At 44.9% G+C, this 1072521-nt stretch overlaps 3 protein-coding genes and 1 long non-coding RNA gene across 4 annotated transcripts; 2 read left to right on the top strand and 2 right to left on the bottom strand.

The window, feature by feature from the left end:
• Positions 1 to 177387: 177387 nt before the first annotated feature.
• Positions 177388 to 179500, bottom strand: LOC125964428 (uncharacterized). The gene is made up of 3 exons (XR_007477409.1): positions 179364 to 179500; positions 178252 to 178366; positions 177388 to 177479 (listed from the first exon to the last, which is right to left on the bottom strand). It is a non-coding gene; the product is annotated as an uncharacterized LOC125964428 (long non-coding RNA).
• Positions 179501 to 244910: 65410 nt separating this feature from the next.
• Positions 244911 to 900397, top strand: CLSTN2 (calsyntenin 2). The gene is made up of 17 exons (XM_004278975.3): positions 244911 to 245212; positions 492491 to 492613; positions 739932 to 740127; positions 740870 to 741078; positions 748124 to 748273; positions 780236 to 780421; positions 791362 to 791610; positions 798921 to 799042; positions 848815 to 848977; positions 869295 to 869461; positions 876532 to 876680; positions 880649 to 880866; positions 884867 to 885037; positions 885532 to 885677; positions 885808 to 885931; positions 886710 to 886894; positions 888810 to 900397. The coding sequence occupies exons 1-17, from the start codon at positions 245101 to 245103 to the stop codon at positions 888990 to 888992; spliced, it is 2853 nt and encodes a 950-aa protein (XP_004279023.1). The 5' UTR covers positions 244911 to 245100; the 3' UTR covers positions 888993 to 900397.
• A 66119-nt stretch (positions 900398 to 966516) lies between these two features.
• On the top strand, positions 966517 to 996138 carry TRIM42 (tripartite motif containing 42). Its single transcript, XM_004278976.3, has 5 exons — positions 966517 to 966938; positions 971981 to 972678; positions 977065 to 977888; positions 980954 to 981178; positions 995893 to 996138. The coding sequence occupies exons 1-5, from the start codon at positions 966601 to 966603 to the stop codon at positions 995977 to 995979; spliced, it is 2172 nt and encodes a 723-aa protein (XP_004279024.2). The 5' UTR covers positions 966517 to 966600; the 3' UTR covers positions 995980 to 996138.
• Positions 996139 to 1070922: 74784 nt separating this feature from the next.
• On the bottom strand, positions 1070923 to 1071809 carry LOC101280161 (eukaryotic translation initiation factor 3 subunit J-like). The gene is given in 2 exon segments (XM_033402816.2): positions 1070923 to 1071614; positions 1071616 to 1071809. Coding segments are annotated over 2 exon segments (747 nt in total). The 5' UTR covers positions 1071778 to 1071809; the 3' UTR covers positions 1070923 to 1071029.
• Positions 1071810 to 1072521: the final 712 nt, after the last annotated feature.

Below are 1072521 nucleotides of genomic sequence, written 5' to 3'. Positions count from 1 at the left end.
GAGTTATCTGTTGACTTTCTGCCATGTTCGATGAGGATTTACTCTCTTCCTGCGGCCCTGCCTTCCCTCTCCTGACAAGTTTACACCTCTGTTCTCAAGTCCTGCCCTGGTGAGCTCTGAGACCTCAAATCAGGAGTGGATGAAGGCTTTCTGGGGCCTGAAGCGTATACAATTGTGGGGGGAGGGGAGTAGGAGGGCTGTTTTAGAAAGCCCTACAGAATCAAGCCTTGCAAATGAAAATTTATTTAGAATGGGAAAATGCAATCACAACAAAATGCTGGGGCCTTGGAGATTCAGGTCCGTATCCTCTGAGATCTTCGCAGGTAATTTATTTCCTGAATTTGCTTCCCCAGTGTGGCCTGGCCTCCTCTGCCCACCCAGAACCCTCCATAACTTCCAGTCCTTACAGGGGCGGTGAAGGTAAAGATGCATCAGTTTCTGCCAATAGGATTTCCTAATGGAGTGAACTGAAGTGTGCAAAAAAAAAGAGATGTCAAGGGTGATGTCAAGGTTTTGTGACTGCTGCACACCTCATTCCCAGCTTTTCCTAGCATCCGTGACAGGTTCTTAGTACGGAGTGTTTTGTAAAGCTGGCTCTGGGCCCCTGCAGGATCACCAGATTCTCACAGTGCTCCCATGACCTTGGCTGGACAGGCATACCGTCTCTACTTTTAGGAGGGCCCTTCCTTGTCCCCTCCTGAATCAGCACAGGGGACACACAGCTAGCATCCAATAAGTGCACAGGTGAAGGGGCTGGTCCACCTCTGCTTACTCAGACTCAAGAAGTGGTGTCCACACCCTCCCTGACACCCCTTCTCTCCTGAGAGTTCAGTCCTTCCCCTTCCTCCGCTCTGCCCCGCGTCTCTCCTGCTTCCTCTCCTTCCTCCCTTGTCCAGCTCCCAATAATCAGAAGTGACTCCCTTACAGTGTGAAATGTGCCTTAACAAGGTGACCTTGGGCAAAGTCACTTTACCTCTCCAAAGCCTCAGGATCCTTCTGCGAAATTGGAGGCAACAACTTTTGGGGGAGGATTAAGTGGCTTCATAGGTATACGCATGAAGATTTTTTTTTTTTCCTTTTTTACAGCCCTATTTTTTTTTTTAACAACTCAGAAATTTTAAACAGTGGTCAAATTTATTGCTCTTTTCTTATTATTGCTTCTGGATTTTGTATCATACTTAGAAAGGCCATTCCTACTCTGAGATTTTAAAAAATTCAAGGATAATGATCTTTGGATGGTCTCTTATTGATAACACGGTTTGTCTCCCAGCAGGGTGGGAGACTTGTGAAAAAGGTAAGGGACTTAAAATCTGTGTGTAGCATTGGTACCACAGGTTGGGTTCAAATCAAGGACTAAATCATTCTGAGTCAGGGCCCTGACCCAGGGAAGGAGAGGCTGGACACAGAGAGCAAGAGGGGGATGGGCAATGACTTCTCCATGCAAGGGATGCTTCTTTCCCTGGGATAGTGAAGATTAAGGCTTGGTTTAGGAGGAAGCCTAGCTTCCCGGGTGTGAAGTGGTGTCTCCTAGTGGTGGGAGGTAAGAACTTCACATAATAACCATAATAACTTCACTTATCCCAAATCAAGGAGGGGCAAAATGCTGTGGTTGAGAAATCCATTCAGGGGAGACAGCTAGCTCCTAATACTCTAGATAAGGGACTATCTACATGAGAGTCATGCCCTTTGCTTGAGGGCACACAGGGCTACTGGATCATGGGTATAACAGGGATAATTTTTTTTTACCTTTTTTATATGGGTAAGTTTTATTTCTCCTGAATCTTATCTGCCATTAGAGTCAAGGAAGTGGCCAGGTAATGCTGCCTCAGGAGGGAGGAGGATTTTACATCTCAGTTTGGGTCCCTTTCAAGCAGAGCCTGAGACAAGGATTCAAGTGCAAGTGTTTTATTTGGGAGTCCAATAAAAGATGCATTACTAAGGCAGCTACTGTTACAAATAATTGGAGCTTGATCCTGCAGGAAAATTCTAGAAAGCAAAGAACATGTAAAGAACGTGGCTCAGAATTATGCAACCCAAGAAAGAGCTGAAGGAGGGAGGTCTCTAAAGGGAAAAACTGGAACTGACAGGTTAGCTCATTTTGAACATTTTACAAATTAGTTCTAGGCATATAAATGTGGTAACCAAAGGAGATCAAGCTATAACTATTCTGCAGCTTCCTTCTGTCACCTAATGGTGTCCTGATGAAGCGCCTTCTGCATACTGTCTCAGGCCTACAAGTGTGACCTGAGGACATTCTGGAAGACTTGCTTTTGGACAGATCATGATGGGACTGCAGGCTGGGTCAGCCTCTGTGGTTGGATGAGACCATAACCTTGCCTTCTGAGCTCTCAGAAAGGTCAGGTTTTGGCTGGTGAAAGTAAAATGTAAAAAAAAGGAGACGGGTGGACTTTTAAAACGATCAGAGAGGACAACCTTTCCAATCCCTTTAAGGACTTCAAAAGGTGATGTTTTCTCGTAGGCAATGAACAGATAATGCCAATGTGAAGTCTTTCCTACTCGGCCGTTGAAGCAGGCCTCCACGAGAAACCACCATTCGGTCAACCTGGCTCCACTGGCCAGAGTTACTACTGAGTTCAAGTGATCCTTTTGAAATATGAATCAGTCCACAGCACTCCCCTGCTCAGAAGTCCTCAGCCGCTTCCACCACAATTAGCATAAAACACCAAGTTCTCCCCAGTGGCCTCCAAGGCCCTCACAAGATCTGCTGTGACAAGCTCTCCATGACGTCTTCTGACAGTGACCACTCCTCACCTCCAGTCTCCTTGGCTTTGCTGCTGTCCCTTGAACACACTGGGCCTGTTTGCACCACAGAGCCACTGCACTGCTGTTCTCGCTGACGGAAATGGTATACTCGCCCAGCTCCCAAGGTAATTTGCCCAATTCCTTAGCTTTCTAACAGGCCACCTACCTCAGACATAAACAACTAGCACTCCCATACCACCCTGTTCATAGCACTTATTATCTGTCATTGGAATCTTTATCTCTTTCTTATTGGTCTCCCTCACTTAAGTGCAAGGTCCCCAAAGGGCTGAGTCTTTATATATTTTGTTCCTTGATATATCCCCACATTTTTTTTCCTTTGGCTGTACCATGTGGTATGCAGGATCTTAGTTACCCGACCAGGGATGGAACCCGTGCCCCCTGCAGTGGAAACAGCACGGAGTCCCAACCACTGGACTGTCAAGGACCACCCTATCCCCACGCTTAGAACGATGCCTAGCACTTAGTAGGTAGTCAAGAAATATTTGTCAAATGAATGAATGCATTGAACCAATGCAAAATAGAAACAAAATCAGTAAACATACAGTTTGAAAATATTTTAGAATGCAGACTTTCAACTCATCCAGATTGGATTCCTCTCAAGTTGGGAAGAATTGTGGGTGCAGAGAGAGAAAAAATAAAGTGAAGTGGTTGAGATGCATCATCTAATCTGATTCATAATTACAGATGAGTATTAGACTGAGAACTTTGGTTCTTTTACATTTCACCCAATCCTGTGTAAATATTTACGCAAAGGTTAGCTTGAAAGGCTACATGCTCATTTAAAAGGACTAAGAAGAAAAAAGTTTCCCCTGGTTACTTTAATAATTCAGAATGGTGCTCTGTGGCTTCTGCTGGCATCTGAGGGCCCAAGATGGTAACTGCTTACCTGGAAATAGAGGCCTTGATCAAATATTTAAGATCTCACTAATTTTTATTTTCTGCCAATTTTTTATGCCTGCTTCCCACTTTTTTTTTTTTTTTTACCCATTTTGCAGCCACACAATTCACACAGAAATGTTTCATGGATTATTAAATGCAGCTAAGCAATGAGCTTTTGCTAGAACATAAGGCCAAACTCGGGCCACTGTTCTAACAAAGTAATTTTTCCTTGAATGTACGGACTACGATTTTACAGAGTCCTCTGTCCTATGTCCTGAAGTTTTGTAAGGCAGATGCATGTCTGCTGCAGAAAGGACTTTAAGGTGCAAACAAAGACTCCCTGAAAAACAGGTTTTACAGTGGTGCAGTGAAGCACTCTTGGAATCAAGAACAGTTGAAACCATACAATTGGTAAGTGGGTCCTTGACAACATGGCAAGATGATACCAAATGGTGCCTGTTTGCTAATGAAAACATTGCACACTGGTGCCACTAGCAGTGGAGTGGTTTTGGTGAGCACCTACCTAGGCTTAATTGTCTAAGGAATGTTCCAGTTGCAGCACCTCAGTGCTGTAAATTAGCTTTCCTGATGGAGCTTTTATATTCTACCCTTGTTGCTAAAACTCTAATCCTGCTGTCCATCGGGGCCCACTTGATACAAAGCAGGCCTTCTGAAAGAGGTCAAAGTCACAATTCATCGTTCACGTCGGAAAGCACTTTAGTAATGACCCATTGTTTTTTGATGAGGAGAGAGGACCCAAAGAGGTTAGGTGGTTTTTTCAAGATCACATGTAGCTGGTCAGAGATGGGGTCAGGGTATCAGTCAGAAATTGTTGTTGCTGTTGTTAAACAAGCAACAGAAACAGTCTCTGCTGAGTAGAAGGGAGTTTATTGGTAGGATCGCGCCTTCAGAATTTATAGGAAGGTTGAAAATCCAGGCTTAGAAAGGGGCAGGAAGAAAGCCGTTCTGAAAACCTAGAAAGTGAAAACCCTAGGAATGATCTCTTAGCAGAAATGGTCTAGTGAGGATGTCATTGCAGGGATAGATGAGTAAATTTTAGCCACTTTTTCTCTCTTTCACTCATGCAGGAGCCAAGGTTCTGGGAGGGACCCTCTCATTGGCCAAGATTAGGACACACTCCCCTGACATTCTGAGGTCGTGCTGGCAAACCCCTTCCACTTTGGTCACTGAGAGTAAGACACCTGAATTTACTTCTCCGCTAAGCCTCTCATGGTGGAGAGAGGCAAATCCCTCAAAGGACCCCCCAGAGATGGTGTTAGGAGGAAGCCAGGGATGCAGGGAAGCCAGGATACAATGAAACATGGATTTAGTTTAAAGTGGGAGACTTCTGTGCAGCTAGGAACGGCCATGAGAAGCAAACAGGAGTTTGCGTGGGATTAGTAGGAAGGTTTTGCTTTCCAACCACAGGAGCTCCTCGCCCCTGTCCTCCTTCCTTCTTCTGTCTTAGAATGTGAATATGAGCCTGGAGGCCAAGCAGCCAGCTTGCGTCTATGAGGTGACAAGCATGACGTCCAAAGTCACTTGCTAAGACTATTTAGCCACTGGCCGAGGAGACGAATAGGAGTCTGATATGTAAAAATACACCATGAGGCTGCTACACCAGCTCTGAACTGCCTACCTGCAGACTTCTTCTTTGTAAGAAAATTAAAAACCTATTTGGCCAGCCCACTATAGCTGGGTATCAGAAACACACAGCTTTGCCCAATCTGATAATAAAAATTGGTCCCAGAACTCTGGTCTCTCCATTCCTTATGCGGCACCTTTCCTGTTCTACTTACAGAGACACAATTCCTGCGTTCAAGAAGCTGATGGCCAAATTGAGATTAAAATAATCCTCTTGGGCTTCCCTGGTGGCGCAGTGGTTGAGAGTCCGCCTGCCGATGCAGGGTACACGGGTTCGTGCCCCGGTCCGGGAAGATCCCACACGCCGCGGAGCGGCTGGGCCCGTGAGCCATGGCCGCTGAACCTGCGCGTCCGGAGCCTGTGCTCCGCAACGGGAGAGGCCACGGCAGTGAGAGGTCCGCGTACCGAAAAAAAAATAATAATAATCCTCTTAAGCAAGTAGACAGCAAGACCTGTGATGTATAATATACTCTGAGCAGTGAGGAACAGATAACAATGGCAAAGACAGAGTTCAAAGGCCAGCCCTTCTGCCCATGTCCTCGTGCCACCCTCCTGCCCCACAGGGCTCTGATTACTGCCATGCTTTTCTGTCTTTTCACCTTTGCCTCCTCTCTGCTCCTTTGTCTTAGCTTATAAGAGCCTCAGGTCTCTCCTGTCCTAAAAAGAATCCACCGTTTACCCAATGGCCTCTCTAACAAACAATCTGTCGCCTTCTCTTCTTATCCAAACTTCTCAAAAGAGTGGTCTGTCCACAACTTCTCTCCTCCCATTGAATCCTCAACCCAGAGCATCCAGCTTCTGTCCCTGCCTCCACACTGAAACCATTCTGCTGATTGCTAATTCCTGTGGGTAAACCTTTGTCCTCTTTGGACTGGCCCTGTGTGCTGCCTTTGATAATGTTCACCACCGCCTTTGTAGAAACTTCTCCCTTGGCTCTGTGAGCTCACGTTCTCCTGGATCTCTTCTTACCTCTTGGATGGTGCATCCTGCCTTGCCAGGCCTACTGATCAAGGCATCAGATCATACCTTAGCTACAGGGAGGATACTCTGCCTCTCCCTAGAAACTGAATAGCGAGCAGAGAAACTAAGACAACTAAAAATGGTGGCATTCTTCCATTTTCACAGCAGTGCCCTGGTAGAATTGCTGAAGAGCTCATGCTATATGGGACCCTAGAGCTGCCAGGTTTCTTTCTGCCTCCTGCCTGGTTCTTTAGCTCTCCTGTGGCCTCCCTGCAAATCCTTTACATTATCCAGTGTCAATTTCTGTTGCTGGCAGCCAAAGAGGCCTGAGTGATACCCTGCTCTTGCTCTGATTTCTAAACACATGTGTGCAGAACAGGCCATGGGCCCTGGTTTGTACCTGTGTCCTCAGGAAGCTTGCTCTTTAAGGCTCAGATCAAATATTCCTCCTCCTCCATGCAGCCCTCCATGATCCGTGCCCTGGCAGTCAAACCATGTTGCTCTTTCCACTTTACTGCCTCAGCAAGGCCCTGACCTCCAGTGGTCCCCGAGAGCCTGGAGTGCTCTGCGGCCCTTTCACAGTCAACGCTAACACTCACATTCAGAGTAGTCTGTCCAGTGCCAGTGTGCCCAGCTGGTCTGTAGGGCCACAGGGCTAAGTCCTGGCCTTCCCCACTAACCTAGTGTCTCCTAAATGGTGACAGCTTTAGAAAGAGATGACAGGGCTCCTTATGGAGTGTCAACTCTCAACTTTGATCTGTCTTCTGAGAAGGAGCTGGCAAGAAACGCTGCGCGGTCTCAGACCAGAGAGCTCCTGGTGTGAGAGGAACCCGTGCTTTCTTCCCTCCCTTCCATGTTTCCTCTTCTGTGCCAGTGTGGTTTTCCACAAAGCAGACACTGAGATGGAGTTAAAGGTGCAAAAGTTTTACAGGAGAATGACACCTGTGAAAGAGAAGAGGCAGGAGGTGGATTGGCAGGGGCAGTCGGCAGACCACGATGCAGACCCAACAATCTTTGCCTGCTGGTGGAGCTCTGGAGCTCAGATCGCCCACTAGAGGTGACCTGTTTGGGTACAGACCCCTGAACCCCCACTTAGTCATTGGCTAGTGTTTGCCCTGAGAGTAACTCGACCTTGTCTTGAAAACTGGGGCCACCAGCGGGAGGCTGTCAGGAAGCCACGCCCCTCCCACTAGGGAAGCCAATCTTTTCTGAAGGCGGATCTGGGCAATGGATCTCCGTGTCTGTCCCACCTTCCACCAACCAGTCTTTGTCTACGGGAGCTCATGGACTGGTCTAGGTCCCCACACAGTTCACGGCTCTGTGGCACAGTGAGGCAGGGGTTAGGGCTGTGTCTGTAGCGAGAGAGAGGTTTTATTCCTATCTCAGACTCTGAAATAATAGCTCAAACTGAAATCCTCCCCACTGAGTTCTTGTACCTGAGGAACAAAAGCTCAGCTGTGAATCTTGGCTCTGCGTCCTTCCCTCCCCTGCTGGACCCTGCCCGCACCTCCTCTGTCCACCGGTCAGGCTGCTAACGTCTGGAGCAGTGCCGTACTCAGAGGTCTCCCTGGCTGAATGAATGAATGAAAGAGTGAATGAATTATGACACGAGGAAGGAAAGAATGATGGTTCAGATAAAAGAATGCAGGAATGATGAAACAGCCAGAGAGAAGAACAAATTGAGTAAAGATACTTCAGCAACAAAACTACCAACTGAGTCACTTAGGGGTGAGATGATCACCTCCATCCCCCCAGGGATTCTTTGAAAAATCAGTTGACTGCTTCATCCTGGGGCAGCAGTAGTGTCTTCTCTCTCTCCTGCCTGTTCCTCAGCAATGACAGCAATTCTTTCTCCTCTGAACCTTCAGCTTTTGGATTAAGTCTCCATTCTTCCCTCCAAGGCAGCTTTGCTAAAGTCATGGAGAACAGGTTGCCAGTGAAGGCTGTGTGCTCTCGTATCTCAGACCAAAAGTGATCATTGAGTGCACCACCCCGAGCCTTCCCTCCGTCCATCTTTATTGCTCCCTGTTTGCCCAGATGGCACCTGAGCCTCAAGCCTCCGGTTGCGGCTGCAGTCAGTGGACACTCAGTTCTCCTCGAAGGGAGAAGGGTGGGCAGAATGCTGCCTTCCACGTCCACGTGGTCCCCTAAGACTTAGAGCCATGCGCTAATTGGCCTGGGTCTGCTTGGGCAGTTTCAGAGCCTGTAATTGGGACTAATTCTGACAGTCTGTCCCCATCAGGAGGATGTGCTGAAGAAATACACCCTAGGGGAGGAGATTATTTTCCCAAGATCATTTTTGAAAAGGACAAGTGGAACTTTACACTAATGCTTTGGGAAAGACTCCCCCTATTTTTAGCTTCCAAGAGGAGGAAGCATGAAACATATTAGTGACCCCCTACGCATTTGAAGTTTTGCATATACGGAGTTAGTCAGCTTTAGGCTAAGCTGTGCTGTGGTAACAAACACCCACATCTCAATGGCTTACAAAAACAACCATCTATTTCTTGTTCTGTCTACATGTCCATCATGGGTCAACTACAGCTCTGCTCTGTGTTTACACACGGACATTCCTGGGGATGTTGCCTTGGGGCAGAGGGGAGAAAGACACAGAGAACCATACGCTGGCTCTTACTGCTTTGGTGCAGAAGTGACATGGCCTTTCCATTCATGTTTTATTAACCTGAGCAGGTCATATGCCACTTTCAAGTTCAACAGGCTCAGGATGTACAGTCCTCCCACAGGTCGCAGGCCTGATGTGGGAAAGTAGACTCCTCCCCCCGGGGAAGGCTAATAGTTTGAATCATAACGTACAGAACCACTTGCATTTACAGTGAGGACTCGAGCAAGGCAGCTCAGATGATCTAGTGAGATTTCAGGTGTGGGAAAGCCTGCACCTGCAGGTGAAGCAGAGGATGGGCCTCTCCAAGCAGCACGATTTAGTGGCTGAGGGCCTAACGTCTAGATGGATATCCACCTCTGCTTGTGTGACCTTGAGCAAATTGCCTGACCTTTCTGAACCTCTAAACGGGCATATTAACATCCACTTATTAAGGCTGTTGTGAAGATTAAATCAGGTATCTGGCAGGTGCATAATACATGGGAGATTTTATCATGTTAAAGTAGTTCAGGCTGGTCTTGGACAAGTTGGAAAACTCAGAAAAAATAGGAAGAAATAAATAACACTAAAGCATTTCTTGCTACTCAAAGACAGCCAGTGTTAAATTTTTGGCATATTTCCTTCAAAAGATGAAAGCAAGGTATTTTTAAAGCTGACGCTGTTTTTGCGTTTGGGCAGAAGGGCAAGGAAGACATTTGTTTGGGAAGACACCTCAATGGGCTTTTTAGTTTCCCTCCCTTGTCCTCCCTGGCTAGTCTGGATGGGAAACATTGAAAGAAAAGTTTTCTGAATGCTCTGCATGTTAATCAGACAGAAGTCTTTTCATCCTCTCTTGAAAGCAGAGAGGAAGGGGTTCCGTTTGGGGGGCTCTGGAAAGAAAGGATGTGAACAGGTCAGAAACCTATGAGGTTATCTGAGACAGAGATACACGTAGGGAGAAAGTGAGGGACACCCAGAGAGAGAGAAAGACAACGAGGGATGGAAAGAAGAACAGGGGATGCAGAAGACACAGAGGGGGACACACAGAAAACCAGAGAGGAACAGGAATACACACACACTGGCAGAACGTGAAACCCAGTGACACCAGCATCAGCCTGCTCTGTCAGACAAGAAGCCAAGCTGATTTTGTTTGGTCGGGGCCCAGCACATCCAGTGAACTTCAGAGACTAAAGCCATTTTTAGCTCTCAGCATCTTCCCGCCCTCTGCCGTACAGCATTCCACCCCCAAGCCCGCACCTGCCACTGCCCCATCCTCAACTTTTGGAGTAAAGGTCTGTTTCACAAAACAACGTGATGCTGCTGGTGCCTTAGGGAACACAGACGATGTGTCCTTGTCCTGAGAGGGATGAAGGGGCTTAGGGAGAGGAGCAGGGTCCAGTGGAACCGTGCTGAGACCCCTCGAGGGGATTGACAACGGAGCCAGAGGAGGGTTTGCAATAGCGGGTGAAGGGCAACCCCTAAAAAAATGAAGCCCCCCCTTTCTCAGGAGATCCTTGACATCTCAAGGAGGAGGCTTTGGATCACTGCCTTTCTGTGGGATTGAGTTATATTTGGATATTAAAAGAATCTGGTGATTGGCATGTATTAAATATCAAATATTGTCAAATATCATAAAGATAGCTACATATTGAGATATAGATATTTCACATAGTTGAAATCATACTGTCCACGTATTGTATATCCTGCTTTTTCTCCTAAGCATCATATTTCAAACAGTCTCCCACGTCATTAAAAACTCTCCATAAACATTATTTTAAGGCATTCACTTTTTTTTTTAACATCTTTATTGGAGTATAATTGCTTTACAATGGTGTGTTAGTTTCTGCTTTATAACAAAGTAAATCAGCCATAGATATACATATATCCCCACATCTCCTCCCTCTTGTGTCTCCCTCCCACCCTCCCTATCCCATCCCTCTAAGTGGACACAAAGCACCGAGCTGATCTCCCTGTGCTATGCGGCTGCTTCCCACTAGCTATCTACCTTACGTTTGGTAGTGTATATATGTCCATGCCGCTCTCTCACTTTGTCACAGCTTACCCTTCCCCCTCCCCATATCCTCAAGTCCATTCTCTAGTAGGTCTGTGTCTTTATTCCCATCTTACCCCTAGGTTCTTCATGACGTTTTTTTTTCTTAGATTCCATATATATGTGTTAGCATACGGTATTTGTTTTTCTCTTTCTGACTTACTTCACTCTGTATGACAGACTCTAGGTCCATCCACCTCATTACAAATAGTTCAATTTCATTACTTTTTATGGCTGAGTAATATTCCATTGTATATATGTGCCACATCTTCTTTATCCATTCATCTGTTGATGGGCACTTAGGTTGTTTCCATCTCAGGGCTATTGTAAATAGAGCTGCAGTGAACATTTTGGTACATGACTCTTTCTGAATTATGGTTTTCTCAGGGTATATGCCCAGTAGTGGGATTGCTGGGTCATATGGTAGTTCTATTTGTAGTTTTTTAAGGAACCTCCATACTGTTCTCCATAGTGGCTGTATCAATTTACATTCCTACCAACAGTGCAAGAGGGTTCCCTTTTCTCCACACCCTTTCCAGCATTTATTGTTTGTAGATTTTTTGATGATGGCCATTCTGACCAGTGTGAGATGATATCTCATTGTAGTTTTGATTTGCATTTCTCTAATGATTAATGATGTTGAGCATTCTTTCATGTGTTTGTTGGCATTCACTTTTTAACAGCTATTGTGTTGCCCTCCCTTTTGCTCACCCTCCCTGGACCTCCTCCCAACTCCTGCTGTCCACCTGCTGTCCACCTGCTTTGTTTTGTGAATTCTTCTTGGCTGAGCTAGAGGAGGTGCCTCTGACAGCGTCCGTGGTGGGCTCAGTTATGGAAAACATGGCCTGAGTCACGAGATGAATGATTGCCATGTCCCTCCCGCCTGTTATGGGAGCCGTCACGAAGATGCTTCCTGAGCGCACACACAATTTTGTTATTTGCCATTGTGGTTACTGAAAAGATGAAATTAGAGCTTATGAGCACAACATGTAGGCAGCACCATAATTAGCCCTTTGGAAGGTGAAGGATCCACTTTAAAATAAAAGAAAATAGATTTACTCCCACAATGAAATGGCTGTAATTTTCCAGCTAATGCAGAGCCTGCAGTATTTCTGTAATTATGTCCCCTAGGTCTTCTATTCACAGTAATTTCTTCCTTTTTTTTTTTTCTTCCAGTATGTGGGCCTCTCACTGTTGTGGCCTCTCCCGTTGCGGAGCACAGGCTCCGGACGCGCAGGCTCAGCGGCCATGGCTCACGGGCCCAGCCGCTCCATAGCATGTGGGATCTTCCCGGACCGGGGCACGAACCCGTGTCCCGTGCATCAGCAGGCGGACTCTCAACCACTGCACCACCAGAGAAGCCCACCTTTCTTTTTCTCTCTCTTCCCTCTTTTTTTTCCTTCTAAATGAATTCCCTTTGGTACCAAGAAGACTAAATAATATTATTTGCAAACAGGAGGAAAAAGCTCTTCCCCCACGTGATGAATGCATTTTATTTTGAAGGGTAAAAAATAAAAGGCCAAATAATTAAGTTCTTAACCTAGTAGAGCTGTGGTGTCTAAGACTTGGTCTTATTTCTTCATCTAAGGGCAGGTGTCCCGAACAAAGAAAGGTGGTTTCCTGGAGGTGACTGACAGCTGTGACAATCACAGGCAGCATGAGGCAGCGAGGGTGCTGGAGCCAGGCGACCTGGCCCCTGCCCCAGACCAGATCTTGAGACCCTCGCCTCGCATCTCTGTGCCTCAATTTCATCACCTGTAAGATGCCTAAAAACCCTGCCTTGCAGGCCTGTGGCGAGCATGTGAAAGTGCCTAGCACAGTGCCTGAATCGCAGTCGGGACCCAACAATAGTACTGATTCCTTTTAGCCTGTGGCCGTTGAGTGAATGAACATTTAACACAGAGAGAGCCTGAGCCGGTGATGACTCACCGCCTTTAGAAGACTTACTGCTCCGGGAGTCTAGAAGATGGCCCAAGTGGAAATCTTTTGATTTTCTCAAAGCAGCATTTTGAGGAGTTTTGCAGCGAGCAATCTTGCAAGACAGGTGCCGTTTTACACTTGAGAAGACGGAGGCTCAGCAACTTGCCCAAGGCCACACACATCTTGTAAGTGGCGGAACCAAGACATCGATCCCATTCTATCTGACTCCAGAGCCTAGGCTCATTTCTCTGCAGCTTTGCTCAGATCCTGTCCTGGTTCTACTGGGTACTAATTATTCATCTGCAAAATGGGCACGCTGCTCGTGAAAGCGGTCAAGCATGGCCTTTGTTATCAGACAGACCTGAATTCAAGCTCCAGACCTCCCATCTCACAGCTGTATGACTTTAGGAAAGAAACTTAACGTTCCTGGGTTCCATCTGTAATATAAGAACCCTAACAGAACCTGGCTCCTAATGCTGAGGACATAAATGAGGTAGTGCTTTTAAAGCAAGTGTGTGCAGGGGCCTGGCTTACACATCTTGTAAGCATCCAGCAAAATAATAGGTTTAATGATCTCTCCTCCTATGTTGTTGTAAAGGTTCAATGAGGTCACACACACACGAAAGACTTTATAACTTGGGAAGCCTAGCTCCACACTGGCCCCTGTTACAAATTTATTTCACTAACTTCCATGCCCTTCCTGATAATAATGGCCCTGATAACCCAGTATGAGAAAACTATGCCTACAACTCAGCGCTCTCAGCTCTGAACTATCCCTGGAACTGAGGGAACAGTTACCATACAAAGTTGTTTGCAGGAGGCTCAGCAGCCAGTGCAGAGGCTTAAGCAACAATCCTCCTTCCTGATTAGTTTCGCTGCAGATCCTTGGCAAACAGAGTCCCCGGTCCCTCAGCACACGCAGCACTGAGACTTGTAGGGGCAGGGGGAGGGGGAGGGGGAGTGGCTGATCTGTGATTAAAAACTCACTGCGGATCACCAGACAACAAATCGTGCCCTTTGGGAAGACTAAACATTGCCCCATCCTGGGAATATGTCCCCTGATCTGGGGACAGAGAAATCAGTGACTTCGTTGGATCTGAGAGTCAGGTGGTATTGGGAGGTCAGACCAGGTAGGGCTGGAAGGGAGGTATGACAGACCTGTGGGGGCCAGGATTCCTTCCTTCCCCCCCTTCCTTCCTTCCTTCCCTCCCACAAATAATTCTTGAGTCCCAGTTGAGCCAGGTCATGGTCTAGGCTCTGAGCCAGAGAATGAATCTGACCCAGCTTTGGCCTCAAGGACACAGAAGTCCAGGACAATGACACTGACGGGTCAGCCACGAAAGAGGTAAGCACAGGTGCCATGGGACTCCAGAGCGAGCTCAGCCTTGGTGATGGGGTAGGGGGATTGGGGGTATCCAGGGTGTATTCTTCCAGAAGAAACGGCATCTGAACTGAGCTTTGAGGAGTGTTGGAGAGACTAAGGTGGAACTTAGAAGAGCCTGGCACTGGCCCAGGGGCACTTGGGGGACACAAATAATTCAGGGAGAGCAAGAATGGAGGTGAGGCTGGAGAGGCAGGCTGGGCACGAAGCATCCTATAAGCCGGGCTGCAGCGAGAAGAGTGAATCAGACGGACCCGTGGTATGTCTGATGGTCTCAAATCCTAATTCTGCCATTTAGCAACTAGTATAGCTATGGGCCAATTTCTCATGCTCAGGGCAGTTTTTCATCTATGTAAATGGGAATTCTAACACCTACCTCATAGGGGTAGATCTCCAAGTCAGTGTCTGGCCCATCTGGACAGTCAGCAGATGGTACCTTATTCTTTTCCCCAAGTGTGGGGATTAGAGAGAATATGTGGCAGGAAACCAGACAGGCCAGGGTCTGGCAGGTAACCCTTTCCTCTCTGGTAGAGTCACCTATTACCAAGCCCCTTGAAACTCATACTGTAGCCAGAACCCTAGAACCCAGAGTCTGTTGGTGGGCTCCAGGTTCTAGCCTCTCTGTTGGGGTGTGAGGTTGCAGGGTAGCTCCTCTGTGTTCGTGCAGCCTGGGGGCAGTGACAGTCATCAGCTAATGGGTGTGTGTGCCACGTGGTTGAGGGCCTTGCCTTAGGTAGAATGGATGCTTACAGGCTGAGTGAACGTATGTGGGTTTTCTTTGTATCCTCTTACTAGAGCAGAAGATCTTTGAAGAGGCAAACGGGAGTGCACTACAGCATCCAGCAGGACCTGGCACAAAGCCCAGTACATGTTTGTTGAATGAATGCACAAGCTCTCTGCTTCACCTCCTTTACTCTCCCTCCGCCCCCCAGTCATGCCTGCCCCACTCGGTACTGCAGGAAGCCCCAGGTCATGGGATCCAGGGAAGTTATCCTGGGAAGGAGGTTTCCCCTTGCCCTTCAATGCCCTACTTCCATCTGTACCCACAGAAGATGACAGGCTTGGCCAAGTGTGTAGGAGTTTGTTCCATCTTCTGGGAAGGGCCCCTTTCCATGCTCTGGGCAGCATCTTGTTATACCACTGAGACCCGGGACAGACAGGTGGTAGGATGGGGCTTCCTAGAGCCATCAGAGGTCACATCATACAGCTATGGCTCCTAATGTCTAAAAACCATCTTTACTTTGATGCTTCCAACCAGTTCCACTTCCTCTTCAGGAAGACTGCCCTGGGCCTCTTTCCCACTTTTTTTTTTCTTTAATTTTTATTGGAGTATAGTTGCTTTACAATGTTGTGTTAGCCTCCACTTCATAACAAAATGAATCAGCCATACACATACAGATATCCCCTCCCTTTTGGACTTCCCTCCCATTTAGGTTACCACAGTGCATTAGGTAGAGTTCCCTGTGCTATACAGTATGTTCCCATCAGTTGTCTGCTTTATACATAGTATCAATAATGTATGTGTGTCAATCCCAGTCTCCTAATTCCTCCCTCCTCACCCTTTTCCCCCTTGGTATCCATACATTTGTTCTCTACCTCTATGTCTCTATTTCTGCTTTGCAAATAAGATCATCTATACCTTTTTTCTAGATTCCACATATATGCATTTTTATACGATATTTGCTTTTCTCTTTCTGACTTACCTCACTCTGTATGACAGACTCTAGGTCCATCCATGTCTCTACAAACGACACAATTTCATTCCATTTTATGGCTGAGTAATATTCCATTGTATATATGTACAACATCTTCTTTATCCACTCATCTGTTGATGGACACTTAGGTTGCTTCCATGTCCTGGCTACTGTAAATAGTGCTGCTATGAACACTGAGGTGCATGTGTTTTTTAGAATTATGGTTTTCTCAGGGTATGTGCTCAGTAGTGGGATTGCTGGGTCCTATGGTAGTTCTATTTTTAGTTTTGTAAAGAACCTCCATACTGTTCTCCATAGTGGCTGTATCAGTTTACTTTCCCACCAACAGTGCAGGAGGGTTCCCTTTTCTCCACACCCTCTCCAGCATGTATTGCTTGTAGATTTTTTGATGGTGGCCATTCTGACCAGTATGAGATGATACCTCATTGTAGTTTTGATTTGCATTTCTCTAATAATTAGTGATGTTGAGCATCCTTTCATGTGTTTGTTGGCCGTCTGTATGTCTTCTATGGAGAAATGTCTATTTAGGTCTTCTGCCCATTTCTGGATTGGGTTGTTTGTTTTTTTGATATTGAGCTGCATGAGCTGCTTGTATATTTTGGAGATTACTCCTTTGTCAGTTGCTTCGTTTGCAAATATTTTCTCCCGTTCTGAGAGTTGTCTTTTCATCTTGTTTATGGTCTCCTTTGCTGTGCAAAAGCTTTTAAGTTTCATTAGGTCCCATTCATTTACTTTTGTTTTAATTTCCATTGCTCTAGGAGGTGGGTCAAAAAAGATGTTGCATGATTTATGTCATAGAGTGTTCTGCCTATGTTTTCCTCTAAGAGTTTTATAGTGTCCGGTCTTACATTTCGGTCTTTAGTACATTTTGAGTTTATTTCTGTGTATGGTGTTAGGGAGTGTTCTAATTTCATTCCTTTACAGGTAGCTGTCCAGTTTTCCCAGCACCACTTATTGAAGAGACTGTCTTTTCTCCATTGTTTATCCTTGCCTCCTTTGACATAGATTAGGTGACCATAGGTGGGAGGGTTTATCTCTGGGCTTTCTATCTTGTTCCATTGATCTATATTTCTGTTTTTTTGTGCCAGGACCATACTGTCTTCTTTCCCACTTTTTAACAGCATGGTTTCCGGACCACACTTACACTGGGACTTTGTGTAATCTAGAAGTCAGAACTGCAGACCAAAGCTATATCAGAGCATGTCCCTGCCCCAGACCTTGGCCCTCCATCATCCCACCTCAACCACCTAAGTCACCTGTGTGAGCACACCCTTCCTGCAAGGTGGTGGGGTGCCATGAGGCAATGCTTGCCGGCCCCATTATACACGTGGGCAAATGGCCTCTGAGAGGCTAAGTTAAGCTGCCAAGTTCCCACAGCCACCAGGAGACACAGCTGGCAGTCCTGCTTCTCCACGCCTCCTCTCTGCACCATAATACAATACTCAGCTTTCTATTCCATTTGGATTGTGGGAGGAAAGGACTCTATAGTTATATTTTATTATTTCTTTAAGTTTGATCACAATGCTATGCACATTCTAGAGTCTGAATGAAGGAATTCATGGCAAGAAAGATCAAAAGACTTTGGTCATTAATGATACAATCACATGTTGCATTTTTATTTCATGCGAGGCAGTAAACACAGTGATTTAGTGCATAGACTATGTCACCAGATGGCCTGTGTACTGAGCTTGGTTCCACTACTGGCTGTGCGACTTTCAGCAAATTGTTAACCTCTCTGTGCCTCAGTTTCCATATTTGTAATTTGTAATTTTTTGTAATTTTGAGATAATTACCTTATATGATTATTGTAATTTTGAGATAATATTTGTAATTTTGAGATAATTACCTTATATGATTATGGTAATTAAATAAGTTAAAAGGTACAAACACAACAGAGCCTGCATTTGAGTAAGCACTCTATAAGTTTAAGTTGTTACTATAGCTAAAAATATTAGGGGCTCATTCTCTAGCCAGACTATTCTGGAAAAGGATAATAAAGGGAAAACAGTAGATGGGTCCTGTTCATTCAAGAGGCTTTGAGGTCTGGGCAATGGTTTTGAGGGTATTTTAACAACTCTGCTGATTAATGAAAAAAAGAATTGATCAGCAGGCCAAACTTTTCCAGTCTTGGCCCAGGTTCAGACTTGACTCTAACTGCAGCTTAAATCACAGGCTTTGACTGCCTCAGGGAGCCCAGGTTGTCCTCAGAACCCTGGGCCATGCTGGTGCACAGGCCTGCCCTGAAGTCAACAAAATAGAACAAGCTGAAGCAATGAGGATGGTAGAGAAAGTCAGGCAATATTTTTCCTCCCCTGAGATTAACAGAAGAGTAGAGTCCCTTAATGGAATATATAAATTTAACCGTCCATTACTTTAGGACAACCACTAAAAAAAAAAAAAATAGATCTCACATGCCCAAGCAATGGAAATTCCATGGATTAAAGCAAGCTACAACAAGAATGCAATCCTAACATCAAAGGCTGTGGATGGGTTTTTTTAAATAAATGGATAATTTTATGAAACAATATGCTAGCTGTCACATCATATACCCAGCTTTCACAAAAGACTAAAAAGAAATATTTCTCCTATACTAGAATACCATTTCACGGCTGAGCAGAAGCAACCAGGCCTTCTCTTGCTGGAGGGCACTTGCACTTCAGCCAGTGTTCTGCTTCTGGTACAAAAATAGCCGAGATAATTGCAATGGATAAGAACAGTTTTGGGATAAGTTCCCCTCCTCCTTTTAAATCTCTGGCATTCATGCCCTGCCAACCCCGATCAGTGTCTGAGCCCAGACACAGAGCTGGTCCTTCCCGGGAAAGAGCCCTGCAGGATGGTGTGCCCATTTCATCACAGAATTACACCCTGTGCTGTTTGTGATGCTGGTCAAATTCATAAATCCCAATCCATAAAAGCAAGGCAGAAATTCTCTAGGAGCGAGCAGGGATTTTCTTTCCACTACAGAGAAGTCCGGACGTATACATTTGCTAAGACTTTGCTTCCACAACGAACACGTCTCAGCCCGATTTCCAACTGGGTAGCTCCCTGGCCTTAATGGGCTGTAAGGGCCTTCATTTTCGTTAATTTCGCAGACGACACTCTCTTCCCCGGTTTAAGCGGCCTGCAGACTGTAATTTGTTAGTCCTCATTAGAAGGGAAGAGGTGTAGTCCCGCACTTGGTGGCTTTCATAAATCACATTTTCAGGTGGCTTTAGCATGCTAGAACATTTGTGAGCACAGGGCCTGACAGGAATAATCCCAAGGATGTGGCTCTGTGTTGGGCAGCGGCACTCGAAGCGCTTCTACGATCCCATCTGTGATTCACCGAACATTCGTGACAAGGCACAGACAAAGGTGAATTAGTTCCAGACAAAAATGCATCAATGCTCTATTGAATAGTCAATGATTAAACACATAATGGAATCTGTGGTTAGCAAGGCATGCTGAAGATGTGTCATGTTTGCACAATCTTTAACAGGAAAGGAAGGCTGGCTTCTAGTTTTCGAAAAATGAAACAGTTCAGTGTCATTTAAGGTAAAATTGAGAACACACATCTTTCCTCAGAGGTGTGTGTGAGATTTGTGTTTATTATTCACATTTTCTTCCATTTCTCCCTTTAATTAGACCTCATGGCAGTCAACTGTTAAAACTCAACAGTCAGCGGTTCTGGAGGGGATGAGTGAGGGTGGGTATTCCAAAGTGGTTTACCATCCAACAGTCTTTGCATTTTGGGTTTGTTTTGTCCTTTATTCCACTTACAAGTGAATAGGGATGTGTGTGTTCTGAAACGCACAGGGCTTCAAGCAAAATAGTGAATTGTGCGGTGTGCCTTCCTACCCTGCATCCTGGATATCAAATTCTCAAATGGATGAGACGCACCGTCTAAGAGCTCTTCTCTTCCATCTAGGCTGCCTTCCACACTGCCTCAGGCCGTCCTGGGACACGAGAGGCTATTCAGTGCTTTGGATCCAGAGCGCTGCCCTTGTAGCCCAAGCCTGATGATTAAGGACGAAACCAGACACAGGCACTTCCTTTAACACGGTCAGGAGTCAGTGCTGCCAGGTTCTCTAGGTTCTGCTGCCAACTCTATGTCTTTGAACACACCACCTCCCCTCTCTGGATTTACTCATCTGTAAAATGGGTGGGATGACTTAAAGAAATCTTTGGTTGCTCATATACACATTGAAATCAGATGCCAACTTTTGGATGCATGGGATGGTTCACTGAATAGTCTTATCTAACTTGGGGTAGAAACATGAGATGATTTCATCTTTCTCTAATCATTGCCTTCCACTGGGTATGTTGACTCTTTTCTCTCTCTAGCAACACTGTGGGCAGATTCTGTCACTTTTCTGTCACTTTCCACTATCAGAAGTTGAGTTCAGTTTAAAGTTTCAATCTGAAACTCCATTTAGAGCTCCTCCCCTCTCCTCCCCCAGGGAAGACATTACCCATGTGCTATGGTTTGGATACTCACGCCCCACCCCCCAGTTCATATGCTGAAGTCCTAACCCCCAAAAGTGATGGTATTAGGAGGTTGGGCTTTGGCAGGTGCTGACATCATGAGGGTGAAGCTTTCATGGATGGAATTAGTTCCTTATAAAAGAGACCCCACGGAGCTCTCTCACCCCTTCCACCATGTGAGGATACAACAAGTCTGCAACCAGAAGAGAGCCCTCACACGACCAGCCCTGCGATCTCACACTTCTGGCCTCCAGAGCTGTGAAAAATAAACTCCTGTTGTGTATAAGCTACCCAGTCAGTGGTACTCTGTTGTAGCAGCCTAGACGGACAAAGACACTGGGACTCCAGGACTTGCAGAAAGGAGGGAGGTATGGTTTGCTCCCCTGCCTGACACCTTAGAGTTGGGGGTTGTGGAGTTTGTCATGTAGACACCTGCTCTTCTCCATCCTTGGATCTAGGGTCCAGGGCAAAGAGGAGAAAAAGAGGGAGCAGAAGTCTTCCCTCACCCCTGATAACTGGCCAGTGGAGGGAAGCAGGTGTTGCTGGCCTCGCTGAGGTTTGGTGCGGAGGCAGCTCTGTCTGGAGGCTGATGTGGAGGGTCCCCATATCAACGGTGATCATGGGCTTCGGGGGCAGGGCTCAGCTTCCCCATAGCTGAGGACTTCTCCAGAAAGGGAGAAACAGTATTTCCTTTATTTTATCCATAGTCCGTTTTTCTAATGCCGCTTTCCACGTGAGACATGGATCATGGTCTCACGTAGGCCACCTGGAGAGCCTAAAGCTTCTGTGTGCTCCTCTAACCTCAGCGCTCCTCTTGGGGGTCAAGGGGAGAAGAGGTCCTCTCCTGCACCAGCCACAGGTCTCCCGTTCACAGATGGTGGTGGTGGGCTATTGACACCATAATCCTGACTTACTCTGCTGGTGTGGGCTGCCAGCCTCCCGCCTTCAGAAATTTCTAGCAGAGAAGCAGGCTGTAACCTCAGTTTAAATATATACCTTAAACTACAGGGAACACATGTCGAGCTTTCCCCCAAATTCATCACCAGCCTTCCCTCCATCCAGCATCACACTAGAGGGGCCTGTGAGGACCATGCCTACCAAGCCACTCAGGGGTGCGTGAGGCCAGCTCTCCTGAGGGGCTCTCTTGCAGGCTCCTCGGTCATCTCTTGGAGCCTCGTGTGCCTGCCTTCTGCAATGGCATGTGACCCTCTTCTCTGCTGACCTCCATTCTCCTTGGGATGCTCCTCCTGGGCAACTGGCCCCTAGAGTCAAGCTGGTGCTGGCCTGAGTCTGCCCTGCCCCTGATCCCTGCAACCTGCATAAGGATGTATCCCCCTTTTCTTAGGGCACACCAAGGAGCCCCTGCAGCCAAGGGGTCCCTCTATCTGCAGGGTGGGCCTGCCCGGCAAACTCTCTCCACTCATCAAACTCAGGCCTGTGATGTTATTAATAAAACTCGATTCAAAAAAAGCATAGATAGACTGGCAAAGGGCAGGGTGGCCGGGGGCCGGAGGTAGCAGGCCTTGTTCTGCCATTTCCCCCAAGCCCTGGGGAGGGGGCATCTGGCTCTAATTGCTTTGGGCTCACTTTAGCATGTAGTGTACACGTGACTCTCTTCCCCCAGTGTGGGGCTTTGCAGACAATCCTGAATCCACTGGGAAAATCCACACTCAACGTTTTGTTACTACTATGTGTGTTTTTCTGATTGCATCAGATCCTCAACAGGGTCACATGACCCCCTCCCCAATATTAAGAGCTATTGAAATATAGGATGTCTAAGGGACTTTGCATTCTCAAAGTTTGTGCTTTTAGTTGTAACTGAGGTGTGCTTGTGTTTCAACATGAATTGGGAAGGTTGGTAAGACGAGGCCATCCTTCCTGCACCTGTTTTGGCAGAGACCAAAGGCTGGTGAGGTTGGGTGATGTGCAGTTCTCTAAGGAAGTCCTAAAAGGAGGTCCCACGTGAAGGGGAGACCCATGCCTCTGAGGAGGGGTGGGGTCTCTGTAGTCAGGGAGACCGTGGCTAATGTGTCCCCTTGAGACAGGTGAGGCGGGAATGTGCCCCCATGAGACTGGGTCCGACAGACGGCAGGCTGAGAGATGCACCGTGGGGCGTCCTCATGGCAGGCACAGGAGACAGAGGAAGACACCCTGGGGCTGACTCCACGTAGAAGATAAGACAGTAACATCTGGTGAGGTGAACTCTCAGTATTTCCAATCCTGCCCCTTGTTGACTCTCCCCAGAATGCTTGATGAAGCCTGACCCAGCGGCCCATTTCTGGTCTCAGCTCTCCCTCCAGGCTCGAGGGAAGGGCCTTTGTATCTGAGCAGCCGTCTCTCACCACCTCATCACCATATACCTCCCTGGACACCCATGTAGGAGCCGCAGCCCTTCTTAGTTCAAGCTTCTCAGTCAGGGCAGGTTAGGCTATACTGTGGTAACAGATAAATCCCCAAATCTCAGTGGCTTAGCACAGGAGTTCATTCCTCACTTAGATAAAGTCTATACGGGTCAGTGAGGGCTAGCCTCCACCTGGTGACTCAGGCCCCCGACTCCCGCCATTTGGGGATGCCACCATGTTCACGCATGTCCTGAGATCTCAGGAAGGGAGGTCTCTTCCTGCATCAACCTTGGATGCCCTGGACTTTAGTTTCCTGGTTGAATGCTGCATTTCTTCACAGGCACTCTAGACATTTGCCATGGGCAAAGGACATTTCTATCTGCACCGTAGATTATTGTAATGTACTTGCCCTATAACGTTACAATGAATTAGTACCAGACTTGTCTGAGCCACACTAGATCCAGGAATGACACTGTGCATTTATATAGTCCTTTTATTTTCCAAGAGCTTTCAAATTTACCATCTCATTTCATTCCTTCAATATCTTTCTGAAAAGTGAAGGCCCACTTCCTCCCTGCACTGTCCAGGTGGAGAGGCCAAGTTCAACACCACTCGATGCCTCACTTGTGTCCCATAGGTGTGGCTGGACCACCCAATGGTCCAACGGCACAGTGAAATTAGGGTGTCAGCAGAAGGATGGAATCCTTACGTCCCTCTTGACCCTCCCTCTCCTTTCTCTATCCCACCTCCTGTCCAGGCTGCCCCAAGATGTCTTCCTTCCCCTCTTGTCTGGAACCTGTCCTTCTGTGCTCACTGACACCACCCCTAGATCTTGCAGGGACCTGAGTCTCTACTTTAATAATGGAATAATAATTCAGTCAACTCCCACTGACTACTTGATGACTGGATCCTAAGTAGAGCATACAGAGTTCGAACTGGGGCGGATATAGCATTTCTTGAAATTCCCAGAAGTTTTTAAGGCTCTTGAAAATATGTTAGAACTGTCAAAATTAAGAAATTTTGCAATTTAAATTGTGAAACACAAATCACAGTTCTGTTTGGTAGGAAACAATATAAAATTGTGATTTTTGAAACAGAAGAAGAAATAAAAGTAGAGACTTGGAGTTAAACAGGATAGTTTGCACACATGCATTTATCCCTACTCCCCCTTGAGACACTAATACAATGGTAGAAAAAAGGAAAGAAAATGGTATAAATCTGCCAAGAAGAAGAGATTAGGAGCAAAGAAGACAGTGGGGAAGAGAGAGCAACGGGGTTGGGAAGATGGGGTGCTGGTTGTGGTGATGCTTCAATGCATGGGGCTGCAGCAGGGACGCCTCTGAGAACCTGACGATTCCCACCCAGAGCCAGAAGGTTCAGGGATGGGGAGGCCCGCGTAGCTCTGAACACAAGGGTAAGACTCGAGACAGGCAGACAGGAGTCTGTGGAAGGAGCGGGTAGACCCCCAGACCTCCTCTTCTTTAGCTGGTGATGGGGGATGGGGGAATCTTATCATCCACATGCAGAAGTCAGGAAAAATATTCCAGGGTGGAGGAAAGAAAGAAAGAGAGAAAGAAGGAAAAAAAAGAAGGAAGGAAGGAAGAAGGGAGGGAAGGAGGGAAGGAAGGAAGGAAGAAAGAAAGAAAAAGAAAGAAAAGAAAGAAAAAGAAAATTATGGATTCCATCTACAAGATCTAAATCTAACTAATAGGCATTCTATAAAGGGAGAGCAGAAAAGTCTGGTGGAGGAAATTATCGAAGACATCATAAAAGTGCATTTCTCAGACTGAAGGACTTGAGTTTCAGAGACAAAAGTCCTGTCACATGCCCAGCACAGTGGGTGAAAAATGACTTGCACCAAGGCCAGAGTACCAGAGATGGAGCAAAGATCCTAAAAATGTTCAGAGAGAGAGAGAGGAAGGGAGGGAGGGAGGGAGAGAGAGAGAGAAAGAATCATACAAAAATAAGTGGGACTCAAAACGGCATCAGACTTCTTAACAGCAACCCAGGATGCTGGCAGATAAAGAGCAATTCTTCAAAATTCTTAGGGGAAATGTTTTCTAGTCTAGAATTCTCTGCATGGCCAAACTGTCAAGAATAAAACAATAACCTCTCGTGCACACAGTTTGTAGAAGGATGTGCTCCACAAAAAAGGAGTCCACAAAAACAGAACAAAACAAGACCCAAGGAATCTAGGAGATGGAGGAACCAGCACAGGGAGAGGTGAAGGGATTTTCCAGCTGATGACAAAGGATGACAGCTGTGCGGCAGCTCTAGACAACGACTCTTCAGACTGGAGCAAGAGGGTGGAGGGGCCCAGAAGTGGTGTCACCAGAGAAACAAAAAGTGGAATGTAGAGATTATCTCATATATTTAACTGTCATGAGAGTTGTTTTACAACTGAGTCCAAGTTTAGCATGAATTAGTGACTGATGCCCAGAAAACAAGCAAGCGAAAATGTAAGGCAATTTCAACTTCAGGAAAAATGAAAACAAGTAGAAGAAAATAACTGTAGTTACAGTACACTATTTGGCTCAGTCGTGAACCATATTTATATGGTTCTAGGAATATACACTCTACAGTAATCCTTCCGAAAATTGTGATGTGATGCAATTGGGCGGATGGGGAGGAAAGGTTGTGGGATGGCAGGGGAAAGGGAGGGATGGTGGGAGGGGGAGAGGGCTCCCTCCTTACCTTTTATAATAGAAGATGATGGACAATGCCTAAAACAGAGCAAGGACTGGCCTCATAAGTGTCTTATTTAGCAAGATGAAGATACATACCAGAGAAAAACACGCAGATGAGTTGGAATGTTTTTCCTCTGAGAAGCAAGACTGAGGTATAAGTGATGTCGAGGAGGTCAGATTGGGGACAGATCCAGGTGTTGTGGTGCCTGAAACTTACACAATTTGGGGAACCTCTCAGACAAAGAATGACAAATACACAATTAGGGGCAAAGATTTAGGAGGGGTTTGTCAGAACGAGGGACTCTGGAGATCGAGCATCAATCGCTTCAGGGTGCGGTGACCTCTGAAGTCAGGAGATGATGCTTCGTCATCGTAAACTTTACAGCATTGTTTATTGCTTGATTCCACGCATTGTATTATTTTATATGCATTAAAAAAAGAAAAAGAATGAACACATTGCTAAAACCCAACGAATGATGTCACTTGAGTTAAACCATTTCTACTTGGCTTTACCTGGTGCCGTGGAGACCGAACCAATTTGTGCACATGGATACTTGCTCACCTCCTTGAATTGCTTCGTGCTCCCTCTTCCATTTGAGAAGTTTTAAAGTGAATTGTCTCATAAAGCTTTGTGCTTGTTTGGCCAAGAGCCCTAGTGCTAATATGTTAAAAAAAAAATCTGTCCACCTTCTCTCACCTGCCTCTGTGCCTAAGTTTCAGTCCTGCAAGGCACCTTGACAGAAAGACAGCTCCCTCAGCCTAGACAACCGTCACAGCTGTTGGGCCAGTACCCCTGAGGAGCGGAAACCCTTGTTTCAGGGGAGAGCTCAATTGGCACCTTAGATGCCCCCTCTCAGTTGGCAGAGCTCAGCCCAGAACTCAGGGTAGGGGCAGGAAGGAGGCCTCAGATGGCTGCCCATTTTGGAGAGACAGAGCCTCTCCAGAGCATTCTTAGTTTCTGCCCCAAAATCATCTAAAAAGAAGGCCATCATTCTGTCAAAATGGTATGGTTGTATTTGATTTTTCAAAATATTTCAGCTGCATTCAATAGCCATGCATTGAATGTCAATTGTATACAGGCACTGTGCAAGGCTCTGTGTGGGTGGGACCCTGAAATGAGTATTGGAGGGACCCCCAGATGAGTAACACCCAGCCCTGCCCTTAAAGAATCCATGACCCTGGGCCCAGGCTTGCCCTGCTCAGCTCAGCCTAGAAGCTGTCCTGCAGCTTCCAGGGCTAATAGTTCCCTTTCTTTGCGTCACGCTCTGCTCTCAGAGCAGGGGATTCAGACACAGATAGAAAAGATGCAGCGTCTGGCCTCTGGGAGGTTTCTGTCTTGTCCCTCCTAAATGGTCCCTGCTTCTGAGAAAGCTATAGTCCATCTGTGAACATAAAGCACATCTGTTGAAATTTGGAGTTGGATGCGATGGAATTCAGAGAAGGCAAAGAAAGTGCTTGTAATTGGATTTCTTGTAGATAGGGATTTTGTCCTTTTTCTTTGACCAAGATTTATTAAATTTACAAACAAATGAAGAAAAAATATCAAGAGTACAGACGTTCACTTACTCTGAGCATTATCGATCAAATAAGCTTGAACTTGCAGTCATAGCAATTTTCGCTCCTTCTGGGGTATTAGACTGGCTGTGTCCTGAGCCAGGGATTCCTGAATGACTTCTATTAAATCATTAAGATTTAATGTTCGAGGAAGCCTCCCAGGACATCCAGGTTGAGCCAAGTCCTCTCTCTGTGTTCCTAAACCTCACTCAATAAAAGTGTGGATCACGCGGCACAGAAACTGCCTCTTTCCCCACCAGAGTGTGATGAAATAAGGTCAGGGAACGCTTTGCTGAAGGCTGTGATGCCCGGTCCAGAACCGGGCACATGGTACATGCTCAGAGGAGGCGTATCACGGTGAACAGGACACAGTCTGTGATCTGTGCTTGGGTACATCACTGACCTCCTTCAGGCTAGCTGGGTGACTGTGTGGGGTTAGGGAATAGGTGGGTGGGTGCATGACTGGGGGCCACAGTCTGAGAGAGAGAGAGAGAGAGAGAAAGAGAGAGAGAGAGAAAGAGAGAATGTTTGGGTGTTTGGGTGGGAGCTGTTCATACCTCTCCAGTCCTTGTAAAGCTGATAGGCGAGTGGATGGGGAGGGAGAAGTGGGCTGTGAAGAATGGAAGGACATGCATTTTCATTCCAGCTCAGCTAATACCTGACCTGCGGCGTGGGTTCTGGGACTCAGCTGCCCACCTGTGAAAGAAGGGGCTGGAGTTTCGGTCTCAGAGATGCCTTGGGGCCTGAACACCATGTGATTAAGTCTAGGGGAAAGATCCTGATTGGGGTCTGGAATATTAGCTCTGCCACAAGGTTTCAAGGGTTTAAATCGCATTCCCTCTCCAGGCTATCAGTTTCCCACGTGTACTAATTTGGGTTGGGTTCTGAGGACTCATTGCCTTCTTGCATCAGTGCGCCTCCACGTGGGAGCCCCTAGGTCACATCCTTGGGCACTTGTTCTGGTGGTGGTCACACGTGCTTGAGTCGAGGATGCCCAGGGGTGGCTCTTTTCTGTCTCCCCAATCCCAATTTGAGTTTTCACTTTCTCTCTGGACAAAAGAAGAAAAGACAAAAAGACAGGGCAGTGTGATTAGAGCATACAGAGGAGTCGGAGGAAGGGGATGTGAGAGGAGGGCGATGTGGAGGAAAAGGAGGAAGGGGAGGGGAAAAGGGAGGAGGAAGAGAAAGCCCCAGTGGCCAGGGGAAGAGAGGCGTAGAGCAGAGTGTCTGGAATTTGCAGCAGCATCTGATGAGGCATTCGAGGAGAGTCAGGGGCAATAACAAGCATAAGGTTGTGGATCTCAGTCAGCTACCCTTGGAGCCCTTTGGGTTGGTGTCACGGCAGTAGGCAGTGACTACTCTGGGATCCTGGCTGCAAGCAGGTCCCTGTCATTCTCCCTAGAATGGTTTTGTGTGCACCCACTTACCCCACCCCTACAGGTCTCATCTCCTGCTGATACCATAATAACAGCAATCACTACCATATTTTCCGCATCAAGCCCTGCAATTACTTACCTTCTCCCTAAGAGGTAATTATTATGATCTCCACTTTACAGATGGGGAACCAAAGTGCACAGAGACTAGGACAGCGCCCAGGAGCCTCTGCCTCTGCAGAACCCGATGCTTCCACCCCGCGAAGCTGCGCTGCAGTGACAGGGTCTGGGCTCTTCCCTCTTTGCACAACCCCTTCCTCCCACCAGACCCACCACTTGTGTACGAAGGCACTCAGCCTATATCCACTGACATTTTGAGTTTGACCTGGACTTGGTCCTGAAGTGACAAGGCTCCAGAAAGAATGGGCCTGGGTTGTGTCCCCGATGGGTCACACCCAGGGTCTCCTTCACTGCTTCCAGCAGAGGGGTGACCTTTGCGGGAGGAGCAACCTCTCATTGACTGAATCTGCCTTGAGCTCCTGGGAATGTGTCAGCTTCAGGAGGGAGACATCTAGGGCTTTAGTGTCCAACCAGTACCATATTCCCAAGTGGTCCTCTTAAGTCAGTGTCCCTGCTGCCACCAGACACATTCCCCCTTCCCACCCCGGGAGGGGACTCTAGTCACTGGCCATTTGGCCGAGGACAGGTCAGATTTCACACATGCTGACTCTCCATGGTTACATTCTCTGGTATCCAGAATGGAGTCTGTCAAAATGCTTGTTAAGACTATTTTTAAAAGTCCCATTTAACATTGAAGTGATGCCAGAAATGCAGCCTATAAAGAAAGATGACAAATGATCACTTCCTCTTCCAATTCTGTCCCAAGCCTGAAGCTGCAAGACTTATGCAGAATCTATTCTTGGACATTCAAGACAGAAGTTTCTTTTATTACTATTATTCTTAAAAATGCCAATCAAAATGCAATGTTATTAACACTCTTTGGGAGTCCGTGGATACTGTGTGAGCCAATGAGGGAGATTATGATCAACAGAAGAATTGTCATTATGGAGATAAAGGCAGAGTGTTCTGCTAATATATATGTATCTGTGTAGAGGAACGTCAATCTCTTGCTGAATGCCACCTTGCAACAGTGTTTCTAGAGCAGCTCTGGCATGGGAGAGAAGCCCCACAGGCAGTGTAGTATGAAGACCCCAGACAATAACAGCAAACATTCTGCAGCACTAATACTGAGCCAGACACTGTTTTAAGTAGTACTTTACATATTTATATCATTTAATCACACAATATTACCTCCGTTTTACAGATAAGGAAACAAAGTCTCAGAGAGGTTAAGTAACTAGCCCAAGGTCACACAGCTAGTACATGATAGTGCTGGGATTCAAAACTCAGGCAGCCAGGCTTCAAAGTCTGGGCTCCCAACCCCTGCACTGACTGCCTCTCAGATGCTTAGATGATGCTGGCAGGGTCAGAGGAGGCTTCCTGGAGGTGGTAGATGGAGTCAGGTTTGGCACTTGAAAGGGGGCTTCCTGGGCCTCCTCTGACCAGTCCCCCATTGGGGTCCCCACTGAGCCATGTGCTGTCTCTTACTATTTTGCCGACCACTCTGAGTTAGTTCCTAGTCTCTGTGACTCGTCTCTCCCCTCACTAGCTCTGAGAGCAGAAGCTCTGCCTTTGTCCTCTCTGGCCTGGTCCCGGGCCAGGAGCTTAATGAACTAGGGCTGAATGGAGTTGCTGATGAGAGGGGGCAAGGAGTGAGAGGGCATCTCAGGATGGGCAAAAGTGTGTCTGTGGGGATGAAAGGGGAGGTCTGCAGAGGGTCCTTGCGTCCGTGGTGCAGAGGGGGTCCTGGTCAAAAAGGCAAGATCGTGGAGGGTCTTGAAGGCAAGGTAGGAATAACATTCAACCAAACAGTTACTCTTGGACAAGTAGGCTGCAGACAGGGAAGAGTTTTGGAAATCTAAAGTGACCCTGGGGGACACTGCAGGTGTCTAGGTCAGGGACCATCAAATGCAGGACAAGAGCCCTGGGAAGATTTCTCATATCTGTGATGGGGGGCGGGTTGGAGGGGGCACTGGCAGGACAAATCAGCAGAACCAGAACAAACTCTAAATCAATTAAAAGCCAAAATGGATGGGAACTTGCCCTGTTGTGAAAGTCACCAGCTGACTGTGTCCTGCTGGACCCCATCAGCCCCATACCGTGTTTCTCATCACAGTCATCATTCCCAGCACACTGGCGGAGCCAGCAACCCTTCATCTTTTCTCCAAGGCTGAAGTTTCAGACATAGTTCCCTCTCGTGCAAGAAACCAAACTCTTTTATCCCACTCCATCATACTGGAGTGGGAGAAAAGAATTGCTCCCCCTCAGCAAATGCCAACTCTGGTTTGAAAACAGCCCCTTCATTGGGAAGCTGAGTTTCTCTCTTATGAGCTCCTCTTGAGTTCCCAAGGGAAGCCAAATAGTCATTTATAAGAATAATACAATCATTTTTGAGATCTGACAGTGCCTACTTTCCAGCATGTTCAGCTATGAAGCAGGTGCTGATTCCCAGCGATCTGCTTGGCTAACAGACCCCCTCCTTTAAGTTCTGGGGTCTTTCAGCACTGGAAGCCCACCACACACCCGTAGCTAGTAACTAGAGTGGAACAAGTGGCTCCTTGTTGGCGTTACACACACTATTCCCTCCTCTTTTGGTCTTTGCTAGGGCGTTCTCACCTAATACAGAAGAAGGTCCCCTCTTTCCCCCACTGGCACAAGTAATAGTACCAATTATTTACAAAGCACTTTTTATGTGCTAGGAGATTTCTGCTCGTTAGCACATTTCACGCTCACAACAACTTCGTGGGGATGCTATTTTTATCTGTATTTGTGGATGAAGACAGTAAGACAGAGAGCTTAAGGAAGGTGGTGAGTGCAGATCCAGGACAGGAAACCAGGTAGGTCTCTGACCCCAGAGCCATTCCCTTCCTATTCTCCTGTCCAGCTCTCAGCAGCATTGCCCAGGTCTTGTCTGATACAAAAGACATAGTGGAGGTCACTGAGGTTTCTAGGGTAGCTGTGACAATGTCCGGGGTAGAACGAACAGCCTGCCAGTAAAACGAAACGATCCGTGCAATGGCTGATTAAAAGACCCTGTGCATGTCCTCATTGTCATGTCACCTTAGGCTTTTAAAGTACACGGCAGAATTGATGTAGAAACAAACATGGCTACTGTCCACACAGCCTGCACTACTTATGGGTGCTGGGCATGGATGCCGCCTAACCATTCGTTCAAAAGATCCTTTGATGCAGGTACTGAAAGCATTTCCATCTTACAGCTGAAGAGACAGAGGCAGAGTCCGGGGAAATAACTAGCTCCAGGCCAAGTCTATCAAGTAGTGGAACCAGGATGAGAAGCCAGGCAGTTTACTCCAGGGCCATTGCTGGGGAAACGGTTCTCTTGCTCCTGTGCTTTCTCTCCCATGTTCTTTCTTCCTCTGCTTGGGCCTCGGCAGCTCCTCATACCCTTTGGCTCATGCCTCACCATCACCATCCATCCATGCGCGGCCCCTCTCCAGAGCTATTTGTTTGTTTACTGTCTATTCGTTTATTTCCCCCATCTCTGATATCCACCCCCATCTCCCCTAACTCCCCATAAGCTCTTACTCTAACGTGTTTTATGTAAAAATCTTAAAGATGCATGTCACCTTGTAAAATATCTGAAGTCGTTTTATGCGCGCTTAACTTTAATTGATTTAAAGAGTATTGTGCCTTAAAACCATCCTGGTTCTGACTTTTCCCATTCAAATATATGCTTTTAAGATCTATCCATGTTGATTTATGTGCTTCTAGAAGTCCACAACTCCTCACTGCTGCCTGGTATTTTATTCTCCAGCACATTTCACTTAATTATCCCTCTAGTGATGGCCCAAGTTTAACTTCTCGCTATCAGAAATAACAACACGATTGACAAACATCCTCGTACTGGTTCTCATATTAGATCTGTGGGAAAATCTCCGGGTTGTACAAACAAGAGCGGAATTGCCAGTTCATAGGACATAAATACCCATAATTGTACTAAATTCTGTTAAATTGCTTTCCAAAACAGCTGTACCGACTTAAAACTCCCAGCAAGCAGGGCACAAGTGTTCCTATCTCCTCACTTCTTCGCCTGGACCTGAATTACCCACTTTTCTAATTTCTGCTAGTCTGATGGCTGTGCAACACTGTTTCATTTGTGATTTAATTTGCATATCTTTGATTACTAGAGAGAGAGAACATCAACTTGTTATTCATTTTCTGTTCAATTCATCTATTTACATCCTTGATTCTTATCCTTGCCCCTTAAAAAATAATTGGATTTCCTGTCCTTTTCCTTGATGACCTGAAGTTCCCAGTAGAGTCTAGAGTAGATACTAATCCATTATTGGCATTAGACATTGCAATAGCTTCTTCCAGTCTGTCATTGATCTGTTAATTTTGTCTATGGTGCTCTTGTTAAACCCCACGACTACAAGTTTTGATATCTACCTATTTTTGTTTTTTTAGCCTTATGGTTTGTGCTTTGGGGTATTTGATAATAGATATCCATCTATATTTTCTTCTGTGAAGTTTATAGTTCTACTTTCGACGCTTATGTGTTTATTCTACCCAGAATCTTCGGCATAAAGTGACAACGTGGCTTTCTTTTTTTCCTCATGACAAGCCAGTTTCCAAACACCACTGACTAAACAATCTTTCCTTCTCCCATTGTCTGTGGTACCACCTAGATCATCTGTAAAATTCTGATATATACACGGCAGGAGCTTTCCCTTTGTGGAGGGTGCCCTTCCTGATGCTGACAGGCATTTTTGTGTCCCGTCCAGGGCATTCAGGAGGGATCTGGACACTGATGGATGCCATGCTTAGGAAGAGTTGCTCAAAGGATTGCTGACCTCCAGACTGTTGTAATACACAGCAGGATGCTAATAAGGATCCCAGGATGGCCTTAGTCTCTGGCTCAAACCTGGCCTCAGAGGAGCAATCTATACTACATGTATGAGTGTGTGTAGAGCTGGACTTAGATCACAATGGTTTGAGTTTGAAGCCCAGGTGCATCTCCTGTAAGCTGGGTGAACTTGGCAAATCACTTCATTTCTCTGAACCTTAGTTTTATCACCTGTCAAGGGGTGGCTAAGAATACCTATTTCATGGTAGTTCACAGAAGATGAACTGAGCTACCTTGCACATTTACTGGCACATGGCAAGTCTTAATAAATGACAGCCACCCAGTGGGACCAAGAGAAAAAGCTTCATAGAAAAGGTGATGCTTGAAAGATGAGTAGATGTTTGCTGGGCAGCCACGCTGGCAGGGCTTCTGGCTGGGAGAGAGCGTCAGCACGGAGCCCCCGAGGTGTGAAATAGCCTGACATTTCAGGAAGCTATAAGTGGTTTCGTTTGGCTGGAGCATAATGTAGGGGAGAGGAGGGACGTGCTTGTCTGCAACATACACATAGACAATTATAGCTGTTCTTCCGTGGTTCTCTAATTGCTTTGCACGTGTGTCTGGTCATCTGGAGAAGAGGACTGTTTCCTTGCGGTTGGGGGCTCCTGTCTGGTGCTCTGTTTGGCAGCAGGACGAGGCTGGACACCACTGACACGGGCTTCCTCTTCAGATTCTGGGTTCAGCCACTGGCACAGGGAGTCACGGCTGGGCTGGCAGGGAGGCTCTGGAAGTCTTGGTCCGGTGTAATCCCTGAATCCCTGACTCTGAGGGACTCCAGCCCACTCCCGTCTAGAGGCCTCTGCTGTCTTTCTACAGGCTGGAGTCAGGTTGCATGTTGGGACACCCCTTGATCCCACTACTTCTTTAGCTACTGCCATCCACTTCCAAAGCCAATACCTCTTGTTTTCATTTTCTTTTACAGCATCATCCCACTTCTACTACCAATTTCTGTATTAGGGCTTAGGGAAGTGGAGCCACTGTGCCATAGAATAAGGGGTTTATGACAAGAAAGAGACTTCCCACAATTGTGGGAGGAGCAGGGAAGAGATGGTCTATGTTATGGGCTGAACTTACGTCCTTTGCCCCAAATGCATATGTTGAAGCCCTACGCCTACTACCTCAAACTATGACTGAGTTTGGAGATAGGGTCTTTAAGGAGATAATTAAAATTAAATGAGGCCACTAGAGTGGGCCCTGATCCAATATAACTGGTGTCCTTATACGAAGAGGAGATTAGGATACAGACATACACAGGGGAAGACCATATGAGGACAAAGAGGAAAGTCACCATCTACACGCCAAGGAGAGAGGCCTCAGAAGAAACCAGACTGGTTGACACGTTGAACTTAGATTTCCAATTTCTAGAACTGTGAGATGATAAATTCCTGATAAGTCATCCAGCTTGCGGTACTTGGTTACAGCAGCCCAAGCAAACTAATACACTCTGGAAGGGGAAGCTAAAGGATCATGAATAATCACTACGCATCTTCCTACAGATCTGATGTGGATGGAAAGTTGGCTCTCTCAGGGAAGATCTGAGAATCCAGGCAGGTCGGGGCTGCAGACATGGAAATGGGAAGGGGGAACCCATGGAGAGGTCTATGGGAAGCTGCTGCACAGCTGCCATCTCTGTGGTTGCCAAGAATCTAGTGGTAAACCAGTGACCACTCTTGGTGATTAGGACTACAAACCGGGAAGAAGAGCTAGGCTCAGAGTGATAGAAAACAGCAAGTCGGAATCCATCAGGCTCCTCTCTGTCTGTCTGTCACCTCCTCTGACCTCAGAAACCTTCAGAAGGAAATGGTTACTGCTTCATTTCTACTTTTCAGATCTCATTCAAGTTCTACTTTTAGCCAACTTGAACTTGGGACCCTAGAGAGGAGGAGATTCTGTGAAACATAGCTTCCAACTTGACCCAGTTGACCAAAGAATTAACCCTTTGAGATGCCCTGGAAATAAAAGAAAGGGAATCTGAGATCTAACAGGCTATAGAAGCACCACAAAGTACAATCCTCATCATTTGCACATTAAAGGGTCTTCTTAGAAGTCTCACTGAAAAGAAACCCATTTAATTTTTTTTTTTTTTTTTTTGCGGTATGCGGGCCTTTCACTGCTGTGGCCTCTCCTGTTGTGGAGCACAGGCTCCGGACGCACAGGCTCAGCGGCCATGGCTCATGGGCCCAGCCGCTCCGCGGCATGTGGGATCTTCCTGGACCGGGGCACGAACCCGTGTCCCCTGCATCGGCAGGCAGACCCCCAACCACTGCGCCACCAGGGAAGCCCAACCCATTTAATTTTGATCAAACATTTCCCAAACTTCTTTGGTCACTGAAACCTTCTTTCTCCTGGGCATAGCAACTATTGACAACCTGGTGACCACATCCACTCTCCTGCTTAGTCCCCTTCCTGGAGTGCCCACCTTCCGGACAGCAGTTCCTTCCTCCTCTGCCTCCTCTTGCCAGTTCCTGCCCTGCCCTGGGGCCATAGCTTCTACCCTGAATGTTGAGCCTACCATGCTCTTTTCCCAGCTACCACCAGCATGCAGAAAGGGCCAGAGGTGAGCAGTACTAACCTCAAGCTGAAGGGCAGACCTGGTGGATGACGTGTGGGAAGGGACCCCGGAGGAACTTGGCTGGTGGGTTCCTGCTGCTCAAGATTCAACAGTCTGTCCCTAACAATCATTATTTGTGAAAGACTCACTTTTGAGCAGATTTCTTGCTAATCCTCATAACAGCATCATGCTCACTCCCTTGCACAGCAAGATGCTTCCTTGAGTGGTGACGATGGCAATGGCTTGCAGTGGAGTCTGGAAGGGAATCATGCAAGGTCCAGGGAAGCCCCTGGGAATGTGGCACTCACGTGACTCTCAGCCATCATGTGGTCCAAGTGCATACAATAGGAAGCCCAGCTTCTTTAGCAAATGATAGGGATTATTACTCGGATAACATTGTAAACAATCAACCAGATGTTTCCAAATCTATTGCCTCAGAGTCCAGGCTATTACGATGTTTACACTTTGTCCTACCAGGTTCTGTGGATCTGAACAAATAGGTTCTTTAATACTGAAGGTGCTGGAAAAGCTGGCCCAGACAGAAATCAGAGCAGAGGCAAGCTCTGCACTGTGAATTGATGCTCCTACGTTCTTCATCATTCCAAACATCCATTAAGGACTTTAAAGCTAAGTTTTACCTAAATCCAATCTTGGAATTGGAAAGATGGAAATAAAAAGACAGACGTCCTTCTGACAAGATTGCAGCAATTGGTTAGCTTGACAGGGCTTTAAATAGTTGTTACTGGAATAGAGCTGAAGAGTCTAAAATGAGTGCATTCTGTTTCTCGCCTCTGTGCCCCCCGCTCCCAGGGGTCAGTGGCCAAAAGAGCTATAATTACACTTCAAGTGGTTCTAATGACACCGGAGGGAATTCTGAAGCCCTATGTCCTCAGAATTCCTGAGGGGCAAGATTCCCTGGAGTGGGCCCAGAGATAGAAATAGATGCATTTATTTTAAGCAGCTTGTAATCTTGGCCTCCAAGGCCACCTCTTCTCTACGCTTCAAGTCTGGGTAAATTAGGGCTTGGAAGACAGTGGAATTTGGATGGTTTTCCATACTCTTGGGGAAAACTATTCTGTGAGCGAAATTCCCAGTCTCTCCCTGAGGAACCAGTGTCATCAGAAACACGTGTGTCCTCCCCTCCCGGGAGCCTGTGCAGCCCGCCACTGCCAGGGTCCCGTGATCCAGGGACAACTTCCCCGGGAGAACGCACGGCGCGCCTCAGGCTGGTGCAACATCACGCCGGCCTCTGCCGCCGCACGCTCGCACCATACCCCTCCCTCCCCCCGGCCTGAGTGAGCCAGAGCCCCCGAATCAGCTGCTCCTTTAACCCCGTCCTGTCTGAGCGAAGAACAGACGCCCTCAGGGGACCTACACGCAGAGGCGGGGTCAAATCCAAAGCTGAACCCCGGGAGCTGTGCGAACAAAGAAGAGAAAGGGAAATCTCTCCCAGCAGCCTCAGGAGCAGTGGATTAAATCTCCACAATCAACTTGATGTACCCTGTATCTGTGGAATACCTGAAGAGACAACGAATCCTCCCAAATTGAGGAGGTGGACTTTGAGAGCAAGATATATTATATTTTCCCCATTTCCTCTTTTTGTGACTGTGTATGTGTTTGCGTCTGTGTGACATTTTGTCAGTATAGCTTTGCTTTCACCATTTGTCCTAGGGTTCTGTCCGTCCGTTTTTTGGGTTTTTTTACTTAAAATTTTTTTTTCTTAATAATTATTTTTTATTTTAATAACTTTCTTTTGTTTTCTTTTATTCCCTCCCTTTCTTTCTTTCTTTCTTTCTTTCTTTCTTTCTTTCTTTCTTTCTTTCTTTCTTTCTTTCTTTCTTTCTTTCTTTCTTTCTTTTCTTTTCTCCCTTTATTCTGAGTCATGTGGATGAAAGGCTCTTGGTGCTGCAGCCAGGAGTCAGTGCTGTGCCTCTGAGGTGGGAGAGTCAGCTTCAGGACACTGGTCCACAGAAGACCTCCCAGCTCAATGTAATATCAAATGGGGAAAATCTCCCAGAGATCTCCATCTCAACACCAAAACCCAGCTTCACTCAACGACCAGTAAGCTATAGTGCTGGACACCCTATGCCAAACAACTAGCAAGATAGGAACACAACCCCACCCATTAGCAGAGAGGCTGCCTAAAATCATAATAAAGCCACAGACACCCCAAAACACACCACCAGATGTGGGCCTGCCCACCAGGAAGACAAGATCCAGCCTCATCCACCAGAACACAGGCACTAGTCCCCTCCACCAGGAAGCCTACACAACCCACTAAACCAACTTAAGCCACTGGGGACAGACACCAAAAACAACAGGAACTACGAACCTGCAGCCTGCAAAAAGGAAACCCCAAACACAGTAAGATAAGCAAAATAAGAAGACAGAAAAACACACAGCAGATGAAGAGCAAGATAAAAACCCACCAGACCTCACAAATGAAGAGGAAATAGGCAGTCAACCTGAAAAAGAATTCAGAATAATGATAGTAAAGATGATCCAAAATCTTGGAAATAGAATAGAGAAAATGCAAGAAACATTTAAAAAGGACCTAGAAGAATGAAAGAGGAAACAAGCAACAATAAACAACACAATAAATGAAATTAAAAATACTCTAGATGGGATCAATAGCAGAATAACTGAGACAGAAGAATGGATAAGTGACTTGGAAGATAAAATAGTGGAAATAACTACTGCAGAGCAGAATAAAAAAAAATAATGAAAAGAACTGAGGACAGTCTCAGAGACCTCTGGGACAACATTAAATGCACCAACATTCGAATTATACGGGTCCCAGAGGAAGAAGAGAAAAAAAAACGGACTGAGAAAATATTTGAAAAGATTATAGTTGAAAACTTCCTTAATATGGGAAAAGAAATAGCTAATCAAGTCCAGGAAGCACAGAGGGTCCCATACAGGATAACTCCAAGGAAAAACATGCCAAGACACATATTAATCAAACTATCAAAAATTAAATACAAAGAAAACATATTAAGAGCAGCAAGGGAGGGCTTCCCTGGTGGCGCAGTGGTTGAGAGTCCGCCTGCCGATGTAGGGGACATGGGTTCGTTCCCCGGTCCGGGAAAATCCCACATGCCGTGGAGCAGCTAGGCTCGTGAGCCATGGCCGCTGAGCCTGCGTGTCCAGAGCCTGTGCTCTGCAACAGGAGAGGCCACAACAGTGAGAGGCCTGCATACAGCAAAAAAAAAAAAAAAAAAAAAAAAAAAAAAGCAGCAAGGGAAAAACAACAAATAACACACAAGGGAATCCCCATAAGGTTAACAGCTGATCTTTCAGCAGAAACTCTGCAAGCCAGAAGGGACTGGCAGGACATATTTAAAGTGATGAAGGAGAAAAACCTACAACCAAGATTACCCTACTCAGCAAGGATCTCATTCAGATTTGATGGAGAAATTAAAACCTTTACAGACAAGCAAAAGCTGAGAGAGTTCAGCACCACCAAACTAGCTTTACAACAAATGCTAAAGGACCTTCTCTAGGCAAGAAACACAAGAGAAGGAAAAGACCTACAATAACAAACCCAAAACAATTAAGAAAATGGGTATAGGAACATACATATCGATAATTACCTTAAATGTAAATGGATTAAATGCTCCCACCAAAAGACACAGACTGGCTGAATGGATACAAAAACAAGACCCATATATATGCTGTCTACAAGAGACCCACTTCAGAACTAGGGACACATACAGACTGAAAGTGAGGGGATGGAAAAAGATATTCCATGCAAATGGAAACCAAAAGAAAGCTGGAGTAGCAATTCTCATATCAGACAAAATAGACTTTAAAATAAAGACTATTAGAAGAGACAAAGAAGGAAATTACATAATGATCAAGGGATCGATCCAAGAAGAAGATATAACAATTGTAAATATTTATGCACCCAACATAGGAGCACCTCAATACACAAGGCAAATACTAACAGCCATAAAAGGGGAAATTGACAATAACACATTCATAGTAGGGGACTTTAACACCCCACTTTCACCAATGGACAGATCATCCAAAATGAAAATAAATAAGGAAACACAAGCTTTAAATGATACATTAAACAAGATGGACTTAATTAATATTTATAGGACATTCCATCCAAAAACAACAGAATACACATTTTTCTCAAGTGCTCATGGAACATTCTCCAGGATAGATCACATCTTGGGTCACAAATCAAGCCTTGGTAAATTTAAGAAAATTGAAATTGTATCAAGTATCTTTTCCAACCACAACACTATGAGACTAGATATCAATTACAGGAAAAGATCTGTAAAATGTTCAAACACATGGAGGCTAAACAATACACTACTTAATAACGAAGTGATCACTGAAGAAATCAAAGAGGAAATCAAAAACTACCCAGAAACAAATGACAATGGAGACACGATGACCCAAAACCTATGGGATGCAGAAAAAGCAGTTCTAAGAGGGAAGTTTATAGCAATAGAATCCTACCTTAAGAAAAAGGAAACATCTCGAATAAACAACCTAACCTTGCACCTAAAGCAATTAGAGAAAGAAGAGCAAAGAACCCCAAAGTTAGCAGAAGGAAAGAAATCATAAAAATCAGATCAGAAATACATGAAAAAGAAATGAAGGAAACAATAGCAAAGATCAATAAAACTAAAAGCTGGTTCTTTGAGAAGATAAACAAAATTGATAAACCATTAGCCAGACTCATCAAGAAAAAAAGGGAGAAGACTCAAATCAATAGAATTAGAAATGAAAAAGGAGAAGCAACAAGTGACACTGCAGAAATACAAAAGATCATGAGAGATTACTACAAGCAACTCTATGCCAATAAAATGGACAACCTGGAAGAAATGGACAAATTCATAGAAATGCACAACCTGCCAAGACTGAATCAGGAAGAAATAGAAAATATAAACAGACCAATCACAAGCACTGAAATTGAAACTGATTAAAAATCTTCCAACAAACAAAAGCCCAGGACCAGATGGCTTCACAGGCGAATTTTATCAAACATTTAGAGAAGAGCTAACACCCATCCTGCTCAAACTCTTCCTAAATATAGCAGAAGGAGGAACACTCCCAAACTCATTCTACGAGGCCACCATCACCCTGATACCAAAACCAGACAAAGATGTCACAAAGAAAGAAAACTACAGGCCAATATCACTGATGAACATAGATGCAAAAAATCCTCAACAAAATACTAGCAAACAGAATCCAACAGCACATTAAAAGGATCATACACCATGATCAAGTGGGGCTTATTCCAGGAATGCAAGGATTTTTCAACATATGCAAATCAATCAACATGATACACCATATTAACAAATTGAAGGAGAAAAACCATATGATCCTCTCAACAGATGCAGAGAAAGCTTTCAACAAAATTCAACACCCATTTATGATAAAAACCCTGCAGAAAGTAGGCATAGAGGGAACTTACCTCAACATAATAAAGGCCATATATGACAAACCCACAGCCAACATCGTCCTCAATCATCAAAAACTGAAACCATTTCCACTAAGATCAGGAATAAGACAAGGTTGCCCACTCACCACTCTTATTCAACATAGTTTTGGAAGTTTTAGCTGCAGCAATCAGAGAAGAAAAGGAAATAAAACGAATCGAAATCGGAAAAGAAGAAGTAAAGCTGTCACTGCTTGCAGATGACATCATACTATACATAGAGAATCCTAACGATGGTACCAGAAAACTACTGGAGCTAATCAATGAATTTGGTAAAGTAACAGGATACAAAATTAATACACAGGAATCTCTGGCATTCCTATACACTAATGATGAAAAATCTGAAAGTGAATTTAAGAAAACACTCCCACTTACCATTGCAACCAAAAGAATAAAATATCTAGGAATAAACCTACCTAAGGAGACAAAAGACCTGTATGCAGAAAATTATAAGACACTGATGAAAGAAATTAAAGATGATACAAATAGATGGAGAGATATACCATGTTCTTGGATTGGAAGAATCAACATTGTGAAAATGACTCTACTACCCAAAGCAATCTACAGATTCAATGCAATCCCTATCAAACTACCAATGGCATTTTTCACAGAACTAGAACACAAAATTTCACAATTTGTATGGAAACACAAAAGACTCCAAATAGCCAAAGCAATCTTGAGAACAAAACACGGAGCTGGAGGAATCAGGCTCCCTGACTTCAGACTATACTACAAAGCTACAGTAATCAAGACAATATGGTACTGGCACAAAAACAGAAAGATAGATCAATGGAATAGAAAGCCCAGAGATAAACCCACACACAAATGGTCAACTTATCTTTGATAAAGGAGGCAGGAATGTACAGTGGAGAAAGGACAGCCTCTTCAATAAGTGGTGCTGGGAAACCTGGACAGGTATATGTAAAAATATTAGATTAGAACACTCCCTAACACCATACACAAAAATAAACTCAAAATCGATTAAAGACCTAAATGTAAGGTCAGAAACTATCAAACTCTTAGAGGAAAACATAGGCAGAACACTCTATGTCATAAATCACAGCAAGATCCTTTTTGACCCACCTCCTAGAGAAATGGAAATAAAAACAAAAATAAACAAATGGGACCTAATGAAACTTCAAAGCTTTTGCACAGCAAAGGACACCATAAACAAGACCAAAAGACAACCCTCAGAATGGGAGAAAATATTTGCAAATGAAGCAACTGACAAAGGATTAATCTCCAAAATTTACAAGCAGCTCATGCAGCTCAATAACAAAAAAACAAACAACCCAATCCAAAAATGGGCAGAAGACCTAAATAGACATTTCTTCAAAGAAGATATACAGATTGCCAACAAACACATGAAAGAATGCTCAACATCATGAATCATTAGAGAAATGCAAATCAAAACTACAATGAGATATCATCTCACACCAGTCAGAATGGCCATCATCAAAAAAATCTAGAAACAACAAATGCTGGAGAGGGTGTGGAGAAAAGGGAACCCTCTTGCACTGTTGGTGGGAATGTAAATTGATACAGCCACTGTGGAGAACAGTATGGAGGTTCCTTAAAAAACTACAAATAGAACTACCATATGACCCAGCAATCCCACTACTGGGCATATACCCTGAGAAAACCATAATTCAAAAAGAGTCATGTACCAAAATGCTCATTGCAGCTCTATTTACAATAGCCAGGACATGGAAGCAACCTAAGTGTCCATTGACAGATGAATGGATAAAGAAGATGTGGCACATATATACAATGGAATATTACTCAGCTGTAAAAAGAAACGAAATTGAGTTATTTGTAGTGAGGTGGATGGACCTAGAGTCTGTCATACAGAGTGAAGTAAGTCAGAAAGAGAAAGACAATTACCATTTCCTAACACATATATATGGAATCTAAGAAAAAAAAAACGTCATGAAGAACCTAGGGGTAAGACAGGAATAAAGACACAGACCTACTAGAGAATGGACTTGAGGATATGGGGAGGGGGAAGGGTAAGCTGTGACAAAGTGAGAGAGTGGCATGGACATATATACACTACCAAATGTAAAATAGATAGCTAGTGGGAAGCAGCCCCATAGCACAGGGAGATCAGCTCGGTGCTTTGTGACCACCTAGAGGGGTGGGATGGGGAGGGTGGGAGGAAGGGAGACGCAAGAGGGAAGAGATATGGGAACATATGTATATGTATAACTGATTCACTTTGTTATAAAGCAGAAACTAACACACCATTGTAAAGCAATTATACTCCAATAAAGATGTCAAAAATAAAAAAAAAGAAACGTGTGTGTGCGTGTGTGTGTGAATGTGTGTGTGTGTGTGTGTTGGGGGACAGAGAGGATGACAAAATGATCACCTGGCTGAAGGTCACAGTCCCTCTTCCCTTGGCGTCCTGGCTTTCCTGCCATGAAGCTGGTTGGGAGATCCGTGATAGGCCCTCCGCGGACTCCAGGGAAAAGATGGGAAAGGAGGATGACACGTGAAAGGAGCTTTCTAGCATGGAGTACCCTGGCTGCGGCCAGTTCAGTCCTGAGCATAGATCCTGGCCAAGCAGATGTATTTTCCAAAGAACCAGCAGAGGGAGCTTAGAGAGGAAGCCAGCAGCCTCCAAAGACCTCAGACCGGAGCATCAGCCCTTCTGATTTCCATCTGTTTCTCTCTTGTTTTGACACCAAACACATAACAAAGGACCCCTCCTTGAAGTTGCAGGTGGATTTCTGTTCCTCTGCTGATCAGAGGCGCCGTCCCACTTTGGGCACCGGCTTCCCAGGAGGGAGCTGGACGGCCTGAAGGAGAGCAGCCCGCTCCCTTGCTCCACGCTAGTGAGTCCCGCCCAAGCGCGCGTGCGTGGAATCGTGAGGCGTGGGACCCGTTGTCCCCACAGTGGAGGGACATGGCTGACATGACCAGACGCCAAGTGACAAGGTGGCCTCTTAGGAAAGTGGCCATTCCAGTAGATATGTTTTCCTGGACCAATTTGAACAGAGCCAGAAGGGGGAGGCTTAGCCCTGCGTGGGAAGGATGACAACTTAGATAACAGGATGGACTTCCTGGCCAACGAGGGTGGGTCAGAGCAGGGGCAAGTTGGGAAAACTTTATGAGAGGTTTATTTGTTTTGTTATTACATCTTTTTTTCTTTTTTAGTTGAGATGTATTGTATTATAATATACACATCATAAAATGGATTGAATGCACTAATCTTTTTTTTTTTTTTTTTTGCGATACGCGGGCCTCTCACCGTTGTGGCCTCTCCCGTTGCGGAGCACAGGCTCCGGACGCGCAGGCTCAGCGGCCATGGCTCACGGGCGCAGCCGCTCCGCGGCATGTGGGATCTTTCCGGACCGGGGCACGAACCCGCGTCCCCTGCATCGGCAGGAGGACTCTCAACCACTGCGCCACCAGGGAAGCCCGAATGCACTAATCTTGAGGGCACAGCTTGATTTGTTGCCTACGTAGACGCCCACGTGACACCATCCAGATGAGGGTATTGAACACTTCGAGCACCCAAGAAGTTTCCTTTGTGCCCCTTCCCACTCAGTACCTACCCTCCCACGGTAAGGAGTACTTTGACTTCTGTCACTATTGATAAATTTTGCCAGTTGCTGAATACATACAGTATATTTACTTTTGTGTCTGAACTTTTTAAAAATCCAATATGACTGACATCTGTGTGATTTGCCCATGTTGTGTTGGGCACAAGTAGTTGTTTTTTTTAATTATTTTTTTTTTACATCTTTATTGGAGTATAATTGCTTTACAATGGTATGTTAGTTTCTGCTTTATAACAAAGTGAATCAGTTATAGATATACATATGTTCCCGTATCTCTTCCCTCTTGTGTATCCCTCCCTCCCACCCTCCACATCCCACCCCTCCAGGTGGTCACAAAGCACCGAGCTGATCTCCCTGGGGCACAAGCAGTTTATTCTTTCTTAATTCCGGGTGGTATTCCATTGCATGAATATACCATGATTTGTTACCCATTCTTCTAATGATGGACATTTTTGTGGTTATCATTTTTTGACATAAATAAAGCTGCTATGAACATACATTCATGTGCAAGTCTTTGTGTGGACATATGCAATCATTTCTGTTGGGTATATATTGAGAAATGGAATTGCTGATTATAGGGTGTGTTCATGTTTATCTCCAGTCAATACTGCCTAACGGTTCTGTAAAGTGTTGGACCAATTCACACTCTTGCAGTGAGGGCAGTTTTACTGGAGAGCTTTTAAACCAAGATTGTCACAGCCACACCTCTAGCTTGGCTCTCTACTGTTTTTCTGTTTCTCCTGCAATCTACACTTAGGCCAACACCCTGCCCTGCTCATGACTAGAGCCATAACTAGGGAGTTACTTGGACAGGATTTAGGAGTACAGTGAGTTCAAGGTCAGGGTCAGTCTTGGTCAGTGTTAGGAATCAGCCTGTGACCAAGGAGAGAAAAAGACCATCTTCTGATGCAGCCACTAGGCAGCCTTTAGGCTGACACTTGCCTTTTTGACACTCGGTGCTCTTCACTTGCTGTGATGTCGGTAACCGGGATGCTGGTGTCTGTGAGTACCACTTACTGAGCCTCTAGCATGGACCACTGTCTCCTCTAGTCCTCATGATAATCTGATGTGGAAGATAACATTATCCATGCCTAGAAACTGAGGAAACGAAAGCTCAGCGAGGTTGAACAGCCCACCCCAGGTATACAGCTTGTAGGTAGAAGGGCTGAGACTCACACCCTCATACAAAACCCCTGCTTTTCTTTCCTTTTGTAAAGTTACTTATTCTTTGCAAATACGCATTTGGCACACATTCAAAAGGATACAAATAGGAAACACAAAAAAGAGTAAGCCATCCTTTTACCTCCTCTTCCACGCAGTTTTTGTCCCAGATCTGATCACCATTACCAGCTCCGTGTGTGTTCTTCTGGGGACTGTGCATTTACAAACACAGACAGATATTCTGAATAATATTCCCACACACACACTTTGCCGTGCATCTTGCTTTCTTAATTTAACAAAGCATACTGGATTGCTTTTGATTTAGGTATCCATCATGCCTTTTATTTCGCAGCTGTACTATAATCTATTTAACCATCCTCTTTTGATGTACGTGTAGGTTGTTTCCAATTATTTGCTACCACAATGTTGCACAAATATGCCTGCCTATGTACCACCTTGCACACATGTAAGTGTATCTGTATGATAAATATCTAGAAGTGGGGTTGTTACGTCAAGGGTGTACGCATCTGCCCTCCATAATGCAAAACCAGTGGACAAACCCCAGAGAATTTAGGGGACATCTTGACACACCGTGTCTGCCAAATGTGTGAGTGAAAGAACCACTCCCCTTGGTCAGACATTGGATAGGTTGTTGTGGCAGCTGTCAGCCGCCAGGCACCAAGGCTGTTCCTTCCCTTCTCCCTGATGGCTTTACCCTTGTGGGGTTGCTTCCCAGATTAGATAAGAAGATCTAAGGACAGGAACCTCTTTTTTCATCTTCATCCATTACATTTCAGCTGTGACAGTTTGAGGCTAGGGTTTCTGAATGAGTGTGTGACTGTAAATTAATTATTGAATTAGTACCACCTAAAACAGACCAATTCATTAGGTTCTCCAAAGAATGCAAAAATTCCTGGAAATTTTTCTACTCCCCACTCAACCTTCTTAAATTCTCCCAGAGTAAGAACAGGATTAGTTTCAAAGGTAGGGCTAGGAGTGAACCTTGAGAGAGGAGCCAGATGTGGGTAGGCATGAATTGAGCCCCTACTAGTGGGATTTCAGGAGCTGTATCAGATGAACGGCAGAGATGCAAGGGGGATGGGGGCTTCTCAGGACCCTTCAAACCTCATCTGCAGGTAGCTCTCTATACATACGCCCAGCAGTCTCATCCTCCATCCTGAGCCCCTCCCCCAAACAGCAGGCTGCAGTGGGAAGAGATGTCTCCATTTCCAGGACAACAGGCTCCTGTCAACCACTGTCTTCATTTACGTTGTGTTGACTTATTAAAGTGAGATCCAAATGTTTCATTGCTCTCAATTACATTTATTAATGGAAGCTAAAACTTCTGAGGGTGAAGCTTATTGGAACATACGGTCAACCTTCCACTCTGAGAGCCTGGGGCTAAGGAGCACAGAGAGACAAGGGACTGGGATTTTAAAAACTATTTGGTTTTTTCTGATCTCCCCTTCCCCAAATAATTAAATAAAATGATCTCTCCTTCTTACTTTAATAGGAAGAATTAGACAATTTAAATCAAGAGAAAGCTAGGAGATCTACTCAAATAATATTAAGAACGTCTATGGATATAGACTGCAGAGTTATTTCTCAAACTTTGCCCTATTTCTCCATAGTTTTAATACTTGATTGGAGAAAGTTGGTGAATTTGGGGCTGCATAAAAGACTCCATCAATGCCTGCCTCACAGATGAGGGAACTGAGTCTCAGAAAGAGAAGCATTCTGCCCAAAGTGACCATGTGCAGAGAAAGAGAAATAGACAGTGGCTGATGGATTGGAGTCATCAGGAAAGCTTTTGGGAGGAGGTAGGTTTGGGTTTGGGTTTGAAGGATGGAGAGAATTTGGTTATGTGAAAAGAAGGGAGGAGGAACCAAGGTAGGGGACATGGATTGAGCAAATGTACAGAAACGAGACTAGCTAAGATGTGCTTTGTAGACAATGAACATGACAGTGTGGTTTGAAAGAAAAGTTCATGTAGGGTGGTGGGAAATTAAGTTACAAGTGGAGGTTGGGACTTTGGGAGAGATGGCTGAGATTTTATCTTTGAGCAATCTTTGGGGGTTAGTGCCTGTGAGAGTATTGGAATGGATGATCTGATAGTTCAGCAAGGTGTGGATTTCAAGCTGGTCCAACAAACATTCATTTGGCACCCACCATGTGCCAGGCATTGCAATTGATACTGAAGACACATAGAGGAAAATACCAAGCCCTGGCAGTGAGGGACCCACAGTTTGCTCTGGGGTGGGAACCGAGGAAGATAAATTAGGGATAGACGAAGGTCTCAGGTGGGAAGAGATGTGAGATTTCATCAGGATCTTTGTGGCAGTTATGGGGTGAAGAACAGATGAGGGGAGGATTTTGAACAAGGGAGCTAGAGGACAAGGAATTGATGGGATTTTGATAATGAGGTGGGGAGAGGGTGACATGTATCAAGTGCTTCATAATAACCCTGTGAGCAGGGTTTCTCAATCTCTGTGCTGTCGACAGTTCGGGCTGGATAATTCTCTGTTATGGAAGCTGTCCTGTGGGATGTCCTGTAGGATGTTTAGCAGCATCTGGCCTCTATCTTCTAGATACCGATAGCACTCGCCACCAATCCTGACAATCAAAAATGTCTCCAGACACTCAAATGTCCCCTGGAGGCAAAATTGCTCCCAGCTGAGAACAATTGCCCTGTGAGGTAGGTGAATTATAATCTCCACTTTATAAGTGAGGAAACTGAGTCTCAGGAAAGTTAAGCGACTTCTCCAGGATCCTTCAGCTAGAAAGGGTAGAAAACAGGTTTTGGACCCAAGCAGTCTGGCTGCAGAGCCTGCATTCACTGCAGTGAGGTGGGTTGAGAGGGGGATAGAGGAGTGATTCCAGCTAGGAGGAATTTATTTTTTAAGACAATAAAATGTTTAATGAGCAAATTCGGCCTTATCAAATATGAAACTGGAGAAATCGTGCTGAGCCTGGTGCCTCCAGGAAGTCATGCCCTATCGGCGTTCTTGGAATGGGGCTGGATAGCTGGATGGGCTCAGCCCAGCACAGTACGATGTAGTAACTGGTCAACCGCAATTCTCCCAAGTCAAGAACTCTCTGAATATTAAAAAGTCAAAGAGAGAAACATTTATCTTTCCATAAAGCTGAGCTCCCAGGCTCCCAGGGATCTGTTACTGGTACGTTGCAATATTTCAGAAGCGATTACCCAGGCTGCTTTGGATTAAAATGCTTTTTGTAGTTAAAATGTTGATAGGCTAAAAAAAAAAAAAAAACTTCTCAATCTGGAGATGACGTTTGCTTCTCCCCAAATCTAATTTAAACCTCACACTGCCACTATAAAATCTATTGATCTGCCAGTTGGTCTCACACTGGAATAATGTAAAGCAAATTTATAAACTCAAACACCTGGTGAATCACTTAAAAACCACATGGCTTCTCAGAGCATCTTCCCTGCCTCTTCCAGCCTACGCAAGCTGCTTTTAGCATTCAGTTATTTAGTTTAACAAATGTGATAGTGTGGATTTAATAGCATTAAGTTTGAGCTAGGGATATATAGATCAGATACAGTTTCTGCCCTCAGGGAGTTCACAGTCTGTTGATCAGTCTGGAGCAGGATGTGCATTTGTAGAAGGAGTGTAAGGCAGCCCAGGTAGCGGACACAGCACGTGCAAAGAGCTTAGAGTTTTAGAGGAATTCATGTCGTTTAATTTGGCTGCAAGGCAGAGTGAGAATTCCAGGCAAGGTGCATTCCACAGGGACCTTGTTCCTTTCCATTCTGTTCTTTGTTTCTATTTTGTGGTTCCCCAGTCTAGTTCCAACACTTTTCCACCTTGCTAGCGTCAAGTCCCCTCTCCACAAAGCCTTCCTAAGTACTGCCATGTTCCCTGAACCTTCTCTGACTCCTCACATCCCTCAGGGTCCATACCCTAGATCGAGGTACTTTGAGGGCAGGAGTTGTGTCTTTTGATTCTCTGGTTCCTCAGCAGACTTTCCAGAAAAGCCTGGTACTCAGGGAACATTCCACTCTATACTTCTTTGGGAAGTTTAGAACTTGAAGAGCTGGTGTTGTTCATTCTGGGCAAATTTAACTGAAATCCTACTTCTGGGGATTCTGGCACACCTGACATCACTCTGTCCTGGGTCTCCTCCCACTTCTTTGGTTGGTCCTTCTTGGTCTCCCATGAGACCCTCTCTGCTTCATTGTAGGCTGGCTTCCCCAAGTTTCTGGCCTTGGATCTGTGACGTCTTCACTGTCAACCTGCTGCCCGGCCAAGCTCCCACCCCTTGATTTTAACTACCATCCACTTGCTGACAACTCTCAGTCCGGCCAAGAACTCTGCCTGCATCCCAAACCTATCTCCACCAAGGACTGCTCCTGCCCCCAGGGCCTCCAAACTTACCATATGCCCAACAGAATTCATCATCTTCACCATCCCACCTCCCCAAGCTCGTTCCTTCTCCTTCTGTATTCAATAGTCTTATAAATGGCACCAATGTCAGCTCGAGATGCCAATCCAGGAATCTAGATAACATTCTAGAATTCCCCTCCCTTCCCTAAGCCTATCAGACAAGAGTCTCCCATCAAATTACTTCTGGAAACTGCACCTTCCTCTCCATCTCTTTTCCCATTAGTTTAGAATTTATTCCCTTTTGCTGAGATACCTGCCCTTAATTGCTCTTTCTGTCTCCATGGGAGCCCCACTATCTTTCAAAAAACCAAGACTGATCTTTCTATTCTTCTATTTAACTGTTTCAGGCAAATTTTAAGGATGATATTTAAAGTCCTTGGTGGAAAGCTCAAGATACATCATAACATTACTTCTGCCACCTTTTCCAGAGAGTTACTGGATGGTAGAGACCACGGAATGCAGGGAGTCCACAGTGTTTGTGGAATGAATAAACATGTTTTGAGTCTCTTGGATGTGATGTGACTGTGTTCTTAGCCTGGGGTTGGGTAGCATAACCTCCTGCCCAGCTTCACCTCTGGGCCTTGTTGTTCAGATTAACAGGCTCAGAACTACAACCCCTCTGCTTGTTCTGACCCCTCATTATCTGTCCCAGAGAAGGTGAATTTCCTCCTGTCATTAGGTCATTGTCAGATGTCCTGCCTTATCACTTGAGATACATCAGGGATGAGTGTTCTTCCAAAGGGAGCTGCCTTCTTTTTATTAACAGGCTTGGCTGATTCCATAAAAAGAGGACTTAGAGCTTTACTCTAGCATTTGTGAGAGAATCAGAACCTAAGAGATTTTTATTTGGCAGGAATAAATCTGTCTAACATGGCACTGCGTGCTTCACTATTTATTACTCTACTAGTAATAACAATATCTTATGTGTTATTGCTTCCGTGATACCAAAGTGCTTTCTCCTGCAGTATCTCATTTTTATTTTTGATCATTGTGAGGTTGGAATGGAAGGTATCACTATCTGAGGAGCAGATCTGGGATTTGGACTAGAGTTCAGTGAACTCCCCATCCGGTGCACATTAGACTGGGGCCACAGTGTCCTCTTAGGAAAAATGACCTGCCTTTTGAACTCTGCAATTTCCAAAGCAGTCTCGTGTATGTTTTTTTCTAGCTTATTTTATTTAAGGAAAATCTTTCACTTTCTGCCTTTATCTCTTTGATTTCTATCTCATCTTCAACACTGATAAGATAGTTGAATAAAATAGTGGCTAAGGGTCTTTGTCTGTTCTAGCATTTTCTGATGATTCACAGAGACACTACTGCTCTGGTATTAGTATTTTAGGACCTTGGACAGTGCCCAAACCACTGCTTGGGTTTCAAGTCCCTGTCTTCAAATTCATACCCGAATTTCAGTCATGGTAGATTAAAAATTTCTAAAGATCTGCTGTACAATGTGCCTATAGTGACCAATACTGTATTGTACACTTAAAAATTGATTAAGAAGGTAGATTTCATGTTATGTGCGGCTTTTTTCCACAGTAAAAAATTCTTATCTGAGCACTTAAAGATATCCTTGCCACGTTTGGGTACCAAAAAGCCATTGCAACCCAGAGAACCAGGAGAGACAACTAAGATAGCTCCAGAAGACAAACCTGCACCTTCAGATAGTGAGAGCGAGTTCTCCTGGAGAGCTCACAAAGCAAGGGACAGGTTGCATGGATGGTGGACATATCTGGTCCCACAGGACTTGAGTTCCTAGGGCTTTGAAATACAGGCATCACCAGGCAGTGATAAAGGAAACAGGGCTTGGTGCACAGAGCTAAGGAGGATACCAGAGTGACTGCTCAGTCTGGTGATTCACTTTCTCTGACCTCCAGCTCTGCTGACCGACCTTTTACTCTTCAGAACTCAGCTCTGATGTCATCTCCTCTGGGAGCTCTTTCATCCTTTATCCTAGAGTGAATCTCTCCTGCCTAGGTGATCCCATAGCCCTTTGTACACTTTTTGGTTCTGTCTCTTAGAAAGAGGCAGTGCAGTGTAAGGTCAAAATCTTAGACTCTCCAATCATACTATAGGTTTGAATTCCAACTCTACTACTCACTAGCTGGGTGAACTCGGGTGAGTTATTCCACTTCTCTACTTTATTTATGAAATGAGCACAACGGTGCTGATGATGCAGAGGATAATGATGATGATGATGATACTACCTACCACACAGAGTGGTTGCAACAAACAACATGCAGAGCGCCCTGTGACTGCCATTGCTAAGATCAGTAGAGTTTGGCCAGATTAGCATCACCTACTTGAATCCCACTGCACTGAGCACATAATTGGTTTAATTGGTATTTGTTGAGTCCCAGACTTTACATCATAGGTGCTCAATAGGCATTCGTGGAATCGTTTATTGAATTGAAATTAGTCAAGACTTAGACAGGAAAACAACATGGAATCAGCCAACCAGTCAATGAAAATTTTATGTGCTGACTAAGGCACTAGCCTGTGTGAAGACTTATTGGTCTCAGTGTAGTATAAAGCATAGTACTCTATAATGTAACATTGGTGTTTACTCTAATTATAATCAATAAATTTCAAACCCAACAGTCTAGCATAGAGCAGGGTACTTAGTAGATAGTTTTGCAAATGTCTAGTGAATCAAATTTCCTTCCTGGAGTTTAAATCAAAAGGATCAGTTTACAAAAAATCCTAGATCACTCAAACCCTTTCAGGAAACTGTTTCCTAGGGCAAGTGGTGACAGCCCCTTCACATCACGTGCCATTCACCAAGCAGCCTAGAATGCACTCTTCAAAACTTAGTGTCGGGCTTCCCTGGTGGCGCAGTGGTTGAGAGTCCGCCTGCCGATCCAGAGGACACGGTTCGTTCCCCGGTCATGCCGCGGAGCAGCTGGGCCCGTGAGCCACGGCCGCTGAGCCTGCGTGTCCGGAGCCTGTGCAAAAAACTCAGTGTCTCCCTTTGAATTTTTTTTAACTTAATAATCACAGATTGAAAGGAAAGCAGTCCAGAGAGGTCCTGCATCCCCTTCACTCAATTTCTCCCAATAGCTACATTTTATGTCATAGTAGTATAATATAAAAACCAAGAAAAAGACATTGGTACAATGTGTGTGTGTGTGTGTGTGTGTGTGTGTGTGTGTGTGTGTGTAGTTCTTCCTTTGAACTGTAAGTTTATTTTACCAGAGAAAGGAGTGGGAAAGGCTTCATTGGAGATAGTCCAAAGGCCCCGTCATAGGCGCTGGGGTAAGGTGCCTCAGCCCATCACATCCACAGGAGGCCCCTGCAGGGGGAGTGTGAGGAAGCTTCCAGATCGTCCAGACAAGCAGATATGCAGGTGTAAAAGGAGGAAGGACATTTCAGACCTTGAGATTTATGTGCTGGTTTTCCTAAACTCTCAGTTTGCTCTTCACCTCCGTTCAGAGATTACACGGAGGTTGCACCAGGACATAATTCTTTAATGGATCCTCAATCCTAGGCCGGGCTTGGTGCCCTCTGCCAGGCTCATACACACAGCGTTTCAAGGGTCTGATCCACATTTACGAGAAGGAACCGAGGTAGAGCCAGGTGCAGCTGAGACACCCACAACTCACCCTGTTTATGAAGTTGCAAAGAACCTGCTCTCCGGGGTGTTGGCGATGGTATGTTACAGGGGTTTAGAGCAACTCATAATGGACTTTTATTCAGCACGCTTAATTTTAAGTAGATCCCTAAATTGTAGGGCATCTAAATGCCAGTGTTCTCTGAATATTTATATACCTTCTTCGAAGAGGAAAACAGGACAAATGGCCAAGACAAAGGGAAAGCCCAGGCTGCCATCCCCAGCTGCTTCAAATGGCAAGGTCTGGAAATGATGGGAGGGAGTTTTTTCTCTTATTAGCGGGGCTTCAAGAGAGATGCGGCAATTAAGAGCCAGGGAGAAACGGTAGAGAAACCTCATCTGGCAAAGAACATCGCAGCTGGGGGTGAGCAGGACCCACAGAATGTCACAGAATACACGTTACTGTGAAAGAGCCAGCATGTGATAAGGGACTACTATGTACCAGGTTCATTTCAGGACTTTATTTCATCCTCATTGCAACCAAATTAGGCAGAGGCTTTCATTTCCTCTTCAGAGAGGACCAAAGTAAGGCTCAATACCGTGTGGCCAGTAAGCAGTAGACCCAGAATGCAGTTTCTGTTGGCCTCGGGGACTCACTCCCCAAGCTTCCTTTATTGCAAAAGAGGATGAGAAGAAAAGCAACAACCTATGTAAGAATCAAATGAAATCATCACCATAAGCAGAGCCCAGTGCCAAGTATATAATGCGTGTTTGATCAATATGAACTTCCATCATTATTTTATTTAACAAACACTTATTATGTGCTAGGTACTCTTACATGTCTCAAGTCATTCCATCATCAGGACAACCCTATGAGGTGGGATCCTTATCGTCTTACAGATGGGAGTGGAGGTACAGAGAGGTTAACTGAGTCACCCAAGGTCACACAGCTAGGCAAGTAACAGAGATGGGTCTCACTGCTTCTGTTGTGGGTTTCCTGTTCTCTGGGATCACTGTGAGAGTTCGTGGTCTACACACACTGCTAGCTAGACCAGAGCTTCTGCCATCACCTTGAGGGCTCATTGCAGTGCGGATTGCTGGGTCCCACCCTCGAGTTTCTGATTCACTGAACCTGTGGTGAGACCTGAGCGTGTCCATTTCTAACAAGTTCCCAGGTGATGCTGATACTGCTTGGCTGGGGACCACACTGTGAGAACCATGGGTACAGAACAAAGGGCGGGCTCTTCCTCTCCTGTGTCCAGCATGGGATGGGCTGTGATAGCCCCTCTCCTCCCCTCTGCCTGGTCACGTCTCCCCAGGTTTCCCCTCCTCCTGGTGTTCATCCTGATAACCCATTTCCCCCCCTGCTCTTCTTTTCTTGACTCTCTAGAGACCCCATGGTTACTGACCCTCCATCTAACCCAGGACCAGCTTCATGGGTGCACAGCCAGTGCAGTCACACAGGGCCCTGCATTTAGAAGGGTCCCACACCTGGGGTTTAATGCTCTGTGGTCGCTGTCTTGAAATTCATAATAATCGACCTTTGAACTTGTGTTCTGTAAGTGAAGCACATGGGTACAAGGGACAATGAAGCTTGGAGCCAAGGCTGACCCTCAGCTCATTCATGGTCCCACCTCCTGCTGCCTCCTTGCTTCACTGGGACAGGCCTTCAGCCGCCTGCTCCTTTCCTCCTAGTGTCCCAGGCCCTGCCTGGCCTCCTCTTCCCACCCCTGCCCTGCTCAGGGTGGCGACCAGCTTGCATTGCTCGGAGGAGTCCCGTGATGTGCTGTCACCCTTTGCCCCCCAGATGGGCCTGGATGCGGCCACAGGGAGGCTCAGATGGGTGAGTGCCCCACAGCATCTCAGGGTGGGTCAAGGGGAAGCTGCAGCGTCACAGCATATCCAGTGGGGACTTGCAAGTGTCCTCCATCCCCTTCAGTGTGGGTGCCAATCCATGTCTCCATGTGGAGGTGGAGGAAGTACAGGGAGTTTGGCTTGCCGGTGAAGGAGCTGCACAAGGGCCGGGACAGAGGAGGCTTATGGACCTCCTCCCATGAAGGCTGAGCTTGTGCAGACCGGCATTGATGAGCAAGGCAGGGAACTCCATCCTATTTTCTGTAAAAGTCGCTCCACAAGGGTCAGAATTTACGAGTGTTTGCAGCCTAGGAAGGGTCCACATCATGGCCACGTGTCAGTCACGTGGCCACACGTCTCCTCAAGAGAGGGTGGGAGACACGGGCCAGCCATGTGCCCAGGGCAGCCATCTGCCAGCCTCCACCAGGGACGCGCACGCCACGCGAGGTGAGCAGAGCTGTAGCACAGGAACACTGTTCAAGAGGAAGCAGATAGCCTTTTGAGTAGAAAGTCTGGAAACTCCAAGAGCATGTCAGGTATTGTAACGAGGAGAAAGGGATGTGTCACTCTGGGGAAAACATGTTGTAGTTCTTGCTGCCCTTTGCACTTATAGCCTTTGTCACCCACTAGTTAGTTCATTTTAAAACAATGTAGAGGCACAAACTATTAAGATGAGCTCAGAGATGTACTGCACAACACGGGGAATAGAGCCAATATTTTGTAATAACTGTAAAGGGGAAGTAGCCTTTAAACATTGTATAAAAATTAAACAAAAAATTAAAGTTAAAAAATAAAAATAAGAAATGAAACAGTACAGTGATCACCTACAGGTGTGTCTGTGCATCTTACAAGTGCCAGGGACACTGGCAAACTGTGAGCTCTTCCCCACCTGCAGAGCTCCTGGTCCAGTGGGGCGACAGAGACAAAGGGCTGTGCCGCATTTCAGGTGCTCAGCTCGGTGTCTGCCTGGAGAGGTGGTGGGGAGGGAGACAGAGAATCTTCTGGCAGGGTAAACGGGAGTCAGGGCCTCGGAGAGGAGGGGAACTGAATCCTGAGAGATGAGAGTGTGGTATAGAAGCATCAAGTTTTTAAAATCATAGAGTTTGTGGTGAAAGAGGTCTTAGGTCAAAATCCTAGTTCTGTTACTTGCTAGCTGAGTAACCATGGACAAGTCACTCAACGTTTCTGTACCTCAGTGTCTTCATCTGTAGAATGGGTACAATAAACCATACTTGGCAGGAATATAACAACAGTTCTCAATATGTGGTATCACAGACGATCCCATATGGGGCAGAGCAGGAAAGGCACTCCAGGTTTGGGAAGAAGCAAGAGCACCAGTGGGCAGTACCGCAACAGCCAGTGCTCCAGGATCGCGGGGGAGCTGGGTGTGGAGGTGAGTTTAGGGCAGGGCTGGAAGGCAATGGATCTGGATGAAGGGTGCTTCTGAAGGACCCTGCAGGACAGAGGGCTCTTTGAGGGGTTTTAAACAAAGGAGTGGCAGAGTCACATGAAGCACTGCCACCTGTGTGTGCTGAAAGGCCCCTAAAAACATCCTTTTGGGGACCCTGTGTCCTGGCAACTGTGATTGTGGAGAGAGGCTGAAGTGAGGGAAAGCGCGATATCTTGTCCTCTCTGCTGCTGTTGACTTGGCATCCCCCGCTCTGGGTGGTACGTTGGTCGGCACATCCCTGGAAGGGCAAATGGTATCATAGCATTGATGCACATCCCAGGAAAAGCCTCTAATGGAACCATTCAGTTAGAAGTGAGCCAGGAGCTGGCACAGAGAGAGAAGTCAAGCCCAGTTCACTAATTGTACTAACTTCAAAACAAACAGAAGATACGGACTCAGCACACAGCGTGGGGAAACATCAACATGCATAAACAGGAAGGCATGGGAGCCATATGTTGGCCACGCTCCACCCACGCAGCTTCTCCAGAAGCCGACCGCTCATCCAGTGCCGTCCGCGGATGACTGGCAGGGAAGCACATATATGCACCAGAAACGAGCAGGCGTGTCAACTCTACAGCAACTGCCTTCACAGGGGCTCCACCTCTGCTGTCTGGGCGTCCTTGGGCGGTGGTGCACATGGCAGCCTCTTGGCCAGGTGGGAAGGCTGACCCATTCTGGGGACACCTGTTGGCTTCTCTCTTGGCAATCTTAGGGTCTGAAGAGTGCCAACCCTGGGATCAGGAGTTGTGGGTTCTGCCTTTCACTGGAAGGGGAACCTTGGACAGTTCAATTAATTTCTCTGACCCAATTTCCCTTAACTAAACGGAAAAAATAATACCCACCTGACAAGTAAGTATGAGTCACTCACTCTTTCAGCACTTACTCTTGTCCAGATTATGGGCTGGGCCCAGGAGATGGGGGATAAGGAAGACAGGCCCTCAAGGAATACCCAGTCTAGCAGGAAAGGCAGCCACATAAGCAGGTGTTCATGCTTTTCACGGCAGCCAGCAGTGAATGTCTAACTCGGCTTGCGAGGCTACAAAGGAAGCTTCCTAGGAAGTCTCCATTTCTGTGTGAAGCAGGACACACAGGTCATGTGCTGAGAGCAAAGGGCATGAGGAGATGGTAGGAACTTAAAGAATAAGGGAAGGGTGTGGAATGACTGACGAGTTGAGTATGAGAAGCCATTGATCAGGGGTGGCTAAGAGGATCAATGGGACAATTGAAGGAAGCCGTGCATGTGAGAGCAGGTGATAAACATCTAAGCGCTGTCAGTGTGTGCTGATAGCTGTATTGGCACTTAGTAACACTTCTCTTTTTTTCTATTTTAAAAAACTTAATTTAATTTTATTATTATTTTTTAATTTCATTGAAGTATAGTTGATTTACAATGTCATGTTAGTTTCAGGTGTACAGCACAGTGATTCAGTTATACATATTCTTTTTCAGATTCTTCTCCATTATAGGTTATTACAAGACATTGAGTACAGTTCTCTGAGCTTACAGTAAGTCCTTGTTGGTTATCTATTTTATACACACACACACACACACACACACACACATACTCTTCTATAGGGAACCTCCACTTGGTGTATTTGTTGACTAACTTCCCACTCTGTGTTCCCTGATGCACCCATGTGTATTCCTGCCCTGTCCTCTTGCTCATATGCTCCTGTTCCTTCCTTTCCATTCAGATAAACCTTATCCTTTAAGGCTCTGTTCCATGCCTTCCTCCTCCAGGAAGCCACCTGGGATGTCGCTGTTGCTGTATCTACCGTGTGAGTACCTTCCCTGCCACCTGGGGGTGCAAGAGCGCCGGCTGACAAGGCCTCACACTGGGCTGCTTTCCTAGTCCCTTGGGTCTCTCTTAGGTGGCCTCCTGACTCCGAGGACACTCATGGCCCCACTCTGAGAAGAACTGATGGGAGGGCCTGCCCTCAGAGAGCTGAGCCATGAGGTGGGAGACAGACCATCTCAAAGGCCCTCATGTCTGAGCCATCAGGATGCTCCAGGTCCTGCAGGGCCAGGGACCACTCCCTACCCGTCTCTGGATCCCAGATCCTGGCACACACAAGGAACTCTGCTTCCTCCTTTCTTTTCCTTTCTTTCCCCTTTACTTCCCCGAGCCTTTGCAGGCACAGACGCTATGCAAGGACCAGAGGACGCAGAGTTGAAAAGATATTGTTCTCAAAATCCCACAGTCTTTGCTCCCCTAGTTCCTGGCGTATGGTAGCCACTCCCTAAATATTTGTCAATCTGAATTGAGGTTTCTGCCGAAGAGACACTTCTGACCTCCTAAGGGGTGAATCCCACACGCCTCTTCATTTCCGTCATCACTTGGTTCACAGAAACCGTGGAGCTTCTATTCTGCGCTCCGGGACCTCTGCCCTCAGAGCTAAGTGGCCAGGGGGAGATGGAGTGAGGACACCTGAACCCCCGAGGGTCAAGATGTGGGCAATTTTCCCAAAGCACAGATGCTTCTAAAATGCCTGAGTTGCTCCACCATGACTACATTTTTTGCTCTCCGTGCTCTAATCTACAGGGTATGAGCCTATCGCTGAGTTGTGGGACTGGGGGCGGGGCTGACTATCTTCTAGCCGTTTGGGGAGAAAGAAAGCAGGAGGGTTTAAAGTGGGGAGACAGAGAGCAGCAGAGACTCTAACCCCAACACAGCAGTATGCAGGGGTAAGGACCTGTTTTCCTGCAGGAAGGATAGACCCCAAACTCCCCTAAGGGCAGAGAGATTCAGGTGGGACGGGTATCTTGGTCAGTGAAAAGGCATTACCCGGTGCTTCCCGGGCACCGGCAGTGTGTGCTAGGAACGCCCTTACTGATCATTTTGCTGCCCTTCGAGGGAGGCACCCATGTAGTGCAGGAAAGGGGGAGATGGAGCTTGGAGAAGTGAGGGCTGGTGAGTGATGGAGCCTGGATTCAAGCCTGGGTCAGCCTCAATCTCTCTCTCATGTTCTTAAAAACCAGCAGCAAATGGAAAAGGACTTAAAGCACTGCTGGAATCCATGGGACTTACTTGGTCAGGTTGGCAAGTCCATCAAAGAGTCACATTTTGTTTATTACAGATTTGCCATCTGCCACCTAAGTGCCCAATGCTGAGCAGGGATGGGGGATGGGTAGGGCAGGGACCAGGACAGAAGGAGAAGAAGGCCCAGTCAGTAGACGGTCTGGGGCACCCACCACGGCCCCAGTTACATCAAGGAGGGCCTCTAGGGCACGCTGAGGAGTGAAGACTCCATCCTGGGGACAGGAGGGCTGTTGCAGGGTTTACAGAAGGGCCAGGCAGGTAAACTGATAATTTTAGAAAGACCGCTGGATGGGAGAGGTGATGAGTCTGGAGGCTATCAGTTAGGACTATATTCTGTGGAAGGTTCTGTGCCAGGAGCTGTAGGGAAAGAGGCTGGGAATATCTTGGTCCTGCCCTTATGGAGCTGGGGACCAGGCCTGGGCAAATCCCTAGTACATGTTCTAATGTTGTAGGTGAGATAGGCCAGGGCAGGGGGCAGAAGAGACCTCCAGGATCAGAGTAGAGAGAGAGGCTGTGCAAGCAGGGAGGCTTCCTGAAGGAGGGGGCATTCAAGCTGAGTTCTAAAAGAAGGAGATGGTTCTGATAGGTCAATACTGCTAAGCTGAAGTGGCCAGGATAAGGCACCCGGAAGGACAAGGCCTGGGGCACAAGATGTCAGTTAAGACTGAGAAGGCTTTCTCTTTGGCCAGAGGAGGGCAGGAGAGGAAGCTGGAGGGAGAGTGGGGGTCTGGGACCTGCCAAGGAGCCTGGGTCTTTGTGAGAACTGAGAGCCTCAGGAGGGCTCAGCACATCAGAGGATGGGCTGGCAGAAGTGGCCAAGGTGGGTGCACAGTAGGTCAGACAGTCTGACGGGGAAAGCGAGGTCACACCACGCAGTTCGGTGGAGCAAACTGGATACGGTTACACCACTGGCAGCAGTGGCAGCTGCAGGTGCTGGTGAGGTAGGGGTGGGGACAAAGGGAAGAGGCTTGCCAGCGCGTGATAGGGCTGCATGGGTGCTGGAACCACAGAGACTATGGCTGGCCGTGCCCCCGAAGCAGAGAGAGCGGGGGATAAACACGCCGGCTTCTCTCTTCCCCCTCTTCCTCATTGGCTGAGCCAGGTGGAAGCGAGCCGATCTTGGAGCTTGGGAAATAACAGCCTCAAGGGGTCGACCCCTCTGTCCTGCAAAGCAGAGTCGCGGAAGTAATGGACCTGGGGGAAACCAGTCCCAGGACCAGCAAGACCAGCGTGGGCCTGTTTTGTGACCACCGCCCACCCCAGTCCAAGGCTGTTCATATGACAGGTCCTCCATGGATACGCTGCCGTGGAGTGATGGGTATACTGACTCGTGCTCTGGTCCTTGGGTGTCATCTTTGGGGGTCCTGGAGGCTGGTGGTAACAGAGGACATGGAGCATGACCCCAGGGACAGGACGATCAATGAGGGCCCACTTGTGGGCTCCAGGCATCACCTCCCCACCACCTCCGGACTCCCCACTGCCCACACCCCTCACTCCCTTTTGCCCAGTTGGCATTTCCCTGCCTCTTCACAGTAATCACCATTGATAGCTATTAACTGGTGATGATAGGGCTGAAATCTGAAGGTGAGGGAGTGAGCAATTTCCTTATGTCTGTCTGTGCTGCCCCAGATACAGCAAGGCCAGGTGTCCATCTCTTGTCTGAGTGCAAAAGCTCAGCTAGCGTTCCCTCATCCCCCATTTCTCCTCCTTCCAAAGGGAACATTTTTGAGCTCTAGGTAAAGATCACCTCCTCCAGAAAGGCTTCCTTGACTTCTCTAGCCCACAGTGGCTTTTTCCGCTCAAGTCAGACATCAGGTGCGCTTGGCATCAACCCTTTAATGCCAGGACTAGGATATCTTAGAGCAGAGGTTCCCAAACTTGGTGCGTGTCACATCTCCCGGAGGGCGTGTTGAACCACAGCCTGCTGGGCCCCCAACCCAACGATTCTGATTCAGTAGGTCTGACACGGGGCTGAAGAATTTGCATTTCTAACAAGTTCCCAGATACTGCTAACGCTTCTGGTCTAAAGTGATCATTACTGCTCATTGGGCCCATGCCATTTCCTTTATGACCCAGTAAGAGCCTATGGGGGGAAGGGACCCTTTTTACAAGGAGCATTGCCTAGTGCTCTTTTGGTAAAAGTAGGTGCTTAAGAAGTCATTGCTCATGTGTTAGCCATAAAAGATTTTTTTTTTCCTTGTGAGTGGCAGCGGAAGGAAAGAGAGGAGAGTTTAAGATTATTGGCTGAATTTTATGATACTGTAAAATCTTGAAATTTACCCTATAAAATGGCTCTTTCTCCTGCTGTTAAATGAGTTAATATGTGAAGTGTTTACCATAATATCTGCAGCATGTTAAGTGCTATAGAAATGCTTATAATTATTATTGTTGTTGGTGGGGTGGGCATTGGAATTCTGCCGAACCCCTTGACTTGGGTGTATCAGGACACGTGTGGAGACAGCGAGGGCTGCCTAAGGCCTTGGACTATTTAAGATTTTCTCTTTTCCTGGGGTGAATTATGCCCAAATGTCAGCAGCACCTACCTTTCCAGGGGTGGATTATGAATGAGTTTTATTTCCTTCTCTACACTTGTCTGTGCTTCCCTAATTTTCTACTGCGAGCATGTATTATTATTATCATTTAAGCAGAAAAATGCTATTTACAAAACCCTGGGCATCTCTAACACAACAGTACACGAGACACAATTTCAGTGCACTGGACTGAACTATCACTTCCCCACCAGCATGGACATCATTCTCTCTGGGGCTGGGGGGTACTAATTATTCATTCTTTCATTTATTTATTCATTTATTTTCTTAAAATGTTGATTGGGTATTTAGCATGTGCTACCTCTGTTTTAGGATTCAAAGGTACAAAGGCAGGGTAGCAAGAGGTTAAGGGCATGGCGTTAGCATCAGTGACACTGGGGTCTATCTGTAGCTCTGCCACCCACTCGTTGGGTGACTGGACAATTTACTTCCCTTCCATGAAGCCCATGCCCAGCATGCAGCCGGACTTGCTGAATGCTGGTTGTTGTTACCAGGGTCCTTGGTCCGAGAGCGGGCTGACCCGAGAGATCACGGTTTTGCGGTGACATCAGCGATCCCAGGACACACGCTCGGATGGGTTTCTCTGCTCCCACAGCCCTAGGTTTGGGGGGGATTATCACCCTCGTCTTTGAGATGCGGACTGTGAGGTCTGCAGGAGGAAGGGACTGACTGTGAGTGCCACACAAACCTCCTAACTCCTGCCCTGATGGTAGCTCTGTGTCACATCACTGGGCAGGGAGGGTGACACAGAATCACCAACCTTGCTTTTCACTCTGCATCAGGAGCTGAGTCAGTTTGGCTGCCTTTGCTGCAAATTCTTCAGCTCCAATGTCCACTAAACTAAGGGAAGCCTTTCCTTCCATGGAGTGAAGGCCAGAGGAGGGATTCTAACTCAGGGCACGTGGCATCTCACACCGGCCACCACAGAAACGAGACCCCACGGCACTGCGTTCAGTGTGTTGAGCTGCAACAAGCCTCCTTAGGAGCTGACAGCTGCCACCTGCAAGTAAGTATTCTATCTAACGAGCACATGAAGCCTCAAACACTAATGAAAACATCCTTCAACATTAATAGTGAGATTAGATGAAATTGCACAGCGATGGCATGCTGAATGTAAAAGGGGGTGTCCTGGGAATGGGAGAGTCAACAGACTGTGGGAGGTTTGCTTGCTTCAGGCAGGATGTGTCATTTTGGAGAGCAGGGTGTCACCTCTCCAAGGGAGAGACCTGCTGGGTCCATCAAAGGCCTCTGGTGTCCTTCCCAGAGAGGAGCCAGCGTGGAGAGGGGGAAACCCAACCTCTCTGCAGGGGAGGTGAGCCCTGGTCTGTGATCCCAGTTCCCGCCCTGACCAGCTATGTGGCCTTGGATGTCATTTAACATCTCTGAAACTCAGCATTCTCATCTGTGAAATAAGAGGAACGATGATGTCTTCATAGAGATGTTGGGAACATAAAATTAGAGAATGTGTGGAGAAGTCACTCAAGACCTAGGGAGTGATGTATATATACATGTATGTGTATATATATACATACATATATATGGCATTTTTATAATAAATAAAAATTTGGTAAAGCTCCATTTATGGAAGTTGTTCAGGGGTAAAGTCTTCCCCAAATGAAATTTTTCAGATAGGTGGAACTTCTGTGGGTTTTCTGGTCCCTTCTTTTATTGAGAAGACTCTTTACAGTCTATTCCATGCCTCTGTCTTCTTAGACACTGCCTGCTAGTTGTTGCTTTTTTGTCGTTTTATTTATCTTTTTGTTTCTCTTCACTATAAGGCTGTCAGTTGCTTTTTTTCTTGTATTTCTCATTATGGAAAATTTCAAACATATGCAAAAGTAGAGAACATAGTATAATGAGCTCCCATTTATCCATCATCCAGCTTCAATCGGCATCAATTCATAGCTAGTCTTTTTTCCTTTATACTCTCTACGTCCTTCCCACCCCACTCCAGGTTATTGTAGAGTGAATTCCAACTATTGTATCATTTCATTGCTAACTATTTCAGGTTATATCTCTGTAAGATAAGGACTCTTCAAACAATCATAGACACAATACCATTATCACATCAAAAAAATCAGGAATAATTTCTTAACATCAAATAACCAATCTGTGCTCAGATTTCCCTGAATGCTTCATACATATTTTTAATAGTTTATTTGAATCGTGGTATAAATAAGGTACGTACATTGTGATGGTCCGATATAACTCCTACGTCTCTTTTCGTTTACAGTTTTCCTTATACTTTTTCCCTTGCGATTTCTTTGTTAGAAGAGGCTGGTCTGGGTCATTTGTCCTGGAAAGTTTATCACACTGTGGATTTTGCTGATTGTACTCGTGTGGTACAGTTGAATGGTTCCTCTGTTGCCTGGATTTCTTGTTCATTGGTAGTTAAATCTAGAGGCTTGATATATTCAGGCTCAGCTTTTATGACCACTTCACAGGTGGTGCTGTGTATTTCCATCAGGAGGCACACAGTGCCTGTCTGTCTCTCTTTGTGACGGCGATGCTCACTGCCGACACCGTCAACTCGTTGGCAGTGGCGAAACGTCGACACCCCAATTCTGTGATGCCGTCTTGCTTTATTAGCTGGAGCTGTCTATAAATGGATGCTTCTCTTCGTCAACTCTGCAGTTACCCTGAAGGACAGTTGGTTTAGGAAATGCAAGTTCGTGCTCGACTCTTTCCCCTTCTCCTCACCAGTTTTTAAGATAATTAGTTGTTCATTTGTGTCTTCCTGGGATGACTAGGAACTCGTGGATTGAAACCTATCTGACGTCTTTGAATCTATTCTAGTTATTATCATTATTGAAGTTCAAATTGCCTCCCCTTGGCCAGTGGGAGACTTTTTGCGTGTGCTCCTGAATCCTTTTGACCTGACCCTGCAGGACTTTGATAGTTTCCCTGCAAGACGTCCTAGACTCATCTTATGAAATCCCTGCCCCAGACCTTTAATCAAACATTTCTCCAAGGATTCTTAGTTTCATTTACTGGGAAATGGGCATGAGGGGTGCTCCATGTTGCTAGTTTAGTCCCTATTTCTGGGGCTTTTTAGTGGACAGAGAAAGGAAAAAAAATGTATATGTATTTAAGATAAAATATACTGGGAGTCAATACTGCTGCTACCAATTCAGGTTTAGGACTATAGAATTTTACTTAACCTATTGATCTTACGTCTACATGGTTATTTTTCTATCATATTGCAAATATTTCTCAATGTCAGCAGATAATTACTCATCTGCTCTGCTGCACAACATATACACAATAGTCTGAGAATAACAATACAAATACCACCTTGAACATTATGATTTAAACATTAAATGTGAGTTTAAGAATTTTTTGCAGTTTTTTTTTTTTGTCCTTAAGATATATTCCACTAGGGATGGATGTAAAGTCAAATTGCTGTGTTTTAAAATCACATGGAATAATCCCTCTCTGTGGTTATGCTATCAACTGAGTACAGAGTTAGATTCACTTATTTCATTTTGCTTTTGATTTTAAGGGATTACTTTTCTAAAATTCAATTTTATTTTATACTTAGATAAAATATTTACATGGTTCCAAAATTAAATCTGTAACACAAGGTATATTTAAAGAAAGTTATCTCTCATTTACTTTTAATGTAACCAACAATGTTTCACACATTTATAAATCCTCCTTTTGTAGGTAATTGGAGGCATACTCTACATTTTCTCTACCTTGCCTTTTGCACTTAACATATGCTAGAGATTTCTCCATAGTAGTATATGGACTTATTCCTCCTTCCTTTTTATGTATGAAACCATTTCTTGTCAGTATCACTCTGCCTGTCTCTAGCAATCGACCTTCTACCTTAAAGTGATGAGTCTGTGCCTTGGAGTGCAGATCTCCCAGATTGTGTGTTAAGCAAGAGTTAATATGATCTGAGTAAGGGCCCATGGAGCTGGAGCTCTACAGTAAGGAATGGGTCTGGTCTTTCTGGTAGGTACGGTGGCCGCTGAGCCTTCAGCACATTTGTTGCTCAATAAAAAGTAGTTGAATTGTTTCAAAATGTTTTAGATACCTTTACAAGGAGCAGTCACGGTAACAATAAGTGGTTCTTACTGTTCTTTACTCTTCACATCAGACTTATAGCATTTGGTCCCTTTGGCTGGCAAAGACATTGGTATTTGAAAATCATTATTTTGTTACTAGAATTTCTTCTGGAAAACCTATTGTTTCTGGGGACCATGCAGGTTTAAGGATAAAAGACATCATTTGGCAAGACTCACTTTAATAAAAGATTGTTCTGTAAACCAGGAAGGGGCTCATTGTCTTTCTTCCTTAGCATTATTTGATTGATTGATTGATTGATTCATCTATTCACGTGGTCACTTCATTTATAAAAGCTTTTTGTGCATCTGCTACATCCAGCCACCATGTTGGAAGCTGGAACTGAGGGGGTTTCCCTTCGTCCTCTGAGCCCATGGACGTCTTTCCTCATTTTCCTGAAACATTCCTATATGACTGGTCCAGTCTCAGGCTCAGATGTTGATTTCTCCTTTGATAAGGGCTTGTTGAAACCCTGGAGGTGGGGAGGACTGCTAGTGTCTGCAAACACTTGTTCTGATGTAAGGAGAATATTGGATGCCTTCGGTCATGTGTCCTCAGTTCATCCCGCTGAAAGCATCTTTACATCTCATAGTTAAATCTTGAATGGACACAGGTCAATTATATTCAGGTCTTCATAAAATACTTGGGCATTTTTTTAAATGAAACCTTTTATTGGTTAAGCATTAATAATACAGCTGTTTGTGGCCTGGAAATAATCGGCCCTTTTCTAAGTATGAAACTCTTCTCTGTCTTCTCCCAGCTGACAGGGTCTTCAGTTCTGGGCCACAGCTTGCCTTGGCCTCCGCAGAACCTGCTCTTTTTTCGACAACATATGAACGGATTAGGCATAGTACTGCCATTAAAATGCTAAAGTCTTCTGCCTAAAACAATTTGCTTTGAAAGTCTGTCACAAATTGCTGCACACACACCTCAGGATGCATTTTTTTTTTTTAGTTTATTTGATTGAAGTATAGTTGATTTACAATGTTGTGTTAATTTCTACTGTACGGCAAAGTGATTCAGTTATACATATACATACTTTCTTTTTCATATTCTTTTCCATTATCGTTTATCACAGGATATCGAATATAGTTCCCTGTGCTATGCAGTAGGACCTCGTTGTTTATCCATCCCATATATACTAGTTTGCGTCTGCTAATCCCAAACTCTCACTCCATCCCTCCCCCACCCCCTTTCCCCTTTGGTGACATAAATTTGTTCTCTATGTCTGTGAGTCTGTTTCTGTTTTGTAGATAAGTTCATGTGTATCATATTTCAGATTCCATATATAAGTGATATCATATGATATTTGTCTTTCTCTGTCTTACTTCACTTAGTATGATAATCTCCAGGTCCATCCATGTTGCTGCAAATGGCATTATTTCATTCTTTTTTATGACTGAATAACATTCCATTGTATATATGTACCACATCTTCTTTATCCATTCATCTGTTGATGGACATTTAGGTTGTTTCCATGTCTTTCAGCCTGCGTTATTGAACTGCCTCTTGGGATTACTGTGAGAACAGTGCCAAGGAGATAACGCAAAGACCAGCAGGGGGCAAGAGCATTATGAGAGGGTGAAAGGCAGGACACCTGAAAACCGGTACCCATACACGTGCCCCAGCACACACATTCACATGCATGCTCACATGCACACACACGCTCTCTCATGTGCACACACACGCTCTCTCATGTGTGCACACACATAAACGTTCTTTACCTGCCCACACTCACACACTTGTACACACACACGCACACACATCTGAACACACTCACGCTCATATACACACTCACATCCCTAATAATACATGTATACACAGACACACACACTCACACACATTCACCCACTCACATCCATACTCTCACAAACTCATGCACACTCACCATAAACACTCATGAAACACACACTCATATACACACTTGCACACTCCCACCTAGGTTCAAATATACACATGCACTTATATCATTCTTCATCATTATGGAAGTTTGCAATGGTCATCTGAGATGGAAGCTCTTCTGTTTTCCCACTGCTACTCTCTCCACTGTGTTCAGAAATTGGACATCTGGATGGAAAGTCACCTATTGCCACTACCTAGGTCCTGAGCAGCCTACTGGGCAGCAGGCTCTCTAATGGCTCCAACCCAAGGGACCAGTTTTATAGCAAACTCTAGGCCCAGAACCAGTGCCTGAGAACCAAGGGGCAAGTATGATACTCTCGGCTCCCCTGCTGGGAAAAGTGAGGCAGGAAAAGGGTCTGGGAGTTGCCCAAGGTCATCCAGGAAGGTCACAGGTGACTAAGCAGAGCTCAGAAGCCAGTTCCCCTGAAACCTTGGCCCGTCAGGCTTTGAGTTGATGTGACTTTGCTCAACGCTCCCAGGACGAGATGCTTGTCTTCAGTTTCTAAACATTCTCTACCATTAATGAATCCTTTAATCAGACTCATTAGTTGTGGTTTGCATTATGTAAAATGACCCCCGGATTAAGGCCCCTTACCATGTTCAGAGGAAGTAGCTGTATATTTTGCATCTCATTTATCAACCTTTTATAAGTAGCAATTATATGCATGCTTCAGGGGCCAGGCACGCTCTGAAATAGCTGCGAATGTAATTTTTCTGAGCACTATTTCATTGCTGCCTCTCTGAGTGATAGAAAAAGAAGCTGATGGTACAAGGGAGACTCTGCCTTCAGAGGAGAAATTAAAGAACGGCTTGCTTCACTCAGATCCTCTCCCTGGAAGAACAGAGTTACACTGATGTTTTCCTCTGGACAAAGGGGGTCTAAAATTCAGAACTTCACATCCCACAGGGACCCCTCCCTCTGTCATGCCATGGGGAGCCGTGAGTGAACCATGGCCAAATCAGACCTGCCCTGACCGGCCATCCATCACTCAGCGCCTCTCTTTCAGTCTCTCCTTCTCATGGGTTTTGAAGGAGCTGGAGAGATAAAGTTTCTTTTCATCGACAATCACTTTGCATTTCTCTGGCACCCCTGGGGGTCTCCTGTGTCAAGCCCCCGCCAACTACTGTTCTGTGAACTTTTTTGAGAACCCATTTCCCTTCCTTTCCTCTGACCAGTGGTCCTCCATGTGTGGTCCCTCAATGACCAGTAGCATCAGCATCCTCTGGGAATTTTTAGAAATGCAAATTCTCAGGCCCCAGTCCAAGACACACTGAATCAGAAACTGTTTAAAATCAATAACTAATGAGAACCTACTGTTCAGCACAGGGAACTCTATTCAGTGATCTGTGGTGACCTAAATGGGAAGGAAATCTAAAAAGGAGAGGATATATGTATATGTATAACTGATTCACTTTGCTGTACAGCAGAAACTAACACAACATGGCAAAGCAACTGTACTCCAATAAAAATTAAAAAAAGAAACTCTAGCAGGTAGGGGACAGGAATCTGGGTTTAACAAGCCCTCCAGGGGATTCTGATGTTTGTTCAAGTTTGAAAACCATGTTCCAGAAAAGAGGGGAGAAAGAGACATATATGTCAGCCCAGTGAGCATTTTTTCAGAGCTGGTCTCGGCTCAGTGATGAGGGAGAAAACTGTTGTGAGCAGCCTTCCTGGGCAAGAGGGAAAAGAACTGACCAGCTGGATCACACTGGGGCCCCGGGAGGGGGCGGAGGGGTAGGGAGGCAGGGATGCGTCCCCTGCCCTCTGCACTGTATGAGGGGCTCGCGGATAGCAACTCCTGACCCAGTGGGTCTCCAACTTTGCCACATGATGGAATCGCCTGGGGACCTTTAAAAACTACTGATGCCTGACTCCTACCTCCAGACATTCTGATTTAATTGATAAGGTGTGTGACCTGAGGACTGGGAGTTTTAAAACTCCCCAGGTGCTTCTAATGTGCAGCAAAGCTTGGGAGCCAGGGATTTAACCTGGAAGTCCCGGTGCCCTGGTGGCAGGGTTTCAGATGGTGGGGAAGGCAGGTGCGGGAGGCATTTAGCTGTCTTTCTCATGCCTCGTGCATTTGTACAAAGTTTAGGAGGTCACCTACTCTGCCTATAAAAGCTCGTCTTGATCGTAGGGGTTGCCCAAGACAAATGCACAGGGCACCCCAGAGACAAGGTTGCAGACAAGTCATGACTTTTCCGAGGCAGAAAACACACTGCTGCTCTCCTGGTTCATTAGGTCATAAAAGTGCCACGCCCAGGCTGACCAGATCCCACTGGCAGCACACCTGTACTGCCCACACCCTGAGAGCAGGACCGCTACAGTCCCCACGTGTCCCCAGTTACTTGCTGTTCCCCTGTCAGCCCTTCCCGGTGGCAGGACTCCTGAGAAGAATGAAGGCTCTGGGGTCCCCCTGTGTTGGCGTGTGCCCTGCTGCTTCACTTCTCCTGCTCTGGACCCCTCATTGCGGACCTGAGGGTGATGATGCCCCCTCCTGTGTGTGGGGTGGAGAGGAAGTTCAACTACATCACTATGACACCTGGCCAGTTCCTCCACAGCTGTGTGCTGTCCCCTTGCTCTCAGACTGGGCTGACCCGAGAAGCTAATCCCCACCAAGCTGTGGGTGGAGAGGTTCTCACCTGAGCCCACACTGAAAACACCTAGGGAGTTAAAACCTTCATGCCTGAGTGCCTGTCCAGAGGTGCTGATATAATTGGCCTGGTGTGGTCTGGGTTCTGGATTTTAAGAAACTCCTTAGGTGTTTCTGCTGTGCAGTCAGGGCGAGGCATCACTGTTTTACCAGAATAAATAATGGCTTCCCACGGTCATTATGTCTGATGTCTGAATGAGGACCCAGGGAGCCCTAGCCCAGAGGGGCATGTCAGGGCAGTTTGGGGCTCTGAGGCAGGCCGGAGAGACTGTTGTTTGGTAAGAGGGGGCCCCATGGCACCCCTACCCCGCCTCTTCTGCCTTCCCAGAAGGCCAGCCTTGGCCGAGGCACTGAGCCTGGTCTGATGCCCGCCTCCCCACGCACTCTCACATTCCTCAGCTATCTCCCGGCAGCCTCAGCAGCCAGCTTTTCCCAGGGACTGATCCTGGAGGGTGGGAGGTGCTCACACACCTATAGCCACCAGTTTCCCCGGCCCTGCCGAGTCTCCCCTTCTCAGCCGCCTGTCCTCACCGAGGCGCTACTTCCTCTGTTTCTCCATTTCAGACTTAACTGTGTTGCTTCATTTCTGGTTCTCAGAGAACCGAGGCTGTTTAGACCAGGTGACCCAAAGCCACGGGTGACCTGAAGAAGGACCGTGTTTTAGACACCTCCCAATAGTAAGATGACTCGGCTAGGCCGCACCATGGGATACCACATATACCTTGTGGGTTGTGGAGATCTGTGGCAGCTTAAAATGTGAACGAGCTGTTGTGAAGCAAGAAGAAGCTTGGAAAATATTCTTAGCACTGGGTGTTGGACGGGCCACAGGTGTCAAGCAAGCCCTTGTCCAAACCTGACAGAGAGAGAGAGAGAGAGAGAGGGACAGAGAGAGAGAGAGAGAGAGAGAGCATTTCATCAAACTGGCTGCTTCTCCCCCACTTACCATCCTCCCAGCATAACAACAGCTCAGCTCAAACCACCTGTGTCATGACCAGGGAGAGGGGGGAAATATCATGGCGGGCTGGATACATGACCTTGCTTTAGAATGAAAGTTCTTGCCTGTCCCTTGGGTGAGGCTCAAATGTTAACATGTTTCAACCTTTGAAATTCCACAGAGGTCGTGTCCACAGGTCTTGGTGCCCACAGGACAAACACCCCGCTATGAGCTGGATGGTGCGTGCCAGATGACCTATCTGTCCTGCTGTGCCCAGAACCTGGTCTGGGCCTGGCACACAGCAGACATTTGAAGGAGGAACGCTCCAGCCATGCAAGAACAGTAGCGAAATGGCAAGGCCCCTGGCCAGACGATTGTTATCGGGTTCCTGCCTTGTGCCGGGCACCGGGCTAAGACAGTGAACAAAAACAGACCATATTGACACCTTACAGCCCAGCGGGGAAGGTGGGCAGTAGGCGATCATCACACAGTGTAGTTTTTCGCGGTGGGTCAAGTCTGGTACGGGCAAGGGGTGTTAGGGAAGCTCCGAAGACGGGACTTTTGAAATGAGTTATGAAGTGGGAATTAACTGGGTTGCGAGTGGGGTCCGAGTTTTTCCTGCAGTTTCTGTGAAGACTCTGAGGTGGGAAGAAGTACGGTTCATTTCCATTCCTTGTGGCTGGAACACAGACAGCGGAAGAGAGAGTGGGGCGGGATGCCATCAGAGAGTGGGGACCGTACGTACATGGAATGGTGTGGAAGGCCAGGGGTTCGGAGCTGGGACTTTAGCAGTTCTGTCGTGGAGACCTTCTTGTGCAGGGCTGGACTGCTTGCTCTCACTGCAGCCCCTGTCTCCTTGTAAAGAGGCCTGAGAGTTGATTTGTAAAATGACCTGCCCCCCGGTGATTCTTCTGTGCTCTCAAGTTTTAGAACCATGGATTTAATAAACGTAAGCTTGCAAAGTTAACATAATTGAGTGAATTAATTCCTCTTAGACTCCATCCACGGGACAGTGGCGCACCATCTCCAGGCGGGTGGGGCTGTAGCCTCCTGGACTGAGCTGAGGGCAGTTCTCTACAGAGAGGGTTGGCCTGAGCCATTAGTTGTCCACACTCACCGCACGGGGGATGGGTGCATCCTCTCACCGCCTAAGCTGATTTCAACCCCACATTATAGGGCCAGATGGAGTCGTCTTTTCTTTCATATTCCATACTCCTATCCCCTCAGAAAGGAGGGACCCCTTCCTTTGTGGGACCACAACCGTCACTCAAGGTGGTCCTGTCATCCCTCAGGAAGGGACCTTGGTGGTTTCTGAGAACTGCCCTGGGACAGGTCAGGATCTGGGTTTCTGTGAAGGAAGAATTCCAGTGCAGCAGGAAAGTAAATCATCCCAGGGAGACCTAGGGCTCCCAACACATGGTACACACTGAAGAGAGCCCAGTGCCTCCACCCAGTGCCAGGGAAACACCGGGATGGGGAGACAGGGCCTTGGGCTCTAGTATGGGCCCTCCATTTTTTTCCCCTAACATCTTTATTAGAGTATAATCGCTTTACAATGGTGTGTTAGTTTCTGCCGTATAACAAAGTGAATCAGCTATATGTATACATATATCCCCATATCCCCTCCCTCTTGTGTCTCCCTCCCACTCTCCCCATCCCAACCCTCTAGGTGGTCACAAAGCACTGAGCTGATCTCCCTGTGCTATGCAGCTGCTTCCCACTAGCTAGCTATTATATGTTTGGTAGTGTATATATGTCAGTGCCACTCTCTCACTTCGGCCCAGCTTACCCTTCCCCCTCCCCGTGTCCTCAAGACCATTCTCCACGTGTGTGTCTTTATACCTGTCCTGCCCCTAGGTTCATCAGAGCCATTTTTTTTAGATTCCCTATATATGTGTTAGCATATGATATTTGTTTTTTTGTTTTTTTCTTTCTGACTTACTTCACTCTGTATGACAGACTCTAGGTCCATCCACCTCACTCCAAATAACTCAGTTTCCTTTCCTTTTATGGCTGAGTAATATTCCACTGTATATATGTGCCACATCTTCTTTATCCATTCATCTGTCGATGGACACTTAGGCTGCTTCCATGTCCTTGACTCTTTTTGAATTATGGTTTTCTCAGGGTATATGCCCAGCAGCGGGATTGCTAGGTTGTATGGTAGTTCTGTTTTAGTTTTTTAATGGACCTCCATATTGTTCTCCATGGTGGCTGTATCAATTTACATTCCCACCAACAGTGCAAGAGGGTTCCCTTTTCTCCACACCCTCTCCAGCATTTGTTGTTTGTAGATTTTTTGATGATGGCCATTCTGACTGGTATGAGGTGATACCTCTTGTAGCTTTGATTTGCATTTCTCTAATGATTAGTGATGCTGAGCATTCTTTCATGTGTTTGTTGGCAATCTGCATATCTTCTTTGGAGAAATGTCTATTTAGGTCTTCTGCTCATTTTTGGATTGGGTTGTTTGTTTTTTTGATATTGAGCTACATGAGCTGCTTATATACTTTGGAGATTAATCCTTTGTCAGTTACTTGAGTTGCAAATATTTTCTCCTATTCTGAGGGTTGTCTTTTTGTCTTGTTTATGGTTTCCTTTTCTGTGCAAAACTTTTAAGTTTCATTAGGTCCCATTTGTTTATTTTTGTTTTATTTCCATTTCTCTAGGAGGTGGATCAAAAAGGATCTTGCTGTGATTTACATCAGAGTGTTCTCCCTATGTTTTCCTCTAAGAGTTTTAAAGTGTCTGGCCTTACATTTAGGTCTTTAATCCATTTTGAGCTTATATTTGTGTATGGTGTTAGGAAGTGTTCTAATTTCATTCTTTTATATGTAGCTGTCCAGTTTTCCCAGCACCATTATTGAAGAGGCTGTCTTCTCTGCATTGTATATTCTGGCCTCCTTTATCAGAGACAAGGTGACCATATGTGTGTGGATTTATCTCTGGGCTTTCTATCCTGTTCCATTGATTGATATTTCTGTTTTGTGCCAGTACCATACTCTCTTGATTACTGTAGCTTTGTAGTATAGTCTGAAGTCCGGGAACCTGATTCCTCCAGCTCCATTTTTCTTTCTCAAGATTGATTTGGCTATTCAGGGTCTTTTGTGTCTCCATACAAATTGTGAAATTTTTTTGCTCTAGTTCTGTGAAAAATGCCATTGGTAGTTTGATAGGGATTGCATTGAATCTGTAGATTGCCTTGGGTAGTATAGTCATTTTCACGTTGATTCTTCCAATCCAAGAACATGGTATATCTCTCCATCTGTCTGTATCCTCTTTAATTTCTTTCATCAGTGTCTTATAGTTTTCTGCATACAGGTCTTTTGTCTCCTTAGGTAGGTTTATCCCTAGGTATTTTATTCTTTATGTTGCAGTGGTAAATGGGAATGTTTCCTTAATTTCTCTTTCAGATTTTTTATCATTAGTGTATAGGAATGCCAAAGATTTCTGTGCATTAATTTTGTATCCTGCTACTTTACCAAATTCATTGATTAGCTCTAGTAGTTTTCTGGTAGCATCTTTAGGATTCTCTTTGTATAGTATCATGTCATCTGCAAACAGTGACAGTTTCACTTCTTCTTTTCTGATTTCGATTCCTTTTGTTTCTTTTTAGTCTCTGTTTGCTGTGGCTAAATTTCCAAAACTATGTTGAGTAATAGTGGTGAGAGTGGGCAACCTTGTCTTGTTCCTGATCTTAGAGGAAATGGTTTCAGTTTTTCACCATTGAGAATGATGCTGGCTGTGGGTTTGTCATATATGACCTTTATTATGTTGAGGTAATTTCCTTCTATACCTACCTTCTGGAGAGTTGTTATCATAAATGTGTGTTGAATTTTGTGAAAAGCTTTTTCTGTATCTATTGAGATGATCATATGGTTTTTCTCCTTCATTTTGTTAATATGGTGTATCACATTGATTGATTTGTGTATACTGAAGAATCCTTGCATTCCTGGGATAAACCCCACTTGATCATAGTATATGGCCCTTTTAATATGCTGTTGGATTCTGTTTGCTCGTATTTTGTTGAGGATTTTTGCATCTATGTTCATCAGTGATATTGGCCTGTAGTTTTCATTTTTGCGACATCTTTGTCTGGTTTTGGTATCAGGGTGATGGTGGCCTCGTAGAATGAGTTTGGGGGTGTTCCTCCCTTTGTTATATTTTGGAAGAGTTTGAGCAGGATAGGTGTTAGCTCTTCTCTAAGTGTTTGCTAGAATTCGCCTATGAAGCCATCTGGTCCTGGGTTTTTGTTTGTTGGAAGATTTTTAATCACATTTTAAATTTCAGTGCTTGTGAGTGGTCTGTTTTTATTTTCTATTTCTTCCTGGTTCAGTCTCTGAAGGTTGTGCTTTCCTAAGATTTTGTCCTTTCTTCCAGACTGTCCATTTTATTGGCATATCATTGCTTGTAGTAATCTCTCATGATCCTTTGTATTTCTGCAGTTTCAGTTGTTATGTCTCCTTTTTCATTTATAATTCAGTTGATTTGAGTCTTCTGCCTTTTTTCCTGATGAGTCTGGCTAATGGTTTATCAATTTTATTTATCTTCTCAAAGAACCAGCTTTTAGTTTTATTGATCTTTGCTATCATTTCCTTCATTTCTTTTTCATTTATTTCTGATCTGATGTTTATGATTTCTTTCCTTCTGCTAACTTTGAGTGTTTTTTGTTCTTCTTTCTCTGATTGCTTTAGGTATAAGTTTAGGTTGTTTATTTGAGATTTTTCTTGTTTCTTGAGGTAGGATTGTATTGTTATAAACTTCCCTCTTAGAACTGTTTTGCTGCATTCCATAGGTTTTGGGCCATTGTGTTTTCATTGTCATTTGTTTCTAGGTATTTTTTGATTTCCTCTTTGATTTTTTCTTTGATCTCTTGGTTATTAAATAGCGTATTGTTTAGCCCCCATGTATTTGTATTTTTTACTGTTTTTTTTTTCCTGTAATTGATATCTAGAGTCATAGAGTTGTGGTTGGAAAAGATGCTTGATGCTATTTCAATTTTCTTAAATTTACCAAGGCTTGATTTGTGACCCAAGATATGGTCTATCCTGGAGAATGTTCATGAGCACTTGAGAAGAAAGTGTATTCTACTGTTTTTGGATGGAATGTCCTATAAATATCAAATAAATCTATCTGGTCTATTGTGTCATTTAAAGCTTCTGTTTCCTTATTTATTTTCATTTTGGATGATCTGTCCATTGGTGAAAGTGGGGTGTTAAAGTTCCCTACTATGATTGTGTTATTGTCTATTTCCCCTTTTATGGCTATTAACATTTGCCTTATGTATTGAGGTGCTCCAATGTTAGGTGCATAAATATGTACAATTGTGATATCTTCTTCTTGGATTGATCCCTTGATCATTATTTAGTGTCCTTCTTTGTCTCCTGTATAGTCTTTATTTTAAAGTCTATTTTGTCTAATACGAGAATTGTTACTCCAGCTTTCTTCTGAATTTCATTTACATGGAATATCTTTTTCCATCCCCTCATTTTCAGTCTGTATTTGTCCCTAGGTCAGTAGTGGGTGTTTTGTAGACAGCATATATACGGGTCTTGTTTTTGTGTTCATTTAGCCAGTCTATTTCTTTTGGTTGAAGCATTTAATCCATTTACATTTAAGGTAATTATCGATATGTATGTTCCTATTCCCATTTTCTTAACTGTTTTAGGTTTGTTATTGTAGGTCTTTTCCTTCTCATGTTTTTCCTGCCTAGAGAAGTTCTTATAAAGCTGGTTTGGTGGTGCTGAATTCTCCTAGCTTTTGCTTGTCTGTAAAGGTTTTAATTTCTCCATCAAATCTGAATGAGATCCTTGCTGGGTAGAGTAATCTTGGTTGTAGGTTTTCCCCTTTCATCACTTTAAATATGTCCTGCCACTCCCTTCTGGCTTGCAGAGTTTCTGCTGAAAGATCAGCTGTTAACCTTATGGGGATTCCCTTGTATGTTATTTGTTGCTTTTCTCTTGCTGCTTTTAATATTTTTTCTTTGTATTTAATTTTTGATAGTTTTGTTAATATGTATCTTGGTGTGTTTCTCCTTCGATATATCCTGTATGGGACTCTCTGAACTTCCTGGAGTTGGGTGACTATTTCCTTTCCCATGTTAGGGAAGTTTTCAACTATAATCTCTTCAAATATTTTGTCAGACCCTTTTTTTTAATCTTTTCCTTCTGGGACCCCTATAATTTGAATGTTGGTGCCTTTATTGTTGTCCCAGAAGTCTCTGAGACTGTCTGCAATTCTTTTCATTCTTTTTTCTTTATTCAGTTCTGCAGTAGTTATTTCCACTATTTTATCTTCCAGGTCACTTATCCATTCTTCTGCCTCAGTTATTCTGCTACTGATTACTTCTAGAGAACTTTTAATTTCATTTATTGTGTTGTTCATCATTATATGTTTGCTCTTTAGTCGTCTATGTCCTTGTTAAATGTTTCTTGTATTTTCTCCATTCTAGTTCCAAGATTTGGTTCATCTTTACCATCATTACTCTGAATTCTTTTTCAGGTAGGCTGCCTAGTTCCTCTTTATTTGTTTGGTCTGGTGGGTTTTTACCTTGCTCCTTCATCTGCTGTGTGTTTTTCTGTCTTCTCATTTTGCTTAACTTACTGTGTTTAGGGTCTCCTTTTTGCAGGCTGCAGGTTCGCAGTTCCCATTGTTTTTGGTGTCTGCCCCCAGTGAGTGAGGCTGGTTCAGTGGCTTGTGTAGGTTTCCTGGTGGAGGGGACTGGTGCTTGTGTTCTGGTGGGTGGAGCTGGATCTTGTCTTTCTGGTGGGCAGGGCCTCATCCCGTGGTGTGTTTTGGGGTGTCTGTGAACTTAATATGAATTTAGGCAGGGTCTCTGCTAATAGGTGGGTTTGTGTTCCTGTCTTGCTAGTCATTTGTCATGGGGTGTCCAGCACTGGCGCTTACTGGCCATTGAGTGGAGCTGGGTCTTAGCCTTGAGACGGAGTTCTCTGGGGGAGCTCTTGCCAATTGCTATTATGTGGGGCTGGGAGGTCTCTTGTGGTCCAATGTCCTGGACTTGGCTCTCTCACCTCAGAGGCTCAGGTCTGACACTAGGCCGGAGCACCAAGACCCTGTCAGCCACACAACCAGGTATGTGGGGAGTTTCTTGCCTTTGGGGAAGTCTGAGGTCTTCTGCCAGCATTCAGTAGGTGTTCTGTAGGAGTTGTTCCACATGTAGATGTATTTGTGGGAAGGAAGTTGATCTCCACGTCTTACTCCTCCGCCCTCTTGAAGCACTGCTTGCCATCCTAGGAGCGTGGCTTTCCCTTTCCCATCTCACTGGTTCCAGAGTTCTGGGCGCTCTTATTAACCCCCTGGGTGATCCCTTCGTCACGGGACTTGCCGTGCTATCTCCTCTGTTGTTGCTGGCAGTTTTCATTTTCTGTGGCGTTTCGGTTGGCTGGCTGTGCTTTCTTGAAGCGGTACACTTCTGGGTTCCACGGAAAAGCATCCCATGGTTGCTTAGTGGTGCTGCCATGGCTGATGGAGAAGTTCACGTCTAATAATTATATCCTTGAGTGCATGGTCTTGAAGATCTCCTCCAGCTCAGGCTTACAGAGAATTCTCCATGAAAAGTTCCCAGACTTGGCCCAAACACTTTCTTCTTCCCTTTCTTTCAGCTCAGGAAGTTTTTTGGTTTCGTTTTTTCTTTTGTATTCAGGCCCATGGGCAGGAATAAAATACTGTCTAGTGATAGTTATGTTTTTATTTGGATATATTATCAATAGATCATTTTCTTATCTAACCACTTGACTCCTTATATAGAAGATAAGCTCCTTAAGGACAAGTTCTCTGGTTGCCCTGTGTTCCCTAGCCCTAGGGGAACTTCCTACCCTAATCATCTTTAATGTAAGCCTGTTGAAGAGGATGTGGAAAGGCCTCTGATTTGATTTAGTTTTATCTGACTGTGGTTAATTGTGAAGCACTTGGCTTCAATTGGTCCTGGCCTGCAAACTTGATTTATAACTTGGACAGTTAGGATGGACGCTATCGGTACCCTGCCAAGCTCCCCTTCACCAGGCAGATACTAACCCTAACCCATCCCCCCAGCACTGCAAGTATTTGCTGTCCATGGATCACAGCTGCTGTTCTCTAGGGAATTGCTCTCAGCTGAAAGGGAACCACCCTGTCCAGGAGATCACACCAGGGACTGTCTACCAAAGACTGATGGACTCTGGTTTGGGGGCGTGGGTGTACAAAAGCCTGACCCCCTTGACTCAAGGAGGGACTGGCCTTGCTCCATGGGATCAGGCTGAAGCTGGGCTCCAGCTGGGACCACAGCTTGCTTGGCTCTTCTCCTGCCCTTTGTGTTTCCCTCATCTCCCTCCTGCTGAGAGCACAACCCAATAAAGACCCCATCTCGGGGCTCTGCTTCTAGGGCGCATGAGCCAAGACAACAATGATGTTTGCATTTTATTCTAATTTGATTCAATTTCATCCATCAGGGGAAAAGAAAAGATTTATTCAGTTAGCTTCCTGTATTGTTAGTTCTGGGCTGGGGTCTGTGGAAGATTTAATGAAAAGGCCTTGTCGACCCACATATGGGCCTTTCAGCAGCATCTCATTTTAGACAACTTGTACCATAGTATCTCTTCATTCTGGAGATGATCCAGGAAGTTCAATATTTCTGCGTCTTCCAAACTGAACCTCCCAGGGAGCCTCCTCTGTGTGGATCTCGCTCCCAAATTCTTAGGTTACCCTACTTACTTCCCCCAATATGGTCACTTTTGTGCATTCTCTGAGTTATAAATCAGGACTCATGGTAAAAATGGAGCAGAACGTTTTGAATCTGGACTTTCCGGGAAAATCCAGGGTGTGCTGTCATGATGACTTCTGTTCCTTAGCATGGATAAGCCATTGATGAGTGGGCTTAGGTGGGCATCCCCTAAAGAAGTGATGGATGTCCAGTTCGAGGGGGAAGGACCATGGGGCTGATTTCTGGGGGAGCTGGGTCCTTTGTGTCCCACTATCTGCAGGATCTAAAACCGGATTGCCTGTACTGAAGTTACAAGCTAGAAGAAAAGTGGGTTTGGAGCATGACAGTAGCGACGGCATGGGAGCCACCCTCAAGGAGGCTGTGTTAGATATGCAATCAGAGCCAGTTACTTAACCTTTTTGAGCTTTGGTTTCCTCATCTGTAAAAATGGGCATGATGATAGTGCCTAACTCAGTGGATAGCTGGGAAGATGAAATGTGATAATGTATGCAAATTATTGTACAGGAAACACCTAGGAGATGTTTCCCATTATTATAAGGCACACCCAGTTATGTTGAACTATCAGCGCTGCCACTTGGTAAAGGCCACACTGATGATTCTGGGAGCTTCGTTTGCCACCTACTTCTTATCATGGTCCATGTGAGGTTTGAACATGGAAATCTCAGATCTTAGGAAAACCTCAATACTATATATCAGACCATCACTACTGGCCTTTCCAAGGCTAGGCATGTCTTAGATAGTATAAGTAGGAATGGATAGAGGTGGGGAGCACCCCCAACCCAACTCAGGACCATAGACCTAGGAGCAGTCAGGTTTAGAAGATGAAAAGGGCCAGGGAAGGAGAGAAGATTGGCATCTTGGGGTAACCAATGGGGTCACACAGATCTGGGCCCAGATCCCAGCTCCATCCCTCTCACTAGCTCTGTAAACTTTGACAACTCACATACATTTTCTGAGACACAGTTTTCTACTCTAAGATGGGGTAACATGGACCCTGCAGATAAGAATCTGTGCTGTTGTAAATAAGATGCCTGGTGTATAGTAGGTCCTCAGTAGTCAGCCACTGCTATATTTCTGAGTCAAACCTTCTAAACTTGGCCATATACCTCCCTGTCCAGGCCCACACACTGCTGCAAAGCCCTTGATTCTGAATGACAAGGCTTGAGGTTCCTTCTATCCTGGGCTGGAGGATGAGGACCCAGCTTACAGAGAATGGGGCTTGTTTTGGTATCTCTGAAGCCAGTTCAGCCCAAGTGGCCCACTGCTCTGGGGTTCAAATTGCTGGCAGTCCTCGGATTCCCTGTGCATTCCCCAGTGGCCGGCCCAGGAGAGAAACGGCACAATGGAATGTGGGCAGACATTCAGCCCCGTTCTCCTGCCCTGGGGTCTGCAGCAGCTGCTCTCCAATTAAGCATCCTGGTTCAAACGAGGCCACTGACCTTCAGTGCACCTACATAAATATACTTCTCCAGGAATGCTGAGGACTTCACACAGGGCTCACGTGGCTTCCCTTGGGGCTTTTGAGTTACAGAGTCTTTCTATGATCCCACGGTGGCAGCACTGGGTTCTGGGGTATTGGCTATGCCCTCAGAGCTGGGAGGGCACACGGCGTTTCTCCATCAGCTGAACTATGGCGGACTGTGGGGGAAGCTTCCTCATCAGGGAGTAGGTTACCCTCTGGGGGATTGTCATGACATTGTCCTTTCCAACTTGCTTCTTCACACCTAATACCCTGAGGCCCTTTTCCCTGGTCTGAGTTGGCTTACACGAAGGGTCGGAAAATTATGTGGCCCACCACCTGGTTTTGTAAATAAAGTTTTATTAGAACACGGTGGTGCCCATTTGTTTACATATTGTCTATGGCTGCTTTCCTGCTATGACAGGAGAGCAGTCACAACAGATACCATATGGCTGTAAAACGGTCTAGCTCTTTACAGAGAAAGTTTGCCTACCTCTTCCCTATACCATCTAGGCAGAGATGTACCAGATGCCATGCTGGGACTTGGGTAGGGAGGGGATTGGTTCAGGGAGAGACTGAGCCAGAGCTTCCCTTCTGACAAGAAGCCCCTTCTCCTGGGAAACATCATAAACATCTGGCAGAGGCATCCCTGAAGCTGCAGAACTCAGGTTGTCCAAGGCATGTTCTGCAGACCCCTAGTCCTGTAAGATGCCCCCAGACAGAAGGTTTAGAGGTCAAAGATGTTTGAGAAAAACATTCCTTAACCTACTCTTTTTTTTTTTTATAATTTTATTTATTTACTTTTGGCTGTGTTGGGTCTTTGTTGCTGCATGCGGGCTTTCTCTAGTGGTGAGCGGGGGCTACTCTGCATTGCGTTGCACATACTTCTCATTGTGGTGGCTTCTTTTGTTGCGAAGCACAGGCCCTAGAGCGCATGGGCTTCAGTAGGTGTGGCACGCGGGCTCAGTGGTTGTGGCTCACAGCCTCTGGAGAGCAGGCTCAGTAGTTGTGACTCACGGGCTTAGTGGCTCCGCGGCATGTGGGATCTTCCCGGACCAGGGCTCGAACCCATGTCCCCTGCATTGGCAGGCGGATTCTTAACCACTGTGCCATCAGGGAAGTCCCTTAACCTCCTCTTGAAGAGGTACAATGTATTCTAGTATATGAAAGGCTCTGAGAGATCCTATGGGTGACAAATCCATTTACTTTGTTTCACAATGTTTCTCTAATGGAAACTGGTCACAGAATGTTTTTCTACATGTGTACCCCAATCATAGCCCACAGAATCTAGAAACAGATTTGGGAAATAATGGTCTAAGAGAAAAAGTCAGTTTCATGGATTTGAGAAATTATTTGTTAATTCCAACATCCTCTCACCTTGTTCTAGCAAAGGGTGGAAAAACTATTGGTGCAGCCTTTATTGGCACTAAACCACCTCTGTGGGTGTTTCAGAATCTGGGGTGCCCAGACTTCTCTTTCCTTCTCTTGATGACTTTTGGGGCAGCGAGACATGTTGTACAGGAGTTAGAGAGGGACATACACACTGACCTTATGGTTGGTGAGGCTGATGGCAGAGAGAGTTTATTTTGCATCTGAGATCATTTGGGACCTTCTTGCTCCTTTTCTCCCCCGAACTGGGCCAACGTCGGCACCAGCCACAGGGGAGAAGCCTCATACTCCCAGCTGTGGAGAAGGATGGGCATCAGAAGGACAGGCAGCCCCACCAGAGAGCCCAGAGCACAGCTTGAGCCACGCACATGCACAAACCCTTCTTGGCCATCTTTCCCAGCTCTCAAGTTGGCAGGAGTGACTAGGAATGGAGAAGGGATATACATGTCTATGTGGTACTTCTGGCCAGAGTTTGGGGTTGGACAATTCCTACTTTGGGCCAAGGATACGAGAGTCCCTCAAGGAGCTTACAGGCTAGTGGGAGAGGAAGACTCCTAAGCCATCATAGCACTCCATCCTGATTGCCAGACCTTGATGTGTGATGCTCTCCTGGAGGCCTCTTTAAGATCCTGAGTCAGTGAAAGAAGAAGCCAGACACAGCCACAAGAGAGTCGGACTAAGGTAGGAAGGTGAAAGGAACGTATGAAACATTTAAACAAGGGCTAGAGAAGGAATTTTAGTCCCGTTCACCACTGTGGACTGAGACCGTGTCTCTTAGGAGATTAGATGTAAGATACAGGTTTATGCAATGGAACACAAACAAACAACAAATCCACAAAGCAGAATTAAACCCACTCAGAAAATGAACAAAACACCTAACAAGTCATTCTAAAAATCTGAATGAAGCAGAATCCTGTTTGTCTGGATCAGAATAGCAAGACTTTTTAAAAGGAAAATAATGAAGTGATGCACAGGCTGTGGGAGCTTGGCCCTGTCCCACTCCGCTGATGGAAATGAACGACATTTCTGCAACATTTCTGTATGCCGCATGAGGCTTCAAACTGTTGCTACCTTTTGACCAGATGGCGTCAATTCTAGAAATCTGTCTAAGGGAATGATCAGAAGTGGAGAAGAAAAAGCTTTATGAACGGGGATGTTCGTGAAATACAGTTTATAATATTGAAACACTGGAAGCCATCTAAACGTTCAGCAATGGGGGAAATAGATTGACCCCTCACACAATGGAATATTTTACAGAATGTAAAATGATGCTTACAAAGGTGTTAGTGACATGAAATTCTTTTGACATAGCATTAAATGAAAAATGCAAAACTGTTTGTAGAGAATTACCTTCACCATTTACGTATATGTACGATGTGATAGATAACAAATGTTAAAAATACATATTTATGCATGGTGGGATTATGAGTAATTTTTTTTTTTTTTTTTTTTTTGCGGTACGCGGGCCTCTCACTGTTGTGGCCTCTCCCGTTGCGGAGCACAGGCTCTGGACGCGCAGGATTAGCGGCCATGGCTCACGGGCCCAGCCGCTCTGTGGCATGTGGGATCTTCCCGGACCGGGGCACGAACCCATGTCCCCTGCATCGGCAGGCGGACCCTCAACCACTGCGCCACCAGGGAAGCCCGGGATTATGAGTAATTTTAAGGTTTTTTCTTTTACGTAGTTTCCAAATTTTCTACATTGATCATACACCATGTTTTGCATATTTGAAGCATATTTGAGCAACTTCTTTAGCATCCCAGAGAAGGGAAAGAACGTTGGCCTGGAGTAATTGGAAGATGTTTCCTGAAAGAGATGAGAGTTGAGAAAGGCTCTCTGTAAAATGCCCAGCACCACTGCACAAGATAGATCAGGTGGGTTTACTCTTCCCACTTGACATCTGGGGAGCCTGAGACCTGTGGGTACGTGCATAGCTCAAGGCCACTCCTGGCATTAGCAGTCAGGATGAGAACCCACCTCCCAATTCCAGGCACGTGGGTTTTCATTAGGCCCAGCTGCCTGGCAACGGGAGGAGACTGTGGGCATCTGCTCGTTATCTCTCAGCCCTTGCCCTCTGATTGTTTATCTGGAGTGGATTGTTTATCTGGTGTGACTCTGCAGAAGTGAGCCTGGGACGCCTGCCCCTGGCTCGGCTGCCTTGTTCGCTTGCATCTCTGAATCACGAGGGCACTGCTTGGAGCTGACAGCATTTTGGAGTGCACTCCTCAGGGTTCACGGATACTAAGTCACAGTGAACCGGAGCAGTGAGCACAGAACAGGTAACGTGCTCCTCCTGTCAGCAGTGTCTCAAGCTAGGGAGACGCTGCAGCCCTGGGGTGCCATCCAAAAGCAGCTATTGTTTGAGCAGCACTTGATCAGAATGTGCATTCTGGGTTCTTTGCAGGTTTCCTGGGGGAAAGCAGCGGCAGAGCCTGGTACCCGGAAGCAGAATGTGGAGTGAAACAGCCCACAGAAAAATAGCGGGTGACTGGGTGTGAAGGACCGGAACTTTGGTGTCAGAAAGACTTGGGTTTGAGTCTTGCCACAGCCTCCTCCCAGATGAGATGCCTTGATTAGGTCACTGAATCTGAGCCTCAATTTTCCTCATCTGTCGAGTGGGCATGATGATACCAACCTCGCAGGGAGAATTAAACAATCGGACAACGCTGCTCCATAAATGTGATACTATGACTAATGACAAGGATGACTTTCAAATAAACTTCACTACTTACCTTTAAATATGATTGGGTAATATTTTATTGAGCTCTAAACACATTGTAACCAAATGATGCAATATGGATCATGGAGGACTGGTTTGGAGCAATTGGAGCTGTTTGTCTGAGAGACTGTGAGAAGGTTGAGCCCGTTGTAATGCTGGGAGGAGGACAGCGTTGCTATGTGGAGGGCAGTGCAAGTCCAAGGGCAGACTCTGCTGCAGGCCCCACAGCTTGGTCAACATTGAGAGAACTGGGAAGTGATCTGAGTTCGGCTTGGGTTGAGTCCTTGCTGCAGGAGGGAGACAGACCTCTTGGCCCCTTCACTCTGCCCCTGGGCCACACCACTCCATCCACATGCCTCTGCTCACTTCATTCCCAGCCTGAAGAGGCTTCTCAAACTCTCTGAGTCCCACTATCCTTGCAGATTTGCTCCAATCTTCTTTTCCTGCTCCCACCCCTGCCTCTCCATCCGGGAGTCACCAAGTGTGTCATCGTGGTTTTGTCCAGTCTCTGCCACTATCACTGTACCTTGTCTGAGGGACTTTAAAGAGGAGTGGGAAAAGCAGTGGGACCAGACAGAACCTGACAGTCTCTGCCACGTATTGGTTCCATGGCCAAGGGCAGGTTCTACAACTACTCTGGATATCAGTTGCATTATTTGAAAATGTGAATCATAATTATAATTACCAACTTTTGAGCACTTATTATGTGCCAGGCACTGTGCAGAGAGCTAGAAAGACATTAGTTTTTTAAGTCTCTGTGCATATGAAGTGGGCAGTAGCCTGCTGGTAAGTGATTAACAATTGGCTGTCTAAAAAAGAGCAAGCCTTATGATCCAGCAATCCCACTCCTAGGCATGTATTGGAGAAAATCCTAACTTGAAAAGATACATGCACCCTAATGTTCTTAGCAGCATTATATACAATAACCAAGACATGGAAGCAACCTAAGTGTCCATCGACAGATGAATGGATAAAAATGTGGTATATATACACAATGCAATGTTACTCAGCCATGAAAAGGGAATGAAATAATGCCATTTGCAGCAACATGGATGGACCTAGAGATTATCATACTAAGTAAAGTAAGTCAGTCAGAGAAAGACAAATATCATATGATATCACTTATATGTGGAATCTAAACTATGATACAAATGAGCTCATTTACAAAACAGACACAGAAACAAACTTACAGTAACCAAAGGGGAAAGGGGAGAAGAGGGGTAAATTAGGAGTTTGCAATTAACATATACACATTACTATATAGAAAATAGATAACCAACAAGAACCTATTGTATAGCACAAGGAACTATACTCAATGTCTTGTAATAACCTATAATGGAAAAGAATCTGAAAAATAATAGATTTATATATATATATAATATATGTAACTGAATCACTTTGCTGTACACCTGAAAGTAACAAAACATTGTAAATCAACTGTACTTCAATTTAAAAAAGACCAAAAAATGTGAAAAAAATAAACTAAAAGCAATCCTTGATGTGCAGTTTGCCAATTACTGTGGTGTAAATTTTCTCACCGTGGTTAATTTCAACCTGCCAACTTGTTGTAGTCACTGAACCGAGAGCTGGGAAGAAAGGTGCACAATCAGATCCCGTAAACTATGAGAGCCAGTTTCTAGCGTACCTTGGGAGGTAGGGAGGTGCCTTCATCCTGGTTCTACGGGCAAGGAAACTGAGTCTCAGAGGCTCCAGTGACCTGCCTAAGTTCCCCAAGGTGATAAAGGCAGGGCAGGAGCTCTAACTCAGGCTGTCTACCTCCATAGCCCGTGTTCTTTCTGCTTCACTCAACCGTAGCACTGTTACAGGATCAAGTATACCGAGGGCAATTTTGACGCAGCATGGCACCCAGTGCACACAGTAGGCGTTCAGAACTGATGACTGTGGTTGAAATCATTGTCAGTAAGCACATTTGAAAAATGCTGTCTCAGTTAAACAATGACCTCTGCAGCTGCCAGAGGACAGTTTGGTACTTCACACTATTTAACACAAAGTTTCATAAACACATTTAAGCTGGTCCATGTCTGTAAGAAAAGGAATGGTCAGAAATCGTTCTGGTCACTGTGGAAGTGGTAGAGGAGGAGAGAGCACGTGCTCCCTTGGTGGTCATCTGCAGAGACAGAAGCTTCCAGAGAAGCTGTGTGATTACCCCTTGGCCATTTAAAGAAGGACTCTCCCTAATCCAAGTACATGTGCATGCACACACGTACACCCGTACTCCCGGACGCTATGGAGTCAGGAGTGCTGATTGCATTATGAAGAGGAGTATCAATATGGGTATGCTTTGGGTATCGCTGAGGGAAATACTAGGAAACCATGTGTTTCCTCATATGGAGGCATAGGTGGAGGGACACAGCTTCCTTTGGGGTTGGGCCTGGAGGTGGGATCCTCCCAAGGGCACAGCCTCATCATGGAGATCAATCTTAGGTCACATGGCTCTGAGTCTCAGAGCCCAAGCAATGGTAAGAACAACAAAACACACCAGACACTTATCCCGTGAAGCATCTGCTTTAACCCTCCTGGCAACATGGTGGTGTAGGGGCTATGTTATCTCCCTACTTCCTGGCTGAGCAGACTAAAGCTTAGGGAGGTTAAATAACTTTCTCCAGGTCAGGCACTTGGCTAAGGATTTAATAAGTACAACATCTCATTTGATTGACCCAGCCCTTCATGCAGCTGGTGCTACTGGTTTTCCATTTGATAGAAACGTGGGCTCAGAGGTGTTAAGTAAATGACTCAGGGTCACAGGGCTAATAGTGATGGAGTGAATGGGCACATGGATGCCCCTGACTGTGGAGTCTGTACCCATAATGACTACCCTGTGGGCTCCCTTGGAAAATCTGAGATGGTTGAGCCCACCAAGTCCTGGCCTCCAGCCTGCCTTCAGGTAGCAGCTCTGGCCCTGCACCCCAGCATTCAGCCCATGTGTGACCTCTACAGGAGAAATGTGTTCTTATTCCTTGACGTTAGACCTGCAAATGCCTCCTCACTGCTTTCAGGTACTGCACGGGTTGCTTCTCTCTGTCTCTCCAAAGGAGGCCAAGTGGATAAGAACCATCTCTTCTTGGTTGGAAGTGTTGTTCCAGCCTGGCTAGAGGAAGGCTGTGCATTTCTTTGGTCTCTGAACGCTTTCACTCAGGTGACCTTGTTTTGTACTAGACCTGCAATGATCAACTCTGCTCCCCCAGCCCCTGTTGTTGGTCGGTGACCAGGGCTTTGGGGAGTGAGAAAAATGGGCAGTGCTTTGCCCAAGAGAAAGGTGGCCCTTCTGTTCTCATGGCCACTGCCCTGGTTCAAACCCTGCTATCTCTCCCCCAGGACTGGCTCCAGAGCTTGCAGGACCCACTGCTGAATGAAAATGCAGGGCCCCTTGTTCAAGCGTTATTAAGAATCTTGAGACGGGGAACAGCAGGGCAGTAAACCAAGCGTGGTCCTTTCTAAGTGCAGGGCCCTGTGTGACTGCACAGGCCACACGCCCACGAAGCCAGCCCTGCTCTCACCTGGGCTATGAAAACTGCCTCCTAACTGGTCTTCCTGCCCCGGCTCTCTTGTCTCATCTTCAAACCATTCTCTGCAGCCAGTGACTTTCCTTGGCAGCAACTCCATGTAACTCTACGCACTGATTCATAGCTGTACAGATTGAAAGCCAAGGTGAACACAGCAGTTACCCCAGAACTCTTCCCTCTAGACCCGCGTTTCTCATCCTCAGTGCTATTGACTCGTAGGGCCAAGTAACTGTTTGCTGTGGGAGGTTGTCCAATGCACTGTAGGATATTTAACAACATCTAAATATCTAGATATTTTGCCTCTACCTGCCAGGTGCCAGCAGCAGCCCCTTCCCTTCCCTTGCGTATCATGACAATCAAAAATGTCTCCAGACATCACTGAAGGTCTTGGGGTAAGGGAGGGGGAGCGAAATTATCCCCAGTAAGAACAACTGCTCTAGGCCCAGAGGTACCAAGCGGGGGCAGAGCCCACGGGATGCAGGGGCAGTAGGTGAGGAAGGAGCCACACACCGTTAGGTCCTAGAGGTCACCATTCAGGCTGTGTTTGGCTCTGGGGGGATTTTGAAGGGGCATGGTTGTCCCTCCTGACCTCTCTAACCTCTTCCATGATACCTAAACACACCCAGGTAAACATCAGATCCAAGTCACTAAAACTTTTAAAAACATCTGTTTCAGCTTTCAGCTTATGTCATCCTTTGCGTCTTTTAAGGGATTTTAGCGATTTCCCAGATAAGGCCAATCGCCTGTGTTATAGATGAGGAAACCAAGTCCCAGGGAGGCACAACGATCTGCCCAACACCATGGATTTCTGGTGCTTTTGCTGGCCTAGTTCCCATTCCCCTTTTATAAGGTAGCATTGCTATGAATTAAACCTTCCTGCTTTGGGGGTTATCACATGACCCCAAACTGGCCCGTCAGAATTAGTCCTGGAATTCATGCTGAAATTCTCAGGAGCAGGGCCCCTCTGATCTTCCAGGGCTGCTGGACTCATAGGATGGAAGCTTGGGGTTCTTGGGGGGTCACCTGGCAGGGAGTCTGAGTGAATGGCAGCTTGGAGAAAGGCTTTGCTGTGGGATGGGAGCCTGGGGCCTGCAGGCCTGGGCTGAGCTCCTGAGTCTGCTTGGGTCTGCAGGCAGACGTACCACTGGATTTTGCCATTTTGTGAGCCCATAAAGTCCTTTTTGTACTTCAGGCAGTTTGAGTTGGGTTCCTGACACTTGTATCCACAGGGATGGTGACACCAAAGGCCCATGTGCAGCCTTCCCGTGACTCCAAGTTCAGGGCTTATTTACAGCAAGATGCTGGTCACAAAGCCTTCTGCAAAAGCTTCGATGGTGCCGACTTTGTGATGATCTCAGGAATCAGCCCCTGCCCCTGGCAAGGGTCACAGTGAGATAGAACTCTGGTGGCCCCTACCTACCATGGCCGCGGTGAGGTTTCTCTGCTACTCGTTAATGCATTCTAAGGGAACATCTCTCCAGAGACACAGCAAGGAGTAGGCCTCATAAATCTTTTAAACTGACTTGAAAGAAAGGCTTTGATTTTTCCAAATCCAGAGTAGAAAGGGTAGCTTCTCTGTTTCAAAAATATTTATCTTTTAAGCATCTTCAGGACCAGAGTTCATCAAGAGAATCTTTCTTTTAGCCATTAAGGTGAACTGTTCGAAGCAGTCAGAAAGGAGGTCTATCTCTCTTTCATTTTGCTACCCCATGGCTCCAGCTTCTTCAATGGGGTCCCTTTGCGGTGAACCCAGACTGCTCTGGCCAGCCCTCTGGGCTTTGCACACTCTGGTCTGGTCCCAGAGCAGCTGCTATATGCTGGGGGAGACAAAGAGTAAATAGGAAATTGAAATAGAGGGGGCTAAGTGTGCCATAGCGGGGAGCATGGGGGCTGTGTGGGTATGTGGTGGGGTGCCCAGTCCAGCCTGGAGATCAAGGAAGACTTCCTGGCAGAGGTGACAGCTTACTTGAGTCTTGGAAGATGATAGGGATTACGTAGCTGGAAAAGAGGGGACATTCCAGGCAAAAGAAATGAATATGTGTCCAGTGGGAGCGGGGAAGGAGAGCTTTGCTTATTCAGCCCCTTACTGAAAATTCCCCATGTCCGACACCTTTGGAGCCCAGTGATGTCTATATCTTTGAAATGGACTCAGGCAAGCAGGGGTTATAGCCTCGGGCCCTGGCTGAGGTCGGAAATAGTAGGGCACAGTCTTGAAACAAATCTGATCGGGGTGAGTGTGCAGGCAAAATGGACAGGTGACAGCTGGCGCTGCTGGCGAGTGGCAGGTGATTCATTTGTTACCGCTGCCAGCCCACATTTGTCACTGTTTACTGTGAGCCAGGCCCTGGCTGGGCCCTGGGGACACAGAGACCCTGCCTTCGAGGAATTCACAGACCAGATGAGGGAACAGATGAGGCTGGTACTGTGTGATGGGGGCTCTGGAGATGCCAACACCTTATGATGGTATCTCTGCCTCTGGTAGAGATAGCACAAGGGGTTTGGGAGCCCCAAAGAGAGCAACATCATCTTCCTGGAGAAATCCCAGAAGGCTTCCTGGATGAAGTGGCATCTATGTGGAGTCCTGAAAGACAAATTGAAATCAGTCAAAGATTATACAGAGGGAGACTTACCAGGTGGAGTGGGTTCAGAGGGTGAAATCCTGGAGGGGAGAGAAAAACTCATGCCTTCAGGAAATTGAAAATGGCTCAGTGTAGCTAGAGGGCACGATTCTGGGGCAACAGTGGGTGGCAAGATGTGCCACTCAGGAGTAGACTGGGACAGATCATGAAGGGCAGTGTGAGACAGAGGCAGAGAGAAGGATGAGAAATGTTACACAGGTGGAATCTGCAGGACGAGGCATGGGGAGGGGGGTGTGGGAGGGAAAGCAGAGCCAGAGCGCTGTGCTTGGTAACCAGGAGGGGGACCCAGGAGGAGCGAGTCTGGGGAAGAGCTGGTGAATTCCGTTTACCATGTTGAGCTGCGAAGCCTGCGGGCTATCCCACGTTGTGGCTGGAAACGTGGCCCTGAAACTCCGTGGGGAAGCTGGGGTGGAGGGACAGGTGTGTGAGTCGTGGGTGAGCAGTGAGATTGAAGCCGTGGGGTCAGCTATGTCCACAGCGGGTAGAGGACAGGGGAGGGGGTCTCGGAGGAGAGCACTGCTGGGCTGGAAGCAGATCCCTGGGCACTAGCGAGAGTCTAGGACTGGCCAGAGAGGACCTACTGGAGAGAAGGAGAGAGAGAGGAGGAACCAGGATCAGGGGGACAGAGGGCCAAGGAGGGAGTGGTCTCCAGTGTCCACAACTACAGAGAAAGGGGTCATGGGGCCCAAGTGAGGTAGCACACTTCTGCTCGCCAGACAGGCTGGCACTAGAGGGTCTGGGTCAGGTAGAGGGGACCTAGGTCATAACATGGGGCTTGGTCATAGTGGGGAGCCTGGTTCTGAGCATGTGCAAAGATAGATGATGAGCTGATTTGGAGCTGAGTCACTGTATGACCTAGTGGGGGAGATATGGAATATTTTTTTGAGGGGGTGGTCATTGCTTTTTCACCCTTCCCATTGCCCTTCTCTCCCACATCATGGTATCCAGATGCAGTATCCAGGCTCTCTCTATACTTCATCCATTCACTGGATTCCGTACTTCATTCATTCATCGGATAATGCTTAGAGAGGCCTTAGAACAGTGCCTGGCACATAGTAAGAGCTCGATAAATGTTAGCTCTCTTTTTTTTTTTTTAATGATTTGTCATTTTGAGTTGTTGATTGTGACAGACCTCCCCAAGGTGACCCCCAGTATTCACCTGCTTCTAACTAGTAGAATATGTCAAAGGTGATGGGTTACATCAGGTTGGTTAGGTTACATTATATAGCAAACGTGTTGGGTTATGCCTCCCCTGGTCACATTATGTTATGTGAGACTCCTTCTTAGCTGGTAGGGTGTTGGGGAGAGAGAGAGACAGAGAGAGACAGAGAGAGAGATAGAGAGAGAGAGACATGCTCTCCTGCTGGTCATGAGGATGGGAGCCTCTATGATGCTAGCTACCTAACCTGGCAGGGACATGCATGCAGCCTCTAGGAGCTGAGGTCCTCAGTCCTACAATGACAGGAAGTGAATTCTGCCTGACCACATGAGCTTAGTGGAGGACCATGGCTCCAGATGGGAACAGAGCCAGGCTGATGCCTCGATTGCAGGCTGTGTGTCCCTGAACCGAGGATCCTTTGAAGCTGTGCCCAGGCTCCCGAGCCACAGACACCGTGAGGTAATGCATGTGTGTTGCTTCAAGTTGCTCAGATTGTAGTACTTTGTTAATGCAGCAATAGAAAACGGATACATCCATATTCACCCGTGTAAAAAGCGATTATTAAGGGAACGCCAGCTGGCACAAGGTCAGGTACCGTGTCGGGGAGTAGACACATAAATAAAATAGTGCTTCTTTTCAAGGGCTCTCAGTGGGTTCCTGAAATGGTGGGTTCCCAAAGCAAGGGCTTGCCTGTCAGCAGAGGACGAGGGGGTGAGGGAGGACTTCTAGGCAAAGGAAAGAGCTTGTAGCAGGCCCCACAGGCCTGAAGGTGCTGGAGCATCCTGGCTGGTGAGAGCCTCAGTGGAGGAAAACTTGGTACCTAGGGTAGACTGAGTGGGCGTCACGTCTCCTACGGCCTTGGCCGTCACACCAGGGAAGGTGCAGAAGCTCTCTGAGTAGAGAATGACCACGGGGAGTGGATGCTGGGTGGAGGGTAGGCACACCGGTCTTTGCTGTTGGTGCAAGACCAGCACGGCACTGATGTGCTTCTCCTGGGATGTGAGCTGTCATCTTCTCGGCCTCCCTGGAGCCTGCAGGGCAGGAGGTGGCTCCAGTCAGCTGGAGGTTGGAATACTACCTGTCGGGTTCTCGGAGCACCTGTGGAAGGTCTTTCCTCCCAGAGCTGTGGCTACAGCCAAGACATTCTGGGGTTTCTTTCTCCATCACTGGAGGAAATGCTTTTGCCCTGTGGACACAAAGGAGGAAGGAGATAATTCAAAGCAACCTAGAGGAGGTGACGGCGGCCCCTCACTCCAGCAGCAGAGGCCATGAAACCTCGCTGTCTCTCTCCCATCAGCTGTCCAGGAATGCAGACACGAGACATGGGTTTCCAAGCAGGTACACAGTTTAACTTCGGAACTCAACTTTTCTTCGCTACCCAGAGCCTCCCTGCTCAGAAGAAAGCCTGACACTGTGTCTTGTACGCACCACCTCTGATTTCTCCTACAAGGAAGCATTTTACTTCTTTTCAGGACAGGGATGGAGCAGGGGTGGTGCTTCATCCAGGGCGTTTTACTGGAAGGAGGTGAGTGTGGGCTCTGCACTGGGGTCAGATGCCTTTCTCCCTGCTCTCCTAGCTGGCAGCTGTGCCTGGCGGTGTTTGGAGGATCAGCCACCCCTGGAATGCACTCAGGAAGCTCTGGGAGAACAGCATGGTCTTGCAGGCCCTGAGACCGACACACATTGTTATCTTCCTTTGGGAGGCGACTGGCACCGCCTCCCATCTCAGCCTGAGCCTTGGGAGTCACAGCCTTGGTGACAGCTGTGTTGCTGTAGATATCCAGAAAACTGAGTGCTTTCTGGTCCTCAATTTAAGAAGTCATTGCTGGATGGTGCTAACTAAGAACAGTCATTATGCTTGAGAAAGCACCCTTCTGCCTCACTCCTTAATTAAGTGGGTGAGAGAAACAAAAAAGACAGGAATAAAGACACAGACCTACTGGAGAACGGACTTGAGGATATGGGGAGGGGGAAGGGTGAGCTGTGACAGGGCGAGAGAGAGGCATGGACATATATACAATAACAAACGTAGGGTAGATAGCTAGTGGGAAGCAGCCGCATGGCACAGGGATATCGGCTCCATGCTTTGTGACCGCCTGGAGGGGTGGGATAAGGAGGGTGGGAGGGAGGGAGACGCAAGAGGGAAGAGATATGGGAACATATGTATATGTATAACTGATTCACTTTGTTATATAGCAGAAACTAACATACCATTGTAAAGCAATTATACCCCAATAAAGATGTTAAAAAAAAAACCAAAACCAAAAACAAAACAAAACACCAGGTTTGGGAAGCCTCAGGTTTTGAATGGAAATGCCTAAGAGGGAGGAGACTCCGACATGGTCTGGCTGCAATTTCTCTTACACGTGGCTGGGTGAGGGGAGTGAGTGTGCATGCACATTCAGAGATCTGAACCCTGCATTACCTCCCAGCTGGAATCAAAAGGCAGGGCAGGATGGGAATGGGGAAAGATGTAAGTCAGGAAAGATGTAACTGTAAGCACTGAATTATGTTCCCTCAAAATTCATGCTGAAGCCCTAACCTCAAGTGTGACTGTATTTGGAGATAGGGCCTTTGAAGGGGCAATTAAGGTTGAGTGGGTTCGTGAAAGTGGGGCCCCAATCCCACAGGACTGGTGTCCTAATAATAAGAGGGAAAGACACCAGGGTGTGTGCACATGGAGGAAAGACCCTGTGAGGACACGGGGAAGATGGTAACCTACGAGCCAAGGAGGGAGGCCTCAGGAGAAACCAAAGCGGCCAACACCTTGATCTTGGACCTCCAGCCTCCAGAATTGTGAGAATAGACATTTCTGCCCTTGAAGCACCCAGCCTGTGGTATTTTGTTATGGCAGCTGGAGCTGACTGATACAGGGGGCTCCATCCCCTGAGATCAGAGCAGGCAGAGGGGAAGGAGAGCAAAGTTTAGAGGGTCAGACAGGCCCCAGAGGTCAAGGCCAGTGAGGCGCCCTCACTCCCTCACTCCAGCCAGAGGATGGTGGTAAGGACTTAGGTACCAGGGGTGGAGCTTTGCTGTGATGGACACAGGTTTTTAGAGCTCTGCTTAGCTTGAGGCATCTCTCTCTCTCTCTTTCTCCTCTCTCTCTCTCTCTCTCTCTCTCTAGGGCTTTCCCTTGGCTGCAGTAAGACCTCTTTTTGAAACTACCTTCCCTGGGCACTCTTCTTTGGTTTGGCTGGGTGGGTCAGAGGAGACCAGGGTCCCCTCTGCTTGGGAGTATGCACCTCTCTTTGCCTCCCTGTGGAAAGCCAGGGAGGCACCAACTCAAGGGTCACTCATGCAGGGGGCCCTGCAGTACCTGGTTTAGGGCAGTGGCCCCAGCTGGTGCGGAAGTAAGAAGGCCCTGCAGGTCAATACTGGGCTGTGGACCCAGGGAAAGGGGCTCTGAAGCTGCTGTGGTGGCTTTGTGTCAGATCAGCTTAGGCCAGCCTCTAACCCCAGCAAAAGGAATCCTCCAGCATGAGGCTGCCTGCACAGGGCTTGGGGCCGAGCTAGAGGGATGGTGTGATTGGGCTGGAGTAGCCCACCTTCCTAATCCTCAGTGACCTTTGGAAGTGGTGGGCAGCTGGGGGAGGACCCAGGCTGGGGTCCTAGCCATGGCTATTTCTATCTAACACAGAGCTGGACTCAGGGGTCTGGTGGGGGGTAGGGAGTGATTCAAACATTCCCTGGGGCTTCTAGGAAGCTTTTCATGTCCAGCGGTCTTTGCTCCATGGCTGAGGCACTAGTCAAGAAGATGCTGCCCATCTGCCTTAGCAGAGGGCCCCTGAAAGTGACCGGTTCCCTGGCAGGAAGATATTTATGACCTGAGGGCCTGACCTGGATCCACCAACGTTCCCAGATCCTCTGCCCCTCCTTCCCTGACCCCAGGCGTAGCCACTGAAGGCCTCCCTGAGACTGGACCTCTGACTCCTGCCTGCGCCCCTGGTGGGTCTCCATCTCTGCTTTAGGGGAGGGGAGAAGCACAAGATTAAACACCCTGGCCTGGCCCTGTGGTGGGGCCCGGCCCAAACCCCTGCTCATCTGATATGTGAGCCAACACAGACTGGTTTGAGAATAGCTTCTATCAGGTAGTGTCCTGACAAATACTGTGAATATGGACATTTTCTTCACTTTGTCTTGTCCTCAGTATGAGGATAATACAGTCTACCCAGGAGATGCAGCAGGGATTAAGCAAGCTGGAGTTGTGGACGGTCTGGAGTCAGCCCCCGGGGCCGATTTAAGCACTCAAGGAGCAATTCTAGCGTAATTATTAGTAATACGACAGCATCCTCAGTGTCACATGCCTGTTCAGCCCTTCTCTGTTTTCTCATCTCCCTGGTCTTTGTAATCAGCCTCTGCATCAGTTCTCCTTGAATCCACTTACTGCACCCTCATCCCCATGGCATCACCCACACAGAGGGGACAGGTGGGTTGCGGGGGGTTCTAGCCACTGCCCTGTCCCCTGTTCCACTGCCCACTTCTCTGTGTTCTCCCACTGCGTCTTGGAGGGACTGAGATGATTCCGCCTGATACCCATCCCATCCCTTAAAGACTTGACAGTTTAGATATTTGGGTATGTTCTTTCTGCAGAGAATGTGTGTAAAAAGATTCAGTGTTCTGTTTCAAATTGCATTGCATGGAAAGTTGTTAGGCAATAATCCGTGCACTGATGAACACAACATAACTAGCATGAAGTCTATCAGTGAGTTTCATGCTCCTGGAAAATAGGCTTTTGGTAAGACAATGTAAGTTTTTCAAAAAATTAATAGATATGTATCTGTTGGTGAAGTGTCCTAATGTCTGTGCCTTACTTTATTATCTTAAATTTATTTATATTTCAGGTGTACAGCATTTTAGTTTAGCATCTATACACTACAGAGTGATCACCAGCACAAGTCTAGTTACCATCCATCTCCAGACAGTTGACCCCCATTACTCATTTTGCCTACCTACAACCTCCTTTCCCTCTGGTAACAACTGATCTGCTTCTTATCTATGAGTTTGGTTTTTGTTTTTGTTTTATTTTGTTTGCTCTTCTCTACCTCCTCCTCCTTTTCTTTTAGATCCACATATGAGTGACATCATACGGTGTTTGTCTTTCTCTGTCTGACTTATCTCACTTAGCATAGTGCCCTCCAGGTCCATCCACGTTGTCACAAATGGCAGGATTTCATTCTTTTCTTTCTTTGGGTTATATTCATTTGTTTGTTTTATTTTTAGATTTCACATGCAAGTGAAAACATACAGTATTTGTCTTTCTCTTTCTGGCTTATTTCACTAAGCATAATTCCCTCCAGGTCCATCCATGTTTCTGCAAAGGGCAAAATTTCATTCTTTCTTATGGCTAAGTAGTATTCCATTGTGTATATTTACCACATCTTCTTTATCCATTCATCTATTAATGGGCACTTAGGTTGCTTCCATATCTTGGTTATTGTAAATAATGCTGCTATGAACATTGGGGTGCATGCAACTTTTCAAATTAGTGTTTTTGTTTTCTTTAGATACAGACCCAGGAATGGAACTGCTGGATCATATGGTAGTTCTATTTTTTATTTTTTGAGGGACCTCCATGTTGTTTTCCATAGTGGTTGCACCAATTTACATTCCCACCAACAGTGTACAAGGGTTCCCTTTACTTCCTCACCAACATTTGTTATTTGTTGTCTTTTTGATGATAGCTGTTCTGACAGGTGTGAGGTGATATCTCATTGTAGTTTTGATTCACATTTCCCTGATGATTAGTGACTTTGGGCATCTTTTCATGTTCCTGTTGGCCATCTGGATGTCTTCCTTGGAGAAATATCTATTCAGGTCTTCTGCCCATTAGAAAAATTATTTTAGGTTGAATTGTACAAACTGTTTATGTGTTTTGGGTTAACCCATGACCAGATATATCATTTGCAAATATTTTCTCCCATTCATAGGTTGTCTTAGCATTTTGTTGATGGTTTCCTTTGCTGTGCAAAGGCTTTTAGATATAATTATGTCCCATTTGTTTATTTTTGCTTTTGTTTCTCTTATCTGAGGAGACAGATCAAAAAAAATATTGCTAAGATTTATGTCAAAGAGTGTCCTGCTTATGTTTTCTTCTAGTTTTATGGTTTCTGGTTTTATGTTTAGGTCTTTAATCCATTTTGAGTTTATTTTTGCATATGGTATGAGAAAATGTTCTAATTTAATTCTTTTACATGTAGCTGTCCAATTCTCTGGGCACAGCTTATTGAAGAGACTGTCTTTTCCCCATTGTATATTTTTGTCTCCTTTGTCATAGATTAATTGAGTGTGTGGGTTTATTTCTGGGATCTGTATTTTTGCTCCATGGATCTATGTGTCCGTTTTGGGCCAGTACCATACTGTTTTGCTTACTGTAGATTTGTAGTATGTTCTGAAGTCAGGGAGTGTGACCTCCGGCTTTGTTCTGTTTTCCTCAGATTGATCTGGCTATTCATGGTCTTTGTGGTTCCATACAAACTTTAGAATCACTTATTCTAGTTCTGTGGAAAATGTCATGGGTATTTTGAGAGGAATTGCATTAAATCTGTAGACTGCTTTGGGTAGTGCAGACATTTTAACAATATTAATTCTTCCAATCCATGAACGCAAGATATCTCTCCATTTCTTTGTATGCTCTTCAATTTCCTTCATCAAGGTTTTATAGTTTTCAGAATATAGGTCTTTCACTTCCCTGGTTAAGTTTATTCCTAGTTATTTTATTCTTTTGATGTGATTATAAATGAGATCATTTTCTTGCTTTTTCTTTCTGATAGTTCATTATTAGTGTATAGGAAAGCACCAGATTTCTTTATATTAATTTTGTATTCAGCAACTTTACTAATTCATTATTAGTTCTAATAGTTTTTTGGTGGAGCCTATAAGGTTTTCTATATATCATATCATGTCATCTGTAAATAGTGACAGTTTTACTTCTTTCCTTCCAATTTGAATGCTTTTATTTCTTTCCCTTGTCTATTGCTATGGCTAGGACTTCTAGTACTATGTTAAATAGAAGCGGCAAGAATAAGCATCCTTGTCTTGTTCCTGATTTTAGAGGAAAGGCTTTCATTTATTCACCATTGAGTATGATGTTAGCTGTGGGTTTGACCTAAATTGTCTTTGTTATACTGAGATATGTTCCCTCTATACCAACTTTGATGAGAGGTTTCTTTTTATCATAAATTGATGTTGAATCTTGTCAAATGTTTTTCTGCATCTATTGAGATGATCATGTGATTTTTATCCTTCCTTTGTTAATGTAGTGTATCACATTGATTAATTTGTGGACATTGGACAATCTTTGCATCCCTGGAATAAATCCCACTTGACTGTAGTGTATGATCCTTTTTATATATTGTTAATTTGGTTTGCTAATACTTTGTTGAGGATTTTTGCAGCTATGCTTATTAGAGATACTGGCCTGTAATTTTCTTTTTTGTGTGTGGTGTCCTTGTCTGGTTTTGGTATCAATGATGGCTTCGTAAGATATGCTTAGAAGGTTTCCCTTCTCTTCAATTTTTGGAAGAGTTTGAGAAGGATAGGTATTAAATCTTCTTTGAATGTTTTGTAGAATTCACCAGTGAAACCATCTGGTCCTGGGGTTTTGTTTGTTGGGAGCTTTTTAAAATTACTGTTTCAGTCTCTTTATTAGTCTATTAAGATTTTTATTTTTTGTGATTCATTTTTGGATGATTGTATGTTTCTAGAAATTTATTTCTTCTCGGTTGTCCAATTTATTGATGTATAATTGGTTTTAGTAGTCTCTTATGATCCTTTGTATTTCTGTGGCATCAGTTGTAACTTCTCCTCTTTCGTTTGTGATTTTATTTATTTGAGCCCTCTCTCTTTTTTTCTTGGTTAGTTTAGCTAATGTCTTGTCAATGTTGTTTATCTTTTCAAAGAACCAGCTTTTAGTTCCATTGATCTTTTTATTGTTTTACTATTTCATTTATTTATGTTCTGGTCTTTATTATTTCCTTCCTTCTGATAATTTTGGAGTTGTTCCTTTAGGTGTAAAGTTAGATTGTTTACTTGAAATTTTTCTTGTTTCTTGAAGTAGGAATGTATTGCTGTAAAATTCCCTCTCAGAACTGCTTTTGCTGAATCCCATAGATTTTGGTATGACATATTCTGTTCTCATTTGTTTCTAGGTATTTTTTTTTTATTTCACCCTTGATTTCTTTGATTACCCATTGGTTATTCAGTAGCATGTTGTTTAATCTCCATCTTTTTGTGTTGTTTTATTCCTTGGGGTTGATTTCTAGTTTTATACCATTGTGTTCAGAGAATATTCTTAACATGATTTTAATCTTCTTGAATTTACTGAGATGTGCTTTGTGACCTAACATGTAATCTATCCTTGGCAATGTTCTATATGCACCTGAGAAGAATGTGTATTCTGCTGCTTTTGGATGGAATGTTCTGTATATATCAATTAAGTTCATTCGATGTAAGTGGTGCATTAAAGTCCCCTAATATTATTGTATTGCTTTCAATTTCTCTCTTTAAGTTCAATAATATTTACTTTATATATCTTGGTGCTCTTATGTTGGGTGTATATACTTTTATAATTGTTATATCTTCTTCCTGGATTGACCCCTTTATCATTATGTACTGCCCTGCTTTGTCTTTTATTACAGTCTTTGTTTTAAAGTCTGTTTTGTCTGATATGAGTATAGGCATTCCAGTTTTGTTTTGTTTTTCCATTTTCATATGCATGGAATATCTTTTTCTATCCCTTAACTTTCAGTCTATGTGTGTCTTTATTTCTGAAGTGATTTCTTATTTCTCTTGTAGGCAGCACGTAGCTAGGTCTTGTTTTGTAATTCATTCAGCCACTCTATGTCTTTTGATTGGTGAATTTAGCCCATTTACATTTAAAGCAGTTATTGATAGGTATATAATTATCGCCATTTTGTTCATTATTTTCTGGCTCCTCTCTGTTCCTTTCTTCTTTTCTCTTTTCTTTTGTGTTTTGGTGGTTTTCTTTAGTGCTATGTTTAGATTTCCTTCTCATTTTCTTTTGAGTACTTACTCTAAGTTTTTTTCCTTGTGGTTACCCTGAGGTTCACATATAACATCCTGTGTAAATAGCAGTCTGTTTTAAGTTGATAGCAACTTAAGTTTGAACATGTTCCAAAGTTTTATCTTTTTACTCCTCTCCATGTTTTATACTTTGATGACACATTTTACATCTTTTTATTTTATGTATCTCTTAATTAATTATTGTAATTTAGGTAGCTTGTTCATCTCTGAACAATCTACCTAAATCTGAGGTTTTTGTGTTGTTTTTTTGATTGGAATATATTCCCGTGTCTCCTTATTTTAAGCCTAATTCTCTGTGCTTGTTTCTATATATTAGTTAAGTCAGCTACCTCTCCCAGTCTTGAGGAAGTGGCCTATGTAGATGTCTTGTGGGGCTCAGAAACACAATCCACCAGGCACTGGAGCCAGGCATTCAATTGGTGTCCCCTATGTGGGCTGCATGTACACTCTTGTTGTGGTGGGGGCCACTGCCGCTGCTTCAGTGTACTGCTGCTGCAGTGTACTGCTGTGGTGTGCTGGTGGGCAGGGCTGGTCCCTGGACAGCTGCTGGCCCAGTCATGGCTGCTGCCAGCTGCTAGTGGGTGTAGTTATCACCTGTCAAGCTGTGAGTCCAAGTGGAGGCACAGGGGTGATCAGGGCTCTCAGCAGCGTGCGCCCACTGGTACTAACAGGTTAGAGGGAATTCTGGAATGGTACCTGCCAGCACTTGCATTAGTATGGTAGCCTGAGATTGCAAAAATGGCTCCCACCAGTGTCTCAGTCCCCGGGAATTATCCTAACTGGTTCCTGCTCTCTGGCAGACACTTCAAGGTTAGCAAGTGGGTCCCCTTCTATAGTCTATGAGCCTTTCAATCTGGAGTTTTTGCACTGTTTTTCAGGTTGAGTGAGTCTGTGCACAAGCCCTTTAAGAGTAGGTTTTTCATTCCCTCCCTGTAGTTCTATAATTTTTCTGGACATATTCCCCATTGGTTTTCAAAGCCAGCTGTTTTGAGGGCTCATCTCTCCTGTACAGGATATAAGAGTTGGGGTGCCTGATGTGGTGCTCATGTCTCTCACTCCTCAGGGAAAAAGGCCATAACTTTGTGTTCCTTCCTGACTGTGGATTGTTGCGACTGGGGTGTGGTCTTTCCCTTGGTGAGTCTGTATCTCTGTTTCTTCTACCTATATTAATGCTGTTCTTTTACCCTTTGTTGTAGAGACTATTCATCCAGCTTTCAGGTACCTTTCAAAGGGATTTATTCCATATGTAGCAGTGGGTTTGTTTGGTCCATGAGAGGAGGTGAGTTCAGGATCTTCTTATGCCACCATCTCAAACCCTCCCTCTATGCCTTATTTTAAATAGTTTAGCTAAATAATTTAGCCAAACTATTGGAAAGAGTGGGTAAATGTGATGCACTTATGTGGCAAAAATATAACTTGATTATAGATGAAGGTTATATGGGTCTTCCTAATACAGTTTGTTTTATTTTCTTTAGATTAATATTTTCTAAGTAAAATGAGAAACAGAGAATGGTTAAAAGCCATCTGATGCTGTGCAAAGTACAAGTGGGAATGTTAATTGTCAATAAACATCCTAAATCAGATATATTTTGAAACTGACATTTTTATTAGGCACTTCAGGTATTTTTGTTGAACCATCTGGCATCTTGAGTCACGTTCTCAGCATTCATAGCTTTAGTTCTGAGCAGTTTGCCCCGACCTGTTTCTCACACCTGCTGTTTTCTACCTCCCCATACCCTTGGCTGTGATGTGGAAGTTCATTCTCCTCTTTCTACCATTTCCTTCCCTGGCATTGAAGGTGGGTCCTTGGGAGAACAGATCTAGCTCTTGGAGCTGACCATGCTGTGTCTGGTGGCCTTGGGTAAACACCCTCCTGATGATGGAAATTCTCCTATTCCCTGGGGGGTTCCTGATGCTCAGACAGAATTTGTATAAATGAAACCAAATTTTCCTGTGCTTACCTGTTATTGCAAAACATAAAAGTGGTAAGTTTGATTTAGACCAAGCTTAGGGAGTACATCTGGGATGGGCTGCCTTAAATTATAGGCCATGCGGCCTCTGTGAAAGCCTTGGGGGTCCTGGAGGGCACCTCAGGGCAGTATGCAGACTGCTCTACAACAGCTGAAATAATGTACAAGGAGAGACCCAGGGACTGCCAGCTGGAGGACACAAGGCCTGTCTATTAATACACTGTGGTCCCAGAAAGCAAACATAAGTTCCCAACATACACTCTCAAATAAGAAATCCCCAGTGTAGGTCTTTTCAGGTATACAGATTGATTTGTGACTGAGCTGCTTCCCACACAGGTAATGTCATGAAGCATGCTTCTGGGTGAGCAGCAGTAGGAGTTTCATTATTTAAAAACCATGGGCAGTCACAAGCAACTCAGGGCAGAAGCTAGAGAGAAAAGAGATGGTGAACCCAGACATCCTGCAGAACCTCCTCTCAAACAGTTCAGTTTTCATGCCCCAGCAGAGGTGCCCTTGTTCCCAGAAATCTATCCCTACCTTCCTGGCTGACTGGGAGCCATCCTCAGGGCTCTTTACCCCTCTTACTCCCTGTGGCCCTTCCCTGTGCTGTGTCTCGCCCAGAGTGACCATTCTGTGGTTTTCCATCAGTTTAGTGAGCTGCCCTGGTTGTCCAAGACAGGACCTTCACTTTACCCAACTTCAGGGAGTTCCATTCACATGGGAAAAAAATGTTGGGAGAAGAAAAGAGTGGCTAAAGTCCACATACAACATGGTAGCCCTGGACCTTGAGGTGTAACATCTCACTTCCTGAACATTATGAACGATACTGAAATCGTCTATTCCACCAGTGGAATTCTCTCATTGGTTGGCCGAAATGTCTTAGGATCTATCCATCAGCAAAGTCTAAACTAATTAGACAAGCACAACCTTCAAATGGACCCAGCACAAGGACAGCTCCCATTCAGAGGTCATGAAGCCTGGGCCTACAGTGCTCTGTCCTTTTTTCCGGGTTGTGGCTGACTGGGGCCCTGCTGCTCTGAGCCGCACCCTCCCGGAGACAGGCAGCCTTGTTCGAGACTCACCTGATGTCACGCTGAAGACTGTCCATCCACATGGGTGGGTACTCACTTCCTCCACCAGAGGTTCTATGATGAGAAAACACACAGGCTGGTGACTCTTTGGGAAGACGGTATAAATGGTGTCCAAGACTGGGATTTTTCTCTCAATAGCTACATTTCGGAGAAAACTATGAGCCCCTGCTTAGAAAGCAAGGCCTGGGTGAGGATTCTCTCCCTCCAGAATCTTTCATATTATAGAAGATTGATCTGACCCACCAAGACTTGTCATAAACTCTCCTGCATCTGCCCCCAGGAGTGACCCCTGCGTCCTTCCTTGAAGAGAAAGGTCTGAGAATGGACCCCTGTTCCTCACTTGCCCTTAGAAAAGCTAACTGGGACATTTCCTTATTAGGTGCTGTGTTAGTTTCTGGGACTGCTGAAGTAAATTACCACAAAGCAGGTGGTTTAAAGTTACAAAAACAGGATCCCCTTAAGGTCCTGAAATCAAGCCACAAAGCCACGCTTCCTCTGAGGGCTCTAGGGGAGAATCCTTCCTGGCCCTTCCTAACTTTTGGTGGCTCCAGATGTTCCTTGGCTTGTGCCACATGATTCCAATCTCTGCCTCCAAGGTCACATTGGCTTCTCCTCTGTGTCTTTTCCTTTTGTGTCTCTCTTATAAGAATGCATACTATTTTAACAAATATATATGGAATCTAAAAAAAAAATGGTTCTGAACAACCTAGGGGCAGGACAGGAATAAAGATGCAGACGTAGAGAATGGACTTGAGGACACAGGGAGGGGGAAGGGTAAGCTGTGACAAAGTGAGAGAGTGGCATGGACATATATACACTACCAAACGTAAAATAGATAGCTAGTGGGAAGCAGCCACATAGCACAGGGAGATCAGCTCGGTGCTTTGCGACCACCTAGAGGGGTGGGATAAGGAAGGTGGGAGGGAGACGCAAGAGGGAAGAGATATGGGAACATATGTATAACTGATTCACTTTGTTATACAGCAGAAACTAACACACCATTGTAAAGCAATTATACTCTAATAAAGATGTTAAAAAATAAAAAAAGAATGCATATGATTGAATTCAGGGTCCACCTAGATAATCCAGAATAATCCCCCCTCTAGAGACCCTTAATTTAATCACATCTTTGCCATATAAGTTAATAATAACAGGTTTCAGGGATCACAACACACATGTGTCTTTTTGGGGGCCCACCCTTCAGCCCACTACAGATGGTTAGCTACTGGAAGGGTCTGCATCCTATCCTGCCCTCCATGAATGAGCATGGGCCTGGCAGAGGGGAGTGCTCATCTGATGCTTGCAGAATGGTTGGATGAAATGCACACAGGGTGGCCATGAATCCTAAGAGGTGTCAGGGGCTGAAAGGAAGATGGTGTAAATTCTGCTCCCGTCCCTGTTCTTGACAGAGCCGCCTTCTTTCCTGGTCACAAGCTTTGAGACCAGACATGGCTTGAATCTCTCAGAGCCATGCTCAAGTAGGGCAGCTGTATTACATCCCCAAAGTCATAAATATTTGGAGAGTAAAATCAGTTCCTGCAGCAGTTCTGGAGAGATGGTAAGTTAGATGTTTGATTTTGATTCTGGCTCAACCAAGAGGTCATGCGTGTGTGGGAATGGGATGGTTTTGCTTCTCTTCCCAGCAGGGTAATTGCTGTAGGAGCCAACTACCTGTGACCACCTGAGATGGATTAAAGACTTCCCAGGAGGTGGGGCTGGATCTCTGTCCATTGGCCTCCTGAGATGGTGACAGAGGGGAGCCAGCATGAGCTATTGGTCCTCTGGCTCCTGCCAGCAGCTGCTGTCTGGGAAGACATCCCCAGGAATGAGTAGATATAGCCAGGAAAGCTGGGGTGATAGTGGGTGTCCTTGTGGTACTCTGGGAGTAGATTCAGTCTGAGGAGAAGTGAGTAGAACCACAGGTAGGATGGATATGGCTTGAGAACCAAGGCCAGTCGGGAGAAGCTGACAGGCACAGGAACAATTCCTCTGTGGCCCAGAAAATAGAGTCTGACTCCCTCCGTTGGCCATGCTGGGTCTCTTCTCTGCACACAGGCCCTGAGCACGGTTGGGAATGTTAATTCAGGCTCCCCACATGTGACCATTCTGAGCTGCTATTTGGAATTTATTGTGGGCTCCCCGGTTTGCTGGAGGACTTCCTGAGCCCCGAACAGGAAGCAGGACAAAAGCCCCTCTACGTTAGTTTCCCCTTCGCCTATGTACAATCCTCCACCACCAGGAGGGGAAATTCAGAACAGGCCTCTCACATCTGCTTCTTCTACCTGTTTCTCTTTCCCTTTCTCTTCTTCACTAAGGATGGGATTTCTACTTCCGGTTCCTGTTTAAAGGGAGTTTCCCATATGCCATTTCTGCTCCCTCCCTTTCTCCCACAATAATGGCTGGCTGGAGGCTGAGAAACATGCTTTATGCAGGAAAAGGTGAAAAGCACATTAATTTAGTGTTTTCAGAATTTTATCTTATTATATCTACGAGCATGGGTGACTATGTAGCACACATAGAACGGTGTCAACAATGTTTTCTTTCCTTGCGGGGCTCACCATTAACAAAAGAAGAAAGGACCTAAATATTTTTTAAAAACACCAAACCTGTAAGAAAAACTAAGAGCCAAAGCTAACCATTCTAATCAAGGAGGAGAGCAGAGCTCTGGAGGACCCTTCTCAGTTCTCTGGAGCATGGAATCTCCAGCATGGAATGGAGCTTGGAGATGAAGAATCAAAAAAGAAGAGTGGTTTCAGTGTCCTGGCTAAAGACCATATGTTTGCAATATTAAAGTAGCAAAACTGTTTATTGGGGTCTCCTTGATGTTCCATTGCCAAGGGGAATCCTTTCCCTCCCTTGCATTAGAATCATTATTGCTACTGTTTACTGTATATCGTATAATGTGTGCTATCTTGTCTTTCCTAGCAAAGATTCCAGTTCTGCCTGCATTTTCCTGTGGTTCAAAGTTTGAAGTCTCATTTAAGCTAATAAATGTCTGACCTACCCAATGGAAATAGATACAAAACTCTGACTTCCGAGTGTTGTGATCGTTTCTGCTGGAGACATGGATTGGTTCATCATCCCAACCTTGAACTCTTAGATCCTTATGGCACACCAGATTAACCGGTGTGCAGTTTATTCAGCCAGTTACATATTCTTCACAGGCAAGGGTTTAGCTTTTAATCTGGTGCCAGATCCAACTCATGCAGTTTTAAGATGGTCCAGTGATTTCACTACCTTAAAAGTTGCACACAATTTGATTAATAACCCCGAGCTCAAATGTTTCCAAAAGGAAAAGAAAAGTCATTTCACAAATCAATTTCCCACATCGTTCAATTTTTTTTTTGTCATAAGCTCTCAATTTAACCACTGGAACTGGATCATTAAAAAAAATCTATTCTCAGATCATAACATCTGAGAGACCAAGCGTATTCCTTAAGAATAAATGTCAAAAAGTCTCTTAATGTTTCCAATTATTTGCATTTATTTTAATAGGTTTTTCTGATCAAGAGCAATGCATGCACACTGTGGAAGAAATTTAGCTATAAAAGAGCACAAACAGTGAAAATCCTTTTGAAAGTGCCAATAAGACACCCACAGTGAGCATTTTGGTGTATAGCCATCAGATATTTTTTCCTGTTAGGTTGAACTACATGAAATTGCCAATATTCAACCAATCATTTTTGATTTACAAAATGGCAGTTTCAATGGTTCTACCTCATATAGATATGTGCATACAAGCCTCCATATTTATTTCAAAACTTGATTATATTTGCCTAATATCTCTGGAACAATTCCCATGTTGAAATATATCTTTTTTTTAATATATCAAGTATTTATTTCTCATTTATTGCAGACTACATTTTTGTTAATTACATGGATTAACACTAATGACACTTGATCAGTTTCTTGTTATTAGACATTGTTTCAAACACTCTCTATATTAAAAACAATAGGTAGATAAACATCTATATGTTGACATATTTAGGCACAACCATAATACATCCTAAAGATAAATTCTGAGGAGTGAACTTCTGGCTCAAAGAATGTGTAAAAGTTTAAGACTTTTGATGAGCACTGCCAAATTGCTCTCCTAAAAAAGGAGAGTATGAGGGTGTCCAGTTCCCTGTTTGGGCTATCTTCGCCTTAATCTTGACTTATATGATAGTTTGGAAAATGGTATCTAACTGTTTTAATTTGCATGTATTTGATTAACAGAGAAGTTTAACTTATTTTTCATTAGATCATCTCTTTTATTTTTTCATTGAAGTTGACTTACATTATATTATTTTCAGATGTACAACATACCAATTTGATATTTTTATAGATTATGCACCATACAAAATCATTACAATATTATTGACTGTATTTCTTATGCTATCCATTATATCTTTGTGACTTATTTATTTTATAACTGATAGCTTATACCTCTTCATCCCCTTCACCTGTTTCATCCATTCTAATTTTTAATGGGTCGCTTATATTTCTTCTTTTATAAAATGCCTTCTTATATGTCTTGTTTTGCTTGATATTTAGAATTTACATATTTATCTTTGTATTGATTTGATGAAGTCCTTAATATATGAAGGATACACTCAATGGTATTATATTGCAAATTTGTCATTTACTTTTAAAGCTTTCAAATTTTGAAACCCACAAACCCCTTTTCTTATCATTTTCCTAGAAATGTCTTCAGTTTTTCAGGCCTCTGATAGCCAAATATTTTTACCATGGAAATCATGGAGATAACACAAGATGTAGCTAGAAACCAAACATGGTTTTTTATCACATTCTTGCCACCTAATTACTGTGTGATCTCAGGAAGTAATTCAGCATCTCTGAGCTTCAGTTTCCTTATCTATGCTAGACAATTTCTAATATACTTTCTGGTTCTAAAATTTGGTGAGTCTATGAACTGGCAAATATTAAAGTTTACATTTGATGTGCATTTATATTTCAGAGGAGCATTTTTCCTCAATTTTAATAAAAATTGAAAAGGAATTTAATGGAGAGAAGAGCCTGCTAAAGCAAATGATTTATTCCAAAAAAGCCTTGTACTCAGCATAAAAATATAGTCAGTCTTAAAAGAATGCCCATTTGAAAGGTAGGTCTGGGAGCCTATCATCTGAGGGTAGATAAACATATCCTTAATGAAAGTATTACATGGATTTTATTAAATGAGTCCCACCATTTATTTAATTAGTTTTTTTGTTATTGGATGCTTGTGTTATTCCCTCTCCTCACTTTTAAAATTTGCTAGTGTAAATAAGACTGCAATAAACATTCTTATTCCCATCTGACTGTTTTCTAAGAACAGACTTTTAGAAGTAGATTTTCTGGGTTAAAAGAATTGAATGTTTTAAGTAATATCAATGGTGCAGACCAAAAAAGGGAGGGGTGGGTCTTGGAAAGAGATTAGACAGGGCTTTCCATATGCCTGGGTTTGAAACATGCCTCATCCAATAGCCTAACCTGTTTTTATCCTTTGGTGAATTGTGTTATATTGACCTTAAAGGGTTGATACAAAGATTAAGTAAGATATATTATACAAAGTGTCTGCTGTCTTCTTGACCTCTGGAAGAAGCTCAGAGGACATTAGCTCCATTCATACTAAGGCTACTTAACAAAGACCACGGTGATGTTTAGTCCAGAGAAATGTAACCTTTAATGATGGGACGTCAGGTTTTGTGGAGGCCAGTAGGGACCTAATACCTTTTCCTCTTCCTTCTTATTTTCAACTTCTTTCCTCCCAATTCCCAAATCCCAGAGTCTGTCTCTCTCTGCTGTAATTCTTGGGAGGCTAAAAGACTCTTTCCTAAATTCTCCACCTCTAACACGAGAAAAAGGAGCCAAGAAGCAGTTCAGTGTATGATTCACAGCACAGGGATGCCTGGGACCAAATCCCAACTCATCCACCTTGAAGCTTTGTGATCTCAGGCAGGTTAATTGACTGTTCTGAGCTCAGTTTCCCCTTCGTAAAGCAGAACAAGAAATAATAGTCCCTAGATGACCAGGAGAAGTTAACATAGGTAAAACACTTAGAGCAATGCCTGGCACATAGTTGCCATTCAATAAATATCACTTATTACCAGAAAGCAAGCTCTGGAAAGGCAGAGGTTTTGACTGCCTTGTTCACTGCCAATCCCCTGGTGTCTACAACAGTGCCTGGCATACAGCAGACCATCAGTCATTTGTTGAACAAATGAATGGTTCTCTGAACTCCTTCATTGCCAAAGCATGGCTGTAGATACTGTTTGTACCACTTTTGTTGTTGTTCATGATAGAGCCATTCTAGAGTTTGGTCCTGACTTCTTTCTCTGTGGGAGAAAAATGCTAGTTTCTCAGGCATAAGAATTTAATGTGACTTTAGCTGCAGAAACATGTTCCTTTAGTGCATTCAGAGTCCCTTCTGTGTCTGCATGATCAGGCAGGCACTTGCTCTATGCAACAAGTATTTATGTATCTGAATTACATAGCACAATAGCACGGGAGTATCACCGTGGATCATCACATCGAGAGTGATGTCCAGCCATCAGACACCTGGCACCAAGTAGAGCACACACACACACACACACACACACACACACACACTGCCCTGGTCCCCTCCCCTCAGCTGGGGCTCCAGTCTAGTGGGAGGCACTTCTTGCCATGAATCATGAATGGTACAGAGGATGATGAGAACAGGAAGAGAGCAGCAGAGAGAACTTATAGGAGGATGATGATGCTGAGTGACATCTCAGGTCAATTCAGCTCAACAGACTCTACTGAGCACTTGCCATACACCAGGCAGCAGCTGGACTCAGGAAAAAGATATGAATAAGACACAGGGAAAATAAGGAGACTATAAACCACTCAAGAGCAGGGACTCTCTCTCTTTTTTATCTTTGTATCCCAGGGTTGTCACACGGTCTAGCTCAGAGCAGTCAGTAAATGTGCCGATGGAAAATGAGTACTCAGCTGCCTCTGATTGCATGGGCTCAAGGTGTCTGAATAGAAGGAGCAGTTGTCTTTAAGGGGATAGGGTTTGAGCATGCCCATGAGATGCCAGCAATACAAGGCTCTAGAAGAAATGTGACCTTGGATTACAATGAGTCATTTTTCTGCACCAAAAATAATTGGGATGGATGTCTCCTGAGAATGGAAGAATTTGAACTGGGGCTGTGTGGGAATCAGAAAAATGGTCCCTCAAAATGTCCATGCCTTAATGACTGGAACCTGGGAATATTTTAGTTTATATCTGCAAAAGGAACTTTGCAGACGTGGTTTAGTTAAGGATCTTGATATGAGGAGATTATCCTGGATTATCTGGGTGGGATCAATGTAATCATAAGGGTGAGAAGAGGGAGGCAGTAAGATCAGAGTCAGAAAAAGTGATGTGATGACAGGAGCAGAGAGAAAGAGATTGGAAGATGCTATGCTTCTGGCTTTAAAGATAGAAGAAGGGGCCACAAGCCAAGGGATATACATGGCCACTAGAAACCAGAAAAAGCAAGGAAACTGATTCTCCCGTAGAGCCTCTGGGAGGAATGTAGCCCTAACAACACCTTGAATTTAGGAATTCTGACCTCCAGAACTGTAAGAGAAAAAAATTGAATTGTTTAATCCACTAAGTTTGTGGTAATTTGTTATAACTATAATAGACATAGGCAGAACACAGAGAAACATAGGCTCTGAAGCTCGAAGAAGGAGGGGAGGCTGGAGGTACAAGTTTGGGGGTTATCAGGGTATTGGGCAGAGGTGAGTGTTAAGGGGTGATTAGAAATGGGGAGCAGGAGAGTTGGGGGGAGAGATCAGTCCAACCAGACTACAGTGGTTCTGTCCCCGTGATCAGGGATTTGGGCTTCAATCCTACGCCATTGGAAGGTTAGAAACAACACCCCTCTGGATGCTGTGGGAAGAGCAGGGTGTGAGAGCAATGGCCAAGACCAGCAAGGAGGCTGCTGCAGAGACGCAAACCATGGGGGTGCAGAAAGGAAACCATTGGAGGGAGCAAAAAGAAGTGGTTTCCTTGCGGATTAGGAACCAAGATGGTTGAGTAGAAGGACGTGCTCTCACTCCTTCTTATGAGAACACCAGAATCACAACTAGCTGCTGGACAATCATTGACAGGAAGACACCGGAACTCACCAAAAAAGACACCCCACATCCAAATACAAAGGAGAAGCCACAATGAGATGGTACGAGGGGCGCAATCACAGTAAAATCAAATCTGATAACTGCTGGGTGGGTGACTCACAGACTGCAGAACACTTATACCACAGAAGTTCATCCACTGGAGTGAAGGTTCTGAGCCCGACGTCAGGTTCCCAACCTGGAGGTCTGGCAACGGGAGGAGGAATTCCTAGAGAATCAGACTTTGAAGGCTAGTGGGATTTGATTGCAAGACATTGACAGGACTGGGGGAAACAGAGACTCCACTCTTGGAGGGCACACAAAAAGTAGTGTGCGCATCGGGACCCAGGGGAAGGAGCAGTGACCCCAGGGGAGACTGAACCAGACCTACCTGTTAGTGTTGGAGGGTCTCCTGCAGAGACGGGCAGTGGCTGTGGCTCACCGTGGGGATGGGGACACTGGCAGCAGAAGTTCTGGGAAGTTCTCCTTGGCGTGAGCCCTCCCAGAGTCCCAGGTGGGCTCCCAGGTGGGCTCCAGTGTTGGGTTGCCTCAGGCCAAACAAGAACAGGGAGGGAACCCAGCCCAACCCATCAGCAGTCAAGCAGATTAAAGTTTTACTGAGCTCTGCCCACCAGAGACACAGTCAGCTCTACCCACCACCAGTCCCTCCCATCAGGAAACTTGCACAAGCCTCTTATAGCCTCATCCACCAGAGGGCAGATAGCAGAAGCAAGAAGAACTACAATCCTGCAGCCTGTGGGAAAAAAAACCACATTCACAGAAAGATAGACAAGATGAAAAGGCAGAGGGCTATGAACTAGATTAAGGAACAAGATAAAACCCCAGAAAAACAACTAAGTGAAGTGGAGATAGGCAACCTTCCAGAAAAAGAATTCAGAATAATGATAGTGAAGATGATCCAGGACCTTGGAAAAAGGATGGAGGCAAAGATTGAGAAGATGCAAGAAATGTTTAACAAAGACCTAGAAGAATTAAGGAACAAACAAACAGAGATGAACAATACAATAACTGAAATGAAAATTACACTAGAAGGAATCAATAGCAGAATAACTGAGGCAGAAGAACGGATAAGTGACCTGGAAGACAGAATGGTGGAATTCACTCCTGTGGAACAGAATAAAGAAAAAAGAATGAAAAGAAATGAAGACAGCCTAAGAGACCTCTGGGAAAACATTAAACACAACGACATTCGTGTTATAGGTGTTCAGAAGGAGAAGAGAGAGAGAAAGGACTGAGAAAATACTTGAAGAGATTATAGTCAAAAACTTCCCTAACTTGGGAAAGGAAATCGCCACCCAAGTCCAGGAAGGACAGAGAGTTCCATACAGGATAAACCCAAAGAAAAGCATGCCGAGACACATAGTAATGAAACTGAGAAAAATTAAAGGCAAAGAAAAATTATTGAAAGCAGCAAGGGAAAAATGACAAATAACATACAGGGGAACCCCCATAAGGTTAACAGCTGATTTCTCAGGAGAAACATTACAAGCAAGAAGGGAGTGGCATGATATACTTAAAGTGATGAAAAGGAAGAACCTACAACCATGATTACTCTACCGGGCAGGATCTCATTCAGATTCGATGGAGAAATCAAAAGTTTTACAGACAAGCAAAAGCTAAGAGAATTCAGCACCACCAAACAGCTCTACAACAAATGCTAAAGGAACTTCTCTAAGTGGGAAACACAAGAGAAGAAAAGGACTACAAAAACAAACTCCAAACAATTAAGAAAATTGTCATAGGAACATACAGATCGATAATGACCTTAAACGTGAATGGATTAAATGCTCCTACCAAAAGACACAGGCCTGCTGTATGGATACAAGAACAAGACCCATCTATATGCTGTCTACAAGAAACCCACTTCAGAACTAGGGACACATACAGACTGAAAGTGAGGGGATGGAAAAAGATATTCCATGCAAATGGAAATCAGAAGAAAGCTGGAGTAGCAATACTCATATCAGATAAAATAGACTTTAAAATAAAGAATGTTACAAGACACAAGGAAGGACACTCCATAATGATCAAGGTATCAATCCAAGAAGAAGATATAACAATTATAAATAAATATGCACCCAACATAGGAGCACCACAATACATAAGGCAACTGCTAATAGCCATAAAAGAGGAGATCGACAGTAACACAATAATAGTGGGGGACTTTCACACCTCACTTACACCAATGGACAGATCATCCAAAATGATAATAAATAAGGAAACAGAAGCTTTAAATGACACAATAGACCAGATAGATTTATTTGATATTTATAGGACATTCCATCCAAAAACAGCAGATCACACTTTCTTCTCAAGTGATCACGGAACATTCTCGAGGATAGATCACATCTTGGGTCACAAATCAAGCCACAGTAAATTTAAGAAAATTGAAATCATATCAAGTATCTTTTCTATCACAACACTATGAGATTAGAAATGAATTACAGGGAAAAAAAAGTAAAAAACACAAAAACAGGGAGGCTAAACAGTACATTACTAAATAACCAAGAGATCACTGAAGAATTCAAAGAGGAAATAAAAAAATACCTAGAGACAAATGACAATAAAAACATGGTGATCCAAAACCTATGGGATGCAGCAAAAGCAGTTCTAAGAGGGAAGTTTATAGCTATACAAGCCTACCTCAAGAAACAAGAAAAATCTCCAACAAAAAATCTAACCTTACACCTAAAGGAACTAGAGAAAGAACAAACAAAATCCAAAGTTAGCAGAAGGAAAGAAATCATAAAGATCAGAGCAGAAATAAATGAAATAGAAACAAAGAAAATAATAGCAAAGATCAATAAAACTTAAAGCTGGCTCTTTGAGGAGATAAACAAAATTGATAAACCATTAGCCAGATTCATCAAGAAAAAGAGGGCGAGGACTCAAATCAATAAAATTAGAAATGAAAAAGAAGTTACAACAGACACTGCAGAGATACAAAGCATCCTAAGAGACTACTACAAGCAACTCTATTCCAATAAAATGGACAACCTGGAAGAAATGGCCAAATTCTTAGAAAGGTATAACCATCCAAGACTGAACCAGGAAGAAACAGAAAATAAGAACAGACCAATCCCAAGTAATGAAATTGAAACTGTGATTTAAAATCTTCCAACAAACAAAAGTCCAGGACCAGATGGCTTCACGGGTAAATTCTATCAAACATTTAGAGAAGAGATAACACCCATCCTTCTCAAACTCTTCCAAAAAATTGTGGAGGAAGGAACACTCCCAAACTCATTCTATGAGGCCATCATCACCCTGATACCAAAACCATAAAAAAGATACTACAATAAAAGAAAATTACAGACCAATATCACTGATGAATATAGATGCAAAAATCCTCAACAGAATACTAGCAAACAGAATCCAACAACACATTGAAAGGATCACACACCATGATCAAGTGGGATTTATCCCAAGGATGCAAGGATCCTTCAGTATAGGGAAATCAATCAATGTGATAAACCATATTAACAAATTGAAGAATAAAAACCATATGATCATCTCAATAGATGCAGAAAAAGCTTTTCACAAAATTCAAAACCTATTTATGATAAAAACTCTCCAGAAAGTGGGCATAGAGGGAACCTACCTCAACATAATAGAGGCCATATGCGACAAACCCACAGCAAACATCATTCTCAATGGTGAAAAACTGAAAGCATTTCCTCTAAGATCAGGAACGAGACAAGGATGTCCACTCTCACCACTATTATTCAACATAGTTTTGGAGTCCTAGCCACGGCGATCAGAGAAGAAAAATTAAAAAAAGGAATCCAAATTGGAAAAGAAGAAGTAAAACTGTCACTGTTTGCAGATGACATGATACTATACATAGAGAATCCTAAAGATGCCACCGGAAAACTACTAGAGCTAATCAATGAATCTGGTAAAGTTGCAGGATACAAAATTAATGCACAGAAATCTCTTGAATTCCTATGCACTAATGATGAAAAATCTGAAAGAGAAATTAAGGAAACACTCTCATTTACCACTGCAACATAAAAGAATAAAATACCTAGGGATAAACCTACCTAAGGAGACAAAAGACCTGTATGCAGAAAACTATTAGACACTGATGAAAGAAATTAAAAATGATACAAACAGATGGAGAGATATACCATTTTCTTGGATTGGAAGAATCAACGTTGTGAAAATGACTATACTACCCAAAGCAATCTACAAATTCAGTGTGGAGAAAAGAGAACCCTCTTGCACTGTTGGTGGGAATGTAAATTGATACAGCCACTATGGAGAACAGTATGGAGTTTCTCCATAGAGAAACTAAAAAACTAAAAATAAAATTACCATATGATCCAGCAATCCCACTACTGGGCATATATCCAGAGAAAACCATAATTCAAAAAGACACATGCACCCCAAGATTCACTGCAGCACTCTTTACAATAGCCAGTTCATGGAATCAACCTAAATGCCCATTGACAGACGAATGGGTAAAGAAGATGAGGTACATATATACAATGGAATATTACTCAGCCATAAAAAGGAACGAAATTGGGTCATTTGTAGAGATGTGGATGGATCTAGAGACTCTCATACAGAGTGAAGTAAGTCAGAAAGAGAGAAACAAATATCGTATTAACACATATATGTGGAACCTAGAAAAATGGTACAGACGAACCACTTTGCAGGGGAGAAATTGAGACACAGATGTAGAGAATAAATGTATGGACACCAAGGTGGGGAAGCGGCAGGGGGGTGGGGATGGGGGTGGGATGAATTGGGAGATTGGGATTGATATGTATACACTGATGTGTATAAAATTGATGACTAATAATGACCTGCTGTATAAAATAATAAATAAAATTAAATTTAAAACATAAAATAAAGAAGTGGTTTCCTTTCTGATCCATCCTCCGGATGTATGAACACCCATTTTGAATAACCTCCCCATGAGCAATGTGATTAACAAGTCTTCCTAACTGATGCTGGCTAGTTGTCTCCACCAGTCAGGGGAGGATCAGACAGACCTAAGATCTGCTGGGTCTCCAGGACCTAAAGAGCAGCCAACATTGGGCTCTGCTCTGGATGCCTGTGTGGGACACTTGGGTTCCACCCTTCCAGAAAAGAGGGGTGAAGAAAGACGACATACACTGAAAACAACAACAACAACAAAACAGACAAACAAAAAACCTGTTAGAACTAATAACAGACTTCAGTAAAATAGTAGGATACAAAATCAATATACAGAAACCTGTTGTGTTTCTATACACTAATAATGAGCTATCAGAAAGAGAAAATAAGAAAGTAATGCCATTTACAATTGCATCAAACAGAATAAAATACCAAGGAATAAATTTTACCAAGGAGGGCTTCCCTCGTGGTAGAGTGGTTAAGAATCTGCCTGCCAATGCAGGGGACATGGGTTCGAGCCCTGATCCAGGAAGATCCCACATGCCACAGAGCAACTAAACCCATGCGCCACAACTACTGAGCCTGCTCTCTAGAGCCTGCAAGGCACAACTACTGAGCCTGCGCACCTAGAGCCTGTGCTCCGCAACAAGAGGAGCCACCGCAATGAGAAGCCTGTGCACCACAACAAAGATTAGCCCCCGCTCACCACAACTAAAGAAAGCCCGTGCACAGCAACAAAGACCCAGCGCAGCCAAAAATAAAATAAATAAATTTTATAAATAAATAAATAAATAAATTTAGCCAAGGAGATGAAAGACTTATAAACTAAAAACTATAAGATATTCATGAAAGAACCTGAAGAAGATACAAATAAATTGAAGATTTAGTCCAATTGATGGATTGGAAAAATTAACGTTGTTAAAATGTCCCTACTACCCAAAACAATCTACAGATTCAACGCAATCCCTATCAAAATACCAGTGGCATTTTTCACAGAAATAGAACAAACAACCCTAAAATTTATATGGAACTACAAAAGACCTCCGAATAGACAAAACAGTCTTGAGAAAAAAGAACAAAGCTGGAGGCATTAAGCTCTCTGATTTCAAATGATATGACAAAGTTATAGTAATTAAAACAGTATGGTATTGGCATAAAAACAGACACATAGATCAATGGAATAAACAGAGAGCTGGAAATAAACCCACATGTATATGGTCAATTAATTTATGACAAAGGAACCAAACATATACAATGGGGAAACGACAATAAATGGCTTTGGGAAAACTGGATAGCCACATGCAAAAAAAAAATGACACGACCACTATTCTATACCATTCACAAAAATTAACTCAAAATAGTTTAAAGACTTGATCATGAGACCTGAAACCATAAAACTCTTAGAAGAAAACAAAGGCAGTAAACCTCTTTAACATCAGTCTTAGTGATGATTTTTTTGGATTTGGATACCAAAAGCAAAAACAACAAAGGCAAAAATAAACAAGTGTACTACATCAAAATAAAGAGCTTCTGCATAGCAAAGGAAACCATCAACAAAATGAAAAGGCAACCTGTGAGAATGTGAGAAAATATTTGCAAACCATATTCCTGATAAGGGGTTAATTTCAAAAATAAAGAACTTACATAATTCAGTAGTAAAAAAACCCCCAAACAATCTGATTTAAAAATGAACAGAGGACCTGAATAGACATTTTTCCAAAGAAGACATACAGATGGGCAACAAGTACATGAAAAGATGCTCAGCATCACTAATCATCAGGGAAATGCAAACCAAAACCATAATGAGCTATCACTTCACATTTAACTATTATCAAAAAGACAAGAAATTACAAGTGTTGGTGAGGATGTGGAAAAAAAGGAACACTTGTGCACTGTTAGTGGAAAGTAAAGTGGTACAGCCACTATGGAAAACAATATAGAGGTTCCTCAAAAAATTAAGAATAGAACTACCATATGAATCAGCAATTCCACTTCTGGGGATTTATCTGAAGAAGATAAAAACACTAATTGGAAAAAATGTGTGTACCCACATGTTCATTGCAGCATTATTTATAATAGCCAAGCTACAGAAAAAACCTAGGTGTCCATCAATGGATGAATGGATAAAGAAGTTGTGTTATACACTGTTGTTCAGCCATAGAAAAGAATGAAATCTTGTCGTTTTGACAACATGGATGGACCTCCAGGGCATTACGCTAAGTGAAATGTCAGCCAGAGAAAGATGAATACCACATGACCTCACTTATATGTGGAATTTAAAAACAAAAAGAAAAAAAGACTAAAACAAACAAACAAACTCCCCAACCCAAAACCAATCTCAAAGACGCAGAGAACAGATTGGTGTTTGCCAGAGGTGTGGTGTGGAAGGGGATGAAATGGCTGAAGGGAATTAAAAGGTACAAACTTACAGTTAGAAGATAAATAAGTCCTGGGGATGTAATGTACATCATACTGACTACAATTAATAACATTATATTGCATATTTGAAATATATGCTCTCTCTCTCTCTCTCTCTCTATATATATATATATATATCTATATCTATATATATACACACACATACATATATATATGTATATATATACTTAGCCAAAGGCACATAAAATATTTTTTAATTTAAAAAGTAAATTATTTACAGTAGTACTTTGCTTGTGTCTTACCAACATGTAGCTGACAGTTGAAATTTCATGATATAGCTATAATACATAGGGGTATATAAGAGCTACAAGAAAAATCCACGAACCCCCAAAAACTGTTCAAATGTGAAAACAGAGAAAAGTTTTAACATTGAAGAATTTGCTGTGGTGAGCCCAAACAATATAATATAGAGTCTAGAAAAAAGGCTTAGGTGTTAAATAAATTGTGATTTCCTCTTGTTTAGAAAATGCCAGAGTACTGTAAAAGTCCTTAATGTGACTGGCACAGCCCATCATAGCTGCATATTTGAAATGAGAGTAGATCTTAAGAGTTATCACAAGAAAAGAAATTGTGACTAAGGTGACAGATGTTAACTAGACTTATTGTGGTGATATTTTTGCAACATATAAACATATCAAATCATTAAGTTGTACATCTGAAACTAATATAATGTCATATGTCAATTACACCTCAATTAAAAAAAAAAAACCCAAAACTCTACGATAGCATTGCACTCTGAAAAAAGAGGGAAAGAAAGAAAGAGAGAAAGAAAGAAGGAAAGAGAGAGAGAAAGGAAGGAAGGAAGGAAGAAAGAAAGGGAGAAAGGAAGGAAGGAAGGGAGGGAGGGAGGGAGGGAGGGAGGGAGAGAGAAAGAGATAGAGAGAGAGAGAGAGAGAGAGAGAGAGAAAGATGATGTAAGCACAAAATTAGAGATGCTTATAAAAGCCAGCAGGATTGGGGCTCAGATGGTCCTTCTAGTCTTCCTGCTTGCAGGTAGATCCATGCAGGCAGGACCACAACAGTGCTCCTGGGCATCCCTGGTTTCCACATCTGTGACTTAACAAGACTTACTGCCCACCCAGGGCAGGCTTAAGAGCAGGCAGGGAAGAGAGGAGTGTTGGGTCACAGAGCAGTGCACAAAAACCCAGCGACAGGATGATGTGTATCAGCTAGCTTTCGTGTATAACAAACCACCCCAAACTCGTTTATAAAATAAACGTTAATTCTCACTCACATAACTGAAGGTCAGCAGGGTGGTAGACTGGCTGATCTAGCGGGGCTCGGCCAGACTTGGCTCCAGGCTGCAGACGGTCTGGGTCAGTGTCACGTGTCTCTCCTCCTTGGATCAGTGGCCAGCCATGGCTTGTTTTTCTCACGGTGATGACAAAAGCACACCGAGACAATACCAACCACTCAAGCACATCGCCGGCTTCAAGTCTGCTAACATTCCTTTGACCAAAGCAAGCCACACAGCTCATCCCAGAGTGGAGGGTTGGGAAAGCACGCTGTCCCATCATGAGGCCACGGTGACAGTAAGGTTTAAAAGACTATTGCAGGGAAATGGAGAATCGGTGTTTGGATGTGCAGTGGAGTACCTGGCAGGGGAGGGGGCTCTTCTGATTAGAGTTACCCAGTTAACCTGAGCTGGCTTACTTAGGGTCTTCCTGGAATTCACAAGCTGTAAATGGAGTACATCAAGGGAGCATCAGAGAGCCCACCACGGAGAGCGGGCCAGTCTGCTCGGGACTGGAGAAGGTAACCCACTCCACAGCACTGTGTATGGAGACCATGGGGACAACACTGCTGCCTGCCATCCTACCATTAGTGCCTTATTCCTCTGAGCAACGTTTGGGTGACAGCAAGATGGAGATACACGGGAGGGCCTGCTGAGGCAGAATAGCAAACTGGAGGTGATGAGCAGGAAGTGGCGTGGCGTGCTGTGCTACGGAAGGATGGAGGTGAGGCTGGGGCCCTATTGCCCTGTGACAGCAGTAGTCTTGTTTATCAAATGGAGAAACTGAAGTGATTGATGAGGGAACAGGTCCTGGGCTCCCACTACATGCAGAACTGCCGCCAAGGGCTTCCTGACTCCTGGTTTAGAGATCATCCCACCCGGATGACGTCAGGGGAACTGTAGGTCCAACTTGGAGAACAGGCTGTCCAGAGCCTCTGTGCTTCTCACTCATCATCAGAGATGTCTCCGTGTTTCCGGAGCCAACAGCCCCTAGGTCAAAAACTCCAATGCCTAGGGGGGTCCAGCTGCTGGGGGCGGGTGAGACAAAACAGTGGGAGTGGGGAGCTCATACTCACCTGGGGAGGGTAGGTAATATAGGTCCAGTAGGCTACGCCATGTGGGAACGTGGGCTTGGCGTTGCTGGATCTTCCAGATTTTCATCACTATCTGGAAATCTGGATACTGAAGTGAAAAAAAAAAAAAAATTAGTTGCTAACACTGCAGGCAGGAGAAAACATGTCTGTGGACTTCACTGGGTCCTCAGACCACCAGCATGTCACCTCCACAAAGATCTTTTGGACCACATTATGTGCCAAGCAGCTCGATAACTCCTATAAAGTTAGGTTGTCCCTCAAGCCAGCGCCACCCTCTCTGGGGAGCTTTGGGGTGGTCCTGGCCGCTGTGCTTGGAGCCCTGGGGGCTGTTTCTGCTGGCTGCCTCTGATTTCACAGATCATATCAGGTTTTCTTCATTCAATCAATGTTTATTTAGCTGAGGTCAGCACAGGAGATACAATAGGAAATAGGACAGACACGATCTATGGTTTTAGGAGCTCAGAGTGCACTGGGAGGCATGCACAACGGACACCTAATCACATTAATAAATACAAGATAACTCACGATGCATGCCAAGAACGAAAGGCAGAGGTAGGAGACAGGAATGCAGTGGGCGTCAGAGTTAGCCTGAGAGAGTGGTCAGAGAAGGCCTGGGAGACCCAGGTGATGAGTAGGGAGAGACTTCTGGGTGGAAGAGCAGTGCGTACAGGGCTACACGAGGCTGAGGAACCTGAGGATGAAGTGAAGGACTGCACAGCAGCAGGCCGGGAGCCTGGGGAAAGATCAGGAGAGAAAACGACAGACCTGGGGGCAGGGACCTTGGTGGGGCGAGACAGGACTTCAGCGGGGAGAGGCCTGATCTGATTAATGTGCCTCCAATGTCCCCCTAATGCTGACTGTGGAGGACACGAGTGAATAAATGGGAGATGGTGACCATAAGCCAGATGAGAGAGGCTGGAGAAACGACAAGGGTGGGGCAGCGGAGAGAGATGAAAGCCGTCAGAAGGTATATTTGGAGGTAGAGCCAACTGGACACGATGATTACAGTATGTTTCCATTACGTACTGCTTGGGATACGCCAAGACATGCTGCTGCTGGAAGCAAAGTCCCTGGTGGAGAATGACATCTGCTCTTCCTTGCTTAAGCGCTGTGGATCACTCCCCTTTCCAGAGAGCAGCCTGCTGGCCCCGCTGCACCCACAAGCCTCGTCAAGTGAGGGCTCAGTGTCTGCAGGCCAACATTTGCTTTCTGGATTTGGTTTTAACCAACCAAGTGTTTTCCAAATACCTGACACCTGCTCCCCTTAGGCTGAGTACTGGGTGTGAGGGACACACCAGAGATTTTCCACTCAGGAGATTTGCCTCCCAGGAGAGTAGAGATAGTAGTCAGTTCATTAATTGCCTGGCACTGTTTCTGAGTGCTTTGCACATGGTTGATCAATTGAATCAGGTTAATTGTTATCCCCATTTTGCAGATGAGAAGACTGAAGTATATTTTCGGTCTAGGATGTCAACTGGCAATTGAACCCAGGCAATCCATTGCAAAGTCCGTAAGTCCTTAAGAAAGCCCTACTCTACATGTGTGAGCAAACACAGATGTCTTCAGACGGAGGGTTGCCGTGTGTAGCTTCATTCTGTGTTGATGTGAAAGACTCGTGAAGTGACTCTGCCTGCATTAGCCCCATCAGTGCAGCCAGCAATGCTATCAGAGGGGATTTGTCCTGGACATGCCCAGCTTGGTGCCTGCGTGGCCAGAGTCCTTCTTCAGCCAGTGGGGCTCTGCCTTACTCCTGGTGGAAGAAGCAATGTGGTGTTTCGCTTCCTGCTGCTGATTGGACCAGGGATCAGCCCTTGGTCCAGGAGGGATCTGTTTATAGGGTGCCAAGAGTCCAGAGGTGGCCAGAAATAATGGGCTGACCCAACAACGGGGATGGTTGTGAGCTGAGCCCATTAGCAGCTTCCCTGCAAAGCTTTGCCTGGAGGATGCAAATGCAATTGGCCCATAAGTGATGAGAAGCCACAGGGGAGGTGTGCAGCGTCTAGTGGGAAAGATGGACAAGATAGCAGGAATGGCAGCAGAGACACCATGGCCAGGCTTCCACACCTGAGTTTCCCTTCCCACACATTCCCTCTGAACAGCAATGCATTTTTCTGATAAAGAGGTTTCTTAGAAGGCTTAAATGCCTCCAGAAGCGTTTTCCTGATAAGGAAACTGTAGGGCAGCTAGGCTGTCTGGCAGATGATGGGGACTTGCCAGCTGCTCTCAATTTGCATTTCCAGGGAAGCTGGTGCAAATGAAACCCCAGACTCGCAGGCAGAAGAAACCCAACTCCCTGGTTACAGGCTCCTGTAACAGAAGCCTGTGTTTTGCTATTCCAAAAGAGCAGGGATAGTTGGGATACATGGCCCATGTCTTCAAGCTCCCCAAATGCCATCTTTCCAGGGGATCGCATGCTTTGCTTCCTTTTTCAGGTTCTTAAATTTACGAGATGCAACCTCCTGCAAGCCAGTCTAGGACAGTGTTTTCTGAAGTATGATCCACGGACATCTAGTCGCCTGACATTCCCCCCCTCTCCATTCTTAATCTCCACCTCCCCCTCGGTGTTCAAGTTTAAACAAGTCTGGGAGGCCCTGCTGCTGGTTTGTTCTTAGACATTCACAGGGCACATAAACATGTCATATAGTTCTCAGAATTCCACAACAAGGAAACTTCTTCAACATTGCCTTTTCCCAAATTTAACGGACCACAAAAACCTTTTTTTTCATATAACAGCTAGTAATAACCCCTGGAACCAGGATTCTGTGGAATATACTTTGGAAATTTTTAAACTAGGAGATCTCAGGCATGTTCATTCAGCATCTAACAGACTACCTGTAGCTGAACTCTGCCTCAGGCTTTGTGCCAGACACCGGAGCCACAAAAACGTCAGGCTCAGGTTCCATTCTTAGGGAGTTTGGCTGGGTGAGGGAGACAAGAAGGACACAGAGAGGGGCACCCAGGCCATCTTGAGGCAGTGAACGCTCCCTGGAGGAAGGGACACCTGAGATCAGTCTCTAAGAACAAGGGGTATCCCACCAGACAAAGACCCAAGGCCAGTAGGAGCCATGCTTGTCACAGAGTTTGTAATTAACACAAGTCATTTCAGAATGAACTAGGCACAATATTCAATTTAGTAAATGCGTAGCCGTCACTTTCTAGTTAAAGGAGGAAAACTATGGATTTTGGTTCTCAGCTAAAGCACCTTTAATGATTAAGATATAGACATCTTTCAGGCTCATTTCCTTTGTCATTGAGAAATTGGTGATTTGGAAGAGATATCTTGGACCCCTATGCAAAACCTACTGGCCTGTTTTTGACTTCACTGGAGCACATGGACTTGATGCTGCCAAGGGCAAGTTTAGATAAGACTGAGCTGAGAACCTGGCACAAACCTGTGTGCCCGCCTTTGCAGAAAGTCAGCAGATGGAGAGAGAGGCTTATGCTTTCTGAACAGTCATCAATAAGCCACTTAGAAACCATATCAATCCACTCTGCAGAGAAACAATGCCTTCCAAGTGTGCAGGGTAGAATGTAATATTTACGATACCTACTAGGCACCTAGCCTTGTGCTGGATGTTTTCATACCAGTTTTCTCATTTTGTCCTCCTATGATCCTGGAGGAAGGACGATATTGTGTTCATTTTACTTAGGAAAAAGCTGTGGTTTGGGGAACTAAAGTGACCTGCCAAGTGTGTGTGGCTAGGACACTGAGGAATGTTTGAGGCTAGATCCAAGTGCCCATCACACTGTTTCATAGCGTCTCCTCAAGAGATGGGGAAATAAAGGTTGTCAAAGATAAGCCTCTGACGCCTGCTTCCCCCAAGAGTTAGGCCAGGTGTACAATGCTCCTGCTTCTGGCCAACCATCCTGTGTCCTGGAAAGCCAGGGCTCAGACTCTGATCTCTCACCTACTCCTGTCTCCTATGACCAAGGAGAATTTGTCCTTTTCCCTCCTATGCTTTCTTGCATGGTGGGGGTAAACTTTCACCTTGACCTGTGATATGATTCTTTCAGCAAAAGTCCCCCCTTACCATCAAAAACTCATCATCCCCAGCTGTGGTTAATTGGCTGTATATTAGCATTTAGTAGAGAACACAGAAAATATTAGGGTCCCTCCCTCAGCTCTCTTTTCTTTGGTCATTTCCTGGAGGTGAGTGGTATACCTTTATATTTAGCATGCTATTAAGGATAATTGTACCTCTAAATCAAAGGAGATTGTTCAAATTAGATGGGAAATGATTTAAGTGTGGTGGGGTCTGATTTTCTAGTAAGATGGGGCCCCGAAGAAGCTTACATGTACACCTGGGATTTTCATCAACTGGGAAGATGCAGACACAGCGCTCACATGGGTGCGAGGTGTAGAGGATCTGAAGCTGGATTCTTTTTTTTTTAAAAACATCTTTATTGGACTATAATTGCTTTACAATGGTGGTGTGTTAGTTTCTTTATAACAAAGTGAATCAGTTATACATACACATATATTCCCATATCTCTTCCCTCTTGTGTGTCCCTCCCTCCCAACCTCCCTATCCCACCCCTCTAGGTGGTTACAAAGCACCGAGCTGATCTCCCTGTGCTATGCGGCTGCTTCCCACTAGCTATCTATTTTACGTTTGGTAGTGTACATATGTCCATGCCACTCTCTTACTTTGTCCCAACTTACCCTTACCCTTCCTCATATCTTCAAGTCCATTCTCTAGTAGGTCTGGGCTTTATTCCCGTCTTGCCCCTAGGTTCTTCAAGACCTTTTTTTTTTTTTTTTAGATTCCATATATATGTGTTAGCATACGGTATTTGTTTTTCTCTTTCTGACTTACTTCACTCTGTATGACAGATTCTAGGTCCATCCAACTGACTACAAATAACTCAGTTTCTTTTTATGGCTGAGTAATATTCCATTGTATATATGAGCCACATCTTCTTTAACCATTCATCTGTTGATGGACACTTAGGTTGCTTCCATGTCCTGGCTATTGTAAATAGAACTGCAATGAACATTGTGGTACATGACTATTTTTGAATTATGGTTTTCTCAGGGTATATGCCCAGTAGTGGGATTGCTGGGTCGTATGGTAGTTCTGTTTTTAGTTTTTTAAGGAACCTCCATACTGTTCTCCATAGTGGCTGTATCAATTTACATTCCCACCAACAGTGCAAGAGGGTTCCCTTTTCTCCACACCCTCTCCAGCATTTATTGTTTGTAGATTTTTTGATGATGGCCATTCTGACCGGTGTGAGATGATATCTCATTGTAGTTTTGATTTGCATTTCTCTAATGACTAATGATGTTGAGCAGTCTTTCATGTGTTTGTTGGCAATCTGTATATCTTCTTTGGAGAAAGGTCTATTTAGGTCTTCTGCCCATTTTTGGATTGGGTTGTTTATTTTTTTGAGATTGAGCTGCATGAGCTGCTTGTAAATTTTGGAGATTAATCCTTTGTCAGTTGCTTCATTTGCAAATATTTTCTCCCATTCTGAGGGTTGTCTTTTCGCCTTGTTTATGGCTTCCCTTGTTGTGTAAAAGCTTTTAAGTGTCATTAGGTCCTATTTGTTTATTTTTGTTTTTATTTCCATTTCTCTAGGAGGTGGGTCAAAAAGGATCTTGCTGTGATTTATGCCACAGAGTGTTCTGCCTATGTTTTCCTCTAAGAGTTTGATACTGTCTGGCCTTACATTTAGGTCTTTAATCTATTTTGAGTTTATTTTTGTGTATGGTGGTAGGGAGTGTTCTAATTTCATTCTTTTACATGTAGCTGTCCAGTTTCTCAGCACCACTTATTGAAGAGGCTGTCTTTTCTCCACTGTATATTCTTCCCTCCTTTATCAAAGATAAAGTGACCATATGTGCATGGGTTTATCTCTGGGCTTGCTATCCTGTTCCATTGGTCTATATTTCTGTTTTTGTGCCAGTACCATACTGTCTTGATTACTGTAGCTTTGTAGTATAGTCTGAAGTCAGGGAGCCTGATTCCTCCAGCTTGGTTTTTCTTTCTCAAGATTGCTTTGGCTATTCGGGTTCTTTTGTGTTTCCATAAAAATTGTGAAATTTTGTGTTCTAGTTCTGTGAAAAATGCCAGTGGTAGTTTGATAGGGATTGCATTGAATCTGTAGATTGCTTTGGGTAGTAGAGTCATTTTCACAATGTTGATTCTTCTAATCCAAGAACATGGATATCTCTCCATCTGTTTGTATCATCTTTAATTTCTTTCATCAGTGTCTCATAGTTTTCTGCATACAGGTCTTTTGTCTCCTTAGGTAGGTGTATTCCTAGGTAATTTATTCTTTTTGTTGCAATGGTAAATGGGAGTGTTATCTTAATTTCACTTTCAGACTTTTCATCATTAGTGTATAGGAATGCAAGAGATTTCTGTGCATTAATTTTGTATCCTGCTACTTTACCAAATTCATTGATTAGCTCTAGTAGTTTTCTGGTAGCATCTTTAGGATTCTCTATGTATAGTATCGTGTCATCAGCAAACAGTGACACCTTTACTTCTTCTTTTCCAATTTGGATTCCTTTTATTTCTTTTTCTTCTCTGATTGCTGTGGCTAAAACTTCTAAAACTATGTTGAATAATAGTGGTGAGAGTGGGCAACCTTGTCTTGTTCCTGATCTTAGTGGAAATGGTTTCAGGTTTTCACCATTGAGGATGATGTTGGTTGTGAGTTTGTCATATATGACCTTTATTATGTTGAGGAAAGTTGAAGCTGGATTCTCTTGCTGGGTCTCCCCTTGTGGTGAGAAGCCCAGAGCTGGCACTGTCCTTGGTGCTGATTTTTCTTCCCCCAGAGTGGTGAGGGAGGGCTCAGAAAACCATGTCATGGCTTAGCACCTTGGATAATTTGGGTCCTTATTTCTCTTCTAAAGTCACAGCTTCCCTCTGGAAAAAGAAATTAAATCAGTTCCTCCTGACCTCACTGCATTATTCCAGAACCCACCAGCATGGCTGAATGGCAGAAACAAGGAGACCCTTGCTGAGTCTGGGGCTCCATGGGACCTCTCCCTATCATAAACTACCTCTGTACTTCCAGTACGAACCCACAAGCTCATGAAGCCTGTTTCAAGTTAGTAGGCACAGACTCTGGTATATGGTTTGCTGGTTTAATGTCTTTTGATTTTTTTTAGATGCAGAATATTTGATTGAAAATCTTAAGTTGGTTCCCAAGATATACAATAGATTAAAATCCCCTGCCTTTGTTGAAGTGGAGGAAGTGTCTGAAACTCCGGTCACATGGTCCTACCCCCCAGGAAGGCCCTCAAAAGTCTATGTGGATGCCCTATGGGTCCAGGGTGCAAGCTTGAAAACCACTACTTTAAGGTGATTCTTTTCCTGGCCCTTCACTGTTTATTTAATTCCTTTTTATCATTTGAAACTAAGTTCAGGTCACCTCCTACTGGGAGCTTTCCCTGACCCCTGCGCTGAGTTAAGGGCTGTGCTCCCTGAGCTCTGTGATCCATTTTATCACTACACTGATCACTGCTCACAGAGTTGGGTAACTGTGTGTCTTCTTCCCTGGACCCAGAGGTCCTTGAGGGCCAGGATCATGCGCCCAGAACATGGTAGATGCACACTGCATACTAATAAGTTGATGTTAATTAGCCTCCCAGTCAAGGTAAAGCAGCTTTCCTGAGAAATAATTTCACAGCCCCTAATTCAACACCTCCAGGGATAGGAATTCACTCCAAACTGAGGTATCCCTTACCATATTAAGTCTACTGTGATGGTAAAAATCTTCTTTTTCATTTTGAACCCAAAGAATCTCCCTGTAGCTTCTACTTTCTAGGGCTATATAGAACAAGCCTCATCCCTCTTCTACAATTGGACCTTCAAGTACGTGAGGGGAGATACTACAGCCTTCAGTTCTGGGCTAAACTTAATCTATTCCTCATGGGACATTATGTTGAGTCCTTTTACCTGTTTGTTTGTTGTTTTCTTTTACACACTAAAAGAGTTTGTCTCTGTCCCTCCTAAAGTCTGGAGTTGGATTTTGACGGTTGTATATATATAAGCATCTCGCATCTACTGCTCTTAGCTCATTAAATTATTCTTTAGTTTTATCCCATTGCTCCAATTTTGCATCTCTCATAGGTTTTCTCCTCTATACTTTTAGGATCCTTTCTATCTCATATTGGAAAACTTTTAAAGTCAAAGGTAAGAAGATATCCTACAGCCCTTTAACTCTTCTTTTAGCAGAATGACTGTTGATGTGAAGACAGTGTTTCTTTTATATTAGGTCACTTTGGGTTAGAATGAACAAGCAGGATCCATGGGGCAGGGAGTTTTGTTCACTGCTGTATCCCCAGTATATGGAAGAATGTTTGGCATATCTTAGATGCTCAAGAAATATTTGAATAATTGAAACATGTAAGACTAGTGCCAGCATTTCCTGGACCTAGACACAGTGGAGATGATGCCAGAACCCATGTCAGAAGAATTAACTGACTATCATTCGAGGGTCCTCATGCTTCAATATACAATGTAAGATTCACTCCCATCCCTTGCTCATGTCTGCCGGTGAGGAGATGACTGGGACAGGGTTAGTTTATTTCCAGCAAATGGTACCTAACAACAGGAAAGCCAAATGGAGCCTGATAAGAAATAAAGAGTAGACATGTTGATAAAAATACCACTGATCTTTCATATTCATTGGGGTCTTCTTAGGTGCTTAGCTCTTCACATACATTTTCTCACTTGAATCCTCAAATCATGCCTACTATTTTAGAAGGACAACATAATTCACAAGCCCACTGCCTATCCATGGCATAGCTCCCTTCAGAGCTTGCCAAGCTGTGAGTTTCCTGAGGGCAGGACCTAACTCTGCCCTTGGCTAAGTTGTTACTGTGTCTATGCACAAAGCTGAGCTTACGGAAGATCCACTTGGCTGAGACGAAGGAGATGCGTGAGAGTAACGGCAGCTAGAGACAGGGAGCCCAGGGGAGAAGCTGTTCTTATTCCTGGCATTGGTGATGCTATGGTAACATGGCAACATGAGAAGAAAAAAATGTGTATATGTGAACATACATATGTACACATATGTGTATATATGCACATACATATATGTTTAATAATACATGTAAATGTGTCTTTTTAAAACTAGTTTTCAATAAATTGAAATTTAATCCTTTGAAAGCTAGGATTTTCTTTCTTTTTAAGTCAGTATTTTTTAGGTATAATTTAATACAGTGAAATCCACCCATTTTAAGTGTACAGCCCAATTTTGACAAATGTATACAGTCAGAACCACCACTGCTATCAATATATAGAACAACTCCATCACCCCAAAAAGATCCTGCATGCCTTTGTGCATCCAGTTTCCTCCTCCCACCTCCAGCCTCTGGATATCACTGATCTTATATCTCTCCCTATAATTTTGTCTTTTTCAGAATGTCATATAAATTGGATAATACACTATGAGGCCTTTTGTGCCTATTTTTTTCACTCAGCGAAATGCTTTTCAGATGCATCTGTTTTGTTGCATGTATCAGTAGTTTGTTCCTTTTTATTGCTGCCATTTCTATTTTCTGGAAGAATTTGTGTAATTGATATTATTTCTTCCTAAAACATCTGGTAGAATTCTCCAGTGAAGCCACCTGGGCCAGAACAGTATATTTTATTTTATTTTTATTCCTTACTCCATTTTTTAATATCCAGTTTGAAATAATACATCCCTGAAACCTGTATTCATTCTTTTTTTTTTTTGACATCTTTATTGGTGTATGATTGTTTTACAATGTTATGTTAGTTTCTACTGTATAACAAAGTGAATCAGTTATACATATACATATATTTCCATATCCCCTCCCTCTTGCGCCTCCCTCCCACCGTCCCTATCCCACCCCTCTAGGTGGTCACAAAGCACCAAGCTGATCTCCCTGTGCTATGCAGCTGCTTCCCACTAGCTAGGTATATTACATTTGGCAGTGTGTATATGTCAATGCTACTCTCTCACTTCATCCCAGCTTACCCTTCCCCCTCCCTGTGTCCTCAAGTCCATTCTCTATGTCTGTCTTTATTCCTGTGCTGCCCCAGGTTCATCAGAACTATTTTTTGTTTAGGTTCCATATATATGTGTTAGCATATGGTATTTGTTTTTCTCTTTCTGACTTCCTTCACTCTGTATGACAGACTCTGTGTCCATCCACCTCACTACAAATAACTCAATTTCATTTCTTTTTATGCCTAAGTAATATCCCATTGTATATATGTGCCACATCTTCTTTATCCATTCATCTGTTGATGGACACTTAGGTTGCTTCTATGTCCTGGCTATTGTAAATAGAGCTGCAATGAACCTTGTGGTACATGACTATTTTTGAATTATGGTTTTCTCAGGGTATATGCCCAGTAGTGGGATTGCTGGGTCATAATGGTAGTTCTATTTTTAGTTTTTTAAGGAACCTGCATATTGTTCTCCATAGTGGTTGTATCAGTTTACATTCCCTTTTCTCCACACCCTCTCCAGCATTTATTGTTCATAGATTTTTTGATGATGGCCATTCTGACTGGTATGAGGTGATACCTCATTGTGGTTTTTGACTTGCATTTCTCTAATGATTAGTGATGTTGAGCATCCTTTCATGTGTTTGTTGGCAATCTCTATATCTTCTTTGGAGAAATGTCTATTTAGGTCTTCCGCCTATTTTTAGATTGGGTTGTTTGTTTTTTTGATGTTGAGCTACATGAGCTGCTTGTATATTTTGGAGATAAATCATTATCGGTAGCTTCATTTGCAAATATTTTCTCCCATTCGGAGGGTTGTCTTTTCATCTTGTTTATGGTTTCCTTTGCTGTGCAAAAGCTTTTAAGTTTCATTAGGTCCCATTTGTTTATTTTTGTTTTAATTTCCATTTCTCTAGGAGATGGGTCAAAAAGGATCTTGCTGTGATTTATGTCATAGAGTCAGAATGGTATATTTTAGAAAACAGGAACACCCTGGATATTTTGAATACTTTGACCTTGGGTGCATGGTCACTTTGCCCTTTCTTCCCTCACCGAGGATGGACTGGGGTGTCCATATATCCCTGGGAGACCCCCCAGCTGCTGCTGGCTCGGCTGTAGATCAGAGTGTGCAGGGCGGGGGCAGGAGAAGAGAGAAGGATGAAGATTCATCAGTGACTGGGGGAAGAAACTGGTGGGAGGAGTGAAATGTCAGGGAAATGGCATTCAGGGATTCCAGAACATAGCACAGAAAACAGGAAAACAAAATGTCTCCAACCTCCTCATGGCCTGTTTATTGGGGAGAAAATCACATCATCAAGGTCACACTGTTGTTCGTTTTCTATTTTCATCCTCCCTAGAAAGAGAAAAAGCAAACTTTAGAAAGAGGCTGCTTCTCAGGAGATTTCCAACCTCATGTCCAGACCAAAGTGGTTTGGAAAAACTTTAGAGAAGTATCTGATTGCTTTTAAGGGTTTGGTGAGGCAAAGTGTCCAGATGCTTTGAAGTGTTCCTGATGCTCCATGAAACTTCTCAGTATTTAATCCCCCAGGCTCTTCCCAGTGGAAACAGTATTGATTTAATCAACCCTGGTCTCAGGTCCTAAGGACAAACCTCCACAGCTGCTTTCAGGTAAGTTTGCTGAGATTCAGACCCTTACAGATCCTTTCTCCAGCTAAAGCTTGAAAGGATATGGATTGAAAAGGGACACCCAGTCTGAGTACTCACAACAACACATATGACTGGTATAAAGCACGCTGTCACTGATGTTCTCATTAGAATGTACCACTCCAGGAGACAGGGGCTTTAAAAAATCTAAAGGTGGGCACTAGACCTAGACAAAGATAACCACTAGGGAAATGGGGTACAGAGGGGATTGGGGTGCCAGGACCAGATGTCCTTATACAGGGAGCTTGACCTCACCCTTTGTTCTTACCGTCATCCCTCACTTTGGTGCCCCACATTATACCTCCTGCCTTTAGCCTCCCACCCATTCTACTTTCCCAGCCCCACAGTAGAGTTTTCTGGGGTTTTTTGGGGGGAGTCACCTTCAAATAACTGCTTACCCTCTCACCCTTTAACAATTATTTATTGAGCAACTCCTATTTGTTTGATCCATGCTCAGTTAGGGGTCCTACCTCTGTGCTCCAATAGCATCATCAATTGATACCTAAGGCGTGACGTCTCCTAGTTGCATGTGCCTGGCTGAGGGGTGGTCTATTAATGATGAAAAAGCCATACACACTTCACACCCATTAGGTTGATTATTATATAACAAAACAAAATGCATGTTGGAGAGGATATGGAGAAATTGGAACACAAGCACTGTTGGTGGGAATGTAGAATGGTACAGCTACTGTGGAGTATAGTACGGCAGTTCTACAAAAAATTAAATGTAGAATTAGTTTATGACCCAGAAACTCCACTTAGGGGTATAAACACAAAAGACCTGAAAGCAGGCACTCAAACCGATATTTGTACACCCATGTTTATAGCAGCATTTTCAAATAGCCAAAAGGTGGAAACCAAGTGTCTATCAACAAATGAATAAACAAATGTGGCATATATGTACAATGGAATGTTATGCAGTCTTTGAAAGGAAGGAAATTCTGACATGTGATGCAACATTGATGGCCCTTGAAGACATTACGCTAAGTGGAAGCAGTCAGTCACAAAAGGACAAGTATCGTATGATTCCACTTATATGTGGTGCTTAGAGTAGTCAAATTCATAGAGGCGGAAAGTAGAGTGGTGGTTGCCAGAGGCTGGGGGCAAGGGCAAAGGGAAGTTTTACTTGAATGGGTACAGTGTCAGCTGGGAGATATGAAAGCCTTCTGGGGACGGATGGCGGTGATGGTTGCACAACAATGCAAATGTACTTAATGCCACTTCAAGATGGTCAAAATGTAAAGTTCATGTTATATATACCTCCCCACAATAAAAAAAAAACCCAAGAAACTCGATCATCCTTCCTCCTCAACACAAGACAGGGTAAAGACAGAGTCGCCAAGCTGCTTCTAGACGCTTGTTGGGAGGACACATGGCATAAGAGCTGTATCAGTTCTTTGACTTCAGGTGCTGTCCAGATGTAAGGAAATAATAAAATTTCCTGGGGGACAGGGCTCCGTATTAGTTAGGATATTTGGGGTTGCAATTAATGAAAAAGCCAACATAAACTGGATTATAAAAGGAAGGGGATCTCCTGCATCGCATAAGTAAAAACGTCCACTGGTAGGTGCAGTTCCTCAGGGCTCTGACTCAGTGTTTCTGTAGAATTTTCTTCCACTCTCATTCATTGTCGGCTTCTCCATCTTCTAGAGTACGCTCTTGTAGCTAAATGAGAGCTTTCTGAGAAACAGTGTCCCCCATGAGCTGAGAGAAGCAGAGAAGACGGATGGAGAAACAGCACTCTTGAACTCCTGCTGGTTTCCCATTGCTGGTTATAGAATTTCTGGTTTCCAGTTGCCTTCTGATCTTTGCGTGTTGTAAACTGACCCATACCCTTAAAATAAATTCTCATTTTCTGTTTAATGCAGCCTCAGCGAGTTTCCGTTACTCACAACCAAAGAGTCCTGATGAACACGGTAGAACTCCTCCTTTAATTTACACCTTGCCTTTTTTTTAGCCCTCTCTACCTAGGCTTCCAAGTGAGTTATCTCCACGGCAGGAACCAGACTCTTGAGTCAGGCTACACTCAGAGTTACTCACCAACTCTCCCCTAGCACCAGACCAGCTCATTATCCTGCACCCAAACTTGTGTGTTCTGCCGCATTTCCTAGGAGGCTTCCAGGTCCCTCATGTAAACGTGCCCCTGCTGAGCACAGCCCAACTGCCGTCCTGACTACTTTAAAGGGAGCACAGTTTAGGATCAAGGAGTGACCCTTACTAACCATGTCTCCCCAAATTTACAGTAAATCCAGAGAGTACAGGGGCTGGGTCAGCCACTTCCTGTCCCCTCCCAGGGCCCAGCACGAAGTTAAGCTCACACCTGAACTCTGAGATGGATTGATTGATTGATGGTGAAGAGATGGCCTTACATTTCCAATTTCTCACCAGCAACTGTCCTCCTTTACAAAATAGATCTCTTGACATGATAAGAATTTACATTAGTTTAAAGTAATTGCTTACACTGTCCAAATTGCTCTGCTTAATTGCTTCTAAAAGAGAATAAGACTCAAGAAGGGAAGAGCTGTAAACACTGAGCCTGTTCTCCAACTGGATCCTCTTATAAGCAGATATGAGTGACTTCTGGTTTATAAGAAGCTGAATGATTATCTAGAGCCACACGTACTTTCCATTTGGTCCCAAGGGTAATGGAAAAAAGGAGATGTCTGTTCTGAACCAAAGACAAACTTTTGGTCGCTTAGTCTCTTGTTATTAAACCAAATTGTAGAACACATTGGGGACCTCCTTCCCTCGGAAAACAAAACAAAAATTCAGAACAGAAAACAGGCCCACCAAGTTTCCCTGGTGGTGCAGTGGTTAAGAATCCTCCTGCCACTGCAGGGCACACGGGTTCGATCCCTGGTGCAGGACGATCCCACATGTCATGGAGGAACTAAGCCGGTGCACCACAACTACTGAGCCTGCGTTCTAGAGCCTGCGACTCACAGCTACTGAAGCCCGCGCACTTAGACCCCATGCTCCGCAACAAGAGCAGACACCGCAATGAGAAGCCCACTCATCGCAACAAAGAGTAGGTCCCGCTCGCCGCAACTAGAGAAAGCCTGCGTGCAGCAATGAAGACCCAACACAGCCAAAAAATAAACAAACAAATAAATAAATAAATAAAAATTTTAAAAAACCAGGCACACCCTGCTGTTGTTTTGTTGATTCCTTATATTCTCCAAGAGCTGGAATCTGGGGGAAAGTGGTCCTCATGAACATGATCGATCTATCTATCTATCTATCTATCTATCTATCTATCATCTATTTTTTAATGTTTAATCAGCTGAAGTGAATTAAGTACTTCCACTGAGCAGGTAAGGCATGGAGTTCTCTAGAAGGGGACAAGCATATGTATTAGAAAAAGAGTCTGATGAATTTTTGCGTGTTGAGTCCAAGAACTCTTGATCTCAAGATGTGATACAGAGGAGAGATGTGTCTAGGAGCACATGAGAAAATAATAATGAATTGGAAGGAGAGAGCTGAGGCAGAGAGAAGACCTCCCAGAAGTCAGCCTTTGTGGGTTTTCAATGTCATTACCTTGGGAGGATATTAAAATAATAGGTGGTGCTGATGGGGGAAGAGATGGGAAGGGGAGTGATGGGGAAAATCATGTTTTTGAGAAACATTAGGACAAGAAGAGCAATTTGCAGCCTTTTCTGCACAGTATGAATAACACCTCCTATTTTCTGTGCAAAATGATAAAAGACAAGATTCAGGAAGGAAAAGGCCCAACCAGCCTAAACTTAAGCAAAGGCTCTGGGCTGGTGATAAAAGATTCTGCAGTTGGAATTGGCTGAGGTGTCAGTCCAAGTCCTCTTCATTAAAGCCACCACACAGACGTTTGTTAGAAGAGGACAGATGACCATCTGCTGGTCATGGTCATGCTTTCCTACTTAGAGAAGAACTGGCCAGAACCAGTGTCCACTTCAGCTGATGAGGTAGCCGGAGTGTGTCTGCACTCACACACAGAAGCTCCAGGGGGGTTGTAACTTAGGGTGGGCCCAGCAACATGGGGGCTTGGAAGGGGATAGATGCCATCAAGAGCCTCCTGAAACATGAATGACAGTGTTGTGGGCTATAGGATCTTATGGGTTGACTCAGATCTCTTCTATTTCAGAATCAGCTATCCACTCCCGAATAAGAAATATTTCCAGAGAAAGACAGGATTTCAATTTTGAATGTGAGCCTCCGTTTGTATAATCTGGAATATCAGGGTAAAAAGGTGCTTACCTCATGGAGCTGACATGAGGAATAAATAAATCAATCTCAAGCCACAATGCTTGGCATGTGTAGGTACTAAATAAATTTTAGATTACTGTTGGTATTAATGGTAGTGTAAGTATCTAATAGTTTCTCCAAGATGCTACCTATCGGTCAGGAAAACAGAAACCACTCGAGATCTTTCAAATACAGGAATTTAACACAGGGAATTGGCCTTGCAAATAACAGAAGCGCTGAGAAGCCAAACCATGGGAAAGTGGGGAATCCCAGGGGTCAGCAACAACAGGAAACTGCTGTTAGTGAGGTCTTGTACAGTGAGAAATGAGACAATAAAGGAAGAGTCTGTGTCTCTGGAGCTGGGATCACAGGAAAAAAGCAGCCATTGCTGCTATCCCTTGCTGAGATACCACCAGAGATGATGCAAGACATTCTTCCCAGCCTCCAGTCTTCTGCTAGTGTCTCCCATTAGCTGAACCTACCTGGGAGTAGGTTGGCAAGGGAGCCTGGGACATGCAATTCTGTACATGCCGAGCAGAGAAGGCAAAGCGAAGGGAATGGATATTAGAGCAAACAAGCCAACGACCAACATTCTTCATGAAGGCTGAAGAGTTGACCTGCTATAGTTCTTGGGAGTTGATGAAGATGGTCTTTAGTTTTTCCAGCCTTTTTGCCCCTGGGCTTGTCCTCTGCTGATTCTTTCATGCTGTCTTGCTCATTTAAGCCTGCTCTCAGAGGATTTCTTTCCTCTAGATGTCCATGGTTGGCGATAGTTTCTTTAAACAGCCTCTCGGGGAATTTACACTGTAACGCGGACCAAGACCGTGAAATAAAGAAAAATGTTCTTATGGTGACATTTCAGGCTTTAGATGCATGAAGGTTTTTTGGTTTTGCTTTTGTTTGATTTTGTTTAACCCCAGGGCCTTCATTCCTAGAATCCTGAGAATTACAACACACAAGCTCGGTTTATATATACAGATTGTTTCGTTTGTCATCACAATCCTGTGATGTAGATGGACAGGAATTGATTTCCCTATTTTCCAAAGAAAGTTCAGAGAGTTGAAGAAATGTGTTCAATGTGATACAGCTTTAACTGGTGAGCAGGGATTCAAATCCAGGCTTTTCTGGCTCCCAAGCCAGGAGTCTCCACTGTATCCAATGCCTTTCTTAAGGGAAAAACAATGGGTTCAAGGCCAATGCCATTCATTGGAGTACTCCATTCATTCCGCTAGTGAAACACCTCCTTTATCACATGTAAAATATATATTGGGTGTGTTTCTGGAATATTTTTTTCTCCCCAATTTAATCTATTTATCTAATCCTGCATGAGTATCATGCTACTTTAATTAATTTAGCTATAATATAATAATATTATATGTTTTAATACATGGCAAAGAAGGTCCCCTCTCTCTCCTTCTCTTTTTCCTCCGTCTTTTTCTTAACATTTTTCTTGGTGGTTCGTGCATATTTTCTTTTCTGGGATAAACTTGAAATCTACTCATCAAATTCCAAAAAGAAATCTATTGGACTTTTGATTGGACTATACTGAATAGCAAATTAATTTGAGGAGAACTGTCATCTTTGCAGAGTGAATTTTTCTATGTAACAATTTGAGATATCTCTCCATTTACTCAATTCTTTTTCGTGTCCTTTGGTAAAGTTTTATGGCTTTCTTCAAGCAGGTCTTGCACATTTCTTGTTAGATTTATTCCTAGATGTACTACAGTTTTGGTTGTGGACATGAATAAGGTATTTCCTCCCATGACATTTGGTAACTCGCTATTACTGGAGTAGAGGAAGCTCCTGGTTGTTGTATGGTCTTGTATCCAATCACCTTCCCAAACTCACTTGGTTTTTATGGCTCTTCAGTGCACTAGCCTGAGTTTTCTAGGTAAGGAATAAGATTGTCTTCCCTACTATATTTAAGCTGTTCTCCCTTTTATGCATTTATTACCCCCCAAACACTCTATAATTTATCTCATTGCCTTTATAGCCTGTCTTGAATTATTGTAACGTCTGTATATTTCATTGCCTTTAGTAGATTGAGAGTAGAAATTGTCTTATTTATCTTTATGCCATCTCTCCCCATTCCCCCAAGAGCTTCACATATTACTTGGCATAAAGTATATAGTATATGCTCAATAAATGTTTCTGTAAGAATTAGTCATGCCTTGTAGTGTACTGAGTTATGCATATTAACTTCAGATTGGATCATGTGTTAAAATAACATATTGTTTTAACGAACTCTACCCTAACCTGACTTCCTTGTATCTTGAGGCTTTCTCCCCAGTTCAGGCAACCAAGTTGGAATCGCATTGCCCTGGGGAAGGAGGACCTCAGAGAACAACAGGAGATGTCAAATTCTTGGCTTTGGAATTCAAAATTCAGGCTCACACAAAAAGGCAAGCTTTGTGATTCCAAGAAGTTTCATTCCCCTTCCTATCCAGCCCAACACACACACACACACACACACACACACCCCCTAAAACTAGATGAAGATTCTGAAGGGGAAGCCCTGTGAAGCTACCCGCAAGTCAGCAAAAGACCCTCGAGCCTGGAGCCCTGTCTGAGCTGGGCCATCAGTGACCCCAGGGAAGCTATGGGGCTTTTTGTGAATGAACAGAGGACACTGCCCCAGCTGAAGAGCCCTGCTGGCTATCCTTTAAGATGCAGCCACAGAGATCACCCTTCAGTGTCGGCAGGTCAATGTTGGTGAACTAGCAGGAGTGATGCCCCCCTGGGCCCTGAGGCTTTGCTAAGTCTCCATCCCACCCACCCCATGCCAACACTCTGCTCTCCATGGGCCAGAGAGGAGAGAGGAGCTTGACACCTAGGGGGGCGGCAATGACCTGGAAAGAAAAGCCCCCTTCCTCTGTACCCACCCAGCCCTTGGCAAGCAGCCCTAGAAGAAACATGCTCCATGTTTTCCACCCGTTAGAGGCAGAGCAGAAATAATCATCTGTTTACAATTAATCTCTTGAGGGCAGAGGATGTCCACCTGCTAGGTGAAGGTGTGGAACAGAGCCTGCGGGCTGCTCCGGAGATGCAGGTAGTGATAGCGTAGAGCGGCAGGACCAGAGGAGGCCCCTTCCTCCCCACCTTCTCAGACCGACCACCTGCCCCCGACTCCCTCCTAGGAGGTACCAGTCGGGGGATGAGGCTCCCGGCTGTCTGCTGCAGCGGGCTTCCTGGGAGCCTGCTGCACTGATGGTTCTAGAACCTCAGTCTACCTAGCTCTTCTGCTGGTGGAGGAATGAGCCACAGGGACCTGGGCTTCGGATTCCAGGCAACGGAAATGCTTCAAAGCTGGATTTTGACGGTCCTGTGAGCCCCCTTCTGTGTGCTGTCACATCGGAATTCAGAACCGGTGGGGTGGGACGCAGCCCTGTGTGGTCTGGGGGAGTGAGATGGGCACCATTAGGGTGTTTCAAGCTGAACCACAGCCCTGACTACAGTAACTTTAGAAAACCAGAGAAGGTCTCAGTTGGGAGGGCTTCAGAGATGCTAAATCCAACTTGACCCTTGTACTGATGGGGCTTCAAGAGGGGTAGTGGCAGGCCTGTGTCCCACAGATGATCGATGTCACCCCCTCGTGCCACCCCCCAGCCACTATAAGTCTTCCCACCCCTCTGATCCACAGCTCTGGGCAGCAGCTTGGGGAGGGGATGGACATTCCTGGGGAAGCTTGAGGTCAGGCACAGGGCTTTCGGTGGACAGGAGAGCTGCGGGCATGGAAAAGGGGACCCAGAATCAGGAAAATGGGAGGGGGAAGGACAAGCCTCACCAACTTGATGGTGGCAAGAATGACAGCCTGAGCCATGGGGTCAGAAACTGGGAGGGTGAGAGCAGGCTGGAGGTGGCGGAGGGGCAGCGAGGCCAAGAGGAGAGAACTAACGCTGCTGGCGTTAGTGAGACAAGGTGTGCTCCTAAGGCGGTTCTGGAAGATGACACAGTGTAGGCAGGGTGCCTCGGTGACCCATTCGGGGTGACCCCGTCCCCCGTAGACCATGCCCCCCGCCCTGGGAGACGATCTGACTAACAGGGGTGCACGAAGGTGGCCATGCCTGGAACCAGCTTGCATGGGACCCTTCTCTCGACCGTCTACATTTCCTGAGGGATTTCAAGTTTAACAGGTAAGGAAAATGGTCATCTGGAGGATGAAACTCTCACTGGGGCGTATCAGGTGTCAGCCAGGAGTGCAGGAAGTATTAATCCCCACATATCCAGCCCCTGCACACCCCTCAGATCACACCAGGCAAGCTGCCAGCTTCCCAATCCACTTGTGAATAGGGCACGCCCATCTCTCCATCCGTCAGAATATCCTAATAATCAGAACATCTCATTTCCCAAACACACATTTTCTGTGTCGGGGGCCAGGGAGACATTACGTTTAAATGTAAATATTTTAAAATTGTTATTTATTCTATACCAATTCCCAGTAGGAATCTGAGGCAGCTTACCCAAGCATTAGGGCAGTTAAGACAAAGATTTTTAAAAGAGCTTGCTGGAAGTACATCAGAGAACGAAAGGAGGAAATTGCATCCGGCAACCAGAATAAGAGACAGTGATCTCTAAATTTAGCTCAAACTAGAAAAAAGGGAAGCGCATCTGTTTATTTAACTTTCTGCACCTGAAAAAAGCAAGCAGCTCAGAAGTAAACATCTCTGGAAGTGCAGTGGTGCTCCGTATCGGAGGGGACAAAAGGGCCTCAGAGGCACACAAAGGCCTAAGATCCAGGTGTGACATTGGACAAGATATTAGCTTCTTTGAGCATGAGGTTTCATATCTGGAAAATGAAGGCGATTATTGTAAGCAGGGTGCCTGGTTGGCACGTGCCCCATTCCTGCCTCATAATTCTAGGAGGAAATGTGTCATGAGTCCCTTACATTATATAAGAACCGGCGGGTAACAGAAGAGACAGTGCTATCTGGGCAATTCTGCCTCCTCTCTGGCCTCATGGCCCAACCATCTCTTGGAAGTACATTCCTCTCAAAGGAAAGGAAAACATCCCCCTGAGGCCTGGAAGTGGGAACGGAGAAGAGTTCTCTGCCCGGGGCCGCTGTTTCAGGCTCCTGGTGCTACCGAGGTGGGGTAATTCTGTCTGCATCTGCAGCTTGGCTGGGAGCAAACAGCTGGCAGCAGTGGAGGCCGCTGAAGGTGCCTCCGTTGCTTAGAAAGCCCAGGCGCGACTGCACACCTCTTCATCTGGCCATGCCTCTCTGGACCATCCCACCACCTTCTGTGGGATCCTCTGGTACCACTTCTGTGGGACCCATGTCCTCACGGGACCCTTCTCTCATTCCCTGTTTCATATTAGACCTCCTGAGACAGAAACCGACGTGGCAAAATGATTTCTGCCTGCTCACCTCTCATTAAAACTGCCTCCCTCCCGCCTCGGCAAGACTTTGCTTTCTGCTAGAGACACCGCGAAAAGGAACAGAGAAATAAATCCTCAGTAAGGTAACACCAGTATTCATAAGAATGAAAGCAGCCAACATCTACTGAATGTTCACGTGTACTAAGCATTGTACAGGGATTGTCTCATGTTATCCTTGGGGCAACTCAATTCTATCTCCATTTCCCATAAAGAGAAATTGAGGCTCAGAGAAGTTCAGCAACTTGCCCAGGGTCACACAGCTGATGCATGGTGGGAAAGGAAATAAATTCATGAGCCTAACATATTAACCACTTCCTTTATCCATGTAGTGGTTACTCCAGGCTTTTTCTACTAGGGACATTTCATAGCAAAAGAGCTCTCATTTTTGTTCTGCAAAGAAATGTACTAACTGTAAAAGCAGCTATTAGTGGAAGAGGTGTTTTGAGTTGAGTACCTTCCTAGGGCCCCTGGATGGCATCGTGGATATTTCGTCTCCCTGTACCTCAGTTTCCTCACCTATAAAATGGGTATAGTAATACATACATAGTTCAGGGGTTGTTGGGAAGTTTAAATTAGTTACTGTGTGTAAAATGCTTAGAACGGCACCTGGGACAGGGTAGGTGCTACGTGAATATGATTATTATCACAGTCATTATTGTCTGGGCACTGGCGTCCATCTCCAGCATGTCTGGGGGAGCGTGTCTTACAGGGGGAGCAGGTAGGCTCCCAAGAGGAGAGCAGCAAGTGCTATCTGCATTCCCCTGTTCTGACTCCTCTGGGAAACCAGACCTTGGCTGCCAGAGAGGGGAGTCAAGGAGCCCTGGGTAAGCACGGGTGAGATAGCTCCTCCCCGCCAGGCCACTTCCAGTGTTTCCCAGCATCCTGGGATACAGGCCTCTTGTGGTACTGATGCTGAGCCAGGCTGGGCATTATTTTTTGGTAGCAAGAGGAGGGGACGATTCTCTGGCATTCTTTGCATCTGACGGGGAAGGACTGAATGGCTCACAGAGCTGACTGTTGGGTTTCACCCCTTATGTACCCGGGTCCTGTCTCATCACATCCTTTGGTTCTTAGTTGGATGGTTTGGTGCCCTGTGGACAGGCCATGTGACAAGGAAACTTGGGGAAAGGAGAACAGCCATTGATGTAGTAACATGAACTCCCATCCTCACTGCTTGGGTCCCTACTGCCCTGAGCTGGGCTCCCACACAGATCTGGTCCTTCCGGGACATTCTTTCAGTGGTACCTGCATTTACGAACATCTACAATCCAGCTGCCAGCTTCTGGGGGCAGCCGACAGACCCCTGACTCCCACTCTGCACGCAGCCCTGGGCATCACAGGACACTGAGGACCCACAGGAGGCTGGGGCTGCAGTGGCCATTGGCATCCCTCCTCCTGGGGAAGCTGGGCCCTTCTCACAGATTCATAACGTCCCAGGAAACTAAGAAAATGCAGGTTGATGCGGTAGACGCAGATTCAAGACCATCACAGTTTCCAGATACTCCCAATTAACCTAATTAGTGAGATCAATTTGGGTCAAGCTACCACAGTACCAGCTCTTTACCTATATTATTATTCAGCTCAGGAAATGCTTTCTGAGCGCCTACGACATGCCCAACACTGGTAGGGCCTCGCCTATAGAGAAGAATCAAAGGAACACAGATCCTGTCTCCTGGGAGCTGAGACCCAGAGGAGTGAGAGCCAGTGGGGAGACACCCTGCCACCGAGTGAAGACAGAGACGTGAGGGAGAGGAAGCAGAGTGCCACGTGTAAGGCACGGCACAGTGACTACTGCCGGCAGCTACTGCTGCTGTTGTTATTATTATTATTGAAGTAGCTCAGATTACGGAGTGATTAATTCTGTTGGCAGGTAGTCAGGTCAGGAAAGATCACACAGAAGAGGTGAGATCTTTGCAGAGATTTGCAAGTGAAACATGTTCACTGGGCCCGTCCTAGGGGCGAGAAACATCACAGGCATTGAGATCCCAACGGGCCCAAAGGCCAGGGACGAGGCTCAGCGTGGGGTCAAGGAGCCGTGCAGCCCCATGCTAGCCTGACCGACTGCTACCTTGGACATCTCAGTCCTTCCCATCTCAGGCTTGTGGAATGGGAATATGGAAAGAGCTTCCTGCCCGCTTCCCTAGGAGATGCTGACATCCACCCAATCCCGTGCGGGCTCCTGCACAGGTGGGCCGATGGGTCCCTAAGCAGGGACCTTTCTGTTCCATCCATGGCTCCGGCCAGCCAAGCCTGCAGCCCGCATTCAGCCAGCGTGGGGAGAGCTAATTGACAGAAGAGGCACGGCGGGAGGCCTGGCATCCTCGCCCTTGGCTGTCCCCGACGCCGCGGCAGATGGCCTGCCTTCTCCAGCCCTTCAGAGACACCCCCTCGCAATTACCACTCCACAGCTGCCATGTGCAAAGGTTAGCCTGGGTGATTCAAATGTGTGCCTGGAAGATTATGTAACCCGTAGGCAGGAGAAAGCCACCACACTTGGCGAGTTTAGCAAGATTAAATGTGTCAACAGTCGGCTTTGAATGTGAAATAATGCAAAGGTCTCCTTAGTCTCATTTGAATTAAAAAAAAAAGTCAAGATTGGTTTGTGTTCTGTCTAAAATGCTCTACATCGAGAGCACGTTTAACTCATTCATTCATTCCACAAACGTAGATGGAGGGCTTACAGTGTCCCAGACAAATGTGACACAGCGAGAATCAAACATCGTGAATGGGGCTTCCCTGGTGGCACAGTGGTTGAGAGTCCGCCTGACAATGCAGGGGACACGGGTTCGTGCCCCGGTCCGGGAAGATCCCACATGCTGCAGAGCGGCTGGGCCCGTGAGTCATGGCCGCTGAGCCTGCACGTCCGGAGCCTGTGCTCCGCAACGGGAGAGGCCACAACAGTGAGAGGCCCGTGTACCGCAAAAAAAAAAAAAAACATCGTGAATGATTTCTGCCCTCAAGGAATTTACATACTAGCAGGTGAGGCAGACAATAAATAATAAACACAATAATTACATACGTTACCTAGTATGACAGAAGCTGGAAAAATGTCATGGAATGAATTTAAAAAATAAAGCAAGGGAAAGGAGATTAAGAGTTGGTGGGGGAGTGATTCGCACAACGAATGAGACAGTCAGACAGGTTTTCCATCAGAAAGTGAACTTGACACAGATTGTGTTATGTACCTTTTTACTCTCCTGGTTGACAGGTGTTTGGTAGGTAGGTCTAGGCGGAATGGCTGAAATTGCTCAAGGATGTCTTGAGGCCTCTTCCCCAATTCTTATGGGGAACCTTGTTGACAAGTGCTTGGAGAAGAACATTGTCACCACAGGAGGCAACCAGCTGTCCCGGGTTGTCTGGGGTGGAAGGGTTCCCAGGGCATGGGAGCTTCAGAGCTAAAACCTAGGAAAATGGGGGCAAAGGGTCACCCTAGGCTATACCAGTGCCTCAGTCGCATCTTACTGATACTTCTAATCCAGCCCCAGTGAGCCCTCAGACCAGCCACACAGAGTAGACTGGCTGTCCAAGGCTCCAGCCTTGTCTTATCCATCCTTAAATCACTCTGTGCCTAGTTAAAAATGTTTCTTGTCTTAAGCCCAATCATTTTGTTTGATAGATAAGCTAGAACTCAGAGAGGCTGGGGATTTCATCGAGATCAAATGGCAGAAGAGCTTTCTCCTCCCTTCCTGTGATTCCTAGCCCACCTTGGGGCCCAGAGGAAGGCAAATGAACACCCATTTCCAATGTGCTTTTGAAAGTCTCTAGGGCAGTTTTACTTACAGACATTGTAGAACTGAAAACATTTACCTCAAGTGAAGTTTGAATATTCTCCAAGGATTTCCATCGTCGAGGCTTCTCTGGGTGAAGAATTCATTGTCTGAATTCTCTGGGAAGTCAGAGCTCCTCCAAGACAGGGATTGCCACGTGCTCCTGGCACTGAGCAGAGGGCCTGGCCTCGGATGCGATGTCAGCTCACACCTTGTTGGTGTTAATATCCTTTCCATCACCCAGGCGCTTCAAACTCAACCTGAGCAGAACCGATCTCAGCAGTCCTCACCTCCCCCACCTCCTAAACATGACCCTTCTCCCAGGCTCCCACTTCAGTCAACCATCCTGGCATCCTCTAATCACCCAAACCAACTGACGCTTCCCTCTCTCTCATGCCCACAGCCCATGAATCATTTAGCCTTACCTCTGTACCGCCTCCCAGAGCAGCCCCTGATTCTCATCCCCATGGCCACTGCTCGAGTCCATCACCTGGCACCTGGATGACAGCAAAGCCTTCTCATTGGTCTCCCTAGTTCCTCCAGAAACCTTCTTCAACACTGACAAAGGGATCTCTTAAACATACTCACCTGATTGTCACTTTCTTCCTTAAAAGTCCTCCAAAGGTTTTCTATTATTGGCTGGATAAACTCCAGGCTCTCTAGCATGGCATACTGTGCCCTCCAGAATCTTGTCTGCTTAACCGCCTGGCCTCAGCCCAGCCCCATTTCCTACCACTCCTTTGCTCTGATTGGACTCGTTAACTTGACGTTCCTTAGGAGGTTCCACCAGTGTTTTCACTTACGCCGCTCCCTCTGGAGGACCCACCTTTTCTTATTTCAAGACTCAGCTGATGTCACTCTGCAGGAGACTTTTCTGGACCCTTCTAGTTACAGCCAGTGTACTAAGCTACCAATCGTCCTCTGATACGCAACACCCTCTCTGGCTTTCTAAGCTTGTCCTTGTATCACAGGGGCTGGAAGTCTGGAAACTACATTACCCAGATTCCCTTGCCAGCAGAGCTCCCGTTTCAATTCTTCAAATGAGAGGCTGGTGCATGAGACTTGGAAGTCAAAAGAAGAAGACAAGTCATTACTTACTTCTAGGAATGGCAGATCCATGCACAGGCAGATAGTGGCTTTGGGTCGTTCTTTCACTTCCTCATTTCCTGAAAGTCAGCATCAATTTTCCATTATCATTACTTCTCTGGATCTCGTATCAGTTTTATAAATATTGAATCTCCTGCAATAAATTTCTCCCTCTTGAAGTATGGAGAGTGGTTTCTATTTCCCTAATGGATATGTATACTCCTTACTTTCTCAGATGTAATTAGTCTTTACATACCTAGCATCTGGCCCAGCATCTGGCCCTTAGGATTCTAGATTCAGGGACATGAAATGTGGGGTTTTCCTTTGAGAAACAGAAGATTTTTATCTGTGAGTGGAGAAAGAGGCATAAGGATTCAGATAGACAAGGGTATGCCTTTTTTCTTTTGGATTCAGGTACCAAAAAATTAAATGGAATTATTACAAATCTCGTGCCTAAGAAAGGAATTGAAAGCTTTAGCTAGAAAAAGTTTTGCTAAGCAGCTGGGGAACCGCTGCTTGAAGACTGGGATGGGTTAAAGAAGTTTGCGTAGATTTGAGAGGGAAAATGAGAATGACCCCGGAGGAATGATTCCAGCATATTAAAGCAAATTCCAAGGTGAGATACTTATCACTAGTGGGAAAGGGGGCCTGGCACAGGTTTTGAAGAAATGTGTCAGATAATGTGTAGAGTTAGAGTTGGAAGGGAAGCCAAGGGGGACACGTAGGAAATCCATGGCTGAGTCAGGTCCACGTTAGATGTTGGACTGGTCCCCTGAGTGTGATGCCTGGATAGGGGCTCTTCACCGCTGTGTCCTAGCATCCAGGACGGTTCCTAGCACACAGAAGTTCCTCTATAAATATCTGTCGGATGAATGACTATTGAGAAGGTACATCCTGGTGGACTTTTTCTTCTCAGAGAGGAGGTGACAAAGATAGGCAGGATATGTTTGGGTAACGGATGCTTTTACCTCTGACTCCGGCTTTTTCTCTTGCTGTGTGCAGCCAAACATGACAATTCAGGAGAAGGCCAGGACCACAAACATCTGGGCCTGAAAACAAAGAAATCAGAAAATAAAGGAAAACACCAGGACCCAGAAACAGTGTTAGTCTTACCCATGGTATAGAGGGAACAGAGCAGACCAAACAGGCAGGTTATACATTGTAAAACTTGGCCCCAAAGGAGTCAGGGAACCCCAGAAGGAGATGAGACCCCAGAGGCTATCCCACTGCCACAGGAAAGGGGAGGCGAGGTTTTGGAAAGGAACTTACGGCAGGAAGAGATGGCCTTCTCCAGAAGCCTTAACAGCAGCTTCGGTTCCTGGCATTCCTGCAGCTGAGTCAAAAGGCAAAAGGAGAAGGAAAAGCCCCAACAGACAGGTTTTACAAGGTCTGGAAGGGAGGCAGAAGCAGCAGGGAATACGGGGCAGGGCAGGAAATACCCAGGATGCAGAAGAGAGTCCCAGAGAGGAGTCGGGGTGTGAGAAGAGCAGAGCTACACACACTTGGCTTGGGCAGGCTCCTCCTCACAGGAGAGAAGGGGCAGGGGGGACTGATGGAGTGAAGTGGCCCCAGGGCTGCCAGGAGCAGAAGGCTCCAAGGGGCAACAGGAATCTGGAGGTCTTACAAACATGGGCTGGATGCACCGGAGATGGCACCTCAGAGAAGACCTGGAAGCCGGGGGCTGCACCTCGGCACGTGCCAGTCTTCCTGGCACTTCTAGTGAGTCTGAGGCCCTGAATACTTTCTTTCTATGCCTCACGTTTGTTTTCTCTAACTCCTTTCCCGCAGATGCCACCCAAGCATCTGCTACAGCCCCTGGCTGGCGGCAGACACGTGGGTTCTGAGAACATCATGTTGCTAGGCTAAACTTGGTGGGTGCGGGGCTGGCACTGGGATATTCCTGTGTGCCCTATTGACTTTCAAATTCTTTGAAAAGTGGGACACACAACGATTTCGGTTTGGATAAATCCCACCTCCTTGTCGTCGAGAGACACATCCATCCCGGACAGACGAGGCATAAAGCAGCTCCTGGGGTAGGGGGTGGGGGGTGGGGAGACACTCATACTCCAGCTGGGGGAGCTCCTCTGGCCAAGACTCAGGGAATTCAAATCTGGGAGGAAAGGCCTTTCATTTTTTCGGGATTTTAATTTGCAAAAAAGATGGGAACTCCAGTTTTGAACTTCGATTTCTCTCCTAGAATTTAATAATGGAGAGGGCGCCACAGAGCTCAAGTTCAGGGTATTTTTAAACTGCTCCTTGGGGTATTTTTATGCTGTCATGTGGTGTTTGTTATAGGGCTTCCTCTGCTGAGCTATATCGGACGGTGTGGCTTGACATTTGAGATGGGAAATATAATCAGGGTGAATTTTTGGCCTTGGTGCAACGGAGACTTGGAGTGATTTTATTTAATACCCTGTTCTGACCATTTTAGAGGCTTCTGGGGGCGACAGCTGAACTGCCCATCCCACAGGCCCTTGGTTAGAGAAGCGTGGCATGGCCGGAAGTTGTGAGGGCACAGCTCCTCTGCTGGCCTCCGCCCCGGCGAGGACAGATGTCCCCGGGCTGACCGTAGACTTGGCTGTGTAGCCCATTTGGATAAGTGGGCAAACTCTGCGTGGAGTTAGGGCAGAACCCCAATCCTGCCAGCTTCCTGTTTTCACAGAGAAGAGGCTTCCTCCTGTCATCTGCTAACTCGGTCAACAGTGGCGCCTCTAACCTTCAGAAGGACACACGTTGACCAGGAAGCAGAGTGGGAAGGCTCAGAGTACTGCTCACAGACAGCAGACTAACCCCTCTCTGTGAATTTGAAAATGATGCCCATCTGGGCAGGAAGGGCCCAACAGGAACAGGGGTTAGTGAGTAGATGACACGTTTGTGCAAAGACAAATGTACCCCTTTTGCTTCAACAGGATGTTTGGTGAGCAGAGCTGGGGCTAGACTGCAGTTCTCACCTGCCCCGGCAGGGGGCGCCTCTGTGCAGTGCACGACCTGCACAGTCATACACAGCTGCCCTGCATCCCCTTTCCTGTTCTTGCACTGGCCAACCTCCAGTCTCGAGGGCACTTGCATTTGAAAGTCTCCACTTGGGCAGGGGTCACTAGATGAGGTCGGCCTCTGGAGGCCCAGCTCAGACCACTGTTCTGTTCAGATTCTCAGAGTCCGTGGTCTTCAAGTCACAGAAGGGCAGTGAAGAAAAGCATTCTCTCCAGCCCAGTCTGTCTAGGGGACTCTTATGCCTTGGGGGTTAGTGGGCACCTGCCTGACCCATGAGTGTAACCTCTGCAGGTCCCTTCCTAGCTAGCATCTCTTGTATGTTCTCCGTCTGCCAGGGCCTAAAAGGGCACGAGGAGTGAGAGGAAGAATGGATCAAACTCCACTCTAATTTCTTACAATGATACTCATTAACAATTATATTCGTCCCTTATATAATAACATCATGAGGTCTTATGATGTTCAAAGTCTTTTTTAAAGGTAATTTTATATCGTGGCCTCTGCCAGGAATGAATAACGGGTAAACCCTCACTCGAATCCATGAGATGAATCACCCTGGCCTCTGCCTGAACCCCATCACCGCCTGGGCTGTGAAATCCTATTTGCATAATAGGGACACACACTGAGACTGCAGGACCCTCGTCAGGACACAGCTCTATAAGGGAGATGTGCAGGTGGGCACAGATCAGGGAGATTAAAGCAGAATTTGAACCAGAATGTTACTCCAATGGTCAGGCCAAGCCCGCTCACGTGGGTCATGATCCCAGAGGGTTCTTTAAATAAGGGCTTTGTGAGGTGGACAGAAAAATGTATTGAACATGACGGAGCCCGGCCCACACACACACAGAGGAGAAATAAATACTCTTGTCATATACATAAATTATAAGAGATACATGGTGAGCTCCAATCGTCATTTCTAAGTCTTGCAAGGAATTTTTGGAGAGCCGGCGTGCCAGCCTGGACTGGTCCTCCTCCAGCCCCTCCTATTCATGACTGTGAATCATGAATACTCCAGAGCTGCCTGCACTGGGACGGCCACTGTCTCCTTCCAGATGTTCAGTGCCAAGCTGTTGGGTTTTGTTTCTGCAAGCCCTCCACATCCATCATGAGCACCGCCTTTCAGGAGGCTTTGCAGCCCTCCCTCAAGCTTTGCGTGATTTGCCTTGAGTTTAATTCAGGAATGGCTGCTGAGGCTACAGCTTCTGCTCCTCTCTGCACGGGGTGCCCTGGTGCTAAGGTTTGCCAGGGACTGGGAGGTTTCCTGGGACGGGGACTTTCAGTGCTAAAATGGGGAAAGTTCAGGGCAATCGGAGACGTGTTGGTCACTCCACCTAATGCCCTGACGTTCTAGCGGCTGTGTTCTCTGCACCCTGATGAGAGTTCTCTGCTCACTCTAATGTCACCCTTTTTATCTTCTCGCCCTCCACACCGGCCAGCGGCTGAGGCCTGAGCAGGCAGCGTAACGGTGCGTGCCTGGGACTACTGAGTGTGAGTTATCATAGATCATGAAACTGAGCTTCTTCCTTTCTCTGTGTCCAGGGTCTATGGGGACAGAAAGCCTCGCAGACACAGGTGTTCCCTAGGGTCTGCAGGGTCCTGCCTGAAAGGCTGGTTCATGTGTGCCCCGGCTCGCACTTCAGCATCCAGCCCCATCATGCTTCGAAGTTGTGCTGCGTTTCTCTGGGTTAAAATCACATCTCTGATGCTTCCATGCAAAACTGGCACTCCTCACTTTCCTCAGTTTCTCTTGTTTCCATGGTGCTTACATGGCCAACTACCAAATCCCTAGGATGTTTGGTCATTTTTTTGGTTAGAAGTGTCTGGTCTGTTGCCATGGCACCTACAGCCATACGGAACCTTCCAGCAGTAACCATGTAACTTGACAAGGTGGCCAAAATGAAATTTATAGGATCTGCCAGGAGTCACACGGCAAATCCACGCATGTGGCTTTGGCTGGGGTGGGAAATGTGCTGATACCATCAACTCCAGGGCAGAGGTAATCTGTTTGCAATTCCAAACTCATTATGTCCTTATTTGCATTTAGTATCACAAAGCCATTCATGAGAAACACATTTTTAAAGCACCATTACTATAAAATTTGTTAAACTGAGTGTAAACATTTTATCAGCAATATGTTCTGGAGTCTTTTTTCTTTCTTTCTTTTTCTTTTTTGTTTTTTAACTGAAACATTTCACAGCTGCCTGGCTCCTAGGCTGGGTCACAAGTTAATAATGTCTCTACCTTGGAATGAACTTGGGCTGTTGCTGGCTGTCTTGTGAATTAGGCAGCAGTGAGTGTTTCATTCCTTATGGCTGCAGCAGGACGCAGTGTATCATCATTACGAAGCTTTCTTTTTCACTTTATCTTTTACCATCAAGTGTAATCAGAGGATGAGGGCCTGTGCTCCTTGGAAGGAGATTTCAGGCACACACCATTTGGTTGACTGATCTCAGCAGGTGGGGGGAGCCTGGTGCTCCTTACCTGAGGGAGTTTGCTTGGCACAAATGTCATCCAGAGATGCTCTCGAAAAGGGAGACCTTAAAAAGGGTAGAAACAGATTCCTGTTCAGCAGACAATATCCTAGAGTTAAAACGGCTTTGACTCTCGACCTATTGTGATGTTACAACTTTTTTAGTTTAGGTTTATAAGCTTAGAATTCAAAATTGTGTTTGCCTCTTCCCAGGCACATTGTTTGCTAGCGGAGTCCAGAGCATCCCAGAGGAACGGGATCAACTTGTGCCCGGAACAGTTATTTCCACATCAGGGAAAATAGTCATCAGATATGTGCCTCCATCAGATCTGCCTGACTTTGAATCCAGGCTGCATGTCTCTGTGTGACCTTCGACAAGTACTGAGCGTCTCGGCTTCCTTACCTCCAAAGTGGAGATAATAGGGCTCAGTCTAGAGGCTCATTGTGAAGGTGAAAAGGTAAAGCCATATAAAAATTTTAGTAGCACTTATTTACTAGTATTATTGCTGTTGCAGCTGTTTCTAAAGCTGCCACCTTGGACGATGTGCACCACTCGTGGCCATGCTAGAGATCAGTGTGCGCTGGGGTTTTAAGAGCAGGGGTTTGAAGACCATCTCAGATTCGTTATTGATGAAAACAGCCTCATCTATTCCGGAGTCTGTGCAACATCTGCGGAGGAGTATTAGCTGTCCTTATGTTTGTATAGTCACTCTGAATGGACTTTTCTGAGCCCAAGTCCAGTTGGTGGGTAGGACAGAGCTGATTACCCTACGTAGGCTTTAAGAGAAAAGGTCACTTAGGGGAAGAACATAGACGTTTATAGGCCATTTAGAAAGCAGTGGCAGCCAGAAAACAGCTAGCTTTACTCTTCGTAATTTGAAGACAGGCCCTTGGGGAGTGTGTTCCTTATACTCGTGACCTTCGTGGGGTTTGGAAATGGAACACTGGTGTTTAGCTATCCTTGGGTTGGTGTGAAGGGGTGTGGGGATCCAGAGGCTCTGGGCTTGATTGTAATGACCAGCTCTCCATGGAGACGGATCTCACTCCAGGGACCCATGTGGGTGGAGGCAAACAACTACAGTCTCAAGGTCATTACTTGGATCCTGGGTGGGCTCATGGGTGGGCTGAATCCCTTTCTAAAATATGCTGAGCTTCTGTTCTCATTGCAGCCCCGGTTGCAATGCCATCTCTCTGGTCGATGGGATGGTGGTAATGACATCCTCAGGCTTACCTCTAATATGTGAGCTGTTGTGCAAACTCTCAGAGGGCCATGGTTGTGTCATCAAAGAATCTGTAAGCTGGTGGGGGAGATGCACATGCAGATGTTTAAGTACCATTCAACGTCATAAATGCTCTGATAAAGGGCATGTTATTTTAGGAGAGGGGGCTAAAGAGGTCCTGAGGGACCATAGCGAGCCTCCTTGGAAGACAAGATTTCTGAAGGGTGGGTAGGAATTTTCTAAGTGAAGGGAAAGAAAGTGTCACAAAAAGAAACAGTGTATGTACTTTTCAGGAGGTGGAGAAAGCACAGTGCATTTGGTAATTGAAATTAATTGCCTGTAGTTGAAGGACGAGTGCTCGCAGGGGTTTGGAGTGTTGAAGAAGCAAGATACACACTAGAGAGGAAAGCCACGGTCAGGTAATGTATGGCCTGGTAGCTCACAGGAAGAGGCTTGGAGTTGATTCCGAAGACAAGAGGGGAGCCATCGAATGAGTTTATGAAGAGGAACGGTCAGATTTATGAGAGAGAAAGTTCATTCTGTGGGATGGAGTGTGGATGTAGGTGAGACATGAGGTTGGCCTTAACCGGGAAGTGACAGTAGCAATGGAGAGTGAAGCAGAGGTGTATTCACAGGCTGAGGAAGATGAAGGAATCAAGAATAAGGCCTAGGTTTCTAGACTAGGCGACGGCTTAGAGAGGTTAGTGGTACAGGATTCTTATTTGACTTTTTTTTTTAGATTATAATTCCCCGGTGTAATGGTCTATATTTATATATTCTTATATTTATATTCTATTTTATATACATTCTTGAACATATTAAAGTTATCAGTAACTTCAATATCTAGCTCACCTGTGGGCCTACTGATACTATTTTTCTCTTGGATTTCACTGATTTGGTCTTGTTTCCTGACATGATTGGTAATTTTCTTTATCTAATTCTGGACATTGTGTTGAAAAAGTTTTAGAGACTTGCTGTTTTCTTCCTCAGAGAAGAATATGTATTTGTCATCATCTTCCTTCTTTTTTTTTTTTTTAACCTTTAATGAGAAATATATATATATATTGATATTGAGCTCAAGAAAATGTGTGTTCGGTGTGTCACTGGGTCAAGGACTGGGGATGAACATGATCCAACCAGAACACAAGATACATATAAACAAAGATACACATGGTCACAGAATGAAAACCCGGGGCCTGGTATAGCTGAGTCTCAGTTTTCTCATCACTTAGCATCATATTGAGGATCCTACCGCGGATGGGGAACAGACGCCCAGGCTCTGGACATGGCAGAGTTCCCTCCAACACATTTGTCGTTGGTGGTGCATCTTCCTCAGAAATTTCTCAACCTACTCACACTGTGGATTGGCCCTATGGACACCTCAGCCGGATGCAGGGTATCAGCCACCTCCAGAAAGGTCGCCCACTCCACCTTGGGTATCATATGCGCCACAAAGCTGGGGTTGAGCTCCTCAGGGTTGGTGGCCTGCAGGTGGGGAGAGAAGCCATGGGGCCCCGCCGTCCACACATGTGAGCTCAGCAGGTTATGGGGTAGCAGGTCCATGTTGCCACCACTTTCTCTCGCCAGGCTAGAACCAGAAAGAGAATAAAGCTTCTTGTAAGCAGGTAGGATATGACAATATCACCTTGACTGAGGGGAGACTTTTCTGCTTCTGGTTTGCCCTTACTCCTAAGACATAACTTTTCTAGGATCTCACCTGAAGCCCTGAGTGTTTACCAGGGCCTCGCTCACGGCAGGCCCCAAACTTCACTTTTGGTTTGAAGGCCTTGCCAGCCCCGTGAGGCTACAACAGCCCATATTTAGATTTTTCCTGTCTTGGCAACTACTTTCCACTTGGTTTCACTGTGTTTTATCCAACACGTAGCTTGGAAATCAAAAAGACTCAAGGGAAAATTCAGGTTCAATATTCGCTTTCTCTCTCTGTGATTCTTCTTTTTCCAGGGTCTTGGGGTTCAAGTCTTGGTTTCCTTGTAGTTTGAACTGCAATTGCGTCTGTCCAGCCCAGTGAGACTACTGGATACTTTAGAACACTGTTTCTGTTTTTTCCTGACTCGATGCTCCCAGCCAGGAATTGATAAATGATTCAAGGAGAGAAACCCTGTTGAATGCAGGGCTCACCACAAAGCATTTTCCTCAAGACTTGGGTACTTTGTTTACTCTCTGATGCCATCAAACAGCTGTTTTCGGATTGTTATCTTACAGTTTTTCTTATATATATATATATATTTATTTATTTATTTATTTTTGGCTGCGTTGGGTCTTCATTGCTGCACACGGGCTTTCTCTAGTTGCAGCGAGCAGGGGGTTACTCTTTGTTGCGGTGCATGGGCTTCTCATTGTGGTGGCTTCTCTTGTTGTGGAGCATGGGTTCTAGGCGCGCGGGCTTCAGTAGTTGTGGCTCGCGGGGCTCTAGAGCGCAGGATCAGTGGTTGTGGTGCACGGGCTTAGTTGCTCCTCGGCATGTGGGATCTTCCCAGACCAGGGTTTGAACCCGTCCGTGTCCCCTGCATTGGCAGGCAGATTCTTATCCACTGCGCCACCAGGGAAGTCCTCTTACAGTTTTTCTTAGCCAGAGAATTAGTCTGATACAATCTACTTCATCTTAACTAGAAGTATAAGTCTGGACTTAAATTTAATATATTTCTTAAATGCATATAAACATAAAGCTACATTCAAATTCTTATAGCAATAGGCTATACAAACAAAAATCAAAACAAATTAAGAAATTTAAACCAATTAAAAAATTTGGTTAACAAATTCAACCAAGTTTTAAAATTGATTAAAAACCAGTAACATTAATTATTGTTAATTTAATATGATGAGTGATGGATTAAGATATATGACTACCTCCGCATGTCAGGTTTTTAATTGTGCCGTGTAATGATTCAATTCTCTTCTTCTCTTCTAACAAGTAATTAACTTAAACTCCACTTTATATCATGTGCTGTGCCATTATTTGGACTTCCTTTGCATAAACATTATATTTATGCATAGATTCAAATATGTTCTTTTCTCTTTGGCTCTGAGCACTTAGAATAGTGTTCTTTGGCACTAACACAACGATAGAAATGAACACAACGTGGGCACTGAAATGGCAGCCCTTGCATCTGGGTGGTCATCTTGATATTTCAGGATGTACTTATGTTAATGTTCTTACATGATCATTCAGATGAAAACACAAATTTGAAAAATTACCCTTGTTGAGGATTTGAAGACTCTATGAACATGACCATGGACTCCAGTTCTTCGATGGGTCCCAATTCTCCTACCTTGTTCTTCTCAGTCTTTGCACACTCACAAGTGAGAAATGCACCAGGCCCACCAGCCCTCCCTGAAATCTCCAGCATCCTTTCAAGCCCTCTACACTCATGGAAACCTTCCCCATCCCCAGCCCTTGGCCAGCACCCATGGTTCTTCCTTCTTAGTAATAAGGAGCCAGTGGCTGAGGCACTGAGTTTCTCTTCCAAAGAAAACCTGGGAGACAGGAATCTCCAGTGAGACTGGTATAGCCTCAGTCTTACGTAGTAATACGTGTGTATTTGTGTGTGTGTCTGAGAGAGAGAGAGTGTGTGTTATGGGCTGCCTTTTGTCCTTCAAAATTTGTATGTTGAAGCCCTAACCCCCAGCACCAAAGAATGTGACTGTATTTGGAGACAGGGTCTTTAGAGAGGTGAATAAGTTCAATGAAGTCATTGGGATGGGCCAGTTCCCAATGTGATTTGTTTAATGACCTTATAGGAAGACATTGGGACACAGACACACAAAGGGAAGACCATGTGAAGACACTGGGAGAAGACAGTCATCTACAAGCCAAGGAGAGAGGCCTCAGAAGAAACAACCCTGCTGACACCTTGATCTTGGACTTTCAGCCCCTGGAACCGTGAAAAAATTAATTTCTGTTGTTTAAGCCAATTAGTCCGTGGCACTTTGTTATGACAGCCCTAGAGAGAAAGAGTGGGGTGGGGGCAGGGGGAGAGGGGAGAGAAATAAAATGAAAGAGGAGACAGGCTCGGGGTCTGGTCAGCCCGCCAACATGACCCTGGTGGCTGATGTGTGCAGAGAGCAGAGGGCGAGTCTGAGGTGCCTCCCAGCCTGGCTGCTTCCCACTCAGTAAGGGTCCGTGCTTTCAGGCAAGACACTGCCTGGAGACTCAGGCTTTTATCCTGAGATCTGTTTCACCACAGCAGCTACAGGCAGTGGCAACCTCGCTTTTCCTTAGTCCATGGGCTGCTTTCTGAGCTGGCTGACCATGGGATTGAATAGATAGGAAGGCAAAGCCACAAACCCATAACCGAGAGCAAGAAGGATACCAGGAGGCTGGAGAAAACAGAATTGACCCAGATCTATGTGAAGTTTGAAAATCTTACACACACACAGACACACACACCTATTAAAGCAAAGTTTCCACAGCTGGCAATCAGTGTGAGGTCATGGAAAAGACAGAGTCATAAACTTAGAGTCAAAGAGACTTGAATTTAAATTCCAGCTCTGCCACTGACTTATGCATGACCCTGGACAAGACGCTTAAACTCTCTGAACCTATGCCTTTGAATGTGTAAAACGGAGATACTGACACCTCTCTAATGACATAATCTGAAAATTAAATGGTAAGAGGCTTAGCCTAGTGTCTGGCACATAGTAGGAGCTCAGCTGATGTAAAAATAAAGCCTTTCCTTCCACGATCCCTAATGTAGAGTCCTTAATGTTTAGCAGCCCTGTAAAGTGTAAACAAAAGGCAGCTGAGGAAGGTGTGGAGCTCTGGGATTGTATACCAGCCGCTCCAGTGAGCCGAAGCAGAGGCCAGTGCGCAGGGAAGCAGATGGGGGCTGAGGATGTGGGGATGCTTCATCATCAGAGCAGCTCCTAATGGCTTTGCAGCCCAGAGACTGAGACAAGGCCAAGTAGACCCTTTCCACTCCTGCAGAAACACCCCAGTGTAGGCTGGAAATGGAGGGAGATGAGGGGGCCAGGTGTGGGCACCTGAGCAGCTGAAGGAGAAAGGCCTGGCTGAGGTGCTAAGGTGGGCTCAAAGGGCAAGGGTCCTGTAGGGGAGGGCGTGTGATCTAGGGGAGCAGGCAGTGTTCTTCTGGTTTCTGAGAGCTGGCCACCAAGGGAAATGGTGCAACCAAAGGAGACAGAGGCAGAGACCAGGCAAAGTTTCTCTGTCTTAATTATCATTTCTCACCAGGGAAGAGCACACATAAAAATTCACCCCAGGGAAAAACCTATGCAGGCAAAACCACCCAAGACTTGGCTGCCACAGCAGTGCTTTCAGTGGAAGAAAAAGTGAATAGTCCCCGAGGTATGATAGGCCCTTATATACATTTACTATCTTCTTTAAATGCCTGTTTTACCTGAGACGGGCTGAAAGAGGGTAGTCACCTCAACGAGGCCACAGGTGGCAGAATCTAAAGCGGGAAAAGCTCCAACTTACCAATGGGAATCCTTATACAGAAAATTTATTTGCTGTTTGTCTGAAATTCAAATTTAATTGGGTGTACTGTAGTTTTGTTTGCTAAAGCTGACAACCATACTAAAGTGACACAACCAATAAGTAGCAGAGCCAGGATTAATAAACAGCCTCCACTGCACTGTGAATTATAAACGTGCTGAGCTGGGTTTTTGTTTGGTACGGTACAGGAAATATTCTGGGTTTGCTTTTGTTTTTATTGAGGTTAACATTGATTTATAACCTAATATAAGTTTCATATGTACAACATTATATTTCTGCTTCTGTATAAAAGTCTTTTTTTTAGAGACGTATCTTTGGTGACAACTTTTTCTGTTTTTTTGGACTGTTTAGGTTTTCTACTTGTTGAATAGGTTTGGTAATTCTTAAGAATTTTTCTTAAGAAAAATATTTTCTTAAGAAATCATTCACCTTTAGATTTTCTAAATAATTATAGTGCATTGTCTTAACATTTTAAAACCTTCTTATTTGCAATTTTATCTTTTTTTGGTCATTCTTGATGGATTTACTGCCTTTTCTGTTGTCAAGGGCATAACCTCTCCATTTTCTGAAACTTTTTCCCAAGAACAACCTTTTTATTTTATTATTTTTGACCACAGGGTTTTCTTTTTGTTTTCTATTTCAACAATTTCTGTTTTTAATTTTATTTCCTTCTATCTCATTTCATTTTATTCTGGGTTCTTTTTATTTTCTTGAATTAGGTGTTTAATTCATTATTTAAAAATTTCCTTGTTTCCTAAAACATAACATTAAGGTTACACATTTTCTACTAAATATCACTATTTGGCTGATTCCCATAAGATATTTTTCTGTTGTTTTTTTTTTTTTTTTTTTGCTGTACGCGGTCCTCTCACTGTTGTGGCCTCTCCCGTTGCGGAGCACAGGCTCCGGACGCGCAGGCTCAGCGGCCATGGCTCACGGGACCAGCCGCTCCGTGGCATGTGGGATCTTCCCGGACCGGGGCACGAACCCGTGTCCCCTGCATCGGCAGGCGGACTCTCAACCACTGCGCCACCAGGGAAGCCCCCCACCATAAGATTTTAACATGTAATTTTTCTCATTTTTTTCTAATTAAAATTCCAGTTTTGATTTCTTCTTTAATTCAAGATGATTGAGAAAAGAGGCTTCAAAATTTCCAAGTGGAATTTTGTTTGTTTACTTTTTATGGGCTAAGTTTTTCTTGACATCTTCTAGTTTTATTTTATGATTTCTATTTGTTTTGTAAGTAGCTGATGTTTACCTTGTGTCCTAATATATAAGCAAAGTTCTAAGGTGTTTGAAAAGAATGTACATTTTCCATTTGTTGAGTATAATTTTCATGTCTGTTTGTGTATTCACTCATTTGTTAATTGTTATTCAAGTCCTCTACAGATTTATTTCATATTTATCTACTAGATTTTGTAAGTTCTGAGAGAAGTGTATTAAGGTGTATTAGAGTTTCTTAAAGTGATTGTGGATTTGCCTCTCCATTATATTTCTGGGAGTCAGTGCTTTATATGTTTTAAAGTTATGTTATTGGTGCATTAAAGCTTTTTGTCTGTAGACCATCTTTGTGGATTTCACCTTTTATCATTAAAATATACCTATATTGTTTTGCGATACTTTTAGCCTCAAGATCCACTTTATGTGATGTAAACGTCGCCAGCCCCATTTTCTATTTGTTTACACTTGCCACCCCTCTTTTCAAGATTTCTCTGCCTTTTTTAGATGTATGCATAGAACATAAAATTAGAATTTGTTTGTACACCCAATCTTAGAGTTTTTGTTGTTTTTTAAAAAACAGCTTTATTGAAGTATAATTGATTTACAATAAACTATACATATATAAAATGCACAATTGTACACCCATGAAATAATCACCACAATGATTGTTTTTAATGACTGCCTAATGATATTTTATCACTATTTTTAACAGGGACATTAAATACACTGACCATAATTGAAAAAGGACATGTTTGGCCTTATTTTATTGTATTGTGTTCTTTTTGTGCTATTATATATTTTTTGTTCCTGTTTTTTTTTTCCCCCCTAACCAATTTTTACCTCATTGATACACCTTTTTTTCAGTTACTATTTTGTCTTCTGGTGATTTGGATGCCTTTCTAGATGTTTCATTTTTCATTGGGTATTTACATATATTTTGAAGAATATATTCAAATCTGTATTTCTCTATCAATATACTAACCATCCCAATTTCCCAAGAGAAGACTTTTTAGTAGTTGCATTCAATTCAATTCCAGCTGCACATCCCTCATCAAAATGAAGCTCTTAGAATGTGTTTCCTTCATCATTGTCTCTGTTTCCCGCCCCCCACCAACTCCTGGGTTTTCTTGGAATCCTTTGGAATTTTGATTCCCAGATTTGTTTTTTTCATTTTGATAGAATATCCTACATCTTTTAATCCCTTACATTCATCTATTCTGATTTAGTCATAACTGTTACTTACTCAGTCCTCCTAGTTGCTGTCCTAACCCCTTGTCTGTCCCTCACTCATTGATGCTTTTGGTACCTGGCTTACTGATCCCCCTTCTCTACTCCCATCATCATTCTGAGGGCTTCATCACCCACGTTGGTGACCCAGCCAACATTCTCTGAGTCCCATGCCCTCCTCTCCTCCAATGGAATGTTCTCAGATGCCACTGCAGTCAGTCCCTTAGGTGCCCATTCCCCAGACTCTGTCATCATCAATAACTGAGCTCTCTCTGCCATTGTGATGTCATCCCCCCCTTTCACCCCACCTCCCCAGCTCCCTTGTCTGGTTCTCCCTTTCTGACCTCACCAGTCTTTTACTCTGCACGACCCTCTCCTATTCTTCTTTCCCTCCTCATCCAGCTTGGATTCCATGATCCAGCCCTATAGCCCCCTTGCAAATCCTTTTAATTCACTTGACCTTTGCACCTTATAGTGAGTTGACCAGTGGCTCCCTGCAAAGGAACAACCACTTGGAATCTTTAAATGTGACCTTATTTGGAAAAAGGGATCTTTGCTGATGTAATTAAGGATCTTGTGATGAGATCATCCTGGATTAAGACAGGTTCTAAATCAAATGACAGATGCCATTTACAAGAGAAGAGGAAACAGACACAGAAAGACACAGAGTTAGGAGATGGGGGTAGAAATTGGAGTGATGTGTCTACAAGCCAAAGAAAACCAAGAATTGCCAAGGATTGCAGGTAGCTGCCATAAGCTAGGTTAGAGGCATAGAGTGAATTCTCCTTCAGGGCCTCCAGAAGGATGCAACCTTGCCCACACCTTGATTTCAAACCTCTAGACTCTGGAACTGTGAAAGAATAAATTTCTGTTGCTTTAAGCCACCGTATTGTTATGGCAGCCCTAGGAAACTTATACATTCTGCTTAAGTACTTGATTGGAAAAAGCCTGAATTGCTTAAAACCGATGATCTGCTCATTCCTCACTTATACCAGTGCAGCCGAACATTGCTGGGAAAAATCTCACCATGTTCCTGTGAATCTGCACTTTGCAAGACTTTCTCCTACCTCAGTAGCACTCCTCAGTCTTCACTGCCAGCTCCTCCTTGCCAACCAGAATTCTAAATGCCAGACTCTTTTCTACCAAAAGTCTCCCCTAAGAGGTCCCAGTCATAGGCTTCAGAAAAAGAGACACTGAAGCTTCTCATTTACTGTGTGAAACGCAAGTTTCATATATCTCACACATCACTTGGATGTCTAATAGACATCTCAGATTTAACAGGAAAAAACAGAAATCTGAATTTCCCATTCCTCAAATTTTCTTTCTACTGTAATTGTCCACATCTCTGTAAATTACCTCAAACTCAGGAATCATCCCTTATTCCTCTTTCTCACATATCCTGCATCCAAATTATCAACTTTAGCTCCAAAATTTCTCTTAATTGAATCACATCATGGCATCTCAATTTCTGAAGCTCCACTCCAAGCCACAGTGATCTCTCTCCAAAACTATGGCAATGGCCTCTTGATTGATCCCTGCCTTAGAACCAAGAATCTAAATTTGATTGTGTCACTTCCTTACTGAACTTCTTCCCCTTCCCAGTCCCATTATAACTCTGGCCTTCTCATTACACTTGGAGAGAAGATTAAACCCTGTACTACGGTCCCACAAGATCCTGCATGCCTGTGGTGGTCACAGTGTGCCAACCGCTAAAACAAATTTATCCAATGCTCAACAATGGCGCAAACCATGGAGATGTTTGTTTCTTGCTCAAATACCAGCACTTGTTGGTAAAGTTCAGGGATACAGGCTGCTGTCATCTTCAACTTGTGTTTCTCTTTCAAAGTCACCCCAGGGGTCATTTTCATTCTAACTAGGTGGAGGAGGGAGAAAAGCAGGGAGGAGTGCATATGGGTGGATTTTATGAGGCAGAATCGAATAGCACTTCTGTTCATATTGCGCTTGCTGGAAACTCTCGTGATCACACACACTTTTTCGGGAGACTGGAGGATTGATCTAACAGAGTGTCCTGGAATAAGAAGAACCTAGATTTCAGTGAGTTGGTGGTGATCTCTGCTAACTTCCTCCCTGAACTTCTCTTCCTCCCTTGCGGTCCATGTACCCGATGGCCAGCCACCCATTCTTTCTGAATGAGCAGAACATGCCATAGTTATTTTCTTCACAGAGACTGTGTTTCTTCTGCTCACAATGCTGTTCTTCTATAAGTATGCAAGGTTGCCTCCTCCTTACATTCAGTTCTCAACTCAAATCCCATCCCCAACTCTGCCAAACAGAACCAGCACGTCAGTTCCTTGTCCTCCAGATCACTCCACCAAATCTTCACAATACTGAGTACCTGAATAGGAGCTTCTGAAGGACAGGGCTGTGTCTTGCTCATCACTCTATCCAGGAACAGAATGGGGACTTAACTTTTTTTTTTTTTTTTTTTTTTACTAATTCCTACTCTTTGAATATTTTATGCTGAGATCTTTTTCTAATTTTTTAAAAACTTAGAGTACTCCCTTAAGTAATTTACTTAGAAATATACTTGGGTGGCATTCATTATGAGTCTTCTTGAGCTGAAAAACAATCTTTCTCTTCCTGTATGAATATTTTATTGAACAGTGTAAGATTCTTGGATCACAATACTTTTCTTGAAAAACTAAATATATATTGTTCCACTGTCTTCTAGTGTCCAAAGTTGCAGATGAGAAATCTGTTGTGCTCTGATTCTCTTGCAGTTGAAGCTTCTTGCCATGTTTGGAAGCCTGTAAGCAAATCTCTTTATCCTCAAAGTTTAGAAATTTTCTCAAATATATATCCTTTTTTTCATTATTCCTGTTTAAAAATTTATGTCTTTTTCAACTCAGAGTTTTTCCTTTTTTAAAAAACATTTTTGCCTCTCCTAGGTCTGTTCATTTATCTCTTTCTGAAACTGCATTTTGCATCTTAGGTCTCCTGGATCTATCCACCATGTCTCTTATTCTTTTCACTTGATTTTCTTTGGATTTTCTGGTCTTGTGTAGTAAGACTGTTCTTCTACTTGATGGTTCATATTACCAATTCAGTTTTCAGTTTAATCAATTCTATTTCTTAGTTCTACAAGTGCATTTTTCAATTCAGATTTTTAAAAATTTTACCCAGGGACTTCCTTGGTGGTCCAGTGGTTAAGACTCTGCGCTTCCACTACAGAGGGCATGGGTTTGATCCCTGGTCGGGAAACTAAGATCCCACATGCCACGTGGCCAAAAAAAAATTTTTTTCCCCCAAATTCCTTTTTTATTTTCTAGTTGTACAGCTTTCTGAAGTTTCTATGAACTTTAATTTTTCTTCTGTTACTTTCACTAAACCTCCTCCTAGAGAAGAGATCTAGCTTTTTTCCTGGTCCCTCCTCATGCTCTTGACTTGTACTCGTTCACTCTGCATCAATGTCTGTGGGCGTGGGTCCCTCTAGCACATGAGCAGGTCAGGCTGAGGGTCTTGCATCTGGGGAGGATTGGAGTGTAAGGAGGAGGATGTGAAGGACTGTGGTTTTCTCTCAGTGCTAAGAGCAGTGACTGCTCTCTTTGTGCCTTTGGGAGCTCACAGCTCATTGTCTTGGGCCTGTTCATCCTGCTAGGTGGTCAGATGTCTTCACCCCAGATTTGGCCAGAAAGGATGCCTTGTCACTGGATCCTACATCCTCCAAGTGATTGAAACAGGTCCCACGGAACAGAAGTTGGCCACCATCCAGTCCCTTGGAACCCGAAACCTCAAACATGTGTTGGCTCCTCTTCAGCATCAGGGCTACTCCCATGCAAACTGTCATTTTTGCTTTCTACCTGAGTTACCACTGCAGAAAATGTGGTGATAGAAAGGGCTCGGGCTGCTATTTCTCAGTTTTCCTCCCTGACCCTGCTTTATGTGTAACTGTAATCACCCTCCCACTGTTAGCCTCATCTCTGCCCCCAGCTCCGTTCCTGATGAGCTGAGGTCTAGGCAAAACCCATCAAGATCAAGGGCCATCAGAGACCATCACCTTCTCCCCCAGGGAGGTAGGGTGGGATAAAGGGGTTAGGACCAGAAATGGAAGGGAGGAAAGATGGACAACATCCATTGTCCACCTCTTAGGGGTACTGGTCAGACAGGTCTGAGAATGCCTCCTGCTCAGTGGACATTATCCAAGCAGGAACCAGAGGGAATCAGGGCAGGAATAGGCTGATTGGTTGGGCCTCTGGTATAGACCTCAAACCAGAGGGGTAGGAGGGGTCCCAGATGATTCCCACTCTCTAGCCCACTCCCCAGGCAGAAGAGTAGTTAGGGAGCAGCATTTTTCAGAAGTGAACTTTCCTGGTGTGATCATTCTGCTCTTCTGCTTGGAGGACCCATCGGGCACATGTGGGAAGTAGATCGTCCAGAGACTTGGGATGCGAATCTTGGCCATCTCTCTTTTCAAGGAATGTAACTAACGTAGCTTTCTGGTTGCTGGATAGGATTAAGAAAAGTAATATATTTGGAAAGCAGGTTAGAGCTCATCTGGGAAGAATAAATCGATTCTTCTTTAGTGTTTATATGTCTTTAAGGCTTAGACATTGTTTAAAGTTTATCAGAGAACAGGGTCAATGCTTCCTTTCAAACCACACTGATAAAAATCGAAAGTCAAGGAATCACATTTGTAATGGGAGCTGAAACAAACAGATAGTCTCCATGACCTATCAACTCAGGTCCTGCTCGTATAGCTGTTCTAAGTTAAATGAAGAGTTTGCCTGTTTGTCTCTTATGTGCCTAGATCTATGCTGTGTTCTGAGAACATGGAGATGTTTAAGACACAAATTCCTTTTCTCCAGAGTTTCACATTTTGGGAAAGGGATATGAATTGGGGAAAGACAAGAAAATACAAAGAAAACCAGGTAAGTGGAAAGACAAAGGGAAACATGGGATCCTAGAGGAGAGAAGGGCACCCAACCCAGCCTGGGGTGGGGGTCAGGAAAGTTTCCAAGGAGATGCTCTGGGGAAGCGAAATGTCTACACTTTGCTGAAGGAAACTGAGATGTTATCTGCAGGTCAGAGAACAATCCAGCCGAAGAGAATCTGAATGACATCCCCACAATTCTGCCCTCAGCCCCTACACAGAGGTGCCAGGTATATCTGGTCAGTGTTTAAATTCTGGATGACCACAGCTAGTGCCAAGGACCTCATGGGTGACCAGGCTAAATGGGTTAGAGGACAGAGGATAGAATAGAGATAAAAAGCCAAATGTATCCAGAAGCTTAGTGGGCAGGCAGAGACAAGATTTCAGTGTCAGGGGCTTGAAGGGAGCAGGCTGGAGTGAGAAAGGGCATGTCTGCAATGACAGCCACCAGGAAGCTGAGACCCCACACTTACTATGCCTGCAGCAAGGTGACTAGGAGAATGACCAGGACTGGAAAAAGATAGAGGGGAGACTTGAATCAAAAAGTTCCATCAAAAACTCCAAAAGATGGGGTAACAGTTCCATGTAAAAAACCACTTTCTAAGCATCAATTTTCAAAAACTTATAAAGATCCTGAAAGACCCTATGTGATCTTGAGTTTCCAGTAAGAATTTCCATATTTGAGAAAATATTCCCATATATTGGGACTTTTGCTAGTGTCTTGGAAGGACTGGTCAACAGCTGAGAATCACTGAACACAAGGCTCCTTGTCCTCCTCCTTTTTCCTTCCCCTAAGGGCCTTAGTGAGATATAATTGACGTACAATAAACTGCATATATTTAAAGTGTAAAATATTGGTAAGTCTTGCCATATGTACACACCCATGAAAGCACGACCGCAATCAACCCCAGAAGCTTTGTTCTGCTCCCTCTTGCCCACCCAGCTCCAGGTAACCACTAGTCTACATTCTGTCATTACATATTCATTTACATTTACTAGAGTTTTATGTCAATGGAGTCACACAGTATGTACTCTTTTTTTGTATGGCTTCTCGCACTCAGCAAAAACTACTTTGAGAGTCTTCCATATTGCATGAATCAAAAGTTCATTCTATTTTATTGCTGAGTGGTATTCCATTGTATGGATACACCGTAATTTGTTATCCCTTCACCTGTTGATGGGCTTTGGGGTCATTTCTAGTTTGAGGCTATTACAAATAAAGCTACTATGAACATTGCAGGAGCACATGCTTTCTTTTCTTTTGGATAAATCCCCAAGAGTCCAATGGCTGGGTCACACAGTAAGTTAAGTCCGACTTCTTTCCAAAATGTTTTCCCGAATCATTCTTCTATTTACATCCCCAGCAGCAGTGTATGAAAGTTCTAGTTCCTTACCAATACCTGCCATAGTGAATCTATTTCACTTATTCATTTTAATAGTTGTGTGGTAATATTTCATTGTGTTTTTTATATGCATTTCCTCAATGACAAATGCTGTTGAGTTCATTTTCATGTGTTTTTTTAGCTACTCGTATATCTTTCTGTGAAGCGCCTGTTAAAACCTTTTGTCCCTTTAAAAAAGTTGTATTGTTTATTTTCTTACTTTATATATTACAGATACATGTCTTTTATCAGATACATGGTTTGCAAATATTTTCTCCCAGTCTTTGCTTCTTTTCATGCTATTAACAATGTCAGAAGTTTTTATCTTGATGAAGTCCAATTAATTTTTTTTCCTCTTATGGACTATGCTTTTGGGGATATCTAAGAAGTATTTGCCTCACCTGAGGCATAAGTCTTATTTTAAGGGGGTTTTGGTGTTGAAGCTTGTTCAAATTGGAAGCTCAAATGCATTATTCAGGGAAAATCCCAAGTCTCTGATTTACTCCTATTTTCTTGGAAACAAAAGCATCGTCTTGAGACTTGCTTCATAGTCTGTACCAGCCTGTGGAGTTGTCACCCAGAATTATTGCCTCCCAGAGGCTCTGTTCTATTCCAGGTTATCAAGGGAAAATGTTCTCTCATGAGGACTAGAATGGGGGCTTCATGGGTCTTGCCTTCCTCTGCTACTGATGCCAAAATTCACCAGGGCCGAATCAAATCTCGGAGACAGAGTTTTGGGTGAAGTAGAAAAAAATAGATTTATTGTTTTGCCAGGCAAAGGGGGACACAGAGTGCTCCTGCCTCAAAAACTGTGTGTGTCCCAACTTGGGAGGATTTGGTGAGGAGTTTTATAGCAATGGTTCAAGGGTGGGGTTGCTGATAAGATTAGGGTGTGTGAAGGGCCTGCATTCCTTTAATCTGGCCTCAGGTAATCTCTCTCTCTCTTTTTTTTAACATCTTTATTGGAGTATAATTCTTTACAATAGTGTGTTAGTTTCTGCTGTATAACGAAGTGAACCAGCTATTTGTATACATATATCCCCATATCCCCTCCCTCTTGCATCTCCGTCTCCCTCCAACCCTCCCTATCCCACCCCTCTAGGTGGTCACAAAGCACCGAGCTGATCTCCCTGTGCTATGCAGCTGCTTCCCACTAGCTATCTATTTTACGTTTGGTAGTGTATATATGTCCATGCCACTCTCTCACTTTGTCCCAGCTTACCCTTCCCCTCCCCGTGTCCTCAGGTCCATTCTCTACATCTGCATCTGAATGTTGGCCTCAGGTAATCTCTTGGTGAGCTTCTCTGTTGCCTTTAATTTGGCCTCAGGTGGTCTTCTCTGGAATGAAGAGTGCTGCATCTTCCATTTGGGGGGGTTTGCTCTGTAAAGAGCTCAAAGACATTGTTCTGTGTGTCCCTTGAGGCAGAACCAGGACCTGCCCCAAGGCTGCACTGTTGTTTCTTGGCTGTTCCTCCCTTGTCTCTGCATCCCCTCCCTTCCCTGATTAGCAACTGTTTGAATCTGCCCTTTGGAGCTCAGGGAAGGTCATGGAGGCTGAAACCTTTTTCCTACAAACAAGAAACGGGAGACTCAGAAAGGCTTCCATGCCCAGGAGCCCCACAGGGTCCTGCGTGGTTTCACTACCCCCTCCTACCCACCCCATGGTCCTGATGACTAGGGGAATGTATCTCATAGCAGGGAGTGTGTTAAAGTCTAATGTGCTGTGCTTGGATTTTCTAGGCATGTGCTTTTTTCAGATTCTAGGGATAGGAGGAAAAGAAGTGCGCTCCCAGCAATACTCAGGGCCCTATGCGAAACTGACTACGTCCACAGAAAGGGAAACGTGAATCACCATGACAGAGTACCACTCTGTGAGCCTGCTTGCAGAATCCTTCTTATGACCTGAAGATAAGCGTTACTGTCCCTACTTCACAGCTAAGGGCATAGGCTCAGAGATGTAACATAATCTAAGTTACCCTGAAAGTAAGTGGCAGAGTTGGGACTGGAACTCGTGTCACTCACCCACTCACTCCAAAGTCTCCTTCTGGGCACACCAAGCTGCTCAAGGGAGTAGCAACCAGTTTGTAGGTGATTCATTCAAACTAAGGAATATTTATGTGAAAGCACCCTCAGGGGCTGGCCTCTGTTTCCTGGGGCCATGAGTGTTTCTCTGATTGGGACCCTAGGGCTATGTGAAGATGACTTGCTCCCACCCTCCTTCAGAGCCACGGAGCACACTGGGATTTGCAGTCAGAGAATTAAGTTTAAATCCCACTCTCACAACTTCTCAGCTTTCTGACCTTGAGTTGGCTTCACAATGTCTCTGAGCCTGGGTCTTCTTGTCATTTAGAAAAAAAGAAACGATATATAAAGTCCTGCTGCTTGGAGCAATGGCTGATGAAAACTACCTTGCACTGGAGGTGAGGCCCAGGGATGCAGGCAAAGGGAGGTCCCAGCCAAGCTGACATTTGCTGCCTGACTGTTTGGAAATACCCAAAATATCACCATTGGAGGGGGACTGTGAGCAATTATTATGTGTCTTGAGCTCAGAGACAGACGTTGAAAAAAAATAAACCTCCCTACTCCAGGTGAGCTTGTACATAAAAATTCCCAAACCTACGAGAAAAATGTAATGCTAAGAAAGGTGGACAATTGTGAGATGAATCGACTCCAGATGAAATAAAAATGACAACGTGAAAATTCCTTTTAAAAAGGCATATTTAGGATCCTCAAAGAGATAAAGAAATGACCTCCATGAATAAAATAGACATTTATGAAATTAAATAGGCCAAATGAAACAGGACCAGTGGATATGAAAAAGAACAATTTGAAATCCTGGAAAAATAGACACATGGAATATTAAAATTAAAACAGGAATCAAATTTAGATTGGAAGTTGAAAAATGGGAAGGTAGTAGACATGAATTAATTTGGAATATAGCATAAGAAGATTAAAATTAAAAAATCAGCTAAGAGACATTCAAGTGTGTTAAGTAGGTTTTCAGATAAAAAGAATAAAGGAAATGGTGGCATAATTAAGTATGCATCTTAAAAATTAAAAGAAGAAAACATAGGTATCAATCTTCGTGACCTTGAATTAGGCAATAGTTTCTTATATGACACCAAAAGCATAAGCAACAGAAGAGAAAAATGGGTAAATTGAAAAACATCAAACTTAAAAACCTTTGCTCTGCAAAGGACACCATCAAGAAAATGAAAAGACAACCCACAGACAGGGGGAGTATTTTGGGGCAATTATATATATGATAAAGGACTTGTATCTAGAGTATATAATGAACTCCTACCATTCAATAATATAAAGAGAAATAACCCAAGTTAAAATGGGCAAAGGATCTGAATAGACATTTGTCCAAAGAAGATATACAAGTGGCCAAAAGCACTTGAAAAGATGCTCGACAACGTTAGCCGTCAGGAAAATGTAAATCAAACCCACAATGAGATACCACTTCGTAACCACTAGGATGCCTAGAATCAAAAATCAGATAACACATATTGTGAGAACGCAGAAAAATTGGAGCCCTTATACAACGTTAGTGGGAATGTAAAACACCACTTTGGAAAACAGTCCAGCAGTTCCTCAACAGGGTAAATATAGACTTACCACATGATCTAGAAATTCCTCTTCTAGAAATACCCCAGAAATAAAAGCATATGTCTGCCCAATAACTTGTACCTGAATGTTTATAGCAACATTACTCATAATGGCCCCAAAGTGGAAACAATTCAAATATTTGTTGGATCAAGGAATAAATAAAATGGGACATATCCGTACAATGAAATATTACCTGGCAATAAAAAGGAATGAAGTGTTGACACGCTATAGCATCAGTGAACCTTGAAAACATTACACTAAGAAAAGAAGCCAGTCGCAAAAGACCACGTATTCTGTGATTCCATTTATAAGAAATGTCCAAGACAGGAAAATCCATAGAGACAGAAAGTAGATCGGGGGACTTCCCTGGTGGTGCAGTGGTTAAGAATCCGCCTGCCATTGCAGGGGACACGGGTTCAAGCCCTGATCCAGGAAGATCCTACATGCTGCGGAGCAACTAAGCCCGTGCACCACAACTACTGAGCCAGCGCTCTAGAGCTCGCTAGCCACAACAACGGAGTCTGCATGCCACAACTACTGAAACCTACATGCCTAGAGCCTGTGCTCCATAACAAGAGAAGCCACTGCAATGAGAAGCCCGCATACTGCAGCGAAGAGCAGCCCACAATCGCCACAACTAGAGAAAGCCCGTGCACAGCAACGAAGACCTAACGTAGCCAAAAATATAAATAAATAAATAAATAATTTAAAAAAAGGAAAGTAGATTGGGGTGGCTTGGGGTTGGGAGGGAGGCGTCTGGGGGAAATGGGGAGTGGCTGCTAATGTGTATGGGTTCCTTTTTGGGGTCCTAAAGTATAGTGGGATGTTAAGGTGATGGTTGCACAACTCCATGGATATATTATAAGCCACTGAATTGTACATTTTGAATGAGTGAATTGTATATGAATTGTATCTCAATAAATTTTTTATTAAAAAAATAAAAAGTAAACAACAATAAAGTAAAATATAGTATATAGCTTTTAAACCAGTTAAGAGGAGAAAGGAAAAAATAAAGAAAATGTTATTAATTTAATAGAAGGCAAGAAAGCCAAGAAAGGAACTTGAAAGACACAAGTAAATTTTAAAAATTACCTGGTAATAACTAAATCTAAATATATCAGCATTCATATGTTTAAAATCACCTGTCAAAAGAAAAAACAACGGATTGATGACAAATAATAAAAATCAAGCTTTTTGTTTTTCATCAAAACATCGCTAATACAAAATCATAGTGAAAATTTGCAAATAAAGAGAGGGGCAAGCTATACCTACAAACACAAATCAAAGGAAAGAAAGCTATGTGGCGTTTCCAGTATAAGAGAAAATTGAATTTAATGGAGAAAGTATTATTAGAGATAAAAAGAAGTCCTACATATCGATCAAATAATCTAGCAAGAAAATATAACAATCATGAACATATATGTCATGATATAGTCATACAATGGAATATATCACAGCGATGAAAATGAATGAGCTAGATTTTCAATGTAAAATCTAAAAAATGCATTATTGAGTGAAAAAAGCAAAGATATATCTCAAAACACAAAGAATGACACTTTCATGTAAGTTCTAGAACATAGAACAATATATATTACAGGTGGATAAATACACAGTCCATGATTTTATAATTTTATGACCTGTTTGAATAAATGCTTAAATCCAGTCACGCTCCTTTAATACAGGAATTGCAGGCATTGAAGCAAGTGATTCCCCCCTCCTTATAGAATCTGAATTTGTACAATTTTTACCAATAGCTTAATGAAACCCACAATCAGATTCAAATTTCAGAAAATGCCTACAACATCCCTGGGCTGCTGTTCTGTGCTGGGTGTAGAAAGATGAATGAGAACCAGTCCCTGTCCTGAGGGACCTCCCAGCCGTCAGTGCTGAAGGAAAGGTAAACAATATGATGGGACAGATAGAGGGATGGGAAGTTCTGAGAAAGCACATTGATTCCTCTTCGTGAGCTCAGGGAAGACTTTCTGGAGGAGATGCCTTCTGCACAGTCTTAAAGGATGAGTGTAGCTGTCCAGGCGAAGGTGGTGGATAAGGCTGGCATGAACAAGAGGGTGCAGCTCGAGCAGCATGGGGGTGTGTGGAGCCCTCCGTGGTTTGGTATTTCTGGTTTGGGCAGGAAGTACAAGGAGCAGGTAGCAAGAGTGGGGGACATCTGGTCAGAGGGATGGGCAGAGCAGATCACCGAGCACCATCTGGGCATGCCAAAGATCTAGAACCTCAACTTAGGGGTAGAGGGGACCACTGCAGGGTTTTCAAGCAAGGCACACTTAGATTTGCCTTTCTGGATGCCTCCTGCAGGCAGCCAGGTGGAGGGCTCAGACCTGGACATAGGAGGTGACTTCAAAAGATGGGGAAGATCTGAAACAGAACCTGGGATTGGAGAAGTAGGTAAACGTGATAGGATTTAGCGAGATTGGTATGAGAAGAGGAAGAATAAGGAAATACAGCCAGGTTGAGGCTTGGGTGTCTGCTAGGGAGTCATCAGAGTGGTCTAGGGATGGGTGGGTGGGAAGACAATTCATTTCCTGACGTTTCACACTCTCGAAGGCCATGAGGAGATCCATCAGCTCTCCTCATTCTCTTGACTATGAATTGTGCAATTTATGCAGGTCAGTGACCAGAAGCCGGGGGAGAAGTGAGCTGTAAATGATTTCAGCTTGTGGCTTTTTTATATTTCCTTGTAATAATTATCTTGAATTCGCATTATGTATGACAAGGGACACTGACACAAGGATTGCAGTGCGAAGTTAAGCATCACTGAATTGTATTGAAATAAGAGAATTGCTAACGTGTAGCTCTGACATTTTACCAGTATCAAATCTGATTTTCTCACATTTACAAGGTACCATGAGCTGGGATCCAGAGGTGGTGTGTTATCATCGCCTAACATAGTGTTCCTTAATTATCAGCACTCACACTTCCTGCACAGCAGATTGGAATCACTAGAAATAGCACAAACTTGAAAATTAGTGTTTTTCTCTTAAACAATCAGGATGCTATATTGATAGTTTTCATGCGATTGGAGTCTTAACGAAGGTAAACTCATTTTTCACTCAAAGGTGAGATAGTGTTTTTTCCCTTCTTACTGTGTGATTCCCCCCCCCCCTTTTCCAGGGTCTATTTTTTCAGTCTCTCAAAATTTCCATAGCATGAATAATCCTCTCCATTTTCCCCTTCCAAAAGGGGTGTTTCTGCCCTTGGATTGCTCTTGTGATAATTCACTATGATGGCAAGAAGCCCATGATGGAATGGAAGATTTTGCTTTCCTTTATAGTTACTCACCAGCCTGTGACATTAGCAACCAGCGATCACAGGGATTGCGCAATTTTTAAACTTCAACAAAAGTCAAAATGCCTTGTCTAGGTCACTGAGCTCTAAATCACATATAAACTACTGCCCACCAACTGGCAGTTGAGTGGGAAAGGAAAAGAAAGGAGGAAGAAACTTAACCAAGGGATAATAGATGGATGGAATTCTGAGTGGTCCTTGGCACAGAAGTGTGGAATCAACACTTGGAGGTTCCCTCCCCCTCTGGGTCCTCATCCTTCCTCTGTACCCACCTTATCCTGAATCAGAGGCACACAATGCCCTTGGGGAGCCCCATGCAAGCCCCCCTCCCCAATACAGATCCCTGCTCCAGAATCCCTCCCCCACCACATCAAAACTGCCGTCTTGTATTTAAGTTGATACTGCCCATCTTAAGAAGCAACCTACCTTTTGGAATGAATTCATCTTCCATTCTGAATGCCTGGCATCCAGCATCCTAGTGGTTCTCGAGTTACAGGCATTTTTCAGAAGTGTTAATAGACGAAGGGAGGAATTTCAAACCCTGGGAAGAGGAATGTATCCTGATGCTTAGATTCCTTCTTGTAGTTACAGATGCTTTCAGCTAAGCTGTCTGTCTGCAAGGCCAGCTTTGGGAGAATGCAGAAGCTGCACTGACAGCATCCCTCATGTGCACTTACATGTTATACTTTTGCGTAAAGCTTCACCATGAATGATAGATTCTTTCGGGCAAAGACATTGTAAAACTTGAGGCAAGGGATTGTAGCTAATAGATCTTTGTTTTTGCACCCACGTTGCTGTGCACACTACCTGACTGCTGTGGGTGTTCGATAAATAGATGTTGATAATGGAAAAAGAGAGCGAGGCAGAGCGGCAGAGAACGCCAGACACAAACAAGAGAACAGGGAAGTTTTTTAGGATGGAAAGGTAAAGGATGTTTAAATAGAACATTGTTGAAAAGAAGGCACAAGGAGGGGCTTCCCTGGTGGCGCAGTGGTTGAGAGTCCACCTGCCGATGCAGGGGACACGGGTTCGTGCCCCGGTCCGGGAGGATCCCACATGCCGCGGAGCGGCTGGGCCCGTGAGCCATGGCCGCTGAGCCTGCGCGTCTGGAGCCTGTGCTCCACAACGGGAGAGGCCGCGGCTGTGAGAGGCCCGCGTACCGCAAAAAAAAAGAAGCACAAGGAAACATGAGAAAAAATACAATATAAAGCAAAAGAGAAATTTAGAACTCTAGGTTCTGAGGCTTCCGGCTGGAGGAAAGCTTAGAAGGCACTGAAATCTGCTCTCATCCGAAGCCAGATTTCTGTGCCTGAATCGTGGGAGGCTATGTCTGTCTGGATCATTCAGAACTCAGCAAGGCTGACTGGTCAAGCAGGGTCTCTATGGACCTGGTAGACGTTGGAGGCGTTGGTCCCTGGCCTGTGAGGTAACTGCTTCACTCCAGGAATTACAGCTCTGAAGGGAGCCTGTAGTGAACGGTGACTGTTTTTGCCACTTAGCATCATGACACCTTTCAAGGAAAAATTACCCCAACTCACTCTTATAGGACCAGCCCTCTCCACACTCAGGCTAAGCGCTGTGGGAATTCATTCCCTCCCAGACTCTGGGGGTGGGCAGGGCACTCAGGCCTGGCCAATCACAGCGTTGCATTCCCCTGGCCACTGTGAGTGGTCCGGGGATCCGTGCAGGACCCAGTCCCAATTTGAGAAAATAGAACACAGCCTTGACACTTGCTGGGACTGTTGACAATTCCAAATCATCATAAACATAAAACGGTTGCCTAGTAACGTCCAGGTTGGAGTGAAGGGATTGGTGAATCCTCTCCTCAAAAAACAATTAAAATATTGGGAAAAACTGCCCAAACAACCATTTTAGAAGTCTTGAAATTGACCAGCGGCAAACAACATATTGAGAAGTGTTTATTCGTGGAAAACCTGCTGAGCTTCAGGTATGAACAGGGGGGACTGGCATCTTGTCCGGGACTGGTCTTATTCTTCATTATTTCCCTCCATCTAAATTTGGTTGCCCAAGTGGTTCTACCAGGGTGGATGGAGCATGAGCACCAGGAGCTTAATCACAGCTGGGAGAAATATTTGTAAATTATATATATGTGTGTATACATATAAATGATTTATATTAAAATATGTGAAGAAGTCTTATAACTCAATAATAAGAAGATAAGCAACCCAACTTAAAAACAGGCAAAAGATTTGAGTAGACATTTCACCAAAGGAAATATACAAATGGCTAATGAGCATGTGCAAAGGCGCTCAACATCGTTAATCATTACGAAAGTGCAATTTAAAACCACGATGGGATATAATTACCCACCCGCCGGAATGGCTCTAAATCAAAAGTTGTGGAGAGACAGACCCTCATGCATTGCTGGTGGAAAAATAAATGGGTACAGCCACTTTGGAAAAGTTTGGCACTTTTAAAAATGTTAAACATAAATTTATCCTATCTGCAATTCCACTTAGCTATCTAACCAAGAGAAATGCAAATATATGTCCACACAAAGACTTATACACATATTTTCATAGCAGCATTTCTACAATAGCCCAAAGTAGAAACAATCCAAGTGTACATCAGCTGGTGAATGGATAAATAGTATGTGGTATATCCAGACAAGGGAATAGTCTTTAGCAATAAAAAGGAAAATACTGTTTATGGATGCCATAACACAGGTGAACCTTGAGTACATGCTAAGTGGAAGAAGCCAGACACAAAAGGCTATGCATTATATGATTCCATTTATACAAGATACCATCAAAGGCAAAACCTAAAGCAACAGCAGATCAGTGGTTGCCTGGAGCTGGGCTAGGTAGGAGCAGAAATTAATTGCAAACAGGCATGAGGAAAGTTTTTGGAGAGAGGAAAAAGTTTTAAAATTAGATTGTGGTGTTTGTGGTACAACTCTATAAATTTACTAAAAATCATTCAATTGTACCTTTCTAATAGGTAAATGTTATGGTATGTAATTTACACCTCAATAAATATGTAAAAAAAGAAAAATGCCTAGCTTCCCTAGTGGTCAGAGACATGCAAATTAAAGGACCTAAGAAATAATATTTGTCACCTATCATATGGCAAAATATTATGGAGTCAGATTACATACCCCTGGTAAATATATAGGAAGAAAGTTGGAATCATTATTTTAGCTTTTTTTATAAATAAATATGGAAATAGCTATTATAATGAAAAAGATCTATATTCTCTGGCTCTATAATCCCACACTTAAAAAGCTATCCCATAGGAGTAAAGATACAGCATTCGAGTATATATTTTAAAGGATTTTGTTACAGCATTATATTTAGTTGCATTTTTTTTTAAAAAACCTGGAAACAAAATGATTATTTATCAGTGTGGAATGAATAAACCGTGATGCATCTGTAATGTGGCTGCAGAGTTCAATTACAGTTAATTTGAGGAGAAAGTGAGTTATGTGGGAGATGAGGTAGGTACACAATCCTTGGGAGGGCTAGAGGAGCAGGGTCTAGGTTGAGTTTCCAGGAACAACTCTCAGGACACCCCAGAACTGACCCACCAAGGTTGCTGCTCTCTTTGTTACATCAGAGAGTGACAGTGGTAGTTTGTATTATTCTCCATTATTTGCTCCCCTTCCTCGTAAGAGCATTATACTTCTCCACCCCCTTAGCATAAGGCTTGGTCACATGACTTGCTTTAACTAATGAAATGTCAGTGGGAGTAATGCAAGTCAGTTCTTTACTCAAAAAATGGCCCGTTTAAAAGGGAAGAAGAGGAAAATATTATGAATTAAAAGTGACTTAAGAGAAATATCAATGACATGTAACTTAAGGACCTTCTTTAGAACCTGATTAAACAAACCAAGTATAAAGGAAGACTTTTTTTAAAGACAAACAGGAAAATCTGCACATAGATTATTATTGGATGATACTCAACACTTGTTTGTTTTGTAAGATGGATTAGGTATTGTGATGTTTTGTTAAATCCTCATCTGTTAAAAATATATGGTAAACCCTTTAGAGGTAAAATATGATGATATTTGAAATTTGCTAAAAAATACTGCAAGCCTCACTAGAAAGAAAGGAAGAATGGAAGGAAAGAGGGAAGGAGGGAGGGAGGGAGGAAGAGAGGAAGAGAAAAGGGAGGTGTATCAGGTTTTTATTGTTGCCATACAAATTGTCACAGACCTAGTAGCCAAAAAAATCCCCACACACTTATTATCTTGCACTTCTGTAGATTAACAGTCTGACATAGTTCTCACGAGGCTAAAGTCCAGGTGCTGGCAGGACTGTTTCTTTCTGGAGGTTCTAGGGGAGAATCTGTTTCCTTGCCTTTTCCAGCTTCTAGAGGCCCTGGTTCGAGGCCCTCTGCCTCTATCTTAAAGCCAGCAAAGTTGCACTTCTCTGGTCATTCATCCCTGTTTACACCTCCTTCTCTAACTACAGTCAAGAAAGATTCTCAATTTTAAGGATTCACACGATTAGGTTAGGCTCACCTAAATAATTCAGGAGAATCTCCTCACTTCAGTGTACTTAATCATACCAGCAAAATCCCTTTTGCCTTGTAAGGTAAGATATTCTCAGAGGATAGAATGTGAACATCTTTGGGGGGCCATTATTCTGCCTACCACAGGAAGGATTAATGAAACAAGATTGGCAAAATGTAAATATTGATAATCGTTGAAGCTCGGTGATAGATATGTGAGAGTTCATTATACTTTTCTCATTCCTTTTGTGTATGCATGAAAATTTCCATAATAAAAGTCTACAAAGAATGAGTTAAGTCTATTGGAGCTGACTGCAGAGGATTTACATGATGAATTATAAGGTGGGAAAAGCAAACTTCAGAGAAGTGTAAGTAATATAATCCTAGTTTTATAAAATAAACAATGACTGAAGTTTTATATATTTATCTGCTTGTCCATCTTCTCTTTCTCTTTCTTTCTCCTCTCCCTTCCTTCCTCCCTCCCTCCCTCTCTCCTTTTCTTTCTTTCTTTCTTTCTTTCTTTCTTTCTTTCTTTCTTTCTTTCTTTCTTTCTTTCTTTCACCTTTTTAATCTGTGATTAAATGAACAAGGAAAAAGCTAGGATGGGATATGTAGGTAAGCTGTTAATATATTGGCTACATAAGATGTGTGTATTAGAGAAAGAGAGGTAAGTCAAAACTCAGAGTTCAATGAAACCAGTCATTTGATTTAAAAAGTGAATAAATAAATCCATTTATGAAAAGGTACATGTGCATGTAGAGATACATGAGTGAATGGTTACCCAAATGTAGTCCTTGCAAGGTAGAGGTATTTTGGGTAACTTTTACTTTCCCCTTCTACTTTTCTGTATTGTTTGAAAATATTGCACAATAAACATATATTCTAAAAAAATAAAATATACCATAAAGTGGTTTTAATTGTGTAAAATAAAGAAATGTGAATGAGTATTATTAGTATGCCTAGTGTCAGGGGCTTACCCTCTACCACCAGTTTTCTTCCTCTCTCCTAGCCCCTCAACAGAGGTAGAAGTGAAATTCTAAGCAGTATCAACAATGAAGATGATTTCATGTGGTTTAGAGGAAGGAAGTAGGGTACAAAACCCCCAAACTTTAGACTTTGTTAAAAAATATATAAAATTAAAGATATGAGTTAATTTTTTTCGAGCAACCTTTAAAATAATAGAAACAGATATTGTAACCATCAAACCAACAAAGGGCAGGGGGTTAAAAGAAGTAAAACAATCAGTGGAAAAAGAGAAGTTTGGAAAAGAGAAAAAATTGACAGGAAAACCATGGTAAACAATTTAAAACATTAGTAATGCAGATGTAAACATATAGGTTTGTTTAATATGAACAGTTTGAATATGTGAACATATTCAACTAACCTATTAAAATGCAGGGACTATCATGTTGACTAAAAATCAAAACAATGTTTTAAAATCCATTTATCTGCTGCTTCTAAGAGTCATAAATAAAATGAATATAGAAAGGTTAAAAATAAGGGATGGAAATAGCATATCATGCAAATACTAACCCCAAAATAAGAGATGTTCTATTAGACAAAATAGATTTTAAGGTGAAAGCATTAAGATGCTACATGACAAATGGTGTAATTCATCAAGATATAATAATTATGACCTTAACTCTCCTAATAACAAGGCCTAAAAATAGGCAGGATTACAAGGAGAAATAGACTGTCCCCAGTCCTAGTGGGAGATATTAATACAGAGCTGTCACAAATTGATGGATGGAGAAAACAAAAATTAGTCAGGGGCTCTATGGCCCTTGAATCCCATGCACAGAGGTACAATGCTTTAGACTAAATGTTTGTGTCCCCTCCATATTCATATATTGAAACCTAATTCCCAATGCAATCATATGTGGAGATGGAGCCTTTGGGAGGTGATTAGGTCATGAGGGCAGAGACTTCATGAAAGTGATTGATGCCCTTATGAAATAGACCCTGAAGATTCCTCTCTCCTTCCTTGCCTTTGATCTTGGGCCTTGGACTTCCCAACCTTGAGAATAATGAGAAATAAATGTGCATTGTTTGAGCTACCCTGTCTGTGGTATTTTTGTAATGGCAGTCAAATGGATTGAAACATACAGAGATGGAAGTGGGAGGGTAAAAGAGGTACAGTCACCTCCCGGGACATCTCAGTGTAGAGCATATGAGACTCAAATTTGATCTCTGCTCTCAGCTCATCCTAGTTGTGTTTCTGAAAGAATCTGTCACCCCACAGTCTTGGAAGTTCAGCCAAGTCTTTAAGCCAAATCAAAGCCAATATAGACATTGGAATACAAATTGAAAAACATTAGTTGCTAACCAGATACATTTTTTCAAGTATATATAAGTTTTGGATTAGGGACAGATGAAGGAACGTTTCATTCTGAAGATGAAGGATTAAAAAAACAATATTAACATGAATAATGTTTACAATGTGCTGTTAACATTCCTTGTGAGTGAAACTCAAATGCTAGAGTGATTATTAATTCTACAAACAGCTTGCTCGCTTTGCAAATGGTTTGCCACTGGGCATATTTGAGTAATGAGCTCCTTGGTGCATTCTGTACAGGGCTCCTGCTCCCAAGGTATAGTCAGTGGCAGCTCTGGGGCTGGGAAGGCACTCCTCACTTTGCTTCTTGCAGAAAGGAGCCCGATTAGTTTCCTGCAGCCAGAATAGAACCATAGCCCTGGCATAAGCGTAGTCACCAGGCTACACACTCCAGGTGGTGCTAGAGAGCCAGGGGCCACTGGCACTGCAGTTCCTACCCCAGAATTAGATGGTTACAGGGTTATAAAACCACTGCAATAATGAAACTGGAGAGGGTTATGGTTATGACGCCAGCTTTGGTGATCAGGGCCAGGTCAAGGGGACAGGGGAGTTTGGAGTCCACTGTGGGCAAAACACTCCTGAAAAAGTTGCAAGCTAGAGAGCTTGCAACTCTCAGCAGAATGAGCAACCAGACACATTTTAATAAGATTTAAATTAAGTGAATAATACAGGCCTGCTGTAGAAAAATGAGAAAATATAGACAAGCAAAAAGAAATAAAATATCTCATAATTCTCCACCCAGAGATAGATAATTGCAATGAACATTTTGGTACTTCCTTTAAACTTTTTTTTCAAAGACTATGTATCTACATATATGTGTGTTTTCTTAACAAAAGTACAATCATTCAACATGTGATACTTACCCAACTGTGGAGTAAATATCTCTTGACATTTATAATGCCATATATAATATATAGTATGTGGTATTCCATTGCATATAAGTACTATGCTTTGTTTCATCCATCTCCTAATGTTGGACATTTAACTTTTCCAACTTTTACCTATTGTACTAGATGTACACCGATCTTTGTACACTTCTCTGTTTGCTTAGGATAAACCCCAAGAAGTGTTGTGTCCAGATCAAAGGGACAGAACGTTTGCCAAGTCACCATATGGGGAAATTTACCAGTTGATTCTTTCTCTACCAAGTATGATAACATTCAATTCCATTTCACCAATCCTGTGCCTCAATATTTGTTTCATCTTTCCAATTTGATAAGTGGAAAAAGTACCTTGTATTTGTTTAAGTTTGCATTTATTCAATAGCTGGTAAGAATGTATCACTTCTGAGCCAAGGCCTCAAGAGACCTTGAATGTTTTGCATGCCCTCCTGCACCTCTGTCATAAACAGAAGAATATATCCAGGCATATGAGAGACACATGGAACAGAGTCAAATCACTCCAATTGCCCTGAAATAGCAAACAGCCAGGTAGCCCCTAGAAATGTGAGCAAGCCCAGATGTGATAAACATACATTATTCCAGACTATGACCAATGAATGGTTATTTCTGTGAACACTAAGGTTTTGTAATTTTTTGTTATGCAGCGTTATTACAGCAAAAACTAACTGATACAACTGATGATGGTTACTGCAAAAAAATTGAGATGTATGTATGAGATGGATGCAGCTATCAGAAGGATGGCTGAAGGATGCAGCAGAAGCCACACATTCCCATTACACTGAGACATTAAGGACTTGTCTCTCTCATCTTCAGCTGTTGACATTTTAGATGCAGAACCTGAAGAGGGCAATGTTTAACTGAAAAGGAATGAACCCATGAAGATGGAATTTCAGGTGGTGCTGAGGGAGAATAGCCTGCTTTCTTTCTGAAGACCAGAATGGGTTTTGTAGCCAGACCAGTGTTCTTCCAGGGCTCCTAAGGACATCACTGAGTATGGTGAAAATGAATAGTGAATGTGCTTTTAGCAGAGGGGCAATGAATTGTTCGAGAAAAGAATTTTCTTCCCTCCCACCAAGGAATATCTCCTCTTAATGGTTCTGTCAATAGTGTCCCTTAGGAAAGACATACACTAAGTGGCATCTTTTTTTTTTTTTTTTTTTTTGGGATTCCAGCTTTATTTTTCCCCTTTTACACAAAACAAAGTAGAAGAAATAATACAGGATTAAAACTGCAGAAGTAGTTAATTGGTAGAACACACACACACACACAAATCTAGGAAGACAAGCTTATTTACAATGAGGAAACACATGTAAATTATGGTAGTTTGTATACGAAACATTAAAAAAAGAAAAGTCAAACATATGCTACATGGGTGCCACTGTTTACGGCAATATTGAAGGAGAGAAAACAACACTTATTTAGGAACAGATATACCACAAGGTCCAGGTTTTACAGCATCAGTGCAATAAATTCACAAAACTATATTACAGCTAGTTCATCAGTTTAAGAACTGTTCCCAAATATGTCACATTTCCAGCCCTCAGAGGTTCATTCCTACAGATTTCAACTACTCCATCTACGGGGACCAAAAGCAGCCAGTGACACCATAAAATGAGAACCTTGAGGCTTACCTTTGAAGGCTTATTCTGGTCTTGAAAAACTAGTAGGATTTTCTACTGAAATGAATCTTGACTAAACACAGGATGAGTTTTGTTCTTTATTGGCTGGTCTTGGAGTGAAGGTCGTAGACATGACTCTTAACCTATTATGTACTTTAGTTTCATTTAGCTGAAAATCTGAAATCAAAAGTATGCTAAAAATCCTAAATACCATCTTGGGTAAGCCTGCTACTAAAAAGCACTTAAGGATGTACTAGCTTCAAGTTTAAGTGCACGGGAACAAGAGTTCTAAGCCTGTCAGATTCCCCATTTGGGAGGGAGGATCAATGCTTCCAACAAATTGCTAAATTCTGCACAAGGGAGAAGCCAACACATACTAGGCCATGGAATTACTTTCATTTTATTCCACGAGGATTCTTCTCCCACAGTGTCGAAACAGAATGAGGAATGAATCTTAACTGGTCTCTTCATCAGAAGTGGTAAACTTGGTTTCTATATTCACGAAGCCAGACAGTTGTTTAAGCAGACTGTGGAAGTAGACAGTAGAACCAGCTTCCTGTAGTCACAGACCACTATCTTGTATCCAGCTAAAGCAAAGATCAAGTTGAACAGTTATCCCAGGCCACTGTTAACTGTACTAAAGGATGAAGTTCACCACTATATTATTTTAAAAGTAAGAGTTCAGTTAACCCTGGGTGAGAAAAACCAAAACAAGTGGTAATGATGAATGAGTTGTGTCCATATAAGGCCAGCGGATGAGAGCACACCCATGAAGACACTGGGCATAAAGCCTTACTTGGCAAGTCGGAATTTCTACTAACTAAGGGCAGAATGAGGGACAGCAAAGAGCTACATCTGTAACATTTTAGTATCCAGACAGCATAACAGACACTGTCCCCAAGGACAATGTATACACCATTAATCACACTGCATAAAGCAGATGTATTATTCATTTTTCTTTTCTTTTTGTTTGAGAAGCTTGTTTATCTCTCTTTTGGCCATTCCAATGTACTTCGAAATGATTCCATGTTGGTTTAATCCATGAAGCAAGAGTAAGAAAGTCACTATCAGGTAGGTGAGAAGGAGGTTGTGGACTTGCTGTCCCACCCAAGCAACCGCAGCAAGAGAAATGATCATGGTCATGAAGTACATTTTAGGCTTTTCTTCCTTTAGCGTAAAGAGGCGTTTCCACCAGCCCACAGCTCTGCGTCGAGTTTTTACGAGATTGCTGCAAATTTCATGGAATCTCTGCTGTTGCTCATGGTCCATTTATTGGAGCCAAAAATTCTAGGCGCTAGAATGGGAACACGGTAGTCTGCCAAGCACAAAAACATAACAAAACAGGAAACACCCAACAGAACGGATGGATCTAGATAGTAGATAGTCCAGCAGGTTGGTGCTGCAATTATCTCCTTCTGCCATTGTTCCCGAGGTGCCCCCTCAGCGAGCGCAAGACGCCCCCAAAAGCCAGCCTTCCTCAGAGGGACTCACGACAACCTCCTAAGTGGCATCTTTATGCAAGTTGATTGCCAAGCTCAGCCCTAAGAGCTAGCTTCTGAGAGGTAGCTGGGATTAAGAAGAGACACATAATTACAATCCGGGGGAAAATCTCTTGAGTTGTGTAAATGATGTTAGATTTCCATAGCAGTTTACCCCCTTGTTTATTTCTCAATTACACAGTATGTTCTTGGAGGAAGTGGGATTAAATTGCAGTAAGAGAAATTAATACCTGTAATAAGGCATGGATTTCTTATTTTGATGGTCATTAGACTTGGGGAAGGGATTTTGTAGGGCAGTTGTGAAATCTGTCTCCCCTGAGGTTCATGAGAGCAAGTTCAGCCATTGAGCTAAAGGTCGCAGAACTGGTTGGTCAGTTTGGTTTTCATCTTTTTTGGAAGCAGAAAGATCAGAGAGGCTAAAATCCTAAAATCTCAATGCTGGTTCCTCCTCCTGCCCCCACTTTGTTCAGCCCCATCAGGTTCTGGGATTTTTGTCTCTCTGACCCACACACCTGCTTCCTAGTAAAGGGCCACCTTGACCTTTGTTGTTCCTGATTTTTTTTTTTTGACTGCATTGCGTGGCATGTGGAATCTTAGTTCCCTGACCAGGGATAGAACTCGCCCTCCTCCCTACATTGGAAGCACGGAGTCTTAACCACTGGACTGCCAGGGAAGTCCTGTTGTTGCTATTTTTACTGTACTCCCTTCCCCAAGCCCTGTTTGGGAGCCATGAGTGGTACAGTGGAAAGAACATGGGTCTAGGCTCAGACATGCAGACAATCACCCACATATATTGGATGAGGGCTTTCCCTGGGCCAGGGATTGTACAGAGCACATGACTCAGAGCAGTATCTTAGTAGGATGCCCTCATCCTAACGTGGGAGCTAAACCAACCAAAAAAAATATAGATAATGTGCTGTCAGGAAGGGATAAGTGGTAGAAGCAAAGCAGAGTAAAGCATTAAAAATGATGAGTAGAAGATGGTACACTGACGATAAGGTGGTCAGGGAAGGCCTTTCTTAGCAGGTAATATTTGAGCAGAGACCTGAGTGAAGGGATGGATAATGCCATGTGAGAATGAGGGAAAAGACTAGTGCCAAGTCCTGAGGTTGGAATGTCCTGGGAGTGTTTAAGAAACAGCAAGAAGGTCAATATGGAGAGTGGTCAGAGATGAGCCTGGAAAGCGAGGCCGGGGCCAGGCCACCCTGGGGTGTGTAGGACATGTAGGCATTGTGGATGTCATTCCAAATGATGTGGGATGGGGACAGCCTCGCAGGGTTCTGAGCTGAGAAGTGACACGATCTGACTTACATTTACAGGGATTTACAGAGACGCTCCAGCTGCTCTGCGGAGTAGACAGTAGGGGCATGGGTGGGAGCAGGAAGAACCGTGAGGAGGCTAGGGCAGCAGTCCCGCTGAGCGACCATGTCGGCTTGGGCCAGGGCAGTAATAGTCAAGTGATGACCCGTTTTGACACTGAGTCTGAAATCTGGCACTGATTTTTACAAACTGTGAACTTGGACAAGTTGTTTAGCTTCTCTGAACTTCAATTCCTTCTTCTAAAATAATTGAAGATGAAGACACTTCCTTTGTAATCATTTGGTTCACTGTGGGCTCTCAGTAATCTGTTGAATTTGTAACCCGTTGACTTTGCAACCCTCACTCTCCCTTCCAGATAATTGTCCTTCCCCTGAGAAGGAATTCCTCCAACTAGCTTTAAGCTGCAGGTGTAGAGGCTTGAGTTAGTTCTTTTTATCAGTGTGTGACCCCAGATCATCATGGTCCATGCAAGGTCCCGCTGTTGTTTGATTTTCTTCTTAATTCTCCATTCTCCTCTCCTTCCAGCCAATCATTTATTCTAAATTGTTTAATGTAATGCCTTTTGCAAATGGCATATCGTCTTTTTGTGTACATGTATTTTAAATTTACCTAAATGGTGTTGTATCATATGTTTCATTCTCATTCTTATTTTACCGAGGTCTGTGTTTTCCAGATGCATCCTTGTTGCCATGTACATATTTGATCCATTGCTACTACCTGCTGACTGGTATGTATGCCATGATGTGCATTCACTATGATATAGCTTAGCCACTCTTCTAACCCCCTTCATCAACTCAATATCTTCATACTTGTGCACCTTAGACTGTGTGAGAATTTCTTGAGATATGTATACAAGAATCAGGGTGGCTGGGTCATAGGTATTTCAATATCTAATTTAATTAAGTACTCACTGGACCTTCCCAGAATGGCTGCACCCCTCTCATCAGCAGTACACAGAAATTTCCATACCCTAATACCCTCCAGCACTTAGCATTATCCAGTTTTCCAATTTTACCAGTCTGATAAGTATAAAGAGATGGTTCTTTGTTAATTAACATTTCCCTGATTAATAATAAGTTTGAGCATTTTGAGTTTTCTTTCCTATAAATTGATAAATCATATCTTTGAGCATTTTTAATATGGAATTGCTATCTGTATTCCTTTTGATTTACAGGAGTTTCTTGTGTACTCTAAATAATAAATTCCTTTTTTGGTATTAAATGCCAAAAATATGTGCTTTCATTCTGTCATCTACTAACTTTCCAAAATGTCTTTCATTGAATTGAAAAATACTTCATTTTGATATGATCAAATCCATCTAATTTTTGCTGTGTGGTTTGTGCTTTGGAAGTATTTTTTAGGACTTGCTTTCCTATTTCTATGTCATAACAATATTCTAGATGTTTAGATCTTTTATCTATGTGGAATAAAGTGATATTTAAGTAGGAATCCAGCTTTATTTTTCTTATGTTCCAGTTTTTCTCAACATTGTTATTAAACCAATATTTTCTTTGATCTGTAGTGTTATTTTGTTACACAAAAGGTATGATAATTTTTGTCTTGGCTCTCTATTCTGTTCTATTGGTCCATAATCTGTTTTGTAGAATAATACCAGACTGTTTTTATTACTATGGCTTTATAGTTTATTTTATTTTCTGATAAAGCACATTTTTCCTTGCTATACTTCTTTATTAAGGATGTCCTAGTTAACTATAGGTTTTTATTCTTCCATAGGAATTATTGAGATACAACTTGCATGCATTGGCATTTACATATTACTTTCAAAATTCATTTAAGTGAATACTTAGGATCTTTCCATGTAATATTATATCTCAATAATTTATATGGAAGAATAAATTTCCAGAATTAGGTAAGACAACCTTAATATACAGAATATTTTACCACCCCAGAAAATTTCCCCATGCCCTTCTGTTAATTCTACCCCCAACCATGATTATTTTCTATTTACTACTACCATTAGTTTTGTGTGATTTAGAGCTCCATATAAATGGAATTAGTTCACATTCTTTTATATGTAGTTGTTTTTATTCATTGCTGTTGTTGCAAGTATTTGCATTTCATTCCTTTTTATTGCTGAGTAGATTTGTTTTCCACTTGTCTCTTGATAGACATTTGGATTGGTCCTGATTTTTATATATTATGTAGAGGTTGTTATAAGCATTATTGCTGAAGTCTTTTCATAGATGTATGTTTTCATTTCTCTTTGGTAGATACCTAGGAGAAGAATTGCTGGGTCTTAGCATAGGCTTATGTTTAACTTTATAAGACATTGCCAAACTATCTTTCAAAATCATCATAGCATTTCACATTCCACAACAATGTCTGAGAGTTCCAGTTGCCCCACATCCTCACTAATATTTGGTGTTATCAGTTTTAGATAGAAGCTATACTAGTGGATATGAAATGTGTCTCATTGTGATTTTAATTTGCATTTCCCTGATGACTAATGATGCTGAGCACCTTTACACATGCTTATTGGCTAATCTTTTGTGAAGTGCCTCTTCACACCCTTTGTCCATTTTTTTTCTTAAATTATTATCTTTTCATTGTTGACTTGTATGAGTTCTCATCACATCCTCCCCACTTCAATCTGTTGGATATGTGTCTTTTTCAGATAAATGTATTATGAATATTTTTCCAGTTTGTGGCTTGCCTTTTCATTTTCTTAATGGTTACTTTTGATCAGCAAAAAATGTTAATTTTGTGGAAGCCTAATTTAACATTTTTTTCCTTTTATGGTTAGTTCCTTTTGAGTTCTAATTTAAAAATCTTTACCCATTCATAGTCACAAATATATTATCATATGTTTTATTTTATTCAAGAAAGTTTATGTTTCTAGCTTTTACATTTAAGTCTAAAATGTCTCTTAAATTATTTTTTGTGTGTATGGATTGAGATAGATATCAAGTTCAATTTTTTTCCCCCTCACAAAGATGACAAGTTCTTATAGCACATCCTGTTAAAAAGACTTTTCTTTCACCATCGAACTACTTTGGTGCCTTGGTCAAAAATCAACACATGTGTAGGTGCATTTCTAGATTTACTATTCTGTTCCATTGATCCACCTACTTGTTTTATGCCAATAACAGACTGTCTTGATCACTTTAGCTGTATAATAAGTTTTGAAATCAGATAGTGTAAATTCTCCAATTTTGTTCTTATTATTTAAAATTGTTTTGGCTATTCTAAATCCTTTATACTTCCATGTATATTTTTAGAATCACCTTCTCAATTTTTTAAAAAAAAATTCTTTTGAGATTTTGATTGGGATGCATTAAATCTATAGGTCAATTTTGAGAGAATGGACAATTTATCAATCTTGAATAATCTAATCCATGAATATGGTGTATCTTTTCAATTATTTGCATTCTCTTTAATTAGTTTCAGGAATGCTGTATAACATTCAATATACAGGTCTTGCCTATCTTTTGCTAGATTTATCCTAGGTATTTCATTTACTTGATGCTATTATAGATGTATTTTAAAATTTCATTTTCCACTGGATAGTTACATGTAAAAGAATGAAATTAGAACACTTCCAAATATCATACACAAAAATAAACTCAAAATGGATTAAAGACCTAAATGTAAGACCAGACACTGTAAAACTCTTAGAAGAAAACATAAGCAGAACACTCTATGACATAAATCACAGCAAGAGCCTTTTTGACCCACCTCCTAGAAAAATGGAAATAAAAACAAAAATAAACAAATAAGACCTAATGAAACTTTAAAGGTTTTGCACAGCAAAGGAAACCATAAACAAGATGAAAAGACAACCCTCAGAATGGGAGAAAACATTTGCAAGCGAAGCAACTGGCAAAGGATTAATGTTCAAAATATATATGAGCTGCAGCTCATGCAGCTCAATGACAAAAGAAAAACTAATCCAATCCCAAATTGGTAGAAGACAAAAATAGATATTTCTCCAAAGAAGATATACTGATTGCCAACAGATGAAAGAATGCTCAACATCACTAATCATTAGAGAAATGCAAATCAAAACCACAATGAGGTATAACCTCAAACCGGTCAGAATGGCCATCATCAAAAAATCTACAGACAATAACTGCTGGAGAGGATGTGGAGAAAACAGAACCCTCTTGCACTGTTGGTGGGAATGTAAATTGATACAGCCACTATGGAGAACAGTATGGAGGTCCCTTAAAAAACTACAAATAGAACTACCATATGACCCAGCAATCCCACTACTGGGCATATACCCTGAGAAAACCATAATTCAAAAAGAGTCATGTACCAAAATGTTCATTGCAGCTCTATTTACAATAGCCAGGACATGGAAGCAACCTAAGTGTCCATCATCAGATGAATGGATAAAGAAGATGTGGCACATATATACAATGGAATATTACTCAGCCATAAAAAGAAACGAAATTGAGTTATTTGGAGTGAGGTGGATGGACCTAGAGTCTGTCATACAGAGTGAAGTAAGTCAGCAAAACAAATGCTGTATGCTAGTACATATATATGGAATCTAAAAAAAAAAAAAAGGTTCTGATGAACCTAGGGGCAGGACAGGTATAAAGATATAGAGGTAGAGAATGGACTTGAGGACACAGGGAGGGGGAAGGGTAAGCTGGGACAATGTCAGAGAGTAGCATTGACGTATATACACTACCAAATGTAAAATAGATAGCTAGTGGGAAGCAGTTGCATAGCACAGGGAGATCAGCTCAGTGCTTGGTGATGACCTAGAGGGGTGGGATAGGGAGGGTGGGAGGGAGGCTCAAGAGGGAGGGCCTATGGGGATATATGTATACATATAGCTGATTCACTTTGTTATACAGCAGAAACTAACACAACATTGTAAAGCAATTATACTCCAATAAAGATGTAAATAAAATAAAATAAAATTTCATTTTCCAACTGTTCATAACTAATATACATAAATACAATTAATTTTTGAATATTGATCCCACATCTTGTAACCTTGGCTAAAGTCACTTTCTGAATTTCAGAGATTCCATAGCTTTCTATATATAAAATTCTGTCAGTTTAAGATAAGGACACATTTCCTTCTTTTCCAATTTCTATGCTTTTTTTCTTTGCCTTATTGAAGTAGGTAGGATTTTCAGTACAATGTTGTACAGAATTGGTGAGAGGAGAGATCTTTGAACTATTCCCAATCTTTGGAAAAACTGTTCAATGTTTCACCATCAAATATGATTGTTAACTGCATGTTTTTCACAGATGCCTTACTTTTGATCAAGAAAGTTCCCTTCTGTGGTAGGCAGAATAGTGATCCCCTAAAGACATCCACATCCTAATTCCAGAAACCTTCAAATCTGTTCAGGTACATGGCAAGGGGGAATTCATGTTCCGGATGGAGTTAAAGTTGCCAGTCATCTGACCTTACGATAGCAGATTATTATGGATCACGTGGAGGGACCAAATGTAATCACAAGGGTCCTTAGGAAAGGGGGAAGGAGGCAGAAGAAGAGAGTCATAGGGGATGTAACTGCAGAAAAATGATCAGAGCAATCTAACATTTCTAGCTTTGAGCTATAGAATGTGGGTGTCCTCTGAAAGGTGGAAAATATAAGGAAACCAATTATCCTTCAGAGCTTCCAGAAAGGAATGCAGCCTGCGAACACCCGGATTTTAGTCCAGTGAGACTCCATTTTGCATTTCTGACTTCCAGAACTGTAAGGTAATAAATTTGTGTTTTTAAGCCACGATGTTTGTGGTCATTTGTTACAGCAGCAGTAGGAAACGACTACATCTTCAATTCCTAGCTTGTTGAGAGCTTATTTTCTTGTTTGGTTGTTTTCTACTTTTTTCATTTTTTTAAATAAATGAGTCTGGCTGTTTCCTCTCTTGACCATGCATCACATTATCTTGATTGTTCTTATGTCTCATCATTTTAACAATTGTATGGCAGCCATGGTGTGAAAAAAGGCAGTAGAGACTGAGGTTAAGTCATTCTATCCTCCAGGAAAAGGCATGGTCCTTCTCTCAGGCTGCTAGCGGGGGGCTGAGTCAATCTAACCTTTAGGAGAGCTAAGTCCGGGGCTTTCTTGCACCTTTAATTTTATTCAAATTTCCTCTGGCTTGAAATATTTTGAGGGTGGAATCAAGACTTCCCCTTAGGAGGGATAGAGATCTGAGGACCCAAGGCTCTGGAGATCTTTCCACACTTTACCACTCAACGGTCAGCTCTCTGGGAGCTCTCTCTGCTGTGGGCCATTCATGTTGGCCTCCATTCCTACCCCCCATCCTGTCTCTGTGCCTCAGGAGGCCTCTCTCTGCCCTGTCACCCTGCTTCAGTTTACAGAGACTGCTGCAGCGCACAGCGAGGCTCTGGTGGGGCTCAGTATGCTCCAAAGGGTTTGCAACCCTCTTGCCAACCCCCAGCAGACAGCAGCCACTGCTTATGAAGGTCCAGATGCCTCAGAGGGAATTCTGTCAGGTCTTCTGTTTCCATGTAAACGTATAGAGTCCATTTATAAAATTCCGTCAAAACTCCATTTAGAAAATTGATTGTAACTGCCTTGAATTTATAGACTAATTTGGGGAGAATTGATATTCTTATAATATTAAGTTGTCCCGTCCATGACCTTGGAATGGATCTCCACTTATTCGGATGATATATATGTGTATTTTTATTTATTAGAATTGAAAATTTTACTCCCTCTAGGTCTTGTTCATTCTTACATCTTTTCTACACTTTTTGGCTATTGTGAACTGCATCTTTTTAAAAATTAGATTTGCTAATTGGTTATCACTGGTGTAAAGAAATGATACCGATTTTGAAGGTTGCCCTTTAACACAGTAATTTTGCCCAGCTCTCCTACACTCTTTGATTCTACTAGTGTCTCTAGTTAGATGTTTATAATATTTCTGAGTAGTGAGCATTTTATCTTTTTTTCAGAGTCTTTCTTCCTCTTTCTCTTTTCCATTGGCCAGGACCTTCATGATCTGTTTATCAGTAGCATGCGTTTTTATAGCACCTGACGCTTCCCTGCCCCAGCTTCAAGCCTTCCTGGCCACAGATGAATTGAACCAGAAATTAACACTTGAGACAAAATGGGCCAATCGGATTCTCTTCCCCAGGAATTCGGAATTGGAATTCAGAGTTGGTGGTCAGTCTCTGTTGGGCAAGAAATCAGAAAGTGCTGTAAACGTTGCATGGGGAAGCCATGTTTGGTCATTTGCATACAGAAGCAGAGAGAGAAGGAAACAAATAAGTCAAAAGAAGCAGTTTAAGAGACAGAGAGAGGGAGAGACAGATGGACAGAGACAGAGACAGACAGATGGACAGAGACAGAAGCATATGAAGAGAGAAAAGGAGAGAAATAATCCTGGAGATGCAAGACACAGGGAGAGGCCCACACCCACACATTCAGAGTGTCAGAGGGACAGACACACAGAGACAAATAGAGAGAGACGTGGAGAAAAATGCAGAGACACACACAGCAGACATAGAGAAAGAGGGACAGAAAGATAGACAGGAGTCCCAGGCTCGCCGAGGCCATAGGAGTCCATCATGGTACAAAGGCAGAGACACTGCTGGTTCCTGGCATCTGTCTGCAGGGCTCGCTGGCTGCAGCTTCCTGGGATGCCTGCCCTCAGGTTGGGTGAGAATCCTCTGAATCCTCGTAACAAATCCACTTCATGTAAGCTCCCTTGAGAGGCTTCTCCCTGCCCTCAAATGCATCATTCAGCCCAGAACTCTCCTCTGCACTCCAGTTTGGCACAAACGTGACTGTACCTAGAAAGTTCAAAGACATGACAAACCTAACCCTTCCAAACTGGAATTCTTAATTGTTCCCTCCTGAACACGACACCTTCCTGCCTTCCCAGAAACCTAGGAGCCACCTCTGATTCCTCCCTTCCCCTCAGCCCCTACAGCCGACCAGCACCCAGCACTGTCCCACTATCTGTGTCTCTAATCCATCCACATTTCTCCATCTCCAGGGTCTCCTTCCTGATCTAACACCATCTTCTCTCACCTGGGACACCGCAGCAGCCTCGTAACTGGTCTCCCTGTGTTCACTTTGCTCTCTCTCATCCATTCTGCACACAGCTGCTGGAAGTGTCCTCTTAACATTTAAATTGTCTGGTAGCATAGCCCCTCCCCAGCAGCTCAGGCACACACATGGTCATCTCCAAGGACCGTGCCACAGCTGGTCATCTGGTGCCACGAACCCTGCTAGACTGACTCTGTCCTTGAGATGTTTATCCTTCCTCCCAGGGCAAGGATGCAAAGAGCCTGGTGTTGAGTCTATAAATGATGTAGTCATTTTCTGGTTTCCACCTCTTTTGTTTTTAAATTTTGATTGGACTGTAGTTGATTTACAATATTGTGTTAGTTTTGGGTGTACAGCAAAGTGAATCATATATATATCATATATATGTACAGCAAAGTGAATCATATATATATGAGATATATATATACATATATATATGATGTATATATACATCATATATATATGTATATATATATATATACAACTCCACTCTTTTTTAGATTCTTTTCCCATATAGTCCATTACAGAGTGTTGAGTAAACTTCTCTGGGCTATAAAGTAGGTCCTTATTAGTTCTCTACTTTATATAAGGTACTTTGTATATGTAAATCTCCACCTCTTTTAATTTTACTTTATTTGCAGAAATTAGCAGACTTCATGTGAACAGAACAATATTTCAGTCATTCATGAAGAGGTAACGCTGCACCCGTTGGATGTGGTATAAGTTCGCTCCTCTCCAGTCTATGTTTCCAATGGGTTCTACCCCTCCTGGAGGTCCTTGATCCTTGAGGGCAGGAAGGTTCCAAGCACCGCTCAGCTGGGAGTGATTTTATCCTCCTCTGAATCCCCAGACCACTTGCCCTCTGAGCTCCTGAGAGCACACTGACAAGGGAGGCGTGTTTGGGGGTGTCTGTCCACCCCACAATTGCTTCCTCTTTGGACAGAGTGCACCCCACTGCCACAGGGGAGGGGGTCCTGGTTATACCACATGACCCGTCTCCACCCCACAGCCGATTGGACCAGGCCAGACACCTGACCCAAGTCAGGCCAGCTGGGCTCTCTGTTTTGGGAATCCTTCTTTGGACCTGAAAGCCATTGATTTCAAGCAGTGTTTTGGAGTGTGGCTGGAACCCAGGCATGCAGTGGCAGCCACGTGACCTGTGCTGCAGAGATTTGGCCACGAGAGAGGAACGAGGAGGCTGGGGTGGGGGGTCGGTGGGCAGGGGGGAGCTGCCTCCAGTCTCTCCTGCCAGCCCTTGGGTCGGCCCAGCTTCTCTGCCCTTTCCCGGGTCCCTGAGTCACATCTGTATCCTTACCATGAGCTATTTCATGGCTTGTGTCTGTAACCAGCTCTAGCTAATGTGAGTAGGTTTCTGCTACTTCCGACCACACGAGTCTGACTCCACTGGACATTTGTGTTCTGATATTATAGTCGCCTCGTCTTTCCTCTGAGCATTAAGCTTCCGGAAGGCAGGAATCTGATTCCACACATCTTTGTACCCTCACAGTGCCTGGTGCAGTGTGATGTATGACAAATTACAAATTCATCAAATAAATGACCTTATTTATACTAGTTATGAAAGAGAACCACATGCCTCAATTTTAAGAAACAGCGATTATTCCTAAAAGTGCTTAGTATTTAAACAATGGATACTTAAGAAAGTTATCATTTTAATGCAAATTCGGGCAATTGTGTCTTGTAAGTAACAGTTTTTCTGAGAATTCTCTGCTCCAGAGCCTTCCGCAGTTCTCATTGCCAGCTAAAATTATGTTTACGTTCTTGGAGCTGCACTCAAGACCCCTCAGAACATGGTCCAAGTTTCACGTCCATTCTCTCTCCTACCTCGTGCTGCAGTCACATCAGACCTCTCCTGTGCCCCTCCTCTCCCTGTTGTGCTCAGACTTGATTTACTATTTACAATGCTCTCCCCTCATTTTTATTCTCAAAAATCTTAACTTTTTCTTGGAGACCAGTTTAGAATCTCATACTTCGTTTTAAGTCCTTTTCTGGTTGATACAAATTCAACCTGTTCTCTCTTCCCCCAGAGCGTCTCAAAGTAGTGGGCAAAGTACCACAGCTGGGAGGGAAATATACATGCTGAGCGTGAGCTCAAAGGACCAAGGGGCAAGAAGTAATTCAGGCCACAAACAAAACATTCCATCAATTAAATAATTTCAACAAACTCTTCCTGAGTACTTAGAATATGCAGGCATCTGCCAATTGCTAAGGTTTTCCTTAATCTTCCAGTGGCCCCTCCCCACAATTGTTGACCCCAACCACTGGTATTTTCTCAGTCCTCTGTAAAAGGATAGGGAACTACAGCTCCAAGTGGCCTTTGCTCACCAGATTGAAATGCATTAACCCATTCCTGTAGAGACATTCTGGAACCTTCAGTAAATAAGAGCTTTGTGAGTTTAAGCACTGGAGACCGTGGCAACACAGAGCAGACCCCCTAAACCTAAGGATATCAGGGAGGACTTCCTGGAGGAGGTAAACTGAGTTAAGTTTGAAAATTAAGATCGAGTTGGTTTCCTGGCACCGCATCTTAAGCTGCCTTTGTAGTCTTCTGACCCCACCCTTCCTCTCACCCAGGCCTGGAGAGGTGACTGAAGCTTGGATGGTTCTCCTGCAGACCCTTTAGATAGACCAAAAATACCGCAGTGACACATGAATAATGAACTCTTCTATACTTTATTTGCTAAAGAGAAGCATCGTCTCCTCATTTATTTCTGGTGCTAATTCAGACCTTAAGCAATTGAGTTTGTTGAAGGTGAGGGGCCCCTGGACCCAGGGTGGTAGTTGGTCAGATTCAGCATCTGCTGTTTTCTCTATTCAGCACCTGAATGCGGCTGGCAAAAATCCATGCCATGCCGCTCATGCCTGCTACACAAGTCTCTCTGGGTCATAGAAAGCTCTATAATATTTGTTTTTTAGAAATAGAAGTTTTCCCTACAGGTAATGCATGAAAATTTACAGTCCCGTGGACAAAATTAGGTTTTGGATTAGGAAACAGATCGCATGGCGATCTGTCTTCCTCTCAGAGAGATATTGTTGCACAAATCAGAAAATCATAACCCGGCTATGTATAATCAACAACATTTCATTCCAGAATGCATATTCTAGCTGGAATGATAAGGCCTGTTGAAGCTGTGGATGGCATTTCCCGAGGTTTCTGAACAGCTACACTTTCTGGGAACCCTGGCGGCTTTTCCAAACGTATCTGAGAATTTGCTAATAAGCTCTGTTCCTCATATCAGAGCTAATACAGCCAAGGTTGTGGGTTCATTTCAACAAGGGACAGTTTTCTTCACTTTCTACAGCTATATTTTCCATCTCTCAACATGCTCCTGTTAATATATTCCAAGTTAAAGAAACAAAGATAAATCTATGAACCCCACATGCCATTCTGGCTCCAATCGTATGTCTCAAATCCTTTATCACCAAGCAACAGCAATAATCCGTGTCCTGTTTACCGTAATTACCATTTATTGCACACCTACTCTTTGTCAAACACACTATTTTACCTAATTTTACTTGATCACAATCCCATACGAATGGGATTAATACCCCTATTTCCAGGTTTTAAAAAATGGAGGTTCAGAGAGTCCAAGAGGGTTGTTCAAGGTGCCACAGCTAAGATGTGACGCAGGGAGGAGGGATTTCCTCACCTCTTCCCACTCCGCTCCCGCACATGACAGCCCAGCCTCTTCCTCCATGGAAACCACCTCAATGGCTCTCTCCAAGGGCACCAGCGACTGTGGCTAAATGCAATGGAAAGTTGCCTCTCTCCTTCCTTACCTCGGCTGACCTTTCTGCGGTATTTACCACAGGTAGCCTCCGTGGCCCCGTGGCTTTCGAGTTTTCCTCCATCTCCTCTGGATGCTCCTTCTGTCCCCTGAGTGACTTTCCTGCTCTCTGCCATCTCTTAAGGTTGGTGTGGCTGGGCATTTTGTGCTGGGTCCTCTTCTCTTCTCGCAGTGTCCCCACCCTTGGGTGGTCTCACACATTCCCATGGCTTCAACAGCCATCTGCTGGTGGCCAGCTCTTAAGTCTGTATCTCTCTAGCTTGGTGCTCTCTTTTCTGTCTCAGACCTGTAGCTGCCACCACCCACTGGACATCAATGTGTCCTGATGCCCTGCAGGCACCTCAAGCTCGGTAGACCCCAAAGAGGACTTGTGACACAGCAGTCCTAAGGGACAGCCAGGATTAATCTCATCACTGTGGACCCCAGTCACTGGGTCTCTTTCCTCATCCACACAGCGCTGCTTGGCCCACTTCCCCCGGCTAACCCCATCTCTTGAGTCCCCTGGAAAGACCTCTTCTCTGACTGGTCCCTTCACCTCCTTGCTTGCACTGACAGCTGACTTTCCCCCAAGGACCTGGCTTCCTCAGCAGCCTTCTCAAGTGGAGGCTGTCTTTCCTCCTTTAGAGCCTAGACTTGAGGTAGATGTCCTCCCGGCTGCTGATTGCGGTGTCCTGGTGATCCTTTTTTCCGTCTTCCGGTTCGCCTTGCCTATCATCAGAATGTCCACGGTCCAGCCCTGTTTGTTGCAATTATATACTGTCCTCTCACCCTTCTTCAGATGTCAGTCATCAAAGATTTGAATACCTGGCTCACTGTATTTCTCTCCTGCACCAAAGTCATGTTTGGTGACTTTGGCATTCATGGAAAGAGGCATCCAACTTCTTGATCTCTCAGTTGCTTAACTGCCCCATCTCTGACGAAATCGTCCTCCACTCTACCTCATCACCCCCTCCCATGGGCACACCAGAGACCTTCTCGTGAGTAATGACTGTAACCTCAAAGTCTTAGCCTAAAGCATAGCAGACTCTGACCCCTGCCAACTTTCCCATCCTTTAGTGCCTTTACTCTAGCAATTCTTTGACTCCTCGGGATCCTAATTTTGAGCCCAGCCACATTTTTGCTACCCATCACCCCTGTTTCCCTTATTTTCAAATTTAAATTTCATCACCATTTATTCTCGACTACACCCTTGCTTTTTGTTCCGCTCCTTGCACTTTCCTGAAAAAACCCGAATCCTGTTGGTTAAAGCCAACTTTCCATGTGTAACAGGGAAGAGCTAAATCGGACTCCATGTTTGATCTGTTTCCTTGACTATAACCTTTGCTTTTCCTTGCTTTTGTTATTATAATCATACATAATGGCCTGCCTCAGGGAACCCTGCCCCTCTGCCTGAATGTTAAACTAAAGTGCCTCTGTTCAGCTCCCAGGGAGACAATCTCACCCTGCCCACGTGTAGATGGCTGTGGAAATTAACACATCCCCTCCCTGAGGCTGGCCATTCCAGGGGACATTTGCAAATCGTATGGCCTTTTTACTTTATTTCCTCATCTCCTCCCACTCTCAGTGCTATAAAAGAAACTGGCATCCAAACCCTGATAAGATGGTTTATTGGAGACACTAGTCTACCGTCTTCTCTGTCTGCTGGTCGTGCCACGTGGACTCGGTAACACACCCATTCTACAGTTGCATCTCAGAAGCTAAACATGGCTGGAGAAAACCCATCAGGTTTCTTTTTGGATTTATCATCACAGATCCCAAGTAGGTCCTCAGATCTAGACAATATTTCACACTTTTCTGCTCTTCTCAAACTTCCGGCATCTTCTTACTCTCAGCTTGTAATCTTGCTTCTTCTTTCACTGATAAAATGGAAGAAATGAGAAGAAAACTGCTTCTGCCAACCTCTTGCTTCCCAATGCTCTGCCGTTCCCCTTATGACAACGGAGACACCCCTTTTGCTGCTGTCTGAAGCCAACCACTTCACCTGAATCTGAATTTTTCTCCTAGACCTTTCCACTCTCTCTTTCTTAAAATATCAAAGTTCCCTTCCCTATTGACTCATTCTTATCAGCATACAAGCATGCTCCCATCTTAACAACAAAACGTCCCTCGATCCCGTACTGCCCTATTGCTTTTCTACGCTTCACAGCAAAGCTCTTTGAAAGAGTGTATAGTCACCGTTCCGCTACCTCACCTCCCATTATTTTTTGAGCCCACCAGGAATAACTTTTGTCTTCACCACTTTCTTAATTCCACTCTGTTGAGATCCATGATCTCCAGATCCCAAATCCAATAATCCAGTCTAAATCTTGGTGTTCATGTCTTAATAGCATTTGCACTGTCAATCACTCCCTCTTTCTTTGAAGCCCTTTTTTCTCTTGACCTCCAGGATACCAGGGCGGACTTCTCTCCTGAAATCTAGACTCTGGCTACCTATCCCACAGCTCCATTTGTATGTCTAATTAGCATTCCAAACTGAACAGGATTGTTGATTTCTACCCAATCCTATGTCTGAATCTTAGCTCAGCTTCTTAGGAGTTGTGCGATATTGCAAAAAAAAATACTCAATATCTTTGTGCCTCAGTATCCTATTGTAAATTCTGCATAATAATTCTTACCTACTTGATAATGTTGTAATAAGGATTAAATGAGGTAATAACATGAAAAGCATTGATCTTAATGCCTGGCATATAGTAATTGCTCAATAAATGACAGTTCTTCTTATGTCCCGGCCTCATCCTGGTCTCCTCTTGGGTGTTCTTCATTCACAGAATTGGCATCACTCAGTCACCCAACTCAGAACCTGACATCACCCTTGATTCCTTCCCATTCCTAACCTCCCACATCAGTTAATAACCAACAACTCTCGAGTCAACTCAGGAGTCAACTCGGGAGTCAACTCTCGAGAAATGTTTTTTAAACATTTCTCACCACCCCAGCCTTTCTCCATTCCTGCTGCCCTTTCTCAGCTCCTCTCTCTTCTGGCTGTGGCTTCCTATTGTTTCTCAAGTCCTTTCTCCCTGTGCAGCCAAAGTGAAGTGATGGCTTTAAAATGCTGATCTGTTCCTATCACTCCCCTTCAATTGCTCCCTACTGGCCTTAGGAAGAGGTCTAAATTGCTCAGCGTCACTACGCATTACGAACACCATACAAGGCACTTCAGTTTGTACTTGGCCCCATTTTGCAGCTTCCTCTCTCACTGTTCCCCACTCTGTCTCCAAATCCAAGGTTCAGTTCTTCTGAACCACTTGCCGTCTTCAAAACTTGCCGTGAGTTCACATTGTATATGCACTATCTTTTGCCAGGACACCGTGCTACCCACCCACCCCACCCTCTTTACTTGGCTAACTCATACCTGAGGGTTCAGTCCAGATACTTCCATCTATAAGAGGCTAGGGATGATTTTCCTGTTCTGGTTTAACCGCCCCTTCCTGCCAGTGCTTACACTAGTTCCTGTACTTTGCTTATGATTTCCCGTTTAAATTATCTGTTTACTCACCAGACTTTGAGCTCCTGGAGGGAGGGACCTCATACTCAAAACCCTTAAAAGAATACTTTTTTAATCCTTTGACCTTGGAATACTTCACAGTTTCTTGATATTTTAGGTGTGCACTTAATCGGATGGAGTACACATTTACTTATAAGTGTGCCTGGGAATTAGTTCTTTTGATGGTTGTAATGAGGCTATAGGATTACATGGTCTCGAAGCTTCCTTTGCAGTTCTAAAATGTCAGGAAGGACTCTCTGGAGTATGGAGCTGTAGGGGGCCAGGGTGTCACCCACCAGAATGAAAGGGCTGAAGATGCTGGAGGAGTCTGAGACCATCTCTACCCACTCTAAGAGAGCTGAGCAAGGGACTTACTTCCTACTTTTCCATCCAGTTTAGAAACCATGTAGACACTGTCTAAAAGGAAAGTGATGAAACTACTTTCTTTGGGGAATGTCTAATATTCATTTTCCTCCCCAGCTTCTTAGAATAATGAAGAAGGCAAGATAAAACAACGAAATGGTGCCACTCCCCAAGGGCCACTTGCTGCGCTTTATAATCGTGTTTCTGCCACCCTGTAGAAAACAATACTTCCTACAGCGACATCCCCCTCGGAGTGTTCATGCGTCCTCATGCTTAGAAACGGATGCTACTGCAGGTCTTGCTGACTGTTTGGAGGAGGCGAGGGCTGAGCAGGTGTCTGGCATCTAGATGAACCTCATGACAGGGGAACAAACTTAGTCATGAGTTTTTAGAGAAATCAGTTAATCTAGTCTGGATGCCTACTGTGGATGAAGAATGTCTCCTGCCATATCAGTAAACGAAGGATGTTGCAGCCATCAAGCCAGCAGCCACCGGAGCCGTCCCCAACTCTGTACCCTGGTGGCATTCAGGATGGAGAAAAGCAGGATACCGGCCCTAGACAGTTAAAGGCCTATCAGAGGAATGATTTCAATGAGCCCAGACCCTTGCATCTTCCCATGCATAGAAAAGCGCTAAATTCATGAACTTGACATGTCTGGTTTTCTTTAATTAACAGTAATCTTTGATGTTCCCAACTACCTGGTTTTACTGCAAAACTCCTGTGTATCCTGACTCCCCCCTGTCCTCTTGGGAGCAGGTCCCTCAGAGCGATCTGAGAAGTGGCCTCCCAGGCTTGAGTCCTCAGAAAGTCCACCAAATAAAACATAATTTTCAACTTTTAGATTGTGCTTTTTTTTTTTGTTTTTTAGTCAACTACTCTATGCTGAGTCTCTGTGCTATGGAGTAGTGATATAAAGATGGACAGGATGCAACGTCTGGCCTTAAGGAACTCACCATCTAGAGGAGGAGACAGCAAGGACAACGGTGTGGGCTGTGATATGATGAGGGAAGGAAGCCCAGGGGTAGGAGTGGAGAGGCAAGACACCTAATTGACCTGAGACAGCAGAGATTTCTGGAAGGATCTGAAGGCAGTGAATTTCAAGATGAGTCCTAAATAATGGGTAGTAATTAGTCTGGTAAAGGTATGTGTGGCAGTCTGATATGTGAAAGGATGGTACCAGAATCTGCAGCTCCTATGCATTCCCTGAGGAACGGCAGTGGGTGTGAAGAGGAAGGAGGGGAGGGAGAGTGGCCACAGGGGCCACAACATGAAGGCCTTGCATGAGGCAGGGAATTCTCTGGCGTCTAAAATCCTTCCCATTTCTGAAATTCTAGGGCACGCTGGTGCCTGACAATATTGGGGGCTGGAGTATTACCCAATATGATGGCGGGACTGAAGATACTGAAGGATTCTGAAACCATCTCTACCTGTTCTAGAATATCCATAGCTGATTACACTTGTTCCTTTTTCTGTTAGTTGTTTGAAAACCATGTAGACACTATATGAACAGAAAGTTATGGAACCTCCATGCTGTAGAGATTTGCTTGAATCGTGAAGGCAATGGGGAGCCATTGAAGATTATTAAGCAAGGAAGTAAACTGGTTTATGTATTCTTTTAGAGAGGTCAGTCTGCAGGGGCAGAGAGGAGGAGGGTGCATCTGAGGTCAGGGGCGGGAGGCGAGAGGACCAGTGTTTTCGTGGACCATCTGCAAGTAATGGAAGAGTCATGATGCTTTTCCATTGCTGCAGCAGCCATGGTTGGGGCCAGTGCAGGATGGCAGAGGGCGAGGGATGCCTCTGGAGTCCCGAGAGAAGCAGACTGAAGCCCTGCCTGCTCGGGCGCTCTGTCTGCCCAGCCACCCACTTCAGCCCCCATCGTCATGGTCACCTTGCCTTACTTCCTGATTGTCCCACCTCTGGACATTTAAGCCAGCCTGATCCAACCTGCCCCAGACCCAAGCTCCTTACCCTCCCGTCCCAAACCTGCCCTTCTCCTCCTTGCTCTGTTTCGGACACTGGCACAACCCTCCTCTCAGCTTCCCACACTGGAAGCCTGGTCTGGATTTCTCCCTCCACAGTCTACATGCAACCAACCTCTGAGTTCTGCCAGTTTCACTTCCTAAATATTTCTGGACTCCACTGCCCTCAGTCCAGCCCTCATTACCCCTGGCCTGGGTTTCTGCCAAGGATTCCTAGCTATTCGGCCTCCATAGGCTCTGTCCGTTGGGAGCTTGTCAATAATGCCTTTCTGAGATGCCCTTCTGATCCCCCATATTTCTCGGCACCACGTGAGTTCTATTTCCCTTTTAAGGCAAACCGAGAATTGAATGCTCCAAGAAGCCTGGCTCATCCTCGGGCTGGGTCAGGGCACCTTTCCTCATGTTCCAATAGCCTCCTGGCTTCCTTCCTCGTGGCGTTTCCCACCTGCACTGTAACTGTTTTCTCTTCACTCATCTCTTCATACGCTCCCACAGGACAGTGATTCTGTTGGGTTTGTTTCGGGGAGCTCCAAAGAACAAGGCTTGACACAGTCTTAAGAGACACTTAATATATATTTGCTGAGGAAATGTGAAACAATAGGCAACATTACTGAATCCTGGTGCCTGGTCCTGTGCTTACTTAAGTGATCTCCTTGGGCTTCACATCATCCCTATCAGGGAGGTGTTATTACTCTTATCCCCCTTTATAGGTGAGGAAATGGAGGGTTAGAAGTTGAAGTGTCAGAGCCAGAATTTAATCCCAAGCACACATACTCCGGAGCTTGTGTTCTTTATCACAAATGGACTCGCGCGCTACCACAGTGAGGAGAGCTGGGGTCCCAGGGGCCACTCTCACTGCAGAGCAGCTGCCCTCTGGAAATGAAACATGGGTAAGCGGATGGGTTCAGGGGCTTTCCCTGCTTGGCTTGCAATAGCTGGGGAACCAAGTGCATTTTTTTTTTTTTTCCGCGGTACGCGGGCCTCTCGCTGTTATGGCCTCTCCCGTTGTGGAGCACAGGCTCCGGACGCGCAGGCTCAGCGGCCATGGCTCACGGGTCCAGCCGCTCCGCGGCATGTGGGATCCTCCCGGACCGGGGCACGAACCCGTGTCCCCTGCATCGGCAGGCAGACTCTCAACCACTGCGCCACCAGGGAAGCCCCCAAGTGCATTTTTAACCCATCCCCTGCCTTACTTCCAGGCTACAAGCCTGACTGCACCTCAGACCGTGTCCTGCCACGTCTCACCTTTCTTCTTCCCTCTGCCTCTGGACTGTGAATGGGGGGGTTGAATTGCCCTTTCCTTCCATGCTGCCTCTGATGTAACTTTCTGGGTGAATAGTGTGGAAACAAGTCCTAAGGGCTGACATGTCCCGAAGCCTGGCCTTGTGGGAGCTTCTCCCCACAGCCTGGCTCACCCTGCTCTCCAGCTGGAGCCAGCAGTCCACCTTGACCAGGGGCAGAGGAGGTGGAGGTGCTTCTCCATCTTTCTTCCTGTGCATGGCTTAGCCTAGCTCAGGCCTGGGGCACAGCAAGGAGCTCGATAAATACTTGCTAAGTTCAATTGAAAACCATCCTGCAAGCAGAGACCTGTGATTTGCTGGGGGATGTTCCAGCCATTCCCAGAAGGGGGGATTTGTATAAGATGTCCATTGCCTCTGCCTCCTAGAGCCCAGGGAGGGTAAACTCCCCATGAGACCCAGAGGATTAATACAAGAAAAAAGTCATCATAATACCTTTATTGCTCCCATTGAAGACATTTTCACATGTGGCAGTCTTTTAAGAAGCAGGATTGAGTCATGTTTATTTCTATATCAGAGAATCAAATCTCAGGTGTTGTAAGGTTTGGGTATCCTGGAGAAAATGGTTTGTGTATGTGTGCATGTGAGGATGGTGAGTATTTAAAGGCTAAAGGGGTTAACTTCTCTGGGAGCATACAATTCTTTGGAGGTTTTGTGGGTACAAGTCTAAGACTGCAAAATCTGAGATGTGAGTCTCTCTTCAAGACCTAATCGATGGTCATCTTACTACTTCCTATAACAGACACTTGTAATTCAGTCTCCTTAATTTTAAATTTTCTTTGAAAAGCAATAAGAGGAATCATTTCCAAGAAGTGGAAAGTTTCCCAATACATGTCACCTTTGGCTTCCTTTGGAGTGAACTGCGTTAGCCATAACCTCGTCTGCAGGTAGAAGAAGCGGCCAGCTGCCCACACTGCCTATTTGTGGATTTCCATTTATTTTCAAGCTGCCAAATGGCACGGGTAGAGCACTGGACCCAAAGGCAGGCAGGACTCCACAGTTGGGAGGGAAGAGACCTTAGAGCTTGGCAAAGAAATTGGCAAAGAGTGCTCCGCCAGCCCAGGCCAGGAGGTACTTGGCAAATGGAGGTATCCGATGGCCAGCAAAGCACCTCACAGTGTGAGGACAGAGGCACAGTGTGGAATCTAAACTGCCTATCACCAAGGACTTGGGTGGACATGTCCAAATCAGACACTTCTCAAGCATGGTCAGCAACTAAGCAGTTTAATTTGCAGATCTCTGTCCAGGCTACAGGAGCACCGCTTGTCCAGGATTCCCATCTCTTTTTTTTTTTTTTTTCGGTACGCGGGCCTCTCACTGTTGTGGCCTCTCCCGTTGCAGAGCACAGGCTCCGGACGCGCAGGCTCAGCGGCCGTGTCTCACGGGCCCAGCCGCTCCGCGGCATGTGGGATCTTCCCAGACCGGGGCACGAACCCGTGTCCCCTGCATCGGCTGGCGGACTCTCAACCACTGCGCCACCAGGGAAGCCCCCCATCTCTTTTTTCAGTTGTCAGTTTTTACAGGATATGTGCCCTGGTCTGTGAAACCCAGCAGACCATGTTCCATTGCTCAGAACTACCAAAAGTATCTCTTTTCAGAAGTCCATTTTCATTTCCCTCAACGGCAGTCTTGTTTTATTTTTATTAAAAGTGAAAATTCTGTGCCTCTCTCCAGTGCATTTCCCATCCATGCAAGTATATTTTCCTCTTTAGTCTTTGGACAGGGGTGAAATTTAGAGTTTTCTCATCAGCGGGGGCCATCTCTGCTCTACCAGGAGTAGAGGTGATCTGGAGGGAGAGGTCTTGGCATGAATAAGTCAAGTTGCCTCATGGATTTTCTAAACACCCACTTTATTCTATTCCTCTCCCATCTCCACAGCAGCTAGAGAGGCTTCCACCTACTCCCCACCAATCTCAACTTCCCTGTGCAAAACTCCCAGGTGGAAATAAACTAAGGGTTTCAGCAGAACTGCAATGACATGTCTCAAAATAATGTGCCGCTTTGGCTATTTCCAGATTTATGAGACCATTTGTTTTCCTAAGACCCCACTTTGTAGTTGGATGAGATGCAGTTGGAGAGGCAGCGCTTGCAAGGATAACCCAGAGCTGGAATCTGAATGCCTCCCAATACTTCCTTGGATTGAAAACCCAAGTGGCAGGAGGGAATCTCGGATCTGTACATGGGAGCTACATGGGAGATGCCTTTGCTTCTGCTGTGGCAGGAACAGCCTACCTCCGAATGGCATGTGGCTTCTCTCCTTGGTATTTTAAGAAACTGTCTGTCTTGGGCTCTAGTTAATCATAATTTCCCCACAATTCAATTAAAACTGGCAGGCAAAAATGATCTCCTTTTTCATAGCCTTGATTACATGTTAGGACCGATTCCAGGACATTAGCTCCTGGCGTCTGGAATCTTGGAGTCTGGAAGGGAAGTGCACTTCTGGGTCAGCCTGGGTTGCAAGTGGTCCTGCCCCAGGTTCCCTATCTAAGTTGTTTGTTTGTTGTTGCCTCTAAAACCTCATTCGGGAACTCAGCGTGCTCTCTGCTCATCTGGGAGTCCTGTCTATACTGGAAGTCTCTCTTCCATGAACTGGTGACAGCAGCACAGCACACAGCTGTGAAAACACAATGCGGGGGATCTGCTGGACTTGGGAAATCTCTCCCTCAGAAAGTGACAAGGCAGAGACTAAATCAGGAACATGCCCATACTTGCTCCCTGACCTGAGAGTGACAAATTAGGCCTGAGTGAGCAATGGGCTTTTTAGATAGCACTCCACATCTGTGTCCTGGGGAGCCACCAACAGTTGTCTCAAATGCCCTTTGAGATATGTTTGGAAGAGAGATTTTCGCAAGCCCTAACTGTCCTGCTCTGTGATCACCCACTGTGCAACTTACTCCAGCGTCCTCCTGCTTCCTGGGGAAATGCAGACTCCTGGTGAGAAACAGAGAGCCCCCCTGCCACCCTGCGCTGGCCCAAAGTCAGCTGCCCTGACAAAGCAGAACCTGCTGACCCCCTTCATAAAACATAACTGGGGTCTGTCACATGGGCACACTGGGGAGGGGAGGCTGGGTTCAGTAGCCCTGATTCCGCCTTCTGTTGCTCACCTTCTCCTTGGAGACTCCTGGCGAGTCACTGCAGCCATCACCAAGGTAGCTTCAGGTGGTGCCACTCCCCTTCTAAATCCTAATGATTTGCTGCTTCTCACTGATTTCCCTGTGGGCAGCACCTGGCAACAGGCAGGAATACTTAACCAAGACTCCACTACAAGATCCCGGATAAGACCAGGGAAATAAACACACACGATAACTGGCAGCTCAATCCATCTGGGGTCCCAAGAGAGGTGTCCCCGACCATCCCCCATAGCCAGGGGCCATCTCCATCTATCACTGTGGCCAGCACATCCTAACCCCTCAATTTCAGGCTCTTCTAGGGATGCTGCCCCTTTTGAGTCCCAAGTCCTCCTTCCAAGCTACAGTGTCTTGTCAGAGAACCATCTGCTTCCACAGGGCATGCCCCGCACTCCCTTTCTCAGGTTTCCTGGCCCCTGACCCTCATTACCAAAATCCAACACACGTTCCCAGCCTCTCCTGGGGGGTGGGGTGATGTAGGTGAAATCAGCACATGTCCTTCTAGAGGCAGTAAGCAGCGAGCAGTAGACATAAGTAGAAGTGGTGAGGTTTGGAATACCAACAAATCTCTCCTCTCATCCCTCCTCACTGGGCGAACTGTCTCACACCAACTTCCTTTGGGGAGTGCCTGGCTAAACGATGGAAGACCCCTGTGGCAAGCAATTCATTTTTACAACGAATGTAACGTATTTAATCATTAACAGTGCTTTCATGTCCTACACTCTTTTGTCGTTGTCTCTGTTCTCACCTGCCTCCCCTTCGTGATGTGAGAGTCTTGCGCAGAAGAGCTGTGGGTCTTTTAAACTTTATTTTTTATGTCCATCGAAAGAGCTTTCAGCAAACACTACCTGAGGGAGTCGTGACCAGCAGGGACAGTTTTGTGATTGTCCTGTCTGCGACCTGTGGCCTGGAATGGAGACAAGGTTAGACCACAAGGATGTTTAACAATTACACTTTAATAGCTTACATTGTAGCTACCATAGCATCTAATGAAAATAAAAATGTCTTGAGTGCCAACTGTGTGTGTGTCTGGCCTGTGCTAGACGCTCAGGGGACTTACAGCTCCAAACTCCAAACGAAAGCCAATCCTGGTTTTTGTCACAGTCACTTCTGTGCTTTGCGTGTAGTTTTGCCAATATATGAATCCATTCATAAGACATATAATTTCCTTTTGCCTAGGTTTGAAATTTTATAGGAATGTAATAATGCCACATATAGTCAGTCCTTTGTGGCTGGCTTTTCTTGCTTGACATTATGTTTTGGGGATTTATCCATGTTTTTCGAGACTATAGCAGTAGTTTATTAATTTTCATTGCCTTATCATATTCCACTGAATGCACAATGTATTTATCCCTTCTACTGTGTGTTGACATTTGTGCTGTTTTCAGTTTGGAATGATCACAGTGTGGCAATAAACAGTCATACATGTCTCCTGGGTCCAGGTGTGCAACAGTTTCTCTAGGGTAAATGTCTGGGCGTGGTGCTCTTTGGTCACTGGATGTGTATCTTAAATTTTCCTATGTAACAATTTGTCAAAGAATTGTGACACTTTCCACTCACACCAACAGGATAAGATAGTTCCTGTTGTTTCACATTGTCATCAATGTTAGGTATGATCAGGCTTTTAGGTTTGGACAATCTGGTGGTTATAATTCTCGTAAATAATTAATAACATATATTCAGAATACTAGACGTTAGTAGCTGAGGTATATCACAAATAACTTCTCACAGTTGAGGCTCTTATTTTCACTCTCTTTGTGGTACTAGATGAATACATACTTTTAATTTAATGTAATCACATTTATTGATCATTTCCTTTATGGTTATACTACTTCTTATGTATTGTTTAAAAAAAAACAACTCCTCTACCTCAAGGTCATGAGGCTAGTCTCCTATCTTATCTTTTAAATATAATTTTGCCTTTCATGCAGGGTTTTTTGCTTTTCTGTTTTTTGGGTTGTTTTGGTTGTGCCACGTGGCTTACAGGATCTTAGTTCCCTGACCAGGGACTGAACCTGGGCCCATGGCAGTTAAAGCTCCAAATCCCAACCACTGGACAGCTAGGGAGCTCCCTCATGTAGGTTTCTTAACGCACTTGGAGTTGGTGTGTCCCAGTACAATTGATGGAAAGGCATTATGTCCTCATTGGTATCCAATAATCTTTTATCCATACTTGCTTGGGTATGTTTCTTTATACTTTATTCTACTCTACTGGACCGTTTGTTTCTATCTTAATTATTACAGCTTTGTAATAAGTCTTGACACAAAGTAAGGCAAGATCTTCCAACTCGTTCTGAAAATGTCTTGGTTTTTCTCGGTCCTTTGTACTTATGAATATATTTTAGATTAATGTGTAAAGCTCCATAAAACAAAAAGATAAAGGACTCTTTTTGGATTTTTAAATTTAGATATAATTGACATATAACACTGTATAAGTTTAAGGTATACAACATGTTGGTTTGATACATTTATATATTGTAATCTGAAAGGCACCATAATGTTAGCTAACACCTCTATCCTATCACATATCTATCATTTCTTTTTTGTGGTGAGAACAATTAAAATCTAGTCTCTTAGCAACTTGGAAGTTTATAATACAGTATTGTTGACTATAACTGCTATACTGTACATTAGATCTACAGAACTTATTTACCTTCTGGGTGCAAGTTTATAGCCTTAAACAACATCTTCCCAGTTCCCCCACCCCTTGTCCCTGGTAATCACCATTCTACTCTGTCTTTATGAGCGTGGCTTTTTAGATTCCACATGTAAGTGAGATCATACAGTATTTGTCTTCTCTGTCGGACTTATCTCATTTACATAATGCCCTTAAGGTCCATCCATGTTGTTGCAAATGTCAGGATTTCCTTTTATGTCATGGCTGAGTAATATTTCATTGTATATAGTATATACCACATCTTTAAAAAATTAAAACTTGAATCACCATATGATCCAGCAATTCCTCTCCTGGGTATATATCTGAAGGACTTGAAATCAGTATCTTGAAGAGATATTTAAACCCCCATGTTCATTGTAGCATTGTTTGGAAGCAACATGAGAGTCCATCAGTGGATGAATGGATGAGGAAAATGTGAGATATATATATATACATAGTACATATACATAACGATATATTATTCAGCATTTTTGAGTTCTTATTGGGATTGCGTTGAATTGATATGTTATTTTGGAGGGAAATGACATCTTTCAAATAAAAAATACTCTTGATCTCATAACTTATCTCTAGACATTTATTTAGGTCTGTTTAATGTTTCTTGATAATGTTTTATCATATTCCCTGTTGAGGTCTTTTATTGTAATTATTTTTGGGTTTTTTTGATGTTTCTATTTTTATTATTTGTGCCTGGTATATAGAAAGGTAAATGATTTGAGCATATTATTTTTCTTTCTTTCTTTCTTTCTTTTTTGTGTTACATGGGCTTCTCACTGTTGTGGCCTCTCCCGTTGCGGAGCACAGGCTCCGGACGCGCAGGCTCAGCGGCCATGGCACGGACCCAGCCGCTCCGCGGCATGTGGGATCTTCCCGGACCGGGGTACGAACCCGTATCCCCTGCATCGGCAGGCGGACTCTCAACCACTGCGCCACCAGGGAAACCCCCCTGAGCATATTATTTTTGTATCCCGTAATCTTGCTAAATGCTTTTATTGATTCTAATGATTTTTCTATAGAGTTTTTTACATTCCACATTTACAATCTTATAATTTGCAAACAGTAATAGTTTGTTTCCTTTTTTCTCCAATCTTTATACCTTTTTTCTTTTTTCCCCAATCTTTATTCTTTCTTTCTATCTTTCTTTCTCTTTCTGTCTTTCTTTCTTTCTTTCTTTTCTTTCTTTTTTCTTTTCTTTCCTTCTTTCTTTCTTTCTTTCTCTTTCTTCCTTTCTTTTCTTCCTTCCTTCCTTCCTTTCTTTCTTCCTTCCTTCCAATCATCATAGTGATTTGATATTTGCATACAATAAGTCTAGTAACAATCTGTCCCTGTACAAAGTTATTACAATATTATTGACCATGATCCTTATACTGTGTATTACATCCCTGTGAGTTATTTATTATAGAACTGGAAGTTTGTACCTTTTAATTCCCTTTACCTGTTTCACCCACTCTATCTCTCTCCCTTCTGGCAACCACCCATTTGTTCCTTATCTATGAGTCTGTTTTCTTTTTTGTTTGTTTGTTTGTTTTGTTTTTTAGATTCCATATATAAGTGAGATCATATGATACTTGTCTTTCTCTGTCTGACTTATTTCACTTAGCATAGTGCCCTCTAGATCCATCCATGGATCTAGAGGCAAATGGCAAGGCTTCATTTTTTCTTATGTCTGAGTAGTATTCCATTGTGTGTATATATATACAAGTATATGTATATCATATCTTTTGTATTCATCCATCTATCCATGAACACTTAGGTTGCTTCCATATCTTGACTATTGTAAATAATGCTACAATGAACATTGGTGTGCATATATCTTTTTGAATTAGTGTTTTTGTTTTCTTCAGGTAAATACCCAGAAGTGAAATTGCTGAATTATATGACTGTTCTATTTAATTTTTGAGGAAACTCCCTACTGTTTTTCATAATGCCTGCACTTGTTTATAATTCCACCAAAAATGCACGAGGGCTCCCTTTTCTTCACATCGTTTCCAACACTTGTTATTTATTGTATTTTTGGCGATAGCCATTCTGTCAAGTATGAGCTGATATTTCACTGTGGTTTTGATTTACATTTTTTAGATGATCAGTGATGTTGAGCATCTTTTCATATGTCTGTTGGCCATCTGTAGTCTTTGGAAAAATGTTCAGGTCTTCTGCTCATATTTTAATTGCGTTGTTTGCTTTTTTGATATTGAGTTGTATGAGTTCTTTGTTTATTTTGAATATTAACCCCCAATGGATATTTCATCTGCAAATATCTTCTATCATTAAGTAGGCTGCTTTTTAATTTTCTTGCTAGTTTCCTTCAATGTGCAAAAGCTTTTTAGTTTGATGTGGTCCCATTTGTTTATTTTTGCTTTGTTTTCCTTGCCTGAGGAGACAGATCCCAAAAAATATTGCTAAGACCAATGTCAAAGAGTGCACTGCCTGTGTTTTCTTCTAGGAATTTTATGGTTTGGTCTTACTAATTCATTTTGAGTTTATTTTTGTACATGGTGTGAGAAAGTAGTCCAGGTTCATTTTTTTGCATATAGCATTTCAGTTTTTTCCAACACCATTTATAAAACACGCTGTCTTTTCCCCATTGTATATTCTTGCCTCCTTATTGTAGATTAATTGACCATATAAGTGTGGTTTATTTCTGGTCTCTCTATTCCCTTCTAATGATCTGTCTGTTTTTGCACCAGTACCATATTGTTTTAATTACTGTAACTTTGTAGCATAGTTTGAAAACAGGGAGCGAATACCTCCAGCTTTGTTCCTCTTTCTCAAGATTGTTTTGGCTATTTGGGGTCTTCTGTGGTTCCATACAAGTTTTAAAATTACTTGTTCTAGTTTTGTGAATATTGCCATTGGCATTTAGATAGAGATTGCATTGAATCTGTAGATTGCCTTGGCTCATATAGTCATTTTAATAATATTAATTCTTCCAGTTCATGATCATGGTATATCTTTCCATTGTTTGTGTTGTCTTTAATTTTTTTAAATCAATGTCTTATAGTTTACCAAGTACAAGTCCTTTACCTTCTTGATCAGATTTATTCCTAGGTATTTTATTCTTTTTGATGCAATTGAAAATGCGATTGTTTTTTAATTTTTCTTACTGAGAGTTTGTTGTTAGTATAAAGAAATGCAACAGATTTCTGTATATTAATTTTCTATCCTGCAACTTAGTGAAATACATTTATTAGTTCTAATAGTTTTATGGTGGTGTTGTTAAGATTTTCTATATGTAGTATTACGTCATTTGCAAACTGACAGTTTTACTTCTTCCTTTCCAATTTGGATTTCTAAATCTCTTTTTCTTATCTGGTGGCTGTAGCTAGGACTTCCATATTATGTTGAATAAAAGTAACAAGAGCAGATATCCTCTAATTCCTGATCTTAGAAGAAATGATTTTGGCTTTTGACAGTTGCATATGAAATTGGCCATAGGTTTGTCATATACGACTTGTATTATGTTGAGATCTGTTCCCTTTGTACCCACTGTGTTGAGAGTTTTATCATAAATGAATCAAAGGCTTTTTCTTCATCTATTGAGATGATCATATAATTTTTATTTTTCAGTTTAATGTGTTATATCACATTGATTGATTTGCAGATATTCAACAGTTCTTGCATCTCTAGGATAAATCCCATTTCATCATGTTGTATAATCCTTTCAATGTGTTGTTGAATTTGGTTTCCTAATATTTTGTTGTGAATTTTTGTTCCTATGTGCATCAAGGGTATTGGCCTGTAATTTTCTTTTTTTGTGGTGTCTTTGTCTTGTTTGGTATCAGGGTGATGCTGGTCTTGGCGAATGAATTCAGAAGCATTCCTTCCTCTTCAGTTTTTTTAGAATAGTTTGAGAAGAATAAGTCTTAACCCTTCTTTAAATATTTGGTAGAATTCACCTGTGAAGCTCTCTGGTCCTGGACTTCTTTTGTTGGGAGTTTTTTTTAAATTACTGATTCAATTTCATTACTGGTAATTGTTCTGTTCATATATTGTATTTATTTCTGATTCAGTCTTGGGAGATTATATGTTTCCAGGAATTCATCCATTTTTTACTAGGTTGTCAAGTTTATTGGTACATCATCATTCATTGTAATCTCTTATGATCCTTTGTATTTCTGTGGTGTTGGTAGTAACACCTCCTCTTTCATTTCTGATTTTATTTATTTGGACCATCTCTCTTTTTTTTCTTCATGAGTCTGGTTAATGGTTTATCATCTTGTTTCTCTATTCAAAAACCAGCACTTAGTTTTATTGATTTTTTTATTGTTTTATCAGTCTCTATTCATTATTACCACTCTGATCTTTATTAACTCTTTCCTTTTACTAGATTTTGGTTTTGTTTGTTCTTTTTCTAGTTTCTTTAGGTATAAGGTTAAATTGTTTATCTGAGATTTTTCTTATTTCCTGAAGTAGTGTTGTATCAATATAATCTTCCCTCTTAGAACTGCTTTTGCTCTGTCCCATAGATTCTCTTTTATTATTATATATATATTTTTGGCTGTGTTGGGTCTTAGCTTCAGCACACGGGATCTTCGTTGAGGCATGCGGGATCTTTCATTGGGGTGCACGGGCTTCTCTCTAGTTGTAGCCTGTGGGTTTTTCTCTTCTCTAGTTGTGGCTCACAGGCTCCAGGGCACGTGGGCTCTGTAGTTGTGGCGCAGTTGTTCCAGAGCACATGGGCTCTGTAGTTTGCAGCATGCAGGCTCTCTAGTTGAGGTGCATGCGGGCAGTAGCTGTGGCATGTGGGTTTAGTTGCTCTGTGGCATGTGGGATCTGAATTCCCTGAGCAGGGATTGAACCTGCGTCCTCTGCATTGGAAGGTGGATTCTTTACCACTGGACCACCAGGGAAGTCCCTGTCCCATAGATTTTAGATCATTGTGTTTTCTTTTTCATTTATCTCCAGGTATTTTTTAATTTTCTCTTTGATTTCTTCAGTAACCCATTGGTTGTCCAGTAGCATATTGTTTAGCTGCCACGTGTTTGTGTTTTTATTTTTTGCAGTTTTTTTCTTGTCATTGATTTCTAGTCTCACACCTTTGTGGTTGAAAAAGATGCTTGATGTGATTTCAATCTTAAATTTATTGAGACTTGTTTTGTGGCCTAGCCACAAACTAGCGATCTGTCTTGGAGAATGTTCCATGTACACTTAAAAAGTATGTGTATTCCGCTATTTTGTATGGAATGTTATATATATGTATATATCTATTAAGTGAATCTGATCTAATCTATTATTTAAGGCCAGTGTTTCCTTCTTGATATTCTTTTTGGATTGATCTGTCCATTGATGTTTATGGGGTGTTAAAAACTACTACTGTTATTATGTTACTGTCAATTTCTCCCTTTATCTTTGTTAATATGTGCTTTATGTATTTAGGTGCTCCTAAATTGGTCCATATATATTTACAGTTGTTACCTGTTATTGGATTCATCTCTTTATCACTATATAATGTCCTTCTTTGTCCAGTCTGTTTTAAATTCTATTTTGGGGAATTCCCTGGCAGTCCAGTTGTTAGGACTCAGCACTTTCAGTGCCATGGCCTGGGTTCAATCCCTGGTTGTGGAGCTAAGATCCCAGAAGCTGCACAGAATGGCCAAAAAAAAAAAAAGAAAAGAAATAAAGACAAATATATAATATCACTTATATGTGGAATCTAAAAAAAAGAGATACAAATTTAAAATAATAAAGTCTATTTTGTCTGATATAAGTATTGCTACTCCAACTTTCTTTTTGTTTCCATTTGCATGGAATGCTTATTTTGTTTCACTTTCATCTATTCCTCACTTTCAATCTGTGAGTGTTTTTAGGTCTGAAGTTATTCTTTTGTAGACAGCAAATATATGGGTTTTGTTTTTTTCATCCATTCAACCACCCTATGTCTTTTGATTGGAACATTTAGTTCTTTTACTTTTAAAGCAATTATTGATATGTATGAACTTACTTCCATTTTGTTCATTGTTTTCTAGTTGTATCTGTAGTTCTTTTTTGCTCCTTTCTTCTTTTCATCTCTTCCCTTGTGATTTGAGCACTATCTTTAGTGTTATGTTTGGATTCCTTTCTCGTTTTTTGTTTGTATATCTATTATAGGTTTTTGAGTTTTGGTTATCATGAGGTTCATATATAACAACATATATATTCCTCTTTGTGTGTGCATGTGTGTGTATACATATGATTATTTTAAGTTGATGATCTCTTAAGTTCAAACACATTCTAACAACGCTGCATTTTTACTACCCCCTCCCAATGTTTAATGTTTTTAACATCATGTTTTATATTTTTTTGTTTGTGTATCCTTCAATTACTTATGGATAATAAACAATTTTATTACTTTTGTCTTTTAACCTTCCTACTAGCTTTTATAAGTGGTTGATCTCCTACCTTTACTGTGTGTTTGACTTTACCACTGAGTATTTTTGGTAATTTTTTATATTTCTAGTTGTGGTCTTTTCTTTTTTGCTTAGAGAAGTCCCTTTAACATTTCTTGTAAAGCTGGTTTAGGGGTGCTGAACTCTTTTAACTTTTGCTTCTCTGTAAAGCTCTTGATCGATCCTTCAAATCTAAATGATAGCCTTGCTGGGTAGAGTGTTCTTAGTTGTAGGTTTTTTTCTCTCAACACTTTGACCATATTGTGTCACTCCCTTTGACCTGAAAATTTTCTGCTGAAAATTCAGCTGATAGACTTATGGCAGTTCCCTTGTATGTAACTAGTTGCTTTTCTCTTGCTTTTAAGATTCTTTCTTTATCTTCAACTTTTGCCGTTTTATTTATAGTGTGTCTTCTTGTGGACCTCTTTGGGAGTCATCCTGTTTGGAACTCTCTGTGTTTCCTGTGCCTGGATGTCTCTTTCCTCACCCAAGGTAGAGATTTTTTTAAGCTGTTATCTCTTCAAATAAGTTTTCTGCCCCTTTCTCTCTCTCTTCTCCTTCTGGGACCCCTATAATATGAATGTTAGTATGCTTGATGTTGTTCTGGGGGGCTCTTAAACTGTCCTCATTCCTTTTTCTGTTTTCTGTTCAGCTTGGCTGATTTCCACTACTCTTCCAGTTTACTGCTCTGCTCCTCTGGTTCATTTATCTATCATTGATTCCTCCTAGTGTATTTTTTTATTTCAGTTATTTTATTCTTCAACTCTGTTTGGTTCCTCTTTATATGTTCTAACTCTGTTGAAATTCTCACTGTGTTCATTCATTCTTTTTCTGAGTTCATTGGGCATTTTTATGATCATTACCTTGAACTCTTTATTGGTTAGATTGCTTATCTCCACTTCTTTTACTTCTTTTTCTGAGGTTTTATATTGTTCCTTCATTTGGAACATATTCTTCTGCCAGCAGCTTTCTCTAGCATCACCCAAATTCTGAGGCTTGATACCTACCTGATTGTGGCCTCTGTTGTCACCCCAGAGGATGGATCCTCATAGGTCTCACCAGTGCTGTACCTCAGTGACTTCTCTGCTATCCAGTGAGCCAAGCTTTGCCCTTCCCAGTGATGTTTGGATCTCAGTCCAAGGGAAGACATGGGTGACTCTTCCTTGGGCACTCTAACTTACCCAAAGGATAGTGGTTGTTTCTTATATATGTGATTCATGTATTCTTTGTAATTTTCTTTCACACTCACTAGCTAATTCCATATTACTCCAGTTCCCCATTAATAATTACTTATTTAAAATTTTCTGTATTCAGATCACAGAGGGGATTCTATCTCCTGACAGGATGCTGACCAATATATTCTCAAAAATATATATGCTGTTATTGTACAATATTTTAATCCTATCCTATTTCCTTTAAATTTGGCATTGCCTCTGTTACTTTACAATGAGAATTTTTGTTTATATTTAAACTGATATTTATCAATACCTTAGCTCCCCACTTGTATTAGTTACCTGCTGCTGATGTAACAAACTCTACAAACTTAGTGGCTTAGAACTATACAAATTTATTATGTTACAGATCTGTAGTTCAGAAGTCCAAAATGTGTTTCATTGGACCCATGTCATGGTGTTGGCAGAGCTGCATTCCTATCTGGAAGCTCTAGGGAGAATCCATTTTCTTGTCCTTCCTAGCTTCTAAAAGGTGCCCACATTCCTTGGCTGGTGGCTCTCTTCCTTCATGTTCAATGTCAGCATGTTGCGCCAAGTCTTTCTCATCCTGTCATTTCTCTGACCTCCTCTTCTGCCTCCCTCTTCCACATTTAAGGACCACTGTGATTACATTGGGCCCACTCAGATAATCCAGGATAATCTCCCTATTTTAAGATCAGTTGATTGGCAACCTTAATTCCACCTGCTACCTTAATTCTCCTTTGCCATGTAAGGTAATATATTTCCAGATTCCAAAGATTAGGATGTGGACATCCTTGGGGGCATTATTCTGCCTACCACACCATTTCTTCTTGTAACTCAGAGTTTCCATCTGGGATTAATTCCCTATTCCTTTGTAATTTATGTTAATGAGAGTAATTTTGGTGATAAATTTCTTTTGTCTGAAAATGGCATTATTTCATTTTCATTCTTGAAAGAAAATTTTGACAGTACTTTTCTTTCAGCATTTTGTGTCTTGACTCCCACTGTTTCTATAGAAAGGTCATCATCAAATCACTCTTTGTTTGCAGGTAATCTCTCTTTGTCTATAGTGTTCTCAGGTTTTACTTTGTTGTATTTTGGTGTGGACTTTTTAAAAGTATTTATCCTTTTGTTAATTTATTAGAATTTCTGAACTGGAGACTTGGTGACTCTCAACAATTCTGTAATGTTCTCAGAAACTACTTATTTTTATATTATCTCTTCCCTTTTTCTCTCTTGGCTTCTTCTGGAAATCTCCATCTATCTCTCATGTCTTTTGACCTTTCTTTTATATTTTTTACTCATAATATCTCTGGCCTGAATTTTGAGTAATTATCTGCATCTTTTTGGCAGTTCCAAATTCCTCTTCAGATACTTAATAATTTGTTGATTAGTTTTTTCATTTTGTTTTTTATCTCAATAATCACATATTTTTATTTCTAAAGCTGTATTTTGTTCTTTCTAAAATCTGCTTAGTTATTCAGTAATGGTTTCTTCCTTCTGTTCTTTTGAATCCTTTTAAAAAATTTCTTTAGGTACATTAAACATGCTTATTTAGATTTTTATGTCTCCAAATTCCAATATCTGATGTTTTTGTGTGTCTGTTTTTGCTATCTGTGTGCTGGTTTGTAATCACATATGTATATGTAGTTTTTGAAATTGTGCTGTTTATCTTACTCCAAACTTTACCTGTAGTAATTCTTTGAAGGCTACACAAAGTTTTATTCCTCAGTGTATACATTTTTTCTGCTACCTATAGGTGCTGCCACCTTGGGACTTTAATTTCAATGTTCTGCTATAATTTGTTTTGGAATGCACAGATAACATTTTTTAAGACCACAAACCCATGAAAGGGCTGGTTTATATCTATGGATGCCCAGGAGAGATATTTTTTAATTTACTCAGCATTAGGGTTTAGACAGACAGGTGTCCTTGCTGTCCCTTTCTGTGTGGTGAGGTTTATTCCTGAATCTCATAGTAAATGTGTAGCCTCTTTAAGTAGAATATAGACTTTAGGTTCTGAACATCACATACCAGGCAGACATTAATAGTGAACCTCAAGGTCTACAAGACTGGCAGAATCACCCAGGGCAGAGCCAGTTTTGTTGCTCACATACTTCCCAGGGTTTCAGGTTTCACTGAATTTTTTATTCTGCAGAATCCTTATTTTTGTGTCAGCTCAGCAATATATTTAAAACCTTTCTGTTTTGTCTATTACTTTAATAGCTAATCTATCATATTGTTGAAAATGGAAACTTGCAATTTGTATTTTATTCTTATCATGATATTTGGTTTTCCCATCTGATATGAGTTCTACTTAATTTAATTTAACTGCTATTTAATATTCCATTGCCTGAATATATCATAACTGATGAACACGTTTTCTGTTGAAGGATATTTATAGTTTTCTGTTTTCATAATTATGAAAAATACTGCAATTAATATATATATATATACCTGTTTTCATGTGCATGTATATATTTTTTAAATATATAACTAATAGTGATGGCTAGGTATTATGGGTAGAACCGTATTCCCTCCAAAAGTCCCCCTTACTCTCAGTACTCAGAATCTGGCCTTATTTGGAAATAGAGTCCTTGCAGATATAATTAGTTCAGGTAAGATGAAGTCATACTGGAGTAGGGTGGGCTTCTAATCCAGTATGACTGGTGTCCTCATAAGTAAACAGCCATGTGAAGACACAGACATACAGGGAGGAGGCCATGTGAAGACAGAGGCAGAGATTAGAGAGATGCTGCCACAGCCAAGGAACGGGGCTACCAGAAACTGGAAGAGCTGAGGAAGGATCTTCCCCTAACGGCTTTAAAGAGAGCAGAGCTGACAGCTTGGTTTCAGATTCTAGCCTCCAGAATTGTGACAGAATAATTTTTTTTTTTTTAAGCCAGCCAGTTTGTGGTAGTACTATGAAACTAACCTGGATCAGAGTATGTGTGCATATTTAGTTTTTGTAGATTCTGCCTAGTGCTTTCTAATGTGCTTATATCAATTACATTCCCACTGTCAATGTATGAATATTACCATTGCTCTTCATTTTCACCAGTGTATGATTTTATTAGACTTCTACAACTTTTCTAATTTGATAAGTGTGAAATGGTATGTGTCTTTGTCCGTTTGGGCTGCTATAATAAACTACCACGTCTGGGTAGCATCTAAACAACAGGAATTTCTTTCTCCCAGTTCTGGAGTCTGGAAGTCTAAGTTCAGGGTGCCAGCGTGGTCAGGTGAGGGCCTTCTGCTGGGTTGCCATCTTCTTACTGTATTCTCAACATGGCCAAAGGAGCAAGGGATCTCTGTGGGATCTCTTTTCTTAGGACACAAATCCCAATTATGACAGCAGAGCTTAATCACCTAATAATAACCTAACTACCTCCCAAAGACCCCAAGTCCTAAAACCATCAATTTGGGGTTAGGCTTCGATACTAATTTTCAGGGGACACAAACATTCAGATCATAGCAGTATCTTTTTATCATTTTTAATTTCTATTTCCCTGATGACCTGTGATATTGAGCATCTTTTGAGTGTTAATTTGCCTTTCAGATTTATTTTTCTATAAATTGCCAGTTTATAAATTTCCCCTAGTTTTCTTAATTGCTTAGTTTATTTTTATTGATTTGTAGAAATTCTTCATATATTCTGATACCAATACTTTGTTAGTTATAAGGATTGCAAATATCAATTTTCACCCCCATGGTTTCACATTTCATTTTATTTATGGTGTCTTTTAATGAACCAAAGTTCCTAATTTCAAAGTACTGAATACATCAATACTTTTCTTCATGATTTGTGCTTTTTGTTTTGTGCTGAGGAAATTCTTCCCTACATTTAAGCTGTAAAAATATTCTCCTTAACTTTCTTTTAAAATTTATAATTTTGCATTTTTCAGATGAAGTCTTTGTTGCATCTGGAATTCTTTTATTGCCACGATTGAATAGTCCATCATTTCCCCCGCTGACTTCTGAGCATATATTACATATTTTATATGTGTTGGTCTATTTCTAGGCTCTCTCTGCTGTTCCATTTCTCTGTTTGGCTATTGTTTCACACAATCCCAAGTATGCTGTTGTCCATTTTCTAACTTTTTGTGTTGGTTGCTCAACTGAAAAATCTTCACATTTTCTTCTTTTCCAAGGTAAGCATTAATGACTATTCTTTCTAAATATCACATTAGCTTCATTCTCTAAGTGTTAATACGTAGTATTTTCACTATTTTTCAATTTCTAAATGTTTTTAAATTTTGATTTTCTCCTTGATCCATTAATCATTTCAAAGTTTTTCCCCTTGATTTTTTTTTTTTTTTTTTTTTTTTTTTTGCCGTACGCAGGCCTCTCACTGTTGTGGCCTCTCCCGTTGCGGAGCACAGGCTCTGGGACGCGCAGGCTCAGCAGCTATGGCTCACGGGCCCAGCCGCTCTGCGGCATGTGGGATCTTCCCGGACCGGGGCATGAACCCGTGTCCCCTGCACCGGCAGGCGGACTCTCAACCGCTGTGCCACCAGGGAAGCCCTCCCCTTGATTTTTAAAGATGTGAGCATTTAAAAACATTTTTTGTTATTAATTATATTTTAGTATAATGGTAATAAAAATATTGTCTACACGATATAGACTTCTTGGTATTTGTTAACATTTGCTTTGTAAATATCCAACTTGTGTTTGAAAATTAAACTGTATTCTTTAATTGTTCATTGCTGGGTTTATATTTGTGCATTAGAGCAGAATTTCTGATAGTATTGTTCAAATTTTCTCTATTACTAAATTTTATAGGTTTGACCTATAAATTACAAAATGAAGTACATTAGCATATTTTGATTGTGAATTCATGACTCCTTGTAATTCTGTAAAGTTTTGCTTTATATATTTTGAGATTATGTTATTAAGTACATGGAAGATTAGAACTATTATACCTTCCTGGCAAGTTTACCATTTTATCTTTATGTAAAGATCCTCATTATTTATAGTAATACTTTTTTTAACTGAATGAAAGTTTCTTTAAATTCTATAGTGCTTTACCATTTTCAAAAGTTTCACAAACATGATTTCATGTAATCCCATAATAACCCTTCTTACCCCCCTACCCCTATATTGCCTCTCCCCCATTCCCTTTCCCCACTGGTTATCTGTATCTGTGAGTTTGGTTCTTTTTTGTTTTATTCACTAGTTTGTTGTATTTTTAGATTCCACATATAAATTATATCATACAGTATTTATCTTTCTCTGTGTGACTTATTTCATTTAGCATAATGCCCTCCAAGTCCATCCATGTTGCTGCAAATGGCAACATCTCATTCTTTTTTTATGGCTGAGTAGTATTCCATTATATATATATATATATATATATATATATATATATATATATATATATACACTACATCTTCTTTATCCATTCATCTGTTGTTTGACACTTAGGTTGCTTGCATATCTTGGCAATTGTAAATAATGCTGCTATGAACATTGGGGGGCATGTATCTTTTCCAGTGAATTTTTGTTTCTTTTGGATATACACCCAGGAGTAGAATTGCTGGGTCATATGGTAGTTCTATTTTTAGTTTTTTGAGAACTCTCCAATACACACACTCTAATTTTCAACTTTTTTTAGGTGTTTCACTTGTAAACAGCTTACAGCAGCATTTTTAAAATACGTAATTTCAAATCTCTATTAATAGGTATGTTTAGTCCTTTCATATTTAGTAATGGTATATTTGGATTTATCATATCGATTTATTTTGTTTTAAAAAATCTGCCTTCTATGCTTATATTTTTTTATTCCTTTACTGTCATTTATTGGACTGATCACGTTTCCTCCCATCCCCTTTTCTCCTTAATTTTTTGGAAGTTATTTGATCTATATCTTATCTTTAACTGCTTACCCTTAACGTTTTAACCAGCATACTTGTGAGCAAAGAATATTTTAATTCTGAGCTTTCTATTCTAGTTTTCATGCTAGTTTTGCCCAGTATTTTGCTGCTATTTTGTTTATATGCCACTCAAATTACTCATTATTTTAACTTTTTTTGTTTTGTTTTGTTTTATTGCTTAGATTTTGTTTAGATGTGTCCACGTGGTTTTTACTGTTCAGTTTTCCTTCTTCCATGTTAGAGTTTCCTTCCATGAGGGCCTGTTGGTGACCCAGCATTGGGTGCCTGAAAATGTCTTTGTTTCTTATTTATTCCTCAACAGCAGCTCAGCTATTTAAAGAATTTTTAATTACAGGCATGTTTTAAGCACTTTGAAGATACAGGCGTCTGATCAGTTTCTATAAAGAGTCTGAAAGAAGCCCTAATCTCTGTTTGTAAAGTACAAAGTTTCATATTCATGTATATGAATCGTGTTACTTAAATCTTCATAATCACTGTTTGCACATTTGCTCTTTGAAAAACTCTTTCTCTCTCCCTCCCTCCCTCTCTCTCTCCTAGGTAGCTTCAGTATTAAATCAACCTTTAGACCAATTTTAGGAAAATGAATTTACTTTGGATTTTAGTAGTCTGATTTAAGAGTTTCATCCCCAAACTCCAAATCCAAAAAATAGCTTAGTATTTTTTACAATAAAGTCAGCTTCCAATATTCAGTTGCTCATGGACAAAAGCAGGAAGGGAGCCACACTTTGCCATTTAGGGAAAGCATTGGGTTTTTAATGTCCTTCAATTCCTCTGTTGGCAAATACATACCGTTTATCATGTGCCACCACACGGCACTGCTTTTTGACATTCCCAAGTGCTGTAGAACATCATGTGAAGGTACTATAATATATCCTGTCCCCTTTGGACACATGATTCACTACACATTACCATGCCAACCTGGAAAAGAATTTCTTAAATATTGAGAAATATGAGAGACATAAAACTTTAAAATTACTTGGGTGAGATGATTTCCTTGGAGCAGTCTAGCAAGCCTGGATGGCTATGAAAGAGAAAGAGCAAGCATGGGTAGCCTCTTTCTCTGAACCGGGAAAGTAAAGAAATGTTTACCTCTTCCCTTCTCTCTCACAGGGACCTCTCCATTGGGCTGTTGTTGTGGAAGCCATCTCCTGGCTCCTAGTCTGGTCGGCTCCAGGCATTTTAAAGCACTGATGTTTGTACACCTACTAACCCCCATTATGTAACTGAGCATGGTCTAGAGGAAGCTCTGGATCAGGAATCAAGAGAACTAGAATCTAGCCCAGGCTGTGTGACTTTAAGCCAACAGTGTAACCTCTCTTTGCTTCCGTTACCTCGTGTATAAAATGAAAACAATACTTTCACCACCTATCCATTAAGATACTCTCTTACCCTTTACCACCATCTCCACCAATAAGATTTTTTTGAATTTTCCTGCATAATGCGACATGAAAATATTAGCTCTAGATTTTTATAAGAAGAGTGGTTTTGCAGTACAATGTTTGGTGAAATAGTCAAAAAAGAGTAATGCAGAAAAATACTGTTCAAAGAAGGCAAACCATTCATTCATTCATTAAACAAGTAACTATTTAACACCTGTGTGCCACCTACATGAGTCTCTCGTCTCCTAAAGCTTGTATTCTATTGGGAAGAGACAAGAAGAAAATAAGCAAGTAAATTCACAAGAAAATATCGGCAAAGAGTGATTGCAGAGAATTAAAAGAGAGCAATGTTAGACAGTAACTTGGTGGCCTCTCTGGAGAGGTGACATTTAAGACGAGACCTGAATGTCACCTGATGGTCAGAGGGAAGTACAATTTCAGGAAGTAGTTCAGTCCTAAGGCAGAAAAGAGCTTGGACAAAAGGCCAGTGGACAAGGAGAGAATAGTCTGAGAAGCAGGCAGGAGCAGATCAAGTAAGGCTTTGTAAGTTAGACTAAGATTTTTTTCTTTTGTTTTAAGCGAGATAGGAAACCCCTTGAGGATTTTAAGATAGACAGGTGCTGGGGAATTAGGAGAAGACATCTACTGAAGGTAGGACTGAGTGGTTAGTGGGGAGGAAGAGGGAGAGACTGTAGGTGGTATATTAGTTTTCTAGGGCTGCCACAACAAAGCAACACAGACTGAATGGCTTATAATTAATTTTCTCATAATACTGGAGGCTAGAAGTCCGAGATCAAGATGTTGGCATTTCTCCTGAGGCCTCTCTCCTTCGCTTGTAGATGACTGTCTTCTCCCTGTGTCTTTACATGGTCTTCCACGTATGTGTCTGAATTTCCTTTTCTTATAAGGACACCAGTCAGATTGGGTTAGGACCCACCCTAATGACCTCATTTCAACTGAATTACCTCCTTAAAGACTCTATCTCTGAATATAGTCCCATTCCGAGGTGCTGGCTTCAATCTACGAATTTGCGGGGCGGTGGGGGGATGCAGTTCAACCCATAACAGTAGAAGATACAGTGTGAGCAAAGCTGCAGAAGCAGGTTTCCATGGTGTCTTCAGACAGTGAAGGTAGCAGCCTGGAGCATAGTTGACACATAATGGAGTCACAGGAGGTCAAGTTATCAATGGAAGTGGAGGTCAGGCTCGTGAGGGTACTGAAACCTGATGAAGGAGCTTTGACTTTCACCTATAGGTCCGGGGGAGCCTTGGAGAGTCTCCCAGCAGCGGGGGAGAGCTGGATGGTTAGGCAGTTGGTTGTATGAAGACCATGTAGGAGAGGATGGGGGCAGAGGACAGTTTAGGGCATGGAACTCGAGTCAAACCCTTAGAGAGAGAAGGGAGGGAGGAACATCCTCCAGAAGAACTTCCAGTAGTGATTTAGACAGCAGGGAGACAGGACTGGATCCTGGGAAGTTGTGCTGAAAGGCAAAGGCTGCTGTGCAAAACTTGTGCTGGGATTACAGTCAGGGTGACTCAGGGAAGCCCTCCTTGTCTCCATCCAAACCCTGCACCTACAGACACAATGGAGGCTAGACACATTGTCTTTGGCTGGAAAAACATGACTCCAGTAGCAGACAGACCTCAGTTCAAATCCCAGCTCCTTCATTTATAGCCATGTGTGATGGTCAATTTGGTGTGTCAACTTGACTGGACCACAAGGTGCCCAGACTTCTGATTAAGCATTATTCTAGGTGCCCCTATGAACTGCCTTTGAACTGGAACACTGGCTTTTTCCTGCCTTTGGATTCAAACTGAAATATCAGATCTTCCTGGGTCTCTAGGCTGCCAGCCTTTGGACTGGAACTACACCATCAGTTCTTCTAGTTCTCAGGCCTTAGGATGGACTAGATGACATAATGTGTATAATGTCTGGCTCATAATAGGTGCTCAATAAATGGCAGGTTCCTTCTCATCCCCCCTAGTGGAACAAAGCCCTGAAATGACAGAGCAGGTAGATTTAGATACAGCACATCTGAACTGCTCTGGCAGGGCATGTGTTCTGGTGCTTCTTGTGCCAGTGTTGGCAAAGCAGCTGGTGGGGCTGGAGCTGGTGTGGGCCCATGTGTGTACATATGTGTGCACATTTTTTTCTGTATAGACAACACCAAATAATGGGCTAAGAGTCAGAAAAAAGGTGCCCAACAGCAGGTGTGGCCCTAGGTGAGTATCCACTATCACTATCGATGGCTTTATTTACTGCATCTCTACCATTTGGCCGAGAAAGGATTCACCTCCTTACAATTCATTTAACCCTGAAAATAACCTTGTTACAATAGGTTACATACTGTATTCCAATTTTTAGATGAACTAAGGTTCAAACAGAATAAGCAGTTTTCTTGAGTCATATTTAGTTAGAAAATGGTAGAACTGGGTTTGGAATCTAGGTTTGTCCGATTCTAGGATTCATTCTCTTTCCACTAAGCTCCACTGGTTCCTTTTCTTGGCCTTTACAAGTCTCCACATTTGAGCTACAGAATGGGACTAATTACACATTACACACAGGACTTACCTCACCATATTTCTCTTTTCCCAGCCTTTGTTGTAGACCAAGTTGGAAGAAGTATGTTCCAGTTACTCTGGAGGCATTACAAACCACCCCAAAACTTAGTGGCATAAACAACTGTTACTGAGCAAAGACTCACTGCCTGACATGCATAGAAGCCAATATTATGGCGCCAGCTTTTGAGAAAAGAAAGGGCTTTATTGAGAGGTCAACCAGTAAGGAGGCAAAAGACAAGGCTCTCAAATCTGTCTCCCAGATGCAGGGTTCAAAGGTGAAATTAAGGAGTTAGGGGAATTTCAAACTTGGAAACTGTTTGGCTAGTCTTGAATTAGTCTGTACAAGCTAATGGCCTGCTGGAAGCTGGGTATTCCTTACTGAAGGACTTCTTGCTTCATAAAGGGCTCTGGTGGCAAAATTTTTATTCTTTGAGTTTCACAGACTGATGATTCTTGGTTCTGGGTCATCCTGGAGACGTGAGTTCCTGTCTTGCACATTTACAGCACCGTCTCTGTAAAACAACTCAAGGTTTGATTAATCAACAAGTTATTTAAGGAAGCAAAACCAGTTTAAGTTGGTCAATGTTTTATGTGCTGTTTCACAACCATTTTGTTATACTCGTGGATTCTGTGGGTCAAGTATACAGGCAGGGTATAATGGGAATGGATTGACTCTGTTTAATGATGTCCGAGACTTTAGCTGGGAAGGTCCATACAGCTGGAGGTGACTCAGCAGCTAGGAAATGAAATTATCTGGAGGTTCTGGGATGACTTAAAGGTTGGACTCAGCTGGGGCTGTCAGGGCACCTACATGTGGCCTCTTCACATGACCTGGGATCCTCACAGCATGGCGGCCTCAAGGTAGTTGGACTTTGCCAATGCAGGCTCCAGGCTCCAAAAATGAGCATCCCAGTGAGCAAGGCAGAAGCTTCATTGCCCTTGTGATCTGGGAAGTCACAGAACATCGCTTCTGCCAAATTCTACCCGCAGAAGCAGTCCCAAGCCTGCTCAGATTCAAAAAGAGAAAAGATAGATCCATCCGTCAATGGGAGAAGTGTCACTGAATTTTATGGCTTTTTTTTTTTTTTTAACACCACAGGGTATAAATGTCCAAGGAAAGTGTAGGAGACTGTACCAGAATCATTCTTGCTGTCATCAATGACATCTTTGTTTTCAGTCAGGCACTCTACCTCACCAAGCATAGAACACTCATGTCTAAACAATGTCGAACATGAATTGGATTTGGTAGTGAAAAAGCTTGTCTTGCCTTCTCGTGAATAAAAATGCCTGAACTTTAAAAAGCTCCTTTGCCAACAGCAGTGTCTGCACTAGCACCAAAACATCTGAGAGATGTTGAAAATTCTGTAACCTGTCCAGTTGCTGGTGGGTCATGAAGACCCAGCTTTGCCTGCCAAGATGGGGGAGGGGAGCAATAAATGACTCCAGTTCTTAAACAGTCAGGTTTTTGACCTTTCTTTTAAAGTTAAGTATTTTCAGTTAAATTCAGTTTAGGTCATGTAGAAAGCCGCAATTTAATTTTCTTTTTAAAAATAAGTTTCCATAAGCTGGTATATTTTATTTATTTTCTTCATTTATCCAGTTTAAATTATTTAGGGGCTGTGTTTTGGTGCTTAATTGGGCAAGGCATTAATGACCCTGGTGAAAATGAGAGGGAATGGCGGTGTTTATGTCAGGCCTGTTCCCTTTGGATTCTATTTCCTGAAACAGGAGAGTTATTTATTTATTAAAAACTATTAACCCAAATAAATTGTCTGAGATTCATTACTGCATTGCCAGGTGGGGCCCTGGACTTGGAGCTTAAAGTGACCAAAGCCTTACATCATTCTTTCCACCATTTTTTGAGCAAGATGTGTAAAGGAACATGCTCCAATAGCAAGTCAAGAAAAAAGGGGGGAGCCTCAAATAAATTCAGATTTATATCACTACTTTTGTGACAACTAGTTATTTGAAAAGTCATTATTCAGAAGTGACGGTGGATAAAGATTTTTTTTAAAATCGAATTCCCAAAGCTGTCTCTTCTGATTTGAAACTAGTTTTTAATTGTTTTAATTTATTTTTATTTTTTAACATCTTTATTGGAGTATAACTGATTTATAATTGTGTGTTAGTTTCTGCTTTATAAAAAAGCGAATCACCTATACATATACATATATCCCCATATCTCCTCCCTCTTGCATCTCCTTCCCACACTCCCTATCCCACCTTTCAAGGTGGTCACAAAGCACCAAGCTGATCTCTCAGCTGCTGCCCACTAGTTATCTGTTTTACACTTGGTAGTATATTTAAGTCCATGCCACACTCTCACTTCATCTCAGCTTACCCTTCCCCCTCCCCGTGTCCTCAAGTCCATTCTCTGCATCTGTGTCTTTATTCCTGTCATGCCCCTAGGTTCTTCATAACCATTTTTTCTCTTTCTTCTTTTTTAGATTCCATATATATGTGTTAGCATACGGTATTTGTTTTTCTCTTTCTGACTTACTTCACTCTGTATGACAGTCCCTAGGTCCATCCACCTCACTACAAATAACTCAATTTCATTTATTTTTATGGCTGAGTAATATTCCATTGTATATATGTACCACACCTTCTTTATCCATTCATCTGTCGATGGACACTTAGGTTGCTTCCATGTCCTGGCTATTGTAAATAGAGCTGCAATGAACACTGTGGTACATGACTCTTTTTGAATTATGGTTTTCTCAGGGTATATGCCCAGCAGTGGGATTGCTGGGTCGTACGGAAGTTCTATTTTTAGTTTTTTAAGGAACCTCCATGCTGTTCCCCACAGTGGCAGTATCAATTTACATTCCCACCAACAGGGCAAGAGGGTTTCCTTTTCTCCACACCCTCTCCAGCATTTATTGTTTGTAGATTTTTTGATGATGGCCATTCTGACTGGTATGAAGTGATACCTCATTGTAGCTTTGATTTGCATTTCTCTAATGATTAATGATGTTGAGCATTCTTTCATGTGTTTGTTGGTAATCTGTATATCTTCTTTGGAAAATGTCTATTTAGGTTTTCTGCCCATTTTTGGATTGGGTTTTTTTTTTTTTTTTTTGATATTGAGCTGCATGAACTGCTGTATATTTTGGAGATTAATCATTTGTCAGTTGCTTCATTTGCAAATATTTTCTCCCATTCTGAGGGTTGTCTTTTCATCTTGTTTATGTTTTCCTTTGCTGTGCAAAAGCTTTTCAGTTTTTGTATGTCCGATTTGTTTAGTTTTGTTTTTATTTCCATTTCTCTAGGAGGTGGGTCAAAAAGGATCTTGCTGTGATTTCTGTCATAGGGTGTTCTGCCGATGTTTTCCTCTAAGAGTTTGATACTCTCTGGCCTTACATTTAGGTCTTTAATCCATTTTGAGTTTATTTTTGTGTATGATGTTAGGGAGTGTTCTAATTTCATTCTCTTACATATAGCTGTCCAGTTTTCCCAGCACCACTTATTGAAGAGGCTGTCTTTTCTCCATTGCATATTCTTGCCTCCTTTATCAAAAATAAGGTGACCATATATGCATGGGTTTATCTCTGGGCTTTCTATACTGTTCCATTGATCTATATTTCTGTTTTTGTGCCAGTACCATACTGTCTTGATTACTGTAGCTTTGTAGTATAGTCTGAAGTCAGGGAGCCTGATTCCTCTAGCTCGTTTTTTCTTTCTCAAGATTGCTTTGGCTATTCGAGTTCTTTTGTGTTTCCACACAAATTGTGAAATTTTTTTTCTTATTCTGTGAAAAATGCCATTGGTAGATTGACAGGGATTGCACTGAATCTGTAGATTGCTTTGGGTAGTATAGTCATTTTCACAATGTTGATTCTTCCAATCCAAGAACATGGTATATCGCTCCATCTATTTGTATCATCTTTAATTTCTTTCATCAGTGTCTTATAGTTTTCTGCATAGAGATCTTTTGTCTCCTTAGGTAGGTCTATTCCTAGGTATTTTATTCTTTTTGTTGCAATGGTAAATGGGAGTGTTTCCTTAATTTCTCTTTCAGATTTTTCATCATTACTGTACAGGAATGCAAGAGATTTCTGAGCATTAATTTTGTATCCTGCTACTTTACCAAATTCATTGATTAGCTCTAGTAGTTTTCTGCTAGAGTCTTTAGGATTCTCTCTGTACAGTATCATGTCATCTGCAAACAGTGACAGCTTTACTTCTTCTTTTCTGATTTGGATTCTTTTTATTTCTTTTTCTTCTCTGATTGCTGTGGCTAAAACTTCCAAAACTATGTTGAATAATATTGGTGAGAGTGCACAACCTTGTCTTGTTCCTGGTCTTAGAGGAAAGGGTTTCAGTTTTTCACCATTGAGAACAATGTTGGCTGTGGGTTTGTCATATAAGGCCTTTATTATGTTGAGCTAAGTTCCCTCTATGCCTACTTTCTGGAGAGTTTTTATCATAAATCTGTGTTGAATTTTGTCAAAAGCTTTTTCTGCATCTATTGAGATGATCATATGGTTTTTCTCCTTCAATCAGTTAATATTGTGTATCACATTGATTGATTTGCGCATATTGAAGAATCCTTGCATTCCTGGGATAAACCCCACTCGATCATGGTGTATGATCCTTTTAATGTGCTGTTGGATTCTGTTTGCTAGTATTTTGTTGAGTATTTTTGCATCTATGTTCATCAGTGATATTGGCCTGTAGTTTTATTTCTTTGTGACATCTTTGTCTGGTTTTGGTAGCAGGGTGATTGTGGTCTCATAGAAAGAGTTTGGGAGTGTTCCTCCCTCTGCTATATTTTGGAAGAGTTTGAGAAGTATAGATGTTAGCTCTTCGCTAAATGTTTGATAGAATTCACCTGTGAAGCCATCTGGTCCTGGGCTTTTGTTTGTTGGAAGATTTTTAATCACAGTCTCAATTTCAGTGCTTGTGATTGGTCGGTTTATATTTTCTATTTCTTCCTGATTCAGTCCCTGAAGGTTGTGCTTTTCTAAGAATTTGTCCATTCTTCCAGGTCGTCCATTTTATTGGCATATGGTTGCTTGTAGTAATCTCTCATGATCCTTTGTATTTCTGTAGTGTCAGTTGTTACTTCTCCTTTTACATTTCTAAATCTATTGATTTGAGTCTTCTCCCTCTTTTTTCTTGATGTGTCTGTTTAATGGTTTATCAATTTTGTTTATCTTCTCAAAGAACCAGCTTTTAGTTTTATTGATCTTTGCTATTGTTTCCTTCATTTCTTTTTCATTTATTTATGATCTGATCTTTATGATTTCTTTCCTTCTGCTAACTTTGGGGTTTTTTGTTCTTCTTTGTCTAATTGCTTTAGGTGTAAGGTTAGGGTGTTTATTTGAAATGTTTTTTGAGGTAGGATTGTATTTCTATAAACTTCCCTCTTAGGACTGCTTTTGCTGCATCCCATAGGTTTTGGGTCATTGTGTTTTCATTGTCATTTGTTCTTAGGTATTTTTTGATTTCCTCTTTGATTTCTTTTGTGATCTCTTGGTTATTAAGTAGTGTATTGTTTAGCCTCCATGTGTTTGCATTTTTTACAGATGTTTTCTTATAATTGATATCTGGTGTCATAGTGTTGTGGTCGGAAAAGATACTTGATGCAATTTCAATTTTCTTAAATTTACCAAGGCTTGATTTGTGACCCAAGATATTGGCTATCCTGGAGAATGTTCATGAGCACTTGAGAGGAAAGTGTATACTGTTGTTTTTGGATGGAATGTCCTGTAAATATCAATTAAGTCCATGTTCTTTAATGTATCAGTTAAAGCTTGTGTTTCCTTATTTATTTTCATTTTGGATGATCTGTCCATTGGTGAAAGTAGAGTGTTAAAGTCCCCTACTATGATTGTGTTACTGTTGACTTCCCCTATCATGGCTGTTAGCATTTGCCTTATGTGTTGTGGTGCTCCTATGTTGGGTGCATAAATATTTCCAATTGTTATATGTTCTTCTTGGATTGATCCCTTGATCATTATGTAGTGTCCTTCTCTGTCGCTTGCTATAGTCTTTATTTTAAAGTCTATTTTGTCTGATATGAGAATTGCTACTCCAACTTTCTTTTGATTTCCGTTTGCACTGAATATCTTTTTCCATCCCCTCATTTTCAGTCTGTTTGTGTCCCTATGTCTGAAGTGGGTCTCTTGTAGACAGCATATATATATATATATATATATATATATATATATATATATATATATATATACGGTCTTGTTTTCGTATCCATTCAGCCAGTCTATGTCTTTTAGTTGGAGCATTTAATCCATTTACATTTAAGGTAATTATCAATATGTATGTTCCTATTTCCATTTTCTTAATTGTTTTGGGTTTATTATTGTAGATCTTTTCCTTCTCTTGTGTTTCCTTCCTAGAGAAGTTCCTTTAGCATTTGTTGTAAAGCTGGTTTGGTGGTGCTGAATTCTCTTAGCTTTTGCTTGTCTGTAAAACTTTTAATTTCTCTTTCAAATCTGAATGAGATCCTTGCTGGGTAGAGTAATCTTGGCTGTAGGTTTTTCTCTTGCATCACTTTAAATATGTCCTGCCACTGCCTTCTTGCTTGCAGAGTTTCTGCTGAAAGATCAACTGTTAACCTCATGGGGATTCCCTTATGTGTTACTTTTTGTTTTTCGCTTGCTGCTTTTAATATTTGTTCTTTGTATTTAATTTTTGATAGTTTGATTAATATGTGTCTTGGCATGTTTCTCCTTGGATTTATCCTGTATGGGACTCTCTGTGCACTTCCTGGACTTGATTGATTATTTCCTTTCCCATATTAGGGAAGTTTTCAACTATAATCTCTTCAAACATTTTCTCAGTCCCTTTCTTTTTCTCTTCTTCTTCTGGGACCCCTATAATTCAAATGTTGGTGTGTTTAGTGTTGTCCCAGAGGTCTCTGAGACTGTCCTCAATTCTTTTCATTCTTTTCTCTTTATTCTCCTCTGCAGTAGTTATTTCCACTATTTTATCTTCCAGGTCTGTTATCTGTTCTTCTGCTTCAGTTATTCTGCTATTGATTCCTTCTAGAGAATTTTTAATTTCATTTATTGTGTTGTTCATCATTGTTTGTTTGTTCTTTAGTTCATCTAGGTCCTTGTTAAATGTTTCTTGTATTTTTTCCATTCTATTTCCAAGATTTTGGATCATCTTTACTATCATTACTCTAAATTCTTTTTCAGGTAGACTGCCTATTTCCTCTTCATTTGTCTTGTCTGGTGGGTTTTTACATTGTTCCTTCATCTACTTTGTGTTTCTCTGTCTTCTCATTTTGCTTAACTTACTGTGTTTGCTGTCTCCTTTTTGCAGGCTCAGGTTCGTAGTTCCCATTGCTTTTGGTGTCTGCCCCCAGTGGGTAAGTTTGGTTCAATGGGTTGTGTAGGCTTCCTGGTGGAGGAAACTAGTGCCTGTGTTCTGGTGAGTGAGGCTGGATCTTGTATTTCTGGTGGGCAGGACCACATCCGATGGTGTGTTTTGGGGTGTCTGTGACCTTATTATGATTTTGGGTAGCCTCTGTGCTAATGGGTGGCATTGTGTTCCTGTCTTGCTAGTTGGTTGGCATAGGGTGTCCAGCATGGTAGCTTGCTGGTCGATGAGTTGAGCTGGGTCTTAGCCTTGAGATGGAGATCTCTGGAAGAGCTTTTGTCATTCGATATTACATGGTGCCAGGAGGTCTCTGGCAGACCTATGTCCTAAGCTTGGCTCTCCCACCTCAGAGTCAGAGGCCTGACACCAGGCTGGAGCACCAAGACCCTGTCAGCCACATGACTCAGTAGAAAAAGGGAGAAAAGAAAGAAAAGAAAGAAAGAAAGAAAGAAAGAAAGAAAGAAAGAAAGAAAGAAAGAAAGAGAGAAAGAGAGAGAGAGAGAGAGAGAGGGAGGGAGGGAGGGAGGGAGGGAGGAAGAAAAAAAGAAAGAAACAATAATGTTATTAAAATAAAAAATAATTATTAAAAGTTAAATAATTAAAAAGTAATAAAAAAGAAAAAAAAAGAATTAAATAAAGAAAGAAGAGAGCAACCAAACCCAAAAAAAAAAAAAAATCCACCAATGATAACAAGCACTAAAATCTATACTAAAAAGAAAAAGAAAGGACAGACATAACCCTAGGACAAATGGTAAAAGCAAAGTTATACAGACAAAATCACACAAAGAAGCATACAAATACATACTCAGAAAAAGAGAAAAAGGAAAAAATTACATATGTCGTTGCTCCCAAAGTCCACCACCGTCAATTTTGGGATGATTCGTTGTCTATTCAGGTATTCCATAGATGCAGGGTACATCAAGTTGATTGTGGAGATTTAATCTGCTGCTCCTGAGGCTGCTGGGAGAAATTTCCCTTTCTCTTCGTTGTTTGCACAGCTCCTGGGTTTCAGCTTTGGGTTTGGCCCTGCCTGTGTGTGTAGGTCACCTGAGCGCGTCTGTTCCCCGCCCAGACAGGATGGGATTAAAGCAGCAGCAGATTAGGGGGCTCTGGCTCAGGCTGGGGGGAGGGAGTGGTATGGAGTGCGGGCCGAGCCTTCAGGGGCAGAGGCCGAAGTGACGTTGCACCAGCCTGAGGCGCGCTGAGTGTTCTCCCGGGGAAGTCGTCCCTGAATCCCGGGACCCTGGCAGTGGCGGGCTGCACAGGCTCCTGGGAGGGGAGATGTGGCCAGTGACCTGTGCTTGCACACAGGCTTCTTGGTGGCTGCAGCAGCAGCCTTAGCGTCTCATGCCAATCTCTGGGGTCTGTGGTGATAGCCAAGGCATGCACCCGTCTCTGGAGCTCATTTAGGCGGTGCTCTGAATCCTTTCTCCTCGTGCACCCCGAAACAATGGTCTCTTGCCTCTTAGGCAGGTCCAGACTTTTTCCCGGACTCCCTCCCGGCTAGCTGGGGCGCACTAGCCCCCTTCTGGCTGTGTTCACGCAGCCAACCCCAGTCCTCTCCTTGGGATCCCACCTCCGAAGCCTGAGCCTCAGCTCCCAACCCCCGCCCGCCCCGGTCGGTAAGCAGACAAGCCTCTCGGGCTGGTGAGTGCCGGTCGGCACCGATCCTCTGTGCGGGAATCTCCCCGCTTTGCCCTCCGCACCCCTGTTGCTGCGCTCTCCTCCGTGGTCCGAAGCTTCCCTGCTGCCAGCCTCGGTCTCTGCCAGTGAAGGGGCTTCGTAGTGTGTGGTAACTTTTCCTCCTTCACAGCTCCCTCCCAGTGGTGCAGGTCCCATCCCTATTCTTTTATCTCTGTTTTTTCTTTTGCCCTACCCAGGTACGTGGGGAGTTTCTTGCCTTTTGGGAAGTCTGAGGTCTTCTGCCAACATTCAGTACGTGTTCTGTAGGAGTTGTTCCACATGTACATGTATTTCTGATGTATTTGTGGGGAGGAAGGTGATCTCCATTTCTTACTCTTAACACCATCTTGAAGGTCTCTCCTATCTGAAACTACTTTTAAAAAAAAATTACTTTATTGAAGTATAGTTGATTTACAATGTTTTGTTAATTTCTGCTGTACAGCAAAGTGATTCAATTATATATATATATATATTCTTTTTCATAATCTTTTCCATTATGGTTTATCACAGGATATTGAATATAGTTCCCTGTGCTATACGGTAGGACCTTGTTGTTTATCCATTCTATGTATAATAGTTTGCATCTGCTAATCCCAAACTCCCAATCCTTCCCTCCCCCTTGTGGGCAACCACAAGTCTGTTCTCCATGTCTATGAGTCTGTGAAACTACATTTTGTTGTTTACTTATTGTATATATTTCTCTCAAAACCATGATGTGTGAGAAAAAGATGGAATTTGGAATTAGGCAGACATGAATTCACAATCTGCACAAATAGGTGAATGTAGATGAGTTACTCAAACTTTCTTAGACAGTAACCTGGTTAGAACACAATAGGGAACATAACACCTGTTGTTGCAATGATTAAAGTAAGCATGGGTTGCAAAACCCCCCTTGCAAAGCCTGGCACCAAGTGAACAGGGACACATTATTTGTTGTGTTGCTTTACCCATTTTTTTGCATCTGCAATGGCCCAGCACAGGCAGAGGGCACAGCTCCATACAAATGATGTGGACTTGAGGCTCTTGTGGCCCAAGAATTTCCAAGTCTATACTTACTCACCTTCATCCCCTCTAAGCCAGGTTGTTGGTGACTTTCTCTCAAAAGACACAAATCAGGGTTATGACTGGCATTTCAGAGACTTGGGAAGTAGAGATAAAAGGGAGACATTTTTTACATTTATCGGATGGTGACTATGTGCCAGGCAACATATTGAGTGTTTCACATATATTTTCTCATTTACTTCTTGTAATGACCTTATGAAGTAGGCATAATGCTCCTTAATCAACCACCCCAAAACATAATGGCTTAATGCAACAACCATTTATTCCTCTTCATGAGTCAGCTGGGCGGCTCTGATGTGGGTCAGGATTGGCTGACCTCGGCTGGGCTTGCTCATGTGTCTGTGTTCAGCTCGTGGGTCAGCTGGTGCTGACCGGTCTAGGATGGCCTTGGCTGGCTGGACAGCTCAGCTCTACTCCATGTGGTCTCTTGCCCTACTGCAGTGGTCCAAGAGAGGAAGAGGAAACATGCCTGTTACCGTCTCACTGGCCAAAGCAAGTCATGTGGCCAAGCTCTGAGTTGAGGTGGGAGAATACATCCAAAGGGAACGAATTCAGGGGGACATGAACAAATGGGGGTGATTAGTACACTTGATTTTTCACAATAGGCATAGTTATTACCTCCAGAGGAGGAGATGGAGGCTAGCAACGCTGTGCCTCTTGTTCACTGGCCTGCCCCCTGGTGTCTTTCTCTGCTGTGTTCTTTTTGGTGATCTACTACATGGGGTGGGGATATTTTCCAATCAGCTGTATTTCCCCTTCTCATTATTTGGTCTGCATTTGAAATTTCATGTAAAAATTTTGGGACTAACCGATTGGTCTTAAAGAAACTCAAAGGAATGACATCAAGGGACAGTGTGGGTAAGTTAGTAAGGTGAGTCTACTTATTAGAAAATGAAGGGGAGGCAGATATGTAATTGGATGGAGCACAAACAGAAGAAAATGAGACAAATTTATATTTCTCCTCTATCTGCTGGTTTCCCTGATTTTGCCTGGGTCACCTTCACCTTCCCTGCCTCCATGCCATCCTTTCTGGATCCTGACATCAAGTCTGAAAAAGGCAAGAGCCTGATATGGACCTGAGGCACTTATTAGCCCTTTGATCTTGGGCAAGGAAGTTCCTTCCCTAATTTCCCCGAGCCTCCATTTGCGCATGTGAGAAAGAATAAGAGCACAGATGTGGGTTGTGTGGGTTTAAGGAGACCTGCAGGTGAAGCGCCCTGCCTAGGCTGAGCCTTCCTGCAGCCGCCATGAGTCATGGCTGCCCTGCAAGCGCTTTTTGGTGCCTGGAAATGCAGAAGAGTCGACCTGCACAACTGCAGCGGCTCTGAGTGAGCTGCCAGGGCGGTGCAGAGCGGCTGAGCAGCACGAGGGCTGTTAATGGATTTTATGGCTTTGTTGAGTATCCCAAATTACAGTTATTAATTATAGGATGCTGTTTAGACACCGTTGCAACATATATTTTGTTAGTTGATTTGTATAGGCATATATCTGGCAACATAAAGAATGTGTAGGACCATAACACTTACAAAGCACTGTAATCGCCTTTTACTGCCCTCTTTGGCTTCTCAGACAGGAACAAAGGCTTTGAGGAGAGGACGGACAACTCTCCTTGGCCTTTGGACTGTCTAATGTCTAATTTAGCGTCCAGTGGCAGGGTGACATAACCTGTCTAGGTGCTCAGTATATGAGTTGAATCAATGAATAAATAACTTTTTTTTTCTAGATTTCTCTATTTCCTTAACTATTCCTTATGAACCCTGACCTGTGTGTGATATTGGCACTGCATATATGTATGCAAATAAGGTCAAGGATTTCTTCTGAGCCATCAGTTAATGTTTAGGGAGTACCTCTATGAAGCTTGTGTGGCCTGGGGGTGGTGGGGAGTTGTCAAGAGTGCAAGGCCGTTGCACTCTGGGTACTGACAATTACTCATGAGGTGTTACAAGGCATGACGTCGGGTGGCCTGGTCTCAAGATGCGTGGAGTGAAACAGAAAGGTGGTAACTTCTTGCCTGGGTACCATACTGCAGGGAAGTGTCTGTCCCACTGCAGCCTCGTCAGGCCCAGCGGCCCACATTGGCTTTTGTGATCTGGTCCATCAGCCTCCGAGAGCCGTGGCTGTTCCTGCCTCTCCAAGATGGTGCGGAGTGCGGCCATTGCCCTCCGGGTCCGCGGTGATGTACCCGTCTTGGCAACTCAGAGCAGCACTCGCGCTTTCCAGCTCTAGCGTGTGCCTGGCGCCCTCCCCAGACCAGGCGGCACAGAACGTCCGGAGACCCGGCCAAGGGCAGGACCTGCAGCAACGCCCGCCCGCCCGCCCCTCCGCACGGATGTCAGCTCCAAGGGCGTGGCGGGGCACGGTGCGCTGAGCCCCCGCAGGCGACGCTCAGGCTCCCGGGGACCACTTCTGAGGGAGCCAGCCCTCCCACGAGGCAGTTATTTGAGAGCCGGAGCGAGGGCGCGAGGCCGGAGGGCTCCCCGCAGCCGCCCACCCGGTCCTCTGGGAGCCGAGTCCTACCTGGAGGAGGAGCGCCCCGGAGCTCGAGGACGGTGGAGGAAAGTTGGGGGGCGAGGGCGCGGAGCCGCGAGCCTAGGAGCCGCGGCCGGTGTCCGCGTCTCATGAATATGCAGGAGCCACCTCCCTCCCTCCGTGACGTCACGGGCCGTCCTGGGGTGAGCGCCGGAGCTGCTCGGGGTCCGCGCCAGTGAGCGCGGCTGCTGAGGGCGAGCTAGCGGCGCGGCGGCGGGCACCGGAGGCCGAGCGCGGCGGCGCCCGAAGCGCACACAGCGGCAGGGCAAGGCGGCCCGAGGCCCGGCGGACACCGGAAGGCGAGAGCCGGCGAGGGCAGTAGGCGGCGGCGGCGGCAGCGGCAGCTCGTAGGCGGCGGCGGCGGCGAGGATGGTGACTGGGAGGCTGTGCTGGGTACCGCTCCTGCTGGTGCTGGGCGTGGGGAGCGGCAGCGGCGGCGGCGGCGGGGGCAGCCGGCGGCGCCGCCTCCTCGCCTCTAAAGGTGGGTGCTGGGGAAGTTTCTTCGTCTCCGAGGAGGGAAGCAGGGCGGGCTTGAGGGTGCAAGCGGCGGGGACCCCGCTGGATTTGCACACCCTCCCTTGCCGCAGCTTCCCCGGCCTCCGTGCGCCCGGGATGACCAAAGTGAGCGCCCAGCGCCCTGGACCAGAGAGATTCCACCTGCGGACGCCGGCCCAACCCCTGGGCAGGTTCTAGGGACCCAGGGGAAGGCCAGGTCTGGGGAGTCCGGACAACTCTGTGGGCTTTCTGCGTCGGAGTGGGGGTGTAGTGGCCGAGTGGCGGGCTCCGGCCCGGGAGCGGCGGGAGCAGGGCGCTGGCACGGCGCGGACAGGCAGTTGTCTGCTCCAGCCCTGAGGGAGGAATCAGTGGCGGCGCCGTCAAAGGAGGGAGCAGAGCTCGTTTCCCAGCTCGGGGATGGGGTGGAAACTTGTGGGCTCCGGGGAAGGCCTCCCTGGCTGGCTTCAGGATCCCCCAGGGCGGCTCTGGCTCCCCTGGGAACGCGCGCCCTCCGGGTGGGCCGCGGAGTCCGGAAGAAGTGCGGGATGTGACCCTTCCCCATGGCCTCTCCGACTGTGCTTGGGCACCCGAGCACAGAGGCGCGGAATCCGGTGACCTCCCTCCCCGCAACCCTATTGGCTTGGAGTTCTTGACCTCCCCGCTTCTCCCGCCCCGGAGGAAGCAAGATCCTGGTGAACGCCTGGCGCGGTCGGGAGACTGTAGGCTGGCGAGCCGCGGAATTTGCTGCCTGGGAGCGCGGGGAGGAGCGCCGGAGTGGGGGCGTCTGGAGGGCGAACTGAAACGGAAGGTCACGTGCTTGCTGGACGGTGGTGGGAGAGGCAAGGGAGGAGCAGAGCGGGCTTGGGTGGCGATGGGCGCAGGAGAGGCGGTGGCAGTTCTGGGCTGGAGTGCCCGGCTTGGTGGCAACTTGTTGATTCTCTGCGTTTTGACTAGGATAGAAGGGCGTGCGATTGGTTTAAAGGCTGTGGCCAGATTTGCCCGGCAACCAGTACGGGAAGGAACGTGGTCACTGACAATCCTCAGAGGACGGAGGAGTTTGCTCTTGTAGATGAAGAGGCTCCCTATTAGCGGCAACCTGATTTGCAAACTGGCTTTGAACTGTAGCTTACCTGTGGCTCAGGAGGGAATGTATTCTACGTTTAATTACCCTTGGAGGGTGGGGAGAGCGCGAGGCAGCCAGTTCGCCTTCTCAGGACCTCGGGAATGCCTCTCCCGCAACTTGAGAGTGAGACGGTTGAGAAGAATAGGAGAGTTTCTGTTTATGCTGTAATTTTTTAGTTTGGTGGCATCGTTTTTTGTAACATTATTTTATAAGCAGGCATCCTGTTCCTTTTCATCAATTCCTACCCCACCCCCATCCTTGAGAGGTAGTTTTTTGGGGAGGAAGACGAAAACTGATTATGAAAATGTCTCAAACATGTGGTAAAGGAAAGGTAAAGGAATGGGTAAAGGAGTCGTTGATCATTCAGAGAGACGCTTGTTTTGGTGAAAGCAAGAATAAAAAACAAAGAACGACCAAATCGTTTGCTGTCCTTCCCCAATATAGACACTTTGTTAAATAGGCAGATTACATGTTTTCGATTTTTTTCGTCACTTTGTAGCGGAGCAAATGGCGTATGTTTAAGCCGATGTTTACATACAGGGGGGCTCACAGCAAGTGAAGGAAGGGAAAAAAACTTGTTTGGGAAGAAGACCTGGTATGCTTATGCATCGCCTAGTTCCCAGGTCAAAATGGAAAACTTGGTGGAGATAAAAGAGAAAGATTGAAAAGAAAAAAAAAAAATCCAGGCTCTCAGTGATTCACGCATATGTGAATAATTATGTGCATTTTAACCAACACCTTGCATCTTCTCCACTTAGAACATATTCATTTCATGTTGAAAATAAGCCATTTGTCTTTCCGGAGTAAAAAGTTGATTGGTCCTGCGGAGCTAGAGTTGCTGTCTCCCCCGCGTTCTTTCCTCTTTCTCTTTTCAACCACTGGGGGGCTGCAAAGGGCACCGTTAGCTACATTTTTCTTTTCATTTCTTTTTTAAAGACAAATGTGTAATATTCGATCAAAACAGAGACATTTGCTATGACACTTTAGCTGGGATTTACAGGGCTGACTACTCCTCATTACAATGCACGTGCATTTTATGTCTCTAAATTTTATATAATTTCTGAAGAACATTTGAGATACTGAAGGTATGCTTCATATATGGTGTGTCTCACCACTGACTTTGCCTTTTCTAAGGTTCATGTCATTATTATCCCCATCACTAAAAAGGAGAAAAGTCAGGAAGACCTATGAAGAAGACTGAACCAAAAAATAGCTTTCTTTTCCCATACAATTTCTGAATTCATTCACAGAGGAAAAATGGGAGTGGGGCATCAAGCTGCTTGGCAGACCTGAATGCACCCTCTGGACAACTGTCTGGAAGTATGTCCTCCTGGCTTGGGCTCGTGTACGATGTCGTGTTTGTGGCACACAGCTTGTTCTGCCTTTGTGTTTCTTGCTTCCTCCTGTAGGGAATCGAGCAGCTAATCCCTGAGAACCGTTTGGGGTTTTCGCAGAATCTCTGCACTTTGAGTACAAACATATTCCTGACGTCAGAAATAATACAGTGGCCAGGCAGCTATTATAACCCCTTCCTTTTCTCTCCTGTATCTTGATTATTCAAAAAAAGACAAACACTTCCTGGATGCTTTGAAAAGACCAGATCCTATGCACATGTTTCATGAGCAAAGCTTGGGAAGGCATTGTGGACCCAAGGAGCCTCTGGAGCAGAGAAAGGCGTGTCTTATCCAGGGAAGAAAAGGCAATACAAAAAAACCTCTTAAGATTTGTGCCAAATTTGGTGATGAAGCAGTGGTCTCAGGTCTCAGGGATCTGGTACACAAACGCTTTTCAGTCCTCAGCAGCCAGGTATTGGTTGTTCAGGACGATGCTTGAGTAGAGACCATCAGCAATAACTGATGTAGTGCCCGCCTGTGTGTGTGCCCAGAGCCTGGCTCAGTGCTCTGGAGGATTCTTAGCAAATATAAGAAGATCACCCCCCCCACCACCACCACCATTCCCATCTCACTACTACCTTTGAGAGCTTTGATCTGACTGGAGACAAGATTTTTATGTGAAAACTTTAAGAGAATGACAGCAGGTTGAGTTTGTGCCAAGTATAGTACCATGCGATGGGGACGCAGACAAGGGAGATAGAGATAGGAAGAGGGCTTGCAAGCACAGCATTTGGTAATAGGGAGGGGAGGAGACAGAGCGGAATTGTAGCAGTAGTTGTATAATTGTAGTAACTGCAGTTTGTGGAACTTCTCCTTAGTGTGTTACAGGCACTGCGCTAATCCGTTTAACTGGGCTGTCTCTCATTTTTACAAATGCAGGGCTGGTTTTGGTAGCCCATTTCACAGAGGAAGAAACTAAGTCTGAAAGAGGGCAAGTGACTTGCCAGGACAACCAGGGGAGGATGTGACACTGGGGTGAGAATGCGAAGGCTCACCATGGCCAGTGCCCCTTGACTGTTCATCGCATATTCTCCCCTTTGGATTTAAAGGCAGATCTAGTGACCACAGGGAAGCTGACTGTATCTCTGAGATCCCCAAGAGCCCCTGTGGCCCTGCATACACAGGAGGAGAGTCCAGGGCTGCTGTTTCAAGGGGCCTGTTGGGAGATAAATGGAGTGGGCCTTGTTCTCAGCCATGGAAACCTGTGTTCTAGCTTCAAGCAGCAGCCTCATCCTCCCTCTTACAGATTCAGAAACCATCCTTGCGTATTCCAAAGTGCACACGCAGAACCTCCCGTGGGGGCGAAGGTGGTGTGGACTTCTTATGGTGAATTGTCCTATATCATCTCTTGGAAAGTAGCATGTGTCTCCTGGGGGTGTGGTAGTTATTTCCCCAACAACTGAAGCACAAACGACAAAATGTCCTCAGCACTGCATCCGAGGGTGCACTCTGACCTGCAGTCATCCCAAAGCACCTGTGGTTCCTGGACCAGGATGTGCTCATTCCTGCCCTGGACCCTTTGGACCATGTCTTCAAGCTAGACGGTCACCTTCCTCAGCCTAATGCCTTCTGTGACTCAAGACACAGCCAGGCTTGGGCATGGTTTCTCCTAGGAGCCTTCCCTGACTGGTCCGCCTGGCTGGTCCCCCGGGATATGGCTCTCCTTCTGGTGTACCTGTGCTCCTTGTCTGGCTCCAGCACTGCCCTATGAGCTCTGAGGGCTTGAATCTTGTCCTGATTCTCCCTCCCTGTCCTGGTCTCCAAGTCCACCCCACTGCCTGGCCTCCGGATGTGAGCCGAGCAGTCAGTAGTGAGTGGCTTGGTGAATCCTGTTTGCAGTTGCAGTGCTATTGTTTAATGACACAGAGATTTTGGTTGTTTTCTCCTGTCCTGTAGGAAGGAAAATTTGGGCTTCATAGCGAGAGAAACCTGGGTTCCAATCCTGGCCCTACTGCTTCCCAGTAAGATAATCTTGGACAAATCAGTGAATCCCTTTGAACCTTAGTTTCCTTATCTATAAAATGGGGATACAAAGATCTACCTTGCCAAGTGGTTGTCAGGATAGTGTTTAGAAATCACTTAGCACAGTTCATGGCATGTAAACAGCATTAAATACACAGTGACTGTAATTACTGTAATTACTGATCATTTAAACACTGGGTTCTAGCATCTGAGATTTGGTGACATTCTCCCTTTCTGACTGACCTCTTGGCAGTTCAGTAGCTTCGTTCATATCTTCCCTCCGTTCAAACTCTGTTCTCTCTGTCTCTCTCCACATGTGCATATGTGTGGACATAGTCATATATAAGTACATGCACACATAGACATTTGGCTTGAATTGTGAAAACACCTGCCTCTTTCACTAGTCTATGAATGCCTTTGAGGCTGGGACCCATGTCTTGTCTCATTCATCTCAAAAGCCCTGGCACTTAACGCAGGGCCAGCTCTGAGGGAGGACTCAGCAATGTGTGTTATCTCAATAACTAAACATCTCTATGTGCCACTGCCGAAGGCGTGGGATTCTGGTCTCTGAAGGAAGAGCTTTACTGGTGTGATTTGTGTTGTAAAGAGAAGTCCCCTGACCAGCAAACACTTTCCTTCCAGCCTTGCTGTCTCAGAATGCAGAGAAGCACTCTTTTTTGTTTGTTTGTTTAAGACACTGGCAACCTCTGTGATGATGCATGTTTATGTGGAAGGGGGTAATTGACATTGTGATAGCCAAATGACAGCTTGAGACAGATTATTATTTTATTATTTATTATCTAGCCCACCACTAATTGGACCCTGTGGAAATTGGAATGGTGGGTTTGCAGATGAATCATGAGAGGACTGAGCTGGGGGAAGCATGCTGAGCTGAAGACACTGGCACTGAACAGGACAGAAGTTCGCCATCTTAATCAGCTGGGGCTTCTGTAGCAAAAATAACATAGATCAGGTGGCTTAGAAACAACAGAAATTGATTTCTACAGTTCTGAAGGAAGGAAGTCCAAGAATGATTATGTTCTGGTGAGAGTTCTCTTCTGGGTTGCAGACTGCTGACTTCTTACCGTGTCCTTCCGTGTGGAATGCAGAGAGAGGAAGCAGGCTCTCTAACGACTCTCACAAGGACACTAATCCCATTCATGAGGGCCCCACCTCTTCTAATCCTAATATACTGGGATTTGGGTTATAAGGAGAGGGTCTCCAAAAGGCCCTGTCTCCTAATACTATCACATTGAGGGTAGAGTTTCAACATGTGAATTTTGGGAGGACACAAACATTCATCCATACCAATCATGCTGTTAGCTTTGGGGGAGCAATAGGCAGAAGACAGGAGGCGGCAGTGGTTGGAGGAGGATGCTTGGGGTGAGAGTGAGGCCAACCCAAACATGCACTGGGCCTCACTTTTAGCTGTTTCAGCCAACAGCTATGTCTCAGTCTCCTGTTATTCTCTATGAGTGGATTGAAAAGCTAAAACAAATATCAGATATCAAAGAGCTCTGTCTAGGGCAAACATCACACATGACACAGACTATTGGAGAACTTGGTAGCTTCTGGGAAAAGGGTAGACGACTGTGCATGAAACACCTGGAAAAAGTTTTGTGGGAAAGGAAGAAATTGGCAAGGATAGGAGAAGCCAGCAAAGATTAACGGAGAAAATGAAAGAGGTCTTGATGGGTGAGTAGGCATTTGGTCAGCAGATAGGAGGTGGGCAGGACAGGTAGATGCAAGGTAAGAACGCCCATGTTGGTACGCAGGCAGGAGTAAGGAGGGAGCCCAGCCCTGGACAAATATATTTCTGCATACAGATTTATAAGGCTAATAAAAGAGTGAATGTTTATTGAATGCATACCGTGTGCCAGGCACTATTTTAAGCACTTTATATATGTCAGTTGGTTTTATCTTAACCCCAGTTGGTTTGATCTACCAATGATGCAGGTAGAATTACTATCCCATCTTTACAGAGGAGGAAACTGAGGCCCAGAGAAGGGAAGTAACTTGCCCAAGGTCCCACAGCTTAGAGACAGTAGAACTGAGATTTGAACCCAGAGCAGTGTGGCAGACATGGATTTCCCATATCACACAGGCTTACCTAGCAGAGTGATGTGTTTTCAGCCCGAGGAAGGCTCTGAGTGAGGCCAGAGAGACTCTGCTGCCCTGGAACATTCTGAGGCAGTTCAAGAACATTTGGGTCTTCAAAATTGCTGAAAGAATCAGTTTCTCTGGAAGCCTCACTCTCTGATTGACTTCCCCGTCAGGAGCGAACATCATCTTTCTCTTCTCGCCCCGGCAGCTGGAAGCCTTCCTCCCCTCCCGTCATGCTTGGCCTCAAGTAGAGAAGGCAGCTGTCTGCATTGCATGGTCCATTGGAGGGGTCTCCTGAATCAGGAAGACCTCCCAGCAGTTGTTCATTTGGGTTAAACATGGCCCTCCTCTGACTCTTTTTTTTTTAAGCAGGCAGGGTTAAGAAAAGCTACCACAGACACTTTCAAGTATATTAGATGTACTTGAAGCCTGGACTCTGGGGAGAATGAGGAGGGGTTGCTGAAAGGCGAGTGTGGCAAGAGGGGAGAGAGATGGCATAGATGAAATAGAAGGTGACATGACTGCTCATAAGGCTGCCTTTTATTCTGCTGTTGTGGCAGGATTTTATATATGTCGATTGTCTTTTTCACACATACCCATTTTACAGATTGGTAAGTGAACACCACAGGGCATGTAGCCGCAGAGCCAGGAATCAGACCAAGCGGTCAGACTAATTGCAGTTGGTTGCAACCCAGCACCAGGAAGCCAGGTGATATCTTGGATGATGTCACCCGAAGGCCACTTCTCCCACCTCTTAGTGGTTTTCTAATCCTCAGGCACTTGTTTCCAGTACCTTCTCAGGACTTTGCTTGTCCCCAGCTCAGTGTCCTCTGCTTACATCAGTCCTCCGGAGATGGCCCTGACCAACTCTTCTCCTAGCTCACCTTAAGCCCTGCTCAGAGGCTTGCTCCATGTCTGGCCCCTCTAGGATGCCCTGGGGTACCACCAGCCCCATGTGTGTGCCAACCCAGCCTCTCATCTTCCCTCCACGAAGCTGCTGCTTACTCTGTGGCCTCTGTTTGGATCAAAGGTACAAGATCTGCACACTCACCCAAGCCAGAGCCCTGGAGTCCCCCAGCATCCTCATCTGTCCTCTTCCATCACACCCCATCCTTCATCACGTTCAGTTGATTCTACCCATAAAGACCTAGAACCTTCCCACTCCCCTCCATGCCCGTTGCTACTGCCTTATTTAGCATCTCTTGGGAATGAAAGCACCCCCTCCTCATCCCATCCATCACCCTGTTGCCAGGATGGGTCACATCAACCCCGGTCCCACCAGGCCTGTAGGAGTGCCATCCCAATCATCATGAATTCCATCCTTCACCATCCCTGCTGCAGTCTGTTAAGGTCCCAGGGCTTTGAGAATAACGTAACACTCTTGGAATTGCCTCAAGGTTCCATCCCTCCCAGGTTACCCTTGTGACGCTCATTGTCTGAACAGCCTGGCCTCTTGATGTCCCCGGCTGACTCTCTACTTCCATGGGCAGCAGAATCTTTGCTGCCACAGGGGTTCCAGCACCTGAAGTCCAATTCTCCTATTACATTTCATTGCCAATGCCCCCGGGGGTGCTTGGGGATAGGAGATGGAACAGGCCACCAGTTCCCATCCTAGAGGAAACCAGCCCTTCTCCCACCTTCTACCTCTCCTATCCCTACCATCACCCCTTCAAGGAGCTCAGGCATTCATAGAGCAAAGGCCTGGACCGAGTGTCTACAGAGATCTTCTGCCTACGCTCTTGCAACCCAAGCCTCCTCTGAAGCTAGGATACACAGAGAGCCTCACCCCTGAAGACAAGCCACAGTCCTCTCAAGATAGATCCAAACTCTCCAGCCTCACATAAAAGTCCGTTGATGGTTTCTCCCCTCACTTCTCATCTGGGCTTCTCTTCTCTCAGTGAAGTTTCCAGCAGTTTCCAGATAGTAAATACTATCTTCTCTCAAGAGCTTACTGTGGGCTGGGCTCTGTTCTGAGTGCTTTATGGGTATTAATACTCATTCAGTCCTCCACTCAATCAGATGTGTGCTCTTATTATGCCCATTTTACAGGTGAGGAAACTGAGGCCAGGAAGGTTAAGCTACTTACCTAGTTCACCCAACTACTACTGCTACTACAGCAGAGCTGGGATTTGAATGGACAAAGTCTACTTTCAGAGACTACCCTCTTATCCATTGGGTTAGTGACTCTCAAGCCTGGATGCACAGTGGAACCACTTGAGAGTTTCAAAATAACAGAGGTGCCTGCAACACCCCTGCAGAGCTGCTGGTGTCATTGATCTAGGACTTGGGGTTTAGTTTAAAGCTCTCAGTTGTTTGTGATGCCCAGCCAAGGTTGAGAAGTGCCCCTGCCAACCCCTATTGCTGACAGTTCCCCAGGGAATGCTTCATTTCTTGACATGGGTTGCAGGGCTGCTCCTGGGTGGGGGCCTTGACCCTCTTTATTTCACCACCTCTGGTTTCTCCCATCACAGTGCCTATCACCTCCCTGCCTCCCCAGGCAGACTGTGACCCTCTCGAGGGGGAAGCATCCTGGTCACCTCTGTGTGACTGGTGCCCAGCACAGTCTGAGGTCCAGAGTGAATGCTGAGTGTTGAGGGAGTGACGATATGCCGGGGTGATGCCACCCACACTGGCTGCAAGTCCCTGAGGACTCTGCCCATGCACACTTCCCCCGGTCAGGGCTACTCCCTGCCTTTGGTCACTGGTAGGAACTAGTCCTCAGGCCTCTCCCCTTTAGTTAACTGATTCTCCTTCCAAACCAATGACAGCATTCACTTTGTAAAGGTTGAAAACACTCAGTTCTGCAGATGAGTTGAGTGAACTCTAACCACACCAAGATGTGTAAGGGAGTCAAGTCCAGCAGATGCCGCTGGAATTCTCACTGAGAAAGGGTGTAAATGCCACTCGTAGCTTCTAAAAATGCTTAATTGGCTGAAATTTGACTTAAGTTTTGCCGATAGAAAAAAACAAAACAAAACACACAGCACATCATTTTTGTGATTTCTGCCACTTTGCATTTCCGTGATGTGTGTCGTATTATATAGTTAAACAAATCTGCAGTCTTCAAAGAAGCCTGACGAGGAAATCACCTGTGGAGAAGGCAGTGACTCCAAGTCACGTGACTTGCATCCACTGATCTGTGTGAGGCTCAGGGCACATCACGCAGCCCTCTGGGGTCTGCTTTTCCCTGTGCAGAAAGGACAGGAGGGCACCGCCCTCCTCTATTCAAGAAAGTTCTGAGTATCCACGTGCAAGTGGCTCTGAATACCCTTTGGAAGGATAAAGTGCTTAAGAAAATAAGGTGATCAGATTTAAGAAATTGGTTTTGAGACTTCAGGACTCCAGCCCTCCAAACAAAACCCTACATCTTTCCGTCTTTATACTGTCTTACCAATTTAATTAATGATATTTTCAGGAGAAGTCTGAATTTAGCGGTAAGGCCCTTCCTAATTCTTTAATGTACATTCTGCATATGGTACACGGCGGGCGTTCACCATGGTTATGCAAGGGGTCCAGCAGTTGCAGGCCCATACATTTTCAGGGAAGAACCAGTCAAAACTGTTAATATGATGTCAAGTTGATGTGTCATTTTCCAATTTGCATGGATAACTGCATCTCAGCAAATTAATTAAAACAGATAAATGTTAATCTAATGCATGTCTTCTTGTAATTAATGAAATATAACCATTACCGGGTATTTGATTTATTATTTTAGTTTATAAAATGCCGAATTCTTCTGTAAAGTTAGATACAATAAGAGGAGAAGCTGACCCATATATAGCACTAGGAAAAGTGATCACATTTCAATAAATTAATCACGCTCTAAAAGGATATAGTTCATTAACACCATGAACTGAAAGTGTTAGATGTAAATTAGATTAACCTTTTTAGCGACACTTGCATTTATATTGCATATTCTCTTCAAACTCCAAGCACTTTACATATATTAATTCGATGAACCCTCACCAGACCCTTGTTAAGTAAGTACATATATCAAAGTTGGAAGGGAGGAGAAATGAAACCCTTCAAAAATACTGAAATCCTGGTCTTAAGATTTATGATTTCCTCTTCAGCAGTACCGTTTATGCTGGGCTTCTGGAGCTGGAGAACATGGGTGGTATTCAGGCTGTCTCGTGCTGTCAGGAAACAATTAGCCCATCACTCAGTACCTGAAGCCAGAGATGCTTGTGCTGGGTGCTCAGGCCAAATGCTCTGCCTTCTTTCACAAAATACACCCCAGCAACAGTGGGTCTGGCTGTGGGCAGGGCAGCCCCAAGTGGCTGTGGGTGATGGGAACTTAGTGCCCCACTGGGGCATCCGAGGGTCATCTTCCCTTGGGCCAGCTGCTGCTCCTTTTTACATCCCTACCCTTGATCATCTGGGTGCTGAGGTTGGGCTGTGGTGAACAAGACCTTGGGAGGCTATTGGGAGAAGAAAGGAGGAGGGACAGGGAGATGGGAATGGGCTTAACCTCTTCAGCTGGGGGTCTCTACTCAGGCCCGCCTGAGTTGGGGGCCAAGACCGCTGTCTCTTTACCTGCTGGGATGAAGAGTGAGGGCCTGAGAGAGGAGGAGTCCCTCTGCATCTAGCTGAAAGCCTGCTCCTCAAAGAAACTTTCCTGAGCGAGTACCTGGGTCTTCTGTAGCAGCTGGTCACTGGGACCACTACTCTCCTATGGGGGCTCTGCCTACTTGCAGGACTTACTGTCGTTGCCTACTGGAGATTGCACAGAGGGGAGAGGAAGCAGGGCTCGCATTATAAAAGCCTATGAAGAATCAGGGGAGGAGACTATAAGCATTTCCCTAGCTTGATTGACTGTGTGTTTGGGTGTGTTTGGTGGTTTGAGGTTCTGAATATTTATTTTTCCAACTCTTTCTGTTCCTTCAAGTTCTCAAACCCACAAGTGCTTTCCTAGGGGCAGATTTTCACTTTATTCCACAAACCCATTGAAATGCTGTGTGTCTCAGATAACGGTCTGCCCTGGAGCTAGCGCATCACTAATGGTTAGACATGAAATGTAGGAGAACAAAGTTGGAGTGTCGGGGATTCTTCTCCCTGCTTCTGGAGTTGGAAAATCATGTGCTCTGGTCCTCATGCAAGGACAGTTGAACCCCACCCAGTCCTAGAATCTCAGGTCATTCTGCTCTGCCAGCACTTCTTGGCACACTTGTCTGCTGCAAAATGCTCCAGATTCTCTCGTCCAGACCTCGTATGGAAGGGATAAAGAATCTGGATGTAGAGTCAAGAACTAAGACAGGCCATGACTCAGGAAACTCACAGAAATGCTAGGGAATGAGAGAAAATATTGAATTTGCAGTTTATGGTATTTTAAGAGTTTCCGTCCTTCCTTCCTTTCTTCCTTCCTCCCTCCCTCTTCATTTCTTCTTCTCCTGTGTGTTTTTGTAGGAGGGTGTGTGGTCATTTGGAGCAGGGAAGGAGGCTGAGATAATTTATAATCAGAGTTAAAAAGAATTTCACTTTCAAGATCTAGGTTTCACTTTCCTTTTGTTGGTTATTTATGTTTTTTTCCCGAAAGCAAACCAATTATTTTGGCTTTATGGCGCCATCATGAGAAATATCAAGATGGCTTATCTTGTGTATTAATTTTAAAATTATATTTAAGTCTTTTTAGTGATTTATTCTTCTTTTAACTAGAGGTCACAAATAAAGCACCTTTTTTTTTTTTTTTTTTAACTGCACTTGTATCTTTTCCCTCTTGAAAACCCCCCTGCCTCCCCTCCCCGCCAACCTTCCAGTCCTTAAATTGCAGCCCTCTTACTTGGAGGAACTCGAGTCAGACACCAGCCAAGAATCTTTGCTTGAAGACGGAGTTTTCCTGGAGTTTTGCTTTCAGACGTGTCCCACCTCTTGTCCCAGAGCCCACGAGGGAGGAGGGGACGGAATTGTCGGGTCACCTTCAGCACCCTTCTCATCCGCTCCTTCCCCTCCTGCCATATCTCTTCCTACTCCGTAAGTCCCTCCAGGATCTCTCTCTGCAAGACCTTGGTGGTACCAAGGTCTGCTTTTGGAGGTAGTGTTTGGCTGCTCCCTGGAAACCACTTCTTTTTTTTTTTTTTTGCGGTACGCGGGCCTCTCACTGTTGTGGCCTCTCCCGTTGCGGAGCACAAGCTCCGGACGCGCAGGCTCAGCGGCCATGGCTCACTGGCCCAGCGGCTCCGCGGCATGTGGGATCTTCCCGGACCGGGGCACGAACCCGCGTCCCCTGCATCGGCAGGCAGACTCTCAACCACTGTGCCACCAGAGAAGCCCACCCACTTCTTAAATTACTACCAATAATCATGAGAATCCTCCTCCTCCTAATCTTACAATTTGTTTTCTCCATCCAATGGGAAATGTGAATAGAAGCATCTTTAGAAAACTTTGCTACCTCTGTGGATCAGAACCACCTAACCTTTAACTAAAGACAGAGTGTTCACCATGCAGCCACAGCTTCCAAATAAGTCATGTGGTTCATACTTCCAACCAAACGGGCTCTGGTAGAGGAGATTTGGAGCTGCCCCTGCCCCTGTCTCAAGCCTACTAGACGTGGTGACCTAATGCTCTCCTTTCATCATCTTATCAGAGAGGAAACGCTCTGACATTCCTGTAAGCTAAGGCAATGGGACATGATGCAGGATCTCACTTGGCGATGTGCGCATTTAGAAAGAGAGGACACTGCTCAACCCCTAGGGTTACGCATTCGCACACTGGTGGCGTTTGGGGCAGCGTGGCAGGCTCTCTGGAGGGGGTGGGGGACGTGTGAGGCAGATAGGTCTCTGTCATGGTGCTCAAACCATATTAGGGTGATTTAGCTCCTGTGCTCAAATTGTGGAAGCCCTCCCGGGAGGAGTCTATGTGACACCTTCTGTCATCTAAAATCTGGCAGTGGTGGCTACAGGTCTTAAAAAGCTGGGCTCCTGCCCAGGCTGACTGCCAACTCTGGTGGGTCTTGATGTCTTTTCACTCGTGGGTCCTGGCATGGAGATAGCCTGGTACTTGGTGTGGGTGGCTTCTCTGGCCGTGGGTGAAGACGTGCACTTGGACATCCTCTCTCCCCAGTACCAAGGCAGCCTTGATTTCCAGGGACCTTGAGCCCTGCCAATCCCCAGCCATCCCTCCTGAACACCTAAGAAGGCACCCCAAGAGACAAGGGAGGGGTTGCCCATCCATTGTGATGTAAGAGCCTCAGGTGTGCAGACTGGGGGTGTGCTCAGATCCAACCACAGGAGCACTGCCTGGATACGGGCATCAAGCCCAGTGTCTCCCCTTCATTAGTCACAAGGACTCACCTGGTTCTCTAGCTCGGTTGCATCTGCTTAAAGGCAGGGCAGGGTTTCTCCTGAGCAGCGGCCAGCACACCTGGCTCAGCAGTCTGTAGAGCACCGATCTTTCTCGTCTGGTGTTCTCAGTGTTTTTCAGTGTCCTGAGCTGTTCTTGTCTCTGGTCCTTGCGTCTTGTGGCAGGCGCTATCTATATCCCTGACTCTTGTCTTTCTACTGCAGCCAGCTCAGGATAGGGATGGTGGCGGGTGCGGGGTGAAGAGGCAGGGGCCTCACTGCTCAGAGAGCACTTGGTAACTTGGATTCTCCTTGCCTGACTGTACTTCTCTATCCCTGCAGCTCATGGACCGGTTCCTCTTTAATCCACTTCTACGCAGCCCTTGGCAGTTCTTTCAAACACACACACCCAGTCCACCACCCCCTGCTCAGAATCCCTCCCTGTCACTTCATCACTTTCAGGATAAAGTCCACTTTCCTTGGCTTATCCCAAAAGGCCCTTAGTGGGTGCCCAGCTGTTCCTGGGCTAGAAGGTGAGCTCGTGTGAGCAGAGCCCAGCACCTGCACGGTGGCTGAGGAGTGAATGAGCGAATCTTCTCTCCATATGTTGTCCTCACGCTTCAGCCTGACCCGCAGAAAGAGCCCAGTTCCCTGCCTCATGGGTCTTCTTGTGTCTCTGCGCCGATGCACACCCCGCCCTTGCCCCATCTGCCTTTGCCTTGTCTGGCAGCCTGGTGCGTCTTCTGGGATCCATCCCTGGGCATCCCCTGGGAGTATTCTTCCCCCACCTCGCTTACACAGCTCCCATACGGACCTCCACGGTGGCACTTATCAGCTTGCCTACCTGCCCACCTGCCTGTTCCTCACTAAACTGCCTTATCCCTGAGGTCAGTGTCTGTGACGTCCTCACCCTGTGCCCCCAGGCATGTGTGGTCTAGCACGGGGTAGGTGGGTGAGTGATGTCTGGAGTTCCCTAGAACTCAGCTCGTTGCCTTGTGGGGATGGAGGGCTGGCGTGGAGCTCCTCTTGATTTGTCTTTCTCCTTCATCCCCCTGGGTCCCCAGTGCCCATCTTTCCAGTGCAAGCCCACCCGAGTAAGGCTGGTGGAGAAGGAGGATTTGGTTAGGAAGGTTAGCATCGTGGGCTGGGTGCTGGCTATCGTTGGCATGAGCTGGTGCGTTCAAGGATGGCGAGATAGAGCCAGGCTGGGGGCAGGTGACGTGCTGGAGGTGAGACACATTGGGGACCGGGAAGCTAGATGGCTCAGGGCCTTGGACCTCTGAGGCTGATGATTCTGGGGGCCGTTTCCCAAGTGTATGTGCTTCTGGGATAATTAATGTAAAGTAACTTTCCCATCAATGAAGAAGCTTAGTCATGAGCTCCCTCTTTAATCTGTAACACTGAATACCACCTATCTGGGAGAACATCTTCTGTCACTGCGCCAATGAGAATTAAGTTGTAACCATCGGCTTCTGCGGGTCTTACGCTCTGCCCAGCGTGCCCTCCATGTCTCTCAGTGGTTACTCCTGGCTCCTGTCAGCATCCTCTCAAGCCTCAGACTGTAGAAGTCCTACATGTATTAAGCACGCCTCCTTTTCCAAACAGGCCATTAAAAGCGATTTGCAGTTGGTGACATCAGATGCATGTGTATGGAGAGGCCAGGATAAGGGTTTTAGTTGGAAAAGCTTTGCCATCAGTTAGAGTGAGATGACCCCATGTGATGAGGCCCGTGGAGTGCTACCCCCATAGCTAGAAAAAAAAAAAAAGAGCAAGTGGGAATCCTTCAAAGTCCAAACATTTACTTCTAGATTTAAGGATATGCTGCTTCAGTTCTAAGCATTCACGCTTTGACACTGTGCACAGGGAAACACCACCATCCCCATCCCACCCAAATCCAGGACTTTGGAGGTTGGTGCTGGTAGGGGAAGCTCCTGGGTGTGCTCCCTGGAGATGTGGCTCTGCAGGGCTGTATGGGGCAGGTGGCTAACAGCCCTGACTCTGACCCTGAAGCCGCCCTTCTCCTTGGGGCAGGAGTTTTGTGTCGATTATGCTGCTGGGGCCGGGGCCTGGACAGGACTGAGCTGCCGCCTTCCTGTAACTCTGGCTCAAGTGGGAACAGCTTCTCCCTCTAGATATTAAGGCTAGAGCTTGGACCCAACTGGGTTTGACTAAAGGCTCAGGGTGCATAACAGGGAAATAAGCAGAAAGGATTATGAAGGCAGACCGCTGGTTTGCATTGCTTCAGAACCAATGGCCCCTTTTTACAACAAATATTTTGTAGTCCTCCCATTATTATCCTGAAATGAAATGTGCTGATATTACTGCTTGCTTGCATACATAATTTAACAAATCAGTATAATGCCTTAACTGAAATACAAAGAAACTAAAAGGAAAATAATGTATCATAAAATAGTGTGTAACGCTTGTGCCCACCTAAACTAGAGGAGTAGCGAATTAGATGTCTGCTGTGAATGCCACAGCTGCAAACGCAGATGGCTCCAGGTGCGTGGTATTGGCAAGTCAAATATCATGATTGGGCTTCCCTGGTGGCGCAGTGGTTGAGAGTCCGCCTGCCGATGCAGGGGACACAGGTTCGTGCCCCGGTCCGGGAAGATCCCACATGCCACAGAGCGGCTGGGCCTGTGAGCCATGGCCGCTGAGCCTGCGCGTCCGGAGCCTGTGCTCCGCAATGAGAGATGCCACAACAGTGAGAGGCCCACGTACCGCAAAAAAAAAAAAAAAAAAAAATCATGGTTGATATTGGGGTGATGTGATTTTAAGAAATGGTGACATACTTCCGGTGAAATTCTGAACGAGACAAAAGTATCCTCAGGCCTTAATTCATAGGATGGTTGTATTCCTGAGAAACTTAGGGTTTATTAAAGCAACACGAAGAATATTTAGCTGACTCATTCCAGTGCCATTAGTACAAGGAAGAGAACCGTGGAGTTCTAGATGGTGTGCTGGGGGATGTCCAGGCCGAGAGGTGCCTGGAGGATATACCCCCCCCCCCCCCCCCCCCACACACACACACACACACTGACTCCTAAGTTCCTGCTTCTAAGATGTACCAAAGCTGGATCCCATATGTACTTGCAGGTGAAATTGCCTTAAAGGGTAGACAACTTCTGGAGCTGTAGTCTTTCTGGGGAACTTTTGGGGCAAAGGGGAAAATGCCACTAGCTGGTGGACACCTGAAAGAGGTTGTCCCGTTTCACCAGAAGACCTTCTGAAGAATAAAGCCTTCCCAGGGGGCATGTTGGAAGACCGCATTGAGCCCATCAACCATGTGCTGGAACAGCATTTAAAGGGATAGACCAGCGGAAGGGAGGACTGCTACTCTGCCTAAGATGGAGCCAGGCAGGGAGTAGGTGACATGTTGGGGTGAGACAGGTTGGGGCCTGGGAATCTAGATGGCTCAGGACCTTGGACCTCTGAGGCTGATGATTCTGGGGGCCATTTCTAGAGTGTATATCCTTCCAGGATGATTAATGTAAAGTAACTTTCCCATCAACGAAAAAGCTTAGTCATGGGCTCCCTCTTTCATCTGTAGCACTGAATACCACGTATTTGGGAGAACATACTTTGCTTTAAGTATAGACATGTCTTCCCCTTTCCCTTCTGCTTCTCTTCCCCACAAGCAGAAGAGTAGGGTGGAGGGGTGGAGGAGAGAGCAGACCACACTCGACCCCTCCATCAGGAGACTTAGGAATACCTTGCCTTTTGTGGGGGAGCAGAAGCTTTGTGGATCAGATAGGAGTTTAAAAATGAGTTGGGTTGAGTCTTAGTAATTGACTGAAAAGCTGCAGAATTGGGCTGGAGTCTCTTTAAGGCAGTTGCCATCCAGTAGGAGGCAGGAGCTTGATAGCACCGTAGGGGGCAAAAATAACAGCTTTTCCTGTTTATATCCAGATGGATTAAATGCTAACAAACTGGCTAGAGTATTTATTATGGTCCATACTGATATTTCAGAGATAAAACATTGTTTTCTTGGATGGAAAATTCTTCCTTAGTGTTCTCATTGATAATTTAGAGGAATGAGGGGTTTTATTTTGTTATTAATCCCTAGGTGTCTGTTTATTTCCCCCCCCTTCCTTCACATGAGCTTTAAGGTGCTCCTAAGAGAGAGGCTGAATTGCCAAAGAGAGTTTCAGTAACTCTGAGATGAAAGTGCATTTTAATATTTTGATTTAATGGGAAATGGTATATCCCCTTAATAAGGAGTTCAGTGACATTTGGTAGTTCTGTAATATTTGACTTGGAGTTGAGTTTATAAAAATTTCAGCCCAACGGTAACTTCAGGGCACTAAGGGATATGTGTATTTCTGAAATGAGAAGACCTGGTTGACATTCTGATTCTAAAACCAACATCATCTCTTATGCATCACCATATTTTCAATTATAATGGACGATGGGCTGTGCATTTAAAAGTGTTTTCCCTGCAAGCTCCTTCCCAGACCCAGCTGGGAAGGGAGAGTTCTCACACGCACTCTTCCAACTTAACTTACTAACACGCTTCCTGCTCCAAGACTGCTTTGTTTTTTTTCTGCCTACATTGGTTCCTCAGGGATTCTTTAGAAAGTGGAATCTTTTTTAACTTCGTGGGGGAATTTACATCCTGAGTCACCTGAAAAGGTTGAACTTGGGAAAAGCAAAATCATGGCAGGAAAAGCCTGAGGTTGTATGAAATAGCTCTGCCAGCCAGACAAAAGTACTTCTAACAAAATCTGGGGAGTAAAACCAATGTCTAGGGCATGGTGTTCTAGTATCTCTTGGGTGTTTCAGGATGATTCAGACCTTCTCGACATTTGTTTCTCATTTCAGCATTAGCTTACTCTCCAAGGAAACAAATGCCCTAAATGGATTATATCAAGAACCCGATATGCCACTCGTAGGCAGCGAATAAGGTCGGGGTTACACTCAGGCAGTCCTAGGACGCAATGGTTTTGTGGAGTAACGTGGGTTTTTATTTTTAAAATTTTTTAAAAATAAATTTATTTTTGTAACCAGTGGAAGCAAATTTTATATGTCACCTATTTCAAGTGTACATTTCAATGATTTTTAAAATAAATTTACCAAATGGCTCAACCATCGTCAATCAGTTTTAAAACATCTCTATGACCCCGATAAGATCCCTCATGCCTATTTACTCTTTTTTTTTTTTTTTATTGTTGTTGTTTGTTTGCTTTGCCAGGAGGCTCAGGACGAGACCTCCCTACATCAGAGACTGGTCACAAAACCAGGTCTGCGATGGCCCTCGCTTCTACCCACAGTCAGTCTAGGGTGGGGCAGGCCCGGTCTTTTCCCCACCCACCTCATCCAGCTGGGCTGGAGGAATAGAACAGCTGTTGAGTTCGGTGAAGCCTGCTACCAGTGGCTTAGAATTAGGGGCCTCTTCGCCAGTGGGGCTGTGAACTCCCGGCTGGCCTTACAGCAGGTCTTGACCCCTTCTCCAGTGTACATTGTCAACAGACTTAATAAGATGCAGGTTGGATAGAGACTAGTCAGCAGCCTCAAGGGTGTGTGTGAGGAGGGGATTTGTGTGGCCATCGAGGGTGCCTTGCCCACGTTCCCTCTGCTCCTGCCATTTTCATAGATTCAGGCCCAACTTCCAGCACTAGGTGCCCTTTGCCTGTGTGCTGTCTCTGGCCGTGAGACCCCTCTCTGCCCGTGTGCGGGCCAGGTCAGAAGTCCCAGGGAATTAACACCCCCAGGAATGGTCCTCCACCCGTGACTGACAGGAGTTGGTGGATCAATACCCCTGCTCCGTTGTCGCTGAGGTGGGAGAACATCACAGCCTTTCACGTGGTCCTCCAGGGGTTCCCACGAGGTCTGGGCTCCACTTGCCCAGTTTCCACCCTTTGTTCCTGAGTCATTTCTCCCCTCCCCCACTGGTCTTTCCTGAGATCACCTCCAGATAAACCACCTGCACTCAAATCCTTGTCTCAGGTGGAGCCTGAGCCTGAAGGAACCCAAACAGATAGAGGCGCAAACAAGAGAAGGTTTTTTTTTTTTTTTTTTTTTTGCGGTACTGTGGGCTCTCCCGTTGCGGAGCACAGGCTCCGGACGCGCAGGCTTAGCAGCCATGGCTCACGGGCCCAGCCGCTCCACGGCATGTGGGATCTTCCCGGACCAGGGCACGAACCCGTATCCCCTGCATTGGCAGGCGGACTCTCAACCACTGCGCCACCAGGGAAGCCCAAGAGAAGGTATTTTATAGAGAGCACTTGGGTGCTCTCTGGACTTCGCTCTCTATAGTAAATCTGGTACTTCAGGATCTCAATGCTGGGATTCCATTGCACATTTAGTCAGACTCACTTGGCGGCTGTGAGGTCTCGTGGGGCGTTTGGAGGACTGCTACCCCTTACTGGTGTCCCCCTTCACTGAATTGGGGCGCTCCTGTGTGGCACTTAGCCTGGCCTTCACTCCCACCCGGGGTGAGGAGGTCTCCCTGTAGCGAGCTCTGTGCAGGGCTCTGCGGCCCAAATTCCCTGGGCCTGGGGGGGATGGGCGGCTGTTCCTTGGGGCCCAGGATTCTGAAGGCCCCTTGAGGGCAAGGTTGCCCCAGCTCCTTCCCCAAGATCTGGGCTAGGGTGGGTGCCCAGCCCCCCAGGGGAAATGAGGTGAATTAGGCTGATGCCTGCAGCACACATCATCCACACATCTGGGGCAACATCTGGTGCCTCTGATCGCAGCCAGATTTCTCGAGTGTCTATTTTCAGCATTTTCCCAGAGCGCCTATAAGTGAATTTGCAAAGCGGTTAACTCTGTCTGCAAGGCTTCCTTCACTGACGTGGAACAGCCGGCAGAACAGAAAATCTCTCCCCTCCACCCACCCCGGTTTGCCCATGAGTCTGAATGACTGTGGTCATTCTGTCATTTCAGGTAAGGCAGTGAAAAAATCTGATTGATACAAATTCGGCCCTTTCTCTGAGAGACTTAGTGCCCTGAGCCACTGCCGGTTGAGCGGGTTGACGGGAATTAGTCCGTCCGCTTAACTTCAGTCACATGGCCCAGCTCAAGTGGATGCGATTTGGTATTTTTTATGTTTCTGACAGCCAAATGACGTTATTTCAGAGGTGACTATTCTCAGCATATAAAATATATGTAAATAGGTGATTTCAGGTACTGAGGACAACCCCTGATTTATTTAAAAAGTTCTTTTAGTTCTAGGTGGCTGACTGATGCCTGGTGTGTGAATGGTGTGTGAATGCTGATTCAGTGTAGGGGTCCTGATTAGGCAACTTAGAAGACATGGGATCTTGGAAAAGTTGCATCACTTCTCTGAGAGTTAGATTTCTCAGCTCTACGATGGGTATATGAAATCCTACCTCAAGATGCTGTTGGAAAGCTAAAGTAAGGCCTAGGATGTAAACCACTGGGCATAGCAGAGGCTGGTATTCTGGTTATCTACAGCTACCTAACAAACTACTCCCCAACTAATCCATGTAAAGCAGCAACGTTTTTAAAAAATATTTTTTATTGGAGTATAGTTGATTTACAATATTGTACAATGGTATACAGTAAAGTGAATCAGTTATATATATATATATATCTCAGTTACATATATATATGTCTTATATATATCTTATATATATATATATCTCCATTCTTTTTCAGATTCTTTTCCCATATAGATTATTACAGAATATTGAGTAGAGTTCCCTGTGCTATACAGTAGGTCCTTGTTGATTATCTATTTTCTATATAGTAATGTGTGTATGTTAATCCCAATTTATGCTCATAGATCCTGTGGCTTGGGAATTTAAATGGGGGTGGGGTGGGGAGGATGGCTTGTCTCTGCTCCGTGATGCCTGCGGTCTTGAATGATCAGGAGTTGGTTGGGGTCATCTGGAGGTTTCTTCACTCCCGTGTCTGGTGCCTGGGCCTGGATGACTCAAGGATTGGGCTCAGCTGGGGCTACTGACCAGAGGCTGCATATGATTCAGCTTCCTGCCTGCATGAAGGATAGTCGTGCTTCTTACCAGGACACAGAGTAGAAGCTGCACCGCCTCTTGTGGACCCAGCTGCATCCTCTCCTAAGTCATCTGGAAGCAGGTCCTGCTCACCTCAGGGCTTTCTCTCACTGGATGATGGATTGCATTTCCTCTTTGACTATGTCCTTGACCTTGGCCTTAGCCAGAGTGGTCTCTACTCTCTCATGCCCCAAGAGAGAAAGGAGGGAGGACACTCATTTCCTGGGTAGCAGGCAGGGAGCACATGCTATGAGGGGGCAGCATGCACAGTGGGACCTCTGGAGGGAAGATGGGTCCCTGTAGGAGGTGCGACCCAAAGGCTGGAGGGAAGGGGGTGATGAGGAGATGGTCAGACCTTGAGCATAGTTACCCCTGTTCTAGAGACTTTACACCCGTCAGCTCACCCTCACAGGGGCTCTGTGCGGTAGGTCATATAACTTCCCCACTTTATAGTTGAAGAAGTCTCCGAGTGCTCTTAGTAAGTCCATAAGTGATGATGTCGGGACTTGAAGCCGGATCTGTGACTTCTGAGTCTGTGCTCTTACTATCGCTCTGGTAGGCAGCTTCCTATTTGGTGACACCTTTCCATATTTTGTTCTCTATTTATTGTGCATTCATCCTTTTCCCTGACTCCATTCTGTACTCACTGAGGGCAAGAGTGTGTCTTCTCCTCTTACATTCTCCTCCTGTGTGCTTGGGAGTCCCTCAGAAAATAGCACCGGGGCTAGGTCGAGAGGCCGCCATCACCTCCATGGGTCCAGCCTGGCGATTCTCTGTCTTGTGAGCCCCACCAGCTGGGTCCCGGTAGATTGAGAGCAGGGAAGGCATAGTTGTTCATAGCCTAGTCTCCAAAGGAAATTTTGTTCTCGTTTATTGTTGAAGTATTGATTTTGAAATTGAAACACAGAAGGTCTACTGAAGGGATGTCCCATTCGGAACAGGCTCTCTTTTTTCCCCCGTTTTCAGGTTAAAAGCAATAATCATGAAGCAAACAGAAAAGGCACCCTCCAAAGAATGTGAATGGCTCTGACAGGTTACGGCTGCTGGATAGATGTGGGGTTTACATGACAAAAACCTGAGCACAATGCCCATTGTCAGTCACCAGTAATAAGATTTCCTGAAAAGCTCAAGATCTTAATTAAAAAAAAAAATCCCATAATTTATTTTTGCTGGTAAGTGTCCTTTTGCCTGAGGAACTACTCAGGCTGGAATATTGCTCTTCCTAAACTTCATTTCACCAAGGCTGGGTCTGCTTCATCCCCGACCCTGCACCTTCAACGCCTCTTCCTGGTTGAGCAGGCTGTTTGGAGCAGAGAAGTCTTGGGTGAATGTTGTTGATTGGAGAGAAACAGGAAGATCTACATTTTGATGGGGAAACCAACAAGCTGACAGATTAAAATATTCAAAGATGATTCTGGGCAGGAGGGCAACACGGGCGTTGAAGTAGGCTGGAGAGTCAGGGCTGGTGGAGGTGACGGCAGGGGGGCGGGGGTTGATGACTGCTCTGAGCAGGGAGCCCTCTGTGCTTTGGGGCCACCCAGCTCTCCAGCCTCATCTCCAGCCTGGGTCTGGCACTTAGAGCACAAGGAAGGAACCAGGTGTTTCCCCCTCCAGGCAGGACCACTCCCTCCCCCTGAAGGACCTAGGATGCCCTCACCTCCTCCCTAGGCACAACCTCCATACCAGATCCCCAAGATGGAGAGGGATTTTCTCTTCATGGGCGACTTTTCTGTGACATTTTGCATTTCTCCTCCCGCAGTTGTGTCCTGACTCTAACCTGTGCATACCTCAAATAGAGCCTTACTTTTTTTTTTTTTTTTTAATATGAAAAGCTGGATTTGCCTGCCAGATAGTGAGGCCTGGTAAGGGGCAAGGCTCATCTCTTAATTCAATCCCTGTTCCCCAGTACCTGGTAACTCACAAACTTTTGACTGGGTGAGTGGGCAAAGGCATGGATGATTTGTTGATTCAATGAAATGCTTTGGAGTGTGGGACTCTGAGGGTTCTGGAGAGGGCAGACGATGTCAGGGAAGGAGCCGAAGTCAGCAGAGAGTGCGTGCCATGTTGGGCAGAAGCCGAGACCAGCCTGTTTTCCATGGGCTGCCATCTGAAGGCCTGCGGAGAACGGGGACCCCCTTTCTAATGTTGAGCCTCCCCACCCTGAGCTAGGGGGGCTGGGCGAGCACAGGAAACGTTCTCAGGCCCACAGTCTCAGGATCACCACGGGAGCCCACGTGTCAAACTCTTCAAAGGCAAGCACTTTCCCTTGTTTTTCTGATTCTTTTTTCCTGCTGAGTCACTGCCTGTGAGAAAGCCACTGTTTCTCCCACCTGCCAGTGGGGGACCTCGTGTCTGATTGTTGATCCAGACTGCAGAGGCAGCCGGGGCTGCTCGGAAATAGGGCTTAGCCGGGGCGCCCAGGCCGTTTGCACTCCTTCACAGGGAGCGTCTGGGGACAGCTGTCACTCGGAAGGCTGCTCAGAGCAAATACCTGCTCCCGCCTGATTTGCAGTCTGGGCAGGGTAATGGCCACCGGAACCCTTGTTCCATAGTGATGTCTCCTAGGAGCCTGGGGGTGGGGACTGTCGATGAGGACTGAGGATGTCGCTGACCCACTCTTGGGAGGGCTTATTGGCCACGTGGGGTATGTGCCCCACCTCCAGCACGTGTTCAGGAGGTTTGGGAGTGAGTGATGTGTGCTCTTTCTTTCTTAGCTTTATCCTTCTGCTGTTCATATTTCCTCTTCTTCTGCCTAAGTCGTTCCTTTTCTCCTTTGGCACGATATGCATTTCAGTACAAAAGACTGAAATCCGTTGTAGAATGTGGTGGGGCATCCGTGGGTAAAATAATACATCTGAATTCTGCCCAGGTTGACATGATGAACTTGAAGCCTTGATATACTCGGAGTTATGATCTACCTGGTGGGCTGGGGGAAGGAGCACCCGGGAAGGGAGATCCACTAGGAACCTGCAGAGAAACACACCTGGCAACCCCCTGCTCCTTCTAAGGGATCAGAATGTGCCCCTGTAGAGTCAGGATTAGACAACGGTGTCACGCAAAGGAAACCCAATACGTCTGGGAAAATAGATACTCCTCGAAGCATTGGGCCATCCCGCCGCGTCTGCACAGGTATACCATGTTTCATCAATTCTAGGATGACGGTTGTGCTTTCAAATGTTAACATCTCTGAAATCAAGATGGGTCTTTTAATGGATGGTGCCATAGATACAATGAAATGTGGGCAATGACTGTGTCATTCCTTTGCCTGTTTGCTGTCAGATCTGTCCCTACCCTCCCGTTCCTGGGCTTTGTAAGGGAGGGCACTGTGGTCCCCAGCAATTTGCCAATTGCTTCTGCCTCGGTACAACCCATGGGAGGCCCTGGTGGAGACTGGAGAGTGGGGGAAGGAGAAGTCAAAGTGTTTCTGCCTCTGCTTCTTGTCCCCGGAAATCACCGCTGCCACACATCTCCTGCGCCTGCTGTTGCCCTGCCGAGATTCCAGGTTCTGCCCTGCGGCTCCACCTTCTGGGCTTTGGTGACCCTGCCTCCTCTATCCCTTCAGCATTTGGTGGTGATGGCTTCCTGTCTTGCCATTTGCTGCTTAGCTTCCTTGGACCCTGTCACTTGGGTAATTGATTCTTTGCATTAAATTTCCTCTCTTTAAAGTATCTAGAGTAGTCATTGTTTTCCTGGTTAGACCCTGACTGCTACGAAGATACAATCACAAGATTAAACATTGAGGGGCCATTATTTCTCTTCCCCAAATCCCCTGCCTGCATAAGAACATGATGTGACATTATTATTCGTTTACGGTCATCATGGTGTGTGTGTGTGTGTGTGTGTGTGTGTGTGTGTGTGTGTGACTGACTCACTGCCCTCTCAGCTCTTTCCTCCATGTTACGGCACAGTGGGGTGGGAGGGACAGGGGAGATATAAATGAAAGAGAAGACCCCACCTCTGCCTTCAAAGGGCTTACACTCAAAATGTGGATAGAAGTGGAGCTTCAACAAAATAGAGAATAAAATTAGGTGACAGCATATGGTGTTCTTTGGTTGGTTCTCTAGGTTTTCTAAAAGTAGAGGACGGAACACGGATTCAAGTTACAGAGTGGCAATTTGCAGGAAAGACACATCTACATTTTCACAGATGCAAAGATTAGAGAAATGCAATCTGGTTCTTATCCTTATAGCAAGGCTTGCTTTTTCAAGGAACAGGAAAGACTAGAGGGTTTCCTTGAATATGATTTTATTTTATAATTAAAAAATACATTCTTTTTATAGAAAATTAATAAAAAGCATAAAAAATAGTAGCAACATTTAAAAATTTGCATTAAAAGATTAAAAATTGCTGTATTTCCCGTCACTCAGAGGTAATCCTCAAGGTATTTCTAGATTTTTCTATGCATATTTTTACATAATTTAATTCATACCATATATATAATTTATATCTTACTTTTTTCACTTATCATTATCACATAAGTATTTTTCCAGGTTACTAAAAACTCCTCATAAACATTGCCTTTAATGGCTACATAATATTTCAATATGTGAGTGTACCATAATTTATCTGAGCAGTCATTTTGTCAGATATATTAGTGGCTTCTATTTCCTTTTTTCATTTTAAATAATTCTGTAGTGAAAATTTTGTATTTCTTTTTATGTCCTTAGGATACAGTTCTAGAAGAAGTATCCAAGGGTAAGGACATTATAAGGTCCCTGATACATTTTGCCAAACTGCTTTCCAAGAGGGATCCATTGGTTTATCTTCCTATTTATATCCCTTTAGTTCTCTAGCCTCTATTATCATTTTTTTTTAACAGGTATAATTAATATGCAGTAAACTGCACATGTTTCAAGTGTACAACCTGATAAGTTTGACATACATGTGCACCCATGAAGCCATCCTCACAACCAAGATAATGAACAAATCCATCACCTTCAAAATTTTCCTTATGCCCCCCATACTTCTCCCCTGCTACCCCTTCCCACCTCACTCCCATCCCACAGACAACCGCTGCTCTGCTTCCTATCATTCTACGTTTAGTTGGCATTTTCTACTTTATATAAATGGAATTATACAAAATCTACTCTTCTTTTTGTCTGGCTGTTTTCACTCAGCATAATTAGTTTGAGATTCATCTGTTGTAGCATGTATTAATAGTTCATCCCTTTTTATTGCTGACTAGTGTTCCATTGTATGGGTGAACCAACATTAGTGTATCCATTCAGCTGATGGACATCTGGGCTGCTTCCCAAGAAAGCTGCTATGAACATTCAGGTACCAGTCATTTGTGAACATACGCTTTACTTTCTCTTGGGTGAATACCTAGGAATGGAATGGATGAGTCATATGGTAGTTATATGTTTAACTGGTATCTTTTGTTAATAGTAATTACCTCTTAGGGCAAAACATTGATGCATTATAATGATGATGATAATAATAGTTATTATTATTAAATTATTTTAATTGGCTTTTTTTTTTGCGGTACGCGGGCCTCTCACTGTTGTGGCCTCTCCTGTTGCGGAGCACAGGCTCCGGACGTGCAGGCTCAGCGGCCATGGCTCACGGGCCCAGCCGCTCCGCGGCACGTGGGATCTTCCCGGACCGGGGCATGAACCCGCGTTCCCTGCATGGGCAGGCGGACTCTCAACCACTGCGCCACCAGGGAAGCCCTTAATTGACTTATTGAACCTTGTGCTGGTTCCCTGATCAAAGTTGAGGTCAGGGAGGAGTGGAAGTGAGGAGGACAGAGACCCCTTCCTGTCACTCTTTCACATGTTCAGCAGAGAGTAACTAAGGGGGGTGACCTGTGTGCACAGAGTGGTTTCTAAACCCCTGCTTCTCACTCCGGTCTGTAGCCCTGTCTCTGCTCATCATCCCTTTTCCTCAGAAGAATAGACTCATGTCCTGCTGGTCTTTGATTGGAATGTCCTGCTTGGATTCAACTTTCTCTTTATAATACTTGGTGATGAAATAACCTAGTCCTGTGCCAATCGCATCACCTTCTTTTCTTCTTCTACAATCGATACCCTTCCTAGTATTAAGGGGGGGGGTGGTGGTTGGAGGTGGCAGGTATGGGCCTGTGGAAGCAACCACATTGTGGGACCGACTGGGAGCTCCATGAAGGCAGACTGGCCTTTCTTGCTTGCTGTCCTTGGCTGGAAGAGATATTCAATAAATAATTGTTGAACAGATAAATGCATGAATTTACATAAGGGGAAAAGTAAGCGTCAACAGTAGTCAGAGGACCAAGTGATCAAACCTATTTCCTTTGGGCAACGAGAGAAGGTTTCATGAAACATAGGGTGCATATGAGAAAGCAATACAAGATAAAACCTAATGTTAGATTGTGTGCTTCAGAGAGTTTAGTAGAGGAGAGGAACCCTGTTTCCTGTTTGAGAAACTTTCCGTACATCATGATGTTGAACACCCATAACAAACGTGGGCTAGAATTATCTCCATTTTATGGTGAGTAACCAAGACTCTGAGATTTGGGTAAACCTGCCCAAGGTCCCAGCTAGTGGGAGTGAGTCGACAGAGTGCGTACCTCTTGGAGGGGATGGGCCTTGAAATGGCGAGAGAAAGGGTGAGATCGTTTTTGTCCTCTCAGTGGTGTGAGACACTCACTCTTAGTCGACTGGTCCTGCAAACATGAACCCCTGTGCTCTGCAGAGGAGGTTGCTGTGGCTGGAAGGGCCGGAACCCCTCTTCCACTCTTCTTCCCAGGAGCACAGTATGTAGTGAGATGCTGGCTGGGACCATCCCCTTTGCCCACTGTGGCAGCCCAAGGATGCCAGCTCTCACATGGCCTGTCTTGGGGCCTTGCACCCCAGCATCTCTAGGGTTACTTAGGAGTCAGGAAGACGAACAGAGTTTGTCTCCGTGCTAGTCTGTCTTCGTTCTTCTCTGAGCCTTCTCGGAGCCACTCACCACATTGACCTTAAAGAGAGAAGTTTCTGATGCATCTGACAAGGACTTCTGTTGAGTTCCATGAACCATCAGTTTGGTGTTAGTTTCTTTTTCTGGGAACTGCAGTCAGATCCAGAAGGCCTTTGCTTCCTGCTTTGCATTCTGGGCTATGAGAAGGATGATGACTGTGGTGGGTTCGTCTCTCAGCACAGCTCGTCAAGGAGCTCTTCCTGGACAACGTCTTGGGCTGGGGCCAGAGCTGGACTCACCCTTGAGAAGCCCGTCTGGGTGGCCCATGCTGAGCGCAATGCTTGGCACACAGTAGCAGCTCAGCGGCTATTGGAGTGAATAGCACTGCAGGTCAGCTTGGATGACATTGCCAGGGCAGAGGTTCCCCAACTTTCTCAGCTCCCAGCACCCTTTACCTGTGTCTCAGGAATTGTTTTTTTTGCGGTACGCGGGCCTCTCACCGTTGTGGCCTCTCCTGTTGCGGAGCACAGGCTCCGGACGCACAGGCTCAGCGGCCATGGCTCACGGGCCCAGCTGCTCCGCGGCATGTGGGATCCTCCCGGACCGGGGCACGAACCCGCGCCCCCTGCATTGGCAGGCGGACCCCCCAACCACTGCGCCACCAGGGAAGCCCACAGGAATTTTTTTTACAGTGCCCCTAGGCCGAAAGGAGTTCTGCTTATTAAATCGATTGGTCCCCCAAATTTAATAACTATTTATGCTCTAACAACTTAGTGCCTACAAGGCACCACATGGTGTCTCAGACTGTGGAACCACACTGGACAGTGCCATCTGCATATCTTGTTCCGCATTGATTTTTACAGTTCTTGCCTTTTATCATGAGAATCCTGAAAACTAGGGCTCACAAAGATGGCATCATGAAAGGAAGGCAGCCCTCTAACGTTGAAACTGAGCTACCTCGAGCTAGTCGTTTGCATGGCACCTGGCAGATGTCACTGTATGTCCCTCGGAAAATCTAAAACATCCAGGGGCATCTCTGTGAGGTTGCGGTGGCTCTCCCGGCGTGCCTCGGCACGCACTTTGGGAACCGTGGCCCTAGCGTCACCGTCCTCCTTCAGCTCACCTCACAGTGTCCTCTGTCTCAGGGCTAGAGCCCTGCCAGAAGTGCTCTCAAGGGTTTTCTGGTCTAAGGGGAGAACGATCCTCGAATAATCCAGTCTGGGCCATGCCGGGGGTCAGGGCAGGTGTTCTGCATGGCAGGGGAAGGGCCCACTGCATCTGAGAAAGCGCATGATTGCAGGATGAGAAAGGTAGGCATGGGACATGTTGCAAGCCCATGTTCTAACCCACCATGGAGAGCCAGAGGACGCTCGGGTGGAGATGACACCTGAGCCTGGGCTCAAAGCATGAGCTGGAGGAAGCATTCAGAGAGAAGGGGCTGCTGCCCTTAAGCAGGCAACGTAGGGCCAAGCCACCCAGAAGGGGCTCTGGAGGCTGTGGAGTTGGAGGGAGGGTCTGCATTTCCGGGCCGGGATGCTTTCTGAAGAGGGAGTGAGACACGGGCTTATGCACCGAAGGGCAGACTGTTGTGTCTTTTCCCCAATCCTGCGGGCTGTGCAACCCCAAACCTTTCCCGGGGTGCTTTGTCTTCTCTCTTTCTTCATTTTATTTAAGCAAACAAGAAATGCATTTTGCCTTTGTTATAAACTGCTCTTTCCAGGAGGTTCGATTCCATCTCCCAGCTACATGTGTCTGGCCTGTGGCTGCCGCCTCCCTTCTCTTCTGTCGGGAATGACCTGCTTTGTCCTTCAGAACCGCGAGTTGACGAATGCCATCTGATGTGTCTCCTAGGCACCTCCATTCATCTTGATGGCAGGCTTCAGACAACACCACCACGGTTGATATTTTATACTTTGAGACTTTTCTGCAGTGATATCATTTTGCGTGCTTTAGGTTTTAGTGCCACCTTCTCTGGGTCCCTGGCACGTTTACACGGTGTCACTTGGTAAAGAAAAAGCTTTTCTGCAGTTCTGTTCAAAGGCTGTTTAAAAGAATGAACGAAAGGCTCTATCATTTGCCCAAGTCTAGTTGTGGGCAGGGGTTCTGCCAGAGATGCAGTCATTGATCCTTTGACAACAGCACTGTCTGAACCCACCTCTCTGCCTTGGTATCTGTAGTGGTACCTCTCATGACCTTCGCCGTGACCCGGAAGAGAGGCAGAGGGGAACGAAGGGGGCATTTGGACTTATGAGTGAGCCGTGGGTCCTGTGCAGCTCTGGGCAGAAGCCAGGCTGATCTGCTTCTCTCTTGTGGGGTGGGAATGGCATCTTCCACACCTGGGGCGTGGGCTTCTGGTCATGGTCTTGGGGCCTCTGCTCTGGTGAGCGCTGAAGGGGAAGGAGGGCGGGTAAAGGGCACTGCTCCATCCAGATGTGAGGCAGGGTGGCCAGCTCTGGTTTACGGTATCAAGACAGGGAAGCAAACACATTCCTTTCTCAGAGCTGGCCCAGCCGTCTTGAGAACCAGGTAAGGCACCAGCGCCTAGCTTTCTTCCATTCGGGGACCTGCCCGCCCCCTGGCAGGGGGCCCAGACCCGTCCCACAGCCTCCTGCATCCTCCAGAGACCTCCCATGTCTCCCTGAAGCCCCAGGATGCCCCGCAGTGTTCTGCGGCCTGCTGTTCCGCTCACCATCTCTAAAACCAGAGCCCTTCTCTCGTTGCTCTCTTTCAAGATCAGCTTGCCCTGACAACCTGTTGGACGGTGGTTCGACGGTCGGCCCACTGAGCTAGGGTTGTGCTGTTTACCTCTGGAAGGCGGTGGTGCTTCATCAGCACTGGTCCCCGGAGGGCAGGGAGGTGCTGGAAGGGCTCGGGCCAGGACCAGGAGAATGGACCAGCCCGTGGAAAGGGTGCCCTGGGCTCCAACTCACTGTGACCAAATGACCTGGGAAGATCTGGGCTCTGCAGGCCAGTGTTGCCATCCAAGTAGGTCTTGGTAGTGAGTGAGGATGACACCGCCTTCCATTCTCAGCACTGCCGTGCCTGGGGCGACAGCAGTAGCCTCCTACTCAGGCCATAGCTCTGCTGTCTCCCCACAATCTGTAACCCATCATCTTCCCTGCGGCCAGAAACATTGTCGTCAAGCCCAGATCCCAGTATGCCGCTGTTTGTTTGAATCCCTTCAGCTGCTCCGATCATATCGAGGATGGAGTCAAAGCTCCCTGACTGCATCTATGGTCCTTAATGACCTAGCCCCAGCCTAACGCTGGACCCCGTGTTTGTCGTTCCCACACATACACCACGACTGCTCTTACCTCCTGCTTGGATGATGCTGTTTCCTCTGGGGGATGGCCATTCTGTCCCCCTTCAAACTGCCTGATAATTCCTGTTCGTCTTTTCAGACTCACCAGGCCAGGCCTCACCTGCTCCAGAAAGCCCTCCCAGGCTGCTGCAGGTTGGGACTGGAGCCTTCTCTCTGAGCTTGCACAGAACCCTGCTGTCCCTTGGAGCACAGACCACACTGCACTCTCATGGTTTATTTATTCATTAATCTAAATCCCACTAGAGGGACTTCCCTGGTGGTGCAGTGGTTAAGAATCCACCTGCCAATGCAGGGGACACGGGTTCGAGCCCTGGTCTGGGAAGATCCCACATGCCGCGGAGCAACTAAGCCCATGAGCCACAACTACTGAGCCTGCACTCTAGAGCCCACGAGCCGCAACTACTGAGCCTGCGTGCTACAACTACTGATGCCCGCGAGCCTAGAGCCCGTGCTCTGCAATAAGAAAAGCCACAGCAATGAGCAGCCTGTGCACTGCAACGAAGAGTAGCCCCTGCTCGCCACAACTAGAGAAAGCCCATGCACAGCAACAAAGACCTAACACAGCCAAAAATAAATAAATAAAATAAAAAAAAATCCCACTGGAGCCTGGGATTGTTGAGATCAGTGACTGCAGTCCTCAAAGGTACATGTGTGTCTGTCGATGGACTGAATGAGTGAAGGGAAGGTGCCCAGAGTCAGGCTGGTGGCTCAGTCTTATTTTGGGTCCGTTTGTGCTTGGGCCCTGCCAGAGGCGGGAGATTGAGGAGAAAGGTGACTAGTAAGAGTGAGGCAGGGGATCAGCCCCCAACATGCAGCCAGGCTCCCAGGCCGTCTCCACTGGGAAACTGGAGTATAAATCAGGAGAGGAAAATGTGTAAGGTCACAGACATGTGTAAATGCATTGAGGGCGGAGGAAGCCCGCAGCTCTTTAAGCTTCAGCCTTGTAATTGCCACCATCCCTGGTAATGGCCTTGGTAATGGCCTGATCGTGGCAGGAGTCAGGCACTGGCCGGAAACCACAGGAATGACAGATGAATGGGATGGATTTTGGGAGCAGAGGAATAAGAGCTACTTTTGAGGGATCTTGTGAATGGAAGGCCTCTTGCCATTCTTCTGCCTTCTTCTGTGACTGCCCCAACAGAAACCTGCAAGGTGGCCTTGTCTTTTGAAGCTTTTAAATCATATCCATTAGGATGTGATTAATTTTTCAGTAGGTTATGCCTCTACCTGAGCTCCTGGGCGTGGAGGTCAGATCTGTTGTCAGCAGTGGCCACTGTCACCTTCCATCTGCACTCAGCAACACCCAGGTATCCAAGGAAGGACCACCAGAGAATGATCATGGCTGCCACCCACGTTTGTCCTTCAGGAGCAAGCCGAGGGGATTTGGCATATGGGACTCAAGGTGGCTACAGGACAAAACCCCATGCATTCTCTGGGAGCCTAACTGTGCTTTCTTTGTATAATTTTTTTTTTTTTTTTTTTTTTTGCGGTACACGGGCCTCTCACTGTTGTGACCTCTCCCGTTGTGGAGCACAGGCTCCGGACGCGCAGGCTCAGCAGCCATGGCTCTCGGGCCCAGCCGCTCCGCGGCATGTGGGATCTTCCCGGACCGGGGCACGAACCCGTGTCCCCTGCATCGGCAGGCGGACTCTCAACCACTGCGCCACCAGGGAAGCCCTCTTTGTATAATTTTGTTTCCAAAACTGTGGATGCTTTTCATCTTCCCTCCTGCTTTAGGAAAAGCTGTTTTGTTATTTAAAAGTGGTTGCCAATTTATTCTTTGCCTAACAATGAGAACTCTCATTTTCCCAGGAATAAAATACTCTGAATGTCTCTTGGATATTTTGAAGTTATGGCAAATAACTTTATTTATTTTATTTTTTATGTGTTTTTTTACACATCTCACTAATATTTACACATAATAACATGCTTGCAGATACTACCTATTTGTCAGGTGGTCAGTTTGCCAAGTGGTCCTTCTGGTTCTCTTGGAGTGAAGAGAACCACATGGGATGATTCACACCTCTTAGGTCCCATGGTCTCACATTAAGGTTCTCTGGAAATGGGAGAGTGAATGCAGGGTGTTGGGTCTGCTGAAATATTTTGTAACACGAGATCCATGCTGTGTGACCCTTGGCAAGTTATATAACCTCTTCTTCTGCAAAGTGGGCAACAGTAATTCTAGTTTGTTGTGAAGATAAAATAAGGATGTGTGTATATGTGCGTGTTATATATATATAGCACACATATAGACATATATCTGTGTATATATATGTGTGTGTGTGCGCGCACATGTATCTGTATAGCAACAAACATGATTAAATATTTGGTATAATCCAAATACTTAAGGATTGGTTATTTGGTTTAGAATAGGTTGAGAAACCCGAATGGGACTCTCCACTTGGATGGCATTTTATGCCTTCTTGAACATGTGAAGTCTTTGGAGAATTCAGTACTCACATTGTAGGCCATGGGGACTGAAGAATTAACTAGAGGCCACAAAGGAAACTGGAGGTCAGAGTTAACTAGAAATTCACAGTTGCAAGCACTGGGTCCCTTGGAACTGTGGAACACTCGTTAATGGAATTCTGGGGATAATAGAGGATTAACCTTCAAACTTGTCCTCTTCTTCAGTCCTTGTAGGATGTTACCAAAATTTCAAGAAGTATAACTGATTGAGGACTCTTGGCATAAACATTATGACCCTCGTGACCGCCGTCTTCTGAGAGATTTCTTTTTTCTTTTTCTTAAGCGAAAGACAGACTGTAACTTTTTTATGGCTCTGTGTTCTGTTTAGTTTGGATCTGAAGTATTCCAGAAACTCAATATGTCGAATATATTGCTGCATAAAATAAGGGGAAGATGTAAAAAGAAATTAAATATATTTTAAGAAACTCCAATGAAAAATTATTGACATTTTAACTCAAATTCATGTTGGTAAGTCTGTTCTCTAGCAGCAGCAAAAGACATAAACTCTTTTTATTTGTTCATAACTTTGAGCTATAAAAGAGATCATTATTCGCATTTTTTTTCTCATTTGGTAGCATAGCCTTCAAGTTTAAGAGGTTGGAAAAGTGAGGAGAACATGCAGAGTATTACGGCCATCATGAAATTGTGTAGGGCTTTGTATATAATGCTTTTTCATTCTCCAAACATGTTCATATGCATTGTCTTATGGGAGACTCACAGCCTGCCTTTGAGATGGGCAGAGAGGGTTTGATTATTCCCGTTCATCAAGGCAAGGAGGGTTAAGTGACTTGCCCAAGGTCATCTAACTAGTAAGTGTCAGGGCTGCTACCAAAAGCAAGGCTTCCTGGGTTGTCAGTCACTGCCAAGTCTTGTCCGTTCTGCCCTCAGATGGCTCTTACTCCTTTCAGTCTCACTGCCCTAGCCCGGGTCAGCTATGAATTCTTGGGGAGGCTGCATCCTCTTCCTAGTTGAACTCCATCCCAACCCACCTGATCTCTCAATCATTTTCTTGTTCCGTGGTAGACCTTGAGTGTCTCCCCTGTGCCACAGCCAGATGACTCTTCTAAGAGCGTCTCCATTGCCACTGGAGAATCTTCAGGGGCTTCCTTTTGCCAACCACATACGTCATCAGGTCCTCCCTGCAGCCACCTGTCTTTCTGCCCTGCCTCTGCCTACTCTCTTAGGCCTCTAAGCTCCAACCTAACTGAGTCATTGTCTTTACGTGTGTCCTGCGTGCTCTGCTCCCCTCCTTCCCTGCGTCATACATAACCTACAGTCCACCTGTACCGTCTTCCATTACCACACTATGGATCTGTGCCTCTAGGCCCCTTCCAAAGGAGACTTTCCCAAATAAATCCTCACCCACTTGCCCCCAATTCAAGGATCTCTCCTCCCTTGAACTCTAACCCTTAGCACCCACATCGTGGCATTGACTGACTTTCTCCTGCAACATTGTAGACTGGCCTAGTTCCCCTTTTAGAGTCTGTGAGCAACCTGAAGGCAGGGACCTAGGATGGGACCCCAGCTTCGGAGTCAGACCTATTTGAGTCCAAGTCACCCTGTCCTCCTACAGCCAGCCGTGGGAACCTCAGTCGGTCACTAGACCATTGCTGGAGTCACCTGCAGGGCTTCCAAAAAAGGAGGTCTGCACCCCACTCTCAGACATTGTCCAGTAATTTGGGCTGGGCCGTGGCCTGGGCATCAGAATACTAAAAGGCCCTCAGATGATTCTGATGAGCAGCACAGTTTGAGAGTCACTGATTAAACCTGCCTCAGCAGATAGGTTAGAACCTTCTCTCAGATAAAGCACCTCTTGGGCTTTCCTGGTGGCGCAGTGGTTAAGAATCCCCCTGCCAATGCAGGGGTCACGGGTTCGAGCCCTGGTCTGGGAAGATCCCACATGCCGTGGAGCAACTGAGCCCGTGCGCCCCAACTACTGAGCCAGCACGCCACAACTACTGAAGCCCGCACACCTAGAGAAGCCACCGCAATGAGAAGCCCGCGTGCAGCAGCAAAGACCCAACGCAGCCAAAAATAAATATAAGTAAAATAAATAAATTTATAAAAAACACAACAAAACACCTCTTGCCCAGAGTTCCTGGCACTGCAAGCTATGGCGTGCGTAAAGCCTCTGGTGCAGGGTGCTCTCCTTATGTGCCAGTAAATGGAGGTCGTTACAATGATGATTCAACGTTGTAGCCTCCGCAGCACCTCACACCCTGGCCTGAACAGGGTAGGTGCTCAAAGCCCAGTTGTAAGGTATGAAACATAAGAACAGTATGTGCTTTGTGACAGCAGTGTGATGTGTCAGTAACCCCTGGTGACCATTTTCATGACAACACTTGTCGCCAGTGGCCTGTGAACTGCCTTGCGAGGCTCATCCTGAACGCAGCTGCACTTGGCCTCGAGGGCCCTCCCTCTGCCCCTGTCAGAGGCAACTGCAATGTTTGTACCCCACCCCTGCCCTGAGGCTGCCTCCTGCAATCCCATTTGGCAGGAGTTGACTGGTGCTCATGCTGTTGTTTCCAAGGGGAATTGTGGCCTCTCTCTTTACCAAGTCATGACGGGTCAGTGGCCGGGAGAGGATGCTCATTTTAGAAATAGCTCTTAAGCATAATGATGAGATTCGGCTTCCAGAAAAGCTAAAAGGACGATGGCAGGATCCGTTGTACACCTGCCCCTTGCCCTGTGTCTGATGCTTTGCACAACATTATGGAGGGCCCGTGGTCTCTGTAAAACCCTGGGTAGTCAATGCTGCTTTTAATGGCGAATTTTTGCCTTGAGGACATCAGTCAAGGGGAAGATTATGGATAAGAATTATCAGGCTTTCTTCTTGGCATTCATGTGCTCTTCTCGGGACCGAATAGCTATATGTAGTCCTTCCTGAAGCCAGAGAAAAGCAGTGACCACTGAAGATTTGGAATCTCAGTGCCAGTAAATGAAACGCTTATAGAATAAATATACCTCTGATTAGGAGGGGTGCCGAGAAGCCTCAGTGCTCTGCAGGGCTGGAGAAAAATGAGACGAGAGGCCTCATAAAAGAGCAGTCAATTATTTTAAAGACGAATTGGCATCTTTTAATTCCTCACCAGATAATGAAATAGCTATTTGAGTCTGAGACTACTGTATCATTTCTGGTGTATTCAACAAAATTGATTCAGCAATCATTTATTAAGTGCGCCTCTGTCCCAGGCCCTGGGCTGGGGCCTGGGACATGTAGAGGAAGGAGCTTCAGTCGCTGGCTGTGGAGAGATGACTGTCTCTTGGGGAGAAGTGTAGGATGGAGAGCAGTGCAGGCTTCCTGGAGGAGGTGAGGCCTCAGCCAGACTTGAAGGAAGGGAAGAGTCTGCCCAGTGAAGGACTTGTTGAGCAGGGTAAGAGGTCTCCATCTAGGTGAGCTGGGCAGGTGCTCTGGGTTCTGAGCTCACCCATAGCTGCGGAGTGCAGACCAGGCCCACAGTTAGTGGCCTGGGCGGTACTGCCCCTCCTCCGTCAGCAGGCACTGGAGCCAGGAGGACAGGAGACATAGATCCCAGCCCCAGCTGTGCTTCCTGCCTGTGTATGACATCAGCCATCGAGACCCACTGGGCTCCAGTGTCACCCTCGGCCAGTACAGCCTCTGATAGCCTCTGAATCCCTGACCTTAGGTGCTGAAGCGGGTCAGAGAGACTCTGTGTCTGCAGAGGCTTCCTGGAGGAAAGGGCTTAATGGGGTCCTGAGGGATATTGGAAGGTCCTCATTTATTCTTCTTTCAGGCCCCCTAAAAACATTTCAGTCTTCTGCTCTTCCCCCACGTTGCAGGCAGGAGCTGCATGAAGAAGGAAGTAACGAAGTGACTACTCTCTGAGGATCTGAATTCCCTGTAAGTTTTAAGTCTAGCGGAAAAGGAAGAGCACAGGCTGTGGATACTGACAGTGGGCTGCAGTCAGCTCCATCGCTTGCTGACAGCGCCGCCCAGCTCCTTCTCAGAGCCTAGCATTCTCCTCAGTAAAATGAGGGTAATCCCAGTTACTCAAAGGTTTCTGAAGATTCCAGATTATCAATGAAAGCCCTTAGCAGAAAGCACTGCCCATTGCCAGGTCTCAGTAAACTGTGGTCAGTAACATCCATTACACCACGACAGTTCCCACAGTGCAGGGGGTGCATGATGGGGAATTTGAGGGCGATGCCAGAGGTGACCCCACTGCCTCAGTCCAGGGCAGAATGTGAGGATTGTAGAACCACTGCTTTCTTCTGCCTTGGCCCTCAGTTAGGTCTCAGTAGTGTTTATTGAATGAATAACTGGATGAATGAATGACTGGATGAATCAATAAAAAAACCAGAAATGGCCATCTGGTATTTTTTGCTAGGAATTTTGTCTGCACATCTGTCTTTATTGTTAGAAATCAACTGTTCTTTTAGTCTACCTTGAAAAAGAGAAAGGATTCCTGCAGAGTTTTATATACGGGTGAGATGTTGGATAACTGGTGGGAAAAGGAACCCACCCTTATTCGGTGCTCGCTGTGAGCGAGGAGGGGGCGGGGGGTGTGGGCACAGGCAAGGCCTCAAGAGCGGGAGGTGCAGGAGCCGGGGGTGGGGCTCGGGAAGTCTGCTAGGCAGAGGGAGGCAGGTGCTGGAATATGGAACGGGAGGGCTGTGCTTGACCGTGCGCTCCCTCAGGGCAGAAACCGCAGCTGTCAAGGGCCCACTGGCTCTGGAGAGCACAGAGTGGGTGCTTGTTAAGTGTTCATGAACCAGAGAGTGGTACTATTATTCCCAGTATTAACTGCAAATATGGAATGGTACCCTGAGTAGAGGCCATTCATCTGAATCAGGACTAAGGGACTGATGGAGACATTGCAAAGTGAGATTCAGGAAATCTTGGTTCTAAGAAAGGACCTGTGATGTCTGACCCTTAGACAAGCAGTGATAGGAGTGCAGAGCTTCAGGCTTCTCAATACACAAGGTCATGAAGACCAGGGACTGGCTCCTGGTCATGTGTGGGTCCCTGCATCCAGGCCAGACTGACACAGAGTGGGACTCTGTGAGTGCTTGTACAGTGAGTGCGTGGATGAATGGACCATTCCCCCATCACTTTTCTGCAGGCGGTGCATCCTCAGTGAATCAGAAGGCCCTGCATCACATGTGCAGTCCCTGCTCCCCGGCTGAATCATGGCCATGGTCATTGCAACAGCACAAGTGCCGCCACAACCAGAAGCTCCTACAGGGTGTCAGGCAGTTGCTGAGGGCTTTGGACACCTGACCGCACATAATCCTCATGACCCAGTTAGGAGGCGACTGTTAGGGTGCAGAGACTGAAGCTTGGGGTAGCATTAAGCTGACTTTTCTATGGAGCCATGGAGCGAGTTCAAATCAAAAGGCTGAGGAATACAACTCATCCAAGTACCATGACCCCTCTGTGTACATCATTGAGTTTCAGAATTGATCCCAGACTGTCTTCTGCAGAGCAGTCAGAGCTGGCAGACCAGCCTGGAAACCCTGGGAAGAGCCTGTTCTGCTACCCTGAGACCACTCAGAGTTTAAGGCTCGGCCAGGATGGGCCAAGCCATCTAAATTTGCCACAGATCTGAATACTAAGGTGAGAATTACTAACAGCTGCCACTTAAGGGCACAGCTGCCGTGCTCGGGGCGCTGGGCCAGGTGCTGTACACGTGGAATCTCACAGGATCCTTGAAACCGTGCAGGGAGCAAGTAATACTCTCCTCAGTGCATAGATGAGGGAAACTGAGGCTTGGGGGTGGGGGCGTCAACAACTTGTCCAAGGCCACTCAGCCAATGGTGATAGAGCCAGGAGTCGAATGGAGTCTGTCTGAGCCTAAGTCCCTGCCTTTTCTGCCCAAACCTGCCCCCGTGTGCCAACCAGCAGGCCTGTGACGGATTCACCCAGCAGGCAGATGGCTGGGGCGGGAGAAAGGATGGTGGTTCTGTGTCCTGGTCCAGCATGCAGCCTGCCATGGACAAGTCGCCTCACCTTGCCAGGCCGCTTCTTCCACATCTATAGTAGAAGGGAGCTGAATATGCTGAGGGTTGATGACTGCGGGGGTGTGAGCGTACGGCTGTGTCTATTGATGTGATATACGTGTGCCCGCATGTGCGTCGGCGATTTGGAGACTTACCACTCTCCCCAGCAGACGTAATCCCTAGAATTCAAATATGCAGTCTGCTCCTTTGGAGACCTCCAGTAATGAAGGGCCCGCCTCCTCCACCTGCCTCCTCTTCCTGCTTCAGCCACTTACCACCTGGGCCCCAGCCTGGAGAGGACCAGCAGCCACTTGCAAATAGGAACCTGTGGGAGAGAAAGGACAAAACCTCCAGCCCTCCAGGACCGGCCCTGCAGCTCTAACCCATGATTTGTAGGTGAGGATGGGAGTTGGTTTGATGCCTGCTGTTTTCTCCCGTCTTCCTGCAGCCTTAACTTATCTCTTATCCCCACCGCGTTTCCTTAAACAAAGGGCTGGGCAGTGCTTCAGAGCCCCGCGGGCAAGCGCACTGGAGGTTTGGACAGGGATGGGAGAGGGACCAAAGGAGGAGGGGACCACCGAGAAAGCCAGCTCCCCAGTGCGGAGAGAACCCCAAGCGTGGAGACAGTCTCGCCGAGCATCCTTGGGCCCCAGACACTACAAGACCTGAGACTCACCGTCTGTCCTCTCTTCTCTTGTTCCTTCCAGAATCCCACGTTGGCCTTGAGCACAATGATGGTGTTAGCCATAAACAGTGTCAACTGGTCTGGCTTTTTATCCCTGTGCCTTTTTTCCTCACCTGTGAATCTCCAAGGCACCTGCTAGATTAAGCACCCTCATATCAGGATTACCAGGCTCCACGGGCATCATTCTAATTCACAGGCTTTGCAGCCTTTCGGGGACCCTCCTTCCCTTGTGCTGACTTTTTACCAGGTCTGTTTGGCCTGGAGGCTGAGAGCCAGGCCCCCGACCAGGCAGCCTGGGCATTGTAGGAAAGCCACTGCCTGGCACAGAACAGACCTGCTGTTGCTTCTGTGTCCTGGCCAGGGAAGGGGTCAATCGCATTATTTTTTATTCTTCACCTGCTGAGAAAGGTATAGCTTTGGAATCAAGGTTATTTCCCCATGTTCGCTGCTCAGCGTGTTCCGAATGTTTCCCTTGCTGGCCTGCTTCCGTGACATGTGGTGACGTGGGGGGCAGGGGCACGGATAGTTGTCGTTTTGACAGTGGGAGGGGCTGGTTCTGAGGAAGACCCTCACACAGAAGCAGCGTCACTTTCTGGAGAACACTGTGCTAAGTTCAAACACCAGAGGAAGGGCCAGTGCAAAGTTGAGGGAGGACCGAAAGGGACATTTTGTCTCAACAGAGTGAGGAAGCAGAGAAAAGCAAGGGACCCTCTGAGCTCATCCATTCAATTGTTCCAAAAACTTGAATCCAACGAAACCCAACACCCGCTGTTGCTGGGTGCTAAGCCAGGCCTTTCCCACGCTCCTGGGGAAAGCTCTTTTTTCAGGGGATACTTACGAATTTGTTTTTGAAATGTTGTTCTTGGGCTGCTATCTCCTTTCTCAATGAAATCTCCACGATATCGAGTGCAGGAGGCACAGAGTCAGAGAGAGTGAGCTTACACATTTAAAGTTTACAGGTTTAGATTCTGCTCGGTAACTTAGAGAAAGTGCGTAGAAAGAAGAAAGACAGAAATCACGATAGTTATTACAAAATGTTGTACAGATAAGGGAAAGTGAGGCATCTGTATGATCTAGGTGGGAATGGCATTTACTTAATCATAATTGTGTAAGCCCTGAATATAGGGCTAACCAGACTGCAACATAGCCATCTCCGTTGGGAAGATTGGGGGTGGTGTGTGCACACACATGTGTGTGTACGTGCATATGTGTATGCGTATATATGTGTGTGTGCACATGCGTGTGTGTATGTTGTGTTTATGCGAGTGTGTGTGTGTGTGTCCATATTTAGTTGCATGGAGTGGAGAGAGAACAAGAACTAAATCCTCTTCTTCCGAAGTGGAAAGATGATGCCTAGAGGTGATAAATGAGGAAGCAACATAAACACGTTTATTTAGAGATATGGAGGTAAATAACGAAAGAAGCAGCTAACGTAGTTAACAGCAGTTGCTTCTGGGAAGTGGGAAATGGGGCAGAGGGGAGATTCGGGATAGCCGCTGTGTTGTAGCAAGCCCTGCAGAACAGGTTGATTCTTAACTCTGTGTATGTAGGACTTTGATAAAAAGTAATCACACATTTTTTAAAAAGAAAATGTTAAAAAATGGATATATAATACCTAGTGGGTCCCCCTGCCCATGCCCCAGGATGTGGACACCCGCTTCGGAGGCAGCAGGCTGTGCAGCTTGGTCCCCTGACTTCTGAGGCCTGTCCAGCAGTGGGCTGTGATCCACGATCAATGGCCAGGGCTCCAGGCCAGTCTGTGGTGACCGCCAGGGCTCCTTGCCTCCTCTGTGAGGGCCGCATTAGCAGTGACCACTGCCCACTGCCCAACACCGCAGAGCCCTTGAGATTTGTCACTTGTTCTCTAAGGGTGTGCGGGGCAAATGTGGGCAATTCTGTTGTCATTTGTCATTTACATTTCCTTGTTCATAGAACTTAAAATAACAGGTTCAATGCTTTCTCATCATGCAGGTAGCTGAAGACCAGGTTCCTACAGACAACCCTATGTGGGTTGCTTGCTCGGTTTTGTGAGGACAATTTTTAACTTTGGAGAACCGAGATGAGCTCTTCATTCTACTAGATCATCATCAGCATCGTGCCATCCAATGGCATTTCCGCTTACCCACTTGTCCAGGCCATCTTTTAGTCATCTTTGTCTCTTGTCTGTTTCTCTCATTCCGTATCCCATCCATCGCAAAATCCTGTGAGTTCTGCTTTGAAAATGCACCCATGACCCATACATTTCTCTACCTGTCCAGTCACCACCCTGGTCCAGGCCATCATCATCCCTCCCCTGGGTTACTGCAGTAGACGTTTCCCTGCTCCCACCTTGGACCTACAGTCTGAAAAAAGGAAATCTTAAAACTCAGATGCCTTCCAGGGGCGCCCAGAGTGGAATCTAAAGTCCTCACGATGATTAGCAAGGTTCTGCATGACCTGCCCGTCTGTCTACTTCATTGCCCGTCACTCTGTCCCCAGCTCACTCTGCTTCAGCCACACTACCCTTCTTAAGGTTCCTGACCGCTTCAAACTTGCTCCTGCCTCAGGGCCTTTGCACTTGCAGTTCTCGGCTGGACTCTTCCCCGAGATATTCACATGCCTTCATTTCAGATAGGTCTCTGCTTCCATGTCAGCTCATCAGATAGGCTTTCCATGACTATCATGTGTAAAATGGCAACCCTTCTCCACATCATGGTCTCTCGCCTTCTCCTGCATTATAATTTTTCATAGCACTTGCCATTTCTGCTCTATATTATACATGTATTTATTTATCTTCCTCTTTGACTGTAATCTCCATGAGAGCATTTGTCATCTTGGTTCCCTGATATATCCACAGCCCTGGAACAGTGCCAGCACACAGTAGGCACTAGGTAGATATTTGTTGACTATCCCAGTGAACGAGTTTTGCACCCACTGTGATCAGAACACTTCCAGGGACTATAGGATATAGAGGCATTGGACTTGTGCCCTGCATTCGATCTGTCACGCTCACAGAGAGTTATGTGACCACGGGGAGTGGCGCATACTGACTTCCAGCAGCAGTTGTGGACGTAGCGTACTGCTTTCTTAGTTTCCTCGTGTAACTGCCACCTGGATGTCTGGAATGAATGGTGTGTGGTATTATGGAGGGTGGGGCAGAGAATGGAGCCCAGAATACGCTGCCCTCGAGAAACCTTCATGTGTGTGTTTCACTGGGCAGATCAAAGGGATCTCTGTCTACGGGTCACCTGCACAGATTGGAGTCTTACTGATGTATCTCAGTGACATCATCTCTTTTCTCTCAAGCTTTCTGGAAAATGTCATTCTCTCAACGGACTTTTTGAGACGATTTGGCTGTGTGCGTTGGAGTGATGTAGCCCTCACTCCCAGATTGGCCTCTTTGTGAAAATGTAGTGATATTTAACAAATATTTTTGAGCGTCTGCTGTATTCCTAGCTCTGTTCTAGGAAGTAGGGATATGGATGGAATTAACCTCTTTGCAGGGGCAAGAGTGACCCATGCAAAAGAGCATACATCTATGTGGGTATTAGTGTCCTTTGAAAGTATAGTCTCACCCCTTACCATGTAACTTTTATCATTGCCTAAGCTTCAAGGTGGCTATGTTAAGTTTCCATAAATTGGACTTTCTTCTTCAACGAACGGAATACCAGATATTAATTAATGGTCACTGACTATTCCTACCAGCTTACTTTTCTGGCTATATCTAATTATTAGAATTAAATGGTGAGACAGGCTAGGCAGACTAAATCAAAGGAACAAAAAACGAGTTGAGGCTTCCAAATTGTGTCCTGCATTTGTTAAATCAATTTCAATTAGTTGTATAAAGACATTTGGCTGCTTTGTGAAGGAAGATGGTTGCCTTTTCAGAGAGTCTTTATTCTTCCCAGTTATCTACGATGACTTTGGACCACATAATGGCCCTGAGAGCCCATGTCTCCCTTGGGCTCATGCTGCAAGGTAAGCAGGTGAAAAAGTAGGTTTCCAGGCTGGGACTCACAGTGGAGAAGGTAATTCTGTCTGTTTCCAAGGCTGCCGTGCCCCGGCCCCCTCCGTCTCTTGCTGGTCAATATCTGTCTTCAGTATTCAAAGATGGCTGGTGGGAGAGTTGCCATGATTTGTGTATCTCCTTCTCTCTATTAGCAGAACAAAGAAGAATAGACCTGAGTGATGAGGAACTTGCTAATTTAGCCAATAATAATTTATTTTCTACTAAGGAGAAGCCAAATGCACTGTGGGCAGCTTTTCCCGACCAAATTAGGTGTTCATCAACAAACTAAATATGCTACTAATTTCTCGTCTCTTTTTGTGTTTGTCTCTAGTTGAGTTTTCATATTTTGGGGTTATTATTATTTCAATTTATTTTTAGATTATGAGGGGACAAAGGAACTTATTGCATGCTCCAGTTACACTTTAGGGAGGTCTTTTGGTATTCATTTTTAATATGTTTATACTTTTGAATGACAGTGTATCACAGTAATATTAAAATATCTTAAATTTTTTTTTTTTAGTTATAAAACTTTCATCGGTTCCTTAAGCGAATGTAATACTCTTGGTATTGAACGCTTCTGTAGAGGCTTAACTTCTGCTGAAAGATAATTGTTTATAGTTAGAAATGCTAGGAGGTCTTTTAACAATGGTTGGAGGGGCTTCTTTATTTGGCATCTTACAAGCTGTCATAGATCAGAGAAAAAGCTGTGCACCATGGCAAAGAGACTTGCCAGCCCCGCCCCACCATTGGGTGATGGGATCCGAACCCAACCTGCTTGTGAGTAGACACCCATCTCTAGTTTCACTGAACTGGTACTAAAATCTTCCTGTGGTGTATTTACATCACGGCTAAAGTTGAAAACCAGATTTTGCTGCATCCCGTGAAGAAGAAATGTGTGGACAACAAGGGTACAAGAGCAAAAAGCATTAAGGACTCTATAAAAATTAATAGGAACTAGACATAACCACACACTATTGAGATAAGTTGACTAATGTTGATATTAGGCAGATTCCAGATATTGGTTCAAAGAAAAATATGTATTTCTATGGGTTCCATAATAAACAATACTCTAAACCATCACAAACACTTCAGAAACAAAAGCAACCAAGAGGTCCCATTTGTTTATTTTTGTGTTTATTTCCATTTCTCTAGGAGGTGGATCCAAAAGGATCTTGCTGTGATTTATGTCATAGAGTGTCCTGCCTATGTTTTCCTATAAGAGTGTTATATATGGAACCTAAAAAAAAGAAAAATGGTTCTGAAGAACTTAGAGGCAGGACAGGAATAAAGACACAGATGTAGAGAATGGACTTAAGGACACGGGGAGGGGGAAGGGTAAGCTGGGACAAAGTGAGAGAGTGGCATGGACATATATACACTACCAAATGTAAAATAGATAGCTAGTGGGAAGCAGCCACATAGCACAGGGAGATCAGCTCCGTGCTTTGTGACCACCTAGAGGGGTGGGATAGGGAGGGTGGGAGGGAGGGCTATGCAAGAGGGAAGAGATATGGGAACATATGTACATGTATAACTGATTCACTTTGTTATAAAGCACAAACTAACACAACAATGTAAAGTAATTGTACTCCAATAAAGATGTTAAAAAAAAAAAAAGCAACCAATAAAAACCTCAGAGGTGAGCTCTTTCCTATGTAAAAATCTGCCCCTACTCTGATATTTTTCCCCCTGATGTTACTGGAAGAACTTGGGGTTGGTTATGGCATGTTCTGTCTGCATGTTTTGATCAGTGAAACTTGATTATGTGTGTGTTACTCACCTTTCATAAGCAGCCACTCATGTGGAAATCGGTTTACAAAAAGAATGAATGGACTGAAAAAAAGATGGGAGGGGTGGTTTTTATCTGGTTTAATATAATCTAACCACATTAAAATCTTAATTAGGAAAGAGATTTTAAGCTGTGGGTCTCATCTGGAGAAATATGCCTGAAAGCACTCCTAAGAGAGAAATGAGCTTTTTCCTTAATTCACTGTCATAACTTGGTTCACATATTCATTCTAAGGCCTTGAAATCCCCTGTTTTAACCCTACAGCCAAGAAAATCCACATACCATTATATTATGAACTTGAGGGATAGGAGAAATTACTGCATATTACTAAGACTGTTATCCTTCGGATTTCTAAAAATATAGAATTTTATGTGTAGAGCTCATTTTTATTAAATCTTCAAATACCCGTGTGATTGAAATTTCTTGGAGAATAAAAATGCCACTTTTCTTTTGCTACACTATAGTATTAAATGATGTAATAATTTAGTATGTAATTTTTAATATATTTTACAGTCAACTCCCAGATTTTTTAGAAGATACTGTGTATCTTTTTTTGTGTAAAGTGCTTCACATTTTAAAGGGGAACTCACCCAATCAATAGCATGTTATTAACTTTGCATATTTGTCATAACATGAAATTAAAACCCAGCAGTCTACTGCTTCTGAAAATGAATATATAAAGCAGTATTATTTTTTAATCATTCGTAAGTTGATTCAACCTCCCCCATGGTCTCCCTTCATTACATTCCTTTTTTCCTCTCTGGGTTCTCTCTCAGAACCAGAAGTAAAACCCACTGGAGTCATTCCATAAATTGATCCATCTCGTTAGTGAACCAAGCGATGGTTATTGATAACCACAGTGTGGTCAAAAATGCTCGTCATGGGAGTTGAGCAGGGAGTGTAGGAGGGGCCTGGTGGGGAAACGTGTTTGGGGAAGCTGAGGAGATGAGGGGTGGCAGGTACCAGTGCACGGCCACTGAGGAGACTCATAAGTTCTGAGCTTACCCAAGAGCCCAGGTTCTTACCCTGGAACTATTCTCCTGGATGACCCATGGCTATGGGGGCTTCAGGTGGTCACAAACAAGGAGTATCATCACAGATGCTGCTTCAAGAGAGTAAAGCATCATCTACCAAAAGAGACAGAAAGAGACACATCTTGTCAGTTTCTCTGCTCCTGTTTCCCCTGGATTCCCAAATCCCCAGAGAATTTCCCAGAATTCTCTGCTTCCAATTCTCTGCTTGATATTCCTGTCGGGGTCCTAGTTGAATATCTCAAAAGTCAACAGAAGTCTTGTTCACCTATTCTCCATCTCCAATCTCAAATCCTTTCCTTTTCATATTGGCACCCCACGCTTGCCAGCCAAAATACTTTTCTTTACCCATTACATTCCAAACTGGCAACAATGCCATCAGCTCTGCGTCCAAAATGTGTCCCAGGTCTGCCCAATTCTCCCTATTTCCACTGCCACAACCATGTGTAAGTCACTACTGTCTGCCACCTTCGCCTACATCACCTGTTACCTGGTCTCCTGTTTCTGATTTCCACACTCTCTGAACAATCATTATCCACAGACAATTGTCCACTCAACAGATTTTTTTAAAGACAAGTAAGATCATGTCACATTGCTGCTTAAAACTCTCCAGTGGTTGCCCACTGTATTCTGCCTAAAATCCAAACTCAGCTGAGACATATGAGGCTCACAGGGGCGGAGTGGAGTAGACTGAGTGAGCTTAGCCTGCGGAGCTGATCATTTCGGTCTAAATAAGGACAAAGAAAGGAACGCCCCAAATAAAGTGGTATGAAACAGAAATAGAGGTTTTTGAGCTTTATTTCTCGTAAAACCTCTTAGGTATTCCTCCCAGCTTTATATCAGTCAGCCATTTGATAAACAGGCCTTCTGGGTTGTTCTCTAGATTGAGGTTCCTAATCAGGGGTCCATGGGTGTGTACCTCCTGAAACTCTGACATCGTTTGCAAAATTGTGTGTGTAGGAGTGTGTGTTTGTGTTCAGATGTGCATTGTTTTTCCTGGAGAGAGAATCCATTACTTTCATCAGCTTCCCAAAGATGTCTATAGCTGTCACTAAAAATAGCTTATTTAAATATAGGGACTTAGGGATACAGTTGAGGAGGAAAAGGCAGTGGAATCTTGGTTGCCCAGAGATTCCTTTGTCGGGGTCTGTGTTTAGGACCTGGTTGCCATGAGCTTCAGTTTGTGTCATCCAGGTTGCACCACCGTCCAGTAGGACTTCCTGTGATGAAGGGAATGTTCTACGTCTGTGCCATTCACTACGGCAGCTGCTAGCAACATGTACACTTGAAATGTGACAAGTGAGACCGAGGAATAGAATTTTTAAACTTTATCTAATTGTAATTAATTTAAATGAAGATAGCCACACGTGGCTAGTGGTTAGCACATTAGACAATGCAACCTCAAGCCTGGTGGTCCAGTGTAGTGGACAGGAACGAATCACCCTGGTGTCATCTAGCACTTCAGCCCTTCCAACTTCTCAACATCTCTCCTCTCATATCCTAACTCTGGGAGGTAGAGCAGACATGTGTTCCTCTCTGATATTATTGAGGAAGCACATAGAACTGAATTTTTATAGAGCATGTTCCAGGATGTACTGAAAATTCTAAAGTAAGTTATCACACGTGCATAGAGGTTTTTGTTGTGAATCATCATTATGTAATTCTTAAAAATAGCATGTCTTTATTACGTGGTTTTGTGTTCCTGGGTATTATGCTCTGTTACCTCATTACTTTTCACCCCAGCCCTTTGAGGGAGTGTGATGGGGCCCATAGAGGCTCGCATCTTGCCCAGTGTAAGTGGCAGAGCTGGGCGTCTAACCTTCCGTTGTCCGTGTTCCTGTATGCAGCCCCCAGTCCCTGCTCCCCTTCACATGACACAGGGTTCAGCATACCATGGGTAGGGTGTTTGTTCCATCCACCCTGATGCCCCGTCTGTGGAGCACATATAGCTTTCTGTCAAGTCTAGTAGCAAAGATTCTGCTTGACCCTCCCTTGCAGCCCAGACTGTTCAGAGCCTAACTTGAACTTTCTCTGTTGCTCTGGGCAGCTCTCCCCAACCCTGCTTTTCTTTATGAACTTGTGCATCCCTGTGCTGCTTGATCGCGCTCAGCTCTGTCCTTAGCAGTAGGTCAGTGTTGATGCGTTCTTGCCTGGCTGGAAGGAGAGGTAATTCTCTCGGGATTAACGCAGCTCTGGCACCAGAACACAGCACCAGAGAGCTGGGTTTGTAGGCAGCATCTGTTGCACACTCAGGGGCTGGCTATGGTCTGGTGTTACTGGACCATATTTGAAAGACGGTGGGGATGTTGGAGAAACAGAGTTGCTTTGAGGGCTGGGTATCTGCCCAAAGAGATACATCTGATCGTCCTCATCCGTTTTTCTTATGTACACTGCTTAACTTCAGGATAGACCATACATGCCTATTGTCTAGCTCGATGCCTTTAGGGAGGCTTTAGGTCTCCAAAGCAGCATTCCCATCGAGATGTCTTTAGAAAAGTGCCAGTTGTACAATGTTAATACAACTAGAAGAGCTGGAAGCTGGCTAGCACCAGCCTTCCCGTGCTCAATTGGAACCTGGCCCGTTCTCTGTATCTGAGAAAAAAGAGTGAAGTATTTAGGTAAATACTAAAGTATACATTGTAGACTACTAGTGCAGTACAAGTTCAGGAACAATTGCAGCTGTCACACAAGGCAGGTTTCCAAGGACAAAATCAAAAGCCACGTCTTTAATTAATTCCAGCTCCTGTAGCTCGGAGGCTGAACTCAGAGGGGTTTGGTGACTCGCCTGCTGCCCTCAAGGTGTGCAGTTTGTTTTGTGTGTGTATGTGTGCCTGGCGCCTCAACAAGCCTCACCAGGTGGATAAAGAGTGCTGGAGACAGGAGACCTGCAAACCTACCGCTCGAGGTGGATAAATTCCACCGCCAGCAACGACATCTCCGTGCTGTTTGCTGGCGTGCAGAAAAATAGTATTAAGGAAGTGCTTTTCCTTTTCTGTAATACCTCAGCTATCTATAAGACATAAGCTGCAAACCAATGACATAATGGCAGAGCAGCCCTTGGAGGGCAGCCCTGAATGGTGAGAAAGGTGGGATTACACGGGGGTTGAGCTGAAATATGGGAATGATGAGCTTTGTCGGCTGTTTTTAGTGGTTCCACTGGCCATCCAGTGTTGGCTGATATTAGATAATGCCATTTTTCAATGGAAGTCTATGCCCATGTCTCATGCTCTTTCCTTAGGGTACATTTCTATGGCTTTAATTTCTGAGTAAGAGGTATCAACACTTTAAGAACAACTTGATACACACTGTCAAAGCACCAGCGGTTTTTAAGGGCCCAGCCCTGGGCATGGCCATTGCTTAAGATCTTTTCAAATGGTATAAGTGGAAGGAAAAGGCAGTTGTACTTTCAGGTTGCTTTAACTGGATTATTAAAAATACTTGACTCTCCAGAAGATAGAGCTCCTGCCCTTACCTCCCTGCTCTGTTTTCCTCTCAGGGAAGCGCTGACTTAGAGCCACGAGTTGACGTGTCAAACATTCCCTTCATCTTATTGGTCCCAATTAGACTCTCCTTTTCAATGTCATGAGTTAAAAACAAATAACAAAGAAACAAAAAAAGAAAAACAAATCATGCTAGTCTTCACAAAGATGGGCAAGCTTCAGCTGGGTGGAATCTTAAAGTACAGTGTTGAGAGCAAAGTTGCAATATAATGAAAAGAACCCTCAGTATGGTGACTCCTTGGTCCATTTTCCATAGTATTTGTGGGGCATCAGTAGACAGTTTCCCCTTCTCAAAAGTTTATTAAGCACAGATGCACACTACTATATATAAAACAGGTAAACAACAGAACCTACTGTATGGCATAGGGAACTATATTCAATATCTTGCAATAACCTAGAATGGAAAAGAATCTGAAAGAAAAAAAATATATAACTGAATACATATATAACTGAGTCACTTTGTTGTATACCTGAAACACTGTAAATCAACTATACTTCAATGGAAAAGAAAATATTAAAACATTTTAAAAAACCTTCCAAAAAAAGTTTATTAAGCATCTACTATGTGCTGGTTGCTCTGCTAGGTCATGAGATACAAGGGTGATTAAGATGTAGTCCTTGCCCCAAGGATTTCGTGGTTCATGGGGAGACTAAGCTGTGGAAGCGCTAGGGCAGGGGCAGTTAACCTGGCCTTCCTGCTGGCTACCTGGAGAGGCAAGGTGATACCGTAGTAGGGGCGAGGTGCAGGGAGGATATCTGAGCAGAGAAAGTTGCAAGCAGTCATCAGAGAGCATGGTGAGGCTTGAGTACTGGGGGGCTCAGTATTATCCCTGTGTAAATGGAAGTCTGCTGCTGGTTGGTGGGGGCCTGCCTGGATTTGGAGATTTTTTAAAAAATAAATTTATTTATTTTTATTTATTTATTATTTTTGACTGTGTTGGGTCTTTGTTGCGGTGCGCGGGCGTCTCATTGCGGTGGCTTCTCTTGTTGCAGAGCAGGGGCTCTAGGCGCGTGGGCTCAGTAGTTGTGGCTCGTGGGCTGTAGAGCACAGGCTCAGTAGTTGTGGCGCATGGGCTTAGTTGCTCCGCGGCATGTGGGGTCTTCCCAGACCAGGGCTCGAACCCGTGTCCCCTGCATTGTCAGGCGGATTCTTAAGCACTGCACTATTTTTATATGAATAAAAATCTGGGCTCTGGGGCTTGTAACACAGGTGGATTTGCATGATGATTACTTAGTCACCCTTGGTAAGTGTAAGGACAGAGTGTGAAAGCCACGTGCCATCTCATGCATCTAATATGGAAAGGAGTCCAGCCACACTCCATCCTCAGCGGGTGCAGGGAGAGCCCTCTACCCTGGGACAGGCCCTCTCACCTGCTTTACAACTTGGGAAGCACTTGGGCTTGTGTTATTCAGTCCCTCCTCACAGAGGCCTTTGAGGGCAAAAACGATAGCCAGCCAATGTCACACGGGTGAAAATGTTGGGTCCAGGACCTCTCTGGGGTTTCAGCTCTGATGTTGCAGCCCCTATCAGCCCCCTCCTCCTCTGCCCATCTTGGGCTGCGGCGTGGTGAGGGCCTCAGAGGCACCTTTGCGGCCACCAAGGGCCCCGCCTTTCCCCTGCAGGGTTGCTTTTCCGCATCCCACCGTAGACCCACACTTCCTCTTCTGCTCACTTTTCTCCCATGCTCTGGTGCTGCGGGTTTCCTCTCCCCTGCCTTTCTGAGGGTTTTCACTCCTGTATGGTTTTCTGCTCTCCACTTGCGGAATGCCTCTGCCCAAGGCTTGTGCTCCTTGCCTCCATGTGTCCTGTCACAAAGCTCTCCCACTGTCCACCCTCTGCGTCTCCCTTTGCTCTGTCTGCTCTCATTTCTCCCTGCCTGAAGTAAAGGCTGCTGTCTCCGGGGACCGGAGTTCTCAGAACCTGCGCAGGTGAGTGCATCCCGGAACCTCCCTGAGCTTTCTGATTTCTTAGCTCCGAAACGGAGGGTGTGAGAATCAACGGGGATCACGTATTCAGCAGCTGTGCGCTGAGCCTTTACTGCGTCTGGGGTGCCGTCAAAGGGCAAGCTCCTTCTCCCCGGAGCAAGCACCATGGCAAGGCTTTTCCCACCCGCCCTGCAGTCCACGGTTCTTCCCAATTTCCTCCCTCGTAAAAGGAGGATTCCACTGCCAGCAACAGTGTAATCCATGTGCATTGGAATTAGCAGATTTGAAAGTGTGATATCAATAAAAGGTTTAAAAGTGTCACGTTACGTACAAATTTGGAAATCGTTTGGCTTGCCCATATTTTTTTCCTTACAAATTACATGATTTCCAAGCCAGATGGCTGAAGTAACAACTGCACTCACCCTTGAACTGGTAAGCAGAAATACCCCGTTCTTCGTCCATATCCTGGGGGTCCTTTTGTTGCTAGCAGGCTGTGAGGCATTTTTGGTAACCATTGTGCTGTTACTTTAACATTCACTGTTATTATCATTGGAATCCTCTTTTTTTATACCCTATAGGGGTATAAATGTCATGCATGTGTTTATTAAGAAGCACTGTTTGGGCTTCCCTGGAGGCGCAGTGGTTGGGAGTTCGCCTGCCAATGCAGGGGACACAGGTTCGTGCCCCAGTCTGGGAGGATCCCACATGCCGCGGAGCGGCTGGGTCCATGAACCGTGGCCGCTGAGCCTGCGCGTCCGGAGCCTGTGCTCCGCAGCGGGAGAGGCCACAACAGTGAGAGGCCCGCGTACCGCAAAAAAAAAAAAAAAAAAAAGAAGCATTGTTTGTCCTGAAAATTGCTTCTGAATGTCAATAGGTTTGGGTCTGATATACCAGGAGGAGGCCAGGCCACTGCCGTAATATGTTGCGTGGTAACATAAGGGTGACCACTCTGTGGAATATTATGACCATGCTGAGAAAATAAAAAGCAGCTTTAAAATAAAATAGGCAAGAGTGTTTACAGACTTATGTGCTTCTAGGGTTCATTCCCCTGACTTCGTATTTATCTGTAGGTCTGCAAATGTGGCTATTTTAAATTGTCTGGCATCTTCAGAAATGCACCCTTCGCTTAAAATTGTCCTGCAAAATCAAAGAGGTCACCCACCTTGTAAAAGATGATCCTAACTTTTTACTGCCAAGTTCCTGGTCTATCAATAAATAAGTAATGAAATGCTTCATAAAGAGGACAAGGCTCACTACAGGAAGGTCCAAGGTGGAGGCCCTACCTGGATGCGTTAGAGACAAACAGGTAGATGCCGTGTGACACAGGTAAGCTCAGGAAGGTGCTAGACAGGATGACCTTGGAGGTCTCACTGGAATGGTTTATTCACATTTCCCCCAAATGTACCTTGACGACCATTGTTGGCACACAGAATGGCTTTAACTGGGTATAGAGATAAACTGTTTTTATGTTAATAGCTATGTCTTTATTTTAATATTGCTTTAAAGCATAGCTAGCATATCAAACTCATGATATAAAGTTTCCTTTTTAAAATAAACTTATTTAAATGAACAATATGGGTCTATTTAAAGAAATATTTTAAGTAAATACTACGACAGGTGGCACATGGCTACAGCAGAAATCATGAGAGTATTATGCAAATGATGGAAATTTGGAAAATGTTGGTTTTAGCTTGTTTAGGTAAATATGGGTGTCATGTTGATGGAAATCCTGGCAAGCTTGTATTGTTCTTTTGGGGCAATATATTGCATAATTAGATGTACTGCTATTTCATATGTGGCTAATTTCAGAAGCTAAAACAACCATATCTATTAAATGCTATTTTATTTGATTAATAAAAATGCTAGATTGTTTTAGGATTGAATAAATATAAAACGCTAATTGGATATAAAATGCTTATTTATGTGATCATAGGCATTGCCATAAAATTATAAGACAGTTATTACTGTTTAATATTGCCTTAATTAGAAGAGCTCTTCCAAAAGTTAGAAGACAATAAGCTTCTCCCCATAGCAATTCCTAAGGAATCAGTGATGTCGCAATGAGATCAGAAGTCAAAATAGAACAGGGTGATTTTCTTTTTCCCAAGAAGGCACAGGGAGATGTTCAGCTGTACTTTTGAAGGCCAGGATTTAAATAGGCTGCCACAGAGTTGTTAGATTTAACTTATCTATAGGATGTCCACTATGTACCATTCTCTGTTAAGTCCCTGGGGAAGTGGTGACGTTTATACGAGCCAGAATTGTTTCAGGAGCAAATAATAGAAAACCTAACTCAAACTGGCTCAAACAAACAGACAAAGGATTTATAGTTTCACACAATGAAAAGCCTAATGGTGGACTTCAGGCATGGATGAATCCAGGTGCTCAGGAAGTGTGATTAGGACATGGCTTTCTCCATCTCTCAGCTCTGCTTTCTTCTTCACTCTCCAAGGTTCTGTCCATGTGGTAGCCCCTAACAACATGAGCTGCACCTGAGAGAGGAAACTCAGGGGCACACTAGCATCTATCAGGGCTCAAGACCACATGTGGTGTAGAAGAGTCATTGTTTCTCCTCTCCCACTTGCCCCGTTGCTCGTCGCTCTGTCTCAGGGTGCTCTTGTACCCTTTGAGGTCCTCTCTCTTGCATCCTAATGGGATGAACAGGGAGTTAATAGTTTCATGTTCTCTTCTTATAGTCCTGCCTCTCTTCCCAAGCCCATCTTTAATTCCCCTATAAGGGAGGAGGGCTAATTGGCCAGCGCCTGAGATCTTATTTGGGTGACAGTTCCTGGTGTGTGTGTGTGGCTGGCAGCAACCACTGGTGAAAGGTTTGGGCATGGGCCTTCTTTCTCTCTTTTGCTCCCATAGAAAGATCCAGCCTGGTCTTTCCTCCTTTTCCAAGAATACCTCTTTTGGGTAATTTAAGCCAAACCCTTCTTTTGGGCCTGGGGGTCTCTCTTCCTCTTTTTGTTTCTACCTGCAGAGGTTCTGGAACACACTGGTTCCAAGATTCAGATCCATGTGGTTCTAGGTCCATGTGGCTTCTGTCCCAACTCAGCCTGTACCACAGACCTCTGCAGTGGGGGGCCCCGGAGGGCCCTTTGCTTCCCATTACTGCCGCTTCTCTCCTGACCTGCAAGGACGAAGAGGGGTGAGTGATGCCAGCGCCCAGCTAATCCTGGGTCTGTGGATAATGAGCAAAGGGGCACCAAAACCTCAGCTTAACCCCCAACACGCCCTCTCCTGGAGGGCCTTTTGCCCAAAGAGTATGTCCCCACTTCTCCCACCCCCCAAAAAGAAACTCATATACTGTGCCTGCACCTCCCTGTGTGTTCATGTATTCACACTGATTGATTTATTAACACAGATTCCCCAAACGGTGGACAAAATTGTACACTTTGTGAACAAGCATATCTTGGTTTAAATCCTGACTTTGCAACAAACCAGTTATATGATTTTGAGCCAATTTGAGTCTTAGTTTTCTCATCTGTCAAATGGGGATAAAAATACTGACCTAGTGAGCTTGGGAGAAATTGACAAAAGTGTGTGACAAGTGAATGATAAATGCAGGCCGCTGCACAAAGAGACGTGTGACTGGTACTGGGAATCTGTAGCAGCAGGACTGGTCCCCACGGGCTGCTTGCTGGGGGCTTCCTGGGCAACCCAGGACACCTGTGGTGAAATCTTCACCGGGATTTCAGAAAGGTCTGCCAGTGGAGTGCTGGCTTAGCCTGGCTCAGTCCCCAGGGATGATGGCCTATCTACCCTTCATACCTGCTAGTGTCAGGGGTGAAGAACAAAGCTCACTCACAGGCAGACCCAGCACTTTTGTGCTATGCCTGAAACCGTGCAGGTCTTAGGTTTAGGCACTGTGTCTTCCTACACTGAAGTGCATTTGCCTCCCAGAAATTTCAACTTGCCTTTACCCAGCCCTATCTTTGAGCTGGCTTAGAAACTGCCTGTGACCTTTCCTTGTGTTTCTATAATGTTCCATATCATACTTTCACATCCATATTATCTGATCCTTACAGCACTTTGGTAGGTGTCGTACTATTTGACAGATGAGGAAACTGAGATGTGATGTCTCACTTTAGATCTCCTAATTTCTGATCTCATGCTTACTCTATTGCTCTGAGTCACACATCTGGCATTCTGTCTTTATTATTCCTACATGGAGACAATTTTTTTGTGAGGTCTTAAATTTCTTGTGACCTCACCTTTTGTGAGGTCTCATATTATTATGCCTGTGTTGAGATCCTGGACTTTAAGCACACCTTCCAGAATGTGCAGTGCCCTTGAGAGGGCTGGTTCCCTTTGCTTCCCCCTTGCTAACCACCCTGTCCCCCGGCCTCCGCTCCTATTCAATGCTTATATGATATTAACTCCAGGTGCATCCTTCCTGCATATTTCTTGTTGCTTACTTGAGACTTTTGGATGGGAGAAATTGATTAGGCAATCAACAGCATTTAGTGAGAATATACTCTGCCCCATACTCTGCTAGGAAGTGAAGGTGTTATAAGAATTATGAGATGTTTCTGTTGCCACTAGGGAGTTTACAAGAGAGAGATGGTCCTCTCCTTATGATTTCTTCCCCTTCTTTCCTTCTTTAGAATCCTGATGTCCTTCCTAAATGACTCAGGTCTCAGGCTCAAAAGACTGCCTTTGAACATAAAGAACACCATGCATTACTGGTGTCTTGACCTTTGTCTCTCTGACATTTGCTGGGTGCCTGTTCTGAGCTGTGGCTCTGACTTTGAGGGGCTTTGGAGAGTTGAAAGTTGGTGATATCAGCCGTGCCCCTGGGTCTTCCTTGGCATCTGTCTGTCCAGGCCGAGGTCCTGCTTGCAGTGAGCATTCAAGGATGCATCAGAGGAATCACATTTCTTTCCTGAGCTCTGAACATCCAATTTTTCCTCTGGGACCCCAAATGACCCAGTCACCCATGAACGGAGGTATTTCTTTGGGAAACTGATTTTCATTTCCAGCCTCCACACCTCACAGAATAGCATATTTCCTATGTGTCAAGTTAAATATGCTGTTGTCCATTCTGATTTTCCCTTCCTCTTGGGAACCAAGTAGGCAGGGGCTTGTGCCTAGGGCTTTGTCAACCAGGGAGCCACATGGTAGTTTTATGGACTTTGCATCTCGCTCCATAAGCTGACTTTTCTCCTCTCTCTCGCCTGTGATCCCTTGAATTCTTCTTCTCTGAATTGTCTGCGGTTCTGACATCCTGATTGGGCTTCTTTGTACAGAACTCAGCCACTTTTCCACATGCTTCATCCCAAGTGAGTATGGGGAGAGCTGTGTGAAGGAGCTTGACGTCTTAGCAGATCCATTACCGATGTCTGTCATGGGCATGACAAGGAAAAGTAGTCATACCTGCTATCTGTGCTAAGGTGTAAAGGGGGGATGGAAAACTTCTGGCTACAGCAGTGTGGGTGATATATAGGTACTTTTTATAGATGACAGTGTTTGGCAATCGCCAATATTCCATTACACCCGTATCCCCGATTTTTAAAATTGGACCTTAGGTATACAGAATTGGATTAATCATAGTTCTTTTCATGACACAGTATTATCAGTGGCCCTCTTTTATTTATTAAAAATATAGCAAACACTATGAACTCACAACTCAAACCAAGAATTGTATATTACCAATAACTTACACCTACCCATGTGCTCTTCCCCCACCCCAGCTACATGCCTCCCTTACTCCAGAGAGGTGACCATGATTCTGAAGGTCGAGTTTATTACTCCCTTGTTTATTTTTTTTAAAGTTTTTAAAATCACACATGATACCTAAACCCAAATTGTTTGGTTTTACTCAAACTTTATAAAAAAAGTGTCTTACTGGATATTGTCTTCTGGGACTTTTTTTGTCCAGCCAACTTGAAGATGTTACTCTTCAAGTGTATCTGTTTAATATTTCAGTGTGAAATATATACCCTTTATTTGTCCATTCTGCTGCTGATGGGCCTTTGGACGGGTGACTGGCCAAATTTGCAAAATGATGCCAGATTGCTTTTCAAAATACTTGTATCATTTTATATCCCTACTGGCACTGTGTAGAATAGCCACATTAAACTGAATTTTCTCCAGCACTGAATATTGTCAGCATTCTTCTTTTTGCAGTTGAATGGATGTACAATAAAATCTTGTGATCTTGATTTCCAATTTCTTGACTGCTACCAAGGCTTAGCATTTCTTCATATGTTATTGGCTATAAGTGTTTTTGCTTCTGTGAAAATGCCTGGTAATGTCTGTTGCTAATTTTCCTATTAGTTGTTTGTGTTTTTCTTATCTCTTTGTAGGTGCTTTTTAGAGTGTTGATACTAATCCTTTGTTGGTCTGTCTGTTCCACAGATATCGTCTTCCGGTTGTAGCTTGCCCTTTTTCTTTCTTTGAGTCATCTTTTGATGAGTAAAAGTTTTTCATTTTGTTGAAATCAAATGTATCAATCTTTTCTTTGATTGGTAGAACTTTCTTAATCTTGTTTAGGAAATCGTTTCCTGTTCCAAAGACAGAAAGATAGCTAAACACACACACACAAACACACACACACAGGGAGTTGATTTTTGTGAATGATGAGTTACAGAGCCAGTTTCAATTTTTACACACAGAGAACCACATTTTCCAGCTCCGTGGATTGAATTACCACTTCCTTCCCCCTGTGATGATCATGCTGTTTCTTTCAGATGTTAAAATTCCACGTATGTGAAAATCTCTTCCTGGGATCTCTGGTTTATTGGTCATTTTTCTAGTCCTGTACCAACACTCTTCTGTCTTAATGATCACATCTCTATGTTTAGTCTGTGTAGTCTTCGTATCTGGTAAGTTCCTTCACTGTTTTCTTCTGCAGAAGCAGTGCAGGCTGTGCCTTGTCTATTTCTCTTCAATATACATTTAGAATCCGTTTGTCAAATCCCTTGAAAAAGCTTGGTGTTGTTTTTGAACGGAGTTGCATCAAATTTATAGGCCATTTTGGAGAACACTGACATCTCCCTAATGATGAAAACACCCTTTCCATGAATGTGGTATATCTCTCCATGAGGGAGAGGCCTGGAGATGATAGTTTTCTTAGGACCCTGGAATTACGTGTTTAGATAATAGTGCACGTGTTTAGATAATAGTGCACGTGTTTAGATAATAGTGCCCCCTTCTTTCTTCTTGCCAGTTAGAGGTTTGTATGGTCTTATGTTAGAAAAAGCATTCATAGGCATCTGGTTAAAACGTTTTCTTTCCTGCTCCCAGGGGGATTGTGAGAATTTAGATGAAACCATGTTTGTAGAGTGTCTGGTGCTGTGTCTGGCCCAGGGCGACACCTCAGTAATCAGAACAGAGCGTGCTGCTGGGAAATGAGGCTCCCTGAGCTTACGAATCATGCAGACCTGGCTCTGCATCCCTGCACCTACCAACTAGGAGGCCTGGAGCAGGGACCTCATGTCTCCTAGTGTCAGTTTCCTTTACGGAAACTGGGGATAGTAGTGTCCGTAACACAGGGCTCTGGGAAGGTTCTGTAAGGTGCGCAGTTCGGTGTGTGGCACTTGGTGCAGGATGGACCGCGGCCAGACCAGGACATTGACCGTCCCCCTTAAGCTTCAGGAACTGGCCGTCCCCCTTCCCATCAGGCCGCCTGCCTGACCCTGCCCTGCCCTGGACCAGAGTGGTCTCAGAAGCTGACAACCCCATTTCCTCAACTGATGTTCTGACTTATATTCTAATCACACGTAGAGGCTACATAAGATCTAAATAGATTTCTGGAAACCTTGAGGCCTAGTTTAAAATGAAATTACCTCTGATGGGAAGACCAGGAGCCTCAGCCTTGGCTTTCCTCTTCTCCTTGGACTTTGTGATTTTTTTTTTTTTTTTGCGGTACGCGGGCCTCTCACTGCTGTGGCCTCTCCCGTTGTGGAGCACAGGCTCTGGACGCGCAGGCTCAGCGGCCATGGCTCACGGGCCCAGCCGCTCCGCGGCATGTGGGATCTTCCCAGACCGGGGCACGAACCCGCATCCCCTGCATCGGCAGGCGGACTCTCAACCACTGCGCCACCAGGGAAGCCCCCTTGTGATTTTTTTTGTTCTGAAGCCTCCAATGGCCCCATTATGTTTGCCTGTCCCCATGGCCTGCCCTGCCTGGGGCACACATGCCGCTGTGCCTGCCCTTTGGAGAGGAGATGTCTCTAGGCATCAGCCACTTGGGGCAGTCTCTGCAGTGATGGCCCGAGATGCCCTGAAGTTTTCTGATCCTGACTCCTGGGGAACCTGGGGATGGGGAATAAATCTGCATCCCATACCTGCCTGCCTCAGGCCCCAGGGCCGTTCTTCCACCTGTGCAGCTCTTTTTTGTTTTTTTTTTTTTACATCTTTATTGGAGTATAATTGCTTTACAATGATGTGTTAGCTTCTGCTTTATAACAAAGTTTATCAGTTATACATATACATATGTTCCCATATCTCTTCCCTCTTGTGTCTCCCTCCCTCCCACCTGCCCTATCCCACCCCTCCAGGCGATCACAAAGCACCCAGCTGATCTCCCTGTGCTATGCGGCTGCTTCCCACTAGCTATCTATTTTACGTTTGGCAGTGTATATATGTCCATGCCACTCTCTCACTTTGTCCCAGCTTACCCTTCCCCCTCCCCATATCCTCAAGTCCATTCTCTAGTAGGTCTGTGTCTTTATTCCTGTCTTACCCCTAGGTTCTTCATGACATTTTTTTTCTTAGATTCCATATATATGTGTTAGCATACGGTATTTGTCTTTCTCTTTCTGACTTACTTCCCTCTGTATGTGCAGCTCTTTAAGGAGGAATGTGAGCCTTGAGTGGGGCCTGTGTGGTTATCTGCTCAGTCAGAGAAGGGCACCTGTTCTGGAAGCCTGAAGTGCATCTCAGATGTGCCTGACAGGGATGAGACCTACTAAGGTGGTGTTTCTGATATACCCTGGTAAGGTCTGATGCTGTAGCTGACAGCCCTAAACCAAATCGGAGACAGACATATTTGTTATTTGCTTCACTTCCATTAAATACAGGAAGAAGCACAACAAGAAAAGTAGATGTTTGTAACTATCATTTTCTGTGCGAATTATATGTACGGAACTTTAAAAATTCCAGGCCTTCCCTTTTTGCTGAGCTCTTTGTTATCACACAAATGAAAGGTAAGAGACAGCATGTCTAGTGAGTGCTGACAATGTGCTGATCGCTCTGATGGGCACTTTATAGAATTATCTCCTTTACACTTCACGGCAGTGCTGCGGGGGTAGCGATGGTTAACCACCGAACTGCATGGCAGATGAGGGGCTGAGCCCCAGATGTTGCTGTTTGGGTTCAGCCAGCCCAAGTGTAAAAGGTTCCTAACATGCTATCACCAGATAGTATCCATCCCTCGGGTAGTAGGTAAGAGTTGACAACCTCATTAGCTGGGTGACCTTGAGGAAGAGATTTCGTTAGTCCTTACCTTAGAAGGTTGTTGTGATAAATAAATATAAAGAATTAATTATAAGTGAATTAATGAAATTAATATACACGTAAAATGTTAAGACAAGTGCCTGGCACATAGTGTGCATTCATTCAATGCTAGCTATAAATGAAATAATATGTAGTAAGTCATAATGATCGTTAATTAATACAATTGCAAATAATGTTACCAAATATTGGAATTATTGCCTCATTTTATCTATGTCTCAGTCCATAAAACAGGGGTTGACCAAATGGAGAGGGTCAGATAAAAGACTTGGCAGACAAAGCGAGAGAGTGGCATGGACGTATATACACTACCAAACGTAAGGTAGATAGCTAGTGGGAAGCAGCCGCATAGCACAGGGAGATCAACTCAGTGCTTTGTGATCGCCTGAGGGGTGGGATAGGGAGGGTGGGAGGGAGATGCAAGAGGGAAGAGATATGGGAACATATGTATATGTATAACTGATTCACTTTGTTATAAAGCAGAAACTAACACACCATTGTAAAGCAATAATACTCTAATAAAGATGTAAAAAAAAAAAAACTACATGTTAGGATATATAGATAAAGATAAGAAGAATTCACACTTAATAGCGATTATGTCTGGGGAGGGAGGGGACTGTAGGAGGGTGAAGGAATGGGGATTTTACTCTTTTATATACATCTTATTATTTCTTTAAAATAATATCTGTGTATTGGATGTTCACCAAACTTATTGTGGTAATCATTTCATGATGTATGTAAATCATGCTCTCTACCTTAAACTTACACAGTGCTGTATGTCAATTATATCTCAATAAAACTAGAAAAAAAATCTCTGCAAAAAAAAAAAAAAAAGACTTAGCAGAGCACCAGGGCCCAGATGAGCATTGTTCCTACTGGAGTCTATAGATTGTCCCATCTCAGTGGTCATCACTGGATAATGGCAATGCAAAGCATCTCTAAGAGCTGAGCTGTTCTCATGGGATCTCTGGGTCCTGGGAAGGGATGGCGCTTGCTCTGGTGGAGCCGCCTGGGTTTCTCATCTTTCTCTTCCCTGACCTACATTATCTCTCCTTTCTTCACTTTTCCCATCCTGTGCTCTATCATTGTGCCTGAGAGATAGGAGAAGCCACTCCATGAGTCTATATCCTTCTCTTTCCATCTTCCACATTGACCAAGGGCTTGTGAGCCTTGGAGTTCTGTATTAAGGCCTTTATTCCAGAGTTCTGCTTGTTGGCATGTGTCTTGATTTGGGGACAGAGAAGGTTAGGAGAAGCACACAGATAAATACTTCAAAATATCCTCCTGCCTTACTTTAAAAAGAGGTACAGTGTTGGCTTATTTGTTCCCGTTTTGTACCTGCAGAAACTGAAACTCAAAGGAGTTAAGTCCCTGACCAAGCACACCATTCACTCATCCAGTAAGTGACCCAGTAAGTAACCTCAAAGGAGGGGGAGGTTCAACCCAGGTCTGTCCAAAGTCAAAACATATTACAACTTTAATTACAGTTATGTGTTTCCTACATATCTCTTGTACTCTTTTCTCTTTTTTTCCCCTATTCTTTTATCTCTCTGTACATTAGTGTGGCTATCTACTTATCTTGTCTTCTGCTCTGTCCAGTTTGCTATTGAATATACCTGATGAATTCTTAATTTGATACATTGCATATTTCAGTTCTAAAATACCTTTTTAAATTCTTTCTTACACATTCAAATTTCTGTTGCAATTCTTCATTTTTTCATTCATTTTGTTCATTTTTTCTTCTATTTTCAACAGGTTAATCACAATTATTATTATTATTTTTTTCGGTACGCGGACCTCTCACTGCTGTGGCCTCTCCTGTTGCGGAGCACAGGCTCTGGATGTGCAGGCTCAGCGGCCATGGCTCACGGGCCCAGCCGCTCCGCAGCATGCGGGATCTTCCCGGACCGGGGCACGAACCCGTGTCCCCTGCATCAGCAGGCGGACTCTCAACCACTGCGCCACCAGGGAAACCCAATCACAATTATTTTAAACTCCTTATCTGCCAACTCAAATAATGGGATAGTACATGGGTCTGTTTCTGTGATCTTTCTTTCCTTGATTATTGGTCAAATTTCCTTGCCTCTTCATATGTCCTGTAATTTTTTATTGTATGCTGGTCATTGAATACAGAAAACTATAGAAGCTCTAATATTGTTTTTTGCCAGGGAGGACTCCCCTTTCTTTCTGTTAGGTAGATAAGGTGAGAAAAGTATGATCCAATAAAACACATACATTTATATATTACACACCAGTCAGTGCTCAGTGCCTCTTTGAAGTTTCCATAGTTCAGGCAGTTTTCCTCATTGTAAAGATGAAGCTGCAGTTTCTCTTACACCAAATAATTAAACAAGCACCTCCATTAATATGCAGTGCTCTTGTTTATTCACATAATTAAACACAAAAAGAGAGATAGTCAATCAGTTGGAAGGTAGCTTTCTTAATGGACAGTTGACTAATCTGACCTGATTTCCATTTATGACAGGTGCCCTCTGGAGAGCCCTCCAGGAGAGGGCCGACATTGATGAGGTGGGATGTGGGGAGAGTCAGTGTAAATCCAACTCTGGCCATCTGGATCCCAACAGGGAAACCCCAGCTAGCAATCAGCACTACAAGCCACTCAGAGAGGCAGCAGGAAGGGTGAACCTTTAGAATTACTTGGGAGCCCGTACTTTAGAGACTTTCTCTAAGGCTGGGGCCCTCTCAGGGACCAAGTTTCTTGCCTTCATGACCTTCCAGTAATTCACTAGCATGATGAAGCTCTTCATCTAGGAGTGAGGACTTGAGGAAGATGTCCGAATTGGAAAAAGAAACAAATTTCTAGGCAGGAAGAGATGTTTTCTAGCCCCTCCAAGTAATACAAGTAAAATTGAGTGTGAAGGGCTTCTTGCAATAATTTGGTTGTGACCTTTGGCCAGTTCGTGAAAGACCCAGTGGGTTTATTTGTGAGGGCCCCATGATTTTATTGGGTGCTGAGAAAAGTATTGAAATCTAAAACTCTTCTCCATCCTGGAGCAGGCACTGTTGTTCAGTTCTCCACAATATGGCCATATAACGTGCCCCTTCTATTGGTGCATTGGAACCAAAGTTTATGATTCATCAACGAGTATCATTACATCAGGTAGCCCTCATCTCCTATGGCCATTGGAGAAGGCTAGGGAAGAGAGAATGGTAACTAGTGGCCAGCCCTGGATATCACCACAACTGGGGAAGGTGGCCCCAGGAACCCAGAGGTAGAGGAGCTAAGCCCTGCAGACATTGGCCTGGGGATGCAGTAGTTCTTGGCAGGGCAGCTCTAAGGAGGACAGTGTCCCTTGATTCCTCGGCTATCAGGTGACCCCCAATACCCTCATGTCAGGCACGGTCTTGGTCCTAAATCACATGCGTGAGCTGGTTTTTGTCCCCCTCCTCACTCCAGATCCTCCCAGTTTGTGTTGTGATTATTGGTTCCCCTGTTCACGGTATTTCCTGTCTGTTCTCACTCTGTGGTGACCTTGGCCTCCCTCCCCGTCTTTGGTGTTAATCCAGCCTCGGGCTATATTTCCTCTGGCTGTTCAAATAGTCGTGTCAGGCTCCTAGACCTTCTTTCACTCTCTGCCCAACAGGACTCGCACACAGAGCCCCACCTACCTTCCTTTATGTCTCCTTTTGGCCCCAGTAAACCCTCTAACGTATAGCTAGTATGTGCTGATCCCACCCACTCTGCGTGCTGTGTGAATCAGTAAAACAAAACTCCTGCCGTTGAACCACTACATTCTACTGAGGAGACACAAGTTTCTCAATTCTTAACAAGATGGGACTATATTTAATTATGTGCTACATGGTGTGGCGCTGATAAGTGCTGAAGAAAATCTGATGGGAGAAAAGTGAGTGTAGTGAAGTGGGAGAAGAAGTAGACCTTGACCTGGGATGTGTGTCCCCGTCTCCCCACGTTTGGACTTTGGCTAATGTCGTCACCAACTGGCAAGGTAGCTGGCAAACAACTACGGTAAAAGAAATGAAATGATAAACAGAGTTGTAGCGATGCCAGCCCACACATACCAGGAGGGTGATAGCTCACAGCTTCTGAGGTTGACGGCTTAGTCGGAGCAATATTGTATATTTGAACTAGGCTAGAGTTAGCGATATCTAAGTTCATTCATGCTGCTGCTAACATTAGCAAAACGATGGTTCAGGAGCCAGAGCTGATATATTGATATTCAATATAACATCCACATTCTTTGAGAGGCAGCTCCCAGTTCAATCCCCGTGGAAGTTTCACAATTTCTCAGTGGGGTTTCCATGGATCCCCGGGCCTTAATGAGAACGTGGTATTCATGAGCACATAAAGAAGGCTGACCGATGGCTTTAAATCAAGTTAGACATTTTTCTTGTGAGATATTTTGTTTTCTTCTTTCTGAAAAATTTAAATTTCAAGAAAAAGACTTTTGGCCACAGATTTTATAAGAATCTTCCTCCCACAAATCTAAAATAATCTTATGAAAAATTCAAAGCCTGGTTTTTAAAAAACCTACAAGGCTTTCTTCAGTATGTGGATCTTTTAGCTGGGAAGCCTTTCCTTAGTTCATATGGAAATGTTCATGGAAGTGGTTCATCTCCAAGTCTCTGGAACTTCGGCAGGCACCATGGGATCCATTTAAATCTCTCTGGCTGGCTGTAGAGCGCCTCACCATGCTTGCCCCATGCCATTTTTCCCCTCAATAAGATACACAGTAGGTTGATGTTTTCTAATCAAGCATGGTCCACTTGATTGCCTTCTGAATTTATGTCCTCACTACCTCTCCCCAGGTGTGTGACACTTTCTATGCTGTTAACATTTCATGTCTCATTTTCCCCATTTGTCAAATGGGAATGTTCCTAAGTACTGATAGGAGTATTGTGAGGCTTATATATAATTTTTTTTTTTTTTTTTTTTTGCGGTACGTGGGCCTCTCTCTGTTGTATCCTCTCCCGTTGCGGAGCACAGGCTCCGGACGCGCAGGCCCAGCGGCCACGGCTCACGGGCCCAGCCGCTCCGCGGCATGTGGGATCTTCCCGGACCGGGGCATGAACCCGTGTCCCCTGCATCGGCAGGCAGACTCTCAACCACTGCACCACCAGGGAAGTCCTTATATATACTTTTTAAGTGCAGTGCCTGGTATATGACTGATAACAAATAGTAGCTCTGTCAGTAAGGCCTAGGCTGGGATGAGTGAAGTACCCATCTCGGGTGAAATTTCAGGAGGCTTGCACACACACACACACACACACACACACACACACACAAAACCTCAGAAATAAAGCTAACTATTACTTTAATGCAACATTTTAGAAAATCAAAATTAATGCAAAAATCCATGACGAAAAAAATGTCAAAATTTAAAATAGATATAAGATCAGTGTTACTGATTTTTCCTTTTGTCTCCAATACAGCTCGGCACGGCACTGATAGTGATATGTAACTATACATCTATGCCCGTTCCTGCCCTTTTATTCCTGCTTGGCCCACCATGAAGCCCTCTTCGTCTATCACTCACTAGGGAATCTGAAAATAAGATGGAATGGGGTGGGGGCTCGTTCATCTTGCTGGATGGCTTCCCCAAGCTGCCGGGCTTGCTGAAGAAACAGCATGCAGAAAAACATAGGTGTGTCCAGGAGCACGCAGGCCTCATTTGGGACTGAATCATTAAGAGTATATGCTCAGGCCAGGGCCTGATTAGATGGGTGTGGAAACGGGACACAGGGGAGCAGGAGAGGCAGGTGTTCTGGCAGCTGGCGTGGTTAGCACAGCATGAGTGGTACCCATCGGGGCTGCTGGCCAGGGCTGTCCTCTAAGGTGGAGCATTTTTCTTCTCCCCATCCTATCTCATCCCATCTCATCCCTGTTTCTTTTTGAGCTTATGGTAATTCACGTACAGGAGTATAGTTGAGTCCCATCATCTATGAATTTAATTCCTTCATTTATTTGTGCTTCCAGCAATTTTGAAAAGGAGAGAAAAAGAACAGTTGAAATAATGCTAGGGATTCCACCATCCCACTCCAAGCAGGTGGGCTGCAGAGTGAGCAGGCCTGGGGGCAGCAGGAGGCTCAGGCTGGCCTAGGTTCCCAAGTACCCGCCATGATGTGAGAACCTTGCAATGCCAAATGTGTCCCTGTGTTTGCATACTTCTGTGTGCATATGTGACGCTGTGCACCATGGTAACTCTCTGTGAGCCGGTAACCACTTCCTCTGGCCTTGATAGAAGAACCAGTGACCTTGTCCAATAGTGGAAGAAGGATGCTGGCTGGTTCTATACACTGTCTGGGCAATTTAAGGGATTTCCTGTTAATCCAGCTTCTGACTCATTTCCTCAGGCTGCCTCAAATGATCTTACCAGCCTCCTAGACCTTCTTTCACCCTCTGCTCACCAGGACACACACGCAGAGCCCTACCTGCCTGACCACCCATGATTTTCATAGCATGTGCGGACTCAGAACCTAGCCTTGGGGGAGATGCAATTTTTATTTTAGGCACTCATCTACTCATTTAACTGCCAATAGTTACTGAGTTGAAGACTCTTGGTCAGATACTGCGCCAGCCTCAAGGATGCCAGGCCTAATAGGGGACAACCTTCCTAGGAGCTCCTGTTCCAGCGGAGAACGGCCACATGTAAATAGCTGATTCCAGCACAGGGCGAGTAGTGTTGGGGGCATGATTCTGTGGGGTGATGGTCCTTCTTCTTTCCCAAGTCCTTGAGTTTGCCCCATGAGTGTCCCATGCTTCTTTAAGGGAGCAGCTATGAGCTGGCCAGCTCCCAGAAGCTACAACCCTGGTCTTTTCAGGGTACCATGTCCCTGGCATCCTTTTCCTTTTGGTTAGTGTTCCAGGGCTCATCTCACTTCCCGCTCCTGCAGTATGCCTCTCCTGACATCTTCAGGCTCCTGTGAACTTCCACGCTGTTCCAAGGGAGGAGCAGGCAGCTGTTCTTGCAATTTATAGGGGTCCCCAGGGCCCAGAGCCCCCCATTTGTCAGGAGCTTCATAACACCTGCGGTCGGCTTTCTTCTAATCTGCCAGGATCAGAGGCAGTGCTTTGCCTCTATCAGGACCTCCAGAGTTTCAAAGTTAACAGAATTTTCCCAATGATATGAACAAGCGGAGGATTACAGTTTGGTTTCAAAAGGACATCAGAGAGTGGGTGGTGTTATTTGCCCAGCACATACTATTAGTGATGGTGACAGTGTAACTGGCTGTGATCCTACCCAGCCACTGGCTTGGTCGTCTGAGGCCATATTCTCTATTCTGCTAAAACATCTGGGAGAAACATGGGGGGTGCGATCAGTCACCCCAGAAGTTGGTCCAAAGGGCATTTGTTTGCAGATTTGCCCAAATATTTAAATGTTTGGCATATGTAGACTTTTTAAAAATGGTTTTGTTGGTACCATACAAACACAAGCCTGTTGACTTCATTTTTGCATCAATATAAATGTTTTCCTTTATGACAATTTAACTAATGTGCTGTGTTACAGATTGCTGAATAAATATGAAATATGTCATGGACTTCTGCTAAACAAATTCTGGCTGTGACATTGAAAAAAGGTTTATTTCTCTTCCACGTTTAGAGGAGGAACGTTTTCTTATCTATTATGCTTATCCAGACACACTATTTCCTGTTTTGTTTTAAGGTCCCATGTCCTAATTATACGTCTCGATCTTAAAACTGACCTTATTGAGTCATTGATTGCTTTGGAAAGATTTCTTTTCATTCCTCTTTTTTGTGCAAGTAATTCATGTGCACGGTACCAAAAATTAGTTCAGATAAGCAGATCTAGAAAACAATTTAAAATCACCAATAATCCCATCACCCAGAAATAATGACAGCAAACATTTTGTTTGATGTTTATCTGTTCAGAGGTATTTATTTGCCATTCATTCAGTAAGTATTTATTGAATTCCTCTTTTGTACTCAATACATGAAATCATCCTATATATAGTCTCTGAGACCCGCTTATTTCTCCTAGACATGTACATCTTTCCAAGTCAATAAATGTGTGTCTACACTGTCTTTTAAAATATGTTTCAATTGTGAGGGCATATCGGTATATTCTGTTATTTGAAAATTGCAGTTATCGTAAGTTTCTGTTGTTATAAACGTTGCTGCAACAAAGGTTCTTGTAAATATTTCTTGGCATGCTTGTCTGATTATTTGGGAAAGATTTTCATATATATTCACATCCAAATTATAAAAGAAAGTGTAGAATCCCCATGGCTCCCACACACAAAAATGCCCCAATATGCATGAGTCTCTGGTAATGAAACTGCTGTCTCAGCAATGGAGTTTCACCTGTGCTCTTGTACCTGCCCAGACTTTGCTTCATGGGGTTTGCGTTTGATCATCCTTCAGTTTCAATTTAAATGTGACATTCTCAGAAAGTCTTTCCTGACTCTCCATCAGATTAGTTCTGTATTATTATTGCTGCCACCCCCAGCCCTTCCAGAGTGTCTGTACCTGTCCTGTTCTATTAAGCTCCCTGAAGACAGGGCTGTCTTTCCAGCCAATTAGCGTGGTGCTTTGTTGAATTCAGATATTCGTTGGTTGAGTGAAAGTACCTGTCTGTGGTTGTCTTATGCTTTTCTTTGATTTTCTCTTCTGTCTTTCAGGAGATTTCTGTGCCCTTGCCACCAATTAGGAGGCCTTGGTCTTATTCTTTGTGTTGGTGTAAGAGACTTTTTCTGTCCTAACTAAGATGAGAAGATATTGACTCACCCACACATGAAAATTCCAGCGGTGGGAGGGGCTTCAGACATGGCTGGATTTGTGTGCTCCATGATGGTTCCCAGAAATTCATCTTCCCATTTCTAGGCCTGGATTTCTTGTAACCTGGCCTCGTTCTCCGGCAGGCGTTCTTCTGGGGAGGGTGGTGGTGCTCAGTTGCTCTAGGTGTGTGTTTTGCTGTCTCTTGAGGACTCCATCAAATGTGAGTGGAGGATTCTGAGCGGCCTGACTGGGGTCTCAGGCCCTTCCCTGAACAGCCTGCTGTGCCCAAGGAGGTGGGGTTCTCTGGGCCCGGGGTCCCACTGGAAACCAGAAGGAAATTCAGGGTGACAAAGTTGACGGTTACCGCCGTCCGCTGCACTCTAAAGTTGTTGTGTGGTCCTCAGCACAGCCAGCCTCTTGGGGCCTTGCTTTGATGCTGTTTGTGTAGGAAATCAGAACAATAATGCTGCCTTGATAGTTGTGAGGACCCGATGAAACAGTGGATATGAAAGCACTTTGGCATTTATAAAACAATTTGGAGAAAGAGGGGCTCTTCGTAGTGCAGATTTGGAGATCCCGTTGTCTTTACCCCACAGGTGCAGCTGAGTGGCCTGTGTGTTCCAGAGGTTACAGACGTGTCACCTGGGGGATTGGTCTGCGCTCAGAGAACCAGGACCCCTCCCCACCTGCCCAGGGCCATTTCCCCACAGAACCTGAGGTGCCCTGGCGGGCAGGCTGCTTCCACAGACCCTCTTCCTCAGACCCAGGGACCCAGGGACCCTCCCTCGGCTGGCGCCAAGCACTGCTAACATGGCAGCTGGTTAGGGTGCAACATTGCCAAGGATCTATAACCCTTGACTGGTGGTGTGGCAGTGCTAGAGTCATGTCTGTTACAGCTACTCTGCTGGCGTCTGTGGGTGCCCGGTTCTGGGAGGGTGTCTCAGCAGAGCTGAGGAGCCAGTGACAGAGCATGGGGAGAGGGTATCCTCTGCTCCAGGACATGCCTGCCTGCCACCTTGACCTACAGATCACCAGCTCCTCCAACCCCATTTTTCTTTACCTCAGACCATGGATCTGCCCATTATTTGCTGTGTGACTCCAGACCCACTGCTGAATCTCTCTGAGCCTTGGAATCCATTCTGTATACAACGATCCCAGCTGTGCACTTAAAAATGAGATAATGTACCACATCTTCTCTGTCCATGCATCTGTTGATGGACGCTTAGGTTGCTTCCATGTCTTGGCAATTGTAAATAGTGCTGCTATAAACATTGGGGTGCATGTATCTTTTTGAATTGGAGTTTTTGTCTTTTACGGATACATGCCCAAGAGTGAGATTGCTGGATCTTATGGTAACTCATATGGTAATTTTTAGTTTTTTAAGGAACCTCCATACCGTTCTCCATAGTGGCTGCACTAATTTACATTCCCACCGACATAGGAGAGTTCACTTTTCTCCACACCCTCTCCAGCATTTATTATTTGTAGACTTTTTGAATATTATTTAGGCATAAAAAAGAATGAAATAATGCCATTTGCAGCAACATGGGTACATCTAGAGATTATCATACTAAGTGAAGTAAGTCAGACAGAGAAAGACAAATATATATCAATTATGTATGGAATCTAAAATAATGATACAAATGAACTTATTTACAAAACAGAAATAGACTCATAGACATAGAACACAAACTATGGTTACCAAAAGGGAAAGAGGCGGGTAGGGATAAATTAGGAAGTTGGGATTAACAGATATACACTACTATATAGAAAATAGATAAGCAACAAGGACCTACTGTATAGCACAGGGAACTACATTGCCTTGTAATAACCTATAAAGGAAAAGAATCTGAAAAAGAATATATATATTCATCTGAATCACTCTTCTGTACGCCTGAAACTAACGCAACATTGTAAATCAACTATACTTCAATTAAAAAAAAGAGAGATAATACATGGTTGCCACAGGCCCAGGGCTTAGCACAGAGTGTACGTTTACTCAGCGCTCATAACCTTCCTGGCCTGGCCCTTCCGATGACTCCCACAGGACCGTTTGCCTCTGGACGATGTGCCAGAATGTAACCCTGGTCCTTCCTAAGCCCCTGGACCACTGGGCCCCTTTCCCTGGCCGCTGCTGCCCTCACACCAGGATTTCATAGAGTCCCTGCAGGAAGAGAGAGTGTCTGGGGACAGGGGGGTTCTAAGTGCTGAGCCGAGGGCTCAGGTGGCCGGCGCAGTGGGGGAAGCCTGAGAGCGGGGGCTGTGAGGGAGAGGACCCCAGCTCTGGGATACAGAACCATCCTAGTCAGGAGAGTAAGGCCAGAGATGCCTCTGAGGGAGATGAGGGTCATCGCAGTCCATCAGAGGAGGAGATCCGAGATGCCGCTTGCGCTGGGGGTGTGCAGGAAGCCGCTGAAGAAGGCAGAAGGAACCACGACAGGAGACTTGACGAGGCTCAGCACGGCGGAAGGTGCACGGGGAACCTAGCCTGTCGCATTGCCTGTACGCACCGCCCTGCACTAAGGACGCCACTGTCTCCTGCTTCTTTGAAGCACAGAGCCTGTCCAGAGTGGGTGCTCAGAAAGCAAGCACCCGAAGAGACAGTGATGAGAGACGGGAGGGAGGAAGAGAGAGAAAAGAGGGAGAGAGCAATTGAGTGAGAAGGTCTGCTGCAAGCAAGCCAGGGAGTGGAGGGAGAAGAGATAAGAAGGAACGAAGTGGATCAGTAAGGATGCGCCAGAAAACACAATGCAGACATGTCTTTCTCTCTTCGGAGAAGCAATCTGGAGACAGGCTGTCCAGAGCTTGAGGGGTCCCTCAGCTGTGCCACCAAAGTCCCCAGTGGTCTCTTTCCCCCTTCAGCTGTCGGCCGTGTACTTGCTGTGCCCGGGGCCTCAGGGCTGCTGCAGCGGCTCCAGGTGCACTTCAGTGTTGGGGGGATTTGGGGGGACTGGGAAGCTGAAAGGAGAAAGGGTAGCCGGCTGCATGGGTCCATATTTTCAGGACAGTAAAAGCTTTCTCAGACACCCCAGCAGACGTCTGTCTCTAACTCATTGGACAGAATCGTGTCTCATGACCACCTCCCTCTGCAAGAAAGGCGAGTCATTAGCTTTCGCTGCCTCTGTGTGAGGCAGGCAAGTCAGAAGGGTTGGAAAAGGTGTGCGGTGAGTGACAGCCAGTGCCCTTGATCCCGCGGGCTTACCCTGGGTGACTGAGCAGCTGCAGACTGAATTAACCCAGCGAGGGAGGTCAGGAGGTGGGAGGCGCTTTAGAGGGGAGCCAGTGAGCCTGAAATTCCAAGGTGCATCGACACAGAAGCAGAGCTGGCCCTGGAAATGCGGTCTGGAGGTGGGGCCGGAGACAGAGGCGTGGAGGGTGGCCGTTACAGCTACACAGCCATGGGTGAATGTGTCCGTCAGGGAGAGTGCTGACCTGGTCCAGGCGACAGGAGGGAGAAAAGCCAGGGGCTGTCAGGGCAGTGCATCCTGGAAGAGCCAAGGGAAGAGGGCCTGTGCAGTGGGTGGATGGTCCAGGCACGGCTGTGGGAGGGGAACCGCCTCAGGAGAGCATCAGTGGGGAGCATGGTGGGCCCCGAGTCAGAAGGTAAACCACGTCACTTCAGGCAGCCTTTCTGGGAATTGATGAATCTAATTCTGGGTGAGGGAAAACAGTAGAAGGGGCTGCGCCTCTGGGCCCGGGGCTGAGGGCAGAATCGCAGGCTGTGCTAACCGTGTACCCAGCCCACGGGGAAGGTGCTGAGGTGATGGGAAAAGGCCGACGAGTTCTGGTGGCTTTGAACGAGGGCTTAGTTACTTCGCCCAGCTCTGTGTTTGGGCTTACAAGGATATGGAGGGCATCACTGAGGGTGGGAATAGAAAAGAAGTGCATGGAAACGGGTGGGTGATATGGAAACAAGGGCTTTGGGTGCCAACTATTGAAATGTCTTTTTTTTCTGAGGCTATTGCAACCCAAGTATATATAAACGGCACATATGAACACACCGTGGCACGTTACAGACAATCTGATGCCTGGGTCTAAAGTTGTAATTTAAGAAAATTTAATCGCGAAACACTAAAAATAATCAGAAGCATAAATAGCACAGCAAGCCTGTCATCATCACCAAACTCAAAACTGTAACTGGAAAGAGTATGAGATGCTGTAGAAAATGGACCAGTTGGAAGAATAAGCTGAGTCTTCCAGATGCTCCCAGCCTGTGCTGGAGGTGGGGAGCGGGGTCCACGTGCGCCTGGAACGCCTGAATCACTATAGTCTCCTTCCGGACGCCGGGCTGGAGCGCAACCCTGGGCCGCGTCTCCCTCCCCAAGTATATCTGCAGCTCCTGGGATGCAGACATTTATACCAGCCAGTGCCAGTCACCCCTTGCTCCCTCCACCAGCCTCCAGGACCAGCCAATGCGCTGCCCTTTTGCTGAGTGGAGGGCTGCTTCTTTCTCTCTGTTATCATGTCCCAGGTGACCTTTCCCTTTCCGCAGCTGAGAGAACCTTGGGTGCCCACTGTATCATCAGGCATTGTCAGGGGTGGGGCTGTGACCAGGGCACTTTTGCCTGGGGCAAGGGTGATGTTGAGACTGGGGAAAGTGACCCAAGAAGGCCACACTTGGGGAGGCATCTGTGCAGGTGGGGAGCCCTTTGGGGATCCAGGGCTTAGGGAGGTAGCACTGGGGGCCTGTGATGGCAGGGAGGATGCGGTTTTACATAGGCATTCAGGATGGTCTCGGTGAGAAGGTGACATTGAGCAAAGATGTGAAGGAGGTGGGGAAGGGAGGGAGCAACGTGGATGAGGGGAAGGGCATCCAGCCGATGGGACAGGCGGTATAAAGTCCACAGTAGGACATGTGCCTGGTGTGTGTTTGAGGGTCAGTGAGGAGGCCACTGTGTCTGGAGGAGAGTGAAGGATGGGGGAAGAGAGGAGATGAGGTCAGAGGCCTGATGGGGGTGGGAGGTGGGCTTCTGCAGGGCCTTGCAGCCATTGTAGGGGCTTTGCGTTTTCCCCTGAGTGAGATGAGGGTCATTGCAGGAGTTTGAGTAGAGGAGCAACGTGACCTGACTTAGATTACAAATGAGCGATTGGACTGCTGTATGTCAAAAATCGTGAAGAGTCCGCTTCCAAGCTAACAAATTCACCTGTCACAGTCTCATAGATGTTGGCAGACACAAGCCTGGTCAGAGATAAAGGATTTTATTACTCACAGGATACCAGGCAGCACAGCCCCTGCCTCTCGTTCACAACCATTCCCCTGGCTCCCTGAGTTCTACCGGGGCCATTCGGGGCAGCCCAGGTGGATGCTGTGCACACAGTGGGTCTGTGTCACCGCTGAGGAACCCCGGGCCTAGGAACCCACAGTCTTATAAGGGGCTATTGGCAAAGCTGCCCCAAGTTTGTCCTGGAGTAAGACAGCATCTTTATCATCTTGTTCAGGAGACAATCTGCCCTCTGCCCAGGAAGGAGATACCATCTCTATCCTCCGAATCTGTTTCTATAAACGTCCTCGAAAAGATAGTCCAGGACAAACACTGTCACAACACACGTGGAAATACCATGGAGAAGTTCCACCTTCCCCAGCGGTATAGTGACAATAAACTAAGTAGGAGGAGGTCGGAAAGCCAGAGGACCCAGCAGGAGGATGTTGCAGTGACCTGAGAAAGAGATGATGGTGTTTGGACCGAGTCATAGTAGTGCAGGTTGTGGAAAATAAAAAGTTTCCTCTGTGTAGAGCCACTCAGGGCACTCTGCCCTGGTCATGCAGGAGAAAGATCAGTCCTGCTTGCTTCCTGAAGCCTCAACTCATCATTATAGAAGAGAGACTGTGTGATAGTTAATTTTATGTTTCAATTTGGTGAGGCCACAGTGCCCAGATATTTAACCTGACATTATTCTGGATGTTTCTGTGAGGGTGTTTTTCGATGAGATTAACATTTAAGTTGGTGGACTTTGAGTAAAGCAGATTGCCCTCCTTAGTGTGGTGGGCCTCGTTCAATCAGTTGAAGACCTTCATAGAACAAAAGAGCAACCTCCCCTGAGCAAGAAGGAATTTTGCAGCATGTGGCCTTCAAACTTGAACTGGCTCTTTTCTGGGACTCCAGACTGCTAGCCTACCCTCCAGAGTTTGGACTTGCCAGCCTATATAATGTCATGAACCAGTTCTATCTATATCTATCTATCCATCTATCTATCTATCCATACACACACACACACACACACACACACACACACACACACATCCTATTTGTTTGTGCTTCATCCTGCTTTTGGTGGGAGTCACTGAAGAGTTTAGAGTATTTAGAAGAAGGACATGATTGGATTTATATATTAGAAGGATGCTGAAGAGGGCCAGATGGTGGGTTGGGAGACTGGGCGTTGGGGGACAATTATATTTATCCAGGTAGGAAATGACAAATTTGGTGGCAGAAGTGGGGATGGAGAGGAGGTCTGGAGTGGGGAGATACTTAGCCAGAGGAACTAGTAGGAATCAGAGCCCATTGCATGAGGGATGAAGGGGAAAGTCAGGGTGGGTCTGGTTCCTGGGTACGCTGGGGATGCCAGTGCCTGTTGGTACAGGAGAAGGAGAATTGGGCTGGGGCAGCAGGTGATGAGTGTTCTGGGGGGCATGTCAAACTGTGCTCCCTTATCTTGAGGGAGATGCCCAGGGAGCACAGATTTGGGAGATGTCAAAACTTGAGGGGGGTTGAAACCCTATGGAGTGCGTAGAGCTTGTCCCTGTTGTCCCCAGAGCATCATTCCCACGGAAAACCTGTCCGAGTGCCTCGCCCGGCATTGCCAGCCTAGGTCTTCACCCAGGGGCCCAACACAGAGAACGGGTTAATGCTGAGGGGAAAATTCAATACCTGCCACCAGAACTCAGCAAAGGCATTAAACACCATCTGGTGCCAGACAAGTGAAACAAATGAAAAAAGTCTCCGAGGAGACCCCACCCTAGAGGGAGGCGGCGTCTTGCCTGTACTGGAGGGAGTGGGGGAGGGGCTTTCCTTGTGTGCACACTTGTGTCCTCAGGTAGAACCCTCAGGCACGTACACACATGCGTTTATGAATAATTGAATCTCCGTAAACCTGCCACTAAGTAGCTCATTTTAGTTTCGCAGACCGCCCCCGCTCTGTCCCCTGTGACGGCTGTCTTGTCCCCATTGATACACGAGGAGAGTGAGGGTCCTGGCCTGCAGACAGGCTCAGAGTGCTGCAAGGGAAGGAGAAAGGCAGTGGTTCTGGCTCAAGTCCTCCCCTTGGGTGCCATATGGGCCACATCCCACCCGGGATGGCAGGTCCGAGGCCAGCAGGCTCCAGGCTTTCTGCTGTGACCGGGAGCCTCCTCCCTCCTCCCCCAGGGCTGGTTGGCCTCTGAGGCAGGACTCTGACACCAGAGTTATGAGTGTCTCTGGCCGGGTGCATTATCTAAATTATTACGTATCACCCCGCGTAATGGCAAAAGTAAAAACCGCTGTTGGCTCAGTGAATAAATCCTCGGTGTCGATCAGTCATCGCGTGGTGTCGACGTTTTTAATAGGCACTATTTACAGGGAGACTTGGCAGCCTGCTCCGTCGTCTAATTGCAGGTGGAAAGTGGATGCCGGTCTCGGCTGTGCCGTAAAAATGTAAGCTATAAATGACTGAAGTGCTCGTGTGCTCCCTTCTCTACCCAGCACTCATTTCCACCCCGTATTTAGATACCAGGTGGAGAAAAAAACTACTCTCCTGTGAGATGATAACTTTTAAGATGTGGGGCTCCCAGCTTCTCCCATCTGATGCCCCCAGTTCTTCCTGGAGCCGTAGTTTCCCTGGTTCTCTCTCCACGGGGGAAGCATCGTTCTGAGCTATGCAGACAGTCCCCTGCCTCTTAAGTGCCACGATGTTATTGCATACTCTTAAGTACTTTGAGTTACTGCCCCCATGCTCCTTAATGCTCCTGTGGGTTGAAGGGATCGGAAGCTTCCAGAAGAGCTTAACTCCACCACAGAGCCCTGAGAGGAAGTGGATTCTAAGGGTGGGTGTGTGCTGATGATGGCCTGAAAGCAGGTCAGGAGAGCCAGGTCCACGCAAGTGACTCAGTGATGCGGTTTACCCGCAACCTTGCCAGGAGCCAGGCTTGTTTCACGCTACACTTAGCTCTGAGACAGCTGCAAGCCCTGTTCTGTTAGAAAATTCCCCGTCAGGGGTGTGTACCTGATGTTCTAATGGGGGCTGGGTGGGCTGTGTGTACATGAGTGGCTCTGTATGCTGGGGCTAGTTTTTTTTTTTTTTCATACAAGGGTAACTTTATTAAAGCAAAGAACTGAATGTAATTTTAAAGAACATTTTTCAAAGGACTCCACCTCCATCATATCTTCTCCTAATTTTTATCTTTGCTGAGAAATTGTGCAAGGTTAGTGTCTTGGCTCGTCTTGGTAGTCTCATCTTCATTTCTTTCTTTTTTTTTTTTTTTTTTTTGCGGTACGCGGGCCTCTCACTGTTGTGGCCTCTCCCGTTGCGGAGCACAGGCTCCGGACGCGCAGCCTCAGCGGCCATGGCTCACGGGCCCAGCCGCTCTGCGGCATGTGGGATCTTCCCGGACCGGGGCACGAACCCGTGTCCCCTGCATCGGCAGGTGGACTCTCAACCACTGCGCCACCAGGGAAGCCCTCATCTTCATTTCTGATTCTGGCTCTGGAACCTCATGATCACTTTCAGAGTCAACCTCAGCCTCAACAGTCTGACGTCTCCTGTTCGTTCTAGCTGAAGCTATCACTTTTCTCCGTCCTCTGTTGGTCCTTTGCTGCGTGGATTTCGTTCGGGATGCTTTTACCTCCTTGACAGGAGTTATATATACTTCTTTATTCTTTTCATCTTCACTTTGAAAAACAGTTGTAGTTGTGTTGTCATCCTGTGCCATTACAGCTTGGTCACCATGTTCTTCATTTCCTTTTTCTAACTGAAGCTTGATTTTCTCCAAAGCTCTCAGAGACGTCCTCTCTTTTACTTGCTCCAGAATCTCATTCAATAGAACGAGAAGATCTTTAGCAAGACTGCTCCTGAGTTCGAAAGAACTCAAGGCTTTCGTATAGACCCGAATTTCTGGTGAATATGGACATGGTAGGATCTCACTGCAAATTTTTATAGTCAGATTGTCATGAACTGTTAAGGCCTGATAATCTTGGGAATTCTTGGCCTGAGGGTTTAATCCACTTGGTCTCGTCAAATCTACAGGTAACTCAGCAACATTAGTGATATCTATTTCGGCTAAAGGAGAAGATGCAGGGGCATTGGCCAGTGTTTGTAGAGCTGGAAGAAAAGGCTTCTTCAAAACATTCCTGGTTAGTCCTGCTTGCATAAGCAAACATTGGGAAGAACACGCCTAGGCAATGTTGAAGTCAAACATCCTCTTCAGTCACAGGATTGTACCATAACAAGACAAGACAAGAAAGAATCCTACTGCTAGTTTTTAATTCATGTTCCAGGAGCACTAAGGGAGTCCATGGAACGACTTTGGGATGATTTGAGGGGGTGCCATGAAGTCCCCTCTTTTTATGGGTCCAAACGCTTTTACCCACATGCCACGGTACCCACTATTCTACCCATAAGGGGTGCATTTCTTAGGGATTTAAGGCAAGAAGACCCCCCCCATTCATGTCCAGAATGGAGCCATTCTCCCTTGTTAATACATTAGTTCAGATTACAGTGTGGAACCATTGAAGGTTAACCATGAAAAAAGGTTCATTCTCTGAGTCTGTGAGTCTGTTTCTGTTTTGTAAATAAATTCATTTGTATCAGGCTCACAGACTTAGAGAATGAACCTATGGTTACCTGGGAGGAAGGGTTGGGGGGAGGGATAGATTGGGAGTTTGGGATTGACGTGTACACACAGTGCTATATGTAAAATAGATAACCAACAAGGACCTACTGTATAGCACAAGGAACTCTGCTCAATATTCTGTAATAACCTAAAGGGGAAAAGAATTTGAAAAAATATAGATACATATATATGTATAACTGAATCACTTTGCTGTACACCTGAAACTAACACAACATTGTTCATCAACTATATGCAAGTATAAAATAAAAAAGAAAAGAAAAAAAAGCCATCCAACACACTTCTGGGGGAGAAGCACAGAATCAGAGTGAGAGTGCAGTGCACCTAGCCTGGCAGTGGGCAGAGCTGGGACCTGGGCGCTGTACTTCTGAAGACAAGTATCCTGGAGAGATGCTGAGAGAACATGGTGCATGCCAAGCTGTCTTGATGGGTGAAAGTGGAAGATTATACTGGGAACTCCAGGTCCACTCCAGGGTAGAGGGGACCCTTGGAGGCAGTGGCAATGGGGCAGAGCCTGTGGCTGGGGTGCAGCCTGGATGCCCGAGATAAGAGAAGCATAGAGGTGCTGGAGGCCCCTCACTTTCCCAGGTGACTCTAGAAGGAGCCAGGCAGCCTACTGGGTGAGGTGGGGAGAAGCAGAGGCTGCAGAGGCCTGAGCCATCCCTGTACAGGTGAGAGGCGCCTCCTACATTAATGATGCTTTGGCTCCTTGGTCTGCCTGACTGTGTCCACATGGCCTGCTGTGCTCCAGGCCATCCTCCTAGGGGGGCTCCTCTGCCCTGCTGCTTGCAGTCCTACCCAGCTCCTTAGCTGTACAAATACAAGTAAGGGTGGGGGAGACCTCAGTGGGCTGATCAGCTTTTGTGGGTGGTTGGGTTGCTTGCCCTGAACTGATGTAATGGTCCATGTGCGATCTCTCAGCAAAAAGGGCTCAGAGTCAGCTCTCTTTTTTTGGCGTCCCACGGCATGCAGGATCTTAGCTCCCCAACTAGGGATCGAACCTGTGCCCCCTGCAGTGGAAGTGCAGAGTCTTAACCACTGGACAGCCAGGGAAGTCCCTCAGAGTCATTTCTAAGTAAGATTTTTTAAGAAATCAAGTGATTGAACGTGGGCAAGTCAAGAAGCATCATCAAAGAAATGCGACAGGATTTCTTGTGCCTTTTATAGATATTACAAAGCCCCACATGTTTGTGAAGCTCAGGTTGTCCTCGGGCCCTGGCCCCTCTGGTCGCATCAGAGCTGAATGGGGTGCAGGCTGCCCCTGTAGAGGACTGACAGTTGGGAGGGACAGAGAGACAGGCAGAGTCAACACAGTGTCACAAGTAGGTGCCAGGACAGATCCATGTGTGATGTGCAGCTCCACAAGAAAGAGAGATGAGCCCTACTTGGAGATGGAGGCAGGTGACCCAGGAGAGGTGCCAGGTGAGCAGAGAACCAGGGGAGCTGTGTGTGCAGAGGCCCGGACGGTGCGGCGGCATGGCAAGTGCAGCTGTTCTGAGGCTGAAATGGACAGTAGGAGACACAGGGTGTCAGGGGGTGAGGCCGACAGTGAATTGGGAAAGGGCTGTTTGATAAGGGTACTCCTTGACGTTCAGCCTGGAGGTTACGGGGAGTGCTGAGGGGCTTAAGCAGGGGAGTGACATCATTGCAGAAGGACACGTGGTGTTGCTGAGTAGAGAATGGGATGGAAGTGGCGGAGGCAGGTAGGTGTTACCCAACAGTGCCAGACCCTTGTAAAATAAGGCAAATGCGGGTGTGACTTGTGGAATATTAGATGATTTTGTTGTTAATGTGATGCTTGGTCCCATGCGAGCTAAGTCATGGACCTCTGCAGACAGGTGCAGAAGTGGACCCTCTGAACAAGACATATGAAATGAAGAGCCCCCTTTCTATTGCATGGACCCTTCCCAGAGTTTGTGCCCTTAAGAGCCCATCATGACACCTCCAATATAGGAAAGGTTCTGGGTAGATGAGGAAGGTGATGCAGGATTGGGAGTAAAAAGATTCAGTCTTCTACGGTGACCTCTGCCCTTCACTGGGAGATGTGTGTCCTGGGAGGCCCCTCCCTCCTGCCATGCTGGTCATCCCTTCTTGGTCCCTGGACACCACCACTTGCCCAAAATCAGTGGCTCAGTGAGCAGACACAGAATTGAACAGATCTCACCCCCAGGGGAAGAGAATCAGGCCCAGGACAGCAAGAAGAAAGATTGTCCTGCAGGTAGAAGTTACCTTCAGGGAGGGGGACCTCACAAGAGAGTTACTGGTGCCCAGGCTTGTGATGCTGGTGGCATGAATGGGGGGAGGGGTGGCCCAGGAAATTGGCCCCTAAGAGGAATTCCAGACTGTGCCGAGAGTCACTGGGAGAAATACACAATCTCAGAAGGGGTCTCTTGAAGAACCGCCAGTCTGTGAGATAAATTTCTGGTATGGTTGTGAAAATGTCTTCTGTTATTCAAAAACTATTTATTGGACGCCTACTGTGTGCCATCTCTGCTAGGCATTGGGGGTCCACCGGTGAGTATGGCAGACCACCCTGGCCTTTCTGGAGTAACTGAGTGGTGGGAGGGATGGGGCACACACAGATCCCACAAAAATGATTTAATTCCTACTGGGAATGACAGAGAAGCCCAGGGGCCCGTGATCTGTGAGTCTTCAGTTTCTACGTCAATATGGCCAAAGCAGGGAATCAGGGGTTGTGGGAAGGCTGGAGAGAACCCTGACAATTTGGAATGAACGCCCAGAGCAAGGCTTAGGACCGGTTCTGTTCCTGAAATGCAAATGCATTGAAGAGAGCAGGTAGAACTCTCTCAAACAGAGGAAACTTGGCATTGTTTTCTTGAGTCTGAAAGAAAACTTGCCGTTTGTGCCTGGACCTGCCCTTGCTTTCTCTGAGGCTGTGTCCCCGTTTGTAATACGGAGAGCAGACTGGAAGGTCCTCCGAGGGTGGGGCTGCTCTGTGTCCCTGACACGCTGGGGCATTGGCCTCCCCAACTAGGGGCACCTCAAGCCCCCATTCCCTCAGCAGGTCCTGGGCCCACATGCAGCACCTCTGCACAGGTCAGCTCTGTGGAGGGTGCTGTCCTGCACCCTGTGTCCCAGTCCTGGCTTCATAAGGCAGAGGAGACGCTGGTACAGCTTTCAGTGACGTGAGCTGAGTCTGCTGCCCCGGGAGCTGCTCAAGCTGGGCGCCAGGACGCCTCCATGGTGGCGGCGCCCCAGGGGAGCTCAGAGCTCTGACTCCTTGTTTACCAGGCAGCTCTCACTGGGTGCTGTGTGTCTCACTGCTACCGCCCCTACCCTGCTCCTCTCAGGCACTGCTTCTTGGCAGGAGTCTGGTCCCAAGGGAAGAGAGCTCAGGCTGGAATCACTGAGCCTGGGCGTGGCCTTCACCCGGCCCCAGACCTGGGGTTCTGGCTCCTGCTCCAGGACTCGGCGCTGCCCTCCTCCCCGATCCACAGCAGCACGGAAGGTCCCGTGGGGGATGATGGGGGTTGGGGGCCATCAGCAGAGGTTAAACTCTTGGCCTCTGAAGTCCCACTGCCTGTGTTTGAACCCCAGCTCCACTCACTGTAGAGTATAGCCCATCTGGGTCTCAGTTTCCTCATCTGCAAAATGGGGATAAGTATGGATACCTACTGTGTAGCAGGTAAGGATTCAATGAGGGAGTCCATGTAAAGCTCTTAGCACACTTCCTGATGCAGCATTAGCGCTCATTACACTTTGTGGCTATGTACTAATAAGACACGTCAAGTCTGAGCATGGAGGTGGCAGTGTTCCACATGTGCGCCTCCCACGGCACAGGGCACCCCCTGCCCGGGTGCCCACCCTTTGTCTTCCCCTGTGTCCGTCCCTCACACATGTGGGCAGCCTGGGGGAGTGTGCCGTCCTCCCCCAGGGAGACCTGGACTGAGCTGCAGGCAGGGCCCACCTCAGCTGCATGTCCTTTTTCCCGTGAAGTGAGGTTTTCTTTTCCCTGGAGATCGCTGAGGGGTTAAAGGACTTTTCTGCAGCCCTCTGGCAGCCTTGGCCTGGCCCCAGTGGACGTTTGGTCACTAGCAGTTACCCTGTGGTTCAGGCAGCCGTCGGGCCTGGATCTTACCCACACCTCACACAGCTGGGTCTGTGTGATGCCTTCTCGTCCCTATAGGACTATTCGTTTCCAGTCTCATGGTGATACTGCAGGTAAAGGAGGCACAACCTTTGCACGTAGAGATACTCGCAGACCCAAGTCACAGCTCCGTGGCCTCGAGGCAGTTACTTGGGCTTTCCGGGCCTCAGTTTTGTCATCTGTAAAATGGAGATGATAACCCTTATGTTGCAGGATTGTTTTCAGTCTCAAGATGCTACGTATAAAGCATCTGGCACATATCTGCTGCTCAATAAGTAATAGTTGCCCCTTTTGTTAAACGAATATACCCAATGCCAGGGGTTTGGCCCTTTAGAATGAACTTTAGTGATCACTTACGAAATTATCTGAGCTACACTAAGGAAGTTAAGCTGGAACCGTAGTCAACTGCTTGCATTTGGCAGATGAGAAATTAAGGACCCCACAGAGTTGGTCCCCTGTCTCGGATCTCCCTGGTCAGGAACCTTGCTGTTTCTCAAATTCTTTCCCCTCAGCTGACACATTATTTGTCAGTAAACAGGAACTTTGAAAGGGACCCCAATGTTGTTCCCCAAGTAGGTTTGTTTCCATTTGCTCTCTTGGGTACATTCCAACTTTTGGTGAGCAAAATTGTATTCATGGGGATGCTGACCCAAACTAAATCCGTGTCCACCCAGTGGTAGGCCTAAAAATACACTCACAAAAATGGTGCGCGTGCAGAAAGGGGTTCACTTTTCTCCAGGTGTTTACTTTGCAAGGCGCAGGTCACGGTTTGCCTCCTGACTCTGTGCCTTCTCTGGCTGTGTGACTACGGCAAGGTGCTCGTCAGCTTCCCCATCAGAGGTGAGAACAAACAAAGAGCACAGCCATGTAGGGGTTTTGTTATCCTTAATATTACAGATGGTTATTTCTAATCTCTCACTGCTTCCCAATGGATGTTGATGGGGGATGTCGAGGAGGGGTTAAATCATTCTTCATGAGCAAAGCCGGAGAAGGAGGAGAGAGCGATGAGGCCGAAGAGATGTCCGAGGAAGATTTAAAAGATGTGTTCGGTATGATGTACGATGTGGCCCCCTCTGAGATCTTCAGTAACAGCCGTCTTGCTGGGTGTCCTATCTGAGGTTGGGTTTGCTTTATCGGGGTAAGGATAAAGTTGAGTGTGGGATGGGCGCGGAAGCAGCTCACAGGTCATGCAAGGAAATGCTGGATGCCTCAGGGCTGGGCGCTCACGGGAACGGAGGAGGTACCCTGCGTGGAGTTACATGGGATTGAGGGCAGTGACCATGGCTGTTGTCGCTAATAGTGAAGGGCATCCCTCCCCCTCCCCCTCCAGGTGGCCCAATCCTGCTTCCCGGAGGGGGAGTGATGGGTGGTGTTTGCGGGTCTACCTCTTCTGCAGCATCTCCCCTCACCCCCTGCATCCCCGCAGGGGGCTGGGAGGAGATTGAGTCCCTCATCCCACTGGAGGGGTGTTGATGAGCTCTCTTGAATGAATTCAAGCCTCAGCACTTCAGTGTTTTTGACATGAGGATATATCACTATGGAAAAGTATTGGAGTTGGGAACTATTAAAGTGTTTTCCGAAGTCCGGCTGTGGACCGCAGATTTATAGGGAAGGGTTTTGTTAGGAGGGGAAGGTGCCGAGAGCGTAAAAGCTGACCAGACCCAATATCTTTCGCTGACAGAAACGATATTTCAGTAGGTAAAATAAATAGTATATGGACGTGCTTGCAGATACATCACCGCGCCCTTTACGTCCTGTGCGGGGTTGGTATGTGCAAAATGTGTCTCAAGGCTCAGAAAGCAGAAAAAACTAAACAAAAAAATTGCCTCCCCGTTCAAGGGCCATCTTTCCTCTGCTTCCTCTCCGTGTCACAGAGTGTTATGGGGCTTGGGGAATGGAATGCCGCTTGTTTCTTGTTGGATTGGTCACCAGAATGGGGGCGCCGAGTGGCTGGAGTCGAAGTTCCGACCCCTCAGGGCCCTGAGCCACCCAGTGCAGTGTGACACTCTGGGGCTGGGTGGGCTCAGTGTGAGACCTCTGTCCCCGAGGCCCTCCTGTCTCGGTTAGCTCACTGTCCCCTGCCAGGAACGTCTGGGAGCCGGAGCTGGCTCTTCGTTTTACAGATGGGTACCAGGGGCCCACAGAGGGGAGGGGAGACCCCCATCACAGAGGCCTCCCCACTCCACACTGCCCGTGCCTGGGGCGCCTCCCTGCCACCTGGCTGAGAGCCCAGGTTCCTGAGCCAGAGGTGGGACAGTGACCTTGAGAGCCTCATCACGCAGCACCTGGGGGGATCACCTCCCTCCACCCCGCCCTGAACGGAGCTCTGGGGATTGTTGCCAATGGCATCACAGGGTAGATTTGGGGCTGGTGGTGAGACTTCCCCTTCAGCTGTGTATTTCAGGAGAACCTGGAAAAGTAAGTGTCGGTCCTTCTCCTGCAGTTGTCAGCCCAGAGGCTTCGTCAGAGCCCACGTGACTCGGCGGGTCGGGTACAGGAGCCGGAGAGACAGCTTTGCCTTAGACGTAGTTAGTGGGTTGACTGGTGTCCACAGAACCTCAGAAGGTGGCCTTATTTGGAAACGGGATCTTTGCAGGTGTAACTGGTTAAGATGAGGTTCTACTGTGTTAAAGTGGGGCCTAAATCCAACCACTGGCATCTTTATCGGAAGAGGAGAGGACACAGAGATGCAGGGGATGCAGCCCCAAGCCGGGGGCCCCCAGAAGCTGGAAGAGACAAGGAACAGCCCTTCCCTATTGCCTTCAGAAGGAACGTGGCCCTGACGAATCTTACTTTTGGGTTTCTGGCGTCTAAAACAGTGAGAGAAGAAGTTTCTAGGCCACCCAGTGTGTGATGATTTGTTCCTGCAGCCCCAGAATCTCAACAGGTGGAGAGGCGTTGCTCCTGGATCTGCCTCTTTGAAGAGGGTGTATGGGGTGCTGGGATTTAGCCAAGGGGGTAGAGTTTGAGGAAATGAGAATGTTCCAGATTGGGTTTTCTGTCTCAGAAGCTGTAGTAGTCAGGGGTCTCCGGAGAAGCAGAGCCAATAGGATGTGCGCACACACACACACACGAAGATTTGTTTTGAGAAGTTGGCTCATACAAAGAAGGAGGCTGAGAAGTCCCACGGTCTTCTGTTTGCAAGCTGGGGACCCAGGACAAGCCGGGGGTGTAATTGACTCTGAGTCCGAAGGCCTGCGAGTCTGGAGCTCAGAGAGCAGAAGATCTCTGTCCCAGCTCAAGCAACCAGGCAGGAAGAGACAAATCCCTCTTTCCTCTGCCTTTTTTGTTCTATTCAGGCCCTCAGCGGGGTGAACGATGCCCGCTTGCACTGGTGGGCAAACGGCTTCTCAGTCCACTGATTCAATGTTAATTTCATCTGGAGACACCTTCCTAGACACACTCAGAAATAAGGTTTTGCCAGCTCTCTGGGCACCCTAGGGTCCAGTCAAGCTGACACACAGAATTAGCCATCCCAGAAGCTATGGCTATGAAGAGCATGGCCCCCACAGAGCGAGTCGTGGAGCTTCTGTATTGCATTTAAAAAGCCCCACTGACTTGTACGGGGCAGGCTGTGCAGGAAGCCAAGGGCTTCCTTCTGAAACTGTGTGATGGGTTCAGTGGGTCACTTCCATATTCATGCTGTTACGTCTTAAAATCGTTTCCATCTCCTCTTTTCTCTGCCTCTTCCCCAAACTCCCAGGATCTGGGACATTCTCATTCTGAGACTCCAGCACATTCTCTCAGGCTTTCTAGAGGTTTCTCTCCCTCTGTCTGGAGTGAGAATGGAGGTGGTTTGCAGTAAATGGAGGAAGGAAACAATTTTTGAAGAGAAATGAATTCTCTCCTTTGTTGTTTTTTTCCCTGACTTTTTACATTTTAAGTATGGCAGAAATAATGAGTTTTGTGATTCAAAGTCTGGTGTCCATATGGTAATGCGTGTGTCCTTAGCGTTCACAGTTGAATTTAGATCTGTAAAGGATCCCAGGGGAAAACAGAACACCGAGAAGGATGTCAGGCCCACGCGTGCAAGGCCTGTGCCCCACATGTTGACTTTTTTTTTTTTTTTGTGTGCGGTACGCAGGCCTCTCACTGTTGTGGCCTCTCCCGTGGTGGAGCACAGGCTCCGGACGCGCAGGCTCAGCGGCCATGGCTCACGGTCCCAGCCGCTCCGCGGCATGTGGGATCTTCCCGGACCGGAGCACGAACCCGCGTCCCCTGCATCGGCAGGCGGACTCTCAACCACTGCGCCACCAGGGAAGTCCCCACATGTTGACTTTTAACTTTATTGTTCGAAATTTGAAGTCATCCTTGTAAAAACATTGCCAAGCCTTTAGAATACTCTTCCCCAAACTATCTGACTCAATGAATTAAGAACTTGGTAGGGAATGTGGGCTTGGGGAGTGTCTGCATGTAAGAAATGCACACATGCAAAACACAGAGATGAGACACGCTATATTTCAGATGTCTAAATATTGTAAATTTTGAAGTTAAATTTGCCCCAGAGCTTTGGCGTTTGTGTTATTTTCATATCTGGTGCTGGGATCACTATCGTTTGATTCTTCTAGGATTCCTCCTTATTTCTTCTCCCCATCTCCTGATCCCTCTGCTTCACCTTGGTCAGTCTAACACTGAGATCTCCAAAGACTCAGGTTGGAGACCTCAGTGAATTTCAAAGTCGCCAGAATACAGCGGATAGAGTTCCCGAAGGCCAAGTTCAGAGAAGCCAAAGCTCTTTCTGAGAGGTCAGAGCTTCAGCTGGTTCTCTTAGCATTTCGCCTTGGCTCTGCCTTTTCTGTGTTTTGGTTCAGTGATGAAACACACTGTCCATCACGGCATGCGGCAGCACTGAGAACTGTCAGGAGCTGTGTGCTGGCAAAAACCACAGAGCCGGGGGCGGCAGCAGGATGCGAAGTCATCCTTTCCCGTCTGGAGGGCTTGCTGAGTGCCAGGCACATGCTAGCTGCTTGACATACCCCATGCCACATCCTCCTCTTGTGAAGTAGATAATATTATACCCATTATAGGGATGGAAATGAAGAGTTAGGTCACTTCTCCAGTGTTAGACCTCTGGTTAGAGGTAGAATACAAGCCCCAGGATGGCTGCCCACAGAGCCCCTGCTCTTTCTTATTTCCCTGATACTGACTCTCTTTTTTTGTTGGTTTGTTTGGGTTTTTTTTAAATTAATTTTTTAATAGGAGTATAGTTGATTTACAATGTTGTGTTAGTTTCTGCTGCACAGCAAAGGGAATCAGCCATACATATCCACATATCCACTCTCTTCTAGACTTCATTCCCATATAGGTCATTACAGAGCACCGAATAGAGGTCCCTGTGCTATACAGTAGGTTCTTATTAGTTATCTATTTTATATATATAGCAGTGTGTATATGTCAATCCCAATCTCCCAATTTATCCCTCCCCCCTTCCCCTGGCCCCATCCCCCCGGTAACCATAAATTTGTTTTCTACATCTGTGACTCAATTTCTGTTTTGTAAATAGGTTCATTTGTACCATTTTTTTAGATTCCATATATAAGCGATATCATCTGACATTTTGTCTTCCTCTGTCAGACTTACTTCATTCAGTATGACAATCTCTAGGCCCGTCCATGTCGCTGCGAATGACATTATTTTGTTCTTTTTTATGGCTGAGTAATATTCCATTGTATACATGTACCACATCTTCTTTATCCATTCCTCTGTGGATGGACATTTAGGCTGCTTCCATGTCCTGGCTATTGTAAATTGTGCTGCAATGAACATTGGGGTGCATATATCCTTCCGAATTATGGTTTTCTCCGGATATATGCCCAGGAGTGGGATTGCTGGATCATATGGTAGCTCTGTTTCTAGTTTGTTAAGGAATCTTCATACTGTTCTCCATAGTGTCTGTACCAATTTACATTCCCACCAATAGTGTAGGAGGGTTCTCTTTCCTCCACACCGTCTCCAGCATTTCTTGTTTATGGATTTCTTGATGATGGCCATTCTGACTGGCGTGAGGTGAGACCTCATTGTAGTTTTGATTTGCATTGCTCCCTGATACTGACTCTTTAAAGCTGGGTGTATGCTGAACTGTATCATCAGGGAGCTAAGAAGTGGACAGAAGTGGGGAGTGCGGGTCACACTTGCAGCCTCCAGTTTCCTTGTCTTCTAATGCGTACGGGAGGTCTCCTCTCACCAGACAGGCGGAAGACTCAGAGAACATGGGGCTGAGGCGCGGTGGAGACCTTGTACCCCACATTCTCCCATTGAGGAAACAGCCCCAGGGTGGGAGGACACAGGACTAATCAGGTACCTGACACCCAATGTTCTTTCCTACCCCTCTTCAGTCTTTTTACAAGAAAAATGGTCTTGTCCCCTCACTGGAGATGATGTAACTGAAATCTAAACTCCTGAATGCACTTTTGGAATTGTTCATTAAAAATGCGTGCCCAACAATATTTTCTCGAAGGACCCCAAATGGCAGATAAATGGCATCTTCCGCCTTGACGTCCCCTCGTTGGCACATGATATTACAGCCAGAGAAAGAGGGTAAGGGCTCTGTGGCATAAATTAGGCTGAAGAAAGAGGAGCCCCGGTTGAATGGTGGGCGCGTGTCCTTCCTTTCTCATGTCAGCCTTCTGTTGAGGAGACGTCGCTTGACACTGCCTCTTCTAGCTTTTATTCATCTTGGAACATCTTGACAGCGCCATGTCAAAAGGCTAGGATGCCCTTCTGCCAAAGAACTCAACAGCTACGCCTGGTGTTTTTTTAAGGGCCTCCAATAAATCCAGGTAAAGGACTGGTATTCTTAGGAAGCCAGTGGGGGTGGGATGTGGTCAAGCTTTGCCTCTGTGTCATTTTGTGGTAAATCAAACCGATTTTTACACGTGGCACGTGGAGGGAAGACATTCTTGGACTAGGAAGATGGGCAGAGCCTTGTTTGGTCATTCTTGGCTATTTGCTAATGAGGAATGACTTAACAGTTGTCAACGGGTTGGGTGAACGTAACCACCATATCCCTGGAGTGGTTGAGGTGTGGACTGTCTGTGTCCTGGCGACCACCCGGAAGGGTCCCGGGGAGGCATCCTTACTACTGCAACTCTTGCTGTCCCGAGTGAGGAGATTAATCGTTTGCATAAATGTTTTGAGATAGAGCAGGTATCCCTTGCTATCCAAAGTCTTGATGCTTTGCTCTCAACTTTCAGGCACCAAATTGATTCTGGGCTTCTCTATTTGGGAGAAGCATCTAAGTGAATGGGTTTGAAGATCAAGGGATATTTGTATAGTTTCCTTATTCCAGGCATCTCTTGACAACAAGGACGGCATAGGTGAGTTGGAACTTGGTGTAATGGAGAGGACACAGACTCAGAAGCTGTTTGTTAGAGCTGGGTCTCTGCTGCTACAGTGAAACGGGGTGGTGTTATCCAAAGCTGACCTGGGGAAGAAATCAGGTGGCTGGCAGCTTGCATGATTTGAGATGTGCTGGGGAAGATTCCTATGTCTTCGAGTAATTCTGTGCTCAGACTGAATTATCCATCCAAAGTCACATGGTTAGTGAGAGACAGAGCTGGCATTCAAATCAGGCAGTCTGGCTCTACCGTCTGTGCCTGTAGCCGCTGCACAATTGACTGGGGACCTTGGGTGAGTCCTTCCTCTTTCTGGACCTCAGGACCCCTCTGTAAAATGGGGAGGTTACACTCCAGGACCTTCAAACCGCTCAGCTGTCCAGACACTCTCTAGCCTAGGGGATACTGGGGCACGCTGCTCTGGGCCCAGAGCAAAGCACAAATAGGTGGGAGGACCCTTTGACCTCCTTCTCCCCCTACCGCAGACAAAAGGAGGGTGCTGCCCCCGGACATATTGCATGGGGCTTGTCCTGAAAATTATGTCTGTGCAAAATGAACAGGCTTTCTGGGGACAACAGGCTCATAAATATACTCAGGGGAAAAATTAATTCGTTAAAAATATATTTCCCATGTAGTCTTTTTATGAGTCTGCCTCAAATTTATTCTTATTCTCCTGCTCTGTCTTTGCTCCCACCAAGCCCAGGTTCCAGGGCCAGTAAGTACCATTTCTGGGTGGTCCACAGTGGGTACAGGGTGGCAGAAGTGTGGGCACGCCTTCCTGCTTCCTGTCAGCTGGGTGTCAGGCATGGTGCAGAGTCGGCAGTGGCCCAGGACCCAAGACCTGGCTTCCAGCCCCGCATCCGCTCTTTGCCATCTGTGTGACCTTGGGCAAGTCGCTTGGTCTCCTTGCCCCTCAAATTCCCCATTTACCAAATCGAACGTAACAAAATACTCCTCTGGGTTTGTTTTCGAGAGATGAGTTGGTGTGTAAGCAAAGTGAAAAGGACTGTAGAGATGAGAGAGACAGCCTGGCCCTTGACAGAGAGCGAGGACGCTGGAGTCAGATGGGTCCGGTGGAATCCGGCTTCAACACTTATCAGCCAGTAAGCCAGCATGAGTCCCTTCACCTCTCTGAGCCTCAGTTTCTTTATTTGTAAAATTGCAATCATGACCCCTACTTTAGAGAGTTGTTTCAATATTAGAAAAGAAATAGGAGGCCTGGCACATAGTAGATAGTATAGAAAAATTATGATATGCTCTGGGACACAGCTTAAGAGAACACTGAGGCTGCACAGACCTCCTGTGTAGACCAAAGGGACGTAGCATGGTGGCAGGGTCAACCTAACTGCATCAAGGACCAGGTTCTCAAAGGTAATGACTTCACAATGATAACCAAAGCAGCTTTATTTTTTTAAAATTATTTATTTATTTTTAACTTTTTGGCCTTTCCACATGGCATGCAGGATCTTAGTTCCCCCACCAGAGATCGAACCCGCACTCCCTGCAGTGGAAGCGCGGAGTTTCAACCCCTGGACCACCGGGGAAGTCCCCAAAGCAGCTTTATTGAACACCCACCTTGGGCCAGCTGCTGGGCTTCAGAGAAGAGCCTTCCCCTTCTGCTGTAACTTCCCTGGGGTGCCAGGTATGACACCCCCTGCCCCATTCCAATGGTGCATTTATCTGTCTTCTCCAGAGGCCATGAGCACATTCTTAAAGTGCATGCAAAACACCTGATAATTTAGTGTGGGAGCAGAGAAATAAACACAAATGCCGCTTATCATTCTGCGAGCGTCCTTCACTCAGCACCGACACTACTGATGAAACGGGCAGCCATCGGTTTAATAAACAGTTGAGTAGACTGAAAAAAGAGGAGAGGCAGAACATTCTTCAGGGTTCCTGGGATCTTAGGTGAGCCAGGAAATAACTGAAATGCTGTTTTATGTCTGTGCAAAATTACTTTTTTTGTGTGTGCATGTGCATAACTGGGTGAAACGCTGGGTTTTATTAGGGAGAGGGTCCATAACACTCTTCATATTCTTAGAGGGCTGAAGATCAAAAGGTTACAGCCTATTAATCTACTGAGTTGTTTTTTTTTTTTTTAGACAGGAGGAGGTGGAAATAATTAGTTGTATCATAATATATGGGAGAAAATGTCTCTCATTAGCCTTTTAATAGCTTGAAAGGGTGCAAACTTTCAAGACCTCACCGATGGACGTTTTCAATTAATGTTGAGTAAATTTGCATTTTGTAAATGTGACCAAATGCGTAGGACGCTATATTTGAAACATTTCGAGACTCTGACAGAAAGTACAAAGCCAGAACATGGAGGTTAACGCTGATAATCTCAAGTCAACTCTCTATTTGTTTTAGAGATGGCTTTGCAGTGCATAGAAATTAATAAGTAATTTTCTTGGTGACAGCCTGAGGCAACTGAATTAATGCTTAAACCCAAGTCTATGCAGTATGGAAAGGAGCAAATGATTTTTATAGAAGTTGTCTCTAGCAGTAGGGGAGAGGGAGGTACTATGGGGGAGCATCTAATGAGAATTCTCATATTTTAGTCATTAACCTAGAATCAGGATGTCACCATCCTGTCAGAGAAAGAGGAAATAAAAATCCCAGAGGCCACAGGAGTCTTGAATGCCAAATTGGAATCAAAGTTTGAAATGGGGCTTGTCCTCTCTGCAGAGGTACTCTGTGCTGTTTCCCTGGGAATGATCCCCTTCCTGCCATGAGGCATTCCACGTGGGTAGTATGCCTGCAAATGCTGACCCCAGGGGGCTTGCAGATTTAGGGGAGCCTGCCCTGCCTTCCTCTCCTTTATCAGAACTTCTCCTTCAGCTGGAATTCCAGCTTCTGGAGATCCAAGAGAGTGAGAAGCATGGAGGAAGGTCAGGGGGAATTTTTCGGAGTTTGATATCCACTGATATCAGTCAACTTTTTTTCCTGCAACCTCTTCATTCAATAATTCATTTATTCTGGGGGAGAGACTTGAAGTCAAATAAATCTAGATCCAAATGCACATTTCTCATCCACAGAGTGGGAATTGTAATGCCTACTTCACAGGGTGGCCATTAGGTATATTAATCAAGCAAAGCCCAGGTACCTGGTGGGTCTTCAATGGTAGTTCGGACTGAAGCATTGTTATCCTATTCTGGGCAAGAAGCAATCTGTCCACACACACAGTCTATCCAAACACCGTGGGCTTTGGGACCCCCCTGCTTGTCCTTCTTATGCCCTTAGTGGCCTTTCGGGGAATTTTTATGGGAATTTCTGGGAACCTACCCTTAACTGGTTTAGGGATGATTGACACTCAAAGGACATTGTTTTCTGCCTAATCATACATATTGGAATTTTTCTGAGAACAACATTTTCCTAGGGAGTTTTAAATTCTGGCCAGCCAGGATGCTAGCTTGTCCTATGGCCTATGTCAGCTAAGGAACTTTTACCAAAGCTCTGCCTCCTTTGGAATTCTGATTCATCCCAAGACTGGGAGAGGGCTTGGAGATCCCAGTGGCACCTTGTCAAGGGAATCACTATGTACCTAGGATGGCCCATTAGTTGGAATGTCTTTCCTCAGTGTACTGTAAGCTTTTTGTGAATTATACAGGGTGATGGGAAACAGATGACTCTGAGAGCTTCTTGGGTGGTCTTCCAACCCCACCCTGCCACTCTCAGTCATTCCCAACACAGCGGCCCTGTGAACATAGAAGAAACAGAGCATGGTGAGAGGGTGGACTTTGGAGTCGGGGTTTGAGTCCCAGCTCTAAGTCCTACTAGTTGTGGGAAATTGCTCCATCTTGGATAATAATAATACCTGCATCCCAGGGCTGTTATGCGGATTAAATGAGAGGATCCGCCACCCTCTGCCTGCCTTCCCGACCTCATTCTGAGCTCCCTGGGTTCCAGTCATGCTTGTTTCCTCTTCATCCCTGGGAAGGACCATCTTAAGACAGCGCTTTTCTGCTTTGTGCGTCTTCTCCCCAACTCACCTGTCCAGCTGCGTGGGTGCCACGTGCTGCTTTCACATCTTTCACATCTCAGCTGGAAGGCACCTGCTCTGAGCACCAGCACTGGACCAGGCCCCCTGTCCTATGCTCACAAAGTAGCCAGTTCTTTGGCCTCAGGGCGTTCATGCCCACTTGTAATTATAGATTTGTGTTTTTATTGGATTAAAATCTGTCTCTCCCGGTAAACCGTGAGCTCTGCAAAGCTGGGGACCGCTTCATTTGCCTGTTTTCTTTCCCACTGCCTGGCCTGGGATTTGACACCAACTAGATGCTGGATAGTATCTGGTGAATGAGTGGCTGAACATTTATCTTCTGAAGCCCTGGCAAGCACATACATTCCACTAGTGTTTTGTTTCACTTTTCAGAATGGTTTCCATTCCTCCATTCCATTACAGGCACACCTCTTTTTATTACATTTCACTTTATTGCACTTCTCGGATACTGCTCCTTTTTTTTTTTTTTTTTTAAACAAATTGAAGGTTTGTGGCAATTCTGTGTCGAGCAAGTCTATCGGCACCATTTTTCCAACAACATTAGCTCACTTCATGTCTCTGTGTCGCCTTTTGGTAATTCTCACAATATTTCAAACTTTTTCATTGTTATTATACTTGTATGGTAATCTGTGATCGGTGATCTTGGATGTTACTACTGCGACTTGCTGAAGGCTCAGATGATGGTTAGCATTTTTTAGCAGTAAAGTAGTTTTAATCAAGGCATGTGCATTGTTTTTTTAGACACACTTAATACTTCAGTATAGTGTAAATATAACTTTTATGGGCACTGGGGAACCAAAGCATTCCCATGATTCACTTTATGGACATATTCGCTTTATTGCAGCGGTCTGGAACCGAACCCGCAGTATCTCTGAGGTATGCTTGATCTAAAACATTTCCAGCCCAGCCCAAAATCCATAGAGTGATTTATGCTGCTTTTAATTAGAACCAGCTCTGAGACAGCTTGGCTCAAGTCTAGAAGAATCCCATGACTTTGTCAAGTGTTTGCCCTGAAGATTCAGATGGCATTGTACACCTGTACCTTTCCTTGTGGATACACCTGTTTGAAGTAAGTGGGAATTAATGATATCCTGGGGTACATATCATAATACAGATATGTAGGTAAAAAGTCCAACCTACCGTACAGCACGGGGAACTCTACTCAATACTCTGTAATGACCTATATGGGAAAAGAATCTAAAAAAGAGTGGATATATGTATATGTATAACTGATTCACTTTGCTGTATGGCAGAAACTAACATAACATTGTAAATCACTATACTCCAATAAAAATTAATTTAAAAAAATGCCCAAATCTGGGCACAACTAAGACATTTGGAAATGTTTGGATTTTCACGTTCAGAGTCTACTTTCCTTCCCCTTTGTGCATGAAGTGGACATAGTATTAATGTCCAAATCACAGCATCACATCAAATGCTCTGCCCATTCCCATTATTCTTGTCCCTTCAGTGAGGATGCTAGATCTGATTTTATAGGAGGTTGAGCATCAGATAAAATGCAAGACATTCTGTCACTCATCAGAATGTTTCCAACATTTAGCATTTTGTCATTAATTTTGACCTACATTTTAGATCATATTTATTTATAGATGGGAGTATATTTAATCAAATTCTTGAACATTATGTACACTGTTAGAGGTAAAGAGTGGTAATACTTTTTAGATTAAGATGTGTGTGATAACTATAAAGAAGTACAAATTACAGAAAATAAAAATATAAAGGAAATAAAAGTCTTACATAATCCCTGCACCCTAAGATAATTACAGTTTGCATTTTGGAGTGTATAATTTTAGTCTCTTCTCTTGTGTTATACATATATATTTATATACCAATTTGGAATCATACAGTACATGCAATTTTGTAACATCCCTTTTCTGAAAACAAATACATTGACACATTTTAACAATCTTAATGATTATTTTCAAACTTTTAAAGAACTTTTTCAGGCTGGAAAATTTCAAACAGATATGACAAGAAACACACCACTGTTATAAACCTTCATGTACAGTTCCCCAGGTTCAATACTTTGGTACGCGGGCCTCTCACTGTTGTGGCCTCTCCTGTTGCGGAGCACAGGCTGCGGACGCGCAGGCTCAGCGGCCATGGCTCACGGGCCCAGCCGCTCCGCGGCACGTGGGATCTTCCCGGACCGGGGCACGAACCCGCGTCCCCTGCATCGGCAGGCAGACTCTCAACCACTACGCCACCAGGGAAGCCCAAGTTTCAACACTTTTGATTCATCTGCCATGGAGGTATTTTGAAGGACCTCTTAACCATCATGTCTTTTATCAATACGTGAGCCTGGATCTCTAAAAGATAAGGGCTTATCATTAAATACATACCCACAGTGTCATTATCTCACCTAAAAATTAATAGTAATTTCTTATCATCATGAAATATTCAGTCACTGTTCAAATTTCCCCAGTTGGCTTATAAAAGATTTTTACGGTTTGTTTGAATAAGGTCCAATTAAGTCCATAAACTGCAATTGGCTGGTATGTCTCAGAAGTGTGTTTTAATTTAAAAGTCTCCCTGCGTGTGCATGCGTGCACATGCACTTTTTTTCTTGCAGTTTATATGTTAACTTTTTCTGTAGATTTTCCCACAGTCTGAAATTATGTCCCCGTGGTATCTTTATAACATGTTCCTCTCTCCTCTGTATTTCCGGTAAATTGATAGTTAGCTCTAGAACTTTGCTAGGTTCTGGTTTGAAGTTTTGGCAAGATGACTTCATGTGGTGTAGCATATTTCCATCAGATGGTATGTAATATCTGATTGTCCTTACTTTTGTGGCATTGGTAGTCACTAATGATTATTGCCTAAGTAATTATTTCACTGGGGCCTGTGGAATAGTGATATTCCAAGTTTATCATTCCTTCTGCCCTTATTAGCTGAAAGACTTTTATTAAGATAAACTTCCCTTTATTAACTGTTTGGCAGATTTCAAACTAAGCAGTTGGTTCCTTAATCTTCCTTACTTGAAGGTAACTAATGTGTGTTTTGTGTTCTGTGAAAACATGGATTGAAGCACATTTGATGTGCTTTTCAGTAATTATTCAGATAATAATGTTTCAGTTAACATTATTATCGATATTCACATTGACCCGTCTGTGGTCAGTGGAAGCCTCTTTAGACCGGCGCCTGGGTTCTCTGAGACACAATTCCGTAGTCTTTGATGACATCTGTGCTTCCTGTCGTGGCAGAAACATACACAGGCTGCACACGGCTCCTCTTGTTCATCTCCTGCCCCAGACCTAGAATTAGCCATTTCTCTAAGGGGTCTTTGTTCCTTTTTACTGAAAAATGTGTTTTAGGTAGTAGGGGTGCCATTGCTGCTGGGTTTTTCATTGTTTCTAGTCTTTTCATTAGCTAGAGCTTGGGAAAATGTATTCGGCTAAGCTATATGAAATTGTCATGTTATTGGTTAAAGTGATCCGATATTGGCAATTTCACGTGGGTTAACCTGTTTTTAGAGAAAACACATTACGAGTTCAAACTGATCTGTTCCAGTGAGTATGTCTTTACTTCATTGATCCTGACAATCGGAGCCACTTATCCCTAGATATCTGGTGAGGCCAGTTCATACTTCTCTTCTTCTCTTAAGGGTTTCTGGGCAAGTGTTGATTTGGAACTTCATTCATTCATTCATTGTGTAATAGATGCAAGTCTGTCCCTTGCATCCACCATAATTTATTTAATCCATTTCCTTTTCCTGAATACTTTGATTCCATTTGTTCTCTTTGTAAGTGTGTCTGCGGTGAACATATTTGAATATAAATCTTTCGTGTGTATTTCTGATGATGCCCTTAAGATGAACTCTTAGAATGTGGAATTTTGAGGCCAAGGGGTAGAGACCTTTTAAGGCTTTTGGGTGCATTTTGCCAACTTGCTTTCCTCTCCTGCTCCCACCACTGTTCACTGTTCACTGTTAGGTTTTTGGTCAAATTCTTCATTCCTAGTCACATGGATCTTTCTAGTTTGTATGTCCATCGTTTGCACGTTAATACTTGTGTTATCAGTACTGACAATATGAAAAACATGTGGAACTATTTGTAAATAAATTAGAGTTTTTTAGTTTATAACCATGCATGATATTCCTGTAGCTAATTCAGATTTAGAGCCTGTGTTAAAAACACTATTGATTTTTTTCTCCGCAACAATGCTCTATATCTCTCCCCTGCCACCAGGTTATTTGTGGGGCTGAAAACAACTTGAGGACTGGGATTCTAAGTTCTGGGGGAGAATTCCATTTGATATGTGTAAATTATATGTGTGTGTGTGTGTATATATATATATATATATATATATATATATAAAAGTATTAATAAATGCATATGTATTTTATAAAGTAATTTATTTTATTTTATTGTTTTTTAAAGAAGACGTTGGCGGTAGGAGTTTAATTAATTTATTTTTGCTGTGCTGTGTCTTCGTTTCTGTGCGAGGGCTTTCTCTAGTTGTGGCAAGCGGGGGCCACTCTTCATCGCGGTGCGCGTGCCTCTCACTATTGCGGCCTCTCTTGTTGTGGAGCACAGGCTCCAGACGCGCAGGCTCAGTAGTTGTGGCTCACGGGCCTAGTTGCTCCGCGGCATGTGGGATCCTCCCAGACCAGGGCTCGAACCCGTGTCCCCTGCATTAGCAGGCAGATTCTCAACCACTGCGCCACCAGGGAAGCCCTAAAGTAATTTATTAAATAAGTAGGAACAGATAAACAATATGAATTAGATTAAAAAACAACAGTAACAACTTCTAAGTGTCAAAAATGTCAAACTCTGCCTAAATTATTTTGAGTTAGATAAATTGGAACTTTCCTTCTTTTACTTTAAGCAGTTTTAAGAAATCAAAGCTCCAGCATTCAATATCCCTTTGTACAAAAAAATTCATGGTTTGCCTCCTGTAAGCCAGGCATTGTAGGTGAGCTTGTATACTTCATACCATTGCTTACTAAGCTGCTAAAGCTACCAGATTTTGAGCTCACCTGGTCAGTTTCTCCTGTGCCTTGCACATCAGCTGTTTTCCGTAGCTGCGCCTTCGTTTCCTCATCCCCTTTGGTGTCTTTCTTAGGCATTGCCCTCCTGCGCACGGCTGAGGCAGTCCTGGCCCTGAAGCTGACTGCAGTCCTCAATCTGCGTGCATCCTCACTTCTCTGTGTCATTTATTATAGAAACACATTGTAAGTTTTAGTCGACACCCTTGGGTGCCAATGTGCAAAGAAAGGAACCTCCTGAACCTTTTCAAGTTGCCAGACCGTGCCTTGCATACGTTAAATAGAGTCAACTTTTTCAACAGAACCGTTACAAGGTGTGTTATACACAGGAGATTTCCACCGCTGGTATCATTCCATGCTGTTTCTGTGCCCGGGACGTGGAAAGAGGAAGGCCAGTGGCTAATGTCTCCCTACCTGTGAGTGTTAGTATTCCTCCCTGAGCAGCCTGACCCGACCTTATCCAGATGCTGCCAGGGGTCTGAATGTTTTATTCAGTGCCGGTGTGTCTTCCCATTGGCAAAAAGAGAGTTCGAGTGGACAAGCAATTTGAAGAGATTAAAGAAAATGGACCGCTTCTTTAGAAATGTGGTTTTACTTCTCTTTTCATTTGAACCCAGTGGCAAGAGGAAAAGAATAAAGTCTTGCCTGTGGATAAGGCAGTGAGGGTGACAGTCCCGTTGAAGGGGAGAGAGTATTTTTCATGATTACAAGGTGGAGTGTGTGGGATCCGGCTGTTAGCCGGCCCAGCCATGAATCAGTCATATCTAGCATGACGGGGGGATGAGGGAAGAAAATGGGGCTTTGACATCCAGCTCCTGTTGCCAGTAGCAGTGATAAATGAAGGAACTAAGCCCCCTCCAAATCAGGCGGCCCTCGTGGAGAAGAGGCAATGTAATAAAGATGGGAGATACCTTTCCCCTGTGCCTCGGTGAGCTCTCCATACGATATATTACTCCTGATGTTTATCACGTTAAATCCAGAGAGCAGTGGGGAGACATCATAGCTCATTTTTTATCATCTTGAGATAGACAAGATGTGGTCGTGACTTTAATTAACCGACTCAAAGCAAGTTTATTTAGAGTCTCCTCCCAAGACCGTGTAAGTGCTGTCTGTGAGAGTGACTTTGGCCACGTAGAGCTAGCTCCTGGCTGAGATGGCCATCTACGCTGCACAAGGGACCATCTAGTTCATGTACGCAGAGTTCATTTTCCAGAAACCAGAGGGGTCAGCAGAAGCAGATTCTAGGCAGGCTATGGTCTCTTGTCTGGGAGCCAACAAAAGAATGCAGCACCAGCTTAGACAGGATCTTTGTAGAGGACAGTCCCAGAGGAAATGGAGTTTTCCTTTCACACATTGTGGGGAGGGGTAAGTGGTGCAGGAGGAAAGATGGGAAGCCGGGTCTTGTCGGAGGTTTCATCACGTGTGTGTCCAAGGCTCTTCCACCCCTGGCCTGTCTCTTTACAGCCATCTCCTTTCAGTGCTTACATCCTGCCCAAACTTCTTGCAAAGCCTCAGTCTCTCTTGCTTCCACACTTTTGTACACGTCATTCCCTCTGTCTGAACGGTGTTTCCCCACGTTCCAGATCTGACGATTTCCTACAACGTTTTTAAGGCATTTCTGTGTCACTTTAGACTATCAGAGTGATTGCTTCACTCTGCTCACCAGGCAAGAACCTGCACGGCGGCACAGGTCGTGTCTGCCTGGGTCTTTACTGTGTCTCAGCATCCCAAGCATAGATTGTGCAGAGCGGGAGAGAGAAAGCTTTGCTGAAGTAGGGAGCTGGGCTGAGCTGTTTTCAGTCACGATCCCTCCAGCTCCATCACACCCTAGTCCTGAGTCTTTATTTTACTTGAATATAAAAGCCTTATTTTATTTATTTATTTTTATTTTTTTTGCGGTACGTGGGCCTCTCACTGCTGTGGCCTCTCCCACTGCGGAGCACAGGCTCCGGACGCTCAGGCTCAGCAGCCATGGCTCACGGGCCATGATGGCTCACGGGCCGGCATGTGGGATCTTCCCGGACCGGGGCACGAACCCGCGTCCCCTGCATCAGCAGGTGGACTCTCAACCACTGCGCCACCAGGGGAGCCCTAAACGTCTTTATTGAAATAGAATTCACAAGTCATAGAATTCACCCATTTAAAGAGTGTTATAAAGTGATTTTTAGTATATTCGCCGACTTGTGCAACCATTACCACAATCAATCTTAGAACATTTTCATCAACAAAACCCCATGCCTGTTAGCAGTCAATACACTGTTCAGTTCATTTGATTCGTTATGCATTTGAAACCAAAAAGAAACCCCGTACCCGTGAGCAGCCTCCCTGTTACTTCCCCAGCCTCCCTTTCCCCCAGCCCTCTGCAGTCGCTAACCTACTTTCTTTCTTTATGGACTTGCCTATTCTGGCCGTTTCGTAAAAATGGAATCGTACAATCTGTGGCCTTTTGTGTCTGGTTTCTTTCATTTAAGCCCAGCGTCATTCAGGTGCATCTGTGCTGAGGGATGTCTCAGTACTTCAATCCTTTTTACTGCCAAGTAACATTCCATCGTGCGGATCTATCACCTTTTATTTTTCTGTTCATCGGCCAATGGATCCCAGCCCCGATTCTTAACGACAGCTCTGGTGTCGCCTCCTCCAGAAGGCCTTTCCTGCCTCACATCTGTCACAGATTTGGGACGGTTTCCTTTCTGCACCTACCACTCGAGTATGACACTGTGAGAGCCAGGACTCGACTGTCATTCTCGCATCCTTGGAACTTGGCAACTGGCCTAGCTTGGTGTTGCCACCTCCAGCTATCCCTTCTGGGTGATTTTTTGCACATCTTCATACCCTCTGTGTTATTTATGTTGAGAGATTTATAAAATAAAGGAAAAGGCAAGAATATTTGGTAAACATCGTGTTGCTTCCATCCAGAATTTTAGCATCATGTTACATTTCCTTCAAGTCACTTTGTCTCTCCTTAAAAAAAAAGGATTTAAAACTCTTAATACTTTATATCCCCTTTGATCATCAATCTTGGCCGTACTCCTTCCTCTCTTTCCCCTTTACCTTCCACAGGAGACACCAACCTGTAGGTCAGTTTTGCGTATCTTTACAGTTCTATACATGTAGTCATGAAAAATATCAGTAGTCCTCTTTGGGGTATGTTTTAAGTTTTCTGTAAACGATGCCACAAAATGCATATTGAGTCTACAACATTCTTTTCATTTCAGCTTCTCTCTGTTGATATGTAGATCAGTAGTTCATTCTTTCTAACAGCCATGTAATATTCCACCTGGGCTTTTCATTTACATAATATTTTCTTTTAACTAACTCACTTCGTATGGAAATTAATTTAAGAAGGAACCTATGTCACCCCTATAAATGGAAAATGATTATTGCTTGCCTTAAATAATGTTACAAGGAAATAAAGAAAAGTATGGCCATTAAAATTGAAGTATAAAGCATAAAAAATTGACCAGAAGGATATTGTTGCCATGATGACTGAAGCGAGACAGGAGGGGGGGAGAATAATGCTAAGAATCATGATCTAAAGGGAGGTACATTTATCTGAAATCTTAGCATTATTTATTTAAATGGAAAGCTGATAGAGCTTGCCTTAAATATTGATATGAGGAAATTAAAAGTATACATGGCTATTAAAATTAAAATTACCCCTGCTGTCAGCTTGTATGCCACGGTTGTACTGGAACATACTTTGGGAAATCCAGCTTAGTTAAATGATTGAATGAATGAACACATCCAAGAATGAGTGGTCTGCAGTGGAATTTCAGGCATCATGCCCAGAGCCCAGGGGTGATCTGTGGTGAGACTGAAGACTTCCTCAAAAACCCTGCCTGCACACTGAATGGCCCCCAGACTTGGCCAGCGTCCGGAATGACAGCCGGCCGAGGCAAAGAGAGGTTAACTATCAACAGATTGCCTAGCGTCACACAGCTAGTGAGTAGAAGAACTGGCTGTGAACGTGGGGAGGGTGACTTCGGGCTCCGGATCCTTCCCCCTGCCTCATTGGTGCCTCTGTCCCCAGCTGGTGGGGCTGTGTGAGCCCCTCCTCTGGGGGTGGTCCTGTGTTCAGGGCCTCAGCGTAGGCTGGACAGGGAACCGGCAAACTCAGCGTCCACTCCTACGGAGGCCATAGCCCTGCAGCTGTGTGAGGTACCTGCAGCCCCACCACACCCAGGGGCAAAGGCCAGACTCAGACCCTGCCCGCGGCTCCAGAGAGAGAGTCTGCTCTCTCGCCTCCTGGTCTCCGGCCCCACCTGGTTCACCGTCTCAGTTCCCTCCTAGTCTGACCAGCTCTACCCCTCTGGCCGGCACTGATGAGCCCCAACTGTGTGGTCCTTGCAGACTCCTGGGGAAGCCCAGGCAGGTGGCACTGGCTGGAACTCGAGTTTGAGCCAGAGAAACAATCAAAGGGACCTGGCGTCACGGGGAGCAGGGAGTTAACTCTGGCCCAGGCACGAAAGGCGTCTCCACGGAGGACACAGTGACCAGCGCGCCCTGCAGAGGGCCAGCCCCGAAGAGGAATACATCGCCTTCAACTCGCCCCTCTCTGGGTGGCCTTTGACTGACTTGTCTTCCTAAAGGCTGTTGCCAAGGAAATCCTGAAATTTCACAGTAAAACCAAGAAAACCATCTTTTACGGCAAGTTTTCTAATCCCAGGTACATAAAATCAAAGTGCGATACACAGTTTTAGCCTCTCTTTTTAACCAGCAATTATAATCTCCAGACTAGAATGATTATTTCCAGAAGGAGGGACCAGAACCAGCCCTTTATCAAATGCTCGTAGGTTCTACATGTTTTACCTTGGCTATCTTGTCTTCTTAGTCTCTCTGAGCAGGGGAGGGCCTTACCTCCCTGAAGGGGAGGATGCTGTGTGCAGGGGGGCCAGGTGAGGGATCCAGGGCACGGAGTTAGGAGATGCTGGCGCTGGGCACGGTCTCCGTGGCTCCAAAGCTTCCTGTCAACTGCATCGCTTTGGGAGGAGGACAGTAGGGTCCCTGGGGCTGAACGTGAACTTAAAAGAGTCGAGGGAAGGGGAGGTGGGCTGTGCCCCATTGCAAAACCTCAAGACAGTGGTGACCCTGGGACAGTGTGCCGCTCACTTGGCATTCTCCAGGCTTAATCACTCTCACCTGTGGTTCCATTGCCTCCTACAGCTGTATGATGTACCGAATCTTGTACTATGTATGTCAGGGGCCACCAGTGGGAGGGAACAGGCAGAATGAAGAGAGTGGAAGGTCATACAGTTCAGTGGGAAGGAACTCGGTAGAAGCAGCACACGGGCTCGAGGGATAAAAACCAGGCTGTGATTAAGGGTCTGCAGTGAGGCCACCAGCCCAGCGCTGGGCCCACACACTCTCTCCTTTTATCTGAACCCAAAGCACGGGACCTTGTTAATCCGCTCCTGTCCCTTCGGGCCTGTCTCCCGTCTCCACCTTCTCTGTTCTGTCCTGTGCCCGGGCGGGAGTGGGGGGCAACCTCTGGAGGCTGCTTCCTCCAAGCTTCCTTCCCTCTTGCTTCTGGTTGAGTTTGACCAGAAGTAGTTACCTGCTCTTAACTTACCCAGGCTTCGATGTCCCCACTGGGGACAAGAACAGTCTATAATGGGGAGAATAACAGTCTGTACCTCAGAGTTTTGAGGACTAAATGAGATCACCTGTATGAACTGTTAGCGCAGCAACTGACACACGGTAAACTCTCCACTTTACTATTTTCGCAGTCTTACGCTTCACCTGGGACGAGTCAGCAAAGGCCTTTGAGTCTCTGTTCTCACCTGTGAATGGATGCTAACAGCATCTCCCCACACCTGCCGTGTGGGTTGAGCAGGACACAGAGGCCCACTTGGAGGGATTAACTGAAGAGAGTTAAGGAAGGGCCTCTTACTAGATGAACCATATGGAGCTGCCAGTGACTTGACCATTTTTGACCTACAGACGCAGCAGTTTCACGTGGTTCCAAGGTGTGGACAGTGTTAAAGGGGTGATGCTATTAAGGGAGACTGAAGCGCCCAGGCCTGGCAACATGGCAGCCCTTAGCGCCCAGGCCACAGGGGCAGGGGGAGAGCGGTTAGTGGGACCGGCAACTGGGCCCTGCCCAGACCTGTGGCTGTAGAGACAGGATGGTCTGCAGCAGCTGAGACCCTCTGTAGGCGAGCAGGGACCACACTGGGACCGATGGAGAGAGCCAGAGGAACGAACACCCCAGCCTGTCACTCCTCCTGACATTTCTGTTTTCTCCTGGTGCCTTCCTTTGGTTAAACCCAACCAGACAGGCAACAAGGGAGCGTGGATGAAGCAGATGGTAGACATCAGCCTCTCAGACATGGAGGCGAGCTGGAGAATAAGTCTGCAGGGGCGAGAGGGGTGTCACCAGCTCCCATGCTTTTGGCTCAGATGAGGGCCCCGCAGTGGGCCTGGTGTGTGTGGCTGCTTCCTTGTCATCCTTACTGTTACTGCTGTTGAGGGGTCTGAGGGCCAAGCAGGGGTGAAGAGGGATGCAAAGGTTCAGGAACATCAAAGAAAGAAACACGGCACTGGACCAACCACAAGAAAAGCTCCCACAGAGGGGCCTTCGGAGGCTGTCCTGGATTCCACGCAGCCTCTGGTGTTCCCTGGCTGGGATTCAAGGCCAAGAGAGGCAGGAACCACAGCATCTGATTCCCACTCAAAGTCCACGCCAGGCTGATGGCGTGAACAGCTTCAAGGTCTTTGGTAGAACCGAGCTTTAAATGGCAAATTGCTCCAGGGAGAGGCTGTGGGGAGAAGCCATCAATTTAGGGCCTATGCAACTTGCACAAGTTTGCAGACCTTCAGGACTTTTTCTGATGAATGAAAAACAGTTGGACCTGGATGAAATATCACAGACTTCTATGAAGCCCCATTATCGTTCACAATCCATCCTCAGCGTGGCCGCTGCGCATCTTCCTAAAAGCGCTCTCATCGTTCATGCATACCCCACCTGCACGCTTGCTGGGCCCTGCCCAAAAGACAGGGGAAGAGGGCGGAGCAGTGGGCCATCTGCAGGCCACAGGGGCCAAAAGGAGGCCTCATTCACACTTGTGTTTCTCCATCTGTGCTCTTAGACCCGGCTCTCCACTTCCTGCAAGGACTGTGTGATCATCTCCAGAGAACAGGCATCTGGCATCACCGGGGAAGCTTCAAAATAGTACTGAGGCCCAGGTCTCACCTCATTTACATCAGAGATGGTGATGTCATTGGTCTGGAGTGTGGCCTGGGTTCTGGGACTGTTGTAGAAACTCCCCAGGTGACTCCAGTGTGTACCCAGCATGAGGGTCATGGCCTTCAAGCAGAGGGGCTCTTGAGCTGCATCAGAATCCCCAGGAGGACTTGGAAACACAGATTGTGGCACCCCAGCCCCAGAGCTGCAGGTGCAATAAATAGGTCTGATGTGGGGACTGAAAATGAACGTTTCTCCTAAGTTCCCGGGCAATGCTGATGCTGCTTGTCTGGGGACCACACTCTGGAACCCCTGCCTTAGTGGAAACTGAGGCTCAGAGAGTTTAAATGATTTGCTTGAGGTCAAATGACCCTCAGTGGATAGAGAACTGAAGTCTGTTTGTCTCCCTCCAGGCCTGGCTGGTTGAACCTGTGCAGAAGGCCGATATTTTCTTCAGATATTTCTGGTATCAAGTTATCACAGAAAGCCAAACGTGCTCCCACCCCATTCTAGGTTTATTCTTTTAAGTCTGTGTTTATTAGACCTGGCAGATCAGAAGAATCCCAGGCTGGGCGGGGAAAAGCACTTGTTTAAGATATTTATTTCTAACCAGCCGAATCTCCCACCGCCGTGAAGTGGGTTTGGCAATACCCCCTAAGGGAAGCAGTGGCCTCCCTGAGCTTCTCTTCTGAAGTGCAGCCTTCTCCTCCTGTTTGGAAAATCCTTGGCCTGTGCTTGCAGCCCAACAAATCTGGGTTCCAAGCACAGCTTGTCAATTTGTAGGTTGTGTGGCCTTGGACACGTTACCTAACCTCTCTGAGCTCACTTTCCTTCTCTGACAGCCCCACTTCTGCACAACGAGGATCTGGGGAGGATTAAATAGCATGCCTCGGGTGTGGGCACAGTACGTCGTTTCTGCCTTCCCTAGGCTGTGTGGTAAGGACAGACATAGCTGCCATCAGGAAAGCATAGCCAACCATGGGTCTGCAGGAGCGAGCACAGACCCTTCCTACGGGTGGAGCTGGCAGTCAGGTCTCCCAGAGCATCCGTGTGGGCTCCCTGTCCCCCCTGGGTGCAGGGAGGATGGGCCCTGCCCAAGAGCCCGGCCCTCCCAGTCGGCAGCCCCTCTGTGCCCTCGCTGTGCCTCTGCCGTCCTCTGGGCTCTGGGTGGGAGACAGTTTCATGCCCCGACTCCGCACCCTGGTGATGGATGTGTGTAAGTGACCTGGGCTCCTCGGCCACCACTGGCACACACGATGATGTGATTGAATTTGTATACACCGTAAATTTTATTAGAGGAAAGCAATCTAGTTCCAATTCTGGTTCTCCGGAGTTACTGGACTGTACAGAAGATAAACCGGCTGGTCAGCTGGCCGGGGATAGAGGTCAGGGCCACGGTGACTCTCTCACTAGCTTTCACTGGGCATGATAAACAGAAGTGTGTGGCCAGTGCCAAGAGCACCAGACGCCTCCCAAGTGGTGGGGAAGGCCTTAAGGGAAGGGGCCGGTATGAGGCCAGCTCAGAGCTGCTCACCACAGGGGCTCAACAAAGAGGAGTCCCTCCTGGCTGACCCTCTGTCTCTGTCGGCCCCACTCTCCATCACCCATCTCTCCTTCTTCCCTTCCTCCCTCACGGTTCTTCCTCCATTCCTGCCCCTCTGAGCCTCACGGCTTTGGGGAAACAATTAGCTCACCTCTGTGAGCCTCAGTTTCTTCATCTGTGAAATGGACTCCGTAACCCTTGTCTCAGAGGGATGTGGTAGGATAGAGGGAGATGATGACTGTCAAATGCTTGGGCATAGTCAGGGTTAGTGCACGTGAGGAGCCTCTCTGTCATTGGAAACCCCTCTTGGGTGATTGAATGCCTCGTCTGTAGGCACAGATTTACTAACTGTCTGCTTGGAAGGAGGCTTGGGCCTGACCCCAGTGGGTGACCACAGTTGGTTCTCAGGCAGCTCAGTCTGGCTGGGGATTCCCAGCACACAGGATAAGGTGGTGAGTGACCACAAGGGGCTGGTGGTGACCAACAGTACCACAGAGCTCATGGGAGGGAGTGGTCCTTGGGGACCCATATAGTCAAGGAGTGCTTCCTGGAGGAAGTGAGGGTGAGCTGGGCCTTTATGTAGAAAATAGACTTATGGTTACCAGGGGGTAAGGGGGGGGGAGGGATGAATTGGGAGATTGGGACTGACATATACACACTGCTATATATAAAATAGGTAACTAATAAGGACCTACTGTGTAGCACAGGGAACTCTACTCAATGCTCTGTAATGGCCTATATGGGAAAAGAATCTAAAAAAAAGTGGATACATGTATCTGTATAACTGATTCACTTTGCTGTACAGCAGAAACTGACACAACATTGTAAATCAATTCTACTCTAAAAAAATTATAAAGGAAAAAAAAAAAAAGAACTGGCCAGATTCGGGGAGGGCGGGCCAAGTAAGGAGGCCAGGCATTTATTAAGTGCCCTCCCTATGCCAAGAGCTTTACACTATCCTTTTAAGTTCTTACTTTAAGCCAAGAAGTAGGCATGCTTTTCCCTCCTTGACAGATGCTGAGACATCAGGATAACAAGAGGTAAGGGATTACACCCCAAGGGCCGGGTAAGGAAAGTAAGATGCACAAATCCAAGGCTGTGTAGCCAGTAAGTGGTGGGAATGACTTTCAAAACTAGATCTGTCCGACCCCACAGACTCAGCTGTAACCTCCTCTCACACCACTGACAGCCACATGCCCCTGTCTCTGCCAGAGGCCCCTACCTGGTACCAGGGAAGGAGACAAAAGCGCCCCCTCTTGACTAGTAAGTAGGGTGCGAGTGGGTCTGTCTGTAGGAGACCCTGCACTCTGTGTGTGTGTGTGTGTGAGTGTGTGTGTGCGCGTGTGTGTGTGTGAGTGTTCTTCATGGACAAATTTATTAGCAGAGGTTGACTCACTGAGCACTCTGCTGTGTATTAAGCGTTTGTCGACTACTGTTAACTCCCTGTCAAGGATGGCCCTGACTGGGGAGGAGGGCACTTAGGAGGAAAACTTAAAGCTGATGTCACGAGAGACACTCCTTCTATTCCATCCTGCAGCCACAAAGGCAGCTTTCCCTCACGCGATTAGCAGGGACTGAGCTCCCCCTGAATTTCATTTCCACCCAACTTCTCAGAAACCTGGCTATTTCTGGAACACACCTGGGAAACGCCTGTAGGTTTATGGACTGTTGTTTCTGAACTTGACGGAAAAATTGGCTTGATTTTGTTGAAGGTTTTCTGTTTTATTAATGTTCGGTTTTCCCTCTAGATAGGAAGGCAGCTCAGTGATGTGTAAACCTCCATTTTCATCTTTTTTTTTCTCTCAGAATTTCATTCCACTTCATCACCTGCTGCCTCCTATCTACGGCTTCCCAGAGATGGATGGCAGTGTCCAGAAACCATTTTCTTATTCTTCTTATCTTGTTTGCTTAAACCCTGGCTCGGATGGGCTTTCCTCTCCTTGAGCAGGCCCTGGATTTTCACCTGATTTCAAACCACCATAATCATACGGCAAACAGGTTCTGTGTATCTTTCCAGATTGCAGAATTTAAGCAGGTCTTTGGAAGTCGAAAAGGGCATGTGTTCCTGAGAAAAAGCTTGGTGGAGGAAGAACAGCTTAGATTTCAGAATCGCCTAGCTGTGTTTAAACCTCAGGTTTGCCCCTGACTAGTGGTGAGGCCCTGGGCAAGTTAACCTACCTCTGTTTTTTTTTAAATCTTTTGACCGAGCCGCGCGCCATGTGGGACCTTTGTTCCCCGAGTGGGGATCAAACCTGAGCCCCCTGCAGCATCGAGTCAACTACTGGACCACCAGGAAAGTCCCTAACCTACCTCTTTAAACCTTGGTTTATTGTATATGCAATAAGGAAATAAAAATGCTAGCCTGCAGGCTTGTGGAGGGGGTTAAAAAGGGGTGAAATGAAAGCATCCGGCACGGTACCCAGCATGTAGTAGATATTCAGTAAATGATGCCCTTTTCCTTCTGACACCTCAGACAAGAAAACAAAACATGCCCTGGTTTAGTGCTAACCTTAGGAAGGTGATAGCAAGTAGAGGAAACATCTCATTTCAGCCCCCTATTCATCAGTCTCCCAGTCTGCCTGGCGTTTAGAGTTGTCCTTGGCACGATAAAGTATAAAAGAAGAAGGAAACAAGGGCCCCCGTTCAAAGGAGTTGAGTTGGGGGTGTGAGATACGTGGAAGTGAAATAGCTGGGGTGCCTCTCATGCTGACCCCATCAGGAGCAGATGTGCACGGGGGCCTTTGGCATCAGTATAAAGAGAAGGCCTGGGAGGAGGCCGAACTGGAGAGTGCCGATGGCTTTGGGCTGAATCTGGATGCGGGGAGGGAGTCTAGGATGGCGGGGCATTCTGGGAAAAAAGATGCTTGCTTGCTGGGGTTGGGTGCCAGGCCACAGTGGGGAGGTTCTGTCAGTAAGGCAGAAGGGTATAGAATGAGCAGTGCAATGAGTGGCTAGAGTGAGCCATTGTGGAGCCTTTTTTTTTTTTTTTTTGCAATTTTTATTTATTAAAATTTCTTTTCTTTTTATTGAAGTATAGTTGATTTACAATGTTGCGTTAGCTTCTGGTGTACAGCAGAGTGATTTGGTTATACATATATATTCATATTCTTTTTCATAATCTTTTCCATTATGGTTTATTACAGGATATTGAATACAGTTCCCTGTGCTATACAGTAGGGCTTTATTTTTTATTTTATATATAGTAGTTTGTATCTGCTAATCCCCAAATCCTAATTTATCCTTCCTCCACCCCCTTTCCCCTTTGGTAACAATAAATTTGTTTTCTACGTCTGTGAGTCTGTTTCTGTTTCGTAAATAAGTTCATTTGTGTCATATTTTAGATTCCACGTGTAGGTGATATCATATGACATTTGTCTTTCTCTTTCTGACTTACTTCAGTAGTATGATAATCTCTAGGCCCATCCATGTTGCTGCAAGTGGCGTTATTTCATTCTTTTTTATGACTGGGTAGGACTCCATTGTGTATATATACCACATCTTCTTTATCCATTCGTTTGTTGATGGACATTTACGTTGCTTCCATGTCTTGGTTATTGTGCTAATGTGCTGCTGTGAACATTGGGGTGCATGTACCTTTTTGAATTAGAGTTTTCTCCAGACATATGCCCAGTATTGTGGATTCTTGAGGTAGGAAATGACATGGTTACATTCAGTGTTATAGCCTCAGCATCGAGCAAAATGCCTCATACACAGTAGGTGCTCAATAAATAGTTGCAGACTGCTTGTTGGATGAATGTCTGGTTGGATGACCAAGGCTCAGCTTGAGCATCACCTCCTCCAGGAAGCCTTTCCTAACCCTGCCAACCCCCTCTCTGCCTGCGGCGCCCCTGTGCGCTGTTGTAGACCATGACCCACCCGGTTGGCCTTGTCATTCTCTGGTCTGCCATCCCCACTGGACTCCAGTCTTCCTGAGGACAGGACCATGTTCTGTATCCTCAGCCTGGCTCATGGAACACGTGGGTTGGATCAATGCCCACAGACATGGTTGGAAAGATAGGGTGCAGCTGAATGAGGACTGAGAGAGAGAGAGAGTTTGCAGAACTTAGAGGCCCTTAAGGGCCACAGATTGGACTGTTTAATTGCGGTGTAATTCTGGTCACCAAACTGTGGACCGAAACCCAAATAAGCGTGGAATAGGTCACATTTGGGGAAATTGAGGCTACTTTGTAACAAACTATTTGGAAAAAAGTGTGAACTATTTTGTAGCATTGGACAGTGCTGGGTTCCCAGAACAGTGCCTTGGAAATCACTTAGGCAAATGCTGTTGTTTTATGGATGTTGAAAGAATGACAATGATGCCCAAGATCACTTGGCTTGAACGTGAAGGGCGGGGTGGGACCCAGTATCCTGACTCTTGAGTCATCCTTGCTGGAAGCCCTACCTCATGCCAGAGCCTCTTCCTGGAACAGGGGGTTTCTGTGCCCTCCCCACTCAGCAGCTTTGACAGCAATTTCTCCAGGACACATCAGCCTGCTAATCTCCATACCAAGTGCTTTACATGCCTTGGCTCATGGAATCCTCACCTGTCCGTGAGACAGGTATCACAATCTGCATTTCACAGGGGAGGAAATCAAGGCCCAGAGCAATGATATGGACCATCTAAGGCCACTTCGCTGTAACCGGTGTGGTGCTGAGATTTGAACCAAGTGTTCCTGACTCCTGAATTAATGCCATTCTAGCGGTGCCATGTTGAAAAGAATTGCTCAGAGCAGCACACATGCAGGAGCCACATGGGAGCGTTCGCAGCAGCAGCTGTTTCCTAGCTGAGCAGATCAAGCTAGAAAGACATGGGTACTTTTCATGCCCTCCTCAGCCTTCCCTGACAGTAGCAATGTCTTTTCTTCCTAGATCCCTTTGGTCACTGATGCCATCAAACTGAATTTTTTAGCACAGAAATGTTACATCCCAGGAATTGATTTTCTTGCATAATATTTCTAGAAAAGTTAATCGTCTCATTAGTCATATTTGCATTCTGTTTTAATTGCATCTTGAGAGCAAATATATTCATGTTTCTCCTATGTTATAGTTCTCACTTTAACAACCTTTTAACAAAGCAGAGATCAGAGCACATGAAGAATACCTTGCTTTCTTAAAATACTCCACCTTCCGAAAATGTAGGGCCCAATTTTCATTGCAGCTATAAGCTAATTATCAGATCCAAAATATGGATCACAACTAATTATCAGGATCTGACCTTATTTTGAAGCCATAGATTCCCATAAACTAGGTTACCATTACTAAAGGAATAGTAATTTAAGTAGGAATTCAAGAACTGCAGTAATGAGTGGGTATGAAATGTTTATATTGTTAACAAATGGCAAAGGCAAGAGATCATTTTCCTAGACTTATGTCTGGTGAAATTTTCCAGAAGCCCACCCTTTGCAGGGCCTTATTAGTGGGACAGAGATGATGAAACATCCATTTCCATTTCATTAGCATCCTAGAATCTTCTATTTGGAAATAAGGATGGCTGCTTCCAGTTTTCAGTTTTTTTCAAAAAATGGACACCATATGCCTGCTGTCTACAGAGCTCTGTGCTGCATGAGGTGAAAGATTGTGAGACAGCTAAGCCAGCATCCTTGCCCTAAAGAGGTCCATTGGAGTAGGTAGAAATGAGGTGTGGTCCCAAATTCCAGGCAGGGAGCACTGAAATCCCATGAGGGCAGCTGGTGGTGAAAACATCAAGGGAGAGCTCTTGTTTGGCCTAGTGACATTGGAGCTGGGTTTTGATGGGTCACGAGGATTTCATTAGATGGAAGAGAGGAATGGAGGAAGCATCTGGGGTGGGAGAAAATGTTGAGAGGGAGATGGAAAGACACACATTTAAGGAACTGAGGAACAGTAATAAGATTTGTGTGTCTAGGGACTTCCCTGTCGGTCCAGTGGTTAAGACTTCGCCTTCCAATGCAGGGGACGCAGGTTCGATCCCTGACTGGGGAGCTAAGATCCCACATGCCTCGGCTGCCAAAAAACCACAACGTAAAACAGAAGCAATATTGTAACAAATTCAAGAAAGACTTTTAAAAAATTGGTCCACATCAAAAAAACAAAATCTTTAGGAAAAAAACAATGTGTGTGTCTATTGCTGGGGTCTTCATGGTGGCATCGTGACAGTGCAGAAGGCGCGTGCTAACTTTGGGAAGTATTCATACATGTTTTTTTCCTGGGGAAGGATGGTCCATAGCTTTCTCAAAAAGGCCAGCGATTCCCCCAAAAGTTTAGGCTCTCTGGTGCGGAGGATAGTTTTTGTGAACTGAGCATTGGGGAGTGGGTAGAGAAACGCAGAAATGCATGTCAGAGCAGACCGTGCTGGGCCTTGAGGCCAGGGCTCTATACCTGGACACCTGGGGACTCAGCTGGGGTGGGAGGCAAGATGAAATGGAGGTGATAGAGGCTACGTGGGAGCTGGGCAGAGGCTAGAAGAGGCAGGAAGGCCAGAGGGAGGGTGCTGTGCTTCCAGGACGGACGAGGGCCTGGGACACAGGGAGGGGGCTACCAGAAAGGAGAGCAGGAGAAGCTGTGGAGGAAAAGGTGAAAGGGTTGGAGACAGAGGGAAAGCAGGTAGAGATACGCGGCAGCAGAGAGTGCTGATGGCGTGTGAGCTCTGGCGCCAGACCACGCAGTTCAAACCCAGCTTTGCTGCTTCCCACCTGTGCAACTTGGGGCAACTTACCTAACCTTCTGTGCTTCGGTTTCCTTAGCTCTAATGCTGGCTCCTCCCTCAGAGTTGCCTGGGCGAGCATCAATTGGACTGAGATGCACCAGGTACCTGGAACAGCCATGATGAGTGCCCCAGGAGTGTGGGCTTTCATCCCCAGGAGGCCGGCAGCAGCTCCACCTGGGCAGAGCTGGTCCACTGCCATCTCCCCAGGGCCTGGAACCATGCCCGGGACACAATGGGGGCTCCAAAAATGTATGTTCAATGCTGAATAGATGACTCACGGTGATGTGCTAGGAACTGGGACATAGGCCTGCCCTTGCTGGAGGTACATGTGCTCATGAGCAGGGCACCATTGAAAGCTACACAAGAGGGTGCCAGGGGACACAGGACCTCACCCTGGCCTCCTTCTCAGGCCCATGTGTCGAGCCGTTGCACACTTACCATCATGTCCAGTCCTCCCGGTGGCCTCCTCTGAGCATGGCGGGTTGGATATGATTATCCCCATTTTTCAGGTGAGAGACTGAGGCCCGTGCAGTGAAGGAACTGGCCCTTTTCAGCTACTTGCTTGGAGGCAGCCGCGTGGGCCTGCTCCTTGGCCCTGTGTCTTCCCATCTCTGCGGCTTCCGTGCATCCTCAATCTATGATTTCCCAAATTGCAACAGAAGTGTTTAGCTTACTAAGAAAACAAAATGTCCAAAGAGAGTATGCATTTTAAACAACAAAAATTAGGGACTCTTAGTAATGCAGAAAGAGCTTATTCAGGATATAATGGTTTCACTTAACGATGGGATTAAGCATAACATCATCACAGGCAGATCTCAGGAGCAACTGAAATCCCTGTTGAAATCCCTGTTTCAGGAGCAAATCCCTAGCCCTGCCCGACCAGCTCTGTGGCTTTTGACAAACTGCTTCATCTCTCTGAGCCTCGGTTTCCTCATCCATAAAATCAGGATAATGAAACTCCTTCACGGCTGTTAGGAGAACTAAATACCATGTGTGTAAATAACTCAGCAAGGTTCTTGGCATATAGGAAGAGTTCAATAAAGGGTTGTTATCCTTCTTTCTTCTGTTATTATGCCTTATTTGTGCAGATAGCCTAGCTTCGAGGGAATAATGTAATATACGTACTGTTGGAAAAGCTGAAAGGCTAGTCCTCCAGATACAGGAGAATAAACTTGTCAGTGAAGGTCAGGTGTGATATTACTGGAGAAGAGGTGTGTGAGGTGGGGGAATGGGGTCAGGGGAGGTAGGCTTTTTACGACTATAACCAAGGCTGTCCCACTGCTAACCTGCAAAATTGACCAGGAGCTGCCTTGATGCAATACCCAAAGTCCTCTTAGAAGTGAACTTGGCAAGGGCAAGGGCAGCCTCAGCTTTCCCAGACATGCGGAAACCCTGGATCTCAGGGGACCCAGCTCTGCCACACCCTGACTGTCTGAGTGAGCTGAGCCTCGCAATGGCAGGTCCAGATGGAATGACTGATGTGATGGGGCCTCAGGGATGCCTGGTCCAGAGGAAGTACTCCCCATCTGGCTGCTAGAGCAAGCCCTTTAGAGGCTGGGCCCATCACCAGTGGGCTGCCCTCTGTGGGATCTGGGGTAATGAGACTTGTGGTTGACCTGGGTAACATCTGAGTTTCACAGGCATACATACTGAGCGCTGGATCTGAGTTTCATGGGTGTGCCATTCTTGTCACTCATTCAGCATTTTCTGAGCATCTTTTGGGGTCGGGTCTGTGCCAAGGGAACCTGGAAAAGATGAACCTTAATCCCTGCCGTCAGTGAATTTCCAGCCTGGAGAGAGGACAGAGGAGGAAACAGACCAGGACTGGACACTGGCCCAGCGCTCTGGCAGAGGGAAGCCCTGAGCAGAGGCGAACAGGAGGAGACACCCCTTCCTCTCTGCCTGGGGGCCAAGAAGCAAGATTCCCCGAGGGAATTCCAAGCTTTTCCCCAAGACCCCAACCTTCTCAATTCACACGGAAATAGTAACGTTGATCATTTTCTCAAAGCGAGCTTTTCTGGATCAAATTCTATTTTGTAAGCAGTGCCGTAGTTAAAACTTCAAAGGCGAGGAATTAAAAGGCATGTAGATAAATGCAAGTGAATGGACAGTTACCTTTATCTGGCGCATCAGTTAGCTGCTAACACAGGTCCACAAATCCACTTAGCCCCCACTCTCTGTAACCCTGTGGAAATGAGAAGCTCACTGCAGAGACTGAATTTGCACATTCCCTTCCGGATGTTCCTGAATTTATAGGTCGTGGATCTCTCCAGATCGCCCTGAGTGGGGGTGGGCGGGTGTTCCATGGCTGTGGACAGCACACAGGAACCTGGCTTACTCTAATCCCCACCAGCCAGCTTCTCTCCAGGTCTGGGGCAGGTGTTCTCCTAGAGCTGGAGGTGGGAAGTCCCCTGCACCACTCTTCTGGGCTGGAACCCCCTCCAACAGTACTCTTGCCACCTTTCCTCTGAGACCAGGATAAAGTCCACCTGTCCAATAAATCGCATCCGGACTGTTATAGCCAACTGGGACATGACACAGTTGCGTTCTGCACCAGGCAGATGGGAAGTCCTGCTGAGGACTGAATGGGCCATGCTATCTCTTACCACAGTGCCTTTGCATGTGCTGTTCTCTCTGCCTGAAACTCCTTTGGTGCCTATGTTGCTTCTTCGGGACTCAGCTAAGTGCCCGGAAGCCTTGTGCTCACCGATCCCGACGCTGATCACACAGTATTTTAAATGGTTGTTTGTGCAGCAGCCTCCCTTACAGACAGTTCCTGCCTGCTAGCAGCCCTCGAGCTGTAGCAGTTGCTACCCTGTAATAATAATAGTGATAATGATGAAAAGTGGTGAAGTGTAGAGAAGGAATGCCAAGTGAGGGCTCAGCATGAGGAGATGAGTCAGGCGTTTGGAGTAGACTAGGAGAATGGTGGTTGTGTGCCAGGAGTCCCAGGCACCCAGTTTGCAAAATGCTGGGTGCAGTGATTTAGTCCCCGCTAAACGTGTGTACACTGTCCTTTGAGAAGCACCTTCTTTCTGATTCCAAGTTACTGACCTCAGCAAGTCTCAGGTAATGGGGTAAAGGACCATTCTCTAAGTGGAGGGCTTCCTAGTCTACAGACAAGCACACCCACCCTTGTGAGGTATTATATTGAGGGATTATAACCTCTCCCTAAGCTGCTCAAATACAAGTATAAAGAACGCATGTACGTGATGTGGGTTTTAACTGCAAAGACAAATCAAGCCCTACCACCCTCTTGTGTGGCCACCGAAAGATCATCTAATCTATTAGTTGGTTCAATGTGAGCAGACTTCGGGAAAACAAATACTAAATACTTGTAACTGCTGCTTTGAGGGCCTCCCTGGCTGAGCAGGCAGGACTGCAGACGGTGCAGTCTTCCCTTTACCCTTGCTCTGCCTTGGCCTTTCCTCCCACAGCTGTCACGAGTCCTCATATGACTAAGCTGTGTCATATGACGACACACATACCCACACCCCCATGTCCCCCTTATTGTAACTCATCCTGTGCTAGTGGGGTTGGAAGATGGAGTCTGGTCCCAACTCTGCTGTATGACCTTGGGTGGATCACTTCTCCTCTCTGGGCCTATTTCCTTGTCTATAACCAGGGTTCTTCTTTTTTTTTAATTCAAGTTTAGGTGATTTACAATATTGTGTTAGTTTTGGGTACACAGTGACGTGATTCAGATATATGTATATATATAACTGAATTATATATATATATATATATATAATTTTTTTAGATTTTCCATTGTAGGTTATTACAAGGTATTGGATATACTTCCCTGTGCTATACAGTAAATCCTTCTTGCTTATCTATTTTATGTTTAGTAGTTTGTATCTGTTAAGCCCATACTCCTAGTTTATCCCTCCCCCTTCCTTTTCCCCTTTGGTAACCATAAGTTTATTTTCTGTGTCTGTGAGTCTGTTTCTGTTTTGTACATAGATTCATTTGTATTACTTTTTAGATTCCACATGTAAGTGATATCGCATATTTGTCTTTCTCTGTCTAACTTACTTCACTTAGTATAAAATTCTCTACGTCCATCCATGTTGCTGCAAATTGCAATATCTCATTGTTCATTATGACTGAGTAATATTCCATTGTATATATACACCACAGACTCTTAAGCCAATCGTGTGTTGATGGGCACTTGGGTTGCTTCCATGTCTTGGCTGTTGTAAACAGTGCTGCTATGAACATTGGGGTGCATATCTTTTTGGATCAGAGTTTTCATCTTTTCTGGGTATATGACCAGAAATCGGATTGCTGGATCATAGAGTAGCTCTATTTTTAGTCTTTAAGGAACCTCCATACTGGTCTCCACAGTGGCTGTAACAATTTACATTCCCACCAACAGTGCAGGAAGTTTCCCCTTCCTCCACACCCTCTCCAGCATTTATTGTTTGTAGACTTTTTGATGATGGCCATTCTGACCAGTGTGAGGTGATACTTCATTGTGGCTTTGATTTGCCTTTCTCTAATAATTATATAACCAGGGTTCTTAAACATGTTTTTGGACCATGGACCTCTGTAGTAGTCTGGTGAAACATATAAACCCCTTCTCAGAGTCATGTTTTTTAATTAGTAAAATAAAATACATTGGATTATAAAGGGAACTAATTATATTGAAATAGCTATCAAAAGATTTATAAATTGTGATAGTGCAATATATATGCTTATTTATTAACACATTAAGTGACAAAACCTGGTTGTGTGTGTAATACCTATCCTAATTCTGAAGTAGCGATGGATGTAAATGATATTCTGAGATGTCTGTGATAACTGTGACATGCCACGCAAGCACCTGTGATTTCTGTTGGTCACAAAGTCCCAGGTCCTAGGACTGCTGTGGTCTGCTGCCTACATACACAGTAAAGGAAATCCTGAATTGCTGTGAGATTAGGGAGGATAAAGATGTGTTTCCTATCCAGATTTTAGGCACCCCCTGAATTGTACCCATGAACCCCAGTAGTGAACCCCTGGACATCATGGTCTCTCTGGGCTCTGCCAGTCCTAGCACTTTACTGGTGTCAGACTCTGCAAAAGGTAGGCCATGGCCTTCCAGCTTGAGCCCCAAGCTAGAGTGGGAAAGGGGTGAAGGAACCTCCCAACCCCATGTTAACTGAGCACCTGCCATGTACGGGGTACCACCCTAAACCTATAGTACCCAGGGCTGGGTTAAGTACCCCCTCATCTTAGGGAAGGATTGTTGGAAATAAATCATTTAAAAGTTAACTATATAAAAGAGGTTCAAAACCCTGGCTGAACTCCTGCCAGAAGCCTGCTCTGAAATAGGAATGTCTCAACCACCACCATGTTTTCCTGCCATGTCTTGTCACCCTTTGAGGAACTGCCATCTTGCACCATCAACCCTGCCCTGGATATGTTCCCTAACCTCTCTGAGCCTTGGTTTCTTTATCAGTGAAGGAGGCTGAGAACTACTCCATAGGATTAAATAACAAGCACAGTTAGTTAGGGAGTAGCGCACAGTTAGGGAGTGATGTGGGCACTGGCCCCGTTTGGACAAGTCTAGTTGTGGCCTCTGGGTGCTGGAAGGCTTGCATCTGGGGCACTTGTGTACTAAGACTCTCCAGGGCCTTTCTGGACCTAGGCCGGCAGATGGAGAAACACCACTCACCACCTTACAGCCTGCTCAGTGCTGCAGCGCACAGCACTCTGGGAGGTGTCTTCTCAGCATCAGTGAAGGAGGACCTCCATGCCCTGTTAGAGGCCTTGTCTCTAGCTGCTGAAAACTCTTCACGTCCCTCCCCAACCCTGGAAAAGCCCACTGATAGTTGTGCGCGTTCCCTGTTGCTGAATAAGGATCTTGGAGATTGTCTTCTTATGCAAAAAGTTTTGGTTCTCATTTCTGGTTTTATTGCTTATTATCTCAGAAGCTCCAGTCTGCTTGCTTAAGCTCACCATGCTTCAGGTTCTTCTCTCTGAAAAGTGGAATAAGAATGTCATCCCTGGGCTCCCCTGGTGGCGCAGTGGTTGAGAGTCCGCCTGCCGATGCAGGGGACACGGGTTCGTGCCCCGGTCCGGGAAGCGCATGCCGCAGAGCGGCTGGGCCCGTGAGCCATGGCCGCTGAGCCTGGGCGTCCGGAGCCTGTGCTCCGCAACGGGAAAGGCCACAACAGTGAGAGGCCTGCATACCGCAAAAAAAAAAAAAAAAGAATGTCATCCCTGCTGATGGAGAATCATGTTGCAGTACTTACCAGGAAAATCAAAGCAAAATAAAACCTAATCACATGGAAAGAAAAAACAGGACTTTCTTAAACAACTTTTGTGTACAAAAGAAAATCAAAACCACAATTACAAGCTATTCATAGAGCAACACTGTATACCAAAACTTATGGAATGTAACCAAAGTTGTACTTAGAAGCAAGTCCATAGGCTTAAATTCTTAATAATCAATGAGAAAGAATGAAAATAAATAAAGCATTCAACACAAGAAATTAAAAAGGAGAAATCTGAGGAAATTAGGAAGCAATAAACCATAAATATGGTAGGAATTCATGTATTAGAAAAATAGAAAAACATTAGAATTTATAAGTGAACCTAAAAGCTGATTCTTTGAAGAAACCAATAAAATGGACATGCTCTTCTGAGATATAATCAAGAAAATAAGGGAGAAAGCAGAAATACCCAAGATTAAAGATGAGAAATGGAATATAACCATGATTTTGGAATAGATTAAATTAAATTACAAGAGCATAAAACCTACATCTCTAAGCTAAGATATTGGGAAGCTTCTGAAATGTATGGCATCCTGAGGAATCGTATATGATCAGATTTGACTCAAAAAGTTAACTTGGCTAATAGCCATGGAAGCAATTTAAAATCGTGTTTAATGAATTATCAAGACAAAATAGATGAATTTTCAGAGGAGGGTCAAAACAAACTGAGTCAGGGTTTTACTGGAGCAGGTGAGTAGATGGGGCAAAACAATGACCAGGACATGGTCAAAGGCACAGGGAAATTAGAATGAAGTCAGGTGGTCAAGGCCAAGGGCAAGTGTGTGGGAGGCAAGGGCAGGTGAGTCAGGGTCTGGGACAGGTTGGATCTAGAGACCAATCCACAGTTTCCTACTTTTGAGGCTCAGACCTGGCCACCTGGGCCCTGCCTTTCTTTAACTTCATGGTCAGCCTGGGAGCTAGCCCTCACCACCTACTCACCCTTGAGTTCTGTGACTGTCAACGGGACAGGGTTTTGAAAAACTTGAGCACTTGTACTGACGCAACTTTAACAGTAACTTGGGGGAAAGGATTGCCCTCATCATGGTCAAGAAGTTTATCCCTACAAAGCCATTGTGTTGATAACTTCAAGACTTTAGGTGCTTCCCATGGTCTTGAATATGTTATCCTGAGAGGCGATGCCAAGAAGGCTGGGGGCAGAGGGAGATGCCCCGGGAAGCAAATCTTCTTTTTCTCTGGGTCACCATCCAAATTTAACTGGCATCCCAGACTCTCCATATTGTCTCTCTGGAACCAGAAGGTCTGAAGATGTTGGGATTTTCAAGGTTCAATTCCCAAGGACCATTAAATGCATCCTCATGCTTTGCTTCATTCATTTAAAGCACGATGTTGGCAAATACAGCCTTGGGAGTGACGGGCACTAGACTCATGAGTGATAAAATGCTGCATGGAAATATTAGGTCTTAACTGACTACTTTTACTATCCCATGGAAGAATTACTCTTATATGATCTGCTCAACCATGGTGGAGAGAGAACGGGAACTAGTGGTTATCAAGTTCCCATGATTTGCCACCCATTTTACATTCACTATCCCACGTAACGCTCACCATCAACAACCGATACGCAAATATTATTATCCCTATTCAACAGAATGGGTAAATGAAGGAATTAAATAACTTGCCAGTGGTCTTTCAGCTAGAAAGTGGGAGAGATGAGATTTACACCTTGATTCTAAGGTCCCTGATTTTTCTACTCCATCATCCTACAATTTTTCAGGTAGGCACAAGCCCAGAAATTTTCTGAAATGTTCCACCCTGTTCTCCATGGTGCCTGTCAGGAGCCCCTCAGCAGCCTGTTTGTCTGCAGGAACAGATGGGAGCTGGAGAAGCAATCTCCCACTTCCTGCTTCTACAAGGAGGTTACATAGCCTCTGTCCTAGTGTTTCTCCAAAGCTGTCTCTCCAGTCTTTCTCTGTTGCCTGAAATATTGTTTGGAGGCACCAAACTTTTGTTCCATCATGAGAGAAAAGGCCAAGGGAGGAAATAACCCTTTGAAAGAAGACAAGTGGATGTATATTAACATAAAAGTGTGGCTGATTTCTAGGAGATGCTTTCCTGGAAGAAGGGCTAGACAGGAAAGTGAATAGGGCTGAAGGCACCAAAACTTTCATCAGAAAGGAATAAGCACAGGGCTTCCCTGGTGGTGCAGTGGTTAAGAATCCACCTGCCAATGCAGGGGACACAGGTTCAAGCCCTGGTCCGGGAAGATCCCGCGTGCCGTGGAGCAACTAAGCCCGTGCACCACAAGTACTGAGCCTGTGCTCTAGAGCCCGGGAGCCACAACTACTGAGCATGCGCTCTAGAGCCCGCGAGCCACAACTACTGAGCCTGCGTGCCACAACTACTGAAGCCCGCGCGCCTACAGCCCGTGCTCCACAACAAGGGAAGCCACCGCAATGAGAAGCCCGTGCACCGCAACGAAGAGTAGACCCCGCTCGCCGCAACTAGAGAAAGTCCATGTGCATCAACAAAGACCCAACACAGCCAAAAATAAATAAATAAAAATAAAATAAATTAATTTAAAAAAGAAAAAAGAAAGGAATAAGCACAAACAGGAGAGACTGATGATTGTCAGGACAGACTCTTTTCATTTTACAGCCTTGCTACCTTGGGGGAAAGAATCCTCTACTTAGGCTCCTGTTACATTAACCAAAGCAGTAGGTTGTTGATTTATGTTCATCTGTGACCACTCTGACCTCCAGATTCCCTTCTAATGCATCACCTTCATTTCCCTTCACCCACAGACACTCACAGATGCTTAGGAGTCAGAAAAGAACGGCAAGGAGGTAGGCTATGCGTGACAGTTCTTTCCGCTTCTGTGACGACCACCCTGAACCAGTTGTCAGTGGCACTCCTATCATTCACATTTCCACGTCAAGGAGTTTGGTAATTTATCATCCATGTGTTTTAATCAGAGAAAGAGATGCCTGGAGTGGATTTCATCAATCTTGGGGGAGAAGAGGTTTGACCCCTGACCCTCCCTGCACCCCCAGCCTGTGTGACTCCCTGATGGATTAAATGAGGTAACGTAGGGTAGCAGGAAGTTGTCTTACCAACTCAGAGAGGGAGGCAGTGATGTTACACAAACTCACTGGGCCTCGGCCTCCTCCTCTCTAGATTCTGTATAATTTTTTTTTTTTTTTTTGCGGTATGCCACTGTTGTGGCCTCTCCTGTTGCGGAGCACAGGCTCCGATGGGCAGGCTCAGTGTCCATGGCTCACGGTCCCAGCCGCTCCGCGGCATGTGGGATCTTCCCGGATCGGGGCACAAACCCGTGCCCCCTGCATCGGCAGGCGGGGCCTCCTCCTCTCTAAACTGGGGACACAGTCACCTACTCGTAGGCAGTTCTGAAGATCATTGAGTAAAGCTGCCAGTGCAGGGCCAGCACACTCTTCGGGCTGAATGGCCTTGGGTTCCTTACCTCTCTCAATTTTTGTTTTTAGAAGTGATTGCTGTCATTCTCTGCAACTATCAAAAATTTTTCTAATTAATTTATTTACTTTTATTGAAGTAGTTTCAGGTGTATAGAAAAGTGATTCAGTTATACGTATATATGTATATATATATATATACACTTTTTTTCAGATTCCTTCCCCTTATAGGTTATTATAAAATATTGAGTAGAGTTCCCTGTGCTATACAGTAGGTCCCTGTTGGTTATCTATTTTATATATAGTAGTGTATATCTGTTAATCCCAACCTCCTAAGCAAATTCTTGCTCTGTTGATGGGGCGAGGCACAGCCTTCATCTACTTCCTATAGCTTCAGACAGTTAATGTCCCTGGGGTCTCTGAAGGCCTAGGTAGATGATGTTGTTTCAGTCCTGAGGAAGAAACCGCCACATTGAAAACCTCTTTGTGGCAAGTATGTTACATAAATGATCTTATGTGAACCTCCAGAAAGTCCAGGAAGGTAGGCATTATGCTCATTTTAGAGAGGAAAAGATGGAGTCCCAGAAAGTTGAATGATTTCCCAGTGATCACACATAATCACGAGGGATGTAAATTTGAGTGTGCCTGACGAGTAAATGCCTGATCGCAGGTGCTGTCATCCCCCCGATCACAAAGGCTCCCCTGTGGGTGGCCATGTGAGGAAGGACCCTTTCCTGGGAGAAATGGGGCTGCTTCCGTTGTTTTGAAGTTGGTATCTTTGCCTCACTGGCTTCAGGAAATGGAGTTCTTGAAATAACCAATCTCCTCACCTCATCCTGCCGCCTCCCTAAAAAGGATAAGAATTAACGATGTGTGTTACCTTCTCTCTGATTGACATGAAGGCCCGCCCTCTTGGCAGAGGTTGTGTCTGTCCAGTCTGGACACTGTGTGTATGAGGCTTTGGTTCTATTCCAGGCTCTGTGCTGGGCGCTGCAGACACAACTCTATCTCTCTACGATTCCCAAGCCCACGGCCGTGGCAAACAGGTACAACCAAATACTCCTTGGGAGGTGATTTAAAGTAAGGCCAAATGTCTGTTCCAGAGCAAGGCCAGCCTTGGTTTAGTTAAGCAAGAGGCAGGGCTTGTCCTGGGCATACGCCACTGTTTTTGTGGGGACCCATTACAGCCAAGTGGAGGGTTGCCCTGAAGTTTGGAAGAAAACGTCTAGGGCCATTTGCTTTTGACTACCTCTTTTAAGCTCCAGGAATCCAGACATTCACTTAACCTCTCTGGATCTCAGAATCTTCATCTATAAATAGACCCAAGGAACCCTTTCAGAGTTGAGGCCTGGATAAACTGATACCGGGAGCTTCTTGGAGCAGTGCTTGGCACATGGTAGACTGCCCTCAGGTTCCATATGGACTATTTACCTCGAGTTTATGCCTCTTTGTTCTTCTTCCCATCCAGATGGACTTTAAGAATCCCTGGGTACTTGGATTTCAGATGCATTTGGTAGCAGTGTGCTTCATTTCTCTTTCCACCAGAGAACAATGCATGTTTGTTGAATTGAAGGCTACCTTGTGATACTTTGCTTCCTGGGCAGGCTTTAGCTGGAACATGACCTCTTTAAATCATCCTGATGGAATGACCGATTTCTGATGATGACCCACTTCTGATGGGATGTCTAATCCCTGATGGAGTGGACAGTGAAGATTTGGCCAATTTCTAATGTGATAGCCAGTTGGTAAGAGGCCAATTCCTGGCGTGAGGGTCAATTTCTGCCTTATAAAAGGGCAACTATCATTTATTGAACATCTACTGTGGACCTGACCCAGTGCAGGAAATGTATGAATTATATGTGATTTAAAGCACTCCAACGATATTAGCATGTAGATGACGGCAATTAAGAGTCGGCTGTAGGGCTTCCCTGGTAGCGCAGTGGTTGGGAGTCCGCCTGCCGATGCGGGGGACGTGGGTTCGTGCCCCGGTCCGGGAGGATCCCACATGCTGCGGAGCGGCTGGGCCCGTGAGCCATGGCCGCTGAGCCTGCGCGTCCGGAGCCTGTGCTCCGCAAAGGGAGAGGCCACGACAGTGAGAGGCCCGCGTACCGCGAAGAACGGAAAAAAAAAAAAAAAAAGAGTCGGTTCGAACATCATATTACGTGGCTCAAATGTCATTTTTGCCACTTTAAGCATATTACTTAACCACTGTGTGTCTCTGTGATGATAACAGAATCTCCTATCATAGGGTTTGGAGGAGGAATTATCTCCTGCCACATAGTAGGTGTCCATTAATATTTAGCTGCCCTTATTTTTATCCATATCTTGCAGACAGGGAAACCAAGGCTTGGGAAGTGACAGTGAGAGAGTCTTCCTTTCCCAAGAGGAAAACTCAAATTTAAATCTTGCCTTAAATTTTGCCTGAGATCCAATTCTGGATCTCAGAATTGTCCTATACTCATTTTCAGTTCAGGCCAGCTCTTTGCAATGTGAAGACATAAGCCTCTCACTTGTTGGGAGTGATACCTGCGGGGACATCCTGGGTACACCATGGCACTGAGACACCAGGTTAGAGGCAGGGCCATGGTAGACCTCTCCTAAGTATACACTGCTGAGAGCCCATAGAAAGTCTGCCCCGCTGTGGGGAAGGGTAGAGTTCCCAGTCTCCAGAGGTTTCACAGGCAGAGGCTGAGCCTGATTGATGCCAGCTGGCTGTATAAGAAGTGAGTTATGACCATCCCATTGCTGAACAGAAGCTCCACGGTAAGAGTGGCTTTCAGCTCTTATGCATTAACTCTTTCAGTCTCAACAGCCATGCTTGGAGGCATGCAGGTTGCCTTCTACTTCTCTGAGGTCGGAGAAGTTCACACCTTGCCTTACGGCACACTTTGGCAAAGGCCAGATTTGAACTTGGGTTTGTTGGACCGTTTAGTCTGTGCTCTTCCTCCTCCTGTGCTGGCTTTCTCCATGAGGATAGGACTGCAGGGCTAGAAGAGGGCCAGGAAAGGATCCTGGCAAGGCATTAGGGAGCAGTTGGCAATAGACAGTTCATGATCCCAGTAAGCAGTTAAGCTGAGCAAACCTCCATAGGAAGTGGGCTTCCCTGGTGGCGCAGTGGTTGGGAGTCCGCCTGCCGATGCAGGGGACGCGGGTTCGTGCCCCGGTCCGGGAAGATCCCACATCCCACATCCCACATGCTGCGGAGCGGCTGGGCCCGTGAGCCGTGGCCACTGAGCCTGCGTGTCCGGAGCGTGTGCTCCGCAACGGGAGAGGCCACAAGAGTGAGAGGCCCGTGTACCGCAAAAACAAAACAAAACAAAACAAAACTCCATAGAAAGGAGGTGAGATTGGCCATGGTATAGAGGGTTTATAATAAGAGGAGACCTCAGCCTGAAAGTCAAGGAAAGTTGGATGTGGGCAAGATTGATGACCACAGGCCCTCTGGGATATCTCAGCCCTGAGGCAGCACTGCCCACATGGACAGCAGTAGGAAACTGCTGCATAAACCTGGCTATATCACTCCTACCCACAGAGAGCCAGGGCAGGGCGGTGGCTCTCACTCTCCCTGACTCCACAGCCAGTATGTTCCTGGTTACCTATATTTGGGTTCCATTTCAATACCAAAGCCCTGGTCTTTACCCATCTTGGGGCAGGGCATCTCTAATTTGGGACAGGAGAATGGATAGTGATCTTGAGCTTCTGATGAAAGCTATAGACTCTTCCCAGGAAAGTATGCAACATTTGTGAAGGTATCTAGGCCGCATGGGATTTCTCTATCAATCCCAGAAAAGTCTATAGATCTGGTTATAAGCCTTGCATTAAACTAGTAGGTTGAACCAGTGGGTTGAACAAAAGTCAGTGGGTACAAATAATTTCATGTTCAGTAACAAACATAAAAACAGATAAAATACCTCACACTAAACAAGAAATGTGCAGCAGCTAGGAGGAAAACTTCGCAGTCTTATTGAGAGCAAAAATGAAGCTGTGAATAAATGGAAGGAAAGAAAGTGTTCTTGGATGGTAAGAGTCAACGTTTAAAAATGTAAATTCTCCCACTTTAATCATTAAATTCTAAGCAATCCCAACCAGTAGTCCAAAGCTGGTTTGGCTGCTTAGGTGGGAAAGCTTTCAAAAATGATACTAGGGTTCATTAGAGGTTGGCAAACTAGGGCTTGCTGAAGTCCAGACCACCGCTGTTTTTGCAGATAAAGTTTTATTAGAACACAGCTACACTCAAAATTTGTTTACATATGACCCGTGGCTGCTTTCCAGCTATAAAGGCAGAGCTGAGTAGTCACTATACAGAGACTGTATGGCCCACAAAAAGCCAAAAATATTTACTGTCTCTTTAACAGAAAGTTTGCAGATTTCTGACCCAGAAAATTAAACACATGAATATATCCATGTAAACATGAAAAGATGGATATGGGCAGACTAGCCTTACCCATTTTCAAAATGTTTGATAAATACACACTACTTAAATCAGTTCGGTATTGGCACATGAATAGAAAATTGTTCAGTGCTATGAAAGGGTACAGAAATAGGTCCAAATATTGGTAGAACTTACATCTAGTATAAGATAAGATGACATTTAAAATCAGGAGGAATAGATGGACTATTCAGTAAACTATCTGATATCTAGAAAAAAGTCTCAGTACTTTGCTTATACCTTATATGAAAGAAATCATAGATGAATACAATATTTAGTAATAATCAGTGGAATCATCTAAAAGCTAAAAGGAAACAATGGTACAAAAGGAAGTTGATGTATTTTACTTAAAAAAAATTTTTAAAGCCTTCCCAGTAAATTTACTATAGCAAAGCCAGAAGACACTTGCAAAACAGAATATCCTCACCATGAGGGACAGAGGTTGTAAGCAAAGGGGGCCAATGAATCAATGAGGAAATAATAAAACAATCTAATCAGCAAAGAGCATCAACAAGCAGTTCATACATACACAAGAAAGAAATGAAAAATATAAAATAAACTATGGAAAAATGCTCATTCTTCCCCTCACTGAAGAAGTGTAAACTGCAACAACTCTGATGTATCTTAGTTTATTGAATACCTGTCAGATTACGAGCTTGGCAAAGACATAAAAAGTGTCAAGGGTGCGTGGAAACAGACATTTGCATACATAGTTTGGAAAGAGCAATTGCAGTCTCGCTCGAGGGTAATTTGACTGCTCTGATGAGCATCGTAAATTCATCTACACTTTGACCCCTGTTGCCGCTTTTAGAGGTTTATCCTCCAGGTATCCTCAAACACGCAAAGATACTTGGAAAAGATTAAGTGCACATTGTTTGTATTAGTAAAATAACAGGAAACGACCTAAATACCCATGATTAAGGTTTCATTGTGTCAGTGTTTCTCAAACCTGAGTAATGTATCCATTCCATTTAAGGGAAAAAGAAATTCTCAGGAACCCGTTCTATTGAATTTAATTATTTTTATTTTGAGGTTTCTCTAGAATGTGGAACTACTGAACTAAGTATAAACCTCGTAGCTTTATAGTTCTAATAATCCTGTAAATTTAAAAAATGTATAAATCATATATAAACAAATACAAAACCAATGAAATTCAAGTTAACACTATCAAGCTTATAAGATGTGTGTATTCTGAAACTGAAGGATGGACTTATTAAACAATGGCGTTGTATAGACACGGATTCAATTTTATATATAGAATCTATACTTTCGGTTCAATAATACCGATAAAAGGAAGGCCTGCTTACATAAATAAATTTTTTTTTTTTTTTCCCGGTACGCGGGCTTCTCACTTCTGTGGCCTCTCCCGTTGCGGAGCACAGGCTCCAGATGCGCAGGCTCAGAGGCCATGGCTCACGGGCCCAGCCGCTCCGTGGCATGTGGGATCTTCCTGGACTGGGACACGAACCCTTGTCCCCTGCATCGGCACGCAGACTCTCAACCACTGCGCCACCAGGGAAGCCCTAGGCTTTTACATTATATAAATACATTTAGGTTTTGCTTGTTAGTTCAGGCTATTCAGACCCATGAATAATCAAAACCTTCAAATGAGCGGTTTTAATGAGCGGTCGTTGATAATCCTGTGAAGCTATCCAGTTTATTTGAAAGTAAGGTTAGCATCCTGGCTTATTGAAATGTGTGTTAAACAGTAATAAATCTAATTATCACTGGAACTGAGACCAGAAACATTCTTCCTGGGCTATTTACTGCCGTGCTCATTGCTAATGAGTTCATGTGCACACACGCAGACTGCTGTGGACAGCCTGTTTGAGTTCCGGTTTTGCCTATTCTACGCAGAGGACTCAATTTCCCCACCACTTTTCTCTTTTCAAGTTAACTTTGAAATCTTTATTTCCACAGACTGCCATGATATCATTTGGTCTTCATTTGCAGTGACCCTGCAACACAAACAATGGGGCTATGTCTTTGAGCAGTTCTTGGTTCAAAGATGGCTATCCAGATGGTCCAAAAGATGGCTTTGACTCCTTGACCTAGGAGATATCATCAAAATGAAAATGCAAAATCACCAAAGACTGAGCTCCTGGCTACCAGGCTCACTGTAATGTGGTGAAATCGGAGCATTACCCAGAAGGAGCTGGAAGAAAGGGGTGAGGGGAGAAAAAGTAGTCCCAGCTCCAAAATCATAGTTACAGTTACCACCCAGGATGTATTTCCTGGGAGCCTGTGACGTGCCTGTTGAAATCGTGCCCGAGCTTTGGAGCCAGGACACACGGGCTTGGATCTGGGCTCAGCCACTTACCAGTTGACTGATTTAGGACTTGCGGAATGGTGAGTGCCAGAGCTGGCACTGGGACAGATGGCCCCACCGCTCAGGGCCACCCAGCTCCTTCTGCCAGGCTTAATTGACCCCTGCTCCGCACTCACGATGTCACGCAGCATCCCACCAGTCAGGGCCCCCTAAGCCAGTGGTCAGGGGCAGTGGAGGGAGAGGTATGCCCGGCTCACTTCAAAGATTTGGACCATGCAGCCCTGGGCGGTTAAGTAGATGTTGGCAGAGAGCATCTAAGCATTTAAAACCTTTGCATCAGATGTTTTCATGCACTTCACTGCCAAGAAGTGCAAAGGGTGCTTGGTTTAACTGTGGTTATTTACAGCCCAAAGAAAGTAGCTGGCAGTTCTCTGGAAGCCAGGGGTTTTATTTCTCACTCCTGTTTTCCATTTCTGGGATTTATGGTCCTTGGGTCTGGCAGAACTCGCCTGAAAAGCTGTGAACTCAGTCCTCTCCTGCCTGCCTCGCCCCACTCTCTGGAGGCTCTCGGAAGGCGCAGGCTGTGTGCCCTTGCGAGGGGAGGCCCGATTGCTGGTGATGCCGCCAGAGGTGGCTGGTCAGGTAGGCCGTCCTCCTCCACTGTGGGCATTGGGAACACCAGCCCCAAAGATCTTGACCTAAAAACGGAGGTCAACGCAACAACTTGCTGTTGGGTGTTTTTTTTTTTTTTTCCCCATCTGCCATTTGACCTTTGATTTTCCTTAAGTAAAATGTGTATTTTCGAAAAAATGCTCACTTCGGCTCAGGGCTATAATCAACCACTTTTGTCTTGATTCTTTGGCCCTTTAGTGTCTGAGAGAGATTTCCTCATCTTGCCTACTCCCCGCCCATGAGGGTGTTGCACAGGAGGCTCAGCTGGGAGCATGCACTGGCCTGGACAGTGACTGAAGCTGCCCCTCCCTGGGCCACGTGCTGGAAACCTTAACTGTTCCTGGCACATTGGAGGTGCTTCATAGGTGACTGCTGAGGGCATGGAGGGGAAAGGGGTCCCCGGTTATCTGGGCCTGTCCACAGAAGTGCAGTTCTGCCTCCCTGCCCAAATTGGTACATTGAGTTCTACTCATAGACGTGTAAAAACCATAATAATATTCATAGTAACCCTCAGTGCAACTGAGCATGTCCTCTGTACCCACCTCTTCTAATGCTCACAACAGCCTTGTAAGGGAGGTACCCTTCTCTTTTTAATTGAAGTATAGTTGATTTACAATATTGTGTTAGTTTCAGTTGTGCAGCAAAGTGATTTCAGTTATAAACATAAACTTAAATATATATATATCCTGTTCAGGTTCCTTTCCATTATAGGTTATTACAAGATATTGCATATAGTTCCCTGTGTTATACAGTAGGTCCTTGTTGTTTATCTATTTTATAGATAGTAGTATATATTCGTCAATCCCAAATTCCTAATTTATCCTTCTCTCCTCCCCTCTTCTCCTTTGGTAATCATAAGTTTGTGTTCTATGTCTGTGAGTCTGTTTCTGTTTTGTAAATAAATTTGTATCTTTTTTTTAGTTACCACACATAAGTGATATCATATGATATTTGTCTTTGTCTGACTTACTTCACTTACTATGATAATCTCTGGGTCCATCCATGTTGCTGCAAATGGCATTATTTCATTCTTTTTTATGACTGGGTAATATTCCATTGTATACACATACCACATCTTTATCCATTCCTCTGTCAATGGACACTTAGGTGGCTTCCATGACCTGGCTATTGTAAATAGTGCTGCTATGAACATTGGGATGCACGCATCTTTTTGAATTAGAGTTTTCATCTTTTCTGGATGTATGCACAGGAGTGGGATTGCTGGATCATATGGTAGCTCTATTTTTATTTTTTTAAGGAACCTCCATAGTGGCTGCACCAATTTACCTTCCCACAAACTGTGTAAGAGGGTTTCCTTTTCCCCACACACTCTCCAGCATTTATTTTTGGTAGACATTTTGATGATGGCCATTCTGACCAGTGTGAGGTGATATCTCATTGGAGTTTTGATTTGCATTTCTCTAATAATTAGTGATGTTGAGCATTTTTTCATGTGCCTTTTGGCCATCTACATTTCTTCTTTGGAGACATGTCTATTTAGGTGTTCTGCCCATTCTTTTTTTTTTTTTGCGATACGCGATCCTCTCACTGTTGTGGCCTCTCCCGTTGCGGAGCACACGCTCCGGACGCGCAGGCTCAGTGGCCATGGCTCACGGGCCCAGCCACTCCGTGGCATGTGGGATCTTCCCGGATCGGGGCACGAACCCGTGTCCCCTGCATCAGCAGGCAGACTCTCAACCACTGCACCACCAGGGAAGCCCTCTGCCCATTCTTTGATTGGGTTGTTTGTTTTTTGTATATTGAGCTGTATGATTTGTTTGTATATTTTGGAAATTAATCTCTTGTTGGTTGCATCTATTGCAAATATTTTCTCCTGTACCATAGGCTGTCTTTTAGTTTTGTTTATGGTTTTCTTTGCTGTGCAAAGCATTATAAGTTTGATTAGGTCTCCTTTGTTTATTTTTGCTTTGATTTCTTTTGCTTGGAAGACTGATCTAAGAAAATATTGCTACGATTTATGTCAGAATGTTTTGGCTATGTTCTCTTCTAGGAATTTTAAGGTGTCATGTCTTATATTTTAGTTTTTAAGCCATTTTGAGTTTATTTTTGTGTATGGTGTGAAGGTGTGTTCAAACTTCATTGATTTATGTGTGGCTGTCCAGCTTTCCCAACACCACTTGCTGAAGAGACTATCTTTTCCCCATTGTTTAATCTTGCCTCCTTTGTCGAAGATTAATTGGCTGTAGGTGTGTGGGTTTATTTCTGGGCTCAGTATTCTGTTTCGTTGATTCATATGTCTGTTTTTGTGCCAATACTGTACTGTTTTGATTATTGTAGCTTTGTAGCAGTGTCTGAAGTCTGGGAGGGTTATCCCTGTAAAGGAGGTATTCTTATTACTCCCATTTTACAGATGAAGAAATAGAGGCACAGAGCAGTTAAGTAGTTTGTACAAGGTCACAAAGCTAGTTAGTTGCAGATGTCAACTCAGTTCCAGTTGACTCCCTGCATTTGTGGCCACTATGAGGTGCCATCTTATTTCACATCATTTGAGTCCCTTTGGCATTAAATGATCTCATTGTAGGACCCAGCAGGGGTTCTGCTCTCACCCCTGTTGGAGTAGCTTCTCTGGCTTCCCAGTCAGGGGCTCTCTCTCCTCTGAACCTCCTACCTGGAGACCTCACTTGCCCGAGATCTCTTCCTGGTACTTTTCATGGACACATGTCTTGTCTCTCCCCTGCACTGTCAGCAACCTATGGTAGGTAGAGGCCTACTCTGGGGGCAGCAGTCACACCTAGCAAAATCCTCCACTAGTAATCCTGAAGCTGGTTATTCCCTCCTTCTTTTTTTATCAGCCACACCCGAAGTTGATCATTCTCATTTGCCTTTTCAAAGAACCTGCCATTGGCTTTCTTGATCCTCTCTAAATTACGCTGATTATCTTATCAGTAGTGGCTTTAATCTTTTCTTTTTCTTTCTTCTACTGTCTTTGGGTTCATTTTACTCTTCTTTTTCCAGTTTAGGAAGATAGATGTTTTAGCATATTCATGTTTGCCCTTTCTTTACTTAGGGCTGAATCCTGCATATTTTGATGGGTATATTTTTTATGTCACTGAATTTGAAATGTTTTCTGTTTGTATCACGATTTCTTTTTTTTGACTCACGGGTTATTTAAAAGTGTGTTTCTTAACTTCCAAATAAGTGGGGGATTTTTCGGGTTTATCTTTTGATGATTGATTTCTCCTTAAATGCTAATACTTTTACATCTAAACAGAAACACCCTCCCGTTTATCATTCCCGACTCTGGGGCAGGAGCTTCCCCCTCTTTATTGCAGCTCCTTACACCCTCCCTGCTCAGGCAGTGTCAGTGTCTCCATCCCACAGATGCCCGCTGTCACACAGCTATGATGTGTGAGTTGGAACTGTGGAGGCAGTGAGAGGAAGGCAGTCCAGTGAAACCCAAGCTCTTCGTGGTTCTGAAGCTCAGCTCTGCCACCGTCTTGTCTCCAGTTCACAGTCACAGGGGACATGAACAAGTGAGGGCTTCGATGTTGGCAGAGGGATGGGGGGTCCACGTCATCATCACTCGGGTGGGTACCAGCGTCTGCTGCCGGGCAGTTACCCTTTTACTTCCTGCCTTGCACTCATTTTCACTAATTAAAGTGCTCCCTCCAGACTGCCTGGGTGACTTTTGACAAACTCACGTTGTGATCACCAGCTCTCCTCATTTCAGCCACCCACAGGAAGGAGCAAGGCTTCCACAGTCAGAGCAGCAGAAAATGAGTTCTAAAAATGCAAAAATAGCTTGGAGGGAAGGAGCTGCCTTGGGCTATGAGGGTCATGTCATCTGAGCAGCCTGTGGTTGTCAGTGCTTGCCTCCCACACGCCACCTGATGAGCAGACCTGCCGGCAAGCGGCTCCCTTATGATCCCATCATAAAACAAGTCCATCCGGGTGGTTCATCCTTAGCAAAAAATTAGGAGGAAAATGAGGACTCTGGTCATTATATGGCACATGGGTTTTCATTATTGTCTCGTCCCCCGGCCCCCTGGCCTGTTTTTTTTCTCTGCCCTCCTGGAGGTAATCTCTTTGCTGTCAGATTATTGAGGGCAGCTGAAGAGAGAATTTGCTTCTGCACAGGTCCTTTCCAGAGATCATCAGTAAATAATAAACTCAGGAGTTTCTAGAGCCTTCTGTTTTATGATGAGGTCATTTGAGCTTGAAGTAGTGAGAGGGTAAATTCTATAAAGAGAAATGCAGAGAAGATATGGTCCAGATATTCTGAGTGTTAGGGATCTAACCTGCTAGGTGTTTGTTAGTTCTTTAAAAGCCTTTAAATGATGGAGTTAAATACTGTATTCACAATTGGCCAGGAGCTGGGGCAGGCTTGGGGCGGCTGATCCCAGCCACAGGGCTATCTCCAGGGAAGATGGCCCTGAATGCCGTGGAATCTTCACTCACCTGACATGAGCTAGATGGCCAGTTTAGTCTGTGGTGTTGTTTAGTATGTGTATGGGGCAGGAAGGACTGTTCATTGTTTATTAAAATAACATTTTTTCCTTGTACAAAAGCAATGCATGTTCACTCTGGATAACCCTCCTAATAATCTAATCATTTATAGATAATCACTTTAACTTTCTTGAGTACATTTTTTCAAATGTTTCTTAAGGAAAACATATACTTGTAAAAAAATGGATCTTACAGTATGCATTTTCTTTGAATCTTACATTTTCAAGTAAGTATATACTGGAGACATATTTCTGCGTTGATGAATGTGCTGGTATAGTGTGTTAATGGCTGCATTGTATTTCATTGTCTGAAGGTACCACAATTTATTTAACCAATATTTTTGGTTGGGTTCTTTTTCTTTCTGCGCTACGCGGGCCTCTCACTCTTGCGGCCTCTCCTGTTGCGGAGCACAGGCTCCGGACGCGCAGGCTCAGCGGCCATGGCTCACGGGCCCAGCCGCTCCGCGGCATGTGGGATCTTCCCGGACCGGGGCACGAACTCGTGTCCCCTGCATCGGCAGGCGGACTCTCAACCACTGCGCCACCAGGGAAGCCCGATAGGCACATCTTTAATCTTTCTAACCCTGGGATAAATCCCTAGAAGAACTGTTGGGTCCAGTGCTGGGCCCTTCTTTCTAACGCTTTTGCTCTGCGGTGCCTAAGAGCATTGCACTAGAACTGCGCGCATTATGCTCTGACTCCCATAGTGAAGCCGAATCCGGCCTCTGCACACCAATAACGAATTAAATTTTGGAGACAGAGTTTGGGGTGAAGCAGAAAAGAATAGCTTTATTGCTTTGCCAGGCAAAGGGGGCCACAGAAGGCTAATGCCCTCAAAACTGTGTGTCCCGACCTGGAGTGGGTAGTGAGGAGTTTTACAGTAAGGGTTCAAAGAGGGTGTGATCAGCTCGTGGACATTCTTCTGATTGGCTGGTGGGGAGGTAAGTGAGAGTCAGCCTCATCAACCTTCTGGTTCCAACTGGTCTGGGGTCTACATGCTTATGGGCAGCATACCGTTACTTCTCCCACCTGCAGGGGGTTTCAGTATCTGCAGAACAGCTCAAAGATATTGTTGTGTGTATCCCTTGAGGGGGTGCCAGGACCCTGCCCCAAGGCCGCACTATTGTTTCTTTTAACTGTGACTCCCCTGCCTCTCCATCCCCTCCCTTCTCTGATTAGCAACTGTTTGAACCTGCCTGTTGGAACTCAGGAAAGGTCATGGAGGCTGAATGAAGCCTATTTCCTGCAAACAAGAAATGGGGGACACAGAAAAGGCTTTTGTGCCCAGAAGCCCCACAGGGTCCTGCTTGGTATCAATAGTTCAAACGTGAGGGCTCTCTATGTCTTTTATTCCCAATACAGGACACAACAGAGAAACTAGGTGAATATTCCCAGGCCTGGTGGTCATGCATGTCCCGAGCACAGCTTCACAATAGCACCTAACACTCTAAATGAGAATCATTTGCTTACTCTTCTGTCTGGACTAGAAGCCACTGGAGTGAAAGGTTCTCATCAATCCTTACAACCCCAATACCCAGTACCTAGTGGGAGCTCAGTAAATATTATTTCATTCATTCACTTAGTAAATCTTTATTGAGTGCCAACTCTGTGCTGGGTGTTCTTCTCCGCACCAGGGAGACCTCAGTGAGAGAAACAGATTGACAGCCCTGTTCTGGTGGAGCTTTCGTGGACCTGAGCTATGTGGCCCAGGACTGCCCGCTCACCGCCAGTGGTTTCTCCTCCCTTCCAGGCCCAGCTTCTCTCTGAAGTCTTCCCTGACCCCCTGTGCCTCCTGTGAACTCAACAGCAGTGAATGCCCGCGTGATTTATTTGACACTTTGTTTGTGTAGTATGAATTGTTTTCTGTATTTTTACGGCTCTTAGCCTTCCCGGCTTGACCGAGGACACAGTGAAGGGTAAGGACACCATGAAAATGGAGGCCATGGTTTCTGCATCTGTGGGTTCATGGCTCCAAACACTGCCTTGCCCAAAGCTGCTTCACAGGGTGGTGCTCTGCCCACCCAGCCAAGTCCATCCAGGCCCAGCCAGGCACCGTGCTTCACAGCTGCTGGTTACCCCTCCTCTCCACTTGGCTCCCCAGCACTAATGCTTGAATTGCATTTTCCACCTCTGAACTTACAAGGACAACTATCGCGAAGATGACTGGGAAAGGCCAGATTCTCTCAATGAAATGGAAAGCGTATCAAACTTATTAGAAGCAAACGAGTAAAAAGTGAATTCTGATCAACTACATGTGATGCCTAAGGAATCCTCACTGTCAGCCTGAAGTTCTCTTAGACAGTCAGGGCTGGAGCTGGGTCTCTGGTCATAGCTGTGTTCTGGGCCTGTTCTGTCCTAGCACTTCTCTGCCAACTGCTGACTTTTCCTTCATTCTTTGCCAGGATGTCCTCTCCTCTGATCTGTTCCAGGCCATCCCGGGCTGACTGACTGGTTTCTTATCAGAGAGCTCTCATACACATCGTCAGGTTCTCCGTCTTTTCCTAAGCACCTGGTCAATGTTAAAAGCATTGTTTAAATGCTTAAACATTTAAAGCAAGTTTCTTAAAGAGCCTAAGAGTTCTACCAGTGTTTCTATTGCACCAGTTATTTGTGTTTCTGTTGGTACCACGCGGAAGTTTGCAAATATAAGAAATGGGAGAGGCACCCCCTGCTCAGTGGAAACAAGCCCTGCTAATGTCCTGAGCAGAAGAGGCCTGCCCTGCACTGCTGACAGGGCCTACCTACAAAACCTCATCCTGCCTGCAGTGGGAAGGGTTTTCTCAGCATCCCCTTCATTGAGAGGAGAGAAAAAAAACACTCAAATCTTATGGCTTGAAACTACTCAACCCTAGAATCCTCATCGACCCACTGCCCACACAGCCCTTTATCCCGTGCCCTTTCATCCAATATCAAATGTCCACCTGGCTGTAGCTGCCAGCGTTTGGAATGGCTGACTTGCCCCTCTGCTGGAATTTAACTGATTTACGTGTGGACTCTCCTGGAATCCAGTCCAGATTTGATTGTGATTATGAAAGCTTGTAGCTCCATCTCAGGGGAAATGGTTGAAACTGGAGGGAAATGAATCAACCATGAGAAGTTGCTGGGTTAGGTGGAGAAATTCCCCTGCAAAGGGTCAACTAAGAAGCTTAATTTGGGGTAGCAAAGGAAGAGAGGAAGGACAGAAGACAAAAGTGGAACCTACCCCCCTGCCCCTGACCCCATCCTCCTTTGGATCAATGTTAGGAGATGCTCAGACCAGCTCTCCTATGATAGACTTCGCATCTGTGTTTGGCTTCTTTTCTCAATGAGGTGGTAAGCACAGAAGCACCGAACTAACCTCTGCTGGTGGATTGTTCAATTAAAGAATTGAGAACTCGAATCTGGAGCTGTCCAATGCATAGTGTTTGTCACGAAGGTCTAGGGGAGATGGTTGAGGCAGAACTGACCCATTTTTTACCAACATGGAACCAAGTGTGATGCAATATACAGCTGGGAGCATTAGAAAATTAAAGGTGACTTTTCAATCCAGGATTGCAAGCTGACAGCAGTTTGAGGAGCTCTATGTAATGAGTATATTGTCTCCAATAGGGGCCCTTGATGACTGGTAGGTGAAAAGCTGTGCCACAGCCTAGAATTATTATGCTCCATCTCAGAAGAGGGCGAGAGTGACAGCACGGTGATCTATTCGTGCTGTCTGTGGGGTTAATTGTGAGTTTTCCTGCTGCTGGTCGCCTATAAAGACAGCAAAGAAAAGGGAAATAGTGTGGGGGAAAAATCAGTAGTGTTAGCAGAGTTATGATAATAAATGTAATCGTTTATTTCTGGGATGGTTTTTATTGAACTAGTTATGAACTTGATACTTTTTCCTTTTAGTTTATAAGTTGGAGAAAATGAGAATTCGGGAAAAAAAATCCAACTTTCTGATAGACACAGCAGCCATGTTGGGTCAAATAAAGCTGGAGTTTTCATAGTCTTTGAAAAGGAGGACTGAGAAATGATGTCTGTACAGACAGAGGAGCTCTGGGGATGCTGGGGGCAAGAGTGTGATCTTTGATGTCAGAAAGACCTGTTTTTGCATCCTGCTTCTGCCTGTTATTAGTTGCATGACCATTGGCCAGTTACTTCATCTGTAAAACAGCATAAGTGTATCTCCCTAGCCAGGGTGGTTATGAGGCTCAGGTAGCATCATGCGTATTTGTAAAGGTGTTTAGCACGGCTCCTGGTAGGAAACAGCTACTCAGTAAATAAGCCATGGCTCTGGTTTGCTGATGCCATCACCATCTTGGAATTCATATTTCGTTATAGTCACACAGTTCAATGGCATCTCAGCCACAGGCCAAGAAAGAATTGTGTGATGTATTTGGCTTTTTAAGTCTGTTGATTAACAATAATCACTTTAGTCTCAATTTTAAGGAGCAAGCTCAAATCTCTAAAAGATATAGAAAGTTCCTCCAAAAGATAATAATAAGCCTTGGAAATAGCCAAGCAGAAGTGGAAGGGTCAGCTACCATGAACCCTGTAGAAAAGATTACCTGGGTGGATGGAAATGAGGAATGAGTCTATTTTTTTTCCCCCCAAAGTGAGGTTCAAATAGTTATTTTTAAAAAGCTAGAAAAATTCTGAGGAAGAATATGTTGGTTTTCAGGTTTAGCTTTTTAAATGGTCCAGTGCCTATAAGTTTGATTATTCTTGATTATTTGCTAGGGAGGAATTAATACATACCTACTTTGCAGCAGCTGTATTCGTATACATTATTTTCACAGTTCAGTGACATGACGTATTTTATCCACATCTTACAGATGAGGAGATTGAGAATAAAATATTTAATGTAGACTAAAGTTGTACTGCTAGAGTGAGGCCAGGGTTCACATTCCAGTCTCACGGTCCTCCTGCTGCCTCATGGAAGGGAGAGGATATGGGCACCTGGAAAACCATCCTTGAATCTTCTTCCCCTTCCTCCACTCCCAGGCCCAGTGGGTGCCCTTCCTTAGGCTCTGACAGCAGTTGGGTCTCTGCCATCACCCTGAGACAGGAAGGGGGCAGGACACAACCTTTAAAAGAATGACAGCCGGGCTTCCCTGGTGGCGCAGTGGTTGAGAGTCCGCCTGCCGATGCAGGGGACACGGGTCCGTGCCCCGGTCTGGGAAGATCCCACATGCCGCAGAGCGGCTGGGCCCGTGAGCCATGGCCGCTGAGCCTGCGCGTCCGGAGCCTGTGCTCCGCAACGGGAGAGGCCACAACAGTGAGAAGCCCACGTACCGCCAAAAAAAAAAAAAAAAAAAAAAAGAATGACAGCCATTGAGGACACGACATAAACTGGTTAGAACCAACTGGGTCCAAGATGGCAGACAATTGACTTCCACTAGACTTTGTGCCTCAGTATACACTTATTGTAATACATATGCTAAATGCATATGCTAAATGACACACCCACAGGCACCATGACAGTTCTGAGGCCGACCACAACAGACCAAAATTGGGTGGTGGCCTAATTCCTGGAAATCCCCACCCCGTCCCCCAAATAGCTGGAATACTCTTCCCACTTGTTAGCCTATGAAATTACACAGCCCTATAAAAACTGACAGCCCCATACCCTCTTGCCTCTCTTGCCTTCCGAGATGCCACACTCTGTCTGTGGAGTGTGTATCTCCCTGAATAAACCTTCTTTCACTTTGCTATGGCTCACTCTTGAATTCTTTCCTGTGTGAAGCCAAGAAGCCACACTTGGCGGCCATCCCAGGGACTCGCCTGAGACCTGGGATGTGACCATCCTCTCATGCCCCACTCTCTTTTGCACAACAACCCCACTTAATTCAACTGTACTGTGCTCATCTCTTCACTAGTCTTTATCTCTAGAGTGAATTCCAAAATTGCAAAAAACTGTGTACTGTTCACCTCTGAACCTCCAGGACCTTCCTGTGAGTAGCTGGCACGTCGTGGGTGCCTAGGAAATGTATGAATGAATATTGGAAGATAGTACCCAAGTGGCCGGCTTCCAGTCTTTTCCTTTGAGCCACAGTGGGTCTCAGCCTCATCTATTCAGGGTCCTGTTTGGGCTCATGCTTATCCGAACTCCATCTTCTTTCCCTCATCTGTGGGTCTTTTTCCATCAAGACAAAAGCTCTCCCAGCCCCCGACTCCTTTGGTCCCCTAGGATCCTCAGCTTCCCCAACCCCAGCTTCCCTCTGGTTGTTTCCACTCTGTCTGAAGTTCTGCCCCCTTCATAAGCTTCCAGAACTCCACCTGCAGCTCTAATTCTTGGCTGTGTCTGCTCATCCCCCCGTCTGTGAGGACACTGCTCAATATACCCTCAAATCACTGCTCTCCCAGGGACTGGAGCTCTGTGAATCCACACAGGTGAGGCAACATCCAAGGTTTGCTATAAGAATGAGATGATTGCAAGGTGTGTAACACGGATATATGCAGTTGTTGTTGAACTTGAGTTCACGTGCCCCAAAGCACAGTGAGGCCAAATAAACCAAAACATCAAAGTTTTGGAGCAGAGAATGGTTTATTGCAAGGGCAAAGCAAGGAGTATGGGCGGCTCATGCACAAAAGACCCAGACTCCTTGAAGATTTTCAGGGCAGAGTTTTAATAGGGAAAATTGGGGGGATGGGCTGCAAGGTGTGTGACTTTCTTCTGATTGGTTGGTGGGGAGGTAACAGGGTGGTGTTCCAGGAATCCTGTGCTCAGCCTGGCTGGGGTCCTTAGTTCCTGTAGAAACACTCAAAGATACGTTGTTATGTATAACCCTTGAGGAGAAACCAAGACTCTGCTTTACTGCCGCACTATTGTTTCTTGACTGCTTTTCCCTTGTCTCTGCATTCCCTCACTTGCCTAACGAGTAACTGTTTGAATCTTCCCTTTGGAACTCAGGGAAGGTCTAGGAGGCTGAAGCCCTTTTTCTTACAAACAATAATTGGCAGACAAGGAAAGGCTTTTGTACCCAGGAGGGCTGCACAGGGTCCTGCTCAGTAATTGGGGAGATTTCAGTCTACTTCTGTCACCTATCAGCTATGGGACACCTAATTCTCTTAGCCTCTTTCCCCTTATCTCTACAATAGGGCTAAAGATACGTATTACATAGTAAGTTTATCGAAGCGCAGGTTTGTTTCTGGCACTCTGAGGACGCTGTGTGTGAAAGAGAGTGTCACTGAAATGAAATGGAGATGGAGGCTGGCCGACCTCGCACATCCTCAACTCTACAACATACACGGCGATTCTAGGGATGACATAAACATGCTATTTCTTTGTGGAAAATGCATCTCCAAAAGAAAAGAAGATGCTTCTGTTAACGACAGGATAGGACAAGAGGTGAAGCTGTGTGAGAAGCTGAGGGCTCTCTTCGAGTAGAGACACACTGAATGGGGCGAGTTTTGCCCTATAGTGACATTTGTCAGTTTGGGTTTATTCCCCCCGCTTAGGGCAGATACCTCACAGATGTCAAGATACTACTAAAAATGAACGATGAAGAAAAGATAGACAATACGAAAGAATTAGAAGCTTGGGCAAGTTTCATTTGTTCCTTTGTTTTGAAAGATTAATTTCTTCGTGCCAAGGTTGATGTTCCTCCTTTCTCAAGTTTGCCATTAGCATTCTGAGTGAAAAGTTAAACACTTGAAACGGATGAAGATTACTTGCCAATGTTTCCCCATGAATCAGATTGAAAATGCAAACTGTGACATGAGGCAGAGACATTCATTTTATTTAGTAGGGAATGGGGAGAGGAAATTGCTGGCTTTTGCACTGCAGCCCCAGGTGCTGGTAGGTCATACTGGCGAATTCCTCAGTCCCCTTTCCCTGAACTCACCCTGACTCCGGTTCTCCAATTCTAGCCACTGCCCCAGCATCCTGCCACCCCTATGTCCTTTAGTAGCACTTCTGAATGCTTCAGAGAGGAAGACTCCAGGAATCTGTCCGGTGAGAGGTAGAGCTTTGCTCATTTTGATCTACTGAATTTAGCCAGCATTCTGCTCTAGAGATGGAAGAGAGCTTGGAGGTAAGTTATCAAGCTCTTCAACTTAATAGCTGTTTGGCCTTCAGCAAGCTGCTAAACTCTTCAGGATTTAGCTTACTTATTATTATTTTTATATAAAATGCAGATCTAACTACCTATTGGCTGATTCATTTAACTAACTGTAACCCCCTCTGTTGTTCACCGCCCTCCACCTGCCTGGAGTTAGTGTCAGGCAGGACATTTCCCCCCAGCTGTTTGTAGATAACGAGTCTCTTAGGAGTGCTGCAGTGACAAAACACTCTAACTGGAGCAGCTGCAGGGGAGCAAGTACAGTCCAGACTCCCAGCAGGTGGGCGTCCAGAGAGAGGATTGTGAGCATTGTTCTGTGCCCAAGGGTTGGGGAGTTACTCAGGAATGTTAATCCTTTTCTGTGATCTTTCTTCTGACCTTATTTGAGGGCTCTAGGCTCCTCTCCTGTAGCTGGCTTTTTTTTTTTTGCCTTCTCTCCTACTCCTTGACTTCAGAGGGCTGTGTGCTATATCCAGAGGACTGGCGGGGTTAATGATGGGAATGCACGTTGCTTCTTGCCCTGGGGTTTACTTGTTGGGAAACTGTCCGGTGGGCCACGCTTCTAGGCTTTGCTTTGCAGGTGGCAGGCAGAGTCTTGGAAATGCATCCTGGAACTGCATGTGTCTCTATTCTGCCTCATTTCTGGGATCAGAATGAGTTAGGTTCACCTTGGATTTTAAGATCCTCCAGAACTTGACCTCTGTTTACTTCTCCAAGCCCCTCACAACAGTTCTAATGCTTCTACACAACCTGCTCCAAGTGGAGAGGTGGCTTCCTTGTCCCTCTCATACCCCACATGCGTGACTGCTTTCAAGCCTTGTTACCATCCCCTTTCTGGGGTGCTCTTGTTGCTTTTCTGTACTACTTCCAATCGTTTAAATTGATCCATGAACCTTCTCATGATCTACCATAGAGTCCTACTTATTACTCATTCTGGGGCTTGACCTTTGCCAGGGGCTATGTTAGGTGCTGGAGATATGAGGGAGAATTGAACATGGTTCCTGGTTGCAGTGAACTTACATCCAGGCTGTACCTTTGATACATTCCCCATGTTTGTCTCGGTAGCAAGCACAGGGCTTGCCATCAGGAACATGCAGAAAATGTGCTTACTCTTCAAATCGGTGTAGCCATAGACAGCATTTGCATTTACACCCCAGGGCCTTTGCACACGCTATTTCCTCTTCTTTGGACTACTAAACTTCATTAGGTTTTAGCTGAAATGTTACTTCCCCATGGAATCCTTTTAATCACTGAACACTAGATCGGGGTCATATTTATAAGCACTCATGAATTGAACTCTTATGTCATAGCATTTATCACAGTTTTTACTTATCTACTTGCATGGTGATTTGACTATTTTCTGTCTTCTTTTCAAGATTGCAAGTTCTGTGGTAAAGGTGATCTAATTTGTTCACTACTCTATGCCCAGGACCCGGCACAGTGGTAAATCCACTATGTTGCTGTTTGATTAATCTGTATCAAATAAATGGCAGAAAAGATAGATGGATGGATGAATGGTTAGATCAATGAATGATTGAAAGAATAAAACCAGGCCTTCCCAAACAGCAACACTGGCCATTCAGAGATATCTGAATGGCAGATATCTGCCCTTCCTTTACCCTCCTACCATGATTTATCCCTCCAATCCTTCATCACCCTTGGACCCCTTGATCCTGAGTGTCTTTGTATTTCCAGGGGCAGACCCTGGTTCTTGTGTTGAGTGGCATATGGTGAGTCTGTGTTTTCAGCGTACGGTTTTTAGCCCAGCTGTCCTCCGGAGTCCTCACTCAGTACAGAGATGCTACCCAATTCTAGTGGTAACACTGCCTAAGAGACATCTGTGGGCAGGACACAGCCAGGGTGAAGAACAGGAGGAAGAATGTCAACATCTGTGTCCTAAGCTCAGCAACCTTCCTTCCTTCCTCCCTCCCTCCCTCCCTTCCTCCCTCCCTCCCTCCCTTCCTCCCTCCCTTCCTTCCTTCCTTCCTCCCTCCCTCCCTTCCTCCCTCCCTTCCTTCCTTCCTTTCTTATGAACTTTGGTCCTCTGCCTCCATTCAGTACTCATCAAAGGTGAACTCAGTACTTATATTTTTGATGAGACACATAAGCTAGAGATTGGTAGGAAACATTCTTCATTAACTTTAGAAAGTTCTTACCAAAGAGAAGTAATAGGTTCTCTTGGTCTGGGACTGTAGATGTTTCCTGATGTTGTACACAACCCCAGAGGAATGGGAGGCCAAATCCCAAGGAGTCAACATTTCTACTATGTTCTTTGCCTTTCTTATGGCAAACTGGGCACATGTGCATCTCCCATCTGCCTTCTGAGAGGCACCAACACATGTTTGCAGCATACTACCCTGTGCTGGTGACCTAAAGACGGAGAAGTATGTGTATGGGATCACATATTAAATAAAGAAGGGCATCCTCCTTTCTTACCAGCCCAAGAAGTGGCTGGAGTACCAGGCGGGGAATGGGAAGATGAAGTTCCTGTTCAGTGAAGCCTCTAACCAGCTGCGTGAGTTCTGGCAAGTCCTTTAATATCCGTGGGTTTTCACTGAGGTGAGGAGGAGGGGTGTGTATGGGTGAATATTCATTCATTCATACGTATTCCAGCTGCCTGACAAAATCTAATTTCCTGCAGCAGCTGAGACTCTGCCAACGTCTGTCAGAAACCAAGCCTACAGACAACTGTAATAGAATATGCTGCTGTCTTATGGTTATTTTACCAAATTCACAGGTTCAAGGAGACAATAGTTGAAGGTTCTCTGATTACTACACAGTGCAGGGCACATTCATGTAGGATACAGTCTGCTGCTGAACTTGAGCAAGTTCCAGAAGCAGAGATTCTAGGGGCTTGGAGGAAGCCTAGAGGCAGTCCTCCCATCAGACCCTTGAATCCTCTCTCCAGCATCTGCAATAAGTGTTTTCCTTCCCTGCCTAACCCCTTCCAATGACAGGGAATGCAGTGCCCTCCTAATGAAGCCCTGTTGCTCTTTGAATTAGGACTCAACCAACCTCTTTGTACATGTGAATGTAAGCGTGTATATGTAAGCGTGAGTGTGATGATACATTTTGTGTAATCCATGAGTTTGTTTCCAGTGTGTGTGGCCGAATCTCCCACCATTTGCTCCCCACAACAATTCCAAAGAGAAATAGAATATTTCTAGGACTGTCAGATATTTGGGATTCTTGCAGCCTCTCTCCACCAGTACAGTTAATTGAGGGCCGATTCTGTTGGCGACTGTTACGCGTTACTCATCCAGGGTCTCTGTGGACACCTCATTTCCTGCCTTCTATAAAAGAAATCAATGAACAGATGGGTGTCATTGTTGTGCTGAAAGAAAAATGGTGGATCAGAGCATTTTGTTCCCCTCTTTGCACAGGGAGCGTTTTCCTGCCAGCAACTGGGAAGCATCCCGGTCTCCTAGGCACAGTCCTTCTGATCAGCATTAGATCCACTTACTTTCCTTGTTATATCTCTGCAGGTAGGACTGTGGTATGAGCTGATATTCGACACACTAGGGACATTGCTCACCATGCTACCTCCTGGGGCCACCCTGGCCTTGAAGTGGGGAGGGGTCAGTTGGGCTGTATGTATCTTTCATGAGAATGCACGTCCTGTGGGGTCAACTACTCTGCCCAGAGAGTGGACGTGACCAATGACCTGTGGCTGGGTGCTGGGGTCTGTCTGATGAGAGACACAGGTGCCACTTTGATACACCTGGCTCTCAGCATCCTGCCTCTGCTTCCTCTTGTGCTCCTCCCTCCATCGCTGCCCCAGGATCTCACACAAGCCTGGGTGGATATAGGCTTAATAGAACTACATCTAGAGACTGAAAACTTGGCCCCTGTGGACACCCTAGGATTTATAGCTTCAGAGGAGGTTTTGAACCATGATCTCCTTTGTGACTCAGTTGTGTATTTGCCAGATTCTGTGCTTTAGCCCTTTGTACAAGTCCTTGGTCAATCACGTTGCATAGAGCCAGCTAAAGTACAGCTCATTTGGGGTAACTCCTGGAGAGCCCCTCAGATGAGCATTGACCTATTAGTGAGACGTATGAAATGATTAGATGTGTTCAGCCAACTGCAAATCTCTCTTGGGGCTTTTCCCCCACCTAATTCATAAGACTATCATAATAGACTTTGCTGACTACCCTGTGGACATTTGAACATGTTATGCCAATGGCAGAAATGGCAAAGGGATTTCCTCTGGTGTGACTATCCCTACAGGTTAGGTGTGGTCCCTCTTCTCAACATTCTTGAGAAGAATGTTGGGGCTGTATCTCTGTTCAGTGACAATGAATTCTGGGATTGATTAGCAATGTCTGCTATGGGAATGTGGTAACAGAGTAGTAGTGTGTTTGCTGGGTTTAGTGTAATGCATGGAACACGGGCTCTGGAGCTGCACTTCTTCAGTTCAGATCCTACCTCTGACACTTCCTATAGTTGTATGATCTTAGGCAAATTACTTAAACCCTCTGTGCCTCAGTATCTTCAACTGTAAATTGAAGATACTGATAGTACCTACTACCTCACTGGGATTTCCTGTGGATTGAATCAAACATATAAAGTGCTTAGGATGGTTCCTGGGCACATGGTAAGTGCAACATAAGTATTTGCTGTTATTGTAATTATTAATGCATATCCCTGACCATCAATCCAGTAAAAAATTATGGTTAACCTGATGTATTTGTCATTAATAAGTCCATTTGGGGTCCTCAGGATTACTGTTTTGTTTTTTAAGAGCTTATAAATAATCTAAGATGTTTTCTACAATTTTCTTGGGCATCACTGTGTATCTTATGACAAGTAGTTTTGGATTCATGCTTTCTCATTTCTTAAAAAGTAAGACTTTTACCATTGCCTGAACTTTAGGCATTGTTCTCATTCCACGTTATTGCACAGCTGTCTTTGACAAATTCTGGCGACATATTAGGGGTCACTGTGTACCACACATGGTTCTAAGAGCTTCTCTTTCACTGTCTCACTTACTCTTCACAACAGCCTTTTCAGGTTGGAACTGTGATCGTCTCCATTTCACAAATGGCTTAGAGATTTTTAAATATAGCTATGTTTTGTGGAACTCCAATACCTTGCCCATGATTGCTCAGCTGGCAAATGGCAGAACCTGAATTCAAACCCAGATCAATGGCTCATGTGAAAGGCGATTTGAAGACCTTTTGTCTGGTGGAGAAGGTTTTTAAATGGAGGGAAGAGGATCCCAGCTCATATCTGAGACAGGATTTGGGAGCTGGGGTAAAGTACTGGATCAGGAACCAGTGTCATTGAAGACCAAGCAGATAGGAGTTGTGATATGTCCATTTTACCTTTGTTGAGTTTAAGGGAAGGAGGTAGAAAGAACATCTGATTAAGATTAGATTAAGTTTCCTCAGTAGGTCAAGGGACAGGTCATTGAGATTAAGACAGAGTCCAGGTAGATGGATGGTCAAGGCTCAGGCAAATAAGCCAATTAATGATTAAAAATATGAATTGTGGCCATGCTTTTAATTGAATTTATATTTTTAATATCCTAGGTAAATTTATAACATCCCCTGCCTTTATAGGTGTCTCTTAGGGTCCTGCATTGGAAGAGTCCATTTTTCTACCTGCCAGAATCGATCTCTCAGCATGAGTCCACCCTTCTACCCATCCTAGACTTCCCTGAGCTGGGTCATTGCATTGTGGATAAAAAGGTGAATAAGATAGACCCATGTGTTTGAGGAATGTACTTTCAAAGTTAAGGAAAGAAAATAAAAAAGTAAACACACCTGCACAATAAATTGAGGCTTATGTAGAGACAATCATTAATTTCTGTAGGGATCCCCAAAAGAAATACCTAACCCAACCAGAGATGGGAGAAGAAAGTCACTGAAGGCTTCTCAGAAAAGGTGAGTTTTGAATTAAACAGGTTAGGTAAGTCCTTCGTAGGTGGCAAGACAGGGAGATATGGTAATGTGTGAAATATTTGGAAACTTCAAAATGTTGGCATGGCTTGAGTGTAAGGTGCAAGAATGGCAGGACCACGGGGCAAGACTCAGGCCATATCCCTATGGGTCTCAAAGTCCAGCTTAAGAAGTCTGGATTTTAAGGTATTTGGAGCTACAGATCTCTATGGTTTGGATGAAAGTTTGAAGGTAGGAGAGTCAGGTTTCTCGTCAGCCCTTCATTATGCTGACATCTCGGATTCATTGGGTTTTTTGTGGTCCGTTATTCTTTTCCCCCTAAGAACACCAGATGCAAATACAATAAGATTAAAATAACACTTTTATCACAGAAGAGATGGTGCTGTCATAAACGTCTCTGTCCCACAGGCAACATTTGCTATTAATAGTGGAAGATTTAACAGATGCCCGTTATCTGAGAATGGGATTTGTTCTGTTAATGGCCAGACAATGAGTTCCAGACACAGTTTATAATCCAGAGTCTCCTTTACTCTTGTACAGAACACTAAGAACAAGGTTGACTTTTATGTGACACCTGGTCATGCCATAACTTGTTGGGGGAGACATTTTTTCTGAAAATCTTATATTTTTAATCTAGAATATAGCTGAGCCCACAACCCCACCCCATTTCACATTTATGTCCACCAAGTCTACACCGACATTCAAGGTAATTTGAACTGACCTTCACAGAATTGTAACTGCAGAAAAACAAAGGAAGCCAGCTCTCCACGGCAGCTGTCACTTGGCCCCTTCCTATCACTCCCCCAACCCCAGATCTTCTACCCGAGTCTGAAGTGTCAGGGAGACCTTCAATACCAGGAAGATGTGGCCCACCACAGTGGATGTGGTGACATCATATATCATCCCTGGGGCTCTTCCTGGGCTGCTGGAGAGGCCCTCACAGCTTGTAGTAGGTTATCTGAGGCAAGACCCGCAAACAGGATTTCATTGGCGCTTAATGCATTCTCCTTATTTTCTCAGCCTTCTTAGTCTGGTCCTGGCTTCCTGAGACCCGTCAGCATAGAGGCTAAGGCTCCTCATGTACCACTCAGCCTGAACTCAGTTACACAAGCTGGCTGAGCCCTGGTCCCCGCTCACCCCCTCACCTCCTTTTCCACTTGCTCAGACCTCTTTGGAGTCTTACTTGGCGGCTTGTTTTCCTACATGTGGCCTCGTGCACCCTTCAGAAATCAAGCATGGTCCTTCTGCTCTTTGGGGTTGCCCTCTGGCTTCCTTTCTTGGCCAAGGTTAAGATTTGACCTTGGACTTTGTGGTCTCTGAGTGCCCTGGTTAAACACTTAGGTGGTTCCCCTCAGTGCAGGCCCTCAAGTCTAGGCCCCAACCCTGGCATCTGCAGGAGAGCACTGTCCCAGGACAGCCCTCTGATGTGCCCAATGGAGAATAGAATGTATCTGTTCAGCAGGCTCTAAACACCAAAGAAATTGAGAGAGAAGTGAAGCCCTGGGTGTTCAAGGCCATCCCATTTTGGTGGTCTTCCTTTTCAGCTTCTTTATATCCATCAATCTGCTCCATCCAGGAGGAGAACACACGGCGCACCTCAGCCTGTTGCAACGTCACGCTGGCCTCTGCCGCCACAGGCTAGCCCCCATTCCATACCCCTCCATCCCCCCTGGCCTGAGTGAGCCAGAGCTCCCTAATCAGCGGCTCCTTTAACCCCCTCCTCTCTGGGTGAAGAACAGATGCCAGAGAGAAACCTACATGCAGAGGCGGGGCCAGATCCAAAGCTGAACCCCAGGAGCTGTGTGGAAAAAGAAGAGAAAGGGAAATTTCTCCCAGCAGCCTCAGGAGCAGCAGATTAAATCTCCACAATCAACTTGATGTATACTACACCTGTGGAACACCTGAATAGACAACAAATCATCCCCAAGTTGAGGTGGTGGACTTTTAGGAGTAACTGTAGACTTGGGGTTTTCTGTATGCGATTGACTAGTTTCTGATTTATATGTTTACTTACTTTAACTCTCAGCACTTGTTATCATTGTTGGATTTCTTTATTAGTTTGGTTGCTCTCTTCCTTTTTTAAAATTTGTATTACTTTTTTATTTTAATAATATTTTTATTTTAATAATTTTATTATTTTCTTTTCTTTCTTTCTTCTTTTTTTTTCTTTCCCTTTATTCTGAGCCATGTGGGTGACAGGGTCTTGGTGCTCTGGGCAAGTATCAGCCTGAGCCATACAGGTGAGAGAGCCAAGTTCAAGTCATTGGACCACCAGAGACCTCCCAGCCCCACGTAATACCAGTCAGCAAGAGCTCTCCCAGAGATCTCTGTCTCAACACTAACACCCAGCTCTGCTCAATGACCAGCAAGCTCCAGTGCTGGACACCCCATGCGAAACAACTAGCAAGGCAGAAACACAACCCCACCCATTAGCAGAGAGGCTGCCTAAAATCATATTAAGTTCACAGACACCCCAAAACACACCACTGGACTCGGTCCTGCCTAAGAGAAAGACAAGATCCAGCCTCATCCATTAGAACACAGGAACCAGTCCCCTCCACCAGGAAGCCTACACAAGCCACTGAATCAACCTTACCCACTGGGGGCAGAAACCAAAAACAACGGAAACTACGAACCTGCAGCCTGCAAAAAGGAGACCCCAAACACAGTAAGTTAAGCAAACTGAGAAGACAGAGAAATATGCAGCAGATGAAGGAGCAAGGTAAAAACCCACCAGACCAAACAAGTGAAGAAGGAAAAGGCAGTCTACCTGAAAAAGAATTCAGAGTAATGATAGTAAAGCTGATCCAAAATCTTGGAAATAGAATGGAGAAAATACAAGAAACGTTTAACAACAACCTAGAAGAAATAAAAAGCAAACAAACAATAATGAACAACACAATAAATGAAATTAAAAATTCTCTAGAAGGAATCAGTAGAAGAATCACTGAGGCAGAATAGCAGATAAGTGACCTGGAAGATAAAACAGTGGAAATAACTACCAGAGAGCAGAATAAAGAAAAAAGAATGAAAAGAATTGAGGACGTCTCAGAGACCTCTGGGACAACATAAAATGCACAAACATTCAAATTATAGGGGTCCCAGAAGCAGACGAGGAAAAGAAAGGGACTGAGAAAATATTTGAAGAGATTATAGTTGAAAAATTCCCAAATATGGGAAAGGAAATAGTCAAACAAGTCCAGGAAGCTCAAAGTGTCCCATACAGGATAAATCCAAGGAGAAACACGCCAAGACACATATTAATCAAACTATCATAAATTAAATACGAAGAAAAAATGTTAAAAGCAGCAAGAGAAAAACAACAAATAACATACAAGGGAATCCCCATAAAGTTAACAGCTGATCTTTCAGCAGAAACTCTGCAAGCCAGAAGGGAGTGGCAGGACATATTTAAAGTGATGAAAGGGAAAAATCTACAACCAACATTACTCTGCCCAGCAAGGATCTCATTCAGATTCGACAGAGACATTAAAACATTTACAGAAAAGGAAAAGCTAAAAGAATTCAGCACCACCAAACCAGCTTTACAACAAATACTAAAGGAACTTCTCTAGGCAGGAAACACAAGAGAAGGAAAAGACCTACAATAACAAACCCAAAACAATTAAGAAAATGGTAATAGGAACATACACATCTGTAATTACCTTAAATGTAAATAGATTAAATACTCCAACCAAAACACAGAGACTGGCTGCATGGATATAAAAACAAGACTTGTATATATGCTGTCTACAAAAGACCCACTTCAGACCTAGGGACACATACAGACTGAAAGTGCGGGGATGGAAAAAGATATTTCATGCAAATGGAAATCAAAAGAAAGGTGGAGTAGTAATCAAAATAAACTTTAAAATAAAGACTATTATAAGAGACAAAGAAGGACACTACATAATGATCAAGGGATCAATCCAAGAAGAAGATATAACAATTATAAATATTTATGCACCCAACATAGGAGCACCTCAGTACATAAGGCAAATGATAACAGCCATAAAAGGGGAAATCGACAGTAACACAATAATATTAGGGGACTTTAACACCACACTTTCACCAATGGATAGATCAACTAAAATGAAAATAAATAAGGAAACACAAGCTTTAAATGACACATTAAACAATGGACTTAACTGATATTTATAGGACATTCCATCCAAAAGCAACAGAATACACTTTCTTCTGAAGTGCTCATGGAACATTCTCCAGGATAGATCATATCTTGGGTCACAAATCAAGCCTTGGTAAATTTAAGAAAATTGAAATCACATCAAGTATCTTTTCCAACCACAATGCTATGAGACTAGATATCAATTACAGAAAAAAAAAAAAACTAAAAAATACAAACACATGAAAGCTAAACTGTACTCTACTAAATAACCAAGAGATCACTGAAGAAATCAAAGAGGAAATAAAAAAAAACCTAGAAACAAATTACAATGAAAACACCACGGCCAAAAACCTATGGGATGCAGCAAACGCAGTTCTAAGAGGGAAGTTTATAGCAATACAATCCTACCTCAAGAAACAAGAAAAGTCCCAAAAAAACAACCTAACCTTACACCTAAAGCAATTAGAGAAAGAAGAACAAAAAAACCCCAAAGTTAGCAGAAGGAAAGAAATAAAGATAAGAGCAGAAATAAATGAAAAAGAAATGAAGGAAACGATAGCAAAGATCAATAAAACTAAAAGCTGGTTCTCTGAGAAGGTAAACAAAATTGATTAACCATTAGCCAGACTCATCAAGAAAAAAAGGGAGAAGACTCAAATCAACAGAATTAGAAATGTAAAAGGAGAAGTAATAACTGACACTGCAGAAATACAAAGGATCACGAGAAATTACTACAAGCAACTATATGCCAGTAAAATGGACAACCTGGAAGAAATGGACAAATTCTTAGAAAAGCACAACCTTCCAAGACTGAACCAGGAAGAAATAGAAAATAGAAACACAGACCAATCACAAGCACTGAAATTGAAACTGTGATTAAAAATCTTCCAAAAACAAAAGCCCAGGACCAGATGGATTCATAGGCAAATTCTATCAAACATTTAGAGAGAAGCTAACACCTATCCTTCTCAAACTCTTCCAAAATATAGCAGAGGGAGAAACACTCCCAAACTCATTCTACGAGGCCACCATCACCCTGATACCAAAATCAGACAAATATGTTACAAGAAAAGAAGACTACAGTCCAATATCACTGATGAACTTAGATGCAAAAATCCTAAACAAAATACTAGCAAAGAGAATCCAGCAGCACATTAGAAGGATCATACACCATGATCAAGTGGGGTTTATCCCAGGAATGCAAGGATTCTTCAATATACACAAATCAATCAGTGCGATATACCATGTTAACGAGCTGAAGGATAAGAAACACATGATCATCTCAATAGATGCAGAAAAAGCTTTCAACAAAATTCAACATCCATTTATGATAATAACTCTCCAGAAAGTAGGCATAGAGGGAACTTTCCTCAACATAATAAAGGCCATATATGACAAACCCACAGCCAACATCATTCTCAATGTTGAAAAACTGAAACCATTATCACTAAGATCATGAACAAGACAAGGTTGCCCACTCTCACCACTAATATTCAACATAGTTTTGAAAGTTTTAGCCCCAGCAATCAAAGATGAAAAAGAAATAAAAGGAATCCAAATTGGAAAATAAGAAGTAAAACTCTCACTGCTTGCAGATGACATGATATTATACATAGAGAACCCTAAATACTCTACCAGAAAGCTACTAGAGCTAATCGATGAATTTGGTAAAGTTGCAGGATACAAAATTAATGCACAGAAATACCTTTCATTCCTATACACTAATGATGAAAAATCTGAAAGAGAAATTAAGGAAACACTCCCATTTACCATTGCAACAAAAAGAATAAATTACCTAGGAGTAAACCTACCTAAGGAGACAAAAGACCTGTATGCAGAAAACTATAAGACACTGATGAAAGAAATTAAAGATGACACAAACAGATGGAGAGATATACCATGTTCTTGGGTTAGAAGAATCAACATTGTGAAAATGACTATAATACCAAAAGCAATCTACAGATTCAGTGCAATCCCTATCAAACTACCACTGGTATTTTTTACAGGGCTAGAACAAAAAAATTTCACAATTTGTGTGGAAACACAAAAGACCCCAAAGAGCCAAAGCAATCTTGAGAAAGAAAAACAGAGCTGGAGGAATCAGGATCCCTGACTTCAGACTATACCACAAAGCTACAGTAAGACAGTATGGCACTGGCACAAAAACAGAAATATAGATCAATGGAACAGGATAGAACGCCCAGAGATAAAACCATGCACATATGCTCACCTTATCTTTGATAATGGAGGTAAGAATATATAATGGAGAAAAGACTGCCTCTTCAATAATTGGTGCCAGGAAAACTGGACAGTTATGTGTAAAAGAATGAAATTAGAACACTGCCTATCACCATACACAAAAATAAACTCAAAATGGATTAAAGACCTAAATGTAAGGCCAGACACTATCAAACTCTTAGAGGAAAACATAGGCAGAATACTCTATGACAGAAATCACAGCAAGATCCTTTTTGACCCACCTTCTAGAGAAAGGGAAATAAAAACAAAAATAAACAAATGGGACCTAAAGAAACTTGAAAGCTTTTGCACATCAAAGGAAACCATAAACAAGAAGAAAAGACAACCCTCAGAATGGGAGAAAATATTTGCAAACAAAGCAACTGACAAAGGATTAATCTCCAAAATTTACAAGCAGCTCATGTAGCTCAATATCAAAAAAAGAAAACAACCCAATGCAAAAATGGGCAGAAGACCTACATAGATATTTCTCCAAAGAAGGTATATAGACTGCCAACAAACCCGTGAAAGGATGATCAACATTACTAACCATTAGAGAAGTGAAATCAAAACTGCAATGAGGTAGCACCTCACAACAGTCAGAATGTCCATCATCAAAAAATCTACAAACAATAAATGCTGGAGAGGGTGTGGAGAAATGGGAACCCTCTTGCACTGTTGGTGGGAATGTGAATTGAGACAGCCACTATGGAGAACAGCATGGAGGTTACTTAGAAAACTAAAAATAGAACTACCATACGACACAACCATTCCACTACTGGGCATATACCCTGAGAAAACCATAATTCAAAAAGAGTCATGTACCGCAGTGTTCACTGCAGCACTATTTACAGTAGGCAGGACATGGAAGCAACCTAAGTGTCCATCTACGTATGAATGGATAAAGAAGATGTGGCATATTTATATGATGGAATATTACTTAACCATAAAAAGAAACAAAATTGAGTTATTTGGAGTGATGTGGATGGACCTAGAGTCTATCATACAGAGTGAAGTAAGTCAGAAAGAGAAAAACACGTACCATATACTAACACATAAATATGGAATCCGAAAAAGAAAATGGTTCTGAAGAACCTAGGGGCAGGACAGGAATAAAGACGCAGACGTAAATAATGGACTTGAGGACACAGGGAGAGGGAAGGGTAAGCTGGGACAAAGTGAGAGAGTGGCACTGACATATATACACCAGCAATTGTAAAATAGATAGCTAGTGGGAAGCAGCTGCATAGCACAGGGAGATCAGCTCTGAACTTTGTGACCACCTAGAGAGGTGGGATAGGCAGGGTGGGAGGGAGGTTCAAGAGGGATGGGATACGAGGATATATGTATACGTATAGCTGATTCACTTTGTTATACAGCAGAAACTAACACAACATTGGAAAGCAATTATACTCCAATAAAGATGTTAAAAGAAAATCTGCTCCATCCAGGGTCAATGAGAAAAAAACAGGGACATTATCAAAGAATGAGCAAATGCAGGTCAAATGCTACCTGGTCTCAAGCATAGTGTCAGGAGATATGAGGCAAGAGTGAGTCCAAGTTCTGACACCTTTTCTCTGGTAACTTAAGTCCTACTGGAGAGACAGCACAAACACACAGACCCATAAGTAGGGAACAGTGGATTCTCATGGGAGGAGAATGCTAGACCAGCAGAGAAGTCTTCCTGAAGGATGTCTGGATGAATGTGACCCTTGAAGGAAAGAGCAAACTTAGCCTAGGGAGAGGGGCAAGTTCTGAAGGGGGAAATTCAGTCTCTGAGGCAGGCTGAACATAATATGGGTAAGAAAGACAGGAAAGGAGGCAGGCTGGACATAATATGGGTAAGAAAGACAGGAGAGGAGGCGGGGGTGTAGAGGATGCTGGTCGGGGGGATGGAACAGTGCTTTGTGGTAGGAAGTTGGAGGCCCTTATTTGCCAGGTTGAGAGTGTGAACTAATGGGGAGCATTGAAGGATGCAGGCCCGGTAAGCTGATGGAAGAATCTTCGTGATGCTGGGCTCTTCCTAGTGTGATGTGCTGGGCTGGGTGGAGTAGCGCTCCGTTTTCAGCTGTGGTGCCTTGAGCAAGTTTTTGACTCAGAGCCAGTCACTGTTTCTTGATTTGAAAGGTGGGCTGTTGACAGTGATCCCCTGAGGCAGTTGTGGGGATTGCTATGGACAAACACCAGGTACAGCATGGTGCGGAACAGGTAGTGCTCCATAAACACTGGGCATGAGATAGGCTGTGTGCAGAGTGCCTGCGAGGGACCAGACAGACCCAGGGCATGGCCAGGTCGGGTTGAAGAACGCACCTTCATCACATGACCAGATCAGAAGCTCTTTAGTTTGAAAAAAGTGATGCAAAATCTAGAGACAAAAGGAAATCTAAACGAAGATGTGGTGTGTATACACACATACAATGGGATATTACTCAGCCATAAAAAAGAATGAAATGATGCCATTTGCAGCAACGTGAATGAACCTAGAGATCATCATAGTAAGTGAAGTCAGACAGAGAAAGACAAATACCATATGATATCACTTGTATGTGGAATCTAAAAAATAGTACAAGTGAATTTATTTACAAAACAGAAATAGACTCACAGATATGGAAAATAAATTTATGGTTACAAAAGGGGAAACGGGGTGAGGGAGGGATAAATTAGGAGTTTTGGATTAGCAGATACAAACTATTGGGTTGGCCAAAACGTTCATTTGGATTTTTCCGAAAGTTTTGGCCAACCCAGTACTATGTATAAAATAGATAAACAGCAAGTCCTATTGTATAGCACAGAAAAGTATACTATATTCAATATCTTGCAATAAACCATAATGGAAAAGAATATATATATATATAACTGAATCACTTTGCTGTACATCTGAAACTAACACAACATTGTAAATCTACTATAGTTGAATACAAAATAAAAATAATTTTTTTTTTAAATTAAAGAAGGAAATTTACTCCTTGACTGTACTCTCAGGAGGCTGGCTTCCCAGGAGCTGTGCCAGTGAACAGGTTTTCCCCAGTTTCACCTGCTGGCTGTGTCAGCTCCCAGCTGTCCTTGGGGGATGGAATTCTTGGTAAACATCCTGCCCTGCCTGGGTGGTAAGTGACAATCAGAGAAAGAAACTGAGAGCATTTCATTTCCAAAATCTGTTTACAGTTTGAAGACATTTCAAAATGTTTCTGGTGACTTGCTGCACTTCCCTATGAAATCATTTTCCTAAATCGCTCTGTAAATGAAAACATCTTCGTCACTTTTTGTCATTGAAATGTAACACACATGGGCCATCCGCGACTCCAGACCTTCTGTGGTTCCTGGGAGCCAAGCACAAAGGAAAATATCAAAAGGAAAAATACCCCACAAGAGATTCTGTTGATGATGTGCTTAGAAGTTCCACTGTGTGGTTCTGAAGAACCCAGGGGCAGGGCAGGAGTAAAGACGCAGACATAGAGAATGGACTTGAGGACACGGGGAGGGGTAGGGTAAGCTGTGACAAAGCGAGAGAGTGGCATGGACATATATACACTACCAAATGTAAAATAGATAGCTAGTGGGAAGCAGCTGCATAGCACAGGGAGATCAGCTCGGTGCTTTGTGACCACCTAGAGGGGAGGCATAGGGAGGGTGGGAGGGAGACGCAAGAGGGAGGGGAAAAGGGGATATACGTATATGTATAGCTGATTCATTCACTTTGTCATACAGCAGAAACTAACACACCATTGTAAAGCAGTTATACTCCAATAGAGATGTTAGAAAACAAAAAGTTCCATTGTGTTTTCAAGTTCTATTATGAATGGGAACAGCAGCCCCTGTTCACCTTTATGCCTCGTTGCACAATCTTGCGATTTCTGTTTGCTTTGTCTGATTTCCTCTATTCATCGTGATGTTCCCAGTCCCGGCACATGGTAGGTGCTCAGTAAATATTGGTTAAATAAATAGTGGTGCAATTATTCCAGCCTGGCTGTGCCTCGCTATCACTTACGGGACTTTTAAAGGGAGCACATCCTGGGCTTCCCTCCTGCCCCCTGATCATCGGAGGCTTCAGGGGGACTGATTCAGAATTCCTGTCGTGGATGAGACTTTGAGGCTCTTGGGAGTGCAGTGTGTGCCCTTCAACCCTCCTGGCCTTATTTAGAAATGTTTAGACCTGAGAAGTGGTCTTGCTGTCCGGTTCGCTGAAGAATCTTCCCAGTACCATTCCCTGGAAACATGCTTTTGGACAAGCTGGGTAGTCCTGCCAGGAAAAACATGCACCTTGATAAGGATAAGGATGACACCGATGCCGTGTTTTGCTCCGTGCCCCGGGTAGGCAGTAGTGAGTAGCTCCTAGCAAGAAACTGGTGTTCACTTAGCATGTGCTTGGTGTTTACAAACGTCATTCCTGTCCTTGTGGCAGGAGACTTAGAGGGAAGTGTCATTGTTTTTGTCATGGGGAATCAAGTCTTCGAGAAGCCGAGGGTCTTGCCTAAGGTCTCAGATCTGGGAGACAGAGTGGGCGCCCAACCCCACCCGTCCCCAGCAGGATGTCTCATCCTGGGCCAGTGCTTGTGGGCACTGCCGTGCTCCAGGCTGGAAGGGTTGGGAAGACAGAGACAGAGATGAGGTCACTTTGCAGAGAGCAGTGGGCTGGGAGTCAGATGACCTATGTCTGAATCCAGCCTCTGTGGCTTCAAGCAAGTTCATGACTACACGAGGGGGTTGCACTGACAGTGAAAGCTCTGCTCGCCGTGAGCTCACTGCGTGCTTACCATCCTTGGGGATTCAGAGAGGGGACTGAGTACCAGAGAAAAGATAATCCTGAGAGAGCCGCCCCTAGCCCCCCGTCCCCACTCGGCCCCATGGTGTGTCTCTGACCATCCCCTGGGAGGGGTGAGTTGGGCACTGCCTGGTGGGTGGACATTCTCTGAGCCAGCTGGTCAGGGGGCCAAGGACCAGGAACGGCGGGTGGGTGGGCGCCATTCTGCCCTTCTGGAGGCCACCAGCTCCATCAGTTCTTCCCCACGGTGTGTCTGCACCATATGGACTCCTGGGACGATTTAAGCCCTTTGTTACCCAAGGTGTTCAGATGGGAGCTACAGAACTGGAGACCGAGACAGAGACAGAGAGAGAGGGAGAATGAATAAAGGCCAGGCTACAGGCCCATTCTGCAACCTGACTCCTTCAACCATGGCCCAGCCAGGCTTCCTCCGGTGAGGGGAGCATGGGCAATGCCCTCTGTGTTGCTCCCTGAACCGTCATTTCACAGATATTATTATTACTTAAGCCAGAGTCTACTTATAAAGTCAACTAAGTGACATTTGAAGTAATAAATAATGGTGCCAGGCCAGCCAGCCAGGAGGGGGCCCAGTTCCAGTCCACACCCTCCTTGGCCTGAAGGTGTCCTCTCTGCCTTCCTACTTGCCAGTTTTCAGTCTTTTAATCTCTCTCCCACTGCACCCCTGGCCCACTTCTGGCCTCCTTCTCTCTTATCCTCAAATAATGGAGCCCAGTAACGTTCCCTTCGATACCTGTGATTGTGCACATTTCATATTCTTGGGTGTTGAGTTTCAGTGTCCCAAGGCCAATGACTGAGGGTCCTCAGAGTGCAGGGTGGGCTCTGACTCAGCGTCCACAGGTGCGGTAGAGGGGCATAGATTGGTCATTTTAAAGATGGGCTGGGAAGAAACCATGGCGATCTTCCACTCTCACTCTCCCCTCGAGAAGTATTTCCTAACGAGCAGTGTGCAAAAGGATTTGGAATGGTGCAGGATGAACATGGCGGATGTATAGTTCTGCACTGATTTCATTGGATATTAAAACACATGCAATGGACATGTCAAACTATTTCTCAGATGGAAGTAATAATATCTTAAGACAAGGATAACTCATTAGAATGAGTTGATTCAAAGTCAATAATAAGAACAAGGAGCATATAAAAGTACCAGTAGGGCTTCCCTGGTGACGCAGTGGTTAAGAATCCGCCTGCCAATGCAGGAGACACGGGTTCGAGCCCTGGTCCGGGAGGATCCCACATGCCGCGGAGCAACTAAGCCCATGCGCCACAACTACTGAGCCTGCGCTCTAGAGCCTTTGAGCCACAGCTACTGAAGCCCGCGTGCCTAGAGCACGTGTTCTGCAACAACAGAAGCCACTGCAATGAGAACCCGCACATAGCAACAAAGACCCAACGCAGCCATAAATAAATTAATTATTTTTTTTAAAAAAGTACCAGTAGTGTCCAGATAGGGCAAGAACCCGAGAAGGGAATCTGGGAGGAGCTTAATTGTTGGAGACACTCCCCAGGGGGATCTATAGTAAATGGCTTCACCCCTGAGAGGGTACAGTTCCTTCTGAAACCAGCCCATTTGTTCCATAGGAGAAATTCAAACAATTAACAGAGCTTGGACTGCCTTTTCCATCGCTAATATTCTTGGTATAAGAGAGACACCAGGTCCTAACCCCCAGCACCAAGATAGAGCAGAATTACCTGCTGCATGAACTTGACAGTCACACTTAAAACCTCTTCCTAATCCAGTGGGGTGGGGAGCGGACGACCTTGTCCAAGGTCACAGACTCAGGCAGAGTCAGAGTCAAGCATCAAACCCGCGTCTATCTGACTCCAGAGCCCATGCCCTTTCTCTTACTTTCCTAGAGGAACTGTAAAGTCTCTTCAAACTCTACGAAATCTATGACTTGAATTAAGGGTATTTTAATTTCTCCCCATGCCCTTTGGAAAATAAAATTGACCTTCTATTTTCCTGGGGCTGGCTGGTTCCTTTAACTCTCACAGTCATTTTAATTAGCATCAAGTCCATGTATTCAAGGAAATGAATTTTTATTTCAAATGGTGCAAGAGCTTCCGTGGGGAAGAAAGGAAAAACATATTAGCAAATGAACTGTTCAGCCCTCAAAACTCTTTTTCTAAATTATAAAGGCAGCATCAAAATTAAGTGCCAAAATTACACAGCTAGAGTGCTTTGCAGTATTAATACTATGTCCTTCAGTCTGCGACAGCAATGGCAACAAACATTGGAAAAAAGCTACGCCCCCAACAAGGTCTGTGTCCCCAAGTTATACTGTCAAGAATCTTCGTTTGAATATGGAAATTGGCCATGTTCTGAGGTCCTCGTCAGCATACAGTCTTTTCCTTGTGGCAGGTTTCACGTGTAGCATACTAACTTTGCATGAATGATGTTCTAATACATCAATGATGTGACTGCAACCAGGACTTCAGAGTCATTGCCAGGACCCATGGGACTATCAATGCCCTCTTGAGGCCTTGAAGTACCTTCGGTTAAGACCCAGACAGATTCTAGAAACTTAAGCAGATTTTATTGACCGTATGAGACCACCACATTATAGGTGGCAAATGGTGTCTTCAACCCTACAAGAGACTTTCACAAAGATTTTATGAGCTCAATTTCTCTATCCCTTTCCAATTAGTTCTGTCCCCCTCCCAACACCAGACTATAGCTCCTCACATATTAAGGGTATTTGGGTTTGGGAGCAACCATGGTGGAGAGAATATTAATGGAATACACAGAACTTGCACCATTGCATTTTGTTCTGAAGTTTCTCCGTGAATCACCACCATGCAGGGAGAACGGTCTCTGAAACTGTCTTGTCATGGGGCCCTGTCCCTTATTTCGGTGCTCCAGCATGCTTGACTGTGCTCCCCAGTGCCCTCAAGCCAAATATCAAACATGAAAAGTTCTTTAAATCTTACAAATCTCCTGCTAACAGAGACAGTGGGTATGGATGTGGAAGACCAGTGACTCCGGAGAATGGGCAGAACCGGTGGGCTGTTTACAACTATTCCATTCCTGAAAGTGTCAGCTGATGGAGGGCGAGGGACATGCATTTTCTGCCTTACACAATAATTAGCATCAGGCCTTGGCATGATTATTAATAGTATTCCACTTCAGCTACAGACACCCTCAATTCTCAGAAAGTGTTTGGACACGTTGCTTGGTCTCCTGGTTATGAGTGTTGGTCATGCTATACTCAGATTTCTGCAGAAATGGGAGAGGAAAGGTGAGTGGCTGGAAGAGAACATCTGGGGGACAGGGAGTGTGTTAGTGATCAGTGACAAACATCTGTGTCTCTTTAATGCTATGTGTTTTCCAAGGGCAGCGACAGCTGCTCGAAACCCTGTAAATTAGCTTTAGGACTTGGAAGTAATAGAGCTATAAGCTGGCACCCACACTGTGGGTGAGTGGGTTGCCGTTGATTTGTCTGCGATGGGCTCTTGTGTCTAATGCTTGTGCAGTTGTGTCAAGCTGCTCTCCTAGGAGATAAACCGCAATGGGTAGATGAGGAAATTTAAGGACGCTGGTTGAAATTCAGTCAGCTTCTTGGAAAAACAAAAGCGCCTTTCCCAGAGAATAGATTCTAAGGGAAAGTCATTTCATTTTACCAAATGACTCCAAAGTGTAGTTTCAGAGTTCTCAGACCGTATCATATTTCCTCCTGCCTGCCTTCCTGCTCCCAAAATCTCATTTTCCATCTGGTGGCCAGTGGTTTCCTACTGTCTCCAGCTCCCCGAATAGCTCAGGGCATAACTAATTCTGCTTCTAACTCCTGCCCCTTTGCCTCTCAAGCCAGTGCTATCTAATGAAGATCGTGTTTCACTTAGAAGTTTCCCAGCTTTCCCAGTAGAAGGTTTCTGATATTCCAATTGACATTAACGGCTTATAGGACATTACATCTCCCCGAAGCTTTTGTGATGTGCCAGAGATTAAATGTCATAGCTGGAAGGGATGAAGCTCTGATGGTAGACTGTGATATTGGTGCCTGGTATTTTGCTCTTTTGCTGAATGACTGGCCCCCGTTCCCATGGCTTCTTCTGGTGATGATTGGTTGTGGGAAGTCTTCTGAGTCATGACCCAGGACCGTATCAGTTAGGGGCATTAGCCGGTGTGTGCTTCAGTACAGGTGGAGAGCCATCAAAGCCTCCTTTGAAAATGCCCAGAGATAGATATGGCCCCTGCTGGACATTGGCCAGTGGACACAAGCTCTTGATTCAGAGTTGCTTCATCTCACAAGGGATCTGTGGTCTCTTGCCTGGACTGGTCTGCTATGCCGTGGGGAAAACAAGAGAAGGGACAGTTCTAATCCTCTTGGACTTGGTGTTCTGTTTGAAGAAGCATGAAATAAGAGGGGCAGTAGGCAGGGGTAAATAGAGCCAGCATCTGGACCCAGGACGCAAGGGTTCTATCGCTAACCCTGCGTAGTCTAGTTCCTGGTTAAACTTGGGTGGTCCAACTCCTTTCTCTGAGCCTTGCTTTCTTCATTTATAAGCTGGGAGTTTGGACCAGCTGAGCTCTCAGACTTCTCCCAGCCCTAATATTGGGTATAATATTATAGGTTTATCATCTCAAATGAATGGACACTTTTTGAGTACCTATAAAGTACCAGGAACTCTAAGTATATATTTTTCTAATATAAATAACAACTCTGCTATTACATATATTATTACATATGTAATAATGGCAACTTTATTATTTCCTTCACTTTATACATGAAGATACCAAGTCTCAGGAAGTTTGGGTGGTTTACTACACGGAGGGGTTGCACTTTCAGTGAAAGCCACTCCAGACTTTGGGTTTGGGTGGTTTATCCAAGATTACAGAGTGGTTTGGGTGACTTCCTGTCTCCAGGCCCGGCAGTCCTTTCCTCTCTCCAATCCATCCTTAAACTGGAGAGATACACCAACCGTCTGATCTGGACTTTCTGCTTTCCTGCTTAGGGGTTTCTTTGCCCAGCGTTGCTGAGGGGCTACTGTCTCTCTTGGGATAACTAGCATCATAAAAATGATCATAGCAGCTAATATTATTCAGCCTTTACTATGTGCCCTTAAGCAGCTTACAGTCAAGTTGAGGAGATAAGGCATGCTAATATGAAATATGTAGGTAAAACGACACAAATTATTCAGAACGATATGTCGTTGCACATGTGCTTTCAAATTCTAGAAGAGAAATAGATGGGGTGGGCCAGAGAGCCCACACATACCTCCTCTTCCAACTCTCCTCAATTCCCGTGCAATTACAGAGCTGGAAGGTGCTGTTATTAAAGTTTCCAGATGGGATTCATTGACTGATTTGCGAAGTTGTACATTTTCATTGTCACAGGTGTTGGAGGTTTTCAGGAAGTGATTTAAGATCAGGAGATAAAGAATGTAATTATTTCTCCCAAATGCAAACGGCAGCTTTGATTACATTGGATGGGAGTCCTCGTATTTTTGTTCTCTGCCTAAAATACAATGAAACGTTATTTCCTGCTATTCCTCTTAGAGAAATGAATTTCCTAAATGCTTAGCACAACGCAGTGATATAAGACATTCGGCAGACTATTTCTGAAAATGGCATTGGGAAGATAATATAAACTGAATACATTTGCCTATTCAGCTTAAAGGCCAATAATGGTGAAGAGTGTAGAGAGAAGAAGCAGAGACCAATGGGAAACTTTATTCTGTGCAAGTGTGAGAGCCAAGGGAGGTTTCAAGAACTCCACAAAGCGAACCACAGAAGGATTGCAGCTTGGTGGATACTGACTTCTGCAAACTCCTGTCATTATTACAACTGCGCTGGGCTTCCACAAATCCAAACTGATATTTTCTACCAACTTCCACAAAGATGGTACAATCCGCAAAGTTAGAATAAGCCTTTTCCGCACCATTAAATTTTAACATTTCACATTTCTGAGTATTTGGCTACTAACACAGCATTACCTTTAATGAGAAATCTCAAAGCTGATTTCTCTCCAACTGTCACTGTTGAATTACTTGATGTTAAATCCTTCAGCAAGACTGAGGGAGAGAGAGAAAGAGCTATAAAGTGACATTAATGATTTAATCAAAATAAGTTTGCTTGGAAATGTACAGACACTGCATACTTACTATTTTGAAGGCAGTAAACTTTTTTTTTTTTTTTTTTTGCTGGAGATTTTATTCATTCCCCTGGCTTTGGAGGCAATCACAAATACTCAAAAATATGTAAGCCTCTTTGGACCTAGTTCACTGTTTTATAGTAGACATGAAGTCCCCTGTTTTTCTCCTATCTGGCTTCCAAACAACTTATTTGTTGGCTCTAAGTTACTGAGCTATAGACTCTGTGCTCCCGAAAGTATTATTATTAATTATTACTGTTTTATATTATGCAAAAGCATTAGGAGTTGAGTACCCACTCAGGAGCAGGGGGGAAAGGTGAAATTCACTGGACTGCCATGCCCAAAAAAGCAAACACTTTCCAGCCCAGATCATAAATCTAGGATTAAACCACAGGTTCAAGCTTGAAGCGTTAAGAGTCACGTGTTGGGACAGTTAGCCGAGTGAGGGGCGTGCCAGATGCCACAGTCCAGAGAAGGACACAAGAATCCGCTGGTCCACACATGGCCCAGACAATCTCATCCAATAGCAATTTTCTCCCCTTGGGCAGATTTTAATGAACAAAAGGGTGAAAGAGTAACTGCTAGCTTTTAAGGAGCTCTGCTGGAAGTCCCCCTAGATTAGTTTCCTAGGGCTGTTGTAACAAATTACCATGAACTTGGTGGCTTAAAAGGACTGAGATTTGTTCTCTCACAGCCTGGAGGCTAGAAGTCTGAAATCAAGGTGTCCATAGGGCTGGGTTCCCGCCAGGCTCCAGAGGACAAGCCTTTCTTGCCTCTTTCAGCTTCTGGAGGCTCCAGGCATTCCTTGGCTTGTGGCCGTATCACGCTCATCTCTGAATCCATCTTCACGTGGCTCTCTCTTCTCCCATGTGCCTCTCCTTGGTGTGTCCTAGTAAGGACACTTGTCATTAGATGTAAGGCCCACTTGGATAATTCAGGATTGTCTCATGTGTAGATCCTTAACTCAGTTACATCAGCGAAGACCCCTTTTCCAGATAAGGTCACAGTCACAGGGTCCTAGATGTGGACGTATCTTTGAGGATGTATTCAATCCACTACACCCACCAGATTGCTGCTTCCGTCTCAATGGCAAGAACTGGGTCCCACGGCCATCCCTATCTGCAAGGGAGGGGGAGAGATGTACATTTTTAGCTGTCTAAAGCATTTCTAGCATGAATTCCTCTCAGTGTGATGCTGCAGGTTCAGTTAGTGCTGACAGAGTAGATGAAATCTATTTGCCAACCCTGAAGAAAATGGCTGTCTCAGGTTAAGGGGTAAGATGAACACAGGAACAAAAGGTGGATTGAGGATACTGGGACAGTTTCTGTTGGTTGGACTCTGGGCCAGCCTGTGGGGAGACGCTGCCGAGGCAGTAGCATGATGCTCTTGCCGCTGATTTTTTTGACAGTTGATAATCAGATGTTGCAGAGACCTGTCTAAAGACTGGCGGTGTCGGACTTTACCCCTCCTCCTGAGAGGTTACACAAAGTGTTTTTCCCTCCTGTCTCCCAAAGAAACATACACATGCAACACGTGTTGCATACACATGCCGAATAACTCTTTCTAAAATCCCACATCACCACCTTCTGTAAATTGCATTTCTTTTTGTTTTTAAACCATGCAACTTTCATGAACTCCTTTTTGGAAAGCCCTAGCTCTCTTTATTTACTCTAACGACTCCTCTCATCTTTGGCTGTGAACTCATTTCCTTTCTTGACTTGACATGGGGGCTTTTCCTCTTATTTCTCTCCCCCGCCTCTTGTCATGTGGCAGTGGCTCCCCACTCAAGGCCCTTGGCTGTCTGTGGACTGTACTGAGGTATTAAAATGACCATCTGCCACCGGAAGGCAATGCACCTCATCCTCCACTTATTAACTTTCGGCAGTGATCAAGGTGGGCAGCTTTTTCTTAAGCAAAAGAAAATGATTTAAAATGTTGCTTTCAATATTCACTTTTAAACTCTAAAGACTAGAAACTATGAGATCCTCTTAAATTCTCTTTAAAATATGACCCTGTGGGGCTTCCCTGGTGGCGCAGTGGTTGAGAGTACGCCTGACGATGCAGGGGACGTGGGTTCGCGCCCCGGTCCAGGAGGATCCCACCTGCCTCGAGCGGCTGGGCCCGTGAGCCATGGCCGCTGAGCCTGCGCGTCCAGAGCCTGTGCTCTGCAATGGGAGAGGCCACAGCAGTGAGAGGCCCACGTACCGCAAAAAAAAAAAAAAAAAAAATATATATATATATATATATGACCCTGTGATAGGAAAGTAGGAATCTGTGTCACTGAAGGTTTTCCTTTCCTTTTCTTTAATAAATGTACTTCTGATTACGCAGCCTCCCACACAGCCCAATATACCACTGAGGGTCCAGGCTGAGCATGAGGACACGGCCACAGTCCTATTCATGGGCTGGGGGTAATTTCTTGCATACGTACAACAGAGGTGGGCTGTGAGGCTTACAATCTAACAAGATAGGAGAGGCATCTTTGGGCCACTAGGTTGCTGTAGAGAGTTGGGAGACCACCATAAACCCTGAAGTGATGCTTCCTGATAGCACCAAGGCCCAAGTGCAATTATAATTACCTTCTGCTCTCACCTTGTGTCCTTGGTGCTCTTAGAGAGGCTGCCAAGACAGTCTTTACCGGGAGCTTTTGTGATGCCCCTTGTGGTCAGGATGTATCACTACAGGCCCTCGTGCGGGCAAAGGGAAAGGCAAGATTGTAGGGAACCTGTTAGGAAGAGGGTAGCAGATGTGCAGGGGACAAACCTGGGTTTCCCTCTTGATGTTGGGCACTACCAGTCACGTGTCCTTGAGCCCTTCTGCCAGTTTTTTTTTTTTTTTGGAAAATGGAGCAGCTAATATCTCCTTTATCATTAGGATTTGTATAAGAATCAAACAAGGCAGTGTTCCTGGTATGCAGTAAGCGCTCACGGGGTAGGTGTGAGTTTCTATCTCCCACCCTCCCCAGTGGACTTCACTGCCTCATGCTGGCCACAGACTGACCTTGGTTGCCACGTTATCAGTTGATCACCAGACAGTAGTAGTAATATTAACATTAATATTGGCCGTCATTGCATTTGCCGAGCTATTCCAGTGTGCCAGCGTGCGTGTGCTTTCTCCTGGGGGATGGCCTAGGGATTCAGGCTAGTTCCATCTGGAACATGTGGCCAAGGAAGGGAGCAGAGTGACGGAAAAGGCACAGCTGCTTTAACTGCATTGACCCAGAAGTGACACCACTCAGTTTTGCTTGTAGTCATCCATTGGCCAGAGCCAGTTCACGTAGCTGTAGCAGCTGGACGGAACGCCTGGAGAAATCCCCTTTTGACAAGATGCTGGTCTGTCCATTTAGCCAAGCCACGGGGATGCTAATTTCTGCATTGCCTTCGCACTGCCTGCCGCACCCCCTGCTGCAGAACTGAATGAACGTGCACAGCTGGCCTGCTGTGACTGGGAGAGTCAGCCACACCATCCACTGTGAGCTCTCAGGGGAGACAGGAAGCCTCTATTCACAGTGTTCCCTCAACCTCCCATGCCTGCCATAGTGCCTCCAATCCCATCATCACAGGCTCTTCGTAGCGTCATTTAGAGAGTGTACGCTTATCTTTCCAACAGCAGCCTGGAGAAGTGAGTTATGCATTCATGTATTTTTCAGGGTCCTTTTGGAGAAAGCGTGTTAGCTGTGGTCTCAGGATCCTAGTCACAAGATGCCAAATTAAGTCTGAACCAGGAAGTATGCTCAACCATGTCTAGATTGTCAAAAATAAAATACAAAGCAATATTCTGGAGGGGGTGGGGGAGATATTCTTTTCTCTTGTTTTCCATGGCTTTGCTAAATTCTTGGAGAATCGCAGCCAATGGGACAGGCCTTTATAGAGCACCTACTGTGTACTCAGTCCCAGTTGGGCTCTCAAGGAGTGTTTGAACTAGTTGGGGAGGGAAGATAAAGACGAGAAAAAAGGCTTCACAATACCAGGGCTGTGCAACAACAGAGAACAAAATACCTGCCAGTCCTTGAAAAACTGTGGTATTCTGATCTTCAGGGAACCGGAGCATGGTGGATGGAGACGGTAGCGGGAACTGCGGAAGCTGATTAGAGCTTTATCTTCACCTTGCTCTTATCAGAGAACAAGGAGATACTTGTTCACAGTAAAGGCTGGTCATCTTAGCCGGAATGGAAGGAACTGTACAGCTTTCATCAGAATATTGCCAACTTTCACAATTCACTCTTGTGCGGTTGTTAAGGATATCTTTCCCCCTGCTGACCGGTTCTATGGCCCCCTTCAAAGGATAACCTGGATTCTTCCAGAGGCAGCCCCTCCCTCCTGCCCTCTTCTTTACAGAGCAGTGAGCTAGGGGCACGGGAGAAAGAGAGAACCTCACTGCAGTATTACCACCCACCCTTAGAAAGTCATTGTTCTCCAAGTGAGAGCTGCCAGCAGCAGACATTTCTATTCTGTCCCCAGCACAATGTGAGAAAAGACCCAGGATTCTTTCTTTGTTGCCAACTAAGCAATGTCCAGCTGAGAGGAGCCCCCTCTTTTCTTGCTTCCCACCCCAAGCCTGCTGACTTCACAGTTGGCAGAGTTATCTGGGCTGACTTTACATCCTCAGCAACAGTGCAAAGAGTAATAATTCTATCTCATACCAGATACCCCTTGATTGACCCCAGAAAGAGTCGCTGTTCATAATTCAGGAAAAACCGAAAGCCAGGATGAAAAAAAGAAGCTATTGCTGAAACAGAAAACTAAAGGCAAAACCTGAATTTCTGGTGGTAACATGGAAGGAATCTCATTCCAGGGCAAGGACTTGGGGTTGCTTAGAAAGAAGTGTTCTATTCAGGTCTTGAGATAGCTCCAGGTTTAGGCTAAACAGTGACTAATAGCGGTTAAGAATGAGTGAGGGAAGTACCACGTTTATTCAGAGGCTTATTTCTTTAAATTCATCCCTCTTAAGATGCATCGCCTTTAAATATTTGATCCCTCTGACTTAGCTATTTTACTAAAGTTACTGACAAAGTGCGTTCAGGTGCCTGTTAATAACCATGCCCGTGACCGACCCTGATTGAACATCTGGTTTTTGTCAAGGTTCATTCCCCAAACTAGCGGAGTTCCAGGAATGAAGGCATCGCATCCTAAGACAGCTCGAAACTCTCTCAACCCTGACATTTAAAGGGCCCACACATGACACACATTTTGGTAACTTTAGTCATAGCTAGTCATGGACGGTAAGCTCCGTTCCTCCGCTTCGAGGCCTGGGGTCCCTCAGTGAAGGAGAGAACACATTACTTTTCTCCCAAGCGACTGAGCGTCAATCCTCTCCCCTCCTCAGAGCAACAGTGAAGGGTTTGACTGCTGACTCCCGGCATCTACACCAGGCAGATTTCACAGAGTCATTCATCAGACAAACATTTACTGAGCATCTACCCTGTGCTGGGCTCCTCCCACGAGGCAGGTGCCTTCCCCAGGAAAGGCAGTCAGTGTGGATGCTGTTCGATGAGACCCCTGGCACCCTGGCCTCCCACTAGCCCAAGACTAGACAATGTAGCCGGCCTTATAGACACCTGGCATTGCACCTCTGTGTCCTGGGACAGGACCTGCCTTCCCGTTATTCCCTGGCATCTGTACTACCACCCCTGAGAAAGGGCGGCTCTGGGTCCGTTTGCTGCTGTGCACACATAGGGTCCCCTTGGAGCACAGGTCATACTTGGTGACCTAAGAGGTGGTGGTCCCTGAGTCCAATCTCCTTCAGTGTAAGCCCCCAACCCCCTGCTCAGTCTGTGGGGACCAAGGTGGTCGGCCTGGTGTCACCTGCAGAGCACCTGCGGAACACGATCACTCCCCTGGGGAGGACCAGTGGGGTTCCTGCTTTTTCAAATGGCCATGTGTAGGGCAGGCATTTGAGGCTGCCTTACCGTGTCGGATCCCGTCTGCAGAGCCTCCACCCTTTCTTTCTTTTAATACGGTCCAACCCTGAGCAACACAGCTTGCAGACGGATAGATTCTCTGAGTGATAGACGACCAGGACCATTTCTGCTCCAGAGAGAGGTCCCCACTGGGACCCACATCGTCCCTAGAATGTGCTGCTTCCAGAAAGCCAATTCCAGGAAACCTCCCCAGAGCCTGCTGGAATTCTCCCAGGAATGGGGCAGATTGATCCGAAAGGGCTTTCTTCGCACTGGCAAAGTGAGCCCGGAATTGTGTCTCAGTACTCCTCCTGGGCCCTGCAGGCTGGATGCCCACCGCCTGGCACCCCAGAGGGCAGCTTCCCTGACACATGAGAAGGGGCAGGAGGCCTGGCCTCAGATGTCCCAGCATTCCGTCTCCTCCCCTGTGTCCACATTCCAGTTTCTGCCTGGAATTCTAGAACACAAGGTCTCTCTCCAGGATGGCCCACAAGGAGATGGGAGGGTCAGTTAAGTCTTCCCAAACCCACACATGATGGTGGACAGTGCACAAGGCCCTTGTTCTTTACACATAATTTATACAGAAGAAAGGCCACTTGCAAAATGAATCTTCATAAAAGCAAGATAGCAAAATTTCACAATAGATTTTTAGAACACTGTCATGAAAAATAGAATTAGGAAGTATAAACGCATGTTCATTTTACCTTATGCTTACCAAAAATGGTGTTATAACTGCACCTGTGTGCTATTTTATGCTAAGTCAAGTGTTGAGTATTTTTCCCCGACACTCTTGTTAAGCTGTAAACAGGGGGAACATTTGAGTGGGAACTCGCTTTGGAAATGATCATTCAATTAATGATGTGACAACTTTTCCTCTTTTATACATTCTCACTGTCGGGCATTGATGAGAAAAATTCTCTTCGAGACGACTAGCAGTCTGGATGGATTCTTTCACTGAGTGCTAGGACAACTGGGAAAAGACAGACAAGGACACACTAGAATTTCTGCGCAGCCCACAGGGAACTTCCAGAACGATGTGGTCCTTGGTGACGGCATCTGCTCGGAGGGTCCCCACATCCTGCCCTGGCTCCCCAAAAGTAGGCTGCCCTTTGGGCTCTTTCGTTTTGACTCTCCACTCTCTTATCAGAGTCTTCCCTACCCTTTTCCTCTAACACAAGGAGGCGCAGATCCCCTGGATCTGCCGTCTTCCCCTAGCTCTTCCCTAGTCTCCCTCCTTCAGACAGGAGGAGCTCCTGGTGTCCCTGTTGTTCTGTGACATCCAAGGACAGCTCCAGGGAAGAGTCTTGTAGGGCCAGTTTTCAGGAGAGGGGTTCCCTGGCATTGAAATGTCAGACTCACCCGGTCCTTTAAGCAGGGACTCTTGGAGCAGACATCTGCATATTCACCCCTCCAGGGTGACGAGAACATTCTGAGTACACCTGTATGTAAACCCACAAGCAGAAGGGAACTTCCCTGCCTGTCTCACTAGCCAGTGGCGCCCACTTCAGTCAGCATCGCTGCAGTCCAAGGCCAGGGCAGGGTTTGGTTCCTCACCTCTTCACCTTGGAGTGGAACCCAAGGGAAGATGCAGGAGCGAGAACACTCTCTAAGGCTTCTCCCTTGTTACCCCGAGAGGAAAGGATTCACCATTCTACTGGGGATTAATGACATGATTTTTTTTTCTCCTCGTTCTTTTAATCCTCACAAGACTGCAGGGACATAGGTGTCCATCTCCCAGTTTGATAGCTAAGAAAACAGAAGTTCGAAACATTTAGGGGACTTCCCTGAGGAGAGACAGCCAGTAGCAGTAGGGGACCTCAGACTGCGCCCAGCCCACTGTTCCCATGCAGCCGCTGTGCCAGTGCAGTGAAGGGCAGATAAGGGAGCCCTACGAGAAGGGCGGGAGGGTGTTGTGTACCAGGCATTGGGCGTTCCTCTCCAGAAAATATAGAAATGGATTTTCCAGATGGGATCTTCTTCTGAAATTTTAACATTGACTCTTCCAGGAATTATGTACATACAGGTAGAACCACCATATCAACAAGTCAGGGAGTTGACATGGGCCATCTCAAACCTTCAGTCTTGGCTCACGTGGGGAAATTGGAGCGTGTTTGGCATAAACTATCCTTGCTCTTTAAAGTTATAAATCTCGGTGCTTAATACCATATTATGTGCAATTATTTAGAAATCAAAGTCTCCGTCATACTTGCCCAAGCCTTAGGGAGAAAACTCTTCAGGGATTCCTGAAGCCAATGGAACCTGGGCAGTGGCAGTGGCAGTGGGGCTAAGCCACACCCACCCCCAACCCCGCCTCTCTCTAGCCTCCCTTTTCCAGGCATTTCTCTCTCCTGCTGGCCCAGTGCTCCCCCTGCAGCTAAGAGTCCCATCTCTTCTTGCAGGGAGCAGGCATCCGAACACACTCACTATGTTCCCTCTTTGGACATACTGTAGAAGATGTGCCCAGAAAGGGAAGCCCTGCAGCCAAAGGGAAAAGAAGGGACCAACATTCGTTGTTCTCCTGCTGGGTGCCAGGGAGAGCTCCCCTTATAGTCTCCCATCCTGGGGACAGCTCTATGAGCTGGGAATCATGATCCCGTGTTAAAGGTAAGGAACGTTTGCCTCAGAGGGGTCCAATAACTTGCTCAAGCCAGGCAGCTGTGAAGTGGAAAAGCCCAGATTTGAACACAAGAGATGGGGACAGGTGGAATTCCTATGGTAGAATCCCAGGCACTGTGGTTCATAGCTAAGGGCATTAGTTCTGGGCCTGTGGGTCTTTCTTGGGTCTCAGTACACTACATATGGAAATCACTCCTGTCTCTTCCTTGCCCAAATAGAACATGAGAAGACCACCTGCACCATGGCCCCTTCCCTGGTGTGAGCTTGCTGGCCCCAGCGGTGTTTCTGATCCAGGTGTTTCTGAGGAAGATCACATCACCTCCTGGCAGGTCAGCTCTGACTGCTTCCCGAGAAAATCTGGAACTCATGCTTGGGGGAAGCCTTAGTTGGACCTGTGCCCTGAAGAGCCTTGGTTTGCTCTCATTGGGAGAAGTGCTCCCGCCTGACCAAGGGGATATTTGGCTGTGGCTCGGGTAGAGGCAGGTGGACAGGCTCCTTCCTGCTGCCTCTGGAGGCCAGCGATGGTTGTGGTGAGGGCATGAGCCTTTTCTGTAGACTGCTCCTTGGTCTTTCCAAGGCTATTGGACTTTAGGGAGGTCCCCCAGTGGCTATTCTATTAAAGCACTGGGACCCATGCAGCTCTTCAGAGGGGCTGGGAGAATTCTGAGGGAACCGAGGAAGTTCCCGGGTTGGTGGAAACACCCTCTATTTCCAGAAGAAGAATTTCAAGGCAGCACAGAGACAGGAACTGAAGAATCAGCCTAGAGCAAAAGGGACCGTGAGGAATTGGGTTTCATGTGACTCATCATGAGGCCATGCGCTCCAGTTCTAACTTTGTAGTCAACGCCCAAGGGACCTAGGGAAACCATGCTTTTCTCTGGGGCTCATTTTCCTCTGCAGTAATTAAAGGGAATTCATTAAAGCTTTCTAGATTGCCTCCCAGTTTGACCATTTGATCACAATCATCCCGCCAACTCCATTGTCATGTTAACCCTCATCGGCTTTCCCAGAACCATGATTCTCAGACTTCTGTATGCCAATTTTACGCCCAGATTTGCTAAAATATTTCTTTATGTTAAAGGGCTGACAATTTCAAGTCACTATCACCACTCATCTTAAAATCTGCAAATATCAGAATAATTCCACCTTAGTACTCAGGTTTTGCCTTGAATTTATCAATCCTTTTATTTTGAAAAGCATGGTACATGGATCTGTGCTTCCTTGGGCTTCTTAATCAGGATGAACTTCTTGAATTCCAAATGGATGTTAAGATGATCAACATCTTTCTTAAAGAGCTGCTCACTCCTGACCATTAATACAGAAAACACAAAAGACTGGGAAATGGGCCATTTTTCAAGAGTAACCTCAGAGCATATTTGCACAGTCATATCTTGGCAATAAGAAAAAGGGAAATGTAACCATTAAACACGATGGGACACCATGTTATTGAGTTAAGAACTTAATTCTTACACTTCTGTAGAGAAGAGAGAACTTTGATTCTAAGGTCGGGGATTTTCATTTTGCTATTCTTCCAAATACTTTTATTTGTTCTTCATTATTAGAGAAAAATTTAAAAGCTAACTATGGACGGTCTAAAATAATTCCATTGGAAGGTAAATATGTTGCTGCAGTCACTGGGATGGTGGTGATGATGATGATTTCTATTGTAGATATAGGAAAGCCAAGGTTCCTCAAGGCTCATTGACCTCAATCATTCAGGGAGTAAGGGCTTGACTTTCTAACTCTCAGTCCTAAGCTCTCTCTGCTGCTTCTCAACCTCTAGGCTGACTCTGGCTGCCCACCTGCAAGCGCTGCTTCCCAGCCAGACAGTAAACTTCTGGAGCGCTGGGTGATGGCTTCTCCTGCTGCCCTGTTAACCCCCAGACCAGGATAGGACTTACAATCGGATCCCAGGAAAGGAAAGCAGACTAGTTGGACAGAACCATTGTCCAGTTTCTGACTGTGCTCCAGAGGGGTCCTAGGTTCCTCAACCCCGTTCTCCTATTGTCCTCAGGGGATGAAGCTGCACAGTCAAGGCTTAGCATGTATCACTCTATGGTCCTCATCTCATGGGCTTTCTTTTTGAGCTCATTACTTCAAGGAGGGACAGTGATTCTAGTGGACAGTCTCAAGGAGTCTGTGCCCAGGGAGGACATCTCCCTTTCGATGCTTTACACTTACCCCCATCCCCGCAAACACAGTCCCTGTCCTGCTACATCTATCAAGTCTTCTTGCCCTGCCCTCTCCATCTGAGATTGTGTTTCATTGTTCATCTCCTCTGGCCAGATCCCCCCAGTCCATGGTGACGAGCTCACGGATGTGGCTCAGAAAGACCCCATCTTTGTTAGCCAAGTCAGAGAGGTGACCTCCCTGGTGGAAACTTGAGTCACCAGGGACCTGGGGAGGCCCCTTCAGCAGAGGCTACCATGAGACAAGTCTGAAGCCACATGGTGAAGGAGCAGGGTTCTTGCTTAGGTCTGGGATGTCCACAGAGGAGACACCCTCTTCCCTCCCCCAGGGCTTCCTTCTTACCTGGGCCCAGCTCTCTTTCTTCTTATCTCCACATCCTGATTCAACAACACCTCGGTCTGCAAGACCTTGCTTAGCACCTATACTCAGTGTGTTCCTGGGATCTATGAGACGAGAAAAATGGCCCATCCCTTCCAGCAGTCAAAGTGTAGCTGAAAGACAAGGTACATGTATTAGAGCAGCTAGACAGAAGCAGCAGCAGCATTTATGGAGTGCCTGCTCTGCCCCAGCAGCCACGGTGCTAAGGGCTTTATAGGCATTGACTCATTTATTTGATCCTTAGGACGGCCCTGGAACGTTCCTCTACAGCTGAGGAAACTGAGTTTTAGAGAGTGCAAGTGACTTGCCCAAGGCCACACAGCTCATGGGATGCCAAATTGGGCTTCAAACTCAAAGTCTGACCCCAAGGCCTGTGCTCCTTTTTTAATGTGTCTTTTTTTTTAATTGAAGTGTAGTAGCTGTACAATATTATATGTTACAGGTGTACAATACAGTGATGCACAATTTTTAAAGGTTGTACTCCATTTATAGCTATTGTAGTATATTGGCTGTATTCCCTGTGTTTTACAAAAGTACTTATAGCTTATTTTATACCTAATAGTTTGTCCTCTGACTCCCCTACCCCTATGTTGCCCACTTCCCTCTCCCCACTGGTCACTGCTACTTTGTTCTCTATGTCTGTGAATCTACTTCTTTTTTGTTATATTCACTAGTTTGTTGTGCTTTTTAGATTCCACATATAAGTGGTGTCATACAGTATTTGTCTTTCTCTGTCTGACTTACTTCACTTAGCATAGTGCCCTCCAAGTCCATCCATGTTGCCGCAAATGACAAAATTTCATTCTTTTTTATGGCTGAGTAGTATTCCATTATGTACACACACACACACACACACACACACACACACACACATCTTTATCCATTTAACTGTTAATGGGGTTGCTTCCATATCTTGGCTATTGTAAATAGTGCTGCTATGAATATTGGGGTGCATGTAGCTTTTTGAATTCATGTTTCTGTTTTTTTCAGATATATACCCTGGAGTGGTGTTGCTGGGTCATATGGTAGTTGTACTTTTAGTGTTTTAGAGGAACCTCCATAGTGTTTTCCACAGTGGCTGCACCAATTTACATTCTCACCAACAGTGTACAAGGGTTCCCTTTTCTCCACATCCTCACAATACAAAAGTGTGTGCAAAGCATAGGAGTAAAGATGCAGAGTGTCACTGGCAAGGCTAGCTCAAAACGCCAGTGAAAGAAATGGAAGGAATTCTTTAGTTTGTTGAAGCCAGTGTTTCTTTAAAATAGAATCTGCTTTGATTTCCTGCTCAAGTAGAGAAAGCACCATGTTGATGGGATTTTCATTTCTGTTCTATGAGGGGTAGTAAAGAAAAGAGAAAGATTCCTTTCACAGCTTGTCTTCTAAGCAATTTCAGGACCACCTGTATTTTGGAAGCTTATTTTGCTTTTGAAATCACAGATGATGTGCAGTAACAGGGAGAGGACCAAATATTAAAAGTGTCTTTTTCACTACACTCCAAATAATTACTTTTCCTCTAAATTTCTTGGTGTAACATATACATTTTTAAAACCCACAATAATAAGGAGCCTTATAAGTCATAGGAGCGCATCTTCATGGGGAAATTTCAAGGAGAAAGTGGCGGAGATGCAGACAACCACACACCGTATATTATACACAATGCCGTGATTTCCTTTGTAAACTCAGTAAGTGGGAAAGAGTGATTTATCCCTCTGTCAAATACAGATGAATCTGAGGGCTGTGATCACTCTCACCTCTGGCTTCTCATGGATGCATACAGACCTGGGGAAGTGCTGGGTCCTAAGCAAAGGCAAGATGAACTTGAGCTAAGATTGCACGTCTGACTCAGGAAGCACCGTGAGAGAAAGGGGACTGTCTGCCCCTTTAGGGCTCTGGGCAGATCCCTACTTACTGGTGCTATGGAAAAGGCACGGTAGAAAGTTCTCTTTGCAAACATGCCTTTGGAGACAGAACAGGAGAAAAACATACCATAAAAGATCCCTTTGAGGCCGATTTTCATTTAAACCAAGTGAAGTGCAAATGCCTATCACAGAAAATGGCTCATCATCTGTTGATGGTAATTTTCTGGAGAGGCCTTGAGATGCCAACTCCATCCTTCTGACGGCTGCCTCAGTGTTCTGCTGGAGCCAGCTCTGCCAGCATGGGGGAACCAGTTGTTAAATATTCTGGAATTTGGGGAGCCAATTCTTAAACCACTGGTGGCTTGAAATTGGCCAAGTTTGGAGTTTTTACACTGTGGAAATCAGCCAATGCTAGAGATTGAGATTTTTGCTTTTGTTTTCTGGAGGGCTGGCTCCCTGGCACATCAGTAGGCCACCTGACATCGAATTCAGAACATCCAGCAGCACCCCAGCTGTGTTTCTCAGTGGTCTATTGAGACCCTGTGAACCTGGGGGTCCAGCCAAAGAGAGCCTGTGGACTGCCTGCAGACCCCGACTCTCTCCCTCAGTGATACAGGCTCTCGGGGCTTCACTCCAGCTGCTAGTGGGAGCTGCCCCCCAGTCAGCATGGCCAGGGGTGCTCACACTGCATTCACCCGAGCTCCCATTTCAGGGCCATGCCGTCTGGTGCCCTGATTCCAACCCACATTGCTGTATCATTCACACAGCTGAGAATGGAGCTGTGGTTGTAAGAGTTTCAGTCACATAACTCCATTAACCTGGGGTTAAATCTTTCAAAGTTTCCTGAAAAAATATCTTATTTCCCTTCATAATAACCCTCCAGGTTAAGCTGGGTGTGATCATTCCTGTTTTGCAGGTCAGGACCGTAAGGCAGAGAGTGGTTGGATGGATAGATTATGCAAAATTATGCCACTCATTGGTGGTAGCACAGGACTCAGATTAAAAGATTAATTTTAAAAATAAAATGAATGAAGCAATTGAGTGTGTGTGTGTGTGTGTGTGTGTGTGTGTGTGTGTATCACGCATGAATCAGTGACAGGAAATGTGGGAAGTTATTTGCAATCCTAGGAAGGCACCAGGTGCATGGGATAACTGTGGAAGGTCAAGCCAGTGAACATGGGATGCTCTGGGGACCGGTGATGGCCTGCAGTTACTTACAGCTGCCTCTGAGCAGATGTGGATAGCTATACTCCAACCAAGTCTCCTTGCTGGCCTTCAGGATAAAGCCCAGATTCCTTGCCTCTGCCCACAAGCCTGGTCCAAACATCCCCTCCCTGGCAGATCTCATGTCATTCTTCCTCTCCTTAGGAGTTCCCAACCCAGTGGCTGTGCTCCCCACTCCTCTTGCCCCAACCCCAGCTCTGTTGAACTGCTCAACTTTAGAACTTTGCATCTGTTGGTTCTTTGCTAAGGAATCTCCCCTCTAGACCTGTCCTCACCCGTGGGATGGGATAGGTCTGCCCCACGGTGCTCCTACTACCCCCTGCGTCTGTCATGACCCTCATCATGTAGCATCCTGTCTTCTCTCTCTTCTGTTTGTATCCATCACTAGCCTGTAAGCTCTGGGGAACAGACCTGCATGAGGCTAATCTCTAAAGTTACATCCCCCAGCCCAAGCTACTCAATATATTTTGTGCTGGGAGAATAAAGGGACGGTCTTAGACAAAGCGATAATAGCTCTTACAATAAGGTTTGTCCAATTTCCACGGCAGAGCTTGTGCATTCAAGTGAGTTCATGCCTTCAGATGGCTGGATTCTAAGGATCTTGGAGGCAGGGTATCATACGTCTATCACTTCTATTCCTGGTGCCTGGCACACAGTAGGTGTGCCACTCAAGCATTTGTTGGATGAAAGTAAATGATGAATGACTAACAAATGGGTTGACATTGTTTTCACCATCCTGGCTGCACGAAGACCTTCACCCTCTGCCTGCAGTTTATCCATCATTAATGTGGTTGACATCTGATGCCTGATGCCCGCTTTGCCAGGAGCCATCACTGGAACCCTCTTGGTGAGAGCAGCTGCAGTCTCCCCTCTCCTGCCCTGATGGGACTCACACCTTGACTTTCCCAGACCCACTCCTGCGCCTGGATACTATTTGTTTTCCTTCTTTATAATAAGGAAAAGCGTTGGCCGGTTTGGCTACCACATCCTCATTTCCAGTATGCTTTCTGATGATGATATCAGTTGTTCCCGGAAGGGAGGAAGCACCAGCCCATTTTACAGTTGAGGAAACTGAGGCTTCAAGAGTTGCAAGGCTCATTCGAAATCACAGGCTCTGAGCAAGCGAGAGGTGGATCTGGGAGCTGCACCCTGTTCTTCAGCCCCTAAGCCTATTTCTTTTCTTTTGTTTTAAATTTTTTATTTTGTATTGGGGTATAGTTGATTTACAAAGTTGTGTTAGTTTCAGGTGTATAGCAAGATGATTCAGGTTTACATATTCATATATTCATTCTTTTTCAGATTATTTTCCCATATAGGTTATTACAGAATATTTAGTAGAGTTCCCTGGACTATACAGTAGGTCCTTGAGACTATTTATTTTCTTTCTGTGATTCTGTCTGATTCTGTCTTTATCTTCCCAGTTACAGGACTCTGTAGTGGGGTGCACAGCATTTCCCTAAAACATACATTGCTTTTCTCTGTGTGTGTGTTTACAGCATTCAAAGGTATAACGTCATGAATGATGGGCAGCCTCATCCCTTGCTTCTTTTGAGGGGTCACATATTTCCTGGAACCTCACCCCTTCCTCTGCTCACCAGGCTAGAAAGAGAGCTCATTCGTCACTCCCACTGGCACAGGGATAGAGCAGGGAAATGTGAACAGAAGGTCGTCCGCAAAGGGCAGGCAGAAAAAGTCCCTGCTTCTGATTAGATTTTTCTCCCCGAACCAGCTTGTCCCTTTCTGATCTCTGCACCTTGCCAGGACCTCCTGGGACAAAGGCTTTTGTGTTTGGGATTCTTTCAAGGGATGGCACCAGAGCCATACCCTCTTTGGTCATCAGGGTGTCATTCCCCAAGAGATGCGTTGAAACATTAAAGAAACCTTTACCAAGGAGCTGTTTCCATTGTATTGTTCTCAATGAACAGTCACTGGTTCAGAGGCTCTCACTCTTCAGGAAAGAGAAAGTAGCCTGCCAGCTTTGATCAGAATTCTTTTGCGTGGAGAAGCTTGCTATCGTGACCGAGAGCGACCCCGGTGGTTATGCTGAGAAGTTCTGGAAGCAGCCAGCTTCCTGCATCATTTGCATGGGAGATGTAAACCCAGGGTCATTGCTGGACCGGAAACCTGCGTTCCCCTGTCCTGGGCAGTTATGGCTTCTTCAGTGGACTGAGTGTCTGGTGTGTTGGTGCTTAATACCGGGACGTGAGCTTTCCTTGCCTCCCATTCCATCTGAGGAACAGCTGAGTGGGAAATCCTGGTGTTTGCCAGCTGCGGTCCCACAATCCCCACCTCATGAGATTTCCCCATCCGCAGATGCCCTGCTCTATTATTGACTTAATAGTTTTCTTCAGAGGAACTTAGTTTTTTTTAATCAAATTTATTTTTCAAGGAAACTTTCTATTTTGACCACGAATGGAAACTAATATCACTCGCTGTATATCTGTGAAAGTAAATATGGTGAAATCACAGCAATAGTATTAAATTCTAGCCAGACGCTGTGGCCTGCAGGAGGCTGTAAGCATGAGGCCCACTCAAAGCCAGAGAAAGGGCAGCCAGGTTTAGAGACAGAGAGCAAACAGAAGGATTTGATCCAAACTGAAGAGACTGACTTTCTCCCTTCCAGCGGGGCCAAGAGTCAGGTGAGGTCAGTGCAGCTCCTGGGCGTGTAATTAAGAAGGCACTTGGTCCCAGGGATGGCTGTGCACTTGCACCAATGCCAGAAGGGGGCGCCTCCTTAAATTTTGCACCTTGGGCCCCTCACTTTGTCCTACTCTGATCCAAGCCCTTTGTGAGTCAGTCTGATTCATCACCAGGTGCCCTTACCACTTAAGTTCATCCCTGGAGGACCAGACGCAGCCTTGGGAAACACCAACTCCTTCCAACCGCCTGCCCTATTGGAAGAGAGTTTGGGTTGGTGTGTTTGTGCTCAGGCAGCTTTCTTTTAGCTGTGGTTGAACTCTGCTAAGTCCGCAGTCAACCCCGCCCCCCACCATTTAATATACCACCGGCAAGTGTGCAGAGTGCTTTCATCTGGTTTTCCAGCATCTACCGTTTTGCCCCTTTTAGAACCTGGGTGATGTTTTCTTTCAGTCTGTCTTCTGGCGTTGCTGCTGTACTCCTGACCCCTCTTCTTCCTCCCACCCCAGAGTCCCACACAGGCAGGGGAACGGTGTTACTAGGATGGTCCTGAGTACATTATGCTCTTCCTGTGTCTGACATGCCTTTCTCAGCCTGCTTCCTTCTCAGACCTCCAAGCCCTGCTCAGGTGTCCCTGCTCCCTTGGTGAGTATTCCTCTGCTCCCGCATGATGAAGAGTAATTCTTCCTCAATCCGATTCTTCTGTACTGGGCATTACATCGCGGTGGCCTCTGCAGCCTGGGGCATCCTTGAAGGTGGAGTTGTGTCTTACACAGCTCAGCGCCCTCAGTGCCGGTAACCAGGGCTCAGTCCAGCAGGAGGCCAAGAGCACAGGCTCTAGAATCAGACAGCCTAGGTTCTGCATGCTTGCCCCACCTCCACACATCCCTCCCCACTAAGCCTGCCTTTCCTCACCTGTAACACAGAATTAGCGGTACTTGCATCAGGGAAATGATGAAGATGTTATGAGGCAAAGCAGGTGGATCCCTTGACCTGGAGTCTGCCCATGACTGCTAACTCCCCTGGAAGGGCGCTCACTGAAGAGCTGGGTCTCTGGTTAGGGTATAGGGAGGGGCAGCAGAGATCAGCTTTCTGTAAACCACACTTATCACCGCCCCTCTCCTTTTTGGAAATTTTATTATCAACCACATAGGTCCAATGCTTCTAGCTCCTTAAAGAGCTTTCATAGTCATAGATTTATAGGATGAGCAGAGCAGCTCTGGGACAGGAGGGGAAAGTGGAGAACTGCCCATGTTACAAATGGGAAAATCATGGAGGTGAAGCAACTTGCCCAAAGTCGCAAAGGGAGCCCGGGGCAGAGTCAGGCCTGGAACTCTGTTCTCCTAACTGGGTTCCATATTCCTCCCATTTGGTCCCTTTGCCTCTAGGAAACCTTGTAATTGGGATGTCCTGCTGCTAACTGCTTCCTTCTTAGGCCATGCTATCTGAACTGTTGAAGTCCTAACCCCCAGTACCTCGGACTTTGACTGTATTAGGTGATTGGACCTTTACATTGGTAATTAAGGTAAAATGAGGTCATCTGGGTGGGCTGTAATCCAATGTGACTGGTGTCCTTATAAGAAGAGGAGATTAGGACACAGACAGAGGGACGACCATGTGGGGATACAGCAAAAAGATGTCCATCTGCAAGCCCAGGAGATTAGCGTGAGAAGAAACCAAACCTGCTAACACCTTGATCCTGGACTTCTAGACTCCAGAACTATAAGAAAACAAATTTCTGTTGTTTAAGCCACCCAGTCTTGTTATGGCAGCCTGAGCTGACTAATACAAGACATACGCTACAATTGAAAGACAAAAAATAAATAAATAAAAGAATGGGCTATCTGGGCAAGGGGAATGATGGAAAAACTTCCCAGTTCCATGGAAGAGCCGTAAGCCATCATTTGGACTCATCACTGCTAGGACTTTCTGAGGTTGTTTCAAAGCTGAATGCTCCGGAGGATCTGGCAGTGCTGAGGTTTGGAGAGGACGCTATGGTTTTTTTTCTGAATCGACAGTGGTTAGAAGAGGCAAAGTGGACATAATTCAGCGGAGCAGCCTGGGCCCTGTCATGGAAGTTGGGCCAGGTAAAAGGACGGGGCTGTATTGAGCCTCAGAATGAGTTCTGTTGGGAAGTTTGCACGCGGGGACACTGGTTCAATTTCAGATACCCCTAGGTTTGAATTCAGACACTGGCAAGTCACTTAACCTCTTCGAGGCTGAGGTCCTCATGTTTAGAATATGGACAATGCGTTGTCTCCTAAGACAGAAATAGATGTCACGTCTGGAGTAGGGAAGAGGCTTTGTAAGCAGTGGTGCTGTTATTATCATCACTTCATTTGCTAACAATTCCTCTGGTGGTGCCCCTGCATTCCTAGGACACGGGGCAGGAGTTCTGGAACTAAAGGTGGAGAAGCAGCCCCAGAGGCTGGTGGGAACATGTGGGTGGGAGCCAAGGAAGGCATAAGGGAGGGAGAGAGAAGACCCAGCCCCCCGCTAGTTACAGGGCCAGAAGGGGTCAGATGCTGGCTCAGGAAGTGAGGGTGTCACAGCTCAGAGTTTCCACAGGTCATGCTCATGTTCCTTCCCCTTCCCACTGCCTATCTCTGCGTACTGCTTCCTACTGTATGGGGAGCAGAAAAGACATGCTATGGCTTCATGGCTTCCACTCAGCAGAATCTCATAATCAAGTCAACCCAGGGTCAATCAGTCATTAGTAATGAGCACCATGGCATGCCCTGAGCTCTCTTTGTGACTTTGGGCAGGTCATTTTGCCTCTTTGATTTTCCCATCTGTAAAATGGCCATAATCCCACCTTCCCCTCCTGTCCCAGAGCTGCTCTGCTCAACAAATCTATGACTGTGAAAACTCTTTGAGGAGCTAAAAGCGTTGGACCTATGTGGTTGATAGTAAAATTTTCACTGAAAGGAGAAGGGGCAGTGATAACTGTAGTTTATAGAAAACTGGTCTCTGCTGCCCCTTCCTACCCTAACCACCTCTTCAATGAGCTCCTTTCCATGGGACTTAGCAGTCATGGAAGTTGTCGTGGGCAGACTCTAGGTCAAGGGATCTGCCTACTTGGCCTCATGACATCTTCATCTTTTCCCTGCTGGAGCTCTGTGATACAGGTGGGGAAAAGCAGGCTTCGGAGGGGTGTGGTGGTGGTGGAGGTGATGGGAGCATGCCTAGCGCTAGACATTGAGGAGTGGAAGGAGGGAGAAGCCTTGGTCCCTCCCGTTACCCCAAAGATGTGGGTGAGATGTGCAGACAAGACACAGTTCAGTGAAGTAGTGGGTGTAAACCAGCCAGCACATAGTAAATGCCGGGTTCATGTAAGCCGCAAGTTAGAGCACAGCGATTGCTGGAATGCGTGGGCAGCAACCCCCCGTGTCTCAGAGAAAGCATTGCCTTTGGAGTCCTCCGCTGCCACCTGGGTGCTGCGTGGAGGGAAGCTCCTCTAGCCTCGATTTGCTGGTACCTAAAATGGGTGCCTTCAGGGTTTCCCTTCTGGACTTGGAAGTGCTCCCAGTGGGAGAATTCCTCCGGAAGGAGCACAGTCCCCAGCAGGGGAAGGCTCAGCTCTGCAGCTCACCCCCGGAAGCGTGAGGACGGCACTGCCGGCACCAGGGGGCAAGCGCAGGAATCCTGCAGCTCATCTCACCTTCCCTCCTGAGAAAATGAAGCGGTGAGAAAACACACAAGTCTGCTGTTCGAAGTTAACACCAACTTTAGACGGAGTAAAAACACAACTGTAATGGGGGTCATTAATTATAGTTCTGATCCAATCAGGAGCAGAGCAAAGCTGAGCATGGGTCATCTCCGCGTGCTTCTCTCTCCTTTTGTCCTGCAGAGCAGCAGGTCCCCAACCTTTTTGGCACCAGGGGCCGTTTTCGTGGAAGACAGTTCTTCCAAGGACTGGGTGTGGGGAGGATGGTTTGGGGATGATTCAAGAGCATTACATTATTGTGCACTTTGTTTCTATTATTATTACATCAACCCCACCTCAGATCATCGGGCCTTAGATCCCGGTGGTTGGGGACCCGTGATGCAGAGGACACTTCTCACACACCCCTCAGAAGTGCTTAGGTGTGACTATAATGGTGATTTTCATGGGGGCGCACCAGCATTCAGTGCAGGTTTTGCCGCCGGAGGATGCCTCTCCCCACTGCACGAGCTTGTCAATGCATCCTTAACAGGATGAATCTATTAGCTGTGCAGGGCTGGCATGTATGAGGAGGCAAGCCTGGATGGCCCCTCTTAACTTCAAAGCCAGCAAAACACAGTGCATGGATGTGAGGGGCAGAATGTTGGGTCCACATCAGAAACCACGTGGCAAGGAGTGGCCGTTCCTGCTAATGGGATCACGTTAGCTGAATCATGAACTCCTGATTCACAATATAACTATTTTATTAGATAATAAAGAATGCGTTTACTCCCAAGAAATGGATTCCTAGGAAATTCCCATGAAGAGCCCTCTTGAGCATGCTGCCCTGTACCACATTATCTCCCCAATGGGGTGGAAACAAGAATTAACGGTGCAGGAAGAGTGTGCACCACTCGGGATCGTGGGGGGACAGTGTCTGTCTGAAGAGTGGCAAAGCAGTGGGCACAGCCTGCTCTCCAGAGCGCCCCAGAGGGACAGGTACACACACCAGTCACTTTGGTCTCCCAGTGCAGGGGTCCACGCACTTTTTCTGTAACAGGCAAGATGTTTTATTTAGCCTTGGTGGCCCATAGGTCTGTCGCACATTCTTTCTTTTTTTTTTTTTTTTTTTTGCGGTGTGCGGGCCTCTCACTGTTGTGGCCTCTCCCGTTGCAGAGCACAGGCTCCGGACGTGCAGGCTCAGTGGCCATGGCTCATGGGCCCAGCCGCTCCGCGGCATGTGGGATCTTCCCGGACCGGGGCACGAACCCATGTCCCCTGCATCGGCAGGCGGACTCTCAACCACTGTGCCACCAGGGAAGCCCAATGAGGATAGTCTTTAAGGACAGTTGCGGGAATTAGATGAGCCTATGAGCCTATGAAGCACAGGGCCACAGCAGGAGACATTCAACCAAAAGTTCCAGATATTGTCCTAATCATACTATAAGCAGTGTTAGTAGTCACAGGGGTGGTGGTATTAGTAGTACCTACGACACCTGAGGTAAGCTTCCAGGTCATCCACCCATTCATGTCAAGGCTGGCAAAACAATCATGGTTATGGAGACTCTGAGAGAGGTGGGCTCCCTTAAGGTCACACAGTGGGTCTTAGAGCACCTTCTACTCCTAACCTAGGGCACATCGGACCACTTCACTCTTACACTAGTGACTTCTCTTTAGCGTTGTCCCCCACCAAGAAGGACCCCTGGAAGGCATACACCCCAATGCCTTCACCTGAGTGCTAATCCTGGCCCTGACATATGCCAGATGATAGGACCTTGGGCAAGTAACTTAATTTCTCTGCTTCAGTTTCTTCATCTGTTAAAGGGGGATAATAATAAAACTAATAGCATGTGATTAGCATGAGGTTTAAGTGTGTTGATATTTGTAACACACTTAAAGCAGTGCCTAGAGCATGGTAAGTGCATTATAAGTGTTTGTTAAGTGTTATAGAGAAAATAAATAAGAGAGATGCCAGGAGTGAGTAGTCAGGGAGGGCTTCTCTAAGGAAATGACACTTGAGCTGGAAATTGAAGGCTAAGATACCAACTGTGAAAAGACAGAGGGTATAACATCCCAGGCAGAAGGAACAGCACATGCAAAGACCCTGGGTAAAAACTTGTTCAGGGTATTGAAAAATAAGCCTGTTCATATTTGGGGATGGCTGGACAATGAGATGGAGAGGAAAGCCAGGGTCAAATCGGGGAGGGCCTCATTACAGCTCATCTTTATTTAATATTACCATACAAAGCTGCCAGGGTTGTAAGCAGACTGCTACAGAGGAGCTGAACCGATATGGACAGTGATGAAAGTAGGGAGACCAGATGCTCTCTACTGCAGTAGCCCAGGCAAGGGATGCTAGTGACGTGCACTACGGTAAAAGTAGTAGGAGACGGTAAGAAAGGGATGAATTTGTGGACATTTTTGAGGGTAGAGCCACAGGCCTTACTGATGAATGAGATGTGCAGGCAGCATGAAAAGAGGAGTTAAGGATGACCCCCCCGTGTTTGGTCTGATCAATTGAGTGGATAGCGGTGCCAATAACTGGTTGGGGAAGACTGGGCAAGGAACAGGTTTGGGAGACGCAATCAGGAGTCTAGTTCTGAGCATGTTGAGATGCCTATGAGACATCCAAGTGGAGATGCTGGCAGAGTTGGCAATTGAATATTCAGGTGTGAAGCTCAGGGGAAAGCTCAGGGCTGGGGATGAAATGGTGGCATCATCAGCATACAGGAGGAGGTAAATTTTCCTGCAGGATGAAAACATGTGGGAAGCGAGTGAACATAGAGAGGAGGCCCAAAGGCCAATGACCAAGCCCTTGGCCAACACTGAGGCCAGGAGAGGGGACCCAGCCAAGGAGACAGGGGACAGCAGCCACGAGGTAGGAAGAAGCCCGAGAGAATGTGGTGACGCAGAGGCCTAGAGGACACAATGATTCAGTGTGATCTCTGAGGCTGGATAAGGTGAGGCCCGAGAACTGACTATTAGATTTAGCAGGACAGAGGTGACTTGTGCCCATGGAGGAGTGGCCTCAGTGGAGCGGTGGGGACAGAGCCCAACTGGAGTGGGTTGAGGGATGATGAGGGGGAAGAAGTGAGAACCTTGAGTGTTGTCAACCCTTTTGAGAAAGGTTGCATGAAGAGGCACAGGGAAATGGGGCATAGACTGAAGCTGGGAGTGGAATTGTAGGGCGGGGAATGTTTTCAGAGAGTCAATGTCAAGGCATGTTTATGATGAGAATGAAGTTGACTGTTTGGGAGACAGAGGACATTGAGTGGGCAATAGGAACATGTCTGAGGTCTACAGAGAGGGCTTGACCTTAGGAGCAGGGAAGTTGCTACCACGATAGGAGGGAAAGCAGAGTATGTGAGAACAGATGCCAGTAAGCCAGAGAAGTTGGGAGTGGGAACATGAGGTAGTTCCTTGACTTCACCTGTTTTCTTTATGAAATATGAGGCAGAGTTAATGGCTGAGAGTTAGGAGGGGGAGAGAGAGTGTTGGAGTTTTAAGTAGAGAAGGGAAGGTGTGAAATAATCGGATGGGGAGTGAGACTGAATTTCCTGGGGAAAATGTTGTAGCGCTGTCCATGGTGCTGACCACTCACTGGAAATTTGGACTCAAACGCATAGGCTGAGCTAGAACTGTTTACTTGATTTTCTCTAAACACATTTACATAGGGCAGAATCTGAGAAGGGGGGTACTTGGGTTAAACTGGGATTGGAGTAAGGGAGGAGAGAAAGAAGGAGAGAGAGCCCAGGCAGTTAGGCAGGTTTGTGAGAGAGGGATTAAACTTCTGGACAGTGCACTCTAAGCAGAATAAGGATGGAAATAAAGACACCGGAACATGGTTGACAGCAACAAAGTGGCAGGGTCAGTGGGGTCAATGCAGGGCCCTGTCGAGGGGGGGATGTCAAAGAATTGTTAGTGCATTTATGCCAGAGTGAATGAGCAGGAGGGATGGGAGGTGATGGTCAGTAATGGGTGCTAAATAGAAATTTTGTAGTTGGTTCAGTGATTGGTGATGATGTATGACCTTAGGACTGGGTGCCTGAGGTGGGAGGAGGAAAAAGATTGGGTCAGGGAGGTCAAGGAACTCAGAGGTCATGGTTATGGACAGACCATTGCCATTGATGTTCAAGTCCCCCCACATGAAGACAGGGAGGCAGGTCTGAAGTCATTGGTGAATGGCAGGGTGCAGGGTGACTGGGAATCTGGCAGATGACAGCAGAGTGATGATATGCTTCAAAAGAGCTGACAGTTTTGAACGAGGAAGGCAGCGACAGGGTTTGGAAGTGGCAGTGAGGATCCAAAAGGCACCTTCCCCCTTCTCTGAGCTGCAGAAAAATTAGCCTCTACCGCCTCTACCGCTAGAAAGTCCTGTTTGAGTGCCCTAGGGACTTCTGGGTTTCCATCAGAATAAGAAGGTAAAGGAACTTTCCAAAGCTCAGCCCTGGGTGAGGGATTGAGGTGAGTTTGCTTTCGATATTCTCTGAGTTTCACAAGGACTGGCAGGCAGATGGGTTAGAGGATCAGGAAGGGATATTAGGTGGCATAAGAGGAGGAACAGGCTAGTATGGCCTCTCCATCACTTGCTTCTCCTTCCAATCCTTTTGCAATTTTTTTATTACTTGACCTTTAAGACTTGAGGGTCATCTTTTCCAACTTCATTCATTCATGCACCCTTGCCTGCTCTCATTTAAATGATGAGGGCCTCAGCTGTGCTGGGAACACAGAAATGGCCATATTTGGATGCTGCCCAAAGTAGTGGATCCCTGACATTTTGTGCAGATACACATGTAGGCTGGCATTTGTCAGGAGGTGCAAGTGCTATTTTCCTGGCAATGGTGAAAATAATGCAATTAGCAAATTGTTGAATTCAAAAAATTCAGAGCAGGTTCAAGGTTTTCATGATAGTGTCACTCTCCTTCAGTTGCATACCAGGATGCATTCTTGAGTGGGGGAAATAGGGGTGATGTTAGGGTCAGCAGGCTGGGATATATGGGAGTGCCCCCCAATATTATCTCAAACCCAGAAGGCAGTAATACTCTGGGGAAACCTGCCAGGGTTCAGATCCCAGGTCCAGGACTTATTAGTCACTTGACCTGGTCCAAATTGCTTAACCTCTCTAAGCCTCTGTCTCCTCATCTGTAACATGGGAATAGTAACACTCCTAATGATAGAATTGTCATGAGAATTAACTAAGGTGCAATGCCTATAAAACTCTTACAGTGGGGTTAGTCCTGTACATAGGAAGGTTTCAAAACACAGTAGGTTTAATTATTGTTAGTAACATGCTGCAGTTCTAGATCAAGTGCATCACCATGGGAAAGACGTTGAAAACCACTGGTGTGATGGCAGGGGCAGTGCACAAACAGGTGACCATAATGCAGATGGCTGAGTGGAATGACAGTGCTGAGGGCAGGGGTCTATGGAAGTAGGATGAGTGGGCTGTCAGGAATCACGGCTCTCAGATCCCACCTGAGTCTAATTTCCTAGTCAAGAGTTACAAATGTAGAAAATAAACTTATGGTTACCAGGGGGTGGGGGGGGAGGGATAAATTGGAAGATTGGGATTGACATATATACATTATTATAGGTAAATAATAAGGACTTACTGTGTAGCACAGGGAACTCTACTCAATATTCTGTAATGGCCTGTATGGGAAAAAAATCCAAAAATGAATGGATACATGTATATGTATAACTGATTCACTTTGCTGTACACCTGAAACTAACACAACATTGTAAATCAACTATACTCCAATAAAATTAAAATGTTAAAAAAAAAAGAAGTGATTTCCCTGACCCTTACGAATGGAAAGAGCCAGGCTAATATCAAGGGCTTGAGAAGACTGGGGGAATAAGAATAGGACTGACTATTGGGTTATTGTGAGCATTAAATGAGTCAATATTTATAAAGCAGTTAGGACAGTACCAGGCACAGAGTAAGGGCTGTCTAAGTCTTTCTGTTTTTATTTTTCTCTTCTGTTGTTTATAAGAGTTTAGAATTTTCAAGCTTCATCCCAGATCCTGGGAATACCACACTGACTTGTAAATCCAAGTGTCATCCCCATTTTAATAATAATAATAATAACACAGTAGTAATAGTAAAGCATTTAGAATTGACTGTGTCTCAGAATTAGGAAGCAAGTACTCACATTGCAATAGAATCTTTGCTTTAATAAATAACGGATACATTGCAGGAATTCTTGGCCTCTGGTTTATGGACTGCCTGAAAATTTATGCAAACATTTGCAAAAACATACATTTGTATGTTTTTCTAGGTTGAAGATAGATCATCAGATTTTTTAAAGAGATCCGTGTCCCCAAAATAGATTAGGAAACATTGAGCTCTCCCAAATAAAATAGAATTTCATTAGCAAAAAAAAAAAAAAATCAATTTAAATAAAGTTGCCACTAGTCCAACTCTTGAATGAGTGAGGAGATACCCAATCAGGTAATTCCCCCCCACTGTGGGCCTGACTCTGCTCTATGGTTGATACCATAGGTAATGAAACAATGCATTAAATATGGTTTCTGCTCTCGAAGATGGCATCAGACAGCATCCTGGCAGGAAACAGATGGCACATTCAAATTAGGTAGTTTGAAGAAAGGCTAATAAAGGGGTTATTTACAAAAGTGTGGGCAGGATGTTGTGAACGACAAGAGATAGTGTGGTACCCTGGTCTAGACATGGTGGAGCACGTGACAACAAACGATTCCCCCACCACCACCACCGCCCCCGCCCCCCGGCGTGAGGCGGGACTCATTACGAACCTGAAAATAAAGCTGGGAAGGGAGGGTCTCCTAAAAGCTGTGACTTTCCTTTCAGTGGAGGAACTAGGCCACATTGCAGGAAGCTAAGGGGAGATTGCTGGGGCAGTAAATACCCCAACCTCTCTCCTCCCTTCCTCAATCCCTGCAGCAGCCCCGATTTCTGAACCCAACCACAAGTGGGCGGTCACGGGAGCTCACTGATATGGTCCATTGTCTCCCGGAGCACACAGCTGGTCAGAGAAGGGAAGGTCCATCTGGAGGGGAAGTGGAAGATGTCCAGCCCAGGGACCTTGTCGGGAAAAGGGGATGGGCTGACTGGATCATGTGAGACTAACACATGTGGGAATCAGAAATGCAGACACAATGCATAATTAAATTCTCAACAGGAAGAGTAGATAGTGTTTCCACAGTAAGGGTTAGAACATGAAGTCATCACATTTTAGGAAATGTGAATCTTATATCTAAAAACTTGTGATCCTAGAAACTGAGTGGCCATGACAGTTTCCCCTGACAGCAGCAAAGAGTTGATCCCAATTTGAGTGTTTAGTGTTTGTCTAATTGAATTGATTCCTATCACTTAAAAAAAACTTTTCTTTTGAACTAATTACAGATTTATAAGAAGTAAACCTAGCACAGAGAGATCCCCCAGCCTCCCCTGTGGTGACAGTATGTTATCAAAACCAGATCCCTACCACTGTGTAAGATATAAGGGTCACATTTGGTGAGAGTGTTTATTCAGATTCACCCACTTTGTAGACCAAAGGCTGGGAAACACCTCTCCTGGCCACTCCCTTGGCAGCCCTGTGAGGCTCTTGGAAGAATTTGTGATACCAGCATATAGTTTCCAACCCCTTAACAAGCTGTGTGTCCTTGGTCATATGTCTTAACTTCTTTGAACTCTGGTTTCCTCATTTGAAAACTTGGGAAAATAACATCTTCCTCATGAAGTTGTCATGAGAATAAAGATAGTCAAAGCATGAAGAATGTGTGATATGACCCATAGCTACCGTTGCCTGCATCTCTGCAGAATAACTACTAGCAAGGACTCCTGGAGTCAGTGGACCTGAGTTCCAACCCAGGGTTTTTTTTTCCTAATTAGCTCTGACTTGGGATGTTTAGTTAATCCTTCTTGGTCTTAGTTTTCCCATTCTTTAAAAGAAAGAGAGAGACAAATACCGTATGCTAACACATATATATGGAATTTAAGGAAAAAAAATGTCATGAAGAACCTAGGGGTGAAACAGGAATAAAGACACAGACCTACTAGAGAATGGACTTGAGGCTATGGGGAGGGGGAAGGGTAAGCTGTGACAAAGCGAGAGAGAGGCATGGACATATATACACTACCAAACGTAAGGTAGATAGCTAGTGGGAAGCAGCTGCATAGCACAGGGAGATCAGCTCGGTGCTTTGTGACCGCCTGGAGGGGTGGGATAGGGAGGGTGGGAGGGAGGGAGACGCAAGCGGGAAGAGATATGGGAACATATGTATATGTATAACTGATTCATTTTGTTGTGAAGCTGAAACTAACATACCATTGTAAAGCAATTATACTCCAATAAAGATGTTTAAAAAAAAATAAAATAAAAAAAAAAAAAAGAGGATTATACCTACCTCACAGGGAAGTGGTGAAGATTCAAGGAGACGAGGCACGTGTAGTGTCTGGTACACAGTAAATGCTCAATAATCTATGCTCTCATTATTGGATGGTAGGGAAGGACCACACCTTCCTTCTCTGTCTGCAGCATCTGGCAAGCACTGGCTCAGACAAGGTGCTCAGTCACCTGTTGACAAGCAGGAGGGTATATGAATGACTGGGTCTTGAGGGGGTTGGCGTTCTGGAACCCCTCATCGGGCACCCCATCAGCCGGGCCTGGTGTGTTGAAGCTCGGCACTGCTCCGAGCCCTTCGTCTTGCAGCCCTATTCATCACTTCTGACTTGTGCACGCCGGCACAGCAAGTGATGCATCGCTCAGCCCCTTATCACGCCTAGGAAGCCCGCTTTCATGTAAATGCAACCCTGACGCCATTCATCAAGGGGACGCCATGTTCTCCTGGTAAACTCAGCTGCCTAATGTACAGTGAACACAAGTTCCCCAGCATACTGAGCGAGGCGCCTGGTGGGACAGATGCCAGGTTTGGCCTGCTGACATTCAGGAGATAAAAGTCCTCTGTGTCATAGTGTGATCGTCTCTAACACAGGTTTCCAGACGAGGGCCAGGGCGGGGACTTCACAGCCAGAGAGACACAGTCAGCTCCCACGCATCCCTCATGACGTACACTTGGGAATATCACACAACCCCTGGGAGCCTCAGTTGCCGTCTTTGCCTCTCGGGAGTGGCAACAACAGACTCCAGAGTGCTGGAGAGAACCACAGCATTCCGTGGGCCTCTGCACTTGCACTCTATACAGCCACGGTGGGGCTCGCCATGTAAGGAGCACCCCACGGCATTTTTTAGGGAGACATTGAGGGAAGCTCCACTGATGATCAGAGGAAGTATCAGATGCATGTGCCACGAAACCCTCACTGAAGTCCTTCCGAGAATCAGAGATCAAGTCCTTAGGGAAGGTTGCCCGGGGGTATAATGAAGGGACACCATGTTTTTCCTCATTCATCCCTTCAACAAACATTCATAATTACAAACTATATGCCACATGGCAGGGTGGAGTGGTGGGGTCACAAATAAAATAGCCCTGCTCTTAGGGGCTCACTTTCTAACAGTAAAGAAACAAACATGAAACACGTGTGGGGTTAAGTGCTGTGACAGAGGGAAGCTCAGGGGCTGGGAGGAGGGGTCCTGAACCAGCCTGCAGGAGGCTGGAGCTGGCGATGCTTTTCTAGCGCCGATTTTATATTTTGTATCTTTGATTTCAAGAAGTTTCGGCATTTGCAATTTTTTAGCACGATTCAAAGCGATGTTTGGATCCTGTGTTTAACTGTTTTCAGCACTGACAGTCCTTTTATACCGTACGCCTGAGCTCTTAATTTTACTTCCCACTGATTTGATTGCACTGAGTTCATTCCCATAGATGTACTTCGATACCGTCTCCCCCAAGAAGTTGACATCAGGGGCAGGCTTTCTGAACCTTTATGGGCCAAAGGTAATCTTTCCACTTGCTTCATACCTGAAGGACAACGTGACTCCTTGTTCATCTGTTGGGTCTCAACAACTCTGTCCCTCACAACTTGATAGATCTGGGACTTGCAGTTAGTGAACCAAAGGAGAAGTCTGAGGACGCCTGACCCTATTTCTTTGGCAGCAAACTTTTTTCATAAATTTTTGTTCAGGTACATCTTAGACCATATTTTGTCCTTTCAAATCCAAATTTTCTCAGGTTACTAAGAGTGAGTTTCTCGGAGGAATTTTTTCTTTGTAAATGCAATGATCCTCTTAGGTCATTTTTTGGCTCAGGAAATGTTCTCTTTTTTTTGTATCTATTTGTTGCTTCTATAGTGTAGACTATACTGGTGTTTTCTTATGGAATACAAGTAATATATGTGTTTGGTGATTGTCGTCATCTGTGTTTATCATTTTCTCCGTCTTGACTTTTACCTTTTTGTCCTTTCTTTCTGTATTCTAAGAGAGGTTGTCAAGTTTGCAGTTCACATCCAGAATACCCACAGTCCCTTAGGGGCAACAGGCAGACCTGGCTCCCTCTGGCAATGTTTAGCCCAATGTTAACTACTTCTGGTGTTGTCTTTAATTCTGCTTCTGCTTGAAGGTGGTAGAGGTGTGAGATGGGGGGATAGGGGCAAGTGATGTCTGGATGGTGAGAGCTTTTGTGTCCTGTTGATGTTGGGGAGTCATTCAAGCCTTTTGTGCAGGGTGTGGCCCAGGCAGTTTTGTGTTTTAGGAAGCTCGCTCTGACATTTGTGTAGAGGAGGATGGACTGGAAGGAAAAAGACAGAGGTAAGAACATAGCACAGGGAAGGCCCGAAACTTGCCCTACAGTTGACCAGTGTTTTGTCTGACCTGGCTGGCAGATGGAAATTAATGTAGACACAGGCAGCAGCGTTTAAAACACTGAAGACTAAACAGATCATTGTGGCGCTAGTTGTGTGTGATTTAAAAGCAGGTGATACAACACCCCCAAAGTGATAAGCTTCTCTCAGAGATGAATTAAGATTCAGTCTGGCAATGACATTAACGTTTCTGATACACAGCTCGCACGGAGAGCTGCAATTATGATGCATATCGTGATTCTGCATGGCGGGCTCAAATATCACATCATGTTGGTTGAAGTTTAACAGTAGGAAAGAATGTAAAAGATGCCTCACTTTAAGGGGAAACGCCTTCCTCTGGCTTCCATGGTTTTTACCGGTAGCACTTAAAGAATTCTTTTTTCTGTGTTTGAAGGTGAATAATAAATAGACCCATATGTCCCTTCCTTCTTAGTTTTTCAAGCTAATACAGGTAACCTCAGTTAGAATGCATACATCTAAAAAATACCGTGTAAACCAACTTCATCTCCCCATGCAGGAAAAGAAGAGAAAATAATTCCCCTGTGCTGTGAAATGTAGAGGAGAGGAGGCATGGGGTAGGAAAGATGCCTGGACCCTGGGCTTTTGTAGACCCGATTTCCCGTCCCAGCTCTATCACTCTCTAGGGTCAGAAGTTGTTTAGGGTGTCTGAAACTCAGTTTTCTGGCCGGATGTTGAGCACAATAGGGTGTGCTGAGGATTGAATGAGATGACATGTGAAAGTATAGCCCAAAACAGGTGCTCCAGTGAAGTGAGCTCTTTTAAAATAGTTTTGTATTTCTTTTTTTTTTTTTTTTTTTTTTTTTTTTTGCGTACACGGGCCTCTCACTGTTGTGGCCTCTCCCATTGCGGAGAACAGGCTCCGGACGCGCAGGCTCAGCGGCCATGGATTACGGGCCCAGCCGCTCCGCGGCATGTGGGATCTTCCTGGACCAGGGCACGAACCCGTATCCCCTGCATCGGCAGGCGGACTCTCAACCACTGCGCCACCAGGGAAGCCCAGTTTTGTATTTCTTAAAGTTGAAATACATGATTAATAGCAAAGGATGTCTCAAGGAGTTCTTACAAGAGCAGCTCAACTCAATAGCTAGAAAATGCTTAGTCCCTTGTAATTGCACCTGTGTCCCTGTGGGGACAGCAAAACCCCTTAGGCCTTCCCAGGGAAGTCCCATTTCGAAGATACTGTATTGAAAGGAATGTTCAATGTCTTTGGAAAATGATAGATTTTTGTCATCATTTTAAAGGATGTTAAAGTGGAGATGGGGTACATTCTTAAGATGTTTGCTTAATGGGGCAGCATCTATCTGTCGACTTGGAAATCACACAGAGGTCTGATTCTTCAGTGGAGTCATAGACAAGGTTTTGATCCATGCCTAAGCCCACTGTGTTTATAGCCAAGGCATTTCCAAGAGTGACCTGACAGTTGGGGGGCAACTGACGCTTGGTACATCAATAACTAGGGACTGGGTAGAAGCATGGCCAAGGTTACATTTTGAAAGGCCCAGATCACTCCCATAGCATCTGAAGGTTGACTCCTGGAGAGGGGCAAAGGTGGGGCAGCCAGGAGCCCACCTTCATTTCCAGGTTCGAGAACATGAACAGATGTTACTGGGAGGCCAACCATATTACACACTACTGGAAAAACTTGGGAGGTAGGAATCCAGGTACACCATGCAGGACATTCGGTACCACATAGAAAACCTGGGGCATTCTCCCTGGAGATGCAGGAATAGTATCCTTCCCTACTAGAATAGCCACAGCCCACCACGGAGGCAATAGGACACTTCTGGCTGCAATTTGGACCTCAGGAGGTCAGCGCTTTGATGCGATATCCCCCTACCCATGTCCCTTGGGTAGCTGATTGCAGTTAGAGTAGAAAGAGCAACTGACTTGAAATTAAAGCTCCCACTTGGCTCGGAACCACACCTCATCATTTACCTGTGATATAGCTTTACTGACTTTGAATCTCAGTTTCCTCAGTTTAGCACAGAAGATGTCTTTATTTTTCCCTTTTGCTTGTATGCATGTCCTCTGAGCTGGGTGTTCCTCTTCTGGATGTAGAAGAAGTCATTCCACTAGAGTCGCACAGCTCTCACAGCCTGAGTCTGTCTGTCTCCTGTTTGGATGGCTCTCTGCTCTCTGGCCAACATCAGACAGGAAGGCTCTTCTCCATGAGTCAGGACAGTCCCAGCCCCACCCCCAGACAACTGGCTCCTTGGGAAAAGCAACCGTACATGGGGCTCGTAAGACCATCCAAACAGTCGGGACTCAAGACATTCCCCTTAAAATAATGTTTTCATAGAAATGTGGACTGTGCTAAAACGGAGAAAGCTTAGGTATTTCATCAGGTCTCTTTGGGCAGAGGGAGTTATCACTTGAGCATCAATTTAGGAGAAGATAGTTTGACACTTGCTGAATATCGTCTTTACGGATTTCTCCCAATGCAGCACAGAGACCACCAGACAACACACTGTGCAATGCAGATTATCACTGCTGAGCTGGGCTGGGGCAAGGAGGGGAGGGGGAGGGAACAGCTGTTACTCAGTGCCCAAGATGCATGCTCTGTCATTCCACTAATCCATCAGGGAACATCATATTCGTCAAAAGCTCCAAAATATATAAATACATTCAGCAAACCCCTAGGTGATGGCTTGTGAAGAGTTTCCCAACTAGGTTGCAAAAAAAAGGTTGGAAGTGCATATAAGAACATTTTAGAATGGAGAACACGTGGAATTTCTTGCCCCAGGGTGTGATCACTTTGCAAACAAGAATGGGTTCAAGAAAGGTTTAGACAGCATTGCCAAGGGGGTGTTCCTCATAATAACAACAGTCCGAAGTGATGCTTTTAAAAAGATATATTGGGGATATCACAGGCATCCTTTGGAGTTATACAATGCTTAGTTGCATATAAAATCCTCTGAGATCTGTAGTAAAGATACCTGTTTAATTTTGTTTCATTCTGAGTTTCCCAAACTTATTGATTCTGAAAACTTTTTGATATCCCTAATCACACTCCCTCCCTCTTTTGGGGCACACACTTGGGAAGCCCTGGAGAGTTTCCGACACAGTTTTCCTCCTTGTCATCCTTGTGGCCATCCTCGGAGGTGGAATCTGGAGCTGAATGGAGAATGAGGTTGATCTGATGTGTTCTTTCTGCTGTGTTTCTAGTCTCACATTCTCTAAACATAGATGAGTGGGTAGGAGAAATTCATGAGCACCTAAACTTCTAGGAACATCAAAGAAAATCATCTGAAGGGGGAAGATGAAAGCAGATATTACAGGGCCATATGGGCGGCCCGTGGCACTGTCTTCTCCCACCCCAAAAGCACAGCCATAGAGGAGCACCCATGATCACACGTGGAGCAATAAGATTTGGCTTTTTGACAAATGGACGTGTTTATCGGGTGGAGTATATGTCGCTTTTTTTTGGATAGCTGAAGTCAGTTTATAAAAGAAATGTGTTGTGTGAGTCTCTTCCTGTCCGGAGCCCCTCCATTTTAGGAATCTGGCTTAAACCCTAATCTCTAAAATCGTATAACCCCAAACCAAGTCATATTTCTGCTCTTTGCCTTGAGAGCCTGGTAAATGCAGGTGTACGCTTGGGAGATGTACATCTCTATCTTAGAGCATTAATATGGGTAAGTCATTGTTTATCTTGGTCTTAAGAAGATTCAAAGGTTTTAGATCCAGGAAGACAGAGTAAAGGTCGCTGTCATTCTTAACGAGCAGTTTCTTCAGAGCTTATCAACTAGAGCGAGGCTGATTATGGCTACCAGCCAAGCTCCCCTGAAATGATTTGGATGGATAATAGTGCTCTAGTAATTAAAATAGATATCACTCCTCGTCATCAAGCCCCAATAGGATCTTGGATTCCTACTGAAAATAGACAGATCTCCTCCTTGAGTTTTGCTGTGTTTGTAACTGGCACTAAAGGGATATTGTGGAAAGAGGACAGACTTTGGAATGAGGCAGAATTAGTGCCACAACTTAATAGCTGTGTCTTAACGAAAGTTACTCAGCCTTTCTGAACTTCAAGATCCACAACTGTAAAATGGAACAAAGGTGCTTATCTCAAGGGAATTATATGGACTAAGTAAGATGACAATTAGTACCTTGCTGTGTCAGTGAGAGACATGAGACTCAATATATAATTGTTAGTTTTGTTGCTATTGTTACTATTATTTGGTCCAGAGGCAAAAAACACAGGTTTTGGGGGTGAAAGGGACTTGAGCTGGAATTGTGACTCTATTGCTTAACCAGCTGTGTGACTTTGGGAAAATCACTTTGCCTCTCTGAGCTTTAGTTTGTGCATCTGTAAAACACGGTGACTCTTAACTGCCCTGCAGGCTTGTTGGGAGAATTGGATGGGAAAACTTAGGGAAACCCATGAGCACAGTCCTGGCAGGGAGCAGGGGGTTGACGAATGACTGCTCTTCTTACTCTGCACTTGGAGGAGGAGTTGTGGGTGGATAGAGCCAGGGTAGCTGGGTTTAATGTCAGATATGGACTGTGGAGATTGAGTAGCAGAATATATGTCAGGTCACTGTAGAGATAACTGAAGTCAGTTTATAAATGATATGGCTACAAAAATGTAGGACTGTTTGATACTCTATCGTAAGCATAGCCTGCTACCTCTAGATTATATTGGAGGTTGAAGATGCATTTATTCAACAAATACTTATTGAGAACCAACAATGTGCAGGGATTTGGGCTAGGTACTGGGGGTGCATTGATTTATTCTGAAGAAGGAATCACTGATGAGGGCTAGCTCTCTAATCAGGGGCAAGGAGAGATTCATATTCCTCCGGTCCTAACCTCAATAGGGCTCAGGAACCCAGTGATATAAAATCACTTAGGCAAGAGCTGGGGTCCTTTGCAGATATCAAATTACTGACATCCCAAACATAGTATACTTGTTCTTTTTTCTGTTTCATTGTACATGCTGTTTCTCTGCTTGCCTAGAAAGTTACCACCATCCCCAGGCTTCCAACCTGCATTGCTCTTATACATCCTCCTGGACAAAGCTCAGGGGTCACCTCATCCATGAAGCCTTCCTGGACTGCAGTCTAGGTCAGGTGTCCCTCCTCTGGAACCTGAATTCCCTCCCTGTGCTCCCTTCCGACTTCTTTAGCACCCACCTCTCAGTGTCCTCTAGCTGGGAACCTCTTCCTCCTAGACCATAAGCTCTTGATGGCAAAGACTGTACCTAACCCCAGGGATTGTAACGTGTTAGGGGCAATACTGATATGATTTGAATGTGTGTGGCATAGCATACTTGCAAGTCACAAAGAGATGTAATAATGGTAGCTGTTATTGCAACTATGGCAATATTTACATAAAGTTTTGTAGTTTACAAAACACTGCCTCTGTCTTTTTTCATTGAGTCTCACCCAGCACCATGAGACAGACAACTTCAGAGCAGAACCTGCTTCCCTGTCCCCTGCCCTGCAAATAAGGAATCAAGAAAGGACTGATTGTGTGGGCTGTGCCACGTCAGGCCTAGAATTGAAATCCAGGTCTGTGTGGTTCCACATCCTTTTGTTTTCTCTATTGCCATTTTATTTGTCTGTTAATTTTCTTGTGTAACAGAAGTTCTTAGGAAAGGACACACACACAGGACATATGCACGTGGAAACGCAAAATCCAGTGACCAGTGCAGCGAATGATGGACTCTCCAATAAAGAGTCTCCTAGCCGGCAGCAGCTCTCCTTCCTCTAAATTACTTACCTTTGTCTAATTTCCTGAGACCTGACATCTCTCCACAGGGACAAGAGTCTAACATAATAATACCACAGGGTATGGGTTGTGAATATTGCAAACACACAAAATGGCAGATAGCAGATTTCTTCCAAGACCCTGTGCTTGAAGGGAGGACAGAGTGCTATGTGACAAGGGACAGGGACAGATAGAAAGGGAAACCAGCTTTGCTGTCCCCACAGTGCTGCTTGGCAGGGTCCTTTGCTGTGTTAGACCACCTGTCTGGCCCTTGTCCAGCAAATGGGGACCCCGTGCAGCCACTGGGCCAGTGCTTAGGGAGGAGCATCCTTCCTGGGTCAGACTCACCTGAGGTAGGTGCACTGTACAGGTGCCCTGAGGCAGCACGGCTGGGGTGTGCTGAGATCAAGGGTGAGTGAAGCCAGGAAGACATGGGGACCTCTGTCTGAACCTCAGCGCTGAACGACAAATTCACCTTGTGGGGCATTGGAAGATATGTCAGCACCTTCTCCTGGATCCTGGTGGGCCCCGGAAACACATGAACACTTGCTCTGAATTGCTTTCTCTTTGAACCATTCGATCCCTGGACTACCCTCTCTTCTCACCCAGGTCAGTACAGCCCTCCGAGGTCCCCTCTGCTCCTGGTTCCTCCAGGACTTGTAGAAAAGATAGAGGAATGTGCAAAATTAGAAGAATAGACGTGCCTCTTTCTGGTTCTGAGTTGCTTTGTTGTGATGGCTCCAAATCAAAGTCCATTTTGAGAGGCTGTGTTGGCATTTCTCATGTCTTCTCTCCCAGACGTGGAAAGAGCACTAAGAACAAAAAAGATCCAGGTCCTACCCCAGCTCCATCATTTACTATCAGTATGATATCAGGCAAGTTAATTACTTTTCTGCACTTGGGTTTTCTCTTTATACAATATGAATCATCATACTTTGTCTGGCAGCATGGTTGCTAAGGATTAGGGATGAGTCAAGTGCCTACCACATGGTAGGTGCTCAGTGTGTGGACACTTTCTAGGTAGAAGCTGGAGAGAGCATGTCACGGTAGAGCAGACTCCTTCCTTCCTTCCTTCCTTCCTTCCTTCCTCCCTCCCTCCCTCCCTCCCTCCCTCCCTCCCTCCCTTCCTTCCTTCCTTCCTTCCTTCCTTCTTCCCTTTCTTCCCTTTCTTTCTTTCTTTCCTTTTTCTCTCTCTCCCTCTCTCCCTTCCTTTCTTCCTTTCTTTCTTTTCTTTCTTCTTTATAACAAAGTGAATCAGCTATGCATATACATATATCCCCATATCCCCTCCCTCTTGCATCTCCCTGCCACCCTCCCTATCCCACCGTTCTAGGTGGTCAGAGGGCACCAAGCTGATCTCCCTGTGCTATGCAGGTGCTTCCACTAGCTATCTGTTTTACATTTGGTAGTGTATATATGTCCATGCCACTCTCTCACTTTGTCCCAGCCTACCTTTCCCCCTCCCTGTGTCCTCAAGTCCACTCTTTACATCTGCATCTTTATTCCTGTCCTGCCCCAAGGTTCTTCAGAACCTTTTTTTTTTTTTAAGATACCACATATATAAGAATCCTTGCATTCCTGGGATAAACCCCACTTGATCATGGTGTATGATCCTTTTAATGTGTGGTTAGATTATGTTTGCTAGTACTTTGTTGAGGATTTTTGAGCATCTATGTTTATCAGTGATATTGGCCTGTAGTTTCCTTTTTTTGTATCTTCTTTGTCTGGTTTTGGTATCAGGCTGGTGGTGGCCTCGTAGAATGAGTTTGAGAGTGTTCCTCCCTCTGCTGCGTTTTGGAAGAGTTTGAGAAGGATAGGTGTTAGCTCTTCTCTAAATGTTTGATAGAATTCGCCTGTGAAGCCATCTGGTCCTGGGCTTTTGTTTGTTGGAAGAGTTTTTTTTGCGGTATGTGGGCCTCTCACTGCTGCGGCCTCTCCCATTGCAGAGCACAGGCTCCGGACACGCAGGCTCAGTGGCCATGGCTCACGGGCCTAGCCGCTCCGCAGCATGTGGGACCTTCCCGGACCGGGGCCTGAACCTGTGTCCCCTGCATCGGCAGGCGGACTCTCAACCACTGCGCCACCAGGGAAGCCCTGTTGGAAGATTTTTAGTCACAGTTTCAATTTCAGTGCTTGTGATTGGTCTGTTTCTATTTCTTCCTAGTTCAGTATTGGAAAGTTGTGCTTTTCTAAGAATTTGTCCATTTCTTCCAGGTTGTCCATCTTATAGGCATATAGTTGCTTGTAGTAACCTCTCATGATCCTTTGTATTTCTGCAGTGTCAGTTGTTACTTCTCCTTTTTCATTTCTAATTCTATTGATTTGAGTCTTCTCCCTTTTTTCTTGATGAGTCTGGCTAATGGTTTATCTATTTTGTTTACCTTCTCAAAGAACCAGCTTTTAGTTTTATTGATCTTTGCTATTGTTTCCTTCATTTCTTTTTCATTTATTTCTGATCTGATCTTTATGATTTCTTTCCTTCTGCTAACTTTGGGGATTTTTTGTTCTTCTTTCTCTAATTGCCTTAGGTGTAAGGTTAGGTTGTTTATTTGAGATTTTTCTTGTTTCTTGAGGTGGGATTGTATTGCTATAAACTTCCCTCTTAGAACTGCATTTGCTGCATCCCATAGGTTTTGGGCTGTGGTGTCATTTTTTTCATTGTCATTTGTTTCTAGGTGATTTTTGATTTCCTCTTTGATTTCTTCAGTGATCTCTTTATTTAGTAGCATGTTGTTTAGCCTCCATGTGTTTGTATTTTTTACAGATTTTTTTCCTGTAATTGATATCTAGTCTCATAGCATTGTGGTTGGAAAAGATAACTTGATACGATTTCAATTTTCTTAAATTTACCAAGATTTGATTTGTGACCCAAGATGTGATCTATCCTGCAGAATGTTCCATGAGCACTTGAGAAGAAAGTGTATTCTGCTGATTTTGGATGGAATGTCCTATAAATATCAATTAAGTCCATCTTGTTTAATGTATCATTTAAAGCTTGTGTTTCCTTATTTTTTTTTCATCTTGGTTGATCTGTCCATTGGTGAAAGTGGGATGTTAAAGTCCCCTTCTATTATTGTGTTACTGTCAATTTCCCCTTTTATGGCTCTTAGCATTTGCCTTATGTATTGAGGTGCTCCTATGTTGGGTGCATAAATATTTACAATTGTTATATCTTCTTCTTGGATTGATCCCTTGATCATTATGTAGTGTCCTTCTTTGTCTTTTGTAATAGTCTCTATTTTAAAGTCTATTTTGTCTGATATGAGAATTGCTACTCCAGCTTTCTTTTGGTTTCCATTTGCATGGAGTATCTTTTTACATCCCCTCACTTTCAGTCTGTATGTGTCCCTAGGTCTACAGTGGGTCTCTTGTAGACAGCATATATAAGGGTCTTGTTTTTGTATGCATTCAGCCAGTCTGTGTCTTTTAGTTGGAGCATTTAATCCATTTACATTTAAGGTAATTATCAATATGTATGTTCCTATTACCATTTTCTTAATTGTTTTGTGTTTGTTATTGTAGGTCTTTTCCTTCTCTTGTGTTTCCTGCCGAGAGAAGTTCCTTTACCATTTGTTGTAAAGCTGGTTTGGTGGTGCTGAATTCTCTTAGCTTTTGCTTGTCTTAAAGCTTTTAATTTCTACGTCAAATCTGAATGAGATCTTTGCTGGGTAGAGTAATCTTGGTTGTAGGTTTTTCCCTTTCATCACTTTAAATATGTCCTGCCACTCCCTTCTGGCTTGCAGAGTTTCTGCTGAAGATCAGCTGTTAACCTTATGGGGATTCCCTTGTATGTTATTTGTTGTTTTTCCCTTGCTGCTTTTAATATTTTTTCTTTGTATTTAATTTTTGATAGTTTGATTAATATATGTCTTGGCATGTTTCTCCTTGGATTTATCCTGTATGGAACTCTCTGTGCTTCCTGGACTTGATTGACTATTTCCTTTCCCATGTTAGGGAAGTTTTCAACTATAATCTCTTCAAATATTTTCTGTCCCTTTCTTTTTCTCTTCTTCTTCTGGGACCCTTATAATTTGAATATTGGTGCATTTAATGTTGTCCCAGAGGTCTCTGAGACTGTCCTCAATTCTTTTCATTCTTTTTTCTTTAATCTGCTCTGCAGTAGTTATTTCCACTATTTTATCTTCCAGGTCACTTATCCATTTTTCTGCCAGAGTTATTCTGCTACTGATTACTTCTAGAGAATTTTTAATTTCATTTATTGTGCTGTTCATTATTGTTTGTTTGCTCTTTCATTCGTCTAGGTCCTTATTAAATGTTTCTTGTATTTTCTCCATTCTATTTCCAAGATTTTGGATCATCTTTACTATCATTACTCTGAACTCTCTTTCAGGTAGACTGCCTATTTCCTCTTCATTTGTTTGGTCTGGTGGGTTTTACCTTCCTCTTTCATCTGCTGTGTGTTTCTCTGTCTTCTCATTTTGCTTAACTTACTGTGTTTGGGGTCTCCTTTCTACAGGCTGCAGGTTCGTAGTTCCCGTTGTTTTTGGTGTCTGCCCCCAGTGGATGAGGTTGGTTCAGTGGGTTGTGTAGGCTTCCTGGTGGAGGGAACTAGTGCCTGTTCTGGTGGATGAGGCTGGGTCTTGTCTTTCTGGTGGGCAGGTCCACATCTGGTGGTGTGTTTTGGGGTGTCTGTGAACTTAGTATGATTTTAGGCAGCCTCTCTGCTAATGGGTGGGGTTGTGTTCCTGTCTTGCTAGTTTTTTTGCATGGAGCGTCCAGCACTGGAGCTTGCTCATCATTGAGTGGAGCTGGGTCTTAGCCTTGAGATGGAGATCTCTGGAAGAGCTCTCGCAGATTGATATTATGTAGGGCCAGGAGGTCTCTGGTGGTCCAGTGTCCTGAACTCAGCTCTCCCACCTCAAAGGCTCAGGCCTGACACCCGGCTGGAGCACCAAGACCCAGTCAGCCACACAGTAAGGTACATGGGGAGTTTCTTGCCTTTTAGGAAGTCTGAGATCTTCTGCCAGCATTCAATAGGTGTTCTGTAGGAGTTACTCCACATGTAGATGTGTTTTTGATGTATTTGTGGGAAGGAAGGTGATCTCTACGTCTTACTCCTCCGCCATGTTGAAGGTCCTCTCTCAGATCAGTTCTAACTGCCCAACAACTCAGGCAAAGTACTGAACACGTCTCAGAATCTCACAGGAACAATGTTGTGTTTTTATTCATAAAACTGAAATAATAACATTTGCTCTTCCTTTCTCCAGAGGTTTTTGTGAAGTCCAAGTGACTTCTTCCAACTCATGAGCTGGCTTTCTGCCTGTGCAGTGAGAATGGCTGAGTCTGTGAGCTGAGGGTGGGGACCAAGAGGTGGAGGGGTGGGAATGAAGACAAGGGGCTGGCTTCTGCTTCCTGCCGGCCTGCAGGTGACCAGCATCGCAGACTGACCCACCTGCTTCAGTGGTTTGTATCCCTGCACTGTACAATGCAATCACCTTGGGTGTTTTAAAAACTACTCATGCCTGGGTCTCACCCCCTCCCAGAGATGCTGATGTGAGTGGTCTGGGCTGTAGCCTGGGCATCTGGATCTTTCAAAACTCCTCACGTGATCCTTTTTTAAATTTATTTATTAATTTATTTTTGGCTGTGTTGGGTCTTTGTTGCTGCGCACAGGCTTTCTTTAGTCGCAGGGAGCAGGGGTTACTCTTTGTTGCAATGCGCCAGCTTCTCATTGCAGTGGCTTCTCTTTGTTGTGGAGTATGTGTTCTAGGTGCACGGGCTTCAGTAGTTGTGGCATGAGGGCTCAGTAGTTGTGGCTTGCAGGCTCTAGAGCACAGGCTCAGTAGTTGTGGTGCATGGGCTTAGTTGCTCCTGGCATGTGGGATCTTCCCAGACCAGGGCTCGAACCCGTGTTCCCTGCATTGGCAGGCGGATTCTTAACCACTGTGCCACCACAGATGTCCCTCCCCATGTGATTCTAATGTACAGCAAGGGATGAAAACGTCTACTTTACAGAGAAGCAGATCTAAAGAAATATAAGTGACAGCCCATATTTAACTGGCTTTAACTCCGTCTCTGTGTATTGAGTGCCTGCTTTTTTTTTTTTTTTTTTTTGCGGTACGCGGGCCTCTCACTGTTGTGGCCTCTCCCGCTGCGGAGCACAGGCTCCGGACGCGCAGGCCCAGCGGCCATGGCCCACGGGCCCAGCCACTCTGCGGCATGTGGGGTCCTCTCGGACCGGGGCACGAACCCGCGTCCTCTGCATCGGCAGGCGGACTCTTAACCCCTGCGCCACCAGGGGAGGCCCGAACGCCTGCTTTTAAGGTGAGTTCATTACTCTGTGTAACAGCAACCACTCAAATTCTTATTGGATTAGATTGAGTTGAATGTACTCTTGACTCGTGTTGTAAGTGTAGGTACAGGAACCACACTCTCGTCCTGTATTCAATGACTTGTCCCAGATGATCACCGTTATGTCATGACTGGTCTGTCCACTGGCCATTTCCTTCCTTTGGCTCTGTATCTGAAAGTCATTACAGATGAAGATCATTCCTTCATCTCTGGCTGTGGACAGACTACTTACTGAGTACATACAAAAGTTCTTAAACCTTTAGGTGTATCAAGATCACCCGTGGGGCTTGTTAAAACACATGCTACACACGATCCCTGGGTTTTTGATTCAGTGAATTTGAAGTAGGGTCGAGAATCTGCATTTCTAACAAGTTCCCATGAGATGCTGTCGCTGCTCGTCCAGGGACCCCTGGTTTAGGCAGCCTAGGTTCTTTTATTATTTATCTCTGATCTCCCAAAACTACCTGAGTAGGCATGACCACCTCCATTTCAGAGAGCTTAGAGAGTTAAGCAACTTGTTAAGGGGAGCATTCTTTTTTTTTTTTTTTGCGGTACGCGGGCCTCTCCCGTTGTGGCCTCTCCCGTTGCGGAGCACAGGCTCTGGACACGCAGGCTCAGCGGCCATGGCTCACGGGCCCAGCCGCTCCACGGCATGTGGAATCTTCCCGGACCGGGGCACGAACCCATGTCCCCTGCATCGGCAGGCGGACTCTCAACCACTGCACCACCAGGGAAGCCCAAGGGGAACATTCTTTTAAGTGGCAGGGTCAGGATTGGCACTCAGGGCTGCCTAACTCCCAAATCTGCCTCTCTCTGCTTACCACTGTGCCTCCTGATAGGCAGTCATTGGCTTCCTGCAGTGATCTCAACCATGTTCCAGGCACCATGGAAGTGACAGGAGACCCCTCCCTAAATCACTTCAAACCTCTCTGTGGTCTCCATCAAGGAAGAAAACTCAGAGATACCACTCCGGTATGCAGCAAAGCAGTAGCGCTAGGAGACGGCCAGTGACCCAGGGTCCAATGGCTCCTTTCCACAGAACATCTCCAGGGTTGGGGAGGGCTGTGGGCTGCAGGGGTCCAGAAAGGCTCTTGGAGGAGGAGGTAAAGTGGATCCTGAAGGACATGGTGTTCTAGGTTCTGGCCCTGCTTCAATTGCAGCTTTTATCACAGGGTGAGCCTCAGAGGACGTGAGGTCTCTGCTCCAGTTTTAACGCCCGGTCCTTGGACTATGTCCCCAATCCTGCCTCATGCCTTCTGGGTGGAGTCCTGGTGCTGGGGTCCTTCCTGGTCCTGTGCAGTATTTCTCTGCCTTGTGCTTTGACCAGGTGGGCCCTGTTTGCCATCAGCAGAACTGGACTGTGCCAGGGATCATACTGGAGCCCCCCTGGGGAAGGCACAGCAGGAGTGACTGGGACAAGCTCATGATAAGGGCTGCTTTAGAGGAAGCATGGCTGATGTTGGGTCTTCGAGACCCGAGTCACTATTGTTGAGTTTCGGGGAAGCTGCCTGTCTTAGGAGAATAATGGCAGTAATAACATGTGGGAGAACTGCTGGCCTGTCCAGCACAGGAAACAGCTGCTAACAGAATCCCCCAGGACCTCGGAAGGTGGTCTTCAGGCTAGAGCACATGCACGGTCACTGGAGTGGGGTCAGTCAGCTCCTGGCAGCTTCTGCTGCCTGGAAACCCAGCCGCTAGCCCTGCTCAGACTTGGCAGGGGCCCCTCACGTAGCATATACTCTTCGCACAGCTGATGGGGCTTCACCCACACCCCGTGACTGTGAGGAAGAGCCTCTATGCTGCATCCAGCTCTACTGTCACAGAGGACCTTCTCTTGACTCCCAGGTGTGAGTTCTGTGGCCCTACGAGCCATGCTTATCCCTAGAAGGGGCTCTTTTCCTGAATAGTTTCCAACCTTGCCTCCCTTGATTAAGGCAGAAACCAAAACACAGAAGAACTGTTCCCTGGGGGTAGAAGAACATGGGACTTGGGTTCTAAAGCGCATGTGATGGCCCTGAGGTTTTGGACGCCTCACTTCATTCTTCGTGGACTCGGTTGCCTCATTCATCTGATTGATAGAGTCATTTGTGATTTCCCTAAGGAGATGGATAGGTTAAAGAGTACACATCCTTCAGTAAATCTTGGCCCAGGTGTGTGTTTGCAAAGTCTCAACTTGGCTCCTGTTACTTCGTGTGTGTACACTGAGGATGGAGTTCACGGTTTTGTTGAGAATATCATTAGGACCAGTGGATGTAGTTTCTGGGGACAAGGGACACCTAAGAGCATGAAGCTTGCTCACAAACGACCCCCAGCCTGAGGTGAGCCTGGAGGACCACAGGACGGTCCAGGCTGCCCAGGCCAGGGAGGACCTCTCAGTGAGAAGGTTCCACCCCAGGGGTATGAGGGAGCTGGAAGTCCTTGGAAAAATCCGAGGAGTTGTCCAGAGCTGGGCCCCCTAGACAAACCCACACCGGGTGCTAGAGACTCCCAGGTTCCATTTCCATAAGTTACAGGAAGAGTCATGAGTGACCAAGTGATACACCTGAATTTCTGTGATAGTTTTTCTTCTTATTTTCAAACCCCCTTTCATGTGTTGAGTCTTATCATCATCCTGTCTTTGTGTCTGGACATTCTTGCTCAAGAAATGACTGGTCTAACGTTCTGGGGCCCTCGTGTGACCTGGAGAGGAGTCCTGAGAGGCAGGAGGTAGCATCTCGATCCTGGTCTAGCCCATTGTGACCTCAGGTAATAAGTACCTTATCTCTTTGGGCCTCAGTTTCCCTAGCTGTAAGATGGGAATAACACCTGTCCCATCCACCTCATGGGAAGTCAGAGGTGATGATGCCTTTGAAAGGGCATTGGGATGTTGCGGGCAACTTTAAACTCTACAAGTATAAAGAGCAGCCAATCAACCTGAACTTGAATGCACCTCCACTTTTTGCTAATATCGTGACCAATGAGCTCCCAGAGCTCCATCTTCTCATCTGTCTGATAAAGATAATAATCCCCTCGTCACAACAGGACCATTGGGCTGCTATGAATTATAATAATGTGTGTACAGCATCTAACAAGTGCCTGACATAGTCTACAAACCCCAAACGGCAGCAGCTGTTAGTGATTATAATCTTCACAGATATGAATACAGGTAATTTTGCCAGGTAGACCCAATTCTTTCATGGAAACCCCTTCCCTTCCCTTTCACTATAATGGTTCTTAGTACCTCTGTTTACATCTAGAATCAGCCTTGCTAAGCCTTCCTGGGCCCTGGATGAAGCGCATCTTCTAGAGCTCGAAGGCTCACTCTCTCTGCATTTCACCCTGTTCTGTCATTTGAGGAAAGAAGTTTCTGTGTGCTGGCTGTGCCCGTCACCCCACAAGGCAGGACAGGCTTCAGTCAGAAAGCCTAATGATTTGTGTAAGAATTCAGGATGCTCTGATAGCATACTTCCAAGGGCTTCTTTGCCTGAGATCTTTGAAGGAAGCTTGCAGAAAGACATGTTAGGATTCCAGCCTTCCTAACCCACGAAGGTACATGGAGGGTGCTATGCTAATTGGCATGTCTGCCGTCTCCCTCCCAGAGTGCCTTTGTGCTGGCTGTCAGCTTCCACTTGGTAGATACTAAACACTGTGAAAGTGAATGATATCATGACTGACAACTTAATAGATGTCTTTTTGAGCTGCACGTGCTCCCGCGTGCTCCCGCCAGATAAAATTAACAGAAGCCTTCAAGACCGCTCTTTTCAGGCTGAGTCTTGAGAGAGAGAGAGTCTTGTTAGCAAGAGCCTCCCTACTCACATGAAAGGCAGGGAACTCAGTCTGATTGGAGATTAGGGGATGGACACTTGTCAACAGGGCTGCTGCCTGACTTGCTGGAGAACTGACATCCTCCCAGGTCTTCTGATAACAGGTAAAAATTATGAGGGGTGGAGCCAAAGAGGACTCCTGTTCATGAGCGCAGGCCCCCAGATGAGGCTTCATGTTAAAAGTCGTCACCTTAGGAGATGGCGCACTTATTCGGATTACATTGGAAGTACTTAAAATGTCTTTTCATTTCTTTTTGTTTTAGGTTGTTTTCAGAGTCCCTACAACCCCAGATCCCAAAGTAGTGCAGCTCGGGTTGGCTAGATTAGGCTCAAAGTGCTACTTGTTCTGGAAGTTAGTGATGCTGGGCTCTTTTTTTTTTTTTTTTTTTTTTTTTTAGTTTTATTGAGATGTAATTGATATACAAAAAAACCACACACATTGAATGCGTACATCTGATGAGTTTGGACATATGCACACACTCATGATACCATCACCACAATCAAGGTACTAAATATATCTATCGCTGCCCAGAATTTCCTTATGTCCTTTTGTGGACTTTTTATTTTGTAAGAACACTTAACTCAAGATCTATCCTCAACATCTCAACGTGTTTTAAAGTGCACGATACAGGATTGTTAACTATTGGCACTGTGTTGTACAGCTAATCTCTAGTGCTAGAGATGGCTCATCGTGCATAATAGAAACTTTCCACCCACTGAAAAACAAATCCCCATTCCCCCTCCCTGCAACCCCTGGCAACCACCGTTCTATTTTCTCCTTCTATGAGTCTGACTAATTTAGACACTTCATATAAGTGGACTCAGTCAGTATTTGTCCTTCTGTAACTGGCTTATTTCACTTAGCATAATGTCCTCTAGGTTCATTCGTGGTGTTGCAAATAGCAGGATTTCCTTCCTTTTTAAGGCTGAAAAAGAGTAGATAAAGAAGATGGACTGGGCCCCGCCCCACACTACCTTGCATCACACTAAACCATTTTTACTCACCCAACAGGCGACACATTCACCTGCCTCTGGGCCTTTACATGTGACTTTTTTTTTTTCCTGTAACAACTTCCCTTTCTTTGGGGGCTTGATAATTCCTTGTCATCTTTGAAGGGTCATTTCAACTCTTATCTTCCATGAATGAGGTTCTCAACTCCAGTTTTCCCCCAAGAAGACCATTTCCTGCCCCTGCACCTCTGCAGCTCCATGTCCGTTCCTTGGCAGTTTTTTCATCTTGGAAGAATTGAGTTATGGCATTGTTCCCCACACTGTGATTTCTTCTAGATCAGAGGACAGATCTTCATCAGAACTCTGTAACCCAGCCTCCAGTGGAGCATCCATTACATGGTGTCAGCTCAGTAGATATTTATTCAAAACTCTAGACGGCGAGAAGCATGGGTAGGTGGGAAGAGTTCAAGCTCTGAAACGAGGCAGCCCTGATTTTGAAACTGCACAATGCAGACTGGAACTTGAACCCATGGGCCAGGAGTTGAACCCAGCCTAAACCCTGATTGGGACTTGAATCCACTGTCTTTTAATTAAGATCACACACCTGGTCTCAGGACTTAAAGAAGCTCAGGGCCTTGCTGCCTTGTTGCAGAAAGAATTCAGTGAGAGACAAAGTGATAGATACAAAGTGGATTTATTTAGAGAGATTCACATTCCATAGACAAAATGTGGTCCGTCTCAAAAGGCAGGAGCGGCCCTAGGGAATGGGGTCGTCTCAGAAAGTGAGAGTGGCCAAGGGAGAGCATGGGCCATCTCGGAAGGTGAGAGGCCCCCAAATGGGGGTGGTTAGTTTACGGGCTGGGTAATTTCATCGGCTAATGAGTGGGAGGATTATTCCGATTATTTGGGGGAAGGGGTGGGGATTTCCAGGAATTGGGCCACCACCCACTTCTTGGCCTTTTATGATTGGGCTCAGAACTGTCATGGCGCCTGTGGGTGTGTCACTTAGATGCTAATGTATTACAGTGGGCGTAGAATGAGGCTCAAGGTCTACTGGAAGTTGAATCGTCTGCCATCTTGGACCTAGTTGGTTCTAGTCCGTTTATGTCATATCCTCAAGGCCGACGTTATTCTTTTAGAGGTTGTGCCCTGCCCCCTTCCCTCCTGGTTCAATTTCACCTTCCTTCCTGGCCCATAGGAGTGGGGAAGCCACAGGGAAACCCCCAGTGTCTCTGAGCCTAATGTCTCCTGATCCATAGGAGAGAAAATGATTCCTAAAGGTGTGGGGTTTCTAAGAGAAATCAATGGCATGGGCCAGGTGCTCTGCACGGCACATACAGGCTGTGTAAAGCGTCTGCTGGAAGAATCATAGCTTCTCAAGGCAGTTCTCAGAAAGAAGCTTTCCAAATGGTTCTGGCAAGGCTGAAATCTCTGGAATAAGTACATAGGCTCTCAAGGGATTACTTAGAAGAAATCTCTCTCAGTGGTCTGAGCAGATGCTGGTGTTTGATGAGAAATGCAGCTTTGCTTTCCGCTAGCCAAGGCTCATGATCAGACAGTGTCCTGCCCAGGGCTGCCCCAGGTCTGAGCCCAAGAGCCCCGGTGGCAAATTCTAACACATTTCCAGCTTCATCTGCGTGCTCTGTTCAGCCTTCTGCAGTTTAACAAGTTCCAGGGAAGATTCCAGTGCCTCTTCCAAGCATAGGAAAGTTTCTTGGGTTCAAAGAATATCATTCCTGGAGCTGGCAGAATGATCGTTCCGACACATCCCGCCCATGTGGGACAGATGGCGTTACAGAACATTTTGTCCGATGAAAACCATTGCTCGTGAGTGAGATTGCCTGCCATTTGAAAACGCGTTTCCACAAGAAGCCTGCTCTGTTTCTGGGAATTCGTTAGAGGGGCTTGGACGTGCAGTGCCAGAATGCTTGGAGCCACCGTGCCGACTCTAGGAAGACCTTTCCCCAGGACCCCCTGAACCCACCTGTCGCTCCCTGGTGAGGTATAATTTCCTGTGATCCCTGCTGGATCAGAAAGCCTGTTGAAAAGTACACGCCAAGGGGCGCAGAATCCATTACAGAAAAGAAAATAAACAAAACTGGAGACAAGTGGAATTCAATAAGTTCAACTAAGCATATGATACCTTACAATAGCTGGGATGCCCTAAAATTGCTGAACACACCATAAGGGAGGAAGGATTTAACTGCAGTTAAGTGTGCGACACAGGTTGTTTTTATTAGCAAAGGGGTATTACAGAAATAGCAAAAGTTCAGCTGAGCGTTGTTAAGATAGCGCTGAAAAGCAGAAGGATGAGATAGCTCAAAGCAAGAGGGTGAGCCGCAGCACAGCACCCAGGAAAGTGAAATGAAAGCGTTTCATGGAGCAGGCAGTGGTGGAGACAAATGGGCAGCACTTCTCCTCCTCAAAGGCTCCTCGAGGTTTTGCTAAATAAAGCACGTAGGTAATTCAGAGGAAGTTCAACTGGGGGAAACGAAAATTCGACAGGAATTGGTGTTGCACCTACAAAGTGGCGAAAGTAATCTAGTAAACATTTTACTGGCAGCACATAGAAGAAAATATCTTAATCCAAAAGAGTGATGGTGCTGGCGTAGAAGAGTTTTCGCGTGCTGGGATGCAACAGTGAAGGAGACACTGCTGGTCAGCTGGGACGTTTACGTCAGTCTCGAATCTGAGACTTTACCCACAGTGATATTATCCTCGATGGTCTCCTCCATCCCTCCGGCAACAGGCCCAGCTGGGAATGCAGCCTCCTTAGCAGAACAAGTCCTCAGGCACCTGTGCATTTATTCATCAACATTTACTTAGTACCTACGCTGTGCCAGCCTCTGTTTCCGGTGCTGGATGTACAGAGACAAGGTAAGCACTTGGCACCGTGAAAGGAACTTGCTGATTGTCAATCTTTTGAGTGAATTAATGATTGAATGAATGAATGGACAGATGTATGGGTGGAGGAGTCAGGGCGTCTGATACTCTCTTTCACTAGCGGAGGCCAGGGTGTAATAGATGGAAACAAGGAAGTTCAGCTGAACTATTTGCGTGCACTCAGATAAGAGTCTGTGCAGGACCCAGTGGGCACCCTGGGGAGGCGGTTGCTCTCCCTGGGAAGTCAGGGAGCGTGTCCCACAGGAGGATAGAAGGAGTCCTGAGGCAAAGCCTTCTAAGACGACCCTCCTGTCCCCTGGCCCCCCTTGAGAGGGCCCTTGGTCTCCAGGAATGGTTCAGCTTCTCTGCTGGATCCTTGGCCCTACTGCTTGCATGGGTTGCCCCTTGCCCACTCATTCAGTCTGTTTATGGCCACTCTGGGGTGACCGACACACCGAATCCTGTCCTGGTGTCGGGCCCATGGGGTTGACCCACACTTCCCATGGATGTGACAGGGTCCCCTGCAACATGATGAGGGGGTAACTTGCTCACTTTATTATTTATTTTATTGGAGTATAATTGCTTTACAATGTTGTGATAGTTTCTGCTGTACAGTGAAGTGAGTCAGCTATATGTATGCGTATATCCCCTCCCTCTTGCATCTCCCTCCCAGTTGTGATAGTTTCTGCTGTACAATGAAGTGAGTCAGCTATAGGTATGCGTATATCCCCTCCCTCTTGCATCTCCCTCCCACCCACCCCCCATCCCACCCATCTAGGTCACCACAGAGTACCGAGCTGAGTTTTGCTTTTTTTTTGCGGTACGTGGGCCTCTCACTGTTGTGGCCTCTCGCGTTGTGGAGCACAGGCTCCAGACGTGCAGTCTCAGCAGCCATGGCTCACGGGCCCAGCCGCTCCGCGGCATGTGGGACCTTCCCGGACCGGGGCACGAACCCGTGTCCCCTGCATCGGCAGGCGGACTCTCAACCACTGCGCCACCAGGGAAGCCCCTGAGCTTTGCTTTATAGCATGTTCCCACTAGCTATCTGTTTTACACATGGTAGTGTATATATGTCAATCCTAATTTAGAAATCATCCTGTGTTAGGGGGCAGTGAATGCATCTCATTCCAGAATCATCTAGAACTCATAAAAGAGGATCACAGTAGAAACAAACAGATGAGTGAGAAAGGACAGAATTAAAGAGGGGTGGAGAGTCCACTGCTCACGTAGCGGCTCCTGACCCCCCGCTGTGGCCCTCAGAGGGACGCGGGGCTGCCTGCAACCCTGCGAGGACTACATAAGGTCTGCTTCTTCCAGATGGAGGCTGAGTGGGAGGGTAAAGGCCAGCAAAGAACACCCAGAGAACCCTCACTTAGCTGGAGAGGTGGGGTGGACGTCGTCTTTTCCCTAAAGCCTTTAATTGCTAACGACTTTGAGTGGGATTTGTTCAAGTGATTCTTTGTGTTCAAACTCTTTGTGTTCAAAGTCATTACTCACTGTGGTTCCTCTGGATATCTGAGACGGCTTAGCCTGGCATATTCCCCATCATGGCACCTTACAAATGTTCACGCTGATTAGAACTTTTATTTTTCATAATGACCCTCTAATGTAATGATAACACAAGTAATAGTCCATATCTAATGTCTTCTTGTCCAAAGGCTGAGGGAATTCGTTTCGTGTATTTAGTGCCGAACTCCTAAAGGAAAACTGTTTAAGCCGTTGCCTTCGCTTATGCATTTTTATGAATCTCTGGATAATAAGAGGGAATGGCTTGTCTGGAAAGTCAGGAGAAAGGGAAGATGTTCAGGTCATTTGTGATGGCCTTTCGGATGATCTAAACACCGTTTCCTTATCACAGAGCTGCTCAGAAACATCAGGTTCTAGGCCAATGACAGGACAAGGAGACTCTGAGTGCGAAGCTGGGGGTTTTGCAATACCTGCGTCTGTTTCAGATGCAGTGGCACTAGGCCACTGGACTCCGGGTGGCCCATAAGCAGGCCATGGGTGCAGCTGGTTGCTAGTGGGCAGGGGTTTATTGTGGGAGTGTGAGAAGAGTGTCCTCCTCCAAGCCAGAGAGAGGAGAGCCCAGGAACCCACTGAGCACTCCAGAAAGACTGGGACCTCCCTCAGGGAGACTGAGAAAGATGGAGGTTGCCCATTTTTCACCAGGCTGCCCTGCACATCATGAGACTTTTCTTTCATCCTGAGCCCTTCACCCCTTAGTGATGCCCTGTCCTGGCATCCCTCTTCCCCATCTGTGTTATTTTGTGTATATTCCCCAAAACCTGCTCTCAGTAATACCTCGAGGGTGAATAAGTGTAGCTCATGGGTCCCCTCTCCCAGGGGTGCATTCACGTTAAGTGTGCAGTGAAAAACTTTGGGTGCAGGAAAGTGGATTACAGACTGGGAGAGAGCTTGGTCTGAGGAAACTTTCACGTCACTGGAATCATCTTGAGGATAAGGAAACACGACTTCCACCTCACCCATGAGAAAGCTTGACAGATAAAATACCAGGCACCCAGTTAATTTATTGCCAGATAAGCAGCAAACGACCTTTTAGCAGAAGTATGTCCCAAAGATTGCATGGACATACTGATACTAAATTAATCATTTGTTGTCTATCTGAAATTCAAAATTAACTGGGCTTCCTGTATTTTTATTTAAGTTAATCTCATCCATGAGTCCTAGACTTGGTACAGTCTCCTGGGGTCCTGAATGTGGCTTAAATGCTACCCAGTCCCAACAACAGAGGTACAGGTGAGTAGACATAGTGGTCCAATCCACTTGTGCCCAGACTGATCCGAAAGTGGTGCTTCTGCCTGCATCCTCCTGGTTATTTCAGGGAAGAGGAGGTCCTTCTGGTCTATTGTAAGCCCAAGATGTAGGAGAGGGGGCACACTTTGAGCCCCTACCCACTTGATTGGGAGGAATGAACATTGCACAGTGACACAGGTATAAGCTGTGAAATCAGAACTGAGTTCAAATCCACCTGTAGAACTTTGGTCGAGGGATACTCTCTCTGTGCCTCTGTTTCTCATCTGTGAAATGGAGATGACATCTACCTCTCAGGCTGTTGTGATTTTCCAAAGTAAGATATGGAAAACAGCTGTGTAGTGAACCCCATGATGTGCCCCAGCTGCTGGGAGAACGCTTGGCAGAAACAACTTCCAGCTGTCAGCCCCTTCAGGCCCTGCCTCAGCTGTGAAGAGTCATATTGCCCAAAGTTAAATCCCTTCCAGGGGCCCTCATCCAGTGATTGATGAATGCAAGAGCCTAAAGGCCTGCCCATCTCAGCTCAACCCCGGATAACACAGAAAGGGCCATTCAAGCTCTAGCGCATCGCTGGTGGGTCACTGAGCCTGCATCAGTTCTCCCTCTGCCATTCCTGCTTCCATCCCTTCTCTTCCACAGCTGTGACCCCAAGGCCACTGCTGACGAAATATCCTTCACAGTAAGCTCTTAGAGAGTCTGTTTCCCAGGGAACCCTGCCTTCCACAGCCTGGTACCGTTCCCGGCACGTAGGATAGGTGCTCAACCCATGGAAAACATGGACAACAGCAACCCAAGAATGGCAACAGCAGAGTCAAACATACAACGTGGACCTAGTTGTACATGGCAGCTCCTGCACCTTCTTAGAAAGGGCTTCCTTGCTGGCGGTGATGTCATTTGACATTAGATTGTGATCAGTGCAAGACCCATGCCTGCCCCTGTGCCTCTCTTGGTGGTCGACATGGGCCTGGAAACACAGCAGGTGCTCAGTAAATGCTTGGGCCACATTTAGCGGCTGGGCCTCAGAGGATCGATGGAGCAGTAGACTTCCAGGGGACAATCATTTACAGATATGAGTAGCTTCAGGAGGGAAGAGATACATGAGTGGTTGCAGTAGGCAAGTGTGGGGTTTGGGGATACCCTTGGTCCATGAAATAAGGTCATGAAGGAAGAGTGATGGATCCCCCAGAGACCCTAGGAATTGGTGGGAGAGAAGCTCTGGGCTACAGGCAGGGCTGGAGAGAGAGCAGGCTACACCCAGGAAATGGGAATTAGCTCAAGGTGTCCAGGGGGTTAGGCAGTGAGCAGAGGTCAGAGGCACATGGAGATTATAGAATGAGAAGCCTGTGTGCCAGACTAGCGAGTGTGAACTTTTATTTACAGGGTGACGGGGGCTCTTAGAAGGAGGGGAGCAGGGGGTGGGGTGGTCCAACCTGCATTTTACAGGCCACTCTGCCCTCAGTAGGGAGGATGCCTAGGTAGCGGTTTGGCCGAGGTAGTGGGGCTGGAAAGCAGACACACAGGAGACTTTTCTGTGAGGGACGTTATATACAATAAATATGGTAAAAGATGAATTCATGGATGAGAGAGAAGGGAGCCATGGAGGTGGATATCCAGGGTCTTCCCCTTCCCTCACCACTCTGTCTACCCAGCTCATCATTGCAGGACCCAGCTGAGGTCCAGCCCTCACCTCCTGAAGGTCATTATTGACCTCCCGTTCCTCTGAAGTTACTACAAAATTACATCTGAGCTACCCAATCACACAGTGAGAATTCTGAATCCTGTTCTCATTTTCTTATGTTATTGGGAGCTTCTCCAAGCAGAAGCTGCCCTTATGTTCCTAAGCCTCTCACCGTTGTGGCCTCTCCCGTTGCGGAGCACAGGCTCCAGATGGCGCAGGCTCAGCGGCCATGGCTCACGGGCCCAGCCACTCCGTGGCATGTGAGATCTTCCCGGACCAGGGCAAGAACCTGTGTCCCCTGCATTGGCAGGTGGACTCTCAACCACTGCGCCACCAGGGAAGCCCTCACCTGTCCCTTTTGAAGAGTGGGCCCTCCAACAACCTCAGAAGGTCTTGACATGTATCCTCATGGGATCTTGTATTTCTCCTTCTCAGCACAGATGCCAATTTAATTACCAATGTACTTACTTAGTGCTGTACCTCCATTGTCCCTCCCACATACAGTAGTTACTCATTAAATTAATCTTTGTGGAATGAAACTGTTACTTGTGGCTTCCACCGTGTACATGGGCAATCAGTGTTCACATTCCATTAGTCCAGATGGATGTGTGGGTGGAAACCATTTTGAAAGTTGTTTCCAGGGGGTTGAATCTACTCTCTCTTTCAACCCCCAGGATGAAGCAGCCCCCGTATCATAAAGCTACGCTTCATAGCTAGTTCCCTTCCCTTGTGCTGTAGGAAATCCCATTTTCTCCCACTCCATGCTTAGTGGCGTTGGAGGCAATCTACATATCCCAGACATAAATGCTTCATGAATCCAGCAGATACCGAAAGAGAGCCTGGTAGGTACAAACCCTGGGGACATGCTCTGGAGCCAAGGAGTGTCCCCACACGCACGAACTCCAGCTCCAACATTCCCAAAGGAAGCCTGATCCACCTGTGACTGGAGCCACATGGGCTGTGGAGCTTGGGTGCCTTCCTGGTGGATGTGGCGTCTCTGAGAGGTTGGTTTATGAGGATTTCAGAATTGCATGCCAGGGCATGATGTGGGGCTTTTGCTAAACTCCTGTAGAGGAAGAGATGAGGTTTCAGCCTCTACTGTTGAGAGGGGAGGGGGGATCCTGGCACCTTGTAACCTACATGACCCCTCTCAGCTCCATTTCTGGACCCTGTCGCTCAGACTGTGTAGGTGGAGGCTGCTTTATAAAGACGTAGGGGTGGGGCTTCCCTGGTGGCGCAGTGGTTGAGAGTCCGCCTGCCGATGCAGGGGACACGGGTTCGTGCCCCGGTCTGGGGGGATCCCACGTGCCGCGGAGCGGCTGGGCCCGTGAGCCATGGCCGCTGGGCCTGCGCGTCCGGAGCCTGTGCTCCGCAACGGGAGAGGCCACGGCAAGGAGAGGCCCGCGTACCACACACACACACAAAAAAGATGTAGGGGTGGAGGAGCAGATGCACCCGCTGGCACAGGGAAGACAAGGGGCTGCCAGGCACTTAAAAACACGTCACCCTATGCAAAAGCATGGGGATGCTCTGCCTGTGATCATGTCACTCCTCAGGGCTGGAGCCGCCTACCTGTGGCGGGAACGTGGCTGGAGCTCTGGCTTGGAGCTTCGGCATTCTGCCCAGCTCAGGCAGTGGGTGCTGTGGAAAGAGCTATGAGGGCTGGGTGTACCTGTGTATATTTAGGGGTCGTGTTTAAAAAGGAAATCACAGGCCACCCTGGTGGCGCAGTGGTTGAGAGTCCGCCTGCCGATGCAGGGGACACGGGTTCGTGCCCCGGTCCGGGAAGATCCCACATGCCGCGGAGCGGCTGGGCCCGTGAGCCATGGCCGCTGAGCCTGCGCGTCCAGAGCCTGTGCTCCGCAATGGGAGAGGCCACAACAGTGAGAGGCCCGTGTACCGCAAAAAAAAAAAGAAGGAAATCATGGCACAGGTGAATCAGAGAAGTCATTCTCAAAATCATCACCTCGCCCCTGAATTCCTTCTCTGAGAGCCTCATTCTTTGGAGGTTAAAAGGCCTCTGGAGTTCTCAGATTCTCTTTGGGTGAAAATGAGAGGCTTGAGATAGAAAGAGTCTGAGTACCATCCACCAATGGAGGATGATGGTGGATGCCTGGGGTGCCATGGGGAGGACGATCAGAGGGCTGTGATATCAGCCAGGGAGGTGGAAGAGAGCACCGTGTGGGGAATGGGGCTTCCGGAGGGAGCTGAGCTGAGCCAGGAAGGTGCTCGACAAGAGGGGGCCCCATGTCAGAAAGACACGTCCCTGACCTCACTGACAGTCATGCTGGGTGCCCGTTTATTCACTGACTGAGCATGTATTTATCAGAGCCTATAGTGGGCCAGACACTGTCTCAACTCTGGAGAGACAGTGATGGACAAAACAGGGCATCCATTCCACAGGGGCCAGACAGACAATCACAGAGTCAAGTCTTACAGAAGGTGTGATCCCTGTGATAGAATGAATAAAGAGTGGGTTATGGGGGCAGGGAGAGACAGTTGGGATGAGGTCTTCAGGAAAGGGCTCTTTGAGGTCTGAGCTGAGGGCAGAGTTATGGGAAGCAGCTAGTCATGCTGTTGGGGAAAGGCATTCCACACAGTGGGAACAGCTAGTGCAAGCACCCCAGGTAGGACTCCGTTTGGTGAATTTGAGGAATAAAAAGGAAACCAGTGTGGCTGGTGTATCGCGGGGGAGGAAAAGTGATGCGGGATGAGTCAGGACTGGGCCTCATAGACCATGGGAAGAAATTTGCATTTTATTTCAAATGTGATGGGCAGATTTGAGAGGGTCTAAGCAGACATGGCCATGGCTTGCTTCATGATCAGGTTTTCTCTTTGAAACCGTCGCTCCAGAAGCTCTGTGGAAAAGGGACTGTAGGGGAGAAGAGTGAAAACACAAAGATAAAGTTGAGAGTTCTTGCAGAGGTTCAGGCAAGGAATAATATTGGCTGGGCATAGGATCTTGCCAAATAGAAGGAAGGGGGCTTCCACATTCCACTGTGTTGGTGTAGAAATGGCAGAACCTGTGATGGACTATGTGTGGGGGTGAGAGGATTGCTGGTTAGGAAAAGGTAGGAATCAAGCCCCTCCTGGGGTTTTTGCTTGAGCATCAGTAAAGGTGCCATTTTCTGAGATGGTGCCCCTTATGTGAGGAGCAAGTGTGGGAAGGAAATCAAAAGTTGCCTCTGTTCCCAAGTGTCAGCCGGAGGGGAGGGCTTCCTGAAAACCTGAATGGGGATGGTAGATTATACCTGGTCAGGGACTCATCTGTAAGAAATGAGCAGGTAACTCGGATTCAAAAGCTGAACATCCTTGCCCTTCCTTTCTCCCAAAATTAGGGGCTGGGAATTAAAATACCTGGGCTCTGAGGCCATGCCTTCCATGGGCTATTCCTGTGGAGTGTGGGGATACTGGGGGAAGCTAAGACTCCTGGGAGACATGGGGTTGCTCTGACTGCTGCCTTGGGCTTGAGGGGGCCCTAGGGCTTTGGCTTTGTAGAGTCACACGTAGACTGCATGATGGTATGAGACACTTTCACCCAACCTTTTCTTTCTTTTTCCTGCACTGGGATTACATTTGCACCAAGATCGAATCTGCATTTTCTCTTATAAAATTCTTGCACATTTAATCCCATCTTGGGTCTTGGTATTGGCTTCTTGGAGGACCTGGACCAGTAGACCTTGCTGACATCAGAAAGGACAAAGCTCATATTAACCCTACCAGATGCCAGCAGGGCAGCAGGGGAGGTCTTGCCCGTGCCCTTTGTGAAGTGGATTGAGTTCTTGGAAACATACAATGGGAGCAGCCATCACTGTTGAGAAATTCAATCCTCATTTTTAAAAAAGGATATGCAAAAGTGATATTTAGGATTAACATATAACATTTTTAATAAATATCTCCATTTTCACTCATATGCAGCAATATCAATAACATGATACCCATCTGAAATTCACTATCGTGAGCTCTGCACAATTAATTCCATGCATCATTCTGTGCTCATAAGAATCTTGTAGACTTTTCCAACCCTAAATCAGTTCATTGCTCATACATTTGTGTGTTTTGTAACAGATAATAACGTATATCTTGTTCCCCACCAAATGTCCTGTGACAATCTCTTTTCATGATTCGGAGTTACTTTCCTCCTGGGACCTTCTCAATTCCATGGAATTCCATGGAATTCTCATTCCATGCTGAACTGTTCTAGGCTGGTGTTTATCTTCTGCCAATGTCCTTTACCTATCTGTCCATACACCCTCTTTGCTTTTATTTCCTTATTTCTTCCTTGTTCAGTTATCCCCAGAAGTAATGTTGGTGTATGTGGAAACCAACATTCTCTTGATCAACCAAAGTTATTCAGAAGTAAATATGTCCAAACCAGATATGTTGGTTAAGTGAATTTATAATTGGTGAGGCACAGTGATTCCATGCAGAGTGCTACATGGGTCTTTGTGCAGATGATTGACAAAAGCAGTAAGAGCATATTCATTTATTGATCTTTTAATCACACTTGTTGGGCACCTGCCACGTGCCAGACCCCAGGGCGCTTAGAAATTGTCAGATCAGGGATCCCAAAAGTTTCTTTTGAGAAGGATGCCTTAAGCATTGAGAGACTCTTCCAGCTGCAAAGACCTGTTCTATTTACCTCTAGGAGAAATTGACACCTTTAGCAGTGGAGTTACCCTCTAAAATTGCTAAGATCATGATTTCTCTGTTGAGATGCAATGGTTGCCTCCCAAACACTCTGAAAATTCAGAGTCCAGATTTATTTCAGAAATTCATCATGATGCTTTTAACCTTTGATGCCTTTTGCAGGAATGATATATGGAGTTTGTGTCTTTTTATGGTGGTGTCTCCAACCAGGTTGCAAGTGATATAAGGACTGTGATTTCAGACAATTATTCTCTTGACGGCATGCGCTCAGGTTCATACAGCAAGAGAGGAAGTTCCTCTTGCTTTTTTCCAGAAAAATCAGCATGGCAAAAATTAGCTACACAACATTACCACAAGTGGTGTGCAAACTAAGTCAACCAGTTGCTCTTCTTTCACAACCAGAACGAGAGAAAGGACTGATCTTGTCACCATGTTGATGGACTTTTCCCCCAACAAAGATGAAATTAAGAATTGATTATGTGAGCCTGGCCTTGACAACTTTAGACATCCTTTCTTTCCGTCCCTCAACTCTGTCTCTTTGTTCACTCTCCCCTGTTCCTCTGCTCACACCTTTTCTCTTTATTCCTACATGAGTAGTATGTACTATGTTTTAAGTCCTTTGCCAGGTTATACAGCAAACTTTTTGGTCTCAGAACATTTTAACATTCTTAAATATCATTAACAACCCACAAGCTTTGGTTTTTGTGGATTTTACCTATTGCTCTTTATTTCCTTAGTAATTAGAGCTAATAAAATGTGATATATATATATCTTTATTAATTCAGTTAAAAATAATTTAAAAACCTATCACATATTGATAAAAATAGAGCACTTTTTATTAAAAATAACTATATTATCCAAAATTGTAAAATAACGAGGAGAGTGCCCTTGTTTTACATTTTTGCAAATGCCTGGCTGATTAGAAGACAGCTGAATTCTCATAACTGTTTCTGTTGTGATACCTCTTATACAGCCTCTGGAAAACTCCTCCAGAGAGAATGAGGACAAAGACAGCAAATACAACCTTAGTACTTTCATGAAAATAGTTTTCACCTTGTGAACCCCTCAGAGGGTCTCAGGGACCCCTCAGGGTTCCTGGGCCGTACTTTGAGAACTGTTGTGCTAGGGCTAGAGATACAGGCATGAAAGACCCAGCATCTTTACCCACCGTCTGGTAGTGGAAAGACACAAAAGGATATTTACAGCCCGGTTTAGTCCTTAATGTGCTAAGGATAGGCAGGGGGCTATGGTGGGACAAGGAAAGAACTAATTCAGTCTGCGGAGTGTCTTTAGGGATGGAGAGGAAGGGGAGGGTCAGAGAATGCTTTCCTGAGTCAGTGGTGCGGAGCTGAGCTGGGCTGAGCAGATGGGAGTGCAGATAATTCAACTTGAATACAAATGGAACCACCTTGTCTGATACCCTGATCAGGGTTGATTATGAGGGTGACCTAGGGCATTTGGCTTTCAGCTTTATGATGATTTTGTGTGTTTGGTGGTGGTAGAGGGCAGGCTTTTCTAGCCTATCCTCTACCTCTGATATCCTACAACTTCCCAGGAAGGAGCCAGAGCTGGAGAAATGCAGATAACAATCCGCATAAATAAGAAGTGAAATTGACCTGCCAGTGCTTTCTTTCTGAAGCACTGAGAAACAGGTGAGCATTCTGCAGTGAATAGACTGTAAACCAGAAAATTGCCATTCGTTGTTCTGAACACCTTGGGATCTAAGACATGAAATGGAATTTGCAATAAAAATGTATCTCACATTTGCTACCTTCTAGAACAAAGTTGATAGCAAAAGCCACAAAGGTTTTATTTATTAGTTTGCCAGTAAAGAAACAAGAATTTGGTGTGTTTCTGTCTGAGGTTAAAAGGAAGTTGCACTGTCACATCCAATCTTCTCACTCATTTTGAATATAATATTTTAAAAGATTCTTCAGTGAGTGTGATATTTAGTTTTATGTGTCCATTTGGCTAGGCTATAGTATCTAGTTATTCAATGAAACACTCATCCAGGTGTTGCTGTGAAGGCGTTTTGGACATGTGGTTAACATCTACAGGCAATTGTTTTAAGTAAAGGAGATGATCCTCAATAATGTGGGTGGGGGCTTCCCTGGTGGCGCAATGGTTGAGAGTCCGCCTGCCGATGCAGGGGACACGGGTTCGTGCCCCGGTCCGGGAAGATCCCACATGCTGTGGAGCGGCTGAGCCCGTGAGCCATGGCCGCTGAGCCTGCGCGTCCGGAGCGTGTGCTCCGCAACGGGAGAGGCCACAACAGTGAGAGGCCCGCGTACCGCAAAAAATAATAATAATAATAATGTGGATGGGCCTCATCCAATCAGTTGAAAGGCTTTAAGAGCAAAAATGGAGTTTTCCCATTAAAGAAGAAATTCTGCCTCAAGACTGAAGCATTAACTCCTACTTGAGCTTGCAGCCTGCAGGCCTGCCACATGAATTTCAGACTTGCCAGCCCTTGCAATTGTGTAGGCCAATTCCTTTACACACACACACACACACACACACACACACACACACACGTATCTATATATGTATGTGTGTGTGTGTGTCTCTCTCTCTCTCTCTCTCTATATATATATATATATATCTATATATATCTATATATATATCTATCTCCTATCTCTGTCTAGCTCTAGCTCTAGCTCTAGCTCTAGCTCTAGCTATCTCTATCTGTCTCAATCTCTCTGTCTCCCATTGGTTCTGTTTCTCTGGAGAACTCTGCCTGTTCTCTGGTCTGTTCAGTCTTGGCTCTTCTGTGCCCCCTCAGAGCACTTGGTCCAAGGCTCGACCCACAGGGGATGGAAACAACTATATGCTGCTGCATTGACCTCTGGTTGGGGGAGGAATGACCCAGTGGGGTGGGCACCTCAGTCCTTCCATTAGGGACCATGACCTTGTATGATTTCCTTAAACTCCCTGAACCTCCATAACCTCATCCATGAAGTGGAGCCCATGCAACCCTCCCACAGGGGCGATGGGGAGGATTTCATGAGACCGCACACAGTAGGCCCTCCGGAGTGGCCGCTCCTGGTTAGTCATGTAGTGCTCGTGGTTGAACAGTGGATTACAGAAAGAGTTGTAGACAATTACGTGTAGTAGCATCAATTCCAAAGTAAGTTATGGGCTGGTTTTAGGGGTTAGAGATATTTTAAATGCGGTGAAGGATGAGATATTGAAGTAATAACAATCTTGGGGAATTATAGGTATGACAATTTAGTGCACACTTCAGTCCAATAAGGTTGTTCAGTAGGTAAGACATTTTGTGTGGAAGTGTGTTGGCTCTAGTAATTGAATGGGAGCATTAAACCGTCACAGTCTTTTTCTCCCCTCTTCCTATTCTAAAAGATTTTTTCTTGAATGGCTCTGAATCTTCTTCACAGTCTTAATCTAATCTTCCCCGCCCACCAGTAGATTTATTGGGTAACTTGGGCATGTCTGTATGGGGCAGGCTGGGTCCCATGGGGGTCCTCACCGAAGCTGTGGGTGTTGAGATTCAGAATAAAAGGGCCTTTACTGGGGACATTTAATGTGCTCATCACCACTGACTCAGCTCTGGCTTAGTGTCTCATTTCATCTTCCACCCAGTAACCCTGTGGGGTTGGTATTACCTCCATTTTCTAAAGGACAGTGAGCAGAGGTCTGGGAAGATTGATACTTGACTAAAATACCCTGTTGGTTACATAGTGTCAGAACTATGACATTAAGCCCAGTACCACTTACACCTAATCTCAGGGTCTGTCTTGGGCCAAGCTTTGGGCAATTGGCTTTATCTGGATGGCTTGTGCAGAGAGCTGAAAAATCGCACTTTTGTGAGATTACACAATTCCCCAGTGCACAGTTCTTGCTAGCCTTTCTCCTTGCCCACGTGCCAGTACCCAATGGGATAATGGTATCTGGTTCATCCCCAGGCTGGGGCAATTTAGTTAATGACTTTCAGAGAACCCATACTCTAAACAATTGAGTATTTATGGATGGAAAATGACAGATGGGAGGGAAGAAAAAAATAGGAAAGGTGGATAAATGTATGGATAGATGGATAGAAGGAAAGGAGGAAGGAAGGGAAGGAAAGCACTGGTCCGCCCTCACTGAAAGCACCCATCAGCCATCTTTTCTTCAAATGCTTTTTCAACCCAATTAACACAGTATAATGTAACCCTCATCCTCTGTGAATCTTTGCATATGTGAGTCACACACATGGGATTTGCATTTAAAACTCTCTAATTGGTACCTCTAGCAAGAGATATATAGTGCCTCTAATTAAGTGATGGCAAATGTCACCCTATGTTTTGCGAGGCACACCCTCTTTCTATTTGGGTGACGTCGCAATACCTGCTCATTGGAACCAAAGAGCTGCTAATTGCTTCAGGAGGTGCTGGGAAGGCAAAGGTGTGCTCACCTCATTTATCAAGGTTCCAGGCACTGTGTCAGGACCTGTGGACATCATTGTGACTAGGATGCTTCCTCTCCTTGAAGAGGGGGAAGGAGGGGCAAGGAACCAGCTAATGGCAATGCGGCGGACCTATAGCCTAATAGCAGGCAATGCAGGGTGACAAGGTGTACAGAGGAGGACCACTGGAGGAGGGGGGCTGGAGCTGCCTCTGGCAGGATGAACAGGCAGGAGCCAGGAGAAAGGAGTGTGAGGACAGGGGTAGACAGCACAATGAGGGCAAAGGCATGGGTCACGGAGGGAGCAGGGGTCTTTGGGTGGCTTCCCTGATCTTGTGGTTGGAGAGCAGGAGAGCTTCTGATGGATCCTAGGCAGGGAAGTCAGGACCAGATTTGCCCTTAGGCAGGCTTACCTCCACCTAGACACAGATCCCATCCCACCCTCACTCCGAAGCAAGGAATAAAAATACTTTTTGAAATGCTATGACAATTATTGTAGTTAGGAGTCATTTTATTGCAAGAACAGACACCCACTCAAACTACTGCAAACTTAAAAAATGATGGTTGGGGGAAGAATTATTGAAAGGCTTCACTTGGGAGCCTCAGACAAGCCACGGCAGGCTGGCGAGTCAGTGAAGGGTGAGCGGGGCCAGGACTGGAGAACAGGATGGGGGGCCAGCCTCTATATCTTCTGCAGCTGCTTGGGGTACTTCTCTTCTCTCTGTATGTCAGCTCCCAAATCCTCTGTCTCCTGACTGATTAGCTTTCTTGGATTTTAATAGCGTTCCATCTCCGTCTAAATGTTGGGTTGGGTGATCACTGCATGAACGCCAGCCCCAACTCCTTATGAATTTTCACCTCAAGTGCCCATCGCCAAATACATTATAGTTTCTCGGCCTCTTAAATGAAAGTTTAAAGATCCAACCAATTGACCCAACCTACTCCACCCACGGATGCCCCCTGGTCTAGGCAATTCTACCAGCGGATGGAGTCAGAAGGAGAAACTGGGCATGGCAGGCAGAAGAACAGCCTGACAGTCACTAGAGTGACCCGTTTCCTAGGATGTAGTTAACCTCACTGGAGCATTTTGCAATCAGTCTGGTATGTTTTTACTCACAATTCACTTTTACCCAGGGAGAATTCTGAGGATTGAGGAGCCAGCAATGGCCAGAGGGTTAATTGAAGGATGTAGGTAGAAAGACTCAAAGGGTGAATCATCAGCCCCTTGGCCCTGCTGCTTGGATTGAGTGTTAATGCAGTTTTTCAGTGGGTGCATTGAGTGGAAGCCGAGAGACGAGAGCCAAGGCATGTTCTGCGGATGCATCTGTGTTCTAGTTAAAGGCGCACTGAGGGGCAAGACCTAATTTCTCTATATAAATGGAGCAGAAATATCACACTGGCATTTCCTCTATATGAGTGCAAAGACACAGGCATTTTTCAGATGCTGAAACATCATGGAAAGGAGACAGGACAGAGGCAAGAAGCAGTTCCTAAGGGGGCATGATATGACAGAGTTCAGCCTCAAGAGGGGTTGTATAGCAAACAGGGACATTATCTCGTGAAGAACCGATGAAAAGTCAGTTCTGAAGTTACAACCAAATGGAGCAAAGCGTGTGCTGACTGGCCTCAGTCTATTGGAACAAAAAGGCAAAACGTTTGTCAGGGAAGGGAAGAGATTAAATAGGAAATTACAGCTGAGCCACCAGCATCAATACTTATTGCTTCTTTCTGGAAAGGAGATGGTTCTCCAGTGTCTCTTGAAGCCAGAGTTTGGAAATGGTTCCTGGATGATTCTGTGCAAGCCAATAAGCCCTGGGTGATGTAGATGATATCCATCAGTCCAGCCTCTTAGCTGGCCTTGCCCCTCAAGCTATGGTCTCCAACCAAATATAACTATTCACATTCCCTCCCATGGTGTAGCAGGGTGCCTTTACCATCAGGCCCTTGCCCATGCAATGTTCCTCTGCCTGGGACCCTCCATATCTTGTATCCCTGCTTAATTCTTACTGCTCAGGACTTAGAATCTACTTTCTCCAGGAGGTAATTCTGGATTACCATGGTGGGGTGAGTACTTCTCTCTTTTTCCATAGCGGTCTGCTTTTCCTCTTCTTACCTACCTCTTGCTACACTGGTATCGTGGATCCCTTTCTAGTCTGAGAGTCTCTTGAGGATAAGGACTTTGATTTTGTCCCATATTTATTCAAGTATAATTTACGCACAATACAATTCACTCTTTTTAAATGTGCAAATTGATAAGTTTCAACAAAGACACATAGAGGTGTAACTATCACCACAATCAAGATACAGAACAGTTCCTTCAACCCAGAAAGTTCCCTTGTGCCCCTTTGCAAGCAGACCTTGCAATTACTGATCTGTTATCTATCCTTATACTTCGGCGTTTTCTAGAATGTCATATGAATGGCATCAAACAGCATGAAGTCTTTTGTGTCTGACTTCTTTCATTTCACCAGTGAAATCCTTTGGAGATTCATCCATTTTGTCGCACGCATCAGTTGATTTCTTTTCAGTGCGGAGTAGGTGTTCATTGTATGGACATACTGCAATTTGTTTATCCATTCACTAGCTGATGGCCATTTTAGTTTCCACTTTGGCACTATCCTGAATAAAGAGTCTATGAACATTTACCTACAAGGGTTTTTGTGTAATTTATGTTTTCATTTCTCTGGGATAAATCCTAGGAATGGAACTGCTGAGCCATTTTATAAGAAATTGCTAAACTGTTTCCGAAGTGACTGTATTATTTTACATTCTTACCAGCAATGGATGACTTTCAGTTGCTTCACATCTTCATCAGAACTTGGTATTGTCCGTCTTATTTTAACCACTCTAGTAGTGACATGGTGATATCCCATAGTGGCTTTAATTTACACATTTTTGATAACTATTAATGTTGAACATCTTTTCTTGTTCTTATTTGCTGTTCATATATTTACTCTGGTGACAAGTGTGTTCAAATTTTTGCCTTTTAAAAAAACATTATTTGTCTTATTTTTGTGTTGTAAGAGTTCTTTATAAATTTTGGATTCAAGTCCTTTATGAGCTATGCTTATTTAATATTTTCTCATAGTCTGTAACTTTAAAATATTTTCTTAAAATTGTTTTCCAAGAATAGAAATTTATAATTTTTATAATTTGATGAATCAATTTTATCTCTTATGATTCATGCTTGTTTTTGTCCCTTCTAATAAATCTTCACCTAATCCAAGGACACTCAGAGTTTTTTCCTATGCTTTCTTTTAAAGGTTTTGTAATTTTAACTCCTACATTTAAGATCATGATCTATTTAGAGACATTTTTGTGTATGATGAGCAGTAGGATTGAAGTTCCAAAGTAACATTTAATCAAAGGACTATCTTCTCCCCCACTGAATTATCTTGGAACCTTTGTCAGAAATTGACCATATGTATGTGTGTCTATTTCTGTACCCTTCATTCTTTCTATTGACCTGTATGTCTATCTTTATGTTAGTATCACACTGTCTTGATTACAGTAGCTTTATAATAAGTCTTAAAATCAAGTAGTGTAAGTCCTCCAACTTTGCTCTTCTTTTTCAAAATTGTTTTGGCTATATCAGGTCTTTTTCATTTTCATATAAATTTTAGAATTAGCTTAACCATTTTAAAAATTCTGCTATTATTTTGACTTGGGTTGCATTGACACTTATAGATCAGTTAGGGGAAAATTTACATCTTAACTATATTGAGTCTACCAAATCATGAACACTATCTCTCCACTAAGACCTCTCCAGGTCTTCATTAAATTCTCTCAGCAATATCTTAGAGAATTTACAGATCTTGCATGTATTTTCTGAAAGTTATTCCTAAATGTTTCATTTTTTGATGCTATTATATTAATAAATTTAAATTTCCAATTGTTTATTTCTAGTACATAGAAATACAATTGATTTTTATAGATTGACTTTCTATCCTGTGACTTTCCTCAACTCATTTATTAGCTCTAGTAGTACTTTTGTAGATTTTGCTTCATTGATGATCATGTTCTCTGAAAATAAAGACAATTTTACTTTTTCATTTCCAACTTGAGTGGGAAAATATTCACTCTTCAATCATTAAGTATGATGTTAGCTATAGATTTTTATAAAAGCTCTTTATCTGAGTGAAGAAGTTTCCTTCTATTCCTCATTTGTTGATAGATTTAATTATGAATGAATATTGAATTTTGTCAAATGCTTTTTTCAGGGACATTTTCCCCCATTTTACCACCGATGTTTAGACTGTTTTTGCACATTTTAAGTACTCCATAGATATTTGTTGAATGAATGAAGCTGGGCTAAATACCTCTGAGAATGTAAGGTTATACTTCAACCATTCAGAAGCGTGAGATGAGCTAGGGGGACTTCAGAGTATTTGAATGCTTAGTCATGTCAGGAGTACTAGATTTGCCTAAATGATCATGCAGTTTTTACAATATTCCCATGAAGAAAGTGTCTCCATTTTACAAATGAGGAATGAGTAATAGATGGAAAGATTAAAAAGCTATAATATTGTTGGGATGTGGGGAAGTAGTTCTGTGTTTCATTACTCATCAGAAATAAAAAGACAATCAAAACAATCATTAAGTTCAGAAAACAAAAAATAAACAATATGATATTGCTTATATGCAGAATCTAAAAAAAATGATAGAAATGAACTTATTAACAAAATAGAAACAGACTCACAGACTTAGAGAACAAACTTATGGTCACCAGGGCAGAAGGGTGAGGTTGTGGGGAGAGATAGTCAGGGAGTTTGGGATTGACAAGTACACACAGTGCTATATTTAAAATGTATAACCGACCAGGACCTACTGTATAGCACACGGAACTCTGCTCAGTATTACTATGACACAACCTAAATGGGAAAAGAATTTGAAAAAGAATGGATACAGGTATATGTATAACTAGATCACTTTGCTGTACACCTGAAACTAACACAACACTGTTAATCAACTATACTCCAATATAAAATAAAAAGTTAAAAACAATAAATGAAGGAGGCTGGTTCCAAATATAATGCAAGTTAAAATGGAGGATGATCCAGCCATTTGATGGAATGAATGAATCAAGAATCCAACTGGTCTCTATACAAGGAATGGTGTTCTTGGAATGATGGTTGGACCACTAGGAAGGAAAAGTAATCCTTGCACGATAATTGGCTCAGCCATGAATGGTATCCTCGTAGTCAAAATAATGTAAATTTAAGTTATTGGTTTGCAAACCTGAGGATTTGACCTATACACAAAGCAAAGAAGATTTCACTGGGGTTACTCATCAAAGTGCTAATGTTTATCAACCTTGAGAAGCAGGAGAGCTTCTGATGGATCCTAGGCAGGGAAGTCAGGACCAGATTTGCCCTTAGGCAGGCTTACCTCCACCTAGACACAGATCCCATCCCACCCTCACTCCGAAGCAAGGAATAAAAATACTTTTTGAAATGCTATGACAATTATTGTAGTTAGGAGTCATTTTATTGCAAGAACAGACACCCACTCAAACTACTGCAAACTTAAAAAATGATGGTTGGGGGAAGAATTATTGAAAGGCTTCACTTGGGAGCCTCAGACAAGCCACGGCAGGCTGGCGAGTCAGTGAAGGGTGAGCGGGGCCAGGACTGGAGAACAGGATGGGGGGCCAGCCTCTATATCTTCTGCAGCTGCTTGGGGTACTTCTCTTCTCTCTGTATGTCGGCTCCCAAATCCTCTGTCTCCTGACTGATTAGCTTTCTTGGATTTTAATAGCGTTCCATCTCCGTCTAAATGTTGGGTTGGGTGATCACTGCATGAACGCCAGCCCCAACTCCTTATGAATTTTCACCTCAAGTGCCCATCGCCAAATACATTATAGTTTCTCGGCCTCTTAAATGAAAGTTTAAAGATCCAACCAATTGACCCAACCTACTCCACCCACGGATGCCCCCTGGTCTAGGCAATTCTACCAGCGGATGGAGTCAGAAGGGGAAACTGGGCATGGCAGGCAGAAGAACAGCCTGACAGTCACTAGAGTGACCCGTTTCCTAGGATGTAGTTAACCTCACTGGAGCATTTTGCAATCAGTCTGGTATGTTTTTACTCACAATTCACTTTTACCCAGGGAGAATTCTGAGGATTGAGGAGCCAGCAATGGCCAGAGGGTTAATTGAAGGATGTAGGTAGAAAGACTCAAAGGGTGAATCATCAGCCCCTTGGCCCTGCTGCTTGGATTGAGTGTTAATGCAGTTTTTCAGTGGGTGCATTGAGTGGAAGCCGAGAGACGAGAGCCAAGGCGTGTTCTGCGGATGCATCTGTGTTCTAGTTAAAGGCGCACTGAGGGGCAAGACCTAATTTCTCTATATAAATGGAGCAGAAATATCACACTGGCATTTCCTCTATATGAGTGCAAAGACACAGGCATTTTTCAGATGCTGAAACATCATGGAAAGGAGACAGGACAGAGGCAAGAAGCAGTTCCTAAGGGGGCATGATATGACAGAGTTCAGCCTCAAGAGGGGTTGTATAGCAAACAGGGACATTATCTCGTGAAGAACCGATGAAAAGTCAGTTCTGAAGTTACAACCAAATGGAGCAAAGCGTGTGCTGACTGGCCTCAGTCTATTGGAACAAAAAGGCAAAACGTTTGTCAGGGAAGGGAAGAGATTAAATAGGAAATTACAGCTGAGCCACCAGCATCAATACTTATTGCTTCTTTCTGGAAAGGAGATGGTTCTCCAGTGTCTCTTGAAGCCAGAGTTTGGAAATGGTTCCTGGATGATTCTGTGCAAGCCAATAAGCCCTGGGTGATGTAGATGATATCCATCAGTCCAGCCTCTTAGCTGGCCTTGCCCCTCAAGCTATGGTCTCCAACCAAATATAACTATTCACATTCCCTCCCATGGTGTAGCAGGGTGCCTTTACCATCAGGCCCTTGCCCATGCAATGTTCCTCTGCCTGGGACCCTCCATATCTTGTATCCCTGCTTAATTCTTACTGCTCAGGACTTAGAATCTACTTTCTCCAGGAGGTAATTCTGGATTACCATGGTGGGGTGAGTACTTCTCTCTTTTTCCATAGCGGTCTGCTTTTCCTCTTCTTACCTACCTCTTGCTACACTGGTATCGTGGATCCCTTTCTAGTCTGAGAGTCTCTTGAGGATAAGGACTTTGATTTTGTCCCATATTTATTCAAGTATAATTTACGCACAATACAATTCACTCTTTTTAAATGTGCAAATTGATAAGTTTCAACAAAGACACATAGAGGTGTAACTATCACCACAATCAAGATACAGAACAGTTCCTTCAACCCAGAAAGTTCCCTTGTGCCCCTTTGCAAGCAGACCTTGCAATTACTGATCTGTTATCTATCCTTATACTTCGGCGTTTTCTAGAATGTCATATGAATGGCATCAAACAGCATGAAGTCTTTTGTGTCTGACTTCTTTCATTTCACCAGTGAAATCCTTTGGAGATTCATCCATTTTGTCGCACGCATCAGTTGATTTCTTTTCAGTGCGGAGTAGGTGTTCATTGTATGGACATACTGCAATTTGTTTATCCATTCACTAGCTGATGGCCATTTTAGTTTCCACTTTGGCACTATCCTGAATAAAGAGTCTATGAACATTTACCTACAAGGGTTTTTGTGTAATTTATGTTTTCATTTCTCTGGGATAAATCCTAGGAATGGAACTGCTGAGCCATTTTATAAGAAATTGCTAAACTGTTTCCGAAGTGACTGTATTATTTTACATTCTTACCAGCAATGGATGACTTTCAGTTGCTTCACATCTTCATCAGAACTTGGTATTGTCCGTCTTATTTTAACCACTCTAGTAGTGACATGGTGATATCCCATAGTGGCTTTAATTTACACATTTTTGATAACTATTAATGTTGAACATCTTTTCTTGTTCTTATTTGCTGTTCATATATTTACTCTGGTGACAAGTGTGTTCAAATTTTTGCCTTTTAAAAAAACATTATTTGTCTTATTTTTGTGTTGTAAGAGTTCTTTATAAATTTTGGATTCAAGTCCTTTATGAGCTATGCTTATTTAATATTTTCTCATAGTCTGTAACTTTAAAATATTTTCTTAAAATTGTTTTCCAAGAATAGAAATTTATAATTTTTATAATTTGATGAATCAATTTTATCTCTTATGATTCATGCTTGTTTTTGTCCCTTCTAATAAATCTTCACCTAATCCAAGGACACTCAGAGTTTTTTCCTATGCTTTCTTTTAAAGGTTTTGTAATTTTAACTCCTACATTTAAGATCATGATCTATTTAGAGACATTTTTGTGTATGATGAGCAGTAGGATTGAAGTTCCAAAGTAACATTTAATCAAAGGACTATCTTCTCCCCCACTGAATTATCTTGGAACCTTTGTCAGAAATTGACCATATGTATGTGTGTCTATTTCTGTACCCTTCATTCTTTCTATTGACCTGTATGTCTATCTTTATGTTAGTATCACACTGTCTTGATTACAGTAGCTTTATAATAAGTCTTAAAATCAAGTAGTGTAAGTCCTCCAACTTTGCTCTTCTTTTTCAAAATTGTTTTGGCTATATCAGGTCTTTTTCATTTTCATATAAATTTTAGAATTAGCTTAACCATTTTAAAAATTCTGCTATTATTTTGACTTGGGTTGCATTGACACTTATAGATCAGTTAGGGGAAAATTTACATCTTAACTATATTGAGTCTACCAAATCATGAACACTATCTCTCCACTAAGACCTCTCCAGGTCTTCATTAAATTCTCTCAGCAATATCTTAGAGAATTTACAGATCTTGCATGTATTTTCTGAAAGTTATTCCTAAATGTTTCATTTTTTGATGCTATTATATTAATAAATTTAAATTTCCAATTGTTTATTTCTAGTACATAGAAATACAATTGATTTTTATAGATTGACTTTCTATCCTGTGACTTTCCTCAACTCATTTATTAGCTCTAGTAGTACTTTTGTAGATTTTGCTTCATTGATGATCATGTTCTCTGAAAATAAAGACAATTTTACTTTTTCATTTCCAACTTGAGTGGGAAAATATTCACTCTTCAATCATTAAGTATGATGTTAGCTATAGATTTTTATAAAAGCTCTTTATCTGAGTGAAGAAGTTTCCTTCTATTCCTCATTTGTTGATAGATTTAATTATGAATGAATATTGAATTTTGTCAAATGCTTTTTTCAGGGACATTTTCCCCCATTTTACCACCGATGTTTAGACTGTTTTTGCACATTTTAAGTACTCCATAGATATTTGTTGAATGAATGAAGCTGGGCTAAATACCTCTGAGAATGTAAGGTTATACTTCAACCATTCAGAAGCGTGAGATGAGCTAGGGGGACTTCAGAGTATTTGAATGCTTAGTCATGTCAGGAGTACTAGATTTGCCTAAATGATCATGCAGTTTTTACAATATTCCCATGAAGAAAGTGTCTCCATTTTACAAATGAGGAATGAGTAATAGATGGAAAGATTAAAAAGCTATAATATTGTTGGGATGTGGGGAAGTAGTTCTGTGTTTCATTACTCATCAGAAATAAAAAGACAATCAAAACAATCATTAAGTTCAGAAAACAAAAAATAAACAATATGATATTGCTTATATGCAGAATCTAAAAAAAATGATAGAAATGAACTTATTAACAAAATAGAAACAGACTCACAGACTTAGAGAACAAACTTATGGTCACCAGGGCAGAAGGGTGAGGTTGTGGGGAGAGATAGTCAGGGAGTTTGGGATTGACAAGTACACACAGTGCTATATTTAAAATGTATAACCGACCAGGACCTACTGTATAGCACACGGAACTCTGCTCAGTATTACTATGACACAACCTAAATGGGAAAAGAATTTGAAAAAGAATGGATACAGGTATATGTATAACTAGATCACTTTGCTGTACACCTGAAACTAACACAACACTGTTAATCAACTATACTCCAATATAAAATAAAAAGTTAAAAACAATAAATGAAGGAGGCTGGTTCCAAATATAATGCAAGTTAAAATGGAGGATGATCCAGCCATTTGATGGAATGAATGAATCAAGAATCCAACTGGTCTCTATACAAGGAATGGTGTTCTTGGAATGATGGTTGGACCACTAGGAAGGAAAAGTAATCCTTGCACGATAATTGGCTCAGCCATGAATGGTATCCTCGTAGTCAAAATAATGTAAATTTAAGTTATTGGTTTGCAAACCTGAGGATTTGACCTATACACAAAGCAAAGAAGATTTCACTGGGGTTACTCATCAAAGTGCTAATGTTTATCAACCTTGACAAAGCAAAGTTGAGATAGATCTGAAGGAAGTTAGAAAGTGAGAGAGAAATGAAGAAATTTTAGGAATATGAACCTCTTTATTTACCAAAAAGGGAATATCTAAACCCCTCTGAGACTCAGTTCCTCACCTGTACAATGAGATACGACGTCTCATCTAGAGGGGTTGTTGTGAGGATTAATGAATGAATGTAAAATGCCTAATATGTGGTAGGTACTCAACTAACTATAGTAGTGATAGAGAGGAGAATCCCCACTAATGATGCAGAAATCGCGACTTCTTAACTTCAGGGTCTGCAGAGCACCTTTCCTGTGACACTTTCACTGCCCAGAGAGCAGGGGGGTAATGAAAGAGCAGGGGCTATGTGGCCAGTGGAGGACATCTGAATGACATGACAACCCTGTGGGCGGTGTCATCTTCCCCATTTTATAGCTGAGGGAGTTGAGATGCTGCGTGGCCAACTGACTTGCACTGAATCAGCCCTGAAGTGACTAAACCAGGGCCACAGCCCAGCAGCCGTGACTCTAGATTCCGTTGTCTGCCACTGAGCCAAGTGGTGCATGAATCTGCAACACTGGGTAAGCTCCTGGTATATCTTCTGTACACATTTCTAATGAATAGGCCCCTAGGTTTAATTAAAGGAAAAAAAGGTTAATTATTTTTCCCAACAGTCGCAAATTATTTACATTGCATTTGTGTTGATGGCTAATAAAAGAGCAAAGGAGTGTGGGGACAACCCAGAGTGGCTGTAATTCTTCCAGGGTCCGTAATGAAGCACTAGTTTGAATGCCAACAAGTGAGCATGGCTGAGCCTGCTGCCCCATTAAGACCTGCTCTAGGCAACGGACTCTCTACCCTGGGCATGATTCAATCATCAGAAATAGGTCTCAGAGGCCAACAACTGAGAATAGCAACGCATATGTCCATGCCCCGTTAAACTGCCCCTCGGTTAGTTCATGGTTGCCGTGGAATGGGTGACAAAGGGCAAAACAGTGGCCCAGGTTGAGCCTACCACCAATCCTGGAACAGCTCTTAACTGACCTTTCAAAGCATGATGAAGTGGGAAGGGGACAGAGCCACTGCCACAGATCTGTTCTCAAATCTATGTGTAAGTTTTTGCTTTGCCATGGCTATTGAAACAATATGTACTATGTATTGTGTGTATAATATATATTATAATGTGGGTTATATAGTGTAATGTGTATTACATATATTATGATGAGTGTGTGGGGGGGCACTTTTTGGATATCATGATGTAGGAAAGAGTTTTGGGTTTTCACCATTGTTAGTTATTAACCCTGTGGCCATCTTGGGAAAGTCACCCCTTGTGAAAGTAGTTTCTTTGTCATTTCCATAATGATCACACCTACCTCTCAGGTTGCTGGGGGGAGCATTACATATGTGACAATGTCTCTTAAACTGTGAAGCAGGTTGTGAGGATTAGCATTAGGACAGCTTTGATTATTCTAGGGCTCCCTATAATCTGTCATTTTATTTCGAAAGCAGCTACTCTGCATCCAGATTCCTCTGGGGGAATAAAAGGACAAACCAAGGAGCTCCCGGTTGAAGAATTAGATTACTACTTTAGAAAGATCACTCTTAATGTCAGTGTGGAGGATGGATTGGAATGGGACAAGACTACTTACTGGAAGACAAGTCAAGAGACCATTGCAGCCATTCACATAGGAGAGCTGGGCCAGAGACAAATCAAGGGGCTGGAATTTGCAGAAATAGGATATTCACCAGATAAGATTTTCACATAGGACTGTTACACCAATCCTGGTACAAGTCTTAGTGCTGGTTGACTTTAAGTTATCTTGTATTCATTTGCTCATAACAAAGTACCACAAACTGGGTGGCTTAAAACAGCAGGAATATTGACTCACAGTTCTGGAGGCCAAAAGTCTGAAATCAGATTGTCAGCAGGACCATGTTTGCTCTGAAGGTCTCTCTTGTAGATTTTGGTAGTTCCTTGGCTTGTGACCGCACAACTTCACTCTTCACGTGGCGCTCTCCCTGTGTGCGTGTCTGTCTCTGTGGCTAAATTTCCCCTTTTTATAAGGACACCAGTCATTTTGGATTAGGGCCCACCGTAATAACCTCATTTTAACTTGATTACCTCTGTAAAGACCCTATCTTCAAATAAAGTCACATTGTAAGGTACTGGAGGTTAGGACTCCAATCCATCTTTTGGGGCGGGGCACCTCAACTAGTAATATATATATGATATGCATTTTAAGTGTATTAATTGTACATTGTAGAGTATATCATTCAGCTGATCAAATTATTGAAGAGCAACTTAAAATGCTATATAATTTAGACCATTTAGATAGACTCAGTCTTTAATGGATCAGAAAATATTAAAATGTTTGTTGTATATTTACACATTTGTTGGTACTTATCCATATACATGTATATAAAATTTAGTAACAGCTCCTAATAATGGATTGGATAAGATTGAGGTCAGAAATCCCAGCATGCAGTTGTAATCTGCTAGTTTGTTGATTGATAATGGATTTTAACTCTGAAACATCTCTGAATAGATAGTAGCGTTTAAGAATTAAAGCTTTTGATTAATTTTTTAAAATATCTATACTGGGCATCTAGAAATAGAAATAATGGGATTTGGGCAATATTCATAATATTATTATGGATTCAAATAATGATCTTAAAAGTCAATCTTTTTGTTTCCATTGTTTTCCAGTGAACAAGCACAAGCCATGGATTGAGACTTCGTATCACGGGGTCATAACAGAGAACAACGACACAGTCATTTTGGACCCACCACTTGTCGCCCTGGATAAAGATGCACCGGTTCCTTTTGCAGGTGAGATGAGAGCTTAGCATGGTTGGGCTCTGCTCATTTGGGAGACAAGTCGGGACACCTCCACGAAACCCAGGCTTGGGCTTCATTGCTCTTGTCACCACCTGTGGCTCTCACAGATCAGCTTGTGCTTTCAAAGCTGTGTGCTTCTTCTGATTCGTGGTGTGGATTCTGTGTCTCCTTATGGTTTTTCTCCTTGGTGTTGCCTGCAATGCAAGACCCTTATATCTTCTTGTTGTGAGAGATGGTATATTGCTGAAGTGGCCTCTGGAGTTGGAAAAGCTGGGTCAGCAAGGCCTGTGGGGGAATTTTCCCTCTAGAAAGAGGGAAAATTCTGTATCTTCTCATCGACACGAGAAGATGTATAACCCACTGTCCCCACTGCCCACATATCATGAACAGGTGAAGACTTGTAACTTGGTAGATTGACAAGAGAAAAAGGAAAGCAAAAAGGATCGGGAGTTATTTGCTCAGGGTAGGACAGACTTGTGCCCTTGAGCTTCAAAATGGGTGTGGCTTTTAGAGGAGGAATCTGGAGGCAGTGCCATTTGCCCTTGCAGCTAGAGAGCCTTCTCATTGTCATCAAGATGACCACTGCTTCCTCCTCTAACCTCCTGCAAGGGCCAGATCCCAGGAGGGGTGTGTGAAAGAAGATGCCTGTGTCTCAGGTTTCCATAGATTTTGGCAAAGAAAAGGGGATGGGTGATGGCGGGGCGGGGCGGGGAGGGGTTGGTCAAAGAATTTCTGAAGATGCTTACATCATGAGTGATATTGTTAACATTTTATAACTGTCAGAAGAAAGACAGGAAATTTAATGAAGGTTTTCAAGATTTCTGGAAGATTGCTTTATGATTGATGGGTGCCAGGCTGAGGTTTTTACCATGATGAAGTCTAGTTTTTCTGACAGTTTGTCTGTTACATTATGAGCTACTTGGGCAGAAAAAAATGGCTCTTTCACACTTCTAAGAGATAAGCTCTGTGAAGTCCTGTTTTTCATTACAGAACATTATAAAGTAAGGAGTGAGGGGGTGAGTTAAATGGGGAAATTCAGCCTTATGTGAAGACAAACCCATAAGCATTCTCGCAGAGCATGGGGGAGATGCTCTAGACTCTCAGAAGAAGGCTTAGTCTTTATTTTATGTAGAATGATAACCACCAAGGGTACCTAACTGTGACTTCCATGGTGTTTAGAGTTGGGACATTTCCATACATCTTCCAGCGATCCTCAGAGGTCCCAGCTCAACCAAAGGCCACTTGGCAGTGTGAATCCCATGCTGTCTTTTCCACAGTAGATGAGGTGTCTTCCCCAGACCTTCTTTACCAGCCTGGGAATATTCCAACTCATCCCCTTCTTGGACATAACTATACTGAGGTTAATCAGCAATTCTCACCAACCCCATGGAAATGAGATTTTAAAACAAACACTAGCAAAAATGTTTGGGTCATGGGAATGTTTGGACTGGCATGCACTGTGTGCTTTAAAAAATGAAATAGAGACAGCATTTAGAAGTTGGGAAAGTTTGCATAAAACCTGCAGGATTCTGGTTTATCTTGACGAATTAGATCTGAAATACAGAGTTGTGTTGCGGCTTCCCTCATTAGACTGAGCATGTGCAGGTCCTTTATTCATCTTTCCATTCAAGTATGTGACCCCTCTTTAAGATACAAGAGAAAAAACTAATGACATATTAAATGGGAAGTAAACAGATGCTTTTAAGTCACTGTAAGGTAGTGAGGCTAACACTTTAAAAGTGAGGGATGTGTCTGTTTATTCGTTGGGTCCGCCTCAGTGTAGCCCTGTTCTCATCCAGTAGTGTACTAGGAAACTGAGGTCGTTGAACAAGCTGTTCTACAGTAAACTTATAAACTCTAATGTAAAGACTAAAATGGAAAAAAAAATTCAAACAAATCTGCTATTTGAAAGTTTGGATTACAACCACTTACCTTCCTCGGTTGTCGACCTGAAGGACAGTTAATCATTTCACCTGAAGATTGACCAAAGGATTTCCTTCAATTCTAAATCCATCAAATACTTTTAAACTTGAAATTGTATTCACACCATCAGATGTGACCGCAGGTGTTCTGACACCTCTTGAAACTAAGGTTTGCTTCTAAGCGAAGCCCTGAGCAGTTATTTCCATCTGAAGACAATCTCTACACTCCGCCTGATATTGGCAGCTACGTTTAAAAAAAAAAATCTAGCTAAATGCATCAAAATATAATCTTCCAAGTTCTTATGGGTAAAAAGTAAAGGTGCTTTTTAGAATGGTCAAAGCTATTTTTCTCAGTGTTATTTATGATTGGCTCTGAGACAGGACACAAACACTAACCAGCCATGCATGCTGCAAAGAACATTTATCTTAAAACATTTATCTTAAAAATAAAATACTGAAGAGTTATTTCAGATCCCTATCGTTCTCATAAAATTGAAAAATTCGTATCTGCCAGCTCCATCACTTCTTGAAGTCAACTGCAGCTTTTGGTCCCCCCCTTATCAACTGCTCTGGTATTGTGTGTCAGTTTTTCCACCCTCATCCCAGTGGTCTTTATTTCCAGCTTAGCCAGTGAGATGAGCTATAAGCTCATGGGGGGATGGTTCCACCCGTATCACTTTTGCTCTGTGTGGTTTCTCTTGAGATTTTCCCTCTTTAAAAACTTTTTAAGAAAAATTTCCTACCTAAAATATCACTCATTTAAATAAAAATCATGATTGAATTTTGTGGATAAATACAAAATTCAGGGATATAAAATAGCTTTTGTTATATATCTCCTGCTTACGACAATGTGCTTATTGTAGAAAATGTGAAATCTTCTTACCCCCAGAGAGAGTCTCTGTTAACATTTTAGTGTATTTCTTTCCAGTCATTTTGCTACTCTGTTTTAATCCAAAAATAGTGATACACTTTATATTCAATATTATAACTTATTTTTCCTACTAATGAATATAAACCATTTTATTAAATACTCTTCTGCATCTCATTAAATGGCTGCATGATTTCCAACTCAATGAATATTCTATAGTTTACCATTCTTTTATTTTTTTCCAGCTTTATTGAGATATAATTGACATATAGCATTGTGTAAGTTTAAGGCATACAACGTGTTGACTTGATACACTTATATGCTGCAAAATGATTACCACTGCATAGTGTTACCTAACACCTCCATCTCCTCACATAATTACCACTTCTTTTTGTGGTGACAATATTTTAGGTCTACTCTCTTAGCAATTTTCAAGTATCTAATATAATATAATAAAATTTATTTATTATTATTTTTTTTTGCGGTACGCGGGCCTCTCACTGCTGTGGCCTCTCCCATTGTGGAGCACAGGCTCCAGACGTGCAGACTCAGCGGCCATGACTCACGGGCCCAGCCGCTCCACAGCATGTGGGATCCTCCTGGACCGGGGCACAAACCCGTGTCCCCTGCATTGGTAGGCGGACTCTCCACCACTGCGCCACCAGGGAAGCCCATATAATATAATATTATTAACTCTAATCACCATGCTGAACATTAGATCTCCCAAACTCATAACTTGAAGTTTGTACCCTTTGACTGACATCTCCACGTTTCTCCACCACAACCCCTGGTAACCACCATTCTGCTGTCTGTTTCTATGAGTTCAGCTTTTTCACTGTTCACATATAAGTGATATCATACAGTATTTATCATTCTCTGTCTGACATTTCACTTAGCATGCTGCCCTCAAGGTCCATCCATATTGTCACAAAGGGCAGGATGTCCTTCTTTCTCATGGCTGAATAATGTCTGTATACATCTCCTTTATTCATTCATCCATTGACAGACAGGAAGTTTCCATATCTTGGCTATTGTGAATAATGCTGCAATGAACATGGGAAGGCAGATAATCTCTTCAAGACCCTGATTTCATTTCCTTTGGGTATATACCCAGAAGTGAGATCGCTGGATCCTATGGTGGTTCGTTTTTTTAATTTTTTGAGGAACCTCCATACTGTTCTCCATAATGGTTGTACCAATTTACATTCCCACCAGCAGTGCACAAGGGTTCCCTTTTCTCCACACCCGCTCCAGCATTTATCACTTGTAGACTTTTTGATGATGGCCATTCAGACTGGTGTCAGATGACTGGCAGTTTATCTATTTCAAGTCTTTTTTATTACAATATGTGTCTACATTTCTGATTCTATCATTTGGATGGATTTCAGAATTGGAATTAATCGTTCAAATATTTTTAAGTTCTGAAACCTGTTAAAATGCTTTCCAGAGAAGTTGTGTGCATTTGCGGTCGCATTCACACACATCTCTCATTCCCTGACCCTGTATGGCTCATTCTCATGGTGTGGTCTCATGGCAATAAGATGGATTCACCAATTACAGTAGTCTCACTCTTTTCATCTGTGGAATAAAGGTATAAGCTTCCCAGGGTTGCTGTGTTGATTAAATTTAAAGAATGTCTAGGATGCATGTTGCAAAGATTCAAGATATAGTAGAAGTTTTGTAGATTTGAGTTTACTTTTCATGATCCTTCTCTCTTCTCCTTTCATAGAGGAGATCACTGACTCATAGGGAGCCCAAGAAAGTTACTCAGTGTCCCAGAGCAGGCTAGCCGTGGGGCTGGGATTGGAGCCCAGGGCTTTCATCCTTGCTGTGAATTCCCTTTCCCTGTGATATTTGCGTTTGATTCCTGACCCAGCTGATTAGCAGAGGTGCTCTCTCTCAGTCAGTGAAACCTCCCTCAGACCTCAGTCAAGTCCATGAGACCTGACTCAGTTCTCAACCCGGTGTCTGAGCTCAGTGGACATGATCTTAGAGAATCACATACAGAAAAATCCTTGAGTCATAATGCAAATTCTATCCACTGCTTGGCAAAAAAAATGGTAATGAAAGCAAGCTGGGCACACCGTGAGCTTATTCATTTCTACATGAGCCCCACTGAGGCCTGTTAGGAAACCGTGGAAACTTTTAAATTTGAAGGGAATTAGATTGCCTTTCAGAAGTAATAGAACTGCTCATTTGTCTACACTGGGCCAGTCTGGACTTATCTTTGGGGAGCACAGGGCTACACAGAATGATCAGGCACAGTTGACTTCCCAGCCTGGGTGACTCTCTGAAGGCTGCCCAGAAAATTGCCTGGGGCATGATTTGGCCTGGTTTGATTAACCGGTTGTAGCAGAAGGTGCTTTTTCCTCCACGGTTGTCTCCATGGGTCCTCCCTGTTCCGTGCAGCATCTGCCCATCTATCTGCCTCCTTGCCTTTGGACTCACCCAGGGCCCTTGTTTGTGCTTTGGGCCCCAAAGCTGCCCAATGGCAGAGATCCTCCCTGGGGGTTTGTAGAGCGATGGTGTCTTATAGCGAAAAAGGAATCCTGGTTGTGAGCAGTCCCAGGCTCTGAGCAGACGCACGTGGTTTCACAGTTAGCCTCTGCCTTTGACCAGCTATATGGTCTTAGATAAGGTACTGAACTCCTCTGAGGGGCAGTTTCCTTATATTTAAAATGGAGGTAAACACAGTACCTATTCCTGGGTTAATGCATGGATTAAATGAGATACTAATGCAAGAGCGCTGGCAGCCAGGAGATGTCCAGTGTATCAGCTCTGATGATCCTAGCAAGGGTAGTAGTGAGAGTAATCAGAGTAATAATAATTCTCATTATCATCAATAGCCGTGTTTTATTCATTTTAGGTTGATTACAACGGTGTGATTAAAATCTGTGATGATGATGTTAAGGAAAGAAGAAAAGTAACCTTGGAGTTTGTTCTGAAGGCTTGATGCCGTCACCCACTTGCACCACCAAGCTACGTTGCCTGTGTTGTTTGGTTATGTGGCAGTCTGGGGACAACCAGTTAACCAATGCAGGGGAAAGTCGTTTGTGAATTGTGCAGAACTCTGTAAACGTTAGCTATCATTTATCCCTGTGGAGTAACCTATTCGTTGCAAGATATACTTTCAGATTGCCGCAGACCATGTGCCCTTTTATTATAAACACACACACACACACACACACACACACACACACACACGTGCGCCAGCTCCTGCACACACAAAATTACATCCAAGCCTCACACCAACCCTGTGGAAAAAGTAGGTCAGCTATTATGATTCGGTTTTGCAAATAAGGACATTGGGACTTAGAGAAATTAAGTAACTGCTCCAGGTTACCAAGCTAAGGACAGACCAGCCCTGTCACTCAATTCCAGACCCTCAGACTCCAAGTGCTGCCTTCTTTCCCCTCTGCCGATTGTCCGGTGTTTGAGGCATATGTCACTGGCAGTAGAAGATTTCCATGGTACCCGGACATAGTGTTAAAGAAAGTTGAATCCCGTGCTAATCCATTCCCTTTTAACTTTTTAATCTTTCTGATTATGTCAAGGAGAGAGGTGCAATTTGGGAGGCTCAAGATGTCTTCAGTACCCTCAAACACTTGCTAATCTCTCTTTTTGACAAAGAGCAAGCGCTATCCCAATAGCCCTCCGTAGGCAACAGCATTGCACTAGAATTTTAATAACATTCTGTTGTATTTTATTTAGATTACGCTCTATTTGAGGCACATATTGCTGGCTTTTCAGTTTTCTTTTTAAATAAATTCAATGAAGTTTTTAAAACTTAAAGAAAAATTTAAAGACATTTAAAGAAAAATGTAAGTAAATAAGTATTTAGGTAATTTATGGCAGTGGCAAAAAGCCATAAAAGAGGTCTTTGGCTGAGTACCACGTGGATACCAGGCAACGGTCACATCCAGGCCTCACTGCCCCATCCAGCAACCTCGGGATCACTGGCACCGGACACAGCCATCTTCAGTCTGTCCTGCCCCACGGCTCTCTGACCTGTGGTCCTGGCAAGCAGAGGGGCCGTCTGTGTCAGCCTCACCACGGAGGCGCCTTTGCGTTCCAAGTTGGTTGCCGCGGGGCTCATTCCTGAGGGCCAGAGAGTGGTGTCCCACCCTGCTCTCTGAGCATTCACTTGGCCTCAGCCAGAGGTCAGTGCATAGCAGGGCCTGCAGAGAATCAGGTGTAGACTTAGCTCTGGAATCTACAGTGTGGGCTACTGCCTTGGGGAAGTAGCCACATAACTCACACACAGAGTCGGAATCTAGCAGAAACAGGAACCAGCATCTATTCATTCAAATACATGTGAAAATTACTAAAAAGAATAAAGAGTCAAACAGTATACGCACACTCCTAAAGCCCTGCCGGCCTGTTTTTATTCATGTCTAGATACATAGGTCTTATTAATTTGGATATAGTATGTATGGTTCAGAGCCTTTTTTTATTTTTTTCTTTGCACAGAACATTTTCCAAGCAGATTGAAACAGATTAAAAACATACTACTTAAATGTAGGCATAATTATATATCATATACTTGTATCATAGTTTACTTAATCATGCTACGGGTTTTGTATATTTGAGTTGTTTACAAGATTTTCCCATTTAAAAAAAATTACACTGCCATGGGCAACTTTGCTTAAAATACCTTTCTTATATAAACATAGGAGTCAGGATTTTATGTTTATGGTTTAGTTCATAGACAGTAAGTAAAAAATAAAATAAAATAAACAGATGTGTCCTATTTTCAGTGACAGGTTGAGATTGTGTTGTCAAATGTTTCTGCTGTTATGATCTGTGATTGCCCAATTTTCGAGCGGATGGTGGGGTTCAGATTAGACTGGGAAGTAAGGACTGGAGGAGACTCCCACCCCTGTCTGCAGCCTGTGGCAGAGTCCCCTCCCCTGTCCCCTTCTCTGCAGGCTTCAGGCCTCCATCCCTATGGCAATGTCTCCCCCTCACTACAGTGACTGTGATCTAAGCGTTTCCAGCTGTAGGCAAGATGTGATTTGAGAACGATACAGAAGTTATTTTAAAGTTGAAAAAAATTGAGGGCTGAAGGCACAACAACCAGTAAATAAGACAGAAGATCTGGTCAAGTTGATGCTTTTGATCACTGGGGGGACGGGGAGGGGGGTGACAATGAAAAGTTCCCTTTGTAGTCCCCAGAAGCAGCAAGGCTTATTGGACCGCACCTATGGTCCTGATTCTGCTGCTGCTGGAGGGGCTCGCGAGGCAGGCTGGGAGAAAGGCAGGCCTGATGTATCCATCACTCTGGAATTGAAGTGTTGATCGTCTCTATTCCTTGGTTCTCTTTCTTCTGCCAGCTTGGCAGCTGCCAGCCTTGACGGTGATGGGTGTGGGGTTGGGGGCATAATGGGGTCCTTTCTTGGTTATCCCTCCACGGGCACTGCATTCACTCCAATTTTCCCCTTTCACACGTTTTATATCTCCCTTCTGTCTGCTGAGGGCTGAGCAGCTCAGGAGGCAGACCTCAGCTCCAGTGGGGGTAGACAGGAGCCATCAGGTCATCCTTGGGCACCGGGAGCTGGGAGCACAAAGCCCTAACCTCACTGAGAAGAGAACACAGCACTCCTGCCGCCACACTTTCTAGGGTGGAGCTGCTCTGCCAGAGGGAGAATAAGGAGCTTCCCTGGTTCTCTGCTGCCCATGAGTTTGGGGTCTTTGCCCTGAATTTTTTCTCTTGGCTATAACAAATCTTTCCACTTTTTTCTTCTTGTTAATTATCCTCTTTCTTGGTCCACCCGAAAGTGGCTCTCAGTGTTGCTGAAACTGTCTGTCTGTGTATCCCCTGCCACGTGACCTTTTGTTGTTGTTGGTTTTAACTTCTCTCAGGCCATGTGGCATTGTAGCCTTGGTGAGTTTTGGATGGCCCATCTCATCATAAAGATTCTACTGCTCACTTCTCCTCCATCACATTCTATGCTTAATCCTGGTATCCCAGACCTCTCCACAGGAGCCTGGCTGGACTGGGTTCTTTGGCGGCAGCTGGAGACCCTGTGAGTGTGGTCACACATGGTCACAAGGGATGGCTGGAGGAGGGACTAGAGCCACAGTGCAGGGGAAGGAGCTTGGGAGCAAGGGGTGGTCAGTCAAGGAGGAGGAAGAGGGAGAGGGTCCCAGGTAAATCCCCACAACAGGGGCTGACTGGAGGTCACTGGAGGTAGGTGACTGGAGGTAGGAAGCTCTCCACCAGTGACCCTGACCTTCTCGATGAGAAGACTCTAGTGAAGGTGAAGTCATGCTCCAGGTAAAACTAAGGCTTAAGGGAGAACCAGTGGGTAGTGTGGGCTGTTCTCCATCAATAAGGATGAAGAGTAAGGGGCATTCAAGGAGGGAGGCTTGCCTGGGACTGAGAGATTCCTAGGCTGTGGGACTTTCACTGCCAAAACTGAGAAGGTCCTGATAAACTGGATCAAGTTAATTACCCCAGCAGGAGGGATGTGGAAAACTTGAGTGCTGGCCCTGAGAGAGAGCTTGAGAGATGCCCTTGAATGCAGGAATTTCAAGTCTCCTGGGATTCTGAGTAAATGACAGTATACTAAAACAAGATGAAAAGTGAACAATAAAATTAATAATAATAGCAGGACTGTTGCCAGCCCATATGGTAACAGTGCCAATTAGAAACAGCTGCCCCTTCTTTCAGACAGACACTGTCCTGCACCAGAGCACGTTACTTGGTAAGTAGGGAAAGAGGTGGATTTTAACCCCTAAGTTGTCCCCTTGATCATATATCCTTATACAGGAAACAACTTACACACAGCACTGAAAATTCACTAACATTTATTGAGCCCATACTACATAGCAGGCACTGTAGTAGGTATTTTACACACACTACAACATTTACTTTTTACAACAATCCTCTGAAATAGGCATTCTCATTAACCCTATTTTATAGAAGGAGAGACTGAAGTTCAGTCAGATTGTATAATTTGCTCAGAACATGGTAGTAAAGAAGTTGTCATTCCAAATGGTAAAGTTGACATCTCAGTTAAGTGTTGCTGTCCAACAATCACTGCAAAACTTAGGATCATTGAACAAGAGCCATTCATTCTTTCTCATGAGTCTGCCTGTTGATTGGGCAGTTGTGCTAATCTGAGTCAGACTCAGCTGATGCCAACTGGGCTCATTCAGGTGTCTGCAGACAGCTGATGGGCAGGCTGTAGGCTGGCTGGTCTAGAGTAATGTAATCTTAGGCGTGTCAGCAGGCTAGCCAGAGCATATATATTCCTGTGCTGATTGCAGAGAAGCTTAAAAGCACAGAAATGTGCAAGGACTTTTGCAAGCAGCTACTTGGGACAATTTGTTACTGTCCCACTAGGTAAACTAGTCACATGGCCAAGCCCAGAGTGGGAGCAAAGTACCAAAGGGCACAGAGAGGTGACAAGTTAGGGTCATCAGTGCAGTCATTCTATCACTACTCTTAGGCCACAGTTATTCACATCCCTCTTCAGGCAAAATATGCTCACTGCATCCTGGGACTCCCAAAAGTGGTATCCAGTCATGGCATCTAGCTTGAAGCCAAGATTTTGTGATCCTCCTCAGGTCTGGACACAGCTCCTCTTGATCCAGAGAACTGTGAACTAAAAAGATAATTTATCTTCCCCTACACACCTTCCAGGGAAAGGAAAAACACAATAAATTCTGATTCAAAAGGGAGGAAAATGGGAGCACACAGCAATCACTGGACTTTCCTGGAGCAGTCCTGATATTCCTGCCAGAAAAATGTTGCCAGGTGTCCCGATTTTGAGGGTGATTCTGTTCTGCAGGAGGACTCCCCAGTGCACTGTTTTCTACTGCTCCCTGTTAACCACTGTTCTGTTTTGCCATCATTTTGTTCTGCTTCATCCCATGCCTGGTGGACTCAGTGGGAGTGGGCACAGTGCCCCTGAGGTCAAGTTCCTGGCCTCAGTCCCTGAGGACACTCTTAGCTTCATTCATCTCTATGTCAGTGTCCCTGACTCTGTCCAGCTCAGCCAAAGACAATGGGCCCAACTGAAGCCCAAAGTCCAGAGCTCCTTATATAACAAATCAGGAAACATACAAAACAAAAACAAAGCCTTTGCTTTTGCTGGAGAAACAATTCAAAAGGCACAGGCACCCTTCCAGCTCCAAGCTCAAAGACATCGGCGCGTAAAGGACTCCCAATCTATGGCCTTATTGACAAGTGTGATGCCAGCATGTTTATGGTACTTTCACACTCACTGCCCCTGGTGGCCAGATTCCAGGCCACATGACCCAGCCCCCTTGCCTGACTGCGATTGGACCTGGAGTGGACATCTGACTCTGATGAGTTGGCGAGTTCCAGCCTGTGACCTGCTACCTGGGTAGAAAAGACCACGTAGGCCAGTTGGCTTCCTGTCTGAGTACTGAGGGACCACACTGGAGGGTGAGGGTTGCAGGTAAAACTTCTGTGACACATGCAAATCACAGTATAAGGGCTTGGTCAGCAGACTGAGAGGAGGCAGCTGGTTCCAGGGAGAAACAGATGTGACCAGAGGGAACAGAGTCTTAAGTGGGCCCTGATGGGAACTGTGGCCTCAGTTCCTGAGTGGTCCTGGTTTCCTGCTGATCTCTGTACTTGTGTCTCCACTCTGCCCTGAGATGACTATGTCTCTGTCTCTGAAAGCCAAAGAGGCCAAATAAAAACCACCTGTTAATGTGGTTTACTATATTAAGGGCATGAGGCATTGTTTGAGCTACAGGAGAGAGAAGAGTCCAAGAAAGTTAGAATAAGGGAACAGCATAGAGAAGAAGGCACTGGGAATTTGAAAACACTGAAGAAATCCTCTTAAAAAGCCGTAACCAGTGATCATCATGGTGAAACCAATGATAATTGAAAACCAGCTGCAACTGTCCATAATTGGACTGTTTAATAGCCGAACTTAGACAAGTTAATACTGATTCAAATCCCTTCTCTAGAAGCTATCTCTGCAGCTTACGACAGTAGCCATATTGAATAGGCCTGCAATCGGACCCCATCACAAATATTAATTATGAACATGGATTTGTAAGGTCAATGGTTTTACTTTAATAGGAATTAGGGGCCGATGAATGCCAGTCCTAAATGTCTTCGCCTGTTGGGAGATTCCAACAGGAGTACAGGCAGGCATTTATAGTTCAGCTCTTCTGCTTTGGCACAGTGTCCAGCGTGAGATCACTGAATACCTTGACGTGAGTTCAGAGCTCGATTTTATGATCTTGTAGCTGCCTGTAATCACAGATGAGGCATCAGAGGCCAGCTGTCCTCCATGAACCTTGACAGTCTGTATAAACTAATTAGCTTTTTATGAGCCATCCTTTCAGAGGTTTGGAGAGAGGGCCTATTAAGCCAAGTTCAATATGATTTACAAACTTAAAAAATTATTATTATTTATCTAAGTTCCAGCTGAGTGCCATGGTAAATGACATCCCTGGCAACGGTCAGCTTGGGACTTTATTAAAATATAATACTTTGTATTTTTTTTTTAGTAAAAAGGTGAATCCCAGTGTAGCAGGAGTTCTTTCTGCACAGTAATGATACTAATAGCAAAATTTCAAGGTCAGAGAAGGAAAACAATTTGGAAAGTGTGGGCATATCCGCAAAGCCCACTCCTGGCCCGTTTTGCTGAAGGTTGCAAGGATAAAAACACGATGCTCTTTGGACCCAAGTCCAGTGTCCAAGAGCACTCCTTGGCCCTTTGCCATTTTTGTGTCTTTCTCTTAGAGTCCTAAATAGGTAAGATGCCAGATATAACACTCACTCAACTTCCCCCACCGCTGCCTGCCCCTCTGCTGTCCCTCCACCTCAGCGATCTTTGGGCCATCCTTCTCAGTGCTGTTTCCCGTCCCCTATGGTGTCTGCCCTGGGCTGGCCATACCATTTGGGTGTGTATTCTATCTCAGCCTCCACCAGTGCGTGCTCCATCACTGCCCACCTGTGACGCTTGTTACACTAACACTGAACTTAGGGCTCCACCATGATGCTGATTGGCCCAGTAATAGGGCTTCATCACCTCCCCTCACCACCTCTCTCCCAGCCAAGGAGGAAATGGCCTTTCTCCTCTTCCGGTCCACCCTTGCTGAGGGTTCCCGCAGAAATGTTGTTTCGACTCCTAGTGTTTACACTTCTTTCTGTCCTCCCTTCCCAGAGATGGATGGGCGCTCCCAGGCTTTAGGTATGTAGGATAGGTTCCCATGCAGGCCAGAGCTGTGCTGTGGTACGTAACCTTCCACTCAAGTTTCTGCCGCTGATTCTGCCCTCTACCATCTGAGTTTTTTCTCATTTGTAGTGTTTCTCTTTTCTCTCACAAGCGCAGATATTCTTGCCTGCTGTCTGGTTTCCACTGGGTGTCTCCACTCACCCCTCCTCTCACGCCCACATGTAGTCTATCAGACATGACTCTAAATGTCTGAACTTAATTTACAAAGAAGGCTCGACTGTAAATGATATTGTATTTTTAATTTTGTTGTTCATGTATTCACTGCTAATGTATAAAAATGCAATTGCTTTTTTTTTTTTTTTTTTGCTGTGTTGGGTCTTCGTTGCTATGTGCGGGCTTTCTCTAGTTGTGGCGAGCAGGGGCTATTCTTTGTTGCGGTGCACAGGCTTCTCATTGTGGTGGCTTCTCTTGTTGAGAAACACCAGCTCTAGGTGTGCAGGCTTTGGCAGTTGTGACACACGGGCTCAGTAGTGGCTCACGGGCTCTAGAGCACAGGCTCAGTAGTTGTGGCACACAAGCTTAGTTGCTCTGCGGCATGTGGTATCTTCCCGGACCAGGGCTCAAACCCGTGTCCCCTGCATTGGCAGGCAGATTCTTAACCACTGCACCACCAGGGAAGTCCAATGCAATTGCCTTTATATGTTTATTTTTATGCTTTGTGTCCTGCAACCTTGCTGAACTCCTACATAGACAATCATGTCATCTTCAATTAGAAACAGTTTTGTTTCCTTTTATTCCCTTACTGCACTGACTAGAAATGAGAGAAGATTTTCTTGCCTTGTTCCAGCACTTAGAGAAAAGCATTCACTCTTTCACCAATAAGTATAATATAACGTATAGGGTTTTTGTAGATTCTCCTTATCAAGTTGAGGCAGAATTCTATTCCAAGGTTTCTGAGAGTTTTTTTGTCCTTGTTTTGTCATAAATGGGTTTTGATTTTGTCAAATTATTTTTTTCTGGTATTGATTGATATGAATGTGTGGTTTTTCTTCTTTAGTTTGTCAATATGGTGATAACATTGATTGATTTCCATATATCAAACCAACCTTGCATCCCTAAAGAAACCCTGTTTCGTCATAGTGTATAATTCTACTTGTAAAATTCATGCTACTGAATTTTATTTGCTAATTTTTTATTTATTTATTTATTTATTTTGCGGTACGCGGACCTCTCACTGTTGTGGCCTCTGCCGTTGCGGAGCACAGGCTCCGGACGCGCAGGCTCAGCGGCCATGGCTCACGGACCCAGCCGCTCCACGGCATGTGGGATCTTCCCGGACCGGGGCACGAACCTGTGTCCCCAGCATCGGCAGGCGGACTCTCAACCACTGCGCCACCAGGGAATCCCTATTTGCTAATATTTTATTCAGGATTTTTTCTCCCATATTCATGAGGGATATTAGTCTGCCATATTCCTTATTTGTCTGTCATCTTCTTCATCTTTCTTCATCTGATGCGAAACCAGATGCCATTATCTGGTTTCATATCAGGGTAATACTATCTTCATAAAATGAATTGGGAAATGTTTTCTCCCTTTCTATTTTCTGGAAGAGATTGTGTAGCACTGGTGTTAATTCTTTTGTAAATGTTTGTTAGAGTCCTTCAGTGAAAATGCTTTCTGGGGAGTTTTACAATTATAAACTAAATTTCCTTAATAGTTATAAGGCTATTCAAATTATCTATTTCACATTGGGTGAGTGGTGATAGGTTATGTTTTTCAAGGAATTGGCCCATCTCATATAAATTGGCAGATGTATTTGTGTAGAATTGCTTTTAATATTCTCTTATCATCTTTTTAATGTCTGCAAGAACCTGGAATGATATATACTAGTTCACTCTTGATATTGAAAATTTGTCTTCACTCTTTTTTCTTTGTCAAATTTGCTAGAGGTTTGTCAATTTTACTGATCTTTTTGAAGAACCAACTCCTTATTTTACTGATTTTTCTCTATTGTTTTTCTATTTTTTATTTCATTGATTTTTGTTCCTATCTTAACATTTTTTTCATCTACTCATTTGGACCTATTTTGCTATCCTTTAGCTAGGCTTTTGAGGTAAGAGTGTAGATTATTGATTTTAGATGTTTCCTCTTTTTTTTTTTTACATCTTTATTGGAGTATAATTGCTTTACAATGGTGTGTTAGTTTCTGCTTTATAACAAAGTGAATCAGTTATACATATACATATATCCCCATATCTCCTCCCTCTTGCATCTCCCTCCCACCCTCCCTATCCCACCCCTCTAGGTGGTCACAAAGCACTGAGCTGATCTCCCTGTGCTATGCGGCTGCTTCCCACTAGCTATCTATTTTACGTTTGGTAGTGTATATATGTCCATGCCACTCTCTCACTTTGTCACAGCTTACCCTTCCCCCTCCCCATATCCTCAAGTCCATTCTCTAGTAGGTTCTCTTTTCTAATGTATGCTTTAAATGCTATCTGTTTTCCTTTCAGCACTGTTTCACCTGTGCTGTACAAATTTTGATGTATTTTTATTTACTTCAATGTATTAATTTTATTTACATTGAGACCGCCTCTTTGAGCCATGAGTTTTGCTAAGTTTCCAAATGTTTGGAAATTTTTCTGTTATCTTTCTGTTGTTAATTTCTACTTTGGTTCCTTTGTGGTCGGAGGGCAAACTTTGTATGAATTTAATTCCTTTAAATCTTTTGAGGTTTGTTCTATGGCTCAGGATCTATCTCTGTATAAGTTCTCCAGGTGATTGAAAAGAACATATATTCTGCTATTGTTGGGTGAAGTGTTCTAAAAGTGCCTGTTGGTTGATAGTGTTGTTGATTTTCTTCTATATCCTAACTGATTTCCTGTCCAGTTCTATCGATCGTTGAGATAGGGCTGTTGAAAGCTTCAAATTCTATCTTTTTCCTTTCAGTTTTATCAGTTTTTGCCTCACAAATTTTGCAGCTCTGTTGTCTAGTGAATACACATTTAGAATTGCTATGTCTTCTTGGTGAGTTGACCCTTTAATCTTTACATAGTGTCATTCTCTGTCTCTAGCAATTGTTTGCTCTTTTTAAAAATTGTTTTTATTTATTTATTTTTGGCTGTGTTGGGTCTTCATTGCTGCACGTGGGTTTTCTCTAGTTGCAGCGAGTGGGGGCTACTCTTCATTGCAGCACGCAGGCTTCTCATTGCGGTGGCTCCTCTTGTTGCGGAGCACGGGCGCTAGGCACGTGGGCTTCAGTAGTTGTGTCATATAGGCTCAGTAACTGTGGCTCACGGGCCTAGTTGCTCCGCGGCACGTGGGATCTTCCCAGACCAGGGCTTGAACCCGTGTCCCCTGCATTGGCAGGTGGATTCTTAACCACTGCTCTACCAGGGAAGCCCGATTTTTTTGCTCTTAAGTTTATTTTATCTGATATTAATATAGCGAGCCTGCTTTGCTGTGATTAATGTTTGCATGCTATATCTTTTTCTATTATTTAACTTTGAGTCTGCCTCTTTCATTATATTTGAAGTAAGTTTCTCATAGACAATATGTTGGATCTTTTGTTTAAGTTACTCTGCCAATTTTTGTCTTTTAATTGCTGTATTCATACCATTTACATTTCATGTAATTATTGACATTTTTAGGGTTTAAGTCTGCCATTTTATTTATTATTTTCTCTGTGTGCTCTCTGTCTTTTTGCAACTCTGTTTTCTTAGTCCTGCCTTCCGGTTAATTACTTGAATGTGTTTCAGAATTCATTTTGATTTATCTGTGGTATTTTTGAGTGTATCTTTTTGTGTATCTTTCTTAGTGGTTGTTCTGGCTAGTATGTACACATAATTTATCAGAGTCTACTGGTGTCATTATTTTGTCTGTTCAGACAGCATATAGAAACCTTACCTCATTTAGGTCCCCTTACTCTCCCCTGTTTATAATTGTCTTAAATATTTTTTCCATGCATTTAGAATCACATCAGAGAATGTTATGATTTTTGCCTCAACTGTCAGATGTAATTTAGCAAACTCAAGAAAGTCTATTATATTTACCCATATTTTTAAACATCTTTATTGGAGTATAATTGCTTTACAATGGTGTGTTAGTTTCTGCTTTATAACAAAGTGAATCAGTTATACATGTACATATGTTCCCATATCTCTTACCTCTTGCATCTCCCTCCCTCCCACCCTCCCTATCCCACCCCTCCAGGTGGTCACAAAGCACCGAGCTGATCTCCCTGTGCTACGCGGCTGCTTCCCACTAGCTATCTATTTTACGTTTGGTAGTGTATATATGTCCATGCCTCTCTCTCGCTTTGTCACAGCTTACCCTTCCCCCTCCCCATATCCTCAAGTCCATTCTCTAGTAGGTCTGTGTCTTTATTCCGGTCTTACCCCTAGGTACCTCATGACCTTTTTTTTTTTCTTAGATTCCATATATATGTGTTAGCATACGGTATTTGTTTTTCTCTTTCTGACTTACTTCACTCTGTATGACAGACTTTAGGTCCATCCACTTCACTACAAATAACTCGGTTTCATTTCTTTTTATGGCTGAGTAATATCCCATTGTATATATGTGCCACATCTTCTTTAACCATTCATCTGTCTGTGGACACTTAGGTTGCTTCCATGTCCTGGCTATTGTAAATAGAGCTGCAATGAACATTTTGGTATGACTCTTTTTGAATTATGGTTTTCTCAGGGTATATACCCAGTAGTGGGATTGCTGGGTCATATGGTAGTTCTGTTTGGAGTTTTTTAAGGACCTTCCATACTGTTCTCCATAGTGGCTGTATCAATTTACATTCCCACCAACAGTGCAAGAGGGTTCCCTTTTCTCCACACCCTCTCCAGCATTTATTGTTTCTAGATTTTTTGATGATGGCCATTCTGACCGGTGTGAGATGATATCTCATTGTAGTTTTGATTTGCATTTCTCTAATGATTAATAATATTGAGCATTCCTTCATGTGTTTGTTGGCAATCTGTATATCTACTTTGAAGAAATGTCTATTTAGGTCTTCTGCCCATTTTTGGATTGGGTTGTTTGTTTTTTTGTTATTGAGCTGCATGAAAAATGGAGCTGGAGGAATCAGGTTCCCTGACTTCAGACTATACTACAAAGCTACAGTAATCAGGACAGTATGGTACTGGCACAAAAACAGAAATATAGATCAATGGAACAGGATAGAAAGCCCAGAGATAAACCCACGCACATATGGTCACCTTATCTTTGATAAAGGAGGTAAGAATAACAGTGGAGAAAAGACTGCCTCTTCAATAAGTGGTGTTGGGAAAACTGGACAGGTACATGTAAAAGTATGAAATTAGAACACTCCCTAACACCATACACAAAAATAAACTCAAAATGGATTAAAGACCTAAATGTAAGGTCAGATACTATCAAACTCTTAGAGGAAAACATAGGCTGAACGTTCTATGACATAAATCACAGCAAGATCCTTTTTGACCTACCTCCTAGAGAAATGGAAATAAAAACAAAAGTAAACAAGTGGGACCTAATGAAACTTAAAAGCCTTTGCACAGCAAAGGAAACCATAAACAAGATCAAAAGACAACCCTCAGAATGGGAGAAAATATTCGCAAATGAAGCAACTGACAAAGGATTAATCTCCAAAATTTACCCATATTTTTGTTTAACATGTTCTTTCTGTTTTCCTGATGTTCCAGGTTTCCTTCTTTTACAGTTTCTTTTTTGATTCAAAAACTTCCTTTAACCATTCTTTCAGAATAGGTCTTCTGATGACCAATTCTCTTAGTTTTCCTTCCTCTGAGAGTGTCTTGATCGCCTCTTCATTCCTGAATCATATTACTGCTGGATATCGAATTCCAGGTTGACAATTACTTTCTTTCAGCATTTGAAAAATATTGTGCTTCTTCCTTCTGACTTCCTTGGTTTCTGGTTAAAAATCCCCTGTTATTCTGATTGTTTTTCCCCTATAGATAAAGTGTTATACTGGCTGCTTTCAATATTTTTTCTGTCTTATATATTCAGAAGTTAATTGTGTCACCTTGGCTTAGACTTCTTTGGGTTTATCCTGTTTGATATTCACTCAACTTCTTGAATCTATAGGTTTGTGTGTCTTGTCCAAAAGAGAGTTTTCAGCCATTACTTTTTTTTTTTTTGAATATTTTTCCAGCATTTCTCTCTTTTTCCTCTTCCAGAACTCCAGTGATGTGAATGTTAAATCTTTTGTCATGAGTCCTTGAAGCTCTGTAACTCTCTCTCATCTTTTTTAGTTTGTTTTCCCTCTGTTGCTCAGATTGGTCATTTCTGTTTTTCCCTCCTCCAGGGCACTGATTCCTCCCTCCATTCTCCTGATAAGCCCATCCACTGAGCTTTTTATTTAAGTCATTGTGTTTTTCCCTTCTGAAACTTCCATTTGGTTCTTCTTTATATCTTCCATTTCTTTACTGAGGTTTTCTAATTCTTTGCTTAGGCTTTCTATTTTATTTTGATTCGTGCATGTTTATAATTGACCATTCACGTGTTTTTATCATGCCTGCTTTAAAACCTTTGTCAGATAATTCTCATATGTCCTTTATCTCAGCAGTGCCATCTATTGATGTTCTGTTTTTCATTCAGCTTGAGATCTTGTTAATTTTTGGTATAATGAGTGATTTTCTGTTGAAACCTGAAAATTTTTATATTATTCTGTGAGACTCTAAATCTTATTTATACCATCTGTTTTAATTGGCTTTTTCTGACACTGAGCAAGAGAGAAGGGTGGGCACCATGTCCTTACTGACAGCTGGAGGTAAGAGTCTAGATTCTCTACTTGGCTTTCATTAATACCTGAGGGGGCTTTCTCATTACTTCTGGGTTGGGGAGGGAATTCCAGCTTCCCACGTGGTCTCCAGTGATACTGCAGTGGAGACAGCCTCATTACAGCTGAGCAACGGTAAAAGTCCTGACTCTTTCCTAAGCCTCTTCTGACACCATCCCAGTGGGGAGCAGGGAGGGCTCCTCATTACTGTCAGGTGAGGGTGGACACCCAGGCTCCCCACATGGTCTTCATTGGCACTGTAGGATGGTCATCATTACTGCCTGTTGGGGATGAAAGTCCCAGCACCCTACTTGACCCTCCCTGACAAAACTTTAGCCAGGATGTTGGGGTACCTCATTACAGCATCATGAGACTGGAGGTCTAGGATCCCTACTCAGCCTTTTATGGAGTGGGTAGAGATGAGGTCACAGTTTTTTATGTAGCATTTATCTGAATAGAGCGGCAATTGTATGAAAATTATTTGTTTTGCTATGTAGCACTTTTTCTGGTCCTTTGGCTAGAGAAAGTAACCTTTTGCTTGGGATTTTGTTGTTTTTCTGCTCTGCCTATTTGCATTTCTGAGTTGCAGCCTTCTTCAGCTTCAAGTTTGGGATATATGAGGCAAAAAGAAAACCCAGGGAACCCACCATCATGCTGTTTCTTGGGTTCCCAAGCTCCCTAACTGGTTTGCCTCTCTCCAACTTTCAGAGTCTTCCTCTGTATATATATCTCCAGGATTTTTAATTATGCTTAGTAAATAGGAAAAAGTCTAATGATTTTCTTCTGTAAATGTAACCCCAAGTCTACCAGGTCTTGTCATTTTCCAAAAGAAGCCAGAAATCCAGAATTTTGTATGAAATTTCCAAATTTTTTTAAAAAAGTAAATAATTCAGTTTTATCTGTAGAGCACTGTGTGGGCAGACAGTCTACAGATTAAACAACACTGGTGGCTGAACTTCGCCCCAGGCTACCAGCATGTGTCCTCTGGTTTAAGCTACCCAGGCAGCGAAGGATGAAGGACTGTGGGTTTGGCACACTTGGAGGTTTGCACACTGCCAAAGAGGGATGTTTGCCTATCCCACATTTGTTCATTTATTCATTCAAAAGAAAATTTTGAGAGTCTACTGCATGGGAATTACAGTGGTGAATGAGACAGTCAAGGACTTCTCACTATGGAGCTTACACGAGCAAACAAAACACACCCTCCTATAGTGGACATCATGATGGAGAAGAGGTTTTCAGAAATAGATGTGACTCTATGGGCAGCTCCCTAGGTGGACCATCTTTCTGATGGTTAATCCTAGTGGATTTCCTCCAGAATCCAAAGTCATCTTTCTTGTTGTGTAAGAGGAATACCTGGGGACAGCTCCACTGGTTCCAATGACAGCCAAAAGAGAGGGAACAGGAGCCTCCTAGCTACATCAGTTTGTCCTGATCATTGTCAGAGATAGCAGAGCTTTCTCAATCTTCATGATGGTTTGGGAAAAAAATCCAGAGTCACATTAATGAAAACCAAGGAAATAGGAGGGCTGACGTCTGGATGTAGGGTTCGGGCATGAGTTATCTTTGCATGGACAGGGCCTGGAGATGGGAATGAAGGGAAAGAGCCGCTGTCTCGCATGCATTTGCCTGGTCAAACCAAGGGCTGGAATGGAATGGGTACCACTTGCCATTTCCAGGGTAGAAAGGAGACAGGGATGAACCCAGGAAGTCACCATCACAAATTCCTTTGACCCCTTTTGGTCATTAGGGTGGGTATGAGATGATCAGTCCTGACTCTGAAGATGCTTATGTTTCTTCAAGTCCCCTGAACTCCCAACCAGCATAAATACCCACGGTGGGGTGCAACCAGAGAGAGGCAGCTGGATCAGCAAAAGCTGTCCCACCCTCATGTATTGGACAGTATTGTGTTTCTGCACACACAGATTTTGTAGTAAAGCCAGAGTTTGAAAACCCCAGCATTGAACTTTCTGTTTATATTCATACCTGAACATTACCTGTGATCACAATGACACCATGGTTATTTTGTTATGAAAAAAATTACTTCTCCTCTCTTATACTCAGGCCTTTCCATCTCCAAACCTTGAAATCTTCAGAGCTCTCTGGCAATTCCACTTTTTTTTATGAGTTTCAGCAATAAAAGAAGTTGACTTACTCAGCCAGGAAAAGGATGACAAATACTAATTGAATTTAATTTTGCAGAACCCTGCAGCTGGAGATAAGGAAGCTTAAAGACATGAAAAAAACAAACAAAAAAGCACATAGCTTGTCTTCCTGCACGGCAAATACAATCCTGCCAGACTCACAAGCCCTCTCCCTTTCCTCCAAATGTGGGGAGGCCCCAGCCTCAGCTTACTGCTGCCGAGGTAGCTGTCTCCACTAGGAAATGATGGTTCAGTGGCATTTGCAGCAAATTGCAGACAGGAGAAAGAGCTTGCTGGAAATAGACTGGTATCAAACTATCGCAGCTCATAAAAATAATAGCCACTGCCTGCCTACTGTGTGTTTGGCACTCTACTGACAGACTTACGTACATAATTCCATTTACATTCACCAATCGTGTGAACTTGTGAAGCTGGTACTACTTTTACTTTAAAGATAAGGAAACTCAGTCTCAAAAAGGTTAAGTGACTTGCTGAGATCATACAGGTACATCTCAGAGTCAGAATTCACATAAGCTGGCATCATTCGTTCAGGTCACTGGTTCTTTGCTGGGGTGATTTTTGTCCCCCAGGAGACACTCAACAACGTTCGGAGACATTTTTTCGTTTTCTTAATGGGGTGGAGGGTTGCTGTGGCATCTAGTGGGTAGAGACCAAGGATGATGCAAAACATACTGAAATACACGTGACAGCTCCCCACACCAAAGAATTGTCTGACCTAAAGCATCAATAGTGTCGAGATTGAGAAACCCTGCTCTGGAAGGCAGGAGGCTTCAGTTTCAGTTTCTACTCTGCAGGTAGCTCAGGACGTAACTTTGGAAAACTTACTTCCTCTCTTTGAGCCTCAGTTTTCTCGAATGTTAATCAAGAGGATAGACTATTAGATTGGATTATCTCTAAGGTATTTCCAGCTTTCATACCCTACAGATCCTGAGAAACTTGGGAATTTCATTTGTGGCTCTTGAAGTGGTCTCGAAGATGCCTGTCAAATGTACTGAGGCTTCAGGCAAAAGGAGAGTTTTTGCATGGCATCACTCTATAGTGTGGACATTTTATGCATTCTGCAGTAGAAAAAAATGTCTTCACCTCACTGTATTTGGGTCTTAGTTGATGGTCCTGTTAAATTTTGACTTCTTGCCATAATTAAATTGCCCCTTCTGAACCAACCAATGATTGTGTCACCATGGGCTGGCCCAGCTGCGTATTTCATGGTACGTTGGTGTCTTTGGGGAAGGCAGATCAGCTAACCATGGGACTAAGGTATCTGTGCCACACACACCCTGGCAACCACAAGAAGAGCTGAGCCCTCAGCTTGGGCAGACCGTATAAGCCTTACCGTGGCTCTGTTCTCCTGGATTGGCCCAGCTGGCCAGTGGAGGTCTGAGGAAAAAATTACTCGAAGGCCAAAACTGACTGCTTTGCCAACACACTACACACATATACACCTACATACACATAGATTAACCCACACATTTGGCAAAGGATTAAACCTTGCAATCACTTCACTTGTGTTTATTTTATGAGGGTTTAACTTCAGTATTTTATAATTGTGGAGAACAGACCTTCAGTGTATTAAAGATGCATTGCTAATGTTTTTGTGAAGGTCGGTGGAAGAAAAACAGGGAGGAATTTGCTTAAAGTTTAGAGAAGAGGGCATTTGAGAATTGGTAAATTGAATTCTCAATTGTCTATGAGTCATGGGATAGCATGTAGGCATGGGTGTGATTCAGTTCCTACCTTAAAGGACCTGGCAATGTCTTGATGCGGAGGCATGTTAGAGCTGGATTGGAGGTGAATGACACTGCTGGAGCCATCGAGGCTGTGAGGCTGAGCCGGAGTCACAAGAGTAGGTGAGCCTTTTGCAGGCTGAATTACTTCTGTATCGTCAGGGCTGAGCAGAGTGTCTGGCACACAGATGCCTCAGTGAGCACTGCTGGGCATAACAGACCCAGCACAGTTCTCTTGCCTGCTCCACGTATGCTGCACTGAAGATGTTACCATACCCTGCTCTACCTGAACTAGTGACTCCTTGAGGGCAGGAGCCCTGGCTTGTTCGTGTCAGTATCCCCTGCACCTGGTCCAGGGAACCCCTGAGGAACGGATGAAGGCACGCACAGCTGAGTGGCGTACCCAAGGGCCTGCATTTCCAGGACTGCAAACTCCCTGAGTGCGAGGGATAGTCGGTGGAGCTCCATGGATGCCAGGGAACCTGAGAGAGAAGGCAGAGAAAAGTAGGCAGGAGACTTCCAGAGAGTGAGAGGAAAGTCAGAGTGCCTTTTCCTGGTGAGAAAAGTCAGATTTTTGGTGTCTGAAGGCTTGTCTGAGTTTTCACTTGCTGCTTAACAAAGTGCCACAAATTTAGTGCCTTAAAACAACATCTGGGAAATCCCTGGTGGTCCAGTGGTTAGGACTCTGCGCTTTCACTGCTGAGGGCCTGGGTTCAATCCCTGGTCGGGGAACTAAGATCCTGCAAACCACGCAGTGGCCAAAAACAAAAAGAAAAACAAACATCTGCTTACAATCTCAGTTTCGGAGAGTCAGAAGACTGGGTGGGCATGGTGTGGCTGGGTCCTATTCTCAGGGTCTCACCAGCAGAAGCCCGGGTGTCGGCAGGGCTGCGTTCTCACCTGGAGCAGGGGTTCTCCTCCAGGCTCCCTGGTTGTTGTCAGAATGCAACTTCCTATGGCTGTAGGACTGATGTCCCTTATTTCTTGCTGGCTGCCAGCCAGGAGGAGGTCTCAGATCCTGAGAGTTCTTGTAAATAACATGAAATACATGCCAGGCATTTCACATCAATTTTTTCATTTAACCCTCTAAACCAGGGGTCAGCAAACTTTCTTACAGGGCCCAACAGTAAATATTTTAGGCTTTGCAGGTCAAAAGGTAACATCAAAGCTATTAGGTAGGGCTTCCCTGGTGGCGCAGTGGTTGGGAGTCCGCCTGCCGATGCAGGGGACACGGGTTCGTGCCCCGGTCCGGGAAGATCCCACATGCGGTGGAGCGGCTGGGCCCGTGAGCCATGGCCACTGAGCCTGAGCGTCCGGAGCGTGTGCTCTGCAACGGGAGAGGCCACAACAGTGAGGGGCCCGCGTACCGCAAAAAAAAGCTATTAGGTAGGTACTTAATATAACCATTTAAAATGTAACCATTTAAATATATAAGAGCCATTCGTAGCCTGTGGGCTAAAAAACCAGGCTGGCTGAATCTAGCCTATGGATGGTAGTATGCCCACTCCCTGCTCTGAACAATCTCATTAGGCCAAAGTTAATATTATCCCCACTTCAGAGATGAATAAACAGAGACACGGGGGCTTTCGATTACTTGCCTGACTCTGTCAGCTCCCGGGTAGGTCTGTTTCTGGTTCCCAGGTCTGATTCTCATCTGATACGCAGGTCTGGTTCGCCAAGACCTGATCAAACCCCACAGGTGCAATGATTTATTGCCTGCTTATCTTCCATCTAGATGCTGACTCCCTCGCTTTCTCTCAAGTTTCCACAAGGGCCTCAGGGCCAGAAGTGGACAATCAGTCTACCACGTACAAATTGCATGATCTTTGTGGCTGTCCAGGCTTAATTCATCAGAGTAACCCTTCATCTAATCATCCATGCCCTTGCCTGAACATCAGAGTCACCTACAGACCTAAAAATCACATTCGTGGGTTTCCTCCTTAAAGAATTCAACTCAGTAGGTCTGAAGTGGACCTGAGAATCAGAATTGTCTTGAGACTTTCTAGGCAGTTCTGATGCAGAGCCAGATTTGAAAACCACCAAATACATCAGTGCTTCCAATCAGCTGGGTGCTTTTCAAACTTGGAGCCGCTCAGGCTCCTGCCCAGTTGGTTATTGTCACCAGGGATGACTGGGACGCACTGACATCTTTTCTCCCAATTATCTCCTTCCATCCCAGAGTCCCCACACTTGCTCACAGCTGACCTTCCAGAGATGGGGTCAGTGGGCTTGGAGGAGCTATGGACAGCTAGATGGCTAACAAGCACTGCAGGTGAATCTGAGGCACTCCAAAGTTGTTCTCCAGAGACCCACAGGGATGAACGAACTAAACAGTAACTGACCATCAGGTGGACCCAGCAAAGTTTGCCTCTAGCAATTACTTAATTAGACTTCAATGACATTTCTTCCAAATCAGACAATGGGTATTAGAAATCGCAATGGTCTTTTAAATTTAGTGGCATTGAAACCAAACACTGTACACAAATAGAGTTCGAGTTCTGGCTGAAGGGCATTATTATTCTAGGATTGCAGCAGCTGGTGACTATTTCCGGGTCCTTCCTGGGAGACCGTTAGTGCAGGCATGAAGGCAGTTCAGCTCAGAGAAGTCTGTATTCTACATGTAGCCTGTTCTTCTTCCCCTGAAGCTTCATTCTAGGAAGAAGCTGTACGAACCAGTCCCAAGTTTGTCCTTGGTCAAGGTCATCATGCCTTGACTGTAGTACGGTACAATAGTTTGTACACATTTTAAAATCGCAGTCCCCGTGATATGTAATGAAATATAGAGAACTTAGTGCCCTGAAAAATGCTTGGAGAATTTCGCTTAAATATTAAGGGATTCATGGAGCCCCTAAACCACTCCATCCTTAGACTCCAGGTAATGACCCCCAAATGTAGCAGAAAGTCTTAAGAGGGAAAGAGGGGGGACCTGTGTTTAAAACAATTAGCTTGTCTATGTTAGCAAGCCATACAACATTTCCAAGTTTATTTCTAAATCTGTGAAATGGGAGTGTTATTACCATGTTCTTTATATCTACAGAACAGTAGTGAAAAACAAAAACCAGAATGTATCATGGATATGAAAGCATCTGGAAGTGTTTAAAAGGTTATTTTGAAATGGAAGATCCTGTTATTATTATTATTTTTTTAAAGTGTGTCTGGTTCTAAGGCAGCTGTCCCCAACCTTTTTGGCACCAGGGACCCGTTTCGTGGAAGAAAATTTTTCCATGGACCAGGGTGACGGGGGCGGGGGGTGGGGGTATGGTTCAGGCGGTAACGTGAGCGGTGGGGAGCGATGGGGAGCGGCAGATGAAGCTTTGCTCGCTCGCCCACCGCTCACCTCCTGCTGTGCGGCCCAGTTCCTAACAGGCCATGGATTGGTACCAGTCCATGGCCCGGGGGTTGGGGACCCCTGTTCTAAGGCATCCAAGTAATTCTGCAATCTCATTAAGGCATTGTATGTATATATTCAAACATTTGAAAGAGCATCAAAGACAGAACATTTCTCAAGGATTGAACCGAACAAATATTACTGAGTCCCTCACTGATCTCTACTCTAGAATGCCCGCTCCTCCCACACCTGTCTCTTCTTTAACACCTACCGCATCTTCAGGCCTTGGGTCGGCCACCGCCTCCTGCTAAGCCTTCCCAGCTCCTCCCCCATCCCACTGACCCATCACCCAATACTTCCCTCTATGGGACCTTGACAATAGGACCTTGGAATTGCTCGTTCATCCAGCTCTCTCCTCTCTCAACAGGGACCACCCTGAAGTCGGGGAAGGTGACCTGCTAGCCTCTAGGTCCCCCATCCTTGCACAGAGTAAAATGTCTCTTAAATCAAAGGGAGATAAATGAGTTTAAAGCCCTATCCTTTTTGATTGAGGTGAATATAACAAAGGCCCTGCCCTCTGAACATTTACGTAGTGAGGAAGCTGACATGAGAGATGCCCTCGAGTCCACTGCGGCCTTTAAAGACTAATGTGATCTCAGTTCACCTTTATTATGGGAGGTAATTCTTGAAATGGCCATTGAAAGATGACTGGGTCCCAGAGGCTTCATTCAAAAGGAGAAGGGAAGCCAGGAGCAGAGATGCAGGGGGAAAAAGGTGTGGTCGGTCCCTTTGCCTGGCACACAGGCCTCATGTGTGGGGGAAGTGGGAGCCACAGCAAGAAAAAGCAATGGGACAAAAATGTGGAGCACGTTTTCTGCCAACCTGGGAGTTTGTACTCAGTGGGCAGCCAGGAAGATTTTTCACTGACAGGACTGAAACAGAGGCATGGGTGTGGACTGTGGTGAGAACTTCAGTTTTTTGTTTTGTTTTTTTTTTTGAGTGAAGTGGAGCCATTTCAGGGTTTGGAGCAGAGGAGTGGAATGAACTGATTTACCTCTGGTAGGACTTCTCTGGCTGCTGCATTGAGAATATATTGTAGGAGGATGCAGGCAGTATCAGAAAGCCAGGGAGGAGGACACTGCAATAATCCAGCTGGGAATGCTGGTGGCATCTAACAGGAGGTGAGAACTAGTGGAATTTATTTATTTATTCATTTTTTGGTGGGTAGGTTTTCAAGGTAGAGCTAGCAGGATTTCTTTTTTTTTTTTAACATTTTATTGGAGTATAATTGCTTTACAATGGTATGTTAGTTTCTGCTTTATAACAAAGTGAATCAGTTATACAAATACATATGTTCCCATATCTCTTCCCTCTTGCGTCTCCCTCCCTCCCACCCTCCCTATCTCACCCTTCTAGGTGGTCACAAACCACTGAGCTGATCTCCCTGTGCTATGCGGCTGCTTCCCACTAGCTATCTATTTTACATTTGGTAGTGTATATATGGCCATGCCACTCTCTCTCTTTGTCACAGCTTACCCTTCCCCCTCCCCATATCCTCAAGTCCATTCTCTAGTAGGTCTGTGTCTTTATTCCCATCTTACCCCTAGGTTCTTCATGACCTTTTTTTTTTTCCCTTAGATTCCATGTATATATGTGTTAGCATACGGTATTTGTTTTTCTCTTTCTGACTTACTTCACTCTGTATGACAGACTCTAGGTCCATCCACCTCACTACAAATAACTCAATTTCGTTTCTTTTTATGGCTGAGTAATATTCCATTGTATATATGTGCCACAGCTTCTTTATCCATTCATCTGTCGATGGACACTTAGGTTGCTTCCATGTCCTGGCTATTGTAAATAGAGCTGCAATGAACATTTTGGTACATGACTCTTTTTGAATTATGGTTTTCTCAGGGTATATGCCCAGTAGCAGGATTGCTGGGTCGTATGGTAATTCTATTTGTAGAATTTTAAGGAACCTCCATACTGTTCTCCGTAGTGGCTGTATCAATTTACATTCCCACCAACAGTGCAAGAGTGTTCCCTTTTCTCCACACCCTCTCCAGCATTTATTGCTTCTAGATTTTTTGATGATGGCCATTCTGACCGGTGTGAGATGATATCTCATTGTAGTTGTGATTTGCATTTCTCTAACGATTAGTGATGTTGAGCATTCTTTCATGTGTTTGTTGGCAATCTGTATATCTTCTTTGGAGAAATGTCTATTCAGGTCTTCTAGCAGGATTTCTTGATATGTTACATTTGAGATGTGAGAGAAATAAAGGAGTCTAAGATGGCTCCAGGGTTTTGGGCCCAAGCTAGAAAGATGGAGGTGCGATTGCCTGAGTTGGAAAGGCTGTGGATGGAGTGGGTTTGGGAAGGAATACTGGGCATTCACTTTAGAATAATCCATTGCTATGTCTTGTAGCATTTAAGTGGAGATATGAAGTAAGCAATTGGATACTCAAGTTTAGGGCTTGGGAGAAAGGTCTGACTGGGGAAATAAATTGCGAATTGTTGGTATACAGCTAGTCCTTTAAGCCATGGGATATTCAGATGTTTGAGGGAAGAGATGGGACAAGCAAAGGAGACTGAGCAGAAATAACCAATTATTAGGAAAAAAGCAAGAGCGTAAAGGATCTGGAAATAAAGTGAAGACAGTGTGGATGGAGCATGGATGAGACTAGTAAGATGCTCCCAAACAAGTTCCTCTTTTTCCTGGGCACAGAATTAGACTATATTTCCCACCTTCCCTTGAAATTAGTGCATCCATGTGCCTTGAGTCCTGGACGGTGAAATGTGGGTGGAGGTGAGGTATGCCACCTCCAGGCCTGGCCAACAAAATCTCCTGCTCTCCATGGCCTCAGGGGCGAGTGGAGCCTGTGGATGGGAGGATCTGGTCCCCAATGACTCTTTGGAGTTGTACCCCGAACACACACACACACACACACACACACACACACACACACACACACATAACACACATGCACACACACTCCAGAATATGTCACAGGTGAGAAATAATCCTTTATGATTTTCAGCCACTGAGATTTGGTGATTGGCTGTTACAGCAGTTAGTATCTCTGACAAAGACAGAGAGTGATCCCTTGCTGCTGCCAGGTCAAGGAAGCTGAGCGAGGACTGAGAAACGGTCGTTGCACGTAGCAACACGGAGGTCTTTGATGACCTTGAAAAGGGCAGTCTCGGGGGAGGGTGAAGGAAGGTCTGATTGGAGTTGGCGCCATAGAAAACAAGAGGAAAGAAATTGGTGACGGTGAGTCTGGACCCACAAAGAACCGGGGACTAGCTGATGGGGAAAGAGGGGTAAGAAAAGTGTGGTTTTGTTTTAATACGGGAGAGATAAGCACACCCTGTGCCATTTGTTGGTGGAAAATGTCAGCTCTTTCCTGAGACCGTGGCGCAATTTGGCCCGTGGCCCGCGCCTCTGCCGCTCACCTGGGAAAGTTATTTGTTTCCGCCTGAATAGCAAATGATATCGTTTTGAAAGGCCTCCTGGTGCCTGATTGATTTGTTAGGGAGCCTGACAGCCTTAATGGACTTTTCTGACAAGACAATGGTTTCTCCTGGCAGTGCTTATCCTGGAGAGGTTACAGGGATGGTAATGAACATCGTTGTGCTCAAAGACAGAGGAGGAGAAGGAAAAGGGAAATGCTGTAAAGATTTGTACTTAACATGGAACCTGCACTTAACATGGGAAGGAAGGAAGCTCCCAGGTTCTGCCTAACTGGCAGATGCTGGCGGAGGGAACAAAGACAGGCGAGAAGGGTGTTTCTTCTGGGTCTTCGTTAGTAGGAGGCAACCAGGACCGCCCTGTGAGGATATTTCCTTTGGCGATTAATCTCCATGGATCTCCCCTTTCCTTCTGCTCTCCATTTTCCAAAGGAAAATGTCCTTTGGAATGCAGTGTGGCATGTTAGAAAAAGGCTCGACTTTAAATTCTTTCTGTGAGATCTTGAGTAAGTCATTTCAAATCTTCAATTTCCCCTTCTGGAATATGGAAATTGTAATACCTGAAATCGCTTCTGGCATGCAGCAGGGATCTCCAAGTGGGAGCTGTTGATATTTGGGACCCTCCCAGAAGATGTGATGGCCCAGAGAAGGAGAACTGATGGGTTATCATCCGGTTCTTTCTCTCCAACCTTGCACACGTTACTGACCCTCCCTGTGCCTCCCTCCCCTCACCCATAAGTGAAGGTCATCACAATACCCATGCCCCAGATTTAACGGGTTTATTAATGAATGAATACACGGAAAATGGTGTCTGGCGCATCATAACTTCTCAGTGAATTCGCTCTTAGAATTATTTGCACGTGTGTCTGTGGTTTTGTGTTAATTTGGAAAAAGGCTCATTCCTTGGCTAGTTGGTTGACTTAACGTGGTACCTGGGCAGAACTTGGGGGTGCAGTGAAGGATCTGGAACTAAGGGTAACAGTGTGATACTCAGCTGATCACTCCAGATATGTCCAGATGTCCTTTCCCGGAAGAGCTAGATGTGCTGATGGGTTCCCCTCCCCCCATCTGAGCAGCAACATAAGCTACCTTGAGGTCCTTGCAGTTGCCTGGGGTCTTATTACCCTGGTCACTGCCCCACAGGAAGCCAGGCTGCAGTAGTGCTCATGATGGGTCAGACCTGCCTGTCCCATGTTCTGGATCTATGAGGCATTGGAAGGAGCTGGTGACACTTAATGACAGTGCATTGGTGGACCTCACGGCATTATTGACCTGCTCATGATTCTTTGGGGCTCAAAATATGGTGGGGAGTAGGGGAGTCAGGAGGCGTGTGAGAAAAGGGCAGACATTTTCTTTAAGATGTGGCCTCTGTCCTGCCTATGACAGGGTAAACATTATCATGTGCACTTAAAAGTTGAGAAAAGTGAAAGTCAGAGAGGTTATGTAAATTGCCTAACGTCACACAGCATCCAAAGGGATTTGCTGGGATCTGAACCCAGGTCCCTCTGACACCCATTTAAATGCCATGTTTTTCACATTTCTTTTTCATTATACCTATGTGTGGTTCAACTTGACGCCGGAAGGTGAGGATATATGCAAAGGCGGAGGACATTATGCCCAGCCATGAGGAATGCTCAGAAGGCAGGATGTGCTCGAGGAGCACCTGAGCACGTGATAAATGGTCAGTTTAGCCAAACCATGAAACGGATTCAGAGAAAAGCGATTCCAGGTACCTCCTGGGTCACAAAAGGTGAGGTATCAGAGACATAGTAAACTGAGGTTGGAAAGCAGATGAGGCAAGGAAATCCACAGAGGAGGCGTGAGGAGACTGAAGCTTGGGTGCCCTTGCTGCTCAGACTTGACTCCACACGGCCATGTTCTACGCATGCTCACGATGCAGGTCTTCGTTAGTCCACGAGCTCATCAGTCAAAGCACCGCCTTCTGCCACTCCATGAGGACTGAGCACCCACCGTATGCAGGCACCGTGTCTGGGGCTGGAGCGCAGAGGACAATGAGACAAGGTCCCTGACCTAAGGAGCTCTTACTCCCTGATCAATGCAAACAGCCGGGCCTCACAAAGCCCCAAACCAGTGGTGCCCGCCGGTCAGCCCAGAGGGTGGGTGGAGTGTGCACCATGCCCCTAGGGGCTGGGAGTTCCATCTTCTGTCCCTGAAAAAAATGCACCAGAATCCACAGGGGTAAGAGATTTTATTATCCATATAACCTTGAATCCACTCCTACTTAAAAAAAAATAGAAAGGAAATCATTCACAAACTTCAGAACGTTTGCTTTTATTAGTAACCAAGTGCTGTCTGTGGAAATGCTGCTGCTGAGACCCATAGCTGTAAACAGCTCCAAATTAGCCTGTTCACTGGGGTGGGAGGGTAGGTGGGTGGGTTACCGGCAGTGGAGTCGGGGAGTAGAGAGAGGCAGGGAGGGAACCCACGGGACACCTTCTCCTTCTCCAGAGTGGAGCCCTGGGCTCAGCAGGAGGCAGATGCCCGGAGGGAAGGGCATGCTGTCATGGCTGGGGCCAGCCTTCCCCAGCTTGGAGGCGGAGGCTAAGGATGAGTGGCAGGGCAGGGATTTGGCAAAGTGTCCCCAAAGGAACTGATGGAGGAATTGCGGCCCCAGCCAGCAGGAAATGAGCTTGAAGTGCTCCAGGTGGAATCTGGCTTCATTAATACCCATCTGCTCTTATCAAATGTGAGGACACCCGACAGTAGAAGCCAAACCTGACTCCTCTTCTGGACGTGATTAGCTCCCCAAACCAACCCTTCAGAGCTTCTTCTTTTAAATAATGAAGGATTTGATAAATGCACTACCAAGGGGATTCAGAGCAGCCAAGGAGAGAGGCTGAGGTCAGGTTTAAAATCTCCCAGGGAAGCCCCCCATGGACTCTCCAGGGAGACATTTGTACTTGCCCTGTTAGCATCTCTGTTTAGGGAGGGTCTGGTGGGCTTTTCTCTTTGGAATGCTAGTGGAACGCTGTCCAGGGTCCTTCCAGGGAAATCTCAGGGGCCAACAGGCACTTGGTTGGCTTGAAATGGCAGACAGAGGTAGGTCTACAACACAGCTAGTTGAACCACGAATTCTTAGTCCCGGGAGATATCAGAGCCTGCCCTGACCTGAGCAGTGGAGTGAGCAATTGGGATTGGTTCTCTCTTCTGTTCCTACTTCTTTACCCATCCCCAGGATCACTGTGTGACCAGAGCCCTCCTGTGCAAGGGTGGAATGTTGGGAGATTCCCAGACCCTTTTTCAGAGCTTCCTTAACCTCCTGTTTCTCCATCACAACTGACCCATCACATGTCCCATTTCCAACTTCTAAGATGCCTGTGTTTTAGCTAATAATCTAACAAACAGAAAAGAGAAGAGTTTGAGAGCAGGCCCTCCTTCCCAGGAATGTTTGTGCTTTCCAATGAGTTAGTGCAAGAGAAAGAGTGTTCCAGAATCACCACGTGAACCTCAGTAAGAACGTTCCCCTCTCTGAAAGCCAATTGTTGAATTTTTAAGAGAAAGGATTTGGTCTAGGTGATCCATGCTTTTCATTCTGTCATTGTATTTTCATGTCTTTGTGGCATGATTTCAGCCAGCAGAGAAAACTTTCTGTGACCTTTAACTCAGACTACATTGACCTGCCCTCTTTGTCTTCCAGTGTCTTTAAGTGGGGATAATGATAATAATGCCTTCCTCAGGGAGTTGTTTCAAAAATTAAATAAGATGATGTTTGGGAACATGATCCACAAATTCAGAAGGTCAAAACACCTGTGAGGACTGAGGTTGATGGTAGTTTTTAAAATAATCTAGAACAGAGCAGATTGAGCATCTTGGGATTGGAGAAGTCCTCCTGGATACCCCTTGATGCACTTGTTTTATTGGTGCATGGGATATATTTCTAGGAGTTGAATTGGTGGGTCAAATGTGAACACTGCTAGTATTCTTGGTACCCAGTGCAGAACTGGCTTCCAGAAAAGAACTCACTTAACAATTAAGAAACAAACTGCTCTCTCCTCTGTTTTGCCCCAAAAGAAAATCTGCAGTTTTACTTTGCATTTTGTTGATTACTAGGGAATGTGAACATTTCCAAAATGTTTATGGGTATATATATTTTTTGTTTTGTAAGTTCTTTATTCATATATTTGTAAATGATTATTGCTTCCCTATTAAAATGCAAAAAACACCTATCTCTAATTTCTTCTTTTTAATAGTAACCTATTACTGTACTTTTTGTAAGAAATATTGCTCTTTTGTGCTTTTAAATTTTGATTAGGTTGTTTTGGATATAAATCTTAAACTGTATTAGTCAAATCCATTGATGTTTTCTTTTGTGATTTTTTTTCCATTACTCTTTTTTATAATGGTATTTTTTAATACAAATTTATATATTTATTTTCTTATTTTTGGCTATGTTGGATCTTCGTTGCTGCACACAGGCTTTCTCTAGTTGCGGCGAGTGGAGGCTACTCTTCATTGCGGTGCGCGGGCTTCTTATTGCGGTGCCTTCTCTTGTGGAGCACAGGCTCTAGGCACACGGGCTTCAGCAGTTGTGGGATGTGGGCTCAGTAGTTGTGGCTCACGGGCCCTAGAGCGCAGGCTCAGTCGTTGTGGCACACGGGCTTAGTTGCTGCACGGCATGTGAGATCTTCCCAGACCAGGACTTGAACCGATGTCCCCTACATTGGCAGGTGGATTCTTAACCACTGTGCCACCAGGGAAGTCCCTCCCATTACTTTTTGCTCTAAGTAAAAGGAAAAAATGTTCTTCATCCAAATATCCAAACAATACTAATACAGTTTTTCCCCCAAGGTTATACATGGCTCATTTTTAAATTAACTCTTTAAACTACAGGTTTCCCCCACTATCCGAAGGTAGAGCATTTCTTTCAAGGCTTTCATAAGCCAAAATGACATAAAGCAAAGAGCAGTTATCTTAGGACATATCTTGCTAACAGATACACAAAATAAATCAAGATAAAGCACAGATGCTCACAGACACACTTCAAAGTTATGGTGTCTTGATGTTGAGGTGCTGAGTATAGTTCCCTGGGCTTTAAAGAGCTTGGTGGTGTCATTCTGGTCGAAGTGCATAAAGGCTCCCTGAAAAACAAACACTAGATGCTATTTTTGCTTTTCGCCTTTTTTTTTGCAAAAGTGAAAATCCTCTTCGCATTTCTTTCAGTTAGTGGAAGCAGGTACTAATGTAGGTCTTTCAAAACAGTGAAGGGGCGTAAAGCAAACTTTCAAAAAGCAGAGATACCTGTATTTGAAATTTGTTTTGAGGTAGGATTGGTGAGGCTCTAACTTAATTTCTTATGAGTAAAAGTATTTTACTAATTGTCTTAAAAGTAATCTTATTAATCCTTGATTTAGTAAATTTAGCTGGCCGTATCCAGGAAAAGATTTCTTTTAACTGACTTTGGAATACAGTAAGATCTTTTAATCTTACGATTATGATTCACCTTTTTTGTTTGCTTTGTTTTAGCTTTTTGTTTCTCTTTTTTCATTTTAGCCAAGAGAAATTTACAATATCTTTGTTTACTGATTCTGTTTCCCCCGAATACAGATGATGCTTAGAATCTCTGCCCTCTGTGAGTATTGTGTGTTCTGATATTGTCGTGTGTTGCTTTGGCATTTACCTGCCTTCTTAGACATCTTCTTGTTTTATTTTTTTCATCACTCATATAGTGTTCCAGTGTTCATTTTGCTTTTATGTGTTACCAATAGAAATTTTCATTGTAGTCCTGCATTTTGGGGTTCTGCTGCAATCCTTCTTATTTCACTCATCTTGTTTTCATTAATTCTGTTGGGTTTTCACATTATTTGTTATCTTTTAACCCAGTTCTGCAACTAAAGACCTTGGGGCTTCAAGTGAGCTGTGTAACTTCTCTTTACTTCTCAGCAGGTAATTAGGAGAATAAAATGAATCAATACTTGTAAAGAGCTTGTAGCCATGCCTGGCACATAGAAAGAGTGCAATTAATCTAACCTATTATTATTAATACCCATCACCACTTTCTGGTTATTTTATACTCTACAAGCATACAATGGATAGAAAATAACAATTCCCAGTTTGAACTGCTCCCAAGTTTCTTCATATCTTTATGACCATCACAGCAGCTTCTTATGAGAACCGTTTATTTAGGAAAAATATGTCACTGCGATTTCATCCACTGATTCCCATTTCTTGCTCTCAGATTTTTGAAACTTAGGGAGTAAAAACAATGATGTGTGTCTCTTGGTGGTTGTCAGCAGGAGTCAGAGTGGAGAGTTGAGGGTGTTGGGTGGAGGACAGCATTCTGCTTATCAAACCAGGAACCATTTAGTAGAAAAAAGATGGCTCAGCCTTTGGGTAGGTACTGACTTTGCACTTCTGGATCGAGGGTATGTGGGGGACTCAATGGACTTTGGGGTCAGCAGGTTACTTCCTTTCAACCACAGAGCTTAGGTGGCCATCAATGGATCCTTTTCATTTTCATTTTCATTTGAGAGATAGCACTTTCCTGTCAATTCTGGCAGGAGGTTAACTTCCAGGGCCAGATTTGGGTGCTTTTGTGAGGGGTGGTCCTTGCTGTGCCTTCGTACATACTTCCAAGGGGTACCAGGTGAGACTGCATCAGCTGCTGCTCATGAGGGGCCCTTCTAGACAGGAGATCCATGTTGAAGTGCAGCGATGTCTGTGTTGCTGTCTGAAGCTGCAGCTCCCCAGGCTGAGTGAGCAGAGCACCCCAGTATTTAATGGCTGAGAAGGTAACAGGGCCCCCTGTACACCCCCCTCCCTGTGGGCTGGAAGCTGGAGAGGACAAGTGGCATGAAGAGGCCAGCATGGTAAGATGCAGTGGACTCAGTTCAAGTGGTAGTGGAAGAGGGCTTTTCAGTGGTTCAACTTTGAAGTGGTTCTAACTTTTTAAGTGTAACTTGGAGACAATGAATTGAGTTCTCACGTAGATTTCAAGGACTTTCTAAGTACCTACAGGGCCATTCAGGTATTCATACATTCCCTCTCTTATTCATATTTATTGAGCTCCTGCCATGTGCTAAGTGCTGGGGATGCGGTGGTGAACAAGATGGAACCTCTCCTGTCTCTTCTGAGAAAATCCATTCTTCACTGCGTGCCGATTGTGTCACCCTCTTTTAGTAGGAGCCTTGCACGTATCACCACATCTGTGTAGTGACTCTGGGAGGTTGCTGCCATGTTCCTGTTTCACAAATGAGGAACTGGGGCAAAGGGACTTACTGGTTGTGTCAGTGGAGGATCAGTATTTGACCTCCTGTTTGCCTGACACTAGAGCCCTTCCCTCGCGCTTCCTAAATCTACCAATCCCCACAGCCTGTGAGTGATCAGAATACGTTTTCAAGGGTGCGACCCTAGAATCAGAGCTGCGGTGTTCAAATGGATAGAAAGAGCCGTAGCTGGAGCATGCTGGATACTAAGAAACATCTGGAAGTATTACACACTTTCAGGCAGGCGTTTGGCATCAAGGAACCAGTCAACCGACGTGACACACGCCCAGCAGGAAAGAGGCATTCTCACCTGGAGTACAGACTCTTGAAGTTTGAGAGAAATGTTCACTTTTGCTCGTGTCATCCTCAGGGAAATCATGCACTAGCCTGAGCTGAGGTTGTAGAGGCTCAAGAAGATATCAAGCTGCTTCCCTTTTGGTTGGATAACTCATCACGGTGAAGCCACCCGTGTCCTGACCAATCTTTGCCCCATTCCTCAGGGAGGATGCCCCTTGGCTGGATGTTTCATCTTGAGTGGATCTTTGTGGGCTCTGTCCACGCAGTGGGCTTGAGAGAGGAGGGTTTTTATAGAAACCTGCAGAGCGGACCTAGTTACAATAATTGGGATGAAATGTGGGGACAAGGAGGGTTTATAAAAAATACTTAGACATCCATGAAGTCAAGGATACTGCAGCATCCCCTCAGCTTCCTAGGAAGCTTCAAGTCTCCAAATTCATATACCCCCACTCCTACTCTCAAGTACTTCAACAGTAACTAGAGACTCTGCTCTTTACATTACAGTGAGCATGACTTTTAAGCAAGGTTTTGTAGACTTAGGGCTGAGGAGGGTTGCCTCATTCCCTGGATGGTTAGAGCCCAGCCTCCTGTGGGGGCTCCACGTGGTAGAATCGGAGTTATGACGGTCAGTAGAATTGGGACCTCGTCCCAGCCCTGTCACTCACCAGCAGTGTGGCTCTGGTGCATCACTCCCTTCCCTGGCCTCAGTTTCCTCCTCCATAAATTCAGCAATTCAGTTTAGATGATTTTGAAGAAACTTCCAGCTCTGTTCTTTAAGGTCCATTCTAGAGTGATTTGTTTGCAGGGATGAGCGGTCTGTTCTCAATTATCTATGACCAATAGACAGAAAGAGAGGTCCCAAACCACATAAGATATGCTGGGTAATTCATATATATCTATTTATCCCCACAACCAAAAACTTTTAAGTAGCTGTAATAGCTACAGTGGTATAATGGAGCTGAATCGTCGTACACATTCAATTTACTTGAATGAAAGCAGATGTGGATTGTAAAAGAGAAACCTGCGTTTATCTCACCTCTACATCCCCGGCCCCTCACCCTGTTCACCATGTCTCCCTCAGCCTTTCAAACTAGACCTTCACCTCCAGTAATCAGGAAAATATGGGAAAAGAAAAAGAAAAAATATGGAATCTTTTGGGCTTCCAAGTGCCTGGTGTTCACAATTCAGAGAGTATGTAAGGTTTTGTTGTTTTAGTTTTCAAGTGTAATTTTGACTATGCTTGATTTCCAATTCTCAGCATGCCTGTTGACTTTTGACTCTAAATCTGCATAGATTTTCCCTGTATCATCCATGTTAGATATCAGATGCAGAGACTGTTGCCCAGGGATTAAGTGACCTGTCAAACATCAGGGATCTAGTGAGCAGCCGGGACTCCATTGCACAGCAGTGCAGTGACACCAAGGACCAAGCCCCTTCCCTGTCCCCTGTTTCCTGCATGGCTGCGCTGAGTCAACCATGGACATTTGACTCCTCGGGAACGTGATGGGTTCCTGCCGTGGGCATTCCCTTGAATGAGCAGTCATTTACATTTGGCTTTCTTATGCATTATTTTAATCATTTTGGGCAGAGATTTTCCTTCTGGATTGGTTAGGCTCCATCCAGTGTTAGAATGAGTTTGCAGGCCTAGGGGAGTTGGTGACTGATGACAGAAAGGCAGCCGTCACTGTCCTGTGCAAGAATGGAAGATCAGTTATGGGTTAACGTTTTGCAATGGCCACAGGTTATCCACAAAGCAATTAATCTGCATACAGATGATTACAAGTTGATTTGGTTGTACCTCTTTGAAATCCAGACTGATGTAAGTAGAAAGCTTATGTGCTGTGTTCTGAGGACTACCCAGAGCCACCCGGCCTGGAAACTGCCTTTAGTGAGCCGGAAGTTCCACCCTCAACCTCTCATCTGCTTATAATTCTTCAGTGACTCCCTGCTGACTTAGGCTAAAGTCTAAACTCTTAAACATGACCCGTAAGTCCCTCTAGTATGTGCATTCTGCCTATACCTTTAGTTTCATCTTTTTCTGTCCCACTTACCTCCCAGCAGCTATAACAACCTTATTTCATGTTCTCAAATATGCTGCCCTTCTGTTCACTCTAGACCTTGCCACATAATGTTGCTTATACCCAGAATACTTATCCCCCACTCTAGGATCCCCTGCCCCAGGCCTCAGTCCTAAGGCTCTGGGAAGCTGATCCTGATGCCTCCTGCCTGGGCTGTGTGCTTGCCACACTCTGTTGTAGTTCCTGGTTCCTCTACCATAAGCTCCTTGAGGGAGAGAACTCCGTCTGTCTTTCCACCATGCCCTGTCTCCTTACACTGCCGGTGCACAGGGGGCGTTCAATGGCTACTGAGGAATGAATGAACCAATGAACCAACAATCAAGGTGGAACTTCAGACCCCTTAACTGGGAGAAATAGCTCATAGCTATCAACACTTTTCCTTTCATTTCTATAACCTCATAGCCATTAGCAACTTTCCTTTCATTTTTAATACCAGAAGTAGTACATTAATATATTCTCCTTGTTTAAACAAATAAAAAGAAAAAAGAAGAGAAACATTGCAAATGAGTCTAAACTCCTCTTACCTACCATTTCCAGTCCCACGCTCTTCAACTATATTTTGTATTAATTTTCCTGACGTGTGTGTGTGTTTGCATGTTTGTATTCGTGTGCCCACATATCCTCCAAAAGGTACAGGATTACATGGGAATATCTCTTTGCAGCTTGCTTTTTCAAATTTACAATATGTTGTAAATTGGTTTTGTGTTAGCACCCTTAGCTCTGATTCATTCTTTTCAGAGGCTGTCAAGATTTCCGAACATGGATAGAACGGTTTATTTAGTTACTCCCCTATTGTCCATCAACGTTTAAGTACCTTGTAATCCTGGAATCTTCAAGAGAGAGGGACTCAGGGATCATATGATCAGATCTTCTCTTCTAGAGCCTGGAATCCCTCCAGTAGCATCCCTGGGCAGACATCTCCTACTTTTGCTCAGATGCTTGAAGGAACAGAACACCCAGTACCAGAGAAGGCAACCCTAATTACAACATTTGTTCCCATAGTAAACCAAGATCTTCCCCCTTTTAATTCCCATCCTTCTTTCTTAGTTCTGTCCTCTGGAACCTCAGCCACTAAGTGTACCTCCTCCTCATGGCCACACTTGCCCTCCGAATGCGTGATGGGAACTAGCATGTCGCCCCACTAACAGTTCTTCTTAATCTTTTGCCAAATCCTCTGCCACTTGGTTTCTAGACCCTGTGAGCATCAGGCAGCCTCCTGAATGCACCCAGTTTGGAAAATCCTCTCTCAAAGTGTCACTCTTAGGAGGGAATGCAACACACTAGATAAAGCCAAACCAGCCCTGGGTTCTTTGAGATTATCCTCTCCCTTCATCTCACCATTACACTTGTATTCATGTCACCTGGGATCTGCATAGCTTCAGGCCCCAGAGAAAGAGGAGGTAGGATGAGTAGCTTTTGTTCTGGGAGTGGGCACTGGGATGACCTTGGGTGAGATCTCTTCTCCTGGAACGCAGGCCTGGGCAGGGGGAAAGGGTCACCGAGATGATGCCGAGTGCCCTTAGAAAGTGCCAGTGAGCAAAGGGGACAGAGAGCATGATCCCTCTCCCAGACCATTTTGATTGGCGTGAGCAGTGGAGGAAGCCAGTTCGAAGGAAAGTAGGGATGCCTATTGATTCTTATCAGAGTAAAGTGAGGAGAGCCTGCCCCCCCCCACCAGGCTTAGGCAAGCAGGCCCAGAGATGCCCAGAATACCAGGCAGAAGCACTGTCCTGGGGAGTAGCAGTTGGTGCCCAATGTCTTGTCTTCCCTGTTGGGTCCAGGAGAACATCTAGTCTACCCTCATTCACCTAGTCTAAGGTCTGACCTTGTGACGTGAATGTAGGGCCCCTGGTGGGGTTAGCAGGAGGAGGAGTCTCATTTCCTTCACAGAGGGTTAGCATTGGCTTCATGAGGATCGAGGCTCAAATCCAGCTCTGTTCTCTATCAGTCAGAATGCTTTGGTTGCAAACAACAGAAACACACCCTGCTGGCTGAAGCAGAAGAGGATTTACTGGAAGAATATGAGAGCAGAGGGAACTCACAGACCCCAGAGGAGGTTGAAGGTCCAAATTTAATTCCCATCCTTGAGCCAATCTGTTCAAGATTTGGTGATCTGGAAAGTTCAACCAAGCCAGGCAGTTTGGTTTATCATTCTAATCTAAAATAAAGAACCATGCCTATAAGGTATCCCCAAAATAGCCATTCTAAGTCTATCTTAGATAATGTTATCCAAGCCTCAGCTTTCTTATCTGTTATATATTTTAAAAAAGGGATGAACATGCCTATCCACTTTGAAAGGGTTTTCAAAGTGCCCAGCACAGAGTCAGTGATCAATATTCTTTAGCTTCAAGGTATCCCAGGGACTAGAGTCAGAACTGGCATCTTTTCCAAATAGTTTGGCACAACACTTACCAGCTCGTCTGACCTCTTTCTGACACATCTTCACTGCTTGCAGCCCTTCAATAAAGAATTTCCCAATTACTTAAATGGTGTTTTCAAGGATCGCATCCAGAGATCGAGGGAAAATTCCCACCACAAGTGATTACTCACGTGGCAGATAACTTTGAGACCAGGGAGAGTACAGCATAGGGGGAGAAACTCAATAACTGCATAATCTAATGAAAGCAATCTTTCTTTGACTGTCTGAAGCCTTATGTGTTTTCTTACACTTTGGAAAAGCACAGATACCATATATTTTGGAAGTCTTTATACAACGTAATAAAATTAGACTATTTATTATATGTGCGTTAATCTGAATGTATCAGATTTTTATCAAGCAACTAAAATAACTAACACTTACGGGCTGTGCATTATGATGTAAATCTAGGGCAGAGGGATGAATATTTTAGTAAAGGCACTTAGTTATTAAATTTTGCAATGACAGGGACCTGAATCCCCTGGTAGAAATAGAAGGTAGGGAGATTCTCTTCCCTCTTCTGTGCCACTGGTAGGTTTGATAATCAGAAAAGCTGCCCATCATTCTGACTTCCTTCTCCCTCCGTCTTCCTCCTCTGCCCTCATCCTTTTCCCTTATTCTTTTCTTCACTCCCTCTTACAGCATTCACATCCTCTTCTTTTCATTTCCTCTCTCCTTCCCTGTTTACCCCCACTTCTTCCTTCTATGACAATCACAAAGTCTCCCCGGCCTTCAAGACTCACCACTACAGGCTCGTTGTTTGGAATAAAACAGCTTCCTCCATAAAATGTAAGGTGCAATTAGAACATGAGGCAGACAACTAGTACTTAGCCAGACACCCCTTAACCATAACAGTTTATCTGTCTTTATCCCCATGATAGTTGTCTCCATGTAAGAGGTATCAGAGGTTGGAGAGAAAGAAACATTGGATGCAGAGCTGGGAAGGGATGGGAATCCTTGTTTGGCTCTTAACTACCAGTGTTACCTTGGGAAACCTGAGACTCTTTGTCCATGTAGGCATTTAGCACAATGCCAAGCATAGAACAAACATTCAGTAAATTAAGAGAGTGGGGAGAGCCTAGTAATAATCACGCACAAGTGACATAACCTCTCTGTGCCCCATTTTTTTAATTTGAAAAATCAGGATAATAGCACTGCATTTCAAGCTGCATTATTGTTAGATTTAATAAGTAATTTATGAAAAGCTTAAAACAGTGCTTTGTATATAGTACATACTCAATGTGTGTTATTTAATATAAAGCAAGTATATCAGTCTGACTTTGGTCAAGGAAATGGCTAACACTCCAGGGGTTTCCAACAGGAAGGGATTTCACAGAGGGGATTAGAGGACATAAGGTCTTTAGAGAAGCTGTCGGGTGAAGGAAAGGGAAAGCCACCACTAGCATTTAGGAAGTCAGGAATTGCAGCACCAGTGGGGGTGATTTGCAGAAGGATGCCCAGTGCACCTGGCATCAGTCCATCCATCTGCTCTCTGCTGGAGAGCCCCCAGGGCTGCTCACCCCCCATGGCTTCAGGGGCAGTAGGGCTCTGCTCTTCCTCCACCTTCAAACTCTCCTACATGTGCCTCTCTGCTGTTACTCCTACAAAGATAGAAATCTGTTACCTGCTGGTTAGAATTCTAGGAAATCTAGTTCCCAGGACTCTAGGCCTGTGATACAGGACAAAACACAGAGGAGAGAGGGTGATGCTAAGTTGTCCAAAACAGTCGAGCAGAGTGGGGAATAATGCCCGGGGTTGATCTAAAGAGTATGTGAGGTTTAGAGTGTGAGTGCTTTTTGTAAACTTCAAAGTTCCATGCAGGTATTAGATTTTGATGGTAATGGGAGTGAAGTGGGAGGGATATGTCCAGACAGTGAATCCAAGACCAGGTAAGAAAACCTGGGAAGCCAACTGACCGTGGAGTGAAAGGATGCTCCACAGATAATCTGACATATTTAAGACTTTACCACGTGCCACGCTCTAGTATAAATGCTTTATATGTACTAACTTATTTAATCCTACAAAAACCCATGCAGGAGGTGCTATCATTACATTTTACAGATGAGGAACCACGGTCCGGAGAAGGTACATAACTTGCTCAAGGTCACACTGCTAGTAAGTAGGATTGGAATCCCAAAAATGTGACTCCAGGGGGGCAATTTCTTAACTGCCAGGTAACAGAGAAAGGAGGGGATCTCAAGTTGGAGTTGGCTGACTTCGTGATTCCCCAGGAGCTGGCTCTGGCTGGAGCTGAGCGTCTGTTACATGTTCCAGTTTGGTTTCTACATCCTCAGAGAAAAGGTTATTTTAAAAAGCACAGGTTGTTATTTCACTCTTCTAAAAGCGATTCTGCACCAAGGTTGGGGATGTTTTCGCCAATCAAAAATAATTTGACAAACTAAACTAAGCCACTTTGACCCAGGATGGCTGTCCGTGGAGCAGACTTGTAACTTGCCCCGAGAACTGACTTTTCCTGTTAGAATTCAACCTCATTCAGCCCACAGAGGCACCTCCTCCACAATTTGCTGAGATCCAAGAAAAACTGATCATCATTCAATAGTCACCATCAAAATACAGTTTTGTTGATTTCTTTGTACATGACAAACATTTAAAGGTAGGAAAATGCAAAAAGCAAAATAAATCTTGGTCTACCATAGGATTATGATATTTTCTGTACCTTTTCAAGATCTGGAAGGAATAGAAATTGTTGGTGTCTTGAGAGAGGGGTTCTGGCCCTAGAAATTGTATGTAGCACATGACATATTTCTTCAGATAGCCTTCCCTCACCTTTGGTTTTCTCCCAGTCAGCTGCTTCTAGAGAAAAGAAAAATAAGCCATATTTGCCTTAGAAAGCAAGAGCACTATTGTTGGGCTAGAAAGTGAAACTATTCAAGAAGTGTCAAGTGCCGAGGAAGCTTGGAAATGATGCTTTAAATTTTAAAAGTTCTCTAAAGCAGAAGGGAAAGAAGAAACCAAACCATGCTCTGCTCTAGCTCTGAAGCACATTAGCACTTGTGGCCCTGCAATGAACCAGATCGTCCCCAAAGTCTTAATTAATGACTCAGCATAGAAGAGCTGATCCATTTTCTACCTGCTCCAGCAGAAGATGACCAGGAATAGGGCCTGTGGTCATTTTTCAAGAGCTCATCATGGAGCTGGAACTCAGGAAATAAAAACAAAACTAAATAAATGTTGACAAGAAATATAACAGTTATTATTTTGTAAAAACACAATGTCTATGTAACTAAGCTACTATCAGCAGAAATTTCCCAGTTCTTATCAGAAAAATGGCCACCCCTATTAGCTAAGAGATTCCAGTCTTTTTTTTTTTTTTTGGTGTCTGATCTTATTTATTTCTCTTAGAACATCTCATTTTTGCCTGGACTCAGACTTAGAAGTAGAAGCTCTCAGAGAGGACAGCCTCCGTCTCTTGGCAATCTGTTCCTGACGTTTTTCTTTGGCCTCCTTCATTCTCTTGGCTAAAAGTTTAGTATATTCTGCAGCCTCTTCCTTATTTTTCTTTTTTTTTTTTTTTTTTTTTGCGGTACACAGGCCTCTCACTGTTGTGGCCTCTCCCGTTGGGAGCACAGGCTCCGGACGCGCAGGCTCAGCGGCCATGGCTCACGGGCCCAGCCGCTCCGCGGCATGTGGGATCCTCCCAGACCAGGGCACGAACCCATGTCCCCTGCATCGGCAGGCGGACTCTCAACCACTGTGCCACCAGGGAAGCCCCCTTCTTTTCCTTAGTACGCTGTTTCTTCAGAGCAATACGTTTGTGTTGCAGAACACGTGGAGTAACAAGACGCTGAATCTTGGGTGCTTTGGTCCTAGGTTTCTTACCGTCTTTGTTTAGGGGCTTTCTCACAACATACTGGCAGATTTGGAAGCAAAACTCTGGAGTCATTGAACTTGCTATTTCTTTGCCTGTATTCATCAATGCTATGTAAGCAAAGATGCAACATCCTGCATCCCCTTAGTTGCAAAACTGTTAGGGCTCTGGGGTGGTGCTCTCAGTACAATCCAGCCACTCATAAACCTTTGCTCACTTATTTAGTTCTTACTTTTTAGGTTGGAAAGACCCCACCCAAGGACCAGGTAGGATGTGAATTTGAGTGAGGGGGCAGAGTATAAGACAGAGGAGCCCTGGGATCGTGGTGAGCTGGAGAAGGTCTGCTCTCAGGGAAAGCAGGACCCAGCAGTTGTTGCCTCGTTGGCCCAGATTGCTAGCTCTCCTGATTTTCAAGGGGAATCTGAGTTGATCCATCTAAACCTCCTGAATTTTACATTTCAGCAAGTAGTTCAGATTTTTTAAAACACTGAGCAGGTCAAGCAAGCATGTCTTTGGGCCAAATTTAGCCCACAGGAGCTTTCTCCCCAGACACCTTTCAAGACAGGTGACAGTTTTACAAAATAGCCCAAGACCCATGACACCTGGAGCAAAGATAGTGTTTGGGGTGAATCCGTTGAGGGAAATGACGACTTGAGTTTGCTTCTGATAACAGAGTATGTGGCGTCCCCAGAGGGATGAGGATATAGAAACAGCCTTCACAAACACAGTCGTGTGAGGCAGGATTAAATGGTGCAATAGTCTGAACCATCTCACTGAACGACGTGAGCAGAGGTGGTGGAGTGGCAAAAGGGGAACCCAACCTGGGCGGAGCAGGAAACCCCAAGGGCAGTGTTGGTTCACACACAAGATTATTGTAGAAAAAGCATGGACCTATTATTTTTTTAATTTTAATAATTCAGAATTTAAAAAAATAACCACCAGCGCATCAACTCCAACCACGCTATGGTCCATTTGGGTAGCACCATAGCAACCGTCATACATGAACTGCAGGAATGATGGACATTCGGGTGCCCGGGTGCATTCGTCTCTGAAGAGTGGGGTTTACAACTTTTCCTAAAGAGAGGGAACGGGAACGGGGGCATACGGCTCTCACATGGGTGCCAAGGACTCAGGAGTTTTTCCTCTCATCAAAGCCCTTCTCTGGCCTGCCTTCCCAGAGAGCACGCAGGGGACCTCTGGGCTCACACATTAGTTGCCTATGAGTGAGCTTTAATTAAAGCTCAGGGCTTTAAAAGCTCCAGATTTCCCACAGGTAACCTTTCAAACCACAGCTCCTTCATTCAGAGAATTTTGAGCTCCTTACGCAAACAAGGGTGGCTTTTTTATCTAGGAGCAATCTTGTTTCCAGAGTTCTCTTTCTTGATGAATTTTTAAATATTTTATGTATGCTGCTCACTTTTCATTCGGTGCAAGTCCTATCTTGGTGTCCTGGAGGCTGGTAAATACAGTGGGAAAGAGCACCTTGATGGTGCCTTGATGGGAGGGGCAGTGCCCAGCCCTTCCAGACTGGCCAGTGGATTCAACTCTGACGTAGGGGCAGCTGGGCTTCTGCACATCCGCTTGGTAAAGCACCTGCTGGGAAGCCTGCCTTCTTCCAAGCTTCCTGGCTGACCTCCACACCTCCCTGAGGGCATGCCGTCTCAGGTGGACAGGAATGTCTCTGAAAGACAGCATTGTCACTATCGTATCTGCTGCTTACTTACGGCTTTGGTTTTTTCTTTTTTCTTTTTTTTTCTCTGGAAATTTTATTTTTTTTTTAATTTAAATTTTATTTTGTATTGAGGTATAGTTGATTTACAGTGTTGTGTTAGTTTCAGGTGTATAGCAAAGTGATTCAGTTATACATATACATATATCCATTCTTTTTCAGATTCTTTTCCCATATAGGTTATTACAGATATTGAGTAGAGTTTCCTGTGCTATACAGTAGGCCCTTGTTGATTAACTATTTTATATATAATAGTGTGTTTATGTTAATCCCAAACTCTTAACTTATGCCTCCCACCCCCCTATGTTTCGCGTTGGTAACCATAAATTTGTTTTTGAAGTCTGTGAGTCTGTTTCTGTTTTGTAAATAATGTCATTTGTATCTTTTTTTTAGATTCTACATATAAGTGATATAATAAGTCTTTCTCTGTCTGACTTACTTCACTTAGTATGATAATCTCTAGGTCCATCCATGTTGCCGCAAATGGCATTATTTCATTCTCTTTTTACAGCTGAGTAATATTTCATTGTATATATGTACCACATCTTCTTTATCCACTCCTCTGTCGATGGACATTTAGGTTGCTTCCATGTCTTGGCTATTGTAAATAGTTCTGCAGTGAACATTGGGGTGCATATAACTTTTCAAATTATAGTTTTCTCTGGATATATGCCCAGGAGTGGGATTGCTGGATCGTATGGTAGCTCTATTTTTAGGTTTTTAAGGAACCTCCATACGGTTCTCCATAGTGATTGTACCAGTTTACATTCGCACAGACAGTGTAGGAGGGTTCCCTTTTCTCCACACCCTCTCCAGCATTTACTGTTTGTAGACTTTCTGATGATGGCCATTCTGACTGGTGTGAAGTGATACCTCATTGTGGTTTTGATTTGCATTTCTCTAATGATTAGTGATGTTGAGCATCTTTTCATGTGCTTTCTGGCCATCTGTATGTATTCTTTGGAGAAAAGTCTATTTAGATCTTCTGTCCATTTTTTGATTGGGTTATGGGATTTGTGCTCCATGCTGTTATGAGAGCTTTGGCCATATTTACTCATTCCGCATCACTGCAACCCCAGGGAGTGGGCACTTTTATTCTCCTCATTTTATAGATGTTAGATGGAGGATGGAAGACGTGAGGGCTCAGGTATGTTGTCAACATCTCTAAGTGGCAGAGCCAGGCCGTCGGGCTCCAGATGCTATGCTATCCTGCCTCTCATGGTTTCCCTGCTACCAGGAAAATAACTCCCAGATGAAAACAATCAGATGCATCAGTTCAGCTTTAAGCGTCGCAGGGGTACAGAGTGTGCTGTGTCACCTGTTGCAGGAGTCCTCAGAGGCCTGCGGTCTAATCTGCTCACAGCACCCCCTGGCGGAGGTGGCCCACCTTCCAAGTGTCATCTCACTACATTCATCATGCTCTATGTCAGTGTCATGACGTATTTGGTCGCTAGCCTGTAACACTGGTGGGAGCAGGGAGTGCAGGTTCCCTGGGAAAATAGAGCTGTGGATATTATCAGGACCACATGTGGAATCCGGCCTCTTGTCTTCCCACCTGAACCCCGTGGTTAGTTTACAGACAGTTTCCAATTTTAGCCTTAAATTGGTCTAGATGTGTTTAGCTTTGGAACCAAGCATCCTTGCCTGGGCAGCATAGCAAGTGCCCCTCCCTTGTCTATTACTATTAACACCATCACTCAAGAAGAAGATTCTGGGTGCCTTCAGAGGCGAGTTCTCCAAGAGCCATTTCCATTTAATTCAGTAGAAATGTCTTCAGTAGAAATACATCATCAGGATACATGAGCAGAATTGGCATCTGCTTCCATAATGCATTCCATCTAATTGAAAATCCAAAAGCAAAAGCAGTTGCGTGAACTCAGAGGCAAGAAAGAACAGAACAAGACCCAATATCATTTTGTGCTGATCTGTGACAGAGACAAGGCCGTTTCCATCCAGGGAAGGAAAGGAGGAGGATATTTCTTCTGTGTGCCCAGCAGGTTCACCTACACTGTATCCTCACAACCAGCTGGTGAGGTCAATATTATTATCTACATTAATAAATTTGGCCTCTGGGGCCAGGAAGCCAGAAAGTCAATTGAGGTACTGTCTCTGTGGGACTGTGGATTTGGGGCTGTAAGGAGACCACACTGAGAGCAGGAGGGGAGTGGCGGACAGGTGAGGAGTTAGCCAGGCCCTGGACACACATGAGCCCAGTCCCGTACTGGGTCTAACTTCAAATGTACCACCATTCAAAGCAGAAATCAAGGGCCAAGTCTTATTCTTTGAATCTCTACAATGTTAGGCCTTTACCAGTTGCTGAAAAAATGTTTTCTATTATTGAAAGAATGAATTAATAATATCATTTAAGGGCTCTTACGGCTTGAAACATGATGGATACTCAGCAGGACAATAAATTTAAACGCACAATTGCTGTCCTCAAGTCTTTGCCTGTGACTTTAATTCTCAATTATCACTCTAGACAGTCCTTGGAGTATGTCTGCAGCTAAGAACTAAACATCCCATCAGAATGTGGGGCAAATGCTTGAGACCTGGAATGCTGAGAGGCAGGAGGACAGGCTAGATTAGGAGCCTCCACGTCTCATTCTGATGCCAGCAGACCTCGGGAATTCCAGTGACATCTCCATCCTTCGGGGGTTGATGTGGAACTGTGCTGAAGGTTGGCTGGCACCTGTGTTGAGACCTAGGATCCAGGGTCTACAAGACTCACAGGGCAGCCAGGACTGGGACCCCGGCACTGCAGCTCCCCAAAGTAGAATTTATCAGTGCCCTGGAGTTGATCCAATACCAAGAGCCTGTGTCGCCACACTAAACACACCGAGGCTGATCTGAAAACCAGAGGGTCAGCAAGACATAGTCATGCAGAAGACGAGCCTCACGTGTAAATACCTTACGTCTCTTCTATCTTTTAATCCTTGTCATAATCGTAAGAGACGCTGTCATTTTTATCCCAATTACATAGATGGGGACGCTGAGGCCCAGAGAAATAAAATAACTGGCTCAAAGCAGACACACTTAGAAAGTGGAAGCGTTAAGAATCAAACCCAGACAATCTGGCTTGAAAGTTTTTCTTCTTAACCACTGTCCTCTGCTGAGTTGCAGTCGTGTTGACCACTAAACGTCCTACCCATCCTGGGTCAGAGGTGACTTCTTACCTGGAGCCAACACAAAATGCATGGAGAAAGCATCAACAGGAGGAAGCAAAGGTGAGCTCCCAGGGGTGGAGCTGGCCTCTGGAGTCTTTTGCCAGCCTTTGGCCAGAGCTCAAGAGACCCTTGAGCGCTTGGGTGCTGATTCAGCACTTTCTGAGAGACGAACTTCCTGTTTCCAAAGAGGGATCCTCAGAATACCTCTCTGCACAAGGCTTGTTACCATATCAACGTCCACTTTCCCGGGCAAGTTTGTTATTTCTCGTCTGCCACAGCAGGGGTAGAAGCATCATGGAGACATACTGGGAACATTGAGAGGTTGAGACGCCCTCTCTCCTGAGCCTCCGTCTACTGTTCTAAAATAAATACTCCTAATTCCTGACTGGAAGCGATTATTTAATTGCTTCCATGGCCTTCATCACCGCCTCCCCCCACTTCCTAACCCCTGTTTCTGTGGCTGTTTGATTCCAAATGCCTCAGTGTTCAGTGTGGACTCCTAAGAGAACCCCACGTAACTAAATGAAGATCAAGCCAAGTGATTCTGGTGACTCTGGTTCTTGAGGACACTCCAGTTCTCACAGGCATGTGTGCCGGCCTCTGCAGCCAGGAGGGTTCTGGAAATGTGTGTTATCCCTGAGTATTCTGGAAGGCCGTGTCCAAGCATGAGTTAGCTCAGAGGAGTGAGGTGTTTCAGTAGGGCCACTTGGGTAGTTCTCTTCCTGTGAGTGATTCCTGCATAGAGAAACAGTTACCAGTGTGGGCTGTGGAGTCATATAACCTGGATTCAAGCCCCAGCCTGCCCCTTCCTACCTGTATGACCTTGGGAAAACTAATGAACTATCATAACCCTCAGTTTTCTCATCTATAGAAGCAAGTAACAATGAGACCTAGTTCTCTGTATCGTTTTGAGAGTTAAATGAGGTAATATATAAAAAAAAATAGTTTAGCACAATTCCCCAAGCAATAATAGTTACTTTTAGTTGTTCAACTTGTGTTCAGTAAGCATTTACTATGAGCCAGGCACTGTCCTAGGGAGTGGTGATACATCAAGAAACACAATGGAAAGTCCCCCCAGCACAGAGCATATCTTCTTGTTTTTATGGTGTCCCTGTGCACACAGGCCCCACAGACAGGAAACAAGGCCCCTCAGAGTGGGACCCAGAGTGCTTTCGTCTGGGTAAATCTTTTTTTTTTTTTTTAACATCTTTATTGGAGTATAATTGCTTTACAATGGTGTGTTAGTTGCCGCTTTACAACAAAATGAATCAGTTATATATATCCATATGTTCCCATATCTCTTCCCTCTTGCGTCTCCCTCCCTCCCACCCTCCCTATCCCACCCCTCCAGGCGGTCACAAAGCACCGAGCTGATCTCCCTGTGCTATGCGGCTGCTTCCCACTAGCTCTCTACCTTACGTTTGGTAGTGTATACATGTCCATGCCACTCTCTCGCTTTGTCACAGCTTATCGTCTGGGTAAATCTTCACAAGAAAATGAGGTCCCCTGGTCAGACAAGTTAAAAAAAAAATCCTGATTACAATCTTATAATCAGTCATTATAACTGTACAATCTTACTCATAATAATCTGTAGATCTCCCATGCACAGCCTCATATCAAAGGGTCTGAGCGCTCCTGCAGTAAAGATGCCTCCTTAACTTTGACTAAACCAGCATTCCCCAAACTTACATGACCTCAAAATCTTCGTTTGCTAATTCTTATTAGACTGACTGCCTATGTTCCATGTTCTGAGAATGATAAGGAAAATGCTGATTAGAGATGACTGAAAAAGCAAGTCTACAGTATAATGAGAAATACCAGGGTCTGTTCTTCCACCAAGGAGCCCAAGCAAGGGGCTACTTGCAAAGAAAGATGCCTCTCCTTGTCGTCCCATCACATCCTCCCACCCCCCGGAGTCAGTCCTGCGGAGATGTGTAAGGCAAGACTTGAGCACTAAATGCTGAACTTCCCTTCTCTTGTAGAGAAGTCTGTAAATCACTGACTGGTGTTTGCCCTCTTTGGAATAAACTCCTAATTGATTTCTAAAGATTGCTGTTTGCAAATTAAATTACACTTCCCTTATACATTATACAAAGAAGCGTAAACCAGTCACCTCCACTGGGCACACACCCCCTCCTTGAGTTCCTAGGGTGTGATTACATTACTTCAATTGCACTGCTTCTTTTCAACTCAAGCTACATGAATTGTTTCTCTTGCTTAATCACCCATGTCTTATTACAGAGACAATTTATTATTTTAGTGCAGCATAAAGTTCAAATATTTTATGCAAGATGAGTATGGCCACTGACATTTTTATTCCCTTTTCAAGTTCACATGCACAAAAATCACACTGGAAACTTTTCAAAATATTTGTGGCCATTACTGCAGTGTCGAAACCTCCAGAAGGTGGTTGTTTAGATGTAGAGAATGGACTTGAGGACACAGGTAGGGGCAAGGGTAAGGCTGGGACGAAGTGAGAGAGTAGCCCTGACACATATACACTACCAAATGTAAAAGAGATGGCTAGTGAGAAGCAGCTGTCTCACACAGGGAGATCACCTCAGTGCTTTGTGACCACCTAGAGGGGTGGGATAGGGAAGGTGGGAGGGAGGCTCAAGAGGGAGGGCCTATGGGGATATATGTATACATATAGCTGATTCACTTTGTTATACAGCAGAAACTAACACAACATTGTACAGCAATTATACTCCAATAAAGATGTTACAAAAAAAAAGGAACGACTCTAGAGAATATGTTTCCTCCTATAACATTGCAAGGGATTTTATTGGCATATTCACACAAGCTCATGAAGAACTTCCCCTAGGTGTGAAAATGCCTTTGAAAACACATTGGGAGTGAACTGTTGATACTTACCTGAGTCTCCAGAGCAGGAGGCTGAGTGAAAAAAGCCAATCCCAAACGGCTACAGCTGCATGATTCCATTCATATAACATTTTTGAATTGCAAAATTATTGAAATGGAGAAGAGCTTAATGGTTGCCAGGATTAAGGAGGGTGTGGGGAAAGAAGGATAGTAGGTTATTTCCACCTCTTAGCTATTGTGAATAATGCTGCAGTGAACATGGGAGCGCAGACATCTCTTGGAGATCCTGACTTCAATTCTTTGGATAAATACCCAGAAGTGGGATTGCTGGATCATATGGTAGTTCTATTTTTAATATTTTGAGGATCCTCCATACTATTTTCCATAGCAGCTGAACCATTTTACGTTCCCATCAACAGCACACAATGGTTCCAATTTCTGCACATCTTTACTAACACTTATTATTTTGTTTGTTTATTTTTTGTTTGAGGGGTTTTTTGATAGTGGCTATTCTAACAGGTGTAAAGTGATAGCTATTGTGGTTTTGATTTGCATTTCCCTTATGATGAGTGATGTTGAGCATATTTTCACATATTTATTGGCCATTTGTCTTCTTTGCAGAAATGTCTATTCAAGTCCTTTGCCTATTTCTTATTCAAGTTATTTGGGTTTTTCCTATCGAGTTGTTGGAATTCCTTATATTTTTTGGATATTGACCCCTTAGCAGATATATGGTTTGTAAATGCTTTCTCCCATTTCCATAGGTTACCTTTTCACTCTGATGATTGTTGCCTTTGCTACACAGAAGATTTTTAGTTTGACATAGTCCCACTTGTCTAATTAGTTTGAGGGAGCCTCACTTGTCTAATTTTTTCTTTTGTTGCCTGTGCTTTTGGTATTGTATCTGAGAAATCATTGTGAAGACCAATGTTATGAAGCTATTCCCCTACATTTTCTTCTAGGATTTTTTTTAAATTTCAGTCTTATGCTTAAGTCTTTAATCCATTTTGAGTTGATTTTTGTTTATGGTGTTAGATAAGGGTCCAATTTTATTTTTGTGCATGTAGATATCCAGTGTTCCCAGCACCATTTGTTGAAGAGACTATTTTTTTCCCTATGGTGAAGTCTTGGCACCCTTGTGAAAGATCTTTTGATTGTATATGCATAGATTATTTCTGGGCTCTCTATTCTGTTTCACTGGTGTATGTATGTATATATATATATATAACTCTATAGCTTTATAATGTTTATAATGTTTTGAAGTCAGGAAGTGTGAAGTCTCCAGCTTTTTTCTTCTTTCTCAAGATTATTTTTGCTATTCAGGGTCTTTTGTGGTTCCATATGAATTTTTGGGTTTTTTTTTCTAGTTCAGCAAAATATGACATTGGAATTTTAATAGAGATTGCATTGAATTTATAGGTTGCTTTGGATAGTAGGGACATTTTAATATTAAGTCTTCCAATCCATGAACATAGGATGTCTTTCCATTTGTTTATGTCTTTAACTTCTCTCGTAGTTTTTAGTGTACTAGTCTTTCACCTCCTCAGTTAATTCCTAAATGTTTTAGTATTTTTGGTGCTATTGTAAATGAGATTGTTTTCCTAATTTCATTTACAGATAGTTTGTTGTTAGTGTATGGAAACACAAACGATTTTTGCATGTTGGTTTTGTAACCTGCAACTTTACTGAATTTGTTTATTAATTCTAACAGTTTGTGTGTGTGTGTATAATAATTAGGGTTTTCTACATATAAGATCATGTTGTCTGCAAATAGAGACAGTTTTACTTATTCCTATCTGATGTGTATGCCTTTTTTTTGTTTTTTGTTTTGTTGTTGTTGTTTTTGGCCTATTTGCCCTGGCTGAGACTTCCAATACTCTGTTGAATAGAAGTGGTGAGAGTGGGCATCCTTTTCTTGTTCCTGATCTTAGAGGGGAAGCTTTCAGGTCTTTTGCCTTTGATTATGATGTTAGTTGTGGTCTTTTCGTATATGACCTTTATTATGTTGAGGTAATTTCCTTCTATTCCTAGTTTGTTCTGTGTTTTATCATGAAAAGGTGTTGAATTTTTTCAGATGCCTTTCCTGCATCTATTGAGATGATCATGTGATTTTTTTATCCTTCATTCTGTTAAAGTGATATATCACATCAATTGATTTTCATATGTTGAAATATCCCTGCATCCCAGGGATACATCCCTCTTGGTCTTGGTGTGTGATCCTTTTAATGTATTGTTGAATTCAATTTGCTAGTATATTGTTGAGGATTTTTGCATCAATATTCATCAGAGATATTGTCCTGTAGTTTTCTTTTCTTGCAGTGTCTTTGGCACTAGTATCAGGATAATGCTGGCCTCAAAAAATGATTTTGGAAGTATTCCCTCTTTTTCAGTTTTTTGGAAAAATTTGAGAAGGATTGACATAAATTCTTCTTTAAATGCTTGGGAGAATTCTTGAGTGAAGCTGTCCTGGGCTTTTCTTTATTTGGGTGTTTTTGATTACTGCTTCAATCTCCTTACTCTTCATAGGTCTGTTCATATTTTCTAGTTCTTCATAATTCAGTCTTGGTAGGTTACATGTTTCTATGAATTTATCCATTTCTTCTAGGCTATCCAATTTTTTTGGCGTATAATTGTTCATAGCAGTCTCTTGTAATTCTTTTTATTTCTGTGACATCAGTTGAGATGTCTCCTCTTTCCAATTTTATTTATTTGAGTCTTTTCTCCTTTCTTTTTAGTTAGTCTAACTAAAGGTTTGTCAATTTTGTTGATCTTTTCCAAATGCCAACTTTCAGTTTTATTGATTTTTTTCTATTGCTTTTCTATTCTCTATTTCATTTAGTTCTGCACAAATCTCTAACATTTCCTTCTTTTTCTTAACTTTGGGCTTAGTTTGTTCTCCTTTTTCTAGTTTCTTGAGGTATAAATTTATGTTGTTTATTTGTGATTTTTCTTCTTTTTTAATGTAGGTGTTTACTACTACAACCTTCCCTATTAGTATTGCTTTTGCTGCATCTCTTAAGTTTTCATATGTTGTGTTTTTATTTTCATTTGTCTCAATGTATTTTCTGATTTCCCTTTTGATTTTTTCTTTGTTCAAGAGTGTGTTGTCTAATTTCCTCATATTTGTGAATTTTTTAGTCTTCTGCTATTGACTTCTAGTTTTATTCCATTGTGGTCAGAAAATGATTTTAATCTTCTTAAATTTGTTAAGACTTTTTTGTGATCTAAAACACTATATCCTGGAGAATTATCTGTGTGCACTTGAGAAGAATAAGTATTCTGCTTCTGTTGTGGGGAATGTTCTTTATACGTCTGTTAAGTCCACTTGGTCTATAGTGTTGTTCAATCTGCTCTTTCTTTATTGATCTTCTGTCTGGATGTCCTATCCATTACTGAAAGTGAGGTATTGAAGTCTCCTATTATTATTGTATTACTATCTACTTCTTCCTTCAATTCTGTCAGTGTTTGTTTCATATATTTGTGTGCTCTGATGTTAGGTTCATATATATTTATAATTGTTATATCTTCTTGATGAATTACTCTTTTGTCATTATACAATGTCCTTCTTTATCTCTTGTGACAGTTTTGACTTAAAGTCTATTTTATCTGATATAAGTATGGCCATCCCTGCTCTCTTTTGGTTGACATTTATGTGGAATATCTTTTTCCATCTTTTCATTTTCATTATATGGTCCTTAAATCTAAAGTGAGTCTCTTGTAGACAGCATATAGTTGAATCTTTGTTTTGTTTTGCTTTGTTTAATCCATTCAGCCACTCTATGTCTGTTGATTAGGGAGCTTAAACTATTTATATTTAAAGTAATTATTGATAGGGAAGGACTTACTATGGCCATTTTGTTCACTGTTTTCTGTCTATCTTATGGCAATTTTGTCCCTCTTTTTCTCTCTTGCAATCTTCCTTTGTATTTTGTTGACTTTTTGTGCAAACATGCTTTGGTTCCTTTCTCATCTTCTTTTGTGTATCATCTATAGGTATTTTCTTTGTGGTTACCATGGGGCATACATAAAACATTTTATAGTTATTACAGCTGGTTTTGCACTCACTTGGGGTACAGGATCCTTTTAACTGGCTTCTGCTTTTCTGACAGATGGAATTGATTCATGTATTGTTGCTGGATCAGTAACTTCATGGGAAAAGGAGGTTCTGAGGGTTCTCATTCCACTATCTTGTTCCTAGCATCCTAAGTTGTTTTCCTTTGACAAAGCAAAAAATATATTGATGTTCCTCATGTGATTATTCAAGAGAGCTAAAAATCTTTCAGGCGTTAAGGAAGTAAGGAAACAAGGAAGTGAAGAAGGAAGTGGGGAAGCTGCCATGCTCACTGTGAAAGCCTGGAAATACTGTATCCACTCTTGCCTTCTCCACAAATTCCTCCAGGGCTCCTCTAGACCCAACTTTCCAGCCTTCTCCTTATCAAGATCTCTCTTACAAAGGCAAAATAAGCTCTTGCTCTGTGAGAGGTAAAGCTCTAACAATGAAGAATTTCTTTCTGCCCTTTGGGGATATAGACAGAGACTTTTGCTGACTAGTTCTCTCACACTTGTGCTCTCTCCCATGATTGTCACTCTGAACAGGATGTGAGATGGGAGCTCAATCTATTTTTTGTTTTTGATATACAACTATCATAGAATCTATCTCACTCTATTGCAAGTATTGCTTTCCTATCTTTCTTCTCTAATAGTCTGTGAGCAGCTTGGAGGATGTGTCTGGTTCATCTCCTTGCCCTCAGAGTGAGGCTCAGTAAAGTAAATGGTCATCCAGTGTTTCCTAGGTGACTGGGATGGATGGATAAATGGATGGGTGGGGCACTGATGAAATATCAGGTCTCAGTAAGCAGGGGTAGGGGCTAGTTTTGGCATTGATTTCTGATGTATGGAAAAATACATCCTGACAGCACTGACATGAGGCAAATGTATTTGCTGGGAAGGTTACACATAGTAGCATTGTGTGGTCCAATAGGCAGCTAGCCTACATTCAAAGAAATAGGTCAAACCCATGGGCATTTTAGACTTACCTGTAATACCCTCAATGACTGGTTAGTCCAGTCCCTGGAGCATGTCTCAAAGAGTAAATACACCTATTTCAGAAATGACCTTTAGTTATCTGTAGAGGGAATCCTTCCCAAACCACCCTCTAGATATTGTAGTCTCCCTGGGATCTCCCATACTAGTATGAGGACAAAAAGCCTTATAGGTTCTCAGGAGACTTCATTGGCAGGTCAGCCTGGCAGTTCCTGAAGGCAATGAGATAGCTCAAACTTGGCTTTTAATAAATAGGGGAATTATTCTCTCATTTTTTTTTATAAGTAACTACTGCTTCTCCACATTGCAGCATCTATTGTAGATTCCTCCGAATTCAGACCTTTCTCATCTCCATAACAATGAAATCCCATGGTGAGCATTGGGAAAAGAGCTATTATCCAGAGATAGAAGAGACCATTATTAAGAAGAAACAAGGGTCTTAGCTTCTTTGGGGGGAGGCTTCCACTGTCCTGGGTGATGTTACCCAAGAGTCCTTCCCACCTGAAGTAGACACTCTTCCCCTTCCTGCCTCCAGAGTTGTTAATATCCTCCCAACCATCCAGCACTGGCTGAACTCCATGATTCCACAAATCCCAGCCCTCTAAATTCTAAATGTCTCAGTCTATTCCCACCATAAAAAGGAGATTGAAAAAACTTTATGATTTTTTAAAAAGTGCAGATTGTCTCATGAACAGTGAATTAACCATCACAAAAATACCTTCCACTGAGAAACACAGGGGGAAACAAATTCAGGTCAAGACAAGTCTGAAATATCCTTAAGTGACTGTGCCCTTTCAACTAGTTTGCCCATTACAGCTCATCTCAGGTCTAGAAAAGTACTCCACACTGAGGTGTTAAATAAAAGCCTGCATTTCTCTCAACTGTCCCCATTTCAAGTTTCCCCCACATTCTGTCACTCAACCCTATTGTCTCTTGATTGTTTGTCTTTTCTAAATATGACTGAGAATCAGTTCTAGGAGGTACTGGACTGTAAGATCTATTTGGGTAGGAATTGTAATGTTTTAGCACATTTTTTAATTGCAGGATTGGACACGATGCCTGGAATATGGTAGTCACTCCATTAGCCTTTGCTGAACGAAAGGGTTCAGATCAATTTAAGTTGTATAGTGTAGTGGTTGGGTACACAGACTTGAGAGCCAGACTTCCTGTGTTCAAATCCAAGATCTGCCTTTTTTTTTTTTAAACTGCACAGTCTTAAACAAGTTTATGCCTCAGTTATCTCATTTGAAAAATAAGGATAATAATGGTACTACATTATTGGTACTATATATCATTGGATTATTATGGGTGATATATTTTAAATGTTTATAACAACGTCTAGAGCAAAGTACATACAAATAAAAGGCATTCATTTTATTATTGAAACCTGTGATGTAGCTTGTGGGATAGAAGTACATAGGTTTCAAATTAAAAAACAAACATGTTTCAATCCCACCTCCAAACCTTACTGGCACTGCAAACCTAGTCAAGTTACTTTTCCCCTTTGATTCTCTGTTCTCTTTTCTGTAAAATAAGAATAATCAGATCTAGCCATACAGCTGTTGGAAACATTACAGGAGATAATCCATGTGCCATTCTTGGCAATGATGTTATGCCACTCTCTCCTGGTCCTCCTTCCCTCATCAGGGGTGCCCTTTCCCTCCTCCCTCATCGTCTCCCTACTCTGACCATCTCTCCCCTGGGATTCCTCCGAGGCCCTTTGCTCTTACTCTATTCACCCTCTTTGTGTGGTCTCCTCTCTGCCATCCCTTTGATCATGATTCCTAAAAGCTGATGTTCCAAATTCCTTACCTCCTGCCCAGAGCTCTCCGTAACACCCAGTCCCATATACCTACCTACTCAGCATGTTTACTAGTCTGTCCCACAGACACTCAGAGTCAAAAGCTGATCTCACTACCTCTCCTCCAAACCTGATCTTCCTTCTGTATTGAATGTTGCTATAAATGACACTAACACCCACCCAGTTACTCAGCCGGAAACTTGAGTGTCTTTAATTCTCTCTCACCACTGACATTTCAAAACTCACCAAGCTCTATCAGTTCTCCTTCTATAATTCTTCCTTCTAGGACTACCCCTTCCCTTTGAGCCCTGTCACTGCCAGAGCTTCCTGATTGGCCTCTCCTCTGTATTGCACCCCACCCCCTCCTCCCCAGTACATCCATTTTCCATAGTGAAACCTCAGTAAAATTTCTCTGGATTCTTAAAACGGAAATCCATGCATTTTTTTCTCTCCGATTTAAAAGGTTTCAATGCACCCCATTGCCCTAAGAATTGAGCCCACCTCCTTCAGAGGGTGCAAAGACCTTTGATAATCTGGCCACAGGTTTTCCTTCACCCATTGCCCTCCATTCCCTTTTCAGATTAATTCTCTGGTTTTGCACTCCGATTGCTTTAGCCCCCTGCACTTCCTCCTGCCTCTAGCCTTTGCACATGGTTTACTCTGCCACTCCTCCTTCACTTAGTTGATTCCGTATCCTCCAAGCCTTCAAGTATCAATGGAGGGTTACCTTCTTTCAGAAGGCTGCTCTGATTCCCTTCTCCTGGTCTGTGTAAGATGTCCTCCTCCAAGTTCACGCCGTGCCCCGTGGTTACCTCCAAGCTAGCATGCACACTGGTAGGCTACCTATTTACATCTTCCTCCCCATTGGGTTATGAGCTCTCTGAGAACAGGAACACTGCATAATTTATCCTGTGTTTATTTATACTACATGGTATATAGTAGTCATTCAGTAAAGAAAAATGAATAAAAAAGAATTGATGGATGTTAGTTGACATTTCCCTCTACTTTATCGAGCTCATCTAACAAGAGTTGGATATGAAGGGGCAAAAAGTCTCCCTGTCACAAATAGTCTGATACTCTTCTTCACCCTGTTAGTAGTTGTAATGTTCATCCCGGACACCCAGAATCCAAAGATTTCTTGCCCCCATTGAAATGTCCTGCATCCAGGTAGCTAGTAGAATGTCTGTTCAGTTTGAAGTATCTTTTCTTACCTTCCCTCTCTTCCATAGCCCTTCTTTCAGAGGGTAATATTTGGTGCTCTAAAATAGGGATGACAAACTATAAACTGAGAGCCAAATTCAGCTCACCACCTGCTTTTGTAAATAAAGTTTTATTGGAACTCAGCCACGCTTGTTCGTTTGTTTGTTTGTGGTACGCGGGCCTCTCAGTGTTGTGGCCTCTCCCGTTGCAGAGCACAGGTTCTGGACGCGCAGGCTCAGTGGCCATGGCTCACGGGCCCAGCCGCTCCGCGGCATGTGGGATCCTCCCGGACTGGGGCACGAACCCGTGTCCCCTGCATCGGCAGGCGGACTCTCAACCACTGAGCCACCAGGGAAGCCCCACCCTTGTTTGTTTATGTGCTGTTTATGACTGCTTTCATGCCAGAATTGAGTAGTCATGACAGAGAACATGTGGCCTGCAAAGCCTAGAATATTTACTCCCTGGCCTTTCACAAAAAAAAAAGTTTGCCAACGCCTGCTATAGAGCTTTGCTCAAGAGCATCTGGGCCCATTCAGCTCTGTGCTGAGATTTACATATGCAAGGCATAACCCAAGAAAGGGTCATGGTCTTAAATCCAATGGCTGAAAGGTATTCCTAATACTTTCCCTGCAATAACGCTTTATGTTTTTCTAAGTACTTTCATCTTCATTAAGAAAAAGATCTTCATATACAAGCATTACTGCTCCCAGGTGAGGCCCATGCAGCTGCTCTGCGGCCCGCACTCTGAGTTGTAAGGAGGTGGAGCATAGGCTCTGGAATCTCGCTGCCTGTGCCTACAGTTGGCTCACTGCTCAATGGTGTGAACTGGAGCAAATAAGGTACTTAAGCCTCTGGGCCTCAGTCTCCTCCTCTTTGAAATGTGCTCAATGAAGGTAATATCCAACTACCAATGTTATAGGGGAGAGTAGATGGGACATGGAAAACTCTTATCACAGTGTTTGGTTTATTTTAAATGCTTAATAAATGTCAGCTGTTATGATCTCATTCGGTTGTATTCTAGTAGCATAGCAAGACATTCCAAGGAGATCTCCTGGATTTTGGACTTCCCTCCCCAAAAGGAATAGCTTAGCTCTCTAGGAACGCCAGATTTCCTAAAACTTCCTTGTCTGCATAAAATCGTCTATATATATCAGTGCCCATGTGAGGAGATCAAAACTGGCATCCATCCGTTTCATCCATTCTGATGTCATTCAGCCTCTGTCCCCATCAATGGGCCTCTTCACTGACCTGACCATTCTTGTTCTTTTGCTTTATCATGCTATTCCCTTAAGGTCAAATTCTCTCATCCTGCTTCACAGCCTGTTTCTCAAAGACCAGCAGCTGTGCTACTTCCTACAGGAGCCCACCCAGGACTGCGGTCCCCAACCACAGTGCTGTCCTCTTTTCCACAGCTCATACAGCCCTAGGACAAACAACTGCTCTGTAAATGAGACTTGTCTCCTCAGGCTTTATTTAGCTGTGTGACTCACTCAACCTCTCTAAGCCTCAATTTTGTCAACTACAAAATAGGAATATGTATCTTTCAAGATTGTTGTGAGGATTAAATATAATTTAATAAATGTTTCTTGCACATAGTACGTGCAAAACACATTCATTTTTGTCCTCCGTGCTTTTAGCCCATGGCTGTCTGCATACAGCTGGGCACATGGACTGATTAATGTAAATTGCCCCAGATAGCAGTGCTTCTCCCAGTGATTGGCATCTGAGGGCCAGATGAAGGCCCTGACAGTCCCACACAAGTTTTTTCTACCCTCTCCCTTACCTGAAGACTTTCCTCGTTAGCATGTAACATTCCCCCCACCCCGCCCCCCAGAAGTAGGGTGGTGGTAGAGGAGAGCCTAAGTGCTGCTGGGAGCAAAAATGGATCAGTCTGTTTGGAGAGACATTTAAATGCATGCTCAGTGAACACAGTGGAAGTGATAAATCAGGGCCTAAACGTGTCCAGTGCTGTGCAGGTCTGGGGATCCACCTGTTGGTCCGAGTGACTTTAATTAATCTTCTAGTTTGCTGTGGCTGGTAGGGGGCAGGTCTTCCCTTTCCACTGTGCTCTGGTGAGCAGCCCTTGCTGTCTGTGAGGAGCTCTTGCTGTCTACCTGGTCTGTGCCCACAGGCTCCAGAGCTGTTTTGCCAGTGGAGCTGGGAGAGGTAGGGGCCCCAAGGGGAAGACCCAGACCATCCTTGGGATTCCTAAGCCTCCTCCTAGTGTGGAGACTAATGTATTCCCAATCTATGAGTGAATGGGAGGTTTGTCTTCATCCAAGGTTTAATCACTGCTCTGAGCTAAATTAAAGAAGGTGAAGACACTTTATTTACTGGAAGAAAGGGAATGAAGGAGAATAAAATACTTGGGAAAAGCAAATTCTGAGAAAAGGACTTTTTAGAGAAAAGCCACAGATATGAAGGGGAGGTAGCAGCCGTATCTTTCCTTATCTGCCTGTGCTTTCTTTTCTTTTACTTGTTAAACATATGAAATATGTTTATAATTGTTGTTTTAATGTCCTTGACTACTAATTTTATCAGCTGTGCCACTACTGGGTCTGTTTGTATCAACTGGTTGTTCTTCTTATATTGCAATATATTTTTCTGCTTCTTTGCATGCCAGGTAAATTTTTATTAGTTACTGGACATTGTGAATTTTATGGTGTTGAGTTGTGGGACTTTTTTTATACCTTTAAATATTTTGGGACTTCATTCTGGAATGCAGTTAAGTTTCTTGGAATCAGTTTTAGTTTTTCAAGCCTTGCTTTTAAGCCTCATTAAATAGGGCCAGATCAGCTGTTAGTCTAGGGATAATTTGTCCTCATTACTGAGGCATTACTCCATGCCTCATGCATTACGAGGTTTTTCCTCCCTGGATGGCGGGAACGCAAACTATTCCTAGCACTGAGCTCCGTGGATTATTCTGTCTGCTTTTTTTCAGTAGTTTTTCCCTCAGCCTTGGTAGTTTTCTCATACTTCTCTTCTCTCCGGGATCACTGTGCTGTGTTACCTGTTGTACAATATCTGAAAACCAGTGTTTTATACATTTTCCCAATGTCCTGGATTTTTAAGGCAGTCGTTTCTTATTATTCCGTCATGGTGGGAAGCGGAAGTCCTACTAGATACTATTTTTATCCTTGTTTGATATGCGGTGAAACTGAGGCACAAAGAGGTTGAGTAATTTGCCCAAGCTTGCATGGTTAACAACTGGAGTAGCCAGAGATGTGAAGTCATGTTCTTAAAGTTGAGGCACTACTGTCTCAAAAGTATTTCTGTAAATCAAGTCAAAATTTGTATTAGTGATAATTTGGTATTTCCCTATTACAGAAGAAGGAAATTAAGGTGTGTTTTCACATAACTCATCCAGCATTCAAAGGCACAGTCCCATTCTGCCGATTCCTGTGCTCAGAACTAAGCATGGGTTCTTCTCCAAGCATGAATCCCAGTGCTGTATTTGCATCCTGTCTCAGATCTGAGGACATTTCCCTTGACCCTTTGGGGCCACAGGATGGATTGCCAGAGCCTCCATTTGTGACAGATTCTTGTATTGAAGAAAAATATAACCTGACTTTTCACCACTATCTGGAAAATTCCTATTTTCAGAACACAAACCATTTACCTGAACAGAGTAAAGGGATTATGGTTAACTCTCTATGCTGAATTATGCATGGTTTTCAGCTAAGTTCTCTGTGTTCTATTTTAAGAACATTTTCTGCACAGAGTGGAAGAAAATCTATACTGTCCAGAAGCAACTATTTTTGATATATTTTACTTCCACTAGGACAAAGAAATAATAAGTCTGAACCTTATCCATTTTTCTTGCATCATGTTTTGTAATTGGTAATAAGAGATTTCTCTTCATTTTCAGAAGTGGAACTTTCCCTTCACGTTCCAAGATGTTAAAAGGAAAAAAAAGAAAAGAAGCAAATTTGGCGCAAGTTTTAAAACATCTATTGCGGCATACTCATTATGACATCTTTTTAGAATTAGGCTGACTAATCCTGCTTGATACATGAGAAGTGTTTGCTATTAAGCACTGTGCCTTCTCAGAACACCATGTCAAAACCATTTTAATTTGAGTTAGGGGTGATTTAAAAATGTCAGCTTTAAAAGGCCTATTTCAAGAATGCCTCAGAGCCTTGGGTTCAGCTACAAAGAAATTTGTGATGCATTGAAGTAATAGAATGACTAAGGCAAGAAGGGACTTGAATTCTAGAGTTTTTGTTCAGCATTCATGGTGTAAAGTACAATGGATAAGGATCTAAAAGGGAAGTCAGGTTACCCAGCTGAACTGAAGACATCCATTTGGGGGGAGAAATCAAAGTGAAAAACCAAATCTGTGCATTTCTCAAATGTACTCTGCCTCTCATAGTCTATCCCAGCAATCTTTGCCACATTGGGGTTGCAGGAAGGCCTTAATAATTGCAGTTTTTGCTGCCAGTCTCCCCAAATACTGGCTGTGAGTGTGGGGCAGGGTGGTTGGTGGCATGAAAAGCAAAATGAGATAACTTCACAATTTTGATTCAGGCCAGACCTGTAACTAAAGTTTTCTTCAAGGTTGCAGAATAGACACACTCACATATGCATACATACACAATACGTACGTGAGTTCTATTTATTGATGCTAAGATGCCATCAAATGTGAGATGCACCATTATTTGTACCACTAAGAAAGGAAAAGCGTTGCCAGCTAATCTGTGACACGTTTTCCTAATACTTAGGAAAAAAGTGTTATTTTATACTTATTAAAAGACTCATTCAAACGAACAGTAGACTGTTATCCCTCCCATGCATACTTTAAAATAATATAAGTAAAATTAAATGGTTGAGGAGCCTTCAAATTATCTTCACATTTAGAGGCTGAATTTTCTAATCACCTGTCATTCAGAGTTGTCCAAGCCAAAGTTTTTGCCTACAATATTATCCTTCATGCCATTAGAGCATTGCTCATACAGCATTTTTAAAAAGTGCTTCATTATTGTATCCTGAACTTTCTCCAAGTGCTAAAAGTCATTCTTCACATTTTGATGTGTACACACTGGCAATGAAAACTACAGCATGACTACAGCCTGGCCAGAAATTGTGAGATGCCATTGATTTACTGATTGTAAGATTCGTTGATAAAATATGAAAAATAAAATGCATCTTAGAAGACATGAAATGATATATATGTGTATATATATTTGTGTGTATACATACATGCATGTGTGTATACTTATATGTATGTGTGTATGTATACATATACACACATAGATATAGAAACATTTATAAAAGAAACAAAAGATTTCCTATCTTGTAGGATCTCATGCCAGAGAATAGGTTACCTTTCTTCCTTTCCTGGGCACAGACATTCCATCTGTGCACTTACCTCTGGCCTTGGCATTTCTACAAGCCTGGCCCAAGCCTCAGCCATAGCTCTACCTTAATTGCACCTGGATATCCTGCTCTTTTTATGGTAGTCCTTACAGAGCAAGTTATCATAAACAAAGAAAATCAGCATGAGAGACTGCATGACATTGTGGGAAAAGAATGAGATTTAGAAACAAAGGGTAAGATTTGAGCCCCACTGAGCTATAATATTTACCAGCTACGAGACCTTGGCTAAGTTACATATCCTCCCTAAACCTCATTTCCTCATCTGAAAATGATGGAGCAATATTGTCAACTTGACAGGTTTGTTGAGAGGGCAGATAACATTTGTACAGCTGTAAAATTATACACACATGGATCTTACTTATACTGCCAGTGTGCTGACACATGTGCTGTCGGCCAAGAGGTGGGACCTTTACTCATGGTAGATGATCCTTAACTTTGGTCCTAGAAAAGCAGCAGAATAGAGAGCTAGAGAGCCAGCTTCAAGAGATTGAAGCAATAAAGACTGACCAGGGGATAAGGGGTGTTCTGAAGCCAGGATAAAAGAGGAAGCTAAAATTTTTTTGTGGCACTACTAGCTTCCCTGCCTCTACACTCACCCTCTCTATCGGAGAACCCTCCTCTTCCCAGATGACATGCTGACCATCATCTAGGAGGTTAGGAGTGGGGGAAGTGGTATGCATCCCCCATCATCAGGTTGTAATGCACTGACATCCTAGGAGATGGGAACTTGTAATTGTTGACAATGTGACAGAACATGAAAAATGATAATGCATGAAATCAGCTGTAGGAATTATGATTTGTAAATTATCATTCTATGTGTTCTGTTTCTCAATATTTTTAGCAAGGTAGTTTTTAAGAAAGGAATATTAAGAGTATCATCTCATGGTGCAACTTATATCCATTTTGTCAAATAGTGCCTGCCCGTCCCTGTCACCTATGCTCAGGATGTTAAATAGGTTTTATATCTCCCGTCATCTCCAAGCAATTGGCAGTGACCGCTGGGAGTGCTCTGTTGTAAAATATTCTCAGGTCATGTCCATGTTCAACAAGTAAGTGTTCTGTGAGGACTTAAATTTTAGTATCTGCCATGGATGAGAGAGAGGAGAATGGAGTCAATGTTCCATGAATTCACTGACCCTGGCCTGTGGTCCAGGTCACTCATTCAGATCTGTTTGTTAGAATAAACAAGAGCTGACTGAGGAGGAAATTGATCTTGCACTTAATTCTCATCTTGATATTAATGTACTGTAACTGTTCCCAGGCATCTTGCCCTGATCCTAGTGTCTCAGACTCTTCTGGCAGAAGGGATTAGACTATGCCTTCATTCATTCTTCTAACAAATTTTGATTGGGTGCTTACTGTGATCAGGAACTGTGCTAGCATCTGGATATATATCAGTGAACAAGGCAGGTGGAGTCCTGCTGTCAGAAAGAAAGACAGGCCTTCAACAAGCACATATGCTATTTCATACAGCTCCCTTGGGAATTCCCTGGCAGTCCAGTGGTTAAGACTCCACGATTCCACTGCAAGGGGGCTTGGGTTCGATCCCTGGTCAGGGAACTAAGATCCCGCATACCATGCAGTGTGGCCAAAAAAAAAAAAAAAAATACAGCTCTCCTTATGTGCTACAGAGGAGAGGACTTGTATAGTACCTTATGAATACATAAAAATGGAGGAACCTGGCCTATTCCAGGAATCAGTGAACGTTTCCTTGAGAAAAATGTTGTCATTTTTAAATGCATCTTTAATATCTTCCAGGAAAATCTGTCTATGAGAAATATGAACAGAAATATTAAGAACGTTTGAAAAATAATATTGGTAAAGGTGGACATGGTCTACCGTGGGCCAACTTCTGAGAGTATGTTTTACTCAAACTGACTTTACATTTTGGAGCCTGGCATGCCTTATTCCAAACATCCATTCTCTGTTCTCTGGCTTCCCAGAGGCCAGGGAAGTTAACTTTTCCCTACAGGAGATAAAGACACAGCCTCTGCCACACTGTCTTCCCTCGTGGCTGGACACTACAGGGTTTTTATGGACCCTGCGGGGTTTTCACACTCAGCCATCACCTTCCCGAGGGGAAACTTATAAGCAGTGAGAGATCACGGGACTCAGCTTTATGAGAGGACATGACTCCCATTCCCCAGGCTGCCATGTCTGGCATTCACAGGAGCGATAGGGCCTGATGGAGTCCTCACTGCCCAACAGCCTGTGGAGGAAAAGTGCTACTTCCCCAGGTGATTCTCTCCCAGAGGACCACTGCAACAACACCACCCCTCCCGGATGAAGAGCCTGGGCTGACCCATGTCTCCCTCATTCTGGACTCATATACAGGAGTACACATACACTGCCAGGGTTATCTGTACTTTTTATGTGCTTGTTTTTATCAATGCCCACTTCTTTCTCTTCTTCCTGACTCATTGTTAATCTCTGATTCTTCTAGAACCCTTGCCAAGTCACTGCAGCCTACTGCACTTTTTTCTTTCCCTGATCCTCAGAAGCACATGTTTGCTAATTGCATCAGTTCCATTTTCCAAAACACACTCTAGGGGCAGAGGGCTTCTCAGGTCTCATAGTTCAGCCCATTCCCCATCATGTTGGAGTGTAGCACAGTGCCAGAGACACGGGAGGCATAGGTGACAAAGCCCACTGGGAGTGGACAGGAAGAGCAGTGTGCTTTGGCCTTCACTTCCCAAGTCAGGGTGGAATTATTCACTATATAAAGGCATTGATGATGAGACTCAATATTTTGATCCAGACTTTAAGAGGAAAGCCATTGATGGGTAAATGACTGGCTAGTTCTGTGCTTCCCACACGTGGGTCATGAAGGGGTGTTGATTTCCCAAGGCATCCTGGGTAATGATGCTCTCATCTGTCTGTCACTAAAGGATGGGAGGAGGTTTTGGTGAACACAGGGTGGAGAAGATGGAGGACATGTGTACATATGTGTGAATGATTGCAAAGAAGTGCATGCTCTGTGGATACCTATTTGTTCCTCATGTCAGTACAGAGTGAAAGTGCCCCATTTGGGCTGTGTGTGTCTGAGACACACAGGTAATGATCTCCACTGTATACTTGCAGGACCTCCACGGGTTCCATGGTCTCAGCCTTTACAGGAAGTGCTAAGAACTTGGACTGTAGACTCTGGGAGAGGGAAGGGAGTTTCCTTTTTTATTTGTGTTTATGTTTCATTAGGCTTATAGTTCTAGGTTGATGTAAATTGCAATTTGTCCTCTGTAACATTTGCTCCTACAGAATGTTCATTTTAAGTTTTATATATATATGTATTTTTTATTTTATTTTATATATATATATTTTTTTGCAATACGCGGGCCTCTCACTGTTGTGGCCTCTCCCATTGCGGAGCACAGCCTCTGGACACGCAGGCTCAGCGGCCATGGCTCATGGGCCCAGCCTCTCTGCAGCATGTGGGATCTTCCCAGACCAGGGCACGAACCCGTGTCCCCTACATCGGCAGGCCACTGTACCACCAGGGAAGCCCTATGTTATATTTTTAAAAGTTCTAAATCTCAATAAATTTTGAAATGTCAGAGTTTAAAAACATGGTGGTATATCTTGCTGCAGGACTGTTGAGACCTGAGCTGTGCTAACATCCAGGGTGACTCCCCAGGAAGCAGCGCTGGGAGGGTCCCCATGCTGACCTCACCACGGACCCTCTTCTTCACAGTGTCTTGTGTTCTCAGAACACATTTTTGGAAGCGCTGATCTAGTTGTCCTACTATGCATGTCATTTGTCTCCTAACTTGACAACCACACGTTACAGGGCTGGCAAAGTGTTTTATACTTGGCTTTTAGTCCTCAAGGCTGAGAGCACAGTAGGTATTTAGGGAATGTCTGTTGAATGAATAAATAACTCAAGAAAAGTACACCTGTGATAAAGTCCAAATAGACATAAGTCCTGGGCTAAGACATATTCCACCAATTTAGTTCTAATCCGGTGCAGTGAACATGTGTAGGTAATTGCTTCTGTGCCAGGCACTGTGCTAGGCATGGTGAATATAAACGTGAAGGAAACTCAGCTGCATCCCCGAGAAGTTCAAAGGCTTGAAGGAGAGACAGGCATTTAAATAAAGAAATCACCCAACTGTGGATAAGCGGGACAGATGATGGATGTACAGGGCTTGAAGGTTGCAAAGGAAAAGTCATATTTAACACTTTACCTATGTGATGACTAAAGTGGGTTTGGGAAGAAAAACCATGAGTTTACCAGGTTGACAAGGAGAGGGGAGGGTAATGCAGGGAGAGGGTCCAGTGTACTGGACTGGTCTAGGGCTTCCAGACCTTGGGGGAAACACATTGCCATGCACCAGAGACTATTAACTTCCAAGAAGGAAAATGTAAGACTGGCAGGTTTTGGAGTTGAGGATGTCCTTGGTCACAGTGCATACTTCTTTCCTTCTCTAGAGGCAGTGCAGCTCTGCGGTGACATGGTCTTGCTCTGATTTGGGGAGGTGCCACGCTTCCTGACTTCAGGGATCTGTGGTGGCTTTGGACAGTGACCTCGCCCTTTGTGAATTCCCGCTTAATTGTTGTGTTCCTGGGACTGAGGGAGGCTGCTGTGTAGCACGGGCCCTGCTCTAGCATGTGGCTGATAGCAGCTACTGGGGGCATGTGTATCTGTGATATTCTTATTTTCTTAAAGTCTTATTATGCAGTACAGATATCTGTAGCTTTTTTTAAGCTTGCCATCAATAAACTGTGAATCTGTGACAGTAAATAAGACAACTTGTAAAAATGCATTTACGTTGATACTTGCAACTTAAAATTTATTTTGTTTTTACTTTAGTTTATTTATGAGCCAGGAACAACACTGATGGAGAATCTGTTTCCACACTAATAACACTAAAATAGATTTAGATGCCTATCAGATGGAAGCTGAGTATCAATTTTAATTATGATTAAGGTGACGTTTTATTTTTTTCCCCAGGAGAGTCATGAATTTTGACTCTGAATGAAATGTTAATTGAATGTACCTCCTGCCCCTTCAATCAGAGGATATTCCTGCTAAATAATTGTTGTTCTATGTGGGCAGTTGTTAGCGGGGGAACTTTCACTGCCATGAGTTCAAAGCATCATTCCAGATGCCTTTCCCCGTCCCAGCCTGTCTGAGCCAGGAGGAGGAATCAGACACATGTGAATTTGAAACCCCTAAGTAGCTGTGTACACCTTGATGATTTATTTTGTCTTTTTAAGCCTGAGTTTCCTCAACTGAACAGTGGTCATGATACCCCCCTCACAAGATGAGGATTTCATGAAACATGTTGTAAAATGCATTGCAAAATGCCTGGCACATAGTAAATGCATTTAACACTGTTGTTGGTGGTATTCTTATAATAATGATGATGATGATTTTATTATTATTATCACTATTACTATATTGAAATCTCAGTGACAATGGGAAATCTCAAACTAATATATCAGTCCAAGTAAGGGATGGACAGAGAGTGAGGGGGGTACCTCTGGGCAGGTGGGATGGCAGGTCTGGGGAATTCCAGGAGGGGGTCTTGGGCTCCTTAGAAGCCATCAATGGGGGCTCCTTATCTCCTGGGGAACGCTCACTTATTTCTGAGAGGCAGCAAATGTAGTAAGCAGGGCACGGGCTGTGGATTCACATAGATTTGGGATCCAATCCTACGGTTATTAAAATGGGACTAATAATGCTATTTTCAGTTATTGTAAGGACTGTGAATAATGGATGAAAGCATCATTGGAGCCAGGGACTTCCCTGGTGGTCCAGTGGTTAGGACTCGGTGCTTTTACTGCCAAGGGCATGAGTTCAATCCCTGGTCAGGGAACTAAGATCCCACCAGATGTGCCAAAAAAAAAAAAAAGATTCTTGACACCAAATACCTGGGGGCTGTAGTTATGAAATGATACCAGAAAATGTAGAGTGGGGAACACATCCACCATGGCAGGCTTATGAAGATTCCCTTCTAATTAGGAATGAATGCCATTGAGATTTTAGTTGGTTTTCAGAAAAGTGAGCTGATGATCATGAGAGGTCCTTCACATAGACCTTGGGTCATGACTTGGCTGTCAGTGATGTCTGCCCCACGAGGGTCCATTCTTAACCCTGCGTCTCCTTTGTGGCCACGCTGAAAACCCAGCCACTCAGCAATGAGGACCTCACTCTTGGTGGGATGACCAGCTTGTTAGGCTTTCTTGGGACTTTCCCAGTTTTAGCACTACAAGTCCTTCGTCCTGGGAAATTATTTAGTTCCAGGCAAACTGGACCGTTCATGCCCCTGCTTGTCACCGTACTGGCGAGAGGTGACCTTTGGAAAGCTGTGGCACCTTTATAGCGCCCAGAACTACATTGGTGTTAAGCCACTTTTTCCCTAAGCCTAAAAAATCAACATCAAACCTGTATATCAGACAGATTTCTTTCATTTAAAAAAACAAGCGCGAGAACACAGAACACCTGGGTCTCTAAGGTGAAACAAAATGATGTGATTTATTTCCTTTGCTGCTGTTCTCCCCTGCAAATGGTTTTTGGCATGCTTGCTTTTTTGTTCGTTTGTTTTTGTTTGAATGGTATCATCTGAGTGGGAGATGCAGGCATTTCATGTGTGGAGGGCCATGAGGCACTTGGACAGTGAGACACCTCCGCTCCTCAAACCCTCCCCAGACAAAACCTTTGTCCCCCTTATGTGGCAGGAAGTGACGACACAGAGCAGGCGTAGCACCCCACAGGCTCCCCACGCCCCAGCCCAGCTAGTCCCACACAGGACCCACTCTCCCTGCCTTCCCCAGAGCTTGGCAAACTCACTGACTTCCAGGCCACACCCGCAGAGACTCTGATTTAATTGAGCCCGGATTGGGCCAGGCATCAGGATTCCTTAAAGGCTCTCTGAGGTGATTCTAACATGCTGCCAGGACTGAGATCACGTTTCTAATCAAACAGGATGTATGAGCGGTAGGGGCTTCCGGCCATCAGCACGTTTCAGACCCGCTACCTCCCAGGCATCTGAGGGCACAAACTGATGGTCATGTGAGAGGCAAACTTCAAAGACCTGGCTGTGGGTGTCTGAGAGGAGATGAGAGGCAGTGACGTCCATTCCATTCCTGGGGCAGAACAAAGCATTTGATTTGACATCCCACAGAAAAAAAGGTAAACCGAAGGGGCCGTTTTGAAGTAAGGACACGAGCCGTACTGCCCAGGGGCCCCATGGGGGAGTGCCACCCGCCAGGAACAAGGCACCTTGTCATGGTTCCTGCAGAGCAGCAGCGGACCCCAGCCCGGAGGAGGGGAGGTGGCAAGTTTGGGCAGAGGCGGAGGAGACTAAGGATGTTCCTGGAATGCTGTGGGCAGCAGGCCTCCGCCGAGCCATGGTGCATTAAGTGGGCTTGCTCTGGAGCACGTGTGAGACTCACTCTAAGAACTTCCAGCAATAGTACGTGGAAGACATCCGTCAGCAGTCAGAAGAGGGACGGCTGGAACACTAGGATGTGAAGGAGGGGCTGAGGCACCAGGGACACTCGGGCGTCAGCTCATCTCCCATCTCCAGGGCTGAGGTCTGGCCACAGCAATTCCACCTGTGCACACCGACCGCTAAAGGATCTTCACAAGAACAAAAGGAGTCCTTATAGAATTTCTCCAACTGAGGGCTTCCATTAACACGTTTGAAGATTAGTTTATGATAAATTGTTCGTGTACACAGAGGAGATAGAAGGAGCTACATTCCACAGATTTGAAGGTCAGGTTTCAACCACGGTTTTCCCACTCCCATCAAGTAACTATGTGACCCTGGACAAGTCACTTTCCCTCCTTGGGGCTCCGTTTAGCCTATTTTGAAATGACAGATGTGGATCAGATGATTTCTAGGAGACCGCTTAGCACTGACATTTTAGGAATTCATGCTTTTTTAGTTCAGTATCTGTATTAGTCAGGGTTCTCCAAAGAAATAGAACTTCTGTGTGTGTGTGTGTGTGTATGAACGAATTGGTTCATGTAATTGTGGAGGCTGAGAAGTCTTACAATCTGCTGTCTGCAAGCCGAAGTCTCAGGAAAGCTGGGGGTTTAATTCAGTCCAGCTCTGAAGGCCTGAGAACCAGAGGAGCTGGTGGTGTAAATCCCAGTCCAAGGGTTGGAGAGGATGAGAAGAGATGTCCCAGCTCAATCCGTGAGGCAGCAAAAGAGGGATAAATTCATCTTTCCTCTGCCTTTTGGTCTATTCAGGTCCTAAAGGGTTGGATGAGGCCAACCCACATTGGCGAAGGCAATCTACTGTACTGGGTCCTCCACCAATTCAGACGCCCATCCGTCTCAAAGCGTGCTCACAGACACACCCAGAAATAATGTTTAATCTGGGTACCTCATGGCCAGATCAGATAACACATGAAATTAACCACCACAGTATCTATGGGAAGAGAGAGAGGGTCTGAGGAAGGGTTTGCCCATGAGGTCTTTGATTCCTTGTTCCCGGCCACAGTCCCCCACTCCCACCACCCCGCTTCTCCTAAGTACGTTCTCTATGACTCCAGGAGCCACAGCGGGGCTGAGATGCCAGCCAACTTGTACAAGTCAAGCCCTACCTCTGTTAAGATGTCACTTCAACAGACAGAACCTCAAGAGAGTCTGTCCTGTCTCCAAAGTTACTTCTCTGTTCAAATGAGTCCAGCTGAAAATCTGAGCTTACGTGAAGATAAATTGACACAGACATATGTTCTAGCCGGAGCAATTGCCCTGCAGCTCACACAAGAACATTTAGTCGATGTGTCCAGCCTGTAGTCTGAGAAGTCTGACAAAGCTGAGGGTTGAGCAGATGCTGTGCAGAGGGCTTACGGGGCATCACACTACTTTGGGGGCTGGAGCCCTCAGGAGGAAATGGTCAGGGGGAGTCAAGGGCTATGGGTTCCGGTCTAACTAGCTGACATGACCTGGGCTAGGGGGATAACAGCAAATGACTTCCATGTTGGGTACCTAGAATGTCCCAGGTACAGTATTGGTACTCTGCAGATTTTTTCTAATTTAATTGTCTTCCAGACCTGAGGGCATTATTATCTCAATTTTACAGATGAGAAAATTAAGGTTTAGGGGATTTCTAAAGGGAGAGTTACTTTGTGCTCCAGGTGGTCTGGCATGAAAACCTCTTTCCTTTCCTCTATTACATGCTAAATTCTAGATATTCTCATCACTCACCATTCTTGGAAACTACTTTAACTCATGGGTCCCAGCTAAGAGAACGTGGGAGTACAGGAGGTTACAGATTTCAGGGAGGGGCTTGGAAAAGCCTAAGTTTAGGACAGTCACCAGAGAGCCTCGCCCAGCAGGGCAACAGGCTGGCGGCAGCAGCAGTACCAACCCAGCCATGCATCCTGGCTTATGGCCTGTGACTGCCAAGGAGAACCCAGAAAGACAGCAGTGTGACCCCAGACACCAGCCGGAATCATGTCAATTTAAGAAACAGCAAGAGCCCCTTTCAAGAGGTACCTGCTTAATTTTTTTTTTAACTTTGCTTTGCTTTTATTTTATGCTGAATTTATTCCTGAGCCATAAGTTTTTGTCTCTACAGTTTCTTCTGGGGTATCTTCTTCTTCCATGCAGCCTCCTCTTGGAGTTTAGGGACAATCTGTTCTTCTTTAATAAGAATCATCTCAATGTGGCAGGTGGAGCTCATGTAGGGCTAATCCGACCATGAGTTCTATAGATACAGTAGCTTTGTTCACCTGGATGTGCTCAGTGACCAGAGAATCTACATCTAAACCCTTAAGTTTATCATCACTCTTTGCATTTTTAAGCATGTGCAGCAAAAACAGCATTCTGTGGGGGCCACCAACCCTGTGTCCAGCCCCACTGTTTCCCTAGACACATCTGCCAACTCTACCATTGTAGGGACAGAATGCCACCCATTGCTCCTGTAAAGTGACGTCTTTCAGATCCTCGGTGGCTTATTGGATATGCAAACCTTATGGCCTGGGCAGTCACATGGGTGTTTGTAAAGTGGACACAAAGATTTGAACCTCTTGATTTACATGATTTTTGTGGGGTTTTCTGCATCAAGCGAATAGCAATCCATTTTCAGAGATAACTCAGCTGGCTTACGCAAAAAGCCTGCTTCATTTTTTCTTGGAAACCTGGGAATAATCTGTGCTGTGGAGGGATATATCAAAAACAAGAGCAGCGGACAACCTACTGGGACGACAGACAATATTTGAGAGCCACACATTCGGCGCCGGCAGCACACATGTCTGAGCCATCACGCATTCACTCAGCGCAGTTCACTGGTGCCGGTGCCGTACCAGGATCTGGGAACACTGAGACAGCCAGATCTGGTTCCGCTTTCCAGAAACCGCATTCATCCAGGGCCCTCCAAAGAATGTGCCAAACCCTGACAGTGGAAGGGTTAGTCCATCATTTGAGAATAAGCTAGGGAAGATTTCCATGTCAGATGGTTTCAGCTGAGAGTCATAACTGTTTGGCTGTGCCTTTTCTGGGCAGCTGGGGCTAATGCTTCATGAAGTTTTCATAGGGAAGAAATGAGCAAAATCTATTTTAATTACATTTTAGAAGTCAAATTTACATAATCATTTGATGTAATGCTGTTTGTTCCAGACTTCCCTGGAGTAACATGGGAGCCACTCTCCCTGTAAGGTCCTCAGCCCCTGGGGTTGCAGCCAGAATTTTCTCTGCAGCTTTCTCTGAGCTGTGCTCAGCTGCAGCGGGGTCCCGGCCAGGGATAATTAGGCTGAATGGCTGTGAAAACTCACCCAGGGGGAGAAAAGAGAGGAAAGCCTTCTCTTTAATTAATCACTCTTTTTCCCAAACTTGAGAGGAAAACACTAAAATTAAAATCCATTTTCATCATACAGTCTCCATTAATGTGAAATGTGGTTTTAGGCAGACCTTAATTCAAAGCCTGCTTTTTCAGTGGAAAAGAGTATTGCTTTTTGGTGACCTTTAATAAATCCAGAGCTGACAACATGAAATTATAAAAGATTTCTTAAGCAGCCGACTTCCCTGAAGAGCCTTTTCCCCACCGGCTGGTTCTCCGTGTGGCCGAGGTGCCCATGCTGTGACATTTGTTCCAAGTATATGTTGGCTGTGACCCCTACGGGCTGCATGCGTGTGGGGATGTGTCGGTGCGTGGTCCCCTCTGTGAGTGCCAGTGCCACGTCCTTCCTGGCTGGCTTTCACTGAGTCCTGCCTGGTAGGCACTCAGGCACAGTCTGTGGAAGGAAGAAATGTACAAATGAGTGACATTACTGGAAGGTAACGTCATCGTTCTCAGTACTAAAATTTGGCATCTCCTCTGGGGCAAGGCCATTGAGTTTGACATTTCTAAAATTTTTTGAGAAAGAATAATCATGAGTATCTTCTACCATGAAAATTTTCTCTGGCCTATATTATTTATTCAGCATCTGTTTCTATACTTTGGTAGTTTGCCTAGTTATTAAATGAATGTTTTTTGAGTAAGAGTCTGAAGAGCTAATTTGCTTTCCTCAAAATTTTGGCAGGAAAAGCTAAAAATGTTTCGAAATTTGGAGACAACATCTTTACTCTAGCCTGGTGATGGACACCTGGTTCCTTGACTAGGGTGGCAAGGGGAGAGACAAGAAAGTCACCAAGAGCAGCTGCTGGCTCCCTCCCCCCCCCTTCCTTCCTTCCTCCCTTCCCTTCTTCTTTCCTTCCATCCTTCTTTCTCCCCTCCCTCCCTCCCCCTTCTGAGCTACTGAGAACCTTCTCTGAGCCAAGCCTGTGATCTGTGCTGTCAACAGCACCCTGTGTACATGATGAAAAGGACACCCAGCTCCCACCTTCATGGAGCTCGGTCACATGAGGGAAACAAAGGAGTAAACCAACAACAGGAAGGCATGGGTCTAGTACTCCGAGGCAGTGGACTCGGGGCCATGCCTGAGAGGAGGCGTAAGAATTGCCTGGGTGCAGAAGGGGGAGGTGGGAAGGAGGGGTTTCAGTGCAGAGCATCTCACTCAAAGCCTGGAGACACACAGCTATGACGCGCCTGCGACCACAGCGTGTTTGCTGTGGCAGCAGCTTGAGATACGAAGACAGCAGTGGGGAGACAGGGCTAGGTTCTAACGAGCCATAGATGCCACACAAAGAAGTTGGTTTCTAAGCACAATGGCGAGGTACTGCAGAATGTTAAGCAAGGGAGTGACACAATGAGATGTGGGTTTTATTTGTAAAGAAGACCTTGGAAACAGAATTGAGGGGAGCAGGGATAGATGAGAGCCGAGCAGAGACGAGGAGATTAGCAAGCAGGTTTAGTGGACAGAGCGGGGGAAAGAGGGAGCAGATTCTAAAATGAAGCCCAAGGCTTGAAATCCCATCCTGCGTAAAGATGTGAGCAGTCTACCCTTGTCAGAGGTCCCATGCTAACACTCAGAGACCCTTACTGTTCAAAGCGTGGTCCACAGACCAGCAGCACGGGCCTCAGCTGGGGAGACCTCAGCCCTCACTACTGAATCAGATTCTGCATTTGAACAAGCTCTCTGGGTCATCTGGCTTATGTGAAAGTTGGAAAAGCACGTCTGCAGAGGATCGTGGGAAGGAAGAGTGCAACTCGGTAAGCTGTAAGCAAGTTAGGAAAGTGTGGTGTACAGATACGTCTCGTTGAGCTGATTATGTTGTTCAGGGAAGTAGCAGCTGAGGCTCAGAGACTTGAAGGGATATGTGGGCAGCTGACGGAGGGTCAGCCTTGACCCAGCCCATTTCATGAAAGCCAGCGATGGCTGGATCTGCTGGCCCGTGTGTCTCTGGGGCAGCCAGGGAGACCAGGACAACGTGCTAAGGTAACATCAACCCCTGGATCTTCCCTGCCCTCAGCCTAAACTATCTCACTGTTGGCCAAATGTGCCTTCCTGCCTAAGACTGTTTACACGTGTTTACACGTGTGTGAGTTTGATCACCGGGATCCTTCTGACTCCCTGTATAAGTACACCAGGCAAGGGACAGGGGAAGCCCTATCCAAGGTCAAGGCAGAGGGACGGAGAGAAAAAGACAGATTCGAGATCACAAAGTTCCAGTTGCAATGACAGAGTCAGCAAATCTTTGTCATGGGCAAGATGAGGTGCTAAGATGGGGGCTAGTCATGGTCAGCACTTGAGCTCTGCCATGGTCACTCCAGGTCCTTCAGTGGCTGGGAGGGTGGCGCATGGGAGTTACCTCCATGGGGTACCTATCGGCATACCCAGGACACCTGTCATCAGCCACTCTGAGCACAAGGGCACCGTGCACGTGGCACCCGAGGGGATGGTGCCCCTAATTAGTGTTGGCAGGAGCTACAGTTGTTTATGATGTTACATAATCAGATTTGTATAATTGCTCTTTTATAACTCACTTAAAAAATTCAAAACAGCACAGTGCAGGCAGGGGAAGTGTGAGCAGGGGCCTCTGACAGGTGGGTGTACCAGCCCTTCCTCCCAGGGAAAGGTGTGTACACCAAGAGAGAACACAGACAGAAACAGGAAGTGGAAAGGCTGTTTGCAGAGCTGCCAGAATCAGGGACGGCTCCCTTCCGTGGGACAGACCTTAGCTGAATTCTTTTCATTACAAGGAGATAGAAGTTCTGGATCCCAGGAGACAGGGACCCACCTAGAGTTTCAGTCTTTGTTTTTTTCTCACATCCTCCAGACATGACAGTTGCCATGTCACCGTCCTGACAGATGTGGGGGGCTTTGATTGAGTGACACTCCTGGCATCGGAGACCCCACGCTTGGTGATGAGGGTGGGTTATCAGTTCTCAAAACCATAGGCAGGCCTTGTTGAGGGCAGTTGGGTAACTTTTTGCAGCAGTCAGGGAGCCGTGTTCTGCCTTCTTTGGAACTATCTTTGGGGCAGAAACTGTGGGTCCCTTACTTAATTTGGGCACATTTCTCCCCAGTTTTTTCTAGAAATCATAAAATAGATAAGGAAGGATTCTTCACAAGATATTTGCAGACTTCCTATGTTCTCACCTCTCGTTACAAATACATGACAAGTCTAAGAAGAGATGCAGATCCTTGCAAACGTTATATAAGAGATGGAAATAATCTTCTTGGCTTCCTGCAAGAAAAAAAATTATCCCATGTAGAGGTGAGGAGGTCTTGGGCCCTGTGGGGAGGAAGTTTATGAGAATTTCCCATAAGTAATTCACAAGAGAATTTCTCAAGCTAGGACTCATTGTGGCTTCAGGAATTCCATGAACTGTCTGAAATAATTGTGGGTACAATTTTTATATAGGTGGGTATATTTTTATGGGAAGCAGACCCATGTCATTTATAAAATTACAAAGGCTGTGATTTAAAATAGCTTAAGAATGTAGAAATTTTTTCCACTTTATGACGAGCCTTCAGATATGTCCCATGTGGTCCTCATGTTATCCTTGCGAATGAGGCAGAGCAGGGACCATTTTCTCTAGCTTATTGCGAGAAAACTGAGGCATAGAAATGCTCAGTGGTCATTGGCCACATGCCTGTTGGTTCTCGGAAACTGGACACATAACCAAAGTTATAACTCCTATTCTTTCAGCTCCAGCACAAACTTGAAGAACAGAAATTATTGCCTCCAAATAAATAACCCAGGGCATTTGGACATTTGGAAACTTAAGAGCCTTAAATTCTGAATCTGAAAAACTGACTTCCATGTGTTCAAGTCAGATCTCTGACAACCCACATATTCCCTCTTCCCACATTTTGCTGATATGAGGTCACGTGCGATGACAAAGCTTTTTCTAGCTCAAAGTTAGCTCTGGGTATGACCACTAAAGATGAGAGACCTTCCCCCCAAGGTTCCCCCACAACAGCCTCCTCGCCTCAGTCCTCTCCTGGGCACTGGGACTCTTCTTTCAAAATGCAGGTGCCTACCCACCATTTTTTTTTATTTCTTTTTTTTTTTAACATCTTTATTGGAGTATAATTGCTTTACAATAGTGTGTTATCTTCTGCTTTATAACAAAGTGAATCAGTTATACATATACATATGTTCCCATAACTCTTCCCTCTTGCGTCTCCCTCCCTCCCACACTCCCTATCCCAGCCCTCTAGGTGGTCACTAAGCACCCAACTGATCTCCCTGTGCTATGCGGCTGCTTCCCACTAGCTATCTATTTTATGTTTGGTAGTGTATATATGTCCATGCCACTCTCTCTCTTTGTCACAGCTTACCCTTCCCCCTCCCCATATCCTCAAGTCCATGCTCTAGTAGGTCTGTGTCTTTATTCTGGTCTTACCCCTAGGTTCTTTATGACATTTTTTTTCTTAGATTCCATACATATGTGTTAGCATACGGTATTTGTCTTTCTCTTTCTGACTTACTTCACTCTGTATGACAGACTCTAGGTCTATCCACCTTACTACAAATTACTCAATTTCGTTTCTTCTTATGGTTGAGTAGTATTCCATTGTATGTATCTGCCACATCTTCTTTATCCATTCATCTGTTGATGGACACTTAGGTTGCTTCCATGTCCTGGCTATTGTAAATAGAGCTGCAGTGAACATTTTGGTAAATGACTCTTTTTGATTTATGGTTTTCTCAGGGTATATGCCCAGTAGTGGGATTGCTGTTTCGTATGGTAGTTCTATTTGTAGTTTTTTAAGGAACCTCCATACTGTTCTCCGTAGTGGCTGTATCAATTTACATTCCCACCAACAGTGCAAGAGGGTTCCCTTTTCTCTACACCCTCTCCAGCATTTATTGTTTCTAGATTTTTTGATGATGGCCATTCTGACTGGTGTGAGATGATATCTCATTGTAGTTTTGATTTGCATTTCTCTAATGATTAATGATGTTGAGCATTCTTTCATGTGTTTGTTGGCAACCTGTATATCTTCTATGGAGAAATGTCTATTTAGGTCTTCTGACAATTTTTGGATTGGGTTGTTTGTTTTTTTGATATTGAGCTGCATGAGCTGCTTGTAAATTTTGGAGATTAATCCTTTGTCAGTTGCTTCATTTGCAAATACTTTCTCCCATTCTAAGGGTTGTCTTTTGGTCTTGTTTATGGTCTCCTTTGCTGTGCAAAAGCGTTTAAGTTTCAGTAGGTCCCATTTGTTTACTTTTGTTTTTATTTCCATTTCTCTAGGAGGTGGGTCAAAAAGGATCTTGCTGTGATTTATAGACTCTTGTCATAGAGTGTTCTGACTATGTTTTCCTCTAAGAGTTTTATAATATCTGGCCTTACATTTAGGTCTTTAATCCATTTTGAGCTTATTTTTGTGTATGGTGTTAAGGAGTGTTCTAATTTCATACTTTTACATGTACCTGTCCAGTTTTCCCAGCACCACTTACTAAAGAGGCTGTCATTTCTCCACTGTATATTCTTGCCTCCTTTATCAAAGATAAGGTGACCATATATGTGTGGGTTTATCTCTGGGCTTTCTATCCTGTTCCATTGATTTATCTTTCTGTTTTTGTGCCAGTACCATACTGTCTTGATTACCAACAGTACATTATAAGGATCATACAGCATGATCAAGTGGGGTTTACTCCAGGAATGCAAGGATGCTTCAATATACGCAAATCAATCAATGTGATACACCATATTAACAAATTGAAGGAGAAAAACCATATGATCCTCTCAGTAGATGCAGAGAAAGCTTTTGACAAAATTCAACACCCATTTATGATAAAAACCCTGCAGAAAGTGGGCATAGAGGGAACTTACCTCAACATAATAAAGGCCAGTATGACAAACCCACAGCCAACATCGTCCTCAATGGTGAAAAACTTAATGCATTTCAACTAAGATCAGGAACAAGACAAGGTTGCCCACTCTCACCACTCTTATTCAACATAGTTTTGGAAGTTCTAGCCCCAGCAATCAGAGAAGAGAAGGAGATAAAAGGAATCCAAATCGGAAAAGAAGAAGTAAAGCTGTCACTGCTTGCAGATGACATCATACTATACATAGAGAATCCTAAAGATGCTACCAGAAACCTACTAGAGCTAATCAATGAATTTGGTAAAGTAGCAGGATACAAAATTAATGCACAGAAATCTCTGGCATTCCTATACACTAATGATGAAAAATTTGAAAGTGAAATTAAGAAAACACTCCCATTTACCATTGCAACAAAAAGAATAAAATATCTAGGAATAAACCTACCTAAGGAGACAAAAGACTTGTATGCAGAAAATTATAAGACACTGAAGAAAGAAATTAAAGATGATACAAATAGATGGAGAGATATACCATGTTCTTGGATTGGCAGAATCAACATTGTGAAAATGACTCTACTACCCAAAGCAATCTACAGATTCAATGCATCCCTATCAAACTACCACTGGCATTTTTCACAGAACTAGAACACAAAATTTCACAATTTGTATGGAAACACAAAAGACCCCGAATAGCCAAAGCAATCTTGAGAACGAAAAATGGAGCTGGAGGAATCAGGCTCCCTGACTTCAGACTATACTACAAACCTACCCTCCCTTTTGATGAAGGTGGACCTTAAACTTTATTTTTAACCACACTTCTCCCAAAAGCAACCTTAAGAATTCTGTGTTTTTGGAGATAGAGAACAAACTGGTGGTTGCCGGGGGAGGGGGTCGGGGGAGGGATGGAGTGGGAGGCTGGGGTTAGCAGATGTAAGCTTTTATGTATAGAATGGATAAAAAACAAGGTCCTACTGTATAGCACAGGGAACTATATTCAAGATCCTGTGATAAACCATAATAGAAAAGAATATTAAAAAAATAATATGTATATGTATAATTGAATCACTTTGCTGTACAGCAGTAATTAACACAACTTTGTAAATCAACTATACTCCAGTGTTTAAAAAATGCTGCATTTAAAATTCACAATCAGACTAATTCCTAAAGAAAAATATGTATTGAATAGTTGCAACCTGTTCCAACGTGTGAGTGGAAGTCGGATACCGAGCCCTGTAAAAAGAGTATCATCACATCAATCTCACTGGATTATTTCAGATTGAGTGACATGAAATGAGAACGTGCCGTCACTCTGCCAGGCCCCAAGTAGGAGCAAAGAAGTGATCATTGGCCTTTTGACATCCTTCAGCATGAGTTTCTGGTCGGTATTTCCATTCTCTGTCTTCCCTGCTTTACATCCTAGAACATATGCTGGACCTGACATTATAGAAAAGGAGTATTTCTCAAGGCTTTGCAGTGCTTCCCTTTTGAACTTGGCTGTCCTCAGGTTAAAATTTTCTGATTGTTTGAGACTTCTATTTGATTCAGTCCAACAAGAAGACAATCAAAGACACATCATTAACTAAGATGTCGTAAGAGCCATTGCATGACATTTGTAATGCACTTCTTGTGTTTAATTTGCATTCTGATGTAAGAAGTGGATGTCTTTGCCAGCAAGCACACACCAGGCATGGGTTTGCTCTATGCCTAACTCCGTGCTACGTGCTGGGAGCTGGATGTCACACTCCCAGGTCTGGCTGGGGTGACAAGCTTAATGCACCAGGAGCTTTTGAGACAAGTATGTGTGATGTAGAAAGGCATAGGTGCTTCCTAAATGACCATATTCATGAAACTGAATTCAGCGCTCACTGGAACTGTTGAAGAAGGGTGTAGAGGATCAGTTTCAAACTTTGAAAGCAAACATGCTTCAAACTAAGCAAAGACTGTACAAGAATTGAGTGTGTGCTCCATGAATAGCCCTTGGTACATGCTGCGAGTGGAAGTCTCTGGGGATCACGTAGGAGATTAAAATGATTTAATAAGGGAAAGTGTTTAGGTAATAAGTAGAAAAACTATGATCCAGTGGACGAGACATAATCAACAGTAACCCAGTCTGCCTGTGTAATGAGGAAGGTCTTGTATTACTTGGAGAAATGATGGAAAAGATTTACTGCAGATCATAAGTGTCATGAGAGTATCTTCTTGTCTTTTAAATTCGTAATTGCTCAGTTGTTTATACAGAAGAAAATTAAAATCGGTGGTAGTCTCACTGGCAAGGGGTGGCAAGCATTGTTGGTATTCCAGCCTATTTCTTTCCAGCGTTCTTTGTGTAGCGGTGTGTGTGTTTGTGTGTGTGCGTGTGTGTGTGTCTGCTATGAGATCACATTCTATGTACAAAATTATTTTTGTGTATATTAATTATTCCCATGGCATTAAAAATGTCTTCACAATGTGTTTTTAAATGGCTGCAAACTGTTCTGACATATAGATGTGTCACAATTTAATTAACAGTTTTCCCACTGTTGGGCATGTAGGTTGTTTCCAAACCTTTGCAGATAGAAACATAAATATTTTAAAAACTATTACAGTCATCACTTTTGTGCCAAAATATCACTGTCCATTTCAGATTCTTTCCTTAAGATGAAGTTCCAATAGACAAATTGCTAGGTCAAAAGGATATAAACATTTCTAAGATTCTCCACATCTATTCTTTTCAGATTCACTATTTTATTTTCCCACTAATCGTATCCAGATGTTCTGCCTTTCATAGATTCTGCGGGCACTATTCTTATATGTTTTTTCCTATGTTGGTTGCAAAATGATCTCATCTTTGTTTTAATTTGTTATTCTTTCTTATTGATTGAATCCTTTCCCCAATGCTTAATTACATTTTTAATTTCCTCTTTTACACATTTTCATAGATTTTCAGCCTCCTTTCAGCCTCCTTTCAGCCTCCTCCCAGCCTCCTCCTCTTAGGCTCCCTTTAGTAAAGTTATTTAAATGGACCTTGAGATTAGGAAAAGAAAGCCCAGTGTGGAGACTTCTAACTACCCACTTGCTAATTTCACCTGGGTGGTGACTGCCTCACAGACGTATGTAGCTGAAATTACTTTAATGCTTTGTGCTTAGGTCAAGTATTTATACATAGGTGTTTTTTTTGTTTGTTTGTTTGTTTTTGCGGTATGCGGGCCTCTCACTCTTGCGGCCTCTCCTGTTGCGGAGCACAGGCTCCGGACGCGCAGGCTCAGCGGCCATGGCTCATGGGCCCAGCCGCTCCGCGGCATGTGGGATCTTCCCAGACCGGGGCACGAACCCGTGTCCCCTGCATCGGCAGGCGGACTCTCAACCACTGCGCCACCAGGGAAGCCCTATACATAGGTTTTTTATTTGACAGCTAATCCATGGCCCAGCTTTGGGAAGGCATTATTTCTTCCATATGGCCATAGATAATAGATGAGGTCATTTCCAATTCATTTGTCTTTTCCTTTTTTCTTCTTCTGGCTCTCTTTAGTCAAATCCTTGGAAAAGCTGTAAATGCACACAATAAGAATGAAAGTCATGTTTCTGATGGGAGGTTTGTCATTTCCCATTTGCTGCTGTGATATATATTCTTTTCAAACCTGAAGCGAGGATGAATTTTTCTACGTTCGGTTAAATTCCATTACTTCCTCCCTATTCATCTTTTTTTTTTTTTTCCTTTAATGTCTTTTGTGGAAACTTCCATCTTAATATCTTTGAGCTTTGAGTTTTCTATGGGGTGCAAGACCTCTTTGGGTTTTAACGAAATGTTGGAAATTTCCATTCTTCTGACATTTGCCCTGTGATTACCGGGAGCTGTCTGATGACAAGGAGTGCTTGAGAAGGGTCTTCTGTTGTTTATCCATCCTATGTATAATAGTTTACATGAGGTCCTGCTGTATAGCACAGGGAACTATATTCAGTATCCTGTGATAGACCATAATGGAAAAGAACAGAAAAAAAAAAAGAATGTGTGTAACTGAGTCACTTCACTGTACAGCAGAGATCGGCACAACATTGTAAATCAACTATACTTCAATAAAAAAATTAAAATTAAAAAAGCTAATAAAAAAGAAGGGTCTTCTGTGTAATTATCTTTATTTTCAAAACTGGTTCACTATATCAGCTTTCTCATTGATGAAAATCATGATATGCCTATAACATCATGACTATTTATGTAGGGAGGTACTAAGCTACATGTGGACATGTCCTTGGCAGTAAATGGATAACCTCACAAATGTGATGTCTGTATTACACTGTTGACTCACATTTGGGTCAGTCCCTTTGGTAATTGTATATCAGCTCCATGTATCTTTTATAGCTTATCTTAGCCATCAGAATGTCTTTAGAGTTTACTCTGCTACTTATCATTGATATTGGGAGTTATTCAAGGTCAACCATACACCCAAGCTAATTAGGATAATGCTGTAAAAATTATAGATGTTATAGTTGCCCTGTTCTGCCTGATTAGCTGTGTGACCTCAGTAAGTGTCCTAACCTCTCTGAGGTTAGGTTTCTTGATTTAGAAAATGGAGATTATAGTAAAAACTTTGCAACATAATTGTGTTTGTATATACTATATTTCTGTGTATGTTTACTTGCAGTTGAAAATGATCCAGCAGAGAATGAAAAATGTGTATGTATGTGTATGTGTTGGAAATGATCTAGCAGACTATGAAAAATGTACAGTGTGGCAGCGAGAGGGGCTGATGGCTGAGATGAAGGCAAATGGTGATCAGATTCATGTGAGTGGTGAGGCTTCTCTAATTCGAGCAATAAAACATTCAGATTAACTATTCGCTGCTGGTTCCAAGAAGGAGAAACGTCCCCGAAGGAAAGTTTAAAGCTAACTTTGATAGTCTGAGAACATTCGAAGCCTCAGTTTACAGGCATTCATTACGAATGCCATACTGGGTATCCATATTTCATGATCATACACAGTCCATCCTCATCTCTCGCAGATTCCATATTTGCAAGTTCACCTACTTGCAAAAAATGATTTGCAATCCCAATATCAATACTCACAATACCTTCACAGTCATTTGTGGGTACGTGCAAAGTGGCAAAAACTTGAGTTGCCTAATGTACCGGTTTCCAGCTGAGGTAGAACAAGGTGATGCTCTGTCTTTGTGTTTCAACTCATCTTGTTAACAAGTATCCTTCTCATTGTCCATTTAGTGCTGTGGTTTTTGCATTTTTGTGCTTTTGACAGGTGATTTTGCTGTTTAAAATGGCCTCCAAGCATAGTGTTGAAATGCTGTCTAGTGTCCCTTATGGAGAAAATACTTGTGTTAGATGAGCTTCGTTCAGGCGTGAATTCTAGTCCTTCTGGCCATGAGTTCAATGTTAAAGAGTCAACGATATGTATTAAGTACGGTGTCTTTAAACAGAAACGGGTCTAAAACAAGTTTACATGTTTATCAGTTGATGAAAATGTTATGACCAGAGGATCTCAGGAACCTAATCCTATATTTCCCCCTAAGGGCAATGATTCAGTATTCATGAATTCAGTGTTTGTGGTGACTTTCTTGACTATAACTATACTGTGAATAACTAGAATAACAAGAATCAGCTATGGTTGGTGATGATTCCCTTTGAGGACAATTCCCTTGCACTAGTTCCCCTGACCTGCCAGCAAAATATAATCTCTAGCCTGTTAGGGAAGTACCCTAGGATCACCAGACAGAGAGAGAAGAAAGTGAGAACTGGTCATAGTTCTCATAGAACAATGGCTATTAACTGGGAACTAGGCCAGTGGGGGAGATCTAAGCGAACAGGCCTGCTTCCACATGCAGGCCTTTGTTGAGAGCCTTCTCTGTGTCAGACTAGATGCTGAGGTTACAGAGGTGACTTAGAGCCCTGCCACGGAAGAGCTGATCGTCTTTGATCCCTACCTCTCTACCCCCAACGCTTATGAAGTATTGGGGGCATGTGCTGGCCATCGTGTAGTCCATTTAATCTCCACAATGACTCTATGAGGAGGTACTATTGCTACTGTCGCTTTTTAGAGGAGGCACCTGAGGTCAGATAACTTGCTTGAATTTACACAGTACATGGCAGAGCCAGTAACTGGGTCCAAACTGTGAAGCTGCAGACACCCAGGCCCTCAATCATGGGTCTACACTACCCTTTCTGGTTAGGGGACGGATGTGGAAACAAAGGCAGTTCCAGGTAAAGGTGCGCCCTGCTGGGGGTGCTTACAGGGGCTGAGGGAGTCCTAGGCTGGTGTCACCTCCGGAGGCTCAGACAGTAGTAGGAGAGAGAAAGTGTGGATTAAGAGCTTCTCAACAGAGCAGGGAGGGCTCAGAGACTCAGGGGCACTGCACAGTCTCCATGGGGTCCAGTTCTAAACCACAGCTGTGTGGGGCCACCCGAGGCTCCTTGAGGTCAGCCGGCAAGAAAACAAGCTTTTGTCAAAAAAGGCAATGACTCATGCTAGCCTGTCTCCATTGAGTGTGATTAAGTGCAGTATGAATGCACTTTCCATCGGCATTGACTTTTAAGAGTGATTCTCCTGCTTCAGATATGAAAGAAAAGCCAGTTTTATCCGGAAGAAAAATAAAACCAGCAGTGCTTTGAGTTTTCTTAGGTAAGGGCTAGATTTTCTTCATTCTTCCCACTCCCACACAGAGCTCCTGAAAAGGAAAATGTGTCAGTCAGCAAGAATGTTACACATCAAAAAGATGGTCAAGGCTAGACGCCCAGAAAAATTACACAGATAGAGGCATCTGTGCTGGTCTGAGTTTTCCCTCCTGTGAACTATAACAATACATTCAGAAAGCACTCCTGCACTGGGCCAACTAGGCTCTAGGGTTCTTGGGCCCCTCGCTAGGTGGGCACAGCTTGTGCAGACAGCAATACTGCATTGCCTCTGCTCAGCTAGGTACAACGGATCCACTTGACTCGTGGGTGTTCTTAACAAATCTTCCAGTACTGCACCTGACACCCTTCAATAGCCTAACACCAGAAACATGGGCGCTGGATTGCCGAGGGTGACTTAATCCATCATCCTACTGTCTGGGCCCTCTCTCTGCACTCAGTGTTGGCTTGGTGACCCTCCCAACCTTTTGTCCTTTAATTTTTCTCAATCTCCAGAGGGAATGCAGAGAATATGTGGTTCCCTGAGTAGATGCTCCTAAATTCTTAATCTTATAGGTGAATAGAACCAATAAAAGTGTAAATGGGTGGAAGAGAGAAAAGCATATAGCACTGGAAATCACACCCCAACAGTGAAAGGCAAAACAACCACGGCAAACTTGAAAAAGTATTGAATGCATTTTTTTTTGAATTTTATTTTATTTTATATTTATACAGCACGTTCTTATTAGTTATCTATTTTATACATTTTGGTGTATATATGTCAATCCCAATCTCCCAATTCATACCACCACCACCACACCCCTCCCCCGCTTTTGTCCATATGTTTGTTCTCTACATCTCTTTCTCTATTTCTGCTTGCAAACCGGTTCATCTGTACCATTTTTCTAGAATCCACATATATGCACTAATATACAATATTTGTTTTTCTCTTTCTGACTTACCTCACTCTTTATGACAGTCTCTAGGTCCATCCACGTCTCTACAAATGACCTAACTTCATTTCTTTTTATGGCTGAGTAATATTCCATTGTATAGATGTACCACATCTTCTTTATCCATTCATCTGTTGATGGGCATTTAGGTCACTTCTATCACCTGGCTATTGTACATACTGCTGCAATGAATACTGGGTGCGTATGTCTTTTGGAATTATGGTTTTCTCTGGGTATATGCCCAGTAGTGGGATTGCTGGATCATATGGTAATTCTATTTTTAGTTTTTTAAGGAACCTCCATGCTGTTCTCCATAGTGGCTGTATCAGTTTACATTCCCACCAACAGTGCAAGAGGGTTCCCTTTTCTCCACAGGCTCTCCAGCATTTGTTGTTTGTAGATTTTCTGGTGATGCCCATTCTAACCGGTGTGAGGTGATACCTCATTGTACTTGTGATTTGCATTTCTCTAATAATTAGTAATAATTATACTAATAATTACTATTATTACTAATACTAATTAGGCACCTTTTCATGGCCCTCTTGGCCATCTATATGTCTTCTTTGGAGAAATGTCTATTTAGGTCTTTTGCCCATTTTTGGATTGGGTTGTTTGTTTTTTTAATATTGGGCTGCATGCACTGTTTATGTATTTTGGAGATTAATCCTTTGTCCGTTTATTTGTTTGCAAATATTTTCTCCCATTCTAAGGGTTGTCTTTTCATCTTGTTTATAGTATCCTTTGCTGTGCAAAAGCTTTAAGTTTCAGTAGGTCCCATTTGTTTATTTTTGTTTTTATTTCCATTATTCTAGGAGGTGGGTCAAAAAAGATCTTGCTGTGATTTATGTCAAAGAGGGTTCTTCCTATGTTTTCCTCTAAGAGTTTTACAGTGTCTGGTCTTATATTTAGGTCTTTAATCCATTTTGAGTTCATTTTTGTTTATGGTGTTAGGGAGTGTTCTAATTTCATTCTTTGACATGTAGCTGTCCTGTTTTCCCAGCACCACTTATTGAAAAGACTGTCTTTTCTCCATTGTATATACTTGACTCCTTTGTCGAAGATTAGTTGACCACAGGTGTGTGGGTTTATCTCTGGGCTTTCTATCCTGTTCCATTGATCTATCTTTCTGTTTTTGTGCCAGTACCATATTGTCTTGATTATTGTAGCTTTGTAGTATAGTCTGAAGTCAGGGAGTCTGATTCCTCCAGCTCTGTTTTTTTCCCTCAAGACTGCTTTGGCTATTCGGGGTCTTTTGTGTTTCCATACAAATTTTAAGATGTTTTGTTCTAGTTCTGTAAAAAATGCCATTGGTAATCTGATAGGGATTGCCTTGAATCTGTAGATTGCTTTAAGTAGTATAGTCATTTTCACAATATTGATTCTTCCAATCCAAGAACATGGTGTATCTCTCCATCTGTTTGTGTCATCTTTGATTTCTTTCATCAGTGTCTTATAGTTTTCTGAGTACAGGTCTTTTACCTCCTTAGGTAGGTTTATTCCTAGATATTTTATTCTTTTTGTTGCAATGGAGAATGGGATTGTTTCCTTAATTTCTCTTTCTGATCTTTCATTGTTAGCGTATAGGAATGCAAGAGATTTCTGTGCATTAATTTTGTATCCTGCAACTTTACCAAATTCATTGATTAGCTCTAGTAGTTTTCTGGTGGCATCTTTAGGATTTTCTATGTATAGTATCACGTCATCTGCAAACAGTGACAGTTTTACTTCTTCTTTTCCAATTTGTATTCCTTTTATTTCTTTTTCTTCTCTGATTGCCATGGCTAGGACTTCCAAAACTATGTTGAATAATAGTTGCAAGGGTGGACATCCTTGTCTTGTTCCTGATCTTAGAGGAAATGCTTTCAGTTTTTCACCATTGAGGATGATGTTGGCCATGGGTTTGTCATATATGGACTTTACTGTGTTGAGGTAAGTTCCCTCTATGCCCACTTTCTGGAGAGTTTTTATCATAAAAAGGTGTTGAATTTTGTCAAAAGCTTTTTCTGCATCTATTGAGATGATCATTTGGTTTTTATTCTTCAGTTTGTTAATATGGTGTATCTCATTGATTGATTTGCATAAATTGAAGAATCCTTGTAGCCCTGGGATAAATCCCAGTTGATCATGGTATATGATCTTCTTAATGTGTTGTTGGATTCTGTTTGCTAGTATTTTGTTGAGGATTCTTGCATCCATATTCATCAGTGATATTGGTCTGTAATTTTCTTTTTTTGTAGTATCTTTGTCTGGTTTTGGTATCAGGGTGATGGTGGCCTCATAGAATGAGTTTGGGACTGTTCCTTCCTCTGCAATTTTTTGCAAGAGTTTGAGAAGGATGGGTGTTAGCTCTTTTCTAAATGTTTGCTAGAATTGGAAGGTTATACCTTTCTAAAAATTCATCCATTACTTCCAGCTTCTCCATTTTATTGGCATAGAGTTGTTGTAGTAGTCTCTTATGATGCTTTGTATTTCTGCAGTGTCCATTGTAACTTCTCCTTTTTCATTTCTAATTTTATTGATTTGAGTCCTCTCCCTCTTTTTCTTGATTAGTCTGGCTAAAAGTTTATCAATTTTGTTTACCTTCTTAAAGAACCAGCTTTTAGTTTTATTGATCTTTGCTGTTTTTTTCTTTTTTTCTATTTCACTTATTTCTGCTCTGATCTTTATGATTTCTTTCCTTCTACTAACTTTGGGTTTTGTTTCTTCTTCTTTCTCTAGTTCCTTTAGGTGTAAGGTTAAACTGTTCATTTGAGGTTTTTCTTGATTCCTGAGGTAGGATTGTATTGTTTGTATTGCTTTAAACTTCCCTCTTGGAACTTCTTTTGCTGCATCCCATAGGTTTTGGATCATCGTGTTTTCCTTGTCATTTGTCTCTAAGTATTTTTTGATTTCCTCTTTGATTTCTTCAGTAATCTCTTGGTTATTTAGTAACATATTGTTTAGCCTCCATGTGTTTGTATTTTTTACGTTGTTTTCCCTGTAATTTACTTCTAATCCCATAGTGTTGTGGTCAGAAAAGATGCTAGATATGATTTCAATTTTCTTAAATTTACTGAGGCTTGGTTTGTGACCCAAGATGTGATCTATCCTGGAGAATGTGCCATATGCACTTGAGAAGAAAGTGTAATCTGCTGTTTTGGGATGGAAAGTTCTATAAATATCAACTAAATCTGTCTGGTCTATTGTGTCATTTAATGTTTGTGTTTCCTTATTTATTTTCATTTTGGTTGATCTGTCCATTGGTGAAAATGGGGTGTTAAAGTCCCCTACTATGACTGTGTTACTGTCAATTTCCCCTTTTATGGCTGTTAGCATTTTTCTTACGTATTGAGATGCTCCTATGTTGGGTGCATAAATATTTCCAATTGTTATATCTTCTTCTTGGATTAATCCCTTGATCATTATGCAGTGTCCTTCTTTGTCTCTTCTAATAGTCTTTATTTCAAAGTCTATTTTGTCTGATATGAGTATTGCTACTCTAGATTTCTTTTGATTTCCACTTGCATGGAATATCTTTTTCCATCCCCTCACTTTCAGTCTGTATGTGTCCCTAGGTCTTAAGTGGGTCTCTTGTAGATAGCATATATATATGGGCCTTGTTTTTGTATCCAGTCAGCGACCCTGTGTCTTTTGGTTGGAGCATTTAATCCATTCATGTTTTAGGTGATTATCGATATGTATGTTCCTATTACAGTTCTCTTAAGAGTTTTGGGTTTATTTTTGTAGGTCCTTTTCTTCTTTTGTGTTTCCCACTTAGAGAAGTTCCTTTAGCATTTGTTGTAGAGCTGGTTTGGTGGTGCTGAATTCTCTTAGCTTTTGCTTGTCTGTAAAGCTTTTTATTTCTCCATCAAATCTGAATGAGATCCTTGCCGGGTAGAGTAATCTTAGTTGTATTTTTTTCCTTTTCATCACTTTAAATATATCTTGCCACTCCCTTCTGGCTTTAGGGTTTCTGCTGAGAAATCAGCTGTTAACCTTATGAGAGTTCCCTTGTGTGTTATTTTTCCCTTGTTGCTTTTAATAATTTTTCTTTGTCTTTAATTCTTGTCAGTTTGATTACTATAGGTCTCAGCATGTTTTTCCTTGGGTTTATCCTGCCTGGGACTCTCTGTGCTTCCTGGACATTGGGTGGATATTTCCTTTCCCATGTTAGGGAAGTTTTCGACTGTAATCTCTTCAAATATTTTCTCAGGTCCTTTCTCTCTCTCCTCTCCTTCCAGGACTCCTATAATGTGAATGTTGATGCATTTAATGTTGTCCCAGAGGTCTCTTAGGCTGTCTTCACTTCTTTTCATTCTTTTTTCTTTATTCTGTTCCATGGCAGTGAATTCCACCGTTCTGTCTTCCAGGTCACTTATCCGTTCTTCTCCCTCAATTATTCTGCTATTGATTCCTTCTAGTGTATTTTTCATTTCAGTTCTTGGATTGGTCATCTCTGATTGTTTGTTCTTTAATTCTTTTGGGTGTTTGTTCTTTAATTCTTCTAGGTCTTTGTTAAACATTTCTTGCATCTTCTCGATCTTTGCCTCCATTCTTTTTCCAAGGTCCTGGATCATCTTCACTATCATCATTTTGAATTCTTTTTCTGGAAGATTGCCTATCTCCACTTCATTTAGTTGTTTTTCTGGGGTTTTATCTTGTTCCTTCATCTGGTACATAGCCCTCTGCCTTTTCATTTTGTCTATCTTTCTGTGAATGTGGTTTTCATTCCAAAGGCTGTAAGATTGTAGTTCTTGTTTCTTCTGCTGGTTCCCCCCTGGTGGATGAGGTTTTCTAAGAGGCTTGTGCAAGCTTCTTGATGGGAGGGACTGGTGGTGGGTAGAGCTGGGTGTTACTCTGGTGGACAGAGCTCAATAAAACTTTAATCCACTTGTCTGCTGATGGGTGGGGCTGAGTTCCCTCCCTGTTGGTTGTTTGGCCTCAGGTGACCCAGCACTGGTGCCTACAGGCTCTTTGGTGGGGCTAATGATGGACTCCAGGAGGGCTCACGCCAAGGAGTACTTCCCAGAACTTCTACTGCCAGTGTCCTTGTCCCCTAGGTGAGCCACAGCCACCCCCACCTCTGCAGGAGACCCTCCAACACTAGCAGGTAGGTCTGGTTCAGCCTCCTATGGTGTCACTGCTCCTTCCCCTGGGTCCCTTTGTGCACACTACTTTGAGTGTGCCCTCCAAGAGTGAGTCTCTGTTTCCTTCAGTTCTGTCAAAGTCCTGCAATCAATTCCCGCTAGGCTTCAAAGTCTGATTCTCTGGAAATTCCTCCTCCCGTTGCCAGACCCCCAGGTTGGGAAGCCTGACGTGGGGCTCAGAACCTGCACTCCAGTAGGTGGACTTCTGTGGTATAATTGTTCTCCAGTTTGTGAGTCACCCACCCAGCAGTTATGGGGTTTGATTTTATTGTGATTGCGCCCCTCTTACCATATCACTGCAGCTTCTCCTTTGTCTTTGGCTGTGGGGTACCTTTTTGGTGAGTTCCAGTGTCTTCCTGTCGATGATTGTTCAGCAGTTAATTGTGATTCTGTTGCTCTCGCAAGAGGGAATGAGCACACATCCTTCCACTCTGCCATCTTGAACCAATCTGAGTGCATTTATGTAAAGTAGTTCGGGTGTTCTTATAAAAAGAAGAGAGCATCTTCCAAGAAGTAGCACTCCTACTTTAAGTGTAAGAAATTCCTGGCTTCACCCACACGTGTGCATTCCTAAAGAACAATTCCTGTTCTCAGCTACTAGAGAACAATTCAAAGATATATCTGTTGGTATTCTGTTTACGTACTGGTTGCTAAAACCCATCATTTGATTTAAGTAGGTTGTTCTGCCTCAAGAAGTGGCTGAATAAATGAAAATGTGTCTGGATTTCCATTGCTGAATTTTCTTTTCATCCATCTTGTTTGGACCAGGCGCTAAAGCTCTGACAGTGTAGCATGGGGCTGATGGTCGCCATATAGGATTTGATTAGTCTAACAAGTGATCGTCCTCCACAGTAAGTTTAAATACCCAATTCTTAGGTCCACTGGTTGTTCTCCCTGACTGTGGATGTGAACCAATGATTTGTTCTCCATTTTAGCTCTATTGAGATCATGAAGAGAACTGTGGGTTTTTTATGTGCCAACTCTGATTATTAGTTATTGTCTGGAACACTGTGTTGGAAAGAATGCCAAGGCTGAAACTGGCTCAGTATAGAAGAGCATTGTGATCAATTAGCAATGTCTACCATGAGTGCAGGTGGACAGAATTGGGACAAGTGAGACCCATGTTTTACATCCCTGGAATAGAGCTGCAACATTTGGAAACTGGGAAATTCTAGGAGGATGGAGGATGGACCAGGTTCCTCCCAGGGCATCAAGTTGAGTGTGTAGGTGGGGAAGACTGTGTATCTTCCTGTCCGTTACAACACTTGGGTCCCCCTTTCAAGCTGCCAAGGCTCTTCTGAAGCCTCAGATCCTTCCTTAACAAGGAAGATGAGGAGAATGCAGCCTAAGGAGCAAATCTAGATAAGTGAGATTTGTAGCAAACCCAGCTCCACTTTGCTCCTCTGTATATGTTCTCTGATGTAGAATGCCTTTGCCCTGGCCTAAACATCTCTGTCCACAGGTTCCAATCCCCAGGTCTGCTGCACATTTCTGAGTTTCAGAGCAAGACGAAAGCCTATGGTTATTGAGGGAACACTGTACGTCAGGGAGAAAAGCTGAACCTCATTGAAACAGACGAGTCAAGCAATAAAAATTACCTAAGGAACCTGAAGGTGCATGGACACATCCTTTGTTAGTTGGGAACGTACCTACATTCTCGAGGTTCAAGCTGCTTAAAATCACTGTGCTGCGGCCTTCAGGCAGAAGTCCAGGTGGTCTGCCATGCCCTGGGCCAGCAGACAGGGAAGGCTTTGAAAGTACAAGGGGAAACCTCAGTGATTTCTAGGGTGTTTGGCCTGAGGAAGGGCTTTGCCATCTTTCTGATGCCTCAACTTCACATTGCATGGAGCTTTGAAGGCATGAGAATTCTGGTTTGGCTCAGAAGCCCCAGCATAGGGACAGAACAGTGTGGATAAAGGCTTCGGTAGAACAGCCCAGAAGCCTGGATTCCTGGAAAGGGTAGCTCTTCTTGGACTCTGATTGATTCTGTGAAATGAAATTACACCCACAGTGACATCCATTATCTCCTGTCACGTACGCATATCATTTGTCCTTGAGAAACAGACTACATAGAAACGGAATGGATTGGAGGCAGAGGAAAGGGGAGGAAAATAATGTGAGATGGCAAGCTTTGAGCTCTGTGGTGAAAAGGGTCACTGGCATACCCTGTGGCTGCCCTCACATAGCTTACTATCTAGTAATTGCACAATGACCTGAGACCGAACAGGGAGGAACTGAGGGCTCTGGGTCTTCAGAGAGGGAGGGATCACCCAGCAGAGGTCTGGGCCAGGAATGTGCAGTGAAAGGGGCGCTGGACATGCCTTCATGCATTAATTCCCTCAGCCCTTTAACCAACCTTTCTTTCATGGGGTTTAGAAACCCCGTGCTGGGCATTGGGGTCACAGAGATGACCCCAGTTCTACCCCTCAGGAAGTTCAGGGAATGCATGTAGAGAAACACATGCACATGGTAGTTACAGGTGCTGGGATAGATCTGATGGGCAAGGGGGTGGGCAGGCTGGACTAGCTGCTCCATGAGGCACTTTGGGGCACGTTAGAGAATGGCACATCTTGTGGACAGATGCCATCCACGGGTATGTGGCTTGGCAGGCAGAAGCTTCGCTGTGAAAATCAGGAAGAGTCCCAATCTTCTGGCTGAGTCTGTACCCAGCCATGGTGTTGACTTAGCCTGTGAACCATGGGAGCACCCAGGCACTCTCGTGCAGTGTGCAACCTGCACAACTGTACACAGCATCCCGGTGGCAGTGGGCTAGAAGCACACAGCCCGTGTCTTGACTTCAACGTTGTGTAACCTTAAGCAGCCCACTTGAGCTCTCCGAGTCTCATTGTTTGTATGTGTAGGATGGAAACCGTAATAGGTACCTACCTTGATTGTTGTGTGTGTGTTAGTGTGTGTGCTGGTGCTCTGGGCCCTGGAAGGCTCTACACAGATGTTAAATATTAATATTTGGTAGAGATCTGCCTCTTGATTTATGGACCAGGAAAATCTTTAATAAATCTGCTAGTGGATAAACCTTACATTTACTACCTCTTCTTGCTTCTCTCTTTTCTTCTCTCTCTTTCCCTCCCCCCATCTCTCTCTGTCTCTCTCTGACACTCACACCTACCTTCCACCATCAGTCCTGCCGATTCACAGGCTTACTCTCTCCTTGCTGAGAGACCCTTATCTTTTTTTGCAGAGTTTCAGTCAAGAGGCAGGTTTTCTATGGAGTCGTAGAACTGCATACAACTTAACAGTGTCCTTTAGGCCCTACCTTGCTTATTTGTTGCAGAAAGGATTTTTTTTAAGAGGACATAGAAAATAAAGTCAAGAGGTGTTCGTTCCCAATAGCTTGATTGAAAAGCATCATTGGGACAAATGAACAGAGCCACACATTTGCATTAATTAAATTGACCATGAACTCAGCTTAATGTTTCATTTCACCTTTCTCCTGGCATGATGGTGCCTGAGTGTTTTGGAACTCAGATACATACACGCTGGCAGGCATGGCTGAAAGATCAGCAACAACCAATGTTTGTAATCAAAGAAGATTAAACTCCATATTAATTAACGGAAATCTAATGATCGACACTCTTGTGGGGCAGAGTGGCCCAAGCCTGCACGGCATTCACAGAAATGGAGGTAATTAAACAGTGGACCTTTCTGGAAGGAAAAGCTTTCATTATTATTGAGTTAAATTCTATGCATAGCGCAATTCTTTTACCAATGGGGAATCAGACCAAGTGTTGTAGGAAATTGGGACCGGTGACATGCAGCTCCTGACCTGAGTCATCAGGGTGCTTCTCCAGGTGTTTCCCAAAGGGACTTGGGGTAGTGTTAAGAGAAGGGGCTTACTCCCGAGTTCAAATCCCAGCCCCATCACTCAGAAGCTGTGTGATCCCAGGAAAGTTACCTAACCTCTCTGTTTCCTCATTTGTAAAATGGCGATAATAATAATTGTACCTATCTCAGAGGGGTTGTGTGAGGATTTGATGAGTTTGAAGTGGTAAAGATAGATGGAAAGCAAAGGGGAGGAAATGCTGGATGGTTTCTCGAGCAAATGCTCCCTAATGGGCCCCATCTTTACAGACAGCAGCACGTTTAAGCCTCAAAGCCAACATATGAGGTGCATCTTCACAGATGAACATGCCAAGGAAATTGGAAAAGAGTAAATACCAGGACTGCTTAGATATCCTAGTGAGTGAGGATTGATGGCTCCCATTTACTGAGGGGACTAACCCCGCGGCCTCTATTCGGTGCTGTTCATTCATTGCCTCGCTCCCTCACCTGCAGTACTCGGGACCTCCTGACACAGGTGAGGAGATGGCACTCAGGGAGGTCACGGGTGAGAGTTCATGCTGGAGCTGGACTTGCGCCCAGAGGCACCTGGCTCCACTCTTCCTGGGGGTGTCCGCAGGAGGGAGGAGGCTGAATGGAAGAAGGCAGTCACCCAATTTCTATGTCAGCCACCCTTGTGACAAAATGAGACAGAGTCCTTGCTTGGGGTGCACCTGCGGTCTGGGTGTGAGGACAGAATTCAAAATCAGAGAACGGAAGAATGTGTGTGACCCACAGTCAGTTCCTTGTCAACCCCAGGGTCCCCGCCGGAACGATCCATGCATTGGACCATAAAGAACGGGATCCTCTACTGCGAGGTCAGGTTATGTGGGTGCAGGAGGGGCAAGGATGCTAGGGTGTAGGGATCCACGTTGTCCACCTTGTGGGGCTGTGGATCTATGCCTGGAAATCCTGGTCCAGGAGGTGGCAAGTACCACAGGGACACAGCATTTCCAGCTTGTTTTATTATGGCCTACAGAACGGTTGAGCTCCGCTTTACTTGAAAAGCATATGCGGTATCCCCTGGCTGTGGCTGATAGCAGAATTCTGGAACCTGTGGTCCAGAGAGGTCCCAAGGGAGGGCATGCAGCGCCTTCCCCAACATCACTCCTCCCTGACAGACCCAGTAAGACATCTGCCTTTGACCTCTCACCCTGCCTTTGACCTCCATTTAGCACCCTTGCAACCAAGTCATAATTTAAGAGAAATTACTCCCTGATCTCCTCATGCCAGATAATTCTTTACCAGCGTCCCTGGGTGATCTCCTTCCCGGGGTGCTCTCATAATCACTTTGTACTGGTTCACCAAACAACTGATGCCTCACAGCGCCATTGCATTCTGTAATCATTTATCCCCTAATCTCTCGGAGGTCACCTCTGCTCATCAGGGCCCCAGACACCCAAGAGGGCAGGAGCCCAAATGCCGGCTAAGTCCAGGCAGGAGAGGGCAAATGTCAGGTTATTCAGAGTGCTGCCGTCTGCCCACCTCCCCTCTGGGCTGATTGTTGACGTCATCAAAAGATCTGCCCGTTTAATAGTACGTGAAGCTGCTCACTAGGCCTGACTAATTTCAGAAGAAGGAAAGCGTGTGCAATTCAAATGAAGTGTGCTGGTGTGATGCAGACACACACGTGTGTGGGGGTTCCCAGCTGAGGCAAAATGTGATTACTCAAACCACAAGTGGTTCAGCTAAGTGAACACTTAGCTTCTAGAATAAAAGTACAAACAGAAACCAACTAACGGCATTCTCCAACCTCCTTTTCCTGCTCATCACGATAATAGCACGGTGTTTTTTTATTTTTATTTTTTATTGGAGTGTAATTGCTTTACAATGGTGTGTTAGTTTCTGCTTCATAACAAAGGGAATCAGTTATACGTATACATGTGTTCCCGTTGAAAGCAGCTGCCCTGGTTTTGTTTTGCTCATACCTCAATCCATAAACGCCTGCGGAGTGATGTGGGAAAAGAAGACTTAAGAGCTTTTTTGAACAAGTTAAATCTACAGCCGCATCTCAACTCCTCTGAGTCTAGCTGAGAGATCTCGGGAAATTTATTTAATGTCGCTGGCTAAAGTTTCTTCCCCTCTGATATGAGACGCAGAGTGACAGTTTAATCAATATGCATAGGACATGTATAAGGTCAGCAGTTAAGACCTCACAGGATGTGTGACAAGAAATAAGATCCTGTATGGGAAAGGGTGTGCACAGTGACCAGAACATGATAGCCAATCAATACGATTATTATCATTGGGATGACTATTTAAAATGTAATATTCAGTATTTTGCGTTTCATCGTGTTGATCACCAGATGGGAAAGTCATAGAATGTTTAAGGAAGATTGTGGCTGGCAACGTTCCTTTCAGTCTTGGTTCATTTGAAAACCTTGAGGGAAAAGCTGTTACACACATGGACTTAGCTCTCTGGGGGTTTGAACCCCACCCCTATGTCCCCCTTGCCTGTCTCATTCCCCTGTCATGTGTGACATATTCAGATGAAGACAAAACACCTGAGGTGAAGGAATGAATGAGCCCACATTTTGAGGGCAAACTTCCTAAACAATGGCTGTGTCTTTGAAATCAGATTCCCCATCTTTGAATTCCTGCTGGTTGGAAAATAGACTCACTTCCCTCTTTTCCTTAAAAATATCGGTCACCCATGATGCTGCAAGATACTGTACCCGTGTTCATTCAACTCACCTTCACAGCAGTGTTACGGCTGAGGAAACCAAAGCCTCATAAGGATATGTGGCCTCAGGGTGATTCCCAAATTCATATTTTTCCCATATCACATAGAAAGTGGTTAACATTTTTATAAATTTATAAAAATTGTACAGCTAACAATATCAAGGTGCAGAGGGAAAAAATCTGTGCACGCTGTTGTGAGAATTTACAAGAGCTGTCGTGTCAGAGCCCCAGGCCTGGTATAAAGTCGGCTCCTAACAGATGCTCAGTCTTGGTGTCCCTGCACCTCCAGCCAGGCCCTCCTCGGAAAGCCCCTGGAAGCAATCCCTCAGGATAACGCACCTGCTCTACTGATTCCTGGCAGTGGGGTCAGAGCAATGGCTCTGACCAAACCTTGAAATGCTGACTATTAAATTTATTTTATAGAAGTATAGTTGATTTACAGTGTTGTGTTAATTTCTACTGTACAGCAAAGTGATTCAGTTATACATACATACATTTTTTTTCATATTCTTTTCCATTAGGAAGGTGTTTTGTAGGTATGATCTAGTCAGCTCACTCTCTCGCTGTCAGCACCTGTGACTTTTGGGGGGGTCTGGATTCATTCCAAAAGGCGGCAGGGCTGGAGCAGCTCACAAAGCCTCAAAGGATGTCTAACGGTTGAACTCACAGTGCCATGGACATGCGGCCGGCAGCGCACTCAGGTGACAGGTGTTGGGCGATGGTTACAGTGCAGCCCTGCCCAGCTCCAGTGTCAGAGGCAGCAGGAGAGGTCTGTACCCTTCACCTCGGGGACCTCTGTCCTTCCAGCACCTGCTGGTTGACGTTGAGCTGAACACATGGGGCTCAGGGGCCTTTGGGCCCCTCCCACAGGGGAACAAGCCATACGTGCACCAAGGAAAGGTCATACAGGTTAATATAAGGCTCTTTTCCTAGATGAGGAACGTCAGGGAGATGGTGGCTTCGGCCCTGCTTCTCCTGAGCAATGAAAATTCTGACTGAGGACAACTTAGACACAGACCCTGCTGGGACAGCTGGAGGCCGGGGCAGCTCCCCAGAGCCTGCCTGACGTTACCCCAGCTCTGTCCATTCAGTCAATCTCGAGAGTAATCATTCATGTAAATTGGCCCCATTAGGGCTTACTCGGTAAAATTGCCAAGCACGGGCCACATCTTCACACAGTAATAGGACAGAAAGGCAGACAGTTGTGTTCCCATGTTCTGAAACGCGTGGATGGCCGGGATGTTGGGAAAGTTGAGACAGGGCAGATTTGTCAGGCATGTCTGCACCACGTCCTGGGATGGAATGCAGCGTGGACAGTTCCCAGGGCTACCGGAAGTAGCTTATTCAGAGCGAGGAGTGTGCTTATCCTTAAGGAGGCAAGTCAGAGTTCTGGGCCTGTGAGACAGTGGTCTCATCAGATCTGAGGAGCGAGGCAAAGCTGTTGGGGGTCAGAGGGCAAAGGACAGGCATGGATCACAAAACAGAGGGTAAGATGAGCAAGGGCAGATGGGTCCGAATTTAGGCTGAGAACTGGGGAAGTTTCAGATACTTAACTTGCCTTTATGAGGCAGCAACTTGTGTAGAGTGTGGAGGCTTGTGTGCCCAGGTGGCCAGAGGAGGCAGCAGGGGCCTTCCTTGGCCTTGGCTCTTAGTAGCCAGCAGCTGAGTGTCTTTGGAGGACTGCCTGTGGCCTCCTGGATAGAGCTTTTCCTGTCAATAGAGAGATGGAGGTACCTGGGGATCCATGCATCTCCCCCAAGGGCACCCTGAACCAGTGACTGTCCAGCCAAGTATGAAAGTCCAGGCCCCTTGCCTCAGGTCAGGACAGTTCTGAGCGGTATCTTACCCTCCAGAGACCCTCGCAGAATCCAAGTGAAGCCACCCCTCCGTGGGACTCCACCTGAAATCACCTCCTCATCTGAGTTCCTCCCTTTCCTGCCAGCCAACCCCACTTCCTTATAGGTCTCCCCTGGGAGGATGTCTTGATGAATCCCTTATACAAGAACCTGTGTCTCAGGGTCTGCTTCTCAGGAGCCCTCTTAGGAGGTGTCTGACTCATGTCCACGATGGCTCATCACCTCCCAGCAGGTTCTGAGCTCCTCCTGTGCGCCCCACACTGTTCATACCTCTGTTGTTCACATTCTACCCCCTTGGCACTCACCTCCAGCAGGGGGCGCAGTGGAGCAGCACGCAAGCCGCAACGAGTGAACGCAAAGTGGTGCAGGTAATTGTGGAAAGATGGAGGTCAGGGTGGCTGTGATCATTCAAGGGGAGCTTCCTGGATGATATGGGCTGACAATTAGTCTTGAAGGGTAGGAGTTAGAAAGGCCACAGGAGGATGTGAGCAGGGGAACACATGAGCAAAGATGCTGAGGCAGCGGCCAGCACTGGGGGACCAGAGACCAGAGACAAGGGAGGCTCGGCTGCCTGGGCCCTAACGTGGGTTGGGGAGAGAGCCTGGATACAAACCAGAGGCCGGCCTTTCCTATTCCACCCGGAGGGCAAAGAATGCCCCTCTCTCTTCCTCGCCCAGGTGAGCTCCATGGGCACGGGAATAGTGGGGAATGTCCAAGCTGGTCCTAGTGTCTGGAGAATGAGCCAGCTGGCAGCACCGTAACCATTCACAGGTCACTGAGGATGCAGTGGGATGTGTGTCCCCTTGGCATGCCCGATATGAAGGCTCTGGGACTCCCCTTAACTTCCAGCAGGCAGCCTTTCCTTTGTGGTCCTGGTCACCTCACCAGCCCACACTCAGCCCAGGTATGAACAAGTGTCTGGAGTGGAGCAAAGAGCGAGAGTGGGGAGAGAACCACTTCGAAGCTGAGTGCTAAGTCAGTCTGGGCTTCCCCTGAGACAAGGCTGGAGGTGGTTTACTGGGGGGTGACCCCAGGAAGCTCAAGTACAGGAGTGAGGGACATGGGATGGAAGGGAGCAAAGCCAGTGAATGGAGCATAAACGCACAGACTCCTGCTGCAGGCAGCCGGGTTCTACTCCCCTGGGGACCCTCGGACATATAATTAGGATGATGAACCATCCCAGTCTGCCAGACTGACCCAGTGTTAGCACTGAAAGTCCTGCATCCTGGAATCCCCTCAGCCCCTTGAAGACCGCAATGACCACTGATATCATGAGAATGTGCACCTAAGGGTGGAGAGGTTGTGTTTGTCGACACAAGTCCCGCATTGGTTGAGAGTTGCCTCTGGGGATCAGCTCTCCTGGACTGCCCCTCATAAGCAGCTGAGCAATCTATATGACCCTGGGAAAGTCCTTGGGCAGAGAAGCTGGAAGATGCAGGCTCTTGAGGTAAGAAGCCATCAGCATACAGCAAACAGTCGTGGAGCTGCAGGTGAACTCAGATGTGGGCCAGGAGGATGTGGGTGGAACCGTCAGTAAGGTCAGCTACCAGTACCTGTGATCTCAGGTATGGAGCTCCGCAAGGTAGGAGCGGTGAGGTCAGTTGTAGATCTGAGGCACTAAGTTGCTTCCCCCAAGGTCACTGGCTTTGTTCCAGTGGCAAGGGGTGTCCGGCCTCAGAGCCCACACGCCTTGCTTTCACCTGCAGTCTCCAGTCATCTGTTTATCCGCCATCCATCTCCAGCTGCATCCAGCCTGAGACACATCCCTTCTGAATAGTTCTGCAGACAGCTGCTGCAAAGAGAGGCTATTGAAAGCCATCCTAGAAGTGAGTTAGTAATAGCTCACCTTGAAAAATAACAAGGTTAAGGTTGAAGAATGTTCTATTCAATTCCGTTGTAATTAAGAGAACTTTTCTGCATTGCATGCTGCATAATTGAATTATACCACCGATTAACTTCTTAAAATAATTATTTGTAGATTTGTTTCCCTTACTAGTGCATTTTTTAAAAAGTAGTATACTTTGCCACTTAATAAAGCAGATAGATGCCAGGGGAGAGATGGCGGAGGAGATGTTGTGTTCAGTGGTTCCATCATTACTATTGATTGCCCAGCCTTATTATTCACCTCAGAGACACGGCAACCAATAGTAATGGAAATGAAGGAATATTCGTGTTCCATGAGGCTTTATTGAAAGAGGAAATGAACAATACATGGAGGCAAGGAATAATTCTTTGTTGGTTGTGACAACGGTGCTTTCAGAGGAAGGATTAACCTGCATCTTTTAGGAGCAGCTGAGGCTGTCCCTCCTGGTGCTGGGAGATGTCAGGTCTGAGGCCCGCCCCATTGGAAACCCCCTCTCACCGCCACCTGTCTGTGGCCGGCTGAAATGAGGCAGAGGCTGAAATAAGGTGGCGGGCCTGACCTGGGTGGTCTGAGATGGCCCTTCTCTGAGCTCCTGCCTCTACTTGGTATTCAAGACTGACGGCTCTCAATTGAATCATATAAGTCATCCTCTAGACCCCTGGAGGGTCTTGGCCTGAATAATGAGATGAGATAAGTGGTGGTGGACCCAGGCACTCACAGGTGTTACCCTGAGGTCTGGCCCTGCGCTCCCTGCCCTCCCTGCCGGCACTCCTTGCCTTCATGCCACACTCCAGCCCCCCGCCGCTCTCCGGGGCTTCTCTCAGCCGCCCCTCACCCAGGAAGCCTGCCTCTCCTGCTTACAGGCCAGTGGCTGCTTGCCCTCCAGGACTGGCCTGCAGCTGTCTCCTCTCCCAGAAGCACACGGCTGTCTCGCGGCCAGTCCCTGAACTCTGCGAGGATCCGCCCTGTCCCTCTTCATTGCTGCCGGGGCCCCAGCAGAGCGTGGCACAGAGCAGTGCCAGGGAGCTTACCTGGGCATATTTACAATGACCTCTTTGCCAATGCCCCCAAAGGCGGGTTGTTTTTCTTTCCAATCGCAGTATAATTTATATAAAGTTCACTAATCTTGCAGGCACAGAAAGATTATGTTTTCCATATCTACACAAGCTACTGTACAGACAAAGGTGTGGGACATTTCCAGCAGCCCGGAAAGCCCTCCTCTTGCCTTCCACCCTCAGGGTATAACCACTCTTGTGATTTTTATCACCATTGATCCTCTTTGCCTGTCGCAGTCTTTACACAGATAGAATCGCGCAGCAGGGACACTTGTGTCTGCCTTGTTTCCCTCAACGTTACGTCTGTGAGGCTCATCTTGATGGTATTTTATGTGCCTGTCCCCTGCAGGGCTTCCCTGTTCGATGCCCACTAGGGGACCCCTGACTACAGAAGACAGAGAAAAGCCCAGGGCTGCAGACAGAGCTCCCACTGGCTGCTGCAGGCTCAGGGCACGGGGAAGGTGGCCAGGTCACTGCTGGGTGACCAGCCTGTGGACTGAAGCTGCCACAGGCCCTGGTTCTTCGAGAAGAGACAGCTCAGGGCATCCTCAAAGGAGATGGGCGGAGAGATAAACAGAGGAGGATGGAGCCTTCATGATGGATATGGGCAGGTGGCTGTGCTCTCAGGAAACCCCTGATTTGCTCTGCCAACCAAGTCACCGACTCTGAAGCGACCCACCTTCCTGACCACTGTAGCAATGCAGCTTGGTCTCTGCTCAGGCCCGACAGGGCGAATTCGGGAAAGCAGATGACATCCGCTTGACTAAAGTGGACATGAGCCTCTCAAGGCCAGCAGCCTGCCTTATTTGCTCCTGGGTCCCTAGCACCTGGCAGGTACCTGCTACACAGTATGTGCTCAGTAAAGTCGCTGCCACGTGACCAAAGGAGGCGGAAAGATGGGCAAATAGTCCCACCTTGAGGTGATGATCAGGCCTCCTTCTTCACACTGCCCTGGGGGGTCCATGCCCGTCAGTGCCCTCTTAACCTGTTTCAAAGGCGAGTAGGGCCTTACTGGAGCAATGCAGGCCATCCCGTGGCAGTGAGCCCAGCCCTGGGCTTGCCTGTTTGGGCTTGTCTGGGAGCAAACAGGCAGTCTGTTTGCTCCCAGAGCCAGGGCCCTGCTCTATTCACCTCTGCGCCTGTAGCCCCAGCACAGGGCTGGGCCAGAGAAGGTAGTTCAAGGAACTGTGTGGGCATCAAACTAAAATACTCATGTCCTCTCTTAAATAAAGGGAAATTTTAGCAAGGAAGAAGGAATGTCCAAAGTTGGTGACATCCTGAGATTCCTGAATCTTATGTAGTAATATGTGTGCGAAAAGAAAGAAATATTACCATTTCAATATCCATGTTCTCTCCCCGTCCCCTGCCCGTAAGTGGGACGCGGACTGTCACATCAAGTCCTGGACTTTTTTGTGCAGAATCATGGTACCTTTGTAAGCGGGAAAGTTGAGGGGCTGGATTTATTTGCATTGAAAAAGGCATAAAGTGACTGGTGGAAAGAGTAGGAGATATCTGGAACGTAGAGGGACAAGGGACGGCCAGAGGCAGGGGGCCGGTGAAAGGAGAATTTTTGAGTTAGGAGGCTGAGGAAAGTAACTGGAAAGCAGCCTCCATGCCTGTGAGGAACTGAGAAAGAGACAGAGAATGTTCAGAATGTTTTGCTGTGCGTCGTGGAGGAAGTCTCCTTGGATGGCTTCTGAGACAGCTCAGGAAAGACTTGCATTTCTGTTCAGTTGTAGAACTGGGGCGTCTCCCAGTGCGCCATGATGCAATGTGGGCTGGGGTGGGGGCAGGCAGCTTTGCGTAGAGGTGACACACCTGGGGGTCATAGGTGAGGTGCACTGGGGGCCGGGAGAGCCAGGGCTGCGTCTGGGGGAGTTTGAGAATCAGTGCTAGTGACCTCGCATGTCTGGGTTCAGCCCCAGTCTTGGTAAAACAAGGGCTTTGGTACACTGAACTTGATCTGCGATGGTAAATAACTTCTATTCATTCAAAAGCCAGTTAGGCTTAATTGGTAGAGTCTTCCAGGGGAGTGTAGGGAGAAGGGTTTTGAGGTAGAATCTGAGCTCAGTAAAAAGGGTGACATGACTGATGTAATTGACTAGCAGTATCTGTCCTGGATGCCATGGACAGCACACTGGCCATGGTTTAGAGTTTCCCTAAGGCCTCTTTTAAAACTCAAGGTCAAAGTGTGAGTGTGAGTCCATGTGTGTGGTGGATATAGCCTCACAAGGGGTTGGGAGGTGGTGTCATTAACTGTTTAAAATCTCATTCAAAGAGCATTTCATATAGAGTAGGAACTTTGTAGGCGCTTTTGAGTGAATTCATATATAAATGCATATGGGTACCTCGAATACTGGAACATAATAGGAACAAATTCTTTTCATTTTAACAAATATTGATTTGGTGCCTATGAGGTGGCAGGTACAGTGAAAGATACCAGGAAGGAGAGTTGTTCCTGCCCTCAGTGAGCTCCTGGACTTTGAGGAACTTTCAGAAATGAAAAAATAAAACAAACACAAAACATTAAGCTCACCTTGAGTATCTCAGTATCTCACCAGAGTATCTCAGTAGCTACTCACTATGGACAGACCTGGTCTGGGGTTCTGTGATCACCGCTCTTTTGCCCATATCTCTTAATCCAGAAACATGGGGCGGGACACTTCCAGTTACCTAATTAATTTACTCTGAGAAATTTTCCCAGGCCCCCATTCACAGTCCACTCGTTGAGATTTTATGGGGAAAAGGTCTTTGATTTTAAAAGCTCGGCAGTCTGATTCCTCAACCCACAACTGATTAGGAGCACAAGTTTTGAGGTTGGGGGTGAGTCGTGGAGGATTCTAAAGGGAGCCCTCTGATTAAGATTGGAAAAGAGGGGCTTTCCTTGTGGGAGTGGTTAAGAATCCGCCTGCCAATGCAGGGGACACGGGTTCGAGCCCTGGTCCGGGAAGATCCCACATGCTGCGGAGCAACTAAGCCCGTGTGCCACAACTACTGAGCCTGCTCTCTGTAGAGCCCACGAGCCACAACTACTGAAGACCACACGCCTAGAGCCCGTGCTCCGCAACAAGAGAAACCACCACAATGAGAAGCCCGTGCACCTCAACAAAGAGTAGCCCCCGCTCGCCACAACTAGAGAAAGTCTGCGCACAGCAACGAAGACCCAACGCAGCTAAAAGTTAATTAATTAATTTTAAAAAAAATTGGAAAAGAAACTATCAAAGAGACAGCCAGTGACAAGCTTGGGAACCACAATCAGGAAAGAGGACATGAAACCAATGAAAGCCCAGCCTTAGGGGAACTACCCACCCTTCTCAAGCACCGGCCCTCCAGACACACGCTGCTGCATCAGATTAGCTAACTGGTCCAGAGAGGACAGGAGTGTGGGGACGGGAATGCTTGTTTGCTAGAGGAGGCAGGCGACTGGTCGTGCCAACCACAGAGAAATAAAGCTCAACAGCGGGATTATTCAGGCAGTAAGCATACCAGCCAGAAACTGTATATCCTTGTTGGCAAAGGATGGTGGGGATGTACTGCTGCGCTAGGTCCTTTACACACATCCCCCCAAGCATCACAGAGAGAGCCTTACCGTCAAGTGCGCAGGTGCAAACAGGTGGCACCATGGCTGCCGTGGGCCTGCGGGGGCTGGGTGGGCTGGGGAGTGTGCGGTGCCCATAGAACTGCAGGCTTCTGTGGCATGGGAAAGAGGACTCGGTGAGGAAGAACTTCTGATTCTTCAAGAAGCTGGAAATCGGGCTTCTTATGAAATCTCCCAAGTTTAAAACATTGACACCTAATTCAATTTTTAAAACAACCCCACAAATTCCTTCTTCTCCCCTATTTCCTTCCCCATGTGTGATCTCCATCTGCTTGGAGGGTTATTATTATCCTGTGTACACCAAGGAAACCAACTTGTAGAGTGGTGGGGTGATTTGCTGAGGTTCCCAGAGCTGGTGGACAGAGGAACTGAATTCTGCAACTAGGTCTGAATTAAAAGGGATTCACGCTTCTCTCACTGTGCTGTTGTACAGTGTGTGTATTGCTTTAAAGTTTCAGGCATCTCGACTTTTATCATTTGCAACCCATCCTCACCAAGCTGAGGATGGGTTCCACTGCAAAAGAGTCTCTGGGCTGCTGTTTCCAGAGGAAAAGTGATGATCACTCCTCAGAATGACTTTCTCCCCTAAAATGGAGCTGCTGCCTTCCCCAGAGATGACATACAGGGATGCTTAGCTGAGGATGAGATACAGTCCCTAAGTCATGGTGTCAGACCTCCGATTTTCCTATTGCAAGGGGAGGCTTATCCCCTTGTTCTTTAGATAAATAGGTGATAGATGATAGCTAGATAGATGGACAGAGAGACAGATGGATAGAGGGAGAGAGAGAGAGAGATGGGGAGATGGAGAGATGGATAGATAGATGATTGATAGATAAATAGATAGATTTCATAATACAGAAGTTTCTAAAGACTAATATAGCTAAACCCTGTTTTCCTACCACCCGGCTTAAATAAAATATCACCAGTTCAGGTGAAGCTCTATGTGCCCCTCTCTGACCAAATCTTCCAGATTTCATCAGCAGGAAGTTGGTGTTTATCATTTCCATGCATCCTCCTATTTTTCTGAGAGCCAAAGTCTATATACTTTTTTTTTTTTTTTTTTTTTTTTGCGGTACGCGGGCCTCTCACTGTTGTGGCCTCTCCTGTTGCAGAGCACAGGTTCTGGATGCGCAGGCTCAGCGGCCATGGCTCATGGGTCCAGCCGCTCCGCGGCATGTGGGATCTTCCCGGACCGGGGCATGAACCCGCGTCCCCTGCATCGGCAGGCGGACTCCCAACCACTGCGCCGCCAGGGAAGCCCCGTCTACGTACTTTTTAGGTTACACGCATGCATACCCAGATACTGATACACACGTACAGTCACGCATGTGCACCATATATATACACACATGTGCATGCGCCCACACCCACATACAGGGTTTCCGCTTTTCCTTGCAGGTGATTCATGCTTCACTTTCTTCCCCAGATCTTATCTGGTCTCTTCAGTGAGCCTTTGGGGTTAGTGGGCTGATTGCGTTACCCTCACTTTTCGGAGGAGGAATAAGGACTTCAAGAGGGGGTAGGAGATGGACACGCGTCTCCCAGATGGCAGAGCCTGACTCGCACCTGGGTTTCCTCTGCCTTGCTCTAGGGCACCCTCCCCTCCCAGCCACGGCAGAGTCTCTGCTTTGCTCTGGGTCACTCAGTCACAAGCAAAGGTGGATGAGTCCAAACAGAAAAGTCATTCCTCCACAGACTGAAAATAGCAAGGCTCAGTTGAAATTTGTCTTTCCGATTAATGTAATACAGTCTTTTTGACTTCTCTCATTAATTGATTATGTTCTCTGACCAATCAGCTTCTTTGATTGCTCCCTTCTTTAAAGCTTAGGGCCAGGAGCTGGATGGGCTGCATTTAAGTTATGACTTATATAGGAACTTGATATTGGCATTTTCTGCATGAAAAGGAGATACAGGTTAATTAAAAATTGGAAGCTGGTAAATTTCACCTTGGGCAGCTCGTGTGTGATTTTGGCAGGAGTTATCGATCAAATAAAATTGTCATCCAAAAGAACATAGCTTTTTTTCTTTTAAAAAGAACGCAGCAAGATATTTATTATTAAAATCAAGCCTTTACCAAAGATGCAGTAATGACATATGAAAACTGGGTAGGTTTTTGTCAAAATGAAGAATTACATATATTTTAAATTAAATGCTATTAGATTTTATTTTTAAGTGAAAGAATAGATTGGGCTTCTAAGTTATTGTCAGGCTAAGAAACACCATTCTAGGCCCACCATAATTACTCAGTAAATGCTTGTCAAATCGAGCTGAATTGAAAAGACGTCAAGACGCCATTACACTTAACCAGTCTTGAGGGTAACAGCAATTGTAGAGCTGTGCCACATATCTAATATTGATGGAGTCCTAAAGAAGACATGAGTGGTTTTTTTTTCCTAAGAAAATCACATTATTCACACACTGCAGGGGATTGGGGGCATCAAGTTCTCAAATCAGGAGTGCGTGTTGCCACTGTGGGTTTCCTACCTTACGAGCTGCCCCACCTGGACACGCCTGCCTCAGGTGCCCACTTTCTGTGGAAAGAAAGACTGTAGCAGCACACATCCTCTCGAAGTCAACGCAAACCTCTGTCTGAAACGGTTCATGCCAGAGGCTTTGCTCTCTGGTTAGCTTCAGGTCACATTTCTCAGTGTAAAGACCCCCTCTGTCAACAGCCTGTGATTGCTGGGCTGGTGGCAGATCCTCCACCAGTTCATCTGACTCAGCCTGACGCTGGGGACAGGGGGATGGCCAGAGCGGGGGACCAGCGGAGGTCTGGAGTCAGGATGGGCTCCGTCCTCGCAGCTGCCGGTCCTGGCCTGCCGCCCCCACCTCCCACCCTGCCTGGAGAAAGCTGAGCGGGACAAAGTCTTGCTGATTCCAGGTGACAAGACAGGGGGCTGAGCGGAGTGCGAGAGGGAAGGGGAGAAGAGCCAATACAAAGGAACGCCCTCCACGTGGTCACCACTGGGGCAAACTGGGGCCCAGGGATACTTCCTGTGATGCCTGATGCTAAGAAGTTTCTCCTATTGTCCACTATTGCATCCACTAGCCACATGTGACCGGTGGGCATCTGAAATGTGGCCCGTGAGATTAAGGAACTGTTTTTCTACATTTATTTCCTTTTGATTAATTTTTATTATTGATTATGTACAGACTGTGCTTTCAAGTTGCTGGCCCAAGGGATGGAAGAGGGTGTCATTTACCCAGTGGCTCTATCTCCTGTCACCTCAGGGGGTGTTATACCTCACAGGACCCAACCATCAGCCTGCGTAGGTGCAGGAGTTTCCTGCAGGTACCCTCCCTGCGCACCAACCACTGCTGCATCAGAGCGGCACAGGTGCAAAGGAGGGGCTCTGGCGGTTGTAGCGGAGGCAGGAGCTGACGTATACTCCTGCGTGAGGCTATTTACCATGGATGTGCCTACAGCAGTAGTTCTCAGATCGGAGCGAGCATCAGGAGGTCCAGGAAGGCTTGTTGAAACAGATCGGTGGTGGCCAGCCTGAGGGCTTTTGATGCCCATGCCAGTGGTCAGGTGACCACATTTCCAGATTCCCTGGGCTCAAGTTAAAGGTGAGCCAGAGGATGTGTGTGGGAGCGGAGGTGACCAACCATACCGGTTCGCCCAGCACTGAGAACGTGAGACTTTCAGTGTTCGAACCAGAACAGTCCCAGGAAAACTGGAACAGGTTGATCACCCTCTCTGGAGGCATCTTTTGGCCACCTGGGCTTCAGTGACTTTGCCAGGTGGGAAGTTTAGGCCCAGCCCTGCTCGCCCCTCAGGGTACCTGTGAGAATCAGGGTGGTGCGTGAAATTTTATTGGGAAATTTTATTGGGAAATTTTATTGTTGGGCTTTAAGATGAGCTGCTTCTCCAACAGTAGAGGGTGCAGGTGGCCTCTGGAGCAATAGGTTTGATCTCATCCCCAACCTCTGAGCAGCATCTGGAAGTGCAGCCCCAGTAAAGAAACAAGCCTCCCTGTGCAGGTCTCAATTCTCCTGGGGCAATCCTGATGGCCTATGGAATGCACCTTAGTGGGGAGCTCTTCATGGACCCTTTGATTCCCACCTGGTGGTGGGTTCCTTTCTGTGTTAGGTGTGATGTTTTCAAGGAGAGACTCTTTGGACCATTTCTCCTTCACAATCAATTAAATATGAATATCATCTCTGTTCAGCCCTGTATAGATATGGTTGGCAGGGGCGAAGAGGAGAGGCACAAAACTTGCTCCCTGCTCTAGGATGTCTCTGACAAATTGGGGAGGAAAGAATGGTTTGATGATGCCCATTCCCAATTCCCCATCGCAGACAAACAGATGTATGCATGACCTCTCCCTCTTACCCTACATTCTGTCTACCCTTGGGCCTAACAATGCATTTGTCTGCCTCCCTGTCCGGCCTTAGACTGTGAGCGCCTTGAGGGCAGGGACCGTCTTGCCGGTCTCCCTATTCCTGGGCTCAGCTCAGAGCCGGGCAGGGAGCTTCCAATTGGAGGCTGTTTGCTGGAGGAAGGAGGAAGCTGCTCCTCTGTACGTGCTGAGTTCAGCCAGGAAGAGGGGCTGAATGGTAGCCAGGGAAGCAGCAGGGTCCTGGAGGAGGTAAGGCAGGCCCTGGACCATCAGGATAGCTGGCTTTTTAGAGGAGAGGGGATAAGAGACTGTTCTTGGCTGTGGAACAACATAGCCAGGGCACAGACACTGGAGAGACCCTGGAAAGTGTGGGTGACAGGGAGGGGCCCAGCCTGGCTGGAGTGAGGGATCAGACTGGCCAGCGGAGGGGAAAGAGATTGGCTCAATCCAAGGAGCAGATAATGAAGGGTCTTAACAGCCCAGCTGAGGAGTAGGTATCATGTATCAAAGGAGAATATAATAGTAAGCAAAGGTTTCTGAGAATGAGAGGCAATAACATCTTTCTGGCTTCTTGAATTTTCCAGGATGATGTGTGATTTGTTAAGGTGGCCTTAGCAACTGAAAGAGTGCAGTTAGTGAAATATTACTCAGCAATACAAAGCGGTGAATTACTGATAGATCCAACAACATGGATGAATCTCAAAATCATTGATATACTGAGTCAAAGAAGCTGGGCCAAAAAAAAAAGGAGGACATTCTGTATGATTCCATTTATAGAAAATTCTAGAAAATGAAAGCTAATCTCTGAAGACAGAAATCCCTGGGATGGCAGCAGAGAGATGGGTGAATGGTAAAGGGACATGAAGAAATGTGGAGAGCTGATGAAAAAGCCTGTTATCTTCATTACAGGGATGGTTTCACAGTATAGACACATACCAAAACGGATCAAAATGTACACTTTAAATGTGTGCAGTTTCTTGCACTTCAATTATATCTCACTGAAGTTGTTTTTAAAAAAGGTTATCCATAACAACAGTGGAAGTTGAGAAAACATAGTATATTTTCTTAAGCAAAAGGGAATATTTTATATATGTCAATTCTCTCAAGCAGCCCAGTGATGTAGGTGTTAGATTCCCGTTTCACAAATCCTGAACTGAGGCCCAGAGATATTCAGTGACTTACTCAGGGTCGCACAACTTATAAGTAATGGGAGGAGCCAGAATTCCAGCACAGGTCTGTCTGATCTCCAGATCACCGTGTCATGTACTTTATCTGTGCCTCTCAAACTGCATTCTCCCTCTGAGAGCATCCCCAGTGCTCAGGAGGAGAGGGATGGACTGATGAGTCAAAAAGCACTTCCAAAACCTCCGAGGACTCGGCGTCTCATCTTTCAGCATGGCTTTGGATGGGGGAGGACCTTACGTTATGATTATTAAGGTGATTTTAGCTCCAATTTTGAACTCAACCACTGATTGCTAATCACTTCCTCTTCTCAGTAGACAAGGCATAACCTTCGTGTGAAAAGCAATCAGTAGAACAGGAAACAGGAGGGTCAGAGATGGGTGTGAGCGACTTAAGTTTCAGATATATCCCTGCTGTAATCTTTGAATGTTTGATTATGAACACATATCACATGGAAATAGAAAATTTGAGGAAAGTGCAAAAGGAGAGTGGAAAGAAAGGTGAAGGAAGGAAGAAGGAAAGAGGGAGATAGAAAGGAAGGAAGAGATGGAGGGAAATGTCTCTACTTTGGGACATATGTCAAGATCAGTGCATGGCCAACTCATTCTCCTGGCCCTTCCGCTCTCACCCAAGACCCTTGTTAGTAAGAAATGATGATCACTCCAACTCCCTAGGATCCTCTCAGAGACCCAGGTCTTTGGAAAAAGATTCTATTGACATCACTGAACACCATTTCCTGGATGTTTTGGGAAGAGTCTTCAGTGCTGGCTGAGAAAAAGCGCAGTTGATTGGGATACTTTGATTCCCTGAGTTTTTTTTATGGCTTTCAGCCTCCCCAGTCCAGGACATAATTTCTGAGGTTTGTAATATTGGATTGAGGAAATGCTGATCGATTTGTTTTGGTTTTCCTTCTCACTATGCTGCAGTTAGCAGCTCCTGCTTCCACCAACACTACTGACTAATTATCACTTGCAGTGCCATCATTGATGCCACAGAAGGTCCCATTAGCACCTTCCAAGGGATTTATATGAAAATGACTGTGAACTGGACTTGGACACTAATGGATTAATCTACTGATATTCGTGGGGAGAATCCAGTTGCTTCTGAGCAGGCCCGGCATTCTCCACAGCCCCCTGAACGAACTGGCTTCTTTCTAGGCATCCTTCATACCCACCTACCTCGACCCCGGCAGCCTCCCCAGACACCTCTCCTCCCCTACCCTGTTTTTCCTCACCCGGGTCAATGCTGCTGCTCTTGCAGTGCTATCCTGAGCACACTGTGCTAGAGCTCTCTGGGATCTCCACTGGTTGCTCCCTAAGGAGAGGAACCATAGTTATTCCCTTTGTATCCACAGGACCCAACACAAAGTAGCCCCAAGAAAGCCAGTATAAGTGTTTACTGTGTGCCAGGCATGGTTCCAAGGACTTTACTTGGATTCCATCCCTTAATCTTCAGAACTCTATGAGATGAGTTGTGGTATCATGCCTGTTACATAGATGGGGAAACTGAGGCACAGAGCAATTCAGTTACTTGTCCAGGGTCATACAGCTAGGAAACAGAGGTGCTGGGATTCAAACCCGGAGAGACTGGTTCAGAATCCAATTTCAAAGTTTGTTGGTGTACACTGAGTTGTATTTTTAGAAGTTGAGGTCTTTTTTCAGGTACCTAGTCAATATCTGTTTGCAACGGGCCAAAAACTTAAGCTGAAGGAACAGCACCTATGGGGACCATAGCCTAATTCCACAGCACAATTCCAGCTTTGGCACTGGGCCAACCAGGCCTCTGTCCTCTTTCCAACCCTTCTCCTCACAGCCTTCAGAGTCAAGGCCAAACACTTGAGTAAACCTTTACTCCCTTCCTTCTTCAACAGACGATGACTGGCACATCATAGATGACTTAACACTTGTTGAATGAATAAATGAATGAATGAAGAAATGAGCACGTGCTTGCACCAAAAGATACACCTGTATGAGGACAGAATTTAGCAATTTTTGCCTTTCTAAAATCACATCCCTGCTAACTTGCTCATGAACTAAAAGTATAACCCTGTCAGTAGTCTCATATATGAGTTTCTTACACATCAGACAAGATTTAAGGACCCAAAACACAGGATTTTATCAGAATTTCATATATGCTAAATGATGACAAATTTTCATACTGCGTCAGGTGAAATTGTGTTTTCGGGTTAGAAACAGGGCTTGAGAGGCATGTAAAACAGTCTCTGAAGCCTCTTTGACCAGACTACTAGATGCTGAACAGACATTTTTAAGGCTTTTAAAACCAGACTTTATGTAAAAGGTGGAGAAATAAAGATCAAAATCCCTTTAGTGCTCTAATTTTGCTAATAGGCTTAGGAAAAGACTTTCACTGTCTTTCTGCATGTTTAAGATAATGATGTATTCTGGAATTGTCTCAGAATTCCCATGTTTTGAATTTTTTTGAGCCTGGTTTGACATGGGATTGAGTTCATCTTGCATTCATTTACTGAGCCATTCCCCTGAGTCAGGCACTACAGTTGGCCCTGTGTGGGGATTTAGGGGACTGGTAATAGAGAGAGCTTTAGAGGGGGCTAAGAGAACGGAGTCCTGCCCTCAGGGAGCTTCCTATCACTGGGAGCGCTAATCCAGCAGGAGGAGCCTGCAAGGTGCTAAAGAACGTCTATCTGGAAGGAGTTCTTTGATTTGGACTACAGAAGACCAGTTCAGTCCTCTTGGAGGGGGGGCCTTTGAGGTGAGGTTGAGGGACAGGTGAGAGATTGTTACAAATGAAGAGAAGAAGGGAAGAAAGGGGCATCCCCATGTCTTCTGAGAAGCTCCTGGTCCATCAGGGGAAACAGACCCAAACACACCCAACCCCGCCAATGGGGGACACAGGGAAGGCTCTTCCCTGGTTGAGATCCTGGTGGGGCCCTGGTTCACCCTCCACTTGAGAGTGTGGCATGGATAATGCAACGTGTAGGCATAAGGAATCTGATCCACACTTTCTCTTCTGCCTTCAAACCACCTTTAGCCTCTACTCCTCTAGCTGAGGACCCCACCCCATAATTTATTGTGAAAATAGAAGCCATCAGAAGACAGCTCCCTAACCTCCCCGCCCTTCAGTGGAGGCAAGTCCTTGCTCCTCTAAGGGCCGATGTGTCACCTGACCTGCAATGATACCCTTTTTCATACCCCCAGCTAAGGGACTGCTCCCATCAGCATACAAACAGGCTCAAGTACCTGGTGTTAAAGGGAAAACTTAAATCCCTCTTTTTTCTTCACCTTCAGCTGCATCCAAAGATCTCTACTACCCTTCTTAACAAAGCACTGCTTATTTCTCTGCACCCCGGTTTCCTCATCTGTAAAAAGGGGCTATCATTAATAATCGTCCCCTAGGCTTGTTGAAACATTAAATCAGTGAATCAGTGTGGAGCACACAGAAGGGGCCCGGCATGAGCTTTCACTGTTTGTTAGCAGTTATTAATCTCCAACAAGTTGCCTGTACTCATTGCCCGACCTCCTCGCTCTATTACCCCTCACCCCCCTCTAATCTGTCCTCCCTTCCTGATGTGCAGCTGAAATTGCTTTGTCAAGGTCACCAGTAGATGACGCGAAGCTCAATCAGATGACATTCCCCTCTCTGCTCCCTTTGGCCCTCACATCATTCAGCAATGCCCACTGCCCTCTCTCCTTTTTGAAACACTTCTCCCTTGGACTCTGGGATTCTGTGGTATTCCTGGAAGTTCCTGCTCCTTTGCTGCCTCCTCTTCATCTGCCAAACATTGGAGAGTCTTTGATGCACTGTTTTTACCCTCTGCAGGCCAGACTTCCCGTGAACTCCAGGCCCGCATATTCCCCTGTTCAAGGGTCATCTCTGCTCCACTGCCTCCCAGGCACCTTGAATCCAAAGTCAAAAGCAGAGCCCTGCCTCCTTCTCCCACCACAGATGGTCATCCCTCCATCCTCACCCTCTAAGCCACAAGCTCCCAGCCACTCGGACTCACAGTCATCGCTGAGTCCCCCCTGCCCGGCCACATCCATGGCCACATCGTCCCTCACCTGGAGGACCCCGTGAGCCTCCCCACGGGTCTCTCTGCTCCAGCTCTTGCCCCTCCCTGGTACATTCTCCATTCAAAGCTGGAGGGTCTTCTTAAAGCAAATTCCACATCTTATTTCTGTCTTGTTTCATTCAGTTTGAAGACCTCCCAAGGTCCTGAAGATAAAAACCATCCCCTCCCCCATGGCCTGCAAAGCCCCCAGGGCCTCTCGGAGACCTGCCTCCCATGCTCTTCTCCTGCCGATCTTGTCCTTGCTTGGGACACTCAGACCCTGTGGCCTCTCTCTGTTCCTCCAGCAGGTGGGGTCTTTGCACTTGCTGCTCCCTCCCTGGTATGCTGTTGCTCTGTCCATCCCATGGCTCTCAGCTGCTTCCATGCCATTACAAGCACCTTAGCCCAAATATCTCCTCCTCAATTGAGCCTTCTCTGCTGCAGTTAGCTATGCCATGGATATGAGTTTCTTTTCTATCTGCCCCACTATAATAGAGTCCCACAATGTGCAGGAACATTATCTGCCTAGAATACAACCGTGTCCCGAGCATCTCACATCGTGCTGGCCATGCGCTAACTCCTTCACCAATCTTTGTTGAAAAACGAACCCTTTGACAGCCCTACCCACTTGCTACGGCATCCATCTCCACTTATCCCAGCATTCCTGAGTGCCTATTAGAATAAGTGCTACACAGAGAAGAGAACCCTGCAAGATGCAGAGTCCAAAGACTCTACATGGGTGTAAATCCATTTTCTAACCTTTATTAGTCAAGTGATATTAAGCAAGTTACTTAACCTCTCTCAGGTTCAGTTTCATCATCTGTCAAGTGAGGGTGAGAATAACGATATATCACTCACAGGGTTGCTGGGAGAACTGCACACAATAAGGCGTGCGATTGTGCTTTATAAAATTATACAGTACTTTCAGTACCATATATTTCAACTAGAAATAGCCGTTTGCAGGCAGCTATTGTCATTTTCATTTTTAGCCAATGGGGAAGCAGGGACTCCATGAGGCTGGGGACCAATTTTCATCCCCACCCACGATGTGTGAGTGTATCAAACCCTGCCATCAATGAGCATTCATTTTCTCTCTCCTTCCCTCTGTCTCTCTGAAACTTTATATCAATACATACCTTTATATATTGGGTTAGCCAAAAAGTTCATTTGGGTTTTTCCGTTAAGATGTTACGGAAAACCCCGAACAAACTTTTTGGCCAACCCAATATATTGTTTTGCCAGTTTTCTAGGAAAAAATGATACCTTGTTTTTCTTTATATTTATTTTATCATAAGCAAGGATGAGCGTATGTTTATCGACTATGTATATTTCTACCGTAAATTGCCTATTTGTTTTCCCTGTCCACTTAGGGGGGAAGGGTATTGAACTTTTCCTTATGACTTTGGAATCAGTTTGTATTTTAGGGATTTTAGCCTTTTATCCATCATATATATTAAAATATTTACCTTAGCTTTTTAATTTATCTTTTAACTGTTTATCATAGCTTTTCGTTTATAGAAAGGCTTGTAAAAAAATTATAAAAGGATTTACCCACGTTTTTGTTCAATATTTAGGTACTTGTGTTATTTACATATAAATCTTTGATCTATCTGAAATTTATTTTGGGTTAAAAAGTGATGTAAAGATCTAGCTTTATTTTTTTCCCTGAAGAGTTATACAAATGCTCCAACCCTTCCCTGATGAATAGTCATCTCTGCCACCCTCCCTCCCTGATTTCCAATGCAGCCTTTATATTTGGATTTGTTTATGAATTTTCCATGCTCCTCTCTTGATCCATTTGTCTTTTCTTGTACCTAAAACCCACAGCTTTCTACCTTTAACTGGCTTAGTATCTGGAAAGATCTTCTGTTCTGAAGCCCCCTGGCAGTCCTTACATATTTATTCTTGAAGGTGATCTTTAGAATCTTTAGAACCACTGTATCAGTTCCCTAAAAACCATCCTGTCGGAAAGTTGGTAGAGACAGGGTATGTTGATTGAAGATATTGATATGTACTGGTAAGTTGCCCTCTGGGAGGTTTGAACTAACCTGCATTCTCAACACCCTCTCACAGGTCTGCCCACATCAGGCACTTTTGACTCCCTACCTCACTGCTATAATGGAATATGACATCCCACTGTCATTTCAATTTGCATTTCTTTGATTGCTAGCAAGGCTGAGCATCTTTTCAGATGTTTACGGCTCACTTGGTTTATTGTTTATGGATTGTCTCATTCACACCCTTTTGTAATCTAATTGGGATGCTCATCATTTTCTTACTGGTATGTAAGAGCTCCTTATAAGTTAATGATACCAACACTTTGTCTGTCATATACAATGTGCACATTTTTTAAATTTATTTGACATTTAAGTTTGTTTTCCCTATAGAAGTTTGTGAATTCTTATGTGCGCCTGGCACATAATAGGAGCTTAATAAATGTTAGTTGAATGTCGAATTCATAAAGTCAAATCTACCAAGATTTTCCTTATGGCTTCCGGCTCTGACCATCTCTCCCGTGAGGACTGTGTTTTATTCTTTCTGATCATAGCAAAGGCTATACTGTCACATCCATTTTTCCATTAGTTCCTCATAACTGCCCTGTTAGGTAGAGGGGAGAGGGGTAACTTGAGTTCATTTTCACATTTAGAACCTGAGGTTCAGGAGAGAAGCAGCAGCAAGTTGACATGGAGCCAGCAGGAGTGGCCAGTCTGCCAGACAGACAGATGGATGGACAGACAAGGACAGGACCACTGGAGCCATGTCCAGGGTGTGCCCAACTCCTTCAGGTGAAATTTAGACCCTCCAGCTGCTCCTCTATGCAGAGCTCTCTGGGCATTATTTAGAGTAATTAACTTCTTACTAATATTTTGACTAATTAGGAAACATCTGGACTCAGTTTGAGTTGTTTGTTTGCCAAGTATTTTGGCCAGTTTGGCATTTAGTCAGCCAGGCTCAGTCCTTGAAGTGATCTCTGCATCGACTCTGAGAATCAATCTTGCAGAGAAATCACACAGCCACTCGGAGGGTAGAAGGAGATGAAGTCTCACACCCACTGTTTTTAAACAGGGAAAGACGGCCACCTCTGGCATCGACACTCTAACTAATATTCATAGTTATTATTCATAGGAATGCCTTTGCTACTGCATCTTCCTTTTCAGAACGTTTCCTCCAAAAACATTTACTCGATTCTCACGATAAACTTGTGAAGTAATTACTACAGAGAACAGGGGTCGGCAAACTTTTTTTCTGTAAAGGGCCAGGTAGTAAATATTTTAGGCTTTGCAGGCCAAGGAGCAAAACTGAGCTACCATTTTTTTGGAAATGTTATTGTCTTTTTTACATTTAAAAATACAGTAACCATTCTTAGCTTGCAGGCTGTACAAAAATGGGCATAGGGCTGAGTTTGGCCTGGGGCCACAGTTTGCTGACCCCCAACATATAGTGTTATAACCAGTGACTAGACAACGAAACTGAGGCCCAAAGAAGCGAGGTGACTCTGGATGAATCTTTTTTTATGAGCATAGACGATAATATGTAGGGCTTTCAAGCTTAATAATGATGGCTCAACCTAACAGTCATTCATACATGTATCCATTACCAACAATTTACTAAGCATTTACTATGTGCTAGGCCTCATGGTAAGAAGTGGGGTGATGATGTGAAGAATAGTCATTTAAAGTTCTGGCTTTGTACCAAGGGGCGAACACAGGGTTGGGGGGGGTGGTGCTGGTATGAATTGGGAGATTGGGACTGACATATATACACCAGTATGTATAAAATAGATAACTAATAAGAACATGCTGTATAAAAATAACCTTAAATTAAAAAAACAAAAAGTTCTGGCTTTGATTTAGACAGGCGTGCACTCAGACCTGCCACGTACATGCTGTGTGACCTTGGAGTTCACTTAACATCTCTGAGCCTCAGTTTTTCTCATCTGTAAAATGGGCATAATTAGTTCACCTGTAGCATACAGATATTAGCTCACTGGACTGTTGTAAATATTTAAGAAAATCATCTATGTAAAATCTTTAAAAAAAAGTCTCAAATATGGTGTCCATTACATGGACGCTAATAACAATAGTAATGATACCAATAACTGTAATTTACATTGAACCTTCATGTAATTTACATGAACCTTCAAGGAGCTCACTGTCTAGAGAAAGAGACAGGCATAGAAAGTCATAGCTGCCCAGCATATGTGATAAGAAATGCTGAGGACACAGAGGGGCTGCAAAGAGGTCAGCAGGGAGAAGCTGCTTGTGCTGTGTCTGGTGGGGTGAAGAGGGTTTGTGCCAGGAACAGACTGTGCAGAGGGAGTAGGAAGCACTGAGAAATCAAGAAGCTCTGACTGGCCACCCACCTTCCTCGCACTGGGGAGGCCACAGTCAATGGCCAGTTTCCGTAGATGGGGAAGACGGAGCCCAGGGTGAGGAGGTCACTTGCCCGGGATCACACAGGGAGACTCATTCAGCTGTTCATTCATTCATTCATAAAATCTTTGTCAGGCAGGCAAAGGGAAATGTACTTCCTGTATGTGCACTGTCCAGTGGGGCAGCAGTGGGAGGGGTTCAAGGAGGGATGAGCACACAAGGAACCACACTTTAAGGTATGACCTAAAGGGAAATGCAGGTAACCTGCAGTTGGAGTGAGGAGGCAGGAGGGCAGAAACCCAACTGCGCAGAATGGGGAGAGTTAGGGACATCAGAGCCGGGCTAAGAGGATGAAGGGATTTGAAGAGGCGAGGAAGGTACTTCAGGCCTGAGCAAAAGCTGGGCTGGGGGATGCAAGATCTGGGCATGGGCTGAAGAGAAATACCTGCAGCCCCTTTATGATAAAAAAAAAAAACCTCTCAGAATAGTGCCCTGCCAGGTGGTGGACACAGTGAGCACCCAATTCAAGGTTGGCCTCCAACCCTCCCCCTTCTCCTTGGCCTCAGCCCCTCACTCTCACCTGGACTCTGCATAGGCTGAGCTGCACACTTTTTCCCCTCAACTCTGCCTAACAGCCCAGTGCCTAATGCTTCCTCCTGCAGGAAGTTCTCCCAAACTACTCCAGGACAAAGTTTCCATCAACTGTAGCACATGACCCAGCTGAACGGGAGCAGGCCCTATTCTGGCAGCCACGTTCCTGGAAGGGGTTGTGCTCCTGGACAGCCGCCCACCCCCCAGATCCTGGCTTGAGTGATTACATGGGCACCCCCTGTTCCCATCTCTCTTCCTTAACCAAACCCGTGGGAGTGCTTAATCAGGAAGTTTGTTTGAAGGATTAGTTGAGAATGAAACTACATTGTGTAATAAATTCTGTTTACTAAACTGCTATTATAATCATAGCATGCACGTATGCATTTATCTGCATAACAAATTCGCAGAAAGAATTCATGTTTAAGTCCAGCTGTCATGTTGGACTCATATTATCTGCAGTCCTTTCTCATCAGAGAAGTGGCAAGGTCCTTAGCTAGGTATAGCGAGGTATGTGTCAGTCCACACCCTGTCCAGATCCCCTGCTTTGTCTTCTCTTACTGTGTCTCCTGTGTCAGCCACTGAGCCTTGTCTGCACCCCAAGTGGCTCTCCATCCCACCTCGCTGTGTCATGGAGGGGCTGCAGAGACGTCTGTCTCTGTTGATCATGGCTGTGTTCTATCAAACTAGTGATTTCCCTGTAATTTGGTTTGCATGGACATGTGCCGTTCAAGAATTTGACATGAGTTATGCAAACTTGCATGCTGAAGCTTCCAGGGGAAGTTTTCTCTCTCTCTCCTCTCCCTGTTATCCTCTCCTGTGATAATAAGGTGTCTATTCGTGGTTGGAAGAATGCCACATGGGATGATGGTTTTGTGTACAGCCTCGCCTTTTGATAGAACTTCCAAATTGTGAACAATTTGCAGATATTTCCTCTGGTTGGTCACAAAACAACAGTTTTGTCTTCCTCGCTGGGAGCTGTTGCCCAGAAAGCAGCCTTCCCCCTCTACCCCTCCACCTTTCATCAGCTATATATGATTTGCTGTTTATCTCTGGAGGTAGGGTCCCAAAATCTACAGTAAATACATCAAGGTAGCTTTATGTATAATATATAGAAACCGAAGACCTTGACACAAGACTGAGCCAATATTAGGCCCTTCAGTGAAACATTGTAGTTGAGAATTTTATGGGTTTTACTGGATCTTTGATGCTAATTAACAACCTTCAGACCCAAATCCCTGTAAGGACTGTCTCGCCTGCCTCCCTTCCTTCTGCCATTTTTCCTTCTTTTAGCATTTACTAAATTCTTCCTGGGTACCAAGAATACAGGAATGAAAACTCCCCAGCTCTGTCTTACAGAGTTGACATTGGGCAGTGCAGACAAGGAAACCTGTGTATGTAATGAGTGCAATTATAGAGACCAGCCTGGGCTCACCTGGGGAATGGGGCCTCTGAAGTGGCTTTCCAGAGAAGGGGTGCTGGAGATGGGTCTGCAGGATGAGTAGAAGCAGGGTAGGTCCATGCAGAGCTGAGGGGGATCCTTGGACAGGGCCACTCATGTTCTTTGGTCTTGGGACCTCTTTACACTCTTTAAAAATTATTGAGGACCACGAAGAACTGATTTATGTAGGTTCTATCTATCAACACTTACCTTATTAGAATGAAAATTGACCTATTTTAGAAATATTTATTCATTCAACAATAATCAACCTGTTAGATGTGAACATAAATAACATCTTTTGTTGTTGTTGTACGCGGGCCTCTCACTGCTGTGGCCTTTCCTGTTGCGGAGCACAGCCTCCGGACGCGCAGGCTCAGCGGCCATGGCTTACGGGCCCAGCCGCTCCGCGGCATGTGGGATCTTCCCGGACCGGGGCACGAACCCATGTCCCCTGCATCGGCAGGCGGACTCTCAACCACTGCGCCACCAGGGAAGCTCCATAAATAACATCTTTGCTGAAGATTTTATGTTCTATATTGTTCGAAACAAAGTGAATCCAGTGAGAAGAGTGGCACTGCTTTACCTGATGGCGAATTTCTTTTAAGATCTAGCTTAATAGAAGACAGCAGAATTCTCATGGCTGCTTTTTCATTCGCTCTGTTGTAATATTATACCTCGTAGCTTTTGTAAAACTTGGCTGTATATTCATGAGTTACTAGAAGTGAAAAAGACAAAAACATCTTCATGAAATTAGTCTTGAGTTCATGGGCTCTTCCTCCAAAGGGTCACAGGGGACCCCAGGGGTCCGTGGATTGCCCTTGGAGAATCTCTGTTTTGGAGACAAGAAGGTCAAGGATGTATGACTGGCTAACTTGCTAGGTATTAGGCTTCTGCTCTACAAGCAGGGCACCAAGTGCTTTTCCTGGAGGCTACCCCCAACCCCTGCTCAGCAGGGCAAATGGGGAACGTACTCAACGTACTTCTCCTCCAACTCTTACAGAAATTGTTTTGGAGAAGAGCCTTTGCTATTATGGTGCTCAGACTTCTGCAAAAGAGGCCTGTTTTTAAAGCAAATACATTTTTAAGAAGGCATATGTAAAAATATTCTGTGCATGGACTGGCCTTCGTTTTCCATCAATAACGGAGTTTCTATGCTATTATAGAGAAGAGCATTAACAGTTATTTGGTTAAAAAGCCACTAGGCCCACATCTTAATATTTGGAACATTGTGATCATTTAAGGCTTGGTTGGTTTTTGCTAGCTTTCGTAGTTTTGTTTTTTCCTCCAAAAGCAAAAAGAGAAAAAGAATCCCATACTCGGAGCCATGACTGTTATTGCAGGGCTGGGTGAGCTGTCAGAAGGCCCCTGACCTTGGAGACCACTTGTTAGCTGTGCTGACATACAGGGGCCATATTTATGAGCTACATAATTGAATAAAGATGGGTTTAGAGATGGAAAAAAAGAATGCCAGCCACATGTATTCATGTGGCTCCCTTGGGATTGGGCTTGTTTTCTGCTTCCTTGCTATTAATGAAAAGAAATCCAATTTGTTCTACATGGTGAGATTTGTAATTTAGATGCTTATTAATTCTGGCTTCGCATAGGAGCTCTTTGAAAAATATCGTCTTCAAAGCATTTACCCTCAAAGGCCAGCAAACCATCACTGAAAACAAGCCGAACACGTGTGGCTAAAATGTTTTCTGTGTCTCACTCAAGCTTATCAAGTACCTGGCATGTGGAAAACTCTGATCTAGATGTTGCGGAGGTTGGAGTTATAGAAAGAGCGTACCTAGCGCGGGCCACCTTCCGGCGGGGGGCGGTGCCTAGCGCACCGTCCAATGGGGGGCAAGGCAGGTACATAGAGCAGACAGGGGAGTGTTTCCCTGTGGGAGGCCGGGTGGTGGGGTGGGGGGGCAAATGGTGGCTTATGGGGGGATGGTGTGAGCCCAGTGTGGAACCATGTGGGCTAGGTTTCCAAATGAGGATGCTGGCATTCTGGCGTGAGCGAGGGGCGTGCCTGCCTTAGCGAGGCTGTCAGTCCCAGAAATGGTGCAGGACTGTGATTCCTCAGCCACTACTGAATCCCCAAACTCTGTCCAGCCCTGAAATGCACACAGCAGGGGAGGCTAGAGCAAGAGCAAGGTCTCCACCTTTGAAGGGTATGTGGTCTTGTTGGGGATGCAGATGAACACGGGGAGGGGGCGGGGGAGATGGCAGGAAAGCCTGGGGCCTTCTTGGAAAATTCAGACCTCAGGTAGGCAGTTTAGGTTCTAAATGTTCACAAGAGGAAACAATAGTGTGAGCATGTATGCGTTCAGCCATTCATTCAGCAGGTATTTCCTAAGTGCGTGTTTGGTGCCAAGCCTACCACTAGGCTTGGGGAACGAGAGGGGATTAGCTGTGCTCCCCTTCATTCAGAGACTGGCATCTTTTTCTCCCATGTGCCTGGTAAGATGTTGAATACACAGTAGGTGCTCAATTAGTGTTTCACTGACTTGGATCCAAACGAAAGGTCAGCCTCTGGTCTCAGCTCTGCCATTTCCCAACCTCGCCATCTTTGACAAGTCATTTAGCTCCTTTGGACAATTTTTCATTTATAAAAGAGGGATAGTGTCTAAATAATTCTTCCAGGATTTTTTTCAGGTGTAATTATAATAACATCCTCTCAGCATAGAGCTTTCTACAGTTTACAAAACACACTTACTTCCAAATTTTAAGATGAATCCAGTTGAAAGGCAAGTGGGGCAGACAAAGTAGGTCTCTAGAGATGTCTACAAAGGGTGTCAGAGCAAATTTGAGCCTGAGGGACCATTTCGTGTCCCAGCTTGGCCCTTGGCCATTGTAACTTGGCTCCGTTAACTTGGATGTTCTAAAGGAGGGAACACTGCCCTGTGTCCTGGGAAGTGTCAACCCTCTCTGACTGGATGCGTGAGGAGACCAGCCGTGACCAAGAACCCCACTCTGCCTTACATAAGGTCACCTTCATAAGGCAGAGCGTGTGGCCTTGGCACCGTGAGAATCCAGAATCTTGGGGAAAATGAGGTCCACAGCAGTGCCTGCCACTCCTTCTCTTCAATTTTAAGTGAGTTACTTCTTTCTCGGAGCCTCGTCTTCTTTATCTTTGAAATGGTGATCAGAAACCTTGCTCATTAGGAGAATTGTATGGTTTAAATGGCCAATATATGTAAAACTCAGAAAAGGATATAAGCAACCCGGGTGGTGACCTCGGAAATTGACAGTAAGAAGATTAAATGGCTCCAGAGTGTAACTACATGAGACTTCATTTCTTTGAATTTTCTGATAACTGGGGCTAACCTCAGAGCCCTTCATGTTTTTCTCTTCATCCCTAATAATCTTCCCAAATGCTGGGTTCAGTTCCAAACGGAGTCCTTGGCTGACGGTAGGGCTCTGACTTAAGCCCCTGTTGGAGGTTTGGGTGCTGCCACTGGCTCTCTGGGGCCGTGGTGATGGAGACAGGGGACCCCTCTGACCTCCTGAAGCCAGCGCAGGGGCAGGGGTGTTGTGGAAAGAGAGCTGGCTTTGCATCTAGGCAGATCTGAGTCCCTACCCAACCGCACCACTTAGTAGATGTGACATCTACGTAGGTGGGCAAGAGGCTAACCTGTCTGTCTCCTCAGGTTAGAAAAGCTGACAATGTACTTTCCATGCCTATTGGTATAAACCCAAAGAAAAATTATCTCTATCAAGTGCCTAGTGCCCCACATGTCTGTAGGTCGTAAGCGATGCATGAGAGTCTTTTTACCCCTGAAGGGCAGAATCAGGTGAGCTGTGTCACACATGTGCACGCGCACGCACACACACACACACACCTGTGCACGATGCCCCCTCCCTCCCCATTTCCAGTACTGAACATGGGGCAGCCTCTCCGCTCTATGCTGAGGACCTTATAAATGGATTCAAGCTGTCACCACAAAAGCCAGGGTGAAAAGGGGCTTCATCTGTATAGTAGTAGCCTGACATGCTCACTTCCAATAGGAGCTGAATTAGAAATCACATCTCTTAATACGTCTAGAAACCTGAAATAGATTCCTTTAAACTCTGTTGTCTCTAGAGAATACCTTCTAAAATCCTTTAGTCACTGTTTGCAAGCGTGGTGGGGTGAAGGTATTCGGGGCCCTGGCCTCCTAAGGGAAAGTAGACTCTTCCTCTTGTTTCCTTTATATCACCCCAAGCCAGGCCAGACACCATGGGAGGAGGGGGGAGGGGAGAACAGTCAGGGTACAGGGAGAGGTGACCGGGCTCTCAGGCGGTGCCCCAAGAGGAGGCCAAAAGGAGGCCAAGGAGGCCTTGGTGGGCCAGCCTCACCATTCCAGAAAGCCATGTCCACATCAGCCAGCACAGGCAACACGCTCGCAGGGCCAAAGAAGAACGCAGGAGGCCCCAAACCAAGACCATGCAGCCATGGAAACCCAGATCCTTGAAAAATATTTTAGGAGAACAAAATACTTCCGAGATTTTGTTAAGTAAAAAAAAAGCAAGCCAGGGGGTTATATGTACAATCTGACCATGGATTCGTTTTTTTGTTTGTTTGTTTTTTAACGCACAGAACAAAGCCTGGCAGGATAGACACCATAAACTGATGGATGACATTTTAGTTTTCTCTTTACACTTCTCTGTCTCCAAGGATCTTTGCAGTGAGCATATGTTACTTTTACAGTCAGGGAGGGGATGGCGCTTTGAAGTGTCCATCTCTCTGCTTGGACTAAAAGCGGGCGGTGGAGACCGCAGTCATCCCCACACCCATCCGTTGCTCATGGTGTGTTCCTCCCCACCTCAGAGAGGCCTCCTCCTTTCTGCACAAATCCACATCCTATTCATCTTCCAAGACCCAGTCTCCGCCGGACTGCCCTTGCCAAATAGACTCACAGCACTCTTTCTGTGCACCGCCGTGATTTCACGGGACTCCCATCGTGTTAGTGACGAACGCCAAGTGCCTAGGCCAGTTCTGTGCATGCAGCCGGCGCTCATCAATACTCTGAATCAATGACCCAAGTGCCATGGAGAATCCCTCCTGTTCTAATTGTTTCCCTTTGTTACAAACACTCACCGTGACCTCTCCCATTAGAAGATACAGTTCTTCCCCACAGCATCAGCCCTCTACGAGGATGGCAGCTTGTTCAGGCTTTACGGCCAACCCTCCTGGCTCCATCGTCCACGGACCCTGACTCCACCTCTTTGCGGTCTTGGGCAAATTGCTGAAACTCTGAGTCTCTGTTTCTACCTCTGTCAACTGGAAGCAAAATACAGAATCTGATTTGCAGGACTTGAGAGTGAGACAAAATGAATGTATTGAGAACCACGGCTGCCTCACACCTTTTTGTTCCCCTCCCCGTCTGTGTGCTATCTTGCTCTACCTAGAGAGCCGGGCTTCCCGGGTCACTTCACCTGCTCCAGACCCACAATCCTGTTACTGCTCAGCCTCTGCTCTCAGCACCCACAGAGTGTGGCTTTTCCAGCAAATTTATGTCTCAGCTGGCGAAGTGGCTTTCTACCGACTCAGGGCAGTTTGTTGCATCCCCATCAGATTTCTGGTGTTCTGGGATCCCTTTGGGGGGTTTTGTTTTTGTTTTTTAATTTATTTTTTCATTTCTGTTGTTTCTATACGAGCATCACGGAGTAACTCAGAGTCCCTTGCCCTGTGGAACGCCTCCCCAATCCTCTCCAATGAGCCAACTGCAACTTCCCCATGGAATCCCATGCTGCCCCTCCTCCCACCCTCCTTGCTGTTCCCGCTGGGGACTCCTGGCCCCTGTGTTTCCCTGACCCCTTCAGCAGGGCATAGACTCTGCCTCTGATAACCCCACCTCCATGCCTCACTCCCCCATGATGCACAAACAGAACGGTGAGGTTGATCATCTCTAAACAGTCCCCTCAGGACTGGGCATAAGGTGTGAGGTATACAGTGAGTGCTCAGCCGTGCTTAGTCATGTCCGTGGGACCATGCCTGATTTGGGGCAAGACATGGAGTGAGTGCCTGTTAAGTATTTGCTGACTGAATATTTGTTTTTTCTTTTTTGTTTTTTTGTTTTGCGGTACGCGGGCCTCTCACTGCTGTGGCCTCTCCCATTGCGGAGCTCAGGCTCCGGACGTGCAGGCTCAGCGGCCATGGCTCATGGGCCCAGCTGCTCCCAGCGGCATGTGGGATCTTCCCGGACCAGGGCACGAACCCACGTCCCCTGCATCGGCAGGCGGACTCTCAACCACTGCGCCACCAGGGAAGACCTGAATGTTTGTTTCTTTTAATTGGTTCATTGTGTCTTGCCCCTTCATCCTTCTCAGCATTTCCTCTGTCTTGTTGAAATCAACTTCCCTAAAATGGCCAGACCCTAGTTTGTGAATTTTATGCTTTCCTCCACCATTCATGGGAGCAGAAGGGTCTCAGCCATTTCTACTTCTGGCTTCTGGTATACTAAAAAACAGAGCAATGCCAAACCCATTAGAAATACCATGGTGCGTTTAAATGATTACATTTAACAATTAGAGTCATGTGGTGAAGGCTTCCTTTGAAGTCTTTTGGGGTGTCCCTTTAACATGATCTACAGGTGTAACCATGAAGACCAAACATCAAGTCTCAAGGCTCTTTTGAAGGTGAGAAGTGGACCAAAGGACCTCCACCCCACCCCTGTGATAGATCCCCATCCCCCCACATTTGCTGAACTTTCAGCCTGTCAACTTCATCTTGGGCCTTTTGGAAACGTGCGCCCAGGGAGTGGCCGTCCACATTGGAGTTGGTTCTTGGCATCAATAGAAGGCTACAGACCCCTCAGTTCTGGGACACTAATGACACCAATATCAACCCAGGAGCCAGACAAGCTACAACTGGAGGATGAGCACAGGCTTCGGGGCCAGAGGGCTTCAGATGCCCAGGGCTGCACTGCTCCTGTTAGATGTCAGGACCCAGGCGAGTCACTCACCACAACACAGCTGTAAGGATCACCAACTCAACTCAGACAGCGCTTCTCAACACTGAGGAAGGGAACGCGGGTGAAGGGCTGGCGCGTAGTAGGCTCACCATAAATGACCCCGATGGTTGCCAATCTCTTGCAGTCCCCCCCGGAATGGATGCTGCATTCTGATAGATAAATGCAGTCTTGCTGGAAGATCCTGGATCTCCTCTGGGAGAGCCTACCTGGTTAATTGTGGCAAGCATATTTTGCAGTGAATGAACGCAATTCGAAATCATTGTGTGTGGTGTTGAAATCAGATCAGTCGGCCTTCCCCAAGGGAACCGGTGAATTTTACAAAACCTCCCTGCTCGTTTCTCAGCCAGCTGGAGTGCTGTGTGTTCTGTGTTGACAGAAACCCCTCATCTTACGGTGCCAAATTATTAAACAGTGTTTAACGTTTCAGAAGCACAGTCCTCACTCCAGTTTGTGCTAAGCCATACAGCGTTCTCAGAAAATCAATATGCGTGTCAGATCCCTTCTCTCCCTCCCCCATCCCACTGCTTTCCTAAACACCGCCCTAACATAGATATAGAGGCAAATTCTCCACTAAAAACTAGTTCCTAACTGGACTGGCCTATGCAGAATAGGGGACTCTCATCCTGATTTAACTTGTACTGGCTGTGTGACCTTTGAGCCATGGTTGCAGTCATGATTCATTCCTGTTTATCCAACAGATATTCATTGAGTGCATGCTATGTGCTTGGCTCTAATTTTGAATACCAGGGATATAGCGGTGAATAGGTCGTCCTGGTCCCTGCCCTCATGGAACTTAGAGTCAGATGAGAGAGTCAGACACTAAGTACATGATCAAGCAACTGATTATTCGAATTGTAATCTTGACGAGAGGCAAAACAGAAGTACAGGGTACCGAGACCACGTAACTGGGGATCCAAGGGAAGGCTTCTCTGAAGAAGGCCCATTTAGGCCCAAGCCAAAGACTGAGTAGGAGGTCGAGGTAAGGTGGCCATGAACACACCTGTGAAGGGCTTGAGACAGCAAGATGCTGGGGACACGTGGGTACTGGGGAGATGTCTGGGCCACCTGCTGCTCCAACAGGAGGGTGGTCCCAGGTAAGGCTGGTGAGAGGTGGCCCCAGTTTATGCAGGCCTGGCAGGCCCTGTGCAGGACTGTGGTCTGCATTGTCGAATTGGCTCTTGTCTGAGACAGGAGAAGGTGGGAAAGACCCTGGGCACTGGGTGAGGAGGTGAGTGGCCCGGAGGGCTCTGGGGGTGGAGTAGCATGAGGGGACGCTCTGGGGACAAGTCTTACCATAGATTTCTCAGTATTGTGGAGGGCTGGTCCTCTCCCAAGCAGGGTATACCTGGTGGCAAAAGAGGCAGGCCAGAGGACGCAGGACCTGGGGATGCCAGCAGACCTCTTGGGCATACTAGGGTCCCTCTGTGATCGGGGCATTCAGTCAGGAGTTTCAGGTCACAGCTGCAAGAGCTAGGCAGCTACAAGAATCACCCCGTGTGCCCCACCAGGAATTATCCCCCAGATCACCAAGTCCTTCCTCAGCCCCTCTGCTCCTTCCCATACTGTGGGGCAACGTCCTGAATGTCTGCAGGTACCTGGCCCTGTCCTCCCACTTTCTCAGGCCTGGGTTCTGCCCCCTTCCCCCTCCCACCATGCACACGCGAACACACATGGCCAGTTCTTCCAGGACAGAAGCCTGCCAGTTGGAGCAGAACTGATGCTTGGGACTGTTGCTGTTTGTGGCATGGTCACTCTTCTGGGCCTCTCTGCCCCGACCTCTGTCTGTCACCTCCAAGGAAGTTCTGGTCCTTGGGGTTCTAACCTTCCGTGTTTCTCCTCCCCCACCCCTGCCCCATCTCCATCTCCTGCTGACTTGGCCTTCTCCGGTCCGAACATCTGTCCCCTGAGCTACTAAAGAGCTCTCCCAATTCTTCTCCTCTCTCCTGCCTGGTCCCATCCCATCTAAACTCAGTGCTGCCGCCACAGATATATTTATGAAATCTACATCCGGTCGTTTCCTCTACAGCCCTCTGTGGACACAGGCTGGCCCGCAGGCTCTGGCTGGTCTGGCTTCCCCCCCGCCATCTCCTCAGCCCCTTTCCCACCATTCCCTGGAGAACTACCACTGCCTCGTTCCATACACTGGTTGGTTTCCCAGGCTCTCGTGAGCCTTCGTGCTTTTGTAGCTGCCGTTCTTCTTTCTGAAAAGGCCCCACCTACTTCCTGTAGAAGTAGAATTCCCTATGCATCCTTCAGCCCTCATTTCAGGATTTGGTCACCTCCGTGAGCTCTTAGAGTCTGCAAACACAACTGAGAGGTCATTTCTGGGCTGCGGCCAAGCCCTCTGTTCTCCCTTACCATGGGGTTAACTCACTGATTCCAGTGGTCTATTTCCAGCTCTCTCTCCCTTGTCGACTTAGGCTGGGATCTCCTTACCTACCCAGTCCTGTTCCAGTGCATTGCTCTCCAACGAGTCTACTTCATGCCATTCAAGCTGGAATGGATATGAGATAATACAAGGAAAGCATTTAGAACAGTGCCTGTCACAGAGCAAGCATTAAATAATTGTTAGCTAGTACCATCATGCCTTAGCACTGTCTTATGTATTATTTTTCATCTTTAATTCATTGATTTATTATTCATTAGTTCATGACTATTAATTGAGCACCTGGTACAAACCAGCTTCTATGTTAGTTGCTGTGGATTCAAGAACAAACAAAAACAGATACAGACTCTGCCTTCCTGGAGAATCCCAGGCTGAGGGAAGGGTCTGAGCAAAGACCCCTGGGGAGTGGGGAGCGGGGCTGGTCAGAGCCTGGAGGGAGGCCAGTGGTGCCAGAGCAGAGACGGGAAGGAACAGGTGAGCAGGACGTGGCTGGGAGGTCAACAGAATCTTCATTTTAAAAATAGAGTGATGGGCTTCCCTGGTGGTGCAGTGGTTGAGAGTCTGCCTGCCGATGCAGGGGACACGGATTCGTGCCCCGGTCCGGGAGGATCCCACATGCTGCGGAGTGGCTGGGCCCGTGAGCCATGGCCGCTGAGGCTGCACGTCCGGAGCCTGTGCTCCGCAACGGGAGAGGCCACAACAGTGAGAGGCCCACGTATCGCAAAAAAATAATAATAATAAAAATAAAAATAGAGTGACCATATGATCCAGCAATCCCACTCCTAGACATATATTTGAAAAAGATGCAAACTCTAATTCAAGAAGATGTATGTACCCTAATGTTCATAGCAGCACTATTCACAATAGCCAAGACATGGTATATACACGCACACACAAACACACACACAGTGGAATAGTACTCAGTCACACAAAAAATGAAATAATACCATTTGCAGCAACATGGATGAACCTAGAGATTATCATACCAAGAGAAGTAAGTCATAAAGAGAAAGACAAATATATGATATCACTTATATGTGGAATCTAACATAACAATACAAATGAACTTATGTACAAAACAGAAATAGACTCAGAGACAGAGAAAACAAATTTATGGTTACCAAAGGGGAAAGGTAACGGGGGAGGGATAAATTAGGAGTTTGGGATTAACAGATGCACATTACTATATATAAAATAGTTAACCAACAAGGTCCTACTGTATAGCACAGGGAACTCTATTCAATATCTTATAATAACCTATAATGGAAAATAATCAGAAAAAGAATATATATATTCATATATTTAGTTATATATACATATGTATATGAATAACTTTGCTGTATACCTGAAACTAAGACAACATTGCAAATCAACTATACTTGAATAAAAAAAAAAAAGATTAGTGGGAAGCCATTGAATTAGGGCTGGTGTGACCAGACCTGACTAGCCCAGAACTGGGGACATTGAAAATACCTAATGAATACTGTTTGAATAAATAGATGATGGGTGGGCACATGCGTTAATAATAGCAACAACTAAGGCTTATGAATACTTACTATGTTCTAGACACTATCCTAAGGGCTTTATATGTAATAACCCCTATAATCCCCACTAGAACCCTATGAAGTAAGTGCTATTTTAATCATTTGCATCCCGCTGATAAGGAAAGAGAGACACAAAGAGTGAAGTAAAATGAACTTGCCCAAGTCCCACAGCTAGTGAGTGTGGGCCAGGATTTCTACCCAGACACGGGCCCCGTGTCCTGGGCCCTGTGGGTGGGAAGATGGAGGAGTGAGACTGTACTAACAAACCATGCAGGGGATGAAAAGCCTTATCTAACGTTGCATCTCTAATTATGAAGATTATTCCGGTTACTTCTTTACACGTGCATCCGATGTTCTCCATTTTCATCTGAGGCACCTAACTAGAGGTAATCCAGTTAAGCCTGGTTCTGCTTTCTGTGGTTCATCCAGACCCACAGGGCTTTCCTTTCTCCCCTGCAGTCTGTGCCTGTCTTCTCCAAATGCTTAGAAGCATGGGAGACATTTACTTTTAGCGAGACGGCCAAGAGTTTCATTATGACGTGAATCTGAGATCTCCCCCTGGTAGCTGTTTGCTTGCTCTGTGCGAGTTTTGCTAACAAGTAGTTGGTTTCAGATCGCTAGGTGGGCATTACTTTAAAAATTGGGATCCCAGTTACACAGAAATAAATGGTTTCCTCCCTTCCGGCGGGGACACGTTTTCTGTGCACTGTGACCTTCCTCCGTCGGGCTGGCTGGGGAGCGATTCTCAGAGTGATTCTCTCCAACGCTGGGCCCCTGACCCGCTCCTTCATCATTGCGCAGGAGGAGTTTGACTTTCCTCCTCTTTATTTGTCTTCCGTTGCCCCCAGGGAAAGAGGCAAACTGTTTTGACAGCCTATCTGCTTTAGTCTGCAACTCTTGTTCGGCTTTGAACTGTGAGCTGGTTTGAAGTCATCCCTTTGTCTTGGGGGTAGGCAAGACAATTCTAAGCTCTCTTTTGGAATAATGAGAATTGAGACTTCCCTGGAGGTCCAGTGGTTAAGACTCCGCCCTCCCGATTCAGGGGGCACCGATTCAACCCCTGGTTGGGGAAGGGAGAGCCCACTTGCCCCACGGCGAGGCCTAAAGCAATAAATTAATTAAAATAAAATGATGAGAACTATGGAAACTGAACATCTTCTGGGTCCTTCCTTCTTTCACACGAGCCTTGTCAAGGGCTAAGACAGGTCAGCGAGTTGCAGTCAGCGGTGAGGTGACCTCTGCAAAACCACAATGAAATTGTAATTAATTGGGGTCAAGGAAAAAATGCGGGGGGCTCTCAGAGGAACACGATTTGGTTGGCTTGGTTTTAGAGACTGACAACGGGTACAAGGGAGAAATAGCGCTGGGAATTTGCATTTGTTTTAAAAATCGAGAGCAAAACCTCTTAAGGGTTGACATTTCTGGCAATTGGATTCTTTGTTAGCTTGTCTCCAAAGGTCTCTGCCCTAGTCCTGGGCAATTTCTATTTTATGTTATTGGTATATTTGTTAATTTTTTTCCTTAACATACAGAAAACATTTGAAAGAAGCAACGCAAGGCCTCTGGGGGGAAAAGTTCAGGCAATTACATTGAATGAATCAAATAATGTGCCAATCCCTGGTGCTAGGTGCTGGGTTATAAAGGTGGATGAATCAGGAGCTGTCACCACGATCTGGAAACTTGTCCTCTAGCAGAAGAGACAGAAAAACAAGCACAACGGATCATTTTATGGCTCTTCATTGAATCCCTTTATATGTCAGATGCCGTGCGTTGTGCATTTCTCATTGCACATGAAGGACTGTTAGGTCTTTTTACAGCTAAGGAGACTGAGGCCCAGAGAGGTCGGCCTGGGTTACTAGATGCAGGGCTCTCTAACGCCGTAGTCCATTGCTCCTTTTTCTCTTCAGTGTAGCCTCCGTGCCCTAAGTGGAGGCCAAATCCTCTCTGCCGGGGGAGGGGCCCCAAGAAAACTCCATAGAAGAGGTGGCAGTGCAGTGGAGCATAGTGTCATTTTGAATTATATGACAAATTACCGCTGAGAGGGGCTGAGAGCAGAGGCGAGCCAAGAACGCCTGGAGGAGGTGGCAACTGCGGTCAACGCTTTAGAAGAAGCACAAATGGGTTATAAAGTTGTAGCAAAGGGGCATAACGATTCCAGGAGTGGGACGACTCAGAGATTGACAGGGAGGTTTTTACAGCTTTCAAGTGCATCGGTATCAGCTACTCAGGGGCTCTTTCTGTACTCACAGTGTGAAGTGTGTCATTGATAGAGAGTCTAGACATCATAATGGCTTTGCAACACGAAGCACAATGCCCCCATCTCCAAATCACAGCAAATGCAGCGGCAACTTTCTCTGCCATTGGTCCTCAGGCCTTTGGGAAGTTAGCTCTGCCAGTTTGGGAATGTCAAGGGCAGCTCAAAGTGGGAACAGAAACAGGTCCTACCTTCTGGGGTTTCCCCCTTTGCCCTTTGACCCACCTCCATCCCAGTCCTTGGGTGGCCACAGGACCAAGGGACTAGAGTACGCAGCACAGACAGCCTGGTTCAAGGAAAGGAAGTGCTTTGGACCACGCCGTCACCTGTAGGGCACACATTGGCAGGTGACAGGTCCTGGAGATTTCCCGAGTATGGTCTCATGGGATCCCCATAACTATGCCATGAAATGTTTTTTTTTTCTCGCTTCCATCTTCAGTTTGAGAAATTAAATAGCTATCCTCAAAGCCAAGCTCTTAGGGAGGGATTTGGGTAGAAAGGAAATCTCATGAGTTTAATTCAAAGCCTAGAACTTTTTCACGATATACAAAAAACCCGAGGCTTCCTGACATGGTGCTTCCCTTAGCTGCTGCCCTGGCATTGCTCCTGGGATGGCTGTTTACTTCAAAGACCCCTGGGACGGGGAAGGGATCAGATTATCCCTTTGAACCGTGACTTCGCAGGTATACTTTCTTATGCCTCCTACCTGTCCTCACCTCCTTAATCTGGGTGAGAGCTGCTTATTAAGCCTAACCCATGTGGCTGTTCTCCTGGAGATCTCACAGGACTACCCACGTGGGGGAGTTGGGTGCTCTTCTTTTTATCTCCATAATACCCTGCAGGGGCCCACGTTTCAATGTTCCAGTGTGTGTTGTTGTTTTTTTTTTTTAATAAGCCAATTTAGAAAAACAAACAAAAACGGATTTTTGCATAAAAATCTAGATTTCTAACCATTCAGTAAACCTAGAACATTCAGGAACTGGGGCATGGATCCCTGACATGAAACCATCATTGTGAGTTAGTAGCGGTCACCCCGTTAGGAAGGAGGTTACAGTCTCCCATTTAGTTCCATCCCTCCTTGTTTTTCTTACATGAGGACCACTTCCTGGTTTTGTGCCAGGCCTGGCCCCTGGGGGCATTGGAGTAACTGTCACTGTAAATATCTGTCTCCCCAAAGAAAACGCACCTGTGTTCCTTAGGGCAGGGCCTCTGCTCACTCATGGCCACCTTCTAGCACAAGGCGAGCACTGAAAAATACCCTCAGGGAACGCAAGCGTGAACTAAGTTTCCATTTATCTCGGTTACGTGAGAGCATTTCATCACTTCCCAGCCTAGGCCAAGGAAATAGTACAGTGGCCCGGAAGGTTGTGGGTGCTTCCTGGTGAGGGCAGGACATGGACAGTGAAAAGCACTGCTGATATGGGGAGGGGTGAAGACCCAGGGGGTCAGCCTTCACTCACCTCCCTGATCCTGCCTTGGACCCCAGAACTGCCACCTGTACCAACCAGGTTCAGAAACACGGAAAGCCTTCCCAGAACTGAGTGAAAGCCTTGAAACAGGCCCTTGCCCAAGTCCAGGTCTGAATGACACCTGTGATTTCCCAGCTGATTGTAAATACTGTAATTGGGAAAGACGGTACACCAAGAAGATTTGCTTGGAAGAAATCACATCAGACTTAATTAATGACTCCAGAGCAATCAACCAGGCTCCTCTGATTTAAAGCCCCACAGACCAATCCACGTTAATTGGATTTGATTGTATTTGCTATTTTAATTAGTAGACGAATTATGAAAATGTTTATTTCTTCATAACAAATGAGTGGATGCTGTTATCCACTCACTACTGTGGCTTTTTTGCCTTCCCCCATGTGCCAAATGTGTGACCTTCCATTGTTCCCTTGCTCAAGTCCTTTAGTTATCAAACTGGTTTTCAATTAGGAAAGGGCAATTAAAAGGTTCCAGTGTCCTGCGCAGGAGCCCCTGAATATAGGGGCTCCTCCTAGCAACTTGCCTTCCAGGGGACCCAGCTGCCACATGTGTCCGAGCAAAAGTCCCAAATCAGAGCTGATGTCTTTCATTAAGGTTACAACCTAAGTCAGTTTCTGGAGGCTGTTATGGGCTTAGTGTGGTACGGGGTCTGGAGTAGAGAGTAGGAGGAATAAAAAGTGAAGAATGTTTGATCACTGCCTCCAAGTTGATTTCCGTCTCACTGAGGCAATGGGCGAGGCAGGAGGAGAGCTGAGCTGAGGGAGAAAGAGGCAGGATGGGTTTGCAAAGGAGCGTTCATCTATCTACCCCAGCTCTGGAGGAACTGGAAGTGTTTAGACTCACTCACTCATTCCACGGGCATTTGCTGAGTTCCAGCTGTGTGTCGCACTCTGCTGAGGTGCCACGGGTGTGATGATCAATCAAACCCAGCTATGAGCTTCACAGCCTGGTCTGGGGACAGGCAGATTAATATATGACTACCATTCGGTATGAGCAGTGGTGTCAAGGAGAGAAGCCCTTTCTAGAGGGCAGCACAGGGAATGGGATCTCACCTGGCCTTATTCCTGACCCCAGATCTTAGGTCCTAGATCCTAAAGGAGAACCATGGCCATGCCAGTTGCAACAATGACAGCTGTTTGAGTTTGGGGGAGCCCCAGACTTACGGAGTTATGATCAAGTCTGAATTCAATGGCCCATGTCAGATGCTTAGCCTGGTGTTAGTGCAAGTAGCATTTGTTAGATTGTGCCTGTACTCTTACAATTATTGAATGTCGTTCCTGTGGATCCGCTTCTTCAACCCACACTGTCTTCTTTTCTCAACATCTCTTAGAGTCTGTGTTACCCATTTTGCCTCTCGATCGCATGGCATTTTAATCATCGGTTTGTTCTGCTGGTATGCCAGCTCCCTGATGCCAGGGACTGTGTCTCGTGTCTTCCAGAGCTGCATGGGACAAAAGCAGGTGCTCACTGACTGCAGGCTGGGGAGCGATTAACAGGGGAGATCACACCTTTCCCAGGGGTGGTGGTGATATGTGATCAGAAGCTGTAATTGCCTTGGAGGTGAATGATATTCTAATCTGTCTCTGCATTTTTGAAGTGAATATTTCATTGCACATAGTTAGTGGAGGCATTGCGAAATTGTTATACCACTCAACTTTTGAAGAGACACCTCCTATTAATCTCATCAAACTACTCCAAGGTTTAAACTCATTGCGAATACAAATAAAGCTTGCCGTGGAATAATGCAGAGTAGGCTGTTAGCATGTTGATGGGAAAATTGTCTCACTTTAGCGATAGCTCGAGGGAATCAAGAAAATAAGTTCTCAGTGCTAGTTGGAGTCATAATAAATGAATTATTAGAGACATTTCCATCTGAGAGTGTCGGTGATTTTCCCGATTAGTGGATCCTCTGAGAACAATACTTCTTTGTAATGAAGCCGAGCCTTTAAAAAATAAACAAACAAACAAAGAAAACAATCTCCATGAATTATACCCAAGAAGCGTTGAGTGGACCAGATGGCTCAATTATCAACAGGATTGTTGCTTTTGCATCATCCTTGGAAAGCGCAGGTGGTACAGTTTAAGGCATCTCCTGGGAGGACACATCTAGTAAGTCACCTCGGTGGATGGAAGCTGCAGCTTTGTGGCTTTCTGAAGCAACCAGAACTAAGGGGTGTGGCTTCAGAGGCCAGAGACCTCTGCTGACAACCTCCCAGCCAGGCCTGCCCTGCAGCCTGGTGGCCTCTGACCCCCGGTTCTAGTATCGGAACCAGCAGTGCCCAGCTTTGTCAGGAGTCACCACTTTTTCAGACTTTTTCTTTTCCTCACATGCAAAATAGGACATCTCTCTGCTTTGATTTTCTCTCAGGGACACGAGGAGGCTCAACTGAGACGGTGTAGGTGACACCTTGGGTACTAATTTACTCTCCCAATACTCAAAGGGCTTGTTAAGAACGAACTTATTTACAAAGCAGAAACGGACTCACAGACATAGAAAACAAACTTATGGTTACCAAAAGGGAAAGGGGGTGGGAGAAGGATACATTAGGAGTTTGGGATTAGCAGATAAAACTACTATATATAAAAGAGATAAACAACAAGGACCTACTGTATAGCACAGAGAAGTAGCCAGTATCCTATTATAAACTATAAACGAAATGAATATGGAAAAGAATACACACACACACACACACATATATATATATATATATATCAGAGTCACTTTGCTGTACACCTGAAACTAACACAATATTATAAATCAACTATACTTCAATTAAATAAATAAATAAATACGGGCTTGTTAAGGGTACCTGACTCAATGTCCAATTGTTAGAGAATGGAGAAATACCAAAATTCACATTAAAGATGCAGCTGTGCCCTCTCCCACATTTAATGCCAGGCTTGTTAGCTCCCTAGGAAGCCTCACTAGTTTTGTTCCTCTTGTAATCAAGCCTTCTAGAGACTGCAACCCCCCACCCACTGTTACAAAATATCCATGCCGAACGTAGCCCTGAGGGACTCTCACCTACTCTGTCCCCTTCTGTAAGGACATAGCAAGTGGGGTGGCGTGGATGGCAGGGAGAATCCCAGGGAAGTTAGTCAATAAAAGTAATAATAATAACAATAATAATACCTAAGATGAAGCATGTATTAATTGCTTGTTACGCTCAAGTCAGGGCCACCTTGTGCTGACGTGCAGGCTGTGCGCACAACAGAGCCCCCAGAGCTGTGCGGCTCATTGCAGCGTGACTGCGGGGCAGTGCATATTGGCCGCATGGGGCAGGGACTGTTTTCGACTCCTGTGTTACATGAGGACAGCTAGGCACAGGGAAATGAAGTGACCTCTCCAAAGTCACTCACCTCGCGAGCGACAGAGCCTCGTGGACTGGTTCCAGAGGCCACGCTCTTAACACCTGTGCTACGTCATCACTTGGGAAGTCTCGCAGGAACGGTGCTATCCAGGCAAAACCCAGGTGCCTTGGGCAGAGGCAGACAGGTGGGCCAGTGACCGCCCAACGCCATTCGACAAGAAAAAGGGGCAAAGAAAGGGCTTGGAAGGCTAGGTAATGAGATGAATTCCAAGGGTGTTGGGGAGAGCAGAGGGCGGAGTCGCGTTCAGCAGAGACAGAGCAGGTAGATCAGGAATCCCTGTTTTCCAGCAAAGAATGATGTCAGGATGCTGGGTTTCTGAAGAAGCCAACTCACGGTACCCAACAGGGCAGACCAGTTACTGAAGAGCCCCGCTGGAACACCGGTTCCTAGGAGAGTAACGAGGGCCCCTCAAGTCTCAGGCTGTGACCTAAATATTAGTGATTAATTGTGAAAACTTTGCTGTTACTGGAAGCTGATTACTTTCTTCATGCTGGCACGAATGTCTCCACATGCTAGAGTTCCAGGGAATTACTGTGATGCAAGAAAGAGTCCAGGGACCCAAGGCCCCTCCTCGGAGCCACCATTCCCTACTGGGGGAGCTGAGGCATGTCATTTAAGAAACACAGATTGAGTGCCTGCTCTGTACCTAGCCAAAGAGGAAATGGAAGACAAAGTAAAGTGGAAGATTTGAAGTTTAAAATAATTTTTAAAATCAACCCTCCCTGCAAAACAATATATGCTCTGAGTTCTCGGGGGACAATATTGATTTAACGTATTTTTCTTCCTTTCAAGAAAGGTGAACTGTGAAAATTTTGCATATTATTATAAGAGCCTATATGTAACAGTAATTAAGAGTTTGGAGTTTGGAGTAAAATTATTCTTGGATTTTACACTGTTTACTAGCTGTAGAACCTTAGAAAAGCTAATTAAGCCTCAGTTTCTTCATCAGTAAAGTGAAGAAAATAATAGTCCTCGATCAGTTAGGACTTTTCCAAGTGCAAGAGTAATTCCACCTTCCCCTGAATCAGGAATTAAGGAAGTGTCTTTTTCCTACTACCGGAAGCCCGGAGGCAGGGGGAATAGATCCAGAAGCTCAGTGACGGTATCAGGGACCCAGGTCTTCTGTCCCTCTGCTCTGCTGTCCTCAGCATGGGTACCATGCTAAGCGCGGTTCACTGCGATCACAAGGTGGCCACCAGTGGCACTTGGGTCTGTGTGCCACTCTCTTCTCATCCCAGGGGAGAATGAGAAAAAGAATCAGTGCCCCAACCGCACCACATGTGTTCTTATCCTCAGTCTGTCTGGGCCATGGTTGTGAGTCCCCTCCAAGTCAAGCTACAATGGCCAGAGAAACACCATGCACTGATTTGCTTCTTAAGTAATCAGGCTGCCCCTGTGAGGCTGGGGCCGGGCTGACTGCACGTCAAATCAGGATCTAATTAGGAAAGCGGGTGAGAACATGGATACTGGGAAGGCAGCCAACAACAGTGTCCAGCACAAGTACCATGACCGAGGTTTGTCACGAAGGATAAAGAGATCACGTCGAAAGTTCTGAGCTTGCACCTTAGCGCGATTGTAGATCACTTTAATAATAAGCAAAGGCGCAAACGCTTGTAGGAATTTCGGTCTCTGCTTCAAATAATAATCGTTTTGTTCTTTTGAAACACGCCCCAGGCACAGCACTGCGCTGATGCTTTGGAGAAGTGGCATCTGAGCCACTTCCCCTCAGAGAAAAGGCCACTCTCGCTGCCAACACTTTGCTGCTGTTTATGGCTTTTATACTTTATTGCAAGTGCATTCCCAGTGGTCTCTGAACGCTGTGTACTAGTGTCCTAAAAAAACGTCCTTGTCCTGCCGTGAGATGCATTCTCATCTGAAGTGTCATCTCGGGGCGTGATGTACATCCAGGGTCTGACCACAGGCAGCCACGCGTCGCATCTTCCCTCAGCCCAGCTGCTCTGACAGCCCTTGTTATTGGGTTCCCTGCAGGAGCCCTGCACGGTGCAAGGCGGCCAGGAGATCCCGAGGATGGGCGGAGGAATAAGGTTGCCGGGACAACCTCCCACTTGGACAGCATCACAGATCTGGTACTGGGGGGCCTTGTCAGAACTCACCCCCATTTTTAGTTTCCAGGTAGGGGATGGGGAAACCAGGTGAGAGGAAACACAGAAAAGGGAGTCCCAGCCATGGGTCCAAAACTAAAAGTGACAGCTCTGTCACCTTCTCTCAAAGGAGAGAAAGAGGGTGTGATAGGGTTGCTGGAAAATGATGGAGTGATAAAAGACATGGTCTTGATTTGGTGATTTTAGTTGCAGGTGTCACATGCTCCAGGGTACTCTGTTGGCATTGAGTGGACACCTCAGGCCTGGCCACACAAAGTCAGGCTGGCAGAGTTCCTGAGAGCTGGGTGCCAACCAGACCCTACCTTCAGATAGGTGATGCCCATGCTCCCTTTTTCTTTGAGGGGGGCTCAATTTTTATGTATCTTCCGGATTATACCAGGTTCAGGAGCACCATATTATTCGTTGGAGCTCCAAACCGTGTCAAGTAGGAAGAGGCCATTTGGGGGAATGGGATTGTAGCCTGATGCCTCTCCAGAAATGCAAGAATAGATGGAAAATGTGCGAGAAGACACAAACGGAAGGTAAATCCGGTCCCTAAGAAACTGGGCTGCTTACACATGCTTATTTGTTTGATGAGAGGTGAGCAGAGGCAACAGAGAAAAGTATCTGAAGTCATTTCTACTGAGTGCCAAGAGCAACGCTCCACCCAATGGACACATACAAAGGTTATGCTGGGAGAATGCAGGGTGCCCCCTTATCTTTGGGGGGCGTGAAGCTGAAATCGATGGGCTTGCTTACAAAGGGTTAAGGGCAAGGGTGTCTAGGTGACTGACGGTGAGTGATTATGGTGAATGATTATGGAAAAGCGTGGCGTTCCTGGCTGTATGGGTATACCTTGGGCAGAGCACAGCTTGTTCCTGGAATGGGGGCCTCGGGTCTTGAAGATGAGGTTAGAAAGGACATGTCTCAGGACCCTCCGTAGCCTTGGACCCAGGGTCAGCCCTGACTCATGCTCACGCCTCCTCGGCCCACCCCTCTCCTCTCTGCCAATACCTTCGACACTTCCTGCCCAGTGAAATCAATCTCCTACTTAATTACCTGTGAGGCGGGGTCTGGCCCAGCCAGTTGGTGAGCATGTGCCCCCCTCAGCACCACACCTGCCTCCCCCACTTCTCTTTGGATCTTCACAGCTCCCGCCAGTGGTCTGCGTTGTCCAGTCTGTACCACCTCCTCTGCACTTGCTTCCTCCACGCTCAGGTGTGGATGCCCCTCAGGTCCACCACCCTCCTTCAGCAGGGATAGAGAGACCGTTGGGGACCCAGAAGCTAATGACATAGCACCCCTTCAAGCTGATAGTCCTTAAAATGTTGCCACACTTTTATTTAGGCGTGAGGCTGGGGGTGGGGGAGGGGTGTGCACCCCACTGAGAAACCGAAGCCCTCAAATAACCAGAGCCTTCAGATAACCAGAGCTTCCCTCTGAGAAGGTAGTTAGGAGACTCTGGTGGTCCTTCAGCCTCACGCCACCCCCAGAGATGATCAGATGGTTCTCCTCGGAAGGAGTCCTGAGAAATACGTATTTTTCCCACTTCTGCTACTTTCGTGTCCAATTCAAACTGGCTGTCAAGGGGCCACCCGTGCTCCCAGCTTCCTGGGGAATCCAGGGTCCCAGGGGAGAAGGGCTGCAGGCTTGTCCAGCACAGGACCAGCACCTAGAGTAGAGTGGCTCAACTAGTGTCTGACTCTAGGGTAGACCCCAGGCCCCTCACCGGCACCTCCTACCACCCTCTGTGGACCTATGTCTCCAGGCTGCAGAGCCCCCTGCACAGGAGAAGGGAAGCTCGGTGGCAGGGACTGTTTGCAGGGCAGAGTCTTAGTTGTAAGTAAGCTCCCAGCACAAGGACTTTGTCAGTAAAGAGAAAGGGACAGAAATTCAATGCGGGGGAGAGACCGGGCTTCCGCTGGACTGCGTTTTACGTTGCTGGTTCCCATCAGGCTGAGATAACCTGGCTACAAATTCCCATCCTGAACACTGAGATGTGAACCCACACTGAGTCGTGTTCTGCGTGCCATTTAAGAGTGATGGAATAAAGAATGTGTTGAGAGCTTAAGGCTGGCAATGTAGACACAAGCCTAATAGAGTTTCCGCTTAAAGAACTTCAGATTCTAGTGGGGGAGATGGATGAGAAAACAGCCAGTGGGATGGAGAGTGACAGATGCCAAGTGAGGATCATCTCCAGGGACTGCAGGAATGTAGAGGAGGAACCCCAAGCCAGCCTGAGGGTGGAGGGAGTCAGGGAAATTTTCTAGAGCAGATGGTTCTTTTGAAATGAACCCTTCTATTATTTCTGGTTGAACCTTAAAAATAAACAAAAAATTTGCCCAAATGCAGGTTTTGAAAGACACAGAGTGAGTGAGAGAGAAGACAAGGTGTGTCTCAGACACACATCCACTGGAATGCTATCATCACTCTTGGAATCTCTAAGTCCCGGGTGGAAAACCTCTAGGGATGTCTGGGTTACAAAGTTCTGATGGAATCAGTGAATCAAAAACTTAAGTCCCCGGGACTTCCCTGGTGGCACAGTGGTTAAGAATCCGCCTGCCAATGCAGGAGACACAGGTTCGATCCCTAGTCTGGGAAGATCCCACGTGCTGCAGAGCAACAAAGCCCGTGCACCACAACTACTGAGCCTGCGCTCTAGAGCCCGCAAGCCACAGCTACTGAAGCCCACATGCCTAGAGCCTGTGCTCCGCAACAAGAGAAGCCACCGCAATGAGAAGCCCGCTCACCGCAACGAAGAGTAGCCCCCGCTCACCACAACTAGAGAAAGCCCGCGCACAGCAACAGACCCAACACAGCCAAAAATAAATAAATTATTAAAAAAATAAACTAAGTCCCCTATTTGCAAACCAACATCTCTGTCATGCAAAGTCCTGTTTCCCTGAGCCAAAATTTCTCACTTCTAGAAAATCACTTACATTATCTGAATTAAAATTGAAGGGAGAAATAAAATTCGCACTTCATGCTGGGTTGATTTTCTCTAATGATCTGATCCCTGCCCCCTCTTTGGGTGAGAAATTATTACAGCCATAAATATTTGTAATTCTTTCTCTGATGTATTATATTTGTTAACATCGCCACAGGGTAGATGCTGTGCTTGAAAAAATAAGGATGTTGAATGGTGGGGACTGAAGAGAGAAAACCAGGAAGGAGGATGGGATTCTTCCCTTGAGCAGGCTTCCCCAGCAGTGGGCTCTAGTGGAGGGAGGTCTGGACCACTGGTCGGGGAACTTAGCTTCCAGTTCTGATGCCTGCTAGCATTGTGCCTGGGGACAAAAGCACTTAAACCTCTGTGGACCTGTCTCCTCTTCCACAAGATATCTGGGGGATACTAAAATAGATTCATAGATGCAAAAAAGATTTTATAAAGCAGTAAGTTCCACACATGCACATTTCAATGAAGAGCACAGGTGCTAAGGAAGCTACCTGCTTCCTCTTCACCTTCACAAACAATATGCTTGACACTCTTCACGTCTCTGATCTCCCCGTCAACAAGGCTTCAGACTCACACAAATATGGATTCAAATCCCAGGTCCGTGATTTGGGGCAAGTTGCTTAGCTTCTCTGATATTCAGTCTCTTTATCTGTTCAATGAAGAGAATTACTGTTCAATTAAAGATGAAGTCTGTACAATAATTTTATACATGGTAGCCATTATTATGACACGTGTTGACTTTATTAGTTAGGATGCTTTCAGCAATTAATAAAAAGTCCAACTCAACTAGAAAAAAAAACTGGAAGGAGAAAATTCTATTTCTCATGTAATAAGAAGTCAGGGGGTCAGGATAGCACCAGGTGGAATTGAGTATCAACTCTGTGATATCACTGAAGATCCAAATTCCAGTGTTGGCTTCTGTCCTATGACTGGTCCCTTGCTTTTCTTCAAATATGGCTGCAACAGTTCCCAGCATCACATCCCCACTCAACAGTGTTCACAGGTCATACCCAGAAGTGGATGTCCTCCTGATCTCAATAGACTAGGAAATCTACCAATAAGGAAAATGAGTAGATCTCTGAAGAACAGCAAGATAAGAGCCTGTGCCATACCCCCTTGAATAAGACTCAAGGCTTATCATACTGTCACATCTCTCCCATACTACCTTGAAAAGGACTGTGCTCACATTAGGCCTTCACTAAAGTGTTGCTACTAATTTAAAGCAGTTAATGGAGCACCCGGTTATTAAAAAACTATCATGTTACAATATTTATCCTTTATGTAGAAAGCTGTCAACTGTGGTATAATTTCTAAAAGCAAGAAAGAAAAGGAGGGACTTACTTGGTGGCGCAGTGGATAAGAATCCGCCTGCCAATGCTGGGGACACGGTTCCAGCCCTGGTCCGGGAAGATCCCACATGCAGTGGGGCAACTAAGCCCTTGTGCCACAACTACTGAGCCTGCGCCCTAGAGCCCGCGTGCCACAACTACTGAAGCCCACACGCCTAGAGCCTGTGCTCCACAACAAGAGAAGCCACCGCAATGAGAAGCCCACGCACTGCAAGGAAGAGTAGCCCCCGCTTGCCACAATTAGAGAAAGCTGGCACGCAGCAACAAAGACCCAATGCAGCCAAAACAATGAAAATTAAATTAAATATTTTAAAAAAAGAAAAGAAAGAAAAAGAAAGAAGTTAATTGTTTAACAATAGAGAAATGGTTTAATAATCAATAATATACCCCCCTAATTCTGAAGTATTAAAAATGATTTTAGATGACATATAAAAATTCTCTATAATGTATAGTGAGTAAAATAAAAATGCATATACACCACATTGTTTCCACTACGGAAAGCAAACATATCTATAAAATAAAAGTATGTATAGGAAAAAATCCACTAGAAGAAATCAGACCAAAATATTGACAGTGATTTTTCTAAAAATCCACTAGAAGAAATCAGACCAAAATATTGACAGTGATTTTTCTAAGGTATAGGAACCTGATTGATTAGTTTTCTTTTTTTCCCTACAATGTTCAAAATTTCTATAATTCATCTGTTTACTCTTTTAACAGGAAAAAAAACAATTTTAAAAAATAATGGTGCTTAGCCTGACCACAGAGAATGCCTTCTTGGCATGGAACTGCATGTATATTTATATCTTTCTATTCTGTCGAAATCAATGTGAAAAGGCAGCCCAGACTATGTGGGAAAATCTCTGCATCTCATGCATTTTTAACAGATTTGTTGAAATAAGCGACAGATGAGGGAGAGGACCTCTTTGCCCTGAAAACAGGTTATATAAACTAGAAGTGATATTGTGGTGATGGTGACCAGAGACATGCAGGTTAGGAGACGCTTCTGAGACTGCAAACGTGTCATGAAAATGCTGAAAACTTGGGAAGCCACAGTTAATACCCGTGACAAATTAAAGAGGATTGGCATGCATCTTTATTAAGATATTTATTTTGATTACAAAGAGATTAAAGAGCTGAAGCTGCCTCCAAGGCAAGAAGTTTGATGAAATGGATCAGAAAGCATGAGATGAGGTTTCCAGACAACAAGTTTAATGTCTAAGTGGACAGTGCAGTTCACCTCATGATGGGTGAATTGTTCATGAAGACCTCCACCTTCTCCAAATGCCTCGTCCATAACTTATTACTGGATCAAAGCCTTTAAGAAGTCAAATGTATACTTTTCCTCTGTACAGTCCTACCCCACAATGAAGTGTAAGCTACAGAATGAAGTACCATTTAATGCATTAACAAACACTGGGTGTGTCAGAATTCCACCCTCCATGTTTCATATCCAAACTCTCCCCTGCTGCTTGGCATCATACCTGACGTGCCACCATTATTGCTTTACTCTTTGACCCTTGAATAGCCCCTCATTTCTTAAGATTCCCCAAACAATGCTTTCCCTCTGGGAGATAAAGCTTTATGTGACTGTTAGAGCATCTCATAGATTAGTAGTTGACCATCAATAAGGAAAGCATCTAGTTGGAGAGGCAAGACAAGAGGAGGAAGTAGGCCTCGAAAGGCAAGATCTTCTCAACATTGCATGTCTTGTGCCTGAAGCTTCCAGAGATCATGTTCTCATTGGTTGTTCTGTGAATTACCTAAATCTTCCATGGAACTGAGGAACAGGGAACCTAGAATGTGTTGAGCATTTCCCATACACGATATAAATTCATAATCCCAGCTTTTCTTCATTTTCAGAATAACATCAGCTCTGATTAGTTAAGAAACTTAGAAGTTTGCATGTTAATACATGGCAGATTTTGGCAAGGACTCGAGAGCCTGAGAGACAGAATTCTCCAAAAGCTACTACTCTTTCTGACCAGCTGCCAGTTTTAGTCAGGCAAGACCTGTCATGGTGCTGTCCGTGGTACTGAACGCCATGACTTTATGCCAATTATGAAGGACCAAAGGAATGAAAGCTTAGGTCCTCGTTAGAATCAGCAGCTTTCTTTTTGCCTCTGCACCTTCAGACAAAACTGTCTCATTGACCTGTGCAATTTGGTGTGACATTTTCCCAAAGTGCTCTCTACAACCGTATTTGCTTTAGACATCAATTTTAAGAGTGAAAGGTCGACTTTCTGGATGTGGAATATTTTATACATGACATTTTATCTGTCATTGCTAAGATTAATACAAAGTGTTTGCCCTGAAGAATAACTAAAAATGCAGTCAAACAGATTATCTATTGCACAGAAAAAAATAACACCTCATTAAAGAGACTGTGTATATAGCTCTTGGCAAAGAGGTCAGTATCATTAAAGCAATGCCAGAAAGCACACAGCAGACAAAGAGGATGAGTTTATCTTGCCTCATCCCTGAATGAGCCAGGACTCAGTCTTATGGGGAAAACTGAGAATCATTAGAATTGAAGCTAGGCTTACTGGTACCCAATCAAAATCTGATTTTCTACCGTTCACTATGGTAACAAATGCTCTTATTGCTCCTCACAGCATAGCCATCATTCTGCCCTCCAGAGGGACAATAACAGGGAGGATAACCCCAGACACTCACCACCTGCCACTGTTGCTGGGGCAACAGGTGCAACTTACGAGGTGCCTTCATGCAGGAGAAGACCTGAAAGCCTCCTTGAACCCATGTAGGATCAGTGCACCACTGGTCTCAAATTTGGGGTATAGATCTTCCATAGGCAAACCTCCCTCATACTTCTCCCCATTTTTAGAAGATGGAGTCAGCAAAAACTCTGGGCATGCTGCTTGGTGTACTCAAGGGAATATGGGTTTTGGAGTCAGACGGCTTTCTGTTCATGTACTGACTCTACTGACAAAGAGCTGTGCAATCTTGGGCAAGTCACTTTACCTTCATTCACCTCAGATTTCTAATCTGTAAAGTGGACATGACTGGAAATCCTACTCCCTAGTGTTTCTGTGGGGATTAACTGAAATTAGTACCATGTACTCAATAAATGTTGGTTTACTTGCCAATCCACAGAATTGCCAATCTCAGCTGTGGGCGCTAGAGAACCCCCTAGCATGTTCATTTCTTACTATAGTTTTCAGACATATTCAGTCACAGGCCCATTTGTTGAGTGAAATTGTGCGGTGGAAGACCTGGAGTTCCAGCACCTCAGGCCAGTCGTGCTTCAATCCCAGTACCCCGAGATGGTCCCAGAAGTCTGTGGGAACCACAGGTTTCTCGAGGATGGTTTATCAATTGCTCTGGGTCCTCATTGTGTCTTCTATTCATCTACACTGGCCTTGTGACTATTTTAACTTCTTCAGAAAGAAACTAGGTGTCTTCTCTAGCCCTAAACTAGAAAGTTCCAGGAGATGGACCCTGTTTCCAACCAAATGAGTGCAAACAGACATTTCCTGGCATCCTGCAAAGTAAATAAATGACATTTGTGTTTTGATCTTCCCCACAGTTCCCAGGATGGGACTGCACACCACATATTCAGCACACAAGCCATACCTTTAAGCCAGGTCCTGTTCACTCTTCAAATCTCAGGGCAGATGGAAACTCAACAGAGAAGTTTCACTGAGCTTCCCAGTCCACACAGACTCTTCTTTCAGTGACCTTCTCACTGGATTGTAAAACATCTGGGATTTGAGGGGGAATCATCTTTGGCTGTTTTCCCACAGTTCTCAACTCCTCTCTTTTTCCTAATTTTGCCTAAGCTAGAAGCCCTGGGGAGCTCAGCATATACACAATGGGTAGAAGAGAACTGAGACATATCCTCACAGTACGGTTCATTATATTGTTTGTATTTGGGAAGCCTCCCTTGAAACATGGGATAATAGGAGTTCTGATGAGAAAGTGGGACAGTAGAGTGATTAAGACAGTGGGCTCTGGAGTCTAATACTCTAGGTTCAAACTCTGGCTCTGTCACTGGGTGGCTTGGGACAAGTTATCTAACCTCTCCCTGCCTCAGTTTTCTCATTTGTAAAATTAAAATAATAGTAGTTCTTTACTCACAGGGTCGTTGTGAGTATTCAATAAGCTAGTACATGTAAAGACCTCAGAACAGTGCCTGGCATGTAGTTCCATAAACTTCTTACTGACACTTTGCACAGTGCTTAATAATGAAATGAGTTAGTATGGGATTGTCGAAAGAGCACTGGACTGAGAGTCAGGATCTACATTCTAATTTTGGGTCCTCCATCCACTTGATGTGTGATTTTAATCAAGTTACCTTTGCTCTTTGGACCTGTTTCTCGCAATTGTTTCATCAGTGGGTTGAAGTAGATCATCCATAAGGCCTCCTATTATCTATATCTTGTATTTATTTATGTATTTTTATTAAAGTGAAATTGATTTATAATATTATATTGGTTTCAGGAGTACAACATAGTGATTGAATATTTTTATAGATTATACTCCATTTAAAGTTATTATAAAACATTGGCTATTTTCCCTATGCTGTACAATATATCCTTGTATCATTTATTTTATACATAGTAGTTTTTACCTCTTAATCCCATATCCCTGTCTTTCCCTTTCCCCCTTCCCTCTCCCCACTGGTAACCACTAGTTTGTTCTCTATATCTATGAGTCTGTTTCTGTTTTGTTATATTTATTCATTTCTTTTATTTTTTAGATTCCACATATAAGTGATATCATACAGTATTTGTTTTCTCTGTCTGACTTATTTCACTAAGGATAATATCCTCCAGGTCCATTGATGTTGTTGCAAATAGCAAAATTTGATTCTTTTTCATGGCCGAGTAATATTCCATTGTATATGTATATATATATATACACCACATCCTCTTGATCCATTCATCTGTTTATGGACACTTAGGCTGCTTCCATACCTTGGCTATTGTAAATAATGCTGCTATGAACATTGGGGTGCATATATCTTTATGAGTTAGTGGGGTTTTTTCTTTAGATACAAACCCAGGAGTAGAATTGCTGGATCATATGGTAATTCTATTTTTGCTTTTTGAGGAACCTCCATACCATTTTCCATAATGGTTACACCAGTATACATTCTCACCAACGATGTATTAGGGTTCCATTTCTCCATATCCTTGGCAACATTTGTTATTTGTGTAATTTTGATGATAGCCACTCTGAGAGATGTGAGAAGATATCTCATTGTGGTTTTGATTTTCATTTCTCTGACAATTAGTAATGTTGAGCATCTGTTCATGTGCCTGTTGACCATCTGGGTGTCTTCTTTGGAAACATGTCTATTCAGGTCTTCTGCCTATTTTTTAATTGGGTTGTTTGGATATTTTTGATACTGAATTGTATGAGCTGTTTATATATTTTGGATTCATAGGACAAATCATTTGCAAATATTTTCTCCTCTTCAGTAGGTTGTCTTTTCAATTTTTCAGTGGTTTCCTTTGCTGTGCAAAAGATTTTAAGTTTAATTAGCTCCCATTTGTTTATTTTTGCTTTTGTTTCCTTTGTCTGAGGAGACTGATCTAAAAAAAATATTGCTACAAACTTATGTGAAAGAGAGTTCTGCCTATGTTCTCTTCTAGGAGTTGTATGGTTTCCAGTCTTACGTTGAGGCTTTTAATCCACTTTGAGTTTATTTTTGTATATGGTGTGAGAAAGTATTCTAACTTAATTCTTTCCCATGTAACTGTCCTGTTTTCCCAGTACCACTTATTGAAGAGACTGTCTTTTCCCTATTGTATATTCCTGCCTTCTTTGTCATACATTAATTGAACATATGAGTGTGGGTTTATTTCTGGGCTCTCCATTCTGTTCCATTGATCTATGTGCCTGTTTCTGTGCCAGTACCATACTGGTTTGATGACTGTAGCTTTATAGTGTAGTCTGAAGTCAGGGAGCATGATAACTCCAGCTTTGTTCTTTTTCCTCAGGATTGCTCTGGCTATTCAGGTCTTTTGTGTTTCCATGCAAATTTTAGGATTCTTTGTCATGAGTATTTTGGTAGAGAGTGCATTAAATATGTAACAGATTGCTTTGGGTAGCATGGACATTTTAACAATATTAATTCTTCCAATCCATGAACATGGGACATCTTGAAAGATCTTGGTTTCGTTGAACTTTTCTATTGTTTTTTTGGTCTCTTATTTATTTCCTCTCTGATCTTTATTATTTCCTTCCTTCTGCTGATTTTGGGCTTTATTTGTTCTTTTTCTAAATCCTTTAGATGGTAAGTTAGGTTGTTATTTGAGATTTTTCTTATTTCTTGAAGTAGACCTGTATCAGTATAAACTTTCCTCTTAAAACTGCTTTTGCTGTGTCCCATAGACCTTGGAAAGTTGTGTTTTTATTTTCATTTGTCTCATGGTATTTTCTGATTCCCCCTTGATTTATTCATTGATGCTTTTTTCTTTTTTTTAGTAGCATATTGTTTAGTCTCCAGTGTTTGTGTTTTTCCAATTTTTCTTCTGGCAATTGATTTCTAGTTTCACATTGTTGTGGTCAGAAAAAATGCTTCATGTAATTTCTATCCTCTTAATTATGTTGAGACTTGCTTTGTGGCCTAGCATCTGATCAGTCCTGGAGAACTTTCCATGTGCACTTGAAAAGAATATGTGTTCTGCTGTTCTGGGATGGAATGTCCTGTAGATATCTGTTAAGTCCTTCTGGTCTAAAATGTCATTTAAAACCACTTTTTCCTTATTGATTTTCTGTATGGATCATTTTTCCATCGATGTAAGTGTTAAAGTCACCTACTATTATTGTATTATTGTCAATTTCTCCCTTTATGTCTGTTAATGTTTGCTTTATATATTTAGGTGCTCCAATATTGGATGCATATATGTTAATGAGTGTTACACCCTCTCCTTGTCGTGATCCCTTTATCATTATATAATGCACTTCTTTGTCTTTTGTTATAGACTTTGTTTTAAAGTCTACTTTATCTGATATGAGTATTGCCACTCAGCTTTCTTTTCATTTCCATTTGCATGAAATATCTTTCTTTCCCCTCACTTTCAGTCTGTGTGTGTCTTTAGATCTGAAATGAATCTGTTGTAGGCAGTATATACATTGGTCTTGGTTTTTTAAATCCAATCAGCCACCCTATGTCTTTTGGTTGGAGCATTTAGTCCATTGACATTTAAGGTGATTATGGATAGGAATGTACTTATTACATTTTGTTACTTATTTCCTGGTTGTTTTTGTAGTTCTTCTCTTCTTCTTTTAGTTTATTCTCTTGTGGTTTGATGACTTTCTTTAGCAGTATGCTTGTGTTCCTTTCTGTCTAGTTTGTGTATGTATTGTAGGTTTTTGATTTGTGGTTAGCATGATGTTCATATATGTTGACCTATAACTGTCTCTACTTGTTTTAAACTGATAGTCATTTAAGTTCAAACACATTCTAAAAGATATACATAAAATATAAATTTTTACTCCCTCTTCATTTTCTGTTTTTGATGTCATATTTTACATCTTCTTGTCTGTCCTTTAATTGTTTATTTTAGTTATAATTGACTTTACAATTTTTGCCTTTTAGTCTTTTTACTTGCCTATTTAAGTGGTTGACCCATAGCCTTTCCTATATATATTGCCTTTACTAGTGGAAAATTCTTGTAAATTCTTACTTCTTGTTGTAGCTTTTTCTTTACCACTTAGAGAATACCCTTTAACATTTAAGGTTGATTTAGTATTGATGGACTCTTTTAGTTTTTGCTTGTCTGAGAAGTCCTTTTTGTCCTCTTCAATTCTGAATGCTAACCTTGCTGGGTAGAGTATACTAGGTTGTAGGTTTTTCCCTTTCAGCACTTTAGATATATAATCCACTCCTTTCTGGCCTGCAGAGTTTCTCCAGAAGAATCAGCTGATAGCCTTATTGGGGTCCTTTGTATGTGACTCTTTGTTTTGCTCTTACTGCTTTAAAATTCCCTCTTTGTCTTTAATTTTTGCCATTTTAATTATGATATGTCTTGGTGTGAGTCTCTTGGATTCCTCTTGTTCGAGACTTTCTGTGCTTCCTGAATCTGGAAATCTGTTTTCTTCTTCAGGTTCAGGAAGTTTTCAGCCATAATTTCATCAAATACATTTTCTATCCCTTTCTCTCTCTTCTGGGACCCCTACAATGAAAATGTTATTATGCTTGATGTTGTCCTGGAAGTCCCTTAAACTATTCTTTCTTTTTTAATTTGTTTTTCTTTTTGCTGTTCTGAGTGGGTGATTTCCATTATTCTATCTTGAAGATATCCTATGCATTCTGCTTTATCAGCCAGTCTGCTGATAATTCCTTCTAGTGTGTTTTCATTTCAGTTATTGTATTCTTCAGTTCTGATAGGTCCTTTTTTATATTTTCTAGTTCCTTGTAAAAATATTTGCTATGTTCATCTATTCTTTTCCCAAGTTCAGTTAGCATTCTTATTACTAATGCTTTGAATTCTTTATCTGGTAAATTATTTATCTCTGTATCATTAGTTGTTTCTTCAGGTTTTTTCTTGTTCTTTCATTTGAAACAAATTCTTGTCTTCTCATTTTGTTTATACCTTTCTCTGTCTTTATGAAATTAGGTGAAACAGTTACCTATCTAGGTCTTGAAAGTGTGTCTTTATGTGGGGTCATCCCTATGCAGTCTGTGCATGCCCAGTGGTTTTGGTGGGAGACCTGGATCTTCCTCTGGGTGTGCTGGCAGCTACTACCTTGGTGGAAGTTAGGGCTGGAAATGGAGGGGCTAGAACCAGTGCAAGGTGTGAGCCGGGGCTTCTCCTATGCTCAATGATTGTCACTACCCTATCAGGGGCAGGGGCAGCATCCAAAGTGCTGGAGCAGAAGCCCTGAGGGTCAGATCCAAGTCGGTTCCATTCCCTCTAATTGTGTGCTCTCCCTCCACCCCCAGCGATGGCACCTTCACCGTAGTGGAGAGCAGTGCCAGAGCAAGAGGAGCTGGAGTGGGCACCAGGTGCAGGCTGAGGTGTTGGCTGCTATGGTCCCAGCAAGCCAGTCAGAGCCCTAGGCTGTTTCCAATTCTCTGCCTTCACACGCTTGCCAGCAACAGCTGCCCTCACTCCATTCAGATGCAGGGCCAGGTCCAAGCCAGTTCTGACCCCACCACGTGCACACTCTCCTTGGCAATGGCAGTCTTCTCTCTAGTGTAGAGCTGAACCAAAGGAAGAAGGGCTGGAGCAGACACCCTGTGCTGGCTGGGGTGCACGCTGGGACAGTCTCAGGAATCTGGCCAGAACCCCAAGCCATATTCAATCTGCTTCCTCCACCTTATTTCCAGGAATAAGCCAAAGTGTGTGCATGTTCTTTATGAGCAGAGTCTTAGCTTCTTACAGGTGTCCAGTAAGACCCACTGGTTTTCACACCAGCAAAGAGGACTCATCTTCCTAGTGTCAGACGCCAGGGCTGGGGTGCCCAATATATGGTTTGAACCCCTCACTCCCCAAGGAGGATCTCCAAGCCTGTGATATCCCCCTTCTCTTCTGTGTCCCCTGATAGGGGCCCCGGGTCCTGACCTGATCACTTCTCCTCCCTTACTACCCAGCCTTAGTTGTAGAAGAGACTTTCTTCCAGTTTCCAGTTCTTTTTTTCAGCAAGAATTACTCCACATGTATATGTATTTTGGATGTGTTCATGCAGAGAGGTGACCTCTGCAACCTCCTACTTGGCCATCTTGATCTCCCCTCTTATATCTATCTTTTTCCAATTTTTAACTGTGGTAAAATATACATAACATAATATTTACCATCTTAACAATTTTTAAGTGCACAGTTCAGTGGCATTAAGTACTTCCACATCATTGTGCAACCATCACACCATCCATCTCCAAAACTCTTAATCTTGCAAAACTGAAACTCTGTGCCCATTAAACAATTACTCCTCATTTCCTCCTTCTCCCAGCCCTGAGCAAACACCATTCTACTTGCTGACTCTAGGATTTTGAATACTCTAGATACCTCATATAAGTGTCATAATGCAAATATTTATCCTTTTGTGACTGGTTTGTTTTACTTAGTGTAACATTCCTAAGGTTTATCCACATCGTATCACATGTCAAAATGTCCTTCTTGTTTAAGGCTGAATAATATTCCATTGTGTGTATCTACCACATTTTGTTTACCCATTCATCCATTGATGAACATTTGGGTTACTTCCACCTTTCGACTATTGTGAATAATGCTGCCATGAACATTAATATACAAATGTCCCTTTGATTCCCAGCTTTCAATTATTTCTGGTATATACCCAGAAGTGGAATTGATGGGTCATATGGTATTTCTATTTTTAGTTTTTTGAGAACCCACAATACTGTTTTCACTAGCAGCTGTACCACTTTGCATTCCCACCAACATTACACAAGGGTTTCAATTTCTCCACGTCCTCATAGCATTTGTTATTTTCTGGGTTTGGGTTTTTAATAGTGGCTATCCTAATGAGTGTTTGAGACATCTTCTTTTGACTTTGTGACTTTCTGCTTGATGTGTCAGAAATGGCTGGTCCAGGGGTCTGCTGCCCAGGACCCTGCTTGGGTCCTCCTTCCCATGTCTGTTTTCTGTGCTGGGTACTTGGTATTCACAGAACAATCTCCAAACCTTCCCTGAAAGGATCGTGATTTGGGCTTATAAATACATGTGACACACCTTGAATTAAAAAAGAAATTCAGCCCAACCTCATAAAAAATCAGCCTCTTCCTTTGATTTTATAGGCATAAGCAGTTCGGGTCATATTTATGGGGTTAAGATCCAAGCTCTGATCGATGGCTTCTCATCTGCTTCCTGTATTCATGGCAAGGCCCCAGAAAAGCAGGCATGGGGAAATCTATGGCTGGGTGCCACTAAAATATAAATGTTCCTTCATTTCTAATAGATGCTAAAGAATGAAGCTTATATCATTAAGCCTGCCATAAAATATTAAATGTGAGTAATTCAATGTTACCCAAGGGCCAGAGCTAAGCTGGTGCGTTTCCCTTCCCCTCTTCAGGGAGGAATGGCTCTGAGTGCCCCACCTGGCCCCCAAGAACTGGTGGGTGCCTGCACCTTTATCACTCACGGCTAGAGGCTGCCTTTCTTAGGGTCCCATCATGCTGGTTGCTGCAGGGAATGAATGGCAGAGAGCCAGGTCTGCAACCAACATTTTTGGCTTCTCCTGGGAGAGAGAGGACCAGAGGGGCTGCTTCTCTTCCTGACTTCTGCAAGTAAAAAGAAGATTCCCAATGTCTGATTTGACCTAAGGATATACTGTGTCAGTTACTTGTTGTGTCCCAAATCCTGCCCCCTCAGCCCCTCTGGTCTCAGTGCAATCACGAGGGACAGGTCAGTGCATACTCTCAGCACCTCCACATCCACTCAGAGCACCTACTTCACACTCAGGCGCTGCCCAGAAGTGTGGGAAAGTTCATGTTCCCCGTAACAACTCCCCACAAATGGGAGGTGGAGGATGGGGATGGTTAATAAATATCTCAGCTGCTCGTTCTTTAGAGGGAAAATCTCCATGTGCATTCTACATGATTCTCAGTGGCTTCCCAGAAGGATCGAGCCCCATTTTGCCCACAGCAATAACTAGCTCAATTCTGCACCTTTCCAAGTTTCCTTGTCTTGTTTTCCTTGCCCCCTCACTTTGCCTTCCTGAGACACCTCCCAAGGAAATTACCTGGTCCGAGTCTTTGTCTCAGGCTCTGCTTTCAGGGGGGCTCAAAATATGGGAAGGATTTCTGCAAGAAGAAGTGAACTTGGAGGCTTGGAGGCTGACAAAAAGACCAAATAGCTCTAAAAGTCAGCATCTATGAAAAGAATTAGGCTTCAGGTGTGCTTCTTGTTCTCTATACATCTTACCCAGACCGTCAAGGTCAGGCCACAGTTGTGCAGGTCAGGTATTGCACAAGGGCACCTAACACAGGAGTTTGAAATTTGATACTTGTTCTGCTCACCAGGCCACACCCTCAAGTGCTAGGCTACATCCGGCAGAATAAAAGATTTGTTTCTTAACAGGATACTGACCACTCATTCTCCAGGCCATGTGGCTTCAGGTTGGCATCTGTACCAAGAAGGTACCTTTTTCCACTTTGCACAAAGGCCATCTTATAGGCCAGCTGTGGTCCTCAGTCACCTGGGGTTCTGCCCTATGTCTGACTACTTTTATCCACAAGGCTGACACTGTAACCAAGGCAGTCCCTCTCCCATGCCCTATATGACATTTTATTTCTGCATCTGCCCTTGGCTAATACTGACTTTCTCCCTCACTCTTCTCACAAAATGTACTCCCATGTTCTCCAGTGTTTGTCTTCAAGTCTCTGCTCATTCTAACAAGCTTCCAAGCTCACTTGGATCACTGTAGTACTTATTGGCATTCATCTATTTGTTCATTTATTCATATGTTTATTATTCAAGAAGGTGTTCAGTGTTTTCTGATAATGTGCTTGGCTCTGTGTCTGCAGACATGAAGCAATCCAGCCCCTGTCCTGGGGAGGGACAGGCAGACAGAGATAGACCGGTGATCAGTGCAGTGACAGAGGAATGCACAGGGGCTCTGTGAGCACGAGGGGTCCCTCTCCCAGACTGGGGAAGAGGCAGTGGCAGATAGCTGTCTTCACACAAGGTAAAGGTGGAGGGTGGGAGATGTGGAGGACATTCCAAGAAAGAACAGTAAGTTCAAGGACAAGGAGACGAGAATGTCCACAGGGGGCTCTAACTGTTCCGTTTTGTTGGAATAGAAACTTGGAGGTAGAGAAAGGAGAGATGAGGCTTGGCTGGGGTGGGGGTGGGGGGGTGAGCATGGCCCTGTCCTGCAGGATAAGCCCAGAAAGGTACTGATAGTAATCAACCCTGTAGGAAACAGGGAGACACTCCAGGTGCTCAGCAGTGGCTTCACTCTTGCTTATATTTTGCAAATAGTAGAAATTCAGTTGATTTCCCCCCCAAATCTACCTGTGTTCCTGGATGGGAAGCCATGTGGAGCAGGGGTTCATTGGGCTGGGATGAACACTTGGCTGTAATGAATGGATGAGAAATGTTGTGGATGTGGACATGGTCTTCTCAACTTGGAAGGTGCTGAGTCATGAAGATAAGAGACTCTGATTACCTCTGTTGATCCCCATCCCTTTCATAGAGTGGACACTGGGTTTTCCGGTCTACCCATCTCCGAGGTGAATTTCATTGTCTTTTCTGGTCAGAAAGTCTATAGGCAGGGTCTCATTGCCCTTCTTCTGGACAGAGGCATAAGACAGGAACAAGAAGAGAGGCAGGCAGGGGGTTGGCAGTGGGCTGGGAGGAGGGGTCCAATCCCTGTTCATTTGCTCAAGATCTTAGCATGACCTTGTAAAATTCAGGGAGGGCAGAAAAAGCTTGAGGTCTTTGTGTCTTACTGACCTTTATTCAAAGCCAGGTTCAAGCTCAGGCAAGTTATCAATCTTCTCTGAACATCAGACCTCCTTCTCAAGGGAGTTCACGGTCCTTCCCTGGGCTGTTCAGACAATTTAAGAGACAATACAGAGTGCCTAGCCCAGAGCCTGACTCTGAGGGTGACCCCAGATGGAGTTCATTACATGTCGTCTTGTTCCTCTCTCCACCTTCCCCTCCTTTAGGGATCTCTTTCCACTTCTCTCGGCCTCCCTTTCTGTAAATACATGAGTTCTATGCCAAGGGGTGTCAGCATTGTCCAACTCATCCATCTCTCTACGAGTTAATCCACTTCTGTGTTGCCACCAGTGAGGACTTCTTGAATCAGAGCTCTGACTGTGCACTTAATTTGCCAATAATTCACCATGTGACTGTTGGCAAGTCACATTTCCTGCCTGGGCCTCAGCATGTCCATCTGTGGAATGGATGAGTGGACCAGATCATTTCTGAGAATCCTCCCAGCTCTAACATTATATGATTCATGACTATATACTGTCTAGGAAATAAAGCTCAAACGCCTTAGCATGGCATGTAAGCTCTCGCCAGGGCCCCCGCCCCATGGTCTGACTACAGTTTTACGCACATCATCCTTGGTTTTCTCTTTTCCGCTATCCAGTCCCTTGCCTTCTCACCCCAGTGGAATTCTCTGCTACCACTTAGGAACCCTATCACACTGTCTATCTTTCCCTCACTCATTCTGTTTCATCACAGCAACTAACAGTACTGGGCAGAGAGGAGATGTACAATGATTACTTTTTTCTGAGTTAATTTGAAATTTGATTATGAGTATTACTGAGGGGAAGACAGAGAAAGCCTGAGCTTATAAGCAGATATATGGCTGGTGAGTTCACTAGACCAGGCCATCTACACAGTTGTTAGGGCCAAAACACTGGCCCCAAAAGTCCCTGCAACTCCACATTCAGCCTGTTGGTGAGACTGTTATGAGCAGATGAGATAAGAATCACACATGGATTTTATGTCTGGATATGTCACTTTGATCAAGGATGGGCAGACTGGAGTTGTGGATAGTGTAACAGAAGAAGGTGGGGTTAAGCCTCATTTCAGCTTTATCTTAGCTTGCCACGTGCCCTGGAGTCCAGCTGCTTAACTTCTTGGGCCTCAGTTTCCTCATCTGCAAAATGACGGTGCTCTTATCTCTGGAGGGTGTCCCACCCTGATTGAGACATTGCATACAAAGGTCCATTGGGAAAAACAACCAAGTGCTACCCCAAAGGTATCAAGCAGTATCTGAAGTCATTGCTTATCACCCATTACAATAAGGCTTCGTAGAATGAGCAAACCCAGTCATGCACCCCCACCGCTGAGAAATGACTCATTCTCATGGATGTGACCTGAATAAGTGGAGGAAGTATAGCAGTCCTAAAATATTAAAATGCAAGAACAGCCTGATGGCCTCATTCATCACTGCCCGACTGCAACTTTCTGCTCTATGTCACTCGTGCATTTACTATCCCATGTTCATTCAGTGAGTGCACAACAACATTTGCTGAAACCCTGCTCTGTGCCAGGCCCCGGGCTAGGCTGTGGAGGTATGAATGGAAGGCCAGGGTCCTGCCTTAGAGCACCTCCAAGCCACGTGGGGAGGCCCACAGAAAGCAATTGCAATAAGTTCTGATCGCTGACAGAAAGAAGGGATAGCCCATGGGAGGCCAGGAGAAGGATCACTAAATCATCATGGTATCTGGAAATGTTCACAGAGGATGCAGAATTTGAGAGGAGTCTCACAGGATGGGTGGGTAAGCCGTTTACGGAAGCGGAAGGGGAGCCAGCTGGTGGTAGAGGAGATGAGCCTTGAGTTTGGGCTGAACATCAACAGCAAAAGTTGGAGGGAAAGTGTGGGAACCGGCCGGCAAGCAAGTGTAAAGCCAAGCCAGCAGTCTGGCTGAGGACCCTGGAAGTCAGCCTTTCCTTGACCCCAGAGCCTCAGGGATGTACCGTCATTGTTACCACTTGGTGCTACCTCATGGGCAGGCACAGAGCCTGAGTGTCCAGGGGAGCTGCTCACGTCCAGGAGGGTACGAATGTCAATAGAGGAGTGGCCATGGGGGCTTCTTGAAGGAGTGACTGGCACCTGACCCTGACCAGACATTTCTTTGGCTGCAGGTTGCCTTGTAGAGACTCGAAGGCTGGGGCCCCTTCCCCCTCTAGATGGGACTATTGTTAAGTGTCCTGCCCTGTGGATAGTAACTTGCATCCTGGTCTTGCTTAAAATCCAAGCGTGGGATAGGAAGCCTGCCTCTGGCCGCCCAGGACCTCTGGACCTGGTGACTTACTGGGTGGCTACGGCAGGAAGTGGAGCAGGGTGCATGGAGGACTCAAAGGATCGTATACTATGAGGGTGGTAGTAGTTAAAGAGATATACACTTCAGTGCCACCTTCTAGTTCTTAAAAATGATCCATTATGGCAGGCAGCAGGTGGGGAGAAGTTGTCAAGGGAACTCAGAGCCATGTGTCCTTGCTCAGAGATGAAGAAGGCAAAGAAAGCCCCGTTGAGACTTGAAGTGGCTTTTCTTCTGACACGAGCCAGAGGGCTCTGTGCATCCTCCAGTGCCGAGGCCCCCTCTTCCTCTGCAGGCCCGGGCCCGCCGTGCTCTAAGACAGAAGGCTGCAGTCTGGTTGCCCCTGATGGAGACAGCCAGAGTCTCAAAGAGAGTTAAAGACAGGATAAAATCAGGTCAGAAGTCTTCGAGATTGCATTTCTAAGAGGTTACCGTTATTTGTAATAAAGACAGAAGGGAGAATACGGTTATGTAAAGAGATCTTTTCAGATGGCTGCCGATTCCCGCCATGCTGATATCAATTCAATCATACACCTAAAATTCGGAGGCCGTGAGCTTCGGGAAGTCAATTCCTCCAAGAGGAAGGGGAAAACGAGCTTACAAAAGACTTGAATATGGCACTGTGTCTTTGTGTCATGTGTGGTGTGTGTCTGTGTGTGTGTGTCTTTGTGCTGTGCATGTGTGTCTGTGCCTGTGTCTGTTTCTGTGTGATGTGTATGTGTGTGTGTGTCTGTGTCTTTGTGCTGTGTATGTGTGTCTGTGAGATGCATCTGTGTGTGTTTCTGTGTGTGTGTCTGTGTGTGTCTGTGTGTCTTTGTGCTGCGTGTGTGTGATGTATCTGTGTATGTGTGTGTGTGTCTGTGAGTGTCCGTGTGGGTGTCTATGTGTGTCTGTGTGTGTGTCTGTGTGTATGTATCTGTGTGTGTGTCTGTGTGTGTGTCTGTGTTTGTGTGTGTCTGTGTATGTATGTCAGTGTGTGTGTCTATGTGTCTGTGTGTGTGTGTCTGTGTATGTATGTCAGTGTGTGTGTCTATGTGTCTGTGTGTGTGTCTCTGTGTGTCTCTGTGTGTCTGTGTATGTCAGTGTGTGTGTGTCTATGTATCTGTGTGTGTGTCTGTGTGTCTGTGTATGTATGTCAATGTGTGTCTGTGTATGTATGTCAGTGTGTGTCTCTGTGTGTGTCTCTGTATGTATGTCAGTGTGTGTCTGTGTCTGTGTGTGTGTCTGTGTATGTATGTCAGTGTGTGTGTGTCTATGTGTCTGTGTGTGTGTCTCTGTGTGTCTCTTTGTGTCTGTGTATGTCAGTGTGTGTGTGTGTGTGTGTGTCTGTGTATGTATGCCGGTGTGTGTCTCTGTGTGTGTGTCTCTGTGTGTGTCTGTGTATGTATGTCAGTGTGTGTCTGTGTATGTATGTCAGTGTGTGTCTGCGTGTGTGTCTGTGTGTGTCTGTGTGTCTGTGTATGTATGTCAGTGTGTGTCAGTGTGTGTCTGTGTGTGTCTGTGTCTGTGTGTGTGTCTGTGTGTGTGTCTGTGTGTGTCTCTGTGTGTGTCTGTGTGGGTCTGTGTGTGTCTGTGTGTGTGTCTGTGTGTATGTCTGTGTATGTATGTCAGTGTGTGTCTGTGTCTGTGTATGTATGTCAGTGTGTGTCTGCGTGTGTGTCTGTGTATGTATGTCAGTGTGTGTCTGTGTATGTATGTCAGTGTGTGTCAGTGTGTGTCTGTGTCTGTGTGTGTGTCTGTGTATGTATGTCAGTGTGTGTCTGTGTGGGTCTGTGTGTGTCTGTGTGTCTGTGTGTGTGTCTGTGTGTGTGTATGTGTCTGTGTGTGTGTGTGCGTGGGTAAGAGAGAGGCAGGAGGCCCAGAATGGCTTACTCTTCGACCTTTACGGCTCTCAGAACCCCTCCCCCTCCCTGACAACTGAGGCTCCACGCCACACCAGAATCTAAATTAAACTAGATTAAACTAGTTAAATTAGTTAAACCAGAAAAGTCCTCTTTTGTCCTTTCCAGTGTCACGGTTGGGCCTTTGGAAGCAGCAGGGGAGTGAGGTTCAATGAGTCAATTACTGCTTTTTTTGATTCTGGTAATTGTGTTGTCAATCAGCAGAGTTATTTGTAGGTTGAATACTGTCCAATTAGGTTACCGATGCATGAGTTACTGACAATCAATAATAGCTTCTCCCGTGTGCTGACTGTGCGTTGGACACCGTGAAGGCCCTTTGAACATTTTACTTCTTATAATCCTTATAATAACCAGGTAATAGCCAGAAAGAATAGATATTTGTCTCCCCATTTTACAGAGGTAGAAACGGAGGCTCGGGACCGTATTCAAGCTCGCAAAGCAGGTACGCGATGGAGACGGGATTTGAATTCAGGAAGGATCCCTCGTTCAGCCTTTCTGGAGCCTGATGGTGAGGGGAGGAAGAAGACAAGGGGGGCCTGCAGTTGCAGACGAGCATGAAGGGTCTTGAGTGTCATTCTAGGGGGCTCAACCTTCCTTCTTTCTAGTTTCCGGGCTCTGCCTGTGGACTGGCCTGCACCGGGCATCCCCTGAAGTACGGACAAGCCCGTGGAGTGGCAGAGCTCTCCCACTGCTCAGGACTCGGATTTGGGGCACAGAGGTCCCCGACCCAGGCCCCACGTAACAAGGTGGGGCTGGGAACTGACCGTCTGCCAAGTACACAGCCCCCAGCTTTCATCAGCCTGTCAGAGCCAGTGTAGGCATGCCAAGATTTCGCTGAAAGCCAGCTGCTCTCCGTGTATTAAAAGCTGAAGTCCTGGGGGCGGGAGGTGAGGGGGTGGAAGAGACGGAGGTCTTCTGTGTTTTCTTTATGGAGCCGTTCGCCACTGCTCTGTGTGAACTGCGCCACAGAAAATCAGCTACCAGGGGCTTCAACTGGCAGCTTTCACTGGACAATGGGCTGATGCGTCTGCTGAGTGCACCCCATGGTCGTGAACCAAATCGCACAGCCTCACAAGCGAGGAAGGGGCTAGTGGTCCTTGCAATACTCACCCTCCACCGGCTCCCTGGAGATGAACAGTTGAGGGAAGCACGCAGCACCTACCTCTTCCCAATCAGCAGCAATGTGACTGTCTCCAAAAGGGCCGCTGCCCACTGGGGCTCAGCTGGCCAGATCCAGGCTCCCAATTCAGGGATGGAGGGCTTCCTTCCTGGGAGCCGACATTTCTCTCTCTCTCTACTCTGGGGCCCAGTTACTGCCCATTCTGTGTTGGCAGATGTATCAATGTCCAAGGGCTGCTGTAACAAACACAAAGCAAACGGCATAAACAACAGAAATGTATTGTCTCACAGATCTGGAGGCTGGAAGCCTGAAATCGAGGGGTTGACACGTTGGTTCCTCCTGATGGCTGTGTGGGAGAATCTGCCTTTCTCCCGGTTTCTGGCGGCCTCGGGCGTTCCTTGGTTTATAGATGGCATTCTCCTTGTATCTTCACATCACCTTCCCTCTGTACGTGTCTCATTCTGTGTCCAAATTTCCCCTTTTATTAAGGATACGGTCACGTTGGGTTAGGGACCACCCTAATGACCTCATTTTAACTTGATCATGGGCGAAGACTCTCTTTCCAAATAAGGTCACATTCACAGGTGCCGGGGGTTAGGACTTTAACATCTTGGTGGAGGTAGGGGACACGATCAACCCGTAACAGCCGAGATGCTGCCTTTGCGTCTGAATCTGCGCTGGAGTTATGGATACGTTGGCTGCCACAGCTGGTGGAGATACACTCAGGGTGTAGCACAGCTTCATTTCAGATGAAGAATAGAATCTTCCTCACTCCGAGATCTTGAGCTCCGGACCAGCCCACAAAGGAAGCGTCTCTGTTTGCAGGGGGAGGGGGGAACAGCGCCTGAGCCTCTATCAGCTTTCATTCCATTTGCATTATCCTTTTCAGAGGTAGCTGAACACTAATGGAGCTCTTACTCTTGGCCTAGAACTGGTTTAAGGGCTTTATAATATTAGCTGATTGAACCCTCAGAATGTCCACAGGGGGTGGATACTAGCATGAGACCTGTTCTACAGACAGCAAGTAACTTTCCTGGGCTCACTGAAGTGACAGAATTGGGATGAAAACTCAGGCACTCTGACTCCAGGGCCCAAGCCCTTAATTCTAAATTCTTGATCATGCAGATTTTAACACCCCGCCCCCCAAACCCACCCAGAGCTTCTGATTTAGAAAATCTGAGATAGAGGCCAGGAATCTGAATTTTAAGAGCACCTGTAGTGATTCTGACGCGGAGTCCGCGGTCCACACGCGGATAAACAGTGTCCTCCTGTTTCCATGGAAATGATTTTGTCAGATACGGTGCAGTCCTCCCGGTATCCAGAGCAAGCACCCTGGTTTTCCTCCCACTTCTCTGACTGCTGTCTCTCTCCTCTCAGGCACGTAGTGATGGGTCTCTATACACACCCACTCCACTCTCTTCTCCACACAGCAGCCAAAAGAATCTATTTGCAATACAAACCTGAGGCCACATATCTGTCTGCCACCCCGTAGCTCCTAGAATAAAATCTGCGTCCATAACGCTGCCACAGGCCTTCCGGGAGCCATTCGTGCTCATGCCTGGGTTTAAGTCCCAGCTGTGCAAATGGAGCAAGTATTTTAAGCCCCCTGAGCCTCGTCTATAAAGCAGAAATAGTAACATCACTTCCACAAGGGTGGCAGCCAAGATGGAACGTGGCAATGCACAGAACATGTCCAGTTCCACTCGTGGCCCCTAGGGGGCGCGCAGTCAGAGGCGGCTTTCATGGTAAGCGCACCCTCGGAATTTCCAGCACTGTGTGACCCCGACCTCATCGGAGAGCTCTTATTTGCTGGGCCCTAGAAAGATGTGTAATAATTGTGCAAAGACTCGGGCCCTTTACTGCACAGGTCTGGCACTAGTTCTTCGGGGGCTTTTCCAGCCCGAGACCCAGGAGAGCACGCACCTTGTAGAAAAGACGGGGGAAGTGTAGACCATCCTTCCTCCAGGCCTGAAGGTTCTCAGTGTACAGATGCCAGGCCCTCCCCTTCCCCAGCCTGGCCAGCTGCTCTCTTAATCTTCCGGGCACAGCGCTTGTCTTGTCTGCTGTTTCCGAGCAGACAGTGGGGCGTTGTGGGCTCTTGTTAACTAATGAGGTGGGAGCAGAGATGAGGCTTCTGGCCGCCTGACACAGACCCGCATGTGCTGCTCCATTAGGAGGGAATGGGGATGTGTCCTGCTATGCGGTTTTTCCTCTCGGCAAAGCTGCCCTGTGTCAGCGGCCATGACCAGCCGTACCATACCATCTGCTTCTTGGACAGTGGTTTGTGGGTTTGAGGAGGGCAGTCGAGGTTGAATGTGGCCCTCGGAACGTTGATACCTTGCCTGAACCATAAGGGGATGGATTGAAGCATCTCAAGAATGCTTTTTCCGTTTGGATTATTTGTGCTTTTTTAAAATCCCAAGAAGAGGCCTGGCACCATGACCAATGTTCTGTGCTGACCTGCTATGCTTCTCTCTCTGCTTCCTTCTCTCTCTCTCCCCCACCACCACCCCATTCTCCGAGGAAAATGTATTAAGAAGACCAGAAGAGACCCTTTGGAATTACAGCCAGCTCCGAGGTTACAAACTAGACCTACTAAATGACATCCCTGGGACCAGGGCCCACGAATCTTTGCATTCAGCTTGGCATTGTGCTTCCTCAGAGCCATGGGGACCTTGAAATGGAGTTTGGAAGTTTTCATCCGTGGCTGAACTGCATGTGCTCTGTGGTTCCCACACGTAGAATAGAACCCCTAGACCACTCAGGTATTCAAACTACGCAAGACAGGTGCTTGGGGCATATGTTACTGAATGGTCCTTATTCCAGCAGCTGCACTGCAGTTGATCTATACCCATCTGGTCATGGTTTCCTTGTCTCTGAAAGTCAGACCTGGTCCAAGCAACAGCACTGCATTATGCGGGAGAAAGAGCCCAAGTTTGGGGGTTGGACTTGGTTCAGACACTGGCTCCACGACTGACTAATTGTCTGGCCTTGAGCAAGGTACAAGTGTCCCCCAGTTTCCTTTCCTGAAAATGAGTACAAACAGGTTGACCTTGCAGGATTTCTGTGAGAATTCAAAGAGATGGTGGTTGTGAAGTGAGTGGTATGTGAAACATCAGGATTCTTCCCCCACTCCCCTGGCTATAGCTCGGATGTGTCCCTTTATGATCTTGTTGAAACTAGTACTTGCCTAGCAGATGGCTTCCTAAAGCACGCATTGCATATTGGTCCAGGCTACCTTGTGAAGCAGACCTGACTTTCAGGTGTTCTAATATACTTCTTACGCGAATTTCACCTTCCCCTGCATATGGAACATTGTAATAATCTATGCTGACTAGATTTGCAAGTGATTGCCAGAGAATGAATAAAAAGGGTTAAAAATTTATAGAATAGTCTTATTTTTTGTAAAAAAAATTAAATGAAAATAATAAAAATAGGTATACATACAGAATGATTATATATGCAAAGAGAAGGCTTTAAAGCATAGTGTTAACAGTAGTTTGCCTGGAGGGTACAATTATAGAGCATTCTCATTTCCTTTTTGTTTTTTCATAAACTTAATTTTTTAGAGTAGCTTTAGATTTACAGAAAATCTTCAAATGATAGTACAGAGAATTCCCATAAGCCCCGCTCTCAGTTTGCCTTATTATTAACATCGCACATTACTATGGTACATTTGTTACAATTAATGAACCGGTATTGATAGATTCTCATTAACTAAAGTCCACACTTGTTCAGATTTTCTTACTTTCTACCTAATGTCCTTATTGTGTTCTAGGATCCCATCCAGCACGCCACATTACATTCAGTCATCCTGTCTCCTCAGGCTACACTTGGCTGAAACGGCTTCTCAGACTGTCCTTGGTTTTGATGACCTTGACAGTTTTGAGGTAGGCTGATCAGATATCTTAAAGAATGCCCCTTGATTGGGATTTGTATCATGTTTTTCTCGTGATTAGACTGGGGCTCTAAGCTTTGGAGAGGAAGATCACAGAGGTCCAGGGCCATTTTCATCACATCATATCAAAGATACATACTGTCAACCTGACTTGCCACTGTTAAATTTGACCTTAGTCACCTGGCTGAGGCCATGTTTATCAGGTTTCTCCACCGTAAATGTAGTTGTATCCCACCCCCCTTTTCCATACTATACTCTTTTGTTTATTGTTCCACATTCTCTGAAGTTTTTTTTTTTTCTTTCAATGAACATAATTACTTTGATAATCAGGGAGAATAGAGGTATTTTCATTTTGGAAAAAAAAAATCACAGGGTCTCATCAGACCTTCATCCTTTCTTTCTGTGTTGTTGTGGCTTGATTTTCACACTATTGCACACGGCTCCTCCAGAAGTCCCTGCAGGGAGTGGTCTGGCTGCAGCCTCAGTTCCTGCTGAGTGTGACCCTGACCTTGGCCCCTGCTGCTGGCCTTGTGGAGCGTGTATCTTGCAGCGTCACTTCCGATGGAGCCGCCTGAGCGGCTCCATAAATCAGCCGGGAGCCTTGCCCTCACTGTAAAAGCGAAAGGGACTTTCAGCTGCACTTTCTCCTTGCTGCCCAAGGTAAACAGGATGTAAATCTTGCTGAAGGAGAAGTTCATATCCATCCACCTGAAAACACCCCAGCAGCTTGGAGGACAATCTGCTCCATACCTCCGTGCACTCAAAACACCCAGCCCCGCCTCCCCAGGCCGGGCACATTGTGTCCAATTCTCAGTGGGATGAATGAGTGAATTAGAGCAGTTTCCTCCCTTCTCTCATCCCTGGCTTTTTGTCAAAGGAGCAAGTGAGAGGGACGCATTGAAAATGGACAGCTTTTCATATGGTACCAGTTTCCTGGTCACCTGTAGCAGCCACACTGTCCTAAAATTCACTATCCTTGGGTTTTGTTTGTTTGTTTTGCCAAAGAAACAGTTTTCCAGAGTGAGTCTGAGAGCAGGTGTCTAATTGCTCTGCTTTAAAGGGAGCCTGGTGCAGAAGGAAAGGTTCAGAAAGGATATTGTGGGGTCTGGGTGCACCGGATGGATGGCCTGTGGACTGCACTTTGTTTATTTAACACCTAAAAGAGGAGAAAAGAGTCTTCAATCATACCTTGCAGTGGCCTGTCTTCCTGGCCCAGGTAGCATTCCCCTGTGAATATGGAACATTCTCAGCAAATTTCGCAGCTCTGGGTGCTCGCTGTCTTCTCATGCAGAGGTTCTCAATCTTGGCGCTACTGACATTGTGGACAGAATAATTCTTTGTTGTGGAGGACCGTCTTGTGCATTTAGGATGTAGCAGTATCCCTGGTTCCTACCTACAAGAGGACGGTAACACCACTCCCCCCAAGTTGTGACAATCAAAAATGTCTTCAGACATTTCCAGATATCCCCTGAGGGGAAATCACCCTCCGTTGAGAACCTCTATTGTAAAGGGATAGGTATCTGCCTAGGCCCCGTGCAGAGGAACACATTTACAACCCTTAGGTATGCCTGCATTTCTGCTTTAGGGCTGGGAGATACAGGCCGTTCCTGCCTGTGTAGGGCAAATGACTTGCCAGCCATTAACTGCAGAGGTTTAAAACCAGGGAGGCAGTCCCCATCAAGATTCCTGTTCTAGTTATCTGTTGCCGTGTAACGAAGCACCCCAAACTTAGTGCCATAAAGCTGCAACCACTTCTGGTTGCTGTGGACTTTAGGAGGGAACTATTTGTCCCTGTTCTCAATGTCCCTGCCTCGGTAGGAAGATTTGAAGGCTTGGAGGGACTTGACACCTGGGACCTAGAATCATCCAAAGCTGTCTTCACTCCTATGCCTGGCGGCTGATGCTGGCTGTCATCTGGAACTAAGCTGGGACTGTGGACAGATCATCTACTTGTGGCCTCTCAGTGTGGTCTGGGCTTCCTCGCAACATGGCGGCCTCAGGGCGCTCAGATGCTTACATGATGTCTTGGGGTTCCAAAGGCGACTCTCAAAAGACAACCAGGTAGAAACTATCTTGCCTTTTATGACCAGGCTTTGGAACTCACATGGCATAGCTTCCACTGTGGTCAGAACCACTCCCAGATGGGAGGAGTGTCAGTCACATTGTATGAAGAGCACATGGGTGGGGTATGTTATTGTAGCCTCTGTCCCAGTTCCCTCCCCGACTTTATTTTCTGTAATAGTGTTTCCCTCACCCCATCCCATGGGCCGTGACGCCTGACTCTCTTCTCTCAGGCTCTCTGCTCTCCTTTGTTCCACCACAGAGGCTCCCCCATAATCATAGAGGTTGAGTTGAAATTACCCTCTAGGTCGGCTAGAAAGGATGACACTCGTGTTTTTTTGGTTTATTCCCTCTCCATATCTCCGGTGGCTCTGAGAACCTTTTGATTCTCAATTCTAGAGGTCCTAAGAATAGCTAACTCCATTTCATCTTGAAAAAGCTCATTTTAAGGCAAAACCACAGCATCGGTTACTGTGAGGTTAGCTCAAGAAAGAATTTTGGGACTGATGAATTAAGATTTCACACAAATCTTTGCATTTAAGAGACTGTCTTAAAGAGTGAACTTGTGTCTTCCACAGTCTACCAACGCGCAGTGCACACATTAGGTTCTTAACAAGTGTTTACTGAATAAATGTTTCTGACCTCAGTCACCAAGCATTTTATTATACTCAGTATTGTCTATATTAGAGGCTTGTGAGATTTTCCTTAAACCTGGAAGATCTAGACAAAATAGAAATAGAATTTGAAGTTTTACTCCTCTTTAATCCTCATGTAAATCCTGGTTACATTGAGTAAGTTCATATGATTATTCTGTTAACTTGAGTTTCTAGGCTGTGGCCATAGCTAAATTTTTGCCTGGGGTAGTTTTGAGCCAGTGCTGCAAGCAGTCTGGTATTGCTGATGTATGTATAGGCCGTTGTTTGTTCCTGGCTGAGGACTCACTGGTTTGATCATCCAACTGTCTTTACTAATTGCTGTGTGCTCAGGCTTACGCTAAGTGTCAGGCATAGGTGACCATCCAAAAGAAGGCAGACCCTGCCCTCAAGTCTCAGGGCTGCTTCTTGCTTCCTTTGTTTGTCTGCTGTGTTTATTTCCAGTTGGTTATGATTAGCATATTCTTCCTCCTCCAGCCTTCTCTCTTCCCATTCTTTGCCTTGCCTGGTGTATCAGTCCACTATATTTTTGGTGATGCTGCATAACGAGCCACCCCACTTCTTGTTGGCATACAGAAATAAGCACTTATTTACTACTTACTTGTCTGTCATCATCTGGAGTCTGGCTGATTTAAGCTGAGTTCAATTAAGATAGGGTTTAAGTTTGCTCTACACGTATCTCATGGCTGGGCCTGAAGTGTTCTGAGACATGTTCTCATGGCAAAAGGCAAGGGCACAGAGAGCAAATCTGATTGTGCGAGCATATTTTAAGCCTCTGCTCACATTGTGTCTACTAATATAGCAATGGCCGAAATGAGTCATGTTCTCAGCCCAAAGTCAAGTTGCATGCCAATAGACTCCTCCTAGGGGGCGGGGGACAGTGCTTGAATATTTACTGAGTGGTGATCTAATCTATCACGCCCAGTACTTCTTCTACAAGTGTCATACTCTTTCTGGCCTCTGGACCTTCATATGCCATCCCCTGGACCTGAAATTCTCTTCCTTTGGAGGTCAAAATATCCCACTCCCTGACTCATCTTTGAAGAGTCCAGGCAGGCGCTGCTTCCTCTGGGACACCTTTCCTGATAACACACTTAGGTTCCTGGACCGTTCTCTGGGTTCCCATAACATTCTGCATATCCTGCACCAAGTGGACATATCTGTTGGTCTCTATGAGCCCCACCATTCCATCCATGAGTGTTGAACCACATCTGAGTCACCATTCTTTTCCCGGCATACAGCACAAGCTCGAAGGTTTTGAAAAGCAAATGCATGCTGTGTTTGTGGCGTTGGGTGAGGGGGTTGAGATCTCTCTACACTGACAGCTCTGGGGAAGCACAGATAGAGCTGGGATTTCAACACTTCCAAGTGGGAGGGCCATTTGGAATGAACCATCCGAGCTGTCTGGGCACATCTGACTGTGTCCCACAAATGCCATCTGCTTTGGAGGCATGTGGGGACTGGGAAATCAGTGTAGATCGTGTGCCTTAGGTTCTGTACTGGAGGGCGTCAGACCCTCACTTGCCCATTTTGAACTTTGTTCCTCCTATCCTGATTTAGATAGGGAGTAGGTCTGAATAGCTTCCTGTTTGTTCCCCAAGTAGTAGGCTTGGAGGATTCGGGGCCAGGAGGCATTGGGTAGATATGGGCTGTTTTAGGCAGGATCTGTCATCAGTTTGTCATTGGTGTTCCTGTGTTGATTTTTTTGGTAAAGGGGGTGGGGCTGGGAATGTGGAGCAGAAGGCCGTGCATGTGGTTAAAGGCAGTAACGTGTGTGGCTGCCACTCATCTCTGGAAAATTCTAGAAGCGATAAGGAGGGTGGAGGGGACAGACTTACAGGCTGCTTTCAACCCACTTCAGCTTCTTCCAAAGCCTTTCACTGTGAATGACCAATTTGAAGGTAACTCAATTATCTGTGTTTGCCTGTTCAGTGTGGTACTCTTAGATATAATAACCCATCATCTCGGCTTTCTGAAACCACGCATATCTTCTCAGGCTGGGTCTTCATCCAAAGAAGTGAGTGGAGACATTCAAAAGGCACTTCCAAATCAATACACAGAATATGAGAGATGGCAGGGAATGGCAGAGCCCCAAACCCTTCTACCCCTTCTTGTGTCATTTCCAATTCCCCTAAGCACGCAAGCATTCAGATGAGTCTCACCAACTCAGTGGTGTTTTCTCCATGCCAGCTGAACTGGCCTTAGAATTCATCAGGCAAGATACCACATTGTTTATGCAAATTTAGAATTTCATGGTAGCCAAGTCCATGCAGCCACCCTGCATATAATAGCCCAAACAAGTTCTTTTGGGTATCCTCATTTAGAGACGGGCTACAGGGAGCTATTGTTTTTTTTAAAGATTTATTTATTTATTATCTATTTATTTATTTAACTTATTTTTGGCTGCATCGGGTCTTCTTTGCGGCACACAGGTTTCTCTCTAGTTGTGGCATGAGGGTTTTCTCTTCTCTAGTGGAGGCGCGTGGGCTCAGTAGTTGTGGTGTGTGGGCCCAGGTGCCCCGCGGCATGTGGGATCTTAGCTCCCTGACCAGGGATTGAACCTACATCCCCTGCACTGTAAGGCGAGTTCTTTACCACTGGACCACCAGGGAAGTCCCCTACAGGGAGCTATTATAAGAACTTATGGGACAGGTACAGGGTGTGCTGGCACCTCTGTCTTGTCTTCAGCAACCCACTCTGTTGTTGCTCTCATTTGACCACTCTATGTATCCACAGCCCTGGGCTGTGCTTTGCCTGCCCACCTTCCCAGTTCTGCCCATTCAGATCTTCTGGGCAGCACCCCCTGCTAGCACAAGCGCATTGCACAGTGTAGGAGTTATTCGATAAGCCTGTAGGATTGAATTATGAGAATTAAGTACGTTTAGTAGCAAGAGTCAAATATGCAGAAACTCTGAAGTGAGCCATTTTCAATCCCTACTTATCTAAAATTGGGGCTGAAAACTTTCTTTGAGTCTCTCTGTACAGTCAGCCTCTCACTTTCCCTAATGACTCTTAGTCAATGACTTTATCCTTCAGCATCTCATGGTACTCACCTGCAAAAATGAGATAATGACAACCTTGAATGTGGCTGTGAGGATTATGGGTAATGGGTAGAGAGTGAAATGTGCATGGCCCTCACTAGATGATCCAGAATCTGAAATAATGGTTAAAATTGGGACCCTCCATCTACCAATCAATCCACTTAACCTGCTTAAGCTGGTATCATAGACTTCCCTGTACTAGTCCCTAGGTCACCATATTTTTATTTTCTTCTAATACATAGATAGTAAACACTGAAAGAATATCTTATCTAATCTTACTTTTTTATAACTTTTCTCTCCTGAGAGAGATTTCACAGCTCTACTAAAATTTTGTTTTATTTTCTTTCAAGGGGCCCAGATTCTGTTTTCTCCTGAAAAAACCCTGTTCACACATTTTGAACAGAGTCATTTTCTTGATGCTTTTCTCACAAAACACCACCTAGTAAAATGTTATTTGGAGTCTCCTAATAGATCAAAAAACAAAATAAACACACAAATATTTTTCTATTGAACTTTTCCTTGTTGAACAGGAGAGATTAAATCATTCCAATGACGTGGAATCTGAGGGAGTTGGAGATCCCGAGGAAGTTTTGCTTAATCTTGAGTCTGCTGTGGTTTTCTTCAATGGATATTTATAAGATAGTACTGCAGAGTCCACCATACTGGTGAGCTCCAGTCATTTTCCTGGAGTACTAAACCAGAGAGTGAACAAAGGTGGAATGGACCTAGAACGGACTTATTATCTCATCGTGGTTCCTCTGTTTTTTGGTGAAGCAAATATCTGATTAATCACTAAAACACAGACTACAACACTTCATTCTTGCTGCGCATGGCTGGAGCTCTGTGTAGATAAGACCTCCATGAATCATTTCTCCTCTCAAAGCAATAGAGAGTTAGCAGTCATAGCAAATATACTTTTATGATCTCCAGGTAGTGCTTCCTTCAGCCTGCCTCTCAGGAATTATTATTAAAGGAGTCAATTGTGTGTGCTTGTTTTCACATGAGTTTTCATCAAATGCTCATAGACCTACTACATATCTACTAGGATGATCTACCCTGAATTGCTTCTTCAGGGAAAAAAATGCATAGAGATGGAACCTTTGAAGAATTTATATGTGTAACCTCTTCATTGCTTTTGACCGAGAAAAAAAAATTAGATTTGGACCCAAGAGCCAAGTCCAATCAACTAATCTGGCAGCTTGGAGAGCTGAGTTGAGAAGGATCTGATGCTTAATAATGACTCAGTACAGAGGATGCTGTGATGAATTCGCATTGACTGTCACTTGGGTAGAAAGGGAGAGTCATGGTACAGGTGTTGGGTATTGGGTCTGTCTCCTAGACTTGCAAAGTTAACCAATAAAGCTTTGGCCCTTGGAAAAGTTCCTCTTGAAATGGTAGAGTTACCAAAAGGAGATGTAGCTATAGTTCTTTGACTTCAAACTCTCAGATAGAAACTAAATCATTCAGTCTAATCCCACAGACTTGCATAGGCTGAACTGAATTCTGTGGTTTCACTTCTGGAGCACTGGTGCCTAAAACCAAGTTTTTTAACTTTTAAAACATCTCTTTCAAGTTAGAAGGGCTTTTTCTTTCTCTGATCACCTTTAGATTCATTCCCCCACTTAGGGTCAATCAGCAAAGCCTGTCTACAACTGCCTTGCATTCTCCCTCCTGTGTCCCTGTGTCCCTATCAGCCAGGGCACTTTTCCTGCCAAACAGGCATCAGCACCAGTCTGCTCTCAAGGAAGGATGTGCTATTAGTCATTTACATCTCAGCACGAATCTCACTATTTTTCTTTCTCTCAGAGAATTAGAGTTTGAAATTTCTCTGAGGAATGAAAGACCCCTGTTACAGGAAGGTAGGCCACAGTAGGAGATAGGGGCATAATTTCATGCAGGAAGGCCTTTATATTATGCTCCGAGTCACACCACATATAGAATGGCCTAAGCTGCCTAATACATGAGGCCAGCCCTGCTGCCGTTTGACCTGTAGTAGAGGGAATTCCTTCTCTAAAGATTCCACTGTGTCAGGCTTCCCTGGTGGCTCAGTGGTTGAGAGTCCGCCTGCCGATGCAGGGGACACGGGTTCATGCCCCGGTCCAGGAAGATCCCACATGCTGCGGAGCAACAAAGCCCATGCAACACAACTACTGAGCCTGCGCTCTAGAGCCCGCAGGCCACAACTACTGAAGCCCGTGCACCTAGAGCCCATGCTCCGCAACGAGAAAAGCCACCACAATGAGAAGCCTGTGCACCACAACAAAGATTTGCCCCTGCTTGCCACAACTAGAGAAAGCCCGCACGCAGCAACAAAGACACAACACAGCCAAAAATAAATAAATTAATTAATTAAAAAAAAAAAGATTCCACTGTGTCAATCACACACACATGCATGTGCATACAGGTAAATTCTCTGGAGAGCAGAATTCCAGCCAGTCCCTCCGCCTGCTCTCCCAGAGCGCTCCCCTGTGTCCCCTCTTCCTCCTCCCTATTATGGTACACATAGGGTCCCAGTGCTTTGCCGAGACCAGCCATCAGTCTTTACTGTGGCTGACTGCTTTTTCCTCACTCTGTGTATGCTCACCATCAACGTATGCTCTACTTTACCATTGGGTCTGAATCCAATTACTTTTTAGAATGCACTGAAGGAACGTAACATGGGGGGAAAAAGCCCATGTTCCCTTTTGTAAAATGAAAACCCTTTCGCCATAGGAATCATCCATTTAGTCCTTCAAGAAATGTCTGTTGGTTGCTTTTTATATAATCCTGTAGATTCGCCAAGAAAACAGTAGATGGCGTTCCGGTGGGAGTCCCATCTATGGCTGCAGTAGGGAGTGTAGTGTGAGGACTGAGGAATGGCCAGACCCGAAATCTCGGAAACTGAAATGTCTTTGAAATGGTTGCTCAAATATTTGAAAGCCCAGGTGTTTGAATCTGCTTGCAAGACAACAGGACCCCAAGTTGAAGCAACAAGTATCCATGTACCCTTTGCTAGCTCTCCTTCCATGCACACGTTTCCCTCTCTAACAAGACTCTAACAAGACAACAGACACACGGGTTAAGGGAGCAGTGAGCAGGCTGGCTTGCAAAAGGGGACAAGCATTCTGCATCCCAGTATCTCTCTCCAAAGCCTTCTCTGTCTCTCCCCTCTCTCGCCTCGTTGACATCTCCCGTAAGACTGAGAGGGTCATTTCTATGATAGTTTTTGAAACTTTGCCAGAAGTCCTGGAAGGAGAACCAAGAGTCAGGCAGCAGCTGGGGGCTAATGAACCTCTTCCTACACACAGGCACCCTGCCATCCCCAGGGGAAATGACCTGGCTGCAACAGCAAATGATGTCCTCCCTCTTGGCTCGGTGGCAGTTAGGAAGAAAGAGAATAACTTTGGTAAGCTGAAAGGACCACATCCCAGAAAAGCAGATCTTTCTTTAACGATGTCAAGAACACTACCTGCCAGAAATTCACACTAATCTCAGAAGGTAATAACAGCTAGAGGAGTTTCACTCACATAAAACGAACTTGCAAAAAATGCAGGTATTATGCGCAAGCTAAAAGGCCAGCTACAGATTTCCACCTTCAACAGGAAGCTTTGCCACGGCTGTTGGGTCCCTGAAAGGCCCGTGGTGAGGGACCAGATCTAATGCAGAAAATAAGATGCAGGGCAGGGATGGAGTGTGACTTGTGAGAGCTCCTCTACATGTTCTAGGTTTCCAAAAGTAAACCAATGAAGGACACATTAAGTAATGAGCACATGAGTGACATAATGCCATCTCAAAGTCATAGCAGTGGGTGCTCTGTGTGATTCTGTTCCATTCACCCCTTTACTCCTTGCTTGCTAGAAACTTCATGGGTTCCCTCCTCCCAGATGTCTTCACAAGATGCTTTCAAGTTCATGTTAGCCTTCTGCAGATGGTATGCACAGAATCAGGCACTGATTTCCGTTTCTTCCTTCATCCAAGGAATCAGTGATTTTTCTGCCTTGGACTCCAGGTTACTGAAGCTTGGGGTTCTCGGTAGTTCTAGAGAGTGAGAGATTAGCTGCTTGAGATGAAGAAAGTCACTGAGTAAAGTTATCAGAAGGCTGATTAGGTGTTTCACAAACCCTGGACCCCTCAACACCAATCCCACCCCCCTCTCCTGCCAACACCTGAGCAGTTTCTTCTCTCAGACCCCACAGAAAGCTTAGTCCTTATTGGCCCAGCATCCCTTGTATCACTCCCAACCTAAGAGAATTAGTGCTGGGGGAAGGGTACTCAGGATGCTTCAGGGGCAGGGAGAGGGGCCAGTAACCAGGATGGGATGAGGGAAGATTGCCCAAAGAGGGGGACGACTCAGGTTAAGTATTGACATATGATTAGAAGAGGATAGAAGAGCTTGTCAAAAGACATATCTCAATATGAGGCGAGAGAGAGAGGGAGAGAGAGGGAATGTATCAGAGTTTCATTTAACTTGTCAATGAGGAAACCAGCAAGATGACAAAATCAGTACAAAAGAGAATATGAGAACTGGGATTTTATGTAGTCTGTGAAATAAAAAGAAATTCTGAGAAGAGATAGATAAATTAGATGCAAAGCTGGGTAATTTCTGCAGGGCAATGAAACTATAACTTATAACTTCTGAGATTCTTTTCTACCAGCATCTGTTCCTTACCAGAAAATGTATGTTTTCTATATGTTAACCTCTAACCTTTACAGAATATGAAATATCTGGGACCTAATCAATAGTAAGCAGTAAGAAAAACACAGCCAAGTCCCCCTAGAGCAAGGGTCAGCAAACTATACTTAGAAAGACCCAGATAGTAAATATTTTAGACTTCGTGAGTATTGTAACTACTCAGTTCTGCTATCACAGCACAAAAACTGCCCTAGACAATAGTTAAATAAATGGGTGTGGCTAGGTTTCAATAAAACTTTATTTATAAAAACAAGTGGTTAGCTAGATCTGGCCCACAAGCTGTAGAAACTGCTGCATGATGACATTAAAGGATCACCTAATCGTTGATTAACTTATTTCCAAGTTTTGGTATTTTTTTCTTTTCTTTTTAGAATTTATGTATTTATGTATTTATTTATTATTTTATTTTTTGGCGTGTTGGGTCTTCGTTGCTGTGCGTGGGCTTTCTCTGGTTGTGGCGAGCAGGGGCTACTCTTCATTGCGGCACACGGGCTTCTTATTGCGATGGCTTCTCTTGTGGCGGAGCACAGGCTCTAGGTGCGCTGGCTTCAGTAGTTGTGGCACACGGGCTCAGTAGTCATGGCTCTCAGACTCTAGAACGAGAGCTTAGTTGCATCGCGGCATGTGGGGTCTTCCCGGACCAGGTCTCGAACCCGTGTTCCCTGCATTGGCAGGTGGATTCTTAACCGCTACACCACCGGGGAAGCCCGGTATTTTTTTCTTAACAGGTTTCAAGTAAAGGGAACAACAAGTGCAAAGGCATAGGGCATGAGCTCACACATTGTACTTGGGGACTATGAACAAGTTAAAATTCCTGGAGCACTGATATAGGTGTATCAACTACGTGAAGAGGAATAAAGCTGGATAATTTAGGGAGAAAATCAGCCATGGTTTAACCTGTAGCAAAGAGTGTACCTGAGTAACACACCTGGACAAGAAAGTGAACCAGACCCGGTCTAATCCCAATGAGTGACCTGTGACGGTTGAGTGAAGCTTACTAAACCTCAGTTTTCCTGCTTCAAAAATAAGGATAATATTGGACCCACCAGAGTGTTGCTGTGACAGTTAAAAGAGATGATGCATGTCCCAGGACTCAACAACTGATAGCTTTTAATTATAAAACGATCTTTAATATTTTTTATTAATCAAAGCCAAAGGGAGGTCCTAGGGCTACAGTTGAATCCACAGTTGTTTGTTGGAAAGGGTAGGTGCTGGGTTCATGAAGGCATAATGGAAAGTCCTATTGCTCTTTGGTGTGTGGGACTTTGTCCTAAGACCAACTCAATCTCTCCCTTCAATACCCAGCTGGGCTTAGAAACTCAGGGTTTCCTGGAATTCCTATTAAGAATCCCCGTACCCCCCACCCCTTGTGATAGACAGCAAGGCTCTGGGGGCAATTACCTTGTAAATAAGGACACACTTAGCACACTTTGAGCAAAGCTGCTGGGTTAGCAGCTGCATTTGCATTCTGACAATGGATGTGATAATTAAGGGTGGGAGGGAGGGAGAAGCAAGAGGGAAGTGATATGGGAACATATGTATATGTATAACTGATTCACTTTGTTATAAAGCAGAAACTAACGCACCATTGTAAAGCAACTATGCTCCAATAAAGATGTTAAAAGAAAAAAAAAAAGATTCCTACCCATTCGTTAAACCCCGAAGAGATTCTCTAAGAAATATAGCAGCCCCTTTCACTTATGGCAATGTCAGCAGTGTCCCACACTTACTCAAAGCCACTCTTTAAAATTATACCTATTATTGGATTTTTTTTTTTTTCCTAACTGGGCCCAGTTTTCTCCTTCATAGGAGAGGAATTCATGTCTCCCCACCCAACCTCCCGGCATCCTCAGCCATGCCCCATCTTTTCAGAGAGCGTCCTCTGTCTCAGATTGCTAGTAACATCTACTCTCTGTTCACAGCTCTAAGGCTTACTCAGATGGCCACAATGAAATAATAATAAATGATAATGATAAAGTATTTACTCTGGGCCATTTATGTTCTTTTTAACTTCTAAGTAGTAATACTGTCGGAGTAATTATACAAATGCCAATGCAGTGCTGTCCATCTTTGCCTGGGTTCAACTAACAGGCTGCCTGGTGATCCAGGGCAGAGGAACAGCCCCAAGTGCTGAGTCTGCATCAGACTGCAGACTCTGAACTACAAGGGTGGACCTAAGGCAGGTCTGAAGGCTGAGCCCACTGGAAAATGGTCAGCCTGGGCAACAAGTCATCCATCACACACTAACACTCAGGAGTGAGCTGGCTTGTTTTGCAATGGCTCCTTGTATTTGGAGAGTAGCTGGGCACATAGCCTTGGTATCTAGAAGAGGGGAGAGGTGGAGGAAGTGAGGCTGGAAACAGTTAGGAAAGACCCTCCTGAAAGTGGCAACGCAGCATCTCACACGCGACAGCATCCAGCCTCCGCAAGATGGCGCCACCTAGTTGCGCGGATCAGGGCAGAGCTTGAGGCCACGAGAGGACTCTGGACTTCCATCTGGGGGTGTTTGTGCACCTAGCTTTGTGAGATTACACACCTTGTGTGGTTAAATTGCATACTTTGTGTGGTCAAATGTGCACTTTCATTGTAAAGAAACTTTACAGCCTTTGTCAGTCAGTGGTACCCACCACATTACCACCCTTGTGAAATGTAAGCCTCATTTCTGTGTCACTCCATGTGTGATTGCCCCCAAATCAGCCCCCACTGGCCAATGTCCTAGCGTTTTGGGTGGCACTGTCAGAGAAAGAGGATTTCCACCTGTTCCACATCCTCCCAGACTCCCGCACCCCACCCCAGCCCCTCCGGCATCTCCGGAGACACCGTGAAGGTCCACTTCCAAAGCATGCAGCCCCAGCCTGCGTTGTGACTACAGGCGTGTCGTGTTTTAAAGCATAAGGGGTGAATCTGGAGTGGCCTGTGGTTGCTGGGAATCAAGTACAGAAAGCCACCCTTTTTCACTTTCTTCTGCGAGACAGACTTGAAGAGAGACTTTGCTTTCTCACTGCTTCCCCTGGCACGTCTTCCTCACCATCTTCACACTTACCTTTGCTAGGCTGCTCTTCTAGAGGGGGGACCCTGCCCACTGCACAGGTGTACTGCTCACTGGCAGATGCCCTTCAGCGTGGACGTCTCTTTAGACCCCATCACGTGCTCCAGCCTATGCCCCGCCTCTACGAAGTGTCTGAGGATGCACAGGACTGATCTCAGCCCGTCCTTGCAGGATTCAGAGTTGATCAGTAAGGAGAGGCCACACCCCGATTCCATTATGTTATCAGAAGAGCAGATAAGCTAATGTGTAAGTCTGAGGTGTTTTACAGAAAGAAGGGGCTTTGCTACTAAATTGTGCGTGGATATAAGAATTACTTTCTTAGAATGGATTTTTTTTTATTTTAAAGTGGCGCCTCATTTTTTTTTTCTTTAAACTTAAATATGAACCTTTACTCTCCTGAATAAATAGTTTGACTCAGGGAATTTGTCTGCTACTTCACATGCTTGTTTTGATTCTTTGAGCCTCTCTTTCTCGGTCTGTAAAATGGGATTATTAATATCAATCACAGAGGATTGTCGTGAGGGTAAAACGAGAAAATGCCCTTAGCATTGAGTGTGGCATCTGGCACAAAGAGGGTGCTGAGTGAATACGTCTGTAGGTAGAGAACTGTCAGCAATATGGGCTTATCAGACAACGCTGGGGTGGCCATGACGTGCCTCCATGTTTCAGGGATGAAGGGTCGGTGTGGGTTGGTGCAGCCCAGGAAGTGTCCTGGAGAAGGAAGTTGCTGCCTGCACCCTGTGAGTTGGGGGGATGAGAGGTGGCCTGGCCGGCCCCAAGCATGGCACAAGTGACAGAAGGCAGGCTGAGGTGGCCCTGCTTCCTGTCTCCCACTCACTACACCTCCTACTCCCAGGAGGAGTGGAGATGGAGGACCAGGTCCAGGACAAGGAGAAATTTATGCCACTCAAGGCTGCACTTCTTTCCTGGTAGGTGAACATCTGTTTGTCGCCTTCTAAAATTGTAAAGGAATGTAAGCTTTTGTCTTTGAATAAGAATGAATGAAAAGATGACCATCAATGTTTTTTGAGCATCTAATGAAATGCATGTCACTGAAGACACAGCTCAGACGTCTTTATGTCCTCTCAGAAGCCTTCCTGGGTCCTGCAAGCTGAGGTAGGGCCCCTGCCACCCTTGTCAGTCCCTGGTCCTCCAGCACTTGCCACATTGAATTCTGATCATTTGTTTCTCCCACTGACTGTGAGCTCCTCCAGAGAAGAGACTGTGGCCTGCAGCCCAAAGAGCCTTGGACCCACAGCTCGGAAAGCATGGGAATTTGAAGGGAAGACAAATACGGGTGTAGACCCTTATTAGAGGGAGTAGAAAGCAGAAAGTGAGCTGGGAGTCGGCAGAGAGAGAGATCACCCCCAATGGACAGCTCAGGAGTGGATCCACAGTGCGGGTCCCTGAGGATATCCTGGACCCAAAGCTCCTGCAACTGACAAAACTCCCCATGAGCTAAGGCCAGATCAAGGGCTTTTCCCTATGGACCTGAGCTAAGTAATACCTAGGAAAGCAATTGTCCTCCATTAAAAAGAAAACTTTTAGGGGCTTCCCTGGTGGCGCAGTGGTTGAGAGTCCGCCTGCTGATGCAGGGGACACGGGTTCATGCCCTGGTCCGGGAAGATCCCACATGCCGCAGAATGGCTGGGCCCATGAGCCATGGCCGCTGAGCCTGTGCGTCGGGAGCCTGTGCCCCGCAACGGGAGAGGCCGCAACAGTGAGAGGCCCGCGTACCACAAAAAAAAAAAGAAAACTTTTAAAACATTTTGCACTAATGTTTACATTATCATTTCACACAATGAAAAGGGGAAAGGAAACTGGGAATGAATACGAACTGAGCGCCAGTTACTCTGTAAGCCACGTTACATGTGGTGTCGTCCACGAGGAAACAGGCTTACAGAGGAACACACCCCAGGACACACGGTCAGTATGAGGCAAAGCAGATCCAGGCTTGGAGCTCAGATCAACCACGTAATAGCTCATTTCTCTGCGGTCCTGGGCAAGTCACTCCCTACACATCAATCTGGAAACTAGAGATGAAACGAGGTATTTTATGTTAAAGTTCCTAGCAGAGCGGCAGGAATATAGTAGGTGTCTAGCAGATCTTAGTTTTTGTTAAATTGCTTGAAATGATGTTGCCAATTAAATGTACTCCGTTGCATGAATCTTCTAAAGTGACAGCAGTGGTTACCCTCGAAGGGATATTAACATCAGACAGTTAAATGCTGCCCAGCCAGAAGGGACCAGAAAGATGAACTGACCCCATGTGTCTGAATGCTGCCCTGGACCAGCAACATCAGAGCCACCTCCGTGAGCACATACTCTAGACACCCTTTCCCACGGACACAGTTACTCTCATGTCCAGACACACAGATATGAGGACAGAACCACAGAGGCCTGCCAGGAGAGGCTGCCCAAATCTGGAGAGCTCCCCTCTCCTCCCACCCCAGCAGAGAAGCTTTCCAGGAGTCCTGCTGTAGACGGAAAGCCAGGGAACCCTCTTGGGAGCGTGTGGACCAGCGTCTCAGTGACCATGGCTGCAGCCTCCAGGGGACCCTTCTGCTTACAATGAGGACAGCCCTTGGCTGAAGAACGAATGCGGCCAGGAAGTTCCTTGCCAGCCCTCCCACACACAGCCGGATGATCTCAGGGTTCAGCAGATCCCGGCAAAAACCCTGAAGAGCCTAAAAGAGAGCAGATCTGGTCTGAGCCCAGAGCCCCAGAGACTCCTGAAGCCCAGTCCTGAGGGTGGCCCAGAAGACCCCATGCACAAATCACTCTACCTCCCTCAAGTATAAGAATCACAGGTGCCACGCAGGCCTGGCCTGTGCCCCGCCTGCAGATGCTGGCTGTGATACGAGATGGCTCGTCTGCAGTTCCTAAAGACGGACGGAACGTCCATGGGCACCTCATGGAGCAGCGTGAGGCTTTGCCAGGAGGGTACCAAGCAGCTGCCAGTGGTCCCATCCCCGCCCGTGGTCACGGAGCACCGTGTGTTCCTCTTGCTGCTTGGACGTCTCCTCCAGGAAGCCTTCCAGGTCTCACTCTGGGCTGGGTGCCTCAGGTATGTGCCCCTCTAGCATAGAGATTTTTATAATTGTTGTCACTCGGCACTTGCCTCCTTGACCCAAGATGGTCCCTATCTGTGAGGGAGGCAAGTGCAGACAGCGACGCAGAGCCTGGGCAGAGAAGAGGCGGCTCCTGACAGGGGTCAGAGCTCAGTGGAAACTGGATCCACCTCATTTTGTGCTTTCTCCACATGCCTTTAGAACGAGATTCGGGGAAGGAGGTATTTGGAACTCCGATTATTTTATGCAGGACACAGAGGACTGTGGTTTGGGGGAATCTGGGTGCCATTATTTCCAGCCTGGCCAAGGGTCGCCAGGGTGCTCCAGGGATTCAGACTTCTCCATCTGAGCCATTTAATGCAGTGCCTAGCTGACCAGCCGCGGAGACTTAATACTGAGGAAAGGATGATGCATTTCTGAATTGTATGGCAGAAATGCAGACTTTTTTATAGATTCTGACAGCCCATTATCCAATAGCAAGGGGTTAAGTCTGAAGTGCCCTAGAGAGAACGTCTCTTCCTGTTACAGCATTGGCCGGGCTGACACTGAGGGAGGCTGCTCTCGCCGCGTCCGCATCAGGCTTAAGACGTCTTTCATCCTCCATCAGACCGAGGGCTGGTGGAGTGTCAACTGGGCAGGCTGGGGCTCCCCATGCTGTATGTCAGGAGATGGCCCATCAACACGTCTCCTCCGCTGAGAATTCTGTGAAGCCTGTCTCCCCGGTCTCTCGCAGTGTCAGGGAGACATGGCCAACCCCATTCCCCATCCCCTTGCAAAAACTTCCCAGAACCTTCCTGGCTTTAGGGAGCAGTGAGAGCTCCTGGAAGGGGCTCTGGGCTGAAGGTCCACAGCCTGGCTGGATTCTGATCCCAGTCTGTGGCTAAATAGTTGGTGACCTTGGGAGAGACTGAACTCTCCTTTTGAGGGGGATTTTTCATCTATAAAATTTTTCACCGAAAAATGCCTAAAATGACCTATCTTGCTGTAGTATTAGTATTTAAAGATCATTCCCTTAATGAATATGAAAGCACTTAGGAAAACATAAGGCAATATGAAAAACAAGGCATTAGGAACACCTTTCAGCCATGGAAATGATTCGAGACTAAGACCATTTCTTCGATCATGTCTTGCATATTCTAACCTCCGCACAAAGCTGGCAGGGACCCAAGAGATTATTCTAGATTAATATTACTCTAGTTCCCAATCCTGGCAGCTCATGACCGTTCCCTGGGAGCTTTTTCAGAAGTATCAATCCTCTACTGCTATCTCCCACTCCATCATTCCAATCCCCCAACTTCCATATTTTGATCCTGTTAGTCTGGGGGTGGGATAACAGCATGGGTGGTTTTTAAATGCCACAGATGATGTGCACCTGAGGAGGGAAAGGCTGGTTTAGTTCAGCCCTTGGTTTTGTAGGTGCTGATGCAGTGAGGTCGGGGGCGGTGGGGCTCCCCGCACAGGCGCACTCCGAGGCAGTCATCAGGAGGCAAAAAAAATAGCACAAAGACCACAGCCAAATGGCCCTCCCAGGCAGGATGGCAGCCAAACCTTATGACATGCAGGCATCTATGCCAAGAGCAAAGGTTCTGTCAATCAAAGATGTCATCTCCAAGTCTGCAGTCACCCCATGACCCCCCGGCAATATCTTCCAGGAACACTGCCCTGGGAATTAGTGCAGAGGCAGGAGATGGTGGTTTATTTGCTGGTGTTTGTGGGGGTAAAGAAGCCTGTTGTCCTGTCTCCCTCTGGACTCGGCTCTTCAGGGCAGGGGCTGAGTGTCCTCATCTCTGCCTCCCCTAGAGGGGAGTGAGAGGAAATCAAACCAGAAAAAAATGTTTGGTGGGTAAATGAATGAGTGATTAAGTGAACGAACAAAAGCATTTGAAGTGCTCAAGCACAAGGCTTACATTTAAACCTTGAACATCATATAATGAACCATTTCCACACTCAACTAGCTCTTCTGTCCTAAATTTTAATTAAGTCAACGTAAAAATCATTTTGATAGTTAGCCAGGGCTGCGCTGACGCTGAACGTTATGTGTACTCATATTAAAGAAGTAGAAGGAAAACGAAATGGGACTTTTGATTCTCTGCCTAACTCACAATAAACCATTTATGGTGTTAATTGTTTATAATAACTTAATGACTTAATTACTCCCATGTAGGTTGCCTGGAATAATGAAAATGCAGAAGGATCCCAAATCTTTTGAACTAGGTTTAGAAATAAGGCTGGCTTCACCTTTTATCAGTTGGGTGAGGTTGGTCATCTTGCTTAAGCTCTGACCCTCAGCAGCTTCATCTTTAAATATCTATCTTGCTGAGTTAGGACAGTCAAGACATAATATGCTCACTTCCAGTTACATTCTACTGGCCAGAACTAGTCACTTGGCCCCAACCTAACTGCAAGGGAGTCTTAGAAATGTGCAGTAAATGTCTACTGCCTCTCTTGGGCAGTAAAGCTCCACGTATATTAGTTTTCCCCTCATTGTGCTCCTGGGAACACATTTATAATTTAGGAAGGAAGAATAGAGGATAAGAAAACCACTGGTCTGGGCTTCCCTGGTGGCGCAGTGGTTGGGAGTCCGCCTGCCGATGCAGGGGACGCGGGTTCGTGCGCCGGTCCGGGAGGATCCCACGTGCCGCGGAGCGGCTGGACCCGTGAGCCATGGCCGCTGAGCCTGCACGTCCGAAGCCTGTGCTCTGCAATGGGAGAGGCCACAGCAGTGAGAGGCCTGCGTACCGCAAAAAAAAAAAAGAAAAAAAGAAAACCACTGGTCTGGAAAGCAAGGCCTTACTCCTCCTATAACCCTTCCTTTCTTTATTCCTTCATTCCCTCATTCATCAGCAGGTATTTATCAGGCCCCTTGAGGTGAGCAGCTCCAGATAGAGTTGAGGGCAGCCTCTACCTTCACGGCACTAATATTCTGGCAGGGAGGCTTGAGGGAGGCATGGAGCAAGAAACAGACAATAAATAAGTAAAAAGCTGACCGAAGAAATTCAGATAGTGATTAGCAGTATGATACATTAAAACTGACTGATGTGATCCTAAGTACCTGGGGGGAGGGGAGAGAGAGGAGGCTTTTGAGAGGAGAATGACCAAGAAAAGCCTCTCGGAGGAGTTGTCATTGGAATAGAAGCCCAAATGTCTGACCTACTCATCCACACTAAGTCCTTCACTGAGAAATGAGGATATGGTATCAGAGCCGGAAGAGGAGGGTGGAGTGAGGAGCTTTGCAAATACTCTCCTCGAAAAGGACAATAATAACTAATAATAATAAATAATTTTAAATTTTTTAATTTAAAAACTAAAAATGATAATAAAAAAATTTTAAGGACAATTAAATTAAAAAAAATTATAAATAACCATTTCTGGACTCTGGAAATTGACCAAAGGCATGCAAAAAACTGAGGGAATGTTATGAACAAGTTTGTATCAATAAATTAGACAACTTCAATGATGGAAAAATTTCTAAAAAGACACAAATAACTGACTCAAACAGAAATATAAGATCTGAATAGACCTCTGGCAAGCAAATATATTGAATTAGTAATTTAAAATGTTCCCACAGAAAAGCCCAGGCCCAGATGATTTTACTGGTGAATCCTAGCGCATGTTTAAAGAAGATAACACCAGTTCTTCACAAACTCTTCAGGAACTAAAGGAGGAGGAAGCACTTCTCACCTCATTTTATGGGGCCAGTATTATACCAAAGTCACGCAAAGACATCATAAGAAAACCACAGACCATAACCTAAATGGGAGGGAAGTCCAAAAGGGAGGGGATATCTGTATGTGTATGGCTGATTCATTTTGTTGGGCAGTGGAGGCTAACACAACACTATAAAACAAACATACTCCAATAAAAATAAAAAAAAAAAGAAAACCACAGACCAATATCTCTCATGAACATAGATGCAAAAATTCTCATAATATGACAAGTCAAATCCAGCAACACATAAAAAGGATTATACATCATGACTAACTGAAATTTTCCCCAGGAATCAAAGGCTGCATTAACATCCAAAAACCAATTAATATACTACACCATCTTATTAGAATGGGAAAAATTGGCAAGGACAAAAGCTACGTGATCATCTCAGTAGATGCAGAAAAAGCATGTGAAAAAATTCAACGTCCACTCAAACTAAAAATAGAGAAACATCTTCAACCTAATAAAGAGAATTTACCAAAAAAAAGAACTACAACTAATATATTTAATGATGAAAGACTGGAAGCTTTCCCCACAAAATGAGAACAAGGTAAGAATGTCCACCCTCGGCACTTCTATTCTACATTGAACTGATGTTTCTAAGTCAGTGAAATAAGACAACAACAACAACAAAAATTATTAAAGACATGCAGTTTGGAAAGGAAGAAATAAAAATCGTTCTTATTCACAGACAACACGAATCTGGATGTAGAAAATCCTACAGAATCAATAAAATTCTACTAGAACTAATGAATGAGTTTAGCAAGTCAAAGACACAAGATCAATATTAAAAAATCAATTGTATTTTTATATGCTAGCAGTGAACAATACAAAAATAAAAATAAGAAAATTATTCCATTCAAAATAGCATCAAAAATAATAATGTATCCAGGAACAAATTTAACAAAAGAAGTACAAGACTTGTTCACTGAAAACTATGGAAAAAATTGATGAGAAAAAAATAAGCAATAGCTAAATAAATATCTAAATAAATCCAAGTTCATGGATTGGGGGATTCACTATTATTACAGTGACAGTTCTCCACAACTGGATCTATATAGTCAATGCAATCCCTATAAAAATCTCAGCAGGCTTTTATTTGCAAAAATTGACAAGCTGGTCAAAGGACCCGGAATAGCCAAAACAATTTTGAAAAGGAAGAACAAAGTTGGAAGACTTAGACTTTGTGATTTAAAAACTTTACTATAAATCTACAGTAATCAAAACAGTGGGGGTACTGGTGGGAGGGTAGGAATATAGGTCAATGGAACAGAAATGAGAGTCTAGAAATAAGCCCTTACATTTTTGATCAAGTGATTTTTCAACACAGATACCATGTTAATTCAGTGGGAAAAGGATAGTCTTTTCAACAAATGGTGCTAGGATAGTTGGATATCCTCATGCAAAATGATAAATATAGACTCACCTCACAACATACACCAAAACTAACTCAAAATGGTTCATTAATTAACTTAAACATAAGAGATAAAACTATAAATCTTTAGACTAACACAAGAGAAAATCTTCATTAACTTAAAGACAAGGAATTCTTAGTATGACACTAAAGGCATGACCCATAAAAAACTGATAAATTGGACTTCATCAAAATTAGCAAACCTTTGTGCTTCAAAAGACACCATTAAAAATATGAAAAGACAAGCCATAGACTTGGAGAAAATATTGTAAATCATATATTTGGTAAAAGACTTGAATACAGAATATATATAAGGTTTGATTTGTAAATTAGGCATAGTAAGAGATTAACAACAATAACTAATAATAAAATAGAAAATTTTAAACAATATACTGTAATTCAAGTTATATGAATGTGGTCTCTCTCTCTCTCTCTCTCTCTCTCTCCAAACATCTTGCTATACTGTACTCACCCTTCTTGTGATGCTGTGACATGATAACATGCCTACGTGATGAGATGAAGTGAGGTGAATGATGTAGGCACTGTGACATAGCATTTGGCTACTACAGACCTTCTAAGGATATGTCAAAAAGAAGATCATCTGCTTCAGGTGATACTGAATCATTGAGCCTTGATGATGTCGAAGGTTGGGTCTCTGGAGCAGAGAATGTTGATGGTTGGAGATCCCAGACAGAGCGAGACAGCATGAGATTTCATCATGCTACTCAAAATGGTGCACAATTTAAAACATATGAATTGTTTATTTCTGGAATTTTCCATTTAACATTTTCAGACCAGAGTTGACCGCAGGTAACTGAAACCGTGGATAACTGGGGACTGCTGTATTTGGCTTTTTCCCTTCCAGCCTCTGGGACAAGTGGGCACCTAGGAAAGGTGGAAGATGCCGTGATCTGAGTTCTGGGAGTGACCTGGGTGCTCTTACTGACCAACCCAGAGCAGTAGCAGCACTGGATGGGGCCTGGGCAGCATGTGCAGGAGGGAAGACAAAGCCAAACTCACATGACTGCAGTAGTGGCCACCTGCAGACGGGAAGAAATATTCTAGGCCACTCTACACTCAAAGGAGTGCTTGCCATGGTGGCCTGGCAGTGGGTCTGGTAGTTAAGAACATGGATGCTGAGCCCACCACCCAGATTCCAGGCTTCTCACCCAGGGCCAGATGATCCAATAGGGACACCAAGGGGTGGTTTAGGCACCAGCAAAGGAAGGGGACACACAAAATGGAGAGAAGTCCAGCTTCAGAGAAATGCATCCAGAACTTTAGAATTCTAAAGCTTAGAAAGTATTTTACTTCCATCATCTGCATTGGTTTTCTGTCAATATTTTTTATTATTTATATTTTGAATTGGGAAAGTTGTGGCTGCAGAGCATTTTTTAAAATATCTTTATTGCAGTATAATTGCTTTACAATGGTGTGTTAGTTTCTGCTTTATAACAAATTGAATCAGCTATACATATACATGTATCTCCGTATCTCCTCCCTCTTGCATCTCCCTCCCACCCTCCCTATCCCACCCCTCTAGATGGTCACAAAGCACTGAGCTGATCTCCCTGTGCTATGCGGCTGCTTCCCACTAGCTATCTATTTTACATTTGGTAGTGTGTATATGTCCATGCCACTCTCTCACTTTGTCCCACCTTAACCATCCCACTCCCCATGTCCTCAAGTCCATTCTCTACATCTGTGTCTTTATTCCTGTCCTGTCCCTAGGTTCTTCAGAACCTTTCTTTTTTTTTCAGATTCCATACATATGTGTTAGCATATGGTATTTGTTTTTCTCTTTCTGACTTACTTCACTGTATGACAGGCTCTGGGTCCATCCACCTCACTACAAATAACTCAAATTCGTTTCCCTTTATGGCTGAGTAATATTCCATTGTATATATGTGCTACATCTTCTTTATCCATTCATCTGTGGATGGACACTTAGGTTGCTTCCATGTCCTGACTATTGCAAATAGAGCTGCAATGAACATTGTGGTACATGACTCTTTTTGAATTATGGTTTTCCCAGGGTATATGCACACTAGTGGGATTGCTGGGTCGTATGGTAGTTCTATTTTTCGATTTTTAAGGAACCTCCATACTGTTCTCCATAGTGACTGTACCAATTCACATTCTCACCAATAGTGCAAGAAGGTTCCCTTTTCTCCACACCCTCTCCAGCATTTATTGTTTGTAGATTTTTTGTTTGGTGGGAGGGAGGGAGACGCAAGAGGGAAGAGATATGGGAACATATGTATATGTATAACTGATTCACTTTGTTATAAAGCAGAAACTAACACACCATTGTAAAGCAATTATACTCCAATAAAGATGTTAAAAAAATAAAGTGCAGTTGGCTTCTGTTTGCTAGAATTTTGTTGAAGATTTTTGCATCTATGTTCATCAGTGATATTGGCCTGTAGTTTTCTTTCTTTGTGACATCTTTGTCTGGTTTTGGTATCAGGGTGATGGTGGCTTTGTAGAATGAGTTTGGGGGTGTTCCTCCCTCTGCTCTATTTTCAAATAATTTGAGAAGGATAGGTGTTAGTGCTTCTCTAAATCTTTGTTAGAATTCACCTGTGAAGCCATCTGGTCATGGGCTTTTGTTTTTTGGAAGATTTTTAATCACAGTCACAATTTCAGTGCTTGTGATTGGTCTGTTTATATTTTCTCTTTCTTCCTGGTTCAGTCTCAGAAGGTTGTGCATTTCTAAGAATGAGTCCATTTCTTCCAGGTTGTCCAATTTTTTGGCATACAGGTGCTTGTAGTAATCTCTCATGATCCTTTGTATTTCTGCAGTGTCATTTGTTAGCTCTCCTTTTTCATTTCTAATTCTATTGATTTGAGTCTTCTCCTTTTTCTTGATGAGTCTGTCTAATGACTTATCAATTTTGTTTATCTTCTCAAGAAAACAGCTTTTAGTTTTATTTATCTTTGCTATAATTTCCTTCATTTCTTTTTCATTTATTTCTGATCTGATCTTTATGATTGCTTTCCTTCTGCTACCTTTGGGGTTTTTTTGTTCTTCTTTCTCTAATTGCTTTAGGTGTAAATTTAGGTTGTTTTTTTGAGATGTTTCTTGTTTCTTGGGGTAGGATTCTATTGCTATAAACTTCCCCCTTAGAACTGCTTTTGCTGCATCCCATAGGTTTTGGGTCATCATGTTTTCATTGTCATTTGTTTCTAGGTATTTTTTTAAATTTCCTCTTTGATTTCTTCAGTGATCTCTTGGTTACTTAGTAGTGTATTGTTTGGCCCCCATGTGTTTGTATGTTTCACAGATTTTTTCTGTAATTGATATCTAGTCTCATAGCATTGTGGTTGGAAGAGGTACTCCATGTGATTTCAATTTTCTTAAATTTACCAAGGCTTGATTTGTGACTCAAGATATGATCTATCCTGAAGAATGTTCCATGAGTACTTGAGAAGAAAGTGTATTCTGTTGTTTTTGGATGGAATGTCCTATAAATATCAATTAAGTTCGTATTGTTTAATGTATCATTTAAAGCTTGTGTTTCCTTATTTATTTTCCTTTTGGATGATCTGTCTATTGGTGAAAGTGGGGTGTTAAAGTCCCCTACTTTGATTGTTTTACTGTCGATTTCCCCTTTTATGGCTGTTAGCATTTGCCTTACGTATAGAGGTGCTTCTATGTTGGGTGCATAAATATTTACAATTGTTATGTCTTCTTATTCAATTGATCCCTTGATCACTATGTAGTGTCCTTCTTTGTCTTTTGTACTAGTCTTTATTTTAAAGTCTATTTTGTCTGATATGAAAATTGCTACTCCAATTTTCTTTTCATTTTCATTTGCATGGAATATCTTTTTCCATCCCCTCACTTTCAGTCTGTATGTGTCCCTAGGTCTGAAGTGGGTCTCTTGTAGACAGCATCTATATGGGTCTTGTTTTTGTATCCATTCAGCCAGTCTATACCTTTTGGTTGGAGCATTTAATCCATTTACATTTAAGGTACTTCTCAATATATATGTTCCCTTTACCATTTTCTTAATTGTTTCAGGTTTGTTATCGTAGGTCTCTTCCTTCTCTTGTGTTTCCTGCCTAGAGAATTTCTTTTAGCATTTGTTGTAAAGCTGGTTTGGTGGTGCTGAATTCTCTTAGCTTTTGTGTGTCTGTAAAGGTTTTAATTTCTCTGTTGAATCTGAAAGTGATCCTTGCTGGGTAGTGGGTTTTTTCCCTTTCGTCACTTTAAATATTTCCTGCCACTCCCTTCTGGCTTGCAGAGTTTCTGCTGAACGATCAGCTGTTAACCTTATGGGGATTCCCTTGTGTGTTATTTGTTGCTTTTCCCTTGCTGCTTTCAATATTTTTTCTTTGTATTTTATTTTTGATAGTTTGATTAATATATGTCTTTGGGTGTTTCTCCTTGGATTTATCCTGTATGGGACTCTCTGCCCTTCCTGGATTTGATTGACTATTTCCTTTCCCATGTTAGGGAAGTTTTCAACTATAATCTCTTCAAATATTTTCTCAGTCCCTCTCTTTTTCTCTTCTTCTTATGGGACCTCTATAATTCAAATGTTGGTGTGTTTAATGTTGTCCCCGAGGTCTCTGAGACTGTCCTCAATTCTTTTCATTCTTTTTCCTTTATTCTGCCCTGTGGTAGTTATTTCCACTATTTTATCTTCCAGGTCACTTATCCATTCTTCTGCCTCCATTATTCTGGTATTGATTACTTCTAGAGAAACTTTAATTTCATTTATTGTGTTGTTCATCATTGTTTGTTGCTCTTTAATTCTTCTAGGTCCTTGCTAAACATTTCTTGTATTTTCTCCATTCTACTTCCAAAATTTTGGATATCTTTACTATCATTACTCTGAATTCTTTTTCCAGTAAACTGCCTATTTCCCCTTCATTTATTTGGTCTGGTGGGGTTTTACTGTGCTCCTTCATCTGCTGTGTATTTCTCTATCTTCTCATTTTGGTTAACTTACTGTGTTTGGGGGTCTCCTTTTCACAGGCTGCAGGTTCGTAGTTCACACTGGTTTTGGTGTCTGCCCCCAGTGGCTACGCCTGGTTTAGTGGGTTGTGTAGGCTTCCTGGTGGAGGGGACTGTTGCCTGTTTTCTGATGGATGAGGTTGGCTCTTGTTTTTCTGGTGGGCAGGACCACATCTGGTGGTGTGTTTTGGGGTGTCTGTGACCTTAGTATGATTTTAGGCAGCCTCTGTGCTAATGGCTGGGGTTGTGTTCCTGTCTTGCTACTTGTTGGGCATAGGGGTCCAGCACTGGAGCTTACTGGTCATTGAGTGGAGCTGGGTCTTAGCATTGAGATGGAGATCCCTGGGAGAGCTTTCACCGTTTGATATTACGTGGAGCCGGGAGGTCTCTGGTGGACCAATGTCCTGAGCTCAGCTCTCCCACCTCAGAGGCACAGGCCTGTCACCCGACCAGAGCACCAAGACCCTGTCAGCCACATGGCTCAGAAGAAAAGGGAGAAAAAAAGAAAAAAAAAATAAAATATAATATAATAATGTAAAGTTATTGAAATAAAAAAGATATTATCAAAAATTTAAAAGTAATTTTAAAAAGAAAAAAGAAAAGAAGATAAAGGAAGGGAGCAACCCAACCAAAAAACAAATCCACCCGTGATAACAAGCGCTAAAAACTATACCTAAAAAAATAAAATAAACAGACAGATCCCTGGACAAATGGTAAAAGCAAAGCTATACAGACAAAATCACACAAAAAAGCATACACTTACACACTCACAAAAAGAGAAAAAGGAAAAATATATATATATTAAGAAAAACGAAGAGAGAAACCAAATCAATAAACAAATCTACCAATGATAATAAACTCTAAATACTAAACTACGATAAACATAAAACCAGAAACAAAGTAGATTCCAAAAGCAAACCCCAAGTCTACACTTGCTCCCAAAGTCCACCTCCTCAGTTTGGGATGATTCGTTGTCTATTCAGGTATTCCACAGATGCAGGGTACATCAAGTTGATTGTGGAAATTTAATCTGCTGCTCCTGAGGCTGCTGGGAGAGATTTCCCTTTCTCTTCTTTGTTCTCACAGCTCCCAGGGGCTCAGCTTTGGATTTGACCCCGCCTCTGCGTGTAGGTCACCGGAGGGCGTCTGTTCTTCGCTCAGACAGGACGGGATTAAAGGAGCCGCTGATTCGGGGGCTCTGGCTCACTCAGGCCGGGGGTAGGGAGGGTCACGGAGTGCGGGGCGAGCGTGCGGTGGCAGAGGCCGTTGTGACGTTGCAGCAGCCTGAGGTGCGCCGTGCGTTCTCCTGGGGGAGTTGTCCCTGGATCCTGGGACCCTGGCAGTGGCGGGCCACACAGGCTCCCCGGAAAAGGAGTGTGGAGAGTGACCTGTGCTCGCACACAGGCTTCTTGGTGGTGGCAGCAGCAGCCTTAGCGTCTCATGCCCGTCTCTGGGGTCCGCGCTTTTAGCCGCGGCTCCCGCCCGTCTCTGGAGCTCATTTAGGTGGTGCTGTGAATCCCCTCTCCTCGCGCACCCGAAACAGTGGTCTCTTGCCTCTTAGGCATGTCCAGACTTTTTCCCGGACTCCCTCCCGGCTAGCTGGGGCGCACTAGTCCCTTCAGGCTGTGTGCACGCAGCCAACTCCAGTCCTCTCCCTGGGATCCGACCTCCGAAGCCTGAGCCTCAGCTCCCAGCCCCCGCCCGTCCCGGCGGGTGAGCAGACAAGCCTCTCAGGCTGGTGAGTGCTGGTCGGCACCGATCCTCTGTGCAGGAATCTCCCCGCTTTGCCCTCCGCACCCCTGTTGCTGTGCTCTCCTCCGCAGCTCCGAAGCTCCCCCGCTCCGCCACCCGCAGTCTCCTCCCGGGAAGGGGCTCCTAGTGTGTGGAAACCTTTCCTCCTTCACGGCTCCCTCCCAGAGGTGCAGGTTCTGTCCCTATTCTTTTGTCTCTGTTTATTCCTTTTTCTGTTGCCCTACCCAGGTACGTGGGGATTTTCTTGCCTTTTGGGAAGTCTGAGGTCTTCTGCCAGCGTTCAGTAGGTGTCCTGTAGGAGTTGTTCCACGTGTAGATGTATTTTTGATGTATTTGTGTGGAGGAAGGCGATCTCCATGGCTTACTCCTCTGCCATCTTGAAGGTCTCCCTGCAGAGCATTTTTAGTTCATGAAGCTCCTAAATTTCTTACCCCAGTCCTGGTTCTACCATTTAGTAAATGTGTGGCACTGTGTATGGTCAGGAACCTTCACGTCCTCATTTGTCAAACTGGAATTATGTCACTACCTCCTAGGACTTCTGATGACTTAGGTAAGCCTGGAAGTTCTGAGCACAGGGCCTAGATGTAGCGTGTGCTCAGCGCCCTCATGACTCTCGTCTGGGCACAGGAAGAGGCTGCTGTGTTTACATGTGTCATTGCTGGGGTGAAGAAGGGAATCACAGGGAAATCTAAAACCCTGCAGAATCTAACAATCTCCAGACCCTGAAATCTAAACCACGGAGGGCTTTGGACGCTTCCAGGTAATTATTTTTGGCAAAACAAATCAGAGAAAGCCTACCTGAGGTAGAAAACTGTAAATATGTGAAGCCCGTTACCCATGATGGAGGGGAGACAGGCCACCAGGGAAATGTAAAAAGATACGTCCATGCGCGTTCTCAATGCCCCTTCTCTGATCCCCCAAACTGAGCCCGTCATGAAGCACTGGGAGCACGGAGGAGGGACACCTGAGTTAGCCGAGGATGGAGTGGTCAAGAGGGCCTCCCAGACAAGGTGGCCTGGCCTGGTTCAAGGGATGAGTAGTGTGCTCGGTACAGGGGCCTCTTCCCCTCCAGAACCCTCGTCTCCTGTCTTACTCTGTGCCCTGCCCTCTGGCTTCCAGCTGGTTCAGCCAGTGGGGCCAGGCAGGTGCTCAGGGGAAGGAAGGAGAGTGACGCCAGGTTATTCACTGCCCTGGCACCCTCCTTGCTTGGCCACTGCAGGCGGATGTGCCCTTGACCAAGGGCCGGATGTCCTGTCAGGTGGCCCGGTCATCACAGCCTCTGGCTTCAGATCTCTGAGACTGCTTCCTCACCCCCACCCAGTCTCTGGGGTGCTGTCTGTGTCCCTGGCCCCTGCCCCAGTCACTGTGGTTTCTCTACACCTGAACCTCACCCTGGTCAGCAGTCTGTTTACCCACCTCTCCTCTTTCCTCCTGGGACTGTGACTGTTACAGGTAGAGATGAGATGAAGAGGGAGGTAAAGAGAAACCTACCCCATGTGAAAAGACTAAAGCTGGCCTTGGGCCCTGCAAGGGCCTCTGCATGGGAGGCTGGTGGGTGGATATGTGGGAGAAGAAACCGGGGCCCCATACAGAGAGACTTTGGTGCTGAAGCTGAAGTGGTTGGAGTTTATTTGAAGGTAAATGCTAACCACTAAAGGATTTTAAGCACTGCGGTAGCATGATCAGCTTAGCTTTATAGAAAGAACTTTCTGGCCACCTTATGGAAGCTGGATCGGAGGGGAGCCAGTTAGGAGCTATGGCAATTTTCCAGGTAAACTATAAGGCAAGAAAAAGGCACATTGGTGAGATAATGGGGAGGTGGGATTTCAGGCATTGATTACGTGTAGCGTGTGAGGAGTACAAGAAAGGGAAAAATCTAGGAAACTTCCTGGATTTCTGGATCAAAACACTTGGTAGATGGTAATTCCATTTATCAAGATATTAAAGAGAGGAAGTTTTAAGACAAAACGCATGAATCCGTAAAAATGCTTTGAAAAAGAATCGAGATCTTTTTCTGTACATGGTACAGAAGCACCATATAGAAAATGAGTGACTTCTTTCCAGAAAGGGAAAACGCTACGAGGTCAGACTCCACACCTACCACTTAGTAGCTGGGCGGCCCCACACCTCGTGGGGAGCTTCTTTGACCCACTGTGTTCTCATCTGTGAAGGAGACTTTCTATGCTGGGTTGCGGTGAGAATGAAAGAACCTAATTTATAGATAAAACCCCAGGTATGTGGTAGGCACTCAATAAATGCTTGTGTTCAGGAGCTTCCAGAAGGGAGCTGAAGTAAATAGGAAGGGCTTCCTGGAAGAGAAGGCTCCGTAGGACTAAAGCTGGCCTCAGAGGTAGACGACTTTGGCGCATGTGCAGTGGAGGAGGCTGATTCAATGATTCCACGAGGAGAGGCTCAAATGTGGGACTAACCCAGTAGAAGGACAGAAGCCATCCTGGCTGGAGGAGACAGCGCTGGGGGAAGGACACATGGGCCCCAGAGCCATCCAGACCCTACTGGAGGATACAGTCTTCGGCCTGAATGGAGCCCCATTCCTCAATGGGTCAGGGCCAGAGTCTCAGCTTTCCTGCTGGTTCCAAGTTGTCGTTAATTCTTAACCAGTCCTTGTCTCTACCTATGCTTGAAGGCCCCCAGGAGGATCCATGGAAGCTGTCAAAAAGTGATGCCAGGACCCAGGCAGACCCAGGTCTCTAAGTTGCGCCTCCACCCTCCCTCTGCCTCCGTCTTGCCTACAGTCAGAGAGCAGAGAATTTGCCCTCTCTCTCCAGAGTGTCCACCACCTGCTATTCATTCACTGTGGAAATTTAAGAGTTATTTTTTATAGCTTCAGCATTCATTGATGATCTTACAGTGTTCTGTGTGAGATTTAAATGAAAAGAACTATCTGGAAAGCAGTTAGAAAGAAAGGCGGGTGACTCCTTTTTTTGTGTGAAATACAATATGACCTTTTTGAAACACTTGGACAGTCTTAAATACATTCAAGGCATTTAAAATATTAAATTTTCCATGCTTATTACAGTTCCTAGAAAACAAATTAACTAAGATTCAATATTTCTTCAGAACAAAAATGTTGCAAATTTCTCCCACCAGATCTGGTTTTGTCCATTAAATCTCTGTGGCATGGGGGATGAATCCAGAAAATCCAGCATTGACTTCCAATGAAACGTGAGCCACATACGCGACCTCTTCACCCACAAAAGAACGTAATTTACTGTATAGATTTCCAGGGTTAGCCTGCCCCCCTCACAGCCGGTGCACAATTCAGGCATTTTGACTGACGGTTGACTCTACTCCTCTAGGAGAGTGCGGACCCCTAGGGCAAGGACTCACCATCCCAACTGGGGGTCACAATGCCCACCTTAAGTAGAGGTTCAGTAGCAGTTTTTAAGGAAACGAATGAATTTGGGGCTAGATTGTCGCTGCTCTGTTACCCAGCAATGCCTGAGACCAGTCGTTGAAATGAGGAAGAGTAATTAACAAATTCATCCGCTGGATTCTAGGCACTTCAGTTGTTATAGCTTCCTATTTAACTGTCTTGTGTAAAATTCATCAGCAGCCATTATAAGTCAATACTGAGTCGGTGACAGAGATTTTCATGTCATGGATATTTATGAACTTCATACTTGCATTTCACGGCAGGCAGCAGAGGGACGCCCGCTATGGGGCTTTCCCGCCTCTGATGTCACCAATTAAACCTGGGATCCAGCAGAAGCTAGCAGTGATGGTCCATCTCGGAAAGTCTGTATGTGGGTAGGGCCCTGCTTGGTCAATGCACTTGCCGTCCTTTTGGTCTGCAAATCGAATCTGATCAGTTGACATATCTGACTTGCATTGCCCAATGTGTTTTTTTGCTCATTTGTTTTTAATATTCTTTTTTTTTAAATGATTGGCTTTTAATATTTAAAAATCAGGAGATTTCTCATAAAAATCTGCAAAAGCATCTGAAGGTTCCAGCATGGGTCCTCAATTTCTGCTTGACCACAATCAGAGCTAAATAATAGCCCAGCCACTTTGGACCCGGCATCAGCTCTCCTATGGCCAAGCTCCCACTTGTCATCCTTAACTAGTCTGCTTCACTCACTTCTGTTACCTAGCCTTGTATTACCTCCAGGAGTTGAAATCCCTAATTGCAGATTGTCTCGGATCAAGGCTGGAGATGGATACACATGCCTCACTATGGGTAGCACCTTCTTACGGTCAATAATCATGGGACTGAAGGACAGTCCTGGATTGAAAGTTTGGGGGCTCTGCCTGCCCCACCAGACCAGAAACCCAAGATGGCTTGGTGCTTACCTTGTATCCTTCACCCAGCACAGTGCCTGGCATATGGTAGATACTCCATATATACTTACACCAGGAAGGAAGAAAGAGAGGGAAAGAAGGCATTGTCATGGAAAGCTTATGACACAGCTTGGTCCTGATTCTGTGGTTCTAGAACATGGTTGTTGTGTCAGGTTTGAAGGAGGATGGAGGAGACCCCAGTATAACTCCACTAGCCTGAGAGAAATATACTTACTCAGCCTGCCCTTGCCCTGGGCAGTCTGGAGCCAAGCTTACATGGGAAGGACACATAGCTGAAAAAAGAGAATCCTTCAAGCATACAGATGAATAAATACACATTTCAGAGATGAGCTGACTTTCTCTGATGCCCAGATCCCGGCAGGCGCCATGCTGGACCTGTGAGCACACGATATTCCTTCCATCAGAACCCTAGTACCACCCCACCCCAACCAAACACACACACCACGCCACCTCCAGTGACTTGGCGAGGAAAATATGGTGACTCTGGATATCAAACACCCATCTGAGAGTCTGTGATTTCCACAGGTTTGTGCATTGTGTAAAAATTTAAACACATGCTAAGTGAAAACAACACCTTTTGCTGTTAAGGAATTTTCTCACTTCTCAGAGGTGATATATTTCACCTGGCAATTCCCCTGGCACCGAGGCTGCTAAAAGATAAAGGGGGTCAGATACAGCATGCCTCCTATGAGTCTCGACAGGTACCTCTAGAGGCAGGGATCTGACAGGGCTTTGGGAAGCAGAGGGCTTCAGCCACAGGAAGCGTGTAGGTTGATCTTTGAAAACAGGGTTGGCTGAACCTGGAAGAAATGGCCCTGGAAGGTGGTTGCAAAAAACAAAATCTACAGAGGATGAAGGAGAGAACGTGCTCAGCTGGAACACAGGGAGTTAGGGGGTGGGTGACAAGGAGCTGTCATAGACTAAGGACCAGACACGCGCCAAGCATTTTGTACCCAAGCTACTTTCCCCAGGCCTCACCAGTCTTTGGTGCAAATGGGACCTCCACACCAGTAACTAGTAACATACTGTCAACATACATGATCCCAACATTCAGGCTGTTCATGACACGGGCACGATGCAGGCTGCAGACCATGCAGAGTTCTGCATTTCCCAGATCTTGTATGAACTTCCTGGGTTATCCCACATTCCTCCCTGTTATGGATTGAATTGTGTCCCTTCAAAATTCTTTCACTGAAGTCCTAAGCCCTAGTACCTCAGAATGTGACCTTATGTGGGAATAGGGTCTTTGCCGATATGATTAGTTAAGATGAGGTCATCCTGGAGTGGGTGGGCCCCTAGTCCAATGTGGTTGGTGTCCTTATAAAAATGGGAAATTTGGACATGAACATGCACACAGGGAAAACGCCATGTAAAGATGAAGGCAGAGATTGGGGTGATGCCAGCAAATCATCAAAAGCTCAGAGAGAGGCGTGGACAGATTCTCCTTCACAGCCCTCAGAAAAAGCCAACTCTGCCAACACCTTGCTCTCAGACTTCTAGCTTCCAGATTTGCGAGACAATAAATTTCTGTTGTTTAAGTCACCCAGTTTGTAGAACAACATGAACAAATGAATACACTCGCCAACACTGGCTTTCCCTGGAACCTTCCTGTAAATCATCCCAAAGTCTGCCCTCCAACAACCTATGCCCAGGCATATTGAGTCCAGTCTAAACTCAGACTAGAGCCTCAGCGTCCATCATCCAATATAATCCTTCTTAAAGAATGCCAGAGAAGGAAATTGTATCTTTACTTTCAGCTTAGTAACTGCAACTCGGGGAGATTATAGGATTCACCTAGGGCCACATATTCATTAATTTCAGGGTTTCTCCATCAAACCAGTTATGGTACAATTGCTGAGTAGCGCATGATCAGCAAATCTGTGGTCAGGGAGATTTATATTAAACAGTGGCACTGCCAGTAAGTGGGCATGCTCTCCTCATCCAGCCCTAACCCTAGAGGGACACCCAAGATGTCCACCTCACCCTTCCTGGAGCTGTTGTAATACGCTGATGTTTCATGATGGGCCTTGGGTGGCCAGAGAGACTAAACCAGTAACAGCTGCATGGCAAGAAGGTTTGTAATTGGGGGTCTGGATGGAGCAGGAATAACTGCGAAGGCATAGGACGAATCTGGAGAAAGGTATGCAGCAGGTGGGGCTGTCCCCAGCCTGGGAAATCCAAAGGGGGGAGGGAGTGACAGGAACTCAGTTTACTACTGTTCTGTCAGGAATTCCACACTTAAACACACATGCTTTTGTCCCAGGCCATAATGCTTTCATGGTCTCCGGAATGAAATCCAATCTTCCCTAAAGGTACCTTTTGAAGATCTAGTTGCAGGAGATGCTCTACAAAAAAACTGATTCCAAGAATGCATAATCTTGGGAACGCTGGTTCTCTTGGAAATCCTCAATACAAATTAGCATATCAAAGTCTCGAAGAAGCCTTGCAGTTAAGAAACCTGTTCTAACTCAGCAATTTCCAAACATAGGTCATAGCCATAAAAGGAACTATGAGTGTGTATAATATCCATTAAAAATGGCAGAGTATACTCCAGCACACATGATCGTACTACTACGTTAACATTGGTAAGATGAGAGAGAATCTCATTGAAACTTCGAGGACTGTTGTTTCTTACTCTTGGGAGAAGTTCAGCTCAGCCATCAGGGAAATACGACCTCTTCCCCCTGACTGCTCCTTGAGTGACCACCAGGCATAAAAGCATGCTCAATGTGAAAACTACATTTTCAAATAGAAAATGATCATCTGTCTGCTGTGCTGAACTCCCACAGAAGGTCCATCCTGAGGTGTGCTCTGTTATGTGCTGTCTGTCACGTTGAGCAGTAGAATCAGAGACCAACAACTCAGAAGGAATCTCTCCACCCTTTTTTGTTTTGAGCCATCGGGCTGCGCAGCCAGGGTGTGCAACTGTCTTTAGCAGAAAGAGCTCTCTAAGTGCACAGGGTGCTGGCAATCAGGACTGTTGGCTCAGGAGGGAGAGAACTCTATTTAAGGGCATAGGAGCAATTGCTCTGACCTACATACACTGCCACGAGTGAGGCTCTAAGAGTGGGAAGGTCAGGGAGGTGTAATCATCTCTTTGAAGAGCGAGGTGGGGTCTGTCTTCCCAATCTGCTGGAGGGAAAGGGTCAGAGCAAAGAGGCTGAGGCTCCCTGTCATCACTGGAGCACTACAATGGGTCACTCATCCCTGCCAGAAGTTTCTGGAGCCCTCATTCAAGGACTGGACATCTCATGTGTCCTCGGCTCTTTCCCTTCACAATTGCTTGGGCTCTAGACCCTTCTCTCCATCTTCTCCTCAGGCTTCCCACTGCTGGACCCCATCACTAGGCCTGGATGGCCTCCACAGCCTGCCAGCAGTCTCCCTGTCCAACTGCTTTGCCCTCTGCTCCTCTGCAGAGAGATCCTCCTACAGGGCTACATCCTTCATCCGGCAGACACTGTCAGTGCCCACTAACTTCAGGATGGGCCACAAACTCCTGCCCACTGGCTTTCGCATCACAGCCCTTTGTGATCTGGCCCTTAGTTGCTGTGTAACTCTGTGACCTTATATCCCAGGAGAGAAACCAAGTCCGTCAACCTGTCTGTTCTATGCCTTTGCTCAGGCCTTCCCCCCACCCCTTCCTCCCCCTGCACTTCTCAGACTGTGCAAATGCTGTCATTCTTCACAGTCCTCCTGAAGTTCCACAGCCTACCTGATGTGTCTTCAGAGTGATCTCCGATAGGACCCATGACTAAACCCTCTTGTAGCATTAGCCTTTCTCTCCGCGTTGTTAGCTGTGTTTTACAGCTATCCTTTTTTGCCCGAATGGGCCTCTGTATTGTAAGTTTGTTTGCTATTTCATTAATTTCTATTCTTTGGATTTGCTCTTTCTTTGAAAACACTGATACAATTGATAAACCTCTGCTAAGGATGATCAGGTTAAAAAGAAAGAAGACATAACCTAGAGCAAGAATGAAAAGAGAGGAGAGCAGATGTTAAATGACAATCAAATGGTATTAAAAATGACTATGACAATACATTTGAAAATGTAACTGACATAAACAAAATTTTAATACAGCTTTTCAAATTGATGAAAGAAGAAATGAAAAACCTAAATGATCTTATAACTCAAATAAATGGAACCAATAATTTTCATAGTCAGATGGCTGTTCCCTTTGACTGTGCTGGGTGCTCCCTGATAACTTCTTGATAGCATCAGAATACACCTTAGTATCACTGCACTGAGGTTGGCCTTCCCACGCTTCTCAGTACCCTGGAGAGGGTTGGGAGAAGGAGGCCAGCTGCTCATAGACAACTCTTTGCTCTGATGATTTCCTCTGGCCACACCAGCCCAACCCAAAGCCTTTGTGCATTTTTCAGAATCTCAGACAGACGAGGCCTTTAGCCTTCCAGCTTCCTTTGCCCACTTAGGAGCAGGGTGGCAGTTCTGAATCTTGTTTTTTTAAATTGAAGTATAATTGACCTACAACACTATGTTAGTTCCTGGTGCACAACACAGTGATTCAATACTTCTATACATTACAAAATAATCACCATGATAAACCTAGTTACCATCTGTTACCATACAAAGCCATTATGAAGTTATTGACTATATTCCCCACACTGTACATTTCATCCCTGTGACTCATTTATTTTGCAACGGGAAGTTCTTACTTCTTAATCTCCCTCACCCATTTCACTTATTCCCCACCCCACCCCGCACCGCCTTCCCTTCTGGCAACCACCTGTTTGTCCTCTGTGTCTATGGGTCTGTCTCTGTTTTGTTTGTTCGTTTGTTTTGTTGTTTAGATTCCACATATGTGGCATCATATGGTGTTTGTCATCCTCTGTCTGACTTATTTCACTTAGCACAATGCCCTTTAGCATAACGTCCAAACATATCGTTGCAAATGGCAAGATTTCATTCTTTTTTAAGGCTGAGTAATGTTCTGTGTTACACACACACACACACACACACACACACACACACCTGCTTTATCCATTCATCTACTGATGGACACTTAGGTTGCTTCCATATCTTGCCTGTTGCTAAAAATGCTACAAAAAACGTAGGGGTGCATGTATCTTTTCAAATGAGTGTTTTTGTTTTCTTCAGAAAAATAGTCAGAAGAGAAATTTCTGGCTCGTGTGGAAGTTCTATTTTTAAATTTTTGAGGAACCTCCATACTTTTTTCCATGTGGCTGTACCAGTTGACATTCCCGCCATAATGCGCGAGGGTTCCCTTCCCCCCATCTCCGGCAGTTCTGAATCTTGACATCTGGACTCTCTAATGGACTGTATGAATGGGCCTTGTTCTAGGCTGCTCACAAAATGTAGTTGAGGGACTGATGGAGGGCAGCTGCCCTGGTCCAGGTTTCACCCTTGTGCATTGAAGAAGCTGGCATAGGGAGGAGGGACACATGAAGGGAGAGAGGGAACAAGGAAAAGGGGAGGACAAATGTCCTGCTCTCTGACCCTGGGGCCCTCCAGCCAGAGACCATTTTCTTGGGGACCCCTCACCATGGAACACAGTTGTGGGAGCCTGTGCCCCAGCTGCCACTAACATGGCTAGAGAGGCCCTGATGGTCTTTGCTCTTGGAAACTCAAGACTTTGGCATTGCACCAGGGCCAAATGAGCTCTATCTTCTTATCCATTTTGTTTTATTGCCTGATTAACCTAGCTTTATAGTTTGTAGGTTATATTCTTTGTCTTCACTTTCTCTTTCGTTTCTTGTATTTTAATTGTTCTCAACTGATGTAGGAGTTAATGGCTTTCTTTTATCTCCTTTGTACTTTTATCCCTGCCTTCTACTTTATCTACTAATTCTCTCATCATATTCAACTTTTCTTTTGAGCTTTATCTTTATGTTATTCATTTTTATTTTAGCCTTGTTATTTGCCTTTCACGCTGTTTTAAATGGGCTTTGCCTTGATTCATCTTTTTGTTGATAGCCTACTGTTACTTTATTGTCTTGTATGCTCTTTAATTACCAAATGGCAAGTTTGAGGCAAAGTCGTGAAGCAACCAGTTGTGAGGGTTGTCCTGTGTCTCAGAAAGGACATCTTGAGTGGCCAGAAATAGCAAGCCACTCATGCTATCTCCGTACGATGAAGACTTATTGAAAGGATACAGGCCAATGGCAGAGAAATAAAGTGCAGTAAGGATATTCAAGCCTCATTAGAAATGGAAAATTATCATCAACTATCTTTTCCGTGTGTCTCTCACACTGGGGTTCCTTGTTTCTCCCTCTCTGCTCCTCTGTTCCATGTGCCCTCTTCAAGCAGTTGAGATCTGCTTTCCCAAGGCCCGGCCCAAGCACCCAGCTCAAATCTGCATGCCATGTAGTCCAGAACCTACTACCATCGAACTGACTCAGTCACTGTCAATCAATTCCAAATACTGGGGAGAGAGGCTCTGGTTGGGCAGCTCAGCTTGGCTCAGTTTTCAACTTCCATCTCTTGCCTTATCTCCACCTGCTTAGCCATCAGGATGGTGGCAAGTAATACTCAAGGCTGTACTTTCTAGGCTGCAGCAGGCAGGTTCCCTAGCCAGGGGCAGTGATGGACAGGGAAGGGAGAGAGGCTGGATGCTTTTCTCCTTCCACGTGATCCCACTGAAATATCACAACCTCCCTGCAAAGATCCCCCTCCATCTGCATCATCCCTCTATCTCTTCTTTATTCAACTAAGTATTCAACCAAATACTTGCAAAGTACTTAGTTGAATAATCCAGTAAGCAACTGGCCAAAATTCCAAATCCCCCTCCGTAGAGGTAAAGCTTACATGTATTTTGCTTGTAAATGCTGGAAAAAAGTTGTCCTTTCCTGTCTTTGTAAAAGTCCCTGTGCAGAATTGTGCTGTAAATCCAGGGTCTTGTCTGACTGTACAGTCCCAGGAAATTTGGCAAGATTTGCCCACAGGAGAGCAGTGTCTCAGTTTAATTGAAGTAAGCCATCATGTTATTTGTAGTCTTATTCTCTTAAGTCTCCAAGGAAGGAAGCATCATGAAAGGTCCATGAGCTGGGTTTGGGATAATTCTTCTATCAGCATTTCTTGATGAGGTCTTAAAACTTGACAAGAACCATCTTCCTGCCAGGTACACTATAGGGAAAGACCATGTCTTGCTGTGCGTGCTCCCATACTCCTTTCTCCTGGCAGCAGACCCTCGCAGGAATTACTCTGGATGGCAAATAGTAGATGCTCAGTAAATATGTGATGAATGAACTGCAAATCCACTTGACCCCAATGGAGAAAGGAAGCTAATATCAGTACACATCAATTATCTATCATGTTCCAGGCACTGTACACACTTAGCCTGTACAAGGCTAGTACCTACAACCTTCCTGACTTCATGGAGTCTTTCCAAAGACTAAGAGTTCTTTGCTGGAGCTAGGAAAGGTGAAGCTTGAAATGCAATGACTGCCCCAACTAGGTAGGGTCTATGAGGCCCTTACCAGCCTGAAGAAGCTACAGAAGACAGACCTTTGCCCTTCATCTTCCCAGTAAAGATTTCTTGGTGTCTACGTCTCTTAGGGGAATTTGAGGCAGGAGATAGATGGGCCCCAGGCTGAGCAGCGGGAGTTGGTCCCCTGTGGACAGACACTCCAAGATGAAGACAATAGGAGGAGGGAGGAGAAGCTGAGCCCTGCCCAGACAAGAGACAAAGAGGCCACATATTTCTCATTCTCAAGGTCAAGGAGACCTTCCGAATTACACATGCACAGGCAGGCTCCTCAGGGTCCAAAAACAGAGGGGGCGCCACCCCATAGTAGGTGATGTCAACCTACCCATAGGCCTCTTTGCCAGAATCCATCTTGGCTAAGAGATGGGCACACACACAAGGGAGGACCCTGAGATAAACCAAATAAAACTCAGATCCAGGCAAAGCAAGATGAATCGCCAGAGGAAACCCAGAAGAAATGCCCCATAAAAGTGATTCAAACTACCACAAGGGTGCAACTCTTTCTCTGAGCCCACCAATGTGTCCATCCACATGTACCCTTTTTCCTCCTAATAAACACTTTACTTGTTTCACTTGAAAGAAAGAAAGAAAGGGAAAGAAAGAAAAAGGGAGGAAGGGAAGGAAGGAAGGAAAGAGAGAGAGAAAGGAAGGAAGGAAAGAAAGAGAAAGACAAAAGAAAGAAAAGAAGGAGAAAGAAAGAAAAGAAAAGAAAAGAGGGAAGGAAGGAAAGAAGGAAGGAGGGAAGGAAGGGGAGACTGTAATTTGTTTATCTATCATTGGGGCTATAAGAGACCTGAGACATGAGACCTAGACTTTCTCACTGGCATCGGACCCTATCGCCCATTTGAATCTGGCTGTGAGGAAGGCAGCAGGGAGACCTTGAGGCTCCACCAGGAAGGGCTTCTTTAGGTACCCAGAAGGCACATGAGCGTGGGAATCAGATAAACTATGTCTGAAGCCTGAGAGTCACTTACTGGCTGTGTGACCTCTCTGAGCTCTGGTTTCATTTTCTCTAAAATTTGGTAAAATAACTCTCAAGAGTTTCGACAGAATTAAGTGTGCTGATATGCATGAAACGTCACACCTAGCGTTTAATGTATAATAGTTGCTCACTTATGTTGTAGATGGCGGTACCCTTCCCCCCACCCCCTTCCCCCCACCCCCTTCCTATCGCAATCAGTGTGACTCAAATCAGCCCAAGCCTGCCTGCTACCCACTGAAATACACTTGGGCTTGAAGCCTTCAGCAGTCTTTGCTGTCAGCACTAGTCTAGCAGCTGGGCTTCCCCTGCGACAGCTACATTCTGCTCCCTTCCATTCAATTCCCACCCTACTGTCTGGAGGGAGAGGTGCTAGTTGAAAATCCCCAAAGGACCGCACATTCCAGGGGAATGAAGAGGCAAAGATGAATCACCTTCCCCTTGAGTTGCGGCTGGGTGTCTGCCAGCAGGAGCTGAGACCATCTCATTTAGCAGGCAGGAGCCTGCTGTTTCTAGCTGATAGTCTCGGGTACCAGCCAGGCCAAAAAACAAGCAGATGATCTCCAGTCTCCAGACCATATTGAGAGGAATGTGCTCCCAGAGTACCCCAGGGGACCAGTCCCAGGGAAGAGGAGGAGAGTGGCTCTTCAGAGTAGCTCATTGGCTGAGTCTTGCTGGGGGTCATAACACAGTCATTCAGCCAGTGTCCACCCCACAAATGGGAAGGTTGGTTCCATTTTCTAGGAGATTGATGTTAGCATAGTGGAATGTTGGTGATAAAATGCATTCTCTCGGGCTTCCCTGGTGGCGCAGTGGTTGAGAGTCTGCCTGCAGATGCAGGGGACGAGGGTTCGTGTCCCGGTCCGGGAAGATCCCACGTGCCGCGGAGCGGCTGGGCCCGTGAGCCATGGCCGCTGAGCCTGCGCATCCGGAGCCTGTGCCCCGCAAGGGCAGAGGCCATGGCAGTGAGAGGCCCGCGTACCGCAAAAAAAAAAAAAAAAAGAAATGCATTCTCTTACTGGGGAAGGGGAAATGGAAGGCTGCATTTCTAAGTAAAATAGTGAAACATAGCAGGAACTTTTAAAATATTCATGCCCTTTGACTCAGTATTTCCACTTCCTAGAATTCATCATCATTTTGCCAACATTATTTTAAAAACACATTAAACTGTTTATCCCAGTACTACTTAAGGTTGTAAGAAATTGGAAACAACCTACATTTCAACCATTTGAATGTAGGTTAAAAATGTTTGCCATTATCCATACAATGGAACATTATGCAACCATTAAAATTAATGCCTGCAGGGAGTCTTTAATAAGCTAGGAAAATGCCCTTATAATATGAAACAAAGACACAGGATACAGAATTGTACATAAAACATGAGATCTACTGTTTAAAAAAAGTTTACCGAAAGAATGTGCCTAAAAATTACTGATGATTGCTTCCCAACAGTAGGATTACCTTTCTTTTTTTACCTTTTTATATTTCTAAATTTTATCTACTGAGCATAACGATAAAAATTGAAAATGAAACAAAAATAAAACCAAGAGATACCAGCCTAAGGAAATTGACTCTGCTGGTGGAATTTCAGGCACCAGCAGGGCTATATTTGTTGGAATGAGAGCCGCCTTTTGTCTGTTCAATGACCCTGCCCTGACAGTAGTCTATATGCCTGACCACTGGGCCCACTCTGACAATGCTGGGCTCTGAGAACATCCAGAAATATTTGTGAAGAGCCCTTGGGAGTGTGTGCCTGTCACAGAGCCAGGAGACCCCATAAGAATCAGCCCCTGTGGAGGGGGAAGCACGGCCCCTACTGAGGTCTGGCCCTATTTCTTGAGAAGAATAAAGGATACGTCCATGTGAGTTCTAAGCCTTGTCCAGCCAGGTATAAATTGGAATGCTTATCAGATCGGCCACCTTGAGGGACAGCACATAACGATGAAATAATAAGTTTTATTTATAGCCCTTTTATTGAAGTTCTTGATAATTTCTTTTTTTAAGTCTGCAATTCCTCCAAAATTTGGAAACACTGACAAGAATTATTTTCATTTCCTCTTGAGATAAATCTGGTCAGAGGCACAAAGCCTAGTTAAGCACCTTCAGCCAACCCTGGAGGGCCTCTCCTGCTGACCCAGCCTCCTGCCTCCCCACCCCAAAACACCCCCCGGGCTGGGCCACCCCCCCCCCCCCGGGCTGGGCCTCTGTGGCTGACTGTGACACACAGGTCCTCCTTTATTTAACAAGCTTACCCTGAGCACGTTGTGTGCGGGATCCCCATCTGCTCACACGGGGCTTGTGTAGCTGAACGGGACAGTCCGTGGCTGGACTGCGTGTCCTTCCAGGGCCTTCTCTACTTCTGCATCCCCATGGCCCCGGTACAGGATCAAGTGGACTTGAAGGGCAGCTGAGCAAAAGTGTGTCGGTGGGCTTTGCAGCTCAGAAAGCAGAGGGTATCAGCTTCAGGTTTGATTTCTGTATTAGTTTCCAAGGGCTGCCGTAGCAAAATGCTACAAGCTGGGTGGCTTAAAACAAGAGAAACACTGTCTCACAGCTCTGTGTGCTGGAAGTGTGTCAGCAGGGCACGCTCACTCTGAAGGCTTCCGGCGAGGATCCTTCTTTGTCTCTTCCAGCTGCTGGCGTTTGCTGGCGGTCCTCGCATTCCCTGGCTTGTGGATGCATCACTCCAGTCACATGGCCGTCTTCTCCCTGTGTGTTCACATCGTCTTCCTTTTGTGTATGCCTGCCTCTGCCTTGAAATTTCCCCCTTTTTATAAGGACACCATCATATTGGACTGGAGCCCACCCTAATGACCTCATTTTAACTTGATTACCTCTGGAAAGACCCTAGTTACAAATACGGTCCCATTCTGCAGTTGGGACTTCAACATGCTTTTCTGGGGGGACAAAATTCAAGCCTCAATAGTTTCTACGGCTGACTCCGCCACCCGCTAAGTGTGTAGCCTTGGAAATCACCCAACCCTTTTTCACCTCCACCACATTCTACTCTGTATAAAAGCACCTAATGCCAAGATCACTGCAAGGTCTAAATGAAGTTCTGTGTGCAAAGCACACAGCGTGATGCCTGGCTCATCCTGGGTGGGACTTCTCATTGTTGTTACCAAGCTGTACTTACTGGCCACACAGTTCCTCCATACAGGGGAGAGTCCTGGCCCGGCCAAGCAGGGCTGATACTGCAGCTCTAGTTCCACACTGTGGGGGCTCCAAGGGTGGCAGGCCAGCAGGAGCCTCCAGGCTGACCGGCTAAGTGCCCCAGGCAAGAGCACAGAGCCAGACACAAGGCTGGTGATGTACCAGAGCTTGTTGGACTGAACAATCGGAGCTTGCCATTTTAGAGCAACCTCACAGAGGCCACCTTTGCCACAAGGCCTTCTGGATACCAGAAAGCAAGAAGTCTTTAAAGAATAAATTTTGGGTCAGAAAGCCTTGAATTAGAGAACACGATATGTCCATACCTACCTCTCTGATTCTTCTCCTGCCACTGACCCCACCCTCACTGTATTCAGACTCCCTTTCTGTTCCATAAGGGGAGGCCTGCACACTTCTGCCTCAGGGCCTTTGCACTGCTTGTTTCTTCTACCCCAGATGCACTATGCATCTGCCCTCCACCCTCCTTCCCAGTTTCCCAATTTGTCTGACTAATTTCTTCACATTCTTTCATGAGAATTTAAGAGAATTTCTTCTCTTCTCACCTACCATCCCCCTGTGCCCAGTTATTTTCCTGTTCATTCCCATCTTAACATTAAACCCAATGTGTAACCACATCTTCAGTCTTGTACTTATTTGTTTGATACCTGCCTTTTCAATTGTTGAAGAACCAAGTTCATGGGCGTGACACACAGTAAGACCAGACAAACCAAAGCAGAAAGAAGTTTATTGAACGAGAAGGTGCCAGCCAAGAAGATGGGAGACTTCATTTTGTCTCAGATCCATCTTACTGACTGGCTGGGGTGTGAGGTTTTTAAAGACAAGCGTAAGAAAACAGAGGGGGTCTTGGGCCGCGTGATTAGCTGGTACACGGTTCTCTGATTAGTGCGTGGTGAGGTTACAAGGTGGTATTTCAAGAGTCAACATCATCAACCTTCTGGTTCCAGCTGGTCTGAGGTCTACGTGCTTGTGGTCAGCAGTTTCCATCTGGTGGGAGTCTGATTTCTGTAAAAAACAACTCAGGAATGTATGTCAGACACTGTTATCTGTGTCCTTCAGGGAGGAAATAAAGATTCTGTGACTCTGCAATATGGCTGATCTATTGTTTAAATTGTTGCCAGTTCTCCTGGCGCAACTGCTCTCTTTTGTTACTACATGTTCACATGCTTCCAATCACTAACACCCGAGCCAGTCTCTTGAGACTCAGGGGAGCCCTGGGAGACTAAAACTTTTCTACCAACAAGAGATGGGGAACATGGCAGTGGGGCCGGGGGTCTGTCGCTGGGAAGGCCCTCCAGGGCCCTGCTGGGTTTCAGTCCCCACTTTGATTTGATGCTCCTCATTCCTGAGGGAAACAGGTGGGGGAAAGAAAAGAGGAAGTAAAGTTTTGGGCAGGGATGTTAATCATAAATTTAGCAGAGAAACTCGGTTTCAAGGGAACTCAGTTTCACCATTAGGCCAGATCCCAGATTGCAGGGTCGCTGCCAGGTTTATTCTCCATGGGCTGCCTAACACCTTGCTCGGGTCTCACCCACAGTGGATGCTGGGGGCTGTTTTGTGGGTCTCTGATAGACGGAAACCATCACTCTTTCCTCCAGATAGCGCGTGGCCCCGTAACACCAAGGGAGGCTGATCGTCCAGAGGGAAGATGAGTGATTCGTAGTCTCTACTTTCAACTGAGTGGTGTTTAATCAATGTGATTTTCCAAGGACGTCTGTTCATTTTCACGGAAGGTGGCAAGCACCCTTGCAGCCATCTTTGTTTGTATCTGTGGGCTGTGCTGTACCTCATTCTTTTTGGGGCTCAGTTTGCTGGGATAACCCTGCTAAAAACCTCCCTGCCATAGAGAAGTGATATCCAAAAAAGAGGAAGCATCACAGGCTGTTATCCTTTGCATAAACCTGAAGCATGCTTCGCATAGGCTCTGTGAGAAATGAGATGATTCTATGCCCTAAGGAGGAGAAATGAAGGAAATCCAACTAAAAGGTTTTGGGGGTTTTCCGCTATATGACAATCAGGTGGCCAGGAAATGGATTCTTCAGCTCAGGGAGGGAGGTCGCCACAACCAGGCGTCATTAAACTTCGTGCACTTTGAAAACTGGGACATTTGTGTCAAGCTAGAGAGATTGGGCTTCTGACCCTAGCAGAGCATCAGAACCTGGAGAAAGTGGGAGTAGCTGACAATGTGGCCTTTAAAATAAATCATAACAATCTAAACAAATGAGAGATGCTGAGCATGAGAACAGACAACATTTTAGAGTTGTTTCATGAAAGAAATAATCAGATCATGTCACAGCAACTACCTAAACAATTTGAAAGGTGCTGGTGCAAATCAATTTTGATGTCCATGTTAGACAGTCAGTAATTTACTGTCTCTGCAAGATTCCAGAGAGGACAGCAGGTAAATTAATGCCAAGACATCTTGGCTGGTGCCAGAGACACAAGGAAGACCACAAGGGAATATCGAAGGTTTTCTTGTCTTCCTGATGAACTCCTAATCATCCTTCTAGCCCAACTTAAATGTCCCCTCCTCCAGGAAGCCTTCCTCTACCCTTACAGTTGGCTAACTGCTCCCTCCTCACTTGTCTCTGTTGTACTTATCAGACTCCATGTTAAATAGGTAGACACATATCTGTTTCCTCACTATGAGGGTAACAATGTCAGACTGGAAATTGTACCTAAATAGTGCCTTCGCTTTGTCAATGATTGTGTTGTTTTTCAAATTATATTAAAAAAAGAATGGATATATGTATATGTATAACTGATTCACTTTGCTGTACACCTGAAACTAACACAACATTGTAAATCAACTATACTCCAATAAAATTTTTAAAATAAAATTTAAAAAAATTAAAAAAATAAAAGTGTGACAAATGAAAAAAATTATAGTAGTAGTTAAAATCTTCTCTATAAATAAATTTAAGTAAAATCAAGCAAATCTAGTTAAAATTGTGAAGTAAAAATATTATAAGTCTTTGTGGATTATTGCCAAAATCATGAAGGTGATCCTTGGAAAACTGAGGTTGAGAAACGTTAGAAGAAAAGCTCTGAATCTCTCTTTGGTCTAAAATGTCACGTTGCTATGTGCATCCAGCTCCTTTTCCTAAGAAGATCTCAGCTTGGTGTTCTATTTCTTTTGCCTCCTCTGCAGTGTCTGGAAATAACAGGTGCTCATTAACTACCCCTAATATCCCATGCATGAGTGTGATTGGCTGGGAGAGTAACAAGTAACAAAAGGTATAAATAGTTGAACTCTAAGCTGACCACAGAAGTTCCAGGCCAAATGCTATTCGTTGAACGGAGTAGGATGAAAAACTAGGGCTGATAATTTTGCACAGAAATGTGCAATGCAGACTTCCTAATCGATGAAAAATAGGCAATTCTGAGTAGCTGCAGAAATGACTCCTTCCGTCAATTTTATTTTACTGGGGTATGCAGAATTTTGGATCTCACTGGAGATAGTATAATTATGTGAACTTCACTGCTGGGAGCCAGGGAATTAAATTCTTCTGGGTCTTCTACAAATACCCCCTACCTAGAGAAGGAGGAATTCCATCTCTCCTTCCATTTCTCGGTAGCTTAAAAAGTGAACTGCATCCACATATGTTTTGCATGGAAAGTACGAAGAAGCACAGGGGTATTTACTGTACAGTGAGATGGATCACGAAGCTGTAATTTATCTTGTGTTGGCCCAAGGGGGAAATGAAGCATCCTATTGGCATTGCTGGTCCGCGTGAATCACAATAGGCAAATCAGAGACAGAGCAAAGCATCGAAAATACAAATATTCGTGTGCAGCGAAGGAAAATGTCAAAGCGGAGTTTGGCTCTGCTGGAAATGGGTTACATTTAGAATGCATTAGCTCCTGACACCCAGGTCCTGGGCAATCTACAGCTCTTTCAAGTTATTTACTGTAAACTTGGAAGCAGCCAACCTTTGCCATTTTCATTGGCTTTCTGTGGCCAGAAAAAAAAAGGTACATGAAAAGAAAATGAGAGAGTTGTTTTGAGTCAATTTGCCAGAAAGCCTGGCTCATTGGGGTGCACGTCCTGTCCATGAACTTGGAATGCCTTGGCCATGGTGGCTCTCAGCCTGGGGAGCATGCTCAGACCTACCATTGCATTCCTGCTCACTCTGATTCCTTGGAAAATGATGGTTTTATTTTGTCCCAGAATTAGAAAATGAAGCAGCTGAAGCTGGGAGTTACGAGTCTTAATTATCTTCCCTGGCCTTTTCTTCAGGAACCTCAAATTGATTTTCAAATTTCTCTTCTGAGTTTAACATTTTAATCTGCCTGCCTTCTGTGTGGGCTTTGCAGGCACTACTGATGACAAGGAAATGAAGAATTAGCCAGCCACATAGGAGGTGCTTGTTACCAGCTGAGCAGCCCTGGTCCTGATGAGAGGTGCTCGTCTGGTCGTTGTGTAAGAAGGTCCTTCACCTCCCACTCACCTTGATCAGAATGAAAGCTGGAGTCATGCCTGACAGGCAGCAGCCTCTGAACTTTGGTTTTAAACTATGAAGGTGTCCCCTGAGATGCTGACTTATTAGCTCCAAGAATTGATAGAACAGTAAAATAGTCCATATACTTCTGTAATATCGATGGGGCTGCCATTTCTCTTTCTTCTGCAGCTAGAAATATGGATTTTTCTGACACTTGCCTTAACTTGAATTAAACATTTAAAATATGCCTCTGCCCCTTTAGGGTTCCCCACCCAAACATTTGGGAACTTCAGTACAAGATATGGATTATGGGCAGAACTTGTCAAGAAGTGAAAATATGAGGTATTGTATACCTGCAGGAGTTTGTCAATTTCAGAGGCCTTGCCGTACAAGGAGGCAGCTTGGTTTGGAGTCTGAGCACCAGAGCCAGGAAAACGTGGGGTCAGATCCCATAGTGACCTTGAATAAGTCATTCAGTTGCTCTGTGCCTTAGTTGCCTCATCTGTCAAATGGGGTGAATACCTGCTGGCAGTGGGCCTGTTGCTAGGGTGAGAATCCCTGCAGGCAGGGTGCCCCGTGCCCGGTGGTGAATCTGGGAAGGATGTGACAGCGTATCCAGTTCAGAAGAAGCCAGCCACAGGGTAAGCTTAGGGACAGCATCAGGCATTAGAGGAGCCCTGGCACCTGGAACGACAGCCCACCAAAGATGGTTCCCGGGACAGAGCCCCAGAAGCAAACTGGGGTCTGAAGCAGGGGCTAAACAGACCTAGCAATGACCCAGTGAAGGAGGAAGGGGCTTGACAACTGGCAAAGGGAAACCTGGAGGTGGGGTCCTAGTGATGGCCTTGCTGGGATCTTTCTGACACCAGATGGTGACCTTCTCTGAGGCTTTTTCTCTCCTGCGAGGTCAAAATCAGAAGCAAGTGAGTTTCGGCTTCAGTACAAATGTGCCACCACTGGTGTGAGCAATTGCCAACACTACCGTGCACATTCTCCATGCTAGCATCCTGCAAAGTGCTTTCTTCACTTTGCCTTGTTGATTTACACCTCACAATAGCGCAGTATATAGTAGGTTCTGTTATTATTCCCATTGTATGGATAAGAAGACTGAGGTTTAGAGAATTTCAGGCATTTTGGCCATGTTCACAGAGTTAGGAATGTTGGAGCTACTACTTGAAGCCAAGTCATCCTGATTCCAAAGACTCTGGTCTTAACCATCATACCATTTTTCCTTTAAATTGATTGAGACTTTGACAGCCAATAAACATCCCCTGAGCACCTTTATTAAGTTAGGCCTTAAGCTAGGCAGTAAAGTCAGGGAGATAAGTATAGATTCGTGCCTCCAGAAGCTCCAAAGGGAAAAAAAAAGATGTGTGGAAACAATTGACAATGCAGGAAGAAAAGTGCAGGGAGGCCGGGAAGCATGGGGCATGGGGGAGCTCCAAGGAGGTGGTGCCCATCTCAGCTTGAGAAGCCAGGCTCCCAAACAAGGTAATGCTTAAAACTGGGTTTTGGAGCTTGTGTAGGAGTTCTCCCAGTAGATACGTATAAGGGAGAGTTCTTTATTAGTTGACAAAGAGCAGCTAGGATGCCCCATTTTCTTAGGAACAAAGGCTGCTGATGGTAATACCAGCTGCTTAGTAACCTCTCAAATGCGCAGCTTGCAAGCCTTTCTGTTTCCACAGGTTCCCGTTTGCAGATAATCTGCAAAAGCCTGCTTGTTAAGGCGGTTTTTGCTCCTTCTTGATTTCCAGATGAAAAAGCTTGTGCATTAGCTGCTGTTTGACTTTCTGATATTCTAACCTTCAACCAGCAATTTCAGAGCAGAGCTTCTCTACCTGAAGTGGCCCTCGCCAAGCAGGTTTGGAATTGCCAGATAAGCATGACACATTTTCTCAGAATATCAAGTCTGCTCAAAGAGGCAAGGATACACAACATTAATTTCATAGTTAAGGACATTTAGATAATTTATAGAGTGAATTGAAAATGAGCATGACTCTCGAGAAATAAAACATTAGCTTTGTTAGAGACATCACAGTTGACATGGGCTACTTTTTGGCATAGCAATGCCTTCTCCATCATTAGGTGATGATGAAATAGCTGAGTGGGACCTGGATTAAGCTTGTCAGTTTCCGGCCAGTGTAACACTTGCAGTCAGTCCTTTGCTTGCCCCAAAGCCGAACCCCTCCATTCTCTTTGTAGAAGGGACGAGGGTCCATTTCCTGGTGTATAACCCAGTAGCACCTGCTCTTTCATTCAGATGAGCACCATGGTTGTTCCTCACGCTTCGCCAGCAATGGCTGAATTCTTACAGCAGTTTAATGTCTTGCTTGAAATTAAAATAATGGGAGACACAACCACAAGAACCCCACCACCGGCCGTGTCAAGTCATTAAACTGTAATGCAGTGAAAGCATGGCAGCAAGAAATCACTGGTGATGTGAGGGGAGCAAAATAAACATCGGCTGGGTTTTTAATTAACGGCCTCTAAATAATGAAAATGAGCAAATTAGACTGACTTTGAGTAGCAAAATACCACTGCAGTATGACTATTACTGTTGATGGATAGCATGGCGTCTTTGATGGAGAGGTTTTAATCAGGCGGCAGCTCTCTCGAGCATCTCCTGCAAACCATGTACCTTTTAGCCGGCGTCTGCAAGTGTTAGCAGTTATTTTTGCCTGTGGGCCTGTGGGAGGGGAAAGCATGAAGAAGCCAGACACAGGGGCTTTCCCCCACCTCTAGATTCTATAATAATAATTACTATTATACTACTGAGAAGACAGTTGTGATCAGAGGTGAACTCTGAGATCGGGTGGATCTGAATGTAAATGTTGGCTTATGATTACTCTGTGATGTTGGAGAAGTTTCTTAACCTCTCTGTGCTCCAGGCTTCTTATTTCTACTTGCACAAAGAGTTACTCTAAAGTGCCTGGCACAGTACGTGGCACAAAATAAGCACTCAAGAACTACTGAGTAGTGAGAGCAGGCCTCCTACCTTGTTCCTGATTTTAGGAAGAAAGGATTTGTTATTTTACCATTAATTAGTATGATGATAACTGCAGGCTTATCATAGATGCCCTTTATCAGTTTGAACAAGTTTCCTCTATTTCTAGTTTACTGGGAGATCGTATTACCTATGGGTGTTGAATTTTGGCAAATTCTTTTTCACATCTATTGAAATTACCATGTGGTTTTTCTCCTTTATCCTGTTAATACGGTGAATCACATTGACAGAATCTTGCATTTCTAGGAGAAGTTCTGCTTAGTCATATCCTTTTTTAGAGTTGTATGAAATTTGCTAGTATATTGTTAAGGATTTTTGTGTCTATGTTCATGACAGATAGAGGTCTGTCATTTCCCTCACTTACAGTGTCTGTTAATGTCTGTGTCAGGTTTTGGTATTGGGGTAACATCAGACTCTTAAAAAGAGAAAGTGTTCCCTCCTGCTCTATTTTCTAAAAGAAAAATTATGTATAATTAGTGTTATTTCTTCTTTGGATAGATGATAAAATTATTAATGAAACAATCCAGGCCTGGAGTTTTCTTTGCTGGAAGATATTTTTATAAAAATTACAAATTATTTAACATATGATTTAAATATGATAATCAAGAGGGTTTTTAAAATATACTTTGGATTTACCTAACTTTTCTTTCCTAGCTTCTTGATATTAGATTTTTTTTAATAATATATGCACTTAAAGCTATAAACTTCTCTCTGAACACAGATTTATCTGCATCCCCACACATTTCGATATATTGGGTTTTTTTGTTTTGTTTTTTTTGTGGTACGTGGGCCTCTCACGTTGTGGCCTCTCCCGTTGCGGAGCACAGGCTCCGGACGCGCAGGCTCAGCGGCCATGGCTCACGGGCCCAGCCGCTCCGCGGCATGTGGGATCTTCCGGACCGGGGCACGAACCCGTATCCCCTGCATCTGCAGGCAGACTCTCAACCACTGCGCCACCAGGGAAGCCCTATATATTGTTTTTATATTATCTTTAGTTCCAATTATTTACTAATATCCCTTTCAATTTCTTCTTTGTTTCACGTACTATTTAAATGCATATTGTTCAATTTCCAAATATCTGGGGTTTCTCTAGATCTCTTATTGTTAAATGTTAATGGTTTCCATTTTAATCCCTTTGTGGTCAGAGAACGGACTCTAGGATTTCAGCCTTTTTCGTTGATTGGTTCATGTGATAGCCCAGCATATGGTCTTTGTGGGCATGACATGTGAGGTTGAAGTGAATGTGTTTTCTGCAGTTGAATGTAATGTTCTATAAATATAAGCTGGGACAAAGTGGTTGATAGTGTTTAGACTACCTATGACTTTATTGTTTTTTATCTTGTTGTTCTATCAATTACTAAAATTCTCCTGCTGTGGTTGTGGAACTATTTCTCCATTTAATTCTGTCCATTTTTGCTTCATATGTTTTGAGGATCTATAATTAGGTGCATATGCTTCTATGGTCACTATCTCTTCCTTTACAGTTATAAAACGTCCTCCTTTAGCAATAATCTCTGTTTGCCGTCAGCTTCATCTGATACAAATTTAGCTGCTCCAACCTTCCTATGCTGACTATTTGTATTGGATTCTTTCCCACCCATCCCTTTTGACCTATCTGTGTTTTCATATTTGGAGTGCATCTCTTATATACAGCATGCCTATAGTTAGGTCTTGCGTTTTTATCCATTGTGATAACCTCTTTTTATTGGAATGGTTAATGTACTTATTGATATGGTTGGAGTCAGATCTACCATTTTATTATTTGTCTTCTGTTTAACTTCTGATGTTTGTTTTTCTGTTACCCCTTTCCTGCCTTCTTTGGGATTTTTTTAACGTTCTTTAGAATTTCCCTATATCTATTGAGGTCTTAGCTATATCTTTTTTTCAATTTGTAGTGGTTACTTGCTCTTTATATATATATCTATGAATTTTCACAGTTTTCCTAGAATTATATTTTATAATTTTGTGCAAATTGCAGAAAACCTGAAACCATAGAGGTTCATTTACCAGCCCTCTCCTGCCATCCTTTACGCTACAGTGATCAAGTGTATTGTACGTATACATAAGCCCCAGAGACGATGTTATGATTTTACTTTAAACAATAGTTTAAAATATGTATTTTAAACAAATTAAGAGGAAAAAATAGTCTTTTAGACTTACTCAGATACTTACAATTCCTATTGATCTTCCTTCATCCCTGAAGACTCATGTTTCCCCCAATATCATTTCTCTTTTGCCAGAAAAGAATTCCTTCAGCATTTCTAGTAGGCCCAGTCTAGTGGAGATGAACTAAAAATGTCTTCATTTCACCTTCCTTCTTGAAGACTATTTTTGCTTGCTATAGAATTATGGACTGATAGGTATTTTTCTTTCGTTTTTTAAAGACGTTGTTCCTCTGTCTTCTAGTTTCCATGGTTTGTGACCAGTTCACAGACATTCTAACTAATGTTCCCCTTATACAATGTCATTTTTCCAATAGCCTCACTAAAAAAAGTAAAAGAAACAGGTGAAAATGAATTTACCCAAAATATCGTATATTATCATTTCTATAAGTTATCAAATAGAAAATTAGTAATGAGAAATTTTACATTCTATTTTTCATTAAAAAGCACTTTTAAATCCATCTCCAAGCATACTTAAAAGTTTCCCAGTAATTGTATTGAGTGTCTGTCCTTAAATTTACATTTAAAGTGATAAAAATTAAATAAGATTAAAAATCTAGTTCCTTGGCCACACCAGCCCCATTTCAAGTGTTTGAGAGCCACATTGTGGCTAGTGGCCTCTGCACTGAAAAGTGTAGAGCAGGGCACTCCACAAGTCATTCTTTGAAGAGAAACTTGCATCCTGTGTCTATCCAAGTTCCAAAAGGCACTGTAGATGAGAAAAACTCAGAATAGAGGGAAAAAAAATAAATTTGAAAAAAATGGGCTTGAACCTCTGACTGGTTCACTCTTGAGGCCATATGTAAGGCTCCTGTCTGGACACTGAGAAAAAGGGAACAGCAAGAGATTCCAAAGAGTTTAGCTGTCAGCATGATTCTACCAACTCTATTTGAATATTAGGTCTTCCTCCGGTTAATTGAGGAGGCTGCGGTAGTCAGTCCCTATATCTTGAGAATTCACTAGCACTCATTAACTCCAAACACCTTTAATTATTCGGTCCAATATATAGCTTCTATTTCTGAAACCCAGCTGTGAGCCCCATGAGGGTAAGGACAGAGTCTTAGTCTTCTGGAGACCTCAGCATCTAGTAAGATTCCCTCCCTGCAGGAAGTAGATGCTTACAAAATTGTGTCGATGGAGATAATTGGACAGCAGTAAAGGGCCATTGTATCTGTATGGGACTTTTTCACTCTCTGGGGTGCTTCAACATCCATTATTTTCTCTAAGGGACAAGGAGTTAGCTTCTCAGATAAGATTCCAGGTAATGGTTGTGGGTCTTACTCACCTGTACCCAATAGCTGTGGGCAAATAAGATCTCTTCATTTTTAAGTAAGATTCTGTACCCTTATTTGACAGTCCCCATTCCTGCTTGGCAGTCAGAAAGGTATTTATTCCCATCTGGTAATTGCATCCAGAGCCGTCATTTTTGAGACACAGGGTTTAAAACACTCTCGTAAAATATTAAAAATCTAGACACTGTAAACACAGTCCTGGTCAGTGCGGTTTTCTTGTTCCCTCCCTCCTCCTGCCATCTGTCCACACATGACCCAAATTGTGGACACCTCAGGATCAACCGGTGAGGTCAGCAGGAGGGCTGGACGTCACTAACACTGGTAAGATCACAGCAGTGGAACTAGGAAAGAGCCCATGTGATATGGCCTGCCATCACTTTCTGCCGACTTCCTCATGCAGCTGTGGTGAGAGTTCCATTCTATAACTTTCCACAAATCACCCAATGCGGTTGAGGCCATAATAAATTCTCAGCTTTAGAAAGAAAAAAGTACTATACTGATTATAATATGGTGGCCCTAGGAGGGAGATGACTGCATTCCCATTTCACAAATGGGGAAATGAATGTATGGGAAAGATTAACTTTTTATCTGTTTCAGTGAAGACAAGTGAAGAGTCAGGGTTTGACCCTTAGGCACTGGCCTATACTACCCTTCTGCTGGGAAAAGCAGCGCTGAAACACCATTGCAAACAGAAAGACACAGTAGTGTTCAGAGAACTGGGTCTTATCTCAGCAGAGTTATTTAGGCTGAGACGATTTCCTTCTTGCAGCTACCGAATTCCTCGGGGGTGGTTACACAACAACTGCTTCTTTTAAGGGAGAGATTTGACTAATCCATCATCATTTTTGTTCTCACAACACCCAGAACAGACACCTGCTGCAGCCTCAGCAGTACTTTATCTCACTCACCTCCTTTTGCATCTGCCTCCTTCTCCTTTCTCCTGTCTGCAAAGTCAAAGCTGGTCCGCAGCTTTGATCAACCTCCAACCCCTGGCTGGGCAGATCAGCACATAGAGAGAAGCAGGCCACTTGCTTTCACTGTCAACCTAAGTAAATGTCTGGCTCATTGTAAATGCCCAATAAATGTGAGCTAGAGTGAATTTTATAAATTATTACTGTTCATTTTCTTCTTACTCTATTTTTTACACCCAGGGAAGATTTGCTGAGTGAATGATGACTACAGCACATTTTTGTACCTGGAGTCCTTCACCTCCAGACCATGGGCACCAGCCAGACCAAATGGCAGCCCGACAGCTCTTCAAGCTCTTCCTGACCCAGTGGTGACTAGTTGAGCCCTGGGGACCTCTCCAAATCTCTCAGCATCTACGTTAGTTGCTACATCATTTATTCTTTTAACAACATTGCCGAAGAAGGAAAAATGCATTAACTTCATTGGTTTTTCACTAACAAAATAACTGTGCTGTGTTAATCTTCCAAAAGGAGGGGGATTTGATCTCAGCACAAAGCTTTAGGAAAATGGAATGAGTTTTTAAATAAAAAAGTGTTTTATTTTTACTCAATACTAAGTACGCAGAGGGCTATAATGGTGACATTCCCCCTGCCCCCCATACACTTTGGTTTCTAATAGAAACAAAGTAAGTTGCCAATATGCTTCTAACTACTGCAGGCTTTCAGGCAGGATTTATTGTAATTGTAATAATAAAAAGTAGATAGACCTTTATACTTCCAAAATTTTTTCACGTTTAGGGTGTCATTGCAGCCTCACTGTACTTTCAGGATTAGGCATGGCTATATCCTCAGTTGTGATGAAGAGGAACTTGGGAAGCGCCCAAGGTCATACGGCTGAGAAGAGCCAAGCTGGGGCCCAGACCAAGACCATCTGCCTGTGTTGGCTTGTCTGAGATCTCCCTGCCAGCCACACACATGAGGGAGCAGTCAAGTTCAAAGACACTCTGCTGAAACTTTCCTTTTAAGCTTTCTACTTTGGGAAATTTCAAATTTTTTTAACTTCTTATTTTGTATTGGAGTATAGCTGAATAACAATGTTGTGATAGTTTCAGGTGCAGAGCAAAGCGACTCAACCATGCATATACATGTACCCATTCTCCCCCAAACTCCCCTCCCTTCCAGGCTGCCACATAACATTGAGCAGAGTTGCCTGTGTTATACAGTAGGTCCTTGTTGGTTATCCATTTTGCGTTTTATTTTTTGTTGTTGTTGTTGGAGTGAAACACATTTTTTTAAACATCTTTATTGGAGTATAATTGCTTTACAATGGTGTGTTAGTTTCTGCTTTATTACAAAGTGAATCAGCTATATGTATACATATATCACCATATCTCCTCCCTCTTGCGTCTCCCTCCCACCCTCCCTATCCCACCTCTCTAGGTGGTCACAAAGCACGGAGCTGATCTCCCTGTGCTATGCAGCTGCTTCCACTAGCTATCTATTTTACATTTGGTAGTGTGTATATGTCCATGCCTCTGTCTAAATTCATCCCACCTTACCCTTCCCCCTCCCCGTGTCCTCAAGTCCATTCTCTACTTCTGCGTCTTATACCTGTCCTGCCCCTAGGTTCGTCAGAACCTTTTTTTTTTTTTTTCAGATTCCAGATATATGTGTTAGTATACAGTATTTGTTTTTCTCTTTGGACTTACTTCACTCTATATGACAGACTCTAGGTGGATCCACCTCACTACAAATAACTCAATTTCGTTCCTTTTTATGGCTGAGTAATATTCCATTGTATATATGTGCCACATCATCTTTATCCATTCATCTGTCATTGGAGCTTAGGTTGTTTGCATGTCCTGGCTGTTGTAAATAGAGCTGCAATGAACATTGTGGTACATGAGTCTTTTTGAATTATGGTTTGCTCAGGGTATATGCCCAGTAGTGGGATTGCTGGGTCATATGGTAGTTCTATTTGGAGTTTTATAAGGAACCTCCATACAGTTCTCCATAGTGGCTGTATCAATTTACATTCCCACCAACAGTGCAAGAGGGTTCCCTTTTCTCCCCACCCTCTCTAGCATTTATTGTTTGTAGACTTTTTGATTATGGCCAGTCTGACTGGTGTGAGGTGATACCTCATTGTAGTTTTGATTTGCATTTCTCTAATGATTAATGACGTAAAGCATCCTTTCATCTGTTTGTTGGCAAGCTGTACCTCTTCTTTGCAGAAATGTCTATTTATGTCTTCTGCCCATTTTTGGATTGGGTTGTTTGTTTTTTTGATATTGAGCTGCATGACCTGCTTGTATATTTTGGAGATTAATCTTTTACCAGTTGCTTCATTTGCAAATATTTTCTCCCATTCTGAAGCTTGTCTTTTCATCTTGTTTATGGTTTCCTTTGCTGTGAAAAAGCTTGTAAGTTTCATTAGGTTCCATTTGCTTACTTTGGTTTTTATTTCCCTTTCTCTAGGAGGTGGGTCAAAAAGGACCTTGCTGTTATTTATGTCATAGCATGTTCTGCCTATGTTTTCCTCTAAAAGTTTTATAGTGTTTGGCCTTACATTTAGGTCTTTAATCCATTTTGACTTTATTTTTGTGTATGGTGTTAGGGAATGTTCTAATTTCATTCTTTTACATGTAGCTGTCCAGTTTTCCCAGCACCAATTATTGAGGAGGCTGTCTTTTCTCCATTGTATATTCTTGCCTCCTTTATAAAAAATAAGGTGACCTTATGTGTGTGGGTTTATCTGTGGGCTTTCTATCCTGTTCCATTGATCTATATTTCTGTTTTTGTGCCAGTACCATACTCTCTTGATTACCGTAGCTTTGTAGTATAGTGTGAAGTCCACAAGCCTGATTCCTCCAGCTCCGTTTTTCTTTCCCAAGATTGCTTTGGCTATTTGGGGTCTTTTGTGTTTCCATACAAATTGTGAATTTTTTTATTCTAGTTCTGTGAAAAATGCCATTGGTAGTTTGATAGGGATTGCATTGAATCTGTAAATTGCTTTGGGTAGTAGAGTCATTTTCACAATGTTGATTCTTCATATCCAAGAACATGGTGTATATCTCCAACAGTTTGTATCATCTTTAATTTCTTTCGTCAGTGTCTTATAGTTTTCTGCATACAGGTCTTTTGTCTCCTTAGGTAGGTTTATTCCTAGGTATTTTATTCTTTTTGTTGCAATGGTAAATGGGAGTGTTTCCTTAATTACTCTTTCAGATTTTTCATCATTAGTGTATAGGAATGCAAGAGATTTCTGTGCATTAATTTTGTATCCTGCTACTTTACCGAATTCATTGTTTAGCTCTAGTAGTTTTCTGGTAGCATCTTTAGGATTCTCTATGTATAGTATCATGTCATCTGCAAACAGTGACAGTTTTACTTCTTTTCTGATTTTGATTCCTTTTATTTCCTTTTTTTTCTCTGATTTCTGTGGCTTAAATTTCCAAAACTATGTTGAATAATAGTGGTGAGAGTGGGCCACCTTGTCTTCTTTCTCATCTTAGTGGAAATGGTTTCAGTTTTTCACCATTGAGAATGATGTTGGCTGTGGTTTTCTCATATATGACATTTATTATGTTGAGGTAAGTTCCCTCTGTGCCTACTTTCTTGCAGGTTTTTATCATAAATGGGTATAAATTTTGTCAAAAGCTTTTTCTGCATCTATTGAGATGATCATATGGTTTGTATTCTTCAATTTGTTAATATCGTGTATCACATTGATTGATTTGCCTATATTGAAGAATCCTTGCATTCCTGGGATAAACCCCACTTGATCATGGTGTATGATCCTTTTAATGTGCTGTTGGATTCTGTTTGCTAGTATTTTGTTGAGGATTTTTGCATCTATGATCATCAGTGATACTGGCCTGTAGTTTTTTTCTTTGTGGCATCTTTGTCTGGTTTTGGTATCAGGGTGATGGTGGCCTCTTAGAATGAGTTTGGGAGTGTTCCCTCCTCTGCTATATTTTGGAAGAGTTTGAGAAGGATAGGTGTTAGCTCTTCTCTAAATGTTTGATAGACTTTGCCTGTAAAGCTTTCTGGTCCTGGGCTTTTGTTTGTTGGAAGATTTTTAATCACAGTTTCAATTTTTGTGATTGGTCTGTTTATATTTTCTATTTCTTCCTGGTTCAGTCTTGGAAGGTTGTGCTTTTCAAAGAATTTGTCTATTTCTTCCAGGTTGTCCATTTTATTGGCATATAGTTGCTTGTAGTAATCTCTCATGATCCTTTGTATTTCTGCAGTGTCAGTTGTTACTTCTCCTTTTTCATTTCTAATTCTATTGATTTGAGTCTTCTCTCTTTTTTTCTGGATGAGTCTGGCTAATGGTTTATCAATATTTTTTATCTTCTCAAACAACCAGCTTTTAGTTTTATTGATCTTTGCTATTGTTTCCCTCATTTCTTTTTCATTTATCTCTGCTCTGATCTTTATGATTTCTTTCCTTCTGCTAACTTTGGGGTTTTTTGGTCTTCTTTCTCTAATTGATTTAGGTATAAGGTTAGGTTGTTTGTTTGAGCTGTTTCTAGTTTCCTGAGGTAGAATTGTATTGCTATAAACTTCCCTGATAGAACTGCTTTTGCTGCATCCCATAGGTTTGGGGTCATCGTGATTTCATTGTCATTTGTTTCTAGATATTTTTTTATTTCCTCTTTGATTTCTTCAGTGATCTCTTGGTTATTTAGTAGTGTATTGTTTAGCCTCCATGTGTTTGCGTTTTTTACAGTTTTCTTCCTGTAATTGATATCTAGTCTTATAGCATTATGGTTGGAAAAGATAGTTGATATGATTTCAATTTTCTTAAATTTGCCAAGGCTTGATTTGTGACCCAAGATATGATCTATCCTGAAGAATGTTCCATTTGCACTTCAGAAGAAAGTGTATTCTGTTGTTTTTGGATGGAATGTCCTATAAATATCAATTAGGTCCATCTTGTTTAATGTGTCATTTAAAGCTTGTGTTTCCTTATTTATTTTCATTTTGGATGATCTGTCTGTTGGTGAAAGTGGGGTGTTAAAATCCCCTACAATGATTGTGTTACTGTCGATTTCACCTTTTATGGCAGATAACATATGCCTTATATATTGAGGTGCTCCTATGTTGGGTGCATAAATATTTACAATTGTTATATCTTCTTCTTGGATCGATCCCTTGATCATTATGTAGTGTTCTTCTTTGTCTTTTGTAATAGTCTTTATTTTAAAGTCTGTTTTGTCTGATATGAGAATTGCTACTCCAGTTTTCTTTTGATTTCCATTTTCATGGAATATCTTTTTCCATCCCCTCACTTTCAGTCTGTATGTGTCCTTAGGTCTGAAGTGGGTCTCTTGTAGACAGAATATATACGGGTCTTGTTTTTGTATCCATTCAGCCAGTCTACGTCTTTTCGTTGGAGCATTTAATCCATTTACAGTTAAGGTAATTATCGATATGTATGTTCTTATTACCATTTTCTTAATTGTTTTGGGTTTGTTGTCGTAGGTCTTTTCCTTCTCTTGTCTTTCCTGCCTAGAGAAGTTCCTTTAGCATTTGTTGTAAAGCTGGTTTGGTGGTGCTGAATTCTCTTAGTTTTTGCTTGTCTGTAAAGTTTTTAATTTTTCTGTCGAATCTGAATGAGGTCCTTTCTGGGTGGAGTAATTTTGGTTGTATGTTTTTCCCTTTCATCATTTTAAATATGTCCTGCCACTCCCTTCTGGCCTGCAGAGTTTCTGCTGAATGATCAGCTGTTAACCTCATGGCAATTCCCTTGTATGTTATTTGTTGTTTTTCTCTTGCTGCTTTCAATATTTTTTCTTTGTATTTAACTTTTGATAGTTTGATTACTATGTGTCTTGACATCTTTCTCCCTGGATTTATCCAGTATGGGACTCTCTGCTCTTCCTGGGCTTGACTGACTATTTCCTTTCCCATATTAGGGAAGTTTTCAACTATAATCTCTAGAAATATTTTCTCAATCCCTTTCTTTTTCTCTTCTTCTTCTGGGACTCCTATAATTTGAATGTTGTTGCATTTAATGTTGTCCCAGAGGTCTTTGAGACTGTCCTCAGTTCTTTTCCTTCTTTTATCTTTTTTCTGCTCTGTGGTAGTTATTTCCACTATTTTATCTTCCAGGTCACTTATCTATTCTTCTGCCTCAGTTATTCTGCTATTGATTACTCTACAGAATTTTTAATTTCATTTATTGTGTTGTTCATCATTGTTTGTTTGCTCTTTAGTTCTTCTAGGTCCTTGTTAAACGTTTCTTGTATTTTCTCCACTCTACTTCCAAAATTTTGGATCATCTTTAGTATCATTACTCTGAATTCTTTTTCTGGTAAACTGCCTATTTCCCCTTCATTTGTTTGGTCTGGTGGGTTTTTACTGTGCTCCTTCATCTGCTGTGTATTTCTCTGTCTTCTCATTTTGCTTAACTAACTGTGTTTGGGGATCCCCTTTTCGCTGGCTGCAGGTTCCTAGTTCCCATTGGTTTTGGTGTCCCCCCCCATTGGCTAAGGTTGGTTCAGTGGGTTGTGTAGACTTCCTGGTGGAGGGGAATGTTGCCTGTTTTCTGATGGATGAGGCTGGATCTTGTCTTTCTGGTGGGTAGGACCACACCCAATGGTGTGTTTTGGGGTGTCTGTGACCTTATTATGATTTTAGGCAGCCTCTGTGCTAATGGGTGGGTTGTGTTCCTCTCTTGCTAGTTGTTTGGCATGGGGTGTCCAGCACTGGAGTTTGCTGGTCGTTGAGTGGAGCTGGGTCTTAGCATTGAAATGGTTGGAGATCTCTGAGAAAGCTATCCCTGATTGATATTACAAGGGACCAGGAGGTCTCTGGTGGACCAATGTCCTGAGCTCAGCTCTCCCACCTCGGAGGCTCAGGCCTGACACCCGGCCAGAGCACCAAGACCCTCTTAGCCACATAACTCAGAAGAAAAGGGAGAAAGGGAATAAAAAAGAAAGAAAGAAAATAAAACAAAGTTATTAAAATAGAAAATTTTTAAAAATAAGTATTATGAAAATAAAAAAGTAATTTAAAAAAAGAAGAGAGCAACCAAACCAATAAACAAATCCACCAATGATAACAAGCACTAAAAACTATACTAAAAAATGCGGACAGACAGAACCTTAGGACAAATGGTAAGAGCAAACCTATATAGACAAAATCACACAAAGAAGCATACACATGCACACTCACAAAAAGAGAAAAAGGAAAAAATTATATATATATATATATATATATATATATATATATATAAAAGGAAGAGAGCAAACCAAATCAGTAAACTAATCTACCAGCGATAATAAACTGTAAATACTAAACTAAGATAAATATAAAACTAGAAACATATTAGACGCAGAAAGCAAACCCAAGTCTACAGTTGCTCCCAAAGTCCGCCACCTCAGTTTTGGGATGATTCGCTGTCTCTTCAGGTATTCCACAGATGAAAGTTACATCAAGTTGATTGTGGAGGTTTAATCCACTGCTCCTGAGCCTGCATGGAGAAATTTCCTTTCTCTTCTTTGTTCGCACAGTGCCTGGGTTTCAGCTTTGGATTTCCCCTGCCTCTGTATGTAGGTCACCCGCTGGTGTCTGTTCTTTACCCAGACAGGAGGAAGTTAAAGGAGCGGCTGATTAGTGGGCTCCGGCTCACTCAGGCTGGGGGCAGGGAGAGGTATGGAGTGCAGGGCGAGCCTGCAGCGGCAGAGGCTGGCATGACATTGCAACAGGCTGAGTCACGCCGTGTGTTCTCCCTGCAAAGTTGTCCCTGGATCACGGGAGCCTGGCCGTGGCGGGCTACACAGGCTCCCAGGGGGTTGTGGATAGTGACCTGTGCTTGCACACAGGCTTCTTGGTGGTTGCAGCAGCAACCTTAGCGTTTCATGCCCGTCTCTGGGATCTGAGCTCATAGCCGAGCCTCGTGCCCATCTCTGGAGCTCATTTAGGCGGTGCTCTGCCTTTTGTGGGCAGACAGGGAAGGAATCCCCTCTCCTCATGCACCCTGAAACAATGGTCTCTTGCCTCTTAGGCAATTCCAGACTTTTTCCTGGACCCCCTCCCTTTCAGGCTGTGTCCATGCAGCCAACCCCAGTCCTCTCCCTGGGGTCTGACCTCCGAAGCCCGAGCCTCAGCTCCCAGCCCCCGCCCACCCCGCCGGGTGAGCAGACAAGCCTCTCAGGCTGGTGAGTGCTGGTCAGCACCGATCCTCCGTGCGGGAATCTCTCCACTTTGCCCTCTGCACACCTGTTGCTGCGCTCTCCTCCATGGCTCTGAAGCTTCCCCCCAACCCACCCCCCATCTCTGCCAGTGAAGGGGCTTCTAGTGTGTGGAAACCTTTCCCCCTTCACAGCTCCCCTCCCACTGGTGCAGGTCCCGTCCCTATCCTTTTGTCTCTGTTTATTCTTTTTTCTTTTGCCTTACCCAGGAACGTGGGGAGTTTCTTGCCTTTTGGGAGGTCTGAGGTCTTCTGCCAGCATTCAGTAGGTGTTCTGTAGGGGTTGTTTCACATGTAGATGTATTTTTGATGTATTTGTGGGGAGGAAGATGATATCCATGTCTTACTCCTCCACCATCTTGAAGGTCCTCCCCTCCATTTGAAATATAGCAGTGCGTGCATGTCAATCCCAAACTCCCTAACTATCCAAGTTTTTCTCTGAAATGGGAGGGATTAAAATCAACCTTTTTTTTAAAGTGTAGATTTCTCAGTTCAGCCCTAATTTGATATTCTGGGCATGAGTACCTCTTGTTGTGATTAGCGTTTGTCCTTTCCATTTTATTACACCTAAAGCGAATACAGATGTCTCTGTGTAGAGTACGCTTTAAGAAACCCTTCCGCCCAGCCCTCCGGCAGTGTGGTCAATGTTCCCTGCCTGCCAAGTGTGTGTATTGGGAGTGTGCAGCTGAGAGCAGATGGTACCACCCTCCATCGGGAGGGACCTCACCAATCTGGAAGAGAAGCCTTTGCAGGACCTATCATTTTCCCTAAAGCTGGTGTCATGAACCTGGCCATGTTTGCTCCAACAGACTAGCTGCATGCTGGGGGTGTAGTGTTTCTCAAGGGGATGCTATGGCCATTTCAGATGAGATGGTTCTTGATGGTATAAGACCGGCCTGCTCAAGGCAGGACATTTAGCACCCTTGGCTCTTGACCAATAAAGGCCATTAGCAATCCCCAGTCACTGTGATGAGCTAAATCAAACACGCAACACCTCCCACCCCCTCAATGAACTTTCCCCATGAGGCAGTACTGGCCCTGGATGAGATTTTGCAAATTCACAGGATGCCAACCATATTAGCCAACGATATTCAGGAAAATAAAGATGTGAAAGCTGTGACTGATAAGTGTAAGGTACTTCAAGGAGCCAGACTGATTTTTAGTGACACATGTGACACACATTCAAAATATTTCTGATGGTGAAACGAGCTCCACATTCAGCCTCTTCTGATCTCAAACATGGACAGGGAGTTAGCCAGAAGTATGTGGCTTTTCTACAACATAAGAGTGAGGAGAGCTAACTCTTAGGTGGTACATACGTCATGCCAGTCACTGTTAAGCACTTTGCATATATTAACTCATTTAATCCTTCCAACAACCAAGAACGCTATGAGGTAACTATTGCTAATATTGTCCCATTTCACAGATGAGAAAGCAGGCACGGAGAGATAAGTGACTTGCCCAAGGTCACACAGGTAGTTAATAGAGGCAGGGTTCGAGCCCAGCCTCTCTGGCTCCAGAGCCAGATGTTTACCACCCATGCTTGGATGAGGATGTGGAAATGAAGTTCCCCACCCCCGGAGCTCTGTAGACATCGAGCTCTGCCTGGTTACTCTCACTGCAAATGCCCCAGCTGTGCAATACATAGAAAAATGAGTTCCTCTGAGACTGGGAGTTTTCTGAGAGGTGGTGGATCATGTTTCAAGTATCAGGAATAGGATATGGAATCATGATCTGGGTGGAAACTATGGTTGATAAATTATAAGCTTTTTGGTTTCATGACCCCTTTATGCTCTTAAACGTTGCTAATGACTCTGAAGAGCCTTTATCTATGTGGGTTATATCTATTGATATTTACTGTTTTAGAAACGAAAACTAAGAAACTTACAAATGCTTATTTATTAACTTATTTAAAAATTACAATAATAAACACATTCCAGGTTAACATATATAACATAATTTGATCCAAAAAATACATTTTCCAAAACAAACTTAGTGTGAAGAGTGGCATCGTGTACATTTTTGCAATCTCTTCAGTGTCTGCCTTGAATATCCTCATGTCTTCTCTGCCTTCAACCTGTTGTGATCTGCCTTTTAGGTCAAAGTATGTGAAGAAAAAAATATGGCCTCACCCAGATATATAGTTGGAAAAGGGAGGAGTATTTTAATCTTTTCAGATAATTGTAACTATTCTTCTCTGATACTGTACCAGAACTCCATAAGCAATGGTTTCTTAAAGTTTAGCTACAATACAATAAAGTACCTGGAATCACATCAATGAACTTATTATACACTGCTGCATTAAAATCCATTGGTCTATTTTGCCCTTTGAATGAATCTTTTACCCATACATTCTGTGTAACAGTATGCATTGATCACTTAGAAGTTAGTGATTTATGGTTAAGTAGATCTTTCTAAAGTTGACATATTTCATTATACATTATCAGTCAGTCATTAATAGCACTACTCACTTCATCAGAAAAGTATTAAAGCATTGGTAAATTGTCACACTCTCTATGGCAGGCACAAATTTTCCAAAATTGAAGTCTCAACTTTATCATTGGCAACCACTACTATGAGTTCTTTTCCTTGAAGTGACAGGCTTACTTTAAAGGAAAGTTTGCCACACACTCAAGTTTGAATAAACATAGTTTGTCTGTCAATCATTCTTTCAAGTAAGAACAGCATCCCCTACAAAAGCGTCCTAGTTTAGCTCCCATTCAACTTAAATCACATGAATGCTTTTCCTAGAGACAAACCTGCGTACTTTGCTCTGCAAAGATGTTTTATGTGTACTTTCCATTTTGTCACACAGAATATTAAAATACATGTACTCAAGGATTGAGATTTAATAAAATGGGTAATTTTTACCGCATCGTTAAAGCCATTCTTAAGTGAAATTGGCCTTCTCTCTTTCTTTCTTTCTTTCTTTTTACAGTGACTGTATGTCACATAGAATGAGGTCAGGTGCTACTAAGGCACCAGCACTTTTATTCACCACTGGTTTTATACCAACAATGCAAATATCAACACAGAGACAAAGTCAAATAATGTCTTAGTGTTCATAGGATGATGATTTTGACTTTGTGGACATAGCAGAAAGGGCCTTGGGAATCCAAGGGGTCCACAGATTACACTTTGAGAACCCCTCTTCTGGAACATCACACCCACATGAAAGAACAGAGGGCACAAGTGTTAGATTCAAAGGGTCTAGACATCGGTCCTTGAGCCACTCCTTACTATCAAAGTGACCTTGGGTGAACCAGGTAATCTCTCTGAGACTCAGTTTCCTCACTTGGAAAATAGAATCAACCCAATCTCTTGGTCAAGGGTATGCAAGAGTAGGAACAAAATACATTCTAAAAATCAGTTTCATTCATTCATTCATCAATTTCTTTCATTCATTCATTCATTTTGCCCAGAATCTTAGGGGAGGAATTAGGAGAAAACTACACCAATTTCTGCTGGTGTATCAGGAGGCATGTTACTGCAGAGGAAAAGGTAATTGTGAGATAGAGGTAGGTGATAAGGGGCTGGAGCCATGGAAACCCTGCCACCCAGCCCCAGACACTGCAGGGGCTCCTCTTCTGGTCTGGCCCCTCCAGGGGGCTCTTGGTGAAGCTGAGTTCAGCCACCTTAGGCCACAGCCACTGCAAGATAGCCCCATGCTGCTGGCCCCATTTCCCCACAGAACCCGTTGCTGGTCCCAAATGCATGTGCATCTGTGTGTTGCACTCCCACACACAGGTCCTGGCATGCTAAGTCTCCCACCTCAGAAAGCAGATTGGAAAGCAAGATTTTTTTTTAACATTTTTTTTTGAATTGTGTTTTATTTTTTTATACAGCAGGTTCTTATTAGTTATCCATTTTATACATATTAGTATATATATGTCAATCCCAATCTCCCAATTCATCCCACCACCACCCCTCCCACCACCGCTTTCCCCCGTTGGTGTCCATATGTTTGTGTGTGTCTACATCTGTGTCTCTATTTCTGCCCTGCAAACCAGTTCATTTGTACCATTTTTCTAGGAAAGCAAGATTTTAAAAGTGATATTGTTACTGCGTGCAAACTCCCTCTGCTCACCACATGACAGGCCAATAAATCAGGAGACAAGGTATTGAGGAAAGGAATAGCAACTTTATTCAGAAGGCCGGGAGTCTGAGAAGTTGGCAAACTAATGTCCTAGAGTACCATCAGGGTCTGGATGCTAGTTTCTTTTATAGGACAGAGATGGGGAGGAGGTGAGGAAGTAAAGTAAAAAGGCCATAAGTCTTGCAAAACATCTCCTGGTTTGGCCAGCCTAGGGGAGGTGATGTGTTAATATCTTCTTTCTTGCAGCCATTCACAGGTAGGCAGGGTCAGAATGTTTCCCTGTGAGCTGAACTAAAGCACTTTAGTTTAACATTTAGGCAGAGGGGCAATGTTCCCCGAGGGAGGCCATTATGTATGCCAATAGCTATAGACAACATCCTTTTAGTGATCATAGTAACAAATAGCAACAGAGAGCAAAGGTTAAAGTAAAAGAAACAGATCCAACATGGAGTCAGATTTTGTTCTTCCCTGTTACAATATTTTTTATATAGAAACCATTAGGTCTGATCTTTTAAGTACATCACCCTCCCACTATAGTTCTTTATTAGTTACAACGAATTCTAGCGGCAGGCCTCACAAAAGATCGTGATAGCCCGATGTGTCATTCACAGATACTGGGAACTGCAGTTTTAAATATCCTTCCTCCTCAGGATTCTATCCCAGGACATTCCTTCCACAGTCTCTCAACTTGCTGTGCTTTTAATTTGCTATTTGATGTGATTCTAAGTAAAGAAAAATTTTTAAATGATTAGCATAGATTTTACAGTTTATCTTCATACTGTGCAATGCCCATTTGTTTCAAATGCAAACAGAAGAGCAGTTAACTGCTGTGCAGAATCTCTGAAAATTACAGCATTTGCATGTTCTAGCTCAGGTATGCATATGTATTTAATTCTTTAGCAGAGCATTGTAAAGGCTACACAAATGGTACTCCATGGTTTTCATTTCACTTCTTGATATGTGCATATTCTACCAACATTCTCTGCATTTGACTTGCTGATAGTAAGGACGGTGTGAAAAGAAAGGAATAATGGATTGTTTTATCTTTCCTTTTCTTCTCTGTCATCATTTTCAGCATAAGATTGGCTACTATAGGGACGTAACATAGTAAGAAAGGATAGGACAATGTTCTTCGGTTGCTTGCCTTTTTTCTGTGTTCAAAACAATTTTGGTTCAAACAGAAGGGGTAGCCTCTTGGGGCTGTCAGCTCCCTGCTTAGTGGACTATGCACTCGTAGCTGTCATATGCTTACCTTGTTCTGTCTCTGAGTCCCCCTGAATGCCGCTCCCCCATCCCCACATCGTGGGTCCACCATAATGCTGTGCTTGTGGTACATCCTGATCACTAGATATGAAGAGAGAGCAGGAACGGGGAGGCATGCCTATTACACCCATCTCCACTGCCCGGAACACGCTCCATTGTCCCATCAGGCTTCCTTTACAAAACCCAAGTTCAAAGATAAAATTATTAAGAATTTCAACATGGTGACAGCAGAGATTTCAACCAAGCTCAGGGCCCTCTTGAGTACATGGCCCTCATGTGCGTCTCAGGTCACACACCCATGAAACTGTCCCTACCCCATTGCCTCTACTCCGGCCACATCGGTCTCTGCAGTCCCATGTCCCTTCCTTCTGAAGGGCACTACAGTGTGCTGCCCCCTCTGCCTGAAACTCAGTCCCCTCCCTCGTGGCCTGGGTGCCTCCCTGTTTCTCTTCCTGTGATCTCAGCTGAGCCATCACATCCTTAGCTTAGACCTCCCTGCCTGACCTGCCCAGATCAGAAATCTCTTAGCACCAAGAAGCCCTCCTTCAATGCATGTATCACCATCGCCATCCTTCATAAAGTAGCTGATTATCTGATTCCTTATTTCCCTCCCACACGTGACTGCCAGCAGCTTATGGGCCAGGGTTTTGTTCATCACTGTTTTGCCAGTGCTGGGTGCACGGTCCCTAATAAATATGAGGTGAGTGAATGGATGAATAAACGAATGAATGTTTTTGCAACCAGAACACACAGGTCAGATGAAGAGGTGGGATAAATGAGTGTGGCATGAATTCTAGTTTTTGTTTAAAGGGGGCTAAGTCCCATCTCAGTCTGAGCTGGTGCAAACTAAGTGAGCATGGCATCGCCCTTGTGAACTTCACTGTCTCTTCTAGGAGGTAATGAGGACTTGAGGATCGGGTATCTTTATCCCTTAAGGTATACAAGTCGTTTTTTATGTGTCTCCAGCCCCAGCATGGTGCCTTGCACTTACTCACTCCATCCTCAAAAAATTCTGGTTCTATTGAGCTGAAATTAGTTCGATGAAATTACGTTGCCCTGAGGTTTACTTTTTCTTACCTTCCCCTTATGTCTGCATTTCTCCCTCCTCCTTTGCCTTTTCCTCCTTCCTCTCCTTTCTTCTTGTTCAGGATTTCTGAGCCTTGAGAACTACTTTAGGTGTGATCAGATATCTCTAACAGAAAATGACCCTCATTTATATTTAGTTTAATTGGACTCTTCAAAGAGAAATGGTCTGGTCTGATGGGTCTTAGAATCATGGCTGTAGTTGGGCACTCCAGAGAACACCCCAGAACCAGTCTGGGCTCATTCGCTGCTAATATTCCCACATTGACATTGATCTTGGGATAGAATCTCAAGGCAGGCATGTCAGAAGTCCATCCCTTCAACCCCAGCCAATTCAGAGCAGAAATGAAACTTGAGGATGCGATGTAACCTGTTCTCCTGCCCTGAAGGCTGCAGAGCTAGCCTTGTCCGAGAGGCAGTAACTGGCCTGAGCAACAGCGATGGAATGGGAACCAGCCTTCTTGTTAGAGCCTGGCCCACAAGCTGTCTTGTCCATTATTCCACAACTACATTTGAGAAATGGCCAGGAGGGAATGTAGTGAAAGTGGAGTGTTCATAATGAAATTGAGGATCGACGAAATAATAAAAAACAAAAGCCTAAAGGTAAAACTGGTATTGACTGACCATCCCAGAAAACATTGTCAGTAAGAGATCGGGGCACCTTCCTATATGTAAAATGGGGTGGGGACTTCCTCTCCTGAGTGAGCCTTGAGTGGGAATGTAGAATGTTACTGGAAGCAATTCCCTCGGCGGTCCCCTTAGAAGTAACGGGGCTGCTTGGAGACGGCGCGGTGGGGCAGAGAGGGCGTGGAGTTACGACTCAGCCATACTTGGGGTTTGCACCAACTTCCGCTCTGTGACCTTGAGCAAGTAATAACTCCTTTGATCCTTTTTGCTGTTGTTGTTAATTTGTACAGATTGGTATAAAACACCTGCCTTGCAGGGTTGTTGTGACGATTAAACCAGATCACCTGGGCGGAGGTACAAAGCTCGATGCCTGACACGGGAGAGGCCACAACAGTGAGAGGCCCGCGTACCGCAAAAAAAAAAAAAAAAGTATATATATTCTTTCCATTATATATATTCTTTCCATTATATATATATAATCGAATCACTTTGTTGTACAGCAAAAATTACACAATATTGTAAATCAACTATACTTCAAAAAAAAAGAAAGACATCATGGACACACCAGAAAAAAAAAAAAAGATGCATATACTGACTCAGGAGGTCCAGGTGGGACCTGGGAGTCTGTATTCCTAACAAGCTCCCCAGGGATGCCCAGGCCGCTGCTTCACAGAGCACACTTTGAAGAATCAAGGATGTTGTCACAAAACAAAAGACACTGAGAGCTTTGGCCTTTGTCTCCTTTCCTCTGCAGTCATTTGTCTTTTGACCGCAGGCAAGTTCCTTAATCTCATACTGGGCAGAGGGCAAAGGAGAAACCTCCTGGGAAAAGGGGCAAAGTGAGATATCAGCCAGCTCCCTGCTTGATGAGCACCCACACACCCCACTTTTTCTGCCGGGTACACCGGATGGGGCACATTTCAGTTTTACCATCCAGGACATGAACGTGTTGGTCTGAGTTTAGTTCTAAAGGCCGCTTCTTTTTTTTTTGCGGTACGCGGGCCTTTCACTGTTGCGGCCTCTCCCGTTGCGGAGCACAGGCTCCGGACGCGCAGGCTCAGCGGCCATGGCTCACGGGCCCAGCCGCTCCGCGGCACGTGGGATCTGCCCTGACCGGGACACGCGTCCCCTGCATCGGCAGGCGGACTCTCAACCACTGTGCCACCAGGGAAGCCCAAAGGCCGCTTCTGCATTGACAAGTATCTGTGTGGAGGAAATGGTCTGGTTTTGGGTTTGCAAATCTGGTGCAGTCGAAGCTCTGTGTTCAGTGTGGCCGTTCTCAGGATCCCCGCTCTCTGCCTTCCATCCTCCTGCAGGGGAAATCTGTGCATTCAAGATCCATGGCCAGGAGCTGCCCTTCGAGGCTGTGGTGCTCAACAAGACGTCGGGAGAGGGCCGGCTCCGCGCCAGGAGCCCCATCGACTGTGAACTGCAGAAGGAGTACACGTTCATCATCCAGGCCTACGACTGTGGCACGGGGCCCCAGGAGACGGCCTGGAAGAAATCGCACAAGTGAGTGACCTGATGGATCTCCCTGGACCCCTCCCACCCCTGCCCTCCCATCTCCATTCACACGCTGCTCTTCAGATATGCATGTGCAGTGGTCACACCGTGCTGCTCCGGCCAGCCTGACTGCTGGCCAGGTCCCCAGGCCCCTACAGGCATCAGCGCGGGCCTCCTTCTACCCCTAGAATACTCCACCCCTCTGCTCCCCATGAAGATACTCCTATTTTTACCATCAGGACTGAGTTCAGATGTCACTTCCTCTGGGAAGCCTTCTGTCAGCCAGCCCATCCCTGCAGACCTCGTTAGGACGTTTCCCTGGATTTCTGCCAGGCCATGTGCTTCTCTCCATCACAGCACTTTTCATCTGGGGTTGTAACTCTCAAATAGAGTTTAGCTCAGCCCCTAACCCAGAGTAAGAGTGGTTCAATTCTTACTGGTTGGAGTGAATGAATAGCGGAGGGAATGAGGAGATAGAGGAAATGCGTCACCTAAAGCTCTGTAACTAGGAAGGCCAGAGAAGGGGAGGCACCTCTCTGGGGTGGATTCATCTCAGAGGATCGGGGCAAGGACAGGTAAAGGGGTCTCAATGGGAGGGAGGACAGAACACTCAGACAACAGCCACCCCGACTGTCTTGTGGTCTCTCTACTCTCCTGACCTTGGGACCTGAGTCAGTACCTGTGGGAGGTGTGGGAGGATGGTGTGATCCTTTCTTTACCACCATCTCTTCCTTCCTGTGTGTGGTCCTAGGGCCGTGGTCCATATCCAGGTGAAGGACGTCAATGAGTTTGCTCCCACCTTCAAAGAGCCGGCCTACAAGGCTGTCGTGACAGAGGGCAAGATCTACGACAGCATCCTGCAGGTGGAGGCTGTCGACGAGGACTGCTCCCCACAGTACAGCCAGATTTGCAACTATGAAATCGTCACAACTGATGTGCCTTTTGCCATCGACAGAAACGGTGAGTGTCCTGAGAGGACCCCAGTGAATGGAAGCAGGGAAACAGCTCCACCCCCCACCCCTTTGAAGGCCAAGTGAGGGCTCTGAATGCACTTGGCAGGTGACGCCTCCCTTGCTATCCCTGATGTAGGCTCTGTAACCCAGAACTCAGCCCTGCTCTAGAAGGGATGACCTTACGTAATCAGCAGCCCGGCCAGGTCTAAAACACCCCAGAAACCTCCTCAGTGAATAGTCTATAGAACTCACAATGCCATGCATTTGGATACTGAAGACAGGTTGGTTTTCTGGTAGAATTTTCCTGCCGTCATCCAGATGTGAGCCATGCCATCAACTCAGCCACATCTGAGTTTCCTGTATAACAAGTGTGACATTAGCCACACCATGACAATCTGCTCCCAGACAGAGAGAAGCTAAAAGGGAAGGCGGAGATTTTGGAAACACCGTCCAAGCTATAGATCCATTCAGGAATCTTTAAAGCTCTTGCCAAGGGTTTTTGAGAACTTCCACCCCAGCGAGAATGAGGAATGAAAGACCCCTCCCACCACACTCCAATCTCAAACTAAGCTTACTGAACTGAAAAGAATCCTAGAAAGCCATTTGGGTATTTCCCTATCACCATTATTAAAAAACTCATTGCAGTGTAAACACCACAGCCAGAGACCCAATCAACTCAGCGCACTTTAACTGCAATTTTCAATAACTTGATATTAATCAAGTCTATTGTCTCATTATTAGCAGGAGTGTGTCGGTGTACGTACATTATCCTCACTGTTTCAAATAGGATTTAACTGCTCAGCGATGGCAAAGTTGCAAAACCTGAGGCTCGTCCACGCCACAAATGTTCATTAAGTGCCAGGTACAGTGCTGGGAACTGGGAATAGAGAGAGAGGGAAAGTCAAAGCAGAAGTGGGCCTGCCCACATGGAGCTTACCCTCTAGCAAAAAAAAATCAAAATAAAAAATAGAAAGTCAGGCAGAGTCAAGGGTGAGGGTGGGGCACAAAGCGTGCCATGAACCAGAGTCAGGCAGCGAATTAGCCCTCAGCCTCCCGGTAGCCCATGCTTAGAGGGAAATACCATCAGTCACCTGCTCGCAAATCTTCAGTGCTTCCCGTGTTTCTTGATGTTGAGACCAGGGAGAAACTTACCCTGTGACAGAGTCTTCTGCATCCTGAGAATTGCAGCAGATTCCACAGGGCATGGAGGCCAAGGAGACACCCTCATCCTTGGTCTCCTGGAGTTTATGATCTGTCTCAGAAGATGAAACCAATATTCATCAAACAGACAAAATGGTAATAAGGAAGTTTCCTTAAAAGATGCTCAAACGTGTGGCCAGCGTCATACACCTGGACATCACTAGAGGCTAAGTGTGTAGGACACAAGATCAACGCATGAGAAAGCAAAGGAGAAAATACTGGACTTTAAAGTTTGGTTCAGGACTAAGAAGCAGGTAATTTCAATTAGAAGAACTGCTCCTGATAGCTTTTCCTACAGGCCCTATGAAGTGGCTGGCCTGTCCCCACCACACAGACATACATGACACACGCACACACGTACACACACACACACGCCACTCTACAAAATATGAAACAACTGCTTTGTATGTTTCTGGTCCCCTATGATCAGCTGTGCTGTCTATGTCCACAAGAGCTGTGGAACTTGGGGAGTGACAAGTCCTTGCTGAAGAGCTAGACTGGACATGGGGGAGGGTATCTGGAACAAGTGGTCAAGCTGCCCTTGGCCTCCTGCTTAGTTCTGGAGAGCCACAACCCGGGAGAGAGGAGATGCAAGTTCCTTCACCTGAGGCTAAACTGCCCCAGTCACGAAGATAATTACTCACCTTGATGAGCCATTTCACTAACACATGCCAATTTATTTACCTAGCTGTCTCATTAAAAGTGAGTAATGGTCCTTTGCCAGGCCTTTGCCTCCAGCGTTGGTTTACAGCCTGAGATGAAGAGGAGAGCCGGCACTCTGGGAGCGTGCCCCCCCCTCCCCGCCCACCCCACCCATGTCAAGGTTTACAAAAGCATTTCTCAAGTAATGAAGGCAGGACCTAAGGGCAGACGCAGAAGCAGCTCCCATTCTAATGAGCTTCCCAGTTGGCCCTTATCCATCACTTCTCCCAGTGACCTTCCCAGCTCCTTGAAGAAGTTCTTTGCATGCACATTTGAAAAAGTGCTGCTGGGCTTCCCTGGTGGCGCAGTGGTTAAGAATCCACCTGCCAATGCAGGCGACATGGTTCCAGCCCTGGCCCGGGAAGATCCCACATGCCGCAGAGCAACTAAGCCCGGCGAACCACAACTACTGAGCCCGCGCGCCACAACTACTGAAGCCTGCACATCTACAGCCCTTGCTCCACAACAAGAGAAGCCACCGCAATGAGAAGCCCGCGCACCACAACAAAGAGTAGCCCTGGCTCACCGCAACTAGAGAAAGCCCGCGCGCAGCAACGAAGACCCAACGCAGCCGAAAATAAAATAAATTAATTAATTAAAAAAAAAAAAAGAAAAAGTACTATTGAGTTGGACTCCACTCATTCAGGCCCCAGGACTTTTTCTTTTAATGCAAGATTCAACCTCTTCCAACCAGAAGTCTTCAGCCCCCCTTCCCTTGAATTCCTCCCCTGAAAACTCATGGCAATAACAGTCCCCGCCCCACTGTGGGGTGGTGAGGCCTCAGGGAGAGGCAGTGCCTGGGGATGATGTTCACAGGTACTTAGCATATAGTGTTCCATTCATGGCGCCATGATTATTAGATATTTACCTGGGTGACTGGGACACGAAGGGTATTCATTCCCCATGGATTTACAGACTGAAATTATGAGCCAATAACTGAGTTGGTGGCATTACCTCCCTCTTGGGAAATTCTGGATCCATTTCAGAAGGCTTCCAGGCCCCCATCTTCTAGCATTTGGCTGGTCTCTCTGAGGTTGGGAGGGCCTCTTTCCTCACTTCCATTGAACTGATGGAAAAACTGATCCCTAAAGCATGAAGAGCTGGCCATATAGCAGCTGTCACCTCAGTGGCAGAGTGGGGACTGGAGCCAGGTCCCCTGAGTGTTGGTCCCAAAGCCATTTCACCAGTGATATTATCACTGTCTTCAGTGACATTTGACAGGAACACATGGCAGTGGTATTTAAGTTCAAAAATACAAAGGTGTCTTAATCCTACGCCTACCACTCTGTGTATGTGTGTGTGTGTGTGAGAGAGAGAGAGGTCCTTGACAAGCTGCTTAAAACTGGCCTCAGATCCTCATTGTAACATGGGAATTAAGTACTGCACTCAGCCAGGGATGGGAATGATGGCTAAGGGAGCATCAGGGCTCTCGGTGACACCCGGTCTCCACTTGGCAGACGTTTCTACCTTCCAAGCAGTGGTTGGTCTCATGCAGCCTCTGCTGAGCCCTCCACAGGCTGCCCTGGTGAGTAACAGGCATCGGATAACCTAAGAGCACAGTGTGTCCTCAAGTCTGTCTGTTCTCCAAGTACATGAAAACACTTCTCTTCCACCCGAATAGAAGAGAAACGCACGTCCTTTGTGGAAAACAAGGGAAGCATAGAAAAGTATAAGAAGAAGTAAGTCACCTGTTATCCCACCAAAGAGAACCACTACTGACATTCTACCAGCACTTCTTCTACGAAGTTCTTGAACAAAATAAGGCCACGCTTTCCTTGCTTTTCTTTAGCTTCCCCTTTTCACTTAACATTCGATTGTGTGGATTTTTTCCATCCACAAACATGCTTCGTAATTAGCACTTTTAGCACGAACAGCAGTCGGTCTAAGCAGAGAATCAGGCTTAGCTTGTCTCTTCCTATTGGGCATCCAGTTTCTTTACTCTTTTTCAATGAACATATTTGCACCTCTGTCTGCAATTTTTATCATTTTTGCTGGAGTCAGTTGTTAGACGTGGAATTGCACGGCCAAAAGGTATGAACACTTGCAAAGTGACCGGCCTGCATAAGTTTCCTACAGGGCGACTCCGATTTAAATTCCATCAGAAGGAGGGTGCAGGTAAGTGCGCTTGTCTCATTGCAACCCCTACTCCACCTGAGGTTTTAAAAAATACCTTCACTATGACACGTGGTAGGTACGGAGAGTTCTTTGAGAGTTAACCTTCCCAAGTTCATCTGGAACAGAGAAATAAGCCCAGAGATCAGAACTCATCTGGGTTAACTGTGGACTCAGTTCTCCTGAGAAGGCACCTCTAGGAGAAATCATTCACATGTGGGGAAAATAACACAATTGTCACAGAAGCAAAAAGGAGGGCTGTTTGTGATCTTTCAAAATGTTTTTAAATGTGTGACTTAGCCAAACACGACCCTTCCCTCTACAACCATCAGTGAAAATGTTATACTCTGAGGCTTCAAATCCTGTGCTCTGAAACCCATTCTCCCATGCGTGAAGTCGGTGGTGGTGGAGAAGGTAAAGTAGTTTCTCAGTTTCATTAAGACTTCTTACAGAAGGGGAGCTGCTGTAAATGGAGCCAAGGATCGCGGGCTCGTGTGTTTGTTTATTTTTCTGCTGCAATCAGTAGTGTTTGGTCTGCTGAATGTCACACGGACAGTAAACCCTGAGCCTTCCTCTTCTACGAGGTGTATCTTTTGAGAGCCATTTAACTTTAAAGAAAGTTAAAACCTTTTGTTCAATTAGATGTTGCTGAAACATACTTCTCGTGGTCCTATTGCAGTGCTTCCACCTGGCAGAAGTCCTCCCCTGTGATGGCTCTAACCACGAACTAATTTATTAACAGAAGCCACAGGGAATGTTACCAACCCCACAGTGAGCTGTTGCAGATGTGCTTGGGACCCCGAGCTGAGACCGAAACAAATATCTGGAGAAAAAGGAAAGGGATTCTGAACATCCGCCACAAGGCCAAAGATACAGCAAACACATTTTTATTCAGAGATTCTTGACTGGCTTTGTTAAGGGAAACTTGACTTCCAATCACTGGCTGCAGTTGCATTTTTAGAAACAGTCCAGAGCAGAGAGCAGAAGAAATGATTCCAATTCTTGGTCCAATGTCTTGGGCAACTTCGTACCCCCTGACCCTCCACACCCTGACCTATGCTCACGTTCATAGCACCTGCTCATGACCTCGTGCTGAGTACTGTCTTACTAATATTGAGTGATGGGTGGATGAATTTTTCCTATCTTTAACACGTGATGTGGCTTTTCTAATTTTCTGAGCTTTCTTGGGTCAGTCCCTGTTGTCTCAATTTGCATGAACAATATACATCAGTTGGCATGGAAGAAAACTCATTAAAAAGTTTCCCCTTAGTTTTGATGAAACAGAAAAATATACCTGAGTCACACAGACATAGGCAACAGACTTGTGGTTGCCAAGGAGGTTGTTTGGGATTAGCAGATGCAAACTAGTATTACATAGGGTGGACGAACAAGGTCCTACAATATAGCACAGGGAAGAATATTCAATATCCTGTGATAAATCATAATGGAAAAGAATATGAAAAAGAATGTATATCTATGTATAAATGAATCACTTTGCTGTACAGCAGAAATTAACACAGCATTGTAAATCAACTGTACTTCAATAAATTTTTTTTTAATTTTAACAAAGGTGCACAAAAATGAAATATATATACCTGAGTCAGCCATTCCATGTTTGTGTATTTGCTTGTTGGTTTATTTGGGTTTTTTTTGTTTTTTTAACATCTTTATTGGAGTATAATTGCTTTCCAATGGTGTGTTAGTTTCTGCTTTATAACAAAGTGAATCAACTATACATATACATATGTCCCCGTATCTCTTCCCTCTTGCGTCTCCCTCCCTCCCACCCTCCCTATCCCACCCCTCTAGGTGGTCACAAAGCACCGAGCTGATCTCCCTGTGCTGTGCGGCTGCTTCCCACTAGGTATCATCAGTTTTACATTTAGGAGTGTATATATGTCCATGCCACTCTCTTGATTTTGCTTCTGGCAAAGGATGATGATATCATTTGAATTCTAATTTGCTGTCAGCTCCACCATTGAAAAAAAAAAAGCCAGAATGAAATTATTCTCAACAAAGGGAGACTTTAAGCTCTGGGAATCAAAAAGTAAAAAGTAGGGCTTCCCTGGTGGCGCAGTGGTTGAGAGTCCGCCTGCCGATGCAGGGGACACGGGTTCGTGCCCCGGTCTGGGAAGATCCCACATGCCGCGGAGCGGCTGGGCCCGTGAGCCATGGCCGCTGAGCCTGCGCGTCCAGAGCCTGTGCTCCGCAACAGGAGAGGCCACAACAGTGAGAGGCCCGCGTACCGCAAAAAAAAAAAAAAAAGTAAGAAGTATTAAATGCACGTCAGGCCTTGATTCATTTTTTGAAACCAAAATTGTATTTCAGCAAAAATAGTCAATTAAAAGTTTGCTCATCAATTGTCAAAGATTTATTTCTGAACCATAATATCAAACCCACAGGAACAAATACACACAAATGGCTCAGAAACAATGTCTGGTCTCTCTTGGAGGAGAGAAATGTCTTTGCCACCAGGGCAAGGAATCTGTTATTCTGTGTAGCTTTCAGAAGAGAGGTCACACGTTTTCTTGTATTGATTTTACTTCCTATTTGGTAGCAAAATAATGTGAGACGAGGCAATGAACATTCCTGGCGAAGAGCCCAGATGTTAAAAAATACGTGTCGGGACGTTTCTGAACTCCATCTTTTTCCCAGAGATTTCATGTCAGATGAGCATACGTTGCCCTACATTAGGGACACAGCCTAATGTAGGGTTAGTTTGGTGCAGTTTAGGGTGGTCTTCTGACGACCCCGTACTTAACACAACCAGTTGGATTCCAGATGTGTGGGCAGAATTACCCGGCAGTTCCGTTGCACAGCTGGGGCGGCTCCAGCCGGCAGTTCCTGAGAATCTGCCACCAAGGCACAAGCAGGTCACACGTGGAAGCCACGTCCCTACTTACCCTAGTCTTTACAAAGAGATAGGGAAAGGGGACATTTTATTCTGGTGAAGGTTGAAAGAGGGCAGAAGGGATTTTGAAGAACTGCAACGTGTTTAACTTGATCTGAAATGATTTTCAATGTCCCTGTATCTTCAGGCAACGTCAGGAACACGGAGAAGCTGAGCTATGACAAGCAACGCCAGTATGAGATCCTGGTGACCGCCTACGACTGTGGACAGAAGCCTGCAGTGCAGGACACCCTGGTGCAGGTGGACGTAAAGCCAGTTTGCAAGCCTGGCTGGCAAGGTGGGCCTGCTCTTGTCGGTACTGTTGGGTGAAGGCAGCTTGGCCATGTGTTTAGGAGGTGCTGGACTTGCCCTCCAATCATCACAGTGAATCACTAGAGGAATTTGTAAAGCACAGGCACTCTGCTGTGAGAAAGAGTAGCCTGTTTGTTCTTACAACTCCTGGGCGATAGAGTACCCCCATTTTACAGCTGAGAATGTCCAAGCCAACTCATCCAACTCGTGTGCCCAGTTTGTCCAGTGTGCCCTTTCTCAAGTCTCATGACCTCTTCCTATCAATAGGAATTGTCCCACAGTGCTCAGGAGAAAGGGCCAATTCACTTCACCTAAGGGTTCGGAGTTCAGCTGGTGCATTTCAAGTTTTAATAATTGCTCAGCACCCGGGGAAGTTTGCATGTTCCTTGGGCTTGCACAGAGGGCGTACAGGCAGGGGCTGGAGATACAGAATCCAGCCTCTGTGTTAGGGGGTTTCTGAAGTGTTGGCTCTGGTAATGGAGAAGCAATGGCCTTCGATGGAGGTGGATATCTGTGCTAGTTTAGATCTTTTAGGATGCAAAGACAGAAGGTTCAGGTTACCCTTTGAGGATGCAGGTGTAGCAATGAACTAAGGGGGAATAAGGATGGGAAGGCCAGCTGCAGAGCTGGAGCTCACAGAGGATTGGATGGTTTATGGAATAACAAGAGCTCTTGTGGTGGCACCAGTAGTTCTGGTGGCCGAGCAGGGATGCTGGAGTTATCTCTGTGCCACCGTTTTGGTTGTTGATGCTGTCGCAGGGTTCTGCTTACACATAACTTAGGGCGCGCCATGGTTTCATCCACTTTGTGCCTCTGTCTGCTGCCTTCCCTTCATAGGTCTTAAAAGCTTCAGGGCCCCTGTTACATTCTACCTCTTTCTCTGTGTCTATCGCTCTGTATCTTTCATTCTAAACTCCCCAAGAGAGGGTGCGATTAGCTGTGTTGGTCGTTCATGTCCCTATGGGACAGGCTGACGCCAGACCACATATAGGTCACTGGTCAGACCTTGAATGGCTGCATTTTAGGCAGGCATTTATTCCTAATCCAATTCAGCAGGCCAGACTGGCAGGACCTCATGGTGCAAAGCAAGGACACCTGAGGACCCACCAGGGTCATTGCCCTCAGATCGTCCCCTGCACAACTTTATCTTCCTTCATCTTGCAACTAGAAAGATGGGAGGGGGTAATTAAATCCACCTCTGGAGAGAACCGGAATTGCTTGCCTTTGAACAAAGTAGACAAGGTGAAATGCTGAGTAGGGGAGACACAGCTAAGACTTGTGAGAGGTAAAGAACAAAGGAGAGTCTTCTCTGTGTCTGTCTATTTCAAGCAAGAGACAGAGAAAAAGGAACAAGCCAGAGTGGGAATCTGTGTGTCCCTGACCTCAGGGGACCTGAACTCTGGTTGAGTGTAATTCACTTGACCCTGAGGACCCTGAGGGCAGGATTCTGTCTCTTTTGTTCACAGTGGAATTTCTCAGGTTTAGCTTATGTCTGGCCCCAACGGTAGGTGCTCAAGAAACAGTCATTGAATGAATGAACGAATGAATGAATGAGTGCAAAGCTATCTGAGTGAAGAAGAACTCACCTTGTTTTATTTTGACGTGTAACAACTGGCCCCAGTGAAAGTCTCACTTTTGAAAAGAAAGCTTTCTAAGCTCGGAACGAGCTCACAATGGGATTTAAAGTGAGGAAAGCAAAACACAAAGCCGTATCTGGAGAATGAACCCAATCTTTTCTGTCTTTGATAAATGAGACACCTACAGATTTGGAATCACATTGAAATATATTTAAATGTAATTTCCTAATGGAGTTTGTACTTGTTTCAGTGTTCAATGTATGCAAAGTGAAACGTGTTGATAATGTTTCATTCTGCGTGTGAAGAATGCGTGGGGCCCCTTCCTCGGGGCATGAGGCTGTTTTCAGCTCTAGACAGGGAGGTCCAGGAGGCAGGGATGCTATCCATCTACTGGTGTGTCTGCAGCCCCAGCACTGGGCCAGGCACAAGGCAGGTGATTGGCAAGTGCTGAATGCATGAATGAATGGTGAAAAATGTACCTCTGTGTGGAACAAAGACGAGAAGGAAGCAGCGCCTCCCTGCACCTGCTCACCGTGCCAGGCAAAGCGATGTAAGCAGGTGTAACGTCTGGACCAACTACTTGATGGTGGCTCCCTGCCTAAGTCTGCCAGCCTTGGGTGGGAGAAGCCAACACTGGATTCTTCATCACCCCCCTCCTCCCTCTAGCTCACCCACTGTAGACAGCCATTACGTCTGTCTCCCCAGCCATTGTCCCAGCAGGCTTTCAGATCACAGACAGGTCCTCCAAGATCTCAGATATGTGTGGTGATGGTCAAATTGTTTTCCTGGCATTCCTATCCCAGGCCCCAGACCTAGAGAGCAATCTTCCGTCCTACCACCGTACTGGTCCACTTTACTCCTCCACTGGGGGCAACCGCCATTTCTGACCAGCCCGTCTCGGGGCTGTTCTCTCTTCTACTCCTGGCCAGGGCTGCAGCCTCAGAGCTCAAAGTGCTCCTTTCTCCAGGGAAGAGCATGACCACAGGTCCCAGATATGTGTCTCGTGTCCAGCCCCTTCTCCCAGCTTTGTGGGGCAAACTGGAGTGAGCCATGTTTTACTGGGTTGCTTTTTGTTTGTCTGCTTCGTTTTGTTTTGTTTTGTTTTGTTAACCACAGATGAAGCAGGCTGTTCCTCACTGGGAGAGCCCATCGGGTTCCTAGGGGAAAGGCTGGTTCTTCCTGAAGCAGGTGTTGGGTGAAGGCTGCACTGTATAAAATAAGAGAGGAACCAAGAGACGGGAGGCCATTCAGGGCACAGTGAACAATGTCAGGAAGCCGGTCTGGCTTGCGGAGGGGGTGTGGACTGGGGAGCAAATGGGGAGCGAATTTGGAGCAGTCGGTGGAGGGGAGGGTTGGTAGCCAAGATTTCAGATGCCAGGGTGAGGAGCCGCGACGCTCCCCAAGCCCCTGGGACCCAGCTGTGAGTGCGGGCTCTGAGGACGTGTGCCAGGCGTAATTGCCCAGAACAGAGGCTCCTCCCTGAGCTGGCTTCTCTCAAGCAATGACAGTCACCAAGCAATCGCAGTTGGCCGTTCAAATTCTTGTACCTGTTCTAAGTCATTCCCCTCCAGGCAGGAGGGGACTGCAGCATAGTGAAAGCAATCCATCATGCTCAGAGCCTTCTGTCTCCCCTGGACCACTCACTTCCAGTCAGTGCCATCGCAAGCCCTTTCTGCGCTCAGCTTGTCCCAGGGAGCTAGCTATGCTGGAGGAGCAAGGGACCTGCTCACAGCTAGAGCCCTCCCTTTCTCCCAGACTCCAGTGATGCCCCAGGGCATTGGTCCTCTTTTCCATCACAATAACCCCTTCCAGGAATGCAGGGCTGCAGCTTTCCCAAGGCGATGCTGGCCTTACCCAGCTGTGCACGAAGGACATCCCACCCCCTGGCTCTGCTGCCACCTGCCTTTCAGACCTTGGCTACGGCATCATCTGCTCGGGCTATGGTATTCCATTCTCTGTCTTCTTTCTGTGGGTGAATATTGTCCTCCCAGAAATGATATGGGCTCCCTGAGGGCACAACCACATTCCTCACGGTCCCTGGCACTCCCCGAACTTTCTGTCCATCATCTAAAAGCTTGCTTACCACCATCACTCACCAATGGCAGAGCAGGGCTTATCAGAGGCTCAGCTGGCAGCAAAGGGAGGAAGGCTTTGCATCCATAAAATGACCCCAGGGTACCAGGTATGTGCGCCTTGCTCTGACGTGAGTTTTGTCTTCTCGGCTGTATTCTGAGGGTGTAATTCTGAGTAGATGGTGAGGGTCAGCTTTCTCTGCAGGGGTAGGTGGAGATTTGCCTAAGGAAATGTCACTCCCATTCTCAGCTGCCCAGGGCAGAAGAGCATCCTCAAAGCATCAGCTAGACCTGTGTGGGTGAGAGGGAGAACTAAACCTCTGTGTTTTGTCCTGAGCTCTGAGAACACGCAGTATCCCTATAGCAGCTCTTATTCACGGAGACGGATGATTCTAACAGGAACCAGAAAAAATGTGTGCCTGCAGCGCACATGCTAAAGATGAGCTTGTGCTTTTCATGCGAGGCATCTGGACTTGCAGTCTTCTTAGTGTCTGCTTCCCTTCTGCCAAGCGGTTATAGATACCCACGCCTGAGGACTTCGGGAAGAATCTGCATCCATCCATGGGTCAGAGCACCACAGAGGATGCAGTGCCCTGAGAGGCTCTCGGGGGGATGGGGGCAGTAACGGCAATGGACACAGCCAGAGATGGCACTGCTGACCCCTGCCCATAGGGGCCACGGACTGTGTCCTAGAGGAGCATTTGCAATTCAGTTGCTGGTTTGAGGGTTTTGTTTGTTTAGTGTTTACATTATGTTATGTAATGTCATACTGAGAAACACATCTCTTCTTTTTCCCTTCCTTTATTTTTCTCTATAATCCCTTGGCCCATCTCTTCCATGTTTCAAGCTGAAAACATTGTCTGCACAACACTTACTTAGGACATTTTCCCTTTTATTGTTGCAAGTCAGATTTTGTATTTATTATTACCTGCTCCTGCCACCCAAGACCCAAAGTTCAGTCTGTCACTGTCCCCTTTATGCAAAACAGCTCCCCTCTGAAGAGAACCACTATAGACTCTCTCCCTGGCCCTTCACCGTTTCTTTCCCAGGCATGTTACTGACCAGACATCCTGCCATTCTGGATCTGAAGCTCCCACATCAAATCAGCTTTCCAGACTCCAGCCCCTGCAAAATCCCATCTTCATTTTCCGACTTCATCCCACGGCACCATCCCACGGCAACCAATTACACCTCACCCGGCATCAGTTCACCCAACGCTGCAGGTTCCTAGAGCTTCTCCCTCGGGCCCAATTCCTGCCCCTTTTACCTTCACAGTAAGGTGTCTTATTTCATATAGAAAGAAAAGGAGATGCAGCCACATAATGAACCATTTCTTCTCTCTTCTTTTGGGCTTGAATAATTCTCCAGGTGCGTCAAACTGTCTCGGTGTTTCTACCATTCCACAAACCAGGCCTTCGTTAGGAAGGAGAAGGGTGTCTTTGAGAGGAATGCTTCTCAAATCTGAATGTGCACATGAGCACCTGGGAGGCTGGGTAACATCCAGATTCTGATTTAGTAAGTCTGGGGTCGATCTGCATGTTCCTGGTCCATGGCCTTCATTTGGAGTGAGAAGGTCCTGCAGAAAATATTTCTAAACACCTAGAGTATGTCTAAGATTTTTGTGTTGAAAAGACAGCAGCCTGAAAGCTGCTGGTTGAGATTAATTTTCCCTTAGTTATTCGCATTGTGAGATAACTGAAACTGACACACACGACGCAGTAGGAGATATTCTGACGTGAATTCATTTACCCTTTACGGAAGGCCCACTGTGTGCTGAAGGTTGAGAATACAGAGGAAAAAAGGCCTACCAGGACTCATAGTATAGAAGGCAATATGGGGGACACAAGCTCTGCTGGAGGGAGCACTGGGGACACAAGGGAGAGACATTTAACCTTGCAGGGGCCCTGAGGCAGAGGCACCTGGGATCAATCTTGAAGGATAATAGTTTTAGCACAGCGAAGAGGAGTGTTCCAGGTTAGGGAGCAGATGTCAGGAAGCTGGGAGGGAGCATGATGTGGCCAGGGCATAGGGGACAGCATTGGACAGGCCAGTGGGGACCAGATCAAGAGGGAGACCTCCTGTGTTACCCCAACGGCAGTGGGGAGCCCAGAGGCTTTCATGTCCTGGCGTGATGAGAGGTGATCTTGGAGAAGAAGGACTTTCTGGCCAACCACATAGATGGTGGCTGGGATGCAGAAATTGGGGCAGGGAGTCCAGCTGAAAAGGATGATTTTCCTGAGTGCACTAAGCAGAGCACTTCTGGAAAAGTATCTAAAGTCACGTATTTATTCCAAAACCAATTCAAAGTACTGAGCAGCAAAGGAGGTTAGATTTTCAGGCAAATCCCATGAGACCCGATAGGCTAGGGGACAAGACACAGTCAGCATGCCTTGGGTAGAGTAAACCACTGCTAAGCCTTGTCAAGTATATATTCTGTCCCTTCTGCAGCTGTCCACTTGCCTACCACCCTGTCAAGGAGAGAAATGCCCAGGCCCCAGGGGTCAGTCGGCTTCACCCTGTCCCTTGCAAAGGTCAGATCAATTATCGATCAAGTACCACAAAGAGCTGACTTAGGTTTGACTACTTCAGAGGCATTGACTGGATCACAGAGTGATAAGCCCATGTAGGTACCCAGATTTGCTTAAACAGAAACAGGCAGGCTCAGAAGGTGGCGCTGTGTCCATTGGAGGACTTCTGGTGATGTCACCCTTGTTGCAGGCTGAAAGACAGAGCAAAGGGTGGCTCCTTGCCCTCCGTTCCCTCCTTCACTGTCCTGCCAGGGAGTCCAAGATACTACCATTAGGGTACCAACATTGTGTTCTAAAGGATTGTTAAAAAACAAAATTCAGTGTAGTAAATGTGAAGATCTAATTGGCTTTATTCAACAATTCATGAATTGGGCAGCATCCAGTGTTCACGGGGGTTGTAAAAATGGAGGGTTTTTATTGAAGGAGGGAGGGGTGAGAAAGTTACTAGCAAAAGAAAAGAAAGAATTTTTTCTGGACAGGTCACCTTCTTTTGGGAGAAGGGCAAGGGTCTATTATTCATATTACCTCTTCTTCCTTTGTGGGATGTGAAGGGTCTCCATTGACCAGAAAATTCCAGACTGTCCAATTAAGATTACATCCCTAGACTATCTTATACACTGGAAACTAATATAATATTGTAAATCAACTATACTTCAGAAGGAAGGAAGGAAGGAAGGAAGGAAGGAAGGAAGAAAGAAAGAAAAAAAGAAAGAAAGAAAGAAAGGAAGAAAGAAAGAAAGAAAGGAAGAAAGAAAGGAAGGAAGAAAGAAAGGAAGGAAGTGGGGAGGGAGGGAGGAAAAAGAAAGGAAAGGAAAGGGAAGGGAAGGGAAGGAAGGAAGGAAGGAAGGAAGGAAAGAAGGAAGGAAAAGAAACAGAAAGAAAGAAAGGATTACATGCCTGGGGAAGGTCAAAACCGTAGTCAGGTCAGGTATTAAATCTATGTTTGGTATCATGGGCTTTAGCACAGGTAGTGCCTTTTTGGGCCTGTGGTTTTCTTTAACAGTTCCCCCCTTTTGGTCAAACTCTCAGCCTAACTGAGAGATATGATCAAAAGTTAAGGCAATAACACCACTCTCACCTATTGCTCTGTAGTTCTCACAGCTTTGTTGATCCTTGGTGTGGTATCTATAGGTCACAGTGTCTTTGCTTAATCCCTGTGACATTCACAGGTCACAGTTCCAGGCTCATAATGCTTAAGTTGATCATTCTCTTCGTTTTTTTTCTGATGTTCCAGTCTTAGGGAGATCATTTGCTTGGTAGTTAGCAACTGCAAACATGCATTTAAAGGGTTTTGAGAGAATACAACACACCAGGGTTATTATTATGATTATAATAAGCACGATAATTCTCAATGTTCGGAGTGCACTTCAGAGCCATGGTCCCCAAGACCCAAACCAATCAAAGAAAGACCCCACTGAAGCAGTGACCCTCTTAGGCCAAGTGGCTTGTTCAGTAATCCTACGTAACTGAGTTTCAACTTCCCTAAAGTGTCAACTCAGGTATAGCAGGTGGTGTTGGGTACGGCACAGACACCTTGTTCAGCTAAAAGGTAATCAAAGGCTATTCTAGTATCAAGAAAAACCTTGACCAGAGAGTATAAAGACCTTTGCTGGACAGCTAGTGCTTTTGCAACAGAATTTGTAATGTCTCCAAGTGTTAAGGAGAGATTTCTGATCATATCTCACTTGTATTTACTCCTAACCAGGAGATGGATTTATTCCCTGCATTTGAAACTGTGCACCTCAGGTTGGGACTTGAACCCACACGGCCGGGACTCGAACCCGGCCAAAACCCAGACTGGGACTCAAACCCACATGGATGGGACTGGAGCCCAGCCAAAACCCACAGTCTTCCAACTGAGATCACACACCTGGTTTCAGGACTTAATGAAGCTCAGGTTCTTGATGTCTTATCGCAGAAAGAATTCAGTGAGAGACAAAGTGATAGGTAAGAAGTGGATTTATTTAGAAACACACTCCACAGAGTGTGGGCCATCTCGGAAGGTGAGAGAGGCACCAGGATGTGGGGTTGTCCGTTTTTATAGGAGTGGATAATTTCATAAGCTAATGAGTGGAAGGAGTATTCCAGCTATTTTAGGAAGGGGCGGGGATTTCAAGGAATTGGGCCACTGCCCACTTTTTGATCGGTTATGGTCTTGGAACTCTCATGGCGCCTGTGGGTGTGTCGTTTAGCTTGCTGATATGAGCATATACTGAGGCTCAAGGTCTAGTGGAAGTCAACTTGTCCGCCATCTTGGACCCATTTGGTTCTAATCAGTTTATGTCATGTCCTCAGGCTATGCCGTGCTTTCAAAGGCTGTGCCCTGGCTCCTTCCCTCCTGCTTCACATTTACCTGCTCAATCCAGGGGCCAGCCAGGTTTTTAGTGCATGTGGAAAGAGAATCTCCTTTGTCATTTTAGCAGATGAAAGAAAACCAAGTTTTAGTTTCACATAAGTATATTACTGATGGTTGGGCTGCACCCCGCAGGCCTCTAAGGCCTGTGCTTGCCCAGCTTCAAGACCAAAGAAAGAGCCCGGAATCAGCAACAGAGACGTCAGTGGTTTAATGGATGGGGGAGCTTACACGTCTGAAGCAAGGTCCTGCAAGGACACCCCACCACCGCGTGCAGCAGCGGATGGTGGGCAGGACAGGGTGGCAGTCTTCACTCCCCAGGGGATGGGGAGATTGCCAGTTATACGGGAAATTGACATCAGGTTGGCTCATTAGTTGCCAGGGAAACCAGCAGAGGGGCACACCCCTCACCACCCCGTTGATATGCTGTCACTAGCTGGGGCCTGGGGTAAGTATGTAGTCATGCGTGTAGGGTGTAGGTGAAGCAGGCACTGGTCTGGCAAGGGATGTACAGAGAGCAAGAGAACAGCCATCTTGAGTGGCCTGACCATATACTGATAGTAAAGCGTGTTTTAACACCCTTATAATATCGACTCAATTTTAACCAGTTTGAGGGATTATACAAGGTAAAATTCCATCTTTTTCTCGCTCTCATCAACTTTCTGTACACAATTTAGTTTGTCCTTCATAACCAGAAGTTCCAGTTTAGGCAAAATTACTCTCATTTCCCTTCATAGGAATGCATTTCCATACCTCATATCTTTTCTTAACCAAGAAACACATCCCACTTTCCTTGCATATAAAGTTGTGTCCCTTATTATTACGAATAGCTTTAATTACGTATATGAATTAGAATTCTTAACTCTTAGAAACCTTAATTTCTAGTGAAAACTCAGAAGTAAGCAATTTTGAACCACATGTCAGACGAGCATTTTTTTTAGATTGACAAATTTATGAATGCATTTCATAATTTCTAGAAACATGTGTTTCTTCACAGGACAGTCTTTCAGCGTGACACAAAACATGTTTACTAATGAAACTGTGCACCTCTGATTGGAACTTGAACCCACGGTCTTTTAATTAGAGTCACTCACCTGGTGACTGGACTTACTGAGGCTCAGGTTCTTTGTGTCTCAGCACAGAAGGAATTTAGTGAGAGGCAAAGTGATAGGCAAGAAGTAGATTTATTAACATAGGACACTTGTGAGGGAAGCAAGTGGGCAGGCGAGGGGGCTCTGCCCCACAGATTAAGCAGGCTACATTTTTATAATCAAAGGAAAGTGGAGGAGGGGAGAAGACCACCTTCTTCCTCATTCTTCAAGTAGCTGTCAGGCTTACATCACTACCTCCTCCTTCGTATCAGGCAGGAGAGTGTTTGACCCTATGAGGTCAAGCTCGGACTGTTGTAGCGCTTATTCAAATCAGCAGAAGGGTGGTAACATATACTAAAATATGTTGAATCATCTCAGGTTTCCATATGAAGGTCTCCTACTTAGGAATGTCACCTTTCCCTTAAATTCCTATCCTTGGTCCTAAGGTTCATTATCTTGATGAACTCAACTGGCAGAATGCAGGCCTCATTTTTTTTCTTTCACTTAGTGACCTCAGGCATATCTCATGCTTTTATTTATGGCCTTATAGTTAAGCAAGCCTGCTTCATTTCACGACATTCTGACAGCTTTCTTGAGCTATCATTAACTTACAGTGGTCTCCCAAAGTTCCCTAGGTTTCCCTCTCTATAATCCCCTACTGGGACTTCTACAACTACCTGTGTAACTATCCTACTCTATCCCTATCACTAATAGAACCAAATTTATCTTGAGTTTCTTTGCACTAGGAAGCCAAAAGTAGATAAACCTATGTTCAGTAATTAACGTTTCACAATTTTCTTATTTATAAAAGACCTAGATATGTAATACATTTCTACCATTTAACTTTAGAAAACTCAAAAGTTTCAAGTTACCAAAAGAGATTTCAAAGGCTATTTTTAAGTACCTATACCATAAAATATAATTGTTGCTGAAAAGTTTATATATAAATTCTTTCCTATTTACATCTATCTAAAACATTTGCTGTCATCAATCATGTTTAAGTTACCCACAAAAGCTTCATGGGACACTAGACAAAATCAGTCATCATTCTAAGTTATTTTATTTTTTGCTGACAAATTTTGCAACAGAGAAACATGAATCTGACTAATGAAACTGAGCAGAATAAAAGTGGTTTATCTGCATTATGTTCAATGTCAATAACCTTAAAAGGTATGTCTGTTTTAATTAGCTTTTATTTACTAAAGATTATTCTAAATCACGTGAACTTGAAAAATACTTGAGTTAGTTTCTGTTATATTTCTGAAGCAAATGAAACCAACTAGAGCTCTTTTACAAGTTAATTTTGGCAATACCATCCAAAAGTAGAAAAACATATCTACATATACATATATAGACAAAGAAACATATTGCTGCACACAGAGAGCTTATAGTTACTAATATTAGTGGAAAAGATTTGTAAGATTTCTAGTTAGCCCAGTTTCCAAATACCTCCTCGCTCTTTTTTCTTTTTCTTCTGGTGAGAAACTTCCCTATTAAGATTGCATCTCAAAGAATGGCTCTTTGGTCCTAAAGAAGATAGGAATAGGAAATTTATATCACAAAGGCACAGATTAAGCGCAGTACAATTCTGTTTCCAATGTCCTGATTTTTGTAAGCATTTTGAGAGGAATAGGTGAGGTTTGGGGATTGGCAAAAAAGAAAAAAAAAGGCAGGTGAACTTTGTGGTTTTTGTTTGCTTGCTTTATTATTTTTAATTGAAGTATAGTTGATTTATAATGTTGTGTTAATTTCTGGTATACAGCAAAATGATTCAAATATATATTCTCTTTCATATACTTTTCCATTATGGTTTATTACAGGATATTGAAGATAGTTCCCTGTAAGGCAGGTGAACTTTGAACTCCTAGAGAGCCACACCTTTGACCCTGCAGAGATTTTCAAGACAAAGACAGTTGTTTCCAATTCCCCAAAAGATTGGGTTGTAGCTTTTGTTTTAGGTACCTTTTATGTCTTCAATTTTTTCATTGGGCTTTTGCAGTAAGTCTTTCAATGTAGCTATTTTGGAATTTCAAAAACCATTGTAGACTTCTGCACACCTATTAAAATAGGTATCCCATTCTGTTTGTATGATGGAGCCCTTGCTTTTATGTATGTTTTTTAAATGATCTATCTATTCCTCATAATGGCCATTGTAATTCCTCTAAGGGCTGACAGCAGTTTGGTAGGTCCCTGGCTACAAACGGAGCTTAACCCATATTTCTATCCAGCTGTGCCCAGCCATAAATGGGGTATAACTCACATTTCTATTTAGCCATGTTTTGGAACCCTCAAGCTGGTGGCTACCAAGCCCAGCTCTCAGGACACAAAACAAGCTGAGCAAGATTTTGCCATTTTTGTATATACCTACAGCTTCTGGAATCACAGTGCTCAGACATAAAATAAGAAGGCATGCCGGAGGTGGCACACTCAAGTTTCGGATATAAAGGATCTCATTAGCAATTAGCCTTTATCTACACAAAAGAAGACAGACACGTGCACATTAACATATAGGCAGTAACCAAGAGATGTTTCTGTGTCCTGGCGAAAAGAAGGCCCTGCATGCACCACCAACAATTCCCATGGAACCTTGGGGAAAGGACTGAACCGGCCATCCCCAAGGATTGAGGAACTGAGGACTGATTCCAAACAAAATGGAAAACTGCAGCTGCCACAAACAGTCCCCAACATGGAATCTGGGGAAGGATTCCAAGCACATGAGGAATTGCACACTAAACTTTCATCAGTTCCCAGTGTGGAATCTGGGAACAGAATCAATGGCTGGGGTTTTCCACTCAAAAACCTGGAAATTGCATTCTGAAAGGCTAAGGGCTTGGCTCCAGGCAGAATCATCTGTCAGCTCAATTGGCTGCAGGCAGAATCATTTACCAGCTCAAGCTGACCTGCCCTGTAAAGGAAGCCAGTTATACTGGGAGCTTGAAAGCGAAGTGAATGGCGCTCAAACTGAGAGGAATTTGCCAATGGCCCTCGGAAATGGTGAGAAGGACTGTGAACTGAAAAGTATTCATGGGGCACCATGCCTGTGTTCCCTGTTGTCCCCAAATGCCATTGGAAGTTTGCTTCAATCCCACTGCTGCCACCAAATATGGTAAAAAACAGAATTCAGCCAAGTAAATGTGAAGATATAATTGGCTTAATTCAATAATTCATGAATCAGGCAGCATCTCATCTAGTAAATAGGTGCTCCAAGGAGTCGTACAAAATGGAGGGTTTTTATAGAAGAAGCGTGGGCAAGGAGGCTATTAGCAAAAAAAAAAAAAAGAAAAAAGAAAGAAAGAAAGAAAAAGCTAAAGAAAAAAGAAAGAGTTGCTTCAGACCAGGTCACCTTCTTTGGGGTAAAGGGCAAGGGTCTCTCATGCAGATTGCCTCTTCTTTCTTTGGGGGATAGAGAGGGAGCACATGACAGATTACCTGGTTGGTGCTGAGAATAAAATTCCAGACTGGCCGATTAAGATTACGTTTCTTGGGAAGGTTGAAACTGCAATTAGGTCAGGTATTGAATCTAGGTTTGATATCATGGGCTTATCACAAGCAATGCCATTTGTGGCCTGTGGTTTTCTTCTTTAACAGGATAATCCCCACTTAAACTGCAAATGCCAAATGTCACTATTAAGCCAGGGTTCAGCAAAGTATAGCCCACAAGCCAAATCTAGTCAACCTGTTTCTGTGAAACCATGAGCTACAAAATGGTTTGTACATCTTAAATGCTTGAAAAAAAATCAAAAGATGAATAATATTTTGTGGCACATGAAAATTACATGAAATTCAAATTTTAGTGCCCATAAATAAAGTTGTTTGGCACACACTACACTCATTCATCTACATATTATCTCATGGCAGCTTTTGCAATACAACAGCAGAGCTGAGTAGTTACATGGGGACCAGATGGCCCTTGAAGCCTGAATATTTACTATGGTCCATTCCAGAAAACGTTTGTTGACACTTGCACCAAGCTATTATTGTCCATTGACTCCTTAGTGGGAAGTTGTTTATTGGAGTACCTAGGACAGCCTAGAAAAAAATGGAACAATAAATGGACACATTTAGACAGAGGCAAAGAATTACAAAAGTCCAAAGCAAGGTTCACTGCACAGAGGACAGATAAGCAATTCTAGCCCATTTTACAGATGAGGAAAACTTAAGCCAAGAGAGGTTGAGTGACTTGCCCAAAACCTCACAGCTGGTAAATGGCAGAGATGGAATTCACATTCATGTCAGTCTATCGCAGAGGGACTGAGGTATGAGGAGGAAGGAGGAGGATAGAACAAGGAGGTTGGGAATTTCCAAAGAGGCGTGTAACCAGCTTTATAAAAGGGCATCTCAGAAAACTGTTCAGAAAAGACACAACCGGTGTGTCCTTAGGGAACGTATTTAACCTCTCACCTTATCTCCAAAATGGTGAGGAGACTTACCTTGAAAGGGCAGCTAGAGTTCAATGAAGCAATATATAGGTTCCATCTAAAAGGTGCCCAATATTCTTTCTCTCCCCTCTCCCTGACTCACCCAACTCACACTTCCTTGATCGAGCCTGGTCCAGCACACTGTCCCCTTGAGATTACAGCTCATTTGAAAATAAACTTGCAGATTGTCCATCTCTTGCAGACTATTTGTCTGCACGTAAAGTTGCCTCTGGTGATCTCACCGGCCAGAGAAACCCCACTTGAGCCTGAGACCTGGGTGTTAAGCTTCAAATGCAAAGACGTCAGGGCCAAGCTCAGCTCTTCACACCAGAGCAGGAAGATGCTTTTCTCCTATAAGAGACATGAGCATGACAATTACCCACCATCTACTCTTCCATTCGTCAGGACAGAACCTGGCTTTATTTGAGGTTCATCCCAGGGGCTCAGCTCCTTTGTCCCACACACCCTCTGTGTATTCTCCTCCTGTCCTCCTGACTCTCTTCTTTATCAGAATTCTCTACCTGACCCCGTCTCCCCATTCTCCACCTTCCTCTCCTCCCCTTTTATTCCTTCCATTCTTCCTCTGATTCCTCCACCCACCTTTCCCAAGTGTAGCCCTGAACCCAACACTGGGGGAAGGTGATGGGGGCGCAGGGATGCAGGAGTCAAGAAGGTGACAGGGGTGCTGGGCTGCAGGAGTCAGGGAGGTGATGGGGGTGCAGGGATGCAGGAGTCAGGAAGGTTATGGGGTCGCAGGGCTGCAGGAATCAGGAACAAACCAGAGAAGACAGAGCTGGATGGGGATAAGAAGGGCTCCATCAGCATTTAGCTCCATCTTGGTCCGCAGGCTTTGCTGAAACCTCTTCCCTGTCTGAGCTTCGGTTTCCTCAACTGTAAATTAAGAATCATGATCCTTGGCCCAGTTATTTCGTAAGATTGTTAAGAAGACCACAAGAGGCTCTCTGTGTGGAAATGCTTTGCAAAATTTAAACCACCGTGCAAATAATGTTATGATCAAAACCGATACAATAGATACTATCACACAAATGAGACACGCACATACACACAGCCTGAAATCCACAGAGCTGGGTACGTCTGTGTGGCTTGAGCATCATGTCCTTGATTTCGGAGCTGAAGACCGGAACCGAAGGGAGACAGTGGGGTGGGGAGGGAAGAGCACAGTCTCGGGGGCTGAGAACCCAGGCGTCAGTCTCAGCTCAGCTCCAGTGCAGTCTGCATCCTCGAGAAAGTCACTCCTGCCTGGTTCAGCTTCCCCAGGTGCAAAGGGGACAACAATGCCTTCTAATGAGGATGGGATGAAAGTCTGCGGGTACAGCGCCGCCCTCAGAACCACACGTGGTGGGGCTCAGTGAAGAACAGCTCTTTCTAGTTCCCTTTATTTCAATTTTTTAAATCACGATGGAACATTTTGCCCCCAAACCCAGTCATTGGAATTCCACTAACTCTGGTGGGCGTGACCCCAGGACCGCGGTCCTTGAGTTAGCTCCCGTCTGCCAGGTGAGCATCCGCGCCCCGGGAGAGGCTTCGTGGGGCTCTCCTCCTCCGTGAATAATGACCTGTTTTGACAGCACTGACACAGTAGATCCTTAAGGTGCAACAAATGGCTCTGACAAGGATGCTAATTTTCTTACTCGGCAGGGTTTTAATGCACTTAAAGATTTGCTGGATAGGGCTTCCCTGGTGGCGCAGTGGTTGAGAGTCCCCCTGCCGATGCAGGGGACGCGGGTTCGTGCCCCGGTCCGGGAAGATCCCACATGCCGCGGAGCGGCTGGGTCCGTGAGCCAAGGCCGCTGAGCCTGCGCGTCCGGAGCCTGTGCTCCGCAACGGGAGAGGCCACAACGGGAGAGGCCCGCGTACCGCCAAAAAAAAAAAGACCTGCTGGATAAATGCACCCACACGCAAGCCTGGCTCCCCGTGGCTCCATGTGAGCCTGGGGGGAAATGAACCCCAAGGTTTCTGGGTGCATAACCTCAGCCCTGCGAGGGAGGGGTGTGGGTGGACTGCAATCACCCCAAACGACACTCAGCCAATAATAGTCAGCACTGCCGGCGCACTTTCCTGTGTGCTGTGCTGTGTGAGGGTGATGCAGGTACTCACGTACTCATGCTTCACCACACCCTGAAAGCTGTTCGTTTCCCATTATGCAGCTGGGGACTTGGAGGTTGAGAGTCTTGCCACTCAGCTGGTAATAGACAGGACCAGCCTGCAAACCCAGTCCCTTCTGCCTGCACACACAGGGCTCCTGCCCAGTCAGATGCAGTGTCTCAGAGCAAAGGAGGACACTGGCCCCCTTGGGAGACCATTGGAGGAAAGCTGTCTTGCAGAGAATCCTGCAGTCAGAACCCTTCCCTCGTGCTATAAAGAAGACGTGTCATTGGACAGCAGGGCACCGTGCTTTCAGGGTAGCAGTGGGGAGAGATATCACTCCTGCCACACAAGCCTGTCACTGGTGCCTGCCTTTGTTCAGGATAGGAGGGCATCTCTCAGCCTTCTTAGATGATCCCTTGGATTCTGAGAAGGGGACGGGCTTGCCCAAGGACACCCAAATGCTGAGAGGTGGAACCACGGCGGGTATAGGTCTTCTGACTCAGAACGCCACACTCCACCCTATCTCTCCATGGACCTGGGTCTCCCCCAGAGCCACACACATTCAGCCTACTTCCTCTTCCGCTGACAGTTCTTTTAATATTTGCAGGCACTTGAATCTTCTCCCTGCGGGGAGTCAGGAGAGGGTATGGCTTTAGGAAGGCTGGCTCCAAAGCCAGAAAGATCTGGGCTCAAATCCAGGTTTCATCATGCCTTAGCTCAGGGACAGTAAGCAAGTCACTTACCTCTCTGAGCCCTCGGATGTGGTATCTGCAAAGTGAGACTAATAACAGTACCTGTCTCAGAGGGTTGTCCCGAGGCAGAACTGTGCCCGGCATACAGGAGCAGCTCCATTAGACCCACAAGGGAGATGAAGAAACAGAGGCCTCTACAGTGGTTTTAGGAGTCAGGCCAGGCTGTTGGTGCCATTTGCTGGGGGTGTAACCTTAGGCAGGTGATTTCACATCTCAGGCTCAGTTGTCCCATCACTGAAATGGCCCTCTTTCCTCAGATGGATGCCAGGCAGACGGATAGCACATATAAGAGGCCCAGGCAAGACGTTACTGGGTGGCATTAGCTTAGACACTGATATCGTCATCAGCACGTCAAACACACTTGGTTTCCGTGATATGCATGTGACCACAGCAAGCCACCTGCCTCTCTTTGCCACACTTGTCCTCATCTCTAAAGTGGGCAGAATCGTGCCCCCTCCTCTCTGCATCCTCATCACATGGCTCTTGGTGGGTTGAGCAACAGGCTGGAGAGCTGTGAGTCAGCCCTGGATTCACACTGTGGAGTGTGTCATGACCCTGGAAATGCCAAGACAGGGGCCTGGAGAACTGACCCCACTCTAACCACGCAGGGGGACGGCCATGGTCCCAGCACAAAAGAGAGGCTCTCACAGCTTCCATTCAACTCAGGGAACTTCCCCCCAGGGCCTACCCTGAGCCAGGTGGGGGGGGAGTCCTGGGGCTGTGAGCTGGAGCTGGAGGGTGGGGGCAAGCAGGTGACCTGATCCTGAATAGATGATTCTGATCCAGGGAGGTCAGAGCAGGGACGGGGGACCCAGGGGCTGGGAGAGCAGAGAACAAGCATGCCTGAGCCTTTGGAAAGTCTTCCCAGAGGAGATGGCACTGAAGTGCATCGAGGGGCTCAATACCATTCACCAGGTGCACTGAGGGGGTGGGGATGGAGGCCGTGCTGAGAACGGGCAGGGAGGAGTACCCCCCAGAGAGCTTGGTGCTTAAATGCTGCACCTTCCAGCAATCGGTTTCCACCCGCGTCCCGCTCAGCATCTCTTGCTCTTTAACTGACGGGGGACCAGAGTTTGCGTTGCAGGGAAGGGTGTGGAGAAAATTCTGCAGAGGTGGATGAACCAGTGTGTGTTTCCTTGTTTGTCTCCATGACAGATGTGGCATGATTTCCAATGCGGACAGTGAACGAAGTAGACAGAACTTTCCAGAGAGCTCCTGTAAGGCTGTGGGCGTAATAGCCAGAGTTCACCTGGCCCCGAGGAACATGGTGGGGCTCAGCAAGGGGGTCCCTCCTCCCTCCCTCTCCATGGAGCCCAGCCAACCTCAGCTGCTGAGGTCTGAGTGCCTTCAGAGCATCCCCAGTTGGTACCCTCAGCCAGGAGGCTGGTTTCCCTAGTCAGGAGGACAGGGCAAGGCCCGCCACGGGGGCAGCAGGCACGGGCACGTGGGCCCAGGGCAAAGTGGAAGCTCAGGGGGCCTGGGGGGCCTGGAGCTGCCTATCAGATCATGGGCCAATGTGGGGAACCTGTCTGGGGCCTCTAGAAACTAGTACACTCTGAGGATGACGAATTTCTGTAACCTGACTGGGGGAAGTTAGTATGTAGAGTAAAACGTGACCACATTTTCAGCCAGTTTAAGACAAGTGGGTTGTTTGTTTTGCCTTGTTTCAGCAATGAGGCGTTAGCTGGAGACCGGAAGCCCCTCTGCGTCTCCCACCACCAGTGTCTGTCTCTGGCCCGAGACGCTGCATCCCTGGGTGATGGCGGCCAGCGACACACAGGCAGCACCCGCCAGTGAGGAGCTGGGGCCTGTCCACCCGCGGAGGTTTGGCAAATGGCACCCTCCCTTGGGCAGACTCTCCCACCTTTTTCCAGGCTCCAGGCCCAGAAGCAAATAGTGACAGCATGTCAGCTCCTCCCAGCCTCCAAGGCTTTTGCTCTCAGGCTCTCAGCTCCGTGGATTTATAACATCCCTCATTACTGAATGCAAGACGAAGCACCCCGTACCCAGTATGTGGGCGGCACTCAGACATGCCAACAGGAGCCCTTTGTGGCAAAGAGAAGAGGCAGGTTGTCTGTCGGCCCAGGTGGGCAAGGGAGAAGGATGGTTTTCAGGCAACATTTGCCGGTTCTGTGTAATAAGTAGCAACTGAGCCACTGCAACTTTTTAATGTAAACATATTTTAAATTATAGAGTGTTTCATGCTCATTTGAAAATAATTTTTAAAGGAAAATAATTACAATAAAAATTCCCGGGCTTCCCTGGTGGCGCAGTGGTTGGGAGTCCGCCTGCCGATGCAGGGGACACAGGTTCGTGCCCCGGTCCGGGAAGATCCCACATGCCGCGGAGCAGCTGGGCCCGTGAGCCATGGCCGCTGAGCCTGCGCGTCGGGAGACTGTGCTCCGCAACGGGAGAGGCCACAACAGTGAGAGGCCCGCGTACCAAAAAAAAAAAAAAAAAATTCCCATGATCCAGTGAATGCAGTGTTATCAGTATTATACCTTTCTCCCTTCATACATAGTTATTTGAACTTTGGTTTTTTTCCACTTAACTTTGTGCCACATGTATTGTCCCACGTCATGAAACCTTACCACGCTCTCAGCAGCTGCGTGACGTTCTCTCCAAGAAGGTCACACATGCTTGACGGGGTCCTTGAAGTCAGCTGGGGCAGTGTGATTGTCTGGCTTTAGCTTGGTTCCACTTTTCTGTGTATCAGTGAATACCTGTGCGAAAGTCTTGGCATTTTGGATTACTTTCTCAGGCGTGTATTACCTGGAGCAAAGTGTTTGGGCATTTTGAGGCCTGAGATAGGTTTGGCCAAGCATCTTCCTAACTGTCTGCGATGACTTCCGCTGCCCCCGGCCGTGTGAGGGACACCTCCCTCCACCCCTGTGCACTTGGACTCTCGGCTTGCCAGTGTATTTCATGGACTCTGCAGATCTGTGCCATATTTTCTGAAGAGATGATAATTTGGTTCTAGTTTTAGAAAGTCGCTCAGTGAAATGAAAAGTCCTGCCTGCAGTCCTCTAATATCACGGGGAGTCGTGGTCCTTTTATTTAAAAAAATAAATAAATTCTGCAACCGTGTGCAACAGATCTATTGATTAAAGAGAGTTACGTGACTGCAGTATGAAAAGTTTCCATAAGCCATCTTTACAAAAAGACTGAAAGTGTGTGCCTGAAATCCCATACTCTAGCATTGTAAATGCTTTTCAGGGCTATAAACATAAAGATTCTTGAAGAATAGCTACTCCGTCTTGCACCAATAATGCATTTGTCCCAAGATAAGAAAATTGCCTGGAAAATGCTCATGTTTATTGGACATAAGAGATAAGAGTTTCTATAAATCCAAGAGAAAATACCCTGGCTGGTTGAGTTAATGATTTCCCCCTTGGGAGAATTGTTTTCCGGAATGGCTGTTCTTAAATTGCCTGGTTTCTGCACCTTTCCAGCATCCATTCTGCTGGATGTGTTTCTGTTTGGGAGCTGAGAAGCATGTGAGATGAGGATCTTTGGGGACGAAAAGGTTGGGGAGAAAGCAGCAACCAAGCTTTAGGTGGGGACCCTGCTTTCTGAACACCATACGGTTCCCTTGGATGGCAGCATCGGCTGTTGCCCTGACAGCCCCAGACAGCGTGGAGCCAGGGTGAAAGGGGAGGGCCAGCAGGCTCAGAGGCTTGTTGGAAAACTAAGGTGATCACATGGACATCAGAGAACCATGCCGAAGTGAATGGATCCCCTCACAGCGCATGGACAGCCAGGGGCCAACCAGACTGGGTTGCAGTGTCCCGGGGGCCTGAGCCAGGCGTGGAGGCAGAACAGACTCACCCAAGGGCTATGTGCAGATCCAGTGGACCTGGAGAAGCAGCACACAGAAAGGACCCCAAACCCAGCCTTGCAGAACAGCAGCAGTATCTTCAATTCTGAGAGACTGGAATGAGACGAGAATCCAGAAGGAAGGCAACAGGAAGAAAGTCTGTCCCCGGAGCCCAGAACCTGGGCAGAAACACCTTCCGTGAAGCATCCTTGTCATTCATTCTTCAGATATTTATTGAGAACCTGCCATGTTCCAGGAACTGCACGAAGCACCGGAGATTTACAATCTAACCAAAAGAGACACAGTCTCTGCTCTTGTGGAACTTGTGATGGTAGATGGGAATGGGGTAGGGGGTGAGAGTTTCAGATGGAAAACAATCACAGAAATAAATGAATCGTTTAGGCTACTGGTCAAAGCCAGTCATATCGCCAAGCCAAAAATCGCCAGGCCAGGGATGTGTACTCCTTCCACCGGAGGAGGGTGTCAATGAAAATAGTCAATAAACAATCAATAATAAGAATAGAAAAGAGTTTTATCTGAGCCAGACTGAAGACTAACCCGGAAGCCATCTTCCCAGATGACTCAGAAACTGCTCTGGAGAAACAGCGTTTTCAGCACAGTTTTATATCTTGTCAGACCAAAGAATATTAAACAAGTCAGGGTTATACTTCTTCAGGTTTTCAAAAAAAAGAACAGATCGGCACATACGCAGTGAGTCAGTACGGCCTCGGCACCTGGGATGGGAGTCTTATCATCAAAGGAGTATCAGCATTGGCGTCCCAAGAGGGGCATTTAATCTTTACTTTTAACATGAACGTTGTTTACTTCTGGTCGATGTGCCCTCTTTTTTAATCATTAAAGCATATGTACACTCTATGTCTGATAGGCTACAAATGCCTGAAACACAGTGAGACCAACCAAACTGAAACGTCAGAGTTTGGAGCAGAGAAATGTTTATGGCAGGGTCATGCAAGGAGACAGGTGGCTCGTGCCCAAAAAACCCCCAAACTCCTCCAAGGGTTTCAGCAAAGCACTTTTAAGGGCATGGTGAGGGGGGCATGGTTAGTTGTTGCAAACTTCTTGGTGCTGGAATCCTTCCTTCTTGCAGCTGTCCAGGCAGGTCAAGTCAAACCTCCAACAAGACAAATGCTATGCTCTGTTCTGCAACTTTTTATCTCCATACAAATGGAAAAGTGTTATACCCTTAAAGGTCAGAGCCTTGAGAATGGGCTATCCTGTATATTTCAGGCTATAGGCAACATTCTTAACTGGAAGCAAAAACAACAGAATACAAAGGTGAAAGTAAAAGAAACAGATTTGTTCTTCCCTATTGCACTTCTCAAATCATCTATGGGGAAGGACCAGTTTTTTTCCCCAATCATCATGGAGCATGATTTTACAAAAATATAATAGAGACAGATTTCTAGAAAAATCAAATAAATAGCAAAGGCATTCAAAATATAAGCCAATTTTTTAAGTATAATTAGATTCAACAGATGTAAAATTACTCTGTCAAATTGCTATAAAATTTCTAAATGCTACCCTGGATTTCTATGACAGAACTATAACAAGCAGTTCCAAGGCCACACCGGTCTATAGACCACAGTGAGTAGCATTGCCCCAGAATCTGTCCTTGCCCTTGCCCTTGCCCTCCACAAAATCAGAAATGATTTAGACTTGGATTATGTTTCCAACTTGGTCTGATCACAGGCCATCTTTACATGGTCCTTACCTCTCAGCACTGGTTCTCCTGGTTGACAATGGCAGGCCAAGGAAGATGGCACGATAGAAGCCTCGGGCTTCATCGAGAAGCTATTGGGCAGCAAGCTGTCTGAAGTTTCCCAGGTGCTCCCAGAATAAGGCCTGAAATTGTCCACCTACATGCCCGACTCTGAAATCACCCAGGTGACGATGTGAGGGTATTATCAGGCCAAGGAGTCGGTAATCATGGTGATGATTTGGGACAGAATTAGACTCCCTCTGTCATCAGGAAACTAGAGAGAACTTCACAGGCAGGACAAAATTTGAGGACAAATTACTAGTTGTTTCATTTGACATTTATGGAGACATCTCAGGGGATTAGAAAAATTGCAAATACATGAAGTTTTCCAAAATTGGAGTCATATGTAAGTGCAATTTCATCATCATACACACTTGTCCACAGACACTCAAACTCAGGCGGAGGTGTGTACATATGTGTGTACACACACGCGCGCACACACACACACACACACACACACACACACACACACACGCCACGTCTTGGATCCTTTTCATTTTAATGCGTGGCAGTCCAGAATCTATGAATTCCAGATGACTGCCTTCTTCGCCTTTGACGAAATTGGAGAGAGAGTGTGTGTGTGTGTGTGTGTGTGTGTAGATTTTCATACATCTAATCACTCACTCATTTCATAGATATTTATTGAGCACTTATTATGTGCCAGGCCCTGCACAGTGATGTATAAGTCATGCTCCAGAGCATGACTGGGTGATAAACAAAGAGTAAATAATTCTCAGGAGGAAGGGAAGGGCCAGCCACAGAGGGGCCAGGGACTGACCACCAGGCGGAGGGCTGACCTGCGTTGTACTCCCTGATCTGAACCGTGGGTACTTTTTCTCTCCCTTCTTCTCCTTTGTAGTTAATTAAGATCTCCCTTTTTAGTAAGAACTAAAAGGTAATAAAATCCTCTTGTGAAGATTAAGCATAGTAAATGCCAAGGGGTTAGTAATAAAGGAAGGGCAAGGATTCCTTATATTTGTAATTAGTTCAGAGAGTTTGTGTTTTCTTTCTTTTTAAATTGTGCCTGCAGGTAATTGTTTTTAATTGGGGAAGGGAAAGCCATATAATGTAATGCTCAAAAGTAGATGTGCCTCTTATGTGTTGGGCCCAGGGTAAGTGGTTTGCGTTTGTTATCTGATATAAACCCAATCGGCAGCTCTGAAATAGGTGATAACATCACCAGTGTTTGCGTGAGTAAACTCAGGCAGGGAAGGAACTGACTGGCCCCCCGTCCGTGGTACCAAGTGGCAGAGCTGGGACTCACACCTGGGTCTAACCCCAAAGCCTGGGCTCTTCCCTTTGGGGTAATTAATATTCCCATTCTACAGATGAAGAAACTGAGGCCCAGAACCATTAAGGAACATGCCCAAGGTTATTCAGCTGGAAAGGAAGCTATGTAATTCGTGGGTCCCAGTTCAAAATGAGAATGAAAAGCCTTTTGCTTTAAAATTACTAAGATCTTCAAGAAAGTGACAGCAGAATGTTACACCAAGTATGGGGCCCTTCTGCACATGAAGCTGGTCTTGGAACCTGGACTGGACTCCTCAGCACCTCCTGCCTCCTTCTGGCTGAATGTCCCATCTCACAGTTATAAACCCACAACAGCAGAAAAGGAAATGTTAAATGAAAATGAACTCAGAAAAGCAAGGGATCCTTTTTGGGGTTGGGTTTTGGAGTCATGCAGGCCTGGCACAAGTACTGGCTCTAACACATGTATGGTCTTATCTAATTTTCACACCAGCTCCCTGAGATGTAGTTGTAATTTCTCCCCATTTTACAGATGAGGAAACTGAGGTAGAGAGTGTCTTGCCCCAGGAGCACTAGCTGGTAAGCAGAGAAGGCAGGCGTCTGCCTCCTCACCCCTCATCTCTATACTCTGTTGCCTAAGTGTCACCATGGCCCTACCCAGAGTCAGGCTGGGATACTGAGGAATTCACCCCAGGAGCCCTGTAGGGAGAGGAGAGAGAAGGCGAGTCTCAGAAGCCAGCCCTTTTCACTCCCATTTACAACAAGGGCCGCTCCCTGGCCCAGCACTTAAGTCCCTTGTAACCTGGCCCCAAAGGTCCTTTCCGGCCCATCTCACACCAGGCCTCCTAGAGGCCCACCCCTGGCCTTACGTTTGTCTATGCTTTCTGAGTCCTGCCAGGCTGCTGGTCAGGGGGCACCATTCATGTCGTTTTCCATCTAAATGGCACCCGTTGGCATTGTACAGCCCCAAGGCCATGGTGGTGACACCCTAGAGTTCTCTCTGCCCCCCGAATGCCCCTCATTCTCCAGTGCTGTGTTAACCATGCCTTCTACCGTCTGCATCCTGATGCATTGACAACTGGGGACTTGCTGAGCCTGGAGGGACTGCCCCTCTCAATTAGGTAATTCCTAGAGAGAGCAAACAACTTACCCTTTTGCTTTTCAAACACTAACCAACCGACCCAGAACCCACATCCCCATCCACCTCTTTTATCAGGCTCTCACACTCCAGCCAACATTCACCTGCCCTACTCACCCCAGGGCCAGGTACCAGACATCGAGGGACAGCCCCTACACCCCAGAGGCCACTGAAATTATACGAACTAGGCGATCCTAAGGCTGCTTACCCTGCCTCGCCTCTTCCTTCCCATGCAAACCACAGTACAGGCCCTTGCCTATGGTTTTCCCCTCTCCCTCTGCCTCCTGACTGACCCTGTGCTTCTCCATGTGCCCCCAGTGGTGTGGGCCCCCTCGCTTTGGGACTTGTGAGTATAACAAATTCTCTTATCAATGGCAATAATATCCTGATCTGTTGGCCTTATCACACTTAAATAATAATACCACCTATATTAAAACAAAGCCCAGGTTACTTCCCCCAGGAAGCTGCCTCTGATCACCCTGGTCGGGATAACTTATCTCTTCCTCTTTGTTCTCTGGGACCCACATTTTGTCCCTCTGTCCCTCTGTCTGCCTGAAAGCTGGCCATGTGGCTGCCTCTGCCCTGACCGTCAGCACCATCCAGTTAAGGGTTATGAGTCACACTTCTCTGCCTCCCTTGCCTGGGGCTCTGCCTGGCACATAGTAGGTGCTCAGTAAATACATGTCATCTAGAATAAAGATAAGAATGATACAAGACTGATGATGGTAGTGGTGGCAGTAGCTCTCTGTTCCTGGTGCTTTGCATACCTTTTCTCCAATTCCCAAAGCAGCTCTGCAAGGTAGATTTGTGTTGTCATCATTCTACAGATGAGAAAATGAAGCTCAGGGAGGTTCACTGATTTACCTAAGGCCACACCGCCAAGAAGTGGCAGAGCCATGGTTCAGACCTGAGTCTGCCCAGCTGCAGAGTTAACACTCTTGAATTTAGTTAAATTGAATTGAAGTTAATTCCACACCGTGTGACACTGTCAGAGGTGATTCTCTGAGTGGGTTGATGGAGAGGTGGCAATCAGGAATGTTCTAGTGTTCTGCAAATGAGCACCAGCCCTAAGCCAGCTGCCGAGTGATCTTTTCAAAGCACAGTCTAGATTCTTCATGGCCTCACTAAGCACCCATTTATGGCTCTTCACTGGCCCTAAGATGAAACCCAAACCTCTTAGCCAGCATCTGTCATCTGATCACTTACCTTTCCAGCCCATCTCTACCTCTTTACTCACCCCCAACTCAGAGGCACTGGACGGCCAGTGGAGGCAAAGATGCTCCCTATTAAGCGTGGGTACCTCCCTGGCTTTGCCCTGGGGGAAAGGAAGTCCCTTGGTGCCAAACCAAAGCCACTTATTTCTAAGAGAAAGTCTTGAAAGATGCCAGGTGGTTGATGCCTGCAGAGACTGGTTAGAATGTCAGCTGCCTGAACAATCCCTGATCAGGAGCAAAAACCCCTTTCCTATCCCTCCCACTCCCGGCATCCCCACATCCAGCCACTTACCTTGTATGAATCCTAGAAAACCCGATGCTTCTTCCTCTGCTAGAAGGTGAGACCAGGAAGAGCTGGAGGCCCTTTGAACATGAACAATAAAGGAAAAAGGAATGTTCGGACACACCTGTGTCTGTCCCTCTCATCCTTCTGCGTCCCTTCTGAGTTCAGAATTGGAACAATGGACCTGAGTGTCTTCGATTACAAGAGCCCTCAAAGCCTGTGCTTTCCAGAAGTCTCTGATTAGCTTTGTTCCACCCACAGGCATCTAATAAGAGCATTCCAAGTGGTTAATATTCTCCAGATGAGAAAATGTATGTTCCCCCAATTCAGCAGGAGTTATAATGCCATCATCCTGTTTCTAAATCCTTAATGCACCGAGAAGGAATTTAGCTCCTGAAGGCATTCCAGTGCTAACCTTTTCAGGAATACTTATGATGTCATCGAGCTTGATTATTAAAACAACAGGTGGTCTACTTCCTTTCTCTTCATTTGAGAAAACAGTGGAACCACAATTCATTAACTAATCTCTAGGTCCTTTATACATTGAAAAGATTTTGTTTCCAAGCAGGACAGCTCAGAGAAGTTTAGGAAGCTTGTGAACCAAGGAGTGGGATGTTTCTATCATGAGGCTTCAGCAGGAAGATTGCTGTGTTGGGCCCTTAGCCTTCAACGCTCACGATGAGCCCACGAGGAGGTGTAACTATCCCGAATGTACAGATGAGGCCACGGAGGCCCAGAGATGACAACTGTTTTGCAAAAGTCACATGACCCGCATTCGGAGGAGATGAGATTCAAGCCTAGATCTCTCCAGTCTTCAGTGTCCAAGCAACCCCTCACCCACACAAACTGCCCCTAAGGTCAAGCAGTGATAAAACTGACAACACTCCTTGATCCTTCACGAGCATCAGAGATTATCGTCTTTTTTTTTCATATATCAGTGCAAATTGAAGGTTCAAAAATGAATCTGGGGACTTCCCTGGTGACACAGGGGATAAGAATCCGCCTGCCAGTGCAGGGGACACGGGTTCGAGCCCTGGTCCGGGAAGATCCCACGTACCGCGGAGCAAATAAGCCCGTGCGTCACAACTACTGAGCCTGCGTGCCACAACTGCTGAAGCCTGCGCTCCATAACAAGAGAAGCCACCACAAGGGGAAGCCCGCGCACCGCAATGAAGAGTAGCCCCCACTTGCCACAACTAGAGAAAGCCCACTCGCAGCAACAAAGGCCCAACACAGCCGAACAAATAAATAAAATTGAAAATCTTGAAAGACAAAAATGAATCTGTAAAACTCACCATTCTCAGTTCCAGCAAATCCTCAGAATCATGGAGGAGCTATTGTAAAAGGGCCCTGTGACTGTGGGCAAGTCACACCAACTCTCAGCCACAGTTTTCCATCTGCACAATTAAGGTAGTAGCACTCATGGACTTTCCTGGTGGCACAGTGGTTAAGAATCTGCCTGCCAATACAGGAGACATGGGTTCAAGCCCTGGTCCGGGAACATCCCATATGCCGCGGAGCCTCTAAGCCCGTGAGCCACAACTACTGAGCCTGTGTGCCACAACTACTGAAGCCCGCGCACCTAGAGCCCGTACTCCGCAACAAGAGAAGCCACCTCAATGAGAAGCCCGCGCGCCACAACGAAGAGTAGTCCTACTCGCCACAACTAGAGAAAGCCCACGCACAGCAATGAAGACCCAACGCAGCCCAAAAATTAATAAATAAATAAATTTATTTTAAAAAAAGAAAAGATAGTAGCACTCACTCACTGGGTTGCTGGGAGGATTAAATGAAAGAAGAGACCTAAAAGCGCTTAGCACCTTGTAGGTGCTAATAATTTTATGTCTTCTTATTTCCTGCAATAAATGTTATTGCATAAATAATCACTTAACAATAATAACTGTTGAATATGTCCCTTGTGTTTGAGGCTGAAACAACTGCATTTAATCCCCCCAGATCCTGGGTGGTAGGTGTGACTTTTATTGAGACTCAAGGTGGGTAAGTAGTTTGCCCAGAGTTCACACAGGAAGTGGGAGGCCTGGAATTTGAACACAGACACCCTGAATTTAAAGGTCATACTTTTAGCCATCCTGCCATCCTTCCCTCTGGAAAATGAAGATGAATAGATATTTCATGTGACAAAGGCTGAATTTGATGACTTGCATTTTGCTCTCTTAATCCCCACCCCAACTCCTTCTTGGAAAATGAAAGATGTTTGTGTGAGCTTCCCACTGTCTCCAGGACGCTACACTCAGAAAGCTTCATTGATTTCTTTTACTATATGGTTGCAATTTTGCCTACGCTTCATAAACCCTCAAAAACAAGCCTCATGAGGTCACCAAAGCAACTGGCAGATGTGATGATCCTAAAGTTCTTCTGTGCCTGATTTCTCTTCAGAGAGGGACTCGTCCCCTCTACCCAGGGGCGGCAAAAAGAATTAAAACTTTGCTAGGACTGTGCCTCCACTGACTTTTCCTTCGTTATTTGTTTGCTTCTTTATTTACACTCCTTCAGAAAAGGACTTGATGTGGAATTTCTCATCAGAGATAACCACTAAAATATCTAGATGAGAAAGAGAACCCACAGTCCCCACAGAATAAAGGGAATCGATACTGATGTAAGGCCATACCAAGGTCCCCCTGCACAAAACCATTTCCCTGATTATTTTTAAATCTGTATCTCTAAAGAAAAGGAAGATCCAGGGAGAGAAGAGTGAGGAAGGGAAGGAAAGAGGCCCCCTCCTTGACACCATGTTTAATTATTGGGAAGAGATTCCTCCATTATCAGTTCTGGACCACTTGCCTTGCTGAGGACAGAGAAAAGCAAACATGTGATGGGCTGCTGTTGGGATGGATGGCTCTGCAGGACTGAGGGTAGGGGCAGACGGAGGCAGTACCAGAGAAGCTACAAACAGGCTGTGGCTTCTCTCTCTGGCTCAAGAAGGGATGCCATGGCTGAAGTCAAGGTTAGGTCTCTGAGGCTTCTCAGATCCACCTGGCAAACATTTCCTGTGCTCAGAGCTAGGTGTGGAGGGATCAAAAATAAACGCACAATTCCTGCCTTTAAAGAGTTCTTAGTTACAGGAAGAGGCAGGCACACGAATGGATAATTCCAAGGTGATATCCTGCAGGATCCATTCACACTTCCTACCACTGTCTAGTGAGCATGTGCTCTGTGCCGGCCATTGTGCAAAATGATGGGGATTCAGGGTAACCGTCAGCTTGGAGTCTAATACTGTAGTCTAATGGCGAATATGCTGTGAGAGCACAGAGGAGGGTTTCAACCCAGACTGGAGAAATCCTGAAAGGTTACATGGGGGCGGTGACGGACAGAAGAGAATAGAAAGGGCACTCCACGCAGAAGAAATGGCATGATTGAATGCTCAATAGTATGAAACATTGTGTACCTAGGACACGACGAGACTTGTCATGTGCGGACCTCTGCTTACAGCACTGTGAGTTTTAGATATATCTAAGAAAAAGCCCTCCTGTCTACCAGTGATTGGTCCTTTAGATTGACCTCTAGAGCGTGGGCTATAGCAGCTTCGTGATCTCATCCTCCAGGAGAAGACACAGCTCCGCGGAGCTCTGAGTGAAAACACGTAATTGGGTGTATTCTCTTTTACTTGTAGTCGCTATCATTTAAACATCCTCCCATGGCAAGTTCTCTGGTGATGAACCCCACAACATGGTGTACGATCTTTGCTTATGGCTCAGAGAAACCCCTTAAAGTATGGCTGGTTAATGCAGGGGTTCAGAGCTAAACCCAAATTACCTGGTTAGCTGGAATGTGGCAGGGTTGCAGTGCAGGGGGGATGCACGTCTCCTTTGCTCGCTGGGGAAGGAGTAACATGGACTGGGGCCCTACTGCATGTCAGGCCCGCATTGTTGCACCTGGCCCTCAGCCCCCCAGTGTGGTCCCTACTTCACTGATGAGGTGCCTGAGGCTAGGAGACCTTCACTAACCTTCCCAAGAAACTCCTGACCTGATTGAGTCAAGCCAAGATCATTGCGGCATCCACTTCAAATGAACTTCTCTGAGGCTTCCTGTGGGCATTCATCCTTGACGTTCAGGTCTCAGCTCAGACAGGAACTCTCTCCATCTAAAGAGTCACTCTCTGTCACCACTTTTCCTTTCATAGCACTTACCCTCCCTGACAGGACAGCATGGACATATTCATTATCTGCCTCTCTCTCCCAGCTCCACAAGGCAGGGACCCTTCCTGACTCCTTCACTGCTGTATCTGTGATGCTACAAGCAGAGCCAGGTACATAAGAACCCCAAACAAATAAATGCTTTCTTACCGAACGAAGCCATCTGACAGTCCATAAGCCCAGCCCTTCCACTCCACTGGTTTCCTCAAGGTGGCGGCCGGTGGCCCATGGGGTGTTTGTGGGGAACCCCTGGGTGGCTGATGAATGACCCTACATGCAGGACTCTTTTGAGTTTCTCAAGGGTGAGGGCAGGCAGTCCATGGCTTTTCATTTCTACCTTAGCAAAAGGATACCATCTAGCAATGTGACAGATGTTTGAGATTCATAAACTAATAGTACCACAACTCATGGTCCTTGATGATTCAGACTTCTACCCACAAGTCTGGTTCAGGCTGGCACAGACCCCTCAGGCAGCTGTTGCTCTCAGCAAGCGCTGTTGCCAGTCCCCATGAGCGTGGCCTCGACTCGCCTCTGACTTTCAGTGGCTGCTACGGTTGTTTCAATCAATTCTTGTGTACACTCATGCTTGGTGTGTATTTTTGTTGATTGCTCTGTTTCGTGTGGTACCATTTTGATTGTGATTTTGTTCCTCTCCAGCATTTTATTGTCTCCAAGTTATTTTTCCACTAAAAAGCAGGGATAAGACCATCAGCCCTACTTAAGTGGGTCACAGTCCTGAATGTTTGGGAAAGAGTCCCTGCACCTCACCTCGTGGCCTCGTGTAATCCTGAATTACCTTGCTCGCCTTTATTTTGTGACCAGAGGTATACGTTCCTAAACCTCACCTTGCTGGGCAAAACGGGGAAAATGGGGCAAGGGGCTTGACACTCGAAAATGTCATCAGTGACACATAAAAAAGAGAGAGAGGGAAAACGTTAGCACGGTGTTACTTTTACACAGGTTAAGTGGTTAAGAAATAGATAAGTACTACAATAAGTAGTACTTGAAGAGACCTGAGGTTTGCTTGTGGAAGTGGACACAGGAAAGGTTGCAGCTGGTACGTTACTGTGAAGAGGGTTTTCTGATGGGAATGGGAAGTTGTAACAGTGGTCCAGGCCGGTGTGACTTTTCACACATGGTGAGGGGAGTCGCTGGTAGATGTCTGAGGTCTGTGCACGTGCCTGTTTTGGACATTCCCACATGGCTCGGCTCAGCTCAGCTGAGTGCAGGTTTCTGCATTCACCTAATATTTCTCGTGCAAGAAATCTTGCATAAGCAAATGTGAAATTCCCATTATCCTCAAATTGTTTCCTAATATATCAATTGTGGTGGAACAAATTCACGTTTTCAAAACACGTGTTATAGCGGAACTGTCTGTACCTGACTTACTGTCATTCTTCCCTTGTTTGCTCAGATTGGACCAAGAGGATCGAGTACCAGCCTGGCTCAGGGAGCGTGCCCCTGTTCCCCAGCATCCACCTGGAGACGTGCGACGGGGCTGTGTCCTCCATCCAGATCACCACAGAGCTGCAGACCAACTACATAGGGAAGGGCTGTGACCGCGAGACCTACTCTGAGAAATCCCTTCAGAAATTATGCGGTAGGTTTTTCCCTGTTGAGATTAGTTTTTAATTATTTTTTTAAACAATATATACAAAGCATATGTTATTATATTATGAAAGAATCGCCCCTCCCCACTTCATCGGTATGTGTAACGTCTGGATGGATACTGTTTACTTATCATGGTTAAAGGGTCAGAGGGCACAGGTTTTGGCATCAGACACACCTGATCAGAGCCCACCATGGACCAACTGTATGTCTGTGGGCAAGTGATGTGACAAAGCCTCTATTCTTCATCAGTAAAATAGGGATTCATGACCTCATGTGTTTTTTTTTTTTAATTAATTTTATTTTTGGCCGCGTTGGGTCTTCGTTGCTGCACGTGGGCTTTCTCTAGTTGCAGTGCGCTGGCTTCTCATTGTGGTAGCTTCTCTTGTTGCAGAGCACAAGCTCTAGAGCGCAGGCTCAGTAGTTGTGGCGCACGGGCTTAGTTGCTCCGCGGCATGTGGGATCTTCCCGGCCCAGGGCTCAAACCCTTGTCTCCTGCATTGGCAGGCGGATTCTCTACCACTGCGCCACCAGGGAAGCCCAACACCATGTGTTTAAGAGCACCTAGCACAGGGCCTGAAGGAACAGGGATCCCTTCCACTGTGTTGGTTTACAGAGAGGTGCCTGCCCAGGGGCCAGTGTGAAGGGTAGTGTCAGCTACTTGGGGAGAGGTGGGTCTCCTCCCCCAGGACCAGCTATGGAACTTGAGGGCTTAGTGCAAGTGAAAGTGCAGGGCCCTTTTCCAAAATTATTAAGAATTTTAAGGCAGCAACAGCAAAGCATTAAAGCAAGCTGGGGGCCTCGTGTGATTGTTCAGGTCACATGCCGGTGAAGCCAGGCCTGGCTGCCCAAGTCAGAAGAGAAGAGCGAGGGTGAGAGTGGAGGTGGGATCAGGAAAGTCCAAGTGTGGGGGACAGAGGGCTTGCTGTCCACAGGCTGAAAGATGGCGCCCCAAGATAGGAGCAGGCCGGAACCAGGAGCCAGGCTGCTCGAGGTTCTGTACAAGGAAGCTTAGCTTTATTGAGCACCTGCCGTGTGCACCCTCCTAGACTCTTCACATGCCCTACCCTAAGTTCCCCACTACACTGAGGAGGGTCTTATTCACCCAGTTTTAAAGATGGACAATTTGAGGCCCAGAGAGGAAAAATGACTTGCTCAAAGTCATGCAGATAGAAAGTGACAGAGCCAGACTTTGAAGGTAGGTTTGTGGGAATGAAGGGCTCTTTGGCTCAGGGTTTGTGACTCCGGGCCAGGCCTCTGGAGCTGGAACGTAAACCGCTCAAGTCAGCTGTGGAATAAGATACTCAATACGGGGCGGACGGTGCCCTGTGCTTGGTAAACCACACCGTGCACGGGTGGATGGGTCTCCTTCATCCCCACCACGTATACTTCATTTCTGTTCTCTCCAAGAATATTCAGGCCCTCACACTGACTCTCCAGCTGGGCTGTGGGCAGCTTAGGAAAGAGCTTCCTCTTAGACGGGGCCTACACTTGGGGGTAACTCCATCCCCACCAAAGGAAAAGGAGACTCCCGAACACACAGCGTAGCCTGCATCCCCTCCTGGGGACCCCTCCACTATTCTCTTCAGGGCAGTTTTTCTCTCTCAACATTGACACACACACTCATGCACACACATGCACACACAAGTGCATACAGGCACACACAGCACACATGCATAGACAAATATGCACACACATGCACATATGTGCGTGCGCCCCCCACACACACACACACACCTTCACACACACAGCTCTTGCCCAAAGGACCAAGTGACAGTTTGAGAACTGAATGTGAAATACACCCTGCTCGGGTATCACCGCGTCCTATTTGTCATGTCACCAGGCCGGCAAGGAGGGCATGTGGGAAGGCACGTTTTTCCAGAATGATGCAGGAGATTCGGAAAAACACCACGACCTCCATATTCCAAACTGCTCTTGTGAAAATGGCTGTCAGGGGCCCGCAGTATTGAGAAAGCTGCCTCTGGTTCTCTCCTTCAGTCCGGGAGCGGAGAAGCCAACTCCGCTGACAACTTACTTTGAATGAATATCCCATTTCGCTCCCCGCACGCCTGAATTATAAGTCAAGTCCACCCCATGCCACCGTGGGTGACGGTCATTTCCTAAACTCCTCCAGGTTAGAAAGAGATGATGGAATCAGCTTATTAAAGATCAGATGGGCCCAAAGGCGCACACTGGTGATTTGATTCTGAATGTTGTGAAGGGGAGACCAGGAGATAGGTAGAGTGAGAAGGATTTTCTGAGCGAAGAAACTTTAGAGCCAGATTGCATCTGGTTGTTAACATAGCTCATTGCTTCTGGGCTGCCAGCCTCACGTGGCAGGAAGGCAGGTTAATTCAGTCAGGAAAGCACTTTCCCCTGAGATGCGAGCTTATCTGGTGCTGGGAGCGACCATTTGTTAAGAGAGGTCTGCCCGTCTTTCTGGTGACCTTCCCGGCAGTGCCACCCTCCCATCGCACTTCTGGAAACCCTGAGAGAGCCTGACGGGCAGGGCCACTCCTGCCTCCAGATTAGGAGTCTGACTCTTGAATCGGCGGAGGGAGAGTTCAGGAAAGAAGGGCAGGAGCAAATGAGTGAGACAGATGCCCATCTGCTCTGGGGTCGGCTTCCTCAGGCCCCACACGCTCTCCAAACCGTGAGGGAAAGGCAGGCCAGATCGCTTCTAAAGCAGAGCCTGGGTTGTAATTCCTGACTCCCATGGGGCACCTTAGGTTCTGGAGACAAGCTTCTCTGTGTTTTCAGTGGACGGTCGACAAGTTGCTGGCGGGGTTTCCCAGCCAGGAAGCCACCATGACACTTCAAGCCCCGACGTTCATGCATTTTTCATTCTACAAATCTTTATTGACTTTGGGTGGAAACAGGGAGACCAATTAAGATGTTATCGTCATAGTCTAAGCAAGAGAGAATGATTTCTGAACCGGGGGAGTGGCGGTAGGGATGAATTTAAGACAGATTTAGGAGGTAAGAGTCAATCACTGATTAGCTGTCAGCAGTGAAGAAGAAGGAATCTTAGAAGATTCTAATGTGAGCATCTAACTGGACGAGAGTGCCACCAACCAGTAGCCACCAAATTCAGGGCAAGGGCGGATTTAGGGGGCAGTGATGACCGGACCTGTGGAACATCCAGGTGTGGATGCCTAGCTCTAGCCTGGCTCTCCACACCCCGAGGACCCACCTCCATCCTGCTGATCCGTCCTTATAGCCCATTTCTCCCTGCCGTCCTGCCTCTTCTTGGCCAGGGTACCCCATCTGTTGCCGTTCCCAGTTCATTCCCATCCCTAAGCCTTTGTTCATGTTTCTTCCCGCTAGAATCTCTCTCTCCTTCGCCATTCCAAACGCTTCCCTTAAGTCAATATTCGCCTGCCCTCTGTGCTCGCCAGGGTCAGTCCTGGGGCGCTTCCTGGTGTCTTTGAGTTCTGGCGTTGCTTCTGTGACATTTCTTGTTGTGCGGTGACCCAGGCAAGGGTGTCTCCCCAGAGGCGCCTTGTGGAGGTCTGGTCGCTGCCCACCTGCTTCTTCCTCCTGCAAGGTCGCTCCACAACGAGCAATGATGGGATCCTGCCTAAGGGGCCGTCGGACAACAGCTGGGCAAAGCTGCTGTCGGGAAACACCGGACAGGTGCAGTAGCACCAGAAATGGCCTCTTTGTTTCCAGGGGAACACTGGACGTCAGGCATATCGCTGCCTGCAGTTTGTGCATGGAAACACTTCCATTCCATCTTGAAACAAAAACGATACAGGGCCCTGCACCTGTGTCCCCTTCAGCTTGTAGGACCAAACTTAGCTTGACATGGTCCCCCATTGCCACTGGCTTACATGAAGCCAGGCCTCTTGGGGAAGTTGGACAAGCCGCTTATCACCTCCTCTGGGTTCAGAGATTCAAGATGAAGGGATCTCCCATCTCAGTCCCAGGCTTTCCCGAGGTGAAGTGTCACAGAACTGCCTTGAGTATGAAATTCATGATGAAGCCCCAGTGACTCTTGCCCAAATTAAACTTGACATTAACCAGAGCCCAAGAAAAGGCTCACTTCCGTGCCCCTGAGTCTGTGCATATTACAATAAACAGCAAAGCAGTTTGTGACACACATGTCATTCGGAGACCAGAGGCCAGGGCTGCTCCTCCCTGGAAGCACAGGCTCCTGGCACTGGCCGGCACCTCCCCATATGACACTCGGGGTCAGCTGCTTTCTATATGTAGTCAAGAGCTCCGAGGACAGGTCCTGTTGAAGGCAAGGCTGCAGAGAGAGACCCTTCTGCTAAATCAAGGGATTGAGCTGTCAGACCAGCTCAGATTACCAGTCGGTGAGCTGTTCACAGGATTTATACACTTGTGGGTCCAGGAGGTCTTCATAGCAAATCCATTCATTCATGTATTTATTAGTTCAGCAAATATTTGTTCAGTGTCCAAATGTTCTAACTCGTGAGGTTATCTAGAAGTTAGTGAGACCACTTAACAATTCAGTCTCCTGGGGAAGACAGACAGTAAAAGAAGTTCAGTCCATGGCTTTCTACTACACCGTGCAGCGTAACAGAGCTTGCCCTCACTGAGAATCACAGTTCAAGGCTTTTATACCTTCAAAACACCCCAACCAGGGGAAGCCATCATCAGTTCCTCCAAGATGCCTCTAAACAGCTGGAGCTTCCGCGGGGGGGCAGAACCAGCCCCCCAGTCATAGCCAGTGTTTCCATTCTCAGAGAGCTGAAGTGGGCCTCTGACTCTAAGGAAAACTGATGCATACGTGTTGGGAGTCCCATTAAGTCACTACTCATACATGAGCAAGTGTGCACACACTGACCCGCGGGTGACGACAGTGAGCAATGGGCTTCTCTTTGGATATGACTTCTTTGCAGTCAATTACGCAGCTACCATACAGCCCTTCTATTCCTGGAGAAGGTTTTTGCCTACAGTGGCCTTTCCCAGGCTGGTCAGCAACTGGGTATCCACGGCTCTGCCCCAAGAGCTTGGCTGACCACCCTCATCCAAAGCCCAGCGTGCTTCACCTGGACAGTTCAGGGCCTTTGAGGAACCCCTCTCGTCTAGGATTCCAGAGGTGGAATGATAGTCTGATCAACAGTGTGAGCTCTGGAAAGGACATCAGAAAGTCCTCCACATCTATCCTGAAGGTCTGCAGATAGAGAAGTGCAAATGGTAGCCGCTGATGTCAGTCACTTAATGTGGTGTATCAGTCAGGATAGGGCAGGTTATGCTGCAGTAACAAGTGATCCCAAAATCTATTGGCTTCAAATAACAAAGGTTTGTTTTCTATTCCTACCACATGTCCTTCTCGGGTTGACTGTGGCTCTGCTCTACGTTAGTTTCCCACTGGGATCCAGGCTAACAGAAAGGCCTCTATCTAGAACATTGTTGATCTCATGGCAGATGGAGAAAACATGTGATGAACCATGGACTGGCTTGTAAAGCTTCTGCCCTAAGATGACACGTCACTTGCACTCACATTTCATTGGTCAGAGCAAGTCACAAGGCCAAGTGCTATCAGTGGGTCAGAAAAGTATGTTGAGAACAGAATGCTTTCTATCATCATGTAGTTCAAGTACAGCCTTTGTCAAGAGGGCCTCCCTGGCTTCCCCTGAGACTCTCTAGCGATGAACTCTTCCACACGCCAAAACTAAAAGACTTTCTACTGGGTGACTAGAGGTAGGGCCCATTTCTATCTGGTTCGTTGCTCCATTCTCACCACAGTACCTGACATAACTTAGACATTACATAAGCGTTTAATGAAGTAACGTGGAGTTGCTATTGCTAATCGTGAGAATACTCTATAGAATGAGGCCTGTGTCCTTGAGCACAATGGTTCCTCTCCCCTGAGACCCTCTCCTTCTTGCCATCCTTTCCCCTGCCCCATGATGGACCATGAGGAGGCATGACTGAGGCTCCATGTCTGTCACCCTTGCCACAGGCCTACCGTGAAATGCTAAGGACACTCTGCCCTCACCAAGGCACCCAAAGCAGCGTGCAAACCCAGCAATTAAGAAGTCCAGACGGTGACCACTGTCCCCAGGCTCCATGTGGGCTCTCGCTCCACCATGTGTCCTGAAATCTGCCTAAGTCACCCCTGTCTTTATCTACTTGCTGACTCAGAGATGCTCAGAGATGCTAAGCCGCTGTTGCCAGGTTGCATTATTCTGGGGAGTTCTAGGAAGATGAACTTGGTCCAAAGACTACATATCTCCCATTCCCCAGCCACCCCCAAATCTCTACCTGCTACCACCTTGATAGAGTTCTTCTTTCAGATACCTATGGAGGGTGATAACCTTTAAGGCTTTGTTAGTCGTTAAAACATTAGTGTGAATTAGCCCACCCTGATAGGGCTCAGGGCCTTCAAATCAGACCTCACCTCTGGTTGTAAGCCTCCTGCACTCAGGCTGTAGCTGCTGTGCACCAGACCAGTGTGAACTCTCAGCAACGTGCTGGTCCCAGGGACCTCTGTGAGGGTTCCTAAGGGTGTCTTAAATACACACTGGGGCTTCCCTGGTGGCGCAGTGGTTGAGAGTCCGCCTGCCGATGCAGGGGACACGGGTTCATGCCCCAGTCCGGGAAGATCCCACATGCTGTGGAGCAGCTGGGCCCGTGAGCCATGGCCGCTGGGCCTGCGCGTCCGGAGCCTGTGCTCCGCAACGGGAGAGGCCACAGCAGTGAGAGGCCCAGGTACTGCAAAAAAAAGAAAAAAAAAAATACACACTGATGTGCAGATGTTGCTGTTCCACCTTTCTGAGTTATGCATCCTGTTTACCCACTGCTTTCCATGGGATCCTTTGGGGAGAGGAGCAAGAACTTCAGGAGGAAGGAAAATCTCTCTCAGTTTATTTAAGTGCACTGAAAAAATGAAATACAATCTGTTGAGTCTGTGAAAGCCTGCACCATCTGGTAAAATGCAGTGTGGTGCTTCCCAGGAGGCAACATCTGTGGGTCAGGGAGGGTGGCACGCTGCTCCCCTCACCAGGAAAGACACAGAGCTCCACAACGATTGCCTTGCCAAGGCACATGCCTCTCTGTGGACAGCCACCTGTCCAGGGAGGTGGGGTCCTGAAAACTGGGCTGGGCTTGGCAGGACACTATGCCATGTGATAGAAAGAACATTGCTGGGGGTCTGAGAGCTGGGCTTGCCTCTAGCTAGCTGAGTGGCTGTGTGATCCTGGTCAAGTCATTTCCCCTCTCTGGGCCTCAGTTTCCATGTTTGTAAGATGTGTAGGAGGTTGGGGGTGGGTAGGGATATATTGGGAGTATGGGATTAACAGATGCACACTACCATATATAAAATAGATAAACAACACGATTTACTGTATAGCACAGGGAACTATATTCACTATCCTGTAATAAACTATAATGGAAAAGCATCGAAAAAAGTATACAAATATATACATATGAATATATGTATAACCAAATCACTTTGCTGTAACCTGAAACTAACACAATTTTATAAATCAACTATACTTCAATTTTTTAAAATGTGTAGTAGGTTGCAAGATCTCCCTCCAGGTTGATTGGGGTGGTGCAGCGGGAGTGTGGGCTTCAGGGCTGGCAAACCCTGATGACGGGTCCCCTTACTAGCTGGTGTGATTCTAGGCTCGCTGAGCTTCAAGTTTCTTATCTGTAAACTGGATTCGTAATCGTATTCACCACATTGATGAGTAACTAAGAAAAAGCATTGAAGTACTTAATTCAAGTCTGACACTCACTCAGTGCCCAATAAAATGTTCCAAGGAAACTAAGAATAAAGGTCTGTCAAAATTATAATTCAAAAATATACATGCACCGCTATGTTCATAGCACTATTTACAATAGCCAAGATATAGAAACAACCTAAACGTCCATTGACAGATGAATGGATAAAGAAGATGTGGTACGTATATATAATGGAATGTTACTCAGCCATAAAAAAGAATGAAATAATGCCATTTGCAGCAACATGGATGGACCTAGAGATTATCGTACTAGGTGAAGTCCGAAAGAGAAAGACAAATACCATATGATATCACTTATATGTGGAATCTGAAATATGACACAAATGAACTTATTTACAAAACAGAAACAGACTCACAGACATAGAAAACAGACTTGCAGTGGCCAAGGAGTAAGGGGGGTGTGGGGGAGGGATAGAGTGGGAGTTTGGGGTTAGCAGATGTGAGCTATTACCTATAGAAAGGATAAACAACAAGGTCCCACTGTATAGCACAGGGAACTATTTTCAATACCCTGTGATAAACCATAATGGAAAAGAATATAAAAAAGCATGTAGGGGCTTCCCTGGTGGCGCAGTGGTTGAGAGTCCGCCTGCCGATGCAGGGGACACGGGTTCGTGCCCCGGTCCGGGAAGATCCCACATGCCGCAGAGCGGCTGGGCCCGTGAGCCATGGCCGCTGAGCCTGCGCGTCCGGAGCCTGTGCTCCACAACGGGAGAGGCCACAACAGTGAGAGGCCCACGTACCACAAAAAAAAAAGGAACCTCAAAGGGTGGAGTTCTGAGCCCTGTCAGCCCTGCCCTGGTTCCCCCAATGCTCAGGCCTGCGGCTCTGTGTGGGCCCCGTACTGGGCCCTGCTAGATTGCGTTGGCTGCTCTGGCTTGAGCTAGAAGTCAGGAGCCCTGGGTGCTCAGCCTGCGTCTCCCTGGCCACCTGAAATTTTGGGAACCAACACATTCCCTGTGAGCCCTAGTCACCAGCTGTCGTCATGCTGGACAAATCCTGGTGTCTGAGCCAACTCACTCATGGGGCAGAGCCGCTGTTGCCAGGTTGCATTATTCTGGGGAGTTCTAGGAAGATGAACTTGGTCCAAAGACTACATATCTCCCATTCCCCAGCCACCCCCAAATCTCTACCTGCTACCACCTTGATAGAGTTCTTCTTTCAGATACCTATGGAGGGTGATAACCTTTAAGGCTTTGTTAGTCGTTAAAACATTAGTGTGAATTAGCTTGTCAGATAAGTAAAATGGACATCAAGTAAGTCTCAAGGATTATAGGAGAACAAGTAATATTGATGAGAGGTGGGGGGCATGAACAAGAGGCTGGAGGAACAGGCTCATGCGAGCATTGGGTAATGCCCGGAAGCATCTCACGGAGGCACTGGGTAGAAGAAAAGGCAGTTATAAACATGGCAAGCTACCAGGCAAAAGCCCCAAGAAAAACGCATTAATAATGTAGTCGACGCTGCCCACACTTCCCCTTGATGAGCATAGCTGCAGGGTGATCGTAAATTAAGAAACCGGAATCTCCACTCCCACCCCCCACCCCGCCACATCTCAGTCACTGCAGGTCCCAGAGGCCTTTCCCAGGGCGAGCTCCTCACAGGGCTAAGCAGAGCATCTGCTCTAAGGATACAGATGGGTCACACAGCCAGCTTTCAGCTGCAAACCCATGGGCATCTGTTCCAAGGCTGCAGGGAGAACTGGCTAGGTTAAACATTTTCAAAGAAGTACATCGGTTTCCAATACGGCACCTTCCTGAGGGATTTTCATGTGTCATTTTAACTGTAGATGTTTGTAGTGGCTGACTCTGAAACGCAGCCCCTAGATGACATGAGGCCCTGATATACCAAATTCAGAAGTCCAATGATCCCAGACAAATGGCAGGTAATACACACACCCACTGTCCATTAAACACATTTACGACTGCCGGGTCAGTGCTGTGCCAGGTGGGAGCCCACACACACTTGGTCCCCTGCACCGAGCATACTTTGGACTCCCTGGCTCTTGTTTCCTGGTATCAGGAAGCCCCTGACCTTCCTCCTCCCCTGAGTAGCTGAGCCCTGCCCCTCTGTGGGATGTAAGGATGCAGAGAACACTGCTGGCAGCACCTGAGCTTCAGTGGGAAGTCCGTGGCGGCCCAGTTATCCTCCCAGCTGGGCCATCCTGTCTTCTGGGCCAGCCTTGCAGGCTCACTCAGCTCCCCCCTCCACAAAGCTGTTGGTGTGATTCTCCCAAGACACAAATCTGTCTATGGCACTCCCACGGCCTCAGGATATCCTTAGCCTGGAATCACAGTGGTAGCAGAAATAACAGCTCTAACAATAACGACAGGGTTATAGCTAACGTGGAGTGAGCTCCGCTCATCGCGTGCCAAGCATGCTGCCCCAAGTGCAGGTGCTGTCTCTTCTTCAGTTCCCACAACAGCTGGGAGGGCAGGTGGCAGAGAAGGGGGTGGAGAGTCGGAAAGGTGAGGTCACTGGTCACAGTCACAAGGCTAGCAAGCCAGGCTGCCACCAGGCATCAGGTTCAGGTTCTGCTGATTTCAAAACCCGTGTTCTCAACTGCTATACCGTTTGGCCTAAACGAATGGTTGGAAAAAAGCGTGGTGAGTGCAAAGTGACTCATACTCTTTCTCGCGGGGTCAGGACCTGAACTTTCCCCGTCACAGCTCTGATCACACTGCATCCCAGTTGTCTGTCGATGTGTTGGGTCTGAGCTCCTCCAGGTCAGAGACTGTGCTGATTCACGTTTACGTCGCCGGCACCCAGCAGGGGTCTTGGCACCCGACTGGTGCCCAATAAATGGCTGACAGGGTAACGGATGGATGAGCGCGTGAATGAATCCATCGATCCGAATCCAACCCTGGCCTTCTCCAGGACCCTTGTCTGCTTATCGAAACCCCCAGGGTAATCTCATTTCTCTAATTCCTCCAGCACTTTTTTCTTGTATAATAGTTAATTGCACTCTGTCCTCCCACATGCAATACTTTTGTCTATAAGTTACTGGTGCCTCTGCAAGCCGACGGTAAGCAACACGGGCAAGGATGGCATTTAACCCTTCTTTTCCCGAGTCACCTAGCTCGGGCTGAGCACCTAGCTCTGGGTAAGTACGCCGAGTAGTTCATTCTGACCCAGGAGCAGAAAATAGAACGTGAGGACACCCACCCTGGGAGGAATGACCCTTTGTTCTTTCTGTCCCCATCCCCTGCAGGAGCCTCTTCTGGCATCATCGACCTCTTGCCGTCCCCCAGCGCCGCCACCAACTGGACCGCAGGACTGCTGGTGGACAGCAGCGAGATGATCTTCAAGTTCGACGGCAGGCAGGGTGCCAAGATTCCTGACGGGGTTGTACCCAAGAACCTGACGGATCAGTTCACTATCACCATGTGGATGAAGCACGGCCCCAGCCCTGGTGTGAGGGCTGAGAAGGAAACCATCCTCTGCAACTCAGATAAAACGGGTGAGTCTTGCATTTCCTCCTGGCATCTGCCCCCTCTGTCCCAGCTGGTCCGGCACGGCCACGGCCACCAAGGGTGGGGGAGAAAAGCGGGAGTGTGACGGGGGCCCTGGGAAAATATTCTGGTCTCTGTTTTTCTGGCTGATGATTTCCTCGCCTTGGGGTAGAGCAGGACCAGGAAAGGGAGGCAGGGTACAGACACAAAGAGTCAAAAAGCTGGGATTGGTGGTTTTCAGACTGGGTTCTTCAGAACCCCAGTGTCCCCAGAAGTAACTTAGGGCTGCTATATGAGGTGGGGTTGGGGGAGGAGCCTTCATCCTTACTTCAAGCAAAGCAGCTCTACCTTCACGGTATTATATCAATATATAGACAGATTTCCAGAAGTTTATTTTCAATGGAAGGGTCCTGCTAATTTACAACAGCAGTTTGAAAATCACTGCTGTGCATGACGATGATAGCTAAGCTTTGCTAGGCAGTTTTCATCTTGCGGAGCCTGTGTAAGGCAGTTCACAGCTTGGTGGTTAAAAACACTCCACCACCATGTGCTTCCCTGGTGGTGCAGTGGTTGGGAGTCCGCCTGCCGATGCAGGGGACACGGGTTCGTGCCCCGATCCGGGAAGATCCCACATGCCGCGGAGAGGCTGGGCCCGTGAGCCATGGCCGCTGAGCCTGCGCGTCCGGAGCCTGTGCTCCGCAACGGGAGAGGCCACAACAGTGAGAGGCCCGCGTACTGAAAAAAAAAACACTCCACCACTTATTGGCTGTGTGATCTCGGGCAAGTGGGTTAACCTCTCTATGCCTCACTTTCTCAGTCTATAAAATGGGCATTATAGTATTATCTACCTCATAGGGTTTTTATCAGCATTAAATGACAATGTATGTATAGTGCAATAGAACAGTACCTGACGCACCGGAAGTCTAATCTGTGTTAGCTCTTCCTATTCTAAACAGTGCCTCACGTCTCTACAAACAATTTTACGAAAGCATTATTGTGTTTCCTGTTTTAAGGATAAGGAAACATCCCTGAGACTTTAAGTAACTTGTCCCAAGTTATTCAGCTGGTAAGTATCAGAACTGGAATGTAAGCTTCGATCCAGCTAACTCCATCGCTATGCTCTGGTCACCACACCCCACATGCAAACACACACACACACACACACACACACACACCACCCCACATGCAAACACACACAAATACACACACACACACACACACACACACTATCTTATGAAAATGTTATGTCTATCTTAAATTATAAGTCCACCTTTTCCCATTTCAAATGCTCCTCTTGTTAAAATACCCCAAATAAATAACTACACTACAGCCGATAGTGCAATGAGAAGACAGGATAGAAGAACGGCTGACCGTTCAGCTTTGCTGCTCAACAGCCAGAGTTCCCATGGCAGCTTTTCCACTACTTAAGGAAAATCGAGGAGTTGCTAATCTCACTGAGCCTTAGTCTCCCCATATGTAGAATGGGGAAAATAAACATGAAATAAGGTATGAAATCCCTTAGCAGCTCCAGACAAAGAATCTGTGCTCGACTAATTAACCTGATGTTGTTATTGTCATAATCATTATTATTTCTAGTTTTATTCCACATTATACAACTACCAGGACCCCACATTTCCTGTTTCAATCAATATTTGTGGTAAAAGCCAGTGTATTTTCTAGATACAGAAACGGAAACGGGGGGAGTTGCCCAGCTTTTCCCAGTCATATGGTGAATCTGTGTCAGAGCCAGTGCCAAGGATTTGTTTTCCTGGTCCTTCGTACAGGAAGGACTCTGCAGACACGCTTAAGGTGGCACTGAGGTTTGGGCCTGGGTCCAGAGCTCAGCCCAGGACCACAGGAATCACCCTGTGGCCCCATCTTCGCAGTGTCTGGTGGGCTGTCCCCTCCTTGTTCCAGGGCCAGCATCAAGGAGACAATGGCTTAGGAGTATACAGATGTATGCAAAGTAGCCCTGGCTGGAGTTAGCGCCCACACACATAGACTCCTTTCTGAAATGTATCAAATACCCCTGGGAGGCAGGCCTGACACATATAGACCTCTGGCTTACACAGGAGGAAATTAGAATATGAAAGGTTGAGCAACTGGCCAAGGATAACACAACTGATTATCAAAGGAACAGACTTGGCCCTAGCTCCTCCGGCCCGCATTTCAGGTCCACGCTACTAGACCAGCGGCTCTCAACCCTGCTCTGCACTAGAATAACCTGGCGACCTTGTAAAAGTACCTAGATGCCAGGGCCCTGCCCCAGCTCAGGAAGTCAGAGTCTGGGCGATTCTTTTGTGCAGCCATGGCTGAAAACGCTGCATTAGATGATGATGCCTCACTTTCATCAGAGCAGCACCCCGAACAGGCATGTCAGCCCCTCCAACCCACAGGTTCTGGAGCTGCTCAGCTTTGGGCTCAGTATAAAGTAACCCTTTGCAAATCAGTTCAACGCTGGCACAAGAAAAGATGCGGAAGATTTTCCTCTAATTTCTCTGCCTTAAAAAAATACCTATAGATATCTCCTTGCCCTAAATAAAAAACTATCAGGAACAAATTAAAACTCGATTAGAGCTTTTATATGTCAGAAAAATGTCCAAGTTATAAAAGCTACACATGTTTATAACGGGCAGCCTAAAAAACACAGAAGAGTATAAAAGAATACAAAAGTCACCTAAAATTCTAATACTTGGAGGGATTTTCTGTTAACAGTTGGTATATTTCACTACCAAATGAAATCTTATTTTTACTTCTATGTATATGTAGAATGTTGTTACAGTTTTCCATCTATTTTTATAATACATGTGATACCATTATGTTATGTTTCTCTTAAATAACATTACATATATCCAGATCATTTCTCTACGTGATAAAATGTTCTTTAAAAATAAGAATTACATGACAGTCTTCTGTCATTAGGCTTTATTGTACTTCATTTAATTGGTTCCCTTTTGTTAGACATTTAGATTGTCTCCTTTTAAATGCAAACAAAACAATGCTGTAATAGGCATTCTTGTACTATATAATAAGCATTCTTGTATATACCTGTATGGACGCTTCTCATTATTTCCTGACCAGAAGCTGAATTACTGAGTCAAAGAATATAAATGTTAGGAAGGCTATCGACGTAAATTACCAAGTCGCCCTTAGTGAAAATTGCACTCGTTTCTGTCTTGCCCACTAATTAAAACTTACCAATGCTGGCCTATCATGAAGTAATTTATTAATAGTTGGATAGCAGAATTGATTAGTCGCCAAGGGCTAATTGCAGTTTTCAGAAAGAAAGAAAACCACTCTCACCACCAACAAGAAGCATCTCGATGACTAACAGCCTTTCATCAGTTTTTCCTCCTGCCATTGTCCAGCAACCCCAGGTGGGGCTGGGTAATGAGGTCGCTTAGCTTTGCTCAGACATTCAGGGACTCAAGGTACTTCAATTATTTATCGCTGCCCTTTTCAACCACAGAACAGAAAGTTAGAATAGAGGGTTGAACACAGAAGGGTTTTATTAGCTAGACCAGAAAGCGGTGTACCTCACTTCTACTCACACTTTCTGGGCCAGAATTTGTTCCCAAGGCTCCACCTAACCATGGGAGAAGCAGTGATGTGAGTTAAGCTACGTGTCTAGGAGCAAAGGAAACAAGGTTAGCTGAATACCCAGCAATGGCTCTACCGCAAGGATACTGCATGAGGCACTGGTGCCCCCTCCAACACCATCTTTGTTGGCCCTTTTCTTTCCATTCCTGGTGTGAGCAGTTTCTTTCCTCCCTGTCTTAGAAACTTCTCTCCCAACACACATCTGCTCCTCCTGTAGGACCCCTTCTTCCTGGCATGCAGCTCTCTTGCTAACTCTGCGTTTCATCTGAATGATACGTGCCACCTGTAGTGCTAGCTACTTTCATACAGGGCTTTCCAAGACAGAGGGGCCAACCTGGTCCAGCAATCACCAGATGACAGAGGCAGAGGTGCCAGCCTGCTAGAGAGTGCTGGGGTGGTCCCCCAGCCTGCTGGGAAAGAAACACTCCCACACTTCCAGAGATGCCCAGAAAACCGCTCAGAGAGACCGAGGTTGTCTGAGGTAGAGAGGAGGTGGGAATCTCACTCCCAGCTGCCTGTTGGCTGAGCTGCAAACACTTGTACATCTGCTCCAGGCTGGTGTTGGAGCAGAGCCCAGGAGAGCTCTGGGGAAGTTTGACTCGTGTCCCAGGAGTTTAGGGTACATGAAAGCTGGACTTGACTCTTGCCCAGGGGGTGTGAAGGCAAGAGGCTGATGGGGGCTGCCTCAGCAGTGGGGTGAGAAGAGGGGGGCAGCGGGGGAGGGGCAGCCCTACTACAATTTGGCGGAACACAGATGTTTCTGTTCTAATCATGGGAACCAAGTGGGCAACCAGAAATGGTCACAGCTACAGCCAAGAGGTCTGCATGCCAGGACGAGGGGATCCATCAGGAGGAGGAGGTGTGGGCGGGAGGGAGAAGTGACCAAGGGAGGGCAGGAGCTGAGAGGAATCATGAAAGGTGTCAATCATGGAAACATCACTTACACCAGGAATGGAGAGGTAAGTGCCAAGAAAGGTGGGATTGAAGCTGGCACTAATGTCCCAGGAAGGACTGCCTCACTTATCAGATCAATTCCTATGTAAAGATTAGAACAGGCCCTTTCTTATGGGTTTAGAGGAGGGCTAAAATCATATTTCACTGGGGCCCAAACCCACTTCCGTGGCCATGGGGGGATCTCTGCAGAGCCTCTCCAAAACCCAGCCAGTGCACCCCTGAAGCAGCCCATATGTAGACACCCACGTGACAGAGGACACTGGACATCCCTGGGAAAATGAGAAACTTCACTGCTTGTTTAAAGAGACTCCACTTCTTTCCTTCTTAGCTGCTTTCCCCTGCCCCTGACCATGACTGGAGCTGGAGGAGGTTCGGGGAATGAAGGAAGAGTCAAAGAACACACCTTCCTCATCCTTTCCCCACGGGCGCCCACCAAGCCACGGGGCAAGGCTGAGGAGCGAAGATCTTTTAACTGATGAGACACTGGTGTTTGATTTGGAGAGAACCCTTACGGACTATTTTAATATCTGAAAGTGACCAGAATACATTAGGATCTGCCAGAGACGTGGGCAAAGAAACGGAGGGGAGTTGCCAGGGACAGGGAAAGAAGTGAAGCTGATTTCTGAGTGTATCATGTTACCAGCACGGTGAAGAGCCAGTTACCCTGGTGTGGGTGGTGACCCCAGGGACGCAGCTAACGGAGGGCAGGGGAGGGAGGACCCTCTGGAGGGAGGCCAGGAGTTACTCCCATGAGATCTGTCCTTTCATTCTTCTTCCACCTCTTCACCACAACCTCTCCTGACTCCAAATGAAGCTAAGGGGGAGAAATCTGCTTTCTATATCTTTCTGATAGCTATCAGCAGAAACTATAGGATATCAGCTTAAGCAATAGTGAGGGAAACAAGAAGTATTTAGTAAAATCCCCATAACCAGACCTGGGTGTTTCATGAGTGCAGAGGTGGAGTGGTCACCCGAACATTGGCCTTGGCCAAACCTACAACACTTGGCAACTAAACATTCTCCTTCCTTCCATCCTTTGGTTGCATCCTGAAGAACGGTAACGCTTTTGTGAAAACGGCATCTGATACTATTTTGTTATGTCATCGTGGTCCCGAGGCAGTGTCATAGTCCTTGTAATAACTAACAGTCATTGAGCATCTGTTCTGGGCAGATGCTTTACACACATTTCCTCATTGTATCAATTAAGATGCTTTCAGTTACAAGGAACAGGAAATACAGATCAAACCGATATCAGATGATTAAAAATCAAAATAATAACGGGAATGTAGGGTTCTTGTAACTAACAGAGCTAAACAGCTTCAGGTAAAGTGTGATCAAGGTGCTGGGTCCTTTTCTCTGCAATTTTTCAGATCTGCTGCCATATGTATATCAATTTCATGTTAGCAAATAGGACTGCAGCAGCTCCAAGCTTCCCAGTTATATACTGCAACTTCTAGAGAGAGGTGGCGGTCTCTTCTATTCGCTTCCTGCTAAGAGATAGAGAGTTCTTTCCCAGAACTACTCAGAACAGCTCCAGAATCACTGGCCTGACTTGAGTCACTTTCGTGACAGAAGCCCCATGGCCAGGAGAATGGGCTGCGCTACTGAACACGGGCCTGGGTCCTGAACCACTCGCTGTGGCAGGGGGCTTTTCATGAGCTTATTGGGCTGAAACCAACTGAAAGCCCATGCCTAGAAGTGGGACTGGTGTTGATTCCTCCCACTCATACCTCCACGGGCAAGGTTTCTAGAGGATGTGCAAGAAACAGTCACAATATCCTATTCTCATGATACATCAGGATAGCCCAGCATCCCTGTCATGACACAGTGAAGGAAATCGAGCCTCTAAGAGGCTGACTAACTTTCTCAGCATCATCTAGAGATACAGCTCCACCCCAAGTCTCTCTGAATCTAGGGCCCATGCTCTTTCTGCTGTATCTGGTCACCTGCTCATTAGCCCAGTATTTATGAAACATGTGCATCATATTAGATTTCTGTGTGTGCTACTTTGTGTGAGTCCTCTGAGTACTGGTCGAAGAACAGCTCCCAGGGCTGTTATCTTGTGACTATAGGACATCATGGCTGGGACCCATGGTGTGATTTTTTTTTTTTTAAGCGGGAAAGGACGTTTTTTTATCAGGGGAGAGGAAAGTCCCATCTGTTGTCTGTGTATGGGGAAAGAAGTATTTATTCATTGCTTTGGAAATTCAGGGAACCATGTCTAACACTGGGAAATCAATGTCCCCTCCTCCCAGCAACTAAAAGTGAGGCAGCTTTCCTTCACTGCACACAGATTAGGCAGAAAAGGAGACATGCTCTGTGGTTGCTGTTGGCAAGCCTGGTGGAATAAAATAAAAGCCCAGAACTCCGGGAGAATCCAGCTATGTTAAAGGAACCCAGAGTGGCTGATGTGATTGTCAGAGAGGCCCTTTGACCCTCCCAGAAGTATATGTAAAAAACAACAAAAGAGCTTGTGAACCTATGTAATTTTATCCAGGATCTGATGCAGTATCTGAGTATAAGTTAGGTTGGCATTTAAAGCCCAAATGGCTTCTCAGCAGAAGTTTTGCTGTGAGCTTTCTTGAATCTTCCTCTTTCATTTCAGAGAGCTCCACCATGTGTGTTCTAGAACTATTTATTAGACCCAGTTGTAAAAGAGAAAATCGGAATGCCTGTTTCTTTGTTTTCTGAGGTGTGCTAAGTGATGGAGTGGAGATCAGCACAGGGAATCTGGAACCCCTCAAATCCTCTTTCTGCTTTTCAGAAATGAACCGGCACCACTACGCCCTGTACGTGCACAACTGCCGCCTTGTCTTCCTCTTGCGCAAGGATTTCGACCAGGCAGACACCTTCCGCCCCGCGGAGTTCCACTGGAAGCTGGAACAGGTATGGCGCTCACAGCGCGCTTGCGCCCTGCTCAGCCGCGTGCGGGGATGGTTGGTTAGTCCAGGGATGGTGGCAGTGGGTAGGCATCTCACGGTTCTGGTTACTTGCTGATTTGGGGGAAAATCAACTCTGGGAAACACAGTCAGGATGGCAACTGCTGCCTTAAAGACCAGTCGGAGGTGGGGAGGGCCACACTTCCCGGCTAGAACCCGCACCCGGTAGGTGCCAGCGTGCATCTTGTCGACTTTCTCTGCGCGGAGGTCCTGGGAAGCTGATCCTCTCCATCCCCGGGCCCAGTTTCTGATCTTTGTTAGCGCATATTGATGTCATAAACGCTCCGTGTCTCCTCTTTGATGCTCTCTTTGGGAGACGGTGCAGCCTCGCTTTTGGTGACACAGGTTGAGAACAGGGACCTGAGGACTTTGAAGTCATCAGTGACACAGTGCCCTGTGAGCAGTTCATGTTCTTTTCTGAAGTGGGAAAATCTCTGCCTCGCTCCAGGGCCTTCTGACTTGTGATCACAAGGGCCGCTGTGTCGTACTTGTCAATGACAGATGAAGTGTCTGGTTGGAATCAAAAGCTTTGAAGTGTCTGTTTCGGAGGGCTGTGCAGCGCTGAGATTGCGGAGGTGGTACTTCTCTGGGCGGCCGTGCCGCTGAAGAAGTGTCAGTGCAGCAAGCCCAGAGTTGGCCTTTGCTTAGATTTGAAGGTGGGGGGCATGCATTTTTGTTCAATGGCTTAACATTGTCAGAAGGGAGGGTGGCAGTCGGCAGGGAAGAGGGTCATCGAGTGGATGCTGCGTAATGAAGGAGATGAAATGATGCTCATTCTACTGCATCTCGTTTTTGCTTTCTTTCTGCCCAACCCATATTCTGGGAGCTTCTGGGGCCCCCAGTCTTCTTTTCTCCCTCCAAACCCCCCTGTGGGTGCCACCTGCCTCATCTTGTCTAGGGCTGAACGTTTCATAATCCTTTCCCTTCTCTTTCCCAATTACCCGTGTCTACCCCACCCTCTCCCTTTTCTACTTAAGCCTCAGACCCCCAGTGGGGCTGATCTCAGAGTGTGTCACTGGGAAGCATGCCAGAAGGAACTCATTTCCACCAAGATGGGTATGATCGCTACCCCGCTTCCTCCATACAGAAGTACCGACATATGCTCTTTAAGACAGAGATTCACTAACCTCAGGGAATGTCTCAATGGTGGAACATCAGGCAGCGTGACAAGGTCAAGGATGCCAGGTTGATGCAAAAGATGTTTGAGAGAGCCCTGTGGCAACTGCCTAGTCCATTCTCAGTAAATCCCATCCTGCTGTACCCCGGGGTTTTGGAAATATGGCATCTGGATTAATATATGTTCCTCTGAATTAGGAATTCTGGGTCTTGCAGAAATGATGCTATCTTGACATTGTTTATTTGACTTCCCGGCAGCCTCTCAACTAACTTCTAAAATGCCATTTGGCTTCTATGGGATGTTTTTATAAAAACGTAATATGAATTGAGATAAATTAAAATAAATTCCATATCATGAGGGGTTTTAATAAAAAAAACATTGCTATACTGGCTGAGATCATTATAGATGCCCTGCAGCATTTCCTAAGATGGGATTGAGAAGCACTGATACAGGCAAATGAAGTCACAGGGTTTGGAATTTAAAATAGGTGAGGAACGAATTCTGGTTCTATAGATAAAAAATATAGTGAATTTAGGAATTCTGAAATCTGTTCCCAAAGTGGCGAATTGAAGGAGGGGCTGAGAGTCACTGAATACCTTCCAAACTACTCTGATCTCATTTATTACCATTCATGGTGCCCGCTCTGTGCTAGGCACGCTGCATGAGTGGCTCATTCTCATCTCTGCCCCAGTCCTGCCAGGTGGATAATATGAGGCAGGAGACCACGGTCCAGTAACCTGCCCAAGGTCACACAGCAAACCATGGTTAGGACCTGCTTTTTCCGTATGTTAGGCTGCCTCTTTGGTGTACTTGCTAATTAAAATTTTAAATGTTTTTATTTTTTAATTTAAAATTAATTTAGAGAGAGGAATTATGCAAAGTGCAAAATGTTTATAGTCTTGATGAAACCCTATGAAACTGTCAAATCTTCACTTTGTTCAAGCTCAGTCTTCCTTGTCTTAGCTTGGGCTGCCACAACCAAATACCACAGCCTGGGTGGCTTAAACAATTCTAGAGGCTGGGAAGTCCAAGATCAAGGTGCCAGCCAATTCCATCCCCCCCCGTGAGGGCCCTCTTCCTGGCTGTAGACAGCAGCCTTCTCACTGTGTCTTCACATGGTGGAGAGAGGTTGGGTACATTTCCTTCTTCTTATAAGGTACGAGCCCTATTGAATTAGGGCCCCATCCGTATGACCTCATTTAACCTTCATTACCTCCTAATGAAGGTTAGGCCCTTTCTCCAAATACAGCTATGTTTGGGGGTTAGGGCTTCAACATATGAATTTTGCAGGGACATAATTCAGTCTATAGTGTTCTTCTACTAAAGAAATTAACGTTAAAAAATGTAAAGGCTGGGCTTCCCTGGTGGCGCAGTGGTTGAGAGTTTGCCTGCCGATGTAGGGGACACGGGTTCGTGCCCCGGTCCGGGAAGATCCCACATGCCACGGAGCGGCTGGGCCTGTGAGCCATGGCCGCTGAGCCTGCGCGTCCGGAGCCTGTGCTCTGCAACGGCAGAGGCCACAATAGTGAGGCCCGCGTACAGCAAAAAAAAGAAAAAAAAAAAAGTAAAGGCTGCCTACTGATGACCAGAAGCCCCAGCACACTTGAACAGCTGCTCATGTCCTGAAAGGAGCCACAGTGGGTGGGATATAGGAAACCTCCACCAAACTCATGCTAGCAATCCAGTGGTATATACAGACAAGCCCAGCTTTCTCTGTCCCCTATTTAACTCCCTATGTAGACAGAAACTTACCAGAAGTTTCTTGGAAGTAAATCACTTGATGCCCAAACTGTGTATACCTGATAGAGTATCCTCCCTCAGGAAGCCATCCCAGGTCACCCTGTGAGTAGTTTGCCTCTCCTCTGTGCTCCCCAGACTCTATGCTTCCCAGACTCCCCAATACTTACTCTATCCTAGTGACCCATTTGTCCTTCCTCTCTGCTCACTTGGTGCTGAGATCCTGGTGGGCATGACTGTGTCTTACTCTCTCCAAATTCTCAGGGCAAACTGTAGCCCTGAGCACACAGTTGGTGCCCAGTAAAAGTTGGCATAACGATGAAGGGATACTGAGATCAAAAGAAAGGAGAAATGGAGTGAGGGAGGGAGAGAGGGAAGAAGAAAAGGAAAATTGAGATCTTTTAAAACCTCCTGGTGATTAATTGATTGTTTGATCCATTTTTATGGAACACTTTAAAATTCTAAAATTTTGCCATTTTTACTCTCTGGGTCTCAAACATTCAGCTTTGATCTTGATAATATATTATTTCAAAGATCTCACTGACTTTACCACCAGTGGCTCTGTAACTATTACAAAACTTCCTGGCCTTGGCCAGAAAGGGCTCAAGCCAGTCTAATGTATTGTGTGTATTCAAATTCCTGGCCCACCTTAGGGATTCCAAAGCATAATAAATGTTCTACTGCCTGATGGGACCTCATTTATTCTGAGCATAAACTGTGTGCCAGGCTCTGCAGCTAAACTAAAGTCTCTGCTCTCTGGAAGTATCCATGATAATGGGGCAAACAAACACATAAACAGACAGTGTACAATCCTATGTACAGTCCTATGTGATGTGTACTGGGACAGAAGGCAGAGGGCCAGGTAGGGGGAGTCTGTGGGAGCCCATTCCAGGGGCACCTGCCACTGGGAAGGGTGGGAGGGCTCAGAGGTATGGAGCCAGGTAGCTGGCAAGGAATGACTAGGAGGGCCATCTTCAGGGGACTGTAAGCTTTCCGTGTGTCAGGGCACAAGGACGGGGTGGAAGGGGAAGGTGTTGACAGTGTTACGGAACCTGGACTTGGGTCCTCTCTCCTGCATGCAGTAAAGCCAATCTACTGACACAGGTTTTGGTGAAGGAAAACACAGCGTTTATTGCAGGGTGCCAAGCAAGGAGAATGGGCAGCTCATGCTCAAAAGACCCGAACCACTTGATGGCTTTCAGGGAAGAGTTTTTAAAGGCAGTGTGAGGGAGGGGCCCTCAGCATACATGATCAGCTCGTGCACAATTCTCAGATTGGTTGGCATCAAGGTGAAGTTTCAAGCATCACCAATCTTCTGGTTTCAATCAGTCTGGGGTCTACGTACTCTTGGTCAGCAGTTTTCACCTGGTGGGTCTGGTGACTCTGCTATGTGGGTGGTTTACAGTCTCAACTGTTACCAGTTTCCTGGCCCAACAGCTCTTCTTTGTTTCTACATCTTCACATTCCTAATCATTAACTCTTTTAAGGCAGTCTAATGTTTTGTGTGTTTTTAAATTCCTGGCCCACCTTAGGGATTCTTTTAAGACTCAGGGGAGGCCTGAGAGACTAAAGCAAAAGCCTTTTACTTCAAAAGACAGGGACACAGGGGCTTGGGTACAGTTTCAACAGGTGTTAGGACCCCAATTTGGAGGAGCAGGTGGGAATTAAATGCCAAGAGGCTTTTTATATCATGTTATTGAGTTGGTAATTTATCCCCAAAGAATGGACCACAATCAAAGCATTTTGTTATTCAATAGAAGACTAAGAATTTGAGGGATGCAAATGTGAGGAATGCTAGTATGATGTTCATAAAATGTATCACATTTAAGCAAATGTAACTCAGGCCAGGCCATTCCGTGGGGCCAGTAGCAGGGGTTGTGATAGAATCAGGGTCTTCCACTTCTCTTTCCACAGCCAGGAGATCAATCACATGACAGATGCTACTTGTCGGCATGGAAACCAGGGCGTGATAGGTGGGCGGGCTTCCACATAGCTCTTCAGTTGTGTGCCCAGGGAGTGTGGTAGTTGTCATGGAGGAGCTGAGTGCTTCCAAAAAGCCCACCCCTTTGCCCTACACCTCAGAAGGCCTTTGCCAGGGTATATGGACTGCCAAGTAAATCCATTACCAGGCAACCCCAAGAAATGCCCTGGCAATCCAGTGTACCTCTTGAAAAGGGATCATAACGATGAGGAGACTGTCATTTTAATGGGATTTTTACTTATGATCTGCTAATGCAAATCCCTCAAGCCTGCAGTTAGTCATGTGCAAACCCAGACCAGAGCAGAGGAGAAGGCCCAGCTGCCAGCTCACATGGGAAAGGTTTATTAATTTGCAGCCCCTCCTGGCTTTCATGTTATCTGGATATGGTAGACTCAGCATCACGAATTCTAATGATCTTCCCTTTGGACTTGCTGGTGCTGGGAAGCAGACCCATTGATATTTTACAGCCTGTTCACCTATTGGAAGACACAGCTTGAGTGACAGCCTTAACGGACCAATAAGAGGACAGGTGCCCCAGGCTCAGACAAGGGAAAAAGATGCATCTCTGAAAAATCGCAAGTAGCACAGGAAGGGGAAGTGAGATACATTCTGTTGGCCATTGCCTTCTCTGTGCCAGAACTTGTTAACAGGCACTGGGGGAGAGAAGAAGGATATGAATGATCCTGTCCTGGGAGCCCACAGCCCTGCCCAGATTATACCCAGTTTGAGAGACCCTGGAGAGCATTCTCCTGCAAGAGTCCCAAATAATCATGGACAGGAGAAGCAGATAAAGTAAGTATGGATGCCTGGTTGGGTGAATGTAGGTCCTCATTCAGACTGAACCACCACACAGCTCCAGGCCACACAAGAATCCAGGCCTGGTGCAGTTCCAGTCGTTCAGAAGTGAGAAATCAGATTTCTACAGAAAATCTTCCAATTTTTAATATTTTCTCATTTAAAAACATATCATCAGACCAAACAAATGTTCTGTGGTACACCTTTATACTCTGGTCACTGATAAAAACAAAAACAAAAAAACAACAACCAAAAAGCCCCACTGTCATTTGGACACAGGAAAACCATACCATAACATGACTATTTGAGAAGTTTAAACCTTCTTTAATGAGACCCACTTGTCCTTTCTAAGCGCTTCCTGTCCTAGCCCCTTGCCCCACCCTTCATGAAGAATGCTGGATTCCCAGTATCAGGGGGAGTAGGGGGCATGTCTGGTCCCCAATGGCCCACCACACCCAAAGAAAAGGGGCCAGTGTGAGTGGGGCAGGGTCCCTTAGACCCAGGTGATCTTCTTTCCTCCCACATATAGGAGAGAATACGTCACAGGACCAAATTCCCCCAGAAACAAATGACAGAGCCAGGATTTGAGCCAAATACTCACATTTGTCAGGCCAACGCCTTTGCCCATCAGGTCCATTTTACTTGCAAAGGCATCTAAAGCCCCTGGAAGAAGCAAAATCCTTTATTCTTGGTGAGAAAAGAGTGTTCGAATGATGTAGAATCAGCTTATTTGCATCTGCTCTTACAGCCAAAATGGGAGTCAAATGAGTGAGTTCAATCATTATTATAGCCAAGTGCCAAGGAGTTAATTGGAGAATGGTCAGTCCAGTCCAGACCAGTCATCTTAATGAGCAAAATAATTGGGCATTGTCAGTGCTCTAATTCCACATTTAAAGACTAACTCTTGGATGCATTGGCCGTGTTTCCTCTAAAGCAGTGACGCCACCCCACTCACTGTCCTGCCCTGGACACTGGTCTCCAGTGAGACCTGCTTTCCTTTAGGAACATGTGTCCTAAACAGAGGGGGAGGAAGAATGTCCAGAATCTCTCTTGCCTCTCCTTTTGTAGGAATCCCAAATGATGTTTTCTAAGATGCCAACTTGCAGGGTTGTTCTGAATGGATGATGGACATGGGGAGAACCACAAATACAGTGGCTCTCGTGTCTTTATTTCTCTGTAATACAGAAGGGCCCCCGATAAACTCCCACTTCTCTGAGTCCCTCTCCTTTCCTCTTCCCATCTCTAAGAACTTCTAGACATTTGGGGAGATGTGGCATCTGTGACTTCATGGTGTTGGCGGAGAAGGGTCCTCAGACCCACATAAGACACCCTAGGTTCTCTTGGGTTGGGACTGTGCAATGACTGGATTTCCTGCTCTTTGGATAGGTGACTGCTGACGTGGTCAGCCCAGTTGTTCTATTTTCTTTAGAGAGGGCACCAATATGCTGGAAATCCACCACTTCAACCCATTCCCTGAGCTGTGTTCTCTCCACCTTAAAGCTCCTTTCCTGGAAGCCTTTCATCCTGCCCCATCTCTGCTGCACTGGTTACCTCTATGCCACAATACCTCACCTGGGCTCCTCGGGGTCCCAAGTGAGCCACCTGTGGTGGACAAAATAATGGCCCCAAAGGTGTCCACCTTCTAATCCCTGAAATCTGTGAATATGTTACCTTACATGGCAAAGGGTCTTTACAGGCGTGATTAAATTAAAGGTCCTGAGCTAGGGAGATTATCCTAGATTAGTCAAGTGGATCCAATGTAATCACAAGTTTCCTTATAGGAGGGAGGCAGGAGGATTAGAGTCAGAAAAGATGTGACAGGAAGCAGAGGTCAGAGTGGTATGGGGCCATGAGCCAAGGAATGCAGCCACCCCTACGAGCCGGGAAAAAAAAGAAACAGATTGTCCATTACAGCCTCCAGAAGGAACACAGCCCTGCTGACACCTTGATTGTAGCCCAGGGAGACTCATTTCAGATTTCTGACCTCCAAAACTGTAAGATAATAAATCTGAGTTGTTTTAACACAAAGGTTGAGGTTATTTCTCATAGCAGCAATAGGAAATGCATACTCTGTTCATGAGCCTTGGGGAGGCCACCTCCCACCTCCCCACACTTTACTGAGGTGACCCTGGGCCCAGCTATCCAGGCAGGTTCAGAGAATCTTCTGTACCCACAGTGTGTGGTGCCTCTGCCTACCCCCACACCCCTGTCTCTATGGAGCCCCTCCCCTTGGAGGTGTGGCCCTAGGAGGGAGGGAGGAAGGAAGAGGCACTGCCTCTAACATCCCCCATTCACTGCCTACTTTGCTTTTCACCAAGCCTGCTTCTCCACGAGCCTCTGGATTAGGATTCCCAAGGGGCATATTTAGCCTTTCCTTCTGTCCTAAACCATATTCTTCCTCTAGCCTAAGGTGCCGGCCCCCTCACCAGCCATGATAAGTGGCTCTTATCATCTTCCCTAAAGGTACCTCTCTGCCTTTAGGGAAGAAATACTGAGACCTTCATGCTTGGTTCTGAAAATGCTAAAACAAACAGAAAATCCTCTTTCTCTTGACAGAGCCTCACCTGGAAGCTTACAACTGACAAGCTGATACATGAATGAGATCCTCTAGATAATACCCATCCTTCCCCTGAAGCACAGAAACCTGCTTCACTGGAAGGTCACCCCTCGAGTTCACACCTCACCCCACTGTGCTGTCAGCTTTGTGCCCCAGGGCTTGCTCCCAGGCAGAGGAGCCTCCTGGCTCCAAGGAGCACAGTCCAGGAGCAGTAGCTTTACTGCCCTGGGAGCACCTCTCACCCAGAGGGCACAGGAGCAACTAGGCGTGGAGATGGGGAGCATTTCTGGGCAGCCCCCTGCACTCTTCTCAGGAGTCTGTGGGAAGCCAGCCCCCTATCCCACCTGCCACAGCCATGACCTTGACAATGCCCTCTTGTACTGGCTTGTTCTCTGTCCCTGACTCGCTCTCCCACTTCCTCTTTCCTCCTCCCTAGAAGCAGCTCCCTAATGAACCCCCTGCTCTGGTTCATCTGGGTAGCACAGGTAGTTTTGATCTACAAGTGGGCAGTTAGCAAACAGCCACTGCTATTATTATTGGAAAGAAAGGGACTTCTTCAGAGTTTCAGGGGCATAACTATGATTAAAAGGAGGAAGCTACCAAGAGACAAAAGTAAAGTGAATAAAAGGAAGGAAGGGAAGTTCAGCGAGGTGAAGATGAGTGCTGCCAGACGTAAGTGGAGCTGATCTCGAGCCTAACCAACAGTAAGATCTGATGACAAATAGATAACTCTATCTGTGTCGTACTGGGAACATAGTCTCCACAAATCCACTGAGGGCTTCCCTAGCCTTACTCATCAATATATCCTGAGCCATTTGCTTGAAGAGCTGGTTTCTCAAGGCTTTCTTGGATTTCCATTATTACTCAAAGGATTTTCTTTCATTTTTCTTCTGAAGAGCCTACGCTAAAGGAGAATCCAAACTCTCGGTGAACTGAGACCTGCAGGAATGTCATTCCATTACCGAACCAAACCTGGGTCTGCTTGCCCACTAGCAGTAAAGCCAATCTACTGACACTGAGTTGTGGTGAAGGAAAGTGCAGCATTTATTGCAGGGCGTCAAGCAAGGAGTCCAGGCAGCTAGTGCCTAAGAAACCAATAGCTTTCAAGGAAAGATTTTTAAAGACAGGGTGAGGCAGGAAGGTTGTGGCATGCTTGATCAGGTTTTGGACATTCTTCTGATTGGTTGGTGGTGAGGTAATTGGGAGTCAACATCATCAACCTTCTGTTTCCAGCCTGTCTGGCATCTACGTGCTTGTGGGCAACATAGAGTTCACTTCTTCCACCTGGTGGGGGTTTCAGAATTTGCAAAACAGATCAAAGGACATGACTCAGAATATTATTTATGGCTCTTATGGAGGAACTAAAAGTCCTCGACTTTGTTTAATGGCTAAACTATTGTTTTGTCTTGCTTAACTGTTTTCCTTTCCTTCTGCATTTTCTCACTTCTCTGATTAAATTTATTCTTTGGAACTCAGGGAAGGCCTAGGAGGCTAAAGATTTTCTACATATAAGAGGCAAGCAGAGCGTATTGGGGGCAGGGGGGAGTCTGTACCAGGAAGGTCCCATAGGGTCCTGCTAGGTTATAATTCTTTTCTCTGCTGCAATCTCACTGTCTTCTCCCACTCTCTCATTCCATCTTGAAGTAGAAGGCTATACCACTGCTAAATTTAAACAAATCGAATATGCTAATTATCCTATACCTTTCTCCCTTTGCTGTCAGACCTGGTTCCTCTCTGGTCTGTTTTCCCCAGATGAGCATCTGCTCAGTAATTCCTTTTGCTCCCATGAAATCATTATTTGTGTCTTAGCCTGTACAACTGCCCAGAGGCAACAAATGCATTTTTTTTCAGTAGACATCCAGTAATACATATTTAAAAACAGACTATCATTTTACTGTTAAAAAGAAGAAAACAATGTCAACACAATTACAAATGCTTAGTAAATCAAATCACTGTTTCAGTAATAAGATGCTCAAGCCTTGGGGTGGTCCCAACGGAGGCAGCTTTGACTCAGTCACCACACTGGCTGTGCCTTGCTCCTGTCTTTTTAGACTGCTTTGGGGATTAGGTGCCAGTGGGAGGGGAGGGAGACTCCTCCTTGGCATCAAACCCAAGTGTCTGCATTTGTTATATGCAAGATATTTTTTCTCTCTGTCACTTCCACAGTATAGAAAACAAGAAATTGGCAAAATTGAAACCTGATACAAAATGACACATTCTAGTGCTAACGCCCTCATTTAAGAGACACGAGGCAGAGGCACGGATCACCATGAAGTCACTGTATACTGAGAAGGAGAATTGCATTGAACATTACTTCTGTTCTTACTTCGTGCCAAGCACTTTCTTTTAATTCTAACAAAAATCTTGCAGTTTAGGCAAAACACCCAGGTTAAGGATGAGGAATAGGAGACATAGTAGGGATCTTTCCACATCTCTTATCTAATAAATGGAAGAACCTTGAATATGACCTCAAGACACACATATGCCAAGAGGGTAAAAGGCACTGTTATTGACTTGGGAGAATTTACAACCTTAATGAATATACAGGATGGCAAGAATGAATCAATATCCATGCTGATACCTAAGTGTTTAGAACAGGGCATGGATGTCCAGCAAGAAACAGATTCCAAGCTCAGCTTATCAGGAATCATATTTTAGCATCTTTTGAAGTAAAGATCACCTTGCTCCTGAGGTACAGGGGTGAAAGGGCTGTTCATCCCATAAAACAAGAGAATCCAGTGAAGCTGATTTCCCAGGGAAGACCACTCCTCCAAGGATGTCCTGCAAAGCAATAACCCTGGAGGCCCTGGGCAGTGATAGTAATTTGCCCTACCTTCCCTGCTTCCTCTCACTGAGTCATCTGTTTCCGTCCTTAATGTCTAAACATGCAAATATTGCTGCACTTTCTGCTCATCAGTTTAGCTAAAGGAAGTGCCCTTTCATTATGCTTTTAACTAATGAACCTCCTCCATCACCTTGACAATTAGTGCATATTTAGAAGGAGGAAAGGCCTCATTATGAATCAGCTACTGCATCTCTTGGTTACTCAGAAGATGGTGGCTTTCTTGAGACAATAGAAATCAGAATCAAAACACAAAATAAGCCTTGTGATTGCATTAACTTCTAGTAGCCCTTAGGTGTAAGAATGGCAAACAGTCAATAACGTTATCTGTGATGGAAAAAAGGAAAACTAGCATTTTGTGAGAGGCTATTGTGTGCCAATCCCTAAATTCATTGTTTTGCATACATTAAGTCTAAGCTGCCCAGTTACTTTTGAAGTTATTTCTTAACTCCATTTTATAGATACTGAAATTGAGGCTCTGAAAGATTAAGTAATTTGCCTAAACTGTTGGACCAAGTCCATTATTCTCCAAAGCTCCGTGTTCTTTTCCACTATGTGTTTATCTTGTTGAGGAGTATTTATATAGCTTGGCAGAATGGGGTATCTGCCAAGTTTTCACCATATTTCTCCATGCATTGGTCTCAGCAGACACTCGCAGGAATAATTTGCTTCCATACAATTCCCAGGCACAGACAGATTGGACAACACTATGTATGCACCTAGCTGCATGACTTTTTTTTTAAATATAAATTTATTTATTTATTTATTATTGGCTGTGTTGGGTCTTCTTCGTTGCTGCGCGCGGGCTTTCTTTAGCTGTGGTGAGTGGGGCTACTATTCACTGTGGTGCGTGGGTTTCTCATTGTGGTGGCTTCTCTTGTTGCAGAGCATGGGCTCTAGGCACGCAGGCTCAGTAGTTTTGGAGCACGGGCTTAGTTGCTCTGTGGCATGTGGGATCTTCCTGGACCAGGGCTCGAACCCATGTCCCCTGCATTGGCAGGAGGATTCTTAACCACTGCGCCACCAGGGAAGCCCTGCATGGCTTTTAAGAATAAAAGAGAATGTGTCATGGGAAGGCAAGTTATTTCCACTATCTGACTGACCTGTTCCTCTTTCAAGACCATCTTTCAAGACTCAAGGCTCACATCCTTGATAAAGACTTTCCTGTAATTCCCTCTCCTGTAGAAAATTGACCTTAACTCCATGGAGGCCCCAGAATTTTATCACATTTTTCACACTTTATTACACTATTTGTTTGTTGGTTCATTTCTTCCACTACACTGAGATTTCATGTCTTATTTCACCTCTTTAACCTTTAACACCATGTCTAACACAAACAAATGTGTCCAATAAATGCTGCTTAAATTTTAAAAAATGAGTCCTTATCTGAATGTCATAATCTGATCTTCTACACTGTGATTCCCAAACACTGCTCCATAGACCTACAAGTACCAGTTTGGCTATGTAGGTATTATCTGAGGAACATTGAAAAAAGCTTCCAAAAACAAAACAAAACAAAAACAAGATGTTCTTTAATGGGTGAATGAATAAATAACCTATTGTGTATCCATACATGGAATGCTGTTTAGCAATAAAAAGGAACAACATATACAGCATATCTATTTACACAACATAGATGAATTTCAAAAATATTATGCTAAGTGATAAAAACTAGACAACAAAGACTAGATATTCTATGACTTCATTTACATGAAATGTCCACAAAAGGCAATTTTGAGATGGTAAATAGATCAATGGTTGCCTAGGGCTCGAAGTCAGAGTAAAAGTCAACTGTAAATGAGCACAGACTTTTTGGGGTGATGGAAATGTTCTAAAACTAGATTGTGATGGTTGTTGCACAACTCTATAAATTTATTAAAAATTATTGAATCATACAATTACAAGTGAATTTTATGATATATAAAATAAATTTTATCTATACAGCTATTTAATAAAGTTATTAAAAATAATAATGAAAACAATTAAAGAATGAAAAGAAAGAAGGAACAAAGAAAGCAAGCCACAGTTCTTTGAGCTTGAAGTGTTATAGAATGAAGATCATCAATGCCAGAATTCCTGGAAATTTAGGGAGTTAATATCAGAAAGGAGGGATATACAGGAAGAGAACTCAAACTCTGAATATAAACTTCCCGCAAATCCTTGTCTGACCCCTGAACTGGGTACACACAGAGGAGACTTTGGAAACCCAGTGAAAATTGATAGCAGGAGAGATGAAAAACCTGATCAGAGATTTTAGTTACTGCTTACTTGAAATTAGACAAATTTTGGAATTCCTCCAAGTTATAAGGACTAGGTAAACACCTAGAGTTTTCCAATGAAATGACAGAAGAGACATATATTAGAAATAAAGTTCATATGCCAGGATTTATGGGCTTGTCCAAAATTAAGGGTAAAGCCAAACAGTAATATCCTTATATAGTATAAAACCAAACTCTACAGGTACAAGGTGACCGTCCAGTAATTTAATAAAAATCAACAATCTCAGAGAAAGATAACAAGAATCCAGAGTTTCTAACATGTACAATCCACAGTCCCCAGTATTAAGTATAAATTATTAAACATGTGAGGAAACAGGAAACAATGTGACCTAAGGTTCAGAGTAAAATCATTCAAGAGAAACCCTGAGATGACACAGATATTGGAATTTTCAGAAAGCAGTTTTAAAGCAGCTATTTTAAATTGTTTTAAAAAGCTTTAAAGTAAATGTTCTAACAATGAATGAACAGATAGAGAATATCAGCAAAGAAATGGAAACTATACAGAAATGTCAAATCTAAAGTGGTAAATACAATATCTAAAATGAAAAGAAGGATTTAGCAGCAGATTGGAGATAGAAGAGTCAATGAACTGGAAGAGAGATCAAAAGCAATTGTACAATATGAAGAGGGAAGGGGAGAGAAGAAAGATTTCTTAAAATCTAGAGCCAGTGAGGAGGAAGGGAGAGAGGAGAAGAAAGGAGAGGAGAAAAGAGAAAATTCTTAAAAGGACCAAAGGACAAGAATAAGTGAATGGGGCATAAAAAAATTAACTGAAAAAGTAGTGGTGGAAAAATTTCCCAAACTTGGTGTAAAACATCATTTTAAAGTTCAAATAAGATAAGCAAGTTCCAAACTAGATAAATACAAAGAACACTCCTAAGCACATCATCCTCAACCTGTTGAAAACCAAAAATAAAGAGGAAATTTTGAAAGCACCCAGAGAAAAAGAAAAAAAATTATTTTTCATATGGGAGAACAACAACAATGTAATGTGAATTACAGCTGACATTTTACTGGAAATGATGGGGACCAAAAGACAATGGGATGACAAAGTAAGTCTTCAAGATAGAAAGGAAATGGTATCAGAGGGAAAAACAAATCTATAAGAAGGAAAGAAGAGAACTGGAAATGGTAAATATGTGAGTGAATATAAAAGACCATCTTTCCTTCTCTCCTAATTTCTGTAAATGACCATAACTTTTACTGCAACAATTACAACAGTGTTGTGAGCATATAATGTATATAAATTTAAAATACATAAACACAGTAGAACAAATGATGAGTGTGGGGAATGGAGTTATACTGTTGCATGGGTCTCACATTTTATGTAAAGTGTTATAATGTTAGCTCTAAGTATACTATGATAAACTAAAGATGTGTATGAAAGAAGGCCTACTTTAAAGACCATGAGATTAAAGGGATGATCAGGAAAAAATACAAGTTAAGGATGTTGTAGGTTTCTTGAAACAGACAAATAAATGGGCAATGGTGGTGACAATGGCAAAGAACAGTTGATGTGCATGGGCCACAACAGGAATGGAGAAATTGAACCTGGGATTTTTAGACAATGCTTAAGGAGCGTGCTCAAGAGGTGCTATGAATGATGAATGAAGGCCTGATCTTACCTCCCAACCCTTCCCAAGCAACCCCTGTGCTTGACCCCTCCCAACCCTTAGTTGAAATTGGGCACAATATTTAAGAATGTAGGGTTGTCTATTTGCCATGAAACAGGGTTGTCAAGGGCCTAGAGAGAAAATTATGAGGTTTGGGTTTCAGAAAGTAAGCAAGAGAACCAACACGTGTAAGTTTAAGGGATTTGGAAAATGACCTAGGAATGTGGGAGTAGAGAGCAAGGTGGAATTTGCTGCTCTCATGGCTGCAAGCAACAGTGTCAACCTTGTCTCCTTGTGTATCAATCATGGGTTTTTTTTCCCTTATACTTTGATGCTTTGATGTTTGGGGGCCCTGTGGACCCAGGAAAGAAGTACCTCTCCCAGGGTTAATTGGTTCCTGGAGATAGTAAATGAATTGTCTGCCAGCACACCTTTGCTATGAAAGCCAATAAATCCAGAGTCCATATCCCATCTGCCTCCTTTGATTGGGCTCCTGCAGACCAGAACACTATACACCTGCCATAAAGCATTCCAGGGCCAGGTACTGGACAACTAGGGACCACCCTTATAGCCCAGAGCCCACTTGAATTATTCAGCCTATTATTCTTCCCATGCACTCTGCCTCCTGAGCAACCCTGGTGCTTCCCTGTGTGGCCCTTCACAGTGTGCCATGCCTCCTGTTTGTAGGGATCTATGAGTATAAAAACAACTTCTTTCATGGGTGTACCTTGCCACACAAGATTAAAACAAATCTTAGGTACATTTTAAAACTGTGTATCATTGGGGCCTAGAGGCCTGTGTGTGACATCTGCTAATCAGCATAGTGGGATGGAGTAAGTGTCCTTTTTTCTCTTTTAAGCAGAAATACCACTCTTTGTTCAAATTGTTTATGCTCGATGTGAAAGTGAATAAAGTGAAGAGGTCCGCAAAAGCAATGATTTTAGCCATAAGTTAGAGGTTAAAGGGAAAATTATAAAAATATTTACAAATTAGGGTATCTACAAAGGTCTCAGAAATGATCCCTCATTTGCATCAAGACCGTCCCATATTTACTTGGCATTGCCTTAAATCCTCATCTCTCACTTCCAGACCTTGTGGCCCTTTTGCCATAAAGAGCCAAACCAGCCTCTAACAACAGCCCAATGGAGGCTCTGCAGTCAATTTCCTTATAATGTAATTAAAGGTACATATTTTGGCCTTCCCTCCTCTTTATCAGAGGGGATGAATTATTCTTCCTAATCCTGTCCTGACTCCATTGTCCAAGATGAAGATAAGACAGTGCTGGAGCCACCCCTGTGCTTGACCCTGTGGATTCACTGCCTTCTTCTCTTTAATGGGTAGGTGGTAACTTCCTGTGTGCTCATGGGGAAGAAAACTCTTTCCTTTCCCAATAGGAAAGTCTAATATCTGCCTTCATGACATTACATGAAATGTTAGAAACCAAGTACCCCTTGCCATTCTGTTTAGGTTGCCCTGGAAACAGAGCTTGGCATCAGCTTCATAATGTGGTCTGCTTCTATTAAAAGGGTCATGTACCCTTCCATCAAATACAGCCTTCTCAAAAGGTTTCATTACCAACACAAATATAAGGGGACAATAAGGCTTTACCTATGTGGGCAGAAAGCAAAGGGAAACTATTCTACCTATTATCTAGACTCAAATAAAAAATGTTTTACCAGTGCAACAAAAAGAATAAAATACCTAGGAATAAACCTGCCTAAGGAGACAAAAGACCTGTATGCAGAAAATTATAAGACACTGATGAAAGAAATTAAAGATGATACACATAGATGGAGAGATATACCATGTTCTTGGATTGGAAGAATCAACATTGTGAAAATGACTATACTACCCAAAACAATCTACAGATTCAATGCAATCCCTATCAAACTACCACTGGCATTTTTCACAGAACTAGAACAAAAAATTTCACAACTTGTATGGAAACACAAAAGGTCCCGAATAGCCAAAGCAATCTTGAGAAAGAAAAATGGAGCTGGAGGAATCAGGCTCCCTGACTTCAGACTATACTACAAAGCTACAGTAATCAAGACAGTATGGTACTGGCACAAAAACAGAAATATAGATCAATGGAACAGGATAGAAAGCCCAGAGATAAACCCATGCACATACAGTCACCTTATCTTTGATAAAGGAGGCAAGAATATACAATGGAGAAAAGACAGCCTCCTCAATAAGTGGTGCTGGGAAAACTGGACAGCTACATGTAAAAGAATGAAATTAGAACACTCCCTAACACCATACACAAAAATAAACTCAAAATGGATTAAAGACCTAAATGTAAGGCCAGACACTATCAAACTCTGAGAGGAAAACATGGGCAGCACACTCTATGACATAAATCATAGCAAGATCCTTTTTGACCCACCTCCTAGAGAAAGGGAAATAAAAACAAAAATAAACAAATGGGACTTAATGAAACTTCAAAGCTTTAGCACAGCAAAGGAAACCATACACAAGACGAAAAGACAACCCTCAGAATGGGAGAAAATATTTGCAAATGAAGCAACTGACAAAGGATTAATCTCCAAAATTTACAAGCAGCTCATGCAGCTCAATCTCAAAAAAACAAACAACCCAATCCAAAATGGGCAGAAGACCTAAACAGACCTTTCTCCAAAGAAGATATACAGATGGCCAACAAACACATGAAAGAATGCTCAGCATCACTAATCATTAGAGAAATGCAAATCAAAACTACAATGAGGTATCATCTCACACCAGTCAGAATGGCCATCATCAAAAAAATCTACAAACAATAAATGCTGGAGAGGGTGTGGAGAAAAGGGAACCCTCATACACTGTTGGTGGGAATGTAAATTGATACAGCCACTATGGAGAACAGTATGGAGGTTCCTTAAAAAACTACAAATAGAACTACCATATGACCCAGCAATCCCACTACTGGGCATATAGCCTGAGAAAACCATAATTCAAAAAGAGTCATGTACCACAGTGTTCATTGCAGCTGTATTTACAATAGCCAGGACATGGAAGCAACCTAAGTGTCCATTGACAGATGAATGGATAAAGAAGATGTGAAAAAAAAAAAAAAAAAAGAAGATGTGGCACATATATACAATGGAATATTACTCAGCCATAAAAAGGAACGAAATTGAGTTATTTGTAGTGAGGTGGATGGACCTAGAGTCTGTCATACAGAGTGAAGTAAGTCTGAAAAAGAAAAACAAATACCATATGCTAACACATATATATGGAACCTAAAAAAAAAAAAATGGTCATGAAGAACCTAGGGGCAAGACGGGAATAAAGACACAGGCCTACTAGAGAATGGACTTGAGGATACAGGGAGGGGGAATGGACTTGGCAACAGAAAAATACAAACGATAAAAGTTAAAAAGTTATTTTTACCAAGTAAAACAGCAAAGTAATACAGCTTTTTGTTCTAATAAGAACACCAAGCACGGTAACGGTATGTTACATATACGCTGCTGGGGCACGTGGGAATTGGCCCAGGCTTGCCTGGGGCATCCTGAGGCCTGCAGCTCCTTTCGCAAGTGACAGATGACGCTTTACCATTCAAATGCCCGTGGCAGAGGAAGGACAGCTGTGTGTGATATACTTGGGGAAAATATACAGCCTCATGAGGGCAGACGAAAGCATATAGAAGCAAGAGCATGATTTTTGAACAGAAAATCTCAGGTTCCCATTGCACCATGGCCGCCCTCTAGCAGTGGGAACTTAGAATATTACTTAACCCCTCCAAGCCCCTGTGTCCTCATCTTAAAAATAGGTTAATAGGCATTAGAGATGTGCATAAAGCACCTGACTCACGCTAGATGATAATGAATTACATTGTTTTATCTTTGTTCGCATTTTTACTTTTTCTTGCCCACACTAGAGAGCAGAGTCTTGGCATAGCCAGTCTGAATCTGTCCTGGAGGATTCTGGAATTCTGGGCTTTATGAAAACAAGAAGCTGTGCCCTCTGGTGTACTTGGTAGTGGGTGGTAACCTGGCTTAGTGGTTAAATGCACAGATTACTGAACCTGACTTTCTGGGTTTGAGTCCCAGCTCTGCCAATATTTAAACTTGAGAAAGTAGGTTCACTGGGTCTCAGTTTCCCCTTCTGTAAAAAATAGGGATGAAATAACACCCCATAGGGTTGGAAGGATTAAATGTGGTAACACAACGCATTGCACCTTGCATAGCTTTCTGACTCCAGGCTTTCTGCATCCCTGCCAGTCTGACCAGAACCTTCTGTGGGCATCACAGGCTACCCTGGGGCTTCTCAATTCCTGTTCCCATTGCAGAGGTTCTAACTGACTCGGTGCAGGCTAAAGGCATGAAAGACTTAAGTGGAGGCGCATGGCTGCCTAGGTCTCTGCTCTGTGGATCATATGGGCTCCACACCAGTCACTTCCCTTTTTTTAAATTAATTAATTTATTTATGGCCACACCCCACAGCATATAGAACGTCTCCAACCAGGGATCGAACCCATGCCCCCTGCATTGGAAGCGTGGAGTCTTAACCACTGGACCACCAGGGAAGTCCACCAATCACTTCTTCTCTGTGCGTGTCTCCACCTCCACGGCGGTGGGAAGGGGGCTTTTAAATCTTATGAAGGAAGGATCCCTTCCTACTGGAACTGAGGCTGTACGTGAAGGCCCTCGGTGCCTGTGTGTTAGACACTCATTCTCAGAAGCAGCAGCTCATGGGCAACACCATGGAATCATCTGCCCCACAGAGTAGGGGCTCCCACTGAGTTTCATTCCAGAACCTGAAGGCTGAGACACAGAGAAGGCTTTTATCCTCCCTGCCTGAATGGCCCTGGACCACTTCAGAATGTGGCACATCCCCTAGGAGTATGTTCTGAGCAGACTTGGCTTCTGAGAGCAGGATTCTGTGACTTGCCACCTTTCAGGTAAGGGCAGTCTGTTTCACCAGGCGGTGTCGTGGGCTGAACACTGACACCATCATCGGCTCAGTCACCATGGGGCAGACCCCACACCTTGCAAAGGTCCTACAGCATGCCTGCCTGGCAGTGACGTCAGGGAAAGCTCACATGTGGTCAGTTAAGGAAGCCTAGAAGGCTTCCTTCCTCATTACACTTTATCGCTGGAGGCTGCTCCATTTTTGCATTTCATCTGACAGCGCCCTATCTAGGGAGAGAAAGGCGGGACATTTAAAGGCTGTTCATTTAATAAGATTGTAGCACAGTCTCAATCCCCTGCAAGTCATCTGTCCCTAATAGTCTTCAGGTTTTTTTTCCAGGGAGGAAAGCACAATTGGTCACTTCAAATCTTGAAAAACACACTTTACATCACAACTGGAGTCAAGTGTTAATTTGTCTTTCCATGTCTCCATGTGACTTTTGTCCACTTGGCTACCTCGCTTCGGCCATTTTTCCGAAGACATCGTGGGGGCTGCAGCACCACTGCCTGACCTACGTGTTTCCTGAGCGCCCATTTCACCCTTGCCCTGGGTCTGCTGGTGTGGTTCACATACCACTGGTATACAGGAAAGCTAATCGTAGCCAACCTATAAGAGCACTTAAATGTTTCATGGGAATCAACTCATTTAATTGGGGAGATATTAGTCTATCACCCTGGTGATTGAGTAGTTAGGACTCCACGCTCCCAATGCAGGGGAGCCCGGGTTCGATCCCTGGTTGGGGAACTAGATCCCACATGCATGCCACAACTAAGAGTCTGCATGCCACAACTAAGAAGCCCGCATGCTGCAACTAAATAGATCTCGAATGCCACAACTAAGACCCGGCACAGCTAAAATAAATAAATATATTAAAAAAAAATAGAAATACACGAATGGATATTTAAAAATGTGTTGCCCATTTATTTTAATGTGTAAGAGAAAAAAAGTGTAACTTGCACATTACAACTGTGATTTCAGAGCTATGAGATGATATTAAACTACTTTCTAAGTCAGTTTATTTAAGTAAAAGTGAGTTGACTTAAAGGAAAAATATTAAAATGATAGTAGGAAAAGTGTGTGAATTTGCACATTTATTTAACAGATACGTCCTTTGAGCACCTAGTTAGTACATGGCAGGAGTTGCTCTGGACCCTGAGGATACACAGTGCACAAAGCAGTCAAAAATCCTGGACCTTCAAAACACCCAAGTAAGCACTTCACTGAAGTTATTCGAATGGCCAGGAAACACTTGAAAAGAGGCTCAACTTTACTAGACATCAGGGAAATGCAAATTAAATCCACAGTGAGCTGTTCTGAACATCCACCAGAATGGTTAAGAAAAAGAGAAAAAAAAAAGAAACAAGACAACACTAAGACTTGGCAGGAACGTAGAGCCATTGCAACTCCTGCGTATCGCTTATGGGAATGTAAATTGGTGCGGCCACTTTGGAAAACTGTTTGGCGGTATCTCCTAGTATCTCCTGCTGATTCTCCCAGCAGTCCACCCAGCAAAAACACATACATATGTTCACTAAAAGACATGGACGATATTTGGGAAATGAATGGGTCTCAGGAAATGCTAGCAGAATGAATTAAAACCTATCTGAACTACTTTGTGCAGAGACAGGTAAGACAGTATCCCTGTCCTTGAGTAGCCCCAGAGTAGATTCTGTTCACTGAATGCACTTTGCCTAAGTGTGTACTGTGTCCTGGATTTCATACTAGGCACTAGGAATGCAGGGCTAAATCAGAGATGGGCCTAAACCCTCTCAGGAAACAACAGTTGCTTCCTCGGCAACCAGGAGGTCTTGCCCTTTTGCACTTTGCTCAAGGAAATTTGGTTGAATGAATATCAATATGGACAGCCCTCGTTTATATTCTGTAACGATTTTTTAATGTAATTATGTAGTCTATCTCCATGAGAACAGGAACTTCCTCTGTCTTATTTCCTGCTGTGTCCCCCAGGACTAAAGCAATGCCTGCCCCGTAGCAGGGGCTCAGGGAGTGTATGCTGGAGGCAAGGATGCATGGATGGGTGGGTAGATGATGGATACATGGATGGATGGATGGGCAGGTGGGTGGATGAGTGAAGATGAACATAGATGGGAAGAGGTTACTAGTCTGTAGGTAAACTCTGCTTCCATTCAAAGTAGGGGCCTCCCACCATGAAAGGAATATTCCACAAAGAGTCTGATAAACCTTCCTCATCTCTGCCGAGGACACTCACCCCGGCAGTCTGAATTGTTACAATCAACCATGGACATTTTTTGTTTTACTTAAGACATAGATTAATATTTCAGGAGAACATGGCTCTAATTTACAGCGAAGACCTTTGGTTTAATCAACACAAGAAAAGAAAAAAAAAAAAAAGTCCATGGACATCACTGGCCCACTTATGTCTTCCCATTGCACTCCTAGCTGGGTTTACCTCTTTGGCCTTTAATTATTTGATTCTCTTGCGTGGCCTTATCTCTGACACTTTAGGATGAAAATGTGATTTGCCATTCAGAGGTTTCAGCAAAAATCACACTCCAGTCAGCAAATTGAGAGTCTGATAAAGGAACAGAGGGACGGAGCGAGGCTTTGAACGGATGTCTTTAGAGTGTTTTTAATTAAATCTGTGTTATTATTCAGGATGGTGGAACATCATTTACATGCATTACAGGGTTTGTTTAGAATCTCAGTCGTGCTGTTCTTATAACAGCAGCATTCGTCATGGAGCCTAAGGACAGTGTGACAAGTTTGCTTCTTTAGTCAGGTATGTTGTGAGCAGCATCTACTGTGTATACCTGCTTTATACTAGTCATTAAGCTAACTTCTGTGGGGGGGTCACAAAGAAATACTCGGCAAAAGTGCTGCCCTGTCATACCAGGAGCTGGATGACATTACCAGGTTGTAATTCAGCAGAAGAGAGGAGGGGGTTGAAGGACTGAACATTACTGAGTTTTTCTGGGCTGGGATCTGCTCTAGGTGCCTTGCCTGCATTCATTCTTTTAATCGGCACAGCAGTCCGCAAAGAAGAACCATTACCCCCATTTCTCAGATGGGAAACCTGAAGCTCGGAACATTGAAGTGGCTGGTCCTAAGCCACACTGCTCCTTAGTTGGGCTCTCTAAAAACCTGTGTTCTTTCTGCTACAGCAGACTGCCTCCTGGAGAGGCTGAGAGGGCCACCATCCGTGAAGGCTGGCCTTACCCACAGCTGCGAATCACGTGGCCCAAGTGGTGACTAGTTGTCACCACTTCTCTACACAACTAGGTAGCCTTGAACTTGCATCTCATCCCAAGTGTAAGGCTTGGTTTCCTGAAGTGTTTCCTCTAAGTCTTGGTTACATTTGTTATTGGAAACCCCAAGAACCTGCAAGAACAGCATTCCTTGGAGTCCCCGACGCTGAGCACTTGATAAATGTTTTTGCACTAACCCAAATAATTAACAATGATTATGTAATAATAATAACCATTTATTGAGCATTTACTATATGCCCAACCCTGCCCTATAACTGGTTTATGTTGTTTAATTTTCACAGCACTCAGCTCCTACCGTCTGTGGCTCAGTCGTATAATCTGATGACAAAAATCAGATTTCTATGATGATGGATTTTGCTAGAAAAAAATTCATATACTATCTCTCTGACTCTGAAAATATCAAGCCAATATTGAGTCCTTGGAGAGTTTGCTGTTTCCAGATGCTTCTCTTTCTCCTGATTGCCTTGGTCTCAAGGTTTCCTTTTCACTGTGTGACTCACAGCCCATCTACCAACTGCACTGAAAACCATCTACCGGGACTCAGCAGTGAGGCAGCCCTTAATTACCTGATGTCTTCAAGGTCCCGAAAGTGTAATTAGTTTGATTGGACCTTGTAATTAAATGGTCAGCCAAGCACATGGGAGGATACCTTCTGCTTGGACATTCTCTTCTTTTTCTGGGCTGAGGCCCTGAGAACTGCATCACCACAAACAAAGACCCAGCAGGGTGCCAAGCTGCCCTAAGGCCTGGGATGCTGGGGCAGCATTTAGAGATGGAGGGGCTGGTCTTTTTGCCAGGCAGCTCTGCTCTCTGGCAGAAGTGCCCTCGGTGTAGTGAGTGGTACAATTCCTCCATCTCTAAATATTTCTCATGGAGTGTCTCTATCTGGCATGGCCAGGTGCCTGAAGTTCACCCCTTGCCTTGCATGGGTTACAGATACCTAAGACCCCTGTAAAAATATTCTCATTGAGGTGAGGGCAGGGGTTGGGTATCAGGGCATTTCACAGGGAGCTAGGAAGGAATTCAGGAATTCAGAGTTAGCTTATGATCCCCAGGGATTCTGAACATAAATATCTACTTCTTCAGTCACTCAGCATAACAGGAAGGCATTTCTTCTCATTGCATATCAGAGGCTGGTCCCCAAATCAGCCTTACTGGTAATTATTTAAGGACACAGAAAATATCTGGGAATTGAGCAAACAAACCAAGCAGCTTATATACATACATGGATGACCACAGAAGAAAAGCATATTTGATGATACAAATGAACTTATTTACAAAACAGAAATAGACTCACAGACATAGAAAACAAACTTATGGTTACCAAAGGGGGAAGGAGGGGGCATAAATTAGTTTGGGATTAACATATACACACTACTATATATAGAATAACCAACAAGGTTCTACTGTATAGCACAGGGAACTATATTCAATATCTTGTAATAACCTATGATGGAAAACAATCGGAAAAAGAATATACACACAAAATACATATATCGTTTTTCTGTATACCTGAAACTAACACAACATTGTAAGTCAACTATACTTCAATTAAAAAAAAGATTAGGAACCAAGATGGCGGAGTAGAAAGATGTGCTCTCACTCCCTCTTGCGAGAACACCAGAATCACAACTAGCTGCTGGACAATCATAGAGAGAAAGACACTGGAACTCACCAAAAAAGATACCCCACATCCAAAGACAAAGGAGAAGCCACAATGAGACAGTAGGAGGGGTGCAATCACAGTAAAATCAAACCCCATAACTGCTGGGTGGGTGACTCACAGACTGGAGAACACTTATATCACAGAAGTCCACCCACTGGAGTGAAGGTTGTGAGCCCCACGTCAAGTTCCCAACCTGGGGGCCCGGCAATGGGAGGAGGAATTCTTAGAGCATCAGACTTTGAAGGCTAGTGGGATTTGATTGCAGGACTTTGACAGGACTGGGAGAAACAGAGACTCCACTCTTGGAGCGCACACACAAAGTAGTGTGCACATCAGGACCCAGGGGAAGGAGCAGTGACCCCAGGGGAGACTGAACCAGACATACCTGCTACTGTTGGAGGGTCTCCTGCAGAGGCGGGCAGTGGCTGTGGCTCACCGTGAGGACAAGGACACTGGCAGCAGAAGTTCTGGGAAATACTCCTTGGCATGAGTCCTCCCAGAGTCCACCATTAGCCCCACCAAGGAGCCCAGGTAGGCTCCAGTGTTGGGCTGCCTCAGGCCAAACAAACAACAGGGAGGGAACCCAGCCCCACCCATCAGCAGTCAAGAGGATTAAAGTTTTACTGAGCTCTGCTCAAGACAGCAACAGTCAGCTCTACCCACCACCAGTCCCTCCCATGAGGGAACTTGCACAAACCTCTTAGACAGCCTCATCCACCAGAAGGCAGACAGCAGAAGCAAGAAGAACTATAATCCTGCAGACTGTGGGGGAAAAAACCACATTCACAGAAAGATAGACAAGATGAAAAGGCAGAGGGCTATGTACCAGATGAAGGAACAAGATAAAACCCCAGAAAAACAACTAAATGAAGTGGAGATAGGCAACCTTCCAGAAAAAGAATTCAGAATAATGATAGTGAAGATGACCCAGGACCTCGGAAAAAGAATGGAGACAAAGATTGAGAAGATGTAAGAAATGTTTAACAAAGACCTAGAAGAATTAAAGAACAAACACCTAGAAGAATTAAAGAACAAACAATCAGAGATGAACAATACAATAACTGAAATGAAAACTACACTACAAGGAATCAATAGCAGAATAACTGAGGCAAAAGAACAGATAAGTGATCTGGAAGACTGAATGGTGGAATTCACTGCTGTGGAACAGAATAAAGAAAAAAGAATGAAAAGAAATGAAGACAGCCTAAGAGACCTCTGGGACAATATTAAACGTAACAACATTCGCATTATAGGGGTCCCAGAAAGAGAAGAGAGAGAGAAAGGACCTGGGAAAATATTTGAAGAGATTATAGTCGAAAACTTCCCTAACATGGGAAAGGAAATAGCCACCCAAGTCCAGGAAGCACAGTGAGTCCCATACAGGATAAACCCAAGGAGAAACACGCCAAGACACATAGTAATCAAACTGTCAAAAATTAAAGACAAAGAAAAATTATTGAAAGTAGCCAGGGAAAAATGACAAATAACATACAAGGGAACTCCCATAAGGTTAACAGCTGATTTCTCAGCAGAAACTCTACAAGCCAGAAGGGAGTGGCACAATATACTTAAAGTGATGAAAGGGAAGAACCTACAACCAAGATTACTCTACCTGGCAAGGATTTCATTCAGATTTGATGGAGAAATCAAAAGCTTTACAGACAAGCAAAAGCTAAGAGAATTCAGCACCACCAAACCAGCTCTACAACAAATGCTAAAGGAGCTTCTCTAAGTGGGAAACACAAGAGAAGAAAAGGACCTACAAAAACAAACCCAAAACAATTAAGAAAATGGTCATGAAAAGTACATATCAATAATTACCTTAAACGTGAATGGATTAAATGCTCCAACCAAAAGACACAGGCTTGTGAATGGATACAAAAACAAGACCCATCTATATGCTGTCTACAAGAGACCCACTTCAGACCTAGGGACACATACAGACTGAAAGTGAGGGGATGGAAAAAGATATTCCATACAAATGGAAATCAAAAGAAAGCTAGAGTAGCAATACTCATATCAGATAAAATAGACTTTAAAATAAAGAATGTTACAAGACACAAGGAAGGACACTCCATAATGATCAAGGGATCAACCCAAGAAGAAGATATAACAATTATAAATATATATGCACCCAACATAGGAGCACCTCAATACATAAGGCAACTGCTAACAGGTATAAAAGAGGAAATTGACAGTAACACAATAATAGTGGGGGACTTTAACACCTCACTTACACCAATGGACAGATCATCCCAAATGAAAATAAATAAGGAAAGAGAAGCTTTAAATGACACCATAGACCAGATAGATTTAATTGATATTTATAGGACATTCCATCTAGAAACAGCAGATTACACTTTCTTCTCAAGTGTGAATGGAACATTCTCCAGGATACATCACATCCTGGGTCAAAAATCAAGCCACAGTAAATTTAAGAAAATTGAAATCATATCAAGCATCTTTCCTGACACAACACTGTGATATTAGAAATGAATTACAGGGGAAAAATGTAAAAAACACGAACACATGGAGGCTAAACAATACGTTACTAAATAACCAAGAGATCACTGAAGAAATTAAAGAGGAAATCGAAAAATACCTAGAGACAAATGACAAAGAAAACACGACGATCCAAAACTTATGGGATGCAGCAAAAGCAGTTCTGAGAGGGAAGTTTATAGCTATACAAGCCTATCTCAAGGAACAAGAAAAATCTCAAATAAACAATCTAACCTTACACCTAAAGGAACTAGAGAAAGAAGAACAAACAAAACCCAAAATTAGCAGAAGGACAGAAACCATAAAGATCAGAGCAGAAATAAATGATATAGAAACAAAGAAAACAATAGTAAAGATCAATAAAACTAAAAGCTGGTTCTTTGAGAAGATAAACAAAATTGATAAACCATTAGCCATACTCATCAAGAAAAAAAGGGAGAGGACTCAAATCAATAAAATTAGAAATGAAAAAGGAGAAGTTACAACAGACACTGCAGAAATACAAAGCATCCTAAGAGACTACTACAAGCAACTCTGTGCCCATAAAATGGACAACCTGGAAGAAATGGACAAAGTCTTAGAAAGGTATAACCTTCCAAGACTGAACCAGGAAGAAATAGAAAATATGAACAGACCAATCACAAGTAATGAAATTGAAACTGTGATTTAAAATCTTCCAACAAACAAAAGTCCAGGATCACATAGCTTCACAGGTGAATTCTATCAAACATTTAGAGAAGAGCTAACACCCATCCTTCTCAAACTCTTCCCAAAAATTTCAGAGAAAGGAACACTCCCAAACTCATTCTATGAGGCCACCATCACCCTGATACCAAAACCAGAGAAAGATGCCACAAAAAAAGAAAATTATAGACCAATATCACTGATGAATATAGATGCAAAAATCCTCAACAAAATACTAGGAAACAGAATCCAACAACACCTTAAAAGGATCATACACCATGATCAAGTGGGGTTTATCCCAGGGATGCAAGGATTCTTCAATATACGTAAATCAATCAATGTGATAAACCATATTAACAAATTGAAGAATAAAAGCCATATATGATCATCTCAATAGATGCAGAAAAAGCTTTTGACAAAATTCAACACCAGTTTATCATAAAAACTCTCCAGATAGTGGGATAGAGGGAACCTACCTCAACATGATAAAGGCCATATACGACAAACCCACAGCAAACATCATTCTCAATGCTGAAAAACTGAAAGGATTTCCTCTAAGATCAGGAACAAGACAAGGATGTCCACTCTCACAGCTATTATTCAACATAGTTTTGGAAGTCCTAGCCACGGCAATCAGAGAAGAAAAAGAAATAAAAGGAATACAAATTGGAAAAAAGAAGTAAAACTGTTACTGTTTGCAGATGACATGATACTATATATAGAGAATCGTAAAGATGCCACCAGAAAACTACTAGAGCTAATCAATGAATTTGGTAAAGTTGCAGGATACAAAATTAATGCACAGTAATCTCTTGCATTCCTATAAACTAATGTTGAAAAATCTGAAAGAGAGATTAAGGAAACACTCCCATTTACCACGGCAACAAAAAGAATAAAATACCTAGGAATAAACCTACCTAGGGAGACAAAAGACCTGTATGCAGAAAACTATAAGACACTGATGAAAGAAATTAAAGATGATACCAACAGATGGAGAGATATACCATGTTCTTGGATTGGAAGAATCAGTACTGTGAAAATGACTATACTACCTAAAGCAATCTACAGATTCAATGCAATCCCTATCAAACTACCAATGGCATTTTTTACGGAACTAGAACAAAAAAATCTTAAAATTTGTGTGAAGACACAAAAGACCCCGAATAGCCAAAGCAGTCTTGAGGAATAAAAACAGAGCTGGAGGACCCAGACTTCCTGACTTCAGGCTATATTACAAAGCTACAGTAATGAAGACAGTATGGTACTGGCACAAAAACAGAATCATAGATCAATGGAACAAGATACAAAGCCAAGAGATAAACCCACGCACCTAAGGTCAACTAATCTATGGCAAAGGAGGCAAGGATATACAATGGAGAAAAGACAGTCTCTTCAATAAGTGGGGCTGGGAGAACTGGACAGCTACATATAAAAGAATGAAATTAGAACACTCCCTAACACCATACGCAAAAATAAACTCAAAATGGATTAGAGAACTAAATGTAAGACCGGACACTATAAAACTCTTAGAGGAAAACATAGGAAGAACACTCTTTGACATAAATCACAGCAAGATCTTTTTTGATCCACCTCCTAGAGTAACGGAAATAAAAACAAAAATAAACAAGTGGGACCTAATGAAACTTAAAAGCTTTTGCACAGCAAAGGAAACCATAAACAGGACAAAAAGACAACCCTCAGAATGGGAGAAATTATTTGCAAATGAAGCAACTGACAGAGGATTAATCTCCAAAATATATAAACAGCTCATGCAGCTCAATATTAAGAAGATGAACAACCCAATCCAAAAATGGGCAGAAGACCTAAATAGACATTTCCCCAAAGAAGACATACAGATGGCCAAGAAGCACATGAAAAGTTTCGCAACATCACTAATTATTAGAGAAATGCAAATCAAAACTACAATGAGGTATCACCTCACACCAGCTAGAATGGGCATCATCAGAAAATCTACAAACAATAAATGCTGGAGAGGGTGTGGAGAAAAGGGAACCCTCTTGCACTGTTGGTGGGAATGTAAATTGATACAGCCACTGTGGAGAACAGTATGGATGTTCCTTAAAAAGGAACATTTGGGATGATTGACCCAGCAATCCCACTACTGGGCATATACCCAGAGAAAACCATAACTCAAAAAGACACATGCACCCCAATGTTCATTGCAGCACTATTTACAATAGCCAGGTCATGGAAGCAACCTAAATGCCCATCGACAGACGAATGGATAAAGAAGATGTGGTACATATATACAATGGAATATTACTCAGCCATAAAAATCAATGCAATTGGGTCATTTGTAGAGACATGGATGGATCTAGAGACTGTAGACTTACTTCTACAGAGTGAAGTAAGTCAGAAAGAGAAAAACAAATATCATATATTAACACATATATATGGAACCTAGAAAAATGGTACAGATGAACTGGTTTGCAGGACAGAAATTGAGATACAGATGTAGAGAACAAACGTATGGACACCAAGGGGGGAAAACGGTGGGGAGGTGGGGAGGTGGGGATGGTGGTGTGATGAATTGGGCAATTGGGATTGACATGTATACACTGATGTGTATAAAATTGATGACTTATAAGGACCTGTTCTATTAAAAAGAATAAAATAAAATTCATGAATTAAAAAAGAAAAAGAACGAACGAAAAGCATATTTGAAAATTAGGAATACACTCTGATCTGTGAGGGAGGGAGAAACTTTCTAATAGATACAGGCAATCCCACCATGGAACCAAAGCAAAGCAGTCAAGCAGGAGTCTGCAGTCGTGAATCTCGCATGTGGCTTGCGCTCAGATCATCTCGAACCGGGGAAAGTGTTCCTGAATCAGAGTCAGGGGGTGTGCTCTCTGCTTCTGCCTGCATTGGACTAGTGTTGTGTTGTTACTGCTGGTTTGGCTTTCATGTGGGTTTAGTGGGTTGGAGAAAATACTAAGGAAGCAAGGCCATCTGAAATCAGGAGACCCCCTGCCCACTCCATAAGCTGCCTCTGATGAAATCACCTTACTTCTCAAGCATGTACTTGTCTCATTTGTTGAGCGCGTAAACACCCATCCATTCATCCTCTCAGGGACTCTGAGGAGAATGTGGGATAATATGATGGGTACTTTGAAAATAATAAGGTATTATTTCATTCATGGAAGATGATGAGGGCCGTCACCATTAATTATGGTTATTAAGTATCTATTATTAATACAAATTAATCCTAAATCTCATGAGGAATGAGGTGGGTATAAATAAATAAATGAGATCTAAATGAATGGGTTTAAAGGCAGTCATGATAGTGATTGAGTACCAGCCTTGTTCCTCTCACTTCTACGTGAGTGTTGGGGAGAGGGGAGAGCCCCCCCCGCCACCGACCCTGCTTAATGGAGTGAGTCTGTTGAGAAAGCTGGCCCTGCACTCAACACATCTGGTGAATAAGACACCTTCTCCCCAAAGCAACCCATCCCTCCTTCCCCACCCTGGCTTTCTTCTATTCTCTCTCTCTCCTTCTGACTAGCTAGCTCCCCTGAATTGCCATCCCTTCCTCCTTAGGCTAAGGGACTGAAGATGTGGTCCGGACAGGGGTGTTTGCAAGAGCCGTCCCCATCCCTCTGAAACTCTAACACCCTTTGCAGACCAGCAAACCTGTAGGAGTGGGCCTCCCCTGCCCAGCCTGAGGGACACCCTGAAGCTCAATGCTTCGGGATGAAATGGAATGCTTCCAGAGGCCTCACCTCCTCTCCCAAGGCCCTCCAGCCTCCCACAGTGCCTACTTCCACTTGACCTGCAGGAACCCTTACCAGACACACTATTCAAATTCACATCCAACAATAGATTGTTCTTTCTTTCTGGAGTGGTAGCACCACATTGCGGTTTAGAGCAGAGCCACTCAATTTTAATGTGCAAGACCATCACCTGGAGATCTTGTTAGAATGCAGATTCTGATTCAGAGGGTTGGGGTGGGGCCTGAGATTGTAGTTTCTAACCAGCTCCCTGGGGACACCTGTGCTGCTATCAGGTGCTGCTGCCTATGGATGGCTCACACTTTGCTCAGCAAGGCTTTCCAGCCAGGCTCTGGACACAGACTCACTGTGAGACCTTGGGCAAGTTATTTAGCCTCTGTGGATCTGTAAAATGGGGAAAATACTACTACCACCTCCAAGAGTTGTTGGAAGAACTGATTAAGGCAATGCGTGCTAAGTTCTTAGCCCAGTGAGCGGCACAGAGCAGATGAGAGAGGTCAGTACTCACTGTACCACTGATAAGTGGGGATCACAGGAAGACGAAGTAGGAGCTTTCTCTTAAGGGTGCCTTTCCCTGGGAAGACATTTCAGAGATTTTGAAGAGCACATCGTTCAGGCTTAGCACTGCCTGGAACCACGGCCAACTAATTCCATACCTCTGAATGCAAAGACCGTTAGCATTTTAGGAAAACAAGTCCCTATTAAACAGCGTTTAGTTCGTGGGGAAACCTGGCTTTGGGGAGATTGGGTAGTTCTCCAGCTACGTTGTGTGTGGCCAGCCTCACCCACTTAAATGTCTTTAGGTAGATGGGATCCTTGTTTGTTTATATAAAGTGGCCATAGGTTACACATAGTGAGGAACCCTCCTGAAGATACTGAGGGCGTTCAGGGGTCAGAGCAACTGCGCCTGGCATCAGTGAAGGATTTGGGGCTGGGGTGGAGAGGTGGAGAGCAGTGTGGGGAGTAGGGTGTGGAGGGGTAGGAGCTGGCCTGGGTGGGCCAATCAGGGTGGGAGAAGTAGGAGAAGGAGGGTCAAGCGATGGAAGTAGGGTGCAGAATGGAGCCTAGAACCAAAAGACAACAGTGTGTTTGGAGAAGCAGGGATTATGAGTTGGGTAAGATGGGTATGTTTGTTTCCTATTGTTATTGTACAAGTTGCCACACATTTATAGCTTCAAGCAACACAAATTTATCTTACAGTTTGGAGGTCAGATGTGTGAAATCGGGACTAAAATCGGTGTTGGAAGGGCTGTGTTCTTTCTGGGAGCCCTAGGGGAGAATGGGGTTCCTTGCCCTTTCCAGCGTCTGGAGGCTGCCCACATTCTTCAGCTCATGGCCCCTTCCTCCTTCTTCAAAGTCAGCACTCACACCACACCAGCCTCTGCTTCCTCACATCACCTCTGACTCTTCTGCCTCCCGCTCACTTATAAGGACTCTTGAGATTACATGGGGTTTACCCAGATCATCCAGGCTAATTTCTCATCTCAAAATCCTTCACTTAATCACTTCTGAAGACCCCCTTTGCCAAGTAAGGGAACATAGTCACAGATTTCAGGGATTAGGGTAGAGACATCTTTGGGGACCATTAGTCTGCCTACCAGTTGGGGGTGACTTAAATCCTGGGTGTCTGTCTCCCAGGCTTTTGTGAGAAATGCAACTTATTAAGGAAGTTCCTGAAAAAGAAAAAGAAAAGTTTATTCAAGAGTTTGGAACAAAGGGAAGAAGTTTTCATGACCCAGCTATATTAGCAGGTTCATAAGGAGAACCTCCCCCTCACACAGGGACTGAGGACCAAGGTCATACACGGCATCCTTCATCAGGATCTCTAGGAAGAGCCACAGGAGAGGCAAGGCAGCCCGCAGTCCATGAGGACCTGGGAGAGCACTCGTCCTTGGCCTTCCCTCCCTCTCCTCAGCACCACCCTCCGCTTACCTCCTAAATTCAGAAACTCCCTTAGAGCCTCGGTGTATGTAGGACAAATTCTCCTGTGTGCTTTTCCTTAACTCTCACACTATACCACACTCATAACTCTTCTGACACCAGATGTGTTTTTTTTTCTTTTCCACACCAAGCAATTTTGTCCAACACCAGCTGGGTGTCCTACAATTCAATTCAATTCTGACACTAACTGAAGTTAGCACAGATCCCAGAGATTAAGGGCTCAGTCACAGGAGACGGCTCCCACTTCAGGTGCCAATCTCAACTAGTAGGTTCCCAGGTTACCCACCACTTCTGTCTAGCTCAGCTACAAATCGGGGGTTCCCACGAACCCTTCCTTGGAGTGGATCATTCGCTAGAACAGCTCACAGGATTCAGGGGAACATTTACTTATGTGTATAAGTTTTATATAATAAAATCTACAGATAAAGAGCAGAGATGAACAGCCAGATGAAAAGATACATAGGGCGAGGTCTAGAAGGGTCCCAAACTCAGGACTGTCTGTCCCCATGAAATTGGGGTGTGTTCCGCTCCCAGTACATAGATGTGTTCACCACCCCGGAAGTTCCCCAAACCCCGCTGGGATTTTTATGGAGGTCTCATCATGTAGGCATGATAGATTACTAACTCTTTTTCCATTCCTCCTCCCCTCTCCCCTCACCATAGAATAGCGGGTACGACTGAAAATTCCAAGCTTCCCATCATGGCTTGGCCCTTTTGGTGACTGTCCTCCATCCACCAGATGTCACCTCATTAGAACAAATGACATTTCTATCACACAGGAGATTCCAAGGGGGTTAGGAGTTTGGTGTCAGATGCTCCTGTCACTTAGGAAATTGCCAAGGTCTTCGGAGCTCTGTGTCAGGAACTGGGGTCAGAGACTACACATTAGAACAAAAGATTCTCCTAGCGCCCTTATTTACAAGGATTTTTAGGTCAGGAACCAGAAGTAGAGACCAATATTTTATTTACATATATATCTTATTATCTTACTCACACTCAAGCATAAGAATGAATGCTCTGTGAAGTGGTTTTAAGTCTGAGCATCTCCCCTGCTTCTGCCACACCACTGGAGAGGGAACCTCAGAGGCATGGCCTGGAAGAGCCAAGGCTCCAGGCTCCCCGAGCAGGACCTCGGCCTCTTCCACATGAGGCAGGGCGCCTAGCACGTGGCAGGCTGCATGAGTATTTATTGAATGGATGAATGAATGGATGAATGATGAATGAATATAGTGTGCAGACTTTTCAATGGGATTAAATTATTTAATTAGGGATTCTCCTTTTATGTGTACTTCCTGAACACCTATAACATCTCACAGTTTACCATTATTACACAGGATTCAAAGAATCTTCATTCCTCAAACCAAAACACAGTGGTGACCTATGTGGCCACTTTGCTGTTTCTGTCATGGTGCGTGGTAGGATGGAATGCTGGGCATAGCCTTGGAGCACTTTCTACGTCCCAGCCCTGCACTTTGGGAACATGGCAGGAACAAGAGAAGGCTGTTAGGGGTTGAACTGGGTCCCTCCAAAACAGATGCTAAAGTCCTAACCTCCAATACCTCAGAATGTGACCTTATTTGCAAAGTTGTTGTGAACGGAATTGGTTAACATGAGGTCATACTGGAGTAGAGTGGGCCCGCAAACCAATATGACTGGTGTCCTTATCAAAAGATGGCCATGTGAAGATGGAGGATTGGAGGGATGTATCTGTGAGCCCAGGAGGGCCTGTGGCTACCCAACACTAGGCATGGAGCAGACCTTCCCTCGGAACCCTCAGAAGGACCAACCCTGCCGACACCTTGATCTCAGACTTCTAGCCCACAGAACTGTAAGACCAATAGTTCTTGGTCTTATAAGACCGGTGGGTGCTCCTTCATTGTAGCAGCCCTAGCAGCCTAATACAAAGGCCAACACAGAATTGTGGACTTAGACCTTCCCAGTCTTGTTTGAAGACTTTGTAAAACCTGGTCCTTGAACAGTGTAGCTTGGATAGAAGCCAGGATGAATGAGCCACACTTCTGTTAATGTGGAAGCCCATTTGTATTTTCTGATATCTACAGTCAGACCCAAGCTTGGAAACAGCAGGTGCTTTGCACCCTATCAGTGCTCAGAAGTCCACGCTGAGTGACCACCCTGGGCTTGGAGCTGGTCAGAGCACCCCACTTCTCTCCAAAGCCAGGGAAGGTTGGTGCTGGCAGGATTTTATGTTTCTTTGGGTGTTTTTTTTTGGGGGGGGGGTTTCAGGGGAAGTGGGGAGGGAGAAGAGATATTGCTGGATCCTAAACTGTTCCCAAAGCTTTGTATGAGACTAAAACCCAGGTGTGAAAATTCCACATGGCAAATCTCCCTAACAGACTGGTCTTAAGACCTTGGATGTGCTAATGGATTTAAAACCACAACTGTTCCCTAAAGATTTCCACAAGTTCTTCCAACCTTAATGGCAAACAAAGAACCCAATTTCTTTGCTGTGGAATTCCGAGCTGAGGCAACCTGTTCGCACGTTTTCCCTGGAGGTCGCTGTGAAATGCAAACAGGCCTCTCTACAGAAATCTCTCTGCAGGGGGAACAGGTGATCCACTTGTGGCAGGGATGGGTCTTTTCTGGAGCAACCATGATGCTCACAGCCAAGGCCCACTGACAGTCTGTAATTATAATCAGGCACTCCAGAGGCCACCAGAGCAAGATCCGTGTGGGAAGCCCACACGGTGGAGCCTCTGTGCTGCAGATTCATCCTCTCCGTTTGGAAAGCACACTTGTCTCAGCTACTCTGCCAGAGAGCTGACAGATACACACCGGGCAGGCATGTGGCCGAAGGTGAGACAGGTTAGCCACGTGGCACCTGGTTTACGGAGCCAATACCTGAGGAAATCTTGGCGAGATCTGAGAGGTAGGACATGCTGGCTGACTTGTCCTGTGCTGTGTCTTTGGAGATGGAAACACTTAACCAATTCCGTTCAAGATCAGCTCAATTTTCCAAAGGGGCAGAATTTCTTATTTGAATTATTCAGAGGAGTTTTATTCGCTCACAACGAGATATATATCAACTAAACTATAATTATGTTTCTCTAACGGTATCCACTGAGATGCCTCCTTTTTTTTTTTTTTAACTTGCAAGGAGAAGTCAGACTCTGTATTTCTGGACAACCAGCCTCAATATTCTGACTGGCAGGATGAAAAATTAATTTTCTTCAAATACATTATTGAATAGTTAGCTGCGTCTCAGCAACCTGTTTAATATACTGGGGTCCCCTTCAAAGAGCCTATGATTCATTCTCATCTTTGCCAAGAGATAACATTCAAAAGCACCTGATGACAGGAAACAGGAGTTCTGGGCTCCAGCCCTGCCACTAACAAGCTCTTTCACCTTGAACGAGTCCCTGATATTCTCTGGGCCCGAAGGCTGGTCGAAGCCTCCAGAGGACCCTCCCACCTGCTCTTCTGCAGCTCCTCACAGACATCCATTCCTCCCTCTCTACCTGAAGGCAGGAGCCTGAGGGCTCCCTAGGATGGGGTCTGTCCTCCTTGACACAGGGTGAATCTTTGCCACCCACCTCTCCTTCTTTGCATATCTCTCCGTATAGTGCTCGCTGGGATTCCAGGTCTTTTAAGCGCTCCCCTCACCTTATTTTTAGAAAGGTCATGGGCACTTGGTACCCAGGATTTGGTCCCTATCATGGCTGAAAGGCCGTGTGCCCAGTAACAGAGGAAGAGGCCTCAGGGGAGAGCAGAGAGGGGTTGGCAGAACATGACAGCTGTTCACCTCTCCACTCATGCTTTCACTCATGCGATCTACATTTACCAAGAACCCGGAGACAGACGTGGTCCTTGCCCTCATGGATCTCAGAGTCAAGGACTGGCCTCACCGATGAGATAGCCACCAGCCACGTGTGACCGTCAAACCCTTGAAATGTGGCTAGTCTGAGCTGAGATGTGCTGTTAGTGTGACATGCACAATGGATGGCAAAGACTTCATAAGTAAAACGTGATGTACAATATCTAAGTTTTAATATTGATTACATGTTGAAATGATAAATGGATGTATCAGATTAAATAGAGCATAGTATTAAGTTAATTCACGGTAGCTACTGGAATATGCTGGATTACATATGTGCCTTGAGTGTTGAGAGGGACGTGGGAGGGTGGAGGTGGGCGGGGATGGTGTGGGCTGGCACAGAATAGCCTGGGTGGCATGGTGGGGAGAGAGGCAGCACAGGAGGGCTGGGCACGTCCTGGACCACATGCGGGGAGGGCAGAGAGCTCATGCCAGGAACAATGGAAGTGGATGACGGTAATGAGGGGCAGGCAAACACCAACCATAACCCCTACTTTTCTTAAGCCCTCACTATGTCAGGTGCTGTTCTAAGTGTTTTATAGGTACTAAGTCATCTAAATGCAGTACTCATGAGGTGGTTACTATTGTCATCATTTCCATTTTATAGATGAAGAAACTGAGGCATAGAGAGGGGGTGTGGCTTGCTTGTCCTGTCACATTTTGCTCTCCCATAGCCAGGAAGTAGTCAAATGAGAATTTGAACCCGCGAGGCCTGATTCCAGAGCGTCAGCGTTGAACATGCTACAGCCCCTCTCTAGGGTCGGGCTGAGGGGTGAGCACCTTGTGGGGAATGGGCACCTCCACAGGTTTGGGGCAGCACAGAGCCCAGTCTGAGGAGACAGGAAGGCTCCTGGGGGCAAGGAGTTTGGGGGAGAAGGGCAGAGACTGATGGTCCCATGACACCTGTACTGCCAGGTTCTCTGCCCACCCTGTCACGAGCTGTCCCTTCACCCACTGTGCTCCAGCCACAGGGCCACCGCCTGCACTGTTCCCTCTGTCTTGAACATTCTTACCCCACTGGTCCCCTCACCTGCCTCCTTTCCTTCACCATCACTTCCGGTCTCCATAACTAGGTAAACCTCCCAATTAGGGGCTCATATGGCACCTGGTACCTCCCCTTCCTAGTATTTCTTTCAGATATAATGTTACATTTATTTATGCGAGCGTTTTATTTTCTGCCTATTCCCTTAGGGAAGGAACTGCGTCTGTTTTCCCTCACTTTTTATACTCCACACCTAGAATAATTCCTGACCCATAACTGCTATCAATCAATATCCACTGAATACATAATCAAATCTTCCTGCAACATGGGTGTTCTAGCCATTGCACAAATAAAGAAACTGGCACTCAGCAAGTTTAAGAAACTTGCCCCAGGTCCAAGTCCAGGTAAGAGGGCAGAGGGGAAATTTCCTCCGAGCTGGCTCACTCCAAAACCACTGCCTCTCAGTGGGACTGCGAGGATGTGCTGATGCTCCCAGGATGGGCATCAAAGCCAGAGGCTGCGGGGAGGACTGAGCAATAGGCATGGACCCTTTCCTGGCCAGAGTCATACTGGGACTCACCCGTATCTGACAACTTTTACCCTCCTTCCTTTACCCCATGAGGCTCCCACCTTCCGGAGCTCTCCATGCCTGCTGAGCTTTTGCAATCCTTCCTCTTGTGCTGCCAACCTGATGAGGTTGCCAGGATTCCAAGTGTTTGTTTGTTTGTTTTTTGGCGATACGCGGGCCTCTCACCATTGTGGCCTCTCCTGTTGCGGAGCACAGGCTCCAGACGCGCAGGCTCAGTGGCCATGGCTCACGGGCCCAGCCGCTCCGCGGCATGTGGGATCCTCCCAGACCGGGGCACGAACCCATGTCCCCTGCATCGGCAGGCGGACTCTCAACCACTGCGCCACCAGGGAGGCCCAATTCCAAGTGTTTGACACACATATGGGCTCATCCCGATGATCATGCTCCAGCTTCCTGAGCTGGACTCTTGTCACCCTTTTCTTTCTTTTTTTTTTTTTTTAAAAAAAAACATTTATTTTTCACAGTTCTAGAGGCTGGAATCCAAGATTAGGGTTGCCACCCTTTTCTAGAGGAACCAATTCCACTGTTGCTTTTACTGTAATCATTCATTCGTTCGGTAACTGTCAAGTGGCCATCATTTCCCTTACACCATACCTCGAGAAGCTCACAGTCTTTTGCGGGAGGGGGTTGCACCCACAGGATGAGATTGTAAACACCTCAACCCCATCCTAAAGTGACTCCATTTCAACCCCCTTTCTCGAGCCGAGCGATCCGCTTGGTCTTTGTGCAGCTGATTACGATCAGGGAAAGAGCAGCAGAGGAGAAATAGTCTCTTTCCTAACTGTCTAATTGAAGACATGTGCTTCCCGGCCTGTGAAAATATTGAACTCACTCTGTACACGGTTGCTTACAAACTGCAACAGGCAGGCCGTGCCTCCGAGGCTCAGATCGGAGCCCCGGGGCCCTGACAGGTGTCAGCTGTTCAGGAAATTCAGGAGGAAAATGTCTGCATGTGAATTCCATGGCACGTCCTGGAAACCAAAACCAGGGAGGAGTGAAAAAGCTGGGCAGGCTTGCGAGGCTTTTTGTTTTGGGGGGCAAGGGAGTCCTAATGCTTACTGGGGAAGCTGGGAGAAATGAGTGATCAGAGGCAGGAAAGCTTCAGGGTCGGCGGGGAGGGATGCGGGCAGTGGGGGGGTGGGAGACGGTGGCATATGGTGGACAGTGGGAAACACTGGCGGAAATCTTCCTGTTGTGTTCACTGTAGCATTCCCAGTGCCCAGAAGTGCCTGGGACATAGTGGGCGCTCAATCAACCTGTGTTGAATGAACTGGATGAATCTCACACCATGTGTCTTCTGAGATTTTTTGTTGCAGGTGATGTTCATAGGTGCCCAACAGGAGAATAAAATAAATGAGGTCAGAAAATTCGGCAAACTGACTATTCTATCTGCCACATTAGCATATTAAGTTCTCTGAGGCGGAGGTTCTCAAACTTAGCCCATCTGAATCACCTGGAGGGCCTGCTGAAACACAAGCTGCCAGGCCCCACCTCCAGAGTTCCTGTTCAGTGGGTCTGGGGTGGAGCCTGAGAATTTGCATGTCTAGCAAGTTCCTCAACGTCTTAGCTCAGGCTGCTATAACAAAATACCACAGACCAGCAGTTTAGACAACAGACATTTATTTTCTCACAGTTCTGGAGTCTGGGAAGCCCCAGATCAAGGTTCCTGCAGATATGATTGCTGGTGAAGGCCCACTCCCTGGGCTGCAGATGGCTGCCTTCTCCCTGTCTCTCATGACAGAAAGAAAAGGAGGGGACTCTGGTCTTTCTTCCTCTTCTAATAAGGGCACTAATCCCACCATGGGGGCCCCACCTGCATGACCTCATCGAAACCTAATTATCTCCCATAGACCTCACCTACAAACATCATCACATTGGGGGTTAGGCCTTCAACATATGCATTTTGAGGGGATACAAACATTCAGTTCATAGCACTAGGTGATGCTGATGCTGCTGGTCTCACACTCTGAGAACCACAGTTCTGAGTCACCTTGCAAAAAGAAATCGGTTTTACTGTGTTCAGTAAAACTTTTCCAAAATATTCTTGTCTCTGGAAGCCATTGTTCATGGTACATCTTGCAGGACAGTGTTTTACAAAACCCAGTTGGGAAAGAAGCCTGAAAGGGTCTGCAGAGAACATTTTCCTGAGTGATGGCTAGTGAGGGGCCACATAGCCATTGGCTGGTCCTGTCCCGCCTACTCACTCCTGCAGGACACAGAGCCCTTGGAATGCACAGTCCCCACTTCACTGAGAGCAGGATTTGTGCTCTAACCTCTGGCTCGCACATCAACTCAGGCAACCCTACCTCTGTGGGGCTTTGCAGAATTTGCCAATTAGCCCAAGCCTGGGCAAGAGAAGCTTTGGCCTGGATGAGAGACCAATTGAAGTGCACTTTTTCACTAAGTGGAAATGAGGCCTATTAGTAAGGCCTGAAAGTTAAGGGATCTTCCCAGGGTGTCATGCTGGGGGGTGGTGGGAAGGAAAAAACCAGCTGGTCCAGTGAGTTGGTTATGTAGGCAAAAATCATAGAATGGTGCCAGAGTCCCACGTAAATCATAGTTGCCTAATAACAGTGTGTCGTCTCTCCCCATGGATGAGGGTAGCTCCAGGGTGCTAGAAATTCTTGGTTTACACTCTCCAAGCACAAATTACGAGGACAGTTTTTCAGGATGGTTTTGAAGATTTGTCCGAACGTTCCTCAACCAAATTGCAAATGGGGGTGGTCTGTGTGACTCAGATTACCTTTCATGTTTCCTGCTCCCCTGTGCTCCGCTGCCCTGAGTCAGCAGTTGTTTTTTAATTTTTTTTATTTTAACATCTTTATTGGAGTATAATTACTTTACAATTGTGTGTTAGCTTCTGCTTTATAACATCGTGAATCATCTATACATATACATATATCCCCATATCTCCTCCCTCTTGCGTCTCCTGCCCTCCCACTCTCCCTATCCCACCCCTCTAGGTGGTCACAAAGCACCGAGCTGATCTCCCTGTGCTATGCGGCTGCTTCCATCTAGCTATCTACCTTACGTTTGGTAGTGTATATATGTCCATGCCACTCTCTCACTTTGTCCCAGCTTACCCTTCCCCTCCCCGTATCCTCAAGCCCATTCTCTAGTAGGTCTGCATCTTTATTCCCATCTTGCCCCTAGGTTCTTCATGACCTTTTTTTTTTTCAGATTCCATATATATGTGTTAGCATACGGTAATTTTTTTTCTCTTTCTGACTTACTTCACTCTGTATGACAGACTCTAGGTCCATCCACCTCATTACAAATAGCTCAATTTCATTTCTTTTTATGGCTGAGTAATATTCCATTGTATATATGTGCCACATCTTCTTTATCCATTCATCTGTCGATTGCTTTTTGACAGGAGGCCCAGCGGGTGCTTTCTGAGCTGTCATAAACACTTACTGCTGAAAACCCACTGAACTTCTCCCTGCCAGTTCAGAAGTGCAGGCAACCTCCTGGGGAAATCTTAAATAGATTTGCAAATAAGAGTGGCGTCTTTGCTCTGGCATGTGGTTGATCTTGGCACTAACTAAGACTTCATCTTTCTAATGTTCCAAAACAGTGGCCTGAGGGCAGATGGCCTTGCAGGTCCTCAGTGAGAACCCAGTTTGCATGCTTTCTGTCCTCCTGGTTCAATAGCTCTCCATTTCAGGAGCTCTCCAGTTCAGTTTTGACCTACCCTGCAGGAGCTTATATAGCACTGTCATCTGAATCTAACACTTGATAAGGCTGTTGCAATAAAGAAAAGCTTTCTAGAACACAAGGCACTAAAATAAAATAACACACTCCTTAGCGTGGTGTACAAATTTCTCAGGATCCCAGCCGCACTGCTCTCCACTAGCATCACCGCTGGCCTCACACATCTGACAGGATGCTGGTTGGAATGTATCCTTCTATCATGCGTAGAATTCATCTCTCTTTATTGCTTTATCAAATTTTTCATTTTGCTCTAATCTCATCTCTCTTCCAATTCACTAACTCTTTTGTCAGCTTTCTCGATTTTTTGTTTGTTTGTTTCAACAACTATGTCTTTTATTTCTGACATTTCTCTTTGCTTCTTTTTCAAACCTGCCTTCCCCTAACCCCCTTCCAATTGCTCCATTTTCTCTGGTTCCTGGAACGTGAGTTTTGATGCTTTTTCTCACACACGCAAAGGATTGTTCCCTCTTTGTTTTATCAGTGTTTACTCTGAGCTCATCTCTGGCAGGAATTGTCCTGCTCATGCCCTAGGTTGTGGGCACATGTCTGTCCAGAGGTTTTGAGTATGTCTTTGATAAAGGCCTAAAGACTTCAAGGATACATTTTTTAAAAATATATCTATTTATTTATTTACTTTTATTTTTGGCTGCGTTGGGTCTTAGTTGCGGCATGCAGGATCTTTCGTTGCAGCTCGAGGGCTCTTTGTTGTGGCACATGGGCTTCTCTATAGTTGTGGCACGCAGGCTCCAGAGCACGTGGTCTCAATAGGTACGGTGCGCAGGCTTAGTTGCCCCACGGCAGATGGGATCCTAATTCCCTGACCAGGGATCCAACCTGCGTCCCTTGCATTGGAAGGCGGATTCTTAACCAATGGACACCAGGGAACTCCCAAGGATGCATTTTTATAGTGTCTGAGTTCTGGATTTCCACACCATGTGGGCTGTTTACACTTGGAGCCAATGCGCATGCTTAGAGCAGGCTTGGGTGTGTAACATCTCAGAGGAGACATGTGTCAGAGAGGTTGGCTGGCTTCCTCCCAGCATCCTTAGGTTGATGTCAGTGGTTGTCCCAAGACCCAGGCTTCAGACAGTCCCAGGCTTTATGCAGACATGCCAACTCGAGTTTTCTTTGCACGGGGACCTGAGACATTCCTCACTTTCGTGGGCTTCGAAACCATGGCTGATAGCCTGAGCCTTTCTAACTCTCTTATTTTTGTTTTATTTTGTTATTGTTGTTGTTATAGTTTGTGCAGCATCTCAATGTGTTTGGAAAAGGAAAAGAGTTTCCAGGTTTGTTCAGGTTGAAAATATGCTCTAAGCATTGGGGGTGCTTTATTTTAGCTCATTTCACACGGTAACCCTACGATGTAGATACTATTATTATCCTCACTGTACAGATGGAGTTGAGGATTAGGAAGCTTTACGTATTTTCCCAAAGTCCAGAACATAATTCCCCAGAAATTCCTAAAGCAGATGTGACACCCAACCCGTGACCCCCAGGCTTGACCTGCATGGACCCCCCACCCCCTCCTTGGCTGCCCTGCTCACCACACTCTGTGGCTGCCTTCAGCCCCAGGGCAGCCCCTCACTCTGTCTGCCCCCCACTCATACCAAAGCTTTCCCACCCTTCCCCTGCTACATTTGGCCCGCTTCCCCTGCTGAAATGCTTTGCATCTTGCAACAGCCTGTCCCACACATACTTTCTCAGCCTTTCCCCTCTCTAGTACTTATTATAAGCTCTGAGTAGGAGCGAGGGTGAAGAGATGAGAGTGGACAAGAGAAGCATCATCAGAACTTGGCAGTAACTTAGCTGGAGGGAGGGGCAGAGGGAGGAAGTTGAAAGCAATGCCCAGTGTCCCAGCTTGGATGACAGATTGGATGAAGGAGCATTTGCTGAGGCAGGGAACACAGAACAGGGAGCAGGCAGGGCTGGAGCACGGGGCTGTAGAGCTCAATATTGGACATGGTGAGTTTGAAGTGCCTGTGGAACATCTAGTGGACCATTCAGGGGCAATCTGACATGTGAGTCCATCGCTCAGAAGATAAGTATCTGCTCAAGATCCTGATTTGGCAGTCTGCATGCAAAGCTGAGCCGGTGGCTGTGTATGGAATGGAAAGAAGAGAGGCCAAGCAGGGAAGCCCACCATGGGGTTGTGGTTCACTTAACATCCAGTAGCAACGCCTTGAGGTTAGAAACCATGTCATTTCTTTCCCTGTATTTTCTAATAATTTTCTGCCCAAGACACAACTGGTCCTCCTGCTTTACAGGGTTGCAGTGAGGATTAAATAGTACAAGGGAGAGGAAAAGCTGCTTTGACATTGAGAAGCTTGTTCCAAGATTGATTGTTGCTATGACGACCATCCTCCTGCAGCCCCCAAACCCCCACAAGTCCTGTTGCGTACAGAAGAAAAGCTGTTCAAGTCCTCGGGCCTCAGTTCCAAGCTATCCTTGCAGCCTCATCTGCCACTCCTCACCTTGCCCAAACCAACGTGACCCCTCCAAGCTCTGTGTCTGTGCTCCTTCCCTCCTCCCAGTGCAATCAGACACCCGCCCCCTCCACGGCATCACCCTGGTGCCTTGCACAAATCTGTGGACATGAGTCACAACTATTACAAGCTTTTCTGTCAATTCTGCGTCTGAACTGGAAGCTCCATGAGGGCAGGTGCCTTCTTTTCTTCAAAAAGCAGGATATGCAGTTAGTAAATGTCTATAGGAGTGAGTGAATGAGTGAATCTCCATTTGCCCCAAACCTACTAGCTTCTTTGCCAATTGAAAGGACAGATGAATGAGGGAATAAAAGGTTTCTGCTCCATCTTCCTGGAATTTTTCCTTGCCATCTATTCCTAATGAAATCTTAACAGTTTTAGCCACCCTAAATGCCACCTTCTCCCAACCAGAAGTCTGGATCTCACAGTGCTTTGCACCTTGTCTGTAGGACTTATCTCAATTCCGATTGCATCTGAGTCTTCTGTGTATTTGATACCTAACCACCACCACCATGCCCTGCCCCAGACTGAAAATCTTGCAGGCAAAGCATGTATCTGATAAGTGCTGCATCCCAAGCGGCCCTTAGTACATTCCCTCGCACATTGGTTCATAGGTAAATGTATCTCACATTGAATAACTGCGTTCAAAAATACCTGACTCCCTAGGAAAACCAACTCAGAACTTCCAGTGTGGCCCATTCGAGGACATTTGGACCAACTTGTGGGCAGCCTGATCTCCTCCCCTGTCATGGGAGGCTTCCCCAGTCTCCAACTCAACCCTGCAGTACCAGCCTGCTCCCAACTCAGACCTCCTTGGCGTTGTCCCTGCCATCAACCCTTTTGGGCGGATATCCAGCATTTGTCCCTGGGCCTCGATCTCTGATTCACTCCCCAGCTAGACAGCAGCGGCCGCCAGACACCGTGGGAACACACCTGCAGGTTTCCAGAGGGCAAAGCGTCTTTGGGCCAGCTGAGGGCTTGGGCATTGTCTCTGGGGATGGCATTGGACATGCCTGGTGCCAGCTGGGTTCCCCAGGGATTCATGCACACTCAGGAATGAAAGTTCCTCTCTCCCCCCAGGAAAGGTCACTTTGCCTAATTTCCTCCTTTCATGGTGGAGCCATTGCCTTGACACAGTTATTTTTGCTGCCTCCTGGCTTGATCATTTTTCAGTTTCCCTGCAGAGGGTTAATGAGGGTCTCTTTCTCATCACAGATCCACATATATGAAACCCTAATTAGGCGTTACCTTTAGCTGCCTTCATAGATTACGTGGTGCAGGAAGTCTGCAGGAGTAAGCCCAGTCTGACTGATAGCCTCTGTTTGGACGCCGAGTTAGGAGCTCACTGGGGAAGCTCCCAACCTTTACTACCTCTAGGTCAGCTCAGGCTGCTCCCCACTCCCAGAAGGCCCTACCTTCTGACCTCGGAAAATATAAATCTTGCCATCTTTTGTGACCCATATTAAAATAAGATAAAAACGTATCCCCCTTCCAAATTGCCATATTAAAATAAGATAGAACGTATCCCCCTTCCAAATTGCCATATTAAAATAAGATAGAACGTATCCCCCTTCCAAATTGCCAGGATTTTCTATTTTTTTAAATCCTCAGTGTGGTAAAGGTACAGTGCACGAGCAGTCTCACACTGTGTGGCAGGGGTATAAATAAGCACAAACTACTGCAGGAAAAAATTGGATGATGTATGGTCAAGAGCCTTCAGAAATACCTCCAACGTTTGATCCAGTAATTCCATTCCAGGAATCTCTTCCAAGGATATAATCAGAAATGCAGAGAAATATCTGTGCAAAAACAAATTCCTTGTGGTGTCATTTATAACTGCTGGCACGCAATGAACACCTGAGAATAAGGGAATAAGGAAGTGTACAATATAGTATGGCATCATGGAGCGCACCCATATTATACAGCCATGTAAAATGAAGACAGTAAAGGCATTTTAATACTGATGTTAAGTGAGATAAGCAAACTTTCAAGTTGTATGTACAGGGTGTTCCAAATAGACCTTTCCCAACTCTTTTTTCATGGGATGCTTACAGGAATGCTATAAATAGAAAAGTTCCGTTTTCCCAAAAGGTTGAAAAATTGTTACAGGTGTATACTTTGAGGCTGCTGGGAAGCTTGGATAGGCTAATGACATGGGAAATGAAAAAACAAAAACAAAAACCAAGGCTTCACTGTTTTTTAAGGTGGGACGTCACTGCTTTTAGGTGGGACATCACAGGGGCTGCTGTTCATGGAGCACATTTCAGAAAAGCTGGGGGATGTGGGGATGCCTAGGAGAAGATGGTGACGTTGACAGGGATTGCTACTCCTGTGAAGCTACGGACTTATTTTGCTTCCTCCTTGGCATTTTTTTGTATTGTCCTACAAAAATGCTGTGAGTGTTGGGAAAGAAAGCGGGCCAGAGAACCAGCCTCCATCCAGCTACGGCAGATGCAGAGTGATGTAGAGTCAGCCAGTGCATGGATTCAACATGGCAGCCGGGCCCGAGAGGGAGGCCACTGGAAGAGTGGTGATGGTGGCCTGGGCAGGGGAGCCCCCCAGTGCTGCCTGATGGGGTTCTGCCTGTATTTCCAAGGGCATGAGGTGTGGACAGGGTCACGGCACTGCCATCTGTCCGCTCTCCACCCTGGGACTGGTCAGAGGTTTCCTGATGCCTCAGAGACCATCTACCCAGGATGCTCTGACTGGCCATCCATGATTGCAAACCCCAAGTCCAGTGTGCATTGGGTCTCCCTGGATTAGATGCTTCCTCATTCAGAACTCTCCTTAGTTCCCCACTCTTTCATCACCCCTAGACTGTGTCTTCAGATCTTTGGTGCCACACCTACACCCCTAGGTCAGCCTCACCTGGGTCAGAGACCCACCCCAAGATCCCTGCACCCAGCCCAGTGTCTGGTCTCAGGCATTAAGCAAGAGGTGGGTGTAAGTAGAGTTAGGACCTCTAGTGAGATGTATCAGGTACTGAGCTGTACACAGTGAAGTGTAACAGGATTTTGGAGACATCTGCCTGGACCCCTCCTGCTTACCTTCCAAGGGCCCCTAAAATATTCATCAGGCTTTATCAGGTTAATGGATTTCAAAAGAAGCAATTTTCTGAGACATGAAACAGAACCGTATAAAAAGAACATTAAGGGGAAAAAATCTTATTCCAGAATGAAAGGGAAAAGATCATTTAGCATCCCTTTCGTGTTATCTATTCATGAGAAACAGCACATTTAACCCAGAGCGGGGTGTAGGGAGGACTTTGATGTCCTCACTTGGGGTCACCTTCATGCAGAACTCATCTGTCTGCGTTGCCACAGACGGCAGGGGCAATGGAGACAAGAGGACACAGATGAGAGACACTTCCGAGGTGGACTCCACAGGGTACAGAGGGATTTGAGGGAGAGGGAGTGGGGAGGAGAGAGAGCCTAATGCGACTTCCAAGACACTTGCTTAGGGGGCCGGAGGGAGGCGGCTCCCATCCCCAGCCTTGTCACCTTTTATGCTTCCTATCGCTTTTCCCAAGACATGTGCCATACTGGTTTCTATTTTGCATGATGCTGTGGGAGTTGAGCATCTTGAGGTCAGGAATTGTGACTTTATCCTGGCCCCCAATGTCTCTACCCACCCATTAAGGTTAGATGTTCATTCCCAGGCCTAAGACCAGAAATCACAGGTGCAAAAGTTGTGAGGGGACATGAGTGCAAGAGTGCTGTGCACTGAGTCCAGCCAGGAGGACCCACTTGTTGTTCTTCTCTAGCTCCCCAGGCACTCCAAGGAAGGATAAAACTGAGTCCTCTTGGGCAGACTGTCTGTCTCAGAATTTATTTTGCTTGGGTTGAAGGGAGGGTGAGACTACAACAGCTCCTCAGACAAGCCTTAATCTAGAGACAAAGGAATTGCCGGTGTGGGGGGGTTCCTATTCTTCTGAAACTCATTCTTCTTCCTCTTCCCATGGTCATTGCTTTCTCGTTGATCCTTCCTAACTCCTAATTTTTTCCTCTTCTATTTTCTTCTTTCTCTTTCCCTTCCTCTGCCCCTTCTCTATCTTCTTCTTCATTTCTACTTCCAATCTAGCATCCTTCCCGGAGCTTAGAAAAACAATTTTAATTCTACTCTCTCTCTATTGAAAAACTAAGAAAAATTTGATACAGCGCAAATTTATCGGACACCTCCACCTGTCCACCAAGGACTTGCCAGCCTAGAGAGCTGGTTATTATGTGACCGAGATAATCTGCCGATAGCCAAATGTTTGCCTGACGATTAGCTTCTCAGGTGTTCCTCTACTCCACGGTTTGCCCCATCACGTTTGATTTGAGTTTCTATAACCTCAGTGCATATCAACCATTATGTTCATTGAGTTCTTTGCAATAAACATTGTTGATCTAAAGGTCTCTTCTCCCTCTCTCATAATTAGAATAACAGTCTGTTTGATGTTTCACTGCCTATTCAATTTTAAGTGTTGCTTCTCTTTCTTTCCACTAGATTTGTGACAAAGAATGGCATTACTATGTCATCAATGTGGAGTTTCCTGTGGTTACCTTATACATGGATGGAGCAACGTATGAACCATACCTGGTGACCAACGATTGGCCCATTCATCCGTCTCACATAGCCATGCAACTTACGGTCGGCGCTTGTTGGCAAGGTAACCCTAAGTCCAGACCTTCTTCCTGGCCCATTTGCGTACGGTCCATGAAAGGTACTGACAGAGAAAAGGGCAAAGCAAGTGGTATGAGAATCAGCCAGGAAAATTTTCTATCCCTTACTAATAAAACAGGACTTATAAAAATAAGGATGAATCCAGGCACTACGCTTGTATAATAATAAAGCACTTGGCTGGAGACCAGATTTTGATTTTAGATAAACGTGAGAATTTCAGGTTGCCTCTGAGTTGCTCATGCCTTTTATTGTTCTGGAACCTTAGCCGGTTTCAAACTGGGGCTGTGTGGGGCTGAATGTGGAATCTTATAACAAAATTGCCAGTTGGCTCTGCTGACTGCTACACAGGTCAGGAGCCAAGGATCTCTCTTTATTCCCAATCAAATTATCCAAGACCCCAACCCTCTATACCGGGAATTCACAAATATGTGGGACGGAGGGAGCGGGTGGATTGCGCATAGGTTCAAAGCCACGAGAGGCCGCCCTCAAGTTCTGCTAAGCTCTGAGCCCCTTCCCTGCTCCCCAGGGATGGAGGCTCTTTGCTGCCTTCTCGCTTGAAGGTCCCTGCTCCCTCCTCATTTCCTCTGCTGCTGCCTCTCCTCCAGTCCCTGCACCCAGGCTAATCTCTTTGGAAGCAGGAAAACCAGCCCTCTGAGCATGCAGGTAGCCTCTCTATTCCCCACTCAGATTTGCTGGCATCTTTGTCTTTGCCCCTTAGCAGCTGGGGTGTTTTGAAGTACCAATGGGAGAGCAGAGGGGAAGTAAAATGCTCCCCAAATAAGCAGGTTAGCACTGGGAGACGACTCGAACTCGTGTTGATGGATTCTTTGAAAGTTACTAAGATCGGTGGCCTTGACCATTCACCATGGGGGCTTAGGGGAAAGGCGGGTTATGGTATAAGAGTAAGTCTTCAGAGGGCTGGCTTCCTCTAGGGGAGACATAGGCCCCTCTGCACTGGGACGAAGAGTGAGTTCTGGGCAGCCCCATGCAAGAGAAGATGACACGAAGGGCAAATGGTGCAGCCCTGGGAGCACTAGAGACACAAAGTCCGGGAAGGAAACAAAGCAGGAATGAGGCAACAGAAGAGAGTATATATTTTTTAATTGGAGTATAGTTGATTTACAATATTGGGTTAGTTTCAGGTGTACAGCAAAGTGATTCAGAGATATATATGTGTGTGTGTATATATTCTTTTTCAGATTCTTTTCCCTTATAGGTTATAACAAACTATTGAGTATAGTTTCCTCTGCTATACAGTAGGTCCTTGTTGTTTATCTATTTTATATATAGTAGTGTGTATATGTTAATCCCAACCTCCTAATTTATCCCTCTCCCCACTTTCCCCTTTGGAAACCATAAGTCTGTTTTCTATGTCTGTGAGTCTATTTCTGTTTTGTATATAAGTTCATTTGTATCTTTTCTTTTTAGATTCCACGTATAAACCAATCATATGATATTTGTCTTTCTCTGTCTGGCTTACTTCACTTAGTGTGATCATCCCTAGGTCCATCCACATTGCTGCAAATGGCATTATTTCATTTTTTTTTATGCCCGAGTGAGAGAGTGTGTTTTTGAGCAGAAGTCACCTACTTGAAGTCTGACGTACATCACGGGATGGTAGAAAGCTTCTCAGACATTTCAGTAGAATGTGATAGGGGCTTCCTCAGTATTGCAGAGTTCCCCAGGATAACAGGAAAGGAAGACAGTGTCATCTGGCAAGAGTCCATGAAACTAATTAGTATAGCAAGGCACCAATTTAGAGGTTGCACAGGAATCATTAGTCACTAAACACAGCTGTGCTGGAGCGATGGCTCAGTGCCCCAGCTGGACACCCCCAGTCAGCCCGTGGATATTCCAGAACATAGCTTGGATGCTGCCCATAAGATAAGGGGGCCCCAGTCATGTCCTCGCCATGAACCTTACCACTGCTCTTCCCTAGAGGCCCTCAGGGACCACATCTGGATCCCTGTCACCCCAGCCTGCAATGGAAACCTGCCCCGAACTCTAACAAGGCCAGTTGAAACCACTTTTTCCCGGTTACATGCCAACTGGGCAGACCAGCCCCACCAAAAGAAAGTGATTTTATAAAGAATTAAGATGGTCTCTTTGGATCAGTTAGAATAGGCTAAGTTGTGCTGTAGTGACAACCAAGCCCCAGTTCTCAGTTATTTAAAATAATTCTCACTTCATATCCACTGCAGAAGAGAGGGGGCTCCTCTCTGCTTTTCCCAAGCAGACAGAGCAGCCACACTGCTGCACGCTGAGAAAGAAGAAAAAGAAAGCATGAGGGATGGTGCACAAGCCCTTAAAGCTTCTGCCTACAAGGGACACCAGTCATTTCTACTCACACATTATTGGCCAAAGCAAGTCACATGGCCACACCTAACTCCAACAAAGCCTGGAAGTGAAATCTACAATATGTCTGGAAGAAAAACTGAAACTATTGTACGAACGACACTGATGAACACTATGGTCTGTCCACTTAGTCAGCGATGTTCGTTTGACTGCCCTTCCCACATTAAAAATACAGCCACCCTTCTCTAAATGAGACAACCTCTGAGTCCCACCTGTGACTGGCTCCAAGCTCAATGTACAGGTTCTCTGAGTGATTCCTGATGATCTTTCCATTGGGTTGAGATGCACAGGAGGCTCTATATCTGGCCCAGATGCGGCTCCACTCGCTCTGGAGACCTATACACTAACAAGAAGAAGTATTTGCTACCACCACAGCCATCACCCCCTCCATACGTGCACGTGCACACAAACACACGTGCACGTGCGCGCACGCACACACACACACACACACACACACACACACACACTATACAACAGTGGAATGAAGCAGAATAACCAAAAAACATTTCCACTATGTAAGAGGAATAGTTAGAGAAACACAGCAGTCTTTGGTCCATAGCAATTCTGAAATCCCTCTGGGCAGATGCTGTAAGGGCCGCTGCGCTAGGGTGGGACATGTTCTTTGTGATCCTTGACTCCATTCTCTGGGAGTTGATTCCTTCCTCAATATCCACCTAGGCCACATCTGAAGATGACATTGTCACTCCATAAATAGAAGTTCTAATATTATACCTGATGACAATTTATTTAAAAGCTATACCACAAAAATGCTTTTCAAACCAAAGTGTACGTTCATTTTAAAAGAATGTGGGAGAGGGACTTCCCTGGTGGCAAAGTAGTTAAGAATCCACCTGCCAAAACAGAGGACACGGTTTTGAGCCCTGGTCCGGGAAGATCCCACGTGCCGCGGAGCAACTAAGCCTGTGCACCACAACTACTGAGCCTGGGCTCTAGAGCCCATGTGCCACAACTACTGAGCCCATGTGCCACAACTACTGAAGCCCACGTGCCTAGAGCCTGTGCTCCACAACAAGAGAAGCCACTGCAATGAGAAGCCCGCACACCACAACAAAGAGTAGCCCTCGCTCACCGCAACTAGAGAAAGCCTGCGCACAGCAACAAAGACACAATGCAGCCAAAAATAAATACAATAATTTATTAAATTTATTAAAAAAGAAAAAAAGAACTTTTCAAGGAAAAGCCCACATGCAGCAATGAAGACCCAATGCAGCCAAAATAAATAAATAAATAAATAAATAAAGATTTTTAAAAATGCTTTAAAAGAGTGTGGGAGAAAGAATGGTCACTAGGGTGTTTGAGTATTTCTGTGCTCTTCCCAGATAGATGCTAGGACCACTCTTCCTTGGAGTAAAGTGTGGCCATGTGATTTGCTTTGGCCAATTAAATGTGAGTGGAAGTGCCTTATGTCATTTCCTGGAGGAAACTAAGAGCCACTGTTGCAAGGAGGCCCTTTATGTACATGGATGTTTACAGTCCTCTGAGAAAGCACTAGGAAGTCCCCACTTGTGGATTAAAAAACTGAGGGTCTGAGAGGTGAGGTAGCTTACCCAAGGTCACCCCGTCAGATCTGCCCAACCTCAACTCTTCAAAGCCTGTTCGCCTTCCACTGTGGCTTGCTGCCACTGTTGCTGATTGGTCATCTTGTTGATGTGATTATGTGTTTGGGAAAATGCAGGAACTGATGTGTATTGATACAAATGCTGTAAACCCTTTACTTTCTGAGATATCTGACAACTCTGGAATCAAAACGCCACAGAAACTCTGTATTCTCTTTGCTAATCTCTTGCTGTATACTCCTTCAACTGATCCTCTACAGAACAAGAAAAAAGAGTTTAGGCTTAGGAGTCATAAAAAATTGAGCTTGAGTCAAATTCCAGCCCTGCCGCTTACTAGCTGTGTGGATCCAGCAGAATCCCTAACTTCCTTGAACTCCTACTTTCTCACCTACTTTTTTCTTTTTAATCTAGAGTAATACCTACTCCTTATTATAAGGATTAGGTGATGGGTCCATGGAGTGTGCTTGGCATGTTTCAGTTGAATGAATGTGTACATTTGAAAACATCTGCTGGTCGCCTCGTCCACCTCCTTCTCTGCTCCTTGCACCTAAACCCAATATGGCAGATTGTCTGCAAGACCTTGGTACACTCTGGCCTCTGTGATGCCATCTTCCCCGTGGCTCCCTGCATGCACTGACCTTCTCCCTTTCCCCAGGATTAATGCTCACACTCAGACCCTGCCCTCCCAGGTCCATCTATAGGCGCTGGAAGACGGGGCTGATGGTAAAGGAGAGAACCTGATCATCCAGGCTTCTGGGCATGGAGAAGATCTGATCTTCTCTGAGGGGAATGATAATCTATTGGTGAATTTTCAGCATAGGAGAAAAATCCTTTAAAATCTTTAAAATTGGGCTTTATTGGATGAGAAAGAGTTCGCTAGGAAGATAAAGACGGCAAGAGCATACAGCATGGCAGAGAAGCTTGACGTCAGCATGCCCAGGGTGCCCTACCACTGGAACGTGCATGGGCCAGAATGAGTTGAGAGGAGGCTGAGATAAGGAGTTGAGACCAGACCATAGTGCGCCATCTTGCCTTGTTAGGAGCCTGGATTCTCTTTTCGTCTTGGAAGGAGACACCAAAAGGTCTTTCAATAGGACATGGCACTGTGAAGTTGATGGCCTGTAATGCAGTCTTTATCTCGGCATGTTTCTAACCCTTCCGAAGTCCACTTATCTACACGCTCTAAGCCCGCTGTGTGAATGAACCCCTTTGGGCCTGTAATCGTGGGGAGTTTTTCAAGTACTTTTGAGATTGGCAAGGGAACTGGTTCCCATTGGTGAAATTTCCAATTGGGGTTTAACAATGAGGATAGAAAATAACGTGCTAGCAGCTTCTTGCTCCCGGGAACTGGCTCCAGCACTGAGGCTGGGCAGTGTTCTCCAGCCCCAATTAGCCTACTGTGCCCTGTTCGTGAATTGGAAAGCCAAAGTAATTGGTAGAACTTTATTTTCATTGGTATTTTTTCCAGTAATTAAAAAAAAAATTGAGACTTCATTTACACTTAAGAAATGTTGCCAGTACGGCCTAGAGCAGGCAGCATATTTTAATTCTTGAGAAGGGCTTTTGAAGTCAGGATGGACCTCGCCTTTCAAAAAAGTCCTCCTTCCTCTGCATGGCCACTGCATGCCACCTGACCATCACCTCTGTGCTCCGTGTCAGTGTTCTGGGGATGGAATCAGACCCTCTCTCCTGGCCGAGATCAGTCTGATCAGTCAGAAACGGCTGCCTTTGGACAAATACCAGGTCCCTGTCTCTCTCTGGATCACGCCATTGGAGAAGATCTTTTGAAAGACTAATTAATTTGTCCTTTTCCTTAGAGTCCCTACTCATCCTTTTTTTTTTTTTTTTTTTTTTTGTGGTACACGGGCCTCTCGCTGTTGTGGCCTCTCCTGTTGCGGAGCACAGGCTCCAGACGCGCAGGCTCATCGACCATGGCTCACGGGCCCAGCCGCTCTGCGGCATGTGGGATCTTCCCGGACCGGGGCACGAACCTGTGTCCCCTGCATCGGCAGGCGGACTCTCAACCACTGCGCCACCAGGGAAGCCCCCTACTCATCCATTTTTAACAGCAAAACTTCAAGTTCTACCCATATATGGTAAAAACTGTATAATCACATCTGCTTTGTGCCTGGACCTCTACACTGGGCCCAACCAACCAGGGCCTGTAACTCAGCTGTCGTGGGGGTGAATCGGGAAGCCTGCTGATGTGCCAGACCACGGCCTTAGGGAGTCCCTGGGGTGTCAGAGAGGTGCCTCAGCAGGTGACACCCCAGGGCACCTCTCCCCCAACACGACAACCAGAGCAGCTCTGTTTTATCCATTTTGTATGATATCAGGGCAAAAGTTCTGTTAATGAAATGGCTGAACATGTTTGAAGAAACATAGTTCTAGACATGCACCCCAGAAAGTACCACCCTGCCCTCTGCCTGAGTCTCATCTGCTCTTGGGGGAGCTCATCACACACTTCTCTGCTTGTGGCTCTGTCCCCAGAGACCACCTCATCCCTGCCTCTGCTGGGGCCTCTCCTCCAGTGCTCTCTGGACCTTGACCTCCCTAGAGTGTCTAGCTTTGCCTGTTCCTGACAGTGGCACCCCTCTGGCCTTGGATGAGGAGGGCTTTCTGCCCTAGCTCCTGGTCTGGCTGAGTCCTACCCCCTACTTAACAAATAAAGCAGCGGGAGATAAAGAAGGGGATGGTTCTAAAAATTAGAACCTGTTAAGGGACAGACAGAGAGAACCCCCATTGTGGCTTTGGGGAGGAGTCAAGGCAAAGAATAGGAATGGCCAAAAAAGGACTAAAAAGGCAGAAATAACCCTGAGGGTTGCAGTAATCAATAGCGTCTGTTCCTCAGACAGAGAGGAATTAGAGCCCCATGTGGATCTGAGCTCTGCTGTACATTTTCAGGTCATTTTTTTTTTCCAGACACTAAAAGTAGTGCAGAGACTTGGAATACATGCCGTCACTTAATAAGCTTGGTCTAATTTAATACAAATTCTCTTAATAAAGTCTGTGTTGAAATTATTCTGCATCCCTGGGGGTCTCTGCTGCTGGGAGAAAGAGGCACGTGCTAGCACAGTCCGCCTTACATTCAAGTGGCATTTCCCGAGGGGCTCATGGAGCTTGGTCCCACAGTTTCCTCAAGGAGGCCAAGGTCCAGTTTGGGAAACTGCGTAAACCATCCCCACAGCACCACATTGAAGAGTCACAATGCACATTTGCTTATTCAAAGCTCTCAAAAGCCTGCCAAGAAACCAATCAGTTTGACATTACTTAACCTATGTTTCTCAATCGTATTCCACTGTGGAACTCACTCTTTGTGGAATAGTGTTCTTGGAGCACTGTTTGGGAAACATCTCATTGGAGTTATTAATGCAGATCTCCACCCACTACTAGGGCATGAGTTTGCAGAAAGTAAGGACTATCTGCTTTCACAGATTCTCCTCCCCTTCTCTTTCCTCCTACTTCATGTCCTGGAGAAGGTCAATAATTAGTGTTTATTGAATTATACCCCATTTTTGAGTTTGTTTTGACAAAGGCGTATGGTTCATGGTCTGACACACAGGGATGACTAACAAGGTGTCTCTTTGCATTGTCTGTACTAAAAAATCAAGAAAAGGTGATTCTAGGACCTGGAGTTCATTTGACATGAGGGTATATTGGTTTAAAGACAACACAGAGGGGCTTCCCTGGTGGCGCAGTGGTTGGGAGTCCGCCTGCCGATGCAGGGGACACGGGTTCGTGCCCTGGTCCGGGAAGATCCCTCATGCCGCGGAGCGGCTGGGCCCGTGAGCCATGGCCACTGAGCCTGCCCGTCCGGAGCCTGTGCTCCGCAACGGGGGAGGCCGCAACAGTGAGAGGCCCGCGTACCGCAAAAAAAAAAAAGACAACACAGATGAAATCAGCTTTAAAATTCAGGCCTTCATGTGTGGAAACACAGTATAACTGAGTTACAATTTTAACGTTGAATCTTATTCTGAAAGTAATATTAATTAGAAAATTTGGCAAGGGTCTTAGAGTAAAAACAGTGTCATTTTAACTTCTCTGAGAGGCACACCAGAGTGAGGAGAAACAAACAGGAGAAGGCCACTGAAAAAAGAGACAGAAAACTCACGTGACTCATTTCAGAGTCCCTTGGTTCTTGCTGTCACCAGAACTAGTGGCCAATTTTGAGTTCCTGCACTGTGCTCAGCTCTGGCTTGTCTTCTGTTTAACAACCCTATGGTGTGGGTGTGATTATCATCCCCATTTTGCAGATGAGGAAACTAAGACTTAGAGAACATAAGGACCTTGGGAAAGGTTACCTAGAGCCTGGATTTGCACCCAGGTCTGTGCCACCCAGAGCCCTCACCCTTCATTATGCTGCTACATCACCTCTGCTTCTAGGGACATGTAAAGTCAGATGGTGTTTCACAGCCAAGTAAGGAAGACCAGAGGATTCTGGAATCTGGGGTCAAACCATTTACCCAAACTCCCTGCGCATTTTTTCCCACAGATCAGACAAAATCAAGCTGAGGCCAAAGATAACCACAGGCCCCTCGCGCATTATGGTTTAATGGGAGGGTTGAGTTTGGAATCAGACGAGAATTCCAGACCCTCGCTACTGCTGCTTATCTGCTCTGAGCCTTTGAGGACCATGTCTTGCCTCTGTGGTCCTGGAGAGTGGAGGGGCCACCCTGGGTGATATATGAGGGCCCTTCTAACTCCATCAACTTAGGTCCCCAACCCCAGAGTAATGACTTTTGTGGTCATCCCATAAGTCGTATGTTTCCCTCACTTAGAACATGCCATGGAAATGTTTGCTGGAAAGGCTGGAGGGAGGGAGACATAAAAACCAAAGGATAGAGAAAGCCTGCTGAGAATGCGTCATGGCCAGCCCTGATGGCAGAGCGTCCCTGTCCACAAGTCCCTGCAACTACAGTTCAACCCCCGGGGTTGCACGGACAGTTTTAAAAGCCGCAGCTTATGGGGGTCTATTACACACTTCACTTAGTCTTTGCGTTCCGTGTGTGTCTCCATCACTGAAATGAGGAAATGAGAGAAAGCAAGATTTCAGATGGTCTCACCATTTGCATTGCTCAAAATTGATATCCAACCATCCATGAAATTGTGTTCATTGAGGAGTGTCCCCATCAATAAACCATGCACAGAGCAGCCTCCAACTCAAGCAAGAGGGAACGCGGCCCCCACTACTTTCCATGGGTTTCTCAGACTAAATAGCTGTGGGAATAACAGCAGGAAAAGAAGAAAAAAAGATCACAGCATCCGCATACGCTTTGCAAGGGGAAGAGACCTAGTACTGTCACACGACACAGATCTTTTACTCAGAGGAAGGTGAACATGACTGATTCTAAAGCTACGTGAACAGTCGATGGGCTCACCTCCCAGTGGAAAGAAAGTTGAGGGGGAATTCATTCCCAGTGCAAACTCCGACCCAGAATAACACAGGTAACGTTAAATCACACTTGCCAAACACTATTATTTTTCAGGACAACTGTGTTTCCCAGCAAACTTGACACAAATCATTGAGAGCTGCTTCTGAAACCATTCAGTGTCTACAGAACCCAGTGTCATTGGACATTCTCCCCCAGCCCCGTGTCAGTTCCAACCTGTCCCCATCTTTCTGAAGCACCCCAATTATGACATCCTCCAAGAAATGCTGCTCGAACTCTCCCGGCCATATGTACTGTATGGCGTGGAGGTCAAAGGCTTGGGGGCAAGCAAGACCTGAGTTTGAATCAGAATTTCGCTAACTTCTGCCCGTAGGGCATTAGGCCATTTACCTACCTAGCTTTGAAAACATCATCTGTAAAAGGAGTTGTATGTTTAGCAGGGAAGAGTCTGGATTCACAAAAAGAAAAGTAGTTTTTCCACATCCGTCTTAGTTTCATTTCAAGCCCCTCTTCTATCTGACTGGAGGAGATTTAACCTTGGCAAATTTGGAATTCTCCCATTTCCTTAGGGTGCTCGCTGATGTCAGGGGGCTGGATTGTAGAAGGCGCTAGGGTGTCAAGGGGCCTCCAGTCATCTTTCCATGCAGGTATCCACTGAAATAGTGCCCATCTCTTTGGTCCTCAGTCACTAATGGTCCTTTAGGGCCATCAGTGCTCTCTGTATTCCCTTGCCTTACTTAGGGGCACAGAAATACCTCTGCTGCTTCTCATGTTCTCTGTGAAACCATCCATGGTCCATCTGTCCAGATATGCCAGGCTGGCATTCCCTCCCAATATCACACACCCCTTCCAGGGCTCAGCCCAGGTGGTGGGCCTCAGGTGCCCTCACTCTGCATCTCTTTCATCTTATCCCCCCACCCCTTCCCTGCCACCCGCCAGTCTGGGGTATCATTTCCTAGACTGGGGGAAGGCAGATTTTCTTCCTCTATTTTCCCCCAGATGTTGAAGATACCCACATCTTCCCCACCCTCCTAAAGGTTTAGGATTCTGCAAATGAAAATGAGGAAGAGATTCGGCTTCAAGCCCCATCTTCTCTTCCCCCGTCACAACCCTCCCTGCGGCAATGATCACAAGGCAGAGGTGCGTTTAAGTGGAGGGTAAGATGGGAGAAATCAGAAGAAGAGAGGCATATTCTTATTCACTTGATAAATATTTCTTCATAATGGCCCAGGAGGCCAGGTTTGATTTTGGAATTCTTTTATTAAAAATTGTGGCTTCAGAAAAAAATAAAGAAGAGAGGCTATGATCTCAAAAGTACTATCCTGCCACTTAAGCATTAAATAAAATAGTAATAAAAGAAATTTGCCATGTTTTAGGGACCTAATACTAAATCATGGATGTTATTTTTTTCCCCCTCTGATCTGCTGGACACATTGTCTAAATCACATGTTTGGAAATTAATCATGCACTGCCTTAGAACATCTGCTGTACTGGAAATTTACCCATATTTTTTTTTTACTTTTCCAGTGTCTATTCTCCCAACTAAATGTGAGCTCCTAGGGAACACAGTCCCATCTTATAATCAACTGAATCAAACAGAAGGCTAGGCAAACAGAAAACACTTTAAAAATGTGTGCAGATCTAACCTGAGGAATCCAAAATTGTGTTTGCAAATATTTAGAGAAGGTTCTTTGTATTAGAAATCAGGTTATTTTCTTTTCTTAAAATAATTCACGAGCATGTGTATGTCTAAACGTTAGCAGGGGAGCCATGTGGTGTGTGCAGACACCCTAGATATTAAATAGAAAGCGATTTTTCAATGTATCCGTTATTTTTTTTAAATCCTACATCACAACCACCTCTGAGTGCAAATATATTTCCAATTTTTGCTGGCCTCCTATTGCAAAATGCTAATAGAATTGCGTTCCTGGAGCTGCATCACTAATAGAGTGCATCACAGATCTGGGATTCTTGAGTCAAAAATAGGAAATATGGATGTTTCGCTGAACGAAAATACTGTGTAGGAAGATGTCTTGGCAACCAGGAGAGTCACAGAGTGTGGTCTTTAAGGATGGAGCTTCTGACTGAGAAGTTGAGGGGGCCTGGATGGCAGACCACAGCGACTCTCTCCAAGCCACATTCTAGACTGGGCTGCCCAGTACCACTAGTTTGCCCAGTTAGTCCTGAGCACAGATGGATGTACTCACTCTCTAGAGCCCACATTTCACCAATTCCTGCTCATGTGACCTTGGCTACTTTCTCCTGTAACCCCAAGTTTCCTCTGTAACTATAGAATAAGTACCTACCGGAGGAATCCAGCTCCCTAACTTCAGACTATACTATAAAGCTACAGTAATCAAGACAGTATGGTACTGGCACAAAAACAGAAATATAGATCAATGGAACAGGATAGAGAGCCCAGAGATAAACCCACAAAAATATGGTCACCTTATATTTGACAAAGGAGGCAAGGATATACAATGGAGAAAAGACAGCCTCTTCATAAGTAGTGCTGGGAAAACCGGAGAGCTACATGTAAAAGAATGAAATTAGAACACTTCCTAACACTGTACACAAACTCAAAATGGATTAAAGACCTAAATGTAAAGCCAGATATTATAAAACTCTTATTAGAGGAAAACATAGGCAGAACACCCTATGACATAATCACAGCAAGATTCCTTTTGAGCCACCTCCTAGAGAAATGGAAATAAAAACAAAAATAAACAAATGGGACCTAATGAAACTTCAAAGCTTTTTGCACAGCGAAGGAAACCATAAACAAGATGAAATGACAACCCTCAGAATGGGAGAAAATATTTGCAAACGAAGCAACTGACAAAGGATTAATCTCCAAAATATACAAGCAGCTAATGCAGCTCAATATGAAAAAAAACAAACAACCCAATCTAAAAATGGGCAGAGGACCTACATAGACATTTCTCCAAAGAAGATATACAGATTGCCAACAAACACATGAAAGGATGATCAACATCATTAATCACTAGAGAAATGCAAATCAAAACTACAATGAGGTATCACCTCACACCAGTCAGAATGGCCATCATGAAAAAGTCTACAAACAATAAATGCTGGAGAGGCTGTGGAGAAAAGGGAACCCTCTTGCACTGTTGGTGAGAATGTAAATTGATACAGCCACTATAGAGAACAGTATGGAGATTCCTTAAAAAATTAAAAATAGGGGGCTTCCCTGGTGGCGCAGTGGTTGAGAGTCCACCTGCCGATGCAGGGGACACGGGTTCGTGCCCCAGTCTGGGAAGATCCCACATGCCGCGGAGCGGCTAGGCCTGTGAGCCATGGCCGCTGAGCCTGCACGTCCGGAGCCTGTGCTCCGCAACGGGAGAGGCCACAACAGTAGGAGGCCTGCATACCACAAAAAAACAAACAAACAAACAAAAAAAAACACTACAAATAGAATTACTATATGACCCAGCAATCCCACTACTGGGCATATACCCTGTGAAAACCATAATTCAAAAAGAGTCATGTACCACAGTATTCATTGCAGCTCTGCTTACAATAGCCAGGAAATGGAAGCAACCTAAGTGTCCACTGACAAATGAATGGATAAAGAAGATGTGGCACATATATACAATGGAATATTACTCAGCCATAAAAAGAAATGAAAATACCTAGAAACAAATGACAATGAAAACACGACAACCCAAAACCTATGGGATGCAGCAAAAGCAGTTCTAAGGGGGAAGTTTATAGCAATAAAATCCTACCTTAAGAAACAAGAAACATCTCAAATAAACAACCTAACCTTACACCTAAAGCAATTAGAGAAAGAAGAACAAAAAAACCCCAAAGGTAGCAGAAGGAAAGAAATCACAAAGATCAGATCAAAAATAAATAAAAAGAAATGAAGGAAATGATAGCAAAGATCAATAAAACTAAAAGCTGTTTCATTGAGAAGATAAAATTGATAAAACATTAGCCAGACTCATCAAGAAAAAAAGGGAGAAGACTCAAATCAATAGAATTAGAAATGAAAAAGGAGAAGTAACAACTGACACTGCAGAAATACAGGGGATCATGAGGGATTACTACAAGCAACTATATGCCAATAAAATAGACACCCTGGAAGAAATGGGCAAATTCTTAGAAATGCACAACCTTCCGAGACTGAACCAGGAAGAAATAGAAAAAATGAACAGAACAATCACAAGCACTGAAATTGAAACTGTGATTAAAAATCTTCCAACAAACAAAAGCCCAGGCCCAGATGGCTTCACAGGCGAATTCTATCAAACATTTAGAGAAGAGCTAACACCTATCCTCAAACTCTTCCAAAATACAGTGGGGGGAAGAACGCTCCCAAACTCATTCTACGAGGCCACCATCACTCTGATACCAAAACCAAAGATGTCACAAAGAAAGAAAACTACAGGCCAATATCACTGATGAACGTAGATGCAAAAATCCTCAACAAAATACTAGCAAACAGAATCCAACAGCACATTAAAAGGATCATAAACCATGATCAAGTGGGGTTTATCCCAGGAATGCAAGGATTCTTCAATATACGCAAATCTATCAACGTGATAAACCATATTAACAAGTTGAAGGAGGAAAACCATATGATCATCTCAATAGATGCAGAGAAAGCTTTTGACAAAATTAAACACCCATTTATGAGAAAAACCCTGCAGAATGTAGGCATAGAGGGAACTTACCTCAACATAATAAAGGCCATATATGACAAACCCACCGCCAACATCATCCTCAATGGTGAAAAACTGAAACCTTTTCCACTAAGATCAGGAACAAGACAAGGTTGCCCATTCTCACCGCTATTATTCAACATAGTTTTGGAAGTTTTACCCACAACAATCAGAGAAGAAAAAGAAATAAAAGGAATCCAAATTGAAAAAGAAGAAGTAAAGCTGTCACTGTTTGCAGATGACATGATACTATACATGGAGAATCCTGAAGATGCTACCAAAAAACTACTAGAGCTAATCAATGAATTTGGTAAAGTAGCAGGATACAAAATTAATGCACAGAAATCTCTTGCATTCCTATACACTAATGATGAATAATCTGAAAGTGAAATTAAGAAAACACTCCCATTTACCATTGCAACGAAAAGAATATAATATCTAGGAATAAACCTACCTAAGGAGACAGAAGACCTGTATGCAGAAAATTATGAGACACTGATGAAAGTGATTAAAGATGATACAAACAGATGGAGAGATATAACATGTTCTTGGATTGGAAGAATCAACATTGTGAAAATGACTCTACTACCCAAAGCAATCTACAGATTCAATGCAATCCCTATCAAACTACCAATGCCATTTTTCACAGAACTAGAACAAAAAAGTTCACAATTTGTATGGAAACACGAAAGACCCTGAATAGCCAAAGCAATCTTGAGAACGAAGAACAGAGCTGGAGGAATCAGGCTCCCAGACTTCAGACTATACTGCAAAGCTACAGTAATCAAGAGAGTATGGTACTGGCACAAAAACAGAAATATAGATCAATGGAACAGGATAGAAAGCCCAGAGACAAACCCACGCACATATGGTCACCTTATCTATGATAAAGGAGGCAAGAATATACAGTGGAGAAAAGACAGCCTCTTCAGTAAGTGGTGCTGGGAAAACTGGACAGGTACATGTAAAAGTATGAGATTTAAACACTCCCTAACACCATACACAAAAATAAGCTCAAAATGGATTAAAGACCTAAATGTAAGGCCAGAAACTATCAAACTCTTAGAGGAAAACATAGGCAGAACACTATGACATAAATCACAGCAAGATCCTTTTTGACCCACCTCCTAGAGAAATGGAAATAAAAACAAAAATAAACAAATGGGACCTAATGAAACTTAAAAGATTTTTCACAGCAAAGGACGCCATAAACAAGACCAAAAGACAACCCTCAGAATGGGAGAAAATATTTGCAAGTGAAGCAACTGACAAAGGATTAATCTCCAAAATTTACAAGCAGCTCATGCAGGTCAATAACAAAAAAACAAACAACGCAATCCAAAAATGGGCAGAAGACCTACATAGACATTTCTCCATAGAAGATACACAGATTGCCAACAAACACATGAAAGAATGCTCAACATCATTAATCATTAGAGAAATGCAAATCAAAACTGCAATGAGATATCATCTCACACCGGTCAGAATGGCCATCACCAAAAAGTCTACAAACAATAAATGCTGGAGAGGGTGTGGAGAAAAGGAAACACTCTTGCATTGTTGGTGGGAATGCAAATTGATACAGCCACTATGGAGAACAGTATGGAGGTTCCTTAAAAAACTACAAATAGAACTACCATATGACCCAGCAATCCCACTACTGGGCATATACCCTGAGCAAACCATAATTCAAAAAGAGTCATGTACCAATATGTTCATTGCAGCTGTATTTACAATAGCCAGGAAATGGAAGCAACCTAAGTGTCCATCGACAGATGAATGGATAAAGAAGATGTGGCACATATATACAATGGATTATTACTCAGCCATAAAAGGAAACGAAACTGAATTATTTGTAGTGAGATGGATGGACCTAGAGTCTGTCATACAGAGTGAAGTAAGTCAGAAAGAGAAAAACAAATACCGTATGCTAAGACATATATATGGAATCTAAAAAACAAACAAAAAAATGGTCATGAAGAACCTAGGGACAGGACAGGAATAAAGATACAAACCTAGTAGAGAATGGGCTTGAGGATATGGGGAGGGGGAAGGGTAAGCTGTGACAAAGTGAGAGAGTGACATGGACATATATACACTACCAAATGTAAAAGAGATAGCTAGTGGGAAGCAGCCGCATAGCACAGGGAGATCAGCTCGGTGCTTTGTGACCACCTAGAGGGGTGGGATAGGGAGGGTAGGAGGGAGGTGCAAAAGGGAGAGGATATGGGGATATATATATACGTATAGCTGATTCACTTTGTTATACGGCAGAAACTAACACAACATTGTAAAGCAATTATACTTCAGTAAAGATGTAAAAAATAAATAAAAAAGAATAAGTACCTACCTCCCAAGAGTTTGATGAAGATTCAACAGCATTGGGGACATAGTTCATGCCAGTCATTGAGAGTTGTTGTTGGATCTGCTGCTCCAAGTGGGGGACAAGGCGGGGAAGGGATGACCACCTGGATGCCTTGGAGTGGGCCGCTCTACCATTCAGACCCAGGCTCACACCCTTCCTCCTGCAGATCAACAGAAGTGTCCCTTTACTAGGGCAGGGACATGCTAATGGCTGTGAGGAGTGCCGTATCTATGAGGGCTTCGAGGGCCTAAATCCAAAGACCCCACATTGGCTCCCCCATACCCAAAGCCATGGTCACCTCAGGTCATCCCTCAAAGCCAAACGTGTGGACTGATCACTTCAATAGAGGTTTCTCCTTTCATTTCCAATGTGAAGATGCTCTGGGTGTCAAGTAACAACGGTCTGAGTTAAAGCAGCTTAAGCTGTAAAGATGGACGATTGGCTGCCACAGCTGAGCACACTCCGTGGTAAAGCAGTGAGGAGGTCTGCTCAGGGTTCGCTCAGCCTTCTCTGCTCTCCTGGCTCCGCCCCCTCCAGGAATTGCCTTGGTTGTCCCTGGTCTGCTTGCAGGATGGCTGCAGCCGCTCTCAGCCTTCTATCTTCACATAATGATCTCCAGGGAAAGAGAGCAAGAGCAGGTTCCAGAAACTTTCTAGAGAGAAGATGGAAGCTCTTTTCCCAGAGGCTGCCAGTCAATTTCCCCGCTTAGCTCACTGGCTTAAATTCGGTCTTATGATTAACCCTAGACCAACTCCTATGGCTTTTTGATGCTGATTGGCTTCATCTTGGTATGAGGGGGCCCAAGTATAGGCCTCATTCTGTCCCTGGAGCAATGGAGATGGAATAACCTTTGACTAAACAGAGTCCATCCCTGGAACTCAAGTCAACCCCCCAAACCTCAGGGCTGCCATTGCAAGAGGACAGGATTGAGATGGATGCTGGAGAGGCACCACAGGTCTACAACTCTGCTGGACCACCTTCTTCAATTCAGCAAACAATTATGAAGCGTCTGCTGTGTGCCAGGCAGGGTGCAAGATGTTTGATGACACAGGGACAGGGGCTCATGTTATTGAGAGGGATAAATGAGCCAACTTGTGCAAAGTGCCTGGGGCAGCCCTCAGCCCCAATACCTGTTCAGTATTGTCTTCATTACAATGAATCCTGCATGAGTATTCCCTGCCATCCAGCAGACAGACTTAAAACAATAAATTCCAGCAGCGTATGGAGAGGGGCAAGAGTAAGCCTGTGGGTGGCATAAAGGAGAGAGCTGACTCAAGGAGTATGTAGAAGCCTGGCCTCAGGAAGTGTATAGCCCACTGGTTCTTAACCTTGACTTCATGTTTGATTCACCTGAAAGAGACAGAGGAATGGATAGAGAAGATGTGGTATATACACAGAGTGGAATATTACTCAGCCATCAAAAAGAATGAAACAATGCCATTTGCAGGAACACGAGTGGACCTAGAGATGATCATACTAAGTGAAGTAAGTCAGACAAAGACAAATATCATATTATAAAATCACTTATGTGTGGAATCTAAAAAAAAAAAAGATACAGATGAACTTATTTACAAAACAGAAAGAGATTCACAGACATAGAAAACAAACTTATGGTTACCAAAGGGGAAAGAACAGGGCTAAGGGATAAATAGAAGGTTGGGATTCACACATGCACACTACTATATAGAAAATAGATAACCGACAAGGACCTACTATATAGCACAGGGAACTACACTATGGTCAATATTTTGTAGTAACTTATAGGGGAAAAGAACCTGTGCCATATAATTGAAACTAACACAACGTTGTAAATCAACTATACTTCAATTTTTAAAAAAACTCCCCACACCAGTTAGGTCACAATCTCTGGGGGTGGGACCCCTCACCAGGGTCAGTTTATCTTTTTAAATATCCCCAGGTGGGGGCTTCCCTGGTGGCACAGTGGTTGAGAGTCCGCCTGCCGATGCAGGGGACACGGGTTCGTGTCCCGGTCCGGGAAGATCCCACATGCCGCGGAGCGGCTGGGCCCGTGAGCCATGGCTGCCGGGCCTGCGCGTCTGGAGCCTGTGCTCCGCAACGGGGGAGGCCACAACAGTGAGAGGCCCGTGTACCGCAAAAAATAAAAATAATAAATAAGTAAATATCCCCAGGTGATTAAAATGTGTAGCCGAAGTCAAGAACCACCCCTTATAGGCTATTGAAGACATAAAGCACAAATACATTAACTAACAATGCTGAGCTGTGAGGGTGCATTAAAATGAACTATTGTGTTCCAGGCTCAGAGCAGGGAGAGGGCAAGGTAGGCAGGGGGCCTAAGGGGCCTTGAAGAACCAGTGGGATCTGCCTGATCCTCTCAGTGTGAGAGGAACGGGTGTGAGCAAATGTATGTGTGCAAACCTAGAGGGTGTATCAGTCTGGACCCAGCCAGGAGAGAGAAACCACACAGTAATTTCAACAAGGAAATATAAAAAATTATTAACTATAACAGCGTATTAGAATAAGGAAGGATTAGCTGCTAAGTAGAGAGAACTCTGAAGGCTATAGGAATGCAGATATCAGGACACCCACCCTCCCTGGGGCTGAAAAAGAGCACCCTGTGGAGAGCCCTCTGCCACCCAGGCAGAGCTCCAGACTTGGCTGACACAGCGTGGCTCACTGAAGGGCAGAGAAATCGCTGTGGTGTTACTCCGGCAGAACCTTCCAGGAACCTGCCCTCCAGATGCTGGGGAAAGCTGTCCACAGGGAGGTTTCTCATGGAGCACACGGATGGGGGCCACGGCTGAGACAGCGCAGGAGAATCAGGAGGCAAAACCCAGCAACGTCCCCTACAAGCAAGTGGAGGCTCAGAGAGGCAACAGAACCTCCTCAGGGAATTAGCAAAGCTGGCTTTCCACCCAGATCCATCTTTCCTGTACGTTCAGCCACCTCTCTGAACAAACAGAAATGCAAGATCCAGACTAAGATCATTGACATAAGCTGCCCAGGGATGGAAGGGGTCTGTGCTCCGTGAAGTCAGTGGGGAGGGCTTCGTGGAGGAGGTGAGGCTTCCAATGGACCTTAGCGCGGCTTTTATTTTAAGGAAACGAGGGAGAAAAATGACAAGAGGTGGCTTCCAGGCTGCCTTTGCAACACAAGCCGCGTTGATCAATTTCACACGCAGAAGAGCGAACCTGGGCTCAGACGGGACTCAGCACAACCAGTAGAGGGAACAGTAAAAAAAACTCTTGGGTGACGAGAAGAAGGTCCGAGGTAGAACAGAATCAAGGAAGCCCTTATATGCCAGAGAACCTCGATCGGAGCTGATGTGAAATCAACTCACTGTGAGACAGCCAGAACCCAGGGACATGGGGCTCCTAGGACCCCTCAATCGCATGCCAGCCTCTCTGTGGAATGAATACAGGAGAGCAAATGCCAGCTCTGCAGTCACATACACCACTAGAGTACCAGCTCCAGCATTTAGCTGTGTGTCCTGGGGCAAGTCCCTCAACCTTTCTGAGTCCCAGGGTTCTTCATCCGTCAGTTGGAAACAATGATCCCTTCTTTGCAGGCTCGCTCAGGTGAAGTCCCCAGCACACAGCCTGGCGCACGGCGCGTCTTTCATCACTGGTAGATTCTCCCTCTCCTACTTTTACTCAGTAGGCCCTTCCTGTCTTTTAAGACCTCCCGCGCCTCTGAAAGTAAATGTTTTAAATTCAGGCATTCCAGATTCCTAAACAGGTGCACCTGGAGGAGTGCCAAGGTCTTGGCGGCCAATGACATCCTCTCGAGACTCGGGCTTCACAACTCTGCGCTCACCACTTGGAAGGAAAAGCTCGGGTTCAGGGGATGCAGCCACTGTGTTCTTGGCTCCCCAGCCAGATGGCGCCTTGAAGTGACGTTTCCTACCCAATGTCCGCAGGGCAAATAACGACGCTTCTTTATCTTTTAGGAGGAGAAGTCACCAAGCCGCGCTTTGCTCAATTCTTCCACGGCAGCCTGGCCAGTCTCACCATCCGCCCTGGCAAAATGGACAGTCAGAAGGTGGTTTCCTGCCTGCAGGCCTGCAAGGAAGGGCTGGATATCAATTCCCTGGAAAGCCTGGGCCAAGGAATAAAGGTAAGGAAGGAGCCAGCATCGCTCCCGGTGAGACGGTGCCTTGTGAGGCAGAGGCTGCTAAACACCAGTGCAATCCTGGACGCAGAGTCATTTCCTGCCACGTCACACCGAGCTGGTACCATGGCAAAGGTGCTGCCACAGCAGGGAGATCGGTGACCGTGACCGTAACCGCACAACAGACTCTGTGCCGTCTCTTGAAATTCCTAGATGAAGCCCTCGAGTGCAATCAGTTCAGTGCATAAAAGCAGGCCCACGTTCAATGTCTACCTGGAGGGAGTTGCTATATTTCATTGTTTCCTGGGTTGGGGGGTTGCTTTGTTGTTTATTTGCCCAAAGGAACTGAGGGAGCAGTTACGCAAGCACAACTCTCAGAAATACAGAAAAGTAGGATTAAAAGTTTGGACCATGGAAACTACTAATTACAAAGGAAGGTCACCCCGGGGTGGGTGGAATTAGAAAGCAGATGCAGAGGTCACTGGGTCTTATGTTGTTAAGTTGAGGCCCGGATTGGGCTCCAGGCAATGTCTGGCTGCCAAAGGGTATATGAACAGATTCACAATTTCGTCATCCACACAACATAAAACTCTTCGAACGATCCAAGGGAATCCAAGCTACATTTTGAGAAAAGCGCCTCCTGAGGGGCGCAGGATGTGGCTGACTGTCCTCGTCAAGGACCTCCCCGCCCACGATGGGCGGGGATAGATCTGGCCTCACCTGGACCGAGCAGCGCCTGCCCGCATCAGGCCTCGGGGTCCTGAGCAAAGAGCAGGGTAGACATTATCACAGCCCCCGCTCCATCATAGCGGACCCCAGTGACAGCAGGCAGCCCCTTGGCCTCCTCTCTGGGAGTGAGGGCAGCCCACCCTCTGTCTCCAGGGACACAGGACAGCCCCATGAGGCCCCAGCGGCTGTGAAGGTTTCCCAAGGAGGGAGTGACCAGAACAGAGGTTTCCCACCACCTCCCATCCGTCCCCACTCAGCACTGCCCATGGAGCTGCCCGGCCTCCCCACCCCAGGCCTGCGTCTCCTGGACAGGGGTCACCACTCCAACAGAGGGCCCTCTCATTTACACTCTCAGTGGCCAACTGCTTGTGGGGCTCTGACTTGGGCTGGCCTTGGAGGGACCAGTGATCTGGGCAAATCACGCCTCGACTTCACGTTGCAGTCACTTCAGCAAACATTCCGCGGACACCCGTATAATTTGGCTCTGGGCTGCGGAGAGGGACACGAAAATGAATGTTCCAAGATTATTGTCTTTGGGGCACTCAGTGGCCCAAGCAGACACCTGTAATCTGGTGCTCCAATGATTATGAGCACCGACATTTACTGAGGGTCTCCTGGGTACCAGGCACTGTTCTAAAACCTTTATGGGTTTAACTCACTTAAGCCCCAGAACCACCTATGATAAATGTACCATGAATCTTCCCATTTTGCACATGAGGAATGGAGGCCTGGAAGAGAAAGGAAAGTTGCCAGGGATCCCAGAGTGAGTCAGGAGCAGAGCCAGAATGTGACCCCAGGCAGTTCTGCTCCAGAGCTTCAGAACCGGGAGCAACAGCAGGGAGGAGGTGAAGCCTGAGCGTATTGTTTAGGACGGGTAAGAACCAACCAGGAGAGAGGCAGGCAGTGGGCGGCAAGGGAGAGGGCAGGGCGGTCACTCTAGGCAGAAAGCCAGTGTTACAAGTGCCCAAATTGCAGGAGGCAAGCTAGGAAGCGGGACCAGAGAGGTAGGCAGGGGCCGGGTCACGGGGCCTCGTTAATGTCTGGTGTTTACATTTTTTTTCTGTTGGCAACAAGCAACCATTGAAGGGCTCCAGGCAAGGCAGCATGATCTGGACAGGCGTGGGGTTCAGAATGCTCACCCTGGAGCCCTGGTCAGAGGGGGAAGATGGGAGGAGTACACAAGCAGGGTAAAGCATGAATGACCTTCCAGAACACTGTTTAAAATGCATGAAACGCATACACACAGGTGCTCTCGATAGCTAATCACCTGTCTGAAGGAAACTCACAAGACCGCCTGTACTGCAAAGGCCAGCGTTCCGCCTGTCAATTTCATGGCAGCTGGCCCAGGCAAGCCCCTCGTGGCACATTTCATACAGACATCCTCACAGGCAGAGCCTGGGGTCTGATCCCTGGTCTACTGTTTGTATTGTTCCCTCTGTGTTTTGTCAAGCCAGTGAAATCTGTCCCCCAACAGATCCAGAATCCGTCCCCTCTCTGATTCTGGATTTGCTCCTGCCCCTGCGTGATCTTCTCTGCTCTAGACCATCCCACGGGGCCACAGGGGCAGGATTCCAACCACCACAGAACAGATAAACCAAAGATGCTGGACTTACAAGCCACGCATTCTTAGGACTGTAAATTAAGAACCGTAGCAATCCCTACACAGCGGTCCTAGCCTGTGAAAGAGGAAGCGCTAAATGAAATGGCACCCAGAGCTGTGGGGAGTGGAGGGGGCTCATCTGACTTTTTACAATACCACCTGCTCAGAACCAGTCACTGCAAACGATCCTTTCCCATCCTTAGGGCGCGGCGGGCAAGAACTAGTTCACGGTATGAGAAGTTAATGATGACACACACGATGTTACGGTGCACCCACTGGGGGCTATTTTAAGCTCATTATCCCTACTCCTCACAACAAATTAAATATTATGACCCCATTTCAGAAATAAGGAGGTTGGGGCTCAGGGACTTGGCCAAAATACGTCTAGGCTCTTTCCGCCACAAGACTCAGATGAGAAGGCATTCTTGAAAATTCTTAAAACTGCTTCCAACCTGCCCTTCCTCCTTCGTCCCTCATTTCTTTTTTGAATAACGACTAATACTTTCTCTACTGGCTCCCGGCCTCCTCCCTCCCCTCCGGCTAGTCCAAAAAGTGGGGGCCTGCCGTGATTAAGAAAACATCCCGTCTACTCACAGGGTCCCACGTGGGTTCCTCGTCTCACTTGTCTTCCCCTGGATCACGCATATTTCCAGCTATTTCTCCAGCATGTCTGGAGTCATCACATGATCGAGGTGGTTGTTGTTATGTAACCATATGAGACACTGTGGAATCGCCACAATCCTGAAGAATACACGCTTTTGGTTTTCATAGCGTCATCCCTGCCAAATTGTCATCTCTAGTGTGGAAGCGTGGGAAAAAGCAAGAGCTTTGGGACAAAACCCTCCTAGGTTCAAAGCACAGTATGGATATTCATGACCTGGGTGACCTCGGGCAAGGTACTTTAATCCTTTAAGCCCCAATTTCCTTGTGTGTAAAATGGACTTAGTATTATTTTGTAGTGATGTAAGAATTGAATAACATATATATTTTTTATATACCCTTACATATATTTATATATCGGATATAGCAAAGAGACACATACAGATGAGATATATAGATATATAGATATAGATATACATATAGATATAGATACAGATCTCCCCTAGAAAACCTGATAACTAGGCTCTCAACAAATCACAGTTCCCTTCTCCTGCTGGGCTGACCTTGCACTTGGCATTGCTGATGCCCCAGCTTCTTTTGAAAAGTAATCCTGGGTGACAGTTGCAACAGAAGAGCCTCTATTGCAGGGAATCTTCATCTGTCCCAGCCCGGAGGAGCTGGCAGGGAAGGCGAGGTGCCTGGAGGGCCACAGCCAGCCTGTCCTCAAAGAACAGGCCAGGGCTTTCGGCAGGGACTTCACCGATGTCCCAGCCTGACCCTCCAGGACCGCTGACCATTCTGCTGAGACCATCTGTCTAACCGCTTCTTGGTTCAAAGAAAGGAACCACTGTGGCTACAGCCCAGCTTTCCAGGGAGAGTGAGTGCTGTCACCTTTTGCTAGGTCCCCAGGAAGCCATCTCCTGCCCCTGTGGAAATGCCAATACCATCCTGTGTCTCACAAAACCAGAGACCGACCCTCAGTCATGCCACGAAAGACAACACAAACATACAAGCAAGACCTATTCTGGTGGAGGGTTTTATTGATCCTGCAAGAACCGTGTTGATGGCTAGCCAGTGCCCACCTCAAGCCCTGTGGCAGTCCTTGGGGTGCTCTGGCAGCCAGACTTGGGTATTCACTAGAGATCCAACACATTCCCTAACCTGTCCTCTCCCTAGGAGGCTTCAGTGGGAGTGCCCTCTGCTGATGCCACGGGCTGCTGCCCAGTCCATCCTCCTGGATGAATTGCTTGATTTTCCTGTTCAGCCCTCATGCACGGCTCAGAGATTGGCCTTTTCTGCAGGGGGCATCATCTTGTCTCATGCTTGTCGTGTACTGGACCCTCTAGATGCTGAAAAAAGTCAGTGGACCTTGCCCTCGAGGTGCTCACAGTCTGCTGGTGGGGGGCACACAGACAGATAGCAAAAGCACCAAAAGACTGCTACAGCAGGGGTTGGCAGGGACGGGGAGAGTGCAAAACACATGGAAACTTCAGTGGTATATTTAGAAGAATGACTTTCAATCTGCTCAAATGAGAAATGGATGATCTGTAAAACACTCAGAACTATTGATGATTCACCAGCATGTGGCATCTCCACGGCTGAGCACGCTAAGCTAGTGAGTCAGCCCCAGCAAGAGAGAGACCAACAAGAGGCCGACTGTAGCATCACCTGTGCATATGTCCAGGGGCTCCTGAATCCAGCATAGGGAACAGTGCTTGTGACCAGACGTCGCAGCTCAGAGAGACCCTGCTCAGGGCTTTGAGGACAGGAGGAAACTGGATCATAGGGAAAGAGGAACAGTGAGGGCAGCGGGGGACCATTCACTCATTCATCTAACAGGGGCTTCCGGGGCACTAGGACAAGGTTCTGAGATTCGGGGATAACAGTCGGAGCCCCTGTCCTCAGTGAGCTCCTAGTCACTGCACTATAATAATTATACTACCATTTCATAGCATTATAGGAGTTCAGTGGGGACTTAAGTGAGGGAAGCTGGGGAGGCTTCAGGGAGGAGGTAACAATGAAACAATCACATGATAGTTGAAAGAGACAAAGACTGAGCTATCAGTTGGCTGGAGGTCACCATGCAAGGGACTTATTATGCGGGACAATGGCAGCACAGTACTCATGAGATAACTACCTCCTGGTAGCGTCTGGACACAGAACAGGAACTCTTGTAAAGACATCCGAGTCATATCAGGGAAAAGCTAATATAGATAGATTTTCTCTTAAAAGCTTGAAAACATAATCTACTTCATGGAAACAGTAATGCAAAATAAAACTACACTAAGATAGTATTTATCACCTATCAGATTGGCAAAAGTCCCAAGTTTGACAGCACGCTCTGTTGAGGTTTTGGAAGAACATTCTCATACGCTATGAGAGGGAGAGCATATTGGTATAATCCCTAGCAATGGAAAATTTGCAACATCTGTCAAAATTTAAACTCTATATACTCTCTGACCTAGCAATTTCCCTTGTAGGGATTTATACTACAGATATATTTACACACTTAGGAAATGTTATATATATAAGATTATTCATTGTGCCATTATTAGTGTAAGACTGGAAATAACCCAATGTTCATATTATGAGACTGGTTAAGTAAATTATTCAATATTAAATAATATCAAACAACTTAAAAAAAAATAAAAGCTCTCCAAGACAAAAGCTAAGTGAAAAAAGCAAAGTACAGTATAGTATGTAACAAGCTACCTTTGGTGTAAGAAAGGAGAAAAATGGGAATCTATATTCATTGATTATATATTCATAAAATGCTTAGGTATAACTGTCAGGATACGCTAGGTTATGCTGCAGTAACGAGTGACTAAAATTTCAGTGAATTATACAGCAATTTTTTTTTTATGGTGTGCACTTCATGCCCATTAAAGACTGGCTGCAGCTCTGCCCCCCCTCACTGTGAGACCCAGGCTGATAGACCATTAGGGAACTTTGCAGATTTCATGGCAGAGGGAGAGGGGCATGGAACCACGAATTAACTGGCTGTGAAATCTACCACCCGGGTGTGAACCAAACAATACCTCTGCCCACTTTTTGTTGGCCAAGCAAGTCACATGACCACTGTTGAGCGCAACAGGACAAAAATGTATATCCTGTATGGAAGAACCATAAATCACATGATCAAGCCTGCTGACAGGCTTGTATAAGCATCTCACTGGGAGGGGAAACAACTAATTTTGAACAATAATGCAATTTGTCACTAAGAAATTAATGGAACAGTGATCACCTGTGGGATAAGGTTGAGGAAATTGGTTGGATAGGAGATAGGAATAAGATGGACACTTTCACTTAGCACATATATATATTTGAATATATATGCTCCATGCTCCATTCAAAGAAGAGAAACTGCTGGGAACACCACGGAAGAGACAAGTCTGGATCTACTTTATCTGGTTTGAGGACCCAAGCGACTCAGTGGGGAGCATCGTAGCCCCTGGGCCTTCACCCAGCGTGGGATACCAGGGACCCAGGATAGGACAGACAGATAACAAACCTAGGGCAGCTGGCAGGCGTGTAAACAGCAGGTGATTAAAACTCATGGGAAACCAGAGTTTAGCACCTAGAAGGCAAGACCAAGAATCGGATCTAAGAGAGAAGGAAGGCCATTAACTTAAAAATGAACTTGAAGGTTGGAAACTAAAAAGATGGGACATGGGTCAGGAGGTGGAGTGCAGGGTGAATGGGGGAGCAGTTCAAGGCCAAAGTCAAGACAGCAAAAGGAACAAAAGCCCCAGGTTTCCGGGCTATGAGCTGAGGGCGTGGCAGTCCAAGAACTGAAAGTTTCTGGGAGGGACCCCATAGTAGCCCAGAGCATGAGCGCACCAAAGGCTGGGCCCCAAGAGCACTGTGTCTGGGCTTTCAGAATTCATCCTGTGGCTCCCGGTGGTATCACCAGGAGTTTATAATCCACGGGGAATCTTACAGAGGAGGGTCCCGAAGCCCACCAGAGGGCAGCAGGGATCGCTTGACAGGTTAAAACAGTTACCGGTGCACACAGCTCCTGCACTTGCACGTGCTCTGGAGACGCCTGTGCGGGCCTTAGCGGCCTTTGCATGGAGATGGAGGGTCTCCGTGAGACTGGGTACATGGTTGATCATTCTCTCCTGTGACACTGCTTTCTGTCTTCCAGTATCATTTCAACCCCTCGCAGTCTGTCCTGGTGATGGAAGGTGACGACATTGGGAACATCAACCGTGCCCTCCAGAAGGTCTCCTACATCAACTCCAGGCAGTTCCCAACCGTGGGCGTGCGGCGCCTGAAAGTCTCTTCCAAGGTCCAGTGAGTGGACGCTGGGCAGCCTGGGGCTCGGCCAAGGCATCAGGGATGGTCCCTGGGAATGTTCTCTCGTAAAACAGGATTCACCTCTCTTCAACTATTGGCAGCTTCTCCGCTCTCCCTATGAGGACACCCCAATGGATCTGTGTTCTGTTTTTGTTGGGTTTTTTTTAAGTGAAATATAGTTGACATACAATGTTTTGTTGGTTTCAGGTGTACTGCTTAGTGATCTGATGTTTACATACACTATGAAATGATCACTATGATAAGTCTGGTAACCACAGGTCCCTATACAGAGTTATTACAATGTTATTGACCATATTCCTTATGCTGTATGTTACATCCCTGTGGATTTTTTATTTTATAACTGGAGGTGCGTACCTCTTAATCCCCTTCACCTATTTCACCCCACCCCCAACCCCCTCCCTTCTGGCAACCACCTGTTCTCTGAATCTATGAGTTGTTTTTGTTTTGTTTTTAGATTCCACATGTAAGTGAAGCCATACGGTCGTTCTCTGTCTGAATTATTTCACTTAGCATAACACCCTCTAGATCTATTCGTGTTGTTGCCAATTGCAAGATTTTATTGTTTTTTCTCATGACTTAGTAATATTCCGTGTGTGTATATATATATACACACACATCATTTATTATTATAGTATTAATATATGTGTTAAATATATACTATATTACAAATATATACCATATATATATACACAAATATATATATATATATATATACACACACACACACACACCATAAATATATAAAACCACATCTTCTTTATCCATCCATCTATCCTTGGACAGTTAGGTTGCTTCCATATCTTCGTTAATGTAAATAATGCTGCAATGAACATTAGTGTGCATATATCTTATCGAATTACCATTTTTATTTTCTTCAGGTAAATAACCAGAAGTGAAATTGCTGGATTATGTGACAGCTCTATTTTTAGTTTTTGAGGGGAACCTCCATACTGTTTTCCATAGTGGCAGCACGAATTTACATTCCCACCAATAGTGTTTAGAGGTTTCCTTTTCTCTACATGCTCGCCAACACTTTTTATTTATTTTTGATATTAGCCATTCTGACAGGGGTGAGGTGGTACCTCATTGTGGTTTTGATTCACATTTCCCTGATGATTAGTGATGTTGAACATCTTTTCATGTGTCCGTTGGCCATCAGTATGTCTTCTTTGCAAAAATGTCTATTCAGGTCCTCTGCCCATCTTTTAATTGGGTTACCTGTTTTTTGCTGTTGAGTTGTATAAATTCTTTGTATATTTTGGATATTAACCCCTTACTATATAAGATTATTTGCAAATATCTTCTCCTATTCATCAGGCTGGCTTTTTATATTGTTGATAGTTTCCTTCACCGTGCAAAAGCTTTTTAGTTGGATGTAGTCCCATGGGTTTATTTTTGCTTTTGTCTCTGTTGCCTGAGCAGACACATCCAAAAAAATATTGCTAAGACCAATGTCAAAGAGCATACTGCCTATGCTTTCTTCTAGGAGTTTTATGGTTTCAGGTCTTACTCATTTTGAGTTTACTTTTGTGTATGGTGTGAGAAAGTAGTCCAGTTTTATTCTTTTGCACATAGATGTCCGGTTTTCCCAACACCAGTTATTGAAGAAGCTGTCTTTTCTTCATTTTATATTCTTGCCTCCCTTATCATTGATTAATTGACCATATATGCATGGGTTCAGTTCTGAGCTCTCTATTCTGTTCCATTGATTTATGTGTCTGTTTTTGTGCCAATACCATACTGTTTGGATTACTCTAGGTTCGTAGCATAGTCTGAAGTCAGGAGTGTGATACCTTCAGCTTTGTTCTTCTTTCTCAAGATTGTTTTGGCTATTTGAGATCTTTTATGGATTTAAACAAATTTTAGAATTATTTGTTCTAGTTTGGTGAAAAATACCATTGGCATTTTGATAGAGATTGAATTGAATCTGTAGATTGCCTTGGGTCATATGGTCATATTAATAACATTATTTCTTCCAATCCATGAGCATGGTATATCTTTCCATTTGTTTGTAATGTCTTTAATTTCTTTCATCAACGTCTTGTAGTTTTCTGAGTAGAGGTCTTCTACCTCCTTGGATCGATTTATCCCTAGGTATTTTATTCTTTTTGATGCAATTGTAAATGGGATTGTTTTTTAATTTCTTTTTCTGATAGGTTGCTGTCAGTGTACAGAAACACAACAGATTTCTGTATATTAATTTTGTATCCTGCAACTTACTGAATTCATTTATTAGTTCTAATAGATTTGGGTAGCATCTTTAGGGTTTTTCTGTATATAGTATCATGCTCAACAAATGTTTATTAATTCAATTAAATTAACCAACCTAGCCTTGACAGAGCTCCTAAATACCATGAGTATGCAAGAGAAAGAAAAGGCATGGTTCTTGTCCCCAGGGATCAGGGTTAAATTAAGGAGATGAGACCATCACTGTGACCTTTAAATAACACCCTTACTGGCCTATCAAATCATTTCTCAGCCAAACAGCTGCTTGGGAGGGCAGCTAGGAAGGGGACCCCAGAAAAACTCCTGAGAAGCAGAAAGGGAGTCACCTGGCACCTGGAGCCAGAAAGACAGGAACAAGGGTTGGAAAGACGGGTCTGCTGACTGCCATGTTGCCAGGGCCTGGGACAGATGCCAGGATAAAGTCCACAGACGGCAATTACATTCAACAGTTCTAGTGATGGGGAAAGTGCTCCCACCTCCACACTAAAGGCCACCCCTGGAGGCTGGGGGTAGGGAGCCGGCACCTCCAGGTCAGCGCCACACTGCAGTGAAGAAGAGAGACCAGACTGGCTAGTCTCCAGTCCTAGGACCAGCCTTCCATAAACTGGCAAGGGGAGGGGTGTCCTCTGCAAATGGTAGGGTTGGTGCCACAAAGGCAGAAAGTCTGGGAGCCCGAGCCCACCACTTACTTCCACACCTTGCCCACCCTGGAGAAGAAGATGGAGTGTCTCAGCCTATCCTTTCCCCAGGAACTTTGCCAAGGGATGCAAGTTGATGGCTGCCACCAGCTGGAGTCCACCCATCATTCCCAGAGTATCTCTCTAGACCCTGGGGTTCTCCATTTTAGCTTAGGTCTTTGGTCTAGATGATCAGCAGAGAGTGCCAGTGACACACATGCCTGATGAGGTCTGATGACACTGTCAGATCTGTCAACATTTACTGAGCTCCAACCATGATGCAGGCTCCTGGGCAGCTTCCTATCTACATGTCATCTGCATTTAAGCCTTACTACTACAAGGTAATTAATTATTCATCCCCACTGTATAGATGAAGAGACTGAGGTTCACAGGAGTCGTGCCCCTTGCCCAGAGCCTCCCAGTCCAGGAGTGGTGGCAGAGCCAGGCATGGACCCTTGTCTGTCTCACTTCCGGGGCTTTGCTCTTGTTGTCACACCACTCTGGCTCCCAGATGTTTTTGTGGCAGTGTATCAGGAAAAAGGAGTATGATTACAATGGCAGTCTGCTGGCACATCTGGAAGAGGCACCGCATTTGTGTGGTATCCTTGTAGAGAGAGAACATATACGCTGTTCCGGCAGGCAGGAGAGTTTAGCCCTGGCATCTCACTCAGTAAGATGGCTGTAACTAACCAGGGAGACAACAATTTATTTACCAAATCCTTATGCACATGACAAGCAGTTGCTGTCTAATTAATGTTGCCATTGATTACTTTGTTAAAGGATAATTAAAGGTCTAATGGTTACTTGTTGCTGGTATAGAAAATTCCTATTTCACCCAGGAGCTAAGCTTTTCAAGTCCCTAGATTGCTAGTAGTTTCAACTAAAATGCGGCTTTGAATCTGAATGTCTGTTGACATCCTCAGAGGCTCTCGGGCAGTCAGGATGTCTCGTGGAGGACTAGAGGTGGCTGTATGTATCTTTGTCCATGGCCGGATGATTCCAGGGTTTGCTCTTCAGTTGCCGTGACTGCTGTTTTCCCAGGTGCTTTGGAGAAGATGTGTGTATCAGCCTCCCCGACGTGGACGCCTACGTGATGGTGCTGCAGGCCGTCGAGCCCCAGATCACCCTCCATGGCACGGACCGCTTCTGGAGACCCACTGCCCAGTTTGAAAGCCCCAAAGGGGTTACCCTCTTCCCCGACATCAAGATTGTGAGCACCTTCACCAAAACCGAGGCCCCCGGTGACTTGAAGACCACAGGTACACGTGCACACTGGGTTGTGTGTGTGGGGGGGTGGGACCTTAAATTCTCACGTAAAGTATGATTCTCGTCAATCACACTTCAGGACAACTGAGGTATTGTTCACCATAGCGGGGTAATTTATGATAACAGAACAAAAAAGCCTGGAAACAATGCAGATAAATAACAGAGAGGAATGGATGGCTTAGCAAATTGTGGTACCCCCATAGAAGAGGTATGATGTTGGAGGGAAGGCACTTATGCCAAACAGCAAGTTAAAAAAAAAAAAAGCAAGATGCAAATTACAGAGTAGCTACGTGGAGAGTGATCGCAAGTCTGTCAAGAAAAAAAATATGTAGAAAAATGCCCAGAAGAAAACACACCTAATGCTAACAGTGATATTCTCTGAGAAGCAGGAAAACAGCCAACTTGTTTCTGCTCCCCTTCACTTCTCTACAACTGCAAAATGTTCTGTAGTACACGTGTATTATTTTGGTAATGAGAAGAAAAGTTAAAGAAGCATGAAGAAAAAAATAGAGCTGCATCTTAATATATACACCGCAAAAGTCTCCTTCGGCAATATCACTCTCAACTCTCAGGGGACTTTCCAGTTGTTCTTCCCAACGGTTTCATTGTTGGGAGGGCTGTTCAGTAAAAGTAATTTGAATTGTCTGCCAGGAAGAAACACTGAGTTGCACTGAAAGCTACAGTATATTCGGCTGGTGGGGGGGAGAGGGATGGAAGGATATGGAAGGAAGGCAGGAGAACCTGGGGCCCAGATCTATGGGGGGAATACGAGTTTGAGAACCGTCCTTTGCTGCCTCCTCCAAAAGAATGTTTTCAACTCTCCCTCTCCCCCTCCCAGAGCAGCTGCTAACGATGTGCTAGTGCCAGTGGGCCTGAGTTCCCGAAGGGCTGCTTCTATAATAATCCTAACTACCCACTGCCTTAAAGCATGCTGGTCCCCAGCAAATGGGATGCCTGGCAAGACAGCCCTTCTTAGCTCACAAAAATAGATGGTGTTATACCACCTGTCTGGGCAGGACTGTTTCCCAGTTACTCTCCAAGGTGCATTAGGTCGTGTGATCTCCCCTCTTGCCCTCATCTGTGGCTAATATCAGACAGGAAAAGGAAGGGCCTCCGACTGCGGTGGCTGCAGGCCGTAGCTGAGAGTATCTGGATTCCCGAGGCCTGACATCAGCCTATAGGCAACGCAGGGACAAGCAATTATCTGGGTCCACATCTCACCTTCTGTTTATGAGAGGTGCATGCAGACTGCGTAGCCAAGTGCCCGAGAGCTATTGTTAGTACTTTTAAAATTTCACTTTTATCGTCGTAAGAATAATCATTATTATGGGTGCCGTAAATAAGCAGGCTAATGGCGTCTGCCACCCGTGACCCTCTCCACCACCATCTTCTGCCCTCAGCGACTCACTCTTTGTGCTGTTTCAGTACCAATGACATCACACCCCTCTCTCCCTCTGTGTTAGCTTACGTGTCTACTCACTCTCTACCCTCGTCCTGGAAGGTCCCTCTCTGTCTCGTTCCCCATTATTGCTGACAAAACCCTCTACCTTCAACCCCTCTTCCAGAAGACCCCACCACCCTGACCCCAGGCTGGTACTGTACACGCCCAACCACTATGTATGCTTCCAGCCACTAGCGCTCTCTCTCACACACACTGGCGAGCCCTCAGTGGTGATTATCTGTTTATTAAACCAGACAAGGATCTCCTCCAGAGCCCAACTTATTGATTTGCCAGTAAGTCCCTGAGCGCAGTACAGTCCCTTCAGCACAGTGGAAATCAAGGAAACTGATGGAAGATTTTGTCCATATGCAAGCGCAAGAGGACGAGAGAAAATGGTGGGGTGAACACACCTCCTACCTAGGGTGAGCAATCAGTCAGCAGTTGGGTCATAGGAGCCAGGATGACCCAACTTGACCTGACAAGAGTACGGCTCCCAAGAAAACCCAGAAACTGCAGGCCATTTGAAAGAGAGATATACGTGTACCATTATTAATGACAGACTTTGTTAAGTGTATATTAACGTGCTTTTAGATTTTGCCAATGCTACACGAAGCCATTGAGATTGGCAAGCATTTAAAAAGTAAGTGTACGAAATTATTTATAACAACATATACCCGTTGAGAGTAAAAAATGTTTCTGGTATCCCTTAAAAACTAAACAAAATAAAATAATTATTTAAAATAGCTCTCTCATCTTTCGTGAATCCTTTCAAAATTTGTTTTCATAAATCTTTTATCATGCACAAAATACACCAGTCTGCTTAATGAGTAAATATACTTATTTAAATGATCTCTAGTTCACAAATTTTTCAATAAAAGCCCGCAAGGTCAAAAATATTTGAAGACCACCGGCCCAGAGGTTGAGACTTTCACAAAGTGTGGTATCAGAAGGTCATGGTTGCCGTCCAGCTCCTCCCCTGTTGTCTGTGTGACCCCAGGCAATCCGCCGCACCCCACCCCATGGACTGTCCACTCCCCCATCAGTGAAATGGGAATAGTAACAGTACCCCCTCTAGTGTCTGTTAGGACTTCCTTTGCACTGTGCCTAGCATATAGCAAGGACTCCATAACTACTAATCACTTTTTATTCTAAAGTAGGATTTTCATTTAGGACTGCCAACCTGTCCAGCATTCAAATACTCAGACACTCCCCTGGGAAACTTGGGGTCATAGTATCAGGCAAGGACAGCTAGGCTGTCCAGGAACCAGAAACACAGGAACAAGGGTTGGAAAGATGGGTCTGCTGACTGCCATGTTGCCGGGGCCTGGGACAGATGCCAGGATAAAGCCCACAGACGGCAATTACATTCAACAGTTCTAGTGATGGGGAAAGTGCTCCCACCTCCACACTAAAGGCCACCCCTGGAGGCTGGGGGTAGGGAGCCGGCACCTCCAGGTCAGTGCCACACTGCAGTGAAGAAGAGAGACCAGACTGGCTAGTCTCCAGTCCTAGGACCAGCCTTCCATAAACTGGCAAGGGGAGGGGTGTCCTCTGCAAATGGTAGGGTTGGTGCCACAAAGGCAGAAAGTCTGGGAGCCCGAGCCCACCACTTACTTCCACACCTTGCCCACCCTGGAGAAGAAGATGGAGTGTCTCAGCCTATCCTTCCCCCAGGAACTTTGCCAAGGGATGCAGCAGCTCGTCAACTAGACTAACCAATTTACTTATTTAATTATATCACCAGTGCAGCTCCACTTCAGCAATGTGTCATCATACTGCTCCATGCCAGCCCCTCAGATACTGAAGAGTTAGTCACGCAAAGTGCTTCTGCCCTTGAGAAGCTCAGAGTCTGCTGGGAGAGACAGAGACACACACCATGACCACACGGGGAAAGCTATGAGAGGCTGGTGGAGGGGCACTCATCTCTGGTCCCAAAGGAGACCAATCCTTCTTGAGCATTTATTCTGTGCCACACATTGTTTTCAATCCTCTCAATGCCCTTACCCTCTTTACACATAAGGACATTGAGCGGTAGGTGGTTTCTCTAATACTATACGGCTTCTCAGAAGCAGCGCTGCTATTCAAATTCACATCTTTTTTTGGGTTTTTTGTTTTTTTTTTTTGCGGTACGCAGGCCTCTCACTGTTGTGGCCTCTCCCGTTGTGGAGCACAGGCTCCGGACGCGCAGGCTCAGCAGCCATGGCTCACGGGCCCAGCCGCTCCGCGGCACGTGGGATCCTCCTGGACCGGGGCATGAACCCGTGTCCCCTGCATCAGCAGGCGGACTCCCAACCACTGCGCCATCAGGGAAGCCCTAAATTCACATCTTTTGACTGCTGTGTTCATGCTCTTCACATAAATTCGTGCCGCCCAGCCTCAGGGGCTGCCTGGACATCATCTGAGCAGTGGAGGTGATATTTGGGATCGCCCAGCCTCTCCTCCTGACCCAGCCTGAGCCTGGGGTTCAGTGACGGAGGAGGAGGACGGTGTGTCAGGGCCATGACCTGAGCTGTCCTCACTCCTGTGTTTTCCATGTGTCTGTCCTCCCACAGCCCCCAAATCAGCAGTTTTTGAAGAAATGCTTCACAACTTAGATTTCTGTGACATTTTAGTGCTGGGAGGGGACTTGGACCCCAAACAGGAGTGCTTGGAGCTCAACCACAGTGAGCTCCACCAGCGACACCTGGACGCCACCAACTCCACGGCCGGCTACTCCATCTACGGTAAGGCCGTGCTCAGTCCTGCACCTGGTGCTCCCTTCTCAGTGGCCCTGTCCAGGGAGTCATGAGTGGGATGGCAGCTCCATCTCCTGTGGAGGTGGGTCAGGAGGGAACCCTTGACCTCAGAGCGTGGACTTCTAGCCCCTCATTTGGTGAGCTATTCCAGTATCTGGGGGAATTGGCTCCCATTCCACTCCTGGGGAAATCTGTAGAAACTAGGCGGGTGCCTGCTCTTATCATGTTTGATCTCAGCAAGTATTACAGCAACATTTGGCAGATTGAGGCCAAACATTCTGGTCAGAGCCCAATCTATGTGGAAATTCTGTGCTTCGGTTTAATTGGCTCCTTAGAGTGTCTGCACTGGCACACTGTCTGCCCCTAAACACCCTGAGCTCTTACCCTCACCGACTTCAGGAGACCCACACCGCCAGCAGCTGCAGCCTGTCTCCCCAGCCCCTCTTCTGCCTTCTTATGACAGGTGTGGTCTCTTGACACAGGTGTGGGCTCCATGAGCCGCTATGAGCAGGTGCTACGTCACATCCGCTACCGCAACTGGCGTCCAGCTGCCCTGGAGGCCCGGCGGTTCAGGCTCAAGTGCTCGGAACTCAATGGGCGCTACACCAGCAATGAGTTCAACTTGGAGGTGAGTGAGTCCCGCAGTTGTGAGGGACGCCCCGGACCGCCCAGTCATTCATTTCGCTTATTCGGGAGAACTGCGGCCACTGGTCCACCTGCCACTCCCGGCCCACTGCACCCCTCCCTGCTCTTCTCAGGTCAGCGTCCTCCATGAGGTCAGGGTCTCAGACAAGGAGCACGTCAACCACCTCATCGTGCAGCCGCCCTTCCTCCAGTCTGTCCACCACCCGGAATCCCAGACTGGCATCCAGCGCAGTTCAGGTAGGTCACATGGGAGGAGGGACCTCAGGACACCAGGTGCTGATGGTGACTCAAGACCGTCCACGCAACAGTTAGGGTGCAGCAGCGCCAGAGGCGCCCAGAACTGAAGGAGGTGCCTGGCTGTGGAGAAGCTATGTGCCTGGCTCTGAGGCACTCACGGCCTCAGGAGGGCGCAGGTCACATACACAAGAAGTTATAAGAAATGTGTAATAGCAGACGTTACAAAGGGCTGGGGTAAAATTTTGCAAGTCCTTGTAGACCCAACTCAAAGCTACATGCTGTATGTAGCCTCCCCTGAGCCCCTCACACATGCTCACACACACGTAAGCACCACATTGCAAAGTCTCCCACCCTTACTTCTGTTCCAGTGCCTTCCATATTGTCTTCCTATCTGGCAGGCACTTCTGTCTGTCCCGACTGAACTCCACAGTTTCTAGCTCTCAGGGGGAGGGGAAGGGGGCTGCCCTATGCTTTGATGGAAAAAGCAAGAGATCAAAGAGAATGTGCACTTATTGAGCACCTACTATGTGCCTCTGTGGAAATTCACATAGATGATTTCATGTGCTCCTCACAACTACCCCTGGGATAGGAATGATGACGTCTACTATATAGATGAAAAAAGTGAAGCCCAGACAGAGTAAGGTTCTGACGCAGAGCTCTCCAACTGGGCAGCGTAGGGCAGACTTTAACCTACACGTGGATGTTTCAATCGTGTTCCATCCCCAGGGTGAGCTAGTCCCTCGCTCACCACGTCCTGCGAATTCCTTCCTCCTTCCAGTGGTCCCGAGCATCGCCACGGTGGTCATCATCATATCCGTGTGCATGCTAGTGTTTGTCGTGGCCATGGGCATGTACCGGGTCCGGATCGCCCACCAGCACTTCACCCAGGAGTCTGAGGCTGCCAAGGAAGCCGAGATGGATTGGGACGACTCGGCACTTACTATCACGGTCAACCCCATGGAGGTAACAATCGTCACGCGGGGGCTGGGAGTTCAGAGCGGGATGCCTCTCCTCCACCCAGCTCCATCCTTCCTGTGCCGGAAGCCCTGCCCAGCTAGCCCAGCCCCACTGGCCCTTCCCTTCTCTGGGCTCCTCCAGCCTCTCAACCTGCGTGAGCCACACTTACCCACCAAATGCATTCACTGCTTAAAAACGTGTGAATTGCTCTCACCCAACAAACAAAAGCAGACATTTCTTAAGGCAAGCAGCCACGTAGTGTCTGTCCCTGGCCACCCCTGTAGTATTTAGCTCAGAGCTGACTCACTCTCAGGGACTCGGTATTGAATTTTTGATTAGCTACCAGTATAAATTAGATGGCTTTGCTCCATCTGCCTGCAGAGCTCACTTAAAGTCTCAGAATACGTTAATACAAAAACCCAATGGTAATACCTGCCATTTATTGAGCCCCCGTCACGCCAGCACTGCACGGGGTCCTCAACACGCACCACCTCATTTAATCTTCCCAGCAACCTGTGAAGTGGGAGTCACCCTCATTTACCAAGGTAGGACCAACTCAGAGAGGGAAAGTAATGTACTCAAACTCCCAGAGCTGGTAACGGCACCACCAGTATTCAAACTCACGCCTGTCTGATTCTAAAGTTCTCTCTCCAGTTGGCCATCAGCCCCCAGAATCCACCCATGAGTGTCCAAATGTCCCTGATCTGGACATAGGACACTCAAGAAAAGCCGCTTCCGTCGGGCCCTTTGGTCTGCCCATGGCTGCTGGGTGGGGGGAAAGGCAGGAGTAAGAAAGCGAGGGAGTCAGTGGCCATGAGGAGGAGCCACTGAGGAATGAAAAGTATCCCAGCCGGTCCCCAGTTTCCCCGCCTCACCTGGCCTCCTGCTCCAACTTCAGAGCCAGCGTGCCAATGCCAGTCAGCTCCCAGCGTGTGCTGTAGGTATGGGGCTGAGCGCACCACTCTGGGGACCCCAGCATTTCCACCTTCAGAGAGCTGAGCCTTGGGCCTAGGAGGCAAGGTCATTATGCCTGGAGCTCTCTGAGTACCCGGCCAGAGCGTGCTCACCAAGGGCTAACCCGGTGATGCCTGCAATCAGGGAAGCATGAGCAGGGAGAGCCTTTGGGGCTGTCCAGGGAAGACTTCTTGGAGCCTCAGCCAGGCCTTGAAGAACGAGTAGGATCTGGGGGAGGCAAAGGTAGAAGAGAAAACACTCCAGAGATGGGATGTAGCCAAGCATGGGCTCACATCTCTTATGGCTGGTTTATGAACTCAAAACATAAATCCAGAAATAAGATTTGACTGGAATTGCCAAAAAGCTGGGAGGAGGGGGAGGGCACTGGAAAAGCGTGGGGTAGAGTTTGAGGACACAAACCCCGCGGGTGAGGGACAGGCGTGGAAAATGAGGACCGTGAACTTTGTCCTTCTGAAAGGAGTATTTTTGAGGGGCGGCACAGCCGAGTCTCGGCGTAGAAGACCTTCTGCTCCCAGAGACATTATTTTCCCACCTGGAAGAGGCGTACAAGTTTAAATGCTATCCTCGCATTGAGAAGCAAGTCATTAAAGACTTGGACACCTATGTAGATAGGTTTCAGAAATGCCAGAAAAGACACTTTGGCCCGAAAGCCTCCCTGAATGATGGATGGGATCGGCCTCAATGTCCAATGTTTAAAACGCAACGATTTACCTTGAGTTTGGGTCCTGGAATTTGCCATTTCTTGTCTTTGTCCTCTGCCCTCCGATTGTCTTTCACCAAAGGACTTCCCTTCCAGGAAGCCCATCTCCCAGCCCAAGGGTTTAGCATCAAGGGAAGGAGTTGCAAGGGGCCCTAAACGTCTCCTTAATGGAGGGAGAAACTTAAATTACAGCGTGGCTCCTGGTTGATCCCTGATGAGCGTTTCCCTTCTCTCCCTGCCATCCAGAAACACGGAGCCCCAGGGCGTGGGGAAGATGAGACCGAGGAAGAGGAAGAGGAAGACCTAAGCTCGAGCAGCAGCGACTCCGAGGGCAGTGACGAGGAGTATGGGGTGGGCAGGGGCGGACACGGGCAGGGCGGAGCCGCGCAAGCGCAGCTGGAGTGGGATGACTCCACCCTCCCCTACTAGTGCCCGCCTTCTGCACCCGCCCACGTGTCCCTTTTGGAAGCCCCACCCCGATGTACGCCCCAGCCTATCACGTCGCCTCTGACTTCTATGACAGGTCCCGGCAGGCCTTCCCCAGCATCCTGGAGCCCACCCTTTATGCCTTGGGTACTCCCCGCGTCCCAGCCCTGGGGTGGTTCCCAGAAGCCCAGCGTCATCCTCACTGGGGACTTCAGGGGGGACTTTGTCCTGTGGCCCCCACTTCTCTTGCACTGGGCTCACCCAGCAGCCTGGATCCGTGGGTACCGTGTTTGCTCTTCCCTGCAGGGGAAAAGGTCAGCCTTCATGTCGCTCCCCTACCTGGGCTCCACGTTCACAGGGCCCTGAGGTTCCAACCCCCCGTGCGGGCACTGACTCCGTGGTGTCTCCACACCAACCAGCAGGTTCTTCGCACCTGACTTTCCAGGCTGCTTCCTACAAGCAGGATGGTCAGACTCCACACACTCGAGGTCTAAGTCCTCAGCACTTCAAAGGAACGTCCGTACCAAATTAAGTTTGCAGGGAAGGGTTTGCCTAGGCTGTCCCCACTGCTCCCCTCGCCCCGCCACACACACGTGCTCTTCCCTTTTGGAGAGCCTTTCCCTTTGTCCTTTTTGAGGCCACAGAAGCTCATAGGAAAAGTCCGAAGCCAAGAGCAGGCCCTTGGCCACAGCAGGGCCTGGTTCCAGCCAAAGTTCTCTGAGAACCTGCCTTCCTGGTAGCTGCTGAGACCCGCGGTGCTGCCCTGCTGGGGGATCCCACCACACGACACCATGAGGGCCAGGAAGCATGACACGTAGCCACTGCCCTGGGTGACAGCTGTGACAAGCCCACAGCCAGGGATCAGAAGGAAGGGCTTCACGGTGGACGCAGAGCTGGGTGACAGGGGTGGCTGGGCTCTCCTGGGCCAGAGGGCGACCCCAAGGTTGACAAGGCTCTCACTGTCCAGTCTTAGGGTCCCTCATCCCCTAGTTCACAGTTTTGCCTCTTGAGAAGAAACACTCCTCCTGGATGTTTTGGAACAAGCATGAACTGCGCCGAGTCTAAAATAAGAGTTTGGAGATTTAACTGCTAGAAATTAGAAGCATCTTTGCCATAATAACAGCTTCTTTCTTCTCAGAAAAGGAGCAATGCTTTGGGTGGAGGGCAAATATATCCAAAAACCATTTCCTTCTTTCCTTCTTCTTTGTTTTAATAAGGAAACCTTTTCCATCTCCATCTTAACATGGACACTTTTGGAGGAGAACTGTTGCTATAGTAACTGGTCTGTGATCTTTTCTGGTGGAGAGTATAGCTGGCAAGAGCTAGGGCTGTTAGAGGACTTCCATGAGGCTCTAAGAACGTCTTTGTTTCAAATGTCTTGGGCTTTTTTTGTCCTCAGTATGTATGATCTGTCCCCTCTCTCCCCCACCCCAATTCCCAGCCCATCCCGTACTGGCACGGGCACAGAGCTGGCCCCTGGGCACAGGGTATTCAGGTTCAAAAGAAAGGTCGGAATCTGTTCATCCTACTCCCTGTGTCAGAGAGACACAGCTACTCTCCTACTCAGAGAGAGCTTATGAAGGGGGACCACCATCAATGTCTTTTAGTCTGACCTCCACCCAGTGAGGATCTGTGACAGGTCTTTGCAACCTTCTGATTTGAAGAAACCACCTTAGGCAGCCTTTTCCTTCGCCTAAAGTGTTTTTTGCATCTGTTTCCTCCCTTGAGCCTCACAATAATCCCATGAAGGAGTGGGGAACGCCTGTTGTTAGACCCATTTTCATGATGAGTAAACTGAGGTTCGGAGATTCAGCATCTTGCTTAGAGTCATTCTGAGGCATAGACAAGATGGGACTCCCCACTCTTGGCCCAGTGCCTACCACCCTGATTCTACCTATTTGTATTCATGCAGCTAACAGGCATTGCTGAGGACCTACTACGTGCCAAGCGCTCTACCAGCAGCTGTGGGAAAGGGAGAAAGTGGAAGAAGTTCCTCCCTCAGAGGACTTGATAGTTGCAGAGGAGAAACAGGCAGGCATAGAAATCATACAAGAGACAAATGCAGAGGGAGGGAGAGGAGAAGTCACAGGCTCTGATTTTCCCCTCCTTAGAAAAGACGCTGGCAGAAGTTTGGGGTTTTATATTCATTGAATGGAAATAGACACCTCTGTGAATTTTCCCAGTCAAATAGCCCTTTTCTATCAGGCAGGGTCTGCACATGTAGAAGGAGAAAATCTTGGATTTTTAGTCCTCACAGACCCCTTAGTTAAATAAAAAGAGACTTTTTAGCCAGGCATTTAGGAGCTAACAGAATTCTTCCAAAATTAAGGCAGTAAAATGAGTACTGTATTTATAGGTTTAAAGCCAATTCTTTTTGAATTGGATTTTGATTTAAAACATTTAAGTCCGGTGTTCATGAGAGTGCTTTCTCCTGCTAGGGCTTTTGTTTTGGCTGTGGTGGGGAAGGTGGTCTGGTGCCCTCCAACTGCCTTCTATGACTACATCACTTATTCACGGCTCGGTGAGCTGCTTGGGGCATGTGAAACCATTTCGTGGGTTTTTCAGGGCTGGGGGCGGGGAGGGAACAGGTGAAAGTGGAGCTTGTCATATGTAGAGAAACAATGGGGTCAAGTCCCCTTGTTTCCCACTGAGCCCTTTCCATCAGCTCCTGCCGTGGAAGGTCACCCTGCGTGCCAGCCCCAAGGACAAGGCCCTTGAAGTGATGCTGCTGGGTCAGTGGGCATTTATCGTGTTCCCAGCACCCTGCTCAGCGCCATTGGTGAGAATAAGAAGGGGAGACTATATAAAAGTAGCAGAAGCTTTGGGGAGTATCCAGGTGAGTGGTGAGTAATGTGATCTGCCCTCTCGCAGGGATTCTAACCGCGGGTGGAAAATGCCATTCATAAGGCCAGCGTTGTCCAGGCTCCATCTGCTGGCATCTGGGAACCAAAACTCCCAGATGGCCAGATCCCCTGTGGCTTCTCACCCAGACAGCAGCGGCAGTACATGTACACTCGTACCGGGGGGGAACAGCTGACCAGTTTGGCCACAGGCCAGACCAGTGCTTGTCTTGCCAAGTGGATGACCAGATCGTGCTCTCTGGAGGTTGCAAATACATAGGCGGAAACCTCTCACACGACTCGGGTGACAGGGAGGAAGTGAAAGAAGAGGTTGAGGTGAAGAAGCCAGTACAGAATGAGTTGCCCTAGTGGAGTAAAGCAATCAGCTAGTTGGTCATCAGTCTTAAAGAACGAGAAAGGTACATTCTAGTAGGTTTAATCAAATCTAGCTACCAAAAACGTGCGTTCTGCTTTCACCACCTCTTTCTTGAACGTACACAGCCATGCTATCAAGCAGGGCTTAGCCCACCCACCTCTGCTTGTAGCAAGGGCTGTGCCTGGCGGACCCGGACCCTGCAGGGAGTTGGGCTCCTGAAGGGGAAGCAATGTCCTCTGTTCCTATACAACAGGGACTGGCAAACTTCACCTGTAAAGATCCAGTTAGTAAGTGTTTCGGGCTTTGCAGGCCGTGTGGTCTCTGCTGCAGGTATTTGACCCTGCTACGGTAGCATATGCTTAAATGAATGGATATGGCTCTATTTCCCAAAAAACTTTATTTATGAACACTAAGAAGGAGCAGGCAATTTGAATTCATATTGTCATCACATGTCACAAAATTTTATGACTCTTTTGATTTTTATTTTCAAGCATTTAAAAATGGAGAAACCCTTCTGAGGCCACTGGCCTTTCAAAACCTAGCAGCCGGCCAGATTTTGCCCAGGGGCCGTGGTTTGCACACCTCAACCATGTGTGTGGGGAAAGCAGCCTTCCGGCTTCCAAGGGAAAGCAGGTTCCTATCTTACGCCCTCCCAGCAGCTACCCAGTGGTCGTTGCCTGCAAAATAAACAGCAAATAACACCACAGTCCTTAATTAAGCTGTTTTTAAAATCCATGTTCCGGGGGAAAACCAAACCCAAAACCAAAAAATACTTATTGCTCGTTGAGTTGCCTCAAACGCAGGCAAGCATTCCTCAAGAACTGAAAGGCTTGGGTCCAGGAACCTGCTGACCGCGGAGTACAAACCCCATTGAGCTAAGGGCTAACTCCCAGGCCCAGGGCCTTCCCCCAATGGCTCAGCCCATAATGATTTCTAAGCAGGAATGTTCATTATTTCAGACTGATTTCCATTCAGCCCTGCTCATGCCATCACTCTAAAAATGATCTAAAACTCTTGTGACCGTTTGAATCAATACAGCATAATCAGTAGAAAGGCTGCCTGCCCCGGCACACTTCAAAATTAGCATTCTTCTTGGCTGTATGATTCAATTTTAGCCAAAGGAGGACTTTTCCTTAACCGTCCTCTCATTTAAATTAACCAAATCAGTTTTACAAAAAAGTGAGAGAGCTGGTCTAATCCTCTGAAAAAATTTACCAGTGCAAAGTAGATGTTTTTCAGGGAAGATCATTCTGAGGCCTCTGGGGGGTCCCCAAAGCCTCCTGCCATGTACTCTGACAGGCTACGGGTGCTACACCATTCTCTAGCTGCATCAGACATTTATCGAGGCTGTCAAGCCAAAGCCCTGGGCACAATTGAATTTTCATGGAACCACTTTCCGTTGTCCAGCTGTAGGCAAAGGAAATGAGTAATGCAAGTTTTGAAGGCTACTCCGGCACCTTCATCTCCCTGCCTTTATTTGCTTTACTTTATACATTTATTCTGTACCTGCTTTATAGACCTTGCCCTAGTTTTCCTTTGGGCAGCAACCAGAAAGAAGAGTTAGTTGACTTGGTAAGAAGTGGGTTAGAAGCCAAACTTGACTATCCCAGGGAGGCGAAAAGAGACAGAAGATGTCACCTCCACCGGCACCCCAGAAAGCAATCAGACACCCCCTGTATGCCATCAGTGAACAGATGGGATTCCGTGTTTGCAGCTATGTTCAATGTAATTCAGCAAACCCTTGCTCAGCGCCCGTGGCGTGCCACCCCCGGTGCCAGGAATGGGGAAGGGAGGATGGATGAGTCGTGGCCCTGCCCGTGAGGATCTCCTGGTCTTGGAAGCTGCTGGGATGTTCCCTCTGCTGAACTGGAGGCTGTCTATGAGCCGTCAGGACTGGGGGGACAGAAGTTTGGGGTTGGGAGAGGGGGGATAACTTGCTCTGCCAGTTCTCCACCCTAAGTCAGGTGGTAGGTGTGATTCTGGGAGCCCTGCCACACGTTGCTGAGGCCAAGTGGAGAACTTTCTAGGGAAGCAGGCAGTGCTTCCTTATGCGTTTCTTAATTCCACCCCAGGCTGACTCAGTTCACCTGCTGAGGGAAGCCAGTCACCCCGCCTACGGGGCAGAAATAACATGGCCGAGGGCTAGGATTCAGTGAAAGCAACCAAAGGAAGCTGTTTTTTTTGGGGGGGGGGGGATTTTTTTTTTTATATTCGAACAGAAAGTCACAAAAATTATAATCATCCTCATCAGTTCACTCAGTCCCATGTAATTAATTTTTTTTCATCTTGATCTTTTGTTAGCACTTTTATGAATTCATCAGTTTTCCATTAGAGTTCTGAAAATGCTTATTCATTCAGTTCAGCAGTACAGTCAGTTACCCGAAACCTGTACTTGTCAGAGTCTTTTCCATGAATTCCTTGAAGATGAAACCCTTTAATAGGAACATTTTTGCAAAAGCATCAGAGTACACCCAGAACTGTCTGTAAATGACAAAAGACTTAAAAATGACCACGGTTAAAGATTTGATGAAAGTTCATAATAATGCAATCGACAAGGAAATGTAGTTATTTCTGAGACGTACATTTCAAAGGATGTTCTTACATACCAAGAGCAGGCAGCCAGACGTCGGAAGTTAGGAAGGGTGACCCAGATCCAGGGACCAGCATGAAAGCCCACAGCCACGGGACAGCCTGAGTGAGCGAGCACCTCGGACGCCCCAGGTCAGAGCTGGAGAGGGAAGCAGGGCTGACTCCGGAGGACCCGCTGCATGTTCACACCCCACCCTGTGGAACCCAGGTTCCCAAGGTATCCTTGGGCCAGAGCAGCGGCATCACCTGGGAACAAATGAGAAATACAAATTCTCGGGCCCCACCCAAGACCCGCTGAACCGGAAACTGGGGGTGGGGTCCAGCATCTGTGTCTCAAAGAGCTCTCCGATTCTGAAGCGAACTAAGGTTTGAAAACCACGGAGGTAGAGGATGAGAAGAAGGATTTAAGCTGGCATTGGGAGCAGACGACTGTTAGCAAGATAAAAAAAGAATTGTGTAGTGATGAGAGGGGGCCAGACAGACTGCCCCACCCCCATCCCGGGCCCTCTAGGATCTAAACCACGCTCCCTGAAGCAGTGGTTTCAGAGAATCCTGGTCTAGTCCCAATTCCACTCCTCCCTGGGGCATGAGCCACTTCCTGCTGGTCTGGCCCCATTCGTCCTGGAGAAAGACGCAGCCCAGGAGAAGCTGTAGTGAGGTCACCCAGCCCTAGAGAGGCCACCTTCCAGCTTCCTATAAGCTGAGATACCTCCTCCAAGGCTGTATTTTAAGGGGAAACAATCACACTGCAGCAATGACCCTGCATCACCAGGAGAACTGGTCTCCACACAGCCTCTATGCTGGTGGAACCGCCCAGGGCCTGGCAGGACTGGAGCAGGGTCAGTTAAGGACACTGCCAGGTGACTGCAGCATCACTCTGTTTGTAATGAGACTGACGCATGCAGCGTCACCATGCAGGCACCAAATTGGATGGGGAATGAATGGCTTTTCTTGGAAGGGCAGTAACTCACTCTGGATGTTACTGAAATTAGAAAACAAAACCCAAAATCGAACCTGCAGCCTTCCCTACAGACGTCTTGGCCCTTGAATTTCCACGACCTGGCAAAGGTGCCAGGTTCCACCAATGCCCTTTTTCCCAATCAACCAGATCCCTAAGGTCCACCGATTATTGATTTGACTTTCTGATTTATGGCTGAAACTCTGTGAAGGTCCACAAACCTTCGGAAGTAACTAGTTAGTGCCCTAGTAGTCACTTACACCTAGCTGTGGGTGACAGAATCTGTCTTCGTGTAAGGATTTCTGGGAGTCACAGCGCTGGGGTGCTGGGCCTTGGGGTGGAGGCATAGAAGAGAAATGGGCTGGGAAACAGCCCAGATACATGGCCTGGGAGATCCAGCATCTGCTGTTTAGTTCCTGTGAACCCTAATCCCCTCCTGATAAGACCCATCCCTGGTCCTCTCAGCCGTCTCCTTGCTGAGTCCTCCCAAATGCCCCATAGGACACTTCCATTTCTCCAGCCCATCTTGGAAAAGGTCTTCTGGTTAAATGCTCAATCTCCTGAGACCACAGAGATCATATGGGGAATAACTCATCTCTAACAATTAGAACGTACTAACAAGAACAAATAGGGCTGTCCAGTTGTGTGCTGGGGAGAGAGTGTGGGGAGAGCTAGCCGGACCCAGGAGGGGAAGATATAGTGTTTCTTCATGTCGCTGAGATGCAGAAGAGTTTTCACTGACAGCCTGGCCTCTTTTTGTGAATTTTCTCATGAAACATTTCTGGCCCAAGACCTTAAGGCCGTGTTATGTGTTTCCCTGAGGTTAGTCACTTATCACAAAGGCTCCTATGGGACAAAAGGATGCAGAGTGGGATGGCAGAATGTGGACACAGAGGCCTTCGGTAGTTCGGGAAACAGGGTGGGTTTTGTTCTCGTTGGCAGGCAGGCCAGGGACACCTTGTGGACTGAGGGTGAGAGGCTCATATCCAGCCAGGACACCGCGTAGAGTGAGTGAATAAGGGGGAGTGTTCATTGGGAAGCCTGGATACGGGTGAGACGCACGCGGTGTGCCACTGGGTAAGACATACCAGCCATTTACATTTGCCAGAAACACTAGAGAGAACCATGTCCCAATACCAGCTGGTTCCTGCCATTCTCAGGCGCAGGGAAGAGCTGGTACCTCTGGACCCCTGAACTAACATGTCTCCAGAGGCAGGGTCCCACTCCATGAGAACGTTCAGTTGAGTGAAAAGGGACCACAGGCCTCATTTCCCAGATGCCTAATGGGGTGCCTGACCAGGGCACTGGAAAACATGGTTGTGTGAGGCTGGTATGGCTCCCCAACTCTTGCCCCCTCTGCCGTCACAGGCCCCCTCCTCAAAGCAAGAAGAGGGTCTTGTCTATCGCAACACCCTGGGTGGCTAGCAGGGCAGCTGGCCCACCGCGTGTGCTCCATACATGCTGAAGTAAATGGCAGAGCAGAGATCACTTAGCTTCCATGAGCGCATGGGGTTTGAAAAATGAAGATGCTCCAGTGGAGGAAGGCTCCGCCATCTCTTCTTTTCATGTGCAAGTTCAGGTCCTTTATAAATGCAGGTGGTGGAGGATGGAAGTGCATCCTCCTGCATCTGAAGGGCAACAGTGGAAAGAGAAGAGAGTGGGGTTGTTTGAAGAGGGACCCCCTCCCAGCTATAACCTGTAACAGGAGCCCTTAGGCACGGAGCAGGGGTAGGTGGGCCTCCACGAGACCACTTACTTCTCCCCAAAGTCAGGGGCAGCATCCGAGGAGAGAAAGCCGTACTGTGTTAATGCCCCCAGCCCTGTGCTGCTCTCCAGGCCCTTTTATCAGATTCACTGCAGAGGAGATTCATCAAGATGAAGCTCAATCCCCAACAGACTAATGAAAAGAGGGCAACAGACATGAGAAGGGCCGAAATGCAGACGGTGTGTGTTAATCACAGGCAAGAGAAACACGTCGCCTCTAATGTCTGTTTGCTTTTATCTTGAAATGAAAATGCATCTCTGCTGCCAAGACCCTTTTTCCTGAGCATTTCAGTACAGAAATGGGACGCACACACATACACACACATACGCACACACAAACAAAATTGGAGGGTTCTTTTCCCCAGCGGAAAGAGCTATCAGAGAAATGAGCCCACAGGTTGTGTCTATTTGCAGAAGCAGAAAATCGACCGCAAGTCTCAGCTACAGGCTCCAGCCCCCATGTAGAAAAGGGAGTGAAAAGCGTGAGGAGGCATCAGCCCTTGGGAAGGTCCGTTAACAGCACTGTGCTGGGGGCCTCCACCTGTGCCTGGGGGTCACAGGTGTGACCATCATGTGCACGTCCACCCCTGGAGACAAAAGTACATCCGTCCTGGTGCATATGGAATGCAGGGATCTGGAGCCCCCACCCCAGCCCCCCAGCTCCCTTACACAGCTGCAGGGGAGCCTCTGGCAGATGGGATTCTGGAGAGGTCATGCCCATCTTTACTAGTCAGTTTCAAGGGGTGGAAATAAAGCAGAAGCATTTTGGAGGTCGGTAAGCTAGACCAGTAGCCAGGGCTGATCACCCAAAAAAGCAAGAGAAGAGATGGAGGGGAAAGGTGACTCAGAGTTGGAGAGGGAACAGGCGAGGCTGTGCAGGCGTGACAGCAACAGGGACACCCCTCACCAGGGAAGCCAGAGGATTGCTCTGGATCGAAAGCCATATCCAGATTTCAGTCAAGTAGGGGTGAGTCTGGCCATATGACCACAGAGGCAGCAAATCCATTGCTTCCAAAGTCAGAGCTGTTTGAAGGTGATTTCAGTTCTTCGTTGAACTAGTCATGATGGATCAATCCACCTGATTGCTTCCAGCCTGACCTCAGTGCTTCCGGAACCGGTTGTTGGTGGACTGAGCTGGACAGGCTCGGAATGAGATTGAAGAAAACCAGTTGGTGAGTTTAGAAAAGAAATTGCATGTAGAAATCAATTGTTTTCAAAGAAATCTGTAGGGATTAGAGTGGGTCTGCTATGTTATTGGCATGGACATGATGTCAGTAAGGTAAGAGTCAGAATGATTTTTGTGGGACATTCATTTGGAAAATTAATATATTAAATATAAATTCTCAGAGACAAGTAGCTAAGGACCGCTAAATATGTGTGTCATATGCATATCTAGAGTGCAGACATAAGGGAAATATAGACTGAAGATGTCGATGGTTCACACTTTAAGTTCCTTAGAAGCCCTGGTTTGGATGTTAGACTTGTTCTCATTGCTGTTTACTTCTAGCTCTCAAAGCGCTGGAACAGCGCCTGGCACCTAGTAGGAGTTTGCTAAGCATTTAGAAATTGATGGTCCGGCTTGTCACCACTCAGTAGACACTCAGTAGTGTCCCTATACCCCAAGTTAAATGAGCTGCAGAGAAGCGGGTCGGCGACATCCTCCTCGTAGATCATCACAACTGGCTGCGGAGAAGCCTTTGTGGATTCCCAGATTCGGTGCCGCGTTCCGCCAGCTGCAGGTCTTGGGTCTGGCTCTCTGGTAGTGATCAGCGATGGGATGTTACATTAAGTGAGCTGATCCCACTTAAACCAAATCTGCATAACTTCCAGCAAGCTGTTTCTACAGGGAACAGGGCTGGGGGCGCCCCTCTTATAGCCTCTGCCATTTCCTAAATACTCAATGATATTCCGTTGAATTTTGCCAACTTCAGTTCTGGAACTAAATGTAAAGGTTCTGGGCTCAGCCAGTCTGAAAGGTCTAGAAATTCCTTCTCTCTGCCCTTCCCTTCTCCCTCATCTGGAGATGTCACCACCATTTAGATGCCTTGGATGGCTGTTTCTTCCCAGCTGCCCAACCACAGTGTGTGGGGAAAAGGTCCAGTGAGCTTTCTCTTCTTGGAACCTCTGTGGTGTCGACACTACAGACAGAGGAAAGACCAGTAGCATCATTTTATAGAATCACCTTAGATCACTGTTACAGTCTGGGCAGTTCCTGCCAGTGTGGCCAGAATGCCTCTTGCTGTGGCCGTCTGCATCTCCGTGGCTGGGCCAGTGTGTACCTGACACGTGTCAGACTTCTGAGATCTTCCAGCTGCCTCAGAGTGAATTCTTTCAATTTAAAAAATGTGTTTATTTGCTAAATATACTATTGTGTGTGTATGAGTGTCATACAAGGCAAACTCTGGACTATCTCGTTAGAAGGATGTTGTGTGTTTACAGCATCTTGAATCTAATTTCAGGAGAGCACACTATCAACTTGCTCAATGAACGAGAAAATGCCCTTTCACACCCCTACCCTCTCTCAGCACCCCTTCCCTGCCTAATTGAGCTGTCCGATCCACTCCAGGCTGACACAGAGTGAGGGGCACTGAGAATCGGTATGTATATAAAGATATAGGAAGAAATAAGTACCACCACAGGAATCTGCTGGGCTTCTTCCCATGACTGTGATCTTACCCATGTTTGAATTACAAACTTTAAATTTCTAACAATTCAGATTCTTGCCATTTCCAAGTAATTTGTTAAATGCCTATTTAACACATAGACAGATATTTATTTTCAACCTTGGCTTGTAAACGTCTACAAACTGATTCATGTTGGTGGTCATTACGACACTTTCTGTGAATTGGTGAATAAATATGATTTTCGAATTTCACAGTAAGGATGACGTCGGAGAGTTTTTATTTTTCAGACTATTTGATGAAGTAAGACGGCAAAAACAGCTTTAGCTGGGTCACTGTTCTCCGGGGCTCTGTCCTAAATCCATGCATGGGGAAGAGAGGGGCGTGGGATGTGAGGGGTGGTGACATGGCAAATTGGCCACTATCCGGGCTCCATCAGGGCACCCTGTTATCCTCAGAGCTGAACTCAGCAGCACTGTTACTGGAGACCAAAACAAAGCCAAAGCTAAGGTGTTTACTGAGCACCTACAAAGCGCTGGAGCTCAATGTGTATAATCTTAATTAAGATGAAGAAGATGAGACCCAGAGGAGCTGGGGGCATTGCAGAGGTCAGGTGGGGCTGAGCACAGCTCTCTCTCTCTCTCTCTTAGCCTGTTCCTTCCTGCCTCTCCATTCCTGCTGACCTTCCCTTACACCCAGGTGCCGTGCAGGGCCATCTAGCCCCTGAAGCCCACTGAAGATGCGCTGCCTCCCCCTCCAAAGCTGGTGGGGAACCACAGCACTTCCCTAGGTTTATGGGAGTCGCAGGTACAGCTGCCTCTCCCTCCTGATTCATATTGGGCCCGCCCAGGGGTTAAGTGTTACCTTTTGCTTCCAGAGAGAAGGAGGGAAAATTCAAACAAAGTTTTCTTGGAGGTGTTGGCGTCGTGGAAGGCATCCGCATTGCACATGACACAGCAAACACCACCTATAGGCGCTGTCATTTTTTTAACTCCTCTGGTTACCCTCGTCCAGCCATGTACCATCTGCCTGCCCTCTCCACCCTTTCCTTTCCTACCCCTGTTCACATCTCCCCCATCCTTCTCTGCAGTAAAAAAAAAAAAAAAAATTCCCTTCTTTTTCTCTTTGATGAGCAGCTTCATCATCTTTTGTTCATACCCTGGTCTCCAGCCAAAATCCATGCCCATCTTTCTATCCCAAGAAGTTCATCATGACCTTCTCCCAAATACAGATTGTGCCCACCCTAAGAGGAGCTCTTCTGCCTGATGTTAAGACAGCATGTTTATCACATCGAACTATATTTTTCCAACTACGTCTCAGAGAGGCAGCAAGAAGACTGAGAAGACTTTGTCTGTTTGGGAATCCTTCTATCTTCACCTGCAAAACACACACACACACACACACACACACACACACACACACACACACACACACACACCCCTATCCTTGGGCTTCTCTGGAGCCCAGCGTACAGGGTCCCTGACAGTTCTCACCATTCCCTTATTCCCAAAACAATGGGACCCATGTTCTTGCTGTCTGATAAATAGACTCTTCATTCTCTCTCTGTGCCTATTCCCTCCCGTCTCTTTCAAAAGCATCCCCTCATCCCTCGGCCTCCACAGCAGCCTGCTCCCGGCCTCCCTCTCTGACTCTGTGCCTGCATGAGACCAAAGCTCTGCCGGGAGGTGCCCTCCCCAGCTGACAGGCTACAGGAACTCGCCCGTCATATACAAGGCCCCTGGAGCTCCAGGGGTTCCCCCCGTTCCTCAGGACAAACAAGCTAGATTCTTTTATATATATACATATATATAGGCACGATGCCTCTGAGACCCTGCTCCATTTGCCTCAAGCCCTATCTGCTCTGACAGCCCACTTAGTATCACGCCTTAAATTTCCAGTTTGTATCCTCTTGATTGTGTTCACGAAGGCAAGACCTCAGGTTCCATCAGTGCACTTCCAAGGCTACGCAAAGTTGTGGAGCTCAAGCAGGTAGAAACTGCTGCTGATAGAGGGTGCCAGACCGGGGGTGTGATGTCGGCAGTGATGTGCTGGCCAGCAGAGGGGTGAAACCTACAGGCTGGAGCTGGCTGGTGTCATGCACGCTGAGATGCTGGGCTGCCAAAGGGAAATGGAAATGGTAAAGGGCCCAATGTTGTCTTCCAAGGCCAGGTGCCATGGGCGACACACGACATCCCTGGGAAATCTCTTCCTCTCCACTGGTTGTTCACCGTGTTAACAGCCTGCCCTGAAACTCACTCTGCATCAGTCCCACCCAACTGGGACCAGAACATGTTAGCAAAGTAAACCAAGGGAGAAACCGTCCAAAGAGCCTCTCCAGGCCTTTGTAATAATCTTAAAATAAAGCTGAATGGACAATGGCTTAGAAATATTTCCCATTCCAACACATTTTGTCATGGGAATCATTATTAATATAGGAATTGTATTAAGCTCGAACTAAGTGCCTGGACCTATGCTGTGCTTTATATGCCTTATTTTATTCTAACCTCACAAAACTTTATTAGATTTATATCTCCATTTACAAAGCGCAGAGAAGCCAAGTGCATAAGCCGAGGTGCCAGGATGCTACAGTTCAGGGTCACCCAGGCTCCAACTGGTGCTTTTAACCCATAGATCAGTCCAAGAGTGGGTGCCTATATTCTGTGAGCTCTATATTCATAAAGCTACTTGGAAACCTTTAGGAGGACAAGATCACATACATCGATCACATTGCAGAGACTTCCATGTGTACCTATGAACTTCACCAGGACCCTAGCTGGACACAGGCCCCCAGCCTTGGGTCCCAGGATCTACAAGCACCACCCTCTGACCTCACTCAGGGCCTTCAGCCCAGTTGTCTCTTCCCTAAAAGATAGGAACGCAGCCCCAGAAGCCCTCTGTGAGTTGACCTTGAGTTCCCTTCCTCAAGGCCACATTGTCAAACCATTATTCCTGTTCTACCCTTCACTTTATCTGCCCTTACCCTTCTAATTACCACCGACATTTACAGTCACCCAACAATTGCACAGTCATGTCATAAGGGCCTACCATTTTCTTGGGATGAAGTTAAACACCACACGCACGTACATATGTCTGCAAATACACCTATGCACACCCGTACGTATCTAGGGCCTTCCATTTTCATACCTTAGTAAAACCACTTACTAGTCGCGGCACCACTGTTATGTGACAATCTCCCTGAGCTTTCATTTCCTCATTTATAAAATGGTGATAATGGTACCTTTCTTAAAGGACTCATGATAATTAAATGAGATAATTCCCATTAAGAGTCTGCCACAATGTCCAACCCTTTAGGCATTCAGTCAATAAATTACACCACAGTTATGATCTCCGATCTCCCCTAGGCAGAGATATTGTGGGCCACACCCTCATTCATTCAGTCCTTCCTTCATCTACTCACTCATTCATTCATTCTTTTACTCATTCATTCATTCAGTGGTTCTGGGGTCTCCATGGGTGGCCGCCACCTTATCTCCTCAATATAGATGTTTTCAGAAAGGGGGGAAGAGGAAAGACACTTCACTGTATTTTGCTTTGGACCAACATCCCATTGGTATTTTCTAACGTAACCCTTCCAGCGGCCCCATGTGGAAATCATCTTCATTTTCATTTTATATAAAGGAACTGGGTTCCAGAGAGATTAGGTCTCCTGTCAAGGTCACACAGCTGGTGAGTGGCAGAGCCCAGATTCCCACACAGATGTGGTTTTCTAAACACTGTGCTTGGGCTATGGAACCAAGCGTCTGACCACGTGGCTAAGAAATAACCAGCCTTGAAGAGTGAAATGTTGCCTTTGAGAAAGCAAAGTGTGCAGGTGCTGGAGCCCAGTAACAAATGCTCTTTTCCTTTTTAGCACCTTGGGCTACCACTAGTCCCCAAGCACACAGCAGATAAGAACTGAGAAGTCCCCGTTAGACAGCTATAGTTCCAAAAATAAAGCGAGTGCTAAAAAGTCTGTAAACCAGAGAGAGTCTAAAAGCCAACAGGAGAGCAAACTATGTGGAAATACACACTTAGAAACAAGGACAAATGGGTCTCCTCTCCCAGAGCAGTAACGCCAGCGAGCCATCCCCGAGGTCTCTGTTGACCTCTGCGTCCTGGACTCTATGACAATCCTGAGAGCAATTGGGAGTCTTCATTCATTCGTCTGTTTGTTGCCCAAAGATGTTCCACAGTCATTACTCAGTGTCTCCTGTGAGCCAGGTACCAGGATACCAGGAGTACCAGCTCTCCTCATTCACTGGATGACCAGTCGAGTGGAGAACAAAATGATTATTAAATAACCCATAAGTAAGGGTATAATTGCACTTATGAACTCTGCAAAGGAGGCACCTCTGGAGCTACGGGCATCTATACTAGGGTGGATTGCCATCATCAGAAAGCTAAAATTCCCTTAGGAAGTGATTAAGTTGAGAGAAGAGGGAGAAAAGGGAAGCGTACCGGTCAAGGTTCCTAGCTGCAAACGAGAAAGTCGCCTTTAGCTAGTTGAAGGCAACAGATATTTATGAACAGAATCATTGGGAAGACGAGAGAATCTGAGCTTCCAGGAACACCTCCCAGCAGTGCCTTCTCCAGCGTAAATGAACTGAGACCTGAGTTCAGATATGGGCTGCAGATCTGGTAGAATTTCCATCTTGCTTTCCTCTCTCCATCTCCTCCCCTAAGACTTTTACTCCAAAACTCCCTGGGATTCCATCTCCTGAAACGCCATGCCTCAGCCAGGATGAGCCACCTGATGGAGAGACTGTGAATGTGTAGAATAGGCGTGGGACTACTCCAATCCAAATGGACTCAGGTTTTGTCGATTAAGATTATGCTACTTGCCCGCTCCAAATCTACCAAGAGACCTCCGTAACATCAAGATAAAGGGAAACCCACTGCACGGCTGATGATACAGTTAATAAGCTGGCCACCACCTACATGTAACAGACATACATCCGCCACTCCTTCCCGTGTGGAATCCTGCAGTCCAGAGCTCGTCCGTGTGCCCATCAGACTTAACTAAGCATGAGGTAAGGCGGTTGGGGAGCCTGAATTGATCTCAAAGAGCAGGATGCTTTCTGGAAAATGTAGCCATTTATCTGCAATGCCGGTGATAGGCAGCCACGAGCCTTTTCAGACATAACATGTTTGAAAAATTGAAAACTACATTGTGTATTTTCCTTCTGTTAATAAATAATAAACTAACTTTTTGCCTGACAAAAATATGTCAACTCTGTCACTTGGCAGGAGATCACTTTGATTTAAAAGACCCTCTGCTGCACATACACACTCTCTCTCTCTCTCAACAGCAGCCGGAAGGATAGCACAAAAGCCTGGTGCTAGCAGATTTTTGACCCAAACACAAGTGGAAGCATGCTTCTTTCACTAGAAGGTACCTCCGGCTGGGACTGGGTTTGACAGAGGGGCAGTGGGACAGACTGCTCGCTACCAGGAAACTCTGGCGAAGGCTTTCAGAGATGAGCAACCTGGGTGCATGTCCAACATACCTGCAACAGCTGTGCTGCCAGATTTCCTCAACCTGTCCATACAAGGGGAAACATGGCAACCAGACGCAAGGATAAAGGTGGCATCAAAGAGGTGCATTGAAGAATAGCCACTCCTAGCTGAGAAAATTAATTTAAGGCACCAGTTTCAGAACTGTGCACTAGCTGGAGTGGAAACTGAATTTTCCTGGGGGTGGGGAGACACTCAGCCTGCACTGTCAGCCCATCTTGAAGGCAACCTGGGCTTCTGCAGGAAGAACCCTGGGAGGATTTGGTCTGTACACAATGAAAATCTCAACCCAAGACAGATGGGTGTGAATGGATTCTTCTCCCGACATAAACGTCCCCTGAGGAAAGCTGAAGTGGACCAGCTTGAGGGTGTTTCTCCCCGGCGTGGGAGGTGAGCTATGAAAAGAGTCCAAGGATGTGCCCACCCAGGACGGTGGCCTGGCGGGTGTGCGCATCATGGGGCTAGAAAGGCTTTACATTTTCTGGGATAAAAATATTTCCCTCAAACGGGATATTGTTTTAGAGAAAAACCATGCACCTTAAAGACATCCCCAAAATGAGAGAACTCAGGGATCCCAAGACTCTTATTTTGACCAATATACCAGAGAGAGAAGAGAGAGGAGAGGGGGAGAGGGTGGGAGGGAAGGAGAAGTAAGAAAACCAGCCTTTCTACCCTCGTTCAGCTCCTTTATAGATTCAGTCAACTATAAGATGGAAGTTCTAACCCTAAAATGTTAGAAAATATTGTAAGTTTTTGTAGATTTACATATAAAAAGATTAATAGTAGGCACAAAGAAAGCAGTGAGGGTTAAACACACAAACACGCACACACACACACTAACAGCCACTCCAAAGAAATCCTCAGTTAAAATTAACTAGATAATTGTTGTATAATCAAAGTGATAATTTCTTCAAAGATACTTCATAATAAACAGCATTGTATGTGAGGCAGAGAAAGAGAGAGAGAGAATGGTTAGTTAACATTGAAATATTCTAAACAGGAATCCACACTCCAGAGAGGGTTGCTTAAATTCTTTGGATATCATTATTAAAATCTATACAGGAGGGTTTTTTTTACCAGCTAAAGAGAGATCAGAAATATTTCTCAGAACCCAAGAGGAAAATAAACAAAGAATATGAACAGACATTTCAAGAAGAGGAAACTCAAGGGGCTAAAAGGCAGATAAAGAAATTCTCAGACTCATTAGCAATGATAGAAATGCAAATTTAAACCAAATTCAGACATCACAGACCCATCCAATTGGCAAAAATTAGAGAGCTGGGTAGCGTCAAAAGTTGATGGAGCCCAAACACCCTTGTGCCCCGCTGGTGAGAACACAGGCAACCAGCACCAGGACCCAGGACCCAGGACTCCAGCCTGACAATCCCCAGAGAAGCTGTCTCGGATCCACCTGGTAAATGGGGATGTTTGTTGCAACATCATTTGCCGTACCAGGAAGTTGAGGCCATCTGAAGACATGTAAGTAAACGTGATGGGATGTGAAGCAGGGCTCAGAAATAACAGACTGGACGTAACGTGTGGAGTAGCAGATAGTAGAGTGTGCTCCCCGGCCTCTGTCAGAACAGAACCTTTATTCCTCCAGCCCCTGGAGCTTCTGGCCACGGATGCTCTTAGCCACATCCCTATCTGACAATTGCTCTCAACCAGAGCAAGCGCCTTACCCACCCATGTCCGATAACTGGTTGATGCCTTGAGACTGGGCCCGTTGCCTTAAGTTAGGGCAACTCTGCCTGAGTTCCAGCTCTAGAGCTCTGCACAAGGTCCCCATCATCTGCATCACAGGTCAGTTCTTCCCACTGTCCAGTCCTGCTTCTCTCCCTCCTCCCCTCCCCGTCTCCCAGGGGTTGATCCTGAAGCACAGAACATTCCCAGTAAACTTCCTTCACGCGAATCTCTATCTAAGAGTCTGTTTCCTGGGAAACGTAACACGCATAGCAACATAGCTACATCATGTAAGAACAGTGATAAGGGAAGAAAAAAAATAAGTAACAGAATGAGATCTCTAACTCAACAGAATCAATATAAGTTAACAAAAAAATGCACACAAACCATACATGTTTTCAAAATCACATACAGATAAAAGAACATACATTGACACGTTACATGGATTACCCATGCGATAGGGCCTTGGACAGAGACCAATGATGACAGCATGACATGAGCTGAAGGGTGCACTGAGTCAGCCCTTTTGCACCTGAGGTCCAAATTAGTACTACTACTAAAAATAATAATAACAGCAAAATAATTTGAATTGATGAAATTGTGGGGTGGGTCAGGATATGTGGTTGCCTACAGAGACGGCTTGGGTCTTTGTGGTCCTTGTATTAAGAACAGGTAAGAAAACAAAAGCAGGGCTTCCCTGGTGGCGCAGTGGTTGGGAGTCCGCCTGCCGATGCAGGGGACGCAGGTTCGTGTCGCGGTCTGGGAAGATCCCACGTGCCGCGGAGCGGCTGGGCCCGTGAGCCATGGCCGCTGAGCCTGCGCGTCCGGAGCCTGTGCTCCGCAACGGGAGAGGCCAAAACAGTGAGAGGCCCGCGTACCGCAAAAAAAAAAAAAAAGAAAAAGAAAAAAAACAAAAGGAGCAGCAGCTTCCTCACACCAGCACTGACGTCTAGAGCTCACTGGCCCTGGGAGCCCCCAATTTACAGAGCACTCCAACCAGCCCCCCAGCTTTATGGCTGGCTGCTTCTGCCATCGGAATGTCTTAAATATCTTTGGCCCTGGAGTAAACCTTTCATTCAATGTACTCATAGCAGTCAGGAAGGATAGAGAGTGAGGACTCACCTGTTTACAAACGGAGCTCACGTGACTGTTTGGTGACTTCTTGTACATTGATCAGAATTGAGTTTGGAATGTGTTTCTGCTGTTCTTCTGCAGCAAAATTGTGGAGGAGAGAAATATAGCCCCACCAACCTCGAATTGCCAGACGCAACCAGTGTTTGCCAGAAGGTAATTGTTGACCAGCCGAATCAGCTGTGGGGCAGAACCCAGCTCTCTCTTTCCCAAACCCCTTTGCTCTTCTCCCAGGCAAGATCACAGCGCCCTCTCCTTGTTACGGGGCTCCAGTCAGCGTGGTCCTGAGATAAAGTTCTAGCCAATGGCATGCGTATGGAAGTGATGCCAGCCACTCCGAGCCTGTCCCTTAGAAACTTGCTGGGAACAGTCAGTCCTGCCGGCTCTTTCCCTTCTGCCACTGGATCCGGAGCAACATGCATCCTTGGAAGCAACGTTGACGATGGCAGAAGCAGAAGACGGATCGCTTGAAGCAGAGCTTCCCGCTGAGCAGGAACACTTGCTTTGGACTTTATGAGCAAGTTCAAAATGAATTAAAACACGTTATAGAGCAAAGCTGGGAAATGTAACATTTTGTAGTCTGGTAATCATTCGATACACTTGGGTTTGTGTGTTAAGCCTTCTAGCATTTCCTTAATTAGGTCTGTTTACAGCTGCCTGGTTATCTCACCGATTAACCGAAAGAGTCCTCCTCAGATTTTATTTTAAAAATAGCCTTTTATCTAAAAAGAAAAAAAGGGATAAATACCCAGGTGTCAGATATAGAAGGTTATAAGAATGGATCTGAGAAATATTTTTAAATGGCTCTCTTTATAAGAAGGAACTCTTAAAGGGATGATAACATTGAATGTTACTCATGCACTGGTTAAATAAATATGTACATGTTAAGCTTTTAATTACATAAGTACCCTTATTTTAACTTAGGTAAGTTCAGCAAACGTTACTAATTGCCAATTCGGTATCCATTCCCACTTCCCTGCTAATGAACGGAACAGTTAAAATTATACAGCCTCCCTGTGCCCGTGCAGCTAAGCATGGCCGCATCACTCAGTTCTGGCCAATAAGACGTAGAAAGACCCTGAGGAAGATGTTCTTGCCTGAATTAAAAGGCAAGGCTTAGTCAGCCTTCGCCCTCCCCCTTCTTCCTTCTTCCTGCCTGGAACACGGATGAGAGGACTGGAAGGTGCAGCAGCCGCCTTGTAACCATGTGACCCAAACACAAGGCGGAAGGTGCGCATGCTGAGGGGGACCGAACAAGGAGATGTAAAGAAGCTTGGGGTCCTGGTGGCCTTGCTAAGCCAGAGTAACAGCCTGGACCCCGCCCACCTCCCCTCCCCACCTCCCCTCCCCACCTCCCTCCCCACCTCTCCTCCCCTCCCCACCTCCCCTCCCCACCTCCCCTCCCCACCTCCCCTCCCCACCTCCCCTCCCCACCTCCCCTCCCCACCTCCCCTCCCCACCTCCCCTCCCCACCTCCCCTCCCCACCCCAATTAAACCAATGTTGGTTGAGTTTCTGTTATTTGCAAACAAATGGATTCCTGATACCATATATTAATCTTTCTTCTCATTTTCAAATACAGAGTTTGCTCTTTAAAAAGAAAAGCTGTGAACTTAGTGTTCTACAAATTTATACAAATGTGCTGTAACTTAGAGCTTTAAAATGATATTCAGAGACTGGAAGTCTCAAAGAGAAAGAGAGAGAGATTGTCTGATAAGTAAGGGTGTCTCCTAAATGTCCAATATAAAAAAGTAAATTGAAAGTCTAAAACCCCATTTGTAAAATTGTTTTTTAAAAACTTGTTTTAAAAAGTTTTCTTGAGAAATAAATATGTTTTGACCAGGAAAAAAATGACCTGTATGCAAGTGTCTGTAAAGAGCTGCAAGTTATAACTTTTATAAATTTCAAGCTGAATTAAAAATCAAAAAATTAGATGCTATTATAATTAAACTCATTTTAATTACTAATTTTACTTTTAAGTATAACCTTTCAATAAGAAAGTAACTTACATGCTGTGGAAACTGGTAACATTCTAAAATTATTCTGTGTTATAAATATGAGCTTAAGATAAACATAAAATAACATGAAAATTTCTTCAAGGTGTGAAATAATAGAAAAAATATATATTGGTCTCTGCCCCTGGTTGCTGACACAGGGGTCCTAAAACCCTTAGTATTTCCTCGGTGATAGGAGTGTCATTTGTTCTAATGAGGTGACTCTTGGTGGGCTCCTGGATGAGGGCCAGTCACCAGAAAAGCCAATCTGTGATTAGAAGCTTGGAACTTTCAACCCCACCCCATTCCCATCCTCTGGGAAGCGGACAGGGGCTGGAGATAGTCAATGATTGATCATGCCTACGTGATGGAGCCTTCATAAAAAATCCCAGTAGTATGGAGTTCAGAGAGCTTCTGGGTTGGTGAACACATCTACATGCCAGGAGGCTGGAGCACCGCAACCCCATGGGGGTAGGAGCGCCTGTGCTCAGGACCATTCCAGACCTTGTATCTCTCCACCTGGCTGTTCATTTATATCCTTTATTATATTCTTTAAAATAAACTGGTAAACATCAGTGTTTCCCTGGGTTCTGTGAGCCATTCCAGCAAATTATGGAGCCCCAGGAGGGGGTTCTGGGAACCCCAGGTTATAACTGATGAGTCAGAACTACAGGCGACAACCTGGGACTTTGTGATTGGTGTCTGAAGTGGGATAGCCTCATGGGACTGAACCCTTAATTTCTGGGATCTGGTGCTGACTCCAGATAGATTGTGTCAGAACTGAAGTAAAGTACAAGACACCCATCTGGTGTCACAGACTGTTGCTTGGTGTGTGGAAAACCCACACATCTGGGGTCAGAGGTATGGTGAGTGTTTGAGCAAAGGAGAAACAGAGGAAGAGTACTTTTCTTTACACAAAACTAAAAAGTCTTTTCTAAAAAATGAAGAAAAAGCATTACTTTCTATCTTGGCCTATGAAATGGTAGCTTCTGAGTCAAGAAAAGGAAATGAAACTATCCCCTGACTTTCCTTCAAAAAAAAAAATCTTGTGTATGAGCTTTATTTTCTCCAAATAACTGGGAATCCCAAACTTGAAAACTTTGTATTGAATGCTTTTAGTTCCGAATAAAAAATAGTATTGGATAATAAAACCGGGAAATTTAACATTTTGTAGTCTAGTGATTTCCCTATAAATTGGAATGAGAAGAAAATTCTATTGGTGAATTAAGTTTCTGTTGAAACTCAATTCTTTGTGGATTTTTTGGGGTTTTTTTTTTGTTTTTTTTTTTTTTGCGGTACGCGGGCCTCTCACTGTTGTGGCCTCTCCCGTTGCGGAGCAGAGGCTCCAGATGCGGAGGCTCAGCGTCCATGGCTCACGGGCCCAGCCGCTCCGCGGCATGTGGGATCTTCCCAGACCGGGGCACGAACCCGTGTGCCCTGCACCGGCAGGCGGACCCTCAACCACTGCGCCACCAGGGAAGCCCGAAGCTCAGTTCTTCGTGGTTGTGTGTTTTATCTCTGTAGTATTTGAGCACTTACTACAGGAAGCAAAGATAGAAACATATCATGATATGCTTAAATTATGCAGAGATTGGGTTTTATATCAAGGGCAAAATAGCTATGATTTTTATGATTGTAACTTTCTGAATTTCCTATACTGCTTTTCAAATAAAAGCAGCAACAGTAAAAAATATCACTACTCTTAATTAAATTAATATTGGAAAATATATAAATGTAATGTCAATGTGGTAATGTTACAGATAATATGTCAACATCTAAATAAGTAGGGATTTTAAAAACTAAATTGCTTCCAATGAAACCAGACATAGATGCATATCCATTTATGTTTGTTTAGATCTTCAATAAAAGCATTTTCCTAATACTTGCTAATATTAATTGTAAGGTATTTTATTATTGTTTTGTATAATATGGAGCATGGCACAGACATGTAACAGTCACTATATACTCCTCCACATTTCTCAACCCCGTGCAGTTTTATGGGGCTGCATGACTAGTCCTGGCCAAAGCGCTATGACTCAAAGCGGTTCATATACCTTCTGCGACAAAGCATTGTAGAGCCAGGACATGACAAAGCAGCTCTCTTCTTCCCTACCAAAGTGACTACAGAAGCCAAATGTTCCAGATGGTATAGCTTCAAGATGGTAGACTTTCTGCCAGCCTGGATCCCGAGTAACCATGTGCAGCAGAACTCCCACTGACCCATGGTAGATATGAACTATGAGTGGGAAATAAACCTTGGTTGTGTTAAGCTACATAGCATTATTCTGGCTAATTAACTGAAAGAATGAATGACTATATTCATCTAAATATAATGCAACACACAACTAAAATAAGAGTTAAATAAGCTCCTTGGTGAATCCACATGTATATGCAAAAGCTAGGGTTACATATTAGGGCTTGGAGATAGAAAGTCATAGGATAATTTTAGGCAGAACCTCAATTATCTTGTATTTGTCTATGTTCTCTATTAATCGCGTGGATGTCTGCCTCAGATACTGAGAGTCCTATGGTTTTGAATTTCCTCGAGTCCCCCTGAAGAAAAAGAAAAAGGAAATGGAAGTTGTTTTCTTCTTTAAATTGCTGGTACAATAACCAGATGATGCCAACACAGAAAATGACCTGGAATTGTAAAGTGGAAATCATGCTTGCCATTTGGGGGACTTCCTCAACCATCAAGAGCTCCTTGGAAGCTCTGTCTGATCCTATCCTGTTCTAGGATCAAATTCAAGAAAACGTCCCTGGAGACTGATCTTCCTCCTACATTTTGACCACTTCTTCACAATCTCCTATGAATATTCCTTCACTTCTTTGCCTTCAACATTACTGTTTCAGGATTTGGTGCTATGTCCTCGATTCCGTGCCGTGCTCTCTCCTGTGAAGATCTCATGCATGCTTGTGGCTTCACTGACTTCCAAAAGTCACCGCTATGGCAGGTGCCTCCCCAGCGTGGCGGATGCATCTGGTGCCTCTTCACGGGGCATCTTCACTGAGATGCCCTGTAAGAACCTCAAGCAGCTCATCAACCTTCCCCAGCAAACCTACTTCTCTCCCTCTGGCCTCTCTCAACATCACATCAACCCAGACACTTGGATCATTATCCTTGGAAATCCCCACTCATCCAAAGTCTTTTTTCCCATCTATCAATATTTCTTATTTTTTCCTAACATCTGGGCCTTCTCTTCTCACGCAAAGCTACTCTTACGCATACTACTGCACCAGCCCCAGCCTTAATTACCCCACTCCTATTCAATTCAACACTGCTTTAAGTGAGCTTTCTAAATGCAAATCTCATCTGCCTCTTTCAAAGCCTCCCCCATCACCCAGGTTAGAGTTCCCTTAGCGTGGTACTCCAGGCCCTTTGTGACTTCACCCCTGCCTTTTTTAATGAGCCTCTTTTCTGTCCCCTCCTCTCCTGACACTCTGAGTTCCAGTGCAAGCTGCTTGTGCATCCCTGGACTCCACGTACATCCATATCTCTGGACCCTTGCTCATGCTGTGCCCCCTACCCAAAACGTCTCTCTCATCCAGTTTGTCTGGCTAAGTGCTGGTCATCATTCAGGTTTCATCTTGGACACCATCTCCCCAAGGATACCTTCCCTGCCGCCCAAGCTGACCCAGGTCCCCTCCTCTCTGATTCTCCACACCCTTGTGCTTCCCTCTGACATGGAACAATCAGATCATCCTGCCATGGCCTGTCTACTAGCCTATCTTTCCTCTTCCCTCCCTCTCTATGGATGGACAGAGATAGATTCTCTATGAAGCTGAGGATGTTGTAGCCTCAGGACTCCTCACTTAACCAGCTCCTTCCCTAGACTCCGCCAGGGGCCCCAACAATGTGTCTTCATGGTCACATGATTTGTCAAAAATAAGATATTTAAACAAAATGGCTCAACTCTGTCATCTTTCTCTGACATCCCCCCTGCGTCACTTCCCTTCATGTAGGTGACACTGGAGTGGTTGTGGGATAGATTTAATTTGGATTGAGTGGGGCATTTTACAAAAGTGCTACACAGTTATTTCTGTGGGATACTCTTACCACCCACATGTGCCGACCCCTCCAGCATCACGTAAAAAGGTCCAGAGGTGGGATGGCAGTATAAACATGTTCCACAGCACCTGCAGGTGAAAAAGAAACACAGTGAAAATGCACGAAGCCAGAGCTAGCGATGTATGCTCTTATCTTCACAGGAAGAAAACAACTGTAAGCAAAGGCTTCGGTGCTCGTCCATACCCAGATAAGAATGTCCCTCTTCTTAGGATTACAATCAAGAATGCTGTATACACAATTATAAACTTGGCACACATTTTAAAATTCTTTTCAATGGAGGGTAACAGTCAATTTTATCACGATTCTTGTGGTATATGGCACAAACCTGTAGCAATAATGCAAACAGAGAACATGTCTATGTGGAAAATAGTGTGTCTTAAACGTCCCCACGTATCAGGGTACAGCTTAGTGTAGCTGATGCAATTTTTTCTCCAAAAAAGTCTGGAAGTTTCAGATAAAACTGCATAAAAAATTACCACTGATGCAAGAAAATGACCCGAAGACACTTGTCTGGCCCAACTCCTACACAGTCAATGTATGAAGTATAAAAGTAAGTTGATTTCACAGTTACGCAGTTAAATACAAAGTATTGGCATTCAAAAGTGGATTTGGGGCTTCCCTGGTGGCGTAGTGGTTGAGAGTCCGCCTGCCGATGCAGCGGACACGGGTTCGTGCCCCGGTCCGCGAAGATCCCACATGCCGCGGAGCGGCTGAGCCCATGAGCCATGGCCACTGAGCCTGCGCGTCCGGAGCCTGTGCTCCACAACGGGAGAGGCCACAACAGTGAGAGGCCCGCATACCGCAAAAAAAAAAAGTGGATTTGAATATCCTTTGTGTAATTCTTAATTACAGATCAATTTTGTATAATTTTTCAGAATTAATGAACATTTTAAAACTAAAATAGGACAGAAGGAAATTATCCTAGGGGAAGCCAAAAATATCAACTGGAAGACAGACTAACAAAGGCTTCAAAACGTCCAAACCTCTTCTATCACACTAGACTAAAAGGCTGGTGGTCCAGAGGAAGATAAGGAAGGAACTGTGATATCTAAAATGTATAGGGGACTTCCCTGGTGGTCGAGAGGTTGAGACTTCGCCTACCAATGCAGTGGGTGTGGGTTCGATCCCTGGTCGGGGAGCTAAGATCATCCCACATGCCTTGGGGCCAAAAAAACAAAATATGAAACAGAAGCAATACTGTAACAAATTTAATAAAGACTTAAAAACGGTTCACATCAAAAAAAATCTTTAAAAAATAAAATAAAATGTATAGATAACAAAACAGCAGGAAAGATAAAAGAGATGGTGAGAATCAGAGCACTACCAAACAAGAAACAAAAGAGCAAGAGAAATAGAACAGACAACCCATATACTGGAGATATTAGTTTTCCCCAAATTTACAATTCTCCCATTTACATGCCATTACTCTGATGACACATGAGGATGAAAGAAACTTTCCTCAACCACCAATAATATAAAGCAATTTTTGACAAACTATGCAAAAGGAATGACTGAATCATCTTTGTCGTCCTTAGAAAATAACATAAAATTGTTGCCACATGGGGCTTCCCTGGTGGCGCAGTGGTTGAGAGTCCGCCTGCCGATGCAGGGCACACGGGTTCGTGCCCCGTTCCGGGAAGATCCCACATGCCGCGGAGCAGCTGGGCCCGTGAGCCATGGCCGCCGAGCCTGCGCGTCCGGAGCCTGTGCTCCGCAACGGGAGAGGCCACAACAGTGAGAGGCCCGCGTACTGCAAAAAAAAAAAAAAAAAAAAAATTGTTGCCACATAAAGAGATAATCAAAGTATATGCTATCAAAATATGTTAGTGAAAAGCATTACAGAGCTGTGTCTGACTGTTAATTCAAGCACAGTATTATTTTTTTTTGTCAGCTTTTAAAAATATGAAATTTGATATAATTTCTTTGTTATTCTAAATAAATAGCCCCTTTTTACCTAATTGCATAGTCATGATCAGTAAAGAGCAAACAAAAGCTGGACCCACTCCCTGATGGGGGAAATTGCTGTTTCTAAGTTTCTGTGTTACCGGCCTGGGTCCTTGGACTCTTTAATCAACAGAAATAAATAAGAGGCCAGATGAGGAATTCAGGCAAGACTTTATTGGGACTCACGCTGCAGCATGCATGCAGTTATTTTTAGTCCCTTATAGTTTCTTTGTGTTCTATTGTTCAAGGAGACGTTTGTCCAGGTGCAAGCACTGCAGTAAAGGGTCCCAGGTCCCAGTCTGTCTCATATCCACTGTCTCAGCTTGTGCCTGGCACCTCAGCACTTGCTCAGTGAAGGAAAAAGGGGCAAAAGGTCGTGAGCCGGCTTGATTATTATTGCCCTGCCCCTATGACTCCCTAAGTCACTCCACAGTTTATTCCTCTGCAAATGCAAAGTCCTTTCTTGTCCCGAAGGCTGTTACCTGGAGCTGGGGGATCTGCCTCAGCTCCTGGCAGGCCATCAACCCTGCAGAAGCCGCCTGCACTCCACAGATGAGCAGAAGTTCTGGGAAGTCTGGTTTGGATGTACATGGTCCAGCAAAGAGCTCCACTACTGTGATGGGCTCGTTGCGGTTAAGCCAACATCGTAGAAATGAATAGAGCCCCCTGTTGCGTGTTCCCACTCAGTGGACAGTTACAGGCTCACGAGCTTATTCTTTAAAACAACAGAACAGTAAGCAGTCTCCTCCTCTACTAATGCTGGCTCCTTGGAAAGGATTGCTCCGTGAGGATGCTCAGGCTCCCATATGGCCAGGTCTTCATGTCTGTTTTCCTGGAGGCTGTCTGAGTCCCAGACAAGAGCTGTTATGAGAGCTTTAGTAGATTGTTAAAGGTGTTCTCTTCTGGGCACGTTTAAATGGCCCTGGGCCATAGTGGCAATGACTTGCCTCAAACAGTACTTTCCAAAGGGAGGCTGCCAACTTGATCATTTCTTTGAAGGTTCATATTCTGCTGCTTTCTCCCCGCTACCCAAGTGCTGAGCAGAAGCTGTGCTTAGAGCCAGGCCTCCACCATGTCGACCAACCCCACAGCCCAGGGCAGAAAAGGACATTCACACTGAGCGTGCAATTGTCAGGAAAAGCTACAGGCTGTGCATTGAAGGCTCCTCAGCTTTTTCTCCCCTGGTAGAAGTCACTAAAGGGCACTTCCAGTAAAAATAACTACCATAGGTCACAAGCCCAACCTAAGTGCTTTATTTTTATAGTTAATTATCTCAACAACCTATGAAGTTGTACTATTATTAACCCATTTTTGCAGATGTGAGAATTGAGGCCCAGATGGACAAAGAGATTTACCCAAGTGCAAGCAGCTGGTAATATTATAAAAGACAATTAGATCACGTGTTTAACACTGTTTTCTTAATTGTACACTGACAGTGATGACAACAACCACACAATCGCACACCTACTTAGTGCCAGACCCTGTGCTAGGACAATGGAGAGTCCAAGACGAGAAGGACAATTTTCTTCTCCCACTGCCTTTAAGGAGCTCATGGGGGCAGGGACAGACATTTTAGCAGGGAATTTACGACAGTGGAAATACAAACACAGCGTGTGTTAACGGCAGGAAGCCTGGGCGAGTAAGGAGGTGTTTGCTAATGCAGGCCTAAAAAGGAATTATTTTGCTTCCCACAATCATTTCCTACAGAAATCTTTCCATATGACATTTTTAAAATGGTGATACTTTTAAAGAAGGATGAGAAAACAGAGAGGTACAGAACCAGCATCAAAAGGTCATTTCTGTCTTTATTATTCTTCATAGAAATTCCTATCATATCATATCATCCCCATTCAATTTCTCAGGTTAAAAAAAAACTGAGGTTCAGAGAGGTTAAGAGACCAGAGCAAGGTTACACAGCAGAACCCAAATCTGAATGCAGGTCTGTAAAATAATCAAGTCCACCTGCTCCCCAGTACCCAACATTGCCTTCCCTGGAATGTAGCCACCACCTGATGCAGGGACCACCACGCAGTACCTGGGATCTGAGAAAACTCGAGGCTGATGGGAGGTTTGGGGCCTGCTTCTCTACTGCTCACCCACAGCTGCCTCACCTCATCAGGCCCAAGATTCATCGCCGCCAGCATCCACGCCTGAGCTCAGCTCTCTGGGGACCACTTCTGAGGAGCTCGGTGACTCAGGGCCTCCTCTGTAAATTCCTATTAAGCACTCTAGATTTAATAGCTGCTATTAATACAAATTATGCTTCATTAAGCATGAAGCTAAGGAGAACTCGGCTCAGAGGCTCCAGTTCAATACAGGGCTGAAGGACAAACAGAACGGCTATTTTTAATCCTGGCAATGTCAGCGGGGAGAGAGCAGCCTGACACTGCATGTGCCTGTCACTTCTGCTGCAAATGGAGCCTTCACATTTCAAATAAATATCTCTTATTTTCAGCTCAAGGTGTATGAGAGAGGGAAACCTTTCCAATCTCTGAGGTATGGTAACGCCCGGAACATTCTTCCCTTCAGAAGACTTTTTTCTAGAAAGCTCGAAAAAGAGCAGGGAGGAAGAAGCTCTCAACAGGTCCCCACAGCTCCGAGGAGGCTCTGGTCCTCTGGGGCTGTGGGTTTAGCAATGCTTGCCCTGCTGCCCTCACTGTTAACCTTGCTGCTTATGGACGGTGGTGTATCCAGAGGTAGCTCAAGAATAGGCAGAAATCAGACCTGGGTTATTCTAGATCAGGGGTCAGCAAATGTTTTCTGTAAAGGGCCGAAGAATAAATATTGTAGATTTTTTGTGGGCCCTGTGTTTCTGTTTTAAATATTCAATTGTGCCCTTGTAGCACAAAAGCAGCCATAAGATGACATGTAAAGGAATGCGCATGACAGTGTTCCAATAAAACTTTATTTACAAAACTGGCGATGAATCAGATTTGGCCCCTGGGCTGTAGTCTCCCACCTCTAATTCAAATTTTCTATTCCATCCTAGATGTTTTTGCAATGGGTGTAACCTTAGTCTATTATGAACATGCTTATATCAGCTCTGTTTACTTACAAAGCTGTGCAAGTGGCATTCTTTTTTTAAAAATAAAATCTCTGTATGTGATACCAGGGCAGGATTATGGCATTACCATGTTTGAATTGGTTAAATTTGCTTATTATTTCCAATCAGCTCAACCAAGTCTGTGATACACATTCAGGGGGGTGCAATTTGCAATCAGCACAGTTTGCATGCTTTTCCATTTTATATAGTACATGATCATTTTGATTTGTTCTGAGAATCTGACAATGAGTGCACTGCAGTGAGTCCTGCTAATGGAACGCCCCAGTTTATCCACTGTGGTAGGTGTATTAAGTTAGAGTGCTCCAGAGAAACAGAACCAATGGAAGATGTACAGAGATACAGAGATAGATACAGATACAGATAGAGATATAAATACTGATATAGATAGATGGATATAGAGATAGACAGAGGGATAGATAAATGATATTGGCTCATGGGATAATGGAGGCTGAGAAGTCCCACAGTCTGCCATCTGCCATCTTGAGAAGCCAGGAAGACCAACGGTGTAGTTCAAAGGCCCATGAGCATAAGAGCCGATGGTGCAGAATTGCAGTTTGAGTCTGAAGGCCCGAGAACCAGGAGTGCTGAGGGCAAAGACTGCTGCTCAGCTATGCGGTCAGGCAGAGAGCATTCTCCCTTCCTCTGCCCTTTTGCTCCATTCAGGCCCTCAGCAGATTGGGTGGTGCCCACACACACTGGAGAGGGGCTTCTGCTTTACTCAGGCCTCCAATTCAAATGTTAATCTCGTCTAGAAACACCCTCACAGATACATCCAGAAATAATGTTTAACCAGCTCTCTGGGCATCCCAAGGAGCCAGTTAAGTTGACACCTGAAACTAACCATCACAACCGATTTGATACTTGTTGAGCTACGATTCATTCCCACCTCCTTTGCCCTTGTGTTTGAGGAGATTTGCTTTGGCCGATGGGATGTGAGAGTTCATTAAGGGAGGAGGGGCTTGACATTACAGGCTTGGAGCATGCCTTTCACCATAACTACATGCCAGTAAAATGATACAGCTGCTTCCAAGAGTATGTGAGGAATAGGGTTTGTAGAGTTCATCAACAAAAGGCTTTTTAAAAAAGAATGCTGAAATGAAATTGCTAGGGAAAGAAAGGACAAAAAGTTTTTTTAAGATCATTGCTGGGCCAGATGTAAAACTAGTTACTGTTTTACAGAGCAGTAGAACCATAATTGGGAGAGAGAGGGGGAACTCTCTATCAAACAGAATTACAAGTCAAGATGAAATTTTACAATGTCTCAACTCTAACAAATAGCAAATAGCAAGGTCAAACACAGGAACATTCTCATAAAAATTAAATAATCCTTGGTTGAGCTTGTTAGCCGTTAAAAGAACATCTTACATCTTTGCCTTATTTTCAAGCTTTTTTACAGTCGTTTGAAGGATACATCACAATTATGGAGAATAGTCTTGGGTTGTAAAGGAAAAACCGTGTCCTGAATCTGCGTGCTCCGGAACTGCTTAGGTACAGCACACCTGGAGATGCTCCCATAGGTGTGGTCCCCCAGGGTAAATAAATGACACGTTTTGTGCACCGTGTTTCCTCAGCTGTTCTAGCCGGGGCAGGGGATGAGTGGGCAGAAACTCGACAGGGAGGAAAGCATCACTCATTCTCACAATGTGGTGGCTTTTGTGGATTGTCTCAGACTGTGGCAGTCCACAGCTCTGCTGTGCTCCTTGACCTTGGGGCCAGCAAGTGGGTTTGAACTCCTACAAATGGGTTAGGATGAGCGGTCAAAGAGTTTATGGCCTCACTACGTCTAGTGAGGGGTCGCCAAGCAAATAATATAACACCCCAAAACCTTCACAAAGATGCAAATAATCACAAATATTTTTTTCGTTTCTAATATTACAATATCATTTTTGGTTCTGTCCTTTCCTACGAGCATAGCATCCCTTAGAGTGGGTCAATGGGCCCAGGTCAACCAGGAACCTCACTCAGGCTGTCGTACACAAAGTCACACTCACTTAGATTTATCTTGGTACATGGCTTAGCATAACTCGTATCTCACACAGCCAAAACAGGTACTTCAAGGGGTGTCGGATAGCCTTCAGAAAGCCTTCCTGAACCTCTCAGGGCTTTGCCGGAAGCCTCAAGTTTCTTCTCCTCAACAGACTGAAGACCAGGGGTTGGCACACTTTTGATGCAAAAGGTCAGATAATAAATACTTTGGGGTCTGGGGATCATGTGATCGCTGTTGCAACTACCCAACTGTAGCGACAGATATATGTAAACAAACAACTGTGGCTCTGGTCCAGTCAATGATGAGAACAGATGGCCAGCTAATTTTGGTCCATGATCTATATTTCACCAAGCCCTGCTCTAGGCCATAGCAGGCTTCCTGCTATGAAAAACCGTCCCATGTTTGCATGGCCTTGACATGCTGCTTCCTACATGTTGTACCTACATCCTTAAAGCCAAGTAAACTGTTGGTTTGCTTTCCCACCATCTGTGAGAGCTCCATCATTTACATGCAGTGAGCACTAACATCCTTTCCCCTGGGCAGCAGCTAAAGGGCTGCACGCAGTAGCTCCTTAAAAGTGGGCAAGGGAGGGGCTTCCCTGGTGGCGCAGTGGTTGAGAGGTTGCCTGCCGATGCAGGGGACACGGGTTCGTGCCCCAGTCCAGGAAGATCCCACATGCCGCGGAGCGGCTGGGCCCATGAGCCATGGCCACTGAGCCTGCGCGTCTGAAGCCTGTGCTCCGCAACGGGAGATGCCACAACAGTGAGAGGCCCGCGTACCGCAAAAAAAAAAAAAAAAAAAGCATGAAGCATGTATTTTACAAGACCAATGCCCTAACCCACACCAGCAGCTGGTATGGACATGAACATGAAGGTGGATGTGGCCAGAGGTTGAGTTGGGGCCTGAGGAGAAGCCAGTAGCTGAGCAGCTATAAAGCTGGACCCCAGACTGTTAGGAGGGGTAATAAGATGGTAGCTACAGCCCCCCTGCCAAAGTCACAGGCCGAAGCCCCTTTCTGCTTGAACACAGCCGACCGGGAGCTGGGGAGAAGTTGACAATGTATACTTCAGCCCTCTAAGAAGCTGCCCTCAAATCCCCTTAGAAAAACTACTTTCATAAACTGTATAGATCTAACTTTTTATCTTTGAAAAAAAAAAGTGTACAGAAAAACAAATCTGAAAACAAAGGCTTTGAAATGCTGAACTTCAATTCCCTGGGAAAAGCTGCTAGTAAATAAACTACACAGAGCTACCATTTTTTTCCTCTGAGAGAAAGAGAAGAAAGTGAGTTCTGAAAACAAAACCTTTGAAATAAAGTCTTTGAAGCAGCCCACCTCTGCTCCAAAACTGGTCCAGCCACTCTAGAAAAGCCAGCAATAAACAAATAGGTGCAGGGGAAACAAAGTGTTATTTGCTTGCTGTGTTATAACTTGATCTGTAAAAGACGTCCTCCCATGAGGGGGGGTGGGGGAGGGATGGACTGGGAGTTTGGGATTAGCAGATGCAAACTATTATAGAGGGATGGGTAAGGAATTCCCTGGTAGTCCAGTGGTTAGGATTCTGCACTTCCACTGCAGAGGACACAGATTTGATCCCTGGTCTGGGAGCTAAGATCCCGCATTGCCGCATGGCCAAAAAATAAAGAATGGATAAACAAAGTCCTACTGTATAGCATAGGGAACTATATTCAACATCCTGTGATAAACCATAATGGCAAAGAATATGAAAAAGAATGTGTATATATATGTATAACTGAATCACTTTGCTGTATAGCAGAAATTAACACAATTTTGTAAATCAACTATACTTCAATAAAATTTTTTTGAAAAGATGTCTTCCCATGAGGAAGTTACAGAAAAGACCCTCCAATTCCCTCCACCTGCCAACCCCTCCCCACCTCAGGCCTTGTGGCATAGACATAAAGACCCTCTGGGCAGGGAAAAAGGATTTATGGGTCAAAAGTTGATATCCTGCCCCTATCAGTTCCAAATGGTAACTGACATTCCAGTTAATTAATATGAAAATTAATTAATGTGAAATACTCTCCACAACTGCTGTAGCATAGCTAATTCAAGGTTTAAGCAACAAAAACTCTGTCTATGGTGGTTGATTTTTGAGTTCAGGTTTACATGGAAAGTACATCTGGTCTCAAACTCTGGCTTCAAGTGTTAATAAGCTGAATAAGCAGGTGTGTCCTTTCCGGGTAAGTATGTATCTTGTGGAGGGTGTTTGTTTATGTCTTGCTCTGAGCTTCACCTGTGCCTCACACATCCAGAAGTGCAGTACAAGCTGGACCTCTCCTTACCAGTCCAGCCCACATCCTTCAAAACAAGTAAACTTTATCTCCATTAGTTGTGTGAGTTTGATCATTTACCCAACGTGTGCTCACATCCCATAATTTAAAACAGAAAGGAGAGTGGGACTTGGATCAATGTAGCATTATAAGTACAAAATTTGAAACCCCCTTTCTTTCCTCCAATCTGAGCAGATGGTAATGACAGACGAAATATAAAAGGAAACTGCTAAAATCATAGCCAAGTTCAAAATCAGGATGACTGTGTCTATCAATGTGAAATGGAAGAGAAATCCAAAGCGGTGAGTAGAAGCTAGAACTTCTGTCTTGCTAAGCCCTGGATTAGTCTGGGCTGTCTGAAAATTTCATTCTTGCAGGTTGAGTAGGAAGTATATGTGTTGAACACCAGGTGAGGGACCCAAACCAGCTCACTGCCCAGGGCTTTTAGGAAAGATTTTCTTCCAAATAAAGCACTTGTGGGAAAAAGGTTCCATTTTCTGCCTACATCTCCCATTTAACCTGGGATGTTCCTGTGCAAAGACAGGATGCCTGAAGCTGAGACAGCATCTTGTAACTATCGAGGAAAAAGAGACAACCTGGAATCCTGATATGGCTGGACCACTCAATGAACTCTGGACCACCCAGTCTCTGTAGTTCTAAAGTAAGTAGTAAATGTCATATGGTTTAACCAGCATTGGTTGGATTTCCTCTTACACGAAGTCAAATGCATCCTAATTGAAATGTATGTGTGGATAGAGCAAGACCTCCCTCTTGATGATGACGAGTCTTCCAAAACACATGAGGAAACCAAACGCAATAAAAGACAGAAAACAAAATAAACTAATAAACAATCCAACATGAATTCACCCCAGATGAAAGTAAAATTCTAGACAGTCTGACAATGACTTTAAATAACTATGTCTAGGATCCTCAGTGACAAGAAGTATCATCAATAAAAAACAGAAATGATGAGATAGGCAGAAATTAAAATACTACTAAATCATGGAAATGCTATTAGAAATCTTGAAAATTAAATATACAGTTATTGAAATAAACTCAAGAGAGGAAGTACATGCTACACTGGGCACAATACAAGAACTGACTCACAGGTAAAATATATAAGTCATGGGGATGGAATGTACAGCATAGAGAATATAGTCAATAATACTGTAATAATTTTGTATGGTAACAGATGGTTACTAGACTTATTGTGGTGATCAATTCATAATGTATATAAACGTTGGATCACTATATTGCACACCTGAAACTAATATAATATTGTAGGTCAACTGCAATTTAAAAAAGGAAAAAAAAAGAATTCTGAGAGGAAATGACCCAGAGGATAACCTAATAGAGACAATTATCAAAAAGACCAGTTAAGAGACATGGAAGATAATGAAGAAGTAATATTTGAGAGATAAAAGTAGAACCTTCCCAGGATTTAAGAGACACATAAGTTCTCAAATTAAAATTTGCTCTACAAGCAAAGCAGGATAAACACAAACTAATCCAAAAGTAGACATATCATAGTGAAACAGAGAAAGAGAAAAATCCTTAATATACCCAGACCAGAAAAAAAAAAAAAGATTACTAACTAAATAAGATGTGGTAATTAAACTGCACTGGGGTATTGCTGGGAGCGACTCTCCCTCTTCCTGAGCTGTCCTCACTGCTCTGATTTCACACGGTCTTTGCTAACACCCTCTCAAATCTCGATCCTGTCTGTAACTTCCTATTCTTCCCCTGTTCCATTTCCCACATTTCTTCAACATTCAAAACCCATTTTCCTCCCATCTCAGCTTTTTTATTCATAGCCCCTCTTGCTCAACTCCATGTCAGCCATTCTCTCTCCAAAACATCACCCTTCTTTTATTCATACCTCTTTTACTTTTCTAAATAGGATTTGTGGTGCTTTTCAAATATGTATACAACAGACAAAAAAAGAGAGAGAAAAATTGATTAGCTACCATTAGAATAAGGCATTGAAGCCAAAATTCCTAAAAATGTACATCACACAGTCCTTCTTATTTACTAAGGTCATAGGGTTTGATAGGAGCTTCCAAGTGTCCAAAACAAAAAGAGAAATACCTTCAGTGCAACATGCATAGTTTCCATAACACAGAAGTGTACCAGTTGGTAAGGAGAAGCATTTCCATACAGAAGTCAGGGATACAGGACCCTGTTGCAAGGGTCCTGTATCTTACCCCCTATTCTTTCTTGCTCCCACCCTTAATACCATTTCTGTGGTGTCAAAGCCAAAGGGTGGGTGGGTGTTAAGTCACAGAAACCCAATTCCATATTGACCTACTGAAGGCTTTGAAGCATTCATGCTGGAACACAGAGCACTATTCAGCTATGTTGCATCTCCTTATCAAGCAAGCCACAGCTGACCAAGACAGGCAATTCCCCTAAACATGCATCTTTGGTAGCTAGGGATTTATCACATGTGCCGTTCTTCATATTTAATGTAGCCTGTGCATTTTTTTCATTTTCATTATTTTTTCTCTTTTGCTTATTTTTAAGCATTTTAAGAATGCTTCAGTCAATTTCTCTAAGTGCATTCAATTTATTTTGGTAAAATTCTTTGAAATATTAAAGAAGACATGGTAGAAAAAGATGCCTCAAAGAATATAGAAATTACATAAAGGACCAAACTGTCCAATTTTTGTGATATTATGCACAAGTATTTAAGCAAATATATCATTACATGAGACATACCTGGAAAAAAAAAAAACTTGAAGGTTTTCCAGATGTGACGACAACCCTAAAAATTTACATGATGTTTCCAAAAATAAATTCTTCACCAGAAAGAAATATTTTTAAAACAATCAACATTAAGAAGCAATTTTGGGTCAACCATGATGGAGGAAAGACTGAACTATCTTTTATTTACTCTGTAAACAATATCACAAAATTATTGACATATGAAAAGACCATCAGAGAGTATGTAGCCAAAAATGTACCAAGACAAACTCAGGAAATGCTCCTATTGATGAGATGAGGATGCCGAGGGCCAGAGCAGGTGCTGTGTGTCCCTCACACCTAGGAAACTGATCAGAGCTGGAAGCTAGATGTCCAACCCCTCAGCACGGGCCCTGTTCCTAACCTTGCAGAGCCACCTACACACTGTACACAGGGACACAGCTCAGACTCTGAGCACTAAAGGTTGGGTCCAAACCTGGCCCTGTGATTCGCGCTTCCACACCACTCAGCCTCTCCAGGCAGCTGCTTTTTCCATTTGAAGCCTGAATTAACAAATAAATGATTCTTTGGCTTATAATAATGCATGCGAATCAAGGCATTCTGTCCACTGGCCAAAGCACGACCCACAGACCTTCAGGCAGCTAAAACCTTCACTCACTGACCCAGAGTGTTAGCCTTCAATTTCTTCAACATCCTGGCTTTTAACCCTGAGGTCTGTAATGATTAACAAAGTTGTTCCAGGCAGCAGCAAACACCCAACTTTAGCCTTTCCCTTGAAAGTTATTGTATTAAGGCTGCCAAGTCTGGATGACAGGCTGCTGTCCCCGTTTCCTAGTTTCCTGGGTGTTTTTCTGGGTTGTGTTCTAGAGACAGCTTGTATGGAACATAGGCCCAAATGTAAGACCGCTGATCACGACCCAGACCGATCCCTGCTCCAGACCCCAAAGGAAGCCCAGCCCTACCTGTCAAAATTGCCTCTCTATTACCATCTGTGATGGTTAATTTTATGTGTCAACTTGGCTGGGCCACAGCACCCAGATATTTGGCCAAACATTATTCTGTATGTTTCTGTGAGAGTTTTTTTGGATGAGATTAACATTTAATCAGTAGACTTTGAGTACAACGCAATGTCCTCCTTAGTGGGGTGGGCCTCATCCAATCAGCTGAAGGCCTGCATGGAATAAAAGACTGACCTCCCCTGAGCAAGAAGGAATTCTGCAGCATGTGGCCTTCAAACTGGAACTGCAACTTTGGTTCTTTCCTGGGTCTCCATAATCACATGAACTAATTCCTTAAAATAAATATAATATCTCTCTCAATCTCTCTCATATATATAGGATATATATACATATGTGTATATATATATATATATATATATATATATATACATATGTATATATACTATTGGTTCTGTTTCTCTGGCAAATTACGACTAATACACCTGCCAAGATGGTTTCAAGCAGCATGTCATCCAAAAATTCAATACACTATTCCAGATCTTTAAATATAGCATATGGCAGAAATCCTTGTGGGTTTGTAATCTTAGGCTAAAAGAAAATTATATAGACCAAACGTTGCAAACTTTGGGGCTCAATCTAACCCACAACACGTTTAGTTAGGTCCACACAAGATTGTTCTTAATTTTCAAACTAAAAATTAAAAATAGGATATTTCACTTTAAAGATTACTTTAAAGAGATTCAGATTTCTGCTTCTCTTGGAAAACTAGGGGAGCTGGTCACATGGAGCTGGCACCCCTGCTTGGAAGAACTTGGCTCGAGCTGAGAAGATGCTGGCTCTCTAGACGGGCGGTGTTCCCCACAGTTCCACCCCCGAAGCAGTCTGACACCCAGCCCTCTCTCTCTTCTACTTCACCTACTTACCTGGCTCCTAACGGCATTTTGGTTTGTGATTCTTGATAACAAAATGAGGATAACCAAGCCAGGATAAAACTAAGAGGAAAAAAGCAACACATGGTGTCCTACCTTCCTAACTCCCCTTCACTCCAGTCAAAGTTCACTGGCCAAGTGACTTGACAGGTCTATAACTTTCAGGAACCTTGCTTTTCTCCTGGGTAAAATGGGGCTAATGGTACAGATTCCGCGTGATGTTTATGAGGATTAAATTGCATAATGTTTGCACAGCACCTGGTAGCTATTATTATGATTTATTTATTCAGCCAGAAGCCATACTCCGCTTGGAAATGATGGGCCTGACACCAGCGGGGCCTAGAGATCAGAAACTTGCCGTAAAGGCAGCTTCATTACACAACTTGTGCCATGGATGATTTGAAGATGTTTTTAGATATTTTGCTAATTTCCCACAATGACCTTGGGAGGCTGCTATTATTACCCACATTTAATAGGTGAAAGTATTGAGATACAAGAGTCCCAGTCCCTGGACTCCCATACATACATTTTTCTATCATTGCACTTGCCAAATACATCATGATTATCTATGCTCATGTCTGCCTTTCCTCCTAGACTGTGAGAACCTTGAAATGAGGGACCAGTGGGAGTCCCCAATGGAGCCCTGCTGGATCACAGAGGGCTGGGCCCAGGAAAGTGCTCAGCCAGCCCTGCTGAATCAGTCAGTCCATCAACAGAGGAAAAGCCCACATCAGAGAAGCAGGTGATGCCCTGGCCTGAGCCCCAGAGCACTGTTCTCTCCCCTGTGGGGCAGCATTGTTATTTTTCCTTAAACTTCTCTTGGGCCACTACTCCTTCACCAGATGGAAGTGGGGGGTTTCAGCTGTGCAGTCATACGTAGATCCCCGGGTGCTGATGGGGGCTCCAGCAGAAAGAAAGGTGACGCCGACCCCTCGGTGCCAGGGGAAGTAGGTGACTTCCCTAAAGCCGCGGACTCCTCTGCAGCTCAGGATGATCCCCTTTCTTCAAAGTACTCCACCCACACCCTAACCTGGGCCCTCCGGCACTCTGATGCCAGATCCACTGTCCAACAACATGGAAACATTGCAACCAACACAGCAAACACTACAGCAATTTGGAAAATCAGATTTATTAAAGTCTAATCTAACTTTGAAAAAGTCACCTGTTTTTCTGGGGGTTTTTTTTGTTTTGCGGTACGCAAGCCTCTCACTGCTGTGGCCTCTCCCGCTGCGGCGCACAGGCTCCGGACGTGCAGGCTTGGCGGCCATGGCTCACGGGCCCAGCCGCTCCGCGGCATGTGGGATCTTCCCGGACCGGGGCACGAACCCGTGTCCCCTGCATCAGGCAGGCGGACTCTCAACCACTGCGCCACTAGGGAAGCCCAAGTCACCGGTTTTAAGTGCGCAGTGAGATGAGTTTCGACAAAAGTATTCCATCTTGTAATGACCACCATAGTCAAGATATAGACTATTTTCATTATCCCGAAAAGTTCCCTTTGGCATTCCCCAAGTTTCCTGGCTTCAGGCCATGATGATCTGCATCCTGTCACTATAGTTTGGCTCTTTCTAGAATGTCATAAAATGGAAGAATAGAGTATATGTTCTTGGGTGTCTGCCTTCTTTCATTTAACACAATGCTTTTAAGATTCAACTGTGTTGTGGCATCTATCATCAGACGGTTCCTTTTTATTGCCGAGTAGAATTCCATTTCAAGCATATATCACTATCCATTCACCTGTTAAGGGACATTTGTGTTGTTCTCAGTTTTTGTCGATTTTGAATAAAGCTGTTAAGAACTTTATGTACAAATCTCTATGTGGAATATGTTTTCATTCCTGTAGGATAAAAATCTAGAATTGGAATGGTTGGGTCATATGGTAGATAGATATGTTTAACTTTATAAGAAAGCACCAAACTATTTTCCAAAGTGGCTATGCCATTTCCTCTCCCATAATTTATGTGTTCCAATTGTTCTATATCCTCTTTGACACTTGGTATTATCAGTTTTTTAAATTCAGCTATGCTAATTTGTGTGTAGTGATATCTTGTTGAGGTTTTAATTTGAATTTCCTTTTTCCATCTTTTCATAGGCTTACTTGCCATTCCTAACTTCTTTGGTAAAGAGTCATCAAATCTTTGTCCATTTTTTAAAAGTTGGGTTCTTTGGATTCTCAATACTAAGTTTTAAAAGTTCTTTGTGGGCTTCCCTGGTGGCGCAGTGGTTGAGAGTTCGCCTGCCGATGCAGGGGACGCGGGTTCGTGCTCCTGTCTGGGAAGATCCCACATGCCGTGGAGCGGCTGGACCCGTGAGCCGTGGCCACTGAGCCTGCGCGTCCGGAGCCTTGTGCTCCGCAACGGGAGAGGCCACAGCAGTGAGAGGCCCACGTAACGCAAAAAAAAAAAAAAAAAAAAAAAGTTCTTTGTATATTCTGGATACAAGTCCTTTATCCAATATATGGCTGACACACATTTTCTCCTAGTCTGAGACTTGAATTTTAATTTCCTTAACAGGGCTTCCAAAGGGCAAAAGGTTTTAATTTTCATGAAGTCCAATTTATCAAATTTTGTCTTTTATAGTTTCTGCTTTTTGTGTTTTATCTGGGAAATCTTTACTTCAGCCAAGGTCATAAACATTTTCTCCTATATTTACTTCTAGAAAATTTATAGTTTTAGTTTTTATAATATAGTAAGTTGCATTAGGGGTTAATTTTTATATATAGTATGAGATTAGGATCAAGGTTCATTTGTTTCTCCATATGACTGTCTAATTGGTTCCACTCTATTTGTTGAAAATACTAGCTTTTCTTCATTGTTATCATTGCACCTTTGTTGAAAATCAATTGACCATATACACATTGGTCCATTTCTGGACTTTTCATTCTATTTCATTGAGTTATATGTCTATCCTTATGCCAAATCCAAGCTAACTTGATTACTGTAGCTTTATGTAGTAAGTCTAGAAATTAGGTACTATGTGTCCTCCCTTGTTACTTGACTCTATAAAAGTGGCTTTGGCTACTCTAGGTTCCTTGCATTTCTATAAAAATTGTAGCCTCTTCTTAAAGAAGCTATAAAGAGATTTCTAGGATCTCAACTGGGATTGTTTTGGATCTATAGATCAATTTAGGAGAAGTGACATCTTAATATTGAGTCTTCAAGTTGATAAACATAGTATATTACTCCATTTCCTATGTCCTTTTAAAGTATACATAAACATATATATACACATAAGTTATATACATAAGCATACACAATCAAATACATTGTTGGCATTATTTCAAATAAACTGTTATCTATTCAATCAATTAAGAATAAGAAAAATAAAAGTTTTTATTTTACCTTCATGCATTTCTTCTTTAGTACTCTTCCTTACTTTTTATAGACCCCAGTTAACTGAGCTGTATTGTTTCTTTAAAGAACATCTTGCAAGGTAGGTCTACTACTGGCCACAAATTCTCTTAACTTTTATTTGTCTGAGAAACAAATTTTTATTTGTCTTAATTTTTCCTTCACTTTTTTTTTGTGTGTGTGTGGTACGCGGGCCTCTCACTGTTGTGGCCTCTCCCGTTGCGGAGCACAGGCTCCGGATGCGCAGGCTCAGCGGCCATGGCTCACGGGCCCAGCTGCTCCACGGCATGTGGGATCTTCCTGGACCGGGGTACGAACCCATGTCCCCTGCATCGGCAGGCAGACTCTCAACCACTGCACCACCAAGGAAGCCCTTCCTTCACTTTTGAAGGCTAACTTCACAGGGTACAAAATTCTAGTTTGGTGGGGTTTTTCTCTCAATACTTTAAATGTTTCTCTCCAATCTCTTATTTCTTTCATGGTTTCTGAGAAGTCAGAAGTAATTCCTTGTCTTTGTTCCTCTATAGAAAACATTTTTTCCCCTCTGGCTTCTTTCAGGATTTTTTTTTAAATTATCTCTTACTTTCTGTAGTTTGAACATGATATGCCTATGTGTAATTTTGTTCTCTGAGTTCCTGGATCTGTGGTTTGGTGTCTGACATTAATTGGGGTCAATTTTAGTCATTATTGTTTCAAGTATCTCTTTTGTTCCCTCCTTTCCTCTCCTTCATGTATTCTCATTACATATATGTTAATCCTTCCGTAGTTGTCCCACAGTCCTTGGATATTCTGTTCTGTTTTTTCCAGTCTTTGTTCTCTTTGCTTCTCAGTTTTCAAGGATTCTATTGTTATATCCTCTAGCTCAGAGATTCTTTCCTCAGTTGTGTCCAGTCTACTAATAAGCCCATCAAAGGCATTCTTCATTTCTGTTACAGTGGTTTTTATCCCTAGGGTTTATTTTTAGTTCTCTCTACATACATTGCCCATTGTTCTTTAATGCTATCTACTTTATCCATAGGGCCCTCAGCATACTGATCATACTTGCTTTAAATTCCTGGTCTGATAATTCCAACATTCCTGCCATGCCTGGTTCTGATGCTTGCTCTGTCTCTTCAAATTGTGTTTTTTGCCTTTTTGTATGCCTTGTGATTTTTTTTTCTTGATAGCTGGACATGATTTACAGGGTAAAAGAAACTCTAGTAAATAGGCCTTTAGTGAAGTAGTGGGAAGGTGCGGGGGAGGGGAAGTGTTCAATAAGTCCTACAACTAGGGCTTGGTATTTTAGGGAGCCTATGTCTCTGGACTGTGAACTTCATAAAAGTTTTTCAGTTTTTTATTCTCCCCCCTTAGGTGGGACAGGATGGGCCAGAACTAGCCCAATTTGCTTATTTTTCTTTCTCCAAGTCAGTTAGGCTCTGAAAACACCCCAGCAGGTTAAGTTCCAGTTAACAAGTTTCCCTGAGTGCAAGCCTTGTTAGGAAGAACAGAGCGCTCTGTAGATTTCAGAATGGTTCCTTTTCCCCTGCTCCTCTGGGAAGCACAAGGGAACTTTCTCTGATATCAGCATTTACTGTGGGAAGCTGACCAAGCTACTGGAGGTAAATCTCACAATATTTGGGGGTTTCCCCTATGACTACATTCTTCTAGAGATTTTAACTCTCAGCCTTGTCCACAGTAAGCCTCCAGCAGTTAGTCGTTTACAGTTCAGGTTTTCCTACCCCAAGCACTGGTTTCCTTAGCAGTTTCCACTCATGAATCTCTGCTCCAGTAGGTCATGACCCCATGCATTCTCCTGCCTCTTCAATCTTGGGGGCAGCAGTTTGCCTTGTCTCCTCCCCTCTCTTACAGATTAGACCTGTTGATTTTTCAGTCTTCTCAGCATTTTATTTGTTGTTAGGGTGGAACGGTGACTTCTAAGGTCCTTACATGCAGAACCAGAAACTAGAAGACTCTTAAGTCTTCTAAATTTTTTCCCAGCAATAATTTTTCAGTATACTAAAAATATATTCAGTATATACAGATTTTGTATGTATTTTAAAATTTTTCCCCTAGATATTTTATATTTTCCCTAAATAATTTTGTTTTCAGTTATTATTATTATTATTATTATTTTTGTGGTACGCGGGCCTCTCACTGCTGCAGCCCCTCCCGTTGTGGAGCACAGGCTCCAGACGCGCAGGCCCAGCGGCCATGGCTCACGGGCCCAGCCGCTCCGTGGCATGTGGGATCCTCCCGGACGGGGGCACGAACCCGTGTCCCCTGCATCGGCAGGCGGACTCTCAACCACTGCGCCACCAGGGAAGCCCTGTTTTCAGTTATTTTAAACAGGATTTTTAATTTCAATTCTGAAGTGTTTGTTGCTAGTATATAGAAATAAAATTTATTTTTGTACATTGACTTTCTGTCCTGCAAGCCTATAAAATCATTTAGTAGTTTAATAGCTTTTTATAGATTTATTAAGATTTTCTATGGAGATAACTATGTTATCTGTGAATAAAAACAGTTTTACTTCTTCTTTCCCGATCTACGTACTTCTTATTTCTCTTTCCTGACTTACTGCACTGGCTACAACTTCCAGTACAATGTTAAAGCGATGTGGTAAGAGCGGTCATGCTTCCCTTGTTTCCCAAACTTAGGGGGAAATCATTCAATCTTTCACCAGTGAGTATGATATGAACGGTAGGTTTTTCATAAATACTCTATCAGGTTTAGGTAATTCCTTTTATTCCTAATTTTCCATGTGTTGTTGTAATTTTGTCAAATGTTTTTTTCTGTATCTATTAAGAAGAATAAATTATTTTCTGTTACAGTCTGTTACTGTGGTGAATTATATTGAGAGATTTCAAATAATAAACCAACTTGTTGCTTTATCCCGAACTGGAAATGATCCACATATCAATAGGACAATGATTAAACAAATGGTAGTTTACCCATACCCTCCTCCTTTATTTTCTCTATCATACCAGCGATAAAAAGGTAGGAAACCTAAAAATATATAGACAAATGATGTGGGAAAATCACAAGAAGGAAACCCCTAATTGCTGATGAGTATATGAGGAAATTCTCAGTCTCACTGGTAATCGGAGAATGGCACGTTAAAATAAGAAAACACCATGTTTTACCCAGTGAGCCCAATAGCCACAGGCTTCTGGTTGCTTCCCTCTCAGTGGGACACAAGTGTTGATGCTGCGATAAAACACCCAATTATTGACATATATTAAACCATTACTATCTAGTGCCTGGCTGGGAGGAGTAACTGGTGTTGCTGTGTTTGAGGGCAATCTCAATAGATAGCTAGTGGGAAGCAGCCACATAGCACAGGGAGATCAGCTCGGTGCTCTGTGACCGCCTAGAGGGGTGGGATAGGAAGGGTGGGAGGGAGGGAGACGCAAGAGGGAAGAGATATGGGGATATATGCATATATATAGCTGATTCACTTTGTTATAAAGCAGAAACTAACACACCATTGTAAAGCAATTATACTCCAATAACGATGTTAAAAAAAAAAAAGGTCTGAGTGACAAGAAGTGACAAGATAAGCCCCATAACTTGATGCTTATCTGGAAGAAACACACAAATCCAAGTACAAGAAGAAACATGCAAAAATATTTATCACTGTGTTGTTTGTGATAGCAAAGAGGAGAAAGCAACCTAGTTGTCCCTCTGAATAAATAATTGTGGAATTTGCCTATGATAGAATGCTATGCAGGAGGAGTAATAGATTTGATTTTTAACACAGCAACATCGATAAATCTAAAACACTATTGAGTAGAAAAAGTAAACAGCACAATGAGATCTATAGTACAGAGCCATTGACATAAATTAAAACAAACTGTGCATGATATATCTTTTTTTTTTTTTTTTTGCAGTACGTGGGCCTCTAACTCTTGTGGCCTCTCCTGTTGCGGAGCACAGGCTCCAGATGCGCAGGCTCAGCGGCCATGGCTCACAGGCCCAGCCGCTCCGCGGCATGTGGGATCTTCCCGGACCGGGGAACGAACCCGTGTCCCCTGCATCGGCAGGCGGACTCTCAACCACTGCACCACCAGGGAAGCCCTGCATGATATGTCTTGAAGAACAGACTTATCTAAATAAACACATGGAAGGTGGATTGAATGGATGTACATAAAATATTCTAGAATGGGCTCCTACAGAATAAGGGAAATTAAGTGGGTTTTGGGGATAAAGGGGAAAAATGGAAATAAAATAAATGAAAGAGGGTATGAAACTAAACAGGGGGTGATAATATGCCTTGAGCTGAAGCATATGATCAGCAAAGTCTGGGGACATGCATCTTATGGACAAAAAAAAGTTCAGTTTTAAACAAAATTTCAGCTCCTGAGCCAGAAGAGTAGGGGACAGATTTGGGATCCCAGGTGCTTCCATGGAGCCCTTCCACAGATGAGAAAAAATGTAGCCGTGTCATTGACTAGACCCAAATCTACAAACTGTCAAACTCTATATTCTAAGTGATTTGTTAGTACTGTTCTTGTCTCAGCACATGGCTCAGCCTTATCTCTTCAGAGGTGTTATTTTGCTGATGTTGATAATTATACCCCAGCATCATGAACAACGAACTCTTGCACATTCCAAAAGGGCTTAAAAATCCAGCACCATCGCAAACTCCTCTCCTTTTGATTCCCCTGAACAGGTAAGGCAAGCCTCGCCACACCTACAACAGGATAGGTCTATCCTGAGTTTCTGCATCCCCTGAAGGAGGGAGGGACCTGTGTGTCCTCTGTTGCCTCTGCTGGGGCTGTTGCAATGACTTTCCTTACCCGAGTCAAATCACCGTAAAGATAGAGATTGAGGAAAACATGTTGGTTTTCAAATTAATTTTACGTAGAGGGATGCTGTGCTCTAGTTTGGGTGGGTGAACAGCTGTCATCAACTTTTTTGTGTTCCATCAAGACAGAGGGAACCAGAAGCCTATGTCTGTCAAGATATTTGGGAAAAACATGGTAAAGGGAGATAACTCACCTTTTCTGTCATTTTATCTATCTATCTATCTATCTATCTATCTATCTATCTATCTATCTATCTCTATGACAACGTTATGGAAATGTCATAGAGCAAATGACTACAGTCATTGCCTTTGCTGCAAATGATATATTTTTGTGGGAATAAAGAAAATGTTACTTATTTAAATACTTCATTTTCATAGTAAATTTTTGTGACTCATTTTAAATATTCAGTTACCTGGCAAACACCATTATGTACTCAAGTAATAAATTACCTTGAGCAAGCAGCTCATTTATAAATGCCACATTTAGACCAACTATTTAATATGAATTCCCAGTACTACTATGTTCATAAGGCAGTTCGTTAATTTCGAAAAAAGAATGATGGGCTGTGAATTGTACAGCATTTCCATTGCAATGCATACCTATCCCATCTGTGGTCCTAGATCTGTATTGGTATAAATGTTTTTTATTTTTCTCTTCCACACACTTACCACAAAATGGATGCACTTGTCCTCTGCCTTGATGAGAAAATGATAAGCCCTGGAGAGGATGTTGTTGGTTGCCCCCTCCCCCCGACAATGTCTATCACTCACCACCCCACTGTATAGCAGGCATATGGTCTGAGTGAGGTTGACCTACCACTCTCATTCCTGGTATCAGCCCCAAATGTCCTACATCAATCAGCATAACTCCCTCTTCTTCACCAGAGTAACTGATCCAATTAAAATAAAACTCGGGACTTTGGATGGTTTAGAAAAGAGCCAATATCAGGAATGAGAGCAGTTCTCAGTGGCATGGACTAATGTATACTACCAAATGTAAAATCGATAGCTAGTGGGAAGCAGCCGCATAGCACAGGGAGATCAGCTTGGTGCTTTGTGACCACCTGGAGGGGTGGGATAGGGAGGGTGAGAGGGAGATGCAAGAGGGAGGAGATATGGGGATATATGCATATATATAGCTGATTCACTTTGTTATAAAGCAGAAACTAACACACCATTGTAAAGCAATTATACCCCAATAAAATGTTAAAAAAAGAAAGAAAGAAAGAAAGAAAAGAGCAGCTCTCTTGCTCTGGATGGAGTGGTGTGTGGATGTGAAGCCTAGCATTGCTGCAGCCATCCTGAATTCTAAGGCAAGCCAGTCTGGGAATGCAGCTGACCAACAGCAGAGCAGAAAGAATGCTGGAGCAATGGAGCAGCGTCCTGGTCAGACTGAACCTGAAGGAGGCAATTTCTAACGATGGGCATTTTAGTCATGCAAGTCATTATTTGTTTAAGCCAGTTGGGTTTTTTTTTCCCCATTTCTTGGAAACTAAATGCATCTCCGCCACACTGGTTCCAAAGTGCTAAAGATAAGTAAGAAGCGGGGTGGAGGTAGCTTATTTCTTGGAGACTCTCATCCCCATTTTTTTACCCAGCGTGCTGCCCTCCCTCCAAGAGCTGTCTTTGTGCATCTGTGACATAGACCAGCTAATAAGGAGCCATTTTTTTCTTTCTAAACCCATCTTCTTCTACTTCCAGGATCTCTTGCACACTTGTGACTCGTCTAAATCTAGCCATAGCTTGCTTGTGGGGACTCTGGAACATCCACCAAGAGCCTTGGCACTCAGCCTCCTCTAACTGACAGTGCCGAGGGCAGGCTGGGAGCCACACCTCCTCAGTCACGGGCCCACAAGTCCCCAAGGCAGCAAGAAGAGCCAACGGCACAGCCTTCTCTGTGGCAGTAATGGAAACGGAGCCTGGTGGATGGGCTTCCTGTCTATAAAAGAGTCTGGGGAGCTCAGCCACTGATAACCACAGTGGCCAGCAGGCTCCTACCCCTGATACTTGGCTGCCATCATGTCCCATGACTGCTCAAACCTCCCAGACTCTCCATCTGGTTCCCAAAGATAGAGCCCCTTCCTGGTCACCAATTCTCCACCATGACTTTTCATTCCCACTACTCCATGGGCCTCAGGTCCCATGGGCCTCAAGTCAATCACCCTGCCTCCTTCCACCCCTAGTACACCTAGTGCCTTCTCATTCTTGTGTCTTTTCTTGCTCCTCTGTCCTCTGTCAGATCCTCCTTCCCCATCCCTCTGCCTTTCCAAATTTTACCTGTACTTCATGGCCCTACTCCTCGGTAGCAAAAGTTTAGGGAAAAGGGCATGGGTGTGGCTTCGGACTGACTTGGGTTTAAATTCCACCTTGGGTGGTTATGAATGATGCAAAGAGGCTGAGCGTGTCTGGAACGAGGGCACCAAATATTCAGGATCCATTTCTGCATGGCCATCTGTCTCAGCTTCCCCTCCTTGCCTTGTATATCCCAGGAGTCATATATCCCAGGAACAACCTCCTGCAGAGACACCTTATGTGTTACCATGAGCTTGTGGCCCCAAATTCCATTCTGTAAGCTAGGCTGGACCATGTAGAGGGCTTCCATTACCTGAGTGACAGGCAGCTGTAACCCAAGCCATCTGAGATACTTCCTTTTAAGGTCTCACCTCTCCAAAGAGGAGGAAAGGTATTCTCAAAGGAAGGCACCCCAAAAATAGCTGGAAAGGAATTTCTAACACCAAGTGTAGAGCTGACCTTCTCAGGTTACCATCCAGGCCTTTTCTAGATGAGGCCCTTTCCAGGCAGAAGGTGCGCTGACCTTTACATATAAGCACATGAGACATGAGAGAAGGGGGAAAGGAGAGATAAAACTTAACTAGTACATCGGGCCTTACAGCTCTAGATTACATAAGGCCACTAGCATCTTCTGCTTTTAACTTTTTTTCTTGGCCATCTAAGTCCCTAAGATCATCCTTTAGAAGACCTCAGGACCATAGGAAAGACCACTGGCCTTTTGGCACAAAATCCTTCCAAAAAGTAATACATCATGTTAATTTAATTTATAAAAACAAAATGAAAAATAAAAACCTTCCAGCCTAGTGATTTTACCACCCAAGGCCCCAAGAGACAAGCCCCTCAAAGTTTATGGGCCTACTATTCTCTAGGAACTTACCATGGTTTTGTCTTTAATGAGTTTGCCCAAATACTTCCCCTCGCCGGCAGGGAGACCATTCCTCTAGTGGAATGGAAGTTTCTCAGGGAGACTCCTGAATTGAATGGCTTCCACTCACCTGTATCCAGTCCTCCACTGCCCTGCTTTCTGGTCTATGCAGCATGGTTCTGTGTCCCCACCACTATGAGGTCACCATCCTGGAATAAATTCGTTGTTCTGTGCTCATTCTAAGATACGTGCAATGATTAATAATTTTGGTTGCCTTCTTGAAAACCTGATGAACTTTGGGGAATCACTTGGTTAGCTTGAGTTTACTTATAAAAGATGCCCCCCACCAGAAATTGTGCTGAGGTCTCTTTTTCACACTATAATGTTCTGCTCTGCAAGCAGAGACACTCCAATGTCTTTGAAACTATGGGTGTTTCCCTTATAATTACAATGATAAAGGTGGCATCTCTCCCACTGAAATCATTAGTAAAGGGCTTACTCAGCATTTCATACCTTTATTCTCTCCTATTTCCTTCCTTAGGTCAACTGCTCAGATTCAGATGGAATGAAAGCTAATGGGAAACAATAACATCTTTTCCAAAGGTTTCTCTGGCCGACTTGACATTTTGTTGGCAGCCTTCACAGCACTTCACACTTCTCTGGAAAACGTTGAGAGCAATTTATAGGTTCTCGGCACATATAATAAATAGATTTTCAAAACGATCTCTATTAAAACTGCCAACAATATCTAGACTGGGTGAGACACACTGTTTTCTCTTTGTTGGTTTCCCCTGGGAGATATTACCAAATAATTATAAAGACCATAGGGATTGAGGTAACAGTTCAGTGACCATAAATCACTGATATTCTGTGACAAGTTTGTCTTTGCACAAAAAATATGTCCCAGAAATGACAATACACTGGCATCATATTACTTCTCTCAAACTGATTTTATGTCTGGAAGTTCAAAAATTCTTGGCCAGAGCAGGTGTGGCGAATATCTAGTTTTTGCTCCCTACCATCCGTTTGCCATGCTGGTAACTATTCCTTGTCTTTCTCTGGGGAACCATCCCCTCCCACACTCAGTCCATGTGCTCCTGATGGGTTCAGCCCATGCCCAACTCCAGGGGTGAACAGATAACTTGGATCTAAGCACACTGCATTTCCCTGGTCACATGGTCACATGACCCAACCAGAGCCAATAAGATGTTGCTGTGGCTTCTGGGAGAGAGACAAGTGTCTTCATTTCTGGATTTAAACTGTAAGGAGGAAAGAGTTTGAGACCTGTTGCCACCATCATGTTACCATATGGCACCTGAGAATGTGGCCAAGACAGAAAGGCACAGATGAGATGTGGAGAGAAATTGAGTCCTGATATAAGACTGTTTGAATCTTTAAATCCAGCTGTGCCTGAAAGCATCTATAATTCTGGATGGTTCAGTTAAATGAGCCAAAATTTCCTCTTTTCTGCTTAAGCAGGTTTTGATTGGGTATTCTGTTACTTCAAAACCAAACCAAACAAAAAATCCTGAGTGCCCCACCATGTACCCTGATTTTAAGTTTGAAAAATACATTCAGTGAAGGTAAAAGTGTAAACTGAGTGAGAGACAAACAGCCTGCATTTCTACATTTCCTAGAGTAGCTAGCACACCCTGGCCATACTCTAACTTCCCAAGATAGTGTGTGTGGTGTCTGTTGGACTGATTGAATGAAGGGACACTGAAGGAAGGTCAAGAATAATTGATGTCAAGTGTTAGGAAATCCTTGGGTTTCAAAACAGCAACCGCTGGCATTTGGAATCTCCAGTGTAAATATGCAACTGCCTATCAATGTTGAAAGAGCAGAGCTCAGGAAAGGCTGAGCCACAGAATGACATGCCTGTGAGCAAGAAGGCTCTCACTGGCTAGACTCTTGACAAGGCCACCCGTGTCCCTAAAGAGAGAAGAGACAAAGCTTAAGGGAAGGCCCCCCCATCCTGAGACAGGCTGGGACCTGGGACCTGGGACCCTTTACTGCAGTGCTTGCAGCTGGACAAATGTCTCCTCGAGGAACAAAATACAAAGAAACTATAAGGGACTAAAAATAACTGCATGCATGCACAGTTGGGACAAATTATGGACAAGAAGATACAAAAAGACCAAAAAATCCCACTGCCACTTCTGAAGAGCTGGAAGCAAAAACAGGGTGTCAGGAGCAAAAGCAGTGTACTGCCCAGGCCCCTTGCACTCAACACCACCAAAGGGGTGGGCAAACCACCTAAGCCACGCCTCCAGCCCAACCCATGGACACACCCCCACCCTCACCCATATGAGGAAACAGCTTGCCCCGCTTGGGGATCAATCAAGGGAACCTGTTACTTGTTTTCACTCCCTTCTGCAGCCACAGAAGCCCCAAAAGAGACTTGCCTGAATTTCTTATCTGGCTTCTTATCAATCTCTGTTGAAAGCCAAGAACCCTGGTAGGTATCACTCCCACCTCCCCATTGCAGATGCACCCCTAGAGCAGGGAACAATCAGATTCAAGGCCTCAGAGTGCCTCCCACCTCAAAGGGGTGTGAGGGTGTGGGATAAAAGGGGAAGCATGAATTTATGGAAGAAACTCATGCAGAGCCTGAGGTCGGTTCAGGAAGAAGCTGGCTTCCTCCTGTCACTGGTGAGTTAAGCATCCTTGACAACTCAAAACACCTTTCAGACTAAGAAGGCCCTGGACTCCAAGAAAGAGGAGTACTCACAAGACCTGGAAATGAAGGAAGAACCTATACATAAGACGGGACAGCTTTAGAAAACTGTAAACTGAGCAAAGTTTGGCTCTCACCCACTGAAGCCTGTGTCTCCTCTTAGCACTTTCCTCCCAGAGGTCCAGGGCTCTTGTGTGGATTCAATCACAGAAGCGATGGGTTAGGACTCCCCTGTACAAAAGAATTGGGAATTCATGTGAACAAAGGAAAACAAAATAGAAAACCAAAGAAAAGAGGGATGCTGAGAGTGAGTTCAGCCTTTGGTTCAGCTCCAGAGGTGAAAGTTCTCAGGCTCTGAAAGACTCCCTTCTCTAAACAAGGAATGGAATTCCACTGCTGGAGTTGCATTCTTTTAGCTTCTGACTTTAATCTCATTAAAATACAGATCTCTTTGGAGAGAAAATAGCTCAGACTTTAAACCGTTGTCAGCCATTTGCTCTTCTTTGTGAAAGCTTTGTCACTTTGTCACTAGAAAGTATGATAATTAGTAATTAGTCTTTTTTCTTTTTTTTTTTTTTGGCCGTGCCACGCTTCTTGCGGGATCTTAGTTTCCCAACCGGCAGTGAGAGCACAGAGTCCTACCCACTGGACCGCCAGGGAATTCCCCGAAAGTGTGATAATTAATAACATAAATACATGAAGAGGATGAGGAAATGGGACATCACTGAGGGCAAAATGGCATTTGGGCAAGTGGCACAAGGGAGTGGGCGGAGCACCGACTTTGGAGTCAGAAAGACCTGGTTCAAAATCTTGATTCTATTACCTACTAACTGTTACCTTGGGCTAATTATTTCACTCCTTTGAAACTCAACCACCTTCTTTGTGATGTACGTATATAAATACCCATCTCCATGCCTTTGATCATTGCATCCTCTCTGTCTTGAATGCCCACATATTCTTTGCCATTTGCCTGGCTATCTTCTATGTAGGCTCTATGTCACCTGTGTGACCTCCTCAGGAGGACTGGATTGGGGTGTCTGAGTCCTACAGCATCCACCCACATAGAGCAGAGGCTGCATCAGTTGTAACCCTTGCTATTCTCTAGTGTGACTTTTCCCTCTGAATGTCTCCACTGGAGTGAGAGGCCTTAAGACCCAGGGTCTGTGTCTTATTCACCAGTGAACCTCCAGTGCTTAGGAAACTTGAAAAGATCAGGGAGAGGGACCTGAAGAGCTCTCACCTAGGAGAGATGGAGACATTGCGCTTGGGTGGGCCAGAGGAGAAACAGGGCCCTCTGTGGGAGGCTGTTCTTCCACCATAGAGAGAAACAATACAGGCAGGCAGACAGAGAGAGACGGGCAGCCACACCACTTCTCCTGTCTCCAAACCAGCTTCCTAACCTGGGGCAGAAGCCTGAATGGAGAAAAGGCAGAAATTGTGACTCTGCTATTAGACAAAGTTGAATTCAAGGTCAAAAGCATTGTGTGAGGGCAGAAGCAGTCACTCCATAATGATGAAGGCTACAATCCACAGTGCAGATAATACTGTCATGAGCCGCTGGGAATCAAACAACAAAGCATCAACATTTGTAAAGTAAAACCACAGGAAATACAGAGAGAAACTGACAAAAATATAAGACTAATAGAAGGTTTTAATATACCTCTTTAGAGCTCCAAAGATCGAGTATATGAAGATAAATAAGGATATAAAATATATGAACTATATAATTAAATTTAAGTTTTTCCAAGTTGCTATGGTGCATTTATAAAAATTACCATCTTTTAGGCATAAATTCCAAGAAGCTGTTATAATGCAAACTATATTCTAAGATTGCAATACAATAAAACAATAAATAAATAGCGAGCAGAAACATAGACATGCCAAACACTTGGAAATTAGGGGGAAAACATCACTCAATTAACTATTGGGTCAAAGATAATAGATAAATTGCAATTGTCAAATATCTAAAAAATAAAATAATAACATCACAGATTAGAACTGGGATACATTCTAATTGTACCCACAGGGAGATTCATAACTTTAAACACTTAAACACAAAAATAAACAAGAATGAATATAAATTAAATAAGCATTCAACATAGAAAGTTAAAAGGGAAAGAAAAAAAAAGAAGTTCAAGGAAAAACAATGAACTTGTGATCAAAAATTAATAGAATTAAAGATTTTAAGATCAGGTTCTTTAGAGAAAAAAATCAACACAACTAATACGTTATTAGGTAGCCTAATCAAGAATGAAAGAAAGTGCAAAGTTATAAAGTTATAAATGAATAAAGAAAACAAATATGCCTGAAAAATTCAAAGATATATAAGAAACATTTTGCCCAACACCGTATTAGTAACTTTGAAAATATGAATGGAATATATGATTTATTTATTTATTTATTTTGTGGTACGCGGGCCTCTCACTGCTGTGGCCTCTCCCGTTGTGGAGCACAGGCTCCAGATGCACAGGCTCAGCGGCCATGGCTCACAGGCCCAGCCGCTCCACGGCATGTGGGATCCTCCCAGACCAGGGCACGAAACCGTGTCCCCTGCATCGGCAGGTGGACTCTCAACAACTGCGCCACCAGGGAAGCCTGGAATATATGATTTTTAAAAGAAAATATAAATTACCAAAACTGCCAAATTAAGGAGAAAACCATGGTAGAAACTAAAAAATATGTCAAAGAGCTACCCCATCAAGATCTCACATCTGCCCAAAATACTATAGCCGGATGATTTTACTAATGAATTCTAGCAAATATTTGAGGGGCAGATAATCCTCATTTTTTTTCAAAATTGTTCTAAAGTAGGTCCAAAGAAAGGGGATAAACTCTCTACCACCAGGTGAAAGAACTCACAGTTTCACATTTTAAGGAGAGCATATAGGATGGGAGAGATTGTCATGTCCATAATTGGAAAATACAGTCTCACTTTCATACCCACAATTCTGGTCTCCTTCATAGTACCTGAGCTGTCCTTCAAAGCTCTAAAAAATAGACTTTTGACTGTTATGAGAAAACCACAGAAAAAGTATACCTGATGCTGTCTTGCTGTATTTACTGCCCTATATCCTTCTGGTTGAAGCTGAAGTCAACTGTGCCTGCTGAAGTCGGGTGAGTATAATTGTCCGTTTGAGCCTAAGACCACCAAGACAGGCTTTGTCCTTCACAAGTGTCTTTAAGTTCTTGTTCTACTCCTCTTGAAGAAATCCAAATTAGAAACTGTGGACATACGTACTCAAAAAAAGATACATACTCGAAGAAAAATGGCATGGCCGTACTGAAAAACTTGGTGAATTTGTGTGCAAGTATATATTTTATGGTAAAATTAAAAGTTTAAGGTACAGGAATTCTGCTTCTGTAACAAGAGTAGCTTATATCAGATAAACGTTCCCACAGATATCAGTTATAAACTCTGGACAAACTTGGGGAAAATCTAATCTACCTGGAAGCATTAAAGAGCAATCAAAACCAGGTAGATACTGGAGGAGCTTGATAAAAGGGGACAGCGCTGGATATTAGTTCATGCAGATTTTCATCAGCAGGCTTTCCCCAATCCATACAAAGTGGGGCTGGAAGTCAAGCAAACATCCACAGTTCTGCAGCTTTAAGGACTCAGAGGATGGAATACATGGCTGCTGGGTGGCTGGAGACTCAGGGGGCTACAGAGGTAAAGCCTACAATCTGCATGTAAAGCCAACCCAAATCCTCAGCTGACCCGTGAATTACACACACATGGAAGAAAATACCTGGAGCCTTGGCAGAAAGCAACCGTCAAAAGGCAGAAAGAGGGGCTCCCCTGGTGGCACAGTGGTTGAGAGTCCACCTGCCAATGCAGGGGACACGGGTTCGTGCCCCGGTCTGGGAAGATCCCACATGCCGCGGAGCGGCTGGGCCCGTGAGCCATGGCCGCTGAGCCTGCGCATCTGGAGCCTGTGCTCCGCAACAGGAGAGGCCACAAGAGTTAGAGGCCCGCGTACCGAAGGACTTTAAAGCTATTATTATATTTTCAAACACTTAAAGGTAAATATAAAAATAGATGGACAGAGGAGGATCCTCTGCAGAGAAATGGAAACTATGTAAAAGAACCAAATAGAAAATTAAAAACTAAAAAGTATAATATCTGACATGAAACTTTTCTGGATAGGCTTAACGGCAAATTAAGAATAGGAGAAGAAAGAGTCATTGAGCTTGAAAGAGATCAGTATCAGTTTTCCAATGTGAAGAGCACGGAGAACAAGGAATTTTTTTTAATGAAAGGGTCACAGTGTCCTATGGGACAATAACAAGCAACTGCAGTCCCAGAAGGAGAGGAGAGGGACAATGGGGAAGAAAAGGACATTTGAAAAAATGATGGCAGAACTTTTTTTCAAATTTGGTTAACATCAATTTATAGATCCTGAGGCTCAGAGAAACCAAAACAAAACAAATACTGAGAAAATCAGAGCTAGGCATGCCATGGTCAAACTGCTGAATTCCAAAGATAGGTGAAAATCTCAAAAGCAGTCACAGAAAACAACACACTAGATTAAGGGGGAAAATATATGAATAATGGCCAGTTCTCTTTAAAAACAACCAAGATCAAAGTACAAAAAAGTGGTATCTTTAAAGTGCTGAAAGGAAAAACTCAGAATTCTATAGCCTGTGGAAAATATTCCCCCCCAAGATAAAAGTGAATAAAGACATTTTTAGATAAACTAAGATTGAGAACATTTGCTGTCATAAGAATAATACTTCAAGAAATGCTAAATGAAGTTCTTCCGACTAAAAGGAACTGATATCAGATAGAAATTCAAATCTACACAGAAAGGCTGAAGAGAACTGAAGTAAAGATGTGTGTAAATACAAGATATTATACAAATCTTAATTCCTTTAAAAGACACATGACTAAAACCAAAAATATAACACTGTTTTCCAGGCTTTTAACATATGTAAATATAATATATAAGAATAGGGCTTCCCTGGTGGCAGAGTGGTTGAGAGTCCACCTGCCGATGCAGGGGACATGGGTTTGTGCCCCGGTCCAGGAGGATCCCACATGCCGCGGAGCAGCTGGGCCCGTGAGCCACGGCCGCTGAGTCTGCGCATCCGGAGCCTGTGCTCCACAACGGGAGAGGCCACAACAGTGAGAGGCCCACGTACCGCAAAAAAAAAAAAAAAAAAAAAAAGAATAGCACAAAGGACTGGGGGTAAAATAGAACAAAACTGTTATAATAATCTTACTAAAGAACTTAAGTATAATACTAAAAACTATTTGATTAACCCGAAAAAAGATAAGAAAGAGAGAACAAAGGATAAAAACAACAGATGGGGCAAATAGAAAACAATAAGATACTATAATTAAATCCAACTTCAATAATTGCATTAAATATAAATGGACTAAGAAAATGCAACAAACTAGTGAATATAACAAAAAAGAAGCAGCCTCAAAAATACAGAGAACAAACTAGTGGTTACCAGTGGGAAAGGGAAGGGGGGAGGGGCTATATAGGGGTAGAGGATTAAGAGGTACAAACTATTAGGTATAAAATAAGCTACAAGGATATATTGTACAGCACAGGGAATATAGCAAATATTTTATAATAACTATAAATGGAGTACAACCTTTAAAATTGTGAATCACTATATTGTATGCCTGTAACATATAACATTAAACATCAACTATACCTCAATTTTTAAAAAGTCAGAGGTTGTCAGACTGAATAGAAAAGCAAGAACCAACTATATGCTGTCAACATGAGATGAACTTTAAATATAAAGGAAAAATAAGTTAAAAGCAAAAAAATACTCAAATACTGAATACTGACCTGAAAAAGACATCAAATACTGAACATTTAAAAATTGGTGGTTAATTAATATGATGGAATCATATTTTTAAAAATACCTATTACAGGGACCTCCCTGGTGGCGCACTGGTTAAGAATTCGCCTGCCAATGCAAGGGACACAGGTTTGAGCCCTGGTCCGGGAAGATCGCACGTGCCGCAGAGCAACTAAGCCTGTGAGCCACAACCAATGAGCCCACAGGTTGCAACTACTGAAGCTCGCGTGCCTAGATCCTGTGCTCAGCAGCAAGAGAAGCCACCGCAATGAGAAGGCCGCGCACCACAACAAAGAGTAGCCCCCGCTCACCGCGCAGCTAGAGAAAGCCCACACGCGGCAACAAAGACCCAACACAGCCAAAAATAAAAATAAATAAATAAATATACCTATTACAGAAAAAAGAGAGCTAAAAGAACCAATTCATTAGGCACTAATATATGTGTATGTGCCTAATATCTGAGCTTCCAAAATAAAGCAAAATCTGACAGAACTAAAGAAATAAATAGATAAAACCACAATCATAGTTGGAAATTTTCAACACACCTCTCTGAGTAATTTATAGAAGAACTAGTCAAAAAAATCACTAAAAATCCAGATGATAAGAACATTATCAAGTGCCTTGAACTAATTAATATTTATAGACAACTGAAGAATGAACATGGGATGTTCTCCAATCTAGACCTTATGTTGGATCATATAAGGCTTAAGACATTTCAAAAAATTGAAATCTTACAGAGTACATTCTTGACCACCATACAATAAAAAATAAGAATAGAAATGAATAAAATTGAAAACAAATAGTAAGTAACATCAATAAAACCAAGGTTTTTTTATTAATAAATTTAAAAATCCCTAGTAAGAATGACAAGAAAAAATAGAAACAAATACAAAATGCCAATTTCAGAAATTGAAGCGCAAACATCACCACAAATCTTGTAAATACTAAATAATAAGAGATTATAAATATTATGCCAATATATTCAACAAGTTAAAAACGTAGATAAGTTCCTTTAGAAACACAACCTACCAAAACTGACAAGACTTAATATATAATATGAATAGCCCTGTAACTATCAGAGACATTGAATCTGTATTAAAAAAAAAAATTTCCTGCATTGAAAACTCAAAGGATAGATGGTCTCATTTGTGAATTAAGAACATTTTTTAAAATACCATTTGATTGTCTCAATAAAAGCAGAAAATTATTTGAAAAAGTAACATCCATTAATAATTTTAAAACTATGAACAGAAGGAATTTATAAAAGGAATATAATTTTAAAACTACAATCAATATCAATAAAACTACAGTTAACATCACTCTCAAGGGTAAAAGATAGAATACTTTTCCCCTATGATTGGGAACAAAGCAAGCATGTCCACTATCACCACCTCTGTTCAGCATTGAACTGGATTTCCCAGCCATTACAATAAGTAAGAAAAAATATGGAAAGGGAAAAGTAAAGTATTTATGCACAGATGACATGATGGTGTAGAAAATCTTAAGAAATCTACAATGAAATTATTAGGATTAATAAGTGAATTTGCAAGTTTATAGCATACGAATTCAATACACTAAAATCAAGTTCAGCAGAAAACAAATGGAAAATGAAATTTAAATTTTCAGTTACAGTGCAGTCAACAAACTTATTCTTTCAGGAATAAAGTTAACATAAGACGTGCAATACCATCGCCATTTTAATGGCTCCATTATTTTAATGAAAATAATGGGATCTGGAAATAGCAGAGAGACCAGGTGGTAGAAATTAATCACCAGGAACAAGGCTGGTATAACCAGCATGCTGGGAAACTTAGATACAGTCGCTATCAAAGTTTCGACTCCGTGGGACTTTGGGCAATGGATAATTGATCACAGCATGCCTCGGACTGAAAAAGGTTGACAATCTACTGAAGAATTAATGTATCTAGATAGCTGCAAGTACTCTAGGTTGGGCAGGATGAAGCATGATGAATCAACTCACAGAAGGTTAGAGCCTACATTGATTCAGAGACAGTGGCTAAAGGTTTGGCTATAAGGTCAGTGTTTGGAAAGAAAAGAATTGGTGACCAGGAAGTCTGGAGGGAAAGTGTGTGGATGGACCTCTAAAAATGGACATAACATCTGGATATGTGTATCTCTCTGATTGCTCATTCAAAGGAGGTTGTTATTATCAGGGGGACAAAATAGAATCTGTTGATGTCAGTCAACCTCTTGCCCCAGTCACCACAGTGCTTGCTCAACGAGCTCCTGAATGTAGCGACAGGGATGGAGACTATACGTGAGCTCAAAATGGACCTCCCCCACCAATTCTAACCTGCCTAACCACTGCTGAGTGGTGACCTGCCAATAGCAGAGACCAATGCTGGAAGCCCAACCTGGCACCACTCCCTGGGGAGCCATCCAGTCACCTGGTGGTACAGTGATTACCATGCCGCCCTTCCATCCTAGAGGAGCAACGATCTGACTTCACTGAAATAGGTCCTTCTACTGAATATGGACCAGCCCTACTGAGCGCACGGCCATCCGTGAACTTAAATGTTTATTCACTGTCTCATTACCCCTCACAACACTGCTTCTGACCAAATAACTCATTTTCACGGCAAAAGAAGTACAGCACCGGCTCACACGCATGGAATTCCAACCCGTCCTACAACCTACCCCATCACCTAGAAGCAACTGGACTCATAGAATCAGAGAACAGCCTTCTGAGGACTCAGCACAGAGCCAGTTGGGAAACAATACCTTGGGGTACCCTCCTAAAGGATGTTTTTGAACCTGTATCCAATATATGGTAGTTTTCCCTAGAGCTAGTGTCCATGTGTCTGAGAATCACAAGGTGAAAATAGGAGTAGCCCTTCTCATGATTACACCTGACAATCCACTTGCAGAATTTTTACTTGCTGTCTCTATACCTTTGGGCTCTACTAGTTTTACAAGTCTTAGATCCAAGAGGGAAGTCTTGCCACTGGATGACTTGCCGCTGGAAGTCCTTTGAATTGAAAGTCAAGATTGAGAGCTGGTCAGGTTGGACTCTGCGTGCTAGTGATCCAACAAGCAAAGAAGTGGATTACTCTTCTGCCTGGGATGATTAATCCTAACTATTGAGGGGAAATTTGGTTGCTACAGGGAGTGCTGATGGCTGGAACCCAACTACTGAACCCTTTCTACCCAGTGAAGACAGGATTCGCCGGGGGGCAAGGATTCAGATTGTTCAAGTAGATGATATTGACCAGTTACTGTTAAGCTAACTCAGGGCAGTCATAAAATGAGAGTTCTGAATAATAAGGCTAATGTTCCCTGTCATATAATTAGCACAAGAGACCTATGAGGTTTTGAATGTAGCTTGGAGCTAATACAAATTAAATAGGTTGTTTACTTAATCCAATCAGGAAACTACTTATTTTCCTGTGGAATTCAAAAATCTTTTACTGAGAATTAAACATGTGAATATGTCATAGAAAAAAAAATGTGTCTACCATTTGGGAGTATAAATGTCCCCCAAATTGGTTAATGAATAAAAATCAACCAAAATGATTTCATAAGAAGAAAGTAATACGTTGAAGAACCTTGTTCCCAACCCTGAGATATAGCTCCTGTCTTAGTCCATTCACACTGCCACTGGCAGAGTGGCTTAAACAAAAAAAATTTATCTTGTCACAGTTCTGGAGGCTGGGAAGTTCAAAATCAAGGTACAGATTTGGGATCTGGTGAGGACTCATTCCTGGTTTATCGATGGAAGTCTTCTTGCTGGGTCCCCACATGGCAGAAGGGGCAAAGAAATCTTTGGGTCTCTTTTTGCGGTACACGGGCCTCTCACTGTTGTGGCCTCTCCCGTTGCGGAGCACAGGCTCCGGACGCACAGGCCCAGCGGCCATGGCTCACGGGCCCAGTCGCTCCGCGGCATGTGGGATCTTCCCGGACCGGGGCACGAACCCGTGTCCCCGGCATCGGCAGGCGGACTCTCAACCACTGCGCCACCAGGGAAGCCCTGGGTCTCTTTTTTAAGGCCACTAATCCCACTCATGAGAGCTCCACTCTCATGATCTAATCACCTCCCAAAGACCCCATTTCCAAATACCCTCCCACTGGAGATTAGGTTTCCACACATGAACTTTGGCGGACACACAAGTATTCAGTCTAGAGCACTTCCAAACTGACTCTGTTTCCTTGAGTCTTACTGCATATTGACTCAAGAGCTTCCCAAGAACTAGAGATCTCCCAAATTGAACTGAAATGGGCTTCCTCAGGCAGAAGGAAGAAGCTTCCCAACACCAGAGAAGTACGAGGAAAGGCTGAGGGTGCCTGAGTCGAGGTTGCTGGTGGAGTGTTGCTGTATCAACAGTGGCTGGAGCAGATGACCGTCAGGTCTGTTCCAATCCTGCTGGTATGACCCTCTTATCAGATGCTCGAGCCAGCTGCCAGCCCTCTTCTCCCCTCCCCTCTTCTGCTCCCAAAGTGTGCTAACCGCTAATAAGATTTAGTACTGAGACAAACAGGTGGTAGGTTGTGGTCTGGACATCTAATACCTTGGTTGGAAGCAGGTGCATGGAAATAGCTTTCCTTATCCCAAACTGTCATATTACTTTTATTTACCACAGCCTTGCTGCTTATGGACGGCAGGCTCTAGAGAATCCTAAAAGTGATTTCTCACATGCCAGACATGGCGAGAGACTCTGCAGCATCTCACTGATATATAAAAATGACCCATAAATTGGGTCCTCCTATGGTATCCTTCCCATTTCACAGATGAACAAACAGCAACTTGGAGAAAGTGATTTTATCCGAAGCCACATAGCTAATTAGTAACCACACTGGAACTTGAACCCAACCAGACTGACTCCAAAGCCCCCAACTGGAGTGTGCCGAGGCTGCTGGTCCAAGGACTACACTTGGCCTTCAAGTCACATCTCTATTCTGCCTCCCAATAGAGTGGATCACTATTGAGCACCTACTAGAGCCAGGCATGGCAGAGGATGCCCTATAGCCTTTACTCCCTTAATTCCCACAACCGGCCTGTGAGGTAGATATTATAATTCCCATTTAACCAAAGAGAAAAATGAGGCATTGAGAACTAAAGTGCTTACCCCAAGTAAGACAGATCTAAGGGGCAGACAGAACTCACACCCAGATCTGGCCAACCCCCAAATTATCCTCTTTACCCTTCACCAGGTTACTCTGATCCGCCTGTCCCCATGGGAACTGGCAGGTTTATTTACAGTGCAGTAGCTCGTGGATCAAGAAATGAAATATTCTCCCAGATAATTAGGAGGCCACAGCCAATAATGATTCCAGAAGAAATATTACTACAAACTGTGGTACAATCCTGTGCTTTTGACAATTCTCTGAAGAGAAGATGCATTATGTTAGTTTATCACTTTAAATAAATTCTCAACAAGCTGTTTACCTACCAGTTTGTATCTGTGGAGACTGTTTTTGTAACATCAGATAAATGAGCAATTAGAGATTTTAAAAGGCTCTTAAATGTGGTGGAGCTTATAAACCTGAACTCCCAGGGACGGTAAATGTCACATCAAATGTCTTCAGCACTCATTTCCTGTCTACCCTTTGTTTCAACAGCTGTGATATGGCACTCCTTATCCTAGTCTGAGGACACCTGCCTTCCGGCAGGATGTAATGGGAAAATTGGGGATCTGGGATATAGGTCGCTTGGATTCTAGACCCAGCTGTTCTTGGATGACCTCGACCAAGTCAACATTTCTCTCAGTTATTTGTAAATAAAATGAGACTGTTGAAACTAGAATATTGTTACAAGCTCTCCAGGCTCCAACATGAATGACTTCACGAATCTATGACTATGAATAGCTTCATTCTTTATAATCCTAGGCAGGATCCTAAGCACGGGCAAGTTTAGCCCTCAATTAATATTAGTTATCGTTGTCATCATCATTATTATTTGATGAAGTAAAAAATTCTATTTGTAGCAAAACAAGCAGAACCATTGTCTAAAATTCCACCGTTAGAGATTCATTTCTTTGGAGTTAGAGGGCTTTAAAATATCTCAGACAGGAGAAATGCTGTAAGACAATGGGTAATTTTTAAGAAGCAGGAATCTTCTTGCTTTTAAATAAAACTCTTTAATGAGCCCCTCTATACAAACCATAGATATTGAATTTTCTGGATAAAATGGGCAATGAAGCAGAGGCAGGGGGAATGGGTGGGAATACCTGGGAGTTCCTCCATTTAGGATTTCCTGCACCCTCACATGGCCCCAAGGCACTGCCTCCAAAACCTAGGATTCATTGGACAACCATTCAAAACATTTCTTTAAGCCACTACCAGCTCACATTCTTCAAGGATTAAAGAACCGCTAGAGATTAAGATGAGTGATGGGGAATGGAGAACAGTGGGGTGGGTGTAGAGGATGCCAGTCTTATCTCAGTCATCTCCCACCTGGGTCACAGCCACGACTTCCTAACCACTTCCCCACCCATCCACAGTGTCCTATCAACATAGCCACTCTGCCCAGAACCACTGATACCTGATAAAAGCCAAAGTCCTTCACGGGCCTCCAAGGGCTGCATGATCTGGGCCTGATCCCATCTGACTTCATCTCCTGGTTCACTCCACATACTCTCTGCTGCAGCCATGCTGCCTTCCTGCTGCTCCTGGAAAATCTCAAGCACCTTCCTGCCAAGGTGCCTTGGCACTGGTTGTCCCCTCTACTTGGGACACCCTTCTTTTCTCCAGATATCTACATGGCTCACTCCCTACCTCCTGCAAACCTTCTCTCCAGTGTCCCCTTCTCAACAAGTTTCCCTATTTAACACTGCAGGCTGCTCTACCCCTTGGACACGTCAATCTCCCTTCCTGTTCTGTAAATCCATGTTAAAGTCCCAACCCCCAATAACTCCAAATCTGATCTTATTTAGAAATAGGGTCATTGTCAGTGTAATTAGTTAGGATGAGGTCATACTGGAGTAGGGTGGCCTCTAATATGACTGGTCTCCTTATAAAAAGGTAAAATTTGGACATTGAGACACACATGCAGAGAGGGAGAATGTCACGTGAAGACTGAAGTTAAGATGCCACAGGAACTACCAGGGAACTACCAGAAGCTAGGAGAGGTGCCTGGTACAAATCCTCCCCTAGAGCCTGCAGGGGAGCCTGGTCTCGATCCCAGACCTCCAGCCCCCAGACCTGTGAGACAATACATTTCTGCTGTTTATGCCACCCAGTCTGTGATATTTTGTTCAGCAGCCCTAGCTAACTAATACACTTCCCCTGCTCTGCTTTTCCTCTTTCCCATAGAACTTTAATGTATCACAGAATTTACTCATTTATTCCTTTTAATGCCTATCGTCTGTCTCCGCTTTTTGGATTATTACCTCTGAAGGGGCACAGATCTTGGTCTATTGTGTTCACTGCTGTATAAGGTAGTAAGCATGAAGTGAATGCTTTCAAGTGAAGGATAAATGCGCTCATTTGGCTCCTTTTTTCTGTGTTCTCAAGAAACCATCATACAGTTCTACCTCACTCTTCTGTCTTAGCTCTCAGACTGACTTTCCCTGACCGAAGCCCCTGCCCCACCTTACCCACTCTCAGTGCTCATCTTCCCGCCCCTGGAGGAAATACCAGCAGGTTGCAGAAGACTGTGGCCCAAGATGGTGCAGTGAGACTCATGTTGCAGCTATTTAAACCTCATAGTTACCCTGTGAAGCAGATGTCGTAACTCATTTTATGGATAAGGAAACTGAGGTTCATAAAAGTTAAGCAATATGCCCATTGCACCCTGTGCAACTTATACATGTCGACCTTTCTCCTTCCCTCATTAGCATGGCAGCTTCCAAGGGACAGGAACTGCATCTTTACTGCTGTATCACCAGCTCTTAGGCCAGCCAGGCACACAGGAAGTGCTCCATGAACACTGTTGAACTCTCCACGTTGACACCCCTGGTAAGGGGCAAAGCTGAACCGGAACGCAGCCTGATCCCACAACCCATGCTCGTGCTATAGAGCCCACCTGCCAGGGACAGGGGCCACGTCATAGCTTCCTCATATTTTTACCAGCGTTTTTCAGCAGCCTCATCTCTCCACCATCCACCCAAACACTTTCCCACTCCCCCGACCCCAAGGAACCCATGTCAACACCCCTCTGGTCTCCCTCTCATATACACATAGTACACAAAAATGCACAGGTAGAGTTTTTGTCTTTTTTTTTTTAAATAATGAGGTTTTTTTTTTTAAATAACGACCCAACAATGTCTGGTGGTCTCTGGTTTGGCTCTATTAGTAGTTCCTGGGTCGTTGGGTCTCTGTTGCTGTGCGAGGGCTTTCTCTATTTGCGGCGGGCAGGGGCTACTCTTCATTGCATTTCGCGGGCATCTCATTGCAGTGCCTTTTGTTGCAGAGCATGGGCTCTAGGTGCGTGGGCTTCAGTAGCTGTGACACACGGGCTCGGTAGTTGTGGCGCACGGGCTTTGTTGCTCCGTGGCATGTGGGATCTTCCTGAACCAGGGCTAGAACCCGTGTCCCCTGCATTGGCAGGGGGAATTTTAACCACTGTGCCACCAGGGAAGTCCCTACATTTACTGTTTAATATAGTCATCTATTAGCAGTCCCTGGTGATATTGTCTAGATTCATCTTTCAGTAGGAGTTGCAATGGATGATAATTCAATTCCATCCCTCTTCATTTATTAGCCAGGATACTTCTATAAAGAGAAAATTCCCTTTATCAACTCATTATCCTGAAGCATAGTTCATACAACAGAGTTTAAATAAATTCTCTCCCTTTATTACAAGGTTTCAAAGTAACAAGTTAGTTTCCTAGTATCCTCTAAGAGAGGATCGTTGGGATTTTTATTTTATTTTGGTTATCTTTATGAATTCATAGGTTTTTAAATGTGAATGAAGGGTTAACAAACTCTTTCTCTTTCTCTATGAAAAAAATGACCTTGAGTTAACTTCCTAGCTCTGTTCCCCTGGAAACATAATAAAGGTGGAAGTCATCTATGTTACCAGGCAACCTTGCTTATGAAATGACTTCTAGTTAGTAAACTACACCTTGCCTGGAGGACTATGAATTAACTATAAATAAATACCTAGGGGAAATCCATAGTTTGAGCTTCTCTGAATGCAATGTGTTCTTGTAACTGTGCATGCCCCTTGCTAGGACCCCTGGAAGTTATTCCCCTGGGAGGAAACAAAACATATTGGCTTATATGGGGGTGGGGCTTATAAGCCAGAATGGCTCCCATACCCATCTCTTGGGCCAGGTTCCCCAAGAAACAAACTACTAGATGAAGATTTATACACAAGAGGTTTACTGGGGAGGGTTCTTAGGGAGTGAAGAAAACAGGATTGTGCAGCGGGAAGAGCTAAACTGTAATATAGTTACAACTGGACTCCTCAGCCATTCTAATAGGTCTTCCTCAGTAGCTGGGATGGCCCTTTAAAATGGTCCCAATTTAGGCAGGACTGCTCCCTGAATAGGGGTGTAATCTTTAGCAAGGCAGCTCTCCTCCACTGAAAGCAATTTCCAGAGAAAGATTCAGGTGTGCGCTGCGAGCAACCAACACTCCAGACAACAAGAGGAGTGAGTATCTCAGACTTAACAAGGATACCTGGACGGTGCACCACAGCATCACTATACCCACTCATTTGGTCTCATTCCTTTACACCTGAGCTGTCACTCCTCCCCCTGCCCTGCTGGCATGCTGTTCTTCTTGTCCTATATTCTCTAGCAAAGCTAAAAGAACTAGTGCCAAAAGGGACCTGTGGAATTTTGTAAAATGTAGATCTAAACCCACATTTGTCTTGTACATTTCCTGCCCCAGACCTGGGATCATCCATTTCTCCAAAGAGCCCTGGTTCGTGTTGCTGAAATTCAGAGACCACAAGGGGGTTCATTATTAGTGGATAAGTTGTGGTTTCTTGACCTTTTCAGTGGCCAGAGTTAAGAAATTTTTTTTTCAGGTAAAATACATCGTGAGTTGATATTGGTATTTTTAATTGAAAGCAGGACTACTGATTTTCTTAACTTCAGCAGTCACCCATCTGTATGTTTTCTCCCATGCCAAAAATTGTGATTCTCATTGACATCAACAAAATTTCTCATTTATTTTATTGAAAAATACACACACAACCCTTTCAGAATAACAATACCAACACTACCATTAACGATATGATTACTGAAGGAACATAAGATTTCTCTTTGCTTTGTTTTGCTTCTACTTAGGGATAAACCCCACTGGGAATGTACAATCAAATTACCGTGTTTTAAACTAACTTAGAGAATGGACTTGAGGACACAAGGAGGAGGAAGGATAAGCTGGGACAAAGTGAGAGAGTGGCATGGACTTATATATACTACCAAATGTAAAATAGATAGCTAGTATAGCACAGGGAAGCAGCCGCATAGCACAGGGAGATCAGCTCAGTGCTCTGTGACCACCAAGAGGGGAGGGATAGGAAGGGTGGGAGGGAGGGAGACGCAAGAGGGAGGAGATACGGGGATGTATGTATATGTATAACTGATTCACTTTGTTAGAAAGCAGAAACTAACACACCATTGTAAAGCAATTATACTCCAATAAAGATGTTAAAAAAATTTTAATAAAAAAATAAACTAACAAGATAATTCCTCTTTGTACGGCTATGCCACCAACTCAAGTCACAGGCTCATTTTTTCATTTTGCTTTTAGTATTAGGATTGCTCTTTTTAGTTTAATTTTGTGCTATAATTATTTAAAATATTTAAGTGGTTTTTAAATCAATTCTATAAATTAAGATATATTTTCCCCTCAACCTTGTTCTTGCACTCCCTCATAAATCTAAATTTCTGGTTTATCCTTCTATCTCATATGTCAGGATAAACCAATGACTTAAGACCTTTTCTGAGATGAATGGTAGGATATGATATGCACATTTCTACACCTTTCTGCATTGAGAAGAATACCTTGGAAATCATTTTCAAGCAATCAACAGAGGTCTTTTCTCATTCTTTTATATAACTGCATTAGATACCACTGTGTGGATGTACTTCAGTTTATCAATTCCTCGATGATGGACATTTGGATTGTTTCTAGTCTTGAGCTATTACAAATAGTGCTGTAATAAATAACACATGAATGAACCTTTACTGTATTTTTGTCAGTATATCTTTGGGAGAAAGTCTTAGAACTGGAATTGCTGAGTTAACAGGTAGATGAGATTTCGAGAATTATGTCAAATTCCCCTCCCTAGTGTTTGTGCCATTTGTAAATTCTCACCAATAATATATGAGAACTTCTGTTCATCTAGAGCTTTGCCAAGAGAGTATGTTCTCAATTTTTTGCCATTTTGGTAATCCGATGGGTGGAAAATGGTATCTCAGTGTTGATTTATTTTGCATTTCACTTATGATGAACAAAGGTAAGAACCTTTATATTGATTAAAGGCTAATAACATTTTTACTCTAAACTTCATATTTTTAGCTCATTTTTCTGAAGGAAACCTGATCTTTTCCATCTACAATATTTAGAAGCTCCTTAGATGTTAAAGATATCAAATCTTTGCCCATAGTTTACACATTGCTTTCAATTTTTCATTGTCTTTCTACTTTGTTAGTGGTGGGTGGGTTGGGTACTTTTGTGAGGGTTTTGTTTCACTTTTTTGTTTGTGTTTTGTTTCAGTCCTTTAAAATATTTTTATTTACATAATCAAATTTATCAATCTTCTCCTTTATTGCTTTTGCATTTTTGTCATAATTAGGAAGGTTTTCCCCACTCCCAAGTTACAAAGCCATTAATCCATGTTTCCTTTTATTATTTGTATGATTTAGTTTTTCACCACATTTAAATCTCTTATCCACTCAGCATTTATCTTGGTGTGAAGAATGGATTAAATTTTATTTTTTTACAGAAGACTATCTAATCCTCCTAACCACATAGCTTAAGTACCTTGTTTTTTCCCCATTGACCTGAGATGCTGCCTTTATATACATAGTAAATTTCCATATGCAATTTGGTCTATTTGTATTTTTCTATTTATCTTTCAGTGTCAGTCTATTTCTTCACCAACACCAATGCTGTTTAATTATAGAGGCATTAAATTTTTAAAAAATATTTAGTACAAGTACACCCCTTATTTCTATTCTCCATCAGAATTTTCCTGACTATTCTTGCTTATTTGTTCTTTAAGTAAACATTGTAATCAACATTTCTAGCATCAGAAAAAAATTCTATTTTTATCAGAATTGCATTGAATGTGTTAATTTAGGGAGACTGACATCTTTAAGATGTTGAGTTTTCCTATCCATAAATATGGTACATATTTCCATTTGCTCAAGTCTACATTTAAGTCTTTCAAGGGTGTTTTAGAGCTTTCCTGATATAGATTTTGAACTTTTCTGGTCAAGTTTATACCTATATACTTTGGTTTTTGCTTTTGTTTTGTTTGTGAATGTAAATGGGTATTTTTTCCTTTTACATCTTCTGTTTTTGTTTGTGTATATGAAGGTCATTGATTTTTTTTTAACATCTTTATTGGGGTATAATTGCTTTACAATGGTGTGTTAGTTTCTGCTGTATAACAAAGTGAATCAGTTATACATATACATATGTTCCCATATCTCTTCCCTCCTGCGTCTCCCTCCCTCCCACCCTCCCTATCCCGCCCCTCCAGGCGGTCACAAAGCACCGAGCTGATCTCCCTGTGCTATGCAGCTGCTTCCCACTAGCTATCTACCTTACGTTTGGTAGTGTATATATGTCCATGCCTCTCTCTCGCTTTGTCACAGCTCACCCTTCCCCCTCCCCACATCCTCAAGTCCATCCTCCAGTAAGTCTGTGTCTTTATTCCTGTCTTACCCCTAGGTTCTTCATGACATTTGGTCATTGATTTTTCTATGTTGATTTTTTTTTCCCCAGCTTTACATGAGGAATAATTAAGAGGTAAAATTGTATATATTTAAAGTATACAACTTGATGACTTGATATACATATAAACTGTGAAACGATTACTACAATCAAGTTAATTAATACATCCATAACCTTTGGTATGGTGAGAATGCTTAAGATCTACTCTTTTAGCGAATTTCAAGTCTATAATATTAACTCTATTCACCATGCTGTACATAAGATCCCTAGAACTTATACACCTATAAATGGAGGTTGTACTCCCTAACCAACATCTGTCCATATCCCCCAACCCCCATGGAAACCACCATTCTACTCTCTGTTTCTATGAGTCTGACTTCTTTGTTCAGAATCCACATATAAGTGAGGTAATGCAATAATTGGCTTTCTCTGCCAGACTTATTTCACACAGCATAATATCCCGCAGGCTCACCCATGTTGTCGCACAAATGGCAGGATTTCCTTTTTTACGACTGAATATTCCAGTACGAGTGTGTGTGTGCGGATCACATTTTCTTTTTCCACTTTTTTCAGTGAACACTTAAGTTTTTTCCGTACCTTGACTATTGTGACTAATGCTGCAATGAACATAGGAGGGCAGACATCTCTTCAAGATACTGATTTCTTTTCCTTTAGCTATATAACCAGAAGTGGGATTTCTGGATCATATGTTAGTTCTATTTTTAATTTTTTGAGAAACTGCCATACTGTTTCGACAGTGGCTGTAACATTTCACAGTCCCACCAACAGTGCACAAGGCTTCCCTTTTCTCCACTTCCTGAGGTGATATCTCATTGTGGATTTAATTGGCATTTACCTGACGATCAGTGATGTTGAGCACCTTTTTATGTACCTGTTGACTGTCTGTATGTCTTCTTTGGAAAAAGAACGTTCATTAGGGTCTTTTGCTCACTTTTTAGTTGGACGATCTGGGTCTTTTTTTTGTTCTTGAGTTGTATGAGTTCTTCATATATCTTAGAAATTAACCCCTTATCAAATATATGGTTTGCAAATATTTTCTCCCATTTCATAGGTTGCCTCTTCATGCTATTGATTATTCCCTTTGCTGTGCAGAAGTTTTTAGTTTGATGTAGTCCCACTCATCTATTTGTGCTTTTGTTGCCTATGCTTTTGGTGTCATATTCAAAAACATCATTTAAAAGTATCTCTATTCACAGATGGCATGAAGTTTAAAAAAATTAAAAAAATGTTTTTAAAGATTAGAGCTAATAATGAATTCATCAACATTGCGGGATACAAGACCAATATAGAAAAATCAGTTATATTTCTATGCACTAACAATGAACGGTACAAAAATAAAATTAAGAAACAATTTCATTTACAGTAGTATCCAAAAAAGATACTTAGGAATAAACTTAACCATATAAGTGCCAGATTTGTACACTGAAAACTAAAAAACATTGTTGACAGAAATCTTAAAAGACCTAAATAAATGGAAGAGCATCCTGTGTTCAAGGATTGGAAAACTTAATATTGTTAAGATGGCAGTACTCCCCAGAGTCATCTAAAGATTAAATGCAATCCCTGTCAAGATTCTAATGGCCTCTTGTGAAAAAATAGAAAAGCTGATCCTAAAATTTATACTGAAATACATGAGGTTCAGAAGATCCAAGATAATCTTTACAAGAAAAAAGAATGTGGAGAGCTCACATTTCCCAATTTTAAAACCTACTACAAAGCTGCAATGTCAAAACAGTGTGGTCAACATAAGGATAGACATATAGATCAAAGGAATAGAATAGAGTCCAGTAGTAAACTGTACATCTGTGGTCAATGGATTTTCTCAAATCAAATTTAAAAATTAATTCAAAATGGATCAAAGATCTAAGTGTAATAACTCAAACTATAAAGTGTTAAGAGAGAACATAGGTATAAATCTTCATGATCTTGCATTAGGCAAAGGTTTCGTAAATGACACCAAAAGAGCAAGCAATAACAACAAAAATATAGATAAATTAGACTTCATCAAAATTAAAGCTTTTGTCCTTCAAAGGACACTATGAACTTGCTGTACACCTGAAACTAACACAATATTGTAAATCAACTATACTCCAATAAAAATTTTTTTTGGCTTCCCTGGTGGTGCGGTGGTTGGGAGTCCACCTGCCAATGCAGGGGACATGGGTTCGTGCCCCAGTCTGGGAGGATCCCACATGCCGTGGAGCAGCTGGGCCTGTGAGCCATGGCCACCAAGCCTGCGCGTCCAGAGCCTGTGCTCTGCAACAGAAGAGGCCACAACAGTGAGAGGCCTGCGTACCGCAAAAAAAGAAAACAATTTTTAAAAAGGACACTGTGAAAAAAAGTGAAAAGACTAAAAACAGAATGGAAAAAAATATTTACAAATCATATATCTGGTAATGGTGTAGTATCTATATTATTCAAAGAACTCTGTTACAACTCAACAATAAAAAAGACAACTCAATTTTGAAATGGGCAAAGGGGGACTTCCCTCGTGGCAAAGTGGTTAAGAATCTGCCTGCCTGTGCAGGGGACACAGGTTCGAGCCCTGGTCAGGGAAGATCCCACGTGCCGCAGAGCAAATAAGCCCATGCACCACAACTATGGAGCCTGTGCCCTAGAGCCCACGAGCCACAACTACTGAAGCCCATGTGCCTAGAGCCCATGCTCCACAACAAGAGAAGCCACTGCAATGAGAAGCCCACGCACTGCAACGAACTAGAGCCCACTCACCGCAACTAGAGAAAGCCCATGTGCAACAACGAAGACCCAATGCAGCCAAAAATTAATTAATTAATTAATTTAAAAAATAAATAAAATAAAATGGACAAAGGATTTGAGTAGACATTTCTCCAAAGAAGATATACAAATGGCCAATAAGCACATCAAAATGTTCTCAACATCATTAGTCATCAGGGAAATTCAAGTCTAAACCACAATGAGATTCCACTTCATACCCACCATGATGACTATAATAATTATTATTTTTTAAAAATGATAACAAGTTTTGGTAAGGATGTAGAGGAATTGTAGCCCTCATAATATTGTTGGTGGGAATGTAAAAATGTAAGATGGTGCAGCTGTTTTGGAAGCAGTTTGGAATTTCCTCAAAAAGTTAAACATAGAGTTACCATATAACCCAGCAATTCCACTGCTAGGTATACACTCAAGAGAAATGAAAACACATGTTCATACAAAAACTTGTACACAAATGTTCACAGCAACATTATTCATATTGGCCAAAAAGTGGAAACAATCCAAATGTATTATTATAAAGGTATTATTCAGTCATAAAAAAGGGAAATATCGATACATGCGTGAACCTTGAAAACATTAAGTTAAATGAAAGAAACCAGATTCAAACGACCACATATTATATGATTCCATTTATATGAAATGTCCAGAATAGACAAATCTATAGACACAGAAAATAGATTAATATCTGCCAGAGACTGTGGGGATGGGGCACAGTCTCTGTATAGAGAATGACAGCTAATGAGTACAGTGTGTCTTTTTGGGGTGATGAAAATGTTCTGGAAATAAATCTTGGTGATAGTTACACAATCTTGTGAATTGTGAATATATTAAAATATATTCACAATATATTTTATATATAATATATTTATATTAAAATATAATATATATAATATATTAATAATATATTATAATCAATATTATAATATATTATATAATATATTAAAAACCATTGAACTGTTCACTTTAAAACAGTGGGTTTAATAGTCAATGAATTATGGGACTTCCCTGGTGGTGCAGTGGTTAAGAATCCACCTGCCAATGCAGGGGACACGGGTTCGAGCCCTGGTGCAGGAAGATCCCACATACCGCAGAGCAGCTAAGCCCGTGTGCCACAGCTACTGAGCCTGTGCTCTAGAGCCCGAGAGCCACAGCTACTGAAGCCCACAAGCCCACAAGCTCTGCAACAAGAGAAGCCACCGCAATGAGAAGCCTGCGCACCGCAACGAAGAGTACCCCCGCTCGCTGCAACTAGAGAAAAGCTCTCGCGCAGCAACAAAGACCCAACACAGCCAAAATTTTAAAAATTAATTAATTAAAATAAATAATTTTTTTTAAATAGTGAATTATATCTTAATAAAAATTTTATTTTTCTTTTAAAAAGAGGAAGTCTTACACAGACCAATGATGAAATAAATTCAGGAGTGAAACTCAAACCTCTGTGTCTAGAGAACAGATAGCAATATTGATAAAACTCTGTTTGAGAAAGCATGTGTGGAAAAAGTGTCTCTCATACACCACTGCTGTCAGTATGAACTGTCACATTCATTTAAGTAAGCAATTTAGTAATTATAAATAAATACATAAATAAAGTATATAGCCTATGATCCAAAATTCTCATCTGTAGGAATCTAAAATCAAAGTGTGGCTGGAACAGTTAGCACTCAGTGAATGTTCTTTCTTATTATAAAGTTGATAATCATAGGAAGAGAGAATATATTATGCAATAAATTCCTACAGCCAAATTCAGCTCCCACCTCTGCTTCTTTCTGGAAAAAATAAGACAGTGTTCATATTATATATATGGTATGATAATGAAATTTCTGCTCTTTCGATCTTTGCAAGCTGCATAAAGTGGAAAGCAAAATTCTCTCCTAAAATAGAAGGTCATTTCTAGAGATGCTGAGCATATACTAAAAGAAGAGATAAAGAGTCTCATGTAGAGTTCCAGCCTCTTAATAAAAGGGATACAGTGAGATAGAACTGGGGAAGAGTGCAGGGGCGTAGGAAACAGAGCTTGAGTCTCAGTCTAACCCCATGAGGCTGCAAAAAATGCCAAGAAATATTCACAGTGACTAACGCCTGAAGCCTCATAAAAATCAGCAGTGACTATGCAGCAACTGACAAACTCAATCACTACTGACAGAAGTGCTTTAAAGAACGTATATCTGTTTTTCCTTTAATTCTTTCTCCAAATGGTGATTCCCTTTATATGTGGTATTATTGTTTGTAAACACTGCACTTTGTTCATCAAATAAAGAGTTCTATCAATACAAAAAAAAGCCCAAGGAGAGGAATATCATGTCAGTCTGTATTTTCCAATGCATCATACCCAGGCTTTCAGCCCATGAAGACATACCCTGAAGTCAACTTGCCCAAGTTGCAGGAAAAGGACCAAGCAAAGAGAAATAGCTTCGGAAATCCAGCCAATAACCCAAAGTGTGATACAGGACAGGATGCTCTCTTCATTGACACTCCTCTGGAGCTGGTCCTCTGGAAACAGGGAGTATCTGTCAGCCCACCTGCCACTACCCCCCAGATCCCACCCTCCCTCCTATCCTGTGTGGTGAGATATGGTGGGGAGACAGGGATTGTGACATAAGCAAATGGCCTGGAACTGATCTATGTAAATGCCAGCCCGTGAGATTCCTAGCAGGGACACCGCCTGTGAAGGCCTCACAACAGCCAACCTCTTGAAACCTCCAAGCTGACTGCCTCATCCAGGGGAGGAGGGACCCCTCCACGGGAGAACGGACAGCAGGATCCTGGTAGAGGAGGCACCAAGAGCTCCAGGGAGCGGGTGGCAATCGTGTAGGCGCCATGGAGACTGCCACGTGTCTTTGCGCTCCATGTTTCACATGGCAGAGGTGTCCCCGCTTATGCTCCTGTCTGTGCTTCAAGTTCCTCTTCACCTCGGAGCGGAACTGCACCTGCTTTCCCTGCCCTTACAAGGATGAGCGCGACTGCCAATGCTGCCACTGCACCTTCTCCGAGAGCCCCAACTGCCACTTCTGCTGCTGCTCCTGGGCCAATGACCCCGACTGTAAGTGTTGCTGTACAACCAGCAGCAACCGCAAGTGCCAGTACTATGAGAGCCGCTGCTGCCGCTATGCCGCCATCACGTTCCGCAGGAGCCGCCTCCCCAGCATCCGTACCTTGTAAGTGCCGCGCGCCCGACGCGGGCCGCCGGGGCTCAGGAAAACTGGGGGCGGGGGGCCCCTGCTAGCTGTGGGGACAGGGCAGGTCAGCAGCCCCGCCCCAATTCCACCTCTTTATCTGAAAAAGGGAGGCCAGGAACTTGGGAGCAATTAACTCTCGTTACAATATGTCTTGGTGCAAATATATCACACAGTCATTGTATGGTGAGAGTTGGTAACTAGACATCGCGATATTCTTTTTGAAATGTATAGAAATAGCAACTCACTACACGTTGTGTAACGGGAACTAACATAGTGTTGTAGGTCAATTACTCTTCAAAAACAAAAAAACTCATAGGAAAAGATCAGATGTGTGATTACCAGAGGCAGGGGGTAGGGGTGGGGCATTGGATGAGGGCAGCCAAAAGGCACAGACTTGCAGTTATGATAGATAGGTTACTAGGGATGTGATGTACCACAGGATATATATAATGAACGCTGCTGTCAGTTACATATGAAAGTTAAGAGAATAAATCCTGAGTTCTTAGCCCAAGAAAAATTTTTTTAATTTTTTATTTTTTTCTATTTCTTTAATTTTGTATCTGTACGAGTTGATAGATGTTCATTAAACTTACTGTGATAATCACTGTGTGGTATTTGTAAATCAAATCATTATGTTGTACACCTTAAACTTATACAGTGCTATATGTCAATTACATCTCAATAAAACTAGAAGAAAAAAAGAGCTAAAAATACTATAAAGTCTGTTTTGCACTTGATGTAACAGTAAAAACGTATATTCAATGGTGCTATTATTTTAAATATTTTTTGTGTTTCAAAATGTAGCAATAAAATTTACCTCAACTGCAAGAAAAAAAAAAAACTACACTTTGTAGCAATTAAGTGTACGTGTCCTAAACAGTCACTAATCAGTATAGACCTGAGTTCCAAACCCAAGCTCCCTCAGCTGTGTGAGTGAGTGCTGAGCTCTCCTGAACCCCAGCACTCTCACCTCTACAAAATACTAATAGCTAATACTTAGTGTGTAAGCAACTTGCCGGGAACCACGTGCGTGACCCCAGGTAACCCCTACCTCATGCCCATCACACCAGTGAAGAAACTGAGCATTTGAGAGGTTGAGTGGCCCAAGATCACACAACTAGTAAGATGCAGTCAGAATTTGAACCTAGAGTCTGTATGCTTAAATTAAAATGCTGTCCTGCAAAATAGACAGTATGGTACCTGCGATGATTCAGGGGCTTAATATTGCTTTGAAATCTGTTATGTGATATAAAAATATAAATTGCCCTTCCTCCTCTGAACCCTTGATATCTGCAACACTCATTGGAAAAGAGTAACTTCCACAGGCCGCTTTCGACCCCTATGGCCTGTGTAAGTACCCCAGGTGGCCATGAGCTCCTGCCAGCCTTCTCTTTGTTCCTACCCAGAAGTCATGGCACTGAGGGTTGCAATTTCTCACTTAGGGCATTAACCCTCTGTGTCAGGCACTGCATAGCCTCTTCCTGCCCTGACCAAGGCGGTCTCTTCATGTCACACATGAGGGGCATCTGGAATAGCAGAGGCAGACTTCTTAGAGGGGAAAGACCAAAACTCAGCATTCTAAGATGACAGCACTTGGAGAGGCAGAAAGATGAGAGGCAGGTTGGAAGCCTTTCGAGGCTGGAAAAACAATTTTGTGAGCAAACGCTCCGTGAATTCAGGGGAAGGATATGATCTCTCTCACAGTTCAGCCCTTTGTAGCTGGTTAATAAAAATTACTCTCAGTTCATGGACCTCGCATGGTGTTTGCACGAACAGAGAACCCAGGGGTTCTGGATTCAAGTGCAGAAGTTCTAAGGTGCAGAAAGTAACTCTCACACCCCTCTCTCCTCTCAACTGCCCCATTTCCTGCACATCAGCAATGAAGAGTCACCAAGCCCATTTCAACAGGGGAAGGATGACACTGGTGCTTTGGAGATGCTTAGACCAGTAGCTCCCAAACCTTGTTTTGCATTAGAATCACCTGGGGATCTTTAAAAACTACTGATGCCTGGCCCCCACCCCCAGACATTCTGATTTCATTGGCTTCAGGTATGTCCTGGGCATCAGAATTTTTAAAAAACTCTCCTGCCCCCAGGTGGCGCTAAAGTGCAGAATGGCCTGGAGGGAAAAAGAAGGGAAGCCAGGAGACTTGCCAGGTGATATATGGGAACCCAAGTACAAGGGGAACAGGCCTAAATTTGCGAGGAGGCTGCCACGGTACAGAGGAGCAGAGGCCAGTTATCTCAACAAAAAGACAAGGCTGCTGGGCTTGGTGATGGTTGTGGCGTGGAATCATGACCACTGAATGCCCAAGTCCAAGCCTGAGGCTTTCTGACGATGATCAGAGATGCTATTGCAAGTGTCAGGGGGTTGGTGCTGGGTCCGCTGAGGCTTATCTTCCACCTGGCCTCTCTCCTGGTGTCTGGCCCACCGCCTCCCCTGTTCCTCGTCACTGCTTCCTTCTCAGCATTTTCCTCATCCTGCCTCAGTCTGATCTCATTCATCCCCCTTTGCCTTTACTCATCTCTTTTTCTCACTTCCTTTTTCACCTTCACCCCAACTCCCTGGGCCATTAACACCTGTCTCTTCTCCCTGTTCTGTCTTTCTCTTTCCCCAGCACCCTCCTCTCTCCCTCCTTCTTTCTGATTTCTCGTGCTGTCTCCCTTTATATTACACACTGATTCTCATAGCCCCACCTTATGAAACTAGAGAAATCCACCCAGCTCTCATGTATACATCTGCCCTCCCCCCTCCAGATGACCCCTCCAAAGCTGGAGCAGGAGAAAGCAGAGAGGCTGGGAAAGCAGAGAAGGAGCAGAGCTGAGAACATTGAGTCTGGCAGGCTTGGACACCAGCATGCAGATCTCTAAGGGATGAGCTATCCAGGTGCCCGCGTCTCCATAACCGGCACTGTCCCCATGGTGCCACTCCCTTCCAACGTGTTCGGGTATCACCCTTGACTGCCTGGGCTCTGAGACCTGGGTCCCTGGCCAAAGGAATGGGGAAGGATCCAGAGGCTTATAGGGACTACAAGAACGCAAAAGAGAACACAGGCAGAATGCCAAACGCAACCCCTAGACATCGCTAATACAAACAGAGAAGAAGGGATAGGAATAGTCACAAAATCAGTATGTTTTCTTTTTAAACATCTTTATTGGAGTATAATTGCTTTACAATGTGTGTTAGTTTCTGCTGTATAACAAAGTGAATCAGCTATACATATACATATATCCCCACATCCCTTCCCTCTTGCGTCTCCCTCCCACCCTCCCTATCCCACCCCTCTAGGTGGTCACAAAGCACCGAGCTGATCTCCCTGTGCTACAAAGCTGCTTCCCACTAGCTATCTATTTTACATTTGGTAGTGTATATATGTCCATGCCACTCTCTCACTTCGTCCCAGCTTACCCTTCCCCCTCCCCATGTCCTCAAGTCCATTCTCTACATCTGTGTCTTTATTCCTGTCCTGCCCCTAGGTTCTTCAGAACCATTGTTTTTTTTTAGATCCCATATATATGTGTTAACATACAGTATTTGTTTTCCTCTTTCTGACTTACTTCATGCTGTATGACAGACTCTAGGTCCAAATAAGTATGTTTTATACCTCCATCCCCATGGCTAATTCATTTATTTTCATAAACTGCTTTTGCCCTGATTGTAGCTTCTTAGAACATGCACTTGAAAGTTTACAAGTATGCACTTACTTCATCCATAGTTCTTACAATATATGAAATCAGCCTCAGATATTAGAGAAAGATTCAACACACACACACACACCGTACAAGCACATATTTTTCATAGACTTGACCACTGTTTTCCCCTGCTGTGGACATGAGCTGGCTAGGAACAGAGGGGAGTCACTATAGTGGCCATTTATTGAATGCTTACTATGTCCAGGGAGTTAAGCACTTATCGTGGATTATCTCATGGGGACTTTAAAATCCTCATGAAGGAAGTAGTATTGTGAGCTTTGATTTACTGAGGGTGAGAGAGGTGAAGAAACTTATCTCAAAAGTGCAACTCTAAAGCAGTGCATTTCACCATGTGCAACCCGCCCCTAACACCTAGCCCCTTAGGTCATAGTTGAGGTCTGGTGATCAGAACACACGGGGGCTGGGCTTGGCTGGGCAACTAACCTCCTGGTGTCCTGTGAAGAACACTTTGCCCACCTTCTTCTATGTTCCATCTCACACACAATAGTAATGTCAGTGCCCAGAGGAGACTGGATTTACTGGCCCAGTGCAACAACTGAGAGATACACCACGAGCAAGTGTGAGGTGTCTCCGTAAGAAGGCATCACTAAGTTATTACAGGATTTAGGCGCATGTTAGGTGAGGACGCAGGGGTAAATCTCCTGTTAGGTATCTTAATAAATCTTGCCTAGAAGGTGGGAAGAACAGAGTTGAGCCTGATGCTGCAACTGGTGAAAAAGCAGCAATCACTGTCCTTAACCAGGACAGGGGATGTTTGATCATTTTTGTGGTTTGGACAATGTTCTTGCTTTTGTCTGAGTTCAAACATGAAGAAGTGGTCTTGTTTCTGTTTTGCTCCATCACAGTCCCAGAATGGCCTTGTCTGCTGTGGGTGTTCTGTGATATTATCCAGGGCCAACAGAACCCCAAGACCCAGCTGACAGTGCCAGCCCCTCTGGACTGTTTTTCTCTTGCTCAAAAATTAACAAGCAGTTGTATCGCACTTACTGTGTTCCAGGGACTGCTCTAAGGCCATGCAGGTATTCAAATCAATTTTAATTTTCTCAAGAAACTCTATCAGGCGAGTACTAATTTTATAACGAGGAGAGAGGCAGAGAGAGGTTAATTAACTTACCTGGTGTCGCCCAGCTAAAGGATGGTGGAGGGGGGTTTAGAACCCAGGCACCATCCGCCCGCTCCCCACCCCACCCCGGCACAGCCATGCCCCTCCCCATCACACCACAAAGCAGCTCAGTGACACCCCGGTTCCTTCCGAGGTGGAGAAACGGAGCTCTCCTCCTGAGGTCCCGTGTTTGCTTCCCCTTGCAGCTCCAAGATGGCCCTGCGCATCGGGAGCAGCGACACGCAACTGGATAAGGTGAAGATGATGCCCGCGAAAAGCAACCTGGTCAGCCACCTGTTGTGCCCCATCTGCAGCCAGCTGCGCCTGCACTCCTTCATACTACCCTGCCACCACAGCCTGTGCGAGAAGTGCCTGCGGCAGCTGCAGAAGCACGCCGAGGTCACCGAGAACTTCTTCATCCTCATCTGCCCCGTGTGCAACCGCTCGCACTGCATGCCCTACAGCCACAAGATGCTGCTGCCCGAGAACTACCTGCGCGGACGCCTCACCAAGCGCTACATGCAGCAGCATGGCTACCTCAGGTGGCGCTTCGACCGCTCCAGCGGGCCTATCGTCTGCCAGGTCTGCCGCAGCCAGAGCATCGCCTACAAGCGCTGCATCACCTGCCGCCTCAACCTGTGCAACGAGTGCCTCAAGACCTTCCACTCGGACGTGGCCATGCAGGACCACGTGTTCGTGGACACCAGCACCGAGGACCAGGACGAGAAGATCTGCATCCACCACCCGTCCAGCCGCGTCATTGAGTACTGCCGGAACGACCACGCGTTGCTCTGCAGCTTCTGCAAGACTGCCCTACACAATGACCACGACACCATCAGCCTCATCGATGCCTGCTCCGAGAGGGCTGCCGCGCTCTTCAGCGCCATCGCCAAGTTCAAAGCAGGTCCCGGTCCCCTCTTCTCCCTCCAGCACTCCTAGCTCAGGAACTGATGGGGAAGGTGATTTGGGAGGATCTGTTTAGAGAGAGCCTTACCTCCACCTGGTGGGGCAGTCCAAGCCCTGGGAGACACTGAGCCAGGCTGCAAGTCAGTGGCCTGGAATCCACATCTGGCAACTACCGCCAGCCACTTAACCTCCCTGTGCCTTGGTTTTCTCATCTATAAAATGGGGATAATGGTGTTACCCAATGCAAGTTCGTGTGCCCGGCACACAGTGGGGCCAAACAAACTGACAATAGGTTGGAGTTTGGACCAGAGAAAGATTTATTGCAGGGTCAGGCAAGGAGACAGGTGGCTCCTGTCCCCCAAAACCCCAAGCTCTGGGAGGGGGTTCAGCAAGGCACTTTTAAAAGCAAGGTGAGGGAGGGGTCAGGTTGGTTGCTGCAAGCTTCTTGGTGTCTGTATCCTTTGTTCTTGCAGCTGTCCACATAGGTCAGGTCACGATGTTCCTGCAAACCTCCAACAAGACAAATGTTATTCTCTGTTCTGCAACTTTTTATCTCTATGTGAATGGACTTTTAAAGATGAGAGCCTTGAGAATGGGCTATCCCGTATATTTCAGGCTATAGGCAACATTCTTTTACAAAAGGTGCAGAGCCTGCAGGACTAACCACATGTTAACAAAGCACAAAGGTTAAAGCAAAAGGAACAGATCTAATACGATGTCAGATTTGTTCTTCCCTGAACAATTTGTTCTTTCCTCATTGGGTGGTTGTGAGGATTAAATGAGATACTCTAACTGAAGCATTTCAAACGATCTAGCCCATAATAAGTACATAAAGATTCTATAATCTTGGTTATAATTTTCATGACCTTGGGCCTCATTTCCTCCTTTGGAGAAGGAAGAGATTGATCCTGTAGTATCCTGAAGTTCTGTGAGCCTTTCTAAGGTGTTTTGTCCCTAAGGATGGATTTCTTCAGTATCTTCCCAATTTAAAGGGGAAAAGAATTAAGTCGATGCTGAGAGTTACCTCAGTTTTAAATTTCCCTTGAAGTTGCAAGCAGCGCAGTAAAGGAACTGATAGCAAATACATAATAATGGGAAAACCCAGAAATAGCCAGTAATGTTGTAGTCAACAGCTCACTTTTCCTCTGCACGCCTGCTCATGGTTATTTTATGTTGGCTACGTATAATATAGTTATAGTTTCTATAAGGGAAACTGACTCAGGTTTTCGTGATGGAACCCAGTACAGTGATATTTCACAGGGTTCGGCAAAGAGCCCAATAATTTCTGGGTGTATAACCACCAGGTTAGACATGAGGATCTCAGGGATCCTTTTAGGCTCTTTGCCCCTGGGAATAGCTTCCTTGAACAGAGGCCTACTTTACTGGGGCCTTTTAGAGGACTTATGTCTAATCCTCTCCATAATCCTACAGTACAGGCACTAATATTCCACCCCAACCCCAGGATAGACAACTGGGATTCCAAGAAGGAACTGGCACAAGTCCCCTAGTAAATGGCAGAGCCGGTCTCTCTGACTCCGAAGTCCATGTTAATTCCACAACATTCATTTGACAACCTATTCTGCTAAACAGTGACCAGAATCTAAAGATAAAGAGATTGAAAAACAATGGGAACCACCACCACACCTGTGGTCTGTTTCCCTACGTGGTGGCCTAGAGTCAAATGACCAGCATGCTCCAGATCAACCCAGCCTCTCCCCTGTCAGAAATGTCAGTGTCCATACAAACAGGTCTGAACAGATCGACAAGGAGGCAGCTTTCCGCTGAGCTGCACAGGAAGGTCCCACTGGACATAGAAGTGGGTCAGGGGCAGACTTTGCTAAATATGTCCCCCAGGGCCTCTCACCAGCATGAATATTTCAGGAATAACTTGGTTTCTCAATTGCTCCATGCCTAGAAACATTGTTTGTCAATTGACACTTATTCAATTTGGGAACAGCACCAGGGAAGCCCCTATATTAAAGAAAGCCTACAGGAGCCGCGTTGCCAGGCCAATGGAAGCCCCCATTGGTTCCTAGAGGGTTTTCTTAAGGCGGAACCCGTGGCCTGAGCTTGGCTGGATTCTTTTTTAAGTACCCCAGGTGATTCTGATGTCACAGAAGACTGAGAAGGGCAACTGGAGCAATTAAGAACATAGGCTCTGGAGTTAGACAAATAGAATTAGGGACAGGCCCTGGGTCCTTCTAGTTACTTGCTGTGTGACACTGGGCAGTCACTTAACCTCTCTGAGCCTTAGTGTCTTCATCTATAAATGGAAACAACATCTTCCTCTTCTGAAGTTATATGTAATGTATGATAATATATAGATATGATCCATATGTGTGATACATGATAATGTATGGATTGGATCTATATAAACATTTAATAAAGAGTAGCTAGTTTTGGGCTTCCCTGGTGGTGCAGTGGTTGAGAGTCTGCCTGCCGATGCAGGGGACGCGGGTTCGTGCCCCAGTCAAGGAGATCCCACGTGCCGCGGAGCGGCTGGGCCCGTGAGCCATGGCCGCTGAGCCTGCGCGTCCGGAGCCTGTGCTCCGCAATGGGAGAGGCCGCAACAGTGAGAGGCCCACGTACCTCAAAAAAAAAAAAAAAAAAAATAGTAGCTAGTTTTAAATATAGTGCCTGTAAGAGACCTTGCTTTGACTTTGTTCTAAGACCAGCTCTTGCAAAACTGCCTTATTTGTAAGGGGCATCTTCCCCCTCATCTAAGACATTTTTATCCTACCTCTCCAGACTCAGCTCTAAGGAGCCTAACTAATCCCTAATAAAGCAAGGAATTTCCTATTCAGATTTCTTCTAACAGTGAGTAACTATTGAAGAGTCAAAGAAATTAATGTATAACGTGGAATTTCAGGAGCCCTAAGTCACAGCAGGGCTTGCACGTGGAGAGGGCAGGGAGCATTTCTCAGCACCACTGCAATCACATCCTGACAGTCTCCTGTTCAGCCCCCATCTGTATTGCCTCCCCATCCCTTCTGGGCCAGTGTGAGGGAGGAGGTGAGCAGAGGAAATGGGGGCTTCAGAAAGCAGGCCAGAGAGCAACACTGCTGACGTTCACCCCAAAGATGTTAGAAAACAGGACAGAATGGCTTTCACTCAACAAACACCATTCTAGCACTTCTATACATCCTAGTCATGGTGGTAACTGAGACAGCTGTGGTCCTGTTCTCATGGTCTGCCAGAACCCGAGGGTTTCTCTTATTGGAATGCACATCTCTGTGCCACCACCCACAGAGATCCAACTTACTGTGGACCCAGGGCTATGTTAAGAAACATGACTTGGTCACCCCCACTGCTGAGTAAAATTTGGAGAGGATTATAGCCCATCAAATCACTGCAGAGTCAGCCTTTCATGGGGAGGACCTTACCTCTAGCATAGTCCACAGAAGGTTGACGTGTCTTGAAATCACTGCCTAATGCCTATAAAGACCCTATAAACCACTGTCTATTGCCTAAGACCCTATAAATGGCAATTGTGAAGTTGCCATTTCACAGACAGAGGTGGCCCACATGCTCATCCTGCCCCAGCATCTTCCACACTGCAGTATCGTTGGGTTTATGCGTGCCTGGAACATCAGTGACCTCTCACACTCATATCTGTATCCCTAGAGCCTAGAAAAGCATGTGACATGGAACAGGTGTCACATGTTTGTTGAATGACTGAGTGAACTTAAAATCCAAATGCCACGTGAGAGGCGGCAGGATAAACTCGGTTTTCCTTGAAGTGTAACAGCAGATGCTCTCTGGAAAGTAAGTGGGGAGTAAGTAAGAGAGGGAGCTCAGCTGAACCCAAGGGAGTCAAAGTCCCCAGCAGAGAAAAGGAACATGTTAAAGAGCAAACACAGTGAAGGGGAATTTTGCTGATCTGCCACCATTGTCTAGGGCTGGGTTTTGATGAACAAGGCAAAGCAGTATTTAGAAGCAGTCATCAGAAATTTAGTTCTTTCTCCCACCCCTGCAAAAGCTTAAGTTTTCACACAGGGGAAATCCATCACTTTGTGACATCATCTCTTCTCAAGTAAAACTTGCTGACAAGTGAAGTCTGGTGAAAACTAACATCAAAGGTGGCCTTGAACTCCCAACTTTAGACCCAAGGCTGCAGGGATTACTAGATAGAAGTATGCCAGGGAAGGATGGCTGTCCTACCCAAGGGAAGTATTACACAAGGAGAAAGAGAGGGGTGTATGGAGAGAGGCCACATTCATTTTATAAACCTATGCTAGCATCTTTCAGCCCAGCAACAAGTGGTTTCCCTCCCTTTCCACCCACATCTTTGGAGCCCAAGTTAGTTTGCTCCAGTTTGCCACTGGCTTTGACATCTGGAGAAATGAAAAATTTAACCGAAGTAACTCACTTGGTTGTTTTGCAGTCCGATACGAAATTGATAATGACCTCATGGAATTCAACATTTTAAAAAACAGCTTCAAAGCTGACAAGGAGGTAAAGCGCAAAGAGATCAGAAATGGATTCCTCAAGCTGCGTAGCATTCTCCAGGAGAAAGAGAAAACCATCATGGAGCAGATAGAGAACCTGGAAGTGTCCAGGCAGAAGGAGATTGAACACTATGTGTACGTCACCACCATGAAAGTGAACGAGATGGGTGGCCTGATCGCCTACTCCAAGGAAGCCCTGAAGGAGACAGGCCAAGTGGCGTTCCTGCAGTCGGCCAAGATTCTGGTGGACCAGATCGAGGACGGCATCCAGAGTACCTACAGGCCAGACCCACAGCTCCGGTTCCACTCCTTGAACTGCATGCCCTTGGACTTTGCTGAGCTCTCCAATGCCATCCACAAACTCTTCCCTGCAGGGCCCAAGAAGGTGTGTTCCTCGGGGAACTCCCTGCCATCACCCTACCCCCTGCACTCAGAAACGATGATTGCCAGGAAGGTCACTTGCAGCACCCACAGCTTCGGCAACCAGCAGATATGCCAGCGGAGCTCCTCCCTATTGTCCTTTAATGGCCCCAACTGTGAGAAGACCGAGATGGGTCTGGAGGCCTACGGGCGAGCCCAGTCCGCTGGACTTGCCAAGCCCACAGACGGCCTCTACACTTACTGGAGTGCAGGGGTAGAAAACCAGCCTGTGCAGGACAGCAGCAGCTTCCACAACTGGTACTCGTTCAATGATAGCTCCCTGAAGACTCCAGGCCCAATTCTTATCTACCAGACTCTGGTGTATCCAAGAGCTGCCAAGGTAAGAAAGGCTCTGGGCCCTGTAGGGAAGATAGGAGGGTGTGGGCTATGGAATGGAGTGGGGTAGTCAGGAAAGGTTGCACTTACTTGTTTGACCTCCAGGGTCCGGTCACTCAAATCTGTCCCTCTAGACACTTTGTGGTCAGTCCATTCAAAAGGGATAAGTTCCCGAAATCTTAAGTAGCCCAAGATTGTTTTAAACCAAACAATGTATTTAACTCATAGCCAGAAGTACATCTGAAAGCCCCAACTCCACTTCAAAGGCAGCTTCTCTATTGAAAGAGAGCACAATTTGGGAAACAAAGTAATTTGAAGAGACTTCTTGGAGAGGGTAATATTTTCCAGAGGAGAATGTGTAGCAGTAGAGGGAGCACAGAAATTGGAATTAGAAAAGCAGGCTCCGTTGTCTATCAGCTGTGATTCCTCTAAATTGCTACTTCTTCTAAAGAAACTATCCAGACTCTTCATGATTTGGAAAGATTAGAAGGATAATCCCCAATGGAATTCCAATCCTTATCTCCCGAGATTCAGCTTTTTGGGGAAGGGGGGGGGGTGGCATTGGAGGTGTGTGGATGTCTCACAGACCTCTACAGCTACCATCACCCAGCTTCAGGGGACATGGCTGTTCTTTGACCTTCTAGGCCTAACATGAACAAATGGCGCATCTCTTAACATTCCTTTCAAATCCAGCTGAACCTAAATTGAATTGTTTATAGAATGTTTTATTAAAGTCCAGGGAGGAAAAAAGATATTCTATCAGAGCATATCTTGCCTCCTCTTGGGGTCCTACAGGGTTATCTCCCAAGCCAACCCACTGCCTGCTTCCATGTGGCAGAGCCCATCTTTTGTCTCCATGATCCGAGAACACTCACAAAGACTTTTAGCATCCTTGAATCCTAAACTAGTGGTTCTCAAACATTAATATGCACCTGAGGATCTTGTTAAAATGCAGATTATGCTTCAGTGGGTCTCAGTGGGGCCTGAGATTCTACGCTTCTAACAAACTTCCAGATGTTGGCATTGCTGCCGGTCTGCAGACCACAATTTAGTATCAAGGGTCTAAAAACAAGAAAATGAAAGGCAGACACTGACCAAGCCTTACTTTTCTATTTTCCTGAGACATTATAATCTATGTCTTGGCATTTATAATTGACCCCAAGAATGACCTTATGTTGCAAGGTAGAACATATACAACATACCCTCCCATAGGCTGTCAGACACAGCAAAAGTATCTCTGCCCTTCACATAACAGATGCCCGCAACGGAGCAGCTGAACCTACATTTCCAAATGATCATAGATCAGCAAAACCTGCAGTGTATGTGATATTATATCAGGGATGGCATTAGGTCTCATCTCACACAACTCAGACCACTTGGGAGGTGGGCGGGATCTTGCTCTGTAGGGGAAGGACTGGTGATACCTGCTCTGTACTTGGGCTTGGAGAACAGTCACCCTATGCCACCTATAAATGGTCCCTTGATGAGCTCAAGAAAGGACCCTACACAGAAAAAATCCAGTCAAGTTATTGACTCTCAAGATAGGACACCTAAACCTACTGCCAAACAGTGGTATTTGATGTAAAAATATCATTGATCCGTATTTCAGGATCACGGGATGTAATTCACACAGGAATCATAGTACTCAGTAATGCAGGAGACGAAATCTGTGTTGGCATCTCTCTCAAGTGATGGTTGACTAACAGTGTTCTTTTGGCATGGGAAATATTCTTTAAGTTAGCCTTATACTTGTCACTCTGTACCTTAAAAATCCTAAAGAGTTTTTTCATAAAAACTCAACTTTATTTCTAGAACTCGTTCCCAAGGAAGTGATTAAAAATTCAATGAAGATTCATGCCCCAAAGTGTTCAATGCATCATTACTTATTAGAGTGTAAAATTAGAAACAACCTAAATGTTCAGCTATAGAAGGAGTAAATCACTTATAGGGCAGTTATTAAAATGGTGCTTTGCTGAATTTTTAATGATATAGGGACATATATAAAATGTAATAAGTGAAAGAAAGCAGGAATCAGAGAAATAATAATCCAAATTATATGTATTTGTGTGCTTGTGTATATTCCAAAATTGGAAAGAAATATAATGAATTATTAACTGAATTGTGGGATTAAAAGAGATGTTTATTTCCTTTCTTTCCTTATAATTTTTCTGTATTTTCCAGGTATGTATTTTAAATGAGTATGTTTTGATAATCAGAAAAGATAAGTTAATTTTTATTAACAAGTCACGTAAATGTACAGTTTTAAAAGTGTAAATTCATAAAAAAATTATAAATTAATTATACAAATCAATACAAATTTTAAAATTTATATACTTACGAGTAATTATAAATTAACTTTATACACAATAACATTTAAATTTATTAACATTTAAATAAACCATGCAATATCTGCTTAAAAATGCAATTATTATAAAATATTTATATGCCAGGCACACTCTGCTAATTGACACTTGTTAATATACCTCTTCCCAAGAGGTGACATTTTATGCTTTGAGTGTGAACATATATTCTCCATGACTTGGATAAGTCACTTCACCTCTTTGGGACTCTACTTCCTTGTGTATGAAACAGAGAGTTGAACTAGATACACTGTTCAACTTTAGTAGTCTGTGGTTCCATTGGAATCGCTGAATGTAAGCCTGCTGAGCCTCCACTGTAAAATGGGATAATGAAATCTCCCTCCTAGGGAACTGTGAGGACTAAACGAGGCAGGCAATGTCTGACACAGAATCTGGTGCATAATATGTGTTCAATAAATGGTAGCCACTTTGGTTAGTGGTGTCAGGAGGACAAGTTCACCTCCACAGTGACAGGAGCAGAAGCCAGAGGAGCATTCTTCTGTTCTTGAAACGCATTGAAAGCCTCACGTCAGGATTCATCACGAAGCCTTTCAGGACTGTTGCACAAGGTCTAATTCAAAGTCTTCAGCAGCTAGAGGGGATGAGTCAGCTTAAACTCACCCCAGAGAGTCCACGACACAGATCTTCATGGGAAAGAAAGCTGAATGGTGTGGGCTAGTAACCCACTGACATGTTCATTTCTTCCTAGGTTTACTGGACATGCCCAATAGAAGACGTGGACTCTTTTGAGATGGAATTCTACGAACTCATTAATTCCCCTCCTAACAATGTGCAGGCAGAGCTCTGTGCACAAATTCGGGATATAACGCAGCAGAACCTGGAGCTGCACAACCTGACCCCCAACACCGAGTATCTGTTTAAAGTGAGAGCCGTCAACGATAACGGTCCTGGGCAGTGGAGTGACATCTGCAAGGTACCAGGCACTTTATTTCTCAGTTGGAAGTTCTTCATCCACTATGGATGCAGCTCTGTTAGGATTGATCATGAGGTCATGGAACCCACCATATGACCTCCCTCTCTACTCCCAGAAAACTCATTAACTCAAGGGCACAGGGAGGGCCTCTGGCCTCAGCCAACTTTGCAAATGAGAATCGTCAGTTCGCTTTGATTCAGAAAACATTTGTGCCAGGTATTGTGTTAGTATGTAGAGTTCCGAGGAAAATAAGACGTAATTCTTGCCTTCACGGAGCTCAGGGTCTAGCAAACAAATAATTGTGGTGTGAGAAGGACAAAAAAAGAGTTAAGTATTAGCGTCAGTGGTGAATCAAAGCAAGGATAGGGTATCAGATTTAAGCAATATAAATTATAATTAATCTAAATTTAATTATAAATTTATAATTATACAATGCAGTGAATAAATTTTTAGTGTTAGTATATCACATGCAATGAATAAATTTTTAGTGTTAGTATGTCTCATGCAGTATTTAGGATATACTTATAATACTAAAAAAATTTATTCGTTGTTTATCTGAAAGTTAAGGAATAGCCAGTGAGTAAGCCAGGATGGACTCCAAATAATGGAAGGGACAAGATTATTCCTATCTTTTTTGTGATGCAAGGTTGATTCTGCTTTATATCCCCAGGGGAAATACATTCATGGGTATAATTTTATTGATATTCAAAGGAGAAAGGGAAGAAAAATGTCAAGACTGCCTAGAGCTATCTTATTGTACAGCCATGATGGTGTTCTTAGGAATCAGAGTAGATTAAGTCTTAATCAGGGATTCTTTAGAAGTAAAGAGAATAAATCTATTCATTTCGGCTATTGAAAAGCCCGAGAGAGAAGGGAGTCTCATGAGACCCCTTCCAGCCAGGACATACATCTGATACCCAAAAAAACTGGAAAGCCATCAGTTTATTCTCAATCTCTCAATCAATCCCTCTCTCTCTATTCCCTCCCTCTGTGTCGCCCACAGCCCCTCCTTCCATCTCTGCTTCTCTCTAAATCTGCACCATTTTCAGCTAGCCCATTGTTTCTCCTCCCCTAAATGCAGCTTGCATGTGGTTTTGGAGGTTCCTGGCCCATGCTCTGTGCGACCAACACAATCTGACTAGCTTCACGCCCTTGGGCTCTGGTCACATGTTTGCAGAAGAGAATCTGATTGGTTGCTACCTCTGGTGATAAAGGGAAGCAGGATGTAGGGTGGGGCAGGATTATGCTCTTGGTCATTATACCAGAAGCAAGTCTCCTGGAGGCAGGCGGAGGGGGCTCTCTACTCCATCCCGATGCTCTGCTTCTGGAGCCTGGCACCCATGTGCATCCCCTCCCCCTCCACGGAGGTCAGACACTCACACGGGAAGGATGTGGGATGAGAAAGTCGCCTGGTTACTCCTCGTGTTAGACCCCAGCCAGGTACCCTGTCCGTCAGTTGCCCCATAGACCAATTCTTGTTGATACTCTTCTCTCCAGAGCACGGAACACCCACAGTTGCTACCATGTTTGACAGCAGGTCCTTTTGACTATGGAGTTTTCCTTCAATCTAATTCCATCTGCCTTCTCATTTTTTTTTTTAATTCCTCATGAAGGGCGCACTCGGTGCTGTTACTAATATTTTTTTGTGTGTATCTTAAGTCATTTTTAGATGCTAGGGCCAAGGATGGGGGTGGAGAGACAGGAGTGTGTCAGCCTTTCTCAGGTAGATATTTTGTCATCCATCTTAAATTTTGAACCCCTTGAAAACAAAAGTCACGTCTAATTCATCTTTCCTTCTGCCACAATGCTTTACCAGCACTGTGCACATAGCTTAATGGTTCTTAATGGTTATTGAATTAATACATGAGTGAAAACATGACCAAACAAATGAATCTATGAACGAACGTCTAAATAAATAAAATTAATAATTACAAAGTACCATAAGATGCCTGAGAGCTGTTAAGTGTTTTTTACCATCAATCAAGAAATAACAATCCCCCTGAAATTGTGTTTATGTGATGAATTTGCGCTCCCTATAAGGGAAGGAAACTCATTCCAGTTTCTTTGCTTTTTAACACAATTTCTTAATGAGCAGAGCACTAATTAATGAGGTTTTCTGGAAGCTTCATTTTCATCTGACTCACAGAGCTGCAATATAGATTTTTCCTTCAGAAGTAATTCTTCCTCCCTCTTTGTGATTATATTAGCATTCCAGGGGAAGCTTGGCTTTCCTTCACATTTGTCATGATTTGCATAAGTAAAGGCTTCAATAGCAAATGAAAAGAAGATGGTGTGTTTGAATGACATTTATAAAGCTTCATAAAAGTAATGACTTTAGCTCCTTCCTATAAAATCGAAGTATTTTTCCTTCAGCATCAGTTCTAAGCAGGTATTCCTGAAAGGTTTCATTTAAAATGCTGTAACAAGGCAGCAGAATCATTTCTTATCCAAAATGCAATATTTCCACCATACATCCTTTTGTAAAGGAAGTGAAATAACACCTTTTATATTTGATTTTCATAGTCTGTCGTTTGATTTTTTTAAGGGATTTTATATGTAGTCTAATAGACAAAGCATGAAAATTAACTTTAATGCTTTTTAAAGGTCTCACTTATTGAAGGCTGACTCTGTGTCAGACACTGTATATTCATTATCACTGATCATCCCAACCGCTCGGAAGGCAGGGAGTTATTGCCTCCATTTTACAGATGAGGAAACTGAGGCTCAGAGAGGAAAAGAGTCTGGCCTCGTGTAACTCAAAGGAGTTGAGTGGGAACCTAGGTCTCATCTAAGGCAGGAGCTCTTCGTCCCCTGTACCATAATCAGATAATCAGATGCAGCAAAGTCTAGGCAGAGTGGGCTCAGCCTTAAGGACCTGGCACCACTCTCTGGGAGAATGTTGTCAGAGCAACAGCCGTGAGAGCGGCACTTTTATTTTTCTTGCGAGGCAAGATCATGCGTTGGGAAGATCTTTGGACTTGGGCGGGTGTACCTGGGTCCAAGCCCCCAGTCTGCTAGGCGGCAAGCTCAGCGAGGACATCGTGCCGGCCTTCCTCACCTCTCTTGGCTCCCAAGTCCCCAGCTGAGAGCTTCTAATGCCCCAGTGCCTTGTTGATATTTTTTGAAGGAATGGAGATGTGTTTTTAGGCAAATCACATACCCTGTGACCTCAGTTCCTCCTCCTGCTTTTCATCTAAACCTCAGTGTACCTGATGACCATGGACCCCATTTTTGAAAACAGCCTCCTCACCTTGATGTCTCCCTCTGACTGCAAATCTCTGCTAACTTCCAGGAAGTCTTCCTATGAAATATCTAACTTTCCACATGCGCACTGGTTTCCTGTTGCCGCTGTAACAAATTAGTAGCTTACACAATACAATTTTACCTATTAACTTAACAATTCCGGAGATCAGAAATCTAAGGTGTGAGCAGGGCTGTGTGCTTTCCGGAGGCTCTAGGGGAAAGTTCATTTCCTCCCCTTTTCCGGCTTCACGCAGCTGCCCACATTCCTTGGCTCATGGACTCTTCTTCCATATCCAAAGCCAATAATGCTAGGCTGAGTCCTTCTCACACCATCATCTCTCTGGTTCGATTCTGCCTCCTCTTCGACTTTGAAGGACTCTTGGGATCATACTGGATCCACCTGATGATTCAGGATAATCTCCCTATCTTCAAGCCAGCTGACTAGCAACCTTAATCCCCCTTTGCCATGTAACATAAAATGTTCACCGGTTCCTGGGAGGAGGACATGGACTTGGGGGGCCATTATTCTGCCTACCACAATCTGAGGTAGACCAGATGTCCCAGGTTACATCAGCCTTGGAGGTAAATATTCAGGCCCCAGAATACTCACACACTGGTACTGTTCTGGGTCTTTCCCTATAGCTCTTCAGGAAAGGCACCCACCCTTCACCCCACCCATCCTCTCAAATTCCTTCTCAGTCTATGCTGGATCCCACCCCCCAACAGTGCCTCACGTGTGCTCAGGAAGTGGTCCTGCCAGATAAACTGAGCATCTGTAGTACTGCTTCCTACCTGCTCAGGCCACACTCAGGCTGGAACTCCAGCCACAGAGCAGGGCTGCTTGGCCTTCCTGGGCATCTTACTTCAGTTTCATGAAATCCCCCTCTGGTTTTTCTTCTGTCCCTACTGCAGACACTCCACCTTAGGCTGAGACACACATCTTCAGGGGTTGGGGTTAGAGGAATTTGAGTGACCAACACTAGTCCACATTTGGAATAACTACCCCAAAACTACCCGCTCACCTACCCACATACTCACCGTGACTCCATGCCCTGAAACGAAATCAAAGTGGTTTGCAGTCATCTCCTTAGAATTCATTCTTTTCCCAAAGGCCTCTTGATCGTTCACGTAAATAGAACCCTATTGGTCCCTCCCTACTTGCCCTGCCAATAGGTTAGAACCCTGGAATGAGTCTAATTCAGGCTCAAGCTGGACCTATCATTTTTAACCTCATACACAGAAGGTTGAATTACTCAGACACCTCAATTCATGGTCCTTTACCAGTACCGGTACATGCAAGGCCCTTTTCTTGTTTATGTATTTGTTTCCTTTTGTGACCCTCCCTAGATATCCATTCTAATATGTTTTATGTGCATCTTGCTGCCTTTATGTGTTCTTACATGGCGTGTATTGTTTTGAATGTGTTATTAATTTGCACAAATGCTAGTATTGTTACATAACTTACTGTGTCTTACAGTTTTCCCCTGAACACTGTGTTTTTAATGATCCATCCATGTCACTGGGCACATTTAGTCCCTAACTCCTAATGCTGCCTCATCCTTTACAGTGTGCGTTTGTTCACCAAGTTTTACCTGTCTATTCAGCCAGGATGGACACCCAGGTGACCTCCAATAATGCTGCAGTAAACAGCCTCATTCCTGACATTTTGTGGGTGGGATAGGGACGTGGGACTTTCTCTGGGACATTGTATTAGTTTGCTAGGGCTGCCACATCAAAATGCTGCAGACTCAGTGGCATAAACAACAGAAATGTATTTTCTCACAGTTCTGGAGGCCAGGAGTCTAAGGTCAAGGTTTTGGTGGGTCTGTTTTCTTCTGAGGCTTCTCCCCTTGGCTTGCAGACATCTGCCTTCTCCCTGTGCCCTCACAGGGCCCTTTCTTGTGTGAGTGCACCTCTGGTTTGTCTCTGTGTATCCAAACTTCCTCTCCTTATAAGGACAACAGTCAGATTGGATTAGGACCCTCCATAATGACCTCATTTTAACTTAATCGCCTCTTTAAAGGCACTATCTCTAAATAAGTCACATTCTGAAGTACTGGGAATAGGACTTCAACACAAGAATTTTGGGAGGACACAATTCAGCCCTTATCAGACGTACACCATGAGTGAAATTGCTGGGGGGTAGAGTGTGTGCATACTTGATTGGACTGCACGCATGTACTCTTCCATAAGGAATGAATGAGGACCCCATATCTTAAGCCCCACCTACATTTGACATGATCCAGCTTTTACTATTTTGCTAGCCCAATAGGTATAAAGTGCTATCTCCTTATTGTTTAAAATTTCATTTCGTATGGTTGTTTTCAGGATTTCCTCTTCTGTAAATAGCCTGCTAAATATCTTTTGCCCATTTTCCTATTGCATTTTTCTTTTCCTAGGTGATTTGTAGTATGACCTTATATATTCTAGATAATGGCTTTAGACATTGATAATATCTTCTCCATTCTGACATTTGTCTATAACTTTGTTCATCGTGTATGTCATGAAACAGCAGAAATCTTCAATTTTGATGTTATCAAAGTCATCAATTATTTTTTTCATGGTTTGACATTTTGAAGTTTTGTTTTAAAAATCCTTAAAATGGAGAATTTCTGAAGATGGCGGAAGAGTAAGACGTGGAGATCACCTTCCCACAAATACATCAGAAATACATCTACATGTGGAACAACTCCTACAGAACACCTGCTGAACACTGGCAGAAGACTTCAGACCTCGCAAAAGGCAAGAAACTCCCCACGTACCTGGGTAGAGCAAAAGAAAAAACAGAGACAAAAGAATAGGGACGGACCTGCACCTGTGGGAGGGAGCTGTGAAGGAGGAAAGGTTTCCACACACTAGGAAGCCCCTTCGTGGGCGGAGACTGTGGGAGGCGGAGGGGGGGAAGCTTCAGAGGTGTGGAGGAGAGCGCAGCAACAGGGGTGCAGAGGGCAAAGCGGAGAGATTCCCGCACAGAGGATCAGTGCTGACCAGCACTCACCAGCCCAAGAGGCTTGTCTGCTCACCCGCCGGGACGGCCGGGGCTGGGAGCTGAGGCTCGGGCTTTGGTCAGAGCACAGGGAGAGAACTGGGGTTTGCGGCGTGAACACAGCCTGCAGGGGGTTAGTGCACCACGGCTAGCTGGGAGGGAGTCCGGGGAAAAGTCTGGACCTGCCTAAGAGGCAAGAGACTTTTTCTTGCCTCTTTGTTTGCTGGTGCGCGAGGAGAGGGGATTAAGAGTGCTGCTTAAAGGAGCTCCAGGGACAGGCGCAAGGCGCAGCTATCAGCGCGGACCCAGAGACTGGCATGGGACGCTCAGGCTGCTGCTGCCGCCACCAAGAAGCCTGTGTGCAAGCACAGGTCACTCTCCACACCTCCCTTCCAGGGAGGCTGTACAGCCCGCCACTGCCAGGGTCCCGGGATCCAGGAACAACTTCCCCGGGAGAACGCACGGTGGGCCTCATGCTGCTGTAATGTCACGTCGGCCTCTGCTCGCCCCGCATCCGTACCCCTCCCCACCCCCGGCCTGAGTGAGCCGGAGCCCCCGAATCAGCGGCTACTTTAACCCCGTCCTGTCTGAGCAAAGAACAGACGCCCTCCAGCGACCTACACGCAGAGGCGGGTCCAAATCCAAAGCTGAACCCCAGGAGCTGTGCGAACAAAGAAGAGAAAGGAAAATCTCTCCCAGCAGCCTCAATAGCAGCAGATTAAATCTCCACAATCAACTTGATGTACCCTGCATCTGTGGAATACCTGAATAGACAACAAATCATCCCAAATTGAGGAGGTGGACTTTGGGAGCAACGATACTTTTTTTTTCCCCCTTTTCCTCTTTTTGTGAGTGTGTATGTTTATGCTTCTTAATGTGATTTTGTCTGTATAGCTTTGCTTTTACCATTTGTCCTAGGGTTCTGTCTGCCCATCTTTTTTCTGTTTATTTGGTTTTTCTGTTTTGTTTTGTTTTTTAGTATAGTTTTTACCACTTGTTCTCATTGGTGGATTTGTGTTTTGGTTTGGTTGCTCTCTTCTTTCTTTCTTTCTTTCTTTTTTTTTAAAATTACTTTAAAAAAATTATTTTAATAATTATTTTTAATTTAATAACTTTATTTTATTTTATATTCTTCTTTCTTTCTTTCTTTCTTTCTTTCATTCTTTCTTTTTCTCCCTTTTATTCTGAGCCATGTGGATGACAGGCTCTTGGTGCTCCAGCCAGGTGTGAGGGCTGTGCCTCTGAGGTGGGAGAGCCAAGTTCAGAACATTGGTCCACCAGAGACCTCCCAGCTCCACTTAATATCAAATGGCGATAATCTCCCAGAGATCTCCATCTCAATGCCAAGACCCAGCTCCACTCAACGACCAGCAAGCTCTAGTGCGGGACACCCTATGCCAAACAACTAGCAAGACAGGAACACAATCCACCCATTAACAGAGAGGCTGCCTAAAATCATAATAAGCCCACAAATACTCTAAGACATACCACCAGACGTGGACCTGCCCACCAGAAAGACAAGATACAGCCTCACCCACCAGAACACAGGCACAAGTCCCCTCCACCAGGAAGCCTACACAACCCACAGAACCAACCTTAGCCGCTGGGGGCAGACACTAAAAACAATGGGAACTACGAACCTGCAGCCTATGAAAGGGAGACCCCAAACACCGTAAGTTAACCAAATGAGAAGACAGAGAAACACACAGCAGATGAAGGAGCAAGGTAAAAACCCACCAGACTTAACAAATGAAGAGGAAATAGGCAGTCTACATGAAAAAGAATTCAGAATAATGATAGTAAAGATGATCCCACATCTTGGAAATAGAATGGAGAAAATACAAGAAACGTTCAACAAGGACCTAGAAGAACTAAAGAGCAAACAAACAGTGATGAACATCACAATAAATGAAATTAAAAATTCTCTAGAAGGGACCAATAGCATAATAACTGAGGCAGAAGAACTGATAAGTGACCTGGAAGATAAAATAGTGGAAATAACTACTGCAGAGCAGAATAAAGAAAAAAAAATGAAAAGAATTGAGGACAGTCTCTGAGACATCTGGGACAACACTAAACGCATCAACATTCGAATTATAGGGGTTCCAGAAGAAGAAGAGAAAAAGAAAGGGACTGAGAAAATATTTGAAGAGATTATAGTTGAAAACTTCCCTAATATGGGAAAGGAAATAGTTAATCAAGTCCAGGAAGCACAGAGAGTCCCATACAGGAAAATCCAAGGAGAAACACGCCAAGACACATATTAAGCAAACTATCAAAAGTTAAATACAAAGAAAAAAATATTAAAAGTAGCAAGGGAAAAACAACAAATAACATACAAGGGAATCACCATACGGTTAAAGCTGACCTTTCAGCAGAAACTCTGCAAGCCAGAAGGGAGTGGCAGGACATATTTAAAGTGATAAAGGAGAAAAACCTACAACCAAGATCACTCTATCCAGCAAGAATCTCATTCAGATTTGACAGAGAAACTAAAACCTTTACAGGCAAGCAAAAGCTAAGAGAATTCAGCACCACCAAATCAGCTTTATAGTAAATGCTAAAGGAACTTCTCTAGGCAGGAAGCACAAGAGAAGGAAAAGACAATAACAAACCCAAAACAATTAAGAAAATGGTAATAGGAGCATACATATTGATAATTTCCTTAAATGTAAATGGATTAAATGCTCCAACCAAAAGACATAGACTGCCTGAATGCATACAAAAACAAGACCCATATATATGCTGTCTACAAGAGACCCACTTCAGACCTAGGGACATATACAGACTGAAAGAGAGGGGATGGAGAAAGATATTCCATGCAGATGGAAATCAAAAGAAAGCTGGAGTAGCAATTCTCATATCAGACAAAATAGACTTTAAAAAAAGACTATTACAAGAGACAAAGAAGGACACTATATAATGATCAAGGGATCAATCCAAGAAGAAGATATAACAATTGTAAAATATATGCACCCAACATAGGAGCACCTTCAATACATAAGGCAAATACTAACAGCCATAAAAGGGGAAATCGACAGTAACACAATCATAGTAGGGGACTTGAACACTCCACTTTCACCAATGGACAGATCATCCAAAATGAAAATAAATAAGGAAACACAAGCTTTAAATGATACAATAAACAAGATGGACTTAATTGATATTTATAGGACATTCCATCCAAAAACAACAGAATACACTTTCTTCTCAAGTACTTATGGAACATTCTCCAGGATAGATCATATCTTGGGTCATAAATCAAGCCCTGGTAAATTTAAGAAAATTGAAATCATATCAAGTATCTTTTCCGACCACAATGCTATGAGACTAGATATCAATTACAGGAAAAAATCTGTAAAAAATACAAACACATGGAGGCTAAACAATACACTACTTAATAACCAAGAGATTACTGAAGAAATCAAGGGAAATCAAAAAATACCTAGAAACAAATGACAATGAAAACATGATGACCCAAAACCTATGGGATGCAGCAAAAGCAGTTTTATCAGGGAAGTTTATAGCAATACAATCTTACCTTAAAAAAAGAAACATCTCAAAAAAACAACCTAACCTTACAGCTAAAGCAATTAGAGAAAGAAGAACAAAAAAAAAAAACCCAAAGTTAGCAGAAGGAAGGAAATCATAAAGATCAGATCAGAAGTAAATGAAAAAGAAATGAAGGAAATGATAGCAAAGAGCAATAAAACTAAAAGCTGGTTCTTTGAGAAGATAAACAAAATTGATAAAACATTAGCCAGACTCATCAAGAAAAAAACGGAGAAGACTCAAATCAATAGAATTAGAAATGAAAAAGGAGAAGTAACAACTGACACTGCAGAAATACAAAGGATCATAAGAGATTACTACAAGCAACTATATGCCAATAAAATGGACAACCTGAAAGAAATGGGCAAATTCTTAGAAATGCACAACCTTCCGAGACTGAACCAGGAAGAAATAGAAAATATGAACAGACCAATCACAAGCACTGAAATTGAAACTGTGATTAAAAGTCTTCCAAGAAAAAAAGCCAAGGAGCAGATGGCTTCATAGTGCATTCTATCAAACATTTAGAGAAGAGCTAACACCTAACTTTCTCAAACTCTTCCAAAATATAGCAGAGAGAGGAACACTCCCAAACTCATTCTACAAGGCCACCATCACCCTGATACCAAAACCAGACAAAGATGTCACAAAGAAAGAAAACTACAGGCCAATATCACTGATGAACATAGATGCAAAAATCCTCAACAAAATACTAGCAAACAGAATCTAACAGCACATTAAAAAGATCATACACCATGATCAAGTGGGGTTTATCCCAGGAATGCAAGGATTCTTCAGTATACTGAAATCAATCAATGTGATACACCATATTAACAAATTGAAGTATAAAAACCATATGATCATCTCAATAGATCCAGAGAAAGCTTTTGACAAAATTCAAAACCCATATATGATAAAAACCCTCCAGAAAGTAGGCAAAGAGGAAATTTACCTCAACATAATAAAGACCATATATGACAGACCCACAGCCAACATCATCCTCAATGGTGAAAAACTGAAACCATTTCCACTAAGATCAGGAACAAGACAAGGTTGCCCACTCTCACCACTATTATTCAGCATAGTTTTGGAAGTTTACCCACAGCAATAAGAGAAGAAAAAGAAATGAAGGGAATCCAAGTCGGAAAAGAAGTAATGTTGCCACTGTTTGTAGATGACATGACACTATACATGGAGAATCCAAAAGATGCTACCAGAAAACTATTAGAGCTAATCAATGAATTTGGTAAAGTAGCAGGATACAAAATTAATGCACAGAAATCTCTTGCATTCCGATACACTAATGATGAAAAATCTGAAAGTGAAATTAAGAAAACACTCCCATTTACCATTGCAACAAAAAGAATAAAATATCTAGGAATAAACCTACCTAAGGAGACAAAAGACCTGTATGTGGAAAATTATAAGACACTGATGAAAGAAATTAAAGATGATACAAATAGATGGAAAGGTATACCATGTCCCTGGCTTGGAAGAATCAACATTGTGAAAATGACTATACTACCCAAACCAAGCTACAGATTCAGTGCAATCCCTATCAAACTATCACTGGCATTTTTCACAGAACTAGAACAAAAAGTCTCACAATTTGTATGGAAACACAAAAGACCCCAAATAGCCAAAGCAATCTTGAGAAAGAAAAACGGAGCTGGAGGAATCAGACTCCCTGTCGTCAGACTATACTACAAAGCTACAGTAGTCAAGAGAGTATGGTACTGGCACAAAAACAGAAATATAGATCAATGGAACAGGATAGAAAGCCCAGAGATAAACCCACACACATATGGACACCTTATCTTTGATAAAGGAGGCAAGGATATACAATGGAGAAAAGACAGTCTCTTCAATAAGTTGTGCTGGGAAAACTGGACAGCTACATGTAAAAGAATGAAATTAGAACACTCCCTACCACCATACACAAAAATTAACTCAAAATGGATTAAATACCTAAATGTAAGGCCAGACACTTTAAAACTCTTAGAGGAAATCATACGTAGAACACTCTATGACATAAATCACAGCAAGATCCTTTTTGACCTACGTCCTAGAGAAATGGAAATAAAAACAAAAATAAACAAAATGGGACCTAATGAAACTTAAAAGCTTTTGCACAGCAAAAGAAACCATAAACAAGATGAAAAGACAACCCTCAGAATGGGAGAAAATATTTGCAAATGAAGCAACCGACAAAGGATTAATCTCCAAAATTTACAAGCAGCTCATGCAGCTCAATATCAAAATAACAAACAGCCCAATCCAAAGATAAGCAGAAGACCTAAATAGACATTTCCCCAAAGAAGATATACAGATTGCCAACAAACACATGAAAGAATGCTCAACGTCATTAATCATTAGAGAAATGCAAATCAAAACTACAATGAGATATCATTTCACACCAGTCAGAATGGCCATCATCAAAAAATCTATAAACAATAAATGCTGGAGAGTGTGTGGCGAAAAGGGAACCCTCTTGAACTGTTGGGAATGTGAATTGGTACAGCCACTATGGAGAATAGTATGGAGTTTTAAAATCTTCCCATAGAGGTACTATATATTCCTGGTTAAACCAGATATTTTACAGATTTAGTTGATATTATTAATGTTATTTTTATATCTGATTATACTTTCTAATGTACTGCTGGTTTAGAATAAAAACTACTGTGTTTGTAGGATAATCTTGATTCCAGCAATATCAATAATATCTCATTATTCTGAGAGTCTCTCTGTTGATTCTGCTTGTTTTTCCAGGCGTATGATCCTATCGTCTATAAATAATGATAGTTTTACCTCTTTCCTTACAAGTCTTGAACCACTATTTCTTTTTCTTTCCTTATAGCTTTGGCCAGGGCTATTGGTCCTACAGAAAATGGTGGCTGTGAGAGTTAATATCCTTGTCTTATTCCTGATCTTAATGTTTCTCCATTGAGCTATGATGATTTTTTATTTAGTTTTTTTTAACAGTGCTCTGACTTTTCATTTTTTATAAAAGTTTTATTAAAATATAGTTCACATACTAAGAAATTCACTCTTTTGAAGTGTATAATTCAGTGGTAAATTTTATATATAAACCTTATTAAGTTAAGGAAAATTGTTTCTACTTCTAAATTTCTGAGAGCTTGTGCAACTTTGTGAATTTTTTGTATTATTTGAGATAATCATATGACTTTTCTCCTTTAGGCATTAATGAAATTAATGACACTGATTTTTCTGATGTTAAACTCTACTTGCATTCATGGACTAAACCCTATGTGATCATGATGTATTATTTTTTTAATATACTTGGTTTTAGTTAGCTCATATTTTGTTTTGGAGTACTGCATCTCTCATCATTTGTGAACCAGACCTATAATATTTTGCTTATATTTCTTTTGTCTGGTTCTGGAATCAATATTTTACTAGCTTGAAAAATGAACTAGGAAACTATTGCTCTTTTTCTATTTTCTAGAACAACTCTTTCTTAAAAGTTTGGTAGAATTCATTTGAAAAACCATCTGAGCCTTTTGGGCAGGGGAGGGAATGCCAACTATCATTTCAATTTCTTTAGTATCTCAAGTTCTGTTCTCTGTTTCTTCTGTCCTGTTTCATCTGATCCTCTGATTCACAGACACACCTCATTCCCCACTGCCCCATTCACATGTCCCACTCAAGTCTTTATCTCTGGAGATCCTGACTATACTTTAAGGCAGAACTTCAATTCCCTATTTTTATGAGTCAATTCCCAACCCACCATAACACTGTTATTCCTTCCTCATTGCCCCTTGATAGCTCTGTGTGTATATCTTACACATTTATACCACCCTTATCAGGATTATCTCTATGTGTTATGTCCATTTTTATCCAGCAATGAATAATCTAACATCGTAGGTATAACATAATCTTTATCTTGCATGAAGCCCTGTTTTCTCTAAAACTAAAAGTAAATTTTGTAAAACTAGAGAGCATAATAATAACGGTGTCTATTTTTTGCCCTTTCCCTTTGAAAACAAACATAAAAGCCTTTGCATATACTTTGTACAAACATTGCTCTTCCTCATCCAAACTGCACCCCTAGCCCCATCTGCCCCATGAATCCTGATTGATCCTGTGGGCTGTCTCTCATACCTGGATCTTAACCTCACTCCCTAAATGCCTTCTCAGTAAATGTGTATTAGGAAGGAATAGGAATGGTGCCAGACCAGAGTTGTGGAGAAGTCCACCGCCTTCAAGGTAAGGCACGGAGCTCCACATCTAAGCTGAGTTGGTGAGACCTCTAGGAGGGTTCTGCTACCCAATGTAAGCTGCCTTTTCTAGGGAGCATTGACTATTCACTGTGATCAGAGATAGTATGATGCTGCGAAGAGAAACAGTTGGCAGATGTACAAATAATGGTTCTATTCACCTTTCATTCACTTTTCTAAGAAACTTCTCTGTACCATAACCACTGTTGGGATTACAGAGAGGAAAGACTGTCATTGCCTCCACACCCCATTTAAGGTGCTCACCGTCTGGTAAGAAAATTAATTAAACACATTCAGTGAAATTTACAAATGATAAGAGCTGTGACAGAAGCAATTTCTAGGGACTGGGGGGAGGACCCCTGGGGCTAATCTCTGGTGAAGCCCACCTGGGGTCACAACCACAACACGGTAATCAGCAGTCAGTCCTTGAACGGCCTTAAAAAGTGGGACCTTGTCTGTGAAATCCCAACCCCACCACATATTAGCTGCGGGACTTCAGGAAAGCTACCTGGTTCTTCTGTGCCTTCGTTTTTTCATTGGTAAAATGGGGTCCATGGCACCGGCCTCATGTGGCTGTCGACATGAGGAGCTAATGCTCTGATGTGTGTAGCACCTGGCCCGCAGCCGGGGCCGGGCTCCTGGGAGCTGCTGCTTCCCTTGTGGCTGGTGCCATGGCTCTCTGCTTCTGATTGCAGGTGGTAACACCGGATGGGCGTGGGAAGAGCCGAGCTAAGTGGGGCCTGCTGAAGAATATCCGGATTGCCCTCCAGAAACGCTTCTGAGTGCCCCCCGCAGGGCAGGCAGCAACCTCAGAGACATACCACAAAATAGACATATGTAGACACACACACGTGTGTATATGTATCTTTCTCCCCACATTCTTCAATGAGGTTGTAGACCATGTTCCCGGGACATCTGAGCCATTTCAGCAGAAGTCTACTAAGAGCTAATAAAAGGAAATGCCTGATGTCATGGCTTGCTGTTTGCTCATTAAATAGAAACTAAGATACAAAAGTCAGCAAGTGGCTACGTTTCCATGAGCTCGGACCTAATCCTAGGCTCAGAATTCTGTGGTGTTTTGTATGAGGTAGCGTTGGTTGAAAAAAATTAAAAAGGAACTCTCTTTGAAGTCAGGCTCCCTGGGTATGCATGTTGACCCTGGTCTAACTAGCTGTCGGTGTTTGGGCAAGTCACTGATTGATGGGGAGCTCATTCCCTCACTATGCAGACTATTTTAATATGAAAAGGCCAACGTTGTTAGAATGCGCTTCCTCGTTATTGAGCCTGAACTTGCCTTCCCATAACTTTAACCCCATGGTCTGAGGTCTGCCCCAGAGCCATAAGAAGGAGAGTATTCCCTCTTCTCACTCTTTCTGATCCCCAGACAAAGGAAGAGCAGTAGAAGGCCTGGTGGAAGGCACCCTCCTATGGTTCTTTGAAGCATGGCAGGAAAGAATGGCAGAGTCGTGTGTCAGCTCCAGCCTCACTGAACTTGGCCAGGCCCTTCAGACAATGTGAAGTACCCAAGCTTGACAAGGCCCCATCTGCCTGGAATGACCCACTCCTGAACCCCACCCCCCTGCTGCCTAGAAAATACCACCAGTCTCTCAAGACCTAGCTCAACCACTTGTGTGAAGTCTTTGCTGATTCTCCAGGTGGTCTAAGTGGGGATGATACCTCCTTCCTCTCCTGGGTTCTCACTAAACCCCGAGCCCTCCTCCCCCACCCCATCCCCCACAGAGACATCTCTTCCAGCCCGTGATGCTCAGGAGCTCTCATTGGTCCCCAGTCTTTAGGACAGAGATGGCATCTCATTCATTCTGTCCCAGTGGCTGGCTCAGTGAAACTCACATTGCACATTAATACCAGGGACAGAGGAACTACTGCTGGAAGGCAGGCACACAGAGTCACCCTCCTGTGAACTCATCCCCGACAGGTCAGTTTGCACCATGAGGGTCTACACACAGACATGGGAGTGGGCATGGAAAGGGACCGGTGGTCAGTGGTCTCCACCTCCTCTAATCCCATCCTTTTCATGAGCTGCCCCGTGGCAGGTGTGGCCAGCACATCTGGCTTCACCCGGAGGACCATGGCTTTGCAACCCATTATTTTGCCCGGAGGCTCAGCATCAGAGCCAGAAAAGCCCCCTTCCCTGTGAAGGATCCTTAGTGATGATCTTCTAATAATGTGAGATGAAGCCAAGCAGATTCCTGCCCCACCCCCAAACAGCACTACAAGAAGGAATACCCGCGGGAGCTTCGTTATGATCCTATTACTATAAATGATGGCTTGAATCCACCATCAGATTTGGTATTACCATATAATCATTTCTGTAAAAGCCTTCAAAATCATCATTAGCACGGGGAGCAAATTAAATGACATGCCAGCAGGGATTTTACTACTGATAAACTAAAAGGAAATTAAACTAAAAAAAAAAAAAGAATGATATGAATTTTGCATTACAATGATCACACCTACTCACAGAGCCAAGTAGGATGGCCAGAATCAGAGAAGCACCAGCACCCTGATCTTGCCTCTCTAGAGAATGTGTAAACTTGCATTCAGCAACAAAGAAGTTAGTGGGATTCTCTGAGAGGCCCATTTAAGTGGTAGCTGAGCTGTTCTTCCAAACACAAGATGAAATTTCTTAATGATGCAGAAACCCTTGCACATCATTTGTTCCCTGGGGTTATGATTCACACAGAGTGTACCCTCCCAGGACCCTTCCTGTGGTATAAAAAGGGAGGCAAGGATCTGGTGTAATACCAGCACTTTATCTTTACTAACCAGTTGCATGGCCTTGAGCGAGTCCCTCTCTCACCCTGGATGTCAGTTTCTTTGTCTATATGATGATGTGGTTTGATTAGGTGTTTTAGAGCTGATCTTTAATTAAATAAGAATAATGTTTCTTTCCCTGCTTCTTCGGATTGTCGTCAAATTCAAATGAGTAATATACACGAAAGCATGTTACAAAGTGGAAAATACTGTTAAGGAGGAAAGTTTTTTAATTGAAGTATAGTTAATGTACAATATTATGTAAGTTACAGGCATACAATATAGTTATTTGTAATTCTGAATGTACACAGTAGTACATATATGTTTGTATGTGTGTATGTATATATATATATATATATATTTATGTGCCAAATATAACAAAGAGATTCATCTATATACACCACTGTGTCCAGCCATAATCTCTGTATATCTACGTATTTCAGCATCTCTATCAGTCTTTCTTTAGACAACAGTGTATGGCTATAGGAACAGACAATTAGTGGCAGTGCCTACTTGAAAAGAGCTTATAGTATATTAGTGCAGTTGATAGCTAAGAAAATGGTAGTTTTCTGGCACCTCTCCTCTTCTTACTTTTTTTCTTTTTCTTTTTATATTCACTCTAGATTCATTCATTCATTTAACACACCTGTAATGAGACTTGGGTACAAGGAACACAGTGGGAAATTCAACAGGCATGGTCCCTGCCCCACATATTTTATAGTCTAATGAGGAAGACAGATAAAGCTATAAGTATATAGATGACTAGAAATGATGAAAAGTGCTAGGGAGGAAAGGAGCATGGAGCTGGGAGGTATCAATTCTAAAGAGGGTGCAATGGCCTGAATGTTGTGTTCTCCAAAATTCATGTGCTGAAACCCTAACCCCAAAGCGATGGTGTTTCCTAATTACCTTGGGAGGTAATTAGGCCACGAGTGGTGCCCTCAAGAATGGGATTAGTGCCTTTATAAGATGAAGCCAGAGAGTTAGCTCACTCTCTTTCCACCACAATGAGAAGACAGCCATCCGCACCCCAGAAGAGGGTCCTCGCCAGAACTTGATTATGCTGGCACCCTATCTTGGACTTCCAGCCCCTAAAACTGTGAGAAATAAATTTCTGTTGTTATAAGACACCCAGTCTATGATACTTTGTTATAGCCAACCAAACGGACTAAAACAGAGGCTGTCAGTGAAGGGCTCCCAAGAGGTGAATTTAAACCTGTCTCCTTAAGAAAGGAGAGGAACCAGTCATGTGACAAGCAGAGTAGAAAAGCATTTTTGATAGAGCTGCAGCAGGTGCCAAGGTCCTGTGGCAGGAAGAAAAACAGGAACACAGTCCCGGAGGCTGCATTGCAAGAAACAAGGAGGAGAGAAGGATGGGTAAGTGGCCTTGGCAGAACTTGTGGGCCATCACAGAGGTCATGCATCTCAGGAAGCTGTAAGCCAGGCAATGTCACAACCCTATTTATATTTCAATAGTGTTACTTTTGGTTCTGTATGGGCAGTGAGTTGCAGGGAGCCAAGAGAAAAGGCAGGAGGACTGTTAGCACAAGTGTGGTTACCTGGGCTGAGGGGACAGATTCGAGGTGGAATCAAGAGCCCTTTCGGACCAGTGGGGTGTGTATGAGTGAGCAGGAGAGAGTAATCAAGGATGGTGTCGAAGATTCTGGATTAAGCACCAGGTGGGTGACGGATCCAAACAGGAAAGAATGGACAAGTTTCAGTTTGGGGAAATGTTAGAGTTCTGCCTTGGATGGATGGAGATACTTGAGGGACTAGTGAGCAGAATCAAACAGCAGCAGCTGGTTATTGTATCAGCCTGATTCAGTCTGGAAAACAGAAAACACACCAGTCCTTTTAACAGAGAGAACTGAATATGAGAATTGGTTCAATAGATGTTGGAGGACCCAGGACAGAAAAGGGACACTGGGATAACACAGAGGTGGCAACTATCACCCCTAGGAGCCACTGTCACCCCTAGGACTGGGGAAATGAAGGGAAGAGGATGGAGTTATCAGAACCAGAGGCTCAGAGGAGGAGCCCTGCTGAGCTGGGGCCCAGATCTCTGAGCGAGGGTCGCTGCCAGACTGGTGCTGGTGTCTCTGGGAGAGTTCTAGGAGGCCAGTTCTAGGAGAGTGGGGAAAAGATCTGGAAACTGACAGTAACAGCTAAACTGCCACAGGCTGGGAAGGACCATCACTGGGAAGGGCAGTGATGCCACCCAGAAGAGGGAGCAAGAGAGAAAGGAGCCCTTGCCTTCACCCCCTTCAAGGCATCCAGTCTTCCTCTGGTGTCCCCTAGTAGCAGAACCACAAGGAGCCAGTTGGCAAAAAAAAAAAAAAAAAAAAAAAGCTATATCTGCAGAGCCCCACCCTCAGCATCAGAGACTGAGTCCAGAAAGGCAGGGTAGGGGCTGGGAGACACGAGCTTAATAATTGGCACAGTTTTGTAAGACTAGGACCCAAAGGATAGGCCTGGGCTAGGGGCACAAACTCGAGTCATCAGTGAATGTGATTCTGTGATTTGCTAGAATGCTAATGACATCAACTGTCCCCAGCTCAGCTAGGCTCTTCAGGAGAGACCAGAGAGACATAAAGCTAGTTCCCACCTTCAGGTTGCTTCCTAACCACAAGGCCAACTGAAAAGCAACTGGGCATATTGCTTGGCCTCTGGAGATACCCCCACCCCAAGTGAGCATTGGAATCACTGATGGAGCGTTTTAAAAATACAGATGCCCTGGGCCCGCCCCAGAGCCACTGATCAGATTATATAGCACAGGGGTCTGGGCACTGGTGTTTCCTAAAAGCCTCTGGGTGACCATGAGGAGCAGCGCTCTCCCAGACCAGCAAACATTTGGGACCCACTAGATGGTGGTCTGAGTTGTGGGAAGATGGTTCCTGGCTGCAGTAGGACCAGAGCTAGCCTTTGAAGAATGGGCAGGAATTGGACAAGGCACAGGCCAGAGGAAAGGGCACCACAAGGACGGCTTGCAAAAGGGCAGGGAGACAGGAATGAACGGGGAGCTGGGCACCACAGGTCCTCAGAAAATGCTCATTGATTTGAGTTGTTAAACTCTGAGTTTACCCTGTGCTATATATCTCTCTTTTTGCTTTGAGAGATAATGAAAAACAGGGTATGTGGGGAAATGTTGATATCATTTAAATTATCGATATCATTTCAACAGTTGCTCTGCTCTGAGATAAATAAAGGGGTATATGCAGGGAACGGAGAGATAATATGAACCCCAAAATGGCAGGAGCACTGCTACCCACAAGTACCCCTGTTTCTGCCCACTGCCATGTCTTCCTGGTACAAACTCTCAGCAGCACCCAGACCCACACACTCAGCTGTGTCATGCACGCACACACACACATATACACTAATATACTCACACTCATGCACACACATATGGGCACACACATATATGCACACAAGTGCTCCACATTCACTGCATCTGAACCATGTCATCCATTCCAAGGTCAGTGAAATTTTACACACACACACACACATACACACACACACACACAATGTACTATATATGTGTGTATGTAATCAAATATTAATGGAATGGAATATTATTCAGCCATAAAAAAAGAATGAAATAATTCCATTTGCATCAACAAGGGTGGACCTAGAGATTATCATACTGTACTAAGTGAAGTAAGTCAGACAGACAAAGACAAATATCATGATATCACTTATATGTGAAATCTTTAAAAATGATACAAATGGAGAGGCAGGAGATGTGAAGATAGAGGTTGGAGTGATACAACCATTGCCTGGAAGGGGGTCACAGAACACATAATGCGAGCATCCCCTACAAGCTGGAGAAGCAGGGCATCATGCACGTGACCCCCATTTGACAGTCCCACACTACCTTCCACTTGGAACAAGCAGTTTAGGAGTCACCTGGTGGCAAAATATATAAGAAAGGCCTCAATAAGAATCAGTGAGAGATTAGGAACCAAAATAGTGGAGTAGAAGGACATGCTCTCACTCCTTCTGTGAGAACACCAGAATCACAACTAGCTGCTGGACAATCATCAACAGGAAGACACTGGAATTCACCAAAAAAATACCTCACATCCAAAGACAAAGGAAAAGCCAGAGTGAGACGACACGAGGGGCGCAATCACAGTAAAATCCAATCCCATAACTGCTGGGTGGGTGACTCACAGACTGGAGAACACTTATACCACAGAAGTCCACCCACTGGCGTGAAGGTTCTCAGTCCCACGTCAGGCTTCTCAACCTGGGGGTCCGGCAAAGGGAGGAGGAATTCCTAGACAATCAGATTTTGAAGCCTAGTGGGATTTGACTGCAGGACTTCGACAGGACTGTGGGAAACAGAGACTCCACTCTTGGAGGGCACACACAAAGTAGTGTGTGCATTGGAACCCAGGGGAAGGAGCATTGACCTCAGGGGAGACTGAACCAGACCTACCTGCTAGTGTCGGAGGATCTCCTGCAGAGGTGGGAGGTGGCTGTGATTCACAGTGGGGACAAGGACACTGGCAGCAGAAGTTCTGGGAAGTACTCCTTGGCATGAGCCCTCCCAGAGTCTGTCATTAGCCCCACCAAAGAGCCCAGGTAGGCTCCAGTGTTGGGTTGCCTCAGGCCAAACAACCAACAGGGAGGGAACCCAGCCTTACCCATCAGCAGTCAAGTGGAGTAAAGTTTTACTGAGCTCTGCCACCAGAGCAACAGTCAGCTCTACCCACCATCAGTCCCTCCCATCAGGAAACTTACACAAGCCTCTTAGATAGCCTCATCCACCAGAGGGCAGACAGCAGAAGCAAGAAGAGCTACAATCCTGCAGCCTGTGGAACAAAAACCACATTCACAGAAAGATAGACAAGATGAAAAGGCAGTGGGCTATGTACCAGATGAAGGAACAAGATAAAACCCCAGAAAAACAACTAAATGAAGTGGAAATAGGCAACCTTCCAGAAAAAGAATTCAGAATAATGATAGTGAAGATGATTGAGGACCTCGGAGAAAGAATGGAGGCAAAGATTGAGAGGATGGGAGAGAGCAGGAAGATGGCGGAAGAGTAAGACGCGGAGATCACCTTCCTCCCCACAGATACACCAGAAATACATCTACACACGTGGAACAACTCCTACAGAACACCCACTGAAGGCTGGCAGAAGACCTCAGACCTCCCAAAAGGCAAGAAACTCCCCACGTACCTGGGTAGGGCAAAAGAAAAAAAGAATAAACAGAGACACAAGGATAGGGACGGCACCTGCACCAGTGGGAGGGAGCTGTGAAGGAGGAAAAGTTTCCACACACTAGGAAGCCCCTTCGCGGGCGGAGACTGCGGGAGGCGGAGGGGGGAGCTTCGAAGCCGCGGAGGAGAGCACAGCCACAGGGGTGCGGAGGGCAAAGTGGGGAGATTCCTGCACAGAGGATCAGGGCCAACCAGCACTCACCAGTCCGAGAGGCTTGTCTGCTCACCCGCCGGGGCGGGCGGGGCTGCGAGCTGAGGCTCTGAGGCTCGGGTTTCGGTTTCGGGCGGAGCGGCAGGGAGAGGACTGGGGTTGGCGGCTTGAACATAGCCTGAAGGGGTTAGTGCACCACAGCTAGCCGGGAGGGAGTCCGGGGAAAAGTCTGCACCTGCCGAAGAGGCAAGAGACTTTTTCTTCCCTCTTTGTTTCCTGGGGCGTGAGGAGAGGGGTTTAAGAACGCTGCTCCAGAGACGGGCGCGAGCCGCGGCTGAAAGCGCGGACCCCAGAGACGGGCGCGAGCCGCGGCTGAAAGCGCGGACCCCAGAGACGGGCGGGAGACGTTGGGGCTGCTGCTGCCGCCACCAAGGGGCCTGTGTGCGAGCGCAGGTTGCTCTCCACGCCCCTCTTCCGCGGAGCCTGTGCAGCCCGCCACTGCCGGGTTCCCGGGATCCGGGGACGACTTCCCCGGGAGAGCGCACGGCGGGCCTCGGGCTGGTGCAGGGTCACGCCAGACTTTGCCGCCGCAGGCCCGCCCCGCATTCCGTGCCCCTCCCTCCCCGCCGGCCTCAGTACGCCAGAACCCCCGAATCAGCGGCTCCTTTAACCCCGTCCTGTCTGAGCAAAAAACAGACGCCCTCCAGCGACCTACACGCAGAGGCAGGGCCAAATCCAAAGCTGAGCCCCTGTGAGCTGTGAGAACAAAGAAGAGAAAGGGAAATCTCTCCCAGCAGCCTCAGAAGCAGCCGATTAAAGCTCCACAATCAACTTGATGTACCCTGCATCTGTGGAATACCTGAATAGACAGCCAATCATCCCAAATTAAGGAGGTGGACTTTGGGAGCAAGATCTATGATTTTTTTCCCTATTCCTCTTTTTGTGAATGTGTATGTGTATGCTTCTGTGTGAGATCTTGTCTGTATAGTCTTGCTTCCACCATTTGTCCTAGGGTTCTATCCGTCCATGGTTTTTTCTTAAAATTTTTTTCTTAATAATCAATTTTAATTTTAAGAACGTTATTATACTTTACCTTCGTCCTTTCTTTCTTTTTCTTTCTTTCCTTCCTTCCTTCCCTCCTTTAGACAACGAATCATCCCAAATTGAGGAGGTGGTCTCTGACAGCAAGATTTATGATTTTTCCCCCTTTACCTCTTTTAGTGAGGGTGTATGTGTACGCTTCTGTGTAAGATTTTGTCTGTATAGCTTTGCTTCCAACATTTGTCCTAAGGTTCTATCCGTCCCTTTTTTTTTTTTCTAAATAAGAATTTTTTAATTCAATAACTTTATTATACTTTATTTTATTTTTACTGTATCTTCTTTCTTTCTGTTTTTCCTTCTTTCCCTCCTTCCTTCCTTCCTCCCTCCCTCCCTCCTTTCTTTCCTTCTTGCCTTCTTTCCTTCTTTGCTTCTTTCTTTCTTTCTTCCTTCCTTCCTTCCTTCCTTCCCTCCTTCCTTCCCTCCTTTCCTTCTTTCTTTCCTCATACTTCTACTAATTCCCTCTCCTTTTTCTCCCTTTTATTCTGAGCCGTGTGGATGAAAGGCTCTTGGTGCTCCAGCCAGGAGTCAGGGCTCTGCCTCTGAGGTAGGACAGCCAACTTCAGGACACTGGTCCACAAGAGACCTCCCAGCTCCACATAATATCAAATGGCGAAAATCTCCCAGAGACCTCCATCTTAACACCAGCACCCAGCTTCACTCAACGACCAGCAAGCCACAGTGCTGGACAACCTGTGCCAAACAACTAGCAAAACAGGAACACAACCCCACCCATTAGCAGAGAGGCTGCCTAAATCATAATAAGGCCACAGACACCCTAAAACACACCACCAGATGTGAACCTGCCCACTAGAGAGACAAGATCCAGCCTCATCCACCACAACACAGGCACTAGTCCCCTCCACCAGGAAGCCTACACAACCCACTGAACCAACCTTAGCCACTGGAGACAGACATCAAAAACAGGAGGAACTACGAACCTGCAGCCTGCAAAAAGGAGACCCCAAACACAGTAAGATAAGCAAAATGAGAAAACAGAAAAACACACAGCAGATAAAGGAGCAAGATAAAAATGCACCAGACCTAACAAATGAAAAGGAAATAGGCAGCCTACCTGAAAAAGAATTCAGAATAATGATAGTAAGGTTGATCCGAAATCTTGGCGATAGAATGGACAAAATGCAAGAATCAGTTAACAAGGACCTAGAAGAACTAAAGATGAAACAAGCAACGATGAACAACACAATAAATGAAATTAAAAATACTCTAGATGGGATCAATAGCAGAATAACTGAGGCAGAAGAATGGATAAGTGACCTGGAAGATAAAATAGTGGGAATAACTACTGCAGAGCAGAATAAAGAAAAAAGAATGAAAAGAACTGAGGACAGTCTTAGAGACCTCTGGGACAACATTAAACGCACCAACATTCGAATTATAGGGGTTCCAGAAGAAGAAGAGAAAAAGAAAGGGACTGAGAAAATATTTGAAGAGATTATAGTTGAAAACTTCCCTAATATGGGAAAGGAAATAGTTAATCAAGTCCAGGAAGCACAGAGAGTCCCATACAGGATAAATATAAGGAGAAATACGCCAAGACACATACTAATCAAACTGTCAAAAATTAAATACAAAGAAAGCATATTAAAAGCAGCAAGGGAAAAACAACAAATAACACATAAGGGAATCCCCATAAGGTTAACAGCTGATCTCTCAGCAGAAACCCTACAAGCCAGAAGGGAGTGGCAGGACATACTGAAAGTGAGGAAGGAGAAAAACCTGCAGCCAAGACTACTCTACCCAGCAAGGATCTCATTCAGATTTGATGGAGAAATTAAAACCTTTACAGACAAGCAAAAGCTGAGAGAGTTCAGCACCACCAAACCAGCTTTACAACAAATGCTAAAGGATCTTCTCTAGGCAAGAAACACAAGAGAAGGAAAAGACCTATAATAACGAACCCAAAACAATTTAGAAAATGGGAATAGGAACATACATATCGATAATTACCTTAAATGTAAATGGACTAAATGCTCCCACCAAAAGACACAGATTAGCTGAATGGATACAAAAACAAGACCCTTATATATGCTGTCTACAAGAGACCCACTTCAGACCTAGAGACACATACAGACTGAAAGTAAGGGGATGGAAAAAGATATTCCATGCAAATGGAAACCAAAAGAAAGCTGGAGTAGCAATTCTCATATCAGACAAAATAGACTTTAAAATAAGGACTATTAAAAGAGACAAAGAAGGACACTACATAATGATCAAGGGATCGATCCAAGAAGAAGATATAACAATTGTAAATATTTATGCACCCAACATAGGAGCACCTCAATACATAAGGCAAATACTAACAGCCATAAAAGGGGAAATCGACAGTAACACATTCATAGTAGGGGACTTAAACACCCCACTTTCACCCATGGACAGATCATCCAAAATGAAAATAAATAAGGAAACACAAGCTTTAAATGATACATTAAACAAGATGGACTTAATTGATATTTATAGGACACTCCATCCAAAAACAACAGAATACACATTTTTCTCAAGTGCTCATGGAACATTCTCCAGGATAGATCATATCTTGGGTCACAAATCAAGCCTTGGTAGATTTAAGAAAATTGAAATTGTATCAAGTATCTTTTCTGACCACAACGCCATGAGACTAAATATCAATTACAGGAAAAGATCTGTAAAAAATACAAACACATGGAGGCTAAACAATACACTACTTAATAATGAAGTGATCACTGAAGAAATCAAAGAGGAAATCAAAAAATACCTAGAAACAAATGACAATGGAGACACAACGACCCAAAACCTGTGGGATGCAGCAAAAGCAGTTCTAAGGGGGAAGTTTATAGCAATACAAGCCCACCTTAAGAAGCAGGAAACATCTAGAATAAACAACCTAACCTTGCACCTCAAGCAATTAGAGAAAGAAGAACAAAAAAACCCCAAAGCTAGCAGAGGGAAAGAAATCATAAAAATCAGATCAGAAATAAATGAAAAAGAAATGAAGGAAACAATAGCAAAGATCAATAAAACTAAAAGCTGGTTCTTTGAGAAGATAAACAAAATAGATAAACCACTAACCAGACTCATCAAGAAAAAAAGGGAGAAGACTCAAATCAATAGAATTAGAAATGAAAAAGGAGAGGTAACAACTGACACTGCAGAAATAAAAGAGATCATGAGAGATTACTACAAGCAACTCTATGCCAATAAAATGGACAATCTGGAAGAAATGGACAAATTCTTAGAAATGCACAACCTACCAAGACTGAATCAGGAAGAAATAGAAAATATGAACAGACCAATCACAAGCACTGAAATTGAAACTGTGATTAAAAATCTTCCAACAAAGAAAAGCCCAGGACCAGATGGCTTCACAGGCGAATTCTATCAAACATTTAGAGAAGAGCTGACACCTATCCTTCTCAAACTCTTCCAAAATATAGCAGAGGGAAGAACACTCCCAAACTCCTTCTACGAGGCCACCATCACCTTGATACCAAAACCAGACAAGGATGTCACAAAGAAAGAAAACTACAGACCAATATCACTGATGAACATAGATGCAAAAATCCTCAACAAAATACTAGCAAACAGAATCCAACAGCACATTAAAAGGATCATACACCATGATCAAGTGGGGTTTATTCCAGGAATGCAAGGATTCTTCAATATACGCAAATCTATCAATGTGATAAACCATATTAACAAATTGAAGGAGAAAAACCATATGATCATCTCAATAGATGCAGAGAAAGCTTTTGACAAAATTCAACACCCATTTATGATAAAAAAAACCCTGCAGAAAGTAGGCATAGAGGGAACTTTCCTCAACATAATAAAGGCCATATACGACAAGCCCACAGCAAACATCATCCTCAATGGTGAAAAACTGAAAGCATTTCCACTAAGATCAGGAACAAGACAAGGGTGCCCACTCTCACCACTCTTATTCAACATAGTTTTGGAAGTTTTAGCCACAGCAATCAGAGAAGAGAAGGAAATAAAAGGAATCCAAATCGGAAAAGAAGAAGTAAAGCTGTCACTGTTTGCAGATGACATGATCCTATACATAGAGAATCCTAAAGATGCTACCAGAAAACTACTAGAGCTAATCAATGAATTTGGTAAAGTGGCAGGATACAAAATTAATGCACAGAAATCTCTGGCATTCCTATATACTAATGATGAAAAATCTGAAAGTGAAATCAAGAAAACACTCCCATTTACCATTGCAACAAAAAGAATAAAATATCTAGGAATAAACCTACCTAAGGAGACAAAAGACCTGTATGCAGAAAATTATAAGACACTGATGAAAGAAATTAAAGATGATACAAATAGATGGAGAGATATACCATGTTCTTGGATTGGAAGAATCAACATTGTGAAAATGACTCTACTACCCAAAGCAATCTATAGATTCAATGCAATCCCTATCAAACTACCACTGGCATTTTTCACAGAACTAGAACAAAAAATTTCACAATTTGTATGGAAACACAAAAGACCCCGAATAGCCAAAGCAATCTTGAGAACAAAAAAAGGAACTGGAGGAATCAGGCTCCCTGACTTCAGACTATACTACAAAGCTACAGTTATCAAGACAGTATGGTACTGGCACAAAAACAGAAAGATAGATCAATGGAACAGGATAGAAAGCCCAGAGATAAACCCATGCACATATGGACACCTTATCTTTGATAAAGGTGGCAGGAATGTACAGTGGAGAAAGGACAGCCTCTTCAATAAGTGGTGCTGGGAAAACTGGACAGGTACATGTAAAAGTATGAGGTTAGATCACTCCCTAACACCATACACAAAAATAAGCTCAAAATGGATTAAAGACCTAAATATAAGGCCAGAAACTATCAAACTCTTAGAGGAAAACATAGGCAGAACACTCTATGACATAAATCACAGCAAGATTCTTTCTGACCCACCTCCTAGAGTAATGGAAATAAAAACAAAAATAAACAAATGGGACCTAATGAAACTTCAAAGCTTTTGCACAGCAAAGGAAACCATAAACAAGACCAAAAGACAACCCTCAGAATGGGAGAAAATATTTGCAAATGAAGCAACCGACAAAGGATTAATCTCCAAAATTTACAAGCAGCTCATGCAGCTCAATAACAAAAAAACAAACAACCCAATCCAAAAATGGGCAGAAGACCTAAATAGACATTTCTCCAAAGAAGATATACAGACTGCCAACAAACACATGAAAGAATGCTCAACATCATTAATCATTAGAGAAATGCAAATCAAAACTACAATGAGATATCATCTCACACCAGTCAGAATGGCCATCATCAAAAAATCTAGAAACAATAAATGCTGGAGAGGGTGTGGAGAAAAGGGAACACTATTGCACTGCTGGTGGGAATGTGAATTGGTTCAGCCACTATGGAGAACAGTATGGAGGTTCCTTAAAAAACTACAAATAGAACTACCATATGACCCAGCAATCCCACTACTGGGCATATACCCTGAGAAAACCAAAATTCAAAAAGAGTCATGTACCAAAATGTTCATTGCAGCTCTATTTACAAGAGCCCGGAGATGGAAACAACCTAAGTGTCCATCATCGGATGAATGGATAAAGAAGATGTGGCACATATATACAATGGAATATTACTCAGCCATAAAAAGAGACGAAATTGAGCTATTTGTAATGAGGTGGATAGACCTAGAGTCTGTCATACAGAGTGAAGTAAGTCAGAAAGAGAGAGACAAATACCGTATGCTAACACATATATATGGAATTTAAGAAAAAAAAAAGTCATGAAAAACCTAGGGGTGAAACAGGAATAAAGACACAGACTTACTAGAGAATGGACTTGAGGCTATGGGGAGGGGGAAGGGTAAACGGTGACAAAGCAATAAAGAGGCATGGACATGTATACACTACCAAACGTAAGGTAGATAGCTAGTGGGAAGCAGCCGCATAGCACAGGGAGATCAGCTCGGTGCTTTGTGACCGCCTGGAGGGGTGGGATAGGGAGGGTGGGAGGGAGGGTGATGCAAGCAGGAAGAGATATGAGAACATATGTATATATATAACTGATTCATTTTGTTGTGAAGCTGAAACTAACATACCATTGTAAAGCAATTATGCTCCAATAAAGATGTTTTAAAAAATAAAATAAAAAAATCTAGAAACAATAAATGCTGGAGAGGGTGTGGAGACAAGGGAACACTCTTGCACTGCTGGTGGGAATGTGAATTGGTTCAGCCACTATGGAGAACAGTATGGAGGTTCCTTAAAGAACTACAAATAGAACTACCATATGACCCAGCAATCCCACTACTGGGCATATACCCTGAGAAAACCGAAATTCAAAAAGAGTCATGTACCAAAATGTTCATTGCAGCTCTATTTACAAGAGCCCGGAGATGGAAACAACCTAAGTGTCCATCATCGGATGAATGGATAAAGAAGATGTGGCACATATATACAATGGAATATTACTCAGCCATAAAAAGAAACAAAATTGAGCTATTTGTAATGAGGTGGATAGACCTAGAGTCTGTCATACACAGTGAAGTAAGTCAGAAAGAAAAAGACAAATACTGTATGCTAACACATATATATGGAATTTAAGAAAAAAATATGTCATGAAGAACCTAGGGGTAAGGCAGGAATAAAGACGCAGACCTCCTAGAGAACGGACTTGAGGTTATGGGGAGGGGGAAGGGTGAGCTGTGACGGGGCGAGAGAGAGTCATGGACATATACACACTAACAAACGTAGTAAGGTAGATAGCTAGTGGGAAGCAACCGCATGGCACAGGGATATTGGCTCGGTGCTTTGTGACAGCCTGGAGGGGTGGGATAGGGAGGGTGGGAGGGAGGGAGACGCAAGAGGGAAGAGATATGGGAACATATGTATATGTATAACTGGTTCACTTTGTTATAAAGCAGAAACTAACACACCATTGTAAAGCAATTATACCCCAATAAAGATGTTAAAAAAAAAAAAAAAAGATTGAGAGGATGCAAGAAATGTTTAACAAAGACCTAGAAGAATTAAAGAACAAACAAACAGAGATGAACAATACAATAACTGAAATGAAAACTACACTAGAAGGAATCAATAGCAGAGTAATTGAGGCAGAAGAACGGATAAGTGACCTGGAAGACAGAATGGTGCAATTCACTGCTGCAGAATAAAATAAAGAAAAAAGAATGAAAACAAATGAAGACAGCCTAAGAGACCTCTGGGACAATATTAAACGCAACAACATTCGCATTGTAGGGGTCCCAGAAGGAGAAGAGAGAGAGAAAGGACCCGAGAAAATATTTGAAGAGATTATAGTCAAAAACTTCCCTAACATGGGAAAGGAAATAGCCACCCAAGTCCAAGAAGCACAGAGAGTCCCATACAGGATAAACGCAAGGAGAAACATGCCGAGACACATAGTAATCAAATTGGCAAAATTTAAAGACAAAGAAAAATTATCGAAAGCAACAAGGGAAAAATGACAAATAACATACAAGGGAACTCCCATAAGGTTAACAGCTGATTTCTCAGCAGAAAATGTACAAGCCAGAAGGGAGTGGCATGATATACTTAAAGTGATGAAAGGGAAGAACCTACAACCAAGATTACTCTACCCAGCAAGGATCTCATTCAGATTCGATGGAGAAATCAAAAGCTTTACAGACAAGCAAAAGCTAAGAGAATTCAGCACCACCAAACCAGCTCTACAACAAATGGTAAAGGAACTTCTCTAAGTGGGAAACACAAGAGAAGAAAAGGACCTACAAAAACAAACCCAAAACAATTAAGAAAATGGTCATAGGAACATACAAATCAATAATAACCTTAAACGTGAATGGATTAAATGCTCCAACCAAAAGACACAGGCTTGCTGAATGGAGACAAAAACAAGACCCATCTATATGCTATCTACAAGAGACCCACTTCAGAACTAGGGACACATACAGACTGAAAGTGAGGGGATGGAAAAAGATATTCCATGCAAATGGAAATCAAAAGAAAGCTGGAATAGCAATACTTGTATCAGATAAAATGACTTTAAAATAAAGAATGTTACAAGACACAAGGAAGGACACTACATAGTGATCAAGGGATCAACCCAAGAAGAAGATATAACAATTATAAATATATATGCACCCAACATAGGAGCACCTCAATACATAAGGCAACTGCTAACAGTTATAAAAGAGGAAATTGACAGTAACACAGTAATAGTGGGGGACTTTAACACCTTACACCAATAGACAGATAATCCAAAATGAAAATAATTAAGGAAAAAGAAGCTTTAAATGGCACAATAGACCAGATAGATTTAATTGATATTTATAGGACATTCTATCCAGAAACAGCAGATTACACTTTCTTCTAAAGTGCACACGGAACATTCTCCAGGATAGATCACATCTTGGGTCAAAAATCAAGCCACAGTAAATTTAAGAAAATTGAAATCATATCAAACATCATTTATGACCACAAGGCCATGAGATTAGAAATGAATTATAGGGAAAAAAACATAAAAAACACAAACACATGGAGGCTAAATAATATGTTACTAAATAACGAAGAGATCACTGAAGAAATAAAAGAGGAAATCAAAAAATACCTACAGACACAAGACAATGAAAAAATGACGATCCAAAACCTATGAGATGCAGCAAAAGAAGTACTAAGAGGGAAGTTTATAGCTATACAAGTCTACCTCAAGAAACAAGAAAAATCTCAAATAAACAATCTAACCTTACACCTAAAGGAACTAGAGAAAGAAGAACAAACAAAACCCAAAGTTAGCAGAAGGAAAGAAATCATAAAGATCAGAGCAGAAATAAATGAGATAGAAACAAGGAAAACAATACCAAGGATCAATAAAACTAAAAGCTGGTTCTTTGAGAAGATAAACAAAATTGATAAACCATTATCCAGACTCATCAAGAAAAAAAGGGAGAGGACTCAAATCAATAAAATTAGAAATGAAAAAGGAGAAGTTACAACAGACACCACAGAAATACAAAGCATCCTAAGAGACTGCTACAAGCAACTCTACACCAATAAAATGGACAACCTGGAAGAAATGGACAAATTCTTAGAAATGTATAACCTTCCAAGACTGAACCAGGAAGAAATAGAAAATATGAACAGACCAATCACAAGTAATGAAATTGAAACTGTGATTCAAAATCTTCCAACAAACAAAATTCCAGGACCAGATGGCTTCACAGGTGAATTCTATCAAACATTTAGAGAAGATCTAACACCCATCCTTTTCAAACGCTTCCAAAAATTTGCGGAGGAAGGAACAATCCTAAACTCATTCTATGAGGCCACCATCACCCTGATACCAAAACCAGACAAAGATACTACAAAAAAAGAAAATTTCAGACCAATATCACTGATGAATATAGACGCAAAAATCCTCAACAGAATACTAGCAAACAGAATCCAACAACACATTAAAAGGCTCATACACCATGATCAAGTGGGATTTATCCCAGGGATTCAAGGATTCTTCAATATACGTAAATCAATCAATGTGATACACCATATTAACAAATTGAAGAATAAAAGCCATATGATCATCTCAATAGATGCAGAAAAATCTTTTGACAAAATTCAACACCGATTTATGATAAAAACTCTCCAGAAAGTGGGCATAGAGGGAATCTACCTCAACATAATAAAGGCCATATACAACAAACCCACAGCAAGCATCATTATCAATGGTGAAAAACAGAAAGCATTTCCTCTAAGATCAGGAAAAAGACAACGTTGTCCACTCTCACCACTATTATTCAACATAGTTTTGGAAGTCCTAGCCATGGAAATCAGGAAAGAAGAAGAAATAAAAGGAATCCAAATTGGAAAAGAAGAAGTAAAACTGTCACTGTTTGCAGATGACATGATACTATACATAGAGAATCCTAAAGATGTCACCAGAAAACTATTAGAGCTAATCAATGAATTTGGTAAAGTTGCAGGATACAAAATTAATGCACAGAAATCTCTTGCATTCCTATACACAAATGATGAAAAATCTGAAAGAGAGATTAAGGAAACACTCCCACTTACCATTGCAACAAAAAGAATAAAATACCTAGGAATAAACCTACCTAGGGAGATAAAAGACCTGTATTCAGAAAACTATAAGACACTGATGAAAGAAATTAAACATGATACCAACAGATGGAGAGGTATACCATGTTCTTGGATTGGAAGAATCAATATTGTGAAAATGACTCTACTACCCAAAGCAATCTACAAACTCAGTGCAATCCCTATCAAATTACCAATGGCATTTTTTACGGAACTAGAACAAAAAATCTTAAAGTTTGTTTGGAGACACAAAAGACCCCGAATAGCCAAAGCAGTCTTGAGGGAATAAAACGGAGCTGGAGGAGTCAGACTCCCTGACTTCAGAGTACACTACAAAGCTACAGTAATCAAGACAATATGGTACTGGCACAAAAACAGAAACATAGATCAGTGGAACAAGATAGAAAGCCCAGAGATATACCCACACGCCTATGGTCAACTAATCTATGACAAAGGAGGCAAGGATATGCAATGGAGAAAAGACCGTCTCTTCAATAAGTGGTGCTGGGAAAACTGGACAGCTGCATGTAAAAGAATGAAATTAGAACACTGCCTAACACCATACACAAAAATAAACTCAAAATGGATTAGAGACCTAAATGTAAGACTGGAAACTATAAAACTCTTAGAGGAAAACATAAGAAGAACATGCTTTGACATAAATCACAGCAAGATCTTTTTTGATCCACCTCCTAGAGTAATGGAAATAAAAACAAAAATAAGCAAATGGGACCTAATGAAACTTCAAAGCTTTTGCACAGCAAAGGAAACCATAAACAGGACGACAAGACAACCCTCAGAATGGGAGAAAATATTTGCAAACAAATCAATGGACAAAATATTAATCTCCAAAATATATAAACAGCTCATACAACTCCACATTAAAAAAGCAAACAACCCAATCCAAAAATGGGCAGAAGACCTAAATAGACATTTCTCCAAAGAAGACATACAGATGGCCAAGAAGCACATGAAAAGCTCCTCAACATCACTAATTATTAGAGAAATGCAAATCAAAACTACAATGAGGTATCACCTCACACCAGTTAGAATGGGCATCATCAGAAAATCTACAAACAACAAATGCTGGAGAGGTGTGGAGAAAAGGGAGCCCTCTTGCACTGTTGGTGGGAATGTAAATGGATACAACCATTATGGAGAACAGTATGGAGGTTCCTTACAAAACTAAAAATTGAATTACCATATGACCCAGCAATCCCACTACTGGCCATATACCCAGAGAAAACCATAATTCAAAAAGACACATGCACCCCAATATTCATTGCAGCACTATTTACAATATCCAGGTCATGAAAACCACATACATGCCCATCAACAGAAGAATGGATAAAGGTATGGTACATATATACCATGGAATACTACTCAGCCATAAAAAGGAACAAAATTGGTTCATTTGTTGAGACGTGGATGGATCTAGAGACTGTCATACAGAGTGAAGTAAGTCAGAAAGAGGAAAACAAATATTATATATTAACGCATATATGTGGAACCTAGAAAAATGGTACAGATGAACTGGTTTGCAGGGCAGAAATTGAGACACAGATGTAGAGAACAAACATATGGACACCAAGGAGGGAAAGCGGCGAGGGGGTGGTGGGGGTGGTGTGATAATTGGGCGATTGGGATTGACATGTTTACACTAATGTGTATAAAATTGATGACTAATAAGGACCTGCTGTATAAAAAAATAAATTAAATAAAATTCAAAGTATTTTTTAAATGATACAAATGAACTTATTTACAAAACAAACAGACTCACAGACATGGAAAACAAATTTATGGCAACCAAAGGGGAAAGTTGGCGAGGGGTGAGGATAAATTAGGAGTTTGGGATTAGCAGATATACACTACTGTATATAAAATAGATAAACAACAAGGACCTACTGTATAGCACAGGGAACAGTATTCAATATCTTGTGATAACCTATAATGAAAAGAATCTGAAAAAAGAATATATACACATAGAACTGAATCATTTTGCTGTACACCTGAAACCAACACAACATTGTAAATCAACTCTACTCCAATAAAAAATAAAGAGGCACAGCTCTGTGACAGGAAAGGAACAGGGAGGAAAGGAAGGGCTGACGTGATGGAAGGGATAAGGTGGGACATTTCCCTGTCACCCTGGGTTCCAAATGATTTGTGAGGACATTCTGGTTTGAAATCAAAGGATTTCTTTGCCAGTGAACAACCGGAAGAGTCAGCTTGTGTAGAAGTTCTCAGAAAAACTAATGCACTCCAAGGCAAATAATTGACTGAATCTAGGAAAAGATGCAATTTGGGGAGAAGCCCAAGGGACACGGGCTACTGCAAAGCTGAACCGAGCCCAGAAGCTTGAATTTTTTACCAAAGTGTACGAGGTAGCAAAATAGAGTCCCAAACAGAGTTCTTCAGCTGCTGTGAATCTATGCATGACTACATTTTCATTCCTTTAATTCCACCAGGAGCTACAATTTCTAAATTTTCCTTTAGGAAAAAAATCATTTAGCTCAGAAATAATGCCTTTTATATAAAACTGTAGATGTTTCAGGGTTTATTTCTTTGATTTTTTTTTTTTTGCCTTCCAAGAAAATCAAGATAAAGGGAGTCTTTCATCTTAATAAAACCAGGCCTAGGAAGTTTCTTTCTGAACACCAAAGTAGACCACAAATTCACTCCATAAAAATTGACCAAGTACTGCACCAGCCAAATAGAGGAGCAGACAGAGCAGGCTCTGCCCTCCATGGGCTTCCACAGCTGAAGCAGTGGGAGAAAGTCAAGGCCACCCCTACTGGGCTCTGTGTCCAGACCAAGTTTCATGGAAGGCACGCAACATCGCTGGGGTCACAGAAGTTGAAGGGAATTAAAGGAGCAGAGAAACGAGAAGTAGGCAGCGGAACAGCACAAAGAAGGAGGTAGAAGCTGGACTAGTGTGTCAAATGCATGAGTGTAAAACAAAAAGAAATATATACATTAGTCTCTGCCCTCGGTTCCTGATACAGAACTTCTAAAACCCTTGTAAATAGGGGCTCTAGGAGAATCTTTTGTTCTAACATTTAGCCTTTGACCCCAGTTTCTGATGCAGAGCTCCTAAAACACTTGTAATTTCCTAAGGGATGAGAGCATCTTCTGTTCTATTGAGGTGACTCTGGGTGGGCTCCTACGTGGCTCTTGGGTGGGGGTTGGTCACCAGAAAGGCCAAACCATGACTGGAAGCTTGCAATTTTTCAGCACCACACCTTCCATCCTCCAGAGAGGGGAGAGAGTCTGGAAATGGAGTTAACAATCAATAATGCCTTCATGATGACGCCCCGTAAAAATCCCAAAAGTACAGGTTCTAGGAGCTTCCGGGCTAGTGAATACATCCATGTGCTTGGAGCGTGATGCACCCCATCTCCATGGGGACAGAAGCTCCTGAACTGGGGACCCTCCCAGACCTCACCTATTGTATCTCTTCCTCTGGCTGTTCATCTGTATCCTCTATTATATAATAAATTAGTAAACATAGGTGATTGTTTCCCTGAGTTCTGTGAGCTGTTTTAGCAAATGATCAAATCCAAAGAGGGTTTTAGGAACGCTGATGTGTAGCCAGTGGCTCAGAAATGCAGGTAAAGACCTGGGTATTTTGAGAGGTCTGAAGTGGGGACAGTCTTGTGGGACCAAGCCCTCCCCTGGTGGGATCTGAAGCTGACTCCAGGTAGACAATGTCAGATTTGAAGTGAATTAAAGGACACCCAGCTGGTCACATTTGGTGACCAGAAGCGTCAGAAGGAAAAATACACAGGAATGTGTTTTTCATCTCCAATGAGTGATAAGCCTAAGAGGGGATTTGTGGCCAGATTAGAGGGGTCAATGAAAAACAAATTTTAAGTTTATCCTGTGGTTAATGAGGAACATATATAGGTTGTTGAGCTGAAAATGAATAATAATAGTAATTATAACCAAAAGAGCTAACATTTATGACTCTATTCCAGGCACTGTACCAAGCATTTTACATTTACGGGCTCATTTACTTTTCACAAAACCCTATTACGTAGGCACTATTATTATCTCCATTTTACTGGTGAGGAAACTGAGCCACAGAGAGGTTAAGTAACTTGCCCGAGGTCACACAGCTTGTAAGTGGCACAGAGAGGTTGAGACAGAATGCAGCCTTGCCCTGGAGGCTGTGATAGGTGAGGGCTCTGCCTTCACCCCACACCCTTTTCTCACGAACAGCTAGTCTGAGAATGAAGCTGAAAGGTGAGAGGTTGGCAGGGGGAGGGGGGATGGGGAGGGTGCTGGGGACACAGAGATGAAGGGGGCACTGTCCCGTCCTCAGGAGAGAAACCTAGTGAAAAAGGCACAGCACGTGCAGGGCAGGCTGGGTCATGCTGGGAGGAGGGCTGAGACACCCTGGGAATCGGGAAAGGGTCTCAGAGGAGACAGATGATACCCGAGGGATGGTGTGGAGGGTGAGTGAAGTCTTCCAGGTGGCCTTCAGGACAAAGACACTGAAAGAGGGGCCCAATTCCTCACCTGGACCCAGAGACACCCACCAAGACCCTGTGACAAGGTCTAGACAGGCTCTTCCTCTGTGCTGTTGTCTCATCTCAGCAGAGGCTTTGGGCCCCTGTCCCCCAGTGACAGAAGAGCCACTGATGTCCAGTGTCAGACATTAGCACCCTGAACTCAAGTGTTTGTTTCCCACTTTAAAAGCAGCTGAGGTCTTGTGTGGGCAAAATTGAATGGCTAAGCTTTAGAGAAATGAATGAGGCACCTTCCCTTGGGATCAGCCCAGCACTCTGTGGGTTTGCAGGTGAGAATCCACCTGCTGATTTCTTTTTAATTTTTTTTAATTTTGGCTGCCTTGGGTCTTCGTTGCTGTGCACGGGCTTTCTCTAGTTGCGGTGAGCAGGGGCTACTCTTCGTTGCGGTGCGCGGGCTTCTCATTGCGGTGCCTTCTCTTGTTGCAGAGCACGGGCTCTAGACGTGCGGGCTTCAGAAGTTGTGGCGCACGGGCTCAGTAGTTGTGGCTCACGGGCTCTAGAGCGCAGGCCAGTAGTTGTGGCGCAATGGCTTAGTTGCTCCACGGCATGTGAGATCTCCCCGGACCAGGGCTCGAACCAGTGTCCCCTGCATTGGCAGGTGGATTCTTAACCACTGCGCCACCAGGGAAGTCCCCCCCTGCTGATTGGAGGGACCTCACCTGAGACTTTGCCTGTGACATATGGATTTTCTCAGGAGATTGACACCAACTCTAAAAACAAGGTCTCCCTCCCAGCTCTCCGGGAAGAGACAGGATAGGAAGGTGAAGTCTCTCACACATTTGCAGGGATTCCCAGGAGGACACCTCATTTGAGCCATTGTCACCTTCCCAGGGTGATTTCCCAGAGAGGCACCAGCATCAAGGCACCAGACCTGGGCCCCTGTCCAGTCTCTGCCACTCTGTCTCTGCAGGACCCTGGCGGGGTGCTGACACTCTCTGAACCTCAGGAGTTCGCTCTGTGAAAGGGGAGAGTAACACCCACCGGGAAGGACACTCATGAGGACCACGGGTTACAGAAGGAGAATACAACCCCACAGCCTCAAGCACAGTGCCAGACTGACGCAGATGCCCAGTAATTGGGAGTTGTTGCTACAATTGCAATGATGATCCACGCGATTGCCATCATTCCATTCAGCCTTGTCTTGATGAGACCTGCATCTTTTAAGGCAGAGCAGTTCTGAACTTTTCCCAAATTCCTAGACTCTCTTTGAGAATCTGGAGAAATGACAGACCCTAGCGAAAAGCACACATACACAAGATCTGGTACAGGATTTCGATGAAGTCCAGAAGCCCCTCATCCAACCTCCATGCCCTGCCCTGCGGGAGTCCAGGGGTTCCAAGATCAAAGGCCCTGCATTTAGGAGAATTTGCCCATCTATGAGCTCTTTAATTTTACACTGAGATGAGGGTAAGAGGGCCTCTTTGCTGTTTTTCCCAGGACAGTCTTGGGAGGGCTGTCACCATCACTGCCATGAAAGGCTTACAGAGGTCTCCTGGCCTAGAAAGGCCCAGTATTTGGGCCACAGAGCGACCAAAGAGCCCCTGGAATTGGCATGTTCACCAAGCAGTGAGCTCAGCCTAAGAAAGTAGCAGCACCTGTTCCACACACGAGCTTGCATTTTTCAAATTTGATGCTGCTGTGGCAATGAACAAATGCAATATAGAAAGAGCTTCTGAAAGCACAAGCACTAGCCTGTGGAGGTACCAGAAATAGCTCGACATTTAGGGAGACCCTCAAACTTGACAAGGTCAGAAATCCCTGCTATGGTCTAGCTGCCCTTCCCCAGCCCCCAGTGCAGCATCAACATCTGTGACAGAGGGTTGCCTAGGCAATGCCTGAGCATTGGGCCTCCTGTGGTGACTAATATAATTAAAGTGGAAACCTTTTAGAGCACGGTTTAAATGGAAGAGAATCATGCCCCTTTTATTTAGCTCCTGCAAATAAATCCCATTTCCAGGGTCCCTGGGTCACAGATTCTCCTCACAGCCACTTTGCCAGTTATCTAATACCCAAAGAAAAAGGTTGTGGTTAGGTTGGTTGGTTTGTCTTTGTTACTTTTTTCTTTCATCTTGCTCTCTTAAAGTTATAGAAACTAACGTTAGAAAGATTAACTAGTTTTGCCTGATTTTCAAATGTGGGAAGCCTATGTTTCAATTTGCTTCCAAAGAGCTACTCAATCAAAACAGCAGGTTTGGGCTTCCCTGGTGGAGCAGTGGTTGAGAGTCTGCCTGCTGATGCAGGGGACGCAGGTTCGTGCCCCAGTCCGGGAAGATCCCACATGCTGCGGAGCGGCTGGGCCCGTGAGCCATGGCTGCTGAGCCTGCGTGTCTGGAGCCTGTGCTCCACAACGGGAGAGGCCACAACAGTGAGAGGCCCGCGTACCGCAAAACAAAAACAAAAACAAAAACAGCAGGTTTACACTGTCTTCAACTTACTATACTGTAGCCAATGAAATATGAAGAAATTTAATAATAGTAACAAGCAGAGGTGCCTTAGGACAAGAGAGTTGAATAAATGAATCTTTTTTGGAAACCCTCTCCGTCACCTCTGTGTTCCTCCTCTGATTCCAAGCCTGTGCTTCTTCCATCCCCTCTCCCCAGCTCTTGCTGAATCTTCCAAGGCCGTTTGTCTTGAAATAAAGGTGAACAAATCTAACACTTCCTTTTCTTCGTTGTTTCTTTCTTAGTAAATGATCGATCACCTGCATTACCTGCAATTCAGGAAGCTCCCACCAGGGGGTGATACTCCTTTTTTGCAGACCAAGCAATAATATTTGTATGAATCAGGGCCAAAACACCAAATTTATTCTATAGGCCTCGAAGTGGTGAGATTATGGGGTAAATCTTTCTCTGCATCTTTATACATTTCTTCTACTTTCTAAAGAGACTGTATTTCTTTAATAATCAGAAAAGAAATGTTTAAAATATTTTAAATTTATTACAATGTAATAGTATTACTCAAATAACAAAGACAGAAGAATAGATGCTGGGATATTACCTTTTATTACCATTCAATATAAGAGTTTATGTTCCATGGTGTACATGATGAATTCAGGGAATCTGGATGCAATCATGATCTTTAGCTTGTCCATCCCATTAAGTGGCTAGGTATTATCTGAACAGTCCTCCTTGTCACTCCTGCATTTGACAGGTTAGTCTGGCTCAGAAGACACAAAATGCTGCTGCAGCAAAGAATCTGGAGATCCTGCAAAGAACCAGAAACTCCAGTGACTGGTCTCTCCTTGGGTCTTAAGATATTCTTTCAACCTGGCACTACAACCTGGCAATACATTCTTTCAAGCATGTATACAACAAAATTTAGAGAAAGGAAAAGGGAGCAACTGAGGTGTTTTTCTTGCCTGTATCTTCTCAACTCTAAATCAGATTTACCATTGGGACTTTCCACTTTTACATCAGAATTGCCAGTATACACAAATGTAAAAAAGTAATGCCTCTGGCAGTAGTGGTTTTAAGGAAATGTTGCATGGAAAAATTATGTTAGCTTTTAATTTCCCCATGAAAAAAACACAAATTATTTTTTGGAGTTTATTGCTAATTCAGCAATCCCACTATTAGAAGTATATTCTATGGAAATAAACAAGCGTATAAAGATGCATGTCAGGAATACTTCTTGTAAAGCTGTTCAAAATAACAAAATGATAAAAACAAATTAAATGCCTACCATTTAAGAACTTGGGTATTTAAATAATGATATCTCCATACTTTGAAATACTCTAAGGTCATTAAAAGGAATGAGAGTTTATATGTTGGCACGGAAAGGTGTCCACTGATTGGTGTTGCAGGGGAGTAGGGGGAGAAACAGATAATCCTGTGGAAAGAGACCAGCTAATTGGACTTTTCTTCTGCTTGGCTGAAGCTCCAAAGCTAGAACAAAAAGTGGTACATATACACCCATTCTAAAGAGAATCCCTAGACACATCCATGCAGGACTAGTTACAGGACAGCAAAACCAGTCCAGTAACCAATACTCCATCCTGCTTATAACTGAGAAGATGAGTCATTCAAAGAGAGCTCATTGAACATGAAGTAGGATTCGAGAACTGGTCTCCTCCCTTCCTCTGCTGTGGAGGGGAAGATGTGCCCCCGCTCAAGACAGGAAGAGGAGAACTCTTTGGAGAGGCTGAAGGTGCTTGCAAGAAGGAGGGCTGGTAGTTTGCTCTCCAGCTAGAAGCTGAGCTGCAGAAACGAAATCCCATCTTAGTGACTGTAGTAAACTAGATTTCTATTGAGCAAATATTCCTTCCAATCAACCGTCTCCATGGGGGTGTTCTTTCCTACCCCACTGATTTTGGACTTGGTCATGTGACTTGTTTTGACCCCATGGTGAGCAGAGTACACCTACCTCCTCACCTCTGGATTTGCACTCAGTCATGGGACTTGTTCTGACCAACAAGATATTAGCAGACATGGTAATTAGGAGAGATTTGAAGTATGCATGGTTTGTTCTCTTGTACTTCTGTCATCTCCCGGGTTTAGCTTCCCCAGGGAAGCTGCTCCCCCTTTAGTTTTGGCCCTGAAGGAACACACATGAACCAAACCTGAGCCCAACCAGCAGCAAGCAGCCAAGACCACCTAGAACCATCACTTGAAGCTGAGCTGCCAGACAAGGCAAACTTGTATCAGTTGAACTGAAGTCCCACAACTGTGAGAATAAGTGCTTATTGCTACACGTTGCTGAGTTTGGCGGGTGGTTTGTTACACAGCATTATTGCACCACTAGCTAACTGATACACCTTGATAATTTACTCTGGGATTTGTGATACGTGAGCCTAGAGACTCATGTCTGGAAATATAAGGGCAGAGCCTGACAGTAGCTGCCCATAATGTCAGAACAAGGAGAAATGGGACAGAGTTGGTGGCTGCACTGCCACCATTTGGTGGGACAAGGATGTATGAGATTCCCATGTGTCCAGTGGACACAGGAGTTAGTGGGCTTGAGGCAGTCTGATGGAATCTCATTCAAAAGCAGTGACTGCCAGGTGGAGTAAGATGCTGTGGGTGTACCTTTGGGGGAAAAAGTAGTGGGAGCGGGAGCCAGCAGCAGGGCCATGGAAGGACATCAAGGGAGCAGGACAAGGTCCCTGTACCCTCCTTTCCCGCTGTGGATCCCTCAGTCTGGCTCATTCTAACCTGGAAGAAGAGAAGTGAGATGAGAGATTAGGGGTTTTATTTAGATCTGACTAGACCTTTTAACACCTGAAAACAGGGTTCTTGTGACCAAGAAGTGACCAGAAAGCTATAAAATCTTCTAGAGGTAACATTATTGAGAGATAAAGATGTGAGAGAACATATTGGAGACAGTAACGGGCTTTAAACCACTCGATAAAATGGTTGCACCATTATATAAACTATATAATTTATAAATTATAATATATATTATTATTAAATATTATATATGAAGCATGTCAAGATATTTATATTTTTATTTCTATCTTGAGAAAACAAATGGCCAAGGGGGGTCTGAGTGAGGCTGGGGTCTCCGGCTGTGGGAACAGACTGCTGCCTTGTCTCCTCGGTTCCCTTGGCTTCAAGTACAGCTCACACTCAGCAAATTTCCCTTCAAATGTTCAGCCTGTGGCCACGAGATACTTTCATAGCTTTTTATTTACCATCCCCCCTGAGAATGATCTTGCTTTTACAGGGTGTTACCAAGAAACAAAGGCAAAAAAACACATTTTAATTGTTCAAGCAATTCGCTCTTCTTCTTTCGGATAATAGAGAAATCAGAAGACTGTAGGGCAGCGAACTGGACCCTGGAGTCAAAAGGTGGGGGATTATGTCTGGTCAGTGGCCCAGACTCCCCAGGTGAGCTTGAGCTAGGCCCTCAGTCTCTCTGAGCTTCATTTTCCTGTCGTGTAGATCCTCTGCAAAATACGCTCCAAGCATCCTATGTGCCAGGATGTCTTTTGTTGTGGAAAAACCCTGGACAAGGCTGATAATCAGAAGATGTGTGTTCTAGCCCTTTTCACTGCACCAAGGAGCACTGTTATCCCGAGCAAAGGAGTTAGCGTCATTTAGTGTCAGTTTCCTTACCCTTAAAAGAAGAAAATAAGTCACGCCTTAGCTATCTCCAGGTTTTCCTGTGGTTTTCAAGCTGTGGTCGTCTAATTCTGCATAACATACCACCACAAAACATAGTGGCTAAAGACAACCATCTGTTTTGCTCACGATTATATGGGTCACGCATCTGGGGAAGGATCCAGCTGGGTGGTTCATCTTAGCCCTACGTGGCATCAGCTGGGGCCTCTGGGGCTGGAGAATCTAGTTCTACGATGCTTCTTCACTCACATATCTGGCACAATAGTACCTCTTAATATAGCTTTTCTCTCTCTCTCTCTCTCTCTCTCTCTCTCTTTCTCTCTCCACATGGTATCTCATCTCAGAGCTTAAACACAGCAGACAAGATGCAGTCAATTAAGTGCTACTCCCAGAACAGGCAAAGCACAAAGTCCACTGGATTTATTCTATCATCAAAGTACTCAAAGTCCTCTAAGTCCAGCCTAGAATCAAGGACTGGGAAATCAACCTCATCTCTTGATGGAGGAAGGGCAAGGTCACATTGCAGAGGAGCAAATGGGATGGTAGATATTGAAAAAGAGAATCTGTCACATATAGTTTTTGTTGTTATTCTGGGCAAAAATTATGATCAATGCAGAAAGTCTTTGAAAAATTAAATGTCCATGCATCTATCAAGGGCCATTATGATCCTCATTTCAATTTTCCATTTTTAATCTACTTTGGTTAGTGTGACTTTGAGGTGAGCAATGGGTCCATCCCAAATCCAGCTACAGCAGTCCCCAAAGCAGGATCTGTCCCTTAGATCAATTAGAGACCTAGGGTAATTCCTTCAGCAGGGGGACAGACAGACAGATCATGATCTAGTAGCCAACAACTCCAAAAACAATGGCTTAAGAAAAGTGTAACTCTCTCTCTCACTGCATGCCTATCACTTGCCCACTGGGCTGTGCCGCTCTGAGACCCAGGCTGACAGAACATGTGTCATCTGCAGCCTGGCCAGCCCTGCAGCAGAGGGAGGGAGCACGGCTTCCACCCAGAAGTGAGACATGTCACCTCCACTCACATTCTACCAGCCAATGCAAGCCACACGGCCACACCTGACCTCAAAGGGGCAGGTGTGCGCAGCTTTGACCTTGCCATGCCCCAGAAAGAGGAAAGTCAGAGAACCGCATTCCTAATGACCACATTTGGGGTGGCCTTGCCCAGGATGCTGCTCCAGGAAGGGGCTCAGAGCCCCTTCTCAGTGCAGTGCACCTGTATGAAGATGCAGAGAAAATGCACGCGGTTATGCTATATTCTCCTGTTCTAATATGCTGCATTTTTTTTTTTTTTTTTTGCTAAGATTTACTTTGCTATTTCTTGTAAGATATTTCCCAGGAGAGTGACAGTGGTTGAAATCCTGACTTTGCCTGGAGATTCACGGAGAACAAAATGTTCCCGGGCGGGGCGCAGGGGTCGTGGGGAGTTCACGATAGTATCCATCTGCCATTTCCATAGAACATATGGAGATGCCACATGCAACCCACATAAGCGAGTCTCCACCCAGAGGATCGTGTCGTTGACCTAGAATGTGGTGTGTTAACCAAAGTCAATTTAGCAGAATGCAGAGAGCAGAGCAGTTGGAATCCCATTACCCGGGTTCAAAACCACCACATTTTAGCATGTAACTGTGAACAACTGACTCAACTTCTTTGAGCCTCAGTTTTCTCAGCTGCAAAATGACAGTAATACCAGTACTTACCTTTTGGAGCTGTTGTGAGAATCACACAAGATAATATGTATAGAACCCTTAGACCAGTGCCTGGAATTTTTAAACTGCTATTCTTGCTGTGGGTGGTGGTTATTTGGCCCAGTTCTGCAAGCCTGTAACTGGTGTTGAACCCTGTGCATTGATGGTCACACTCATATAGCCAGGACCCTGGTGCTCATGTAGGATGGCATAGCCAGTAAGTGCTGTAAGGATGAAACGAAAAAAAAAAAGATATGAAAAATGGTGGTCCCTTACATTTAATTATTATGGGATGAGATCATTTTCTACCTGGAACAAGGAGATAGTTATCCTTCTTACCCCAAAATGTCTCCCCTACCAACCTTCCACAATGCCTGATATTTTATTGTTAGAAATACATTCCTTTGGCTTAATCATTGCTTTGTGTAAGTGCCTTATAAACACTGATTGAGTAAATGAGGAACAGAGGGAAATGGTTTAACAGGAGTAGCCAAGGCATTTCTAACATGTGTTTTGGTGAAAAGGAAGTAGGAGAGAAAGAATGAGAGAGAGAGACTTCATTTTCATCCCTGAATCCAGTCAAACCTGGTGTGATGAATTTAAAATATGTCTACAAATTATTTGGCACTCCTCCCTTCAACAGGTGGAGCTTAATTGGGGAATTGTGGGTGGGCTGGATTTGGTGAGTGGCTTCTGATATATGTAACGTGGTAGAAATTACAGGGTGAGACTTTTGAAGGTAGGTCTTAAAGGCACTTCTATCTTCTTTTCTTTTGAATCTCTTAATCTGGGAGAAGCCAGCTGCCACGTCAGAGGACGTTCAAGCAGCCCTAAAGAAAGACCCAGGTGAGGAACCCAGGTCTCCTGCCAACAGGCAGAGAGCTCTTGCCCACAGCCATGGGAGTGGACCTTTCAGCCCCAGTCGAGCCTTTGGATGCCCCATCCAATATTTTGTCTGCAATCTCATAGGAGACCTGGAATCAGGACCACTCACCTAAGCCACTACCAAAATCCTGACCCTCAGAAACTGCGAGATAATAAATGTTTGTTGCTTTAAGTCACTAAGCGCTGGAAATGTGTTTCTCAGCATTAGGTAACTAATACGGGAAGCATCTCTAAGTCCATGCTTGGAGATGCCATATTTTTTCTGTAGTTGAATTGGGTTTCTATCTTTACATCTGAAATCTTCGTTGTTAGAATATCCCCTTGCCTTTGCTCGCCCAACTTCTTCACCCAGCTAAGCCATCTTTCAGCTTCATACTGGCTGTCACCTCTGGGAAACCTTATCTGTCCCCCTCCAAAGGCCCCACCCCTCCTTCCCTGAGTCTCCCGTGCCTCTTTCCCCTCAGTGCAGCCATTGTCCTTTTTTGTGGGTCTCCCCAGCCAGACTCTGGGCTCCTGAGGGCAGGGACCATGTCTTTTTACCACTGACCACTACCTCCCCATTACCAAGAAGAGTTTTTACACGTCACGACCCTCAGGCAATCTAGGAGACGTGGTCGGCGCCCCACTCAGAGTCCTTTGCCGCCAGGTAGGGGGCACTACTAGCGTCAGGCTGCCCAGGTGTTAGGGAAGTGAATAAAATAGTCTTGTTCAGGCTTTAGAGGCAATAATAAGCCTTTGACTGAACAGAGATCCTGAAAAGAGTTTCATGCCAAACTGCTGACCAGCAGAAGCCGCGAAAGTCGGTCTTGAGAACCAGCAAAGGGAGTAAGTTGCCAAGCTTCCTGGGCCCTGGGAATCTGGCCAGTTCCCGGGGATCAGCGAACATTCTGAGACTTACGATTAGAAATACAAGCACCTAACATAATAGCCAGAGCTGCACATTTGCACGTAAACCGATGATTATTAGCTTGCGGCTTGGTGATGAAAGCAGGATTCCTCGGGACGACACTCAAGTCTCACCAGTGGGGTGGATGCATGGCCCGGGACCTTCCCCGCTACGACCCCAGAATGCTGTTCCAGGGACCTCCCAGCATTGCTTGGGTATGGATTGGTGATGTACGCACTTCTGTCTCTTTACATATTGCTTGTTCTCCCAACCTGGTGATGCAAATTCTCCCAGGTTGATGATGTTGCTTGTTGTCTCAATTTGGTGATGAACGTTCTCTCAAACTAGTAACATACATAGAGATGTAAGTGCTCCCAAATTGATGATGTATGTGTATGTATATGTATATATATAGCTTGTCCTTATACTGTAACCTACTACTAATATAATAAATTTCCTTATTTCTTGCTTATTGAAGTGTGGAGTGGTTATTTTGCCAGTGAATCCTCTGAACCTGAAGCTGAAAGCAGGTCCTTCAGCAAAACACCAGGACGGCCCAGGTCTTAGCACTGAAGATCCTGCAGCCTGGGAACCTTTCAGTCCTGGGCAAAGCGAGGTTACCCTACACAGACCCTGGTCCTCTTGGGTGAAATGAGTCACTGTAGGTCAACCTACAGCATCCGTTGTACCAGCTCCTGCTACAAGAGCTGGCACATGTGACCGTCCCCAGAGAATGGCCTTAGGATGACAGGAGCTGTCTCATCCAGGGACACTGGGAGGTGGTACCACCACCCTCAGGGGGCAGTGACCAGCTGACACAAGGGTTCAAGAGGTCAGCCCGCTTGTCTGAGGTGGGGCAACTCTGTGGCACTACTTATACTCCAGAGCCCCCTCAGTGGTTCAGGCCAAGGCGAGACTCCACCTGAGACCACATCCTTGTTCAGCCCTTTCCCCAGGCTACCTGCTTCCCCCACTTCCTGCTGTGATTCTCCTGAGAGCACCCCTCACTACATCACAGGCCCCAAACCCCTGCATCAGGCTCTGCTTCAGGGGAACCCACACTGAGGTGGTAAAGAGTTGCTGACTGAATGAATGAATGAATGAAGGGAATCTTAATCACTTAACACCTCTGAGCCTCAATTTCCTGACCGTAAACAGAGATAATAATACTCCCCTTACAAGGTTGTTATGACAATTAAAGGAAGTGGTGCCTGGACCATGCTGCCCCCGTCAGGTGTTGTTCTGTAACAACTCTCATCTCCCCTCCCCACATGAAAGCCCCCTGCATGGGCAGTGCCACCTCTGCCCCTGGATGAGCCAGGCCCTTCCCTCTGCCCACAGTGACCGACAGCTTTCCTGAGTCTGACCCAACCCATAGGTCTGACTGTGGAGAATGAGTTTGTCCGGAATTTAAAGGAGGCGCCGTCTCTGCAGAAAGCTAGGCAGCTAGACAGGGAGTGACTGGCAAGCCATCTGATAATAGGCTTAGGTAGAAATCTGTTTGGGCTGAAGCACATCTTATTAGTTTCCTGAAGATAAAGCAGGCGTGCTGAGAGCCCACTGGCAGGGAAATGTAAGTTCCTATGTTGGGGAGAAGAGGAGCCCAGACATTTCCCACTTTAGACCTCTACAAGTTCATTGCCTCTGTTGATGAAGAGGCCCAGGATGGGCTCGGGATCCTGGGGACAGCAGCAGGTGGCGTGGGAAGGCAGTGGACAGAGCCTCGGCACGGCCAGGCAGCGGTACTTCCCCCACTCGGCACCTGCCTGTGCATGGACCCCCAGTCTGCCCTGCTGGGAAATTCAGGGCTCTGGGGAGAATGACCGCTTATGCTCAGGTTGGAAGTTCAGCAGAGGGAAGACCCTTGACCTGGCTCTGGAACCACAGGGTTCTAAGGGGATGGACAGCAGGCCTTGGTTTTGACCCTTTAGGGGAAATTGTCCCTCCTCCACCACCCAGACGTGTGTGGTATGTCTCTGGTGCCAAAGGGCAGCTCTTGGAATGGGGGAAGAAGTACCCCCTTAAGAATGCTCCAGGTCTCAGCTTAAAGAGACCCGACTTCAGAATCAGGCAGAAATGGACACAAAGCCTGACACCACGCTCATTGGCTCCATGACCTTGGGTGAAATCATATCTCCACATCTCTGAGCCTCTCTTTATCCATCTATAGAACAGGTGTGATCACCTCTGCTGCACAGGACTCTGGGGAAGATGAGCTAACATCACAGCTGTAAAGCGCTGGGCTCACTACAGGCACTCACGATGCAGAAACTGTGGCCTCTTTGAGCATGAGAACTGAGCCAGGGCACTCAGACCACGTTCTGGACCCCAAGCTGAATCCCCAGGCTGTCCTCTCTGCCCATCCTCTTCCTTCACCCATGTGGCCAAGGCTTCAGGCTATGCTGGACCCTAAGCCCAGCAAAACTCCGGTAAGATGGACATTGCATTCTAGAAAGGGAATTCCAGATAGCTTCATAGCTAACTGCAAGACGTAAATCAGCCATGATGGAGTTTGCACACAATAATAAATCTGAATGGTTCCCCTTGTCTACTACTGCTTATCAAACCAGTGCAAAACATTGTGCTTCAAACAAAACCAAACCAAATTTATTTAGTTATTTATTTGTTCATTCATTCATTCATTCTTTTGGTTCAACGAGTTGACTAACTGGCCCTCCCTTGGGGTCTCCATGCAGTGGCTGTGGTTGGAGCCACCTGAAGCCTTGACCAAGATGGTCCGAGGTGGCCCACTCACACAGCTGGCAGCTCACACTGGTGATCACCTAGGAGCTCAGCCAGGGCTGTTGACCAGAGCAACTACCCATGCCCGCTTCGTATAATCACGCCGGCTGGGTTCTGAGAAGCCACACCCCAAGAGCAAGGCTTCTAGGAGACCCAGGGGAAGCAGCAAAGCTGCTAGGAATCTAGCCTGGGAAATCACACAGTATCACTCCCACTGCCTCCTGCAGGCCAAGAGCTAGTCCCAAGCCAGCCCAGAGGCAAGACGTGAACATCAGGAAGCCCGGCTTACTGCGTGCCATCGTTGGAGACCATTAACCACAGAAATAAATGCTAATTAAGGATGGGAGGAGGAAGGTCAGTATTTATCAAGCACCTGCTCTGTGCCAGGCCTTTCAGAACTATTCCCCTATGGAGTCCTTACAACAAGGCCACGTAGGTGTTCTCGGCCCCATCTTTGAGAAAAGGCAACTGAGGTTGAGAGATTTTGTGTTTACCCAAGGTCATAAAACCACAGAGTGGCCAGGTCAGAGCTTGAAATCGGGACTGTGGGCTTCCGAGCCTGTGGCCCTCCTCAGATCAGCCTGGGTTGCAGGGCTTCCCCCAGGCAACCATTTCCCAGCCGCTGAGGATTCCCTTCTCCTTTCCACTTGGACAAGTTGCCCTCTCACTGGAAAGGGAAATGACCTCCAGCTCCGTCCAGGAAGCCCCCGGCTCCTTGCTCTGACCACAGAGACAGTGAGGTCCATCCATGCCTGAGACCCTGCTCGCCTGTCCCTTTACTGTTGCGTTAGCTCAGACCCTGTGGTTTGCCAGGAGCAGAGGCAGCCTTGCTCTGGGTCCTTCTTTCCTCCCCAGCTTCCCTCCTCCCCCTGCCGCTCTGAGCCCCCGTTTCTCCATGGGCCTCCCAGCCTGCTGTGCCGACCGGCTTTGCTAAGGTTCCCTGACTTTTATATAGACATAAGCTGGAGCTGGGTCATTAAGCCTGAATCTTTTGAAATCCCAGAGATTCATAGTCCAATCTAACGCCTGCAGTGGGTGAGGGGTAAGGTACATGTGATCTGGCACCACAGATGCGGGGCCTATAACTAGGAGTTTGAGGCCACCCCGGGAGGACAGGGCTAACTGCAAAGCACTCCAGAAGCTGAAGGCCAGGACATGCCATAAGTCTTGGGCAAGTCCTCCCGTGTAGCCGGGTGCTAGTCAGAGCCCGCAGGGATGCAAGATGAAAAGTGAAGAGCCCCGCTTCCAAGATCTTTAAGAGTTTAGCCCTCCCGGCACATAAATACTTGTTGATCGATGCACAAAAGAATGAATGAATAACCAACAAGGACCTACTGTACAGCACAGGGAACTCTTCTCAATACTCTGTAATGACCTATATGGGAAAAGAATCTGAAAAAGAGTGGATATATGTATATATGTAACTGATTCACTTTGCTGGACAGTAGAAACTAACACAACATTGTAAATCAACGATATTCTAATAAAAATTCTTTTAAAAAAAGAATGGGGGCTTCCCTGGTGGCTCAGTGGTTGAGAGTCCGCCTGCCGATGCAGGGGATATGGGTTCGTGCCCCGGTCCGGGAAGATCCCACATGCCACGGAGAGGCTGGGCCTGTGAGCCATGGCCACTGAGCCTGCGCGTCCGGAATCTGTGCTCCACAACGGGAGAGGCCACAGCAGTCAGAGGCCCGCGTACTGCAAAAATAAATAAATAAATAAATAATAATAAAAATTAAAAAAGAATGAACGAGTGAATAAACTGTAGGTAGCACAACAGCAGATTTTATAGGCGTATATGCAACACCCCCAAAAGGTAGTAGGGTAGGAAAAAACTAATCTATTCATCTCAACTGAGCACCTATTTTATGCCTCTACCACCAGAAAGATCTTACCCACTTAACCATCTGGAGAGGAGAAAAGACAGGGGGCCCTTAGGCTGACCAGGCTCTGCCCAGGGACCATAGAGAGAGAGAGAGAGGGAGCCCACTGTCCTTGGACACAGGATGTGACAGGGGAAGCAGGCCTAAGGCATGGTGACCCTGCCCCTAGTAACTTGGCCCCATCTGACCCAGGGGCTAAGTCATCACATTCATAGAGGAAATCAAAGCAGGATGGACAGCAGGTTTGAAATGTCCCTCCTCAGCTCCTCCCTAATAATAAAAAAAAAAAAGGCTGAAATGTGAGATTAAGGCCAGAACTTTCCCACCCCTTCTGCACAGGAGTGACAGCCAAACCAGGAAGTACCACAATGCCAGGGACTGTTCACAAAGACAGCCCTCCTCAGATGGAGACCACGGGGCAAGTGCCCGGCTGGATGGCCACCTGCAGGTGTGACGTCATCAGCATCCTCAAGCAGTGTCTCTCTCCTTGGGTTTGAAGCCATGTCTCCAGTGCCCATGGGAAGGCCCCATGGAGAGGAAAGGATGCACATCCTCCTGTGGGTTTATTTACAATCCTGGTTCCAGGAATCACTCTGTTTTTCCCAAATTAGGGCACTGATGCCCTTGCCTCTTGCCCTGGGGGAGGAAGGGGCCTGGGGAAGTAAAACCGCCTCTTTCCTCCTTCTCCCAAGAGCACAGACCACCTTCCTAACTATGACTTCACATGTGCTCATATTATCTCTATTTCAGCTGTTCTAGGTCAATTTCCTTATCTGTTTGATGAGGGGTTAAGCTCAATAAAGCCTCCTCCCAAGTCTTAAATCCATGATTTTTATGTCAGAGTGACTGGAGTGAAGTGAGAATGGATTCACCCATAGAGGATTACCTATAATTTCTCCATTAGTGTTATTCTCTGCTGCTTTCGATCCCAGGAGTAATTATGCTTTCACCGGCACTGTTTCAATCCCTGTTCTACCACTGCATCCCCTTGGGCAAGTTACTTAAAGCTCTGAGGCTCTGTCCTCTCCTGTGAAAGTGGAGTTGGCATTCGCTGACTCACAATGTCATCACAAAGATCAAATGAGATCATGTCTGCAAAGCATAGAGCTCAGAAAGTACTCAGGAGAGGCTCAGCCAATGTTAATCCATTTCTGACTCCTCCAATATTCCCTGCTTGGAAAGAAATCCCCACAGGAACATTCCCGTCCTTACTAGCCCCAGCCCCGTTGCTATGGAAGTAAAGGTTCTTCCGTTTGTCCATGTCCTTCCCAAGCAGGTGGCGGTAGCCCCAGCCGGCTCATACCAGTTTGCAAGCGGGTCCACACCACCAACATCATCTCCTCCCAGCTCCACATTCAGGGACCTCATATTGGCTGTCTGAAATCAGCCACAGTAGGAGTGTTTACACTATAGCAATCGGCATAGTTACACATCAAGCTCCCATCCTGGAGCCTGTTTATCTGCTCACCCTGCAGGCGGGCTACACTTCTCCAACATCCTACTTACCCAGGCCCACCCAGGGCCCACGGGCAGGGGGCTGGACATTGTGGGCAACTTTGGGCCTACGGCATAACTTCCCTCCATACTACACTGAGTTTTCTCAACAGGGGCCATGGGGCCATCACTGATCCTCCAACAAGAGGAAAAGCCAGCAAAAAGAACACGTACCCAGAGGCCGGCCAACCTTTTATCAAATCAGTTGAACCCAACTGAAAAGCAAATGCTGGGAATTCCCTGGCAGTCCAGTGGTTAGGACTCGGCGCTTTCATTGCCATGGCCCAAGTTCAATCCCTGGTCGGGGAACTAAAATCCAGCAAGCTGCATGGTGCCACCAAAAAAAAAGAAAAAGAAAAAGAAAAGCAAATGCCAAAAACTTTTGGCCAGGACAGGATGATGGGGACTGTTTCTGAAATAAAACCACTTTGTTGTTTAAATGTGTAAAGCTGACAGTTTCAGGGCTTCCCTGGTGGTGCAGTGGTTAAGAATCTGCCTGCCATTGCAGGGGACACAGGTTCGAGCCCTGGTCCGGGAGGATCCCACATGCCACAGAGCAACTAAGCCCGTGCGCCACAACTACTGAGCCTGCGCTCTAGAGCCCGCAAGCCACAACTACTGAGGCCTGTACGCCTAGAGCCCAGGCTCCGCAACAAGAGAAGCCACTGCAATGAGAAGCCCGCGCACCGCAACAAAGACCCAATGCAACCAAACATAAAAATAAAAATAAAAAAATTTATTTAAAAAAAAAAAAAGCTGACAGATTCTTTTCTCTCCCTGAACAGAAAAGAAAATTTTCTAAAGAAAATTTAAAAACAGATAGCTAATCTGTAAGGAAAAGAAAAAACAATTAAGGGCCACAGATTGTTCATCATAATAATACCTACACTTATACAGCCCTCACGGCTCACCAGGCCCTGTTTTAAACACTTTACAAATGTTAACTCATTAAATCCTCATGATAATCTGATGAGCTATACACTAGCATTAGCTTCATTTTATACATGAAGGGACTGAGGCAAAGAGAAAAACTCTGTGATGTCAGGATCTACAACCTTTGACAAGGTCCCTGAGAGGAGTTTGCTGAAGCACGTGGAGGTGGGGTGAGAAGGGGGCCCTGGCGAGTCCACACCCTCCCCAAATTGTTCCTTCTCTCTGACCATCTTCTCTGCCTGGGCCACCCATCCCACTCTTCCATCTGACAGTGTCCTGCTCCTCCTTACTTTACATTCTCATCTGCTGTGGCTTAAGGAGGTTTGCTTTTCCCTACTTGGCCTTCTTTTCTTTCCAGCTACATGCTTCCTGCAGAAGACATTAATATCATGACAGCTAGGAAATGCCGTTGATCCTAGGAAAAGAGACTTGTTTGTCTTGTGGGGGCTCCCTGGAAGAGTCTGGAAGCTCTAAGTTCCCCGGCCAGTTGCACAAGACTCAAAGTTCTCAGGCAGGACCTCCAGGAGAGTGTGACCCTAAAGGAGACAGCAAAAAGAAAGGGAAGACTGAGGGCAGGGAGGCCCTGAGCATCCGCCATGAGGCACCTGTGAGACCATCGGGGACCCCGTGAGAACAGTTTGCATCCGTGCCCCAAAATCTGAGTGCAGGCTTCATCAGCAAAGACAAAGACTCCTAGACATCGTGGCCTCGCTAAGAGGTAACAAATGCAACCAGCACAGCGGGCTGTAAAGTGAAATGTGAAAATCAGGAGTATATTCATGTGTGATTTATGGAAAAAGGAAAAGAATTCTGGGGAATCAAGGAATAAAAAGGAACGTAAAACTTTAATGTCACCCAGCGAGTTTTACATGAATAGGGAAATGAATCTAAAAGTATAAGAAAATGGAAAAGTCAGTATTCAGTGATCATGACGAAAAGCTATATTTTAAATACTGAGCCATAAGTCAAGAAAAATAGAAATGAATACTCTCATTCAAGCTTTTACTTGATGACTAGGCTACTTTCATGAAATTAGGAGTGTCACTTAAGAGTCAAATTTTGGAACAATAATATATCAAAACTGTACTGGGACTATTCTATAAAGAAAATACATCTGTGACTCCTTTTCACCATTTTTTTTTTTACACTAACAAACACAATATGCTTTCATTTGAAAAGAATTAAGTCCCTCTTTAATCTTGCCCAAGTTCCCAGGGAAATTGGTGATGTCCCAGGCCCATTTTCTCATTTACACACAACTGGTACCATACTCTATATAGTATCCTGTGTCTCACCATCTTAGAAAACCTCCCTGTCAATATACACAGACTGTATTTGCCATTACACCGCATTCCATAATATCATATAATCATTCCCTATTGAAGAATGTTAGACGGTTTCCAATTTTCTGCGAGCACAAACTATGGCAATGAAACTTGGATGTGTTCGTGCTCGTTTAAGTATTGCTGGAGGATAGACTCCTAAAAATGGAATTGTTAGGTCAAAGCTGTGACAGGGTAGATACGGACAAATTTGTTTCCAGTCATGAAGTAGCAACAAGTCTCATACTAACAATGAGCATGAAGTATTGAGTTTATACAATAATTTGAGGAGAAATGGCATCTTTAAAATATCATCTCCTCCAATCTAGTAACATGGTATGTCTGTCTGTTTTCTCGAATCTTCTCCCCCATAACCTCTTGCTGTGTAATCTAAGCATCCACACTTCTGAACCTGCTAGTGGTTCTGATGGTTTCTCAATTGCTTTGACTTGAGTTTTATATTAAAACTACCATGTGTGGTTTGTGACCGCCTGGAGGGGTGGGATAGGGAGGGTGGGAGAGAGGGAGACGCAAGAGGGAAGAGATATGGGAACATATGTATATGTACAACTGATTCACTTTGTTATAAAGCAGAAACTAACACACCATTGTAAAGCAATTATACTCCAATAAAGATGTTTAAAAAAAATGAAGTGAGTAGTATTAACAGAAATAACTTTGAAAATTAACAAACTACCATGTGATGTCATCTTTTCTTGTATGATTGCCTCAACAATTTATCTTTACACAGCCTTCACTAACCCCTCACTCTGCTTCCCTCCAACATACACAATACTTAGCACGTGGACAGGAATTTACCCATGTACCAGCATCTTCCCACTTGCAAGCAAGCTTCTTACCAGCACCATTTCAAGTATGTATAATGTGCCAGGGACTGGGCTAAGCAGTGTACCTTCATTGCATCATTTAATTTTGATATCCTACCTCTGGAGACGTTATATTATTTCCATCATGCCAGTGTGGGAACTGAGGCTCAGAGAAGTGGTGTGGGGCTCCCAGGTCCACAGCTAACGGTTGAGGAGCTGAGATTTTAACCCCCATCAATTGCCACAAGCCAGCACCACCCCCTCAGCTATGGTACATCCTTAAGGACAGGATCTCATGTTGTATTCATCTCCTCATCCTTTCTTCTAGCACAGGGTATGACGCATCCCAGATCCTTGCCCAATGTCACTCCCTTGATATGTCAATTAGCTCAGAAAGGTTCTAAATAGTTTGTTGAGCTTGGACAAAACCCATCGGGTCTCTACTTGCCGTCTCCAATGCATGGAAGACGCTTTTAATAACAAGACAGAAGTGAGGTTTCAACACCAACACAAAAGGACATTCTAGTAGGAGGAAATGTCACACGTCTTGAGCCTCATTTCACGCCCTCCTTGCCTGCCCTTTTACGGCCCCCATTACAGCAGCACACCAGCTGCAAACACCTGCCTCCCCAGCTGTGCGTTTCCCTCTCCTGCCAGATGCCCCGCCCCTGCCTGTGAACCACACGTGGCCATGTGGTCAGGCCCTCGGCAACGAGAACCAGGCGAGATGGGTGAAGGCTGTTGACACGGCCAACAATGACCCCCTCTCCCACCCCGCGTGGGGATCAGCCCCAGGCCCATCGTGGACCCTCCACCCGGGGCCCCAGCAGGCTTGAGCCCACTGTCCGCAGCAGTAAGCAGCTGGATGACTTGCCCTTGGACTGGCTTTCCCGCCTTCTCTGTTTCACTTCTCTGAGTTCCCCACTCCTGTTCCCTGGGATCACCTGCTAAAATAAGCTACCTGCACACAAACTCTTATCTTGGGCTCTGCTTTCTGAGGCCCCTAGTTCAAGTTAACAGAGGACGTGATACCCACGCTAGCTCACATGGCTGCCGCACACTCACTCACTCACACCCCGTTGGTCACGTGTGCACGTGTACGCTCCACACGCCAGTTTGGATCCTTCGCGGTTTTTTATCTGCATAAAGGAACTCAACTGTAGTCAAGGAAAATGAAGCATTTGTCCTTTTCAGCCTCATCAGAGCCTGATTTTAGATGCCATTATTTCTTATGCTACAGTAGATTACTTCACTAAACATCCGAGTCTACTTCAATGTCAGCAGAGCCCGCGCAGCACTCATTTAAGAACCATCCTTTCTTTTCTTTCTTGATCTGTGCCCATGGGAGGGAGGAGAGCTAAAGGCCAAAGAACTAGTCATGGGTTTGGTAACTGACAAAGTAGGAAGGAACATATCTTACTAGCAGGAAGGAACACTCAACTGGCAGGGCCAGAGATATAGTCAGGAATTTCTCTGAGCCTCAGTTTCCCCATCTATAAAATGATGGGTTTTGGGTTTTTTTTACCAAAAGCCTAGAATTCAGATTATTTTTACTAATTCACGATCACTTCCCCAGTTACTCAGAACGTTGATACCTCATGTATCTGTGAGGAGAAGGATGAGGCATTTAAGATGAATGGACCAGGCACTGACCTCACCGTGACTCCACTGCAGCCCTTAGTTCATTTCTTGTTCACAGCAGGCTGCACACTTAGCCGCGTTTTCTGCCACTGGAATTCAAGAGTTCAGGTAATGCTCTCAAAGTCAATCAGATGAGAGGTGGTGGCACCATCCTTGAACTGGTGTCTCTGAGCCTAAACCCCTCTGGCCCCCAGGCCCAGTCCCACTCCACTCCACTGCTAAGGGTTCTGGGAAACAATATGGTGCACAGTTAGTGTCCAAAGATTCCCGTGGGTCTCATCTCACCTCCTAAAGTGGAAGCCCCTTAAGGGCGAGGATCCCAAGGATGACAATTCCCACCTCAGTCCATGTATTAATTTCCTGGGGTGTTGCAACAAGATGGCACAAACTTGGTGGCCTAAAGCCACACATGTGTATTCTCTTACAATTCTGGAGGTCAGAAATACAAAACAATTTCACTAGCCAAAACGCAGGTGTTGGCAGGGCCATGTAAGCCCCAGAGACTCTAAGGAGGATACCTGCTCTTGTTTTTTCCAACCTCTACAGCTGCGTTCCTTGGCTTGTGGCCTCTTCCTCCATCTTCAAAGCCAGAATCTTTTCTCTCTGACTCTGACCTGCCTCCCTCTGCTTCTATCACGTGGCCTTCTCCGCTTTGACTATAGCCGAGTCTCCCCGCCCTTCCTCTTCTAAGGAAACTTGTGATTACATATAGGGGCCACCCAGATAATCCAGGATTATCTCCCCATCTTCAGATCCCAAACTTAATCATATCTGCAAACCCCCTTTTTCCGTATAAGGTGACCTTCACAGATTCCAGGGATTAGGGCTGGATATCTTTGGGAACTTTCTGAAGTCAAACAAGGCCAACCAAGGTAGGAGCCACTCTAGAAAAGTCACCCAGAAAACTACTAAATAGTCAGGCCAACCCACACGCACACACTTTGGACCTGCGCAAGGAGGCCAACCCACAGTGCACCGCGAAATCAGCAACTGCAACGACATCCCTGATACCCCAGCCTGCCTTGCCCTACCTGCCCGTCCTCCCCAGGCACTCAGGCCTCTCCCCGTTTCTCCATAGCAATGGACTCTCCAGGGAAAAGGGTATCAGAAATTTACTCTGCCACGACTCGCAGCCTCAGCCTAGTTTTGATAGTAGGATGAAAGGCCTTATCCTCTGCAGAAAGCATTTCCAGCATCAGAGACCAACTGCAGGTTCCTTCTGCTCATGCAGGCAGCAGTGAGGCCCTTTCAGCATTTTTTTTTTCCAACAAGGAAATACTCAGTGTTAAGCCAGAGACATCTCTCCCCCAGAAAATGCATTTCCATGGCAGGCATCTTCAGCAGAGTGAAGATTCTACTGAAGACTTGTCTTCCCCCCCTCCATCTCGCATCGCTGGCAACACCTGTTCTTCTTGCTGGACAAACCGTTGTATCTGGAACTTCCGCTGCAGGAGTGGCAGCCTCGGGGAACCAGGGTACCAAGAACGGGTGAAAAGCAGGGTCCTAAGGACTCTTTGGTCCCGATCCAAAAGCGGGATTCTCCCCTGCCTTACAGAGGCCCTGTCGGTAACCTTCTGTCTGCCTGTGGGCCTCATCCCTGGCCATGAAAACACAAGGGAAACAAAGCTGTCCCCGGCCTCCTGTCACTTGCAGGCACCCACCCTCCTCCCAAGTGGCTCTCAACTCATCCCTTGCCAGGTGTGATAGATGACTGAGAATGTTGAGAGACTGAAAAACATTTCAAACTCAAAGGAAATAAGAACTAATGGTGACATCCTTTGGGGCACCATAACAGGCTAGAGAGGGAGATATTTGGGGGCAGAGAAGTCTCAGGTGACCCTTAAATCATACCAGTGGGCAACGATACACCTTCTTTGCACACATTCTACTCGGCAAATACATTATACTTTGGCCCTTGTCTGGTTCTTACTGAAGGACAATTTGAGGGATTCACTTCAATCAAGGTCCCCAGGATGCACCGCTCTGGCCTCCACCAGGCCACTCCTCCAGCTGTTATGCTCTCCGTGCCCCTGGGGCCCTTCAAGAGTCAGATCTGATTAAGTGTAGCCACGCATGGCCCCAGCATATGAGTTCCTATGAAAGTGGCTTGAGTTTTCCAATCCCACAGTCAAGCCCACAGAGCTTGGCCAGTATTAACTTAGAAACTTGAGCGGGTAACTTAATCTTCCTGAACCTTACTTTTTGTCATGTGGGAATTGGAAATAATGCCTCCTAGATTGTTGGGGAATCTCAGTGAACTACATACGTAAAAGGCATAGCACAGTGACGACTACATATCAGGAACTCAATAAATGCACCTATTCTTAACATTATTTATAATAGTATTAATACAACACCATGCTGCTAGTTTATAGATCATGATTTAAGATCATAATCTATAGCTAGCTATCTGAGAACACGAGTAATGACCCACAGAACTCTCTCTCTCTCTTTATGTTTTGCTATTAAACATCTCCCAGCTCCTTGAATATGGAGCAATGTTTTACTTCACTCTTCTACATCCATAAATATGGACTAGGTGTTTGCTCTATGCAGGAAACAAGCTCCAGGTATGGAGTGTTGTCTCAAGGGAATCACCACCTCAACGTGGAGTCAAGAAACAACCAGTACCTCAACACAATAAAGGCCATATATGACAAACCCACAGCCAACATCGTTCTCAATGGTGAAAAACTGAAACCATTTCCTCTAAGATCAGGAACAAGACAAGGTTACCCATTCTCACCTCTATTATTCAACATAGTTTTGGAAGTTTTACCCACAACAATCAGAGAAGAAAAAGAAATAAAAGGAATCCAAATCGGAAAAGAAGAAGTAAAGCTGTCACTGTTTGCAGATGACATGATACTATACACAGAGAATCCTAAAGATGCTACCAGAAAACTACTAGAGCTAATCAATGAATTTGGTAAAGTAGCAGGATACAAAATAAATGCACAGAAATCTCGTGCATTCCGATACACTAATGATGAAAAATCTGAAAGAGAAATTAAGGAGACACTCCCACTTACCACTGCAACAAAAAGAATAATATACCTAGAAATAAACCTACCTAGGGAGACAAAAGACCTGTATGCAGAAAACTATAAGACACTGATGAAAGAAATTAAAGATGATACCAACAGATGGAGAGATATACCATGTTCTTGGATTGGAAGAATAAACACTGTGAAAATGACTATACAACACAGAGCAATATACAGATTCAGTGCAATCCCTAACAAACTACCAATGGCATTTTTCACAGAACTAGAACAAAAAATTTCACAATTTGTATGGAAACACAAAAGGCCCCGAATAGCCGAAGCAATCTTGAGGAAGAAAAACGAAGCTGGAGAAATCAGCCTCCCTGACTTCAGACTCTACTACAAAGCTACAGTAATCAAGACAGTGCGGGACTTCCCTGGTGGCGCAGTGGTTAAGAATCTGCCTGTCAACAAAGGGGACACTGGTTCGAGCCCTGGTCCAGGAAGATCCCACGTGCCGCGGAGCAACTAAGCCCATGTGCCACAACTACTGAGTCTGCACTCTGGAACCCATGAGCCACAACTGCTGAGCCCATGTGCCACAACTACTGAAGCCCATACACCTAGAGCCGGTGCTCTGCAACAAGAGAAGCCACAGCAATGAGAAGCCCTTGCACCACAACGAAGAGTAGCCCCTGCTCGCCGCAACTAGAGAAAGCCTGTGTGCAGCAATGAAGACCCAAGGCAGCCAAAAATAAAAAAGACAGTATGGTACTGGCACAAAAACAGAAATATAGATCAATGGAACAGGATAGAGAGCCCATGCACATATGGTCACCTTATTTTTGATAAAGGAGGCAAGAATATACAGTGGAGAAAAGACAGCCTCTTCAATAAGCGGTGCTGGGAAAACTGGACAGCTACATGTAAAAGAATGAAATTAGAACATTCCTTAACACCATACACAAAAATAAACTCAAAATGGATTCAAGACCTAAATGTAAGGCCAGACACTTTAAAACTCTTAGAGGAAAACATAGGCAGAACACTCTATGACATAAATCACAGCAAGATCCTTTTTGACCTCTCCTACAGAAATGGAAATAAAAACAAATATAAACAAATGGGACCTAATGAACCTTAAAAGCTTTTGCATGGCAAAGGAAACCATAAACACGATGAAAGACAGCACTCAGAATAGGAGAAAATATTTGCAAATGAAGCAACTGACAAAGGATTTATCTCCAAAATATACAAGCAGCTCATGCAGCTCAATATCAAAAAAACAAACAACCCAATCCAAAAATGGGCAGAAGACCTAAATAGACATTTCTCCAAAGAAGATATACAGATTGCCAACAAACACATGAAAGGATGCTCAACATCACTAATTATTCAAGAAATGCAAATCAAAACTACAATGAGGTATCACCTCACACTGGTCAGAATGGCCACCATCAAAAAATCTAGAAACAATAAATTCTGGAGAGGGTGGGGAGAAAAGGGAACCCTCTTGCACTGTTGGTGGGAATGTAAATTGATACAGCCACTGTGGAGAACAGTATGGAGGTTCCTTAAAAAACTAAAAATACAACTACCATATGACACAGCAATCCCACTACTAGGCATATACCCTGAGAAAACCATAATTCAAAAAGAGTCATGTACCACAATGTTCATTGCAGCTCTATTTACAATAGCCAGGACATGGAAGCAACCTAAGTGACCATAGACAGATGATTGGATAAAGAAGATGTGGAACATATATACAGTGGAATATTACTCAGCCATAAAAAAGAAAGGAAATTGAGTTATTTGTAGTGAGGTGGATGGACCTAGAGTCTGTCATACAGAGTAAAGTAAGTCAGAAAGAAAAAAACAAATACTGTATGCTAACGCATATATATGGAATCTAAAAAAAAGAAAGAAATAGTCCTGATGAACCTAGGGGCAGAACAGAAATAAAAACGCAGATGTAGAGAATGGACTTGAGGACACGGGGAGGGGGAAGGGTAAGCTGGGACTAAGTGAGAGAATGGCATGGACATATATACACTACCAAATGTAAAATAGATAGCTAGTGGGAAGCAGCCGCATAGCACAGGGAGATCAGCTCGGTGCTCTGTGACCACTTAGAGGGGTGGGATAGGGAGGGTGGGAGGGAGGTGCAAGAGGGAGGGGATATGGGGATATATGTATACGTATAGCTGGTTCAGTTTGTTATACAGCAGAAACTAACACACCACTGTAAAGCAATTATACTCCAATAAAGATGTTAAAAAAAAAAAAAACAGTAAATGAAAAGGTAGATACCAGTCGTATTTCTCAGTGCTCATTAAGTCAGAAGAGCTTCCAGAATTCAGAGAAGGTCTTAGTCCTTGGGGCAGGAGGTGCACAAAGAGCCTCTTTGGGAACTGGACCTCGAGGAAAGGGTAGGATGTGAACACACGGAGAAGAGTAGAGGGGCGTCAACGCCAAGAGCTTGGTGCAAAGGGAAGGAGTGATGGGAATTTACGTGGGGACCCTTCCCCCATTCGCCCCCAGCTGTCTGTGTGACAGCCACCAAAATGGCGCACAGGGGCTGGAGGCAGTGAGCGCTGTGGTCTGTGGGTCTGCACCTGTGAGAGCAGCTCAGCCTGCAAGCAATCCAAGAGTCTGTACAGGCACTGCTCCTACCTTCTCTGCCCCTGAGGGAAGGAAGCGTCTTGGAATTCACTGTCTGAAACAGATCTTTTCAATTCAAATTAGCTACAGTGGGGTTGTTAATCCCCTTGTTATGGGATTAGAATATATCACTGCGTTGAGATTAGAGCCTGACAGAGAGGTTGGAGGAGTTTGGATTTAACTCAAAGTTCCAAGCCATGTGGTCCTGCCCCCAGGCTCTGGGGTCTTTGGCCGGAACAATGGCGCCACCTTGTGGCCACAAGGATCTCTATTTGGAAGAGTTTCCTTTGGGGCACGTTTTGTATGTGCTGGGGGCAGAAATACAAAGAATAAATAAGGCAGATTAACTCCTCCCCAAGGGGCTTGCTGGTGGGCCTCATTAGTCCATCAACTAAAGACCCCAGGGACTGCCTTTCTGAAGCCCGGAGCTGACCTTGAAGTGGGTGTGTGCCAAGTGGGACTTCAGGGGCTATAAAATGGCCCCTTAGACCTGCCTACTCCCTAATGCCTTAAATCCCTCTCACAGTTGACAAAACCTGTTCCTGCACTTACTCATTCATCAGCACCTATTTACCATTTGCCTCTATGAACTATGCTTAGGGCTGAGACATAGAAATATTTAAGGACCAGACCCTACCTTCCATGCATGGCCAAAGAGACAAAGACAAGTTTGTTGTTGCCATCGTTTCCTCCTATGCAGACCGTGAAGCCCTCTCCCAGGCTGACAGAACCCTGCATCACCTCCTCTCTCACTCCCCCAACCCAACGCTCCCTCTGCCCCACTCCCCACAGCTCCTGGGACACCCGTGCTCCCACCTGCCACCACATTCTTTCCTGGTTGCTTCACCTGCAGGAAATACCTTCCCTCTCTCCTCAAGGATGGCTGCTTCTGGAAGCTCTGGGCAGGGATCTCTGAGCTAGTGCTGTGCTGTCAGAGAAAAATGACTTCCAAGAGCAGAAATTATGGAAGCGGCTGCAAAGGGTGGCTGCAGCTCCAGGTGGACGGACAAGGCTGGACCCGGGAGAACGTAAACAGCAGTCCCAGGGGCAGACAGGGGAGCGGGGCTTTCCTTGGACAGAAGTGCTAGTTCCACCCAAGGACTATGAAGGGGGCGGGGAAAAGAAGAGGATTTCCATCCAGCAGGTACTAGGCATAGGAAAATGGAGAACTCTGTGATTTTCTCTGAAACACAAGGAACAGTAGGAAAGGGGAGAGGGGAGGTCTGCAGATACTGAGAGGTGAGGGGACTCTATGGGGTGAGGAGGGCATGGAAATGTCCCTGGCTGCGGTCACCATACATAATGTAAGAGTGGGAGTGACTCATGTCAAACCTTAGCCTATTTGGATGGCCAGCTAGAAACCATCTTCTACCCACCCCCCAATCCTCAAGGAAGGGTTAACATTCCTACGTTCACATTAATAAATACTTTGTGTGAATAGGTTTTACTTAGGCTCAGGGCGTTACCTAAGAAGAGAAGTGTGTTTCCATGTCTGGGTTGAGGCTATGTCACATGGAGAAAGCACCCACAGGCCGAAGAGGCTGGGTGCCAAGGGGACCTGGAAATTCACAACATCCGGAGGAGGGGCACGAGCTCCCACAACACATGACATAGGTCATAAGCCCATCTGAGGTCCTGGTGGCCAGGAAACCTATCTGGTCCACCCAAACATTTCTACATCCTGTCTCATGATGAGTCCATTTCATTTTCTTATCCATCGTTTCTCTGTTTTCTCCTTGCTAACAACCTGGTGTCAAGACGTGATGCTGTGTAGATGATGTTGTCAGTGTGTGTAATGAAATACAGTCTTTAATAAAATAGATGATCGACTAGGACCTACTGTACAGCACAGGGAACTCTACTCAATATTCTGTAATAACCTATATGGGAAAAGAATATGGAAAAGAATAGATACATGTGTATGTATAACTGAATCATTTTGCTGTACACCTGAAACGGACACAACATTGTAAATCAACCATATCCAATATAAAATAAAAATTAAATTTAAAAAAAATAATAAAGGCTTTAGAACCAGAAACACGTGAATGCCTTTCCCAGTCCTCCTTCCTATAGATGTGACCTTCACAAGTTCCCCAACCTCTGTGAGCCTCAACTCCACATCTGTAAGATGGGGCTGTTGGCAGGCTGAGAGGTCATGTACAGAAAGAGTGTTTTTGAGGGACAGCAGCTTCATCATGTGGCTGGGAGCCCCTGGTTTGTTGTGGATGTTACATAAGGAAGAGCCAGTCTGGGGAAGGAAAAGGAACCACATTTGCGGGGAGGGGTGGCCCCCCCGCAAGTCAGCAGCATAAGCTCCTAGAATGAGGTGTTAAGTGTCTGAAACTTAGATCTAGCCACGGCTTCACATGGAATCACAACCCCTTTCTCCTAAGTAGATATTTATGGGTTTCATTGTCAGAACTTGAATTCCAACATGGCAGGAGTCCCTGAACTTCTTACCCATTTGTGGGATGACTCTAGGCTTTTGCTATCCATGTAACGGACACCTCTTAGATTATCTTCCTACTATGACTTTTCTAAGAATTGACCCTTCCCCACCCCATCCATAGGGTTGTATAGAAGCTCCACATGATAATACAACCTGCCCGCTGCTTACCGGGGATGGTCAAGGCAAGGGCACTGCCTTTGGGAAAGAGATCAGGCTCTCTCTGGATGTCTGTGTGTAGCTCGTAAATTTGGGAGCTGGTAGTGGTGACCAGGTCTCACCATGAGAACTGGGCAACAGAGAAAGTCTGGACAACAGCAAGACAGAAGGACAAAGACAGGAAACTGAAGAAGGGACACAGAGTAAAGACTCCCAGGTTGGAACCGGGCTGGGCCAGCTCTGGTCCTGCTGCCTGGCTTTACCTCTGAGGTTGGATTCAGCAACGCACCTAAGATGCTTCCAACCAAGTCCTTTTTCTCTTGAAGTAGATGGAGTTGAGTTTCCCGAGCTGACATCCAGACCAAGGTTTCACTTGGGGGAGAAGAAAGACGTTGATGTTGAAGGCATGTCTCCCCAAATGATGAGCAAATAGCCTCCAAGCTCGGCAATCTGGGCAAACCTCCTCCAGGATGGTCCCCCTTTGGGGACTGATGCTTTCCGTGGGTAATAATTGCACGCAGGCACAGCAGTAACATTTTACTATTTAATGGGCTGCTTGTAGAGATTTCCCTCCACAATGAGAACATTTCCCTATTGCAGGAGCAAAATGAAAAAGGAGTCATTTATTTCACATGAAAACAGGAACTTCACAAAATGGAAACACTGTCAATCAGGCTGAATCACAAGCTGTGGTTAAAGCCTCCAGATTTTTTTCCATTAGTGTGAGTATGTTTGAATTTTAGCCCAACTCTGAGCCTGTATTATAGAACATCTGATGCGTTCTGCTTTGAACCTGATGCCAAAGAGGTCAGAAAAATAGAATACTTATTGCCTAAGTTCAAGCAAATTTGGGTCTTCTATTCAAGAAGCAATCACGGCATCTCATTTACAACCTGAACTCAGAACTAGGTCTGCCTAATCAGGGAAACAAAGATAGAGCTGGAGTCTGTTGTCATTGTCCTGCTGGTGTGTTAAGTACCATATGTGGAAGGGAAGATGGACACCTCTGGGAAAGGCAAGTTTCCCTCCCCAGCCCACTGCTGCTGTGGCCAATGATGGATGCATTGGTTGCATAACTCCAAACAGGGACAGAGTTCCCTGGACTGGGGGCTGGGAATAGAAGTGAGACATGGTCCCTGCCCTCAGGGAATTCTCCAGCTCAGGAAGGATGACCCTCAAGTAAAGAGATAATTCACTTTAACCAATAGGCTGTGGGCACTTAGAGGAGAGGCCTGGAGTGGGAGAGGCTGGAAGAAAAGGAGTGGGAGGGGCTGGAGTGGGAGGGGCTGGAAGTGGGAGGGGCTGGAAGAAAAGGAGTGGGCGGGGCTGGAAGTGGGAGGGGCTGGAAGAAAAAGAGTGGGAGGGGATGGAAGCAAAGGAGTGGGGGGGATGGAGTGGGAGGGGCTGGAAGTGGGAGGGGCTGGAAGAAAAGGAGGGGGAATGGAGTGGGAGGGGATGGAAGTGGGAGGGGATGGAAGAAAGAGTGGGAGGGGCTGGAGTGGGAGGGGCTGGAAGAAAAGACTCCGAGGATGAGCAGGGTTAGACCCCAGAGAGGGGGAAGGCCTTTTAGGCATGAACAGTGCACATGTGTGAGCCTGGTACCCTGGGGGAAGACTGTGTCCTGTGGGCAGCTCTCCACCCACCCCTGCTCACCCAGAGGCATGCGGTGACCTCCGCCCAGCACCCACGAGGCCCAGGAATGGAGGAGCATTCCAGTCCTGGGAGGCAGGGGTGCCCGGAATGGCAGGTGGGCCTGAAGACAAGAGAAGTAGACAGTAGCACCAAGTTTCCTTAGTGACCTGAGGTGTTTCCAGAGGCAGCTCTGGCCAGCTGAGAGGGCAACTAAGGAAGAGGTTAGCAGGTGTTAACCCAGTGCTCCGGTGGGATGAAGGGACTGACCAGGAAAGGCCTCAGCCCAAAACCTGCTGGCTTTGACCTCTCTGTGGCAGATGCCATCCCTGACCCCAGTCCGGGCCTCTGCTGAACTTAGAGATGGCCAGATCACTTCCTTGAATCCATGTCTTCTTTTGTACCCCTCCCCAGAATTTTGTACCCCTCCTCAGCAGCAACTCCTCTACCTCCAAAATATACCCCACCTCCCACGCCTGTCCCTCCTCACTGCCCACACCCCAGTCCAGGCCACCATCAGCTCTCACCTGGACAACTGTGGCAGAGGGACACTGTATTCCATTATGAATCAGATCACAATGTCCCCTACTCAAGACCCTCCAAAGAATTTTCTTCCCACTTGGAGTAAGTCTGAGCTCTTTTCCATGGCCTGTGAACCTAACTGTTGGGACTCCATCCCAGAGCCTCCAGTCTCACCAAATACCACCCTGTCATGCTCACAAGGCCAAGCCCCATTGCCCCCTTTCTGCACCCACCTTTGCCCTAGCTCTGCCCTCTGCTCGTAATGCGCTTCTTACCTAATGTTACTGCCTCAAGAAGCCAACATGATGCCTAATGTCTTCACACATCACTGTTTCCTTACTGTCTGCTCTCCCATCCCTGCTGTACCAAAGGTCCCATAAGAAGGGAGACTTGGACCTCTGCATTCTTCATGACTGTATTCCCGGAACAAGGTCCATCCCATAAAGGATGCCTGATGCTCATTTGCTGAATAAACAATTCTGTGCATCTGCCAATACCCCTCAAAGCTTTGGACCCTAAGGAAGGCTGGTACCTGGAATTTGCCAGGGCAGGGCAGGGCAGGCTGCCATTCTGGGGCCTGCTCTGATGCTAGGGAGGGTTCATGTGCCCCAGGGACTCCTAAGCAATGAGAACAAAGGCCCACTTTCTTGTCTTGGTGGAATCTTTGTGACGGAGCACTCAGACCTCCATCACCATGCTGATCACCCTACTTTATAACGGTGCTGTATTAGTCAGGGTCACAAGAGAAACAGAATCAACTCTGTGTGTGTGTGTGTGTGTGTGTGTGTGTTGCGGATGGAGAGAGAGAGAGAAAGAGAGAGATTTATTGTTAGAAACTGGCTTGCATGATTTGGAGGCTGACAAGCCCCGAGATCTACAGTTGGCAAGCTGAGACCTGAGAGAGCCAGTGGTGTAGCTGAGTCTGAAGGGCTGAGAACCAGGGGAGCTGATGGTGAAAGTTCCAGTCCAAAAGCCATCAGGTTTGGGGGCAGGGATAAATCCGGAACTTGGGATTAACATACACACACTACTATATATAAAATAGATAACCAACAAGGACCTACTGTATAGCACAGGGAACTCTGCTCAATATTCTGTAATAACCTAAATGGGAAAAGAATCTGAAAAAGAATAGATTATGTATATGTATAACTGATTCACTTTGCTGTACACCTGAAACTAAAACAACATTGTAAATCAACTATACGCCAATAAAATTTTTTTAAATAGACTATTAATCCACCATTTTAAAAAAAGCCATCAGCCTCAATACCTAGGAAGAGCTGATGTTTCAGTTCAAGTCCAAAGGAAGGAAAAAAACAATGTCTCACTCAAAGTCAGGCAGGAAGAATTCCCTCTTCCTCACGCTTTTTCTCCCATTCAGACCTTCAACTGAGAGATCACAGACCTAGGACTAGGTCCCAGCTCTCCCAACTCCCCTCCTATTGGCTTCTTTCCACAAGATCATTTTCCCTCTCCAGGATTATGAACTGGTGTCTGTAGGGAAGAGCCTGTAAGTGAGCCTTTAACAGGCACAACTGAGTGCTGACCTTGCCTTGGAGACCACGGAGGCTCAAAAGAGAAGCCTGGCCACTGAACCTGAGGAATTCATGCTCCAGGGAAGCCACGCTTGTCGCCAACAGAGGAAGAGGCTCTGACCGTGCACCCTTGGCTGGTAACCTCCTCCCATCTGGAAAGCCAGAGCTGACAGCTTCAGAGGGGCACCTGGGAGGTGGCCAACTGGTCCTCCTCAGTCCTCACAGCCATCATGGCGCATCGCATCAAGCCAGGCACATCAACCAACTGCAATTCCGGCTCAGCCCCGTCTCCCCAAGGACGCAACAGCTGTTACGTCTGCTCCAGGAAGCCACAGATCCTGCCAAGTCAGGAGGACCATGGAATGCCATCTGCATCCAAGAAAACAAAAGTCACGTCCACTAACATATACAGAGCACTTGACATATGCAAGGACCAGCTCCTCTGTGTTACACGTGTCCCAGGAGTTGTGGAAGTTTTCTGGTTGATTAATTGCTTCGCACAGTTGGGTCGTTTGGTTGTTTTGTTGCTGTTGTTGTTTTCTATTGTGGGTTTTGTTAGCTTGCTGGTTGTTGTCTTACTATTATGGAACACAGCCTTATAAATGTGACTGTTCTATGGCTATCTGAAGAAAATGTCCAAGACATTCCTACAATAAAATCTTTGAGCATGAAGAAGTTGCTTGCATGTAACCTTCACCTCACCGATTCCTCTTATGATCTGAAAAGTTCCTTTGTTTCTTTTGATGACTGGGTCTCACGATTGTCTGCAGCAGGAGACTTCAGGGGTGAGGGAGCCCTCTGAATGTCAGCTATTGTTACCCCCAGTCTCAGGTGACGCCAAGGAAGAGAATCAGATTCTTCCCATAGGGTTTTCCCCATCGATCCCACCCAACTCCCATCACTCATCCTTTCAATCAATCATTCACATGTTCATTCAATGTGTATTTTAGCACCTACTGTGTTTGAGGCACCGTGGGGGGCAAAACAGACATGATCCTTGACCCCATATAGTTACAGTTTAGTGGGAATATTAACATCAAACAGATGAGTACATAAAAGTTTTCTTTGGAACTGTGGTACCTGCTGGGGAGAGAGAAATACAGCATGTTTATTCATTCAACCACTAGATATTCACTGAGCACTGAGACAGGCAAAACCCTGCCTTAGGCGTTCACTGAAACTTGTAACAAGACAAAAGCTGGGAAGGAAGAGAAGGTCTCCTGAGGAAATGCTGGTCAAGCTGAGACCTGAAGAACAGGTAGAGTGTGCCAGGCAAGGAGAAAGCAGAAGAGCATGCCTGTCAGAGGAACAGCATGATGGGTCCTGGGGAAGGACGTGTCTGGAAGAATGGGCGGGGAGTCCCATGGACCTGGAGCACAGGGGCTGGTGCAGGTGAGGCTGGATCAAGGGGAAGTAGCAGGGCTCCACTGAGAGCTGTCAATTGACCCCAAAGGCAGGGGGAAGCTCCCGAAAGATTTTAAGCTGAGAGGTCATGTCCTAATCATTAACACTATACCAACTTGTAGTCTCCTCTTTATCAAGGTTCAAGAACAGCTCAAATTTCAGACTGCTGTCCTTCAAAGACACTGGCAGGTAAATTCATATTTGAGATACGAAGCACTCCTCACCTGCATGCCTTTCCTTTTTTAAGATTTTTTAAATTGAAGTATAGTTGATTTGCAATTTCGTGGTAGTTTCAGGTGTAAAGTGATTTAATTATATATATATGTGTGTGTATAGATATCTATCTTCTTTTTCAGATCCTTTCTGCTTATAAGTTATTACAAAATATTGAGTATAGTTCCCTATGCTAAGCAGTATGTCCTTGTTGGTTATCTCTTTTATATATAGTAGTGTGTATATATTACTTCCCAGCCTCCTAATTTATGCCCCCCTTTCCCCTTCAGTAACCATAGGTTTGTTTTCTATGTCTGTGGGTCTATGTTTGTTTTGTAAATAAGCTCATTTGTATCTTTTTTTTTTTTTAAGTTTCCACATATAAGCGATATCATATGATATTTGTCTTTCTATCTCTGCCTCCATCCTTTCAACATCTCCCCTGTTCTGTTTTTGCTCTTTTCTTCCTGGTAAACCCCTATTCCTACCTCAGAATTCAGCCTGGACATCACCTCATCTGTAAGGCAATCTGACTGCCCCAGGCCTCTACTGCAACCTATACTCACCTCCAGGTAACAATCAGCTCAGGGTGTGGGCCGGGACCAGGCAGCAAATTGTCTGTTCCCCGCCCACAGAAAGCGACACGAGGACAGAAGCCGAGAGTAAATGTAGAGAAATTTTCAGAGCACAATTCTATGGCTGCTGAATATAATAATAAAAGAGTGAGGCTTGGATTTTGTATGTCCTTTATTTCATTTGTTTCTAATGGTTCACTTGTATTGCATTTTATAAAAGTATTGATCCACAGTGGATTGAAATTTATTAAAAGGGGGGAGGGGGGCTTCATCACCGACAGCGTGAGAAGCACGGGCCCAAAGACCTGATGCCAAAGGGCTTCCCCTCTTCCTTCTGAAGTAGCGGTCACTACTTGATTCACCCACACAACAACCTTATGGGAAAGTAATTCCTAGCCTGCCTTCTCTTCTCTTATTAGAAATGAGCTAACGGAAGCTAAGAGAGGGAAAGTAGCTGGCCAGTATCAGTTTCCTATGCCTGCTGTAACAAAGTACCACAAACAGTGGCTTAAAACTACACACACTTGGGGACTTCCCTGGCGGTCCAATGGTTAAGACTTCACCTTCCAATACAGGGGGTGCGGGTTCAATCCCTGGTCGGAGAGCTAAGATCCCACAGGCCTCGGGGCCAAAAAACCAATACATAACACAGAAGCGATATTGTATCAAATTCAATAAAAACTTTAAAAATAGTCCACATCAAAAAAAAAACTTAAAAAAAAAGAAACTACGCACATTTATTATTGTATGGTTTGGAGATGAGACAGTCTAAATGGGTTTCACTGGGCTAAAGTCCAGATGTCAGCAAGGCCACAATTCCCTCAGAGGCTCGAAGGGGAATCCTTTTCCTTGCCTCTTCCAGCTTCTAACAGTCATCTGTATTCCTTTGCTCACAGCCCCTTCATCCATTTTCAGAGCCAGCGTAACATCTTCCAATGTCATCTCTTTCTCTCTCTCTGTCTCTGTCTTCTGTCTCTCTGTCTCTGTCATCTCTCTCTCTCTCTGTCTCTCTCTCAATCTCTCCATCCCTCCCTCCCTCTCTCACTCACCCCTCACTCCATCATCACATCTCCTCTCACTCTACATCCCTCTTACAAGGATGCCTGTGACTACATTGAGCCCACCCGGAGAATCCAAGATAACCTCCCCATCTCAAGATTCTTACCTTAATCACATCTGCAAAGCGTCTTCTGCCTTGTGACTAACACATTCAAAGGTTCCAGGGATTATTCTGTCTACCACAGTGGCCAAGATCACACAGCTACTGGGGGCAAATATTTCCAGGATTCAAACCTTAGTCTCGGCCTCAGAATCCATGTTTATTGTTTTGTTTCGTTTTTCCCCACTACTCCACTCTACCTTCTAACATATGCACATATGCTGGTAGAACTACTTTGTTTGAAAGCATCAGGAAATAGCTAGTCGTGATGTGTGGGTGGCAAGAGGACTCATGCAATTGCATCACCCTCAGCCGTGGAGACCTCTGAGTGCAGACAGTCACGGCAAACACACAGGAGCTGTGCCGTTCACGCTGTAATCCAGACAGAGTGTCAGGAATACACCAGCAGCCTGGGCCCAGGAAGACCTGTGATAAGTCACCAGGATTGCACACACATACGTCTCGGGAAAGATAGGGTTTTCTCCAGCAAGGACAGCCTTGGCAGTGTTGAATTGCTATTCCTGAGCAGATAGATAAGTAGATATGATACTTATTAGCAAGAAGAATAACCTGCACAAAGTTTCTCCAGGAAGACATTAAGATAATCCGGTAGCAGCAATCCACCGCCAGCCCGAAGTGATCCTTTGCGGGGAAGTGTTACAAAGCAAACACGGACGGACGACTCCGGAATCCCTCAAGAGCTTGTTCTGCGATGTGCTGGTTGATGTGGGTCCTGGTACAATCCACTGCGTGAGGGTTGTTCAATCACAGCGTTTTGCTCACCACATCGATTCCGGCCTGAAGCCCCAGGACCATCAGTCCCTGGGACTCCCCTGGCAATCCAGTGGTTAAGACTCCATACTTCCACAGCAGGGGACACAGGTTCAGTCCCCGGTCAGTGATCTCAGATCCCACAAGCCGCGTGCAGTGCAGCCAAAAAATTTAAAAAATAAGTAAATTAATTAAAAGACCACCAGTCCCTCCGGGAGGCTGTGATGGTCTCCTAGGGCAGCACCCCGGGAGAGCACAGAGGAATCCGCCAGGAGCACAGGCCCTACTGCTCCCTCCTTGCTGGGCGCCTGGGGCCCACTTGGCATTGGGGTGTCCAGACCTCAGCAGGAGCAGGTGCGTGGCGCTTCCTGTCCATGGATGTGGCCCAAGGTGCTGAGGGGCCGTCCCGGAGTCCAGAGGAGGCGAGGCCAGAGCCAGGACCCCACTCCAGCAAGCCAGGCAAAGTGCAGGACCAAGACACAAAGGCAGATGGGGCCAAGTCGGGGCCTGGGAGATGAAGGAGAGAAGAGCTGGAGTCATTCCTGGCCATCTGAGAAGCTCTTTACAGAACCCAGAAGCCCCGGGCTCAGGCAGTCCGAGAGCGTTGAAAGGGACCCCCTGGAGCAATGTCAGTGCCGCCCCCTATGCTCCCTTTCGGGACTGTGCTCACCTCTGTCTTAGCACTTGGTGTTGTTGACATTGATATGTCTTTACTTGTCCGCAGGGCTGCTGTTTACTGATGTCCAGCTGTACACTGGACAAGGGCTCCACACATGAGGAACGCCATTGCAATCTACACATACGCTCACTTACCTGTGAGCGCACAGACCTCCCTGCCACGTGGGTACTGGGACAGCAGCCATGAGTTGGCTCCAACATGAACCCACATGGGCACAGCCAGGCTCGCCCACACTCCCTGGCTCACCCTCATGTGTGCAGCTGTGCCCTGTTCCAGATGCGCTTCGGGCTGCTCTTGACATCATTTCACTTGCTTGCCCATTGCTCTCGCAAATGCAGTCTGAGTCTGATCCTGACTCAGCCACCTGCTGGAGGATGGGAGACTGGTGGGGTCTCGGCACGTGCACCTCCGCATGCAGGGGGCGTAGGTGGGCGTGTGTGCCTGCAGCCCCAGGACAGCCGCTGGGACTCTAGAAAGCTCCCCTAGGCAAAGGCATGACTTATGGGCACCATTGTTCAGGGAACAATTTATAAATTTATTGATTTTTTTTAACTTCAAGAAAAAAGCACCCTTTCTTTCAAAAAAAAAAAAAAGCACCTTTTAAAATTTTTTATTGCTGTACAGTGGAAACTAACACAACATTGTAAAGCGACTATACTCCAATAAAAAAAATTTTTAATAAAATAAAATAAAATTTTTTAGAAATGTATCTTATGCTCTAGCTTGTCTCCCCCTCCCGAATCTGTGAGTTCACTGAGAGTTTGGATTAGGCACTACTTTGTGTCCCCAACCAGTCAGGGGGCACAGAAAGAGGAGAAAAGGAAAAATGGGAAAGAGGGAGGGAGGGAGGGAGAGAGGGAAGAGGGAGAGAGAAATATGTGGATGGATGGATGGATGGATGGGTGGGTGGATGGGTGGGTGGGAGGATGGGTGGGTGGGTGGGTGGATGGATGGATGGGTGGATGGATGGGTGGATGGATGGGTGGATGGATGGGTGGGTGGGTGGATGGTGTGGGTGGATGGATGGGTGGTTTGGATGGATGGATGGATGGGTGGGTGGGTGGGTGGGTGGGTGAGTGGATGGGTGGGTGGATGGATGGGTGGGTGGGTGGATGGATGGATGGGTGGATGGGTGGATGGATGGATGGGTGGGTGGGTGGGTGGGTGGGTGAGTGGGTGGGTGGATGGGTGGGTGGATGGATGGGTGGGTGGATGGATGGATGGATGGATGGATGGATGTGTGGTTGGATGGTTGGATAGATGGATGGGTGGGTGGGTGGATGGATGGGTGGATGGATGGATGGATGGATGGATGGATGGGTTGGTGGGTGGGTGGATGGTTGAGTGGGTGGGTGGATGGATGGATGGATGGATGGATTTCCTATATCCATTAGACACTGAGATTCAGCCTGCTCCTCCCTACTCCTTCTGTTTTGACCATTACTGGCCACCTCACCACTGCCCCCTTTCTCCTGTTTCTCCCACACTTTCTGTGTTATTCCTGAGGCCATCCACATGTTCTAGGCTGAATCACTGCGGGGGACCATGCACTGCCATTCCACAGATGTGGCCTGAGTCTCTACCCCTTTTCCACCACCCCACCCTGCTGAGGGAGCCCGACGTGGGGCCCAGGTCCCTGGATGGAGGTCATCCCGTGGTGTGTCTGTGCAGCTCTGACCCCAGCACTTATCCCTAGGAAGTAGGTGGGTCTTCCTCTCCCACCTCCCTGAGCAGCAGGCACCCCAGGAGGATCTTGTTGCCACCACCTCCCTCCTAGAAGACAGAACCCCCTCTTGTATTCAGACCAGTCTGTAGATTCAGCTTCTTTGTTCTCTGGGGGGATATGTTTCCCTGACATTCTTAGTGCCCAGTGCTGTTAGGTTCCTTAAGTGGCCTATTCCACAGAACACTGAGCATTTTCAAGGCTCTGGGATGTTGACTCTAAAATGAATCCCCCCATGGGCTTCCCTAATGGGCACCCAATAGGCTGAAGCTGCGGAAGGTGTTTTCTGAGCACCTAATCTGTGCCGGACCTTGTCCTATGCCCCGGGGACAGCAGTGGACAGCGAGATCCCTGTTCTCATGGAATTTCCAGTCCAGACGGAGGGGAGAGGCAATAACTGAGTAGATGTTGGCCTGTGCTGCATCACGCAGGATAGATGGCGGTCGGTGCAGGGGGCTTGGAGAGGGTCTTGAGCCCGGGGGTCTCTCTGCAGACATCCCTTTAGACTTGAGAGCTGAGGGATGACATGGAGGCCTGAGTGCAGATAGAGGGGGCAGGTGAGAAGGGAATGGGCTTGGGCAGTGGGGGAACAGAAGGAGGCCAGCGTGCCTGGAGGGCCGTGAGGGAAGGTGAGAGGGGGTAGAGGAGAGCTCCGGAAGGTGGGCAGGGACTTGATCAAATACCTACTCGGACATGTTACTGATACTCACACTAATGACTCCCCTGTGTCGAATGTTTGTTGTGGGCTCAACACTGTGTTAAGTCCTTCACCTAAGTTACAGTATTTAATCATCATAACAGCTCCCAAGATGGCGCATATGAGCCCATTTACCAGGTACTCCCAAGAATGACATATACTGAGTGTCTATTGTGGGCCATGCACTGGGCTGAGTGCTTTATGTGCATCATCTCATTGATTCCTTACGACAGCCTTATTTCTCCCATTGCTCAGGTGGGAAAACTGAGACTTGGAGCATTTGAATGACTTGTTCAAGGTCCCACCACCCTGTCAGTTCACGCCGACTACAGGCATATGACCGTCTACACCACGTGGGTCCTCCCCCTGCGTGTCCCTCCTGTCTGCTTGCACTTGAGGTCTGCCTTGAGGTCTGCTGTACTTTGGGAAATGAGAGGCACGATTCCCACCGGAGGGATGCGTACTGGGGGTGCAGAAGCATTGGTCCTTCCACCTGAGCTCTTTCTGGGGTCCCAGGAAGCCCATGTTGTGGGAGGTGCAGTGTCCTCTCCAGCCGGCAGAAGCTTCAGTCCTCCCCCAAAGTGGGCGTGGCCCACACCCCATCTCCAGAGATTCCGTCCAATCTGCTGCCGCCTTTAAAACCTCCGCCACGCTTGAGGAACCTTCGGCCTCTGAAGCAAAGCTCCAGAGCTGCTCCATTTTCATTCTTCTCTGTCACAGCCCAGACCAAGCCCAATCGACTTTAAAGCAATTTGCATCCCAGAACTTTCCCAGTCTCCCCCACAGTGTTCAGGCCCATAGATCATTCAAAATGTTTTTATAACATAAAAATCCGATCCTTTATAGCAGGCAATCAGCAGTCTTAAAATAATTACCCATAACTAAAGAGAAACCAAAGTAAGATCAAATGAAATCTGATTAATGGGTGGTAAAGACCAATGTTCTTTAAATAATTCCTTAAAATAAATTTCAATGAAATAATCTCTCCATGAAGATATTTCTTTAGGGGCTTAAGATAAACAGACTTTTTTTTCCAAACCACCTAATGACTAAATTACATAGCATTTGGGGGAGGTTCTGGTTATTTTTCCTAGGCAGAAAATTTTCTGTGTGCTTCTATTTTCCCTCGAGGCCATCACAGAAAGAGAATAAAATTTCATTTTCCTCCTGCAATTATGTAGCTGTATTATTTTTGTAATAAGCTTGCGAAGAACAAGCTCCCTAAACACACTTCTCCAGTTGAAGTTCACAGGGTTGAAATCGAGAGATATATCCTCTTTGCTTCTTATTGGGCTTTTTTTTTTTTAAGGTCAATGTTGATGGCAATTCAGAAAACTCAATTTCTCCTCAGATGCCCAGGTTTCTAAGACACACCTGGTAGAAATATAGCCAGGGCCAACCTGGTCCATGAGTGAAATGGAAGGTTGGAAGGACCCAATTCTCACCCAGCCCTGACCCCCACCGACCTCATGGCTTGAGCTCTGAAGTCATGTAACATATGGGTTGGGGACCTTAAAAATGGGGCAAACAAGAAGGGATCTTGTCCAGCTAATGAGGAGAGCAGGGGGCCGAGGGCGATCAAAGGACCCTTCCAAGATGAGAAGAATGTGATGGTCAGAGTTTGAACAGAACGTACAAAGAGAAGGAGAGGAAAATTGGGACCCAGCTGGAGCAACTGGCCCTACCCCAGAGAAGAGAGCTTTCTCCTGTGAGACCAGAAGGAAGGAGACAAAGTGGGTGGAGGTGGAGGTAGTTTGAGGAAGTAGAGCAAGTTTTGGGAGGGGGCCCTTCTGAGCATCTACTTCCTCAGTTCAGTGGAGGCCAAGTCAACCCCCAATGGTGAAGAGAAACATATTTGCACATAGGGTTTGAAGAGAGAGAAGAAAGTGTGAATGAGCTTCTGAGAGGAACAGAGGGGAGCACTGAGAGGGAAACATGATCTTTCCATGCAGAGCTGAGCACCTAACTCAGGTCAAGAACCATGAGTTTCTGGTGGCCCAACCAGCAAAATTCTGTAATTGTGCCCAACAGCATTTGGAGAAGGTAGACAGCCAGACTGATCCGTCTGGTGTAGAGGGTGTTCACTTGTGTGGGTGGTAGTGAAGGACAAATATAAAGGGGAGGGAAGATCTTGGCAAGAGAAAGATTGAAGTGATGAGCCCAAGGTATGATTGGGAAGGAAGTGACTAAATGAAGGGTGAAAATAGAAAGAAATTAGAATGATCAAGGGGGTAGAAATCTCAACGTGAACACAGAGAAGATGCTGTGGGAGGAACGCAGTGAGAGCGATAGAAAGATTGGGAGGGATGGTCAGAGTAAAACCACAGTTTGGGATGTCACAGTGGAGGAGATCGAGTGATAAGGAAGGTATGGGCTGTGGGATGGCCATTGGAATCGATGGCTAAAGTGGAGAGGAGATGAAGGATTCTTGAGGTCTGGAGAGCAAGACTTGGAGGGGAAGAGCACAGAATGGACCATCCATGAGGATTTCAATGTCCCCAAGAATGACAGCAGGACTTCCCATTGATGTTAATTCCAAAATAGGTCTTAAATCCACCAGCCTCTCTCATTCTGCATGTCCCCAGGTCCCTACTCCAAGCTACCACCATCTCCTGCTCTTCCAACGGCCTCTTACTGATCCCTCCGCTCCCAACACCCCCACCCCCCAAAAATCCATTTCTGCACTTCAATCCGCTTGATCTTAAAATGCAAATCTACTTATCTCCTACCACGTTGGTGGTTCCCAAACTGTCCCCACCCCAGTGGTATCCTATGGAGAACTTACATACCTCATATAAATATGGAATTTCTTGGTTGAAAAGGAATAGGGACTTCAGAGATCTCTGCCCATTTAGCTTCCCCTGCACTTGGCCATCTGCATCCCCGTGAGCTTTTATGCTTATTTTTATATTCACTTACATAAAAATAAGAATGATGGCAAATACATTTGACACAAAAGAGTAGAGCAGGTACCATCCTATTAAGGGTACCATATGGTGTGGTAGTTACAAATGGAGGTTCCGGATATAGACGCTGGGTTTGAAATCTGGCTCCTTCACTTACTGTGTGATCCTCCCAAGTTACTTTATCTCTTAGTTCCCCCTTTTTCACTATAGTTTTAGATGAGAATGATACCAGTCTTTAATTGTTCATAAGTTAACCCTACCCAACCTTGCTAGAAAATTCTCAGGCCTTCCTTCCCAGGAATATCAAGAAGATATTGGTAACTTTGTTAACTCTGCAGAGTGGAATATGCCTGGAAGAGGGAACTGGTTTGGTGGTCCTCCTTCCAGTGCCCAATGGTGGCTCGGGGGTTAACTCGACCCCTCTGGATTCTTCAGAATTCCCAGGCACCCAGAACCACCATGAATGCATAAGATGGAGGAAGCCTTGGAGAAAACTTTCCTTGACCCTTTTGAGCAGTTTTCCTATGACCCTCTTCTCCAAAGCCCAGGTTTGTCAAACCGTGACCACCTCACCTCATGACCCATCCTGGTAGCTAAGAGACCCACTGCCATTCAAGGACCAGAATTACTCCCTCTCAGCATCCTTAACATTTCTTATAGTCTCACGGCTGGCTCTTTCCTTCTGTCTTCATCCAGGCTGCTCTAACAAAATACCATGCACTGGGTGGCTTAAACAATAGACGTTTATTTCTCACAGTTCTGGAAGCTGGCAAGTCCAAGATCAAGATGCCGGCAGATTTGGTTCTTGCTGAGAGTCCTCTTCCTACCACCTTCTTGCTGTGTCTTCACATGGTGGAGAGAGAAGAGAGCTCTGGTTTCTCTTCCTCTTCTTATAAGGACACTAATCCCATCATTGGGGCCCCACCTTCATGACCTCCTCTAAACACAGTTATCTCCCAAAGGCCTCACCTCCAATTACCTCCAATTGAGGGTTAGGGCTTCAACATATGAGTTTGGGGAATTACAAAACACTCAATCTTAATATCTTTCTTTTATCTTTTTTCCCCCCAATCCCTCCATGGAGGGCTAATAACCTCCACAAAAGGACTCAGTTACTGTACCCCAGATTCTCATGAAAGCTAACAAAAATACACAGAAATAAAAAGCACATTTCATAGAGTGTAAATGTACAGCAGGAAAAGCATGATCTAAAGTCACAAGACTGGCTTGAAGCCCTACTAGCCTGCCCTGTGTTTTGGGTAAGTCTCCTCATTTGAGCCTACTGTCTCACCTCTGATATGAGAATAATAATACTTAGTCCGTAGGGTTTCTATGAGGATTTAATGAGTTAGTTCACGCAAAGTGCTTAGAACAGTGCCTGGCATGTGACAAGTGCTAGATACATGTTTTCATTATGTTGAGGTTGTGAGTGAGCTATGCAGCTCTTGGCGATGAATCAACACAAAAAGCAAGAAGCGAGTGGCCAAGGCTAGTCCAATCCCTGACTCCCAGAAGGGGCAATATCTGGAGACCATGGGCTCAGTAGGCCAAGCTTGCCAGCTGTCTTAGTTTGGGTTGCCCCAGAAGCAGACCCTGCACGAAGCACTGGAGGACAAACCATCTATAGGAAGTACAGAAACAGTGGTAGCAGAGGGGGCTGGTGGTCATGGGAGGTGAAGGCAATGAGTAAAAGCATGTTATTAAGCCAATTACCACAATGGAAGACTGAAATTTAATCTCATGGAAGAACTCTGAAAAGTGACACAAAAATATGGCTCAGAACTCTCCTGGCTCCAGGGAGCCAGGAGACTCTTGCCTGGACATCCATCAGCCAGTGGTTAAGGATGGACCCCAGGGGGACGTTAATTCATAGGCACTTCCAGCCAGCAGTGCACAGGGACAAAGGGGGTTCCAGTAGCCCAAGGGCAACCCTAACAAAGATGCAGGTGCTGGCTCCTGGATGTTGGGCTGGTACAGGTGGAAATGGTGAAAACTTCTGAGGAGATATGAGCAGAGCACCCACTGCAGCTACCCTCATCCAACTTTTACGGGATCCCTCAATGGGATTACAATTCTGATGCCATTGTCATAAGGCGCAAGTGTTGTTCTTAACTCTCAGCCCCCACCCTGCCCTTCCACTTCCCTTGAGACCCATGTGATTGAATTCAATCACTTTTCTCACGAGAGCACTTGCTCTGCCCAGGAGTATGTACTGCCGAGAGCGCTCCGTGTGAAAGCAGCAGGGGTTTCCATCAGTACGCAGCACTGATGCACTGATACACTGATGCTGTGCCCTGTGCGTTCAATGTCATATTCTTTACAGTGCCAGTTAGGGGAGCTGAGGAGAGGGGCTGCGCAGGAAGAGAGAGGAAGTCAGATTTGCTGAGCACCTAATATGTGTCAGCGCTGTGCTGGGTCTCTACACCTGGCACCACCCACAGCCAGCCCTGCAAGGAGAAGTAGCCAGCCCTGGCAGCCAGCCAACCCAGAGGGTGACAACTGATTCATCTCCACGCAGTTTCGACTTGACTTTGCCTGCTTACAAATGAGTTTGAACAGCCTTTCACATTTACGGTTCCCCAGCCTTTTAGCCTGTACATCACTGCCCTTCTCAGCACGGAAATACCATTCCTCGCCTGGTTATAACATCGTTCTCCTGGGAAAGCTGACTTCCGATCCAAGATGCAGTTGTGAGGAGCCAGCTGTGTTCAAAGCCCCTTGTGCTCACGAAAGAACCAGATTCAAAGGGCAGAAAAGAGGGGTCGAGGCAGCAGTTTCTCCAGTGCCCTTCGGATGGATCCCCTGCCACCACTGGCTCTGACACTGAAGAAGACAGAAGCCGGAGGCAGGGCTAGCTGGGCTTATTCTCCACCTACAACCACCGTCCCTCCACCCTCTGCCCTGCCCTGTGCCCAGAGGCTGACCTCTAGAGACTGCGCAGCTGCTCCTTTGCTTTCTGGCTTCCAGAGAGTGGGGGTCTGTCCAGTGAGGGGCACCACCATGAGAGAAGGCAGGAGAACACAGCTGAAGGAATTTTTCCACCCCACCCTGTGTTGATTCCCTAGAGCTGCCAAAACAAATGACCAGAGACTTGGATGGCTTAAAACAATGAAATGTATCTGTCACAGTTCTGGAGAATGGAAGTCTAAAATCTAGATGTCGGCAGGGCTGACTCCCACTGGAGGCTCAAGGGAGAACGTGTTCCCTGTTTCTCTCCTAGATTCTGGTGGTTGTCAGCGATCCTTGGTGTCCCTCGGTTTGCAGACGCATCACTCCAATCTCTTCTTCCATCTTCACCTGGCATTATCTTCTCTTGGTCTGTGTCTCTGTCTCTGTCTTCTCTTCTTCTAAGGACACCAGTCATATTGGATTAGGCCCCACCCTAATGACCTCATCTTAACTTGATTCCATCCGTAAAGACTCTACTTCCAATTAGGGTCACATTCATAGAATACTGGGGGTTAGTACCTCAACATATGTTTCTGAGGGGACACAATTCGACCCATAACACGCCCCTACCTGGCTATGGCTGGCTCCTTGTAGCCACTGCAGCTGTCCGGCAGCCTATCTTCCCCAAGTGCATCATTCGCTCCCCTACCCTCTTCAGGGCACAATGCTGGTATCTGGGAGCCTCACCTTCTTTTGTTCTTACTTTGCCGCACCTCTGTCCATAGTCCCTTCACTAAACCCTCCTAGGTTGCTCTCTGAGTACCCACAGCCAAACTGTGAAGTCAAACTCAGAGAGCAACCTAGGAGGGTTTAGTGAAGGGAACCATCTGGGGAGTTTGCCCTGTGCTTTTAGAGTGTAACAGGTACAGAGACAAGTGCAACACCTTGGTCTGGAGAAGTGTATGAGATTTGGCTTGAGATGTCCCAGGAGCAAATTGCCTTCCACCAACAGCGGGGCAGAGACATGTGCTGTATTTTAGCCCCCAGGCTTCATTATGGGTCATATTGCAAAGACCAAGACTGTTTCTACCTTAGGACAAGGCAACCTCAGCCAGGTAAGAGCTTTCCTACCCCTTATCTTCCATCCAACTCAGGAGGAGCAACAGGCAATCTGTAGAAGAAGGTGCAGGTGGTTAGAACAGCAATTTGGGGCAAAAGAGATGCTGACTGCCGCCCCAATCCACAACTCCTCAACAAGGTTCCCATCCAGAAGTGAGCTCAACGCTGGAGAAGTTGAACCCGGAAGAAAGTTCTGAATTTTGGTTACTGCTCTGGAGTGAACACTGTACCTAGTAAGATGAGACTTCTGGTGTTGGAAAGTGAACAAAAGATGTTTTTTCCCTAAGAGTGTCAAGAAAAGTTATGGAACTTCACAGGGATTTTATCCAAGGTGCAAGAAAGTATGAGCCACAGAGCAGGTCTGATGGGACTGTAGTGGAAAAAATAAATACATATAAATACTTATCTTCTGCTAGCACCCTGTTGGGCTCTACTCATTCTGTGTGTTTGATAGAAGGGGCTAGAGCTGGAGATATGAATATAAATATACATCAAATAAAATCAGAAAAGAAGAAGTGTAAATAAAATAGGAAGGTGAATCAAGGAACAGCATACATAAATATAGGTTCACAGGGTCATACGCTGGTAAAAACTGGACTGCAAATACGGCTCTGAGTTTCCTGGCAGCCACAGCAAATCAATTACAAAATTGAATCTGTCCACGAAAAATAAAGCATCGTAGTTCTGCAGATGAAACAATGCCTTTCTTGGACTCGAGCTTTAAATGTTTCAGATGGCTCTTCAAACAAGGTCCACGGATTTAGTGGACAATATCCTCACCAACCAGCTACAATAAATACCACAGAGGGCTTCACCCATCAGTTTCTTACATCATCCGTCAAAAGAAGTTAAGGGCAGGGCAGAGAAAAGCATGTTAGTGGGACGTTAACACAATTGGATACAAATAGGTAGCTCCCCTGATAGGTTTTTACTGTTTTGGTTGGAGCAGCCATTAGAACAGTGCTCACCTGATGAATTTCACAAAGCAGGAGGGGAGCAACAGGGCAGATGGAAGGGTCTGTGCAAGCGGCAGGGTCACCATTTTTCATCATCCACCGTCCTCGGTGCCCAGGAAGGAAAATCCATGCATCACTCGTAGCCAATAACTGGCACAAAGAGCCTAACCTGCTCGGCTGGTGGAAACAATCTCAGGCTTTCCAGAGTACCCAGAAGACTTCGTATATAAGAAGTCTGTTTTCTTTCTTTTTTTGCGGTACGCGGGCCTCTCGCTGTTGTGGCCTCTCCCGTTGCGGAGCACAGGCTCCGGACGCACAGTGGCCATGGCTCACGGACCCAGCCGCTCCGCGGCGTGTGGGATCCTCCCAGACCCGGGCATGAACCTGTGTCCCCTGCATTGGCAGGCGGACCCTCAACCACTGCGCCACCAGGGAAGCCCCTGTTTTCTTTTTGAGACAAATTTTTACGTTTTTTTTCTGGGCTTTGATTCACAGAACACAATTAAGAGCTCCTTCATGTTAATTATGGCTGCAAATAGATACTGAGGCTGAATGGTGTCAGCAAACGGAATGATATTCCACCAAGATTAAATACGTGTGTCCTCAAAGATGATGTTTCAAAAGCATCGAGTCATTCTAACAAGGAATTGATTTGGATATACGAGTATACTATTATTCAAATAACTTTCAAACATAACAGAGCTTAAAGAAAAATGCCATTTTCTACCTCAGCAGAGCATGTAATGGTTTGCCGCTGCAAGTAAAGTTTAATATGTACAAAGGCTCAGTGTCTCTTCCAGCAGGCCTCCCTCTCTGAGACCACACTGGGTTATCTGGACCTCCTTTCCCCTCTGTCTGCCATGAAGTTTTAGGAGTGAATGACAGAATAGGAGAAAGTATATCACCAGCTAGGCTGCTCCCAACTCCACTTAAACGAAAAGAGCAGAAGTGGTTTCTAGGAGGAAATTCCCAAACCCCACGGGCATTGCCATGGTTAGGAACCAAGGGAGAGTTAGCCAGACTGTGGGAGGGGCAGCGAGGGGCACATAAGATCATCCAGACTTAGAGCAGCATGTGCTGAGGCCGAGAAGCTGCAGAACCTTGAGGGCAGGGCGCTCTGGGGACTCCAAGAGTCTCCGTGTAAGTGGAGGGTCCTGGAACACCCAAAGGCCAGGAAATGAAGCTGGAGTGGTAGAGGGCACTCAGATCTCAGAGGGCCCTCCTTATGTCCCTGAAAAGAAGTTTGGGTTTTCTTTCTCTTGAACGTGACAGGAGACAGACCAGTGAAGGGTTTTGAGCAGAGGAGTTCCACTGACCATCAGAAAGCCTGGCCGGCATGTCCCCACACAGAAGCCAGATGTCTAGAATACCATCTGTATCTCACACTTCAGCACATCACCATCTGTACCATCTGTATCTCACACTTCAGCACATCATTCATTTGGTCAATTTGTTGACATTTATCTCAGGTGTGTGAGTTTCACCCCAGGTAAACGGTCAGATCCCAGAGGCAGAAGCCAGGTGTTCTTCTGAGTCCCCAGAGGTCCCCGGCCTCACGGCTCATGCTCCCTCGGTGTGGAGATCTCCTATCTCCTTGCGCACAAGGCCTTGGGTCACCCTCGAGCCTTGTTCCAGCATTAGAGTGGTCTGTTCCTTTCTCTGGCTCCACCAGTAAGCTGGACCTTTCTCAGGGAGCCAATGCCTTTGCTGTAATTATGAAAAGACATCCCTCCCTCCAGGGCACCTTCACGGGATGCACACAGCCAGGACATGTGCTTGGGTGACAGGACCCAGGCACAGCCACATCCAGCAGCCCTGTTCCTCCAAGCCTGGCCAGCGTGCCTTATCTCCCTGCCCTCAGTAACTGGCACGGGGTCATCGCAAGCCACAGCCACACACAAATATTTGGTGAAAGACTGTTCAAAATCCTTCAAGCCGGTACACATTGTCTTAAAACAAAAACAAAAAAAACTTGTGCTTTGTGTTTCGGATGTGTGTGTTTACGTATACGTTTTTTTTTTAAATAGCTTATTTCTTTTTTTTTTAAGTTAACCATTTTTAAAATTTATTTATGTATTTTTGCTGTGTTGGGTCTTCGTTGCTGCGTGCGGGCTTTCTCTAGTTGTGGCGAGCAGGGGCTTCTCTTCATTGCGGTGCGCAGGCTTCTCATTGCGGTGGCTTCTCTTGTTGCAGAGCACGGGCTCTAGGTGTGTGGGATTCAGTAGTTGTGGCATGTGCGCTCAGTAGTTGTGGCTCACAGGCTCTAGAACGCAGGCTCAGTAGTTGTGGCACACGGGCTTAGTTGCTCTGCGGCATGTGGGATGTTCGCGGGCCAGGGACCGAACTCGTGTCCCCTGCATTGGCAGGTGGATTCTTAACCACTGCGCCACCAGGGAAGTCCCTATATATACATTTTAAAAGGTCTAGGGCAATACAGAGCTACTATGAGAGGTTATTCTGGGAAAGTGAGACCGGAAGGGAGTTTTATTTTATCTTGTGGTTGTTTTTTATAAGAAACCTATATAACTTTTATAATGCAATTTTTTAAATAAAGAAAAATCCTTCAAAGCTCAGATCAGGCCCCAACTCCCACTGGAAACCTCCCCGGACTCTCAGATCTGTGGTCTTGTCCTATTCCAAACATGCCTTGAGCATTGCAAAGACCTCCAGCCAAGTCCATTGTCACGTGTGGTCTGATGCTGCCCATTCACCTACGCGTGAACAGAAGAATGAAAGATTTTCCTGCTTAGCTCAGAATCACAGCCCCACAGCTGAGGGTCTTTAGTGTTAAGTGCCCCTAATTATGGAGAAAGCCCCAAGGTGCTTACTAAGAAACAAGCTAGAGGTCTTGTAAGCCTGACCCCACCACTGCACCCTCCTGTATACGCAGCCTGGAAAGCCACAGGAGGTCATCGATGGGGGAGGGAGTCCTTGGAGGAAACGGCCTTGAAGAGGGATGTGAGCGCTCCCGTCCAGCCAAGCCAGGTGAAGAGGGCTCTTGGGGCACCACCCGGAAAGGTGGAGGGTGTTTTGAAAGGGAGCCTGGCTGCCCCTCTCCAGCCAGATGTCGGCCCCAAGGCTGCCCCGGTGCAGACTGTGGCGAGACTGTTCTTGGAAGGCTTGGCTGTGGGTGGCCCAGACTTTGGGAGGGAGGGGCCACAGTCTCCTGAGGGTCACCTGGAGAGCTCTGAAGGTGGGAGTCTGAGCAGACCAGCCCATGACAGCCCCACGAGGTGACAGAGCCACAGAGTCTGGAGGGACAAGGGTGCCCCTCCCATGGTCCTAGCCAGTGCCATGGGAGGAAGTGGGCTGGCATCACCCCAGGGATGGGCTGCCAGGGCAAGAGGCTCCCCCAGGAAGAGCCTGGGTTGGGGGGCAGACAGGAGCGTCACAAGAGGTCAGGGACCTGGACCGTGGGGAGCCCCCTCCTGAGGGGCTTCAGAAAAGTCCACATATTCACCTGCAAGACAGCCAGCATGACCCTGCCTGTCCCTGGAGACCATCCACGCCCAGCCCCCGCGAGTGGAGAGGGGACCACAACGGCATGGCCCATTAAGCACAAAGGTTTTGGCCTTTGTCTTTATTTTATTTTATTTTTTTCCTCACAATAGTGACTTTATTCAATTAGTTGCTTTATAAAACATTGCAGATGTCATAATTGTTAACATAACAATTTACCAAACTGTAGTTAAATGGCGCAGTTTGCGGAACAAAACAAAGTTTTATAAAGGAAATGCCAAAACCCCGTTAAAGCTGATCCGCTGCCGCCTCAGAGAACAAAGGAGATTTGTTTCTCAGACACTTAAATCAGACAAATAAAATAGGTAGTAAGGAGTTTCCCTCCCCCATCTGAAGCACTCCCTCAGTAGAATAGTCTGATAGATAGAAACTAGACAGTCTATGCACTCAAGAGATTCCACAACTTGGTAATGCAATAATGGAGAGGTTGACCTTCTTCAGCTTCCAAGTTGGAGGGTTATGGTCATTTAATTTTTAAGTATCAAACTAGCACTTTTCAGCTGCCGTATCTTCACTCTGAGATAAGCAGTCTTCTTCACAATGTATTTTTAATATCCTCACTCTCAATTTTAAGACAAAGCAACTTTAATACTAGGTGCACACCACATGCCCTTACAGCAGACTGCTTTTCTTGACAAGTTATGAAGTAGTTCAAGGAGGTATGGTTAAGGCTGTATTACTGAATGGTGCTGGTAAATACTACACAATTTTTTGTCGTGTGGCAACCTTTGTTTCCAATTTAGTGACTGCTGCTACGGAATCAGATAGCAACAACAACATTATTAGGTCTGTTTTTTTAAACTATGATTTAGTAGCAATGGAGGTTCCCAATTTTAACCCCTTGGCAGCAAGATCCAAGTTCCCTCATTTGCACATTAGCACCTAAGTGTCAAGGGGTTAATAACCAGCACAAAAGATACTGCACTTCTGATTGTAGCATTTGGCAGAACTGAAAGGAAAGGAAGTTGTGCTACACGTTGAAGGGATTGTGGGCAACAGAAAGAAGACACCAGGAGAAGATAAAACGTCACGTGAAGTCTTCAAAATCTTGAACATATCCTCCATCATAACCACCATGATCTGCCAGATGGTCTTTCATGGTAGCCTTTAATCCCCCTCCGGGAACCACGCCTTTCTTCTTCTTTTTGGCTTTGCTTTGCTTTTCTTCCTTCTGTTTTTCACTGCAAAGTACAGTCAATGAACTGGTAATCTTTTTCAAGTCATCAATTTCCAATGAAATACACACATCTCGAACTAAGGCTTCCAAAAAACTGGCATAGTATAGTGATTTTTCATATTGTGTAATTTTATCTTTTAGTAACTTTCCAAACTCTGTGAAGTCATCCCTTGAAGATGGGTTCATAGCATCTATTCCATAAACTGTATTATTAACACCAAATGTTTCTTTCGCTAATTCGAGGTCTGACTCTTCCTGTAATTTCTTTAGCCGCAGTTTGTCTGGTGTTAGCACTTTAGGTTCTTCAGGTTCTTCTAACCTCTTTTTAATTTCTTCTTGCCTTTTCTTCCGCTGCCATCCTTTCTCTTTTATCTTCTCTGTTTTTTTCTTTTCTGAAATTTTTACTTCTGGTTTTACTTCTGCTTCTTTTTTTTTCATCATCATCATCATCATCCCAGTTATCCTTGACGTCCTCGTCGTCGCCTTCCCAGCGGTCCCCGCCGGCGGTGCCGCCGCCCCCCACCTTCCGCACCGGATCTTCCAGAGAGAACGTGTCCGCGTCCCAGGAGTCGGAGTCCCCCGCCGCTGCCGCCGCCATCTCTAGCCGGGTGTAAGCGTGTCTGGCCCTTGTCTTTAAGTCCCCCTCCTCCTGCCCACCCCAGAAGAGCTGAAGATGAAGAGAGAATAAAAGAAGACCTCAGTCACAGGCCACAGCTGAGCTGGGGGAGGAGAGGCTTTGGATGGGAGAGAAGCTGAAGTGGGGATTTAAGCAGAAGGACTTGCTGCTGCGTGAATGTGAGTCTTGAGTGTCAGGATGACTATTTCTATAGTTAAAGGGACCATAAAATCGCGGGGTCTGCAAGAACTCTTGTCGAGAGGTGGGGAAGGGAAATACAATAGAGCAGGTTTAAAGGCTGTGGTTAGAAAAAAATAAATTTTTGTTTCGTACCCCAGAGAGTTTGCCTGAGGTTTCAGTTACAGGTACGTATGTGTATCCCCAACAAGACACGATCTCTTGGTAGGAAAGGATTTGTAGCCTGTGTCTCTGGCATCACCTTGTCCAGGATGGCGAGACCATGAAACGCCTAAGAAAACTGTGTTGATCAGGGGCTGGTGATTGGATCCGGCAAAACTCACAACCCAGATAACCTCCCTCTGTTTGGATACCCTGACCTCAGTGAAACAATATTTAACTTTTTTTTTTTTTTTTTTTTGCAGTACACGGGCCTCTCACTGTTGTGGCCTCTCCCGTTGCGGAGCACAGGCTCCGGACGCGCAGCCTCAGTGGCCATGGCTCACGGGTCTAGCAGCTCTGCGGCATGTGGGATCTTCCCGGACCGGG

This window comes from Orcinus orca, chromosome 5, assembly GCF_937001465.1.
Source record: "Orcinus orca chromosome 5, mOrcOrc1.1, whole genome shotgun sequence".
NCBI lineage: Eukaryota > Metazoa > Chordata > Mammalia > Artiodactyla > Delphinidae > Orcinus > Orcinus orca.
Note: the sequence above shows the minus strand (reverse complement) of the source record. Positions and strands in the feature narration are given on the sequence as shown.

Bases quoted from the DNA above. Each gene is read 5' to 3' on its own strand.
- TRIM42 (XM_004278976.3), top strand. From the start codon at position 966,601: ATGGAGACTGCCACGTGTCTTTGCGCTCCATGTTTCACATGGCAGAGG. The intron at 966,939-971,980 runs GTAAGTGCCGCG...TTCCCCTTGCAG, and splicing joins CTCCCCAGCATCCGTACCTT to CTCCAAGATGGCCCTGCGCA. The intron at 972,679-977,064 runs GTCCCGGTCCCC...GTTGTTTTGCAG, and splicing joins CATCGCCAAGTTCAAAGCAG to TCCGATACGAAATTGATAAT.
- CLSTN2 (XM_004278975.3), top strand. From the start codon at position 245,101: ATGGTGACTGGGAGGCTGTGCTGGGTACCGCTCCTGCTGGTGCTGGGC. The intron at 492,614-739,931 runs GTGAGATGAGAG...ATCCTCCTGCAG, and splicing joins TGCACCGGTTCCTTTTGCAG to GGGAAATCTGTGCATTCAAG. The intron at 748,274-780,235 runs GTGGGCCTGCTC...TTGTTTGCTCAG, and splicing joins TTGCAAGCCTGGCTGGCAAG to ATTGGACCAAGAGGATCGAG.